Genomic DNA, 1,153,433 nt, shown 5'->3' with positions numbered 1-1,153,433 from the left:
ATCAGAATTATTTCTGCAGTATGTTTATTTTTTCCGTGGACTAAATAGATATTCGTTCTTTTTTCTTCAGTTTTCCTTGATATTGCATAAAGTATTCTCAGACCTTTAGCACACAAGTATGCGAGCTGTCGGCCAAGAGCTCCTAAGCTGCTAGAAGAGTTTATTGTCGTACCACTGTTGTCTAACAAATAATACAAGGAAATGTTAAGTTAATTTATCTAGTAATGGGATTTGCGTGATTTTCTGTAGCTATAAATAATAAGTTTGCGTATTATAATTTTCTGTCCCTCATAGCGTCTAATAAGCCATATTTACCCGTAGACGAATAATTATATTGTCCCAACGACCTTGATTGTATAATATCTTACTGAATGGCAAATTTTCATATGAGCAGATGTTCAGTCGACGGTATTATAACGTACGTGGCTAGTCAACATAATTGAGCAATGAGTATACGAATTTCTCTTGGCATAGAAATTGCATGACTGTTGAGGAAGTGGAGAGGGGGAAGGCGGAGGAGGAGAGCATCTCTTTCAGCTTTCGGTACATACCAGCTGTATGAAAGCAGCGCAAGTAAAATTTACATCCTACAAAGTGCTATCCAGTGAGCTATTTTTCATATTTCTTCCATTCTCGACGCTTCGGTTCCATATTACAGTATTATTTTTGAATAATATTTTCCCGTGTACTTATACTGTAGTACTTTCCCTGGACAATTTTTAAGCATTTTATCTCCATACGCATTAGTGTCCCATTCATTATTTGTTTTCCCGCTTTTCTTTTCTAGATCTGGCTCATTCAGCAGACGTGTTGCGCACATTTTGATAAGCATCTTTTTCGTGCACTCAATTTTGTTATGACGACTCGCCAATGTGGTTTCACTCTCAACGTGGATAACTTGTCCAATGCTGGGACGCCGTATTTGCCCATCTATATTACGAAAATACAACAATTCTGAGTACTTGTATTGCGTTTTGTCGAATGCCAACTCTAGCTATGGTTCTGTATTTCTACCATTTCAAAAAATTACACACAGTTATTTGTATTTTTAGCAGATAATCCTGAAGATGCGTCTATACTGATGTAAAATCTATGCGGCTTTTAGAAACATCTCATCATTCTTGGCTTTCTTAATCATTACAGTTTTTTTCATAATTTAAATGGTTATTGAGTGTTGAGTGTATTTACTGTCCTCGGCATATAACTCTCTCTGCCTCCCAACACCCTGGCCCAACCATTTCCAGCACTTAGCATTTTTTACAGCTAGCTCCGAACAGTGACAAGGGAGGTGATGTATCAAGTGAGTTAAACCAGAACTGGTCAAGAATCTTTGACAATCGCAACACGTACTTTCACAAAAAGTGGTCAACGACGCGGCTCAGATTTCTTGCAATTCAGGCTCAGCCATGGTAGCATAAATAAATAAAATACACAGTGTGTTATGTGTAAGTTGGTCGATTGCGGTAGTGGAGGAAACGGGCCCGGCCCCGATATAAACAGCGGCTGGGTGAGGAACTGTGAGGTGTGAACAGGACGCGCCTGACTCCTAAGTCACCTTAACCTGTGCTTCATGTTTCCCGGAAAGCAGAAGTGATGCACGGGAGGGGGCGGTTAAGCTCACTTAAATGTTGCTCGTAAGGAAAACCCCCCCATGAACCATGGACCTTGCCGTTGGTGGGGAGGCTTGCGTGCCTCAGCGATACAGATAGCCGTACCGTAGGTACAACCACAACGGAGGGGTATCTGCTGAGAGGCCAGACAAACATGTGGTTCCTGAAGAGGGGCAGCAGCCTTTTCAGTAGTTGCAAGGGCAACAGTCTGGTTGATTGACTGATCTGCCCTTGTAACAATAACCAAAACGGCCTTGCTGTGCTGGTACTGCGAACGGCTGAAAGCAAGGGGAAACTACGGCCGTAATTTTTCCCGAGGGCATGCTGCTTTACTGTATGATTAAATGATGATGGCGTCCTCTTGGGTAAAATATTCCGGAGGTAAAATAGTCCCCCATTCGGATCTCCGGGCGGGGACTACTCAAGAGGACGTCGTTATCAGGAGAAAGAAAACTGGCATTCTACGGATCGGAGCGTGGAATGTCAGATCTCTTAATCGGGCAGGTAGGTTGGAAAATTTAAAAAGGGAAATGGATAGGTTAAAGTTAGATATAGTGGGAATTAGTGAAGTTCGGTGGCAGGAGGAACAAGACTTCTGGTCAGGTGACTACAGAGTTATAAACACAAAGTCAAATACGGGTAATGCAGGAGTAGGTTTAATAATGAATAGGAAAATAGGAATGCGGGTAAGCTACTACAAATAGCATAGTGAACGCATTATTGTGGCCAAGATAGATACGAAGCCCACACCTACTACAGTAGTACAAGTTTATATGCCAACTAGCTCTGCAAATAACGAAGAAATTGAAGAAATGTATGATGAAATAAAAGAAATTATTCAGATAGTGAAGGGAGACGAAAATTTAATAGTCATGGGTGACTGGAATTCGAGTGTAGGAAAAGGGAGAGAAGGAAACATAGTAGGTGAATATGGATTGGGGCTAAGAAATGAAAGAGGAAGCCGCCTGGTAGAATTTTGCACAGAGCACAACTTAATCATAGCTAACACTTGGTTTAAGAATCATGATAGAAGGTTGTATACATGGAAGAACCCTGGAGATACTAAAAGGTATCAGATAGATTATATAATGGTAAGACAGAGATTTAGGAACCAGGTTCTAAATTGTAAGACATTGCCAGTGGCAGATGTGGACTCTGACCACAATCTATTGGTTATGACGTGTAGATTAAAACTGAAGAAACTGTAAAAAGGTGGGAATTTCAGGAGATGGGACCTGGATAAACTGAAAGATCCAGAGGTTGTAGAGAGTTTCAGGGAGAGCATAAGGGAACAATTGACAGGAATGGGGGAAAGAAATACAGTAGAAGAAGAATGGGTAGCTTTGAGGGATGAAGTAGTGAAGGCAGCAGAGGATCAAGTAGGTAAAAAGACGAGGGCTAGTAGAAATTCTTGGGTAGCAGAAGAAATATTAAATTTAATTGATGAAAGGAGAAAATATTAAAATGCAGTAAATGAAGCAGGCAAAAAGAATACAAACGTCTCAAAAATGGGATCGATAGGAAGTGCAAAATGGCTAAGCAGGGATGGCTAGAGGACAAATGTAAGGATGTAGAGGCTTATCTCACGAGGGGTAAGGTAGATACTGCCTACAGGAATATTAAAGAGACCTTTGGAGATAAGAGAACCACATGTATGAACATCAAGAGCTCAGATGGAAACCCAGTTCTAACCAAAGAAGGGAAAGCAGAAAGGTGGAAGGAGTATATAGAGGGTCTATACAAGGGCGATGTACTTGAGGACAATATTATGGAAATGGAAGAGAATGTAGATGAAGATGAAATGGGAGATACGATACTGCGTGAAGAGTTTGACAGAACACTGAAAGACCTGAGTCGAAACAAGGCCCCGGGAGTAGACAACATTCCATTAGAACTACTGATGGCCTTGGGAGAGCCAGTCCTGACAAAACTCTACCATCTGGTGAGCAAGATGTATGAAACAGGCGAAATACCCTCAGACTTCAAGAAGAATATAATAATTCCAATCCCAAAGAAAGCAGGTGTTGACAGATGTGAAAATTACCGAACAATCAGTTTAATAAGCCACAGTTGCAAAATACTAACACGTATTCTTTACAGACGAATGGAAAAACTAGTAGAAGTCGACCTCGGGGAAGATCAGTTTGGATTCCGTAGAAATACTGAAACACGTGAGGCAATACTGACCTTACGACTTATCTTAGAAGAAAGATTAAGGAAAGGCAAACCTACGTTTCTAGCATTTGTAGACTTAGAGAAAGCTTTTGACAATGTTGACTGGAATACTCTCTTTCAAATTCTAAAGGTGGCAGGGGTAGAATACAGAGAGCGAAAGGCTATTTACAATTTGTACAGAAACCAGATGGCAGTTATAAGAGTCGAGGGACATGAAAGGGAAGCAGTGGTTGGGAAGGGAGTAAGACAGGGTTGTAGCCTCTCCCCGATGTTATTCAATCTGTATATTGAGCAAGCAGTAAAGGAAACAAAAGAAAAATTCGGAGTAGGTATTAAAATCCATGGAGAAGAAATAAAAACTTTGAGGTTCGCCGATGACATTGTAATTCTGTCAGAGACAGCAAAGGACTTGAAAGAACAGTTGAATGGAATGGACAGTGTCTTGAAAGGAGGATATAAGATGAACATCAACAAAAGCAAAACAAGGATAATGGAATGTAGTCGAATTAAGTCGGGTGATGCTGAGGGAATTAGATTAGGAAATGAGACACTTAAAGTAGTAAAGGAGTTTTGCTATTTGGGGAGCAAAATAACTGATGATGGTCGAAGTAGAGAGGACATAAAATGTAGACTGGCAATGACAAGGAAAGCGTTTCTGAAGAAGAGAAATTTGTTAACATCGAGTATAGATTTAAGTGTCAGAAAGTCATTTCTGAAAGTATTTGTATGGAGTGTAGCCATGTATGGAAGTGAAACATGGACGGTAAATAGTTTGGACAAGAAGAGAATAGAAGCTTTCGAAATGTGGTGCTACAGAAGAATGCTGAAAATTAGATGGGTATATCACATAACTAATGAGGAGGTACTGAATAGGATTGGGGAGAAGAGGAGTTTGTGGCACAACTTGACTAGAAGAAGGGATCGGTTGGTAGGACATGTTCTGAGGCATCAAGGGATCACCAATTTAGTATTGGAGGGCAGCGTGGAGGGTAAAAATCGTAGGGGGAGACCAAGAGATGAATACACTAAGCAGATTCAGAAGGATGTAGGATGCAGTAGGTACTGGGAGATGAAGAAGCTTGCACAGGATAGAGTAGCATGGAGAGCTGCATCAAACCAGTCTCAGGACTGAAGACCACAACAACAACAAGGAAAACCGAAATCATTTTTTGTATTAACATGTTTAATAAAGACCCTAACTGCATTATTTACACATAATTTTCACAAGGAAACGTCAGAGCGCTGAAGAACAACACAGTAACACGGCACACAAGTATAGTACCCTCAGCTATATCACGTTAGCTGCAACAAAAAACAAATGACTACTGGCTAAAGCTTATAACTTATATCGATTCATCTAGGGATCCAATCGGCCAACTTGCACTTAACCTATTGAGTGTGAACGTAAGTGATGACAATAAATCACAATCATCACCTTTCAATACCTGATACAGCCTGGACAGGTGAGAATCAAGCATACAACACACTACTATATTATATCCTACTCTTTTTATATGAAAGATATCGGTTTGTTACGTTTGGAATCGTGGATGTAAACATAAGTCGCGACGTCACGTATATTTCACATACTCATAGTAGTGGCTAAAATATACGCTTAATAATTATCATTGTTGCCACATAGGCAAATAATTCTAAGGTACTATGTTGGGTTGTAACAATGTACTTACGTTTTCAACGCACACACCTAGCTCAAAAATACGCGTGATTTGTTTAAAACTGTAGTAGTTAAATAAATATTGTTGCAGAGACATGCACGATATAATCACCTACGTGGTTGCACTATTATTCTCAATGTTACGTAAATTCTTTGTTAAACACTGACCTTTGATATTGTTAATTACGATTTTCTCTCCCGCACATGTTTCAGCGAAGTTCCACCCTTTTCTGCCCAATAAGAGGTAATAAATTACATGCTAACACAATAATTTAGGGAGTGTGGTCATTATATTGAAAACATTTCTACAAAAAGTACAGGGGTTTCGCAGTTCCCATTACAGTCTTCTAAGGGTTGTAGAGGGGACTTACTGGATAAAGTCCTGATAACCCACGCCCGGAAACTTACTGTTTGGATGTAAAATAAGTTCCAAGATGGGATCATTTTCAAATCTCCCTCTTCACGGTACGCACACAGCGAAGACAATGAGCTTGACCCGTATGCTTTACAGGAGCCCACGGCGTGAGCAGTGTTTCGATTACTGGTCCTTTGGTCCTCATTTGCGTGCCGAAGGACGTCCTCTTCGCACTCGAGAGTGCTGTGCGTGCGTGGAACACCACAGTCAAACCTCCTAGGTGCGAGCCTACCAGTTTCTTCCAGCCGATGTTGTAGCTGGATGAAAATGGTGTGTGATGTCTTACTAACTACAGGGATTTATAATGGCATCCTTTCCTCAGATTCTGTGAATACCGTGAAACGAGAAATGTGAAAAGGATTTCAAACTTATTTTATATACAAACGGTACATTTCCGGACATGGGTTCGTTACCAAACCGTTTTCTACTGAGTCTCTTCTACAATCTCCAGAAATCCGGATTAAAAATTGTGCAACAATGTGTATACTTTAATAGCACATACGCTGTTGTCCTTGTAGTAGCCTGTCATCTGCAGAACAGTCGATTTTTCGGTTCAGTTGGTCACCTGCAAATAAGAAGGATTTCTCTATAATACTTGCTTCTGCAACTGTTTGTCAAAGTAAATTTTACTGAAATAATACTGGTGTTTGCGTTGTTTTGTTAATAACTACTTTACTTATACTAAGCGCGAAATGAGGAGGTGCTGGGGAGAGTGTGGGAAGAAAGAAAAATTGTAAAGGTAATCAGGAAGAGGAAACACGATTGGCTTCGACAATGGATGAGAAGAGATTGTTTGCTGATGGATACTGTGGAAGGAACGCAGAATGGCAGAAGAAGAAGAGAACGGAGCAGATACCAGATGGTCGATAGTATAAAGATAAGAAACAATTATGAGAAAACTAAGAAAGTAGCAGATGACAAAAGTGCATGGAAAGCTACATGTGACGACCTGCTCTAGAGCAGAACATAGATGATGATGACTTACACTATTACTGGCACGATAAATATACTTCAACGTTCGTATACTACATTATTGCAACTAATTACAAAAAAAAAAAAAAAAATGTGCTGGTTGTTTGTGAGGGGATGCTATTCATGATGGGCTTCGTAATTTCTTGTGTTTGTGAGAGGAGGGGATGGGAGCGGCTAGATGAGTAATTAATTTTTTTTTTGTAACTTTTTTGGTGTCTACGTTGTCATAACGAAACTGTTCTTGCAACGCACACTGTATCACTGTTTACGAAACGTTCAACTGTTCTGCCATCTTCTTTTGTGTGTCCTGGTTGGAAATTCCTAAATTTATTTTGGCAGCAGGCTGTGTATGTGTGTGTGTGTGTGTGTGTGTGTGTGTGTATGGGTGTGTGTGTGTGTGTGTTTGTACGCGTACGTGTGTATTTGTATGTATGTGTGTGTGTGTGTGTGCGTGCGTGTGCGTGTGTGTGTGTGTGTGTGTGTGTGTGTGTGTGTCTGCACTTCTAATTATCTAGCTGAGCTACTTAAACCTAACTAACCTAAGGACATCACACACATCCATGCCCGAGGCAGGATTCGAACCTGCGACCGTAGTGGTCACGCTGCTCCAGACTGTAGCGCCTAGAACCGCATGGCCACTCCGGCCGGCTATCTAGCTGATGCCTATCACGTACCACTATGGTATTGTCACAATAGCTGCCCATCATTTGAGGCTCCAAGAAAAGATAGCTTGAACGGAATAAGTAACTGTTTATTGAGGACTTGCAGAAATTGTTAATAACCGCTTACCTGTACAGCCAGCTATTTTAAAACACCTGTCAGTACTGTCAGATTATAAATATATGCAATCTAGGCATTTCTAGTACTAGTGTTTTGCGAGGAAACACTATATAATGTTACTCAATTTGACATAGTCAGGTAGAAGATACGGCTTCAGATCAGTTGCATTTCAAAACTTTTTAAATCACCCTTTAGGGTAAAATCGACGACCACGCAATGAAACGTGACTGCCACAGAAGAACAGGAAGTTCTTAGCGTTACACCCACCGAGTGAAATTTAGTTAAGTCAGCTGAAATACAGCTTCTTCAATGTATCCTCCTCTACGTTCTTATCAGATGACTAAAGAAAACTATAAGGCACATCTCTCGAAGCACAACTGTTGGATTAGCCGTTCAAGTGTAGACCTCACTTTCGCCTGGAGCACTTCCTAAACGCGCAGTTTACGTTCCGAGAGGACAAACGGCACGGAACACTCCGTGATGGCTCAATATCCGCTGCGTGCCTCGTCTGCACCCATCTGAATACAGAGCCATCGCGTGACAAGTGTTTGTCAAAGTAACTGTTGGTTGCATATGTGTCAACGACAGTGAATGTTTTTCCTGTTCATTCACAGCTTGGAAACAGAATGAAACAAGAGTATAGTTTAATGTCCTGTTGACTACGACGCCATTTAAGGCGTAGGGGGTGCCTTGGGGAAGGACATCAGCCACGTTATCACACGTGCATTCGTGTTCAGAGATTTAGAGAACCCAGGGAAAAACTAATCGGATGGCTGGACGGGGATTTGAACCCTGTTCCTCTAGAATCCTAAACTTGTGCTTTAACATATTCGCCATCTTGTTTCATTCATCTCTGCAGATGGGAAAAATTGGTGTACTTCTGTACATTACGAGGGTGGTTTAAAAAGTTCTCGGAATCACCACGAGAGGTCAGCACTAGCGCAACGAGTTGTTCACGTGATATTAATTGGACTGTTGCCTGTAAACATGTGCCACGTCAGTGCTCTTGGGAGAGAGCTGTGGCGGTGACGTGGCTCTGTTGTTGTTCCCGTGCAGTGATTTACGAAGATGGAAAAAATCGAGATTCGAACAGTGATTAATTACTTCGTAAAGAAAGGTATGAAAGTAAAGAACATTCATGCTGATTTCCAGAATACACTGGGGGGAGACTGCTCCTTCATATTCAAATGTTGCCAAGTGGACAAATGAATTTAAATTTGGTCAGGAGAGGTTAGATATGATCCGCGAAGTGATCAGTCAAGATGTGTCACTACTCCAGAAACCATTGCAAAAGTGCACAAAATGGTCACGGAGGATCACCGACTGAAAGTGCGTGAAATTGCTCACGCTTGCCAGATGTAATCTGAAAAGATATATCACATTTTAACTGATGAATTAGAAATGAAAAAATTATCTGCAAGAAGGGTGCCGCGACTCTTGACGCTGGATCAAAAACTCATGAGAATGGACGTATCGGAACAATGTTTGTCCGTTTGTCCCGTTTTAGGAGAAAGGAACAAGATTTTTTGCGCCGGTTTGTGACCACTGATGAAACTTGGGTACACTACTATACCCCAGAAACAAATCGACAGTCAAAACAGTGGAAACATGCTGATTCTCCGCTACCAAAGAAAGCAAAGACAATTCCTTCAGCGGGAAAGATGGCATCAGTGTTCTGGGATGCGAAGTGGATTCTGTTTGTAGATTATCTCCTCAGTGGGCATACAATTACTGGAGAATACTATGCTAACCTCCTTCCAAGATGGCCGAGTAAGTGACGCCAGAAACTATTTCCAGAAAGTTAAGTGATTTAGACAGGAATATAATTTAGTTTAACACCGACAACAAATCAAATACGTGCATTAGTGTATCGTTTAGTCTTGGCGTTAAAGGTTTCACTTTTCTTTGCGTATTTTTTCAGAAAACACGAAAAGATCGTACTTCACCAAGTCGCGTTTAGGCTTAAATTTTGTAAACGTGTTTGTTTCTTGTTTCACGGTAATTTGACTAGTTTCTCGGTAACAAATAAGTAAACTACCGTAAATAGCGTATAACTCCATTGTTTTAATACAGATTTCAGAAAAACAGCGTAACTTTATATCAGAAACTTGCTTATATACATTTGTTTATAGGCCTAATTCTCGTAACGTTTTCGGAGAATCAAACTTAAAGTATCTCGTTTAATTGTCCTTTTTTTCATTCCATCGAGTGAAATATATAATAAATAGCGTATACCTTCATTGTTTTAATACAGATCTTAGAAAAACAGCGGAATTTTAAATCAGAAACTTGCTTATATACATTTGTGAATAGGCTTAATTCTTGTAACGTCTTTTTTGATATTCGGTAATTTAATTGATTTATTCTAGCTAAAGTATTATTTTAGCCATGAGTGAGAAGTGCCTGACTTGCCGTAGAATTGTTAGTTCCGGGGTTTGGTGTGATAGAGCAGTACTTTTTTTCATTGGGGGGACTGCAGTGGCGTGAGTGTCGGGAAAGTGGATCAGGCTCATCTGTGATTATGTAGGATTTGCAGCAGAGATAGGAAGATAGTGGAACAGGAGGGGAAAATTGCTGCCCTTCAGGCTGAGCTAGATCAGGCTAGGGAAGATCTGGACAGGTTAAGGAGGGAGAAGGGCAAAGAGAGGTGGGAAGTGGCAACAGGAACAGGCCTAGAACTAAGTCTGACAGTTTTGTGGTGAATGTCAAAAATAAGTTTGACCTGTTGCTTCAGTTAGAAACTGAAGAGCCTCAAGCAGAGGTAGGTGTAGACAGGACACAACAAACTTTCAATAGGAAATTGAAAAAGAATATAGGAAAGTCATCGAAAAGGAAGAAAGTTTTGTTGTTAGACAGTTCTCATGCCAGAGGTGTAGGCCAACTTCTGCAGGAGGAATTAGGACCAGAATACCAGGTCACAAATTTTTTCAAACCAAGTGCTAGTCTGGATCAGGTGACAGAGGATTTAGGTTCACTCTGTAAAGGATTTACCAGGGAAGACACCGTGGTTATTGTGGGAGGGCCAGGGAACAGTATCGACAGAGATCCTGGGTACAGTATAGAGTGTGACCTGGTAAAGATTGCGTCGGCATCAAGACACACCAGTGTTGAACTTGTATCTGTCCTGAGACGCCATGACCGGCCTCATTTGAACTCTTCTGTTGGGAGAGTTAATTTGTAGTTGGAACGGCTGCTTGGGTCGGGTGTGGGGGCTCATATTGGTGTGGTTCCTGTTGATTCTCTCAGTAGGTGGGACTATACCAGGAACGGCCTACATCTCAACCGGAAAGGGAAGGGTAAACTGGCTGGGGTAATAGCAGGAAATTTAAGGAGGGGAGGCACTGCCATGAATAGTAAAATACCAGTGGTTACAGGTGTTGGAGCAGCACCTTTTTTAGGATAGGTAAGACAGAAAGATGTCAAGTTCTACGAGAGGTCAGGATTGAAACAAATCTTCAGTTTAGGAAAGAAATTAAACTGCACAATTCTAGCATATTGGATCACCAATCACAGCTGTCAATTATAAATTTTCACCGATCACCAGAAATTTTATCTCCACCAAGTTGTATCTCAGTCCTAGGTGATTGCATTGATGAATTAAAGGCACCCAACCCAGTTGACATAATCTGCCTCTCTGAACACCATGTGACCACTGGTATAGGAACTAGGCCTAAGCACAATGAGAAACTCAGACAGGAGAGTACTGCAAATGTTAGAATAGGGAAAGGTTCTCATAAAAGTATAATTAAAAATAATGTAAGTATATTTCATCAAAATATTGGGAGTTAAAAGAATAAAATAGATGAGCTTCTGGTTTGTTTAGAAGATTTAGAAGCTGAGGATGAAATAGATATACTATGCCTGTCTGAGCATCACATTGTTACTGATATGGATAAGGTAAATGTAAGCGGATATAAGCTCTCTGCACATGTAATTAGAGAAAATATGGAGAAAGGAGGAGTTGCCATATATGTCAAAAGTTATCATTGTGCAAAAAGTATAGAAACAAAAAAGTTTTGTGTAGAGAAACATACAGAAGCTTGTGCCTGTGAGCTTAAATTAAATAAAGGCACATTTATAATTGTAACTTTATATAGGTCCCCATCGGGAAATTTTCATCTATTTCTGAAAAATTTGGACTCCTTGTTGTGCTATCTGTCAGACAGGGGGAAGCAAATTATTATTTGTGGGGACTTCAATGTAGATTCTCTGAAAAAGGGTAATAGGAAAAATGACCTCGAAGTATTATTTGGTTCTTTCAATTTGACACCTGTTATTGATTTTCCTACTCAGGTGGTAAAGGATAGCAGCTCACTGATAGATAATTTCTTTATAGACCAAGATAAGTTTAACCAGATAAATGCTCAGCCTGTTGAGAATGGTCTTTCTGATAATGGTGCACAGCTAGTTACAATATAAGACATAGCTCCATTCAACAGTACTAAACAGTCCTCCAAAGTAGTACGTTCAGTCAACGATTTAACAATTGCAAATTTCAGGGAAAGCCTACAGCAGTTAGACTGGGATGAGGTGTACCGTGAACCTGATCCCAATTTAAAATATAATTTATTTCATGACACTTTTGTAAATGCATTTGAAAACTGCTTCCCCAACAAAATAGTTAAATATACTCGTAAGAAACCATGTAACAAACCATTGCTTACTAAGGGCATAAAAATATCTTGTAACTGGAAAAGGGAAATGTATCTGACAGCAAGAAAGAGTAGTGACCCAGAAACTATCAAACATTATAAAAACTACTGTGCTATATTAAGAAAAGTTATTAAAAACTCCAGAAGTATGTGTATCATGTCTGAAATCAGCAGCTCTGATAATAAAATTAAAACAATTTGGAATATTATTAAAAGAGAAACAGGTCAACAAAGAGCACAGGAAGACAGTATTGCCATTAAATTGAATGAAAACTTTACGAACAAAAAGTCAGAAGTTGAAAATATTTTTAATAATCATTTTCTAAATGTTGTGGGTATAGTAGGATCCAGGTGTTCATTAGAAGATTTTGGGCTGTTAATGGAAGAGGCTATACCTATGCAATTTGATACAACTGAAATCTCACCCACTTCTCCCTCTGAAATTAGGAAAATAATAAACTTGCTTAAAAGCAAAAACTCACATGGAATTGATGGCATTTCCAGCAAAATACTAAAAGCTTGTTCTCAACAGATAAGTAAGATTCTCAGCCACCTGTGTAATAGCTCTCTGGAACAGGGCATTTTCCATGATAGACTGAAATATGCTATTGTTATACCTTTGCATAAAAAAGGGGATAGATCTGATGTCAACAATTACAGTCCAATTTCCCTTCTAACAACTTTATCCAAAATTTTTGAGAAAGTAATGTATTCAAGAGTAGCTTCACATATCTGTAAAAATGAAGTACTAACAAAATGTCAGAAAGGTTTTTCAAAATAAAATGCCATATATGCTTTCACCAATCAAATTTTGAATGATCTGAATAACCGAACAACATCCATTGGGATTTTTTGTGATCCCTCAAAGGCTTTTGATTGTGTAAATCATGAAATTCTGTTAGACAAGCTCAAGTATTGTGGCATGAGTGGGACAGTGCACAAATGGTTTAATTCGTACCTAACTGGAAGAGTGCAGAAAGTTGAAATAAGCAGTTCTCATAATATGCAAAGATCGGCACATTCCTCAAACTGGGGAACTATCAAGAATGGGGTTCCACAAGGGTTGGTCTTGGGTCCTTTGTTGTTCTTAATATATATTAATGACTTGCCATTCTATATTCATGAAGAGGCAAAGTTAGTACTCTTTGCTGATGGTACAAGTATAGTAATCATACCTGACAAACAAGAATTAACTGATGAAATTGTCAGTAATGTCTTTCAGAAAATTACTAAGTGGTTCCTTGTAAATGGACTCTCACTGAATTTTGATAAGACACAGTACATACAGTTCCGTACAGTAAATGGTATGACACCATTAATAAATACAGACCTTAATCAGAAGCATATAGCTAAGGTAGAATATTCAAAATTTTTAGGTGTATCCATTGATGAGAGATTAAATTGGAAGAAACACATTGATGATCTGCCGAAACGTTTGAGTTCAGCTACTTATGCAATAAGAGTCATTGCAAATTTTGGTGATAAACATCTTGGTAAATTAGCTTACTACGCCTATTTTCACTCACTGCTTGCATATGGCATCATATTTTGGGGTAATTCATCACTGAGGAATAAAGTATTTATTGCACAAAAGCGTGTAATCAGAATAATAGCTGGAGTCCGCCCAAGATCATCCTGCAGACATTTATTTCAGGATCTAGGGATATTCACAGTAGCTTCTCAGTATGTATACTCTCTTATGAAATTTATTGTTATCAACCAAACCTAATTCAAAAGTAATAGCAGTGTGCATAACTACAATACTAGGAGAAAGGATGATCTTCACTATTCAAGATTAAATCTAACTTTGGCACAGAAAGGGGTGAATTATACTGCCACTAAAGTCTTTGGTCACTTACCAAATAGTATCAAAAGTCTGACAGATAACCAACAAATATTTAAGAAGCAATTAAAAGAATTTCGTAATGACAACTCCTTCTACTCCATAGAGGAATTTTTAGATATAAATTTTTAAAAAAGTTGTTACATTAACTTAATTATCATGTTAAATTAACTTAATTATGTCATGTATTGGAAAATTTGACTCATTCCACATCATTACGAAATATCGTATTCATGAGCCATGGAACTAGTATTAATCTAATCTAATCTAATCTCCTGGACAAATTTCAACAAAAGATAAGCGAAAAAAGGCCAGGTTTAGCAAGAAAGAAAGTCATCTTCCATCAAGACAATGGCGCCCGGACACATGTGCCGTCGCCATGGCAAAATTACACGAACTAATGATATGCCTCCGTCAGACTTACCTTTCTTCTCAAAATTGAAAATTTTTCTTGGTGGACAGAGATTCACTTCAAACGAAGAATTGATAGCTGGAGTTGACAACTATTTTGCAGGCCTGGAGCAACCTCATTATCGAGATGGGATCAAGGCACTGGAATATCAATGGATCAAATGCATTATTCTACAAGGAGACTACATTAAAAAATAAAAAAGTTTCAGTGATGTTAGTAGTTGTTTTTCTATTCTCTTCCGAGAACTTTTCAAAAAATTATTCAAATGGCTCTGAGCACTATGGGACTTAACTTCTGAGGTCATCAGACCCCTTGAACTTAGAACTACTTAAACTTAACTAACCTAAGGACATCACACACATCCATGCCCGAGGCAGGATTCGAACCTGCGACCGTAGCGATCGCGCGGTTCCAGACTGTAACGCCTAGAACCGCTCGGCCACCTCGGCCGGCCGAGAACTATTCAAACCACCTTCATGACATACACTGAAGAGCCAAAGAAACTGGTACACCTGCTTAAAATCGTGTAGGGCCTCAGAGAGCACGCAGAAGTGCTGTAACACGACGTGGTATGACTAATCTCTGAAGTAGTGCTGGAGGATATTAACACCATGAATCCTGCAGCGCTGTCCATAAATCCGTAAGAGTACGAGGGGGTGGAGATATCTTCTGAACAGCAAGTTGCAAGGCATTCCAGAATTGCTCAATAATGTTCATGTATGGGGAGTCTGGTACCACCAGAAGTGTTTAAACTGATAAGTGTGTTCCTGGGGCACTTTGTAGCATTTCTGGGCTTGAGGGGTGACGCATTGTCCTGCTGGAACTGCCCAATTCCGTCGGAATGCAGAAAGGACATGAAACTTCATAGTTGTACCGTTTCCTCGCTAGAGCTGTTCGAAGGATTTGGCACTGGATTCTGCTCAGGTCGCAGTTGTTTTGACTGCTTCGTATGACACACGTTGACAGTGGAATCCGATTTGCAACGCGATTACATCTTACTGCTAGGTAAAATAAATTGTTACTTATGCTAGCAGTTTCAACGCCCCTGAATTAACAATTAAATTATTATTGTTTATCTTACGTTGTGTTTATATACTGTACTGATAGTTTTTATCGGCGATTATGTTTTAACCGAGTCAGCCTACATGCATCTCATATATGGGAAAGCACGATGCGACAGTCGAGCAGTAAGGCACCTGAATGCAAACGATTCCCAGAGAGGAGGTTATCTAATCACGTCACATTACAAAGACTTGGGGAGGGAAACAGGATCCCCTAGACCAGTGGTCGGCAAAGTCATTCGTCAAGAGAGCCAAATACCAACAGTACAACGACTGGAATTTCCTTTGAAAGCCATTTTTTTAAAGCTTGAACTGTATAAGTAGGCACATTGTTGTTAACTTAATTAGGATTCCCCTAAGCCGGCCTTTAGTAGTAACGTCCTCTAATTGACTGAAATACGTTCGCTGTGGTCGATCCCTTCCAAATCTCCCATACACATTCGTCTTGTATACTTGTTTCGCATATCCGTTTTCATTCTTCCTATATATCTCCATGCCTCTCAACGAGTGGGCATTCAAATGAAACCCGGTCACTACTGTAAAGTAACGGTAACGATTTTATTAACTCAAAAATGTAGTTATACACAGTACACATACTCAAAAATAGTCGCCCAAAATGTTGGCACATGTATCCCATAGCGACACTAGCCGGTCGATTCCTTCCTTGAAGAATTAATAGGCTGGTGTCGGATCCAGTCCTGGACGGAAGTAGGTGCCCACGCTAATACTCAGTAACTGATGGCTCTCGTCCACGGTGATTCTGCAGTTGTCCGTGTCTAAAGCATTCACTTCCGCAACCATTTCCGGTATAATGACACGATGAACCTGTCCCGGACGAACATCATCTTCCAGTGACTCGCGCCCCTCAAGGAATCGTTTGCGTCATTCCACAACACTTGAACGACTCAGACTGTACTCATCGTACACGGCCTTCATCCGTCGATACATTTCACGGTTCCAACTCCCTCCACCGTCAAAAATCGAATCATTCCTCGATATTCCTTACTCGCCTGCATGTTCGGTAGTGGACCATAACTCGTGTAACCACCTTCTCTTCGGCGTGAAACAACACTGGCGCTATGCAACGTCAAACGGTGCGCAAGCGTCAGTCTCTCTACCAATAGACGGCGCCACTGTATCCGCAGTTACTTGGTGCCACCTTACGTGTAAGGCACTGACCAGGTTTCACTTGAATGAACTTCATACATTTCTTTATACTATACACTACATCTGCTTTCCCTCCATTATACTACCTAAAATTTACTTAATAAACTTTAAGTAAAGTTTTAAATCTTAGTTAAACTGTAAGTAAGGCAAATAAAACTTGATATCACACTTAATTTCAATACCATTTACTGATAAAATTAGATTGTAAGGTATCCATAAAATTAAATGATGACAATGTCTGACAAACACTCATGTTAACAACGGTCTTATCTCCTTTGATAGGCTGGGTAAGACAAGTCTGTATGTTGTTCCTAATTTTAGCACAATTCCAAGTTTTCATCAATAAGACGACTTTTCAAGTTACTCTTGATGAGGCTCGTCCTTGAAAATAATCGTTCACATGAATAATTGTAACCGAATAGGGAAGGAACAGAAAACTCTATTTCTCTCAGTTGATTATATGTGACAGGAATATTTTTCGAAATGTTAAAACTGAACGTATCTTCCTTCTCCAGGTCTTTCAGAGCATACCATTTGTGCTGCGACCTAAGCTCACATTTGTTTGTCTCCAACATTTATGTACCATGTCGAAGACGTTCAAATATCGAGTTCCACAATTCTTTGATTTTTAAGTCCAGCAACTACATTGCGAAGTTGCCAGTATCAGTAAAAGAGGGACAAAAATATAAATTTGTTACAGTAGCATTAAGAAGATTTTTTGTAACAAGAGCTAACGTGACTATGATGTTCCTGAATTTCTGAAACCTATTGCCAAAAGCCACCCTAACATTTTAAAGTGTTGATTTGAAATAGCAAATGTCACTATCAAAATTATGTTCTGGACCTTGTTTCAGCACGCCTGGAAAGTGAATCACAATTTCTCTTTCAGAACCTGGAGCTACCTAGGTTAATTTGTTTTCCAATGAAATTACTCCTTCTAACATCGAAAAAATTGCTTCATCTTCCCTGTAGTTTGCGATTAAGCTGATTTAGATGAGAGGTAACAGCTGCCGTGAAATAAAACTTTTGTATTCCCTGATCGTTCGTTAGTTCTGGATGGAGAACACCTTTCTCAAAGAGGAAAGCTTTAATTTCTGTTTGCAAGGAAGCGAAACGTTGCAAAACACTTCCTCTTGATTCTCAACGTACTACCTTGTTACACAGCAGAATGTATTCTTACTCATTCTACATTTCAACTGAAAATTCCTCTAATTGGTGGAGTTTAAGAGCTTTACCTATAATGGAGTCTACAATGACAGTCTTAATCACAAGATCCATAACTTTGCAAATTTCTTCTGAAAATGGCAGCGTACAAAGCACTTTTTGATGAATAATGTAATGATAATTAAGTATGTCGTGATTAAGTTTTTCTTTCAAACTAACACTATTTAATCGTGTGGAATATGATATTGTTCAATGTAATCAGCTGCAGTATTTGCTTTTTCCTCTCCATGTGTTAGACCTTTGTTAATAATCCTTCAAACTCTTTTCTAGAACCTTCAGGTGAAATGAATCGTACAAAAAGTTAAAGTTGTCCTGTAACATTCATATCAGAAGACTTATTAACTGTTGCTGATAAAGCTGAAACTACTTTAAGATCTCCGATTTGCTAGCTAGTTATATTCGAAGACCTTTTGACTGGTCTGTCTTTCACTCTTTAATTTTTTTAGAATATCTGCCATGTTGTTAAAATTCCGATATAAGCCTTCAAATGCGTTTATAAAACAACAGAGACATGTGCAATGCCAATCGCAATGGTGCGGATTTTAACTACAATTCTAGTGTTTCGCGCAGGGGCCACGAAGTTTCAATCGCACTGTACGTGCGCGCCCGCATGTCGTATTTTGCAGGAAAGCCACACACAAATGGCCAAAGAATCGCATGCGTCTCGCGACCCGCGGTTTGTCGACCCCTGGCCTAGACCAGACCGACAGGTGGTGGTAAGTCCCTATGGGATCAAACTGCTGAGGTCATCGGTCCCTATGCTTACACACTACTTAATCTAACTTTAACTTACACTAAGGACAACACAAACACCCATGCCCGAGGGAGGACTCTAGCCTCCGAGGGGAAGACGCGTGAACCGTGGTAAGGCGCCTTAAACTGCGCGGCTATTCCGCGCAGCAGACCGACGGGAAACTGGTAGCCCTCTCAGTGTGCGTACTGCTCAGTATGAGGAAGCTCTCTTATAGCGAAATGAGGGCAATCCCTCAGCACCAGCACATTATCCATAGCCAAGGAACTAACGACCTCCATCGCCAGTGAGTGGAACGTCCTACGCATAAGTATTGGAAAATGCAAGACTTATCACATGATGACTAAATGCCCAGGGCATGGAATTCTGCCAATGATATCTACACTAAACTGTAAATATTCTTGCAGAATTAATAAACAGCCGACCGGTTGCAAAATAGAAAGCTGATTTAAACCCCTTTAGCATGGTTACTATTTCCACTACCTCACGGTTTACGTAATTTGTTTTTTACCACAACGATCTTTTCTAGATGGGAACTTACTACTTGTTGCATTCTGCGGTTTTTACATATATACACAGATAAATAGATCTGGTTTTTAATGTCATAATTTTAATTTTAACCTTTGTACTAAGTGTAGCACGATGACGTTTCATTCGCTATCGCGCACCCTCTTTGCTCTTACTACTAGTGCGCACTCTTTTGCCAGAAGGTTTCCTTCACCCAAGCGTTGCGTACGTGAGGCTAGTGCGCTAGCTGTACATTGGTGAGGTAATGTTAAATGACGACCACCATGTTGTGCATGTTTTTAATTACTATGGAGGTGAAATTTTATATTTGACAGACGCCTTTCGGCTATATCTTATCGTACCTCCGCCATAACATTTAAACCAATCACTCGGAATAATTTTTTGTATTCGTAGTGAGCTATTACTGCAAATACCTTTCAGAAGGAATGTTACACACTTTTCTACATGCGGAAATAAACCGAAGAAGTCCTATGAACATGTGTCCGATTTTCGACCGTCCAGGAATGGAGCAGGTTGAAGACTACACATGTCCATGAATTGATGTGAAGACAAGTGTGAATATTATTTATTGAAACACTGTGTAGTCGCTGTGATCAAAAATGGTTCAAATGGCTCTGAGCACTATGGGACTTAACATCAGAGGTCATCAGTCCCCTAGAACTTAGAACTACTTAAACCTAACTAACCTAAGGACATCACACACATCCAAGCCCGAGGCAGCAATCGAACCTGCGACTGTAGCAGTCGCGCGGTTCCGGACTGGGGCGCCTAGAATCGCTCGGCTACCCCGGCCGGCTCGCTGTGATCCATCCTATAAGAGGTGTGGGGGTTCTCCAACAGATGGCAGCATTGTAATATCGCACAGAGGCAACAGCTGCAAGTGTACCTGGTGTGCAATCCTGGATTGGATCAGCGAGCAGTGCTGAGGCAGTATGCGCATCATGCTTGAGTGTTGTTTAATTGGGCAAGTTCATTGTATCTGTGAATGCGAACGTGATCCATACGTTCACCAGCGCAGAATACACACAGGCATGTTCTTTTTGTGTGCGGGTGCTGTAATGGCAGTGCCCGTGAGGCTGTGGTACAGTACTAGAGACGTTTCCCTGATCGACAAAAATCCCCTGTGCCAGGGTATTTCCCAGTGTTTTTCAAACATTACGTAAATCTGGAACACTACCCATCAGGCCATCCAGCCAGCTAAGGATAGAGACGACATTATTGCAATGGTACAATGGAGTCCCAACACCAATATACCGCGCACTAGCCGTCAGCTCAGTATTCCACAAATACGAGAGTGGCATATGTTACAATCCGAGGGCTTGTACCCCTTCCAATCGCAGCTCGTGCAATTTGAATTGTTCACTGCACACAGAGATAAGATTGTATTTACAGATAAGGCTACATTTAAACGCAGTATCATGAGCACCCGCAATTCTCATACATTGGCCATGGGGAACCCACATGTCACTAGGGAAACAAGAGTCCAAATTAGATTATCAGTGAACGTCTGGTGTGGTATGACTGATGACATGATTATAGGGCGTGTATTCTTGCCATATCGTATGACAGCCGCAGCATACACACATTTCTTGATAGAAGACCTGCCTGCACATTTGGAAGACATGACATTAGCGCACGATGGCAAATGTACCTGCAGCATGATGGATCACCGATCCACTGTAGCAGATAAGTACCCCATTATCTGAATAACACATTTCCTCAACGGTGGATTGTCCATGACGTACACATTAATTGGGCAGCTAGAGCACCCGACTTAACACCATTATCCTTTCTTTATGGGGTTGGTTAAAGGGAATTGTGTATGCTGCGAAGCTGGATACATGTGAAGAACTTCTCGCTCGCTTCACTGACGCTGTTACCCGCATTAAAGCCTGCCGAGATGATGTTCGCTGTGCAACACAATACACCCTCCAACACGTTAACAAGTGCACTGAGGATCGTGGGAGACCTTCAACACCTCTTGTAGGACGGATCAATGATCTGTCCCATCATTATTCTGTCCACCAAAGCGCTTACACAGCCTAGAGGTTATAAAACGTCCCCTTAGAAAAATTTATGAATGATTGTGCTGGTAAACCGCTTACGTTATTTGATTTTCAAACAGCTGAGCAAAACTGAACGTACTCAGACAATTCGCTCTTTACCTATTCTGATCAACACTAAACTGACACACAATATTTTTAGCGCAACACAATCTGACTTTAAACAATCCCTACATAAGAATGGCCCTGACAAACATTAACCTATACCTTTCACAAATCACTTACCTCACAAAAATCTTCGTTACTCGAACTACTGCAGTACAGCGAGCGCCACTACTCCCAGCTAAATAAAAGATTCAAACTACTGAAGGCACTAACTACTGATAGGCATAGTTAGCAAATGAAAGGTTTTGATAGAGAACAAACAATTTATTTACCTTAATAGTGTTCAAAAGTCATAATATATATAGCAGTTCATGACATCCAGTCTTACAAATTTACTGTTTCTGATGGACACACGTCCATATCATCCGCTCTCAAAACTCCGCCATTTCTCTCCCCACATCCACCACTGCTGGCGGCTCACCAACTGCGCAACGCTACGCGCTGTTAACAGCCAACTGCCTAACGCTACAATAGCGAATATTACAACAATGCCAACCAGCCACAGACTACACACAGCACATCCAGTGATTTTCATATAGAGCGCTACGTGCCGTTACCAATATAAAAACCTAAACAGCCTACTTACAAGGTTTAAATCAACCTTCCATTTTGCAACTGTTCTAGTGTTTGTGACTTCCTAAGGGACCAAACTGCTGAGATCATCGGTCCCTAGACTTACACACTACTTAAACCAACTTATACTAAGAACTACACAGACACCCCCATGGCCGAGGGAGGACTAGAACCTCCGGCGGGAGGGGCCGCTCAATCCGTGACATGTCGCCTCGAACCTCGCGGCCACACCGGCAACTGACTGGCTTTTGTTAATTCTACAAGAATATTTCACCCTATGGTTACTGCTCCAGCCATACGCAAAATATTTAAAATCATTAATATCATTGATTTCCAAAGTTCTAGTTTGTTTGCTGACGACACTACCTTCACAAGGGAAGGAATATTCAATAGCCGTGTCTAGGAGATGGAAAATCCCAAGGCAACTAACGTGTACCACCATCAACAGAGATTTACGGTGAATGTGTGGGTGATTTTGTCCACAAGCATCCGACTGGGCCGTAATTTCTGCCTAACATGTTCGATGGAGGAAACTACCGTATCTTTCTCCCTGAAATGCTGCCGGAAATGTTGTGGAATGTCCCGATAGCAGCATGCAACGATTATGGTACCAGAGTGAGTGGGCCATACCACACTTTGCCGTTGATACCACAGAACATTTAGACACTGTTTTCTCCAATGATGGAATGGGAGGGGTGGGCCAGCACTGTGGCCACACGCTCTTCCGACCTCACTCCTTTGGATTTCTTTTTGTGGTGGTCAGATGAACCGTTCGGTACATGTGTATGTCTATACAATTAAACCGTTTCTTTTCGACCTTTAAATTAATTTCATTACTTTAGCAAAGACACATTTTACTCTACATATTCAGTGTAGCCGGCCGTTGTGGCCAAGCGGTTCTAGGCGCTTCAGTCCGGAACCGCGCGACTGCTGCGGTCGCAGGTTCGAATCCTGCCTCGGGCATGGATGTGTGTGATATCCTTAGGTTAGTTAGGTTTAAGTAGTTCTAAGTTCTAGGGGACTGATGACCTCAGATGTTAAGTCCCATAGTGCTCAGAGCCATTTGGACCATTTATTCAGTGTAACATGTGGTGGTTGCTACTTCAGCATATTTGAAACTAATGTTTTTTATTACTTATGTGAAGGCGAGCCACGTTTTGTAAATGTTGAGCGTGAGTTCGAATATAAAATTTAGGATAATGTGTATTCAATAACTCTCCCGAGAATTTAAAAGCACGTGATGTAATGTGAAAATTTTGAAATATAACAGAACTACACGACGAATGTGCCGCACAGCAATATATCCTACATAAGTTGTCGTTAAGTTTCATGTTTTACCAACCTCAACACCATTACACGTACGTTTCCTCGAGCCAATGGAATTTTTTCCACTCAAGTGTTTTACAGATTTTAGCAACACCAGTAGCATACTCAGAATACAATTCTTTCATAGGCAATTTCTTTCGTAGGTAAAAATAAATTCCTCTCAAGTGTCACGAATTTTTAGGAAAACAAACACAGCCGGCCGGAGTGGCCGTGCGGTTCTAGGCGATACAGTCTGAAACCGAGCGACCGCTGCGGTCGCAGGTTAGAATCCTGCCTCGGGCATGGATGTGTGTGACGTCCTTATGTTAGTTAGGTTTAATTAGTTCTAAGTTATAGGCGACTGATGACCTCAGAAGTTAAGTCGTATAGTGCTCAGAGCCATTTTTTGAAAACAAACACATGTTTTAGTATGTCTGTGCAACTACATTTATTGCGTATAACCGCAGCAACTGTAAAAAAATGTCACACTATAATTGTATATTACTGTGAATACTCGCACTGATAGCCGACAGAACGGCGTATGTCAGTATGGTGTGTCACGTGACAATGTTCTCGGACCTTGTAGTGCAAGTGGCGTGACAGTCGCCGCGCAAGGCGAACAAAACACGCGGTATCAGTCCGTTCGATCGCCGCCAGACTGTAGGTCTCCGACGAACGTTACACTTCCGAGGTCTTGCCGCACGCTCTGAACATTCACGTGCCACCGTGTCAAGGCTGTAACGAGACTACCTCGGTTGGCTGAAAGTCATTGCCACCTGGCCAACTGCAGTGGAAACAACATGCTAGCGAGAGGGGTCGCCGTCGGTGGACAAATGAACCACATTCCTGCAAATTACTCGCCAATTCAGTGCTAAATAAAAATTGTGGAACAACCATAATATCCAGCCAAGTAATACCATATTTTACGGGCTATGAGGCGCATCTTGACATTCAAGCAATTTAAAAAAAATAACTTTAGAGTTTTTATTATTACACTCCTGGAAATGGAAAAAAGAACACATTGACACCTGTGTGTCAGACCCACCATACTTGCTCCGGACACTGCGAGAGGGCTGTACAAGCAATGATCACACGCACGGCACAGCGGACACACCAGGAACCGCGGTGTTGGCCATCGAATGGCGCTAGCTGCGCAGCATTTGTGCACCGCCGCCGTCAGTGTCAGCCAGTTTGCCGTGGCATACGGAGCTCCATCGCAGTCTTTAACACTGGTAGCATGCCGCGACAGCGTGGACGTGAACCGTATGTGCAGTTGACGGACTTTGAGCGAGGGCGTATAGTGGGCATGCGGGAGGCCGGGTGGACGTACCGCCGAATTCCTCAACACGTGGGGCGTGAGGTCTCCACAGTACATCGATGTTGTCGCCATTGGTCGGCGGAAGGTGCACGTGCCCGTCGACCTGGGACCGGACCGCAGCGACGCACGGATGCACGCCAAGACCGTAGGATCCTACGCAGTGCCGTAGGGGACCGCACCGCCACTTCCCAGCAAATTAGGGACACTGTTGCTCCTGGGGTATCGGCGAGGACCATTCGCAACCGTCTCCATGAAGCTGGGCTACGGTCCCGCACACCGTTAGGCCGTCTTCCGCTCACGCCCCAACATCGTGCAGCCCGCCTCCAGTGGTGTCGCGACAGGCGTGAATGGAGGGACGAATGGAGACGTGTCGTCTTCAGCGATGAGAGTCGCTTCTGCATTGGTGCCAATGATGGTCGTATGCGTGTTTGGCGCCGTGCAGGTGAGCGCCACAATCAGGACTGCATACGACCGAGGCACACAGGGCCAACACCCGGCATCATGGTGTGGGGAGCGATCTCCTACATTGGCCGTACACCACTGGTAATCGTCGAGGGGACACTGAATAGTGCACAGTACATCCAAACCGTCATCGAACCCATCGTTCTACCATTTCTAGACCGGCAAGGGAACTTGCTGTTCCAACAGGACAATGCACGTCCGCATGTATCCCGTGCCACCCAACGTGCTCTAGAAGGTGTAAGTCAACTACCCTGGCCAGCAAGATCTCCGGATCTGTCTCCCATTGAGCATGTTTGGGACTGGATGAAGCGTCGTCTCACGCGGTCTGCACATCCAGCACGAACGCTGGTCCAACTGAGGCGCCAGGTGGAAATGGCATGGCAAGCCGTTCCACAGGACTACATCCAGCATCTCTACGATCGTCTCCATGGGAGAATAGCAGCCTGCATTGCTGCGAAAGGTGGATATACACTGTACTAGTGCCGACATTGTGCATGCTCTGTTGCCTGTGTCTATGTGCCTGTGGTTCTGTCAGTGTGATCATGTGATGTATCTGACCCCAGGAATGTGTCAATAAAGTTTCCCCTTCCTGGGACAATGAATTCACGGTGTTCTTATTTCAATTTCCAGGAGTGTAGTTTGCAAAGCCAGGCTAAAAAAAGTTCATAGTTTGTAAAACCGAACTGACCTTTAAAGTCCCTGAAAATCGTCATCCGAACTTTCTTCTTCTTCTTCTTCTTCTTCTTCTTCTTCGCCGGCCGAGCGGTTCTAGGCGCTACAGTCTGGAACCACACGACCGCTATGGTCGCAGGTTCGAATCCTGCCTCGGGCATGGATGTGTGTGATGTCCTTAGGTTCGTTAGGTTTAAGTAGTTCTAAGTTCTAGGGGACTGATGACCTCAGCAGTTAAGTCCCATAGAGCTCAGAGCCATTTGAACCATTCTTCTTCTTCCTCTTCGCAGTCATCGCTGTCCTCTTCATATACACTATGTGATCAAAAGTATCCGCACACCTAGTTGAAAATGAAGGACTAACAAGCAAGTATTGCAATCAAATATAAATCAAACACGCGCTTAGCGCTGGGCAAAGAATGACAGCAATGATGCTAAAGATTACAGTTCCAGCATTTGACTGGCCAAAGGGGGGTGCTTGACATTCATCAATATAACTTACATGAAGTGTAGTAACATAAAATTACACAAGTCTGGTATCTGACGAGCTGAGAACCGTTACGTACTAATATTTTATGCAACGGGCACAGGAACAATTATCAGCACAAATGTGATCAAAAGTATCCGGACACCTGGCTAAAAATGACTTACAAGTTCGTGGCGCCCTCCATCGGTAATGCTGGAAATTCAATATGGTATTGGCCAACCCTTAGCCTTGATGACAGTTTCCACTCTCGCAGGCATACGTTCAACCAGGTCCTGGAAGGTTTCTTGTGGAATGACAGCCTGTTCTTCACAGAGTGCTGCGCTGAGGAGAGGTATCGGTGTCGGTCGGTGAGGCCTGGCACGAAGTCGGCGTTCCAAAACATCCCAAAGGTGTTCTGTGGGATTCAGGTCAGGACTCTGCGCAGGCCAGTCCATTACAGGGATGTTATTGTCGTGTAACCACTCCGCCAAAAACCATGTATTATGAACAGGTGCTCGATAGTGTTGAAAGATGCACTCGCCATCCCCGAAAAGCTCTTCGACAGTGGAAAGCAAGAAGGTGCTTAAAACGTCAATGTCCTGTGATAGTGCCACGCAAAACAACGAGGGGTGCAAGCCCCCTGCATGAAAAACACGACCACACCATAAAACCACCACCTCCGAATTTTACTGTTGGCACTACACACACTGGCAGATGACATTCACCAGGCGTTCGCCATACCCACACCCTGCCATCGGATCGCCACGTTGTGTACCGTGATTCGTCACTCAACGTTTTTCCACTGTTCAATCGTCCAAAGTTTACGCTCCTTACACCAAGCGAGGGGTCGTTTGGCACTTACCGGCGTGATGTGTGTCTTATGAGCAGCCGCTCGACCATGAAATCCAGGTTTTCTCACCTCCCGCCTGAATGTCATAGTACTTTCAGTGGATCCTGACGCAGTTTGGAATTCCTGTGTGATGGTCTGGATAGATGTCTGCCTGTTACACATTACGACCCGCTACAACTGTCGGCGGTCTCTGTCAGTCAACAGACGAGGTCGGCCTTTACGCTTTTGTGCTGTACGTGTCCCTTCACGTTTCCACTTCCCTATCACAACGGAAACAGTGGACCTAGGGATGTTTAGGAGTGTGGAAATCTCGCGTACAGACGTATGACACAAGTGACACCCAATCACTTGACCTCGTTCGAAGTCCGTGAGTTTCGCGGAGCGCCCCATTCTGCTCTCGCACGATGTCTAATGACTACTGAGGTGCCTGGCAGTAGGTGGCAGCACAATGCACCTAATATGAAAAATGTATGTTTTTGGAGGTGTCCTGATACTTTTGATTACATAGTGTATCTTACGGGCTATAGGCGAAGATGTAGTGTTTTTTTTTTAAAAAAAAAAAAAAAACAGTTTCCTCTGAGAGCACAGATACTCAATTATTCTTTCAAGAAACGACCTGATTGGATATTTTCTCCTACTGGAAATTTTCTTCGAGAAGTTAGGAAGGAAACAGTGAGAGCGTAAAATAAAGTCTTAAGTTCACGAACTCCAGAGGAAGAATATCCCACTGAGGTTCAACTAACACTGTTTACTGCGAATCACCTTTTGACATGTCAGAATATCTCCCCATTTCACAACTCTAAATCGTGACAAAAACACCACAAGACAGCGAAATTGTAAGCGAGCCTTCATAATATGTGAGCACCCCCCAACAGTCCACAACTCGTAGGTACTGGACAGAATGGCGTCAAAAATGTGGAATGATATCTTCTTTGATGACGTGTCAAAAGTTGGTTTATTAAAAATTCATCTTCAGAGGGCACTTATAGTTGTCCTTTCACATTCTGCTGGGGCCTCGTTTTGTGTTCATTACTGGTGTCGTGCACTAAGAGAAACAAAAGGTCTTTCGTTCACAATTTCGTAAAATTACGAGAGATTTTTTTCATTTCTAACTTCAATGAAACATTCATTAAATAATTTTTAAGTTAATAAAACATTAAATGTAGCGAATTCTTATGTGATGGATGTTTCTGTGTGACGAATTCATCAGGCATTTGTGTTTTGTTTTATAAAGTTAACACATTTTTGAACATGCACTACGCTAGTGCTGTTTAATTTCCTGTAAACTACTATAAAACACACCGTATTTTGTTTTATGCCAGCACACATGCTCAACAACTGCACAGTGTGACCCAGCTTCACACGAGTAACAAAAACAACAGCTTCATAGATGTTAGCGTACTACAGTTGTTAAGCTGCATATGCCGTATAGAGGGTATGGACATAGTAAAACACTTTTTGGTATATCAATGAAATTAGTTTAAAAGTCGAACACAAAAGTGGAATTATGTACAATAAATACAAGTATGGAACTTTTGGATTGACTGGGAATGCACAAACAAATATTAAGTATGACCTTTGGAAGGTTATGTGTGTGAACTATCTAATCAGACCTAACGTGTGTTACATTGTGAACAGTTAATGCATTTGCACATTGAATAGTAGCAGCATTAAATCATACATGTGGCTGGGTGCCACATAAATTATAAAACTTATAACTGTACTACAACCATGTCTCTCAACAAGTTAACTTCTGACAAGATGACATTAAGCTTACTTATTCAAGTAAAGACAATGTTACCTGCTTTCAAAAACTGTGAGGTCAATGTCATGAAAAGAATTCTAAACATAAAATTTGACAAAACATGCCTGTTGAAGCAAGTTAATGTCAGCTGCCAAAGAAAAGCAGCTAAATTAGCAAAAGCAAAATGTGAAATTGTCTCGCTAAAACTGAAATCAATATAAGATGAAATAAAGCAAAATAAACCTATGTACAAATTGCATTTGCAATTGGGAAGTATCCTCTCACTTGACAGTTCACAAAGGTCTACACCATACAGACTGTACTCCTAGTAAAGAGCAATAGAAAACCACCTCTAAACACAAGAAGAAGTTGGAATCCCTAATTAAACTCAAAGTAAAGGAACATAAAACAAATGCAAAGCAGCAGCAACAGCATGTATTCTACAGTAGAGTGATAAACACAACAGTTATCTCTTTTTATTCTATTGAACTTGACCGTTTAAACAAAGGCCTCAAGCATAATATTGCTCCAAAAGTTTGTAACGAGTGCACAAAATACCTAACAGCAGTTACAAAACCTGTATGTGACACTATCAAACTGGAGTCAAATGGGAAAAATGCCTTGGCATGTATACCCAACAAAGTCGTTACTAAACACATGCTGCTACAAATAATACAGTTAGCAATGAACAGAAAGCTCTCTTACATATCTTTTACATATCTGTTAACAAGCTCTCATGTGCAGGCTAATAAAGGAAATTCTGTAGTTATTTTGTTAGAAACAGGATATATTGAGAAAACTATGGAATTTTTCAGACTAATAACTTCACAGACTAGAAACAGATCTCACAGCAAAATTCTAATCTAAACTCCATAAACTATTTAACAGCTGCAAATTTCTTTTAAATAAATATGAAATTTGGGACTGCATAGCCGTGAATTCAACTGCACCGAAACTTTGTTCAGACCCAAAGATCCACAAAGAAAACTACTCCAAAACAGCCCTGCGTACAAAACAAGCAGGAAACTGAAGTACTGCAATTCTGAAAACAGTTATACAATTAAAAACACCATTAACCAAGTGAAACATATTAAAGACATCCACATACCACCACCAGCTCGATTTCTCTCTTTAGGTATTGTTAACGTTTATACCAGTAACTCATTAGAAGAAGCTATCAACATAAGAAAAAATTATCTGCTAAAACACAAAAAGCTCACCTTACCTGAAACATATGTATTAATACAGATTCTCACACTTCGCGAAATAGACGTAGGAAGAAACAATACACTGGCTGATTTTACTAGGAACGTATGCTCTGGGAACTTTAGCAGTAAATGACAACATGATACACAACCTCTCGTGTAGCGACTTACCCTGGAGTTACTTAGCATCTACGTGACGTTCTCAGACCGCTGCTGAAAACGTGAAGTATGTGAGCGAAATGGGCATGCAAGTGTCAAAAATAAGATAACCTGGACTATACAAGAAAAAAAAATACATTTTCGTCATGACACAGATCTGAAAACGACCACACAAAAAGACACCTGAAGGTGCATCACAGAGACGGAATTTATACACTGATAACTCTAATAATAATTTTTGTAGGAAATTAGCTCACTTCTGATCCGAGTTGACTGCGTGTTTCTCATGTGTAGAGCCTGGGTTCAGTTCCTGGTACTAACAGGGACTTTTCCATCGTGGAAGAGCTGGAACAGGGTGTACTCAACCTGATGATGCCAAAGAGAAGTGGCGGCTCCATCGTTCTTCCGAGGTGTGTGTGGTCTGTCCCATATAAGCCAATGTCAGAACGATGTTTTATAATGGTTCAAGCCTTATACAAACGGTGAATGGATGCAGAACAACCTTATTTTGCTTTTATTATTTTACTAGCGTTTTCCCTGTTGCTTCATATGCGTATGTGTCTGACACATATATTGAAAACACCTCCTCCTCCGTTTCTCTGTGCCCACCTCTTTCTCTCTCTGTCTGTCCACCTCATCCTTCCTACCTCTGTCTACTCCTCCTCCCAACTTTCTCTGTCTCTTCTTCTCTTCCTCCTCCTCTTTTTTCCATTCCCACCACCTCCTCTTTCTCACAATATCTTCCTCAACCCCCCCCCCCTCTGACCATATTGTGCTTCTTCTCTCTCTTTCCATCTCTGCCTCCCCCTCTTCCTTCCCCAGTACCCCTCTACAATTTCCACCTACCTCGTGCATCTCCTCACCTCCCTTCACTCTGTCCATTTCCTCCTTCCCTTTTCTGTCTTATCTATCCCATCCTCTATGCATCTCAAACTTTCCCCTGGCATGCTCATCAGCATGTGTAGCTTCTGAAATACAGTTCAATAAAACAGGCTGACACTAGTCCGACAACATACCTATCACATAGGGCATTCTACTAATCAGAAGCTTCAAAATCATTTATTTTCCCCTAATGTACAGACTCCATGCAAAGCAGGTTGATAAAGCAAGCTGACACTACTCAAGAGAAAATGTGACCTACATGTCGAGGCCCATAAAACTCTCTCTTGGCTCTGACATGTAGGCCGTCCTCCACAGCAGGATGATTTTGGCAGGCAGATACTGTTACCACACAACATGCCTGCTGTGTAAGGCAGCCTATACACCAGGGACCTGAAAAACACGTTTTTTCCTGTACCTGTGCCCCTATTGAAGCTAGGAGGTTATGAATCCAGAGTGCTGATACTCAGGACACCTGCTGTTACTGTATAAAATTTGGATGAAATCAATCCAGGGGTTTAGGAGGAGATCCTGTACACTCTGCTTCGTATACAGTGGGCAGAGTTTCATTCTTTGTTCTATTATTTATTTTCTTCCATTTCATATATATATATATATATATATATATATATATATATATATATATATTATTGTTTAGACAGCTCTTACAGAGTGACTCTTTCTTAAGAAGAACAGGGTGTACAAGTGTAAAAGGAAAAGAAATTCCCCGATTTTTCCCGGATTATACAGTTATAAATACACTTTCTCACAGATAAAAATACACTTTTCCCATGTTAAGTGACAGTATACTTTCCTCTGGGTCTGTAAAACTTATCAATCCTTTGAAGGGTTAAGGTTTTATGCACCAGCTTGAACTTCCCAGCACATCAGTAAACGACCGCGAGCGGAAAATAAGGAAAGATATTTGATGTGCAGCCACAAGTAAGCTGCATATTTTCATGTTACAAAAGTATATATTCAAATTCCACAAAACACAGCATATTAGTTTCAGGAACATTGAAATTGAGATTGCGATGCACTTTTGTAAGCGAATCATAGCTCATGTCATGTGATCTCGCCAGCCAGTGAAAGCAGATATTCAGAGCGTAGAACACGTGATCTAGTCAGTCAACATCACTGTTAAGTAGCACGAACACACAAGTAAGAAAAGTTAACGGTCTAAATTAATTTACAAGTTTGGCTACAAGAAAAGCTACGCTTTCACATATAATACTGATCTCGAAGATCAATAAGCCACCAGAAAGCTAAGCTTGCAGATATAAATTGGACGTTTTTTACGTGTTACACTTTAAGATACATCACACAAATGTACCAGTAAAAATTTAAATAATAACATAAATGTCTGGTGTTCTGGGCTCGAAATTCTTCTAAGTGGCTGGTCCTCAATGTGTTAAGTTTATAATGAGAGTCAAACACTCTGTGATTTAAAAAATTCATCCCACATTCTCATACGCAACATAATTCATCTTGTGTAGAAGGAAATTTATATTGAAAGTGACGCTTTTCAAACCACCATTCGCAACATTCTCCCGCGACCTATAAGAAACAGGTTCATTGCAGCAGTTGCCGTTGACCGCCAGAAAACAGTCGTTACTGCGCGTGTGAAGCTATGATGACGTAGGAAACCTGTATGTTCGTACGTTTAAAGCATTAAGAGATCTTACATTAAGTCATAAAAGAAACAGGACATCAGATGATACTCCAAGAGCATCAGAATTTCACAAACCATACTGTTGTTGTTGTTGGGGTCTTCAGTCCTGAGACTGGTTTGATGCAGCTCTCCATGCTACTCTATCCTGTGCAAGCTTCTTCATCTCCCAGTACCTACTGCAACCTACATCCTTCTGAATCTGCTTAGTGTATTCATCTCTTGGTCTCCCTCTACGATTTTTACCCTCCACGCTGCCCTCCAATATTAAACTGGTGATCCCTTGATGCCTCAGAACATGTCATAACAACCGATCCCTTCTTCTGGTCAGGTTATGCCACAAACTTCTCTTCTCCCCAATCCTATTCAATACTTTCTCATTAGTTATGTGATCTACCCATCTAATCTTCAGCATTCTTCTGTAGCACCACATTTCGAAAGCTTCTATTCTCTTCTTGTCCAAACTATTTATCGTCCATGTTTCACTTCCATACATGGCTACACTACATACAAATACTTTCAGAAATGACTTCCTGACACTTAAATCTATACTCGATGTTAACAAATTTCTCTTCTTCAGAAACGCTTTCCTTGCCATTGCCAGTCTACATTCTATATCCTCTCTACCTCGACCATCATCAGTTATTTTGCTCCCCAAATAGCAAAACTCCTTTACTACTTTAAGTGTCTCATTTCCTAATCCAATTCCCTCAGCATCACCCGACTTAATCCGACTACATTCCATTATCCTCGGTTTGCTTTTGTTGATGTTCATCTTATATCCTCCTTTCAATACACTGTCCATTCCGTTCAACTGCTCTTCCAAGTCCTTTTCTGTCTCTGACAGAATTACAATGTCATCGGCGAACCTCAAAGTTTTTATTTCTTCTCCATGGATTTTAATACCTACTCCGAATTTTTCTTTTGTTTCCTTTACTGCTTGCTCAATATACAGATTGAATAACATCGGGGAGAGGCTACAACCCTGTCTTACTCCCTTCCCAACCACTGCTTCCCTTTCATGTCCCTCGACTCTTATAACTGCCATCTGGTTTCTGTACAAATTGTAAATAGCCTTTCGCTCCCTGTATTTTACCCCTGACACCTTTAGAATTTGAAAGAGAGTATTCCAGTCAACATTGTCAAAAGCTTTCTCTAAGTCTACAAATGCTATAAACGTAGCATTGCCTTTCCTTATTCTTTCTTCTAAGATAAGTCGTAAGGTCAGTATTGCCTCACGCGTTCCAGTATTTCTATGGAATCCAAACTGATCTTCCCCGAGGTCGGCTTCTACTAGTTTTTCCATTCGTCTGTAAAGAATTCGTGTTAGTATTTTGCAGCTGTGGGTTATTAAACTGATTGTTCGGTAATTTTCACATCTGTCAACACCTGCTTTCTTTGGGATTGGAATTATTATATTCTTCTTGAAATCTGCGGGTATTTCGCCTGTTTCATACATCTTGCTCACCAGATGGTAGAGTTTTGTCAGAACTGGCTCTCCCATGGTTGTCAGTAGTTCCAATGGAATGTTGCCTACTCCGGGGGCCTTGTTTCGACTCAGGTCTTTCAGTGCTCTGTCAAACTCTTCACGCAGTATCGTATCTCTCATTTCATCTTCATCTACATCCTCTTCCATTTCCATAATACTGTCCTCAAGTACATCACCCTTGTATAGACCCTCTATATACTCCTTCCACTCTTCTGCTTTCCCTTCTTTGGTTAGAACTGGGTTTCCATCTGAGCTCTTGATGTTCATACATGTGGTTCTCTTATCTCCAAAGGTATCTTTAATTTTCCTGTAGGCAGTATCTATCTTACCCCTAGTGAGATAAGCCTCTACATCCTTACATTTGTCCTCTAGCCATCCCTGCTTAGCCATTTTACACTTCATATCGATCTCATTTTTGAGACGTTTGTATTCCTTTTTGCCTGCTTCATTTACTGCATTTTTATATTTTCTCCTTTCATCAATTAAATTCAATATTTCTTCTGTTACCCAAGGATTTCTACTAGCCCTCGTCTTTTACCTACTTGATCCCCCTCTGCTGCCTTCACTACTTCTTCCCTCAAAGCTACCCATTCTTCTTCTACTGTATTTCTTTTCCCCATTCCTGTCAATTGTTCCCTTATGCTCTCCCTGAAACTCTGTACAACCTCTGGTTCTTTCAGTTTATCCAGGTCCCATCTCTTTAAATTCCCACCTTTTTGCAGTTTCTTCAGTTTTAATCTACAGGTCATAACCAATAGATTGTGTTCAGAGTCCACATCTGCACCTGGAAATGTCTTACAATTTAAAACAATTTAAAACCTGGTTCCTAAATCTCTGTCTTACCATTATATAATCTATCTGATACCTTTTAGTATCTCCAGGGTTCTTCCATGTATACAATCTTCTTTCATGATTCTTAAACCAAGTGTTAGCTATGATTAAGTTGTGCTCTGCGCAAAATTCTACCAGGCGGCTTCCTCTTTCATTTCTTAGCCCTAATCCATATTCACCTACTATGTCTCCTTCTCTCCCTTTTCCTACACTCGAATTCCAGTCACCCATGACTATTAAATTTTCGTCTCCCTTCACTATCTGAATAATTTCTTTTATTTCATCATATATTTCTTCAATTTCTTCGTCATTTGCAGAGCTAGTTGGCATATAAACTTGTACTACTGTAGTAGGTGTGGACTTCGTATCTATCTTGGCCACATTAATGCGTTCACTATGCTGTTTGTAGTAGCTTACCCGCATTCCTATTTTCCTATTCATTATTAAACCTACTCCTGCATTACCCCTATTTGATTTTGTGTTTATAACCCTGTAGTCACCTGACCAGAAGTGTAGTTCCTCCTGCCACCGAACTTCACTAATTCCCACTATATCTAACTTTAACCTATCCATTTCCCTTTTAAAATTTTCTAACCTACCTGTCCGATTAAGTTATCTGACATTCCACGCTCCGATCCGTAGAACGCCAGTTTTCTTTCTCCTGATAACAACATCCTCTTGAGTAGTCCCCGCCCGGAGATCCGAATGGGGGACTATTTTACCTCCGGAATATTTTACCCAAGAGGACGCCATCATCATTGAATCATACAGTAAAGCTGCATGCCCTCGGGAAAAATTACGGCCGTAGTTTCCCCTTGCTTTCAGCCGTTCGCAGTGCCAGCACAGCAAGGCCGTTTTGGTTATTGTTACAAGGCCAGATCAGTCAATCATCCAGACTGTTGCCCTTGCAACTACTGAAAAGGCTGCTTCCCCTCTTCAGGAACCACACGTTTGTCTGACCTCTCAACAGATACCCCTCCGTTGTGGTTGCACCTACGGTACGGCTATCTGTATCGCTGAGGCACGCAAGCCTCCCCACCAACGGCAAGGTCCATGGTTCTTGGGGAAGCAAACCATACTAAAATACATAATTCCGCTTTAAGTGCGCATTCATATGTCCAGAGTCACAATGAAGTAGTTCCCAACTTGATATTAAGATTTTCAATGTGGTTTTCTGGGTGTAAATTTTGCTTGGAATACCAATACTGCATTATATCATGTTTGGTTCTTTATTGTGGCGTAATGCCATACGTTCCAGAAGATGAAAACGTGCGCTTGAAATCTAGCAAACAGTTGGAACTAGCCAATAGGTTGGAGTGAAACACCTCATTTCAAATAAATTGATTGCCTCAGCGGAAAAGATTAAAAACAGCCAAATTTCTTTAGCAAACCGACGAAAATAACTTTATCCTTCTGCAAGGCGATTAATGCTTGATTGTCAAAAACTTGGAAATAAAATAAAATGTAAAAACTGAAACTACTAAGGTATTTTAGCCTTCCATAATTATGTGAATGTATTTTAATTCAACTGATGGCCCCAATGTCACGGCAATCCATTTTGTTTTCATTTGACGTGAGAGTTGTAAACGAAGAGGAAACTGTAAAATCACTGAATGTAAACACTGCGTGCCAGAAAATTTTTTTCCGCGTAGCATCAGGCTGCTTGCTACAGTCTATACAGCCAACAGCCACCTTTTAAGTAGCCAGAAGCGGGAGAATGTACTCTTCATACGCGACTCAAGTGCGCAGGCGCATGAGCCCGCTGGCAACTGCTCTAACGAAGCTAATTTAAACAGTTGTGACGTTACGCTCATCGCAAGCAGTTTGTTGCTATGAAGTATTGCATAGTCTTCCGTCCTAATGTCTTTAACACATTTTGCTGTTGGCAGACGCTTGCGTGTGCAGTGTGTTTTGATGTAAATGGTTCATTTTGTTTGCAACTGAAGTTTTACTATATTTTTTCTCTCGTTTATGTCTTATTGCTGCAGCATAATTCAGCAGTAGCGGGAAACAGTAATATTCTTTGTCAGTTCTTAGCAGTCGAAATTACAGAAATTTAACTGAAAACTATAACACTGAAAAATTCCCGGAATTCTAAAAATTTCCTTTGATTTCCCGGTTTTCTCCCGGATGAAAAAATTCCCGGGTTTTTCCCGGAGTTCCCGGTTGTCCTGTGGCGTATACACCTTGAAAAAAGAAACTTTTAACATAGGGGGCACTTTTGTCACTGTTGGCTACAATTTGCAGCTATTTAAAGCACAGCACTGACCTTTACTTTTAGTGTATGACATACCTATTTGGGCAGCGAACGTGATGACTCCATGCCAAGGGTGGACTAGCTATCTTTATTTTAAAGTTGCACTCTACACCATGTGTTTGCTATCATAGAGAAAAAAATTGTAAATCTTCCCTTAATCATTTCTTAAATTATTATTTTAACTATGCTCCGTGATTTTCGGGAATGGGGTGATGACACTTGGAACTGAAGGAGGCAGCCTGTAAGAAAAAAGTACTACTATAGACTAAAGCATTTTTTTTTTTTTTGTTTCAAATCACAGAAAATAAATTCTTTACGGACTTACTGGGATTTAACCGCCGTCCTCTCCAGTAAGTCCCCAGAATCCTACCACTGCATCACTCGGTAACTTCTGTGGAATATCTCTCGATACATCTAACTAGAGTTCGTCTTTGGTTTCTTGACTTGCACATTTAAAGAAAAAATTATTCGAGCTGCTACAAGCACAAACCAACAGCTGAAAATGTCAACAGCGGAGTAACACTGTCCATTTGAGAATAAAGGCAATCTTTGTATGTTAGTAGTCACCAGACACAAGTCTTTATCAGCATTTGATACAAGATGGGTATGGAAGAATGTTTTGTAAGTAAATTCGTTTAGAATCATCACAGTATCAACGTTAACGTCAACGTTACCTGGTTCCCATTTGAATGATGCCGATTCAGTTCTTGTATGTACCAAGACTAATCACGACAATGACAAAATCTCTCGCCGGCCGATGTGGCCGAGCGGTTCTAGGCGCTTCAGTCTGGAGCCGCGCGACCGCTACGGTCGCAGGTTAGAATACTGCCTCGGGCATGGATGTGTGTGATGTCCTCAGGTTAGTTAGGCTTAAGTAGTTCTAAGTTCTAGGGGACTGATGGCTTCAGATGTTAAGTCCCATAGTGCTCAGAGCCATTTGAACCATTTTTGAACAAAATCTCGAGTAAATATAGTAACTGCATGTTGGTACATTTTCCGTGCGTCATGCAACTACTTTTTGTCCTATAAACAATTTACGTAACTAGCAAGTTGTTCAGTTGCGTAAGCAATGGCGGAAGGAGACAAATTATACGACCTCTTCCGCTTTACCCCGATAACAAGTGGTTTAACGTGTTTAGATAAGTGTTTTCTCGGAACGAGGCATATAATAGTAAAGTCAGGCACAAACAGAGATATCTGTGCAAACTTGAAAGCTAAGTGATCAGAATTACCCGGCAGCCTGTTTGTGCACGTTAATTTTGCGTCTGCCAACGCTACACCTTCATGACTACTTGAATTCTGCAAGGGACACTTTCAGTGAGGCGTCTGAATGTCTCCAGAGGAATGGCAGCCAAGAGCCGAAACCAGGGAAGATAATGATGTTGAACTGCTGGTAGTATTTGCGAACTCGCGAGTGATTCCTTCCACTGATTTCATGCGATTTTTACAACCATCCTCCCGAATGCTTGACAGTCAATGTACGTCAGTACATTAGGTATTCCTGGTTTAGCATGGTTGTTCCTTCGCGCTTACACTTCACAATCACATCACCAACAGTCGATCTGAGCAGGTTTAGAAGGGTTCAAAGGTGCCTGGTAAATTTGTTACTCAGGTGACATCCAATGACTAGTCCACGTTCCAAGTGACAGAGCTGTCCTGACCGACCCATTCTCCTCTTACTGCTTGTCTACTGACAGTGACATACACCCACGTGACATCTAGTGATCAGTTCCACGTTACATGTGCGGATAGTTTTGATTAGATAGTACACTGAAGTACCGAAGCCATGCGTATTCAAATACAGGGACATGTAAACAGGCAGAACACACGGCGCTACGTTCTGCAAAGCCTATATAAGACAACAAGCGTTTGGCGCAATTGTTAGATCGCGGTGTTATACTCGGCGCACGAGCGGTGGGAAAAATCATCGCCGAAGTAACGATGAGGTCGTGATTTTCCCGTGCGACCATTTCACGAGTGTACCGTGAATATCAGGAATCCAGCAAAACATCGCATCTCTGACATTTCTGCGGCCGGAAAAAGATCTGCAAGAACGGGCCCAACGACGACTGAAGATAATCGTTCATCGTGACAGAACTGCAACCCTTCCACACATTTCTGCAGATTTCAATGCTGGGCTATTAACATCAGCGTGCGAACCAGCAACGCAACATCATCGATAGGGGCTTTCGGAGCCGAATGCCCACTCGTGTATTCTTGATGACTGCTCGACACAAGGCTTTACCCCTCGCCTGGGCACGTCAACACTTACATTGGACTGTTGATGACTGGAAACATGTTACATGGTCTGACGAGTCTCGTTTCAAATTGTATCGAGGGGATGGACGTGTATGAATGTGGAAACAACCTCATGAACCCGTGGACTCAGCATGTCAGCAGGAGACCGATCAGGCAGGTGGAAGCTCTGTAATGGTATGGGGCGTGTGCAGTTGGAGTGATATGGGACCCCTGATATGTCTAGATACGACTCTGACTGGTGACACGTACGTAAGCATCCTGTCTGATCACTTGCATCCATTCATTCATGTCCATTGTGCATTCCGACGGACTTGGGCAATTCCAGAATTGCTACAGAGTGGCTCCAGGAACACTCTTCAGAATTTAAACATTTCCACTGGCCACCAAACTCCCCAGACATGAACATTATTGAGCATATCTGAGATGCCTTGCATGTGCTGTTCAGAAGAGATCTCCAGCCCTCGTAGTCTTACGGATTTATGGACAGCCCTGCAGGATTCATGATGTCAATTCCCTCCAGCACTACATCAGACATCAGTCGAGTCCATGCCACGTCATTCTGCGGCACTTCTCCATGCCCACGGGGGCCCTATACTATATTAGGCAGGCGTGCCAGTTTCTTCGGCTTTTCAGTGTATATGAAATAAGAGCTACATCTCTGTTGTTCAGTGCTGGTTTAATATTCTGTCAAGTGCAAAATTTTTCGGGTGCATTTTCAAGCAAATTAGCTGAAACAGCTGGAGTACGTAACATTACGGACGGAACTGATTACTGCAGTGCCAACTATCAATAACATATTAATCACGATATACGTAAGACACCACCCATGTCTTAGCGTAGCGTGCTTCAATGATGCTAAATTCTTGTGTCGTACATAAACGTTTTGAAGTGTACGTACGAACTCCACAGCATTAGGCTAGACAATAATTGGCGCACGCTGTATGGAGTTGCGGGTTTATTAACAACTGACAGTACGGGAACCGGCTCTGACTGTCACGTTACATACGTCGCCCTGTTACGCCAAATAATATTGAAACTAAAAGTGAGGACCGAAACATGCAGCGCTTGACGGAATATTAAAGGAGCGCTGAACAACAAACGTGGAGTCATCATAGCTTATAAGACTGAAAATGCCTCGCCAGGAAATGCAAAAACAGACTGTTAGAGTTGTGAATATACAAGTAATTCTGATATCCCTCTCTCGCGTGACCTCTGCAGTTAGAAAGCATGCCACTCATTGTGTTTGCATAAGACTATGAACCTGCTCTTAGTAAACCGCAGACACTGAACAAGAACCATTAGTAAGGTGGTCTAACTACTGTCTTACTAAGTTCGGAGTTGCAAGAAACTGTCGCAAAATGCAACAAAAAGGGGTGCAGGGTGGGGTGGAGGGGTACTTGAAAATAACACAGGCGAAATTTACGTTTGAACATTGGCTGCAGGCATCATGCTGTACTGCCTCAAAGTGTAATACATTGTGCTTTATAGACGTAATTTGTGCAGTTCAGGTGCGTTTCTCATTTGTAACGTGCACGACCTAATAATCTGAAAAACTGAAAGCTCATATGGTGGAAGAAATAAGTTTCGATGATGCCGCCTCTGCCGACACGTGTCTCGCAGTACTGCGTACCTGAAATGTAAAGTTTTTACGGAAGGTAATTGCAAGCGAAGCTTATTGGAGAACGTTTTATGCAGTAAATCTTTATTCACATATCGACATGTGGGACACGTAATGGAATTCGTGAACAGAGGACGAGTTGCAAGATAAGAAATTTGTGAAGACGGGATGTTTGAAAAATGGCAATATAATATTTAAAAAGTTAACATACATAAGATTACTAGTCATGAGTAAATACAAAATATTGGATCAAACCGTTTAACATGATCACCGAACATCAAGTTTGTAGACTTCTGAAACATGTTTTTGCAAGTGAGAGACACTGTTTGTAAGTCACTTACGAATGGTTAACTCTAAATCGGATACTGCTCATCAGGTGTGCAGACGAGATCAAAAGTGAGAACAAAGTCACAACGCATTCCACACCAAATTCGACCATTAAATGCAACGCAAAAACGACACGATTCTACGTAACCCTAAAGCACGCGTGAGTTTCACCTGTGTTTTTACACTGAAATATACGCACCACGAAGGAATTACCCGACTCCGACGGAAATTGGTAGGTGTGATGTACATGCACAGACAAACAATTGATTACAGTTTCAGTAAAATTGGATGATTTACGAGGGTCACTCCAAAAGAAATGTACACTATTTTTTAAAATCCATCTTTTATTCTACATGTTTGAAAGTTTTACAGTGTGCAGATTTTAAAGGCGCATTTTTAGCCATAGCATGTAAATCTATTTTTTTTAATCAGAGAACCCTGTTTAATAAAGCATGAAAGCCAATGCAAGTTATCTTGTGCGCGGTCGCATGTGATCGCTGGTGAGACACAGAAAGGATGTCTAGTCTTTTGTTAATTACTTCTTCTGTTATCTGTTATAGAATGGAGTCGAGGGAGAGCCTCGCGCGCTAGACTGGCCGCTCTAATATAAACTCTTTAACTTCATATAAAGTCACTGCGTACTGCAGGGCGCATACTCGAGCATACTAGTAATTATATAAGGAAATTTCCACTGCGCACAAATACGATAGATATGATAAGTGAGGATAATCAACATATCACTAGTGATTAATATTGTATTCCCAGTGTAAGTAGCATAGTGCACTTCAGTAATTATAGTTATGATTAACGCTATTGTGATTTCATTATTTGTTTAATCCATGATCCTAAAATTTCAACATTATATGTAAACTGTATTTTCAGTATTTATCTCATTTTAGCTCAGAAATAACGTGGCCCACGAACCTCCTTCTTACAGGGACGAAATTCTCAAAGTATATGTCCGATGCCACCTTATCATGGTTTAAATATATTCACTGATTTTTAAATATTTCCATCCATCTCAATTCAGTTCAACAAAAATTATAAAAAAACCAAAATAATATAAATAATCATATTTACTCTGAGAAATCACCAAGAAGGGATGGAAAGAATATTAAATCCAGAAAGCATAATGGAAAATCTGGTCAGACTGTGACAACAATCACCACAGCAGAGAAGGTAGGACAGACTTATCATATCTATCGTATTTGACTCTGGCGCAATCTTTCATTAACTCGCGATATATAGTGAAGTTCTGCAAAAGTTTAAAAAAGAAGGAAGTGATTTTTACTACTGAGTGCGATTTTTTTTCAAAATTTTATTCAGATTTTCAAAGTACGACAATAATAATTGCAATATGGCCCATACACAGCTTAGTAGAGACAATATGGCGTGTAGATACATCGTCCATAATAGAGCAACTCTATGCATTGTTTGAATAACAGTTACATACAAGCTAAACATTGTAGATACTCATTTGCTGTAGAGACGAGTTTAAAAATATTTCATGCATTTACTTTACTGAATTTTCAAAAAAATTTATTACATTTTTGCTATTGATATGGTCACGGCTCGTAGTACGGCAAATAGAATGGATAATATAAACAGTTCGCCTACTGCAAGTTCCGTATCCAATGAAGAAGCACAGAATCAAATTACGCTTGCTCAAAATACTAATGCTCAAACAAGTGAAACAGTAAATAAAATACAGAACCTAAACAATCTAGCCGTAGCAACAGACGGTAACAGAGTCGCAAGATATGGAAACTGAATCACAAGCAGTAAATTCTCACGATTTACCTGGGGCAGATAATGTTCAAACACTAAATTTCTCACAATTTATCAATGCAGTCATGCAACAATTTCAGCAGATGAATACAAGTTTACAGAACAATGACAAACAGCTTACGGAAAAATTTCAGGAAATAAACAAAAAACTTGACGGTAATGACGCTAAATTAACCAAAATTGGTACTGACTTGAACAAAAGGATCGATGAAATGGACACGAAGATTTCAAAACTAACAGTTTTAGCAAAACATGATGAAACTAAAATCAATGTTCTTGAAATCAATGTCAAACAGTTAAGTATCACGTGTGACACCGTGACGACAAAAGTAGAAAAGTGCGTCACTGCTCATGATGACATCACGAAGCGTGTCACACAAGTAGAGACAGATTTAGAAACCAAGACAAAGACAATTCACATAGACAATCAAATTAGAGACAGACAGACGTTTTTCTAAAATTAATGAAGAATTTCATGAGTGGATTGACAGAAAAGGCAAACATCTTGACGAATGCATTAGGACAAACCTACCGGCAGTAGTCAAACAGACTGTAGATGATTATGTTGTAACGAAAGCGAGGAAAGTACCTGATGCCGCACACACAAGAATATGTGTAAACAAACGTGTACACGATGTTGACAGTACAGACAATTCAGATCACAGTGATAGTTACATTCAAACACACAACCGACATAAATTGTCGAGACGTAACAGACATAAGAGAGAAACTTATTCAAACAACTCAGACAGATGTAAATACAGAAAAGTAGAACAAAATCGAAATTTCGGAAACGATTCTGACCTACAGTCTTCTTGTCCCGAGAAGAGGAAACATACATCAATCTGACAGACAGCAAGAAATTTTTATAAAATACCCAACTTTTCAACCTTTTACTTCAGACAAGAAAACCATTCACCCTGTAATTTTCATGAAAGCTTTCAAAGACGCATTTCCTCGCACGTGGAGTGAGTGGAGGAAAATTAATTTTGCAGTATCTTATATACAAGGAAACGCAGCTGTTTGGGCCTATAATGAGGTAGACAGATGTCAAACTTTTCAGAAATTCGAAAATGCTGTCCTGTCAAAATTATGGTCACATACCGTGCAGGAAAGAATAAGAAGACAGATCGTAGAAACCGAACCATTTAATCCAAAGTAAGGAAACCTTAGAAGTTACTGTGAGAAGTATATAAATAGGACGCATTTCTTGTCAGAACCTGTCGCGTCTAGAGATCTGCTCCGTGCGTTGAAAGCACGTTTACCGTTCTATATCAAAGAGAAATTGTTACATATCCCGGATTACGACACAGAATATTTCCTCCGGGCTCTAGATACTGTTGATCTGTATTTGAAGATCAGCGTAGCAGCCGACATGACAACAAACAATATGACAGTCGTAATTCCAACCAAAACAAGCAGTATAGCCAACCTCATCAATACGCACCACCTACCGTAGCACATGTTGCGCCGAAATTTGGCCCTGCAGCGAATGCAAATTATGCTGGCAACAGTGTACCTAATATGCAACCTCCCATCTTGAACATTTACCCCACATTTTCGCCTAGTGACAATGGTTACAAGCGCAGGCGGAACAATAAACAAAACCGCAATTATGAAAATGGCCAAAACTGGCAAAATAACCGACAAAATTTTAATTACAACGTTAACCAAAACCAACAGGGGCAGGTTTTGTACAGTAATAACCCAAACTACGGAATGCAGTATCCAGCATATCCGGAGCCTCATAGTGTAAACAACAGCGCATGGCAACATTAAACTCAATCACAGCCACCGCCGCAAAGGAATTACAAAAATGCAGTACAGAACACAACACAACAGACACCTAATGCAACTTTTACACTTTAAAAGGAATGCGGGTGACTGGAATAGACAGTACCCGAATGTAAACATAATAGAGGTAGACAATAACCCACCTACACCAAGATAGACTGACGCCCCAACACAAGACAGACATTTAAACTAATGACAGCCATTACTAGACCCCAAGTTGTGACTGAGGAATACTATGGGGGCGACTTTGATTTACAAGAATTATTTAAGACTGACACAGTAAGTACTGAACAAGAAAAAGAAAGAAGTACAGTATTTACAAACATAAACCTGTGTTATTCTTACGTTATAATTATGGTCAAATTTTATACGATGAACTCACTGAAAATGATGACAATATTTGCCGTTCATCACACAAAATAGTAGTACTTGCTTCCACTAAAGCAAAAGTAGGAGGTATAATTACAAGCCTCACATTAGATACTAGTGCTGCTGTAAGCGTATTATCTGAGAATTTATACAATTTAATGGAAGGACATGGACAAGTGGATGTGTTTCCAGTGCAAGGATGCAACATACTGACTGCTGTAGGTAGCAAGCCTATTAGTATTAATAAGCAAGTTTATATACCAGTTCAAGTAGAGAATGGATCGATCAATTGGGCATTCTTAGTTGTACCTAATTTAATATGTGATGCTATACTGGGACTGGATTTCTTGTGTGGAGAGGACGCTATAATTGACTTTTCTGCAGAAACATGTAGTTTTAAGGATTTTGGCAATCAGTACACCATGCACTTAGAAACTAGAGAAGTGACCCATGATAAACACTGTCCAGGATACAAGTTACAGATATTACATGAACATGATGATACAGAGACATGCACACCAATACCTAAGCAAGACATGTTTGAGACAAATGTAATTATATAGAGCAAGGTACAGCAATCATCGGCCTTATCTGAGGATGAACGAAGTGAACTAGCAGAACTATTGCATAGATATGCCAGTGATTTCTCAAATAGACCAGGAGTAATTAACACATATTCTTATAACATTGAAGTGAAGCCTCATACAGTATTCTACCACAAATCATATAGTGTACCACACTCACAGAAAGCAGCAGTTTGGAAAGAGTTAAAACAGATGCTGGAGTGGAATATTATCGAGCCCAGCACATCTTCAAATTGCAGCCCACTATTAGTTGTAAGGAAAGCTAATGGTAGCATTAGACTTGTGTTAGATGCTAGGGCAATAAACCAAATTATACTACCTGTTAGAACTAAGCCTGAGAACCTTGAAGAGCAACTGTAGAAGTTTCTAGATGCAAAATATTTTAGTTCCTTAGATTTGCTCAATTCCTTCTGGCAAACAAGACTGGAACCTCAGTGCAGAAAATACACAGCTTTTTCGTTTAATGGAAAGAGTTATCAATTTTATGTACTGCCTTTTGGCTTGAATATCAGCTCTGGTGTTTTCATCTCAGCCTTAGAGACGGTACTGAATGAAGACTTAAAACATTCTGTCACACACTACATGGATGATCTTTTGGTGGGAAGAACATTCATACATTCTTAACAATCTATTAAACAGATTTACGGAATGTGATGTTACAATGAATCTATCTAAGTTTGCTTGTGAACAAATAAAATTTCTAGGACATATAATAAATGTACAAGGCATAAGGCTAGATCCGATGAAGCTGGATGCACTGAAGAATCTCCCAGCACCTAGAACAAAGAAACAACTAAGGTCGCTAATTGGATTTTTCTCATTTTTTAGAAAATTTTTACCTCACCCACTTCTAAACAACCCACATCTCCTCAAACTACTTAAGAAAAACCAGACTTGGCATTGGAGTAAGGAGTGTCAGGAAGGCTTTGAGAAAATTAAACATGCACTAATGAATGCAGACATATTATTCCACCCAGATTTTAGCTCAGAATTCTGTTTAGCTTGTGATGCTTCCAACTATGGTTTAGGAGCATGTCTTTTCCAAGTTGTAAATAAAGATGGTAAGGAAGAAGTTAGAATTATAGGATTTGCTAGCAGAACTTTGACCGAATGTGAAATATCTTACACAACTACAGAACTAGGAACATCAGCCATAGTCTGGGGTTTCAAGAAATTTAACTATTATATTTTGGCAAGCACACAAGGGTATACACAGATCATCATGCATTGACATTTCTTCTATCATGTAAATTATTACACCCCAGATTAGCCAGGTGGGCGATTTCCCTTCAAGGATACTCATTTGAAATAATTCACATTAAAGGTACAGATAATGTCATAGCAGGCACACTATCACGACTTCCACAAGGATTAAGTAAGGATAAAACAGAACCAGAGAACCTCCATGATTACAGAATTTTGCTAATGCAGAATAGCAATTATACTCAGTTTTACAAAGACTTGCGTACACACATGAAAACACTGCAGATGGCAGACCCTCACTGGTCAAAAATTAGGAAAGTTATCACAGTTCAGCCTCAGAACACACTGGGTAGTAGATATAAACTAGATAGAGGAGTATTATTTTACAGAAGACACATTTTGAGTAAAAACTGGTGCGTTTGTATTCACCAGGAATACGAAGGATATCTTATTTGGCATACACATTTTCTCTTTGTTAATTATGGATCTAAGAAATGTTTTTCTAAATTAAGCTCATACTGTTACTTCACGAACATGAGGAGAAAAGTACATAACACACTCTAAACTTGTACCATATGTCAGAAAGCAAAAGCAAGTAACCAGTCACACAGAACAGAACTACATTCAATGTTGCCTACCAAACCATTGGAAATAATTATTACTGACATATCTGGACCTCATCCCACAAGCTATGGAGGAGGAAAATATATACTTTTATTTTATGATGTTTTTAGCAAACATGTAAAATTATTTGCACTGAAATCTGGAACAGCAAATGCCAGTATCAGGAGATTTAAGAACGATTACATACCACATGTAGGAAAACCTGTTAAAATCCTATCAGACAATGCCACATACTATACAGGATTTCGTTGGAGGAAATTTTTATCCGGCAACAACGTACAGCCCATATTCATTAGTAAACTAAGAAAAAACTAAACTACAAGCAAGGTGAACTGGTACTTTTGCGTACTCACCACAAATCCTCAGCTCTGATGCATAGGAATGCTAAGTGGAGACTTGTCTACGGCGGTCCATACATAATCCGCGGGATACCGCATCCAGGAGCGTACTTAATAAAGAACAGGAGAAATGACAAGATTATAGGCTTATATCCGCATAAAGACATTAAAATGTACAACACAGAATCACTACATGTAAATAGTAGTTTTAAGGGAATGCTCTGAACAATGACAGGCAGAGGATACTAATATTAATTAAGTAATATTTATGTACCTGACTGAAGAAAGAAGACATGATTGCAGAACGCTGATGCTTAATATTATAGTCATTAAGATAGAAGGTAAGTGATATTATTTGTTGTTAAGTATATATGATTGTGCAAGGCACATCTATTAAAGAAGTTTGTAGTACGATGTGTAGTTTGTGACACCGATTCACACGCACGCCTGCGGAACAAATAGAAATTCTTGAGCACAGCGGTTTGAGACAAAAACACACGACACTGAGTGACGCGAACACAGTGTCCAATTAATTGCATGGTTACCTTAGGTTATGATTTACTGAATAAATTTCCTTTTCGTTACGCGGTAACATTCGTGTTTAATAAGCGCTTCAGAGTCCAGTGTTCTAGTTATGATGTATTTTGTCTTATATTCTCTATTTTCAGGTGAATTTAAACTTGTATATATTTGTTGAATTTTTTATTTGCAAACAATTCTTTCCATACCTTGTTGACAAAGGATACTTATTTCACTATGTTATTTAGTTGTGAAAACTAGATCACAACAGAAGGAGAAATGTGAATAATATTGTACATGTCTAACATGAAACCCTCACATGAATGAGTGAGAAATATGGTTGTAATTGTATTCTTAATTTTATTTCCATGTCAGTGTATTGATCTATACCTGTAAATAAGGACAAGAGTGTAGAAAAGGACCAGAATATATAAATGTCCACAAATTGAAACTTTTGTCAAACACAATGTGATCAGTGTGTTTACGTGTGAAGTTATTCGCGTGTATGAACAAGTACGTTGTTAGGTCTTGTGTGTGAATGCGAACAATGACAACGACGTGATAAGGTGAAATTTCCAGTCCAAACGACTCTGAACAAAGACATTATGCCAATTATGTTTGACGACGAGAGCAAGCTGTCGCGAACAATTATCGTCGGAATGCGCCCGCACTCACTAACAACGTGAGAAACTAACTATGTAATGCCATGCAAGCGACCGGAGGAGCAACTTAAGGAACACTTCAAATTGCTAATAAGTCAACATATGGCGAACACTAACCCTAGAACATTGGATAACCAAATCAGTAAACTGTGACGTCGGAAGTGGCCTTCTCCGGGACTAAACACCTGTGGCACACCTGAAGTTACGTTCTCCAATTCTTACGTTCTACCGGATCTGTGAACAACGACAAAATAGTCAAACGACAAAATGAACCCTTTCCTTCGTTAAAAGCGAGGAAAAGGTGCACTGTAATAAACTTTAATGGACAATACAAACCTGTATCACATCTGCAATAACACCGACAAATGGACTTTGACCGCTGCCGTCAATTGACGGCACAAGAACCTAACGGATGCAAGAAACGAATAAATTATAAACTATACCAGTACAATGAACATTGAAAACCAATGGAAAATATTATCTTCTCAAAGTGGTAAAGTACTTACCTGCAAGGAACTTTGGTATGCAGTCATATGAACATTATCACGACGAGATACATCCGAGAATGCACGCGCGCAGCAACAGAGACTGAAACCACCAACTATGCGAGACGGAGTACCTAGCAACGATCACGGCGCGGCAGCAGCCTACAGTGAAGCGCATGCGCGCGGACTACTATAACAGACTATGGTCAACAAAGGGACATAATCCGGCAACTTAAAGACCGGCTAAGAACTTGATTTGTCAAAATGTAAATAAATGCAATCATAATGTATCTGTATATGTTGTTATGTTTAAGGAATTGGTTCAAATGGCTCTGAGCACTATGGGACTTAACAGCGAAGGTCATCAGTCCCCTAGAACTTAGAACTACTTAAACCAAACTAACCTAAGGACATCACACACATCCATGCCCGAGGCAGGATTCGAACCTGCGACCGTACCGGTCGCGCGGTTCCAGACTGACGCGCCTAGAATGTTTAAGGAATTGTGTGAGTATTTATTATGTATTATTTTTCTTATTTTTGTCATCCCACTTGGGAAACTAGTTTGTCTAAAGATGTGATCTTTTGCCTCGCAACTTTGGGGGCGGTTTAAAGATACAGTTTTAGCCATAGCAGGTAAATCTATATATATATTTTTTTTAATCAGAGAACCCTGTTTAATAAAGCATGAAAGCCAATGCAAGTTATCTTGTGCGTGGTCGCATGTGATCGCTGGTGAGACACAGAAAGGATGTCTAGTCTTTTGTCAATTACTTCTTCTGTTATCTGTTATGGATAGGAGTCGAGGGAGAGCCTCGCGCGTTAGACTGGCCGCTCTAATTTAAACTCTTTAACTTTATATAAAGTCACTGCGTACTGCAGGGCGCATACTCGAGCATACTAGTAATTATATAAGGAAATTTCCACTGCGCACGGACGAGATACCGACGTGCGGATAATCAACATATCACTAGTGATTAATATTCTATTCCCAATGTAAGTAGCATAGTGCACTTCAGTAATTATAGTTATGATTAACGCTATTGCGATTTCATTATTTGTTTAATCCATGACACTAAAATTTCAACATTATATGTAAACTGTATTTTCAGTATTTATCTCATTTTAGCTCAGAAATAACGTGGCCCACGAACCTTCTTACGGCGACGAAATTCTCAAAGTATATGTCCGATGCCACCTTATCATGGTTTGAATATATTCACTGATTTTTAAGTATTTCCATCCATCTCAGTTCAGTTCAACAAAAATTACAAAAAAAAAAAAAACGAAATAATATAAATAATCATATTTACATACATATATTTTTTTATTTAATTATTTACAAGATACATCCTTTAGGAACAATATTTTCATTTCTCCACATAATTTCCATCCCTCTCAACTGCCTTACACCATCTAGGAACCAGCGTCTGTATACCCGCACGGTAAAATTCTGGACCAACCTGTTGGAGCCACTGTTTGGCAGCGTGCACAAGGGAGTCATCATCTTCAAACCTTGTTCCACGAAGAGAGTCTTTCAGGTTCCCAAAGAGATGATAGTCACATGGAGCCAGGTCATGACTGTAAGGCAGGTGTTTCACTGTTGTCCGAGTTTTGTGATCGCTTCCATGGTTTTTTGACTGACACGTGGCCGTGCATTGTCGTGCAACAGCAAAACATCCTGCTTTTGCAGATGTGGTCGGACACGACACAGTCGAGCTTAAAGTTCCTTCAGTGTCGTCACATATGCATCAGAATTTATGGTGGTTCCACTTGGAATGATGTCCACAAGCAAGAGTCCTTCGGAATCGAGAAACACCGTAGCCATAACTTTTCCAGCTGAAGGTGTGGTTTTGAATTTTTTTTCTCGGGTGAATTTCCATGATGCTACTCCATTGATTTCCTCTTCGTTTCTGCTGAAAAATGATGGAGCCATGTTTCATCACCTGTCACAATTCTTCCACGAAATTCATCTCCACTATTCTCGTACTGTTCCAAAAGTTCGCTGCATACCGTTTTTCTTGTTTCTTTGTGAGCCACTGTCAACACCCTGGGAACCCACCTGGCACAAACCTTTTTTAACGCCAACACTTTCAGTATTCTGCAAACACTTCCTTTTCCTATCCCAAAGTAGCGTGACAATTCGTTCACTGTGATGCGTCTGTCAGCAGTCACCAATTTGTTCTCTCTGCACATTGTCTGGAGTGTGTGCAGCACGAGGCCTGCCGCTGCGAGGACAATCCTCAATATTGCCGTGCCCGCTTTCATCATGTAACCTGCTTGCCCACCGACTACCCGTACTGCGATCGACAGCAGCATACACCTTTTTCAACCTCTTGTGGATGTTTCCCACTGTCTCGTTTTCACAGCACAGGAGTTTATGACAGCACGTTGCTTCTGACGACCGTCAAGTGTAGCAGCCATCTTGAAGACATGCTGTGTCGGCGCCACTCACGGGAATAGGTTGAACTAAGTTTGAAAACAAGCGGGAAGAATGTATCTACACACTGTAAAACTTTCACACAAGCAGAATGAAAACTGTATTTTTACAAAAATAGTGTGCATTTCTTTTGGAGTGACCCTCGTATTTAAGGAAAAGATCTTCACAAATTGAGCAAGTCAGTAACGCGTTGATCCACCTCTGGCCCTTATGCAGGGAGTTATTTGGCTTGACATTGACTGATAGTTGTTGGATGTCCTCTGAGAATGTCATTCTAAATTCTGTCCGATGGCACGTTAAATCGTCAAAATCGAGACCTGGTTGGAAGGCCCTCCCGATAGTGCTCCAAACGCTCTCAATTGGGGAGAGAAAGGCGTACCATCACGTTTCCGACTTTGATAAAGGTCGGATTGTAGCCTATCGCGATTGCAGTTTATCGTATGGCGACATGGCTGCTCGCATTGGTCGAGATCCAATGACTGTTAGAATATGGAATCAGTGGGTTCAGGAGGCTAATACGAAACGCCGTGCTGGATCCCAACGGCCTCGTATCACTAGCAGTCGAGATGACAGGCATCTTATCCGCGTGGCTGTAACGGATCGTGCAGCCACGTCTCGATCACTGAGTCAACAGATGGGGACGTTTGCAAGACAACAACCATCTGCACGAACAATTCGACGACGGTGCGGTGAACGCACATTGTCAAAGGTAGGGTTTGGCAAGAACCGAGACATGCAATAGAAACTTTCGCCGTGTGCAGGCGGGCATTATCTTGTTAAACTGTAAGCCCAGAATAGCTTGCCATGAAGGCAACGAAACGGAGTGCATAATATCGTCGACGTACCTCTGTGCTGTAAAGGTGCCGCGGATGACCAGCAGAGGTGTCATTCTATGAAATGAAATGGCAACCCATACCATCACTCTGGTTGTCGGGTCATATGGCAGGCGGCAGTCAGGTTGGTATCCCACCGCTGTCTGGGGCGTCCCAGACCCGTCTGTGCTGGTCATCAGGGCTCAGATAATTCTACTCCAGTCAATGACATTCCAGGCCAAATGACCCCGACAACATAGTAAAGGGGCTTTTTGGTGTACTGATAGTCTTCGCAAGGGGCGCCGCGAGCACAGTCCCATTTCTGTGGTCCGCCTGTTAATTGTCCTTGTGGTTACTAAAGCACCAGTTGGACGTCGGATGAAAGTGATGAATCCGGGGCTCTGAGTGTCACTCTGACGATTGCTCGGTCCTCACGTTCTGTCGTCTCTCTAGGTCGACCGTTTCCTTCTTGACGCTGTGTTCAGCCTTGGTTGACCCGTTACTGCCGACACTGTCGAATAGTAGCATCGCTCCTATCCAAACATCCATCACTCCAACCCGATTCTTTGAGCCCAACTACACGCCCTGTCTCAGATGCAGACAACTGCGTATATTATATGGATATGGTGTCTGTTCTTTCGGACATGTCCGAAAGAACAGACACCATATCTATATAAATATATAGTTCTGGCAATACTGGCCATGACCTTTCACTTCTGTGCAGATGCACATATATACCCCAAACTCCTACGGGACTTGATAAGAATGTCTTCCACGAGTAATGAGTGTCTTGGGGTGGGACACTACGAATGTAGTGTGTGGACATACAAGGTGAGAATGTGGGTACCGCGGGAGGCGTGCGCGAGATAGTCCTTGTAATCTGTGCCCTCGATGCCTCAGATGGATAGAGAGTCTGCCATGTAAGCAGGAGGTCCCGGGTTCGTGTCCCAGTCGGGGCACACATTTTCACCTGTCCCCGTTGATATATACACTACTGGCCATTAAAATTGCTACACCACGAAGATGAAGTTCTACAGACGCGAAATTTAACCGACAGGAAGTAGATGCTGTGATATGCAAATGATTAGCTTTTCAGAGCATTCACACAAGGTTGGCTCCGGTGGCGACACCTACAACGTGCTGCCATGAGGAAAGTTTCCAATCGATTTCTCATACACAAACAGCAGTTGACCGGCGTTGCCTGGTAAAACGTTGTTGTGATGCCTCCTGTAAGGAGGAGAAATGCATACCATAACGTTTCCGACTTTGATAAAGGTCGGATTGTAGCCTATCGCGATTGCGGTTTATTGTATCGCGACATTGCTGCTCGCGTTGGTCGAGATCCAATGACTGTTAGCAGAATATGGAATCGATGGGTTCATGAGGGTAAACGGAACGCCGTGCTGGATCCCAACGGCCTCGTATCACTGGCAGTCGAGATGACAGGCATCTTATCCGCATGGCTGTAACGGATCGTGCAGCCACGTCTCGATCCCTGAGTCAACAGATGGGGACGTTTGCAAGGCAACACCCATCTGCACGAACAGTTCGACGACGCTTGCAGCAGCATGGACTATAAGGCGGAGGCCATGGCTGCGGTTATTCTTGGCGTTGCATCACAGACAAAAGCGCCTGCGATAGTGTACTCAACGACGAACGTGAGTGCCCGAATGGCAAAACGTCATTTTTTCGGATGAAACCAGATTCTGTTTACAGCATCCGTGTTTGGCGACATCGCGGTGAACATACATTGGAAGCGTGGTTTCGTCATCGCCATACTGGCGTATCACCCAGCGTGATGGTATGTGGTGCCATTGGTTACACGTCTCGGTCACTTTTTGTTCGCATTGACGGCACTTTGAACAGTGGACGTTACATTTCAGATGTGTTACTACCCATGGCTCCACCCTTCATTCGATCCCTGCGAAACCCTACATTTCAGCAGGATAATGCACGACTGCATGTTGCAGGTCCTGTACGGGCCTTTCTGGATACAGGAAATTTTCGACTGCTGCCCTGGCCAGCACATTCTCCAGATCAATTGAAAACGTCTGGTCAATGGTGGCCGAACACCTGGCTCGTCACAATACGCCAGTCACTACTCGGGATGAACTGTGGTATCGTGTTGAAGCTGCATGGGCAGCTGTACCTGTACATGCCACCCAAGCTCTGACTCAACGCCCAGGCGTATCAAGGCCGTTATTACGATCAGAGGTGATTGTTCTGGGTACTGATTTCTCAGGATCTATGCACCCAAATTGCGTAAAAATGTAATTCTAATTTCATTCTAACTGCGAATATTGTTCCCGCGCCTGTCTTAGAGGCATAATTATTGTCCAACTGAGGACACGGAGTGCAATTCACAAAGACTCCAAGCCCTAGAAACGACATGTCACCTGTTTACTATCCTTGTCTGCTACGCGGTGAAACTGCGCTGCAGCGTCACACATTCAGCCATCAGCAGCCAGAGTTTACAATTTCGCATTTTCCGTCGATACCGGTATCAATATCTCTTAGAGTGTACAAACGGAATGAATGTTCGGCCCTTGTTGCAATCTTACCATAGTGCTCAAAGTTGTCGATCGCACGCAGCCATCTCGAAAGCACAAGACGTCCATCCAAATCAAGTCTGCTAAATGTGCTGCCAGGGACTGAGTGCTTTTGTGTCAAAACGGCACGAGGCGTCCCACCGAAATTCGCGCGATCAAAGTTTCTGTGCGTTCCTATGAGAAATCGGCCTGTTCCTATTACAATGATGCACTGCTCCAGCACACAGAGTTGGCTAAGATCGGATCGTCTCTGAGTTGACACATGACTTACATTTGGCGTGCGAGAATGCGACTGTGAAAGACGCTCGCGCTAAAGAAGCCATCTTTCAAGTTCCTTGCTGCAATTATTCTGTGATCGTCTTCACCGAAACACGCGTGTGACAAATAACTTGACTGACATACAGAATGCTGCAGAGTTCTGGCCGCTAAAATCATTACAATGTTGAAATCTGGTCGTTTATAACATTTTCTTGATCTTCCTTTACGTCTACGTCTATACTCCAGTAAGTCAACTTACGGTGTGTAGTGACGGGTACTTCTGGAACCATTACCCTTTCTTCCCATTACCTGTTCCATTCGTGAGTGGCGCGTGGAAGAACGATTGCCGATAAACCTCCGTATCAGCTCTAATTTCTCGGATGTTCTCGTTGTGGTCATTCCGCACGATGTGTGCAGGAGGCAGTAACATGCTGCCAAACGCTTCCCAGGACGTACTTTCTCGGAATTTTAATATTAAACCTCTCCATGAAGAACAATACGTCTCTTGTAGCGTCTGCAGCTGGAATTTGTTGAGAATCTCCGTTATGCTCTCGCAGTCTAAACGATGCCGTGATGGAGTGCGCCGATCTCCGTTGGATCTTGCCTCTTTCTCCTATTCATCCAACCTGTGAGCGATTCCAGATTGATGAGCAATACCCAAGAACCTATCGCGCAACTGGTTTGTAAGCTAGTACTTTCGTGTTTGGATTTCATTTCAATAAGGTTCTTTTAGCGAGTCTCAGCATGGCATCTGCTTTTCCTACAGTTTGTTTTATGCGGTCAATACACTTTAGGTCGTTCCGGACAATTACTCTAGATATTTTGGGGCAGTTACTGTTTCCGCTGTTTTGTTGTCAATAGTGTAATCATACGATTGTTGATTTCTTCCCCTATACAGGGTGAACTCGTGATGAAGTTACAAGCTTTCAGGAATGATGGAAAAGGGTAAACGTTTCGATATGAGATCTTCGAACCCCGGCCCGGAAAGGATCGAGTCCATAGTCATTATGGAACATCGTTCTGATACCTATGACAGTGGACCACATGCAACGGTACTGTTCTACATCTACATCAACATTCTTACTTCGCAAGCCACCCAACGGTGTGTGGCGGAGGGCACTTTACGTGCCACTGTCTTTACCTCCCTTTCCTGTTCCAGTCGCGTATGGTTCGCGGGAAGAACGACTGCCGGAAAGCCTCCGTGCGCGCTCGAATCTCTCTAATTTTACATTCGTGATCTACGCGGGAGGTTTAAGTAGGGGGAAGCAATATATTCGATACCTCATCCAGAAACGCTCCCTCTCGAAACCTGCACAGCAAGCTACACCGCGATGCAGAGCGCCTCTCTTGCAGAGTCTGCCACTTGAGTTTGCTAAACATCTCCGTAACGCTATCACGCCTACCAAACAACCCTGTGACGAAACGCACCGCTCTTCTTTGGATCTTCTCTATCTCCTCTGCCAACCCGATCTGGTACGGATCCCACACTGATGAGCAATACTCAAGTATAGGTCGGACGAGTGTTTTGTAAGCCACCTCCTTTGTTGATGGAGTATATTTTCTAAGGACTCTCCCAATGAATCTCAACCTGGTACCCGCCTTACCAACAATTAATTTTATATGATCATTCCACTTCAAATCGTTCCGCACGCATCTTCCCAGATTTTTTACAGAAGTAACTGCTACCAGTGTTTGTTCCGCTATCATATAATCATACAATAAACGATCCTTCTTTCTATGTATTCGCAATACGTTACATTTGTCTATGTTAAGGGTCAGTTGCCACTCCCTGCACCAAGTGGCTATCCGCTGCAGATCTTCCTGCATTTCGCTACAATTTTCTAATGCTACAACTTCTCTGTATACTACAGCATCATCCGCGAAAAGCCGCATGGAACTCCCGACACTATATACTACGTCATTTATATATATTGTGAAAAGCAATGGTCCCATAACACTTCCCTGTGGCACGCCAGAGGTTACTTTAACGTCTGTAGACGTCTCTCCATTGATAACAAAATGCTGTGTTCTGTTTGCTAACAACTCTTCAATCCAGCCACACAGCTGGTCTGATATTCCGTAGGCTCTTACTTTGTTCATCAGGCGACAATGCGGAACTGTATCAAACGCCTTCCAGAAGTCAAGGAAAATAGCATCTACCTGGGAGCCTGTATCTAATATTTTCTGGGTCTCATGAACAAATAAAGCGAATTGGGTCTCACACGATCGCTGTTTCCGGAATCCGTGTTGATTCCTACAGAGTAGATTCTAGGTTTCCAGTAACGACGTGATACGCGAGCGTAAAACATGTTCTAAAATTCGACAACAGATCGACGTCAGAGATATAGGTCTATAGTTTTGTGCATCTGCTCGACGACCCTTTTTGAAGACTGGGACTACCTGTGCTCTTTTCCAATCATTTGGAACCTTCCGTTTCTCTAGAGACTTGCGGTACACGGCTGTTAGAAGGGGGTCAAGTTCTTTCGCCTACTCTGTGTAGAATCGAATTGGTATCCCGTCAGGTCCAGTGGACTTTCCTCTGTTGAGTGATTCCAATTGCTTTTCAATTCCTTGGACACTTATTTCAATGTCAGCAATTTTTTCGTTTGTGCGAGGATTTAGAGAAGGAACTGCAGTGCGGTCTTCCTTTGTGAAACAACTTTGGGAAAAGGTGTTTAGTATTTCAGCTTTACGCGTGTCATCCTCTGTTTTAATGCCATCATCATCCCGGAGTGTCTGGATATGCTGTTTCGATCCACTTACTGATTTAACGTAAGACCAGAACTCCCTAGGATTTTCTGTCAAGTCGGTACATAGAATTTTACTTTCGAATTCACTGAATTCACGCTAACTTTGACATCGTTTAGCTTCTGTTTGTCTGAGAGGTTTTGACTGCGTTTAAACTTGCAGTGAAGCTCTCTTTACTTTCGCAGTAGTTTCCTAACTTTGTTGTTGAACCACGGTGGGTTTTTCCCGTCCATCACAGTTTTACTCGGCACGTACCTGTCTAAAACGCATTTTACGATTGCCTTGAACTTTCTCCATAAACACTCAACATTGTCAATGTCGGAACAGAAATTTTCGTTTTGATCTGTTAGGTAGTCTGAAATCTGCCTGCTATTTCTCTTGATAAACAGATAAACCTTCCTCCCTTTTTTTATATTCCTATTTACTTCCATATTCAGAGATGCTGCAACGGCCTTATGATCACTGATTCCCTGTTCTGCGCTTACAGAGTCGAAAAGCTCGGGTCTGTTTGTTATCAGTAGGTCCAAGATGTTATCTCCACGAGTCGGTTCTCTGTTTAATTGCTCGAGGTAATTTTCGGATAGTGCACTCAGTATGTTGTTTCTATGATCGTAGGGTAGGCAGTCCCGACGAGCACGTAGGTCTAAAGCTTGGGCAAATAGCTCACCTAACCCACTGCAGATGGCATACTGTGTACTGGCACAAGGAATCCTGATGTACAATGTCTGTACTGTAATAGGCTGCAGTTTTTGTCTACAGGTTGAAATAGTAACGTCGCTCGGCCATAACGAAATGGAGTTCTACCCGGTGACGGAACTTGCAGACGGCTTTCGTGTATATGCAAGCAAATGGAAGCAGCAGAGAAGCGGAATGGTTGCACACGGCCAAACATTCACCTAGAAGACATCTGGCTCACATCATATTTCCAAGACTGTTCCAACGATTAAGTGAAATAGGGCAGTCGGTACCACAGTACAACGATCGCGGAGGATAATGAACAACACGGACCCCTGACTTAGAAGCTGCAGTGCTTGCTCGAGTGGATGAGATACCTGCAAGCAGTACTCGATTGGTTGCACGTGAAATGAATGTTTCGCAGGGTGCTGTGTGACGAGTATTCCGGAAAGTGCAGCTACACCCCTACCACCCACAGAAAGTGCGTGTTTGACTCCTATCGACTTCGGACCTCGTGTCGTGTTCAGCCAATGGTTCTTGCAATGCCTTACAGTCGATCCTCAAGCTCCTTATTGTGTACAAGAGGCCGTCAAATGAATAAGTGAAAGATGGAAAAAAATTAAGTAAACTGTTTAATATTTCAAAATTAATCTCCACAACAATATATTTCTCCCAGTCTAAGACAAGACGGTCAATGCCTTCATGGAAAAATGTCTGCTAATGCCTACGGAAAAACGTGCACCTCTCCGTCCGAGGCAAATCGATGGCCACGAATGTCTTTCTTCAGAATGTATAAACTTATGCAGTGAAATCGAAACAACTTTGGTAACATATGGACAGGCCCACATGTTGCCAAGGTTGTTTCGGGTACGCTACAGAGGTTTCGCTGGGGTGCCCTTACGCATCCTCCTTACAGTCCCGATCTTTCCCCATGCGATTTCCACGTTTTTTGGATCGCAGAAGACATTCATGGGGGTCGATATTCTTTGGGCGAAGAGTTGCACGCTTGGGTACAATCTTGTTCCCGTACTGTAATGGTACTTGAATTACGTAACCATTACGGCAGCTCACCTGAATCTCTCGATACCAACAATATTCTACTGTGTTTCTGCAAAGTAGTTGACATATTTCTGAGACAACATTCAGATTTGATTTCATTAATGTAGAGGTACTTTGATACATCGATATGTTTATGTTGCAATGATATTATTCTTATGTGTATTCTTTCTTTTGTCACTATGATCTTTGACGTACTTGTAACTCTGATTTTTGGGGGCGTAAGCGATTATTAATTAGTAGTTAGAGAGTCGGACCTTGAAAAAAGCCAAGTCTTGGAAAGACGCATAACGTAGTCAGCTTATAAAATGTGAACTTTAACAGTGAGGAAGAAGTTTTCAAGTATGTTTTGTATTGTGAAGTGATGTTTTGTGTGTTGTGTGATATTGCAACAAAAACAATAAAAAGGAAGTGTAACTTAAATTCGGAGTGCTGATTATTTTTTTACGTCACCATTGTGTTAACTTTGAAAGGTTTAATCTTCAAGAATGATTTGTGAAGCGCATCTACAAAACTTTTGAATATAGCAGAATAAAACCTAGGCCTCTTTGCATCCGAGCTTGGAATCATCACCACCTAGATTTTCGACGATTGAGCCATGATTTTACAACGAGACCAGCGTGGGAAACACGAAAAGATGAGTGCCTAGTTTATTCATTATTACATAAAATGACTTTATTAACTGTGCTCTAATGACACCTGCCACATAATAACTTTGTTGTTGCCCGAAAATGCGGTATTTAGCAGCGTGAGCAACACCACAAACATTATTAAATTTTGACCTTTGTTGTGGTAGGGTTGTTAGAGTACGTAGCCGCAAACATTTTTCCATGACGACGTTGCCGTCTTGTCTCACAGTGGGATAAATGTACTGACAGTTACGGTGATTATTTTTGAAATAATAAACAGTTTAATTGCTTTTCTCCATCTGTCTCGTTTCCATTTAACTAGCTCTTGCGTTTTCGGCCCTTAATTTTACAGGTCCGTCCTGATCACACAAACCTTTACACTTCGCTATTACCGGTTTCGGCTACTGCCATCCTCAGATCTGTTACAAAGAAAACCAGCGTGTAACCAACTAAGTTCAGTTTGCTGAAGCTAAATCTATAAAACGCCTGGTGCTACACAACAAAGATAAAAAGTGTTTACATGATTAACAGCCATGTTTACCAGCCGTACATACCCAAAATGTAGTATCAACGTCAAACTAAACATGTAGGTGCTTAGTTAAGTTCTGGTGATGATCAGATTGCGACTGGTATTTATACAAAGGAACTAAGGCCAGCAGAGAACACAATAGCTGGGGTACATGATTAACAGGTATCTAAAATGTAATTGTTAAAATGCGGTATGCGTAGTCATTAATTAAAATTACTTCACATAGCAAAACGAGCGTCTGACAATAAAACGTATACTGACATTCTAACTGTGGAATTAGATCCATACTTAAAAGCCACATCAAAAGTGCAAATACGAATAATGTGAGGCTCCTAGCCTGGCAAGGTAAAATATACAATTGGATAAAAAGTATAAGATTAAAAACACATCTATAAAATGAAATCTTTCAGCCTCACAGATCAATTACCGTAAACATAATTGTAAGGTAATTAACGAACCAGTGACTATTAATTAAAAATTAAAAAATCGATAGTCGATAATACATCCGGAGTGTGGTCTCAATGGAGGCACGTCGTAGCTTCTCTGTATGACTTTCTTGTTTTCCTGCGGCGGAACTTGCGGAGGAAGGGTCAGTCTCCTCGTCGCCGTCAGCCAGTGCACATCTACATCTACATCCATACTCCGCAAGCCACCTGACGGTGTGTGGCGGAGGGTACCTTGAGTACCTCTATCGGTTCTCCCTTCTATTCCAGTCTCGAATTGTTCGTGGAAAGAAGGGTTCTCCGTATGCCTCTGTGTGGGCTCTATACTCTCTGATTTTATCCTCATGGTCTCTTCGCGAGATATACGAAAGAGGGAGCAATATACTGCTTGATTCCTCGGTGAAGGTATGTTCTCGAAACATCAACAAAAGCCCGTACCGAGCTACTGAGCGTCTCTCCAGCAGGATCTTCCACTGGAGTTTATCTATCATCTCCGTAACGCTTTCGCGATTACTAAATGATCCTGTAACGAAGCGCGCTGCTCTCCGTTGGATCTTCTCTATCTCTCCTATCAACCCTATCTGGTACGGATCCCACACTGCTGAGCAGTATTCAAGCAGTGGGCGAACAAGCGAACTGTAACCTACTTCCTTTGTTTTCGGATTGCATTTCCTTAGGATTCTTCCAATGAATCACAGTCTGGCATCTGCTTTACCGACGATCAACTTTATATGATCATTCCATTTTAAATCACTCCTAATGCGTACTCCCAGATAATTTATGGAATTAACTGCTTCCAGTTGCTGACCTGCTATATTGTAGCTAAATGGTAAGGGATCTTTCTTTTTATATATTCGCAGCACATTCCACTTCTCTACATTGTGATTCAATTGGCATTCCCTGCACCATGCGTCAATTCGCTGCAGATCCTCCTGCATTTCAGTACAATTCTCCATTGTTACAACCTCTCGATATACCACAGCATCATCCGCAAAAAGCCTCAGTGAGCTTCCGATGTCATCCACAAGGTCATTTATGTATATTGTGAACAGCAACGGTCCTACGACACTCCCCTGCAGCACAACTGAAATCACTCTTACTTCGGAAGACATGCTGCGTTCTGTTATCTACGAACTCTTCAATCCAATCACACAAGTCCATATGCTCTTACTTTGTTCGTTAAACGACTGTGGGGAGACAGTTGAAGCCTGTTCTACCAGAGACGGAATGCTAAACAGCCGCAGTAGTCATATTTGGACCGACCAGAATCCCCCCACTACAGTTGTAAAGAGCCACCAACACAGTGTGTGGGCAGGCATAGGCAGTGATCACGTACTAGGTCCATTCTTTCTCCTCTCCACGTAAATGTGGACAACAGTACAGATAGTCTGCAAAACCCAGTAAAGTCCTCTAACTGGGGAGGTAACAAGAATGGTGTCCCACAGGGTTCAGTCTTGGGTCCCTTATTGTTCTTAATATACACTCCTGGAAATGGAAAAAAGAACACATTGACACCGGTGTGTCAGACCCACCATACTTGCTCCGGACACTGCGAGAGGGCTGTACAAGCAATGATCACACGCACGGCACAGCGGACACACCAGGAACCGCGGTGTTGGCCGTCGAATGGCGCTAGCTGCGCAGCATTTGTGCACCGCCGCCGTCAGTGTCAGCCAGTTTGCCGTGGCATACGGAGCTCCATCGCAGTCTTTAACACTGGTAGCATGCCGCGACAGCGTGGACGTGAACCGTATGTGCAGTTGACGGACTTTGAGCGAGGGTGTATAGTGGGCATGCGGGAGGCCGGGTGGACGTACCGCCGAATTGCTCAACACGTGGGGCGTGAGGTCTCCACAGTACATCGATGTTGTCGCCAGTGGTCGGCGGAAGGTGCACGTGCCCGTCGACCTGGGACCGGACCGCAGCGACGCACGGATGCACGCCAAGACCGTAGGATCCTACGCAGTGCCGTAGGGGACCGCACCGCCACTTCCCAGCAAATTAGGGACACTGTTGCTCCTGGGGTATCGGCGAGGACCATTCGCAACCGTCTCCATGAAGCTGGGCTACGGTCCCGCACACCGTTAGGCCGTCTTCCGCTCACGCCCCAACATCGTGCAGCCCGCCTCCAGTGGTGTCGCGATAGGCGTGAATGGAGGGACGAATGGAGACGTGTCGTCTTCAGCGATGAGAGTCGCTTCTGCCTTGGTGCCAATGATGGTCGTATGCGTGTTTGGCGCCGTGCAGGTGAGCGCCACAATCAGGACTGCATACGACCGAGGCACACAGGGCCAACACCCGGCATCATGGTGTGGGGAGCGATCTCCTACACTGGCCGTACACCACTGGTGATCGTCGAGGGGACACTGAATAGTGCACGGTACATCCAAACCGTCATCGAACCCATCGTTCTACCATTCCTAGACCGGCAAGGGAACTTGCTGTTCCAACAGGACAATGCACGTCCGCATGTATCCCGTGCCACCCAACGTGCTCTAGAAGGTGTAAGTCAACTACCCTGGCCAGCAAGATCTCCGGATCTGTCCCCCATTGAGCATGTTTGGGACTGGATGAAGCGTCGTCTCACGCGGTCTGCACGTCCAGCACGAACGCTGGTCCAACTGAGGCGCCAGGTGGAAATGGCATGGCAAGCCGTTCCACAGGACTACATGCAGCATCTCTACGATCGTCTCCATGGGAGAATAGCAGCCTGCATTGCTGCGAAAGGTGGATATACACTGTACTAGTGCCGACATTGTGCATGCTCTGTTGCCTGTGTCTATGTGCCTGTGGTTCTGTCAGTGTGACCATGTGATGTATCTGACCCCAGGAATGTGTCAATAAAGTTTCCCCTTCCTGGGACAATGAATTCACGGTGTTCTTACTTCAATTTCCAGGAGTGTATATTAACGACTTGCCACTCTGTATTCATGAAGATGCAAAGCTAGTTCTTTTTGCTGATGATACAAGTATAGTAATCACATCCAAGAAGCAAGAATAAGCTGAGGAAATTGCAAATAATGTCTTTCAGCTAATTATTAAGTGGTTCTCTGCAAATGGACTCTCACTAAATTTTGAGAAAACACAGTTTATATAATTCTGAACAGTAAATGGTATAACACCATTGATAAATATAGACTACGAAGGTAAGTCTGTTGCTAAAGCGGAATACTCAAAATTTCTGGGTGTGTGATTGATGAGAAATTGAATTGGAAGAAACATATCGATGATCTGCTGAAACGGTTAGGTCCAGCTACTTACACTATTAGGATTATTGCAAATTTTGGTGATAAACATATCAGTAAATTAGGCTACTATGCCTATTTTCATTTACTGCTTTCATATGGCATCATATTTTGGGGCAATTCGTCATTAAGAGAGAAAGTATTCATTGCACAAAAGCGTGTAAGCAGAGTAATAGCTGCAGCCCACCCAAGATCACCATGCAGACGTTTATTTAAGGAACTCGGGATATTCACAGTACCTTCGCAAAACACATATTCACTTATGAAATTTGCCATTAATAACTCATCCCAGTTTAAAAATATCCGCGAAGTACGTAGCTACAACATCAGAAGAAAGGATGATATTCACTATTCTGGATTAAATCTCACTTTGGCACAGAGAGTGGTGAGTTATGCTGCCACAAAAATCTTTGGTCATTTGCCAAATAGTATTAAAAGCCTGACAGATAGCCAACCAACATTTAAATGCAAATTAAAAGAATTTCTGAATGACAATTCCTTCTACTCAATAGATGAATTCTTAGACATGAAGTAGTAACTCCAAAAAAAAAATTAGTTAATCATTTTGTGTAAGGAAACCTTATGTTAAAGTGACACGTTCCACATCATTACGAAACGTCGTATTCATGATATATGGAATAAGGATTATTGTATGTATGTATGCATAAAACAAATCGTAGGAAAAGCAGTTCACGCAGTGTCTATCATAAACTACCCGAGTTCCTAGAACATACCCCAGTTATTGTTTGTCAACGGATGTGGTTCCATCATAATGGAGACCCACCTCACTCACTGAGGATTCGTGAACACCTGGACCAGAAAACATTTCCTGATATGTGGACTTCTTCTGACAGAGCCATGTGGAAAGCTTTGTGTACGAGACGCCTGTCGAGGCTGAAACTGATCTCCTGGCATGACACTGTTGCCTGTGACACTGTTAAAACAACTCGGGGGGTTGTTGTTGTGGTCTTCAGTCCTGAGACTGGTTTGATGCAGCTCTCCATGCTACTCTATCCTGTGCAAGCTTCTTCATCTCCCAGTACCTACTGCAGCCTACATCCTTCTGAATCCGCGTAGTGTATTCATCTCTTGGTCTTCCTCTACGATTTTTACCCTCCACGCTGCCCTCCAGTACTAAATTGGTGATCCCTTGATGCCTCAGAACATGTCCTACCAACCGATCCCTTCTTCTAGTCAAGTTGTGCCACAGACTCCTCTTCTCCCCAATTCTATTCAATACCTCCTCATGAGTTATGTGATCTACCCATCTAATCTTAAGCATTTTTCTGTAGCACCACATTTCGAAAGCTTCTATTCCCTTTTGTCTAAACTATTTATCGTCCATGTTTCACTTCCATACATGCCTACATTCCATACAAATACTTTCAGAAACGACTTCCTGACACTTAAATGCATACTCGATGTTAACAAATTTCTCTACTTGAGAAACGCTTTCCTTGCCATTGCCAGTTTACATTTTATATCCTCTCTACTTCGACCATCAACAGTTATTTTGCTCCCCAAATAGCAAAATTCCTTTACTACTTTAAGTGTCTCATTTGCTAATGTAATTCCCTCAGCATCGCCCGACTTAATTCGACTACGTTCCATTATCCTCGTTTTGCTTTTGTTGTTGTTCATCTTATACCCTCCTTTCAAGACACTATCCATTCCGTTCAACTGCTCTTCCAAGTCCTTTGCTGTATCTGACAGAATTACAATGTCATCGGCGAACCTCAAAGTTTTTATTTCTTCTCTATGGACTTTAATACCTACTCCGAATTTTTCTTTTGTTTCCTTTACTGCTTGCTCAATATACAGATTGAATAACATCGGGGAGAGGCTACAACCCTGTCTTACTCCCTTCCCAACCACTGCTTCCCTTTAATGCCCCTCGACTCTTATAACTTCCATCTGGTTTCTGTACAAATTGTAAATAGCCTTTCGCTCCCTGTATTTTACCCCTGCCACCTTCAGAATTTGAAAGAACGTATTCCAGTCAACATTGTCAAAAGCTTTCTCTGGGGGTATTAGAACGGGTACGACAAACCTTTGTGCGACTATGCCATGCGTGCATTGACGCTGTGGGACGCCATTTTGAACAACTGTTGTAAATTTAGCAGCTTGTGAAACATGTGTAGGTAAATGGAATTCATTATTACTGAACCGTAGACTCGATCTCTTCGGCATCAAGTTACGTGCGCCGCTACCAGTCCCACAGCAGCTGTGATTATTTGCGGATATTAGGGAATATTCAAGGGAATTCTCTACGTCATGTTAAGGTTTCGGAAGTTGGGGACCTTAGTTTGAGCGCTGCATGGGGCTAAGGCGGAGCTTGAGAAGATTTTCGCTTATACTTTTTGACTCTGTCATTTCCGGACTAACGTCCCTTACCTCTAATTGACACGTTTACCATTCTTCATTATCCCTGAAAGTTCGTGACATCATCACAGTATCACCCTGCATATGCACACTACGTTATGTTTATTTACGTTCATCGTCAATTACTATTCGCTGCATCAGTCATTGAATCTCTATAGGACATTCTGCATTCCGCTACAGTCTTCTGGCGTGGCTACTTTCTTATTCACCACCCTATCATCCTCGAACTGCCTCGTGGAGCTTCCGGTGTTATCTACTGAGCCACGTCATTTATACAGATTGGTCAGAAACAGTCTGAAGAACTTGTACACGTGTTGCAAGTTACGGAAAAAAAATTCAATATATTGTGCCGTCTCCGAGTTAACTGGCATTGTAGTTTGTCAATCAGGCCATTGCGAGCGCAAATTCAAGCGGCCCGCCTGAGATGCTGTCGCCGAACGTGGTTTCCTAAAACAGAACAAGAGAGAAAATTGGACATGGGACGATAGTAAGAACCGAACCCGAGCCAAAGGATGAGCGGTGTCCTGCGCTATCAAATGTGCTACGAGAAGACCTGACACTATTTGTATCTAGCGAGCCGTTCGAATTTGTGCGCGCAACTGCTTAATTGGTTAATTTCTATACTAATTAACTCAGAAACTGCACAAAGTATCGAATTTTTTCTTAACAATTATTTCTCAGCACAGCCTGCCCTGCAACACCCTCACAATCTTTTCAAACTGTTTCTGATCACCTTGTAGAGCGATTTCAGCTGCAATGGGGTACACAGCCGAGGCAAAGCGGGTCCCTTGTTAATATGAAACGATAATAAAGAATGTATTTATGATGCTCCGACATTGTGCCGCCCGTCACTGCCCCAAATTCGTCTCATAAGTTACCTGATACATTTTGATTACATGCCGTTAATTTCATGACATCTGTAGGTTCGCCTCATTTTGAGGAATAATGCACACATCAAAAAACTTTTTTCATCACCTCGGTTCCGAGAGTTCAGTACAGAAAACTGGAATAGATATAAACATAAACATCATTTCTGCCCTTTTTATTGCTCATGAAAACCACACATTACATGTTGCACCACCATACAGCGAGACCTTCAGAGGGGGTGATCCAGATTGCTGTACACGGCGGTACCTCTAATACCCAGCATTACGTCCTTTTGCATCGATGCATACCTGTATTCGCCGTGGCATACTATCCACAAGTTCATCAAGGCACTGATGGTCCAGATTGTCCCACTCAACGGCGGTTCGGCGTAGATCCCTCAGAGTGGTTGGTGGGTCAGGTCGTCCATAGACAGCCCTTTTCTATCTATCCCAGGCATGTTCGATGGGGTTCATATCTGGAGAACATGCTGGCCACTCTAGTCGAGCGATTTCGTTATCCTGAAGGAAGTCATTCATAAGATGTACACGACGGGGACGCGAAATGTCGTCCATGAAGACAAATGTCTCGCCAATATGCTGCCGATATGGTTGCACTATCGGTCGGAGGATGTTTAGTTTGACGTTGAAACTACTTCAGAATCTTTTATGACATGTACGGCTCTTATACATGACTGTTAATCATGCAAACACTTTTTATATTTTTTATGTAGCACCAGGCCTTTTACAGATTTTGTTTCAGCAAACTGAACTTAGTTGGTTACCACACTGTTTTTGTAACAGATCTGAAGGTGACAGTAGCCGAAACCTGTAATAATGAAGCGTAAAATTTTGTGTGTTCAAGAAGGACCTGTACAGCTGTTGCCGCGCCTTCGATGACCACCAGCGGCGTACGTCGGCCTGCATAATGCTACCCCAAAACAGCAGGGAACCTCTACCTTGCTGCTCTCGCTGGCGGTGTGTCTAAGGCGTTCCGGGTTGCCTCCAAACACGTCTCCGACAATTGTTTGGTTGAAGGCATATGTGACACTCATCGGTGAAGAGAACGTGATTCCAAACCTGAGCGGTCCATTCGGCATGTCGTTGGGCTCATCTGTACCGCGCTGCACGGTGTCGTAGTTGCAAATATGGACCTCGCCGTAGACATCGGGGGTGAAATGCGCATCATGCAGCCTATTGCTCACAGTATGAGTTGCAACACGACCTCCTGAGGCTGCACGAAAAGTATTATTCAACATGGTCGCGTTGCTGTCAGGGTTTCTCCGAGCCATAATCCGTAGATAGCCGTCATCCACTGCAGTAGTAGCCCTTAGCGGTCTGAGCGAGGCATGTCATCGACAGTTCCTGTCTCTCTGTATGTCCTCCATGTCCGAACAACATCGCTTTGGTTCACTCCGAGACGCCTGAACACTTTCCTTGTTGAGAGCCCTTCCTGGCACAAAGTAACAATGCGGACGCGATGGAACCGCGGTGTTGACCGTCTAGGCATGGTTGAACTACAGACAACACAAGCCGTGTACCTCCTTCCTGGTGGAATGATTGGAACTGATCGGCTGTCGGACCCCCTCCGTCTGATAGGCGCTGCTCATGCATGGCTGTTTACATCTTTGGGCGGGTTTAGTGACATCTCTGAATAGTCAGAGGGACTTTGTCTGTGATACAATATCCACAGTCAACGTCTATCTTCAGGAGTTCTGGGAACTGGGGCGATGCAAAACTTTTTTTGATGTTTGTATGATAAAGAGTGAGAAACTGTTTTTATTATCTCTTTCTGAAGTTATTGTAAAAGTTGGTTATTTATTTTCTCCTTTACTCAGGCAGGTGATGGTTTCTAAGCAGACACTCAAGAAAATCGATGAAACGTTCGTTTCAGTGCTAGCAGTTACACTTGAAGTTATCATTTTCAACACTAATATTCACATAAGATTATTTTCCTACAATCTCACTATGTACTTTTCATCAATATGCAGTTGTAGCTCTTCTTATACTTGAAATGTAAAAATATTATTTTGTAAATACGCGTCGTCGAAGGATTATAAAACGAAATATAGTGCTAATATCTGTTGATTTCATAGACAGTCGCCTCCCTCAAAACCGTGAAGGAATTTGTAACAGATAAGAAGCTCTAGAAATAATTAAACAAGATGTTACAAACCATTTAAAATTGAATTTCTTGGAACAATTTCTATTTGCTTATGAACTGTATCAGGAGCCAGACATGGAGGCGGCCTGTCACAGCTATTGTTTAAGTCTGTTCTGGAAAAAGGTATAAGAGAATGGGAAACAATACAGAATGGAAAGAAAATACTAGAACTTCTGAAGGAGATTGCTGGAAAGGCAGATCTACAAATATTTTTTGAAAATGCAGACTACATGACTAATGAAAGAAACTCATCAAAAATTTTAAAAAAAACGGCAACACCAAGAAAACAGACAACTTCAAATACCTAGGTCAAAATATAAACACAAAAAGTGAAAAAGAAGCGAAATCAGAACTGAAAAATGAAAAGAGTTTTTATGAAACTGAAGTATTTGAAGAGTAAAAAAATTTTTCTGAAGATGTTAGATTAACGCGTTATAGTACAATGTTAAAACCTGAAGTTCTCTGCCAGTTGGAAACGTTATTTTTGTATGGATGGAATATGACATTATCAGATTTGGAAAAGAAAAGAAGAAGAGACTTGCGAAATATAATAGGTCCAATCAAGAATAAAGATGATAACTAGGTTTTGAGATCAGATGAGCCAATATTCTCATTCTGCCCTAGAATGACAGATGAGACCAGGAGGAAAAGACGTATAAATCTCTACGAAAATTTAAGGAAAATGAAAGAAGACAAATTAAGAACGAAGAGCAACACATTCTTCCGAAACAGGGAAACAGACAAAGAAAGTGGTTGGGAAGCAAAACAAAGAAGAAGTTGCAAGAAATGCAGATTGAACAGGATATCTTACTCAACAGAGGCAAATTCAGACTAGAAGTCGAGAAAATCAAAGATTTTCAGGGGGATAAAACAAACAGAAAAATAACTAGAATCTTACGGTCACATGAAAGGAAGCTCATTCTGAGAAAATGAAAGAGTTTTGAAGGAGATTGAAAGAAAAGAAAGGTCCTTAGTTGGTCTGATACGAAATAAGAAAATAAAAATAATAACTTCTTCATAAGCCTGTAACCAGCTAATTAAAATTCCACAATACCTATAACTGAAATAATTTTCTTCTTGGATATATAAGGTAGCGCATCGTTCAATGAATATAAGCTATTTTTCACAAGACACTTTCACATGACTTGTTATGTTATGTTATTTTAACCGGGGACCTAGAAACGACGGAGAGGCTTCGTCCCCGCCGCAGCCGCATTGGTCCGCAACCCCACGACGGCTACCGCAGTCCACTTCACCCCTCCGCCACCCCGTACCGAACCCAGGGTTATTGTGCGGTTCGGCCCCCGGTGGACCCTCCAGGGTACGTCTCACACCAGACGAGTGTAACCCCTATGTTTGGTGGTAGAGTAATGGTGGTGTACGCGTACGTGGAGAACTTGTTTGCGCAGCAATCGCCGACATAATGTAGCTGAGGCGGAATAAGGGGAACCAGCCCGCATTCGCCGAGGCAGATGGAAAACCGCCTAAAAACCATCCACAGACTGGCCGACTCACAGAACCTCGACACAAATCCGCAGGGCCTATTCGTACCGGGGACCGGTGCTCCTTCCCTCCCGGAAATCCGTGCGTTAGACCGCACGGCCAACGGGGCGGGCTTCACATGACTTACTTTCACCTATGATACGCAAAGGTAGACCACATACTAAATTATGTAAACTCATTCCACAAGAACGAACTTGATTCTCGAGGGGCCAGGAAGAAAGTTAATACAATTTAAAAGACATTTATTACATACATTATAAATTCATTTATTTCATAATAACATCATAGTCGCCGCTGGAGATGTGGTATAGCTTCTACATCTACATCTACATCTACATCCATACTCCGCAAGCCACCTGACGGTGTGTGGTGGAGGGTACCTTGAGTACCTCTATCGGTTCTCCCTTCTATTCCAGTCTCGTATTGTTCGTGGAAAGAAGGATTGTCGGTATGCCTCTGAGTGGGCTCTAATCTCTCTGATTTTATGCTCATGGTCTCTTCGCGAGATATACGCAAGAGGGAGCAATATACTGCTTGACTCCTCGGTGAAGGTATGTTCTCGAAAATTCAACAAAAGCCCGTAACGAGCTACTGAGCGTCTCTCCAGCAGATTCTTCCACTGGAGTTTATCTGTGATCTCCGTAACGCTTTCGCGATTACTAAATGATCCTGTAACGAAGCGCGCTGCTCTCCGTTGGATCTTCTCTATCTCTTCTATCAACCCTGTCTGGTACGGATCCCACACTGCTGAGCAGTATTCAAGCAGTGGGCGAACAAGCGTACTGTTTTCGGATTGCATTTCCTTAGGATTCTTCCAATGAATCTCAGTCTGGCATCTGCTTTACCGACGATCAATTTATATGATCATTCCATTTTAAATCACTCCTAATGAGTACTCCCAGATAATTTATGGAATTAATTGCTTCCAGTTGCTGACCTGCGATATTTTAGCTAAATGATAAGGGATCTTTCTTTCTATGTATTCGCAGCACATTACACTTGTCTACATTGAGATTCAATTGACATTCCCTGCACCATGTGTAAATTCGCTGTAGAGCCTCCTGCATTTCAGTACAATTTTCCATTGTTACCTCTCAATATACCACAGAATCATCCGCAAAAAGCCTCAGTGAACTTCCGATGTCATCCACAAGGTCATTTATGTATATTGTGAATAGCAACGGTCCTACGACACTCCCCTGCGGCACACCTGAAATCACTCTTACTTCGGAAGACTTCTCTCCATTGAGAATGACATGCTTCGTTCTGTTACCTAGGAACTCTTCAATCCAATCCCACAATTGGTCGGATAGTCCATATGCTCTTACTTTGTTTATTAAACGACTGTGGGGAGCCGTATCGAACGCCTTGCGGAAGTCAAGAAACACGGCATCTACCTGGGAACCCGTGTCTATGGACCTCTGAGTCTCCTGGACGAATAGCGTGAGCTGGGTTTCACACGACCGTCTTTTTCAAAACCCATGCTGATTCCTACAGAGTAGATTTCTAGTCTCCAGAAAAGTCATTATACTCGAACATAACCTGTGTTCCAAAATTCTACAACTGATAGAAGTTAGAGATATAGATCTATAATTCTGCACATCTGTTCGACGTCCCTTCTTGAAAACGGGGATGACCTGTGCCCTTTTCCAATCCTTTGGAACGCTACGCTCTTCTAGAGACCTACGGTACACCGCTGTAAGAAGGGGGGCAAGTTCCTTCGCGTACTCTGTGTAAAATCGAACTGGTATTCCATCAGTTCCAGCGGCATTTCCTCCTTTGAGCGATTTTAATTGTTTCTCTATCCCTCTGTCGTCTATTTCGATATCTCCCATTTTGTCATCTGTGCGACAATCTAGAGAAGGAACTACAGTGCAGTCTTGTTCTGTGAAACAGCTTTGGAAAAAGACATTTAGTATTTCGGCCTTTAGTTTATCATCCTCTGTTTCAGTACCATTTTGGTCACAGAGTGTCTGGACATTTTGTTTTGATCCACCCACTGCTTTGACGTAAGACCGAAATTTCTTAGGATTTTCTGCCAAGTCAGTACATAGAACTTTACTTTCGAATTCATTGAACGCCTCTCGCATAGCCCTCCTCACACTACATTTCCCTTCGCGTAATTTTTGTTCGTCTGCAAGGCTTTGGCTATGTTAATGTTTGGTGTGAAGTTCCCTTTGCTTCCGCAGCAGTTTTCTAACTCGGTTGTTGTACCACGGTAGCTCTTTTCCATCTCTTACGATCTTGCTTGGCACATACTCATCTAACGCATATTCTACGATGGTTTTGAACTTTGTCCACTGATCTTCAACACTATCTGTACTTGAGACAAAACTTTGGTGTTGAGCCATCAAGTACTCTGAAATCTGCTTTTTGTCACTTTTATCTAAACAGAAAAACTTCCTACCTTTTTTAATATTTCTATTTACGGCTGAAAACATCGATGCAGTAACCGGTTTATGATCGCTGATTCCCTGTTCTGCGTTAACTGTTTCAGATAATTCGGGTCTGTTTGTCACCAGAAGGTCTAATATATTATCGCCACGAGTCGGTTCTCTGTTTAACTGCTCAAGGTAGTTATCAGATAAAGTACTTAAAAAAATTTCACTGGATTCTTTCTCCCTGCCACCCGTTATGAACGTTTGAGTCTCCCAGTCTATATCCGGCAAATTAAAATCTCCACCCAGAACTACAGCTAGAGGAATCTTGTTACAGTAAACGGCCGTCGATCACATAGGTGCGCAAAACTTAAGGACGAAAGTAACTTTTCCCATGATGTGTGACTGCCAAGTAACGTAGTTTAACATTTTTTAAATGTTAATGATAATAAGTTGCCGTTTCTTCATCTAAGAATAGATGATGAATGCAGCTAGCCGCTAACTTTGTGTAATGTCTTGTCTGTATACACGTGTATCTGTTGCCTTTAAGATCCCTTCACCTTCACACAAATCTATACAGCAAAGTAAGGGCCTCCCATTTCTCGGCTGATCCGTGATAAGACAGGTGAAAAGTTAGACTAATGGAGGATTGTTAGTATTATCTCTATTTTCATTCGCTCTCTCTCTTTCTCTCCTTTATCTATGTACAGTTTTTAATATAATATTTCATTACGTGAAATCAGCCATATAGGATCTTTGGTGGAGTCCTTCGTCTTGGTAATCAGCGGCTGGCTTGCTGTAAGAGATCTTTACATTTATTATTACTGTTAAACACTGCATTCAGTTGGGAGAATCAATCGTGTGGACAATTTGTTCCTTTTACGAAAGATTGCGAATTCCAGATGTGTACGAAGCCTTTTTGGACGATTTAACACAGACTCAGTGATTGCAGGCTCTCTTCGACACAGCTGAAACTTCCCCACTAATTACAGGGCCAACGTGATCATCAAATGATTCAGAAAAAACTCATTCGTTCATTCACTCCCGAACAAAAAAGTCGCAAACCTTATTTATGAAGGAAATCGTGTATTAAATCCATCTCCAATACATGTCCAGATCTCCGGTGATTTCACGTCTTAATTATTTTCCGTTTACAGTCTCTTTCTCTTCAAACAAAACGCTAGCGGCACAAATGTTAATTGGCTCGCTTTAGCGATAAGAAAAGCAGAATATGTATCTCTCAGAAACACGTCAATCCCTCAACAGATACTCCAGAAGCTGTCCTAGTTACCGCTCCAACAAACATGGAGAATGCATATATGCATCTCTGTTATTTCAAAGAATAAACGCACTAGAAAATACTTTGGCGTCGTCGATCTGTCGGCGCATATGTTACGAGAAAATCAGATCAGATACTTTTCCAAAGTGAATGAATGTGGATGGTTTGATTGACAATGATTAATTGGTGCGTGGTAGAGGGTATTTTCTGTGGGGACATTACAGTAGCTCGATGAAACTTGAACCATACACAGAAACAAGTGCTACAAATAGTACAGAAAGTAACTGAAAGAAAAAACACAACGAGACAAACAGAAATGACACTTCTATTCAAAGACTATAATTACACTGAAGTCACCGCGATTTATGATAGTACCCTGGTTATTACAAAAGACGTGACATATTTCTTAATAGGGTGTGTGGTCACCACAGACGGCAGTGCATGGTCTGCAACGTGCGCTCGTGCTGGCCACGGATTTCGTAAGGACTTCTTGTGGTGTAGGCCGTTCCCCTCCTCTATCAGTTCGGTTGACAAATGGTGGATGGTCGTTGGTGCATGTGGACGTGCTGAGGAACGTCACCCCACCACGTTTCATACGTACTCGATGGGATTTAAGTCGGAGTAATGGGTAGGCCAGTCCATTCGCCAAATATCCTCTCGTTCCAAGAGCGCGTCCTCCTGTGCTGTTCGATTCTGTCGCGTAATATCAACCATAAAAATGAAATCAGCGTCGAGTGCGCCCCTGGAAAAAAGGACATAGGGGAGTACAGTGTCACTATGATATCGACCAGTGAGTGTACCGTGTTCAAAGATTTGGAGGTCAGTACGTCGGTGTGATACTGTGTCTCCCGATACCATGACAACTGGACCACCAAAACGACCATCTTCGACAATGTTCCTGGGTGTATCACCTGTTAGCACTTCTCACCATGTGAGGGTACTTCAGCATTGTCGAGCATGATCGGTTTGGTGGTCCAGGTATTATGGTGTGGGGAGCCATAATGATGTATGGGCATACTGACCTCCCAATCTTTGGACATGTGACACTCTCTGGTCAGCGTTATTGTGACACTGTACTTCTATCCCATATGCGCTTTTACAGCGGTGCGTTCGCCCCGGATTTAATTTTTATGGATGACAGAGCGCGACAACATCAAACAGCGCAAGTGAAGGAGGTCTTCAAACGAGAGGATATTTGGCGAATGAACTGGCAAGCCATTTCCCCCGGCTTAAATCTCATCGAGTTCGTGTGGGATGCTTGGAGAGACGTATAGCAGCACATCCACATGCACCATCAACCATCCAGCGCACATATCATATCAGCGCACACTCCGCTGCAGAGTGAAAATCTCATTCCGGAAACAACCCCTAGGCTGTGGCTAAGCCATGTCTCCGCAATATCCTTTCTTCCGGGAGTGCTAGTTCTGCAAGGTTCGCCGGAGACGAGGTACTGGCAGAATTGAAACTGTGAGGACGGGTCGTGAGTCGTGCTTGGGTAGCTCAGTTGGTAGAGCACTTGCCCGCGAAAGGCAAAGGTCACGAGTACGAGTCTCGGTCCGGCACACAGTTTTAATCTGTCAGGAAATTTCATATCAGCGCACACTCCGCTGCAGAGTGAAAATCTCATTCTGGAAACATCCAGCAGTTGTCAAACGTACTGCTGGAGGAAGGGAAAGCCTTATCACAAGAATTCATTACCAGTCTTGTGACCAGCACAGGAGCACGTTGCAGGGCATGCACTACCATTTGTGGTGATCGCATTTAAGATGCATGCGCCGCCTTTTGTAAAGTCCAGGGGACCATCGGTGTAATTATTGTCTCTGAATAAAAGTGTCATCTTTGTTCGTGTCATAACGTATTTCTTTCAGTTATCTTCTGTCCTATAACGACTGGGTGTTCTTATTGTCATCATCATTTCATCATCATCATCATCATTTGCGATAGTGGCTAGATTTGACTGTGTAAAAAAATTGGACTGTGAAAAATTGGGACTTTGTACGGGTGCAGATGACCGCGCAGTTGAGCGCCTCACAAACCAAACATCATCTGTCCTATAGTGTAGCAGTTCTTTCTACATGTGGTCCAAATTTCATTGAAATACGTTACGTGGCAGTGGCCGATCATGCGAAAGTTAAGTATTGCACACCAGTGTATGCTGCAAAGTGAAAAGTTCGTGCCGTGCAACGTATAGCCGTTAGCGGTCGCCAGATATGCGTGACGTACATCTAATATATAAAAACAAACAAAACATTTTGTGACTTAGATTAAACAAACTCATTACCGTAATAAACTCCATGGACTAGTTATATACACAGCCGCACATCGTGTCACACTGCGCGGTTGCTGTATCAATGCACAGCACAGGAAAAACAATAAATCGAAGATTATGAATGAGATGTTTGTGATATTTCTCTATTTCTCGCAGACAATAAATTGGACATAAATACACAGCCAAAGGATATTGCAGTGCTTCTGTCGTGAAGAGAGAAAGACAGAAAGACAGTGAGTACTTCCCACGGAGGAGAAAACGTTGGCAACGTGTCATATTTGCGAAGCATATATTGACCTATATAAGTGCTCACATTCGTCACTGAGCAACCCTAGAGCCAGGATTCACAAGGACAATGGCCCATTCGGATGCGTATTTTCCGTAAACACACTCTGCGCGATAAGCTTATCACCCATTTATAACGCGGAGTTCTTATCTAACGAAAGAGGGGAACCAAGAGATTCGACTGCCATTGTGTCGTCTAGGAAACGGATGTTGAAACTCACAGCGTAAAAGGAGATAGTGTCAGTGATGCAGTATCTGCAACCGCGAACATTATCTCCAGGGTCCATACGGTAGCTGACGTCGCCGTAATAAAAAGACCAGCATTCATTTTGTTGGCACTTTCTATGCATACTCCACAAGCCACCATACGGTGAATGCCGGAGGGTAGTTTGTACCACTGCTACTCGTTCCCGGCCGGCCGGTGTGGCTGAGCGGTTCTAGGCGCTTCAGTCTGGAACCGCGAGACCGCTACGGTCGCAGGTTCGAATCCTGCCTCGTGCGTGGATGTCTGTGATGTCCTTAAGTTAGTTAAGTTTAAGTAGTTCTAAGTTCTAGGAGACTAATGACCTCAGATGTTAAGTCTCATAGTGCTCAGAGCCATTTGAACCATTTTATTAGGTCCCTTTCCTGCTGTAGTAGCAAATGGGTTAAGGGAAAAATGACTGTATGTTTCCGTACGATCCTTGATTTCTCTTACCTCGTCTTTGCGCTCCTTATGCGAGATATATGTTGATGGAAGAAGGAAGGAAGTTAGATTAGAAAGATGGAGCACAAGCTCCGATTATGAAAGGACGGGGAAAGAAATCGCCCCGCACACTTTTCAAAGAAACCATCCTGGCATTTGTCTGGAGCGAGTTAGGGAAATCACGGAAAATCTAAATCTCCGTGTCCGGCCGGGGATCTGAACTGTCGTCTCCCGAATGCGAGTCTGTGTGCTAACCACTACGCCACCTCGCTCGCTTGCTGGTGGCGGTAGGATCGTTCTGCAGCTTGTTGCAAATGCCGATTCTCTAAAATTGCTCAACAAAGTTTCGCGAAAAGAACGTCTTCTTCTCTTCAGAGATTCCCATTTAAGTTCGCGGAGCATATAAATAGATGAAGAAATCCACTACTGCACGATTATCACTATTGGCGACAAATCACTGGAAACTAGCTATCGTAAAATACTTAGGAGTCGCCGTCGAAGCTATCTAAAGTTGGATGACCACATAAAACAAACTGTAGGAAAAACAGACCTCTGGCTGGGGTTCATTAGAAGAACCTGAGGGAACTGTAACTCATCTATGAAAAGTAGTGGCTTACAAAACACGTGTTCTGCCGATCCCAGAGTATTACTCATTAGTGTGGGACTGTTAACAGGTTGGAATTATAGAAGAGACAGAGAAGATCCAACAAAGAGTGACGAACTTCACCACCGGATCGTTTAATCTGCACGACAGCTTTACGGATAGGCTCAACAAACTCCAGCGCTAAACGTTACATGAGAGGCGTTGTGCAGCACGGAGAGGTGTGAGAAAGTACGTTCCGCGAAGACCTAGGAAATATATTACTTCCTTCAACGTAAGTCTCGCGAAATGACCGCAACGAGAAAATCTGAGAAATTATAACTAACACGGAAGTTGGTCGACAGTAATTCTTGCCATGCCCTATACGCTAATGGAACAGGAAAAAATAAAGTGGTTGCAAAAGTACCCTCATCCATACACATCGAGGTGGCTTACAGAGTATAGACGCAGTTGTAGATGAAGATGCAGTGCAGCGAGGAGACAATACAGAATGCGACGGCGAAGCTACACACATAAGCAAGAGAATAATCAGTTCACAATAGGTTTGGCGAGCAAGGAACGTATTTTGAAGGGCATTAGAATTTATCCTCATCAGATAAAGCAAAGGTGTTCTTTACCCGAAGCTTGATTCGAACGCTGGGGTGCTTTACTAGGCACGTCTCTATTGGAGGAGACATGTCCTTCCGTTGCCGCGCGGGATGAGCCGAGCGGTCTTAGGCGCTGCAGTCATGTACTGTGCGGCTGGTCCTGGCGGAGGTTCGAGTCCTCCCTCAGGCATGGGTGTGTGTGTTTGTCCTCAGGATAATTTAGGTTAAGTAGTGTGTAAGCTTAGGGACTGATGACCTTAGCAGTTAAGTCCCATAAGATTTCAGACACATTTGAACATTTTTGCCTTTCCGTTCCTCCAGGGTTTGAACTTCACTTGATCTCTCTGGGCAACTCAGTTATAGGGTACTCATATGTTAACTTGGCCTCCTAATCATGACGCATCTTTTTCACTTTAACGACTCATGCCAAAGATAAAACAGGAGGCAAGTGACTCAAAAATCCTAGATCCGACTGAAAACTGAACTCTCTGAAGTGACTATATTGATCGTATATTTGGAGAAAATTAAAAGCTGGCACTCATTATTTTACATAGGTTTATTTCTATATTCAAACAACATACAAGCAGCATCAAGCATATCGTATAAGGTCATCTTCAGATGATTGTAGTTACGTACGCTGTTTACACCGTGTGATCTGTTGTTGCGCTAGAAGCGAAATTTATTTTGTCCTAAAGTCGTCTAATTTTTTAATTTTTAGTCGATTATGGTGATAAAATTTACGTTCACTTCACCACATCGCAAATGCAATATTCCAAAAGGCCGACTATGCTTATGTTCAGAAAAAAAAACAGAACGTCTTGAACGACTATAGACAGCACTTCCGTGTTCACAGGGCATGTACATTATAATGTTCTGCAGAAATGATTAGCATTTGAACCACGTTGATCCGTCGGTTCAAGATCGACATCGATATCGTGGTGCAACACCACTTACCAGTAAAATATGCTCTGATTGTTGCTATAAAACGAAGGTAATGGATCTGTATGGCTTGAGCAGACGTGTAGGATGCATCGCAGACGTATGCGCCAACCGTACTGTCGAATCAGTGAGTTCGAAAAAGGGTGCGTTATCGGCATGCATCCATCCAAGGTTTTGCTGCTCGTGTGGAACAGTGTTTCGGCAGTGCAACGGGTGTGTGTAGAATGGTTCAATGAAGGCCGTAGAACACCACGAGATGCGTCAGGCTGCCCACCAGACCACACTCGAGATCGACACCTCATCCGAATGGCGTTGCAGGACAGATCTGCGTCCTCCTCGGCTCTGGCGCAACAGTGGAAAAGTGTAACACATCGTACACTATTAGTGGTGACGTCCGTCGCCAATTATTAATGCATGGGTTACGTGCGCGTCGTCCACTTCCCCGCCTACCTTTGACGACTGTGCACAAACATGCTAGACGGAACGGTGTAGGGAACGACGTCACTGGGGACAGGAATGGCATCAGATACTGTTTCCGGACGAATCTAGGTTATGTTTGCTTGAAAATGATGGCCGCATTTTGGTTCGCCACAGACAGGACGACCGGCATCACAGTAACTGCATTCGCACAAGGCCTTATGGTGTGGTGTGGTTTTGAGTACAACCAAAAATCACAGTTGGTGCGTATCCAGGGCACTGTGACCAGTGTAGCCTACGTGAACGACATCCTGTGGCCCGTAGTCATACCCTTTCTGCACAATACCCCAGAAGCCATTTTTCAGCAACACAATGCACGACCACGTGTTGCTACACAAACACATGACTTCTATGTGTTACTGGATGCCTTGGCCCACCAGATCACCATACTTGTCGCCAATCGGAAATGTGTGGGGTGTGGTGAAACGATGGTTGCAGTGCTGTGACCCAGTGCCAACCACCACAGATGAACTTTGGTACGAGGTGAATGCAGCATGGATGGCTGTACCAAAGGACGCCATTCGCGCCTTATTACAGGTCGATGCCATCGGGCGTGAAACAAGTTATCAGGCCCTATGGCGGACCCTGTGCCTACTACGAACATGATATATTCTGAACCAAGGTGATTGAAATGCCAACATACCAATGTACGTTTCTTGTGAATACGTCTCTAGTTGTTCAAAGTGTTCTGTTTTTTTTCTGAAAGTGAGTGTACATCCCAATTGTAAGTAATATAGAACTAACTGAAAAATACCGCAGCGTGCCATAAAAAACGTATTAGCAATTACTCACTTTCTCAGATGACGTGCACATTCCAGTCTATCGAGTTAATCATTGGGTGCCGTCGCCGTATGGTTGTAATGGGCGTAATATCTAGTGATTTCCATCCATACGTGTGATTTATTGACTGCGGACTTCAGCAGATGGTTGTCTTCACCGAGTTCTTTCTCTTGACTCAGAGGTCGTACTTGTTGCTCTTCAACTATCACGTATTCTATCACGTATTCTCGTATTACAGAGCGTAATTAGTATGCTGGAACATTTCTTGACGTACCTGGGTTCCATCTCTTTCGATCAACCAGTGGGGATTTCTGGTGACAGATCAAGAGCAAAACATAAGTCGCCCTTTTGGAACCGATGTAAGAACGCGGCGAATGTTCCGACCGCGTTTTCGAGTGATGCTAATAGCTGCAGCAAAACGGTACGAAAAAAATACACTGAGGTGCCAAAACTCATGGGATACCCCCTGTTTCGCGTCGGACCTCTTTTTGCCCGGCGTGGTGCAGCAGTTCGAAATGGCGTGGACTTAACAAGTCGCTGGATGTCCCTGCAGAAATATTGAGCCATGGTGCCCTTATAACCGTCCATAATCGCGAAAGTGTTACCGTTGCAGGATTTTGTCCACGAACTGACCTCTCGATCATGTCTCATAAATGCTAGGTGGGATTCATGTCCGCTCGAACTGTCCAGAATGTTCTACATACCAGTCGGGAACAACTGTGCACCAGTGACATTGCACTTTGTCCTCCACAAAAATCTCATCGTTGTTTGGGAACATGAAATCCTTGAATGGCTGTAAATGGTCTCCGAGGAGCCGAACATAACTGGAACCCAGTCCATTTTACATAAACACCATTATGGAGCTCTATTATGGAGCTTGCACAGTGCCTTGTTGACAATTTGGGGTCTGCGCCACACTCTAATCCTACCATCAGCACTTACCAACTGAAATCGGGACTCATCTGACCAGGCCACGGTTTTCCAGTCGTCTAGGGTCCAACTGATATGGTCACGAGCTCAGGAGAGGCGCTGCAGGCGATGTCGTGCTGTTAGCGAAGGCACGATTCGGTCGCTGCTGCCATAACCCATTATTGACAAAATTTTGCCGCACTGTCCTAACATACCCGTTAGTCGTAGGTCCCACATTGATTTCTGTTGTTTTTCAAGCAGTTTTACTTGTCCGTTAACACTGATAACTCTACGCAAACACCACTGCTCTCGGTAGTTAAGTGAAGGCCGTCGATCACAGCGTTGTCCGTGGGGAGAGGTAATGCCTGAAATTTAGTATTTCGGCACATTCTTGCCACTGTGGCTCTCGGAATCCTGAATTATCTAATGATTTACGAAATGGAATGTGCCTATGCGTCTAGCTCCAACTACCATTCCGCGTTCAAAGTCTGTTAATTCTCCTCGCTCGGTCATAAGCACGTAGGAAACCTTTTCACATGAATCACTCGAGTAGAAATGACAGCTCCACCGATACACAGCCTACACAGCCTTTTACATCTTGCGTACGCGTTACTGCTACCATCTGTAAATGTATATATGGCTATCCCATGACTTTTGTCACCTCAGTGTGAGTTTCTACACTCCTTTGATGTCAGGTAGTGTTGCAGTTACGGGCAGTATGTAATACATGACCGTAACCTGTCTGTGTTTAAGGCATTAGAAAATCCTGCAACATGTTTCAAGTTTTGGCAGTTGCAATATAAACTTCCGGAACGCTTTGAAAACAGAACTAACTTTCAACGAGATCAGTGAGTACACACTTCAGATTCGCTGTGATACTGTCGTAGCTACGTTGTCCGTGCCGTGTGCGCTCGCATTTATTCTCTAACTTATGGGAGAGTCGTTCAGTTCCACTTCTTGAAGTGTTGGAGGTTCTCCGCGGCTGTCGATTGCATGTTTATTTAAATCAAATGCTATGGTTGCCAATCATGTTTGTCCGCAGCTCGTGGTCGTGCGGTAGCGTTCTCGCTTCCCACGCCCGGGTCCCTGGGTTCTATTCCCGGCTGGGTCAGCGATTTTGTCTGCCTCGTGATGACTGGGTGTTGTGTGATGTCCTTAGGTTAGTTAGGTTTAAGTAGTTCTAAGTTCTAGGGGACTGATGACCATAGCTGTTAAGTCCCATAGTGCTCAGAGCTATTTGAACCAATCATGTTTCACTCAATGGCCAATAGCTCTCAGATGTTTTAAGCGATTATGCCGAAGACGGCACAGTCAAATAATGAACTGGTACAAAATCGGAAGGTATGCACCGTTGTCAACTAGAATAAAAACTGGTAGCGAATAATGAAAACTGCAAGTTAAATGGAAAATGCAGGCTCTGATTTTAGTAAAGGATCTCTGTATTTAATGACGCAATGATATTTACTGACGCGAAATACTGTCACGCGATAGTTGTCTCAGAACCGAAACATAGGACTTGATCCTGCCAGAAAAATGTTATTTTATACGTTCTGGATGTTGTTGAAGCCCGTGGCACTTTAGGATTGTTAATGATAAACATAACAATCCACAAATGCTTTTAAAAGGCTTTATCTTAATGCTATTGATTTCGCCGCTATCATCCCCACCTTCAGACGGCTAACTACTCCAACTACAGTCAGGTATTCGTCAACAGTATGCTGTCCGCTCCTGCAACATGAACTAGTGAATGTCGTCTCGTCTTGTTTTGGTCCTTAAACCTTTTTGGGACGATGCAAGAGGTGTCGAATTATAAACAGCACACATATTATAAACAGACCAATGAGACACAAACACTTCACAACATTCCCCGTGTCCGTTGGAGTGACAGACACGTGCTTTACATGTTAAATATTAACATTTTGATCTCACTCAAGTTATCGGAATTGTACTCTGTGGTATAAAAGGTTTTCTGCACCTAGCGAAAACCAAGGACATCGAGTGTCAGATGAGTACGTAGAGGACAGGGTATTTGAACCCTTGTCTCCGAAGAAACACGCAAATACCGACTTGGAGACGTCCAAATCGCCATTGGAACGTTTCGGTAAGGTGAATGGTTTCGCCATGAACACTAATTACGCCTACAGGGCTACGTCGGTAAGTAATAGCGTTCCTCGAATGTAATTAGACATAGCGTTCTTCTTACACTATTCTGAAGTGGTCTGATAATGTGACGTTTTCCATGTGACTTTTAAGTAACTATGGAAAAAGGAACGTACACGTTTCAGTTACCTCCAAAAGTGCGGAACTGTGGGATATGTACTCTACGTGCTAACACCGAAATAAAAATCTTGGACCAGCCGATGTCTGTGACTATATGTGTGCGTGCATGTGTGTGTGTGTGTGTGTGTGTGTGTGTGTGTGTGTGTGTGTGTGTTTTGACAGAGAATTTATTAGGCCTGGAACATCGCGAGCCCTACATTTCTAGGAGCTGCTGACATCTCTCGAAATCAATAGCTGCACGGCTTCCTTCATAAAAATAGCTTCCGTGCCTGCTGTGATACTCGTAAATCATGACGAAGTTACACGATCTGCTGTTAACAGCTATGTATAAGATAGACATGACCTCGACTGGCAAGAACCCCTTTAGCCTCTAATCATTATGGGAACAAAATATTAAAATGTTATAATACCGAAACGCAGCTTTTATTTGCATAGCTTCTTGTATGCAGATGACAAAAATGGTTCAAATGGCTCTGAGCACTATGAGACTTAACATCTGAGGTCATCAGTACCCTAGAACTTAGAACTACTTAAACCTAACTAACCTAAGGTCGTCACACACAGCCATTCCCAAGGTAGGATTCGAACCTGCGACCGTAGCGGTCGCGCGGTTCCAGACTGAAGCGCCTAGAACCGCTCGGCCACACCGGCCGGCTGCAGATGACAAGTGAATGGTGAAATGCATAACGTTTACACCGGATGGTCCCAGTGATATTCACTGGAAATCAATACCTTTATCACGTAGACAGTCAGACCAAAATAGTTTGCAAGACCACAGTTGTTTAATAGAATTTTTGAATTGTATGCGTGTATGTGAAACACCACCCTACTCCTCTTTAAGTTAAATGCCTGACAAAATTATGCAACGGACATTGGATAACGCGAGAAATAAATTAGCCCTGTGACATTCAACGCAAAGTTGGGAATCTTAACATAAGAATAATCTCTTTCTACAAACTTACTGCAAAATTACGCATCAGACTACAATTAATTACGTGAAATTAAATCAGTGGCTCCATCAGCTTTATGAATCATACAATATAAATGATGACTGGTACTAGCTACTTGAAGGGAAAGTATTCTGTTCAATGAATCTCATTTTCAGCAACACTGCTGATTGAATGATGAACATAAGCAAGCATTATTCATAAAAGAACGACCTTAATTAATCGACTGACGAATGTTTTTAAAGCAAAGGAAATGAAATCGAGTGAGCTACTAGTTTTCCTACAGCTCATTCACGAAAGAATTTGCCCTTCCTAATCAACACTGAATGTGCACTATAAAATTAAAATTCGTATGCAAGTCTAAACATCAACTGACTCATGACCAGAACCAAGCAAGAAGTCGACATCGAGTTTCCCTGAACTGTAAAAGCTAATCTGTACTTTACCATAACAAGCTTGTATACTAAGTCGCCGTGGTTGCGTCTGCTGGTGTGATGGCACGGCTTATGTGCTACATGGCGGGTCTGTTTGTACAGACACATCCTCATGCCGACTCCAGGTTTTTTCGGGTGAGGATCCATAGCACGAATAGCCCAAACAAAGTGGTTCCACAGATTCTCGAGTGCTTTCAAACGCAGGGATTTTGGTGTTCATGGAAGTACGGTAAAGCCATCCTGGTGCTCTTCGAACCACACACGAACACTGCCAGCTTTTTGAACGATGCATTGTCCTACTGGTAGAAGTCATCGTGCAGACGGGAAACAAAGTGCATGTAGGGGTGGACTATGATGCCCAAGGAGAGACGCATACTTTTGTTGATCCATTTGTCTTCCATTATTGTCCGCCCCCATAGCTGAGTGGTCAGCGTGACGGATTGCCGTCCTATGGGCCCGGGTTCGATTCCCGGCTGGGTCGGGGATTTTTCCGCTCAGGGACTGCGTGTTGTGTTGTCTTCATCATCATTTCATCCTCATCCGGCGCACAGGTCGCCCAATGTGGCGTTCAATGTAATAAGACCTGCACCAAGGCGGCCGGACCTGCCCCGTCAGACGCCAAACGCTCATTTCCATTCTTCCAGACTAACGAGCTCGCCTGAGGAGTGCCACGAAAACATTCCCCAGACCATAACGCTCCCTCCTCCGTTCCGGACCCTCCCAACGCTTGTTGCAGGATGTTTGCTTTCAGACGTTTCATGCTGATGGAGCATAAAACGTGATTCATCTGACAAGACTACCTGTCGCCGTTCCGTGGACGTCCATTTGCGGTATTGGCGAGCAAATTCCATTTGTCGCCGCTTAACAGCAGCCAGCATGGGTACATGAACCAGACGCCTGCTGAATGTGAATGTCGTGTGACTAGGGCCTCTCGTCGGGTAGACCGTTCGCCGGGTGCAAGTCTTTCGATTTGACGCTTCGGTGACTTGCTCGTCGATGGGGATGAAATGATGATGATTGGGACAACACCCAGTCCCTGAGCGGAGAAACTCTTTGACCCAGCCGGGAATCAAACCCGGGCCCTTAGGATTGACATTCTGTCGCGCTACCGGGGACGGACAGACGCCTGCTGCGGAGGCCGATATGCAGCGTTTGCTCAACGATCGTTGAAGAGACACTGCTTGTAGCCCCTTGATTCACCTGGGCTGTCAGTTGCTCAGCAGTTAAACGTCTCTTCTCCCGTACACTTCTCCACAGCCGTCGTTCACCCCTGCCATGTGTGGTCCGTGGTGCACTGCAGTTGTCTCGACGATGCTTTTGGATGGCGCCATTTTCCCATGCACGGTAAATTTTAACCACGGCATCACTCGAACAGTTTACAAACTTAACCGTTTTGGAAATGCTTCCAGCCTTGGCCCGAAAGCCAATGATCATGCCCTTTTGGACCTCAGAGAAATCGCTCCGTTTCCGCATTACGACTGCGGCTGCACTGTTATCCGCCCTCCCTCCCTCTCCACCTTTCCTCGACACTGAGGTGACGGAAGTCATGGGACAGCGGTACACACACACACAAGTCAAGATAGTACGGCGTACATAAGGTCTGGAAGGGCAGTACATTGGCGGAGTTGTCAGTTGTACTCAGTTGGTTCATGTGAAAGGGTTCCCGACGTAGTTATTGCCGCACGACGGGAATTAACAGACTTTGAACGCAGAATGGTAGTTGGGGCTAGACGCATGGAGACATCCCATTTCGGAAATCGTTAGGAAATCCAGTATTTCGGGATTCACATGTCAAGACTGTGCAGAGAATATGAAATTTCAGGCATCTCACACCACGGAGAACACAGTGGCCGACGACCTTCACTTAACGACCAAGAAATGGTTCAAGTGGCTCTGAGCACTATGGGATATAACATCTGAGGTCATCGGTCCCCTAGACTTAGAACTTGTAAGTAGGCTGTTTAGGTTTTATTATTGGTAACGCCACGTAGCGAAATGTATGAAAATCACTGGCTATGCTGTGTGTAGTCTGTGGCTGGTTTGCATTGTTGTTTGCTATTCTAGTGTTGGGCAGCTGGGTGTTAACAGCGCGTAGCGTTGCGCAGTTGGAGGTGAGCCGCCAGCAGTGGTGGATGTGGGGAGAGAGATGGCGGAGTTTTGAGAGCGGATGATCTGGACTTGTGTCCATCAGAAACAGTAAATTTGTAAGACTGGATGTCATGAACTGATATATATATATTATGACTTTTGAACACTATTAAGGTAAATACATTATTTGTTCTCTATCAAAATCTTTCATTTGTTGACTATGCCTATCAGTATTTAGTGCCTTCCGTAGTTAGAATCTTTTATTTAGCTGGCAGTATTGGCGCTCGCTGTATTGCAGTAGTTCGAGTAACGAAGATTTTTGTGAGGTAAATGATTCATGAAAGGTATAGGTTATTGTTAGTCAGGGCCATTCTTTTGTAGGGATTTTTCAAAGTCAGATTGCGTTGCGCTAAAAATATTGTGTGTCAGTTTAGTGTTGATCAGAATAGGTAAAGAGCGAAATGTCTGAGTACGTTCAGTTCTGCTCAGCTGTTTGAAAATCAAATAATGTAAGAGGTTTATCAGCACACTAATTCATTAATTTTTGAAAGGGGACGTTTCAAACCACTTTAACTCAATTAACCTAAGGACGTCACACACATCCATGCCCAAGGCAGGATTCGAACCTGCCACCGTATCAGCCGCGTGGTTGCGGACTGAAGCGCCTAAAACCGCTCGGCCACAGCTGCCGGCAACGACCGAGAGCAGTGGCGTTTGATCAGAATTGTCAGTGCTATCAGACCAGAACATTGCGGGAAATAACAGCAGAAATCAATGTTGGAGGTAGGACTAAAGTATCCGTTGCGGCAGTGCGGCGAAATTTGGCATTAATGGGCTGTGGCAGCAGACGACCGACCCGCGTGTCTTTGCTAACAGCACGACATCGCCTGCAGCGCCTCTCCTGGGCTCGTGGCCATATCGGTTGGATATAGAGGACTGGAAAACCGTGGCCTGGTCAGATGAGTCCCTACTTCAGTTGGTAAGACCTGATGGTAGGGTTCGAGTGTGGTACAGACGCCACGAAGCCATGAACCCAGGTTGTCAACAAGGCGCTGTGCAATCTGGTGGTGGACCCATGGCACTGTGGGCTGTGTTTAACTAGAATGGACTGGGTACTCTGGATGTTCCTCAGCCGGTGTTTGTGGCCGAGCGGTTCTAGACGCTTCAGTCCGGAGCCGCGCTGCTGCTACGGTCGCAGGTTCGAATCCTGCCTCGGGCATGGATGTGTGTGATGTCCTTAGGTTAGTTAGGTTTAAGTAGTTCTAAGTCTAAGGGACTGATGACCTCAGATGTTAAGTCCAATAGTGCTCAGAGCCATTTGAACCATTTTGATGTTAGGCAAGTTGGAAACCATTTGCAACTGTTCATGGATTTCATGTTCTCAAAATACGATGGATATTTTTGGTTGACAATGTGCCATATCACCGGTCCACAATTATTCGCGACTGGTTTGAAGAACATTCTGGACAATTCGAGCGAATTATTTGGCCACTCATATCGCCCGACATGAAGCGCATCGTACATTTATGGGACATAATAGAGAGAGGTTAGTTAGTAGACAAAATCCGGCACCGGCAACACCTTGTGGACGGCTATAGATGTAGAATGGGTCAATATTTCTGCAGGGGACTTTCAACGACTTGTTGAGTCCATGTCAAGTCGAGCTGCTGCACTACGCCGGACAAAAGGAGGTCCGACGATATTAGGTGGAGTCGGATGACTTTTGTCATCCCAGTGTACTCTCCATTGCTAGTGCCCGCATCTCGTGGTCGTGCGGTAGCGTTCTCGCTTCCCACGCCCGGGTTCGATTCCCGGCGGGGTCAGGGATTTTCTCTGCCTCGTGATGGCTGGGTGTTGTGTGCTGTCCTTAGGTTAGTTAGGTTTAAGTAGTTCTAAGTTCTAGGGGACTTATGACCACAGCAGTTGAGTCCCATAGTGCTCAGAGCCATCCATTGCTAGTGCTGCCACCTGTCGCCTGTGAGTAGTTACTGCACGTGGAAGTCGAACATAGGCGGAGGTCACATTAATGTGACTGGACCGTGTAGAACGTTTCATTCGAATTGGTCTACACTAACCGAGCGAGGTGGCGCAGTGTTTAGTACACTGGACTCGCACTCGGGAGGACGACGGTTCAATCCCGCGTCCGGCCATCCTGAATTAGGTTTTCCGTGATTTCCCTAAATCGCTCCACGATAATGCCAGGATTGTTCCTTTGAAAGGGCACGGCCAACTTCCTTCCCTGTCCTTCCCTAACCCGATGACACCGATGGCCTCGCTGTTTGGTCTCTTCGCCCAAACAATCCAATCCAATCCAATCTACGCTAACATCTGAGGTAATTACTATTCTTGCTGAATCATCCTCTTTTCACAGTTTCGTTACAGTCGAGCCATACCAACACAGCTCACCGCCCCCTGGAATGGACGACTGAAGCGGTCGTTAAAATATTTTCGTGCGGAATCAACAACTCGGCTAAAGACCCGAAAGCACACCATAAATCAATCACGCCGAGAAAATCCGTGAGATCACTTGTCGGACAGCACAGAAAAAATTACAAGTTACTGGAGAATATTTCGCAAAAGAAAGGACTGTACTAAGGACTATAAGCGAGTGAAATCGCTCTTGTCCACTTCACAGCGAATAACTCTGACCTGAGCACTTGTGACGCACGTTACCCTCGCAGGTGATGCCGCGAAGCAACAGGGGACGTATTCCTAGAACCGATATCCCCCTCGGGCCCTTCCCCCTCCCTACCTTTACCCGTTACCGCAACGCAACTGCACCTTCTGGAGAATAGCGCCTGCAGCTGTGGACAGCCTGCGTCACTGCCGCCGACATGAGGGGACTCCCTTGCAGTGACCTGCCTGCTTGTTTCCTCAGCGGCGAGCGCCACCGCTCTGACGTCACCTGGGTGAAAGGAAGGCAACCCACTAGCAGCCGTGCAAACTGTGTCCGATTTCGTCGAACGGAAAAGGCTGGCTCGCAGCAACAAAACCGCCGAATGAATGTACCACATCACCTGGTATGTTTTCGAATTGCTCAGTACTCAGTTGCGTTACTTACATCGCAGCTCGAGCAACTAAACAATGCGATGTCTTCGCTTTTTATTTCCAGCAGAAGTACCAGTAACTGTACTTGTAAAAGTTGTTGATGCATATTATACAAAATCTTAATCTTCTTATATTCAATACGGTCAACCGTGGGCCCCGAATGAGATCCTTCTCCCAGTCTCACTAGTTCTTTTTCATTCTTTCGCTCAGTTGTTTTATTCCTGTGTCAAGATTCTTCCACATTTTCTCTTTCCCGAAAACCCCTGAAGTTTTCTATTTTGTTTCTTGTGAATGTTTGCTTCAGTCACGTTCATCTCGTCTAAGACTTTTTCAGTACCTTCTATCCGTCGAGTTTCAATCTTATTGTAATTGAAATATTGGAAGATTCTTTTACTTAAACTCTTGTCCATTCTTTTCAATGAAACTGACCCGCATTTTCGGGATTCTGTCTGAGACTTTGGATATTTTTTAAAAGAGTTCTTTCTTGCTTCTTAATTTGTAGTTGCCACTTTTGTCTATATTGGGTCCCAGATTTTTTCGAAGGATTCTCCTCTCTTGTTTTTTATAATTTTTCTGTTCCTTATAGTTTAAGTATGGCAATGCAATCTGCTGCTTAGAGCACTTGTAGTTTTGTAGCTGTTTCATAGAGTCTAATTTTCGCATTAGTGGACACAAATTTTTTTAAATTGTAGATGTCCTTGGAAGGTTCATATCCATATCCACATTCTGGGATTTGACACTGTGTGCTTCTTTGGGCAGTCCATTGGTTTGAACAATTTATCCAAGGTATTTAAACTTTGCTATTTTGTCCAAAATCGAGTTTTCTACAATCTAAGGGCACCTAGAGTACTTGTCATGTACGAGGTGAGTGAGAAAAGTAATGAGACTGATTTTTTATCTACCTAAGTTTTTATTTTTTTTAAACAACAATGTTGTTTCGTTCTAAGTAGTTCCCTTCGGCAGCTACACGGCGGCGGAGACGTTGTTACCAGTCTTGGTAACAGCGCTGAAAGTCTTCAACTTGTAGGGCCTTTAACATGTTAGTGACATTCTTTTGACATCTACATCTACCTGATTACTCTGCTATTCACAATAAAGTGCTTGGCAGAGGGTTAAATGAACCACCTTCAAGCACTCTCTCTACCGTTCCACTCTCGAACGGTGCGCGGGAAAAACGAGCACTTAAATTTTTCTGTGCGAGCCCTGATTTCTCTTATATTATCGTGATGATCATTTCTCTCTATGAACGTGTGTGCCAACAGAATGTTTTCGCAATCCGGGGAGAAAACTGGTAATTAAAATTTCATGACAAGATACCCTCGCAGGGAAAAACGTCTTTGTTTTAATTATTGCCACTCCACTTCACGTATCATGTCTGTGGCACTATCTCCCCTATTTCGAGATAATACAAAACGAGCCGCCCTTCTTTGTACTTTTTCGATGTCATGCGTCAGTCCCACCTCATGCTGATCCCACATCTCACAGCAATACTCCAGAATAGGGCGGACAAGCGTGGTGTAAGCAGTCTCTTTAGTAGATCTTTTGCACGTTCTAAATGTTCTGCCAATGAATTGCAGTCTTTGGTTTGCTCTACCCACAACATTATCTATGTGATCGTTCCAGTTTAGATTATTTGTAATTGTAATCCCTAAGTACACTCCTGGAAATTGAAATAAGAACACCGTGAATTCATTGTCCCAGGAAGGGGAAACTTTATTGACACATTCCTGGGGTCAGATACATCACATGATCACACTGACAGAACCACAGGCACATAGACACAGGCAACAGAGCATGCACAATGTCGGCACTAGTACAGTGTATATCCACCTTTCGCAGCAATGCAGGCTGCTATTCTCCCATGGAGACGATCGTAGAGATGCTGGATGTAGTCCTGTGGAACGGCTTGCCATGCCATTTCCACCTGGCGCCTCAGTTGGACCAGCGTTCGTGCTGGACGTGCAGACCGCGTTAGACGACGCTTCATCCAGTCCCAAACATGCTCAATGGGGGACACATCCGGAGATCTTGCTGGCCAGGGTAGTTGACTTACACCTTATAGAGCACGTTGGGTGGCACGGGATACATGCGGACGTGCATTGTCCTGTTGGAACAGCACGTTCCTTTGCCGGTCTAGGAATGGTAGGACGATGGGTTCGATGACGGTTTGGATGTACCGTGCAGTATTCAGTGTCCCCTCGACGATCACCAGTGGTGTACGGCCAGTGTAGGAGATCGCTCCCCACACCATGATGCCGGGTGTTGGCCCTGTGTGCCTCGGTCGTATGCAGTCCTGATTGTGGCGCTCACCTGCACGGCGCCAAACACGCATACGACCATCATTGGCAGCAAGGCAGAAGCGACTCTCATCGCTGAAGACGACACGTCTCCATTCGTCCCTCCATTCACGCCTGTCGCGACACCACTGGAGGCGGGCTGCACGATGTTGGGGCGTGAGCGGAAGACGGCCTAACGGTGTGCGGGACCGTAGCCCAGCTTCATGGAGACGGTTGCGAATGGTCCTCGCCGATACCCCAGGAGCAACAGTGTCCCTAATTTGCTGGGAAGTGGCGGTGCGGTCCCCTACGGCACTGCGTAGGATCCTACGGTCTTGGCGTGCATCCGTGCGTCGCTGCGGTCCGGTCCCAGGTCGACGGGCACGTGCACCTTCCGCCGACCACTGGCGACAACATCGATGTACTGTGGAGACCTCACGCCCCACGTGTTGAGCAATTCGGCGGTACGTCCACCCGGCCTCCCGCATGCCCACTATACGCCCTCGCTCAAAGTCCGTCAACTGCACATACGGTTCACGTCCACGCTGTCGCGGCATGCTACCAGTGTTAAAGACTGCGATGGAGCTCCGTATGCCACGGCAAACTGGCTGACACTGACGGCGGCGGTGCACAAATGTTGCGCAGCTAGCGCCATTCGACGGCCAACACCACGGTTCCTGGTGTGTCCGCTGTGCCGTGCGTGTGATCATTGCTTGTACAGCCCTCTCGCAGTGTCCGGAGCAAGTATGGTGGGTCTGACACACCGGTGTCAATGTGTTCTTTTTTCCATTTCCAGGAGTGTATTTAGTTGAATTTACAGCCCTCAGATTTGTGTGACTTATCGCGTAATCGAAATTTAGTGGATTTCTTTTAGTTGACTGTTCTCCAGAGTCCCAAATCAACGTCCTTTCAAGACATTTCTCAATTACTGGAAAAGAAAAAGATCACAGGGACTCAGATCAGGTAACAAAGGGGGGGGGTGGGGTGGAGGTGGGGAGGGGGGGGGGGGGCTGTGGAACAACAGGAAAGCCTTTTGACGTCAAAAATTGCTTGGTTGAAGAGGTCGTGTAACAAGGGGCGTTGTCATGATGCAGCAACCACTTGTCTGCAATGTCTACTCACTTGATTCCCCTTTTTCCTGAGCCTTTCAAGGAAATCTTTGTAAAACACTTGGTTGACAGTTTGTACTGGAGGAACAAATTCTACATGCAGGATAGCTCTATTGCCAAAAAAGCGAAGCAGCATTGTTTTGGTCTTTCATTTTCTCAATAGAGTTTTCTTTTTTTGTCGATGCAATGCTAAAACTACAGCTTTGTCTCACGATCGTACCCAAAAATCCAGGCTTCATCACCTGCGATCATATGACTGAACCATTCGTGGTCTTTGGCAATGCTCTCAAGAAGATCAACGCAGTCGTTTCTTCGATTCTCCTTCTGCTCATTTTGGCACAAACTTTTCGCATGTGCAAAACTTCGGTCAAAATTTGATGTACAGTGAAAGTACCTAAGTTTAACAGGTCACGCATCATATTTATTGTTAAACGTCTGTCTTGTCTCACAGGAGCAAACACACGTTCGACTTTTCCGTAAGTTTTTGAAGTTGAAGGTCTCCCTGAGCGACTTATTTTCAATGTGTTCTCGGCCTTCCGAAAATGATTTGTGCTAGCGAAAAATTTGTGCTCTTGGTAAGGAATGTTTGCCATAGGGCTGTTTTAATTTTGTGAAGGTCACACTCGCGAATTCCCCAAGCAAAATACAAATCTTAATGGCATAACATTGTTCTAAATTACATTGTTTCATTTTCGTGACATAGAACAAAAACACAACTTCACTGATGGCGCTGTCAAAAACCACGTGATGGCTGTACGTAGCAGAAACTCGGACTGAGCATCTGGATGGGATGAACACCCGATCTACACATGTACAACAACACAGCGTTGCCAGATGGCTCGCTCTGTTGTCAGTCTCATTACTTTTCTCACACACTCGTATTCTGTGTCGGACATCGAGGTTTGTAGGCTTGTTTTTTCTGATATTCTTCCAGTGAGATTTAATATTTATTCAGGCGTCAGCTATGCATTTGTCAAAGGCTAAAATGTCAACCACAAATGTCTGGAGGTTTCCCGTTGCATAGGTTCTTAGTGATTGTTTTATACGATCTGTACTGGCGAAAATGTGAAGTGCTACACCATGAAGCACCAGTCCGACACTTATCACACTTTGACTGGATGTTCATCACGTAACGGGTATAAAATGATTATACTTGCATTCCGTTCTGAACTGACGCCCATCATCAACATCAGTATGAGGTGTGATCCCCACTGGCACGAATACACACCTAAGTTCGTTGTGGCACTGACGTTAACAGCCTCCGAATCTCATTTTAAGAAATTTCTTGCCATGATTGAAACTATTGTAGAGTCAGTCCATAAAGGTTGCTGCCTGGAGGCCCTTCCCATCACAACCCATTGTAGTATCCCAATTTTTACTTTGCACTGCCAGCATAGCTAGATACTTACTATACATAGTATTAAATAGATCCTGTCATCTATGATGAACTACGACAAAGTTTTATGTTACTCTCTGTATGTTATTTTGTTTCACTCTTTTCGGAAACATATACTACACCAGAGAAGTTAGATCACGTTCATCAGCAGAAAGAAACAGACGCTTTTGTAACGAGCTCCACCATTAAAAAATATCCGCGATTACATGTGGCGTAATAACTCTCATTTTATACGACGTAATTACTTGAAATAATTTATGAAGAAGTGTATCAAAAATGTATACTTGAAGCATTATGAGACTGTTATGCTGGAACCAAAATAAATACAAATTCCACAAACTATTTTTTCGTTTTTTTAGATTTAACTATTTATGGTCTACTTTGAAAATCACAACTACACAGTTGTATTTCGCTCCGTGACCACTCTTTATTTGACGAACTAATTATTTTTCCAAACAATGGTTTGTATGGCAGATAAGTGGACATATTATTGTTTACCTTAAAAAAACTAGCACGTAACTCAGGTGTGGTTCCTGTGTTTACCTGTGCGCTTGAAGCCCATCAATCTCTGTCCTGCTGTTGTAGCAGTCTGTTAACTTGCTTGTAAAGCTATTGAGACGGCCACAATGCAAACGACAGTCCAAAAAGTGAATACCGTTTATGGTGAATCTCGCCAAACCATTAGAGCAGCGATGAGGCTGTATGTTGAAGAGTACCCAGATCGTGCCAAATTCTCACAATCTGTCTTTGCAAACATCATAAAAAATTGTTCTACAACTGGAAGTGTGGAAAATAAAATACGGCAAGGAAAAAGAAGAACAACTGATCAAAGGAATTAACATTTTAGCAGCAATAACACACAATACAAATGTCACTAACAGGCGCCTTGGAAGTACGAGAGGGATCAACCAAATTAGTGTTCCGCGAACACTGCATTTCATGCTCTTCAAATTTCGCTGCATCTACAGCTTCATGGCAATGAGTTCCAAGGCATATCTATGCAAAATTTTGTTAAGGAAGAAGCATCGTTTACAAACTACGGGCAAGTCAGTTTTCGCAATATGTACTAATCACCAGTTGAGTAGCCGCGCTGACCCAAATAGGTGGATAAAAACAACGTTCTTGGATCATCAACGTTTAGTGCATGTTTTTCAAGACCCGCATCATCGGTAACTGTCTTATTGACGGGAATCTAAAGACAGTCAAGTTCCTAAAATATGCTGCTGCCGCAATTATTGGAAGCCTGCAATGTAATTGTTAAATAATTAAGTTAGATGTGAATGTGTTGAGGTGAACTTTTTTAGTCAGAAATTTGCTATTTTCCATTTCCAGGGCTTTCCAATTGTGCGTAGAATTAATTGCTCGGGTGACTTCATGTTGCAAAATTATCACTTCAGGCATTTGTGGTATCATCTTGTATGAGTCTGTTTCTGCTTGTATCCACCGTACATGTCTGTTATGTTGTACTGGGTTTGACCATATGTTGCTCCAGAAGTGTTCCATGTCTGTTATGTTTGGTGGATTGTCTATTTTAATGTGTGTGTTATCTATTGTCTGGTAAAATTTCTTATGGTTTGTGTTGAATGTTTGGTTTTGTTTCCCTCTATTTTCACTTTTTTTTGTATCTTCTAAGTCGTTTGTCCAATGCTTGTAATTTCTGCTTCTTTTCATCTAATTGCTCTATCGCTTCTTGTTGTGAGATTTTACCTAACCTTTTTCTTTTTTTTTGTCTGATATTTCATTTCTTATAAATTTTGTTAGCTGTCCAACGTCTTTTCTCAGTTTTTCTATTCTGATCTGTAGCCTGTGTTCCCATGCTGGTTTTGTGGGTTTCTTCTGTGTGTTGGTTGGTTCTGATCTCTGCCTAGTGTGTATATTTAGTATAGTGGGTGCTCCTACATAAACCAGTAGTTGTAACTCTTCCATAGTTGTATTTTCATTGATTTTGTTGTGTATGATTGTGCTGATAGTTGTTATTGTTGTTTCGACTTGTCGATTATTTGGTGGTCTATGCAAGAATTGTCTAATGTCTGTATTTGTGTCTTTGTATTCTATATATGTCAACTGAAATTTTTCTTCTATATCTACATGTGTGTTACTTCATGTTCTATTTGTGCTTGTTCTGGTGGCTGTCTTATGATTTCGTTTTCCTCTGCTTATTTAATTGATGCGTGTTCTTCTTTGTTTGTTTGCTCTGGGGTGTTTGAGTCCATTACTGTATTTTCTTCTTCTTCTGATTGCACATTATTTTGTTCCAGTTTTTGTTGTACTTGTTGCTTGATGTTTTCTAATTCTGGCTGGGGTATCCTGTTATTTTTTACTATTACACGAATCTGATCAGCTAGTCGTTTTTCTGTTAAAAATTTTAATTCTGGGTATCTGGTAATAAACGTTGTGTATATTTCTGATCTGTATCCAGTTGTGTTGGTTCCTAAGTTTGTTGCTTGGTAATAACAGAACATGTGTCGGTTAACTTCATCTGACCATCTCATCCTCTGTCTTTGTTTTCCTTCTAGAGTGGTTGCAGGAAGCATATCCTGCAAAACACCTCTATTTGGATTTAAATCATTTGCTGTGTGGCTAGCAGTGTCGTTACCATTGTGGGCGGGCATAGGGTTCAAGTGTCGTCCCCGACCATGACAGCGCTTCTCCGAGGCTTCATTAGTTCTGTCCTGAACCAACTAATTACACTAAAAGGGGGGTTAGCCCTATTAGTGGTTTGTTCTTTTCGTCGCCTTTTACAACTGGCAGAACATACCGGAGGCCTATTCTTTTCCCGGGCCTCCACGGGGTTTATTATTATTATTATTAATGCTTTTAGTGACTGTGGTGAGACGCAAAGCATTGGCAGCTAGAAGTCTTTAAATTTCTGGCAGTTTCGAAATAGGGAATGCAGCTATCAATTGATTTACAGACAGACAGCACAGTGCCCACATTTTAATTTGATAGGTTTTAAACGTGGTTACATTGTGTGTGAAGAAAGTGTCTGTAGGGAGAAAGGAGGGTGAAAGACATTTTGTTGCAAGTGTCTATCTTCAATATCGATAGCTAGCTTTCTTTTCTGAGATGAATTTATAGGTACCACTGGCGATGCACTGACATATTTTAGAAATAAACAATATTAGTTATGTCATGGACTCATTCATTTGTAGGTAGGTTGATAAAACACCTGTTGTTGTTGTGGCCTTCAGTCGAACGACTGGTTTGATGCAGGTCTCCCCGATGTCGGCTTCTACCAGTTTTTCCATTCGTATGTAAAGAATTCGTGTTAGTATTTTGCAACCGTGACAATCAAACTGATAGTTCGGTAATGTTCACACCAGTCAGCACCTGCTTTCTTTGGAATGGGTATTATTGTATTCTTCTTGAAGTCTTGACGCAGTATCATATCTCCCATCTCCTATTCATCCACGTCCTCTTCGATTTTCATAATTTTGCCCTCAAGTACATCTCCCTTGTACAGGCTTTCTATATACTACTTCCACCTTCCTGTTTCCCTTCTTTGCTTAGAACTGGTTTTCCATCTGAGCCCTTGATATTCACACAGTTGGTTCTCATTTCGCCACAAGTCTCTCTAACTTAGGCGGCATCTACCTTTCCCCTAGCGATATACGTTTCTAAACCTCTACAGTTGTTCTCTAGCTATTTTTGCTTAGCAAGTTTGCACTTCCTGCCAGTCTCGTTTTTAGACGTTTGTATTCCCTTTCGCCTGATTCATTTACTGCAATTTTATATTTTCCCCTTTCATCAATTAAATTCAATACCTCTTGTGCTACCCAAGGATTTCTACTAGTCCTTGTCTTTTACCTACTTGATACTCTGCTGCCTTCACTATTTCATCTCTCAAAGCTACCCGTTCTTCTTCTACTGTATTTCTTTCCCCTGTCTTGTCAATCGTTCCGTAATACTACCTCTCAAACTCTCTACAAGCTCTAGTTCTTTCAGTTTATCCAGGTCCCATCTCATTAAATTCCTACCTTTTTGCAGTTTCTTCAGTTTTAACGTACACTTCATAGCCAATAAATTTTGGTCAGAGTTCACATCTGCCCCTGGAAATATCTTACAATTTAAAATATGGTTACGAAATCTCTGTCTTACCATTATATTATCAATCTGAAAACTTACGGCATCTCCAGGTCTGTTCCATATATACAGCCTTCTTTCACTATTCTTAAACCAAGGGCTAGCTGCGATTAAATTATGTTCTTTGTAAAATTCTACCAGGCGGTTTCCTCTTTAATTCCTTTCCGCCAGTCCAAAGTCACCTACTATTTCTCCTTCTCTTCTTTTCCCAGTCCCCTATGACTATTAAATTTTCGTCTCCTTTATCTGAATAATTCCTTTTATCTCATCATACATTTCTTCAATCTCCTGATCACCTGCGGAGCTAGTTGGCATATAAACTTCTACTACTGTGGTGAGTGTGGGCTTCGTGTCTATCGTGGCTACAATAATTATTTCACTATGCTGTTCATAGTAGCTTATCCGCGTTCCTATTTCTTTATTCATTAGTAAACGTTCACCTAGATTACCCTTCCTTGATTTTCTGTTTATATCCCTGTATTCACTTGACCAGAAGTCATAGTCCTCCTGCCACTGAACTTCACTAACTTCCACTATATCTGACTTTAACCGATCAATTTCCCTTTTTTAATTTTCTAACCTAACTGCCCGATTAGAACGCCAGTTTTGTTTCTCCTGATAACAACATCCGTTCCCGGCCAGAGATTCGAATGAGGGACTATTTTACCTTCAGAATATTTTACTCAAGAGTACGCCATTACCATTTAACCATACAGTATAGCTGCACGCCCTAGGGAAAAGTTACAGCTGTAGTTTCCCCTTGCTTTCAGCCGTTCGCAGTACCAGCACAGAAAGGCAGTTTTGGTTGATTTTACAAGGGCAGGTCAATCAATCATCCAGACTGTTGCCCCTGCATCTACTGAGAAAGCTGCTACCCCTCTTCAGGAACCACACGTTTGTCTGGCCTCTCAACAGATACCCCTCCGTTGTGGTTGCCCCTACGATACGACTAGCTGTATCGCTGAGGCACGCAAGCCTCCCCACCTGCTGTAAGATCCATGGTTCATGGGTGGGATACACACCTATGAAAATTAAATATCCATTACGGTTAGTCATTTTAAAAATAAAAGTGTTGAAAGAAAATTATTTATCTTTCTAAAGTTTAGTTGGATGCTAATATTGTTGATGGTGCGACGAGGGGGTGGCGGATACTCAGGGACAATTGTCTCAGAGAGATTTGGGAACTCACTGATGTAAATTGATTATATTTTCGGTAACATCTATAAAACAATATTCATGAAATGGCAGTCTGAGCCGGCCAGTGTGGCCGAGCGGTTCTAGGCGCTTCAGCCTGGAACTGCACGACCGCCACGATCACAGGTTCGAATCCTGCCTCGGGCATGGATGTTTGTAATGTCCTTAGGTTAGTTATGTTTAAGTAGTTCTAAGTTCTAGGGGTCTGATGACCTCCGATGTTAAGTCCCATAGTGCTCAGAGCCATTTTAACCATTTTGAACTACGGCAGTCTGAACATCGTGTGTGAACACCACTAGCATTCAAAACTTTTGTAGATCCCTAGCGGTAAAATGGTGCTCCTGTGACATTTTTGTCACATAAAAATGTTTCTTGTTATTCCTCTAAACACTCTAAAATTTTGTATATCTAGGTTATTACTCCCTGAATAAACCCGCACTAACACACGACGTGAAAACTTATTTCTGTAACCGATACTAACTGGACGCACTGAAAGTTATCTAAATAAATAAAAATATTGTGAAAGATATCTTTAAGTTAAATAATAAAATTATCTCTGAAGTACTCTGATTTTGATTGTAGGCCAGCACTGTGATACCAAATGAACTGTCGTAATGAAACGTGTGCTGTCGTAATGTCAAAGACAAATTGCACTGTAATAATAGTTATTTGTCAGAATGAAAAGGGAAGTAATTCATATTGTAGAAGTTAACAATCTGACTGCAAGAATTTTGAACAGTATAAACTGCCTGAATAATTAACTTGGACATGAAACCTAGAGTAATTGGCTTTGCAAAATTTGACCACAAAAACTGTCTCTGAATAACATAAGTTGGTCCTGATTGGATAAATAGAAAAGAATCATAATCTTTTCTTCTTACCTCCATTCTGCGCAAATCTGGATAACGCGTTACAATACTGCTCAGTCTTGCGCACCGCTACGCTAAAGCTGCAAATCACAGTATCTACACAGAGATACTCGAGAGGTGCAATGAGTTCTCTATTAACTGCAAATCGAACTGTTTATCGGACATACTTGGTTGTATGATCCGTTAAAAGGAACTGTAGGAGAAAGGTTGGTAAGAAAATGAAATATGGGCATAAATGACAACACTATGTTGTTTTCTTTTTGTATATTGAGAAAAAGTACAGATTTTAAATTTAATGAACTTCTCAACATCCAAACAATACACTGTCCTACCTCTCAAATCTAACAACTTTCAGTACAATAACCAAGTTAGTTTGATGGCGCAGTAACAGTAAAAAAAAAAAAAAAAGTAACATCATTATTGTATTTACCTGACATTCGATTAGATTTCTTCCTTCACAAACCAGTTTCATAATCATGTCGATAGAACAAAATGATAAACTGAGACATTAAATTTGAATCACAATATTGCGAAGTAGTCACTAACACCAATGATTTCCGCCTTATTTAATACGTTTTTGTTCCTATCAAGTCAAATTTGGGGAATGGAGCTGAATCTGGAGAATCAAGTAGATGAGGAACCAATCTGGAGCCCAAATGATGTAGGTTTCCCATTGTGCCTAACTCTAACACAGCTGAACTTCGACAGCTCTCTCTACCAAAGCCAAACATTGTCTACTCCACTGCGCCCTCGCGCAGCTCAAAGATACTCACTTAACTTCTGCGATACAGCTTACAACATCGCTGCTCGCTCACAATCGATTCAGATACCAAAAATTCTTATACCAAAATTATACATGACACTTATCAACGCGTTATGTGGAACATTTTATTCGAATTAGTCTATAGCACCACCTTGTAAATTATTTATAAGGGGCAGCGAAATGAAAACCGAGACACCTCCACAACGGGACCATGAAATGGTTCCCTTCTAAAGTAATTACCACACGCGTTAAGACATGTATTCCTCTAGGAGAATGACTATCAATTCCTGTGTCGTAGAACGGGGTCGGCCGCTAACGAATCCACAATCGCACCCGCTCTTGCACTTCCTCGTCCGATTGAAACCGACAACTACGCATCTCTTTCTACAGATCGCCAAAAGTGTGAAAATCACACTGTGAAAGATGTGCGCGATACTGTTGAGTATCTCCTAACCAAATCGCTGAAGCGTAGTCTTCGTCCGATTGACAGTGTGGGTGGCGAGCGCTGTCGCGCACCTCACCTGAACCTTTGTGAACAGCTTTGGATTTCCGTGGCGGGAATGATGTGGGATGTTTCCACTGCTGGCCTTGCCGTTTGCCCTCGGGATCGAAATGGCGGCACCACGTAAGTTATGATGACCTTACCTTCGATTGCAGGGATCCTGTGTTCGTCGAGTTTCTCGAGCGAGGAACCACAATCAATGTGGAGCGCTATGAAGACACTTTGCGGGAACTTCCATGCGCCATAGATTAGATTAGATTAGATTAGATTAATACTAGTTCCATGGATCATGAATACGATATTTCGTAATGATGTGGAACGAGTCAAATTTTCCAATACATGACATAATTAAGTTAATTTAACAACATACTTAAGTTAATATAACAACTTTTTCATTTTTTGTGTTTTTTTATTTTTATTTTTTATTTTTTTATTTTTTTTAAATTTATATCTAAAAATTCCTCTATGGAGTAGAAGGAGTTGTCATTCAGAAATTCTTTTAATTTCTTCTTAAATACTTGTTGGTTATCTGTCAGACTTTTGATACTATTTGGTAAGTGACCAAAGACTTTAGTGCCAGTATAATTCACCCCTTTCTGTGCCAAAGTTAGATTTAATCTTGAATAGTGAAGATCATCCTTTCTCCTAGTATTGTAGTTATGCACACTGCTATTACTTTTGAATTCGGTTTGGTTGTAAATAACAAATTTCATAAGAGAGTATATATACTGAGAAGCTACTGTGAATATCCCTAAATCCTTAAATAAATGTCTGCAGGATGATCTTGGGTGGACTCCAGCTATTATTCTGATTACACGCTTTTGTGCAATAAATACTTTATTCCTCAGTGATGAATTACCCCAAAATATGATGCCATATGAAAGCAACGAGTGAAAATAGGCGTAGTAAGCTAATTTACTAAGATGTTTATCACCAAAATTTGCAATGACCCTTATTGCATAAGTAGCTGAACCCAAACGTTTCAGCAGATCATCAATGTGTTTCTTCCAATTTAATCTCTCATCAATGGACACACCTAAAAATTTAGAATATTCTACCTTAGCTATATGCTTCTGATTAAGGTCTATATTTATTAATGGCGTCATACCATTCACTGTACGGAACTGTATGTACTGTGTCTTATCAAAATTCAGTGAGAGTCCGTTTACAAGGAACCACTTAGTAATTTTCTGAAAGACAGTATTGACAATTTCATCAGTTAATTCTTGTTTGTCAGGTGTGATTACTATACTTGTATCATCAGCAAAGAGAACTAACTTTGCCTCTTCATGAATATAGAATGGCAAGTCATTAATATATATTAAGAACAGCAAAGGACCCAAGACTGACCCTTGTGGAACCCCATTCTTGATAGTTCCCCAGTTTGAGGAATGTGCTGATCTTTGCATATTATGAGAACTACTTATTTCAACTTTCTGCACTCTTCCAGTTAGGTACGAATTAAACCATTTGTGCACTGTCCCACTCATGCCACAATACTTGAGCTTGTCTAGCAGAATTTCATGATTTACACAATCAAAAGCCTTTGAGAGATCACAAAAAATCCCAATGGGTGGTGTCAAAACGCCAAGAAATGCTATCGGATGGAATCATCCGGTTGTACGATAACGCTCGCCCCCACACTGCTAATCAGACGAAAGCTACGCTTCAGCGATTTGGCTAGGAAATATTGCAACATCCTCCGTACAGCCCGGATCTTTCACTGTATGATTTTCACATCTTTGGCGACCTGTAGAAAGACGGCATGGACGTCGGTTTCAGTCGGACGAGCGCAAGAGTGGATGCCGTTATGGAACTGTCAGCGACCGACAGCCTTCTACGAGAAAATGACTGATCGTCTCGTCTTATATTGACGCGTATGGTGATTACTTTCGAATGGTACCACCCCATGTTCCCGTTGTGGTGGGGATCTGATTTTCATTTGACTGCCCCTCTTCCCTTACAACTCTTCGTGAAACGCCCTGCACGGGGGATGCCAGTACTAAGCAAAGAAGGAAAGAGTAAAAAATAGAAGGAATATATAGAAGGGCCATGTAAAGGGGAAAATTTGAAGCCAACAGTTTGGAAATGAAAAGGGGAATCAGACAAAGATGAGATGGGTGACGCAATTCTGCACGAAGAATTTGATGGAGCACTGAGAGACCTAAGTCGAAGCATGGCACCTGGAGTAGACGACTTTCTCTCAGAATTTTTGAGGTCTTTGGGAGAACACGCCATGACAGAACTATTCCAGATGGTATGTAGGCTATAGGAGACAAGCGTAATATACCGAGAGACGTCAAGAAGATTGTAATAGTCCCAATACCAGGGAAGCAAGGCCCTAACAGATATGACCATTTCCGAACTATCAGTTTCAAAATTCATGGTTGTATCCTGAATTAGAAGCCCATCTGGGGAAGATTAATTTGAGTTTAGAAGGATTCTAGATACGCGAAACAATACTGACCCTACGACTTAGAATGTAGGTTCCGTAGCGACTACTCGCACATGCAGAATTTGTAGACAGAAAAAGGTTTTGACAACGTTGACTGGAATACGCTTTCTAAAAATCGGAAGTTATCATGGGGTCAAAATGGTTATCACGATTACTGACTGTTGAGGAAAAACACATCCGCAAAAATGTTTCGTGTGCTGTACAGCATATATTAATTGCAATCTATAATTTGTGAGCTGCAGATGGGACACTCCACAAAGACCGGCGAGTATACTAAAGAAATATCGTTTTTTTTTTCACGGTGCCGAAGTGATGTTCATTGTGTTTTGAGCTTCGCAGCGACAGTCCTCACTGATTTCTTGAAAAAAAAAAAAAAATGCAGAACCGTAACTGGGGCCTACAAGCAGAGTCGTTTGAATCATGAATGAACAAAGAGTGACCAAGATTAACGCGGCCATATGATGAGCTTATGCCATTACAACTGCTGCAGTGTGCTATGGTGCATTCTCCTGGTGCTCATCACCAGCAGAACGCATCGTACACATTCTTCTGATAATCACGCTTAGAATACATCGTACCACACTACAGCACTCACAATGGCAAAACTACATCATTTGGGCTCCAGATTGGTTCCTCATCTACTTGATTCTCCAGATTCGGCTCCATTCCCCAAATTTTACTTGATAGGAACAAAAATGTATTAAAGAAGGCGGAGATCATTGGTGTCAGTGACTACTTCGCAGAGTTTGAAAAAGCCAAATTTTCGCTCAAAATGAAAGAAAGGGAACTCGCTGTACCTGATCTCAAGCCATTGGTAAAGACTATGTTAAGAAATAAAGCAAGGTTTATTTCTAAACAAAAATTTACCTCCTTCTTTGCACCACACGTAATATTTGACTGTCGTATTAGGAAAGTTGATATTTTTCAGCGTTTATGACACACCGTCGCACAAATGAAACAAGCTAGTCATTAATCACGCTGTTCTTCTTCGCGTACATTCTGTTTTACTGACAGGTTTGCGAATTTTGCCCTGGATGTTTGTGTTCAGCAGAGAATGTCCCTTGTCAACAGTGTGTATGTGGTTTGTGTGTCTGTGTGTCCACCCGCGATCGCGTGTGTCATAATTATGATAAGCAAAAGTAAGTTAAATTTGGCGAGGGAGAACGGTCCGCTAATCTTTATTACTTACGGCCAACCCAGTTCATAGTTCATGGTGCACAATTCCAACTACGAGTTGCTATCTAACAGCTTTCAGGGTCAACAAAAATTTCATTTCCAATACTTCATATAATTATTGACCAAAATTAAAGATTTTAAATGCTGTCATAATCTGTCCATTAAGAGGTATAATCTTATGTTAAAGTTTTACGCAGTAAAGAAGTATTACAATTAGAAATTGTGTATGTTTCATGAGGTAGTGTAGCTCACGACGCACCGATTACCCACACTAAATTTCCTTTCTGCAGCGCACGCTTTATCATAAAACATCTGTTTTGTACACCTATAAATTATTTTACATCTGACACTATTATTGTTGTTATTATTGTCGTTACTGTTATTACTATTATCACTATTAGTGGAAGCAGCAGCAGTAGTACAAGTACTGCCATTATTAACTTTATTAGATCATAGTCAGTATTATTTACTCACTTTGTCACTATATACAGTACATTCAAATCATTTCATATTTGTCAAAATTGTTATTTGTTAGGTAACTATGATGTAAAATTGTACTGTATGTGTGTAACACAGGTTCGATGTAAGAGACAGCCTGATGGCCCTAATCGGATCAAGTTAAGCAAATAAATAAAAATAAATACGAGGGTGAGTCAAATGAAAACCGTAAATTTCTAATAACAAATAGAAAATTCGCGCCGTTATCCTGTAAGTTGGTAAGCGTGCTACAAACAGCGTGTAGAATGGCCTGTAGGTGGCAGCATAGTGCAGATACCACATACCGTCGCAGTATCAGTATAAAGATGGCCGCCCCACTTGCGACTTGCACCAGGGAAGAACAGCGTTCTGTTATTCGGTTTTTGCGTAATGAAGATGTGAAACCTATTGAAATTTATCGACGAATGAAGGTTCAGTACGGTGATGCATGTTTGTCGCAGCAGCAAGTCTACGAATGGAGTAGGAAGTTCGCAAATGGTGTGACTTCAGTGGAAGATGCTCCTCGTGCAGGTCCGGCACAACGAGTTGTGACTCCATAGAACATTGCAGCAGTTGAAGCCATAGTGAAGGAAAACCGCCGAGTGACACTGAATGACAGCATGTTTACAGATTAGTCATGGGTCAGCATGCCACATTGTGCATGATGTGCTCCAATTTCACAAAGTGTCTGCAAGATGGGTGCCACAGCACCTGACTCCTGAAATGAGAGAACCACGTGTTGATGCTTGTGAAGAATTTCTTCGGCGCTTTGAACGAGAAGATGATGGCTTCCTTGCAAGAGTCGTTACTGGGGATGAAACCAGGGTTCACTTCCACCAACTGGAAACGAAGAGAGCGAGCAAGGAATGGCGCCATTCCTCATCACCAAAACCAAAGAAGTTTCGAACAGAACCATCAGCAGGGAAGGTTAAGCTGACTAAAAAGGCGTCAGTTTGGAGCATTACATGCCTAGAGGGACGTCTGTGACCAGTGCATCATACATAGATCGCCTAAACAATCATCTGCGGCCTGCAATCAAATCAAAGCGACGTGGATTGCCGTCAGCAGGTGTCCTTTTGCAACATGACAATGCAAGGCCCCACACTGCCCGTACCACAGTTGCAACAATCACAAACCTGCATTTTGAGTGTCTTCCTCATCCACCATTTCACCAGACCTTGCCCCAAGTGATTTCCATATGTTTGGACCACTCAAAGACGCAAAGGGAGGAAAGAAGTTCCGTTCTGATGAAGAAGTACGCCACACGGTGCATGAGTGGTTGCGCTGACTACCAAAAGAATTTTTTTCTAAAGGAATTTATGCACTTTGTAAGCGCTGGAGGACTTGCATTGAGCGTGGGAGAGATTATGTTGAAAAGTGTTACAGCTTTGTACCACTTCTGCACAATAAATAATATTTTAAAAAATATCAAATGTTTTCATTTGACTCACCCTCGTATATTCATCCAGTATCCAGTACATTTTCGCTGTTCATGCAGTAAATCAGATCAGCTTAAAAAAATACAACTTCAGCATCAGGCAGGACGTTTTAATATTCTACTTCTACACTACTAACTCTATGCGCAACACATTTTGCAGACAGTATCTACATATTCCAATGAATGTACTTCCGAAGTGTTATCATTGTGTGGCACATATTTCAGAAGATAGGGCACAATAAACAGTGAGATGCGTGAAAAACTACCTTTTGGTTAATGAATCTAGCTCCAATTACCCAAGCTACATTCACCCAGTGTTTGATAATGAGAACACTTACCGATCTCCGACGAACTTTACATGTAATTCCAAATCTTTACGATACTTTTTCTCGCTGTCACCTTCCACAAAATAATGAAAGGAAAAATGCTTATTGCTTACTACACTTTCGCAGTTCATGCAGTAAAAGTCATCATCAGGTACGATTTTATAATTTATTACTCATTTACTATTGACTCTATTCGCAACATATTTTGCAGACAGTATCTACATATACCACTGAACGTAAAAATTAAATCGCTATACGACACACGCTGCAGGAGATTCGGCGTCACGAACATTAAGATGCGTGAAAAACTATCTTTTGCTTATAATAGAGCACATATTACACAGGTTATAATCACCCAGTGGTGATTTAGCCGGCCGGTGTGGCCTAGCGGTTCTAGGCGCTTCAGTCCGGAACCGCGCGACCGCTACGGTCGCAGGTTCGAATCCTGCCTCGGGCATGAATGTGTGTGATGTCCTTACGTTAGTTAGGTTTAAGTAGTTCTAAGTTCTAGGGGACTGATGACCTCAGATGTTAAGTCCCATAGTGCTCAGAGCCATTTGAACCATTTTGAGAACATTTAGCAAGTTCCAACAAACCTTAAACATAATTTCAAACGTTTTACAAATTTTTCTTGCTTACATGTTTGATAGAAGATATTTAACACGTAAGGTAACGGGGGATAATATGGAGCTCTTCGAAGAAGTTCATAATTTAAAGCACAGCAGCAGAAATAATATGTTGGGCTGGTATACTTCACTCAAAATGTTTCACAGTAGAATTAAGTTATAAAGATGTTTAGAACAACTGCAAAGTAAGTCGTTATTTTATTATGAAGACACCATTTAGTTTCGATCTTTGTAGTGGCAGACAAGTATTCGTATGTCGCATATTTCGTGCAAAGATGTCATTAAATGAAGCGAGAGTGGTGAAGCTGTGCCAAAACATGGAGTTATTCCTAATTATGTAATCTGACAGCATGTCATAAATTATTTTTGATTTTAATTTTCCATGCTTAAGAATAAAATTATGTATTAAATGCAGAGTGAAAATAGTGTAACGCAAAATGGACATGAAAATACTTGTTTTGTGTTTTAATGAGCGTCGTAGTTCTGTTGCATAATGTTCTATTTTTTTAATTGTAACGAATTATGAAATTATGTGGTGATAAATGTGTGTAAAATTATATAATGTATTTAGGTTTAAGTATTTGAATCTTATAAAAAAATTGTAAATGAATTGTGGCCATGTTAAGGAATTATTTTGATTAATGTAGTGACACGTGACCTGACTCAGGACTGGGGATATGAGCGGGAAAAAAGGGTCTTTGGTCGTTGTCCGTTGTGGTGGTAAGTTCGGAGCGGCAAAGTGTCGCGAGTGTAAGCATGGACGCCAGTGTATGTGAATAAACTGTGAAGGAACAACGTGAAAGTGTGTAGGTGTGAGACAATAAACCATGTGTACGAATTGCACCGATTATTATTTATCCAGATCGTATTTATGTGTGAACTTAAAAATGCATAGCCACGAAGTTAGAAGTGTTTCTTTTTGAATAAATAAGTTTCAGTCTGAACTTGTGTAGTGTACCTCATTTTCGCAAGGCTGTGGTATAGACAACTGCGTATTCAGTTCACTGCTGTTCAAAGGCTAGCCAATATATGAGTCTGTATTAGGGGCGCAAATGCAACCGTTCACTACCAACCCCTTCTGCATATGAGCCACGTGAAAAATAGGTAGTGAATGAGCCCGAGAACAGTTGCAAACACATTAACTTATTTTTAAAGCGATCAGACGTTTGAAGCTGTTTTGTACATGGGAGGTCGATTTGTTTAAGTAATCGGGGGTTTACCGATAATAACGAGATCTGTTAATATGAGTGTGTTTTATTCGTTGTCTACACTGCCTTGTGCATGAGAAAGAAGTCATATTGTCAAGGTGAGAGTCAGTGCGAACTCGTTCTGAGAAGGGCCTAGAGCCACGGGGCTTCCCCGGACAATTTGCAGCTGCGGGCTACGTGGAAGCTCTGCGAACGGGGCAGCGGCCAGTTCTGAGAACTGTCATTAAACTCTCGCGGCCCTCTGTCCGCGGCAACTTCGGTAACTTGCCACTACTTCCCATTTCGCAGTCTGCTTACGGCCGACTGAGGACAGGGCGCAACATTAATGAAATCTCAAAATTCTCCAGCCAACTTGCAGAGCTTAATAACGTAGCGTGAACACTGTGGGCCACGGAAATGACAAGAAATTCCAGAAATGTGCAAGCAGGATACTGAGTGCACAAGACAGCAAGGGAAGGACCCTGCATTAAGAGAAAAATAACCAAATCCAACTTTCCCAAACATAGGCGGAAGCTGCTGAAAGAAACAGCACTCTACAAGACAAGGCCCTATTCACGCGGGAATACTTAAATCTCTGAGCGACTGAGATACTCTGCAATCAAGAGACCCGACTTGTGTAATTAGGTAGGGTCGTTGAAACGAGGATACTTCAGTAGTGGCTTTCCAGAGTCGTCGCGACTTGGATACTATGCGACCCGACATGCTAGTCGCCTAGTCTCCCAGTCTCTCAGTTGCATTCGTGCCACTGGGCTGCGCAAAGTGCGAACAGATGTTTAATTTGAAATTCGTGGGAGAACTGGAGAAATATTCGGAACTATACAATTACAAATTGAAAGGGTATCCAAGGAAGGAAATGACAGAGAGAGCATGGCGCAAAGTAGCCAAGGAGGTTGATCTATCACATAAGTTCATTATAAGTAATTAAAATTTTTAAAATAAATACGTACTACTTATTATGCTTTAAGATCCATTTTATTGAAAAAGCAATCAACGATTTATAAGCATCCACCATGTTGTTGTTGTGGTCTTCAGTACTGAGACTGGTTTGATGCAGCTCTCCATGCTACTCTATCCTGTGCAAGCCTCTTCATCTCCCAGTACCCACTGCAGCCTACATACTTCTGAATCTGCTTAGTGTATTCATCTCTTGGTCTCCCTCTACGATTTTTACCCTCCACGCTGCCCTCCAATACTAAATTGCTGGTCCCTTGATGCCTCAGAACATGTCCTACCAACCGATCCCTTCTTCTTGTCAAGTTGTGCCACAAACTCCTCTTCTCCCCAATACTATTCAATACCTTCTCATTATTTATGTGATCTACCCAACTAATCTTCAGCATTCTTCTGTAGCACCACATTTCGAAAGCTTCTATTCTCTTCTTGTCTAAACTATTTATCGTCCTTGTTTCACTTCCATACATGGCTACACTCCATACAAATACTTTCAGAAACGACTTCATGACACTTAAATCAATACTCGATGTTAACAAATTTCTCTTCTTCAGAAACGCTTTCCTTGCCATTGCCAGTCTACATTTTATATCTTCTCTACTTCGACCATCATCAGTTATTTTGCTCCCCAAATAGCAAAACTCCTTTACTACTTTAAGTGTCTCATTTCAATAAAATGGATCTTAAAGCATAATCCTAATCGAATTAAGTCGGGTGATGCTGAGGGATCAGCATCACCCGACTTAATTCGACTACATTCCATTATCCTCGTTTAGCTTTTGTTGATGTTCATATTATATCCTTCTTTCAAGACACTGTCCATTTCGTTCAACTGCTCTTCCAAGTCCTTTGCTGTCTCTGACAGAATTACAATGTCATCGGCGAACCTCAAAGTTTTTATTTCTTCTCCATGGATTTTAATACCTACTCCGAACTTTTCTTTCGTTTCCTTTACTGCTTGCTCAAAATACAGATTGAATAGCAACGGGGAGAGGCTACAACCCTGTCTCACTCCCTTCCCAACCACTGCTTCCCTTTCATGTCCCTCGACTCTTATAACTGCAAGCATCCACCATACAATGAATATAATAAATACGTTGCTAAAACGTTTTCAATTATGTATTAATACGTAAATAAATACGTACAGAAATTCGTTTATAAGTTTTACAGAAATAGACATTACATATAAACAATTTTGTAAAGAAAGACAATTTTAGTAGATCCTGGATGAGGTTTTCACTCTGCAGCGGAGTGTGCGCTGATGTGAAACTGTCTGGCAGATTAAAACTGTGTGCCAGACTGATACTCGAACTCGGGACCTTTGCCTTTCGTGGGCAAGTGCTCTACCATCTGAGCTACCGAAGCACGACTCACGCCCCGTCCTCACAGCTTTACTTCTGCCAGTATCTCGTCTCCTACCTTCCAAACTTTATAGAAGCTATCCTGCGAACATTGCAGAACTAGCACTCCCGAAAGAAAGGATACTGCGGAGACATGGCTTAGCCACAGCCTGGGGGATGTTTCCAGAATGAGATTTTCACTCTGCAGCGGAGTGTGCGATGCTGTGAAACTTCCTGGCTAGTTCTGCTTAGGACTTGGAACTTCTGTGTCAGCATTTCAAATGCGAGCTCAAAATTGGCTTTGAGCACTATGCGACTTAACTTCTGAGGTCATCAGTCGCCTAGAACTTAGAACTAATGAAACCTAACTAACCTAAGGACATCACACACATCCATGCTCGAGGCAGGATTGGAACCTGCGACCGTAGTGGTCGCTCGGTTCCAGACTGTAGCGCCTAGAACCGCACGGCCACTCCGGCCGGCAAATGCGAGTTCGACAGATTTTCTTCCTCTGCTTGATTTATGATAATAAATTCTCTTCACGTCATCAAGTGTTCTTTGTGGGTATGGTGGCATTAAGTAGCGTGATAATGGAAACGCTTCATCTCCTACATAGTAATAAGGGAAATTATATTCATTTTCATTATCTGATAATCCCGAGGGGAATGGCAAGTTTAGTCTTTCATTTGTAACCCAGTGTTGGGTTGCTGAAGCACGAAATATCCCTCTATCGCTATTTCTACCAGCATAATCAGTTTCATTGATAATAAGTAAACCATCAGCATCACTGCATGTCAGCAGTACTGTGGAGTGATAATGTTTATAATTGAAGTTAGTTGAACCCGCCCAGGTAGTTTTTCAATGCAGATATGTTTCCTGTCCAATGCAACCAAGCAATTAGGCAACTTGTAACCTACAAATTATATTATTCTCAGTGTAAGGATGAACCCACAACTTCCTTAATTTGCTCCTTCTGTACCAGTGGTAATAATAATACTGTATTATCATATGAGCATCACTAATAGAATCACTGGACACTGTACTACTGGAGCCACGGCACACAAAAAAGCGCGCTACATACATTCTTTGCCCACAGTCAATGAAACTGCTTTAATTTTCTATTCACACCGCAAGCGACTTGGCAGTACAGCAGACGCATGTCGTGCCTGCATGAAAGTGAGCGGCTACTCGAGTCTAGTCTCCCAGTCTCTTTGTTGTTAGGTAGCTGGAGACCTGATTTGAGTATCCCCGTGTGAATAGGGCCTTACAAGCTCGCATAGCCGTAGTCAGCAGACATGTGTTTACAAGTGTAGTACTGCGTGAAATGCTGAGAGCACACTTCGATTTTACGTCGTGTAAATTATGACACTGTCAAAGTTGTCAGGACTTACTGCTATTATACCGTGTGATTAAAAAAAACAGATTTTAATTGTTTATTACAGACAACTATAAAAGATAGAAACACATTGTGCGTGTCACCAGATAGAGGAAGGTTTAAAATTTTGTTTCCTCAACTACACGAAGATTTCAATGATTGCATTTTAATGAATGATGACGTCCCGCCTCGCTTTCACCTTGAGGTGCGGCGTTATTTTAACATCATCATCCCACAACATTGGAATGGAAGAGATGGACAACAAGATCTTGTTCACTGCCTTTGGCACACACACACCCCCCCTCCCTCCTGTCAGGCCACCAGACCACATACCTTGCGATTTTTTCTGCGTTGTCGATGCAATAAACAGGGACCTGTTGATTCGTGTGTGCAATGAAACAGATTACCGTTTCGATGTTCCTCGAGCAACGCATGGTGTTCATGTTAAGCGCATGGTATAGTGTCCGTGCGAACACAAAACTTTGAACCTTCTCCTACATCTACATCTACATCTACATCCATACTCCGCAAGCCACCTGGCGGTGTGTGGCGGAGGGTACTTTGAGTACCTCTATCGGTTCTCCCTTCTATTCCAGTCTCGTATTGTTCGTGGAAAGAAAGATTGTCGGTATGCCTCTGTGTGGGCTCTAATCTCTCTGATTTTATTCTCATGGTCTCTTCGCGAGATGTACGTAGGAGGCAGCAATATACTGCCTGACTCCTCGGTGAAGGTATGTTCTCGAAACTTCCAACAAAAGCCCGTACCGAGCTACTGACCGTCTCTCCTGCAAAGTCTTCCACTGGAGTTCATCTATCATCTCCGTAACGCTTTCGCGATTACCAACTGATCCTGTAACGAAGCGCGCTGCTCTCCGTTGGATCTTCTCTATCTCCTCTATCAACCTTATCTGGTACGGATCCCACACTGCTGAGCAATAGTCAAGCAGTTGGCGGACAAGTGTACTGTAACCTATTTCCTTTGTTTTCGGATTGCATTTCCTCAGGACTCTTCCTACGAATCTCAGTCTGGTATCTGCTTTACCGACGATCAACTTTATATGATCATTCCATTTTAAATCACTCCTAATGCCTATTCCCAGATAATTTATGGAATTAACTGCTTCCAGTTGCTGACCTGCTATATTGTAGCTAAATGATAAATGATCTTTCTTTCTATATATTCGCAGCACATTACACTTGTCTACATTGAGATTCAATTGCCATTCCCGGCACCATGCGTCAATTCGTTGCAGATCCTCCTGCATTTCAGTACAATTTTCCATTGTTACAACCTCTCGATATGCCACAGCATCATCCGCAAAAAGCCTCAGTGAACTTCCGATGTTATCCACAAGGTCATTTATATATAATCCGAATAGTAACGGTCCTACGACACTCCCCTGCGGCACACCTGAAATCACTCTTACTTCGGAAGACTTCTCTCCATTGAGAATGACATGCTGCGTACTGTTATTTAGGAACTCTTCAATCCAATCACACAATTGGTCTGATACTCCATATGCTCTTACTTTGGTCATTAGACGACTGTGGGGAACTGTATCGAAGGGCTTGCGGAAGTCAAGAAACACGGCATCTACTTGGGAACCCGTGTCTGTGGCCCTCTAAGTCTCGTGGACGAATAGCGCGAGCTGGGTTTCACACGATCGTCTTTTTCGAAACCCATGCTGATTCCTACAGAGTAGATTTCTAGTCTCCAGAAAAGTCATTGTACTCGAACATAATACGTGTTCCAAAATTCTACAAATGATTGACGTTAGAGATACAGGTCTCCTATCCAGTGACACGAGCGATGTGTTTCTATATTTCATAGTTTGTAATAAACAACAGAAAACTGTTATTTCTTTTTGAATTACCCTTCAGTTCCAAAATCAGTAGCGTGACATGTAAATTTCAATTTTCTGCTCGACTGATTTTCAAATATTTGTTTCTTTGTGTTGCAATCACTAGAAACTTGTATTAAAGCGATTTACTAAGCGCTGATATTAACAAGTTATTATTATATTTAAACATTTTTACTGTTGTAATATGAAAACCATAGACATATGTGCCGTGTTAAAAGAGACGTTGACGTTAAGATATGTACTGCGAGGGGGGGGGGGGGGGCAGATGTAAGACAACCTTATCACATCTCCATGGCTTCTGTCTGGCTCAGTGTGAGTAATCAGCACTCTAGCCTTTCTCAGCTTGCTCAAGGTCGCTACTAACTGGGCATCGGCAGATAACGGATGAACTCTCCTTTCGTCTTAATAAAACTGGCACATGCAGGCTTTATGCTTCTGTCTTCAGATAGGAAAGTGCCTGTTAGTGTGAGAATATCGGGAAAAATATGGCAAGCTGTAGAACTATTTAATGAAAAAAATCTGTTACCTTCCACAGCTATGAATGGCTTCTCAGCACGGGTCAAAGGAAGGAAGAGTTCGTCTAATCTAATTTACTAAATCAGACAGATAGGTAATTAAGGTACTTAATAAAATACACACCCTTTGGCAGGGCCGTTCCTAGGTGTTTTGCCGCCCAAGGCGGAACTGAAAAATGACATCCCCTGTTTTTTTCTACTATCCATCTCCCCAATAGTTCCCCCTCCCCACTCCACCACCACCAACATCCATCGGCACAACAATGAAAATCTCCTGCTGTACTTTTAATCATTAAACTAAGGTGACCAGAAGTCCTCATTTTCTCTGGACAGTCCTTAATTTTCATGTTTCGTCAGCAGTTCCTTTAGAACTGACTGACTGCAACAAATATCCTCAGTTTCTTATTTTCTTTCCTCAGTTACTGAAATTTCCAAAAATAAGTGAAATAGGGAGAATGTGCTAACATTTTAAACTAGAACTCAGCTGAACGTACCAGAGCAACCAAATTTAGCATCAGTTACTTAGTTTATTTAATTGCTATAAACTGGACTGTTTTCTGGTGCGAGTGAATTTGTCCTTGAATTTAGAAATTATGTTATACTAATGGCAGCATGTCGAACCATTCTGGGCAATCGTGGTGTTATTTCGTTCTGAAATAGTTGTAGAATGAGGAATAAATCTCATCTTTTACAACCTCAATGTTTTTCGATTAAATAAATAAATGATGCATTGTTTCCATTTTCTATCGATAGTTCTACGATTTTTATTAGCTGCGTTGGGGGCACAGTAATCTAAGCGAATGGCTTCTGCTCATTCGCCTGAGGTAGGTTCGGGTTCGAATCCGGGCGAGGCTTGGATGCTGTGTTTGTCCAAAGGCACTGGCTCTTATCCTGGCAGCCCTAAATTACAGACGGGCGACAGCTTATGCCCCATTGCGTTGCTCACGTTGATCTTTAAACGCTAAGTCCAACGTATCAGTAGCGGAAGCTTTAGTTTTTAGATAGGTAGAGGGAATGTGTTTACTTTCGTCAAAGTAATTAAAGACTTATTAATTAACTGTTCCGTATGCTTTTGAAAACAATTCGATGTTTTAATTTCTCCACTTTTTCATTTTTCTCCTCACTTGCTCAGTTTTTTCGCTGTTTGTTTTGAAATTAATTTTTTTCTCCCTTTGCTGCTCCTAAAATTTTGCCGCCCTAGGCGGTCGCCAAGTCTTGCCTAATGGTAGAAACGGCCTTGCTCATTGATGGCGCCACATAGAAATACGAGCGAAACATTATGACCTCTTTCCATGTAGTGTGTTGAACTCCTTTTGAACCTTAATACAGCAGCGATTCTGCGTGGTATGTATTCGGCAAGTCCTTGGTAGGTTTCCGGAGGTAGGTGGCACTAGGTATCTACTTACAGTTCACGCAATTTCTGTAATTTACATCCCGGTAGCACCTGGGCGTGGGCCTAGCGCCGATAGCGTCCCAAATGAGTTCCATCGAGTTCAGGTCAGGGAAATTTGGTAGTCAAGATATCAACTTGCATTCACTATCATGCTGCTGTATCTCAATTCTGGCCTTGTGATACGGGGTGTTATCCCCTTTGGGGAAGGGATGCAAGTGGTCCGTAATAATGTTCACGTAGTCAACAGCCGTCATAGTACCTTCGACTACAACCACAGGTCCTATGGGAGCTCAGGAGAACGTATTCCACTGCATGGTTCTAAAAGTCCTTCCTCTGAATGACGGCATGTCCGAACATTACCATCGGCCTAGTGTAACCAGAAACGTGATTCACCCGACAAGGCCACATATTTCTTTTGACCCACGGTCCAATCTGGAAGTTTCCAAGCCCACTGCAAACGTAATTTGGTCAACGTGGGAACACGTAAGGGTCGTCTGCTGTGACGCCCCATGTTCAACAATGTGTGCTAGACGGCGTGCTCCGAGAAGCTTGTTCCTGCACCGGCGTTACAATCTATCGTTAGATCATACACCGCCGCTTATCCTGCTTTACAGAGCGGGCAACCCACTGACTTCCACGTTGTGTAATGCATGAGCGTCCAACACCTTGTAGCTACTTGTGGTTTCAACGACTCTCAACCACTTCCAATACATTCCCGTGGCAATAGCACGCGGACAGCCGACCAGTTTCACCGTTTCCGAGATGCTCGTTCCCAGGCTCCAGAGCACAACAATCTGTCCTTTGTCTCAGTCGCTTATGTCAGTTGATTTTCCCATCTGTGGCGCGTATCGTCGCCAGAATGATTCCTCCCACTCGGCTCTCCTCCGCTTACACACGAGGGACGCTTCGAAAGTGAGTTTCGTCATTGTTTTTCAGACGGAAAATATATTTACAAAAACAAATACACTATGGCATCACGAACTATACACTCTGCACTATTTTTCGACATGGTCACCACCGATACTGAGACATTTTTCGTGCAATCAGTTTGAAGAAACCACTCTAGTAAAACTCGGTGCGCTGCGACGCGAGGAATTGTCGCACAGCTATGTCCCATTGCAGTGAATAGCTGAAAGTCCGATGGGGCAAGATCCACAGGACACGTCATCCAAACTCTCCCATTCAAAACGACGAATGTGATCCTGTGTGAACCTTGCTGTGCGTGGTTTTGCGTCGTCGTCCAAGAGCACAAGTCCTTCACTCAAGAGCCCTGGCTTCTTTCGTCGAATCGATGATCTGAGTTGGGCGAGGGTGTCGCAGCAGTACGTCGTATTGGTCGAGGAAATCAAGGAGAATGACACCTGCTCGTCCTAGAACTCTGTGGCCACCTTTCTTGCAGAGAGTGATATGTTTTTGCTCCATTTCTGCATTGGCTTGGAAGTGACGTCCGAAGAGTGTGGCTTTCAATACAGGGAAGAGCTGAAAGTCCGTTGGGGCAAGATCGGGACTGTAAGACATGTGATCCAAACTCTCCCACCCAAAGCGACGAATCCGGTCCTGTGTGAACTTTACTGTGAGTGGTTTTGCTTTGTCGTCCAAGAGCACAACACCGTCACTCAAGAGCCCTGGTCTCTTTCGTCGAATGGCGGACCTGAGTTTGCTGAGGGTGTTGCAGTAGTGCGTCGCATTGCTGGAGGAGATCAAGGAGAATCACACTTGTCACGTCCCAGATCTCTGTGGCCATATTTTGAATTTTTTCTTCGCTAGTGAACTGGGATGCTCCCACGTCATTGAGGCGGCCTTGGATTCTGGGGCAAAGTGGTGCACCCGTGTCTCTTTGCCTGTGATTCTCAACAGGAACTCATTTCCCTCTCACGCCTACTGAACCAAGCGATTGAGGATAATTCCCATTTGTGCACTCTTGCGATCCGATGTAGGTTTCTCGGCACCCGTTTTGCAGACGCTTTCGGTAACCCAACACATGATGGAGCATGTGATGGGCCTGAGAACTGCCAATGCACAGTGTGGACGCCGCGTCTGACACTATGTCTTGTACTCTAGCAATGTTTTCATTATTGGATGTGACTGGACGCCCACTTCGATCTTCATCCTCCACACTCTGCCTTCCGTCTCTGAACACGCAACACCAGCGACCAAAACTTTGACAAGACATGACCACTTCATCACACAGTCGGTAGGCGTTCAGCTCACCTTCGTTAAAAGGAGGATCACTACAGTCTTTGCCAAAAAGTTTCTAAAAATGAATCAGTCTCTCTTCTCGAAGACTTACTCCCGCTGACGGACACACCAGTCCCATGTGCCCATTCATACCGCACCAGCACGCACTTCCACTGGCGACCGCATTGCCAATACACGTCCGTCTGCTATCGTGATGTATACTCGAATAACCTCGGTCACTCCAGTTGACCGAGCGAGGTGGCGCAGTGGCTAACACAGTGGACTCGCATTCGGGAGGACGACGGTTCAATCCCGCGTCCGGGCTTTCTGCTTTCAGTTTTCCGTGACTTCCTTAGGCAAATGCCGGGACGGTTTCTCTGAAAGGGCACGGCTGACTTTCTTCTCCATCATTCCCTAATCCGATGGGACCGATGACCTCGTTGTTACGTCCCCTTCCCCAAATCAAGCAACCGACCAATTACTCCAGTCTGCTGCGACTTTCTCTTTTTGGGCCCTCTGCGCATGCGTCATTTCTCGCCATTTCCAACCAGTTACGTGAAAGTGATAGTGTAACACCTAGACAATGTAACAGAAGGAACCGAGTGACGACAGAAAAGATGAAAATTAATGTTTCTGCTGCTGTTGTGGTTGACCCGCAAGTTAGTTCCCGCGCAATCGCACGAGGAAGTGGCATGAGTCAGGCAAGTGTGCTACGCATTCACCATCAACACACATTCCATCCCTGTCGCACCTGTCTCAGTCAAAGGCTGGATGGAGACGATCGTGATAACCATGTTAACTTCTGTACATGGGCGATAAAAAAGGATACTCCGGATGTATCATGTATCTTGTTTAGTGATGAAGCCACATTTGCCAATCACGGTGCGGTGAACCGCCGAAACTTGCACTATTGGTCTGATGATTCTTCTACGCAGAAGTTTTGCAGCCTCCTAATAGACAATCTCCCACGAACTTGTAAGAGGTTCCTCTGCAGACTGGTTATCCAGCCCATAGTGCCCGAAGTACTACATCATATCTTGACGAATTGTTTCCAAATCGTTGGAATGGACCTCTACCTTGGCCGACCCGTTCCCCAGATTTGACGCCTGGAGACTTTTTTCTTGGGGAAAGCTGAAAGACGCTGATTACAAGGACATATCACCTACTCCTTATGATACGCAATGACGAATTACTGCAGCCTGCAAGGCCATCTACGTGTGCAGGAGTCATTCTATACCAGACTGGAAGTGTGTATTGCCACTGCCCGTGGCCATTTTGAACACAACCTGTGATGGTCAGCCGGCCGGAATGGCCATGCGGTTCTAGGCGCTGCAGTTTGGAACCGCGCGACCGCTACGGTCGCAGGTTCGTATCCTGCCTGCCTCGGGCATGGATGTGTGTGATGTCCTTAGGTTATTTAGGTTTAATTAGTTCTAAGTTCTAGGGGACTGATGACCTCAGATGCTAAGTCCCATAGTGGTCAGAGCCATTTGAACCATTTTTTTGTGATGGTCAATTGTCTCGTTACTGGTCAGAATCAAAATAACTAATGTTTGTTCTTTATACTGTGCTACCACAGGTACTGTACGAGTGTCAGCGTGGCAACTTTTTAAAATAGTATACCTCGTAAATGACTCCCACTAAAATCCTGCAACAAGCACCACTGACATTCTGATTTACCCTCTTTTACTTTATTAATGCCAGTAGGCATTGTTGCACAAAAAATACACTTTCTATGTATTATTACAGTCTGTTTGTTGGAGAGCAATACGAGCCCCTTACTACCAATCCATTCTCTGAAAACCGCACTTCAATAGCACTTTTCATTTCCGCAATATTTGCGGTGAAAGTTCTAGATGATTCACCCTGTATATTAAAAATATGTCTTTGCCCGTCCGAATGCTTATTAGAGGAACGTATGTAAATTTGAAGTTAATTGGTCAGTAACTCTTTCAGATTTTTTGGTAACAACTTTAAACAATGACTTGTTTTTATAGCCTGCTGATTAAATTGTCTCAGTGATGTCGCTTAAGCAATGTGACGCACTCATTGAGACAACAGCTTCACTTTCGGCAGGAACAGGGTAGCAATCCCCGTCCATCATCCAGATTTAAGTCTTCTATGATTTCGTAAACCGTTTAAGAAGGTGTTTCCTTTGATCAGGTTACGGACATTTCATTCCGCTGTAACGATGAAGTGGTTCAATTCTGATGACTGCACTTTCGTTGAGGCGTCAAACGCTAATCTCCCTTCATTTAGTGATGTAGGATCGAAAAGCTTACGTCACTCTGTGAACCACACAGAATATAAATTCACTCGTGACATTATGCACATGTTAAGGCTGCAACACTGTGGAACGACTTGTGTGATTAATTAAAAAAGTCTTATTTATGTCATTGTAAATCTTAAAGATAATGACTATTCTGTGACAGAATTTCAACAGTTCTGTGAAAATAGCGGTAATAAATTGTTAGGCTACTTAATTTGTGGTAGCGGGATGAGAAAAAAGTTAAAATCTTTTCCAGGTTGTTGTCTTTATTTTGCTGTCATGGTGTTCTGTACGTTGGGAAATGCACACGACCAGCAAGGCTGAAAAATAATCAGTTACGGTGAGATTTCACGTGCACCAACTAACCGAATTCTATCAAGGCACAATGGTTAAAATCCCTGTCCGAACCATTTAGGTTTCCTGTGAACTCTCTAAATCTCAAAAATATATGCCAGGATGGTCAATTTGTAAGGGCATCCCTGATTTCCTTCCCCATCATCCCAAATATCAGATCCTGCCCTGTCTCAAACGACCTTAAAATATCGCTAACCAAAATTACAGACTCGCTTTATTAAATTTAAATCAAAAATTCGATTTTCAGCCAACTCATCGTTTATTTGCACGAATACAAATACTTCATTCGTTATTAGTCTGTGGAATACTCGGACAACTAGTGTTAATAGCTGAAAGTTTCATTTAGAGCTGATAGCACTACACTCAACGCGTATCTAATTGTACGCCACAAACACCTAAAAACATTATTTTGTGATTTGTTAGTACGCGTCACATACTGCCTTCATCGTCTTTTGAGCAAATTAATCTGCTAAAAGTAGCATTTCTAATGCCAGAGACTTTACAACAAGGCAAGTACACGTACCGACTATACACATATCTTTGATCACTAAGGTTCTAAATTCTCAGTATTCCGCGAGAGCAACAGTGATTGATTCAATGTAACATTGAAGAGCTAAGTGTCATTTCTTGCACTACAAAAAGATTGAAGCGTCACTTATACTCGGTAAGGTAACACACTGTTGTGGATTACGTATATTGGTATTTCATCAGCAAAATTGTTAACGAAGTGAAAAGTAAATGACACTATTTCGTGTGCGCTATGTGCTTACACATAGTGTGCAACTCTTGTAAGTACCTGGGAACGAGCTTATATATTTAAGATGTTTATTATATTATTTACAGTGTCATGCACAACTTCATTTCTGCATTTAAGTACAAGTAGGCAACGGTAACAAAATAATGAAATCCAAACAGATTGATAATAATATTACATCATATCTATTACTGTAAGGAGTCCTTGCAGAAACACACCGCGCTGTCTCTACATTCAAGAAGCCCTCCCCCCGCGCCAAACACTCACATACAAAAATCATGTTCATGGAAACCAGACTGAACGAGAAATTCCAGTGGTATGATTACAGTGCACTTCGTAGCGAAATCAAAAAGCAGCTAATGTAAACCGCTCCAGTATCCTTACACTAAGTAACGTTAATGGTGACTACCCCCGTGTGATAGCAAGCAAGGTCATTTACTTTTTGGTGTTTATTCATCGTAAGAATGCACATTGATCCATCACTCTATTTCCTAAACTTCGTTTGTTTAATCTATATGTTTAAATGATATATGTGTCTACAAATTATGAAGGAAGACAGCCGGCTGAATTTGAAATTGTAGATGGAAAATATGTCCAGTATAATGTAATAAGGAAAGTGACAAATGACAGGTTCAGATAGCATAATGATCCTGTTATCAATAAAATATGTTAAATGGTATTGTGTTAGCTCCATCCCTACTAAAGAAACGACACTGATCCCAAAAAGTGAAAAATTACTATAACCCTTGTATTATGAAATGATCTATAGAACTACGTCAGTCGGAATTATGGGTCGTGCCTCCAGAATATTCAAAGCGCCCGTCTAAATTTGTACAAGTTCTTATAATTGTTGAGTAGAGATCTGGACGACGAACTAAGGAGCAAACTCCAGTCACTAATCAAGCTTATGTATTTATTATCTACTCGAGAGATTTTCCAATTGAAAAAATCATTATTTCTGGGTATTAAAATTATTATTTTGTGATGGCTAAACTGTAAAATACAAAGACCATCAAACCCAGTTGAATGTTGAGCGAATATCTCTTGCTACATTACAGATGTCACCACAAACAATATTTAGGGGGACGTGAGCGAGTGGACACTATAGCATATAACTCCTTGCATTGCTCTAAGAATTTAGAACATACGAGAAGTAAATGCTCAAGATCAGCTATTTCTTGATGATGCACTTACAGGAGGGAATCACTACCTCTTAATTTGAACACGTGTGCTGAGACAAACCATGTCCTAATCGCGCTCTAATTCAGCACATAATAATTTCTGATTAAAATTGATTGAAGTAGTTATATCTACTATCGATAGATGGGTACACAATGTCTGTATTTCTTGCTATGATATAAAGCAGAGATATTTAATACATGTTTATTGCGACGACATGGCAGTCTTGCTTTGTAATTGGTTCATCCATCTTAAATTTAGGACAGAATCCATTGTTGTCAATTTTCGCTCCATATTTCTTACACATGACTATATAAATAACTGAAATCGCAGAACTGGAGGATTTTAATGATGTTCATTATTTCTTTGCAGTCTGTGAGGCTATACACTTGTATGTGCTGTACTCAGACGGATTGCCTTTAAACTCATTCGGTGGGTTTTTATGTTTGTCATTGATGGCTTTCCCTACCGAAGAAAAGTATTCATTGAATATGCCTGCAATTTCAGGTTGGTCTTTTATATACATCCCATTGTGGTTAATAATAAATTCCATATAGGATTTGTATCTTCATGTTCTAGAGCTGTTTATTAGTGTCCAGACACCAATAGTAACATTTTGTCAAGCTTGCTTGCAAAATAGTTGCTCCTCGTCTGCGTTAATAAATCTTCATTGTACTCGTGATAAATTTTGAAGGCTTCTTTCAGCTTGAGATTTTCTCTATGATTCAGCATTATACAGTGGAATTTTCCCTTTGCTTTGATGATGTTACTATTTATCCGGACACTTTCGTTTTTATTTCTTGCATGTTTAACTTGAACAGGTCTGGAACTCGGCTTTAGAGTTATCGCAGGGAAAACTATCATTGTCAAACCATGGATTAGATTAGATTACTACTTGTTCCATAGATCATGAATACGATACTTCCTACTGATGTGGAACGTGTCAGGTTAATAAAAGGTCTCTATACAAGATATTATATGACACTTAATATTTTAATGTATTTGTGGTTCAAATGGCTCTGAGCACTATGGGACTTAACATCTTAGGTCATCAGTCCCCTAGAACTTAGAACTACTTAAACCTAACTAACCTAAGGACATCACACAACACCCAGCCATCACGAGGCAGAGAAAATCCCTGACCCCGCCGGGAATCGAACCCGGGAACCCGGGCGTGGGAAGCGAGAACGCTACCGCACGACCACGAGATGCGGGCGTATTTGTGGGGGGGTGGGGAAATTACCCACTTACTATATCCAAAAATTCATCTAATGAGTAGAAGGAGCTGCCATTCAGAAATTCTATTAATTTCCTTTTAAGCGCTATATGGCTATCTGTCAGACTTATGATGCTATTAGGTAAGTGACCAAAGACTTTTGTGGCAGCATAATTTACCCCCTTCTGAGCCAAAGTTAGATTTAACCTTGAATAGTGAAGATCATTCTTTTCCTAGTGTTGTAGCCATGTACACTGCTATTGCTTTTGAATTCGTCCGAATTGTTAATAACAATGGTGTGTGTGATAACGTGCATTTCAGTCTACTGATGCTGTCATACTGAGTCTTTTGCTTATACATTGTTCCTTTCTAATGACAAAGAGACCCTCATAGAATTCCAAAGGTAGCTGTATTGCATGGCTGCAAAGATGGAGAGCTTTTGAACAGATGCACAGAAGGCAAGTTGGGCAATGTTTGTTATCATGTCATCTAGACATACGGGGATGGTTTCATTGGTCTGGTAAATTTGCTCGAAAGAATGGTACATTTTCGTTGCGCCTTCATGGTTGATAAGCTAGATTATTCCAAGGATTGTATAAAGAATTTCAATAGTGTACAGCGTACAGTTCACTGTTGACAGGCATGTGAACTAGTCAGCGTGCCGACTGCGATTGAAAATGGAGGAAACCGTGTTTAGTAATGTTATTAAACATTTTCATTTGAAGAACTATACCACCGCACAAATCAAAAACATGATTGGATCAAGTTCACACGGACTCTGAACCATCATTGAAGACTATTTGCATTCGAAGCGCGCTCCGGCTGCCTAACTGAGATCGCCAGAAAAAAAATCCATTGACAAAATCCCCGATATTATAATGCAAGATCGCAGGATAAAAATTCGTGAGGTTGCTGAGGCTGTAGGCATATCAACTGAGCGAGTGCATACTATCCTGCACGAAGAATTGGCTGTGAAGGGGCTGTGGGAGAAATGGGTGCCACGACTGCCCACAATCAACCAAAAGTGAATCTGGCACAACATTTTCAACACATTGTATGGCGATGTTTCATCGCTATGCCCAAGACCTTTCGTGCCGATTTGTAGACTGTTGATGAAACCTTCTTCTTGTTTTACTTTTTTACTGTTTTAGTCCGTACTATCTCCTTCCAAAACACGGAAAGCAAAGAGCTCGCAATAGATAGGTCCACTGTCAGAAGTATCAGAACGAATTTCGATAATAACTTTCAACTCTGTTGTTTCCCGACAAGAGTCCCTTACCTGGAACTGATACATTCATCCTTTTTAATCATCGCTGGAAGTTTTTAACATCATCACGGAATCGCCTTATATGTACGTACATGGAAATTTCTGTTTTATGTGGTACAACGTTTTTGCATTTACTGCAAAGAAATAATGAACATCATTTAAATCTTACAGTTCTGCACGGCACGATGGCCTCAGTATTAAAGTACTAAAAGTCTGTAGATAAATGCCTCTTTATCTGCGTCTCTAACACTAAATAATACAATAAAATCAAATATCTTTCAAAGACACATTAAAAGTAGCCCAGGTAATACCGATCTATAAACATGGTGACAAATATAAAATTAAAATTGAGACCAGTCTCAGTGCTGGTGTAGAGATCAAGCTTTTGTGGGATGTATGTATTACGCTTCATAAAACTGACATCGAAGACATGAAAGAAATATTGATAACAAACCATTAACTTACACCATAAACATCGAACGAAAATTGGCCCGCCAGAGTGCTTACAAAGGTTCGGACTATCAAGATCGAAGGCGAACTCCTTGGGAATTACAAACGGTTCAGGACGTTCAGGTACGTATCCACTCTTAAAGAATGTATATAGAATCATACTGCTGAAGGGGGTGATGATAACGGGTGGAATGTGGTGGCATGCTGCTGGATGTGTTTCGTGGAGCTTATCGTCAAACTGGCTATTCTTTAAGGCGTAGCTGCAGGTAGTGCGATAATGTGTTTTATGTTGTTGTTGTTGGATCTTCAGCCCTGAGACTGGTTTGATGCAGCTCTCCATGCTACTCTATCCTGTGCAAGCTTCTTCATCTCCCAGTACCTACTGCAACCTACATCCTTCTGAATCTGCTTTGTGTATATACGGAAAAAACAGACACCCAGAGGCTGAATTTGTCCAGTGGTTCCACGTGGTATGAATTGCAATGTCACACTCTCTTCAGGGGGGATAGTTTGCTGAAAAGGAATAAGACTTTTATACTCACCAGGAATCAAGCAAAAGCAAGTTATTTTGACCACCTATAGGCCAAAAGCAATCCTCATATCATAATTGTAGTTCTCTTACGCCCATTTTTCCACTCTTACTTGCTGTGACGTAAATATTCCTTAATATCCTTGCAAGATTACGCATACGAGAAAGTATACCACGGGGCAGAGCCTCTCCAGCCAATTTACCACCCAGATTAACAGTCGGCATAATTGTATCCGAATTAATTAAGGTACTTTCTTGGTAACTCTAATTTTCCAGGGTTCCTTTCAAATGCATTTCCTTTTCAAATCCCAGTTGATCGGAGTTGAAAAATAAAAATTCCTCACTGAACGATGGGATAAGTTTGTTTATCTCATTCACAAAGTTTCTGGCCGATTCCTCAGTTTCCTGTGCATCGCCAAGTTGACGCTGTGTTTGAAATTCGGTTATCCTACGTCTTCCAATTCTGTAGCACTCTTTGAAGTTATGCAAACTTCACTGCTTTCCTAATTTGATATGCATAACGTAGTAGTCAACAAGTGCACCTTGTTCTCCCATGAATATCCGTCGTTTGCCTTATGTACTACACGCACATATTGCTGCGATTTTATTCGAAATCTGCTCTCTCTCTCTCTCTCTCTCTCTCTCTCTTTTTTAACCATGCCACGGATGACCTATGTATGTAATTATGTTTGGTATTCGCTCCTTGGACAACGGTTGTCCTTTACTGCGTTTCATTGGAGATGGGATTTATGGCTCGCTGTCTGACAAGGATGATGAACTACATGACTCGACACCTGTTTAAGATCACTTCCAGTTGTTAAGCATGTATTGTCATCATTCTACTCCTCATGCATATTGTCCGCACAGTCGAGCGTATACGACACCACACATTTCACTGGCTCAACTGCAGAAACGTTAATATTTCATCTTTTTCTCACTATGCGGGATTCCTTGTGTTCCTTTCGTCAACTGTTGCTGTAGATACGATGCAACGTTTGCCTTGTTTGTCTTTGACATTGCTCTGCTTTGTGTCAGCTCCGCTAGCACCGTAGTAATGTTATGAGTGACTCGACTAACCAGTTCAACCAAGCTCTGTAGTCTCATGCTGTGCTCACCATTGGATATTTCCTTTCCCATCTCCGTCGTCATTAGCAGCCAATATCGTGGGTGGGTGGTAGATAATATGTGCGACGTCCATCGACGCGTCCGCAGCTCGTGGTCACGCAGTCGCGTTCTTGCTTCCCAAGCACGGGGTCCCGGGTTCGATTTCCGGAGGAGTCAGGGATTTTCAACTCCCTCGAGATGACTGGGTGTTTGTGTTGTCCTCATCATCTTTCATGAAAGTGGCGAGATTGGGCTGAGCAAAGGTTGAGAATTTGTACAAGCGCTAATAACTGCGCAGTTGAGCGCCTCACAAACCAAACATCATCACCGAATGTCGTGAACATTATTGGCATTCTGCGAATTCGCACTCAAGGGCCTCCTTGTGAGACAAAATGCGACACACGACGGATAAATTATCCGCATGGGGCGAAAACCGATAGGTTTGATGTGCAGACAAGCAGTTGATTTCAGAAAAATTGAATGATATAATAAACAGAAAGAGCTTCACAAAATGAGGAAGTCAATAACGCAATGGTCCACCTCTGCAGCTCGTAGTTTTGATGGTCTAACGCGCCAATTGGTCTGTATTTGGCACGATGTCCCTGAGGAAGACATCCAGTAACATTATCAATCAATGCCAAACCTTGCATAAGGGTCAGGGGTGGACCGACGCGTTACTGACTTGCTCAATTTGTGAAACTCTTTCTCTTGAATAAATTATCCTGTTCTTCTGAAATAGTAATCAACTGTTTGTCTGCACATGTTTATCACAACCACCGATTTCCGTCCCATTCAGATAATTCCCTTTTTTTAAAGATGTTCAAATGGTTCAAATGGCTCTGAGCACTATGCGACTTAACTTCTGAGGTCATCAGTCGCCTAGAACTTAGAACTAATTAAACCTAACTAACCTAAGGACATCACACACATCCATGCCCGAGGCAGGATTCGAAGCTGCGACCGTAGCGGTCGCTCGGTTCCAGACTGTAGCGCCCAGAACCGCACGGCCACTCCGGCCGGCTTTAAAGATGTAGTTGAAAAAGTTGTGTATAACAGAGTTATAAATTATCTCAAAGAACACACTCTAATGTTTGACAATCAAAATGGAGCAAAAACGATCTACATGTTGCAGATTTATATCTTAGCCTTGAGAAAGCTTTTGACTGTGTGAAAGTCACTATCCTGTTAGATAAACTATGGAACGTCGTCATAAGGGACACTGTTATGACATCAGTTCCTACTGGAGTAACCGACAACAGTTTGTACTGCTTAAGACTGAAAGTGAGGTTCCTAATCTGAAAATGGGCTTTCTTCTGTTTTTGCTTTATGTTAATGATATTCAGTACTCTCTAAGAATCTGTTGTCCAACTTTAACATTTAGCCCTTTAGCACGGCCATCTGCTGCGGTCATTACCTTAGATTTCCTTTTCTTTAAATGCGTCATTAGTGAGCACAGGGTCATTATAAACATAACTCAATTACTGTTCATGTTGGGCGACTACTGCTATGTCAACTGGAAATCATATGGGATGCTTTTCTGTCCATGACAAACAATTCCCATATCGAAAAAGCCTCTTACTTCTCTCATTGCCTCTTAAATGTAAGAATTAAATTTCAGTTGTGTCAGTGAGCAACTTTGCCTTACAACCTCTATAATTCCAACGGCCTTGGCTCATTGAACACACCAGACCACTGAAGTGTCTGGCTTGGTCGGAATGGATACCCGACTGGATACGCCACGTGCTGTTGGCAGTGTTCCCTTTTCCTTCAGAACAGGCAGGAAGGGGTGTAGTGGCGTAAAGTTTCTGATCACGAGACTTCGCACCAGTGTTCTGTTCCGAATCTCTCTGCAGTGTCTCACAAAGTGAGGACTCGTGACACTGTTGATGGTGATGCGTGCGTCCGATGGTGACGCTTGAGAGGAGTAGGCTACGTGGCAGCACTGGATTTCACCCTCTTCCTTCTCTCATCACCACCCAGCACAAAAATGACACCACACTACATACATACATAGCCACACACGTTACAGTCAGCGCAATAATGCCATACTACTGTACTTAATCCTCTTTAGTACACGGTGTACGTCAGGTTCTAATGCTGGGGGAAGGAAACGGAATACCCCCTCCAATAACACGATGATTAATGCAACACTGCACCGTTAAGACTACCCTCAGCTGGGCTCACATATGTAACTAAAGTGGCATCACAGCTAGTGGCACCACAGCTGCATGTGTGAACACCAGTTTTCAGTGGTGTCACTCAAGAGAGACAATTCTCGTTGTGCAACAAAAAGTTCATATTGTACTGTGTGACCTCCCCAGTGGCTGTATTTCGTAACAGTGGCATTCTGACTTAGTTATAGTGCAATAATTACGGCTGTGTTTTCATTTTATTACTTTAAAAAATGTCGAAAGAGTGGTCTGTAGCGACGCTTTCGCGACTTCTGGAAACACAACCTCATATTATTGTTCAATTTTGTGTAGCAACCGTTATATATATATATATATATATATATATATATATATATATATATATATATATATATATATGTGTGTGTGTGTGTGTGTGTGTGTGTACAAAATATTTGAAAATGAATGGCGTATCCCACAATCCGGAAAGATTTCTGGATGAATAAATAAATAAACTTAGAACGTATTGTAACCCAAACTGCGAGTAGTATAGCCTCGTAGTTTGAGAGATCGAGCACTGTATAAATGGTTTATTGTATGTAGGGAAACAGTCTCCGAGCGTGATGTGGTTGCTGTGTAACAAAAATTAGAGGTAGGTACCGCATTAGAAATACCTATATCAACGAACGCAATAAACTTCTGAAATGTTATTTACATCCCATACATGGTTTGCCATAGCAGACAGCGTCTTCGACTTATTGTGTTATTTCTTTCAGAAATGTTTTTGTAGTCCCTATTTTATTCCTGCGTGATATACTGGGTGATCAAAAAAGTTAGTATAAATTTGAAAACTGAATAAATCACGGAATAGTGTAGATGGAGAGGTACAAATTGACACACATGGGGTTTTATTAGAACAAAACAAAAAAAAAATACAAAAGTTCAAAAAATGTCCGACAGATGGCGCTTCATCTGATCAGAATAAAATAATTAGCATAACAAACTAAGACAAAGCAAAGATGATGTTCTTTACAGGAAATGCTCACTATGTCCACCATCATTCCTCAACAATAGCCGTACTCGAGGAATAATGTGAACAGTACTGTAAAGCATGTCCGGAGTCATGGTGAGGCATTGGCGTCGGATGTTGTCTTTTAGCATCCCTAGAGATGTCGGTCGATCATGATACACTTGCGACTTAGGTAACCCCAAAGCCAATAATCGCACGGACTGAGGTCTGGGGACTTTGGGAGGCCAAGCATGACGAAACTAGCGGCTAAGCACTCGATCATCACCAAACGACGTGTGCAAGAGATCTTTCACGCGTCTATCAATACTTTGTGTTTTTTTTTTTTTTTGTTCTAATAAAACCCTATGTCATTCCAAGCCGTTGTGTCAGTTTTTACCTCTCCATCTACATTATTCCGTGGTTTATTAAGTTTTCAAATTTATACTGACTTTTTGATCACCCGGTATATTTTGGAATCCAACATTTTCATTTTGTTTTCCTTATTATTTAATTTCTGTCACAGCTCTAATGCCATAACGTGCACTATGACATTAATATTCGGCCACGATTTCCGTTGACGCCATATTGAAAACGGTGCAAGTAACGGTACGTCGGATTTGTTGCGTCCCGTGTGAACGGTAGCTGATAGTGCCACTATAGAAAACATGATTTTTGGCGACACTTTAGTTGCATGTGTGAATCTGGCGTAAGGGTCTAGGGCATATTTACCTTCTAACTCTGTATTCCGGTCCAAAGGCGATGCTTCCATGAGGTCGATTATTTGTTGCTCGCATTCGGCTTTCCCTGACCGATTTTGCCTGATCCTTGAAAGCCTGAGAGCAGTTTTTGCAGTTATTACATTCATCTCCCATGGAGCTCATAAAGTTCACCTCTACCCCTCAAAATTATCAGCATAAACCATCGCTCTACTCCTATTCGGGATAACCAGATACCGCTCTGGCGTTACTTACGTTACGCTGTGGTGGACTTCCTCATTTAATTTGTACTTTTCAAATAGTTTCTAACTTGGAACCTCACTTTTTCTGCCTATAATTATATTTGTAACTTGTTTTGAGGCCTTGAGGTGTGGTCTTCAATTTAAGAAGTACCATGACGTGTGACATATTAATATTTCAAATTTCCGGTTCAAATGGCTCTGAGCACTATGGGACTTAACTGCTAAGGTCACCAGTCCCCTAGAACTTAGAACTACTTAAACCTAACTAACCTAAGGACATCACACACATCCATGCCCGAGGTAGGATTAGAACCTGCGACCATAGCGGTCGCGCGGTTCCGGACTGTAGCGCCTAGAACCGCTCGGCCACCTCGGCCGGCTCAAATTTCCGATTTTTTTTCATTGATTACGTGTGAAGAGGAGTTAACACATCGTTTTTTTCGCCCGAAAGTATCTCCAGGCATTTAATTGTCATTATGGTTGCTAGAACTGAAATATTTAATGCTCTTCTTTCTAAAAAATTAACACAATTATAGTAAATTTGAGAAACTGGAATATCATTGTAATGTATATCACGTTTCAATTGCTCACGTTCGTTACTGCTATGCAATTGTCTGACGTTGTTTTTTTTTTCTAGGTAGGAGAGAACGCGCACACAGTTTTGTAGAGGAAACAAGCGCCTGGACCACGATTTGCTGCAGCACAATAGGGAAAGTAAGGAAACAAAGTGGAAGGGGAACCCGCGCGGCAGGCAGCTCGCTATGTGAAACGCAGGCGGTACCTAGCGGCGACCGCGACAACCACGCGTAGGAGCGCTCGTGCTGCGATATAAGGCAGGTCAGCGCGCCGCATTCGTTCACAGTGGCCGTTGCAGTGTGGTGTGAGCGAGGTCTGCCTAAGTTGCCGAAATGAGTGATAGCGAGGCCGTGTACCATCCGGACCCCGCTTTGTCGCGGCGGTCCTACATAGGATCCATGAAGCAATATCAGGACATGTACAGACGTTCTATTGACGAACCTGAGGAGTTTTGGGGTGATATGGCTAAACAATTCCATTGGGAAACTCCTGTGACTTCAAAGTTTCACTCATACAATTTTGACATCACCAAAGGACCAATTTCTATAAAATGGATGGAAGGTGCAACGACAAACATAAGCTACAATTTGCTCGATCGAAATGTACGGAATGGACTTGGCGACAAAATAGCGTTTTACTGGTAAGTCAAGAAGTCTACTTTTCCTTGCTTTCCTTTCTAAGCTTTTGCGCTTTACACTCGTAGTAAATAAAGTGTTAGGATTTGTTTTCTAAACAGAACACATAATATATTAAATAATGCTTGTTCAATGAGAAATTGAAATGTTTGAATTAAAAACATCGTCGATAATTTTTGCTACCGCAAAAGTGATATTTGAATAGCGCGGTGCCGTGTTATTGGTTGTTGCTTTAATTTCTTTTACCAGCAACAGAGCACCAAGTGATTGCAAAGCAAGTTACGGCTGTTTTTATGTAGTGTGAAACATACACGTATTTCCTGTGGTTTCTTTAGGTTGTATTTATTGATCGTAATTACAGTTCCTGTGTATTGTTAGTAGAACTGAGTTCCCATCTCACATCAGGACGCATCAGTGCTACCACAACACCAAATCTGAACCAATAGCAACTAAAAGGAGTACGCTACGATTAGCGTTGAGCTAAAATCGACCAATTAAATATGGCGTAATCATAAACATTAGGCTCTGCTACAGGTCAATCTGATACCACATTCTTTAATTGGCGTCAACATTCGTTTCAGCACCTTTCAATCTAACATAAACCTCGGACTAAGATACAGGTCAGTCCGTTACCACAACCAAATCGACAGATCTCAGTCGAACGCCAGTTGTATCGTATTCATTTTAGCGACTCATTAACACGTCGAGCAGATCATTTTCGAAGAATCGTGGTCTGCTTTTCTACGTCTTGGATAATGTTTCCACGGAATTTAAGTTGGTTCTATTTTCCACAGATATTGTAAGAACTGATAGGAGCTTATGACGTATAGCATATACACCTGCCATTTAATTAAACTTTTGAATCGAGCTGCTTAAATGTTTTTTTTTAGACGAGGATTTTTAGAAGTATTAACTACCTACTTGCATTTCTGTACCAATAGATAAAGCGTATTGTTAGTCTATCGTTTTCTAACCTTTCTCTGTTGGTATCGGCTAAATCCAAGTGTTTTAACATTTAATGTATCTTAACGTGAAGTCCTCAGATGATAGGAAATGTATACTATGAAGGCCTGCCGAAAAACCTACATTGGAGAACTGGCCTTGTCAGTACAAGGAAAGTAGCGCTGGGAAAAGTGTTTCCTTTCACTCTCATTCCAGTTTTGTAATTTGTCAACTTTGAACAACATGCCTGAAACTATTGTACTGGTGCTTCGTAGTAATTTAGTTCTTAAATTTTAATTTCTGAAATATTTTCATTAATACGTTTTAAGGAGTCTCGCTAACTCCTGTGTAGAAGACTTACAATGATTAGAGCCTATGAAGAGTGAATAGTGTACAGGAAGTGCCCATTAGGTCTTAATGTAGCGGATGGGTTTATGAAAATAATTTCGAAATATAGAACCTGCTACTACTAGCTACAGACCGCACTGCCGTATACATTTTTGTTTACGATACTTGTTTTTCTATTTAGAGAGTTATTAAGTTACTTTGACGGAAAAGTTAGTGGCAGCATTGTCTTTTGAGCCAAAACAGGAATAATATAGGTTGTTCGAAAAACCTTAGTCGACAGCTCACCGAGGAAAAACTTCGTGTAGACTTACAAAAAGTCATTCACTGCTTGCTAGTCGAACTGAATTTTATTAAAAGCGCCATGTCATCTTCAAAAATAGTATTTTTTTTCCTGTATCTGAAATGCAACGTGGTTATTTTCACATGATACACGACCAATAAGACGGTAGACAATTTTTACTACAGCCATAAGTGTGGTAGTCCTAAATTGGCTCAGTAATTGAAGTGATTTCGTTGTGTTCAGCTGTAAGCGGTGTTCTTGCCTGCTGCAGAGTCGTAAGTTTTGAACCATGGGTAAAATTCTATACTGCGTTTTTAGAGCTCCAATGAAAGGACAGATTGCATTGGCAGGGAGTTGGGAAAGAGAAGAGACCGGTGGTGTTAACGTGTAACCAGCCACTCTTGTACATGTACCTATCATACAGACACCACAGTAGGCTCTGGTCCATACCACACGACTCGTGAAACGTCAGTCACCAAGTTATTTTGATCTAAGTATAATAAACAAACTGGTCTTAAAAATGGTCCCTGGCTCTGTTTCGTCCCATTAAATATTAGAATTAATATTTAATATCGTAATATTTAGCCTACATATTGCGGTCAAAACAAAAATTGGCAAATACTGTGAGCATATTATATACATTTGAATAGTTTGATGTATCTTAACAGTACATGTTTTGACAAAAGCTGCAATACACATAAGGCAATAAAACCTATCATTACATATATGCTATTACTCTATTCATCAAAAATCTTGCGTCTTCAGATTGTACTGTCCCATACTTTCAGTAGACATCACACTAAATCCAGAGCTTCTGAATTTGTTTGTTCTAGTACGAAAATGTTAATCGAGACACATCTGGAATAGGAAAAACCTAATAACGTGGCTTGTAACGCTGAAGTGGCGGTCTGAATAAGGTGATTCGTCATGATGTAACAATCTTGTTTGGTACTATAAACTAAAAACTGCCAGTAAAATATTACGCACACCCACACAATGTATTAGTACGCCGAGAAAGTCTATGCAAACGCAAAAATGTTTGGACGCGAAATGTGAAACCTGATTAAAACCGTATATTTAGAACGTGGTCGTGTACTTATTAAACCAAATTAATAGTTTTCGTAGATAGTTTTTGATATGTTATTTGAAGGCAGTTGTAGAGACTGATCCTCATGATGTTCCAGGATGAAAGTTAAGCAGCAGTTCGTCAGCTTCTATAAATATAAAGAAAGCATTTTCATATGAACAAAATGCCTTGAGATTTGTCCCAAAAGTTACTGAATGAAAGATCATGGCAGCCCGAGTGTCCACGAACGTAATACCTCCCGTGTCGCGACACGCGATAGCAAGGTAAACAGACCTCATGTTCTTGCAAGGTTGCTTTGTCTGCTCGCCCAAGCATTCAGCGTAAAGTTTACAAAGTGCGCTATCTCGCATTTGAGGGAAGAGACTGGCGCCAAGGTTCCTTCACTATGACACCGATTTAGTCCTTCCGATCTTTCCAGCCCGCATACTGTATCTTGTGATGCATCATGTAGCACTAAAACACGCGCGCCCGCGTGTAGTCTTCCATTTGACGAACTATACTTGTGGTGAAAAGCAGTAGGCAGCCTAAGAGTACGGTACATAAAGATGCAACTGAGCTTTTACTATAGGCACGGGCGTCCGCGGAAATTTATCAGAAAAGACAAATTTCTGAAATTGCTGTTTATGTAACTTGAATTTGAGGATATGTCGACATCTAAAATCGAAATTTGACAGTGACGAGACAGCTTATTGTATCTTAAAGCTGTTAAATAGCAACTCAGTATTTTAGGTAGATTACTTTGATACCGAAATGTTTCATTAACATATGCTAAGTACGTATTTGAATGCCAATATTTTGATTAAACGATCTGTAATTACGCCCTTCTTAAGATACTGAAAAGTCAGCGTTGGGAAAATTCTGCTGAATACCAACGAAAAAGCATTACTTCATATCGCTCTCGCCTATACTATAGGCCACTCCATACGAACCGATTTATCGTCCGACTGACGGACCATCCAATTTCGTGGCAACCTACTCGCGTCCCAACCGACTACTCGGCGATTGCAGCGCTGCCCTGTTATGTCTTGACGTCATTGAGACTGTATTACGAGATCCTCTTTGGTTTTACACAGAAAGAAAATTGAGGTTTCCTTTGGCCGTTTTAGAGGTAACAAGGCTAAAAAAGCAGGGGAAGCTGTTGGAAAGGAAGCGGTTAACGCAAAGAAGGAAAATTACCCACGCCCTTACTTAATGAGCTGGGCGCTTTTCGTACTTACCTAAGAATGGATGAAATGTGCGTTTAAGAGCTGACCATCAAGCCGTTCTTGAAGAAAATTCATGAGGTTGTAAGCTGCGAGGACAGGCTGTTAGCTGCATTACGGTCTCTTAGCCACCGGCAGAAGTACAGCGACTCGGATTCAGTGCTGTTTTATCCCCACAGTTACTAAAATGATGGCTGAAACCTGGAACGTGATTTATATCTGCATGGGACAAATCACGGTGACGCAAAATAAAACAATGTTCATGTAACCGTTATTAATTTGTTTCTTGCATAAGATACTCCTGTAAGTTTAAGAAACTCGTGTCAAATGAGAATACGGACTGCAAATGGTAGTGGCGCACACAATCTAATAAAGACGACAGATATATAAAAAATGAAGCGTATAGCAACTGTTAGAATTGTAAAAAATCCTGCACTTTGTTCTTCAGAGAAGTATTGGATACAGGCTGGATCCTAACACAACAATGAAGCAAGTATTACTTATGAATTAGCGTCCACTGGCTGTATTTCGGTCTTCAGATTTCCGATGTATCGGAAATAAAAGCTAAAAACCAGTATTAAACCCAGTTCATGCCTTTAACATTGCTATGCTAAGAGAGCTTCAATGTCTTTAACGTTGAGTTAAATTAAAAAAACTCCCATCGTACTTCTCACAGAGACAGCTTTTGTTGGCACATTGAATAGACTCGATAGTATGTGGGGTTTGGAAACACAGTCGGGCGTTGTCTCAACTGTTTGATAGTAAGCAGTCATTAATAAATGCAGATTTCGATGAATGTGTGCGGGGAAAAAAGAACGGTGGTAAGCGTCCGGGCGAACTCGAATTTTACCTTGACCATATTTTGCGTAGGAGGAAGTAACATTTCGGGTGACTAGCCTAGGAATTTTAAGGGTAAAACCACACCGTGAGGTACAGCGCCTCTTCTAACATCTGAAAATGGATTTGGACCATTATCTTCCTGACGCCCTCGCGCTTCTTACGTGGACCTGTAAAGAAACTCGTTGCTCTTCTTTGGTCCTTTCTTTGGGTGCTCAATAGATAGATCCTACCTGCATATTTACGTATTTAATGTGTTTAAAATCTGCACAAGGCACCATCCACAATTACGTGAATGTATTATCCCTATTGAAATAGTTTGTATTGCCCAATGTGCAGTTATATACTTAGACTTCAGTAAAATAATGGTAGATTCGATAAATTAAGTTACAGTCCGAGGTAACCGCGGGGGTGGTTGGGGGGCGGGGGTTAGGCGGCGGCAAGAGGGACACCTGCTCCCTCCTGGAATTTGAGTACAAGATTTATATTAGTGAAAGAGTTCTCGCTGTCTAGCAATGACTGTCAGCGACTCTACTCAAATGCATATTTAACATTGCCGACCATGACGTGAAATACTGTGACTTCAGCGGTCACTGTAAATTTTTTAACACTCTGATGCACGGATCCCCATCACAACATACACGTGGCAGCAGTCAACTAAATGCCTGTCATTAGTCCGCAATTCTTTTCAGAAAAAAATAGAAGGCATGAAAATAATGCAATAAATATAGTGTCATTAAATGAAATAAGGTGGCTAAATATTTTTTCCCCAATTCTCTAGTTCGAGGACCATCTTTTGTTAACAGCATTTTTTCAGTCGTTCAGAGATGTTTCTCTACTTAGGATTTTTAACGTTTGGTTTCAAACTGCTGTTACGAGAATATGAAAATTTTATGAATATTTGCTAGGTTTGTTTGATAACTCATTGTATATCGTAGATAACTTCAGATAATTCAATAAAATGTGACTTCCATAATCATATTAATAATATAAAAGATGTGCTTCATATTTACTGTTGAGTACAGAAACTGTTTAAAGAAAGTAATTTTAAAAATATTAAATGGGGGTAACTTGTTTGAGACACAATACCGTGTACTTGAAAGTTCTTGGAGCACAACTTGATTCCAAATTCACCGAATAAGTTAAAATGTAAAAAACAAAACAAAAAAAATATTCATGATGTCATCTCCTGGATTGTCATACAATGATTAAAAAAAATGGTTCAAATGGCTCTGAGCACTATGGGACTTAACATCTGAGGTCATCAGTCCCCTAGAACTTAGAACTACTTAAACCTAACTAACCTAAGGACATCACACACATCCATGCCCGAGGCAGGATTCGAACCTGCGACCGTAGCAGTCCCGCGGTTCCGGAGTGAGCGCCTAGAACCGCTAGACCACCGCGGCCGGCATACAATGATACAATTTTGCAGGTACATTCAGTTGTATGAGTAGACATTGTTTGCAAATATGTTGCGAATAGTAGTAAAAGTTAAAACGACATGCCTGATGCTTAGTTTCTGTACTGCCCGACTAGCGAAAATGTAATAAGCGATGAACTGTTCCTTTCATTATTTTGTGTGGGGTGTCAGCGAGACAAAGTTTCGAATAAGTTTGAAATTGTCAAGCTTATTGGAAGTTGCTAAATTCTCTCTAAAATACTGAATGAAAATAATCTGGATAATTTGTGTCTGAGAGTTGCTGTGCCTCAAGGCACATACTGTAAAGTTTCAAACTTAAATGGTCTTGTGTTCAATCTATAACGAAAGACTGATAGCTGTAATGATTAGATTACAACACTTCAAATTTTTAAATTCGGTCAGTAATTGTATGAAATAATGAAAACAATTTTTTTTTGTTGCCCTGAAAGCCATTAGATAGGCAACCTAAAAATTGGACCAGGTAGTGGTTATCTCACTTACGTCATTAACTAAAAATTCATAAACAGTACAGAAAGCGTTTCCTTTCAGACAATTCTATAGATTTATGAATTTACTACCTTTAAACCGCCTCATTTCATTGAGCATTTTAACAGCTTTTTCTGCGTGCAGATAGTCCAGTGAATAGTCCCTGCTCCTAGTTTTGTAAAACTGAATATTCGGTCTAGTGCCGTGATTGCTCATCCGATCTTGGTGTGCATATGGGGTGTTAAATATTGTAGAGACATGGAACTAAAGATGGCGATTATCTTTGAAATAACCGGTTTTCGTATATATACCGAGTTTTTCATCTCCAGTTTAGCCAGACTGCTAAAACATCTCAAAACAAACGGTTTCTCAAGTAAGCCTTAGGGTATTTTATTTGATATTATTTCCAGAAATAAAGGAATACGTCGAAGATTGAATAATTTTGACTCTGCCAGATTTTTGCATAATATGTTTAAAGATACGTACAAACATGTGTTTGCGTTGTTATTAAAATAGCACTGATCCCGTTTTCTGTAAAATGTCAAAATTTCAGAACATCGGGAATTTTACGAATGAACATTAAAGGCGCTTGAAGTTTTATGGGGAAAAATACTGGTAACACTGTTGATACGGAAAACTGATTTACTTTTTTACCCTGTTATTGATAAAAATGTTAAAGAGCAAATAAATGCCGAAAAATACTGGTTATTCAGCATTAAGATGTCGATATCGGCTTCAAAGTCTGTATTGTCCCCATCCTCACTGGGACAGTCGTTTTGTTTCCAGTGAAATGTATTTTGCAAAGAGTATTGGTTCTAAGAGCAAATGTGCGTCGAATAGCTTTCTTTCTATCAAAGGAAAGTGCTCCCGGCTCCAACATTTACCCATCATTCTACCATAATTCACGTGCGTGTGGACAGACCAGATGAGGTGGTTGAATAGAGCAGCAGCGTCACCATCAGAATTAATTTACTGGCAATAAAGGTTGGAGGGTTGGCGACATACTGTGTTCATGTCCCACGGTCATAGACGGCTCCCAGTACTGCCCTGTAGGCAGGAGTCTGACAGTCGTTGCAGGTGTTCAGAGGCACAACGTCGTCAGAGGTCGCCAAAGAAGCTGTTGTAGGCATGCGTATTCAAATACAGAGATATGTAGACAGGCAGAATACGGCGCTGCGGTCGGCAGCGCCTATGTAAGACAAGTGTCCGGAGCAGTTGTTAGATCGGTTACTGCTGCTACAATCGCAGGTTATCAACGTGGTGTTACAGACGGTGCACGAGCAATGAGACACAGCATCGCCGAGGTAGCGATGAAGTGGTGATTTTATCGTAAGACCATTTCACGAGTGTACTGTGAATATCAGGGGTTCGATAAAACATCAAATCTCTGACATCGCTGCAGCTGGAAAAAGATCCTGCAAAAGGGGACCAATGACGACTGAATAGAATCGTTAGACAGAAGTGCAGCCCTTCAGCAAATTGCTGCAGATTTAAGAGCTGAGCCATCATGTCAGAGTGCGAACCATTCGACGGAACATCATCGATATGGGCTTGCGGAGCACAGCACAAAACTTTACGCCTCGCCTGGGCCCGTCAACACCGACATTGGACTGTTGACTGGAAACATGTTGCCTGGTCGGACGAGTTTCGTTTCAAATTGTATCGAGCGGATGGACGTGTACGGGTATGAAGACAACCTCATGAGTCAATGGACCTTGCATGTCAGTAGGGGACTGTTAAAGCTGGTGGAAGCTCTGTAATGGCGTGGGAGGTATGCAGTCGGAGTGATATGGGACCCTTGATATGACGGATGACATGTACGTAAGCATCTTGTCTTATCACCTGCATCCATTCATGTCTATTGTGCATTCCAACGGACTTTGCCAATTCCAGCAGGGCAATGAGACACTCAACACGTCCAGAATTTCTACAGAGTGGCTCCAGGAGCACTCTTCGGAGTTTAAACACCTCCGCTGGCCATCAAACTCCCCAGATATGAACATTATTGAGCGTATCTTGGATGCCTTGCAACGTGCTGTTCAAGAGAGATCGTCACCCCCTCGTTCTCTTGCGAATTTGTCAGCCTTGCAGGATTCATGGTGTCTCTTTCCTCGAGCACTACTTCACATTAATAGTGTCTATGATGTGTCATGTTGTGGCACTTCTGCGTGTTCGCAGGTGCAGTTCACGATATTAGGCAGGTGTACCAATTTCTTTAGCTCTTCAGTGTGTTATGTGAATGAAGTAGGTTAGATTTTAACTTCCAAGGGTGTGATAGATAAAACATTGTTCAGAGAGATGTACCATGATACCACTGTGCTTAGAGAAAAGTGCTGCAATGCGGCATTTGCTATTAGAAAGATACCGAATCCATATAAATGAGCTATCTGTCTCTGAAAGAACGTGGCGAGTACTGTACCTGTACTCACTGGAATTACCAGATAAGTTTAACGATTATAAGAGATACAGGGAAGAACGCCATACCACAAAAGTTGAAAACGCTTTAGTTCTGTGACGCCATTTCCTTTTTCCTACCACCCATTAGAAGGGACTGCCACCTTTGAAGTTAACATGTCATATTTGATGTTTTTCATATATTTTATACGCGTATATTGCGAAAATATTTCAGTGGTATACCACATTGAGGATCTCTCCAAAGCATGTTGTAATTATTTTTTGAGGTTATAATTTATACCTAAAATTTCTGATAAATATTTTGCCTTCTTGCAGTTTCCAGTAAATTTGATTTCGAATTATAGCCCTGTTGTGCTATATTCATCCTCAGGATGCCGCAAAACTCCTCTGACTAAACGTATCAGTTAATAATGGCCTTTGTTTCATGTCGTATCGGTAGATATGTGGACCAATTTAAGCTGAAGCCAGGTGAAGTTTTCTAGGCAGCCCAACTGTTCGCGCTGAGGAATTTTTTTTCTAGAGGGCGTACTGCGTGCATCGTAAGTGAACTTGAATATCATAACAACAGCGGTTGCGTCACGGTGGGGCTAACAAGGCGTCGAATGCCGGTAGTCGACGCGTTGCTCGGTCATCTGGGAACCTCCTCCCGGCGGTTGGAAGCTAATTTGACGCCGCCGCAAACAAGCAGACAATGGCTACTGCCGCTGAACCCTCTACGTAGACTCCCACGCTGCAGCAGCTTTGACGCAATCGAGGCGACCGCTGTAAATGTACTGACGTTCCTTCCGTCATTTCAGTTGGCGCGTTTTTAAAAGTGGCGTAGACTTGACTACATGGGCAGGCAAACTACTGAGTGGGTTCTGTCTTATAACTTTCCTCTTCCAGTGCTAACCGCTGTGGAGATATTGTCAAGTATAGCATCCCTTTCGCTTGAGGCTAACATTGTCAGCTAGTTCATGTTGCTTCATAAATTATGACCTTCTGAGGACAAACTTCCACACTTTGCCTGCTCCCTTTCAATATGGCCATTGGAATTCTATTATGGTGAAAGTCCAGTGGCGCAAAAGGTTTAAAGGTCAGAGAATGGCAGTTTGATGTATGGTGGTGACTTGCACTACAAGAACCTTATACACATTTGTTGGAGGAACTTTACATTACGCCAATACCTAGTTTAAAGTTACTCGGTCACTAGTAAATACAAAACACGTTAAACTAAGAAAGTCAGTACATCTGCAAGAGAAATGAGAAGTTGATACGCTACTCGTCAATCATAGATTCACCATGTTTAACATTAGCTTCATATTTTTAAATAAATCCCCATATTCTGCCCGTACAGTGTGTATGAATAATTTAAAAATTAAAAATATAGAACACTATACCATCAAGAGTTTACAGTATGATGACCTACTTCTGTGGTGATAAGCTATTTGAAATAGTACTGTGTGGTTATAGTTACACACTCACAGAGGTCCAGTGTGGGTTATAATTATCGTATAGCAGCGAACTTGGTAGCTATGATAATGCGTTGATTCAGAACAGATTCAGACTGAAAAAATGTTTAATTTTGGCCATCAGGTGCAAACCTAACACTGTAAGACATCTCGTCAATTTCTTCGGTGCTCATGTTAACAGTGTAGAAGCAACAGTTAATAATAAAATCGACATTATGCCTTTCTCACATGTTTGACCTCTTCTGTCCAAATTCCGTTCCTAATCCATTACATATGGAAACACTTCTTGCATTCACAGCACCAGATTTGAACCTGGTGGTCAAAAGCGGAACCTTTTTCCTGGTGAAAGTCGGCTCCGTATTAACGCATTAAAATATCTACAAACTTTCGGTGCCATACTATATTTACAGCCTATGTTGTACCTGTCCGAGTAGTTGTACTTTAGCTACCCAGTACAATATGTGATGTGTAATGTATATATATTTTCTGAATAATCATGGAAAAACTAAACTGTTTTATTATTCAAAGCACACTGCATTACGCAGGCTATGTATGATGTGATTAGTCTGGGAGAAAAGTTTTAAAAACTAATAGAAATTATGAAAATGTGACGTTCTGCTTTGTTCCTCGCAGTCAGTTTTAAAAGAGAACCTGTGAAAGGAACGGCACGAATTTATTTTCCACATTAACCGACCAAAACCAGGAACGCACAAAACATAATGCATATTGTTTCCTTATAGTGATCAGGAAGCTCCGAATTACATACTCCACCTGCTGGCACTGACCTGAGCCAAGAGATTTAACATTACTGCACGTTTCTAGTGGCATTCGAAGGAGGTGTTTTAGCTCATGATTAGCTGCTGCTAATCAGATACACAAAATCGGGCGCACTACTGCTCATAACCAGAGCAGGATGTGGCTAAAGCACTCTTACAATAATATATATTGCTATCTTGCATCATAAAAGTAGAGTACATAACCTGCGGCATATGACCACAACACGACTGAGAACCATAGCAACTCTCGCAGTGCTAAAAAAAAAATCGGAAGTTGAAACTGTTAGACCAAAATTGTCGTAGACTCAGTTATTTCAAAAATGGTGATAGGATACCTGTCGTACAGCAGTGAGCATGTGCGATCGTGCATACATATCATAAACTACCGACTTTTGAGCTTCGTTGAAACACTTTTTAACTTAGAGGCCATCCTGCATCACAACAGTGAATGTAAACACAAGAAAATGTATTCCAAGCATTTGAGGAGAAATGCTTCCAGTTGAGTTTCCCAACGGATGATAAAATTGTAGACCAATATTTTCTATCACAAAAGCAGGAAAATCTGTTTAGAGTTACACGTCGGTAAGGAGTTTCTTGAAACACTTCAGTGTCAGACTGTAGAGCACATGGCAAAATCGTTGGGTGTAAACAATAACGCTGTAGAAACGTTTTTAAAAACCTAAAAAGTTAACTGTAAAATTATCAATTACTGTACCAGAAAGTGTGAAGAGTCTAAGAATGTAGCGATTGGATAGCCTAGTAATTGTCACATCTGGTGGCAGCTACTGCGCTTTAAACTAGACTAAGGAAACTAAAGAAGCTTGTGCCTGGATCGTGCTGGTGATCATATGCCGAAGGATACCTGTGATCCACCCTCTGGTCTGGTTCTGTGACAAGGAGTGGGTATGATTTCTTTATATTATTTCTCTCATGCTTATCATTCGCAATTAAGACGAAAAGGTTTCCATAGAGTATCACTAGCGTTGCATTAAGAGTAAATATCTCACCTCAGGTCCGTGTCAGCAGGCAGAAGGTGTGAAATTCGTAAATTCAAGATCAGTATACAGAAACAGTCTGTATAATCAGAATGAGATTTTCACTCTGCAGCGGAGTGTGCGCTGATATGAAACTTCCTAGCAGTTTCAGTCTGTATAATGTTCTAATGCCCTGCCTGTCTGGTTCTGGTCGGTATGTGTCGAAAAAAATATATCTATTTCGTGCCGTTGCCATTTCTAGGTTTTCTGGCTACAAGAAACAAAGCAAAACGTCTCATTTTTCTAAATTCTACCTATTATTTTTAAACGGATTTTCAAGCTAACATATATAGCGTGTGTAATACAGTGCGCCTTCGAATAAAAAGTCTAGTTTATCCATAATTATGAATTATATTTAATGAACCCGACTCCACAGACGAGAACGCGCAAAAAGTGGAAACAGCCATGTGACGCTATTGTCACTAGTGGCAATATCCACTACCCATGTCAATTTTGAAGACAGATCCCGAGAAAATGCCTAAAATTGAATAAAATTATTTGGAAAGGGTATATTATATTAAGCTTATAGTAAATATTACTTGTGGTAGTTGCCATCAGTGGTTTCGTGTAAACATGTTCTTAATAAGGATTTTTTGCATTGTTACTCGGCTACAATCTGTGCCGTCAGTGTCGGGTCGACGCGACTACAATCCAAGCCAGTCGTCAAATGTTTTAATACACTCACTTCAGTTAAAATTAAAACCCAAAAAAACATTTCTGCAGATGCAGTGTGATTCAGATTACAGCCACTGACAAAAATGCGTGCAGTAAACAATTAGAAGGGATTCATATTTTTTAATCACGCTTTTCCGTATATCATGTGAAGTCTGCGACGCAACCATATTTAAATGGATAGCAGCTGTTTCCTCAACGATCCTTGCTGAAACGAAACTAATTTTTAGATTGATCCTGTAATGGCTGGAATTTAAGATGGTCAGTTGTCACACAAACCAACACTAAAGTGCGCGTCATTTATGACGGCGGCAGAGTTTAGGTTCGTTCTGCGCATCTGACGTCACAAAACAGTCAGCCAATAAACAGAGAACGACGTTGCCAGAGCTCGACTGCAGTGCAGAGCACAGACGAGTGTCTTCAGTTTCAGAAACGTTCAGTCATAAATAAAGTAATTGAACAAAAGCAATGCCTTGATAGCAGACTTCCTTTTATAGAAAGTTTGGAAAAAGTATTCTTTATAACAATTGCTTCATATTGTATTAATTAATTAACCAAACAAGCAATAAAGCCTCCTAATTCAGGCGATAGCAAGGAAAGGTGTTTGTATCATTCTCACTAACCGCTTTTTCGCAATAAAGAACAGCAGTAATTGTTTATTTCCTATTGTACTTTGATGAAACGTGAGTAATTCATAGTCATACCAACAGTGTTTGTCGGTATTTTACGTGATATGTTATAGTGAACGACGAGCTCCGTTAGTGTAGTGGTTTAAGTGTATAGCTACCAAGTGAAAAGTTCTGAGTTCAAACCTTGTTTGGTGCTTAATATTTTCTTTATTTAAAAACAATATCGAAGTGTCTTACTTCATTAATTTTTTTCGTTTGAATGTAATTTTTTGAAATTTCTAGTGGCAACTAAAATCGACCATATGGAAAGTATACGCTATGGACTTTTAACTATGCAAACTCTTCAAAATTTCGAGCAATGGTTTACTACATCTAATGCTGCACAAGTAACTGCGTTGGACATCGAAACAAAATTGTCATTTATGGGTCAAGGTACCAGTCAAGATGATGTGTAAAAATCAAATTTTTGGGCCAAATAGTTTTTGTGAAATCGAATGATAAAGTATGTCAAAGCAGTCGAAACACCATATATCTGCATAGGCGAGCAGTGCAGTGATGACAAAATCGCGCACAGCGCGGAATGCGGGGAGTGCATCTCTGTAGCAGCTAAAGGGTTAATGCGGCCGTGGTGACTTTACTTCATAAACTGCGCGCTCCCCCCTAAACGTAAGTTTGCGAACTATACTATGGCGCTGCTTCTCTTGGCGCGTACAGCTGGCAACGCAGCAATCTCCCGCGTCTGGGCGGGCATGAGCGAATCGCCAAGATAAAAGAATTGAACTATAGACTGCGATTAATTAATATTGAAAACAGACATTTCGGCTTTTTACTGGACACTCCCTAGGTTTTGAAAAATAAAAACGAGGTCAGTCTATGATAGTCATATTTTCAGTGCCATCCCAGGGAAAGATAATCTAAAAACAACCTTTTCATTAACATAATATGGGGTCCAAAGTTAATAAGGTTAGATATTAGCGTTCTTGTGTTTTCATGCTATACCTTGGGCACCAGTCATGGGCGATGCGGCGGACGAGTGGTTAGGGCAGTACACTACCAAATTGTTGGCCTGTGTGCGATTCTCAGTCGTGGTAGTTAAAAAATTCGACAATTTAGGGGTGTCTGGTAATATTATGATCGGAATATTTTGCTTTGCTCTTTCCGAAGTGTAACTTCGGGAGGTGTGATTAATAAGCACATATAATATAATGTATTGACCATTATTTTTGGTACATAGTACAAAATTACACCTGAAGCATATTATTGTGTAATAATAGCTGATCGTCTGTTCGTGAGCATTTTCGCAATCAGGGGGTGAAACTTGTCACAGAAACAGGCGACACACGGATATTTCTCGTACCAAGCGCAACACACGAACAAAATCTCGCGTATTGACATGTTGTCTGGTACACTGGTCGTCCAAAACCTATCTGATTCATGTTGCTAAAACAGCTCTGTTACCAAGTTGGATGCGAACCAAGTGTAATTTCATATTTTGAAAGACAGGCGTGGACAACTAGTTATGGAACAACGCATCTATTTTAATTGGGCGGGCGCTATCTTGTAATTATGTTCTGTTGTGATCTCGCACGATTCTGAAATCGTGTAGTGAAATTCTTTACTTGTAGGAAAAAGTAAAATCAGACTGTTGATAAAGAGAAGTATATTTCGGTGGCATCACTTCCACGGTGCAGGTCGGTTGAGAATCATCTGCAAAAGCCCTACTAGAAAGCCATATAGCACGATGAAAAAACTGTCAATATATTGTATATACTTACTTGATTATTAATCACACCTCCCGACCTTTTACTTACAGGGAATACATTTCTTTCCTTTTTATCAGAATATTATCAGAATATTATCAGATACACCGAAAAAAATATCGAATGGAAAAGGCCACTGTCAGGAATCGAACGTGGACCATAGGTTTGGTAGTCAAATACAAAGACCGCTCGACTGCCGACCTTGCTCTCGCATAGATTGAATGACTGGTGCCAAAGCTACAGCATGAAAACACAAACGTTAATAACTCCAACATTATTGACGTTGGACCCAACATTACACCAATAAAAAAATGATTTTAGGCGATCTTTCAGTATATAGCACTAAAATAAAATTTTCCGTCATCAGGTTTGGCTTAGATTTTTCAGAAACTAGGAAGTGTCCAGCAAAAAGCCGAAACACGACCCTCTCTATTTTCAACATTGAACGTCATTGCAAAACATGATCAAAATCGGTGATCCTTACGTCACACCCTCCCCTTTACAGTTAAAAATATCTGAATATACACCGGTGAGTCAAATGTAAATTTATATACTTCGTAGGTGTAATGTGTACGCCAAAAGAGTAAAACGTTAGTTTTGTCTGAAACAGCTTTATTTCAGAGCTATACAATAGAACAGGAATCACAAATGCAACACACACATCCTCATTTCTTCTCAGAAAGCAACAACACGAAGCGACCCGAAATTAAACTTAACAGCGCACTGTGCAACTCGGGACGTGTTCAAAATGATGACCATGTAGATGAAGCCAGTGACATGCCAGACTTCTTACCAGTTTCGAAGTGTTACAGGGTCTATTCATCTCATACTGCGTAACTGCAAAGCTTTTTCGATTTGCTTTAGTTGTACTAAATACCAAACTGCAACGCCATACACGAGCTGTTTAAGTCCCCAAAGCAACTGGTCCTGCATGACCTGTCCACTGATTAGGGTACGCAAATTAGAGATACTCTTCCCTCCCGACTGAAACGTGCGGGGACACTATCGACAAAGCATCATCGATCATTATGCAGGTGAACACGACATGCCAAAAACCTGTACTGGTCCACGATGTAATGCATACCATGAATGGCTCGGAAGTAAAGCACTTTCATCCAAAATTTTAACGTTTATTTCGATTCATACATTACACCCACAAAGAGTGTAGAGTTACTTTTGAATCACCCTGTGTAATAGACGGCGCAAAAGATCCCTCAGCTGGCAGCACTGTTGCCAGTTTTCAATTGCGAAGCACTAACAGCTGCAGGCGGAAACAGTTGTCAGCCAGAGTTGAGACAACTCTGAGGCGTTAAGATAGATACATACAAAATCGCGGTACATGGTTGTGGTAGACGCTCGCGCTCTCTCTCTCTCTCTCTCTCTCTCTCTCTCTCTCTCTCTCTCTTGCCGACTGTACTACAGTTAAGTCAGGTTAACACGCGCAACAAGTGTCGCCAGAGCTTGTGGCATACTGCAGTTGCAATGCATGCACGTGTGAACTCCGTTTTTAGTGGCGCAGCTAAAGAGACTCAACTTTTGTCATACCACAAAGTTCAGCTTGATTGTACTTCACTTTCTTCCACCACTGTTTACTGGTGGCAGTATTTCGAAAGCGAGCATTCTGTCGTTTCCGTGGAGCGCCACATTAGTTGCTTGTGTGAACCCGCCTATGCTGTAAAAGTCATGTCATTGTCAGTTAAAGTTGATCCGGTGCCTTCATACTGAAACTAAACTTTCAGCTACCGGTATACAGCCGACAAGCTTTGATCTTCGATGCTGGTACATGGACGTGATCTTGCTTGGAGGATAACGCAGGAAAAATTCACGTTGCTTTGGGAAAGCAACAGGGAATGACAGTAAAGACGGCAATGGGAAGCACATGCCAATAGCCAACTGGCCGCCTTTCATTTGCTATATCGTACGGTAAAGTTGTCAGAAGAAATATCAGGGCAAAACATACTATCACGCCTGCACGACATGTAACCATCGGAACTGGACTAATTAATATAAGGAATTATCCCCCACTAAAAATGACAACTGTTTTACAGCCTCCTCCTCCTCCTCCCCCCCCCCCCCCCCGTAGCTTCAGTCATTGTTCTTTGAGTAAACAGTTCAAAAATTCGTACCCTGTAGTTTATCTAATGTGACACACAGCTCATCTGGATATGTAGTTTTCAGGCTTTGTGTAAGTACGTACATGAGTTTTTTTTTTTTTATACCACTGTAATCTGTTAACCTGCATCTTCAACTTTGCCCGCATTTGTACTGGATACTATCAGTTCCAGTTCTTATAAATTCTCATTAAAACTGACCCTCCTTAAGATATTTGCTGGCATACCGATAGAGAGCGCCTATACGATAGTTTGTTTAGGGGGGAGGGGGGGGAGGTGGTAAGCTGGTAGACCTGGGAATGGGTATTTTTATATTTTGCAAGACGAATGGTGACTCATAGTTAAGCATAAAAATACTTCCAGTTCCGACCTGCAAAATATGGACTTTTAAATCATTTCACGGAAAGAATTTTGTTTTTCCTTTCCCTGAGAGCTAGAGGAGGAGGAGATGAGTGAAGGGAGGGAAGCTTCTTTCCTCCTAGCTGCTGTGTATGGGTGCCCTTAATCGTATGGTGGGAGTTGGATGTGAATGGGTTTCTCACCATGTATTAGCCCTAGGAGACTCCCCATCTGCTTTGAACCATGTACCTGCCCAATCCACATACTTTGCCATATATTTTCTCAGACCTGGTATTAGTATTGCCTTAAATGTGTTGATTTTTTACTGCTTCTGTGTCCCTACATCATCAGGATGTGCCCCTGGCGTCCTGTACTGTCTCCACTGAACCACTGCTGACCTGAAGGACTGGTGACCTTGCTGTTAATTTCTGCACCCATTACATTATTTGGACATAATGCAACATTTTCTGTGTAATTTTGTTTATATTTAAAAGAATAACCTACTTTGTATAGTGATATTGTTTGAACAGTTTTGTTTGGAAAATCCAAAATGTAACTTGTAAGACTAGAAGTAAGTTAAGACTTTTCCTTAATCATTATTGTCTTCTCTTAAAATAATGTGGCAGTATCAATACAAATAAGATGTTAAACTATTGTTGGTAAATGTCCATCCACTTTTAATATTGTCCACTTTATTTTTGCTCTTTATAGACATGAAAAACTGACAAATTTCCTGACACCTTCCTTTTCAGGGAGGGGAATGATCCAGAAGATTATAGCAGATTAACTTACAAGAAATTGTTGGAAGAAGTTTGCCGTTTTGCTAATGTGCTTAAATCCCATGGTGTTACCAAAGGTGACAGAGTTGCTATCTATATGCCAATGGTGCTAGAAGTTGTAATCACAATGCTGGCTTGTGCACGTATTGGAGCTGTACATTCCATTGTGGTAGGTGAATTTAGTGGTGCAACACAGTTGTGAAAATGTTCTATGTTAGAAGCATCCGATGTTAGATGTGTAGCTGAAATTTTGGACATGACTGATAATCTTAGATAATATTTTTTGGCTGTTTTAAAGTATCATAATTAAAATAATCATTAACAAGCTGACAGTTATTTTTCAGCTGTTCAAAATTTGAGAAAAAGCAAAATCAATGACTCTGTACAATCTTACGTAAGAACATGCACGCAACTTAACCTAATTACCACTACAGTCAAGCTCTAAGTATTTATTTTTTAGTTCAGTATGCTCTTACACATATCAAAAACTCTTACATGAAGTACTCCTCTTTTATAACAAATATCTTGTGTTAAAATTTTTCCTCTGTCATTTAGTAATTCACAAGGTTTTCATTCTCTTTTGTCTATTTAATGTTAGCTGGTCACTCTTGTGCATTATAACTTTTGTTTTCTGCAATAATTCTCCACTTTTAACATTACACTTGCCTCAGATGAGTATATTAAATAATAAAGCATTCTTTCTGTAGATTATATTAGCTTATTTTATTAACATTTGTCATGCTTCCTAACTACCAAAACTTGCTGCTCAGAGACTGCAAGATGTCACCTGATAATATTTGGGAACATGAATCATTCTCACTAAACTTTTTCATTGTGGAAGCACTGATTAAATAACTTTAAATCCAGTTTATTTACATGGGGTGATGGCTTGACTTAGCCTACACCAGATAAATTTAACAGAAATTAGCTCTGTTTAGCAGTAACATTTCTAGAAAAATCAGTGTGAGTAGATTAACATTGTCAATATTATACTTCATAGAAGATCCCTGCAATGGTTACTTCTGTCCATTAATGTGAAATTTCACTTCTTCCATATCCTCTGAAACACTCCATAATGGAGTGTGTGAAACATATTTACTAACTGATCTCTCCCAGGTTAATTCATGTTTTGAGGAACACGAGTGTCAGTAGTTTCCTAAAAATTTGTTGTGGGGTTATAGAGCTAGAAAAATGCTGAATGGGTTGCTTGATATATTTACCAGTACAATGTCTGAATTATATTTACACTGCTGAGCAGAGTTGTTACACATACTCCTTATTAACTGGTGCGACACACTGCTAAAAACTCAAATAATGGTCATTAGAGATAATACCTGCTTCTGTCATAATTTTGCATTGGATTTGAAAAAGCCTGACAAGTAGAAATTCTTAATTGAGTTAAGACTGTGCTTAAGTTGTAAATTATGTATCTTTCATTGCAAGACTAGCTTCATAGGCTTATTAGTCAGTCATAGGTGCCTCCCATTGTAATGAGGGGAGGAAATAATACAAAATGGTAGAAAAATTCTAACATACAGGGTGACAATTATTGAACTATATGAAGAAAGAGTAGAGTAGTTAAAAACTGTGGTGCGCACACTCTTTATTCAAAATTTAAGTATCACTACAGATACTAAGATTTAGGTTATGGAAAGTTTTCACCTCGGCAAAGGTTTTGGGGTTATTGCTGTACACTTTTTTTTTAATATAGTCTCTCGCAAAGGAGTCCCACATGTTCAGATCCGGAGAATGTGGCAACGAATTGAGGTCCATGCCATTTGTCCCTGGGTACCCCAGAGCCAGAATGTAACCCCCAAAGGGCTCCTACAAAACATCTCTCCCACTCCATCTCTCACGAAATACATCTTGTCACTTGGGATAACTGGGATGAAATAGTCTTCTAAAACATTCATGTACTGTTTGATAGTCACCGTGCCATCAAGGAATATCACACTGATTATACTGTGACTGGACATTGCACACCGCACAGTCACTTGTCGAGTGTGAAGAGACTTCTCGATCATGAAATATGGAGTTTAACTCACTGAAATACACCAGTTTTGTTTATTGATGAACCCATCTAAATGAAGTGGGCTTCATTGCTAAACCAAACCATATTCATATCGGTCCTGTTCAGTTTTGTGGACAATAGTGTTGGCAAAACACCACCACTGTTCTATGGCCCTGGGGCTCAATATCTGATGATGGGATCGAATTTTGTATGGGAAGAGATGGTCTTCAGTTTGTTGCAGTATCTCCCAGTTGATTCCTATCTTCTGTGCAGCTCATCTGATCAATTTCCTGGGGCTGATCGGAAACACAGCGTGTGTCTTCTCAATGTTGTCAGGCATTTTCACCCTTTTCAGATGACTGATACTGGCAACAAGGTCATGACGAACACTACCTGTTCTCTCGAACTTGCAAATCCAATTTCTGATTGTTAGCACACTTGTACCAGTTGTCTTCAGCCGTAACATGATTGTAAACTTCCTTTGACCCACAGCAGGACAATTACTGCACACATAGTAGGCCTTCACAAGTGCTATATGCTCAGGCACCCTGTACCATGACATTTTCATGTGCAACTGGCTGACAACAACAAGGTGCATGCGCATACTAATTCATATCATGCCTCGTGGCCAACCCTGCAGTTCAAACATCCTAATGCAAACCATTTAGAAGGTAGTGGGGAAAAGCTAAAATTGACACTAAAAATAATTTTCATGGGTGTATGGCAGGTGGGCCTGTCAAAACGGATCAAACTGACTGCTATTCAGCACATGGGAGTGTATCAGAAATGGAAAGGAAAGAGACATGAACAAAATTGACAGGAAATAAATAAATGAGCAAGTGCACTTAGTGTCAATACAGCAAAAGGGGTGCGTTTCTTGCCAAAAAAAAAGGAACTAAATGGCAAAACCTTATGGCTTGCCAGCTGGGTGTTGTGTGGCAGGTGACCAGTGTAAGAATAAATACACAAGAAGAGAGGGAAAACTGCAGGCATTCGAAAGAAACATAGGCAGTTTGGACTGTCAGCTTACATGTACATAACAACGGGAGAAAAATGGGGATGGAACCAAGAAAGAATGAAATAAATAAAATGTTAATACATGCTAGATGCAATGTGATGTGTAAGTATTGTGTGTACAAAAAATTACATTAAGTAATAAGTGGACAAATATATGAAAGTTTAATGCAAAATAAGACGTAAGGCAGTAATATGGGTAAGACAGAAGAGGGATTATATACAGTGTACAACACACTTGTCTGTATGGCCTATGCGGCCACTAGTTCTCTCTCTTGCACACAGGCTACCTATGTTAATAAACATCAAAGCTGGATTTTTTTCCTTCCACACTGTCATATATCTTTCTTGAAAAATACAGGATGGAATGTAACAATATCAACAGAAAACTGTGTTAGACATTGTACATTTCCTCCCTTGTTGTCCTCTTACTGCCTTATTTAATTTGTACATGTTGCATTAAACTTATTTATATTTGTCCACTTCTGTCACTTAAATTACGTGTGAAGACAACTTAATTTGTCTGACATGTATTAACATTTTCTTTTAATGATATTTTCCTTGGCTCCAACTCCCATTTATCTGCTTATGTAAATTTAATTCGATGGTACAATTGACCCTGATTTCTACTACATTCCTGCAGTTTTGCCTGTCACCTGGACTGCTGAACCTAGCTGGTAAGCTGTTGGGGTGCACAATTTAACTACCTTTGTTGGCAAGGCAGACGCCATGTTCACTGTACTGACTCCTTCGTGCACTTGCTCATGTTTTCTTTTTGAATTTATTCATGTCCCTTCCACTTATCATTTGCTACATTCCCATGTGTTGCATAGACTTTAGTACCATCTCTTGTGATTGATTAGCCCACCTGCCATATGCCCATGAGTCTCTAAATTATGAAGTAATGTTATTAATTGTAGCATTTATCTGTGCTGGAGTGCGTGCGCAATTTTGTAACATTTCCTCCTCTCCTCTCCTCTCCTCCATATCAGATTTTGTGCATTGGGAAGTGGCTGGTGCTTATATCACTGGGCACAGCACTAGTAACACTATGTAAAAAATGAAGAAAGGGATCGGTATGGTTCACTGGTTCTCAAGTATGCACAACAATAAACTTAAATTGACTAAACAATAGTTACAGAATTTTTAAGTTTTTCTCTGTAAGTGTCGGGTAATACCCTTTACATTGGACACTTATAACAAACACATCACATTATCCCCAAAATACTTATGTATTGCAAATTTTTGTCACTACAGAGTAAAGCAAGTCTCTCAGTAGCAAAAAAACTTGAAAAGTTAATAGATTTCTCATGTGAAAATTAGATTTTAAGTATAGTAACCTCTGCTTAAAATTTTTTTTTTTTTTTTTTTTTTTTTTCCAGTTTGCTGGTTTCTCTGCTGATTCTCTGGCAGAGAGGATGCTTGATTCAAAGTGCAAATTACTTGTTACTGCAGATGGAGCATGGCGAGGAGAGAAATTGTTGCACCTTAAAGAAATCTGTGATAATGGTTAGTTCGTTGTATTCAGTTGAGTAAAACATATTACTGTTGCTGACAGTGTACTAACCCAATTCCTTTATTCGTAGCTATGGAAAGGAGCAAGAAATTAGGACATGAAGTGGAAACCTGCATAGTTGTCAGACACTTGCCAAGGTTAAGTGCCTCACAGTGTCAGAATGGTTGTGAAAAAGCTAATTTCTCACCAGAAAAAAGGAAAGCATATGATGAAAAGGTAAGTACCAAGTAATGAATACAAAAATAAGATAATCTACTTTCTAAAAACTTGAAGAAGAATTGTAGCTGGATAAATGTATTGTGGACCACTGGAAATTTGACAATATCTCTCATGGGTGAAATTAGGGTACCAGAATTTTTTAGGTACTTTTCTCACTGTACAGAAAATCAAAAATCTCTTAGCTACTAGGCACTTGAAAAGAAAAGTTTGGTTTCCACTAAGGGAAAAAACATAGATGCAGTGAAGTTTTGTTGTGAAAATAAGCAAATTGTTAGAGAGGAGTAATAAGGTTTCAGGAATCTTGTGTGGCCTCACAAAGGGTTCAGATTCTGTAAAATATGCATTGCTTATTTACATACTTAACAAGTATGACATCAGTAACAGTGCACTAAAACGGTTTAAATTCCATTTATGGAATGAAAAACAAGAGTTGTTAATTTAAATGAATAATAATTATTCTAACTGAAATATGTCTATCCTACAAACTCCACAGATGCTCCAGTGTCAATTCTGCTCTGTGTGAATGATATGCTGTTAAATATCAGCGCTCCATCACTTCTGTTTGCAGGCAACACATCTGCACTAGTTGAAAATCAAAGTACAGAAAGTTCTGAACTGTTTTTTAGACCCTCAGTAGCTTTATAACTTGAGTTTAGCTAAACAGGTTGATTCTAAATATATCACACAATTATGTGATGCTGTTCAAAACCAAACATTCAAAATGTGAACAAATTAAGATCATTCATAACAACTAAAAATAAATTGACATAAATTGTTAGCATTAAAAGTAGGATAAAAATCAGAGCTGGTGGCCATAGACAGAGTACATAGTGGAGATAAGCATTTGTAACAAAATATATGGACACTTGAAAAGTAGCATACAGAAATTTCAATCTATAACTTTTGTAGGGGGTTGGGTCATCACAGATAACATAATGTGTATAGCAACAGCACAGAAAAATCATTCAGAATATGTACACTCTAAATTAGAAAGAACCATGATGCTCATTATTTAGAGAACTAGAGAGATTAACTCCCCCATCCCCTATATATTTGTAATTTATTTTTTCCATACAGAGCAGCAGGAATTATTTAATGGAAATCATTTTCTTTATACATAGGTACATGAAATGAAATTTTGCTTCTCCCTTACTACCTCTAACTGTATGCCTAGGCTTCTTAATGCATGGTAATGAAAATTTAAAAAAGTTAATACAGATGAAGTCAACTTCAATGAAAGGAAAACTGTATCACTAATACTGAAATGCTCTAGTCCTCAGTAGATTAATTCATGATATATATGTTAACTTGAGGCAGGACAGAACATGTTGCATATCTAAGTACAGTATAGCTCTTAATAAAACTATTAGTTTCATGTTATATTATTTGTTAGTATTGTTGTAACTATAATGGAGGTTTCTGAAGTATCTCCTTTACACAAACCAAATGTACATCATGAGATGAGGAAATCACAATTCAGATATCTTCAGAACTTCTTGATATCTGCATCAAGAAACATTCAATTACTCTGTTCTGTTAATGTCTAGTAAATGTAAAACTCATTTCTTTTGTATAAGTGCTAAGCAATTAGGAAATGAGTGGTTACCTTGTAATTACATGGTTAAACCAGATTTGAGCAGTCTTTCAGCATGAATAAACATTTTATATCTAATCAAAATTTTATAGGATGTGTTCGGAGAATCATGGTCATCACTTGCACGTGGGTTTTCCTTAGCATTTTGTTGCCGTAGGAAGAAACAAAAGAATCTGCACAATGACAAAGAGACAAAGGTGAAAATACTGAATGTGTAAAAGCTTGGTTGTGGTGTCTGTGCATACTGTTAAAGGAAAGTGGAAGACTGTTTTGGTCTTTTTTTGTCGTGTGTGTGTGTGTGTGTGTGTGTGTGTGTGTGTGTGTGTGTGTGTGTGTGTGTGTGTGTGTGTGTAACTTGACAGATATCACCAAAATACCATGTAACAAATGGGTTTTAGCACTCCTTCCTCCCCCCTCCATACCCTAATTTAAATGTAGATAAAATACTAGCATAGGAACCTCAAAGAACTGAAAAAAATGGTGACTCTAATCTTACATGTAGTGGTGGATTTATTGCAGTTGAATTAACAGTAGTTAATTTTCAGTGTGTAAGTTGGTGGTGGTCTAAAATAAATTCTCACAAATTGTCCAAATCATCATGTGTAAAATTTAGGGAAAATGTACCATATTTGGACAAAATTTAATAACTCTGCAATAGACTTTTTTTCCATGCCCAAATTGGAGCATACACACATCATAAGCCTGTTGCTGATAGATATGATTTGTTATGTAAAAGTTATGCAGCTTAAGACTGATGTTCACTTCTGGATAGAATGTAAACTCAGCAGACTTATTACTGGGAAATTGTGCTGCCTAAATGCAATTTTTGTTGGATTGTTCTTGTCCAGTTGCTTTTCTATTACCTCACATTCTATTTTACTCAATAGGACAAAAGGAATTAGTCATTTTAACTTAGTTTTTCTAGTGAGGATTCATGATTTTCTTCTCTGCCTACCTTACAAAAATAACACCTCATGTACATCTGTAACTAGTGAAACTGTAGACTTTCTCCTACTTCCAAATTCCTGCAACTTGAATACTCTCATTCATCGTTTGTTGAAGTCCAGGTAGTTTCATTAATATTACAGAATTTGCTTTACTGTTCAGCATAGTAATGTGCATTTAGTCTTCTGTGATTATCTGAATGTTTACTGTTGCCTTTGTACCTTGTTAGTACTGCAGTTTCGTATTGTTTCATATTTTCTTTAATTTATGAGTTGTTGCACAAACTATGATATTATACAAATAACCTGATTTCCCTGGTGTCTTCACCATGGGACATGTCTGATTAAGACTAGTTAAGTACTTAATTATTGTGAAATTTGAATATCTGCAGGCAGTCTGTGAGTTTCTTCTGACCTTAGTGGCGAATTTAACTTTTATAAGTGTGTCACTAACTGGAACTCTTTCTTTTTTGCACAAGAAGTTGTGCAGAGAAATAAGTAAAATGTATTCAGTACTGTACAGTAAACAAATTGGAAGAACTACCAGGACAATAGAACACAGCTGTAATCCATCCTTCACACAAAATAGACACAAATCAAAGCCAGACACCTGTTCAAAAATTAACATGGTCTACATAGAATAAGTGTATCAAAAACTGAACTAAAACATTACAAGATGGTAATTGAACCAGAGATGACATAAGTGAAACTTTTTTCAAAGTCCCTCAGAAAACATAATTGATAAAATCCTAAAATTGGAGAGAACAATAGCTAGAACATGGATAAATAAGAAATGTCAGAAAGATGAGCAGTGGTGAATAGTGCCAAATGAACTGGTGTACAGTGAACTGGAAGCCATTACAAATACTACATGGAAGAAAAGGGTATTTCTTTCTCTGAGGATTCAAGAAACCAGATCACCAAGAAAAATTGTAGAAGCTTTGGAACATGAAGCAACAAGTAAGATAGATGAAGGAACTTGGAGAGTGTGTAAGAGAGCTAGAACTGAATAGTTTGAAAAACAAAACAGAAAATATAAAGGAAGTGAAAAGCATAAAAAATACAACCGAAAACAAATGACGTATAATGAAATTATTTGGACGGAAGGAAGGAAGGAAGGAAGGAAGGAAGGAAGGAAGGAAGGAAGGAAGGAAGGAAGGAAGGAAGGAAGGAAGGAAGGAAGGAAGGAAGGAAGGAAGGAAGGAAGGAAGGAAAAATTGAAGAAAATGACCAGCAAATGACAGAACTGGTCCAGGAGGATGATGCAGGTGGCAGTTTTAATAAAAATTAATAGTAGTGTTTTGTAAATTTGTACCAAAGTACAAAATGTCCTAATAACAGTTAAGATACTTATGAATGGGGAGGATTACACAGCCACCAGGAATATCCCTACCATGACTAAAGGCAACTGAGGAGTAATTAAGTTTCTTAAAACCCTGCAACTTGAAAATATGTCTTACAAAAACATTGGTGTAAGGGGAGTTAATCGTGGATAAGACAAACTATAATTTCTTTAACATTGAATTAAGGGAAACAAATGTAGTAGTCAAACTTGAAAAACAAAACTATGACATTGATTACAGAATGTGTTGTTTGAGAAAAAGGCTATAAAATTTATAATTTTCTTTAACAGACATACGTTAAACTCAAAATTTTGTCATACATACATTAGTTTAAAAAAGTTAGAAAGGGGTGCACATGTATAAAATGTTAATTAGAAATGCCATACATAGTCGAAGTAAAATTCCAAGCTTAATCATATTGTGTGCTGTGCATTGAAATATGCTCACTATTCTTATTTACTTAAATTTGGCATATTTCGTGACAGTACCTTTTCCGTGAAATGTTTACAAGATGATATTTGTCTTGGCTTCAGTTGTCTAGTGGAAGTATGATTCCACAATGCAGTTTTGTCGGCTGCCCATTGTTCCACCGTCAACACACACAAAGAGTTCACTACCGACTGACTACAGTCAAAGACGACTCCAGCATTGAAGACAGTTTACACAACACACAAGCAACATTCGAATGTTCAGTCTCATGTGATCTACTGCCAGCCACTAGACATTTCAATGAGCCAGTGTCTTAATCTTGATGGCCCCCCTCCACAACCATAACCATGGTACATGAGACAGAGGGTGTCCCACCTGAGAGACATTGGAATGACCAATTGTGACAGTGTGCATTCTGTGAACAACTAGTGATCCATAACCAAAAGAAACTTGATTCCATATAGAAACATATGAAACATATAGTCAATAAAAAATATTGAAAGCCTCTTTCTCCATTTGAGAAGAATTATTCTGTGCCACCCTGAGCATCTGAGGCGAAGGCAGTCTTGCCTGCTCTGAGTTATTGGTATTGTGATGGGCCTGTATGGTCACCAGGCCATACTGAGATCCATCTGTAGCCCCAAATTTTCAACTTGACTGATATGTGGCCAGACATGGGGCCAAACACTTCTCTATAGAGTGCTTGTTCACAAATTGGTGTCCAAATTAGCTACGCACTTTTCTTGAGCAACACAGTTATCTGATATGCCATGGTAGCTGCTCGTGGGATGAATTTGTGGTAATACACAACTTGGCATAAAATGCCTGGAACTCCTTCACATTAGCTGGATGAGGAAGGTCTTTAATAGTGCTCACAACTGTTTGTCGGCTGGATCCCCCAACAAGAAATGACATGTCTGAAGTATTCCATAGAGGTTTGGAAGAAATGACATTTATGTAGATTGCACGTGAGACCCAGGTCCCACAGCGTCTGAAACAAAAGCCAAAGTGTTTGTATAAGGGGCATTCAAAAAGAAATGAGCCGGAGGCATAATTACAGAAACCGGTACCTGAATGTTAGAATTGACTATGGCTGCTGAGACATGTGCCCCACTATGGCACAAGGCAGTGAATAGCTGTCTCGTAACATTCCCGGTGCTGCGATGTTATTCAGTTCTGCATGTACAACTGAATGTCGTCATCCAAGGTGAATTGTTTATGCCTCAGAGCCTTTTTAAGGGGGCCAAAAATGGCATAATCACAGAGAGGTCCAGACTGTATCGGGGGCGGCCAAGAACCTCCCATTTGATTTTCTGCAAGAGTGCCACGAATGTGTCAGCCGTAAGAGGCTTTGCATTGTCATGGAGCAGAGTGATCCCACAGGTGAGATTGAGTCATTTTGATTTTATCGCTTGGCGAAGGATAGTCAAGGTTTGTGAGTAACACTGGGAATTCAGTGTGTCCCGTGCTGCAGGAAGCGAATTGGAAGAGGACCATCTTGGTCAAAGAAGAATGTCAGCATAACTTTTCTTGCACTCATGGGGACGTAGATGTCCAGCTGTACTTGCGGAACTGGTTAACATCACAGCTCCACGAATTTTGAGACAGCCATTAACTGCCTTGTCACAGTGGAACAAGTGTCTAAACAGCCAGGGTCAATACTTCTATCATGCAGGTATTGGTTTCTGTAATTACACCTCCGGCTCATTTCTTTTTGAACACCTGTTATAGATGGTACTTGGTGGCAGGACCTGTGATGACAATGTTGTCTAGGTGGCTTCTACAACTAGGAAAATTTTGTGGGTTGTTTCAAAAAATGTTGAAAAAGATTGGGCTGTGAGCCCAAAACCCAACAGGTAGCACCTATGGAGCATGTTGACGACAAATAACTGTTGCGACTCCGTCTGATGGCAGCTGTAAATATGACTCAGACAAACAGTTTGGAAAAAAATATTGTTCCACTGCAAATTTTTTTGCGGCATGATGTATGTGTCAAGCAGACTGTGTACTAATTGTCACTTAGAAATCTGTGCAAAGATAGAGCTTGCCTGTTGAACAGCGTAGCCCACTGGTTGCATGATATAGGTATATTTCTTCCAATGAAAGTAATGAAAGATCCTGAAAAGGGACCCGCTTTACTGACAAGTGGTACCTTTCAGGATAAAGCCATGACAGAAAGAGCTTTAACGCATCAGGCATCCATTACCTTGAATGCCGTAATTTGTTGTCGTAGACATTTCTCATATGCCTCTGTCCTTGGCAGCCTCATCATTGCTGGGGGAAGGGCAGTGGGTAAGCTGACAAGCGTTAAGTCATGCTGACAGGTGGGTCAACACTGACCAACATGGCCGTGTACTCCTGCTGCTGCATTTCCATGTGCCTCTGACTTTCCAGCTATAGATGTGCCTTAACTTCAGCAAAACAAAGTGATAGTTCAGCTGCAGTTGTTGCCACTTGTGTAATACCTACATACAAATAAATATGCATGCTGAGTGGAAATCACTTTAATGAGAACCGTTTTAATTCCCGTACACAGAGTGCAATACCAAGCTGAATCAGAGTATACATAGATTCTCAATCTCTTGAGGTGGCACTTTGATTGGTTGTGCATGCTGACCTTGGTGTGATAGTGCCTTCAATGTGTCATCATGCTGCTGTCTGACAGCTGGTCTTGCACTGCTGGTTGCTGGAAAAAGCAAATTGAATTGTGCTGAATAGAGACAGTGCCTTGCATCCTGTTCAGGTAGCAGCTGCTGAGGTGCTGGTACAGTAAGAGTGGTAAGAGTGTTATCACAGGGTAAACATTTTAGTAAAACAGTCTGAATTGGCTTTCTGATGCCTTAGTCAGAATTATCATTATTATTCTTGAGGGTGTTGTAAACTTTATATACTCTATACTAAAGTGTATTTCACAAAGTTATTGCCTGAATTTCAGCTTTATTGTGAATTCCTTTGTTCTTCAGCCTTGTATGTACTATGAATTTATTTTGCACTTCAAAATTTTGGAAAGTGACAACTATTGTTTCATTAGGTACCCTGGAAAGATGGGAGGGATCACTGGTGGGACGATGAAATGGAAGATGCTTCTTCCTCATGTTATCCTGTGTGGATGGGAGCTGAAGACCCACTATTCATGCTGTACACCAGGTATGTTTCATTTAGTTAATGCATCACAATTTAATTTTACAAGCACAATAATACACATATTACAATAACACAATGTTCGTGACCTTAATTAAAAATTCATCACCTTCATAAAGACTGAGTTGGGATAAAAATTCTTCAGACTTTTATTTTGAACTTTGCTCTGGAAGTTACATGAAACACACAGTTTTGACACCAGTTAAATTTACTTTTTATAATTACTGTAGAATAACAGATCATGTTTGTCTGGTATTTGACTTTTGGCACTCATTATAGTGCTGGTAACTGCTACAGTCCTTGATTGCATCACACATTAGAAAATATGATTTCTGAGTCATAATCTTCAGTTTTTATTTTTTGTTTTAGTGGGTCCACTGGTAAACCAAAGGGAGTACTTCACACCACGGCAGGGTATCTTTTGTATGCTGCAACTACTTTCAAGTATGTTTTCGACTATCATCCAGGAGATGTCTATTGGTGTACTGCAGATGTTGGTTGGATCACAGGTCATACATATGTTGTTTATGGGCCCTTAGCTAATGGTGCAACATCTGTAATGGTAAGTGGTGTGGCTTTTTAAAGGCTACATCTTCTTATGGTGAAAAATGAGATGTATATGATCTGTTTGTGTGTTTCCTTATTGTGCCTCCATCATTACAGTTTGAGGGAACACCATTCTACCCAGAGAATGACAGGTTCTGGCAGATAGTAGACAAATACAGGGTGAACCAATTCTATACTGCTCCCACTGCAATCAGAGCTCTGATGAAATTTGGTGATGAACCAGTGAAAAAGTAAGTTGGCTGCACATGTAAAATACTTAAATTTACTTCAAAATCATTTTCTCAAGAAATAGTTGCACTTTATAAATTTTGTTCCCGTCATTTTCAGACATAGTTTAAAGACACTGCAGGTACTTGGTTCTGTTGGTGAACCAATCAATCCAGAAGCATGGATGTGGTATTACAAACTTATAGGCCATAGCAAATGTTCGATCGTAGATACTTTCTGGCAAACAGAAACAGGAGGGCATGTTCTTACGCCAATTCCTGGATGCACACCAATGAAACCAGGATCTGCTGTAAGTATTTAATGTAAGGTGTAAAAATTAATTTCCCCAATGAATCTTAAGTATGGTATTTTTAATTCATAGCAATTAAAATTGAACTCTAATCAAAGAAAAATTATCAAAGCCAAATGTAATAATGAAGCATTAAATGAATGACATTAAGAGAGAATTTTTTATGATCTCAAAGGCCTCTTTTTGAGATAAGAGTGATAGGCAGTAGGCCTTTTTGAACTATTAGGCACTGAATTTATGACAATAGATAATTTACAGACTGTTGTTTGGCAGTGAGTTAGTCATTAAAACAGGGGAAAATATTATGTTCAGGTGCCTAGATAAAGGGGCTGAAAGAGAATTCAAACCAGCAACATCTTTACATCCCACACTCAGTGGCAGCATGTTGTTAACTCATTCCTTAGGGCTGGGAAGAAAAGGGTCAAAAGATTCCATTATCATAAAAATGCTTCAGAAATGTAGTAGAAAAAATCATTACAAAGTAACAATGTACTTAGAAAATGTTTAAGATAGACATCCCATCACCACAGTGTTTTGTTTACAGAGAGATTATCTAATTTTAATGTTACTGTAACTTTCCTTAGTATTTTATCTTTTTGTACTAGAAGTTAACGTGATCACCAGCAATTTGGCTTGGAGCTGGAAGGAATGAACGAATCACAGTACATTTTCCCAATGAAATTTACTCAACTACCAACAAATATTTTTTTCAGACATTTCCTTTCTTTGGTGTTCTCCCAGCCCTACTGGATGAAAATGGAAGAGAGATAACTGGCCCAGGTGAAGGGTACTTAGTTTTCAGGAGGCCATGGCCAGGTATTATGAGGACATTGTACGGAAATCATGAGAGATTTGAAACGACATACTTCAAGAAGTTTCCTGGATATTATTGCACTGGAGATGGTAAATATCTATCAAAAAAGAGCACACATTTTTATTTTCACAACACTAAAAGTTTTTTTCTTGTAGCTTGAAACTTATGCTTCATTTCACTGCCGAAGGTACCGTTCAAGAAAAATGTCGGTGCAGAATTAAGTTTCATTTCACTCTTTTTTTTTTTTTTTTTTTTTTTTTTTTTTTTTTTTTTTTTTTTTTTTTTTCAGATAAGATATTGAAAATGACCTACATCAGAAATTAAGTAGGGAAAGTGTATGTTGACCTCCAGTGCTTTATCCTATTGAGAACCACAGCTGTAAAATGCTCAGGTGATATTGCAAGGTTTTTCATGCTGGAGTATCTGCACTTAATATGTAGCCAAGGGTTTTCAAGCTAATCAGCTAACTATAGTGTAACTAAATTTTGAAAGTTTAAACTTCCTAATATGATGATCAGTGCTTCAACCACATAATAATGGTTGCATGGTTAAATGGAATTCCATGTGTTCATTCAAGCAGAACTGTCCAGGAGTTGCATATGTTACACCATTGTTTTCATGAACAGTCATTCTTTAAAACTGATCTACCTGATTAGCATTCTGCTGCTTAGTGATCATGGGAAGTAGGTGGTCTGAAAGAGATTGATAGAGATCATAGGAACATTGGGAGCCATTCACAAAAAGCTCACAGGCTGCTCAGTCTATGTGGCTTGGAATTTAATTTCAGCTTGGCAGGGTTTGGTATGATCCTCATCTTGGCTTACTTCCATTGTAGGGGGACTGAGTGAAGCAATGAACAATAGTTCTGTATAATAGCTTTGAGTCTGCCAAAGCCACAGCCTTCAGGGATGGAAATTAAAACTGAAATTGTTAACCTAAGGAAGTAGATTAACAGCAAAACAATAGAACAGTCTGACAACATAAGCAAAGCATCTTGGAAGCTGATTGACAAATACCGAAAGGGTCCCAACAAGGTGAACATGGAACCACTCAGCATAAGACATGATAGTAACATTATAAAAAAAACAGATACTATATGGAATATTTTTAATAACTACTACATTTCTGGTGAACAGTCAACCCATATTATAGATTCACAGGTAGAGACCCGATGCCATCTCACCCAGTGTGCCGAATTTGAATTTGTGGAAGTAATGAGCAGGTGGTTTGCATGGCAATATACACACTAAAGAAAAAAATTTCATCTGGATGGGATGGTGTATCCAGTGCTATTACTAAAGTGTGCTTAAAAGAAAATCTCTAAACCTATTACTCACCTGATTAATTGCAGCATTAGAGAAAACATATCCAACAGTTCTAAAAATGAGTGTAGTGAAACCAGTGTATAAAAAGGGAAGTAAGAAAGAGGTCTCCATCTATAGACCAACATCATTAATTCCCACTTTTAGTAAGATATTCAAAAGCATTATCCTTTCTCAGTGCCTTTTTCACAAAACATAAACTTCTTGTAGATTCGCAGCATGGCTTCAGAAAAGAGCTAAGTACCACCACAGCAGTTACACAGTTCATCCATGAAGTTTACTGTCTGTTGGACCAGAAGATGCCAACTGCAGGTATATTTTTGGACCTGACAAGAGCATTTGATACAGCAAACCATAGGGTACTTCTTAAAAAGCTAAAATCTTATAGTATTGGGAATCAAGCCATGAATCTTAAGCAAAGCACTAAATTGTCATACAATCTAGATAATAAAATCGTGAACTCCTAGTCCACCAGTGAACCTGTATTACAAGGTGTACCACAAGGCTCAGTACTTGGATCCTTTCTCTTCCTTAACGACATTGCACAACCCATTAACTCCCAGATTGTAAGCTATGCAGATGACATGTCAATCTTATTCTATGGGAGTGAATCTAAATGAGCTAGAATCTCTTGCTACTAGTGGTGTAACAGAAGTAACAAAATACTTCAGTGATCAGGGACTCAAGGTGAATGTCACCAAATCTCTACTACTGACATTTAAAACAGGCAGTTATCACCACAACAATATGAATAGTGTGTGTAATATCTCTGCAACAGAAAATGGTAACTGTAAGTTCCTGGGTGTGTGTGTTGATGAAAATCTGTGGTGGACATAGCACATTAATTTCGTATGCAGAAAAGTCGGTCAGTGCCATATATTTCCTCAGCCAGCTTGCAAAGATAGTTCCTAGCCAAGCACTGAAATTAGTATATTATGGAACACTTTACACCTTTCTCAAGTATGGAACTGAACTATGGGGCTGTGCAGCTGATGTACATTTAAAAAGAATATTACTACTACAGGAAAGAGCAATGAGACATGTACATGGGATGGAACATAGAGATTCATGTCGTGAAGTGTATGTGCAGCACAAATATCTGATAATATATTCTATGTACATCTTCAAATTGTTGTATTTTTTATAAGTCAACCAACAGAAGCTATCACAGTCAGTGATGTACATGATCACAAGACTAGAACAAAGTGTAATTATTTCCGTAACAGAAAAACGTTAACAATGACTGATAGAAGTCCATATATCATTGGTTTGATTTGATATAACAAGCTACCAAACTATCTAAGAACATAAATGGGAAATGTTTTAAAAACAAAATTAAAATCTTTTCTAACAGAAAAACATTTATATTCTTTCAACAAATTTTAAGATAGTGATCGTAACATGAGGCATTAGCATATACGTTGTAATGTGATAAATGTAAAAAATAGACATAAGAGGAAACTGCTATAGAATATAGTGTATTTTATAAGTGTAAATATAACCATAGTATTAAGTCTGATGTTTGCAAAAGCCATCATTACAATGGCTCCACGCAAAGAAAATGTAAATAAAATAAATAAATTTTGCAATTGAGCATGCCTGTTAAGATTTATTCCCTAACTTTTTGGAATAGGATGTTCAGTTAGTTATTACAACCTTTTTAAAAACAGTAATGTGCATACCAAATTTCTTTGTGTGTGAGTGAAGTTGCACATATTCAGTATGTTTTCCAAAAACATCTATTTTGTTAATGTTGGAAATTGTCAGTAATCTGCTATCTGTGATAGGTAGAACCTTTGAGGTGGTAATTATCCACAGTTAATTTTCAGCCAGCAACATGTTTTCAATTACTCCCTGTTTTGAGTGCATAGTATTATAAATGGTCTTAAACACTGAAATTCATTATTCAGATTCTCACATGTTGACATTTTCCACTCCAATGGTGAGTGGTGTTAGATACTGTGAATTTTGTTTTCCACTCAAATGTTGAACCTGATTAGACAAAAGTTTCTTTGTAGCTGTCACAAGCTCTGTTCTCAAATCTGACTGTGTTAAGCATCAATGCTGCATAGTTCTGACGTCTAGGGAAACCTAACTGTGTGTCCAACTGTAGCATTTGTGTTAAGAGAGATGCTGTAATTATTAAATTCAAGTTAGTAAGAGTGAAATGGCTAGTTCTTCACCTTCAGTCCATTGTGAGGAAGACATTGTAGAGATTTTAGAAGAAAATGTAATTATAGTATTTGTAAACAGTTAGTGAACTGGTGGCAACAGTCCACCCTGAAGTTTCAAAAAGCATCACACAATGAAAAATATCGCAATTCTTATGTAAATATATTAGAATGAAAGCGCAATTTTTGCGTTAATGTTGGCTCTAATTATTGGTGAGTGACCTCATTGTTTCAATAGAGATCCTGAACAAGTTTGTGGTGCACTCACCACCCAGATGGTGGTGATTTAAGTAAGTGTGTACACACAAACACCCTGTCTTTGCATTACAGAGTGCAGAAGATTAATGATAAAGAAAAGTTCTTTACATACACAATAATTCCAATGTAAATACTCTGGTTCTTAATTTGTTTACCTATGTACAAGGGTTGCCCAGAAAGTAATGCACCACATTTTTTCCCTCAGCCAAAAACAATGCTATGAATGTGAAAAGTTATGTATTATTTGAACTCTCCTTAGTGAGCGCACAAAGTTTCCGTTACTTCAAACAGATAGCGTAGCTGCAGCACAGTTTCAAAATGGCGTCTGTAAGTGTTGTGCGTTAAAAGCTATGTGCCACCATTGCAGAGAAAGAAACTTTGGGAAATATTCACAAATGCTTGTGCAAAGTCTATGGAGGATCTGTCTACAGCAGTATAGTCAGTCGCTGGGTACGGAGGGTGAGATAATCAGAAGGCGGTTAGGCTGAACTCCACAATTTGCAGCAGTCGTGGAGACCACCCACAGCTGTCACACCTGACCTAGCCCCCTCGGACTTCCACTCGTTTGGTCCATTAGAGGATGCCATTAGTGGAAGACATTTTGAGCACACCCTTGTTTCGTGCTGGAGGAAAGCCATAGAACATAAAACAGCATTCTTTTGTGTGTGTAATTCTCATGATGTTCAACAAAGAATTGTTGAAGAAAAATGATGTGGTGCATTACTTTCAGGGCAACCCTCATAGTATGTGTCCCCTGGTGACTGAATTCATTTTGGCACAGTACTTTTCATGTAGAATAACATTAAAAAAACTATCGAACTCAGTTTGTTATGCATATCAGAATAATACTGGTTTCAGTAGTAAATAGAATTTATTTTTAATTGATACAAGAATTTCTTAATTTAATTTCTTAATATCCTGAATTTAGGAGCAAGAAGAGACAAAGATGGATACCTCTGGATAACAGGGCGTGTAGATGACATGCTAAATGTCTCTGGGCATTTGCTTAGTACAGCTGAAGTGGAATCTGCTCTTGTAGAGCATGCATCAGTTGCGGAAGCTGCAGTAGTATCACAAGCACATCCTGTTAAAGGAGAGTGCTTATACTGCTTTGTGACTCCCGTCGAGGGAGCAGAATTTTCGAAAAAGCTTGTTGATGATTTGAAACGGAAAGGTATGAATATTGCCATATTCTTTAATCATGGAAATAAACACAAAATCACGAATTTAATTAACATTTGAAAGCTGCTCCACATAGAAGAGCTGTTGAGCTGCAGATTGTGCCCATTTGCGACTCATCTGCGCTATATGGTGAACAGAAATCCATCCTTTCCATAATGTTCTTATTATTCCACCTTGGATTTTATATTGTTTAACATTGGAAACTTGGTATATCTATTGCAATGTGTGAATGCAAGGTGTATACGCACTGGGAAATCTGGGAAAAACCTGGGAATATTTTCATCTGGGAGAAAACTGGAAAAACCTAGGAAATTTTTTAGAATTCCAGGAATTTTTCATTGTTTTAGTTTTCAGTTAAATTTATGAAATTCTGATGTTTTTGGAGTATCATATGATGTCCTGTTTCGTTTATGATGTAATGTAAGATCTCTTAACGCTACACAAGATCTGTAAATGACGCTACGCAAGATCTGTAAATGCTATATACATACAAACATATGAGCTTCCTACGTCATCGTAGTTGCGCATAGCAGTAACACATGTTTTCTGATGTCTGATAATTGGTGAAACAAATTCTAACAGGTTGCAGGAAAATATTGCGAATGGTGGTTTGAAAAGCATTACTTTCAAAATAAATTTAATTTTATGCAAAGTGAATTATATTATGTACAGTATGAGAATGTACTTTGAATGTCTCAAATCACAGTGTGTTCGACTCTCGTTTAAAGCTTAACACTTTGAAGAACAGACATTTGCGTCATTATTTGAAATTTTACTGGCACATTTGAGTGATGTATCTTAAAGTGTAACACACACACACACACACACACACACACACACACACACACACACACACACACAGACAGAAGACAAATACTATACGTGAAGGCTTAGCTTTTCTTGTAGCTACACTATGTACATTTCGCCCCCCAGGGGGTCCACAACTCTTTTGTGGATACATGAGTAGTGAGCATGGGACCCCGAGCTAGTGTGGCCCTCTTTCCTTTCCGGGCTGCATACCTTACTTTTCCAACCAATCCATCTCCCCCTCCCTCCTCACCCCCCTCTCACCTCCGCCCCTTTCTTTTCTCCCTCTCTAGAGTATGTTTAGTGCCTACATCCAGAGACTGACACTTGAAACTGTCAAACAGTCTCTCTTCTTCACTTTTTCTGCTGGCAAGTATCTGTCCTCCTCTTTTCCTTACCTCCTCTTTACCCTCTTCTCCGCTGCAGCGTTTGAGACCCCTCTTCTTTCCTTTCCTCTTCCTTTTTCCTCTCTTTCTCCTTTTTCCTCCCTGAGCGTGTCTGAAGGCCGACCCATGCATTCCCACGCATAGCCGGTGACGGGGTAACATGTAATTCCCTGCCCCGGATAGACAGGTAGAACACATACATACCCCCTGGTAATGGCCAGGCCCAGGGAGGGGTAATTAACCAAGCTGGTACCTTCCGAAAGTGCCGATTGGTTCCTCTGACAATTTTTTGGGAGGTGTGAACAATCACCCGAGGCGGGAGTGCCCAGGCACCCCCCCCCCCCCCCCCCTCCTCCAAGGAAGAAGCGCGCCATCTGAGACGACGGTTATCATGGGGCATACTTCGGCAATGGTTTCCTCATCATCTACTATGTCTGCTCACAAGTCAAAGTTAAATGAGTCTCAGCCACGGACAGTTCTTCCATCAGTGCCCCAGTTCCTTGTTGTTTCTCAGTCGGATGAAGGTAGAGACTTCTCCACAGTCAACCCTTTCATTATTCAGAAAGGTGTCAATGCAATTGCAGGTCCTGTAAAGTCTTGTTCCCAATTAAGAAATGGCGCCATTTTATTAGAAACAGTCAGTGCCCTCCAGGCACAAAAATTGCTGTGTACTTCACTGCTACACACCTTCCCTGTCCGGGTGGAAGCGCACCGCACTTTAAATTCATCACGTGGGGTGGTTTACACGCGCGCCCTCGATGGATTGTCCGACAAGGAAATTCAAAACTACCTGTCTGACCAGGGTGTAATGGCTGTTCAGTTATGGAAAGGGTTGACAAGGACTTCGTTCCAACCCGTACTGTCTTCTTGACATTTGACAAAGTTCAACTTCATCGAACATAAAAGCAGGCTATGAGAGAATTTCCATTCACCTTTACATCCCAAACCCTACGCGTTGCTATTGGTGTCAACAGTTCAATCATACCAGCCAGTCATGTTCCAATTCGGCCAAATGCATTACGTGTGGCAAGGATGCCCATGAGGGTGCATGTCCACCTCCATCCCCTCGTTGCATCAACTGTATGGGTGACCACGCTGCTTCCTCTAGAGATTGCCCCATTTTCAAAGACGAACGGCTCATTCAGGAAATCAGAATGAAGGAAAAGGTGTTGACCTTTGCTGTTCGAAAGTTATTCGCCAGTCGAAAGCCCACTGTGCCTAACGCCGGTAAATACAGCACTGTCCTTGCCTCTCCTCGGCCTACAGAGGAGGCAGCCACGCAGACTTGTGATCTCACCTTTAGTGCCACGGTCATCACATCGGCCAGTGCAAAGATTGCCCATTCAACCTCCCCACTATCACCTGCTCACTCTATGGCTCACCCTTCATCGGGTTCTGCTAAATCATGAGCCCCAAAATCAGACACCCAGACTTCCAAAAAAGAGCCTACTCGTGAAGATTTTTTTATGTACACAGACTTCACAACCATTGATTCCTCCCTCATCTCAATGTCCTGTTGCTAAGAAGGCTAATAAGAAATCCAGTTCCTCTCCTCCGCCACGGCGTCTCATCTACAGCACCACCTAGCGGTAACCGCCCTTGACAGTCTTCATTGTTACCAAGGCCCACTGCTGGCAGCCGATCAACCGGCCAATCGCTGGTGGCAGGAGCTGCTCCTGAACAACCTATGGATCAGGATCTTCTGCCTTCGGCTGAATGCTATTCCATGCTGTCGGCCGCCGGCTCTGAGCAATCGTTGATTTGAGGGCAACCTTGGTCACATTCTTCCCTTTTCTGTCCACCCTGTGTCCATTATCAATTGGAATATCTGCGGCATTCGAGCCAATTGGGATAAATTGTCAATCCTCTTACGATCCTACTCGCCGGTCATCTTTTGTCTTCAGGAAACAAAGCTGCATCCTCTAACAACCCTACAACAACAATGCCCCTTTCTCTTCGTGAAGAGCGCACATTTAAATTGCGGGTGAACACTACTTTCTCCCAAGAAAACAGGGTACCCCAGGTCTCTGTGCTAAGTGTTGTACTGTTTGCCATTGCCATAAATCCAATTATGGATTGTCTCCTTCCCGATGTCTCGGGCTCCCTTTTTGTGGACGATTTTGTGATCTACTACAGCTCTCAATGGACCAGCCTTCTTGAACAACGTCTTCAAGGATGTCTCGATCACCTCCACTCTTGGAGCATCGAAACCGGCTTCCACTTTTCTCCCAGTAAGACCGTTTGTGTCAATTTTTGGCATTGTATGGAGTTTCTTCCACCTTCCTTACATCTAGGCCCTGTCAACCTTCCGTATGCAGATGTTGCCAAATTCTTGGGTCTTATGTTTGGCAGTAAACTGTGCTGGTCCTCCCATATTTCGTATCTTTCAGCTCGCTGTCTGCGATCACTCAACACCCTCTGTGTCCTGAATGTTACCTCCTGGGAGTGGACAAAGTGGTCCTTCTCTGCCTCTATCACACCTTAGTGCACTTGAAATTGTACTATGGAAGCATAGCTTACTCCTCTGCTCGGCCGTCTGTTCTTGGACATCTCGACTCTGTCCACCACCGTGGATTACGTTTAGCATCTGGAGCTTTTTTCACCAGCCCTGTGGAAAGCCTTTATGCCGAGACTGCTGAACCTCCACTGTCCAATCGGCGAGCTGTCCTTCTGAGTCGTTATGCTGCTGATTTTAAGTGGCAATCCTCCCCACTTTGTCCCCACTGCTGTCAACTGTGGACGGTGAGACACCTTTTACTTGAGTGCCCCTATTTTACTCCGTTAAGCACCCGTATACAGCTGTCACCTGATATATCATCCATTTTAGCAGATGACACGCACTCAGCCGGTCGCGTTCTCGAGTTTATTAGTGTCGGTGAGATGACGTGGGTCATTTGAAGCTCTTTTTGGGGACAAACCCCCCCCCCTTCTATAGTGGTTTTTTAAGCTTCCCTGCTGTTTTTAGTTTCCCCACTTTTTTGAGTTCTCCCATTGCTGCTGGTTTCCAGTTTTTTTTACCTTTTTCTATGTGACAGACTGGGCACTAATGACCATAGCAGTTTTGCGCCCTAAAACCAAAATAAAAAAACTATGTACATTAACTTGAACTATTAATTTTTTCCTATTTGTATGTTAACCTGTCATAACGGTGATGTTGCTCTTGGCTGACTATATCACGTGCCCTGTCCGCTGAAGATCTGCTGTCATCGGCTGGCAAGATAAGAGCTATGGCTGGCTTACAAAAGCATCGCAATCTCAATTTCACTAAAGTGCTGTGATTGGTGGAACTCGAATATATAATTTCGTGATACAAAAATAGGCAGTGTATCTGTTGCTGCACATAGAAGCTTGTCCCAAAACAAGTGGTGGTGGGGTTCCCCCACCCCCCTCCCCCCACTGTGTATTCATTTTCTAAAGTGCCCGAAGTTTTACGCCGGTCAGTAAAACCTGAACCATTCAAAGAGTGATAAGTTTAACATTTCCGAGGGAAAGTTTACTGTCACTTAAATGGGGAAAATGTGTATTTTCACCCAGGAGAAAGGTTACTTTTAACCGGGAAATCAGGGATATTTTTTCCTTGTCCCCGTATACACCCTGTGAATGTTACTTCTTCATAAAATAATGCTTGCAAATATTCTAAATTACAATGGTAATGGAAAGTCCTTGTTGGGAAAAGAAGGAAAGAGTAAAGGTCAAAACTTTCTGTACAGTTGTCTAAAGAGCTCAAAGGTACATAAAGAATGAAGCTTCTACATGTGTTGTCGTTCAGAGCTACGACTGACAGTAAACATACATCTGCCAAACAGTTTTTTCAGTTTTGTTTTTCTTCTGATTATGCAGTGCCTAAAATGTACAGTGAGTTGTTTCCTTTATTCTTTCCATTATTTTCTGGACCACATAATTTTAATCTACATATATTTTATTTTTTCTACAGACATTCAATTTCTGAGAACCTACAGCTTTTTTCTTCTCTATTCCAGTTCGTGAGAAAATTGGACCATTTGCAGCACCAGAAGTTATTCAGTATGCCCCAGCATTGCCTAAAACCCGTTCAGGAAAGATAATGAGGAGGGTACTAAGAAAAATTGCACAAAATGACAGAGACATTGGTGACATATCAACTTTAGCAGATGAAAGCATTGTTGAAATTTTATTCCAGAACAGGCCAGCTGGGCTTAAAGGTTAAAGAGCAACCAATCAATGTGCCACTGCGTACCAAACAAATCAGTATTTGTAACATTTGTAAGTGTTGTGTTATATGTGTAAATGTTTTAGCTGCTAATTGTGTAAATAAAACTGAGAAAGGACTGACAATTTAGATGGACATTGTTAAATGTGACTTCTTCCATTACATCTTCATTGTGACAGCTTAAATTATGGAATGTGGAAAATTTCACTGTGCATTGACAGAAAAATATAGTTTAAATAGATCCCTTGAAAATTTTAAATGTTGTAGAACCATGCATGCACAATGAAATTGATGACAACACATTTCCTGTTTCCTGCCACAGTTCCAGTAACAAAATGCACTCAGTATTCTCTAAATGGAATAAATGTAATATTATTTTTTGCTGGACTTTTAGATGAAATGACATCCACTTTAGTCATTTTAATGATCTCATTGCCCTTTGTTGAGGGTTTGTGTTTAAATGACACAAGAAATGCATAACAATGCAGAAACGATACATATCATTTCAGGAACAATTTTGTAATTAAATGTGCAAGGTCATATTCAGGATAAATATTTATTGTACAGAACATGAAAACATACGTCCAACTATTTTTAACTCATTTTGAGATTGTACAATTTATGCTTATTAAATTATGTTCAAAAGTTTTCTATTTTTGTGGTAAATATCTGTGTACAATAGGCAAATGAAAAATTAAATAAAATTTTAAAGTTTTAGATAGTGATTTTTATTCCTAAAAACCAAGCTCTTATGAAATTTCATTTTGTTTTTTTAATGAAATATGACAAATAACATTGCTGCTTTCAAATTTAAAATAAATCAAATTTTTCAGGAATCTGTCTGGGTTATAAACAGGAATGCCTCTGATTCAGAAGAATACTAACGAATGGAATCAATTTTTAACTTTTTTTCCTCTCATTAGAAGCCTGCAAGTATGTCTCCCATAGTAAAAAAAAGCCTAACTCCATGGCCTACTGCCCAAATAAATAAAACTACCAGGTTGCAGATACGACATTGTATGACTCCGTATTTCTGCCAATATCTGAGTCGGCCCCAGTGAGATAATGTTTAAATACATAGCCTGGAACTGAAATATTCATTCCATTCTAATTTCTCTTCACAAAAATGAAATTAATTTCATCATTCACTATTTAAGGTAACCAGTAGCCTTGAGGTATGATGATGGTTTTTAGAAAAAATCCTAACTAGCCTATGGCACACTTCCCCAGAATGAACATTTAGTCTTGAAATGTTAAAAATTTTAATGTGATTTAAATTGCCTGAATGCAAGTAGTGTTAAATGTTGATACGTGTACCAAAGAGGATTCATCGTCCTGTCTCCATATTGTAGTGGTTAATAAAAAAAGAAAAGAGAGAATAAAAGAAAGGAAAAAGGTTGAAAATGTGGGGAGAAATGGTGAATAAAAAGGGGGTTTTAAAATCGTAAACGACCGTGAAAAAAGGAAAGAATGAAATGCAAATCGGACTTCGTATTGCAGAAAGGCTATAGTTGGGGTGGTCCTTGTGACGTTTTTGAGCAAGAGTTAAACCAATTTCCACTACAAAACTTACTGAAAAGAAACAGAGAATGACAAAATGTAACTGACAGGGGGAAGTGGCGTAGATGAGAGATCATCCTTTACCAGGTTAACTTGTCTTCTTTCGGGTGGCGTCCAGGTCTTCAAAAATCTCCTTCATTTCTGCGTGAAAAGTCTGCTCCGAATTCTTGCAATAGTCCAGGAATCATTAATTTATACCAATTAAAATCATCTTGATACTGTATGAAATTTAATTTACTTTGCTACTTCCATCCTCCGAATTTCTTAACTTCCACAACATGTCTACACATTAACAGATCAAGACTAGCTAATAAGTTTTTTTAACGTCTTCATCAGATCACGTCTGCCTTAAGCTCCGGCTATCAAGAGACAATTAAGAAACGAATAGAAAACAAAAAAGTTACAATTTTAGTAGTTTCTCTGCCGTCAAGCGCTCATACCGCTGCGAAGGGATATTTTTTATCTGAGGGAACGAGTGTAGCGCGGCGAAATTCAAAGTCCCGCTACAATATATTGTAAAACTCTGAAGTTGAGTGATGATAACAAAACAATTAGCACATGATGTGAACTATAGCAACTTGTCAGTACCAAGCTCTATGTAGAATTTGCAATCTAGTTGAAACTTGTGATGAGACTTTTTAATGTTCTGCAGTAACGATTAGCAGTTGAACCATGTCGGCCCACAGGTTTCAGGAGAAACAGATATTGTGGTGTAACACTGCCTACCAGTAAAATGTGCCTGCAACTCTTGTCACTAAAAATTGAAGGCAATGGATCAGTGTGACTTCAGCAGATGTGCAGGATGCCTTGCAGACATATGCGTGAACCATACTGTCAGATTGGTGAGTTTGAAAGAGTGCACATTATTGGCATGAGAGAATGTGATGTGGTAAAGTGCTGCTCATGGGGGGAGGGGGGGGGGGGATGAAATGTTTGGGCAGTGGAACGGGTGGGTGCCGAATGGTTCATGGAATGCTGTAGAGCACAATGAGATGGGTCAGGTCACACCACCACCACCACCACCACCACCACCACCACCAGGCACCCCCTCCCCCGAGGAGATTGACACGTCACTCAAATGGCATTGCAGGACACATCTGTGTTCTCCTTCGCTCTGACGCAACAGTGGAACATTATAACACATTGTAAACTATTAGTGGTGGCAGTCTGTTGCTTTTTATTATGTCATGTCAGTGTCGACTTATCTGCCTACTTGTGATGAATGTGCAGAAACATGCTAGATGGCGATGGTGTATGGAATATCACAGGGGACAAAAATGGCATTGGATAGTGTTGTTGGATGAATCCAGTTTGTTTTGAAAATGATGGCCACATTTTGATTTTGCCACAGAAAAGGGGTGAGACATCAGTGACCACATTAGCACAAGACATACATTGCCTTAGGCTGTAGGGTGCTATTGGGTACAACCACAAAATGCAGCTGGTATGTGTCCAGGGCACTAAGACAAGTGTGAACTATGTGATTGACATCCTGCAACTCATAGCAATAACCTTTCTGCACAAGTTAGACTAAATTTTCACCAAGACAATGCATGACCACAAGCTGCTCCACAAACACATGCCTTCTTGGAGTCACAGGATGTTGGCCTTTTGCCCTAGCCCACTAAATCACCAGACTCGTTGCCAATTGAAAATGTGTGGGATATGGTGAAACATGTGCTGTGCTGTGACCCAATGCCAGCCACCATGGATGAACTTCATAACTGGTTGAATACAGCATGAATGACTATACCACAGGAAGCAATTTGCGCCTTATACACATTTATGCCATCATGCATAGAACAAGTTATCAGGGCCCATGGCAGACCCTGTGCATGCTAGGCAATAGGACACGTGCTGAACTGAGGTGACTAAAGTGCTAATCATTTCTGCAGAACATACTAATGTACACATGTCCTGTGAATATGGGCATCCTATCTCTAGTTGTTCAAAACAGCTACCAGATCTAACAGCACGCAATATTTAATTACGAAAAACTTAAGAGCACTGTGAGAACATAGAAATTACATTGGTAGTGTATCCATCTAATATTGTATGCAATTTAACTGAACTTCTCAGGATTGGTTTGATCAAAAGCATATTTGTGAAGCTGCTAGTGTAGTAATGGCCTAACCCCAAGCAAGCCATTAAGTGGAAATGGTACTAGAAAGTTCTTGACATCAGAAATGGTGTTCTGCAAGTTTTTCTGTACGTAAACATGATTCTGGTATACTTAATGACATAAAAAATAATATATAAATAACAATGTGAGAACTGCTTAAGCCACCAGTTTTCATAAAATTGGCAGTAATATGTGAAACAGTCGCATAAGACCACTGGTGTGGTAAAACTTGCTTTCAGCTATTTATTGAAAAGTTATAGCATCAGTGTCAATAAGCAGAATGGTATCACCAGACTGCTTTGAAGATGTATGAAAATTATATTAATGGAAATGGTAGGTAGGGAGTATGAAATTAAATTGAGTCTTTCTTTCAGATTGACTGATTTTCAGCATTCTGGTACAATTAAAGGCAAAGTAATTTGTTTGTTGGAATAATTGTAACACAAAATTCGTATCTTCATCAATTCAACTTGGGAGAAATTATTGTCATGGTTACGACTGGATATTCTATGCGCACACAATTTGCAGTAACAAGAAGGTAGCCAATTAGTTTTGATCATATGCCTGGATGATTTCTTTTAGTATTGAGTCAAGATGAGCAACTGTGCTACCACTTTAACTTCATACATATACAACACTGGCAGATATGTAAATGATGAGGTGTCATTCACTGTGACAGAATGCCCACCAGAGTGCATTAGTGTTTGGGGTTATTGTTGCTACCAGATCTGATAGGGTATTAAGAGGTGTGAAGTGTCAGATATTGAAATGATCACTGTGGATGACAGATGTGGTGTACTGGCGAGACATTGTTGTCTGCACCAGACAGTTGGAAGGGAGCCTAATTGTAGATCTCAATTTGGCCTCCTGGTCAAATAATGCAATATCCAGATTTGTGGGGCATTTGGATGGGACTGAGTCAATATTGTACTGCAGTGGAAGGTGATGGGGAGGCATACTCGTTGTCAGTATTCTGGTCAGTCACATCTGACCACAATGAGATCACTATTGTACACAAAGCACATCTTAATACCTTCACATCTGCACCTACCATCTGACAAGAAATAAGAGTCCCTGCAACATTTTAATCCCACACACTTTGTTGAAGACTAGCAGCTGCTAGACTAAGGAAATAGTTCCATGGATAGGCTGCTGTTAACTTAATAGAAACAGTAGCATTTGGTGTAGTACCATGTGACCGAGAGGTGTGGACTGCCAATAAATGGTCTTATTGTGTTCAGTAATGAACTGCAGTCCTATGCTACCTCAAATGACCAAAACTGGTGTGAGAGGAACCAGAGCCCATGGCTAGGAAGGAAGGAAGGAAGTGAGCTAACAAACGTGCATGCGTACGTCCCTTCAACTAAGAGGTTATGGGAGATGGAGCACAAGCTTGGCACCACCCCAGCATTTGCCTGGATCAATTTAGGGAAATCTTGGAAAACCTAAATCTGGATGGCTGGAGGTGGATTTGAACCACTGTCATTCTGATTGCGAGTCCAGTGTGCTGACTACTGTATCACCTCACTTGGTCATGGTGATTTAGGCAACACATACAGCACAACAATGTCCCAGACATCTTGTGTCCTCGTGTTATGTCTCGTGCAAGAGGACTGTGATATCTTTTCCAATAGGACAATTCCCATCCATACATGGCACATGTCTATGAGCTGTCTGTGTGATGAGGTACTCCTATCATCAGCAAGATCTGCAGATATGTTCCAGATAAAATACGGGTGGACCAGATCAAATATAAATTATGTCCCAGTGTCAGTATCTAGGATATCAAGGAGCAGTTAGAATAGTTGTGGACCAGCTTGCTTCAGGAAGAAGTGGCTATATTACACCCTTCCCAGCTGAATCAGAGCATGCATCCAGGTGAGAGGATGTGCAACACCCTACTAAAAAGTGTGTTCATACTGTAAAGTTTGTAAATTTGACTCAAAATTGTAATCAGTGAAATAACACCATATACCTTCTCAAATCGTGCTGTTTAACTTGTTTCCCCTGTCCTTTTCTAATGATTCACTTCTGTTGTCAGTGTATATATTGACACAAAAAGATTCTGTTTTGAGCTTCACATGCATCCATGTACATAATCAGTCTATTTTGTTTTCTTTAATATAATGTAACAGGCATGATACTATCTCCTGTGGTCCTCTGAATGCATCGCATTTATCCTGCTTATTTGGTAAGTTGTGAATTTCTTGGCAGTTTGTCAACAGTTGTCTCGCTGTAACAAATACTTGTAATCAGGTACAGTGTCAGTAACATTTTCATGAAATTAGATTCTTTATGAGGGTAAAGTGAAGTATAGCCAATCGGTTGCAGAAATTACATGTTGATTCAAACCTCTTGACCTAGGTTTCAACATCTTTAAAAAGTCTTGGAAAGAATCTGTGATTACATATACAATAGTTGGCATTATATACATGTTAAAATACAGGTAAAGAGAAAAAGCAAAATATAACTTACTACCATACAACAAATTATTTATACTAACTGATTACATAATATTGTAGGGGTACATTAAAATTGTAGCCATAAGGCACCAATGAAAGACAAAATTCAATGCCATAATAGTAAAATGACACAAATTATGCTAATCTTCATTAGACAGTACATCACAAACGTAACTATGAATTGATTTGGCGATGAATCTTAGGTTAAGGAAAGTTTTGCACAACTGTGGCCAACATTTGTTTGTGCATGCAAAAATGAAAATAATAGCACTAAAATGTCTTAGAATAATTAAAAAATTAAAACTGTACCCAAGAAATTCAGTAACTGTGTGATGATGCAACAACTCAACATAGTGCATTTGATTAGGTTATTGTCCAACTTTTTTTAAACAAAATACTAATTGAGTGTAAATTTTAAAATTAAGTTATTTTACATCATTTGTGAGTGTGTATAATGTTAACTATTTTAGGTGTAATCATTGGTATTTCTAAATAAGACATTTTGAAAGATTTGGAAACCTAAGTCAAGGGTTTTGAATAAACCTTTCATTTATGCAATTGATTCATTGTATTTATCTTCATATATAGTTGCTGGTGACTGGATCAGTATGTAAGAGACCTGGATTTATGTCTCATGTACAACTTACTGTACCTCATGCATCTTATTGGTGTTTTAGTTTTAGCACTATATTTGCCTCTGTTATGGCACATATGTGATTGAATTGTTTGCATGATGTTGAGGCATTCCCGTGGGCAGTTAAGATACACAGATATGTTCCCAATACAACATGTGTGGGAGCAGTTGAGGCGTCAATTCTGTCCCTGTGTCAGTATCCATGATATCAAGTGTGATTGGTGTGTAATTTTAAATGCAAGAACTTTTGAAATTCATACATTCAGCAGTTTTAAGATATTATTAAAAATACTTTAAACACTGTAACTTCCACCCCTCTTCAACCTCTCAATATGTCCCCCTCTCAAACAGTGTGCGGGAAAACAAACACTTAAATCTTTCCATGCAAACTCTAATTTATTTTATTAAGTTGATCATTTTTCCATATATAAGTTGGCATCAACAAAATATTTTCACATTCAGAGAAGAAAGATGGTGAATGAAATTTCAGATGAAAACCTCTCCGCAATGAAAAATGCCTCTGTTTTAATGTTTGACACTCCATATTACTTGTCTGATATGGATCCATACTACACAGCAATTCGCCGGAAGCAGATCGACAGACATAGCGCAAGCAGGTCTTTTAGTATGTCTGTTGCATCTTCCAATTGTTCTGCCAATAAAACACAATCCTTTGTTCGCCTTCCACACAACATTACCTCTGTGATCATTCCAGTTTAAGTTGTTCATAATTGTAATCCCTAGGTATTTAGATGAATTGACAGCCTTTGTTAGATTTGTGTGCTGTATTGTTTAACCAATATTTTAATGGATGCCTTTTAGCACTCCATGTGGATTACCTCATACTTTTCTTTACTTATATTCAGATTTTACTTTTTGCACCCTATAGATATCTTGTCTAGATCATTTTTCAACTGGTTTTGATCTTCTGATAACTTTACTACATAGCAAATGACAGCGTCATCTGCAAACAATCTAAGATGGCTGCTCCGGTTGTCTCCTAAACCGTTTATATACCTTAGGAACAGTAAATGGCCTATAACACTTCCTTGGGAAATGACAAATATCAGTTTTGCTTTACTCAATGACTCTGTTGGCTACTACAAACTATGCTCTTTCTGACAGGAAATTACAAATACAGTTGCATAACTGAGATAATACTCAATTGACAAATAGTTTGATTAGAAGCTACTTGGGAGGAACAGTGCCAAAAACCTTCTGGAAATCCAGAAATATGGAATACATTTGAGATACCCTGTCAATAGCACTCATTACTTTGTGAGAATAAAGAGATTATTATGTTTCACAAGACTGATATTTTCTGAATCCATGCAGACTGTGTGTCAATAGATCATTTTCTTCAAGGTAATTCATAATATAGATTCAAAAATTCTACTGCAGATTGATGTCAAAGATATGGTTCTATAATTCAGTGAAGTTCTCTTATTTCTTTTCTTGAATATTCATGTGACCTGTGCAGCTTTCCAGTCTTTAGGTACAGGTCTTTTGTTAATCAAGCAACTGTGTATTATTACTAATTATGTAACTATTATGTAAACACTCTCTAGAAGGAACTGATATATAATCTGAACTGGAAGACTTGCTTTTATTAAGTAATTTAAGCTGCTCTGCTTATAGCTGATAGAAGCAGCCACTTGACAATCTGAGACAAAAATATGCTGCCCGCAGCAGCTCTGTTACTGAACTACATGGAATAAAATCCTCATACCTTCTGAATGATTTGCGTTAGGATGTTCAAACTGCATGGTTGGCTATGGGGAATGAAGGGAATTAGTATGCGCATACATGGATTGATTTAGCGATGAAGCCCGCTTTCATTTGGGTGGGTTCATCGATAAGCAAAGTTGGTGTATTTGGGGGACTGAGAATCCGCATTTCACAACTGAGAAGTCTCTTCACACTCAACGTGTGACTGTGTGGTGTGCAATGTCCGGTTACGGAATAATCAGTGTGATAGTCCTTGATGGCATGGTGACTACCGAATGGTACATGGAAGATGATTTCATCCCCATTATCCAAACATCTGTTTGTGCTACCACCTTATGAATATTTTTGACAGAATGCAGCAACAATTGCAGCAGCGAGGAATGAACACTTATAACAGAGTGTTTTAAGTTCACATCTTAATTTCTCCTAACATATGCATTAGGCCACTGCTGCACTAATACCACATATATATTCTCTCATTGGACAGCAAACACGAAACAATACATGGCAAAATGTTTATATTCATATTATTCTTATGATGACGAGAATACTGCATGTGATTCACAATTTATAAAAGTTCCTATTAGCAACCATCTCTTCTCACAGATAGGAAAAAATTCAGAACGTAGAGTTGGCCATATTGACAAACATCCTAAACATTCTTGCCAGTCGGGTTTTCGTAGTACATTGAAATGCTGCTACATTCGAAGATGAACAATACGGAATTTGTATTTACTTCGTTGGATAATGTATGAAAATGCAGTGGTCGAAACTCAGCGCGGAGAAAAAAAGCTTGTCTTCCACCTTTTTTTAAAAAAAATTTATTTACTGACGCAGAGGTTTTGGCGCCAGTATTTATCTTTGTGCCTACAAAGCATGCCTGTGTAGCGCTACGTATATTCGACGGCAGAACTAAGTTGTGGCGGCACCCACCGAGATTTTTAAGAACTTCCGCTTGCTTTGCACTCGATTCTAAGCCGCAGTTGGTTTTTTGGATTACAAAAACCGGAAAAAAAGTGCGGCTTAGATTCGAGTAAATACGGTAACATCTGCACTACCAAGCAGATTTGTTGGAAACATATCTCAAATTTATTATCTTTTTGGATTATGGGCATGTCTCTCATTATATGCTTTTAAAGCTGATCATTGCTCATTATGGGGTGTGGTGTGAGTATATACATTTGTTCCAATTTAAAACAGAAGACACTAAGTCAAAAAGAAGCAGAGATCTTTTCCTGAAATAAATAAGTCAAATCAAATTTTAATTGGAGAAATGCACTGAATCATCTGCAAGAAATTCAGTTACATACAATAAAGCACTGTCTGAAAAGAAGTTGCACGGATATTCAGTCAAATCTTGAAAAGATTTCAAAGTGATGCAATGGTTGGTAATTCTTTAAATGCACAGACATGTCAAATTGTGCACTTCAAAAAACACAAAAAGTCCTATGACTGCCATATCAGTTTCACAACTGAGATCAGTCAACTCATAAACATACTTGCTTGTAATATAGAATGATTACATAGGGTCAGTTGTAGGTTTATTTACTCATTCAGGATTTACAAAGGCATTCATCACATAATGTATTAATGAAAATATTCCAATAGCTCTATACTGGGGTTACACTATTCTTTACACATGCTCTTATAATATTATACAATATTAAAAAAGTCCTTGAGTCAATCTGTGGCTGAGATGGAGGGTCTATGTATGTCCTTCAAATCACCCTCATAGCCATGCACTTCACACGCAAGTAAATGGTCCATTGATTCAATTTCCCCACACTCACATTCAGGACTGTCCGATAGGCCCCATTTACCAGTGTTCATCAGTTGCTTACACATACCAACATTCATCCTGACACAGTTAAAAATCATTCACAGTTTCCTCAGGAAGCTGAATCCATCGATCTTCTTGTCGGGGTCAACCACTAAATTTTGGTTCTTATGTTGACTTACAGCCTAAAGCTCTTTCCTAGCTGTCTTCAAGTCAAAGCCTTACAGTTCTTCACTAATTTTTCATAAAAGTGAACTGGATTTAAGTCTGTTTAGACGTGCTAGATCTTGGTGTATAGGGACTTCTGGATAGTTTAGAATTTTTCTGTACGATCTTGTGGCTAACTTTGATTGCCTAATTTGTTTGGACACTCTGGAGGACTGGGAGCCAGGCACATGGGGTGGCAGTTTTCCAGAAATTATCCATATTGTCTCCTTCAACTGGATGTCCACTTTAGATACATGTGCACTTGTCATCCAGACTGGTGAACAGTATTCAGCCACGCTATAGACAAGGGCTAGTGCTGAAGTTCTCAATGTGCTCACTCCACAATCACATATAGTTCCAGGTAGTTTCAACAGTATAACATTATGGGATTTTAGTTTCTGTTTTGTATCTTCTAGGTGTGAGCTATACATTAGGGTGCGATGTAATTTAATTCCTGAGTATTTTGGCTTATCCTCATGCCTGATGCTCTGGCCATTATAGAAAGCTGTAGTTTTCTGTTTGAGTCTCTATTCTTAAGGCACATTATGGTGTTGATTGCTTTATTAGGGTCTGGATGTAGGTGCCATATGGAGTATTAGGTGTTCAGGACCCCCAGGTCTGCATTCAGTGTTTTGTCAAGGTCATCAAAATTTTCAATTTGATGTGCAATGGACAGTTCATCTGCATATGCAAATTTATGTGATATTGTATCTGGCATCTGGGTGCTAGTGTTGAACCCTGTGGCATGCCATTATACCATGCTCTTGCTGTTAATGCTATGAAAGTGGCACCTTGATGTTCCTGTCTGTTAGCAAGTTTTTGAGTAATGTGTAAATCTGTTTGCATTTAATAATTCTATTTAGCTTAATCCATACTGTATCATAAGCTTTTCATCTTGTTTTGGAAGCCTTTCTCAATATTGGTTGTGAGGGACAGCATTAGATTTGCAACAACTTTTACCTGCTCAAAAACCGCTTGGTATATAGGAAGGTTGGCTTCAATGTATGGAGTTAATCTAATCAGTAATATTGTCTTGAATAGTTTATAGGAGGCATAAGTCAGGGATACTGGCCTGACATTCTTTGGGTTGACTCCAGACTTTCCAGTTTTCAGCGCCGCAATGGTTTTTGCTTCTTTCCAGACCTCAGGGCAGCACCCATTCTGATGCATTCTGTGCAGAGTTTGGCCAGCCATATTTTTCCTGAAATTTCTAGTTCCTTAAAAATTCTGGTAGGATCTCTTCAGGTCCAACCACTTTACCTGTCTTCACTAGTTTCAAGGTCTGGGTAATCTCCTCTTATTTGACAGTGTCCATGTTGATTGAATTGTTAAGTAATATATTTTTCAGGTTTCTGGAAATCTCTTTCTTTTCAGCTGCCTTTAGTTGAATTTTGGAAGTCTGCATCAGGACAATTGCAATCTCAGATGGGCTAGAACCACCTAATTTCTGCAGCACACGCCTGCTCTTTCTGCTGGAATGGGTAAAATCTAGACTTTCCACTTCTTCCTTCCATCTACTCCTGTGCTCCTCATTCATAGTATTGATCCAAGGTATGACACATAGACAACATCCTACACTACATGGTGTAGTCTACCCCGGGACAACACTGTTAACATGGCACAGCCATGAGAAGTCTACACAACTGTGGTGACCGAATGCACTAACACCTCCCAGTCCATTTGAAGACAAATGGAGGAAACAAGCAATTCTAACATGAAGAGAATGAATGTATATCATTTCAACATAGGAGATTGTAGGTAAAGGAGATAGAAGGTTTGGTTTATTGGCAATGTCCACAATAGTAACAGTTGACATCAGTGGAAAACAAAACTTCTCTTGTCACAGACTCACATTACCACATTTATCACCTCTAAAGCCACTGTTGTGCCTATGTCTCAAACTAAATCCTTCAGAAATTGTGTGTGTACTTTCCTTGACACATTGGGTTGAAAGCCCATAAAATGTGTATAACACACTCTGCTCTGCATTGTGCAGAAGGATCCTATGTGTGTTATTACTATGCATTAATCTGCATGTTCTATCACGAAGTTTTCTTATTCCTTCCATGAAACTTTCAACAGATATCACCCTGTTTCTGTGACACTCTATTCAACTGCTTGCGATAGTTCCTGCAACTATTCTGCCTTCTGTACTGTAGTACTTTTCTGACTACTTAAAATGTTCATTTAGTACTAAGCTCCTCATGATACACCACATATGTTTTCGCATCCATTGTTAAATGCACTTTAGCCATTTATAACAGCTGCTCATGAGACCAACAACTCAATCTTGTGGTTATTGACAGGTTATTCACAGAGACTAACATATCCTCTCCTGCCTTTCCCCAAGAAAGGATCAATTAGACTAGTGGCATTAGTGCCTAGGATGAGTACTGATAAACTGGATGAAGATCAGTCCCCCCTCAAAGCGTCCAACTTCCTATGCCTGTGTAAAAGAGAAAAAGGTGAATTTTCATTGGGTGTGGGCTAGATTCTCTGACAAATTGGATGTGGACAGCAGTATGGACAGATCCTGGTACAGATACAACAACTCTTTATTAGTTCTTTAATATTTGATACAGTTCAAACATTCTTCTGAGTCCACTCTATTCTCTGGCATGATCCTGAATTCCCTTGTAATACTCTGGAGTTGCAGCTGCAGGCATTGATGAATGCTGAGCAGCATGCATGCACCGCCCAGGAGACAGAGCACTGCACTGGCATCTCTGGTATTCAAGGTAATCTGAGACTTCAAGCTGTAGCCATGTTGAGGTCGCGAGCGGCTGCACCGTGTTCTCTACTGTGGAATGTTGCATTGGCCTATGAATTTTATAGAAATAGAAACACTAGATAATTTTCACTTTATATATATTTACTAAGATGGTATCTGTTCTTTCGGACATGTCCGAAAGAACAGAAACCATCGGTGACCAAACAGCTCATTAGAATGAAATTACAATGAAATGAATGCCCTTAGCTGCTTACAGTCGTTGACATACGTCAACGGGGACAGATGAAAATGTGTGCCCCAACTGGGACTCGAACCCGGGATCTCCTGCTTACATGGCAGACACTCTATCCATATGAGCCACCGAGGACACAGACGATAGCGCGACTGCAGGGATTTATCTCTGGCACACCTCCCACGAAACCCACATTCTCAATGTATTGTCCCACACTACATTCGTAGTGCCCCTGCCCATTATACTCATTACTCACGACGCGGTGCCAATTACTGTAAGGGTTCGGGCACTGTTTGTGCATTCGCACAGAAGAAGAAGAAGATAGTCAAGTGGCCGGTAAGCCTCAACTATATATATATTTACTAAGATGGTATCTGTTCTTTTGGACATGTCGTGCTATCGTCTGTGTCCTCAGTGGCTCAGATGGATAGAGCATCTGCCATGTAAGCAGGAGATCCCGGGCTCGAGTCCCGGTCGGGCACACATTTTCATCTGTCCCTGTTGACGTATGTCAATGCCCGTAAGCAGCTAAGGGTGTTCATTTCATTGTAATTTCTTTCTAATGAGCTGCTTGGTCACCGATGGTGTCTGTTCTTTCGGACATGTCCGAAAGAGCAGATACCATCTTAGTATATATATATATATATATATATATATATATATATATATACTCACTCATACCTCACCTGTCATTCAACAACATCTTTGCCTCTGCACTTCTGCCTCGACTGACATCTCTGCCCAAACTCTTTGTCTTTAAATATGTCTGCTTGTATCTGTATATGTGTGGATGGATATGTGTGTGTGTGTGTGCGCGCGAGTGTATACCCGTCCTTTTTTCCCCCTAAGGTAAGTCTTTCCGCTCCCGGGACTGGAATGACTCCTTACCCTCTCCCTTAAAACCCACATCCTTTCGTCTTTCCCTCTCCTTCCCTCTTTCCTGATGAGGCAACAGTTTGTTGCGAAAGCTTGAATTTTGTGTGTATGTTTGTGTTCGTTTGTGTGTCTGTCGACCTGCCAGCACTTTCATTTGGTAAGTCACATCATCTTTGTTTTATATATATATATATATATATATATATATATATATATATATATATATATATATATATATATATAGAAAGAAATTACAATGAAATGAATATATATATAGTTGAGGCTTACCAGCCACTTGACCATCTTCTTCTTCTGTGCGAATGCACAAACAGTGCCCGAACTCTTACGGGAATCGGCAATGCGCCGCGAGTAATGAGTATAATGGGCGGGGACACTACGAATGTAGTGTGGGACTATACGTTGAGAATGTGGGTTTTGTGGGAGGCATGCCAGCGATAAATCCCTGCAGTCGCGCTATCGTCTGTGTCCTTGGTGGCTCAGATGGATAGAGCGTCTGCCATGAAAGCAGGAGATCCCGGGTTCGAGTCCCGGTCGGGGCACACAATTTCATCTGTCCCCGTTCATGTATGTCAACGCCTGTAAGCAGCTAAGGGTGTTCATTTCATTGTAATTTTCACTTTATATTTGTTCCTATACTCCAGTCTCACCTTGTACCGTACATGATTTGTCTGCCTTTACTACCATTTACCAACACTTTCTCACAATCACTGAATCAATATGTTCTCATTTGCACGTTGGTTACATTAGTTCACTTTTAGTCCTGTTAGCTGCTACATCATTTCATCTAAAGGGAGGGTAATAGGAATCAAGAAAGCATTCTAACCCACTTATTTTCTGCATACTAAATTCACATCTCCCACATTCAACTATTACTTTCATCACATTCCTCTAATGAGTCGAATAGAAATCTCAACTGTAACACTAAGATGTATCTTGCATGTAGACAAACAATATGACCTGCTATTCAGTGCTAACATTAAAAAACCAGGCACTTCATGATCTGTACAGTTCTCTTTCCATTAAGCTATACTGTTACTTTATCACTATGATCCAACAAATAATGAAATCTATCTACAAAGTTATGCTAACAAATTACAACTTATCATTACTAACTAACAAGGAGAATGTATGTACTGTGAGCTAAATTCCACCTTAACCTAGATGGAGCAGAACTGATCTATGCAAACACAGTGATTCATGCACTACCCTATCACCTAATGGTTCTGGCTTGTGTGAACTCTGTGGTTTGTGTACTATTCTTTTGCTCCATATGCTTATACCTTAGCAATTCAAAAATGTTTATTTACAACAGCATGGGATCCATGGTAATCTTACGTTGGCAGCTGTTTCAAGCCATTATGAATTGTGAATCTATCCAAACTTTCTTCCTCACAATACATCATCAAACATAAGTAATACTTCATCATACTCATAATTCCAGTTTCTCATTTTCACAGCAGATCTCCAATATTTCACAATAAACCTCAGTATCTTCACAAACAGATACCTCTCACTCCAAGAGAAAAGAAGTTTTCCAGTGGCTCTGCTTCACTGAGTTCTCCAATACCACTGACCCAGCTACAGGCAGTGTGACAGGTTGACCTGTGCTATACAAAAACGGTGCTATATCAGCTCCACATGTGCTGTACAATATAAAATCCCTTTAATTCAATTGTATCTCCTCTTAGATTTTCCTGCTACTTAGTTTCTTTGGCTTGGTCAGCTATTGCTGGTGGTTTTACTACTTCTTGAGGGACCAGGAGCAGTTTACCAGGCAATTATGCACCTTGCACCTGAATGGTATCCAGTGCTTTGGCTGTTTCCAGACAACGCTGCATGATATGAAGGCAATGAATCCTAACCGAACAGTATCACTGCAACCCTATTCTAGTCCTAATGCATCAGCATTGTACCATGGCTTAACCACATTTTACCAAAGTAAGTAGTACCAGCAAACTATTTTTCCCTGGGTATTACATTTTCCATAATGCATAATATGGAAAATGTGCCTGACTGAGCTATGACCTTAAATCCTCCATTATGCCTATTGTAATTACTACTGCACATCTTCCTCCTCTCAGCCTTTCTCATACTACTTATTTTACTCAATGCAATTCCTACTTGCAGAAGAAGTCCTTATCCCTCTTCTGGCTTATCCTTATGAAATTACCAAATTTTCTGCGGTACCTACAGTTTTCTATACCTGAGTCAGGCACCCTCTCTGCATTGGCTGATGTAATGCTTCTTTTTATGGCAAACTCAACACACTGTGGGATGTGACTCAGTGTATGGGGCAAAGAGCCCTTGTAAACTGTATTGGGTGCATATTATTGAAGTTAAGGGTTTAGCTCTCAGTCCGTTACTGAACACTACATTGGTACAAAACGCTGACATTACAGAAAAAGTAGGCAAAAGGCAAATCAAAGAATGCAGGGAATCCCATAAGTAAAAGTATAAAAGTTTGTGATGTTACTTACATATCCTGCTCTTCCAGATTCTCCAAATCTCTGTCTTCTGTCTATCCACTTCCCTTTCCTCTTTGGAAGGATGCTGCTGCGGAACCTTAGTGCTGGCTGCTGTCTTCCAGTTGTCCATCTTCAATCGTCTGTGTGACACCAATGACCATTGTAACAGAGAAAAGGTTGAATTGGATGCGAGCTTGGGGGACGGAGGTGGGGGTGGGGAGGGGAGTGGGTGGACAGCAGTAGACAGATCCTGGTGAAGATATAATAACTCTTTATTAGTTCTTGACTAATTCATACAGTTCAGACATTCTTCAGAAAGCAATATTTCTCTGACATGGCTCGGAGTTCCCTTGCAACATTCTGATGTTGTAGCTGCAGACATTGACATCAGTGAGTGGCATGCATGTGTTTCCCAGTAGACAGAGGACTGCACTGGCATCTCTAGTGTGTGACAAAAGCTTTGACTGCAGGGTGCAGTCATGCTATGGTCATGAATGGCCACAATGTCTTCTCTACTGCAGAAGGTCACGTTGTCCCAGTAGCACGCCCATGGCATTGCCTGGAGTCGAAGTGTGGAACAATGCTAAAGAGCAGGGGTGAGCAGAAGGCACAGTATTGGCTGCCCAGGCTTGGCATACCAGCAGAGGTCCCTCATTTGTGACCTGGAAGTGGCAGTTATGGTGATGGTACTGGTTGACACAAAGTTGGCGTCACTTACTGCCATGCTGATCGAACAATGACGATCTGCTTCTGCTGTAGTTAAATACTGCTTCCCCCTGCTGATTCCATGGTAACAGCAATGTTTCTCAGTCATGCTGAAGCATCTATAGGATGTCTATGCCCAGAAGGTGTGTCATAACCAGCAATGGGTTGGCCAAGCTGTGTCGATTATGTGATATCGGGCTGATGGCCAGTTTCTGGCACTGATGGTCTGATGACACAGATGCTGATGATGTAGTTCATTGACCAGCACCTGCTGGCTGGCAGCAGCCTTGTTATGGTTCTGGGCTCTGACTTCTGCTTCAGGTTTCCCTATTGCTTTGTCCGTTACTCAGGCCTACATTTTGTGTCCTCATTTGAGCTACTTGCTGTAGTAATGTTTGAACCGCTTCCTGAGTGGTAATCCCTGGTACCTTTGATTCACTCATTGTAAAGCCTGTATCTAACACACCGGGACAAGACACAATAGAACAAACACAGGGACACTTAATGTCAGCACTAATGTAACAATTCTTGGCACTATTCAATTTGCAAAGTACTTGAAGGGAGAACAGCCAGAGGAAAAAGAGTTTGTTTCCACTCACCACACAACACTGAAGATGCTGTAAGTTGACTCCAAATGTCACTGCTCAGTTCTGACACCAGTTATTATTGGGCAGAATGGTCTGAACGTTATTGACACTGTAAAATGTCAGGAAACGATATCAGAATGGTTGACTGAGTGGTGGATGCAAAGAACCAGTGCGTCAGCTGTCATGGGAAAATAAGAGTAGTGGTGTCAACAACATATTTTATTTAGCAGAATTCATACAGCAGCTGTGGACAGCTTCATGGTGGTGGCCTGGCCCTCATTAGGACAAGGAGAGAAAAGTCCTGCTAAGGGTGCAGGAACAGATGGGGCACAAAACCTGACTGGAGAAAAAAAAAAGTTAAGAGTTAACAGGGAGAGGTACATGAGTTCTACAAGTCCTCCTACCACTCATATTCTATCTTCTACCTAAAAAATGTACCATTTTCTATCTTCTACCTACAAAATGTACCATTTTCCTTAGCCATTGACTGTAGACGCAAGCTGCCATCACAATGTCATCCTGTCATAAAAAAGCAACTACTGCAAAATAGACATCTATCATTACATGGATTGTGTAGCAACAGGTCTAACACTCTGACAATTTAAAGTGTGAGTGTGGATGCGGGTTATCCTGATGTATTTCCCCAAGCCACATTCCACTTCTTTACGAAGTGACTTACTTGGAATTTTGCAGCCCCTCTTCTTTATGGGATAGTCGGCTGCTGGAAAGTCTCTTAACTTCTTCTCCATTGAATAGAGATAGGTATAGGAAGTTTTAAGCCTCTTTCTACTTAAAAAATGAGTAGACATACAAACTTTCCTTTTCGCCAGTTAAAGATGTATTTGGCTTTCATGCACAACCTAATTCACACTTCCAACATACATATGCAACTTCCTGCAAGTACCTCGTACTGTCGAACATTAGAAACAAAATGAGTTACAGTAAAAAGAAAGATGGCTTGACTATCATGACTTTCTTAAAATGAATCAGAAAATCAAGAGTCTCTATGAGTTATTTTTCAACTGTTCTTGTTTCACATAACAATAGTCAATGACACAATAAGCACAGAGTGGTATAAAAGCTTCATGGTTCTTCATGGTTCTTCCTTACATATCCATTAAAACCTCTATGGATTGCCCGACAGGTACTTGTCGGTGCCGTTCGACCGCCGCGTCTACCTTCTTCCCGCAACTCATTTTAAATCTGCACACACAAACATGTGCGACATGCAGTAGGTAGGATTCTACCATCCCACAATCATATCTAGAATATCATGTGTTCGGGACGGTAGAAGGCTGAGTGGTTCTAGAATAAACACAGAAATTCTCAAATCACTACACAGGGAGCATCACTGATACAACTAACATGTACACAGCTCACTCATATGCAGCAGTCGAATTGTTGCTGCTGCTTTGGGATATATTGTAGGATCTCAATGATCAGTGAGCACATGCTAAAGCAAATGTTCTATTTGGCTGAAGGCTTCTGAGGTTAGCAGATTTATGTTGATTGATGACTGTAGCAAAGCACATCAGTGGCTTAAGCAAACATAAAAGGTGGTGAGGATACGTAATTTACTTTCCAGTCAGTACTTTGCCATCTCCTAATTGTTTGCCTGATATGATCTACTGTGCAAATAAGAAATAATTCAAGAATAAATCTTCTGTGGCCAGCCAATAATATTATAGGGGTTGTTAGTATGTGTGCCTACTCCATTAATCTAACTTAAACCCTCATATAAATCAACGTATCTTTTGCCACTGGTCATCAACTCCATCGCTCAAGCATCTGTTGCTGTAAGCGCGCTGGCTGTAGATCTTTATTACATGTTAGGTATGTTGGGTATTCTAACTTGAATAAATCTACACTTTCTAAAGCAGTGCAAGTCTTAAGTTTCTTTGCTAAACACTATGCTAAATTTTAACCAATGTAGTTCTTGTGCCAAATCTCACAGGACAGTAGGTTTTGCTGTGCCTGCCAGTCATACTGATATGGATTTGTGATTTGAATGCATGTATCAGAGCAAACTGCAACAAGATGGCAAGGTCGCTGCGGATTTATTGTGCCGCAGATTATTGGGATTGTTCCATCACAACTGGATCATGCCAGCGATGTTCCAGAAACAAGACTACTGCATAAACCTTCCTAATTTATGCATCTGTAGGCAAATAGAGAATCCAACCATTTAACATACACATAAAGGAATACATAGCACATTGTAAGCACTGATGTTCAGCTCATAATGGATGGAGCATTGTGCAGGCAGTTTGCCATACTGGAGAGCACTGGACAGGTTTGCAAGACTGCACTGCTGTTGAGCCGTGCTGTTCCCTTCCACCTCCTTTACTTCATTGTCATCTTTCCTCTGCTTTGTTTATTAGTGTACATACTGGATAGTGAACAGAGTTGTCACTCTCTCTGTTCCAATTAAAAGTCAGCTTTTCTGTCATCAATAATTATTAAAACTTTGTTATTATATTTAAGCATGTTGTTAACAAGGTCTAAACAAAATTTTTAATGTAAATTTTTATTTTTTCATTTTTTTATTTGCTAAATATATTTATAAAAAGCAGAAAGTGCAATTAAACTGATTTGTCCCTTGTACAAACAAGAAAAACAAATTAATAAAGAAATAAAAATAACAAAAAGGAATACCCTCAAAAACAGTTTGCATGGATTGCATAAAAAATGAAGCCAATACAAAAAATAATTTCAGACCTATAAAAGATCTGCCTAAAAACTGGAGTCAATAAACATGTATTTGAAAGATTGTAAAAAAGAGGTAGAAGATTGTTCATATTCATTAACGTAATTATAGGCCTCCAAAATGAAGAAAGGAAATGTTTAAATTGTTGTAACAATAAGTACTGTAAAGAGTGTAGCAAAGCTTTTTATTAAAACATGTGAATAAAAATATTGTGAAAAAGTTGAATGTTTTTGTGGAAAATTTGTATATGGAATTAATTTAAAAATCATCAGAAATTAGATTTTCAGGGAAAAATACTAAAATCTGATCAGAATCAATTTTTTTTAATCAGAATTAATTTTTATTTGTTTACGTGTAATTCTTTTATTTTATAATGTCTGTGTGGTAAAGTGTCTATTCTGTTTTCTAATATGCATCTTTTATCATCACTGGTGCTTTAATGGGTTTACTGCATTCAACAGTATGAAATTCATGTTTATAAGGTCTAATTAAATCCATTTTCCTATATTGTTTTATTTTATTGTCTAAACATTTTTTTAATCATTGAAAGTAATTTCACTTTTTACTACAGTTTTTTTAACTCCTTTAGATTGTTTGGATTCCTTAGCCCCTTCACAACCTTTATACTCTACTTCATTCCAGCATTCATGATGGATTTTAAACAAACATGTTCTAACATATTTTTTTCCACATTTTCATCTTTGATTTTTCCTAAACATTTTTTGTTTACTAGTGGTAATCCATAAATATTATGTTTTTAATAATCACTTCCATCAAATTCGCTTATCATTGGTTTTATATTGGTACAAAAATCTCCAGTTCTTCTACCATATATAAAATAATCTGTATCCATATAACATAAATCGATATTTTCTCCATTTTTTGTTTCCATAACATTATAATGAAAATGTTGTTGTTGTGGTCTTCAGTCCTGAGACTGGTTTGATGCAGCTCTCCATGCTACTCTATCCTGTGCAAGCTTCTTCATCCCCCAGTACTTACTGCAACCTACATCCTTCTGAATCTGCTTAGTGTATTCATCTCTTGGTCTCCCTCTATGATTTTTACCCTCCACACCGCCCTCCAATGCCAAATTTGTGATCCCCTGATGCCTCAGAACATGTCCTACCAACCAGTCCCTTCTTCTTTTCAAGTGGTGCCACAAACTCCTCTTCTCCCCAATTCTATTCAATACCTCCTCATTAGTTATGTGAACTACCCATCTAATCTTCAGCATTCTTCTGTAGCACCATATTTTGAAAGCTTCTATTCTCTTCTGGTCCAAACTATTTATCGTCCATGTTTCATTTCCATACATGGCTACACTCCATAAAAATACTTTCAGAAATGACTTCCTGACACTTAAATCTATGCTGGATGTTAACAAATTTCTTCTTCAGAAACGCTTTCCTTGCCATTGCCAGTCTACATTTTATGTCCTCTCTACTTCGACCATCATCAGTTGTTTTGCTCCTCAAATAGCAAAACTCGTTTATTACTTTAAGTGTCTCATTTACTAATCTAATTCCCTCAGCATCACCCGATTTAATTTGACTACATTCCATTATCCTCGTTTTGCTTTTGTTGGTGTTCATCTTATTTCAGCCTTTCAAGACATTGTCCATTCCATTCAACTGCTCTTCCAAGTCCTTTGCTGTCTCTGACAGAATTACAATGTCATCGGCGAACCTCAAAGTTTTTATTTCTTCTCCATGGATTTTAATACCTACTCCGAATTTTTCTATTGTTTCCTTTACTGCTTGCTCAATATACAGATTGAATAACATCGGGGAGAGGCTACAACCCTGTCTCATTCCCTTCCCAACCCCTGCTTCCCTTTTGTGCCCCTCAACCCCATATAACTGCCATCTGGTTTCTGTACAAATTGTAAATAGCCTTTCGCTCCCTGTATTTTACCCCTGCCACCTATTGAATTCGAAAGAGAGTATTCCAGTCAACATTGTCAAAAGCTTCCTCTAAGTCTACAAATGCTAGAAATGTAGGTTTGCCTTTCCTTAATCTTTCTTCAAAGATAAGTCGTAAGGTCAGTATTGCCTCACATGTTCCAACATTTCTATGGAATCCAAACTGATCTTCCCCGAGGTCAGCTTCTACCAGTTTTTCCATTCATCTGTCAAGAATTCGTATTAGTATTTTGCAGCTGTGACTTATTAAACTGATAGTTCGGTAATTTTCACATCTGTCAACACCTGCTTTCTTTGGGATTGGAATTATTATATTCTTCTTGAAGTCTGAGGGTATTTTGCCTGTCTCAAACATCTTGCTCACCAGATGGTAGAGTTTTGTCAGGACTGGCTCTCCCAAGGCCGTCAGTAGTTCCAATGGAATGTTGTCTACTCCGGGGGCCTTGTTTCGACTCAGGTCTTTCAGTGCTCTGTCAAACTCTTCATGCAGTATCGTATCTCCCATTTCATCTGCATCTACATCCTCTTCCATTTCCATAATATTGTCCACAAGTACATCACCCTTGTATAGACCCTTTATATACTTCTTCCACCTTTCTGCTTTCCCTTCTTTGCTTAGAACTGGGTTTCCATCTGAGCTCTTGATATTCATACAAGTGGCTCTCTTTTCTCCAAAGGTCTCTTTAATTTTCCTGTAGGCAGTATCTATCTCGCCCCTAGTGAGATAAGCCTCTACATCCTTACATTTGTCCTCTAGCCATCCCTGCTTACCCATTTTCCACTTCCTGTCAATCTCATTTTTGAGACGTTTGTATTCCTTTTTGCCTGCTTCATTTACTGCATTTTTATATTTTCTCCTTTCATCAATTACATTCAATATTTCTTCTGTTACCCAAGGTTTTCTACTAACCCTCATGTTCTTACCTACTTGATCCTCTGCTGCCTTCACTATTTCATCCCTCAAAGCTACCCATTCTTCTTCTACTGTATTTCTTTCCCCCATTCCTGTCAATCATTCCCTAATGTTCTCCCTGAAACTCTGTACAACCTCTGGTTTAGTCAGTTTACCCAGGTCCCATCGCCTTAAATTCCCACCTTTTTGCAGTATCTTCAGTTTTAATCTACAGTTTATAACCAATAGATTGTGGTCAGAGTCCACATCTGCCCCTGGAAATGTCCTACAATTTAAAACCTGGTTCCTAAATCTCTGTCTTACCATTATATAATCTATCTGATACATTTTAGTATCTCCAGGATTCTTCCATGTATACAACCTTCTTTCATGATTTTTGAACCATGTGTTAGCTATGATCAAGTTATGCTCTGTGCAAAATTCTACCAGACAGCTTCCTCTTTCATTTCTTACCCCCAATCCGTATTCACCTACTACGTTTCCTTCTCTCCCTTTTCCTACACTCGAATTCCAGTCACCCATCACTATTAAATTTTCGTCTCCCTTCACTACCTGAATAATTTCTTTTATCTCATCATACATTTCATCAATTTCTTCATCATCTGCAGAGCTAGTTGGCATATAAAGTTGTCCTACTGTAGTAAGCATGGGCTTCGTGTCTATCTTGGCCACAATAATGCGTTCACTATGCTGTTTGTAGTAGCTTACCCACACTCCTATTTTTTTATTCATTACTAAACCTACTCCTGCATTACCCCTATTTGATGTTGTATTTATAACCCTGTATTCACCTGACCAAATGTCTTGTTCCTCCTGCCACCGAACATGAAAATAATAGAATGAAATTTTAGAAATATCTAAAATACTCATTCCAATATAAATAGGTTTATCTAATTTGTTTGGAAGGTAGGAGACAAGGTACTGGTGGAAGTAAAGCTGTGATGACGGGGAGTGATTCGTGCTTGGGTAGCTCAGTTGGTAGAGCACTTGCCCATGAAACGCAAAGGTCCCGAGTTCGAGTCTTGGTCCAGCACGCAGTTTTAATCTGCCAGGAAGTTTTAATTTTTACTGTTTGGAATCTCTTAGTATTAATCACATTGTTATTGCTGTGTTAGGATGGGAATTTTTTGATGTGAAAAATTGTGGTTCTTATGTTAGGGAAAAAAAGGGGGTATGATAATCGAGCTGATGGTTTCATTAGCTTTTATTGCCTGCTCTAGAACTCTCAAATGATAACTACTCATAGCTGGCTTGTGTCCCTCTCCCCTTCTTAGTACAGGTGATAATGGCTATATTGAGGGAGGGGGAGTGTTATCAGGGACAACTATAGCAGGAATGCTGGTCGGCATTGAGATTATTAAGTTGCAGTGGCAGAGTGCTCAGCTGTGGAGGTCACCAGACAGGAGGTGTGGTATTATCCATCTCCACCTGCAGGATTGCTGGCAGCAGTTATTTCCTAGGAGCTGTGATCGTTAGTAAACTGGTTGCTGACTGCTACAATGTTTTCGCCATGCTGTTACATAGTTTGTAGCTGCAAGTAAGCTGTCTGGAAGTAAAACAATTATTAAGGTGACATTCCTCATTGTCTTCAAATGTGACAAAGTCATCTACCAGTTTCACATTTATGTCATTTAACTAGAATTGTTGCATATTAAGTCTCACAATGAATGCATTGTCAGTATTCTCAATGTTTGAAGCTCTTTCACGCTCTGGAGTGACGTGAGTGTTGACATCAGTCTGAGCAGTCCCTGTGTCAGCTGTGCTGGATGGATCAATAACAGTTTTAGCTGCACATAGTCTGCCTGTTGCCAGTCTCCACATTTTGTGGCAGATTGGCAGGCCTGGTACAGTACTAATTTTATGCACAGTGTTTCTCTAATTCCTTTCTGATTGTTACATGCGTTTTCTGGGGACCACATTGGAGATGCATGCACACTGGGCACACTGGCAACATTTCCTTCAAAATTGCAAGAATCTTCCATGGTTTCAAAGTGAAAGTGATTTTCCGCCCACCATTGAAGATTTCCGACCTGCTGGGATCAGTGAAAGACAATCTGGTACTGCGGAAGGCGGGAATTTATAAAATACCTTGTCAGCGTGGCATGTCATATATTTGGACAAGCATTGCGAACAGTGAAAGAATGTTGCACTGAACATCAACGCTGTACTCGCCTTTTGCAACCTAGCAAGTCTGCAATTGCTGAGCATTGAATTACCCCTGACACTCGATGAAGTATGACAAGACAACAATTTTGGCCACAGGGCAACATCCATTTGGGACTACATCATAAAATAATCAGTGGAAATTCACATGACACACAATCTTATGAATCGTGACAATGGCTACCAGCTAGATAATGCGTGGAACCCTGTCATCTCTAAGATCTGCTCCAGATGAAGACATCAGAGTACTCCAATAGCCGCGGCAATTGACAATGCCGAAGACAGTTGAGTTCTGCAGTTCCACCATGAGGGCACTGCTGGTGGGTGGTGTGGTTCATCTGTCAATATGATTTTGACGCATGCCCGGAATACTTGCTGCACACCATATATTGCAGAACAGAGGGTGTCTTCGTCAGTCTTCGATGGCTCATCTGAGGACGGCTGTCCAGTCCAAATATTGTGGATGGAAGCTAACAACGACCAGCTGCAAGCCCAAAATCTTTTTGAATATATAGTTCGCCAGGAAAATTTTACATTTCACAACAGACACCTTTACGGGGAGGGGATGGTCTCACATGTAAGAAGTTTTGACAAACTATGTGGTAAGAGAGCTAAGCTTTTGTGTTCTTTGACCTTTTTATTGAGATGTTGGGACCATGGCATAATGCCAAAATTTGCCAGGGTGACACATTTTATTAAGACTGCCACCGCACGGAAGATAACGGAAAAGGCCAGTCACGCTGTTGTTAAAGAGAGGATTTGCCACACAAGACAAAGATTGGCTGCCATTTCAGAAGAATTGTTCCACTTGCATCTGAAGATTGCAGCACATCTGTCTACTGTATTATGGGACTGGGTTGATGAGTGACTTCCCCCAAATTTGCGTGGGTACACAAGGATGCAAGTTCTCGGCAGATGTCAAAATTTGATCATCTTGTGCCAAAACAGTCATCGCCAAAGGGGATTACTGCACGATGTTCCATCGTTAACTTCACAGACAAGAATTTGGACAATGCAACGCTGTTGGTATTAAGTAAGGGTTTGAATTTTGCACCTACACCTAGAGCACCACCTCTGATAAGTTTTGTGAGTGGTGTTGAAGAAGCAGTATGACACCTTCCTATGGAAACTGCAGAAGAAGTAAGGAGGGAAACTTGCCGTGCTCTTCTTAAAGCTCCTCCTCTACACAGTAACATAACCTCTGCAGAAAGGGCTGCACTGTGAAATCTCCGAGAAGATCCGGATGTTGTGATACTGAAGGCCGATAAAGGCAATTTAAATGTACTGTTACCTCACAGTTTGTATGTGGATAAGTTGTATGGTCTGCTAAGTGATTCTGCCTACAGGAAGATTGATAACTATCCTACAGGACGTGTGCAATGGAAGACATCTACACTCCTGAATTCTTCCTCGTTGCCTCCAAAGACAATCAAGTGCTTAAGACCTCATGGCAGCATACCTCCAAGACTGTATGGCTTTCCAAAGGTATATAAAGATGGACTACCCTTATGGTCAATAGTCAGCAAAATTGGGGTCCCCACTTACGATTTAGCCAAACATCTTGCATCCTTGCTGAGGCCATTTATGCTCAAATGTTCACATCACATACGAAACTCGACCAATTTTATCAACAGACTGGGGGCTTTCCGCCTAAGTACTTCTGATCTTTTAGTTAGTTTTGACGTGGTGTCTCTTTTTAGAAAGGTACCCCTTGCACACTCCTTGGCACTGATTGGCAATAAGTTTCAGGTGGGAATCACTGCTTTGTTTCGCCACACTCTCTCTTCAACATATTTTATGTTCAACCAAGAATATTTTGAACAGATTGACGGCGTTGCCATGGGTAGCCCCTTGTCTCCCTTGGTGGGCAACCTTTTTATTCATTCAGGAGGACGGCGGTTCAATCCCACGTCGAGCCATCCTGATTTAGGTTTTCCGTGATTTCCCTAAATCGCTCCAGGCAAATGCCGGGATAGTTCCTTTGAAAGGGCATGGCCGACTTCCTTCCCTGATCCGATGAGACCGATGACCTCACTGTTTGGTCTCTTCCCCCAAACAACTCAGCCCAACCCAAACCAACCCTTTTTATGGAGGATTTTGAGGAGAGAGCACTTGAATCGGCAGCTCTCAAACCAACTGTTTTTTGGAGGTATGTGGATGACACTTTCATAGTGTGGCCTCATGGAGAAGACAAATTAATGGAGTTTTTAGATCACCTCAACTCCATCATGAGAACATTTGGTTTACCATGGCATTAGAGAAAAATGGTTGCCTCCCTTTCTTGGATGTGCTAGTTAGATGGAAGATTGATGGCTCTCTGGGGCATTCAGTTTATCGAAGGCCCACACATACTAACTTGTATTTAAATTCGTCCAGCTGCCATTACCAATTGCAAACAATGAGTGTACTTAAAACACTTGTACACAGAGCTCATGTAGTGTCAGATACAGATAGTTTGCCTGAAGAGCTTGCCCACCTGAAGAGGGTTTTCAAAGAGAATGGATATTCTACCCAGCAAATTAGCAAGGCACTTGCAGTTAAGCCGAAGAAACAGGGAGCGGAGAAAGAAGAGAGCACACCTACTAAATCTTTAGCTTTTCTTCCCTTTGTTGGCAACATTTCCTTCAAAATTGCAAGAATCCTCCCCAGTTTCGAAGTGAAAGTGATTTTCCATCCACCATCGAACATTTCCAACCTGCTGGGATCAGTGAAAGACGATCTGGTATTGCGGAAGGCGGGAATTTATAAAATACCTTGTCAGTGTGGCATGTCATATATAGGACAAACATTGCGAACAGTAGGAGAACGTTGCACTGAACATCAGCGCTGTACTCGCCTTTTGCAACCTAGCAAGTCTGCAATTGCTGAGCATTGAATTTCCACTGGACACTCAATGGAGTAGGACAAGACAACAATTTTGGCCACAGCAACATCCTTTTGGGATTCCGTCATAAAAAGAATCATTGGAGAGTCGCATAACACACAATCTTATGAACCGTGACAATGGCTACCAGCTAGATAAAGCGTGGAACCCCGTCATCTCTAAGATCTGCTTCAGACGAAGACGTCAGAGTACTCAGATGGCCGCAGCAATTGACAATGCCGAAGACAGCTGAGTTCTGCAGATCCACTAGCGAGGGCGCTGCTGGCGGATGGTGCGGTTCGTCTGTTAATAATATGATTTTGACGCACGCGTGGAATACTCGCTGCACGCTATATATTGCGGAATGGAGGGCGTCTTGAGCAGCCGACCTGAGCAGAACGCTGCTCTCTGCACCTGGCGTAGCTGCCCGTTGATAGCTCCTCAGAGCGGTCTCAAATAAGCTGCAACTAGCGTAGCTGCCGGTGACGCTCTACTGAGCGGCACAAACTAGCACAAGCCGCTTAACGCTTCTGGGCGCTAAGTAGCAAGAGTTTCAGCTCCACTTCCTGAAACTTCGGTTGCAAACCTCCCCAGCGGGACTCTCCCGTTCTTTGGTAGGGTAATCTCAGTGTCAGGGGCCCGTTCACGTCGGATAACCCTGCGCACTTTAGGCCGCTCTCTTCAACCCACGCTCTCTTGCGCCGCGCATTGCACTCCACGCAGATAGGTCGTAGGGACACCCCTCTTCTGTAGGGACACGATACACAGCACTTTCGCCGAAAAAGCAAATATTGTCGTTTCGTGAAAAGAGCAAAATTGTCGTGCATCCTTCCCTATCCAAATAAAAACTCCCGAAACAGCAAAGATGTCCGATCTTTCCTATGCTTCCCCACCACTTACCCGCAGCAAAGCTGCAGCACAAGAGGCGGAAATGCCAGCTACTCCCGCCATCATTTCCGTCCCACTGTCCACCTTCCAAGAGCAGGTTGCCTTGAAGGACAAACAGATCGCAGAACAGCAGGAGCTGATCGCAGAGCTGATGGGCAGTGAACACACACAGACAGAAACACCCACACCACACACACAGGCACCAGCTGATAAACCGAAGGACGTGCCCCCTATTTCACCTCTGGCGGCCCAGGCACCGACGGAACCGGAGCCAGAGCCGACGGAGGACACAACCAACACAGACGAAGACGGGCTGTGGCAGACGGTCGGCCCAAGACGCAAACAGCCGCCAAATACACAAACAAGTGAGCCCACAAACTCACGAGGCAACGGCCAAGTGCTGTTGTCAACACCACCTACATCGCGAACCAACAACAAAGGCAACACAGGGACCAACACAAACAACCCTGCAACTGCAGCAACCACAAATATACAAGCAGCTACGCAGAACACAAACATTACCGCGACTGGCTTCCCACCAGTCATCATACACAACTACGGAGACCTAAGTCTCCTAAACAAGGAATTTAACAATAAACACAACCCCACAACATACTACTCTAAGCTCACTGGGGAACACGCCGCACTGTACGTGGTGAACAAGTCAGATTACTCAAATCTACTGGACTTTCTTAAAGAAAGGAAGGTAGAGCACTTCACGTACAGGACTGTCCTGGAAAAAACACAGCAGTACGTGATAAAGGGGATAGACTCACGAACCCCGACCGACACAGTACACGAAGAACTCTCTGCTCTCGGGTGGGAGTGCATTCGGGTAAACCGAATGTCAGAGTTTGGCACAGCAAGACCGTCTCATAACTACATGGCGGAATTGGCCGACACAGCCAAGTCCCGCGACCTGTTGAAGTTAAAGCTATTTCTTCACATGGTCGTCAATGTAGAGATTTACAACATGCCGCACACCCCCCAACAATGCCACAACTGCCAGCACTTTTGCGCACACGGGTATCAGATGCGGTCTCGCACCCCGCTGCCACATTTGCGCTGGCGGTCACACGACCCAACGCTGCAAACTGCCCCATACAGCACCTCTCAAGTGCGCCAACTGTGGTGCTGCCCATCCGGCAAACTACAGAGGGTGCATTGCTTACAAAGCAGCTCTGAGGCGCAAAATAGCGAAACATGCCAAACCCACCGCCATCACAGTTCCAAAACCGCCCCCGCGCCCAGTAAGAAGTGGAATATCCTTCGCTGGAGTGGTCGCTGGCAGCCCCAGCAGCGCAGGACGGTCAGAGGAGCCCCAGAGCTCAGGACACGCTCAGCAAACACCCCCAGCAACAGACACACAACAGACAAATACAACACCTGACACCACACCCGCACCGAGCACACCACACGAAACCAGCAACAACACCACCCTACCCCCTGAGATCGCGGACTGCAGCCCACCACAGGGTACAGGAAACGCACCTACACAGGGACGACCACAGCGCCAGAGGAGGAGAAGGAGAAACAGCCGCAGCACGAGGAACACGACCACACTACAACAAGTACACAGACAACAGGACACCAACACTCACGAACACAACTCAGACACCAACTCAACAACCCACATGACACACCCACTCACCACAGAGAATACACAGGCGCCCACAACTGCTGCACGAACAGCCGACACTCAGGCCAGCCCTCACCAGACGCCAACACAGGAACAAGCGGCCGCTAACACGACCAATAACTCGCAGGCCGACATGACCAACATTACGACAACATTCCAGAGAATAATGGAAACATTATTCCCTGGACGCACGACCACCGAAATAGTCACGAAGATTATGGGGTGTGTCTCACAACTCTTCATGCAGTTCATGTCGAGCACGCTCAACTGGACTAGCTTCCAAGCCACGATCACACCGCTTTTTACACTACTACAAGGATAATACACCACACCAGCCCCGAAACGCAGACTTAAACACAGTCTCACAGATCCTGTTTTGGAATGCCAACGGGATCGCAAGCAAAAAAGCCGAAATGGCCGCGTTCATGGAGCGAAAGGGTATCCGAATCGCTCTTGTGAACGAAACACTGCTTACGCCCCGCAAACAACTAAACATCCCAGGGTATTGTGTCTATCGTACCGACCGAGCGGATGGCAGGAGGGGAGGCGGCACGGCAATCATCATACACAGAGACATAGAACACACGAACATCGAGCTCCCAGCACTTGAAAGACTAGAGGCTACGGCCGTCAGCGTCAAGTTCAACGGAGCCAACACCACACTCGTATCGATATACAATCCTCCTAAAAACATAGTAACACGCGATATCAGCACATTATTCAACATAGCACCGCGGGTAATAGCCGCTGGAGATCTCAACGCAAAACACCCTGATTGGAACTCACGAATACGAACCTCCAACGGCAAGAAACTGTACGAACACGCACTAGGCCGAAACTACATTATACTTGGGCCGGACGTTCCCACGTTCGTGCCTACACAGGCTCAACATAGGCCAGACGTGTTAGACATAGTCTTCATAAAGGGCATCACATGCACACTCAACCTTACGGTTGAAAACGATCTGGACTCAGACCACATGCCTGTAATACTGCACATGGAAGAGACACTGCAGGACATCGAACCACGCAGGATGCTTAACTACAAGCGTGCGAATTGGACACTGTTCAAGGAAACGCTTGATAGTCACATTCCTGACACCCACGAAATTAACAACACACAGCAAATCGATGAGGCTGTGGAGGCTCTCACAACTGCCGTCCAAGACGCAATGATTGACGCCATTCCATTTACAACACCAAGACAACACTCGACGGCCCTGCCCGAGGAAATCCTGGGCCTTATCTCAATGAGGAACCGCCTCAGGAGATACTGGCAGCGTACCAGGCGCCCGTTCTATAAACTGCACGTCAACAGACTCCAGGGCATAATACGGAATAAAATACAAACATTCAGAAACGAGCAATGGGGACAGAAACTCGCTGGGCTGGATACCACACGTCCTGGCGTATGGCAGCTGGCCAGACACTTCACCAGGGGGGACGGCCCAGCCTACTCCGCGACGGAAAAGGCAGAGCTTATGGCCACAACACTTGCAGCGTCCTTCATGCCGAATCTGGTTCCTTCAGACCCAGCATTCACACTTGAAACGGACCAGGAGGTTACACGACTTCTAGCCCAGCCCTTGCGCAATGAAATAAGACGTACTAGCACAAATGAAATCACATGGGCTATCAAACACACCAACGCTAGAAAAGCCCCTGGGCCTGTGGGCCTGATGGCATTCAAAACCGTGTCCTCCAGGAGTTCACGGATAAAGCTGTAGAATACCTCACACACTTCACGAATGCCATCCTGACACACCAAAAAACTTCCCTGACTTTTGGAAGGCGGCCAAGGTCCTAATGTTCAGGAAGCCAGGGAAAGACCACTCCCTCCCACAAAATTACCGACCCATCAGTCTACTGTGTTCGCTCAGCAAGATTGTTGAGAAGGTAATACTAAAACGTATCACTAGGCATTGCATCGCCAACGACACCCTAAGACCGGAGCAATTCGACTTTAGAAATCACCACTCGACAACACAACTACTCCTCCACGTAGTCGAACATATAACACAGGGCTACAACATGAACAAAGCCACAGGGGCCGAGTTCCTAGACATCGAAAAGGCTTTCGATCGTCTCTGGCACAACGGACTCATACGCAAACTTAGCGAAGCTGGTTTCCCAGACGGACTCGTACGTCTCATACACTCATATCTCACGAACAGATGTTTCAACACTAACGTGCAGGATAAACAATCAACACAACATGGTATCCAAGCTGGAGTACCCCAAGGGAGCATCCTAGGGCCCATCTTGTTTAACCTGTACATTAATGATTTCCCAGTGACACAAAACACGACGTTAGATGTCTACGCGAATGACACAGCCATCCTCGCGCAAGACTGGAAACCGTCGAACATCAATTCGCGAATACAGACAGCACTCAGAACAGCTGAGCCTTGGTTGGAGCGATGGCGTATTAAAGTAAACGTCGACAAGTGCGAAGCAGATCTGTTCACACGCAGACCGAAACTACTGCGCAAACACCAACACTGTAGACCAATAACACTACATACACGCCCAATACGTTTCCGAGAGAAAGTCAGGTACCTTGGTGTGTGGCTGGACCGGAAACTTACATGGGGGGACCACATCGAATACGTTGCCAACCGAGCGCACGCGAGGCTCAAACAGCTCTACCCAATGCTCAACAGGGAAAGCACACTGAATAGGAGGGTGTCGATGTCCATATACATGACACTGATTAGACCTCTGATGACGTACGCAGCTCCCGTCTGGGGATATGCAGCCCCTACACGACTGCGCCGCCTGCAGATCATACAGAACAAGGTGCTACGAATCACTAGCAACGCTCCATGCTACACACGCACCGTAGATCTTCACCATGAATACTGCCTTGATACCCTCAAGGAAGTATTCAAAAAACACGCCACACGACTATACAGGAACTCGAGACACTCGAACAATCCTCTCATCTTCACTCTGGGAAACTATGATCACAACCACAGGTGGAAACACAAGCGGCCAAAGACACTGCTAGCTAGGGCATAGCCACCTATGGTAAACTAACATACGCAAACAGCGACAAACGTCGGCAAGCCCCCGCATATCAGCAACACTGACTGGCAACTACCAGCTGCTATTATAGCCGACCAACAGGCCACAGCAGGGACACCGACGAGCTCGCCCACAGACGCACAAACAATCTGCCAACATTCCCTCACACTGTGCCTCCGGTATATGACCTATCGGACACAAGATCGATAACAAACCTAACTGTTGCAGGTTGCTGACGCTGAACGAGGACTCTGTACCAGCACCCAGCGCCAGCCGCCGAGCAGCTCAAACGCACAATGTCAAGGTATCGACATGCATGCTACCCACCACTAACAAAGCCTATCCTTGCACAACCTATCGCAGGCAGCAAGACAGCCGCTACTGCTCTTACCACCCGACCTAACTTTCGCAGAGGTTTTTTCCCTTGGCTCTTGCCTTGGCACTTTTTTTCCTCTGCCCTTCGAGCCGTTACCCTTCGTCAGATTTCGACCAATCTACCTCCAGATGAGCGCGTATTAATGGTTAATCCTAACCAGACGTACGCAGAGATGGCAGTAGACCTTTTGTGTTGGCCATCATGCCGGTGTGGGCGTGGAGGGGCTCCACCTCTATTTAAAAAAAGCGTCTTCGTCAGTCTTCAATGGTTCATCTGAGGATGGCTGGCAGTTGTCCAGTCGAAATATCGTGGATGGAAGCTAACGACAACCGGCTGCAAGCCCGAAATCTTTCTGGATAACTCTTTCAACATTCAATTCGCCGGGATTTTAAATTTCGAAGGTGTAATTGTCTTATGACGCTCATAACTTCTCGTGTAAGATGGAAAAATACTTGTGTGAAGAGAGCAATTTCTCCACATAAGCGGCTGACAGTTAGAATAAGATCCTTGGCGACAGGAAGGAGCTACAAAGGCCTACAATCTTCTACTCAGTTTCGAAAAAGGCATGAAGGAAAATTATACTCAATACATGCGAAGCTATTTATACTGTGTTGGAGGAGGATTTCACAAATGCAAGTAAAGTACTGTACCTCAGTTCTGACAAGTTAGGTCTTAAGCGCTTGATCGTCTTTGGAGGCAACAAGGAAGAATTCAGGAGTGTACATGTCTTCCATTGCACACGTCCTGTAGGATAGTTATCAATTTTTAGTTGTAGATGAGTTTGAAACACAGTGTATTCTTTGTAATTATATGTGTGACCAATGAGTGATAGTTTAGTTTGCTTCTAAGGCAGGATTTCTAAGTCCCTGCCTGAAGTACACCAGCGAGCTCTTCAAAACCTTTGCACCAAAATATAAAACTCCATTGTGAACTCTGGACAGGGATTCATAGTCTGTTTGGAAAGTTTTACTTATAGTATTGTGGTAATGAAGTCTATCTTTTATTGCCGTTTCTATTTGCTGTAGAGTCGACTGCACGTATTTTCTGTATTAAAGAATTGTAAGCAGATGCCTTCTTTTTTTCCAGCAGTGTTTTTCCTGCTCTTGAATTTCCACAAACATATGTAACTACCATATATATATCGATAAATTCAGCAATGAACTATTTAAAGCACTGAAGTACATTTGTTATTTTAAATTTCATCACTCAAACACGGATGAGAAACATTAGAGTGAACAAACAGATAACTCAAACACATTTCACACGCCAGATTTGCGGCGATCTTCTGTCCACGCGCTCCTGCTTGTCTGCGCAGGGGTGTTTTGAACCCATAGATTTGAGCAGTTTCGCTCAAAACTCCAACTTCCAGGTTTGCGCACACCTCACCGCCCAGATGTGATGTGAGCAGAAGCACGCTACTTGCACGGGTATGCCAAAGCCCGTTCACAGCAACGATCTGCTTGCGCAGATTTCTGCGTAAGCGTCTGTGAATACAATAAAATGTTGCAGATGTGTTGAGTCTAGAGAGCCTATCCAATATAGTGATCGCTCGCCATCTGTCTATGAAAGAAATTTCAGCGGCAAATGACTACTATCTCTTAACCTCGAAGTTTATTTCCGTTACTCAGAAATTCGTAAAGGGGAAAATCCTGTTATTGTCTGTGTTCACGGTTTGTGTTGCAAAGAAAAGCAAATAAAATGCAAGAAACAGGAAAACCGATCAAAATGATCTAGACAGCGGCTGCTTAAGCGAAGCCAGTTTTCGGATATAAATTTACTTCTCGAGTTGCAGGGCGAACACTACGACTGGCGTAAATGTTTGCGGATGGATCTGGAAACATATAATTATCTTTCAACTTTCACAGCTTCTCGTGTAATAAGAAAAAATAGTTGTTTGAGTAAAGCAATTTCCACATAAGCAGCTGATGGTGGTGTTAAGATTTCTGGCTATAGTAGTACAAAGATCTAGAATTTTCTACTGCCATTGCGAAACGAGCATTGAGTTCAAAATGATATCGTACCCAACCAATGCAAAGCTATTCATGTTGTCGTGAAAGAATATTTCATCAAGGCAAATGATGTACCTGTATTCAATATCGTAATATATCAATCCTGAGAGATTACGGATTATATTTTTACAGTTTTATATGTATTTGAAACTCAATATATTTTTAGAAACTGTAGGTGTTCCCAATGAGCTACAGTGTAGTTTGTTTCTGCGTCTGGATTTTCAGTTCTCTGCACGAAGTCTACCAGAAATCTGTTATATTCATTTGCACCAGAATATAAAGCTCCTTTCTGAACTATAAAATATGAACTCGTACTCTGTGTGGAAAGTTTTAGTTCTGGTATTGTAGTAGTGAAGTATTTTTATTTGATACTGTAGTACATTTCACCTCCAGTTCACTGTTGTTGTGAACCACATGCTATGTTAGGAAATAAAAAAAAGTGTAAGATCACTATTTATCTGAAGGCACTGTTACAAGATATTCCATTACCACAATATTCTGACTGCACTCTTCTTAAGAATAAACAGGGTATACTTGTTTTTGCTAGACTGTCACATAAGATTACATCTTTACGTCATTTTGGATAAAGTATTCGAGCTGTTGACGGCTATCTCTGCCTCCCCATCAGGAAGAAAAAGTCTTGAGTGTGCTTTTGGAAATGACGAGGCTTGAAAACTGAAAATTTTCTTTCATAATGAGAGCGATTTCTAAGTGCAAAGCAAGCAGATCTGAGAATTTTGATTCAGTTAACCTTATGCTAGTGCCACCTCAGTTTGATGAAATAATTCCTATCAGTAGCACCTACAAGAGGAACTGAGGATAGCTCTTAGTTACCTGCAGTCATCTCCCTATACATTTCAATAAATTCAGCAATGAAAACCACTAAAGCCCTGACATGCATCTACCATTTTATAATTCACTGTGGGCACACAGACAAGCCATATTTGCTGCTATCTCCTGTCCACATGCTACAATTTGTCGACCCATACCGTATGTGTTTGAGGCCCACAGATTTGAGTAAGTTTCATCAAACCCCAGCTGCAACCTCCAGGTTTGCGCACGTCAAATTTCTGTGCAAACCTCTCGTCTACATGCCATTGTCTTCTCATGGAGGTAAGAATAGAGGGAGACGCCGTGACGTCACAGCTGTGAAGCTATGTGAAGCCGAGGATAGCCATCTCAATCCGACCAAAACATTATGCTGCTGTAAGCTTGTGTGCATAGGCTTGTCGCTCGCTTTTGGAAGGATTTTGCGCTATTATGGTGACTTATGTGGTGTTTTGATGTACGAATCGTTCTGATTGTGATGCGAAATCGAAGGGAATAACATTTCATGTGTAAGTTGTCTCGTTAAGTGCGATTTTACAACTTCATTGTGAATGAACGTGTGCTACATCGGTACTTGTACTATAGCGTGTTTTTCTCCTGTATGACTTTAGATTTCCTAAAAATGAAAGTCAGAAAGCTCTATGGGAGAATGCCGTGAGGAGGAAGAATTGGCGTGCGTCTGAATGGAGCACTATATGTTCTCAGCATTTCCGAGAAGTGGACATAGACCGAACTTCCCTTTCAACAGTAAGGCTCCGAGAAAATGCTGTACCATCAGTTTTCCCTACACACTCAAAACATTTGCAAAAGGTATGTTAATTCAAAGAATTATATTCTTAGTTTTCAGGTTCACGTTTCAGTATAATACGTACGTATCGTCGATAATCGAAGTGTTGAGTAACTCACTTTGTCTCCATCATGTACCAAATTAGAAGCTAACATTACATTAACTGGCGTAAAGTATAGGCCTAAACAGGACACTGTGTAGATTTGCCATTTGATGTACCGTATTTCAGTAAATATTGGTGGTAATGAACAGTGTTTCCCAGTAGTGTAACGTAACTGAAATGTCCCAGTACGTATTACAAACAAGATGTATTTATGGGGCTTTGGAGGCAGTGTAAAGCTAACTTAGTTTTCAGTTTCTATTATTTAGTTTGTGATACACGTTTATTACTGAATTAACAAAATTGTATCGTTTACATTGAAGGCTAGTTATTCGTAATATTACATTAAAAACTATTTTTAATCAGAAGAAACGCGGAATTTCGCATTTACGAGATTTTATTTTAAACAAAAACTTTGAACCAACCAATCTGATGACGTTACATGCGTATATGGTGCAATTAGCGATTGTAATACACGCAGCGCTATAGCACACTGGCAATGTTTTGGTCAGAGTGTGATGGCAGCGAGCCACGCCCCCATGGCTTCAAAACGTAGTATGGCTGGGATACGTAGCTCCATCTCCCCTTATTCTTACCTCCATGGTCTTTCTGCGTAATTATATCGTTGCATGTGGACGGGCCCTCACGCATACGAAAGTTAAAACAAGGTTTTGTAACCTCCTTGAATCTGTCATGTTCAGAGTAGTTACCATTGGTTCGGAGTGTGGGGGTCTTGACATTCGAAGAACGTTGACAAATGTACACTTCGTTATGTAAAATCAGCTGATGTTCTGCCCCGGCTGCTAGTCTGCTTACTGCTACCGTGTTGCTACTGTTACCAGACACTCAGATAATATACGAGTTATGGCGGATGGAAGTATGGATGAGTGCTATCAGGTGGTTCTTCAGCTTGCAAAGGATGCTGGCAAAGTGAGTTAAGTCTTTTTTACCGTCCCCACGGGCTCTAGATTAATACACTGTCAGTACTTTTATGTGGAGGTAATAGTAAAACCGTGAAATGTGAAAATGTGTTCCATCAGTTGAATGCCGGGGAACAAAAGTCGTTTAACGAGAATGCATTTGTTTTACGTACGTCGTTTTTATTAAGTTTTAAAAAACAAAAAAAGGAACTTAATGGTGCATAATAAAGTAGCAGGCTCTAACAAGTCAGGTGGCATATCCCAACCTTCAGAACCAGATCAGGGAAACATATGATCCCGACCAATCTTGAGATGTATTGGTCCTGGTCAAAACAAAGAGCATGAATAACACACCCTAAAAGTAAATAAACTAGCTAGGTCCAGCATAAACACCGTACGTTGTTGCAGCAGAAATGAGCTCATTATGTTACACATAAAGGGCAAGCCTTAAAACACGTTATTGCATCTGTTTACCAAACACCAGCGTTTGATGAAGAAACAACTGCAGAAAACTCCCTGCTTTAATTTTCAAGACTGCTAAATGTAAGCATCATAAAATTTTTAACAAAGGAGATATTGACCTATATATGAATAAAGACAAAAAAGTGATTTGTATACTACATATGTTAAGATCAATGAATTTTTACTGCTTAAGTGACTAAACCAGCCAGGATGGAAGCATACCTTCACAATGTAATTAGCAATGTGTTTAGAAGTTGAGTAGACTGTAACACCATCAAATTAGGAATAACTGACAATGATGACATTCGGCTCAAAGTTGGAAACCTGACTATTGATAATTCCAAGATGTTAACTGCATATGACTTCTCAGTGAAAAGAATATTGAAATAATAAGGAATGACTGAGACCAAAATAGTGGTCCAATATATTAACCAGTGGGAAGACATTACTGAATGTTTCCCCACATTAATTTCCTTCATAATTCATGCACTAGACAGGATCTGTTCATTTGTTACTAAAAGATGCAATATTAGCAACAGGCACAAAATGCAACATACAAAAATGTGGTACATAACAAAAACTCAGTAGAATCAGGATAGTTTTACTCCAACAAAAGGACAGAATAGATGACACTTGTGTGAAGAAATTCAACTAGGCTTTATAAACTCAAGAAAAATTTACAAATCTGAAATTAGAGTAGCAAAAATCAAAGTAAATGAAGAGTACATCTAGAATCTTAAAAATAAGTGTAAAGCAGTTTGGATTATATTGAAATGGAGATAAACACAGGAAAGGAACTCACAACAAATATTTTGTAAACTCTGAAAGTTCTCTTGTATCACAAAGTGATAATACATCTGATGCTGAGACCTTCCTTTTGCAGTCACAGAGTAAACCAAATGAAAGATTCACTTGGAAAAGAATTATTGCTTCAAACATTACTAATGCCATAAATAAGTTGAACAGTCCCAGAACAGAGGACTACTATAGGTTCAGTAGGGTAACTATGTTCTAAAATCTATAATTAAAGAAATCAGAAAGCCTCTTCTCTATCTTATAAACAAAATTCTTGATGATAGTACTGTTCATGAGTGCCTTAAAATTACAGCTACACTTCCAATTTACAAAAAAGGGCGACAGAGCCTTGCCAGGTGACTATAGACTAATATCACTTGTTCCTATAATATTTAAGATCAGAGAGAGCTGCATACATACATATATCTATTAGTACTTTGAGAATAACAATTTACTGAATGAAAGACAGTTTGGATTCAGGTCAGACCAATAAATCATAAAAGCTATTGAAAGTCTGTAAATTGCAATTCATAATGTTTATGAAAGGAAACTGATCACCCGTGTCTCACATATAGACTTTGGTACAGCTTTCGATTCTGTATCACATGAGATTATTGCAAAAAAGACTGTTTACTATGGTTTTGTAGGTAAACCACTAAATTTAGTTAAATCCTACTGAAGCAACAGACAGCAATTAGTGCATGTAAACAAGGACGGGTCAAAACTAATGAAATTTAGTGGAGGAATCCCACAAGGCTCTTTCTTTGGGCCATTCCTTTTTATTGTTTATGTTAATGACTCCTCAAACTATATAACAAACACTGTCCAAACAGGCCTTGAAGGCCCAACGGTAATGACCGGTCGGCATATCTTCCTCAGTCTTTAGCCGGCACCGCATTCGGATACAATGGGGCATGTAGTCAGCGCACTATTGAGCCTCAAAATAGACTATCCTCTTGGGGCAAGTATATAAAATATCTGACCGGTAAACGTGCACATGTGATTTTGCTACCATACAAACTAAAATACTCTAGCCACAGAAAATTACTGGTTCTCTGTTACTATACATTCTTTCTGTCACAGATGCTGTATGATGTGATATTATGGGGAAATTAACTGTACAAACTGCATTTTCAGATGGCGGAAAAAAAAGCAGTCAGCTGGATTCAAGGATTGGGCCCTAGAGAATCCTATAAGAAACATTCTATGTGAACTCAGTATAATGACACTCCAAAGTCTTCATATTTATGATTGCTTAATATATGTCAAATTAAATATACAGAAATATATTTAAAAAGAAAGATGATGAGACTTACCCAACAACTTCCTTCTCCTTCCCTCTTTCCTGACGAGGCAACCGTTGGTTGCGAAAGCTAGAGTTTTGTGTGTATGTTTGTGTTTATTTGTGTGTCTATCGACCTGCCAGCGCTTTTGTTGGGTAAGTCTCATCATCTTTCTTTTTAAATATATTTTTCCCACGTGGAATGTTTCCCTCTATTATATTCATAAATATACAGAAATTTACTCCAAGAATGAATGTACATATGCACAGTACCAGAAACAACACCATTCTAGATATAATATATTCAAGGCTCTCATTGGTACAAATAGCCACAAACACCTAAGTCTGAAGATGTATAATAAGCTGCCGCAATTAGTAAAAATCCCCAATGTAACTAAATTTAAGGCAGTGTTAGAAGTATAGTTCAAAATATGGTGTATTATTAGTGGCAAAAATACCTTCAAAGTAACCTGAAGAATATCTATAATGAGGATGAAAACACTAATTACTAGGAAATAATAATAAAATATAAGTGATCATAATCTATTGAGTGGGAGTAGTTGTCATTCAGAAAGTCTTTTAATTCATTTTTTAACACTGATTGGCTTTCTGTCAGACTTTTAAAGCTATTTGGTAGGTGTCCAAAGATTTTTGTGGCAGCGTAATTCATCCCTTTCTGTATTAAAGTCAACTTAAACACAGAATAGTGAAGATCATCCTTTCTTCTAGTGTTGTAGCTATGTTCTTTGCTGTTTTTTTTTCTTCCTTTTTAACTGGGGTGGGTTCTTAATAACTTCGAATATTCTGATTACATGTTTTTGTGCAGTGAATACTTTATCTCATAGTGATGAATTACCCAAAAGTATGATGCCATATGAAAGCAGTGAATGAAAATAAGCATAGTAGGCTAATTTATTGATATGTTTATCACCCAAATTTGCAATACCCCTAACTGCAATTAATGTGCATATAATATATAATGGAAGAGAGGATGTATTTTTATGTGAAATTGTGTAGATATGTAATGAAATATAGTAGAATGTAAATTATGTAATGGAATCATCAATTTGTGTATATGTTAAAAACTATATGCATTTAGCTGAAAGTATGTGCATGTGTATAACTTGAATTGATGAAGGCAATTGCATGGTAAACATACTGAAAGAGTAATAAATAAACATCTAAACATTTTATCTGGAAACAGTCAGTCTCACAGTCATTTGTTAGCTTTATGCCAATTTCCAGCTATGGGTAGGGTCCTGATAGTAGTTTATCATTAGTACCTTGTTTCCCGAATGTGAATCCCAGGTATATAATTGTATCTGGCTGTGATACAGTATTGGATTCTGAATGATTGGGGTGAGAGGGAGATGAAGAACTGTCTCTACTACACATTCCATCCTCCTGTAAAGTACACTAAATGATCAAAAGTATATGGACACCCCCAAAAACAAACGTTCTTCATATTAGGTGCATTGTGTGGCCACCTTTTGCCAGGTACTCCATATCAGCAACCTCAGTAGTGATTAGACATTGTGAGAGACCAGAATGGGGCACTCCACGAAACTCACGGACTTAAAAAGGGGTCAGGTGATTGAGTGTCACTTGTGTCATGTGGCTGCATGCGAGATTTCCACACTCCTAAACATCCCTAGGTCCACTGTTTCCAATGTGATAGTGAAGTGGAAACATGAAGAGACATGTACAGCACAAAAACGTACAGGCCGATCTCATCTGTTGACTGACAGAGACCGCCGACAGTTGAAGAGGGTTGTGTAATGTGTAATATGCAGAAGTCTATCCAGACCATCACACAGGGTGTGGAGATGGCAAATACCTGGTGAACATCATCTGCCAGCGTATGTAGTGCCAACAGTAAAATTCAGGGCCGGTGGTTGTGTTTTTCATGGAGGGGGGCTTGCACCCCTTGTTTTTGTGGCAGTATCACAGCAGAAACCTACATTGATGTTTTGAGCACGTTCTTGCTTCCCACTGTTGAAGAGCAATTCGGGGATGGTGACTGCATCTTTCAACATGATCGAGCACCTTTTCATAATGCATGGCCTCTGGTGGAGTAGTTACACGACAATAACATCCCTGTAATTTGGACTGGCCTGCACAGAGTCCTGTCCTGAACCCTATAGAACACTTTCGGGATGTTTTGGAACACTGACTTCAGGCCAGGCCTCACCGATCGACAGCAGTACCTCTCCTCAGTGCAGCACTCTGTGAAGAATGGGCTGCAATTCCCCATGAAACCTCCCAGCACCTGTTTGAACATATGCCTGTGAGAGTGGAAGCTGTTATCAAGGCAGAGGATGGGCCAACACCATATTGAAATCCAGCATTACCGATGGAGTGCACCATGAACTTGTAATTCATCTTCAGGCAGGTGTCCAGATACTTTTGCTTAGCAGTAAGCCTGCCTAAACTACTATTTACACATTACAGAAATAAAATATACACACATGTAAAATATTTTCAAAGCAGGATAGGGTTAGGTGTGGGGGCATCGTTAAGTGGATATGTTAGTCATCACTAACTTGAGCCACATTCCTTGACATTATGTGGAGAGAATTGGCATTACACCTAATACAGTTGTGCATAATCTGGCCATTATGAATTTCTTTTATCCTTCCTGTTCCTCTTGGCAATATCCTGGAGATACCGTCTATGGAACTCCATGGTTGACTACTGTGGGATATAATTGCCCTGTCATACTTGCAGCTTTTTTCTGATCCTGCCACAACTCTCTTTTAATTTTTTCCTTGCGCAGATGTTGGTTGTCCCTAGTTGTTTGGTGTCCACAGTATAGTCATTTTCCCATTTCTCAAGTTTACATTTGTGGTGGTTGTGTACCTTGCGTAACAGGTAAAAGCATTTATGAATGTACAGTTTGATTTAGATTAAATAGTTTGAAAGGTAAGTGAGTGTGTAAGGAAGCTGGTCATTTTCAGTTGCTTGAGTATGAATTGGGGCTTAAACTCGCATACACAAGACTGGCTGTTTGTGGCCACATAGGTACATGATCAGTCGCAAAACACTGTAACCTCATGTTGAAAACATTGCCCAAGGGAATATCTGTACCCATTCATTGTGCATGTTAAAAGCTTTATTTGCCTCAGGAAATCTTTGAATGCTGTCTCTATTGATCTTGTTTTCATTTTTACTTCTTTCCCTACCGGAGGGAAGTCTTTTAATATGTTCACTAATGCTCATAGTTTCAGCTGTTCTTTTCTGAATATACCAGTATGTCCCTTTAACAAAAATCATACTTTAACAAAATAAACATTTTTAAGTTAATGTTCGTCTAACAGATACAGGGAAGAATGCCCATTTTTCATCAGTTATTCAAAGGACCTTGTCTTGTTATTACTGATATACAAAAGCGTAAATGTCATTTAAGTATCTGAAAATTGTTTTGTATATTTCATATGTATGGTTTGTCTGCCATTAGGCTTCTGTTTCTAGTTTCTTTGGAAACAATTTGAGATACTAATAAAGTGTTATTTGTTCATAAAATTTTGTGTACATGAATAGTGTATTGGGTCACAGCTGTCATTTTGTTTTTCCTTAGAGCTGTCAAAAACACCATCATGTCTCCTGTGACATCCTACCATATATTTGCTTTTTTGAGAGTTTTGATTCAACGTGACATCCTACCATATATTTGCTTTTTTGAGAGTTTTGATTCAAAAATCACAAGTTACTGGTTGTTTGCATTCTATTGCAGTTAGTGAGAGATCGTATATGGAAGAAAAAGGATATTGAATTTAAATCGTGTGAAGTTGACCTTGTAACAGAGACTGACAAAGAAGTTGAGAAGCTCTTGATCTCTGGACTATCATCACATTTTCCGTCACATAAGTGAGTATGTGCTATATCAAATACCTTCATAAAAATCAAAAGAAAGACATCAAATTTTCCATTAAATGTCTAGTGTCATACTCATTTATTTATTTTATTTTTTTCAGTAGTATGTGATTACCATAATGCAAACCAATGTTGCATATATCTTTGACTTTTATGTCAATAGATTTCCTTGCAACAGGTGGTTCATTTGCTGCATAAGGTCTGAGTAACTTACACATCCTTCCTAACTCTACTCAAAGTACACCCCTTTCCTACCTGATTAAGGAACTAACAATCCCAAAAGCTAGGACAGTACTTTCTACTTTTGTGTGTTTCTGTCAGGAGTGTTTAGGACATTGCTTCTTGATGACAGGTTTTCCGGTAATTAGTTTCCTCAAGTGAATTTTCCTTTTGATATGTTAATTGTTACAGCTAAACCCATGCCTAATTCATAACAGTAGAATATATGTGGCCAGTTCTTCAATGTAGATTTTAAGCATCCATAGTTTTAAATATTGATTTTCTAGGTGATTATGCAGTATGATGGTTAGTTTATGAGCTCTTGCAGCATTTAACACGTTTTGTGTTTTTTTTTTTTTTTTTTTTTTTTTTTTAATTGCCATTTAATTCTCTGTCATTGAGTCATTGTTCATTGTTATTACCTGGGCCCATGTTACGCTGTCAAAGATCTTTAACACACATTTTATAAAAAGATAGGACTAGGTGTTAACTTTAAAAAAAAGTATTATAAAAGCACTCCAGTGCACATTTCAAATATTTTATGAAATGTCTTATTTTATAAAAGATTTTTGACAATTACCTTACAGTGTGCGTTTATCAGCTTTGTTCCAAGATGCAACACAAAAACGATTTGCAAATGGTGGCATATAATCTTAAAATCGTTTGTGGTTTGAAAACGTAACTATAAAATACAAAATCATACAAATTCCTCATGATAAATATTAAAGCTAATGGGATGACCACAGGAAATTTGGGATGTTGTGTGGGAACAGACTGAAATCTAACACAACAGCCACAAAATTACATGAATAATGAAATATACAAAATTTAACAATGGCAGAAACATGATATAGCGAAAGATCAAAACAGAAATCTGAAAATAAATCACAGTATGTACTTAGCAAAAAATCACAATCTAATAAAACAGGGTACCGACAACCGTAATTGATCTATATAGTTCATGTGAAAGAGCAACAATGCGACAGAAATCCAAAAACAATTCCTGCGAAAAAGCAAGGCTGATATGATGCAGCAACTTTCATCAGTCTCACACTTTCTCCACAGATACAACACTTCACATACTTGGCAGTTAAACCAAATAACTGTAGGAATTTAACCACGCGTAGCATGTTATCCTCCATTGTGACATGCAGGGACCTACTCTTCAAACTTCATTCCCACATCCGTAACTAGCAAACGTTGAAACATAAAACTGCGAGAAATATTGCGAAAGATGTGGACCAGAGATGTTGAAAACTGATTAAAAACATAAAGGTTTACTATAGACTTTGTATGATGTAAGAGTCACATTACATTTAGGATATTGTTTTTGTAATACTATTAAATCAGATTGTCATTACATGCGACAAACTCTTTGGGTGCAGTGGGCAATACATCTGAAATGATCACTTGAGTATAGTGAGAGTAGTTAGACAGGAAATGGTAAATTCTATAATCTGTACATGTTATAACTGTAATGCATAGCACAATTGCTGGAGGAAAGGTGGTTGAGTATCTATATAATGAGCTTGGATTAATAATGAATTGTTCATTTGCCATTCATGTGAATTTAAGATAACCCCATAATATTTGCTAAACAATGTGTTACTGTCAGCTCTTTTTTTTGATTTAATATGTGCAAGTTTTTTCAACCATATGTGACACTTTAACATCCATCCATAAGATGAAGAAAGTGAAATTCAGGCTCTGACAGAAAATTTTGTCACCAGTCAACCTTTAAGAGTGTTTGCATTGGTACCCTGTGAGGCTGTAATTTTGATTCAGATTTGCAACAGGCTGCTCTACTTTAGCATGTTGACAAACACAGGTAGTTTTTTTCTTTCTGTAAACATTCACTTATTACATCAGTTGAACTTGGGACATGCAACTTTGGTGTAATTCACAATGATGACATTTGATCACTAACCGTACACAATAACTGTGCTGGGTAACAACAGGTCACAAATTGCTGTGACTCTGATATTATTGTCTTTGACTAAAAAGTTATAATAATATCTTATCAAATGCAGAATATTTTACACTTCCAGCTTCACCAGAGGTTGCTGAATGTGAGCTGTTATTGCTCACCGTATTTACCAGTCATTTGAGCAAACATGTTATGTCCTCTTGTTATGATCCACAAAGTCATTTTAGAAACATGATGTGAAAAACAGTATTCCTCCTGGCTAATGTGTTGTTCCTCCAAAGGCTGATGTCACCTAATGCTCTTAGAGAGTCATCTTTAAATTTGACTCTCCATTTCTTTGAGGACTATGAAATTTTCCAGTGAGGTTTCAACTCTCACATACTAATTTATTTTAGTTTCATCTGCTATATTTGCTCTCTGAAGATATTTCTGAGGTTATTTTGACTTTTGTATTTACTCCTTGACTTGTCAATCAGAGATCCTTGTGTTCAGTGTACAAACCCACACTTTGAGGCCATGGGTTTAATTATGATTACCTTTATTCACTGATTGTGGCTTACTTTGTTAGGACTACTGAGAAGTTAAAGGTCTCTCGTGTTTTCATTTTAGTTTACAGCAAAAATTTTCTTCCTTTTAACAGTGTTATTAACTTTTTGAAAACTTGTTTTTCCTCCTGTTGGAAATGAACACAAGGGCTCAGAGCATAAAAAATGGTACATGGGAAATGTCAGGTGGGAAGCTACCATTGCTATTTGAATGACATAGATTATATTTCAGAGTATCAACAGCTTATCTTACAAACTCTGAAAAGCATTGCATGTTGCATGGGTAGATGATGTAATATAAAAAAGATGTCAACTTTACAAAATTTTCTGCACAGCACATCGTGTTTCCTTGTTACTGATGCACTGAACTTTCTTCATAGTTTGGAACACAGCCATAAGTTTGTCGAATAAAGGTGATGTTTTTCCACTCAATGTGTAATATGTATTCTCAGTGTGTAATACGTATTAAGTCTACTTCATGGTCACGTCAAATTTTGTCTTATACAGTTGTTTCCAAATTTTTGCGTAAAACTTATGCAAGCATTTGTAAGTAACAAATACGGTAAACCTGACTGATATGTCAAACATTTGGACTTAGTCTGATTGATTATCATCTTACATGATCTAATGTAAGTTGAATCTGTTAAATGGTGATTCAACAAGATTAGTGGATTGTTTTCAAAACATTGACTCCTTTTATCCAGAATTCTGTCTAAGATATTAAAAGCTGTTATTACAATCCTTGAGTTCAAATGGAGTTCAAATGATACAAAAATAAGAACTATTATGCAAATTTATGTACTTAGCAAATGTCTAACTCATGATGGTCAGATCCAAAGTATTTTCCATTTGAGCCCTCACATCTGCGTTTGATCCTTTCACTGCTTGAAACATTTTTACCTGCAGTTTTCCTTGTTGCTACATTAGAGGTAAGCAGTTTATCCATTCTAAACAGTGCAAGAGCATGTCTGTATTAAACTCATCTACTACCACAGAGTTGATGAATTTTGATGAAACATCGCAGTGTAAATTAAGTCAAAGAATTCACATAGAAAAAAAGAAAGAAAGAAAGAAATTAAATGATCATATGGCTTTTATTGGCTGTGATATCCCCTTCGGGGTTCGGCGCTGTATTGCAAGTCTTTTTAGTTGACGCCACTTGCGTGTCAATAATGATGAAGGACGCACAACACCCAGTCCCCTGCTGGGAATCGAACCTGGTCCCCCTTGCATGGTAGGCAGTAACGCTATCACTGTGCTATGGATGCGGACTACACATTGAAACATGGTAACAGATGTTTCCTTAAATGTGAGAAGTATTACTGTTTTAAATTGTTTCTTCTTCTCACCTGTACTAAAACTGCCTTCTTTAGTTTTGAAGGGAAGATTTTGTTTACACATTTATAATTTCTGTTCGACTGCTTGTGCTCTGTAGCTGCATTATATGTATATCAGTTCTTATGGGTAAATTCTTTTTTTCTCCTATTTTCATTTTTCTAAATTTTCTAGTCTCTTTGTGCAAGAGACCATTTGCTCAAGAAAGAAAAATCCTTCTGGAGTAGAAATTCATCAGATTCTCAGTGTGGTATATTGTCTAACTTTAAGTTTCTGTGCTTTAAAGATAAAAATTCTGTGACAGAGAGATTCCAACAGCTTTCTGCTCCATAACTGTGCTTGCTTTTAGGAGAATGATGTAATCTGAGAATTTAGTACAGAGCATGTACTTTTTTAGTAATTGATGTATGTAGTGTTTCTCATGATGTGTTTAATGTTAAATAATTACTTTAATTCTAGTTATTCACATATCCATGCATTCTTTAATGATTAATGATGGTGGTATAAGTACTGTCTGTCTTTTAAGGAGTTCGTTATCACTGTTTGTAAAATATTTCAGATTTATTGGTGAAGAGGCAACAGCAGCTGGTGAGAAATGTGTACTAACAGATGATCCAACATGGATCATTGACCCTGTCGATGGAACAATGAACTTTGTTCATGGCTTCCCAAATGTTTGTATATCTATAGGCTTATGGAAGAACAAAACAGCAGAAATTGGTATCATATACAATCCTGTGCTAGAGCAGCTTTTCACTGCAAGAAAAGGACAAGGTTCATACATGAATGGTACTAGAATTCATGCTTCAAAGGAAACAGGTTTGTATGATTATCATTAGTTTCTATTATGAAATCATATTGTCCATTATTTTAAGGGGCAAAAAGATTGCCTGGCTTGAATAATTCAGAGTCCAAGAACAGAGCATTGAACAATTCAAAAGTGAAAATTGAAAATAAAAAATATCTTCCTGGCAGAATTTCCAATATAAATATAAGTACTAAGGACTAAATATAAGTACTAAGTTTCAGTTTAACTCCAAACCTGATGGTATTTCATCAAAACGTACAGTCGCTATCCAACAAAGTAAATGAATTCCATATTTTGTTAGAAAATGACATGAAAAACACTCCTGTATTATGTTTTACTCAACATTGGCTTGACAAAGAGAAACTTCATATGGTATGCATTCCAAGTTTTGTATTGGGTAATTGTTTTTGTTGGAAACTGTATAAACATGGTGGTAGCTACATTTATGTTAAAAATAGCATAAATTTTAAATGTATGCCTTACATAGAAAAATTATCCGTAGAGAAAGATATTGAGGTAATGGAACTGAAATCCTGGCTGAAAAAATTGCTATAATTTGTCTATACAGGGCGCCAATTGATGATATTAACATCTTGTTAAAGAACCTTAAAATATCGTACACAAGACCACACAAAAAATAGGAAACTAATTATATGTGGGGATTTCAACATTGACTTTGCAAGTGAGTCCAAACAAAAAACTGCTTTACTGAACCTTTTAGCAACTTTCAATTTAAAGGCTACTACAGAAACACCAATACACATCACAAAACCCTCAGCCACAATCCTTGATCAAATATTTTCAAATGTGCCCTTGCAATATTCAACACAAACCCACAATACAGGCTTTGGGGACCACAAAGCCCAAGAAATTAGTATAAGATTAGGAAAACAGTCTGGCTCAACTGAATGTCTAACAACTACATCTAGGAAGTATAATGACCAGAATATACAACATTTCCATAACTACCTGAGTAAAGAAACTTGGGATGACATCTATGAATGTAAAAGTAGAAATGATAAGTTCAGCAAACTCCTCAATAGTTTTTGCTATTATTTTGAGCTTTGCTTTCCACTACATAAAAAGACAGTCACAAAAAAGAATCTGAAAATAAAATGGGTGATAATAGGGATACAAATATCTGCGAAGAAAAAGAGATTACTTCATGAAATATCTAGACAGCACACCATATCCCCAGAATTGGTTCCTATTTTAAGAATTACTATAAGATTTTAACTAAAGTAATAAAAGAAGCAAAAAGAATGGCAAATAGTTCCTTCAAAGCAAATGCACCAAATAAAATGAAAGCCACATGGAACATTATAAGGCATGAAACAAGTAAAATGGAGAGAATACCATAATATCAAACTGAAAGAAAACTCTTCTGTATCTGATCCCCAGCAGATAGCAAATAATTTTAACTCATATTTCTCTCAGGCAGCCGAGATTCTGGTGAAGTAAAACTTTCCATATGCTGCCACTGCAAATCAGATTAAAACTATCCCTAGTAACAAGTCTCTCTTCCTATACCCAACAGATAACAGGAGATGCTAAAAACAATAGGAGAGCTAAAATCAAAATTTTCCTGTGGTATTGACAGCATACCAGACCATATCATTAAAAAATGTACACCCTTAGTAGTTAGGCCCATGGTAGACATATGCAATAGTTCACTTCCTCAGGGAATCTTCCCAGAAAGGTTAAAAATAGCTAAAGTGAAGCCATTGTACAAAAAGGGTGAAAAAAACAGATATAACAAATTACAGGCCAGTCTCCTACAATCTGTTTTTTCTAAAATAACTGAAAAAATCTTTTTTATAAAAGACTTGTAGATTTCATTTTAAAAAAATAAACTTTTCTCAGCCACAGAGCATGGTTTCCGAAAATGTAAATCCTCCGAGACAGCTATTATCGACTTCTTAAATGAAGCTTTAAATGCATTAGATAAAAAAGAGCACATAGCAGCAATATTCCTAGATCTTTCAAAAGCATTTGACATCATTAACCCTGGTCTATTGATTAGAAAGCTAGAAAATGTTGGTGTCAGAGGCCCAGCTTATGAGTGGGTAAAGTCATATCTACAAAACAGACTCCAAATAGTTGAAGTCTTGTACAAAGAAGGAAAAAATTTAATTTCCTATCAATCAGAAAAACAGTGTGTTAAATACGGTGTGACACAGGGTTCCGCACTGGGACCAATCTTGTTCTTGCTGTTTGTAAATGACTTGGAACCATCCAGCTCTAACTATAAGTACATAAAATATGCCAATGATACAAATATACTTATCAAAGGAAAGACTCCAGAAGAGCTCCAAAGTGAAATAAAAAAAGAGCACTTCACATGTATCAGAATGGTTCACAATGAACAACTTAATAATAAACACACACAAAACAAACACTATGCATCTACACACAGTGCAGAATAAAAAGCCTTTAACTGCAACCATAGAACTGTTAGGCAAAAGACTTGAAATTGTAAATAGCACCAAATTTCTGGGAGTTTGGATCCAAGATGACCTAAGATGGCAGAAACATACACAACACCTATGTAGTTAATTAAATACCATTTTTTTATAGTATAAAAATTCTTGCTGGATGCACAGCAAGTCATAAAGAATGTGTACTATGCCCAAGCAGAATCGCTACTAAGATGTGGTTTAATTTTCTGGGAAAATTCACCACCCAGCAAAAGCTGTTTTGTTGCACAAAAAAAGAATTATAAGAGCCATGGAAGGCACAGCAGCTCGATCTTCATGCAAACCTTCATTTAAAAAGCTTCATATTCTTCCATTACCATGCCTAATATCCTAGAAACAATAATGTTTATAAGGAAAATCGTAGATGAAAACAGAAAGATTGCTCCAAAAAACCTAAATATCCATTTGTACAACACAGGGAAGAATCAAGATTTACATATGCAGTTTTCACATACAACACTAAAACAAAAAGGAGCCTTGCAAGCAGGAGAAAAACTGTATACAAACTACCTATTTTTTAAAAAATTACGGCAGTAACTGGCATGCATAAATTCAAAACTGCAGTGAGTGACTACTTGCTACAGAATTGCTACTATAGTGTTGATGAATTTTTATCTACAATGTAAAATGTGAAAAATTTAAATAGTTTTACAATTAAGGCCAAAATAGAAATGTTTACATGTAGTTTTATCTGTGTATTATATATGGTTTATTACATATGTGTGTATCTGATAATCAAGGCCGAAAGTAAGAAATGTGTATGTGTAAAATTTATTTGTTTACTTGTGAAATTTTGTTCCCATATGTTACTTATATTGATATATACTGGAAACCATACAACAGTTTTCTGCTAGACTTTATTGCAATTATTTGACTTGTCCTACATCATTATGTAGCCCTGTACAATGTGTGATTCACAGGACCAATAAATATACTATTCAATACAATACATTCCCAAGTTCAGAAATGCTAGTGTCCACAACTCTGGCAGTCTGTGAAGCTTTAGCTTGGTGTTTACATTGTCAAATAGAAGCAATATAATAGTTAGGATACAGTATATGTTGAGATTCATTGCACTTTAACTCATCATATCATTTTGTTCAAAAATCGTTATTTGAGTATGTAGAAATGGTTGGATTATAAGAACTCCAACAATGAGTGTTTGCACCTTTTTCAATGTCTGAGTGGGTAGACTGATGGTTTACAAACGTAAAGGACAAGTGTTCTAATCTAACTGGTGTCAACTCTCTTTTTATTTATTTATTTATTTATTTATTTAGGCCTGTGCAGTTAATATTTTAAACCTTAATTCACTACAAATTTTGCAGCTGTAGGCTTTTCTAGGTTCCACATGCTATCAAAAGATTCCATTTTGTAATAGCCTAATCTTTAAACATACAGACTGATGGTCATAGTAAAAATATTAAAGCTGGATGTATTTATCAGTAATTACTTTGACCGCCACCTGATGTGTCTATAGTTTTCAGCTAAGAGAAACGTATCAGCTGTTTGACATATGTCAATGATATGCTTGAAAATGCCTGATGTGAGTGTTTGCGAGCAAAAAATATCTCAGTTTCAATATTTTTACTGTCACCATTTGTCTTTTAGTCTAGTGTGCTATAAATTTCATTTCTCCCAGATTTGATACAGATCATCATCATTCATTATAATTACCTGATCTACCAATCCAATCTGCAGCATTCAGCATCTACATCTACATGTAAGTGTGGCACCAAGTCAAATGCTTTTCAGAAATCAAGAAATACTGCATTTACCTGGTTGCCTTTATCCAAAGCTTTCCGTATGTCATGTGAGAAAAGTGTGTGTTGGTTTTTACACGATTGATGTTTTCGAAATCCATGCTACCTCATTATGTTTGAGCTCAGAATATGTTTTAAGATTCTAAAACAAATCGATGTAAATTATATTGGGTGGTAGTTTTGTGGATCATTTCTTATAGACGGGTGTGCCTCTGCCTTTTTTCCAAGAACTGGGCATAGTTTTTATTTGAAGGATATAAGGTAGATTATAGTTAGAAGAGGGGGGTAACTCAGCTGAAAAATCAGTATAGAATCTGACAGGGATTTTGTTGGGCCCTGGAGCTTTGTGAAGTTTTAGCAATTTCAGCTGTTTCTCAACACCTTTGACACTAAAACTTGCGTTCATCTTTTCAGTGGTACAAGGACTCCTCCGTAGCACCACATCCCAAATGCTTCTATTTTCTTCATTTGTGTGATGTTTATTGTTTTCATTTCACTTTTGTACAAGTGTACACTCAAGACAAATACTTCCGGAAACACTTTCTTTCCTATTGCCATTCTGAATTCTATAGCTTCTCAGTTCTTCAGCCATTGTCAGTAATTTTACTATCCAAATAGCAGTTTCATCTGAAACTATTAATATCTGATTTCCTAATCTAATTCCCTTGGCATTGCTGCAAGTAATTAGACTATATTCAATTACCCTTGTTTTGCTTTGGTTAATGTTCATCTTATAATCTGTTTTGAATCCACTGTTGGATTCTGTTCAACTGGTCCTCCAAGTTCTTTAATGACTCTTAACAGAATTGGAGTACCATCAAAAAAACATCAGTTTTTTTTCTTTCTTCTCTTGAACTTTAACTCTCCTTCCAAATTTCTCATTGTGCCATGTGTAACAGTTTTGTCTTGGTTGATTTTCCAAAAAATCTTCACAATCCTAAGGAAACATCCTCTACTCCAGGTGACTTGTTTCAACTTAGATTTTTTCCTTATTTTCCTTCACTAAATGCTCAATGCACAGATCAGATAAGAACAGAAATAGTTTACAGCCCTCTCTCACTCCTTTCTCAACTACTGCTTCCTCTTCATGTACACAGACTCTTGTTACTGTAGTCTGGTTTCTGTTCAAAAGTAGATAATTTGGCTGTCTGTTATATCATACATGCCACATAGGATAGTTTTGTATTGGTTGGATTTCCCAAAGACCTTAAAAAATCTTGGGGAATGTCCCCTATTCCAGGTGACTTGTTTCAACTTAGGTCTGTCAGTGCTATGTATGGGGTTCATTCAAATGAAACCTGGTCAGAGAGTCTACCTTTGCCTTAACACACAAGGTGGCACCACAAAACAGCGGTTATGGTAGCGCTATCCATTGGTAAAGAGACTGATGCATGCACAACGTTTGATGTTTCATAGCGCCAGTGTGGTTTTACGCTGGAGAGAAGATGGTCACACAAGGTATCGTCCACTATTGAACATGCAGACGAGTAAGCAGGAACAACAAGGAGTGATTTGATTTTTGGCAATGGAGGGAGTTGGAGGCCATGAAACGTATCGATGGTGAGTACAGTCTGTGTTGTTCAAGTGTTGTGGAATGGCACAAATGATTCCTTGAGGGGCGCAAGTCACTAGAAGACGATGCTTGTCCTGGACAGGCTCATCATGTCATCACACTGGAAATGGTTGTGGAAGTGAATGCCTTAGTCTTGGACAACCACAGAATCACCATGGATGGGATCCATTGGTTACTGGGTATTAGTGTGGCTGCTGCCCACACCATAATATATTAACACTTGAACTTTTGAAAAATCTGCCAATGCAGTGAAGACTATATTGCAGCAGTTTCGATGGGAAATGTTGGAACATCTACCATACAGTCTCAACCTTTCACTGTGAGACTCATATGTTTGGACATCTAAAACAAGCAATTCGCGGACATCGATTCACAACGGATGACAAAGTGTGTGACTGGGTCCAGGCCAAGATCCAACAGCAGCTTTTCAAGGATGGAATTGACCAGCTAGTGTCGCAATGGGATAAATGTGCCAACAGTTTTGGTGACCATTTTTGAGTATGTGTACTGTGTATAACAAAGTTTTAGTTAGTAAAATTGTTACCATTACTTATAAGCAGCAACTACCTTTCCCACATTCAAGAGTGATGCTACGACTTGGGTTTTCTCCTGTATTCTTTCTGCCTTAGCCATTTTGCGATTTTCTGGTCTCCCTTTTTAGATGTGTGTACTCCCTGATTCATTTGTTTCCTTTTTTTTATTTTCCTCCTCCAGTCGTCTAAATTAACCATCTCATGCTATCCAAGAATTTCTTTTGGGCTTTACCTTTTCGTTTTAGTTCTGCCTTCACTATTTCTTCTCCCAAAGGTATCCATTTGCTCTCTATTATATTCCTTCGCCATTTCCATGAATTTTTGCCTAATATTCCATTTGAAACTCTGTGATCACAAGTTCTTTCAATTTATCCGGGTCTTCTGAAATCTTTTCAGTTTTAACCTGCAGTTCATAACCAATAAATTATGGTCAGTCCACAGATAAAGTTTAAAATCTTAGTTTGAAAACCCTTGCCATTATATAACCTATATGAAACCTTCCAGTGTCTCCAGGTCTCTTCTAAAGACATGACCATTAACCTAAGTATTAGATATTATTAAATTGTCTTTTGTTCACAATTGTACCAAGCAGTTTCCCCTTTGATTCCTTTCCTCCTAGTCTGTGTTAGTAGAATATACTATGGATTGCAATATCTCCCCTCCCCCCCCCCCCCCCCAAAAAAAAAAAAGAAAGAAAGAAAGAAATCAAGTGACGGAGCAGTGTCATCTTGGCAATATTTCATGAATGTGGTTCTTTCTGTACCTATGTGTTATCATAAACCAATGGGGGTGTGCCTGCACCTATGCTAGCAAATTTCAGGTAACTGATGTTGTATGTAGTGATGCAAATTATTCAAAATTTAAATAAGAAGTTACCTGTGGCTTCAGTTGTTTTCATATATTAATTGTAATTATTTTTTCCTGTTAGAATTATCGAAAGCCCTACTGCTGGTTGAAATGGGAACAAGTCGTGACCCTGAAAAACTGAAAGTTGTTTTGGAGAATGTCACAGAATTGGTGCCAATAGTTCATGGGTAATTATGAATTTTAATATTCTCTTCTGGCTTTAATTTTTGTGTAAGTTCGTATACTATCTCCTCACATTTTCATTGACAGTGCAGGAAAAGACAGATCGCTACTTATCATAAAGAAGACAGGTTGCAGACAGGCACATTTACGACATTTACGCAAAGCTTTCGGCCACAACCTTCATCAGTAAAAGAGAGACACACATCATTCATACACGTAAACAAGCACACCTCATACACACGTGACTGCCAGACCAGAATGCTACTACTCATGAGATTCAAGCAGCAATCTGGAGAGAGCGAGGAAGGGGAAGGGATAGTAGAGTATGGCTGGGGAGAGAGACGAACAATGCCTTATGGAGTGTGCAGGGACTAGAATCCCAACAGGTGCAGCATCAGGAGGTTGTGGGGCAGGAAGGTGGGGAAAAAAGGAGCAAACCAGGAGAGGAGTGAGGAAAGACTTGTGTATGCATTGGCAGAGGATGACAGATAAACAGAATGGCGTGGAGATGATAGGACAAGAGGGGATGGAAACTGTTTGGTGGAGGTTGGGGGGACAGTATGTTACTGTAGTATGTTACTCTAGGTTGAGGCTGGGATAATTACAGGAGCAGAGAATGTGTTGTAAGGATAACTCCTATCTGTGCAGTTCAGAAAAGCTGATGGTGGAGGGAGGGATTCAGATGGCACAGGTAGTGAAGCAGTCATTAAATTAAATGTGTGTTGTTCAGCTGCATGTTGTGCCACAGGTGTATTTTGCTCTTGGCCACAGTTTGACAGTGGCTGTTCATCATGGTGGACAGCTGGTTGGTAATCATACCAATATAAAAAACTGTGCAATAATTCCAGCAAAGCTGGTAAATGACATGGCTGCTTTCATAGATGGTCTGGCACCTGAGGGGGTAGGATAAACCTGTGACAGGACTGGAATAGGAAGTGCTGGATGGGTTTTGCACCTGTGTCTTGCACAGGTATGTGATGCTTGTGGAAAGCAGTTATTAGGAGTGGTATAGGTATGGACTAGGATGTTGAGGAGGTTGTGGGTGGGCAATGGAACACCATCCTGACATACTTCAGGATTTTGTTTTCCACACCTGCCCATGCCACACGAACCATTGATCCTTGACCTAACCCATCCCTCCCCCTCTCATCCCCCACCCCCCACCCCCTTTGCTTATCGTAAAACACACACACACACACACACACACACACACACACACACACACACCTCATCATTTCTTCGCTTCCAAGTTTCTGTATGTTTTTGACATATGTATGTGTATTTTTATGTAGTTTCACTGAGTTTGACCTGTTTTTGCATGTTTTTACACATTTGTGGATATTTTTACATATCTGTGCGTATTTTTATTTATCAGATCATGTTTCTATGTGTCTTTACATATTTTTTATGCATTTTTACATGTCGTTTTCACTTATCCAGCTCCTCTCACAACCACTCACACCTATTTTGCCCATTACTGCATCATTCCCATTTCCTTTACACCACTCCTGCACAATGGACCTTGCTCCATCTTTCTGCACCAGTTTACGAAAAAAATCTCATTCCCTGGGTAAAATGCAACTCCACATTGTGTTTCTCAAGTGCTGCCTAAACCACGGATTCCCCCAAAGGGCCTAATCATAAAGATTCCTTTCTGTGGATCCCACCCCTCCTTTCACAATGACCTTTTCACCTTTTCAGATTCTGCCAAACCCTGACCCTCACTAACCTGATACTGCAAAAACACACATCCATAGCACAGACTTCCCAGAACTACCTCTGCTCCCTCCACAAGATACTACTTCTCTGCAATCCCTACTCCATCATCACCTTTCTGTAATTGAATCCCTTGCTCTTCAGCATTTGGAGGAGCATTCCAGATGTCACCTCCATAAGCTATCCAACCTGCTGACAACCTACTGCCGCCTTGGGGCACTGCTATCCAACCCCTATTGTACCCACAGTGTTCCTCTTCGTCCACCCCTCATAGCAGCTAAACTGTGCCTAGCTGACCTTTTCAACTTGCAACATCACCCAAAACTCCCTACCGACTCCTCACCAAATCCAGAGCCAAAACATTCCTATAACACTGTTGTTAATCTTTCCACCCAAACCCTCAGCCCCACTGAAGTTTTAGTTCTATCCAAAGGCCTCATCTTTAGCCCTACACCCAAATATAACCATGCTGGACTTGTCAAAGATCTACTGTCCTCCTCCCAATCCCTGCAGTGGAAGCACTCCTTATCCATCCAACCAAACCACCCTAATTCCAACATTGAACCTTGCCTCTTCCAGTTCATACCACCATCCATTCATATTCCAACCTCCCTTCCCATCTAACCACTTGCTGGTCACCTTCCAGGAATTCCTTACCTCCAACTTAGCCTCACCATCCTTCCCCAGGTCCCTTCCTCAGAACACCAACCTTTCAGTAGAAGAGACAACAGCCATACACAACCTCAAAACAAATCCTGACCTAATCATACTACCTGCAGACAAAGCTTCCACCACTGTTGTTATGAATTGCAGTGACTACCTGGCAGAAGGCCTCCGCCAATTATCTAACTCCTCCATCTGTAAACGGTGCCATAGTGATCTCATCCCAGAAGTCAAATACAATCTTCAATCTGTGCTTAAAGCCTTAGGACCTTCCCAGAACATCTCCCCTGGATCCGTTTCCCTCATCACCCCTATGACACCCACGCACCCATCTTCTACATGCTCCCCAAAATCCTCAAACCCAACAATCCTGGACGGCCCATTGTGGTTGGTTATTGTGCCCCCACTGAAAGAATTTTGGCCCTCATTGACCAACACCTCCAACTAAATGTCCACAATGTAGCTTCCAGCATCAAAGACATGAACCATTTCCTTCACTGACTCTTGTCCATCCCCACCCCTTTACCTCTTGCATCCCTGCTCGACACTGTTGATGCCACCTCCCTATATAACAACCTCCCTCATGCCCATGGTTGTACTGCTATTGAACGCTACCTTTCCCAATGTCCTTCAGACTCAAAACCCACTGCCTCATTCCTCATACGCCTCACTAATATTATCCTAACCTGAAACTACTTCTCCTTTGAAGGGAAGGTATATGAACAAATCTGTGACACAGTTATGAGCACCTGCATGGTACTCTCGTAGACTAGCCTTTTTTATGGACTGTCTAGAGGAGACTTCCTAGCCTCCCAGACCGTCAGACCCATAGTCTGGTTCAGATTGATTGACAATATCTCCATGATCTGGACTCAGGGCTAAGACACTCTATCTTCATTCCTTCACAACCTCAACATCTTCTCTCCCATCTGCTTCATGTGGTCCTTGTCAACCCAGCGTGCCACCCTTCTAGATGTTGACCTACTCCTCTCTGATGGCCCCATCTGCACCTCTGTCCACTTTAATCCCACCAACCACCAACTGTACCGGCAGTTTGACAGCTGTCATCCCTTTCACATCAAATAATCCCTCGCATACAGCCTGGCCACCAGGCTATGGCATATCTGCAGTCACAGAAACTTCCTTGCTCTGTATAGTGAGGGTCTCACCAAGGCCTCCACAGATAGGCATTATACCTAGTCCGCAAACAGATCTCCCATGCCATTTCTCCCTCACATCTTCAATCCTCCCACCACCCCCAAGAACCAGCCACAAAGGAATGCCCCCTTGATCACCCAGTGCCATCTGGGACTGGAACATCACCTGCCTCGAGATGACTGGGTGTTTGTGTTGTCCTCATCATTTCATCATCATCCAGGAAAGTGGCGAAATTGGACTGAGCAAAGATTGGGTAATTGTACGGGCGCTGATAACCACGCAGTTGAGCGCCCCACAAACCAAACATCATCATCATCATCATCATCATGGGACTGGAACAGCTGAAACACATCCTTCGTCAGGGCTTTGTTTACCTATTGTCGTACCCTGAAATGAGGGACATCCTACCTGAGATACTTCCCACCTCTCCTAAATTGGTGTTCCATCTTCCACGGAACCTCCACAACATCCCAGTCCATTCTAGCCACTTTCAGTCCCAACCCCTTGCCCCAAGCATCATATACCTGTGGAAGATCCAGGTGCAAAAAAAACTGTCCAATCCACCCACTTCCTATTGCAGTCCTGTCACATTTTTATCCTACCCCAGCAGGGGCTGGGCCACCTGTGAAAGTAACCATGTCATCTACCATCTCTGCTGCAATCATTGAACAGCTTTTTATATTGGTATGACTACCAACTAGTTGTCCACCAGGATGAACGGCCACGGCCAAACTGTGGCCAAGAGCAAAGTAAAGCACTCTGTGGCACAACATGCAGCCGAACATCACACACTTGATTTTAATGGCTGCTTCACCAACAAAGTCATGTGGATCCTTCACCCCACCAGTAGCTTTTCTGATCTGCGCAGATGGGTGTTATCCTTATAACACATTCTCTGCTCCATGTAATTATCCTGGCCTCAACATACAGTAATGTAATTGTCCCCACACCCTCCACTCAACAGTTTCCACCCGCTCTGCCCTATTATATCCTTTCCATTCTCATCTCCCAACCTTTTTGTTTGCTCTGCCAAAGGGTCCTCCCACATTTCTCCACTCCCCTCACGTTTCACTTATTTTTTCCCCACCTCCCTGCCCCACAACCTCCTGACACTGCACCTGTTGGCATTCTAGTCCCTGCATACTTCCCTAGACAGTGTTCATATCTCTCCCCACGCATACACTATTATCTCTTCCCCTTCCCCACCACCTCCACACTGGTGCTTGAATCCCATGTGCTAGTTGCATTCTGGCCCGAGATGCAGGAGTTGGCAGTCATGTGTGCATGTGAGGTATGCTTGCTTGTATGTATGAATGATTTATGTCTCTCTTTTTCTGATGAAGGCTGTGGCCGAAAGCTTTATCTAAGAGTATTTTAATTATGCCAGTGTGAAACTTAACGTGTCGTCTTATGGTAAGTAGCAATCTGTCTTTTCCTACATTCCTACCTGGATTTTCTATTGTTAAACATTCATTGGTTCATGTTACTGTTCATCTGTAATGTACATATCTGATCAAAAGTATCCAGGCACCCCTATGTAATGTGGAATTAACCACTAGATATTACAAGAGATGGACCTGCTAGTATAAAAGGAGGCAGGAAGTATTGTGTTGTCAGTAGAGGAGCAGTAACAGTGGAATGGTCAGGTCAGGAGAGCTCAGTGACTTCAAAAGTGAACTAGTCATTGGATGTCATGTGAGTAACAGACCCATCAGGGACATTTCAACCCTTCTGAAGCTGCCCACGTCGACTATTGGTGACATGATTGTGAAGTGGAAATACGAAGGAACAACCACAGCTTATAAGAAGGGAAGGTGGACCTCATGTACTGACAGACAGGGACTAGGGACTATCCAACATTTCAGAGGGTAGTCATAAAAATTCACATAAAATCAGAAGAAATAATCACTTATGATTCCCAGAGTGCTACCACTAGACCAACTAGCACACTGACTGTGTGTCAGAAATTAAAATGGATGAAGTACAAAGATAGAGCAGTTCCTCATAAGCCACACATTTTATTAGTCATTGCTAGGAAGTACTAGAGATGGTGTAGAGGGTGCCGCATCTGGACACTGGATGGCTGGTAATGAGAGATTTAGAGTGATGAATCATACTATACACAGTAGCAGTCCAGTGGAAGTGTTTTGATCTCGTGGAAACCTGGAGAACATTACGTACCATTTTATGTAGTGTCAGCAGTGAAGTATGGAGGAGGAGGTGTTAAATTATGGGGGTACTTTTGGTGGTTAGTGTGTGGCCCCTTATTATGCTTAAAGAAAACATGAAATCCAGAAGGATATGAACATATTTTATCGCACTGTGTACTGCATTAGTAAAGGAATGGTTCGGAGTCGAGCATTTTTGTATTGACGTAACAGTGCACCCTGTCATAAAGGAGCACCTTTGAGGCAATGTTTTGTGGACAATAGCATTCCTGCAATAGCCTGACCTGCCCAAAGTCTCACCTTTACGTAATGGGTCATCTGTGGCATGAGTTAAAATGTCGACTTCACTCCAGAGCCCAGCATCTGACATGACTACATTCTCTGGTTTTGGCTCTTGAGGAAGAATTGGCTGCAATTCCTCCAGACATTCAGGTACCTCATTGAAAGTGTCATCAGCAGAGATCATGCCATCATATATGTGAAGGGTGGGCACACACCGTATTAATGTCCACCAACAGTTGAGCAGAGACAGATAGTGTACATACACTTATGGAAAAATTGAAGTATGGTGATTGTTATTGATGTTACTAAAACAAACTGTTACAAAAACATACTGTGTTAGTCATAATTGTACCAGGTGATCAAAAAGTCAGTATAAATTTGAAAACTGAATAAATCATAGAATAATGTAGATAGAGAGGTACAAATGGACACACAAGCTTGGAACGACATGGGGTTTTATTAGAACCAAAAACATACAAACGTTCAAAAAATGTCCGACAGATGGCGCTTCATCTGATCAGAATAGCAATAATTAGCATAACAAAGTAAGACAAAGCAAAGATGATGTTCTTTACAGGAAATGCTCAATATGTCCACCATCATTCCTCAACAATAGCTGTAGTCGAGGAATAATGTGAACAGCACTGTAAAGCATGTCCGGAGTTATGGTGAGGCATTGGCGTCGGATATTGTCTTTCAGCGATACACTTGCGACTTCAGGTAACCCCAAAGCCAATAATCTCACAGACTAAGGTCTGGGGACCTGGGAGGCCAAGCATGACAAAAGTGGCGGCTCAGCACATGATCATCACCAAATGACGCGCGCAAGAGATCTTTCATGCATCTAGCAATACTTTGTGTGTTTTTTCCCTCTCTCTAATAAAACTCCATGTCATTCCAAGCATGTGTGTCAATGTTTACCCCTCTATCTACATGATTCCATGGTTTATTAAGTTTTCAAATTTATACTGACTTTTTGATCACTCGGTACATTAAAAAAAATTCTCATTTAATTGCTAGAGTGAGAAGTATATACAAAAATAATTATAAAATTGCCTTGTTTATTGTGATCACATTGCCAGTATATATGACTTCATTATGGGATAAGATAATTTTTCATTCTTTCCACTTGTGGTGTGGGTACAAATAAAATCACTAGTTTCTTGTACTTGTAAGTTCGATTTTAAAAATTGCATTTCCTACTTCTATATTGAGAATTAATAACCTCATTATTTTCATCACATTTTATTTAGCACTCGATCACTAGGGTCTGCAGCAATGAATATGGCCATGGTAGCCCTGGGTGCTGCTGATGCTTATTATGAGTTTGGAATCCATGCTTGGGACATTGCAGCTGGAGATCTTATTGTAAGAGAGGCAGGTGGTGTGTGTTTGGATCCTGCAGGTATGTACACAGCAACTTCTTCTTCTTCTTCTTCTTCTTCTTCTTCTTCTTCTTTTTTTTTTTTTTTTTTTTTTTTTTTTTTTTTTTTTTTTTTTTTTTTTTTTAGTGTTTCATATTGAGTAAGAAACTGAAAACACAAAAACTTTAAATGTCATACATAACTCATACTTTTTTTAAGTAAATTCTTTAAATGATGTAAACAGGAAAAATTGTAGGAGTCTAGTAACTGATGTGTTTAATCAGTTAAAGTAAGGGATGTGTCTGTCTCTGTTTACATAATGTAGCTTTGTTTGGTAGAAACAAATAAGATGATGAAAGCAAACCACTCAGCCATGCACAGAGTATCAGTCACAAGATTCATATACAGCATGAGTTGGTAAAATAGTGCTATACAGAACATATTTCACCAGGTGAGATGGTATCGAGGTTAAAGCACTATAATAACTTTACAAAGGAATGTGGTACAAATTCCTACTCGGGCATCCAGATTTATTTTCTCATGTGTCACTAAATCTGTGAAGGTGAATGCCAAGATAATTCCTTACAAAAGGACACTGTCAATTATTTTCCACATCCTCCTCCTATCTGATCTTTTGCTCCATTTTCAGTGACCTCACCACTGATGAGACATTAAACTGTTGTCTTCCTCCTTCATAAATGATATGGTTCCTCCTCACTCATTTTCTTCACCTGTGGGTGCAGGAAATAATTTACTGTTTTTTTTTATTTATCTGCAAAAAGGTCTTCCATTTTTTTCCTCATTGCCCCCCCCCCCTCCAAAGAGGAGTAAAGAAAACATTATTGCTTCAGTTGGTGCATAAGTGAACACTCTTGGATGTGGGTAATCAAAAATGATTTGCAACAATATTTTTTGCACCTAATTTAGTGATTAACATGAGTCAATGTACATGGGATCTCTCAGTATATTGTACAGCCCACCAACATCAATAAATACCTGCCAGCTTTCTGACAACTTCATTATTGCATCATGGTATCACTTTTTGAGGATAATATTTACCCACTAGTGGGCAGTTACCTGCAATTCTTCTTTGTGGCCGAATAAGCTATCTTGCAAATGTATTTTTGTGTTATCAAATAAATCCTATAGTTCACATAATGTAGGAAGGCAGTCCTATTTTCAACCATTCTGTGCATCCCCCACCCTGAACTGCTAGCAGCCAATAAGATTCATTCTCTCTCCGAGCAGCTAGCTGTGAGCTACAAACTAGACTACCAGAATCTCTCTTGCCGAATTTCGCGACAGTGCAGTTTCATTCACAGAGCGACCAGATTATTCGTTCAGATATCATTGTTACATTCATGTAGCAGTGTAGCAGTAAGTGTGTATCTGTAAACATTTAGTGTAATTTACAAATGAATATGTTAGGTGATGGCAATAAACTTAAAGTTCCTCACAAGGAACATTAATTAAATTGCATGTCTATGGAGTATTGTCTTAAGTGTGTGACTGAATTTGTGATTTCTTGTTAGAAGGGTCACAGTATGTAGTAATTGACAGAAAATCATCGAGTAAAACGGAAGTGATATGTGGCATTTGCAAGGAAGTGTTTTAGGCTTTCTGCTATTCCTGATCTCATAAATGATATAGGAGGCAATCTGAGCAGCCCTCTTACACTGTTTGCAGACGATGCTGTGATTTACCATCTTATAAAGTCATCAGATGATTGTAGCAAATTAAAAAACAATTTAGAAATGATATGTGTGGTGGAAAAAGTGGCAATTGACACTAAATAATGAAAAGTCTGAAGTCATCCGTATGAGCATTAAAAGGAATCCACTAAATTTCCGATTACAGGATAAAACACACATTTCTGGAGGTTGTATATTCAACTAAATACTTAGGGTTTACAATTATGAAAAACTTACATTGCAATGATCACATGGATAATACTGTGTGGAAAGTAAACCAAAGACTGTGAGTTCTTGGTAGAACACTTAGAAAATGCAACAGGTCTACTAAAAATACTACATACACCAAATGTAACAGGTATCCTAGAAGATATAGCCATCCGTGTTTCACTGTTGCTCAAGCACAGCGTCACAGAAGCTTAGCTTAAAACTATAATGTGCAGGGATGGAAATGCTGAATTGACAGCAAATTTTGTCTTGCTTCCGACACTGGAAAGCTGTACTGTGTACTCTGGCTTTTTCTGAACATCTACCTTGTTTAAGCGGCAGTTTGCCTGAATCCATTTGTACTCTGAATCAAACTGACTTTAAAATTGGATAAATATTCAAAATAGCATACATTTCTATAGGAGATGCTAAAACTCTAGATCGGAGCATTACTTATTGCAATGTTGTATATGCTCTCCATGGGGTATGATGAAAATGATTGGAGGGATGTGTTGGCTGCTCGTTCTACACAACCAGTGAGAGAGCAGCGGGCAGATGATGTGTCTTTGTAACAATTTAGAAGCAAAATTCGCTCACTGTGTGTTAAAAAAAACACAATGTGTTAAAAAGAAACAGCCAAGTATTTGTAACAATGATGATTTAAGTTTCACAGCTGCCCTGTTAGGATGATGATGATGATGATGATGATGATGATGATGATGATGATGATGATTAAGAAGTGGTAGCACAGATGACAGGCTAACTAAACAAAAAAGGCAGTGAAGGTAAAAATTAATGTAAACAATTACTTTTTGTTTATTTTATTTCACCTTGTATTATCATGGCGAAGACAAGCAATAGATGGCATAAGTTGAGACTAGGTCCTTTTTAAGCAGATACCTTATGTCAATAAAATGTTGTAATTTTGATTAGTCAGAACATGTTAAACAATAAATTTTTCTGAAGGAGCCTTTTAAAAATAGGGGTTGTCTTATATTCAGGGCCATCTTATAGTTGGGATAAATATGGTATTATGCCATCTTCAGGCTCTCTGACTAATGTGTAGAAATGGACCTGTGGTCCAGTCAAAACAGGGGCTAGCATTCAGTTACTGGTGTCCATAGATTTTTGACACAGTGATCCCTTCAATCATCTCTTATCAGCTAATGATGATTGAAGGGATCTCTGTGTCAGAAATTTACAGATATCAGTTTTTGAATGCTGGCCCCTATTTTGACTGGACAATAGGTCGTAATCTTCCTACACGTGGGTCAGGAGCCTGAAGAGGACGTAATATATTGCCAAAACTGGTTGCTCAATAAAAATAACAATTTGGAAATTTAGACGGGTGAAAGGTGTTTTGATTTGACATATTGTTCATAACTCTTAACATCTTTATGATGTTCAAAATATACTTGTAAATACTACAACAAACACAGACAGATGTTGTTACCTTTCTGGCAAAGATGTATGCCCTCTTCTGTGATACAGCTCAGCAGTTTAAGGTTTCTTACATACATAGTCAAAAATTAAAGCAAAGGATAGCAGTTCAACTTGGTATTTTTATGTATGAACTGCTGAAAAAGGTTTTCCACCACCTGCACCCATGTGAATGTGTGTAGGCTTAAATCTAAGGGGAGCAGGGAATAGCAAAAAAGCTTTATGAAAACTAAAAATATGAGTATTGTGATGGAAAAAAAAACACAATAATAATGAAAATAAAGGCACCACTCATTGACAGTGGTCCTCCTGATGTCACCTACTGTGTGGGGGGAGTTGTTGCAATGATGCACTACATGTTGCAACAGGTCCCAAACACATTCATTCAGATTCATGCCAGTAAATACCACATGCAGCTGTGTCCTGGAGGAAGGTGTTCGTGAGTATTGTGCAGTGTGCTTATATACTATAGTCTTGAATTGATTAATCTGTTACCAAAATATTAACTCGGGAGTTAGATAATAAGGTGAAGGTGTCTGTCCCATACTGCGCAGCTCTCAAATTACTCTTGATAACATTTGTATCTAATATTTGTATGTGTACTAGTCCAAAACATGACTTGACGGTCCTCTCCGTTGTGCCTATGCGACTGCATGCCTGAAATGTGCATTAGTACCTTTCAGTGATCATCTTGCAGCTGAGAAATCCTACACTTGTTGGTAAAGACAACCCAATGTCACTGATCCAGATTTCATTGCAGGTGTGCCCTTGCCCATCTTTCGTATGCACTATGCTTCAGGTTTGTACTGCTGTTCATAATTCATGCCTAGATACGAAATTGTTCATGTGGACACAGGTGTGTACTGTCTGGATTGACACCATCCTAATTGCATTAAAAGAAGAAAAGGCAGTGCACAGCTGTATTGCCTTCTCTTTGGAATACCTACAAGCCATAATTTGTATTTAGTAGTCACTGGCTTGTGTTGGCCTTTGGCAACCACTAAGAGGCAGATCTTCCAGGTTAGTTTCACGAGAGCGGTTGCATGTTTGAATGGCATTATGTGGTGTATGCAAATTTGGTAGGCAACTTCCTCTGCTGACAACCTGTTCCACTGTAAAGTACTAATGCCTGCACATTCTAAACTTGAAATTAACCTCTGAGGCATGTGGATGGATGGAACAGTGTACACAAACCACTTTGTCCCACTCATGATTGGAGATACAAAATGTTCTGCTGAACTGCATTGAGAATGCAGTTTCATTTTCAGTTTCATTTGCACTGGTGGCTATACATAGCAATTTCCTGCTATCAGAAGGGTGTTGAGGTTGAAGTGTTGATGAAAAGAGAAATATCTGAGGCTCAGTTTGCTAACATAGTCTCTTGATGACCTTGGACCCACCATAAAACAAAGAAGACAACTTGAAAGGCTGTGCTGGAGTGGTAAAGGAAAGGAGGGAGCAGAAGTATAGCACAATGGAGATGAAATGTGGTTGCAGCTCAGTTGGTAGACCACACGGAGCTTTCACAGATGGCCCTGGCTTTGATAGGGTATGATATGTGTGTGAGAGGTTAGATTGAGAGCAAGAAAGGGTATAAAACCATTTGGATGACAGGACTAGTGAAGACCGAGGCCTAAGTGATCATGGGAATGAAGAATATTCTGTGTGGACAATTCTCACCTGCACAGTTCATAAACCTGGTGTCAGTGGGAAGAATTCAGATGCTACAGACTGAAACACACCCGTTTAATTTCTTATTGGGTTTTGTGTAATTTATCAAAGCCGCCAAACAGTTCGTTATTATGATTATATGACCGTGTGCTTAATGGATGAAGGCTATCATTTTTCCTGCTGGTTTCGGGGGTATTTCAACCGAGTGCAGCTGTTCTGAGATTGAATAATGGAAATGATAGAAAGTTTGTCTATTATTAAGGACCACAAAGGTTGTGATGTACAAACTGATATATATATATATATTTCCTACTAACACACAAATGCTGGGGCAGTTGTTGCCTTCGCCTTCCATGACTAATCACAGTTATATCTTTTATTGGTTGCTGATTTCCAGTACTTCGTCACACGGAATGCTGATGGTTAACATTCACAGCAATCCTCACTGCAATCCATGGTTGTTGCTGGCCGACGCGGTTGACGCGAAACACATAATTCGGCACTTGTCACCTTTGGTTTCACATCACTTGCGAATCTGTATTAGTGTGGGTCAACCCCACGACGATCAGGGGGACGTGCTCACTCGTCATACTCCAGTGAATTTTACTCGACCACCATTCTTGCCCGTCTTTCCTGCACTACTTCTCACTCGACACTATCTAGTACTACTCTGCACTCGACACTCGTCTCACTACCTCCTGCAGCGCTTGACAGTAGACTCCTGTCTACTATCGACCTGGGCGTGTCGGATACTAGCATCTATGGTCATGGGATCACGGATCCCTTACAAGACAACACATTGTGCTTGATTTTATCATCAGTCAAAAAAAATTCCAGGATTTAATTACATGAAACAGGATAGATAACTACACAGCACATAGAGGTAGTGTTGAGTGGCAGACAGGCACATTGAAAGGAGAGAAGGGCAATGATTATACAAGTATTCTTGGTGGGTAGGGGTAAGGCAAGGAGTAGAGTAGTGATGGAGAAGGATATTGTGTAGGTTTTGTGGGTGGCCAGGACTAGGACTTTCGCTTATTGTGTCCTTAAATGAGAAATATCCTCCGCAAACTGCTAACAATGGTATTCTGATATCTACCCAACCTATGCAGTAACCTTATTTGATTTTATTTCACTCCTGCTCCTACATCGTACTCCATGGCCCATATTGCTGTAAAAGACCTAGAAGCCATGTTCCATACATCCATGATCCTATAACTTCCTGTCCTCCACCTGCTTCTACATCCTTCGCTGCTCCCTCTTGAGCCTCAGACATGCCTTCTGTTTCATCTCCCCCCCCCCCCCCCCTCCAATGTGCCTACACAGTCCTTTCCCCTTCTATGTTTCTTTCTCTCCCTCCCTCTCATACCCTTCCGCACTTATTGTCAAACATTAAATTATCTAATGTTGCAGTGCCTGTGTTATTCCGAAATATGATGTGAAGTTCATTTGGACATGCATGCATATCTAAAGGAACAGTCACTGCGGTGACTACAGCCATCATGAAAAGTATTCACAGTTGTGAATATGGACTACCATCAGCTGTATAATGGAATGATGGCAGTGAAAATTTGTGACGTACTGGCTCGTTTTGCAGGGACATTCCCGTTGCTATAAAGAATCGGTTAGCCTGAATCTGATGATAACTATTACTGAGCAAAATGGCACAGCATGAAAGACGTTAGGGTCTTACTGAGGAGGAGTAGTGTTCGAAACAGTCTGGCCATCCAGACTGTGGTTTCTTATGATTTTTCCTGGGACAGTTCCTTTAAAAATGGTGTGGTTGGATTGATAGGCATTAATAAAGTCTCCTACATCACCCCATGCAGAGTTGGAACCAGTAACAATTTTTTTCCCCCTGTTTACATATCTTGAGACATGTTTCAGTTTCCATTCATAGGTGTGCTTACACCAATCATTCACACACTAAAAACTAATAGCTGAGCAAGAACTTAAGACAGATTCTCTGTGCTCATATGGGAGCGTGCTGAAAAGTAATACCTCTGAAATTTTTATTCCGTTTTCAATATCAGTTGAGGTATTGCTTGTGTTGACATTCCCACTTCGCTAATGCACATTGCAACCCTCTACTGGTAGGGGTGGCCAAATTGTAGCATGTGAGAAAGCGGTGTGTAAATGTAATTATGTTCATGGGCAAGAAACAGTGTTTTTAACTGGAGAAGAGTTTGTCTACACGTGAAACACCCTCTCCTTCAGCATAAAAAAAGCCATAACATACATGAGCAATGCGACATCTGCAACAGTCTTGGTTTCACTGTCATCGATCATCCTCCAAACAGTTCCAACTTTGCCCAATCCAATTTTCATCTGTTTCTAAAACTTAAAGAACACCTTCAGTGACTACAATTTGATAGTGATGAAGTAGTGCATGCAGAGGTGAGGTAGTGGTTCTGTCAACAAAGTCAAACATTCTATGTATCGATAAACTTCTCTCTCATTAGCAGAAATATGATAGTCGTCAAGATGACTATGTTGAGAAATTAAAATGTTGACGTGAAGAATAAAGCTGTAGAATGTTAATAAAGTTTGTGTTATTTAGAAAGCTTCAAAGTGTACTAGCATTTATGAAGTTGCTTTATGATAACAGTCTCACACAAAGGTGTATGATCAGTCAGAAGTTGCCTCTGGTTTTTTTCTACAGCTGTACTCCTCAAATCAGAGTGTGGTGGAGGGTACTTTGTGTACCATTTTCACTTCCCTTTTCCTGTTCCAATGACGAATGATTCACAGGGAAAATAATTGCTGGTAAGCTTGTGTGTGGGCTCAAATCTCAATAATTTTGTCTGAGAGATGTGTATGAGGAAGCACAATATATTTATTGACTCTTCCAAGAACATATGTTCTCAGAACACTAACAGTAAACCACACTGTGGTACAGAATGCTTCTCTTGCAGTGTTTGCCGCTGGAATTAACTGAGCTTCTCCATGACACTGAGCTCACTGAGTGAACCTATAACAAAATGTGCTGTTCTTCCATGGATTTTCATTTCCTTTATAAATCCTATCTGGTATGGATCCTAGACTGATGAGTAATATTCAAGTAGTGATCAAACAAGTGTTTTGTAAGTTACTACTGTTGTTAATAGACTACACTTCCTGAGAACTCTTCCAATGGATGTCAGTCAAGGAACACAGCATCTACCAGGATTCCTAAATCTACTGCTTTCTGGGTCTCATCGATGAATGGAGTAAGCTGGGCTTCACACAATCATTGTTTATGGGATCCAATGTTAATTCATACAGAGGAGATTTTCAGTCTCTAGAAATGTTATTATATGTGAGCATAAAACATGTTCCAAAATTTTACAACAGACCAGTGTCAGAGATATAGCCCTATATTTTAGTGTGTCTGTTCGATGACCATTTTGAAAATGGGAGTGACCTGTGCTTTTTCCATTGTTGTGAATGCTTCGCTCCACCAGGGATCTATGGTACACTACTGCTAGCAAAGGAGCAAGTTCCTTCATATACTGTACGCAAAATCAAATTGATTTCCTGTCAGATACAGTAGACTTTCCTCTGTTGAGGGATTTCAGTTGCTTTTCCATCCCTTTGTTACTAATTTCAATATTTCATTTTGTGGCTCATACAACAATTTAAAAGAGAGACTACAGTGCTATATTTCTCTGTGAAACAGTTTTGGCAAAAGACACTAGTATTTTGGTGATTTCTCGATCGTCCTTTGTTTCGTACCATTATTGTCACGGACAGATGTCTTTGATCCATTTACTGATTTAACATGAGACCAAAACTTCTTAGGATTGTCTGTCAAGTTGGTAGAATTTTTCTTTCAAATTTGGTGAATACTTCTTGCATGAACCTCCTTATGCTAATTTTGGTTCTTTTCCATTCCTCACAACTTTGTTCGGCACATATCAATCTAAAGCATATCATATCATGCTTTTTGACTTTTTTAATTGATGCTCAGCAATATCAGTGGCGGAGATAAAATTTCATGTTGACCTGTCGTGTAATCTGAAATCTGTTTCAGATGTGCTTATTAACATTAAAGGCCTTTGGAAGGTCAGTTTCCTGGCTTCAGATTTGTTGATCTTATGTTTGATTAGTAAGCAAATACAAGACTTGGTATTCTGTTGCAGTGACATATGTTCTGACTATTTTCTGTAAGTTGCAATAATAGCTTTATATGCAGTGTAGAAAAATAACAATGTATGAACAAAAATAAGATGCTAATGAATAAGCCTATGGAAGTATATTTACTAGATCAGAGAGACTGAATAACTACTACAATTGGAAGTGACAGATAAAAATAAAGAAGCTGAGTGGAAAAACATAAAAAGCTACATCCATAAAACTGCACGCAAAGCTTTAGGAAAACACACAAAAAAAGAGGCCCACAGCTGTGAAATGATGAAATATGTAAAACTATAGAAGAGAAGAGAAAAACCTACAAAGCCTATTTGCAGACCTGTGAAGATTTAGATAAGGTTATATATAATTCCAAATTAATATTATTAAAAGCATAAATCGAGAAACTATGAACAAATCATGGGATCAGTTTGTGAGCAATATCAAAGACAACATTCATGGAAAGCAAACAATGATCTATGAAGTAATGAAAAATTGTAACAAAGGAGAAAAGGACACAGCTAATATAAACAGTGCATTGGTAAAGAAATATACTACACATTACGAAAATCTGTGGTATTATGATGTGTTGATGTTGTTGTTGTTGTTGTTGTTGTTGTTGTTGTTGTCGTCTCCAGTCCTGAGACTGGTTTGATGCAGCTCTCCATGCTCCTCTATCCTGTGCAAGCTTCTTCATCTCCCAGTACCTACTGCAACCTACATCCTTCTGAATCTGCTTAGTGTATTCATCTCTTGGTCTCCCTCTACGATTTTTACCCTCCACGCTGCCCTCCGATACTAAATGGGTGATCCCTTGATGCCTCAACACATGTCCTACCAACCGATCCCTTCTTCTAGTCAAGTTGTACCACAAACTTCTCTTCTCCCCAATCCTATTCAATACTTCCTCATTAGTTATGTGATCTACCCATCTAATCTCCAGCATTCTTCTGTAGCACCACATTCCAAAAGCTTCTATTCTCTTCTTGTCCAAACTATTTATCGTCCATGTTTCACTTCCATACATGGTTACACTCCATACAAATACTTTCAGAAATGACTTCCTGACACTTAAATCTATACTCGATGTTAACAAATTTCTCTTCTTCAGAAACACTTTCCTTGCCATTGCCAGTCTACATTTTATATCCTCTCTACTTCGACCATCATCAGTTATTTTGCTCCCCAAATAGCAAAATTCCTTTACTACTTTAAGTGTCTCATTTCCTAATCTAATTCCCTCAGCATCACCCGCCTTAATTCGACTACATTTCATTATCCTTGTTTTGCTTTTGTTGATGTTCATCTTATACCCTCCTTTCAAGACACTATCCATTTCATTCAACTGCTCTTCCAAGTCCTTTGCTGTCTCTGACAGAACTACAATGTCATTGGCGAACCTCAAAGTTTTTATTACTTCTCCCTGGATTTTAATACCAACTCCGAATTTTTCTTTTGTTTCCTTCACTGCTTGCTCAATATACAGATTGAATAACATCGGGGAGAGACTACAACCCTGTCTCACTCCCTTCCCAACCACTGCTTCCCTTTCATGCCCCTCCACTCTTATAACTGCCATCTGGTTTCTGTACAAATTGTAAATAGCTCTTCGCTCCCTGTATTTTACCCCTGCCACCTTCAGAATTTGAAAGATAGTATTCCAGTCAACATTGTCAAAAGCTTTCTCGAAGTCTACAAATGCTAGAAACGTAGGTTTGCCTTTCCTTAATCTAGCTTCTAAGATCAGTTGTAGGGTCAGTATTGCCTCACATATCCCAACATTTCTACGGAATCTGAACTGATCTTCCCCGAGGTCGGCTTCTACTAGTTTTTCCACTCGTCTACAACTTTAACCTATCCATTTCCCTTTTTAAATTTTCTAACCTACCTGCCCGATTAAGGGATCTGACATTCCACGATCCAATCCGTAGAACGCCAGTTTTCTTTCTCCTGTAACAGAAATAATGTGGCTGAAGATACTGAGGTAACATAAGCAGTTTATACACAGAGTAAAAGAGATCACTCCTCGAAAAGCAGAAGTATATGAATCCTTCCACTCCATGGTTATAGTGCATCAACCTTAGTGTCATATTTTCAGTAAGAAAAACAATCTAAGCTGCAAATGATGGGAGGAACTTTATTTACATGTTTCATTTTCGAGGCATCTTCAGAATTTGTTTAGGAACTACAGGTAACATGTGAGTTATAAATAACCAAAACTTTGGTGTGCATCTTCTGCAAAGGCTTGACCTAAAGGGCTGCACTTCTAATCTTGAAACATAAATATTGCAACACAAATTGTAGTAGTTGTAAATACATAACAACATACACATTGCTTTGTATTTATGACAGCTGCAATTTGTGTTGCAATATTTATGTTTCAAGATTACTGGTGGGACCCTATCTTTGGATTGCTGCATGCCTTCGCAGGAGGCGCATACCAAAATTTTGGCTATTTATGACATATATGTTACCTGCAGTTCCCAAACAAATTCTGAAGAGGACTTGAAAAGGTGTGTCAGGGTGGGGGGGCGGGGGTTATGCGCTCTCTCTTGCTCAGAAAGGAGTACTCCAAATGTTAGCAAGTTTTCTTTCTTTTTTGTGTGTGCATGTCAGTGACTCAAGACTTCAGCTTTTTGTGTGTAGACTCCTTTGCTCCTGAAGTACTTTCATTCTGCCAAAACTTTCATTAAAAAAATTATACTGCTTATACATAGGATTTACTTACAAGTAAAGAACTCTTTGAATCACTTTTCAAAACAAAAAACCAAAAAGCAACAGGAGAAGATGGATTTAATGTATATTTTATAAATTATGGTGGCATGTTTCTGAACATCAGGATACTGTGTTTACATAACATGTGCTTGTCACAGAGGAATGCCATTGCTATCTCTTTTAAAAAAATTGAAATGAATGTGAAAATTATTGATGTGTATCTCAAATAGGCATGGAATGTAAGATATACATCAGAATTATGTGTAAAAAGTACAAATAATGAATGAAGCACTTCTTTCACAAGGTTTTTTTTTTTTTTTTGAAAGGGCAGAACTTGTATCGATAACATGCCTATTATGAAATAACTGATAGCAAAAAGAAGAGAGTACATTAACAAAACCCTCATAGCATATACCTATATATATTATTTGAAGGCATTTGAACAAATAGACAGCCAACTTAATCACTGCATACAAGTCGAGGAAACTGCATCAAGAATACAATATGAAAATCTATTGCTAAGAAGTAATGGCATTTATAGGAGTCAAACATATAAGATCAGCTATCTTGGAAATCAAATAAGTTATCCAGATGATGATGATGATGATGATGATGAAGATAAAAAATGTAAAATTCAGTACATGTGCATGATACTGTGAACAGAACTTTAAAAAATAAGATGAGGAAATATACTAAAATTATGTAAAACTATTGTAGCTTCTATATTTCTTTATGGTGTTGAGACTTTGACACCTACCAAAGAATAGATATATAAGCTTTAAGCATCTGAAATATGATATTTCTAAGGGATGTGGAAGGATGTACAAATTGAGATGAAATCAAAAATGTAGGTATTAAAAAAAAGATTTAAAAATTGAACAGTGAACAGTGTAATAGATGAATACAGAAATAAATGGAAGAACAGTGTGGAAAGAATGTGAGAAATTACGTTCATTTATAGTTGTGTCCTCGTGATGTTGAAGTGTTAACTTGTGATAATGTACACAACATGAGTGCCAGTTTTTTTTCTGTCTTAATAAAATCTCTGTCCACCATTTCTCATAATACATAAGAACAAAAAAATTTCATGATAAGTGTATGTCTTTTTTAAAAATATATGTCTTGCTTATTTGCCCTGGAGCCCATAAGTAATACAAGTGTACCAGATTTTGATCGAGTATTCTTTAATAATTCATTTCATTAATGAACATGTCACATTACATTTCTTACAGTGAACAAATGTTAATTGAGGCAAAACTTTTCTACACTTTCTCAGTGTGTGTTCTGTGTCATTTATATATGATGTGTTAGCTGTACCCTCCAGAGTGTATTTCCAAAGTGTCAATGTATCATAGACTGACTCACTCCACACCTCAGAAGAAATGTTGGCAAACCACCAAATTGTTGCACCATTTACTGGCAAATAAATTGAATTTTTGACAATACAAAAACAAAACGACATCATATAGAATTCAAGATTCAGTTTTTGGCAACTCTGACTTTGTGTAAAATGTTACACTCCTATTTGTTGAAGAAAATAATTTATTCTTTTACAGGAGGTCCGCTTGATGTCTTGAGTCGACGAATGTTGTGTGCTGGAACTCAGTCATTAGCTAATGAGCTTATACCCAAATTGAAGCAGTATTATCCTGAACGTGATTAACTGAATGTATGCATGCAGAAAATTTTATCAGAGGATTTGGATTCCAGTGATTTCATAAGATTGTTCTTTTCACAACTACATAATTTTTCTTTTAAATTGGGGAGTGGAGGGGGATACTTGATGTTACAAATCAGAAGCTCAGAAGGATAAACAATTAACAATTGATAGTTTTGTTGCTGGACCCATGATTAAATATGAAGCACAGTAAATCATGAATATTTTTTTACTTTGCTTATTTCCATATCTGTGGCAAGCTAACAGTCGATGTATTGTATTATATTATATATCTGCTGTGCTATGCATTATTAGTTAAATTAACATTTGTCCACATTTTGCCTCCTGATTATTATCCATCAGTTGCTTAGGTGACCAAATTTATAAAAAAACAGCTTTCAATTTTATGATCATGTATTACAGTTTTTAAGTAGCCATATTATATGCTAAACAGAGGTCTAAATACTGCACTGCAGATTCAGATGCACTAATGTCAGAGCCATTAATTTGTGCTGTTCCTTAACATGGAATACAGTTTGTTATCATGTAAAAATTCATTACATCAGTGCAATTTCTTTGCTGCCATTAGTTGTATTTCAGCTTTTTGAATTACTGAATATTTTTATCAATTTTCTGTAGAAAGATATTAAAATACTTAAATCATTTACTCATTAAATTCTGTGTTCAAAATGTAAGTTAAAGGATGTCATCAGATAAGTAGTGTTATATATATGATTCAAATTTGAGAATTTTGTGAACTAAGTTACATGTGCAATTCTATTAAGTGATAAATATTTTAAAAGCCATCATTAGTCACCTAGTAAAACAGCAATATTTGGCCTTGTGGATGCTCAGTAAATTTGTCAACACTTTCCTACTTCAATATGTTGACAAAGCAAGGAACAAGTATTGAATCATTTGTTGTGAATCTCAGTTGTGGTGGTATCGTAAATATTATCTAGTCTCATGTTACCATATAATTGGAAAACTTTTCAGTGAACTATTTTGTAGAAGATGGTTGATTACTCATAGTATATGGGTTTATAAATGGTTTAGAAATGGGTGGATGTCTAGTAAAATTACTTTATGTTATGTGAACTTTATAACAGTGATAGCATTTATTTTTCTGTGATAACAAAGGGCCCATATAAGAGATACATGATTTCCCCTTGCTGTAAATAAACTAGTGAATTTTAATATTTGACCAGATACAATTAGTACGACATTTTCAGATAAGTTTGGTTGCATACAGTGAGCGAGTTAGAACTTTTGTGTTGAGAAGAAAACATTGAAACTCAGGAAATTTGTGACATAATAAATGTTGTACATACAGAAAATAGTGAGGTCTGCTGCATTTTATTTGAGAGTACAAATGATTGTGAATTTACATATGGATGTATGAGTATTTAATAAGTGGAACAACATGTAAACAATTTGAGTTACAGATTTTAATGGTTGTTAATCAGTTTCTGTACTTAATTGTATTCAGTGAAATATATCGTCAGTAGAATAGATAGGTTCATTTAAGACTTTTCTCTCTCATTTCTACATTCTTAGTTGATCAGAAACAACACACTTTCATAAATGCATTTTTTTCATGTGATGTTCACTTCATGTGACAAACTTTAATTCTCTTGCATTGGATTTTCACAGTATTAAATGTACAAGCTATTATCGTTTGTAAATGTAATCTAATTGTGGTATCACAGGGGAATGTCGCTTGATTTCATACACTTGCATTATTTCATTTCATGTACATTTATCCTGCCACTCATAATGCATTGTTAAATGTTTGCAGTGATGTTGGATGAGATACATGTGCTTTGTATGTTTACAATATTTTATGGATAACAACCAATAAAACTTGATAAAGTATCTGGAAACTTTCAGTTAACAAAAATATTTAAATTGGTGAAATATTCTGTAACTTGTAAGGTGCCATCTGTCATTGTATTTTGATATGTCTTGCATATCACATACTCATTTAACATTTTGAACTGCCAGTTGCACATACAAGATGAGACATTCATATATTCCTATTATTACTAAAAATCCCAACCCCCACCTGGTATTATCTACGTATCTACATCACTGTTCTGTTGCTTTTTTAGGAAAGAAAATTAAGACTACAGAAAGCACATTTTTGTTTTTGATGACCAAAGCTTCAGTTTTTCATTTAACAGTGGTGTTATTGTGACTAGTTCAACAAATTGATATAAATGATATGCTTAACTTCATTAGATAAATGTATTCATATTTGTAGTTGATGTGAAAATTTTTTCTACTATCAGTTAATGCCATTTCTTCTTAATCTGAGCAAACTGTTTTCAAAAACTCAAGTGGACACACTCTTAAATATTCAATTTCCTGTATTTTGTTGCTGTTAACACTAACAGTTAGTTCCTATTTGTTATGTATACCTGAGATGCAGATGCATTTCCTTTGCTTTTCGATTAGTGTTCTGCTTGAAACTGTAAAACGCCAGTGCAAAACGTTATGTAAAGACAATATGATGCTAGTTACTATTTCCTACTGATATCCTGCAGTACCTGATTTTGTTGTGATGTCCTCTGGTGTTTGTAAAATAAATATATTTATTTTGTGTTGACTTTTTTTGTTTGCTTCATTAATTTTGCTTTGCATTGTAATCACAGGAAAGTACCGAATTGTGGAGAACGTAATTGATCAGTTACATAGTGCTTAAAACATTCTTATTTTACTTTGGAGTTTTTGATATAACTTTTCTTTAATGTTGTGAAATGCATTTAGGTGATTGCATCTAAAACAATACCAGTGAATCAAGGACAATGTGAAATTTTAACTACACATAAACTGATAGCTTACCAACATTAGGAGACTCAGGATATAATAAAGAACTGAAAGTGTGATCTTAGACGTTTCTTTTGCTGATTTTTCACTTAACATACATTTTACCAGTCTCATAGTGGAATGTTTGAATAAAACTACTGAGTAGGCTTCATCATGGTTCCAGCTATCTGATAGCTGACTAAGTATCCTCATTTTTGTGCCTTGAACCATAAGTATTGTAATTTTAAGAGTTCATTGTGCCTTAGAATGAAGACTTCTTCTCTTTAAGGTCATCATGAATAGAAACTAAATGAGCCATAGAGCTGTTTGGGAGACTTGCTGGAGAAAATATCCTGAGGATTTTCATTATTGCCTCTGAATTGTAAAGATACATAACTTTCATCATATTTCCAAATTTTTTTAATAATTTCTCTGGATTGATTACTTGTAGAGTAATTAATTGACCCATCTTCTTTTGAGATAACTTCATTGGTATCACTCACATTCTTGTCATAATTATCTCCAGCAAAAAACCTAGTGGCTCAGTTCAAAGCAGAAGACAAGGGTTCTGCAGTAAAACCCTTTAGAATGCCCCTTTTTTTTTTAAGCCTTTGACTGCTCTGGACACTTTTATGTGCACCTTTGATCTTTCTGTCAAGTGCTCTAAACCATATATATGCACCCCCTTACTGCTGCCTTTGTGCTCCCTATGTATTAACATGGCTGGCCAGTTGGGATCTCTGTATGCTCGGGACACATTAACGCACGAGTTACCTAGCGGCCAAGTTCCCAGTTAGAGCGGCCAAGTAGCTGCATTTCCACCCACAGTACTAAGCGGCTTTCCATCGTTCGGTTTGTGTGTGTTTGCTGTGGTGACCTTATTTGTGTTGCTGTTTCCATCATCTTTTCTGACTGAGAAAATAGCATGTCGCTGTGGTCGTGTAGAGGAAGAAACCATGAGGATGGTGACAGGCAGTTACACTTGGTACTTGGCATCACAGAAAAAAAGAAACAGAAGTAGAATATCAGATGCCTTAGTATAAAGACCGTTCCAGTGGCGTGTACATCGTGTGATGTAACAACAAATAGGTTTCGTATCCCACGAAGAATACTGTAAATGTTAATGTGTCTAATGCCACAATATTCTTTTTTGATTAGATATTAAATGCCGTTAAAAGAAGTAGCCTACATCTCTCCATTGAAAAAATTATAGTTATGTCTATATCTTGGTAGCTAGAAAAGTTTAGAGCAATAATCATACACCAATATATGCAGCTCTCTGCAATCTGTCATTTACAAATAAAACCTCATTTCAATAAATTGAACTGTTTATGAAATAGAACAGCTGTTATGACCATATGATTTATGTTGTGCATGGCCAGAACACCAGACACAATATGTGAAACTCTCTCATGGGTATGAAAGCCAGTATCTTGAGAACAGTGATATATATCACTCTGGTGTCATTTTTACGTAGGATTCTGATATGTTAGCTACATTTAATACACTGCAATCAATGTTTTAAAATGAACCATATGCAAAGTCTACACAATGTGTTTTTACTTCTGCAAAAATCTTAAAATTTCATTCAGTGTTTTATTTAACTGGATGCAGCACAAACAAATAACAAAAAGAAATTCAGTTCATCAGGCAAAGAAGTGAAAGAATTAAAATTTTGCCAAATAGTGTTCTTAAATGTAATTCTTCAAGCTTTCCTGGCGAGATGTTGTCATGTTGATTAATCGGGTTTCTGCCAGTTAGTCACGTCTTTCCTGCACAATATTTCAACTGTGTGACTCGCAATCTTCTTCAGGTGCTGTCTGATACTGATTCCAGTGTGGAACAAGTCCGGTATTTATGGCTATGTTGTGCTAGGCATTCCCTCTGCAGTCTGCGCCACGTCTGGCACTTTGTCTGTGGTGTGTGCCGAACAATAGCAATGGTTGTAGCATTTTCTTCTAGCTGCGACTGTTCCGAAAGCTGTGTGCATACTTTGTTGTTGTTATCCCTTGTCAATATAGCTGAATTAGGTTGTGAATGATGTCCAAGCTGTGCTAGACGTTTTATCTTCTGATTGCCGCCATTTGAGTCATTCTATGAATTTGGACGTTCTGTTCCCATGGTGTGCTGTATTAGGCATTCCATCCAAAATTCCTGCCCCACCCCCAGGAGGGCTGCAGTGTTATTTTCAGGCTGATTGTGTTCAAATTGACACTCGAGACTTGGAAGAATGTACTTAGATCTTGTGTCTGTTGTCTGAGGTACATCCTTTGTTGCATGTACTGGACTGTTATCTCTAATTCTGTCTTTATACTTGTGTCGCTTGGGGTCTGGATGTTACCTCCATTGCGTCTTCAGAAAGTTGAGTGTTGGGTTCCAAGTGGAGCTCAGCTGGGAACCACTGTCCCAGTTAATGAGATTCTCCGCGACCTTAATCTCAATAGATTATTTGATTATGCTGTCCCAGTATCTTGATGTTTCTGTTAAAATTTTGGCATCATTATACTTTGTAGAATGATTGAGTTCCAAACAATGCTTGGCAATCGCTGACTTGAATGCCTGTCTGTCTGGTGTGCCTTTGTTGCTCTTTGCACCTGATGTCAACAGTTGTCATCGTCATCTGGCCAATGTATGCCATACCACATTTACATGGTACTTGGTAAACACATGGTTTCTGTAGACGCAGGTCATCCTTCACCCTCCCTAGCAGAGCCTTAATCTTGATGGGTGGATGGAATACTCTTTTAATGTTATGTTTGAGGAGAATTCTGCTGATTTTGGGAGATATCGGCCCAACATATGGCAAATATGCCACCTTCCACGTTTCTTCTTGTATCTCTTCAGGAACCTCTCGTGGGGAAACAGGGCACAGAGCCTTTTGAAGATTTCGAAGAGTATCAACTTTTGTAGAACACAGATAGATGTTTTATCTCCATTGCCAAATTATCCGGATCTGACACAGTTCGTGCCTAGTGAACCAGAGTTCTGAGTACACCATTTTTCTGTGCCGGGTGGTGTCAACTGCTGGCTTGCAGGTACCAGTCAGTGTCAGTGGGTTTGTGGTACACACTGTGACTGAAGGTACCATCTGCCTTACTCTTAACTAGTACATCTAGGAAACGGAGTAGTCCATTCTTCTCCAGTTCCATGGTGAATTTAATGTTTGGGTGGCGTGAGTTAAGGTGGTCCAAAAAAACATCGAGCTTTTTCCCTCCTGTGGGTCCATATGGCAAAGGTGTCATCACATATCTAAAAAAGCATTTCGGCTGATCTGGGGCTGATGTAAGTGCATTCTCTTGAAATCTTTCCATAAAGAGAGTGGCTACCACCGGTGAGAGAGGGCTGCCCATTGCCACCCCATGCTGCCCTTTGTCATTGGTATGTCGTACATCAGCCAGATGACCAGGACTGTTGACACAGGTGCAAAGGCACATCAGACTGAGACAGGCAACCAGGTCAGCGATTGCCGAGCATTGTTTAGAACTATGAAGTATAATGATGCCAAGGTTTTAACACAAATATTGAGATACTGGGACAGTGTCATCAAAGAATCTATTGAGATCAAGGTCGCGGAGAATCTCATTAACAAGGACACCGGTTTCTAGCTGAGCTCGGCTTGGAACCCAACACTCAATCTTCTGAAGATGCAACAGAGGCAATGTTCAGACCCCAAGGGACACAAGTATAAAAGACAGAATTAGAGATAACAGCCCAGTACATGAAAGAAAGGACGTACGTGAAATGGTACCTCAGACAACAGACACAATATCTGAGGACATTCTTCTGAGTCTCCAGCAGCAATTTGAACACGATCAGCCTGAAAATAACACTGCAGCCACTCCTGGGGGGCAGGAATTTTGGATGGAATGCCTAACACAGCACACCATGGGAACAGAATGTCCGAATTCACAGAAGGGCTCAAATGATGACAATCAGAAGATAAAACGTCTAGCATAGCTTGGACCTCATTCAGAACCTAATTCACCTAGATTGACAACTGATAATATACACAAAGTACGTACACAGCGTTCAGAACAGTCGGGGCTGGAAGAAAATGCTACAGCCGTTGCTACTGGTCAGCGCACACCATGGACAAAGTGCCAGACGCGGTGCCTGGCACAACGTAGCCACAAATACTGGACTCATTCCACACTGGAAGCAGTATCGGACAGCACCTGAAGAAGACTGTGAGTCATGCAGTTGAAATATCGTGCAGGAAAGACGCGAATAACCAGCAGAAACCCAATTAATCAACATGACAGTGTTCTTAAAATCAGATGATAAGTACTTCTTTTGTGGGCCGCATGTCTGCTCTACCATGTCACTAACAATTCATGAACAGAATCAACAGACATGGAGTGAAAACATTATTACTGTAGTTCCAATGACTGCTGATGTATTAGAGTGATATCAGTGATAGATTAATACTTTCACGGAGTGGTCACATATACGACTATATGTAGGACAGCAGGTTTATGGAAGAGTAACTATGACAGAACTATAAGTTACTGACAAGGGAACTTCCCCATCACACCCCCCTCAGAATTAGTTATATGTTGGCACAGTGGATAGGCCTTGAAAAACTGAACACAGATCAATCGAGAAAACAGGAAGTAGTTGTATGGAACTATGAAAAAATAAGCAAAATATACAAACTGAGTAGTCCATGCGCAAGATAGGTAACATCTAGGATAGTATGAGCTCAGTAGCGTCGTGGTCCCGTGGTTAGCGTGAGCAGCTGCATCATAAGAGGTCTTGGGTTCAAGTCTTCCATGGAATGAAAATTTTATTTTCGCAAAGTTATGATCTGTCCGTTCGTTCATTGACGTCTCTGTTCACTGTAATAAGTTTAGTGTCTGTGTTTTGTGGCCGCACAGCAAAACCGTGCAATTAGTAGACGAAAGGACGTGCCTCTCCTATATGAACCGAAAACATTTGATCGCAAGGTCATAGGTCAACCGATTCCTCCACAGGAAAACGCGTCTGATATATTCTATACAACACTGGTGACGGCATGTGCATTACATGACAGGAATATGTTGTCAACCCACCTAACTTGTACACTTGGCGAATGGGTAAAAAGATTCTTCTACCTTGCCTGATTTAGGTCTTTTGGATGATAATCACTCCCAAAAAAGTGATGAAAACATAAGAGTTTGTCACATAAACTGAAAATAAAAAGTTAAACTTTTACTCGAAGGTAGGCTTGAACCAAGGACCTCTCATTCCGCAGCTGCTCACTCTAACCACGGGACCACAGCGCTCCTGAGATTATGTTACTCTAGATGTTGCATATCTTGCAGATGGACTACTCTGTATATTTTGCTTATTTTTTTATAGTTTAACACAACTTCTTCCTGTTTTCTCAATTGATCTGTGTTCAGTTTTTCAAGGCGTATCCACTGTGCCAACTTATAACTAAATCTGAGGGGGGTGCGATGGGGAGGTTCCCTTGTGAGATGAATCAAAGGTGACACTTTGCTTTTGTCGTAGTCTTCTAACATTTTACTAAAAACTTAAGGAAAGATGCAATTCTTATGCGTGAAACAATATTGACATTCATGTGTATCTGTCTACACAGTGATTCTTTTCTAGAGTAGTTGTAAATTAGTGCACTTAAAGTAACTATTTTTTTTGTATTGGGGCACTGAAACGCAGATTGGCAGACGAAATCGGCACACCCAAGTTAGTGGTCTGATCATGGTCTTGCAGTGCTGGCAGCAGTATAGGACCACGACAAAGCCATGTTCTCCACAGAATGCAACAAGCATATTCATAGTAGCCAAAGGGTCAAGCCACTTCTCCATCCTGCAACAAAATATTAAAAATAATTTTAAGTTAAATACAGTGGCAGCTATCATTTGAGGCCAAACAAATTTTAAATATTTACATATGTTGATAATATTGTTAACAGCACAATATAAAACTCAAACTATTAATATATTCATATTAAACATCCACTTTTACATAATTTACTCAAAGCATAGTAAAGGCGGAGTTATATTTTTGCTGAAAAAATATGTTGACCGTGATCTTACCATCTTCTCCCTAAAAAAAGGTTGAGTTGTAAATTTTATCAAGGTGGGAATAAAATTGTAGATTTCTTTAATAAACTTACAATCTTCTGTATTCAAATAGATTAAGATAATGAAGCCTAAAGTGGCTCACTTCCAAATGATAGATAAAAGTGATATGGACTGTTGTGAATGTGGGTGCACTGTGATATGAACTCGGTGATGGGTTTGCTACAGTCACATCTTGGGCTGTTGCTCCCGCTTGTAAGGGGAGTTAGAACAGAAATTTGCAATTTTCCAAATAAAATGATATATGTATCACTTATAAACTCACATGGGAAGTATTTTATTTTATTTTTTTAAATAGAATCTACACCGATTGAAAATGTTAAAATTTCTACATGCATTATTTCACGCTCTAATAAAATAGATAACTTTTTATACAGAAGGCTGTGGATTGCTGTGTTATAAAGGTTAAATTACATGTTTGTCTTGATAACACTATCCAAAACAGTATCATATCATTTTATAGTATAAACACGCATTGTATGCCGAAGTGCTAATGTTTTTTCGAGGAAAAGTGATGAATAGATTGGTAAACCTCTCAAAAGTAAAGTATGACACCAAAACGAAGTGTTTTTAAGAAACGTGGGTTTCATGGTAATAGATTTTCAAATGAAGGGAAACACTGTTTAACATGTGGCGCGTGAAGTTACAGACAATGAAATACAAGCAAACTTGTCATAATCTTGAGAAACGTCCATTAGTGCTTCGAAGATTAAAATAAAACATTGTGATACATAGTTTTCTCAAAACGAAAGTGGTGTAAATGGTAGGTTAGGTTATATTCCAATAGATTTACACAGCCTAACAAGGGTATTAGGTGAATGTGTTTGTTGTAAAATGTGTGGAGGGCCAGTTAGTTTACATGAAGACAGTGAGGTATCAAATCAACTAGCAAGTTGTAAATGTAATCATTCATTTTGGAATTCTGATAAGTGTAAAGATAATTATTTTGAAGTAAATGTTAGGTAGTTTTATGGATTGAGAGCTATTGGCAAAGTACACACTGCAGCAGAAACAATGTGTGCCATGATGAATATGCCACGCCCACCTTGTAAAATCGGCAAGTATGCAGGATTTATTGGAGCTGCTGTGGAACCTGTTGCATGTGAGACAATGAAGGTTGCTGCAAACAAAGCTGTTGAAATAAATGATGGTATGTCTGACATACCAGTAGCTTTTGATAGCACTTGGCAGAAGTGCGGCTACAGCTCTAAGAATTCTGTTGCTAAGGTGACCAATGTGGATACTGGAAAGGTAATAGTTTTCTAGATTTTAACCAGACATTGTTATATATGTAAATCAGGGAATGAAGAAGGGCATATCTGTAACAGAAATTATGAAGACACAACTGGTGGCATGGAGGCCTCTGCAGCTATTGAAATTTTGAGTCGATCTGTGAACGAAAGGGGAGTGTGTTACACTAAGTTCTTAGGTGATGGAGGCTCAAAAGCATATAACAGTGTAGTAGCTGCTCAGCTATTATCACAAAACTGATATGTGTTGGTCATGTCCAGAAGAGAATGGGCACCAGGCTGAGGAAGTTGAAACAAAGTTTGAGAGACAAGAAACTTTCTGATGGTAAAACCATTAGAGGCAAGCTGACAGACAAAATATGAGCTACAGCAATATTATGGAATGGCCATTAGAAATAATACTGAAGATTTGTTAAAAATGAAGCAGGCAGTATGGGCTATCTTCTTCCACAGACTGTCAACTGATGAAAAACCAGTACACCACCCTCCTGCGAGTCCGGGGGTTATAATAGGCCCAATGTATTCGTGCCTGTCGTAATAGGTGACTAAAAGGAGTCTCACATGTTTTGGGCTTTATGTGGTGGTCCCCTGTAGGGTTTGACCTCCATTTTTCCGAATTTTCCCAAAGAGTGACCCAATTGGGGAAGGGCGCCTTACACGGTGCATCGTGTCCATCATGCACTGAAACCTTCAGCATCCTTAATCATTGTGGCTTTGCAGTTACGATCATTCTCCATCTCTTGGGCGAGGACACCTTCCTGGGTGCGTTTTCCTTCATCCATTATGCAGTGTCATTTTCTGTGCCGACGATGACCATGCACCTCATATCCAGTACGGTTGCCAGTCGATTGTGGTGGGGCCACCATGTACTGTGTTTATTATAGCCCCCTCACTACACAGGGATCACTCTGCTATTGCCTGCGACATTAACTCCCCACGCATGCCAAGGAGTAGATGCCTGTCATCCTGGGGCATCAGGACTCCGGGCAATGGCCATCCTGCCAGGTGGCCTTTGCTGTTGCTGGGTGATGCCCATGGGGAGGGTCACTGGTGAGAGTGGGTGGCATCAGGGCAGATGACACGCAATGAAGCGTACCAAGTCATCACTTGCTGGTGATCAAACACCAGCAGTCTCTAAGCGTTCCAGGTCTCAGTTGAATGCATGGAAGTATGACCCTAAACCATTCCTCTCCCTGGCCACACCATGGGAGGAACACCAGGCTAAGGATTGCAGCGAACCTTATTCACCCCAGTACCTTATATGTACGAGAGCTGATGGGGACTCCTTTGTGTCAATGAAGCCTCAGTTTTTTCTGGAGCATATATAGGGCAAGTTTGGGGAGGTGGAGGGATTGTCCAAAATGTGGTCTGGGTGAGTCTTGATAAAAACAGCATCCTCTGCCCAGTCATGGGCATTACTCACTTGTGACAAGCTGGGAGATGTTTCTGTCACTATCATGCCCCATAAGAGCTTAAATATGCTCCAGGGTATTATATTCCACAGGGGCCTTCTTTTGCAGTCTGATGACAAGCTGTCTGCCAATTTAGAGTGGCAAGGTGTTATAGAATATTGCTGTTGAGGCCACGTATTTCCAGGAGGCATGTTGCATTACAACAACTACTGATGCAACAGTGAATGCCAGTTCATTGTAGAAGGTGGGAACAGTAGTTGTCTACAGAACTGCGACATCACTGGTGTGTTGTGTTATGTGATTGGTTGAGATAGAAACACAAAGCAGCCACCCCAAGCCCACTGCAACTGTCAGGACTCTCCTTTCACTGACTTTGCTGTAGCCCTTATGATTACACACCCACAAAAGATGGGGAGAGCATCAGTGGAGTTTCACTTTTCTCATTGATATAAATATTCACCATTGTTATTTGCTACTTTTTCCACCAGTGGTAGTGAAATTCTATTCTTACACTTTCACATGGATAATACTACACAAAAGGACAAAAATTTGCAACGCCAAAAAGGAAATGTACGTCATAAAGGAAAGTTGGTAGGCGTGTTTCTACATCTGAAACATGATGCCTATTCAAATTTCGCATCAGTCGCATAATAGTAGCTCTAGTAGCACCACTATGAGGATACAAATCAGGTTTGCTTTAAATACACACTTTAACGGATGTGATCATTAGTTACCTTTGATATTTGACCTGGTGAATTAAAATTGATCAAGAATCCCTTTAATGCGACAAAGATGCCATTATCAACATCTCACTGAATTTGAAAGAGGTCGAGTAATAGGCCAATGAGAAGCTGGATGTTCCTTCTGCGATATTGCAGAAAGACCTAGCAGGAATGTGGCTATTGTACACGATTTCTGGCAGCAGTGGTCGTGGGAATATACGAATGCAAGAAGACTGGCTCCAGATGGTCTTGTGACACTACAAAGAGGGAAGAACATCATGTTCGGATATGGCTCTGGCGTGTTGTACTGCAATTTGTGAGGAAATGTGCGAGTTGTGGCGCCCTGAAAATATTCTAAGTTCGGAGTTGGCTTGGCTGCACTGGCGCCTTTTGGCGCGCCGCGTGGTGCCAAACATTAGCCGGGGTCCAGGCCGACCACGTGGCTGGGAATTCCTTGGTGATGCTGTGTTGATGAAAGAGGCTTGTATGCTGAGAGTGCCAAAGATGGCGGACTTTGTGAAACCATCATAGCAGACATTTCAAAGTTGGTATAGAAATTAATAGTAGCCAGATGAATCATGATACCTCAAAAAGAAACATGTACATTACCGTTATTTGCACAACAATTCTGATGGTGTAATCAGATTTTCAATATCTTTATTAGTTTAAAGTTTAGTATCTGGCGATAAATTATACAAGTAACACCCAGCAACGAATTTCCAAAATCTAAACGGTTCATCCGATTTTGTCGATCAACATGTCTTTACAAAAATATTAGTGTAAACCTAAATTGGTATGAATTACAGGCATGTAACTTGAATAGTACATGAGTTATTGGAGGTCAAAGTGGATGATTACTATTGATCATGTCAGGCCATATGTACTCCACAGCTACACGAAAAAACGGTAGCAGCATGCTTATAAATATATTTATTCGTCTATGTCTTTGTTTATATCCGATATATACTATTCATGAAAAAATTGGTTAAGTATTTACTGTGTTTTAGAAAGCACAGATACATTAGGCTACTGGCCTACCTTTTATTGCTATTCCTTTCATATATATGTTTATTTAATTTGTTTATGCATTTAATAATGTGTGTTAGAGCGTGTTTATAGTCCAGCTGTAGGAATATTTGTTTAATTTCAAGTTATTTAAATGTAAATCCAGTATTTGGAATGTGTTTCATTATGTTTGTGAGTGTGTGTTGGCTTGGAGACATGGCGGGAGCGCTCTAGCCAATCACACCGCTTGTTAATGGAGAGAGAGACTGTATGGGAGTACGGAGGAGGACATGGGAAAGTTCTTGACAGTACGGCACAGGACACGGGAGGTGCTGGACGGAGAGTCCTGGACAGTACGGTGCGACGGACGCACGGTCGTGGGAAAGACTTGGAGAGTGAAGCAGTTTGCACGTGGCCACGAGAGATAGAAATATTTCGTAGTGCCGACCTGTGCACTTGTGAGATTTCCATGGCTTCTGCAGTGAATACATAGTATGCGTTTAGAAGTGAATATCTCGTGAGCTATGTTGTTGCTCATAACTAATTATGTGATGTGGGAATATTTAATTGCTGGACCATCGACACCAATATGTGTTTTACAGTAATAAAGGCATTCTTAAAGGTACTTCCGCCATCGTACTCATCATTTAAAGTCGTTAAAATAGTATCTGCATATTTTATTTAATTGCAATCTTTCATTTATAAATTTCTATGTAACATTCAAAATTCACAATTGCTGAGTGGTAGGAACCTTCGACCATTCGATTTATGTGTATATTCATATTGTATACTGTAGACTCAGCAGTATTCGGCTTGTAATGTGGCAACTACGTATCCCAGCCCCTGGACAACGAAACCAGCCAGAAATTTTAATATTTCAACTCTGAGTCGGAGGGTACGTAGTTGAGTGCCACGACATCACATTTTATATTTGTAAGCCCACAACCTGCAGCAGGAATTGGAGCAACAGTTGGTACCACAGTGACACAACGAACTGTTGCAAATGAATTACTTCAAAGACAGCTTCAGGCCAGATGCCCTGTAGTGTGCATTCCACTGACTCCAGACTACCGCCATTTGCGGCTTCAGTGTTGTCATTGGTTGGTGTTTTCTGATGAAAGCTGGTTCTGCTTTGGTGCCAGTGATGGCTGTGTGTTAGAAGAATACCAGTTGAGTGCCTGCAACCAACCTATAGACACACTGGACATATATCTGGAGTTATGGTCTGCGTGCGATTACATATGACAGCAGGAGCACACTTCTGGTTATCCCACACGCCCTCACTGCAAATCTGTACGTCAATCTGGTGATTTGATCTGTTGTACTGTCATTCGCGAACAGCATTCCATGGGATGTTTCTCAACTGGATAATGCTCGTCGACACATCGCTGTCATAACTGAACATGCTGTACAGAATGTTGACAAGTTGCCTTGGCTTGGTTGATAACTAGATCTGTCCTCATTCAAGCAGATCTAGGACACCATCAGACAATAACTCCAGCCAGTCAGAGTGGCCGAGCGGTTCTAGGCGCCACAGTCCGGAACCACGTGACCGCTACGGTTTCAGGTTCGAATCCTGCTTCGGGCATGGATGTGTGGGATGTCCCTAGGTTAGTTAGGTTTAAGTAGTTCTAAGTTCTAGGGGACTGATGACCTCAGCAGTTAAGTCCCATGCACTGAAACCTTCAGCATCCTTTATCATTGTGGCTTTGCAGTTACGATCATTCTCCATCTCTTGGGCGAGGACACCTTCCCGGGTGCGTTTTCCTTCATCCATTATGCAGTGTCATTTTCTGTGCCAACGATGACCATGCACCTCATATCCAGTACGGTTGCCAGTCCATTGTGGTGGGGCCACCATGTACTGTGTTTATTGTAGCCCCCTGACTACACAGGGATCACTCTGCTGATGCCTGCGTCATTAACTCCCCACGCATGCCAAGGAGTAGATGCCTGTCATCCTCGGGCATCAGGACTCCGGGCAATGGCCATCCTGCCAGGTGGCCTTTGCTGTTGCTGGGTGATGCCCATGGGGAGGGTCACTGGTGAGAGTGGGTGGCATCAGGGCAGATGACACGCAATGAAGCGTACCAAGTCATCACTTGCTGGTGATCAAACACCAGCAGTCTCTAAGCGTTCCAGGTCTCAGTTGAATGCATGGAAGTATGACCCTAAACCATTCCTCTCCCTGGCCACACCATGGGAGGAACACCAGGCTAAGGATTGCAGCGAACCTTATTCACCCCAGTACCTTATATGTACGAGAGCTGATGGGGACTCCTTTGTGTCAATGAAGCCTCAGTTTTTTCTGGAGCATATATAGGGCAAGTTTGGGGAGGTGGAGGGATTGTCTAAAATGTGGTCAGGGTGAGTCTTGATAAAAACAGCATCCTCTGCCCAGTCATGGGCATTACTCACTTGTGACAAGCTGGGAGATGTTTCTGTCACTATCATGCCCCATAAGAGCTTAAATATGGTCCAGGGTATTATATTCCACAGGGGCCTTCTTTTGCAGTCTGACGACAAGCTGTCTGCCAATTTAGAGTGGCAAGGTGTTCATTTCGTCCGGCGCGTCCATAAGGGTCCGAGGGACGATCAGGTTGCCACCGGTGCCTTCATCTTGGCCTTTGAGCGTGACACATTACCTTAGAAAGTTTAGGGTGATGTCAAGCCATATATCCCTCACCAATGCAGTGCTAAAGGACTTCCTCTGTACTTCCAGTGTCACATGTTGAGATTGTGGGCGTCCTTCACATCCCAATACTCCATGAGCCCCACCTCCCGTGTCAACTGCAGAGAGCATCATTCCCCTTGCTTGCTAGAGTTAAGGATTTCACAGAAAGAAAGGAAAATAATAGAATAAAAGACCCTGGACCGACTGGCATACACTGAGGCTGATAGGAAATTTGAAAGGCTCCATCCCGCGTGCATGACATCCTGTGCCGCTGCTATAACTACTGTTCCAGCACCCATCCATTCCACCACTTACAGTTGGCTCCCACTGTTATCCCTGCGCACTGTTATCCCTGTTGCTCCTGCACCACCTACTTCAGGAGCAACACCCCCCCCCCCCCCCCAACCATCGGGGACATCAGTCCCAATTTCTTGGCTGGAGAAGCATAAGTCTTCTTTGGCTCCTCTCACTAGGAAGGGGTCCCTTGGGTCACTACCTTCCCAGGTTCCTACCAGTGGCAAAGCAGACACTTGGAAGTGGCTGAAGCAACCACAGGTAGCTGGTCGTAGGGCTTCCCGGTCCTCCTCAGTCCCTGAGACTGAATCAGTGAAGCCCTCCCAGCCTGAAAAACCTAAGGAGCAGCGAGAGAAACCCAAAATGGAGAACGCCCCCAAGAACCCAGACATTGTGGTGACACCCACACCACTACCCCAAGCTCTGTGTCTGAGCATGTGGTGGAGATTCTGGCGTCTGCTGAGGACCTAGATCTCGCTGGGCAACCAGAAACAATGGATGTTGATCGCACAGGTACTCAGTCAGTGGCAGAAGGTGACCCTGAGGCGTAAACTGCCTCATTGAGCATTTCATGCCTTCCCTGTACCACGAAAACGTCATCCTCCAGTGGTATTGCTGTGGTTTTTTCCACCATTTGGCCAAGCTACGGCAACTGTTAAGCTTTACACCTGCTTTCTACATTGCCCTCCAGGAAACCTGGTTCCTGGCAATGTGGACCCCTGCCCTCCACGGCTATGGGGGATATTACAAGAACCATAGTGAATATAATAGTGTGTCAGGTGAAGTTTGCGTCTATGTCCCGAACTCAGTACCTAGTGAACCTGTGCTCCTTCACACTCCTCTTGAGGCTGTGGCTGTCAGGATAAGGACGGCTCAGGAAATAACTGTCTGCAACATATACCTTCCTTCAGGTGGTGCGGTACTGCTGAACATCTTGGCTGCACTGATTCATCAACTCCCTAAACTTTTCCTACTTTTGGGAGATTTTAACGCCCATAACCCCTTGTGCGGTGGCACCATGCTTACTGGCCGAGGTAGAGATGTCAAAAATTTACTGTTTCAGCTCGACCTCTGCCTCTTAAATACTGGGGCTCCACACATTTCAGTATGGCTCATGCTACTTACTTGGCCATTGATTTACCACTTTGCAGCCCAGGACTTCTCCCGTCTGTCCACTGGAGAGCCCATGATGACTTGTGTGGTAGTGACCACTTCCACAGCTTTCTGTCATCTTCCTGTCACTCCCCCAGTGTCATGCCCACGGATGACTATCCAGATGGGCTTTAAACAAGGCAGACTGGGAAGCTTTCACCTCTGCTGTCATCGTTGAATCTCCCCCACATGGTACCATCGACGTGGTGGTTGAGCAGGTCACTAGAATGATCGTTTCTGCGGCGGGAAACGTGATCCCTCGTTCTTCAGGGTGCCCTTGGCGAAAGTCAGTACCTTGGTGGTCGCCGGAAATCGCTGAGGCCATCAAAGAGCCTCAGCGAGTTCTGCAGCAACATAAGTGGCACCCTTCTCTAGAGCATCTATAATAATAATAATAATAATAATAATAATAATAGAGCATCTAATAGCTTTTAAATGACTCCATGCCCGCATTTGCCAGCTTATAAAAAGACTGAAACAGGAATGTAGGGAGAGGTACGTCTCAACCATTGGGTGCCATATGTCACCTTCCCTAGCCTGGACGAAGATCAGACGTGCTTATGGGTACCAGACCCTGACAGGTGTCCCTGGGATTAACATCAATGGCGTGTTATCTACCGACGCAAACGTAATTGCCGAGCACTTTGCTGAGCACTATGCTCGAGTCACTGTGTCAGAGAATTAACCCCCAGCCTTTTGCACCCTCAAACAGCAGATGGAAAGGAAAGTCCTCTCGTTCACTGAACGTCACAGTGAACCCTATATTGCTCCATTTACAGAACATGAGCTTCTCAGCGCCCTGTCCCACTGTCCCGACACAGCTCTTGGGCCAGATCGGATCTACAGTCACATGATCAAACTTCTCTCATCTGCCTACAAGCGACATCTCCTCGTCATCTTCATCCAGATCTGCTGCAATGGCATCTTTCCATCACAATGGTGAGAGAGCACTAACATTCCAGTGCTCAAACCCAGCAAATACCCGCTTGATGTGGATAGCTATCGGCCCATCAGTTTCACCAACATTCTTTGTAAGTTGTTAGAACATATGGTAAATCAGCAGTTGTGTTGGCTCCTGGAGTCATGGGAACTACTGGCTCCATGCCAGGGCGGTTTCCGTCAGGGTCGCTCTACCACTGATAATCGTGTGCCTCGAGTCTGCCATCCAAACAGCCTTTTCCAGACGCCAACACCTGGTTGCCATCTTTTTTGACTTACGTAAAGCTTACAGCACGACCTGGCGCCGTCATACCCTTGCCACATTGTATGAGTGGGCTCTCTGGGGCCTGCTCCTGATTTTTATCCAAAACTTCGTCACTCCATACTTTCCATGTCGCAGGGCTTCGTATTGAGTGTCTCTCTCTATTTTTAGTGGCCATTAATGATCTAGCAGCAGCTGTGGGGCTGTTGCTCTCATCTTCTCCATATGCAGGTGACTTCTGCATTTCGTACTGCTCCTCCAGTACTGGTGTTGCTGAACGCCGCCTACAGGGACCCATTCACAAGACACAGTCATGGACTGTAGCCCACGGCTTCCAGTTTTGAGCAGCTAAGTTGTGTGTCATGCGCTTCTGTCAGCGTCGCACCGTTCATCCGGAACCAGAACTTTACTTGCATGACAATCCCCTCATGGTAGTGGGGACAGATCGATTCTTAGGACTGGATTTTGACACTCGATTGACTTGGCTTCCCCATCTTCGTCAGCTTAAGCGGAAGTGCTGGCAGGACCTCACTGCCCTCTGCTGCCTGAGCAACACCAACTGGGGTGCAGATCACTCTACACTGCTGCAACTCTACAGAGCCCTTGTTAAATCCTGCCTTGACTATGGGAGTCTTGTTTATGGTTCGGCGGCGCCCTCAACATTGCAGTTACTGGACCCAGAACACTACTGTGGAGTTTGTCTAGCGATGGGAACTTTTAGGACGAGTCCAGTGACCAGCGTACTGGTGGAGACTGGATCCCTCCCTTGCAGATCAGATGTGCACAACTGCTCGTCGGTTACGTTGCATACATTCATAGGTCTCCTGACCATCCAAATTACCGTCTCTTTTCGCAACCACGGCGGTTCATCTCCCACATCAGCGGCCAAGGTCAGTGCTTACAATGGCGGTTCATGTCTGAGTCCTTCTTTCTGAAGTGGAGTCCTTCCCTTTACCATCTCTACTTGAGGTCCATTTACGTACACTTCCATGGTGTAAATCTAGGCTGAAGCTTCGTCTGGACGTTTCACATGACCCTAAGGACTCAGTTACTCCCACAGCTCTCTGCTGTCACTACCTCTCGATTCTTGTCATGTCCTGGGGCTTTGGTTTACACCAAGGCTTGATGGCTGATGGTCATGCTGGCTTCGCCTATGGTCACAGAGAGCATATTGAACAGCACTCCTTGCCAGATGGCTGCAGTATTTTTACTGCAGAGCTAGTGGCCATATCTCGCGGCCATGAGCAAATTCACTCATGCCCTGGCGAGTCGTTTCTTTTCTGTACTGACTCCTTGCGCAGTCTGTAAGCTATCGACCAGTGCTATCCTAACCATCCTTTGGTAGCGACCATCCAGGAGTCCATCTATGCCCCAAAACGGTCCAGTCGTTCAGTGGTGTTTGTCTGGACCCCAGGACACATCGGCACCCCAGGCTACAAAGAAACCACTTATGGAAATCGGCATTCCTGTACCTGACCTGCGTTCATTATTATGCCACAAGATTTTTTGGCTTTGAGAGACGGAATGGCATAACAGTATGAACAACAAACTGCGGAGTCTCGCAGGGACTCTGTGGTTCTCTGCCGGCTCCGCATTTGCCATGCTTGGGCAACCCACAGCTACCTCCTACACTGCGAAGACCCACCTCAGTGTCGGTGCAGTGCGCGGTTGACATTGTCCTATTTTGGCTGCCCTGCGACATCGTCTTCAGTTGCTGGACTCGTTATCATTGATTTTTAGCAGACAACGCCTCATCAGCTGATTTGGTTTTAAGTTTTATATGTGGGGGTTGGTTTTATCATTTGATCTAAGTTTTAGCACATGTCCTTTGTCCCTCTGTGTCCTCTACCCTAGTGCTTTTAAGCTGGAGGTTTTAATGTGTTACAGAGTGACTGGCTTTCCTTTTTATTCTCGTCGCCAGCCAGCCACGATAATCTGCTTTCTTGTTTTAACCTCTTCTGCCTTTTTCTTGCGTCTCTCTGTGGTTTTCTTCTCTTCTTTTGTCTATTGTAGTGTTTGTTGCACTTCTGTCATTCTTGTGGTTTCTCCCTATTTTGTGTTGTAATTCTCATTTGTTTTAATCGGAACCAGCGACCAATGACAATTTGGTCCCTCCCCCCCCCCCCCCCTTTTAAACCAAACAACCAACCAGTACACGGCATTTGCCCTCCTGGACCTGATTCATGGTGCAATTACCGCCCAGTACTCAAACTGTTCATACAGCCATAAACATTCCATCACACCATCAGTCATGGATGTCATAAAACCTATTTACAGAGACCTGGCGAATCCTGAATTACTGAAGAAGAGTCTGCATGGTCAAACTCAGAATCCCAATGAGTCATTCAATAATCTTTTATGGACTCGCTTACCAAAAAATGTTTTTTTTTGGAATGAATACACTAAAGTTGGGTGTCACTGGTGCTGTTATTGCTTTTCATGTAGGCAACATTGATGCGGCAAAAGTTCTACAGTACATGGGAATTAATCCTGGAGCAAACTACATCAGAGAACTTGAACGGATGAACACGTTACGCATTGATAAAGCAGTAACAGCACAGTTGTCCACTAAGGAGTCCAGAAAGAAGAAAAAACTTGGAAAAAGATCAAAAGGATGGTATACAGTATGGTGCAGGGTGCTTCTGAGTGACCAAAAATAAAAAATTAAGCATATATGCCGACTGGTGTGACCGAGCGGTTCTAGGCACTTCAGTCTGGAACCGCGCGACCGCTACGGTCGCAGGTTCGAATCCTGTCTCGGGCATGGATGTGTGTGATGTCCTTAGGTTAGTTAGGTTTAAGTAGTTCTTAGTTCTAGAGGCCTGATGACCTCAGCTGTCCCATAGTGCTCAGAGCCATTTGAACCATTTACGCATATATTGGGGGAGTTAAAATCTTCTGAAACTTTAGAAGCGGTTCCTGAAAATTTACGTTTTCTGTTGCATTTTTCCCTAAATCTCAGAAACCACTTCGAGTAGAGTATTCAAATTTTCAGGGAGTAATAACATACACATCCCATCTACTGAACTAAAAGAACATAATATTATGTATAATTAAAATTGTTTAGGACAACGTACAAAAAAGTACACAAAATGTTAACCAAGTAAGTAATAAGTTATATTTCCGAAAGCAGTGGCTGAAACGCAATTATTGTAGTTCAGTAGACTCAGAACATACCGTTTAATGTCCTGTAAAAGTTTCATGTCAGTGGTTTCAGTGGTTCCTGAAATTCAGGGCAGCCAATTCACTAAATTTAATATTATCGGGATAGGACGTTCCAACTCTCCTTAAGTTAGCTGTTTGCAACGTTGCGTCTGGTCTCATAAGTACAATCTTATTTGCTTCAGGTGTCACGTTCATACTGACTAATGAAGTTAATAAGATGGTCTATTTTTAAGTTTTGTGGAGCTGTTAATTTTACTTAGGCCCTATATGAGGAAAAGAGAACCATTGAGTGATCTCCACAGAACTCAGGGTTCCACCGAACATCAAGTAGCAGTCAATGTGTTGAAGTGGAAAGCAAATGATGGTTGCCAGGGCATTATGAAGCACACACTACCATCATGTAATCCGATATCCCACCTAGTGTCCAGTTTCTATGACCATTTTCATTTGTTTCTTGACTATCACATCAAGTTTCAGTGACGTTGCCTATTCATTAGTACTCCAATCATAGCTGAGAATGAGTAACTGATAGATGTATAGCTCACGAATGGAAAAGTGATACGTAATGCATCTGAAGCTGTCTCATCATTATTGAATGGCTCTTACATCTACCACATGTGAACTAGTGTTTAGCATAAAACATTTTTTTTCACCTGCCAAGGACTACCAATAGATCAAATTGTAAACTAGGCTGTTGTTTAGTTAAATCTCCAGGACAGAAATTGCTGCAGATTGTGTGGATGTCAATTAACAGAAAAGTAGTGTTTGTTGTCTAACTTACAGTTAACCACCCATATGCCTTTCAAGTAAAAAGAGGTAGCCCTTAATATGCAAGTCAACTTTTGTAATTGCTTTTTGCATGCTGCTTTCTAAAATATTGTGTAAACATACAAGAAGGCAAAGTACACACTAAAATTATTTTTGTGAATCACATTGCACCTCAAATTCAGTTCATAGACTTACTATTAATGACATGGACATTTGCCAGAATAAAACTCAGCACCACAGGAAAATAGTCAGATCAATAAATTGAAGACAGTATTAAGGCCTTTAAAGTTTGTTTCCAAAATGTAAATTGGAGACACGTGCAGTCTCACAACTGTTTTGCCGTTCATCTCCCACCGTGCCCCCAAGCTCAGTTCTCTTGATTGTCTGCCGCCTGGCTGTACAGCTCTAAGTAAGCTTTGTTTTCCCAGACGGTTCAGCACAGCACAGCCGACAGTAAATATACAATGTACAAAACCAACAATAAACACGCCTTGTTTGTGCTACTCAGTTCTTGGAGTTATAAAGGTAATGAAATGTACATAATCATCACCACTTAGCTGACAAGGTGCCTGGAATTCGAAAACTATACTTGAACAAAATACGCGGTGTTAACGGTTTACGCTGCCAAGAAAGTCCTGTTGGTTGAACACAAGTAATTGATTTAAATCATCTAGTAACATGTTTGTCCATTTCCTACTATTGTCTCAGAAAAAAAGCTCATCTCGGGACAATGTTTTTGGAAAAGTAGACACTAGACAGCGCACACGGATCAGACGTGATCTGAGGAAACATTATGTACAATAAACTGGAAGAATTCCCTAAATGGATAAATACATTACGAGATGGCTGCTCCACCCTCCTCCAACAAATGTTCACTTACGTAAGAAATCGGTTCGTGTTATTTAGCGTCGCACGTATTGACACCGCGAGCACGAGTCTCAAACACGTACGGAACAAAGGCTTACGTGATTGAATCATTGTAATACACCTGTGTAGACATAGTTGCAGTTCTGTTAAACGTTAGGATGGAAGGGAGATTTACGATCACTGATCCGTTCATCGCACTTTGAAAGAGGAGCGTCTGTGGCCCTACCACATTCAACGCGTACAAGAGTTGGAACAGCAAGATTTCCTTCCGTGACGAGAATTCTTACAGCGGTTTTTGTTACAAAGCACGCAGCATGATTTTGTAAACGAAATACTCGTCACAGATGAAGCATATTTCACTGGCGATGGAATAACTAATTTCACACACACGTGGAGTGTACACAATTCGCGCCAAGTAGTAGCAACACGTTTTCCGCGTCACTTTTCCGTAAATGTATGGGTGGGTATAATCGATGATAAAGTTATTGTGCCTTACGCTTTACCTTCACGGTTGACTGACAATTGGCAAACCTTTCTAGAGGAGACATTGCTACCAACTTCATTATAAAATATTCCATTAGTCGTAAATCATAATACACGGTTCCTCCTCGATGGTGCTCCACCCCACATTGCTCACGGAGCATGAAGGTTTTTGAATAGACGATTTCCAGAACGATGGATAGGACATTTTGGTCCACGCCGATGGCCATTGGATTTTTACTTCGGGGCCATTTGAATGACCTTATTTATGCTCAGTCAGAAAATAATGTGGACGAACTCACGCAGAGGACTTTTGACGTTGCAAATAACATACAGGCAAACGTGCAAGTGTGTGAACGAGTGTGACGAAACTAGGTTCGCTGTAATGAAGCATGTATAGAATCGAATGATGGGCATTTTGAACACTTACTGTAGTATTGGTGTAACAGGAAACAAAGTAATATTAGTTTCATTTTTGATACGGCACTGTTGTAGAAAAGGGAAACAATCTGAATTTAATTTCCGTTATGATATTGTTGTAAAAAAGAGGAAACAGTTGATTTTAATCAATGCATAACAAACTTGTGGTAATTGCTTGATTTCCTGCTAAGGGAAACACATTTTATTTGATGTTAGCTTTTCTTTACTACCACGACCTTTGTCATGGTAATGTTCTAAAAGAGAAAACTTCTGGTTGTATTTAATTCATTGTTTATGTAAAATGAATTACATGTTCTTCACAACCCAATGGCTGTTTAAATGCATGTTTCAGTAACACCTAGCTGCCGCACCGTGTCACTGTACACGTCCAATGTTTACATTGCTCTGGTTCGTCGGTTACCTTTCTCTGACCGCCGCGCCGATGTCACTAATACACAAACAAGGTCGTGTGCCATCAGCTGACAATGTAAACAGAAATGTGTCTACTATCAAACCTAGAAATATCTGTTTTCTAGGAATACAAAAATGAAGAACATGATACAACGATATTTCATTAGATTGTTTTGCCAAGCACTCTGAGGTGCACCGTCTGTATAATTTTTCCAGCTTATACTGTTTACACCCCGTATATCAAAATTCACAAGGGGATTATATCGTGACACTGCCAATTGCAAACAAATTATTCAAACTGCCTTTTGCAAACAAATTATTCATATTGCCACAAGTCCTCTCCCATCAACACGCTCTCGTTTCCCATTCATAGCAGAACCTTCAAAGAACATATAAATGTGGTTGCAAAGGCAAAACTAGAAACCCCTGGACTTGAAGACACTACAAAGCAATGGGTCAACCACTCTACTAATGAGAAGGTACTACTTGAGAATATGGGAGACAGATGAGGGAAGGATCCAGATAGAAAAGTAGCGTGTCCTTGATAAATAACTTCACAACAGACTTCTTAAAGTAGGAGGATGTTCACATCAGTTTAGGATGATGCCCCTTTCACAAGGGGTTATGGTAGTGAGCAAACAGATACATCAGGCGATGATGATTGCGAGTCCATATAACTGCAAGAGCGAGAGATTTGAAGTGATAAGTTACAATTAAGTTGGTGTTATAGAATATTGCTGTTGAGGCCACATATTTCCAGGAGGCATGTTGCATTACAACAACTACTGATGCAACAGTGAATGCCAGTTCATTGTAGAAGGTGGAAACAGTAGTTGTCTACAGAACTGCGACATCACTGGTGTGTCGCGTTATGTGATTGGTTGAGATAGAAACACAAAGCAGCCACCCCAAGCCCACTGCAACTGTCAGGACTCTCCTTTCACTGACTTTGCTGTAGCCCTTATGATTACACACCCACAAAAGATGGGGAGAGCATCAATGGAGTTTCACTTTTCTCATTGATATAAATATTCACCATTGTTATTTGCTACTTTTTCCACCAGTGGTAGTGAAATTCTATTCTTACACTTTCACAACGCAATTTGCAACGCCAAAAAGGAAATGTACGTCATAAAGGAAAGTTGGTAGGCGTGTTTCTACATCTGAAACATGATGCCTATTCAAATTTCGCATCAGTCGCATAATAGTAGCTCTAGTAGCACCACTATGAGGATACAAATCAGGTTTGCTTTAAATACACACTTTAACGGATGTGATCATTAGTTACCTTTGATATTTGACCTGGTGAATTAAAATTGATCAAGAATCGCTTTAATGCGACAAAGATGTCATTATCAACATCTCACTGAATTTGAAAGAGGTCGAGTAATAGGCCAATGAGAAGCTGGACGTTCCTTCTGCGATATTGCAGAAAGACCTAGCAGGAATGTGGCTCCTGTACACGATTTCTGGCAGCAGTGGTCGTGGGAATATACGGATGCAAGAAGACTGGCTCCAGATGGACTTGTGACACTACAAAACGGGAAGAACATCATGTTCGGATATGGCTCCGGCGCGTTGTGCTGCACTTTGTGAGGAAATGTGCGAGTTGTGGCGCCCTGAAAATATTCTAAGTTCGGAGTTGGCTTGGCTGCACTGGCGCCTTTTGGCGCGCCGCGTGGTGCCAAACATTAGCCGGGGTCCAGGCCGACCACGTGGCTGGGAATTCCTTGGTGACGCTGTGTTGATGAAAGAGGCTTGTATGCTGAGAGTGCCAAAGATGGCGGACTTCGTGAAACCATCATAGCAGACATTTCAAAGTTGGTATAGAAATTAATAGTAGCCAGATGAATCATGATACCTCAAAAAGAAACATGTAAATTACCGTTATTTGCACAAAAATTCTGATGGTGTAATCAGATTTTCAATATCTTTATTAGTTTATAAAGTTTAGTATCTGGCGATAAATTATACAAGTAACACCCAGCAACGAATTTCCAAAATCTAAACGGTTCATCCGATTTTGTCGATCAACATGTCTTTACAAAAATATTAGTGTAAACCTAAATTGGTATGAATTACAGGCATGTAACTTGAATAGTACATGAGTTATTGGAGGTCAAAGTGGCTGATTACTATCGATCATGTCAGGCCATATGTACTCCACAGCTACACGAAAAAACGGTAGCAGCATGCTTATAAATATATTTATTCGTCTATGTCTTTGTTTATATCCGATATATACTATTCATGAAAAAATTGGTTAAATATTTACTGTGTTTTAGAAAGCACAGAGACATTAGGCTACTGGCCTACCTTTTCTTGCTATTCCTTTCATATATATGTTTATTTAATTTGTTTATGCATTTAATAATCTGTGTTAGAGCGTGTTCATGGTCCAGCTTTAGGAATATTTATTTAATTCCAAGTTATTTAAATGTAAATCCAGTATTTGGAATGTGTTTCATTATGTTTGTGAGTGTGTGTTGGCTTGGAGACAGGGTGGGAGCACTCTAGCCAATCACAGCGATCGTTTCCACAAAGGACACGTGGAGAGACATATGGAGGATGGGGAGGTGCATCGTTTCTGGAGAGGACAGGGGGCTGTTCTGAACAGTGCGGGGCAAGGGACAGTACGGGAGAGGACACGAGAGAGTCCTGGACAGTACGGTGCGACGGACGCACGGTCGCGGGAAAGACTTGGAGAGTGAAGCAGTTTGCACGTGGCCACGAGAGATAGAAATATTTCGTAGTGCCGACCTGTGCACTTGTGAGATTTCCATGGCTTCTGCAGTGAATACATAGTATGCGTTTAGAAGTGAATATCTTGTGAGCTATGTTGTTGCACATAACTAATTATGTGATGTGGGAATCTATTGTTTCCCTGTTATTTAACTTATATTTAATTGCTGGATCATCGACACCAATATGTGTTTTACAGTAATAAAGGCATTCTTAAAGGTACTTCCGCTGTCGTACTCATCATTTAAAGTCGTTAAAATAGTATCTGCATATTTTATTTAACTGCAATCTTTCATTTATAAATTTCTATGTAACATTCAAAATTCGCAATTGCTGAGTGGTAGGAACCTTCGACCATTCGATTTATGTGTATATTCATATTGTATACTGTAGACTCAGCAGTATTCGGCTTGTAATGTGGCAACTACGCATCCCAGCCCCTAGACAACGAAACCAGCCAGAACTTTTAATATTTCAACTCTGAGTCGGAGGGTACGTAGTTGAGTGCCACGACATCACATTTTATATTTGTAAGCCCGCAACCTGCAGCAGGAATTGGAGCAACAGTTGGTACCACAGTGACACAACGAACTGTTACAAATGAATTACTTCAAAGACAGCTTCAGGCCAGATGCCCTGTAGTGTGCATTCCACTGACTCCAGACTACCGCCATTTGCGGCTTCAGTGTTGTCATTGGTTGGTGTTTTCTGATGAAAGCTGGTTCTGCTTTGGTGCCAGTGATGGCTATGTGTTAGAAGAAGACCAGTTGATCGCCTGCAACCAACCTGTAGACACACAGGGCATATATCTGGAGTTATGGTCTGCGTGCGATTACATATGACAGCAGGAACACACTTCTGGTTACCCCACACGCCCTCACTGCAAATCTGTACGTCAATCTGGTGATTTGATCTGTTGTACTGTCATTCGCGAACAGCATTCCATGGGATGTTTCTCAACTGGATAATGCTCGTCGACACATCGCTGTCATAACTGAACATGCTGTACAGAATGTTGACAGGTTGCCTTGGCTTGATTGATAACTAGATCTGTCCTCATTCAAGCAGATCTAGGACACCATCAGACAATAACTCCAGCCAGTCAGAGTGGCCGAGCGGTTCTAGGCGCTACAGTCTGGAACCACGTGACCGCTACGGTTGCAGGTTCGAATCCTGCTTCAGGCATGGACGTGTGGGATGTCCCTAGGTTAGTTAGGTTTAAGTAGTTCTAAGTTCTAGGGGACTGATGACCTCAGCAGTTAAGTCCCATAGTGCTCAGAGCCGTTTGAACAATAACTCCAGTGTCATCGACAATCAGCCTTAACTGTACCCGTATTGACCGACCAACTGCAACAGCCAAGGAACTCCATCCCACAAACTGACGTGCAGCAACTGTACAGCTCAAGGCATACACATTTGTATGCTTGCGCATGACATTCTGCTGCTTACACCAATTATGAATGTACCAGTATTTCACATTTGCAATGGCTTATCTCATGCTTACATTAAACTGTGATCTTGCAATGTTAATCACTAAAATTCGTTAACTAGACAATTGTATTCCCAAGATTTCATTACTCTAAATTAATGATTTATTTGTGTTGCGATTTTTCTCCGTCAGTGTAGATGCAGAAGGATGAGGTACACAAATTTCTTCCAGGTGAGGGAGGGAGTGTTGGCGACAGGAAGGGCATCCAGCTATGCTGCATCACTGACATTGCCAAATGTAAGGTTTACTATAGTCTGACAGAACAATGTACAGCATGATAGTGGCTGTTTAAGCCACACATGGTAACTGGCTGGTGAGCTTGCTTTCGGGTAAGATGTATGCGTGCTTGTGCATGTTGTTGTTGTTGTGGTCTTCAGTCCTGAGACTGGTTTGATGCAGCTCTCCATGCTACTCTATCCTGTGCAAGCTTCTTCATCTCTCAGTATCTACTGCAACCTACATCCTTCTGAATCTGCTTAGTGTATTCATCTCTTGGTCTCCCTCTACGATTTTTTCCCTCCACGCTGCCCTCCAATGCTAAATTTGTGATCCCTTGATGCCTCAAAACATGTCCTACCAAACGATCCCTTCTTCTAGTCAAGTTGTGCCACAAACTTCTCTTCTCCCCAATCCTATTCAATACCTCCTCATTAGTTACGTGATCTACCCACCTTATCTTCAGCATTCTTCTGTAGCACCACATTTCGAAAGCTTCTATTCTCTTCTTGTCCAAACTAGTTATCGTCCATGTTTCACTTCCATACATGGCTACACTCCATACAAATACTTTCAGAAACGACTTCCTGACACTTAAATCTATACTCGATGTTAACAAATTCCTCTTCTTGAGAAACGCTTTCCTTGCCATTGCCAGTCTACATTTTATATCCTCTCTACTTCGACCATCATCGGTTATTTTACTCCCTAAATAGCAAAACTCCTTTACTACTTTAAGTGTCTCATTTCCTAATCTAATTTCCTCAGCATCACCCGACTTAATTTGACTACATTCCATTATCCTCGTTTTGCTTTTGTTGATGTTCATCTTATATCCTCCTTTCAAGACACTGTCCATTCCGTTCAACTGCTCTTCCAAGTCCTTTGCTGTCTCTGACAGAATTACAATGTCATCGACGAACCTCAAAGTTTTTACTTCTTCTCCATGAATTTTAATACCTACTCCGAATTTTTCTTTTGTTTCCTTTACTGCTTGCTCAATATACAGATTGAATAACATCGGGGAGAGGCTACAACCCTGTCTTACTCCTTTCCCAACCACTGCTTCTCTTTCATGCCCCTCGACTCTTATAACTGCCATCTGGTTTCTGTACAAACTGTAAATAGCCTTTCGCTCCCTGTATTTTACCCCTGCCACCTTCAGAATTTGAAAGAGAGTATTCCAGTTAACATTGTCAAAAGCTTTCTCTAAGTCTACAAATGCTAGAAACGTAGGTTTGCCTTTTCTTAATCTTTCTTCTAAGATAAGTCGTAAGGTCAGTATTGCCTCACGTGTTCCAACATTTCTACGGAATCCAAACTGATCTTCCCCGAGGTCGGCTTCTACCAGTTTTTCCATTCATCTGTAAAGAATTCGCGTTAGTATTTTGCAGCTGTGACTTATTAAACTGATAGTTCGGTAATTTTCACATCTGTCAACACCTGCTTTCTTTGGGATTGGAATTATTATATTCTTCTTGAAGTCTGAGGGTATTTCGCCTGTCTCATACATCGTGCTCACCAGATGGTAGAGTTTTTTCATGACTGGCTCTCCCGAGGCCATCAGTAGTTCAAATGGAATGTTGTCTACTCCCGGGGCCTTGTTTCGACTCAGGTCTTTCAGTGCTCTGTCAAACTCTTCACGCAGTATCTTATCTCCCATTTCATCTTCATCTACATCCTCTTCCATTTCCATAATATTGTCCTCAAGTACATCGCCCTTGTATAAACCCTCTATATACTCCTTCCACCTTTCTGCCTTCCCTTCTTTGCTTAGAACTGGGTTGCCATCTGAGCTCTTGATATTCATACAAGTGGTTCCCTTCTCTCCAAAGGTCTCTTTAATTTTCCTGTAGGCAGTATCTATCTTACCCCTAGTGAGACAAGCCTCTACATCCTTACATTTGTCCTCTAGCCATCCCTGCTTAGCCATTTTGCACTTCCTGTCGATATCATTTTTGAGACGTTTGTATTCCTTTTTGCCTGCTTCATTTACTGCATTTTTATATTTTCTCCTTTCATCAATTAAATTCAATATTTCTTCTGTTACCCAAGGATTTCTATTAGCCCTCGTCTTTTTACCTACTTGATCCTCTGCTGCCTTCACTACTTCATCCCTCAGAGCTACCCATTCTTCTTCTACTGTATTTCTTTTCCCCATTCCTGTCAATTGTTCCCTTATGCTCTCCCTGAAACTCTGTGCAACCTCTGGTTCTTTCAGTTTATCCAGGTCCCATCTCCTTAAATTCCCACCTTTTTGCAGTTTCTTCAGTTTCAATCTGCAGTTCATAACCAATAGATTGTGGTCAGAACCCACATCTGCCCCAGGAAATGTCTTACAATTTAAAACCTGGTTCCTAAATCTCTGTCTTACCATTATATAATCTATCTGATACCTTTTAGTATCTCCAGGATTCTTCCAGGTATACAACCTTCTTTTATGGTTCTTGAACCAAGTGTTGGCTATGATTAAGTTATGCTCTGTGCAAAATTCTACAAGGCGGCTTCCTCTTTCATTCCTTCCCCCCAATCCATATTCACCTACTATGTTTCCTTCTCTCCCTTTTCCTACTGACGAATTCCAGTCACCCATGACTATTAAATTTTCGTCTCCCTTCACTACCTGAATAATTTCTTTCATCTCATCATACATTTCATCTATTTCTTCATCATCTGCAGAGGTAGTTGGCATATAAACTTGTACTACTGTAGTAGGCTTGTGCATGCGCCACATGAATTAGCTGCATCAAAAATCAAATAGCAGAGACCACAATATTAATGGTGTATTTCTATCTAATATTATAATGTGGAAGTTTGTGGTTGGATGCTACATGTTAATAAATCCATTATTGTTATCAATGAGAACCCATCCCATCGTGGCAGCTACCTATCTTCACTCAGATGTCAAATTTCCTGTTAGACCTGGAATATATTAACTAAATTAAACGAGTTTATCTACTGCAACTGTGAGGGTAGAACAAAGAAAAAGGGCTTACAATAGGACACATGACAGGGGACTTAGAACATCATGCTGTCTTCGGATCAACACACCAATAAAAAAAATAGAAAATGGATTTTAGATGCATGATAAAGATCTTCGTTGGACAGGATTTTATGAATTATATAGACAGTGCCTTATTGGTTCTCATGAGATCACTGAAGTTAAGCACGTGCAGATATTCTGAAATTGAAATCGTAACTACAGAAAGGGAATTAGCTGAATACAAAGAACATTGCTAGCAGTCAGCTAACAGCTTATCTCGTTACTCAACAAAACACCAAGGCTGCTAAACTGAAACGCTACTGTGTAGCAAAACATAAAGAAATTTATAAATTATTTACGGGTGTTCAGAGGCAGTACACAGAGCTTGACACTGAATTTAACGGCATTGACGAGACACCAATATGAAAGGGTTTGACCGTGAAACATTGGGACAGAAAATTAAGTAGCTGTTTGGAACAAAGAAGGCATGATTTTCTTGCACTGGCATTACATCAGGGAGTTAACGATTACTACAATTCGCAAGAATTCCAAGCAGGAAGAGGAAAACATTTGGTTACTTTAATGGAACAATTTCATAATGATTTCCGAGCTGCATATCCCAAAGGACAAAAATCAAAATTAAGCGTAAATTATTTGAAAGATGGAGCACATAGGCTATATGGGGAAGCAAAGCTTCCAAAACATTTAACCTTTCCATAATTTGAGAAGGCGTTTTTACGTAAATGTTGGTCTCAGAGTTTCCAGCAGATAATTAGAACTGACTTAAAGTCGCTGCGCTATATTATCGAAATAAAAGCACAATGCGCAGTTGTTTTCAATGTCACTTGGATAAAAATACATATGTTCACCATCTATTACAGGATTAACATTTAACTCAGTTGTTAATTAAAAGACTGCTGTTTGCTGTGTGTGAAAGTTTGCTGTGATACCACGCCGGGATCCTGAAGAAGTATTGTAGACACTGGATCACATGGAGGTCATGTAGATAAGAAGAAAACCAAAATAATTGACGCGATCAAAATTCAGGCATCGATAATACTACAATGATAAAAATCAGCAGCGTAATTGGAACTGACGGAAAACTGAAAATCGTAAGCAGATAGAAAATCAGTATGTGAACGACCAACGGCGACATTATGAAGAACACTATCGCTCGCAGAATGACAAGCGAGAGCACTATGGATCACCTGAAACATCGAATTGTGATCAACAGACGCTTGCGTATATATGCAGCCAGAGACTGGGTCAGAAGATGTTATTATTGCTCTCATATGAAGATGACTGCGACATAAGAGAAGATTTACTTCAGGAGCTTGAAGTAATTATGGACACTGTCTTAATGCCTCTCACACCACTTAAAATCTGTGGATTGAATTTAGAATGTATTTTGGACAGTGGCAGTCAACTGACTGAAATTTTGCAGAAATTTATCAGCAGTTATTCAGTATTATGAGGTTTCCAGTAAATAGTTTGAGAATTTACTAGTGCGGTTAGAAGTAATATCTAGATCTATAAGTAGGAAGATATTTTTGAAATTTTCCATCGACGGCAGAAAATTTGAACACAGAATATTGATAATTGCATTGGCACTGAGTGGCTTATGGAATATAATTATAGATTTGATTTTGCAAGCAGTGGATTAGTTGTTCAAGATAGAAGAGAAGAAATGATAGTGTATTTTAAAGAGCACACTCTGGAAGAAGATGTTGATATCATGGGTGTAGATTTAAAATATAGAGTGAGTCAAAAAGAACTTTACAACTGTGGAATGTTATATAAATTTACTGTGGTAACTTGCAGAATCAGTAGATGTGTCGTTTTGTAGCAAGCACTCCGTCTTCAGGCCACAAGAGACCCATCGGGACCATCCGACTGCCGTCGTTGTGATGGTTTTCTTTGACGGGAGCCGCTACTATTCGGTCGTGTAGCTCCTCAACTGGCATTACGTGGCTGAGTGCACCCAAAAAAACGCCAACAGCGCATGGCGGCCTTGATGGTCACCCACACAAGTGACAGCCACCCCCAACAGCGCTTAACTTCGGTGATCTGTTGGGAACTACTGTGTCCACTGTGGCAAGGCCGTATTTTGTAGCAAACAACCTTAAATTTGATTCATGTAGTGCATCAGTTCTTCATTCCACCACCAGGAGCGCCAGTGTTGTGCACAGTTAAAGTAGCTACTTTCATTGGTGCAGAGCATGCTCACTGTGTGTTTTTTTTTCATGAATACTTTTTTTTAAATTCCACAGATTGATGAAGATAACTGAGTCGGGAGGTTTACTACAAGCAAGACGTTACTCACAAAAGTTCGATGTTTCCTCAATAATCGCTTCCTAGGTTTTTGGATTGGCCATGAAGAGCCAATCAAATGGCCACCTCGCTTCCTAGACTTGACATCACCGGATTTCTTTCCCTGGGGTTTCATTAAAGTTGGTGTGTATCTTCCTACCCTACCAAACAATTTAGCTGACCTGAAAGTGGAATCTTATGATGCGGTTGCAAAAGTTACTCCCAATTTGCTGCAATGAGTATTAGCAGAAACTGATTATCAGTGGGATGTTTGTTGCATCACAAATGGTAGGCATATCGAAGGAAAACGACACTTGACACTTTTATGTGAAACATGAGGTTGTTTGTTACAACATGACATATCTACTGATTCTGTAAGGTGTCTCAATAAATTTCTGTATCATTCCAAAGTCCTTCTTCACTCACCTTGTATATTGATGTACCATAGAGTTGGGTTACTTTGAGACTATAGGGGTAACTTTGGTATTCATTGCAACTTTTTATTTTTAAATCTCCCTCCACCACTTAACAGACCGATTGTCGCATTTTTAATGGGTGACTGGACTGTTGGTCTGAGCTGCCATTTGAAATCTTTTTACCTACCATCGATCATACACAGCGTTTTTATTTTCTCTTTCTTTTTCTATGATCTGATGTTTTGTGTTTACTTTCTTTCGTGGGACAAAAGCTGCTATTTTAAGAGAGCTGCCAGGTAGGTACATTACGTTATGTATGTCATGACACAGCTTTGGGGCATTCAAATCAAAATTATTATCTAACACTTCGCTACAATGCACAAATTTGTGAAAAATCAGATGTTGTCCCAAAGTAACCTCTCCTTATCTTCGTGTTGTGTTATTTTTAATACTGAGTTTCCAGTATCACTTAAATGCGTAGTTTGCTCAACAGCTCAACATTTCTGAATGTATTTTACTGTTGCACTTCCTCTAGATATACCATATGACTAAAATGCAAAATAAATTGTAGTCTAGAGTCTTGTTAAAGGTTATGCCAAAGTGCCAGATTATAAACATAATTGTCTTCCATGCAATGTTAGTTGCATTCAAATTGTAAGTAGCCTGTCTGTATGTTGGCAGCACTATAGATTGTGTTAATATTGCTGACAGTGCTCTGCGCCCTTGGCAAGAGATTGGCTGGAAGGACTAGCAGTTAATGAGTGGTTAGGGAAGGATATGGACATGATATTCTGAGGGGAGACTCTGTGTTGGTAGGACATGCATTGAAAAGTGAGATGAAATGATGTATTTATAAGAAATTGCACAAGGAAAGTATGATGATGGATGTTTGGTTGATAATTTTTGGGCATTGGAATTATTGACAACTGTATATTTTCTGAATCTGGATATCACATGAATAAGGTAAAATTTTCCAAATACATTGTTTGCGCTTCTACAAAATCTTTCTTTCCCTAACCATATGCCTCCTAGCAGTTAGAGTCAATAGCAGTTAGAATCTTTTTATTTAGCTGGCTGTAGTTGCTATTTGCTGTAGTTGCTATAGTTTGTGTTAAGAAGATTTTCTGTGAGGTAAGTGACTTATGAAAAAGAATGGGGATTGCACTGTTGGGATTCATGACTGAAATGAGTTTAGGCAATTAACAGAGTTGAAGGTAGTTTCATATCTCTTTAATTCCATATTTTTTGGATTTGTATTATTATTAGGATTTCTTGCAATTCAGAGCCATTCTTTTGTGTTAATTACTGAAAGTCATGTTGTCACTGTATAGCAGTCAGATTGCATTGGGCTTGTTAATTGTGGGTAATAAATGAATAGGTTAAGTTTGAGTTGTCTTTATAAGGGAAACTTCTGTAGGTCAGTGTTTAAAAAAATAATGAAAGAGGTAGTTTCAAAATGATATACTTTAATATTTTAATTAAAATTGTATAACCCTTCCTCATTGATATTTAAATTAAAAAAATAAAACATCAATTCTTCCTGTCCCAAAGTTACTTCCCAAGCATTAATAGTGCATTTAACTTATGAAACTGCAAATGTCCCAAAGTAACCCTGACGATAAATTCGCTTTCAGGTTTCCAGAATGGGGAGAACATATGAACATCCCCGTGGAGCAAACACATGAAGGAATTATTCAGAAGAAACTTCGAAGAAAGCCTTCCATGCTTTTAAGTCTAGAACATAGTCAATCTGGAAGATATTTTACAAAGACGGCATGTGAGTTCTGTATCAGGTGAAGTTATGTTAGCTTCTATCGTTCTTAATTTTTCTCTGTTGGGAGGGAGGGTGGGGTAGAGAATAACGTTGATTGCATGTTGGGCTGATAGATGTGGATCTGTAGCACTTGTATGTAGGTTTTGAACGCACCACAATTCGTGAATGTCCGCCGAATGGTCAAAACACGGTCCTTTGTTATCGTAATTATGAAAAATTTCTTCAAATCTGTATTGGCCACTGCCCAAACCAATTTGTAAAATTTTTTGTGGGGAGCATGGGGGCTATGTAAGTAGGCTGTTTAGGTTTTTATGTTGGTAACGCCATGTAGCGCTCTCGTGATGACTTGGTGTTGTTGTGTCGCCTTCATCGTCATCATTTATCGCCATTACGGTCGGAGGAAGGCAATGGCAAACCACCTCCACTAGGACCTTGCCTAGTAAGGTGGTGCGGGTTTCCCGCATCGTCCCCCTATGCTCTGTCAAGAAGCATCGGACTTCATTTCCACAAAGCCATGTGACGTAAAAATAACATTGAGCATGTTTTAGATGGCGGTGTGTCAGTCAAGCTGGGGCAGGTACGTGCGGTTGAGCGCTTGTGTCAACACGCTCTGTGCTATTCTCTCTTCAATGGTAAATACAAGTGGCGCCTGGAGATTCCTCGAATATGAGACTGGCGTGAACGCGCTTTGGAATGCTGTAACTGTATAACGATGACTGTATAGAGGCATGCAACTTTCACCGATGTTCGGTGGCGGCGGCTGGCGGGTTCGACGGAGCGCGCGTCTCTGGCCGGCAGCGCCAGCTGTGTCTAGGTGAACACGCATTTGGATAGGAATTTCTTGGAAATGATGTATAAAAGGAACGTGGTCGCCTCATGCCCACGGGACCTGAGCAGGTGCCTGTGCGTGGTTTGACAGCTAACGAATGCGTCACATCGCGATCCTGTGGACAGGGTGTGGCGGAGGGTGCTTGCGCACGTTGACTGCATTGTTTTGCAAGCGGCCCTGTAGTCCATGCTATGCGTTACTTGGACAGTTTACGAGTACTGAGCGCATTTGCAGACATGTGTACTGCATTATTTAGAAGCAGTTTGCTGTTGTGTAATGAAATTACGAATTGGTTGCGTCTCTGTGGGCTGTGCGACATGGCCCCAGACACACCAGGGTGGGTGTTTAGTGATAGTGTGACAGATATACTCTATCGTTAAATAAGTTGTTTCAAAGTAAATAGACTGCTGTCACTCCTTACTGTCCCCAGCAGCCCAGAGCAGCATGAGTCCTTTTCCCTCACCATCTTGGTTTACGTCAGGAAACGGACGACAGCGTCCTCTGCTGGTGGTACTGAGTACTAGACCTCATGGAGAACACACTGTCTGCCGCCGTCATGGATAACTGTACTTCCATCATCAGCAGGTGTCACGGTGGCGTCCTCTGGTGGCGACGAAATGTACTAAGCCAGTTGGGGTCCGGAGCTCGTGGTGAACCCACTAGGTGGCTCCATCTTAGATTACGGTACTTGCGTCATCACCTGACATCACTACAGCGTCCTCTAGTGGCACGGATATGAACTAAGTCAGTTGGGCTATGGACTCAGTGGCGAATACAGTTGGTCGTGGTGCAGCCTCTAATTGTTTAAATAAAGGCTGGTGTATGATTTCGACAGTTGACGATTAGCAAGCAGAGTCTTTTAGATGGATTATTATTTTGAAAATTTAGGAGTTGTTTGGCTATCTGAACGTAAATGTATTGCATTGTTTATGAGTGGTTCGCATGTCTGTAGGTTGTGGAATGTGTTATTTTTGACGGTTTACAATTAGGAAGAGTGTGTGTAGAGCTTTATAGATGAGTTATGTAGGAGTAGTTTACAGGTCTGTATGCTATGGGGCATGTCAGAGCGTGTGTTCTGTGATACATATACTCCATCCCTAAATAAACTGCTCCCAAATAAATAAAGTACATTCCTTCCTCTCTCCATGAGCCTAGTGCGGGCTGAGTCCTTTTACCACCCGCCCCTAGGAAGAGGTGGCGGTCTGGCGACTTAGGTTAGTGGTGGTGGTGAGCTTCGTTTGCAGCAATTTTCTTAGATTGGTAGCGAAAACACAAGTGAGCTTTGTTTACTGGCGGAATTCAAACTTGGCGCCGGTTCCTAGGAGGAAGTGGCGGTCAGGTGGCTGAGGTTAGTACAAGTGTACTTTCTGTCCCTCACTTTTCTTAGGTCGGTAGCGAAAGCGCAAGTAACCTTTCTTTACTGCCAGAATTCAAACTCGGCGCCGGTTCCTAAGAAGAGGTAGCGGTCTGGACCTCGAAAAGTAGTTGATAGTAGATAGTTGAAAGTATAGTGAACACCTTTTCATACCTACATGAAGTCGAATCACGTGGCCGACAGGAGTGCAACATTCTAGGGGTGGGAGTGCTAGGTCATGAATGAACACCGTGCTGATAGTGGGAAAATGTGGAACTTCTCATTTGATCATTGAATATTGAAATTGTAATTTGAATTCTTGAATATGATTAAAATTGAAATGGAATTAAGTACTTAGGTAACTGATAGGTTAGATGCACAATGTGAATGTTACTTTAGTTAGCACATTTACAGAAGACTATGACCATCGTGTGTATGGAGGTGGCGCCCGAGGGTGTGTGACGTAAGCAGTCGGACGCCCGTGGCCTGGTGGCGCGGCGCATGTCCGATTCTAACTCACACGAGAGAGAGAACAGATGATCTTGAGTCATCATGTGACTTCACGGTAGCGCCTTCTGGTGGGCACGTTATGAACTAAGTCAGTTGGGCTATGGAGCTCGCACTGAACACTGGGTGCCGTCATCTTGAATACCGGTACTTGCGTCATGATCTGACATCAGGAGAGCGCCCTCTGGTTGCACTGATAGGAACTAGACCTAGAACACGTGGTGGATACACTGGCTGAAGCCATCTTGAATAATGGTACTTGCTTCAAGATCTGACATCACGGTGATGATATGAACTAAGTCAGTTGGAGTCCAGACTCAGTGGCGAACACATCTGGCCTGAAATTGGTTAAATAATAATACAAGTCCGTTTTTCTCGCCATTATCATACTGGACTTTGAGCTTCCCGCCATTTAATGGGGGGGGGAGGGGAGTTAGGCTAGTGGAGGTAGCCCAAGTGTCGTATCTTCCAGCCAAAATCCACCATCTTGGATGACGTCACAGTGGCGCTCTCTGGTGGCGACGATATGAACTAAGCCAGTTGGGCTCTAGAGCTTGTGGTGAACACACATGCTTGAAATTTGTTACATATTAAAGACATGTCCATTTTTCCCGCTATTTTCTTAGGTGTGACGTATTATCATGTTGAACTTCCCGCCATTTTTCTGGGGGAGGGGGGCGTAGCACTTTCCTGCGAAAATTCAAACTTCCCGCCAAAATCCACCATCTTTGATGACGTCATCGCCGCCATCTTGGATAGTAGTACTTTGGAGTAGAAAGCCTGTTGTTCCAATACTTATATGGAAAAATCTTTATGGGCCAGTAAAATTTTGTTAGTTTATTTATGTGAAATTGAAATAACGCAAAAGTTCTCATCTCAGGCCAGATTCTATGTGCACAAAAATTTTACATGTGCTGCTGTACATGAGGTTCCCAGAACCCTTTTGACATTAACGGAGACACTTTACATTTTCTCTGTGCTGTGTCATTTTTATTAACCACGTTTTTGCCTCACGCCGGATTTTACGTGCGGATTTTTTTCTGAACTTGTAGGGTAACTTTGAGGCTCTATATCTAGGAAACGGATAAAGGTACCAAGAAAATTCTCAAAGTTGTTTGAGATTGGGATCTTAGGAATACAGTCAGTTGGGGTAATTTTGTACCACTTCTTTCCATTTCTTGAAAATACTGCACACAAAATAAGCTACACGTCATAACCAACATTGTAACATTTTACATCTATATTTACTGAGTGCTTGGTAAAGTGAAAACGTACTGTAACTAGGCTGTGTTAGAGTAAAATTTCTATTCAATACTTCTCCAAAATTGCACTATCATTTAAGGTGACTTAAGACCAGCCTTTGACAAAAACGTAGAATTTTTTCTATATCTAATACTCTGGGTAAATTTAGATTGTGCCAGAGGGAAATCAGGTGTTTATACGAGGACTGTTCAATAAAGAATGATCATAATTTTTTATGGTCATAATTTCTTGCGCTAAAATTAAATCTTATGATATTCTCTTAGCTTAATGTGCAACAAACACGCCGTAGTACTTTCGTTGTTGGGACTCCTGGTTCCCGCCTGTGAGAGGCAGACGAGGTCAGACATGTTCAGTATCCACTAAGATGGTGCCTGTTCTACATCTACATCTACATCCATACTCCGCAAGCCACCTAACGGTGTGTGGCGGGGGGTACCCTAAGTACCTCTATCGGTTCTCCCTTCTATTCCAGTCTCGTATTGTTCGTGGAAAGAAGGATTGTCTGTATGCTTCTGTGTGGGCTCTAATCTCTCTGATTTTATCCTCGTGGTCTCTTCGCGAGATATACGTAGGAGGGAGCAATATACTGCTGGACTCTTCGGTGAAGGTATGTTCTCGAAACTTTAACAAAAGCCCGTACCGAGCTACTGAGCGTCTCTCCTGTAGAGTGTTCCAATGGAGTTTATCTATCATCTCCGTAACGCTTTCGTGATTACTAAATGATCCTGTAACGAAGCGCGCTGCTCTCCGTTGGATCTTCTCTATCTCTTCTATCAACCCTATCTGGTACGGATCCCACACCGCTGAGCAGTATTCAAGCAGTGGGCGAACGAGTGTACTGTAACCTACTTCCTTTGTTTTCGGATTGCATTTCCTTAGGATTCTTCCAATGAATCTCAGTCTGGCATCTGCTTTACCGACAATCAACACCATATGATCATTCCATTTTAAATCACTCCTAATGCGTACTCCCAGATAATTTATGGAATTAACTGCTTCCAGTTGCTGACCTGCTATTTTGTAGCTAAATGATAAGGGATCTATCTTTCTATGGATTCGCAGCACATTACACTTGTCTACATTGAGATTCAATTGCCATTCCCTGCACCATGCGTCAATTCGCTGCAGATCCTCCTGCATTTCAGTACAATTTTCCATTGTTACAACCTCTCGATACACCACAGCATCATCTGCAAAAAGGCCTCAGTGAACTTACGATGTCATCCACCAGGTCATTTATGTATATTGTGAACAGCAACGGTCCCATGACACTCCCCTGTGGCACACCTGAAATCACACTTACTTCGGAAGACTTCTCTCCATTGAGAATGACATGCTGCGTTCTGTTATCTAGGAACTCCTCAATCCAATCACACAATTGGTCTCATAGTCCATATGCTCTTACTTTGTTCATTAAACGACTGTGGGGAACTGTATCGAACGCCTTGCGGAAGTCAAGAAACACGGCATCTACCTGGGAACCCGTGTCTATGGCCCTCTGAGTCTCGTGGACGAATAGCGTGAGCTGGGTTTCACACGATCGTCTTTTTCAAAACCCATGCTGATTCCTACAGAGTAGATTTCTAGTCTCCAGAAAAGTCATTATACTCGAACATAACATGTGTTCCAAAATTCTACAACTGATAGAAGTTAGAGATATAGATCTATAATTCTGCACATCTGTTCGACGTCCCTTCTTGAAAACGGGGATGACCTGTGCCCTTTTCCAATCCTTTGGAACGCTCTTCTAGAGACCTACGGTACACCGCTGCAAGAAGGGGAGGCAAGTTCCTTCGCGTACTCTGTGTAAAATCGAACTGGTATTCCATCAGGTCCAGCGGCATTTCCTCTTTTGAGCGATTTTAATTGTTTCTCTATCCCTCTGTCGTCTATTTCGATATCTACCATTTTGTCATCTGTGCGACAATCTAGAGAAGGAACTACAGTGCAGTCTTCCTCTGTAAAACAGCTTTGGAAAAAGACATTTAGTATTTCGGCCTTTAGTCTGTCATCCTCTGTTTCTGTACCATTTTGGTCACAGAGTGTCTGGACATTTTGTTTTGATCCACCTACCGCTTTGACATAAGACCAAAATTTCTTAGGATTTTCTGACAAGTCAGTACATAGAACTTTACTTTCGAATTCATTGAACGCCTCTCGCATAGCCCTCCTCACACTACATTTCGCTTCGCGTAATTTTTGTTTGTCTGCAAGGCTTTGGCTATGTTTGTGTTTGCTGTGAAGTTCCCTTTGCTTCCGCAGCAGTTTTCTAACTCGATTGTTGTACCACGGTGGCTCTTTTCCATCTCTTACGATCTTGCTTGGCACATACTCATCTAACGCATATTGTACGATGGTTTTGAACTTTGTCCACTGATCCTCAACACTATCTGTACTTGAGACAAAACTTTTGTGTTGAGCCGTCAGGTACTCTGTAATCTGCTTTTTGTCACTTTTGCTAAACAGAAAAATCTTCCTACCTTTTTTAATATTTCTATTTACGGCTGAAATCATCGATGCCGTAACCGCTTTATGATCGCTGATTCCCTGTTCTGCGTTAACTGTTTCACATAGCTCGGGTCTGTTTGTCACCAGGAGGTCTAATATGTTATTGCCACAAGTCGGTTCTCTGTTTAACTGCTCAAGGTAGTTTTCAGATAAAGCACTTAAAAAAAATTGACTGGATTCTTTGTCCCTGACACCCGTTATGAACGTTTGAGTCTTCCAGTCTATATCCGGCAAATTAAAATCTCCACCCAGAACTATAACATGGTGGGGAAATCTACTCAAAATATTTTCCAAATTATCCTTCAGTTGCTCAGCCACAACAACTGCAGAGCCAGGGGGCCTATAAAGACATCCAATTACCATGTCTGAGCCTGCTTTAACCGTGACCTTCACCCAAATCATTTCACATTTCGGATCTCCGTCAATTTCCTTCGATACTATTGCACTTCTTATCGCTATAAACACGCCTCCCCCTTCACTGTCCAGCCTGTCTCTGCGGTATACATTCCAATCAGAGTTCAGGATTTCATTACTGTTTACGTCTGGTTTCAGCCAACTTGGGCGTTATGACCGTTTATTAATGAGAGCAGTTCTGGAACCTTTCTATAGACGCTCCTGCAGTTTACTATTAGCACATTAATATTGTTATTCCCTGTTGCATTTTGCCTGCTCCTACCTTGCTGCGTCTCAGGAGGCGTCTTGTTGGGCCTAGGGAGGGAATTCTCTAACCTAAAAAACCCCCATGTGCACTCCACACGTACTCCGCTACCCTTGTAGCCGCTTCCCGGCGTGTAGTGCACGCCTGACCTATTCAGGTGGACCCTACATTTCTCCACCCGATAGCGGAGGTCAAGAAATTTGCACCCCAGATCTCCGCAGAATCGTCTGAACCTCTGGTTTAAGCCTTCCACTCGGCTCCAAACCAGAGGACCGCGATCGGTTCTGAGAACGATACTACAAATAGTTAGCTCTGATTCCACCCCGCGAGCGAGGCTTTCCGCCTTCACCAATTCCGCCAACCGCCTGTACGAACTGAGGATGACCTCTGAACCCAGACGGCAGGAGTCATTGGTGCCGACATGAGCAATAATTTGCAGTCGGGTGCACCCAGTGCTCTTTATCGCCGCCGGAATGGCCTCCACCACATCTCGGATGAGACCCCCCGGCAAGCAGACAGAGTGAACACTGTCCTTCTTCCCCGACCTTTTCGCTATTTCCCTAAGGGGCTCCATCACCCGCCTAACGTTGGAGCTCCCAATAACTAATAAACCCCTCTCCCCGTGTGCCTGCTCGGACCTTGCTGAAGGAGCAGCCACATGTCCACTCACAGGCAGAGCGGGCGATGCCACACGGCCAGCCTCCACATTTACCCTCCGCCTCGTGCGCCGCGAACGCCGCTGAACCCGCCACTCCCCTTGGGGAGAGGGTGGCCCAGCCGCGCCGGGTACCCGCGAAGATGTCTCGACAGCAGGGACAGTGGGTGAAGCATGTAACACCTGGAGTGTACCTTGCGACGCACCGGACTCCCAAACTGCCGCTACACTCCGAGGCAGCAGCCTGAAGACGGCTGACCGCGGCCATCAACACGCTCAGCTGTTCGCGAACAGTGGCCAGCTCCTGCTGCGTCCGTACACAGCAGTCACACATCCTATCCATCCTAAGGAATCAATTTACTGAAGAGAGTTAATAAACTTTTAACTAGACTGCTAATTCACTAAAGGCGGCTGACTATTTACTAAACTGTGATTGCTAGCCACTTCTTTTAGAAAACAAAGAAAATAGCACTACCTGTCTCTGGACTGTATTGAAAACAAACACTAGCACTACTGGCACTATGGCTGACTAAAGGGACTCAGACTGTATTCAAAACAAAATTCGAAATCTATGGAACACTATTAATAGCACTCGACAAATAAAGCTTCCTAAAAGCAAAAACACACGGAAGAAGAAGTGACAAGTAAGAAAAATACTTGTAATACTTAAATTAAGGTAGCCCGCTGCACAGCAGACGTAAAGCAGACGGCGGTTAGGACGACACTCGAAAGAACAGATACCATCTTAGTATATGTATAGTTAAGGCTCATCGGCCACCTGACCATGTTCTTCTTCTGTGCGAATGCACAAACAGTGCCCGAACTCTTACGGGAATCGGCAACGCGCCGCGAGTAATGAGTGTAATGGGCGGGGGCACTACAAATGTAGTGCGGGACAATACGATGAGAATGTGGGTTTCGCGGGAGGCGTGCCAGAGATAAATCCCTGCAGTCGCGCTATCCTCTGTGTCCTCGGTGGCTCAGCCGGCACGGTGGCTCGTCGTGTTCGGTCAGAGTGTTAGCTACCCTCTGTAATAAAAAAAACTGAGTGAACGGATCAACGAACAACCTGAACGGGTGTCTTGAGACGTCCGCCCCGAACATATACAACGAAGAAATTAGAACAAAATGAAATCAACCGAAAAAAAGGATGGATAGAGCGTCTGCCATGTAAGCAGGAGATCCCGGGTTCGAGTCCCGGTCGGGGCATACATTTTCATCTGTCCCCGTTGACGTATGTCAACGCCTATAAGCAGGTAAGGGTGTTCATTTCATTGTAATTTCATGTTCAGTATCGCCTACTGCTGCAATGGAGGGAATAGGCGAGGAACAATATGCGGATTTGAAATTCTGCTTTCGTCTCAACAAATCTTCAGGTGAGGCCTATAAAAAGTTAAAGGAGACCTGTGGAGAGTCTGTTCTTCTCTACAGCACAGCTCGAAGGTGGTTTAAAAAGTTTAAAGAGGGGAGACAATTGATATCAAAGGAAGGTGGACCCAGTGCTCCAGTTACTGCTCTTACGGAAGAAAACATCAACACTGCTGTTGTCATTGTGAGAGAGGATCATCGAATTACCTTAAGATCACTTTATGAAATGCTGAACATTTCATTGGATGCCACTCACACGTTGGTGACAGAAAAATTACACGTGACATGTGTTTGTGCACGATGGGTTCCAAGACTGTTGATATCCGAACAAAAGGATATCCGCGCGCAGATGTGCATGCAGTTAAAATTGATTTTAAAGGAAGATCCGGGGTTTCTTTCAAATGTAATCACTGCTGATGAAACTTGCCTACATCATTTTGATCCTGAGAGCAAACAAAAATCTCAGTGTGGAAATCTCCTTCATCACTAACCCCAAAAAAGCAAAAGTGGTTGCTTCTGCTGGGAAAGTTATGGTCATCTCACTTTTTGATATTCATGGAATGGTTTATCAGCATGTTGTACCTGCACACACATCATTAAGTGGATAATACTATAGGGATGTCCTGAAAACATTGCAAGTGCATATCAGGCGCAAAACACCACATTTCCGTGAAGCAGGCTGGATGATGCACCATGATAATGCGCTGCCGCATATTGCCAATGTTGTTGCTGAATATCTTACAAAAATCAAAGTGAAGTGCACCCCTCACGCTCCTTTTAGTATATGGTATAACCACTTAACCTCACATATTTATTTACGCTGTATTTCATCGTTTGGAGGTTAGTTATTTTCACACAGGACGATTTTAACACTGTTTTCCACCGTAGGGCAACAACACACCAAAAATACTTCGCCACAGTACAATAACAAAAAATCTAAAACAGACGATAATGTAAAGTGTATCTTGAAAATCATGTGAACATCCGTCTGATGATGAACTTGCCAGTTCGAAACCGGTAACGGCGCTATTTACCTAAATAAATACCAGTATTAATAGTGGCTGGTTGCTGTTTTCTTCTTTGTAAGAATTAACCTACATTAATTGTACACAGCCACGGTCTCACCATGTCAGTTTTAGACAAAATAGCATAAAGCCTGAGTGCTTGTAAGAAAGTGGAAAGACAAGTGAAATACTAAGTAGTAACCGCAGAGGTAATAAAACTATTACTTTTGGTACAAAATAATCCAAGTAGGTGGAGCAGTACACACTTAAAACAAAAGTAGTAAGTGATACATAAATCGCCTGACTGGTGAAAAGTTACCCTCATTGACTACATATTGTAAAAATTACAACTGTTTGCTGTCCCTTAAGACCCACTGTAGACCAGAACAAATGCAAAAAACAACCAACCAATTAGCCCCATTTGACTAAGCAGGAGGAGTAATATTCCTATTTTGATCATGTACTGTAAGATAGTGACACTAAGACAGTTCTTCTGTTGGGCATACAAACGGTCCCTAGCCCATGGGCTATCCAAAGCACTTAACCCAACCTTTCTATCTCCGGTAGAACCTAAGGTATGAGCCGTGGAAGAATCCCGTTTTTGTGCGTGGCGTTTTGGAACATGTGTGCGGCGGAGGGTACTTTTTGAACCACTAACTAATCGCTCCAGCCCTGTTCCTCTTGGCTCTAATTTCTCGAATTTTGTCATCGTGGTTATTACGTGAGACATTTATATGTGTGTGTATGTGGTAGGGGAGGGGGGGGGGGGAGTAATATGTTGTCAGGCTCTGCTCGGAAAGTGATCTCTCCAAATTTCAACCTTTCCGTGATGCACTACACTTCTTTAGTAACGTCCGCCAATCGAATTTGTTGAGCATCTCCGTAACGCTGTCGCGCCGGCTGAGCGATCCCGTGAGGAACCGCGCCGCTTTTCGTTGGATCTTCACTGTCTCTTCTATCAGTCCTATCTTGTAGGGATCCAAGGCAGATGAACAATATTCAAGAATCGTTCGAATAAGTACCTTATAAGCCACTTTCTTCGTGGATGAGTTAATGTTTTATGTGGTCATTCCACTTAAGGTCGCTCTGGATTGTTGCTCCTAGATGTTTCACGGTAGATACTGTTTCCACCGCTTTGTCATCAATAGCGTAGCTGTACAGTGCTGGAATTTTTTTCCTATGTCTGCGCAGTATGCTGCATTTATTTACGTTCAGGGGCAACTGCCAGGGCCTGCACTATTCGTCAACTCTATGGAGGTCATTCTGCAAATCATTACTACCTTCTGGTGTTGCTACCCTGTTATAGACAACCGCATCATCTGCAAACAGCCTTAAAGAGCACCCGACGCTTTCTACTACGTCGTTTATATACTTTACTGTAAACCTTAACGGTCCTATCACACTTTCTTGAGTACTTCGGAAATTACCTTTACATATGTCTATTTTGTTCCGTTGAGAGTGACGTGTTGAATTACGTCTGCAAGGAAGTCCTGAATCCAGTCGCAAATCTGATACGATACTCAATAAACTCGTATTTTTTTCACTAAAGGGAAGTGCAGTACGGTGTCAAATGCCTTCCTGAAGTCAAGGAACTCAGCATCAACCTGAGGGCTGTTGTCTACGGTGCTGTGAATCTCATGGAGGAACATAGCAAGCTGAGTTTTGCAGGATCTCTGTTTGCGGAATTCATGTTGAGTTTTACAGAGATTTTTATTCTCCAAAAACATAGTAATTCAACGATATAGGTCTGCAACTGCGAGCATCTGTTCTATGGCCCTTCTTAAAAATGGGAATGACCTGCGCTTTCTTCCATTCGCTAGGTACCCTTCGTTGCTCAAGCTAGAAGGGGAGCAAGTGCTTTCGCATAATCTTTGTAGAATCTTATAGATATCTCATCTGGTCGTGACGCCTTTCCACTACTAAGAGACTGTAGCTGTTTTTCTATCCCGCGATCGGTTATCTCAATATCTGCCATTTCGACGTTGGTACGGCGACTGAAAGGAGGGAAAGGGCTCTTACGCGGTAAAACAATTTCGGAAGACCTTGTTCAGTATTTCGGCCTCCTCTCTGTTATCTTCTGCTTCGATGTCAGTATGGTCACTGAGCGGATGAATAGATGATTTTGATCCACTTACTGATTTTACATTCGACCAAAACCTTTTAGGGTTTTTACTCAGCTCGGTTGACAAAATTTTACTTTCAAAGTTATTGACCGTTTCTCTCATTGCTCTCCTTACGCTCATTTTCGCTTCGTTCGGCTTTTGTTTGTCAGCTATTAAACCATGGTGGGTCTTTCCCATCTCTTAAGACCTTACTCGGAACATACTTGTCTGGAGCATATTGCTAGATGCCTTGGAATTTCTTCCGTTTGCTATCACAGACCTATGATCACTGATACTATCCTCTACATGAACTGATTCGATAAGTTCAGGTCTGTTGGCAGGAGGTCTAAGACGTTACCCTCATGATTTGGTTCTCTAACTATCTGCTCAAAGTAATTTTTGGACAAGAGATTCAGAACAATCTCACAAGAATCCCTGTCTCTGGCACCAGTTTTGGTAGCATGACACCTGGTTAAATTGATATCATCCCCTATTACAACGACAGGATCAGGAAAAGTACTAACAATATTCTGCAAGTTGTGTCTGAAGCGTTCTACTGCGAGAGCTCCTGACACAGGCTGTCTATAAAAGCATCCGATTACCATTTTTAACCGATTTCGACACTTAACATCTCCCAGATCAATGCACAATCGGAATCCGTGCTAACCTCGCTAGATTTTGTCAAATTCTTTACTACAATAGACACGTCGCCACAATCGGCGACTAAGCTATCTTACGATAAGTATTTCAGTCTGAATTTGGATTTCGTTGTCATTAACGCCTGTTCTCAACGAACTTTCTGTTCCTAATACTGTCTGTGCATTATACTCTTCACTAAGCGATATAGATTCTGGGACCTTTCCTTGATTGCTCCTGCAGTTTACTAAAATCATATTAATCTCTTCTATCTCTGATCTGCAACGACGAACATCTCTGAGAACACTGGGGCCAATTTATCAGACAAATCGTCTTTCATACTAAGGGAGTTTCTCTAAGCTAGAAAAGCCGCATGTTCACTCCATGCGTACTCCACTATCCCAGTAACCGCTTCCTGGGTGTAGTGACCTGTTAAGGGGAATCCCATAATTCTGCACCCAATAGCGGAGGTCGAGAAATTCACATCCGACACCGTCGCAGAGTTGTCTGAGCCTCTGGTTTAGACCTTCAACTTTGCTCCAAACCAGAGGACCGCGGTCAACCCGACTAGGTACCATGCTACAAATAGACAGCTTAGCGTGCACCTTGCTAACAGTGCTAGTTGCCTCACCAAATTGGTCATCTGCCGAAAGGAGCCAAGGATGCCCTTAGAACCCAAGCGGCAGGCGTCATTCGTGCCGACAAGAGCCACTTATGCAGCGAGTTTCACCCAGTGCGCTCGATACCCCTCGGTAGGGCCTCCTCCACATCATGGACACATGCTGTCACATGTGTACTGATAATTATTCAGCTGCTTTGTCTCTGCTTAAGCTACAAGAAACAACGAACAAAAAATCATCTCAGATAACACCACTAATTCTATAACTAAACTTAATAACACAAGATTCTATGGGTTTAGTGACAATATTACTAAATACATGACATTTGAAATTATGATACCACTCAGATATCTCGTAAATCGTATTCTTGATTAATGTATTCCTTGAATGCCTAAAAAGACTATTACACTTTCAGTCTACAAGAAACATAACTGAAAAACCCAAACTATTATAGACACAAGTCAACAGTACTCATTTCATCAAAAGTCGTGGGAGACAGCATACGTATGAAAGTTTAGAATCGTTTTGAAACTGATAAGTTATTGAGTGATAGCGAGTTTGGTTTTCAAACTGAGCTCTCAAACTATCAACAATGTAAGCAGTTGACAGTTATGGTAGGTCACCCTCCTCTAACATTACCTTTTTTTTTATAGGAATAACCAATACCATGTATACTATCGATTCTTGTATAGTTGACCATTACATCAGCTGTCTAACTGAATGAACCTCATATGTTTTTATACACGATGTGTTATGTTTCAGGCTAAAATGTATAAAAAGAAATTGATTTGTTACACACTGTATGTACAGTTGAAATTTCTGACATACTTCAAATTCATATTGTTAATTGTACAGTGTAATGCAAATTATCAAGTTTATTTCTGGACTAATTTATAAAATAATGATATATTTTAGATGTGATTCATCTTTTGTTTTGTAAACTCTTTTGCTTTGTAAAGTCTTTGGAATATTGGGAGTGCCGCAATATGTAAGTAGTAGTGGACATGCCTCAGCTGGAATCAGACGTGTATTTGATTGTGTCATTAATAATGTAATTTGCGGCGATGGAAGTGAAAATTGTAAAGTCTGTGTGATTTAGGAGAATGGAGTGTCCACACGGTAGCTGAGTGGTCAGTACGACGGAATATCGTGCCAAGGGGCCCGGGTCGGAGATTTTCTCCGCTCAGGGATGGGTGTTGTGTTGTCCTAATCATCATCATATCATTCTCATCGACACACAAGTCGCCAAAGTGTCGTCAACTCAAAAGACTTGCACCAGGTGAACGGTCTACCCGACGGGAGGCCCTTGCCACACAACATTTCATTTCATTTTCAGAAGAATGTGGTAAAATAAAAGATATTCATAGCAACAGCCAAATCTTCATCAGCTATTTCGTCTTAAGGAACATGCAACGTTATAAAAATTACAGCCTCCAGAATGAACCCCTAGACACAACAAGAATTATAGCTAACAACAATAATGAGATAATGAATATAAATAAAAGTTTATCTTTTGTACAGTGTATATCGTATGCCTCTAGAAGGTTTCGAAACTTTTATAGAAGAAAATGTGTGGGAGGATAAGGTTACAGTCTCCTCAGTAATATACAGTGTGGGGTGCTTAAAATTGATTGTGAAAAAAAAAATTATAACAAAAGTTGTTCGTCTCGAAAAGGGACTTCCACTGATACTACACTCGACCCCTCAACCCACACCGTAGGGGGTGGGAGGGACGGTCCACTATGAAACCGTCAATAGGAACCCCTAATTTTAATTGCGGATTCAGATCCTTCGAAAAAATACATAACTTTCTATGGAAGAATTTCATTGTTGCTTGATGGATGGCGCTGTAATCGACGCAAATGAAAATGGGTTACAAACCGTTGCAAAGTGATAAGGGAATGTTCGATATGTTAATCATTGTATATTTGTTCCATTCAAATAACCGTCTGTGATGCGCGGTTGGCGAACACGCGTCACCGTTCGTGGTCAGATTCTCGCTGTAGGTGTCCACCTCTAGGTGCGAGGATATAATTCTATTGAGTCGCCGGCAGGAGTGGCCGTGCGGTTCTAGGCGCTACAGTCTGGAGCCGAGCGACCGCTCCGGTCGCAGGTTCGAATCCTGCCTCAGGCATGGAGGTATGTGATGTCCTTAGGTTAGTTAGGTTTAATTAGTTCTAAGTTCTAGGCGACTGATGACCTCAGAAATTAAGCCGCATAGTGCTCAGAGCCATTTGTATTGAGTTGAGCGCGACTGTGGCCGTACCGCGAACAACGGACAAGGAAACGACGGCTCGAAGTACTTTACTGTAAACATTCGAACCGCAAACTCTCTCCCTGCATGTGCAACGATGTTGACGATTGCGCTTCATACTTTGTGCCAAATGGGCATGTAGGAGATGTTCGTCGACGGGATGCAAAACTTTTCTCTGAGAGGAATGTTCCTTCTGCAACGACATGTTGCAGTATTATCCAACTGTTTACTGCAAGTGGAAGTGTTCAATCCACACGAAGAATCTGACTACGGCCTGCGAGGAATGAAAATGCCACATTGGATGCTTTAGCTGCAATTGCTGCACATCCTCAGACTGGTTCGTGCCAAATCGCACGAGGTATACGAATTTCGTGGCGAAGTATTCTACTCACCTGTCCTTGTATGAGGCCCTACATTGGGGCGATTTTCAAAGCCGCTGGATCTTTTGCAATTGGGTGCAACAACAACTAGCAACCAATTGTGATTTTCATTCGCAGTTGCTTTTCTCTGATGACGCAACGTTTACGAATCGTGGTCATGTTAATCGGCATTATACGCATTATTAGATGCCGGAGAATCCCGAGTGGTTAAGGTAAGCCGAGCTTCAACGCCCCTGGAGTGTCAATGTTTGGAGTGGTGTTTAGGTCCCCCACACTTCATAGACGGTAATGTGAATGGTCAAATGTATGGCGAATTTTTAGATATTATGTTGCTGACACTACTGGAAGATGTCCCACTTCAAACAAGGATGGATATTTGGTTTTAACACGATGGCTGTCCAGTTCATTATTCAAGTTATACAAGTTCTGAATCGACACTGTCCTGGTCGATGTACTAGACGAGGCAGTCCTCATGAATAGCCGAGTTGACGTCTCCCGATTTTTTCATGTGGTAAATGCTACAAGAGAAATGTGAAATGGATGTACCAACAACTGCTGCAAATATGCACCAGGGGAATTATCACTGAATGTACAAAAATTAGTGAAGGGACACTTAAAGATATAGGATTGTCTTTCAGAAATGGGGTTGCAATGTGAACTGCACAGATGGGCATCGTTTTGAACTTTTGCTTCAGTAAAACATAAAGATTTGTGAGAAGAGAGAGGATGGTTCAAACCAAGAAACTCATATGTGCAGCACTTTCAGGTTTAAACAAAGCCTTCAACTCTGTCACATGTGATCTAATGATAAAAAAGTTAGAACTTTATGGAGTTGTAGATAAGCTGTTATAATTATTTCAGTCACACTTAACCAACAAGGTTCAATTAATATCAGCAAATAACCAAAAGTCTATACTCATGGAAATTAATAGTGGAATCCCACAAGGCTTGGGATTTGAGTTTTACCTGTTCATTGTGCATATCAATGACTTCTCAAATTGCATGACATTACACAATGTACAACATGCTGATGACATAAAACAGTAGGAGAAAATGTACGAGATGTCTTAGAATGCAATAAAGTAATAACTGAAATCAGCAGTGACTGGTGGAAGCCCAATATTTCATTGTAAGTAAAATAAAAATAGAATATATTTTCTTCATCATGGAGACATTCTCAACAAGATATGAAATATATCAAATTACTGGGATTGACAAAAACCAAAAATTCACATTGGGTAGGCAAACAGCTTAACTATCTTGGATACTTGCTCCTACTGCTTTCCTACTTAAGAAGTTGAAACATGTTACTTGTAAAAACTTATTAATTATTATGTTCTTTGCTTTCTTTCACTCTCAACTAAATTGGATACTACTTTGGAGTAATCCAGTGAGTTCATGTACGACCTTCAAGTGGCAAAAGAAAGCAGTTAGCTGTACGTTAGGTCCAGCAGCAAGACAAAGTCGCAAAAAATAACTTTAAAGAACTTAAGATAATGATACAGCCTAGCATGTATGTTGATAATTGTTTGATACAAGTATATTGTAAGAAACATAGAGATTTTTAACATAAGATCCAAAGTGCATTCCATAATACCAGAAATAATAGGAACATATATTTTTCATTCTAAAGGCAGATATTAACATATAAGAGCTATAAGTACCTAAGTTAGAAATTCTATAACAACCTCCCAAAGGCAGTGAGCAATCTACTCTTGAATTACTTTAAACATCTTATAAAATAGAGGTTCAAATGTACGCTGCATTAGACAAATTACTTAATAGTGACATACAACAGATATGCAATAAGTAGCCAATAACTACAGTGTGTGCTATTTTATGTATTATACTTATACTTTTGTGATTCTATGAGCAGAGTTTATTTACACTGTTTTTTACATGTGTATTTAAGTTAAAACACAATTTTATGTGATGTTATTGTACATGTGATAATTGTAATGTTTTATTATCATTGGTATTATTATTATATTGTTGTTGTTGTTGTGGTCTTCAGTCCTGAGACTGGTCTGATGCAGCTCTCCATGCTAATCTATCCTGTGCAAGCTCCTTCATCTCCCAGTACCTACTACAACCTACATCCTTCAGAATCTGCTTAGTGTATTCATCTCTTGGTCTCCCTCTATGATTTTTACGCTGCCCTCCAATGCTAAATTTGTGATCCCTTGATGCCTCAGGACATGCCCTACCAATCGATCCCTTCTTCTAGTCAAGTTGTGCCACAAACTTCTCCTCTCCCCAATCCTATTCAATACCTCCTCATGAGTTACATGATCTACCCACCTAATCTTCAACATTCTTCTGTAGCACCACATTTCGAAAGCTTCTGTTCTCTTCTTGTCCAAACTATTTATTGTCCATTTTTCACTTCCATAGATGGCTACACTCCATACAAATACTTTTAGAAACGACTTCCTGGCACTTAAATCTATACTCGATGTTAACAAATTTCTCTTCTTCAGAAACGCTTTCCTTCCCATTGCCAGTCTACATTTTATATCCTATCTACTTCGACCATCATCAGTGATTTTGCTCCCCAAATAGTAAAACTCCTTTACTACTTTAAGTGTCTCATTTCCTAATCTAATTCCCTCAGCATCACCCGACTTAATTCGACTACATTCCATTATCCTCGTTTTGCTTTTGTTGATGTTCATCTTATATCCTCCTTTCAAGACACTGTCCATTCCGTTCAACTGCTCTTCCAAGTCCTTTGCTGTCTCTGACAGAATTACAATGTCATCGGCGAACCTCAAAATTTTTATTTCTTCTCCATGGATTTTAATACCTACTCCGAATTTTTTTTTTGTTTCCTTTACTGCTTGCTCAATATACAGATTGAATAACATTGGGGAGAGGCTACAACCCTGTCTACTCCCTTCCCAACCACTGCTTCCCTTTCATGTCCCTCAACTCTTATAACTGCCATCTGAGCCTTTCACTCCCTGTATTTTCCCCTGCCACCTTTAGAATTATTATATATATATATATATATATATATATATATATATATATATATATATAATATTTAGAATTATTATATTAACACTGCAAAATACCATTGTATGTATTCTTGTATTATCATTAATATTTAAACAATAGCAAGTGTACATAGAACAACACATTAAAAACCTTTTTTCATTAAGTATAAGGTCTAATTTTTTTATTTATTGGAAATGCACATATGCTGTGCAAATGATTACATTCACAATAGTTGTCTTTGCTACAAGCTACGATGGATTTCTGTCTATTCCTGCATTTGATAATATGATATCAATCACAAAATTCCATGCACAACTCTCACACACACTCGTCATTTGGTTCGTGAAATAATTTGTTGCAAGACACCTTGTCATGAAAACTGTGAGTTGTCAGTCTCGTAGTCACGTGTCACATTTCATGGTTAGCTTCCATCAAGGTCCTGTATTGCATAGCAAACGTTGCATAGAAGTCCTACAGTATGTTTTTCTTCTCATGCAGATCTTGTAGAAGCTGTTTGAAGTCGGCACTAGCTGGCAATATGAGCTTGTATCTTAGATCCTCTATCAGGAAGGTCTCCCTGGTAAGCTCATACACTAGCCTCGATTTTGAGTTCTGTGGGACTCCTAAAATTCTCTTCAGGTATCTAGTCTTTACTTGCTCCAATTCTTCCAGCTATCTGTGTGTGACATATTCTCCCACTGATTCTAGGCCATATGTCAGAACAGGTAGTTCCTTTAGCCTAAACAGGTCTCTAGCTGTGTTGATCGATATTTGTGTGATGTTTCTGATTTCGTTCATAGCTCTAGTGGCCGCCACTGCTCTAGATCTTATATGCAGTCTGAAACTTTTTCCCGTTGTTCGGATTGTGATGCCTAGATATTTAAATTGTTAACCCTCTTGAGTAGTTTTCCATTGCACTTGACGTTCTCTGCTTCAGTGAGTCTTCCTCCTTTCCTGAACACTACCAACTCTATCTCCTCTTCGTTTATCTTGATGTCGTTTCTCCTGCCCATTCGCTTAGTGTGTTTAGCCCTACTTGTAGTTTGTCTATATCTGTCGCTGTGATGGCCATGTCATCCGCGTATATGTATGTGTTTGTTCCTGCCATTCTTTTCGTGACATCGTGCGTGAGGACGTTAAAGAGAATAGGGCTGAGTGGATCGCCTTGGAGGACGCAGTTCGTCTGTGGCAGCCAGTCGGATATACCTATTCCATCATCTACCTGTATGTGATTTTCCGCCAGTATATTCGATATCAGCGTCGATGTACTCGTTCTTCCAATTAGTCCCTCCAGTTTTTCTATTAAAATCTTTCTGTTCGCCAGGTCGAAGGCTCGACAAAAACTACATATAGTTTTTCTTTGGGTGTTCCTGTCGTCTGTTTTATTTGTTCCAGCCGGTTTTCTACTGCCAGGGTCGTGGACTGTCCCTTCCTAAAACCGAACTGCTCATCTGGTAGAAGGGGTTAAAGCTTCTCTACCAGCCTTTTGGCGAGGACTCTCACTAGGAGTTTCACTGGCATGGATTCCAACACTATTCCTCTCTACTTCTTTGGGTTCCCTGTGTCTCCTTTTCCCTTATATAGTACTTTGATTGTTGATTTTCTCCATTCGTCCGGTACGGTTCCTAGTTCTAACATTTATTGGCAGATATTCTTGTACTGTCTGTTCGTTCCTTATTCCATCTGCTCCTGGTGCTCTAATATTCCTCATTTTCTGTATCGCTCTGGAAATTTCATCTGTGATGAGGATCTCATCAGTCGGTGGGGTTTTCAAAGTAATTAGTTTATATATTCTTTATAGTCTTCTTCACATACTTGCTGAACTACCTTATTGTCACAAATCAAAGGCTTGATTATATTAGAAAAACGAAGGTACTCTTGTTGACCTGCCAACAGACTCTCCTGATTTTAAACATCACTCTATCAGTACCGGCTCATATTTCGCCACCAGCTGCATCAAATCTAACAAATTACGTCTATTTCCCCATGAAGCACCTTCACAATGACTGGGGAAAGGAAGGTTATGTTGTGTTAAAACTAATACAATATCTAAAAAACGATGTAAAATATCTCTCCATTTCTTGGTCTCATCATTAATTTATGTTCGTGTTTCTGAACTGCACTTACAGTACACATGGGTAGGTGGCGTAGGTAGCAAAAAATGTTTCATTTATAACAATTGTGTTTAGCGGGCAACTGCTCATCATCCTACAATTTTTTTGAGTTCATGCAACGATTTACAAAAAATTCTCAAAATTATGTACACACCCATTGACAGCTACCATGGCCTGATAACAGGTAAGTAGATACTTATGTTTGTGCTTCACATATGTATGGGGCCTCGAACTCCCCAATGCGTCTTACTTATTGGACGTATTTTGGCCTTATATGGAGTTAAAAATGACCTGGTGCTCTAGATTTGGATGTCCTTCTGGACCAGAGGCTGGGGGTGGGTCACCCCTTCCACACCCCCATCCCTTGTAGTGTGTGACTGTCCTGTGGCATCACACCTGCATATAGCATCTTATGAAATAATGAACAGTTTGTATATACCCACTGTTTCCTACATTTAACTAAAAAATAATTGACCCACAAAGACACAAATTTATTTGTTACATTGTTTTTATTGGAGCTTGTGAGCTACATATTTTATAAAAATGGACAATGTGTTCTCAAAAAGAGGAGAAAGAGCGCTATCACCGGAGTGTACCAGAAAGTGAGTAAATGTATATAAATTTGAGTATAAGAGTGAAGAAACAGCATCAATTACTTAATTAACTAATCATTATTGCATCATTTTATGTACTGCACACACTGACAACTCCAACTTAATGGCATACACACTGAAAGACAAATAAAGATACTATTCTAATGTGTACCAACAAAAATATATGCAGTTTTTTGCTGCGGCTGTCGAAGTTTTTGCCATTTGTTCCTTGGTTTTAAAACAAAATATAAAAAATATCTAAAACAAATGTTTGAACAATACCAGATTTTGTTAGGCAACCAAATAAAAAGTTATCTAAAAGTTTCATCAGCATAACAGAAAACATCATATAGGAACAACAACCACACTAATTTTATTTTATAGTGTGATATCTCAAATTTTGAGAGCTGATTTGGAAAAAAAGATTATGGGATTAACTATTTCTGTTCCTGAGATATTCAATGTAAGACTGAAACTTTTTTTGACAAAATTAAACATATAATTATAAGTATACTTTTTTCCTGCCTTGGTTGTTTTGCTCAAAGGTATTAGATAACGTTATTTACGGTTCCTGTACTTTGGGGTATTTAACTGCCAAATTTCACATAGATTGGATAGTAAACGAGTTTTGCGCTATGGAAGTGTTAAAACTCTCAAAACTTTCAAGTTGTGAAATGTCACAAAATGGAAGGATTTAAAAAACTAAAATTTAGTATTTATATTGATCTCTGTAGGGAGAATGAATAAGCCGAGTTTTACCTAAATATAAGATGGTGATTGGAAAAATGCTCTGTTTTGCTAAATTGTGCTAATACATGTTGGTTTTCCCAGACATAAATACCAATTCACACTGGCCATCTCATCACATCATGGTTCGTTAAAACATTCCGCAATGCTTTTCGCCTCTTTCCACATGCAATGATCTGTCTGTGCAGATATCTGTCAAAATGTCTCTGCATGCAGTAGATCGCTGCAAATGTTCAAGTGGCCAATCTTGTACAGTAACCTCAATTTTTATATCATTTTTTCAGAAACTGGGAAAATTCTATTACAGTCTGTGTTCGCAACTTCTGTTGCAAAAAACAGAAAGAAAACAAAACTCCAGAAACAGAAAGACAGGTCAAAATGGTCTACATAGTGGCTGCTTAACCAGAAGCAATTTTCGCACATAATTTACTTCACGAGTTGTGGCGCGAACTCAATGACTGGAGTAATTATTTGAGGATGGATTTAGAAACATGCAATTGTCTTTTGACGCTCGTAACTCCTAGTATAATACGGAAAAAGCTTGTGTCAGGAGAGCAATATCAGTTGTTGGTGGTGATGTTAAGATTCCTGGCAGTAAGAGCCACAAGGATCCAAAATTTGCTACTGCAGTTTCGAAGCAAGTTTTGAATGAAATCGTGCCCAACATACTTGAGCTACTGACGCTGTCCTTCAGGATAATTTCATGAAGGCGAATAAAGTACTGTACCTCGGTTCTGACAAGTTGCAGATAATATTTTTACAGTTTTAGACGTGCATGACACACAGTATATTCTTAGAAGTTGGGTACGTGGCCGATGAGCTACAGTTAAGTTTGTTTCTAAGTCAATATTTTCAATTCCCTGCATGAAATATACCAGAAACTTTTGCACCAGAAAATAAAATTCCGTTCTAAACTATAGGCGGGTATTCATAGTATGTCTGGAAAGTTTTACTTGTAGTATTGTGGTAGTGAATTCTACAGTTCACCTGTAATCAGTCTTGTTATGAACCACAAATTATATTAGGAAGTAAAAGAAATGCAACAATAACTGTGTACCTGAGGGAATTGTTCCAAGATCTTGCATTATCATTTTAACACAATGTTTTGACTGCAGCCACGTTTAGAAAAAATAGGACCTACTTTTTTACACTACGCTGTCACAATTCACATTAGATTATGGTATAGGACACTACTGAATGAAAGTGTGCTAGCCGTTCCTGTCACAAGTTGAACAGATTTCATTTTGCGGTAAACAGCCCGCAACCAACTTTTTTTTTTATCAATTATCATTTCCCTGTTTCTGTAGCATAGCTCGCTGAAGTCAGCATCATGTTGGAAGGCGGCCCAATTTTCAGCCGTACTGCGCATCCCCCTCCACGAGCCACTGGCAGTCAATAATATTCATTCTCTTTCAGGAGCGGCTAGCAGCGAGTTACAGCCAGACAGCGAGAATCTGGCTCGTGCACGCTGCACTGTTGCCGTACTTCGCGACAACCCAATTATTCATTCGACTGACAGTTTTTTTTTGTTCCTTTTTTTCTTGTAGAGGTATAGGTGTGAATTAGTATCTGCAAATGTTTAAGTGCGATTTAAAAGAAAAGCCAAGTGGCGACAATAAATGTGAGGTGCTTCACAAGCAGGCGAAGGGGATTATTTACCGCATTTATAACTTTTTCAAGCGTGAATGTGAAAGCAGGTCTCCTACTGTTGACATTTGAAAACACAAGAATGGACTCCAGAACCATGTGGTGTCAGCAAGAGAACTGTAAATGAAAGTGTCAGAGCTGTAGGAACTGTAGAAAAAATTGGTTTTGTGTCGCCTGGAAAGCATCGAAACCGCGATGAACCTGTAACATAAATGATTGGTTTTAACAACGATGTTTTAAAGTGCTCCATGTGAATGATGAATGCCCGACATCACAAAAACGAGTTACAGTTGTGCACGAGATAATTAGCTTCAATGGTAAGTGCTTCGTTAATGTAAAGCATTTTGAAAGACTTTGGTTCCTGATGTGTCAAGAAGAGAGTTTCTAGTTCGAAGATGTGACATAGGTGCAGCATGAAGTACATGCCATGTAAAGATTCACGATACAAGAGAAGGAGGTAATTCAACTGTGTATTACCTTGATGGAGCATGAGCCAGTTAGAATCACTCCAGGAAGATCTGCTGGAAAATTAGTTATGATATGGCGGTTTTAAGGTTTTTATAGGAATAGGTTCTCGGATAATTATTCTATTTGCTTACTCTTCTTCTGGTTTTGTCTCTGAGAGTAAACTTGTATTTACGTGGAAGAAAAACAGCAGTGCTTACCATTTGGAAATGAAAGCTGTCAGGTTCGTGATGTGATTCACAATTCTTGTCATACCTTGCTTCAAAGTTGGTCATTGCCAGTTATAATTCAACTGCCACAGAGAAAACACTAAGTATATTCAACAGAAAAGAGGATATTTTTCCCTGGCTTAAAAATAAAAATATTAAGCACAGTATAAACCAGACTCGTGCCGTTCTCCTGTAACTTGTTAATTTATGCAAGTCATGTGACAACGTACAAATTTGACAACCTTGCACGTGTAGCCCTATGGAATTAATTTGGGCAAAACATAAGGCTATATGGGAGGGGAAAAAAACATTCAAGATAACATTCACTGACTTGCTTGTGCATGGGGCAATAGACAACATCCAACCTGTAGTGTGGGCACAGTCTGTGTGGCATGCTGAAAAGTTTCAGAAAGAATAATTAGACAGGGAAGTGATGATGGATATAAGCCGTGAACCTATCATCGTAAATTTACGATCAGATTGTTCAGAAACAGACTCAAATAGAAGTGACAGTGGTATTACGATACAGACTTTGGAGCAAAGTAATAATATTTCTTAGTTTTAAAGACTCATGGTTTAAAAAATGTGTTTGTCAACATATCAGTTGCATACATAATAATGAGCACTTCCTATGCTTTTTGATTATGACACTGTATCCTTTGAAATATGCAGACTATAATTTTCAACATATTGCCACTGCTGGTGAATCCTGTGGATGCCTTGGGCAGATGGAGAGAATATTTTGAAGAGTTGCTCAATGTAGGTGAAAATGCGATCAGTAATGTTTCAGATTTCGAGGTAGAATGGGATAGGAATGATGATGGAAATAGGATCACATTTGAGGAAGTGGAAAAAATGGTCAATAGATTGCAGTGCAATAAAGCGGCTGGGGTGGATGAAATTAAGTCGGAACTCATCAAATACAGTGGAATGTCAGGTCTTAAATTGCTACACAGGATAATTGAAATGGCCTGGGAGTCGGGACAGGTTCCATCAGACTGGACAAAAGCAGTAATCACACCAATCTTTAAACATGGAAACAGAAAAGATTGTAACAACTACAGAGGTATCTCTTTAATCAGCATTGTGGGTAAAATCTTCTCAGGTATTGTTGAAAGGAAAGTGTGAGTATTAGTTGAGGACCAATTGGATGAAAATCAGTGTGGGTTTAGGCCTCTTAGAGGTTGTCAGGACCAGGTCTTTAGCTTACGGCAAATAATGGAGAAGTGTTGTGAGTGGAACAGGGAATTGTATCTATGCTTTATAGATCTAGAAAAGGCATATGACCGGGTTCCTAGGAGGAAGTTATTGTCTGTTCTACAAGATTATGGAATAGGAGGCAAACTTTTGCAAGCAATTAAATGTCTTTACATGGATAGTCAGGCAGCAGTTAGAGTTGACGGTAAATTGAGTTCATGGTTCAGAGTAGTTTCAGGGGTAAGACAAGGCTGCAACCTGTCTCCACTATTGTTCATATTATTTATGGATCATATGTTGAAAACAATAGACTCGCTGGGTGAGATTAAGATATGTGAACACAAAATAAGCAGTCTTGCGTATGCGGATGACTTAGTTGTGATGGCAGATTCGATTGAAAGTTGCAAAGTAATATTTCAGAGCTAGATCAAAAATGTAAGGACTATGGTATGAAGATTAGCATCTCCAAAACGAAAGTAATGTCAGTGGGAAAGAAATATAAACGGATTGAGTGCCAAATAGGAGGAACAAAGTTAGAACAGGTGGACGGTTTCAAGTACTTAGGATGCATATTCTCACAGGATGGCAACATAGTGAAAGAACTGGAAGCGAGGTGTAGCAAAGCTAATGCAGTGAGCGCTCAGCTACGATCTACTCTCTTCTGCAAGAAGGAAGTCAGTACCAAGACTAAGTTATCTGTGCACCGTTCAATCTTTCGACCAACTTTGTTGTATGGGAGCGAAAGCTGGGTGGATTCAGGTTACCTTATCAACAAGGTTGAGGTTACGGATATGAAAGTAGCTAGGATGATTGCAGGTACTAGTAGATGAGAACAATGGCAGGAGGGTGTCCACAATGAGGAAATCAAAGAAAAACTGGAAATGAACTCTACAGATGTAGCAATCAGGGCAAACAGGCTTAGATGGTGGGGTCATGTTACACGCATTGGAGAAGCAAGGTTACCCAAGAGACTCATGGATTCAGCAGTAGAGGGTAGGAGGAGTCGGGGCAGACCGAGGAGAAGGTACCTGGATTCGGTTAAGAATGATTTTGAAGTAATAGGTTTAACATCAGAAGAGGCACCAATGTTAGCACTGAATAGGGGATCATGGAGGAACTGTATAAGGGGGGCTATGCTCCAGACTGAACGCTGAAAGGCATAATCAGTCTTAAATGATGATGATGATGATGATGATGCCCAAGGAGATGTTAAACTTCTCCCACCATGTTTTATGCTCTAATAACACATGAGAATGCAGCTGGATAAATTCGTCAAAAGTTAGATATTAGCACATGTGAATCCCTGTCATTTTCCAGGTACAAACCGAATAAGGCCCTAAAACGACAGTAATTGCTACTGGACGAGATATCGGTGGTTTTCGATGTTATCGGTCATCATTCCCTGGAGCTATTCGCAGATGATGGTTAACTGATTGCTTGTTCAATGGACTATAAATGCAATCTCTTATTGTAATGTCAAACGAGTTAGCTTAACTCACAATGCCCGTTTACAGCGAAAAATATGAAAACTTACTGACTATTTTAACGATAGTCTTTTCATTAGTCTTTTCTACCAATAATTCTTTTTTATGCGCACAGATTACACTTAACTGCAGTCAAACACGTCACCAAACACACTTTACACACGTTTTCAAAAATTCTATTGAGTAGAAGCAGTTGTCAAGCAAATATAATGATTTCAGAATCCGATTTTCACTCTGCAGCGGACTGTGCGCCGACGTGAAACTTCCTGGCAGATTAAAACTGTATGTGGGACCGAGACTCGAACTCGGGACCTTTGCCATTCGCGGGCAAGTGCTCTACCATCTTTTTCTTTTTTTTCTTTTTTTTTTTTTTTTTTACTCGTTTTGTTCGATTTTGTTCGTTGCATCTACTCGGGGCGGACGTCGTAAGACGTCCGTTTAAGTTCGTTGTTGATCGATTAACTCAGTTTTTTTATTACAGAGGGAGCTAACCCTCTGACCGAACACGCTGAGCTGCCATGCCGGCTAAGTATTTCACGTCGGCATTCTCCGGAGACTGCCGCCATCTGAGCTACCCAAGGACGACTCACGCCCCGTCCTCACTGCTTTACTTCTGCCAGTACCTCGTCTCCTACCTTCCAAAACTTTACAGAAGCTCTCCTGCGAACCTTGCAGAACTATCACTGCTGAAAGAAAGGTTATTGCGGAGACATGGCTTAGCCACAGCCTGGGGGATTTTTCCAGAATGAGAGTTTCATTCTGCAGCGGAGTGCGCGCTGATGTGAAACTTCCTGGCAGATTACAACTGTACGCTGGACCAAGACTGGAACTTGGGACCTTTGCCTTTCGCGGGCAAGTGCTCTACCATCTCTGCAATATGCTTTCTTTCAGGAGTGCTAGTTCTGCAAGTTTCACAAGAGAGCTTCTGTAGAGTTTGGCAGGTAGGAAACGAGGTACTGGCAGAAATAAAGCTGTGGGGACAGGGCGTGAGTCGTGCTTGGGTAGCTCAGATGGTTTGCCGGCATGGTAACTCAGCGTGTTTGGTCAGAGGGTTAGCTGCCCTCTGTAATAAAAAAAAAATGAGTGAATGGATCAATAATTAACTTCAACCGGCGTCAGGAACGACCGACACGAACAATTGCAATGAAACTATAACGAAAAAAATGAGATTACAAAACCAAAAAAAAAAAAGATGGTAGAGCACTTGTCCGCGAAAGACAAAGGTCCCGTGTTCGAGTCTCGGCCCGGCATACAGTTTTAATCTGCCAGGAAGTTTCATAATGATTTCACTTTGCACTTGAAGTTAGAAATTTGTTGTGTATTAAATTTTTGCTTATAATACAGTTCAAATAGCAATAAATGATAATTATTGAGAGCAGTTTCAATGATCTTATCGTTGGACAATTATCATTTTCAGAAAAATTGTACTTAACGTCTTCACAAAACTGTGTGGGTTGTTCTCGTCTCCAGACGTCACGCAGAGTAAATCTGTTGAGCAGTGGACACAACGTCATCAAGATGTGAATTAATATTTCTCTCATGACGACTAATCGAAATTGGTTTTAACATATATTATTCCCCTCATGGATTTGAACGTATAATACAATGTACCATAGGCAAATGAGCTTGACTGTTGTCCATAGCCATGCAGTTCAGCAATGTGGACTTTGTTTGCCCACCCTCTGCTGCCGTGCATGCACAGTTCTCATCCCCCCACTACTCTGCCTCTGTGCGCAGAAGCGCCGTCTTACATGAAGCGAGCTATAGTAGAGTCCATGCAGGATAAGACGGCCAATTCACAGTTACCAGTTTTCGTTCAGTACGCTGGGCGAGTTCATTTCTTTGTTTGGAAGGAAGGGCCAACAATTTTCCCCATCTTTCGGCTGGTCAAAGATGACAGAATCGAGACGCACACGTTGCTGTCTTTCCCAAATGATTTTACAGAAACTATTCGAAAAAAAATCATTTTGCATTATTTATAGCTTTATATGTCAAGTATGTGATAATGTGACCATCATTTCGTTAATGGTAATAGTTATTGTTGTATTGACATGGACATAACATGCTGCGGGAAATTCGAAAAACCTTGCGATGAAAAACAACGGGCCCCTATGCGTTTGATGCAAATTACATGAAATGTTGCTCTGTATGAAATTTAGCTAACATGTTGAATTTTTCTTTAGACGTGGTTGTCTCTATCTGTCACCAATCTTGAGAAAATTGATCTGATGTTGCACGCTCATTTGCCATCACGCCATGCTAACCATAAAGCCAGACTGAAATATCCACAGCATTCCTCATATTTCATAAACGGTTTGAGATATTGAAAAGAGATTTTGGCAATGATAGCAGATCAAGAGGAGAGTATTTTACTATATTGTTATTATGCAAAACTTTATTATCTACCGTGTTTTTCCATTAACTACAGACTTTCTCAGTGAAACAATGTAATTTTTAGGCGTCATCGATTGCAGATGAAAAGCGAAATTCTGTGAGTTTTTGAACAACATAAGTGAAGGCATTACACGTTCATTTTGTACAGAGGACATGTTTTTTTAATAAGCTATTGATCTTACTTTTCTTTAGTTCCTCACTTAATAAACCACTGTTTCAGGATATTGTTGCAGTTGCTTCTGCACAGCTTGTTATAGAGGTAACACCATATGGACTCTGCTGTATTTTGGCAGAAGAAGCAAATTTTAACATGACAACAATAGAAAGGAGTAGGATTTAATCAAAATTATCCACTCATGACACTTCTCTGAAGGTTACAAATGGTTAACAAACCAAGCGAAAATGAAGCATTGTCAGTGGAATTTTTTTAGATAGAAATCAAAGTAGAAGTGACAGGTGTTTTTGAATGGTCACCATGCAAGTGAGGGCGTTGAGCGGATCCTCCTAATATTTACAAAAAATGTGAGTGGAGGCTTCGGTTTAGAGCAGCACTTGGCCTCCAGCACTCTGCATTTCCCTTACAATGCCTGCCCCTAACCCTCACCACTGCCACTCTTCCCACATATTCCCTTCCGACTGCAGATCTACTGGCAGTGGTATTCTGCATGGACTCTGTTCTCCAGGCCTTCCAACTCTCAGAAACAGCACAAACACAGGAAGGACTCGCATTCGCTACCAGAGTACTGTGAGTGTGCAGTAGACTGCCCGAGTAGCACTACATGCACTTAATCACATCTGTTGTAGTTGGAGTATTTTTCTGTTGATTAGCTTGTTATTTAAATATTTCACCCTTACAAAATGTTCAGTTACTTTGTCTCCAATGGTATTTTTTTAAGACGACTGTTATAACAATTTTGCAGATTACCTGGCCTAATTTTTCAGCATGTTCTAAAATCTCACTTGCATCACACTTTAAAACCTCTGAAGTTTTCAAAACATTGAGAACTAATGTAGCTAAAAATGTGCAAGCTTGGGTACTGACAAATGTGTGGCTTCACACACAAAATCATGTACAATATTTATTATCCACACCAATAATTCTGAAACGCAGAAGAAAACGTAACACTCATCTTAAAATAATGCCCATTAACGGAGAATTACATTTTTATTGTTGAATTAGGCTACAACACGATTCGCAAGGAACTCCTTATCTAATTCCCTTCACAGCGAAACCACAGAGAAAAGGAATTGATGCAAGTATAATAGATACTGTCCCCATACTTGTAACATTATCCTCAAACAACTCTCTGCAAAGAAAATTTTTGAAGAGCCTATGCATACATTGGGCCCATTAAGTTTCTGCAGAATTTTTACGTTGTTTGCTTGGGATCTTTGGTATCACTTCCAATGAAACTGGCTCAGATGACTTGTCACAGCTAGTAACATTCATCTCATAAACACGATGATTTCATTGTTACAAAGGAGTTCTCATCTTCAAGATTCTGTTGAGGGCATGAGCTACAGCTCTTGAATCCAGTATGTCAATGTTGCCTGAGCTTCTCCTCAAAGTGGTAAAGAACATTTCTACAGAATCGCTGTTAAACACTCTTGTTAGCATGTCATGAAAATCCGGCAACAATAAGTATCGAACACACAGTACTGTAGAACATGAGGTCAACTGAAATGCCTTGTAAGTCTCATTACTGAGAAAAACCAATTCTTGCTCATATCATGATGTTTTTCACATTGTCAAGATATGTAAGGAACTCATTTACCAGCCAATAAAGCCTGTCATCATCTGTGTCGAAAAAATGGATCTCGTGAGGACAAAACTTAGTGTTGTTGTAACAGTTAACATCATGGGTGTTGAACCAATTTCTAAATCATTTTCATGAAATATGCAGATGCTATGCAGTCCTGGAATAAATGGTCTTTCGAATGCCTAGAAAGTATTTGAAGATACCCTAGAGCATTTCATAGAAGTTGTTCACGCGAGCACCACTTCTTCATCAAACATTGTCTTCTCCAAAAACATGTTTCTTATATTTTATAAAATGTGGCATTGATCAAACTCAAGAAGTACTGGTTGGTTCAGATCATTTGGATGAGTGATTTGTAACTTCAAAAGATTACAATTGAACAGGTGTCTCATCATATTTACATTTGTCTTATGATTGTCAGTAACTAAACATACTGTAAGAAATCTGCACTCCTTAATCTCTCTGATAACAGACAGTAACAAATTGTGTAGTTACTTGCCTGAGATTCATTTGGTGTAGAAGTATGCAGCGCCCACCCTGTACTTAGTGCGTAAACATGTTATCATGAACTGTAGTAAATTGGTCGTGGGTATTTCACATTCGCTCACATTCTTGTCGTTAACTTCAGATGTATTATCACAAGTATTCTGATAGCTTTTGTTAACAGGTATCGTATTGTGACTAAAGAAAGTATCCAGCTTTCTATCATACTGCAATTGTTGTTTTATTGCAATTTCATCCACTATCAAGGAACAACATCTTTCAACCTCATTCAACGTTTAGCTTCTAAGATTAATCTCCCATTTACAAAATCTATTACTCCTATTTCACATGAAGTGTCATCCAAATATTGGGCTAGTGTTCTCATAGAAGGCAACTGCAAGAAATTTTTTCTAGCATATCTGTGTGCTTTGGGTGATACTGCTTCCCACACTGTACTATGTTTTATAATATCTTCTATCCTTCTGGGAGAGGATTTCTTAAAATTTACTATCTGCACAAGAAGAAAGAAAGATTTTGCATTCGATGGATGTTGGTCTGCTGTTTTAATTGCAATCAAAAGACATCTCAAGAGTGGTTTCATTGAGTTTCTTTTCAAGGTGTAAAAGTTTACCCTATACTCTCTAAAGTTTGAGTCGCACTTTATTTTGCTTTGTTTTGATCACCTTTTAGTCTAAAATGTCACACTGGATGTGGAAGAAAGAATAAAAATTATTATTGCCGTGATATTCGTGCAGGGAACCACTTAACCACCGATCTCTATACTATCTGCATGTTGAACTTCAGCTGTCTGATCGCGGCAGCCATAGATGCTCATATTTCCTTTCTTGCCTAAGTACAGCATGGCTGCTAGGAAATTTCACTAGGACCCAAAAAGAATATGCTTTCCGATTTCGCTCCCACATCACCCTACGAGGTGTATTCAAGTTCTAAGGTCTCCGATTTCTTTTCTAATTAACTACTCACCCGAAATCGATGAAACTGGCGTTACTTCTCGACGTAATCGCCCTGCAGACGTACACATTTTTCACAACGCTGACGCCATGATTCCATGGCAACCGCGAAGGCTTCTTTAGGAGCCTGTTTTGACCACTGGAAAATCGCTGAGGCAATAGCAGCACGGCTGGTGAATGTGCGGCCACGGAGAGTGTCTTTCGTTGTTGGAAAAAGCCAAAAGTCACTAGGAGCCAGGTCAGGTGAGTAGGGAGCATGAGGAATCACTTGAAAGTTGTTATCACGAAGAAACTGTTGCGTAACATTAGCTCGATGTGCGGGTGCGTTGTCTTGGTGAAACAGCACACGCGCAACCCTTCCCGGACGTTTTTGTTGCAGTGCAGGAAGGAATTTGTTGTTCAAAACATTTTCGTAGGATGCACCTGTTGCCGTAGCGCCCTTTGGAACGCAATGGGTAAGGGTTACGCCCTCGCTGTCCCAGAACATGGACACCATCATTTTTTCAGCACTGGCGGTTACCCGAAATTTTTTTGGTGGTGGTGAATCTTTGTGCTTCCATTGAGCTGACTGGCGCTCTGTTTCTGGATTGAAAAATGGCATCCACGTCTCATCAATTGTCACAACCGACGAAAAGAAAGTCCCATTCATGCTGTCGTTGTGCGTCAACATTGCTTGGCAACATGCCACACGGGCAGCCATGTGGTCATCCGTCAGCATTCGTGGCACCCACCTGGATGACACTTTTCGCATTTTCAGGTCGTCATGTAGGATTGTGAGCACAGAACCCACAGAAATGCCAACTCTGGAGGCGATCTGTTCAACAGTCATTCGGCGATACCCCAAAACAATTCTCTCCACTTTCTCGATCATGTCGTCAGACCGGCTTGTGCGAGCCCGAGGTTGTTTCGGTTTGCTGTCACACGATGTTCTGCCTTCATTAAACTGTCGCACCCACGAACACACTTTCGACACATCCATAACTCCATCACCACATGTCTCCTTCAACTGTCGATGAATTTCAATTGGTTTCATATCATGAAAATTCAGAAAACGAATGATTGCACGCTGTTCAAGTAAGGAAAAGGTCACCATTTTAAGTATTTAAAACAGTTCTCATTCTCGCCGCTGGCGGTAAAATTCCATCTGCCGTACAGTGCTGCCATCTCTGGGACGTATTGACAATGAACGCGGCCTCATTTTAAAACAATGCGCAAATTTCTATCTCTTTCCAGTCCAGAGAAAAAAAACCGGAGGCCTTAGAACTTGAATGCACCTCGTATAACATCACATGCAGACATAAAGTTCAAAACAAGAAATCAGTCTGCAATTCTTTGTCACATACAGACCGATGGAAATTTTTTTGCCAAACTACAACATAGCAGATGAAGGTTGTGTAGAGATCACTGCACCTGATGTAATGCTTAGATCATCGGTTTGCTTTCATAGTTTGGTGTTTTTGTATGTCACATTCAACGAATGTTTGGTAATAAGACTCTGTTCTTGTTTTACTTTTGCGACTTTATAAGCTGGATAAAATGGGAAAACCGAGGGAACAACAGATTCCTGCAGTTTCTTAATTTTTAATCCAGGCCATTAGTCACATGCTCGAAAATGAAGACTAAATACAGCATAAGATCTAGAGTAGAGATTAGGTGTGAAATATGCTCTTGGTATTGCTTTAAGTCATTGTTCTCTGAGGCCACTTTGGCTGGAAATTCGTGAAATGAAACCCCTTTCGATTTACCACGTTGGCTCATGCCAAAAGGCACACAGCAATAAACCATTGCTGTTGGTAAAGTGGAACCTGCAACGAGACGTTATTGAGTTAATGTAATGCATAGCAAGTTCATAAGAAATAACTAATTTGAAAGGAGGTGCTGATGTTGTTGTTGTTGTGGTCTTCAGTCCTGAGACTGGTTTGATGCAGCTCTCCATGGTACTCTATTCTGTGCAAGCTTCTTCATCTCCCCGTACCTACTGCAACCTACATCCTTCTGAATCTGTTAAGTGTATTCATCTCTTGGTCTCCCTCTACGAATTTTACCCTCCATGCTGCCGTCCAATACTAAATTGGTTATCCCTTAATGCCTCAGAATATGCCCTACCAACCGATCCCTTCTTCTAGTCATGTTGTGCCACAAATTTCTCTTCTCCCCAATTCTATTCAATACCTCCTCATTAGTTATGTGATCTACCTATCTAATCTTCAGCATTCTTATGTAGCACCACATTTCGAAAGCTTCTATTCTCTTCTTGTCTTCTTGTCAGTGTTTCACTTCCATACATGGCTACACTCCATACAAATACTTCCAGAAACGACTTCCTGACACTGAAATCTATACTTGATGTTAACAAATTTCTCTTCTTCAGAAACGCTTTTCTTGCCGTTGTGCCAGTCTACATTTTATATCCTGTCTACTTCGACCATTATCAGTTATTTTGCTCCCCAGAGAGCAAAACTCATTTATTTAAGCGTCTCATTTCCTAATCTAATTCCAGCAGTATCACCCGATTTAACCCGACTACATTCCATTATCCTTGTTTTGTTTTTGTTGATGTTCATCTTATATCCTCTTTTCAAGACACTGTTCAGCTGCTCTTGCAGTCCTTAGCTGTGTCTGACAGAATTACAATTTCGTCGGTGAACCTCAAAGTTTTTATTTCTTCTCCATAGATTTTAATTCCTACTCCGAATTTTTCTTTTGTTTCCTTTACTGCTTGCTCAATACACAGATTGAATAACATCGGGGAGAGGCTACAACCCTGTCTCACTCCCTTCCCAACCACTGCTTCCCTTTCATGCCCCTCGACTCTTATAACTACCATCTGGTTTCTGTACAAATTGTAAATAGCCTTTCGCTCCCTGTATTTTACTCCTGCCACCTTCAGAATTTGAAACAGAGTATGCCAGTCAAGATTGTCAAAAGCTTTGTCAAAGTCTACAAATGCTAGAAATGTAGGTTTGCCTTTCCTTAATCTGTTTAGTAAGATAAGTCGTAGGGTTGTAACGCCGGAAATGCATATCCTCCTATTTCCATCTATTGTACTATAAATTTGTTTTCCTTATTTTTGTTACCTGAATATATGACATTTCTGTGTCTTTACATATTGTATATATATATTTATGCATTTATTTCGATGTATAATTGGTTTGTTTTGTGAATATTATTTGTATTTATACGCTGGGTCTGGCCTAGGGAAAACTATACTATCAAATGAATACATCGATAGGTCGTGTGGAGAACGAAAGTGTTTAGGATCTTTGGTAGGGTTAGCTCTGACGCGTGGAGCGTGGGCAGGGAGAGAGTCTGGCTGGGGTAGGGCAGTGGAGCAGGTGTCTTGTGTGAAGCTCCCGCGAGTTGCCGCGCTTTCGGGGTTGGGCAGCATGTAAGTGTGCTCGACTTGCGATGATAGTTTCTGACATGGTGTCGCGGACGAGAAGCATTAGCTGGCGCACATCAAGAGCCCATTTCGTCTGGTGACCGTGTCGAGAAGAAGGCGCGCCAACATACAGCTTCTGCAACAGCGACGACCGACAGTGAGTGACTGTCGCCACCTCCTCAATCGACGGCTTCAAACCTTCAATCAACCAACAAGGAAGACTGGAAGCACGTAAAGTTTTAGAACTGTATGGCAGACCTCAGCTTTTCAAACTTTTAAAATTGTTGCATCACAAAATTACAGCAACTTAGCATGAACGTTTGTTGCTCATTGTCCCGATTGCATTACCAAGTAGGGTCCCTTCCTTTTCCGGAATGAACCCGAGTGTCGTTGAAATTCAAACACCAGCATTAAAGCAATATTATTCTATTTCACTGCTTTAATTTCAAAGTTCAGTTAAAGTATTCATAGGTGGCTACAATATTTAGATTACACAAGCACAAATTATGAGTGCGAGTTTTGTTACCGTAATTTAGCTTACCTGTGACTACAGCTCAGCTTGGTACGTACTAAATTTTACTATTGTTAATTGTTCAGAATCATTTAATTCAAGTTCAAAGTTAAATCTCTTATTTCTAAATTGCGTGGATTCAAGTAGCTTTTGAAATGATTGTTGAGGTAGTCCAAGACTAACCATATTTTACTGAATTTCGATGTGCTTCAGAAAGAAAGCTCACTATTGACTTTAGTCACTAAATTAACTTTCGATTTTGCGGTTTCATTAATTCTTTTGCTAAATTAAGTCAGAGTGTAGCGAAATTTATTACTTCTGACAAACTTTCAGTTTTCACACTACACGTGTCAACCTTCAGTTGCCACGCTTCTAGTGCTAATTATATGTGTAATAACCTTTCTTTTTCAGTTACTATAGTAATTGTCCATAGGACTGGCGACCGTAATATCCACCAAATCTCAAATATCTAATTAGTGCCAATTAATTGTTAATGTGACGACTGCACATTTACTTTCTTTATTAATTTTACCCTTTTCTCAAAATTAATTTCCACCAATTTCATTAGCATTTTTCCTTTCATTTAGATGTAACCCTTTCCTCCCTCTTTACCGACAAATTAACTTCGGTGACGATTGCTTTTTCCCAAATTTCCATTAGGTACACACGGTTTAATTTTTCACTGTCATTAAGGTCGATAAGTGAGGCGAAGGTTACAGGGTCAGTACTGCCTCACTTTTCCAACATTTCTACAGAATCCAAATTGGTCTTCCCCAAGGTCAGCTTTCGCCAGTTTTTCCATTCGTCTGTAAAGAATTCGTGTTAGTATTTTGCAGCAGTGGTTTATTAAACTGATATTTCAGTAATTTTCACACCTATCAACACCTGCTTTCTTTCGGATTGGAATTATTATATTCTTCTTGAAGTCTGAGGGTATTTCGCCTGTCTCATACATCTTGGTCACTAGATGGTAGAGTTTTGTTAGGCCTGGCTCTCCCAAGGCTGTTAGTAGTTCTAATGGAATATAGTCTACACCTGGGGCCCTGTTTCAGCTTAGGTCTTTCAGCGCTGTGTCACACTCTTCACACAATATCATATCTCCTATTTCATCTTCATCTACGTTCTCTTCCATTTCTATAATATTCTCCTCAGGAACATCGCCCTTGTATAGACACTCTATATACTCGTTCCACCTTTCTGCTTTCCGGTCTTTGCTTAGAACTGGGTTTCTATCGGAGCTGTTGATATTCATGCAAGTGTTTCTCTTTTCTCCAAAGATCTCTTTAATTTTCCTGTAGACAGTATCTATCTTAACCCTAGTGATATGTGCCTTTACAACCTTACATTTGTCCTCCAGCCATCCCTGCTTAGACATTTTGCACTTCCTGTTGATCTCATTTTTGAGAAGTTTTTATTCCTTTTTGCCTGCTTCATTTACTGCATTTTTATATTTTCTCCTTTCATTAATTAAATTCAACATCTCTTCTGTTATGCAAGGATTTCTATTAGCCCTCATCTTTTTACCTACTTGATCTTCTGCCACCTTCACTATTTCATCTCTCAAAGCTACCGATTCTTCTTCTACTGTATTTCTTTCCCCCATTCCTGTCAATCATTCCCTAATGTTCTCCCTGAAACTCTCTACAAACTCTGGTTCTTTCAGTTTATCCAGGTCCCATCTCCTCAAATTCCCACCTTTTTGCAGTTTCTGCAGTTTTAATCTACAGTTTATAACCATTAGATTGTGGTCACAATCCACATCTGCCCCTGGAAATGTCTTACAATATAAAACCTGGTTCCTGAATCTCTGTCTTGCCATTATATAGTCTATCGGACACCTTCCAGTATCTCCAGAATTCTTCCATGCATACAACCTTCTTTTATGATTCTTGAACCAAGAGTTAGCTATGATTAAGTTATGCTCTGTGCAAAATTCTACCAGGCGGCTTCCTCTTTCATTCCTTACTCCCATTCCATATTCACCTACTACATTTCCTTCTCTTCCTTTTCCTACTATCGAGTTTCAGTCACCCATGACTATTAAGTTTTCGTCTCCCTTCACTATCTGAATAATTTCTTTTATCTCATCATACATTTCATCAATCTCTTTGTCATCTGCGGAACTAGTCGGCATATAAACTTGTACTACTATGACAGGCATGGGCTTTGTATCTATCTTGGTCACAATAATGCGTTCACTATGCTGTTTGTAGTAGCTTACCCGCATTCCTATTATCCTATTCATTATTAAACCTACTCTTGCATTACCCCTATTTGATTTTGTATTTTTAACCCTGTATTCACCTGACCAGAAGTTTTGTTCCTCCCGCCACACTTCAGTCTGGAACTGCGTGATCACTACGGTCGCAGGTTCGAATCCTGCCTCGGGCATGGATGTGTGTGATGTCCTTAGGTTAGTTAGGTTTAAGTAATTCTATGTTCTAGGGGACTGATGATCTCAGATGTTAAGTCCCATAGTGCTCAGAGCCATTTGAACCTTCTGCCACCAAACTTCACCAATTACTAATCTAATTTTAACTAATTACTAATCTAATTTTAACCATTTCACTTTACATTTTGTAACCTACCTGCCCGATTAAGGGATCTGACATTCCACGCTCCGATCCATAGAACGTCAGTTTTCTTTCTCCTGATAACAACATCCTCCTGAGTAGTACCCACCTGGAGATCCAAATGGGGGACTATTTTACCTCCGGAAATATTTTACCCAAGAGGATGCCATCATCGTTTAACCATACAGTAAAGCTGCATGCCCTCGGGAAAAATTACGGCTGTAGTTTCCTCTTGCTTTCAGCCATTCACAGTACCAGCATAGCAAGGCCATTTTGGTTATTGTTACAAGGCCAGATCAGTCAATCATCCAGACTGTTGCTCCTGCAACTACTGAATAGGCAGCTGCCCCTCTTCAGGAACCACATGTTTGTCTGGTCTCGCAACGGATACCCCTTCGTTGTGCTTGCACCTACGGTACAGCTATCTGTATCGCTGAGGCACACAAGCCTCCCCACCAATGGCAAGACCTGTGGTTCATGGGGGGGGGGGGGGGGGGGAGGTGCTGATAGAGTGACAAAATAGATAGGGCATGTAAACACAAAACGTACATCGGATTTATGCGAGCTCTCTACTGTTTTCTTTAATAAATTACTACTGTTACATACTCCTTATAATGAAATAAACTCATTGTAATTCCTTTATAACACTTCGATAATACACGGTGTACATAAAGTCTGGAAATACTTTCAATTATTTATTGCACAAGACCTAAACATTGTACAGATGTCAAACAGATTGCATTTGAAGAGAAGCTCTGAAAGTTTTTTTTTTTTTTTTTTTTTTTTTTACAAACATTCAATATGTGAACCATGAGTGACCTGCCATATGTCAATACAGTAATCGATTTCTTACCCTACCCACCCCAGCATGGCATCGTCGACTGTGGCAGTCACTTCCCATATTGTCTCCCAGAGCTCTGCTACATCACGTCGTAGAGGCAGTACGTACACCAGATCTTTAATGTGTCCCCACAGAAGAAAGTCACGTGAGCTGAGAACTGAACTGTCCCGTTTTGTAGCATGGCTGATCTGATCCATCGATGCGGTGGCTCTGTGTTCAGGTACCCACGAACTTCACGATGAACATGGGGTGGAGTCCCATCCTGCTGAAAGATGAACAGAGAGTCCAATTGCATTTGACGCATCAGCCATTGCTGCAACATGTCCAAGTAGGAAAATCCAGTGCCAGTGCTCTCGGCGAAGAAGAATGGCGAGAACAGTTTTTGACATGACAAGGCGCAAAAAACATTTACCTTTGGGGATTCAGGCTCAAATTCAATGCATTTGTGTGAATGCTTTGTACCCCATATTCGACAATTATGCCTGTTCACTTTTCCATTAGTGTGAAAAGTGGCTTCGTCGCTAAAAATTAAGCGATCAATAACGCCATCCCCATCCTTATTCAGTTGTTGCAACTGCGAACAAAACTCAAAACGCTTGTCTTTGTTGTCGTCATTAAGTTTCTGCACTAGCTCCAATTTGAATGGTTTCATAGACAGCTTCTATTGCAGGATTTCCACATTGTTATCGGAGCCATTTCGAGTTCACGGGATGCACGACACACCGATTTCTCCTCATGAATGTCTCTCATACATGCTCCACATTCACTTCACTCACACTGGGACGTCCGCTTGTCTTTGCCAGGCCCCGACAACCCGTCGTAACGAATCTGTTGTCCCAGTGGTAAATGGCCTTCCTTGTTGGTGGCTTCTTACCATACTTGGTTCTAAACATCCGTTGGCCAGCTGTACTACCCTCGTTTTTGTCGCACTCCAACACACAGAAAGCTGCCTCCGTACTTGAACTCGCCACGTTTGCTACTAGCGCCAACTATCGGCAAATTACTTAACTACTATGTGGCGGTATACATGGAAAAAAGCTTCCAGGGTTTCACTTCAAAATGACATAATATGTATAATGTCTGTACAATGTTTGGTTCTTGTGCAATAAATAACTGAAAGTGTTCCCAGGCTTTATGTACACCCAGTATATTCTCACATACCTAAATAGGGAAACGACGAAGCACTATGATTTAGTCTGTTTGCGCTGTTGTTTCTGATATTTGTCCAGCACAAGTCAACTGCGTGCCACTAGCACCACAGTGGCCAAGGTGGTAAAGCCTGTTCTACCCGGGACATGTGAGCTTGCAAGATTACCCATGACGCGCCGTTTCCGACAGCCTCTGCCGTGCAGACGGGACCACTTGCACAAGATTCACGCATACGATCGCTGTTCGATGGAATAGGATGGATCCTATTCTTACGCGTATTATAGTGCTTAGCGCATGCTAAACGACCGAGTGATTAACGGAACTGACAAACCGCGAAGTTCTTTGTGAAATACCTCTCCTGCTCGACAGTACATTGTAGTTCGTTCATCTCATGAACAGTTAACAGACGGAGCATATGCTATAAGCGCTCACTGGAATTTAAATGACAACACGCCTGTACGAGGAAGTGAATGTAAATCAGTGATCCGGGTCTATCTGAAACTGTTCTTAAAAAGTTTGTTCTTGTTCATTCGCGCGTGAGCTGTAATGTGTCTTCCACGAAAGGAAAAACGCGAATTAGTGTAGTAAATTAAAATTGGCAACAGAAAAGCAACATTTTTGTTGGTTTTTCCGTGATTTCCAGATTTTATAGAGAGGTTGCTTACACATGCGACTTAGTTACACATAAACTACACAGAAACAACTAAATACAGCGTCACAATGTCCGTCAGAAATACAGTTAAATACAGTAATCATTACAAAACGACGCAAAATACTTGATAGTCACGAAAAGTGAATTTAACCGTTGGTTCACTTGCTAGACGTTGACAACAAAATCAGCAAACACGTAGAGCAGACGACTATTTCAAAATTCACAGCAAACGACTAGTTGTAGTTCGACTGTGTGTCGCATGGAGCGCTGCTGCAGATGATGACTTTCTTGTTCGTGTCTCGTGTCCCATGTAAAACGGACTTAACTCCGAAATATTCGCTGATTTGCGTTTTGCTCGCAGGCCGAGGGAAATGGGGAGGCTGGGAGAGTAATAGCAGGCAAAGATCATACAGTCAAAACTACTCCTAATATATCTCTGGTAAAGTGTTATAAGGAACTGCCTTCTTATCCCTAGATTAGATTAGATTAGATTAGATTAGATTAATACTAGTGCCATGGATCATGAATACAATATTTCGTAATAATGTGGAACGAGTCGAATTTTCCAATACATGACATAATTAGGTTAATTTAACAACATACTTAAGTTAATATAACAACTTTATTTTTTTGTGTTTTTTTAATATTTTTGTTTTGTTTTTTTTTTCTTTCTTTTTTCTTAATTTATATCTAAAAATTCCTCCATGGAGTAGAAGGAGTTGTCATTCAGAAATTCTTTTAATTTCTTCTTAAATAATTGTTGGTTATCTGTCAGACTTTTTATACTATTTGGTAAGTGACCAAAGACTTTAGTGCCAGTATAATTCACCCCTTTCTGTGCCAAAGTTAGATTTAATCTTGAATAGTGAAGATCTTCCTTTCTCCTAGTATTGTAGTTATGCACACTGCTATTACTTTTGAATTGGGTTTGGTTGTTAATAACAAATTTCATAAGAGAGTATATATACTGAGAAGCTACTGTGAATATCCCTAGATCCTTAAATAAATGTCTGCAGGATGAACTTGGGTGGACTCCAGCTATTATTCTGATTACACGCTTTTGTGCAATAAATACTTTATTCCTCAGTGATGAATTACCCCAAAATATGATGCCATATGAAAGCAATGAGTGAAAATAGGCGTAGTAAGCTAATTTACTAAGATGTTTATCACCAAAATTTGCAATGACCCTTATTGCATAAGTAGCTGAACTCAAACGTTTCAGCAGATCATCAATGTGTTTCTTCCAATTTAATCTCTCATCAACAGACATACCTAAAAATTTGGAATATTTTACCTTAGCTATATGCTTCTGATTAAGGTCTATATTTATTAATGGCGTCATACCATTCGCTGTACGGAACTGTATGTACTGTGTCTTATCAAAATTCAGTGAGAGTCCGTTTACAAGGAACCACTTAGTAATTTTCTGAAAGACAGTATTGACAATTTCATCAGTTAATTCTTGTTTCTCAGGTGTGATTACTATACTAGTTTCATCAGCAAAGAGAACTAACTTTGCCTCTTCATGAATATAGAATGGCAAGTCATTAATATATAATAAGAACAACAAAGGACCCAAGACTGACCCTTGTGGAACCCCATTCTTGATAGTTCCCCAGTTTGAGGAATGTGCTGATCTTTGCATGTTACGAGAACTACTTATTTCAACTTTCTGCACTCTTCCAGTTAGGTACGAATTAAACCATTTGTGCACTGTCCCACTCATGCCACAATACTTTAGCTTGTCTAGCAGAATTTCATGATTTACACAATCAAAAGCCTTTGAGAGATCACAAAAAATCCCAATGGGTGGTGTTCGGCTATTCAGATCATTCAAAATTTGACTGGTGAATGCATATATGGCATTTTCTGTTGAAAAACCTTTCTGGAAACCAAACTGACATTTTGTTAGTACTTCATTTTTACAGATATGTGAAGCTATTCTTGAATACATTACTTTCTCAAAAATTTTAGATAAAGCTGTTAGAAGGGAGATTGGACGGTAATTGTTGACATCAGATCTATCCCCCTTTTTATGCAAAGGTATAACAATAGCATATTTCAGTCTATCAGGCAAAATGCCCTGTTCCAGAGAGCTATTACACAGGTGGCTGAGAATCTTACTTATCTGTTGAGAACAAGCTTTTAGTATTTTGCTGGAAATGCCATCAATTCCATGTGAGTTTTTGCTTTTAAGCAAGTATATTATTTTCCTAATTTCAGAGGGAGAAGTGGGTGAGATTTCAATTGTATCAAATTGCATAGGTATGGCCTCTTCCATTAACAGCCTAGCATCTTCTAATGAACACCTGGATCCTACTATATCCACAACATTTAGAAAATGATTATTAAAAATTTTTTCAACTTCTGACTTTTTGTTCATAAAGCTTTCATTCAATTTGATGGTAATACTGTCTTCCTCTGCTCTTGGTTGACCTGTTTCTCTTTTAATAATATTCCAAATTGTTTTAATTTTATTATCAGAGTTGCTGATTTCAGACATGATACACATACTCCTGGATTTTTTAATAACTTTTCTTAATATAACACAGTAGTTTTTATAATTTTTGATAGTTTCTGGGTCACTACTCTTTCTTGCTGTCAGATACATTTCCCTTTTCCGGTTACAAGATATTTTTATACCCTTAGTAAGCCATGGTTTGTTACAAGGTTTCTTACGAGTATATTTAACTATTTTCTTGGGGAAGCAGTTTTCAAATGCATTTACAAAAATGTCATGAAATAAATTATATTTTAAATTGGCATCCGGTTCACGGTACACCTCATCCCAGTCTAACTGCTGTAGGCTTTCCCTGAAATTTGCAATTGTTAAATCGTTGACTGAACGTACTACTTTGGACGACTGTTTAGTATTGCTGAATGGAGCTATGTCATATAATGTAACTAGCTGTGCACCATGATCAGAAAGACAATTCTCAACAGGCTGAGCATTTATCTGGTTAAACTTATCTTGGTCTATAAAGAAGTTATCTATCAGTGAGCTGCTATCCTTTACCACCCGAGTAGGAAAATCAATAACGGGTGTCAAATTGAAAGAACCGAGTAATACTTCAAGGTCATTTTTCCTATTACCCTCTTTCAGAGAATCTACATTGAAGTCCCCACAAATAATAATTTGCTTCTCCCTGTCTGACAGATAGCACAACAAGGAGTCCAAATTTTTCAGAAACAGATGAAAATTTCCTGATGGGGACCTATATACAGTTACAATTATAAATGTGCCTTCATTTAATTTAAGCTCACAGGCACATTCTTCTATATGTTTCTCTACACAAAACTTTCTTGTTTCTATACTTTTTGCACAATGATAACTTTTGACATATATGGCAACTCCTCCTTTCTCCATATTTTCTCTTATTACATGTGCGGAGAGCTTATAACCACTTACATTTACCTTATCCATATCAGTAACAATGTGATGCTCAGACAGGCATAGTATATCTATTTCATTCTCAGCTTCTAAATCTTCTAAACAAACCAGAAGCTCATCTACTTTATTCTTTAAACTCCCAATATTTTGATGAAATATACTTACATTATTTTTAATTATACTTTTATGAGAACCTTTCCTTATTCTAACATTTGCAGTACTTTCCTGTCTGAGTTTCTCATTGTGCTTAGGCCTAGTTCCTATACCAGTGGTCACATGGTGTTCAGAGAGGCAGATTATGTCAACTGGGTTGGGTGACTTTAATTCATCAATGCAATTACCTAGGACTGAGATACAACTTGGTGGAGATAAAATTTCTGGTGATTGGTGAAAATTTATAATTGGTAGCTGTGATTGGTGATCCAATGTGCTAGAATTGTGCTGTTTAATTTCTTTCCTAAACTGAAGATTTGTTTCAATCCTGACCTCTCGTAGAACTTGACATCTTTCTGTCTTACCTATCCTGTATTCTCTACTTTTAATTTTCCATAAGCGTGTATGATTCCTATACATTACGATAAATTCGAAAACGATTTACCGGTATCTAAAATACTGGTACGTATCTGTCATTTTAAAATTCAATCATACATAAATTCATTCGTACATAAATGAAACGCCTGAATGAACAGCTGACTCAAACGCGTTGTAGCAGCAGATTCCGGCGATCTCCTGGCTACACTATCTAGCTTGTCTGTACAGAAGTGATTTGAACCAACAGATTTGAGCAATTTCGCTCAAAACCTCCAACTCCAACTTCCAGGTTGCACATTTCAATCTCATATCTGCTCCAGTCACCTGTTCGCAAGCAATAATCTGTCGCGCAGATGTGATGTCTGCAGATATTTGCGCAGACAGATCGTTACATGTGGACGGGTCTTTCAAATTGGGGCATTCATAGTGGTCCTCATTTTACGTCACGTCACCAATCTATATTTTTCGTGAACAAAGTTTTGATGACTGACGTTATCGTCCATTGTTGATCACATGACACCAAACTTACTTGCTCCCCATATGCAGCCATGCTCTCATCCTTCATTCTTAGTGCTTTTGTTAGGTTGTGTTTTTCGTGGTTGATATCAGCTGTTTCTTATGCGTTCTTTATTATTTGCATATATTGAAAACAGTTGAGAACAGCTGTACGAGTTGAGATCACGTGACTAGATGTAACATGACCTAACGTGACGTGACGGACAGTGTGATGAATAAGCCTAAATGTGACGGTGGCGCGGCGTTTTGTGCGTTGGCTTTAAAAGATAAAGTTTACAAAGTAATTAGCACAATTTGAAGCATCATTTGTTTTTACCCACCAAATTTTACTACGTGGTAACTTTATGTTACTGAAATGAAATTTGGTGAAAATCGACGAATAACAGATTGCGATACGCTGTATATCGACAGTGCCAAGGAAGAAGACAAGCGACTCGTAATTCGAGAAATTGCTGTTCAAGATGGCGGCATAAAAGCTAGTACTGTAGTTGTGGAATACGTGTAATATCTATATAATAATTTAAAGTACAGATTTTAACAACTTTAATTAAAGATGAGGTGAGTCTCACGAAGCATTTTACACAGCGAGAACATTACTAGTTGGACTCCGCGCATCTACGAAGCTGTTCTGTTATGCAAGTCCGTGTTAAAAGTCAAAAAATATGGTATAGAGCCATTGAAACTGTGTTTTGAGAGTAATGAGCCCAACATTGAGTTAAGGGACACGAAAGTAATTTAACGTAGTACAGTGTAGTATATACTTCCAAATGGAAAGTCACGAGATGACTGCCGAGATTTTTTTTGTAACAAATTTGGTGTTAGCTGTTTGGGTCGTTGTCGAACGGGTTTTGCCCATAAATATAAAGATGAGAGGCAAACAGCATTTACAACTTCGGTTTTGTGGATCGCATTGCCCGTTTACGTTCGCGACGCGCTATAGTCGTTATTGTTTGCTTCATCTCAATATGTAAACTATAGGTATGCAATGTCGTGGTGGTAGCTTTCATGTAATTGCTATGTAACCGATGTTTTGAATGTAAGATTTGCTTGATGTGCGTAGTTTCATTTGTTAGCATCTGTTGTCAGATGAAAACTGCGGGTTTCTTGGAACGCTAGTTTCAAAACTGTGCGCTGTTTACTTTTGTCTGAAGTTAAACTATGATCAAATCTTTTTGTTGCAGCCCAGTTGACTCGCATTCCGATGCCTCTGTTGAAGTGTTAAATGACAAGAAAGTAGCAGAGAATGAAGGGGCTGATATTGTAAAGAAATCTAAGAAAAAGAAACATAAGCATCATCATAAACACAAGAAACACTTAAGTGATAAAGACGGGAAACATGAAAAGTTTGTATCAAATTTTTAATTTTTAGTAAAACGACTCACTCTCTCTCTCTCTCTCTCTCTCTCTCTCTCTCTCTCTCTCTGTGTGTGTGTGTGTGTGTGTGTGTGTGTGTGTGTGTGTGTGTGTGTGTGTGTGTGTGTGAGAGAGAATGAATTGCTAATACATCTAATACATTCACTTTAATATCCCTATTCCCTTTGTGAACCCACCCACAATCATGTCTCTTTGAGATTCAGTATGTGCCTGCTGTTGTAATTTTTCGTAATTATATTTTATGTTACTGTGTCATTTAGTGTTCTTGAGAAACTATGTTATCTCTTGTGCCGTCATCCTTCATGAATGATTTAGCAATCTGTCATTATTGTTTAGGACTCAGAGACTGCTTTTCTATTTGTTGTTCCCTAGCCTGTGTATTTGAGTTCAGAAAAACAGAAAAGTGTAATTTCAAAAGAGACCCTGTGCCCACTACTATACATGCAGCCTAACTTGACACACTATGTAGGGGTGATGGGAACTTTGAAATTTGCAGAATAATTGATGGTGGCTTCCAGCATCCCCTGCAGGGTGATTCCATCTCAAATATTGTATAGGTCAAGAGAAAGTGTCACACAAAACTATTTCAGAGATAGTTGAATAAAATATATGTTGAAATTCCATGTCATACCTCTTCAAAAGACTTGCCTACATTATTTTGATTTTCTGATGATTTGTTAAAACACTAAAGACTTCTCTAAATGTGTATCTTTGTGAAAATGTGGTAACAAAAGGGAAAATTGTAATAAGGAAACCAAAAGTGATAGATATCTGAATTTATTTTCAATAAATACTTTGTTCCCAATTCTATGAGACATGATTAGTACATGTACGCTTTGGACCTTTTTCATTTTTTTATTCTTTGTTTATTTTTTGAAAAATACATTATGAAAATTTGTTACTTTTTGTGAATTTCAAAATTATGTTCTGAAAATATTCGAATAGTGACGTCACAGGCTGTTAACTGTCTTGAAAAATGATAAAGTGGAAGGACTGTAACTGTCAGCTGTGACGTTAATGCATGAAATTCTTAACATTAATGCATGAAATTCTGAAACTGTCAAAATATTTGTACATAAAGATGAAAGAATCTGAAATTTTTTGCTTATTTAGACATTATTTTCTCCAAAATGCCCATCCTAAATGTTCTAAAAATTTCATGATATGTTGGTCATTGTACTTAGGGAATGTACAATCAGAGTGGACAGTACTTGCCTGTACGAAATTTTTCTTTTTAAGTATACCTAGCTTTACTGTCACGGTCAAAAAATCATGGACACTTAAATATTTAAACTGATCCCTGATTTTAAGTAAATATCATGCAAAACTGGTATTTCTGAATCAAAATAATTACTTAACAACATTATATGTGAGTGGGAAAACTATTCATAAGTATGTTAGAAAGCATTTTATAACAAAAATGAAATACAGAATATTTATATCCATTTTTCTTTTTATGATGATATACACAAATTATTATAGTCTTCTGTCATGATTTACTTCATGACTTTTCATGAATTAAAATTGCCTAACTTTTTAATTTGTTCACTGTTTTCACATACCATCAACCTGATTAGCACATTGCCTACTACAATCTTCGTCATTATGTAGGTAGTGCTCCAGAGCAGCATGAAGTGTATCATCTTGCAGTGGACATCCACAGTAGGAATGTGGGCATGCTCAAATACCTTGTACCTCCTTTATTTTACGGGCTTTTGAAATAAGTAATTTGAGGAAGTGTGACTGTAATTCCCTGTCAGTAATTGCACCTTCTCAGGTTAAGTAGATACTGATACTGTGTGGTTAGGTTTTGAAACCATACAGTGCATAGGGAGCACATACATTGCAATGGGTGCATGTCACTGTCTTCAGGTTCTGCACCAGGTGCATCTACATTCTACACTTTAATGTGTTGCTTGTGTAAGTCTTATGTCAAGTTCTTCCACCTATCTGTTTATATACTGTTTCCTTCTTGTGCTTCTTACAATACCAGTGAATTTAAGGGGAATATATTAGTTGCTATAGCAGAAATGCTAACATTCAACACATCAACTTTATGCTGAATGTTGAAAAATTTCTAACATTTCACATAACGTACGAAAAAATTTGTCCACTCTGATTGCACTAAATACAGAACAATAAACAAATAATATACACTGCAGTTCTTGTAAATTTTGTGATGTGGGTTTTTGAGTGAATAATTTTTAAAATGTGACTTTTTAGATTTTTATTAATAAATACGTACTTAATACAGATACAGTGAAACCCCACTTTTACACTTTTCAAGGGACTTCAAAAAAATAATGTAAAATGTTGGAAATAATGTTTTAAGCTGTAAAAGTTGTATATAGGATACTCCTTTAATTTTTTCCCTTTATGTATGTGCACATAATAGGCATCAAACTACTCATGTCAGATACATGTTTAGTATCTAATAATGGTTCACTATATAATAAAAACCACTGATATAATGGGAACTGATAATTGGGAAGGCGAAATGTTTGGCTCAATTTCACACGCCATTATCGGTGTTTTTGTAACGCCTGCAGCTGTCATTAATTATTTAAATAATTAAATACTGCATCAGTTACATATTTTTTCATGCATAGCACCATGTGTTTTGAGAATTTTTTCTTGATATCAAGTGCATATATTTACATAATTTTGTTTAGTGTTTGCATATGTGGTGTTCTGTTCTCTTGAACTGTAGTCATGTTTTTGAGGTAATCCATTACTGTGCTTTCTCAGTGATGTAGAAAACCACACACACACGCGGACTATCTCTCGGTATTGTTTTTTTGTGTAACATCCAAAAAATACATATGTAAATATTTCACTTAACGAGAGTAAATCTTGAAACACGTTTTGCTCAGCACGAGAATACACGATTCGCATTGTGTTTAAACCAAAAATATTTGAGCAACGCAAACTGAATGAAGGTGTCAACTAGCACTACAAGCCGCCAAAAGACGAAACACACTATACCCGGGCCGGTGAAACGTCGCTTGACAGCTCGCGTGTGGTTGGCTACACTGCGATTGCGAGGTTGCAATAGCTGCCACCACACACGCCCACAACTCCGAAGTACATTTTCTAAATGTAAGCTACAATCAACGTTTATATGTAAGTGCAACAAAGTACATTTTTCTAACAACGGAGAGGACGCCGACAGAGACTAAGCGTTTGATAGTATATTAAACCGGGAAATAACAACACCTGAAGTTAATGACAATATCTATGAAAAGTCGTCCAAATTGTTACAGTAATAGCTGCATGTAAAATGTCGTATAATAATGCAAAACTAAGGATACCAAATAACACACTATCTACACTCATAGAAAGAAATAAGGCAAAACATACATAGCCTACCCAATTGCAGAGAGAAAAAGAATTAATTCTGTATACATTTACACTCGCCAATTTGCAATGTCCGTGGCACAATTCCATCCAGTTCTCCTTCACTGTCTTCGGAATTGGCGCCAAAACTGTTGTCTTCATCATCATCATTAAGAGAAATCATTAACTGTTCCTTTTCATTTATAATGCCGTCTATAGTCTGTGCTTCTCTTATCAGTTTAGCAACATGGTCTACTTTTTTCCTCCATGAGGTAGCATCTACTGTAGCAAGACCTTCACGTAACAGTCTTTCCATTTCTGTTATAGTAAAAGTCTTGTTGTTACTTCTAATGTATGCCTTGACTTCACACCAAACCAGCTGAATTGGATTAAAATGACAGTGATAAGGTGGTAGCCTAATTACCAAGTGACCCTGTTCACTTGCAATTTCATCTACAACGTATTCAGGCGTCACAGGCTTATTTTGTCTCACAAGCGAGTATAACAGCAGTTTCCGTCATGCTCTTGTTCGCAGCAATGTTTCTTTATCTAAAATCATGGAATGGTACGGTGCATTGTCCATCACAAAAACTGTTGGAACACTAAACTGGAGCAACAAATTTTTAAACCACTGTAGAAGCCATGGATGGTCCATATCCTCATGATAGTCACCTGTTTTTTTTTTCGATCAAAAAACCAGAAGTCCTTCAGGCACAAAGCCGTTTGAAGATCCTGCATGGGCCACAGTTAATCGTGATCCTCTTCCTGTTGGCTGATGACCACTGCTATTCAAGAGTATCATCTGTCCAGCATTTCTCAACTGATTCTCCAGAATTGACCCAGGTTTCGTCTAACCATATGACTGAGTGTATGTCCTTTCCTACGATTTTGTGTAAGAAAATGGAACGAGCTGCAATGACATGAGCTTTTTCTAGTAACAGTTTTCGTCCATCTAACTTTTTAAAACGAAAGCCCATACTTTTTAATATCGTCTTAGGTGACGTTTTCCCCCCTGAGAAAAGTTCACTTTCTTTGAAAGAAATTAGCAATTTCACTATTGTGGAGTAATCTTTCCTTTTATAGTATCTGTATATGTGCCGACAAATTGCGTCGGATTGGAAAGAATCAGTATCTGTGATAGGACGAGGCTGCTTCTTTTTCTTGCCCGGAGTAGTTAAAAACACACAGTTTCTTCCACAGGGGCTTACTTCCACACTGTTTACTCCACTGTCTTGTAAGTCTTGAAATAGCACCCCTTTCCTTATAACTGTTCTTTCACTGAGTCCTAGAGTTTTCAAGGTACGCTCTAAAACTTTATTGGCAGGAATCGACACATGCCCATGAACAGAAACAAATTCCTTTTCTTGCTTGTAAAACTCAGGCGTATCCGTAGTAATTCCAAAGCCTGACTATTTAATGGCACTCCACGGCCCAACGGATTGTCGCTTGGTGAACGACATCGTTTTGGAGACACTGTTTAACAAACAAAAACTATACTCGAGGCGGTAACACAACACAACAGCAGGCGTTCGCGCACTAACATACAATGTTTACACGGAAGCCCGCAACTTGGTAGCATCGACATTGGAACTGGCTTTTGTTCGGTGCTGTTATTGGTTCGGTAGATGTGGCGCCTCCCATTCCTCACTTGTTTGTTAGTTATACTACCAACTCCACGGCGCTTGGGGAGTGACCTTGAAGTGACATGTTTCAGCAGCCCGGGTATAAATATGGTTCAACAGTGTGTGGTGACAATTACAACAATCACAAAACTGTGCATGTGCAGTAGAGACAGTATGGAAGTGGTTGTGATTGGTCACGATACCTTTATTCATACGAACCTAGTTATTCGTATCAGCCACCTTGCAGAGTAGAGTTTGACAGCGGCAGGAGATATGGCATGAATTGTTCCAACTTTTACACATTTGCCAGTTTAGATCTGCCTTGTAGAGCACCCTGATCTCAAGAAACTTAACGAAGTAATGTTTGTAAACACTACTCGATGGCCAACAAATGCCAGTGTCATTTTATTTCAGTTTTTTTTCCCACAAACCTTTTTTCATAAAGCGTAAATCACGGGAAAATTATAAATACGTTGATGCAAAATCAGGTATGAATTAACATTGTGGACATAGGAAATTTGACACGAGTGATAAAAAAATGTCATTAACAGCAGGTAAACGTTAATTTCTGGAATGTAAAAATGGGTTTATACTGTAGTTGGTGCAGAGAAGGCATTGTTAATAGCTACATCAGATGTATGACGTTATATAAAAGTTAGCACTAATAAAATTTTTGCATTCTGTTTGCAAATTTGTCAGTCATAGGAAAGCCTGTAGCTGGAAAATATTTTATTTTTTAACATGTATGGTAAGAACAGCCTAATATATATTTTTCAATAAAATTCATGGTGATGAATTGATGTACATTGTATGAGTTGAGACGAAATCGTCTAGCAGTAGCAAAAATAATGAGTCAACACAAACTCTGGAATAGCAAGTGTAGACATCCCAAACCAGGAACTTCTCTGGGTAGAACACCACAAGGTGTCCAGCCAACATCACTACATATACTGGTCCCTGGTCGCAGGTGCAGCAACTTTGGTCAATCTCAGAACTTCTCTACAAACATAACACTTCACATATTCAACTATTAAACCAAATAATTGTAGGAATTTCATTGTCCTCTACATGTTGTCCCCCATTGTGGTGTGCAGTGTTGTACTCTTGAAAATCGTTACATCTATAACTAACAAAACTGAAACATAAAATTAAATCTCCAAACACAAACAACACACCACACTAAAAATTCCAAACCTGAAAATGAATTTATTACCCATTACTGTCAACATCAAAGTAACTCACTAATAATCCGCCACAAACTCTTACTGCTAACAGCATGCGAGCAGGTCCTGTTTGAGAACATTTTTACACACAACCTACTTATCATTTAGCCGTGTCCCCCCCTCCCCCTCCTCCCTGCCCCACTGCGTTAGTTTTTGCTGTTAGTTGGGATACAGATTGTATAAAATTCTTGCAGTCCTCTCAGCTTGGCACCCCAAGGGGCTGCTACTAATGGTCTTACATCCTGTACAGGAATCTTACTGTTATGGTGCCTCTGGCACCCCAAGCGGTTATTTGTGTCACATTAAGCCTTAAACTGACGCTGCACATGTGAGGAGTTTAATATCATTAACAGTACTCTCTAGCAATTTAGAAACATAAACATCCTACACTAGAGAGCAACACCACATACTCGCAACATACCCTCTGCAGAAACGATCCATTTCAAACATGCTGCAGTACCATGTCATCGCATAGTGCAACAGAATTGTCATAGGTCAAAGCAGATGAGTTGTATCAAGCACTGGAGTTGTGACCCCTCTATGTATAGCTGCAAACTTCATTTTACACTTTTTGTGCATGGTAGGTATTCAAGGTTCCAATGTGCAGAAGTTAAGATATGTTAATGTGATGTTTCTAGTTAGTTCACATAATTATACTGTACTCATAATTTTAATAGGCTTATCCGGCTTCCTGTTGCTTACAAGTGCTGCTTTAGAGTTTCCTATATGACCATAGAGGGTCACTCATCATGAACTGTTCTTCTAGGTACTTATAGCTCTAGTGTTTGGTCAACATTTTTCTAAGCTTAGCCACATTGTGTCTACATGGTTGTGCCCAGGGCTAAATGTTTATAAGTTCCTGCTCAAGATATTACAGTACTTCGTCTATATCTAGTTTATTGTCTTCAAAGACTTCTGGTCTGTTTGGTGTCATTAGATCTAAAATATTTTCCTTAATGAAAGGGCATCTGAATTATTTGTTCTAGATAGTTTCCAGAGAAACCATGTAGTATTATGTTCCAGTATGTTTTCTCACACCACTTTCAACACTATGATTATCCCAATTTGTTGTTGCATAATTAAAATCTTTGCCAGTGATGACAATATGATTGTCAAACATTTGCGATAGAGGGCTGAGAGTTTTCTCTAAAGCTGGCAGTTGCATCTGGGGCTGAATCAGGAAGTCAATAGAAAAATCCATTCTACTGCCCACCCCCGGTACTTAGTCTTGCCCAAACAATTTCAGGTGCAGCTTTAGTTTATATCTTGGTGGATGCAAGTTTCTTTTCTACTACAACAGATATGCCATCTCCAGCTTGTATTATCTTTTCCTTTCATTATGCACATAGTTACACAAAAGTTCTGACTACTGTTCATTTTCGGGTATTAGCCAAGTTTCTGAGGTGGTAGTATGTGAGCTCCACTGCTTTTTAGGAGCACTTCAAACTCTGGCACTTAGCTTTTGTTCTAGTTCATTGCATTTATGATGATGTAAGGTATATTTGAAATCTTCTAATTTTATCCAGAGTAGACTGAAAATCTTTTAGAACATATTATACAATTGCCTTGACAAGCTGACAAGTAATTTGGCATTTTTGTACCTGGCCTATAGAAATGAATCAGTTCTAATTGCTCATTATTGTGATATAAATTAAAGTGATAGGATTTAGTCTTTTAGCACGTATATGATGTCCATTCGTGTAGGACTGTTGCCCATGGATCCCCCCCCCCCCCTCCCCTCCCCCCACAGGATCACAATCAATTACTGTGCAGTGTGATGTGTTTGTGTTATGAATAAAATCTTCTGCACTGGCTGGTAAAATACTTATCTTAAAAAGTCACTAATGGTTTCGCATCAATAGAGATACATCTGCAAGTTATCTATTCAGTAATTAAAAAATTACAGAATTGCAGTGGCTTGAGAATAGCCTATTTTGTCCAAAAGAATAATGGCCTAAAACTTAGGCACAGGAAGGAGACAAGGTGCGAAAAATTAGTCGCCAGCTGTGTATTGCATCATTTATGATTCCAGGTGTATAGGCCAGGCAGGAAGCATCTTTGAAATCCGTATTAGAGAGCATAGTAACAACTCTGGCTCAAGGTCAGCTCTTAAGTGCCCATTTACATGAAACAGGCTATCAATAACTAACCTCCAGTCAAAGTTACAGATGATGATGCACTTTGAAAATAAGGGTACTACGTGCAACATTTTAGAGGAGGTTGAAATTTGTCTTTCACTAAAAATGTTCCCAAAATCACTCTTTAATGCACAGACCGTGCTGTTACACAAAGGTGTGCTATCCAATTTTGATTGCCTAGTTAGATAATATTTAGCCTACCCACACACCTAACTGATGCATCTGTACAGGACAGTATTATTCTTTGTTGTGGTTCTTTTCTTCATGAGAAGTGATTTTATTTAGTTTTATTCGCAACAGATTTTGTAGGACTTCTATTGGGCGTTTTTTTAAAGATACTTCTTTATATGCCACGCAATACAATGGATATGCTACATGATTGCAGGTTCTACAAATAGAGCAATAGAGCATTCAAAAAATCATGTTGTTAGCCAGGCTTTTCAGGGTTTTCAATTGTTTTTAACTATGAATGTTTTTACAGAAATAAAAATTCCTCATGACTGTATAACATGTAATAGTACAAAAGTTAGATGCACTGTCCACCGTGCAAACATGATTCATAATAAAGACTCATCAGTATAGTTTACGCTGGTGCCATACACACTTGTATGCTGTGTATGGCATGGTAGGTATTCAAGGTTCCAATGTGTGGAAGTTAAGATATGTTAATGTGATGTTTCTAGTTAGTTCACATAATTATACAGTACTCATAATTTTAATAGGCTTATCCGGCTTCCTGTTGCTTACAAGTGCCCCGCAGTCCCAACCAATTTAATCATAGACTACTGCATTTAGAGTGCCACACACACACACACACACACACACACACACACACACACACACACACACACAACCACACAACCACAATCTCTGGCAGCTGAAACCAGAGTCTGCTAACGAATCCTGTGCAAGCCTCTTCACCTCTGAATTAATTTGCTTTGGCTTACTGTATTCATTTTGGTCTCCGTCTACAATTTTTGTCACCCTTGTTTCTTCCCTCCAGTACTACATTGATGTCTCACAGTGTGTCATGTTAACTGATTCCTCTTCCTAGTCCGGTTGTGCCACAAATTTTGTTTTCCGGAGAGCATATAGCTGTACAATTTTCTTTATAAAGAAGTAAAACTGCTAAGTTGGCATGGGAAAACTGAATTAACATTATAGACAATTGTCATATTAGTAATTTTATGCATATCACACTAATGAACCAAAACATTATGACCACCTGTTTAATCTACATTTGGAACACAATACCACTGTGATTTTTATTGGCATAGATTTAACAAGTCCTTAGTAGATTTTCAGACGTATGTGACATCAGATGTCTATGCACAGGTCACACAGTTCCCGTAAATTACAGGCCCGTGTTCTGTGGGGGCAGACCTAGCCCACAGTGAGGTTCCAGATGATTTCACTCCAGCTCGTATTAGATGAATTTGGTGGCCAAGATACCACTCAGTATCATTCCCATCAAACCATTGTAGCATGATTTTGTCCTTGTGACATGGACAGTTATCCTGTTGGATGTCACCATTGTTGTCAAGGAAGACCTCGAGCAAATAGGGATGCATGTAGTCCACAGTAATGTTTATGTAGGCCAGAGCTTCCGTAGTGCTCTTGATTACTACAAAAGATCCCACAGAAACCCAGGTCGATGTCCCACATAGCATAATACTGCACTCACCAGCTTGTGTCTGAGACACAGTGCATGTTTTGAACTGCCATTCACATGGGTGATGATATATCTGGACACGAACATCAATGTGATGTACAAAATGTAATCCATCTGACCAGGCTGTTTGTTTCCTATTGATCCATAGTCCATTCTGTGATACCATACCTACTGCAGTCTTAATTGACAGTGCCACTAGGCCAGCGTGGGAACACATTGGGGTCATCTGCCATGACCCCTATGTTCAACAACGTTCGCTGAACAGCTTGCTCTGAAATAGTTGCGTCTACACTAGCATTGCATTGTCATTAAATCTCCCACAGATTGCTGCCTATTCTTCGTTACAGAACATGCATGCTTCCACCCTGCATATTCTGTGATGATGCATGGATGTCCAATGCTCATGGTTTCACCAACGTTCCAACTCTCGTCATAGATGCTTGTGACAGTAATACATGAACAGTCAACCAGTTTTGCTGTTTTTGAGATGCACATGCCAGGTGCTGAACCATAACAGTCTGGACTTTGTCAAAGACATTTATGTCTGGGGATTTTTCCATTGTGGGCAGTGTCTTCATTAGAATGATTCCTCATTCATCTCGGTTCCATTTACATATTTTCCTAGATGCGTCACTTGCCCGCTACACCACCAGGAAAGATTTAGTCTTGCGGTGAACAGTTGTCATAACGTTTCACCTTATCAGTGGATATATACAGAGAGGTTCAGAAAAAATGTAGACACTCTTTGATAGTTAATAGTTTTGGAAAAAAGTGACATATTGGAAAAAAGTGACATATTGTTGCATTTAGCACAGTAGCATAGTCCAGTGTTTTCTCAACAGGTTTTGCGGCACGTTTTCCAGCAGATGACAATGAAGCAGTGCATGAAGTAAGATTGTCATTTGAGCAGTGCAAGGCTATATTGAAGTGGTACTGGAAGTACAAAAATGTGATAGAGGTACAATGGCAAAGGCGTGATATGTATAGAACTCAGCCATGAACATACACAACAATTTATCATATTCAAGATAAATTTGAAGCTTTTGACTTTGTTCAGGGTGTGTTTAAGGAAAGGTCTGGCCCACCAAAAACAAGAAGTCCAGCTTCCAGCACTGCTGTGTTGCAACATTTTACAAGGTCATCTCAAAGTGATCCAGATTGAAGAATGGAATACTGGGTGTGGTTTGAAGGCATGCTTTGCGATGATGAATGGTTTGCAGGGACCATGGTTATCTGGTCTGACAAAGTGCAATTCAAACTGAATGGTACTGTATGCCACAATTGCATGTACTGTGCTCCTGAAAATCCTCATGTTCCCGTGGACAAACATGTTAATCTACCGGGTGTTAATGTATGGTGTGGTCTACCATTGTGCGGTTTGATTGGCCCATTCTTCTTTGAAAGTACCTTAACTGGTGTGGTGTATTGTCATATGCTGCAAACATCGATTTTACCTGCCATCGGAGAGGTGTTTGAGAATGAAAGATTTTTCCTACAACAAGATGCTATTCCACCTCACTACCACAAAAATGTTAGCATACTTGGATGAGAATCTACCTGTGTTATAAGGCCGACACCACAACACTGATGGCCATAGTTCAGTCAGTTCAGCAGCATCAATGTTTTTTGGCTGTTAATGGGGTCACTTTGAATACACAAAATAACATTCCACATTTATGATGGTATGTCATTTTTTTCCATTAATATTGGCTGTTAAAGAGTGTCTACATTCTTCTGGACCCCTCTGTATACCTTGCACAATAACTACGAAAAATGAAAGGGGGCGCTATGAACTTTTGCCCAAATCCTTTTAAAATATTGTACGGCTGATCACTTAATTCTGTCTGTTCTCTTCAATCTCCTTAACTGAAGTAGATAGTATACAGCCGAGATGTAGCTTAATATTTTGGAACAAGCAACATATATCCTGACATCTGACAAAGTTCACGAAAAACGGCTGTTATTTGTATGGCTACTGAAGATCATAAAAAATTTCACTTTTTTAATGTTATTTTACTCACAGCATGATGTGAAACTTTCTGATTGAGGTCACTTTGACAGCTCCTGTATTAGAGCTCTTGACATGTTAATTGTTGTTGTGAAGATGACTGATGAGTTTGTGTAATACCAGATTTATTGTTATTGATGGAAGGAAAAGTATGGAATCATTTGTCAACACATAACTTACTCACTAATCATCCCCAAATAGTGAACCAGTGTCACAAAATATTTTAGTGGAATACCAACAACAATGTGCACATCCTGGCTGTACAAGAAGTGTAACATAGAACAATAGACAGTGTTCAAGTGATCTAGAACATTAAATCACCAGTTCTTATTCCACTGCCAGCCAAATACTGCTTTTTGAAATTTCTGACTGACTCCCAATTCAGGTGCCATTACAAATGTGCATTGGTGTTCTGCACAACAGAGATATCTATTACATTTGTTAACGTATAAAGATATGCACATAGCTAACTGGTTAATGTCTGTGCTTTCACAGACTAAATCTATAGAATTCTCTCCTCATGTAAATGAAAACTTTCATTTTTGGTCCTCTTTTGTGTGATAGCAGAGAGAAGTGTTCTCTCCTGATCTCTTCGGTGCTGTTTGTATTTTAAGGCATGTAAACAGCTGGATCGATTGCTACAACAGAAATGAACAACATGAAAACTACCACATCCCAAATAGTAACAGAAAATAGAAATTCATGATAGAAATGGACACATCAATTACTGAAACTAGTTACAAATACTCACCAACATATTCACCCCCCATCTGCACCCTTTTCTTCTATGCATAATTTTCTTTTCTTGTCTGCCATTATGCATGTCAGACACCACTCTGAAATTTAAGAGTTTCAAAAGATGATAGCAACAACCTTTAAAAAATTAAATGTTGCCAACAAGAGAGTATTGGCAAATGTTATGCTGCTATATAAACAGAAAGTGCATCTGAGTGTAAGCATATTGATACTATTCCCTGTGTTTTGACTAACTCGTATAATAGAACAACGCAGGAAAACCTATGCACAAATCTGAATTTCCACAAAAAATTAACAAGTAATATGAACTGTTTCCTACACACAAAACTTACATCTGTATGCCATAGGTTACATAAAATAACATTAGAAAGATATTTATGTGGTCTGACAAAAAAGGAATGAAACACTTTGTTAGTGCATTTTTCAATAATGATTTTCAATCGTAATTCTTAATGCTGTTAAGAGTTTGTGTTCTTTGCCAACTTAGTGGCTTTATGTGAGCAGTTTTCTACAGTGTGTTCACAACCCAGGTATGCAGTGGTGAGACATTGGACTTGTATTTGGGAGGACTGTGGCTCAAACAACTGTCATTCAAATTTTAGATGTAGATTTTCTATATTTGCACTAAATCACGTGAGAGGGAAATGTGGGAATAGTTGCTTTGGCAGGGCATAGTCATTTTCCTTCCCAAATCTGTGTCTCTAATGACTAATCTTTCTTTTCTTCAATCATGTTATTCTTTTCATTGGTTTTGGTCCTTTGTTTATTGTTGTACCTGTTTGGTGTAACATGAAAGTTAATTTTCATTGTACTTGTCTCTTTGTTTCTGTGATGTCTTTTTATCTTGTTTATTGCTCTTGGCTGTTTTATTTTTTCCCTTTCCCTCCTGATTTTAATTTTTATGTTTGACATGCATTCTTCTTACACCAGGTTTTGTCCTCTGGATACCCTCTCTTCTGTAAACCCTCTGTTTTCCTTACATATGTTTTTATACTGCTATTTCTGTCATTTTATTTTATTACATTTAATTGAAGTCTGTGACAACATTTATGCTGTTGTAAAATGAAGGCATTGTGGGGGAGTAATGATTAGGGACCAGAAAAATTTGCATTTTATGGCAAATGCAAAATATATGCCAATTCTGCCTCAAAATCCAAAAACACTAAATTACGTAACAAACACTATTTCATAGCAAATTGTACTCAGATGAACTATTGTATCAGAGATAGTTTGAAAAAGCTTTATTTTCTGCATATAAATATCGAAAATGTAACCAGTTTTTACTTACTGGTATTGTACATCTTGTGACGAAGCCCAATATGTAAAGATAATGTGCATAAGAACCTGTTTGCAAAATTAAAAGTGCACAATGCATGATGTATCATTTTGTTTGATGCTCTGGTGCCATGGCAATTGTGAATGGTTTATTTAAGGGTCATTCCGCGCAATACAGTGTAGTTCTAGGTCTTGGGCCCTAGCAATTTATAACAAAGAAACACATGTTTGTTAGCTTAACTTCAAAAGTTGGTATGATGCGGACACATTAATATGGTGATTTAGGTGCCCGTTGTTTTGATCTGTGATTGCGTCAAATACTTCTAGAGGTCAGGCTTGAACTACGTTGTTTGCAGTATTCTGCTAACCTCAATGAGTAGTTGCAAGGTGGCTATTCCCAGATGCCTTGTGTTGTGCTTTTCTCATTGTTTTCTTTCCTTATTTTGAAATGAGTGAGATGAGATGACTAATCCTGGTACATGTTGGATTTCAAGTACAACCCTTACAGTGCCAGAAGAGGTGGGTGATCTGTGATCTCTCTTGTCAGTCCTGCATTTGCAGAACATGGATGTAGGCGGCTTCCCTCCGAGAGGGAGGCGGGGCTTGTTTCCCACACTGCTCCTCTCCCCTATGACAGTAAAAAATCTGGTTTGTTTTCACTTGCGGCCATCTGTCACTACATAGTGTTTACACTCTGCACTATAGTAATTGGATAACAAAATCTGTCATGTTTATTTGATAGTGCTGAAATTCTTTCCCTACCGTTACAATACAGTTACTTTCAGTTTTACTTTTACCCTAAGTACCTCGTCCGTTCCATCTGTAGCTTTATCAAGTGTGGTATGCACAGCAGTAAATGCACACTGAAGGTCAAACTTAATATTCTACAGATTTTATAATCTTTAAATAGAGTGGGAAAAGGCAAATAATGTCCAGAAACACTTTAAATCAGAGATACATTCAATTCGAGTGGTGAGAAAATGCTACTCTTTTCAATAGAACCATCATTTGTTGAATGCTTAAATACAGCCAAAGGAAGGAAACAAAGACCATTTCAGATTTTAAAAAATGGCTGGCAAAGTTCTTGCAAAACCAAACATTCTTATAAAAAAATCAGAAAATTCAGAGTCCGCATGTTTTTTTTTTTTTTTTTTTAAAAAAGAAGTCACTTACAGAGAATGAAGGCTTTGCTTGTATTCTCTCATGTAGTGCGGCAACCTTTTAAATTTGTGCTTTTAATTATTTACAAACAAAAGGTTTGACGTGAAATTTGGGAAAAATAGTTGCAAATTTTGCCAAAAATAGGTGCTAAATTTTCTGGTCCCTAGTAATGATGGTAATATGCTGAATTTGTAAGATTGTATACATATATAAAGTCCCCCATAAGTATATTAAAGTTCCACGTACATATATAAACTAAAATCCGCCACCACAGGTTTTGTCTGTATGTTTTGTCTAATCTCAGGAACTACTGTAGGGATTTTGATAGTTTTAACTCTTAGATAGACTGATTCACGAGGAAGGTGTGTGGTCACAGGAGCTGATAAGGACAGAGTTTCTGGTGTATATCTAATATTTAAAGGATGTGGAGGGAAATGTAGGAACAGGTCTCACAAGAACTGTAGCTTGCGCTGGACAGGTGATAGATTCGTGTGGCCAGCAGCTGTGTCATGTAGACTGCACGATATGGGCACTGCAATCGAGTGTCCACCAAGTTGCCAAGCCTGCCACTGATGGTGCAATTGAATGGACTGGTCAGATTGTCAGCTCTAAGGTCCCATCCTTGCTATGAGATGTCACTCCAAATGCCACACTAGTCTATCCGGTGCAAGCCCCTTCATATTTGCATAACAGGCACACCCTACATCCATTACCACATTGACATTTCCATGTTACTTCAAGATGTGTCCTGTCAACTGATTCCTTCCGTCCTTGTGTTCTCTTTTTTTCTGTCTGCTTATACCGATGTTTCACTTTTGTACAAGGCTACAAACAGATAATTACGTTCAGGAAAGACTTCTTAATATTTAAACTTATATTAAATATTAAGAAATTCCTCTTTTTTCAGAAGTGCCTGTCTTAACATCGTCAGTTTCTTCTTGTTGGCCCTCATCAGTTTTTTGCTGACCAAATAACAAAACTCATCTGTTACTGTTAATTTTAGTGATATATTAATATATGCTCTATGCAAAATTCTACCAAGCGGCTTCCCCTTGCATTCCTTTTCCCTAGCCCACATTCTCATGCTACTTTTTTTTTTCTTCTTTTTTGTACTTTCAAATGTCTGTCCCTGTCACAATTAAATTTTCGTTTCCCTTAACTATCTGAATAGTTTCCTTTACCTCAGTATGCCTTCTTCAATCTCTTCATTACTTGCAGAGCTAGTTGGTATGTAAACTGTACAAATGTGGTGGATGATGATATGTTCACTATACTGTTGATAGCAATTTCTCTGCAGTACTATTTTCTTATTCGTTATTAGACCTACTCTCACATTATCCCTATATATGATTTTGTATTTATTGCCTGGTTCTCATCTGACCAAAAGACCTGTTCTTCCTGCCACATTATTTCACTAATTGTCGTTGTATCTGACTTCAGCATATCCCTTTTTCTTTTTAAATACTCTTAACTTCCTTGTGCAATAAGGAATATAACATTCCACAAACTGCTAATTCTGTTTTTTTCTGATAGGATCCTCACGAGTAGTTTCCAATTGCAGATCCAGATGAGGGGTTATTTTGCCTCCAGAATGTTGTACCCAAGAGGATGCCATCATCATTAAGCCATACAGTAGAGCTGCATGACCTCGGGGAAACCAAACTCAGTAATTTCTCCTTGCTTTCAGCTGTTCACAGTACAAGCTCCTTGAGCTACTAAAAGTTCTGCAACACCTCTTGTGTGTGACATCACCACAGTTACTGCTCTGTTATGGCAGCATCTTTGGGATGGCTCTCTGTATCCTTCAGGCATGCAAGCCACACCACCTTGACAAGTTTCATGATTCACGGTGGCAGAAATAAATAGCTACATTGTATAAAATAAGTTGCAGAAGGAAAACTTGCAGTGATGGCTAGCAATGAAGTCTGCTTACTAAACTTTCAAATGTTTGATTTTATTTAGTGGATTTTTTTTTTTTTTTTTTTTTTTTTTTTAAAATCAGGATGTATGCATTACAGAAATCATAATTTGATGTGAAAAGGGAGACTTTTTCTCTTTGGTCTTGATTAATTGGTGAAAGTTACCAAGCAGGATGTGAGAAAAAGCATAAGATATTCTTGTTGGGATTAGTTGTGCACAGCTTACAGAAATCTGTGACATTCTAAGCCTTTGCTAATTTTTAGTAAGATGCTTTTCAGTAATAATACCAGTTAGGTCTGTACAGGACGTTCCAGGAAGAATGGTCATTATCTAGGTATGTGACGGGAACATTCACATGAAGCAGAAAACTTCATGTTGATGAATTCCCAATTGTGAATACTTTCTGGGACAGAACAGAGCCCATTCGTTGTACATTTGTTTTTGAGCTAGAGGCATACACGTGTGTGTCTTACCCACCCAACGTCTTTGACAATCCATTCTACCCAACTTGCCTTGCTACTTACAACGTAATTGTGTAGGATGTTTTTCTGCCATTAAACTAGCCCGTTGTACACACTGCTGTTTGTGGTATGTGTGAGTGAAACAGGATTGAGGGGTGAGATTGTATCGTAGAGAAGCATCAGTTAACTGTGTTCTTAAACGCTCTGGCGAAAATGCCACGCAGCAACACTAATGAAAATATGCAGGTATGGTGTATGTTTACGGCTTCTGCAAAGGTAGTATTCCTACTGGTGTTGAAGAATACTGCAGAGCTTTCTGATAGATGTAAATGTGTTAAAAATGCATTTTTTTCAGTTCATTCTTTGTAAAACACGTTTTAATGTTTATTAACTGTTGTACATACATAAACCTTTTTCTATCTCGGAAATCTTTCAGAATAAAGTATATTTCCATGTAAGTTTCTTGCTTGACTTTATCATTCCTGTCATATCCCTAAATATTGAACATTCCTCTATAAAACCCTTTTGTATTGACTTCCCTTCTTCCCATCTCTGCATCTTTGCATCCTCTTACAGCAGTTCATTTCATATCCCCACTCTTGGGGACCCTGTCCCTTGTCTAATCCTATCAGACAGATATTTCTGGAGAGCCTATAAAAATGTAATAACATAATTCTGTAATTTATTTTTGGATTCTGTGAGTATGCACTTGTTTCAGAAAACATCACAAGAAAAAGAAGCACAAGAAAGCTGCCGAAGTCCCTGATGCTGCTGAAGAAATTAAGCCAAAGGAAAACATATCTATTAAAATATCATCTGATGGCTCAAAGAGAGAAGTCAGAGAAGCAAGTAAACCAAAAAGTGAGGAAAAAATTGAATCAAAAGAGACCAAAATGTTGAACGGGAGTGACACAGCTCATAAAGTAGAGCAGAAAGTCAAGAGTGTAGAGCCTCAGAAGAAACATGACAGCAGTAAAAATGGTGATACAAAAAATGAGATAAAAGACAAAAGTGTAAAAGACGCTAGTGTAAAAGTTACTGTGGGGAAGGATGATAGTGTCAAAAGTTTAGGAACTAAAGAAAATGGTGAGAAGTGCTTAGTTGTGAAGAATCATAATACAAAAGAATCACATGTGGTTGATTTAGTTAGTAAGAATAAAGGAAACAAAGAAACAGGCTTGAAACCTTCACCAGCTAAAACACATTTAAGTACAAAGAGTGAAGACTCATCTGAAGATAACGACATTAGAGCTAAAGACTCAGAGTCTGACATAGACATTACTGTAATAGAAGATGACATTGATCTTGAGGATCTCATGCGACAAAAGGTAAGAGATTAGTGTAGCTTTCATATGTTGTAGTAAATAAATACTTAAATATGTAATGTATTTCAGTTGTTAGTCATTGACAAGATTTATTCATGTTACTGTGTTTGCAATAACATCAGCTGCCCTCACGTATCTGCCTGTTCAGTAAGCATAGCTCGTGATGTGCATCTCATTCTCCCCCGCTCCAAGCTGTCCCAAAGTATGGTACACTGGCATTCATAGCATCATTGCCGAGCAATGCGTACAGAAGGGTGTTGCCAGGAGTACACATCCATGCATTGTGCTAGTGAAGTAGCTATACATTATACAGTGTGTACATTATTCAGCAAATAGTGTGGAAGTATGGATAAACACATTGAAGATTGTCTAAACATTATATTAATTACTTTGAATTGTACCACATAGCACATATCAACTAATACAAGCATGTTCGCAAATATTGTAAGGATCAAAAATCAGAGAGTAAACAGCTTTTCAAAGAGTAAATATTTTTCCCTAATTCGCGTAATATTCTACAAAATGGCTATACACTTTTTAAAGTAGCGTACATTCTTCCTCATGGTTCAAGCCGTCTCCATACCAAATTTCATTGAAATTGGTTTTGCAGGTTACTTTCGAAAACTTGACAAAATTAATTTCTTTCACATTTATATTTTGGTATGAATAAAACTTTCAATTGTGATATCTTTTCCCTCAGTACGATTTTGATGAAATGAAGCCTATATGGTGCCCCAACCTATGCTAAAGTTACCTGTTAAAACCCCATGAAAGAGGTTAGTACATTACGACATACAGAAATGATAGCTTTAGATAAAACTTTTAATCGTGATTCCTTCCCGCCCCCCTTCCCCTCCTCCCCCCCCCCTCCTCCCCCTCCCCCGATCAGATTTTGATGAAGTAAACAGTTCAAGCCAAGAATGTGTCCTTTAATAACTTTCTTTTTATGCAGTGTGCATTCCATAGTTATATTTTCATCCCTGCTGAGAGTCCCTATTTTCTTACGGTTATTTTCATTTTTTTAACTGTTTGAAGGTCTTGATAAATATAGCAATACATGTAGTCTGTGGACACTGTGGCTATCCAAGAGGTAGTGAGTAACTGCTGGAAAGTTTACTACGTTCCAAAACTCTACTTGAAGTGTTTAGTAATTCTGGCTTAGCTGCTACTTTTATTATGTACTGAAGTGCCAAAGAAACTAGTATTGGCATGTGTATTCAAATATAGAGATATGTAATCAGGCAGAACACGAGGCTGCCGTAGGCAATGCCTATAGAAGATAACAAGTGCCTGGCACAGTTGTTAGACCGGTTACTGTTGCTACAATGTCAGGTTATCAAGATTTAAGTGAGTTTCAATGTGGTGTTATAGTTGACACATGAGCAATGGAACACACCGTCTCCAAGGTAATGATGAAGTGGGGATTTTACTGTATGACCATTTCACGAGTGTACCATGAATATCAGGAATCTGGAAAACATCAAATCTCTGACATCTCTGCGGCCGGGAAAAGATCCTGTAAGAATGTGACCAATGACGACTGAAGAGAATCAGTCAGCGTGACAGAAGTGCAACCATTCTACAAATTGCTGCAGATTTCAATGCTGGGCCATAAGCAAGTGTCAGCATGTGTACCATTCAACAAAACATCATTGATATGGGCGTACAGAACCGAAGGCCCACTCTTGTACTTGTGATGACTGCACGACACAAAACTTTACATCTCACCTGGACCTTTCGACACTGGCATTGGACTGTTGATGACTGGAAACATTTTGCCTGGTCGTATGAGTCTCATTTCAAATTGTACGAGTATGGAGACAGCATCATGAATCCATGGACCCTGCATGTCAACAGGGGACTGATCAAGCCACTGGAGGCTCTGTATTGTTGTGGGGCATGTGTAGTTGGAGTGATATGGGACCCCTGATACTTTTAGATAAGACTCTGAAAGGTGACATGTACATAAACATCCTCTCTGATCACCTGCAGCTGTTCATGTCCATTGTGTATTCCAACGGACTGGGCAGTTCCAGCAGAACAAGGAGACACCCCACATGTCCAGAATTGCTACAGAATGGCTCCAGGAACACTCTTCTGAGTTTAAACACTACCGCTGGCCACCAAACTCCCCAGCCATAAACATTATTGAGCATATCTGGGATGCCTTGCAAAGTACAATTCCTAAGAGATCTCCACCCCTTTGTACTCATTCGGATTTATGGATAGCCCTGCAGGATTCATTGTGTCAGTTCCCTCCAGCACTACTTCAGACATTATTTGAGTCCATGCCACATTGTGTTGCGGCACTTCGGATGCTAGTGGGGGCTCTACACGATATTAGGCGGGTGTACCAGCTTCTTTGGCTCCTCAATGTATTTATTCATTTTACGGACACATAACCAAATTCACCAGCCAGTTTAACATAGACCTTGAGGCACAGTACAGATCTGTTGACCATAACTATACATTCGAAATACAACCCATAAAGTGGAGAGAAACCGTAAAACAGTACAGCAGACAACTTCTCCAGAAGACACCAAACAAAATATTTGAGCATACTCAGTAAATTCCAAATAACACACTGAACAAAAGTCCATTGATTTCACAGTTGTCATTCAAAACGTATTCTATTTCCTTTCCTCCAATTAGCTGGAGCTAAGCTATAGGCTAGACAGCATTAATGAAAGCAAGAAAGCATATCGAACCAGTTTTGAAAGTAGGTCTCGTTAATAATCATTTCCGTGTTGTCTAAGAAACACCCTCATTGACCTTGGACCTTGTCGAGTTGCATTAGATTGTGTCCTCAATGATAGATGTAACTGTACCATAAGTGCAGCGACAATGGAGGGTTATCTGTGGAGAGGGCAGCCAAAATGTGGTTCTTGAGGAGGAGGAGGTGGAGGAGGAGCAGCAGCAGCAGCAGCAGCAGCAGCAGCAGCAGCAGCAGCCTTTTCAGTAGTTGCAGGAGAGTCTGGATGATTGACTGATCTGGCCTCATAACATTAGCCAATTTGGCCTTGCTGTGCTGGTACCGTGAATGACTGAAAACAAGGGGAAACTACAGCCATGATCTTTCTCTCATAGGACACGTCACTCTGCTGTGTAGATGAATGATGTTGGCATCCTCTTCCCCCATTTGTATCTTCGGATAGGGACTACTCAGGAGAATGTATATCTGATCTGATGCAATATGCCACTTGACAGCTTGTGTCTAGGTAGCTATACTGGAATTGTGAGGTTACGGTAGCTGCCACCGCACATGCCCAAGGCTCGACTGATAGTGCCAAATTATGTTTTGCAAATGCATAGTAATGTATATGCATTATAACAAAGAACATGTTTCTGACAATGGAAAAAGCAATTACAGAGAAAAATTGTTCGATAATGTATGAAACCAAGAGATAAATAACAACAAAGGTTAATGACAGTTTGTATGAGAGGTCATTCCAAATCATTACTTACTGTAATAGCTGCATATAAAACATTGTCTAATAGTGTAAACCTAACAAAGAACACACAATCAGCATTGGTTGAACGAAATAAAGAAATAGGTGCATACCCTGTTGCAGAGTGAAAGAACTAATTGTGGATACATTTACTCTCACCAATTTATCGTGTCAGTGGTGCAATTTCACACTGCCCCTCATCAGTATTATTGTTTGAATTGGTGCCAAAACTAGTCATCATCATCGTCAACAAGAGAAACCATTAATTGTAGATTGTCTTTTATAATTTCACCTACAGTCTGCATCTCATAATCTCGCCAAAATGTTCTACTTTCTTCCTCCATGATGTGGCATCTACAGTAGCAAGACCTTCATGTAATAGCCTGTCCATTTCGGTTTTAGTAAAAGACTTATTATTTCAAATGTAAATCTTAAACTCATTTCAAACCAATTCAATTAGTTTGAAATGGCAGCAATAGGAAATAGCCTAATTGCCAAATGACCCATTCCCTTGCAACTTCATCATAAGTACATAAATAGACATCACAAGCTTATGTTGTTTCACAAGTGAATATGAGATCAGCTTTGTCACTCTCATTTCCGCAGCAATCTATCTCGCCAGGAACCACAGCACCGTAGTTTCTTTATGGCCACTAGTCATTGTTTTGTTTCAGATCACTGAATTGTAAGGTGCATTATCCATTACTAACATTGTCAGAACACCAAACTGGAGTCACAAATCTTTAAACCATTGCAGAAATTGTGGGTTGTCCATGACCTCATGGTAGTCACAGGTTTTTCCCAATCGAAAAGCTGAAAGTCCTTCATGCACAGAACTGTTTGAAGAATCTACGTGAGCTACAGTTAATCTGGCTCCTCTTCCCGTTGGCAGATGAGCACTGCTACTTGGAGTATCATCTGGCTAGCATTTGTCAACTGCTGCTCCAGCAGCGACCCAGGTTTCATCTAACCATGTAATTGAATGGAAAAGGTTAGATTGCTACTCACCGTAAAGATGACACATTTGTCTGTCTGCAACTCAATGTGTCATCTCAACGGTGACTAGCGATCTACCCTTCCTCTTATATTGTTAATATTCTAACTTAGAGTTTCCATTGTTTCATGTAACTGAATGGATATTCTTTCATATAATTTTTGTAAGTTACCATGAGCCACAACAATATGAGATTGTGCAAGCAACCGTCTAACTTTTTAAAGTCCAAGCCCATATATCATACACCATTTTAATTGATGCCCCTCCCCTGAAAAAAATTCACAATCTCTTAAAGAAATTAGCAACTTGGGACATTCTTTCCATAAATATGCCAATGGAAATGAGCAATTTTGCTATTGTGGGGCAGTCTTTCCATAAATATGTCAGTGGACTGCAGCGGTTTGGAATGAATGTGGATCTGTAACTAGGCAAGGCTGCACCTATCTCCCTCCCCCCCTCCCTCCCTCTCTCGTCCCCAGAGGTGCTTAAAAACACAGCTTTCTCCGCAGGATCTTTGCTCAACACTGTTTACTTCAGGCCTTTCACTAGGTTGTAGAGTGCCCAGTTCTTTTTCTTGTGCTTCTAAAACTCTCATGTCCTTTGTAGCAATTCTAAAGCGTATTTAACAGCGCTCCATGTCAAAGTAGATTGTCACTTGGTAAGTGACGTCATTTTGGTGACATTCTTTAATAAATAAAAACTGTAGTTGAAGCAATGACACAACAGTTCTGAATAGAAGCAGACACTAGCAATCAGTGTTTATATAGAAGTCTGCAGCATGGTAGTGCCAGTGTCAGAAGTGGCTTATGTTGTTGTTCTATAGTTGGTTCAGAGGACACAGTGCCTCATGTTCCTTGTTTGTTTATGCTGCGCGAGTGTTGTCACGTTGAACTTGACCAAAACTTCGGCGGCGGCGCGCAATATGTGCACGGATGTGTTGTCATGGTGGAGAATCCAGTCGCCTCTGATCGCCGGGCGGACGTGGTGAACACGATCTCTAAGACGATGGTCACTGTTTAAAAGTTCCCGCACTCTCTCCACATTTTGATCCATTCGGCTTGATGAAGGCCTCCCAGAGCGCTCGTCGTCTTCAACATTCCCGTGGCCATCTTTGAAACATTTGTGCCACCTGAAAACCATTACATGGTACACGGCTTCTTCTTTAAAGGCCTCTTGAATCATACTGAGAGTCTCCGTGGCGCTTTTGTTCCATCGCACGCAAAACTTAATCGCATAACGCTGCTCTAAATGCTGCTCCATTTCCGCCTCTTCGACCGAGGTCAATGACACGCACTCATGCTGCAAACGATGGGCACTCTCTAGGGTTCCGGAGGCAACTGCAGCAATGTCAGTTCGATCCCTAAGACACCCCCCCCCCCCCCCCCCCCCCCCCCCCCCCGCCCTCACTACTTCCCCCACTCGGCGGAACTGGTCCATGCGTGCTTCCCTACTCAGAAATGAATCAGTCTTGAAACTTCTGAATCACACCTTGTGTGTGTGTGTGTGTGTGTGTGTGTGTGTGTGTGTGTGTGTGTACATACGCTATTTGTTATAGTGAATATTCATGCATGTAAGCTCCCAGTTTCACACCAATTAAAGTCAGTGGGCTATAGGTATAGTATATTGTAATAAAACAGGTAACGTTTTATGTAGCCATCACAAATAGCTTTTTATATCACATTTAAAATGATAAAAACTCTCTCATATTTTTAAATTAATGCTCAAAAGTGCCCAGCAGCGTAGTCAGCGTAACCTTCTTTGCCACCCTACTTCTCTAAAAGCTGCTTCTTTCTGGTTGACCTGTCTTACTTGGTAGTGAACTTGGCTGCTGCTGCGCCTTGGCATGTGTCAGCTTGTGTAATAATTTCAACCTCTTTGTAGTATGCTAGCAAAGCTGGCTCTTTAATTAATTCCAAAGTAATTAACAGTTTTGTCCAAACTATTGTTTGCATGCTTATATTTGTTAGTTTCATGATTAAAACAGATAATTCGGCATAACTTTTGTAGTAGAAGAAACTGTTAAAAAGACAGAATTTTTTGATGTATTGATTTAATTTAATGAGTTAAGTTTTAATTGTAATTTCTGTAAAATTAACTTTGAACAAGGTGTAGCTTTGGTACCTATTATTGTGAGGATATATATAACAGCCCGATTTTTGGTCACGAGTCAGTCAGTCTACAGTTGAGTTTCAAACAAGAAACCTATGTTGGTTAGAACAACAACAATGTATCAGTGTAACCTTGAAATATGTGTAACACAATTAGGCCGCGTGTTGAAACAATGACAGTGTCTGTTTCATACGTACCTGATTATCCCGGAAGAACTGTGAATTATGTGGTTATGTTTTTACTGCTCATAGATATTCAACAGTAATCTATTGTAGCAGTATGTGGAGGTTCGCCTGAAAACTATTAATGAGGCCTATCGAAAGTGAAACAATTGTGCACTGGCCATATTAAGTTTGTATATCGAGAGGGGAGAAAGTAAATAACTGTGAAACGCAAATGTGTACCTGTTGGCTACATCGTTTACAGTAGACAGTACTGCACTTCCACCCCCCATTTTTTTCAGCCAGTATGTCGACACCAGGGGCAACAAACAAAGAAGAAATGAAATTGGGCGAACGTCGTTACAGTATCATTCAGAGATTAAATAGGGAAGGCAGCACAGGATCACATAAGTAAAATGACAAGGCATAGTAGAAATCCTCAGGTAACTCTGGATTGCCAAATGTAATTGATGGAAGAAGAAAATGTAAAAATGCAGCAAATGAAGCAGGTGAAAGGAAATACAGATGCCTATAAAATATGATTGACAGAAAGTGAAAAATGGCTATGCAGGAGTGGATAGAAGACAAATGCATGGATGTAGAAGCATGCATAACTAGGGGAAAGATATATCCAACAAGATATATCTTGTGTATAGGAAAATTAAAAAAGCATTTGGAAAAAAAGAGCAGTAATAATATGAATATCAAGAGCTCAGATTGCAAGCCAGTACTAAGCAAAGAAGAGAAAGCTGAAAGTTGGAAGGAATATATAGATTTCCATATCAGGGGGCCAGATTTGAGGGCAATATTATAGAAAGGGAAGAGGAAGTAGGTGAAGACGATACAGTAAATATGATACTGTGAGAAAAATTTGATAGATCACTGAAAGACCTGAGTGAAAACAAGGCTCCAGGCATAGATAACATTCCCTCAGAATTACTGAGGTTCTTGGGAGAGCCAGCAACAAAAAACTAATTCTTACCTGGTGTGCAAGATATATGATGGAGGTAAAGTGCTACCATACTTCACAAAGAATGTAACAATTGCAAATTGAAAGAAGACGGGCGCTGACAGGTGCGTGTGCTACCAAACATTCAGTTTAATAAGTCGTGATTGCAACATGTTTACACAAATTATATATAGAAGAATGGAAAATCTGGTAGAGGCCGAACTTGGCGAATGTTAGTTTGGGTTCTGGAGAAAAGCAGGAACACGCAAGGCAATTTTGATCATATGACTCATCGTAAATAAGGTGAATAAAATAAAAAGTAAATGTTTTATGACTAGGGCTTCCCGTCGGGTAGACTGATCACCGGGTGCAAGTCTTTCGATTTGACGCCACTTCGGCGACTTGCGCGTTGATGGGGATGAAATGATGATTAGGACAACCCAACACCCATTCCCTGAGCGTAGAAAATCTCTGATCCAGCTGGGAATCGGACCTGGGCCCTTAGGATTGACATTCTGACATGCTGACCACTCAGCTACTGGTGGCGGACATAGATAAGGTGACGAAAGGCAAACCTGCATTTATAACATTTGTTAATTCAGAGAAACTTTTGACACTGTGAACTGGACTACAGTCTTTGATGTTATGAAGGTAGCAGGGATTAAATACTGAAAGATTCTTTATAATTTATTAAAATATGTATAATTTATTTATACACTCCTGGAAATGGAAAAAAGAACACATTGACACCGGTGTGTCAGACCCACCATACTTGCTCCGGACACTGCGAGAGGGCTGTACAAGCAATGATCACACGCACGGCACAGCGGACACACCAGGAACCGCGGTGTTGGCCGTCGAATGGCGCTAGCTGCGCAGCATTTGTGCACCGCCGCCGTCAGTGCCAGCCAGTTTGCCGTGGCATACGGAGCTCCATCGCAGTCTTTAACACTGGTAGCATGCCGCGACAGCGTGGACGTGAACCGTATGTGCAGTTGACGGACTTTGAGCGAGGGCGTATAGTGGGCATGCGGGAGGCCGGGTGGACGTACCGCCGAATTGCTCAACACGTGGGGCGTGATGTCTCCTCAGTACATCGATGTTGTCGCCAGTGGTCGGCGGAAGGTGCACGTGCCCGTTGACCAGGGACCGGACCGCAGCGACGCACGGATGCACGCCAAGACCGTAGGATCCTACGCAGTGCCGTAGGGGACCGCACCGCCACTTCCCAGCAAATTAGGGACACTGTTGCTCCTGAGGTATCGGCGAGGACCATTTGCAACTGTCTCCATGAAGCTGGGCTACGGTCCCGCACACCGTTAGGCCGTCTTCCGCTCACGCCCCAACATCGTGCAGCCCGCCTCCAGTGGTGTCGCGACAGGCGTGAATGGAGGGACGAATGGAGACGTTTCGTCTTCAGCGATGAGAGTCGCTTCTGCGTATGCGTGTTTGGCGCCGTGCAGGTGAGCGCCACAATCAGGACTGCATACGACCGAGGCACACAGGGCCAACACTCGGCATCATGGTGTGGGGAGCGATCTCCTACACTGGCCGTACACCACTGGTGATCGTCGAGGGGACACTGAATAGTGCACGGTACATCCAAACCGTCATCGAACCCATCGTTCCACCATTCCTAGACCGGCAAGGGAACCTGCTGTTCCAACAGGATAATGCACGTCCGCATGTATCCCGTGCCACCCAACGTGCTCTAGAAGGTGTAAGTCAACTACCCTGGCCAGCAAGATCTCCGGATCTGTCCCCCATTGAGCATGTTTGGGACTGGATGAAGCGTCGTCTCACACGGTCTGCACGTCCAGCATGAACGCTGGTCCAACTGAGGCGCCAGGTGGAAATGGCATGGCAAGCCGTTCCACAGGACTACATCCAGCATCTCTACGATCGTCTCCATGGGAGAATAGCAGCCTGCATTGCTGCGAAAGGTGGATATACACTGTACTAGTGCCGACATTGTGCATGCTCTGTTGCCTGTGTGTATGTGCCTGTGGTTCTGTCAGTGTGATCATGTGATGTATCTGACCCCAGGAATGTGTCAATAAAGTTTCCCCTTCCTGGGACAATGAATTCACGTTGTTCTTATTTCAATTTCCAGGAGTGTAGTACTAAAAGTTCATTTATAGCTTGCACAGAAACTAGACTGCAGTTATAGGAGTTGAAGAACATGAAGAGGAAACCAGAATTTAGAAAGGGTGAGACAGGCTTCTAGCCTATCCTTCATATTATTCATTCTGTATGTTCATCAAACTGTGAATGAAACTGAGAAGTAATTTCTATAGCAAATCAAAGTTCAGGGATAAGAAATAAAAGCTTTGAGGTTTGCCAATGGTGTAATTGTCAGAGATGGGTAAGGTCTTGGAAGAGCAGTTGAACGGAATGAATTGCTCTTGAAAGGATTACAATAGCAACCTTAACAAAAGTAAAACAAGGCAAAGGGAATGTAGCCAAATTAAATTAGGTAAGGCTGTTAAATTTAGGTTAGGAAATGAGACACCGAAGGTAGTAGATGAAGTTTTGCATTTTGGACTGTAAACTAACTGATGATGACTGAAGTAGAGGGGATATAAAATGCAGACTTGGCAGAAACAAGTGAAGCATATTTGCAAATCTGTCAAATCTAATATCAGTTTAAGTGTTTGGTAGCCTTTCTCAAAATATTTGTGTGGAGTACATCAATCTTGAAGTGGAATATGGATAATAATCAAATCAGGCAAGAAGAAGATAGAGGCTTTCAAAATGTGGTGCTATAGAACCACCCTGAAGAATAAATGGATAGGTTGGATAACAGATGAGAAGGTACTTAATTGAGTTACAGAAAAAAATGAATTTATGGCACAACTTGACTAAAAGAAAGGAATGGTTGATAGGACACATCCTGAGGCATCAAGGAACTGTCAATTTGGTAATGGAAGATAATGGATAAGGGGGGGGGGGGGGGAGACAGGTAAAATTTCTAAAGGGAATCCAAGGCTTGAATACAGTAAACAGGTTCAAATGTTTCAGGTGTTAACTGACAGATGACAAAAGACATGAATGTATGCTATTCAGTATATCTTCTATTACTGGACTGTGCTTCTTGGTAAAGTGTTTAATTTCGCTTGGTGTGTTCAAATGTAGGCATTTTCAATCATAGAAAACTAAGAAACTAAAATGAATAATTCATGCTGTTTGTACTTACCTGATGGATTAAAACTGTGTGTCATGGACATTTAATGGAAGTACATTGTTGGACCACGTACTTTATTGTGCAGAAATAACCCAACAATAATACAAAAATATATGCAAAGCCAAAACGTTGCACTCATGAAGAAACGAGGTTTATCGTAGCAAGTATATGTCAATTATTGTGGTAGATTGAAGTTAATTTCTCAACTAATTCATTTCCCATTTAAAATATAAACTCAGGGTGTTTATTGTGCTTGGAAAAAAATGGTGGTCAGATAACACAAAGTTGTTAAATATGCTCACTGTAGTGATGATCTTTTAAATGTAGTGTCTTCTGTAGCACAGTCTCTATTCTTAACTTAACCTATTTTTGGTATAAATGCCTAGCTGAGGAAATTTGTGGAATAAATTCTATCTTTTGCAATTTTGGTTCAGGCACTGCTTCAAGCGAGACTTGGAGCATATATGTCTGAAGAAGATGATGAAGATGATGATGATCGATCTGAACTCCGTGGAGATGCTAAACCAGTTCCTGAAATAATAACTTTAGGTGATGATGACTCTGATGTAAAAGGGCATTCAAGTAAGAGAAAACATGAAAGGAAGAGACGTCGGCATAGCAGGTAAGTTTACTATGTTTACCTATGGACCAACTGCATCAGTCTCATACTTAAAGACTACTGTAGTGATAGGTCCCCCTAAGTGCAATAGTGTTTGGCAGGTTAGTGTTGTTCAGCATTTAATTCCAGATGATGGATGTAAAGATCAGGGGCTGGAAATTTGATTTGTCATAGGATTTTTGTATGCACTCAACATTTCTTTCACATCAAGCAGTGTTTGTTGATGTGAAAAATGCCAAGTTGCACCTTGGACCAGAGTCTATCTCAAACAGTGGCCCACTTGTTAACTAGGTGGGCAAGTCAGTTCAAAGGACAGAGGAAGACAATATCGTACCACCATAATGCGTAGTGAAGCACTGCAGTGCTCATACCAATGTTCAGATTAAAGGCAGCTGTAGTTTAATGTCTTAATACCCATGTGTAATACTATATGTGCAAACAAGCCTTAATATGCATTTAAAACATAATGATAAAAAAACATAAACAGTGCAGAAACTTCGCAAAATATTTGCATGTATCCACAAACTTGAGGCTGCATGATCTGCCTCTGATCCTGTTTTCTAGGACTGGCCACCAATCACACAAGTGTGAACTGCCATCTTTCCCATTTCTTATTCCTTTATTTTGTTCAGATCTGACCCTGCCAGTCAATCTTTACCTACACCTCTAGGGGGCTAGCCCTTTTTGTATTCTGTAATTGAGAATATATCCCTAGTTTTCTTTAAATAACTCCTTTATTTCGTCTCGTCCCTTTTGATGCTCACAATCCCATCCTTGGTATCTTGTACAGATTATTGTTATTATTATTATTATTATTATTATTATTATTGTTACACATATTTATGTAAATAATCAATTGCAGTTTATTTCTCAGCAGATTTACAAATAGACACTACATATTAAAAGTAAAACCAAGTATGACTGTCACTACACATTTTAAAGGTGACACTCAGAACAGCTCTCAGACATAGTTATTACAGTACTGGGCAATCATTTCAGTAAAATGTATATAATAAAAATACATATTTACACTATACAGTGAAAATGCCTGATTTGCATAAAATACTTTATTAACATTTGACAGTCACAAATCTTGTCAGTGTACTTAGCCCCACTCTGAACCAGGGACAGTTTTTTTGATTGGTAGTGTATGTCATTCTTAGATGTAGTGCCTTGCATTGTTTTCAAAGAGTGGGATTCTTTGTAATGAAACACATAAGTGAAAATGTGAATTGGTAATCTGTGATAAGTATTCCCACCTGGTTAAACAATTATTAACAGAGGTTCTTGAACTACAAATGACTAGAATCACTCTTTTCTGAGGAATGGGAGATATTTAGAGCAAGAGAAGAATCCCCCCCCCCCCCAAAAAAAAAAATCCATGTGAAATGATGGACTGCACATGACATAAATCAGCCTTTGTGACCATTTAGTCCACAATATGAGAGAATACTTTTGTCTTAGCAACTTGGTGCTATTAACTATCAGTAACAGCTGGTTCATGAATCTCGCTGAATATGCTGAGACTGCATTTCGGTGTGTAGACTGAGGCATGGGGTTGTGTTGTGTTGAGTAAGGTTGGTGGAGGGAGAAAGAGGCCAAAAGTCCGATGATGGGTAGCTGGCGGAATGGAGGTAGGCAGCAGTTGTATGGGATAGGAATGCAGGAGGAAAAGGCAGCATGTGCATGGCATGGGGATATGACAACTCATGGGTATCAGAGCCTTGAGTTTGTCCAGCATGTGATGACAATGACATGGAGGCACGGTTTGGGACTGCATGACAGGACAGAGGAAGGGGGGACAGTTGCGTGATAAGGTGTGTGTACACTTGGTTAGTGGAGAATCTCAGTAAACCCACTGCATCCACACTATCCATCCAAGTTTCCCCTTCCTCTGTACTGTCGTCCCCTCCCAGTCCACACCTCCATGTCATCGCCATTGTGTGATGTACAAACTCACCTGCAGTGGTGTCCATGTACATGTACTCTAGCTCATTAAAGAATTTGTCTAAAACCTAGCAAACTTTTCATTCTTTTTTCAAAAATGGTTCAAATGGCTCTGAGCACTATGGGACTTTACATCTGTGTTCATCAGTCCCCTAGAACTTAGAACTACTTAAACCTAACTAACCTAAGGACATCACACACATTCATGCCTGAGGCAGGACCGTAGCGGTCACGTGGTTCCAGACTGAAGCGCCTAGAACCGCACGGCCACACCGGCCGGGCATTCTTTTTTGTTTGCCTGTTGATGATTGTACGCTTCTACTACTCAGAGTGTGGCCTCCTTTAATCCTAACTTATTTACATTCTTGCAGAACTTTCCTTAGCATTTTCACTGTGTACGCAGGTTAACAGAAAAGAAGTTACCAGCAAATCAATTAAAGACTTTCAGTGAAATGCTGTTACCAATATGTATGTGTTGCCTTCTGGGGTCAACCGATGGTTGTCTTCTTACGTGGCTGATGTAATGCCACATTACCAGAGATGCTGTGCAAGACACACTCTGTCCCTAGTTTATTCACCACCCTCTGTCTCACAGTTCAGTGGCAACATATTGCCCAACATTACTTAATCCTACGTATCACTCATTGAGTACCCCTATTAACACAATCATTATAAACTTCAAATTAAAACCAGGCATGAAAAATCATCAGGTACAGCCTGAAATTATGAGGTTCCTTAACCCCTCAGGCTGGGAGCCCGAGTACATACACGCGCACTGGGAATGTCCACACTGGCGGCATCCTGACCACGTACTCGCCAGTTGCAGTCTCGGAGGTAAAACTGTATTGCTCTGCCATCTGTTGACGACAGCCGATACTACTTCGTCAGCTAACTATAGACGTATTTGTGCTGCTCTGCTTCGAAGATCTTTGTCACGAAGTGAGGCAGTCGGGAGAAATAACGTTTTGTATCTTACAGTACGAGTGACACTCTTGAATGCAAAACGATGCAGCCAAACACTTTGCGCGGTCTTACTTCAGAGCAAATTCTCACAGTTCTCAATGAACCGACGAATTGTTTAGATAGTATAAATGACAGCGGGAGTGATCTAGATGTTGACGATGAAAGTGATTTTGACTGTTTGGAAGAAACACCTGAAAGAAGTGAAGAAGAAATGGCGAACAAGGTGCACCAGTGAAACACGTACAGAATGAAGAAGACTGGAAATGGCAAGAGGTTGGCAGTTCTTATGTGTCTTTGAAAACACCATTCGTTGGTAAATGTGAACCTGTGATACAGGTAAATTCTGCACCTGAAGCGTTCAAGCTGTATTTCAGTGAAACCATTGTAGAAACAATCGTGTGTTAAACTAACCGTTATGCTGCAGATTGTATACAAAAACAGACTGCTCTACAACCTCATTCTAGACTATGTAACTGGGTAGATACTGACAAAGATAAGCTTTGTGTGTTTTTCGCACTGCAGATGTTGATGGAAATTATTCAGAAGCCATCCATAAAGTTGTATTTCAGCAAGTATCCACTTTTGAGCATGCCGATTTTTTACCAGAGTATGCAACAAGACAGGTTTGAGCTACTTTGCAGATTCCTTCATTTTGTAAACAATGGAGAACTGAATACATTTGAAGGCTATAAGAGATTGTTCAAGTTGGGTTCCATCATTCAGCACTTGAATGATACATTTAGAAATACATACAACATGGGAGAAAACATTTCTGTTGATGAATCTCTTACGTTATGGAAAGGAAGGCTGGCAATAAAAAACTATATATCTCTCAAATCAGCAAAGTTTGTTATAAAGTCCTACGAGATCTGCGAATCTTCCACAGATTATTTATGGCAATTTATTATTTATGCAGGAAGTTCACAGAAATAGAAACGAAATATCTTTCAGCAGATACCCTGGAAACCAGTCAGATTGTAGTGAAGCTTGTTGAGCCTCCTTTCAACTTAATCCATACGCTCGGGATGGACAATTATTATAACAGCATCCTTTTGTGCCACGTTTTGAAGGAAAGAGGTATGAATGTAGCTGGCACATTTTGACTGAATAGTAAGAATGTACTTGATGCCTTGAGACGTGCAAAACTGAAGAAAGGTGAACTCGTAGCATATCATTCACACAGTGTAATGGTACTGAAATGGATGGATAAAAAGCAGGTCGCCTTTATTTCTTCATTTCATAATGATGCAGTTGTTACGGCAGCCAAAAGGGGCAAAGAGGTAAGAAAGCCTTGGTGCATAAAAGAGTACAATAGTTTTACGGATGGTGTAGATTTGAAGGATCAGAAACCTACAACCTTTTCTCATGGAAAGGAAGAAAGGTGTAAAGTGGTATATGCAAATGTTTAGAAGTCTGATGAATGTTGCGGTGCACAATGCTTTTATTGTTTACAGTGCTAGCGAAAAAAACAACAGAAGAAACTCATATAAATTTCAGGCTTCTGCTCGTAACACAATGCTGGAAATTCACGGGAAGAATGTAACTTCACCTCGATGTGAGCAACCTTCAAAAACTCCTGTGCCTGAATGGCTTACAGCAAGGCATTTCATTGAGAAGATCCCATCAACAGAGAAGAAGAGTAAGCCTACAAAGAGATGTGCAGGCTGCTGCAAGAAGACAGGGAAACGTAAGGAAACATCGTTGTGGTGCAAAGACTGTGGTGTAGGACTTTATTTTGAAGATTGTTTTCAAAGCATACCACACTCAAAATTCATTTTAAGTGAAAATGTATGTTTTAATCGTAATGAATATGTATTGATACCAATTCCTGAAATTTTCGTAACATTTGGACAAGTAATTCCCATCCTAGAGAAATTTCACTGAAACGCTGCATTCTGGGGCCAGCCAGCCATATAAACTACCGCCAGTAGGCTAGGCATGCGCCCGGAAACTACTGGCTTGAAGGGTTAATTTAAGTTATCTTCCAACTCTACACCCTCATCTGCAGATCATAACTGAATAAATAGTGATAGGAGTTGTGAAGTTCCTAAGATCCGTGTTGGTGTCTTTTTGCCATACTTCATGTAGAAAAGTGCAGGATCAGAAGTAGCTAGGCATGCCCCATGGCCTGATGCCATTGCCTGAGTTCACTCTGTCCACTACTCACAATATTCTTTCCTCTGAGGTGGAATGATGTTGTCTCAAGGATTTGAATGTGGCAGCAGAATCTCTGACAGCCCTACTTGCAGCACAGTTGCTGCCCAAAGAGTCTGGTGAGACACATGAACAATGCTAATCTTTGGCAGAGCTGTAATCATAATGGTCTCAAGGCAGATCTTAGTGCTTATAAACCTTAGAGCCTGAGATCAAGATGTACGGTTTTTAAGTGCTCACATACCAATGGTGACTTGAGTCTCCTGTCTGTCATGTCATGTAGAAGTTACTGTGTCACCCATAATATCTTTAGTTCAGACATTGAGTTACCACTCAGTCTAAAGCGTGAGTTAGTGAGCAGCCCAGCCATATTTGTTCCCCATGAAATGATCTATCCAAAACTGTTACTTTACAGGTACTAACAGTTGCATAGTGTGAATGTCTGGTTTGGGCACTGATGTCTACACAGGGTTGTCACAAGGGAAATCAGGAAACATCAGTGAATTTCAAATGTGCCAGGGAAATCTGAAAAAAAAGTTCTGGAAAAACCTTGTTTTTGTCTCAGTAGATGAAATGGTTTGTTTACTGAGATGTCACACATCATCACTGGCTGGGCAGAGCTGAGAATGTGCGCAGCTTCCCTGCTCCCTCGTTGTTACTGCTTCTCCCCTTCCTACCACTCCCCTCAGCTTGCAGTCAGAGCTGCCATGACTTCTTGCCACTAGCCTAGCAGCTGCCGACGAGAGGCAGGGAGGCATGAGTGGTTTGTTTGGATCTGATTCTGAGAGATTGTTTGCACAGTGCCAGAGAAGGCAGTCATGTGTGCATGAGTTGCATATGAGTGATTCTGTGGATGTGTGTGCGATCTCGTTTTCTGACAAAGGCTATTGCCGAAAATTTAGTTGTGATATTGTGATTGTATTTCCTACGCACCAGTCTGCGGCTCAGCAATCATCTTTATGGTAAGTTGCTACCTATCCTCATTAGTATTGATTCTCACAGTATTTGTGCAGTTATCTGTTGCATGGATTGATCGCAGCGGTCTCGTTTCATGAACATGATGTCTGTGACGTGAATAGCTGGCCATATGAGTGGATTTCCACGACAGGCCAAAACCATAGGCCATTTCTGCTTATCTCTAACAAATCAGGCCTGCTGATCGGAAGCTCATCATTCCCCACTAATGTGCAGGCCCTGCCTGTCAGAACTAGTCTCACCGATCTGCCCGCAGGATGGGTCTGTTTGTGTGTGGTGTAATGTGGAGGATTTTTGTGGTTTATTCATATACCCAGGACCGAGGTGCTCCTCTACTGGCCAGAGGCCATGGGCGATGGATTACAGGAATTGCAACTGTCTCACCACAAGTAAATTTGAGGATATTTCTGAAATCAGTGAAGGTATTTTAAATCCATCTTGTGCTCCAAGGAAATGTGCACTTTTGTCATGGGATGTTTTTTATTGAAATAAAATAACAACAGTGGTCTAATGATACACATATACCATTTGGTTTGCTTTCTCCATCTAAAAACAGTTTGTTACAATATATGTTGATGTTAGTACTTAAGATTTTTGCTCACATGGAGGAGAAATACAGAAGTCTTTACATCTTTTTGTCAACTTATGTCTTTACGTACCCTCGAGATCTCAAAATTTGTCAGGGAGAAATATTTAAACTTGTCTGGAAATCAGGGAATTTCACTTAGCACATAGTCCATATCAAATCAGGCAGGCTAGGAAAAAAATCTTACCTTCATAATCTCAGATGTTATTAAAGGTAGCAAATGTAAAAATGAAGGACTAAGTAAGGAAAACGTTTTTTTTTTCTCCAAAAAAATTTCTGCTCCAAGATACAGGCCTCCAAAGGTGACACTGTACATACCATTTTGAAGATTCGAATTTTGGGAAAAAATTTAAAATGCTGTATCTCTGCAACAGTTCTAGATATTTTGTTCCTCTCTCTCTCTTTTTTTATTGTATTTGAAAGATAATTGTTTATGATTACAAAGAAATCCTCCATTTGGAGTTCTTTTACTATAGCATTATGACTTTTTTATAATTTGTGGGAAAATTTTTTTCTCAAAAATGCCAGTCCATAAAATTTTGATTTTCTCTCTCTCTCTCTCTCTCTCTCTCTCTCTCTGTTGATTAGTACCATATAGTTCTACATTCCCTGAAAAGGAGATCTACTTTTAGATTGAACAGGTTTTATAAACAATTGAAATTTTTGCCAAACATGAAAGATGTTTTATTACCACACTATCATGTAACAGGCTCATAAAAATCAAAACCTAGCCTTATTTAACATAATCTTAATTTTGAAAGATGAGTAAGACACTCATTTTTCAAGCATTTTAAATGGTTCCAAAATGTATGTGAAAGGTCAAAACACTTAAAGGGTTCAATTTAAACAACTTCTGTGGACACTGTTTTGTACTGAAATTAACCAGTCAATGAACTACTGCTTCAGTACCTTCCTTTGCTATAGAGTGATGCCTTTCTGTTAAACCAATTACTATATTCAAAACATTGTGAACAGGAAGTGAGCACTGATGGCATTGTTGCTGTCCTTCAGCTGGAAACCTATACCCAGCAGCTGATCCATGTGGTAGCATACAGTTCACTACAATTTCGTTTAACTCATAACTAGTGTCTATAATCTCTGCAATCCACCAGTCACAGTCATACACACACGCCACAAACATCCCCCTTCTGTGGTTGTGAATTTGAATATTATCCTGCTGTTTCTGAAGTGAAGTGTTGGTTGAACAAATGAAATTTCTTCTTTCTTGCTCTGTTAAGTGCGAGCAATATGAGTTTACCCATCACTTTGAGTCCAAAAATGTGTCTTCTGAATTCCTTTCACAGGAATGGTTTGATTGGACCATTCTTCTTTTTTCTGCTCACAGAATTCTTCGATTTCCTCTTTGGACAAAAGAGTGAGGGCTGTGGATGTGTAAGATTTCACGACTCTCGTAACATCCTCAGCATTCTGAATTACAGCTGCATTTGATCTGGAAAGATTATGTTTTGTAGCATGGTGCTTCATCAGGCTGCCTACATCATCGCAAGGCCCCTTCCCACGACCAGTAGCACTGTATACCCAGTCAGTTGCCACCAGCAACTTACTCAATTCAAACAACTGGTAACAATTTTTAAAATGACTAGGAGCACCAGCGGAAATAATGATGATCTACTCTGCCCCTTTTTGTAGTTGAAGAATTTTGCGCGTTGGTAGCAAAGCATGTGCTGACTCTCGTCCTGTGTCATCACTTGTAACTGCAGCACTTATGGTCACCTGGTCATTACTCGAATGATACCCTTGTACTTCTTGTGGGATAATTACAGACCAGTTCTCAGCAAAATCACAGTGAAACACTATACATAGTTCTTTAGCCAGTACACACCCTTTCACTTCTGCAACGTGTTGTTGTTGCAATTTCTTCAGACGCCGGTGTTTTACTACTTTCACTGACCATTTACCAAGTTCATCAATGAAAATGTCAAAGGCAACAGTTTTCTTAATTACTTTATTTTCCTCCCATGTCGTATATGTAATTTCTGCAGAGTTATCTGTTTCGTATGTCATGTTCTCCAGTAAGTTATTAAAGGTTACCACCAAAAGTTCAAAATTTGCGTACACACACAAACAGAGATCTGTAGGTGAGTGTGGAACCACCCCCTTAGGTCGTAGTGCATAAAATTTTGATCTTCCAATATGTGAAGTTGTATAGTTGCTCTTATAAATTGCAAAAGTTTCATTAATACTGCGAGTCATGTACCTCTTCACTTTCAAAACTTTTTGACCTTACACTTATAGTGTCTTTTTTGTTGGCACTCTGGCGAGTACAGTCCCATTTATCTTCCAGATAAAATGACTGCACTATTTGAACTTGAGCTGCTCCTACAGGATGACCATAATAGGGATCTGGTCTTCCAAAGACTCCTGTTACAGACCTCACATTTCTTGATTTGTCTACCATGTACTTCGATACTGATACAGCGTGCCTCAAAATTGTTTTCTTTGAAATTGTCTCTGGAATAATAGTTACAACTTAAATGTTTTCACTGTAGGATGCACAATATTCAACAGCTGAATTGATATTTGTGAAAATTCCTGGCAAGATGTGCAAGATTGCTTTGGTTCATTTTCTTCTGAAGATGGAAATTCTGCTTTGAAGAGTGTGGATCTGTTTTCCTGTAGTGTAATCATGCATAACTTCAGTAATTTCTCTGCGCTTTCTTGATGCATAGAGCTTATGACTCGGCTTCTCTGACCACTGTTTCTTAACAGCACTAACACCTACCCCTGTAGTTCACTGATTCAGGGTATTTAATTCTTCGTCTATTGATGCAAAATCTGCATCATCTGCACCATGGGAGGTTTCGCCTTGTTCTGTTAAAAGATTTAGAACACAAAAAGTCGTCACTGGAAACATCTTCACTTTGAAACAGTCTTCATATGAAAACACTTATTCCCAACCTGAACAGTTTTATTTGTCTTACATATCACTCTTTTATGGATATGCAAATAGTCAGTACACTTCACTCTCCCGTGGTCCCAGTCAGAAGACATTTCAAACAGTCCTTTTCACAAAACACACTGCAACTGTGTCAACTGGCAAATTCCTCACGAAAATACAGAACTCGGTGGATGGTGTCATATTTCTTAGAAGCCTCTTCAGTAAACAAATTAGGACTGAACAACTACAATGCAAAAACCTGCAATGAACAACCATGACAAAGAAACTGACGAGAAACTATAACACAGTGTAAGAAATATCTGCAACAATGAAAGTGAAAAGAAATAACTGCAACAAAGAAAGTGATAACTGCAACAAAGACAATAGAAATAAACATTGTAACAACGAAATTAAGTAAGAAACAACTTCAATGAAGACATTCCTTACCCTTGAAAGTTAAAAAAAAAGATTTATTAAAAAATAAAACCTGTCCACCTTAAAAATGGAAGCTTTCCTTTGGAAAGAATATAGTACTACATGGTACTAATCAACAGAAAAAAATCTAACTTTTCTGGATTGGCACTTTTGGAAAAAAAATTCTGTAAATTAAAAAAAAATAAAAAATCTACAATAAAAGAATTTTGACAGATATGTCCAATGGAGGATACCCTTGTAATCATAAAGCAATTATCTTTCACCTAAAAAAACTCTGACAAAATATCTAGAACTGTTGCAGAGTTAAAAATTTTTCCAAAATTTGCGACTTCAAAATGATGTTTGCAGTGTCGTCTTTGGTGGCCTGTATCTCAGTACAGGGTTGTTTTTTTTTTTTTTTTTTTTAGCAGACAAAAAAAAACACTTGTTTCTTTCTTACTCCTGAATTTTAACATATGCTAAATTCAATAACATTGTATGCTGTAGGCAAACTTGTGGTTCCCATAAACCTCAGTAATCAGTAGTTTCGGGCTCTCCTTCCAGTTTTTGAGTCACCAAAATATAAAACCAAAATGATGCCAAGGACACATTCAGCTGGAGTAAATTTTGCATCCAAGAAGAAATTGTTTACAGTACAGAATCATTATATTTTTAGCCCAAAGAATTTATTGTATGAAGGCTTCCCAACCAAGCTGCTGTTTCACAAATGTATCACCATGCATCACAGCAAAGAATTACATAAATAATTATTGACATCTGTTGATAGTGGATTCCATGCCACCCCCAAATATTTTTTGTGGTGGATGTGTTCGTGATAAGGCTTATCCAGTTTTGTGCTATATAGCTTTTGTCCCCCTCCCCCATGAACCCTGGACCTTGCCGTCGGTGGGGAGGCTTGCGTGCCTCAACGATACAGATAGCTGTATCATAGGTGCAACCACAACAGAGGGGTATCTGTTGAGAGGCCAGACAAATGTGTGGTTCCTGAAGAGGGGCAGCAGCCTTTTCAGTAGTTGCAGGGTCAGCAGTCTGGATGATTGACTGATATGGCCTTGTAACACTAACCAAAACGGCCTTGCTGTGCTGGTACTGCAAACAGCTGAAAGCAAGGGAAAACTACAGCCGTAATTTTTCCCAAGGTCATGCAGCTTTACTGTATGGTTAAATAATGATGGCGTACTCTTGGGTAAAATATTCCGGAGGTAAAATAGTCCCCCATTCGGATCTCCAGGCGGGGGGACTACACAGGAGGATGTTGTATCAGGAGAAAGAAAACGGACGTTTTACGGGTCGGAGCGTGGAATGTCAGATCCCCTAATCGGACAGGTAGATTGGAAAATTTAAAAAGGGAAATGGATAGGTTAAAGTTAGATATAGTGGGAATTAGTGAAGTTCGGTGGCAGGAGGAACAAGACATCTGGTCAGGTGAATACAGGGTTATAAATACAAAATCAAATAGGGGTAATGCAAGGGTACGTTTAATAATGAATAAAAAAAAATAGGAATGTGGGTAAGCTACTACAAACAGCATAGTGATCGCATTATTATGGCCAAGATACGAAGCCCACACTTACCACAGTAGTGTAAGTTTATATGCCGACTAGCTCTGCAGATGACGAAGAGATCGATGAAATGTATGATGATGAGATAAAAGAAATTATTCAAATAGTGAAGGGAGACAAAATTTAATAGTGATGGGTGACTGGAATTCGATAGTAGCAAAAGAAAGAGAATGAAATGTAATAGGTGAATATGGAATGGGGGGAAGAAATGAAAGAGGAAGCCGCCTGGTAGAATTTTGCACAGAGCATAACTTTATCGTAGCTAACACTTGGTTCAAGAATCATAAAAGAAGGTTGTATACATTGAAGAAGTCTGGAGATACTGACAGGTTTCAGATAGATTATATAATGGTAAGACAGAGATTTAGGAACCAGGTTTTAAATTGTAAGACATTTCCAGGGGCAGATGTGGACTCTGACCACAATCTATTATTTATAAACTGTAGATTAAAACTGAAGAAACTGAAAAAAGGTGGGAATTTAAGGAGATGGGACCTGGATAAACTAACAGAACTAGAGGTTGTAGAGAGTTTCAGGGAGAGCATTAGGGAACAATTGACAAGAATAGGGGAAAGAAATACAGTAGAAGAAGAATGGGTAGCTTTGAGAGATGAAATAGTGAAGGCAGTAGAGGATTAAATAGGTAAAAAGACGAGGGCTTATAGAAATCCTTGGGTAACAGAAGAGATACTGAATGTAATTGATGATTGGCAAAAAGGAATTCAAACGTCACAAAAATGAGATCGACAGGAAGTGCAAAATGGCTAAGCAGGGATGGCTAGAGGACAAATGTAAGGATGTGGAGGCTTATCTCACTAGGGGTAAGATAGATACTGCCTACAGGAAAATTAAAGAGACCTTTGGAGAAAAGAGAACGGCTTGCATGAATATCAAGGGCTCAGATGGAAACCCAGTTCTAAGCAAAGAAGGGAAAGCAGAGAGGTGGAAGGAGTATATAGAGGGTCTGTACAAGGGTGATGTTCTTGAGGACAATATTATAGAAATGGAAGAGGATGTAGATAAAGATGAAATGGGAGATATGATACTGCATGAAGAGTTTGACAGAGCAGTGAAAGACTTAAGTTGAAGCAAGGCTCCGGGAGTAGACAACATTCCATTATAACTACTGATAGCCTTGGGAGAGCCAGCCCTGACAAAACTCTACCATCTGGTGTGCAAGATGTATGAGACAGGTAAAATACCCTAAGACATTAAGAACAATGTAATAATTCCAACCTCAAAGAAAGCAGGGGCTGACAGATGTGAAAATTACCAAACTATCATTTTAATAAGCCACGACTGCAAAATACTAACACGAATTCTTTACATACGAATGGAAAAACTGGTAGAAGCCGACCTTGAGGAAGATCAGTTTGGATTCTGTAGAAATATTGCAACACGTGAGGCAATGCTGACCCTATGACTTTATCTTAGAAGCTATATTAAGAAGAGGCAAACCTATGTTTCTAGCATTTGTAGACTTAGAGAAAGCTTTTGACAATGTTGACTGGAATACTCTCTTTCAAATTTTGAAGGTGGCAGGGGTAAACTACTGGGAGCGAAAGACTATTTACAATTTGTACAGAAACCAGATGGCAGTTATAAGAGTCGAGGGGCATGAAAGGGAAGCAGTGGTTGGGAAGGGAGTGAGACAGGGTTGTAGCCTCTCCCCGATGTTATTCAATCTCTATATTGAGCATGTGGTGAAGGAAACAAAAGAAAAATTTGGAGTAGGAATTAAAATCCATGGAGAAGAAATAAAAACTTTGAGGTTCGCCGATGACATTGTAATTCTATCAGAGACAGCAAAGGACCTGGAAGAGCAGCTGAACGGAATGGACAGTGTCTTGAAAGGAGGATATAAGATGAACATCAACAAAAGCAAAACAAGGATAATGGAATGTAGTGAATTAAATCGGGTGATGCGGAGTGTACTAGATTAGGAAATGAGATGCTTAAAGTAGTAAATGAGTTTTGCTATTTGTGGAGCAAAATAACTGATAATGGTCGAAGTAGAGAGGATATAAAATGAAGACTGGCAATGGCAAGGAAAGCGTTTCTGAATAAGAGAACATCAAGTATAGATTTAAGTGTCAGGAAGTCTTTTCTGAAAGTATTTGTTAGAGTGTAGCCACGTATGGAAGTGAAACGTGGACTGTAAATAGTTTAGACAAAAAGAGAACAGAAGCTTTCGAAATGTGGTGCTACAGAAGAGTACTGAAGATTAGATGGGTAGATCACATGAGGAGGTACTGAATAGAATTGAAGAGAAGAGAAATTTGTGGCACAACTTGACTAGAAGAAGGGACCGGTTAGTAGGGCATATTCTGAGGCATCAAGGGATCACCAATTTAGTATTGGAGAGCAGCGCGGAGGGTAAAAATCGTAGGAGGAGACCAAGAGATGAATACACTAAACAGATTCAGAAGGATGTAGGTTGCAGTAGGTACTGTTAGATGAAGAAGCTTGCACAGGATATAGTAGTATGGAGAGCTGCACCAAACCAGTCTCAGGACTGAAGACCACAACAACAACATCTTTCGTCGGGCAGGACAGGTGATGCTGCAGGTTATGAAATTATGTCATGTTGCAGGTAGCTCTGTTATTTTACAGCTTAGTAGATTTTTGCATTTCTGAAAATAGTGGCAGTAGGGCTAAGTGTAAGGTGTTCCATTTATCTGATGACTGCCAGCCCGGGGTATTGCAGACAGGCCATGAAAGCTGCTCCTGCCAGTAGTTGAATGGGTTCTTCAGGACCACACTGTGCCTCCCCTCTTCTTCTTTTGTGTGTGTGTGTGTGTGTGTGTGTGTGTGTGTGTGTGTTGTAGCCGGAAGACCATATAAACGTACGTGCCTTTTCGGGCAGTGTCATTCGAGCAGTGAAATAGGCATCACGAGTGCAATAGTGAAGTTCGTGAAAGCAACAATAACTAGAGCTAATTATTCAATTCCACAACGATTGTTTATTTACAATTCCTGAGTGCATACAGAGTCCGCTTGTACTGTTCGGAGATCGTTTGAACAGAAGTTTCCAGATGTTCGAGTTCCAAGTCGTGATGCAGTTCACAAATTAGTGAATAAATTTCATCAAATGGAAAGTGTTCAAGACAAGAAGTGTAAATGAAGACATACAATTCAAGACAAGAAGTGTAAACAATGACGTACAATGCTCACAGAAGCTCATCTTGATGACATTGCATACCATCTGGAAAATTCCCCTAAAAGTCTCTGTGACATCTTTCTCAGCAGACAAAAATATTGTGCACCTATGTACAAAGAGGTGCTAAGCTGCTTGGGCTGAGGCCTTATAAAGTATCAGTAGTACAAGAACTTTGACCTTGATGTGATGATCCTGTGCAGAGGGTTAAGTTTTGCAGATGGGCTTTAAAACAAGTGCATGACAGTGAAATAGATCCTTACCTCATTCTGTTTTCAGACGAGGCTTGATTCTATTTACACAGGTATGTCAATTCCCAAAACTGTCGACATTGGAGCGCAGATAGACCTGTTGTGCTTCATGAGGAACCCCTTCATGATCAGAAAACAGAGGTGTGGTGCGTAGTTAGTAGTGACAGAATAATAGGCTCATTTTTTTAAATGGCACAGTTAAAGGTGAAAGATATGTGCAAAACATTTTGTGACCGTTTTTTAATGAAACTGAGTGAAAGAGAATGGAGCTTCTCATTTTTTCAATAGGATCTGGCAAGGGCTCATATGGCCAATGTTCCTTTGCATGCAGTTTATGCGTTCAATGAAAGAGTGGTTAGTAAAAATATCTGACCTGCTAGAAGTCGTGATTTAACTCGCACAATTTTTATTTGTGGGATGCAGTGAAAGACAAAGTGTACTCAAAAAAATCATCACACATTAGAGGAACTCAAGGATAATATCCGTGACTCAATTAATTCAATATCTCAGAGAGAATTACATCATGTGATTCACTTCCACTTCTTTTTGGATGTATGAAAGTGGGTACTTCCTAAGTTTCCCTAAGGGGAAAGGTGCATCTATATTTACCTTGCTATTTCAATCCACAATATTCCATCCTATGGGGCAGACATGCATTTAAGTCTAACAGAGTAAGAATGAATAAATTACAACTGGATCAAGTGTGAGACAGTGATGCTTCTTAGAACAGTTAAAAAGAATGTTACAAATGACAAATATCCTCAATCCATTCTATTTTTACTGAATGAAGTGGGTGTTTGTACAACAGAGCATTGATGCACACATTGGAGAAATTTGTGTAAAATGTCTGCAGCCCCATTGTGCTGTGCATGATTATAGCCCATGTCAGCTGTGTGTCACATATAACCCAAACACTTGAATGATCTAAAAAATTGTTATCACTAACTGCCATGTCAGAGAGATAGGAAAAGTGCCATAGTTGTGGCCCTGTGGGTGAGGGTTACTAAACGTCCCTCCACACAGGAGTGATACCAACTATGTTTCATATGGTCCATTCAAAGCACCCTTTCATAACAGATGATTCAAAATTGCTGTCAAGATTTGCCTGTGAATACTATTCATGTGTTTCTTTTGTGCGGACTTCAGTCCTATGGTGTAGAAAGTCCTAAATGTTCAAACAGAGACTATATTGAAAAATAATGAGTACCATTTGCCATAATACATTGTATAAGTACAACTGTCTATGAAATTTCTCTTGTAGCAAGTTTTATGGTGTTTTCCTCTTTAGTTTCAGTAACACTTTTTGATCAGAACGTTTTAAAAATATTTCTCACACTATTGTCTACATTATATTTACAAATTTTTGTTCAGTTGCAATACAATTTTTTCCAGAGTGTGTTGATAAGAGCTAAAATTTAATTCTTTGCTGGGCAGACCTTAGAGGAGGCGATATGCTCTTGCCTTCCTCCAACTTAGCTTTTGAACCCTATAGTTTAATGTGAACTCGAACCAAGATGCTACTTAGCATGTTTCACACTAACAAGTCACTGCAAAAATTGAAAGTAACAATAAGTGATATACCTGGACCAGACGTGATTGAACCACAGATGTTTTGATTTTTTGTGTACACTTACCCTTGAGCCAAACATTTTGTTGAAATTAAAATGTTATTGCATGTCTAAACTGATGAATTGTCTATTGATGTCAGAATTCATTGCAGGAGCAAGAGCAGACATAGAGAAGATAAAAGAGATGATAAACGGAAAGAAATGAGAGAAGAGAGAGACCGTGACAGGAAAAGGAGCACGTCAGATGTAGTGCGAGATGTGAAGAGAATCAGAGAGAGTCATAGTTCATCCAGACGAAAATCTGCTGATAGATCTCCTCTTAGGTCATATGATGGAAGAAGATCATCAGATAGAAAAATTAGGGATGATGTTTCTAGAAGGACTGGCATTGCCAAGGAATCTTCGAGAAGAAGAAGCAGCAGAAGCCGTTCTCCAGTTCGTAAGTGACTTTATTTAATTGGTATTATAGCATAATTTCATTATGTGTCAACCAGTAAGTGCATAAATGTGTCATTGCTGTTGATTGCTTCTTTGGTAGGCTATTAAAAATGTCAAAAATTATATAATTCTGTATTACCATTCTCTATTAAGCCAAGAGCATTGTGAGCATAAGCTGTTGAACAATGGAATGCAACAGTATGTTTTAGTAACATGTATTAAGAAGTGTTGTGTATACACATATGTGCAGCACTGTGTACATTGTGACAAGAGACATTTAGATCTGCATAGATCAATAGCAAAACATTATATTTAAAGTATTTTTCTTTTCTGCTGTCTTGTTCACTGCAATGTTTAATAATATTTGAATTTTTTTTAAAATTTAAAACACTTATTTTTGTTTTATGCTCATTGTTCATGATATTTTTTCAGTTGCACATTTTCATATTGTTTTAGCATTTCGCTGTGGTGAAACTTATCATAAATTTTCTTGAGAGACAAGACTAAAACTTGTTTTAATCAACATTTAGCAAGCATGTTCTACCCCACAAAAATCTCAATAGTTTATGTGGTTCTTTCAAGCTATATTCCCAGCGAGAAATGAAACAAAAAGAGGGTTAGTGATTGGTAAAGGAAGGGTATGTGAGTCATTTGAACAACATATTGTTTATGTCAACAAACAAACAAATATGTAATACAGTGATAATTGGATTTTCGTATGGAAATAAGTGGGAGTGATGGGGTCCTGACTTCCAGTGTTAACAAGGTGTCCAGAGTACTCATGGAGAGTAAAAGAATTGGCTTGTTAAGTGTTTCAAATAATTTATTGTTGATGTGTTTGTATTCCCTAGAATGTTGTGAATGTTAGCCTATTTTGGCTTCTGGACAGTTACTTGTGGTCTAAAAATATTCATCAGTGCAATGTTGTGTGCCGTCATTGGTCCAAAAGTAAAATTATTGTTGCACTTTTTCATTTATTCTCAGCCACTTAGATTTCATTCAGAAGGCGTTAAATGAACAGCATTGTCTCTTAGGTCACTGCCAATATTTATATCGATTGCATATGGTGGTTTTTAGGCAGTTGCGTGCAACTTTGAGATCTGCACACAAAACCCATCATTTGGGAAATACATTAAATCCAATCAGATATCGATTATGGAGAGAATGAACATTGAAGTATTAATTGAATTGAATTCACTGACAGGAAATGTATGGTATCAGGGAAGACGAATAGAACAAAATGCGGTTGCATGAAATGAGGTACAAGTTACAGGAAGAAGCATCAGTGAGAATGATAATGAAAGTTTGAATCAGGCCGAGAGGCTTTATGAGATATCGTAATGGTTATGGTGGCTTCTCAGTGAAAAACAAGGAATTCAGGTTCAAGTCACAGTCTGCTGTAAAGCTCAGCCGTTTCACTGCTGTGCCTGTACATGTACAGGTGGCAGTTGCTACACGTCAGGCGCTATGCTTGTACATGTATGGGTTTACTCCTCAATTACCTTTCTACACTCATTTTAAATCAGTTTCTTATATTGCTTTGCTCTGATAAGTGCTGCTCTCTGTTAGATCTGTTTACTCCAATCCGAGCTTAAAAATTGCATTGCTGTACTAAGCCATTCTTTGTTGCTTTCCTGATAACATTTCCAGTGCGACCTTTCCAAACCACGGCCATTGAGCTGCCCACCCTCCACCACATGCTTGTCTCAATTAAAAAATGATTTATTCCACACTTCAGCCACTATAACTGTGGCGTGCTGCTGTGCCAGATGATAACTATGTTACGATTATGGTCGGGAAGGTGTAGCTCCCACCTTATATGACTCAGCCTTTCGAACCGACAGTAATTGTAAGTAATTGTGTTTCTAAAACTGTAAAAATAAATATGAGTGGGTTACATTTAGGTGCCGATATGTTTAATTTCTTATTTCTGACTTAACAAAGAAATATATCGACTGCAAGGTAGTCAACTGCTGATGCGTTCACTGCAAAATCAAGAACTTGTAACTTTTGCAAGAAAGCACTCACCCTTACATAATATTACAAATGGAGAGTTGTTTGAAACCCGAAGTAGTGGCTGAGGAAATTTGCAACAGAATATCTTTGGCTTCATTCTGACAACCATGCCTCCATCCTTGCTACCCTCCCTGTTTACCTTTCCCTGTTGCTTCATAACCTGGGTTGTGAATAACTGAATCCACTTTCCCTTCTTCCCTTTTTTCCCTCTCTCCTCCCTGACGAAGGAACAAAGTTCCGAAAGCTAGGTATGTAAATTTTCTGTTCTGTTTTGTGTATCTATCAGCCGTATTGAGCTGAGGTAAGTACTGGCCAGCACTTCTATCTCTTTGTTAATATTGAATTCACATCTGATAATTATACATTTGTGGTTAAGGCTGAAATACTTTTTGTAAATTGCACTCTAGTTAAATAAGTACTAGAAAATTAATACAAGGTGGCAAAAACCAAACCTGGTTTAATGTTGCCATTGGTGACTGTTGCAAAACTGAGGTTGTTATACACGCTACAAATGAAATCATGGTCACTGATAGAATGCAACAGTGACTCGAGCAACTGTAGCATACACGTGTGCAGCTTACAACAATTTCCGCTATCAGATCTTATGAAAGATCTATCACAAAATCCTTTGCTAAGCCGATAAAGTTATTCAGACCTTCCATCCTGTCTCTTGTGTATAAGCTCCTGACACAAACTGAGGTTAACAGACAAATCTTCAAATTTTGCAACTACAGTTGTGTTCACAAAGGAGGCCACTATTATAATATTGTGCAATATATTGTACCATGTAAAGGTGGCATTACACAATAAACGGCAGTTCCTTCTGAGACTAAGAGAAATTCAATTCACTCCAAATGAATTAATGTAAAGAGCTGAAAAAAATAAGTGACAAAAGTTCAGGGATTGTACTAGGGGATGCATATTAAAGTACCATGCGGTACTTATAGAAATGAAATTCCTGACTGTTGAGGAAACACCAGATCAGTCCATAATAGCAGAGGAAACTGAAGATCATGGTGTTATGACAGTAAGCAGAAATATGTATTTTATGTAACAGTAGTTTTCAGAATTGCCAAATAAGGTATGGTCAGCTCTCGTATGACCATACATGCTTTTTTTTTTTCCAGCAGTTGTTACACCATAGGCATAACATCACATAAACTTACAGGCAGTAACTAGTAAAATAAATTTTTGTTTGCAGCTGTTGTTGCCATACAGAAATACATAGGTAACAACACATGTACACGACAAATTACACAGTTTGTCAGTTTAATTTGTGATTAGTAGTTGCTGTTTATGAATCTGTGCTGCAGTGAATGAGTCCCTGGGTCACTGAAATATTTACTGGGAGTTTTTATGTCTTGCTTTGTCCATTCTGTATAACTTCTGCTTGTGTTTTGCAAGGAAAGGAACTGAATCGCACTATATAAGAGTTCCACATTGTTGATGGCTGATATGTTTTTTATGAAGATACAATTCTGTCACAACCTGTTCATAAATAATGTGCAATAATATTCTGCTGCTCTTGGCCTCACACTTTTGCACAGTATATTGACACAATATTATTGCGCCATAAATGTTGAATGTGAGAGGGCCCCTTAAGACAAGCCACATTCATATGGAATGTGGTACACATCTGGGTTTTGAAGACCTAGATTATTTATAACATCACAAAAGAAACTTTTTGTCTTTGTTTACGGGTGCAAACTACACCGGATGCCATGTTTGTGTGGGAGCCTACCGATCTTTCTAGTAATTGAGCCTGCGTAAGGCGGGTGACTTTTGGCTTTTTCTTTATCAGTCCTAATCTATTCCTCAGAAGTTATTGATTTTAACTGCAACACCCACTTAGTTTGACATTTTGAGTTCCCATTCATTCAGCATACTGTCTGTAGGTGTTGTATTTCTTTGACAAGGCTCACCTTATCTGACAGCATTCAAACTTAGTGGATTAGTCTTTAGCACAGATGTCGGTGGCTTGAGGTGTGGAGATAGAGACCATTGTGGATGGGATTTCTATGTACAATGTGCCCCAGTGATCCGCCCATTGTTCTCTTAACTTACCAAAGAAAGGTAACTGCCCTCTTTAAAACTCTGTCGTGAATTTTATATTAACATGGATAGAGTTAATACGTTTTAGAAACTATTTAAAAAGTTGTTGTTATCCCCCCCCCCTCCCCAAGTGGCTACACCACAAATGTATCATCCACATTTCAATAGAAGCAAGTTTGTTTGTATTTGGTGGCTTCTAGTGCATTTGGTTCATAATGTTTTGTGTATAGGTTTGCCAAGACAGGTAATAACAGACTGCAACACAACTCACTATTGGTATGTTCATAATATTCTCCACCAAACAGGAAATGAATTAATTTAAGCCCTAATCGCTCCAGGCAAATGCCGGGATGGTTCCTTTGAAAGGGCACGGCCGACTTCCTTCGCCGCCCTTCCCTAATCCGATGAGACCGATGACCTCGCTGTTTGGTCTCTTCTCTCAAAACAATCCAATCCAGTTAATTTAAGGATGTATGGTAAGCAAAAAGTAATGGAGACAGCTGTATCACACGTCAAAATATTGTGAATAAAATAGATTCGACACCCTGACTGTACACCTGAAAGAACACCATTAATCAATCATGCTCAGAAACCTGGGAGATAAAATGCAGAATGGCTTATACAGTGTTCCCAAAGGATAGACAGAATGATAGAGCTCATTACGTGTCAGTAAATATCAGGTAATGCCCATAATAATGAGGAAACAACCTTAGTGTCTGGTTACAAGGTTAGTGGCAAATTTCTAGAGCGAGTTGCATTATTTAACGCATTTTAGTTGGGCCACAGTAGTTGCTGCAATATCCCAAAAGTCTTAATGTTTTTGACTTCTTTGTGTGGCTCCCACTTACAAGATAAAGGAGAAAAGCAGATTGTCTGTTTCAAAAATAGTGTCATTGATTTCAAAACTGCTTTTGGCAATTCTGTAAGTAGATTCTTATTGCACCACCAGAAGTTTCATCAGTCAAACTGACCCTCATTTTGCAACAGGCTTTTTCGGTGAAACCAACCATGGAAGTACACTGCAACAATGAATATGTGGGAATGGATCACACCTGTAATGTGTTTCACAAGTCATGTAGCGCTTTGTAGAAGCACGAACATCCATCTAGTGGTTGTTCGAAGTACTAAAAGAGCAAACAACTGACTGAACCATAATATTTACAGGCACTGATCTGAGACATTATTAGATGAATAATGAATTTGTTAGAACTTCAAGTTTAACACACATGTTTCGGAACGACACAACACATATAAGTAACTGAGTAAGTTGACAAGTAAGACATGTGTACACGTTAGCATTCGAATGAGCACTGAGTCCCAGTCTAGCGGCCGCTGCTCGGCTGGCTGGTTAGGTGGCGCAGCTGCTGCATGGCTGGCAGACAGCGCCGCACATAGAGGACGCGCGTAATTGCGCGGCGGCACTTTGAATGATCGGCGAGTCACAACACTGTTCCCCCCTTTGAAATTGTTGCACTGGTCTTGATGGAGGTGTCCTGGAGATGGCTAACGTCCATAGGCGTTGTTTGACTCGCCGTAAAGTCTCGAGGAGGAGGCTTCCCGTACGGACCCGATGATAACGGGTCGAGATGACAGGAGACGTAGGGGTCGAATCTGCTGGTGCCCCATGCACCAATCTGCCCGTTGCGGCAAGTCCAGTTGATATGACAGGAGACATGGGCGATGTGTCGGCGTCCGTTGGAGGAGGAGGCGAGTAGATTTGCTCTGACAGAGGATGGTCCTCCGGTTCCTACATGGGCACGTCTCCTGGTGGCGTCCGTTCTGGTGCTGGCATCGCGGTGACGGTGAGAGGGCTGCGTTGTGAGTATTGAGAGATGCCAAGATCCCGAGCGTCAGGTAGAGCCGAAGGCAGTGTGGCGGCATTCGGAACAGGCGTAGCTGGCACCCGAGGCCAAAGCTGGTCCGAATGATGCACTGCAATACCCGTGTCTGTCTGAATTTCATACAGGCGTCTGCCACGGTGTCTTAAGATGTGGCCCGGGCTCCATTTTGGCCGCCTGCCATATCCCCGTACCCAGACGAGGTAGTCGGCGGTGAACCGGACAAGTGAAGGCACCCGCGGCCGTGAGGTGGGAGGCCGCAGAAGATGAAGTAGTGTGCGGGGCTGTCGGCCATGTAAGAGCTCAGCCGGGCTGTGGTCGCCCATGGGGGTGAAACAGTAAGACGCCAGAAACTGGATAAGCGCACCATCAGCAGCAGAAGAAGTCAGAAGTTTCCGCATCTGAGTCTTTAATGTGCGGACCAGTCGTTCAGCCTCACCGTTGGATTGTGGATGGAACGACGGGGCCGTGACATGCGTAACGCCGTGACGAGCACAAAAATCCGCAAATTCGGAAGAGACAAATTGCGGACCATTATCAATAACAAGAGTAGAGGGGAGGCCCTCCAAAGAAAAAATGCGGGCGAGAGCACTGGTGGTTGCTGCGGTGGTAGGTGACGTGCAACAGACAATGAAAGGAAAGTTAGAGTAGGCGTCAGTGACAAGGAGCCAATAAGTACCTAAAAAGGGTCCCGCAAAGTCAGCATGAATGCGCTCCCAGGGCTTCTCAGGCGAAGGCCACGGTGACAAAGATGACTTCTGGGCAGCTGCCTGTGACGCACAAGGGCCGCCGGCAGTGACCATGTGTGCTATTTCAGAGTCGATGCCAGGTCAGTACACATGACGGCGCGCCAGAGATTTTGTGCGAGACACACCCCAGTGCCCTTGGTGAAGGAGGTGCAAGACCGAAGCACGCAAAGACGCAGGTACCACAACACGCAGCGAAGCATTGTCAGTGGAGAGGAGGATAACACCATCCCTAGCCGTGAGGCGGTAGCGCAAAGTGTAGTAGTTCCGCAACGGATCAGAAGTCTTAGCGGATGGGTGATCTGGGCAACCCTTCTGAGTACAGCGTAAAACCCGGTAGAGGGTAGGGTCAGAACCCGTAGCAGCCGCCAGCCTGTCCCCAGTGATGGGGAACCCGTCCACAACCCGCTGCTCGGCAACATCCAGGTGGAAACACAAAAGTTCGTCCCTATCGAATGCCTGATCAGGACCCGTGGGAAGGCGAGACAGAGCATCAGCATTCGCATGTTGAGTCGTTGGCTGGAAATGAATCTCATAATTGAAACGGGACAAGTAAAGAGCCCAACCCTGGAGGCAGTGTGCAGCCTTGTCAGGATGTGACGTTGATGGATGAAACAAGGAAACAAGTGGTTTGTGATCCGTAACAAGATGAAATTTTGAGCCATAGAGAAAAACACCAAACTTATGAAGAGCATAAATGATGGCCAAAGCTTCTTTCTCAATTTGAGAATACTTTTGTTGGGCATCCGAGAGCGTTTTGGAGGCATAAGCAATGGGTTGTTCCGAACCGTCAGAAAAACGGTGCGCAAGGACTACACTGACCCCGTATTGAGAGGTGTCTGTGGCAAGAACAAGATGTTGGCCAGGTCGATAAGTAGCCAGGTACGGGGCCTGTTTCAGCATAGTCTTCAACTTCTGGAAAGCCGCTTCACATGACGCGGACCAGTGAAAAGGCACATTTTTATGCAACAGGCGATGCAACGGCTGAGCCACTGAAGCCGCAGACAGTAAAAACTTGTGATAGTATGCTATTTTCCCCAAGAAGGCCTGCAGTTCCTTAACAGATGTAGGGCGAGGAAGGGCATCGATCGCAGCGACAGTTTGTTGAAGCGGACGAATACCATCCCGAGAGAGTTGAAACCCCAAGTACGTGATAGATGCCTGAAAAATTGTGATTTCTGAAGATTACACTTAAGACCGGCAGTCTGTAAGACATGAAAAAGTGTGCAGAGATTTTGAAGATGTTCTTCAGTGGTGGAGCCAGTGACAACAATGTCGTCCTTGTAATTGATAACCCAGGGACAGGGAGCAATAATTGTTCCAAGAATCGCTGAAAGAGAGCAGGGGCGCTAGCAACCCCGAATGGCAAGCGTTGGTATTGATAGAGGCCGAAAGGCGTGTTAAGGACCAGAAACTGCCGGGAAGCAGTGTCGAGAGGAAGTTGATGATAAGCTTCTGACAGGTAAATACTGGCCTCCAGCAAGTTTAGTGAACAGTTCTTCAGGACGGGGCATAGGGTAAGTGTCGATGAGGCATTGAGCATTTACAGTGGCTTTGAAATCGCCACAGGGACGAATATCACCATTTGGCTTAGCAACTACGACAGAAAAGGACCACTCGCTGGAAGTGACAGGAAGCAAGACCCCTGAAGCAGTGAGGCGATCCAACTCCCGTTTTACCCGATCACGAAGAGCCACAGGAATGGGCCGAGCCCGAAAAAACTTAGGCCGAGCAGTGGGTTTGAGCGTGATATGAGCTTCAAAGTCGTTTGCACGGCCTAACCCAGGAGAAAAAAGGGACGAAAATGTCGTCGACAAGGAATCCAGTTGAGCATAAGGAATAGCATCAGAGACAATATGACAGTCATTTATGGAGAACCCAAAAACGCGAAAGGCATCGAAACCAAAAAGATTTTCTGCGTTGCTCTGGTCGACCACAAATATGGGAACAGTGCGAACGACGGATTTGTAAGATACCTCAGCATTAAACTGTCCCAAGAGAGAAATCTTCTGTTTATTGTATGTCCGTAATTGCCGAGTGACAGGGGACAGGAGTGGAGAACCCAGCTGAAGATACGTCTGAGAATTAATTATAGTGGCAGCAGAACCGGTATCCACTTGCGTGCGAACATCTCGACCAAGGATTTGGACAGTGAGGAATAACTTCCCTGAAAGGGAAGAAGTGCAATTGACAGACAACACAGAATCAGAATCAGCGTCATGTTCAGGAACATCATGTATGCGGTCGGATTTACAAACGGAAGACACATGACCTTTCTTTTTGCAATTGTGACACACAGCCCAACGTTGTGGACAATCCTCACGTGAATGTTTCGTAAAACACCGCGGACATGAAGGAAGTTGCCGGGGGCTTTGCTGCAGTTTCTTAGCGGGTTGTTTACGGCTAGGCCGAGGCTGCACGTGGGAGCACACTGCGGCCACGTCGGCCGGCAGTGACACGCCGCACGCGTCGTCAACAGTGCCCAGAGGTTGTATTTGCCCGACATCACCCCACGCCTCTATTTGCGCCCCAGCGGCGCGAGAAATTTCAGAAGACTGCGCAATGGAGAGAACTTCATCTAGAGTCGGATTCGCCAACTGAAGGGCACGTTGCCGAACTTCTTTGTCGGGCGCCGACCGTATAATAGCATCCTGTACCATGGAACCGGCATAGGATTCTTTGTGAATGTCAGTAACAAATTGACACTTTCGACTGAGGCCGTGAAGTTCAGCAGCCCAAGTGCGATAGGATTGATTTGGTTGTTTTTGACAACGATAAAAGGCAACACGAGAGGCTACCACATGCATTTGCTTTTGAAAATAGACAGACAGAAGTGAGCACATTTCAGCAAAGGACAAAGACGCAGGATCCTTCAAAGGAGCCAATTGCGACAACAACCGATACATTTGAGGTGAAATCCAGGAAAGGAACAGAGACTTACATGGTTGTTCGTCCGTGACATGAAACGCCAAGAAGTGCTGTCGAAGACGTTTTTCATAATCAGACCAGTCTTCCGCCGTCTCGTTGTAAGGAGGAAAAGGAGGTATAGCCAACGACGAGAAACGCCCCACATTTGACGCCGCGACGAAATCGCGAATCACCGCTGTTAGAAGCGTTTGCTGTTCAAGGAGATTTTGTAGTAGTTGCTCGACAGTAGCCATGGAACCCTGTGAGTCAATGGTGAAAAGGAAAAATCCACTACCTCGTCGCCAATTGTTAGAACTTCAAGTTTAACACATATATTTCGGAACGTCACAACACATATAAGTCACTGAGTAAGTTGACAAGTAAGACATGTGTACACGTTAGCATTCGAATGAGCACTGAGTCCCAGTCTAGCGGCCGCTGCTCGGCTGGCCGCTTAGGTGGCGCAGCTGCTGCATGGCTGGCGGACAGCGCCCCACGTAGAGGATGTGCGTAATTGCGCGGCGGCACTTTGAATGATCGGCGAGTCACAACAGAATTTAGTTCATATGCTGAACAGTAACTGAACTCTCGTTGAGAAAAGTGGATAATACTAAGGGCTCTGAAAGCACAAGTGGTAAAGAAAGATTTATGACTGGCGAGATAGTGTGTTCTATTAGGACCAGAAATGTTGGTCAAAGTAGATTGGTTTTCAGGGAGTTTTAAAGTGTGTGTATTTTTTTAAAAGTATTGCTCACTAGCAAAAAAGCAGGTTCACAATATTTCTCTCTGGCAAGGGAACACAGAGCCAAATGGAGACAATAAGTAGTAGTGGCACCTACCTTAGACATCAAAGATAAAAATCTGTATGGATCCATAAAAATTAATTTTGTGTTGGCTAGAGATTATGTTTCAGTAAAGTAATTCTAGAAACTTCTGAGGAGGGTGACTCACATGAAAACCTCAAATTACTGTAATATTTTTAAATGCAACTATGATGTTGAATGCATGTATTCCACCACTTCAGAAATGCCTAGATACTACAGTGAAGGAAATATTTTGGTCATATGTGCATAGTCAGTTGTGCGCTGCTGTTTTCATTTTTTCCTCACTTCTAAAATGCCTGCCTCCCATTGCTTCTTTGAATGCTTGCCATTGAGGTTTAATTTCCTGAATAATCTCAGCTACCTTACAGGCTGTATGTTGCCGGGCATCGTTGTACTGAAGCAATACTCTGAATTCAGAAGTCTGTGTTGTTTACTTGTGATTGCAGGACGAAATTGATTTTTCAGCACGTCTGAATAAGAAGTATTGGTTACTGTCATTCAGCTATCCATTTAATGCTTCAAAATTACTGCATTTGCGTCCCAGAAGAGAATGAGCATGATGTTTCTAGCAGATGGTTGAATGCAGAATTCTTTTGGTTTCAGCAATTAGTTATGATACCATTCCTTGCTTGACCTTTTCATTTCTGGTTGGTGATAGTGGACCCAAGCCTCATTGCCTGTAACAGTTTTTTGCAGAGATGCATCACTTTCAACGTGGAAATGACACAAAAGTTCTTCACAGGAATCGACATGATCATATTTCAGTTTGGCAGTCAACTAACGTGGCACCTATCTCGCAGATGATGTACTGAAATTCTGTACATTGTGAACAATATTCTGCACTGAACCAATACCAGTCTTCGAGCTTATGACTACTTTGTTCAGAGTTACTCATCTACTCTCATTTACAAGCTCCTCCGCTAATGTAATGGTCTCATCCGTCACTACAGAGTGAGCCTGCCCTGGTCTTGGGGTATCCTCCACAGAAGTTACACCATGCCACTAATACACTTGCTGCAATGACAAACACAAATCACCATACTGTACTGTCACTTTGTGATGAATTTTGATTGGTTTGACACCTAATTACACAAAAAAAGCATCTTGACAGCAGGGCAGCCATCTTGGTGTAGAACCTGCTGTCTTCCCCTGGGTTGTAACATCCTTCTGCCACCTGTCAGTCACTTCTGATCCTCAAGGAACACAATTGCCACCTACTAACTCAATATCACACAACTTTTTAAAATTTTATGGTATTTTTTAGGTTTTCATTTGAATGATCCTCGTATAATATGGAGTCTTTACTAAAATCATTACCTAGAAAAGCTTCAAATTTTTTTATGTTGTTTCTAAATTGAAGAAGATTTTGGTGTTTACGACTGGAGAAAAGTGAAATCACCTTGTATGTCTGAAAACCCAGTGTAGTGTGTGGATGCAGAAATGCTAGATTTCATGTACCGTGTGTCTGAAAGGTGTACCGTGTGTCTGAAAGGAAATAAACCATATTGTCCTGTGGCGTTCCATACACCTTGGTGAGTATGCAAAAGAAACTATGCATTGCAGATTTATTAGGTAAAATAGATTTCTGTGGGTTTTCAAGGATTACTAAAGAACGTTAATGCTGTCACTACTTGAGATCCATTAAATGTTAAGATATCATGATACACATTTTCCTTATAGTTTCCCAAGAACATAAAGCTGTATGGAGAATTTCTCTTGTTTTGTTGTTGTACCTGCCAATTATTATGAAAATAGATCTTCCATGTTATTGTACTAAAATGTCAAATAAATTTTATGCTTGCAGATCATGGTTCATCACGTTCATATAGCAGAACTCGAGAAGCGAACAGTCACCGCTCACTGGACAGAGATCGTGAACGTGATCGAGAAAGAGAACGTGAGAGGGAACGGGACCGAGAACGTGAGCGGGAAAGGGAACGTGAACGTGAAAGAGAGCGAGAAAGGGAACGTGATAGGGAACGTGAAAGGGAACGTGAGCGAGAAAGACTTAGACTTGAACGTGATAGAGAACGTGAGCGTCATCGTGATCATGACAGAGATCACGATCGTGAACACAGTCGACGACATGGCCGTTCCAGGAGTAGGGATCGACATCATTCATCCAGAGGTCACTCCAGTAGGTAAGTGATGTACGTTATTTTGGAAAAATGAGAGATGTGTTGTGAACTTTGAGTTAAGTAATTCGTAGGCTGCTGTGAAAAATTCAGTAGTATTTATGTCATTGTGTTTTGATAAGTAATACTAGATCTCAGTATGAAACCAGTCTGTATTCCAGAAGTTATTCAAGTTCTGTGAAACCACAATGACAAGTAAATATCTGATAGTTGTTTCTAAATAAATGGAGCCATGATTGGCTTGTCTTCTGTATATTGCTGTATGTCAGTCTCAGTGAAGATATATATCACACAACTTATTACACAAAATCATACATATACTAATCTCTTTGAATTTGCAATGATACATGTTTCATATTGTAGAGGCCAGCTCAAGACATCAACCCATTAACTGTGTGAAATATTTGAGGCCTCTTCATGATGTGGCAGCTTCAGTCTCCCATAAATTTAGCCTGTTGATTCCAGGCACTCTTTGAGTTGCTCTGAAATTTGGCTTCAGCTACTGCTTAATGTTGCACCCAGCATATATTTGACAGCTGTGTGCAAACTGGTTTATGCAGAGGTATACCAGGCTGTTTATAGCATACCTGGTAATGCTAATTCTGAGATAGCTGCAGTAGATCATGCTTGCATAGCTTAGAGATTAGTGAACTGAAATTTAAAGTCAAAAAATAGATTCAGCTTTCTGTCTCACATTCTTGATACATTACATAAGAATTAAGCCAGCATATTTCACTATTATTGAAAACTTACTACCAGGTGAAGTATAAAAACAATGTTGGCAATTTTCTTTGTTATATGCTCAGATATACCTTTTGTGAGAAAAAATATTACACATAAGCTCCATATTTTCAAATGTATAAATAGGAGCGGGCTCGACCTTGCTTAACAGAAATGTTCAGAAGTAGATGATGGTATTTGATTGTTTGAGGCAAAAATCACTTCTGTGGACATCATCAAAGGTGTGTTTGGTTGGGAAAGAGATGGGTGACTTAAATTGAATCCGTCATTTTCACACTTTGACAATTGTTGCAGAAGCAGACATATGAATACTACGTGAAGTGTTACTGCTAAAAGGAAATAAGCAATTCTTGCTTTCTCTGTGACTGTTGCATTATATACCACACAGTGAACAACATGAAAGAAGAGAATGCTCATTATGAGTGAAAAAATGCGTGAGTAAACAGTAAAAGATTGGGAACTTGACATTTCTTGGTGGGAGGGAGCCTTCTTTGAGAGGACAAGTATATGACGAAACTGTTTGAAGATGAGGAGGATAATTGCAGCTTCCAATTGCACTCTGTGTAACAGAAATAATGAAGCAGTACATTGTGATGAGAACAGCAATTGTCACTTCCGAGAAGTTACTGGCTACTCTTAAGATCCCATGTTACTTGTGAATTAAAGTCTGCCAAAAAACTATACTTTTGATACTTGGGTACTTCAACATTCTCACTTCAAGTTCCACTTCTCTTCAGGGTCTCAGTGACATGCAGTAGTGTGACTGTTGATTATGCCATGTATTCTTCTAATGAGCAGTACGTTTTGTTTGATGGTATATCATATTTGTTCATGTAGTGATTACTTCTACTGCCGATGTCTAAAAGACAGGCTTTCAGTTCACAGAGTCAATTACTCTTGTGTTCATTGCACTAAGTTGTCATATTCTACCTTCTGTCTTGTGGAAACCACTTTATATGCTGTGAAGTGCACAGGTGCAGACTTACCACTTGAAAGCAAGTGCCTGTGTATGTTTCGGCTTCTATTGGCACCATTTGTGTAACCTCGTATGTGCATTCACACACGTATAGACTTGTGTTTTGTTCTGTACAATATGCAACAGCAAGATGGCGGCAGCAAGTTTACTGTGCACTAAAAGGAACATGTAAAATTCAGGAGGGAATAATGGCAGTGATTTGCAAAGTATTATGGTTACCATGTAGTAGAGATGTTGAGGTGCATACAGGCACAACAAAAAAACTGCTAAACAACAAAGCTTTCGACCAAAAGACATTCTTCTAAAGTAGATAACACACATACGACCACTACCACAGTCTGCAGCCGCCGGGGCCGGTCTGTGAGCAACTGCGTGTGGTCAGAGAAGCAGTCTAGGTGGTGGGGTAACGAGAAGGCTATGGGCGGGGAGGGGTATCAGGGTAGAGGTGTGATACAGTATAAAGTGCTGCTTGTGGGAGTATACAGAGAAGTGTTGAGGACAGGGTAAGGCAGCAAGGCAAGGTAGGGGAGTGGGGAGGAAGAGGAGAGAACTAAAAGGACTTTGCTTGAGTGGGGGAATAGAAGGTGGTGTGGTGTTGGAGTGGGTGCGGGGTAGGGTATAAATGGGTGAAGGACAGTGACTAATGAAGGTTGAGGCCAGTGCGGGGGGGGGGGGGAATTAGTGAGAGTCCCGCCTGCACAGTTCAGAAAAGCTAGTGTCATAGGAAGGATTCAGATGATGCATGCAACTAGGTTGTCCAGCTGTCTCTACACCACAATTTGTTGGTGGACGTTCACGCAGACAGCTTCTTGGATGTCACGCCAACACAACACAGTATTTACCACTTATCTTGTAAATCATGTGACTGCATCCACAGGTACCCCTGCCATTGATTGGATAATTGAAGCTCGTAACTGGACTAGAGTAGGTGGTGGCAGGAGGATGTATGGGGCAGATGTTGCATCTAGGTGTGTTACTGGGATGTAATCCATGAGGCAAGAGCTTGAGAGCAAGGATGGAGTAGGGATGGTCGAGGATATTGTGTAGGTTTGATGGTGGCATAATACGGGAATGGAAATGATGGCTGGTAGGATATTCCTCATGTCAGACGATAGGTAGTTAAAACCATGTTGGACTATGTGATTCAGCTTCTCCAGTCCTGGGTGTATCAAGTCACAGAGGAGTGTTCCTTTTTGGCTGGATGGTGGAGCTGGTGGGTGATTGTAGAGATAAGGTGTGTGAAATCTTTTCTGTACAGGGTTGGAAGGGTAATTTTGGCCTGTGAAGGCCTCTGTGGGATCCTGGACGTATTTGTAGAGGGACTGCTTGTCACTGCAGGTGCGACAGCTATGGGTGACAAGGCTGTAAAGAAAGGACTTCTTGGTAGGGAATGGGTGGCAGCTGTTGGAAGTGGAAGTATTGCTGGTGGTTGGTAGGTCTGAGACGGTTACAGGTCCTAAACTAGAGCAGCATGCACAATCCAACCTCAAAAAACTCTCCAACCTGTTCACTTCTTACTCCCGCCTTGGGCTGTCACTATCCACCACCTCTACAACAATCTCCAAACATCCCCAACCCGTCTCCATAGCTGACAAAACCTGACTCGCAGACTGCTAAATTTACCCCACCCTCATAAAGTCACTCCCACCACCATACAGAATTCAGAACCTAAACAGACATGAAATATAGTCAGTTCTTTCCAAAGTCCTCACCTCTTTCCCCATTTCCAAATTCAATCATACTGGACTTGTTAAATAACTTCTTTCCTTCTCCAGGTCCCTACAGTGGAAACACTTGATCGCCACGAGCCCAACCATTGACTCAACCCAAAGCCAAGCTTGAACCAAACCTGACTCAGTTCACTCCTCCATCCAACTGTGATCCACCCTAGCTACCCCCAAATCACCCCCTGTTAACGTTCCAGAATTTCCTAAACTCAAACCTTGCCTCACCATCATTCCCCAAATCCATCAACATGCAAGCTAACTTTACATCCACAGAAAGTACTGCAATCCACCACCTGAAAACTGATCCTGATCTTCTGGGCTTACCTGCTGACACAGTGTTTTCGAACTGGAGGGATTACTTGGTGGAAGGACTTCACCAGCTGTCTTATTTGTCCATCTACAAACCCTACCTTAATGACCGCTTTCCAGACATCGAGAAAGATCTCCAGTCTCGCCTGAAATCCTTATCCCCTTCCCAGAACTTCTTCCCTGAGTCTCTCTCTCTCTCCCACCTCCCACCCCCCACCCCTCCCCCTGCACCCCTACCTTCTATGTGCTTCCTAAAGCCATAACCCCCCCCCCCCCCCCCCCCCGAACCATGGACCTTGCCGTTGGTGGGGAGGCTCGCGTGCCTCAAAGATACCGATAGCCGTACCGTAGGTACAACCACAACGGAGGGGTATCTGTTGAGAGGCCAGACAAACGTGTGGTTCCTGAAGAGGGGCAGCAGCCTTTTCAGTAGTTGCAAGGGCAACAGTCTGGATGATTGACTGATCTGGCCTTGTAACAATAACCAGCACGGCCTTGCTGTGCTGGTACTGCGAACGGCTGAAAGCAAGGGGAAATACGGCCGTAATTCTTCCCGAGGGCTTGCAGCTTTACTGTATGATTAAATGATTTTGGCGTCCTCTTGGGTAAAATATTCCGGAGGTAAAATAGTCCCCCATTCGGATCTCCGGGCGGGGACTACTCAAGAGGATGTCGTTATCAGGAGAAAGAAAACTGGCGTTCTACGTATCGGAGCGTGGAATGTCAGATCCCTTAATCGGGCAGGTAGGTTAGAAAATTTAAAAAGGGAAATGGATAGGTTAAAGTTAGATATAGTGGGAATTAGTGAAGTTCGGTGGCAGGAGGAACAAGACTTCTGGTCAGGTGACTACAGGGTTATAAACACAAAGTCAAATAGGGGTAATGCAGGAGTAGGTTTAATAATGAATAGGAAAATAGGAATGCGGGTAAGCTACTACAAACAGCATAGTGAACGTATTATTGTGGCCAAGATAGATACGAAGCCCACACCTACTACAGTAGTACAAGTTTATATGCCAACTATCTCTGCAGATGACAAAGAAATTGAAGAAATGTATGATGAAATAAAAGAAATTATTCAGATAGTGAAGGGAGACGAAAATTTAATAGTCATGGGTGACTGGAATTCGAGTGTAGGAAAAGGGAGAGAAGGAAACGTAGTAGGTGAATATGGATTGGGGCTAAGAAATGAAAGAGGAAGCCGCATGGTAGAATTTTGCACAGAGCACAACTTAATCATAGCTAACACTTGGTTTAAGAATCATGATAGAAGGTTGTATACACGGAAGAACCCTGGAGATGCTAAAAGGTATCAGATAGATTATATAATGGTAAGACAGAGATTTAGGAACCAGGTTTTAAATTGTAAGACATTTCCAGGGGCAGATGTGGACTCACCACAATCTATTGGTGATGAACTGTAGATTAAAACTGAAGAAACTGCAAAAAGGTGGGAATTTAAGGAGATGGGACCTGGATAAACTGAAAGAACCAGAGGTTGTACAGAGTTTCAGGGAGAGCATAAGAGAACAATTGACAGGAATGGGGGAAAGAAATACAGTAGAAGAAGAATGGGTAGCTTTGAGGGATGAAGTAGTGAAGGCAGCAGAGGATCAAGCAGGTAAAAAGACGAGGGCTAGTAGAAATCCTTGGGTAACAGAAGAAATATTGAATTTAATTGATGAAAGGAGAAAATATAAAAATGCAGTAAATGAAGCAGGCAAAAAGGAATACAAACGTCTCAAAAATAAGATCGACAGGAAGTGCGAAATGGCTAAGCAGGGATGGCTAGAGGACAACGTAAGGATGTAGAGGCTTATCTCACTAGGGGTAAGATAGATACTGCCTACAGGAAAATTAGAGAGACCTTTGGAGATAAGAGAGCCACTTGTATGAACATCAAGAGCTCAGATGGAAACCCAGTTCTAAGCAAAGAAGGGAAAGCAGAAAGGTGGAAGGAGTATATAGAGGGTCTATACAAGGGCGATGCACTTGAGGACAATATTATGGAAATGGAAGAGGATGTAGATGAAGATGAAATGGGAGATACGATACTGCGTGAAGAGTTTGACACAGCACTGAAAGACCTGAGTCGAAACAAGGCCCCCGGAGTAGACAACATTCCATTGGTACTACTGACGGCCTTGGGAGAGCCAGTCCTGACAAAACTCTACCATCTGGTGAGCAAGATGTATGAAACAGGCAAAATACCCACAGACTTCAAGAAGAATATAATAATTCCAATCCCAAAGAAAGCAGGTGTTGACAGATGTGAAAATTACCGAACAATCAGTTTAATAAGCCACAGCTGCAAAATACTAACACGAATTCTTTACAGACGAATGGAAAAACTAGTAGAAGCCGACCTCGGGGAAGATCAGTTTGGATTCCGTAGAAATACTGTAACACGTGAGGCAATACTGACCTTACGACTTACTTTAGAAGAAAGAATAAGGAAAGGCAATGCTACGTTTCTAGCATTTGTAGACTTAGAGAAAGCTTTTGACAATGTTGACTGGAATACTCTCTTTCAAATTCTAAAGGTCGCAGGGGTAAAATACAGGGAGCGAAAGGATATTTACAATTTGTACAGAAACCAGATGGCAGTTATAAGAGTCGAGGGGCATGAAAGGGAAGCAGTGGTTGGGAAGGGAGTAAGACAGGGTTGTAGCCTCTCTCCGATGTTATTCAATCTGTATATTGAGCAAGCAGTGAAGGAAACAAAGAAAAATTTGGAGTAGGTATTAAAATCCATGGAGAAGAAATAAAAACATTGAGGTTCGCCGATGACATTGTAATTCTGTCAGAGACAGCAAAGGACTTGGAAGAGCAGTTGAACGGAATGGATGCTGTCTTGAAGGGAGGATATAAGATGAACATCAACAAAAGCAAAACAAGGATAATGGAATTTAGTCGAATTAAGTCGGGTGATGTTGAGGGTATTAGATTAGGAAATGAGGCACTTAAAGTAGTAAAGGAGTTTTGCTATTTGGGGAGCAAAATAACTGATGATGGTCGAAGTAGAGAGGATATAAAATGTAGACTGTCAATGGCAAGGAAAGCGTTTCTGAAGAAGAGAAATTTGTTAACATCGAGTATAGATTTAAGTGTCAGGAAGTCATTTATGAAAGTATTTGTATGGAGTGTAGCCATGTATGGAAGTGAAACATGGACGGTAAATAGTTTAGACAAGAAGAGAATAGAAGCTTTCGAAGTGTGGTGCTACAGAAGAATGCTGAAGATTAGATGGATAGATCACGTAACTAATGAGGAAGTATTGAATAGGATTGGGGAGAAGAGAAGTTTGTGGCACAACTTGACGAGAAGAAGGGATCGGTTGGTAGGACATGTTCTGAGGCATCAAGGGATCACCAATTTAGTATTGGAGAGCAGCGTAGAGGGTAAAAATCGTAGAGGGAGACCAAGAGATGAATACACCAAGCAGATTCAGAAGGATGTAGGTTGCAGTAGGTACTGGGTGATGAAGAAGCTTGCACAGGATAGAGTGGCATGGAGAGCTGCATCAAACCGGTCTCAGGACTGAAGACCACAACAACAACAAAGCCATAAACACGACCACCCATGACATCACATTGTGGCCAGTTATTGTGCCCCCACGGAGACAAATCTCTGCTCTCATAGACCAACACCTCGAACCTGTTACCTGCATCCTACTCTTGTATATAAAAGACCAACCATTTCCTCCACTGATTCCCAACAGTTCTTCTTACTTTACCACACAGTGCTCTGCTCGTCCCTAGTGATGCCATCTTCCTTTACACTAACATCCCTAATGTCCATGGCCTTGCTGCTTTTGAACACTATCTTTCTCGGTGCCCAATGAATTCGAACCTACAACGTCCTACCAGTTCTGTAATTTTTAATAGTGAGAGTGCCACTTTTTGAGTTTGGAGGACTTGCTAGTCAAGGATATTATTAAACAGATTAACAATGATTTTTGAAACTGGAGATCTATTTGTGAAACGGTTTTCATCTTAGAGCATCATCTCTGTAAGCTTACTTCAAATATTCAGAAGTTTTGCCCCAGATTCAAACAAGATTTCACAGTGCGTAAGTGCTTTTATAAATCAGTCAGTGTATAAACTGCCACCACTTTTCACACAAGTAATGACTTGGAAACTCAATAACTTATCGTGATTATTCATGAGGTTGTGACTGAAACAGTACTGCTAACACAAGGACAGTGCATTGCTATTGTTGTACTAAAAATGTCTACTTTTTTAATAGACCTCTTATCATTAGGTTTTTGTTTGTTATGTTTCTTTTTAGGATGTTTTTACTCTTCGACTGTAATACTCCTTTGTGGGCTCTTGCCATGCCACTCAATGAAGATTACAATTTTTAATTTGGGGGGGGGGGGGGGGGAGGGGGGATGCACCCAGAGGTGGAATCTGAATATTCAAATTTTTCTAGAGCTGAAATAAAATTATAAGATGTGCTTAATTGTTTTACATGCAACAGTGTGAATATTCTCATGCTGTCATTGTGAGGTGTATTTGCAGTTTGATATTCTTACTGCTTGTGTTGCTAATTTTTTTTTTTTTAATAGATATTAGACGGTGTTTGCATTGGAATTGACTACAATATTGGATGTGGTTGTGGTGCAATTTGGAAAACTCACAGTAGAGGTGCTGTTTAGAAATCAATAGCTTGCCCTTTGACTTGTTGCAAACATTGTAAAACACTTAGTAAAAGTTGTTGCTTATTTGATAATGTTGCTTCTTGTGTCAGATATTCCATGCTATCAGTGTCAAGTTTTACTGAACGGTACAAAAAAAAGTAGTTTTCAGAAGTTGTGTGACAAATTAGTTGGAGAGCGCTAATGTTAGTCAGACTGTAGCGTTGTACATATATTTTTTTCACTTACAAAGTCCTTCCTCACTTCCTTTACTTGCATATGTATATAACAAGCAAGTAACACTTCAGAAAAATCACACTTTTCAGTAATAAATAGCAACACTGTGATTTCTGTCTTTAAACCAAACTTAATTATCTACAGTGATGTGCAAACTAAAGCTTTTTTAATAGCAGGGAAGATGATAGAATGGGTAAAAATTCCCAATGACACATTTTATAAACAGATGCGCTTCCGTAAATATTCTGTTTTAGCAATAAATTTAAACTATTGATACTTTCGTTTTGCAAACCTGAAATGAATTTTTAAATTTTTCTCTGGTGTTAGGTCCCGTCATGGTAAAGGGAGAGGAGAAAGAAATGATAAGTACAAAGACAGTCTGTCAGAAGGCTTGAAAGCTGAAAAATCTTCATCCGAAGAAGAGTGGTAAGTGCAAACTCTTGTAATTATGTCTTTTTAACGGGTCAGTTGGATAACATTTGAGGTTTTCACGTGTAGTTTATTTTCCCTTTAGTTGTTATTAACTTATAGGACAATTCATTGTATCATGTTAAAATTTAGATACTAACAACATATTAAAATACTTACTTTTCCATTTTGGGTGAGATACATAACTGAAAGAGGGACATTTGTTTACAGATGTGGCATGATTGTATCTTTAGATGGTAATTGGTTAATTACTGTGATTTATGCCATGTGTCATATATGGACTATCTACTTTCAGTTGTTATTTCTCAGTGCGATGATGAAGTCTAATGGAAGCTGTATTGTTGATGCACATATGAGAGGGAGTCAAATGAAAACCCTAAAAGTTTAATTAAAAATTAACTTTTTGTGTCATTTTCTGTAAGTTGGCAGTACTGTTACCAGCGATGTAAGGAATCCTCTACTGGTGTTGCATATTACGGATATGTGAAACACGGCCACAATACCAGTTTAAAATGGCTGCCCCACTTGTGACATGCACAAGAGAAGAACAGTGTTCTGACACGTTTCCAGAGCAGTGAAGGTATGAAGCCTATTGAGACCCAGTGGTGAATGAAGGAAGATCCATGGTGGTGGTGCACATCTATTCCTGCAGCAAGTGTACGAGTGGAGTAGGAATTTCGGAAATGTTGTGTCTTCTGTGACACACACTCAGTGCCCAGGTTAGGTCCACCGCATTGTGACTCCAGCGTCTACTGCAGCAGTTGAAACCATAGTGGTGGGAAATCACTGTGTGATGGTGGTTGAAATTCCTGCAAATATGAACATTAGTTATGGCTCAGCACATCACATCATGAAGTTCTTAGGTTTCACAAAGTGTCTGCAAGATAGTTTCCACTGCAGATCGCCTCAGAACTGAAAGAATGGCACGTTGACACCTGTGAAGAACTTTTGTGGTGCTTTGAAGCAGAAGGTGATGACTTCACCATGAGAATTATAACAGGAGACGAAACCAGGATACACTATCATCAATCTGAAACAAATAGAGCAGCAATGAATGCTGCCATTCCTCATCACCACTATCCAAGATGTTCCGTGCTCCGTATGCAGCCATCTGCAGGAAAAGAGTTTTGCTGACTCTCTTTTTGGATGAATGAGATTCCCACCCACCCCTCCTTCCCCAAACATCACATTGCTAAGCCTCACACTGCCTGTACAACACTTGCAACCATTGATGACCTGCATTTTGATACTCTGTTACATCCACTCTACCCACCAGACCTCCTTTGCACGTTTTGACCACTCAGAGGCAAAGGGAGGAAAGAAATTTTATTCCAATGTAGAGTTGCGGCAGGAGTTGCGCAAGTGGGTGCTTTTTTTAATATATCCAGAGGCATGAGTGTAAAAAAAAAAATTAAAGAAAAGTTCAAGGTTTTAATTTGACTCCTCTCATACAAGGTGCATCAGAAAACTCCTGTGAATGGTGTCTGGTCTCAGAAAATAAAGGGAACAAGAATTACAAACAAAATACTTTTATCGTTAGCTGCAACACATTTCTGACATCTGTTGTCAAGCCAAACGATTCCACAAGAAACGTTATACCATGTGACTTACTGGCTTCAGGCTCGCTCCTTGATTGGTCCCAGAATTTATATTCCCCTATCAATTCTCACTTCTTGTATGTGGTTTGTGTATGTGAAAAATTGTTGCAGTATTGGGGAATTGTCTTCCTCTGTAGATATTTTGTAAACAATTTTGCAATTTTTATTGCATTGCATTGTCTCCCAGTTTAAACACTTCCATAGGAACGCTGTCATCAGAGTCCAGTTCTTTCTTCGGCCCTCAAATGTTCCAATACATTTCAGCTAGGATTTGTTCCTGAACATCATCTCTTGAACTATATTTTTTTTTAAAAGAAAGTCATTAGAGCTTGTACAGTCTTTTCTACCAACATAAACTTTTGTTTTTCTTCATACATACAGTGTTTCCAGGGGGTATACACACACACGAGTCTACCGACAGCAAAATGTGTCAAAGGCTGTGGGACGAAGACTGCAATACCTTGTAACAACAAACTGCTTTCTATGAACATGACGTCACAACTGTTTACATTTCTGACAGGTCGTGGGAAAATATTGCAATTCGTGGTTTGAGAAGCGTTACTTTTATGCTAGATGTATTTTGTTATGTTTGAGAATGTGTGGTAAATTTCTTAAATCATGAAGTGTTTTGACTCTCATACAAACTTAACACTTTGAGGACAGCCATGTAGAAGAATTTTGGGCCCAGAAGACCAGACATTTTTGCCATAATTTAAAACTTTACTGGCACATTTGTGTTTGATGTATCTTAAATGGCAACATATGCTAAAAAATACCAATAATATGTGGGACTGCTTAGCTTCTCTTGTAGCTATACTGTATGTATATTAATTTAGACCATTAACTTCTGCTATTTGTGTGTTCGCACTACTTTACAATCACGTCAGCATTGGCTGACTACATCATGGGTACTATGCTCTGAATATCTTGTCATTGGCTGGTGAGATCATGTGATGTGAGCTGAGATTGACTGACAAAAGCACATCACAATCATGGTTTCAGTGCTTTGGAAGCTGCCATGCTTTATTTGGTGGAATTCGTTTTTATACTTATATATGAGATCTGTTCAAAAAATTCTGGAACCTTGTCCACAAGTTTTTTCTAGGCTTACATTTTACATATTATGCATGGTCTCTTTTGAAATACTCTCCTCCACAATTGACACACCACTTCCGGAAGCAGTCTTGGTTCTCCCCTTGCGTGAAGTTCCATCAGAAATTTGTCTTTTATCTCGTCCATCATTGCAAATCTTCGTCCTTTCAACGGGATTCTCAACTTTGGAAATTAAAAAAATTGCATGGGGAGTTGCATCAAGAGTACAGAGGATGAGCCAGAAATGACCTACCCCCCCGCCCCCCAGTAGTCATGCACCAGCAGGGATAAATGTGCGGGTGCATTGTTGTGATGCGAGAGCCATGAATTGTCTTGCCACATTTCAAGCCGTTTCTGTCTCACATTTTCTTGTAGGCATCACAACAGGTCCTGATCCATCGATTAACAGTTTGTCCTTGTGGCTCAAGTTCATCAAGAACTAATCCTTCAAAATCTGAGAAAACTATCAGCATGGCTTTGACATTTGACCTGACCTTACGAGCTTTTTTTGGTCTTAGAGAACCTTTACAAACCCATTGTGGAGATTGAGCCTTGGTCTCAACATCATAACCATAGACCCATGTCCCATCACCAGTTATGATTCTCTTAAGGAATATCTCATTCTCATTTGCATGATCCAAAAGCTCTTTACAGATTGCAGGGCAAAGGTCTTTTTGGTTTTGACTCATGAGCCATGGGACGAATTTGGTGGCAACACGATGTATTCCAAGATGCGGTGTGAAGATTTCATGAAATGATTCAACTGATATATTACGCTCTTCTGCAATCTCTCGAACAGTTAGTGTTTCATAAGCACACACAATTTCATTGATGTTCCTGACATGTGCATTGTCGGTAGACATCGAAGGGCGTCCTGAATGTGAGGGTCCTTATTAACTTACCTCTGGCCATTTTAAACTGTATGAACCATTTGTAACACTTGAGTACTGCTTAGGCAGTCATGACCATGGCTTTCCTGCATGATTTGGTGTGTCTCTGTGAAGTTTTTCTTGAGTTTCATGCAAAATTTAATGCAGACGCATTGCTCCTCTAACTCTGCCGTCTCGAAAGTTGCAGATTTTGTCAAACAATGTCCTGCTGAATACAGCACTGAACAGTAATTAACAGACATACAACAATGTAACTTCTGGCAGTTACATATTAAACACAAGCGTGTGCAGGGATGCCAGCTGCATTTCTCTCCAACACACTATTGGTGCAAAATTATGAATGTTCTGGATTTTTTTTTAAAGCAGACCTCATAATATAAAAATATGCAATGTACATGTTACCACACATCAAAGCTCTTTCAAAAACGTGTTTTTTGCTGGGTTTTGTTTCCTAAGATGCCAGGAAGTTCTATGCCAGTATGTAAAATATTTACCATTCAAAGGATTGTTAAGGTTTACAGCTTTGAGGAAAAGTATATTGTCACTTCATCTGCAGTATAGTGTGTTATCAGTGAGGAAAAGGTGTATTTTTAACAGGGAAATAGTTTCAACTGTGAAGGCTCTCCATAGTGTCCTGTTCTGAGCATCTTTCTTCATCTGTTTGTATATTTTTCCTCTTCTGTTGTCACCTATCATTCCAGTTCTCTTCCTGCCACTTCTTCTCATTCCTTCCACTTTTCCTTCTACAATTGTTTGTTGTAGACAATTCCTATATAGTACCTGTCCCAGCCAACATTTTTTCCCTTTCCTGATTCCTTTCAGAATCTTTTTTTTTTCTGATAATTTTCTTCAATACTACTTCATTCTCAAGTCCGCCAGTCCACTCCTTAAGCATTCTTCTCCATAGGTACATTTCAGAGCTTTCTAAATATCTATATTTTCTCTTTTCATCTGTCCCTGATTCACTGCTGTACAGCACTATACTCCAGGCATAACATTCGGGAAATCTTTTCCTTGGCTCCACTGGAATTCTTCTAGATGTTAATAACTACTTCACCTTTTCAAATTTTGCATTTTTCATCAAATTTAATTATTGGGTCAAAGCTAGTGATTTTTTGTCAGATAGTTTTATTTTTTGTTAAATTTGATTTTCTTTTCCTCTCTCTCTCTCTCTCTCTCTCTCTCCCCCTTTTTTTTTTTTTTTTTTTTTTTTTTAATTCTGTGTGTTTTTAATAATTTCAGTGGTGTTTTCCTCGTTGCATCAAAGTTTGTGATGCAGGAATGAGCTGTCAGTTTAAGGTTATACCTGAACCACAGCCTGAGGAGATTAGAATCCAAAATACAATTCTGACATTCAGTGACTTTCAGTTGTAATAGTAAATGCCGTCTTCAGATTATAACATTTTTATGCAGCAAATTCCACAATATCTCATAAAAAATTGGTTATTTCACTGAAAACTGCGATATTTGTCACGTTATCATTTCCATGAAATTTTCCTGTCCATACGAATAATTCATGAAAGCCTAACAATATTTTAAGTCAGAGTATGAAATTTTAGGCATGGGATAGGGAAAATAGAAAATATGAAAAGGGAAATACGAAGGCTCAGGCTAGATATCGTGGTTGAAATGAAGTGGAAAGAAGATTAGGACTTCTGGTCAGATAAATATAGGCTAATGTCAACAGTTACAGAAAATGGTATAATGGTAGTAGGATTCGATATGAATAGGAAGGTAAGGCAGATAATTACTGTGAACAGTTCAGTGCTAGGGTTATTCTTATCAGAATCAACAGCAAACCAATAGTTTGGGTGTACATGCTGACATCACAAACTCAAGATGAAGAGTTAGAGAAAGTACATGAAGACACTGAACAGATATTCAGTACGTAAATGGAGAAGATAATCTAACAATCATGAGGGAAGGAATACAAGAAACGGTTACGGGAGAATATTTGCTTGGTGGTAGAAATGAGAGAAGAGAGAGACTAATATGGTTCTGCAATACATTTCAGCCAGTAATACATTTTCCAAAAATCACAAGAGGAGGTGGTACACTTGCAGAAGACCTGGTGATATGGGAAGTTTGCAGCTGGATTACATCTTCATCAGACTGAGATTCTGAAATAAGATAAGGATTTTAATTCATACTTAGGTATTGAAATAGACTTCTGACCCCAATGATAAAGAGTAGCCTGAAATTTTAGGAGATGAGTTCAGAAGAATCAATTTACAAAGAACTGGGATACTAAAGAATGCTAAGATAAGGGTTATGTTCTCTGAGGTTATAAATAGTGCAATAATGAGTACCAAAGCAGGCATTTCAGTTGAAGAGGAGTGGATGTCTCTAAAAAGGACAGTGACACAAGCTGGACATACGAACATACGAAGTAGGAAGATAACTGAAGAAACTGTGGGCAACAGAAGAAATAGTTCAATTAGATTGTTACTTGCCATAAAGAAGACATATTAGGTTGCAGACAGGCACAATTAAGACACTTACACAAAGCAATGGCTGAAAGCTTTATGTGACTGTCTTTTACATTCAGAAAATTTTCACATTCAGAAAATTAAGGCCACAGGGAGGCAGCTCTGATGTTGCGAAGACTTTAGAAAAATTGACATACATTTTCGACCTGGAAAAAGCAAACATCTGAAATGGTGCAAGATGTTGGAAATTCTGAGGAAAACAGGAGTAAGCTAAAGGGAAAGACGGATAATATATAACATGTTCAAGAACTGAGATTGTACAAAAATGAGGACCAAGAATGAAGGGATCAGGGTAAAAAAAGGTGGAAGACAAGTTTGTAATCTTTTGTCCCTACTATTCAATCTACACATCAAAGAAGCAATGGCAGAAATTTAAAAAAGTTCAAGAGTTTCTTTAAAATTCATTTTGAAAGGATATTAATGATAAGATTTGCTGATGGCACTGCTGTCTTCAATAAAATGAAGTGGAATTACAGGGTGTGTTGAATGGAATTAACAGTTTGAGTACAGAACGTAGTTTAAAAGTAAATGGAAGAAAGATAGCAGTAATGAGGAGTAGCAGAAATGAAATAGCTATAAACTTAACGTAAAATTGTGGACCACGAAGTAAAGGAATTCTGTTTCTTTGGAAATCAAATAACACATGATGTAAAAGACAAGGGCGACATAAAAGCAGATTGGGACAGACAAAGGGTGCATTTTTGTCACAAGAGAAGTCTGCTAATATCAAACATCAGTCTCATTATGAGGAAGAAATTTCTGAAAATATTTGTTTGCAGCACAGCACTGTATAGTAACTCAAGGAGGAAGAAAATTAAAGTGTTTGAAATTTGATACTATAAAAGATGGACTGCTGCAGAATTGGCAAAGAAATGAACTATGGAAAACACTGAAAAGGGTCAGAATGTTAGAACTTGTGTTAAGACACCAGGGAGTAACTTACATGGTACTAAAATGAGCTGTGAAGGTTAAAAATTGTAGGGAAAGACATAGATTGAAATGTATCTATCAGATAATTGAGAATGTTCAGTGTAAGTGCTACTCTGTGTTGAAGAGGTTAGCACAAGATAGTAATTCATGGCGGACATCATTGAACCACTTGGAAGACTGGTGACTAAAAATAATCTTCTTGAGTATATGTCTGCCATCACATGTTTCAATCTTCTCTACCTCTCTCTCTCCTGTCTTGCCGTCTCTTTCCCTTTCCAACATTCCATTCCTGTCTCCCCTTCTCTTTCCCACCTCTCCCTTTGTCTCTCCCTCTACGCTCTGTCCTTTCTGTCTCCATTTTTCTTGTGCCTCTCCCATTTCCTGTTATCTCTTAACACTTCCATTTCCATCTCTTACACTATGTCTTCCACTTAAGGCTCTCCAGCCTCTGCCATTAATTGTACATTCCCTTTCTTTAGCTTATTGTTTCAAGCCCATCCCTCCCAATGTATTGGGTCAGGCATGTATGTATAAGGAAAAGTATAAGTAACAGCCATGATGGCATTCTGTATACTAACTGGCATGATGTATGTGTACTTCTACTTGCGACAGATGAATATGAATATGTACTTAGTATTTAGAAAGGAGATTCTGAATTTTTGTGGTCCTATCACGTTTTCTTGCTATTTACAGTTGTGATTTTGACATTGAAGAAGATGAAGATGAAGAACAAATTATTGAAAAGAGAAGGAAACAGCGGGAGGAACTACTAAGAGTGAGTAAAATCTTATTCGGAGATTACCTTATATTAAATGTCAGCAGACCCAGCCAGGTTGCCAAGCATATTAAAGCACCTGATTATAGGACGTGGCAAGGTATACTTGCTCCAGTTAGAATGCGCCTCACCGATTAATTATGAGGGCTGGTGTTCTGGTCAGCCTGAATGTAGTTTTTAGTCTGTTTCCAGTGCTTTAGTTAAGATGAGAATTTTTTTTTGAGAGAACTCTCTTGCTTACACGGTGTGGTACCTGTTATTATTATTATTATTATTATTATTATTATTATTATTAGTATTAGTGTGATACAAGTAATAAATATGATCAGTGCTGTCTAAGCCTAAGAAGTTGTGCATGGTGTTTCTAAAATAATTCTGGAGTTGTATCATAAATGTACCAGAGGACAGTTTTAGAGCTGTAAGTTTTTCACTGAAAGAAGAACATAGTGGTTAAGACACTGAAATTACATTCAGAAGGGCCAGGGCTAAATCCCCATCTGATCATTCAGATTTAGGCTTTCTGTAATCTCCCTGAATCTAGTAATGCAAACACCTTACAATTTCCAATGAAATCTGCTCTTTCGTCATCCATTTTCAGTCTGAATTTATGCTTCATTCCTAATGACTTCATTGTTAAATAGATATTAAACATAAATATTATGTAAAGGGTAGAGGGTAGATTACCACACACTATAAAGATGAAGTGTTGACTTGCAGACAGGCACAGTAAAAAGACTGTTACTCACTGAGCTTTTGGCCAAAAGTTAACTTCAGAAAAGAAACACACACACACACACACACACACACACGTATGCACGCCTCACACTTGCATTACCATTCTCTTCGACAGCTGTGGCCTGGACTTAGTATTGTTTATATATATATATATAACTACCCACTTGTAAAGGAGAATTTACTGTAGCTCTCATTGAATTAATTCTAGACTGGCCTTGGAATACCTCATGCTTTAAGAGTTCTATTTGTCAACATATTTGGTACTAATTAGTAGCTGTCTGTCTGTGAACATTTTGTGACTGATTAAGATGTGTCTGGCCAAGGATTGTAAGAATTAGCATCATAGTGGTATAGATTTTCTTGTCTTTAATTATATTCATTGTTTGTTGTAATTGTTGTCCTGTAAGTGAAATGTTTCTCTTGAGAAATGTGTGAATTGTTTTGTAAACCGCTTGAAGAACACGTACATTTGCCAGTAGGGACAATGGATTCTTAGTGTGTGTTATCTGATTGTCTTGTGTCTGCATCTACGTCTATACTCTGCAAACCACTGGGAATTGCGTGGCAGAGGGTTGTCCCATTGTACCAGATAATAAGGTTTCCTGGTGTCCCATCCATGTACAGGGTGTATGTGACCCGGGAGATTCGGGAAAAACCTGGGAATTTTTTCGTCCGGGAAAAAAACGGAAAAACCTGGGAATTCTTTAGAATTCCGCGAATTTTTCATTGTTTTAGTTACCAGTTAATTTTTTGTGATTTTCACTGGTAAGAACCAATACTCTAACGAAGGATATTACTGTATCCCACTTCTGCAGAATAGTACTGCAGCAACAAAACGTGAACGAGGGGGGGGGGGGGGGGGGACTTAAGTTGCAAAGCAAATGCGCCATAGACAACAACAAAACACAGTGCTCGTACAAGCGTCTGCCAACCAAAGTGTGTCAAAGGCTTTAGGAAGAATATGCAGTGTTTCCTAACAACAAATTGCCTCCGATGAGCGTGACGTGACAGCTGTTTACATTAGATTCATTTGAGAAGTTGCGGGCGGGCTCTTGCGCATGCGCAGTTGAGTCACGTATGAGTAGTACCTTCTCCCGTTTGTGTGACTGGGCGCCACTATCTAAATTTCTCCGGTTCGGAGATATTGTAGATCTGGGGCTGATGCGCAGAGCAGTCCGAGTTGTAGTGGGGAGGTGGGTAGTCTCTACTTAACCTGTGTTTACGTTTAGTGATTTTGCTGTTTCCTCTTCGTTTATTGCTCTCACATTAAATGAAAACAAAATGTATTTCTGTGTTCGGGAGCTACCAAATGAATTAAACTATGTTCACATAATTACAGAAGGCTAAAATATGTTGTTCGCTTCAGGTTTTATTTCCACCTTTCTGACAGTCAAGCATTAATCGCCTTGCAGAACAATGAAGTTATTTTTGTCGGTTTGCTTAACAGATTTGGCTTTTATTAATCTTTTGCGCAGAGGCAGTCAATTTATTTGAAACGAAATGTTTAATTTCACACTGTTGGCTAGTTTCAACTGTTCGCTGCATTTCAAGTGCACGTTTTCCATCTTCTAGCTTGTATGGCATTATGCCATAATAAAGAACCAAACATGAGATAATACAGTACTGGACATAACAGTTGTGCACTTTAAGCCGAATTATGTATTTTAATATGGTTCACGAAATTCTGATGCTCTTGAATTATCCTTTGATGTCTTGTTTCTTTTATGACATAATGCAAGATCTTTTAACGTTTTACACGTACGAAGATGCGGGCTTCCTGTGTCATCGTAGCTGCGTAGGTGCAGTGACGCCTGTTATCTGGCGCTCTCTGGCAACTGCTGAAACGAACCAATTTCTAACAGGTCACGGGAAAATATTTTGAATGGTGGCTTGAAAACTGTTACTTTCAAAGTAAATTTCCTTTTATGCAAGATGAACTATGTCCGAGAATGTACGATGAATTTCTTAAATCACAGAGCGTTTGACTCTCAATTAAAAACAACCATCTAGAAGAATTTCGAGCCCAGAAGATCAGACATTTACGTTGTTAATAAAAATTTTACTGGCACATTTGTGTGATGTATCTTAAAGTGTAACACACGCAAAAAGATCAGCATTATATATGGAAGCTTAGCTTCTCTTGCAGCTTATTAATCTTCGAGACCAATATTACTTATGAAAGCTTTGTTTTTCTTGTAGCAACACCATGTGTATTAATCTAAACCATTACCCTTTTCTTTTTTGTGTGTACGCGCTACTTAAGAGTGATCTTGCTATTGATTGAGTACATCACGTGATGTAACCCTTGACTGGCTTACAAAAGCCCATCGCAATCTCGATTTCATTGCTTCGGAAAGTAACATGCACTGTTTGGTGGAATTCGAATTTATACCTCCGTAACATGAAAAAATGCAGTGTACATGTTGCTGCACATCAAAGATCTTTCGAAAAAGTGTTTTTCCCCCCTTCCATTTTCTAAAGTGCCGGCAAATTCTATGTCTGTGTAGAAAACCATTAACATTCTAAGGATTGATAAGTTTTACTGTGCCGAGGAAAAGTATACTGTCACTTAAAACGGAAAAGTGTATTTTCACCTGGGTGAAAGTGTATTTTGAATCGGTAATTTTTTTTTCCTTATCTATGTATACACTCTGATGTATGAAACATGAGAATATTATTGTTTGAACACGTGTTTATGTGCGTAATTATTCAAAGTTTGTCCTCACAATCCCTCTGTATGTGATACATAGGGGATTGTCATATATTACTAGAGTTATCATTAAAGCCAGTTCTTGAAGCATTCTTAGTAGAATTTCTCGGGATAGTTTGTCTGCTAGAGTCTGTCAGTTGAGTTTCTTGAGCACCTCTGTGACTCTCTCCCATGGGTCAAACAAACCTTTGACAATTTGTGCTGCCCTTCTCTGTATATGTTCAATATCCCCCGTTAGTCATATTTGGTACAGCTCCCACACACTTGAGATGTATTCTAGAGTGTGTCAGACAGGTGATTTGTAAGCAATCTCCTTTGTAGATTGACTGCTCTTCCCAAATATTCTACCAATAAACAAAAGTCTACCTCCTGCTTCACCCACGACTGAGCTTATGTGAACATTCCATTTCATATCTCTACAGAGTGTACACCCAGGTATTTGTAGGTATTTGTTTGAGTTTGCCAGTTCCAACAGTGATGTATTGGTATTGTAGTCATAGGATACTCCATTTTTTTGTTTTGTGAGGAGCACAGTTTTAAATTTCTGAACATGTAAAGCAAGTTGCCAATCTTTGCACCACTTCGAAATCTTATCAAGATCTGACTGAATACTTATGTATCTTCTTTCAGATGGTACTTCTTTTTAGATAACTGCATCATCTGCAAAATGTATGAGGTTGCTATTAATATTGTCCACAAGATCATTAATATACAACATGAACAGTAAGGTGTTGAGAGGTGTGGCCTGTACTTTCTTCTGAGAATTTGGCACAATTTTTTTTCAAGGTTTCTGTGGTAGATTATAGTTACAAGAATTGTATTAGTTTTTAACAAGTTCAGCTGTTTCTCAATGCCACTCATCTTTTCATTGGTAAGAGGGTTAAATTGGTCAGTTCTCCTGGGTTTTCCTTTGTAAACTAACATCTGAAAATGGAGTTAAGCATTTCAGCTTTTGCTTTGCTACCCTCAATTTCAGATCCTGTCTCATTCACTAAATTTATTTGGGTTTTGTGAAAGATCATTTTGACAGTTTACCGCTATGATAATCATTGAAGGTTTCATGAATTACTCTCCTGACAACCAAATGTGTTTTGTTAGCATCTCTCTATCTATAGTCCTACACTTTGTTTTACACTTATTATGCAGTAGAGTCTACTACTTCAGAAGTTTCTTTACAGTGACTGTACCATGGAGGGTTCTTCCCAGTATGAAGTGTTCTACTGGTTATGTATCAATCCAGTGCATGGTCAACTATTCTTTTAAACTTGAGCCATAGTTCCTTTACATATTCCTGCCCTGTGCTGAAAGTTTTAAGTTCCTCATTGAAATGTTGCCACAAATGTGTCATGGTCTCCGATACTTGTTTCGATGTAGATGTCCTCAAGAGGTCAGGTCTGTTTGTTGCCATTAGAACCAAAATACTACTGTCATTAGGGTGTTATGAACTATCTGTTCTAGGTAGTTTTCAGAGAAGGCATTTAGTAATCTTTCACAGGATGTCTTATCACCTCCACCAACAACAAGTCTGTAATTTTCCCAGTTGATTGTTGGATGATTAAAGTCTCCACCAGTGATAACAGTATGATAGGGGAACTTATGTTCAAGCAAACTGAGGTTTTCTCTAAAGTTTTTGTTACTTCAGAAAATGAGTGTGGTGGGTAATAGAAGCTCAAATTATCATTTTAAGCTCATTCCCGATACTGAATCTTGCCCAAACAAGCTCACATGCAGCTTCAGTTTCTGCCTCGGTACATTTGATTTTCTTGGCTACTGCCACAAATACACCACTTCTATTTCCCATTAATCTGTTTTTCGATATACACTTAAATTTTCCGCAAAAATCCCATTGCTGTTAGTTTCAGGTTTTAAACCAGCTTTCTGTAGCTGGTATATTGTGAGCTTCATTGCTTTTCATGGGCTCTTCAAACTCTGGTATTCCAAATGCTTCACCACCACCTTATGTGCACCCCACAAACAGTAAGCTACATGAGTAGCAGCCTCTGATGTGTAATGCATATCTGTCCCATATAAAGGAACCCTACAGTTGACAAAGTCGCAGCCTAGCTTGTCACAGAACCTTCAAAATCTCTGGTTCAGTCCTTCCACTCAACTCACAACCAAGGGGCCATGTTCAGTTTTGGGGACAACGCTGTAAATTGTGAGCTTCATTGAAACTGTGCGTGAGGCTGGTCTTCTATACCAGTTGCTGGAATGATCCAAATACAACCTTGGAGCCCAGGTGACAGGCATAGTTTGTTCCAATGTACGCCACAACCAGCAGTTGGGTTGCACCCTGTTCCTTCAGTGGCTGCTGGAATAGCCTCTTCAACATGTTGAATGAGGCCCCCAGGCATACACATTGAGTGCACCTTGTTTCCTGTCTGTTGTTGCCATTTCCTTAAGGGGTACCTTCATTGCATGTTCGGACTGCTGCAATATTAGAGCCCTATCCTTCAGTGTTCACCTCCTCTTGACACCAGACAAAACATTTACCCCATTGGCTCAGTGTCAGTGAAAGACTGCACCTTGAACTTTTTGGTTCGGGAAATTGCTGTAACAGCTTGCATCCTCCCTGGTCCCCATCCGCCCTGTACAGGATGCCTAGCTCTGCCATTGAAAAGCCACTCACAGTCAATTGGACGAGTAATGACGTATCCCGTACTTTCTGCAGAGGGGACAGGATCCACAGGAGAGGATATTACTTAAGGTATCTTTGGTACTGATACCAGAGGTACATGATTCTTGGGAGCTCCTCCAGCATAATGAATCACAGAACATGCCAATCATTTGACAATAGCCAGGGAATTTCCAGCTGCTTACGAGTGTCAACCAATTCGTTCCATATTTAAGATCATCATTCAGTGGGGCTGCATTTTGCTTCCAAACTTTACAGAAGCTCTCCTGCGAAAGGTAGTTTGGAAGGTAGGAGACGAGGTACTGGCAGAAGTAAAGCTGTGAGTACCGGGCGTGAGTCGTGCTTCGGTAGCTCAGTTGGTAGAGCACTTGCCCGCGAAAGGCAAAGGTCCCGAGTTCGAGTCTCGGTCAGGCACACAGTTTTAATTTGCCAGGAAGTTTCATATCAGCGCACACTCTGCTGCAGAGTGAAAAATCTCATTCTGGAAACATCCCCCAGGCTGTGGCTAAGCCATGTCTCCGCAATATCCTTTCTTTCAGGAGTGCTAGTTCTGCAAGGTTCGCAGGAGAGCTTCTGTAAAGTCTGGAAGGTAGGAGACGAGGTACTGGCAGAAATAAAGCTGTGAGTACTGGGCGTGAGTCGTGCTTTGGTAGCTCAGTTGGTAGAGCACTTGCCCGCGAAAGGCAAAGGTCCCGAGTTCGAGTCTCGGTCGGGCACACAGTTTTAATCTGCCAGGAAGTTTCATTGAGGCTGTTGTTTAGGATATCGAATGTCTTCCAAGCCAGTAGCAGGTAGACTGAAATGCTTGAAAAACAAGAATTAGTTCAGTTTTTCTTCTTTGGGACCAGCAGCAGAATACACAGTATGTCTATCAATGACATGATTATTATAAATATGCACCAGAGTAGCTGCTTATAATAAATCTTTATTCACTGCAGATTGTTTTGGCATTTTATCACCATTGTCAAGTATGGCGAATACAATTGTAGTGAGAACTTATATAAATGTGAATGTCGTTTACGTTAAAATAACAGTATTGTACTCGCATATAGACTGATGTGATTTCCATATTATGGTGTTAGTGAACTGTCTCAAACCGCCACTGTTTTGATAAGATGGTAAATGACGTAAATATATCAAAAAAATATGATAATTGTAGTTTGGCAGTATTTTGACTGTTCAACTCTTATGAAACTACATGTTTACAAAGATTATGCAGATGAACATAGATATTATTTTATTAACAAAATTTTTTTACGATCTTATCAGAACAGTGGCAGTTAAAGACAGTTCACTAACAGCGTAATATGAACATCACATCAGTCTAGACATGAGTAATATATAATCATTTTATAATATGAATAACATTCACATTTATACATATTCTCACCCAAATTTTATTCACAGGTACATGACAATGGCTGTAAATGCTGAAACAGTCTGTCGTGAATTAAGATTTGGTACATCCTTTTAATAAGAATTAGTTCAGTGATAGTGCATGTATGATAGGTACGAAAAAACCTTATTGGCTGATCAACCATAGCGTAAATGATTTTTTACAAGTGGTTTGGTTTCAAAATTAAAGTTTCCTGTTTAGGAGATTTGTTGTTAATAATATTAATTAATATTTGCTTTTTTTTTTTTTTTTTTGCAGAGGTTGGGAGCATTAAGTGAAGATTCTAATGCTTCGAATATGAACATGTCTGGGCAAAGCAGTGTTTCTGAGAAACCAGTTAACTGTCCTGACAATTGCAAACCAAATGTACCTGAAATAAAAACTGAGACAATTAAAACAGAAGATGATAATGAGGACTCAAAACCAAAGGAGAAAAGAAAATCACGTTTTACATCATATGATCCAGCTGCTGTTAAGGAAGAAGAAGATGACAAAGAAAATAAGCAAGAAAGGAAAGATCGTAAAGATGGGAAGAAAAATGAATGGGATATGTTTGCCGAGGGTGACAATTTAGAGGCACTAAATGTAAGTTTTCTTTTTATTTTTTTATAGGGATAAATCAATAATCTTTGAATGCAGACAAAAATAGAACATTATGATAATCAGTACAGTATGTAACTGTTTTGCTTAATCCTTGACTCCCAAGGTCAGTGTCTCCAGAGGTTTTGAGTTCTCTGTGTTTTGTGTTTGGCCACTGCCAACAGTAGCAACTAAGCAGTACTGTATGCTGCGATAGCACTAAAATAGTAATTCTTACATGCCGTATTTCATGTTACTGTGTTGTATTTCAGTTATTTGTGCTAGAATGACTATTGAAGCACTTCCTACTCCTTTGTGGGCATTACTTACATGTCCTAGTAAAATAAAGCTCACAGTCAACAGTGAGGGTAGATGTTACATTATGAGGCAGAAACACAGGTTTAGTGGTTGCATACTGAATGGAAGGTGGGGCTTACATCCTCCACACTACTGTGTGAAAGTTCCACTGTTGATGAGAATGTTTATAGACTGTATCAGCTACATGTAAGTTACAAGTATTCCCAGATGTGAGTAGCTGGGATAATTAAAACACCTGATAAAATGAGCTGCAGTTATGTATCCAACTACATCACCAGTAAATGCACAAGCATGGTTTAGTTTAAATGAATGAAACTGTAAAATTATGAGACACAAATAGCTTCTGGAGACAGAATATCCCTTCTGCTGATACACACATAAAAATACACAATACTGTCTTAGCTTCTGGAAATATAGTTGTTTCTCAGGGAGGATAGGTTTGGAAGATTAGAAAGAATGGACAAGGCTCTTCAAACCCAGGTCAAGATGGATTGACCTTTTTCAAGAACTTGGGAAGGATGAGTGATACATAGCACTATTAAAAAAAGACTATTTTAAAAAAAATGTCCAGCCACATTGCAACTGTGTTATAAAAATTAAATTATGTAGACCTATACCTGTAGGGAGCTTACATATGAATTACAGTTTAGCGAGATATGAAAATTTATGTAAAACTACTCTCTCCCTCTGCATCCCCCCCCCCTTTTCAGTTTTTCCTTGTGTTCTTTAATTTTGTAAAAGCTGCTAATTAATTTTTTTAAAATTGTTTGAATTTACAGAGTCCAAGTACAGTTGACAAAGCCCATGGTGGTCCAGAAAATCCTAGTCTCACAGATAACTGGGATGATGCGGAAGGATATTATAGGGTCAGAATTGGGGAAATCATGGATGGTCGATATGTTGTTTATGGATACACTGGTCAAGGCGTATTTTCAAATGTAATACGAGCTAGAGATAGTGCAAGAGGTAATATGGATGTGGCTGTGAAAATAATACGCAACAATGAAATTATGTGAGTATGCTGTGCAGATAACTGAATACTTATAATACTTATAGCTTAATATGAAATTTTGTAAGTAGAATGTGATCAGCTGTCAAGGGGAGTTCTTTTGAGCATATGCCCACTCCGACCCCCCCCCCCCCCCCCCCCTCTAGTTGGTTCTCTACTCCGACCCCCTCCTCTATCTCTCTATCTCTCTCTCTCTCTCTCTCTCTCTCTCTCTCTCTCTCTCTCTCTAGTAGTCATTGTAAGGCACATATACACGACTAAAGACTTGGGTAGCTGTTGGATAAATCCTTTTATAAGCTATACATCACACACACGTGAGTGGCCACATTGTGCTGGAACAATGTAGCCATACAAGCGTGTGTGGGTGGGAGGGTGGTTACACATTCACGCCCATCTTTTGCATACTCTACAACTGGAAAAAGGATTCGTCCAAACTCTATCAAAGTTTACATTTCATAAGGACTTTCCATTACCTTTTTAATATTCGCTTGGTATCCATGTTATGAATGTGATAGATTTAATCAACATTTCAGTACTATGAAAAGGATTTATAAATACTTCTACCAGTAATAGAATTTATTGAAGATTTAAATTATTTAATTAGCAACATGTTTAGAGGTTAGACCTTATCATCAGATTACTGGGCGCTGATGACTGCGCAGTTGAGTGAGTGCCCAACAAAACCAAACATCATTATCATCAGATTACAGTGGCATTGCAAAAAAAAATTAACTCAAGTGCACATAAATATTGAAGTTTCTTACTATAGTCTTGGTATGTGCCCTTGTCATCCTATGCAGAAAGAGGATATACCCTAGTAAGAGGTGATGTCCCTTTGTATGATGGGCTGCTGTTTGCATGACAATTTTTTTAAACAAACACTCACTTTGTTCTTGTTATGTGGCAGGCTTCTTATTTTGTGTTGAGGTCCCTCTATTTCTATGCCTCTTTTGGTCTTGATAGTCATTGTTCAGAAACTTTTAAAGTTACCTTGAAACACCATATCACGATCACATCAATAGTGCCGAATACAAGATGGCAGTCAAAACAAAACTTATTTCAATTTGACACCAGGATTGACATATCAATACTCAAATCGAAATGAGTTTTCTTTTGACCACCACCTTGTTTTCTGCACTGTTGATGTGTTTGTGATATCATGTTTAAAGATAACTTTAAAAGTTTCTGAACAGCAGCTAACAAGGTAAAAAAAAAGCCATAGAAATAAAGGGACCTCAGCACGTCATAAGAAACCTGCCACACCAAAAGAACAAAGTGAATGTTATTTTAAAATAATTTTCATGTGAATAGTGACCCATTGTACCTAGTGACCTTTTTACGTATTTGTCTGTGTGCGTGTGCGTGCTCACACACTTATGTTAAAGGTTTCTTTCTACTCCCACTGCAGCCTGATGATGTCAACCTTGAAACGTGTTGCTAATTAAATACTTTAAGAAATCAACAGATTTTGTGACTGGTAGCAGTATTTGCAAAACCTTTCCATATTTTTAAAACAGTCATTGTTGATTAAAAACCATTATAGCTTTAAATTATTTCAGTACTAGTTGTACAAATATTCACAAGTGAGATGTTTCATAAGCTTTGGTTTTATGACGTTCTACTAATAAACATAACATTGCCACTCTTGATCCACAGCTGAATCAACGCTATTAGTTTGATAAATAGTGAACTAAAATACATTGAACTTTCAGAATGTGCATAATTCAAATTACGAAATAATTTTGCCAAGGTTTGCAGCTTTGCCAGAATTATTCATTGAAATACAGCACATCAAACTTGGCCCAGAGTTTTTGAAATCTTGCCATGACTTTGTTACCCTTCATATCCAGGACAGTATGCTGTCTGCATGTCAAGAAAACTTTGCCTAATACCAAACCCAGCTAGGTAGCCCTCCTAATGGACAAATTTTCTTGTCTGCATGCTAGTGAGGTACTCAGTTGAATGCTTTCAAAATTCAGTGGAGACAAGGATATGATTATATTGCTTCCAGGCAGGTAACATATGTGTTTTCCTTTGATTGTAATTGATGTTTTGGAATCCCTGTGTGCTGTTTCGAAGAAAATACATTGTTCAGGATGAAGTATTATGTTCGAATTTTGAGAAATTTCCATAGGTGTCATTGATTCCATAGGTGATAATTTTACTGCTCGTCATGCACAAAGGTAGGACATGTTTCCACCCAATACCTGAGTATTACATTGTGTCAGAGAACTGTAGTAAAATTTATTTTGAAATGCAGATGTTACACCTGTAAATTTTGCATAAATTCTACTGGATCCTGTGCGGTCTTGGTAATTTTGAACAAGAGCAGCTGTTTTTACACACTACTGATGATGATTTTATATAATTCATCTCAACAATGCTAGAGCAATTAATATGCTCCTTAACTTTTGTTTGTGTGTTTGCATTGGAAGCCGATTACAATTTTTTTCCCACTGTTAACAGCTTTGATGCCCATATCTTCAGCAAGTGCCTCAGTATCTATTCTTTTGCCACTGGCATGCTTAACATTTAATTAAATGATTACTGGAAAATCTCATATAAAGATGTGAAACAAATACTAACAAAGAGATAGAGGGGCTGGCCAGTACTTAAGTCAGCTCAGTACAGCCGATAGATACACAAAACAGAACAGGAGCTTTACGTATCCTAGCTTTCGGAACTCTGTTCCTTCATCAGGGAGGAGAGAGGGGGAAAAAAGGGGAAGAAGGGAATGTGGATTCAGTTACTCACAACCCAGGTTATGAAGCAACAGGGGAAAGGTAAACAGGGAGGGTCTCCCTGTTTACACTCTCCTCGTATTTGCCTGTTCTTTATGACCTTGGTCGTCATGATTTTGGTTTGGTCAGTGTTGAACTGGTCAAATGTTTCGATCCATTTCTGGATAAGGAGAACACTTGGAGCATCATTTACATTACACAATCCAGGATCACTGCAAAATTTCCTCCGTGCTACAATCACCAGATCATTGCTTTTGTAAAATTCTCACACAGAGAATGTGCAGTCTGTTCTCAGGAAACATTCCACAGTGACTAAATTCCTAAGGGTCAAGCAAGTGATGAATGTACCTCAACCTCACCTCTATCTCTCTGTTAGTATTTGTTTGACATTTAATTATAATTTTATAGACATAGTCTTGAGATTGTGCACTAGGACTATGGGTATCTCAAAAGAAAGTTTATGTTTGAAGACCTCTCTGCAGATGCGCAACAAATTGATGCTCCTAGTGTGCTCCTTATCCAGAAATGGATCGAAACATTTGACCAGTTCAATGCTGACCAAACCAAAATCATAATGAACAAGGCCATCAAGAACAGGCAAATACGAGGAGAGTGTATATCGGTCTGTTTGTGACAATCCTGATGTCTCCATTTATAAGCATGCAAGTTCTGTAAATGTGCATAGACCATCACTGCACCAAATATCCAATTGGTCCAAGAATTAAAGCCTCAGGATGCCAGACAAGGCTGCTGTTGGTTAATTATGTGATTGAGTGTCCTTCATTTAACATCATCTTGTTTTTTGACGAGGCTCATTTTCACCTAAATTGTCACATCAGTAAGTAAAATTAGTGCTGCTAGAATGCAGAGAATCATAAAAAGAAGCATGAGAAACACCTTACTGTATGGGCTGCAATGTCAGCTCAAGGCGAGGATGAGTGTGGCCATGCTATTACAGTGAATTAGGAACATTATGTGACAATATTAAATGAGTTTTTGGTGCCTGGATTGTGGAACTTACCTGATTATAACCAAAGAATATGGTTTCGGCAAGACCGAGGCACAGCATAAACATCCAGTGAGTCTGTACTGCGAGTTCATGAAATTTTCTGTGGCAAATTGATCTCCAGGAGGAGTGACAAATTGGCCCCCATGCGCTCCAGATTTGAGCCCCTATGGACTTTTTTTCTAAATTTTCTTTTGAGACACCCTGTAGAACAGTTGTTACACTGCCATTGTGATAACGGATGTTTCAGTTAACTTTGGGTTGTTTACAGAACTGTGCTTTTCTTGTTACTTCAAACCTACTTGGAATCAATTCTTTTTTTCCTGCAAAGCTTGTTAATGTTGTTATAAAATTACAAAGATAAAGAATGATTTGCCTGTACTTACCTTCAGGAAGCAAAATATGAGTAAATTTAAAAGTGAAAAAACTAATCCTAACTTTCAGAACTCCTAGTAGTTTCTGCCACAGGGAGGAAAGAGGGATGAGTTGGGTAAGGTTAGAAAGAAGAGGAAAGTCAGTAAGTTCACGGGACTAGACGGACTCGTCTTTTGTTGAGTATGAGAGGAAACAAATACAAAAGTGTATCATCGATGATTTCAGTTATCTTTCAAATGCCGGAAGTCTCCATACAGGCTTCTGAAACACCATGAATACTCAGGCTGTGTGTTTGAGGTTATAATCAGTATTGTAACCTTCTATTCTGATGGATTTGGTCTATTTAGGAAATATATTGCGTTCAACTATGGCCAACACGTTCAATCATTCCATCAGAGTAATTTCACAGATGTTTTCTGTGCATCATATCATTCAGTGATACTTGGGTTTTTTATGGAGGCTCTAGAAAACAGGACATTATCAACTGGATGAAGCTAACGGTTTTTGCAATGGAACAGTGTCTTGAAGTTAGCAGAAAATCCAACGAAATACTGGCTAAGTTCAAACTATAAACGGTCTATACAAAAAGCTCCGAGACATTTTATTCTCAGTCTATAAGTGACATTAGTGCAGTAACTACAGTGGCAGCTTGTATTAACAACTGTAGCATTCAACCAGTACTCATTAGCAGGCAGTGTTAACTATTGGACCTTTTACCTTAGTATGAAGACACCCTCCAGAATGTTTTGAAGAAAATAAGCGTTTGCAAAGTTTGTCCCGCACGCGTTGACTTATGAACACAAATAATGACATGTCTATGCTTGCCATGACTTGATTGAAAAGCAAATCTTGGACAATTCTTCTCTGGAGAAAGTCGTCTGTAGTGATGAGACTTGCCGATATTGATACAAACCAACTACAAGATGACAAGTGCAGAAATTCAAATGAAAGATCAGCACTATGACAGCTTAACTGACATTCAAGCCAATGTTATCATGAGTTGAACAACATCATAAAGAAAAACTTTTCACACAGTTTCACGTGGTGGTATGAACCTTCTGTGCATTGTACCCCAAACGGGGGGAGAGGGAGACATTGTAGGACACACAAAGCATTAAAACTACCATCATTCTTTTTTTTTTTTAAAGCAAACCTACATCTACATATGTACTCCGCAAGTCATCATACAGTGCATTGCATATGGTACCCCATACCACTACTAGTCATTTCCTTTTCTGTTCACTTGCAAAACAACTGCCTATATTCCCCAGTATGAGCCCTAATTGCTAGTATCTTGTCTTCGTGGTCCTTAGGCAAAATTTGTGACAGCAACAGAAGAATTATTCTGCACGCAGCTTCAAATTCAATTCTCTAAATTTTCTCAGTATTGTTCCTTGAAAAGAACATTGTGTTCCCTCCAGGCCTTCCTTTCTGAGTTCCCAAGTCATCTCCGTAATACCTCTGTGATGTTCGAAGCTATTGGTAATAAATCTAGCAGCATGCCTCTGAATCACTTTGATGTCTTCCTTTCATGGTGTATATGCCTCGGGAGATCCGGGAAAAACCTGGGAATTTTTTCGTCCAGGAGAAAACCGGGAAAAACCCGGGAATTTTTTAGAATTCCACGAAGTTTTCATTGTTTTAGTTACCAGTTAAATTATTGTGATTTTGACTGGTAAGAACCAATACTCTAATGAAGGATATTACTGTATCCCGCTTCTGCAGAATAGTACTGCAGCAACAAAACATGAACGAGAGAAAAAAAAAATGAAAATAAAACTCAAGTTGCCAAGGAAATGCACCATATACAACAAAACACAGTGCTCATACAAGCGTCTGCCAACCAAAGTGTGTCAAAGGCTTTAGGAAGAATATGCAGTGCTTCCTAACAACAAATTGCCTCCGATGAGCGTGATGTGACAGCTGTTTACATTAGATTTATTTGAGTAGTTGCGGGCGGGCTCTCGCGCATGTGCAGTTGAGTCGCGTATGAGTAGTACCTTCTCCCGCTTCTGGCTACAGACGTGTGGCTGCGTGCCACTATCTAAATTTCTCCGGTTCGGAAATATCGTAGATCCGGGGGTGATGCACAGAGCAATCTTTAGTTGTAGAGGGTAGGTGGGTAGTTTCCATGTGACCTGTGTTTACGTTTAGTGATTTTGCTGTTTCCTCTTTGTTTATTGCTCTCACATTAAATGAAAACAAAACGAATTTCTATGGCCGGGAGCTACAAAATGAATTAAAATACGTTCCCATAATTACGGAAGGCTAAAATATGTTGTTAGTTTCAGGTTTTATTTCAACCGTTCTGACAGTCAAGCATTAATCGCCTTGCAGAACAATGAAGTTATTTTTGTCAGTTTGCTGAAGAGATTTGGCTTTTATTAATCTTTTGCGCTAAGGGAGTCAATTTATTTGAAATGATGTGTTTAATTTCACACGGATAGATAGTTTCAACTGTTCGCTGCATTTCAAGTGCACGTTTTCCACCTTCTAGCTCGTATGGCATTATGCCATAATAAAGAACCAAACATGTGATAATACAGCACTGGTACTCAAAGAAAATTTAAATCTGAATCTGGATATATGATTGTGCACTTTAAGCCAAATTGTGCATTTTAGTATGGTTCACGAAATTCCGATGCTCTTGAAGTATCCTTTGATGTCTTGTTTCTTTTATGACGTAATGCAAGATCTTTTAATGTTTTACAAGTACGAACATGCGTCATCATAGCTGCGCATGCGCAGTGACACCTGTTATCTGGCAACTACTGAAACAAACCAATTTCTAACAGGTCACGGGAAAATATTGTGAATGGTGGTTTGAAAAGTGTTAGTTTCAAAGTAAATTTCCTTTTACACAAGATGAACTATGTGCGAGAATGTATGATGAATTTCTTAAATCACAGAGCGTTTGACTCTCATTTAGAAAACAACTCTTTGAGGATGACCCATCTAGAAGAGTTTCGAGCCCAGAAGATCAGACATTTGCGTAATTGTTAAAAATTTTACTAGCACATTTGTGTGATGTATATTAAAGTTTAACTTGCGCAAAAAGTTCAGCATTATATGTGGAATCTTAGCTTCTCTTGCAGCTTATTAATCTTAGAGTCCAATATTATTTGTGAAAGCTCCGTTTTTCTTGTAGCAACACTATGTGTATTAATTTAAACCATTAACTTTTCTTTTTTGTGTGTTCGTGCTTCTTAAGAGTGATCTTGCTATTGGTTGACTACATCACGTGTCTTACGCTGTCGTTGCTTCGGAAAGTAATGTGCAGTGTTTGATGGAATTCGAATTTATACCTCCCAAACACAAAAAAAAATACAGCGTACATGTTGCTGCACATCAAAGATCTTTCCCGAAGAAAATCTTAGCAACCCCTATTGAACGGCAAATGGTGAAGAATCATTCACACTTGTCTGCGAGGGTTGTCTGGAAGGTGTGGTGTGTGTTCTGTGTTAGCCATGATTTATTAGTTAGTGTGAATCATGCTTTAATCTACAATACCCACCCCTTCCAAAACCAATACAAACCCTCCCCTTTACATCACATCTCATAAAAGGTATAAAATGTTCTATAAAAATAGAAAATTATACACTGCAATCAAATAGTTGTTTAGTTAATTACTTTACACTATATTTTATACACACATAAAATACTCTGTTCGGTATATGTCTTCTAGACATCACTCAGTTTAAACATTATTTGATTTTATACCTTTCACTCAAATAATATTTTGTTCACTACATTTCATGTCTAGAGATCACTCTTCATCTGCGATTCTCTTAAATTGGTCCTAATATTGTTGTCATATCCGGTTACCTAATTACTAACATTATAGTTTAGTTTAAGAATTCAAGAACAGATTATAGAATAGTTTAAGAATTGAAGGGGATTCCGTGCAGGAAAACTAAGTTTGAAGAAACACCGAAAACAACGAGGGATCTGACGGTCGTCTCTCCGCCGGTTAACACAGAACATTAACGTCCCTGGGGGATAGATGACTCCGCCTGTGTCCCATGAATCTGATATTAACTTCAATTGAACAAGTGCAGACCAGTACCTCTCATTAAATTTTGTTTTAAAGTCTCCCCACTGCAGAACAATTACCACTTTCCTAGGTAACACAAGATTAGGTGACGATACATTTTTTTCTACTTTGTTTTGGATAAGCTTGAATTCTTTCCACATGTCATCTATAACCTTGCTAGTATCATTAAGTTTGGAAGAAGCAATAGTCTAAACATTGTCAGAGGTTATACCGTATTTACTCGAATCTAAGCCGCACTCGAATCTAAGCCGCACCTGAAAAATGAGACTCGAAATAAAGGAAAAAAAAATTTCCCGAATCTAAGCCGCACCTGAAATTTGAGACTCGAAATTCAAGGGGAGAGAAAAGTTGTAGGCCGCACCTTCAAATCGAAACAAAGTTGGTCCATTGTAATATGAGACACAATTTAGGTCGAATGAATGATGATACAGCTACAGTAGTTTGGTTCGAGTCGTAAGCTTAGCAGTTAAGCTTTACCACGTAGCTATTGCTATGCGTCAGGCGCTCCGTCCGTATTTATACGGGTGCCCTTTCTTTTTCACGTGCTTCGTCTGGTTTGAATCGATTGCTTATTTTTCTTTGATCTGATAAGTGCCGTTTTCTTTGTTATAGGTGTTTGCGTCACTCTTAAGCTGAAAATGCATTACTGCACTGTGTCATGCATTGTTTGTCGCATTCTGATAGTGCGTGTTTACGGCCTGTCGCGGCTCACGGCATGGCTTGCTTTTGTGCGCGCTACCGCCGCGTACAATTAAAAAAAAAAGAGAGGAATCGTCTCATTAGTGAAACAATGGCAAGAGACTGCTATTTGTTGTTACTTACACTGCTGCTTTCTTTGATAATGATCAACAAGAATCAAATAATAGACTGCGTATGATAGAACATGTTTTGAACGAGAGTTGGGCGAAAATTTTTCTCCGTTTGAAAAGCTTTGCGGCCGCTTCTTTATTCATCAAATTCTGCACAGAAATTAGAGTCATCTTAGATTTAAAAATCTAGTCACTTGCCGTGCTTCATTTCTGACTGTATCACTATTAGGCATAAGAATAATACGAATATAAACATGACACGAATACGTATATTCTTCTGCGTTTGCTGTTGTCTCACTCTAGTTTCGTAGTTTATTTGGTAGACAGGATTTAAATGAGATAGCAGCAAACATGAAAGAATACATGGCAAAATGTTTATATTCGTATTAGTCTTATGGTGAAGAGAATACTGTATGTGATTCAAATTTCATCAGGTTCCTATTAGCAACCATCTCTTCTCACACATAGGAAAAAATTCAGAACGTAGAGTTGGCCATATTGACAAACATCCCAAACAGTCTTGCCAGTCAGATTTTCGTAGTACACTGAAATTGTGCTACATTCGAAGATGAACAATACGGAATTTGTATTTACTTCGTTGGATAATGTATGAAAATGCAGTGGTCGAAACTCGCGGCGGAGGAAAAAAGCTCATCTTCAACTTTTTTTTTAAATTTATTTACTGACGCAGAGGTTTTGGCGCAAGTATTTATCTTTTTGCCTACAGAGCATGCTGCGTAGCGCTACATATATTCGACGGCAGAAGTTAGTTGTGGCGGCATGTACCAACATTTTTCATAACTTCCGCTTGCTTTGCACTCGATTCTAAGCCGCAGGCGGTTTTTTGGATTACGAAAACCGGAAAAAAAGTGCGGCTTAGATTCGAGTAAATACGGTACTCTCGGTAACTTTTCGATCTATAATTTGTTCAAATGTTTCCTCCAAACTACATACATTTATAATATCAAAGTTAGATGTATTCTCTTTGAAGTATTTACCAACATTATCCACTCGAGTACTGAGACCTGTAATTTGTGATTGAATAATCGGTATTAATTCCTTAGGCTGATCTATACTCTGTTTCAAGGTAATCATTCCCTGTCTTACATTATTTTATTCACTATTGTACACGTCTAACAAAGATTGTAAGTTTTCAATAGGTTCTGCTTCTACATTATTACATTTGGCATTGAATTCAGTTTTTAAAGCATCCATGCCTTCGCATAGATTACTAGATTCTTTGCTTTGAGTGTCTCTGACATTTAATGAACCTATATTCAATATTTGAATTTGTAGAGTTTCAGTCTGAGCCTTTAATTGAGAATTTATTAAGTCTAGTCCTTTATTTAGAATCTCACCTCGAGCCATTAATTTAGAATTTATTGAGTTTATTAAGTCTAGGTGTTTTTTAATTCACATCTAAAGCTGCACTCTGAGCATTGAAATGAGCACTCAAAGCTTCACTCTGGGCTTTGAAGTGAGTGTCTAATTTAGCATTTCAAGTTTTGATCAGATTTACTAAATCAGACCAGTCAGGCCCTTTTTTAGTGATTATCATAGCCATGGCTGGTTCTGACTTCTCTCCAACTTGTTGTATACTGTCCATAGGCTTTAGCTCTTGTGAGCATTTAATACTAATTATAATTATACCAATTACACAATCAAAATTCACCCCATGGTATTTTGTAATATTTCTTACTAGAGTAATAAAGTTTCTATCTCACGCTCACCCGGTGTAGAATTCTAGCTGTGTTGGTGAGCGGATGCATAATCAGCGCTGGTGAACAGCACTGGCGTCGGCGGCGTCAAATGTTGTTTTCGGCGTCGGTGAGCATATGTGGAATCAGAACTGGTGATCAGCGACTGGCGCCGGCGTCGTCGGTCTTAGGCTGGTTTCCACGTCTGCGTCCCCGCGATTTGGGTGAGAGCCAATTACTCCCCACACCGAATCTTCTTTGATGAATAATTCTTGTTGTATTTCTTCTTAGTCTAATATGTCGGAATCTTCTCTCTTTTCTTTTAGCATAATATCTTTCTTACGTCTTCTCTTTTATTGCCTTATTACTTGTCACCATTTGAATTTTTAGGTTGAATCCAATTCCATGAAACAGTTCTCTTGTCTGGTCGCCACGTTCTAACACTGCGCGACAGTAAGAAGTAGTGTGACTTTGGATTGCAACTAAAATCCACACCCCTTTCACATCAGTTGACTCACTTGATATGCACAGCCGATCTTCTTCTCTGGATAGCCGGCTATGTCGATCTCCAAAACCTCCTTCTCCGAAGAATAATGCTGGTTACAGGAATCTCTCTCTCTCTCTCTCTCTCTCTCTCTCTCTCTCTCTCTCTCTTTCTCTCTCTCCTCTTGAAATAAGTGGGTACTCGCAGAATACTTTTAGTTTAGCCTTGGTATATTTCAACTTCCACAAAGAACAAATTCACCACTTCTCACATAAATATTTGAATGTTTTAAGCCAACTGATTCGTCTAGCATTAGATTCGATAAAATACATTTTTTTAGCATAGTTTTGACAACCACATAATTATGAACCTGTCTTACTTCTAGCAAGTCCAACACATGAAGTACAATTAACTGTCTATAATCAGGTGTTCATTTTTCTTTAACAATAATCAAAGACTCTAAAACAGCAAGGAGTACTACATGATTACTTCTTGCTCTTCCAATACTGCTTCCGTGGTGCAAGTGGCAAACCCTTGTCAACGCCGTTTGACCGTCGCTGCTCGTGACTCCTTTCCATTCTGCACACACAAACGTGTCGTGCAGTATGTATGTTCTCTCACACTTATTTTTAAAATATTGTGTGTTTGAGATGGTAGAAGGATGAGTGGTTCTGCAATTTATGCGGAAATTCTCGAGGCACTACAAAGAGCATGGCATGAGTGTACTTGAAGGCAGTGACCACCTGGTATATATATTTTAAGATGGTTGTACTTTTATTTATTTACACAAATTATTGTTTTATATGTTTCATACAGGCTGTCCTAGGAGGAATGGTGAATATTCAGGCATAGGACAGGGATCGCCATTCAAAGCAAAAAAGTCCAATAAACATGGTTTCTAAAATACATACATTAAGAGCTACGAGCACTTCATCGTCTTCACCATTGTGAAACATATCACTTCTACTGAACAAGTGCTCACAGTTCTTTAAAGGCATGCATTTTAGAACTCACTTTTACTAGACAACTTGTTGTTTTGATCCGTACTATTTCCTCTTACAATATGAAATTCAAAGAGCTTGCAGTAGAAGAGATTTGTTTCGTAGTATCGAAGTGCTTATAGCTCTTAAGACATACATTTTATTGCCTGTGTTTACTAGACTGCTTTGCTGTGAACAATCATTCCTGTTGTATCCCGATTATTGACCATTCCCTCTGGGACAACCTGTATAGTCATTTTAATAAATATTATGGTTAAGGAACTAACTAAGAAGGAGTAATACAGCTCAGTGGCATCACATATGATCAGTAAGTACTTGCCAATGTTTACGGAAACTTTGTTGATTTCCATGAATTTTGTATCTCCTGCAGTTTTGCATAATTACATAGTTTTCAAGGCTGACAGAAATTGCAGCCAACAGAAATTATGTACCATGTTAGAGATAAAAGTGATAGGACTCTGTTTTCATGGTTGTATTTTTGCTCAGAAGCCACAGATCATAAGAACTAATGCGTGCTGTTGCAACATTGGCACAATGCTGCCATTGGTCTGCTAGTAAAAGTAACTTCTTTGGTATGCTTAGAGACCTGAAAAATTTGCATTTTGTGATAAATGCGAATATAGTTGCAAATTATGCTTCAGAATATGAAATGCAAGATTACGTAATAAATGCTATTACTGAGTGAAATGTATCCAGATGAAATATTTTATCAGAGATAATTCAGAATAGTTATATTTTTGTGTATAATTATCAAAATGTAATGAATTTTTGGTTGCTGTTATTGCATATCATTTGGCGAAATCCATTTGGAAAGATAATATGTGTAAGGATGTGTTTCCAAAGCAGAAAGGGTATGGACACAATGATGTATCAGTCTGCTCAATGCTCTGTTAACATGTCAATTATGGGTGGTTGAATGGTCTCTATACAAGCCGTGTAATGTAGTAGGACTCATCTGTGAGGTGTAGTATCTTTGAACGAAAAAGTATATATCTTTGTTTGCTGGCTTAAGATTAAAAATTGGTATAATCACACATTCACATGCAACACAGCTTCCAGAATATGAAAACTAAATTTTGGAAACCATTTTTCACTGATTCTCTTCTTATCGCTCTGCAGCGTTAATTAGTGCGACTGTGTCAAGCAGTGCACCACTAGTGGTGTATTTGAATATTATGGGATTGTTTTTCCGACTCATCTGCATTAACCTATATTTTTCTACAGTAGAATAAATTGCCACTCATCACATCAACTAGAAATTTTCCCTAAATCATCTCGTATTCTCCTACAGTCTGCACTATAGAGACCGGAAAAAAACCCTGTCATTGTATTTCAACCACGCAGGAAGTCTTCCCCTAATATGTGAATAGAGCTATTTTCAATTTTACTTCTATGCTAAGTACTTTGTCATTTCCGTTTGTAGCATTGTCTTGTATGGGTCGGACAGCTGTAGGTGGCCACAAATGGGTTGAAATCAACATTTTGCTGATTTTGTAATTGTAGAGTGGATGCGAAAAGAGAAATGTTGAGAAATACCTTAAATGAGACAGCAACAGTGTTTACTAGTGAGTAAATGCTGCTGATTTTCAACATGATCAATTGGTGGAAGCTAAACATAGCCAAAACAGGAAAGTAAGAAAAGCTTATTTCAGAAAAAACTTCTTTCTGTTAATAGTCAGTTTCCTCACACAAAGGCTTTGTCATAAGGCACATAACATGACAACCTTTTAAATTTATGTGTCTTAATTTTTTAAGTAAATAAATAATTTATAAATGAAATTTGCCAAAAATAGATGAGTATTTCATTAAAAATAATGCTAATTTTGCCAAAAAAAGCTACACTTTCAGGTCCCTAGGAATAATGTGTCAAAGTGCATGATGAAAGTGTGTGGACGAGACAGATGTCTCTTGGCAACCGGTAGTTATTGGGGGTGTGTTATGCAGGTGCAGTGTTGGTCTGGGTCTGTTTTTCCTGTCATAGGCTTGGACAATTAGTTTTGACTAAAATGGATAAAGGTGATCATGAAACTGATTTAGACATCAGTGTGTTCCCCAATCTGTGTTAAGAGTTTGAAACTTAGGTCAATGAATTGAAGAAAATTGGGTGGATTTACATGATCAACCAGCTCAAAGCTACTGCTTGAACTGATTGACCATATTTCATATTAATTAGAGTGGCTGTTATGCGGCTAATCAATTCACAAAAAAATCCAGCCAAATTATTCGCCATGTTTCATGAATAAGACCATGTTCTGCTTTAAGTATATTAGAAATTAGTGGGAAGTCTTTCATAGATATTGGACTCTCTTTCCTGGAGGTAGAATGCTGTAGTAATAGCAAAACTGTATACTTTTAGTTACGTGCTTATTGTCTTAGCAATCAACAGTAGCATAACTGCGGAGGTTTAACCACAAGTTTGGTCTTGGCTGCTTTTTGAAAATTTGCTGTTTCCCCGCTCTGTCGCAGTGTGAACGAACTGCTGATATAAGACCCTCTATTGACTTTCCAGTTATTCTGTTAGTTAGAAAGAGAAATTAATTTAAAATTTTAAGCTGCCATTGGTTACCAGTGTTGATTTTTCAGCCTTTTATTCTGGCTAATTTCTCACCTCAGGGGATTTAAGGATTTTTCCCTTCAGTAGATTTAAGTCCGGCGCCATATGCTGCACGCGCTCGTGCGTGCGCGCTCCCGCTCACACGCACACACACACACACACACACACACACACACACACACACACACACACACACACAACAGCAACACAGTTTTTTCTTATGTAGGTTAAATCATCGTTTGCCTTGCTTTACAGCTGTTCATCCAGGAAGCATAATTAGATACAGGGTTTTTAACAGGTCCTGTGGGTGCTTATTCTGTAGGTATTAAAAAAAGTGGGTATTTCTCGCTCCTGCATGTGGAACATTTTGTTCATTTTGCTTCAGTTAGTGTTTTATGACATTTACAAGTTGTTTAACTAGGGACAGGAAAATTTCATGGAAACAATAACTAGAAATTAGCAGTTATTAGCAAAATAATGTGAAATCTGTGATGTTTATGACATATTGTGAAATTTGTAACTTTGCAATGTGTAAAACAATTATAAAAACAAAGATTGCAAATTTATGAATATTCTTAACTGATAGTTACTGAATGTTAAAACTGCATTTTGGCTTCTAATCTCCTCAAGGCTGGGGGTTCGCGAGTGGTCTTAAAATAACAGTTCATTTACTGTGCAATGAACATTGATTTGATGAATAAATAGTGCCGAAATTAACAAAAAAAAACACAACTAAATTACACAAAAAACACCACTAAATTTGGCAAAAAACACCGTATTTGACAAAAAAAGCACTGAATTAAGTAAAAAAACACTGAATTCAGTAAAAAACACCTAATTTTATAGGAAAAAACACAGTAAACAACACCGAATTTGGCAAAAAAGCCAACACCAAACTTAGTGAAAAAGAAATACCAACACCAAATTCGCCAAAAAACAATACCGAATTTTTTCATGAAATAAAACAATTTTTTCTGTCCCTATGTATAAAATTTACACTTTATTTCCTATTTGGAGCTGTAACAGCAATCAGTTTTTTGTAACAGCAGTAAAAAAAAGGGATTTCTATAAATCATTTGTGTCAGCGAAGGGATTAGGTATAACTGGTTGAAATTTTGTGGCCATTTAAACCTTTGTGTGAAATTAAAGCAGATCATAAAGTTTCATTTCAATCAAAATTTTAGATATTGAATATTTCAAACGTGAATATTATTTCCTTAGGTTTTAATTTGAGAGAGAAGACTTGTTTGGCTGTTTCGAGCATACAGTATCATGCGGGAAGGTAAGTTTTGTATTGGCCTGCATATGTTGTTTACATTATGTTCAGATTAATAGTATCTAAGACTTGTTTGAATCATTCTCTTCCATAGCTAATTTATAACAAGAGAGTGAACATTTTCATTCAGTGAATGTTCACTTCATAAAATGTATGTAAAGCATTTTTAATCTAGCCTGCCGGCTGTGTCTGTCATTCTTTCCAGGCTGATCTCACTCAGTGGCAGTCTCTCACTGTGTAGCTGGATAGTAGAGTGAAGACCTCCACTTAACAACACTTGGAATCTCGTGAGACAAGATAAGTTAGAATGCAAATGTTTAGAAGTTGATGAATTTAACACCTTATGCGGAATCACTATCTCTTTGTTCGTAGTCTGAATATTTACATTTGCATGACTTTATGCAGGCCAATGCAGACATAGTCTTTAGTCTCCTAAATATTTTTTGTTGTGAATGCTATATAAAAACTTGAATAATTTAAGCATCATGTGTAAAGTCCATAATTTTCAAATGAAATGTTCGGGAACTTCTAACAGGCATAAAAATAATTGCTAAACATTGAGTTTTCAGACTGAGAAGTACCATCTTGCAGGGGGGGAGGGGTGGGCGTGGGGAGCTGGTTGGCTATCTGTCAATGCAGTAAAGGAGCTGTAGGTAACTAAAGGTTGTTTCAGAACAACAGAAGTGTTTAGTTTTTGAACAAGTTAATTTTACTTATGAAAGATGACCTCATATTACTTTCAAAGAATAATTCAGTTTGTGGTTGCATAGCTCATGAAATATTTGTTTTGGAAATAGTTCTACACTAACATTTTTATTTATTTGTATTTGATTTCTTTTGCTCCTATTTTCAGGGCCGTGACCCCATTCTCAAGTTCTCATTTATTTATACCATCCAAACCATGAGCTGGAATCGGGCTACAGCCCTAAAACTTAGGCTGCAGAATTTCTAATTACAAAACACTTCTGTAACAGCTCTCAAAAGCAGAAATAATTTTCAGCTGATAGGATAGGGGCCAGGGAGGGGGCTGTGAAAATATATACCCGTATAATGAAAAATGAGCAGTGAAGAATGAAAGTATATCAGGATTGACAAAAGTGAAGAATTAAATACGGAAGGGTGACCAAACAAATTATTGTGCACATTGAATGTGTGGAAGGTTACACTCTTCAACTGCTTTGATACCATTCTAATTGTTCCTCTCTTAACCAGGTTTGAAATAACACTCACTTTTGTCATCTGACCACACAGTTTCAGGTTTTAATTCTTTTTAAAGTCAAATAATTTGTGGGTAAGGCAAACCAAAGACTGCATTTTATTGGCAGGACACTTAGAAAACGTAAAAGATCTATTAAAGAGGCTGCCTACAGTACGCTTGTCCCCCTCTCTCAGAATATTGCTGCATGGTGTGGGATCCTTGCGAGAAAGGATTGACGGAGTACATTGATAAAGTTAAAAGAAGGATAGCATGTTTTGTATTATTGCGAAATAGGGGAGAGAGTCTCACTGAATGATACAGGATTTGGGGTGGACGCCATTAAAACAAAGGCATTTTTCATTGCGGCGGAATCTTCTCACAAAATTTTGATCACCAACTTTCTTCTCCGAATGCGAAAATATTTTGTTGATGCTGACCTACATAGGGAGAAACAATCATCATAATAAAATAAGGGAACTCAGAGCTCACACGGAAAGATATAGGTTTTTGTTTTTCTGTGCACTATACGAGATTGGAATAATAGAGAATTGTGAAGGTGGTTCAATTAACTCTCTGCCAGGCACTTAAATGTGATTTGCAGAGTATCCATGTAGGTGTAGATGTTTTATCTTCGAAGCTGTAACCAAGTTAAAAAAATCTTTTTCTATCTAGCTACTTGTATAAGTTTATCATTGGAACTTAGTAAAAGTTGGCAAGAGTTCAGTGAAGTTAGTGTGTAGGCCTTTTACTTCACAGAACAGGATGGCAGCATTCCAGCTGAAAATAATGCTTCATGGCTCTTCTTTAAAATTTGAATTTTTTTATACTCTACATATTTCAGTGACTTTTTCTCTGATGGTGTACAACAAGAGGAACACTTAACATTTGATTCTCAAGAGCCACTTTAGGAGCACCAAGTTCAGAAGTACAAAATAAGAAATCTGTAGCTCTTAATCTTAAGATATATAATTTGACAATAGAAAATCCTGCATGTAACGTAACAGTATTACGACAAGGAAAGTTGCTACTCTCCATACAAAGGAGATGCTGAGTTACAGATACGCACAACAAAAAGATTGTCACAATTATTTGTGACAAGTCTTTAATTTGAAATATTCATACCAGGAAAATTTTGATAAGCACTGTGTTTATCGACTTGTTTCAAGCATTTTTATTGGTTATAAGCCAGTGACAGATTTAGATATATGTGGGAGTATACATCAGAAAATGCAGTAGCCCTTGTGCTTTGTAAAAGATGGATTACAGCTAAAAGCTCGACACTTATATTTTCAATCCTGATGACACATGTGACAGACTTGGAACAGTATGTATTTTGTTGTAGTCCTAATGACTGCTCATTCCCTCCTTGTGAAGGTGAGTGCGGGGGACTAGAAATAAATATGACGATGAATATCTGTTTTAATTGTAAATTTTAAAATATATATGATGCAGTAGATAATGTCGGAAATTTCTTGAGGGTCTTTGCGGATAATGCTGTTATATACAGAGAATTTGCAATGATAGAAAATTGTAGCAAACTGCAGGAAGACCTGCAGAGGATAGACACTTGATGCAGGGAGTAGCAGTTGAACCTCAACATAAACAAATGAAAAAAATTGCAATACACGGACAGGAAGACCATTTATTATATGATTATGCAATTGCAGAACAATCGCTAGAAGCAGGTACTTCTGTAAAATATCTAGCAGTTTGTGTATGGATTAATTTAAAATGGAATGACAACATGAAATTAATCAGGAGTAAGGCAGATGCCAAACTGAGAGAGTCATTGAAACAATCCACAGAAAAATGTTGACTATCATCAAAGAAAGTAACTTACAAACCTCTTCTTTGACCAAAACTTAAATATTGCTCATCAGTATGGGATCTGTACCAGATAGGACTGAGCGAGGTGGCGCAGTGGTAAGACACTGGACTCGCATTCGGAAGGACGACGGTTCAATCCCGCGTCCGGCCATCCTGATTTAGGTTTTCCGTGATTTCCCTAAATCACTCCAGGCAAATGCCGGGATGGTTCCTATGAAAGGGCACGGCCGACTTCCTTCCCTAATCCGATGAGACCGATGACCACGCTGTCTGGTCTCCTTCCCCAAACCAACCAACCAACCAACCAGATAGGACTGGTCGAGGTAATAGAGAAGTCCCAAAGAAGTGAAGCACGTTTTGTTAAAAGATTCATTTAGTAAGCAAGAAAGTGTTATAGAGGTGCTCAGCCAACTCTAGTGGCAGACACTGCAAGAGAGACATTCTGCTTTATGGTATGGTCTCCTGCTAAAAGTACTGAGAGCATATATTGGTAGAGGAGTCAACCAATATATTGTTTGCTCCTATGTGTATTTCACATGTATTTCACAAAAAGCCCATCAAGATAGAATTAGAGAGATTCAAGCCTACATGCAAGCTTCCTAGCAGTTGCTCATCCTGTGAGCCATATGTGACTGGAACAGGAGAAAGGGGGAAGTGACACCAGTACACAAAGTACTATTCATCACAGACCGTAAGGGGCTTGTGGGGTGTAAATGTAGACGTATATTGTTTTTCATCATGTTAATTTATAGGAACTACATCTTTTCAGACTTTCAAATAAATCTAGCCAAAGAAATTGTTCAGTTAAGTGGTTATTGTTGTGTTTTGATATCTTGACATCCAAAAATAAATATTAAAGAGAGAAGGTTAGCCCAATTTGTAAATAAAGGCTGCATAGGACTTCATTCTTCTGCAAGATTGTGGATATTTCTGTAGCTATCACCATAATGTCCAAGACATTATGATTAAATTTATAGAGATATTCTGAAAAGTAATACTGGTGCAAAGCGTGTTTAAATTAAGATTGCAAAAAGTTGTAAAATTTGATTATGCATGAGTGTGATTAAATTGGTAGTAAATTCGGGGAAAATGAAGTATGTACTTAGAGGGATAGTAGAATGAATTTAGTGCAAGTAGAACAAAAAAATAAGGAAAACCACAAAAAAGAGAGCGTACGACGTCCCCATTTGACCAATTTTTAAGTTCTTATCATCAGCCTGGGACCCTTACTTAGGTAGAAATAATGGAGGAGATAGTGTTCATGGTGGTTCATTTAGTCAGCACAGGAGCGCACCTAAGAGACATTGTGCATCAGAGATGTATTGTTGAAATTCCTAGAAAAACATCTTCCAAGTAGAGTTAAGCAATGTATTACTTCATACCACATATATCTCATGAAATTTCAATGATTAAAAATGAGAGAAATTCAAGCTTTTTGAGAGGTTTACTAACAGTTGTTATTTCCAATGAATCAGGAAGGGTTTGTGTTAGTGGTGTACTTGTACGCTCCAGTGTACAATGGTTTGTGCAGCTCAAATGCATATGTTGAAATTGTTTGATATAATATGAGCAAAGGTTCTGTTATTTACACTTTAGAACGTTGGTTCAGCCAAAAACTGGAAGTGAAGGATATGATCTGCACAGTAAGACACACAGACACTAATCAGTTTGGTCCCCCATTTAATCTACTTGTAAATTGTGTTTCGGCAATTTATTAACAAAATATAAGTGCATATAAAATGTTTCTAAATAATAAAGAAGTAGCAAAATACCATGTGGCTCATTGTGAAATTTACCTACTTGTCACTTCTTGAAGTTTATTACTAAAATAAGTACTCTATTTTGACTTGTCTTCAGACAATCTGTGGTATTCTAGAATGAGTGACGTATCTTGTCTAAGGAATACTGGTCAATTTTTCATTAGTACTCTTGTTTCAGTTCAGTGCTGTTTGCAGAATGTGTACAGTACAACAAGACGAACTGCAGACATAACATCGAAAGTCATAAAACATTGTCATTATTTGCAATGAATACATTCTGTTTAAATAACTGTTGTCATGCCTTGGACCGTAAAAACTGATAAATGGTCAACTTCCTAAGATTACTCATATGATGTTTGAATTGATGAGTTGTATGTACACATTCAGTTGCTGTATGCCAAAGGAAATTCATTCTCTCTCTCTCTCTCTCTCTCTCTCTCTCTCTCTCTCACTGTGTGTGTGTGTGTGTGTGTGTGTGTGTGTGTGTGTGTGTGCGTGCGTGCAAAAAGCAAGGGGCATGAGTTGCCATGGGTCGGCTATGGTCATTGGTCTCTTGCATGATGTAAAGAATTGGAACAGCCAAGTCCGAAAGAGCTTGCATTTAATTCTCTGATTATGTTAGTCATGTATGGTGATGAAATAAGTTCTTGTTTATTTGGGCAATAACTGGTTATTTCATCATGATACAATCACATTTAATAAATATTTGGTACGCTGTTTCAGGCATAAAACAGGATTAAAGGAACTAGAAGTTCTGAGGCGTCTGAATGATGCAGATCCTGATGACAAATTCCACTGTTTGAGGCTATTCAGGCATTTTTTTCACAAAAACCATTTGTGTATGGTGTTTGAACCTTTGAGTATGAACTTGAGAGAGGTGAGCTTCATATTACAGTTTAAACAAACACTGTACTGTGCAGTTACATGTTGTCTGCTCATGTTTTGTGTGTGCTGCTGTAAATATGGAAACTACAAAAATTTGTTAACAAATTTTCACAGGTTTTGAAGAAGTATGGAAAAGATGTTGGGCTTCATGTAAAAGCAGTTCGTTCTTATAGCCAGCAGTTATTTTTAGCCCTGAAACTTTTAAAGAAGGCAAACATTCTCCATGCAGATATTAAACCTGACAATATCTTAGTAAGTAAAAGAACAATCAGTTGAAGCGTGTTATATTGTGTGTAAAATTATGTTACAGTAAAGGTAATCATCTCTTCTTTGTTTCCCAGGTTAGTGAGAGTAAACTAGTATTAAAATTGTGTGACTTTGGATCTGCTTCACATGTGGCTGAAAATGAAATTACACCTTACTTAGTGAGCAGATTTTACCGAGCACCTGAAATAAGTAAGTTCTTATTCTTAAGATTTTGGACCAATATGCTTTCAATTTAATATTGCTGAAAATATTTGCTTTTTCTAGTTCTAGGCATTCCATATGATTTTGGGATTGATATGTGGTCAGCTGGTTGCACCATATATGAACTGTATACAGGAAAAATCATGTTTGCTGGAAAAACAAATAACCAGGTATGAAATATTTTGACAATAAAATCAATGTTGAACATGTTACTACTTCTTATTGTAATGAAAATTAAAGCTGGCTTTAGTGCTTTTCGTGTTGTACACATTTCACACTGAAAAATTTACTTGACATGTAGCATTGTGCATGTCTTTAAAGAAAGGAATTGCCTAATGCAAATAATGGTAGTTGACCAGGAATAGCATTATTTGGTAAGATATCGTCTGTGTGTGTGTGTGTGTGTGTGTGTGTGTGTGTGTGTGTGTGTGTGTGTGTTGGGGGGGGGGTAAATTTTTTGTCACTCATAATTTTAGTCAAAACAAAACGCCTAGAGTTGAAGATTTTCAGTCAGAATAACTATGATCCTTGAGAGAACGAACTTTGGCAAAATTTTGCTATTAGAATATAAGATACAGGTGGAATATCCTCATACTTGAGAATAATGTATTAATCCCAGTACCACAGAAGGCAGGTGTGTTGCCAAACCATCATTTTGATAAAACATCATTGCAAAATACTAACACAAATTACAGAAGAAACGTGGAATGAAAGTTAAAAACCAACTTGGATGGAGATTTTTTTTGTTACAGATAACATATGAACACACGAAGCAGTACTGACACAGTACTACTGACCCTATGAGTTATTTTTGAAGAAAGACAAATCAGCATTTATAGCTTTTGTAGATTGACCATGAAGCATATTCCACCTAACTCCTGACTTGATCGACATGTTGTGCGATCATGATTTAGGCTCCATTGACTGAATGACTGAAGCAAAATAACCATAAAGCATATTCCAAATAACTCGTGCCTTCACCTTCATTTGGTACAGCCAGCAGTCACAATTCAGGCTCCTGTGACCAAAAGAGTGAAGGGGAAAAGAAAGTCCATTCCGATTCGTACACACCGCTTGACTTTGTGTTGGAGTTCCAGAACAGTGTCATGCAGTTGGAATGGAAAGCTCTGTGTGAGACAGGGAGAAAGATCAGTGATAAATGAGTGTGTATGGAAAGCACTGCAGACTACTGCATAATGGACAACAAAGTGTGTTCACATCAAATGGTAATTGTGGTGGATGTTCATAGATTGCTTAGAGAAAGTAATTCATCTGTTGAATTTCCTATTTCTGCTCTTTCACACCCATCAGCGAAAGAATTCTTTCAATCTATCTTTCTCCAATAAAAATTCTTTTCACTGCATCTATGAGAATTTAATTTTTTTTCCCTTAAATAAGGGTTTGGAGTTATCTCACGTACACAAAAGGATTGACAGGGAGTGTAATGTCCACCTTTATATAGTATTTATTAATCACAGGCTATTGTGTGCTTAAAATTAAAGTGTAGTTTATATTGAACTCAACAGGGATTCACTTTTAAGCTACATGTAAAATTACCAATGAGTGTTGTTTAAAGAAAGGGCAAAAAATAAACAACACACATTTTATGTAAATATTTGTTTATTGGAGTATTGATACAGAATGAGCGTGATAGGAAAATTTCAGAATATGCATTAAATAATGTCTCTCGTTCTATGAAAAAATAGTGAGACTAGTTTGCTGTTTTCTTCCAACTGACAAGTGTTGTCACTTTAGCTGATTGATGCTGCAATAACTGACTGAACTAATAAAAAGTAGCTCCTTATTCCATAAAATCTTTATAAAGCTAGTGAAATATGTATTTCATCATCGTCCTCAGTGTCACCATCTGCACCATAATTTACTTTAGCGTGTTTCTTCGCAATAGACTCTCACATCCAACTAGGGTTTCAAAAATGGTTCAAATGGCTCTGAGCACTATGGGACTCAACTGCTGAGGTCATTAGTCCCCTAGAACTTAGAACTAGTTAAACCTAACTAACCTAAGGACATCACAAACATCCATGCCCGAGGCAGGATTCGAACCTGCGACCGTAGCGGTCTTGCGGTTCCAGACTGCAGCGCCTTTAACCGCACGGCCACTTTGGCCAGCCAACTAGGGTTTAAAAGTCAAGATGTTGTCAAGGGAAACAGTCCAGAAATATCTCAATTACTAATACATCTGTCGGACTTTCTGTTCTTCTTTACAAAAATGGTGTCAAAGCCAGAATTGTCTGTCATTATTGTCTATCTCTCAATGAATGAAATTCAGCCCAGCATAACAGCCATTTTGTATTTTGCTTACACATATTAAATTATGTCCAGTTCGGAAGTGAAGGTGACTTCTACAGTTACGGTAGCAGCAAAATCAATACATTAGCATTCCTGATAAAGCAATAATACAAAAAAATCTTTCTGAGGGAACTGCTGTTGAATCTCAAGTACATGGTAGTACTTACATGTTCTTAGAGCACTTGATTTTATGCCACCCATTGTTAATGGCAGTGCCTTTTCATTTTCATCAGTATTATACGTAACAGTACTGTCAATTTTGCCTCAGTCGTAAATTCCCTTTATGACAATAGTAGTTTCCTGAAGGAACTAAATTGTAAAAAGCCCCCTCCCCTTCCAAGTGCTGTTGGAACTGAAAATGTTTCTGGACCCGTGTCCTTGTATTAATCGTAGCAAGGTATTGTTCTTCTCGTATTCCATGGCCTCACATTCTCCACTTAAATTTATGATGATAATTGAGCCGAACTACCCAGAAATTCATTGTTTCCAATCCCCAGTGTGATTTCTTGTGTATTTTCTCAGAATACTTTTCAGCCTGAAAGAATGTTTTCACTCCTTATTTTATGGTACCATTTTAGGACAGTGTAAACTCTGAATGATGATCCACCAATATTTTTTGTTACAGTGCAGAAGAACTTTTATTTTCAGCATTTAGAAATATCTTTCAGTACACTGCACAAAGAAGGTGGTGCCAGATTACGTTATTTTGCAGTGTTGTGGAGTTTACCATTATGATTATATACATCATCTTGTTTTGTTGAATAGTATGTTTTCTTCACTTACTCTCATCAAAATATCACAGGTAGACAGTTCCACATGTTGATGAATAACAGAATGTAATGATTTTGTTAATATCATAAGAAATGGTTGCCGCTACCAGTGTAAACTGCTACAGTATTACAGAAGTTTCGATGTCATGTAAATGTGCCACAACTTAGTTATGAATGATTTATGTTCTACAGATTGAGACGAATGTGAAAGGAATACCTTCAGAATGAGAAGTAACACTAAATTTTTGCTTGTTTGTATTAAAATGAAGTTATAGAATGATGATTAGCAAACACACTGAAGGAATTACTCTATAACTGGCTTTTATGTTCCTAGAATTAATGTTTTTCCCACAGTTTACAACATTTTTATTGCTTCCATAAAATTTCCAGTGTCCACACTATTAATTTATACCCGATTGTGCATTCACGTGTTTTTCCAGAAATTATGCACTATGAAACAATGGTCGTAGAGGAGAAAAATGACACTGGCATGGCATTATCCTTAAAGTAGCATTTACAAACATTACGCTGTTAAGTTTATTGACACAAGGGCACTTTACTGAGGTGATCTGAATTGGTAAAAGTCCGAACAATTCACATGCTTTGTCTCCTTCCATTACCAACCTCTACTGATGGCTGATGGAAGTGACTAGTTTTGTTCGAATAAAGGTGTCTTGACTGATAATAACCATTTTCAAAATGTGTCCACCGTGCATGCGCAGCTCGATAACGATCAGGACTCAAATACATATTTCATTGTTAGGCCGCTTGTAGCATTAGTTGACACCTTTGCTCTCTTTGCATTCCTCTTAAATAAAGTTTCTGGTTCAGTAATAAAATAGTGAACCAGTTACATATTTTTTCTGTAATGAGACTTTATTCTCATTGTCAATTGCAAATATATATGTAGGTATTTTTTGTGATGTTTGACATACGAACAGGGTGAATGATGGTTTGTATGTGTGTGATTTTCTGCATAATGGAGGCGGCACAGTATACCTTATGAACTCGGAAAGATGACTAGAGTGCAAGAGAAGTAGAAAAACACACTTGCAAACATCACACAAAAAACTTATAATAATATTTGCACTTTACAATGAGAATAAATTCTCAAAACGTGAAAAAATACATAACTGGTGCAGTGTTTCATTATTTAAAAAATGAATGACACAGTTGCAGGCTTTCCAAAAGCATCAATTATGATTAATAAAATTAAGTTAAACATTTCTACTTCCCAGGCAGTTGTCAGTTCCAGTTATGTTGGTGGCTAAATGTAGTACAAATTTCAGACAGCCTTTGTTAGATAATAAACAAGTGCCTGATGAGTATTTTGACGCCTGTTATGTACACAGATGAGCCAGAACATTATGACCACAGCCCACCACGACATTGGGTGCTACCTAGTGGCGTTGCACGAACATGACGTGGTAACAAAAGTATGAATGCGGAGCAGTGACAGACGGGGGATCAGCATAGCGAAGATACGGGCTGCAAATGGGGAAATCCATTGAGATAAGTGACTTTGACAAAGGACAGACTATTATTACGCTGAGCCTGTGAATGAGTATCTCAAAAACTGCAAACCTGGTTGAATGTACATATGCTGCTGTCATGGGCATCAACGGAAAGAGGTAGAAGGACAGTGAAACTACCACTCGGTGCTAAATAGTTTGATGTCTACGAGTCTTCACCAATCGTGGGGTTCATAAGCTTGTCCGCTCTACAAAGTAGGAGAGATGGTGATCTTTGTCATCACTTTCTGATGAATTTACTGCGAAGTTTGAACTAGGATTTCACCAAGTTCATATAGAAACAGTTACACAAGTTTCTTGGAAATGCTGCAGTTGGAAGGGACTTCTTTAGAAACAGAGAAGTTTTGGTTGAAAACTTGAAATAAGATACAGTTGTTGGAGAAAGAAGTGTTTACAATGCAGTCAGTCGTTAGGTGGTTTACTTAATAATGAGAAACAACTGAATAAACATTAAAAAATGAATTATGTTTGAAGAATGCTTCATCAAAAAGAATAGAAGCCTTTAAAAAGAAAAAAAAATCTAGTGAAAATTAAGTGCCCAGTCTTAAAAGGACAACAGTTTAGGAAATGTGAGCTGAAAGATAAAAGAAGAATGTATACAAAAAGCAAGGAAAGAAGCTGGAAGTGTAGATATTGAAACTTCTTGTTCAGCTGAAAACCTAAGCTATGAATCTTTAACTGTGAAATTTAACATTTGACATAAATTCTGTGCTTTCATAATTATTGAATTTTCGTAAGGAAGATTATATGGTTTCGCTACGTTACTGTGTTAAAACAATTTGTATTTTAACTGATGAAATGATAAATATATCTCAAAAAAACCATAATCCATCGTAGGTGTGTGTGTGTGTGTGTGTGTGTGTGTGTGTGTGTGAATATTATAGAGGGAAACATTCCACTTGGGAAAAATATATCTAAAAACTCTTTGCCTTTACATATGTCTGCTTCTGTCTGTTATGTGCGGATGGATATGTGTGTGTGTGTGTGTGTGTGTGTGTGTGAGAGAGAGAGAGAGAGAGAGAGAGAGAGAGAGCGTGCACGCGAGTGTATACCTGTCCCTTTTTCCCCCCAAGGTAAGTCTTTCCGCTCCCGGGATTGGAATGACTCCTTACCCTCGCCCTTAAAACCCACATCCTTTTGTCTTTCCCTCTCCTTCCCTCTTTCCTGATGAAGCAACCGTGGGTTGCTTTAAATTTGTGTGTGTGTGTGTGTGTGTGTGTGTGTGTGTGTGTGTGTGTTATTGTTTCTATCAATGTACCAACGCTTTCGTTTGAGCCTGCATATGGTCCATGGCTTAGGGTACCTTGTGCCAATACCAGCCTTTTCCTTTCCTATTACACGTGTAAATAGAGTGAGTGGAAAATGACCGTTTATGTGCCTCCATAAAAGCCATAATTTATCTTAACTCCACGGTCCTTAAGCAAAATGTACATTGACAGCAGTAGAACTGTTCAGTAGTCGCCTCAAATGGTGGTTATGGAAATTTTCTCAATAGTGCTTCATGAGAAGAATGTCATCTTCTCTCCAGGGATTCCCATTTGAGTTCACATCTGAGCAGTAATCAAAAATAGATAGCAGTAGTGTTCTATATGCTGTTTCCTTTAAGTATGAGCTACTCTTTCCTAAATTTCTGCCAATAATTGCTTTGCGTGCTATTGGCCTTACATGCGCATTTCAGTTCATAGCGCTCTGCGTGTTACTCTTAGATATTTAATGGGCACAGCTGTATTCAAACATTACGGGATTGTTTTCCCTAATCATATACATTTTACTGCATTTACAGCAAGCTGCCACTTATGATACCAACTAGAAATTTTTACTAAGCTATCTCATATCCTCCCTAAAGTCACTCAGCGACAGTAACTTCCCATACATCATAGCATCATCAACAAACAACCTCCAGTTGCTGCCCACCCTGTCCACCGGATCATTTATGTATGTTGAGAATAATAACGGTCCTGTCACACATCTCAGGGGCACTCCTGACAATACCCTTGTCTCTGATAAACATTCGCCCTTGAGGACAACATACTGGGTTCTGTTACTTCTGAAGCTTTCCAGCCACTCACATATCTGGGAACCTATTTCGTATGCTCTTACCTTCGTAAACAGTCTGCTATGTGGTGCCGTGTTAAATACTTTTCGAAAATCTAGAAATACAAATCCTACCGGTTGCCCTTCATCCACAGTTCGCAGGATGTTTTTAAAATCATGCAGATTCATGGGCAGACACTTTTCCGTCTCAAGGAAATTTGCTATATTCAAACTAAGAATATGTTCAAGAATTCTGCGGTAAACCAATGTTAAGGGTATTTGTCTATAATTGTGTGGGTCCATTTATTTACCTTTCTTATATGCACGAGGCACCTGCGCTTTTATTCCAGTCACTTTGGACTTTGGTACTTGCTGTGAAACAGAAACAGTATTCCATACGGACCTGGCGAGCTATTTGTTTACTATTCTTTCAGTTGCCTCTCTTCGCCAGAGATGCCTATTATTTTGTCCCCCATGTAGGAGTCTGTGTGATGGTCAAACAATGGTATGTTTGTATGATCCTCTAGCATGAATGAAGCAGGCTTTGAACCACTGTGCGATTTTATGTAAGACCAACATTTTCTCGAATTCTCGGCAAGGTCTTTCACTAAGGTATGACTGTTCAAGTTGTAAGCTTCACACATCAATCTTCATGTAGGGACCTGATTATTTTCTGTATCACAACACAAAGGAACATTCTTACCCATGGTGCAATTTGCAGTTTAAACTTTGCCCATAATTCCTCTGTGTCCATCATATCAGAACTGAATGATGTCCATTCATTTTCTAAGTGGGGTGCTAAAAATTGCATATCTGCTCTGTCTAGCATAAATACCCTCCTAGCCTTCTTAATGGCTTTTATTAACTTAAGTAACCATCTTCCCTATGATGTGTTAATTGCTAATCCCTGTCTCTACATTATGATGTTGATAAGCTCGGGCCTGTTTGCAGCCACAAGGTCTAGACTATTCCCTTTGCATGCGGGTTGTCTAGCTAGCTTTTCAAGACGGTTTTCAGAAAACTTATTCAAAAGTATTTCACAAAACTTTGTGTATGTACTGTCTGCAATGAATCCAATAGACATTGCCGTCTATATTCATTAGATTAAAGTCGCCTCTAACTGATAGTGCATGATCTGGTCATTTCCACACTGCTGAGCATAAGACTTTCTTGGAATGATTTTAACTGATGGACTTGTGTGGCTGGTAAAATAATCCGATAACAAACTTCAGTTTATCTAGGCCTGCTACCCATGCCTGGATAATTTCAGATGGAATTTCGACCTTGGTGGACACAATATTTTTGCCAACAGCTGTGAACACTCCACCTTCTATGGTGTATATCCTGTCATGTTAAACATTCCATGCTTCATTAAATATTTCAGAGCTTTCTACTTGGGGTTTCAGCCCACTCTCACCAACTTTCCTGGAGGGCAGTAAATTCAAGAACTTTGTTACTTCTACAGTTTACTGTTAAATTTTTATAGTCGAACTGTCTTTACCTTATATGTGGCCCGTTTTCTTTCTCTGTGTATTTATCGGTGAGTGTTCATGAGGGGATCTCAAACTACTGCCTAACCTATTAAAATCAAGTGTGCATTCCAAAAGTATTATGCTACCCAAGTAGCTAATTCCTTCATGTAATGCACTGACATGTCAAGGCGAGTCCTAAAATTCTCCACCCCATAATTCTGGCCCAGAAATCTACAGAGAAGATTGTCACAGTCAGCAGATACCCTGTACTCTGACTCCTAACCGAAGGACCCCGATCAGTTCTAGGAATAATACTGTAGATTGTGAGTTCTGCTTGCACCCAGTGAATGAGGGCAGCAGTCGTAACCACTTCTGCCAGCTGTACATATGAACCAAGGATGGTGTCGGAACTCAGGAGACAGTCTTCATTGGTGCCGACATGAGCTACAGCGTGCAGATGATAGCACATTGCACATTCAGTAGCTGCAGGCAGGGCCTCCTCCACATCTTGGATGAGGGCCTTCCCTACCACCCCTTCCAACAGACACATAGAGTGCACATTACATTTCTTTCCAGTACTGGACGCTATTTCCCTAGTGGAGCTGCCGGTAACCAGTTAACCCCTCCCCTTCATATTACACTCCACTTCAAACGACGCAAACTCGCTACAACGCACCACTCAGCCTGTAGAAAGTGGAAATCCCCTGTGATGGGTACTCTGCAAGGTGCCTTGGCCGTAGAGTATTTGTGCGAAACAAGTGATTCCTGAAATGTCCCATGTGACACGACAAATGCTCTATGGCCGCTACACCCGGAGGCGGCAGCCTGCAGGTGGCTGACTTTGACCATAAGCATCTTCAGGTGCTCGCGAATTGCAGGCAGCTCCTCATGCGTCTCCACACAGCATGTAGACATCCTGTTCATCCTGCTGCTACTATCTTAAGCATTGAACTGTCAGGGTGTATACGACCCGGGAGATCAAGAAAAAACACGAGAATTTTTTCATATGGGACAAAACCAGTAAAAACCTGGGATTTTTTTAGAATTTGGGAATTTTTCATTGTTTTAGTTTTCTGTTATTTTTGTAATTTTGACTGGTAAGAGCTGATACTCTAACAAAGGATATTATTGTATCCCGCTACTGCAGAATAGTACTTCAACAATTAAACGTAAAAGTGAAAAAAAAAAAAAAAAAAACTTAAATTGCAAAGATAATGCGCTGTATACAACAAAGACACAGTGCTCATGCAAGCATCTGTCAACAGCAAAATGTGTCAAAGGCTTTAGGAAGACTATGCAATGCTTCAAAACAACAAATTGCCTTCGATGAGCGTGAAGTCACAACTGTTTACATTAAATTCGTTTTAGCATTTACGAGTGGGCTCATGCGCATCCGCAGCTGAGTTGTGTTTGAGTAGTAGATTCTCCCACTTCTGGCTACAGGAATGTGGCTGTTGGTTGTGCAGGAAGCTAGATGCTACCGCGAAACATCCAGCGCACGTTGGTCAAATCGATTGTTCATATGATTTTTGAAACGCATTCCTGTTGGTTTTTGAACACACTTTAAGTTGATTTCTGAATGAATCATAAGTTGATTTTTGAATGCGTGCATAGTGTACATGATGTGTCTGTCAGGAAAACCATCGTCGCATCTAGAAATTAACTATCCACAGACAAAAGGAGACGGGGCTATACGAGCTGAGCGGAGCAAAGCTGAACGGATGAATGCCAATCACTGTCTGATTATGTGGTAGATTGGGTTTGCAAATAACCAGCGTTGTTATAATTACTAGCGAAATCCATAAATTCAGACTACCAGAATGGAAATACATGCCTAACAGGAATAACAGGTGAGAAAGATTACGTATTATCTTCTCGGTGTATCCAAGAAAATGAAATTTTGACAGAAAATTTTAGGCCAGATCGCTACACTAATAAGGACCAGTTTTACAGTCCCTGACTAGCAGCTGCTTAAGTTCTATTCTGGAAGTTACGCAGAAAATGCATTGTACGAACGTGAAACAATGCCTAAGCGGAGAATAATTGCGGGATATCTAAACCTATGATTCTGGCAGGGTTAGTGAAGTTAATCGGCGAACAAATTTTGACAATGGCAGGAATAGCTACAGAAATGGTGATGACAAGATTGATTGTTAGAAAGAGGAAGGAGAAGAAACAGGGACATCACACAAATTATGGAAAAGTAAGACGATTCCAAATTTATATAAAAATTTCGTAATACTACTTTTCGATCTCGTGCTTGAGAAACTGGTGCATATGAATGAAATGTGAAACTATTTCCTAACATAAAGCTTTTTGCTTGTAGGTGGCCTTATAGGCATTTGAGATTGGTACTTCATGAATTATATTCTGTCGTGTTATAAAAATGACCATTTGTACCAAAACAGTCTTGTTTATTTGGTGTGTGTTACAAAATTGCTGCAATATTAGAAAGGCTTATTTTGTTTCCTAGCAGATAGTGGCAAAATAGACGTAATCAGATCGAGAAACCACACCAGTCCTGGGTATTATTTGTATTAACAGCTTTTTCAGTATTAGATAACGACATTTCAGTTTTTCATGCAGCAAAACGTTTGACGAACTTTGATGAGGTAATAGGTTCTTTTGCAGAAAGAAAAGCATGCCGTGTAAAACTGTAGCAAGATTAGAGAGAAAAAAATGCTAGGAGCTAAAGTTCGAAGAAATGTATACTTTCTTGCTTGTCTCCTGTCTTTATTGGATTTATGTATCCTATATTTAATTTTATGTCACAAAACAGCAAGTTATTAGGTAATAAGCAATAAAGAGTGCAAATTTTCTGAAGAGTTCTTGTTCTCCCGTTTACAAATAATCCCATCCGCTATTAATTGCGAGATACATTTCAATTTCCACTGTCCTGAATATAGTTTGATGGCATACATTACAAAATATGCACGTTTCAATTCCACAAAGCGAAATACAGTGACGTGCGATAGAAGATTGCTGTATGAAGAGGCGTGGCACTGCACGTTGGCACACTTAAGATCAAATAACATGTCTTACATTTGCTTGAACACATATGTTTTATGTTTCAGACTTTTTAGAAAGATGTGCACTACAAGATGAACATACACCCCCCCCCCCCCCCCCAGTATTTACCCAGTTAGCAAATATCGTACATCTGGGGCGGATGCGCAGAGCTGTCGGAGCTATAGTGGGTAGTCTCCACGTGACCCGTGTTTACATTTAGTGATTTTATTGTTTCTCCTTTGTTTACTCTCATGGCAAGTGAAAACAAAATGGAAATCTGTGGCTGGGTGCTATCAAGCGAATTAAAACACATTCACATAATTACGGAAGGCTAAAATATGTTATTAGTTTCAGATTTTATTTTATTTAAACCTTTCTGACAGTCTAACATTAATTGCCTTGCAGAACAATGAAGTTATTTTTGTTTGTTTGCTAAAGAAATTTGACCTTTATTGACCTTTTCCGCAGAGGCAGTCAATGTATTTGAAACGAAATGTTTAATTCCACAGTACTGGCTAGTTTCAACTGCTCACTGCATTTCAGGGTCACGTTTTCATCTTCTAGCACTTATGACATTATGCCATAATAAAGAACTAAACATGATATAATACAGCACTGGTGCTCCAAGAAAATTTACATCCTGAAAACCACACTGAAAAGCTTAATATCAGGTTGAGGTCTACTTCATTGGGAATCTGGACATACGAATGTGCACTTTAAGTATGCACTTCAAATGTGCACATTTATGTGTGGCTCACGAAATTCCGATGCTCTTGGAGTGTCCTCTGATGTCTTGTTTCTTTTATGACATAATGTGTGATCTTTCAATATTTTACACCCACGTACATACGGGCTTCTACGTCATGATAGCTGCGCAAGCACGGTGTCGCCTGTTATCTGTGCTCTCTGGCAACCTGTGCTCTCTGGCAACTTCTGAAATGAACCTATTTCTAACAAGTCGCGGGAAAATATTGCAAATGGTAGTTTGAAAAGCGTTACTTTCAAAGTAAATATCCTTTTACTTAAGTTGAAGTATGTGCGAGAATGTACCATGAATTTCTTAATTCACAGAGTGTTTGACTCTCATTTAATGATCAACTCTTTGATGACAAGCCATTTAGAAGAATTTTGAACCCCGAAGATCAGACATTTATGTCATTATTAAAAATTTTACTGGCACATTTGTGTGATACATCTTAAAAGTGTAACACGTGCAGAAAAGATCAACATTTTATGCGAAAGCTTAGCTTCTCTGGCAGCTTATTAACCTTAGAGACCAATATTATATGTGAAAGCTTGGCTTTTCTTGTAGCAACACTATGTATATTAATTTAAACTATTAAATTTCCCTGTGATGTTACTGTTGTCAGACTACATCACATGTCCTATGCTCTGAATATCTGCTATCATCAGCTGGCAAGATCACGTGACATGAGCTATGACTGGCTTACAAAAGTGCATCGCAATCTCGATTTCAATGATTTGGAAAGTAAGATGCGGTGTTTGGTGGAATTCCAATGTATACTTTCATAATACAAAAATACCCAGTGTACATGTTGCTGCACATCAAAGATATTTACAAAACATCTCTTTTTCCCTGAGTTTCGTTTTCTAAAATGTCGGGAATCCTACGTCCTTATATAAAACCATAATCATTCAAAGGATTGATAAGTTTTGCAGTTTCAAGAGAGACGGAAAAAGTGTTTTTTCACGTGGTAGAAAGTTTATTTTTAACCGGGACAATTGGGAATTTTTTTTACTTGTCCACGTATACACCTTGACTGTGGAAACAAGTAGAAAAAACTAAATATGTGATTTGGTACTCTCCCAGTACATCACCAGTGTTCACTTTTTGTGTCAGCCATGCAATTTAGAAGTGAATTTGATCCTCTGATGCCGGCCGATGTGGCTGTGCGGTTCTAGGCGCTTCAGTCCGGAACCGCGTGACCGCTACGGTCGCAGGTTCGAATCCTGCCTCGGGCATGGATGTGTGTGTTGTCCTTAGGTTAGTTAGGTTTAAGTAGTTCTAAGTTCTAGGGGACTGATGACCACAGATGTTAAGTCCCATAGTGCACAGAGCCATTTTTTTTTTTTTTTTTTTTTTAATCCTCTGAAAATTGGTAGAAATCCTGCTCGCTCACTCTCTCTCTCTCTCTCTCTCTCTCTCTCTCTCTCTCTCTCTCTCTCTGTGTGTGTGTGTGTGTGTGTGTGTGTGTGTGTGTGTGTGTAATTGAAATTAAATGATGTAATTTTTAATATTTATGCCTTATGTGTTTCTGTTGTAATTGAAATTAAATTTGTAATTTTTTCTTTGCAGATGTTAAAATTTTTTATGGATCTCAAGGGCAAAATGCCAAATAAACTGATCAGAAAAGGATCATTCAAAGAACAGCATTTTGATAGTAATTGTAATTTCCTGTATCATGAAGTTGATAAAGTGACTGAAAGGGTGAGTATATCAGATATTCTTGATCTGAACAATTACATCTACCTAATGTTTATGGTATTCCTACTTCTCCTACCACATGAGCTTTTACTTGTCGTTTCAATCTGTAAAATAGTTTTGCCTGTACAGATTTGTAAGTCTTTGGATTGTGTTTGTTTTGTTCAAATGAATAAAGTGCAATACTGTAATATCATTTAATCTTTTGTAATTGATATTTTATTTCTTATGAAAATTCATACAAAGGTGGTGCATAATGCAACATTGCAGTGCCCGTGTTGTTCAGAACAACTATGTTATGTTCCTTTGGACATTTATGCATGTCAAGCGTTTGACTCAATGCCCCACTGCAGACTCCTAACGAAGGTACGAGCATATGGGATTGGTTCCCTAGTATGTCAGTGGCTCGAAGCCTTTTTAAGTAATAGAACTCAGTACGTTGTCCTCGATGGTGAGTGTTCATCGGAGGTGAGGGTATCATCTGGAGTGCCCCAGGGAAGTGTGGTAGGTCCGCTGTTGTTTTCTATCTACATAAATTATATTTTGGATAGGGTGGATAGCAATGTGCGGCTGTTTGCTGATGATGCTGTGCTGTACGGGAAGGTGTCGTCGTTGAGTGACTGTAGGAAGATACAAGATGACTTGGACAGGATTTGTGATTGGTGTAAAGAATGGCAGCTAACTCTAAATATAGATAAAAGTAAATTAATGCAGATGAATAGGAAAAAGAATCCCGCAATGTTTGAATACTCCATTAGTAGTGTAGCGCTTGACACAGTCACGTCAATTAAATATTTAGGCATAACATTGCAGAGCAATGTGAAGTGATACAAGCATGTAATGGCAGTTGTGGGGAAGGCGGATAGTTGTCTTCGGTTCATTGGGAGAATTTTGGGAAGATGTGGTTCATCTATAAAGGAGACCGCTGATAAAACACTAACACGATCTATTCTTGAGTACTACTCGAGCGTTTGGGATCCCTATCAGGTCGGATTGAGGGAGGACATAGAAGCAATTCAGAGGCAGGCTGCTAGATTTGTTACTGGTAGGTTTGATCATCACACTAGTGTTTCGGAAATGCTTCAGGAACTCGGGTGGGAGTCTCTAGAGGCAAGGAGGTGTTCTTTTCATGAATCGCTACTGAGGAAATTTAGAGAACCAGCATTTGAGGCTGACTGCAGTACAGTTTTACTGCCACCAACTTACACTTCGCGGAAAGACCACAAAGATAAGATAAGAGAGATAAGGGCTCGTACAGAGGCATATAGGCAGTCATTTTTCCCTCGTTCTGTTTGGGAGTGGAACAGGGAGAGAAGATGCTAGTTGTGGTACGAGGTACCCTCCGCCATGCACCATACAGTGGATTGCAGCGTATTATGTAGATGTAGATGTCTGAAGGAACAGATGGGGACTACAACAGTTGTGAAACACAGGATATGCATTACCAGTTCTGAATATGGACAACCATCAGCTGTATAATGGAATGACCACAACAAAAATTAGTGCCGCATCAGGACTCAAACCTGAATTTCCAGTTTACCATGAGCAGTTGCCTTACCATTAGGTTGTCCAAGCACATTTTGCGGACAGACCCAAAGTTGCAGATGTTGTCATTTATATACCTGTTCCTTTGGATGTGCATGCCTGTCCGAAGGAACACTGCATTGCACTTCTGAACAACACAGCCACTGCAATATCGTATTTATCTACTCACTCTGGCATGTGACTTTTCAATTAAAAGGTCTCCCTTGTACGGGAAATGTTTGTTGCTACTGTCAAAATTAAACAAAAAAATGTTGATTTTCTATAAATGTATTTGTACTTAGAAGGAGGGTGCCTTCACCCTGCTGTGGAATAATCTGATTGCTCTGTGATGCCTCTTGCTATTGCATTGTGTAGCAAGTGAAACCATTGTAGCAGTGTGTGTGTGCATTAATTAAGAATACGGCAGCACCCATATCAACTTGAAACTTTATATCCTCTTTACTAATGATGCGTATTAGCCCAGATTGAGTTTTGCCCATTTTTTCTCACCTTGGGCTGATAGACAGTTATCAGGCATTGGCACTGGTTGCTGAAACATAGTTGACAAGAGTCAAGACTTGTTCCTGATGAAACACACATTGTCACTGTGAACGGGCGTGGATTACAGCTATGAAGGTGATATCAGTTCAGACAAGATTTTCATAACCAATTATACATTTGAGTGAAGGGTGGGAGAAGGCACTTGCTGACTGTAGCACAGATGGCTACTGAATTTGCTGTACTGGCTGAGATTAAGTGATGGCAAACTAAGTGCTTTTTATGATGGGCACTAGGTCATATATCTAACTGCTTTTCAATATACTGTTGGTTTTCTTACGTTGCTGTAGCTGCATGTCTACTATGGAAGATGGTGACTAGCTGGTAGACAACACTGTTTCAAATTTGTAAAATACAAAATCGTTGGCAAACCCTATTTGCACTGCCAACACTACTTCTAAAAGTTAGGCACATTTGAGAGTGTCATTGATACTTTGTTCCGAATTGCTTCTTGCCTTGGATACACTTCATGATCAGGTGCTATACATGCTCACACATCTTGTTGAGTGATTCTACATAAGACACTTCACAAGCTTGGTTTTTAAAACTGCTCTGTTGCGTAGGCTGTGTAATTCAGCAGCTAAGGCTAATTTGTAATGACCAACTTTCTTATAACATTGACTGAATTGAAATTGGGTGGCCACCACATGAGTTTAGGGAAAATGGTGAGTGTTCAGCAGACTGGTGTATCTAAGAAGGCTAACTTTTGTACTGCCACGTATGAATCACTACTAGAAGACAGCAATAATGCCACCTTTGTGAATAGGGTCACTTGTCTGGCAGTACACTATAAAAGACTGACTGTAAACTTCCAAACTCTTCTTAAACTCACTTTTGAACAGAGGAAGAGATGGTTGTACTATGAGATTTCATACTTAAGTTTTTGCTGCTGCCATGGTTCCAAAACTTTGGTTATGTAATGAAATAATCGATAATTTATGCGGGATACATTTGGGTCATTCCATGTCAATTCAACAAATTTGAGATGATGTTCCAGCTGATTGTCTCAGATTTAGCTGAAATTTAGCACACCAATGCTACAAAGTGTGGAACACTCATGTACAAAATTTTAAGTTCCCCTGCCAATTAGTTCCTGAATTATGGCTTGTGAAAGAAGGTGGTGTGACCCAGAAATTGCAACCCGCATCTGGCAATCTATCTTCAGACCCAACTTCAGGTCTTAATAACTTTGGAGCTATTCCCCACAGTCCAGTGAAATTTTTACAACCCAGTAACATCCACTTAGACAACACACTCTATGAATCAAAACACCAACATATTTCTGAGGGAAAATAAAAAATTCCAAAATGTGATTAAAAAATGTAATACGTTAAAAGGTACACATTGTAGGTGCCCTCTATGCCAAATATAATTCACTCAAAAAGAGTTTTCTTTTGTTTTTTGTTTTCTTTTTTTGTTGTTTTTTTTTTGGGGGGGGGGGGGGGGTAAGTTTAATGTGGACTAAACACACAGAGCACTCATCTTGCCCGTATCAGTCACACAGACAGAGTTACATGCACACAAAAATACAAAAATTTGAAAAATTACCTGAAAATCACGGATTTTCTAAGTGTGGTAGCACAAAAGGGTCAAGTGATATCCAAGCCAAATTTCAAACACTGCATAAGTAAACCCTAATATAATATGTGGCAAAATTTCAACTTGTTATTGCAAGGCATTTGTGTACAATAAAAGTTGACAGAGATTTTATGTTTCTTTTAACACAATTTAGCAAATAATATTGATGATGCAGACAACTTGTTTCAGATAAAGCTGCAGCAATTGTTGGGAACCATTAGGCAACAGAAAGTTAAACAGTGGTAGTTTACAGGGACAGAATGAGTCATTGTTAGGCAGGAACAACAAAGGAAACAAGCAACAATTACAGGTTACTCACATTTTTAAGATTCTAGTTCAGACTGGTCAGTACTGTTGTGGAAAGTCAGTATGGAGGCAGAAGAGTGTCCTAGTGGTGCTTTTGTTCAAACGAGTTGCAGTATTGGTAGAACACAAGCATCTGAATGTCATAAAACAACATATGGAACAAAATGTGGCATTTGCTTCGTACTGTATGATCTGGATGAATCGGACCAAGATTTGTTGCTAGGGACATCCGGGATACACCCTGTGGGCACAAGAAGTACAGTTCCAGGAAACTTAAGTGTTTGTTATCATCATATGAAAGTGTTTCTGGATAAGTATTCTTTCCTACAAAGAAGTTCTTTTGATCCATTTTGGATTCATAAGAAGACAGTGAAGTGTAGCCTCGGAGAAATTGATATAAAATCAGTATTGAAAGCGAATCAGTGCATGGGACTTAACATGAAACCAGGACAAAAGTTATGTTCCAGGTGTGTTAACACTGCTAAAAAATGAAGAATATTCTGATAATTTACGTGACAGTGGTGAAGAGTATCAGTCAACTACAACCACAGCAGATGAACAATTAAATACGTCAGTGACTGCTCTTAGTTTGCCTCCCATGGAAGAGACACAAAGTTGGGAAAGGAGACAGGCCCAGCTATGGTAGAAGAAAACTACAAGAAGCTCAAATGGAATTAAAGCACAAAATAGCTGACACACTAATGGTGGAAGAGGAAGATCTATCTGTTCCAAAGGAACAGAAATCATGCCAGAAATGCTCTGATTTGGACAAAATTGTGCATGATTTGAAAGAAAAATGTGCCATATCCACACGCCAGAAAAAAGTAGCTATTTTTACCCTTGCACTTTCCAGCTGGTCTATTGACTACACTGCAAAGGAATTCGGTAAAGTAAGCTAGGAAAATAAAAGCAATCCAAGGAGTGCTTCCACAACTTCAGCAGGCTCAGGGTAAGCAATTGAGTTCAGAAATAAAGGTGCTAGTGTTGGAGTTTTATGAAAATAATGACTACAGCCAAATAATACCTGCAAAAAAAATACTATGTAACGGTGAAAATGGGAAATGTACATGTACAGATGCAAAAAAGACTGTTGCTACACAACATATCAGAACTATATGTAGAATTCAAGGAAAAGTATCCCAATACGAAAGTAGGTTTATCATCTTTTTTCAATGTTCGGCCAAAATGGGTTGTGCCTGTAAGTGCAAGGGGCACACACAATGTTTGTGTATGTGAGACGCATCAAAATGCTAAGCTGATGTTTGCTGCTATAAAGGATTCTGGTCTGGATTACAAAGGTGCAATGAAACTGCTAGTGTGTGACATGAGTTCCTACCAGTGCATGATACACAGGTGTGATAAGTGTCCTGGTAAGGCAAATCTTGCAGAACACATGAATAACAAACTGTGTGGTGAACTCCTTATGGATGACAATGAACTTGTTTCTTGTAAACAATGGACACACATGGATCGCACAAGTCTTGAAACAAAGCAAAGTACAGTGGAAGATTTTGTTAAAATGTGTTGTCAAAAAACGGACAAACTGACCACACACAGCTTCACAGCAACAACACAATCGGCTTATCTCCAGTTTTGTAAGGATAATTTGAAACAAGAAGAAATTATAGTAATACTAGACTTTTCTGAAAATTATGCATTTGTAGTTCAAGATGCCATCCAAGGATACCATTCGGACAATAGTCAAGCACCTCTCCAGCTATTTGCGATTTACTATAGAGGTGAATCAGGTGATGTGTCTGTCATGAACCTGTGCATTTTTAGTGACTGTTTAATTCGTGATGCCGTTGCAGTTCATGCCCACATTCACACTGTCATGGCATATGTGAAAAACAAGCTGCCTCACATACATTTTGCGAAATACTTCAGTGATGGAGCAGCTAGTCAGTACGAAAACTGTAAAAATCTAAAAAATTTATGCATGCGTTACCATGATTTTCAGATTCATGCAGAATGGAATTTTTTTGCAACAAGTCATGGTAAAAATGTATGTGATGGTATTGGTGCTACCATTAAGTGCATGGCATCACGAGCTAGTCTGCAGCACCCTACAGAAGGTCACATACTAACACCTCTTCAATTATTTACCTGGGTGCAGAAAAATATCTCTGGCATACAATCATTCTGTTTCGAAAGATGAGGTGAAATCAGTCCAAGAGTTGCTAAAAAGCAGACTAGAACACGTTAAAACTGTTGCAGGCACAAGGAGCCATCATCACTCCTCCTCAGCGAACTCTGACAATGTGCAGATGAGCAGACTGTCCTGTTATAACTATAGGTTCATGCACAACATGTGTCTTCACAGTGTGTCTGACTCAGGATTCAGAAGCAAAAGCAGCAACATACAACCAGGTTGCTATGTTATTGCTGTTTATGATGTCAAATAGTACTTAGGATGTGTTGCAGAGTGCTGTGAAGCAGAAGGTGATGTATTTGTGAACTTCATGGCACCAGCAGGACCATCAAGATCATTTCATTGGTTACGTTTGGCAGACAGGTGTTGGATTCCTTTTGAACATATTCTTATGACAATTCCAGTTCCTATCACAGTGTCAGGAAGACAGTACAATTTGCCACTCAATGTACTAAAGTGTAGGGGAACTTCTGTTCGAAGTAAAATCGACTGGTTTTTAGCAGTTAAGGTGCAGTAAACATTAATGATAGGTTGTGTTAATCTGTCTATATGTTGTTGCTTAGTGGTTAAACAGTTGTGGGAGAGGACAAGAAGAGGCAGAACAGTTTACGATATGTTTTTACAAAATTGTGATGTGGAACAATGGCCACATCACCAATAATGTCTGTCAACTTTCATTTTACACAAATGTCTTGCAATAATGTGCTGAAATTTTGAGTTATATATCATTATAGTCTACTTATGCAGTGTGTGAAATTTGGCTTGGATACCACTTGTCCCTTTTGTGATACCACACTTCGAAAATCCATGTTTTTCAGGTAATTTTTCAAATTTTTGTATTCTCGTGTGCATGTAACTCAGTTTTTGAGACTGATATAGGCATGATGAGTTCTGTGTGTGTTTAGGCCACATTAAGCTTACCACAAAAATTTGTACCCTTTTTGAGTGAGTTATATTTGGCATAGAGGGCACCTAAAACATGTACTTAATGTATTACATTTATATAATCACATTTTGGAATTTTTTATTTTCCCTCAGAAATATGTTGTTGGTGTTTTGATTCATGGAGTGTCTTCTCTAAATGGATGTTACTGGGTTGTAAAAATTTCACTGGACTGTGCGGAATAGTTCCAGAGTTATTAAGACCTGAAGTTGGGTCTGAAGATAGATTGCCAGATGCGGGTTGAAATTTCCGGGTCACGCCACCTTCTTTCACAAGTCATAATTCTGGAACTAATTGGCAGGGGCAACTAATACTTTGTACACGAGTGTTCCACACATGATAGATTTAGTGTACTGAATTTCAGTCAAATCTGAGACTATGAGCTGGAGCCTCTGGTTGAACTGACATGGAATGACCCATTTCTCATCTACACCTGTGTATCCCATGGAGTACTTAGTAGTGAGATTGCTACAAAAGTGATTGAATCACAATGCTACTTAAGGGCAGTGTTTCCAGAACAATATTTTCAATTCTTTGTGGGCCAATATCCAACCAGAAACGAGAGTAGTTCACCAGGACCCTAAAAATAACAGACCAATTGTCAACCAAGAGAAACTGGAGGCTTTGTATCTTCTTGTATTGCCCCAGTTTGGAAGTATCGTAGGTCCGGGGCTGGTGCACAGGGCAGTCAGAGTTGTTGTGGAGAGGTGGGTAATCTTCATGTGACCCATGTTTACGTTTAGTGATTTTGCTGTTTCGTCTTCAGCTATTGCTCTCACGTCAAATGAAAGCAAAACGAATTTCTGTGACAGGGAACTATCAAGTGAATTAAAATACATTCACATAATTACGGAAGGCTAAAATTTGTTATTAGTTTCAGACTATTTTATTTCCACCTTTCTGACAGTCGAGCGTTAATCGTCTTGCAAGATAATGAAGTTATTTTTGTCGGTTTGCTAAAGAAATGTTTTTATTAATCTTTTCTGCTGAGGCAGTCAATGTATTGGAAATGAAGTTTTTAATTCCACATTATTGGCTACTTTTAACGGTTTGCTGAATTTCAAGTGGACATTTTCATCTTCTAGCACGTTTGGCATTATGCCGTAATAAAGAATCAAACATGAGATAATACAGTATTGGTACTTCAAGAAAATTTACAACCGAATCTGGACATGAGAATGTGCACTTTAAGCTTAATTATGCATTGTAGTATGGTTCACAAAATTCCGATGCTCTTGCAGTATCCTCTAATGTCTTTTTTTTCTTTTATGCTATAATGTCAGATCTTTTAATGTTTAATACACATACGAACATTTGGGGTTCCTGTGTCATCGTAGCTGCGCAAGCATGGTGACACGTGGTATATGTTACTCTCTGACAACATCTACATCTACATGGTTAGTCTGCAGTTCACACTTAAGTGCCTGGCAGAGGGTTCATTAAACCATTTTCATGCTACTTCTGTACCATTCTAGTTTCGAATGACGCATGGGAAAAAGGAACACCTAAATCTTTCCATTCAAGCTCTGATTTCTCTCATTTTTTCCCCTACGTAGGTGGGTGTCAACAAAATATTTTCACATTCAAAAGAGAAAGTTGGCGATTGAAATTTCGTAAATAGATCTTGCCGCAAAGAAAACCGTCTTTGTTTCAGTGACTGTCACCCCAACTCGTGTATCATATCAGTGACACACACACCCCTACTGCACGATAGAACAAAACGGGCTGCCCTTCTTTGCACTTTTTCAATGTCCTCCGTCAATCCTACCTGGTAAGGATCCCATACCGCACAGCAATATTCCAGCAGAGGACGGACAAGTGTAATGTAGGCTGTCTCTTTAGTGGGTTTGTTGCATCTTCTAAACAAACCTGTTTCTAACAAGTTGTGGGAAAATATTGAGAATTATTATTTGAAAAGCGTTACTTTCAAAGTAAATTTTCTTTTATGCAAGATGATCTATGTGCTAGAATGTACAATGAATTTCTTAAATCACAGAGCATTTTACTCTCATTTAAAAATCAACTCTTTGAGGATGACCATTTAGCATAATTTCAAGCCCAGGTGATCATACATTATGTCATTGTTAAAAATTTTCTAGCACATTTGTCTAATGTATCATAAAGTGTGACATGCGCATAAAAGATCAACATTATATGTGAAAACTTAACTTCTTTTGCAACTTATTGATCTTAGAGAGTAATATGTGAAAGCTTTTCTTTTATTGTAGCTACACTATGCATATTAATTTAAACCATTAACGTTTCCTAATTGTGTGGTCGCACTACTTAACAGTGATATTCCTATTGGCTGTCTACATCACGTGTCCTGTGCTCTGAATATCCGCTGTCATAGGCTGGCGAGATCACGTGACATGAGCTATGACTGGCTACAAAAGTGCGTCGCAATCTCGATTTCAATGCTTCGGAAAGTAACATGCGGTGTTTGGTGGAATTCGTATTTATACTTTCGTAACACAAAAATATACAGTGCACATCAGACATCTTTCCAATATGCGTTTTTTGTCTGAATTTCGTTTCCTAAAGTGCCAGGAAATTCTACACCGGCATATAAAACCATAACCATTCAAAGGATTGATAAGTTTTACTGTTTTGAGGAATAGTATACTGTCACTTAACACGGAAAAGTGTATTTTCACTCAGGAGAAAGTTTATTTTTTACTAATCTGGGAAATTTTTTTTCCTTGTCCATGTATACATCCTGGCAAGACTTTCACTTCCAGATCAAGAACTCCTCATCTCACTTTCTTATAACATAATTCCAACAGACAAGTTGCACATTATTTTTACATCCAATAAGCTTAAAAGCTATTTGGAATGTAATATGTTTTATAATTTCAAAGTTCTGTAGCAGCAAAAGAAGGAAAGGCTTAGGTGGTAAGTGGGTTAAAAGTGTATAAGAGAAGTAAGAGTGCATTTTGTTAGGCCTGTGCGACTTTTCATGCACCTAAGAGTCTTGGACATATCATGTAGATTTGCAAAGCTAAACATACATGGTCCAAATGCAGAGACTCGAGCCTCCCCATTCCTGATAGGGCAACAAATGCAACAGTCATCTGCATTTCCTTGTTTTTATTCTGTTGTTACTCTGCTACCACGAATGATTACATATTCACTTATTTTGTGGTCAGGTACTTCACAAGAAACACATTGAATTTTTTAGTAGGTAGTTACATGGTAATTACACATTTCTTTGCCTGTGGTTTGCTAGTTCCACAGACAGTAGAAAGAGTGGAGGAAAATGTTGTCTTTAGTTCGTCCAAAATATGTGTAACCTGGAAACAAAGAAGGCAACTGGAAACAAAGTAATAAACCTTTGTTTTTGCTTGTGATTAGCACACAGTGTGTACATTTCAAAGGATTTTGATGGATCTGGAATGCTTGAAGCTATAAGGTTCCTAACTGTCATGACTGGTATAGCTTCTCTGTATTTCATTTTCTTTGGCCAGAGACGACACCTGAGTCAAGTTTTTGAAGGATAGTCAACTTTTTTTCGTAGACGAAGAGTGACATTTAGTATGCTGTGAAAAGTATTTATTAACTGGGAACTTCATGCTTCAGTTTTATCTTTGTTACAAAATAATAACTGTGGTAGCAGTTGCCAATAGCAAACTGAATATCTGGAAAACTGGGCATAGTGTGTATAAGCCCAGTTGTGTTGATAAGTTCTACAAAGTGTTGCTGCAGACAAGAATTAACAGAATAGTGTTGCCACTGAAGTGTGACCAAGACAGCATTTGGAGGACAGTAGTTATCATCATCCTCTCATACTTCCATAATGCATCAGAAAAGAGACTAAATGTCATTGGCCACTGGCAGTTACTGAAAGTGGATATGCAATAGACTGGAGTTTATGATAGAGAAAAGTCAAGTAAAGGAATAAGGGAAATAAATACTGCAGAAGAAAAGAACTAAAGGAAAGTTTTTTTGTTGGTAGGAAGGGAAATGTGTTAGAGTGGATTGATAAGGTTGGAAGGAGAGCCAGAATGTATGAGTGATATCATGCATGGAGAGATATAATCGAAGAAACGTAAGATGAAATGAAGTTTTGTCAGGTGGCTTAGCATTCATTGAGCAGTGAAAGAAATTTGTCCTGCAATTTTTGTGCTTAAAGGAAAATGGGAATATTACGACCTCGAGGAACACTTCATGGTACTGTTCAAATGATAGATTATCCATTCCATGATGAGAAATATGCTGCATTAAGAATTCATAGAACTGTAGTAGATGATACTTATCACATGTGCATTCTGTAGCCGTATTTTTTCTCTTAATATTTTTGATATACTTAAGTCTCCTTTTCTTGTACCAATATAAGAAAATTGCACCTGTATAATGCATTGAGTATGTGTGTAGTGCTTCCCATTGTCTCTGAAATTGCAGTATCATGTTTTAAGTTTATTGAATAGTCATTTTTAATTTTTTGAATAAATAATGGATGTATTAGTTTACTTCATAGAAATTACATTACTCATTAAATATGTTGTGTGTTATCCTTGAAATATTTTTCTTACTTCTGTTTGCAGGAGAAAGTAGTGGTCATGTCAACGATAAATCCTACTAGAGATCTGCTCTCAGAACTGATTGGTAATCAGAATCTACCGGAGGACCAATTGAGAAAAGTAAACCAGCTGAAGGATTTGCTTGAGAAAATTCTCATGTTAGACTCCTCAAAACGTGCTGCAATCAACCAAGCTTTGACTCACCCATTCATCCAGGAGAAGATATGAGCTGTACTCATTTGAGACCAAGTTGAAATGTTGTTGAGAGAGGTAACTAAAAGCCTCCGGTGTGGCCCCGTATTTCAAAGGGAAGGGGTGTTAGTTTCATTTTAAGTCCTATAGATCAGTTGTTTAACTGATTTGTAAATAGACTTACATATTGTGAAACGCGTAAGAAGCTACATATTTGGAACTTTCATAGATTTTTATGTAATTAAAAAAAAAATTCAGTGGCGTAGTTGAAAAGGTGTTATTTTTTTTACTTGCATAGGAAAAGCGACCTAAATTATTGTGATGCATTTATGACAGTGATGGACATGTTGAATATTTTTAATACTATATTTGGGTGATAATTAAAGGCATTAATAAGAAATTTCACTCATCTTTTTATTGGAGAATTCTATTTATTCTTTTCAACATTGTTTTCATGAGTGATGCTTTCATTTATAGAGTTTTTTTTAAAGTATTACACAGTATTAGATAATTATATTTTTATATATTTTAAAGCAATTGTTTCATAGAATATTTGTTGAATGTCGAAACAAAAATAAAAATTAATAAATGTACATAAAACTTAAAATGCATGTAGAACCTGGTATTCATTACCAACACCTGTTGCATTGTTTCTGGCAGAAGGACAAAACTTGCAGAAAGAAGCAGAGGTGTTGTATTTTAATTACTAGTGGAGATGAGGCAGTTAAAGTTTCAAGAATTCTCTACAATTGACATTTCTGTAATAGCCCTTTGTTTATATTTACATTCCTGCTATTTTCATCTGGTGCTTCTGTTTATTTCAGTAAGTTGTGGACTTCTTGCCTCACCTGTTTATCACCTGAGCTTTTTGTTTCACTGGAAATTGTTAGACTCCTACATGTGAAATGTCATATGTGGAAATTCTGAAACAGATATTGTGTGGTTTTTTAGTGGAATTATTCACTGCAGTAATAGTATCTAGGTAGTCTGTGAATTATTTAGAAAGCATACACAGTGTTTTTCCTCTGTCCTTAGTTTCCTTTCTCCAAGTTCCTTTCCCATTTATGCTTGGTATGGTTATATATGCTATCACTGTGTTTGCCCACATTTCCTTGGTTGTATTATTAGTCGTTGGATTGCAAATGTTCCTCAACACAAATTCTTAGTTCCTTCTTCTAGATAAAATTGGTCTATGAAAGATGGAAATGAAAAGTCCTTTTCCAGTATAATATACTGTAATGTAACACATTCATATCTAAGAATTTTTTGCTATAGTTTCTCTGATCATATTGCTTCTGGAAGATAAATACCTATAAAATTTTGTTTTCACTTTGAAAACTTTTCATTTAATGTCACATACTTGTATTTTATCTTCTGTCTTATTCCCGACCCCGAACATTACTTTCTTTTTAAAGGTCTGCCCTTTCAATCACTACCCATGTTTGCTACATTTAAAAAATTGTGGCAGACCTGTAACTTGGTGGAGAGTTAGTTGAGTTTCAGTTTTGCTTTCAGTGTGCAGTAATTAAAAATTTATATGCATTGTGATTTATTATTGTTCATGTTGATTTAAGTAGATTTTATGGAGGTAATTTATTTATGGAACTTCTTTTACCAGTTGTACTAGGGCAGATACCACACTCGTGATACTCTTATTGTTAAAACTACAGTCATCTCATTTTCTCAATTGCCAGACTATCTTTTACACATTCTATTAACTATTTAAAATACGTTGAACAAGGAATTTAGTCCAGATTTTGTGCTTTTTATCTTCAAATAATTAAGTTATACTGGTGTTAATTGAAGTTGTTTTTCACTGTGTGGATCTCTCACTTTATAGATTTTTTTTTCAGTTGTTGTATTACATAATTAGGCAAGAATATTTAGTAATGGACATCCATAAATATAATCAAAATGTACATATTCACATAATCCAAAATTTTTCATGTCACCTCTTCACATACTTCAAGGAGCAATGTTTCCTCTGTAATTCTCACATAAACCTAGAGATCAGGAAAGTGAATGCTAAGAAACAGTTAAGTGTTTAGCAAGCTACAGTGTTCTCTTCTGCCTGTCCTTTCAGCAATGTACTCATATGTACATTATGAACAGATATGTGTTTCCAACATCTTGTAAAATTTTCTTCAATACATCCTGGTAGATTCATTCAGCTATTTCAGCAGAAGTTTGTGCAACAATCTCCAGGCCCCCTTTTTAATTTCTTTTATTGGTGTCTGATAATGGTTGATGCAGCTGCTGATATGTAGTGTTTCAATTGTATCCTTTTGCCACAAGCATAAGAAACATTATAAATTGAAACAATGAAATAGTATGTCAATAAATTTGGAAATTATCTTGCAAACAGGGCAACAAATTCAGTACTGATTTAATACCATATTTTACTATTTTGCACATGCGATTGCATACAAAAATTTCAGTGTTTCATTTTGATAATGTGTATATGCCTTGAAAAGAGTCAGTAGTCTTGATCACTCATTTGCATAAAATATGTGTTGATGTAATTTGTAAAGGAGAAGATTTGGAAAATTTATATCGGTAGGCAAATTGTGATAGTAAAATACACTGTGAAACTGTTATTGTGGTGCTTCTTGTTCCAGAATAGAGCAGAATCGAGGGCTGCTCTGGCAAGGGCAGAATGTGGCCTCATGTCTGGGGTGTGCAGTATCTTCAGACGTGTAACAGTTTCAAGGTATAGCTGACAATGAACCGGAAGGCTAGACATTTCAATTTCAATGCATTGTGCTTAAACACTCCAAAATGTTTTTAATGTGATTTCAATGTGTTAATTATGTATTGTAATAACAGATAGGAGTGTCTGTGCAAAAGTAATTGATGAAAATAGTTTTGTTTGTTGTTTTCTCATAATTATGTTCAAGATGAGTGTGACTAGGAGGCAGAATGTTATAGTGTTCAGTTAGATTCTTGATACAAATTTGTCATTAACTACTGTACTGCATCTTTGAAGCAGTAATGTAAATGAAATGTAAGAGTCTCATTGATGAAACTATAGAATGGAACACCTCAGCAATAATCAGGAGTTTGCTTACTATGGATGGTGTGAAATGTGTGCATGTGCTAAAATTAGATAACTATTTGAATAATGCAGAACACAGCTGTGATAAACACTTCTCCCAGTGTATGCACTACCCTGCTCTCCTCTCCTCTACATGTGCTCCTCCCCCTCTCTCTCTCACACACACACACACACACACACACACATTTAGTGAGGAAGGCGTGGGTGTAATGAGAAAGAACAAAATATGTAAGATAGTTAATAACTGGAGGAATTAAACTAGACCAGAATCTTCCCTAAAGTAACATACCTAACCCAATATAATCCAGTGTCTGGATTCCTTCTGTTAATAATACTCACCTCAAGAAAAATGTTGAATTTTATATAATGACATTAAACAATTTTTGTCTCTTGTAACTTTTACTGGAACAAGTGTTGTATGAAATTTCTAGTAGAATGTAAATACTTTTGGATTAAAACAGATCATACAATGAAAGGGAGAAGCGTTGAGTTGTCTATAGGCACACGCAAAAAGAGAGAAAACTTGTATGCATTCGGATTACTCTGAAACCTAGCAAGTTTCCTTTACTTTGTGTATGCCTGTTGACAACTCAACGCTTCTGCCTTTTGGTGAGTGGTCTCCTTTAATCCAAAAATATTTCAATGAAACAAGCTAGACCGTCCTTTACTCCCACAAATTGTTCTGAGCATGTCAAGCTTAATATTTTAATAGTGCTGTAACTAATTAATATTTCTTTTGTTGACATCAGGCTCATTTCTTCTGTTATTGTCAAAATATTGTTGGTAACCTCATAATTTTGCTGAAATCCCTTTTAAAATATAATACCTATCAGTGTTTTCACATTAATGGTGCTCAGCTTTTTTATTTTGTCATATCTGTGGCATGTTACAAAAAATCAACTGACAGTGTCACTATGTCACTATGGACAGGGAAATATGGGTAGGCATGTGCATTTAAAGGACAATCAGCAAAATATGAGTATCTGTAATCCATATACAGCCTGTTCTGCAGCTGTTAAAGTAGGGACAAATGGAGTGAGTCTTACACAAATTAAATAATACAATTGATTCTCCCAATTCCACTCCAAAAAAGACCTCCATCTGAAAATATGCAGATCCTAGATGGTAAAAAATTAACTCAATGCTTTAAATTGGGAGAGGCAGAAGACTCTGGAAATAATGTGAAAATAACAGTGAACTAAGGCTCACCAAACTTCATATTCCAATATACTATTAGAAATGAGCAAGGATGCGCATACAAAACTATAGTTTGTGTGTGTGTGAGGAGGGTGGGTGGTGTACAGAGTATTTTAATATTTTAGAAGATGAATGGTGACTTTTAAGTAGCCATAAAAAAAATCCAGTTCTGGCCCTGTTAAAAACCTGCACGATACTGACTTTTAAATCGTTTTCTTGAAAAAAGGAAAAAGAATACAGCTGACTACACTTTTTTTTTTCCTTTCCCTAAGAGCTGGGAGAGGGGCCAGCCTCCCAGTATGCTTGGCCTTGGTCATGTGTCATTGAAGATTTGTAGGTTAAAATTAATATCCACATTTAAAATAAAATACCATTTACAAATAGAAATGAAAGAAAAGTGGAAAGGGGAAATTGTGGAATACATGAAAAGTGAAAATAAAATATAGTAAATGGTTGTACACACACACACACACACACACACACACACACACACACAGGATCAATAATGCAATAGGGAGGAAGGTAGAGGACAGTGAAGAAGTCAGAAATGAAAGTACTGTCCTAGATTGAAACTGGGTTGATGGTGAGAGCCTAATACCTTTCTCAGAACAAGCACCCATCTTTAAACTACTTGAGTGCAAGCACAAGTCATTCATGTTAGCAGTAAGTTGGAGCTTCAGATCATTGTTGAGTTATATAATGGGCTAAGCAATAATTATTATGGAATAGACAAATTGTTTGTGGACATCAGATGACATACTCCTACACTTGATATCATGTTGCCATACTATGTTATCCAGAAAGTCTTCAGTCTGTCGGTTCACAGGACTGTGATTTCCTGGATATGAAGCCCACAATCTTGACAACCCTACTTGGAAGGATTTTTTTCTTCTCCTTCTTCCTGCCACACTATCATTTGTTTTAAAGCTTTGTCATTGGGACAAACTGTTCAAATTGGATTCACATGTTACATGAACAACTCCATACACCAGTAGACATGTAACTTATATTAAATTAAAGTTATCATGACCTCCAGAGTTTCCAGTGGAGATCTGTACTTGCAGCCAGTGTTTTCTAAAGTGGTAACATGCTGTAACCTGTCACAGTGTGTGCTATACAACCCAGTGGTCATGGCCTCGGTGCCTTTTCACCATCTGTCGAGTTGGGGTTCTTCCTCCTAACACCGACAGCTTTGTAGGTCACAACAAATTATAAAGTGTATTTATTGTCTAATGATGCACATTTATTCAGTTTTTGCAAATGGCTGTTGTTTTTGTCTACTCTTTTTCACTTCTGTGCCCCACTCACACCGTTACCACAACTGAGTGTGTTTTCTCTGTTGTATTTCCATTTCTTGCCCCATTTTTTTTACCTCCTGGATTTATATGTATTTTTGTTGCAGAAAATACATTTGTTTTATTGCAGCTTCTCTACTATTTTCTGCATCTGTCATTTTACCATGTTAAATTCTTGTTTATCTAATATATGGTGGTAATCCTGGAACACTCATGGCGCAGTTATATTGTGTCATTTCCATATTTCGCTACATGCTGAGGCTCCCTTGACTTAGAATTCTGGACCACTTTTCCTCATTAGTTCCTGATTAATCTCATTTCTGACAACCCTTTCTTATTCCTTGCCAGGTGAAGAGAAACCTCTGGTTCAGAAAGCTAGCAAATTTGTGACATTTTGCACTTGCATGCAACTACATTGGTAGGTATTATTTAAATAGGTCAGGGTTTGCCATGTACCTTTATTCCTAACCAGTCATACAGTGCTTTTAAATTATATTGATGTTATCCAGTGCAATAAAACTTTGGTTTTTCCTCAAGACTGCCTTTTTTCATTAGATTGATACTCATTTATGTCCACAATATTAGGTTAATTCTAGTCGTATTTTTAAATTATAGTTTTGAAGTTATTGTAGTTAACTATTTAGTAACATTTTTAGATGCAAATTGAAGTATAGAAAGGATAAATTCCATGTACATACATGTATATTAAATACTATTAGCTCAGAGAACACTTGCTAGTGATAAGTTTTTCCTTTTGTTTTCTACAAATTATTTCTTCAGTTTTTATGCTGGCTTGCTTTGCAGTTGTGCAATTTATAATGTAATCTATAGAGATTCTGTAGATATAGGGTGAAGAGTGCCCTTATGGTATGTCACAGTCTTTGAAATCATGTTACTAATTCACACTTTCTTTTCTAGCATAACGACTCCTTGGTTATGAAGATTTACGGATGCAGACCATTTTACTTCTTTGGCAAAGACCAAGTTTAAGCATCCCAAGGTATTTCTTTTAACTCTTTTTGAAGGTTTTAATTTATTTTTTCTCATATACTGAAGTGGTTGGTGAGTATACGAGCATGTGAAATGGAGAAAATTGCAATATGCAGTTTTCTACAGTGTTAGCAGGAAAAACTGAGGATTTAGGGAACACACACCTTTTAAATTTGTTAATTAACTTCTGATGACACTTTGCGGACAGCATTTTAATATTGTTTGTGAACATATTATGTGAGAAGTTTCCTGCAGATTTGGTTTTTTTTAGTTTTTTAATTTTTTCTTGTAATGGAAGTTATTCTTTTTTATGGCTATGGTATACTGTATCTACCCAAGTATAAGATGACCCTGAATATAAGGTGACAATCATACTGGCTTGGCTGAGAACTAGAATGGGTGTGGGGAGGGGAGGTTTAGGCCATTTAATGATTCATTAATTTTCATGATATAAGAAGAAATAAAATCTTCACTGTCTTTTTGTGTACTAAGTCTGTCATCTGTGGTATCATTACTTTTAATCATCGTCGTCCTAATAGCACAGTTGTGAAATTTATATCTGAGGTTATTGGTTACAGTGAAAACTGAGATTGCAAATATTCATACCAGATTTTACTTCTATACTGATGTCAGAATGTTAGTGTGTTTCTTCCTTCCGAACATATTGCCTACCCGCTGCCCTCTCTTTGGCTGCGGCAACTGACCCTTCCCTACCATATTCGTTCCCATTATACTTCACAGTGAGCATCGACAACATTATTGCAGGGAACACATAAGTATGCCTCTCATCCTACCTGGACTTTTACTGTCTTGTGCAGAAATGTATACCATTGTTGTACATTTGTCCAATTGTAAATTTAATTCAAATGGATTCAGGCAAACTGTGGCAGTATAGTTTCCCACAGTTGGCAGCTTGACATAATTTGCTGTGTGTTCACTGCTCCCCTCACCACACCCATCCTAATTCTCAGCCAGGCCGATCACTGTTCCCTCTCTAACCCTTTCATAATTCTGTGCTGAGCAGCTCTGAAACATGGACTGCAATATCTGCTAGGGTCCAGGTCATATGTAACACCACCAACTAACATGTAAAAAAAAGATTGCAATCATGCTTCAGTAAAAATTTTAAAATTTTGCTTGTTCTGGCGATCTAATGATACCTTTTGGTACTATGTCCTCAGTGAGGTTGGTACTATCTCTGCGACGGGTCTTGCCGCTGCAATTAATTCTCATGATAACAATTGTTGTTAGTTTAAATCTGATTAAAAGTTTGTAATGTCTTTACCCGGTGTTCTAACAAATGAAAAGGGACCAAATTTCTTATTTGCAACCCACCTGAGAAATCATTACGGTATCTCATAATCAAATGAAATATTGACTTGCATTCAGAACCAATTGATGGTTTTTGAAAGGCAACATTTTTGCCTTTCAATGTTTTTAACTTCATGTAACAAATACCATAAATGTTTGTGCACAGTATCCATACATGTATGAGAACTTTTATTGCCAACCTGTTCAAATGCAACAAGAATTTGTAAGATAATAGCATTAAATTCCATATCCTCCTGTGTGCCACAAAATTTTCAAATCATAAGCAGAGCAATAGATTGTTGAGGTGGCTAGTTGATAGTTTTTCACTTATTCTTTGCACTAGCGCCACACGAGTCAAAGGTCACGTGATTGTCGACCGAGGTCGATACTATATCAAGTGCTTTGACGTATCAGGAAACCTTGAACTTGTTTGAGTATGAGTATCGTTTGCCCTACCTTCACTAGCCCAAGCTCTGTTAGTAAATGTAAGATGACACCTATATGAATGTAAAAATGTTGTCCTCAGCAGGAATAGTTTAATATGTGAGTATAAGACAACTCCATAATTTTTTGAATGACGAATCTGAAGAAAAAACCTTTTCTTGTAATTGAGTTTAGGTAATTCATTCACCTGGGTTTTAATCACAAATTTATTTCATTTGACTTGCAACCACCAAAAGAAATGACAACAGATATTTTAAAAGTTGTCTATTTAATAATGCTGACACACCGATCAAATACTTTCAGATCTTGGCAAGTGACTGTTTTTACTAGAACATATAATATTTCCTTATGAACATAAAATGGTGTACTTCTGTAGCTGTACTTGCTGCAACAGACATTTGTTGTTCTTGCTGTCATCCTCGGATTGAAGACTGGTTTGATGTGGCTCTCCCCACTAGCCTACCTTGTGCAGGTCTTCTTGTCTGTGCTTGATTGTCGCAACCTACATTTACTTGTACCTACTTTTTGTGGTTCACCCTTGTCTCCCATCACTGTTTTTTACCATTTGCACTGTCCTACATTACCAAATTAACTATTCCTTGATGCCTCAAGATGTGTCGTATCAACCGATTCCTTCCACATTGTACCATAAATATCTTTCCTCATAGATGCAGTACCTCTTGATTCATTATTCAGTCTACTCATCTAATCTTCAGCAGATTGATTGTATACATTTTTAATTTAGAGTGTTACACCTTGATGGCAGCACTGTGGTGTGACACAAGTAAGTGTTCTACATTTCAAAGAATACATATAATGTTTAGCCTCTGTAGCTTAGAAGAAGCCAAACACATTTTGCACTGTTATTCTGTGAGGCATGTGGTCTATTCTTGCGTTAATAATTATTTTTCTCTCTGACCTATTTGCAAGATGATGTTTCTTACAACAAGTATATTTTTAGCATTGATTAATGCATTTATAATAAAACATACAATTAAATTATGTTAAATTCTTGTGTTTGACAGACAGTGGCTATCTAACCCTTTTCCAATCCAACATTACTGATTGTTTTCCATGCAAGCCATGGCTTGCTGTTGTCATGTTGCCATCACATTCCCGATATTCAGATTCGCAGATTACATACAAATGAAGTAACACAAAAATTTTGGATACCACCATACAGCTGCAGGAAATATTTTTTAAAATTAAGTTCTGTGATAATTTTCTCCTTTTTTTGTTTTACTTAGATACCTGGAAATAAATTAAATTTAGAATATTATGAACCTGTGCAAGTATTTTGTATTTTTTAATGTACTTTAATTTATTGTTCTTTACTTTCCACTATTGTATTTGAGATAGCAGATGGCAAGGTAATGACTACCTCTTACTCCTCGTCCTCCGTTTTCCTATTTGTTAAACAGAAAATTAACAATCATAGGCCACTAGATTTATATTTTAAATTCCATTTCTGATAATGTGTGTTTATGCTGTATGTTCATTTGTTAGGCAGTATGCTAAGATATTCGTCTGAGTGATTTCGCCTTCAAGTTGTCAACTGAAAGATGGCTTCTTTTCTGGCTTTGTAATTTCGTAGACACATAGTAGCTCACAAGCCTGATTGCTTTGGGGTTTCTTTTGTTAAATGAACAAGTTATTTTAACACAGTTGTCATTACATTTACGGTTTTATTCTAGCCATTTACAGTGGTTAATGCAAATATTTTTAACCTTCTCTGTTATTAATTAACATCATAAGAAGGAAATAAAAGAAGTAAAATCCGTATGGCATAGGTTAAAAATATGATATTCAAATGTTTGTGAAAATGATACAACCACAATCAGCAAGTGAAAAAAATAGGGAATACACATATGCCATTGTGTTATATGTATGACACACAGAATATTAGCTGACAGACAAGTCAGATTATTGGTAGATTTTATTATTGTTACATTCATGATACTATTTTATCTTCCCTCCAGCTCCCCCACTCCAGCAAGACCTTGCAACAAAATTCCTACATAATTATTCTGCTGACAGTCACATTCCTATTTATTTGCTTACTCTCAGCATTTCAGTGAATGATTATTTTGAGGCACGTTTTCATTTTGTAAAATTGAACAATGGAAAGGCCACGTTGGAATATCAACAATATTTTGAAAAGGATTGATTACTACTCACTGTAAAGATGAGACACTGGGTCGCAGACAGACTCAAAGAAGAAACTGTTACATATGGAGTGTTCAGCCAAAGTCTTCAGAAAGGAAAAAACACACACCACATTCACACACTCAGGCACATCTTGCGTACACATTACTGCTACCTCCAACTGCTCCGTCCAGAATGCAATGAGGCATGATGAGTAGCAGCAGCAATCTAGTGTGTGTGTTTGGTGGGGGATACTCCTGTTTTGCATTTATAGGGCATGCCAGCAACCCATGGAATGGGTGTGACCACACTTGAACAGGTATTTTCTTTTGTAAAGCTGCAGTAATCGCTGTCCCTCACTGAAGCTGCACGTTGTCCCTCAATGCACGATGTAGCTCACCATGTGCAAATTAAAGAGAAAACCAATGAACAGTATCTCTACATTTATACTCGATATGTTATTTTATGTTTCTCTTTTCTTATATAACAACTTTCGGCTGCAATTATTATTCATCTTTAGGAAGGCATTGGGATACACATCCCTTCTCTGTAGTGGTATGGATCCCCACACACTGTTGTGATACACCGTCTTTTTACAGAGGAAGTGCGCATACACTAAACTGCAGTACTTTAAAAACCTGTTAAACTGAGCATAATTCAATATCCACAGAAGATACTGCACTAGTGAGTGCTTTAGTGCTTGCTGTTCAGTATAATAACTTTTTCTTATTGAGGCTCTCTCACTCCCAACTTTCACCTCCACTGCATAGGGCTTACGATTCATCTCCTACATTCATTAGAGCATAAGCTAATTCCCCAAATTTGATTTCCTACTCTCACTAACAGCAGTCCTCATCACAGTTCTACTTTCTGTCAGGAGTTTTCAAAAGTTTGTTTCCAACGGGTACTGAAACATACCAGCCATTGGAAGTTACTGTCCCTTGAGCCATCATAGTAGCTTCCATTCATGGTGGAGAGACTGACCTGTCATCTCCAGGCCAGAGATGATAGGTCTCTCGTTCTGTGAATGAACTCACAAACATGTTCCAGCATCTCTGTATCATCCTGAGTGGGTCCCATTTTATTTCTGTAAAATAATAAAATAATAAAAAGGAAGAATGTTGTGTTTTGCAGAAGGTGGAGTCTTAAAAACTCAAATTGAATTTTTAAATGTGCCAAAGCAGCAACATGAGCTTCCAGCCACAGCAAGATGATGAGTTAGAAAAATTGGAATGTGATGAGAAGACAGTAGATGAGCTTTTATGCAGCAAGTGCTAACTCATATGTTCGATAAGGCTGAAGATCCCTGGTAGGGATGTATAAGCATTTCAGATGAAACAGTGAAAACATAGGATTAATCTCAGTGGCATGAGAAATTATTTGAATTGTCTGGAGATATGGCATGGTGCTACTTACTTCAGGATGTGATCAAGAAGAAAGGTAATTATCCAGAAAACAGGTTAGGAGATAAGTGGAGGCTTTGCAATAATCTTAGAGTGCAGGGGAGGGGGAGGGAAGTGGGGAGTAAATAAAGCAGGAGTCAGTGAAGTATTATTAATATTTGAAGTTCATTTGTGATGATTAAAGATGTTTATTTTTTATGAGATAAAGTAAATATTCAGAGAAGTTGCCACATAACTGCACTGAGCGAGGTGGTGCAGTGGTTGGACTCGCATTTGGGGGATGGCAGTTCAAACTCGCATCCAGCCATCCTGATTTAGGTTTTCCGTGATCACCCAAATCACTTCAGCTAAATGCCAGGATGGTTCCTATGAAAGGGCATGGCCGACTTCCTTCCCATCCTTCCCAAATCAATGGGACTGATGAGCTCAGCCGGGATGGTTCCTGTGAATGGTCATAGCCGACTTCCTTCCCTGTCCTTCCAATGGGACTGTTGAACTCGCTGTTTGGTCCCCTCCCCTAACTCAACCAAACAGCCCACTTTGACATCCATTGAGTCATATCCCTCACTATTTCTCAGAATCTAAAATCATGTGCTAACTTTTAAATACATCTCTTTCATGAGAAATTCTTTCATGCCAAAACCCAAACTTTCATCAGTGTGTGTGAAAAATAGGGTAAAAAAAGTCAGTAGTGAAAGAGTTGGATGCAGAAGAATGGGAAGAGATACTACTGCTGAAAAAATATGCTGCCATTGGAAAAAGATGCAACAAAATCACAGTTGGCAGTGTTTATTTCACATTTTATTTGTATGATAAGCCATTTATAACTGTTGAAATAATAAAAAGTTCAAGTTGCAGCACCTAAAAATCTTAAGTCTAATCATAATACATACATGCATACATAATACATCATAATTGATTATGTACTTGCATTTACTGCTCAGGATAGCTTCCTTATTAGAAATGTGCTGATTCTTTTTGGAGCAAACGTTTTTGTTATATTCCCTCTTATTATGTGCCTTTAAACTGTAAAATGTAAGAATTTATTAACTGACATTAGAAATCTCTAAATTTAATGTAGAATCATTTGTCTGAGAAATTTTGTTTGCATAAATTTACATGTTTTTATGTCTTTTTTTGTTTACTTACAACATCCATATTCTGGCCCTGAGAACCAAGCAGTGCTGACTGGCTGCAGGGTCATCCTGTGCCAATGGTGTCATTTGGATGCAGTATGGGGGGACATGGAGTCAGCATAAAACCTTTGCTGCTATTATCAGCTTTCCAGACCTTGGAGCCGCTACTTTTCATTCAAGTAGCCCCTCAGTTGGTATTATTAGGCTAAGTGCATCTAGTTCCAGTCCTAGCAAGGTAAAATCCTAGCAGTAGCACAAATTCAAGCGGGGTCTTCCACATGGCAGTTGCTCACCAAACACTCAGCTAGGGAAGTAGACCTTGTATATACAAGCCACACTATTCTCGTTGGAATGAGAGTTCCTTTATACACACAAAAGTTGTACATTCCCAATTCTTCTGTTGAGTCTGTTGTCACTATGCAGGAAGCATAAAAAAAAAAAAAAGAAAAAAAACAAAAGAGAGAGAGAGAGAGAGAGAGAAGAAGAAGAAGAATTGATCCTTGTTGTGAACCATACCATGAGTTATGCCGTTCTTGATCAGCTGCAAATTAGAGCACATGTTTACACTAACGCTTTTTTCCCCATCCTACATACAATTTCAAGTCGTCGTGTGCTTGGTTGTGTGTTCGAGAGTATTACACTTCTGTTTAGATTGGTGTGGCAATGGCAAATAGAGGTAAAAGTTTTTTGAAAGATCCTGAAACAAACTATATGTTTTTCATTGGTCGTCTAATATCAGATTTATGAGAGCTGCAAATTTAATTAATGCTGCAATAGTAGATCCATTTCTTGTTACCTTTTTTATATACAGGCACATCCTTACACTTGAGACATTTGAAAACAATCCTCACTTTATTGTTGAATTTATTAAAACAGTTTTTGTGTTCATATCAATAAGAGAAACTTTTTATCAGCATTGTAGATACATCTTCTAAATGCACATTTTCTTACATTAGTTTCATTTTTATGGCACGAAAGATAAAACTGAAGAGAATTGCAGATAAGAATAACATTGAGAGATGAAACCAGTTACTGATCTGATACTTTTTGTGCAGCAGCTAATAGGAAGATTGTGTAAGTATTTGAAAGAAGTGGTGTTAAGAACATAAAGCATGCTTAGCAAACCATGATTGACAATACAAGAAAAAGTAAAACATAAGATTGGTACGTATAATGCACCATAATGATAAAAAGTGTTTTAGAGATAAGTAATCATATTTGAAATATTGTGCTGTGCATTATTTCCATAATTGAAGTGTATGAGAAGAATGGTAAAGACTGCTTAAGAGAACAGAAGATAACAGCGCTTGTTTATCATTAAGTCAATCATATTGAGGGACCCCTGTTGATATAAACAGCAGACTAGAGGAGGGGACAGATGCAGTACAGGCAGCAGTTCAGAACAGTAACATCAAAACCACTTTGACAGAGAAAGTTTGCAGTCTTGGAAAGAGGGGGGGTGGACTAAGAAAATAGGTTCTGTTGAGTTCTCTTTAAGATCTGGATTTCAGGAGACCTAGTTCCTTTTTGAAGTCTGAAAATTGCTGTTTCCGTACAAACTAAGCTCAGATGAAGATTTTTAATGCAAATGTGATGTACGTTACCATACGATTTGAGCAGTGTATACAGAACATCACAAGGAAAGAGCAGGGCAGAATTAAAATTTGAAAATTCATTAATAGAGATTGCTGCATAAGTACCTGTATGTAGAGAAAGACAGGAAATAATATATTGTGGCTATATGAAGCCACTGCTTTTGGGAAATTCTACAGAAGTGTTTGCGCAGATGCCTCGGTGAGAGCATTGCCTGTACAGATGTACAAGCTAATGTTTTGGGGTGATGATAACAAAATAAAAGAAGGGTGTGTATTACAAGAGGAGCAAGTAAGTAGGAGTTAAATTTCCTGGGCAGTGAACAAATAAAGAATGTTTCAAAATGAATATATGGGTGTTAAGGCTTTGTAGCATTTATTACGTTTACCTTACAAATATAAATAATACAGTAAATGAAAGAGCAACTCAAATGGTTTTGTTTGTGTGCCTGTACACAAAGGGAAGAGACTGGAACGACCAAGAGTAACTGAAGAACGTGCTGAACGAGTGAGAGCTGTTCACGCATAGCACCAAGAAATCAGCTTGGATGTCTAGTTGTGATTTAGCATTTCCAGTGATGTGTCTGTGGAGACCTTACACTTATAACTACGTCCTTATCGTTTGCAGTTCTTACAAGCTGTAAAAAGCCTACGGCATACAGTTTTTGTGTCAACGTTGCTGTGTGACGATGAAGATATTCTGGATTGTGCGGTCTTCAGTGATGACTTGACATTTCACCTAAGTGAACACTTGTAAGAAAAACTGTTTCAGCTGCTCTTTCATTTGATGTATTATTTATAACTGTAAGTTGAATGTAATAAATGCTATAAAGCCTTAGAGCCCGTATATTCATTTTGAAACACGCTGTGTATTCCATGAAACAATACTTTTGTGAAATTTATATCACAAATGGTTAAGAGTAAAGAAAATTCTTAATGTTTGTATTAGTGAGTCAACAGTGTTAGGACAAAGTGCAGCAGTAAGCATTCATTTCATGTAAAGAGATACCTCCTCTCAGTGAACACAGTTCTACTTAGGGAGGATCCCCTAACCCCCCCCCCCCCCTCCCTGCCGATGTGCATAATAAAACCTTATAAAACAGTGAATTAACAGGTAGTGTTTATTGTAAATATACTGTTCAATTTCAAAACCATGGTGACCCAGTTGCTCGGGTAAACAAGATCGTGATCAGCCTGATTAGTACCATTATGAAGGAAGATTTGAAACACTGTTTTTTTTTTTTTTTTTTTATTGGAAGCTGTCAGCTGGATATTCAGGGTAATATTAACTCCGAACCATAGTAGTACTTGGCATTTTTTCCATTAACTAATCATGGCCATAAGATAAAGAAGTTATAAGTGGCAGAAAAAATAGTTGGTATGACTAGAGATTGAATTATAGAACTTAAGATTTGTATTCTAACACTTATCCATTGAACGTAAGGATATACATATTTTTTTATAACAGTTTTTAATTTAGATGTTAATCTTTTACATTATATATACTATGAGCATACCTATGCTACAGGCATTTTTTATCAGTACTTACTGATAATATTACTAATTGTCTTTTTCCCACTTTAGCAAGTGAGCACCAGTCACGTACTACTTATTGGTTGTCAGAGATAGATATTTCTCAATACATTTTGAGGGCCTAATGTCTTGTGGAACTGTGAATTGTTACAGTGATTCAGAATGTATACACTAATATACATAAGGCAACTCTTTTTATTGCCCTACTCATATCTGTTCCTCACATCTTATTTGCAAGATGTCCAGTGTAGGCTAAGTAATAGAATATATGAGGGGTACCCAAAAGAAGTGAACTTTTTAAAAAATCTGTTAATTCAATTTTTAAGCATAAACCTTCCATCCCCTTCAAAGTGCTCTCCCTTTGTACAATACACTTGTCTAGTTTCCCATTATATTTTTAAAAGCATTGTTTGCATTCAATTTTTGTGCCACCACATCCATCATCATCAGCTGCTTCTTCTTCTTCTTCTTCTTCTGTTTATGTAACCACAAATCTTCTAATTGCCCATTTGTTCCATGACCAGAGCATCATATTGTGTGTGTGTGTGTGTGTGTGTGTGTGTGAGAGAGAGAGAGAGAGAGAGAGAGAGAGATGAAATACTTCCTGGGTGAATAATTAAAGTTGAAACATTTGTTATTTTTTGAAATTTTTATTTTAGTCACTAGAAGTATGTTTTGTTGTGCATTCATTAAATGGTGTTAGCAAGAACATTATGTTTTTGTGAAGGTAGTTAACTGGTTGACAGAAGCACTTTTTCTTTCACAGTAATTTTGTTTCATCAAAATATTTTGTTTGTTGGCGTAACTTGAGTACTATTCACACAAATGTGTGATGCACTTCCGCACCTTGGTCTACTTGAAGACATCAACTATATAATGACAAGGACAGTGGTACAAAACTGTAAGAAACCTCAAATTTTTTTCACTTAATTACAGTAAAAGGAATAGCGATTCTGTTAAAACTCTAGTTCCTTCCACAAAAACACCATACTCTTACAGGTGACAAGCTATCTGACCATTTAATAGAAGTCCTAAAAGGTCTAACCTTCTAGAGGCTAAAGTAAAGATTACAATAGATAAAACATGTTTGAGGCCTAATTTCTCACACAGGAATAATTTCATAAAACATGCTGTGTTTTCAGATCTCAATCAAATAAAACTAATTATGCCACAAATGTGCAGGCTCCAAACACCTATATCAGCACAAAGTATTTGTGTTATGGGAAGAAGAAAGCTCTTATAGTCAATTAGTCAATAGTAATTATCAGATGACTCGGTTACTTAGCATTAAAAACCAGAAATGTGTATTTAAATCAATAATTGGTTAAGATACAAAAATGTTTGTCAAAATTACTAGAACTCTGAGTTTTGAGTTTATTCATCACCTGGCATTATGGAGTGTGACTAAAGTATTCTTAGAGAAATTTATTTTATAGCTGAATCAAAGTCTCAGAATGTAGCGTACATAAGGAGAGAATTTTAAAATCTCAATAGATGTCAAATATAGTACCTGATAATCTCACCAGTTTGCCCTTGCACAATGTTAGGGAGTTTTCTGTATATAGAACATTTTAAAACAGTGTACTTTGAAATTCTAAGGTAATGGTTCTGCCAGCCCTGCTTATAATTCAGGTCAAGTGTAATTTTTGGATGGAGTTATTACCATTTACTATTCTATTATTCTGAGTATTGCTTGAAGTGTAACACTGGATTTCAAAATAAAAAAAAACTGATGATAGAGAATCTGCATTTTTCATTTTATTTTAAACATATCGATCCCAGCTGTGTTTTCATTAGATGTACCTGTCAACAGTTACATTTATACTGTGCAAACATTTTATAGTGTGTGTCGGATGAATCTTTCTACCGTTTAAATTTATTTACCTTCTTATTGCTTACCTTTTATGCTTCTTAAGTAATTGCAAAGAACCTAATGAAATATTAGATCTGACAAAAAAATACTTGTCTACTTTTTCTTTTTAAGCTAGAGAGAAGTTAACTGGTATATAACATTTACCGACTTTTTACGCATCACTAATGCAATCGACCAATGTCGTGGTTATTTTTGAAACGTTTTGCAAGTATGGTACCATTGTTATAAAGGTTCTTATATTAATGCGGGCTAATAACAGAAAAAGTTCAGAAATAGTGCCTTACATAACAACCTTCACACAAAATATCACAGAATATGCTGTTATGTAACAAAGATAGTAAAATGTAGCACTTGCTTTACAGAATGCACACATTTTGATATTCTGTAGATTTTTTTGTTATTATGACTGTCATTAACAGTTCCCTGTAAACAATATCTGGTTTGTGGAAGAAATTAGGGTATTAACAACATACAGATGATGAGTGACCAGTACTTAGAACAAATTAAAGGTAATTTTGCTTGTGGCACAAATGGCTATTTTGTTTGATTATTGGTTTCTGTTCATAAATGCAGCACATATTTCCAGCTTTCGCAAGTTGCAAACTTATAATAAAGAGATAAGATTTTCACCTCTGAGACCTGTAGAGTAAATTTCTCTGGAGTGTGCATATTTTCAATATTAAACTGGGACTGACACGTTATCTTGAGATACCACTTTTTGTATAATCTTTGTGCAGAGTTGAAAAATTTAAAATTAGCTGTATTAGTTGACTTTGTGCAATTTGTTTAATCATAAAAACAGTGATGAATTACTGCTGTTGCAACAGATGCAAAGGGAAATATGTGAAAGGAGAAAAAGCTTGTGTTTTATGATTCTGTTGTGATGTTCTGGTTGCATTTTGAACAAATGTTTCAAATGTGTTGTTATATGTGCAAAAGGTGTGGGATTGTTGAGCAAGGTCTTTGGCCATTTGCAAAAACCATGTATACATTTTGATGTTCACACACAAAGACAAAGGAAACACACAAGACAAAGGAATTCTACAGCTAAAAATGCCCATCTTCTTTGATAGTAAAACTTAAAAGACTGTGTATGAGTTTGACTTTTCCCCTCTAGGTTCATTCCTGGTAGCTTGCGCTTACATTATTTAAGCTTTTGTTGTTGTGAAATATACTAACATTATTGTACTCTGTAACATTGACGGCCGAAGACATAAGAAATTGCCCTCATTCGCCAACGGCCTTGTCAAAGAGCGTGGAGGGTGGACAGAGATTCAGGGCTCTCTCTTATCTTTGGGGTGGGAAACTGCCCTAAAGGTGGAAGAATCAGCAATGAACAACAGCATGAGGATGCAAAAGGAAATGGAAAACACTGCATTAAAGACACATAATGTGTATCCACAGGATGTAGCCTGTAATTGAAAAAGTGTCATGATGACCTCTCCATTGGAAAAAGATTCTGGAATAGTCCCCCATTCAGATCTCTGGGATAGGACTGCCAAGGGATAGGTAACTATGAGGAAAAGATTGAATAACCAACAAAAGGATAATGGTCTAAGAGTAGGGGCTTGGAATGTCAGAAGTTTGAACGTGGTAGGGAAGCTAGAAAATCTTAAAAGGGAAATGCGAAGGCTCAGTCTAGTTATAGTATAGGTCAGTGAAGTGAAGTGGAAAGAAGACAAGGATTTCTGGACATGTGAGTGTAGGGTAATACCGACAGCAGCAGAAATTGTATAACAGGAGTAGAATTTGTTCTGAATAAGAATGTAGGGCAGAGAGAGTGTTACCATGAACAGTTCAGTGATAGGATTGTTCTTATCAGAATGAACAGCAAACCAACATCAACTACGATAGTTCAGCTATACATGCCAACGTCGCAAGCAGAAGATGAAGAGAAGGAGGAAGTATATGAGGATATTGAAAGGGTAATACAGTACATAAAGGAAGATGAAAATCTAACAATCCTGGGGGCTGGACTGCGGTTGTAGGGGCTGGGATAGGATAAAATGTTACAGGAGAATATGGGCTTGGGACAAGGCATGAGAGACGACAAAAGCTAGTTGACTTGTGCTATAAATTTCAGCTAGTAGTAGAGAATACTCTGTGCAAGAACCACAGTAGTATGATGTATACTTGGAAAAGACCAGCTGACAGGGGCAGATTGCAGTTGGATTACATCTTGGTCAGACAGAGATTCTGAAATCAGATACTGGATTGTAACGCATATCAAGGAGCAGATATAGACTGAGATCACAATTTAGTAGTGACGAAGAGTAGGCTCAAGTTTAAGAGTTTAGTAAGGAAGAATCAATACGCAAAGAAGTGGGATACAGAAGTACTAAGGAATGACGAGATACGCTTGAAGTTCTCTAAGGCTATAGATACAGCAATAAGGAATAGTTCAGTAGGCAGTACAGTTGTAGTGGAATGGATGTCCCTAAAAAGGGCAGTCACAGAAATTCGAAAGAAAAACATAGGTACAAAGAAGGTAACTCCAAAGAAACTGTGGGTATCACGAGAAATACTTCAGTTGATTGATGAAAGCAGGAACTACAAAAATGTTCAGGGAAATTCAGGAGTACAGAAATACAAATCGCTGAGGAATGAATAAATCAGAAGTGCAGGGAAGCTAAGACAAAGTGGCTGCTTGTAAAATGTAAAGAAATGATTGTCGGAAGGACTGACTTAGCATACATGAAAGTCAAAACAACCTTGAATCAGAACTTAAGACAGCTTTGAAGGACTAAGATCAAACAAGGCAGAAGAGATAGATAACATTCCATTAGAATTTCTAAAACCATTGGGGAAGTCGCAACAAAATGAGTATTCACATTGGTGTGTAGAATATATGAGTCTGGAGACATACCGTCTTGACTTTCGGAAAAATATCATCCACACAATTCCAAAGACTGCAAGAACTGACAAGTGCGAGAATTATTGCACAATGATCCTAACATGTCGTGTCGAAGTTGCTGACAAGAATAATGTACAGAAGAATGGAAAAGAAAATTGAGGATGCGTTAGATGACAAACAGTTTGGTTTTAGGAAAGGTGAAGGCACCAAAGAGGCAACTCTGACATTGTGGTTGATATTGGAAGCAAGACTAAAGAAAAATCAAGACATGTTCATAGGATTCGTTGACCTGGAAAAAGTGTTCGGCAGTGTAAAATGGTGCAAGATGTTCTGAATGCTGAGAAAAATAGGAGTAAGCTATAGGGAGAGACAGATAATATACAGTATGTATGAGAGCAGAGAGGGAATAATAAGAGTGGATGACACAGAATGAAGAGCTCGGATTAAAAAGGATGTAAGACAGGAGGTGTCTTTCACCCCTAATGTTCAATCTGTACTTCGAAGAAGCAATGAAGGAAATAAAAGAAAGGCTCAAGAGTGGAATTAAGGTAAAAAGATATCAATGATATGATTTGCTGATGACATTGCTCTCCTGAGTGAAAGTGAAGAAGTAGTACATGCTCTGCTGGAATGAACAGTCTGATGAGATCTTAATATGGACTAAGAGCAAATCGAAGAAAGGCGCGAAAAACTTAACAGCAGGACTGATAATCACGAAGTAGATGAAGGTAAGAAATTCTGTTTCTTAGGCAGCAAAATAACCAGTGACGGACAGAGCGAGGAGGACATCAAAAGCAGATGGGCACTGGAAAAAAGGGCATTCCTGGGCAAGAGAAGTCTACCAGTATCACATGTAGGCCTTAATTTGAGGAAGAAATTTCTGAGAATGTACATCTAGACCACAGTATTGTATGGTAGTGAAACATGGACTGTGGGAAAATTGGAACAGAAGAGAATCAAAGCATTCAGGATGTGGTACTACAAATGAATGTTGAAAATTGGGTGGACTGATGTGGTGAGGAATGAGGTGGTTTTCCACAGAATTGAAAAGGAAAGGAATATGTGGAAAACACAGACAAGGAGAAGGGACAGAATGATAGGACATCTGTTAAGACATTAGGGAATGACTTCCATGGTGCTAGAGGGAGCCGTAGAGGAAGACAGAGATTGGAATACATCCAGCCAATAATTGAGGACATAGGCTGCAAGTGCTACTCTGAGATGATTAGGTTGGCTCAGGAGAGGAATTAATGGCGGTTTGCATCAAACCAGTCAGAAGACTCATAAAAATAAAAAAAGGTACTCTGTAACATGAGGAAATGTTTTTGTGTTTTATTCAAAAGCATAATGTTTGTGAAATATTTCAATCCTCTCTGGAAGGATGTTTTTCGTAGTAGGGAAGGAAAAATGTGGGGAGGGGAGGTGGTGTCAAATTAGCAACAGTTCATTACAGTACAGAAAACTGAAAGTAAATAGCAACTTCAATATGTGCCAAGAGCAGTGTGAAATTAAGATCACAGATGTAAATAAAAGGTGGAAAATATGAATTGTTGTATTGTGCAAAATTACTGCAGGAATCTTAAATCTGCACTATCCTAGTGTGGAAAACTTCTTTTGTTTATTTTTATAACAATACTAGCATTCTGAAACCTAAGCTGTATGCTCTGCTTTTCAAGTAAGTCAGTAAAAAAGCAAAAGATTAAACGTATGTCATAATAATGGGTAACGAGAATTGTACTAACAAAATGAGAGCAGCACAAAAATAGTTTTTCCTCATTTGATTTAGCAGCATAAAATGGCATTACCCAATTTGTGATAACTCCCTCGTCTCTCATTTTGTCACTTCCCCTGATGGAGCTGCATTGCACTGTGACTCAACAGATAAGCTGGAAGGGCTAAAATAAACCTTACAAAAGGCAACTTGGCTAGGGTGTGATTGTGGCCTTCCTGAAATCTTGATTGTGGTGACAAACCAATTTGTAGTGTCACCTGAAGTCTATGTTAGTTTAGAAGGTGATTATTTTGTTGAGAGTTGGCAAAGGCAACAAGTATGACTGTAAAATAAAGTTTGTGGTAAAATTGTGATCTTTAGTGCAGCCTAATATCTGCTCTTGTGCCATATTTTACACACTTTTCATTATAAAATTAAAAACTCCAGAAAACATATGTGAATTGGAAAAGTCTCCATTGAATATTTCAACAGATATTTTGTGGAAATGTTGAACATAAATTATGAGAAATGCAAGGTCACACTACTGCTTAACTTTTGCTGTCAACTGTATTGTAAGTTCATGTAAACTCTTCCCTCTCCGTGTGTGTGTGTGTGTGTGTGTGTGTGTGTCACGCGTGCACGTGGGCGCATGCAGGTGGGTGAAATGTCATACATGTTATTAATTAGAGGTACATCCTTCCAGTCATTTGGTTTTTTCCCCTCTTGTGATGATGTGGGAGATTGCACATAAAATTTGCTAAAAAAAAGTCTGTGTTACCCATAAGCAAAATTAAAGACGCGCGCAAAATGTATTGAAGAAGTTGATGGTTTCGTCATGAATGTTTGACAAATTTGATGTTTTTCTGGACACTTTCAAAGCCAGTGGGTTCCTGTCAAGTCGTTTTGCAGTGCCAACAAAGCAGACTTGTGGTTCAGGTATCACATGACAAGGGTGCTGCCTTACGTTGACAACACAAAATCTGGCGAAAAGCTCTCGGATTTGCAACTGCCCTAAGTAGTGTTAAAATACCATGATTTTTTAATAGGCCTGTTCAAAAAATTCCGGAACTTTGTCCACAAAATTTTTCTACACGTACCTTTTACTTATTGTGCATAGTCTCTTTCAATATACTCTCCTCCAGAATTGAGACTCCGCTCCCAGCGCCATTTTCACTTTAGGAAGCAGTTTTGATACACGTCCTGCTGGATTGCACGAAGCACCATCTGTGAATTTTCTTTTATCTCACCTGTCATTGCAAATCTTTATCCTTTCAATGGGGATTTCAACTTTAGAAATAAAAAGAAGTCCACAGGGGCCAAGTCTGGAGGGTACAGAGGATGAGGCAGCACAATGATTTCATTTGCAGTAGTCATACACCAATAGGGATGAATGTGCAGGTGTGTTATGTTGCAAGAGCCATGAATTGTCTTGCCACCTTTGAGGCTGTTTCCTTCTCACATTTCCTTGCAGGCGTCACAACACGTCCTGATCTTCAAAATCAAAGAAAACTATTAACATGGCTTTGAAATTTGACCTGATATGACGAGCTTTTTTTGGTCTTGGAAAACGTTTCCCTACCAATTATGGAGATTGAATGTTGGTCCCAATATCATGACCGTAGACCAACATCTCATCACCACTTATGATTCTCTTTAAGGAACATCTTGTTCTCATTTGCGTGATCCAAAAGCTCTTCATAGATTGTGGGGCAAAGATCTTCCTGGTCTTGACTTATGAGCCAAGGCGCGAACTTGGCAGCAACACAATGCATTCCAAGATGTTGCGTCAGGTTTACATGACATGATTCAACTGAAATGTTACATTCTTCTCCAATCTCCACAGTCTGTGACTACTTGTGATGCCTGTAGGAAGTCCCATCTGCAAATAATATAATGACTGTGTTGTGTTAAAGTGACAAATTCGAAGGGCTGTGTTCTGTCGTTGATAGTTATTCTTCTAATAAGTGTTCCTGTTGGTTGGACATATTTTCTATGTATGACTTACAGCACAGTCAACTCTATATGAAGGAACACTGTCTTCTTTAGCTGATGACAATAGGTATCCAACAGTACAGGAAAGGAAGCTCCCGAGTTGACTAATGCCCATATAGGCTGACCATTGATGATGACATGGACAAGATTTTCTGACATCCTGGTGACTGTCATCCATGGAGGATTTGCATCTATGGTGGCCTCACCTCTGTAGATTATCACCTTCCACAGCTTTATTCAATTTGTCACCTAGGCAAGCAACTGGTACCCTGTGAGGTGACAGATAATTGCTACGACAAGTTGTGGAGCGACCTCGTCCAGGGTGTGGCAATGGGCTTCATTCTACCGGTGACTGTTGTCACCAGAGAATCTGCAGTAGTGTGCAACATGCCCAGCTCGTCCACAGTGGAAACACAACAGTGTGTTGTCAACTGTCCTATTAATGTCTGTTCTTCTGTGGTGCATTATACTTGGCATAAGAGTTGGCTGTACATGCATTGATTGGATGCTTTGTCGTCGTTTGACAGCTGCAATATAAGGACACGATGACAGAGGTCATTCATCTGATGGCAGAGATTGGTGCTAAAGATCTAAACCACTTCTTCTCAGTTTTCTTTATTACCCTTACTTCCTGGTGTATTTGGTTGATAGTCATGGCTGCTATCTCTTGGTGACTTGATCTGACACTTCTGGTTGCCGGAAAATGCTGTATGTCGTCTCTCACTACCTGGCGGCATAAGCAAGAAGCAAGTTCTTGGTGGTCTTCCACAACTGCCTTTGGAATCACATTCAGGAGACAGTCGTACTTCTATTGTCTGATTTTATGCTATTGCATTTCCTCGATGTGCTGGCATCATTTGATCAGTTCCTTGGCTGCTGTGACAGCCTTACCAGAACAGTATGGTATGTGTGTTCTGCAACTGCTTTCATCAAGTGAGAGATTTTGTCAGCTTCTGGCATACTGCCAAAAGGTTCTGTATGTACCATTTCATTTCTGTGTGACGTTGGGCCATTCTTCAGTTGTGCTTTCGTGAAGCAGACTTGCTGTTGATTGATGCCTCTTCTGTTCCCAGTTATTCTCTTCATTATTTTCAAATCACTGCTGGGCTGTGCCATCCATGTAAAAGCACACATTTACCAAACAAGTCACATTATCCCACTGGTTGTATTTGGTGACTCAGTTGAATCCTTTTAACCACTTAACTCATTCTTGACCAGCATCTCAGGAAAACACTCGTTGAAGCCCAGCTTAGAATCCATTGTCTCCTGAATGTGTAGATCATAGGAACAATGTATTGTTTGAATTCTGGTCCCTTTATGTGTAGGGTTACCATATTATGGAATGCAAAAAAGAGCAGACTTTCTGTATTTTAGGATTAAAAAAAGGGGAGACTTTGCATATTTTAAATTTATTGCACAAAAAACAACAAACCATGGAAACTCCAGGTAGGAATAGCCTACATTGTTGCAAAAACAGAAAAAAATTATACATACACTTCACACATAACTACATTACTTAAAGACCCATGTCCTATGTGTATTTTTCATTTAACCAAACTTTTTTTTTAAAGTTCCTTTTTTTGACACACACAGTTATTTATTTATTTATTTTTTTAATTTTTTTTCCTGCCACATGTCTAAGATTAAATTTCACCTTCACAGTCCAATTTACTGACTCAGTTCTCTCTCCTTTTTCCACTCTGCCTGTATGAGAACCATATCTCAAGGCAAGCATTATGGGCTGGCACTGCAATGAAGAACTGCACAGTTTTAATTACTTCTCCTAACTGTTCCTCACTAATACACAGCTTATGTACTTGCACCATTCCTTGTGGCTTTGTTCAGATTTTCCATCATACCACAGGCAAGGAACATGGATATCACAGCTATCTCTAATGTAAAAGGATCAAAACATGTGTGAGGTCTGTTCAAAAAAATTCCAGAAAATTTTCCATAAAATTTTTCTACACTTACCTTTTACTTATTGTGCATAGTCTCCTTCGAAATACCCTCCTCTACAGTTGATACACTGCTCCCAATACAGTTTCCACTTCCGGAAGCAGTCTCCAAATTTTCTTTTATCTCATCTATCATTGCAAATCTTCACCTTTTCAATGATGTTCTCAACTTTTTTTTTTTTAAAAAAAAAGAAAGAAAGAAAAGAAACAACATGAATGAATGTGTGGGTGTGTTATCGTAGATACATTCCAAGATGCTGTGTCAGGATTTCATGACATGATTCAACTGAAATGTTAAATTCTGTAGTCTCTCAGTCAGTCACTCTCAGATTGGCAAGCACAATTTCATTGATGTTCCTGACATGAGCATCATCGGTAGATGTCAAAAGGCCTCCTGAATGAGGGTCACTTCCATCTGGCCATTTTTAAGCTGTGCGAACCATTCGTAACACTGAGTATGGCTTAAGCACTCATTACTGTAGGCTTCCTTCATCATGTGGTGTGTCTCTAAAGTTTTTCTAAGTTTCCCACAAAATTTGATGCAGACGTGTTGCTCCTCTAACTCTGCCATCTTGAAATTTGCAAACTGTGCGACACAATATTCCGCTCAATACAGCACTGAACAATAACCAACAGACATACAACAGTGAAACTTCCGGCAATCGCACATTAAACGCAAGCCTGCGCAGGTATGCCAACTGCATTTTGCTCCAACACACCACTGACGCAAAATTATGTATGTTCTGGATTTTTTGAACAGACCTCGTAAATCAATATTTTCAGTTTTACTAGCATTACAGATTGATTGTAAGCAAATAAGAGATAATGGAAGTTCAATAACTGAAGTAGGAAGTATGTAAATTGTTGATGATACAAGATGCAAACAAAAATCTAAAGATCTTAATTCCCAAAACTGAAAAATGTGAACATTAACAGAAATTGTAAAAATGTATGCGAATGTTACATTAAACTGTGAAAATGAAAACATGTCCACATAGATGTAGAAATAATGCAATAGCCCTACGTACATGTAGAAAATGGCTTTGGAGATACTTTGAAGTATCTGGTATCTCCTCAAAACACTGTCACATCATAACCAACGTCCAAATCCAAAAGCAGGGTCATCAACAAAACACAGTGCTTCTCACTGAAAGCTAATTTATTACAAACATTAAATATACCAGATTATACAGGCAGGAGATATTTCGAGAATCTTCCAGAAATGAAAAATACAATTACAAATAATTGCTGGTCGGGTTTGAACTGACGACCTGCAATATTTCAGCCAGCAACACTAATCCAAACGCCACAGTGCGAGCACCACAGCTCACAGCAGTATGTGAAAGAATGGAAATATCTATTTTCAGAACTACATAGACTTTTAAACGCATTATGTACCATTGTCCCTTTTTTGGGGCTCAAATGTTTTATTTATTTCTGCTTAAGCAATGAAACTTTTAGCTTCGATTGTTGCGTCTTAAGGTTGAACTGACCGCTGTAATGCCAGAAAATTGTAAAGAAATATTTTTCCTTTAATTAGCTTATTTTAAGAAAAGAATTAATTTGTCTATTTTATGTCTTCGCATTTAGTATGCTTGATAGTAGTTTCTGTATAGCAATGAATTGTGGTTTAGTTATGTGGGTGTGTTTGTTATGAACATATGGATATCCATGTAACATTCAATATATTTCAGATTTCCTTAAGTAAGTGCAATACAATTTATTTTATGTGTCCCAATTATGGGACAATGGCATGTTACATATCACTGCTTTGTGCCTGTTTGTACATATCTTGTATACAAAAATTACTGTTCACATTATTGAGATCTGCTTTCTTTATATTGTATGAGATTTTCTCCAGGGTTAGTTACTAGAATGAAATATTCCATTCGACATATGATTCCAACTGGATAAAACTGCCGTGAAGACTAAACAATTGAAGTAGTTCCAGAAAAACTTGAGAGCTACGAATTGAGTAAAGAATTCTGATTATTCCACCCAGTGTAGATGGAATAGCAGACAAAGAAGGTACTGAAGAAAATGCAATGAGCAATGACTAGATTGTGTAAGATATAGCTGGTATACAGATAAAGTGGGTGGGGAGGGGCGGGGGGGGGGGGGGGGGGATAGACAGGTCAGCAAATAAAAGATGTAGGAAACTAAAAGGGAGTGAGGAGAGGAATAATTACTGAAAAGAAATGCGGAGACCAAAGAAATTAAAGTAAATTAAGGCCAAGTGGTTGTCAAGAACCAAGAACAATTACTGCCAGTTCCCACCCGCGTAGTTCTGAGAAACTGGATTAAGGAAGAAGAATCCAGATGGCATGTGTAGTGAAAGAGCCACCGAGGTTATAACTGTCATGTTGTAGAGCATACTCTTGAACAGGATATTCTGTATTGCCAGTATACATCCTGTATCTATGCCCGGTCATCCTAACTAATAATTTGGGGGTAGTCACACCAAAGTAGAAGGCCCAACAATATTTACATAACAGCTGGTACATGGCATGACATTTCACAAGTGGCTCCCCCTTATATAGCACCTATATGATTTCCCAGTTACATGGCTGGTTTAGCTGGTGGTAGGAGGATGTACAGTGCAAGTCTTACTGCTGGGACAGCCACAGGGGCAGGGGGTGAAACGGAAAGCTATTCTAGGTGTGGTGAACAAAATGTGAAATTTCAGGGCTTGATTTTAGGAGGTCATAGTCTTGCCAAAGTAGCTGATTTTACACCCAAGAAAATAATAGTACTGAGGGCAACAGGTTTAATCCCAAATTTTTTTTTGGGAGAGATCCCTAAGTTATTTTTTGGAGAGATCATCATTACCAGGATTTTGTATGGAGGTGAGGGTGATGGTGTATAGCTGTAAGGAGTCTGTATCTGAACAAATATGTTTACCCCGAATGCCAAGGCTATATTGGGGGGAAGGGGGGGGGATGCTTGATATGGAAAGGATGGCAACTATCAAAATGTAAGTATTGTTTGTTAGTAGATTTAATGTCAACAGAAGTATGTAGCTGACACCAATGAGGATGAGGTCAACATCAAGGAAAATGGCATGGGATTGTGAATAAGCTGATATGAAATTTAGTTGGGGAAATTACTTAGGGATTCAAAAAAATTTAAGATGTCAGCCTCACTATGAGTCCATGTGACAAAGGTGTCATCAGTGTGTGTAAACCAAATCATGGGCTGAAGAAGAATGGATCCCAGGAAAGTCAACTCCAAGCAACCCATGAAAAGGTTGGCATAGGAAGGAGCCATCCTGGTTCCCATGGTCATGCCCTTGATCTGTTTGTATTTCTGCCCCTCAAAGGTAAGTATAAAGTTGATTAAGGTGAGCAGGAAGGACATCATAAGTTGGGAATCAGTCTTTAAAACTGCCAGAAGTGTTAAACCACTTACTTGCCAAAACTATATTATTATATTTTTCAACAATTTTTGACCATGTGATTGATAAATGAAAGAAAAAACAATTTTTTTTTTTGGGGGGGGGGGGGGGGGGGAGAACTGTGATAGTATGGTAACTTTAGACCATCCCATTTTTGAGACATTGACACAGTTAGCTATTAAACTGCACAAACGCAGAAAACTATAGGAAACATTGTGAACAAAATGAAAATTGTTGTTTTTAATATTATTGAGTGTCCATTCAGTATAAAATGACACAAAACAATTGCCATTTATGTCAATATTGCACCAATCACATATTTTTCTCCCCCTGTGTTTTACTTGACACAAAAAAGTGGGTTCCTGGATCTAGCCATATATCTTTGCTCGCCTGTCCTCCCATCACTTTGCTTGCTTATGGTCCTCTGTATTTCAGTGTTGATCCTATTTTCTTTGAAAGTTGCATTACAATTCTCCTTCGGACATCCAAATATGAGAGCTTCTCATTTGGCTTAGCAATTTGATATGCATACCAAGTGTTTACTACACACACATCAATCATCTGTGTGAATAATCGCCATTTCTTTGAACTTGTCCTTGTCTTGTAAAGCGATATCTTCTTGTCCAGTAGATCGTTGGTTGTTCCCAGTACAGTACAGTACAGTACAGAAAGAAATCAAAAAACATAATTCCAGCTTATTACATCAACATAAACAGCCATTGGTTAAGAATTTTCAACTGTCAGCAGATATTTTAACTCAGTCAATATGAAATGTCAGCTATCTTTATTGCATCAAAATATTCGAGGACTGAGAAATAAAATTAATGAATTAACTATCTGCATAGATGAATTAGAGTCTTCAAACCCAGCTGACATAATCTGCCTCTCTGAACATCATGTGACCACTGGTATAGAACTTTTAAGTGTTACAGGGTTTAGGTTAGCATCTCACTTTTGTAGATCAGAAATGGAGAAAGGAGGAGTTGCCACATTCATCAGGAACTGTCATAAATTTAAGAACATAGACATTCATAAATTTTGCCTAGAACAGCTTATGGAAGCATGTGCAACAGAATTAGATTTTCACAAAAAATCTCTCATAATATTAAGTGTATATCGAGCACCTGCAGGTAACTTTAATCTGTTTGTAAACCACCTTGAAGCCGTACTGGCCCATTTAACAACCAAAAACAAAGAAATAGTGGTTGCTGGTGATTTCAATGTAGATTTTCTTAAAGACTCTCCCAATAAGAACTTATTTGAGTTAGTAACACTATCATTCAACTTAATTCCCACAGTAAAGTTCCCCACTAGGATAGCCACTTGCTCACAAACAGCCATTGATAATATCTTTATAGAAAAGTCCAATGAACAAAATTATATTATAAAACCAATAGTCAATGGCCTCTCAGACCATGACATGCAGTTCCTTCTGTTAAATGTTAATACTGAACAGGATATAAAATCTGTTAAATCTGAGCTCAAGAGGGTAATCAGTAAGCCAAAAATTGATTATTTTAGGACACTCCTCAGAGACATTCACTGGACTGATGTTTACAGTGCTCATGGCATGAATGAAAAATATAACATTTTTGCTAATAAAGTGCTTACCTTATTCGAACACTGCTTTCCCCCGAAACTTACCAAGGTTAGAGCAAAGTCTACAAAGAAGCCATGGATTACTCAAGGAATAGGGATATCTTGTAAAACAAAAAGAAAACTGTGTCTGTCAATCCGAAACATTTCCAATGTTGATGCTATAGCACATTATAAGAAATACTGCAAAATATTAAAGACTGTAATACGGATGTCAAAGCAAATATATTACAAGGAAAAGATAGTCATATCAGATAACAAAATAAAGACAATATGGGATATAGTGAAAGAGGAGACCGGTAGAACCAGACATGAAGAGGAACAAATAGCATTAAGAGTAAATGATACATTGGTGACAAATGTGTATAGTGTTGCAGAACTTTTTAACAAACATTTTGTAACTGTTACTGAAAAGATGGGGTTGTCAGGTTCGGTAGATGCTGCTGTGGATTACCTTAGACCAGACATTTCAAGTAACTTCCATAATATGAATTTGACCCTCACTACCCCAACAGAAATAATGTCCATCATAAAATCTTTAAAATCATAAACATCTAGTGGGTATGATGAAATATCAACAAAGTTAATTAAAGAATGTGATTCTGAGCTGAGTAACATACACTCCTGGAAATTGAAATAAGAACACCGTGAATTCATTGTCCCAGGAAGGGGAAACTTTATTGACACATTCCTGGGATCAGATACATCACATGATCACACTGACAGAACCACAGGCACATAGACACAGGCAACAGAGCATGCACAATGTCGGCACTAGTACAGTGTATATCCACCTTTCGCAGCAATGCAGGCTGCTATTCTCCCATGGAGACGATCGTAGAGATGCTGGATGTAGTCCTGTGGAACGGCTTGCCATGCCATTTCCACCTGGCGCCTCAGTTGGACCAGCGTTCGTGCTGGACGTGCAGACCGCGTGAGACGACGCTTCATCCAGTCCCAAACATGCTCAATGGGGGACAGATCCGGAGATCTTGCTGGCCAGGATAGTTGACTTACACCTTCTAGAGCACGTTGGGTGGCACGGGATACATGCGGACGTGCATTGTCCTGTTGGAACAGCAAGTTCCCTTGCCGGTCTAGGAATGGTAGAACGATGGGTTCGATGACGGTTTGGATGTACCGTGCACTATTCAGTGTCCCCTCGACGATCACCAGTGGTGTACGGCCAGTGTAGGAGATCGCTCCCCACACCATGATGCCGGGTGTTGGCCCTGTGTGCCTCGGTCGTATGCAGTCCTGATTGTGGCGCTCACCTGCACGGCGCCAAACACGCATACGACCATCATTGGCACCAAGGCAGAAGCGACTCTCATCGCTGAAGACGACACGTCTCCATTCGTCCCTCCATTCACACCTGTCGCGACACCACTGGAGGCGGGCTGCACGATGTTGGGGCGTGAGCGGAAGACGGCCTAACGGTGTGCGGGACCGTAGCCCAGCTTCATGGAGACGATTGCGAATGGTCTTCGCCGATACCACAGGAGCAACCGTGTCCCTAATTTGCTGGGAAGTGGCGGTGCGGTCCCCTACGGCACTGCGTAGGATCCTACGGTCTTGGCGTGCATCCGTGCGTCGCTGCGGTCCGGTCCCAGGTCGACGGGCACGTGCACCTTCCGCCGACCACTGACGACAACATCGATGTACTGTGGAGACCTCACGCCCCACGTGTTGAGCAATTCGGTGGTACGTCCACCCGGCCTCCCGCATGCCCACTATACGCCCTCGCTCAAAGTCCGTCAACTGCACATACGGTTCACGTCCACGCTGTCGCGGCATGCTACCAGTGTTAAAGACTGCGATGGAGCTCCGTATGCCACGGCAAACTGGCTGACACTGACGGCGGCGGTGCACAAATGCTGCGCAGCTAGCGCCATTCGACGGCCAACACCGCGGTTCCTGGTGTGTCCGCTGTGCCGTGCGTGTGATCATTGCTTGTACAGCCCTCTCGCAGTGTCCGGAGCAAGTATGGTGGGTCTGACACACCGGTGTCAATGTGTTCTTTTTTCCATTTCCAGGAGTGTATTAAGCTATCTGTGTAACCAGTCGTTTATCAGTGGAATATTTCCTGAATGGCTGAAATATGCTGAAGTTAAGCCACTGTTTAAGAAGGGAGATAAAGAAATAGCATCAAATTTCCGTCCAATTTCACTGTTGCCAGCATTCTCAAAAATTTTTGAAAAAATAATGTACAGTCGTCTTTATAACCATCTTATCTCAAATAACATACTGTCAAAGTCACAATTTGGATTTCTAAAAGGTTCTGATATTGAGAAGGCTATCTTCACTTACAGTGAAAATGTGCTTAATTCATTAGACAAAAAATTGCAGGCAACTGGTATATTTTGTGATCTGTCAAAGGCATTTGACTGTGTAAATCACAATATCCTTTTAAGTAAACTAGAATATTATAGTGTAACAGGAAATGCTGCAAAATGGTTCAAATCTTATATCTTTGGCAGGAAACAAAGGGTGTTATTAGGAAAGAGACATGTATCAAGCTATCAGGCATCTTCCAACTGGGAACTAATTACATGTGGGGTCCCACAAGGTTCCATTTTGGGGCCCTTACTTTTCCTTGTGTATATCAATGACCTTTCATCAGTAACATTACCAGATGCCAAGTTTGTTTTGTTTGCCGATGATACAAACATTGCAATAAATAGCAAATCAAGTGTAGTCTTAGAAAGATCAGCCAATAAAATATTTGTGGACATTAATCACTGGTTCCTAGCCAATTCTTTGTCACTAAACTTTGAAAAAACACACTACATGCAGTTCAGAACTTGTAAGGGGTGTCCCAAGAGTATATGTCTAACATACGTTGACAAGAAGATAGAAGAAGTGGACAGTGTTAAATTCTTGGGATTACAGCTTGATAATAAATTCAACTGGGAGGAGCACACCACAGAACTGCTGAATCGTCTTAACAAATCTCTGTTTGCAATGCGAATTTTGTCAGACATAGGGGATATAAAAATGAAAAAGCTGGCATACTATGCTTACTTTCATTCCATAATGTCACATGGGATTATTTTTTGGGGTAATTCATCAAGCCAAGCTAAAGTTTTCCGGGCACAAAAACGTGCAGTAAGAATTATATGTGGTGTGAACTCAAGAACATCCTGCAGAAGCCTGTTTAGGGAACTAGGGATACTAACTACAGCTTCCCAATATATTTATTCCTTAATGAAATTTGTCATTAAAAATATATCACTTTTTCAAACCAACAGCTCGATTCATGGAATCAATACTAGAAATAAGAATAATCTTCACAAGGATTTAAAGTCACTTAGTCTTGTACAAAAAGGTGTGCGTTATTCAGGAACACACATTTTCAATAACTTGCCAGCAGCCATAAAAAGCTTAACAACCAATGAAATTCAGTTTAAGAGAAGCCTAAAGGATTTATTGGTGGCCAACTCCTTCTACTCCATTGATGAATTTCTTAGTAAAACCAACTGATTTGTATATAAGTACAACATAACTTCTGCACAATTTCAGTGCAGTAATGTGTTCACTGAAAATTTGTGTGTGTGTGTGTGTGTAAGTATAATCTAACTTCTGCACCATTTCAGTGCAGTAATGTGTTCATTGTAAATAAGTATTACAGTAGTTGTATTACATGTTTATTACCTTATAAATAAATAAAAAACTTTTTTATTTTAAATTCAGTGCATTAGTATTTGTAAAATGACTCTTAGTGTTCATTAAAAAATGACGATCATTCCACTTGGGACCTGTGGAATGGTACATTAGCTTATTTGTTTTAGTTGTAAATATTTGTCATGTATTGTTGTTTTTCTGACATGTTCCACATCCTGGAGGACCTCCTCACTACGGATCAATTGGAATGAAAGTAAATCTAATCTAATCTAATCTACTCTCATGGGGAAGCTTGTGATACCCACTCAGTAGTAGTATGCCTAAAAAGGATATTAGCTCTTCTTTGGCTGGAAGAAAGTTTACGTTGTTCTGTTGGCAAGCATAGATTTTGCTTTGTTCTGTAAAGTATTCGCTACTTCGTCAGGAAAAAATTCCTCAGACACCTTGGGTCACTGTCTTATAGATGCAATTTCAATACTGTGTCCTATGACAGGGGGGGTCATTTTATGCCCACTCTAAAAAAATTTTTTTAGTACGAATTTTGTTCATTGTTGTTGACTTATACTCACAACATTTAAAGTGATATTGATGTGTAAGGAAGGGCCTGAACTTGAAAATACTGAATATAACATTCATTGGGGAAAGTGACATAAACTACTAAGAGGTAATTGTTTGGGTTAAGTTTGCCTGATAAATTTAAAATAGTTGTGGGATCTGGTAGAATAATTCATTAAAGACAATAAATATATATATATTTTTAATTTTAAAATATGAAGTAACTGATTAGATTGTAATATTTCCGAAAGGTAAACACAAGTACCCTGCGCTAACTCACTCCCCACCCCCACCCCCTCCAGTATTGGGAGGGTTAATAAACATCCAAAATGCAATATTTGCAGATCTATTACATGATTTCCATCTCAGGTTCTTAACAATACGAACACCAAATAACTTAGAATATTCTATCCTGCTTACTGATTTTCTCCCATGTGGTACTCTTAGCAAAACATTTCTAGGTGCCCAAAATTTTGTCTAACTCATTTAATTTTATCTAATTTATGGTCATGCAATCTTTGATTTACTTTTCTTCTGTTTGGATGTTCAGTTCGTTGTGAAGGTCTGTTGTCCGTGCCCATCTCTGTGCATTGAAATTATCTCATATTAGAAAACTGTGACAGCTCTCTGATTTTGGGTGGATAAAATATGATGTATTTCTAAGATTTATTTCGCATAATGTGTTCACCTAACTTCAATAACAAAAATGTTTACCTCATGTTGAAAATTAGCAACATCGTTTGGAAATGTAGTTTCATAAACTGCCTGTAATAATCTTGTTCCTGCACATAATACTAAAATTGAAACGTAGTTTAACTCTTTGAGACCACATTGATGCCAGTTCTATATTTGTACACTGAATGGTTTGCCTGTTAGAGCAAGTTGAATGAAATGTAAGATTTGCATGGGTTCTGTGCCAGACATGGTACACAACATACACCGAAAATCTTCACAAGAAGGCGAGTAGGTAATGAGAAATAACTCCCTCGGCAGAGAATATGCTGTGACTTTCTTATTCATACAAAATTGAAAACATTCTCTAAGAATGTTCTTTCTGATCTGAGAATCATCTCCAGACAATGTTCTCTTTTGTATTCATACAAAGTGTTATAGTCAATCCTATTGGAAGATCTTGAGCACTTAGTAATGTAAATAAAGTTTTCTTGAATATTTGTAACTGATTTGCTGCAAATGGACGGTCACTGAACTTAGGAACAAAGTTCTAACAATTTTGTAGTGCAGAATGCTGGACCACATTGTTGGGGGTAGGGGGGGGGGGGGGAATAGTAAATAAAATTGAATATTGTAAATTCTTTGGTATTTGTGTTAATAAGAACCTGAGCTGGAAATCATGTTATAGGTCTTGAACAACTATGCTCTGCAAATATTGCAGTTTGGATGATTATTAAAATTACATGAAATGTCCAGTTTTCTTGTAAAGGATATCTACAGCTGAATGAAACTACTATGGAAAGTTCTGGTTGAGAATTACAAATTATTTCAAACAAAAAGTATGGAGCTTGGCTAGCGCGCGCGCGCACACACACACACACACACACACACACACACACCTGTTTCCCTACATATCACAATGTCAGAATCTAGGCTCTTCAAAATAGCAATGTCCACAATATCAGGTTGATGGTTAGTGATGTATGGGTTGTATGTTGTTTCTCCAGGGCCTATTGTAACTGTTCGAAGCCTTTCTTCCAGGTTGTGGAGTTGTTCAACATTCTGCCTGGTTTTCATACTGTTCCAAATTCAGTTCTTGCTTTTTTAGCCCATCTCAGGCAGAAGTAGGTGCAAAAAGAACACAACAAACTTCCAGTAGAAAATTGAGCAAGAATGTGGGGGAAGTCAGCATAGAGGAAGTTAGTTTTGTTTTTAGGTAATTCCATGCCAGAGGTGTAGGCAGACTTCTGCAGGATGAATTAGGATTAGAATACAAGGTCACCAATATTTTTAAACCTACTGCTGGTCTGAACAGATGGCAGAGGATTTAGGTTCACTTTGTAAATACTATACCAAGGAAAAAACTGTGGTGTGTGGGTGGGCCAACATTATTGATACACATATTGGATACTATATAAAGTGTGACCTGTTAAAGATTCTATCAGTATTGAGACATACCAGTGTGGAGTTTGTGTCTGTTCAGATGCCATGATTGACCTCATTTGAACTCTTCTGTAACGAAAGTTAATTAGGAGTTGGAACGGCTGCTACTCTTGTAAGACACCAGTGGTTACAGGTGTTGGAGCAGAACTTTTTTTCGTTATAGGTAGAACAGTTAGATGTAGTTCTAAAAGAGATAAGGATTGAAATGAACCTTCTGTTTGAGAAAGAAACTAAACGGCATAATTCTGGCACATTGGATCAGGAAACACAGCAGTTGGTTAACAATTTTCACCAATCAACGTAAATTTTATTTCCTCCTAGTTTTATCTCAGTCAATGTGGAATGCCAGCTATCTTGAGTGCATCAAAATAGTCAAGGTCTAAGAAATAAAATTAATGAACTACTTATCAGCATTGATGAATTAGTCATCTAACCACTGGTATGAATGGTTAAATGTTACAGGATTTAGGTTAATGTCTCACTTTTGTAGGGCAGGAATGGAGGATGAAGAAGTTGCCACATTCATCAGGATTTGCCATAAATTTGATAACATAGACATCTATAAGTTTTGTCAAGAGCAACATTTAGAAGAATGTGCAATAGAAGTAGAATCATGTAATGAATCATTCACAATAGTAAGTGTATACCGAGAGCAAACAGGTAATTTTAATCTGTTCGTAACTTACTTTGAATCTCTGTTGGCATATTAATAACAAAAGAGAAAGAACTAGTGGTTGCTGGTGATTTTAATGTAGATTTTCTTGAGAAGTCTTCCAGTGAGAACTTATTGCAGTCAGTAGCATTGTCATTGAACTTAATTCATACTGTTAACTTTGCAGCTAGAATGGCTAAGGGCTCAAAGATGACTATGACAATTTCTATATAAAAATGTCTAATGAATGAAACTATTTTACAAAACCAATAATAAGTAGCCTCTCAGACAATGACGTGCAGTTCCTTTTGCTAAGTGTTACTACTGATCAGGATATGAAATCCTATAACCTGAGTTCAAGAGGGTAGTCAGTAAGCCAATTGGAGTGATGTGTACAATGCTCTTAGCACGAATGAGAAATACAACACTTTGTTATAATCTTCTTAACTTATTTGGAAACTGTTTCCCCCAAAACTAACCCAGATTGGACCAAAGTCTATGAAAAAGCCATGGATTACTCAAGTAATGAAGGTATCCTGTAAGACAAAAAGGTAATTGTATCTATCAGTCAGAAACAGCTCTGATGTAAATAATATAGATCATTACAAAACATATTGAGAGGTATTGAAGATAGTAATATGGACATCAAAGCAAATGCATTGTCAGAAAAGGATAGTCTCATCAGATAACCCAATAAAGACGATACGGATATAGTGAAGGAAGGGACTGGTATAACCAGAACTGAAGAGGAACACACGGCCTTAAGAGTAAATGGTACATGCATAACGAATACGTGCAGTTTGCTGAACTTTTCAATAAGCACTTAACAACTGTTACTGAAAATATGGGTTGTCAAGTTCAGTAGATGCTGCCATGGAATATCTCGGGCCTACCACTACAAATAACTACAGTAATATGAGTGTGATCCTCACAGCACCAGTAGGAGTAATGTCCACGATAAAATCCTTAAAATAAAAAAATTCTAGTAACTATGATGATATATCAACAAAGTTGATTAAACAGTATGCCTCTGAGTTACGAGACATTTTAAGTTATTTGTGTAACCAGTCTTTTATCAGTGGAACATTTGTTGAGTTGTTGAAATATGCTGCAGTTAAGCCTTCGTATAACAGATCAGATAAAGAAATACCATCAAACTTCCGTCCAATTTCACTTTTGCAAACATTCTCAAAATTTTTAGAAAAGATAATATATAGTGGTTGGGAAGGGAGTGTGAGAGGGTTGTAGTCTATCCTCGATGTTATTCAATCTGTATATTGAGCAAGCAGTGAAGGAAACAAAGAAAAATTTGGAGTAGGTATTAAAATCCATATTGAAGAAATAAAAACTTTGAGGTTTGCCGATGACATTGTAGTTCTGTCAGAGACAGCAAAGGACTTGGAAGAGCAGTTGAACAGAATGGATAGTGTCTTGAAAGGAGGATATAAGATGAACATCAACAAAAGCAAAACGAGGATAATGGAATGTAGTCAAATTAAGTCGTGTGATGCTGAGGGAATTAGATTAGGAAATGAGACGCTTAAAGTAGTAAAGGAGTTTTGTTATTTGGGGAGCAAAATAACTGATGATGGTCGAAGTAGAGAGGATATAAAATGTAGACTGGCAATGGCAAGGAAAGCGTGCCTGAAGAAGAGAAATTTATTAACATCGAGTATAGATTTAAGTGTCAGGAAGTCATTTCTGAAAGTATTTGTATGGAGTGTAGTCATGTATGGAAGTGAAATGTGGACGATAAATAGTTTAGACAAAAAGAAAATAGAAGCTTTTGAAATGTGGTGCTACAGAAGAATGCTGAAGATTAGATGGGTAGATCACATAACGAATGAGGAGGTATTGAATAGGATTGGGGAGAAGAGAAGTTTGTGGCACAACTTGACTAGAAGAAGGGATCGGTTGGTAAGACATGCTCTAAGGCATCAAGGGATCACCAATTTAGTATTGGAGGGTAAAAATTGTAGAGGGAGACCAAGAGATGAATACACTAAGCAGATTCAAAAGGATGTAGGGTGCAGTAGGTACTGGGAGATGAAAAATCTTGCACAGTAGCATGAAGAGCTGCATCAAACCAGTCTCGGGACTGAAGACCACAACAACAACAACAATATAGTCATTTTCTTAACCATCTGACCACAAATAAAATTTTATCCAAGTCATAAAATGGGTTTCTGAAGGGTTCCAATATTGAGAAGGCTGTCTACACATACAGTGTGAACGTACTTCATTCATTATACAATAAATTACAGATTACTGGTATATTTTGTGATCTGTCAAAGGCATTTGACTGTAAATCACAACATCCTTTTAAGTGAATTAGGATGTTATGGTGTAACAGGAAATGCTGCAAAATGTTTCAAATCCTGTATCTCTGACAGAAAATAAAGAATGTCAATAGAAAAGAAACGTGGTGATCCCCCAAGGCTCCATCTTGGGGTCCTTACCTTTCCTTGTGCATATCAATGTCCTGTCATTAGTAACATCACCAGATTCCAAGTTTGTTTTGTTTACAGATGATACAAACATTTCAATAAATACAATATCAATTGTAGCCTTAAAGAGGTCAGCTAATGAAATTTTCATGGACATTAACAAATGGTTTGTAGTCAATTTCCTGTCACTAAACTGTGAAAAATTGTGCTATATGCAGTTCAGAACTTGTAAAAGGTTTCCAGCCAGTATATGCCCAATACATTACAAGAATCAGACAGAAGTAGTTGATTTGTTAAGTTCTTGGGATTACAACTTGATAATAAATTTAACTGGAAGGAGCAAGCCACAGAACTACTGAAGAGTCTAAATAGATTTCTACATGCTACATGAATGTTGTCAGACATAGGTGATATAAAAATAAAAAAAGCTAGCATACTATGCTTACTTTCATTCCTAGTGTGATACAGAATTATTTCCTGGTGTAACTTGTCAAGCCAAGCTAAAGTTTTCTTAGCTCAAAAACGTTCAATACAAATTATTGATGGTGTGAACTCAAGAACATCCTGCAGAGGACTGTTAAGGAACTTGAGTACTAACTGCTCCTTCCCAATATATTTTTTCCTTAATGAAATTTGTCATTAAAAATATATCTTTTTTTCAAACCAATACAGTTCATAGATTCAGTATGAAAAATAAGAATAACTTTTACAATACTTTAAAGTCAGTCACTTTGAACCAGAAACATGTCCTCTGTCCAGCAATACAAATTTTCAGTGACATGCCAGCAGCCAAAAAAGTTTAACTAAGTTCCGTTTGAGAAGAGTATAAAGGATTTATTGGTTTCCAGCTCTTTCTATCCATTGAATTTCTTAGCAGAACTGACTTGTATATTATATATTATATAATATATAATATCACATAATGTGAATATTGCATACAATCTGACTTCTGTACAAATTTTGTGCAGTAATGCGATCATTGTAAATAAGTGCTGTAAATTGTTTGGTATTTTATTGGATGGTGCATGACTATAATAGTCAAAGAATTATCATATGCACCTTAGTGCATTGAACATTTAATATTTGGTGGCAAGTTTTATATCCTTTACATACAGGGTGTTCCATTTCTCTTGACCACCCTAAATAACTGTTTGTTCAGATGCAAATTACAAAATGTTTCAAGCAGATGTTCTTTAGCTATCGGGGGACATCAATCAGCATGATTGCCTTAGTTGTATCTTTGTTTTTTACAAAGATATGTACAGCACTATGACTTTTTTAAATGGCACCCTTTATTTTTTATTCAGTACTTCATTTCCTCTCCTAAAGACCTATTCAGAAATGAATCACAGTGTACCATTCACTGAAACACAACGTTATTAATTATGTAACAAAACATTGACGTTGACACTCCCAGTACTTAATGCAGGTACTTCGGGGTAACGGAACACATCCACGTGCTTATATTGACAGAGGACAAATGTATACATAAGTAGAATGCACACCCGTCATTCCGTTAACCATCGTCAGTTGAAGAGTTGTGTGAGTAGAATATGCACCAATGAAGATAAGGTAGAAATGCTACTCATCTATGGGGAATGTAAGTTAGCAGAACAATAATTGCAGTACTGTTTTCTTATGTACGGGTACATTTAGTACAGCAGTTTAGTCCTTTTAAATACTGTTGTGTAAAGTGGGCATACAGTAAAGGCTGTCCTTCCTACAAACTGCATCGACATGACGTTTCTTTTATTGTTGTTGTTGAAGGTAAGCAAAATGCTATGCAGGCAGCAGAACTGTACAGAGAGCAATATCCTGACAAGAACCCACCTTCCCAACCAATGGTTTCTCGTCTTGTTGCGACGCTTCAGCAAACGGAAGTTTCAACCCACGACAATACAATTGTCATAGCACTCGCACAGATGAAGCTGCCGAAGTTACTGTTCTCGCTTCCGTTGCTATGAATCCGCATTTAAGCACGCGACAGCTGGAACATGAGATTGGCGTTCCTAAAACCATTGTACACATCGTATTCTTACACATCACTGGTTCCATCCTTACCATGTACACCTACATCAAGAATTGCATGGGAATGATTTCCAGAATCGTGTACAGTTCTGTCAGTGGGCACAGCAGCAAATCCTCGCCAACCCAAACTACTTCTTCAATGTTCTATTTACCGATGAGTGTTCCTTCTCAAACAAAGGACAGGTGGAGAATTAACATCTGCTGTGGGATGCTTGGTACTACAATTATTGGCCCTTATTTCATCAGTGGTAGTCTAAATGGCACAGCGTATGCCAACTTCCTCATATGAATTCTTCCTCCTCTTCTGGATGAAGTGCCGCCAAGAACCAGAATGCTTATGTTGTATCAACACGATGGATGTCCAGCACATAATGCCTTGCGTGCACATCGTGTTCTGAACCGGAGGTATCCTGCCAGATGGATTGGTCGAGGAGAAACAGTTACTTGGCCTGCTAGATCTCCTGATGTAAATCCTCTGTTGTGTTTTCTTTGGGGATGTATTAAAGACGTTGTCTATCATGATATTCCAACAACTCCAGAGGACATGAAGGAATGTATCATGTTTGCTTGTAATTCTCTTCAGCCGGCAACACTGGAAGCAGTAAATGATTCTTTCATTCAACGAGTGAACCAATGTATTGGTGTCCAGGGTCACCACTTTGAGCATCTTTGAATGTACCACTTCTGGGCAATGGTACAGGAGAGTCAAAGTCAATTTTGTCATGTTTTTACTGGGTTTTCATTTGTTTTCTGGCAACTCCAGCAGTGGATGAGTTTGTGATCCGGAGCTCAAAGTCAGTGTTGTGTTATGTAATTAGTAATGTTGTGTTTCAGTGAATGGTACACTGTGATACATATTTGAATAAGTCTTTAGGAGATGAAATGAATTACCAAATAAAAAATAGAGGGTGCCATTAAAAAAAAGTCATACCGCAGTTCATATCTTTGTAATAAACGAAGGTACAACGAAGGCAATCATGCTGATTGATGTCTCTCTGATGACTAAAGAACATTTGCTTGAAACATTTTGTAATTTGCATCTGGACAAACAGTTATTTAGGGCAGTCAAGATAAATGGGACACCCTGTGTGTGTGTGTGTGTGTGTGTGTGTGTGTGTGTGTGTGTGTCTACATCTGATTCCACATCTTCTTTTGAGATGTGTGGAAGCTACATTAGCAATCTCTCATTATTTTAATATTTAGTTGGTATTCTAGTTTTTTTTATGTATTCTGCTTCCTAAAGAATCTCCTCACAGTGAAGCAATTGTAACAAAAAGTACATTATCTTATCATAGGAGAATGTTGTCATGTGGGATGAACAAGCTTTATCTTAAGTTACTTCCTGGACTTAACTACTAAGCAGTGTGCCTATGGTGACAGCTGTGGCTTCCATGGTAGAAGGTGAGGGGGTTTCCTCACTGCTGTGTGATAGATTTAACTTTATGAAAACTGCTGCACTGCCTTCTCTTCTGTCCGGGTGGTCATTTTAGTATGCAACTATGCTGTATAGTTTGAAGTTCTGTGTAGTCTGAGACGATTGACTGTCAAAAATAAAACATTGATTTTATGTTTCTCAATGAACGTGTTTACTGCAGGTTTTTTGTTCATTATGTCCTCGGCACCAAATGTGCAAAATCTGATTTTGTTGTGTTTTGTTGTCCATTTGCCATAAATTGTTTCATAAAGTTCCACAGCCCCTCTGATCAAAGTTGTAATTTTTGACATGATGTCTAGTTCAGTATTCTTCCTATATTCTTGATGATCTGGGTTTTGGTTTTTTGTTTGAGGATGGCAGTGAGCTTTCTAAATTGGCCAGCACCCTTTGTGATTTCTGAAAAAATCATCCTGTTTTGTAGTTGGAACATGTTTGGTTTCTGTATTTTGTTGGCAAACTGCACTGCTGAAATTTGTGTTCCTCTCTGGTTTCTACGTAGTGTTCTCTGCTGAAGAAGTAGGTCCTGAGATGATGAACTGGAAGTTGGTACAGTGATCGTGGTGGGAGCTGTTTCTTCATTTTTCTTCTGTTCAGTGTGTCTCCAGGTATTGAGCTCAAGAAGCTTTGATTGGTTCTTGGAAGGTTTTGCAGCTCCTCTAAGAGACACGGTGTTCTCCTCCATTGCAAGTTGCACATTTCAGCTATTTTTGTATCCCGCCTGGGAATGTGGCGGGTGCGTAGGAATGGGAAGAGGTAATACAAGTCGGTACTGCAACAACGTGGTTTACTGGTGCAAAAACAAGGTGATTAACGATTACATAACTCTGTACGTAGGTGCGATGCTGAAGCGAAGTGTCCTGACTGGCTGCACCTGATGAAATCGGCTGAAGTAGTCGCAGAGCTCGTAGACCTCGACAGCACCGGCTAGAGGGTGCTGTCATCTGTGTCTCACGTAGTGCCAACTTGAGAAACTATTCTGTGGCATCGTTGCTATCGATACCACAGCTATGATGTTGGAAGTCAACATTTTCCAGATTGGTGCTGATGTCCACACCTACACAGCATGCAGCAGTATTTTCTGTTAGTGAATGTCTGGAGGTGTTTAAATTGTATGAGTCCATCTTTGTCTTCATTGTCTTAAGTACTTACTTCATTGGAGTTTCCTCTAGGTAGGCTGCCAAAACACAACTGCTCAGTGTAGAGGTCTTATTTTTTTGTATTGGTAGATATCTGCGCCTTTAAAATCTAGATCAACTAATTCTTCTTTCACTTCTGCAGCAGTGAATTGTGCAGGCAGGCATTTTACAACCACGTTCAGTTGTTTTTCTGCATCTCTCTCCTGAGTACATAGTGGTATGTTATGTTGGTTGAAGAATTCTCCAAGGCTCTTTTGTGGTCAGGCAGGGGTTGGAATCATATCTCTGTGGAAGAACCAGATGCAAGACCTGCCCGATCTACCAAACCCAGCACCAACTACTGCAGTCCTCAAAGGCTTATCCTACCCCATCAGAAGCCACCCATTTGTGCAAGCATCCATGTTATATACCATCTCTGTTGCAACCAGTGCACATTGTTTGACATTGGTATGACAACCAACCATCTTTCAGCTAGAATGAATGGCCACTGCCAAAATGTTGCCAAAAACAAGGTGTACTGCCAAATGGCACAACATGCAGCACAGCACAACAAGTGGGATTCCAATGGCTGCTTCACAACCCCTGCCATCTGAACCTTCCCCACCACCACCAGCTTTTCTGTGCTGTGAAGATTGGATCCATCTGTACAGCACATCCTTTGCTCCCATAAGCTTCCTGGCATAAACTGCCCCCCAATACAGGGGGAGGGGGGGGGGGCCTGGTGGTTTTTTGTGTGTGTGTGTGTGTGTGTGTGTGTGTGTGTGTGTGTGTATATACACCATCCTCCTGCCCAATTTTTGTTCCCACATCAGTTGAGTGTGTGTTATTGTCTATGAAATCGTGTGCCCAGCTGTATGCCACCTGCTCCTCTATCTGCACCACTAACTAGCTCATAGATGGCTCCCCACTCTCCCACAAGCTGCTAGACACTTCCCTTACCCTCTCCCTGCCTCCCACCTCTCACCATCCCTAACCCCACACCACACCACACACACCACACCCCCACCTCACCCCAGTACACCCCCAGTACACTCACCGTGAGTCAGTAAAGAGCTGGAAGTTGACTGAGCACAATGTAGAAGAATGTGTGTGTGTTTGCGTTTTCTTTTCTACAGGTAGAAAAGGGAAGTGCATTCTGAAAGCTAGCCAAGCTTTGTACATTTTGTTTGTGTGCCTGTCGATGACGCAGCATGTTTGCCTTTTGGTGAGTCAACTGCTTTATATCTAAATAATTTGTAATCTTCAAGCAGAACTTTCTGTACATTATTACATCCTCCCCATTGATGGATGACTCCACAGAGACCTTCGTTGTAGAAGTCTGCATTTCGGCGCTTCAAGAAACATTCCACCTTTAAAATCATATTGTCATTCTGGAAATGTGTAGCACACAATGGTTTCTTCATCTGGGGAAAGGGGAAAAAGCTGCTAGATGCCATGCAGGAATACTAGGACTGAAGCAAAATTTGATTGTCCAAAGAAGGGAGCATGTGTGAGTGTGTCCTCTGCAGAAAGAGCAGGGGATTGTTGTGGAGAAAAAACACTTCTTGGATGTTGTTGTTGTTGTTGTTGTTGTTGTTGTTGTCTTCAGTCCTGAGACTGGTTTGATGCAGCTCTCCATGCTAATCTATCCTGTGCAAGCTTCTTCATCTCCCAGTACTTACTGCAACCTACATCCTTCTGAATCTGCTTAGTGTATTCATCTCTTGGTCTCCCTCTACGATTTTTACCCTCCACGCTGCCCTCCAGTGCTAAATTTGTGATCCCTTGATGCCTCAAAACATGTCCTACCAACCGGTCCCTTCTTCTTGTCAAGTTGTGCCACAAACTCCTCTTCTCCCCAATTCTATTCAATACCTCCTCATTAGTTACGTGATCTACCCATCTAATCTTCAGCATTCTTCTGTAGCACCACATTTCAAAAGCTTCTATTCTCTTCTTGTCGAAACTATTTATCGTTAATGTTTCACTTCCATACATGGCTACACTCCATACAAATACTTTCAGAAACGACTTCCTGACACTTAAATCTATACTCGATGTTAACAAATTTCTCTTCTTCAGAAACGCTTTCCTTGCCATTGCCAGTCTACATTTTATATCCTCTCTACTTCGACCATCATCAGTTATTTTGCTCCCCAAATAGCAAAACTCCTTTACTACTTTAAGCGTCTCATTTCCTAATCTAATTCCCTCAGCATCACCCGACTTAATTTGACTACATTCCATTATCCTCATTTTGCTTTTGTTGATGTTCATCTTATATCCTCCCTTCAAGACGCTGTCCATTCTGTTCAGCTGCTCTTCCAAGTCATTTGCTGTCTGTGACAGAATTACAATGTCATCGGCGAACCTCAACGTTTTTATTTCTTCTCTGTGGACTTTAATACCTACTCCAAATTTTTCTTTTGTTTCCTTTACTGCTTGCTCAATATACAGATTGAATAACATCGGGGACAGACTACAACCCTGTCTCACTCCCTTCCCAACCACTGCTTCCCTTTCATGTCCCTCGACTCTTATAACTGCCATCTGCTTTCTGTACAAATTGTAAATAGCCTTTCGCTCCCTGTATTTTACCCCTGCCACCTTTAGAATTTGGAAGATAGTATTCCAGTCAACATTGTCAAAAGCTTTCTCTAAGTCTACAAATGCTAGAAATGTAGGTTTGCCTTTCCCTAATCTATTTTCTAAGATAAGTCGTAGGGTCAGTATTGCCTCACGTGTTCCAACATTTCTGCGGAATCCAAACTGATCTTCGCCGAGTTCGGCTTCTACCAGTTTTTCCATTCGTCTGTAAAGAATTCGCGTTAGTATTTTGCAGCTGTGACTTATTAAACTGATAGTTCGGTAATTTTCACATCTGTCAACACCTGCTTTCTTTGGGATTGGAATTATTATATTCTTCTTGAAGTCTGAGGGTATTTTGCCTCTCACATACATGTTGCTCACCAGATGGTAGAGTTTTGTCAGGACTGTCTCTCCAAAGGCCGTCAGTAGTTCCAATGGAATGTTGTCTACTCCCGGAGCCTTGTTTCGACTCAGGTCTTTCAGTGTTCTGTCAAACTCTTCACGCATTATTGTATCTCCCATTTCATCTTCATCTACATCATCTTCCATTTCCATAATATTGTCCTCAAGTACATCGCCCTTGTATAGACCCTCTATATACTCCTTCCACCGTTCTGCTTTCCCTTCTTTGCTTAGAACTGGGTTTCCATCTGAGCCCTTGATATTCATACATGTGGCTCTTTTTTCTCCAAAGGTCTCTCTAATTTTCCTGTAGGCAGTATCTATCTTACCCCTATTGAGATAAGCCTCTACATCCTTACATTTGTCCTCTAGCCATCCCTGCTTAGCCATTTTGCACTTCCTGTCGATCTCATTTTTGAGATGTTTGTATTCCCTTTTGCCTGCTTCATTTAATGCATTTTTATATTTTCTCCTTTCATCAATTAAATTCAATATTTCTTCTGTTACCCAAGGATTTCTACTAGCCCTCGTCTTTTTACCTACTTGATCCTCTGCTGCCTTCACTATTTCATTCCTCAAAGCTACCCATTCTTCTTCTACTGTACTTCTTTCCCCCATTCCTGTCAATTGTTCCCTAATGCTCTCCCTGAAACTCTGTACAACCTCTGGTTCTTTCAGTTTATCCAGGTCCCATCCCTTAAATTCCCACCTTTTTGCGGTATCTTCAGTTTTAATCTACAGTTCATAACCAATAGATTGTGGTCAGAGTCCACATCTGCCCCTGGAAATGTCTTACAATTTAAAACCTGGTTCCTAAATCTCTGTCTTACCACTATATAATCTATCTGATACCTTCTACTATCTCCAGGATTCTTCCATGTATACAACCTTCTTTCATGATTCTTGAACCAAGTGTTAGCTATGATTAAGTTATGCTCTGTGCAAAATTCTACCAGACAGCTTCCTCTTTCATTTCTCTCCCCCAAGGCCAGATCAGTCAATCATCCAGACTGTTGCCCCTGCAACTACTGAAAAGGCTGCTGCCCCTCTTCAGGAACCACACGTTTGTCTGGCCTCTCAACAGATACCCCTCCATTGTGGTTGCACCTACGGTACGGCCATCTGTATCGCTGTGGCACGCAAGCCTCCCCACCAACGGCAGGGTCCATGGTTCATGGGGTAGGACTTCTTGAATATCTTCTCATAAATTTTGTCAGATTTCAGTAGTATGCTCCTGTGGTGGTTTGCCTCCTGACAAATGTAATGTTTTAGCACCTCACTGTGGCAGTTCCAAAGATACTTTCAGGATTGCTTTGCCTCATGATAGTCTGTGCCTCTTTTGACAATGACGAATCCATGTTTCCAGCACTTGCTTTGTTCCTTTCTCATGAGGTCATAATAATACAGCCAGCACTCATCTGTGGTTATTAGGCTGCTAAAGAATTCAACAGGACTGGCCCAACACAGCTGCAACACAGCCACTGCTGCCTCCGTTCAGCGAACTTTTCAAGTGGATGTGGGCAGTAACAAACCCTACTAGGCAGCAGCTTTTATCATATTCAAAATGACGTGCAAGATAAAAGTGATGCATGACTGATTTTCACTATTGTCTTGATTGTGATATGCTTGTCTTTGAACACCTGGGCCCTCCACTTCTTATATGATCCCTGATTCTTCAAGAGATGGTCTGGTAGTCTGGAATTTCATTCTTTGTCATTCAACGTATTTAACTGCACTGCAAACATCTGCTCCACCTAACCACTGTGTCATTTGGTAGTACATTGTTGCTGCATACTTCCTCTAACTCAACATGGTTTATTGCAGCATTTTAATTTGTTTTATTTTTTCAGCATTGTTTCAGATGTGGAAAATGAATTACAGTACAATACTCCACTTGATTGGTGGGGTGTGCCATTTTGTTTTCACTCCTGTAGCAGGATGTTGCAATACTGTGGTGTTGGTGTTTCAGTGTCAACCAGAAGTGCATGCATGTATATCCAAACCAAAAATGAATTCCAGGATGAAATTGTCACTTAATTTTGCAGCAGAGTGTTTGCTGATATGAAACTTCCAGCAGATTAAAACTGTGTGCCGGACCAAGACTTGAACTCGGGACCTTTGCCTTTTGCGGGCAAGTGCTCAACCAACTGAACTACCCAAGCACAACTCACGACCCTTCCTCACAGCTTTACTTCCACCAACACCTCATCTCCTACATTCTTAGTTCGAATCTCGGTCCAGCACACAGGTTTAATCCACCAGGAAGCTACAAAAAATAATTTTGTAACTTACTTTTTTGAGGTGATAATTAAAAATTTGACTATCCCTCGTATAATGTGTGAAGGATAATGATTTACACTGTTCATCACTTGGCCATGGTAGGTCACAAAAAGGAGTAAGGTATTCAGCTGTAAATCTTTGACCATTTACGCTGTGATGTGAAGAATGTAATAGATAATTAAATTAAATAAACTTATAAAAACGAACTGAAATTATATCTGCTTTGCACTTCTCTCTCTATAGAAGAATTTCTGAATATGATGTACTGTTTGTGTGTGTGTGTGTGTGTGTGTGTGTGTGAGAGAGAGAGAGAGAGAGAGATGAATGTAAAAGATAATTGTCTAAGCGCCCGCCTGTTGACATATATTTCACTTAAAACTAGCCTATTATAAACTAATTAGGGCCACATCATAGCCAGGGATTGCAGTTATGACCCATGGAACATACAAGTAATTAACTAGCTCATGGACAGCAGTATACACTTTAATTGGCTTCAAGTTTCAAGAATGTTTGACTATTTTCTAAGCAGTGAAGGAGCCTCAATTATTATCTGCTCAGAATTCAGTTACAATCACACTTTAAGTTAAAAGGGGAACTACTGCATACAATGGCTTTCTTTGGTATCACACTGAATTTGGATGTGCAGTTGCATACAGCTTCAGTTCTTATTATGTAACTGTTGCTGGAAAATTAGTGAAAGAAAAATCCACCTAATAAGACATGGGACGAACTTTCATCTATTGAAACTAATAATATATCCATGCTATTCAGTCCAATAGGCCCAACAGAACTCCTAAATACCATTAACTCACTGAAGAGTAATTATTCAACTGGTATTGATGATATTCCAGATTATATTATATAAATAACAGCAAGACAAATACTCTCTCCGTTTTTAGACTATGCAATTCTTTCTTATCATGTGGTGTCTCCCCACAGCAACTGAAAATGGCAAAACTAATACCCCTATATAAAAAAGGTGATCAGCAATGTATGGCTAACTATAGGCCTGTGTCTCTGCTTTCAGGGTTTTCAAAAATTATTGAAAAAGTGTTCCTTTCACAACTAACTACATTCTTCGACAAGAATAATATTATTTCTGGGTGTCAACATGGCTTCAGACCTCAGCGATCAACTGAAACAGCTGCTTTCAACCTGATAAACCATGTCTTAAATGCAGTGGACAACCACAGAAATATCTCAGATTTATTCGTGGACCTAAAAAAAGCTTTTGATGTGATTTATCATTCTGTGCTCCTGAGTAAGCTTGAATGGTATGATGTACGAGGTGTGCCAAATCAGTTGATTAAATCATATTTGGAATATCGTTCTCAGGTAACTGAAATTAAGTACATGGAACGAAATGAACTCCAGGTACACCTTTCAGAACCATGTGGACTGAGTCATGGTGTTCCACAGGGCTCTATTTTAGGTCTCCTTCTTTTTTTGGTATACATTAATGATTTCCCATCACATGTTAGGGATTCTGAACCTGTACTGTTTTCAGAAGACACTAGTCTGTTGATTGAAGGAAATAAAGAAGAAAATCTCACTGCATCTGTAAAAGATATCACAAAAGAAGTGTCTTGAGTGGTTTACCAGAAACAGGCTAATAGTTAATCCCCAAAAAATGGTACTCATGAATTTCCACACACATCAAAAGAAAAATGCAGCACAACCCTTAATATGTATAGACAACCAGATCATTAGTGCTGTCAATGAAACTAAATTTCTTGGCATTCATATCCAGGAAAATCATAAATAGAGCACTCATATCACACCCCTAAATTCAAAACTAGCAAAAATGAGCTATATAGTAAGAATTATTTACAACAATAGTAGTGCAGAAACGATTAGGGCTGTATACTTTGCTCATGTACATCCAATACTGAAGTACGGTATCATCTTCTGGGGAAATGTACACCAGGCCATAACAGTTTTCAGGAAACAAAAGGCAATTATAAGAATAATGAAACAAGTGAGCAGCAGAAAACCATGCAAACCTTTTTTTAAAGATCTAAAGATCTTACCCCTTCACTGCATTTATATACTGGAAGTAGGCAGGCATGTCAAGAAAAGTATACTGAGAAAGAAAACCTTTTTCCTCAAAACAAAAGTGTCCATGATTACAGTACCAGGTCAGACAGTGACATACATGTTACTCGTTATAACACCACACTATGCCAAAAAGGCGTATATCATGCAGGAACAAAACTATACAACAGATTACCAAGACACACAAAATCTCTTCCTGAACTACAGAGCTTTAAAAAGTCTGTGACAACCTACCTTCTGAAAAACTGCTACTATTCAATCCCTCAGCAACTCATGCAAGAAAAATGTATTTTGTATCTTTAAGTGTAGAAATAAGTTAAAAATATACAGTATTTAAAAAATTGTAATTATTAAATGTATAGATCCAATTTGTTATAAAAATTTAAATAATGTATGTTTGATGTTTGAAAAACCAATATCCTTGTGACCATATATGTGCTGAAAAAGAGATAAATAAATAAATAACAGTGCTTTGACATTTAATTTATAATTCTTCTCACTCATTAATTCTACAAATTCATACTGGAAGAAACTTATCAGGACGACGAAATGCAGGCCGCGTGCTCAGCAACAGTAGCTGCTAAAAATGTTGTCAGGAGAATGGTAGAAAAAGGTACACACTGCACTTACTAGCACACTTATTATATACCGGTGAGACTACATCAATAGCCACCTCTGTCGTTTTATGCAAGAATCTTTGTGTCATAAATGTTTGCAGTCAGTTGACAGCATACTGAATCAGCATCTATATAGTAGTATATACTCTTTATATTGCTGCAGGTTTCAAGAATGTTTGACTATTAGAAGTGGTGAAGGAGCCTCAGTTGTTATCTACTCAGAATTCAATTATAGTCCACATTTGAAGTTAAAAGGGTATCTGCTGCTTACAGTTGCTTTCTTTGGTATCTGTGAATTTGGATGTGTCTCAGTGTTTTAAAAAACACTGATCGGAAGCTGCCTTATAGATCTACTTTCAGCTGGTTAAAAATATAATGCATTGTGACTAGCAATGCAACACAATGGTATCAAATTGACTTAAAGGCACAGAGGTGGTTATGCATGCGGATCTCTCCTAGTGCTATCTTTTCAGTAAAGGCAGAATTGCACACGACATATGTTGTACACCTTGTTTTCTCAAACTGTACTTTCTAAACTTTTTCAACCAGTTCAAGAATAAGCTACAAAAACACTGCTACCTCAGTGTGACATTAGAAGCAGTCAAGGTATGCATTGACAAAAAGAAGTAGCCATCAGATGCTGTATTAATAATTAATTATCAAACTACTACATTCTCTTTCTGTTTTTATAGGTTATAAATGAAAAAATATAAGTTGTAGCTGGGGAAAAACTGCTGTTCTCTTAGTTATACAGAACACCTGCAGTTTATCTGCTACTGCTTGCTTCATATTTATGTGTTTATACTTATAACCACAAATGAGTAATATTTATGTGCTATAAGAATGACCTGTTTACTACATACATTTTTGTTTGAGATTTTAGGTCTCTGTCTTGAAATCTATGTAATCAGATAATTTTTGGAAAGGATGACTAATAAGACATTTTAAATTCTATTTTGGATTTGCAGTAATAACCATATTCTTTCTTTACATATAATGTAACCTTGTTCAAGATCCCAGCATTAGAATGTAGATCCTCATCCTGAACCTTGAACAAAAAGGCAAAGAATACATTGAAATTATTTTTGTATGTGATATGATAGTTTAAGTCACAGTTGATCTGAAACTTATTTTTATTAGTGGCCACAGGTACCAGTTGAGGAGTAAATGTGATGCTGAATGAGACCATGAAATCAAAGATCTGTGAAGAGGTTTCTTCAAAGTATTAGCACAGTTTTCTTACTAGACACTTTTTCAGAATGACTACTTTTATTAATTGTTTTTAACTGCTCTACCGCAGTACCTAATTCTTCATGATAATAGGAAGTTAAACTATTCACATGAAGCTACCAGTTTCTTTCTTTCTTTCTTTTTCTTGCACTGATATGGTAAGAGATACTACAAAGTGCAAAACATGCCAAACTAAGCTTTGTGATTAGTTTATCAGTGTGCTGTTTCCATTTCAACATATTATCTGACTGCACACAAACTGCTTCAGTAGATCTGGAAACACATAGGGTGATAGTACTCCAGTTTGCAAGCAATGAGCAGGAAATATCTTAATTGTTTCATCAGAGTACTGATAAGATTATGCAGACTTAATGTGGAAGATTTGTAATGGTTTTAATATTTGTTTTCTGCCTTATTGTACTGTTCAAAGACACCTACAACTATTAGTTACTAGTTTTTGGCGGGCGCTGATAACCGCACAGTTGAGCGCCCCAAAACCCATTCGTCATCATCATCATCATCTAGTTTTTGGTTATTTTGATGTGTAATGAAGGTAATAGTCTGTAATCTTCTTTGCCTTCAATGATTTGGATGTGAAAGTGATTGTGAATGGTTTTTCTGACTTTGAGCATCAAATGTCAGCAATAAACACTGACCAGTTGGGTTTACGTTGTAAAAGACAAAACACTGTGTAAAAAATGGTAACTGATTGTGCAGTCATTATATTAAAAGAGAACATATGGTTATATCTGCAGCCTATTTTAAAGAATAAATAAAACATTGAGGTCCATGAAATTGATATCCCTGGTAATAGATGTTACAGAAGTGATGATTAAATGGATTCATTGGCCACCAAATTCAATTACAAGTTCCTTGTAGTGTCAGTAAACATTGTACCTACTAATAATCATCGAGATCAGATAGTGAACAAGGTGGTGCAGTGGTTAGCAAATGGGAGGAGTGCAATTCAAATCCACATCCGGTTATCCAGATTTAGGTTTCCTGTGATTTCCCTAAATTTGTCCTGGCAAATTCTGGTATAGTTCCTTTCAAAGGGCAAGGCTGATTTCCTTCCCCATCCTTGAAACATTCCGAGCTTGTACTCCATCTCTGACTTCAATGTTGATGGGACATTAAACCTTAATCTTCCTTATCCAAATACAGATGCATTAGATTGACTCAGATAGAAACTAATTACTTCACCAACAATCACTGGTTTGAAAAATACAACCACAAAGGAAATGACCAAACCTGTCACTAAAAATTTATGATTCTTATGGTTACATCAGTGATTTTGGCTAACTAGTAAAATTTTGTGCCAACTTGAACTTTATTTGTAACCAATAAATGACATGAGGCAAAGTAACTGATGAACAGAAGTATGCATTATTGTTCCCTTTTATAAAAATGCCAATTAATTATAAGTATGGATACTCCTTTTAGTGTTTCCTAAAATTCTGACATAGTGCCTATTCTAGTGTTTCGAATCTTGTCTGTTAACTGCCTTCAGTGCGGTTTTCATAAATGATTCTCTACAGAGAGGGCCATATATGTTCTAACAAATGAAGTCTTGACTTAGCCAACCACAAAAACAGTTCTTTCATTATGTTGTGACTCTTTGGAGGTAACACTCGCCATGTTCATGGCATTTGTTTATCCACACATGCCCCGATTCCTGATAAATGGTGAGTGCCTTTGGGTACTTAGCTGGATATTGGTTTGGTGAACCCAACATGCCAAGCTGATAGCTGTAACTATAAGCTGTGGGCATGGTTCATCAATCACTGCATAGAGTGTGTGTGGAATATTGTGTGCTACAGGGAAGTGTGTGTCATAGTTTAACAATCCAGATTGTGAGGATGATAGAGGTCTCTATTGACGATGATAGATACCTCTGTTCAAAAAGAAAACTTGTCTTCAAAGTGTGCTACATGATGATGGGGTGAAACAGTGAAAAGCAGACAACTTCTGGGGCAACTGCCACACCCTAGTTAATCAGACTGCATTGATTATTTCCCAAGCTCCTGGGGTTAAGAAAATAGACATGTCTCTCAACCAAAAACTTTCCAGTAGATAAAAGTGGACCACTCAGAACTACCACCCAACCAGCAAAGAGGAATTTACGGGTCAGTACTACATAACAGTCTATCTGTGACATTAGAAGTGTCCATAGTAATAGGGTTCACGTGTCCCACAGTGTATTTATTGTAATTAAATAGAAGATGGGACATTCAAAAATCCAAAATTGTACCTTTAGAAGTCCTTAAAATTTCTCACTATTATCATCAGTACAAAGAGTGATTTGATACAACTCTCCACACTAGTCTGTCTTCTGTAGGCTCATATATATGCGTAACTACTGTATCAAATGCCATTGCAATCTCCAGAGGCAAAAATATGGAAACACTGGGAAAAGTGCATCCTTGAATGTAAATGCAGGTAGTGATGTTGTATATGACCATGAACAGCACCTGTGCAATGTGCTCAATGCTTTTCAGGTGTCAGTCATATCCAGAACAGTGTTCTGTGTAGTTGTGTGTGCGTTGTGTTGGAATAAATGAATTCGGACGTGGGAAAACTGTAGGTGCTAGTACATGGGTGTTTCTGTAAACAAGGTGGGTTTGATGTTTCAAGAGGCACCATATCAAAGATTTATGCCGCTTAATGGGAAAGTGGCAAAACCTCATTCGCTAAGTCACAGTGTCGACGAAAGTGTTTGTTTAGTCCTGACAGCTGCTCATTGAAAAGGATTATGATGAAAAATAAAGAGGATGGCAGCTGCAAAAGTCATTGCAGAACTGACTGTCACACTTACAAATCCTGTCTTCACCAAAACAACATGAAGGGAGATCCAGGTTGCGAAGCTATAAAACCTGAACTAGGGAGCAATGGAAGAATGTCATTTGGTTGGATGTGTCCTGCTTCACACTTTTTTCAACTTCTGGCTGAGTTTATGTCCCAAGCGTTAAACAAGGCAGGGATTCCTGGTATAAGATTCCATTGAAAACCATACGGGACCTGTATTTATCCATTCCAAGATGACTGGAAGCTGCTTTGAATACGAGCAGTTTTCCTACGCTGTATTAGACATGGCAGCATATTTGTTTGTGGTGTTCCTATATACTGTGGATCCCCTGTACCTACTGTACTGAATCTACAGACTCTGTGAGGCAATGCAGTGATAAAATACTGGGCTCCCATTCAAGAGGAGGACAGTTTAAATCTGCATCAAGCCGTCCAGATTTATGTTATCCTCAACCAGTTGAAAGAAAATATTGGGATGGTTCTTTTCAAAAGGAGAAGGCTGATTTCCTTCCACAGTTCAAGTTTGTGCTTTCTCCCTAGTGACCTTATCATCAAAAATTTTTACTACACCTCACCCACACCACAACCCCCCTCCTCCACCACTCAAGAGACACAATCCTCTCCATTATCAAATTAACTATTCCTTGATGCCGCAGGATGTGTCCTATCAATCTATATGTTCTTTTTGTGAAGTTGTGTCATAAAGTTATTTTTGCCCTAAACTGATTCAGGACCTCTTCATTAGTTTCTCATTCTACCCATCTAATTTAAGCATTCTTCTGAAAGATCACATTTCAAAGCATCTGTCCTCTTTTTATCTTTACTGTTTATAGTCTACAACTTCATTCGCTTTCATATAAGATCACTCTCCAAACAAATAAGTTGACAAGACTTCCTAACACTTAAATTTATTTTTGGATTTGTAACTCTGGAAGGGTTTCAAAATTGTGCACTGATCAGTGAGATAACACATTAACAAACTAAAAATCTTCTAAAGTACCAAAAAGTTAGAGCAATACTCACCTGTGATGGAGAAACATAATTCTCGTAACTTCGACAACAAGATAAGGCATGGTGTACTAAATTGATCACATCATTTTATCACTTGCTTTTTTTTTTTTTAAGTTTCGTTATACACATTAGAACACAGCTTTGCAGGAAGAAAAAGGTGACATAAGGGCACAACAACAACAGAAATATTAATCATTTAATTATTCTGTCATCACCATTGAACTGTAGTAACAGTCAGAGCAGAAAACTTCAGTGTGCATCAACCCGACTGACATTTGCCACATTTTGCAACAGTGTTTTGAGCAGATATTAAACCTTTTCATCTGACCCATGTTAAATTTTCTGTATTTTTGCTTTTGTCTTGTGCTTCTTCTACAAAAGCTAGTCTGTAATGTTTTAGCCGTGAATTCCTGAGGTGTCCAAACTTCTTCAAATCAATTGAGGCAAAATGAGTTGTTCAAGTAATTCTTTTCTCCTGATACAATTTTCATTATAGCAAAAGTAAATTTCTTGTGTGTTTATTTTTTCATGTTGATCACTGCAAAAAAATGTGATCATGATACTACCAAGCACATTTCTTGTAATATTTTACAAAGTGACTAATTTATCCATAATGCCAGCTCCACCTGTGATGCCATTATAAAATGTTACAACAAATGGCAATTGTTTATCCCCTGTGTCTGTATGTATTGAATTATTTTTGTGCAAACAAGGATCACACACTTTCCATTTTAGGAACACAGGAAAATAAAATACAACCTTTCATGAAGCTGGAAAGTGAACTGTAAACAGCCCTTCATTTAATGGTTGTAAACAACAGAGAAATTCATGTTTGTTTTTCTTCATTGTCCCAAAAAAAGAAACTGTTTTTCTTGCTAACTTTTCAATCAAGCCAATGGTAAACCAGTTGTTTGCCACCATATTTGGACCTGACTGTAACATCCAAAGGTTTGTTGTCACTTATGTGGTATAATTTTTCTGGCCACATCCCAACATATATTTCCAAATTATAAAAGTGAAATACATTGGAAACCACACAGATGTATAGCTTAACGTCATATTTGTTTGCTTTGCTATGTATAAATTGATGGAAGCTGCACCGTCCACAGAATCTTGGCAGTTTCTCATCTGCTGTAATATTTTCTCTGAGTGTATAGGGTTTATGACAGTTCTGCACAAGAATAGAAAATATTCCCTGAATCATTGATACTTGTCAGATTGTTTCCTTTCATTGTGAGTTACATAGTTGTTAAATCTACTGCATGATGAATTTGAAATGTTTATGTTCATTGCGACGTGAAGTATTTCAATACTGTCCCCATCAATTTCCCACAGATCCTCCAAGCTTTGATACTTTTGTTAACACCAGCTAAAAATAAGAAATTAATGAAGGCTTTCAGTTCGATAATGTCTACTGATTGTACATCCATCTCATTCTGAAATGAATCTTTGACACACTCAATATAGTGATTTGTATGTGCAACTATAATGGAAAAAATATTATCATCTGTGAGGCAGTTCCAGCATTTCAAAGGTGTTCTCATTACTCTCACCATACATATAGGTTCCAACAACTTTCAAATAACATTGTGGTCCCAAAATGATTCTATGTGGTCATCGAACTTTGTTATATTTGAACCTTTCATTCCTTCCAATATAGAAATGGTCATTTTTCTCCAGTATTTCCTTGTTATCTTTAATGTTGTCTTTTCTGGTTTCTGAATCTTTCTGTCGTATTTCAACTTCAACAATGTCTTCAAAATCCTCTTGAACTTAATTAGTATCATCTTCAGAAGACATCTTTTGGATTTCTTCAATATGTTTTGGACCAAGAAGATTATTCATTGTGATGAAGGAAGCCATGATCAATTGTAACACACCTAAAATTATAAAATTCCTATAAAATATGGCAATCAGTTGCAATGTCTCAAGTAATACTTGATATTCAGTCAGTCATAACAAATGATTAAATTATCCAAAAACAAAGTAAATGCATTTTGCAGTCTAAAATGGCTTTGTACTAGTTACAATGTTTTATTGATAACCAAATCACTGCATTGTTGAAGTGAAACAGAACTGACTTTGTGTGTCAAAACGGAGCAACTGCTCCAATACTGCAGCATACACCAGTGAAAAAAAGAGTCCAGAGAAGGGAAACTGCTAGTAAGAAGACGTCATTGCTGTTGGTTGTTGACAAATAATTGACCAGAAAATTGGTTGCAGATGATGACTTCACTGTTCTGAGGGAGTATCATAGTTTCAGTGAAGAACACCATCACATATCACCTCAGTCCTGGCTCCATAGGTGCCAAGAGACTTGCCTGTGGCTATACTTCCATTCTTATGTTACACTTATGTTCAGCAGTAATACACTGTTAACTGTCCATCTGGTTGTTGACCTCGACTGTCTTTGCTGAATTGGTCATCCTCCCACAGTACAGCAGTCGGGGATTGATTGATGAGGCATTTCACTACCCAAGCTTTTCTTGAAATGGTGTCAGCAATATTATCCAGGATCTGACATGTTGTCTTGTGGTGCAGCATCTCCTTGACGTTATGTCTTCTAAGTCAGTTCAGGTGGTGCCAAGCAAACGTCAACTACATCTGCATGTCATGGACATCCCAAAAATGTGTTGTGGCGTTCCTTCTTCACTAGATGCACATTTGTAATTTATTTTCTCTCAATTTGACAACTGTAGGTGGCATAAGGGCCATAGTTCGAGGTACATGAGTCCCCTTGAGAGCTTCATGTGCCTCAATCCCTCCCACTGTTTTGTGTTGGTGAGCAAGCTGTACATGTACCCCATTGTCAGTAGTGTTCCCGCATTTCTGACACAGGAGAAGAATGTGACTGAATTTCCCATTTAGTTACAACCGACATTTCAACTTTTTTCTGCAACTGATGGTATCTTTCTGTCCTCAAGCAACACATTGTTACTTTCATTTGGGTGGACATATTCCAAGTATTACTGCAGTGCCTCAACTGACACAGTACCAAAAGCCCCTGTCACCCAAGTAATATTCCATTTTGCACATAGTGATGCCATAACTGGTAGTGATGATGTTATGAACAGGAATATGTGTGCCAAACTAATCATACAGGTTTCCATTATTTCAGTTAGGATAAGTTCTTGTTGCTCGCATGTGTACACTAGTGTGCAATAATTAAGCATGAAAGTAACTTTTGCATGATGTGTTACTGAAAAGTAACGTAACTCAAAGAAACTTTGACTGTACATAGAAAGAACAGCTACACTATAGTCCAAAAGGTAACTAAAGGAAATATACAATGGGATGAACAGAAATGACACTTGTATTCAAAGACAATAATTACACTGAAGCCACTGTGATTTATGATGGTCCTTTTGACATTGCAAAAGACAGAACAACTGCTGGATAGTCATTGGTACATGTGGACATGCTACAGTACATCCCAATACATCCCTCTTGCTCGTGATGAGATTTAAGTCAAGGGAACTGGCAGGCCAATCCGTTTACTGAATAACCTCTTGTTCCATATACTCCTCCATGTGCGCAGTTTGATTCAGTCACACATTGTCATCCATAAAATGTCAGGACCAAATGCACTCTGAAAAGATGCACATAAGGAAGGATTACAGTGCCGCAATAATGTTGATCAATGGCTGTACCATGTTCAGATATTTGGAAGTCAGTACGCCCATGCAACATTATACTTCCCCACATCATAACAGCTGGTTCACCAAAACAATTGTGCTTTACAATGTTCCTGGGTGCTAACCGATCAGTCACTGTGTTGTTATATAATAATCGTCATGCCCAACAGTTGTATATGTAGTGGCAATGCTGTAAGTCCTCGGTTGTACTTTCGAACAAGTGTATTCATTCTATTTTTATGCTGGTATGGACCACTTGTACTCAACAAAAGACTCCAGGTATCAAATTTTCAGTTAAATTGGTAGCAATGGAGACTAACGAGTTGAGTTGCTGTTGTATGGAGATGGTGAGTTCAGAGACGACATCATAGGGGTCATTGGCACATTTAAAACTCTTTTATAATTTGTGTTTCACAAAATGCAATTACATGGCATGGTGAAAGCAGAAGATATAAAGAGAAGAAATGCAACAGCACATCCATATCGAATTCAAAAACAAGAAATGATTTAAAACAAGCTACTCAGCTGTAAGTTGATAATTGAAACAGCTTCTGCTTGATTATCCGGTGCAGGGGAACTAATTTTAAATAATGATACTAATATACAGTTTCAAATTAACATCTGCATTCTACTTTAATCTACAAAGCCACACACAATGGTTCTAGCAGTTTGAGTACCCAGGGTAATTTAAAATACTGTGCTCTGCCATAAGCTGTTACAACTCCAAGTTTTAAATCTATTTATTTTCTAAATTTATATTTATGATTAAGAAATAAAATTACTTCTCTAAATTCATTAATGTTTACTTCTGAACTGTAATATTTTATGGGTGCCAATATAAGAATAACAAAATAGGAAAACAGAAAACATTAAATATTACACATTTCTGTATATAAACCGCATGTATTGGAGATCTTCTGGATTTTTATCTTACAAATTCTTCACTTACGTACTTTAAATTTGCATTTATTTTCTTTCACTCGATGAGATTTCAAGTTTACTCAACCTTTCCTGGCTCATAATTGATCTCTTCTATGTCTTTCTTAACTTTAATTTAGAAAAAACTTCTTTCATTGGTAACATTTGACACAAAAATTTTTAGTGTTAGGACAATATTTATTAAACTCTCATGCATCTTCGATTTAATTATCCAGATTAATAATTCTAAACTTGTCCATGCAAAAATGCTTTCTTCTGGGTGAACTTCTTTAAACAAAGAAATATGATGTACTTCAGCAATCATAGATCAAAATTCAATTCTGAATATTTTTCACATGCATACTGAATGTTTTGAACAATCAATTCATATTTTTCTGTATCCAAGGGTATCTGAATTTGAAGGAAGGCAAGTAGCTCGTAAAATATATTCATTTGTAACATACTTCTTTTAATTCTGATGTTAGCTTATGCACTGCCTCAATCTGTTCCTGACAAGTTTTCTGAATTAAATTTAAGCCAGAGTCAACACTTTTCTTGCCAGAAATTTTCTTTCATCTTCTGATTCTTTTTTCTATCAAAAATATTGCATTTCTCCATAGATCTCTGCTTTTGTGACTAAGAGTTTCACATTTTTCCTCACAAAGTAGTGCTTTCAGCTATAGAACACATTGATGAAGTCCAAGTCCCTTTTGTTGTAAGTATATCTCAGCATTGTTCACTTCGGTAAGTACTGGGCTCCAAAGATAAAGGAATACAAAGGAAGGACAGGTAATAGTGGAAATCAACAAACTGCATGTATCTCCTTTGGTTTCTGCAGTTTCTTCTGATCCATCTCTCAAGATTTCCAAAGCTTCTATTATGGTTTCAATGTGCTCAAATCACAGGATCGCTTCACATTAATCAGAACACGTTTAAAAACAACCCACCTATGTGTGAAGCTTGAGAAAAATGTGTACATATTTTACACAGCACCAATGAAGTCACTGATTTTGTTCCTGTAGTAGCTTCATGTACACCAGCAAGAGTGAGTGAGTGATTGTTACAAGGCACAAACACTGATTTGGTCTTTATATCAAAAATATGTCTCTGATCTCCACTAATGTGTCCAGCAATGGTCATAGCATTTTCATATTCGTATCCATGACAGTATTCCAATTTTAGACCACCATCTTGCACCTCATCACAAGTTTGTTCTTTAATTTCATTAGCTGATTTCCCATGTAACAGAATGAAATCAATAAAGGAATCCTCTACTGTGACTTCTGAACCATGTATATGTACTCAATGAATTTGAGGGAGTCCAAAAGTAAAGGGATCTTTGCAATTTCCCACCATAGGACTTGATAACACATTGTTGAGGGTATGGTGATGGAAAACAAACAAATCACAGTGGACAAAATCGGCAATACTCTACATATCAATCATGGTTCAGCGTATCTCATCTTACACGACAGGCTAAATTTTCAGAAAGTGTATGCAATGTATGTACCAAAAGAATTGTCAGCACACCATAAGGCACAAAGGATGGACATCTCATAAACATTTGGCTGTTATCATTGTGGGGGAGACTGATTTTTACAGCAGATCATGACTGTAGACAAAATGTGGGTGCATCATGATGAGCCAGAAAGTAAGGCTGTGAGCATTGTTTGAAACACCCATCATCACCAGAAGTTTAGAAATTTAAACATCAACTGTCAACGAGTAAGATTATGCTAACACTATTCTAGGACTTGGAAGGTGTGGTAGCCATTCATTACACCCCAAGAGGCAAAACTGTGAACAGTGACAACTATTGTGATGTTTTGCGAACTAAACTGAAACCTACAATCAGATCCAAACATCATGGAAAACTGCAAAACAATGTTGTCCTGCAGCAAGATAACGCTCGACATTGTACCAAATGCCAAATGGATGGCTGATACAATAAAGGAGCTGGGATTCATATTTCTGGAACACCAACCATACAGTTCGGACCTGGCTCCAAGTGATTTCCATACCCAATGGTGTCCAAAATTACAGCAACAAATGGAAATTTTGCAAGGTTGCATTTATTTTGCCACAAAACAGTATAAACAAGTGATAGCAAAGCAGAAACAATGTAAAGAATACAGAACATAAACAACTGCAACATAATAACACCCATTCTCCCTGCGGAGCTGCTCGCAAGTCTTGGAGAGTGATTGGTGAATACCGCATAATGCAACCTGTTGCCCTAGTGCATCCCAGATGTGCTTATGAAATTCAAATTGGGAGAGTGAGCAGGCCACACCACGCATGCAATATCTTCCATTGCCAAGAAAACACCAACCACTCGTGTTTTATGAGGTCAAGCATTATCAAACTGTAGTATGAAGTTTGGGTGAACAGCACTTTGCAACAACCATACATGAGACCCCAAGATCTCATCGTGATACCCGTCAGCAGTTAAACGTTTCTGATTCACCCGTATAATTTTGTGAAGAGATGTTTGAGTGATCGACATTTTCCTTGCCTGCACCATTAGCGATCCTCCTTAATATCAGTCTCTTTCCCCAATATTTGGGTCTTGAAATTGTGTTCCACATTCCCTTCAGATGAGAATCCATTGAGAACCACTCTCCAGACCAAATCGGGAGTCATCTGTGAAAAGAACAGTGGTCCATTGTTCAGCTGCACAGGTGGCGTGTTCGATGACGCCACTCTAGACATTCACTTTTGTGAAAATGTGTCAGAGGCACACATAGAGCAGGTCTCCAACAATAAAGGCTACACTGTCAAAGCCTTCTTTACACCAATTTCCTTCATACAGCACATCCAGTGGATGCTGGGAGGACAGATGTCAGTTACTGTGGTACTGTCGTGCCCTTACAGCCACATAACAGTCCTCTCTTTCTGATGTCACACGTGGTCAGCTCTGCCCTACTCTTTGTGATACAGTTTTGGTCTCTATAAACTGTTGCCACATCCTAGAAACAACAGAAGGATTCATGTTAAGCCATGGCCACATGAGTTTGTGACTGTTCTGCTTCCATTACTGCTTCTATTATTGCTATCATATCCCTCCACCACAAAGAGTCTGGTAAGTGTCTTCTCTGTGCCATGCAGCACTGTCTGTGACTGTGTACAGAGCAATTGTGGGTGTGGGACTACCGAGCAAATACTACCCCATTTGACAAGTGCCCTGATGTCATCATTGGCGTGGTTTTCCTTTGACCAAAATGCCATCTTCCATGCAGAACACAATCGTACGGACGTCTGTTGACAGTTTGTACGATTATAATTGTGAATTAGACACAGGAAAGGGAAATAGCAGTTTGTTGTTTTAATTTTGGACACCAGTGTATTTGGACCATTGAAGGAAGTGCTAAGGGGAAGAAGATTTGCAACCAGTGCAGAAGTCATTGATGCAGTGCAAAATTGTTTACAGGTGCAACCAAAAACCTTTTTTCTGATGTAATCAAAAAACTTGGGAAACATTGGACAATGTGCATTGAAGTACAGGGAGGTTATGCAGAAACTTTATGGAGAAATACTCAGCCATAGAAATTTTCTTAAATATCTCTATTCTTTTCTGATTACCAGGTAGTTGGATGAATTCGTTTTGGCTTCACAACGAAAGATAAGAAACAGCAAAGACGTCTGTCTGCTGAACGTTGTGAACATTATGATTTGCAATGGGATCGTATTTGTCAAGTAGCTTGAAAGTTTCAAGGCAGTTTCCACAAAGATGGTCTGAGTGGCAAAGCAAGGGTAAGGATTGTCTGTCTAAATACAACACACAATCAAGAATCCTTATTAATACATCTTTCTACTTCTCGAATAACTTACATTGTTCTAATGGAACAGCATTATCAGTTGTTTCCATTTCTACAGTATGATTTCATGCTGTTTCCAGTTTTAAATGGTTTGAAAGTGTGACAACTTTTTTATGATCTAATACTCCAAGTTTAAGCTTTTCCCTTATTTTAAAACCATGTGGTTGTACAAAATAACTCCTCCCTTTATGTTTTTTAAAGCAAGCAAGGGAAGCAATATATAGCATGTTTCTCAGAGGAATACAACCTCTGTGTCCACAAAACTCTCTCGCCATTTCTAACTTCATATAAAACCAATTCTTAGAAAATGATGTGCCAGTATTACCTCTTGAAAAAATGCATCTGTATGCGGTATTTCACATCCCTCTCCTAACAAGTTCATTTTCAAAGTCTTGCTTACATTTTTTGAGGGTTAGTTTATAAGTTACCTTGTTATGATCTTCAGCTTGGAGTAGTCTGTAGACCCCTGACTTGTTAAATATTCTTGTTGGTACTCATCATCATCTTGGACAGTTTCCAGCCACTGGCTGGGTCTGTCGGGAACACAAGCCTCTCCATCGTGTTCTGTCTTTCCACCATTCCCCCTCTTCCACCTTCGTCCAGTTCTCTCCTCTTCTCGTCACACATTCCTTCACTCCCTTCACCCATCTATCTCTTGGTCTTCCTCTGGGCCTCTTCCCCTCCAGTTGCAGATCAAACATCCTCTTTGGAATTCTTCCCTTATCCATTCTCTTCATGTGTCCATACCACTGCAGTCTTGATTTTTCTATCCTGTCCTGTACTGGTTCCTCCTTTAGTCTTTCCCTCACATACACATTTCGCAATCTGTCTCGTCTTGTTACACCCAACCTGCTCCTCTGGAACTTCATTTCGCTAGCCTGTATTCTACTTTTGTCGCCTTTGTGCATTACCCATGTCTCACTTCCGTATGTCAATATGGGGACAAAGTAGGTTCGGTATATAATTCCCTTGGATTTCTGTGGCACCTCTTTGCTCCAAATAAGCCCCCTAATGCATTTGTAGAACTGCCCTGCTTTTCTGCACCTTTCATTTATTTCCATTGCGTTTCCCCCCTTACTTTCAATCACGCTCCCCAGGTACTTGAAGTTCTCTACCACTTGTAGTTTTTCCCCTCCACAAGTTATATTGGACATCTTGGGACTTGCTGAGACTAGGTGGAGAGGAGTTGGTGAAAAACCACTAAGTAAAGGATGTAAACTGTACTGGATAGGGAATGAGAGGGGAAGAAATGGAGTGGCAATAGTGGTCAGAGAGGGTCTGCAGGAGGAGGTGGAAGGTATCAATGATCGAATGATAAAAGCCAGAGTACGAGTGAAAGGAAAAAGCATTGAAATCATCCAAGCATATGCCCCACAGGTGGGGTGTACAAAAAAGGAGAAGGAGGAATTTGAAGATGACATGCAAAAGCAGCTAAATGGAGGTAATCAGATTATAATAGGGGACCTCAATGCACATGTTGGCACAGACAGGAAAGGATTCGAGGAGATAATGGGACCAGAGGGCTGGGGGAACCGAAATAGAGAAGGAAAATTGTTGCTGGAATTCTGCAAGAGGAATGGGCTGACGATCGCAAATTCCTGGTACAAGAAGAGAAGTAGTCACAAAATAACTTGGTACAGTGGCGACTGGTCCCAAACTTCAGTAGTAGACTATGTACTAGTGGATAGGCAGATGATGAGCAGCCTCACAGATGTTAAGGTCGTTCCATCTGAGGCCTTAGACAGTGACCATCGGCTGTTGGTAGCCACCCTGAGAGAGAAAAAAGATAGGAGGGCAACAGATATACAGGAGAAAAGGTTGAAGACATGGATGCTGAAAGAGGATGAACAGAGGACCCAGTACCAGACACTGATCAGGAAGAAGCTGCCAAAGGAAGATCAGAGAACAGTGGAAGAAGAATGGGGAGATTTTAAGAGGGCCCTAGTTGAGGCAGCTGAGATTGTGTGTGGAAGAACTAGCACAAAGAGGAGAAGTAAGGAAACCCCATGGTGGAACAACATATGTAAAGAGGCAGTACTTCGAAAGAACAAAGCCTTCAGAGAATGGTTCTAGACCCGAACAGAGGAAGCTAGGGTAAAATATAAGGAAAGCAAGAAAGCGGCACAGACCATAGTAAGGGCGGAGAAGAAGAAGTGGATGGAAAAATGGACAAGAATGTTAGAAGAGGACAGTGAAGGGAACAAAAAAGTACTTTACACCATGGTAAGAAATAAGAGGAAGGACAGAAGCGAGTGCCTGAGGATCATGGATAATAATGGAAGAGTTGTGGAGGAAATGTATGAGCTCAAAAAGATTTGGAAGGAGTACTTTGAAGATCTGTTGAATGCCGCCAAGCGGGTAACTAACAGCGATGGAGAGCCTAAGGCAGCAGACGATGATAATAGTGGGGAAATTGATGATCTAACTTGGAATGAAGTGGAAGAAGCCATAAAGAGGATGAAAGGGGGCAAGGCACCAGGTTGGGACGAAGTAACAGTGGATATGATACGAGCAGCAGGAGAAGTAGGAACCCAGTGGCTATACAGAGTGCTGAGGGTGGTGTGGAAGGAGAACAGAATTCCTGAGGATTGGAAGAAAGGAATTATAGTCCCGATCTTCAAGAAAGGGGATAAAAGGAGATGTGAGAACTACAGAGGAATCACCCTGCTATGCCACTGTGGAAAAATCTATGAAAAGATCCTGGAGAAGAGAATAAGAAGCAGTATTGAAAGTAGACTGCAAGAGGAGCAGTATGGTTTCAGACCGGGAAGATCAACAACGGACCTCATATTTGCGGTAAGGCAACTGCAGGAAAGGCACTATGAGTACGGGAAGGACTTAATCATGGCCTTTTTAGATATTGAGAAGGCGTCTGACAGTGTCTGTAGGGACAAGCTCTGGGATGTGCTGAACGCAAAAGGGATAGATGAAGAGATAACACGAAAAGTCAGAAAAATGTATGAGGGAAGTGAGAGTTGTGTGAAAGTGGGGAGGGAATGTACTGCATGGTTCAAGCTGGAAAATGGGCTGCGACAGGGAAGTGCACTTTCGCCTTTATTGTTTATTATTGTTATGGATGAAATCCTACAGCAAGTGTCTTGTTGGTACTGAATGTGTGTATTTCATCAATTTCTGACCCTGTGTGAAGACTTACACTGAAAGTGGGCGGTGATTTTTCCACCTTTTTTTATACCATTCCTGTAAGTGTATAGTGTTAATCTTCATTTCTTGAGCTACTTTGGGAGCATTATGCATGATATCTTGACTCCTCAAACAATTTAATTGCACTAGTTTTAAACACTTTTAACCTACCTAAGGACAGTGTTTTTGAATGCAGCTGTGTGGCCATTGTTGCAGAAGATCAAATGCTAGTCTACCATGCCATGTAAAGAAGTGCTTGTTTGCTCTTCAGGACCATCTACTGTTTTTCTTCTGTGGAGAACTTTATGTATTAAGTCTGAGAGTAAATAGTTAGGTTTTTTTATTCCAATTAAATATGATCTCAGTGCTGTTAACAGGCTTATGATTCTTTTAGTCTGTTGTGGCAGGCTGCTTCTTCACATCCTTCGTATATTTTGTGGTGGGTTTATTCTTTGTTCTTAATATGTTTCCCTCCTGTTACCTGTTACTTATGCTTGCTTCCAGATGTGTTTACAAACTCCTGTCATTTTTATGACTTGAGTGTGAATGACTGTCCTCAATTTCAGTGCCTACATTTCAAGTATAACTTTTTTTCTGCCAAAATTTGGAAATTTCATGTCCACTTCACATTGCACCTTCTCCTGTATGTGCCACCTACACATTTTTAAAGTTATTTTCTCTATTCACAGTTTTTTATCATCATGTCATGTTAGTGTTTTAGCCATAATTGATGTGTAGGATAGTTCTGTCCAGAAGCAGTTGCCAGCCGTTGTGGCCGAGCGGTTCTAGATGCTTCACTCCAGAACCGTGCTGCTGCTATGGTCGCAGGTTCGCATCCTGCCTCAGGCACGGATGTGTGTGATGCCCTTAGGTTAGTTAGGTTTAAGTAGTTCTAAGTCTAGGGAACTGATGACTTCAGATGTTAAGTCCCATAGTGATCAGAGCCATTTGAACCATTTTGAACCAGAAACAGTTGATGTGTTGGGCAGTCATTTCAATTTGCATTATGTGTTCTTCCTCTTCTCAATCATGATATGCATGTTGGATACTGTTTCCATTTCCCACAATCTACCTTCTTACTGCCATCTTCCCCACAAGGTACACAAGTAGTTTTCATCTTGATGCTGTTCATACCCATATAACCAAAACCATGCATTTTTTTGCATTAGGATTAGATAATACACTGCCTGTCCAAAGAGGTGAAGTACCTAGAAGGGAATGAGGAAACGAAATGATACTTTATGGTGAAATGAACTGTCATGTGGCTAGGGCCTCCCGTCGGGTAGACTATTTGCCTGGTGCAAGTTTTTTGAGTTGACGCCACTTTGGCAACTCATGTGTCAATGAGGATGAGATGATGATGATTAGGACAACACAACACCTCGTCCCTGAGAGGAGAAAATCTCCAACTGAGCCAGAAATCGAACCTGGGCCCCTTGGCATGACAATCAGTCGCTCTGACCACTCAGCTACCGTGGTAGACATATTTCATGGTTTGAGAGGTTAAATGACGTTATTTCAGTGATTACAATAATAATCATCCTACGTGTCCATAACTCTCCTGGCCTCAACCTTCATTAGTCACTGTCCTCACCCATCCAGCCCCTTCCCTGTTCCCATTCCAGCACTACACAGCTGTCATTTCACCGCCACACCCAGTCTTTTAATTTCTTTTTGTTTCTCTCCTTTTCGCTACTTAACCTGTCCCCCCTCTGCACCTTCTCTCCTGCCCTCCATCTAAACTGCAACACTTCACTGTCCGCCACTCCCATCATACTACCCCTCCCCCTCCCCGCCTCAGCCTCCTCTTTAACCCCACCCTGTCGCCACTCCCATCATGCACTGGTGCTGCTGCTCGCAGTGTTGTTTCAGCTCTCTGAGACTGCAGACGTGTGTGCAAGTTGCGTTTGCATGAGTGTGTGTGAGCTTGTGTCTACTGCTGACAAAGGCCTTAATGGCCGAAAGCTATGATTGTGTGAATCTCTTTTATTGTGCCTATCGCGACTCAGCATCTCTGCTATATTGTGAGTAGCAACTTTCCTTCTCTGATATTGTTACATTCCATCCTGGATTTTGCATTATTTCAGTGATTACAAATTCGAGACGAATTTTCAAAGAACTTGACAGTGTGACTACTTATCTGTATGATATTGTACCCCTTATAGTCTGCATGCGTACACTGATTCATTTGAGGATCATGTCAAACTATTATTTGTAGATCCACCTAAAAAAGATTGTAGAAAGAGAATAACTGCTCAAAATGACATTAAATTTGAACAGCATATTATTGATGCAGAGGGAAACGTCTTGGAAAACAAAAAATGAACAAATATTTTATCAATAGATGGTGCTGCAAGCCTCTTAACGTAAATGGGATCAGCTACAAATGACAGATGAATTGCAATGTCATGGCCATGATTTGAGTTTCACATAACAGCATCCATACTGTTCAATGTGTCGATGATGATGAAGTCCCATACTCCGGTCCTAGTGGAGGTGGTTTGCCATTGCCTTCTTCCAACCGTGATGGGGATGAATGATGATGATGAAGACGACACAACAACACCCAGTCATCTCCAGGCAGGAAAAATCCCTGACCCCGCCGGGAATCGAACCCGGGACCCCATGCTCGGGAAGCGAGAACGCTACTGCAAGACCACGAGACATAACAGCACCCACACTGTTCAATGTGTATTACTGCACAATTTTGGCTGTCAACAGTTGTGGCACTGTTAATTAGGTAAGCCCATCCACCAAAGCAAAATCGTATCACTTTGTATGAGACAAATCCATTTTTAATTGTCCTGAGGCCAAAAACTGCATTAAAAGCAAAAAGACATCTGTTTTTAATTGTCCTGGGGCCAAAAAACCACATAAAAAGCAAAATTGCTGTGAGACTGCCACAAGGCATACCATATTCATTTGCTGTCCATGGTTTTCTGCCACAAGTTGAAGCCAAGGAACAGCATGTTCCATAACAGATCAGAGTGTCTCAGTGGTCACATTCAGAATGCATTGTGCAATGCATGCCTTCAATTCAGCTATGTTCATAATTGGAGCACTGAATACATCTTTCAAGTAACCTCGTGGTCAGAAGTAAAGTGGATTAAGATCCAGGTGATCTGGACAGCCGTTGGGATATGACTGCTAATAATTCTAGAATTTCTGAAATGCCACTACAGCAGATACTTCATTGGCTGTGCAGTGTATGGAGGTGTGCCATCTTGCATAAAAATTATCCTACTCACACATCCATGCTGTTGAAGAGTTGGAATGACATTGGTGCACGAAAGACTCTCATAGTGTTTATCAGTGATGGTACAGATAACAGAACCTGCAGGACTCATCTCCTCGAAAAAGTACTGCCCTATGATAAACAATGCTGTCAACTCACACACAGTCACCTTGCAGAATGAAATAGTACCTGTTGACGTTGTGCAGGTTTTCCGTTGCTCATATTCTGCAGTTCTGCATATTGGCATATCCATGGAAATGGAAATGGGCTTTATCTGTCCACAGAATGTCCCATGGACATTAATTGTCCAGTTCATGTGAGCAAGAAATTCCCGAGCAAATATTTGTCTTGCTGGTAGGCCAGTAGGAAGCAATTTGCAGGATGTTTCATAGAATTTTGTGCACCATGCTCACAGGCATGTCCAACACTTGGACAATTCCCCATGCACTGTATGTATGTACACCTCCTCTCGGTCCTTCTTACACTGCTGTGGCCACATCTTTGACAGATGTTGGATCAACTGCTTTCCTCCCTCTACCACATTACATTAAAACCTGTTTGTTTGCATTTTGTAATTGTTTTCTCCAGAACCTTATCAGACATAGGACCAATTGCTTTTTTCATATCAGCAAGTGTCCAAAACTTTTGCAGAGCTACTGGCGCTCAGCCATCATTCTTGTGTAAAAGAGCTTTACCAGCAGCAAGTGATTGTTCATGGAGACAATCATGTTGGGTGTGTCGGACACAAACTGAGGAACAACTGTGTGTGTGTTGGCATGCATATTCTGATGCTTACAGTGCCATTTACTGGTAAAATTTTTGTGATTTTTTTTCTAACATTATTCTGAGCAGTGGTTCTTTTTCTACAGCATTTTGAAACTGGAACTTTAATTATGGACACCTTGCTCATGTGCTAGTTGTGTCAGAGCCTTTCGTAAATAGTGCTGAGTGGTGGTTTCATTATGGCTTTGATTTTGTGTTGGTTATTCTGTATTATGAATTGTAACAGTCTGCGAAATTTTTTACATCCTTCACTTATTTTGGGAAGCATTTTTAGTGTGTTTGTCAGAGTAACTGTGTATTTAATGTTACATAAATTCACGCTGCTTTTTCATTATGTAATTTATACACCTAAAAGTCTTTCATCCACAAAAAAAGCAGCTTTCAAAAGCTCATTTGAGCAGCTCTTGAGTATTGTTCCATGGTTCAGGATCCTTACCATCTAGCTTCAGTAGAGAAGATTCAGTGAAGAGTTCTATATCTGGTCATGAATTGGTTTTATTAGCTCAAGAGAGCCACGAAGATGCTTGTGCAAACCCCGTGGCAGATGCTACAAGAGAAGTGTTGTGCACGAAGAAGAGGCTTTCTGTTGAAATTCTGAGAATGTTTACTCCTCCAACATATATCTCACAAAATAACCATGGTAATAAAGAAATATGATCTTACACACAGACTTACCAGCAGTCATTATACCAACACTCCAGTCATGAATGGAACAATAGAGGCAAGTTAATAGTAGCAGACAATATAACCTTTGCCAGATACAGTAAAGTGGCTTGTGAAGTAAAAAAGGCACATGCGGCCACAGAATAGTGACGGGTGATGGGTCTAACTGATGCAACAATAGGCTGATGTCTAGTTCTATGTAAGATATTCCCTGATGTCTTAACACAAGTCCTATAATCTTGCTGCTTCTTCTTGTTTGTGTTTTCTGCATATTTTTTCCCTCGTCAATTTTTTTATTATTTTTATATATGATTCATTTTTCTGAAGGCACTGTAATACTTGCTATCCAAGGTTTATTTGTTAGTTTTCTAGTATGCTTACATTTTTTTAAATTATGGAAGTAGTATCATAATTATTATAAATAGTACTATAACATATTAAGAAAAATTGCAAAAGAAGTCCAGGAGTACTCAGCCCTTGTTTGAAATTCACAACTCAGATGATAAAATAAAATCATTATGGACGAGAGTTACAGCAGATACATGTAAAGAAACTATAGAATATGGTCTTATTCCTGTTAAAGAAAATGGCAGCTTTGAAGATACGTAAAGGAACTACAGATAATGTTTACAAGCAGGCATTGACTGAAATCAATGAGGAAAGCTGTAAACTTGTGCTAGACACAAAATTTGAACCCAGTTCCCTGCTTACTAGGCAGATGCTCTCTTGAGAATTTGGGGTCTGATGTAAGGCATGCTAGGATGGTCCATGCAGCTGTGTCCAGATAGCTCAGTAGTCAGAGAATCTGCCTAGTAAGCAGGAGACCCAGCTTTGAATCCTGGTCCAGCACAAACTTTCAACTTTCTCCATGGATTTCAATCAATGCCTGCTCATAGCCAATGTCTGTAATTCCTTTGTGTCTTAATTCATGATGGCTGCTTGATCAAAAAATTGTGACCGTTTTTTCCAACATGTCCGATAGAGCAGACACCACAAATATATACAGGGTGTAACAAAAGTGTACAGCACAAATTACAGGACACATTCCTCACTCACAGATGATGAAATTAGGTTATATGAACATAGGTTTGAAAACGCTTTGTTTCCATGTTACAACTCATTTTCTCCAACTCATTAATCATGGGAAACTCACAAGAACAGAACATTAAAATCATGGGGAACATGTGTTCTTGGTGACATCTGGTTACATTGTGCACTGTCAGTGTTTTGTTTTACATGTCACTGTTGCCATGCCATGTTCATCATGGCTTGTTTACAGGTAGCATCAACTGTTGCATTGATCAATACGACCATTGCAAGCACATAGGTAATGACATAGGGTTTATCAAAGACTTGGCTTGTGCAATGGCAATGTACATGAATGCAGAGATGGCAGATGCCCATTTGATGTTTAGATTAATTCAATTCAATTCAATTTATTAGCGTCCTTGTAGTACATCATCGAAATGAGACATAGGACTTGTCAATAAACATTACAATTTAAAACACATATACATGAAAATTTGTAATTGAATTTACATGTCACTTAGACATTACAATTTTAATAGAACTTTTAGAACATTAACATAAAAATACACAAGTAGGATAACAACGTACAAAAAAAAAAAAAAAAAAAAAAAAATAGTGATTCTCACATCAAAGATTATTTACATTCTTACATTAACACCGTTTCACAATTTCGTAGAAACAGCAAGTATTTAAATGTGAGCAATTACACATATTTATGATGTCAGGGAAATATTAACTGCGCTTTTATTGTCAACGATTCATAAACTCTTCAATACTGTAAAAACTATTGCTCAATAACATGTTTTTAATTCTCTTTTAAATATGTACAGTTTTGGTATTATTTTTAGTTCTTTGGGGAGAGCACTGTAGAGGATTTTGGGTTGGTATAGTACACTTTTGTGATACATAGCTGTTTTATGAATTTCTCTGTGGAAAACATTCCTCTCTGTTTAATGTAGAAAATTCCTCGTGTTCTTTTAAGAAACATATGCTTTCATATATGTATAAAGATGGTAGTGTCATGATTTTTAATTCTTTGCCTACAAGAGTCTCTATATCCTATACCTTTTATTATACTGACTGCCTTCTTTTGTAGTCTAAATGAGGGTTTTGTTACACTGATGTTCCCCCAAAACTGTACGCCGTATCTTAATAAACTGTGCATGAATGAGAAATAAACACATAACACTGTTTTAATATTACATGAGCTTTTAAGCATTCTAAGTATATAACATGTTTGACTTAATTTTTTGTTCAATGATATTACATGCTGATGGCAATGACACTTGTGCTCAGCATTTGTACAGGAGAGATTTTCAGGGTGAATGTGCCCCAACAGGAAAATGTTTGAAACTATGGATCATCCTCTTAGGGAACATGGGGCATTTAATCCTGATACTCATGACCGGGCGAGGCCTAGAAGGCTGAGGACACCACAACAGGAGGTAGCAATGCTTTACGCAGTTGACGATGACCCTAGTGTCAGTACAAGAAATGTAGCTGCAACAATAAATGTTGACCATATGACTCTCTGGCATATGTTACACGAGAACCAGCTGTACCCATACCATTTACAATATGTGCAGGCACTATCAGCAGCTGATTGGTTGGTTGATTTGGGATAGGGGACCAAACAGCGAGGTCATCTGTCCCGTAGGATAAGGGAAGTAAGTCAGCCATGCCCTTTCAAAGGAACCATCCCAGCATTTGCCTGAAGTGATTTAGGGAATTCCACAGAAAACCTAAATCACGATGGCCGGAGGTGGGTTTGAACTATCATCCTCCCGAATGTGAGTGCAGTGTGCTAACCACAGTGCAACCTTGGTCAGCAACTGCTTTTCCCACACAGTACTCTTCTGCAAAAGATTTATTCAACAAAGCGTCAACCCTAATTGTAGTGCAGCAGTGCTCTACACTGATGAGGTGTATTTTAAAGAGGTCAGATTGTAAATTTTCACAATCAGCATGTTTGGGCAGACATCAGTCCTCACACAGCTGTTGAAGCAAGTCATCAACAACGATTTTATCCCAATGTTTGGGCCGGCATTGTTGGTGAATATTTGGTAGAGCCTCAGTTTCTTCCACCCAGGCAGACAGATGACTCCACAACTACACAACGAAATGAAAAGAATTCAGAGGGTACTACAAAAGGAGATGTGGGGAGAGGAGAGGGGCGAAAGGGAGGTGAGAAGATGGAGGGGGAGAGCCCCATACAGGGGAGGGGGGGCAGCTGGTATTGCATTATCTGGACAGAGAAGTAGTCGTGTGGACAGAATGAGGCAGCAAAAGACAAGGTGAGGCAGTGGGAACACGTTAGTGGAGATTTAGGCTGGGGGGACCACACAGTTCAAAGAAACTTGTATTGGAAATGGGTATCCAAATGGCCTGTGCAGTGAAACAGCTATTGAAGTCATTGTGTTGTAGTCTGCAGCATGTTTGACAACTGGATGATAAAGTTTGTGATTTGCCACAGTTTGGTAATGGCCAGTCATGTGAGTAGACATTTTGACTACTTGTCATGCTCACATAGAATGCTGTAAGGCAATGCAGCAATTACTATACAGTAGTTGATGCAGTTATTGTACAGCATTCTGTGTGTGCATGGCCAATAATCAATTGTCTCCTCACATGAATGGCCACCACCAAACCATTGCAAACTGCAAACTTGACCATCCATTTGCCGAACATGCTGCAGATCACAACACAAATTACTTCAACAGCTACTTTACTATGCAGGCCATTTGGATACTCCCTTCCAGCATAAGTTTCTATGAACTACACAGATGGGAATTGTCTTTCCATCAGAACTTGCACTCTCACAATCCCCCTGGCCTAAACCTCCGCTAACCTGTTCCCATTGTCTCACCGTGCCTTTTCCCATCTCTCTTCTGTCCACACTACTCCTCTTCTGCCCAGTTCATGCACTGCCTTCTTCCACCAATCTTTCTCTCCATCCCATCCCACCCACTCTTGTGGGGCTTCTCCTTCCTCCTCCTCCCCCCCTTCTATCTCTCTTTCTCCCCCTCCCCTCTTTTCAATCTCTCTTGCATCTCTTCCTCCCCTTCCAATTTTCCATCTCAGCCCCCCCCCCCCCCATATCACTCTTTTCCTACAACTCTTTTTGTTGTACCGTTTGCACTCTTGTCCTGCAGCCGCAAAGTCATCTGTTTCTTCTTGTTTTTCAACTGGGAAGTCATCTATTCAAAGACCTGCCTCTTCCCGCTACCACAGAGTAACATTTGTCTGTGCCACTGCCCACTCCTTGCGTCCTTCCCGACCTCCTTGTGTCCATCCCATCTCCAGCAGCTCAGGCAACTGCTTTCAATATTTGCGTATCGATAATTAGTCTTGTTGTGGCCATGTGAGTGTTCATTTGGGTGTTTGTGTGGTTATGTGTGTGAATGTGCGTGCTGTTGTTAGAGCTGGTGCTTTAAAGCTAGTGTAACGGCTAATGATACTGAAAAAAGTTTCTAAATTCCTCGAGAAGAACATATGGTAAAATTTCCGACGATCTGCCAAGTGTATAAATTACAGAACTAGCCATCCCCACAATTGGTACTTTTGCTACTTAAAAATCATGGTTTTTCAGGTGTATCTTCATAATGGACACAGATTTTTGAAAATGATATAAATAGGCTTTATAGATGCACGTCTAAAGAAAGTACAGTAAAAGTCTGAGCCATTTGCTATGCTTAGTTATTTAGATTCTTGCGACCCATGGTACAAAAACGGCTAAAAACCGGTTTTTGCGGTTTTCTGGATAAATTCGCTAACTTTGACCATCTGGTTGTCGGTAACGGATAATGACACCGAAAAAAGTTTCGAAGTTCTCCGAGAATGTCATCTTAAGAGCATACGGTAAAATTTTCGACGATCTGCCGTCAATAGAAATTGCCATCCCCACAATTGGGTCTTTTCGTACCCAAAGCTCCTAGCTTTTTGAGGTATTCTCAAGAATCGCCGATGAACAAGTGGTGCTTTTGTAAGATAAGGTTCACCCCAGGCCACACCTAATGCAAAAGAATCAATCGATTTACTCAATTTGCCTGGCCCTACTGTAGGGTAGCTTCAGTATGCCTGTCCCTCCGTTAGATATACAAATGGCCACTAGGTGACGGGTTATCTAAAACATTTGACCCCTTATCTTCGTTATGAATGCAACCCGAGATATGGCCCGCTGCAAGATGGCAATTTCGTGCGCGGCATTTTAGAACATTGGTACCGTACACGATAGTTCATGGTACTGATATGTTCCAATTGCATTCGTTAAGATTTGTTTAGCGCTTAAGAAGAAATTATAGTTTTTCTGTATTTTATCCCAATAGGAATTTTTGGTGTATCGCCAATATTCCCCGAATTGCATTACGTTTAAATCATGTCAAATCCTCTTTAAAATAACCATAAAATTGGGTTGCTGTGTTTGGAAAGTGGCCTACTCACACATCTAGCCATGGGCCCAGCGCCACTGTGGGAAGTGCTTGTGATTTTTATTGGTCCTGTAAATTACCTTTTGTATAGATACGTACTTGTAAACATAGGGCAGGCCATTAGGCTTACAGCCTAGGTAATATGAAATATAAAAGTATATAAAATAGCTTACACATTAAATATACTTAGGAGCTTTCACAGTATATATATAATATTACCGTACATCGCACACAATGACTTATGATGCAGTATATTCATAATATTACACGGTACAAAATGACTTATGATACATACAGAAATAATAATAATTTTGTGACATATAATTATATTATACATCAGTGGTTACTAATTATAGTTAATTTCTTTAACATTGATTTCTGTTGCTAGTTCTTTTTATGATGCGTGAGATTTATCACTCAAAGGATGAACTTTTGATCACTGTTTGCTAATGTAATCAGCTACACTATAAAATTCTCCTTGTATCAGAAACTTTTTTAGAGTTATAACACACGATATGACATTCGCTATATTGGTTTCGTGGCGTTTTGCTTTTTTGTATTATAACTTGCAGAGATGCTGTTTGAAGGTAATGGCCGATTGATGATGTGTCACAAACACGTCACCCTTGGTGCGAATTCTTATAATCAAATGTCAATTAATGACACTTTGGCAGTAAAACCTTTCATTTTTTTAAAAATATTGAGAGTTGTTGTATGTTTTCACCGTGACCATGTGGATAAAGGCATCCAGTTCCAGTGTCACAAGTACGCAGGTCCGCGCCCATATTCGCATTTTGTAACAGATTCTGGAACCAACAGTCATACTAGTGTATTCGTCCTTGTGCGAAACTAACAAGCCATATTTGATGGTCTCCATGTTTCAACTTGGGTATTACATAAATATCCGTACGCAGCTTTAGTGATACATCGCATTAAACATGTCTCCAAAAGGCGCCTTTTTATTTATTTTTTGTTCTGTTAAAGTGTGGAAATGTACGTAAAGATTAAATGTGTGGAGGCAGTGCACTGAGCACTGAACTGAAGTTACAGCTTAGCATTGAAGATATGTAGGTTGACACTTTTTGCTGGCTTCTCATTACAACTGAGGAGGAAATTTAAAAGCAGAACACTGGTTACTGACGACCAACGTAATCTGAAGAAAGACTGGCATTAAGATTCTGGTTATTAGCAACCGGAGGAATTTACGTTAGTGACCGGTCTGCATTACAGTTGGCTACACAAGATGTAAGTTTTTGATGCCTGCAGGGTATGCGAAGCAATTCAGGGATTTTATTAAAGTAAATTACGTATCAGAAGGATAACGTCAATACAATATTATTAATGAAATGTGGAATAGACATGTGGCTTCATAAAGTGTTATTAGGTAAACCATTTATATTTATCATAAAAATCTCTAACATTACAGTGATACATCAGGCTTGTAATTCCAGATAGCATGAACATACACAACGAGAGTGGTCTGGTCTTTTGTATATTGTTAATTTTAATCAGCATAATAGATACGTATTCTCACTTGTTTACTTTCTCGGAAATTGATTGTGCTTTTCCTTTTTTTTTTATAAAAGCTTGTGATTATTCACTCCGTGTTTGCCTTTTGCAGGCATCTATAATGAAATTTATCGTCTTCCTTACGTTCCCTATTGGACCAAATTCCTGCTAATGGAAATATTTAGTAGTTGTTTCTGCGATTTCCGAGGGACCACTCAGCCACGCGACAAGGTTGGTGTCAGTGTCACTCTCCCAACTCATTCGGAAAGGAATTCTGGTCACGTACACGTCATTATGATGTGACTTTCGGTTATCCACAGCTGCGGCCCGCGAGGGCCGTAAGCTCGTGTCTCATCTTGGCCTTTTTTTTTGGACTCAAACAGTTTGTAGCTTGCAGGGGTAGCTTGTATATTAGAGAAGGAAGACAGAAGTACGAAACAACGGAAGAAAGCGTGGGTATGAAAAAAATCATGTAATATAGAATGGAAATTTCACTCACTCTACAAGGAGCTCGAAGAGAGGAATCTGCGTTTGCTAAATATTTCAGACTGCCGAAGCACCATTTTTTAATTTGTTACGTCAAATTGCACCCAGAATTACTAAAAGGAGCACAGTGCTACGAGATGCCGCCACATCTCGTGAAAAATGGGTTTGCTTAAGGTTAAGTTTTGTTATGAGTCCAGCGCAAATTCTTCTGCAGTAGTCATATGCCCCTCAATAACTTTCCCTTCATATTTTATAGGTTTTCTGCACGTCTTGTATTTGGCTTTTAATAGTTCAAGTCCATTATTTGTAATGGGGTTTGCAAGTGAAATTGTATAAATATTGAAAAAAAATGGCTCTGAGCACTATGGGACTTAACTTCTGAGGTCATCAGCCCCCTAGAACTTAGAACTACTTAAACCTAACTAACCTAAGGACATCACACACATCCATGCCCGAGGCAGAATTCGAACCTGCGACCGTAGCGGTCACGCGGTTCCAGACTGTAGCGCCTAGAACCGCTCGGCCACTCCAGCCGGCATAAATATTGACCACTGACACTTGGAAAACTGATTCACGCACAATCCAAAAAGGCACTTAACAGTAAATAAGCTTTCCTCGAACAAATAACTCTAATAGATTTCTTGGTAAAATTTTCTCCTTGTTGCAGCATCGGATGGGCTTAGTCAACTTCTTTATCAAAACTTTACAAATGCCTGTCATATAAATAAATTTCATTTATTAATCAACCTGATTGTACCCACAACACTTTTTTCATTTCTCGTTCATCCGTATTGCATTCCACTTCGTTGTAAAATATTAAATGCAGTACCATTGTCTATGAAAGTCTACTTAATGTAGTAGTGGGCAAATAGTTTACTACACACTCGTACAGTGCAGACTGCTGCCTCAGTCTTTCGTCATTCATTATAAAATTATAAATTCTATACGAAAAAATAACGAAACGAAACAATTTACAACAAATAACGAAGACGTACAATAACAACTGAAGAATACAGGACAGCACGTACTTTGTTCACTTTTTTTCTCAAAAATGAGTTATGCATATCATGAGATGTAGGATTTCGTGTTGTTTACTATTTGTTAATCGACCAGTGTGATGATATGAATAGTCCACTTTTATGCCCCATTTTAGATTAGGCATGCATGGAAAGAATGTGAAAATGTCTCCCACTACAGGGAATAAATGTGCTTTGTCTAATGTTGTGTATTAAGTTTTAGATTCCTTGTGGGTTGGCTAAGTGTTGAAGCAAGAAACATAATTTTCTTTTATTGTGCATTGTTGATACCAGTAAAATCCTTTGCTTTAGTTTGAGGTATTATGTGTACTAACACAGGTGTAAGTGATTCATTTCATATTTAATAATTTATTATTTATATTGAATGAAGAGTACTTCATATGTGATTAAAGATCGAGACCTTCAGATTCTCGGTGTTAGGAAGAGGCGAGTACAAGGCTGAATGAGTGCAGTCATGGAAAAATTAAGGGTTCAGTTGCACGAACTTGGAGAAGATTGCAACTGGAAGTTAATGTGTTTCGCGGAAGAAAGTGCGGAAGAAAGATCAAATATTATAGGAACATTTAGTGATCTGGGAGACTGGAATGAGCAATTGTATCTGACAGGCCATCACAGAGAGCGATGAGGGAAGAATGAAGATGAAGCACAGCTTTGAGAGCGTTATTTCAACTACAGAGTAACAGTAAAAGGTGATGACATTGTACATGAAACTCCTACATACGGAAAAGCCTTCATGCCAGTAGATGGGGTAACAAGACGACGATTAACGACAGTTTGGAAATTTTGGAAGCTGTGCAACTCTCCTCGTGCTGGAAGAGAGAAGCATGGAAATAGGCCACTGAAAATTAGGGAAGAAGTAGGAATGGCAGTTTATAATCACATTCATTCATTTACGGGTGGATCAAGTCATTACAATAGTGACAAGACCAAGAACTGGTATCTCACAGATAAACTTTCGGTGAACGTATTGTACAAAATGTTCCAATAAAAATTCTCGAACTTTGACATTTAATATGAAATGCATACAATACACCAAATTCAATGTAGCAGACAGTCAGTGTGAATTAGCCGTAAAGACTGGAGGGAGTTGGAGGAACTGATTGATACGATATGCTGTATAGCCACTCCTGTGCATTTTCTTCGCGATGATGGTGATTTTGACTGGTACAAACATATACAGTGCAATTGAGGATTTTATGAAAATATGTATTTCGTGCGTGCTGGATGACTTACTGGTATTCAGCAGCTGTTGCACATTTTTCTGTTGATTTACGTAAAAAAAAATCATTAAGTGTTTTTAAGGACACATGTGAATATTAAGTAACTGGAACAGCTGAGCTCTCTAGTTATTTGTAAGTTTAAAATTACTTTACAGTTCGCCATCTGCTCTCGCCACCTTCACATTAACACACTGTGTATACTGATAGCTTGCACTTCTTTCTTGTGTCAACATTAATATTTTATGTGCAAAATGATGTAATGAAAGGAAGCATACATATTTCGGTTTCCATTTAGTAGCTGTTCTTCAAACCACCATTGGCTACAAGCTGACAAGTGAAAGAGACAGCCAGCAACATGAATTTTATACTCTGTATATGACTAAAGGCAATAGGCACTTTCATAAGCTGTTGTAACAGCAGCATTTTTCCCTTTTTAAGAAAATGGAGTTCTACAAGAGCTCACCACCAAGAGTGCGACAGCATGATTCAAGATACAGTGCCAGAGAAAAAAAAATTAGAACAGCTTGAAAGACTCTTGTTAATTTTGATATGATGACAATCCGATCTGGCAGATGGTTCACATACTGGTAATGGTATCAACATAATCTGCTGCATAACTCGGCTCCAGTTCACCACCGGCAATGGAGGGTGAAGCTTTGACAATGCCAGCCACTCGTGCTGGCGAAACGTCAGAAAAATCATTAGGTGAATGTCGGCCGGAGAACCCGAGACAGAAGCCAATAGGCAGTTTGTCACCAGGTAGCCACAGCAGACAGCATGTGCGCAACGTAGCGGACATACATCCTTTGTTGTTGGCTCATTGGTAAACATAACATGGCTCTGTTCGATAGTAATTTGTAAAGGGAATTTCAGTTACTGTTCATAGTTTCTCTCACAAAATTGTTCACAGTTACTAAACACTCAAATTTGCAACTCATTTAATATTCATAACAATTAGCAATTGCCTTTACAGCATCGCTAAGTGTTGACAGTGGAGACAAAACTGAATTAATTTTCTTTGTGATTTTTTGGTATTGCTACACAAGTTGGATGCGCCACATCCATTGTCAGGGTGTAGACCTATACGACCGGGGAGATCAGAAAAAAAACCCGGGAATTTTTTCATCCGGGAGAAAACCAGGAAAACCCGGAATTTTTCATTGTTTTAGTTTTCAGTTAAATTTTTGTAACTTTGACCGGTAAGAACCAATACTCAAACTGTATCTCGCTACTGCAGAATAATACTGCAGCAATAAAACACGAACGAGAGAAAGAAAAGACGAAAATAAAACTTAAGTTGCAGAGGAAATGTCCTATATACAACAACAAAACACAGTGCTCATTACAAGCGTCTGCCAACAGCAAAATTTGTCAAAGGCTTTACGAAGACTATGCAATGTTTCATAACAACAAATTGCCTCCGATGAGCGTGACGTCACAACTGTTTACATTAGATTCGTTTTAGCGGTTGAGAGTGAGCTTATGCGCATGTACCTTCTCCCGCTTCTGGCTACAAAATTGTGGCAGTTAGCTGTATAAGCAAAAGCAGCAAGCAGCCAGATGCTGTCCGGCAAAATTTTACTGGTGCGCCTAAGCTGCCAGATTCACGTATGCGCAACAGGCCCGGAACTATGGGGCGGGGGCGGCAGTTTCAGGGGGGGGGGGAATGGGGGGGGGGGCGGCGCCAAATTCATATTATTGAGGAAAAAGACCTTGTTTCGTAAAGTGCCTACCATCCAGCGCACGTTGGTCTATTGATTACTCATATGATTGTGAACGCATCCCTGTTGGTTTTTGAACATTTCTGAAAAAATTCTAAGCTGATTTCTGAATGAATTATGATTTTTGGTTGCGTGCATAGTGTACGTGATGTCTCTGCCAGGGAAATCCCTGTCGCATCTAGAAATTAACTTTCCTGCTGACAAATGGGGATGGGTCTATACGAGCTGAGTGGAATAAAGCCAAACGGATGAACGCCAATCGCTGTGTATGTGGTTGACTGGGTTCGCAAATAATCAGTGTTGTTATAATTACTAGCGAACTCCATAGGTTCACACTACCAGAGTGGAAATAAAGGACTGTCCGCAGCTCGTGGTCGTGCGGTAGCGTTCTCGCTTCCCACGCCCGGGTTCCCGGGTGCGATTCCCGGCGGGGTCAGGGATTTTCTCTGCCTCGTGATGACTGGGTGTTGTGTGATGTCCTTAGGTTAGTTAGGTTTAAGTAGTTCTAAGTTCTAGGGGACTGATGACCATAGATGTTAAGTCCCATAGTGCTCAGAGCCATTTGAACCATTTGAAATAAACGACTACAGGAATAAAGGCAACAAAGATTACGTATTGTTTTCTCCCTGTATCCAAGAAAATGAAATTTTGACAGAAAATTTTTGGCCAGACCACTACACTACTAAGGACGTGTTATGCAGTCCCCGGCTAGCAGCCGCTAAAGTTCTATTCTGGGAGTAGCGCGGAAAACGCCTTGCACGAACAAAACGCCTAACCGGCGTCAGTTCCGCTTGGGACGCGACAGCGATCGGACATGTCGGTACTTCTGCGTAGTCGTAGCGCCTCAAGCCGTGTTATAGAAATTCTTGGATTGTGACCTGTGATATTCTCAGTGCTTCTTCACTACCGTCGTACACAAGCTTCTTCATTCACTCACAGCGGTCTCGACCGCTCATATAGTGCAGTTATGGCTCCCAGTGTACCTCATAAGAATACCCTGTGTTTTGCATTTGAGAAATCTTCCAGGAATGTGCAACCGAGTTCTCTAGAAATCCATGACTGGATAGTAGATATTATTGGCATTACATCCGATCAGGTCCACACAGCATATTGTGACATGGCGGAATACTGATTCTTTGTGAAGTTTTTAGACCAGATACAACTGGAGAAAATTTTGGTGAATACTGGTGGGAAAGCAGAGTTCCGACATCGTAATCAGTTGGTGAGTACAGTTCCAATAACTAACGCTGACATTGAGTATAAACAAGTGCGAGTGTTCAATTTGCCACCTGAGGTTGAGAATTGTTTTCTTAGAGACGTCCTCGCCAAACACGGTGACATCCGACAGATTAGAAACGAAAAATTGTCGAGCCGTCACAAACTCCAATGTTATAGTGGGGTTCGCTCAGTTGACATGGCCGTTAAAGTCAATATCCCATCCTATATAATGGTTTGTGGTTATAAGGCTCATGTCATTTACGAGGGACAAGTAGGCACTTGTTTTACCTGTAACACGAGGGCCATTTACGAGAGGATTGCCCACGGCGCGTTGTCGTACTTCGAAACAATCTGCAACAACGACAGAGATTAACATTGGCTGATGTCGTAACTCAAAATCAGACGCCTTCTGTGACTGACTCCCAACCGAGTGCATCTGTGTCAGAGGACAACGATCTCGGTAACGGCACCTTCCCACGCTCGCCTCAAAAACCCGTGGCCAGTCACCCCTTAGCCACTGGTGTTGCATTATCTGTCGGTAACAAACGACGACGTACTAGTGACGGTAGTGGTTCCGGCGACCAGTTAGTAAAAAATGACGCGGAGCCACGGGCATCCACACAGGACACGCATGTGTCGAATGGCTCAGTTACGACCCGCCAAATTCCCATTCAACCGTCCGACGCAGAAACTGACAATACGAGGGCGGTCGAGTGTTTACAGCAATTCGTTCCGATGCCGCTTGTCGACTCGCCACAGGTGGCCAACACACAAGAGGCGGCAGTCAGTCAACTGCAACTCGTAAACACAGCGGATGAAGCACGCGGCGTAGAGCATAACATAAACAGCCGTCACCTCGAAACTGCTTCTAAACACGAGGACCCGGACAGCTGTATACAAACAGCCAGTGCGGCTCCAAACAAACACAGTGAACCTACTGAAGCCGCGACTTCGGACTTGCCGTCACCCGTTCCGAAGCAAGGACTTTCACATACTGCTTACAGCCATGACTCGTCGACTCCGCCGTCTTGTATGACACTTCGGACGACTGTGCGACGGCAAAATAAAGTTAAACCAATGGACTCCGTGGCTGGAAGTAACTCAAAAAGTAAAGTCAGCGCAAAAACTGGTACAAAACCTGCGGATGTAGGTTCGAAGTCCGACGGTGAGATGGACTGGGCTTCCTACGCTTCCCATCACCCACAAGTCTCGGACGATCATGAGTCAAGCTTATAAGTTTTTGTCCCTGAACATTAATAGAGTTAGGACAGATATAAAATTAGCAATGCTACGGCAGTTTATCTATGAGTCCGAGGCTAATATAGTTCTGTTACAGGGAGTGTCTGTCGTTAAGTTTTCATGTATCAGGATTTGCAACAATCGTTAACACCGTGGTGGACGGGGGTACAGGTACGGCCATTCTATCGCGAGACGGAATCCCAGTGAACAATATCGAAATGTTGGACTCCGGTAGAGGCATAGCTTGCCAAATTTTTGACGTCACCCTCGTCAATATCTATGCTCCATCTGGAACGACCTTAAAATCAGAAAGAGCTAACTTCTTTAAACAAGACATCATACACTTGTTACGCCGCAAACCAACCCAGTTGATAATTAGTGGTGATTTCAACTGTGTGATCCACAGGAAAGACCAATCGCCAAACTTTAATTACTGTAGGGAACTACATGATCTGGTGCGTCACCTGCAGCTGAAGGATGCGTGGGAACTAAAATTTCCTACCCTGGTAAAGTACAGTACCTGACCACCATCACCTGTAGCCGTCTAGACCGTTTGTACATCTCTGAGAACATTTGCCAACATATTCTGGACGCCGATGTCATTCCGGCTAGTTTTTCCGACCACTGCGCCCTCCGTGTCACGATAAATCTGGCCAAACAGCACACTATATGGCATAGGATTCCGTGGAGCCTAAATGTTTCTATTCTCGCCGATGCCTTGCTACAAGATGTCATCTCCACGACATGGGCGGATTGTCTCAAGCAATGCTGCAGAGCAAGATAGCCTGGTGGAATGCTGTGGTCAAACGGAAAATGCGATTATCCTTAAGAAACTACAGTTGGCAACGAGCGCAAGATGTCAAACGTACGATTGATTTTACCAGACAGTTCTGCGAGAGTTGTATGCGACTACGACACCAACCAACACACAGCTGACGACCATCAAACAAATAAAGGCGAAGCTTATAGGCATAAAGCGAACGCAGCTTGAGGGACTGAAGATCAGATCTAAAGCAAAATCGCTTCAAGAGGACGAACTTGCATCGCTGTATCACCCCATAAAACATCGTGCCCATCGCAAGCGAGCTTTTATCGGGGAGCTGAACACAGATGATGGACTCCGTTTGACCCGACAGAGTGATATTCTTACTGCAGTTTACCGGTACTTCACGGATCTGTACTCGCAGTGCGATACATATGGAGATGGCGGCGATATCGTGCGTGCTCTGCCCACCGTAGTCACGCCTGCGGACAACTCGGCGGTGGTACATGATTTTGCTCCAGACGAAGTCATTGAACTGATTTCTGGCTCGCCATCGAATAAATCCCCTGGCCCTGATGGTTTGCCGCGGGAATTTTATGTGCGTTTCTGGCTCATAATCGATCACGCATTTACAGATGTTCTCAATGAAGTGATGCGAGGGAGTGACGTGCCGGCCGAAATGAAGGAAAGCCGAATTGTATTGATACCAAAAAGTAAACACCGAAAAACCTTAGGTAACTTCCGACCTATTACTTTACTCAATTTTGATTACAAAACCTTTGCCAGAGCACTCAACAGCAGATTGTCTCCGTTAATGAAGCAAGTGATTCACAACCATCAATCATGCTTCCCAGGTCGCACTATTATGACGCCCCTTTTGGAATATAGAGATGTAATAGCCATAGCGTCAGTCACTAACGTGAATCTCTCATTGCTGCTTATCGACTTTTGCAAGGCTTTTGATCGCGTCCGCCACGAGTACCTCCTACAGCTACTGCAACGGTGCGGTTTTGATCAACGGGTTATTAATGTCGTGCAACATTTCGTCACGGGCTTTACAACCAGAATCAGCATAAATGGACAGCTTACTCAACCCATCGAGGTCCAAAGAGGAGTGCCGCAGGGGAGCCCTCTCTCCATGATGTTATTTGTTTTATCGCTCGAGCCGCTCTTACGCTCTATTCATGACAAACTTGCAGGCCTTTCGGTCGCCGGAACGTCCTTCGTGGTTCGTGCTTACGCCGACGACGTCGGAGTGTTATTGCGCAACGACGGAGACGTAACAACCCTCAAGACCGCGGTAGACGAGTACTGTCGTGCTTCCGGTGCTAAAATCAACGCCGGTAAATGCACCTTTGTCAACATTCGAGGATTCGACGCAGTTATTTACAGCAAATAAACAATGTTTTCAGCCTTCAGTTGCAAGGTAATTTTACTCATTCAGCAACTGTGAAATGTACAGCAAATAAACAATGTTTTCAGCCTTCAGTTGCAAGGTAATTTTACTCGTTTACCTAGGTTTCGATTCCAGTAATGGAATCTTCTTCAGAACAACAATGAAATTATTTTGTGAGCCAAACACTGGCCATGTCACAGATTAAAAATTAAAACATTAAAGACGCATAATCATAAGATTATGTCAGTCAAAATTAAAACCATTAGGGCGAACGTAGACGGAGCTGCGCCGGCCATAAATCAGTTCAGCAACTGAAGGCTGAAAACATTGTTTATTTGCTGTACATTTCACAGTTGCTGAACGAGTAAAATTACCTTGCAACTGAAGGCTGAAAACATTGTTTATTTGCTGTACATTTCACAGTTGCTGACACGCTGCAAATGTTAAACAGTTATTATACCTTGGGCGAAGAGTGTCGAAGCCCACACCACTCTGGGGATGATTATCGACAAATGCCCGCTAAAAATGAATGCAAAAAATTGGAAGCAGGTCACCAATAAAATGTAAGGTGCCATCTATGAAAACAATTGGCGGTCCGTTAACATTCTCCAACGCATACGACTCCTCAGCAGTTATATATTCAGTAAAGCGTACTATATGGCCCAACTATTTCCAGTCCCCAAGATGCAGGCCAAACACGTGATGAAACTCTCTAATAGATTTATCTGGCAAGGGCATCTGTTCAAAGTTAAATACACCACGCTGACGTCTTCCAGACAGGCCGGCGGACTCAACATGCCTGACATTAACCGAAAGTGTACTGCGTTATATATTAAACGAATCACCCATTTGTTGGACAAGGAACCTCTCAGCGTAACCAGTTGGCTCTTCCGAACCTTACAACCCACCGATATGCACCCACCCATTGATGTAGGTAAAATGCATTACAAACTACGACATGTCAAGCAGTTTTTTCTTGAAGTAAGCTATATTGATGGACATTATTTCACGCAGGATACACCGACGACGCACCTGTTATTAAAAAGATGGACATCTCCAATAGTCCGGAATCCTATTGAACTTAAATACCCGAGTATTCATTGGAAGGCAGTTTGGGACAACATAAGTTTAACCGTCCACACTGCTGAAGTGGCGTCCACATGGTATAAAGTAGTAAACAATGTTACACTCACTAATGAAAGGTTGCATAGAGTCGGCTTATGTGACAGTGATGAATGCGTCTGCTGTGGTCTGGTCGACACCTTACGCCATCGCTTCACTTGTGGCGGTCATCTCATTAACTGGAAATGGGTGCAGCAGAGGCTGGGCCTGATTACCCCACCAGCAGCAGCCCAGCCAGCCACTGCACTGACATCCTGCTCTGGCCGGACACGAAACATTTTCCCGCTACCAAGAACAACACCGTGATGTGGATGTTAGGACAGTTTGACATGTATCATAATCCACTATAGTGAAGATAATCTCATTAGTTTCGAGGCTTACATGAGAACGGCACTTTGGAAGATGAAACGTAACCCAAATTTCAGGAAGATGTTTGCTAACATGTTAGACATAATTTTTGAAAAACAAGGTGTAGGGTAATTCTCGATGCCGGTAAGGAAACAAACCACATGCAAGACTATGTAGCGAACAAAATGCACAACGAATAAGGGGTTACACCTGTTCCTAGGACTGCTCCCGACTTCTCAATGGTGTTATTAACTTCATTATGACGTTTTCATTAATTTATGTTTCCTGTGCATCTCTTGTTCTCCGTTTGTATGCTCCAAATGACTTTGAGCTTGGACGGTTAAGACAGTCAGTTATATATATGTTTGCATTTTGGGTCTATGTCTCTGTCTGGACTGAAGAGGCTATTGTCAGTTTACTATTTTTGTTCTACACTCCTGGAAATTGAAATAAGAACACCGTGAATTCATTGTCCCAGGAAGGGGAAACTTTATTGACACATTCCTGGGGTCAGATACATCACATGATCACACTGACAGAACCACAGGCACATAGACACAGGCAACAGAGCATGCACAATGTCGGCACTAGTACAGTGTATATCCACCTTTCGCAGCAATGCAGGCTGCTATTCTCCCATGGAGACGATCGTAGAGATGCTGGATGTAGTCCTGTGGAACGGCTTGCCATGCCATTTCCACCTGGCGCCTCAGTTGGACCAGCGTTCGTGCTGGACGTGCAGACCGCGTGAGACGACGCTTCATCCAGTCCCAAACATGCTCAATGGGGGACAGATCCGGAGATCTTGCTGGCCAGGGTAGTTGACTTACACCTTCTAGAGCCCGTTGGGTGGCACGGGATACATGCGGACGTGCATTGTCCTGTTGGAACAGCTAGTTCCCTTGCCGGTCTAGGAATGGTAGAACGATGGATTCGATGACGGTTTGGATGTACCGTGCACTATTCAGTGTCCCCTCGACGATCACCAGTGGTGTACGGCCAGTGTAGGAGATCGCTCCCCACACCATGATGCCGGGTGTTGACCCTGTGTGCCTCGGTCGTATGCAGTCCTGATTGTGGCGCTCACCTGCACGGCGCCAAACACGCATACGACCATCATTGGCACCAAGGCAGAAGCGACTCTCTTCGCTGAAGACGACACGTCTCCATTCGTCCCTCCTTTCACGCCTGTCGCGACATCACTGGAGGCGGGCTGCACGATGTTGGGGCGTGAGCGGAAGACGGCCTAACGGTGTGCGGGACCTTATCCCAGCTTCATGGAGACGGTTGCGAATGGTCCTCGCCGATACCCCAGGAGCAACAGTGTCCCTAATTTGCTGGGAAGTGGCGGTGCGGTCCCCTACGGCACTGCGTGGGATCCTACGGTCTTGGCGTGCATCCGTGCGTCGCTGCGGTCCGGTCCCAGGTCGACGGGCACGTGCACCTTCCGCCGACCACTGGCGACAACATCGATGTACTGTGGAGACCTCACGCCCCACGTGTTGAGCAATTCGGCGGTACGTCCACCCGGCCTCCCGCATGCCCACTATACGCCCTCGCTCAAAGTCCGTCAACTGCACATACGGTTCACGTCCACGCTGTCGCGGCATGCTACCGGTGTTAAAGACTGCGATGGAGCTCCGTATGCCACGGCAAACTGGCTGACACTGACGGCGGCGGTGCACAAATGCTGCGCAGCTAGCGCCATTCGACGGCCAACACCGCGGTTCCTGGTGTGTCCGCTGTGCCGTGCGTGTGATCATTGCTTGTACAGCCCTCTCGCAGTGTCCGGAGCAAGTATGGTTGGTCTGACACACCGGTGTCAATGTGTTCTTTTTTCCATTTCCAGGAGTGTATTTTGTAAGCTTACAAATGGCACTATATTGAAATGTGTTCTTCAGTCTATTGTAGAATACAATTCGTGTTGAAACAGTTCCAGCACTTCATTACTTTGTTTTTGTGCTTATGTACATATATGGTAGTTTTAATAAAGGGGAAAAAACCGTAGAATAAATGTGGGATAACTTAACGGTGATTGTGGCAGGGTTAGTGTAGTTAACCAGAGAATAAGTTTTGACACGGACAAGAATAGTTACAGGTTTAGTGATGACAAGGTTATTTGTTAGAACGAGGAAGGAGAAGAAACGGGGACTCACACAAATTACGAAAGAATATGACGATTTAAAATTTATATAAAATTTTCGTATTACTATTTTTCGATCTCATGATTCAGAAGAGAGATGCTCAGTAGCTCGGTACGGGCTTTTGTTGAAGTTCTGAGAACATACCTTCACCGAGGAGTCAAGCAGTATATTGCTCCCTTCTACATATATCTCGCGAAGAGACCATGAGGATAAAATCAGAGAGATTAGAGCCCACACAGAGGCGTAGCGACAATCTTTCTTTCCACGAACAATACAAGACTGGAATAGAAGGGAAAACCGATAGATGTACTCAGAGTGCCCTCCATCAAGCACCATCAGATGGCCTGCGCAGTATGGATGTAGATGTAGAAACTATGTAGTATGATTGAAACGTGAAACTATTTCCAAACATAAAACTTTTTGCTTGTAGTAGTCCTAATAGGCATTTGATATTGGTACTTGGTGAATTATATTGTCGTGTTATAAAAATGACCATTTGTGCCAAAACAATCTCGTTTATTTGGTGTGTGTAACAATTGCTGCAATATTAGGCAGGCCTATTTCATTTTATCTAGCAGACAGTGACAAAATACATGTAATCAGATTGAGAAACCACACCAGTCTTGTGTACTATTTGTATAAACAGCTTTTCTAGTGTGAGGCAACGACATTTCGTTTTTTAATGTAGCTAAATGTTGAGGAACTTTGATGAGGTAATAGATTCTTTCCCAGAAAGGAAATTACGCCATATAAAGCTGTGGCAACATTAGAGAAAGAGAGAAAAAAAGCAAGGACTAAAGGATTGAAGAAATGTGTACTGTCTTGCTTGTCTCTTGACTTTACTGGTTTTATGTATCCTATATTTAATTTTATGATACACAGAACAGCAAGTTATTAGCTAATAGGCAGTAAAGACTGCAAATTTTCTGAAGAGTTCTTATTCTGCCGGTTACAAATAATCCCATCCAGTATTAATTGTGAGATTTTTTTAAAGATGGGCAGGATGTTAAACTGGCCGACTGGGAGTAGGAGAGGCACCACAGGAGATTTTAATTTCCTTTGGCCTGAATATACACTCCTGGAAATGGAAAAAAGAACACATTGACACTGGTGTGTCAGACCCACCATACTTGCTCCGGACACTGCGAGAGGGCTGTACAAGCAATGATCACACGCACGGCACAGCGGACACACCAGGAACCGCGGTGTTGGCCGTCGAATGGCGCTAGCTGCGCAGCATTTGTGCACCGCCGCCGTCAGTGTCAGCCAGTTTTCCGTGGCATACGGAGCTCCATCGCAGTCTTTAACACTGGTAGCATGCCGCGACAGCGTGGACGTGAACCGTATGTGCAGTTGACGGACTTTGAGCGAGGGCGTATAGTGGGCATGCGGGAGGCCGGGTGGACGTACCGCCGAATTGCTCAACACGTGGGGCGTGAGGTCTCCACAGTACATCGATGTTGTCGCCAGTGGTCGGCAGAAGGTGCACGTGCCCGTCGACCTGGGACCGGACCGCAGCGACGCACGGATGCATGCCAAGACCGTAGGATCCTACGCAGTACCGTAGGGGACCGCACCGCCACTTCCCAGCAAATTAGGGACACTGTTGCTCCTGGGGTATCGGCGAGGACCATTCGCAACCGTCTCCATGAAGCTGGGCTACGGTCCCGCACACCGTTAGGCCGTCTTCCGCTCACGCCCCAACATCGTGCAGCCCGCCTCCAGTGGTGTCGCGACAGGTGTGAATGGAGGGACGAATGGAGACGTGTCGTCTTCAGCGATGAGAGTCGCTTCTGCCTTGGTGCCAATGATGGTCGTATGCGTGTTTGGCGCCGTGCAGGTGAGCGCCACAATCAGGACTGCATACGACCGAGGCACACAGGGCCAATACCCGGCATCATGGTGTGGGGAGTGATCTCCTACACTGGCCGTACACCACTGGTGATCGTCGAGGGGACACTGAATAGTGCACGGTACATCCAAACCGTCATCGAACCCATCGTTCTACCATTCCTAGACTGGCAAGGGAACTTGCTGTTCCAACAGGACAATGCACGTCCGCGTGTATCCCGTGCCACCCAACGTGCTCTAGAATGTGTAAGTCAACTACCCTGGCCAGCAAGATCTCCGGATCTGTCCCCCATTGAGCATGTTTGGGACTGGATGAAGCGTCGTCTCACGCGGTCTGCACGTCCAGCACGAACGCTGGTCCAACTGAGGCGCCAGGTGGAAATGGCATGGCAAGCCGTTCCACAGGACTACATCCAGCATCTCTATGATCGTCTCCATGGGAGAATAGCAGCCTGCATTGCTGCGAAAGGTGGATATACACTGTACTAGTGCCGACATTGTGCATGCTCTGTTGCCTGTGTCTATGTGCCTGTGGTTCTGTCAGTGTGATCATGTGATGTATCTGACCCCAGGAATGTGTCAATAAAGTTTCCCCTTCCTGGGACAATGAATTCACGGTGTTCTTATTTCAATTTCCAGGAGTGTAGTTTGATGGCACCCATTAGAATTCCTCAGAGCGAAATACAGAGACGTGCGATGGAAGCATGATGTGTGAAGAGGCGTGGCACTGCGCTTCGGCACACTTAAGACCAAATAACATGTTCCCTCGAACGTATGTGTTTTATGTATCAGACTCTTCAGAAAGATGTGTGCTACCAAATAAAGATATTTTTGAAAAGTCTATTTTTTAAATTTTTGGCGTCCTACCTCAAACGCTCTAGGGAGGGGGAGCGCCACTATCTCATATTGCCGCAGTTTGGAAATATCGTAGATCTGGACCTGAAGCAAAGAGCAGCCTGAGTTGTAGTGGGGAGGTGGTAGTCTCCACGTGTCCCATGTTTACATTAAGTGATTTTGCTGTTTTCTCTTCGTTTGTTGCTCTCATGTCAAATGAGAACAAAACGGATTTCTGTGGCCGGGAGCTATCAAGTGAATTAAAATACATTCATATAATTACGGAAGGGTCTCCGGCATCGTCCCCTATGCACCTCGGAGTATGGGACCTCATCATCATCAAAATATGTTATTAGTTTCAGATTTTATTTTGTTTCCACCTTTCTGATGGTCAAGTGTTAATCACCTTGCAGAACAATGAAGTTATTTTTGTCGATTTTTTACAAGAAATTTGACTTTTATTAATCTTTTCTGCTGAGGCAGTCAATTAATTTGAAATGAAGTGTTTAATTCCACACTATTGGCTATTTTCAACTGTTCACTGTATTTCAAGTCCACATTTTCATCTTCAAGCACATTGCAAGAAAAGTATGTGCTGAGTCATGTCCTGTGACATCACTGATAACTACAGCACTTGTGGTCTTGTTTTGAAAATATGCCACTCCTGTAAAAATTGAAACCTGGTCATTACTCCAATGATACCCGTGTACTTCATGTGGGAGAATTACAGACCAGTTCTCAGCGAAATCACAGTGAAGCACTAAACATAGTTCTTCAGCCTGTACTCACTCTTTCACATCTGCTATGTGTTGTTGTTGCAATTTCTTCAGATGCTGGTGTGTTACTGCTTTCAGTGACCATTTACCAAGTTCATAAATGAAACTGTTGAAGGCAACAGTTTTCTTAAGTAGTTTATTTTTCTCCCATGTCGCATATGTAATTTCTGCAGAGTTATCTGCTACGTCTTCCTGGCCAAGTGTCTGTAAAGACAGTCCTCCCTTTCCATGGCAGTCACCACATTCTTGAAACAAACAAGTCTTTCGCTTTATGTCACAGATTACTAATGACTTCACATGCCCGAACAATGTGTCATATGTCATGTGCTCCAGTAAGTTCTTCAAAGTTACCACACGAAGTTCAAAATTTGTGCAGTACACACATAAGCAGACATCTCTAAGTGGGTGTGGAACTACCCACTTAGGTCGTGATACATAAAATTTTGATCTTCCAATATGTGAAGTTATATAGCTGCTCTTATAAATTGCAAAAGTTTCTTTAATACTGCGAGCCATGTACCTCTTCATTTTCAAAACTTTTTGACCTTCAACTGTAACAGTTATAGTGTCTTTTTTGTTGGCACTCTGATGAGTACAGTCCCATTTATCTTCCAGATAAAATGACTGCACTATTTGAACTTCAGCTGCTTCTACAGGATGACCATAATAAGGACCTGGTCTTCCAAAGACTCCTTTCACAGACCTTACATTTCTTGATTTGCCTTTTGCCTACCATGTACTTCGATACTGATGGAACGTGGTTCAAATTTTATTTTTTAATTTTTATTTTAATTTTATTTATTTATTTTTTTGGGAATGTCTCTGAAATAATAGTTAAAACTTGCACCTTTTCCCTGTAGGATGCCCAATAGTCAACAGCAGAAATGATATCTGTGGAAAATTCCTGGCAGCATGTGCAAGAGTGCTTTAGTTCATTTTCTTCTGAAGATGGAATTTCTACTTTGAAGAGTGTGGTCAGTTTTGCTGTAGTTTATTCATCCATAACTTTAGTAATTTCTCTGCGCTTTGTTGATGCATAGAGCTTACGACTCGACTTCACTGACCATGGTTTCTTAACAGGACTAATTCCTACCTCTGTAGTTGACTGATTCAAGGTATTTAATTCTTCCTCTATTGATGCAAAATCTGCATCATCTGCACCATGGGAGGCTTCTGCTTTTTCAGGTACCATCATTGTTGTTATTCTGTCAAAACATTTAGAATACAAAAAGTCGTCACTGGAAGCATCTTCTCTTTGAAACAGAGTCTTCAAATGAGAACACTTATTCTCAACCTGAATAAAGTCTGTTTTTTTGTTTGTATTATATATCACTCTTTTATGGTTATGCAATAGTCAGCACACTTCACTTTCCTGTGGCCCCAGTCAGAAGACATTTAAAACAGTCCTTTTCACAAAACACACTGCAACTGTGTCGACTGGCAAATTCCTCACGAAAACACAAAACTCACTGAATGGTCTTAGATTTCTTAGAATCCTCTTCAGTAAACAAATTAGCGCTGAACAACTACAATACAGAAACCTGCAATGAAAAACCATGACAAAGAAACTGACAACAGCAACAAAGAAAGTGATCAGAAATAACTGCAACAGAGACAATAGATATAAACATTGTAACAAAGAAATTAGTCAGAAATGATTTCAGTGAAGACATATATTACCCTAAGTAAAAAATAATAATTTTTAAAAATAAAACCTGTCAAACATAAAAGTGGAAGCTCTCCTTTACAGAGAATATAGTACTACATGGTACTAAACAACAGAAAAAATCTATCTTTGCTGGATGGCATCTCTGGAAGCAAAATAATAATAATAATAATAATAATAATAATAATAATAATAATAATAATCTGTAAATTATAAAAAAAAATCAAAAGACAACAGTGAAAGAACTTTGACAGATATGTCCAAACTGAGGATGCCATTGTAATCATAAAGCAATTATCCTTCAAATATAAAAACTTTAGTAAAAATCTAGAACTGTCACAGAGATACAACATTTTTAAAAAATTTCTGAAATTCACATCTTCAAAATGGTGTTCGCAGTGTCACCTTTGGAGGCCTTTATCTAAGGACAGGAATATTTTTGGAGAAAACAAAAAGATAGGTGTTTCGTACTTAAACTCCTGAATTTTAACATATGCAAAATTCATTAACATCTGAGACTGTGAAGGTAACCCCCATGCCTGAAATGATACAGATTATGCCAATACACAATCTCTGAGACTACCTACCACTATCACAAATACTATCATACACTCTTGCAGTATAGGTTTATAGTTTAGCACATTCAGACCCTTCTGACAACTGATTATAATTTCTGATATGTTAGCACTGCACAGCATGAGACACCTAAGACAGATCATCTTGAATATATTCAGAATGGATAAATGCACTGAAGTACAGTCTTCACTGAGTTATAGCAGGCAACATGGTAAATTTTCTGACAAATGCAAATAATTTTTATTGCTTATAATGTCAAATTATGGCACAGACTTTTTAAAATGGAATCATATACTTTTTTCTACAGCATTGGAAAGAGTCTTTGAAGAAGATTTCACCTAACATGTTGGAACTTGATTAAACAGTAACGAGGTAGCTCCACAAACAGCAGTCCTGTCATCAGGAGAAAAGCTCCCATGAATGTCTGCCCTGCTGTACCATAAGGAAACAGACATACAACTCAGGTAATGTTTGTGTGTTTATTATTAATTATGATCATATAAATTTCTCAATATATTGACCATGAAAACCGATATATACTTTAAAGCGGTTCTGGACAGGTTATGCTGCATATTGAATTCCATCTGCACATATTGTAGAACAGGGTTGCATAAAATGGCATTTTGTGTCTTCAGAAGTCATCAGTGTTTCCTAGTAGAACTCCTGTTTTAGTTTTCCTTACAAAAAAAGTTCACAAGTGAGTATGTAGGCCATTGTGTGTTTCCTGAATGACTGATCCATTGATCGCACAAGGGACCATCAGACATGTTGTGGTGTCACTGCCAGGCACCACACTTGCTAGGTGGTAGCCTTTAAATCGGCCGCGGTCCGTTAGTATACGTCGGACCCGCGAGTCGCCACTATCAGTGATTGCAGACCGAGCGCCGCCACACGGCAGGTCTAGTCTAGAGAGACTCCCTAGCACTCGCCCCAGTTGTACAGCTGACTTTGCTAGCGATGGTTTACTGTCTACATACATTCTCATTTGCAGAGACGACAGTTTAGCATAGCCTTCAGCTACGTCATTTGCTACGACCTAGCAAGGCGCCATATTCAGTTCCTATAATTACTTCAAGAATGTATTCTGAACAGATAATATTGTGAATCATGTACCATCAAGAGCAACATTCATCATTAATGGATTAAAGTTAAGTATCAAACTAATTATGTCCGCTTTCCGAATTCTCATTCCTTGTCATGCTCCAGACCTCACGTCAGTATAGTTCTTCCTTCTTCATGTCAGCCTGCGTGAGCTAAAACGTGTGCATTTTGGCCTCCACTCATAACACGGTGTTGGCTCTTCTGCCAACACAAAACTGGTGACGAGCAGTAAAAACGGTGTTCTTAACTGTACTGATATATGTCGTTGAGACTGCCCTGATTTAATTGTGTAATGGCTTCGCCACAATCTCCAGATGTACTGTCCGAATTTTATCACTTACAGAATCAGCAGACGCAGGCATTACTGGATGCCCTTGGACAGCTCGTCCAGGGTCAACGTGCAATGCAAAACGATGCGGCAGCCGCCGCAAACGCAGCCGTAACACGCAGTTGCACCGACCTTCAGACCTTTCGATGCTGCACTGGAAAGCTGGACGGAGTGGTCACGCCACTTTTGGATTCCATCTTGCCGCCTACAGAATTCAAGGTAACAAGTGGCAGCCTTTTCTTTTGTCGTCTGCTGGTGTGCAAACCTACTGTGTAATAGTCAAATTATTTCCCCCGACGCGATGTAGCAACTCTGTCCTACGAAGAAATTTTGTCTGCATTAGATGCATATTTCAAACAATCCATCAATGTAGTTGCAAAACGGTATACCTTCTTTCGTACAAAATGTACGGCAGGTCAGACTAATAGGAAGTGAGCTGCAACCTTGCAAGGCCTTACTAGGGATTGTGCTTTTGAGTGTCAATATGGACTCCCATATTCAGATACTATGGTACATGGTGCAATTGCACAGAATGTTTCTGATGTTCGTATAATGGAACAGATTTTGAAACTAGTCAGTCCCTCCCTTCAACAAGTGATGGACATATTGGATCGGCAGGACACACTTGACTTTGCTCAGGAATCATTTGAAACTTCGCCAGCCGTGTGTCAGGTTAACTGGCCCGCCGGGCGAGCTGCACAGAGCAGTAAACAGCCCTCGTGCCCAGCCGCGCCGCTGCCGCCAGGCTCGCAGCCACGTGTGCCGCGTCGACAAGCAAATGCAGTGCTTTAAATCATGCCCGCGGTGCGCTACTAAACATTTGCGTGAGAATTGCCCATCACGCCAAGCTATTTGCTTTCACTGTAATAAAAAAGGAGATGTTCAGAGTGTTTGCCAGAAAAAGCTCAGATCAGAAACTCCAAACCATTCCAGGCCCTTTGCTTCGCGCCGGAATGAAGTCGAACCAAGGATACTCAGGCTCACGAAACTTCGCCCATGGAAATTCATGTCATTCATTCCACTCCGCACAGTGCCACTCTCTCTAACAGTGACTGTTTTCGTCCCACAAGTAGTGTGCGTCGACATCGCCGGAACTCCCGTCAAGTCGCAAGTGATTTTGTACCAGTGTCAGTTCACACTGCGTGAGAAAGTCGCTCTTGTTGTCAGCAGGACAATAAACTTTTTGTAGACTTGGGCATTAACGGCAAAGTGATACCATTCCAGCTTGATACCGGAGCTGCAGTTTCACTGATCAATCAAGACACCTACAAACTGCTGGGCACACCTCCATTGCGTGCCGCAAATGTTAAGTTAACTAGCTATTCAGGTCAAGAGATCCCTGTGTTAGGACAGTGCAGCCTTCTTGCAACATACCAAGGACGAACAAAACTTGTGTCATTTTACGGCCTTCGTTCTTCTTCTGCAGTGAACTTGTTTGGTTTCGATTTATTTCAGTTGTTTAACTTGTCTATAGTAAATCAGGTCCTATCAGTGAACCAGACTGTACCTTCAGACAGTGTTTCTCATCTATGTGAAGAATTTGCAGACATTTTTGCACCGGGCCTTGGTTGTGCTAAGAACTATAAAGCACATTTGGAACTGAAAGTAAACGCTCAACTGAAATTTTTCAGAGTGCGCAATGTTCCCCACGCATTGCGCGATGAGGTTGCAAAAACATTACACGATTTGGAATCACAAGGTGTAATTGAATGTGTGCAGGCCTCTCTCTGGGCATCACCCTTAGTAATTTTTCTTCAGGAAAATTTAGACTTTGTGTGGACTTCAAGGCAACAGTGAATTCACAACTAGTGATTGCAACTTTTCCTTTACTCTGCCCAGAAGATCTTTTTGACAAACTGTGCCCAGGCACATATTTTTTGAAGTTGGACCTAGCAGATGCGTACCTGCACATACCAGTGGACGAAGAATCCTGGCACGTTTTGGTGGTTAACACGCATCTTGGTTTGTATCAATTCAAACGACTGCCATTTGGATGTGCATCTGCCCCTGCATTGTTTTAGCAATATCCACAAACTGTTTGTGCGTCAGTCCCTCCTGCAGCAAACTATCTGGATGATATTGTGATCTCCAGAAAGACAGAAGAAGAACATTTAGCCAATCTCAGAACATTATTTCAGGTCTTGCAACAAAATGGTCTTCGCTTACGGAAGGACAAATGTGTCTTTTTTGCTCGTGACTTGCCATACCTGGGTCATGTACTCAATGCCCAAGGCATACATGCCAGTCCCACGCACCTCCGTGTCATACAAGACTTGCCTTCGCCGCAGAATTTGAAGCAGCTACAGAGTGTGCTGGGAAAAATCAACTATTATCCCAGATATGTTCCGCATGCCTCTTCCGTTTCAGCTCCGCTTCATCGCTTACACCATAAAGGTGTTCCGTTCATCTGGACGATGGAATGCGAATGCTCCTTTCGCCGGTTGACATTGGCGTTGCTTTCCAATACTTGCCTTACGCCATTTGATCCACAGAAGCCCCTTTTGTTGATGGTGGATGCATCAGATTTTGGGATCGGTGCTGTGCTTGCGCGCAAAGGTGGCTCGCACGATCGTCCTATTGCCTTTGTGTCCAAATTGTTCTCGTCTGCGCAAAGAAATTATTCACAGATCGAGAAGGAAGCATTGGCTCTCGTATTTGGTGTTACAAAGCTTCATGACTTCTTGTATGGTCATCCTTTTAACATAATCACAGACCACAAACCTTTGACATCGCTTTTTCATCCGAACAAGCCTGTACCTCCACGTACAGTGCAGAAATTTATTCACTGGTCTATTTTCCTCTCGCAGTACTGCTACGATATCTTGTATCAGTCCACTGATAAGCAAGGAAACGCCGATGCGTTGTCCCGTTTGCTGTTGCTGAGGATAGGGCATTCGATTCCTCCGAACTTGCTTGCATGTTCATTGATTCGGAAACCGATGATGTGATCGAATCGTTTCCGATTGATTTTCATCGTGTAGCTACAGCCACAACTGCCGACCCTGTCCTTGCTACCATTCTGCGTTTTGTTGCTACAAAATGGCCCTTGTCAAGTCATGGATCGAGGACCTGTTGGTTCGCCGATGTTTTGCTCACAAGGAGAGACTTTTTGTTCGACATGGTGTTTTGCTTTTTGCGTTCCGATAATGATCAGTCCAGGGTCGTGATCCCATGTTCATAACAGTCCTCTGTCTTAAAGCTTCTCCACCAAGGACATTGGGGTATAGTGAGAACGAAACAACTTGCTCATCAGCACTGTACTTGGTTCGGAATCGATGCCGTGATTACGAATACATGCTCTTCTTGCATGGTGTGTGCCGAACGACAATAAGCACCACCACAGAAATTCTTTGCATGGCCAAAAGCCACTTTCCCTTGGCAACACTTACACATTGATTTTGCTGGTCCATTCTGGAATGCTCAATGGTTGGTTGTGATAGATTCATTCAGTAATTTTCCTTTTGTTGTCTGGATGTCTTCCATGACATCATCTGCCACCATCAAAGCATTATCTGCTATCTTTTGCATTGAAGGTCTTCCACAGACAATTGTTTCCGACAATGGCCCACAATTCATGTCCGCAGAATTTCAGTCATTCTGCAAGGCCAATGGTATTCAACATCTGACTGCACTGTTTTCGCCACAGTCAAATGGTGCAGCTGAACGATTGGTCAGGACTTTCAAGTCACAGATGTTGAAGTTGAAAGAGTCGCATTCTCGGGAGGACGCATTATTGCTCTCTTTGTCCTCGTATCGCTCTGAGCCCTGAGATGGTCGTTCGCTGGCTGAGTTGCTCCACGGTCGCCATCATCGAACCTTGATGTCTTTGCTACATCCGCCGCATCAGGTTCCTGTGCAGCGGCAGACACCTGCTTTTGCCCTGGGCAACGTTGTCTACTACCACTACTATCGAGGTTCACGGCGTTGGCTTGGAGGGCACATTCTTCGCTGCCTCGGACGCGCTATGTATCTGGTTTTGGGGGCCTCTGGTGAGGTGCGCCGGCATCTCAATCAGCTGCGCCTCTGTCGTCGCACGGGATCTGCCGCTCCCCGTCTGCTTTCAGCGACGGTGCTGTCTGGTCAGCGCCCTGGGGACCCATCTACTGGCTCGCCTCCGCCCCAGGTGTTGCCAACGCTCCCTTCCATTTTGCCCCATGGCGACACGCCGCCGCCGCCGCCTGTTCTCCTGCCAATGACGCCTGCAGTGGAAGCGTCACTGCAGCCGCCAGGTGCCCCCCTGGGTAACACGCTGTCGATCGCTCCTCGGGGCCAGTTGTTCTCCGACATGGAACTCCTGCCCACTACGGACCATATGTCGTCTTCGCCCGTCAGGTGCCCCGGCCTGATGGAGGTCGACTCTTCGGCCCCCCCTGTCTCTCTACGGGCGCATACACTGCATGTTGGCGTGCACCCTGGAGTAGGTTTTCAGGCGTTCCCTAGCTCCCCGTGGTCCGAATGGCAGGGTGCGGGTGGCACAGCCTCACCCGTTGTTAGGCTTCCCACCTCGTCGCATACGTCAACATGGGGTCCTCCCCACGGCGGACAGAGGCCTTATACCACAACCGTACGCCGATTTGTGGGGGAGGAATGTGGTGTCACCGCCAGACACCACACTTGCTAGATGGTAGCCTTTAAATCGGCTGTGGTCCGTTAGTATACGTCGGACCCGTGTGTCGCCACTATCAGTGATTGCAGACTGAGCGCCGCCACACGGCAGGTCTAGTCTAGAGAGACTCCCTAGCACTTGCCCCAGTTGTGCAGCCGACTTTGCTAGCGATGGTTTACTGTCTACATACGTCCTCATTTGCAGAGACGACAGTTTAGCATAGCCTTCAGCTATGTCATTTGCTACGACCTAGCAAGGCGCCATATTCAGTTCCTATAATTACTTCAAGAATGTATTCTGAACAGATAATATTGTGAATCATGTACTGTCAAGAGCGACGTTCATCATTAATGGATTAAAGTTAAGTATCAAACTAATTATGTCCGCTTTCCGAATTCTCATTCCTTGTCATGCTCCAGACCTCACATCAGTATAGTTCTTCCCTCTTCATGCCAGCCTGCGTGAGCTGAAACGCGTGCATTTTGGCCTCCACTCATAACACGGTGTTGGCTCTTCTGCCAACACAAAATATGTAATCACAGATTTCAAGGAGTTTTAGGTATGTTGTAGAGGAACCTCTTCTGACTGCCTGGTTAGGCGCATTTCACATGATGACCTAAAGTTTCCAAGAAAAGTGAGCTTTAAGTGTAATGCATAACTCCTGTAATTGTAACATTTGTGCTACTATGTCCAAGTGAAAGTAGTGCAGTAGTTAACATTCATGGCTATCACGCTGGCAATGCAGATTCAGATGGTATCGGTTTTCTTTTCTTTCTTCGTTCCTTTTTTTCTCCTTCATCACAAAGAATATCGTTAAATAGTATATGTCAGGCAAGATTTTTCAAAAACAGTAATTTTTGCTGTAATAAATTCATTAACATATCAGTCATTACAGCAAACAGTCTGCAAATGTGTATTCTTTTCATGGTTCACAGTTAAAATGGCAAATATTTGGATAATGTTCACCTGTTCACCTGATCAGACACTTTATCAACAAATTTTTGTAGCTGAAAGAAAAGCACCCACCAGCACCATAAAAATTATCCCACTCAAATGTACTCCGCATTGCCAATCTTGTGATATTTAATTTTAGTCAGGTTAAAATTTTCATGGAAGAAATGCAAAATGTTCCCAAGTTGCTAAAGACTAATCAAGAAATCACTTCCAGGAAAGAATCTATAAAAATGTGTTCTTTAATTCTGCATCTATTTAGTGCACCTGCTTTCACCGGAATGATCAAATACTGGTGGTACACATCAAAGTTGATTGAAGAAAGGACAGTCGTTTTGAATATAAATGAGATGTATTTTCTGGTATCACTTCTAAAGATCCTGTGTGCTTCCTAGGCAGGAGCTCTCGTTAAATGTGCAAAGTCCTCTATGAATTTGTGTATCAGTTGCTTCTACAACAAATACCACCTGGAATTCTGTTCTAGCACTACAAGTGATAGCGAGAGAGATGATTCTGTAATCTATTCTTTAACACATGGAATACTAATTCGAAGAAAAGTTGTTGTAATGGTTGATTTAGTAATGAAATTACTAAAGAGAAAACAACTATTTTTGAATAATTTTGCCTGAAATACTAATTAATGACAGTCTATTCAAAGAAACAGAAAAAAAGGAGAAGTAGTATGCAGGCTGGAATTTAACCTGTACTTTCAGTGTGATAGCTGTGTACCTTAGCCACAAACCTTAGCTTTATCACAAAATTTCTAATGTTAGGGTTACAGGAGATGTGCACAGAACTTCAACATTGATTTTCTAGGAAGATAGGAGCGACTGCATGAAAAGCCACCAGCCAGACACTCAGGATAGGTCTCTCTACAACAGACCCAAGACTCATCAAAATTGTTTATTAACAGATTTGATGGTCCCCTTGTCAGAGTGTTAATTTGAAAAGGTCTATAATTGCCTGTCCGGGACAACCATAATCTTGGTACTGTACGAGGTATGTTCAAAAAATTCTGGAACATTCATAATTTCATGCCAATGGTGTGTTGGAGTGAAATGGGGTTGGCATCCCTGGACACATCTGTGTTTACTGTGTAACTTCCTGAAGTTTCATTGTTCTATGTGTGCTGTTTATTTTTCAGTGCTGTGTTGAGTAGAATGTTGTGCAGCACAGTTTCCAAATTTTGAGATGGCAGAGTTAGAGGAGCAACATGTATGCATTAAATTTTGTGTGCAACCCCTACAGAGACACACGAAATGATGCAAGAAGTCTACAGTGATGAGTGCGTAAGCTGTACTTGGTGTTATGAATAGTTCACATGGTTTAAAAATGGCAAGAGGAAAGTTAAAGATGACTCTTGTTCAGAATGCCCTTTGACATCTATCGAAGACACTCATGTCAGGAATGTGAATGAAATTGTGCATGGCAGTTGAAAACTGACTGTCCAAGAGGTTGCAGAGGAATGTAACGTTTCTGTTGGATCATGTCATGAAATCCTGACACAGCGTCTTGAAATGTATTAAGTTGCCTCAAAGTTCATCCCACGGCTCATGACTCATGACCAGAAAGACCTTCACCTTGCAATCTGTGAAGAGCTTTTGGATCACGCAAATGAGAATGAGATGTTCCCTATGAGAATCATAACTGATGATGAGATGTGAGTTTACAGTTATGATGTAGAGATCAAAGTTCAATCTTCACAATGGGCCAGTAAAAGTTCTCCAAGACCAAAAAGAGCTCATCAGGTCAGATCAAATGTCAAAGCATTGCTGTTAGTTTTCTTTGACTTTGAAGGAGCAGTTCATTATGAGTACATGCCACAAGGACAAACAGTTAGTCAATGGTACTATTGGGACGTGTTGTGACACCTGCAAGAAAATGTGAGAAGGAAACAGCCTCAAATGTGACCAGACAATTTATGGCCCTTGCACCTCATTCATCTCTGTTGGTGTGTGACTACTGCGCAAAAATCAAAATCACTGTGCTGCCTCATCTTCCGTACTCTCCAGATCTGGCCCTAGTGGATATTTTTTTATTCCCAAAGTTGAAAACCCCACTGAAAAGACAAAGATTTGCAACAATATATGAGATAAAAGAAAATTCACAGACGACACTTTGCACGATCCAGCATGAGGCATACCAAAACTGCTCCCGCCAGTGGAAACGACATTCGGAGCGGTGTATCAATTGTGGAGGAGAGTATTTCGAAGGAGACCATGCACAATAAGTAAAAGCAAGTGTAAGCTCAGTGGAATGGCTTTTAATAACTGTCACTACAGATCTGTTAAAAACTGCAGATATTAGTGATTATTTAGAGCACCATAAATAAGAAAGGAACCAATGATGTGATTATTGAAAATTCTGCAACACATATTGTCAGGTCAGTGCCATTATTTATCAACTTCTCTCAGCGAAAGTGGATTTTCAACTGATCAGTAATGTGTGTTGTGAATGCTAACTTGGCCGTTATTTGTAAACAGTGCTTTGTTCCTCTACAAAATCACTGCTGTTTTTGTAGACACCACTCAGGGAATTGTAATCAAATTTGTAAATCATTGCCATGAATAAGCTAATGAAAAGGATGAAATGCGCTAGAATGCAGTGGCTGCAGAACACTCCTTTGGCTGATTGCACACTCAAGGTACTGAAAATTAGTTACATTTCCCTTACCTGTTGCTCTTTTTGCTTCTCTTCACACTACCTGATTTTGCTAAGGCAGATTGTGATGACATGGCATGGTCAAGATACCTTTCAGTATGTAACTACACTACTGCTCCAACAGTTTCCTGACATACGCTATCAATGGAAACTGTATCTTATGCACCAACCAGTCACTTTTTTGCACAACTTTGTGTTACACAAGGACATTTTAATATCCCCACCAGTGGACATTGAGATGGATGCAGTTGAGCTGGCCTGGGTATCGGAGCAGAATAGTGCAAAACAGTGTTGTGGAGGGCACACACAAAGTGTGGTATGGGCAGAGCCATTGACCCTGGTGTTTACTTTCTGGCAGCAATAGATCTGGCCCAGCAGTTCTTACACTAATATCAACGTACTGGGACCTGGCTCTGACTCCACACTGTGCTTTGGGTTGAGTGTGTTGAGCTGTTCAGTCACTTGACTGGCTTTCTCTGTGTTCATCTCTGCATGGTGTTCAGACTTTCTGATTTCCTGTAGGTCAACTCACACATTAAGTTTCAGTCCCTCTTCTGAGGTTCATCACCCTAACTTTTCACTCGAGACGCTGTTGGCTATTTTAATTATATGTGTACTGACAGTGGTGGTTTGCAGCACTGTCATGTCCTGTGCAGAAATGAAAGTGTCAATGTAGGACATTCTTACATGTGTGACGCTTTTTTAATAGCGGTAAATTGTGGCCACCAGGGATCCAGCATTTTTGCACTGTGGGCAGGAGCAGTTGCACCTCCAGCAGAAACAACAAGAGCAGCAACAAGAGCAGGTCATACCCATGCCATGATGATGGCAGTTCTCCAAAGATGCATTTTTTGGAACACCTACTTATCAATGGTGGCTTCATCCCTATGGATGACACATCAAAGACATTGTCAACCTGCTGGCCCCCAATAACCTGAAGGAGTTCCAGTCCTTTTTGGGCAACTTTTCTTATTATGCCAAGTTCATTCCCCAGTCTGTGCACATCTGCCATCCACTCAAAATGGTGTCAGATTCATGTGGTCTGCAGACTGTCAATGGATTTTTCAGTCCCTCAAGCAACGTTTGTGCTCCTCGTCCTGTTCGGCTTCCTTTACGCCAGGTAAGCAGTTAACCCTGGCTGCATGTACGGCACTGGTGTGGTTATGTCACTTCAGAACCTAGATGGACCGAGCAACCCATTGCTTACTCACCAAAGACACTTTCTGCTGCACACTATAACTACTTGCAGATGAAAACTGAATTGCTGGTCATTTATGGCTTTAAAAAGTTTGGTATGGAACAAATTCCTACTCATCACTGCCAACAAGACTCTCTTTTCCATATTTGGACTCGCTCTAAGTGATCAGATTGGACTGAGCACCATCTGCAAAGGTGGGCTCTCTTTCTCAGTAATTGTTCATGTGACATTCATCACTGGTCCAGCAGCCAGCATGCTAATCCAGATGCGCTATCTGGGTTGCTGACAGGACCCATTCTGGGATTTGATTGATACAAGGTTCTCATTTTCACATTGGATGATACCTAGCAGCAGACATTCTCAGTAATTGTTCATGTGACATTCATCACTGGTCCACTAGCCAGCATGCTAATCCAGATGCGCTATCTGGGTTGCTGACAGGACCCATTCTGGGATTTGATTGATACAAGTTTCTCGTTTTCACATTGGATGATACTTAGCAGCAGACAGTCCTGGATTGTCCTTTGAAAGTGCAGGAACTTGTGGTCATCAAGGCTGCTGTCCTGCTTTTCTGGAAAATCTTTTCAGTGGTCCAGACAGGGTGGCCCAAGTATGCTCCTTTGGGAGCAGATTTGATATGGCATTCAATTTTTCTGCTGCAGGATCGGTTCAATGTTGTCCATGGTGCCTTTTTGCTTGCCATGGAGAAGCAAAGCTGTCAAGTGGTCAACCAACTGGTGTTGCATTTGCCTGTACCTCACTTGCTGCAAGTGTCACACTGGGGTATGTGTCATATGAAGGCTCTGGCACAGCAAAATATCTACTGGCTGGCAATTGATCACCAAAGTGAACATTTTATGTGGGCTTGTGCAGCATGTGCACAGAATCAGGCTGCACTGTTGCATTAGTTTTCTCGTTGGCCAGTCCAGAGCACCCTTGAGACAGGATACATCTTGACTGTGTGGTTCCTTTCTTTGGGAAGCATGTGGTTGTTGGTGGGCAATGCATTGTCATACTTCCTGTAGTTGCAGTTAACTATTCTCATGACATTGACAGCAAATATTCATGCTTTGTTGGTCAGTTTTGCTATCAAGGGCTCTCTCTCTGGGCCCTTGTTTCTGGTAATGATTGGAAATTTGTGTCATAGGAGTTTCCAGATATTTGCATTCACAATGGTATTCAGCATCTAATCACCACTCTGTTTCACCCAGCTTCTAATTCTGAGGTGGAGCAATTCATGCAAACTTTCAAAACTCAAATGAAGAAGTCCGTGTCTTCCCATAGCAATTCCTGTTTAGTTTTCTTGCCATGTTCTGGGTGACACCTATTACTGGGTGTAGCCAGGTGAAACATTTGCACACACACCAGCAGCAGGGCCTTTTAGATTTGTTGCAATCTGAGTTGCATGACCTGGACCATTGCGGCCCACCACATTTTCCTCATAGGATTGCCATTTCAGCCTGGTCTTTCAGCCAGCAATAGGGATGGGTGCTGTGTGTAGTGGTGGGCCAAAAAGGTCAACATTTGGTTTTGGTGGATGCTGCTTGGGAGCAGCTGACCTGTCATTCCATCAGTTGCATTCACAATCTGTTGGGTCCTCGATGTCGCTTTCTCCAAGCCAGCTGGTTTAAGGGGCCGCTCATGGCATTGTTACAGTTGTAGGCACACAATTGCAGCTGTGGGCTCAGCTACTGCTGTCCCCACCACACTCTCTGCTGTCCTACCTTTGACTGCAAAGTAGGGCACTGGTGTGGATAGCTCCTGCAACTGCTGATGCGAAGCCCATGGAACTTAAACTGGTGCCCTCCTCCCCCACTCCCCAGTGGATGAGTCCTTGACCCCACCGTAGCTGGGGGATCAACTGGTACAACAGCCTCCACAATCTTCTGCCCCTCTGGCAGGGCCAGCTGCGTCAGCATTGTCTCCTTCTGTGGTTGATCTGTTGCTGGGGAATTTTGTCCCCTCTTTGCTTTTGTGATGGAGGTTGCAGGAAAAATCAGGCCATTTTTGCCCTGTGTGGCCTTTTCAGGGGGAAGGGATTTAGTACTCCTGCCAGTAGACACTGAGGTGGCTGCAGATGAATTGTCATGGATATCATAGTACATCAGAACAGAATGCTGAAACGGAGGGCACGTGTGAAGCATGATGTTGGCAGAGTCGCAACCCAGATGTTTACTTCCCAGTGGCAATAGGCTTGGTTTGGTAGTTATTATGCTAACATAAGTATACTTGGACCAGACCCCTCACATCACACTGTGCTCCAGATTTTGCGTGCCAAATTGTTAAGTCATTTGTAGTTGTCACATTGTGTTTTCCTCCATACTCATGTCTAAGCATTGACTCGTTAGCTAGAGTACATTTGCACCAACAGTGACGGTTCTGCCATTGTCATGCCCTATGTAGATGCAAAACAGTCGATTTGAGGTTTCACTCATCTTTAGTTTGCATAATAAATTTACATGTACATGTGTATAATAAATTTCCTGACTGCATTTTGAATGGTGCTGCTGCCTTTTGTTCTGTAATTTGTGGCTCCTGTCCTCCCCTTTATGTTCATACCGAAGGCAGTAAAAGTGCCTCCAATTGAAGTACAGAAGGCAGCTGTGGCCCAAAATGTGTGCAAGAAAATCATTATACTGAAGAAGATCTAAATATATTATGCAAGCTGAGTGGGTGAAAGCCTGAAATGTGTCCTTGCATAAAATAAAAATATACAAAACATGCATGTCTGCTGTATTTCTTGATAGTGACACTTGAAATAAACAAAGCCACTTTCATAACTTGGCAATTGTTAACATTAAAAATTACTTGCATACATCCGGACATTCACCATAGTGTCTCCTATAGCTTAGTGGAAACCACACCTCAAAATATTTACTCATGATGGAGACATTTATGGTCCCTTATTTTAGCTGCGTCACCCTGCATACTGGTTATCACATAAATAGTTAGGTATTAAATGCCTTTGTACATTTTACAGTGAGAAATTGAAAGGATCTAGGAAATAATCAATGTACTGAAAATTCACTCTATGTAATATCTGAGAAATATGAAGCAGGTGATAAAAGTCAAGAAAATATCAAGGATCTTGTGGTTGATTTGTATTTTTCATTTTTTTCAGCAGAATGATACAGTTTTATAGGAGACAGCATTACATATTTGAGAATAACACAACAGTAAATGTGCATAGTTTGTAAGCTGGCACCTAATAGTTTTTGCACTATATATTCAATGTTACATGAAATGATCATTTACATTTAACTGTACACTTACATTGTGAAATGGTGATTATCAAAATAATTATGTTTATAAGTCAACAAATAAAAAAATTACATATTTACAATTTTTCTTCAGCACTGTACTTTATGAGCCTGAAGTTGCAGTGCTGAAGCAGTCTATTAAAATGTGGCATCTTATAACACATGCCTTATGGCTTGGAAACAGTTTATGAGATATGACCAAAAATTATCCAGATTCATAATACAAATTAAAAACCTTTTCCAATATGATTCACTAAGAAAGTTTGTAATATTCTCCTATTTTCCTGTTTTATCTTATAGTGCCGGATGAACTGTGAACTAAATTCCTTGCAGCTCTTATCTTACAGGTAACTGACTTGCAAGAAGAAAACTGCTTGAACCTCTGTCTAACATTTTCAGGATGGCAAAATCAGGAGAGGCTTATTGCTAGCATCTAAATCTCCCAGCTGTTACAATTAGCTTCTCCATTAAGTAGTTCATCAGTTGTTCTAATGTACTCAATTCTAGCACTCCAGTTGAGGAAAAATCCTTAGCAGTTCTGAGAATCTGCTGTAAATTCTGCACGTGACATTCAGAAATGGTGACTAAGCTCACCGTTTTAAAAAAGTTGGGCAAAATCTTATATGGCAGTTTGTCATGAGATTCTCAAGTCGTGTGGTGGACAAAGCTAGACAAAAGCTAGTAAGGTCATGACATGTGCCCACAACTTGTGATCACAGCTGTTACAGGAACATTCATATATGAAACTGAACCATCGTTTAATGTCACTGCTCCACACTATGATTCATGAATACACTGCCATAGAACGATTGACCAGTAGGCAGAACTTTATTGCTTTATGTCACAATTTCATGGACTGAGACTGAATAAGAGTGTTGAATGGCACTTCAGCAGTGACGGTATGCTTTTCTGAATATAGTTACTTTTTGCAGTTGTTCACTGCCAAATTCTACAACCAGATATCTCAGTGTAAAATTTCTTCAAAGCTTTATCTCTCCTTAATAAGAAACAGGTATTATATACAACTACAACTGATGTACTAAGATAACAATCTGCATTTTAGAAAATTCCAGTAATGTCTGGTCATATCTCGCACAAAATGAATGTGTAACATCAAATGCTATTCTTTATACAAGAAATAAGCTTTCTCAAAGCCATGTAACACATGAAATGTTGGCACCACAACGTCACAGTTTGCATCCTGCTGATGGTGATGTAGCTTCTCCTCTATCCAGTAGAGTGAGGCCCACAACTGTAAATAAGAAGAAATAAAATGACATAGAATGGAAACTTCTAAATCCACTGGCTTCTGTTTCTATCATATAGTTGGTAAGTGTGATAATGGCCATCATGAGATATACTGGAAGGGAAATCATTGATATAGACTTTCACAGTTCCCATAAAACTATTCACAGGATCTTATCAGCACTGCCTGATGATTACGGCCAACAATACAGCCACTTGCTGCTGTATAATATATTATGCAATGTAGCAGTAATCAATAGCGTTTTTGTCAGGCCCTTATAGGACTCACTTTCATTCTTATAACAGTTCACATAAATATGGAATCTTCCCAATTGACAAATATTGTGCTACCCTTTAATTTGCCTCAGTGTGTTTTCCTGTACTTAACCATCTTGTAGTTCCTTATTCCTTTTCTTGTCTCATGTTTCTCAATTTTAAACCCATTTTTTCGATCAGTTAATGTTTTCCAGAGGTATGTTTCAATTGTATTCTGTATATGTTTTCTATCTTAAAGTTTAGTACCTATTTGACAGTCACAGTATGGAAATATGTCGCAAGTTTAATCAGTCTAGCTTATTCCTCTCTTTGCCCCTGTGTGGCTCTTGATCTTACATTCAACTTGTGCGTTCTTCATTTTCCCAGCTGTCTTTACTTATTCCCCTTTCTCTGTTGCTTCTCTCTAACCTCATAAAAGAGCAAACATTTCAGCATTGATTTCAGTATTCATTAGTCCTTATTATTCATCAGATAATTCCTGCATTAGACTGTGATAATATTTGTGTATTGGAAAATGATATGTGGCTATGATTTTAAAAATAGCTTTCAACACAAAATTTTTCTTAGATCAGAGGCAGCCAAGAATTTGGCTCACAAACTGTGCCCTGGCTTGAGTGCCATAGTGCTCATCCTGGCTGCACATAGCTCCCACCACCACTTTATTCTGCCTGAGTGGGAGGAGAGGAAGAGGGGGGAAACTGCAAATGTACCATATTTAGATGGTAATGCAGCCACACTGCATACGAATTGATTTCATATTTCACATTTATCAACTACGTAGATCACAAGTGAAACAAAGTTTCAGTACGATTTAATTATTTTTGGCAATCTGAAGACATAATTTTTTCTGGTACAAACTGTCAGTATACAGACAGATGCAGACAGTATCACAGATTTTCGCACTCGGGTTGCCACATAATGATGACAAATTTATTTTCATTATTGAGAAAAGATCTTTTGCATACATATGTTGATTGAAATATTGTTGAACTTTTGCAACCACATTATGGGTAATGGGAAACTCTCCCTGAGGAAAACAATGTAGACATCCTGGACAGTTCTAATGTAAGATGAATGTAACAATATTATGAAAAGGATAGTTGCTACTCGCCATATAGCAGAGATGCAGAGTTGCAGAAAGACACAACAAAGGCCTTGTTGGCCAAAAGCTATCTTTCTGACAGTCTTTTTGTTGTGCCTTTCTGCAACTCAGCATCTATGCTATAAGGTGGGTAACAACTATCCTTTTCATAATATTGCTACAGTCTATCCTGGATTTTCCATTGTTTGTAATTTAAAAGACTTTGTCTTTAAAATGTGAATTACATTGCAGATCAACAGTTACATGTGCCCATGCACAGGGACACTTTCAACTGCAATGGCAAACAGTCTTGGAAACAGCTCAAAAACAAATGTGAGATTGGCATTACATTCAAAGTGTTTAGAAAACTATCCTTGTAATTCTTTAAAGGCTACAATTAATTCTTCAGACCTCACATTTTCTTTAAAGCCAGTGAGGGAATTGGACAGCATGTCATAATTTACCCCTTCTACAACGCAAGTTTTCTTTTTATGTGCATCCCCATCAAACCAGCAGTAAATTGTTTCACACCTTGCTGTGTCTTAGAGTGGGCAGTAGTGTAGTCAAGTCAACTTTAAATGTGAAGTCTGCAATCCATTCTGGAAGGTCTAATTTTCATTCCTGCACTTCTTTTTTCCTTAATAAATTCAACTATATCAGGTTATAAATCAAAAATTGTTTCAGGCATACCTTTTGACTTAACCAATGTACTTGCAGTAATATATGAAGTCTCCATACTCTTCATTCAGTTCCATCAAAACTGTTGCAAGCCATGTGGAATAATATGTGTGATTTCAGAAATTTTACTATTGGTACCAACAATTTCATCACCTGCTCCATGCGTGCAAATTGAGCACAAAATGCTTCTTGATGTACAGAACAATGAATGCCGTATTTTGAGCATTGTAATTTTTTGCTCTTTCATTGTCAACTAAATCATTAAATTCTTTCTGCATGGTACTGCAATGTCATTTCGTAACAGATTTGCAGTACCCATCGATTACGTGACTGTATAATAGATATTAAAAGTTCTCATCCCACTCTTCTATCATTCCCATTCACTCTTAAAGGGTTATGGTGATAGATCACTAGACTGCCACTTTTTGTGGAAACAGCCACTAGAACTGTGGATGTCCTTCATACCATCAACAAACAGCAAAGCGTAAACAGTGATGACACCCCGATTCTCCGGAACTGAAGATAGTTGTGCCAACAGAAAAAGCCATACCACTATACTAAATGAAATGTCACACTGTACCAGGTACTTCCAAGAAGCACTGAACAAAGCCGAGACAGGCTGAGCTTTGGCCCACACATCAGAGTCACACACTGTTTGACACACCATTGCTGGCCCCAGTTTCGATTTTGCATCACTGAAAGTTAAAAATTATGTTCATACATTGAGGCATTGCCCTGTTGGAGTAAATAATTACCATGTGCACTGCTCACTGTGACTGACACTCCTCTTCTGAGACTACTTTTGCTGCACTAGATGTTTTTCTTGTCGATTTCCCAGTGTCCCATTAGTGAAACTCCATGACTGCATGCTTCTAGTAGTCTGGAACATAAAAAATTAACAAACTATAACTATGAACCCATGTGTGTTATCATACACCAATGGTTAAAGATATAATCTTTTCTTTAAAAAGAGAGGAATTAAAAGTAAAACCTGTAGCTAAGTTCTACGCTGTCAGGAAATAGCTCTCTGCACCTTTCTGGATATTGAGTGGGATTTTAGCAGTATGACCTACAAATCCACTGTTAGAACTGCAGGAGAGTATGACAGTGGGACCACCATATACAAGTGGATTAAGACCAAGCTAGGTAAAATAAAGGAAGGAGCCATCATGATGGATGAGAAAATGGCAATCAACACCACCATGGGGTGTCTATAAGGGGGGCTTTGTCCCCCGTACTGTGGAACCTAGTGGTGAATGAACTCGATAAACAGTTAAATACTATAAGGTATTTTTGCCAAGGATACGCTGATGATTTAGTTACAGTTATTTTTGGCAAATTTGCTAGTAGAACAATGTATATGTGAACAATGGCACAATTGCACTACATATTGTGGAAAACTGGAGCAGAAAACAGGACCTAAGGTTCAGTCCCAAGAAAACTTGTTATAGTACAATTACAAGGAAGCATACTGAGGACACATACTGGGATGTCAAGGTTTTTGATTAAACTCTGCCATTAGAGGGGGTAATAAAGTATCTAGGGGTAACTGGCTGTGAAACTACCATGGACTCCTCATATAAAGAGTATATATTTCAAGGCAAACAGTACTCTTATGAGTACTAGAAGGGCCTGTGGTAAAAACTGAGGTCTGAGCCCCAGGAGTTGTACTGGATATACAGTGCTGTAATTTATGGGGCTACAGTATTATGGAATAAAGAAGAACAGAAAGTAGTGCTAAGAAGCTTGGCAAGGTTCAGAGCTTGGCCTGCTAGCCATAACAGGTGGAACTGGCATCACACCCCCTGCTGGGATGGAGATCACGCTGGACATATACCTTTGGGTTACAACAGAGGCTGCAGCAGGGGCATACAGGTTAAAAATTGGAAATAACTGGATTCCTTTAGGATCTCCAGAATCTCACACCAACATAACATGGTGAATATAGGAACCGTTGGGTAAATGCTGACTTACTGTACAGTAACTTCCAGCTGTTTCAATAAACCTTTCAGTCCAACAATTGGAAGAAGGGAGCAGTGGATCAGCCCCTGCAATGAGGTCAAAGATCATTGTGGATTTCCATGAAACCCTTGGGAAACTAGGGGAAAGTGGCACTGTAAACCTGCTGTGGCTCCCTAGCCATGCAGGAATTAGTGGCAACAAAAAGCTGATAAGAGTGGCGAGCACATGTGTGATGACTCTGTTTTTTGGACAGGAACCTGTCCTAATTATCAATAAGGCAATGGTAAAATCAAAACTTTGTGGCTGGATCAGAAGGCAACATGCAGAATATTGGACAACAATCCAAAAACAAAAACATGGCAAAAGACACAGAATACTGATGTCATTAGAGCCTGAAGAAATCAAGTCTAATAAGGAACTAGTAAAGTTTCAAGATAAGTTCCGTAATTCTGAACTTGAACAGAAAAAAGATTAAACTCATGTTAGGACTCATACTGACCACGGGGAGGGCAAAAGATGCAAAATATTGATGTCATTAGAGCCTGAAGAAATCATGTCTAATCAGGAACTAGCAATGAGTCTCCTAATACTTTTTAAGGGTACTGGTTGAGTTCACTAGAATTATAGGGAGCAAAAGTGCAACAGAAACTAAGTTTTGATATATGTAACAGCGGGCTACCTCCCCGTATTAATCAAATCAACTGAAATCAAAACCTACAGCTTTCTAACCAAGTATAACTATTTTTTCCCATTATCTGTGTTCTGGATGACAGATTTCATAGAGTATTCTACTTTCAGAGACACAGTCATTTTTACAATATTATGTTCTTCATGATGCATTCCAAAGACTTATATCTTTGTATTCTAAGGGAGATTCTTATTTTCATTTATGAGTGACAAATAATGCATAATAAAAATGTTAAATAAGACAAATCTATCAGTTAGATGTTTTGTTACTATGAGAATGTTTTCATACATGGTCTAAGACAAGGAAGTATTTATTATGTTTCAAGAAGTTCACTTTTGATGACTAATAATTGAAATTGCTGGCGTAGTATTTGTTTTTAAAATTTTATTACATTGGAGTGAATCAGTCCATATGGCTATCTTCACAGCATACTGTCAGTATTGATACGTGGAATGAATTATTCTGCTGACATTTGTGTAGTTAGCCCTGTTTGTTCTTAATAGCATGAGACATATACTGACATATATGTAATTATGTATGCTATGATTTAATTATGTAGTATTGTTTTAGAGAATATTTATGCAGAAATTACAGTGTGTTACTGAAGATGGGCATGTGGTCTTATACTGGACTGGATTAATAAAATAAAATAAAAAAAAAAAAGTTCTATGCAGCTGTTTTCAACTTTTAGACATCAGTGATAATGTTCATATGTTACCATGTTCAGAAAACAAATTTTTTTGAAAAAATACTGTGTGACAGCTCAATTTTTCGTTGTTTATGGGTCACTTATTTATGTGTTTAGCAAATTATTTATAATATGCGTTTTCAAAAATGCTTACCTTTGCACAAGATATGTCATTCCAGTACACAATGCCTCGTTTTGCTGTAGACATCAGATTGTTCCCCAATAGGAATTTCTGTGTAACAAAATAGAAAAAGGTGTATTAATAACAATAAAATATTTTCTATACTTCATAAGGCACTGTCCATCTCCATAGCTGACTGCCGTAAGGAAGACTTGGGTTCAATTTTTGATACTGTCAGAGATTTCTGATTTGTGAAAGAACCAGAATAGGGCGCAGTCAGGCCCCTGGTACCAGTCGAGGAGCTATTTCAATGGGAAGTAGGGCTCCAAGGTGTGTACAGTTGACAGTTGCTAGGGGAACGGTATTCTAACACCATGCACCTCTGTTCCACATCCAAGTGATGCCATATGGCATGACATGGTGGCTCGTCAACGTCATGTTGTCCTCTGGGTCTGATTGTGCACTCACTTTTACTGTACATAATGGACAGCCTTATATGGAAATTTGAAAGCTGTGAATTTAACACTGAACTAATCACGTTTTCTTTAGCCTTGTACTTGCTTCATAGCTGAGAATATGATGGAGAAAAATTAAATAAAAAAGTGCATTCCATTTATTACATTTCTATGAAAGTCAAACTATGGAAAATCCAGAATGGAATATAACAATATTACTACATTTCTATGAAAGTGTGTCATATGTTTCACATTTATTACTGATTATTTGCTGTGTAACTTGACTTTTAGTGATAAGCCACTTTATTTCAGTTATTTAATTTTTTTCAATATTGCCTTTGGTACAATATAGTGAAGTTTATTTGTCATATCTCAGTATGTCATACACTCTGTCTTTCATCTGATATTTTTCTCTGAAAGCTCAATATGTAGCTGACATTCTATCCTAAGGTAAAAGCACTAAATTTGCTAGTAAAATAGTGATTTCATCCTTAGTATAATGGATTTTGTACCGGCTGAAGCACTATAAATTGAGGGGAGAAGATACAAATACTCCAAGCAACTCCATTTGTCTGCTCTTCTGTTGTTTCATGGAATGCTTACCTGCTATGTAAAGATACATAAGTTCAAAGTGTTTGTTACTATGAGTTGTCAGACCAGTGAAGCTTTTTGCAGATTATTTGTCTAATGTTTAAAATTGATGCTCCTTGAGTTATTTGTTAGTAAAGGTTTCACAGTTTCCCTTAGTTCACTCTTCTTGTCATCAGTCTTCTGACTGGTTTGATGCATCCCACCACAGTTTCCTCTCCTGGATCAAACTCTTGTTCTTTCTTCTAGACAGTGTTTTGCACATATTCTGTTCTTCACTGATTCTGTGGAGAACCACCTCATTTTTTATCTTATCAGTCCTCTCTTCTGTAACATCGCAACTCAAATGTTTCAGTTGTCTTCTTTTCCAGTTTCCTCCCAGTCAATGATTCATTTCCATGCAATTCTCTGCCCCATAAGTATGTTTCCTCCTCCAATTGAGGACTATTTTTGATAAAAGTAGACTACCTTTTAGTAAGGACTGCCCTAATTGGCTAGACAAGTCTGCTTCTTATATCCTCCTCTCTTTGTCCGGCATGCATTATTTTACATCGAAAGTAGCAGAATCCCTCCATTTCATCTACGTTGTGGACCACAGTTTTAATGCTAAGTTTATTGCTAATCGCATTTCTGCTACTTCTAATCACTTTCACATTTCTTGGATTTACTCTCACTCTGTATTTTGTAGTCATTATACTCACTCCGTATTTTGTAGTAATTATACTGCTGTTCATTGAGTATAGCAATGTCATCAGCAGATCTTATCATTGATATTCTTTCACACTAAATTTTAATTCCACTACTGAACCAATCTTTTATTTCTGTCATTGTTCTTTTTGTTTGTGCAAATTGAACGGTCTTACAACCTTTCTAATCTGAGTGCTTCTGTTTTGATCCTTCATATCTCTGTGAAAGTGTGGGGTATTTTCTTGTATTTGAATTGTTACTTGGGTTAATGAAGATATTAGTGAAACCCAGCTTTTAGACTTTTCAAGAGAATGTAAAAAAATAGTGTAAAATGTGGGAAAATGTAAAAGTGGGAAATTACTTTTTAAGTTATAAAAGTTATACAGCAGCAACTCCTCTTGCATCTTCATAGTTTATGCATGATTTGTGAACATAATATGAATGAAGGATACAAATGGAAAGGTAGCACGTAACATTTATGACAATTCAATGATATTGGCTAAATATTTCAAACAGTTACTAAATAGTGCGGAACCTGAATGTCATTTGGAATTTGACCCCTATCCGAGAAACAAAACACATTTAGAAAGAGTTTTACCACCACATCCTGATGATGTAACGCAGCGATTATCTCACTTCGAAATTATTGGAAATATGCAAATTTACAGACTATTCTGAACTTACACAAACATCTTACTGACATTTGGAATACTCAGAAGTTACCAGAGGAATGGAATGTTGCAATAATGCATCCACTACACAAAAAAGGAGATAGATAAGATCCAAACAATTGTAGGGGTATATCCCTGCTGGACATTACGTATAAAATTTTTTCCAAGGTTCTGTATTTTAGAATTCGTGAACAGCTTGATGGTGAACTAGGCGAATATCAAGGAGGTTTTTGTCCAGGATGAAGCTGTCCTGATCAAATTATTAGTCTCAAATGGGTAATGAAATATCAAAGTGTCAGGAACAAGAAGCTAGTGATCACCTTTGTCGATTTTAAAAAAGCCTACGGTAGTATCCATCATGAATATCTACTGTCAATTCTTAAAGAATCTGGTTTACATCAGAAACTTGTCCACCTCATTGCAGTCACCCTTCGTAATACCAAAGCTAGAGTAATGTTCAGAAATGAATTCCCTGAATGTTTTGAGACTCATACTGGCCTTCGACAAGGCGATGGATTGTCTCTGTTATTGTTCAATTGTGTGCTGGAAAAAATCATGCGTGAATGGAACAAGATATGCCCACCACCTGTTAAGATTGGAAGAAAGATTTGACTTAACTGCCTTGCATTTGCAGATGATTTGGTGCTGTTAGCAAACAATATTGATGAAGCAAAGGTTCAGATAGAACAACTAGAACAATTAGTGGGAAAGGTTGGACTGAAAATTTCATTTGAGAAAACAGAAATTATGCTCAGCTTCCCAGTTGACACATCCCATATCATACTCCATAATGATCAAAAAATTAAAGCAATAAAAAAAGTTTAAATATCTTGGTGAGATTATTACCTGGATGCTAATGAAAGAGCATCAATAGAGAATAGAACATTAAAACTACAGTGAGCGCAGAGAACCACATGGCCAACCTACAAAAAACGAGCTCTCTCACTAAATGCTAAATTTCGACATTACTCCTCTGTCGTTAAAGTGGAAGCAACAACTGACAAATTGCAGAAAGTTGATAGAAGAATACTCTGAACAGTTATCAGTAAAAAACGTCAAGTTAATCGGCAGTGGAGACTTTTGCTCAATTCAGTAATGTATAAGAAAGTGAATCCATTGTTGATATAATGCAGAAAAGAAGGATTGCATTTTTCGGCCACATATCTCACCTACCAAATACTAGAATCCCTAGCAACTGTCAACTGTACACACCTTGGAGCCCTAATTCCCATTGAAGTAGCTCCTCGACTGGTACCAGGGGCCTGACTGCACCCTATTCTGGTCCTTTCACAAATCAGAAATCTCTGGCAGTATCAAAAATTTAACCCAAGTCTTCCTTCTGGAACAGTAAAACCAAAAACATCTGGTTTAAAGAAGTACCAAGTGATATGGATGAATTGAACATCACCATACACCAAATTCAACACAGAGAAGAGAAACTGCTTCTAAAGAACAAATATACACAGCTGACATTCAAACCATCAGAACAGAAGAAGTATGTCATATCTGCAGAAGAACAAGCTGCCAGATCACAGTGAATGAAGAAATTTTGGGAAAAAAAAGGAACTGCTAATTGCCAACACCTAAACTTAATCATTGTAGACTCTGTCATATTATGTTTGATTTTAGTTCTCCAATGTGGGAGTAAACTATGTAAATGAATAAATAGTGGAATGAAAATACTTATCAGGTTTTCTGCATTTGGTACTATGTTTAGTCACTGACATGACATTTCTTGATGCTTTAGTGCATCAAATTGCACTAAAGATGACATTTTAGTGAGAGGCAGGTAACAGCAAACCAAGTGACTGCCGTGATCATTTAAATGTTTACGAAGCTAAGGTGCTGTATTTTGCAGTTTTCATATTTATACTTGTGTACCAAACACAGTACCCTGAATGTATACAGCCTTTTATATTTTATAACAAAGGGTGTGTGAAATTTTACAAAATGCTTTAACCTCTTAAGAGTGTTACAAATTTGCATCATACCAATGCTGTGCTAATAATCAGAAGATTAACTGTTTTCAAGTACCAGTACTGCTAGTTGCTGGTTCTGCCTGAAGCTACCAATGTTTCTGACAAGTGGTGCATTCTCCTGAGTGTTGAAGGGACCTCTAAAGTGCCACATTTTTTTTTATCTTTCATCTAGAAATTTATTCAGGCATTAAGGGATTAAATATGACGCAAAAATGTAGAGGTCGGTGCATGTTACATTGCAGTCTGTCTTCTCAGCCTATATTTCACATTTACATTCATTGGGGCTTCACCAACTCACAACCAAATTGTCACTTTCTATCTAACCTAGTTTTTGGGCTGTGCTATGGAGCAGTCTGTTGCCACAACACACCATTTTTTTTGGTATGGATTTCCAGGTTGTAAACACAATGGAAAACATTGACACCAACACAAGAAATATATTTTTTATTACCTTCACTGTTGCAGGAAGCCAACTGTCATCACCACTATCACTATCACTTCCTGCACTGTCACCATTTCCCTGTATATGAAAGTCAACCATATGTTCAACATATATACTTTCAACAGTGACAACATTGCTATCAACTTGTAGGAAATCTTGCACTGAATGATCCAACTGCAGCTTTTACCACATAGAAGAGAAAAGAGTTGTGGTGTCATCATTATTACGCTGATCTAGTATGTCAGATCAATTTACTTTTTCTGCTTCAGTGAATCCGCTTTTCAAAAGCAGTCAGAGTCAGTGGACCCCTTGACATTTGTCCACGCATTGGCAATAAGGTGCAATGCATCTAAAATTGTTCCTTTAAAGGAGGATGGATCTTTTCCAGCATCCATCACTTAATACCTTCTGTATAATGGCTTTCCTATAACAAGTTTTGAAGGTATGGCTAATGCCCAAATCCAAGAGCTGCAATTTGTTGACAGGAACTCTTAACTGCTCATTTCATAAATTTGTACTGTCGCTCGGGCAACAATCAACAAACAAGAGAATTTTTCTGTTACTGGTTCTCATTCTTGCATCAAAGCTAGGCAGTCGGTTTTTATTTTGTAATATTTTTTACCTTAAAACTCTGATAGATAACATGAAACTTCTACTTCAAAGCAACAGCTAATAACACAACAATTTGATCAATTATGCAAGGCTGTGAATAATACTACACGGTAAATACAGCTAACTTTTGGCATGATAGTTGACAGGTATACCTGACACACACACACACACACACACACACACACACACACACACACACACACACAACTTTAAACTATACTGAGGACTTATCGTAACAGCTAAACTATACTGAGGATTTATCGTAACAGCTACGTTCAAATTACTTTCAATATACACTACCACTCATTAATTACAATACACCCAATAAATGACATCTAGTTCTCTGTAGATAAGGTCTGACTCCATGGGTATGGTTGAGGGAGCAAAGGAATAGTATAACAGTTGTACACGTGTCGTGATTCTTGTTTGTGGTCATTGAGATACAATAGTATCCAACAAACAATATTGTGTACATAAACGTTATGTACCTCTCTGATTGTTTACCTATTTGCTGACAGATGCCGCATTTGGTGCACCTGTGATGTCCACAGCGAAGGACCGAGCGAGGTGGCGCAGTGGTTAGCACACTGGACTCGCATTCTGCAGGACGACGGTTCAATCCCGCGCCCGGCCATCCTGATTCAGGTTTTCCGTGGTTTCCCTAAATCGCTCCAGGCAAATGCCGGGATGGTTCCTTTGAAAGGGCACGGCCGACTTCCTTCCCCGTCATTCTCAAATACGATGAGACCGATGACCTCGCTGTTTGGTCTCTTCTCGCAAACAATCCAATCCAATCCACAGCGAAGGGCAAGCTTTGCTACGATACTTAACATGTGGTTCCTGCATGTCAGTTCCTTCATGACATTGAAGTGTGCACATTGCTAGTATGGCTCCACGAGTGAATATATCCATAGAAACATGCGCTGCAAATGTAGCACTTAGCCAAGCAGGTTTATCTATTCGCCAAATTCTGAAACAGTGTAGTGTGTCTATAGGGGGTGTGCAATACACCCTTTACCACCAGAAGACAACAGGTAGCAATAAGGATATACCGCAACCAGGAAAACCTTATAAAACAACTAAAAGTGGTTATAAATATATCAGAATTACCAGTAAGAGAAATAGATTCAAAACAGTGTCCCAAATTCGTACAGAATTAGTAGAAATGAATACGACAATGATATCTGTTGCAACAGTAAAAAGGGGACTGACTGAAGCCAGCTTGAAAGGATGTGTCACAGCAAGAAAACCCCTTCTTTTGTTTTTATGGTCTTCAGTCCTGAGACTGGTTTGATGCAGCTCTCCATGCTACTCTATCCTGTGCAAGCTTCTTCATCTCCCAGTACCTACTGCAACCTACATCCTTCTGAATCTGCTTAGTGTATTCATCTCTTGGTCTCCCTCTATGATTTTTACCATCCACGCTGCCCTCCAATACTAAATTGGTGATTCCTTGATGCCTCAGAACATGTCCTACCAACCGATCCCTTCTTCTAGTCAATTTGTACCACAAACTCCTCTTCTCTCCAATTCTATTCAACACCTCCTCATTAGTTATGTAATCTACCCAACTAACATTCAGCATTCTCCTGTAGCACCACATTTCGAAAGCTTCTGTTCTCTTCTTGTCCAAACTATTTATCTTCCATGTTTCACATCCATACATGGCTACACTCCACACAGATACTTTCAAAAATGACTTCTTGACACTTAAATCTATACTCGATGTAACAAATTTCTCTTCTTCAGACATGCTTTCCTTGCCGTTGCCAGTTTACATTTTATATCCTCTCTACTTCGACCATCATCATTTATTTTGCTCCCCAAATAGCAAAACTCCTTTACTATTTTAAGTGTCTCATTTCCTAATCTAATTCCCTCAGCATCACTCGACTTAATTCAACTACATTCCATTATTCTTGTTTTGCTTTTGTTGATGTTCATCTTATATCCTCCTTTCAAGACGCTTTCCATTCCGTTCAACTGCTCTTCCAAGTCCTTCGCTGTCTCTGACAGAATAACAATATCATTGGCGAACCTCAAAGTTTTTATTTCTTCTCCATGGATTTTAACACCTACTCCAAATTTTTCTTTTGTTTCGTTTACTGTTTGCTCAATATACAGGTTGAATAACAGAGGGGAGAGGCTACAACCCTGTCTCACTCCCTTCCCAACCACTGCTTCCCTTTCATGCCCCTTGACTCTTATAACTGCCACCTGGATTCTGTACAAATTGTAAATATCCTTTCGCTCCCTGTGAGGTAATTTGAAAGAGAGTATTCCAGTCAACATTTTCAAAAGCTTTGACTAAGTCTACAAATGTTAGAAACATAGGTTTGCCTTTCCTTAATCTATTTTCTAAGATAAGTCGTAGGGTTAGTATTGCCTCACGTGTTCCAACATTTCTATGGAATCCAAACTGATCTTCCCTGAGGTCTGCTTCTACCAGTTTTTCCATTCGTCTGTAAAGAATTTGCGTTAGTATTTTGCAGCCATTACTTAATAAACTGATAATTCGGTAATTTTCACATCTGTCAACACCTGCTTTCTTTGGGATTGGAATTATTATATTCTTCTTGAAGTCTGAGGGTATTTCAGCTGTCTCATACATCTTACTCACCAGATGGTAGAGTTTTGTCAGAATTGGCTCTCTCAAGGCTGTCAGTAGTTGTAATAGAATGTTGTCTACTCCCAGGGCCTTGTTTCGACTTAGGTCTTTCAGTGCTCTGTCAAAATCTTCACACAGTATCATATCTCCGATTTCATCTTCATCTACATCCTCTTCCATTTCCATAACATAGTCCTCAAGTACATCGCACTTGTATAGACCCTTTATATACTCCTTCCACCTTTCTGCTTCCCCCTCTTTGCTTAGAACTGGGTTTCCATCTGAGCTCTTGATATTCATAGAAGTGGTTCTCTTTTCTCCAAAGGTCTCTTTAATTTTCCTGTAGACAGTATCTATCTTACCCCTAGTGAGATAAGCCTCTACATCCTTACATTTGTCCTCTAGCCATCCCTGCTTAGCCATTTTGCACTTCCTGTCGATCTCATTTTTGAGATGTTTGTATTCCTTTTTGCCTGCTTCATTTACTGCATTTTTATATCTTCTCCTTTCATCAATTAAACTCAATATTTCCTCTGTTACCCAAGGATTTCTACTAGCCCTCGTCTTTTTACCTACATGATCCTCTGCTGCCTTCACTACTTCATCCCTCAAAGCTACCCATCCTTCTTCTACTGTATTTCTTTCCTCCATTCCTGTCAATTTTTCCCTTATGCTCTCTTTGAAACTCTGTACAACCTCTGGTTTAGTCAGTTTATGCAGGTCCCATCTCCTTAAATTCCCACCTTTTTTCAGTTTCTTTAGTTTTAATCTACAGTTCGTAACTAATAGATTGTGGTCAGAGTCCACATCTGCCCCTGGAAATGTCTTACAATTTAAAACCTGGTTCCTAAATCTCTGTCTTACCATTATATAATCTATCTGATTCCTTCTAGTATGTCCAGGCTTCTTCCATGTATACAACCTTCTTTCATGATTCTTGAACCATGTGTTAGCTATGATTAAGTTATGCTCTGTGCAAAATTCTATCAGGCGGCTTCCTCTTTCATTTCTTACCCCCAATCCATATTCACCTATTATGTTTCCTTCTCTTCCTTTTCCTGCTATTGATTTCCAGTCACCCATGACTATTAAATTTTCGTTTCCCTTCATTATCTGAATAATTTCTTTTATCTCATCATACATTTCATCAATTTCTTCATCTGCAGAGCTAGTTGGCATATAAACTTGTACTACTGTAGTAGGTGTGGGCTTCATGTCTATCTTGGCCACAATAATGTGTTCACTATGCTTTTTGTAGTAGCTTACCCACACTCCTATTTTTTTTATTCATTATTAAACCTACTCCTGCATCACCCCTATTTGATTTTGTATTTATAATCCTGTATTCACCTACCAAAAGTCTTGTTCCTCCTGCCACCGAACTTCACTAATTCCCACTATATCCAACTTTAACCTATCCATTCCCCTTTTTAAATTTTCTAACCTACCTGTCCGATTAAGGGATCTGACATTCCATGCTTCGATATGTAGAATGCCAGTTTTCTTTCTCCTGATAACGACGTCCTCTTGAGTAGTCCCCGCCCGGAGATCCAAATGGGGGACTATTTTACCTTTGGAATATTTTACCCAAGAGGACACCATAATCATTTAACCATACAGTAAAGCTACGTGCCCTTGGGAAAAATTACAGCTGTAGTTTCCCCTTGCTTTCAGGCATTCGCAGTACCAGCACAGCAAGGCCGTTTTGGTTAGTGTTACAAGGCCAGATCAGCCAATCATCCAGACTGTTGCCCCTGCAACTACTGAAAAGGCTGCTGCCCCTCTTCTGGAACCAAACGTTTGTCTGGCCTCTCAACAAATACCCCTCCGTTGTGGTTGCACGTACGGTACGGCTACCTGTATCGCTGAGACACGCAAGCCGCCCCACCAACGGCAAGGTCCATGGTTCATGGGAGGAGGACCCTCTTCTAAGGCCCATAAATAAGCAGAAGAGACTTGAATGGGCTAGAAAACATTGTAATTGGACATTGGAAGAGTGGATGAAGGTGCTATTCACCAATGAATTGAAGTTCGAGCTGCTGGAACCAGAAGGAGAATATTCGTTTGCTAATTTGTAGGGGAAAGGGTAGCCCAGCAGTGTGTACTGCCTACAGTTAAACATGGTGGAGGTTCTATTATGGTTTGGGGATGTTTTGCCGGAGATGGATTTGGTGACATTGTGAAAATAATAGGAAGTATGGATCAGAAGAAGTACCACCGCATACTTCAGTATCATGCAATACAAAGTGGATTGTGCTTAATAGGGAAAGGGTTCTCCTTACAACAGGATAATGACCCAAAACATTGGTAGGCATACTGTACAAACTACATTGCATCAAAAGAAAAACACAAAGCACTTAATGATATGGTATGACCATCCCAAAGCCCCAATTGTAATCCCATTGAAATAGTCTGGGATGAAGTGGACAGACATATTAGGGAAGTTAATATATCCAGCAAGGAACATCTCTGGAATGTTGTTAAGGATTTGTAGAATCATATAGATTCACGATACCTACAAAACCTGACTGATCGCATGCCTCAAGTTTGTGAGGCAGTCATTAAATCCAAAGGAAGATACTTCGATGAAAGTAAAATATTGTGATTGTATTATATATGTGGAAATTAATATAATTATATTTTGTGAGAAATAACATTTGATTTGTGTTGTAACTCTGAAATACCAGGGTGTATTGAAATTAATGAGCAGTAGTGTAGGTATGAGTCGAAGGGAAGAAACACACCAGGCAAGGAGAGAGGGGGGGGGGGGGTGGTAGCAATTTAAGGGTGGGGGAAGAAGTAGTATCGCTTGTGGGAGCTTGCATGAACATGTTGGGGACAGGGACAGGGTAGGGTTGCTAGATACAGTTGAAAGGTTTGCGGGGAGGTGGATGTAATGTAATAGGAGAGAAGTAGAGAAGAATTAATGGGTGAGTAGACAGAATACAAGGCTGTGTTGTACTGGAGTGGGAGCAGCGAAGGGGATAGGAAAGTGGGGACAGGGACTGGCAAAGGGTGAGGCCAGGGGGTTATGATGACATGGAACATATTGCAGGGAGAGTTTCCATTGACAAACTATGGTCAAGAGACAGATGGACCACCTAGTTGCAGAACGTGCTGCCCAACACAATGTGCTTCACACCAGTGACTGCTTCACACCTTGTGCAATTTATCGACTTCAGCTTTTCCGAAATTGCACGGGAGGGAACCCTCCCTGTAATATATCCGACGTTCCCATAAATACCATTGGCCTCGACCTTCATTGGTCCCTGTCCTCTACTTACTTATGCCCTTCTGTGTTCCCATTCTGGCACAACACAGCTTTTAGTTCTGTCAAACACCCACTAGTTGTTTTCCTCTTCTGTACTTCTCTCCTTTCCCACTAACTGCCCCCGCCCCCCTTTCCCAAGCCTCATGACTGCACATAGCAGCCATACCCTGTCCCCTCCCACCACACCCCTGCATGCTCCTGTGATCAGCACTACACTGTCTCACACCCCACTCTGATATCCTCCTGCCTTCCCTGCCCAATACCTCCACCTTACTCCCACCACCCGCACTGGATTTCTGTTCCCATCAGGCACAGTTATGATATGAGTCAGTTGCACCACAGCAGCCAGACTCTGTGGTCATGTGTGTGTGAGTTGTGCCAGTGTGAAAGTGTACATTTTGTACTTCTGAAAAAGGCCTTTCACCAAAAAGCTAAAATGTATAGCAGTTTTTTCACTGTGTCTTTCTGAGACTCAGCATCTCCTATATATGGTGAGTAGAAATCTATCCTCTCCATAATATTGTTGTTACTCCATCCTGGACTTTCCATTGTTTAACATGATACTCTATATGCTTCCTTATGATTCTTTTTATTCATAAAAAAGAAACTACCGTCGGCAATATGTAAAGGATAGACAGCTACTCACCACGTAGAGGCAGCGTTGAGTCATAGAAAGGCACAATGCAAAAGAAAAAGCTTTTGGGCAAATTCTTTCCTCAGAAGAAGAACTGTTACTCATTCACACAACAATAACTCACAGGCACATGGCTACTATCTCATGATGCTAAGCCATAGCACCCAGAGACAGTAGCCATGAGCATGTGAGCTGTAGTATAAATGAGTGATAGTCGTACTTCTGAGGAAGGACTTTGTTCAAAAGCTTTAATATTTCTAGTATTTTTAACAATGTGTGAAGAAACAGACATTGGTGTCGGTCTTGCAGCTTTACTAAATTTTTGAATTTATTCACAATTGCCGAATCTTTTTGACATGATCTGTGTTAGGTATGAAGATATTACCTGCTGGTGATACACGAAAAATTGTGCTGGACCAGGGCTTGAACCTGGATTTCTCAGGTGTTGGCTATCTGAATCCTTGAATTCAACTAATGTCACAAGCAATGGGGTTGTTAAGGCAACCACTCTCACCAAGCAGATATCCGAGTTTGAGTCCTGGTTTGGCGCATATTTTCGGGTATCACCAATAGATAATATCATCATACCTAACACTGCAAATGTCAGAGTGATTCTGCAACTTCAAATAAATGTCTAGAACTGTTTTTCTTTTTTGTTGTTCCTTTGTGTGACTCAGTGCCTCCTCTGTGTGGGAAGTAGCAATGTATCCTTTCTTTATAGTTGTTATTTCATCCTAATCTACTGTATCAGCTGTGTTTACTGGCATGATGCTAATTCATGTAGCATTTATTTATCAGAATACATTATCCATAGGGTTAAACTCCACAATTATAATTAGTGGTGAACTGCATCAACAGAGCAAAAAAAAGAGAAAATGCAGTGGGTCTAAGAGGATTTAATTGACTATTGTATCCAGATCCCATACTGCAAATTACCTTCGGTGGAACTTCAGGCTTCTGTAAATTGCGATTATTCTTGTCTTGCTTCAATGGAATGTTGTCGTCGTCTGTTTCTTTAATTTCCTGCAAGTAAAATAATATGCAGTTTTACAGGCAGTTGAAAATGTGAAATGGATAAGATTATTTTGTTTGTATTATTCTGAAATATGTTTATGGAAAAATGAAAATGATATTATGTAGTAAGCCATTCAAAAATTCAGATGCAGCACTTCAGTAGATATTTCTTTGAAAACCTTATTGCTCGAGAAGAATGTGCTGCACTTAAACCTACTACAACATCCCCTGCCCCCATTTTCCTTCCATTAGTTCACACAACATACTTGATTAACACTGTATAAACTTACATTAAAGCAGTGTACATTAAGTCTCTCAACCAGTATCTCTTTTGGGGAATTTCGATACAGAAAAATCAGTTTCACAGCTCTTATATCTGCACCGACACAATACTTTCTCTAGTTTTATGGTTTCTCTAGAAAATATCACCCACGAGCAGTCAAAATATCTGAGCAGTCATCTGAATTTACATCTACATCCATACTCTGCAAAGCACTGTGAAGTTGGTACACCCAGGTGCTCGTATGAGTGATTCCAATGATTCCAGTTGGGACTTGCTGATATTTTAGTTATAGGGTACTATGTTTTCTCATTTTATGATTTTCACAATTTTGCATTTCTGAACATTTAAAGCAAGTTACCAGTCTTTGCACCAATTTGAAATCTTATTAAGATCCAATGGAATATTTTTGCAGTTTTATTTAGGTGGTATCATGTGAGAAACACGCAAATTGGGTTTCACCTGACTGAAGTTTTTGGAACCCATTTTGGTTGAAGGTAATAGTGTGTTGGAAAGCTCATTACAAAACTGAAAGAAATGTAGCATAAAAACAGACTCAGGTAGAATATGACCAAGACCTTCTAAATTTTAGTATTGGAAATTCCTCAGTGGAAGAAAAACACAGCAAGAAAATTGAAAAGATATTACTGGAATGTATTTAGTGCTATTGCCAAAGAATGCATAACCAACTGTTAGCTCCTTCTCAATAGTACTTGTGTCCCAGTTCTAGTCCTTTCTTGTAAGTAATTAATAACCAGGAGCTCTATTTCAGCCCTGCGTACAATATAAGTAAAGCTGTTTTCAACCCAAAGATTGGTTCGAACATCAAAATTCTATTACAAGACATGGTTCTATATCTGTATTTATTTATTTCCTTTATAGTTTGAGAATACTGAAATATTAATATATGCACAACAGAACATAGCTTGGGACAGTTGAATTGACATGATGTTGGCCCACTGTGAAAAATATAAAAGGGCACCCTACAGTCAAACTACACCAGTAAAGAAAAAAGTCTGCCCCTGGTAGCTGAGTGGTCAGTGTGACAGAATGTCAATCCTAAGGGCTTAGGTTCGATTCCCAGGTGGGTTGGAGATTTTCTCTGCTCAGAGACTGGGTGTTGCATTGTCCTAATCATCATCTCATCCCCATCGACGCGCAAGTCGCCGAAGTGGCGTCAAATTGAAAGACTTGCACCCGGCGAACAGTCTACCCAATGGGAGACCCTAGTCACATGACATTTTCAATAAAGAAAAGATACATAATTGCAAATATTGCTTGAATGAATGGTAAGATAGTTTGAGGATTCCCAACTACACAGTGTTTTCACATTTCAGGAATAGTGCAGTGCAGCACATTTCAGGAAGTGCAGTTGTCTTCTGGAATTTTTTTGTGAAGTTGACTCAAGCAATTATGGGAAAAAAATATTTCTGAAATGGGTTTGACTGCAGCTTATCTTCGCTTATAGTCTAGTAAAGACACTGCCCATAAATTCAAAATATAAAAATGTCAATCTGGCTGCACAAATCCCGTATGAGGCAGAAAGTAATATTAAATAATTTCCTATTACATATTCCAGTAATTAATGATGTTTTGTTTGAAAATCTGGAAGACACAAAGTTGTACATCTACAGGGAAAACACAAGAGGATGGAAAGGATCATTCAAGCTAGAGAAGAAACACCCAATTAAACTACGAAACATTGTGCTTCAACAAGATAGAAGAGAAGTTAATGCTGATGCTTCCATTTCCTTTTCCAGATTTGTTCCCTGAAGGAAATCAACTATTCCTTACCTTAATGTATTCCAATGTGCTGTCAAGGCTGCGAACAACTTTGGTCAATTCATCAATGGGTCCCTCAAGATTAGGAAATGTGCCATTAATTATTCTAGATGTCTGTTCCTCAAGAGTTTCTTCCTTTTGCTGGTATGCAGTTTGTACAAGTGTCTTCATATTCTGATCTTCATGCTTTTTACATACTGGAGATGAAATAATTTGATGAGTTACTGAGTGAAATGCACACAGCACACAAGAAACACAGATAAAAAATTTTGTTCCCTGAATTATTTTATATAATTGTTTCACACCTCTTGCAATTACAGTTGGTATAAAGAATGTGGGACAGTGTTCAGAGAGTCTTTATCAGAACGACTCAGCCTTAACAAAAAACAACTTTGTCCGGAACTAAGAGTGTGTCATTATACACCAAAATCTTCTATATTTTATCTGATAATTCTGTAATTTCAAACAATACTGTTTACATCATATGGCTAGGGACAGGAAAAATTGCATTAGCTATAAACAAATAAAAAAAGCAAAGTCAGCACTTTTTATTGACATCACACGAAATCATCAGTTTTTGCAAAAAGTCATAAAAATTTTGTGTTTCTCCTGATTCTCGTGTAGAAATCTTGTCACTCCGAGGGTGCCAGTTTACCTATATTGGTAACTGATAGATACTGAATACGGAAATCATTTATCAGCTTTTTTTTTTCCCTCAGCGCTGAGAAATGTGTATAATCTCGACATAACAATTTATTTCCCACCTGGAGAACTATGGCTTTGTAAGTCTATTTGAAATTTCTTTAGGATTGACACTTAGGCAGAAACATGTTGAGGTTCAGAACTGAGTTGTAACTTTCCACTTAGAACACACACATAATCTTACATTTCATACAACTTGCTCAAACGTGTAAACTATTCACTGTACAGAGATGGAACTGGCATCGGTGTCTTGCGGAAGAACTACATTATGTTTCCATTTTAGTTTTATCTGTGGAAAGAATTTTGATAATGATATACAGAAGGTGTATGAAAGTACATTTTTTGAAAATGTTATCAGATTTTTGACATGCAGGAAAATTCTTGTTACTGAATTGAGATATAATTTGAATTAAGTGTGATGCATAATGCTGCACTTGTATGACAGAGCCTCTTTGTTGGCCCATTTCATTTCACTGAGAGAAACTGTGTACTCAGTTTATAATTAAATTGTTATTACATTTTCTGGTCGAACTTTCTACTTATTTGTAATGAAACAGAAAAGTTATGTCTATTAATTGAAGCAAGAGAACTTATCTTCTCAGCTTGGAAGAAATAATAACTGTGACAGAAAAATACCTCTACCTCAGTAAAGCAACACTTATAATGTAAAAAGTGAGAGCGATTTCTTTTTATGTGATTAAGACTGAGTTCCTGAGATGAACTTCATTTGGACTCTGTTGCAGATAACTGCTTCTTATTAATAGTCAAAACTTATCAAATCAGAATTTTGCTGTACAGTGTTTAAACTGCATAACAAACATTGTGCTGAATCCACCTGCATATCTTATCATGCGGAGAGTGAAAAAACTCTATCAACATCACTCTCATTGCAGTCATACATGCTTGCAGTGTACATCATTTCCTATATCAATTTTTTAAAAAATAGCGTGATTGTCCCCATGATGCACTACAGTGGCTTTCTTCCAGCCTTCAGAGGTGACCTTCCTGAAGGTTTCTTCCTTATCAGCTCTACCGGTATATGAAGAGATATTAGATTCATAAGCTCAACTTTTTACATTATCACTTACTCTGACCTTTTGGTGCTGAAGCTAAGCATATCCTCATTTGCTTTTGCCATGGTAGTTATTTTCTCAATAACAACGGAGCAGTTGTGGTTTTTATCAATAACAATTGTTGACAGAGTAGGCAAGTAATGCATGAACCAATTATCTTAACTGATACATGGCAATGCTCTCAGTGCAGTCATACATGTTTGCAGTGCACATCATTTCCCATATCAAATTTTTTAAAAATAGCATTATTGTCCCATGAGGCATTACGGTGGCTTTCTTCCAGTCTTCAGAGGTGACCTTCCCGACAGCTTCTTCCTTATCAGTTCTACTGGTTTATGAAGAGATATTAGATTCATAAGCTCCACTTTTTAAAATTTATCACTTACTTTGACCTTTTGGTGCTGAAGCTAAACATCTCCTCATTTGCTTTTGCCATGGTAAGTATTTTGTCAATAACAACAGAGTAGTTGTGGCTTTTATCAATAACAATTGTTGACAAAGTAACTCAATGGATATATGGCAATGGTCCAGCTGAGAAACGAACTTTGTTTAATGTTTGATGAACTTGCTTCTAACACTGCTCACTATTACACAACACACAATAGTAACAACAGAAAACTATTAATCCCTCAACTATAAGAAATGAAAACAAATAAAATCTCAGGCTACTACGAGGGACAGCAAGCCATTTTAAACTGCAGTGGGAAGTGTTTTAGTGATGGAGGTGAAGATATGGAAACTGTGGGTAGTGCAACATCTACAGGTCTCACGGTATTGGCTTAATGCATACCATGCCTTCCTCATGAAACTCGCCCCACTACTTCCTTTGCAGCTATCAATCCTAAAGTAAGTGTGAGCAGACTATAGATGTGATACTATTCTTCAAAATATATCCATTACAGTAACAGTATGACATTTCCCAATGCTTTTGTATAACCTATTGTACGAAAGTGACACATTTTTTAGAAATCTTTATTGCAGTATATTGCTTAAACTACATATTTTCATAACATGAAAGCATAGCTGTGGAAAAAGAAAACATGGCATTTTATTTGTGCAAACATATAAATCACCATGACATCTATCACCTTCCAACCTAACCTAGGGCATGGTCTATGCAACATATCACACTGTCATCACAAACATAATTCACAATATAGTTTTAACCAGCAAAGCGAGCCAGTCACATGGCCATGCCAGCAGCATCATTGTGTTTATGCCAGAGAAGCAGAGAGAGAGAGGAGGCAGTAACAATGCACACACCAATATTCTTACAAGTAGAGTCCTTCCACGTGCTAGTTTTGGGTGTCCCAGCTTCCCATGAAGATTTTTCTGCTCTCTCTTTCTGTGTGCATGGACGCACGCACGCGCACACACACACACACACACACACACACACACACACACACACACACACACACACTGCGAGGTAAGAATCTGTGCCGGTTTGAATTGAACTTGATCGTACTTGTCATGTGCTGAAGTTAGTTTTCACAATGGCTCAGTATCCTCTTCAACTTTCTGAATATATATAAAAAAATACTGAATAGGTATTGAAATAAACCTCTCATTTTTACCATCAGAAATATGTTTCCATGAAGTCACATGCCCTGTACTAAGCAGGCACCATGTTGACTTATGTGCCTGTGCACTTTAAGTGCTGATTTTGTGATTTTCATGTTTATAATTGTGTACTACAAAACTATGAAGTTTAATTAATGCATTGTTGTTGTTGTTGTTGTGGTCTTCAGTCCAGAGACTGGTTTGATGCAGCTCTTCATGCTGGGCCTGATGTCTGGCAGAGATGAAGGAAACACTGAAGCACACTGGATTGCTAATAATTGGTAACCAATGCTGTACAATCGCAATAAACTCATGAGATGTTCAATTAACTCTTTTATTAGAACGTGTTACGCATTTCAGGATTACACCCATCTTCAGACATCTGTTACAAAAAAAGTACAAAACATAAATGAACAGCACATTCAACACATCTCAACATTACAGAAAATGAGATCGGGTCATATGAGTTACGTACCACAAACTTCAACGCCTTCCTAATGAACCAGGCATATAGCCTTGACAATTCGAAGAAAGTGTTCAATAACATATGACTATAACTGCTACACAAGAAGTCGTAAAGCAGAGCGTATACTGACGCTAAACCAGTCAACTAACAGCGAAGCACCCTCGGTAGGGGGTGCTGCATGGTCATATGCTCCATGTGTTCACATGTAATTTAATAATAATATACTCAGCATGTAACATGTAACAGGGTGTAATTATGACTAGGAACTGGAATGGTACTTCCGTACACATTAACACTGAAAGATTTTTTTTAAAAAAATTTTAAACCCAAAATTTTTACATTGCCATGCTATACCTATAGCCAGTAGTGGCACTAATCACAACTCAAACCACATATCAATATAAAATAATTAATGGGGGGGGGGGGGGGTTCCTTTATGAATAAACCTTTCAACCTCCCAACATGTGTGTTTCGGGATTTTATGAAAATGTTCTTCCTCTCACGAATAAACTTTTTTCCTTGTGGCAGAGGGGTGTAGGTTGTTGTTTGAAGGCTTCTATTTGGGCAATCATAGCCCATGAATATTACTTGGCTATATTTCGATAGGTGGATGGCTGCCGCCGACATGGTTGCCATTTGCTTTAACAGATGGTGCCTAAGACGTTTTTGTATGTGATCTGATTACAAGGTTTTAGTTTATGATGGATACTGCTGGTTATACTTAATTTGGTGGTGTTCTTTCAGACATTTGGGAGGTTGAAAGGTTTATTGATGAAGGAACACTCCTCCTCCCCCCCTCCCCCATTATTTATTTTATATTGACATATGGTTTGAGTTGTGCTTAGTACCGCTACTGGCTATAGGTATAGCATGGCAATGTAAAAATTTTGGGTTAAAATTTTTTTTTTAAATCCTGTAGTGTTAACATTTACAGAAGTACCATTCCAGTTGCTAGTTGTAATTACACCCTGTTACATGTCACATGCTGAGTATATTATTATTAAATTACATGTGAACACATGTAGCATATGACCATGCAGCACCCCCTACCGAGGGTGCTTCGCTGCTAGTTGACTTGTTTAGCATCAGTATACACTCTGCTTTTACGACTTCTTGTGTCGCAGTTATAGTCATATGTTATTGGACACTTTCTTTGAGTTGTCTAGGCTGTACGCCTGGCTGGTTAAGAAGGAGTTGAAGTTTGTGGTATGTAACTCTTATGATCCAATCTCATTTTCTGTAATGTTGAGATGTGTTGAATGTGCTGTTCATTTATGTTTTGTACTTTTTTGTAACAGATGTCTGAAGATGGGTGTAATCCCGAAACACATAACATCTTCTTATAAAAGAGTCAATTGAACATCTCATGAGTTTATTGTGATTATACAGCATTGGTTGCCAATTATTAACATAAAAATGATCACAGGACTCAGACAGGATATTATGTCCTGTATATCACACTAGATTGCACCTGCAAATTAGGCTAACAACTATTATGGTCACAGATTCATGTATTAAGTCTATGTTCACTGCTGTAGGTTCTTGTTTGAGTCATGGGATGACAACAAACTCGATAAATGCTTACATGGCAAAGAGTCTGTTATGTGTAGCTAGAATGGCAAGTCTCAGCTGTGAACGATATTCTGAAATGATAGAAATCCTTTCAAAAGTTACTAAAGAAGCAATTTTTATTGCCAGCAGTTTATGCAGACATCAACAGGATTTGGTTGCTAAGATATTTTTTTTCTTTATCTGTTCAAATTTAACGGGTTTAATATGAATGATTTATCTTTTTAATAATGTAAATAAATGTAATCTGTGATGTCAATAAATATAATATAATCGATGGGTATATTTTCATTTCTAATGTGACACTAAAAAACAATGAAATAGGACAAAAATATGAAACATTTGGCTCTTCACAAATAAGCCATCAGAAAGTAATATAAAAATTGGCAAAAGAGAAGAACACTAAAATTGGCAGAAAATAATAAAAAAAAGCTTGTAAAAAATAACACTGAAATTAGCCACGAAATAAAATGCTCACTATCCTTACATATGACATATTACTATTAGTACTATGTCTGAGCATAATTTTTTGCTAAATAAATGCAGTCTTTTTATTGTGTGCTTCATCTCTCCTTAAGTTATAGAAAGCATACAGATATCAGTGTTTAGTGACTAAATTTTAATTTACTTTCAATTCAAATAACACATACACTAATGACAAGGCGTTCTTGGAAGATGTTATCTCAAAATCTATCAGACTTCCTTTATGTAAATACATTTTCACCTCAACTAAGTCTGTTATTGCAGCAAGTGTATGCTAATAAAGAGGTAGAACACCTTAGTTGAATACTTACTGACTGCTGGCTCTTCTGTTCCACACGTGTGATTCTGAGCATTATTCAGCATTTGCTCAAGACTCACAATGTGTCTGTTAAGTGTTGCAGTTGTTGCCTTTTCATGGTCTTTCTGAATCTGAATCTCTGCTCGCAGATCCCGCACAGTAGCCTGAAAACACAAATTAAAAAAAAAAAAAGATTGTTTGGTTTCCTTTAAACATGTACCTAAAATATTTGAAAATACATTGAATACAGAAATATATATCCAATGTGTTATATTGCTTCCCAGTTAAACTAATCTAATGCAAAAAAATCAAGAGCTATTAAAATGCCAAGTTGAAGCAAATACTATATATCATGCTGAATGATAGTACTGGGAAGTCATTAAACTGTGAGTAAGGAATAGTGAATACACAAATTGAAACAAATGATGATGATGGGTTTTATAATGGAATACATACATCTACATTTAAATCTACATATACATGGGTACTCATAAAAAAAAGAAAAAAAATAATAAAATCACACTTCACTGCCTGACAAAGGGTTCATCGAATCAGCTTCACAATAATTCTCTATTATTCCACTCTCAAACAGCGCACGGAAAAAATGAACACCTATATCTGTCTGTGTGAGATCTAATTTCCTTTATTTTATTATGATGATCATCTCTCCCTGTTTAGGTTGGTGTCAACAAAATATTTTTGCATTTGGAGGAGAAAGTTGGTGCTTCAAATTTTGTGTCAAGATTCTGCCACAACAAAAATGCCTTTGTTATAATGGTGTCCATCCCAAATTGTGTATCATGTCCATGACACTCTCTCCCCTACTTTGGAACAATACAACATGTGCTGCTCTTCTTTGAACTTTCTCGATGTACTCTGTTAATTCTATCTGGTAAGGATCCCAGACCATGCAGCAGCACTCCAAAAGAGGACAGACAAGCATAGTGTAGGCAGCCTCTTTAGTAGATATACTACATTTTCTAAGTGTTCTGCCTGTAAAACACAGTCCTGCCGCACAACGTTATCTACATGTTCTTTCCAATTTAAATTCTTTGTAATTGTAATTTCCAGTTATTTAGTTGAATTTGACTGATTTATCGTGTAACCGAAGTTGAATGGATTCTTTTAGCACTCATGTGGATGAGGGTCAATTGCCAGTTTTTGCACCATTCAGATATCTTTTCTAAATTGTTTTGCAATTTGTTTTGATTGTCTGATGAGTTTACTAGATGATAAACAACAACATCATCTTCAAACAACCTAAGACAGCTGCTCACATTGTCTCCTAAATCATATATATAAGGAACAGCAGATGGCCTATAACACTACCTTGGGGAATGCCAGAAATCACTTCTGTTTTACTTGATGACTGTCCATCAAACGAATTGACAGGAAATCACGAATCCAGTCACATAACTGAGACAATATTCCATAAGCACGCAATTTGATTACAAGCTGCTTACAAAGTACAGTGTCAAAAGCCTTCTGGAAACCTAGAAATATGGAATCAACATAAAATCCCTTGTCAGTAGTACTCAATACTTCATGTCAGTAAAGAGCTAGCTGTGTTTCACAAGAACGATGTTTTCTAAATCCGTGTTGACTGTGTGCCAGTAGACTTCTCTTTGACATAATTCATAATATTTCAACACAATACCTGTTCCAAAATCCTGCTGCATATTGATGATAATGATATGGATCTGTAATGTAGTGGACTACTCCTACTACTTTTCTTGAGTATTGGTGTGATCTGTGCAACTTTCTAGGCTTTGAGTTTGAATCTTTTGGTGAGCGAGCAGTTGTGTATGATTGTTAAGTATGGAGTTATTGAATCAGCATATTCTGAAAGGAACCTAATTAGTATACAGGCTAGACCAGAAGACTTTTTTTTTATTAAGTGATTTAAGTTGCTTCACTACTCTGAGGATATTTACTTCTAAGTTACTTATGTTGGCAGCTCTTCTTGGTTCAAATTCTGGAATATTTACTTTGTCTTCTTGGATGAATTCCAATTTGTAACACTGGAGGGCAACACCAGACAACAAACTAAAGTGATCAACTCAGGATTACTGAAGGGTTGATGGGGGTGAGGGGATTGTTGAGACGAGAAGAAGTGGGTGTCTTGAGTGTTTGAAACTGGAACAAAAGGTTTATGAAGAATCGGGATGGGATTTGATGTATTTTTCATAAAATGATTTCAGCTATGGTTGTTTGCTTGTGTTTTTTTTGTTAAGGCAGTAAGCTGAAATTATAATTAACTTTTGAACATTAAATGTTGTTGGCATACTTACTAATCTAAAACAATGAAAAATTGTGAAAATGTAGTTTTATTGTTGATGATATCAGGAGACAGCCTTCTCCTTATTTTTAAAAACAAAAATACAATGTCAATGGACTTAACAGTAAAAGTGCTTTCTATCGGATTAATTTTTCATATGCGTCTTTTAACACTGAAAATTTCTAAATATGTCAGTGAGGAGTCAGTAACCACTTGTTATAAGATGATGACTGACAGTTTATTGTAAGTAACAAATAATACTATTTCATCAGTTTTCCAAAGAAAATCATAATACAAAGAAAAGCATTTACGAACGTAGCAACTTGCATGAAGTTGTTGATGTATATTGTGTGTTGGACATGCCTTCATGTAGTTTAGTGATGTCACTGAATATGTTTCTGGAAGTTAGTAGGCCTACATAGTTTTGATTATATCAAGTGTATTTTTTTGTACTTTGCCATAATTAATTTTCTTTTCACTGGTTAAATGTGAGAATTTTATTTTGTTATATATCTTATTTATACTGTTTGGTGGTGCTGATTGTGCTGGGTCCCTTTTGTGATTGAAAGAAATATTTGCACAAAGTTAATTTTCAAGTGAGACTGCTCCATTGTCAAGAATATTGGATTACTTTGGAGTGATGGAAGTTGGTTTTCAGAATTGTGTATCTTGTAGGCCTACTGAAGCCTGTTTGGGAACCAACAGATGCCAAGTATTCAATCATGAACTATTGAAAGGATAATATCAACAATCAGTCTTCTGGAAAATATTACAAGATCATAGATACAATCTCATCATGACAACACAGAGTTTACATGCAGGTTTAGAACTACTAAAACAAATTGAGACATTAATTTGTAATTAGTTATTTTCTTTTATTTGTGTATTATGATTGTAGAACAATTTTACCAGTTGTGAAACCATGAGTCAGTCTTATTCCCTACAATTTTTGTTTTCCATGTGTGATTCACATTTATTTAACATAAGTCAGAATAGGTTTTGTGCAGTATTTTTAAAATTTGGGAGTCATTATAACCTAAAATAGGACATTTTCAAAGTCAATGTATATTCAAGTACATTATTTTAATAATGAAAAGAAGAAGATGAAGTAGCAAACTCACAAATAAGTAAAATTAACAAATAATTTCATGGTTACTTACTTCAAGAGTTTCAACCTCTTCTCGCAGCTGCTCACATTCACAATTAATTTCATTCAGTTCATTGGTCACCTGCTGTAGTTTGGAATTTGATTCATTCACCTGCAGAATGGAAGCATGCACATCTGAACTAAATGCAAGAAGATTAAATTATTCGCTGTGCTCTTCTGCTGCTTACTATACTCTGTACAGAATTACTTTAGGATTGACAGCTACAAAGGAAGGGCGAGGCTTATGTGGAAGGCCTGGTACATGTTTTGCCAATTGCACAAGACATACAGTCACAGCAACTACACACAGTTGCCAAACCTTCACTCTCACTACTACACTTGCCACTTGCACTGTGTTCCGATTCCAGGCAGTTTTCTGTCCCACGTGTTTGTTCAATGTAATTTGTTTTACTTCCTATTATGGCAGTGGGAGCTGTAATTTATTTTGTTATTACTGCTATTTGTTGTGCAATAAAGACAAGTTAATTATAAAGATATAAATCTGTTTTTCATACTAAAACCATATGGCACTCACTTGGTTTTTGATGGGTGAAGGGAGCATTATGCATCACATTTAATGCCAGTTATTTTGTGTTATAATAGATCACTGACTGAGTTCTAGTTTGCAGCAGATGAAAATTTAATTTATTCTTAAAATTTCATTCACAAAGTGTGTTCATTTGTCTTTAATAACAAAAAAGTATCTTGCTTGTCAAAAATTCAATACCGTCATCAATAAATAAATTTTTGTTCATTTCTGTACACCATCTTAAAAAATTTACTGTTATAAACAAAACTGAAATGAGAACATTGTGCATCACTTCCATAACACACTGATGCCACTTCCATCTTTGTACACTGAATGGTTTGCAAATTTGAGCAAGTTGAATGAAGTATTAGATTACACACTAGTTATGCGTGGAATGTGGCAACTCTGTCCCACACCTCCATGTGCGCCTGCCAATGTGTCATTCCTAAGGTAATTTTGAATAGAGTATAGTCTGTGAGATTAACTGTTAATGAAACATACATGTGTCTTTTCCCTAGTGTAATTATAACCATTTTGTACATGCAATCCAAGTTATTAAAATATCATGCAAATCATGTTTTCTCTCTAAAGAAGTGAAGGAGAATTACATTTCAAGTACCATCTAAGAATACTAAGACTCAAATCACATTTATAAATCGTCTCAAGTTAAAAAAGCTATGAACTATTATTACTACAGTGCACTAGTGATCATGGTAAATAACAGTGAGGTGAAATGTATATTAATCTACAAAGTCTTTTAATTATCATGGCAGTTGACAGATAAGACTTGATGTGTGTGTTGTAATGGAACTGTCAAATAGACCTCATTTTGTTATATTATACACTAAAGTTGTGTTAGAAAGCATTTGCTTAATATAATACTAGGTTAGGCATTGCGATCAATAATCAATATTGAAATGTTATGTTCTTTGTAGCTTGTGACCATGATCTTTGGTCTACAATGGGTTTTTGGCCACTTTAGCTTTGGCTGCAGTTGAGTGTAGTTGTTTTTCGAGTTATGGCAATAAATATGTATTTTTGTTAGAAATAAAATGTGGAATACTGCATCATGATTTCGGTAGCCCAGTGATAATTAAAAAACCCGCACCCAGAGCAGCAAAGGAATCACTGTCTAGACAATGAGAAGCCACATGGGCAACACAGACTCTGCAGCATCAACAAAGGAGACAACATGGCCATCTCTACCAAAGTACTATACAGCCATCAGCCACACTGTAACGGTGTCCTTATGGAGCTAACCTTTCCAGCACAGTAGAGTGGGTTTATGACAGTGTGTATATAAAGCACTGATATGGTTTTGTAGAAATCTCAATTAATTTTCAATAGCTTTCATGGCATCGAACAAAATTGCTCCTACTCTTCATAATTGCAGCAAAAGTTGCAAACTGATTCCAGTTTAAATTAATAAAATACAGCTTGTCCCTGTTTTCCACTAGCTTCTGGGACAGAGCTTTTGCCTGATGAGAGAGAAAATTGACCGTTATTCTAATCATGTATGTAACTGGAGCTGAGAACCAGGTAATTTAGCTTTTGGTTACAGTGACATTGTGTAATAAAGGGATCAAACAATGGAAAATCCAGGATGGAATGTAACAGTATTAGAGAAGGAAATGTTGCCACTCACCATATAGTGGAGATGCTGAGTTGCAGATAAGCACAACAAAAAGATTCACACAATTATAGCTTTCAGCCATTAACACCTTTGTCAACAATAGACACACATACACACACAAGCACACTCATGAAAACACAACTCGCACACACGATTGCAGTCTCAGGTAACTGAAACCATACTGCATTGTGTGTGTGTGTGTGTGTGTGTGTGTGTGTGTGTGTGTGTGTGTGTGTCTATTGTTGACAAAGGTCTTAATGGCCAAAAGCTATAATTGTGTGTATCTTTTTGTTGTGCCTATCTGCGACTCAGCATCTCCACTATGTAGTGAGTGGCAACTTGTCCTTCTCTAATATTGTGTAATAAAGGACATTGATTTTTTGTTCTTGATAGGTAGATGAGTACCAGGCCCAACATTGAATCTTTTTGATGGTTTTAATTACGGGTCCACATTCTACCACCTTTAAAACTGTCAAATAACTCCCTGACTTGTTGACAGAAACCTACTGAAAAAACAAACCACCATCTTTTCCCCCTTCATGCTGTTTATGAAGTTTTTCTCACAATAAATTCTGTGTTTAATTCTTATCAGCCTTAGTAGGCCTGAACATGAGGCCACTTTTTGTGCTTTTTACTCCTCACTGATAATCTGATGATGGAGAATAGTTTCATAAGCTGTCACCACTTTAATTAACTTTTATGATACTGAAGAATGATTTTGTGTGACTATATTCACAGCTCTCAATAACAAATCATCATACTGTGTAATCAGTGTTTCCCAGCGTACTGGTCTGTACAATATCAGTTTCAGATGCTGCACTGTAACCTGTGCCACGTGCCACTCCACGCCTTCCAATAGTAGCCTCACTGGAATTTTATTTGCATGAAGCTTATCTCTAGCACATCATTTTGTTCCACAACACTCCCTACCTCAACCTCAATTTTTAAAATCTGTTTGTATATATTGTTATTTTTCTTGAATGTTTCGTCTCCCACTAAGTACTCAATACTACTAGTGCACTGTTTCCCCAGTGAAGTCCATCCATTAATCTAACCCAGAATATCTATGCCAATTACTTATTTGAGCACACACATTTAATATGTAAGTCAGAGATAGATGCACAGACAGAATCTTCGAAAAAATAAAACAAACATGACCATGACTGGGATGTTTGTTGGTGCTAAAACAGGTTCCTAGTGGCATGACATTTTCATAACTGCAGGTACATGGCTGTTTTCCATGAACAGAAGTAGATGACACAGTTCTCTGTCAGGATAACAATGAAATGACCATCTGTAATTTATTTATTGTGATATAAAAAAAGCTTTGACCAAGTATTAAGTTGGAATAGTTCCTCAGATGTTAAAATTCAGGCAACACAATATAGCTTTAAGAATTCTGGCATAATTTTCCATTTTCAGATATTATCACATCATTCCATCCATTATCACACATGATGTTCGAAATTGAGCACAACCATAAAAGAACATTGGTAACAGATGGATACTTGTGATTTAAAAATGAATTGGGTAAAGGAAAAACTGAATTCACTGAGACATTTTTATATGGAGGGCAGTCGAAAACAGCAACCTCAGAAATCATAAAAAGTGTATTGTCAGTTACCGGTTGGTACAGATTACTAACGTCTGTGAGATGTTTGGCAATAGTGACTCTAGGAGATAATGAAAAATAGTATAAACCTTTGTTCATATTTTTCTACCACAGTTAAGTAGCATAAAGTGTTAAAGAATCAGACGTGTGGTCTTGTGAATGTAGACTTTCACAGAACATACTACTGATAAAAAGCTATCGGGTTGAAAGCTGAGTGTCATTGTTGAGATACCATGATGTTTCAACAAATTTCATATTCATCATCTTCTGGTGAAGTGGTAAGAGGTTGCAGATGTCCATATATTTATATACAAGGGATAGCAGTCCCCTCCACGTAGATACAGGCATCAGCGACTTGTGTGGTCAGTGGGTGGGTAGTGGGTTTGGAGGCAAAGTGATCGGACAATGCTTGGATCTCTGCATGGGTATCCTTGATCTGTCTCACATGCTGGCCACTGCTGTACACAACTTCAGCATGTAGCCGCCCATATGTGTTTCCACACTAAACTTAGTTGATAACCTTCATCCCTTTAAGCTCTATATATTCCTTTATTATGTTGTCCCAATAGTATAGCAACCTGGTACTCTCAAGAATGCCCATGATCAGATTTAAGCACAGCCTCTGGCCTATCCCAACCCCTGTGCTGCTGGCTACTAAAGACCCTGGTGCCACGTCGAGGTGGAAGGGCAGCAGACTGACTTACAAATAGAAATTCTACAGTATTTCAACACTGCCACCAAACTGGAAACTCAGGAGCTTTTTCATTACATGTAATTTTAGTGAAATAGGTTACTTCTGCTCAGAACTAGCTGATGGCATATCTACTTGCAACAATGAATAAGTCACAGAATGCCTTATCATGCTTGAGTTTTAATCCTGCTAGATAGCTATACATAAGAATAATTTTTTACAGCATAGTTCTAACAACAATGCAGTAAAAGCACAACTTCAAATTAACAGCCTAAAGCAATCCAAGACTTACAGTGAGGAAGAGACAAGCATAATAATACATACACAGTAACCAGGCTGTGACCAATTATGGCAAACTTCACTTGGAGATCCATTGGCAATAAGTGAAATATTTGTTCTGAGTGTCAGCCGTAGTGTGGCATATGACAAAAAGTTGCCTACAGGACATTTGCACATAGCATACCTACCTCATTTTGGAAACGCAACTCTGCAGCAGCAAGTGCATCACGCATTTGATCGTGCAATTGCCTAGATGTTCGCAGCTCTGGCCGAAGCACGTCATCCACCTCTGCCTGCAGCTGCTGCAATGATGCATCTGCTGCTGAAACTGCCTCCAGCAACTGTGACACCTGCCTCCGCAATCGCGTCCGCTCCATCTGAAGTGATTCCCTGTACAGAAAAAATATATATATTTTACTCTGAAGTGGTTGATAAAGAGCTTCTCAGAAGTTTTCATCAGCATGAAGAAGTTTAAAATGTAATAAATGCTAGAAACACATAGGCCGCGCAAATACTTTCTCTTCACCTTCCAAGTGTAAGTGATACCTGCATATAGTTTGAAAATACACCTGCAGTGATGAGTATTCCCTCTCCAAATATGCTAAGAGTCTCACTGAGGTCGTCGCAGACTGGAATTTACCCACCACAAGTTGTCCAGGAACAGATCTTCCTTGACTTGCCTCCCCTGTCACCTACCTCTGTCAGTGGCCACACTGGAGTGTACAACTTGTGATTAAGTATCACCCAGGACTGGAGCAACTGATTCCCTTTCTCTGTCAGGGTTTTGAGTACCTCTTGTCATGCTTCTGAAATAAGAAGTATTCTACCCATTGCTCCCACAGTGATAGGCCTATTCCAACCCCATCCAACCGATGCACTATACTATCCTTTACCCCCACAGCTCATATTCCTGTGAAATACCTAGGTACAAGGCCTGTACCATACACCCTCCCACTGCCACCTACACGAGTCCTGTGACAGGCATTACTATACCATCAAAGGCAGGGCCACCTGTGAAAGCACCCATTTGGTCTACCAAATTAACTGCAGTCACTATGTGGTATTTTATGTAGGCATGACCACTGACAAGCTGCCTGTTCACATAAATGACCACTGCATCGCCAAACTGCGGTTCATAGATAGCTGGATCATCCAATTGCTGAGCATATTGCACAACATAATCTGCTTCACTTTAAGGACAGCTTCACAGTCCTTGCCATCTGTTTCTACAGTAGATTTTCTTAACTGCACAGGTGGGAACCCTACAGTACATCTTTCATTCCTGGTACCTCCCCCCCCCCCCCCCCCCCCCCCCTCCTCCCGATCACAATCTTCACCAGTTCCTGTCCTCCATCTGCTTCTATGCCACTGCCTGCTTCACCTTGAACCTTACACAAGCTTTCTATCCTCAAGCAAATGTACATGCATAGTTCTTTTCACTTCTGCTTCTGTTTTGTCCCTCACCCCTCCACCCAACTGGCACAGCCTCTCAGTACTGCACCATACAGCTCATCATCCTGTCCCTATCTCATCTTTGCACACTCCCACGGCACTACAGCAATTTCTCTCACTCCTATTGTTCTATCCCTCTCCCTTCTCACCCAACACATCTTCTGTATGCCCCATACCCCTCCCAATTGATATTGCCTCTCACTGCAGTCAGGGCTTGGTTCCCATATGCAACAGAGGCCATGAATATGTGACTGTGCATGTATGAATGTGTGCACATTTTTGTAAATCTGAAGGAGGACACTATCTGGTAGGTTAATCTAGTTTTAAATGTTCTGTCTACTACACAAAACTTTCCCTATGTGGTGAGTAGCACACTATCCTAATTCATATTGTTGTTATTCCATCCCTAATTTTCCACTGTTTGATTTAACAACCTGAGTATCACAGTACATGGTCCTGTATATTGTATAACACATACTTTGCTTGTTGTATAGAAAAACTGAACAATTGTGATTTATCAATAGTGTACACCATTAACCAGTTACACCGAAAAACCCAAGAGATTGTGACTTATTCTTTAACAATCCAAAATTTACAATCTGTAATTTCACATGACCATTTTTAGACAATTGAAAGTTCAGGTTGGAATATTAACAACACTGTGAAAAGGACAGATTGCTACTCACCATAAAGATGACATGTTAAGTCGGTGAAGGGAGTCGTTGGTATCTTTGATGTGGGTGGCTGAATCTCGGGCAATAAATTGGTATCTTTGATGTTTAGGAAATAGTTAGTAAGGTGTATGAGGAATGAGGTAGTAGGTGTTAGGATATAGTTAGTATCATGGGCTTAGCCTCCCCTCATCAGAAGCTGGGCCACCTGTGAAAGCAGCTATGTGATATACTAGCTATGTGATATATTAGCAGCAGTGGACCATCCTAAGGCACACATGCACCTGTACATAACACGCTTGATTTCAATGGCTGCTTCACAACACAGGCCATCCAGGTCCTTCCTTCCACCACAAGTTTTTCTGAACTGTGCAGGTGGGAGCTATCCTTACAACACATTCTCTGCTACCGAAATCATCCTAGCCTCAACCTACAGTTACATAGTTTCCCACACCCTCCACCCAACTGTTTCACCCATTCTCTCCTGTTATCTCCTAACAATTTTCCTCCACTCACTCCCATTATGTGCTGCTATTGGCTAGTGCTTCCATTGGTCTTTTCCCCTGCTCTACTCCTACTCTTACCACTGCCCCATCTTGTGCCCACCCTCTCTCCCTCTCCCGCAGCCTCCAGACACTGTTCGTGTCAGGCCTTTCGTGCCACTTCTAGTCTCTGCATGCCAGGCAGCACCAATTCCTATTCACCAACCTGTACCCTGCTATCCTTCCTACTTCCCCATCCCACTCCAGATTGTCACTCCTATTCAACATGTGTCTGTTGCAGTCTGGCTGGAGTGGCTGAAAGTAGCGGTGATGTGTGTATGAGTGTCCTCCTCTTTTCTGAAGACGGCTTTGGCTGAAAGCTAATATGTAACATTCTTTCTATGATGTCTATCTGCAACTCAACTTCTCACCTTTATGGTGAGTAGCAATCTGTTCTTTTTGTTATATTGTTTGTATGACTATTTTGCATCTTGAAAATAACTTACCTCTATTACTTAGACTTTAACACTTATAAAAGCTTATAAAGGTATAATCAAATTTCTCGGTACTACTAGTAGTGGTTTTACAAATTAAAATCACTTTCCATTATCTAGTGACACCAAACAAATTTTAACTCATACCAGAGCGGATAGGAAGTCTTCATGGTGGACAATTTTCAGATGCATATGCCAAGATAAAGAGTGTCAGTACTAATAGAAAAGTCGAAAATGATAAAGTGCCACAGGCATATGCATATGAAGTATGTCAATGTGAAACCACTATTCAAGAAGGAAATAAAACTGATGTTTCAAACTACTGCCCAATTTCCCTTTTGACGTGCTTCTCCAGCATTCTCGAGAAATCTATACATAAGAGAATTGTGGAACATTTGAACATCCACAAGGCTCTTACCCATTGTCAGTTCGGATTCCAAAGAGACCTACCAACTAATGATGCTATATTTTCTTCACCAATACTGTTTTCGAAGCACTGAACAATAGACTGGCTTCAGTTGGTATATTTTGTGATTTAATCAAAGCCTTCAAGTGTGCGAGCAATGAAACCCTCCTTTCGAAAGCAATATATTATAAGTGACATAGTGGGGAATGTGGTTTCGATTGTACCTGACTGATAGAAAGCAGAGGGTATTGCCTAATCATGGAGGTAGCACAAGAGCTTCATCTGATTGGGAAACAGTAAGTAGAGAAGTGCTGTGCTGGGCCTCTTGCTCTTTCTTATTTTTATTAACGACCTCCCACTTCATGCAAAAGCTACAAGTAAATTTACTATCTTTGCAGATGGTACATCTCTTTTAGTTTAAAAAATACCTCACAATGACGTTGCAACATATGCCAACTTTGTGCTCCATGATCTCAAAACAGTACATTCATTTGTGGATCTCAGGAAGTTCATGAGGACGTAAGTCTAAGCTGTAATGATCAAGATATACAGCAAGTTTTTTCCTTCAAAATACGTTGGTTTCCACATCGACCATAAACTAAACTTGCCGTATTCTGGACTTGAGAAAAAGACTTAGATCAGCAACTTATGCTCTATGTATTATAGCAGCAACCACTACAATACTAGAGCAACCAACCAATGGTAAATACAGTATTTGTCACTCAGAAAAGAGCAATTAAAATTCTAAGAGGAGTTAGCAGAAATAATTCATGCAGAAATCTTTTTAAAATACATAAAATATTAACAATGACCTCACAATACAGTGTACCCCTTTATTGTTTTTTAATTAAGAACCTCCCCATGCAGAAAACCAATGGCTCATTTATAACTGCAACACAAGATCAAAACACAACTTGCACGCTGATAGAAAAAACTTCAGTCTAGTACAAAAGTGGTGTACACTGCTCAAGCATGGAGCTGTATAATACACTTCAATTGGACATAAAAAATCTTACCAGTGTAATGCCACAGTTTAAAAGTAAATTAAAAGATTATCTTGTGGAAAACAGTTTTTACTCTGTTAACAAATTCTTTAATATAAACATTTCTATGCTGTAACTTAAGTATGACGCATTATACTTGAAATATTTGCTATTGCCACAATAGCCTATGTTCACACAAAAATTTTCACTCAGGCTTACGAAATACTTCAGTTGTATCAAATTTGCAGCTTGCATTGTGGCACAATTGTAATTCATTATTTTTGTTCACTGTAAGAAATGCCTAAGCTTGTAATTATTAGCATATTTTATTCCTATACACATATTACAATTTGTATCAGTTAGCATCTGTAAATACTGTTCTCATGTATCATTATGACTCGTTCTCTATCCATGTAGTTCTCTTCTATACTGGGTCAATGGAACATGAATAAATAATAAAATAGAATAACTTTTCTATTATCGTTGGTAAGGGATACAAATACTAATGAAAATTCGGAAACATATTGCCTTGTAAGTGGACTTCAAACACTGAGGTGCATGAGATCCTGCATCTTTTTTCTGAGTATTGATTTTTCAAACATTATGCCATTTTCTGTGAAGAACTTCATTATCTTCTGTAGATCACACAAAATATTTGATGCAATCGGGGTCAACATCATGGATATGTATCACCAGAAGCAAACCCAGAGAATCGCATATAAGAATGAAAAATGGAAACTCACAACAACATCCTCTTCAAAACTTGAATATGCAAACTTCTGGTTGGCAATAACTTGTGTTAACTACAAGGTAACATGATAAGTTGAGGTTAAGTATGTTCTTAAAAATTATCATTTGCAAGCAGTCTTAGTTTTATCCACTGAGAAGATACGGAACAGACAACACAATTTGTTGACTGTTCAATACAGTAAAGATTGCAAAGAAACCAGCACCCACCTATCTGCCTCTGCTGTGCGTAGCTGCTCTTCTGTGTCATGCAGCCTCTGCTCGGCTTGCTGTAGCTGCTCCTCGCGCTGCTGTAGCTGATCATGACAGTGCCGAAGCTCCCTCTCATGCTGCTGCTCCAACTCACTCCAAACTTCATCTGCACACCGCATCACATTCTCATGTTCCACTTGCAGCCGCTCGCAGCATTTACAGCTTGCTGATTCTGTAGAAGAGCATCACACTTTATCATAAAATACAAGCAGATCTCAATTTTTTATTTACTAATTCTTGTATTGCGGTTGTATACAGGGCTGGCCCAAGAAAATTTTTCTGCACAAGCGACTTAGCATTTGGCAGCCCTTTTCACCTCCCCTTTTCCCACATACATTTCACCCATGTCAATTTTTGCGTGATACAAATGTTCCATTTGGGAGCCACTGGTGCCCATCACAGCTTGGCACCCACAAGTGGCCATGGCTAATTATTTTATGTCCTCTATGGAAGTTTTACTGTTGTGGTTCCTCTAGTGCTCTTCTTAGCTTGGCACCCCAAGCAGAGGCTTGTGTTGCCTGTACCTTAAATTGGTCCTTATCATATACTGTATTAATTGTATCTTTATTATATTATGCATTCCACTGCCAATGTGAATTGTTATATCCTTGAAGAATTTCTTGCCTGTTTCCATCCGGCTACATAATTACAGTATTTTTTAACCACTCTTTTTCCAGAGCAAAGTAAAAAAAAAATGAAGCAAGCAATCATCAACTAGAAGTTTGACTACCACTGTATATTAAAAGGCATTGTACTATTGAGGTTTGTACGACCGATTTCTTAACTCTTTTGCATGAGCTCTCCTGACTAACATTGGGGGGACTGATATACAGTCCAGACTGCAGAACAAAATGACACTGTTCTACAATCACTAAGATTTGGCCTAAGTGATAATCTGTAAGTAGAGAACCACTTATGTGTTTGGGCATTATATAAAACCTAAACTTTGAATAAGTTGCAAGAGTATCTCCAGATACATAAGAGGTGATAACCTAAAATTTGTAGGACTGCTCATGGTATTCTCCATGGAATGACTACCAATTTTCACTTTCCAGGAAGCACATCTCATTGTGTAACAAAGGGAGGAAAAAAAAAAAAAAAAAAAGAAAAAGAAAAAAGGCCTTCATGACTACAGTGCTTCTGTGGTCCACAAATGGAAAGAACTGACTGTAATACGAATGTACACAAATCTTGCATTTGTGCGCCACTGGCACCCCTCATAGCTTGGCACCCCCAAGCAGCTGCTGCAGAATTTGCTACTAAGATGAAGGTTTCAAACATCTCTTCAGAAAAATATGCACTGTAGACTACAATTGCTTCATAGAGAAGGTGCACTACCACTTTTCAATACAGCTCAAGTCCCAAAATACAAATATTGGGGAAACTGAATACCAAAATACAATATGTTTCACTACACCATTAATGTGAGATGTCCAGTGGTAGTAATTGGTCTCATTTGTGTTTGGTCATATGACACAAAACACTTACATGGATAAATTGAAGCTATTTTATTTTTCTTTGTAGTTGTGTATGTCCAATAAATTTGTGTATGGTGATATTCTGCAGTTGAGTTTTTTTGTAAGCTCAACACGTTGTGACAGTATTTGTCTATGTTTTCATAACATTTGTCTGGTTAGTATTTTAAATGCAACTAGAATGATTTTATAGCTCTGTATTATTATTACAATATCTCTTTTACGGTAGGTACAAGTATGTACTAACCATCAGCAGTAGTGACAGGCTGTGGTGTGAACGTGAGGCTGCGCTGTGTGTTTGGACTGGTAGCTTGAAGTACACGCCACAGTGCCCAGGCTAATGCTGCAGGCATCCAGAGACGCAGTAGCCTTTGCTCCTCTTGCCGTCGGGATTCTAACCTGCAAGCAAAGCCCTTTTATTTTGCCATACATCTCTCTATATAAATGCATTTTACCTATTCTGAAGTGGGAATAGGGGTGGACATGTAAATGAAACTGCACATATCTGATTAGGGAAGGATCCCTTTTTCCCTCTGGTAATATTCATTATTTGAATTTCAACATTTGAAAGATTGTTATTAATTTTTCTTTACATAATCTACATTTTCTATGAGCTTTTACATGTCCTTTCACTATCATAGAAAGAGTTGCTGATTGGAATAAATCAAATTGAATGGTGTGAAAACCAAACTACATATGTGAAGTAAAACTTTACAGTGACCTGCTCAGTCCAGTAGTAAAAGAACAAGTAAGTTGACAATCTGATAATTAAATATTAAAGAGATTATCTTATATGCACTGAAACTTCCACTACTTAGAAGTATGTTTAGTGATATTAATCTTCCTAGGAGTAAAAACTGTGCAACAGCAGAACACAAATCCAGATGTTTGCATTTTAATTGCACTAATATATAAATTAACTCATCTAAGATCACTTACAGTTTCAGTTTGCCAGCATTTTCACATGCAGTTTCAAACTCTGTGATCAATTTCTCCAAACACTCCACAAATGCAAGAAATTTTCAGCTCAGAAATCAACCCAAGGTTTCAGACAACCTGGCCTCTGCTATATTCATTCTCTCAAGGTGACAATTTCATTGTTTGAGCAGAAAGCTTTTATGAGGTTACGAATGGTAGGAGAAGGCAGACTAAAGTTGTGAGGTGGACCAAAAAGTGTGCTCTTATAACTCAGATAATTGAAACTTGACCATAAAAAGCACAAGTGTTGGTTCAGTTTTCCACTGTGTACACCATTTTAGTCTGCCTGGAATAAGTTTTCTTTCTCATCACCATTTTCTTTCTCGCAAGTTCATATAGCTCATTTATTTTATGTACATCAGAATTACAGAATTCACTATATTTTCTCTTGAAGAAAATGAAACATTATGGAAACATCATCTTGAAAGAAAGAGTGTAGGCAGAATCCCACATCGAGCCATGCTATACCAACCAAGAGAAAGAAGGGGCATAGGAAGACCCAGAATGAGATAGCAATGAAAAATGAAGACTGAACAGTAACAAGAGCCTAAACCTTGAAGTGCAGAAGGAGAACGCTATATTTGATCACTGTAAAATGTAGTAATGGTTTTTTAGCTAGTTCACTCTTTGTGACAAATGTTTATGTATATCCACTTATTGCCATTATTCTAAGGCTTTTACAAGCTTTCCCAGTTTTTAGGTAATGTCATTGTAGAATGTAAACATTAATTGTTCTTATCTTCCTAAAAGATTCAAGAGACAATTACTCATAATTAAAAAGATAATTATCGAAGGCTATGTGACATTTCATAATATAATGAAAGTGATAGTCATATTTAAAACAAATTTCATTTTTAATAACAACATTATGAAAAGGACAGATTGCTGCTCACCATATAGTGGAATTCACAGACAGGCACAACAAAAAGAATACTAAACAAGTAAACTTTCTGCCACAAAACCTTCTTCTGAAGTAACAAACACACACACACACACACACACACACACACACACACACCATGGTGAGTAGCAATCTGTCCTTTTCTTTACATTGTCGTTATTCCACCCTAGATTTTCCATTGTTCAATTTCATTTTTAGATGTTTTGATATTCTTCTTGTAGAATTTATTTTTCTTTTGGTACTAATAAGATTTTATGTCATTGTAATTGTCATCCACAGGCACATGTCTTGAGATCACTTTTACCCTATAAATTACATTACAAACAAACTTGTGGTCACAGCTAAAACTTTCATTTTCAGCTGTTTTGTCTGGAAAATTTAGATCTTAAATCTTTGGCTGACAGTAGTCATTCGGTAATAATGAATTAATGCTGATCAGTTTGGCTTCTATGAAGAAATTCCCACAGAGAAAGCAATATATGATCCCAAAAACTCAATTCTGGCAAGCCAAACAAGAAAAATTACTCTCTTGATATTTTCTGGTACTTTAACAATTGTATACATTTGAATGCTAATATCATAAAATTTCGCTAGGGAAATGAAAACTTATGATATTAGAGGCATCTCCCATACATTAATCATGTTATATTTTAACAGCAGAAAACAAATTAACAATGGGAACACAGTGGTATAAAGTTAAATTTGGAATGGGTAAATATTACTTAGGATACACCACAATGTTCAGTTCTTAGGCCACTTCCGTTCTTGACCTACATAAATGATTTATAAAAGATATTGGAGGACTCTTCAAAAACTGTGGCTTACAAAATGTTCACTCCAAACAGTTAAGCTGTAAAAGACCTCTTACAACACAATTTCAGACAAATTAAAATGACTTACTGACACCAGAAATAGAGATCAAGGCATGCACGCTGTGAATTTCCAAGGTATCCTGATGGATAACAAACTGATGTTGCAACATGCATGGATAAATATACTATAAACCACATTTCTGCCTGATTTGCATTTTAAAAGCACACTCATTTTGTTGACCTGCAGGCAGGATTGCGTACTTTCACTCAGTACTGTCCTATGGAATTATTTTTTGGAGCAGCACAGCTACGCTAAGAAAAAGTATTTATTTTACATACGTGTTTAGTAAAAATATTGTGTTAAGTTGTCAATAATGTGCCATCTTACAAGAGCCTCATCAGTGACCTCTGGATTCTTACACTCATGTGTCTTTACATTTATTCCATAAGGCATTTGTGGTAACTAACAAAAGAGAACTTATGGTGAACAATACTATTCACAAAACTAGAAGTGAAAATATTTTCTTATGGACTTTAACAAGTTGCTGACAGACATGAGGCAGAAAACTAGAGTTCTCAGATAATAATGAAATATTAAAAAAAAAATATGGTACCTTATTATTTCTTCTATAATTCAATTAAATATTTGGACTAGAGGATGGAAATACCAGGTAACATTAATGTTCATATTAAACAGTTTTTAACTTTTCCAGTATACCGAGTTGATGGCATTCTTTGAAATCAATAAAGTCACATAAATGTTTTAGTTTGAAATTTTATATAATGTTGAGTGATGTAAGAAGAGGAGAAGTGCTTTGTTTTAAAAGTAGCTGCGGAGGCAATTTGTTGTTATCAAACATTAAATAATCTTCCTAAAGCCTTTGACACATTTTGCTGTTGGCAGATGCTTGCATGAGCACTGTGTGTCATTGTTGTATGTGGCGCATTTCCTTTTCAATTTAAGTTATTTTCATTTTTTCTCTCGTTTATGTTTTATTGTTGAAGTATTATTCTGCAGTATGGGGATGCAGTAATATCCTTTGGTAGAGTATGGGTTCTTTCCAGTCAAAATTACAAAAATTTAACTGAAAACTAAAATAATGAAAAATTCCTGGAATTATAAAAAAATTCCCGGGTTTTTCCTGATTTTCTCTCAGATGAAAAAATTCCCGGGTTTTTCCCGGATCTCCCGATTGTCCCGGGTTGTATACACACTGGTTAATTGTAACTTGACTACAATGTTAAATAGAAAAAACTTTCCTGATATTCCACAAAATATTGCATATTTGATCATGAATCATCTTTTGGCTTCTTAGGTCTCTGTCAGATGGCAGCTACTTCAGTTGTCATTTGACAACAGCCTAAGAAGCTGAAAGTCAGTTGAAATAATTAATAAAGGCTTATTCCTAAGTATGTTGAGGGTTTCAAAATATACAGCAAAAGTGAACCATATCAGTGGATAGAGCATCCCTCTAAGTTTGATTAATAACATGTGTCATGGCATAGTTGCAAAGTGCATCATTAGAGGGAAAGCATATCGGAACATGGTGTAAAATGGAACAGTGCATGTTTTTTGCCCTTGACATCCCTAAATGGGAGTCAGTTGTGATGGTTAAGTGATGAATTCATATAAAATATCAGGTAAAAACTAAATCAGACAAAACAATGCATGGGTGGTACAGTGTATTCAAGTCACTGGTTGCTTATGAGGTGAGGACAAAACAAGACAGCTGGGACCATCAGCAGAAAAGGCAGAGCATGCGTGGGAATCATTCACAAGGAGCTTGGAGAAATCGATGACATGTGGGAGCATAGAAATGCAGATTCAACAGTCAACTGTGTGATGCACTCTTGCATGTAAAACCATGCTGACTGCAGTTGTTATATGAACTGACCACTAGCTTCATTCTGACATCTGCAATGACTTTCTGTGGCATAGAAGTTGGCTTTCAAGAACATCATCATATTTTGTGTGTCTCTAAAGGTGAACTGCCACAACATGTGTGTTTTTACGCACAGAATATCCACATAAGATTGTGGAACACATTCATAATTCACCTAAAGTTAACATCTTGTATGCTTTGTCCCCTTCCACAGTTTATAGGCAGCTTTTATTTAGGGAGAAGACTGTGACTGGTTTCATGTGCCAGGACATGCTGCAGCAATACTTATGCCATGATTTTAGTAAGATATTGCAGACTTCATTTTGCGACAAGATTGTATTTCACCATACTTTCTTTCCAGTATTCATGATTGCCTCAATCCCAAACTGCTTCAGTGTAGGAATGGCAGTGCTTTCCATCATGACTTATTCAGTGGCCACCACAGTCACCTGAATTAACTCCATGAGATTACATTTTATGGCATTATGTCAAAGATGGTGCATCCCTGCCTCCACTGCCACTTAATTTGAAAGAGTTTCAAGGAAGGATAGTTAATGCAGTCATTGATATTCACCATGACATGATGGAATGTGCGAGGCAACAGTTGGACTGTCATATTGATGTGTGCCACATCACTAATGGTGCTCACGTTAAGCACCTGTAATGTGTGTTGAAAATGGTTGCTCTATCCACTGACATGCAGTTTTTTTCTACATGTCCTGTGGATTTTGTGTAGTCATCTTTTGAAAGTGTTTCCTATTTAAGATTATTTCGGAACATATCGACCATGGATTGTGTGTATTGTTTTGTTCTGAAATTAAACAGGAGATACTGAAATTCGTGATAAGAGTGATGAATCCTTCTTAGGAAATAAGCCATGTAATATGCTTTCAGAGTGACATTTAGATAAGTTTCTTACTTGTAATTTTCTACACAGGAGGTGACAAATAATAAATTTGTTCAAATGTCACTACAAAATGAATATATTACTCATCTGTTTCCTGAAAAGAATTAAATTAGAGCAATTCATTGAGAAATAATGAGTTTGCATATAGATAAGAGAGTGTTTTTGCCAGACACTTACAGTTGGCAGCGTTGTTCAAGGCGGGCGCGTTGCTCCATGTGCTCACGAATTAGTGCCAGCTTCTGTATTTCTCCTGTGAGTGCTCCACAGCCCACAGGTTCATCAGTCTGTGAAGCACAGCTGATAGTTTCGGCAGGCCACAGCAAATCTGTCTGTGTGGCTTGTGAGCATGCTGCTGCTGGCACCTCCCTCTGCATAACCTAAGCAGGGCATCGCATGATCAGTCATTTTAAATCTGGCTTCCTTATTTTTGTAGTGAAATACAAGTATTCTTAACAACTTTCAGTGCTGCTACAGCAACAAATTTTACAGCCCAAACACCCATAAATTAAGAAAGGGAATATCACACTAATAAAGAGGGTGAAATGCTGCACTGTGAATATGCACATGATACTCAATTTCCAACTACAGTAATGGGTAGTCCTTCTACAGCCTTTTTAACAGACTGCATATTCAGTAGGTACAAGCTACCATCAGCAAGAACAGTTAAGTGTAAACTTAACTTGGACATTCTTATACCAAGAAATTTCAAGCCTTTAAGATGTGGACACCATAATGAAACAAGTGTACGACATCTTACCCTAAAAGTTTAATAACTGTATATTGTTCTCCAGAATACATGTGGTGAATCATGCCTGTGACATTATGCACAGCCTTTCTTGAAATTTCAGTGCAAAATAGTCAGACTTATCCTTGAAGATCTTGCTGAGATGACAGTTATATTATGCAATGATGATAATTTCAAAATAGAAGTGCATTAAATTCTCATAGAGTTATGGGATTAGATACGAAAAGTATACTGAAAATGTATAAATAATGAAGCTTTTTTAACTGGTGACATTTACCAACTTCTGAGCAATATATGTTTATTTATTGCGCCATCAATTTCTTCATTCAACTAATGTAAGACTAACTAAACTACCTATGACACTGGTCAAATAGTAGAGTTTTAAAAATTGGAAATTGTGGCTGTAACGACATTATTTTGGGTAAGGGTTGTGGTCTTACATCACCATTAAGAACAAAAATGTAACTCTCAGGATCTACAGGTCAACATAAAGTTCATGTTACATAACTTAATATTACATATAAGCCAACAATGAAAAAAAAAAGCTAATTGAAAATGTGGAACTTTTCCTACAACTTTTATGGAATGTATTTCTATACCTGGCATCTGTGGTAGTTGTGTTTGTTGCGGGAGAGGCGGCGGTGTGGTGAAGCACGAGGAGAAGAGCCAGTATCAAAGCCGTCATCAGTATCTATGTCATCGTCATCTCCACGGTCATCATCTTGGTCGTTTATTTCAACTTCGTCGCTAAGTCGGTCTTCATCATCGTGGTCGTCAGAATCGAAGATGCCGCTCTCGTGGCTGCTGTCACTAAGCTTAGGGCGCACGGGTGGTGGCGACCTCTGCTCGGCCGTGAAGGGCAGCACGGTTGCCACAATGCGGCTGCCGGGCACAGCTTTGTCCTGTAACATTGATCTGAATGTATAAATACTTTTCCTCATGAGTAATTAACTATAAACTTAGTTTGAGCACATTCATAATATTGTACATTATGTTTATGATACACTTACAAAGGAAACTGAAAAATAATATCTGTTGCACATTTGTCGGTATACTTTTCCTCGCAGGTCTCTTAGTCCTAAATTTGCAGAGATATGGATTTCAGACAATGTGTTTGTCATACTCTGCAATTAGACTATACTGCAACACTGTTGTAGGCATCCAAGAGTATAGCTTAGAAAAGGACTTACACCTCCAGTGCAACATTTAAGTTTTGGTCATGGCTGCAGGAGGTTTCTGTATGGTTGTGTATGTGAATGTGTGTACTTTTGCTAGAGAAAGATCAAGAGCTCAAAAGCTAGTGTGAATGCTGTTTTCTGTTTTCTGTTGCATGTTTCTATGTGCAGCACATCAGTCCACTATAAATGAGTGGTTGCCTTTCCGTATCTTACATATTATACCAAGATATTAATTATACAGCTATGAATGTTTGTAGGAAGATCCGCAACTGATTTAGTGTTCATCACTGTGGACCAGTTTTCTTTAGACACTCCTTATAATGTTGGAATTCTAACTCAGCAGATGCTACTACAGACTTTAAAAGTTGCAGATGTACGGCTAAAGTGGTATACATACTAACATAAACCACCTTAATTAGCTATACAAAACCACACCATCAAACACACAAAAAACCAAATTCATAATTTCTGCATTGAGTCAACAGCATGTAACTTTGAACCATTTCAATTAATCCAAGTGCTGTGAATTAATTAACCATGGTTAAAAACCTTTCACTTATTCTCAGCAGTTAAAAAAATTGGTTTTTGATTAAGTCTTTGTCACAATGACACCTACAACTACACGAAAATAAACTCAAAGATATATTTAGCGTTGGGAGAAAGTATGACACTCAACTCTCTGTAACACAATTGTTGCTGTGTAATGTCTCTGACCTTATAGGTTGGACAGTAAATTTTATTAAAAACATAAACCCACACTAATATGACATTTTATTCATCTAAGTCATGTTTTGAGGGTACTGCTCGGTTTAGGAAATGCTACCTACTTCCTGTTTCAATCATAAGGAAAATCCCGTTAATCTTCAACTAGTTTCAGATATATGATGTTATATTTCTTCCAAATGCATGACAGTGCCATATGTACTACTTACAAATTCTAGATGCACTTACAAGCGTATTGTCTGTTTGTGACCGCATGCACACAGGACCACAGCAGCAGCGATGGGACCCACCCTGCAACATCATCAGCAGTCATTAACAGTCCATCCAACATATAGTTTAAAGATTGTAACTTTACAGAATAGAAACTCTGCATTTGAGTTGCTATCCAGTAACCTAGATTCTACGTTTTCATTATTTTTGTTTCATGAGAGTACATATTTAAGGAAAAGAAATTTTTAAGTTCCCGACAAGCACAATTAGAAGACCCTTATGGAAAGCTTTCAGTCACAGCCTTCATCAGTAGAAGAAAAACACACACCATTCATACACACAAGCAAGCACATCTCATACACGCATGACCGCCAACTCCAGCATCTCGGACTGGAATGCAGCCATGACATGGGACGCAAGCAGCAATCGGGTAAGGGCGAAGAAGTAGGAGGGATAGTAGTGTATAGGTAGGGAGAGAGACATGAATGCTGTCTGGTGGAGTGTCAAGGACTAGAATGTCAACAGGCACAGCATCTTGAGGTTGTGGTGCAGGAAGATGGGGAAAAAAGGTGTGAATAAGGAGAGGAGTGAACAAAGATGGGTGTATGTGTTGGCAGAGGGTGGTAAAAAAAACAAAAGGGTGGGAGGCGAAAATGGGGAGGAGATGATAGAACAGAGGGGTGGTAACTGTTGGGTGGAGGGTGTGGGGACAGAATATCACTGTAGTTGAGGCTGGGATAACTACAGGAGCAGCGAATGTGTTGTAAGGATAACTCCTATCTGCGTGATTCAAAGAAGCTGGTGTTGGAGGATACCATCCAGATGGCTCAGGAAGTGAAGCAGCCACTGAAATCAAGCATGTTACATTCAATTGCATGTTATGCCACAAGTTGGTCTACTTTGTTCTTGGCCACAGTTTGGTGGTGGCCATTCGTATTCGTGGACAGCTGGCTGATAGCCATACCAATATAAAAAGCTGCACAATAATTTCAGCAGAGCTGGTAAATAACATGTGGAATTTCCTGTACAGCCACAAAGGAGCGTCTGTTTTGTCACCATGTACCTCCCCGGACTGGAACAACTGAACCACATCCTTTGCCACGGCTTTGATTACCTATCATCATTGCCTGAAACAAGAGACACCCTGCCCACGATACTTCCCACCCTCCTAAAGTGGTGTTCCATTGCCCACCCAACCTCCTAAACATCCTAGTCCATCCCTGTGCCACTCCCAGTCCCAGACTCTTGCTACAAGGATCATATCCCTGTGAAAAACTCAGGTGCGAGATCTGCCCAGTTCACACAGCCAGCATTTCCTCTTCCAGTCCTGTCACAGGTTTATCCTACCCCATCAGGGGCCAGGCCACGTGTGAAAGCAGCTGACACTTGAACTTGAGACCTTTGCCTTTCCCTGGCAAGTGTTCCACTAACTGAGCTACTCGAGCATGAGTCACGACTCATCCTCACAGCTTCGTTTCTGCCAGTACATTGTCTCCACATTCCAAACTTCGCAGAAACTCACCTGCAAAATTTGCAAGACTAGCAACCCTGGAAGAAAGGATATTATGAACACATGGCTTAGCCACAGCCTGGGGGATGTTTCCATGATGAAATTTTCACTCTACAGTAGAGTATACAGCCAAACACACTGCCGACAGAGCTACCCAAGCATGACTGACGAGCCATCATCACAGCTTTACCTCCACCAGTACCTCATCTCGTACCTTCCACTTACCCATGAAAGGCAAACATCCTGAGTTTGAGTATCAGTCTGGCATGCAGTTTTAATCTGCCAGGAAGTTTCATATCAGCACACATTGCACTGCAGAGCGAAAATTTAATTCCAATTTTACGTTATTTGCTTGTTCCATGTGTCATAACTGTGATCCGTTGCTATGATGTGCAACAAGTCAGTTTTACAGGACAAAGAGAAAGGAAGCTCTCCTGCTTCATTGTCTCTTACATCTCTCTTCCCTGACAGATCACATCCAAATAATTAGAAATGTCACCTACAGTGTAAATGCCATAAAAATGTATAAATATTTATTATCCTGACATTATTAACTTACTAACATCAGAGCAGTTTTTGGTAAATTTCAGGATTTTAATTCCTAGGTGTACAACATACAGTCACATCTGCATGTTAAGTGGAAAGCACAAATCCTAAACATCCAACACTAGCCAAGTATGTGCTCCAAATCACGTATGAAAAGAATGAAGTTTCACTCTGCAATGAAGTGTGTTCTGATTTGAAATTTCCTGGCAGATTAAAATTGAGTGCCGGACTGGGACTCGAACCTTGGACTATTACCTATCACGGGCAACTGCTGTACTGATTGACGTTTCCAATAAGTCCCATAGTGCTCAGAGCCATTTTAACCATTTGATGTTTCCAAGTACAACGTATGACTGACCTTAACAGCTTTACATTGGTCAGTACTCGTGGAAGTGAAGTTATGAGAGTGGGTTGTGAGCTGTGCTTGGATAGCTCAGCCAGCAAAGTTTCCCAGGTTCGAGTCCTGATCCAGCACTCAGTTTTAATCTTCCAGGAACTTTCACACAGCAATGTACAATGTTGAAAGAGAGGCATAATGAGCATACTAGGCAGCAGTGGCACTTTGGGACTTATTCAGATTTAAGCTACATTCTGTGCCTAGTGAACTAATATTCCCCAAACTGATTGTATTTGATATGCAAGTTTTTCTGAGTCCAAGAAGACAGCATTAAAAATGTCCGTATATTTCTTGGAACTGCCCCGCATACGGGTTACGGGTAAACCCACCTATGTCTGCAGCTTTCACTGTCCTTCATTGCAGTGGAAGGTAGTTCACTTGGTTTCAGTCGGAAAACTCTACCCCAGAGAGTCATGTATATCTACTGTTTGTACATGATAAGTTGACGATTGGCGTGGTGGCTGTCGGGAACGGCCGTGCCCCCGCATTAGGCTGCCGAGGGGACAGCAGCGGTGAGGGGAGGTCGGCGTCAACTGCTTGTAGCAGCGCCTGCACTACCACACGTGTTTTGCGGTTAATACAAAACCGGAGGTGACACTCGCGAAAATATTGCCCGCGTAACACTTCCGTCGGATCGGAGACCTCCTAATTTGTTGACATATTTATGGTCGAGAGTTTTATCTATAACTTATGGCCGCGCGGATTAGCCGAGCGGTCTGCGGCGCTGCAGTCATGACAGTGCGGCTGGTCTCGGCGGAGGTTCGAGTCCTCCCTCGGGCATGGGTGTGTGTTTGTCCTTAGGATAATTTAGGTTAAGTAGTGTGTAAGCTTAGGGACTTATGACCTAAGCAGTTAAGTCCCATAAGATTTCACACACATTTGAACATTTTTATAACTTATGTATCGAAAACAATGAAAAATGAAAGTAGATGAATGTGCAACATCCGACACTATGAATCGGAAATTAAAAAAAAAAAAAAATTATTTTTGGAAACTGCTCGCACATTGCATTTACTTAACGCAGCATAGCAGTAATGTCCACAACGTGTAATTAACTGTGCTTGAAAGAACTGTCAAAATGATGTTCACTAAAGATAACTGTTTATTTGCCCGCCTTGTAAACACTATGAGATTGTTATCCTGAAATCATATTTATTTGATATTCTGTCGAACTTCTTGCTGTGGTATAGCGCGTTATCTATACAATCACAAAATTGTGTGGGATATTAGGAACCACCACATCTGCACCAGCCTCCCCTCCCCCCTCCCCCTCCCGTCGACGTCTGTTAGTTTCGTCAAATTCAAGAAGTTCGCAAGTTAGTGAAATCAGTTTCCTGCATGAAACTTCCTAACAGATTAAAACTGCGTGCTACATCGGGTTCCCAGGTTGAAGTCCCGGTCAGGTTTTAATTTGTCAGGAAGTTTGAAATCAAAGCACTGGCCGCTGCAGGGTGAAAATTCGTTCTAGTTTCTTGCGTCTTGCTGAATGTACTTGCCCAATTTGTCTTTTCGTGGAAGTACTTCTGAAACTTGCAGAAGAAGTGGGTGTTCATTACCGATGCGAAAGTATCATTGTCGAAAAGGAGAACGGTACAAAGACAGAGGGGCCGAAACACATGCACCGTTCGAACCTTTAAACACACATAGTTAGCATCACCAGTCAAGGAACTGCGAAATGATTTTACCAACCAATTTGTTTCATCAGAAGGGAAAGCAGAAGGGCAGTACAGACGTCTTTAAATTTTAGCTAATTTTTTAATGTTATCGTAAACATAAATGCATTACATTTGTGATAAAAGTAGTAAATACTGCTCGCAAAAATCGAAGAGTAATTAAAAAAGCAGTCTCTTGGTGAGATACCGCGCCGCATTTTTGTTTCCTGCTATCACATACTTGACTATACAATAGACAAGAGATGTTCTAAATTTGCATACGACACCCTCTAAGTTTTTAATCTAAGTAAAGTCCTCTGATTTTAGTTAATCGAATAGTGTTTCTTGATAACATCGATATGTACTCCTCTAATTTTTTTCAATTTTTTATTTTTGTGTTTCGTCACGATTTTTATTCACTAATAATAATGCAACAACTGTGGCGACTGCTCTGGTTTTTTAGAGTAACTGCACTGCTGTAGCAAGTGCTTGCGGCGAGTTCCTGAAGTAAACTTGCCCAATGACTTAAACTAAATTTGAGTACATTTCTGTTCTAATGTAAACATCCCAGCAACTGCTTACAGAACTTATTTACTAATGGACGCAAGCCTTTCGTAAGAATCCGCATCTAGGCCCAGCTTGACGCTCGGAGACAAATTAATATCTTCAGGTAGTGCCGATTTCCTCTGCATCTGGCAGCACTAGCGAAATCGTCAAGTTATCGTGGCCAAACTATATGGTGGCCTCTACACTTTCACAGCCTGTAACTTTATGTACAGCGACGTCTATGGGTCATGTGCGATCTGATAAATATTTCCATTTTTTAAAAAACCATTTATGCATGGTATTGGATAATTCACGACACTACTTTTCAGTCGAAATAAGTTCAACATTATATAAAGCAAACCATAGTGGCTGCAAATTCAAATTTTCTGAGAACTTGGAATACCTTAGTCAACACATTAAAATGTCGTTGCAGCGACAAACATATTTTAAATTTTTAATGCTTTCTTAAATTAAGGCATTTTTAAGGTCAATATATGATGCACATACCGTATCAGAGTGTTCCATCTCTAGTAAACGAAACTCTAGGAGCTCATTCAGCTCACGCAACTCAGCTACTTCGTCCTCTAATCGTTGTACACGCTCCTCGCTATTGTCGCCGGCACCATCTTCATTCACCTGCAATACAAACACAACAATATTCGGACAAATGTTACTTTCATTCCATTGATTTCTCAGGCCTTAAAGAATGGTACTCAAATGTGTAATTTACATACAGTGGAAGATTTTAATCACTGCATCTTAAATGCAGTATTCTTTTTCGTGTTCTTATGAACGATTAGAGAAATAAAAAGAGAGAAATTGTGCACTGGCGCACAGTCTATCTGTCACAAAATGTGGTAAATATAGGCACACTTCCGGTCACAATGAGTTTTGGTGCACACAACCCACATATTCTAAACCAAACCACAGTCATAAAGGCACTAAATATTACATTTGCACACAGAAAGTCGATAAAGTAACTATTTTTTAACGAAAATTTTGATTATAAATCATTAGGACGTGCGAGAACTAACCATGCTTCTTGGCAGACAAAGTAGACACCAAAAGTAGGAAATCTCCATCTCCACTTTTCTTATCAGGCAAATTTTAACAGTGAAAGTCTTTCCTACCAAATGTATCTGGAATGGCTAAATCAAGTTTATTTACGCCATCAGCATTATGTAATTATGGTAACTTTGACTCGACAGAGCTTACCCAGTATATGAGATGGAGTGTGTGGGAAGTGGGTGGGGCAACTCATGATAGTTTCGTTATGAATGGCGAAACAGATTTGAGATTTCACAAGTGATTTTCGGTACACTTGCTACTAGTCCTTGATACGCCGGGGCATTGAGTCAAACAGAGCTTGGATGGCGTGTACAGGTACAGCTGCCCATGCAGCTTCAACACGATACCACAGTTCATCAAGAGTGGTGACTGGCGTATTGTGACGAGCCAGTTGCTCGGCCACCATTGACCAGACGTTTTCAATTGGTGAGAGATCTGGAGAATGTGCTGGCCAGGGCAGCAGTCGAACATTTCCTGTATCCATAAAAGCCTGAAAAGGACTTGCAACATGTGGTCGTGCATTATCCTGCTGAAATGTAGCGTTTCGCAGGGATCGAATGAAGGGTAGAGCCACGGGTCGTAACACATCTGAAATGTAACGTCCACTGTTCAAAGTGCCGTCAATGAATACAAGAGGTGACCGAGACTTGTAACCAATGGCACCCCATAGCATCACGCCGGGTGATACGCCAGTATGGCGATGACAAATACACCCTTCCAATGTGCGTTCACCGCGATGTCGACAAACACGGATGCGACCATCATGATGCTGTAAACAGAACCCGGATTCATCTGAATAAATGACGTTTCGCCATTCGTGCACCCAGGTTATCGCAGGCGCTCCTGTCTGTTCAAATGGCTCTGAGCACTATGGGACTTAACATCTGTGGTCATCAGTCCCCTAGAACTTAGAACTACTTAAACCTAACTAACCTAAGGACATCACACACATCCATGCCCGAGGCAGGATTCGAACCTGCGACCGTAGCGGTCTCGCGGTTCCAGACTGTAGCGCCTAGAACCGCTCGGCCACCACGGCCGGCGCTCCTGTCTGTGATGCAGCGTCAAGGGTAACCGCAGCCATGGTCTCAGAGCTGATAGTCCATGCTGCCTCAAACGTCGTGGAACTGTTCGTGCAGATGATTGTTGTCTTGCAAACGTCCCCATCTGCTCACTCAGGTATCGGGACGTGGCTGCACGATGCGTTACAGCCATGCGAATAAGATGCCTGTCATCTCGACTGCTAGTGATACGAGGCCGTTGGGATCCAGTACATCGTATCACCCTCCTGAATCCACCGTTTCCATATTCTGCTAACAGTCATTGGATCCCGACCGACGCGAGCAGCAATGTCGCGATAGGCTACAATCCGACCTTTATCAATGCCGGAAACGTGATGGTACGCATTTCTCCTCCTTACACGAGGCATCACAACAACGTTTCACCAGGCAACGCCGGTCAATTGCTCTTTGTGTATGACAAATCGGTTCGAAACTTTTCTCTTGTCAGCATGTTGTGGGTGTCGCCACCGGCACCAACCTTGTGTGAATGCTCTGAAAAGCTAATCATTTGATCACAGCATCTTCTTCCTGTCGGTTATATTTCGCGTCTGTAGCACGTCATCTTCGTGGTGTAGCAATTTTAATGGCCAGTAGTGTATTTACATAGGGGGCTAGTAATGTTTTGTAGAACAACATAGCACCAACTAGCACTCCAGTATATGTGGAAGTTGAGAGCTGCCACTCTGGAGGTTCACGTTTGTGCCCATATAAAGGCTATTTGTAGGTATGAATTTCTAACAACAAATCTTTGGTTAGAGGCTTCTTATAGTATTTCATCCTAACCTAGTGGTGGACGTATTCATAACAAATGCTCCTCCTCCTCCTCCTCCTCCGTCCGAAAAGGCCACGGAAGGCGAAATGTCACCGACCGACCGTCACGTCATCCTCACGGATAAGCGTCACTGGATGCTGTTATTGAGCGGCATGTAATCAAAACACTGTTCTCCTGGCCACTGTCAGTTTTCGTGACCGAAGCCGTTACTTTTCAGTCAAGGAGCTCCTGAATTGGCCTCACAAATGCTGAGTGCACCCTGCCTGCTAACAACGCTCGGCACACCCGGACGGTCACCCATAGATTTCTAGCCAAGCCCGACAGCGTTTAACTTCGGTGATTGGGAATCGGAGTTACCATCATGGCAAGGCCGTCGGCCTTCATAACATATAGTGTCACAAATTTCTGTAAACAGAATGCTTTCTCAGGATCTGATGCTGTTATTTTTGTAGCCAACGCTAACTATTGCGTACGACCCAATGACAGAAACTACAAGAATTGAATGGAATCTACAAGCTTCGAGCTGACCCATTTCTGAAAGATGTTTAATATATGACTCTCGCACAGTGTAACGCATGCATAGGTGGCAGACTCGGCTGACCTGTGGTCCGAGGCGCGGCCAGCACAGCTTGTCGGGAGCGGCGGCTGCTTCTTCCTCCGGCTGCTGCTGCTGCTGCTGCTGCAGCGGCAGTGACTGGGGCTCGTCCTCCTCAGCCACTGGCTCCAGCTCCATAAACTGCGAACAAGGCACAGCACACCTCACCTCACCTGCAACCTTCTGTCAGTTGCTAACTGCGACACAAAATATTAATAATAATGTGGGGGAGCAACTACGCTCCTTGTACTTGAATATCATTTACAGACGAGAGCTTTTTTTTTTCCCTAGGTCCGATCGCTCACGAAATCAAACCGCAGGAAAATCCAATGAAGGTTTGAGCAGATGAGTTGCGCAGTGCCTCTACTAAGCCCGTCGATTGTGTCACGTCACAATGTTTATAGTTCTGATTGTACAGAGGCATAGAATCTCCTGTCAAGTTCTCCACGATGAGAGGTTCCGCCTGATTTCATGCATCCCACATAACATAGCTGTCATGGGTGATTGCAAAACGCGGCAATGGCGCAAGAGCTTCCAAAGGAAGACTGTGTTTAACGTCCCGTCGACATCGAGTTCATTTGAGATGGAGCACAAGCTCGGATTTTGTCAAGGATGTGGAAAAAAATCGGCCGTGTTCTTTCGGAGCAACCTCCCCGCCATTTGCCTTGAGCGATTTAGGGAAATCGTGGAAAACCTAAATCTGGATGGCCGCACGCGGGTTTGAGCCATCGTCCCCCCGAATGCAAGAACTTTCAATCATAACGTGTAGATGCGTGATGCAGGCGCTCAACAGGCGGGTCAAAAACATTTTTTCACTTAGGCGACATATCATTTGTCGCCCCACCCCCTTGACATATCATTTGTCGCTCCACCCCCTTCTCCTCTTTTCCCTCGAACACTTTCACCTGTTTGCTACTGATTGTGATAAGCACTGTATGTAAATCTTGCAGCTGGGAGTCTCTGTCCCCAGCTCGGCGCCCCAAACGGCCGCTACTGTGATACTTCTATAGAAATCTTGCATTTGTTGCACCTCTGGGGCTCCCTCTCAGCTTTCCGACCCCAAGTGGTGGCTTGTGTCGCTTGGGTCTTAAACCTTCCTGGCGGACACAGAAGAAAGCGAGTGTCAACCGATGAACCTGCTCAACGAATGGATCAGGCGATTCCAGAAAATTGTCTACCAAGGGCAATTCAGAACAAGAGAAAAGGAATGTCGTCATCGGGCACTACCCTTCTTTTTACGACACTGCAGCTACAACAAAGACTCTTCAGCAGGTTTTTCAATGGGGAATATTTCATCATACACCATATAATCAGCCGGACGGTGTGGCCGAACGATTCTAGGCGCTCCAGTCTAGAACCGCGCGATCGCTACGGTCGCAGGTTCGAATCCTGCCTCGGGCATGGATGTGTGTGATGTCCTTAGGTTAGTTAGGTTTAAGTAGTTTGAAGTTCTAGGGAACTGATGACCTCAAATGTTATGTCCCATAGTGCTCAGAGCCATTTGAACGATACAACGCGGACATGGATCCCTCTGATTTTCATCTCTTTGCACTCATGAAGCGCTGGCTATGAGAACAGTATTTTGGCACAGACAAAGATCTGCAGACCAGCGTAGAGAATTGGTGCAAAGCACAGGCGGCTGCCTTCCATGACGAGGGTGTTAGAAAGGTGGTTCCACGCTACGGCAAATGACTAAGTCGGACCAGTGGCTATGTAGAGAAGTAGCGGGAAGGTGTAGCTAAATGTTGCAAATAAAACATTTTTGATTTTGACAGTGGTTTCCATTTCAAGACCAGTCGGACTTAAAAAAAAAAAAACAAGCTGTCTTATAGTGAAAATATTCCCACCTCTCCTTACTCACATACTGAACACCTCCGTAGATTCTACACTACCCGCAAGCTCGACTCCAACAACCACATTGTCTCCCCTCTAACTTCCAATACCTAAACCGACACATTGCATTCAACCTTAAACCTACAGATTCCTCACATTCTGTCTCAACGAAACTTCAACCTTTTCCCTCCCCCAGACAACGAAATCCACCCTCATTTTTTTTTATCTTGAATATTTTGTTATTAATTGAAAACAAACCAAGTTAACGAGCAATTTGGCTCTGAGCATTTTGGGACTTAATTGCTGAGGTCATCAGTCCCCTAGAACTCAGAACTACTTAAACCTAATTAAAGGACATCACACACATCCATGCCCGAGACAGGATTCGAACCTGCGACCGTAGCAGCGGTTCCAGACTGTAGCGCCTAGAACCGCTCGGCCACCACGGCCGGCCAGTTAACGAGCAAGTCACGTTTATAAATTTCTAGTTAATACGGAAAACTGTACACAAACTGGGAAAAAGATTTTAATCGGTCGTTTCTTATTCTAACCTTTATTTAGGCCAATAACACATTGCAATACCTTATTACATGATTAAACAAATATTTATTATGGTATTTATAGAATTTTTCTAAAAAATGGACTTGTCTCTCTCTTGCACCCAACACTGTTTTCTATGAATATGCTGTGAAATGAATAAACAAATAAATAAAGGAACAACAAATATTAGCACTTTATAGGTTACTGAATATTAAGAGGATTCTGCTAATTACAAAAAAAGGATACCCTAATAAACGTCAGTGGAATGTTAATAAATCCATTATGCTTTCCTTTTCATCCAAACCAGTGCTGCGGTCACAGAGTAAAAAGCTGTGATCGGAGTCAGGAAATGCACGAGTTATTTATCTTGAAAGATGCTTTGAAGATTTTTATGTTAGTATACTGCTCCATGCTATGCTTTTTGTTTTGGGCACTGCAGTTGTCTGTAATTATATGCAAATGTTCCACGTTTTTGTCAAGTTAATGAAATCGTGCAAACAATTTATCATTTCCCTTGATCCTTTCTTCTCATGTCTCACCACATAGCTAGAAATAACTTTTACCGGACCTGGAAATTGCTTATAAGTTGCTGGGTTATATCAACTCAAAAAAAGAGGGTCGGCCGTTGTGGCCGAGCGGTTCTAGGCGCTTCAGTCCGGAACCGCGCTGCTGCTACGGGCGCAGGTTCGAATTCTGCCTCGGGCACGGATGTGTGTGCTGTCCTTAGGTTAGTTAGGTTTAAGTAGTTCTAAGTCTAGGCGACTGATGACCTCAGATTTTAAGTCCCATAGTGCTCAGAGCCATTTAAACAAAAGCGGTAAATATCTTTTGTTTAAACATCACGTTCTGCACACAGTGATGTCACTGCAGAAATACCTTGATTATGTACTACTCGATCACATGCCGTTATGTGACTACTGTTTTGTGCAATTACTACGCAAATCCCGAAAATGTCTCGTTCTTGCTCCAGATACCTGACGTCCTCAAGCTCATTCTTTGTGTTATTCCGAACGGGACCCATGAGCAAGTTCCTGTACCAAACGATAGAGCAGTTTTAAAACTGTGCAATGGTAGTAAAACCTCATTTTCGACCAAAAGTCGACATATCTGGTTACTGCGCCAGTACCTTCAAATGGTTCAAATGGCTCTGAGCACTATGGGACTCAACTTCTGAGGTCATTAGTCCCCTAGAACTTAGAACTAGTTAAACCTAACTAACCTAAGGACATCACACACATCCATGCCCGAGGCAGGATTCGAACCTGCGACCGTAGTTGTGGCGGCGCCAGTACCTTCAATTGCCAAAAAAAAAAAAAAAAAAAAAAAAAAAAAAAAATCTTTAAACATTCGTAAATGTTTCGCCTTTTAATTACAATGTTACGACTATATGTATTTTAGACCTATTAGCAGTAGGATGGGCTGTTTGAACCGCAGACATCATTCCCACCCCCTCCACCGCCCATATAGGGCAAAGGGGAAGGAACAAGGGAAAGACAAGTTTGGCCAATAAAGAGTGTCTTGTGTACTAACAATCAACGTATGCATTGAAAGGTACACTACCAGTAAGTGAATGAGTTTAAACGGGACACAGAATTCGGTCTTTGAGGGATGTGCTTGTCACAATGGGTTTCAATTTCTTCTTTCTATCATTACGGTTATGATAATGACAACAACAGCAATTTAAACAACTAGTTTCGACACTAGATACAGGTACTCATAGTTATCAACACTAGACAGTTACACATGAGACACCTGACACATAAACTGCTCCAACGGCACAATACAATTTGGCACTTATGATATCTTTTCTTCAGGATTACTGTAATTATTATTCTTTTTGAAGTATAATGAATTATTTACAACAAACTACATGAGGGAATCTATATAGTATGAAGCAGTAGTCAATATGCCTAACTCCTTAACAGATGTCTACAAGATGGTCGTGGGTGAGCACCACATATCATCCGACCAGCACATTTTTTAGCAATGCAAACCTTGTTTGTTAATGATGAGTTACCCCAGAGCATTATTCCATACGCAATTATTGAATGAAAATACCCAAAATAAGTTACTAACTGTGTTGCTCTCCTCAAGATAGGCAACGATTCAAAGTGCAAATGTGTCTGAAATGAGTTGTTTTAGGGATCAGAAAAGTTTCCAAGTTTAAATTCTCGATATATATAATTATCAGCCTTGATATTATTTCCTCGTAATGTGGTACATTTGTCATTGGTTTGGTGTTTCTGGATGACTTTTTAAAATTGTGAGTGCGACTATTTGCAGAAAATCTCTCAATAATGCTGTTCAGAACATTATTTATCATTTCTTCTATTGCTGTACATAAGTTTAGACTGATTATGATACTACACTGAAGCTCCAAAGAAACTCGCATAGGCATGCTTTCAAATACTAAGACATGTAAACAGGCAGAATAAGGCGCTGCGGTCGGCAAAGCCTATATAAAAGTGTCTGGCGCAATTATTAGATCGGTTACTGCTCCTACAATAATAGGTTATCAAGATTTAAGTGAGTTTGAATGTGGTGTTATAGCGGCACACGACCGATGGGACACAGCATCTCCGAGGTAGCGATGAAGTGGGGATTTTCCGTACGACCATTTCACGAGTGTACCGCGAATATCAGAAACCCGGAAAAGCATGGAATCTTCGACATAACTGCGGCCGAAAAAAGATCCTGCAAGAAAGGGACCAACGACGACTGAAGAGAATATTTCAATATGACAGAAGTGCAACCCTTACGCAAACTGCTGCAGATTTCAATGCTGGGCCATCAAGAAGTGCCAGCGTGCGAACCATTCCACGAAACATCATCGGTATGGGCTTTCGGAGGCGAAGCCTGCTCATGTACCCTTGTTGACTGCACGTCACAAGCTTTACGCCCCACCTGGGCCTGTTAACACAAACATTGCACTGTTGATGACTGGAAACATGTTGCGTGGTCGGACGAGTCTAGTTTCAAATTGTATCGAGCGGATGGACGTGTACGGCTAAGAAGACAACCTCACGAATCCATGGGCCCTGGATGTCAGCAGGGGTTGTTCAAGCTGGTGGAGGCTCTGTAATGTGCAATTGGAGTGATATGGGAGTGATATACGTGTAGATACGACTCTGACAAGTGACACGTACGTAAGCATCATGTACGCTGGGAGGTCTACTTTATTGTAGTGTTCATACCAGGTTCTCCAGAAAATCCGCCATCGAATCGCAAGGCGATTTGTAGAAAAGTGTCAGCGAAAGCCATTCACGGCGGGAAAAGATAGTCGACATATACTTTCAATAACGGCCTATTAGACATATCGGAAATTATAAACATGCTATAACTTGAGATCACACCAGCCTTTTACAACTTTTGCACAAAAGCGGACGAAAAGCGTATGGAGCAAGCAGAGCAGCGGATAACAGAAGCTGCCAAAGAGGCCGGCAGGACCACCGTGGCCATGAAGAAGATGTAGGTTTCCCTCTGTTTCAGTCTTCAAGAATATAGTCCAGGAATTGCTTACTAGAGATATGTTCAATTTAACCTCGTGTTCTAAACTGAATTCTCTATCAGAGTACGCAGCCGCTTTGCGATATCTTCAAAAGTCAATTTTCGGAACACGCTTTTGTCTCGATTTTATGGACGAAGAAAGTTACATTTGTTTGATGTTACCATTTTGTTAGTTCTTAATTCTTTCAGTGATCCTATGTACACTGATAAAAAAATGTATTGAAAATGACTTATACCAAATTATTTTGGTACAGGTTCAGTAGGAGGGCTTTGGGAATTCCCGCCGATGACCAATGTTCCTGCTGCAAGGGTTCCTTTACCTGGTGTGGGGATTACAGGGAGGGTAAAGACAAAGTTGTAAGAAATAGAACTATATCATCAGATTCAGTATTATTTTTTATTTTACTTAAAAAATAAGGTCACGAAAATCACGTAAGTTTCATGCGTTCAAAAAGGGCTACCCTCTTAACTACGTGTAGCTTCCGAGACCTCTCTACGCCTTCTCGTTAGGCAGGATAAACGTCTTTGTTGTACAGCGGGCTTGCCTAGATGCCGTGCGTCCTTGGGTTTCAGCCTGCAGTGCTATTTTAAACTCTTTTTACTGTTACCGTGTGAGGGGACACAGCAGCCAAAAGTCGCAACTCATATTCGTAAGAAAAACAACCAATCGGTTTTTATTTAGGCTTTCTGTGGCAGCAAATTTAATGTACAAGTGCTTGTAGGTTTTCAAGTAGGCAATGAACGCATTATACTTGTCGGAAATACACACGGTGTATAAAAAAACATCTCATATATTCCTACTGGAGGTAATATTGGCCAAAGCTAGAAGAAAAATTTCTGTAACTATATTTACGGAACAATTCCTTTTCTAAAAACAGTCTTTAATGTTATCGTTAATTTTATTTAGGTTTTTTGGGCATTCCAGGCTCACGACAGGCGAATTTTGGTTCTTTGAAAGAGGTCAGTAGCTTTCACTCCACTGTCTTGGTAGATGGCGCTCTCAAATGGGTCGTATAACGAAGATGGGAAATGACAATCAACTGTGCCCATCTCACAATCAGGCGTTTCTTGCTTCTGAAGTAGCTCTGTGTCGCATTATCTCCTCAGGTTGTAATGTAGTAACTGGTTTCGCTTCCCAAAGAACCAAAGTTGGAGCGAAGCAGTTTTGCTTCAAGGAACAGGTCTGCTTTATCTAAATATATCTCCCGTCCTTCTACAGCTGTTCTCAGACGTGTGACGTGTTGTCCGCCGAACTCTTATGAGACTAATCCAGGAAGAACTGCGAGAGGGCAGCTTCTGAGAATCTGTGAGAGACTGTGCATCTTTTCCAAATTTTACGTTCATAGGGAGTTAATTTTTCCGTGATCAGGGTGCTTAACAGTGCGGCTATTAGCGTTCTTACTCATACCCATAATATCAATATCGGAGTTATAATTGAATTTTTCGTTATCATAAACTTTTTATTAAAATGTGTGACAGTTTCTCATCTAATAAAGCAATGATACTTTCATTTAATGTTTTAACATGCATATCATATCAGTTGTACTAAAAGGGATTCCGATTTTTCGTAGCTCTCTACTTACGCGTGCTTGCACAGATTTGTAACTTTAACTGAACAAAACGAAACACCTGAAATTAAAGAATGTTTAAAAGACTATTTCTGTCGACTGTACTTAGAAACTGCCTTCCTCCAAGGTTCAGTTTCCTTCAATAATTACGCCACAAACATACGCAACGAAAGGCGAAGGATTCTAACACCTAGTGCTGTACTAAAATATAAAAATTATGAACAAGTAAGCGGAGGAAAAATAAATTACAACTTCTAAGTCTGGTGCTCTTGTGATTTAGGATGTGCATACGACATCTATACGGAAAGTATCCGACCATGACCTATAAATCTTAAACGATTGTAGTTGAGAAATGTGACAATTCATTGTTTTTATGAGTCGTTCCCTTAACAGCGCACACTTATAACATTTGATCAGTGAGAAATCAGTTTTTACGATGGTCATTACAACTTGTTTCTTTATCTTAAAGCTTTGCCTTTAATTTGGGGAACACTAGTTATTCAGTGCTACCCTGGAACATATTGAATGGCGGGATACTTGCTAACCGATGTTGAGCAACGCAGTTTACGAATATTTCTAGAATGAATTTTCACTTTGCAGCGGAGTAGTCGCTAAATTGAAACTTCCTGCCATATAAAAACTGTAAGCTGTAGAGGGACTCGAACCTAGGAACTTTTCCTTTCGCGGGCAAGTGATCTCCGACTGATGTATCCAAGGACGATTCACGACCCAAGCTCTAGCTGATCGTTTTCTCGGCTGTATTCTTTTTCATCCAAAACTGCTTCTCCGGGAAGATATCCAGGAGAATTTCCGTGAAGTTTGGAAGGTAGGTGATGAGGTACGGGCGTCGTCGTGCTAGTATAGCTCAATCGGTAGTGCACTTGCCGATTACAGGCAACAGTCGTCCATTCGGTTCCCGGTCAGGCACACAGTTTTATCGGACAGGAAGATTCAGTCCCTATTCAGCCACAAGCAAGACAGATGTCCTCACGGTGCATCCATTAATGGTCAAAAAAAGTCCTAATTGGAACTCCGTGTTTCAAGCATCGTCCCGCGTGACGTACTCGCAGAGGGTCGATTTGTTTCTTTCAGAACCGGTCGAATTTTCTGGCCACACCTTGCATAGACTAAATTTAAAGTAGTTTACTTTTAAATCAAAAGTGCTCACATGAATGGAGAACTGCGCTGCTGGCGTCTAAGATCGTTAAAACAAAAAAGAAACCACAAGCCGTACAAGAGCGTGTAACTTACTCGGTAGTGGAACTGCCTCATCTTCGTGTCGAATGTGCCGGCTTCAGAGTTGTACCGTTGCACAGTCAGACTCCTGCAACAGAAAGGATGGTTACTTTTTTTTTAAATTGACTTAGTAAGGCACATTACCTATCCTAGAGTAGTATGCTAGGGTAGGGTAGACTGTCTCAGATCTGACTCATTGCAGAGGTCGATTTTTTTTCAACCAGATTCCAACCAGCTGCGAATGGGACAGAGGGTAACCAAATCTGAAACATTTCCGAGTTGCGGCATTTGCATTATGACTACAGTAAACTACCCGAAGAGTTTTATAGGACCAGGCTACTGGGCCTATTTTTGATTAGAAGAGGTTCAAAAATCAGCCACCCAGTTGCAGAACCAAGGTTTCTTAGCCCTTGACCTAGTTTTCGATATTTCTAAAAATATCTTCTTCAGAAGGAGTAACAAGGCCCACTCCTTCTGAAGAAAATATTTTTAGAAATATCGAAGTCTCGGTCAAGGGCTAATAAACTTTTGTTTTGTAACTGGTTGGCTGATTTTTTCAACCTCTTCATATTTACACTGTTGCTGCTTCGCGGCCATGTTTAATATTTTTGATTAGTTTCTGGCGCAATACCCCCAAATTCTGATTCAATATTTCGAGATCCACAGTGTCAAGAGTGTGTCGAGAATACCACACTTTACACATTACCGCTCACCACGGACAATGTAGTGGCCGACGGCCTTCACTTAACTACTGAGAGCAGTGGCGTTTGCGTAGAGCTGTCAGTGCTAACAGACAAGCAACACTGTGTGAAATAACAGCAGAAATCAATATGGATTTACGACGAAAGTTTCCGTTAGGAAACTGTGGCGAAATTTGACGTTAATGGGCTATAGTAGCAGACGACCGACCTGAGTAAGACATTTGCTTCTCCTGGGCTCGTGACCGTATGGTTGGACCTTAGCTGATTGGAAAATCGTGACCTGTTCAGACGAGTCCCGATTTCAGTTGGTAAGAGCTGACAGCAGGTATCGAGAGTGGCGCAGACCGCACGAAGCTGTGGACCCAAGTATCAATGTCACTGCGCAACCTAGTGGTGGCTCCATAATGGTGTGGGCTGTGTTTGCATGGTATGGACTGGGTCCTCTGGTCCAACAGAACCGATAATTGACTGAAAATGGTTATGTTTGGTCATTTACAGCCATTCATGGACTTCAAGAGAGATGGACTTTTTTATGGCCGACAATGCGCCATTTCACCTGGCCAGGATTGTTCGCGATTGGTTTGTGGAACATTCTGGACAATTCGAGCGAATGTTTTGGTGTTTTGGCCACCCAGAACATTTACGGGGCATGATCGAGAGGTCAGTTCGTGCACAAAATCCTTCACCGGCAACACTTTCGCAATTAATGACGGCTATAGAGGCAGCATGGGACAGTATTTCTGCAGGGGACGTCCAACGAGTTGTTGAGGCTATACCAGGTCGAGCTGCTCCACTACGCAGGGCAAAACGGGGTGCGACACGATATTAGGAGGTATCCCATTACTTTTGTCACGTCAGCGTAGTTTTCATAATGCTGATTAGAAAAATTATAAAGAAATTAGTAAAAGAGTTTTTAGAGCACGAAAGAATTGTTAGCTAGTATACGAATAAATAACACCCTACAGAGCAAAGTTCTCAACTCCAGTGAAGAATGGAAGGAGTGTGTCCCAAGGACACCTCCCTGCTTGAGCTCATCACTAAGCATATTGAAAATGAAACATGTTAAATAGGACACAGCTTTCCGTAAAATGCTTAAGGAAGTATTATTCTAATACATATAAGTTTTCCGTCTAGTGTTCACTATATGAATGGTGCAGCCAGTATCGTCAACAATGAATCCCATGATGGAACATTCATGCAGGGATGACAGAGCTACAGTTCCGGGACACCTTAACAAGGGCTTACTCGTAGTTCGCGAACTGATACCGCGAATCAGTCTGATGATGATGATGATGATGTTGGGTTTGTGGGGCGCTCAACGGCGCGGTTATCAGCGCCCGTACAAATTCCCAACCTCTGCTCTGTCCAAACTCGCCACTTTCATGAATGATGATGAAATGATGAGGACAACACAAACACCCAGTCATCTCGAGGCAAGTGAATCACTGTGAGCGCTCCTTTCTGCGCTAAGATTCTTGGTGAGTGCCAAAATTCGCCCAACAACACGACACCATATGAGACAACAGAGTGAAAGCAAGCATAATATGCGAGATAGCGGAGACCATTCTTATAGTGAAGTTGGGAGCATTCAGTTTCTGCTCAAGATCCTGAAAGCCTTCCATCTATCTCCATATACTTTCCATTCTCTACCCCTGAAGGCAGACCAGACGTTCGAGTTCTGACTCATCTTAGAGTCAGGAGTTTTTCAGCCAAATATGCGGTGAGCTGATCGTGGAGCAGAGGGAATCAAAATTCTGAATATTTTTACATGTACAAAAAGTAAAGTCGGTGACATATTCGAAGCTGACAGCGCAACTGTGTCGCTGACGAACGCAGGTGATGCGGTCGAGAGGCGACCTGAGGAAAATAAAGGTTAAATGCCAACTACCACAAACACAAACGGCGATATTACAGAAATTGTTGCATACAGCTCTCGTTAAAAATAACGCCTAAGATTAGAAACAAGAAAATAGGAACACGTCAACTAAACCGCAGTTGTAGCGCCCCAAGGACAGAATTTGTGGAAACTTAAAGTAGGGAAGTGAGCCATCTTGACAGTGACGGCAACTATTGACGATAAAATCTACACTGGAAATATTTTGATTAACATCTATATCATTCAAATACTGAGAATAGCACACAAAAATGAGAGGTAAAAGGAAATGAATATCATAGATTCTTTATCAAACATCTATAGAATAAATTCAAAATCATATGAACGAAGGTTAAATCAAAGCAAGTAATTCAATCAAAGATAACATTAACCATGGAAGAGAGTTGTAACTGCATAGAAAAGGAAATTCGTTGCGACTACAATGCAACTCGGATATGGAAATGTTCAGTTAGTTAGTTGCTCTTGAGTCGCTGTAGAGTACTTTTGCGATAGTTGTATGGACGTAAACGCTATTAGATTGTTTCAGTTTTGAAAGTCTGATAATTCGTGAGGTAGAGACTGAAGTATTGCTCAGTCATTCGACTGATGAAAGTTGATCTTTGCCATTCTGAACGCGACGGTAAGGTAAGACGAGTGTTAGACTTCGATTGAGTGATATTGGTTTATCAGACTTAGCCTGCGCACTGATGAACAGTTACAAACCTTGAGAGCAATGGATCAACGACAGAAAAACAATTCGTAGTCTTGAGTAGGACACAATAAAACGAAGACACGAAGAAAGACAAGACACCGACTAGTTGTCAGCGTCACGATAACTGAACTGAAGAGAAGTTAATCTTGATTGACATGTCGGTGTGCGTGTGTTGTAGGGCCAAAAAATTAATTACGGAAAGAACAATGAAATCTGAATCAAAAGGTAAATCTGACATGTCGCCTAACTCTTTAAACATTTTAAGTGAGTAAGTGGCTACATGAATAACAGACAGTGAAGAGTGATTAGTTTAAACCAGTATTACGGCGTATTAAGAAGAAAACATTTACTCCAACGTAAGTTATCTCTGGAGTTACGTCGGACTGTTGTTAATAACTGGACGTAGCATCGGCATAGCAACGGAATAGTAGACAACAAATTCCATCCTCGCTATGTATGATGTGAGAACGACAGTAATGATGAAATCAAGAATCAAGATTTTATTTCATCACGGAACTAACCAGGCATAAAAATAAAAATAAACTATTACCAGTTCGCACAAACTGAGAAGACTGTTGCGGACAGATAACAGAATATTTCTAAACCACGCGAGGAGTTGTGTTCTTACGAGAGTTACAGGTGCTGTTCCACGTCATACCGACGGGGACGAACATCGTTACGAGTCGCGTCTCTTCCCGTTGTGTATAGGAGGGAAGGGACGTCACACAGTCCAGCCAGAAAAAAAAGTTGTTTTATTGAGAATATTGCCGTCACACGTCCCGCGTATAATGCAAGTGTAGCTTACCCACACCAATGGTTACGTAATATTTTCTACTGTAGTTTTAGTTTAAGGTGGGTATCCGGACACCTGTTGGTGGACACTAATATGGGGTGTGTCCACCCTTCCACTTTATGACGGTTTGAACTGTGCTGGAGACACTTTCAATGTCTGTGCTGGAAACACAGCCCATTCTTCCCAAACAGCTGAAATCAGAAAAGATAGTTATCTTGAACGCTGGCGTCCGGAGCGAAGTCGACGTTCTAATTCATCTCACATGTGTTTCATTGTGTCCCATTTCGGTCATGTTTTGTCCACAGACCACTGCCCCACAGGTGCTGCTTTACGATAGGGTGTATCTCATACCGATACAGTGATCGTCTCCGATCCGTGACTCTACTGTACGCAGTGCACAATACTTAAAATGTGTTCATGTCCTTCCGCATTCAGCGTTTTCTTAAGTGCGATAACGGGACTGCAACCTAACCACGAAAAAACACCCCCAATACTGTGATACCACCCCTTCCGTACTTTACTCTTGGCACCACACACAATGGCAGGTAACATTCCCTATGAATTCGCTAAATAAAAACCATCCCATCCGATTGCCACAGGGTATTTTGATCACAGTGTATTACAATCGATAATATTGCGAATTTTTTATTCTTGTATTTACGATTCAAGAGTAAAAAAGCTTTATTGTCCAGTTACATTATCCTTCAGTTCCATAAATTAGGGCACTGATATGTTTACATTGCGAATGCTTCTCCTGGTCTGTTCAGTTGAATTGTGACGACTTATTGTGTAACGCAGTGAAGGGTGTGTTGCCGTATATGCAAGTAGTTTGCGTTTGTAATGTAGTTTCACTGTATTTTATAATTTCCGTGTTTTCTTCATTTCCAAACAAATTATCAGATTATGAGTTCCTAAGAAGACGAAATCCATTATGATATAATTTGTGCGACATGAGGCTGAAAAAATGCAATAAAATATTTTTGTTCAGAAGTCTATACAGGGTGATTCAAAAAGAATACCACAACTTTAGGAATTTAAAACTCTGCAACGACAAAAGGCAGAGCTAAGCACTATCTGTCGGCGAATTAAGGGAGCTATAAAGTTTCATTTAGTTGTACATTTGTTCGCTTGAGTCGCTGTTGACTGGGCGTCAGCGTCAGTTGATGCTAAGATGGCGACCGCTCAACAGAAAGCTTTTTGTGTTATTGAGTACGGCAGAAGTGAATCGACGACAGTTGTTCAGCGTGCATTTCGAACGAAGTATGGTGTTAAACCTCCTGATAGGTGGTGTATTAAACGTTGGTATAAACAGTTTACAGAGAATGGGTGTTTGTGCAAAGGGAAAAGTTCTGGACAGCCGAGAACGAGTGATGAAAATGTAGCACGCATCCAGCAAGCATTTGTTCGCAGCCCAGGAAAATCGACTCGCAGAGCTAGCAGAGAGCTGCAAATTCCACAATCAACTGGAGAGTCCTACGAAAAAGGTTAGTTATGAAACCTGAACGTCAACTACCCGAGGCGATGGATCGGCCGCCAGGCAGCCCGTGACAGAGCACTTCATCACTGGCCTCCAAGAAGCCCTGATCTTACCCACTGCGATTTTTTCTTATCGGGTATGTTAAGGATATGGTGTTTCGGCCACCTCTCCCAGCCACCATTGATGATTTGAAACGAGAAATAACAGCAGCTATCCAAACTGTTACGCCTGATATGCTACAGAGAGTGTGGAACGAGTTGGGGTATCGGGTTGATATTGCTCGAGTGTCTGGAGGGGGCCATATTGAACATCTCTGAACTTGTTTTTGAGTGAAAAAAAAACTTTTTAAATACTCTTTGTAATGATGTATAACAGAAGGTTATATTATGTTTCTTTCATTAAATACACATTTTTAAAGTTGTGGTATTCTTTTTGAATCACCCTGTATATTCTCCTTGGACAGCATGTTTGCCGAGCTGTGTAAGAAATATCGCTGTTATTCACAAATTTTTGACCTGGGACTTGTCGCCTTCACATGAGGGCGACTTAACTGAACGATCTTTAGAGATAAAATTGTAAGGTATTGTTCAAATGTTCAGATGTGAGTGAAATCTTACGGGACTTAACTGCTAAGGTCATCAGTCCCTAAGCTTACACACTACTTAACCTAAATTATCCTAAGGACTAACACACACACCCATGCCCGAGGGAGGACTCGAACCTCCGCCGGGACCAGCCGCACAGTCCATGACTGCAGCGCCGCAGACCGCTCGGCTAATCCCTCGCGGCTATAAGGTATTCATCGATGAGACGGGCATTAGAATGAAGTTCTCCATAAATCTACAGATAAACAGAAAGATAAACGAAATATCCTCTAAAATTATCTATGAAAACGCACTGTCACATAACTCTGAAAAATGTTTCACGTACACCAGTTACACAAAATACAGGGTAAATCAGGGAGAGTTGAACTACTTTTTTTCAGCATAAAATTTGTGTGTTTTTCAACTATTTTTGCCTCTGGCAGCATGTTCGTATAGAGTATCATATAAACTTAAGTACAACATATGTAAGCCACTTAAAATACAAGAGATATGTTTCAATGAAAATATACATGATGAGATGGATGAGATGGACTAGTGTATTGGGAGAGATGGACCACATAAAAGTGGCTATACATGAATAAAAGAGTCAATTACAGTTTCATATTTTTATTTGGAATACATCGTAATGAATTCCCAATTATACTTTTGTATATTTTAGCACCATATACTTTTATCAATTTGTTATAAATCTTGATTGAATATTTTCTAATGAGTTGTTGGTTCTGTTCAAACAGTAGCCTGTCTTTTTCTCACCACAATATTCATGTGGCCATTGTGAACAGGAAACACACTGAATCCAATCGTCATTTTTATTAGTTTCGCAATAGATTTCACCACACCCAACACATTCATCTTCGTTCCATTTATCAAAGTTATCTTCATAGTCTTCTACAATGTCTGCATCTGATGAATTTAGTGAGCTGTTTGTAGTATTTTTTTTTTAGCTTGTTCAGTCTGTTTTTATCTTCACTTGTATTTCCCTGGTCTTTTTCTCCCTTTCTTCTATTTTCTTCATTTTGCTATCCCTCTTTTCCTTGACAGTATCAAGACTGTCAGCAGAGTCTAGGCTTTCGGACACAGTTGTTGCCTTCCTTTTAGCATTCATGGTTTTATCAATAGATGGACCAGGTGATACTTCTTCCAAAAGTTTTGTCTGTGTTGGCTTAGCAGTAGTTAGTTTTGAGGTAGCAATCTTGGAAGTTGTAGTTTTAGTAGGAGTGGAGTCCCAAGTTGTGTCCGTGAAGGAATTTGACTTGTGCGGGTACGTTTGAATTTGTTTTTGTTGGTCTATTTTCCTCAGGGAAAATCTGAGGGCGCCAGATTAGGTGAATAAGATGGGTGGGGAATGACTTCCCAACCCAACTCCTTTATTACAATTGTCAGACTAGCAGAATGCGTTATTGTGGAGTAGCAACATTTCACTCAGTCTTCGTAATTGTTGTTCTTTGATTGCGTCTTCAAGACGTCTCGGTTGTTGACAATAAAAGTCAGCAGTGACGGTTACATCGCGAGGAAACAATCTGTAGTATGCCACACTGTCTCTGTTCCATGAGAAGCATAACATCATCTTTCGGGGATGCGGTACACCACAGCGTCGTTGTTCCATCAGATGCATAACAACATCTTTTGTGGATGCGCGCAGGTTCTTGTATGAGGAGTTGCTGCTTTATTGCTGACCAGCCATTCCACGTGATTTCAACAGTCGCGGAATCGAAAAGTCGCCGCAACGTTGGCAGACTGTTGTAAATAGTGAAGGCGAATATATTGTTGATGACCAGAGTCTCTGTTATGTGTTTCTGTTGTGTTTATTAAACTTACGGAAATATGCTACGAATTTATGCGCCAACCTAATACCTTTCGACAACCAACAGTAGAACATGGTTAAGAGGAAGTAAATGAAACAAAACGCTGCAAAAATTCTGATAGCGCATAATCATAATTTGAGTTGGAAATCAAATTATAGACTTCCATACACGCTTCAGTTTAGCAACTTTCACTCTGCGAATGAAAGCTCATTTTAAATATCAGTACGTCAATTGATAGACCGTAGAAATGTAAGAAAGAGAGAGACCGAAACGCAGCTCCGGCACATAGCCTACTCCTCTCCAATGGCATCACAATGGCCCGCCGAGCTTAACGCAATTAACTGACATAAGGATCGCCATCAACAATGGCAGACGCCCTCAGTCCCAGAGAGACTGCAGAGCAATTTGCAACTTAATTCAAATAACTGGTTCACAGTCACGTGAAAAAAAAGTTCACGGCATTACTTCTCCTCTTAACGAATATTAAATAATTGTGAACATCCTTTCAGTACCAGCGTTTGAACCGGCTACCGCTCATTCGATCATGGCGCAAGCGCAGGTCGGTGACTTCGGCGACGAAATATGATTCCGTAATAAAAGACAAACTTGCCTGCGTAGACCTGAAAATGTATGGAGAAATCACGAAGAGGCCTTCTGCACCTACAACTATATCTACATCTACTCTCCCACTGTGCAAGCCACTGTACAGTGCATTGCGAGGAGTATTTCGTAACGATAATGCCATCAGACCGTCGCACACTCTCGATGAAATACCGGTTCCCTAAACCTTCAGGATTTTGCGGGAATAGCGTCTCCTTTCTTTCAAAGAATACATCGGACAATGAAGGTGATAAACTGAGGATTAATCACGCTTTCATTTCTTGATTTAACCTACATTGTCATCGGTAACAGGTAAGGTAACTGCAGAGTTGGGTTAGCAGCGGGCAGCGATTCCAATGGACTGCGCAGCGCGCCGCGTAGCGGCAGATGTGGGAACCTGCTCACCGGCTGGTCGCATCTCTCCTGTTTCCCGGGAACCGGTTCTCCGCGCCGTGTCGTTCAACCCGATAACCGACTGACTTACTGGCGCGTCGCCCTTCATTCCCACTGCACCGCCACCTCGCCCTGGTGTGCTCGTCACTGCAGGTGCACAATAAGTAATCTCTTACCTGCTGCCGACGGTAAGATGGCGAACGTCGGATAAACGTACAGCTGTCGTCAGACTGAATGACACAGTTCTTTTCCATTTATTTATCGGCATAGTCCACACATTATCCTCACGTAACGAATGGATCCTGAGTTCAAACTCTTAAAAAACGCAGGAAATAATTATAGAACGTGTCGTATCGCACTCTGGGTGCACATGACTTAGCTGTTTGCAACAGTCAACTGTCTTATCTAGTTAACTAACTAAAACAATAAAATTAACGACGTCTGACCGGCTACTAACATAGAAACCTCACATACAAACCGAAACTAACAAGGGGGCGAAGTGAGTATTACATCCCCCCATGATCCTCCACACCTACAAAACCTTCTTCTGACCTAAGAGCCCCTACGGCAATGTGGCCTAGATATCTGCTTCACCACAATTCTGCCACTCACTTGAAACTCATGAACCTCATGCACTTCACTCCAACTCACTTTCGCATCTGTTTAACTTCACCCATTTGGAGCTTTACCACCTCGTCAAATTCTCGCCTCTGCTCGCCGGCATTGGAACCTCTGTATATTGTAGTCCTGTATACTCCAAAATATGACCCTCAGGCCGCATGCAGCCCGCGAAGGATTTAATACGACCTGCACTTAATTTTGTCAAGCTTCTTTCCTTTGAGATCATTTGGAAGTCCTGTCGGACAAAGAATGATTATGGAAACTAGCTTTCTTGGATGAGGTTGCTCTCCATTTGATTGAACTGAATGAAAAACTTCAAGGGGAGACAGTATTATTTGTGATCTTTACGCACGTGTTACAGATTTCAGACAAAAATTGATTCTTTTTGAACACGACGTCTGACAAAAATTTTCTCAAGCTTCGCCAGCTGGCAGTCGTTGAAGGGTGAATATGGTTCAAGTTTTCCACTCTTGTTTGCAAGGGAGTTCCTTGGTGCTATGAAAAAAGATTTCTCTTTCAGGTTTTCGGATTTAGATGGTCTTCCGTATTTTCCAGAACCCCTGTTTTTGTAAAGGGAACGATGCTTAGAAAACACTCTAAATGGACATAACTGGTCCTGAAGCTGACAACGCTATGAACGACACGTTTAAAGGAGGGAGCATGGTTCAGTTTTTGTCAGAAGAAAATTATCCCAAGTTCAAAGACTTTGCACCAGATTTGTTATCTGTATCTGGCACTACCTACAGGTGTGAACAAACATTTACCTTGCCAAATCTACGGCGGAGGTTCGAGTCCTCCCTCGGGCATGGGTGTGCGTGTTTGTCCCTGGGTTAATTTAGTCTAAGTGGTGTGTAAGCTTAGGGACTGATGACCTTAGCGGTTAAGTCCCATAAGATTTCACACACATTTGAACATTTTTTTGCAAACTCTAAATTCATGTGTAACTGAGTGACGAAGATTTACGAGACATTTTACTCATACAATAGATTAAGCTTGAGCCACAGTTTGAAACAATTTTGAATTCGAAATTACATCCCTTTCCCTGAGTATACTAGAGAAATAACGATACCTGAGGTTTTCACTGAATATTTAATTTTAAAAATAGCAAAAAATTTTGTCGTAATACTCTTCTTTAACTACTGAGAAAATGTATTATTCGACCGCCATTGATATTCAAAACTTCGTTTGTGGACCTCACGGACCAGTAACATGAGAATCCCTGTTTTAGATTATCAGCAGACCCAACGACAATAACTCCACTGTTTCCCCTCTAATTTCCAACGCTGGTACGTCGCCTCTCGTGTACCAGCTCACCCCATCAACCCCGATACCTATACACACTCCATGCGCTGTTCCAATGAAGCTTCAACAGACACTCTCCACGGCAATGAAACCTATCCAGATATCTTTCCGCCTTATTAGCTCTGATGCTTCCCTCCCTGCCCTACTCCTCGTCGTGGCTCCCTTCCTCTCCACCTTCTCTTAGACATTTCCTTCTCATAAGACAGCCTCGTCCGCACCACAGTCCCACACTCCATTTCTTTCATCTTCCCTCACCTCCACAGTGCAACCCATCTGACCTGTATCTTTATACTCAAACGCTAAGACCCAACAGAGCCTCCAAACATTCGTTTCCCATTCTATCCTTCCTCAGTGGCAGCACTCCTTCGATTTAAAACCTTCCAGTTTTCTGAAATGAAATGACTGTATGGCGTTTTTGGCCGGGATACGACATTTGGGGTCTTTTTAGTTCACACCGCTTCGGCGACTTGCGCGTCGACGATGATGAAATGATGATGATGACAACACAAATCTCAGTCCCCGAGCAGATTAAGTCTCCGACCCGGCCGGGAATCGAACCTGGGCGCCCTGCATGGCAGTCTGCCGTACTGACCACTCTTCTATGGAGGCGAACTCCAGTTTGATAATCAACATACGGCGGATGGCATACTGAAGCTACTGAATGGCCGAAGTCAGGCTAGCATCCCTCCACGATCCTCCACACCTTAAAAACCTTGATCCGACCTAAACTTTCCTCGGACAGATCCTGTGTAACCTTTTTATTTAATTTAAAAGTGAATTGTTTTCCTCATCTGATGGCTATAGCCTAAGCAAGAGTAAGAATGAAGGCGGAATTATGTCTCTGACGTATTACAGAATTTGTACACTCTGAAGAAAGTAAATAAGAAGCTTCATATAAAAGCCGCCCGCTGTGGCCGAGCGGTTCTAGGCGCTTCAGTCCGGAACCGCTCTGCTGCTACGGTCGCAGGTTCGAATCCTGCCTCGGGAATAGATGTGTGTGATGTCCTGAGATTAGTTAGGTTTAATTAGTTCTAAGTCTAGGGGACTGATGATCTCAGATGCTAAGTCCCAAACTGCTTAGAACCATTAGAGCTTTATATAAAATCATTTAAAGCCCATATTAGTCTACTCGTGGAGAAGAAAACAGAAAAAAAGGAACAAAATCATAGCTTAATTTGTTTCAAGATTCAGTATTGCTTTACAGGTGCACAGTTGGCTTTGGCCTTCTCAAGTTTGCGTCCGCAGCCAGATTAAATTTCGTTAAAGAAGTAAGTGAAAAGCAGTCCTGGATCAGTGTTCAACTTCTTGCACAACATTTTTAACATAAGAAAGGTCGCGGCCGCTGGGCTCCGTGACTGCCCACCACCCATTGTAAAAGCCCGCCGAAGTGAGGCTGCTCCGGAAATCTTGCATATGTGCCAGGCGAGGCCACGCCGATTCTTTAACGGTATGACTCTGAAAGCAAGGAGCAAAGCTAGCAGTGGAGACATGTGGATTCACCAACGTCGAGAATGCTGAGTGTTTGCTTGGGAATGCCATGATGTGGAGCTATCTGGTTATGCTCGTAAGGCACAAATGAAAACCGTCACGTGAGCATACTGTCGATATGGGCTGACGACCCTACGGGTGACTATCAACGTCCTGCAACCCGTAGAAAGGCGTGTTTTTGCTCCACGACAAGGCCCCAGGCCATTCTGCACAGGACACAGTGACATGACGCCTGTTGCATCTTAAACAGCTCCAGTCAAGGGTAACGCAGCTCCAACACATACATCTCGATAACTCGAGAATCTCACCACATTCGAGTTACTCGACCCCCTTCGTCTTAATCTGGGGAACTACAACCTTCCGTAGATGTAAGCACATCCACCCAAAAAAACACTTTTTCTTAGGGAAAATTAGCACCCTATGATTGGCTTAAGCTAAGCACACAAACAACACAATATAGGCGAAACTCTGTGTTAAAGGAAAACTGACTGGCACCGCCAGCTGCGCTCATACAGCCTATTAATCGGCGAAAACAGGAATGCCGAGCACATGAAACAAAAACAAACCCGACACGGCTCTACATAACAAGCGGCCGACTTTATAATCAAACTAGCTGCAACCAGTCACACTTTGCTGTTGCTCAGTTTGCTTAAATAGAAAAGAAAGCATTAGCTATACGTCCAAATCTCTCTTTTTCCCCCGTCTCTGTCCATCTCCTTGTCATTCCCCCTCTCTATGTACATCACTTCCTTCTCCTCTCAGTCCATCATCTCCTCCCCCTTTCTCTGTCCAACTTTTCCTCCCCTCCCCCTCTCCTTCTGCTCCCTCTCTCTGTCCATATCCTCCTCGTCTTTTATGTCAATTTTCTCCCATCCCTCTGTCTATCTCCTCTTCCTCCCTCTCTCTGACCTTGGACCAAGTTTATTATTACTGTAAATGCAGTTTCTGTAGCAGTATTTTAATCACACAACAAGAAGCCATAAATACAACTTTCCTGTTTACTAACAACGTTTCACTATTGTAAATTTTATAACGTTTCCCTATTATTAAAATTATATAATTTATTTGTTATATATCTTTAAAAATAACGTAAATAAAACACACACGTACACCAGCAGAATGTTGTGTCGAAATTTCGAAGCAATCGGCCTAGAACATTCGAAGATTAATGGTTTTCAAAAAACCAACATCTATGTTTTTATTTATATAGACTGGTCTTGCTGATGACGTCTTCGGTATGTTGCAGGTACGTTAACGCTCTAGCTGGCCCAAGAGATATTGTCGGAATCCACGTACAACCGTAACACATCTCTACTAGCGTTTCCCAATACCCAAGCATCAGCTGTCGCTTCTGGCGTAAATAGTACGGTAGCCCTACTATCCGCTAAGACTGCTGCAGAGTTTTTTTTTTCCCATCCGCTTGTCGTGGCACTTTTTCCCCATCTGTCCTTATAAACGCTAACCTTCAACCGCTTTCAGTCTACTATCTCCTCGATGGGGCCGTACTAGCGGGTGATCGCAGCCAGATGTACGGACAACATGCCAGACCCACATTCTGTGACTCCTCGTTAGAGTATTAACGCTTTTCTTAGAGGCGACATTTTTGTGTTGGTCACCGTGCTAGTGCGGGCGTGAGGGGCTCCACTTCTTTGTAATGGACACAGTCACACTGTCCGCTCCCTTAGCCGTGTGGTCAGCGCGTCTGACTGCGCGTGGTTTATGGCCGGGTCGGATATTTTCTCCGCTCGAGGACTGGCTGCTGTGCTATCATCATCACTTCATCATCACAGACTCACAAGTCGCTCAGTGTGGCGTCAACTAAAAAGAGTTGGAAAAAAAGGGTTCAAATGGCTCTAAGCACCATGGGACTTAACATCTGAGGTCATCAGTCCCCTAGAACTTAGAACTACTTAAACCTAACTAACCTAAGGACATCCATGCCCGAGGCAGGATTCGAACCTGCGACAGTAGCGGTCGCGCAATTCCACACTGAAGCGCCTAGAACCGCTCGGCCACAGCGGCCGGCAAAAAAGAGTTGCAATTCGGCGGCCGAACTTACCCAGGTGAGGATTCCCGGCCACCAATTCCGTACGATCATTTCATTTAACAGTTACACATCTTGCTTCTTTGGGCTATTAAATTTTGTACAACCTTCATTCCCCTTCCCCTTCCATATTCTCCCGATGTAGCACCCGGAGTGATTTCTTCTTCTTGGACGAAGAAAGGCGTAGCAAATATCCCAGAATGACTGCGAGGTCGAATGTTTCCAGAGCGGCCAAAATGCATAGTTGTACAACCAAGGTCTCCGCCAAGTGCTCCATCCTTGACAGAAATATGTCGCATTGAAGGGTGAATATACGGAGAAGGTCTAAACATCACCGTCACGTTTATGATCTCTTTAATTCTTGAGGCGATGACCAAAACTTGACGACCATACCTCGTATTAGCTTCGACAGGCTCTACCATGAAGTCCCCACAACACATGTCGAGTACAGGTCTCGGTTCAGAAAGAAACGGCCACGGGATCGCAATGCGAACTGCCACTCACGCAAGAGAAATTTCTTTAGCTCCGCAGCGACGACGAGCGGCCACTTTCGCTACTGTGTACCTTCGCCGGCGTGTGACGCGGCATTCGTCCGTTAAAAACGTCGAGAGCGACAGGGCAGTGAAAGGAAAAAAGCCGTTTGGCGCGCGGCGTCGAGCCGCTGCGGCTGCGGAGCCACCGGCATACACAACAGAGGTCGGGGAAGGCGACGCGAATACCGATGGTAGTGGCGGCTGCAGCTGCGCGCCGGCCGAGGATGCTGGTGCGCTGGGCCATTGTCCGCCTCTCCCCACACACTGTAGGTGCTTGCGGACACCGCTGCACCGCTGTCGACAACTACTTCACCCACATCTCACTGAACGCCTCTTGGATTTCGTATCAGCATAAAACCGACGCTGAAGCGCTTTGATCTGCAGTGTGCCAGCATCCCATTGGTTGACATCTACCTACACTACTGGCCATTAAAATTGCTACATTGGACAAATATATTATACTAGAACTGACGTGTGGTAACATTTTCACGCAATTTGGGTGCAATAGATCCTGAAAAATTAGTACCCAAAACAACCACCTCTGGCCATAATAACGGCATTGATACGCCTGGGCATTGAGTCAAACAGAGCTTGGATAGCGTGTACAGGTACAGCTGCCCATGCAGCTTCAACACGATACCACAGTTCATAAAGAGTGGTGACTGGCGTATTGTGACGAGCCAGTTGCTCGGCCACCATTGACCAGACGTTTTCAATTGGCGAGAGATCTGTAGATGTGCTGGTCAGGGCAGCAGTCGAACATTTTCTGTATCCAGAAAGGCCCGTACAGGACCTGCAACATGCGGTCGTGCATTACCCTGTTGAAATGTAGGGTTTCGGAGGGATCGAATGAAGGTAGAGCTACGGGTCGTAACACATCTGAAATGTAACGTCCACTGTTCAAAGTGCCGTCAGTGCGAACAAGAGGTGACCGAGACGTGACACCCCTTACCATCACGCTTCCAATGTGCGTTCACCGCGATGTCGTCAAACATGCGACCATCATGTGCTGTAAACAGAACCTGGATTCATCCGAAAAAATGATGTTTTGCCAACCGTGCACCCAGGTTCGTCGTTGAGTACATCACCGCAGGCGCTCCTGTCTGTGATTCCGTGTCAAGGGCAATCGCAGCAATGGTCTCAGAGCTGATAGTCCATGCTGGTGCAAACGTCGTCGAACTGTTCGTGCAGATGATTGTTGTCTTGCAAATGTCCCCATCTGCTCACTCAGGTATCGGGACGTAGCTGCATGATCCGTTACAGCCATGCGAATAAGATGCCTGTCATCTCGACTGCTTGTGATACGAGGCCGTTTTGATCCAGCACGGCGTTCCGTATTACCCTCCTGAACCCACCGATTCCATATTCTGCTAACAGTTATTGGATCTCGACCAACGCGAGCAGCAATACCGCGATACGATAAACCGCAATCACGATAGGCTACAATCCGACCTTTATCAAAGTCGGAAGCGTGATGGTACGCATTTCTTCTCCTTACACGAGGCGTCACAACAACGTTTCACCAGGCAACGCCGGTCAACTGCTGTTTGTGTATGAGAAATCGGTCGGAAACTTCCCTCACGTCAGGACGTTGTATGTGTCGCCACCAGCGCCAACCTTGTGTGAATGCTCTGAAAAGCTAATCATTTGCATATCACAACATCTTCTTCGTGTCGGTTAAATTTAGCGTCTGTAGCACGTCATCTTCGTGGCGTAGCAATTTTAATTGCCAGTAGTGTACATTCGTAATACAGCAGTTATTCCATCTCTCGCGACTGAATGAAATAAAAAAAGAAAAAAGAAGCGTTTCGCTTTATTTAAAACATATAGTCATTGCAATAATTGTGGTTTACAGGTCGGTTTAAATGAGACAGCAAATACTTCTCATATTTAAGTTAGGTGTTTCGTTGGGAGAAGGGGAGCAATAGCAGGGTCACGGGTCCGATCGGATTAGGGAACGATGGGGATGGAAGTCGGACCTGCCCTTTTAAAGGAACGATCCCGACATTTCCCTGAAGCGATTTAGGGAAATCGCGGAAAACCTAAATCAGGAAGGCCGGACGCGGGTTTGGACTGTCGTCCTCCCGAAGGTGAATCCACTGTGCTAACCACTGCGCCACTCACTCAGTCTCATATTTAAAATTACTTCTTTTTCTCCTTTTTTCTCCTACATTATTTCCATGAGTTCTTCTATACATAGGCTTCGAGTTTTAGCAAAGTGCACCGGCCGGAGTGGCCGTTCGTTTCTAGGCGCTACAGTCTGCAACCGAGCGACCGCTACGGTCGCAGGTTCGAATCCTGCCTCGGGCATGGATGTGTGTGATGTCCTTAGGTTAGTTAGGTTTAATTAGTTCTAAGTTCTAGGCGACTGATGACCTCAGAAGTTAAGTCGCATAGTGCTCAGAGGCATTTTTTAGCAAAGTGCACTGCACTAACAAAAATATTTTCTCCTTCGCGTATTTTTATGTATTCACCTCATATACCTTGTTCTGATCATGTAGAATGTGATCGTGTTTTGTTTTGTACATGTGGCAGCTTCCACTATTCTGCTTGGTGTTTATGGTTCCCGTTTTTGTGTGTGTGTGTGTGTGTGTGTGTGTGTGTTTATTCGGTTGAGGGTGATGTTGGGAGGGAGGGGAGTGGGGTGACATGTCGGCCCCATCCTCTCCTTTGCAAAGCCCTCCCCCCTACATTTACACGCAACATACATAAAGCACAAACGTAGTCGGAGACATAGAAACACACAGATATAAAAAGACATAGACACAGAAAGAGACAGACACAGAAAGACACAGACATAGTAAAGATACAGACATAGGAAGACACAGACCTAGAAAGACACAGACATAGAAAGATGCAGACGTAAAAGGATACAGAGACAGAAACACACAGACACAGAACACACAGCGAAGTAGAAGACACTGTCGCAACCACAGAAACAAAACAATATATGATCGTATTCCGCGTGATGAAAACGAAATACATGAGTTGAACATGGATATATGTATAAAGCTATGCAAACGGGAAATATTGTGTCATTAAAGCGGATTGTGCTAATACTCGAACGCCTGTGTATAAAAGAATGCACGTAAACAATGCGGGACTAAAAAACCGTGAGTAGGTAGTGAAATAGTAGTTTTAAGCGTGAGAACTGTAAATAAGTCGAAATGCTTCTGATGCAAATAAGATTTCCTACAATCATAAAAACTGGGACTGCGCAAGAGAGGCCTAAAAAAAAAACAACGTAATAATATAATCATTTAAGCCGTTCCTATCAATTTAAAATGTTAAACGTTGTTCTGGTCCAGAGGTGAGAGAGGATTCTGCAGGCGCGCAGAGCTGGTACCAACGCCTAGCCTTTAGCGACTGCGCTAATGCTTCATGAGACGAGCTGGGTACAGTAAGAAAGATCTACTAAAATGAACACAGCTGCTAAACTAACCTCAGAAATGTCCTTGAAAGCAGTTCCATACAGTCCATGCAACACACGTTCGAGATCCAGAAAAAACGATACTACTTTGCACAAAACGGAAATTACTTTTCTCATATCCTATGCTGTTCTACCTCTCAATGCACATGTTAATTTTATACCCGTTGCTAACTGGAAGCATCATTCTTTCGATGAAATTAACATGCTGCAGTCTGCAATCTGCGCAGACCGCGGTTTATCTACGGCGAACTGACACGATCAACACGTTCGTGTTAGCAGAACTGGTTTAACTGTGGTCCGGATGCTGAGACCACCGAACGATTACAGGGCAGGATGTGAACTGTAACGTGATGCTGCTTTTATTTCGTGCCTAATGGGTATGGCGGGGACGGACCGCTGCACCACAAAAAACGCAACCACTCGCAGGAAGCTGAGCGAGCAGGTGTTAACGGGACGCCGCCGGCTCGTCACCGAAAACGGCTTCCTGCCGGAGAGCTGAGCCCGGAGACATCTACACTACGTCTACATCTATCCGCGCAAGCCACCTTACGATGTGTAGCGGAGGGTATTTTGTGTACCACTGTCACTTGCCCCTTTTACTGTTCCAGTCCTGTACCATTCGCGGGTAGAACGATTGCTGGTAAGCCTTCGTGTGGGTTCGAATCTGTCTAATTTGATCTTCACGGTCTTTTCACGACATATACATAGCAGGAATCAATACGTTGATATTTCTAGAAACGAACACACTCGGAATTTTAACAGTAGGCTATACCGTGATGCAGAATGCCTGTCTTTTCCGTCTGCCACTGGAGTTGGTTAAGCATAGCAGTGACATTTTCGAGCTCACTAAATGAACCAGTAAAGAAACGTGCAGCTCTTCTTTGGATATTCTCTCTACTGCTTCTGTCAGTCCTATCTGGTGCGGATCCCAGACTGACGAGCAACAACGTATTGGTCATACGAGTGTTTTGTAAGCTACTCCCTTTGTGTACGATCTACATTTCCTGAGGATTCCTCGAATGAATCTCAGCGTGGCCTCTGCCTTATCCTCGGTTAATTTATGTGGTCGTCCAAACCGAACTGTATTACTCCTAAATGTTTTATGGATGCAACTGCTCCCAGCGATTGTTCTGCAATCGTGTAATCAAATATTAAAGGGTCCTTATGTTTGTTTAGGTGCAATACGCTACGTGTATTTACGTTGACAGTCTACTGCCAACCCGCGCACCAAGCGTTGATACTCTGCATGTATTGCTGCGACTTCTCTGTACACAACAGCATCATCCGCGAAAAGCCTATCGGGAGAGGCCGGAGCCTCGTAAAATACGAACAGAGAGGCTACTGGAATGCAGAAAGCGACGTCAGGGCCAGTTGAACCTGGTGTATGCCGAATCAAGTATAGGATGTACTCGAGTTCCAGTAACGAAGGCGTGTTATGACACTGGCTACACTAGACCAAAACGAATAATATAGGGTGTTGGGGTTATAAGTGCTGATATTTTTATTGGTGACTGAGGAAAGTGTACTGAACAACATTACAGGACTATTTACTTCATTTGCAGACTATTAACTGCAGCTGGTAGGAGTAGTATGTTTTTAGGTTGGTTAGTTTCAAGGAAATGTGGCCAGAGCAGGCCACTAACGTTTATTTTTCTCTGGGCACCAGATCAGGCGCTGAAGTGTGGATGCGTGGATGCAAAACGTTTAGTTTTCACTGACTGGCTTAGTCCACTTAGTGGTGAATTAAGACTGTGCAGAAAATATCTGGTAGAAAGTCATGTGACATGTTTGCGGGAAGACTGATAGATGCGGAGAAAAAACGACTAACACATTGAAATGGGTACATATTAAGGAATTAAGGATCACAATATCTGAACTTGTACCCTGTGCAGCATAATAGTTAATTATGAATGTACAATGTGTTTTGGACGCCCATGAGGAATATTCCACCGTTTTCGGGCGTGTATGCTGGATATTTTTTAATTATTGTTCCGATATTTCGGTTGACAACCTTTCATGCGTCTGAGAGTGAAAAAAGTCAAGCGCAGAATCAGCGAATCCACTATGCTTACGAGGTATGTTCCCGATTATCATGAATGTGATATGTTGGAATATTTCTCAAAGGAAGTATTGTTCTACGTCTATACTGCCTGGCATTCCAACATATGCCATTCATAATAATCAATAACGTACTTCGTAAGCAGTGTGGATTCATTGATTCTGCGCTTGCTTTGTTTTACGCACTTGTTACCAACAATGATATCTCCACAGTGTGTAAAATGAACTAAGAACTTGCAAGCTGCACACCTTGAGAATGGCTGAAAAACCTTCAGACGAAATATTGGACGAAGAATTAAAAATATTCCGAATGGACAACCGAAAAATGATGGAACATTTGATACACCGGAAATACTTCAAGAAAAACTGCCTCAAAGAAATCTGCATTAATCCTGTGTGCTAAGATGCACACACACAGATCAAAAAAATTGTTCACTCCTCAGGAGACATCACGCTAATGCCGTGTAAGACCGTCTCTAACCTCGACAATGACTATAATTCAGCGAGGAAGATGGTCTCCAAGTTTCTTTCCACTCTCGATTATTAGATCCCACTGAACCACAAAATTACGGCGATATTGATTGCTACATTGCACCCACTATTCCAGACAGTTGCAGACAATTTTTAAGGTATTAAGAGGTGCGATAAGCTAATTCAAGTGCTGGTCAATTCAGGAGCGTTTACGTCCATCCCTGTGAACATAGTCTTAATAAATGTAGAGGGTGTTAGGGGAACAAGTGGAGACTTTTTACTGGCTGAGGACGATCCACTGAACAACATTACATCAGTACTTAATTAATTTGCAGACTAATAATAATAGATATTAGGAGTAGTATGTTTTTAGGTTGGTTAGTATCAAGAACATATGGCAAGAGCAATCCAATAGCTGGTTTTCCCCCGAGCAACAGGTTAGATGTTGAAGTATGCGTACGTGGACGCAACATGGTTACCCTATACTGACAGGCTTAGTCAACTTTGTGGTGCAGTTACGACCGTACAGAAAACATCGGGTAGTAAATAATGTGACGCGTTTGCGGGGAGACTGTTAGATGCAGATAAAAAATAACTAGCACAATGAAGTGGGTACATATTAAGGTACCAATGCCCAAAACATTCCCACTTACACACCCAACACTCTGTATAACTGTAATTTCATCAGTTTTGCATCCAGACACCGGCTATGAAGTTTCGCAAAAGTTAAGTGCACAAAAAGCAAATGCAACAAAAGGAAAAGCAGGTTCCTAAGAGCTGAAAAATCGCGAAAGGTAAAAAGTGCAATCAAGTTTATTTTCGACTTCAACATCCATTATCCATGAAGGAAAAGGCTGTCGACTTCAGAACATGTAAAAAAGGGGAATAAACACTGTAATTAATTGTACATCAGATATATAAAGAAAACTGTTTTCAGTCTATAAATAGCTTCTCCTTCTTTTCCCTAGTCCATATCCGGTATCTTCAAGGGGTCGATATGTTCATCTTCCTGACGGCACAGCTTGCGCTGTTGTATCTGACCACGAACGGTACCTGTGTGCCGGCCGCTGTGGCCTAGCGGTTCTAGGCGCTTCAGTGTGGAACCGCGCGACCGCTACTGCCTAGGTTGGTTAGGTTTAAGTAGTTCTATGTTGTAGGGGACTGATGACATCAGATGTTAAGTCCCATAGTGCTCAGAGCCATTTGAACCATTTTGGTACCTGTGCAATCTCTTCAGTACATTTCAGGTGTCACTGGTGTTCAGAACAGAGACTGTGGACATCTTGGTGCTCATATGGTGGGTGCCGATGCAGCCCAAGTGTCTGATGTTTGAAGAGGCACCTTATCGAAGATTTATACCGCATTCAAGGAAAGCGGAAGAACATCATCAGGTAAGTGACGGACACTCTTTGAAGATGACCGAACCGGAAAGTAAGTGAACGACAGTTGCAAAAGTTGCTGCTAAACAGTATGTCGCACTGAACACTGTCAGCGCCAAAACCATACGAAGGGAGCTCCATACGCTGGGAACTGCAGGGCGAACTGGAACTTCAAAACCACTCGTCAGTGCTGCAAATACCCGTAAGAGGAAATCGCAGTGCCGAAGCCATAAAAACTGGACTATGGAGCAACGGAAGAAAGTCATTTGGTTGGATGAGACTTGTTTGACGCTGTTTCCATCGTCTGGCTAAGTTTATGTCCAAAGAGTGAAACATGTCGGATTTTCGGTGATGATCTGGGCAGCAATACCGTGGTATTCCATGGGTCCTTGGTTGTTTTGCAAGATCTGTTGCTACCAAGGATTATGCGACCATTTTGGCTGATTAAGTCTATCCCATGGTACAATGTTTGTTCCCCAGTGGTGACGTTGTGTTCGAAGACGAGAGGGCCCCTGTCCACACTCCTGGCGTCGTCCACGTCTGATCTGGTGAGAAGATGGTTCAACTGCCGCATTACGTCTAGCCACCACAGTCACCAGATCTCAACATTGTTGAGTTTTTGTGGTCTACTTTAGCGAGAATGGTGCGTGATTGCTACCCACCCCATAACTGTTACCAGGACTTGTCACCATTTCGCAGAAAGAATGGCGTAAGATTCCTGCTAAAATCATGCAGGACCTCAAACCTCCTGGCGGATTAAAACTGTGTGCCGGACCGAGACTCGAACTCGGGACCTTTGCCTTGGGTAGCTCAGTCGATAGAGCTCTTGCCAGCGAAAGGCAAATGTCCGGAGTTCGAGTCTCCGTCCAGCACACAATTTTAATCTGCAAGGAAGTTTCATATCAGCGGACACTCCGCTTGTAATGGTTCTTTATTTACGTGACCATTATGGCACTCCAACCCCAGTTCTCGATGACAGTAATATCGTACTACTTTTCTGCGAAGTAACAGACATATTTTTGTGGCAATATTCACATTTGGTTTTATTAATATATAGGTACTCCGATGTATCGATATATTACAGTGATATGGTTCTTGTGTGTATTCATTTCTGTGAGACTGTCATAATCTTTGACTTACTTGTAACCGTTTTGACGCGAATGCGCACAGAGCAGTCTTTGTTTCACTTTGCAGAAGTTGTTATTTCGCTTTGTAAAAGAACAGTCAAGTCTTGTGTTTGGTTAAAGTGGAAATTAAATATATGAAAATTGATACAAAACTGTTTTCTTGATGATGTGACTATTAAGAAGAAGTATATGTGAATTTACAAGAAGTTTAATAAAAATGTGGATCGTGAACACCAAGTCAAAAATTATTTCTACCATACCATTGTTCTGATCTGGGATTGTTTGATCATTAAGAATTTCCTGAAAAACGCATTTGTTAGGTCTTCAAATATTCCTAAAATACAGATCTGGACCTTCTAGCAGTCAAAGTGGACTCACCCTAGAATCAACAAGATGAGCCATAGCAACTTCGACGAAATCTACGTGGGAATCCATTGAAGATAAGTGCCAAAATTAATCACTTTTAGAATGACTTCATTATTTCCATTCTGACGATACCATCCACAGTCAATAACTTTGTTGTTGCCCGATAAAGCGAACATATGCTGCGTGAGCAACATTGTTAATCTGATTTGTAACCTACTTTGCAAGTGGTGGTAATGTTAGACGCTGCAGAGTGAAAATTTCATTTTGCATGCAGTACCTGTGTTTATCCTCTCTGAGACTATTGGGAGCTGATTTGAATGTCAACGGGTTTCCTACGCCGTTTTAGGCATAGTAGTGTGTTGTGCGTTTGGTGTTTCCATAGGTATTCTTTACTCGGCCTCATTTTAGCATACTACTTCATTTCCTGTTAACCTGCGTAACTATTGGTATTGATTTTCTCATCATTAACACAGGTTCTGCTCTAATTAACTCATTCAAAATGCTAAACAGCTCTTGAGAGCATTCCATATTTCCAGCCAGAAGTGTTACATCATATGCGTGGCATCTGTGCCCCCTTGCATTTCTGCTGCTTCTCCGTATAATTGACGACGACATTTGCACTCTTTTTGTGACGCCCCGTGACCCCTGGCATTCTACAAGACGAGGAAGCGGCGAGGGCGTACGAGAGCTCAGGAGAAACGCGTACGGTGATGTATTGGCGTGTAAGAGCGTTCCAGGAAGCAACAGTTTTTAGTGGTTCACGGCCGCCGGAGAAGAGCCGCTTTCTTCTTACCTCGACTCGTAACCCGTCACACTTACAGGCTTAAGAAATGCTCAGTTCGTAAATCAACGAGTCGGCGCTTTCGCTGATCGAGGGCAGGACGCCCCTCGGCAAATGAACGCTGGGTGTAAACGTCAGGCGCCAGTCCGTAACAGAGCTGGGAACGGCCGCTCCGAGTCTTCGACGGCGAGGAAGAGAAACGGCGGGCCAGCCGAGAAAGATGCCGCCCGGGAAGGAAGGGCAGCCAGTGGCTGAGCTTGCGTAAGGAAGCGCTAGCCGGGGAAAGCCGCTGCAAGGTGCGCCAGACGCTGCTGGGGACCTCGGGAGCGGACGACCACAGGGGGCCGGCGACGTTGCGTCAGCGCCGAGAGAGCCACCAACTCGCAGGTGCCACCTCGGTTTGCTCACGCTATATTCCTCTCAAAACGTAATGTGATAAACTCTGATGTAAACAAATTACACTGAGTAAACAAAAGTCATGGGATGGCGACATGCACGTACCAGGTATAGAAGTACGAAACCGGAATTACCCTATAGATGGTGCTAGCCGTCAGTGTAGGGCTTCGACCATAGATACTAGTAGCCTGGCCTTGCTGTGCAGAAGCAATAGGGCTGGTCTTGCTCCAACATAAACCACGTGACTGTTGCCAAAACGTGGCGAGATTTCAAATCAGCGGTCTGCCATCCTATGTATCGTATTTTACCCACATTTCTCAATTGACTGCCAAACGCTTCCAACAAAAATTACTTTTTTATTTGTGAAAAATTATGTCAGAACTACATTTGACCTAGATTTGTTCACAGTACCATTTATAAAATCTAACAAATACATCGAACGCTCCTCTGGCAGCGGGACGAAATTACTATAAACTATCAATTAAAGTAAAATGTCGTTAAAATTCTTTTAAACGGTAAGAGTGGGCTCGTGTCAAAACTTTAAACATTGGATTCGCCGCGTTTTGAGCTCTCGTCACTTATAAAAGAAAATGGGATATGGGAATTATGTCAACCATAGGTGCCAAAATTGTCGACTTTAGGAGCAGGTCCATTTTAGAGTACCACTTTTAGGTGCACTTCAAAGGTTCAGTTCCTACTATTTTTACAAAAGTTTAAACTATCAGTTTAAAAAAAATGATATTTTAGATGAAAGGTGAGACTTTGAAGTTTCAGAAAATAATTTTGAAGCCTACATTTATTTAATAGTATTAGAAGGTAGAAAAAAAATCTCTTCATGTGTCGACTATAGGTGCTCTTACCTTATTATAATCTCGGTGGAGCCGGCCGTGGTGGCCGAGCGGTTCTAGGCGCTTCAGTCCGGAACCGCGCTGCTGCTACGGTCGCAGGTTCGAATCCTACCTCGGGCATGGATGTGTGTGATGTCCTTAGGTTAGTTAGGTTTAAGTAGTTCTACGTTCTAGGGGACTGATGACCTCAGATGTTAAGTCCCATAGTGCTCAGAGCCATTTGAACCAGCCAATCTCGGTGGAACAGCCAGAGCACCATGTGCTCGAATTTCTCCCCTGGATGATGTTCGGTCAGTCATCACGTTCTCACACACTACATCGATACTGGCATGCATTTTTATCACACGGATGTCCAGAACCTGGACTATGGATATCCAGGTGGGAAAGTTCAACAGCAGCGATACCCCACCGATACACTGAGGCTAACGTGTGCAGTAATTCGTTGATAAGTCCATCCACAATGCGGCCCCATTCGAATGGCTGAAGTTCTTCGAATAGTACTCGTTGGTGGAGCATGGTTCTACCCTAGAATGAATGTCTGTAACCAATGCTTTAACTCAGCACAGTTACTGCCTGTAGTCCTCAGTACGCACATACACCATTTTGCTACAAAACACAGTCCTTGAGGGTGTTGCGTTCTTTTATGGCAGTGTATTATGACAATTGATTTACTTTCTCTCTCTCTCTCTCTGCGTCCGAACAAGTTCGGAAGATCCAACGGTACCAACCGACCAACGTGTCATCCTCAACTGATAGGCATCGGATATGGATGGGCATGTGGTCAGCACACCGGTCTCTCGTCCACAGGCAGCTTTGGTGGCCAGAGCCGCTACTTCTTAGTCAAGTAGCTTCTCAGCTGGCCTTACAAAGACTGCTGCGCACTGCTTGCCAACAGCGCTCGGACGGCCAGGAGGGTCACCCATCCAAGCGATAGGCTCAACAGCACTTAACGTTGGTGTAATCTGAATGGGAATTGGCGTTACCACTGAGGCAATACCATTGTACGCACTGCCTGATAAAAAAAAAGAAGCACTCAGAAGGGAAAGAGGAAACATAACGAAACTTCACGGGTTTAGAGGGGGATGTTATTTCAACAACTACAATATCGAATCAAATTTACAAAGAACTTGGTAATACGAGCCTACTTATCAGCATGATGTACTGCCAACTTTTGGCTGACAGCTTGCACTGATTTTGTTGGATAGGCTGTCGTAAAGCCGCTATATCCTCTCCTGAGGCAAGATGAGCAACAACTGTTGTAAAATATCCTGGATACTGAGAAACAGATGGAGTTGACTTCCGAGCTGGCCCCACACAGGTTCCATCGGGGACAGACATGTCGATCTCGCTGGCCACAGGCATACGTCAACATGACGCAGATAGTTCATAGACACACGTGCCATGTCGGCTGTTGCCTTGTTGATAAATGGCGCCACGACACTGTCTCATTGGAGGTAACACATGGAGACGCAGGATGTCCGTGGCGTACGGTTGTGCCGTCACATCATACAATGAAGGCCTTCACTACCGGATGTTTCAGCTGCCGAGAATTCCTCCGGGTTGTATGGTCGTGGTCCATTGAACTCTTATATCCCTGCCGTTTCGCCCAATGGCTCTGATCACTATGCGACTTAACAGCGGAACTTAGAACTAATTAAACCTAACTAAGGACATCACACACATCCATGCCTGAGGCAGGATTCGAACCTGCGACCGTAGCGGTGGCGCGGTTCCAGACTGAATCGCCTACAACCACTCGGCCACACCGGCCTTCCGTTTCCTTCAAAGCTATGTTGGACATCTTCGGAGGTGCTCCTAGTTGTGCTGAGTCTTGCCGACGGACACAGTTCCCTCAATCACTACCAGTCGCGAACTCAAGTCGTATCCGATGCCTCCTCACACCATGAAGCCAAAAGTAACACAGTTGTGCCTTGAAAGAACGAAACCCATCAGCAGATCGCCGCCATTTTCGCCGGCGATGGTCATGCGGGGTAATCCAGAACGGTGTCTCATCGCTGGTGCGGTATGACAAAGAATAATGTGCTTCTCCTGGGAAGACAGGCACAGATGTGAACGGGTTACGATGTGCTTGGTGTACAACATGGTCATCCTCTTTTGTGGTGGTCAGACGTGGATGACCAGAACCTTGACAGTGAAGCTTCCTAGCAGATTCAAACTGTGTGCCGAACCGAGACTCGAACTCGGGACCTCTGCCTTTCGCGGGCAAGTGCTCTACCGCTGAGCTACCCAAGCACGACTCATGACCCGCCCCCACAGCTTCAATTCTGCCAGTACCTCATCTCTTACCTTCCAAACTTCACAGAAGCTCTTCTGCGAACCTTGCAGAACTAGAACTCCTGGAAGAAAGGATATTGCGAGGACATGGCTTAGCCACAGCCTGGGGGTGTTTGCCTTTCTTCCAGGAGTGCTAGTTCTGTTAGGTTCGCAGAAGAGTTTCTGTAAAGTTGGGAAGCTGTGGGGACAGGTCGTGAGTCGTGCTTGGGTAGCTCATTGGTACAGCACTTGCCCGCGAAAGGCAAAGGTCCCGAGTTCGAGTCTCAGTCCGGCACACAGTTTTAATCTTCCAGGAAGTTTCATATCAGCGCACGCTCCGCTGCAGAGTGAAAATCTCATTCCGGAAACCTTGACAATGAATATACTCGCGCATAAATATTGATATTGCACGATTCGACAAGGCTGCCAAACGGATACTCACGACAAAGCCTCTGTGACAGTGCTAGGTGCTGATAACGCCGTCTCAGACGAGTACGCGGCATCTCCGCGTTCTTCACAGTGATCACTGAACACCTGACTCTATACACCCCCCCCCCCCCTTTATAGTCGCTACCGGGCCTGAACACGAAAAACGCTAAGTAGCTCGGTTGCCGTCCAACCTGTCACAGAGAATTGCAACTACAGTCACTTACATTCCCAGCGACAGTGCGTACGTGTACAAAGCTACACTGACGTCGACCACGTCCTTTTGATGCTTCACACTTTTTGTCGGTAGTGTATTTTACTGCTATTATTATTAAAATCCTAGGCGTCTGGAGAACGTAAAAATTTGGGGCGGCAGCAATTTTTAACTGCCCCGCGGAGCAAGAGTAAGGGGGCGGGAACAAAACAAAATGTGACCCTCCCCCCACAACCTAACCTTGTATGTGCGCCTACTGCAACTGGAAACGGACACTGAGGCGCGAGTATGCGGCGACACCTATTGTGGTGCAGAGCGGAGCAGAGGTGGTCGGTGGGCGCCGGCGTTGGGATGCAACCGGGCGTCGCGGCCGGAAGACGGCGCGTGGGAACTCCCTCGCACGCCCGCAGCTATGTGCGAGCCATCGCGGCCGTCGACCGCTCGCTCGCTCACCTGCCCTAACCAGACTGCCTTCCTTCTGTCCGTGTCGTGCCTACACAACCATTCAATCAGGAGCGCCAGAGGCGACCCCAGTATGACCGGCGGGTATCATTCGCATGTGAAGTTCTGTTACGAGCCATACGAGCCACTCCGGCACTGCTGATACGAGACGCTGTTTGCATAATAACTATAATTTATCTGGAAGCGAGCAGCACATTTTGCTAGTTGGAGAATACAGTATGTATTCTGTATCTGCAGCGGATAGTCACTAGGTGCAGGGAGTGGCAACTGACCCTTAACATAGACAAATGTAATGTATTGTGAATACAGATAAAGAAGGATCCTTTATTGTATGATTATATGATAGCGGAACAAACACTGGTAGCAGTTACTTCTGTAAAATATCTGGGAGTGTGCGTGCGGAACGATTTGAAGTGGAATGGTCATATAAAATTAATTCTTGGTAAGGCGGGTACCAAGTTGAGATTCATTGGGAGAGTCCTTAGAAAATGTAGTCCATCAACAAAGGAGGTGGCTTACAAAGCACTCGTTCGACCTATACTTGAGTATTGCTCATCAGTGTGGGATCCGTACCAGGTCGGGTTGACGGAGGAGATAGAGAAGATCCAAAGAAGAGCGGCGCGTTTCGTCACAGGGTTATTTGGTAAGCGTGATAGTGTTACAGAGATGTTTACCAAACTCGAGTTGCAGATTCTGCAAGAGAGGCGCTCTGAATCGCGGTGTAGCTTGCTGTCCAGGTTTCGAGAGGGTGCGTTTCTGCATGAGGTATCGAAAATATTGCTTCCTCCTACTTAAACCTCCCGAGGAGATCACGAATGTAAAATTAGAGAGATTCGAGCGCGCACGGAGACTATCCGACAGTCGTTCTTCCCGCGAACCATACGCGACTGGAACAGGAAAAGGTAATGACAGTGGCACGTAAAGTGCCCTCCGCCAAACACCGTTGGGTAGCTTGCGGAGTATAAATGCAGATGTAGATGTAGAAAAGATTCATCCGCTTACACAAGACTATGTCTTCTATGTGAATGAATATACAGGGTGAGTCAATAACTATTGCCACCTAGAATAACTCCGAAAGTATGATAGTAACTGGAAAAATTGTGGGACAAAAGTTGCATGGGACAACGGGGGCCATAATATGACATTGGTTTTTGTTGCTAGGTGAATTCGCGTCAGAGATATGAAAGTCAACTTTTTTTTAATGGGATGCTATAGTTTGGTACTTATTTTCTGATAGCGGCTATCGAGACGAATCCAAAGATGTGTAACAGTAAGGTCTTTGAAGGTCAATGAAGGTCAAAAAGGTGGCATGAACGTCCATTTACAGAAAGTGTTCGAAGTGTTGACCATTGGTATCAATGCAGTGCTGCAATCTTCTTATCATGGATTGAGTGATATTCCTGATCACTTCGGCACTTATCGAAGCACATGCTCTGGCAATTGTCTCTCATATATAGCGCAAAAAGTAAATATTCGCCGTATACGGCGTATCCATGTAACGTGCCATTGACATGTAAACACCATTCGACGGTTACGCAATACAACACTAATAGGAACGGTAAGACTAGTATCATCGAATCAAGCGAATGTGAATGATATATTCCTTCGAAGAACAAGTCGATATGCTTCCCATTTAAGGAGGATGCCAACGAAATTCAATGAGAGCTACAGACTTATACGCTGAAAGATATCGTCAAGGTACTCACCCCACACATCGTACATTTAAATGTGTGTATGATAAATTGGGAACATCTGGATCTTTAACGCATCGGAAACATATCCGCCAAAGGAAAGTTACTAACGAGGTAACGGGAATTGGTACTCTTGCCACTGTGGTTAGAGATCCTTGTCTTAGTTCACGTCAAATTACAAGGGAATCTGTCATGAGCCAGAGTAGTGTGGTTCGTGTTCTGCATCGCCATAAATATCGTCCTTACCATATCAGTCTCCACCAAGAATTGATGCGGATTGTATGTGTCGCATTGAATTCTGCCGATGGGCTCCAGATTCAGAGGGATGACACATTTATTAATTTGATTTTATTTACTGACGAGGCTACATTCACGAATCATGGAAAAGTTAATTTGCATAACATGCATTACTGGGCAACTGAAAATCCATTTTGGCTGCGGCAAGTTGCACACCAGAATCCGTGGTTGGTGAATATATGGTGTGGGATTCTGGAGGACAGAATCATAGGCCCCTATTTCATCGAAGGAAATCTTAATGGTAGGATGTACACCACATTCCTGCAAGAAACATTAGGTCTGTTATTGGAAGAAATACCTTTAGGAACAAGGAACAGAATGTGGTATCAACACGATGGGTGTCCGGCATATTTTTCGCCTGAAAGCTAGAAATGAGTTGCAGAGACAATTCCCAAATCGTTGGATCCGACGCGGAGCAGATACGTCGTGGCCGGCCAGACTTGACGCCTTTCGATTTTTTTTGTGGGTATTCGTAAAAGACATTGTTTATAAAGACGTTCCAACCACACCTGAAGATATGCGAGAGAGAATTGTCAGAGCATGTGCTTCGATAAGTGGCGATGTGATAAGAAATACCACTCAAACCACGATAAAAAGATTGCAGCACTGCATTGATACCAATTGTCATCACTTTGAACACCTTCTGTAAATGGACATTCGTGCCACCTTTTTGATCTTCGCTGACCTTCAAAGACCTTACTGTTACACACCACTGGATTCGTCTCGATAGCCGCTGTCAGAAAATAGGTACCAAACAATAGCATCCCATTTAAAAGAACCAAGTTGACATTCACATCTCTGAGGCGACCCCACCTAGCAACCAAAAACCAACGTCACATTATGGCCCCCGTTACCCATGCAACTTTTGTCCCACAAACTTTCGTAGTTATTCCAGGTGGAAAAAGTTAGTGACTCACCCTGTAGAAACTTCCAGAAAGTTTAACCCACTGGTAGGGGTTTCACGGGTAAAGATTGCTCGTTCGCTCGTTCATTCATCTGGGTTTTCCCACAACTGTGGAAAGTTTAATTTGTCAACAGGACGGCGTCCCATTCCGTTGGCACCTGCATGTAAGTGAATTTCTTAACAGTGAGCTGGGTCTCAAGGAGTGTATAGATGTCGCATTGCACCACTGGCATCCAATGTTGCCTGATCTCCCCTTTCCACCAATTTTGGATAATCTGCGGCGCCGATATCAACAGACCTGAATGTAGTATCTTGAGACATACTCGTAAAAGCACGGAAGGAGTTTTACTGTTGCCTGGACGACTGTCAGGCGTACCGAAGAGCACACTGAACGTTTGTGAAATGTGTAAGGGACAGTCAAATCAAAACGAAACAGATGAAAGGAAAAAAGAAAGCAAACTGTTTATTATTTCGAAAGTAATCGCCATAGCTTTTAATATATATATATATCCTACTTGCGAGACAAGACGGTCTATGCCTTCTTGGAAAAATGTTTCTGGTTCTACAAAACCATGATTGTACCCAGGAGTGTACCTCCTCGTCCGAAGCAAATCTACGGTGATGAATGTCTTTCTTCAGGGCTCCAAACATATGGGCAGGCCCACACGTTGCCAAGGTTGTTTCAACTACGCTCCAAAAGATTCACGGGGAAGCTCTTACACATCATCCACACAGTTCCGATCTCTCGCAATGAGAATTTTTTTGTGTTCTTAGAGCCCGTAAGAAAGACATTCCTGGCCGTCGGTTGGCTTCGGACGAAGAAGTACACGCCTGGGTAGAATCATGGTTCCGTACGCAACCACAAAAAATTTTTCCATGAAGGAATTGACATTCTTGTCACACAGTCGTATATATGTATTAAAAGTTATGGCTGTTACCTTCGAAATAATGAACAGTTTACTTACAATACTTTTTTTAAAAAAAATGGTTCAAATGGCTCTGAGCACTATGGGAGGTCATCAGTCCCCTACAACGCAGAACTACTTACACCTAACTAAGCTAAGGACATCACACACATCCATGCCCGCAGCAGAGTTCGAACCTGCGACCGTAGCGGTTGCGCGGTTCCAGGCTGAAGCGCCTAGAACCGTTCGGCCACAACGGCCGGCAATACTTTTATCCATATCTCTCATTTTCATTTGACTTCCCCTTAGAAATGGAAAAGTGTGTATCTGATTACAACCAACAAAGAAAACACACGAAAGATGCGCAATACGTCACAAAATGTAAATACAAAACGTAGCCCAATCTACTACTCTCGGAAAAACTTTTAAAAAACAATAACTCTTTAAGCACATTCTTCCGACTACTTTACAGTTGACACATTGTCAAGCCTTAATAAGGTATGAAAGCAAGTCCAGCCTGTGCAAATCCAGTTTCACAATTAGTATAGTACTAGGCGCGCAAGTAAAACAAAACAAAAAGTGCCAATGTAGTATTTAGGGCTAAAACGGAAAAAGAACGACGAACTTTCTGTAATATTTTTGCAGAAATAAATCGAAAGCCACAGAACGTGACACACAGGTGTCGAAACATGTCTGGCTGAATAGAAAAAGAGAGATTGTGCTTGGAAGAAGGTATACTTTAAATAGGCAATTTTAAGAACGCAGAAGTACTTAGATTGTAAACGTATGGGTAAACAGTACCCAAAGGCTGTAGGCGTATGTGTGTAAAATAGATATCCTTATAAAATGGGATGTTTGTTTTTAAAATAGAATCTATGTAATACTATGCATAAGTTAAAGTTTATCCTAAGTTTCTATCTTAAGTCACGTCTTGTGAAACTGGAAATTTGTGGTAAGGTCTTATGGGACCAAACTGCTGAGGTCATCGGTCACTAAGCCTACATACTACTTAATCTAACTTAAACTAACTTACACTATGGACAACACAACCACCCATGCCGGAGGGAGGACTCGAACCTCCGACGGGGGAGCCACATGGACCGTGACAAGGCGCCTCACACCTTGAAACACCTTGTCGTTTCCAAGAAATCTTTTCTTTCCTTTTAATGATCCGAAACTTTGCAGTTTTTAGTGTCCATACTGTAGTCGGTGAAAACGGTACCTTTAAAGGATAAGAAACTTCCTGGCAGATTAAAACTGTGTGCCGGACCGAGACTCGAACTCGGGACCTTTGCCTTTCGCGGGGAAGTGCTCTACCACTGAGCTACCCAAGCACGACTCAAGCCCCGTCCTCACAGCTTTAATTCCGCCAGTACCTCGACTCCTACCTTCCAAACTTCACAGAAGCTCTCCTGCGAACCTTGCAGAACTAGCACTCCTGGAAGAAAGGATATTGCGGAGACATGGCTTAGCCACAGCCTGGGGTTTGTTTCTAGAATGAAATTTTCACTCTACAGCGGAGTGGATAACCTTGTTTTCCGTCTGTTAAGATCATCTCTTTTTCCGGGACGGATAGAGATATCAAGTTGAAATTTATGTCAAATACTGAGGTGGTGAAAATATTTAAGCTTGTAAGTCAATGCAGTCAGTAGACTCGACCATCAATGTCACACATTTTGATACTCGCAAACTCACTCATAAAAACCTATGCGTAACTATCTACATACATAATCCAGATTTTACGGAACCCTCGGAGTGCTAGTTCTACTAGCACTTGTCCAGTTTTTCTTTTTCTTCTTTTGATCCATTCATTTGGAAATAAGCCAATGCAACTCAGGATTAAATGCAGAGCTTTTTCTCGTATTAGAGCGCCTGTCACTCACTTCCCATAAGAGGAGTGCCCCGCTGTTGAGACTGGGGCGTGGCCTCGCTTCCTCGCTCGCTGTGGGAAATCCGACATCCAGCATTCAGCATCCGCGGTTGAACAACCGCCATTCCCGGGCAGTGACGCAATAGCTGGGCGTGTGTCGCTGGCTTGAATGCAGGGTCGCACGCGCTACGCTCTGTGTCAGATACACAACGCACGCTGGCTGCACGTCTCCACAGACGCACGTCCGCTACAGACCTGACCTGAATGCCACATGGGTGGCTACCCTGTCGGGTTTTTAGGAACAAGCCATCGCCCCTTGACGACATTTTAAACCCGGCTGGAGCATTCAGAAGTGCGCGTTCGAATTCCATTTTCACAGTCGTTTCCTGCTACGTTCCAAGCAACATTACGGAATGGTCCTTTAGACACAACCGCCACTCCAAATTCCTTAAAGAATCGAACTCGCATATATAAAACAACTTCAAACGTTTGGTCATTAATTAATCTGTTAAATATTTGAGGTTAGGCATGGAAGAGACATAGAGAGAAAAAGTTTAAAAAGGTTTGAAATTATGTTTAAAGTTTGTTGGACGTTTCTAAGTACTGTCATTATCAAATACTGGATGAGTATTGTCTCAAACACTGGATGAGTATAGTGAGGGAAATTTGCGCTCCCTTTTACGCAAAGGCTAGTTTTTCACGCATGTCAATGTATGTGACGCCATATCTGCTGAAGTATGTGTCGTACATTCATATAATTTTTCAGGTCTGTAAAATGTGTTACGAATAAAGTAGTTAAGAAGTTGTTGTTGTTGTTGTTGTGGTCTTCAGTCCAGAGACTGGTTTTATGCAGCTTTCCATGCTACTCTATCCTGTGCAAGCTTCTTCATCTCCCAGTACCTACTTAAACCTACATACTTCTGAATCTGTTTAATGTATGCATCTCTTGTTCTCCCTCTACGATTTTTATCCTCCAAGCTTCCCTCCAATACTAAATTGTAATTCTGTCAGAGACAGCAAAGGACCTGGAAGAGCAGCTGAACGGAATGGGCAGTGTCTTGAAAGGAGGATATAAGATGAGCATCAACAAAAGCAAAACGAGGATAATGGAATGTAGTTGAATGAAATCGAGTGATGCTGAGGGAATTAGATTAGGAAATGAGATACTTAAAGTAGTAAAGGAGTTTTGCTACTTGGGGAGCAAAACAACTGATGATGGTCGAAGTAGAGAGGATATAAAATGTAGACTGGCAATGGCAAGGAAAGCGTTTCTGAAGAAGAGAAATTTGTTAACATCGAGTATAGATTTAAGTGTCAGGAAGTCGTTTCTGAAAGTATTTGTATGGAGTGTAGCCATGTATGGAAGTGAAACGTGGACAATAAATAGTTTAGACAAGAAGAGAATAGAAGCTTTCGAAATATGGCGCTACAGAAGAATGCTGAAGATTAGATGGGTAGATCAGATAACTAATGAGGAGGTATTGAATAGAATTGGGGAGAAGAGGAGTTTGTGGCACAACTTGACTAGCAGAAGCGATCGGTTGGTAGGGCATATTCTGAGGCATCACGTTAAGAAATAAGAAATTAAAATGTCTTGCCTGATGCTGCAGTTTTACTGCTTGAACACGTAAAATGTAGTAAGCGATAACCTTTTTTCTTTTCATTGGGGGGTGTCAGCGACGAAAAGTTTCGTAAAGATTTGAAACTATGTGTATAGTTTGTTGGACGTCGCTAAGTGTTCCCATTTTCAGGTACTGGATGCATGTAGTCTGGGTAATTTACGCTGTCAAAAAGACGTATACGCAGTTTCTAACTTCACCGCTTGACACATTGCGTTAAGCCTTCAAAATGAGATAATACTTCTTAAAGAGGCCATTACGACAACATTTTAAATTTTTTAAAATGCTGGATAATTATATGAAAAACTGAAAATCAAATTTTCGTTGCCCTGGATTGGCTACTTGCAACTAGGGCCGTGCACCGAGTTAGCCGTAACTCGGATACGGCGCAGCGCATAGAATATTTTTCTTAAGCATGTGTCTCATGACGACTTCCCCTGCAACATCCTTACAATATTTTTAGACTGTTTCTGACCACCCTATATACAATGAAGAGCTAAAGAAACTGGTACACGTGCCTAATATAGTGTAGGGCCCCCGCGAGCACGCAGAAGTGCCGCAACACGACGTGACAGGGACTCGACTAACGTCTGGAGTAGTACTGGAGGGAAATGAAACCATGAATTCTGCAGGGCTGTCCACAAATCCGTAAGAGTAAGAGGTGGTGGAGACCTCTTCTGAATAGCATTGCGAGGCATCCCAGATATGCTCAATAACGTTCATATGTGGGGCGTTCAGTGGCCAGCGGAAGTGTTTAGCTGAGAAGAGTGTTTCTGGGGCCACTCTAACAATCCTGGACGTATGAGATGTCGCATTGTCCTGCTGGAATTGCCCAAGTCCGTCGAATGCACAGTGGGCATGAATGGATGCAGGTGATCAGAGAGGATGCTTATGTACGCGTACCCCGTCAGAGACGTATCTTGACGTATCAGGGGTCCCATATAACTGCACATACATCACATCATTACAAAGCCTCCACCAGCTTCAACAGTCCCCTGCTGACATGCAGGGTCCATGGATTCGTTAGGTTGTCTCCATACCTGTGCATGTCTATCCGCTCGATACAACTTGAGACGAGACTCGTCCGACTAGGCAACATGCTTCCAGTCATCAACAGTCCAATGTCGGTGTTGACTGGACCAGCGGAGGTATAAAGGTTTGTGACTTGCAGTCACCAAGGGTACACAAGTGGGGCTTTGCCTCCGAAAGTCCACATCGATGATGTTTCCTTGTACAGTTCAAAAATGCTTCAAATGGCTCTGAGCACTATGGGACTCAACTGCTGTGGTCATAAGTCTCCTAGAACTTAGAACTACTTAAACCTAACTAACCTAAGGACATCACACACATCCATGCCCGAGGCAGGATTCGAACCTGCGACCGTAGCGGTCGTGCGGTTCCAGACTGCAGCGCCTTTAACCACTCGGCCACTCCGGCCGGCGTTGTACAGTTCGCACGCTGACACTTTCTGATGGCCCAACACTGAAATTTGAAGCAATTTGTGGGAAGGGTTGCTCTTCTGTCACGTTGAACGATTCTCTTCAGTCGTCGTTGGTCCCGTTCTTGCAGGATCTTTTCCGGCCGCAGCGATGTCGGAGATTTGATGCTTTACCGGATCCCTGATATTCACGGTACACTCGTGAAATGATCGTACGGGAAAATACCCGGTTCTTCGCTACCCCGGAGATGATGCGTCCCATCGCTCGTGCGCCGACTGTAACACCACGTTCAGACTCATTTAAATCTTGATAAGCTGCTCTTCTAGCAGCAGTAACCGATTTAACAATTGCGCCAGACACTTGTTGTCTTTTATAGCCATTGCTGACCGCAGCGCCGTATTCTGTCTGTTAACGTATCTCTGTATCTAGATACGCATGCATATACCAGTTTCTTTGACGCTTCGCTGTATAAGCGGAGCAGAGGCGAATAGAGAATCATTCTAGCAACGATACGGACTGCAAATGGAGAAAACAACTGACACATTATTGTGAACTAACCCTTCCACTCCCGGTCCCCCTCCCCGACCTTGGAATGAGCAGCTCAAAAACGGTGAAGCAGGTCGGCTGTCTGACGTCCACGCATCGTCACAGAATATGGAGGGTAGGATGCATGCCTACTGTGTAAGGCACGCTGAGCAGCGATCTGAGCAGGTCTGGCAGCAGAGTAGAATGCTGGTGCAGCGATAAGTGTTTCAGAGCTCACTGTTGAACATGGAGGTCCGCAGCAGACGATCTCTACAAGTTCACATGTTGATCCAAGGACGTCGTCAATTATGACTGCAGTGGTCACGGGATCACCGAGACTGGACCGTGGATCGATGGAATCACGTTTGTTGTTACACCGTGTCGATTCACGAGCGCAGGCCTGTGAAGGAACATTGACCTGAGCTTCCGTGGAACCTGTAGTAGTAATCGAAGGCTCCGTGAGGCTGTGGACTACGTGAATATTACTGCGGACCACCTGCCTCCATTCATGCTTGATATCTTCCCTGACGGCTATTACATCTTCCAGCGGGATAACAGTCCGTGACACAAGACCAAAATAGTCTACAGTGGCTTGAGGAGAATGATACTGAACTCACGTTGATGTCTTGGCAACCAATTTCGCCTGATCTGATGCCAATGGAACATATCTGTGACTCTATCGGACGCCAGGTCCGAGCCCACAAACCACCGACCGGGGAATGCGAGAGCTGCGTGACCTATGCGTGCACATCTAGTGCCACATACCTCTCAAAACGTGCCAAAGACTTGTCAGACCAATGCCACCCAGAATCTCTGTTGTATTGTGTTCTAAATGTGGACCAACACGATATTACGCAGCTCTTCATAATGTTGTGGCTTATGGTGGTATAATACTCTAGACGCAAACCTTCTTCCCGATCATATAAACGATTAAATATTTTCCAAATAGCTTTGAATTGAAACTTCCTGGCAGATTAAAACTGTGTGCCGGGCCGAGACTCGAACTCGGGACCTTTGCCTTTTGCGGGCAAGTGCTCTACCAACTGAGCTACCCAAGCACGACTCACGCCCCGTCCCCACAGATTTACTTCCTTGAGGAAGTGCTAGTTCTGCGAGGTTCGCAGGAGAACTTCTGTAAAGTTTGGAAGGTAGGAGACGAGGTACTTGCAGAAGTGAAGTTGTGGGGACGGGGCGTGAGTCGTGCTCGGGCAGCTCAGATGGTAGAGCAGTTACCCGTCAGAGGCAAAGGTCCTGAGTCTCGGTCCGGCACACAGTTTTAATCTATCAGGAAGTTTCATATCAGCGCACACTCCGCTGTAGAGTGAAAATCTCATTGTGGAAACATCCCCCAGGCGGTGGATAAGCCATGTCTCCGCAATATCCTTTCTTTCAGGAGTGCTAGTTCTGCTAGGTTCGCAGGAGAGCTTCTGTAAAGTTTGGAAGGTAGGGGACGAGGTACTTGCAAAAGTAAAGCTGTGGGGACGTGCTTGGGTAGCTCAGTTGGTAGAGCACTTGCCCGCGAAAGGCAAAGGTCGCGAGTTCGGGTCTCGGTCCGGCACACAGTTTTAATCTGCCAGGAAGTTACATATCAGCGCACACTCCGCTGCAGAGTGAAAATCTCATTCTAGCTTTGAATTATCCTACTGATTGGCACTAGTTTTATGGTAGAATTACTCTGTTAACCGCCATTTTGTTTACTGGAAACTTTTCAGTCAAGTTCAGCAGACGAGTCACTGATTCCTTCGACGTGACTGCTAAATCTGAACCACAGGGGGGCTTAGCCGATGCGCTCATTTTGTATTTCGGGTATTCCTTTTTACGGTCGGATGCCCATCTTGACGCTGCAAAGTCACCTTAGCCCCAAGTTGAGGTGGAAGCCGTGCCATCTGTGTATTTAAGTACTTTAATTCGTATAATGTTTTCTGCAGTATGAATGAAGAATAAACTCAGTTTTTACTTACGCAAGGGTGGAAGATAGCCTAAAAAAGGCACCCATAATCGGAGAATTTCGTCCAGGTTTACTTCGGCTCCCTGAGTAATAAGCTAACACTCTACCCATTATGCTTGACTGGTAGAAAGCGGAGTTATTAAAGGAGGTGAAAGGCTTCGTCATCAGCTGTACAAAGAATACAAGTTGCAACTTTAAATGCAGTTCAAGTGTTGTATCGCTAGAGCACCAAACCCTTCGTTACAGCCCGTTACCGATGGCTGTGAGACTTACACAGAAATTCATTAAACCGACAGAGAAAATGGGTGGAAAATTTAAAAAAAGAAAAGGCTCAAATGGCTCTGAGCACTATGGGACTTAACATCTGAGGTCATCAGTCCCCTAGAACTTAGAACTACTTAAACCTAACCAACCTAAGGACATCACACACATCCATGCCCGACGCAGGATTCGAACGTGCGACCGTAGCGGTCACGCGGTTCCAGACTGTAGCGCCTAGAACCGCTCGGCCACCCCGGCCGGCTGGAAAATTTCAACAATATTTGTCTTACAAAATTTCAACAATATTTGTCTTACAAAGAGCAGGTATTGCAGCTGTGGATCTGAAATGCCTTGGTTCTGTTAACGTTCGAAAAAAAAAGAAGAAGAAAAAAAAACAGACTTACAACTTCACTCGTGCGATCGTACCAAATGTAATGATGGTGAAGGGTAAACTGACTGCTAGTTTGTGATACCCACGACATTTGACCTAAATGTTCAACTCTAATTGCGCCGCTGCTTGAAATTTGTTTTCGCTCGGTGCTGGGCTGCCTTACTGAGCAGGTGACACGAGAGCCCGCAGCGTTGCTAGTAGATCAGCACTGAGACGAATGTGCACCTGCGAGCTGAAGCAAGCAGCGCCTAGTCGGCTGAAAGAGCGGCCTTATCGGAGAGTCCAGTGCGTAGGAGCGAGCGGGAGGCTCAGATGTCTTTTCTTTGCCTGTGGGCGGCAGATCGGGTGAAAGGGACGGCTTCTCCGAAAGCGACGTGTGTGGCGGGCCTCCCCTTACTCAGCGCAGCGCCGAGTGCCGGGTTACCGCGCAGTTGGGCCGCACCTTCAACTTCGTCATCCAGTCCAGCGGCAGGCTTGTAAATGCGTGTAACGCGTCGTCGCATCTTAACGACAACTTTCAACTGATTTTATGTACAGCGTTAACACAAGCAGCCGAAGAGGCTTTACTAATACGCGGCATCTGTGTTTCATCTGACGCATTGCCGAACATTGTAGCCACACCTGAGAATGTTTTTATTGTGAACGGGTAGTTTCCGCATTCCTACACTTCTGTAAGGCATTCGACGCTGTACCACATGGTCAACATACGATCATACGGAGTACCTTCGCAAGTAGCCCCAAGTCGCCTACAACGTTCCTTTATTGACATCCTTCACTCGTCAGACTCGAGCATCTCCATAAATGCGAGAAATTACAACCTATTATACCAACAAAAATGAAATAAGAGCAAAAATTCAATTTAGAACGTAATACTTTACATTTAGTAGCTAACGGCCGTACGTTAAGTATACGAGTTTCTGGCTGTGTATAGCGGCGACGTCGCACATAAAATGGAATAAAATTGCTGTGTTACAGTTCTCGAAAGTCTATGGTCAGCTAGATTCATAGATAAACCAGCATGACACACGATTTTTCATTGAGAGGGCGAGAACTCTATAGATCTACATTTTGGTGGAAAACTACCTCATTAAGACTAATGCAATACAAAAAGCAATGATCGCCCGTAGCAAATATCCGGCACTTTTACAGCCATTAACACACATATGACTAAAATTCATAACTGGTTATTGAAATACATTTAAAATTACATAGTAAAGTTCCAAATTGCAAATTTTTAACCGTCTCTTTTATAGGAATTAATGTACCAGTTACGAATTTCGGAGCCGGCCTCTGTGACCGAGCAGTTCTAGACGCTTCAGTCCGGAACCGCGCTGCTGCTACGGTTGCAGGTTCGAATCCTGCCTCGGGCATGGATATGTATGATGACCTTCGCTTAGTTAGGTTTACGTAGTTCTGAGTTCTAGGGGACTGATGATCACAGCAGTTAAGTCCCATAGTGCTCAGAGCCAAATTGCTCGTTAACTTGGTTTGTTTTCAATTAATGCCAAAATGTTCAAGATAAAAAAAATGAGGGTAGATTTCGTTATCTGGGGTCGCTGTTGATGGCCTCTTTGTACATCTAGACGGTAAATTCTCAACAGTTGCACATCTATTCGCCCGTACACATCCCCGCAGCCATCGTTCACCCCTATAATCAATGACCCATGCTGTACCACAGTCCCCCCGGTGCCAGTTTTAGATAGCGCCATTTTACCTTGCACGGTATAGCTTAACCACTAACCCATGCGAAAAGCTTGCACCCTTGGCCCGAAAGCCAATGAGCGTGCCCTTTTGGACGCCAGATAAATCGCTCCGTTTCCGCGTTACGACAAAGAGTGCACCGTTTACCGTTTGCACCCGACACGCTTCATTCACCCTCTACCCGCCGTCTGTGAGTGGTTATTACACGTGGACATCGAACATAGGCGGTGGTCGCATTAACGTGACTGGACCTTGCAAAATGGTTCAAATGGCTCTGAGCACTATGCGACTTAACTTCTGAGGTCATCAGTCGCCTAGAACTTAGAACTAATTAAACTTAACTAACCTAAGGACATCACACACATCCATGCCCGAGGCAGGATTCGAACCTGCGACCATAGCAGTCGCTCGGTTCCAGTCTGTAGCGCCTAGAACCGCACGGCCACTCAGGCCGCACTGGACCTTGCATTTTCAGAGTATTTCTGAGGTTAGTTCATTATCTGCGGCCGGCTGCTGTGGCCGAGAGGGTCTAGGCGCTTCAGTCCGCAACCGCGCTGCTGCTACGGTCGCAGGTTCGAATACTGCCTCTGGCATGGGTGCCTGTGATGTCCTTAGGTTAGTTAGGTTTAAGTAGTTCGAAGTCTAGGGGACTGATGACCTCAGATGTTTAGTCCCATAGTGCTTAAAGCCATTTGAACCATTTGAACCATTATCTGTGTTGATTTTAGTGGATTTTTTCACTGTATCTATGTTCGACTCATGACACATTGGAACATTCGCCGGTAACATTTCTGAGCAGTTACAGATCCTCTCTTTCGCCTCTGGAGCAGATAAACTTTTTCCATATTAAAGTGACGGAAACGGGTTTATAAAATTATATTATGAAGTTATTTGAAGCGTCTTTGACGCAGTCGTAGTTTTACAAGTAATATGGAAATACCGCTGTCTTTTGCGACAACAGAAGGTCTTATTTGCACCAAACGCGTTTCGTCCTTTTAAAGCGTCTTTAGTGGTCACTGTAACAACTGTGTTTTGTTTACAAAACAGTGCAGCGAGATCAAAACAGTTCTCATGGTTTTTTTTTTCTTTTGTTTATTTGCTTTTTGTTTGGTGGGACGAAACTACTTAGGTCATCGGTCCCTAAGCCTACACACCACTTAAACTAACTTACGCTATGGACAACACACACATCCATGCCCGAGGGAGGACCCACAAAAAAGACGAACAAAGTACATAAAATAAACGAAGTCAATGTGGATGAATAAAAACTTGCAATTGAGAATGTACTCTGCAGCGCAGTGCGTTACACACCGAATGCCTGGATACAGAAGAAAGCATGATAATAAAGTAGGAGCCAAGAAACACGACTATTAAAAAAGTAATGTGAAACATGAGAACTGTTTATGATCTCGTTAAACCGATTTGTACACAAAACCACAATTATTACAGTTACCACCCTATGTTTTACGTGAAGCGAAGCACGTGTGCTCGAAATAAGATTTTGTTCAATCACAAAAGACAGCATTACTTCCATATTAATTCGTTATTTTATTAGTGGTGGAGGTATTATAATATGCCTCTTCTATCCCATGTATTATTTCTCAACACCACTCGCAGACTATACTAAACAAGCAAACTATTGTATGACTGTTCAACTTACTTCATACCTCATAGATTGCATATTAGCGGCGCCAATCTCGGTAGATACACACAGCACCGAACGATAAGGGCTATCAAACCGCTAAGCTTTTTCAGGCTCTCTGACTCCTTCACTGTCGAAGATCTGCAGTTCGCTGCTTCGGTGACATAAAAAATAAGATTATCACTCGGACACGTCCGCCCGCTACAGAACTTAAAAAAAACACTAAAGTGAACAAGATAGACTAACTACAGCGAAGGAACACATGAATCGAACTAGAACTATAGAGTAATCTTTATTCGTTTAAAAACTACTGGTTTCTTTGTTCACGTGGCAAAATATAATCAAGTTTTCGCCACTTTACGAACGCCACTAGAAACCCAACTAAGTTGCAGCCCAGCCCTCTAAACTGCGATCGAAATCCCAGCATCCACAGGGGTTGGACAAAAATAAGGAAAAGTCAGAAACACAACATATCATCATGCCTTATACGGTTTGGTAAATTCATTGGCACTCATAACAGCTTCCGGTCGTCTCGGAATGCATAAATACAGGTCCTGTATGCTTTTCAAGTGAATGTTATACAATTGTTCGAGCATAATAACGACACATCCTGGTAAATATGATGAAGCTCGATAGGAATCATGCTCCCTGTCGTCTTGGAGCACAGCATTACCACTGGGAAAACAAACATTGTACCATAAGATGCACCTGATCAGCCAGAATGGTCACATAATCCTCGGCAGTAATGCAACCATGGGGCCCATGAAATGCCACGACATGTCTGCCCAAATTATCATCAGACCCCGACGTGTTTCCTGTTGGGAGGTAAACACGGACAGAAAATGGAAACAATGTCAAGCAAAAATCATCCGACCAAACGATATTCTTCCACTGCTCCGTAGTCCTGGGTCTATGGCTTCGGCACCCCGTTTCCCCGTTACGGGAATTTGCATCATTATTGAGTGGTTTTGAAACGTATTGAGGACGTACACAAGGGCCGTTCGTGGTCATATACAACACGTGCAAAAATGTAAGTTAATGCGGATGAGGAGGAAGAACAAATCAGTAATGTCCGGTTTCAGCATTGTAGGCTTGACACAGTCAACTCGTTTAACTATCTGGACGTAACACTGCAAAGCGATATGAAATGGAACGAGTATGTGAGAGCTATGTTGGGGAAGGGGAATGGTCGACTTCGGTTTAGTGGGGGGATTTTAGGAAAGAGTGGTTCACCTATAAAGGGGACGACATATAGTACGCTGGTACTATCTATTCTTGAGTATTGCTGGAGTGTTTAGGATTCGCAGGAGGTCGGATTCAGGGAAGACATCGAAGCAGTTCAGAGGCGAGCTGCTAGACTTGTTACTGGTTTGTTCGAACAACACGTGTTATGGAGATGCTTCAGGAAGTCAAATAGGAATACCTGGAGGGAACAGACGTTCTTTAAGAGAAACACTATTGAAAAAATTAAGAGAACCGTCATTTGAAGCTGACTGCCGAACTATTCTACTGCCGCGAACGTACATTGTGCGTAAGGACGAAGAAGATAAGATTCGAGAAATTTGGGTTCATAAGAGTCGAGGGGCATGAAAGGGAAGCAGTGGTTGGGAAGGGAGTGAGACAGGGTTGTAGCCTCTCCCCGATGTTATTCAATCTGTATATTGAGCAAGCAGTAAAGGAAACAAAAGAAAAATTCGGAGTAGGTATTAAAATCCATGGAGAAGAAATAAAAACTTTGAGGTTCGCCGATGACATTGTAATTCTGTCAGAGACAGCAAAGGACTCGGAAGAGCAGTTGAACGGAATGGACAGTGTCTTGAAAGGAGGGTATAAGATGAACATCAACAAAAGGAAAACGAGGATAATGGAATGTAGTCGAATTAAGTCCGGTGATGCTGAGGGAATTAGATTAGGAAATGAGAGGCTTAAAGTAGTAAATGAGTTTTGCTATTTGGGGAGCAAAATAACTGATGATGGTCGAAGCAGAGAGGATATAAAATGCAGACTGGCAATGGCATGGAAACTGTTTCTGAAGAAGAGAAATTTGTTAACATCGAGTATAGATTTAAGCGTCAGGAAGTCGTTTCTGAAACTATTTGTATGGAGTGTAGCCATGTATGGAAGTGAAACATGGACGATAAATAGTTTAGACAAGAAGAGAATAGAAGGTTTCGAAATGTAGTGCTACAGAAGAATGCTGAAGATTAGATGGGTAGATCAGATAACTAATGAGGAGGTATTGAATAGAATTGGGGAGAAGAGGAGTTTGTGGCACAACTTGACAAGAAGAAGGGACCGGTTGGTAGGAGATGTTCTGAGGCATCAAGGGATCACAAATTTAGCATTGGAGAGCAGCGTGGAGGGTAAAAATCGTAGAGGAAGACCAAGAGATGAATACACTAAGCAGATTCAGAAGGATGTAGGTTGCAGTAAGTACTGGGAGATGAAGAAGCTTGCACAGGATAGAGGAGCATGGAGAGCTGCATCAAACCAGTCTCAGGATTGAAGACCACCACCACCACAACAACAACAACAATAACACGGAGGCTTATAGACAGTCGTTTTTCTTTCGCTATATTTGCGAGTGGAACAGGAGGGAAAGTAATGGTACAGGCTACCCTCCGTCACTCACCGTACGGTGGCTTGTGGAGTATGTATGTAGATGCAGATGTAGATGTAGATGGCAACATATATGCTTGTCCAGCACCTGCATTTATGTTCAAGCATGCATTTGTCGCGTTGTTTCCATATTTTCGTTCACCCCCGCACGAAACTGAGTGGTTAAACAGGGATACAGGCCCAGTTTGCAGGTTGCCGTCTAACGGGTTGCACAGAGCAACAAAAATCTGATTTTCTGTATTTAATGCAGTTATTGACTTTAAAAAAATGCGGTGATAATCTGCACATTAAGAGGTATAATACTATTTAAAATTTTAACACAATAAGATAAGTATTACACTACGAAACTGTGTGTTTGTCTTGAGACAACGTAACAGAAGGCGCGCAAATACACAGATCATATTCATCCAGTATTTGAGAATAAGACCTCTTAGCGACTACCGACAGACTTTACACTTACGTTCAGGCCTTCTAGAGACTTTTTCTCGCTGACACCTCACACAAAATGATGAAAGAAGTAAAGTTTATAGCATACTATAGTTCCGTTGTTCATGCAGTAAACCTGCAGCATCAGGCGTGACGTCTTAATTTATTACTTCTTTACTACTAAGCTTATTCGCGAGCCAGATAGTACCCACACACAGGTACACCACTGAACTATATCGTTGTACAACACATAGTTTGGGATGTATGACGTTTTATACACGGGAGTTCGGGATGGGAGTTTACGGGTTCATTCTCAATTACTGCGTGTCTCCCTAAATTGGAATGTCTTAGAATTTTCCTATAAACCATGTAAGGGTTCAGTGTCTTACCTTCGTGGCGGTCTAATGGCGCCTCGCTGCTGAAGTCTGCGCTCTTTGCTCTCTTCTCTCGCGCTTGCGTCCTCCAGCCACCAGCACAACACGCACACTTGACAACCGCCACATTGCGTCTCCTGTCCTCTCTCCCCTCTCTCCACACTTTTCCCCCCTCCTTCAACAGTCACCCGCTTCCCACTTCCTACCGTGAAACTACTTGATTGGCTGCCTCTGAATTATTAATAACAATCTCCTACGACTGTTGGATCTTTGCTATTCTTCTCTACAAGTCTTTGAATACAGGGTATCACGTTTATCTTGACCGCACCTCAAATAGGTTTTTGCCTCCCTTCCCCCCTCCCCCCCCCAAAAAAAAACAGATGTACGATGTGCTCCGAAACACTTGTGCGTGCTCTAGCATTATGCGCTCTCAGCATAGATGCCACAGATCACCATCTATCCTACTTAACATAGCAGACAGGTGTCAGAACCCCACGTTTCGTGAAGTGTCGTGTGCGTCCAATCATTTAGCTCCTGGTGTAGTTTCGCTATCCTTCTACCTCCTTCAGTAGATGCTCACGAGAGTAGCATCATTCGACCAGCTTCGCCGTTTTCGAGATAGTTGTTTACGTGCTTGTCCTCTTAATGTAACACCTGTGTAGGCACTTATGAAGATATAACATAAATGGTGATGGCCTGACGACTGAAACTGGTGAAATTGTTTGTTATCAGATCTTGGCGATTTTTAAATAATTGCAAGCTACTGGGCACCATTTTCCCAAAATATATTTGTATTATTTATTGTAACATACTACCGTGATTTTCGTAGTATTTTTTTCTAGTTTTTAGATTATGTTATTAGAATTTATGAATTACATAGTGACCCATTCCATGACTATCTCGATGAATTTAAAAAATTAAATAATAAAAAAGCAGAATTACATTTTATGGCCACTTAAAAGAATGGATAAAAAGAGACTGACAAAAAATATTCAACTTCTTCGGCAAAAATCCAAAAACCCAAATTTATTGGTTTATAGAGATTGGGAAAGGTCTATAGGAGTTGGCAATAACAAATAAAGACATAGAAAACAGACATTAATTCAGGGATAAGGTACAAAAAGTCAAGGGCTTCCAGATGTAAACAGAAAGGAAGGGAGGAGGGGCATGGAAAGAAGAGAACAACAGAGTTTTAGTTTGAAGAAGTATTGGGATGGCAAAACAAGGAATGGGAAACGACGTCCTGAGTTGGCCAACTTCAGGTAATAATACACTGACGGAAAAGAAATCACATCATCACGAAGGAGTTCTGCTACATAAACGAAAGTTGCTGGGCATGTTTCTACATCTGAAAGATGATGTCTATTCAGTTTTCTCATAAGAGTGGCGCTAGCAGCGCCACTATAAGGACGAAAATCACGTTTTCTTCAAGTACATGTTGTAAGGATCATTAGCGTTAGTTCCTTTGAGATTGGACGGGGTGAGTTGATGTTAGTCAAGAATGCCTTCAAGGCGACAAAGACGTCATTATAAACACCTCACTGAATTTGAACGAGGTCGTATAATAGCGCTACGAGAAGCTGGATGTTCCTTCTGTGATACTGCACAAAAACTTTCCAGGAATGTAGCCATTGTACATGACTGCTGGTAGCGGTGGTCGCTAAAAGATCGGGCTCCAGACGGCCACGTGGCACTACCGAAAGGGAAGACCGTCGTGTTTGTGTGTTTAGCTCCGGCGCATTATACTGCATCTGCAGCAGCCGGCATCACAGTGACACATGAACTGTTACAAATCGGTTACTTCAAGGACGGTTCCGAGCTAGACGCCCTGCGCACGCTTTCTACTGACCGCAGACCACCGCCACTTGCGACTTCAGTGGTGTCAAGTGAGAGGAGACTGGAGGGCAGTGTGGAGATCTATTGTGTTTTCTGGTGAAAGCAGGTTCTGCCTCGTTGCCAGTGATGTCCGTGTGTTGGTTGGGAAGAGGCCAGTTGAGGACCTGCAACCATCCTGTCTGCATGCTAGACACACTTGACCTAGACTTGGAATTATGGTCTGGCGTGCGATTTCATGTGACAGCAGGAGCACTTTCGTGGGTGTCCCGAGCACCATAACTACAAATCTGTACGCCAATCTGCTGATTCGACCTGTTGTGCTGCCACTCATCTACAAAATTCCAAGGGGTGAATTCCAATAGGATAACGCTCGTTCCATACCGCTGTTGTAACCGAACTTGACAAACAGAGTGTCAACATGCTGCCTTGGCTTGCTCGATCACCAGATCCGTTTCCAATAGAGTACATATGGGAAATCATCGGACGACAACCAGCGTCATCGAAAGGTAGCATTAACAGCCCCTGTATTGACCGAGCAAGGGCAACAAGCCTCGAGCTCCATCTCTGTACAATATAATGCATTCACGTTTTCCTTCTTGCATTCAACGTTCTGTCGGTTACACCGGTTATTTATGTACCAGCGTTTCACATGTGCAACGGCTTACTTAGCGCTTACATTAACCTATGATCTTGTAGTCTTAATCATATATGTTACCTAGGCGAATGTATTCTCGAAATTTCGTTACTCTACATTAATTAATTTTTAGCTTTGCGATTTATTTTCCGCCAGTGTATAATAAAAGAATAAACAGTGAGGAGCATATCAGAGCAATTCCCTGCGAGGCAGGGAAATTAGTTTTACGAAACTGTGAAACGGTAAGTTAAGAACATCTCATTATGTCAGGGAAGCAATGAGGACCTTTGTGGGTAGGTTAAAAACGTCCATTGCGTACAAGCAGCCAGTATTACTGGAGCAGTAAATAAATGACAACTCTCGCTCTTGAGCCGCTCCTTGACCTAGTTGCTACTGGATTAAGACCGAAGATATTTGCAGTTTCATATTATCGTAGGAGTTTTTCATTAACAAGGTACCTTACAGTTAGCACAAGTACTGTTTTGCAGACGTGAAAGATGCACAGCGAATGAAAATTAACGGGAGGTTGCAGCAGAGAGGTTGCTTCTTAATGGGATAGCAGGGCGAGTGAAACAGGCTGGCGACCTTTGCAGAAAGGCGAGCCGTTGCCCAAGTCATATGACCCGCGTGTACATTTACAGTCTTCCCGCAGCGTGTTCGAGCTGCCGGCGCCATTCACTTCACGCAGACATCCGAGAGTAGCCGCGGACACGGTAATTACACGACGCTGGCCTCCGTGTTGACAAAAAGCATCCGTCACGTACTCGGAGAAAGCAAGTATTATTTACTTCGCTGTCTCACGATCAATTCAACAAATGACACCCTGACACCCGAGACGCCGGAGAAGAGGCGAAAGTCTATGAATTGAAAGTGTCATTACTGCATCTTGTAGGATCACGCTTCTCATCTCTGCAACAACTCACACTGAAAATTGTGCCTGAGTAGGCCAATACAAGTGTTTGGTTCAGTCCTGGCTAAAATGGCTCTTAGCACTATGGGACTTAACATCTGAGGTCATCAGTCCCCTAGAACTTAGAACTACTTAAACTAACCTAAGGACATCACACACATCCATGCCCGAGGCAGGATTCGAACCTGCGACCGTAGCGGTCGCGCGGTTCCAGACTGAAGCGCCCAGAACCACTCGGCCACACTGGCCGGTGGTTCAGTCCTGGATGAACGGCACTTCAACTGCGTACGCTCTAGAAAAGACCACGAAGGAATTATCCGAATGGAACGGAAATCAGTAGTTGAGATGTATGCGTACAGAAAAACAAATGATTACAATTTCGGATAAACTGGATGATTTATTCAAGGGAATGAGCTTCTGAAGTTGAGAAAGTCAATAACGTCTTGGTTCAGACATGGCGTTTATCCAAACAGTTATTCGCCTTGGCATTGATTCAAATAATTGTTGGATATCCTCCTGAGGGATATTGTGCGAAATTTTGTCCAACTGCCGCGTTAGATCGTCAGAATCCCGAGCTGGTTGGAGGGCCCTGCCCATAATGCTGCTACGGTTCTCAACTGGGGAGAGATTCGGCGACCTTGCTGGCTCAGGCAAGGTTTGGTACGCACGAGGACGAGCAGTAGAAACACTCGCCGTGTGCGGGTGGGCATTGTCTTGCTGAAATGTAGGCCAAGGATGGCTTGGCATGACGGGTAACAAAAGGTAACGTAGAATATCGCCGACGTACCGCTATGCTGTAAGGGTGCTGTGGATGACAACCAAACGGGTCCTGCTATGAAATGAAATGACACCCCAGACCATCATTCTTGCTTGTTGAGATGTATGGCAGGCGATCATCGAGACTCGCAAGGGGACACTCCATACTGTAAATCATGGATTTTGATGGGCTTCAAATATGTTGTAGAGGCACCTGCCCTGAGTACCTATCCGGTTTTTTAGCGACGGTCCTTGGTTTTTGAGAAAATCGAGTTTGAAGTCCATTACGCGCTCTGTATACCCGTGACATTAGATATGTTTCGAGCAAGTCAGAGTAGCGCAGCGGTAAAGATTCACGGCTACCGCGCTGGAGGTACTGCGTTCGAATCCCGCTATTGTACTTTCTTTTTCCCTCAAAATCGACCGAATTTTTCAATTTTATTTCAAAGAATATCAACAAACTGTGAAAGGTGTGCGAAATTATAAAGATATATTCAGTTATTAATTTTTCCTGTCATTCAATATTACAAAATCTTATTTTTCATCGTCCACATTGCTTGATGTGCCAGAACAATATTGTGGGTGGTACTTATAGCCGCGCGGGATTAGCCGAGCGGTCTGGGACGCTGCAGTCCGTGCGGCTGGTCCCGGCGGAGGTTCGAGTCCTCCCTCGGGCATGGGTGTGTGTGGGTGTGTTTGTCCTTAGGATAATTTAGGTTAAGTAGTGTGTAAGCTTAGGGACTGATGACCTTAGCAGTTAAGTCCCATAAGATTTCACACACATTTGAACATTTTGAACTTATCATAGGAACAACAAAAGCACAAATTTTCGCAGCACCACGCACATTTTATGAAGGCAATCGTCTTGCAGGCGCACGGATCCTTCATGAGCGGTACCGGGAAACACAATTATTTTGCATTCAAAAAGATTTCTCTTTCATCTGCTAATTTCGATGCGAACCAAGCGTATCTTCCAAAATTAGGTGCGCTGAATTGATGTAGGGTTAGAGAATGTAATTTGATCGATTCTTCCCTAGAAGCGATCTCTTTATTGTCTTTCATATGCGTAATGTTACGGGTATACAAAGAGCGCCATGGACTTCAAAATCGATTTTCTCAAAAACCAAGGCCCATCGCTAAAAAACCGGATAGCCAGGTACTCAAGGTAAGTGCCTCTACAAGTGCATCAAAATCCGTGATTTACAGTATGGAGGGCCCCTTGTCAGTTCGAAGCGGGACTCGTCACTGAAGACAATTCTACTTAGTGATATTCCAGACCGAATGCGCCCGACACCACTGCACACGGGCTTGTTGGTGTACAGAGGTCTACGGTATTCGGCGCAAGGGGCGGCGTGAGTTCAGATCCCTTAAATATGTTGACGCATGTACAATCATTATTCTGACCCACTCTACCATTTTATAGACAGGATTGTAGAACTACAGCGCCATAACAAGAACATCGTCATGTTGTGAGTAAAGGGGCACTGAAGTATTAGGGGGAATGCAATAAATGGCGCCTTCTCTACGGGAGCTGTCCACAGACCTTACACAGATCTTCTCCAAGATGTGTGGCGACAGGTCAGAGCATTGTGGAACAAGAAGTAGCGTTTCTCGTACCAACATTATACAGCTGTACTACTAAGCATTCGTACACGACCGTGCATAAATTTATCTCGTATTGAACATCGATTGTGCCAGCTGGTACGTGAATGCAGCTACTGGTTCTTCTTCTTCCTCCTCAGTTGTTGGTATAATCAGCACATAAACGTGAGTATGTCAATGCTTATCAGTTTAGTGGTTGTTTACAGTAATCTCTGTTTGCTAGTTATTATTCCAAACGCATATTCTATCACTTATCGTGTTTTAGAAAGACGCCTGTTGAAAGCAGTTTGTTTTGGTACGAATTGTGACACTGGGAATGATGTTATCAGGTAAGTCTTCACAATCAGCTTAACAGCTCATGCATCGAAGCTGCTTACAAGAATAATATACAGAAGAATGGAAAAGAAAATTGAGAATGCGCTAGGTGACGATCAGTTTGGATTTAGGAAAAATAAAGGGACGAGAGAGGCAATTCTGATGTTACGGCTAATAATGGAAGCAAGGCTAAAGAAAAATCAAGACACTTTCATAGGATTTGTCAACCTGGAAAAAGCGTTCGACAATATAAAATGGTGCAAGCTGTTCGAGATTCTGAAAAAAGTAGGGGTAAGCTATAGGGAGAGACGGGTCATATACAATATGTACAACAACCAAGAGGGAATAATAAGAGTATTAAGAAGGTTGTAAGACAAGGCTGTAGCCTTTCGCGCCTACTCTTCAATCTGTACATCGAGGAAGCAATGATGGAAATAAAAGAAAGGTTCAGGAGTGGAATCAAAATACAAGGTGAAAGGATATCAATGATACGATTCGCTGATGACATTGCTATCCTGAGTGAAAGTGAAGAAGAATTAAATGATCTGCTGAACGGAATGAACAGTCTAATGAGTACACAGTATGGTTTCAGAGTAAATCGGAGAAAGACGAAGGTAATGAGAAGTAGTAGAAATGAGAACAGCGAGAAACTTAACATCAGGATTGATGGTCACGAAGTCAATGAAGTTAAGGAATTCTGCTACCTAGGCAGTAAAATAACCAATGACGGAGGGAGCAAGGAGGGCATCAAAAGCAGACTCGCTATGGCAAAAAAGGTATTTCTGGCCAAGAGAAGTCTACTAATGTTAAATACCGGCCTTAATTTGAGGAAGAAATTTCTGAGGATGTACGTCTGGAGTACAGAATTGTATGGTAGTGAAACATGGACTGTGGGAAAACCGGAACAGAGGAGAATCGAAGCATTTGAGATATGGTGCTATAGACGAATGTTGAAAATTAGGTGGACTGATGAGGTAAGGAATGAGCAGGTTCTACGCAGAATCGGAGAGGAAAGGAATATGTGGAAAACACTGATAAGGAGAAGGGACAGGATGATAGGACATCTGCTAAGACACGAGGGAATGACTTCCATGGTACTAGAGGGAGCTGTAGAGGGGAATAACTGTAGAGGAAGACAGAGATTGGAATACGTCAAGCAAATAATTGAGGACGTAGGTTGCAAGTGCTACTCTGAGATGAAGAGGTTAGCACAGGAAAGGAATTCGCGGCGGGCCGCACCAAACCAGTCAGTAGACTGATGAAAAAAAAAAAAAAAAAAACAAAAAAAAATTCCTCAGTTCAGTTGCCTCGCGACTGACTGGTTGCCGGCCGGGTGTCGGATGTTACTCGGCTGCGGTGGCCGAGCTTCATCGGTAGGCCGTAGTCGTACGGCCATACGGACAATCTGTTAGTCGGACGAATACGGCCCCAGTGGACGTCCAGACGCAAGGCGGGCAACAAGAACTTTTGAAGACGATGCTCAAACTGCAACTCCCACGTGAACTGTTAGGTTGTTACAACGAGCCACACCCTCACGTCTCGATGTGTTTCAGACTTCCGTGTGTCACCATTACGTCAAAAGACAAGGGTCAGACACCTGTAGCGGACGCACATGTGCGAGAGGAGAAATCGGCGCCGACGGTGGAGCAGGCAGGGAGGCGCGATGGGATGCGAGCCGCGGGTTCGGCGACCGCGTCAAGTGGGACGCCAGTTGCCGGCCGCCGACTGTGTTGTGCGCCCTTCGCCAGACCGCCTCGCTCGCGCGCGCCACCTGCCCACTGCACACACGGTGAAAGCCGAATTCCTCCTGCCCTTCCTCTTCCCATACTGCTCAACTGCCCGTGAGCGCACAGCTGTTGATTGCAGAGAAACCTTAGACACATAAACTTGTTCTGCCTGCAAGTCCTGCGTCGGGAGAAAAGTACCAATTGGTACGGTTTTAAGTTAATAATCCATACAGTATCCTTTCCTTTCTCTTTGGCTTCCGTTCTTACCAGTGGCAGCTCGGGAGTATACATGCTCGGTATTCACAAATTTTTAGCTTTAGATAAATTTGAAATTGGTATAGTATCCACTATATACAGTAGAGTCTCGATTATCCGATCTTCGGTTTCCGACCTTCCGTGTCATCCGACCCTTTCATCGCACCGGCAGTGCTCCAGCCGACGACGGGTCAGTGACTAACGTGTTGTTTGTTGATGCTAAAAATTGTTCAAATGGCTCTGAGCACTATGGGACTTAACATCTCAGGTCATCAGTCCCCTAGACTTGGAACTACTTAAACCTAACTAACCTAAGGACCTCAGACACATCCATGCCCGAGGCAGGATTCGAACCTGCGACCATAGCGGTCGCGCGGTTCCAGACTGAAGCGCCTAGAACCACTCGGCCACAAGCGGCCGGCTTTGTTGATACTCAGTTCATTGTCGCCGTCTGCTACTCCTCACTCCTCAGTGCTAACTTAGATCTGTATTGGAGTGGACGTGTTGCACTTTGTTTACTGTATTGTAAATACGTAGAGCAACTGAAGGAAACATCGTCTATCGAGGTTTTACTTCTTAAGAGACTACGTGATTGAGCGGGAAAAAAAGGCAAACAGCAGGCAAACAAAAGACAATTACTAACTTCTTCACACAGTAAATATTTATTCAGTTTTAATTATTTTCACCCATAACGGCTACGTTTGTGAATCGTGACTGTGTGGGAAAATTGTTTATTTCAAGTTTCTGTTACCAGTCACTTAATCTAACATAATGCAATGCGTTTCGAACATGTTTTGTTCATCTTCAAGCGTTTGTACATAAATACATACATAGAGAAATGTTAGTTTAAAGTATTATTGTTGTTGTTGTCCTCAGTTCTGAGACCGGTTTGATGCAGCTCTCCATTCTACTCTATCCTGTGCAAGCTTCTTCATCTTCTACTGCAACCTACATCCTTCTGAATCTGCTTAGTGTATTCATCTCTTGGTCTCCGATTTTTACCGTCCACGCTGCCCTCCAATGCTAAATTTGTGATCCCTTGTTGCCTCAGAACATGTCCTACCAACCGGTCCCTTCTTCTTGTCAAGTTGTGCCACAAACTCCTCTTCTCCCCAATTCTATTCAATACCTCCTCATTAGTTATGTGAACTACCCATCTAATCTTCAGCATTCTTCTGTAGCACCACATTTCGAAAGCTTCTATTCTCTTCTTGTCTAAACTATTTATCGTCCATATATCACTTCCATACATGGCTACACTCCATACAAATAGTTTCAGAAACGACTTCCTGACACTTAAATGTATACTCGATGTTAACAAATTTCTCTTCTTCAGAAACGCTTTCCTTGCCATTGCCAGTCTACATTTTATATCCTCTCTACTTCGACCATCATCAGTTATTTTGCTCCCCAAATAGCCAAACTCCTTTACTACTTTAAGTGTCTCATTTCCTCATCTAATTCCCTCAGCATCACCCGACTTAATTCGACTACATTCCATTATCCTCGTTTTGCTTTTGTTGATGTTCATCTTATATCCTCCTTTCAAGACACTGTCCATGCCGTTCAACTGCTCTTCCAAGTCCTTTGCTGTCTCTGACAGAATTACAATGTCATCGGCGAACCTCAACGTTTTTATTTCTTCTCCATGGATTTTAATACCTACTCCGAATTTTTCTTTTGTTTCCTTTGAAACGTCCCCTTAGAAGAATTAAACATGACTGTGCTTAAACTGACACACAATGTTTTTTAGCGCCACGCAATCTGAGTTTCAAAAATCCCTACAAAAGAATGGCCCTGGCTAACATTAACCTATACGTTTCACAAATCACTTACCTCACCAAAAATCTTCGTTACTCGAACTACTGCAATACAGCAAGCGCCACTACTGCCAGCTAAATAAAAGATTAAAACTACGGAAGGCACTAACTACTGATAGGCATAGTTAGCAAATGAAAGATATTAATAGAGAACAAACAATGTATTTACCTTAAAAGTCATAATATATATAGCAGTTCATGACATCCAGTCTTACAAATTTCAAAACTCCGCAATCTCTCTCCCCACATCCACCACTGCTGGCGGCTCACCTCCAACTGCGCAACGCTACGCGCTATTCACATCCAGCTGCCCAACACTACAATGGCTGACAACAATGCAAACTGGCCACAGACTGCACACAGCACAGCCAGTGATTTTCATACAGAGCGCTACGTGGCGTTACCAATAAGAAAACCTAAACAGCCTACTTACATCCTTTACTGCTTGCTCAATATACAGATTGAATAACATCGGGGACAGGCTACAACCCTGTCTCCCTCCCTTCCCAACCACTGCTTCCCTCTCATGTCCCTCGACTCTTACAACTGCCATCTGGTTTCTGTGCAAATTGTAAATAGCCTTTCGCTCCCTGTATTTTACCCTTGCCACCTTTAGGATTTGAAAGAGAGTATTCCAGTCAACATTGTCAAAAGCTTTCTCTAAGTCCACAAATGCTAAAAATGTGGGTTTGCCTTTCCTTAATCTATTTTCTAAGCTAAGTCGTAGGGTTAGTATTGCCTCACGTGTTGCAACATTTCTGCGGAATCCAAACTGATCTTCGCCGAGGTCGGCTTCTACCAGTTTTTCCATTCGTCTGTAAAGAATTCGCGTTGGTATTTTGCAGCTGTGACTTATTAAACTGATAGTTCGGTAATTTTCACGCCTGTCAACACCTGCTTTCTTTGGGATTGGAATTATTATATTCTTCTTGAAGTCTGAGGGTATTTCGCCTGTCTCATACATCTTGCTCACCAGATGGTAGGGTTTTGTCAGGACTGGCTCTCCCAAGGCCGTCAGTAGTTCCAATGGAATGTTGTCTACTCCCGGGGCCTTGTTTCGACTCAGGTCTTTCAGTGCTCTGTCAAACTCTTCACGCAGTATCGTATCTCCCATTTCATCTTCATCTTCATCTACATCCTCTTCCATTTCCATAATACTGTCCTCAAGTACATCGCCCTTGTATAGACCCTCTATATACTCTTTTCACCTTTCTGCTTTCCCTTCTTTACTTAGAACTGGGTTTCCATCTGAGCTCTTGATATTCATACAAGTGGTTCTCTTTTCTCCAAAGGTCTCTTTAATTTTCCTGTAGGCAGTATCTACCTTACCCCTAGTGAGATAAGCCTCTACATCCTTACATTTGTCCTCTAGCCATCCCTGCTTAGCCATTTTGCACTTCCTGTCGATCTCATTTTTGAGACGTTTGTATTCCCTTTTGCCTGCTTCATTTACTGCATTTTTATATTTTCTCCTTTCATCAATTAAATTCAATATTTCTTCTGTTACCCAAGGATTTCTACTAGCTCTCGTCTTTTTACCTACTTGATCCTCTGCTGCCTTCACTACTTCTTCCCTCAGAGCTACCCATTCTTCTTCTACTGTATTTCTGTCCCCCATTCTTGTCAATTGTTCCCTTATGCTCTCCTTGAAACTCTGTACAACCTCTGGTTTAGTCAGTTTATCCAGGTCCCATCTCCTTAAATTCACACCTTTTTGCAGTTTCTTCAGTTTTAATCTACAGTTCATAACCAATAGATTGTGGTCAGAGTCTACATCTGCCCCTGGCAATGTCTTACAATTTAAAACCTGGTTCCTAAACCTCTGTCTTACCATTATATAATCTATCTGATACCTTCTAAACCGGTCTTAAACTAGATTAATCTAGAACACTTTGTTTTTTACTGTAGATGCTGGTGTGGCATTTGGGGGGGGGGGAAGGAGGGGGGCACTGTATATTTAGAAATCGAAGTCAGCGATGTCTTCTGCTGGTTTTCTTCTTTGTTGTTGACTATGTATATCACAGCCTGTATCAGATGCAGATAGATTTGCATCAGTTATGTGTTACGAAAATAGTGTGAAAGGCTTTTATATGACAGTTGATCACTTACAATCTGGCTGGCTCTGAGCACTATGCGACGTAACTTCTGAGGTCATCAGTCGCCTAGAAGTAATTAAACCTAACTAACCTAAGGACATCACACACATCCATGCACGAGGCAGGATTCGAACTTCCGACCGTAGCGTTCGCGCGGTTCCAGACTGTAACACCTAGAACCGCTCGGCCTCTCCGGCCGGCGAGGAAGAAAGGTCCTATGAACATGTGTCCGGAAAACCGTCACGCTAGGTGGCGCTGACGAATGACAGTTCCTCTAACCACGTGCCGTGTGTACCTGGTGTGTTGCAGGCTGTCTGATTGAAGCAACAGGATGGTCCGGTGTTCATGTCCGGAACAAGCCGAGATGGTGTTTGTGTACGCCGAGGAGATGGAAACTGTCTAGAGGCAGCACGGCTGTACCAAAACAAGTTCCTCGCAGAGACCAGCCACATCACACAGCACTCCAAGCCCTTTTTGGGCGTTTGTGCGATCGGGATCCTTTTAGACGAACGTGCAGAGAGGCGGTGGACTGCGCGACCACCAGACTTGGAGGACCGGGTTCTACAGGATATTGAGACGAACCCTAGTACAAGCTCCAGACAAGTGGCCTGCCAACATGTTGTAAGCCAAAGTACGACTATGTGTATCCTGGACGACAACCGCTAGTATCCCTATCACTTGCATACCCATGGAGGCCACTTTTCACATCCGTTGTGACGTGGATGCGATGTACCTCGGTACTGTGTTACGGGACGATTTGTTGCCGTTGATACCACATCGTCCATTCTCGGACACATGTTCATAGAACCTTTCATTCTCCATTTACAGTCAGGAATCCGTCATGCAGTTTGTCACTTTTATTAGTATTCACCCTTGTATAGTGAGTGAATTGGCATATCTGAGGAGTGTGCTACAGTCAAGCAGGATTTATGCCAAGCGAACGATGTTTAGAGTCTGCTGCTCTGTGCTACCACATTGATGTAAACTTATAATTCAGTGGTTAATGCTAATTGTACACGCCACGAACCGTGCACGTTGTTTATCAAATCCGTATGTATTTGACCCATAAGGCAATTAAATCACGCCAGTTGCGCATGCGCAAAAGCTCCTTAAAACGTGCACAACAGAAGATGTACTCGAGACCCTCATGCCAAGTTTCAAGGGGTCTAGAGGAGCAACAATGTAGCATAGCGTGGTAGATGTAAGTGCCGTATATTTCATACTACCGCATCTGTGTTACGTTTAACAGCGTTCAAGAAAAATAACCAATTAATCTGCAAGGTTATATGAATGCGCGGTGATCCGCATAATGTCCCGCTGCAGATGACAGCAGTTTCCCCCTTCAATTTACATATGAACTTCTCGTGCTCTTGTGCTTTTACACAGCAGCCGCCACTGGGTCTTACATACAGGAATAAGAATAAACACACTGTGAACGACTGGTTTTACGCAGACAGGATTCGGCACGAATTTGGTCAGCATGATAGAGCAAAGTAGTGATGAATCAGGAATCACAAGGAACCGTCCAGACTGGATAGCGGATCAAATGAAACGCATCGCTTGGATGACGTTTTCTGTTAAACAAGGTTGATGGTTATGCTGTGATACGCAAACATCCAGCCGACTCGGGCATGGATGTGTGTGATGTCCTTAGGTTAGTTAGGTTTAAGTAGTTCTAAGTTCTAGGGGACTGATGACCTCAGATCTTAAGTCCCATAGTTCTCAGAGCCATTTGAACCATTTCTGAAACATCCAGCCGAACGGCTATTCGAAACGTCAACCTCGCCATAGATACAGACCGGTGGGACAATATTATGCTGTGTGGGAGAGGAGTGGGGGCCACCCAACTGCATTTCCATGGACCTGTAATTGTAATCGAAGGCACTATGACATGTAACAGAGAGCTGTGGAATTATTACCGACGACATGTATCCCTTCACGCTCGATGTCCTTTCCCACGGTGACGGTATCTTCCAGCACGATAACTATCTATGTTCCAAGTCCAGAATCGTGCTACAGTGGTTTGAGAACTATACAGTGAACTCACGTTTATATCTTGACCACCAAACTGGCTTAACCTGAACCAAATCGATAACATCTGGGACGCTATCGAGCGCTAGCTCACTGTTCACAATGCACCTGTCTGTAATTGACCGGAATTATGTGCGCTGTGCGTAGGCAACTGGTGCCACATACCTCCGGAAACCTACCGAGGAGGTATCGAATCCGTGCCGGGCAGAATCTCCGGTGTACGGCGTTTCAAAGGCGCACAAACACGCTATTTAAGCAGGGCGATTATAATGTTCTGGTTCATCGGCGTACATTCAAATCATTTTTTGTACCGCTGCATTGGAATCAACAACATATAAAAGAGGATACGTATTTGCTTATGTGGCGATTGTGAGCAGTTATTAGTCGATTTTTCACTCACTCAGAATCACACATCTCTTACTGTCGATTTTGAATTCCCGTCTGTCCACGAGCGGGAGTTCAGCAGGCTTTATAGTGAGTATAGGTTCGTTGCAGACACACTTCGAAGTCACAACGGACGCAAGTAACAGAAGTAGTGAAAACCCTTTCAAAAGTCTCTGTTTTTCGTGATTATCAATACCGTAAGAAAATTTTTTACGGTATTGATCATCACGAAAAACAGAAACGCTTCATACTATCGAGAAATGTTATAAAAAAAGGTGAAAAGGACGTTTCGAACACCATGGTCGAAGGTCAAGTTTTTTCTCAGCACACATTACTTTTTGTGTATTGCTCCAGTTTTCGTCTTACGGTAATCTTAGAATCTGAGCCTCTTTTTCAGGTCATTAAAGAATTTTTACAATATTTGTACTTACAGTTTTCCACTATATATTTTTACAACTAGTTTGTGATTAATACATTTTATATGGGACTATAACCTATCTGTTATATTTTTCTTCCTTCTGATCAGTTGTAAGGTTCACTTTCTGCACTTGGTTCATGGTTGTAATTGTTCCGGATTCAACTTATGTTCGTGCCTCCATATCCATACTTCCATTTTCTCTGACACACTGGACGTATAAAAAGTATTCCATATTTTGATAGCGGGTACTATAGACCAAACCAACAAGAAAAGTTGTAGTAAACATGGGCTCCAAAATGCGTATATTAAGAGCTATGAGCACTTGTTTATTTTTATATCAGTGAAACATTTCTCGTCTACTGCAAGCTCTTTGGTTTCCATATTTAGAGAGGTGATAGTATGGAACAAATAAGAAAAAAATGTCGAGTAAGCATTTTCCCTAAGCCTTAAAAGCTATGAGCATTTGTTCATCTTCAGTACTGCTAGACACATCTCTTCCACTGAACAAGTGCACATAGTTCTTAAGGTATGCATTTTAGAGCCCATTTTGACTGTACATTTTTTCTTGTTTTGGTCCATACTAACACCTCTCAGAATTTGGAATACTTTTCTTTAATACCTTGTAATATAAATATTTTGCAGAAGCAAGCTTTTTCTACGAAACACCTTGTTATCTCGATCTTCATAAACTTGCGTGTTTACTAAGTGACAGGGCTAATTTACTAAACAAAGTCAATGCAGCTTGTAATTTCCAAACAATGACAGACCTGTTGCTGAACTGGCCTTTGGAACATTTTTGACGAAATCCAGGTGGCTTTAGTTTTTCGTGTAACGATTAGACATCTACACAAGTTTTGGATGTTTATATGACATTTCTCAACACTAAGTGCCTTTAATTTCGCTATAACAGTTTAGAATAGATACATATTTGTAGTTGTCATATGGGCGTTCACTTTTATGATTAAAATGTCTAATATAACTTTCATTTTTGTTCTATATTTGTTGTGACATTCAGTTTATAAAAATGCCTAAATACAAAATACGTTTCATTTTTACATGCATCTATGTCAAGAATAATGTAAACTACATGACGTTGGAAACATTTGTTTTTGATTGGTTTTCTGTCCAGTGGACAAGAGGAACAAACTGATCTGTAGGAAATAAAATACGAGGATGGCGACGTTATTGTTGTGGCGGAAGATTTAGCGAGTATGATATTCACGGCATGAAATCATACAGAATGAATCTAACATAAATCCTTTTCTTTTTCCTTTGCGTATCGTTATGTTAGCGTGCTCTCACTCTGAGAGAACGTCAGGCAACAGAGATTGAATGCGTGCACCTAGCATGACCGCACAAACGACATAGCTGGCATTCAGATCTTGCAATCAGACGCGCATAATTTCACGCTTGGCACGAGATGCAGATGATAGGATGCAACGACAAACAGCTAAGTTGTGACTCAGCTCCTTCCGCTTGTTGCTGAGTAGTTGACTGGGAATCGACGTCAGTCATCCGACACGCCTACGCAAACGAGTGAGCAGCGCGGAAAATTGCGGCCAGAAGCGTTAGCCAAGCGGCACGTACACGAAGAGTGCTGACTCACGATGGAAGCGCCACGGATGCACTGTAACAACACACACACACACACGCACACAGACTCAGAGAGAGAGAGGGAGAGAGAGGGAGAGAAAAAGAGAGGGGGAGAGAGAGAGAGAGAGAGAGAGAGAGAGAGAGAGAGAGAGAGAGAGAGAGAGTTTTCTTGACAACTGCACGGGGTCCCGGGTTCGATTCCCGACGGGGTCAGGGATTTTCACCTGCCTCGAGATGACTGGGTGTTTGTGTTGTCCTCATCATTTCATCATCATCCAGGAAAGTGGCGAAATTGGACTGAGCAAAGATTGGGTAATTGTACGGGCGCTGATAACCACGCAGTTGAGCGCCCCCAAACCAAACATCATCATCTCTTGACAACTGACAACATGTAATACGGTAAGTGCTTAACGGTGATATCAGATTAGGGCAACGGAGATTCAGTTCGGAATGGAACCTGTAGGTGTTTTGTATTCGTTCCTTACTCTGGGATGCTATTACAAGAGTTACTGTCCTGACCATGCATTGAAGTTTCCACTGAGTTTTTTTGTGTAGTGCAGAGATACTTTGGAGAAGGTTGAATGGTTCAGCATTTATCCGACCTGTTTCTTTATAAGCTTGGTACGATTCTTTTATAGCCAATATCTCCAGAAAAATGTAAGATAATATGACATAAAATTGAAATATCGCACTATTAGCCCCAAAAATAAGCAGGTGTTTGCATACACCTTCATGCACCTGCTTATTTTTGACGCTCGTTATTAAGACGATAATTCTAACATTCTGAAGCAGGGTAAAGAAATAAAATCCCTTTTGTGTAGCTAGTTGCTAATTTTTTTAACAAATACGCTCACTCTTAATGAAAACAGATGAAACACTAAATAATGTAACATCTGGACTCCGACAAATGTTGGTACCGTACTGATCTTTCAGTGAGTGGATCGGAAAATTTATAAATTAAGAAACAAAACAAGAATCGACCTGCAAGTACTTCTGGACGTCGCACATATGATTATACTGCGGGCGCCAGTGACGTCACAGACGGCAGTAACGAAGCCCACGAGAAAGATAGGCCACGGCGCGTACGTCACGAAGGTAGGCCTGAACTCGCTCTCTCGCTCAGCTCAGCTGACAAAATGTGTTTCTAAACCTGTTACCTCAAAGCTGGGCGTGCACGTACTAACGAGAATTGCATCTTCTACTAGAATGTGTTATTGTGAAGCTTTCCTGATAAGAATAGTACAACACAATTTAATTTAATATCAATACTCGATACAAATGGTATAACGGCTTGTTTACAGCATTTTGCGTCTTCTGCTAAACAGTCCTCATTTGATACAAGAAATGGTGTCTTAAGCAGCTGATAATCATTCTGGCACAATTTTAATTTTATTGTACGCCAGTACAGCCATAACAAATTATAAGTAGTCCTACGGACTTCCGATCAATGTAGGACTAATAGCAATAAGACTCCATAATAGCGGAGGCGGGCTGGCAGCAGCGTAATACGCAGCTCTGCAGCCTACAGATAAAGTTAAAAAACATAATGAAGAGACATAACAATAAAACGAGGTGATAAAACGGTGACTGTTTAAAACTGGCACATGGCGAATAAGTTGTGAAGAAAACAAAGAGGTCTATGATGCTGATTAAAAACACTTAGAAAATAGACAGGCACAATTAAAAAACACGGCGACAGCCTGGTTTTTGTTCGCAGCAGTTAAAAAAGGGGAGGCACAACAATGAACATTCACAGAAAACACTGCACTAGAGATTACGACGGCATGTGGGTATGAGGGGGGGGGGGGGTGAGGACCCGGACAGATGAGAGGGGGAAAGGGGGGGGAGCCGATGGAGGGAGAGGGCATAGAAAAAGGGGGGAGAAGGGCAGACACGAGAAAGGAGTGGGGAAGACAGTGGAGGGGAAAGAAAAAGGACTCGGGAGGGGGGGGGAGAGAAGGGAGTCGGTAGGTGGAGAAAACAGGATGGAAGGGGGGAGAGAGGCAGCCTGGGAAAAGGTCAGAGCGAGGGAGGGGGAGGTGAGGATCATAGTTGATAGTAGGTATAAATGGAGGGAGAGAGGGCATCATCCAGGAGGTGGAGTTGATGGAAGCCACCTTGGGAAAGGAGATGAAGGGTGTAGAGGTGGATGGTAGGGGTGACACAATGGTGAAGATGCGGCAGCGGGCGGGGGTTGGAGAGGAGAGGAGCAAACCAGGGGATGTGGGGGATCAAGTCGGCGGGAGGTGTAGAGGACGCAGACATGTTCAAGGAAAAGGAGCAGATGGGGGAAAGGAATTAGGTCATAGAGAATCCGCGTTGGGGGACGGGAGGCGTATACGGAAGGTGAAGCAGAGTGCATGGCGCTCGAGGATCTGGAGGGACTTATAGAATTTGGAGGGGGGGCGGATATCCAGGCGAGACTGGCATAACAGAGGATGGAACGGATTAAGGTTTTGTAGGCGTGGAGGATGGTAGAGGGGTTCAACCTCTATGTCTGGCAATACACTCCCAAGCTCGAAACCATTTAAATATTAGTTTTTCCCGCACGCTGTTCGAGAGCAGAACGGGTGAAAAGTACCTTAAAGGTGATTCGACTTAATTGTGCACTTAATTGTGAATTACAGATGTAGATGCAGATATATTCAACGTTGCCGCCGTGAAACTATATATTCTTATACTGATACTAGCTAACGTGCGGCTGAGCAACAGCCGCGATGCGCGAGCAAATATTTTAGAGCCAACAGCAGTGAGTGAGGCGCAGCCCAGCTGGAGGCGATGTTAGCGGTGGCCCAGTGCCCCGCTGGCCGGCTAGGCGATGCCTGCAGGCGCTGATCCTAACGGAGCCGCAGCGCCAGTGTAGCGCGTAACTCATCAGCTCGTCACAGTCCCGTCTGGAAGCTACACTATGTGCCCGGAAGTCTTTGGACTGGTCCCTGTCGACTCGAGGTAAAACTTAAAATCGAAGGTCCCCAGAAGCACCCCAGAACGCGCTTAATGTGAAATCTGGTACGCATCCGGCAATATGTACACTATCTGATCAAACGTATTCCGACACCTATTATTGGACATTAATACGGATGTGCCTTTATGATGGCTTGAACTCTCCTGGGGACGCTTTCAGTGAGGTTTCTGTAAATCTGTGGAGAAATGGCAGTCCATTCTTCTTCAAGAGTAAATAGTGAATTGGACGCTGAGGTCTTGAAGGAAGTCGACGTTCTAACTCTTCTCAAAGGTGTTCCATTGGATTCATGTCGGGTCTCTGAACAGGCCAGTCTCTTTCAGGAATGTTATTGCCCACTAACCATTGCCTCATAGATGCTGCTTTATGAGAGTGTGCATTGTCATGCAGATACAATAGCCATCGATTCTGAACTGCATGTAGTACACAGTATTGTAGAACGTGATCATATCCTTCGAGATTCAGCATTCTCTTAAGCGCAATAAGGGGACCACACCATAACTATGAAAAACACCACCACACTCTAATATCACCTCTCCCTACTTCACTACTGGCACTACGCAAGGTGACATACGACGGCTAAAGTTCTCCATGCATTCGCCAAACGAATAGACTTCCATAGGACTGCCACGGCGTACAGCGTGAATCAGTCACTCCAAATCACTCTTCTCCAGTCATCCACTGTCCAGTGGCGCCGCTCTTTACAGCACCTCAAGCGTCGCTTAACACTACAGAATTATGAGGTGCTAATCAGAAGCTGCTCGCCCTTGTAGCCCAATCCTTTTAACTCCATACGCAAAGACGTTGTGTTAGCTCGACTTCTGGTAGCGCTTTGGAACTCACGAGTTATTCCTTCCTCTGGGTTCATCAGATTTTTAACAAGCAAACTCCGCAATGCTCGACGGTCGCTGTCCAGTAGTACACCTGGTTCTGTTGGTATTAGTTTAGCTGTGGTTGTCCCTTCGCGTTTCCACTTCAGTCACATTACCAACAGTTGACTTGGGGAGCTTTAGAAGGGTTGAAATGTCGCTCATAGATGTGTTACTCAGATGACATACAATGATTGACCCACGTTTGAAGTTATTGAGCTCCCCTGGCCTGCTGTTACTGCTTCTCTATCGAAAACATAGAACTCCCCGCTTCCTTTTATTCTGGTGGGTTCCCTTCAGATGACAGTGAGAGATGCGTTCCACATTAATTAGGCGTGTACGGATACTTTTGATCAGACAGGGTAGGTAAATGCTATAGGCAACATTGTCCCAGAACAAAACTAAATACTTTCAGCTGCCGAGAATTCTTCCAGGTTGTATGGTCGTGGTCCATGGAACTCTTCTATCCCTGACGTTTCGTCCAAAGCTACGTTGGACATCTTCAGAGATGCTCCTGGTTTTGCTGAGTCTTGCTGACTGACGAGTCGGACTTTTTTTTTTCTTTATTGTATTTCAATTCCCCATCGGGGCGGGCTGGCAGCAGCATATGCGCTGCTCTTCAGCCGAAAGACATAGAACAAACAATATAAGACATTTAAAAATAACAAAGGAGAGAATATGGTGAACATAGATATAAAAAAGGTGGATCATCATGGAAGGCAATAGACAAAAAACGGGGTGACCGTAAAATGGAGATAAAAAACTGTTATAACTGTTTAAAAGTAGCACACCCAAAAAGCCACACACTGCGACAATTAAAAGAACAGAAGGCACAGTATGACTGGAGCATGAAAGGTATCGACGGATGGTGTAGCACATAACAAACACTGATGGCGAACCTCAAGGCAGTACACAATTAAAATCACACCTCTTGACGCACAGGAGAAACAGCACTAAACACAACACTGATGTGGCACACTGACGATGATCAAGACAGAGGATCTGCCAGGCGCAAGGAGAGGAGGGAAACTGGAAGAAGGGAGGGAGGGGAAGAGATGGGGGAGATGAGTGGGGGGCGCGCTGAAGAGGGCCGGGAAGGGAGGGACGTGGGAAGGAAAGAGGCAAGTATGGGGTGCAGGGTCTCAGGGGAGGGGGGGGCGGGAAGGAGGAAAATTCGCTCTGGGAGAAGGAGGAAAGAGGAAAAAAGGGAGCCCTGGGGAGGGGGGGGGGAACAAGGCCAGGTTATAGTTGGAAGGAAGGGTAGATGTCACGGCGAAGTTCGTCATCCGGGAGGGGGAGGCGTTGGAAATTGCCCTGATGAAGGAGATGGAGGGTGTGGAGGTGGAGAGAGGGAGGGATACAGCGATAGAGGCGTGGCAACGGGCGTGGGGTGGAGAGGAAGGAGGAAACCAGAGGGTGGGGGGGATCAAGCCTGCGGACAATGTAAAGAATGTTGGAGGAACAGGAGGAGGTGGGGGAAGGGGATCAGTTCATACAGGAGCCGTGTGGGGGGGAAGGAAGGCGGATACGGAAGGCAAGGCGGAGCGCATGGCGTTCAAGGATTTGGAGGGCCTTGTAAAAGCGGATGGGGGCGGAGATCCAGGCAATGCTGGCATAACAGAGGATAGGACGGATGAGGGATTTGTAGGTGTGGAGGATGGTAGAAGGATGCAATCCCCATGTCCGGCCAGACAGGAGTTTCAGAAGGCGGAGGCGGGAATGGGCTTTCTGCTGGATGGTCTGGAGATGAGGGGTCCAGGTGAGGTGTCGGTCGAGGACGAGTCGGACGTCGAAGAACGGCCTAAATACCGTAGAAAGTGGGCGTTGTCTGGATTTCACGTGATGGCACAGATAAACCTTGTCAAGGATAAATTATAACTATCGATCATAGTACGTCAAAGAAGAAAATTTCTCATCGATTCTGTAGCACCACTGTCCATATATCGCTGAGTTCCATAGCTTCCTCTTTTCTATTAAAATTATCCCCGTGTTAAATTTTTAGATGGCTTCTCTATATAGCCGGTGACAATAGTTCGTCATAGTACACAAAACTTCAGTTACCAAAAATTTATGTACTATGACGAACTATTATCCACGGCTATATAGAGAGGCCATCGAAATATATAAACATGGGGATAATTTTAATAGAAAAGAAGAAGCTATGTAACTCAGCGGTATATGGACAGTGGCGCTACAGAATCGATGAGAAGTTTTCATCTTTGATGTACTACGATCGATAGTTATATTTTATCCTTGACAAAGTTTATCTGTGCTATCAAGTGAAATCCAGACCACGCCCACTTTCTACGGTATTTAGGCCATTCTTAGACGTTCGACTTGTCAGTCGGCAAGACTCAGCACAACCAGGAGCACCTCCGAAGATGTCCAACGTAGCTTTGGACGAAACTTCGGGGATAAAAGAGTTCCATGGGCCACGGCCATACAACCCGGAAGAATTCTCGGCAGCCGAAACATCCGGTCGTGAAAGCCTTCATCGTATAAATAATTCCAATCCTCTCGTTCCGATCAACGGGTTGGGAACTTTCCTTTAGTTGCAAGGCAAATTCTGGAACTAGTACTCGTCTGCCACTCATTTACAATTGAGAAAACCTCAGCTCCTTATTAAATCGCATCGTATTCGGCTGAAAAGAGCCAGGATTCTGTAATGAGTCGGATTGAAAGCACTACTTGCAGAATGAAAACAAAGTGTTCACAGTGGATGTCGTAAATACCTCCTCGCTACACCAGTTATCGGTTCCTTTCTAATCCTTGTTTTCTCTTCGACTGCTCTTCAGCTATTTACCTGTATATCTGGAATTTAAACTTGATCTACGAACTGGTTTTGCTTGGAACGTTCCCAGACCAGGTTTCACTTTAGCCTATGACTGCTGTGTAGAGCTACTCGTACCATAGTTTATGTCTGTATCTGCTCCTCCGAAGCTTTTACACTGCAGTTGCAATGAACTGCTGTCAGGAGCAAACACAAAACTTATACTTCCTCGCTAATGCTCTCAGCACAATAAAGCCTTTCACGACCAGTTGTCTTAGTTGCTGGTAAATGGTCGTGGTCCCTTGAACATTTTTGTTCGTAACGTTTTGTCCAGAGCTTCGTCGGACATCTTCAGAAATGTTCCTGGTTCCGTTGAGTGTTGTCGACTCAACAGAACCAGGAGTACCGCCGAAGATGTCCAAAGTTGCTCTGGACGAAACGTTACTAACAAAAAATTTTCACTGATACAGCACCTAGTGACCATGTCTTAGACGTCAGCGTGGTGTCCCACTCACATTCGGAGGATGGTCATTCCCTGTCTACGGCCATCCAGATTTATGTTTTCCGTGATCTCCCCAAATAACTCTCCTTTTAGCGGGCACGACCGTTTTTCTTCCTCATCCTCTCCTGACCCGAGCGTATGCGCCGTCTCTAATGACCTCGTCGTTCCTTCCTTTTGTCGTCGATGGATATTAAATTCTGTGCTAATCTTCAGAAACAGCGTAATTCCACATACGTGGACTTTAAAATGTATTCTGTAAAATCCCCTTTAAACGAGCAACTCTCTTCTAGCATCCAGTGTGACCAAGAAGTGTGGCCGTTTAGCTTTTGACACCTGTAACATGTAGATAAGACGACGTATCTGCTGGAGAGATCCACAGCAATCTTGACATCATAATGTAACTGATGCGCACATCATTTCATATGGACGTGCACAATATATGCCACGGACGATGGGCCAGTGTGACAAAAATTTTACAAGCAGCTCATGATGTACAGCAAGATGTATTTTAACGAATTTCTTATCTCAATGGACTGCTCGTAGCAATTCACTCTACTGCAGTGCCCCTGGCGTATTATTCCTGTACTGAGAGTCGCTCGTCACGATTGGTCAGTTTTGTTTAGATATTGTCGCCAAAATTCCATGTGTTCCGGGCGCTATCAGCTGTGAAACTGCGGTTATGAGAGAACGTTCTCCTTACAAAAAGTTTTAATACAGTAACAGCAAGAAGGAACTCGCTATGCTTATTAGTGACAATAACAAAATTCGCAATGGATATTTTTGTTAAACGTAATATACGGAAAGTGTCGTTCAGATATCACAAAAGATCATCATTTATTTGCTCGAAAAAATAAATAGAGACATACACACGAAATACTGTTTGGAAGTCAGTACATAGCACCTTTGTACTATATCCACGGTGTCTTGTTTTCTTTAAGCACCAATTAATATCTGAAAATATATTTCTCCGCAAATAGAGCGGACTTTTTCTCTGTTGAGTGAGTTTTTAGCAAAAAGTTTTATCTACTTATTTAACCAGGAATTTCGCCAAACAGCCGTGCACATTGAGAAGTTATCTTATTTTTATTTCTGCTATCAATTTCGGCAATTCAATATGCCTTCTTCAGGTCTACATGTAACTCTCAAAAGTTATCGATATTGGCATATTGGGGCCATCTGTTTCTGGATGTCGTGAATTCTCAAGTCAAGTCATCGAAGGAAGCACGTCATCGAGAAACAGATGGCCCCAGTATGCCAATATCGATAATGTTTGAGACGTACATATGGGGCCTGAAGATTGCATATGAATTGCAGAAACTGGTAGCGAATATATAATAAAATAACTTCTCAATATTCACAGCTATTTGGTGAGATTTTTGTTAAATATTTGACTAGACGCTATGCCACGACCACAATGGATCACCGGAGACTTTATCTACTTACGTTTTTTATCTATATACAGTATAGCCTATCTCATTGTCCAAATATTGTAAAGACTCGATAGTTTTTCTTTCAGATATTTGGTCTCCCATAAGTGACAACACTCGTAGTAAAAATATGAAATCCTTGTGCAAACTTCGCAAGTTTTACAAAATCAAAATAAACAATAAAATGATAGTTAAGAAGACAGAATACATTACATACACGCGCAGTCTCCAGCATATTTAGGGTTTTATAACTCGATATCCGGTACAAACAACTGATCAATGACATCACTAACCAAGTAGTGGCGTGGTTGGCGGCTGATTTAACCCAAAAACGTGACGCGCACCTAACAGAACATATTTTGACAAGAAACTCGTTCATGTGAGACGGGCTTAAGAAACTGATATCATCCCCTAGTAACACTTCCTCCTTTCTCCCTAACTCCTAATGCTGATCCTTGTAGAGGAAATGGTTGTGATCTCCATCAATGACGTGGAACGGCCCTCTATTTGGCATAGGATTCGTCGACCTAGAAAAACCGTTCGACAATGTAAAATAGTGCAATAAGTTCAAAAGTCTCAGATAAATGGGACAAGGCTGTAAAGAAGGATGTGTAATAAACAATATGTACAAGAACCCAGAATGAAGCGTTCGGATTAGAACTGCTGTAAAACAGGAATATTTTCCCTCGCCCCTACAGTTCTATCTATACACGGAAATAAAAGATAGGTTCAGGAATGGGATTAAAATTCGGGGCGAAAGCGTATCAATGGTAAGATTCTCTGGCGACATTGCTATTCCCATCAAAGCGAGGAAGGATTCCACTGAATGGAATGAAGTCTATTGAACACAAGTATGGGTTGAGAGTCAATGGAACAACGGCGAAAGTAATGAGGAGCAACAGAAATTAGATTAGCGAGAAACGGATGATCAAAATTGGGGACGACAAAGTGGAAGTGAAGGAATTCGTATATCTCTGGAGTAAAATAGTGGATCACAGATGAAGCAAGAAGGGCATAAAAATCAGAATAACGCAGGGAAAGAGAGTTTTCCTGGGCAAAAAAAGTCTACTATTATCTAAAATCAGCTTTAATTTGAGGAATTTTCGAATGTACGTCTGGAGCACAGCATTGTATGGAAATGAGTATGGACTGTTGGAAAAATGGGAAAGAAAAGAGTAAGAGTGTTTCAGATGTGGCACTATAGATGATGCTGAAAATGACAAGATAAAGAATCGGGAGCTTCTCGACAGAAGCGACGAAGAAAGGTACATGTGGAAAACACTTGCAAGAAATACTTCGCAAACCATCTTATAGTGTGTGGCGGAGGGTACTTTGTGTACCACTGTCACTTCTCCCTTTTGGTTCACGGAAAGAACGATTGCTGGTAAGCTTCCGTGTGATCTCGAATGTCACAAATTTTACATTTTCGGAGGAAGCAAACACATTGGTTGACTCCTCTAGGAACGTACGCTTTAGGAATTTTTGAACAGTAAACCACAGAGTGATGCAGAACGCCTCTCTTGCACCGTCTGCCACAGGACCTGGGCAACTTGAAGGAGCTGTAGAGGGCAAAAACTCCAGGGGAAGACAGGTTTTGGAATACATGTAATAAATGCCAAGTGATCAAAAAGTCAGTATAAATTTGAAAAGTTAATAAACCACGGAATAATGTAGATAGAGAGGTAAAAATTGACACACATGCTTGGAATGACATGGGGTTTTATTAGGGAAAAAAAGTTCACAAAATGTCCGACAGATGGCGCTGGACAGCAAAACTGCTACCGTGACGGGTGAGAGGTACGCTGATTATGTTACAGAATCGCATCATCGCCAGCTTGGCTGATAAACACCTGCTGGAGCGTACGACGTTTATGCAGGATGGCGCTCCACCCCATATTGCTAGACGCGTGAAAGATATCTTGCGAGCGTCGTTTGGTGATGATCGTGTGCTCAGTCGCCACTTTCAAACATGCTTGGCCTCCCAGACTTCAGTCCGTGCGATTCTTGGCTTTGGGGTTACCTGAAGTTGCAAGTGTATCGTGATCGACCGACATCTCTAGGGATGCTGAAAGACAACATCCGACGCCAATGCCTCACCATAACTCCAGACATGCTTTACAGTGCTGTTCACAACATTATTCCTCGACTACAGCTATTGTGGAGGAATGATGGTGGACATATTGAGCATTTCCTGTAAAGAACATCATCTTTGCTTTGTCTCACTTTGTTATGCTAATTATTGCTATTCTGATCAGATGAAGCGCCAACTGTCGGACATTTTTTGAACTTTTGTATTTTTTTGGTTCTAATAAAAGCCCATGCCATTCCAAGCATGTGTGTCAATTTGTACCTCTCTATCTACATTATTCCGTGATTTATTCAGTTTTCAAATTTATACTGACTTTTTGATCACCCGGTAAGTGAGGATGTTGAGTACAAGTGATACTCTGAGATGAAAAGTTTGACACAGGAGAGGAATGCTTGGCCGACTGTACAAAATGAGTCAGAACAGAATACCGATGGAGAGAGAGAGAGAGAGAGAGAGAGAGAGAGAGAGAGAGAGAGAGAGAGAGAGAGAGGGGGGGGGGGTGATTTCCATGTGGCTAGCCTCATAATTAAAAAAAAAAAAAAGAAAGAAAACCTGGCGCAGGCAGTTTATCTGTCCGCAGTGGACGTGTGACCCCACGCCGACAGGACTTGAGCCACGCTTGGCAGCGGTGCAGAGCGGCCCACGCGGCTTGGAGGGCCACCAGAGGTGCAGGCGAGCCACGCACCGGCCACGCGCCGGTCAAGGACGCAGTCTCACTGCGCTGCCGCTGTTGTCTCCGAGGCCCAGAGGGACCACCTCCCGCCGTGACTTACTCCGCGAGCTCAGCTGCCTCCGTATTTGGACACATCCTGTCCAGCCAGTCTGGCTAGCAATGTCTACCTCCTCCAGTCACTGTTCCCAGGGGAGCTTCGCCTTTCTTGCGCACAGTCTCGTGAAACGATGTTTATCTTCGACGTTTCACAAGCGTTTTAATGTAACGGTTTATCGTGTAGATTTTCACTGGTAATATAACCGAATTCAGTTCGAAAGCTGCGTGTTTTTTGTCCCCTAAAAATGCAGATAATTTTCGAGGCACTCAAATGAAGTTAAAATTTAATAAAATATCTTTTAAACTATGTAGAAAAAGAGGGAGTAGAAGTTAAGTTTTGTTTTTTCATTTCTCACTTCGCAAAAAAAGAATAATGTTCCGTTGTGAAGAAAGAACAAAATGATATTACATTGTGAATAAAAAAGGACCATATCGTTAACGGCAATATGTAGCAGGGTTTTGGAACATATATTGTGTTCGAACATTATAAATTACCTCGGAGAAAACTAACGACACACAGTCAACATGGGTTTAGAAAACATCGTTCCTGTGGAACACAACTAGCTCCTTAGTCACGTGAAGTGCTGAGTGCTATTGACAAGGGATTTCAGATCGATTCCGTATTTCTGGATTTCCGGAAGGCTTTTGACACAGTACCACACAAGCGGCTCGTACTGAAATTGCGTGCTTATGGAATATCGCTCACTTATGTGACTGGATTTGTGATTTCCTGTCAGAGAGGTCACAGTTCGTAGTAATTGACGGAAAGTCATCGTGTAAAACAGACGTGATTTCTGGCGTTCCCCAAGTAGTGTTATAGGGCCTTTGCTGTTCCTTATCTATATAAACGATTTGGGAGACAATCTCAGCAGCCGTCTTCGGTTGTTTGCAGATGACGCTGTCGTTTATCGACTAATAAAGTCATCAGAAGATCAAAACAAACTGCAAAACGATTTAGAAAAGATATCTGAATGTTGCGAAAAGTGGCAGTTGACCATGAATAACGAAAAGTGTGGTAGTCATCCACATGAGTGCTAAAAGTAACTCATTAAACTGCGGTTACACGATAAATCAGTCTAATCCAAAAGCCGTAAATTCAACTAAATACCTAGGTATTACAATTACGAATAACTTAAATTGGAAGGAACATACAGAGAATGTTGTGGGGAAGGCTAACCAAAGACTGCGTTTTATTGGCAGGACACAGAAAATGTAACAGACCTACTAAGGAGACTGCCTACACTACGCTTGTCCGTCCTCTTTTAGAATAATGCTGCGCGGTGTGGGACCCTTACCAGATAGGACTGACGGATTATATCGAGAAAGTTCAAAGAAAGGCAGCGCGTTTTGTATTATCGCGAATTATGGGAGAGAGTGTCACAGACATGATGCAGGATTTGGGCTGGAAATCGTTAAAAGAAAGGCGTTTTTCGTTGCGACGGAATCTTCTCACGAAATTCCAATCACCAACTTTCTCCTGCGAGTGCGAAAATATTTTGTTGACACCGACCTACATAGGGAGGAACGATCACCACCATAAAATAAGGGAAATACGAGCTCGTACGGAAAGATATAGGTGTACATTCTTTCCGCGCGCTATACGAGATTGGAATAATAGAGAATTGTGAAGGTGGTTCGATGAACCCTCTGCCAGGCACTTAAATGTGATATGCAGAGTATCCATGTAGATGTAGATGTAGATGTGGAAACGCTCTGCGACAGTAAGTATGGCCTTACTTCTCCGCGACGCTTGCCACCGTTTGTAATTTGTGACTGGCTGAAATCGACTCACAGCTCAGTTTGAAACATGTTCTCTACCTTAGCTACGCGTCAGATACCTGAGTTCGCTACTTTAATATAAAAAAAAAATTAGCTAAATACACTGAAGCGACGTATAATCAACAACGCGATGGCCCATAAGAGCCCACCATGGCCCACGTTGGCCTTAATTTCCTTACACAGAGCTTCAAGCGATAGGCAAGGCGAATGCCATCTGGTGTGAGTAAAGAGAACTTGAAAGAAAATCGACTGATATTCAGCAAATAACATAAACTTGGAAATAGACAAGCGAGGGTTAAAATATAAGGCGGGAGGCGTGTAATTATAATTAGTAAAAGATATTCTTTGCATTACCTACTCAACAATAGGTTGTCTTTTAGAACAGATGTCCTGGTTTTTTCCTGAATTAATGATAAAGATATGTTAACATTCCCACACAAATGATTTCGTGAAAAATGAAGTGTGAAAACCCTGTTGACCATAGTAAGTAAATAGAAGAATGTATAGTAATTTATTGGATACTAGAATAGATTGTACGTTTTTTGAAATACCTCTGCTTTATCTGTATCCAGACTGCAGCCTGCTACGTTTTTTAAATAACTTACGATTATTACGGAAGAAATAATTTAAGGAGTTTGCTGTTTATGTAAGTAATAAATACCTTAAAAGGACCGCACATTGCACTACATGTGGGCCAGTTACGATCTTTTTTTTTTTTTTCCAAAGAGAGGCGTACTTAGGTGTGTGTTCTCCAAGTACGTTACAATCAAAACACATTTCATAACAGTTGAATGCAAGTGTGACTTGTATTGTGGTATTGCCGATTTATCAGTGGTAATTATGGCCTCCCAGCGTATACTGAGAAACATGCAATTACATTTTTCAAAAATTGCTTATGCATTTGTTCTGCAATTGCCACCATTGCAGTTTTGAAATCAAAACAGTCTTTCTCGTGAAATCTTGGTCTTAACTTCACTGAACATTACATTACCTACAGTAAACTAGTTTATACTTTCGGATACAGGTGTTTTGCCCGCTATCCTGGTGACCGATTGTTCAAATATTTTACTGTATAACTCTGTTTCGCTTGGCGGACGAAGTACGATATACCCGGATTTCAGGGCGCTTTTGCATTGTTTATAAACCGAAGACGGGTGTAACCCTGACGCGTATTTTGGTCTTCCACTACTTTGAAAATTATACCACAATATCTCTCCACACAAACATTGTTTTCCTTGAGATGCTTCCTTGACTTTATGTTTAAACAAGGCTAATGAGACAAAACGTTACAACCAGGTGCTTTACAGCATACCGGTCCACCGTTGGAACGCAGTGCAGTAGCGGAAAGAACGCTTTCTTCCCTATAGGGATACCCATTTGAGTTCACAGAGCATTTACGTAACACACGCCTGTCGATCAAACCAAACACTAACAAATCTATTAACATGCCTCTGAATTGCTTCTTTTCATCCGATCTGAAGAGGATCCAAAACAATCGAGCAGTACTCGAGAATGGGTAGTGCAAGTGTTCTTGTACGCCGTCTCCTTTGTACCAGGGGCGTTCAGTAATTAATGCAACACATTTTTTTTCTCGGTCAGTTTCGGTTGAAAAAGTGCGGAATTTGCTGTGGGACATCGTGGAATACTGCCGCTTCTACCGTATAGTTTCATGAAGTTCCGATAGGTAGCCTTCAAAATGGCGTCTGTAGCGGAGATGCATTCCTAGCACAGAACTGTTACTGATATTCACAGGCGCTTGCAAAATGTCTACGGATGCGTGGCAGCGAACAAAAGCAGAGTGAGTCGTCGGGCGAGGCATCTGTCATCATCGCGACAGGGTCGCGAAGACCTGTTTGGTCTCCGGTGTCCCAGCCGGCTGCAAAAGCCTGTCACTCCTGCAATGTTGGCGCGTGAGGACCCTCTCATTCGAGGTGATCCACGGATCATAATCAAACATCTCGCTGCACAACTGACGTCTCTGTTTGTGGTGCTGACACACGCGTCCACAAGTTAGGTTACCCAAAGATGTGTGCCTCTGGGTTTCTCACCGCCTACCAGAAGGCCATAAAAAGCAACGAAGGACAATCTACGCGGAACTGCTTGCACATTACGAGGCTGAACGTGACAATTTTTTGTCAAACATCGTCACAGGCGACGAAACAAGGGTTCGTCACTTTGAACCGGAAAGAAAACGGCAATCCATGGAGTGGCGCACACCACTTCTCCTCCGAAGAAAAACGTCTGGGAGTCTGGAGGGGTTATTTTGTTCGATGTCCACCTTCATGGTGATGAACTCTGAAGCGTACTGTACTACCCGCAGGAAATTGAAGAAACGACTTCAGCGTGTTCGCCGCCACAAAAATGCAAACGAACTCCCCCTCTTCCATGACAAAGGAACCCTCACATAAGTCTGCGCACACGAGAGGGTCTCAGAAATCTTCATTGGACTGTTCTTCCTCATCTTCTGTGTAACCAACATATCCCACCTCCCGATTTCCATCTGTTTGGGCTATGAAGGATGCATTCCGTGGGAAGCATTACGTGGATGATGGGGAGGTTGATGACGCAGCAAGACACTGCCCCCGACGTCGACCAGTAGTGGTACCATGCGGACATACAGGTGGCGTAAGGCCGTCGCATTGGACGGAGATGAAATAGAGGGTTCTGCCGCAAAAGAGTGGGGGATAATATGGTGTACTGCAATACTGAATAAAACCAACCTGCCTTCATAAAAAAATGTGTTGCCTTACTGAACGACCCTCGTAGGTAGGCCTATATGCCAAAATCCAAAGCGGATTTTGATGAGTTTTACTTCGCTGCGTAAAATTCCATGTTACGACGCCACAAAACGCGTCCCACAGCACGTTAACGTTAGCTTTCACGTCCTGTATAAGGACTGCTTAATAGTCTCGCGTAGCAGACTCCAACTCCCGAGTTTGCTTCGTACGCGAGAGATCATTAGTCGCCGGTAGGGACGTCTGGAGAAATTAGCTTGCCGGCCGGAGAACTGCGAACTTGCTGCCGGCAGTGACGACGGCCTAATGAGAAACCGGGGGATCTCCCTCCTGCCCCTAACAGGTCGTGTGCAGATAGCAGTCTGCGTCGATTTAAATTGAGGACCGGTTTCGCTTGCAGGGAAAGCAGCGGGCATGTGGCACAGCGGCAGTGTCACCAGAGGAATTCCCTTGGCAGAAGACCTCCATCATACCTCAGCGGAGAGCGCATTACTGTAGAGTTTTTTGGTAAGTCTCACACGTACGGAATTTTTGAAAAGTGCTTTGAGATTTCTTAATTTCAAACGTAATTTCTTACAAAGGAGGGCATAGACCAGGAAGAAGTTCCTCTTTCTGACTGCATCCATATTATAAACACGTGCCTGGATTTATACCGCGCCAATCGACGAAGTTTGGAGATTGGATTAACAAAAAGTATAGAAACGTTAAGATGGTGGTTTTAATGTCTTGAGTTGTTGTACACAGTTTGCTCCCACTTGAGTACAACGCATAGAACATTCATACAACCACATGAAACTGTAGGAAAAGTACTTCTTTGGGGTGTTGTTCAACTCGTGCGTCTCATTGGACTGAATGCCCCTGAGAGGTGACATAGAGTAGGCGCTCTGCTGTGTGCATAGGCTTTGTGTGTTGCTTATAATCCAGTCATCTGCTCCGTATGAAATGGAGGGAGACGCAGAAAAATTAAAGCTCCAGATTCGTTTCTAGAGAAACTCATTCTCCAGGTTTTCTTGTTGAAAGTTAGTCTATCAATTTACTGGGGTAGCTAGCATGCAGCATACCTGGTTAGTCGACGCTGCTAATTCGATGAAATCTCGTCTTCCCAGGGCTGGCGAATAATAAAGGACGTCTAGCGTCTCTGGGAGGTATCAGCAAACATTTTACTTCTAACCTAAGTTGTCCGCCGTAACCTCCTCCATCAACCTTAGAAGTTTGAGGCAAAGTATTTGAAACACCCTGTATATGTGTGATCAAGACCGACAATTATGAATCAAGTGATAAATATGACCGTGGACTTTATGCCAATTGATAAAAATGGAAGCTTTCCTTTTCTCTCTGTCTCAAGAATGAACCGGATGTTCAGACGCATGCTGTTCATGTGGTCGATGTCATGCGACCAGACTGTAAATGTGCCGTAAATATATAATATAAAATGAAGATGACCGAAATGGAGTCAAATTCAATACATTCTACAAGATACTCCATAAAGAAGTTAGCAGCTGCTGCAGACAGTGGAGAATCCACTGTCATTTTGTCGGTGATTTCGTGAAATTTACCGTCATACAAGAAACAGCTCGTTGTCAAAGCACGAAGCAACAACTTTCATCTTTGCGAGATGGGGTGGCATCAAAGCTAAGTGTACCATCCTACTTCGATATGAATACACAAGGTGCCTGTAATTAAACTTTTCCTACTTGAAAATTTTTTACCGTGTGTGTACCCAGCTTATGGTATTGGTGCTCACACTGTGCGCTGAGCTGTTAGTAGTGTTAGTTTCATGATCAAATGAAGCTATATGATTCCAGAGACCTTTCGAAATCTCAAACGTCACAGATGTTTGCGTCTTTAAAAAGTCTGTGGAACCATATAGTTTCATTTGATTAAAACTCCTAAGCCTGGGTTTCAGGCAGGATTTCCCGTTTCGTTCGATGCTGAGGTGCTGTACCAATACAGTTGGAGAGCCTCTGCAATGCTCTTCGAGTTTATAGGGGAAAACCAAGTGGGCTGAGGTGTGAAAGGGAATTTTAATTGAGGAGGGAAGCGTGCTAGGCTAGTTTGTGTAATTGTGCAAGAACCACAATGCCAGGGTGGCGTATTGGTTAGGGCATCTGCCTAGTGGGCAGAAGACCTGGGCCGGCCGGAGTGGCCGTGCGGTTCTAGGCGCTACAGTCTGGAACCGAGCGACCGCTACGATCGCAGGTTCGAATCCTGCCTCGGGCATGGATGTGTGTGATGTCCTTAGGTTAGTTAGGTTTAAGTAGTTATAAGTTCTAGGCGACTGATGACCTCAGAAGTTAAGTCGCATGTGCTCAGAGCCATTTGCACCATTTGAGCCAGAAGACCTGGGTTCGAATCCTGGCCTTGGTAAACATTTTCATTCGTCTCTTCAGTCTACATACAGACCGTGTTGTGACCTGCTGTTGTGCGCCGGTACCGATACGGCGACGTGGGGCTGAAACACTAGAGTCAGTGTGCATTACAGGTGCAGACAATCAACATGGGTCTGGAAAAGGAGAGGATGTCTTTAGTCGTATGTTGTTTTATCGAAACAACAGCAATAGTGCTGCGGCTCTTTGCAAGTATTGACGCGTTAAAGGAACACGTAAAGATCCTCTTTCTGCACCGGGACTGAAGTACATGATTCGGCAGTTCGAATTAACTGGCGATTTGGGAATTGTTCCTGGGAAACTGTGATGGCCAGTTTCGCCACAAATTGTTGAAGAAGTTACCGTAGCCATGGCTTAGAATGCTGGACGCAATGTGCTATCTGCAAGCAGTGCACTAGCTGTGTCACGACAGCTGAACATTCCGTGGCCCACCGGTGTTTCGGCAAGAGTAGGGCAATCTCTAGTGCGCCTCCAGGCTGTCGTGGATGCATGCGGTCGTTGCCTTGAGCAACGTTTGTAACCTGGAACGTAAACGTGGTACGCAGCTAACAGAAGTTTCTCTCTCAAGTGGAAATGCGTTTCTTTCAACGGTTTCTTTTAATGGTTTATTTCCCTTCCGCACGTCCTTACAAACGTTTCCACAAAGTTTCATTGTCCTATGATCGCTCGTTCGTCATGAGGGCCCTCTGAAGTAGCGAAAGTTAAATTATAACATTCCTGTATGAAATCAACGGCCTTGACGCAATGGTAATACCAGTTCCCGCCAGATCGCCGAAGTTTGTCAGGTTTGGCTACCACTTGGATGGATGACTGTCCGGGAGTGCCGAGCGCTTTTGGTAAGCAAGGTGCACTCAACCCTTGTGATGCCAAATGACGACTTAGTTGATAGAGAAGTAGCGGCTCCGGTCACGAAAACTGACGACGGGAAAGCAGTATCCCGGCCACATGCCCCTCCACATATGCATCTGTGACGCCTGTCGGTTAGGGATGAGGCGGCGGTCGGCTAAAAAATGTAAATGTCGTGTGGAAGTCTTTCGATTTGACGCCACTTCGGCGACTTGCGCGTCGATGGGGATGAAATGATGATGATTAGGACAACACAACATCCAGTCCCTGAGAGGAGAAAATCTCCAACCCAGCCGGGGATCGAACCCGGGCCCTTAGGACTGATATTCTGTCGCGCTGACCACTTTTTTTTTATTCTTTGTTGATCGTTCTGTTTGGTCGTTGCGGACGTCACATGACATCCGCTCAAGTTCGTTGTTGATCCTTTCACTTAGTTTTTTTTTTTTTTATTACAGATGCCAACCAGCTCTCTGACCGAACACGCTGAGCTATCGTGCCGGCTACCACTCAGCTACCGGGGACGGTCGGTGGTCGGGTGATAACGCTGGGTTTTCCGAGATCTCTTCGGATGCAGAAATATGTGAACAACCAAAAGACAAGACACTCTCAAATGACAATTTTTAAGGGAGTTAGAGTCATGGTAAATCATACTGGTATGAAAGGACTTCTATTTCATACCAGTCTGATGTCTTTTGATGCATAAATAAGTTTTTGTACTTGGCCTAAGGCAGAAATCTGGATCGTATAACAATAAAGTAAAAATTATTGCAATCAAATGGCGGCAGTATCATTTGGAAAAAAAGATGCTTTCAAAGGTGGTATGGAAAGAGATGTCGTATGGCCAATACGATAGCCAGACCTGATTTCTATGGAGGTTTTCATATAAGGTGTGTATCACAGGCCGGCCGGGATCACCGAGCGGTTCTAGGCGCTTCAGTCTGGAATCGCGAGACTGCTACGGTCGCAGGTTCGAATCCTGCTTAGGGCATGGATGTGTGTGATGTCCTTAGGTTAGTTGGGTTTAATTAGTTCTAAGTTCTAGGGGACTGATGACCTCCACTGTTGAGTCCCATAGTGCTCAGAGCCATTTGAACCATTTTTTCGTGTATCACACACGCAGGACTTTTATATGTTACTCGCGATGGCAGCATCTCCACTTGCCACGGCGCACGCGCGGGGTTATAACTGTAGACATACGTTCTAGTCGCTCGGCGAGACTTGGGAAACGCGCCCCGTGTCTGTTCGCACGGCGAGAACGACCAGCACAGTGGCCGGCGGAGATTTAACCGCGGCTTGTCGCGGCGGCGCCCCGCCACTCTGGCAGTGGGAATGCTGCGGCGTTTCCAGTTATGGAAATGAGCGGGCCGGGACCTGCGCGCTGCGCGGCCCGCCCACGCAGGGCAACGCACGCCCGGCGCGTAGCTCTCTCCGTCGGGCCCCTCCCACCAGCCGTGGGACCGCCGCATCACACGCACCACACGCGGCGGCTCACACGTGCCTGACGGACGAGACGTGGCTCGCGAGCACAAATTCATAGCGCGTCATATTCCTCGAGCACGGCCGTTCATTTCGAGCTGGCCTCCGAGAGCTAGCGGCGGAGTCGCTGCCACGTATGCTCGCTCCTGCGAAACGCAACTTGCCCTTTTTTCACGTGATATGTTGCGAACCATGGATGAAGGGTATCAGACGGATGCCATATTCCTTGACTTCCGGAAAGCGTTTGACTCGGTGCCTCACTGCAGACTCCTAACTAAGGTACGAGCATATAGGGTTGGTTCCCAAATATGTGAGTGGCTCGAAGACTTCTTAAGTAATAGAACCCAGTACGTTGTCCTCGATGGTGAGTCTTCATTGGAGGTGAGGGTATCATCTGGAGTGCTCCAGGGAAGTGTGGTAGGTCCGCTGTTGTTTTCTATCTACATAAATGATCTTTTGGATAGGGTGGACAGCAATGTGCGGCTGTTTGCTGATGATGCTGTGGTGTACGGGAAGGTGTCGTCGTTGAGTGACTGTAGGAGGATACAAGATGACTTGGACAGGATCTGTGATTGGTGTAAAGAATGGCAGCTAACTCTAAATATAGATAAATGTAAATTAATGCAGATGAATAGGAAAAAGAATCCTATAATGTTTGAATACTCCATTAGTAGTGTAGCGCTTGACACAGTCACGTCGATTACATATTTGGGCGTAACATTGCAGAGCGATATGAAGTGGGACAAGCATGTAATGGCAGTTGTGGGGAAGGCGGATAGTCATCTTCGGTTCATTGGTAGAATTTTGGGAAGATGTGGTTCATCTGTAAAGGAGACCGCTTATAAATCACTAATACGACCTATTCTTGAGTACTGCTCGAGCGTTTGGGATCCCTATCAGGTCGGATTGAGGGAGGACATAGAAGCAATTCAGAGGCGGGGTGCTAGATTTGTTACTGGTAGGTTTGATCATCACGCGAGTGTTACGGAAATGCTTCAGCAACTCGGGTGGGAGTCTCTAGAGGAAATGAGGCGTTCTTTTCGTCAATCGCTACTGAGGAAATTTAGAGAACCAGCATTTGAGGCTGACTGCAGTACAATTTTACTGCCGCCAACTTACATTTCGCGGAAAGACCACAAAGATAAGATAAGAGAGATTAGGGCTCGTACAGAGGCATACAGGCAGTCATTTTTCCCTCGTTCTGTTTGGGAGTGGAACAGGGAGAGAAGATGCTAGTTGTGATACGAGGTACCCTCCGCCACGCACCTTATGGTGGATTGCGTAGTGTGTATGTAGATGCAGATGTAGATGTAGAGTCATGGGATACGATCTAATATCGTGTCGGACCTTTTGCAATGTGTAGTGCAACAACTCGACGTGGCATGTACTCAGCAAGCCTTCAGAGGTCCCCTGCAGAAATACAAAATCTTGTTGCCTCTAAAGCCGCCCATAATTGCGAAAGCGTTGCCGATGCAGGATTTTGAGCACGAGCTGACTTCTCGATATGTCCCACAGATGTTCGACAGGATTCGTGTCCGGCAATCTGAGTGGCCAAATCATTCGCTCGATTTGTTCACAATGTTCTCCTAAACCAATCGCAAACAGTTGTGGCCCGGTGATATGTTTGTGAACGTGAAGTCCATGAATGGCTGCAAATAGACCCCAAATAGCTGAACATAACCACTTCCCCTCTGTAATCGGTTCAGGTGGACCAGAGGACGCAGTCCGTGCCATTATGGAGCTGCCTCCAGCTTGTACAGTGACTTGTTGAGTACTTGGCTCCATGTCTCCTTGAGCTCTGCCCCACACTCAAATGGTTCAAATGGCTCTGAGCACTATGGGACTTAAGATCTGAGGTCATCAGTCCCCTAGACATAGAACTACTTAAACCTAAGTAACCTAAGGACATCACACACATCCATGCCCGAGGCAGGATTCGAACCTGCGACCGTAGCAGCAGAGCGGTTCCGGACTGAAGCGCCTAGAACCGCTCGGCCACAGCGGCCGGCTGCGCCACACTCGACCACAACTATCGGCACTGGACGAGTCTGGCCAGGCCACGGTTTTCCAGTCGCCCAGGGTCCAACCGATATGGCGACGAACCCAGGAGAGGCGCTGCAGCCGATGTCACGCTCTCAGCAAAGGCACTCGTCTGCTGCCATTGCCCACTAACGTCGCTGTGGTAACGGATACGTTCGTAGTACGTTCCGCATTGACTTCTGCGGTTCCGTAAATCTCCTAACTCAAATGCAGATATGATTTCTTTGGAAAGAATTGCTGATGTACTTCCCGAATCCTAGCTTGTGATTCATCTCTAATAGATATGCCGCAGGAAGGTCGTTAAACTCCACTCATCATTCCTTCTCATGTCTAGATCCGTGCGACAAAGGGTGTGAACTTTGCCTACTTCAATTTTCAGCAAATCGGGGCATTCTTCCCAATGGAACATTTACGTTTATCGTCCCTGGAATACTTGTCAGCACATCGCTTGTTCTTGTTCTTCTTCTTCTTTGGGTGCATTGCGATTACCGTGTTGCGGGAAAAGGAAGGGACTCTCCTGGCGAACGTTCTAGAACCAGAAATATGAATAAAGACGATAACTGCAGCGCAGAATCTCTAAAACATGCTAGGGTAATTAGTGCTGAATACTTATTAATATGAAATCTGCTTAAATATTCATTGAGACCATCTTTATTTAACTTAAAAACGTTCGGTCTTTGTCTTTCGCAAAGCATTTCCATCATACATCCAAGCAAATGTTCCAATGGTGTTCCCACTTCTTCACGCTGCCCTGGGTAGTTTTTTTTTTGTTTTGTTTTGAAAACACCTATTTTTATGATCAGATTCTCACGTATGGGTTGTTTATCGAATATTTTCTCGTGTTGTGCATTTGCACTTGAGGAAATTCCTCCGTGTTATATAAAAAGAGTTCCTGTTTCTGCATACTTATCTGCACATTATGCAATGAGTTTCACAAGTCGTTCTGAATCCCCTCTGCTAGAGAGCAAGTTTCAGTGCCAAGTCTTTAGCGTTTACTGACGGAGAAGCAAATAAATCCTGAAATCACGCCTGGAGATGACACAGAAGATGTAGTCAACGAAAGGAAGCACTTTTCTTAACCTTCGAGTGCTCTCCGAAAGCTCTTCACAATGACAACCGAATCAATGTCCTAGCTAAAAGCGTTTCCAAGCTACATTAATGTGTAACGATACACAAAGCTGTTTGTTGTTGTTGTGGTCTTCAGTCCTGAGACTGGTTTGATGCAGCTCTCCATGCTACTCTATCCTGTGCAAGCTTCTTCATCTCCCAGTACCTACTGCAACCTACATCCTTCTGAATCTGCTTAGTGTACTGATCTCTTGGTCTCCCTCTACGATTTTTACCTTCCACGCTGCCCTCCAATGCTAAACTTGTGATCCCTCGATGCCTCAGAACATGTCCTACCAACCGATCCCTTCTTCTAGTCAAGTTGTGCCACAAACTTATCTTCTCCCCAATCCTATTCAATACCTCCTCATTAGTTACGTGATCTACCCACCTTATCTTCAGCATTCTTCTGTAGCACCACATTTCGAAAGCTTCTATTCTCTTCTTGTCCAAACTAGTTATCGTCCATGTCTCACTTCCATACATGGCTACACTCCATACAAATACCTTCAGAAACGACTTCCTGACACCTAAATCTATATGCGATGTTAACAAATTTCTCTTCTTGAGAAACGCTTTCCTTGCCATTGCCAGTCTACATTTTATATCCTCTCTACTTCGATCATCATCGGTTATTTTACTCCCTAAATAGCAAATCTCCTTTACTACTTTAAGTGTCTCATTTCCTAATCTAATTCCCTCAGCATCACCCGACTTAATTCAACTACATTCCATTATTCTTGTTTTGCTTTTGTTGATGTTCATCTTATATCCTCCTTTCAAGACACTGTCCATTCCGTTCAACTGCTCTTCCAAGTCCTTTGCTGTCTCTGACAGAATTACAATGTCATCGGCGAACCTCAAAGTTTTTACTTCTTCTCCATGAATTTTAATACCTACTCCGAATTTTTCTTTTGTTTCCTTTACTGCTTGCTCAATATACAGATTGAATAACATCGGGGAGAGGCTACAACCCTGTCTCACTCCTTTCCCAACCACTGCTTCCCTTTCATGCCCCTCGACTCTTATAACTGCCATCTGGTTTCTGTACAAATTGTAAATAGCCTTTCGCTCCCTGTATTTTACCCCTGCCACCTTCAGAATTTGAAAGAGAGTATTCCAGTCAACATTGTCAAAAGCTTTCTCTAAGTCTACAAATGCTAGAAACGTAGGTTTGCCTTTTCTTAATCTTACTTCCAAGATAAGTCGTAAGGTCAGTATTGCCTCACGTGTTCCAACACCTGCTTTCTTTGGGATTGGAATTATTATATTCTTCCTAAAGTCTGAGGGTATTTCGCCTGTCTCATACATCGTGCTCACCAGATGGTAGAGTTTTGTCATGACTGGCTCTCCTGAGGCCATCAGTAGTTCTAATGGAATGTTGTCTACTCCCGGGGCCTTGTTTTGACTCAGGTCTTTCAGTGCTCTGTCAAACTCTTCACGCAGTATCTTATCTCCCATTTCATCTTCATCTACATCCTCTTCCATTTCCATAATATTGTCCTCAAGTACATCGCCCTTGTATAAACCCTCTACATACTCCTTCCACCTTTCTGCTTTCCCTTCTTTGCTTAGAACTGGGTTGCCATCTGAGCTCTTGATATTCATACAAGTGGTTCTCTTCTCTCCAAAGGTCTCTTTAATTTTCCTGTAGGCAGTATCTATCTTACCCCTAGTGAGACAAGCCTCTACATCCTTACATTTGTCCTCTAGCCATCCCTGCTTAGCCATTTTGCACTTCCTGTCCATTGCATTTTTGAGGCGTTTGTATTCCTTTTTGCCTGCTTCATTTACTGCATTTTTATATTTTCTCCTTTCATCAATTAAATTAAATATTTCTTCTGTTACCCAAGGATTTCTATTAGCCCGCGTCTTTTTACCTACTTGATCGTCTGCTGCCTTCACCAATTCATCCCTCAGAGCTACCCATTCTTCTTCTACTGTATTTCTTTCCCCCATTCCTGTCAATTGTTCCTTAATGCTCTCCCTGAAACTCTCTACAACCTCTGGTTCTTTCAGTTTATCCAGGTCCCATCTCCTTAAATTCCCACCTTCTTGCAGTTTCTTCAGTTTCAATCTGCAGTTCATAACCAATAGATTGTGGTCAGAATCTACATCTGCCCCAGGAAATGTCTTACAATTTAAAACCTGGTTCCTAAATCTCTGTCTTACCATTATATAATCTATCTGAAACCTGTCAGTATCTCCAGGCTTCTTCCATGTATACAGCCTCCTTTCATGATTCTTGAATCAAGTGTTAGCTATGATTAAGTTATGCTCTGTGCAAAATTCTACAAGGCGGCTTCCTCTTTCATTCCTTCCCCCCAATCCATATTCACCTACTATGTTTCCTTCTCTCCCTTTTCCTACTGACGAATTCCAGTCACCCATCACTATTAAATTTTCGTCTCCCTTCACTACCTGAATAATTTCTTTTATCTCGTCATACATTTCATCTATTTCTTCATCATCTGCAGAGCTAGTTGGCATATAAACTTGTACTACTGTAGTAGGCATGGGCTTTGTGTCTATCTTGGCCACAATAATGTGTTCACTATGCTGTTTGTAGTAGCTTACCCGCACGCCTATTTTTTATTCATTATTAAACCTACTCCTGCATTACCTCTATTTGATTTTGTATTTATAACCCTGTATTCACCTGACCAAAAGTCTTGTTCCTCCTGCCACCGAACTTCACTAATTCCCACTATATCTAACTTTAACCTATCCATTTCCCTTTTTAAATTTTCTAACCTACCTGCTCGATTAAGGGATCTGACATTCCACACTCAGATCCGTAGAACGCCAGTTTTCTTTCTCCTGATAACAACGTCCTCTTGAGTAGTCCCCGCCCGGAGATCCGAATGGGGGACTATTTTACCTCCGGAATATTTTACCCAAGAGGACGCCATCATCATTTAATCATACAGTAGAGCTGCATGTCCTCGGGAAAAATTACGGCTGTAGTTTCCCCTTGCTTTCAGCCGTTCGCAGTACCAGCACAGCAAGGCCGTTTTGGTTAATGTTACAAGGCCAGATCAGTCAATCATCCAGACTGTTGCCCCTGCAACTACTGAAAAGGCTGCTGCCCCTCTTCAGGAACCACATGTTTGTCTGGCCTCTCAACAGATACCCCTCCGTTGTGGTTGCACCTACGGTACGGCCATCTGTATCGCTGAGGCACGCAAGCCTCCCCACCAACGGCAAGGTCCATGGTTCATGGGGGGCAAAGCTAATTCGTAACAATCACCCGCATGTGCCTACACTGTTACGATGACGTCAAAGACAAAACAAATATTACGCGACGAACACGTACAGACATGTTCTAGCCACTGTGCGCTCAAGCACTGTTTGTGCGTTATTTGTCTCGTAGTTATTACCGGTTCAAATCTGTTGGTATTTTGTCGTGCACAAAATATCGGATAACGAGGAAACATATGTTTTCACGTAGAAACACACGTGAAGGCCGAATTAACGATGTCAGTCTACTATTGTCAAACATAGACCTTGATCTGAGGAAGATATTTCGCTATCAAACTTTCTGGCACATTAAAACTGTGTGCCGGACCGAGACTCGAACTCGGGACCTTTGCCTTTCGCGGGCAAGTGCTCTACCAACTGAGCTACCCAAGCACGACTCACGCCCCGTCCTCACAGCTTTACTTCTGCCAGTACCCCGTCTCCTACCTTCCAAACTTTACAGAAGCTCTCCTGCGAACGTTGCAGAACTAGCACTTGTGAAAGAAAGGATATTGGTGAGACATGGCTTAGCCACAGCCTGGGGGATGTTTCCAGAATGAGATTTTCACTCTGCAGCGGAGTGTGCGCGAAAGGCAAAGGTTCCGAGTTCGAGTCTCGGTCCGGCACACAGTTTTAATCTGCCAGGAAGTTTCATACCAGCGCACACTCCGCTGCAGAGTGAAAATCTCATTGTATTTCGCTATCGGTTCTGCAGTAAAAGGAACACTCTTGGGGATATTCCAATACTTCTGCTCGGGGGCAAATGGAGAATAGTCTAGAAATACGTGGAGGAAAGTAAATTCCAGAACGGCCGTAGTTATGACTCGGCTGACTGGTATCGGAAGCCCGGCGGCGGCGGCGGCGGCGGCGGCGGCAGCGGCAGGTCGGATAGAGATCTGAGGCGCGTGGGCGGCGGCGGCTCTTGTGCAACGCGGCTGGACCAGCAGCGCCGCTTTCACGCCGTGCCGACAGAGCGGCGGTCATCGGCCCCACCACGCACCCTCTGTAGTCTGCAGTCTTCCCAGCTTCAGGTGTCACCGTCTGGCCCGCGAAGAACCTGCTGCTGGCGACGAAACCGAGCGCACAGCTTGCGCAGAATAACGTCGCACCCGGCAGGAAAGCATTTTCGTCCTGAGCGCAGGGCGATGCAATCCGCTGTTCGCAAGGGGTTTCCGCCTTAGATGACTGCAGGCCTCGGGACCTGTACACTTCGAGCGTTCTGGTTGCTACTCCTGTAGGACATAACCCGGTACCGCCGTCTGTACGCACCGTAGGCATGTGTGATTACATGGAAAAAAATCAAATTCTTGTCTGCAGAGGCAAACCAGGAAGCATAAATCTCACTAAAACTATTCCCGATAGGTCTGCAGAAACTGTCAGCTATTCCATTAGCTTAGTAAAGAGAATAAAGAAGAATGAGGAAATACAGGCACTGTACAACTATTTCCCAAGTCTTCACCACTTCGACAAGATGCGGAAGATGGAGATAAAAAAAAAAAAACCAACTTGCACGACAAAGAATTCGGTAATGGAAGGCACCATTGATATGCGGATTTCACAGAATGACATGATAGCCAAGAACCAGCCTATGCAACCCATACACAGGATATTATGAGTTTTAATACTTATTTATTTTTTACGAAAAGGTTTAAATATTTGAATGGAACAATTTCTATTCACAGTGCTACATTCGAAGTTGAAAATTGTCATCTTATGGAACCAAACTGCTGAGGTCATCGGTCCATAAGCTTACACACTACTTAATCTAACTTAAACTAACTTACTCTAACGACAACACACACACCCATGCCCGAGGGAGCACTCAAACCTACGACAGGGGGAGCCGCGTGGACCGTGACAAGACGCCTTAGACGCGCGGCTACCACACTCAAAGTAGACAAAATTGTTTTAGTGGAACTCCGCTCTGAGCTTGTTTAAGTTTAAAAATTAACTAATAGCGTCTATATAATCTTTTACTATCTCTCCAGCATTAGGTGACGAAACATTAGACACATAAACACGCTTTCGACTACGGCCTAATGCCTATGCAACAACCACCACCGTTTGTATCTGCTCGATGACTTTATATATCCGGTATTGGCGTAGCTTGTGCAACTGTTCCTCTGCCTGAATTGTATATCTAACGCAGGGATCGGTAGATTAAAGTACACTATCTGATCAAAAGTATCCGAAGACCTCTAAGAGGACATCAACACGGGCTGTGTCTACCCTTCGTCTTTGTGACGGTTTGAGTTCTGATGAAAACACTTCCGATGATTGAATGTTTGTGGGTGAATGATAGATCATTCCTTCTCAAAAGCCGAAACTAGCGAAGGTAGTGATGCACGCTGGGGTCTGGAGCGAAGGTGCTCCGTTGGGTTCAGATCGGGATTCTGGGCAGGCCTGTTCATTTCAGAAATGTTATTTTCCGCAGACCGTTGCCTGTAAGATGCTACATTACGACAGGATGCATTGCCATGCTGATACAATCGTCCTCTCCGAACTGTTCCTCTACTGCACACAGTACACAATGCTGTAAAAATTGTTCATATCCTTCCGCATTTAGAGTTTTCTTAAATGCAATAAGGGCAGCACACACTAACCAAGAGAAAGAAACCCATACTGTTACACCACCTCCTCCGTATTGTACTGTCGGCACTACATACACTCCTGGAAATGGAAAAAAGAACACATTGACACCGGTGTGTCAGACCCACCATACTTGCTCCTGACACTGCGAGAGGGCTGTACAAGCAATGATCACACGCACGGCACAGCGGACACACCAGGAACCGCGGTGTTGGCCGTCGAATGGCGCTAGCTGCGCAGCATTTGTGCACCGCCGCCGTCAGTGTCAGCCAGTTTGCCGTGGCATACGGAGCTCCATCGCAGTCTTTAACACTGGTAGCATGCCGCGACAGCGTGGACGTGAACCGTATGTGCAGTTGACGGACTTTGAGCGAGGGCGTATAGTGGGCATGCGGGAGGCCGGGTGGACGTACCGCCGAATTGCTCAACACGTGGGGCGTGAGGTCTCCACAGTACATCGATGTTGTCGCCAGTGGTCGGCGGAAGGTGCACGTGCCCGTCGACCTGGGACCGGACCGCAGCGACGCACGGATGCACGCCAAGACCGTAGGATCCTACGCAGTGCCGTAGGGGACCGCACCGCCACTTCCCAGCAAATTAGGGACACTGTTGCTCCTGGGGTATCGGCGAGGACCATTCGCAACCGTCTCCATGAAGCTGGGCTACGGTCCCGCACACCGTTAGGCCGTCTTCCGCTCACGCCCCAACATCGTGCAGCCCGCCTCCAGTGGTGTCGCGACAGGCGTGAATGGAGGGAGACGTGTCGTCTTCAGCGATGAGAGTCGCTTCTGCCTTGGTGCCAATGATGGTCGTATGCGTGTTTGGCGCCGTGCAGGTGAGCGCCACAATCGGGACTGCATACGACCGAGGCACACAGGGCCAACACCCGGCATCATGGTGTGGGGAGCGATCTCCTACACTGGCCGTACACCACTGGTGATCGTCGAGGGGACACTGAATAGTGCACGGTACATCCAAACCGTCATCGAACCCATCGTTCTACCATTCCTAGACCGGCAAGGGAACTTGCTGTTCCAACAGGACAATGCACGTCCGCATGTATCCCGTGCCACCCAACGTGCTCTAGAAGGTGTAAGTCAACTACCCTGGCCGGCAAGATCTCCGGATCTGTCCCCCATTGAGCATGTTTGGGACTGGATGAAGCGTCGTCTCACGCGGTCTGCACGTCCAGCACGAACGCTGGTCCAACTGAGGCGCCAGGTGGAAATGGCATGGCAAGCCGTTCCACAGGACTACATCCAGCATCTCTACGATCGTCTCCATGGGAGAATAGCAGCCTGCATTGCTGTGAAAGGTGGATATACACTGTACTAGTGCCGACATTGTGCATGCTCTGTTGCCTGTGTCTATGTGCCTGTGGTTCTGTCAGTGTGATCATGTGATGTATCTGACCCCAGGAATGTGTCAATAAAGTTTCCCCTTCCTGGGACAATGAATTCACGGTGTTCTTATTTCAATTTCCAGGAGTGTATAATGGCAGGGACCGTTCTCCAAGCATTAGATAAACCCAAACCATCACAGTGGATTGCCACAGGATATACCGTGATTCATCATTCCAAATAAGTCGTTTTCAGTCATCCACCGTCCACTGGCTCCGCTCTGTACAGCACCTCATGCACCCCGTAGAATTCACTACAAAAATGTGTGACTTACTCAATTCTTTTTATCTCCCTACGCACAGTCACTGTGTTGTCTGGACTGCTGGTAGCACAGTGGACCCCACGAGCCATTTCTTCCGCTTTCATGTGATTTTTTACATCTTCTACAATGCTCTTCGATCCCTGTTCGTCAGTATATGAGGACTGCCTGATGTCGGTTTAGCTGTTGTTGTTCGTTCACGTTTCCACGTCACAGTCACATCGCCAACAGTTGAACTGGCCACTTCAGGAGGGTTGAAATGTCCTTTATGGATTTATTGCTCAGATAAATTCCAATGATCAGTTCACATTAGAAGTCGCTGATCTCTCCTATCCGACTCATGCTGCTGTTACTGTTCCTCCACTGACATCACAACACTCCCCGCATCCTGTTATGATTACACAGAGGTGTTCGGATACTTTTGATCAGATAGCGTATGATAGAGTTGGGTGTGCCTCCTATTGTGCAGCCTGTTTACTCTGACACCATAAATTATGAGAGTGGAACAAGACGGAGAATAGTGAACACCGATCCGAAGTGTTCCGCATCGTTAACTGTACAGAGGCTTACGGAATATACATGCTGATGTAGATTACGCCCCACCCCGAACTTTATGCAAACGTTCGTAAAACCAGCGGTGCAATAGAAAGACGTTCTACAGGGTGCTCCGAAATTATTCGTTCAAATGAATACAGGATGTCGGTAACATCAAAACAAATACTTTTCGATGAGGAACATACGGTCTCTGAAGTCAACTTTCAATGTAGTCGTGTTGAATAAGTTCTTGAGTATGTGTCGGTAACTCGGAATGAGGACTGACATTCAAAACATCTCCGTCTACATCATTCCCCTGAAAGCCACCTAATGGTTTGCGTGGCGGAGGGTACTTTCGGTACCACTATCTGATCTCTCCAACCCTGTTCCACTCGCGAATAGGGCGTGGGAAGAATGATTGTCGGTAAGCCTCTGTATTGGCTCTAATTTCTCGAATTTTCTCATCGTGGTCAAAACGCGAGATGTATGTGGGGGGAAGTAATACGTTGCCCGACTACTCCCGAAAAGTGCTGTTCGGAAATTTCAATAGTAAATCTCTCCATGATTCACAACTCCTCTCTTGTAACGTCTGCCAGTGGAGTTTGCTTAACATCTCCGTAACGCTCTGTCGCCAGCTACACGATCCCGTGACGAAACGCGCCGTTCTTTATTTGATCTTCTCTATTTTCTCTATCAGTCCTACCTGATAGGGATTCCAGACAGATGAACAATACTCAAGAATGGGACGAACAAGCGAATTATAAGCTACTTCTTCGTGGCTGAGTCACATTTCCTTAAGATTCTTCCGATGAATCTGAGTCTGGTATCTGCTTTTCCCACTATCTGTTGTATGTGGTCTTTCCAGTTAAGGTCGCTCTGGATAGTTACGCCTAGATATTTTACGGCAGACGCCGTCTCCAGCTGTTTGTCATCAATAGTGTAGCTGTACAGCAGTGGATTTCTTTTCCTATGTATGTGGAATACGTTACATTTATTTACCTTCAGGGTCAACTGCCAGAGCCTGCACCATTCATCAGTTCTGTGCAGGTCGTTCTTCAAATTCTTACTATCTTCTGGCATTGCTGATTTGGTATAAACAATTGCATCATCTGCGAATAGCCTTAAAGAGCATCCGACGCTTCCTACTAGATCATTTATATATAATGTAAACAGCAAGTGGACTATCACACTTCTCTGTGCTATTCCTGCATTATCTTTACATCTGACGATTTTGTTTCGTTAACAGCGACGTGTTGAGTCCTTTCGGCAAGGAAATCTTGAATCCAATCGCAAGTCTGCTCCGATAATACGTGAGCTCGTATTTTTTTCGCTAAACGGAGTTCGGAACGTTTTTAAATGCCTTACTGAAATCAAGGAACACGGCATCAACCTGAGCGCCGTTGTCCACTGCGCTGTGGATTATGGAGGAACAGAGCGAGCTGAGTTTCGCAGCATCTCTGTTTGCGAAATCCACGTTGGTTTTTATAGAGGAGATATTCATTTTCTGCTGTGAATAGGTGGTTAGCTCTGAGGTCCGCCTGGAAACACACCGATTAAAAGGGTGTACTTCCAGCACGATGGGGCGCCTGCTCACATCAGCGTTGCTGTGAGGAATCATCTGAGAACCACCTTTGGAAATCGATGAGTCGGTCGATGTGGCCCTGTGGCCTGACCATCCAGGTCACCTGACCTCACGTGTCAGGATTTCTTCCTCTGGGAGCATGTGAAGCAGCTGGTGTATGAAACCGTTGTGGAAGCAGAAGAAGACCTCGTCGCTGGAAATGTCGTCGCTGATGGCACCACTACGGATGTGCCAAGAGTCTTCAAACGGACACAAGAACAATGGCCCGGCGATGTACTGCGTGCATACAAGCCAAGGGCCGCGCATTCGAGCAGTTTTTGTAAACGCCTCTGCTGTAATTAGCATGCTAAACTACCTTCTGTGTAAATCGTCTCTAGCGTCAGAAATTGACATCAGGGACCATAAATGCCACAGCTAATATATTTGTCGTGATGTTCTTTACCTCCCGTATTGATTTCAACGAATGGTTTCGGAGCACCCTGCATACTAACACGGAACGAAACAGCGCAGTAAGAGACTGGCCCCTCTTTCATTGGATTTCCAACTCCCACAACTTTTAGATTTTCCATCGTTTCCCTAAGTCACTTACGGTGAATCTGAAAGGATGCCTTTGAAAAGATCAGGGCCGATTTCCTTTCCCATTACTGCGAGGTGCGAGTTTAAGCTCAGTCTTTATCGTCAGCGACGTGATGTCAAATACTAGTATCTTATAGCCTTCCTTACTATCGTCTTCCTAATCTGTCCTCCTCTCACAAGTGAACGAAGGTTGTAGTGTCTGTTTCTGCTCTAGCTAGCTACGAACTTCTTTGACCAGCAATCTGTGAACAGTAGACAAAACGAACGTTTCAGAACAGCTGGATACAGTGGTCGTGATCTCAACGTTTGATGGTTCGCACGATTTACGGAATTCCCGTGAGAATGTGAAAGCGGCAGCAACCGAGGTGCCCGCTTGTCAGTACGTTACCAGTCGAATGAGGGGCACAATGGCAGGTTGTTTCCAGCGTGCGGGACAGATTGCCAAAGCGGAGAAAACACGGCAACAGCCAGGCGCTTGCAGACGCCCCCTTTCGTAACCTCTGTTGGTCGTAGTCTGTTAAAACAGGAAACTGTTTTGACACGAGGTTGACTCTCTCTCTCTCTCTCTCTCTCTCTCTCTCTCTCTCTCTGTGTGTGTGTGTGTGTGTGTGTGTGTGTGTGTGTGTGTGTGTGTGGACCCAGCGGCAGGCCTGCAACAGTCTACAAATTAGAACATAGTGACAACTGTGAACCGCTGGGCGACGGAAAATACCGCTCAGGGCCTAGCCACGAGGCCTACAAGCATTACTGGGCATTTTTCGCCGGTACTTTTACATTAGCTTCATGTTGATGAGGCATTTTACATATGAGATATCCCTTTCAAAAGCAAATTCCGTCTGGTGTCTCCACAGACTTAACTGCAAAGGAGTTACGTTCGGCGAACGTGGAGATCCAAGGAACTTATCTTGCCGTTCCTATACATCAGATTATTAAAAAAATAGTTACTGGAAACGCTACCATGTACATACCAATCCACCTTTGTAGCCGAGATGGCTAACGCACGCCTGTACGGAGGCGCTGGACTCGGAGGTAAGCCGGATCGAATCCTGCTACTGGATGGAATTTTCACTGCCAGTATACGGCCAGCAGTGGCAGGAGAGCTGGTGGCGGAAAGTTCCTAATCACTAAATTCCAAATCTCTCCCAAATGTCACATAAAATGAGGGAATGCGACACTGTTGATGGTGATCTGTTCGGTGGATGGGGATTTTAATCTCAACGTCCCCCTGGTGCGATTCCAGATGAAAAGGCCATGAGTCGTAACGGGTTTCTCTCTTGATCATTATAAAAAATAAATATAACCCTGCACCATATACGCAAGCATTAAAATTATCATTTTTTTTGAGTCATCATTCTTGTAACCGGTTTGATTCGGCTCACCACCAATTCCATTCTTGTGCCAACCTTTTCATTTCAAAGTAACACGCGCAACACATGTCCTCAGTTATTTGCTGGATGTATTCCAATCTGATTCTTCTATAGCTTTTACCCTCCACAGCCCCCACTAGTATCATGGAAGTTATTCCACTTTGCTTTAACAGATGTGGTGTCCCTCCTTTTCGTCTGTGTTTCCCGTATATCGCTTTCCTCGCCGATTCTGCGTAGAGCCTCTTCATTCCTTACCTTGTCAGTTCATCTGATTTTCAACATTCATCTGTAGCACCACATCTCCGCTTCGATTCTCTTCTGTTCTGGTTTTCCCACAGTCCATGTTTCATTACCAAACAATGTTGTGCTCCAAACGCACATTCTTACCAATTTTTACCTCAAATTACGGCATATGTTTGATACTGGTGGAATGCCGTATTTGCCAGTGCTAGTCTGCTTTTTGTGTCCCCCTTGCTTCCTTAATTCCACCTACTTCGTGATTCTCAATTCTGATGTTAAGTCTCTCCCTCTCTCACTTCTGCTGCTTCTCATTACTTTCGTCTTTCTTCAGTTTACTCTCAAACCACATTCTGTACTCATTAGACTGTTCATTCCATTGAACAGATCCTGTAATTCTTCACTTTCATTGAGGATAGCGACGCCATCGGCAAATTTTATCACTGACATCTTTTCACACTGAATTTTAATTCCACCTTCGTTTTATTCCTCCCAATGCTTCTTCGATGTACAGACTGAACAGTATGGTCTGAAAGATTACATCCCTGTCGTTCACCCTTTTTAATCCGACCACTACGTTTATCGGTCCTCCAGTCGTATTCTTCCCTCTTGATTCTCGTACATATCTTATATTACCCGTGTTTCCCTATAGCTCACCCATTTCACACTGTCGAATGCTGTTTCTAGGTCGACAAATCCTATGAATGTGTCTTAATTTTTCTTCAGTCTTGCTTCCAATATCAACCGCAACGTCAGAACTGCTTCTCTGGTGCCATCACCGTTCATGAAGTCAAACTGATCTTCATTTGAGAGATCCTCAATTTTATTTTCATCTGTATATTATTCTTGTCAGCAACTTGGATGAATGCGCTTTTAAGCTGGTTGTCCAATAATTCTCGCAGTTGTCGGCTCTTGCAATCTTTGAAATTGTGTGGATGATGTTTTTTACGAAAGTTTGAGTGATGATATATAGCCAGACTCAGCCAACCAACATGAATATTCGTTTTGTTGTCAATTCCCACAATGATTTTAGAAATTCCGATGGAATGTTATCTATCCCTTCTGCCTTATACGATCTTAAATCTTCCAAAGCTCTTATCTTAAATCTTCCAAAGCTCTTTTAACTTCTGATTCTAATACTGGATCCCATATGTCATCCTTATCGACTACTGTTTCTTCTTCTATCACGTCATCAGACAAGTCCTCCCACTCGTAGAGGCATTCAATGCACTCCTTTCGGCCCTTGCTTTTAATTTCTCCGGAAGCTGTTTTGAATTTTCCGTATGCTGAATCGACCTTTCCGGTAATGGTTTCTTTGTAGATTTGTTCACGTTTTTCATGCAGCTATTTGGCCTTAGCTTCCCAGCACTTTCTATTTATTTCATTCCTAAGTGACTTGTACCTGTATTCCCGAATTTCTCTGAATACTTTTTGTATTTCTTACGTTCGTAAAATATTTCTTCTGTTACTCCTGGCTTCTTCGCAGTTATTTTCCTTGTACCTATATTTTTTCTTTCCAGCCGCGCGGGGTAGCCGTGTGGTGTGGGGCGCCTTGTCACGGTTCGCGCGGCTCCCCCCGTCGGAGGTTAGAGTCCTCCCTCGGGCATGGGGGTGTGTGTGTGTTGTCCTTACCGCAATTTAATTTAAGTTAGATTTAGTACTGTTTAAGCTTAGGGATCGATGACCTCAGCAGTTTGGTCCCATAAGACCTTACTATAAATTTCCAAATTTTATTTCCAACTTCTCTGACTGCCCTTTTTAAATCGAACTGCATATTGAGCTATTCATTATAGCAGTAACTGTAGACTCAGAGAACTTCAAGCGTTTCTCTTCATTCCTTGGCATTCCGTGTCCCACTTCTGTCCTCATTGACTCTTCCAGACCAGGCTCTTAAGTTCAACCTACTCTTGATTATTGCTACACTGTGATGTAGTTCACAGGTCAATTATTACGCTTACCTACATTTTATTAATAAACACGACTCTCGCGTTATAATCCGCAAGGAATGTGAACACAGTTTCCAGCAGACGGTTGAACCCACTCTATGGGGTGGCCCAACCACCTATACTCCATTTACATTTTTGCAATTTATTTTTCTTCTTTTTCCCGGCTTTTATCACGTATCTTCGAGGGACCGGCATGTTAATTTATGGATTTGGCAACCTCATTGACAGAGAAAGGACGGATGCCCCTCCTGTCGTCACCGCTTAGAGTGGCAACAAGTGAAACACGGAGCATTTCAGGACATTTTGTTGCGTGTCATTTTTTCCCTTTGGTGTCGGGAACGAGGAAGTGAATCGGTTTTGGAGCTTCCGCCAGTACGAAACACCACTGTGAAATCGACTGAAGATTACAGCAGCTTCGAAGTTGTTAATGAGCAAAGACTGCGGCAGAGGCGGATTACTTTATAACGAGCAACGGCTGCCGCCAGCACGATCGTACTCACGGAAGTAACAGTATAATGACTCCAATCTCTGGCATCAAAATATCTCAACACCGCAAAGTAGACTTTCTGTTGGGTAAGAGTTCGGCTATAAGACTATTGACATAAGACAGCATAAACGAAAGCGTAATAAACCACAGCAGCGAAATAATGCCAAGGGAAAGATACAAAAAGTGAAGAATAACGACAGAGTGCTGTTGCAGTGTTCGCATTTTCTCTACTTAAAATTATCTTAAGTCTTCTAGCCACGTCACATGGGTGGCAAAGCCTAACGCAGCGTTAGTTAGAACGAATCAGTGGCAGAAGAAGACGAAGCACTTGAAGAGAAATAAAAACTCGAAAACAAAGAAGAGCTCTGGTTGATCGAGATGGATCAACGACACAAATTTGAATTTTTGTCTTTCATCATGGTATACAAGTTGTAAGAACGTCAGGAGAGAATTTAATACGAGATTCTGTTCGCAGAATGACTAAGAAAAATATCCTTCGAAATGGAAATTTACTGACTATATACACGAAATTTGATGTGGTGAGACAAGTACAGTGTTGCTGCAGCAGATGCCGTGACACATAAGTTCGTTAATAAACTGCTCACATACCACTAACCGCGGACCGCCTGCCTTTTCACAAGCGACTCTTTGTTCTGGCAATGCCGTCTCACAGACATTAGCACATGTGTTTCTTATTTGTATTGCGGATCTTGCGTGACCGGTTCTACAAATGGAACAATATTTCGCCGTCGTACGGACACTACACGAGAGAAATCGGTCTCATAATTTATTGGCTAGTCCTCAGTCAACCATCTACATCTGCATCTATACTCTGAAAACCACTGTGAAGTGCATGGCAGGGGGTGTTTAGTATTGTAACAAACTGCATCGTGGTCGTCATCGGCATGCTGTACGCTGTCTCGCAACAGAACGTATCATTTAGAATACTGATAAACTGGGAAACCGCATACGTTGTAAAACATGCCAGCGCATGGCGGGGGGTACTTAGCATTGTCCCACACGTTCCTTCCCGTTCCAACCAAGTGTGGACAGCAGGAAGAATGACTGCTTAAATGCCTCCGTGGGCGCTGTAATTAGACTAATCTTGCGTTTGTGGTCGCTACGGATGCGAGACCCAGAGGTCTGTAGTATATTCTTAGATTTCTCACGTAATACTGATTCTTACAACTTTGCAAGTAGGCTTTCATAAGACAGTTGGCATCTATCGTATAGCTTAATTAAAAGCTAATGGTTCCAATTATTGCACTGAAAGACCTATTATCTTATTTCAGTATGCTTCAAACTACGGACGGATATTCGGTTTAGTGAAGGAAGACGAAAGGAGGACGAGTCTTTTAAGCATCGCTGTAACTTATCAACATATAACTAGGAGAAAATACAGACGAAGAAAAGCATCTGTTTCCGGGTCTGCATACTGGTCTTCTCTAACGTTTTGTTAGTGAATGAAAATCTTAACGAAGTAATAGAAAAGTGCCACATTACCTTTACGTGAATGGTATTGATCTTTGCTTGTAACAGTTATGCTGATAGGTACGTAATTCACGGATAAACAAGAAAACAAAAAAGAAATACTCACCAGTTTTTGTTTGATCTTTCGCTGCATCACCTCCTGAAACAACAGAACAGTAAATATTAAGTATTGGGCCCCTACAGTAGTATAGTGGAAAGACTTTCAAATGTGATTAAGTAAGTGCAGTGTAAGAACTTTGCATCAAGGTCAACATCGATATGGTGTACATTCTCTTATGACAGAACAGGTCATTTAGAGAACTGATGAACCGGAAAGTACCGGGTGGTTATAATTAAAGTATGGTCACGAAACTTAGTAAATACACTGATTCATTAATGTGGAATCGATTTACGCTGAAAAAAAAAGTTGAAATTCTGGCCACCAGGGGCATATTTGGCGCTGTACAGCATCTCGTCGACGTCTGCAATGTTCGTATTGAACAAACTGTCTAAGCGGCAGTTAATAATAAAATCAAAATTATGCCTTCCTCACTTGTTTGCCCTTTTCTGTCCACATCCCGTTCCTAATCCATCACATATGGGAACATTTCTATATGTCTTTCTTGCATTCACAGCGCCAGATTTCCACCTAGTGGCCAAAATTGGAACCAACCTTTTCCAGCGCAAATTGGCCATAATTGGAACGGTTTTTTCCCAGAGTAAATCTGTCCCGCGTTAACGCATTAAGTTATCTACCATCTTTCGCTGCCACAGGGCTGCAATACTGTAATTAAAGTCCTCACTGGACCTTTGTTTTAATTACAACCACCAGGTAGCAGCAATCGCGCGTGTTCTCTGTTACAGTTGCTCTCCTTTTTACGCGGCAAGAGGCTCAAGCGACGAATTTTCGGTTAAATGCAAGGGCACGGCATGTTAAGGGCACGGCATGTTAGTAACTGCTGTAATCAGTTACAGTAACGACAAGACGCTTTTTTTAACGTTTAGACAGTCATAGTACATATATATTTTTTCCACAGTTTCAGTTGCGTGCGTTCTTCATGCTTGTAAAACTTACTTTTAACCCGGGGGCATTTAATACATTAACAGCTGTTAGGGTGACAGGCGCCAGTTTTGAAGGCGAGAGGGGCTGGACAGCTCCTGTAACATCCCAGCAACAGCGATTACACGTTCCATCTCCTCTGTCGCTTCCGCTAGAGAAAGAGGAGGACTATGCAACTCTTAAAGGCAGCTAATAATCGTGTATCGCCTACGATTCTCCAGCTCTTCTAAAGAGACATGTGCTACTCTTTCGCGCAGTACAGTGATGAAGTGATGAAAATGTTCAGATATAAATCAGCGTACATATTTTAGTGTTTCATTGTGTTTTAGTACATATTATTATTTATTTATTATATTATTAGATAACAATTATATTTTTATGATTTAAATTAGTTCCCACGTAAGTGTAAAGTTGGATTTCTGAACCAATATGGACGAAGTTGCGGGCTCCTCCAGAGATACAGACATATCAAATCGTAAATAAGTTTGTGGAAACTCCATTTGGAGGACTAAGCTTCGAGCGGAGAAGCGACGTGATCAAACAGGGACGGCCTACATCAACTCTTCCACATTTAAATTCAGAAGCTAAAAATTATGCCTGACATTTTCAAGTTATAAATGGTATGTGGCTATTAAGAGACACAAAAATTGTACCCTTAGCCATGTGTTTTGTATTTAGACAAAGTGTCTCACCGCCTGTGATCTCAGTGAAACAGTACCTGAAGCATCAAAACTAATCAAATTATTTTTAACCATTCCTGCAACCACTGCTCCGACAGGGAGGTCATTTTCGGAGCTGAAGAGAATAAAAACTAATCCTAAAAACACACAATCGCAAACCAGACTCTCTCACCTTGCTTTGTTGTTCGTTGAGAAATGTTTGCTCACTTCTTTGATGCAACAAGTGCCATCTACGACTCCGTGATTAAAGTTTTCGACAAGGGTGAGTCGACCTCACATATAAACAAAACTTTGAGTACTGGAACTTTTAATATCTTTCTTACTCATGCAGATGCAATAACAATATTCTCCGAGTATCCGGTATCGCTCAGTAGGCCTAATCATTACGAGGCTGGGGGCCTTGTACTTTATAAGCTGGCATAATAAATGAAGATCAGATTCGCACTTAACATGAGAGCTTTATACATCGCAACGGGAAAGTGAATATGGCACCTAACTTAATTCTGTGGTAATGAGCGAATTTGTCTAGCAGTATGTAATGCAAAAAGGGATCACATTCAATCGACAGTAATTAACACACCATTCCTATAATGCATGTTTGAGCAGAAGGTGAAACAAGCAGAGAGAGGTGTTTTAGTTTGGAATTCAGAGCGACGACACAGAGGCAAGGACGCACTACAGGGGGTACCACAGAAACCACTACAAGGGGTGTCCCAGGTGGAAAGTCAACGACTGACCAGGTGACTGAGACGGGGAGAGCGAGTATAACGACCCATCTGAGGGAGGACAGGAAAGAAAGCTTTTAGAAAACTGCGTTTTGGATTTCCAAATGGATACGAAACAAGATCAGTGACGCATTTTCGATCACGTATCCAGTGAGTGGTACACACGTAAGAGAGTCAATGTATGCATTGCGTCTGGATGGGCACAAAACGTCCGATTGGCGGAAAGGTGCTAGGAAGAAGATGGTTAGGTTAGTGGTGTTTAACGTCTCGTCGACAACGAGGTCATTAGAGACGGAGCGCAAGCTCGGGTTAGGGAAGGATGGGGAAGGAAATCGGCCGTGCCCTTTCAAAGGAACCATCCCGGCATTTGCCTGAAACGATTTAGGGAAATCACGGAAAACCTAAATCAGGATGGCCGGAGACGGGATTGAACCGTCGTCCTCCCGAATGCGAGTCCAGTGTGGTAACCACTGCGCCACCTCGCTCGGTTAGGAAGAAGAAAAGAGCCAAAGTTTCGACGCAATTAAATGGTAGGAACCTTGCGATTGGTAGAGAGAGTTTCCACAAAATAAGTGGAACGCTCCTATTGGCCGAAAAAATCCGTGACGTGAAGAATGAAAGAATCCAGGTGCGGAGACAGTTCGGCCTTGAATAAGACAAGACAGAAATTTTCGAGGACTCTGCTCTGAACTGGAGTCAAGTGCAGAACGAAGTGCATAACGCTCTGTACGATGCAGAGGAGTAATTTGTATGAACACTGCGTTCACAGCGGCTGATATCCAGCTAGAAATTAGCTGTAGCATCGTTTAGCGCCAACTGTGGAGAAACAAACCAACCAATTAGTTAACTGTTCTTGTGAGATCTGAGAGGGCATTATAATATGCACGCTGCTCTAACCATGCGCGTGTATATCGCGACATTCTAAGACTAGGGATGAGTACATGTTCTTCGCATAACGAGAAACATAGGTAAAGTTTCTGCTGGAAAATTCAGCAAAGGTGTAATTAGTTTTATAGGAATTTCAGTAGAAGAGAGTGGCCTATCAGACGACAGCTCATCGCAGCTTGAGGTAAATACCGCGTGCAGAGGCGTAAACTTGTTGGTTCACCAGCTTTCGTCCACTGTACACTCGAGCGACCTTGGGTAATCTTTTGCTCAATTTGTCACATAGCTAACCGTCCAACGTCTAACGATGTTAACCGTCCACTGATTGTCATCCTCAAAAAAGAGTACCGAACTGTGAACCGGAATCGGACGATTTTCGTAGTACTGACTAACATAATAACGTAAGTGTAGGAACTATTTTGCAAAGAAACTTCTAGTTAAACTTTAATATTGTCGTGTTTAGGATAATTTAACCTTCTGAGAGTTAATATTTAATATTGTTGTGTTTAGAGTTATTTCACTTTTTGATGTTGACAAGATGCGTTATCCTGACAATTCTTTTCTGTTGTCACAATGAAAACTGTGTACAAGGGTGTATTTTTGTGCCAATACTGCGACATTAAACATATTTCAACTTACACAGTTGTCTTCAATCCTAGAATAAGTAAACCACAAAATATTGCACCTTACAACTTTACTGGACGGTACACGACGTTATTCAGTGCGTTACTAGGGTGTGGTGTGACGAAATAATGGACCATGGTAAACAATGACACCATAACAACAACGATCACAAATGTAACAATGATAACAATAACCACAACAATACAGTTGTGAGACCTGAGTTCTCCCGGAGTATGTAATGTTCAAATACTTACGGGAATTGAGCCGGTTGTCATCGTCGACAACGTCACCCGGATGCATTACCGTAAGTTATTTGAATAACAATGCTGTTACTTGGATAATCGTAAACAATAACATGTTGTTCTTGTTGTTGTTGTTGCTGTGGTCTTCTGTCCAGAGATTGGTTTGATGCAGCTCTACATGCTACTCTATCCTGTGCAAGTTTCATCTCCCAGTACTTACTGCAATCTACATCCTTCTGAATCTGTTTAGTGTATTCATCTCTTGGTCTCCCTCTACGATTTTTACCCTCCACGATGCCCTCCAATACTAAATTGGTGATCCCTTGATGCCTCAGAATATGTCCTACCAACCGACCCTTTCTTCTAGTCAAGTTGTGCCACAAATTTCTCTCCTCCCCAATTCTATTCAATACCTCCTCATTAGTTATGTGATCTACCCATCTAATCTTCAGCATTTTTCTGTAGCACCACATTTCGAAAGCTTCTATTCTCTTTTTGCCTAAACTATTTATCGTCCACGTTTCACTTCCATACATGGCTACACTCCATACAAATACTTCCAGAAATAACTTCCTGACACTTAAATCTATACTCGATGTTAACAAATTTCTCTTCTTCAGAAACGCTTTCATTGCCATTGCCAGTCTACATTTTATATCCTCTCTACTTCGACCATCATCAGTTATTTTGCACCCCAAATAGCTAAACTCCTTTACTACTTTAAGTGTCTCATTTCCTAATCTAATTCCCTCGGCATCACCCGACTTAATTCGACTACATTCCATTATCCTCGTTTTGCTTTTGTTGATGTTTATCTTATATCCTCCTTTCAAGACACTGCCCATTCCGTTCAGCTGCTCTTCCAGGTCCTCTGATAGAATTATAATGTCATCGGCGAACCTCAAAGTTTTAATATCTTCTCCATGAATTTTAATTCCTACTCCGAATTTTTCTTTTGTTTCCTTTACTGCTTGCTCAATATACAGATTGAATAACATCGGGGATAGGCTGTATTAATATCAATAACAAAAACAATAACAAAATACTTTTACTTCAAAAAATTTTTAAACGCTGTTACAACTGCGAATACCTCACCACTTGTTAAGTGGGCAGCGGCTGGGGTTGGCGAGTCGTGTCCCCCGACAACACGGAGACAGCGAGTTCGGAGGTGATACGATAGGACCCGCCGGCGAATTTAAGGAAGAGTATAAGAAGCCAACGATCGCAAAGTCCACTCTCTCGCTGCACGGCCGGCGTATCATGCATCCCCGCCACGGTCTATTTGGCTGCAGGACACCTGCCTCCCTCCCACCACACTCCCCCGGCAGACTGGAAGGTTTGCGTCGCCACGCGGCCGGCTCCGTGCCAGTTGACGGCTGTCCCCAAGTCGCGACACGCCACGCCTTTCTCCCCAAGGTCTGCGGGTTCAAGGCGACAGATTCGCGGCGCGCCAAGAGCGCCTCCTAATTGCGGCTGCGGTAATGGCTCCACTAATCCACCAGCAGCGTCGTGCGCGACTCCGAGCGTGCTAATGGTTAATGGGCCGCGTTACGTGCCACACACCGTCTGTTTCGGCACTTGCTGGGTGCACTCAAGGCGCAACTGTCGGCAGCGTTCCAGCTCTGATACTGCAAACATTTTGGATTTTCGCGATTCCTCCTCTGCTACCTCGAAATCTTCTTTCCCGTCTGTCGTATCGGAGCCTCCGTGGCGTCAGTCGCATTCGCGGACGCGGCGAGAGTCCACTGACTCTTCGACACTGTACGGTACGCGGGGCAAATGACGCAACGTACACCTCGTAGACTTCCTAGGGAACGTTTGTTGCCGGATTCTGATTATTTCTATGCACTGTTGCGCGTATACTACACTGAAACGCCAAAGAACCGGTAATACAGAGATATGTAACAGACAGAATACGCCGCTGCGGACGGCAATGCCTATATAAGACAACAAGTGTCTGACGCAGTTGTTAGATCGGTTACTGCTGCTACAATGGTAGGTTATCAAAATTTCGCTGAGTTTGAACGTGGTGTTATAGTCGGCGCACGAGCGATGGGACACAGCATCTTCGAGGTGGCAATGAAGTGCGGATTTTCCCATACGATCATTTCACGAGTGTACTTATCTTAGAAAATAGATTAAGGAAAGGCAAACCTACATTTCTAGCACTTGTAGACTTAGAGAAAGCTTTTGACAATGTTGACTGGAATACTCTCTTTCAAATTCTGAAGGTGGCAGGGGTAAAATACAGGGAGCGAAAGGCTATTTACAATTTGTACAGAAACCAGATGGCAGTTATAAGAGTCGAGGGACATGAGAGGGAAGCAGTGGTTGGGAAGGGAGTGAGACAGGGTTGTAGCCTCTCCTCGATGCTATTCAATCTGTATATTGAGCAAGCAGTGAAGAAAACAAAAGAAAAATTCCGAGTAGGTATTAAAGTCCATGGAGAAGAAATAAAATCGTTGAGGTTCGCCAATGACAGTAAAGAAGATATAAAATGTAGACTGGCAATGGCAAGGAAAGCGTTTCTGAAGAAGAGAAATTTGTTAACATCGAGTATAGATTTGTCAGGTAGTCGTTTCTGAAACTATTTGTATGGAGTGTAGCCATGTATGGAAGTGAAACATGGACGATAAATAGTTTGGACAAGAAGAGAATAGAAACTTTCGAGATGTGGTGCTACAGAAGAATGCTGAAGATTAGATGGGTAGATCACATAACCAATGAGGAGGTATTGAATACCAGTAAAACATCAAATCTCCGACACCGCTGCGGCCGGAAAAAGATCCTGCAAGAACGGTACAAACAACGACTGAAAAGAATCGTTCAACGTGACAGAAGTGCAACCTTTCCGTAAATTGCTGTAGATCTCAATGCTGGGCCATCGAAAAGCGTCAACGAAACATCAACGATATGTGCTTCCCGAGCCGAAGACCCACTCGTGTACCCTTGATGACTACACGACACAAAGCTTTACGCCTCGCCTGGAGCGGTCAACACCGACATTGGACTGTTGATGACTGGAAACATGTTGCCTGGTCGGACGAGTCTCGTTTCAAATTGTATCGCGCGGATGGACGTGTACAGTTATGTACACAATCTCATGAATCCGTGGACCCTGCATGTCAGCAAGAGACTGCTGAAGCTGTGGAGGCTCTGTAACGGTGTGAGGCGTGTGTAGATGGAGTAGTATGGGACTCCTGGTACGCCTATACAGGGTGTTACAAAAAGGTACGGCCAAACTGTCAGGAAACATTCCTCACACACAAAGAAAGAAAATATGTTACGTGGACATGTGTCCGGAAACGCTTACTTTCCATGTTAGAGCTCATTTTATTACTTCTCTTCAAACCACATTAATCATGGAATGGAAACACGCAGCAACAGAACGTACCAGCGTGACTTCAAACACTTTGTTACAGGAAATGTTCAAAATGTCCTCCGTTAGCGAGGATACATGCATCCACTCTCCGTCGCATGGAATCCCTGATGCGCTGATGCAGCCCTGGAGAATGGCGTATTGTATCACAGCCGTCCACAATACGAGCACGAAGAGTCTCTACATTTGGTACCGGGGTTGCGTAGACAAGAGCTTTCAAATGCCCCCATAAATGAAAGTCAAGAGGGTTGAGGTCAGGAGAGTGTGGAGGCCATGGAATTGGTCCGCCTCTACCAAGGAAACACGCTGTTTATCTTTCTAATATAAATAACAGAAGATTATCATTTTGCCGGGCAACATCCGATCGCAGCAGCCATTCGTGGAGAAGGACCACAATTTAAGCGGTCTTTGTCACGATACCCGTACCGAGAAAACCGTCTGTCATCGCTACCTCACACCATACGTCATCTTGACACTGCTGTCTTCTCAACCGCTCTAAGAAGAACTTATTTACCTGAATATGATGGCTGCAAAGCCAGAAATATTACAGCACTAGACCCCAGGCTGTCGATAAGCCACGTCTCCTAAGTATCTTCTCTTCCAAGAGCGCTAGTCTCACAAAGTATGCAGGAAGGTAAGAGATGAGATACTGACGAATTTAAGCATGTGAGGGCGGGTCCTGCGTCGTGCTTGGACAGTTCAGGCGGTTGAACAATTGCCTGCGAAAGGCAAAGGTTCGAACTTCGAGTCCCAGTCCGGCACACAGTTTTAATCTGCCAGGAAATTTCAAAACAGCGTACACTCTGTCGCAGAGTCCAAATTCATTCGGAAATGACCTGCTCTTTTTTGCAGTTGCTTCGTTGTTCCATCGACCAACGATCCGCTACTGCGAGAATGTGAGCAAGTTCTTCCGCATAGTCTCTGGAATTTCATCATTTGTGAGAGATTTTCATTAAATCATTTCATGTGCCTTTATTCAATGAATCCATGCATTAGGTGTTACGGTAATCCTGCGTCGCGGCTAAAAGGGAGATTGGGAAAACGACATTAGAAAAGACTATTTTGCAATTGTACGATTACAACGAGGTGATCAAGATCCTCTAGTAAACATTTCCTATTTAATCTGTGGAGCAATGCGTCGCGTAAGTTGTCTCGCAAGCAGAGAGCGCGTGGGCTCAGGGTACCGGTTCATGTCGCGGTTGTCTTTGAGATAAGAAGGAACGTTTCACGCAGACACTTTACTCATAGATAGTCGGGCCTGGGGGTCTAGTAGTAAGAGGCGAGCTAGGAAACCGGTAGGTTCAAAATGGTTCAAATGGCTCGGAGTACTACGGGACTTAACATCTGAGGTCATCAGTCCCCTGGACTTGTTGTTGTTGTTGTGGTCTTCAGTCCTGAGACTGGTTTGATGCAGCTCTCCATGCTACCCCATCCTGTGCAAGCTTCTTCATCTCCCAGTACCTACTGCAACCTACATCCTTCCGAATCTGCTTAGTGTATTCATCTCTTGATCTCCCTCTACGATTTGTACCCTCCACGCTGCCCTCCAATACTAAATTGGTGATCCCTTGATGCCTCAGAACATGTCCTACCAACCGATCCCTCCTTCTGGTCAAATTGTGCCACAAACTTCTCTTCTCCCCAATCCTGTTCAATACTTTCTCATAAGTTATGTGATCTACCCATCTAATCTTCAGCATTCTTCTGTAGCACCACATTTCGAAAGCTTCTATTCTCTTCTTGTCCAAACTATTTATCGTCCATGTTTCACTTCCATACATGGCTACACTCCATACAAATACTTTCAGAAACGACTTCCTGACACTTAAATCTATACTCGATGTTAACAAATTTCTCTTCTTCAGAAACGCTTTCCTTGCCATTGCCACTCTACATTTTATATCATCTCTACTTCGACCATCATCAGTTATTTTGCTCCCCAAATAGCAAAACTCCTTTACTACTTTAAGTGTCTCATTTCCTAATCTAATTCTCTCAGCATCATCCGACTTAATTCGACTACATTCCATTATACTCGTTTTGCTTTTGTTGATTTTCATCTTATATCCTCCTTTCAAGACACTGTACATTCCGTTCAGCTGCTCTCCCAGGTCCTTTGCTGTCCCTGCCTGCTTTGCTGTTTCTGACAGAATTACAATGTCATCGGCGAACCTCAAAGTTTTAATATCTTCTCCATGGATTTTAATTCCTTCTCCGAATTTTTCTTTTGTTTCCTTCACTGCTTGCTCAATATACAGATTGAATAGCATCGGGGAGAGGCTACAACCCTGTCTCACTCCCTTCCCAACCACTGCTTCCCTCTGATGTCCCTCGACTCTTACAACTGCCATCTGGTTTCTGTACAAATTGTAAATAGCCTTTCGCTCCCTGTATTTTACCCCTGCCACCTTCAGAATTTGAAAGAGAGTATTCCAGTCAACATTGTCAAAAGCTTTCTCTAAGTCTACATGTGCTAGAAACGTAGGTTTCCCTTTCCTTAATCTTTCTTCTAAGATAAGTCGTAAGATCAGTATTGCCTCACGTGTTCCAGTATTTCTACGGAATCCAAACTGTTCTTCCCCGAGGTCGGCTTCTACTAGTTTTTCCATTCGTCTGTAAAGAATTCGTGTTAGTCCCCTGGACTTAGAGCTACTTAAACCTAACTAACCTAAGGACAGCACACACATCCATGACCGAGGCAGGATTCGAACCTGTGACCGTAGCAACAGCGCAGTTCCGGACTGAAGCGCCTAGAACCGCTCGGCCACAACGGCCGGCAACCGGTAGGTCGCAGGATCGATTCTCCGATCGGACGGCGGCATTTACAGTCAGCCTTTAGCGTAGATTTCACTGCTCAGTAACATGGAGATGCCAGGAACGACACGTAGCTCAGATTCCTCGTAAGACTGCACGTTCCCTTTTCTCGGTAGGATTGCGGGGAAAGTTAAGGACACACAAGTCGCCGTAGTGACGTCAAATTGAAAGACGTGCACCAGGCCATTGAATCATATGGAATTAATTTCAAATAGCTCGTTTACTCATTGTTCTTTTTTGTGATCAGATTTTTCGATATTAATATGAAATTTATAACATTCATTAATATGTTAAGTAAGCCGGCCGGAGTGTCCGTGCGGTTCTAGGCGCTACAGTCTGGAACCGCGTGACCGCTACGGTCGCAGGTTCGAATCCTGCCTCGGGCATGGATGTGTGTGATGTCCTTACGTTAGTTTGGTTTAAGTAGTTCTAAGTTCTAGGGGACTGATGACCACAGCAGTTAAGTCCCATAGTGCTCAGAACCATTTGAACCATTTTATGTTAAGTAAACAGTTTTGAATCCCCTACTGAGGCTGCTGGCTTACCGGAGCTCAGACGCTAAAATGGAAAATATTCCAGAAATTGCAAGCGTGGCAAGATGTGTTTTGTCACAGTACTGAAGTGTATAATGTTGTGTTACGTGTTATGTTCACCAGAGTAGATATTGTCTGCGTGGCAGCGGCCCTTTGCGCTCGACGCGGGTTGTTCTCTCTGCAGCCCGTCACTTTTTCGGAACCTATTAGCTGTTTTAATGTATGAATTTTGATTTGTTCTTTTTTCTGGTTGTCCAAGAAGCAAGACGTATGCGGAATTACGGCACTGAGATAGCCATTTTAACTGTTCAGAATATTGTAGCGATATTTGTGGATCGAGAAAGGTACTGATAAACGTCCTCACATCAAAGATTTAAACCTCCACCTACATCTTCGAGCACTTGTTCTCTTACTGGACTGTTTGTGTGGTATGGTGGATGGTGGCAGTTTATGGTTCGGTATGACAGAGCCTGCAGTACGGTGATGAGATTATTTCAATCATTACTATTTACTATTTCACAATTTGTCGACGCCAACCATCAACTGTGTAACGCAGCACTCGTTGAACTACGTGCCGCTTCATAATAACCACTCAAGACAGAAAAAAGGTGCTAAATGCACAGTATTAAAACAGGTTCATTAAAATCTAAATATCAAATAATTAATTAATAGCATACTTTATATATATTAAAATAATGCTGTATATTTTCCTTTGTTTGTTTAAATATGTTGAAATGTATTAAATAATAATTTTAAAAAATAATCGTAAAGAAAAACTGGTAAAGCGAGTGCCTGGCAACCGAAAGGTCTCGATATCGAATCCCGGTCGGTTTACCGAATTTACTCGCCCTATAATTTAGTCTATCAATGATGTGTCGATTCACCAGGAACGACACGTGGTTCGGATTCCACTTTAAACTGTAGGCCGCTTTGTCTGGTAAGATTAATGGGGTAGGTTAGGGACACACAAGTCGCTCAGATGGTGTCCAATTTAAAGACTTGCACAAGGCTGTAGAACAACACTGAATTATTGTTATTATTACTCCAGAAATCAACCTGACCGTACGGTGCGTCATGGAGGATACTTAGTACACCATAACAACAAATATTATCCATCGATTGGCAGATGGTAAAAGTAAAGTAGAACTGTTGTGTAAAAAAGCGAAACCTCGTTCCCAGTAGTGTGGATTGGAAACGAGCACCCACTACCCTTCTTCCGCCCTGACCCTGCCTAAAGTATCGAATTCATCTCCTACTACAAGTGTGATTTGAACTTGTCTTCACATTCATAATGGAGTAGATCAGGAATGATGACACATTAAGAATGGAAGCGTGTGGCACAATTCTGCTTAAGCAACTAAAGTCTCAATTAAATACATATATTTTGTGAAAGACCGAGAAATATACTCATAATATCACTCAAACGACTGAACGGGGTAGAAAGGCACTGAAAATATGAAGCAAAAGTGTCTGGAGACGACGTTCGGTCAATGACGAAAAATCACACACGTAAGTAACTAAGGACATGTACAAAATGAAGAAAGAAAGCACGTAACTGATTGCAAGCGAGAGAGATACAGTCTAATGATGATACGTGGGAACGGAACGTGGCAAATGACCAGAGCTGCGGCAGGGAGGCGTCGGTGATAGTAATTACAAGTTGCCATCGTAATTCCAGATAATCTGATTGTCGCAACTAGCGAGCAACATGATCGTTACTAGTTCCTCTGACTAGCTTTATCGACCTTTTGGTAGCTGTAACTCTCAGTTAAACTGCCTCAACATGGCCGCGGAAACACATCTTGATGGTAGGAGAACTAGGGTCCCAGTGAGGCAGAGCTCTTTCGTGGGGGTTGTTTAAAACCTCGGGCTTCGAAGGAATCGGCCAACTGCACCGGGGGTTATTACGTCTCACAGCCCATACTTGTAAGGATCTAACATCTATGGCCAAGCATACGCAAACATAACGGTACAGGTGAGCCCCTGTTAATCAGACGCCATTACTGGATACCCAGCTGGAATACACTGCCGAATAACTGGCACCGCGCAGGGAAGCCGTACCGTACATTGCATGCAGACAAGCTCCACACATCCCCCACACAGTGAGATGATCTATGGCCGATCTCCCACTACTGTGTAACGATGTTGATTGTTCCAAGAATGTAGCGGCTGCAGCAACAGAGATACATCGCCATCGCTTGCCACGGTAATGATGCATGATACCCATACTAACAAATCCAACCTTGCATGAACTATCGCAGCTAGTAAGCCACTACTGCTCTTACTACCCATCCCTCTGTCGCAGAGGTTTTTTTTCCCACGGCACGAGCCATGGCACTTTTTTCCCTCTGCTCTTCAAATCGCTACCCTCACTCGCGTTTCGTCCACTATCTATCACCTGATGGACCGTGTTAATGCGTAGTCTTACCCAGACGCACGGATAACATTACAGCCCAGCATCCTGTGATCCACTTACTAGATAACTAACATGTTTACGGAGGTGACAGTAGAACTTTTGGTTTGGCCACCACGTTGGTGCGGGCGTGGAGGGGCCCCATCTCTACATCTCACAGCCTGTCTGACTACACTTATCTGCCAAGTTTTTGGCGGGCTGCTTACTTACTTTAGATTGCTGAACACTGACCTCCTCTGATAGCCAGAACCATATCTCCGGTCACTCTCTGGTGTGTTCATGCGCGGGCGACCGGTCAGACATAGCACAAAAAGATCCCTTATAACGGAAAACGCTGTGATATCGAAAATTACTAACGTCTGAATTATATGCAACTGTGACTAGCAAAAATTATGGACAATAGCTTCACACGGAGGCACTGTTACTGTCTATTTGTATCTCTCGTCAGCGCCCGCAAGACACATGAAAGCAAGATCAAATTATAGTTAGTAATAATATCACAGCTAGCCTCAGAGGCTTGTTTAATTAATCTTAGTCTAGAGTCTGCCACTGCTTCACAGTCAGTACACCTGTATAAGGCCCAGTTCTTTATGTTGCCGACACGATCATTACGCGAGGCGTGTGTTGCAGGAAGTAATGGGTTTCTTGACATGTACGAGGTGCATTCAAGTTCTAAGGCCTCCGATTTTTTTTCTAATTAACTACTCACCCGAAATCGATGAAACTGACGTTACTTCTCGACGTAATCGCCCTGCAGACGTACACATTTTTCACAACGCTGTGCGCCATGATTCCATGGCAGCGGCGAAGGCTTCTTTAGGAGTGTGTTTTGACCACTGGAAAATCGCTGAGGCAATAGCAGCATGGCTGGTGAATGTGCGGCCACGGAGAGTGTCTTTCATTGTTGGAAAAAGCCAAAAGTCACTATGAGCCAGGTCAGGTGAGTAGGGAACATGAGGAATCACTTCAAAGTTGTTATTATGAAGAAAATGTTGTGTAACGTTAGCTCGATGTGCGGGTGCGTTGTCTTGGTGAAACAGCACACGCGCAGCCCTTCCCGGACGTTTTTGTTGCAATGCAAAAAGGAATTTGTTCTTCAAAACATTTTCGTAGGATGCATCTGTTACCGTAGTGCCCTTTGGAACGCAATGGGTAAGGATTACGCCCTCGCTGTCCCAGAACATGGACAACATCATTTTTTCAGCACTGGCAGTTACCCGAAATTTTTTTGGTGGCGGTGAATCTGTGTGCTTCCATTGAGCTGACTGGCGCTTTGTTTCTGGATTGAAAAATGGCATCCACGTATCATCCATTGTCACAATCGACGAAAAGAATGTCCCATTCATGCTGTCATTGCGCGTCAACATGCTTGGCAACATGCCACACGGGCAGCCATGTGGTTGTCCGTCAGCATTCGTGGCACCCACCTGGATGACACTTTTCGCATTTTCAGGTCGTCATGCTGGATTGTGTGCACAGAACCCACAGAAGTGCCAACTCTGGAGGCGATCTGTTCAACAGTCATTCGGCGATCCCCCAAAACAATTGTCTCCACTTTCTCGATCATGTCGTCAGACCGGCTTGTGCGAGCCCGAGGTTGTTTCGGTTTGTTGTCACACGATGTTCTGCCTTCATTAAACTGTCGCACCCACGAACGCACTTTCGACACATCCATAACTCCATCACCACATGTCTCCTTCAACTGTTGATGAATTTCAATTGGTTTCACACTACGCAAATTCAGAAAACGAATGATTGCACGCTTTTCCAGTAAGGAAAACGTCGCCATTTTAAGTATTTAAAACAGTTCTCATTCTCGCCGCTGGCGGTAAAATTCCATCTGCCGTACGGTGCTGCCATCTCTGGGACATATTGACAATGAACGCGGCCTAATTTTAAAACAATGCGCATGTTTTTATCTCTTTCCAGTCCGGAGAAAAAAAAAAATCGGAGGCCTTAGAACTTGAATGCACCTCGTAGTAGGACGTGAGTTATGGGAATGTAACGAGTAGTGCTCTCCACAACGCACAAAGCCTTTGAGCGACGTTAGTTACGTCTTGCGGTCCAAGTTCCGTCATACTTGACGACTGAACAAAGCATTCGGTTTAAAACTCTTCGCGTGACATGAGTTCCCTTCCGGAATGCGGCTGCGCTGCAGATGGAGGTTGCAGTTCACGAAGAGGCTGTTCCACTGGAAAGCCGGTGTTACACAGTCGAACGGCTCTAAGATATGGGGGCGCGCTTAGCGGAGTCACTCTCCGCTTTATGGCCTCGAAAATAGGAGAGTACGCGCGAGAACACTTCCTGTCCGAGCCTGCGAGCGAGTATTAAAAGCTGCACTTCGGCTGTCGTATCTCCTGGCACCGAGCACCAGTCCTTTGTCAAGAGACCGCATTCTGGGTCACGTCGATGAACAATAAAGGGAGCAGTCCTCCTGGCGCGTCGGCTCTTTTTTTTCGTTATGAAGACGATTCTATTTCAGATCTAGCGCTGGAGCAGTTCATCGACCAAAAGAATGAGACGATCCGTGATCACCGAGTGAGGACACAGTGTCTGAGGCACTGGTCTCGCATTCAGAAAGACGGCAATTGACTCCCCATGCGCAAACGGTGCTCGCGTTCGATCGAGCTCGATAAATCTGATACGTCGCATAGCTCAATATGGTATAGAGCATGCTCCAATAGTCACGTGACGATTCACTGCACAATTGCAGGCTGCGCGAAAACTACGAACTAACCACAAAGAGCTATAGCTATGCTTAAAATTTCGCAAAACGCGGGAGAAAATAGCTTTACTTTGAACACATTTGCAGCAATAGTTCTCATGAAGTGTTTGTGGATACAAACATTTACGATGACTTTTAAGAAAACACTCAAAGGCGAAAATGTTGTCGTTCTAAAAGTATTACTTGACTCAGAACACAGCACATTATTTTTATTTAGCGCATTTTACGGACTATTGGCGCACTTTTTTCTTCGAAAAATTGCCCCCAATACTGAAGTGCGTCTTATACTCTAAATTAATATAAAAGGTCCAGTGTTTGATTTAGATTCAGCTGGCATCAGCAGTGCACCGATGTGGCGAACATGAGTTGCTTAGATTGACAAGCTTGCTAACACTGTCTTCATCCCGTCTCTCCATAACAAACCCAGAGCACTGTCTAGCCTATGATGCGTCATTGCAGTCTACAGTGCCAGTGAACTTGAATTGCAAGTGATTTGTGCTATCGGTAGCGGTACAATACTATTGTTAGTAGCTATGGGAGAGGAATGGAACAAATGGGTGATGGACGAAACCCAATATGAATTCACACCGAAGGGAGCTTTAAAAAGACCTGCAATCAAACGAGTGCGTCAGTGGATAACCGTGGCCATAGACGGTCTTATATATGAAGAGGACAAGGACGACGACGACGACGAAGAAGAAGAAGAAGAAGAAGAAGAAAGTTCAGATGATGATTTTTAGGAATTTTAAGGATCACTTCGGTTATTTTTTAAATAAATGTTGCTTTAAAGTTAAGGCACGTCTCATAGTCCGTAGCAGCTTATAGTCAACAAAATACAGTGATTATTAGACACTATAACGATTTATCAAGCATCCTGCAAATTTTCAGTCCGTGCTCACGCATTAGAATGACTGGTAAAAAGCTGTCAGCTTTTAATGAGCTTGAAAACATATGGTAACAATAGGACGAAACCAGGAAGAAAATTAATCTACAACTAGATACGTAATACACAAAATAAATCATATTAAACGGATTGTAACTGCGATCAAGAGAGCAAATTACTGCGGCAACACTCATCGTGGAAATGTAAATGACGGACTTATGGCATTGTCGGCTGGGGTATCTCACCGAGTGCGTTCAGCCGCCATTGAGAAAGGGTGCTTTTCTCCCGCGCACACTAGTCGCTTTACTTGCGAGAATTGTGTCGTATGCGTATTTATACTGTAGGTTTGTAACAATATTATAAAAAGGAAAGTTGCTACTCACCATATAGTGGAGATGCTGAATCGCAGATAGGCTCAACTGTCACAAATAAAGCTTTCAGCCATCAAGGCCCTCGTCAACAATAGACGACACACACACACACACACACACACACACACACACACACACACACACATAAGCGACTCACACACACGACTGCAGTCTCAGGCAACTGAAACCACAGTTGTCTGAGACTGCAGTCGTGTGTATAAGTTGCGTTTTTATGTGTGTGTGTGTGTGTGTGTGCGTGTGTGTGTGTGTGCGTGCGTGTGTGTGTGTCGTCTATTGTTGATGACAAATTTCGAAAATTTTCTGCTTTAATTTTTTTTATTACTGACCGATGAAAATTTCAGACAAAGATAAGGCACGATCCACCTTGTTGAAGGACCCTCACATACTGGTTTAATCAGTCCCTTTTTCATTCATAATGGTGGAAGCAATATTTTTTGTCTACAGTCGGCGAATGTTAGATGCTTTTAGCCCCAGGCTCAAAATGTCTGAGATTTGGTCAAACATTCACATTCCATAGCTTTTTCTTTGTCTAGCTACCTCACTCACATAAAGAGCGCGGCCTTTTCGTGCACCCAGCTTGATTTCCTAATAAGATTACTGTAACTAAAAATTAATTTCGTTCCAGTAAAAAGAAAACTGCATGTGAGAGGAGAAAACTAAGAACAGTTTTGGAATCAGCATAAAAACTTATTTAAGAATACGCATTTATTTTTTGTTATCTGATATCATGAGGAGTAATGTAATTGAGGTAGCACACCGAATAAATCATAACACAGCCCATGCGAGATCCCAGCCAACAATATCAAATGACATTTACAATTCCACGACGGGTCTTGCCACAGTAATTTATTTTCTCAATCGCAATTATAAAAAAAAAGTAATGCTCAAATGTGTGTGAAATCTAATGGGACTCAACTGCTAAGGTCATCAGTCCCTAAGCTTACACACTACTTAACCTAAATCATCCTAAGGACAAACACACACACCCATGCCCGAGGGAGGACTCGAACCTCGGCCGGGACCAGCCGCACAGTCCATGACTGCATCGGCTGAGACCGCTCGTCTAATCCCGCGCGGCAATCGCAATTACAGTCAATTTAACCGGAGACTAAATATTCAGAAAATATCCCTGACAACCTCCGAAATTTTAGTGGTGTGGTTGAGTTTGACTCAGCACACTAGTGCAGACATGACGCTGTGCGGTACAGTAGAGCACCCGGCAGCAGAGACGACGGCCATACATACCTCAACTGAAGACAGTACCTGGCAACAGGGCACGGACACGGGAGGGGCCCGCTGCAGATCTAATTCCGTCGCAGGGCGGGGGCGTCTGTTTATGAGGCACAATGAGCTGAACAATGGGTCGCCCAGGCGCGTCGCCAGTCTCTGCTCCGCGACACCGCCACCGTGGTCTGAACGTTACAGCAGCGCGCAAACCTGACACCGCGAAAGCACCGCCTCCCACTATACGGACTGGCCACCTGTGGGCACAGCGATAATATCGCACTGTTTCTCCGCCGCGGTTATACGGTGTTTCATCTAGTGTATATACACTGAAGAGCCAAAGAAACTGATACACCATGTAACATCGTGTAGGGCCCCTACGAGCACGCAAAAGTACCGTAACACAGCGTGGTAGGCACACGGACTAATGTCTGAAGTAGTGATGGAGGGAAGAGACACTATGAATCAGTAAGAGTATGAGGGGATGGAAATCTCACCTGAACAGCACGTTGCAAGGCATCCCAGATGTGCTCAGTAATGTTCATGTCTGGGGATTTTGGTGGCTAGCGGAAGTGTTTAAAGTCAGAAGAGTGTTCATGAAACCAATTTGTAGCAAATGGTTCAAATGGCTCTGAGCACTATGCGACTTAACTTCTGAGGTCATCAGTCGCCTAGAACTTAGAACTAATTAAACCTAACTAACCTAAGGACATCACACACATCCATGCCCGAGGCAGGATTCGAACCTGCGACCGTAGCGGTCGCTCGGCTCCAGAATGTAGCGCCCAGAACCGCACGGACACTCCGGCCGGCCAATTTGTAGCAATTCTGCACGTGTGGGGTTTCCGATTATTCTGCTGGAATTGCCCGAGTTCGTCGGAATGCACAATGGACATGAATGGATGCAGGTGATCAGACAGAATGCTTACGTACGTGTCGCCTGTCAGATTCGTCTCTAAACGTATCAGGGGTCCCATATCACTCCAACTGCACACACCCCACACCATTACAGAGCCTCCACCAGCTTCAACAGTCCCCTGCTGACATGCAGGGTCCATGGATTCATGCGGTTGTCTCCATACCCCTACACGTCCATCCGCTCGATACAATTTGAAACGAGACTCGTCCGAACAGCCAACATGTTTCCAGTCATCTACAGTCCATGTCGGTGCTGACGAGCCCAGAGGATTCTTAAAGTTTTGTGTCACGCAGTCATCAAGGGCACACGAGTACGGCTACGAAAGCCCATATCGATTATGTTTCGCTGTATGGTTCGCACGCTGACACTTGCTGATGGCCCAGCATTAAAATCTGCAGCAATTTGCGGTACCGTTTCAATTCCGTCACGCTGAACGATTCTCTTCAGTTGTCGATAGTCCCGTTCTTGCAGGATCTTTTTCCGGCCGCAGTGATGTCGGAGATTTGATGTTTTACCGGACTGTTGATATTCACGGTACACACGTGAAATGGTCGTATGGAAAAATCCCCACTTCATCGCTACCTCGGAGATCCTTTGTCCCGTCGCTCGTACGCCGACTATAACACCACATACAAATTCACTTAAATATTTATAGCCTGTCATTGTAGCAGCAGTAACCGATGTAATATCTCTATAACATTAAAACACCTCATAATGGCATTTTAAGCCGAAATCATGATCGTGTAAACGCAACACTGCAAATAAGGAACAGTCTAATGGCGGTACTAACTTTAAAGAAATATATTATGACTGTGGCTCCACATTATGAGAAAATGATTAAATACCTGTGTTAGGCTGATGGTAGTTAAGAGGGACTCTCGCACTAAGTTGAGTTGTGTCTCTGTTTACACAATTAAGACACCAGCAACTTCATTGAAACTACCTACGTCTATCTAAAGACGAAGACAGGCATACACGAAGCAGAATTCGAGCTAGGCATACCGGCCGACGATAAAGCTGAGAGTCCACTAACAGCTTCAGTAAAGTATGTGCATGCCTGCCTCTTCCGCGTTCACGTATAAACTATCCGAGCTAAAACTCGTCCGGCAATTAGCGGCGTCGTGCAGCCCTGTCCCTTGTACCTGCTAGTTCCTCGCTTTCGCACCAGTGACGTCACACACGCTCATAAATACCGCGGCGCGAGCGGAACTTGTCTATCTCACACCTTTCGTATGGAAATGAAGCCGGCGCGAGAAAGTGTAGCCTCAGCGGGAGCCGGTAGCAAAGCGATCGGAGCGCTGGCTAACAGGATACCCGTGGGTACCCCGAAAACCTAGCCGGAGCTTTCGCTGGCCAGGGCGCGCGGCGCGGCGCGTTGCGGTCGCTCCGACAAACCGCTCGTCACCCGATCCGCCCGCCTCCTCCGCTGCCGCCTTCACGGCTCCCATGCTGACCCGAGAGAACCCAACTAGCCCGCAGTCTTCAGTACAAAGTATATCTTTTATACGAACACTACTGGCCATTAAAATTGCTACACCACGAAGATGGAGTGCTACAGCCGCGAAATTTAACCGACAGACAGAAGATACTCTGATAAGCAAATGATTAGCTTTTCAGAGCATTCACACAAAGTTGGCGCCGGTGGCGACACCTACAACGTGCTTACATGAGGAAAGTTTCCAACCGATTTCTCATAAACAGCAGCTGACCTGCGTTGCCTGGTGAAACGTTGTTATGCTGCCTCGTGTAAGGAGGAGAAATGCGTACCACACCGTTTCCGACTTTGATAAAGGTCGCATTGTAGCCTATCGCGATTGCGGTTTATCGTATCGCGATATTGCTGCTCGCGTTTGTCGAGATCCAATGACTGTTAGCAGAAAATGGAATCGGTGGGTTCAGTAGGGTAATACGGAACGCCGTGCTGGATCCCAACGGCCTCGTATCACTAGCAGTCGAGATGACAGGTATCTTATCCGCATGGCTCTAACGGATCGTGCAGCCACGTCTCGATCTCTGAGTCAACAGATGGGGACGTTTGCAAGACAACAACCATCTGCACGAACAGTTCGACGACGTTTGCAGCAGCATGCACTGTCAGCTCGGAGACCATGGCTGCGGTTACCCTTGACGCTGCATCACAGACAGGAGCGCTTGCGATGGTGTACTCAACGACGAACCTGGGTACACGAATGGCAAAACGTCACTTTTTCGCATGAACCCAGGTTCTGTTTACAGTATCATGATGGTTGTATCCGTGTTTGGCGACATCGCGGTGAACGCACATTGGAAGCGTGAATTCGTCATCGCCATACTGGCGTATCACCCGGCATGATGGTATGGGGTGACATTGATTATACGTCTCGGTCACCTCTTGTTCGCATTGACGACACTCTCAACAGTGGACATTACATTTCAGATGTGTTACAACCCGTGGCTCTACCCTTCATTCGATCCCTGCGAAACCCTACATTTCAGCAGGATAATGCACGACCGCATGTTGCAGGTCCTGTACGGGCCTTTCTGGATACAGAAAATGTTCGACTGCTGCCCTGGGCAGCACATTCTCCAGATCTCTCACCAATTGAAAAGTCTGGTCAATGGTGGCCGAGCAACTGGCTCGTCACAATACGCCAGTCACTAGTCTTGATCAACTGTGGTATCGTGTTGAAGCTGCATGGGCAGCTGTACCTGTACACGCCATCCAAGCTCTTTTTGACTCAATGCCGAGGCGTATCAAGGCCGTTATTACGGCCAGAGGTGGTTGTTCTGAGTACTGAATTCTCAGGATCTATGCACCCAAATTGCGTGAAAATGTAATCACATGTCAGATCTAGTACAATATATTTCTCCAATGAATACCCGCATTCTTCTTGGTGTAAGAATTTTAATGGCCAATAGTGTATATCACTTATACAGTACAAAGTACATATATGTCTAACTTCGAGAACAATGTAATAATTCCTACCCTACAAAAGGCAGATGCTAACATGTGTGAAAATTACCAAACCGTCATCTTAAAAATTCACGGGTGCAAAATAGTGGCACGAATTATGTACCAAAGTTTGGAAAAACTCGTGGACGACTCTGGCTCTACGACTTATCATGAAAGATAGTTTGAAGCAATCTACGTTTATAGCACCTGTAGATTTAGATAAAGCTTTTGACATTATTGACTGACAGCGGGAATATAATACAGGGAGCGAAACTTTATTTAAAAGCTTGTGCAGAAACAACACAGCAGTTAAAACAGTCGAAGGACATGAAAGGGAGGCCGTGGTAGAGAAGGGAGTGAGACAAGGTTGTAGCCAATCCCCGATGTTATTCACTATTTACATTGAGCAAGCAGTGGACGAAACCAAGGAGAAATTTGGAGAAGAAATTAACATTCAGGGAGGCAAATGTAAACTTTGAGGTTTGCTGAGGACATTGTAATTCTGTCACAGATGGAAAAGGACTTGCGAGAGCAGTTGAATGCAACGGATATAAGGTGCTACAAGAAGAATCCAACAAAAGCAAAATGAAATGCAGGCCAATTAAATCAGGCGATTCTGATGGAATTAGATTAGGAAATGAGACACTAAAAGTGGGCCGGCCGAAGTGGCCGAGCGGTTCTAGGCGTCACAGTCTGGAACCGCGCGACCGCTACGGTCGCACTTTCGAATCCTGCCTCGGGCATGGATGTGTCTGATGTCCTTAGGTTAGTTACGTTTAAGTAGTTCTAAGTTCTATAGGACTGATGACCTCAGAAGTTAAGGCCCATAGTGCTCAGTGCCATTTGAACTAAAAGTGGTCGGTATGTTTTGCTATTCTGGCAACAAAATAACTGACGACGGCCGAAGTCAAGGATATAACATGCAAACTGTCATTTCCGAAAAAGAGAAATTTATTAACAGTGAATATAATGTAAGTGTTAGTAATTTATTTCGGAAGGTATTGTATAGAAGGGAGTCGTGGACGATAAGCAGTTCATGCAAGGAAAAATAGGAACTTTTCAATTGTGGTGTTACAGAAGAAAGTTAAAAGTTATACGCCTACATCGAATAATGAGAAGGTACTGAGATGAGCTGGGGAAAAAATAAATTTATGGCCCATTTGACTGAAAATGGGATCGGTTGGCAGGGTACATCGTGAGGCATAAAGGAACCCGCAATTTGGTTCAAATGGCTCTGAGCACTATGGGACTTAACTTCTGAGGTCACCAGTCGCCTGGAACTTAGAACTGCTTAAATCTAACTGACCTAAGGACATCACACCACAACCATACCCGAGTCAGGATTCGAACCTGCGACCGTAGCAGCAGCGCGGTTCCAGCTTGCGCAGTTTGGTGTTTATGGGAAGTGTGAATGGGAGGCAGGGGATAAAAATAGTAGAGGGCGACCGAGCGAGGAATGCAACAAGCAGGTTCAATTAGATGTAGGTTACAGAAGAGCCTTACACGGGCTCGACTGGCGTGGAAAGCTGCATCAAAGCAGTCTTCGACCTGAAGACCACAACAACAACAACAAATAACTTGTAGCAGCAGTAATAGTATAAAATAAAAAAAACAATTATCTGTGTCGGTAAATTGTCTCCATACTGTGTTTAGAGGGCTACACCTTCATCTTTAAGTGGATCAGAGGATTAAATTAGAAGTTCTTTTCCCGAATTCAATCGGCTGCTGCAAGACATTATAACGATATGTTTACGTAATGTGTATAAATAAACATACAGTTATAAATGTCAGATGGTTCAAATGGCTCTGAGCACTATGGAACTCAACATCTTAGGTCATAAGTCCCCTAGAACTTAGAACTACTTAAACCTAACTAACCTAAGGACATCACACACACCCATGCCCGAGGCAGGATTCGAACCTGCGACCGTAGCAGTCCCGCGGTTCCGGACTGCAGCGCCAGAACCGCTAGACCACCGCGGCTGGCAGTTATAAATGTCCCCGTTCGTAGTCGTTAATTATAACAATATGTTTACTTTTGTGCTGTAACATATAGCTATAATCAGCGGTGGGAATATATTTGCGAGCGCCGACCGTGTGCGGCTGTTTCTTGTTGGATTGTCTGATCAGTCGGAGGTTGCATTGCAGAGGAGAGTAAATGCCTGTACAAAATATAATTATTTGTGGATAGCTCAACATGAATTTCCTAAGGGACCGTAGTTTATCAAGCATTTACCAGTAGAATATGGCGCGGAGAAAATATTTCGCCGCATGCATCTTCCGTCCGATTTCGACGAAAGAATTCGTGACTGTGAACTCTCTATTTGGCAGAAACATAAAGAAAATTAAATAACTTCATGAAGAAGTGAGACATAGACTCTATACTAAATAAATAGTCCATACATCAGTTCCATTTAACTCTGAATTTATGGCAATTAATAGATGAACTCACACTGCAATGAAGGATTTAACATGGATGCCGTTTTGACTGGCACTTCTCGTAATGAAAATAATTCCTCTGACGTTTTCACATACACGTCGCACAATAAATCTACTGCTGTGCAGTATTGCACTTTTAGTATTGCACTTTTACTTTACACTAAAATAATATTATTTTTAACAATAATAATACGGCGGCAAGACATGAGCGTCCGACACAAGTTACAAGAGACAAGAGCAAAACAATGAGTAACTGTTCATCGAGAATATCTCGTAAATAAAAAAAAATGTGTAAAAGTGTTCTTCTTCTGTCCGTTTTTCGCGCCGCGGTTTTCAAAGTCAATAACTCACTGCATCTCTGACGGCGCTTCGATAATAAACAAGTTACGTCACAGGTCGTTCACCTTTTACATTCTCGCAACATTATTTGGTAACTGTAGCTGTTGCCGAGCGACTGCTCGATTAGTGAATGATTTAAAATGATAAGGCAATCACATAATGTTACAACAAGCAGAAATGGAGTCAATGAGGTGCTGGAAGTTACCGACAGGGATAAGGAACTATCACTCCAGCGCTGTGGCCAGCTGGATTTAGTTTTTCGGTTGAGGATCCATAGCGCGCACAGCCCGACCGATGCAGTCTCACAGATTATCGACTGGATTACAATGCAAGGAGTCTGGTGGCCAGAGGAGCACGGTAAACTCACACTGGTGCTCTTCGAGCCACGCAAGAATACTGTGAGCTGTGTGACACGTTGCATTGTCCTGGTGGTAGATGCCATCGTGCCGGGGAAAAACAAACTTCACGTAGGGGTGGACTTGCTCCGCAAGGATAGAGGCATACTTCTGTTGACCCATTATTCCACCCAGAATGACGAGATCAATCAGGAAATGCCACGAAAACTTTCCCCGGAACATAACGCTCCATCCACCGTCTTGGATACTTCCGACGATTGTTGCAGGGCGATTGCTTTCATACGTTTTGGGCCGTACATGCCAACGGCCATCTGTCCGATGAAAAGGCCACATGTCACCATTCAGCGGACGTCCAGTTGCGGTGCCGTCATGCAAACTCCAGCGCTCACCACCGATCAATTGCAGTCAGCATGGTTGCATGAACCAAGCGCTTGTTTCGGAGGACCACATGCAGCAACTTTCGCTGAACGATCATTGAGGAGACACTGTTGGTAGTCCTCGGTTCACCTGGGCGGTCAGCTGATCAACAGTTGCACGTATATTCACCAGTAACTGTCTCCGCAGCAGTCGTTCACCCCTTTCATCTATTGCCCTCGGTGGATCACAGCTGCTTTGCGCCAGTTCGGGCAAGCGTCATTTTAGCCTTGCACGGTATACTTTCACCAGGTGGCATGCTAACATTTAAAGACTCAACCGTTTCGGAAATGCTTCCGCCCTTGGTCCGCAAGCCAGTGATCATGCCTTTTTTTGACTTGACGTCAACCGCTCAGTTCCCTCTTTACGACAACGACTGCACTGTTACGGAGTCCTCCCGACACTCCTTATCTGCCCTGCACTGTTAGTGCTGCCACCTGCCGTGTGTGAGTGGAGTGAACGAACAGTCAAAGAGAATGACAAAGCTAATTACAAGATGTTCCAGCATAAAGTACAATGAGGATCGTTAAAATACGCGTTTGAATGACTGGATCGTACACAATCACACAAAAAATAAAAAATAACGTAATTCTGTAATCGTATGAGTGTAACAATATAGTCTCTTGTAAATTAAAGAGCATTGCCAGCTTAGATAGAAGACACAGATAACACGCAAATACACTACTGCCCATTGAAATTGCTACACCACGAAGATGACGTGCTACAGACGCGAAATTTAATCAATAGGAAGAAGATGCTGTGATATGCAAATGATTAGGTTTTTCAGAGCTTTCACACAAGGTTGGCGCCCGTGGCGACACCTACAACGTTCTGACATGAAGAAGGTTTCCAACCGATTTCTCGTACACAAACAGCAGTTAACCGGCGTTGCCTGGTGAAACGTTGTTGTAATGCCTCGTGTAAGGAGGAGAAATGCGTACCATCAAGTTTCCGACTTTGATAAAGGCGGCCTTGTATCACTAGCAGTCGAGATGACAGGCATCTTATCCGCATGGCTGTAACGGATCGTGCAGCCACGTCTCCATCCCTGAGTCAACAGATGGGGACGTTTGCAAGACAACAACCATCTGCACGAACAGTTCGACGACGTTTGCAGCAGCATGCACTGTCAGCTCAGAGACCATGGCTGCGGTTACCCTTGACACTGCATCACAGACAGGAGCGCCTACGATGGTGTACTCAACGACGAACCTGGTTGCACGAATGGCAAAACGTCATTTTTTCGCATGAACCCAGGTTCTGTTTACAGCATCATGATGGTCGTATCCGTGTTTGGCGACATCGCGGTGAACGCACATTGGAAGCGTGAATTCGTCATCGCCATACTGGCGTATCACCCGGCATGATGGTATGGGGTGACATTGATTATACGTCTCGGTCACCTCTTGTTCGCATTGACGACACTCTCAACAGTGGACATTACATTTCAGATGTGTTACAACCCGTGGCTCTACCCTTCATTCGATCCCTGCGAAACCCTACATTTCAGCAGGATAATGCACGACCGCATGTTGCAGGTCCTGTACGGGCCTTTCTGGATACAGAAAATGTTCGACTGCTGCCCTGGGCAGCACATTCTCCAGATCTCTCACCAATTGAAAAGTCTGGTCAATGGTGGCCGAGCAACTGGCTCGTCACAATACGCCAGTCACTACGCTTGATGAACTGTGGTATCGCGTTGAACCTGCATGAGCAGCTGTACCTGTACACGCCATCCAAGCTCTGTTTGACCCAATGCCCAGGCGTATCAAGGCCGTTATTACGGCCAGAGGTGGTTGTTCTGGGTACTGATTTCTCATGATCTATGCACCCAAATTGCGTGAAAATGCAATCACATGTCAGATCGAGTATAATAGATTTGTCCAATAAATACCCGTTTATCATCTGCATTTCTTCTTGGTGTAGCAGTTTTAATGGCCAGTAGTGTATTTGTTTTACGTCTTGAGAACTTTTTGCATAAACATAGCCTTATTAAGAAAGTTATAGATATAAATTTCACCGTTTATTTGATAGTGAATGGGTTTCATGGTTTGGACAACGACTTCAAGAAAAGAACTTGTAGTGTAATCACTAGTTCACCTGAAGGTGAGGATTGAAGCACTCGAGACTCGTTGTGGAAGAAAATGAAAGTGACTGATACATATAATTGTTTTAATTTTTTGTATCATAAATGTTCGCAGTTCCAAATGATAGTCGAACATGGACGACAAGAAGTTGTAGTAGTAGATGGTGGGCAAAATTGTAACGATTTAGAAAATGTTTCGCCGGCCGGAGTGGCCGAGCCGTTGTAGGCGCTACAGTCTGTAACCGCGCGACCGCTACGGTCGCAGGTTCGAATCCTGCCTCGGGCATGGATGAGTATGATGCCCTTAGGTTAGTTACGTTTAAGTAGTTCTTAGTTCTATGGGACTGATGACCTCAGAAGTTAAGTCCTATAGTGCTCAGAGCTATTTGAGCCAAGAAAATGTTTCATGCATCTTAAGGAAGGCAATCCAACTCACACGGTCTGTATCTGGGGCGGATAACGTAAGCTGGGTTGCCTATCTTGAAGTGCATGAAATATTTTCCGGGTCGTTACTTTGCCCAACCTGTAGTAACAGCAGCAATTACAGCAAGTTCGTAATAGGCGTAAGTAACGGTAGTGGTTGCAATAAATATTCAAAATAATCTAAGTAGAAGGTAGTAATAACAATATCAAAGGTAGCAATAGCATAGATGTAGCAGTGACGAGAATATTTTTTCAGGAAGTACATGCCAGCAATAATCGTAGAAATAGTCATAGTAGAAGTAGTAGTAGTAGTAGTAGTAGTAGGAAAAGATATCACCAATGGCACTAATGTACTAAACGGATTAATGTATACTCTTAATTTTATCGTGGCGCTGGAGTTATTGAGATTAACAAGAAGCAAAAGTAAATTTTCCTCGTCTGTCTGGTAAGTGAAGTCCAAACAAAAACAGCAGTTGTATCAAAACGTATAGTCAGCTACTGATTTGCTTGACAACATTAGAATGTGGCAGCGACGAGTGGCGACCTTACCATATGACTGACGAAGTGAAGGTTTCTCCAACTACGCTTATAGCAATGACGGCAATATGCTAGAAGCGGCAAGACGTGAAAGTGACCTTCAGCACTCACCGTTATTGCGAATTGAGTATTTAAATGAGGAAGACAAACATGCAAGTGATTACGCAGATATTTACAGCAGCCTTTTAATATTTAACTTCCTCGTTAACGAGAAAAGCTCATGGCAATTCTCAGTTAGCTTATTGCTTGCGATTGTAACTAACAATTATTCTCTGAAATCTCGATCGACTCACTCAGAGACTAGCAGAGCCTTGAGGTCTTTTCCCACTGATGCAACTAGACTCTGTTTCGACTTAATTAAAGATGGTGTTATTAACTGCAGATATTGCTGTTCATCAGGAAACCTGAGTCACTAAATCTGAAAAGCGTACTGCCGCAGCCCCACCCCCGTGCTCAGTAATGAAGTCGCTACAAGTTCTCTTATCAGAACATTTCTGTTCTTGACTGTGCGGCTGATCCCCGCGGAGGTTCGAGTCCTCCCTCGGGCACGGGTGTGTGTGTGTTTGTCCTTAGGATAATTTAGGTTAAGCAGTGTGTAAGCTTAGGGACTGATGACCTTAGCAGTTAAGTCCCATAAGATTTCACACACATTTGAACATTTTTTCAGTTCTTGATTTCAGTCGGTTATGCGGAAATTCTCTGTGACAAATTAGAAACTTCTCTTTGAAGACTATAAAATGTGAACGCGAGATGTTGCACATGACTCTGGTACGTTCGCGGCTTTGAGCTCGGTGGTCCTCACGCTACTATATTGGAGGAGTATGCTAGTTAACAGCACCAAGTTCGATTCCCCCCTCCCCACACTCCTTTCATTTCCGTATCATGTATAAAACATGACTGTGCTCAACATTGTCTGCAGTCACCCTTCTCACACATCATCAACAGCTCTGACTAACAAGGAAAGATTACCAACCTGACCTCATATTTTAAAGAGAAGAAAGTACAGTCCCAAGATATCAGCCCTAGCAGTCGATCCCGCTCGAAAATTTGTCCCATAATTCTGACAAAGCGCTGTTATGACCTTTTGAAAGTATAGCTGTTTGTCACTCGCTCCTTCCCACTGCAGCCGCCTTATGCCCGACCGCGAAGTACTCTTCAAATGGCTCTGAGCACTATGGAACTTAACATCTGAGGTCATCAGTCCCCGAGACTTAAAACTACTTAAACCTATCTAACCCAAGGACATCACACACATCCATGCCCGAGGCAGGATTCGAACCTGCGACCGCAGCAGCAGCTCCGTTCCGGACTGAAGCGCCTAGAACCGCTCGGGCACAGCCGAAGTACTGTACAGCAGATTGACAACCAGAGCCCTCTTATTCGCTTTATCTTATGGTGCGGGGAGAGGAGGGGGAGAGAAGGTCTCGTCTGCCCAAGGTTTGAAATCCAGTTAGAGAACATATGTTACTCTACTCGAGAAACATGAGTAGTAATAACCCCACCCACATTATTTTAGCAATATTCTGATGTTCCAAAGAAAATAACGCACAGCACCGATGTTAATAATTAAATAGCGCTATACTACTTCTTTGATGATATACTAATTCGTTTCACTCATTTACAGTACATTTGTCAACCGCAACATAAAAATGTTCAAAGCTACGATATCTCTGGCACCAGTACAGGTTGCAAACCGCTAACTGTGACACAATAAACAAAGCATATTACCAATATCAAAACAGTAATTCAAGAACTTCTTACACTCTCGGCTCTAAAACCTTTCGTGCTCGGGTATTATGAGGCTGCAGTTGGGCGGAGCAGGTGACAAATAGCCGTTGCTCGACAAGTTTAATAACTGTACATTCACAAGGTGGTAACTGCGTACTATCAGAATTATAGCTCAAATTTTCGCGCCGTATCGACTGCTAGGGCTGATTTCTTGCAAATGTCCTTTTTTCACCATAAATATGAGGTCAAGTTGGTGATGTTTCCTTGTAAGGCAGAATAAGTCACATCTATTGGAACTTAGCCACAAATGCAATGTGGTTTACAGCTATGGGTATCGGTATTCCTTGTGTCTCGTTTTAGATGGCGACAAAAAACATCAACAACCTACATTTTAGATCGAGAATATGTTGCACACTTGATTCAGAGTTGTAGTGCCATTGAGATACGTGACACAACGTTGACACACTACGGGCGCCTGCTCCCAGCTGACTGGTCGAATGCTCAACAATAGTTTACAGTTATTAGTTCAACCCGCCACCGTAGTTAATGCGCTGACACCGCTTGTACGCCAGTAAAAAGATAGCCTCGGAACTTCTTGGACGGACGATGAAGGTAAATCACGTACAACTTTTTATCTATGTCAGTGCCTGTAAAAAGAGAAACCACGGATTACACCGTGATTCGAAGTCCACGATAAACTCTAAACTCCTATCTGCCCATACCAGGTCGGGTAAGTCAGTCCAAAGATTGGAGGAAGGCAACAGCATACAACGACCAGTACGACCACGCTTAGTGAAGCGTATCGCTGAATGGTTTCCATATGGTTGATGATATCTTACCCTTTTATAAAATACGCTACTGAAAATTAGCAAACTCAAGCTCAAATACAAATTTCATTTTTAGTGGCTTACTAGAAGATATCCTAAAATGTTAACTCCAAGAAACAACATTTAAAAATAATTAGGACGTGGTTCATAAACGTCTTTACAAATCATGTATTAACAAAAATATTTGTTCGCGAATAAGTAGAATTTTAAAGAGGAACCATCTAGCGTAGACTATTCATTTTATAGCTTGTTTATCAAAAACCAGAAAATCTGACGTGTTGTGAACGTTTTAAAGTTTTTATTTGCAGTTAAAAATGTGGCTGCCTGCAAAGATAGACTCATATTCTTTGAATACTGTAGTTTCTGTTCTGACACAATCCGAAACCTGTTTGTATTTTGACCTTTTCGTCCATCAACCTGCTGTAGACAAGAAGAATTTTTTTCCCACTTGTTTCGTCTCTATAAAAAATTATTAATTATTTTGCTGATCCACCTGCAGTACAGTAGTACCCATCTGCAGATGGGTAGTAGATCTATAGATCTACCATTGAGATCAATTAATTGCGCATGGCACTACCTGAGCCTGAACATTGAGCTGAAATAACTGCATTATATACGGTCGTTAGATTAATGTAATTCTATGGTTCAAGTGAAAGAAAAATCGAGCGCCTTAATCGAAATGCAAATGCTTTGAATCAGAGGGTACCGGTCCGATCCTACTTGCAGGATTTGACAGCCGTATTGTGACCGTGGATCGATTTCAGAGCTGCAGAATAGGTGGGGGTAGCAACACACAAGCTATTCCAGAATGAGATTTTCACTCTGCAGCGGAGTGTGCGCTGATATGAAACTTCCTAGCAGATTAAAACTGTGTGCCCGACCGAGACTCGAACTCGGGACCTTTGCCTTTCGCGGGCAAGTGCTCTACCAACTGAGCTACCGAAGCACGACTCACGTCCGGTACTCACAGCTTTACTTCTGCCAGTACCTCGTCTCCTACCTTCCAAACTTTACAGAAGCTCTCCTGCGAAACTTGCAGAACTAGCACTCCTGAAAGAAAGGATATTGCGGAGACATGGCTTAGCCACAGCCTGGGGGATGTTTCCAGAATGAGATTTTCACTCTGCAGCGGAGTGTGCGCTGATATGAAACTTCCTGGCCGATTAAAACTGTGTGCCCGACCGAGACTCGAACTCGGGACCTTTGCCTTTCGCGGGCAAGTGCTCTACCAACTGAGCTACCGAAGCACGACTCACGTCCGGTACTCACAGCTTTACTTCTGCCAGTACCTCGTCTCCTACCTTCCAAACTTTACAGAAGCTCTCCTGCGAAACTTGCAGAACTAGCACTCCTGAAAGAAAGGATATTGCGGAGACATGGCTTAGCCACAGCCTGGGGGATGTTTCCAGAATGAGATTTTCACTCTGCAGCGGAGTGTGCGCTGATATGAAACTTCCTGGCAGATTAAACCTGTGTGCCCGACCGAGACTCGAACTCGGGACCTTTGCCTTTCGCGGGCAAGTGCTCTACCAACTGAGCTACCGAAGCACGACTCACGTCCGGTACTCACAGCTTTACTTCTGCCAGTACCTCGTCTCCTACCTTCCAAACTTTACAGAAGCTCTCCTGCGAAACTTGCAGAACTAGCACTCCTGAAAGAAAGGATATTGCGGAGACATGGCTTAGCCACAGCCTGGGGGATGTTTCCAGAATGAGATTTTCACTCTGCAGCGGAGTGTGCGCTGATATGAAACTTCCTGGCAGATTAAAACTGTGTGCCCGACCGAGACTCGAACTCGGGACCTTTGCCTTTCGCGGGCAAGTGCTCTACCAACTGAGCTACCGAAGCACGACTCACGTCCGGTACTCACAGCTTTACTTCTGCCAGTACCTCGTCTCCTACCTTCCAAACTTTACAGAAGCTCTCCTGCGAAACTTGCAGAACTAGCACTCCTGAAAGAAAGGATATTGCGGAGACATGGCTTAGCCACAGCCTGGGGGATGTTTCCAGAATGAGATTTTCACTCTGCAGCGGAGTGTGCGCTGATATGAAACTTCCTGGCAGATTAAAACTGTGTGCCCGACCGAGACTCGAACTCGGGACCTTTGCCTTTCGCGGGCAAGTGCTCTACCAACTGAGCTACCGAAGCACGACTCACGTCCGGTACTCACAGCTTTACTTCTGCCAGTACCTCGTCTCCTACCTTCCAAACTTTACAGAAGCTCTCCTGCGAAACTTGCAGAACTAGCACTCCTGAAAGAAAGGATATTGCGGAGACATGGCTTAGCCACAGCCTGGGGGATGTTTCCAGAATGAGATTTTCACTCTGCAGCGGAGTGTGCGCTGATATGAAACTTCCTGGCAGATTAAAACTGTGTGCCCGACCGAGACTCGAACTCGGGACCTTTGCCTTTCGCGGGCAAGTGCTCTACCAACTGAGCTACCGAAGCACGACTCACGTCCGGTACTCACAGCTTTACTTCTGCCAGTACCTCGTCTCCTACCTTCCAAACTTTACAGAAGCTCTCCTGCGAAACTTGCAGAACTAGCACTCCTGAAAGAAAGGATATTGCGGAGACATGGCTTAGCCACAGCCTGGGGGATGTTTCCAGAATGAGATTTTCACTCTTCAGCGGAGTGTGCGCTGATATGAAACTTCCTGGCAGATTAAAACTGTGTGCCCGACCGAGACTCGAACTTGGGACCTGGCTAAGCCATGTCTCCGCAATATCCTTTCTTTCAGGAGTGCTAGTTCTGCAAGTTTCGCAGGAGAGCTTCTGTAAAGTTTGGAAGGTAGGAGACGAGGTACTGGCAGAAGTAAAGCTGTGAGTACCGGACGTGAGTCGTGCTTCGGTAGCTCAGTTGGTAGAGCACTTGCCCGCGAAAGGCAAAGGTCCCGAGTTCGAGTCTCGGTCGGGCACACAGTTTTAATCTGCCAGGAAGTTTCATATCAGCGCACACTCCGCTGCAGAGTGAAAATCTCATTCTGGAAACATCCCCCAGGCTGTGGCTAAGCCATGTCTCCGCAATATCCTTTCTTTCAGGAGTGCTAGTTCTGCAAGTTTCGCAGGAGAGCTTCTGTAAAGTTTGGAAGGTAGGAGACGAGGTACTGGCAGAAGTAAAGCTGTGAGTACCGGACGTGAGTCGTGCTTCGGTAGCTCAGTTGGTAGAGCACTTGCCCGCGAAAGGCAAAGGTCCCGAGTTCGAGTCTCGGTCGGGCACACAGTTTTAATCTGCCAGGAAGTTTCATATCAGCGCACACTCCGCTGCAGAGTGAAAATCTCATTCTGGAAACATCCCCCAGGCTGTGGCTAAGCCATGTCTCCGCAATATCCTTTCTTTCAGGAGTGCTAGTTCTGCAAGTTTCGCAGGAGAGCTTCTGTAAAGTTTGGAAGGTAGGAGACGAGGTACTGGCAGAAGTAAAGCTGTGAGTACCGGACGTGAGTCGTGCTTCGGTAGCTCAGTTGGTAGAGCACTTGCCCGCGAAAGGCAAAGGTCCCGAGTTCGAGTCTCGGTCGGGCACACAGTTTTAATCTGCCAGGAAGTTTCATATCAGCGCACACTCCGCTGCAGAGTGAAAATCTCATTCTGGAAACATCCCCCAGGCTGTGGCTAAGCCATGTCTCCGCAATATCCTTTCTTTCAGGAGTGCTAGTTCTGCAAGTTTCGCAGGAGAGCTTCTGTAAAGTTTGGAAGGTAGGAGACGAGGTACTGGCAGAAGTAAAGCTGTGAGTACCGGACGTGAGTCGTGCTTCGGTAGCTCAGTTGGTAGAGCACTTGCCCGCGAAAGGCAAAGGTCCCGAGTTCGAGTCTCGGTCGGGCACACAGTTTTAATCTGCCAGGAAGTTTCATATCAGCGCACACTCCGCTGCAGAGTGAAAATCTCATTCTGGAAACATCCCCCAGGCTGTGGCTAAGCCATGTCTCCGCAATATCCTTTCTTTCAGGAGTGCTAGTTCTGCAAGTTTCGCAGGAGAGCTTCTGTAAAGTTTGGAAGGTAGGAGACGAGGTACTGGCAGAAGTAAAGCTGTGAGTACCGGACGTGAGTCGTGCTTCGGTAGCTCAGTTGGTAGAGCACTTGCCCGCGAAAGGCAAAGGTCCCGAGTTCGAGTCTCGATCGGGCACACAGTTTTAATCTGCCAGGAAGTTTCATATCAGCGCACACTCCGCTGCAGAGTGAAAATCTCATTCTGGATACATCCCCCAGGCTGTGGCTAAGCCATGTCTCCGCAATATCCTTTCTTTCAGGAGTGCTAGTTCTGCAAGTTTCGCAGGAGAGCTTCTGTAAAGTTTGGAAGGTAGGAGACGAGGTACTGGCAGAAGTAAAGCTGTGAGTACCGGACGTGAGTCGTGCTTCGGTAGCTCAGTTGGTAGAGCACTTGCCCTCGAAAGGCAAAGGTCCCGAGTTCGAGTCTCGGTCGGGCACACAGTTTTAATCTGCCAGGAAGTTTCATATCAGCGCACACTCCGCTGCAGAGTGAAAATCTCATTCTGGAAACATCCCCCAGGCTGTGGCTAAGCCATGTCTCCGCAATATCCTTTCTTTCAGGAGTGCTAGTTCTGCAAGTTTCGCAGGAGAGCTTCTGTAAAGTTTGGAAGGTAGGAGACGAGGTACTGGCAGAAGTAAAGCTGTGAGTACCGGACGTGAGTCGTGCTTCGGTAGCTCAGTTGGTAGAGCACTTGCCCGCGAAAGGCAAAGGTCCCGAGTTCGAGTCTCGGTCGGGCACACAGTTTTAATCTGCCAGGAAGTTTCATATCAGCGCACACTCCGCTGCAGAGTGAAAATCTCATTCTGGAAACATCCCCCAGGCTGTGGCTAAGCCATGTCTCCGCAATATCCTTTCTTTCAGGAGTGCTAGTTCTGCAAGTTTCGCAGGAGAGCTTCTGTAAAGTTTGGAAGGTAGGAGACGAGGTACTGGCAGAAGTAAAGCTGTGAGTACCGGACGTGAGTCGTGCTTCGGTAGCTCAGTTGGTAGAGCACTTGCCCGCGAAAGGCAAAGGTCCCGAGTTCGAGTCTCGGTCGGGCACACAGTTTTAATCTGCCAGGAAGTTTCACACAATCTATTGTTTGAGCCGACCATGTAAAAAAATATATGGACACACTACTCCTAGTAAAATTGAAAAAAATACTTGAAGTGTTTCAATACAAAAGTTTTAATGGTAAAAATGCCCGCTTAAACTACTTTAGGCTAAGAACAACACACACACACCCATGTCCGAGGGAGGACTCGAACCCCCGGTGGGAGAGGCCGCGCAATCCGCGACATGGCGCCTCAAACAGCGCGGACACTGACCTCAGCGGCGTACGGACCCAGCTCGGAAACAGAGGGCCATTCTTCATGAAGACTCTAACACTGCCCGTCTACGGGTGGGCTCTTATACCGCCCGGGAAACCATTGACCGCTCTTCGGTGGTTTGCTCCAGAGAATCGACTACACTGCCTCCTTCCAGGTTTTCAACCCAACTGATGCTGGAGGCACGCTCCTTATATATGTACAACACAAGAATTTGTCTATTTTGTTGGCTGGTAAGGACGGTTTTGCACGAGATCTGAAAATGGATAATTTGTCTTCTTCGCCGAGTTTGAACTTAAGGGCCTCGCTCTCACTTGCTGTCTCAAGAAGAGGCCTTTTTACAAATTTCTTCCCAATCAATACGTGATTAAGAACTACATGTTGCCAAATATGCGCTATGCCGTTAATCTGTCATCTCTCTCGCTGACAGTGTGCTGTTCAAAAGAGATCTCCACCTCTCGCACTCACGTATTTGTGGACAGCCCTGCAGGGTTCAGGGTGTCAGTTCCCCCCACCACTACCTCTCAGACATTATTCGCGTCCATGCTACGTCGTGTTGCGCCACTTCTATATATATATATATATATATATATATATAAATTCACGAAAACAAAACAGATTACAAAGCTGGTACACATACCTAATATCGTATAGGGCCACTGCGAGTTCGCAGAAGTGCTGCAACACGACGTGCCACGGACTCGAATACTGTCTGAAGCAGTGCTGGAGGGGAATGACACCTAGAAACCTGTAGGACTGTCCACAAATCAGTAAGAGTACGAGAGGATGGAGATCTCTTCTGAACAGAACGTAGCAAGGCATCCCAGATATGCTCAATATGTTCATGTCTGGGGAGTCTGGTGGCCAGCAGAAGTGTTTAAACTCAGAAGGACACTCTGTAGCAATTATGGACGTGTGGGGTGACGCATTGTCCTTCTGGAATTGCCCAAAGCACATGAATGGATGGAGATCATCAGACAAGTTGCTTACGTACGTGTCATTTGTCAGAATCGTATCTTGACGTATAAAGGGTTCCATATCACTCCAACTGCACATTCCCCACACCATTACAGAGCCTCCACCAGATTGAACAGCCCCCTGCTGACATGTAAGGTCCATGGATTCATGAGATTGTCTCCATACCCGTACACGTCCATCCACTCGATACAATTTGGAACGAGACTCGTCCGACCAACAACATGTTACAAGTTATCAACAGTCCAGACGGGCCCAGGCGGAGCGTAAATCTTTGTGTCGTGCAGTCATCAAGGGTAGATGAGAGGGCCTTCGGCTTCAAAAGCCAATATCGATGATGTTTCGTTGAATGGTTCGCACGCTGACGCTTGTTTATGGCCCAGCCTTGAAATCTGCAGCAGTTTACGGAAAGGTTGCACTTCTGTCACGTTGAACGATTCTCTTCAGTCGTCGTTGGTACCGCTCTTGCGGGATCTTTTTTCCGGCCGCAGCGACGTCTGAGATTTGATGCTTTACCAGTTTCCTGATATTCACGCACACTCGTGAAATAGTCGTACAGGAAAATCCCCATTTCATCGCTACCTCGGACATGCTGTGTCCCACCGCTCGTGCACCAACTATAACACCACGTCAAACTCTCTTAAATCTTGACAACCTGCCATTGTAGCAGCAGTAGCCGATCTAACAACTGCGCCATTTTTTTTCCACTTTTCATTCCCTTCTCTGAGGGGGAAGGACGGGCTGTTTGAGGGTCTGCTATACCCTTTTCAGCCTTTTTGGATGTATCAGGATACATTTTATTATTCTGTTACATTTTATTTGTCGCATCAGTGCAATTTGTCATTACTTACAACAATCAATTTTTTTTTGGTTTCTCAGGCCCACATCTGCGCCAGACACCTGTTGTCTTATATAGGCGTTGCCGACCACAACGCCTCATTCTGCCTGTTTACATATCTGTCTATTTGAATACGCATCCCTATACCAGTTTCTTTGGTGCTTCAGCACATTGCCTCAATATAAAACGTCCATCACGACACATCGTTCACTGTAAAATTACCGATAGGTAATGTAGTGGGTATTGTAGGGGACTAGTGCTCAGGAGGGTCGGGAACCAAAACATTATCCGGCAGTGGAAATTCAAGTTTGTATTTAGTTTGCAAGATTTCATGGGTGTTGTCAATGAAGGCCGCATCGTATTGCTCTTCAGGTTATTCTCGCACAATCGACGTTTCGAGCCATCTGCTGGCATATTCTTCAGGATATTTTGTGTACTCAGCTGGCTGAATAGCTATTGTCTGCGGTAGATTATGAATTCACTACAGCATTTTGCCGAACGACGTTGGTCGTGCAGAGGCTACTGGGTAAATTGAAAAGCAAAGTCAATTGTGTGTAAAAACCCTCGTCACACAGATTTCTCTGTTACAACAGCTTCTGCATTTGCGCGGTGAAAGTGAAATTGAGGCTGAATCGCTTTAACTTGTTACGGCATTGGAGCTGGCGCGTTTTCATAACTTCAGCTTTCGGCTTGTAGGAGCAGAGACGACACTTGGGTCGCCCCATATGAGGTGACGAACTGTCCCATTGTTTCGCAGTTACCGAATTCATCACAGGGCGTATGAAAAACGGCGGACATAAGCGCCTTGGGATAAAGGACACGGGTCGTCACGGAAACGCAGAGGGCGCGTGGGTTCGCTCTTTTAATAGGCAGCACGACCTCTGCCGCCAAAGTTCACGGACACTTGCGCTTTCTCGCCTCGCAGGATTCCTAATTCACGACATGAGTGACGGCCATGTTTACCGCTGCCCACGTGTTCTCCGGAGGCGGACAGGGAGACGATGACAGAAAAGGGTAACTACTTCCCTACAACTGTCTGCTGACACAAAAGAGTTTGATACACATCTGTCAAATAACTACAGCGTACAATAACACTAATCTTTCTGTAGCGTGCCTTGCTGAAGCTGCAGTTTGCTTTGCCATGGAACGGATGAGGTTCTGAATGTTGGAAACACGAATGACCACGCTATCATAACAAGTCGAAAAGTTTAGCCAAATAACATCGATGGCATCCTGATTGTCGCCGAGTTGAACCAGATATTTCCAGTGGCAATGGGTCAGTCGAAAACTGTGACTGTCTCTCAATGTCTTCGTGTTACCAGCGAACAGGAAGTATGCCGTTCTCAACACATTACGCCTCACCGTCTTCATCTGAGGACAGCTGCATTTCTTGTTGTCACAACAATGCATTTTTTAATCTTACATTCCTGAATGAGTCTGCGACAGTGGAAGGATATGCTAATATTACACAAACCGAAAGCACCACCTAATAGGCAACATAGACACCATGTTGGTATTGTTGACCGGATCATTCACGACTGACCACTGTGAATACAAAATCTGAGTTGGGCGCAATCTTGATTGGTCTTCACTTCCTGTAGGTGCCGGTCGCTTCCGTCATTGCGTCATGGAGTGGGGTTTCGATTCGTTCTCTGGCCGAACAAGAAACTAACGATACCAAAGTAACGGAAAGCGACGGTAGTGTGATTGTTATATGTACGTGTAGGACATGCTGACCTTGGGAACGTGACTTACACATTCATAGATTGTAATTCAAAAGTTAGAAGCAGCAAAAGAGTAATTCTCAAGAAAAGTACCCTATGTCGAGTAATGAAGCCCAAATTCGAGAACAGGTAGCACCACACATTCAGGAGAATGCAGGTTTCCAGTCCATCACACCCTGCAGTTGTGCCTGTCCACTTGTGCGCATAGTGTCCAAGACCCTGTACCTGGACATGCTTAGAGAATTACGCCGTTCCATAATTGTCACCGGCACCACTTTAAAACAGGACGGCGATCTTTCCATCATGCCCACATTGTGTGCTCCTTCCTTGATATATCTCCAGACCGTTGGACAGATGTTAAAAGATAGAGTTACACTTGAAGAAACGGAACGTCAAAACATTCCACGATGCATTTCGAAAGGCAGTATACACACACGTTATCAACAGAACGCCGACGTCAAGGTTCCGGACCGAATGAAGGGTAGAGCCAGGGGTCGTAACACATCTGAAATGTAACGTCCATTGTTCAAGGTGCCGTCAATGCGAACAAGAGGTGACCGAGACGTGTAACCAATGGCACCCCATACCATCACGCCTGGTGATACGCCAGTATGGCGATGACAAATACACGCTTCCAATGTGCGTTCACCGCGATGTCGCCAAACACGGATGCGATCATTACGACGCTGTGAACAGAACCTGGATTCATCCGAAAAAATGACGTTTTGCCATACGTGTACCCAGGTTCGTCGTTGAGTACACCATCGCAGGCTCTCCTGTCTGAGATGCAGCGTCAAGGGTAACTTCAACCATGGTCTCTGAGCTGATAGTCCATGCTGCTGCAAACGTCGTCGAATTGTTCGTGCAGATGGTTGTTGTCTTGCGAACGTCCCCATCTGTTGACTCAGGGATCGAGACGTGGCTGCACGATCCGTTACAGCCGTGCGGATAAGATGCCTGTCATCTCGACTGCTAGTGATACGAGGCCGTTGGGATCCAGCACGGCGTTCCGTATTACCCTCCTGAACCAACCGATTCCATATTCTGCTAACAGTCATTGGATCTCGACCAACGCGAGCAGCAAAGTCCCGATACGATAAACCGCAATAGCGATAGGCTACAATCCGACCTTTATGTAAGTCCGAAACGTGATGGCACGCATTTGTCCTCCTTACACGAGGCATCAAAACAACGCTTCACTAGGCAACGCCGGTCAACTGCTGTTTGTGTACGAGAAATGTTCAAATGTGTGTGAAATCTTATGGGACTTAACTGCTAAGGTCATCAGTCCCTAAGCTTACACACTACTTAACCTGAATTATCCTAAGGACAAACACACACACACACCCATGCCCGAGGGAGGACTTGAACCTCCGCCGGGGCCAGCCGCACAGTCCATGACTGCAGCGCCCTAGCCCGCTCCGCTAATCCGACTCGGCCCATGTGTGAGAAATCAGTTGGAAACTTTCCTCATGTCAGCACGTTGTAGGTGTTGCCACCGGCGCCAACCTTATGTGAATGCTCTGAAAAGCTAATCGTTTGCACATCACAGCATCTTCTTCCTGTCGGTTAAATTTCGCGTCTATAACACGTCATCTTCGTGGTGTAGCAATTTTAATGGCCAGTAGTGTACGTCTTGCAAAATGAACAGAACGGGAAAATCGAAGAAAATTTACCAACTGTCTTTCTTCTCGCGTCATTCGTGAAAGGTTCAAAGTGGCTCTGAGCACTATGGGACTTAACGTCTATGGTCATCTGTCCCCTAGAACTTAGAACTACTTAAACCTAACTAACCTAAGGACATCACACAACATCCAGTCAAACGAGGCAGAGAAAATCGCTGAACCCGCCGGGAATCTAACCCGGGAACCAGGGCGTGGGAAGCGAGAACGCTACCGCACGACCACGCGCTGCGGACATCCGTGAAAGGAAGAAGGGAAAAAGGAGAGGGACACACACACACACACACACACACACACACACACACACACACACAGAGAGAGAGAGAGAGAGAGAGAGAGAGATAGTGGTACCGGAAGCACCGTCCGCCATACGCCATACACGGCAAGATGTGTTCCGAAGTACAGATATCGATGTTTCCGCCGATCCGGCCGCAATCAGGCCGATCGGGACCGACCGACCGCCGTGTCATCCCCAGCCAGAGACGATTGGATGCGTTAAAGAGTGGTGTGGGCTTAGTACACACTGTCCTGCCGTTGTTGGTTTTGCAGAGCTAGGAGCCTCTACTTCGAATACAAGTAGCTCCTCAGTCGGCATCACGAGGCTGAGTGGACCCCAATACAGTCCTCCCACCAAGGAAAAGTCTCTTGCTTTACTGGGAATTGCAACCTGCTCAACTACTCGGGCGGACAGGTGTAGATGTAATAGCGAATTGTTTCCATACACTTGTGTTTTGGTTCCAAATTGGAAGGTAGGTTGATTGTTTGCTAAAAAGTGTGTTCGTATATTGTGCAGCAACGAGGAAGTGCCGGTGATTTTCGCACAGGAGCGTGTCTTGGTGTCCCGTGTGAAGACTCAGGCGGCCGCAGCCTGATGCGGAGAAAGCGAATAGGACCGTCTCTCGCCGACTGAAAGTGCGGCGCCGTGCTTGCATGTGTGCGGCGTCATACGTGCCGGGGTCATTCTCCTCGCGGCCGGTGCCCGGCGCGGGATTTGCGTCCCTAATGAGGCGAGCCGAGAGGTGCGCGGGGCGCCGGCGCACACCTGCGCTGCACTCCCACTGCCACACGCCGCTCCCACGGATGGCGGCTGCACCGCGCAACCCCTAGCTTACTACACTACGTAACCCTCATAGAGGCGCACCAGTAGCTCATTTATGTCCCGATTTATCACCCGAGAGTGTTACGCAGTGATTCCGCATGCTCCGGTGTATGTGGTTGGCTTGCTGTTCAGTCATCTGGTTGATTGGTTGAATGGGGCGAGGGGACCAAACATTTAGGTCATCGGTCCCATGATCCAAGATGGCAGAAACTGGGGAGGAAAAACTCCAACAGCCCAGTCCAGTCGATGGAAAAGGCAAAAATGCGCCCGCCGAGGGGTCACGGAGAACGAAGGGTAGGTGGATGCCCCCCCCCCCCCTCCGTCCCAGCCAGACGAACGGTAAGCTCACCACCCGAAATACCCACATGGCCGGGAAACCGATCAACCGAACAAGGAGCGCCATGAGTGAGGAGGTCGTGGATGGCAGACAAAGGGGTGACGGAAGAAACGCCTATAGCCCTCGGACCACTCGTCGAGTCCGTACATCACAAAACTTAGGTGAGGGAGGACCTTTTAGCAAAGCAGAGGACCCAGCAAAAGATCATCAGTACTGCAGTAAACAAGCCACACATGGCAGGCAAGAGATCGTGTTCCATGCCAACGGAAGTCGTAAAGGCATATCCCACGTGACCGGCGGTGTAAAAACAATAAAATTCCGGAACTCTTGTAAGAGTGGGTGGATCAAACAACGGAACACCATAGGAGCGATATGGGCTTTTGGACCCCGGAATCCAAGGTGGGAACAGACCAAAGAGGGAAGATGGAAATCGCGGAGGAAAGAAGCTGGACGGAGCCCGGCCAGTAGTCCCATCTGAGGTTGGGCAGATGTCCCGAAATAAGCGAAAAGACTAGAATAAGAGATGTGAGCAGGGAAATGCATATCCCACTTGATCGTCGGATTAAAAGCCATCGGTGTAAAAACAATAAAATTCCGAAACTCTTGTAAGAGTGGGCGGAACAAACAAGGGGACACCATAGCATAGGAAACAAGGAACTGCGACCGCCGAAAGGGGGAGGGGGGAGGAGGGCAGGGGACGGAAAGATCCCACCGTCAACCAAAAGACTATCGACAGGGCTAGTGCTGAAGGCAACAGTAGCGAAACAGATACCACTATGGTGGACTGGGTCTAAGAGGAGCAGTGTGGAAGTGGCAGCTAAGCCATCACCGTGACGAGCTTAGTCCAGACAGGGCGGAACCAACGCCTGATAAAGGCGGAAGCGAGTCAAGCGATTTGTGCCCCTAGATGTGTAGGCGAGGAAGTGGAGAACATTGGTTTACGGATTCAGTCCTCAAAATGGCTCTGAGCACTATGGGACTTAACATCTGAGGTCATCAGTCCCATAGAACTTAGAACTACTTAAATCTAATTAACCTAAGGACAGCACACACATCCATGGCCGAGGCAGGATTCGAACCTGCGACCGTAGCGGTCGCGCGGTTCCGGACTGAAGCCCCTAGAACCACTCGGCCACCGCGACCGGGATCATATAGTAAACACCAGCTATATGCCAGGGAAGCGTTAACTTGAAACTTGTTCCATCTAAGCATGTGTACTATCTGAGCAAAAGTACCTGAAGACCTTTTATAGTCGACATTAATATGAGCTGTGTCCACCCTTCGCCTTTATGACGGCTTGAACTGGGTTGTGTACCCTTTCAGTGAGGTGTGTGAATGTCTGTGGAGGAATAGCAGCCCATTCATCCAAAAGAGTCGAAACAAGAGAAGGGAGTAATGTTGGATGCTTGGGTCTGGAGCGAAGTGGACGTTCTGATTCATCCCAAAGGTGTTCCCTTGGGCTCAGGTCCGCACTCTGGGCAAGTCAGTCCATTTCAGGAAAATTATTGTTCATATGCCATTCCCCCACATATTCTGCTTTATGCGAGGGTGCATCATTGTACCAACACAATCACTCATCGTCTCCGAACCATTCCTCTACTGTACACACTATACAACGCTGTAAAATGTGTTAATATCCTTTCGCATTAAGCGCAGTAGGGTGGCTACAACCAAACAACGAAAAAGACCACTATAGCATACCTCACTCTTGGCACTACAGATGATGGCAGTAACATTATTCAGGCATTCACCACACTCAAACCCTCCCATGGGATCGCAACAGGGTATAGCATGGTTCGTCTCTCCAATCAGTTGTTTCCGGTCATTCACTGTCTTCACATTACTTCAAGCATCCCTTAGCACTGAGTCCCGAAATGTGTAGCTTAGATAAGCTGCTCGACCATTGCACCCATTATTTTAACTCAGTCACTGTGCTAGAAGTACTGCCGCTAACAGTCTGGAACTCACGAGTGATTCCTTCTGCTGATTTCACGCGATTTTTTTGCAACCACCCTCCAAGATGCTCGAAGGTCCCTGTCCATTTGTACGTGGGCTCTGTGTGCCTTAGTTTAGCTGCGGTTGTTCCTTCGCATTTCCACTTTCCAATCACATCACCAACAGCCGACTTAGGAAGGTTTAGAAGGGTTGAAATGTCTCTGATGGATTTGTTGCTCAGGTGACATTCAGCGACTAGCCCAAGTTCGAAGTCACAGAGCTCTCCTGAAAGATTCATTCTGCTGTTCCTGCTTCTGTATTGACAACACGGTGTTTCTGCCTCCGTTAACACTGCCGAATCCGCCTCTCGTGACATTTAGAGGTAAATTCTTCTTTACGTAGGAGTGTCCGGGTACTTTGAATCAGATACTGCACGTTCATCTGCACTACGTCCTTCGAATTAAAGTCTGAATTAGCTGCATTCAACTGGGTCAGCGACCTACTGTTTCTCATCGATAATCCATTATCATCTACTGAGAAGCACTAATTACTTTCTTGTAAGCCATTAATCTTCGTTTCTTAAGAGGTACGACGTCGACGCCGAATGGAAGAGACCCGTAAGATAAAAGCACTTACACAGAAATGATCTTTTTCATTGCCGTTTTTGACGTAATCCATTTGGGGAACAACATTTCTGAAGCATGCGAAAGGAAATTTCATACGTGAGAGATGCTGTACGAGTGTACGACCTATAGAAGACTTTTTTGTCTTTTATTATCTACATTGCGGTCCTGTAAAAGGTTTTTAATCCCACCATAATACTTTTCATCTTTTTTTTAACTGAGGAACACAGTATTGCCGATTAGTATTCTCTGGTTGAATATCGTAACGGCTAATTTGATAATGGCAGACATCTATTCAGAGACATACAAACTGTTAGAAATTTATAACTGATTATTCATTAAAGAGGCAGTTCCGATGTAATAAAGCTGATTACAAGGCCTCTAGTGATCAACTAAATTGAAGCAAATATATAGTACGCGCCTCGGTACCCTAACATACGAGAGGACTCTAAAAAAATAAGTAAAAGTAAGTTTCACATTATTATGGCAGGCCATGTGGCTTTTATTAAATGCTGCACTACACTTCATAGTGACACAGATACATGGCACTATTTTTCAATTTAGGCACTGAGTCTCTGCAAACAGTAGTTGGAACTTTCTTCATCGTTCAGTCCCTCGACTGTAGAGATATGCTCCTTGGTCTTGAAGCCTTTCAAGTACCGCTGTGTGTGAAGGTCTACGTCTTCATCGCCTGAAAATCTCTTTTCTTCCCAAAACATGGAAATCATATGGTGGAAAATTAGAACTATATGACGGATCAGCAGCACACACGTCTGTGCAGCCTTGGTCCAATTCTTGGTACCATTTCACTACGGCTGGATGCGACTTTGCATTTAGTTAATACACTGGGGTGATATGCACATATACGGATGACGGTAGTATCGCGTGCACAAGATATAAAAGAGCAGTGCATTGGCTGAACTGTCATTTTTACTCGGATGAGTCACGGGTCAGGTTTCCAACGTGATTATGGCCGCGCGACGGGAATGAACAGATTTTGAGCGCGGTATGTTTGTTGGAGCTAGAGCCACGGAACATTCCATTCCAGAAATTGTTAGGTAATTAAATATTCAAAGATCCAAAGTGCCAAGAATGTGTCGAGAATACCAAATTTCAGACATTTCCTCTCAGCATGGACAACGCAGTGGCCGACGGCCCTCACTTAACTACCTAGAGCAGCGGCGTTTGCGTAGAGTTGTCGGTGGTAACAGACAAGCAACACTGCGAGAATTAACAGAAGAAATCAACGTGAGACGTATGACGAACGTAACCGTCTCGACAGAGTGGCAGAATTTGGGGTTAATGTGCTATGGCAGTTGACGACCGACACGAGTGCCTTTGCTAACAGAAAGACACGGCCTGCAGCGCCTCTCCAGGGCTCCAGTCCACATCAGTTGGACCCGAGACGTCTGGAAAACCGTGACCTCGTCAGATGAGACCCGATTTCAGTTGGTAAGAGCTGATGGGAGGGTTCGAGTGTGGCACAGACCACACGAAGCCACGGACCCAAGTTGTGCAAGCTGGTGGTGACTGCTTAATGGTGGGGGCTGTATTTACATGGAATGGACTGGGTTCTCAGGTCCAAAGGATCCGATCATAGACAGGGAATAGTTGTATTTGGCTACTTGGAGAACTTCTGCAGCCATTTTTGGGCTTAACATTCCCACACAACGATGGAATTTTTGTAGATGACAATGCACCATGCTACCGGGCCACAGTTCAAATGGCTTTGAGCACTATGGGACTCAACTGCTGTGGTCATAAGTCCCCTAGAACTTAGAACTACTTAAACCTAACTAACCTAAGGACAGCACACAACACCCAGCCATCACGAGGCAGAGAAAATCCCTGACCCCGCCGGGAATCGAACCCGGGAACCGGGCGTGGGAAGCGAGAACGCTACCGCACGACCACGAGATGCGGGCCCGGGCCACAGTTATCCGTGAGTGGTTTGAAGAACGTTCTGGCCACCCAGATCGTCCGGCGTGAAAACCATCGAAAGTTTATGCGACGTAACGACAGATTAGTTCGGGCACAAAATCCTGCTTACTGTTATAGAGGTATAATGGCTTAGTATTTCTGCAGGGGGCTTCCAACGACTTGTTGAGACCACGCCACGCCGAGTTACTGCACCAAGCCCGGTAAAAGGAGGTCTGGCACGATATTAGGAGGTGTCCCACGACTTTTTTTACCTCAGTGTATTTCAGCAGTGTCTGTGATAAATAATCAGTTGTTCGCCGAACTCAATCTACCCACAGGGTGCTAAAAGGTGCAGTGTAAACAGCCTTCCGCTTGTAATGAGAACGAAATGAGCGTTTTCCGCTCACACGAATCGTAACATGAAACAATGGCTGTTCTTCGTTTGGACTGCCTCTGCCCACACTTACAAAAAAGAAGCTGCAAATAAATCTTCCGAAACACCTGAGAAAAGGAACCCGATTCACCTCAGGCGAGAATGAACTGTTTAGCTTACTTTTGGACTATGGACGTCGTGTTTTGGAAGCTGGTGAGGTGAGAAAGCGGCTGGCAGCTGGGCGCCAGCTACAATGCGGGCCGCGCCCTGCACGGGAGAGACAAAGCCGTAAGACCGGCCAGCGTGACACGCGAGGTGGTCGCGCCACGCACCGCCCTAGGAATGCGACCGCTTCTCTGCTCGTGTGAACAATACGTACCGGCCCAGCACAGCGCAACACCCACCCAGGTCCCTGCATGAGAGCGGCCTCCGGAGCACCAGCAATTACCTAGGCACTCCGAGTCCTCAGCAAGCCATTGTTTTCCTTTCCTGCTGTTGGTTCCGCCTGACGCCAGTAAAGGGTCGCCACAAGCACACCAACGTCCGCCAAGCTCTCCCCCTTCAGGGGTCAACCGATAATTTCTGTCGCCATCGTTTTGCTGACGAGGGGACCTTCCGGGAGGTGCATCGAGTTACGAGCTCCCAAAAAATGGCTCTGAGCACTATAGGACTTAACATCTGTGGTCATCAGTCCCCTAGAACTTAGAACTACTTAAACCTAACTAACCTAAGGACATCACACACATCCATGCCCGAGGCAGGATTCGAACCTGCAACCGTAGCGGTCACGCGGTTCCAGACTGAAGCGCATAGAACCGCGCGGCCACACAGGCCGGCATGAGCACCCACTTCGCTTGCTTATAGTATGGGTAGGCAGCTATCACACGCTAAAATTGTAGGTGCCAATGCGGCCTCGTTTTTGAAATATTGCCTGTTAAAGTTTGGGTAGCTCTTTATATACAGAAAAGTTTCACATTTGTGGCAAGTGAGCGAGTAGCCGAGTGGCAAGCGAGCGAGATTCCTGTCCAGGCGACTCTGGTTCGAGACTCATCTATGCTACTTTTCTTTCTTTTTTTTTCAAATGCCTGCTTCAATTTAAAATTAATCATGAAAATTCCGCAAGGAATTGATTAAAAAGAATTACAACCTTCTATAAACCAAAATTACACACTGGATGTCAAATTTTGTTTCAATCTTTTGCGTTTTTTTTTATTTTAATAGGAAATTAACCGTAATGTACTTTCTTGAAATACACTCCTGGAAATTGAAATAAGAACACCGTGAATTCATTGTCCCAGGAAGGGGAAAATTTATTGACACATTCCTGGGGTCAGATACATCACATGATCACACTGACAGAACCACAGGCACATAGACACAGGCAACAGAGCATGCACAATGTCGGCACTAGTACAGTGTATATCCACCTTTCGCAGCAATGCAGGCTGCTATTCTCCCATGGAGACGTTCGTAGAGATGCTGGATGTAGTCCTGTGGAACGGCTTGCCATGCCATTTCCACCTGGCGCCTCAGTTGGACCAGCGTTCGTGCTGGACGTGCAGACCGCGTGAGACGACGCTTCATCCAGTCCCAAACATGCTCACTGGGGGACAGATCCGGAGATCTTGCTGGCCAGGGTAGTTGACTTACACCTTCTAGAGCACGTTGGGTGGCACGGGATACATGCGGACGTGCATTGTCCTGTTGGAACAGCAAGTTCCCTTGCCGGTCTAGGAATGGTAGAACGATGGGTTCGATGACGGTTTGGATGTACCGTGCACTATTCAGTGTCCCCTCGACGATCACCAGTGGTGTACGGCCAGTGTAGGAGATCGCTCCCCACACCATGATGCCGGGTGTTGGCCCTGTGTGCCTCGGTCGTATGCAGTCCTGATTGTGGCGCTCACCTGCACGGCGCCAAACACGCATACGACCATCATTGGCACCAAGGCAGAAGCGACTCTCATCGCTGAAGACGACACGTCTCCCTCCATTCACGCCTGTCGCGACACCACTGGAGGCGGGCTGCACGATGTTGGGGCGTGAGCGGAAGACGGCCTAACGGTGTGCGGGACCGTAGCCCAGCTTCATGGAGACGGTTGCGAATGGTCCTCGCCGATACCCCAGGAGCAACAGTGTCCCTAATTTGTTGGGAATTGGCGGTGCGGTCCCCTACGGCACTGCGTAGGATCCTACGGTCTTGGCGTGCATCCGTGCGTCGCTGCGGTCCGGTCCCAGGTCGACGGGCACGTGCACCTTCCGCCGACCACTGGCGACAACATCGATGTACTGTGGAGACCTCACGCCCCACGTGTTGAGCAATTCGGCGGTACATCCACCCGGCCTCCCGCATGCCCACTATACGCCCTCGCTCAAAGTCCGTCAACTGCACATACGGTTCACGTCCACGCTGTCGCGGCATGCTACCAGTGTTAAAGACTGCGATGGAGCTCCGTATGCCACGGCAAACTGGCTGACACTGACGGCGGCGGTGCACAAATGCTGCGCAGCTAGCGCCATTCGACGGCCAACACCGCGGTTCCTGGTGTGTCCGCTGTGCCGTGCGTGTGATCATTGCTTGTACAGCCCTCTCGCAGTGTCCGGAGCAAGTATGGTGGGTCTGACACACCGGTGTCAATGTGTTCTTTTTTCCATTTCCAGGAGTGTATTTTATTATTGTTCAGTTTTTTTTCGTCGTATTTTTAATTTTGTTCCGTTGAGGTAGGAATATTAAAAAAAATACCAACGAATGAGGGATTAAAAATACGTTTCATTTAATGGAAAGTTAATAGATATTTTCTATATTTTGACAAGTACATTCCGCCGTATGATACTTGCTATAAAAACAATCAAAACATTTGTACTTTCGACACCACGAACATTGTACGAATGCACATTCATTTTCGTCACTATCGCATCCGTATTTTCTCAAGTCCGCAGGAAACGCTCCTGCATTGACGTTATGCATACTGTTAAAATAAAAAAAAAAAAAACAAAAAAAAACGCAAAAGATTGAAACAACATTTGACATTCAATGTGTAATTTTGATTTATAGCGGCTTGTAATTCTTTTTAATCAATTCCTTGCGGAATTTTCATGATTAATTAGAAATTAAAGCAGGCATTTGAAAAAAAAGGAAATAAAAGTAGCATAGACGGTTCTCGAACCAGTGTCTCCTGGACGGCAATCTCACTCGCTTGCCAATTTTTTTTTCTGTTTATAAAGAGCTGCCCAAACTTTAACAGGCAATATTTCAAAAACGAGGCCTCATCGGCACCTACAATTTTAGTATGTGCTAGATGCCTACTCACATTATAAGCAGGCGAAGTGGAAACTTGTAACTCGATGCACAACCCAGAAGGTCCCCTCGTGAGCAGAGAGGTGTGAATTGAACGAACAGCCGTTGCGACATAAAACACGCATAGGACGCCTGCCACCATAACGTAAATCGAGAGTACTTCTTGTACCAGGGCTGAATGGGTCGCTTGAAATGAACAGATCAGTTCAAAATATTTTATTTGACGCATTTGGGGTGTAATCCGTCTTCGGAATGTCTGCCAAACGAAATACAAAATCATGAGAGCACACGTATATCGTACAGTAATCACGAAAAATAAAGATATAAAAAGCATTACAAAAACTTTGAAAATATGGTAAACACACCACGCAAGATGTCTTCTTACAAATTATAGCCTCACGTACGTACGTCATCTCCATCAGTGCACAAGTAAAGGCGAGTTGCCGTTACAAAACATAACTATCGAAACATGCCAGCAGGTGGCGTGGTTGTAGCATTCATGGAGGTGAGTGACGAAACTGACACCTAACTAGTAACTGACCGATCTGGCCGAGCGGTTCTAGGCGCTTCAGTCTGGACCGTGCAACCGCTACGGTCGCAGGTTCCAATCCTGCCTCGGGCATGGATGTGTGTGATGTCCTTAGGTTAGTTAGGTTTAAGTATTTCTAAGTTCTAGGGGACTGATGACCTCAGTGTTAAGTCCCATAGTGCTCAGAGCCATTTGACCCATTTGTAACTCCACTAATGTCACAACCGCGCCACCTATCGGCACATTTCGATAGTTATATGTTTCGTAACGTAGACTCGTCGTCAGTTGAGCACTGATGGCGGATACTGTACTTTGTATGAAAACATTTTGTGTGGTGTGTGTATTTCAATTTGAAAGTTTTCAACGCATTTGAGTGTTGTGCTCTCATGACACTGTATTTCGTTTGGCAGACATTCTCAAGATGGGCTACACCTGAAACGCGTCAAATATATAAACACACTGTTTTGAGCGTATGATGTTATGTTGTTCCAATCGTGCGGTGTTCCTGTTACGGAGAAATCGCTCCAGCACTCTCCCCGTTGTAGGCTGTAAGCTTGTTGTTGTTGTCTTCAGTCCTGAGACTGGTTTGATGCAGCTCTCCATGCTACTCTATCCTGTGCAAGCTTCTTCATCTCCCAGTACCTACTGCAGCCTACATCCTTCTGAATCTGCTTAGTTTATTCATCTCTTGATCTCCCTCTACGATTTTTACCATCCACGCTGCCCTCCAGTACTAAATTGGTGATCCCTTGATGCCTCAGAACATGTCCTACCAACCGATCCCTTCTTCTATTCAAGTTGTGCCACAAACTTCTCCCCAATCCTATTCAATACCTCCTCATTAGTTATGTGATCTACCCATCTAATCTTGAACATTCTTCTGTAGCACCACATTTCGAAAGCTTCTATTCTCTTCTTGTCCAAACTATTTATCGTCCTTGTTTCACTTCCATACATGGCTACACTCCATACAAATACTTTCAGAAACGACTTCCTGACACTTTATACTCGATGTGAACAAATTTCTTTTCTTCAGAAACGCTTTCCTTGCCATTGCCAGTCTACATTTTATATCCTCTCTGCTTCGACCATCATCAGTTATTTTGCTCCCCAAATAGCAAAACTCATTTACTACTTTAAGCGTCTCATTTCCTAATATAATTCCCTCAGCATCACCCGACTTAATTTGCCTACATTCCATTATCCTCGTTTTGATTTTGTTGATGTTAATCTTATATCCTCCTTTCAAGACACTGTCCATTCCGTTCAACAGCTCTGTCTCTGACAGAATTACAATGTCATCGGCGAACCTCAAAGTTTTTATTTCTTCTCCATGGATTTTAATCCCTACTCCGAATTTTTCATTTGTTTCCTTTACTGCTTGCTCAATATACAGATTGAATAGCATCGGGGAGAGGCTACAACCCTGTCTCACTCCCTTCCCAACCACTGCTTCCCTCTCATGTCCCTCAACTCTTACAACTGCCATCTGGTTTCTGTACCAATTGTAAATAGCCTTGCGCTCCCTGCATTTTACCTCTGCCACCTTCAGAATTTGAAAGAGAGTATTCCAGTCAACATTGTCAAAAGCTTTCTCTAAGTCTACAAATGCTAGAAACGTAGGTTTGCCTTTCCTTAATCTTTCTTCTAAGATAAGTCGTAGGGTCAGTATTGCTTCACGTGTTCCAACATTTCTACGGAATCCAAACTGATCTTCCCCGAGGTCACCTTCTACCAGTTTTTCCATTCTTCTGTAAAGAATCCGTGTTAGTATTATACAGCTGTGACTTATTAAACTGATAGTTCGGTAATTTTCATATCTGTCAACACCTGATTTCTTTGGGATTGGAATTATTACATTCTTCTTGAAGTCTGAGGGTATTTCACCTCTCTCATACATCTTGCTCACCAGATGGTAGAGTTTTGTCAGGACTGGCTTTCCGAAGGTTGTCAGTAGTCCTAATCGAATGTTGTCTACTCCCGGGGCCTTGTTTCGACTCAGGTCTTTCAGTGCTCTGTCAAACTCTTCACGCAGAATCATATCTCCCATTTCATCTTCATCTACATCCTCTTCCATTTCCATAATATTGTGCTCAAGTACATCGCCCTTGTAGAGACCCGCTATATACTCCTTCCACCTTTCTGCTTTCCCTTCTTTGCTTAGAACTGGGTTTCCATCTGAGCTCTTGATATCAATTAAATTCAATATTTCTTCTGTTACCCAAGGATTTCTACTAGCCCTCGTCTTTTTACCTACTTGATGTTATGTTGTTCCAATCGAGCGGTGTTCCTGTTAAGGAGAATTCGCTCCAGCACTTACCCCATAGTAGGCTGTAAGCCTATGGGGAAATATTCCGGGCAGTACTCCAGTAAATGACAGCTGTTAATCTCCATAGAAGGCAGTACCAGCGGCTTTCGCGGGAGATATATGATTAAAAAAGAAAAAAGAGAAAAAAAATTCAAATGTGTGTGAAATATTAAGGTCATCAGTCCCTAAGCTTACACACTACTTAACCTAAATTATCCTAAGGACAAACACACACACCCATGCCCGAGGGAGGACTCGAACCTCCGCCGGGACCAGCCGCACAGTCCATAACTGCAACACTAGACCGCTCGGCTAGTCCCGCGCGGCTATCTGATTTCATCATTGTCGATGGAGTCCTGAGCAGGCAAATTGTTCATAGTTTTGCGGATAACGGCGCGGAATACAAGGTCCGCAGGTACACTCTTGGCCATTAAAATTGCTACACCACGAAGATGACGTGCTACAGACGCGAAATTTAACCGACAGGAAGAAGATTCTGTGATATGCAAATGATTAGTTTTCAGAGCATTCACACAAGATTGGCGCCGGTGGCGACACCTACAACGTGCTGACATGAGGAAAGTTTCCAACCGATTTCTCATACACAAACAGCAGTTGACCGGCGTTGCCTGGTGAAACGTTGTTGTGATGCCTCGTGTAAGGAGGAGAAATGGGTACCATCACGTCGGATTGTAGCCTATCGCGACTGCGGTTTATCGTATCGCGACATTGCTGCTCGCGTTGGTCGAGATCCAATGACTGTTAGCAGAATATGGAATCGGTGGGTTCAGGAGGGTAATACGGAACGACGTGCTGGATCCCAACGGCCTCGTATCACTACCAGTCGAGATGACAGGCATGTTATCCGCATGGCTGTAACGGATCGTGCACCCACGTCTCGATCCCTGAGTCAACAGATGGGGACGTCTGCAAGACATAACCATCTGCACGAACAGTTCGACGACGTTTGCAGCAGCGTGGACTATCAGCTCGGAGACCATGGCTGCGGTTACCCTTGACGCTGCATCACAGACAGGAGAGCCTGCGATGGTGTACTCAACGACGAACCTGGGGGCATGAATGGCAGAACGTCATTTTTTCAGATGAATCCAGGTTCTCTTTATAGCATCACGATGGTCAAATCGTGTTTGGCAACATCGCTTGAACGCACATTGGAGGCGTGTGTTCCTCATCGCCATACTGGTGGATCACCTGGGGTGATTGTACGGGGTGCCATTGGTTACACGTGTCGGTCACCTCTTGTTCGCATTGACGGCGCTTTGAAGAGTGGACGTTACATGTCAGATGTGTTACGACCCGTGACTCTACCCTTCATTCGATCCCTGCGAAACCCTACATTTCAGCAGGATAATGCACGACCGCATGTTGCAGGTCCTGTACGGGCCTTTCTGTATACAGAAAATGTTCGACTGCTGCTCTGGCCAGCACATTCTCCAGATCTCTCACCAATTGAAAATGTTGGTCAATGGTGGCCGAGCAACTGGCTCGTCACAATACGTCAGTCACTACTCTTGATGAACTGTGGTATCGTGTTGAAGCTGCATGGGCAGCTGTACCTGTACACGCCATCCGAGCTCTGTTTGACTCAGTGCCCAGGCGTATCAAGGCCGTTATTACGACGAGAGGTGGTTGTCTGGGTACTGATTTCTCAGGATGTTTGCACCCAAATTGCGTGAAAATGTAATCACATGTCAGTTCTAGTATAATATATTTGTCCAATGAATACCCGTTTATCATCTGCATTTCTTCTTGGTGTAGCAATTTTGATGGCCAGTAGTGGATAAACGACAGTGCCGGGCTCCCGACTGCAGAAGAGGCACGCGCCGCCGGAAGCAATCGGCCACCTGGCTGCAGACTGCAGAGGCGCCGTCTTCAGAATGGAGCGAGAGCGCCAGGGCGGGGAGCAGGGAACGACCGCAGCGTTGCGTAAGAAGCGGGCCATTGTGTGCGCTGCGCCGCCATGGGTTGTTGCGGTCGGCGCCGTTTTGTTTGCCATCCCAGCGCCACTAGCTGGCGCACCTGAATGTCAATGCGAGCCGCGCAGGTGACACTTACTTGCGGCTAAGTCGCTTTGCTCAGACAACTGCGTCGCTTGTGTGCAAACCTCAAGTCGTGCTTTCAGCAACCAGTGTCCACAAAGCTTTCTCTGCGCATGGTCTGAGGATAAACTCACCGGACGATGTATTAGTCACCAACTTGAAACAACACACTGGACCCCTCGGGATGGTGAAAGACTGGTTCCGGGCGGTCACGTGGCCCTTCACCGGTGATGTAAGTCGTTGCAGAGAAGCACAGGGCGTATAAAAAAACAGTGATCCGATTTGGCAGGTCTATATTTCTCAAACTAATAAACATATTGTTGTGTACATAGTTCCGCGTAGTCGGCGCGTACACAACTTTCCCACTAGAGCGCGCCCCGCCAAGCACAACTGCGCAGGCGCAGCGCTCGTCCGTCTCCGTACTACGAGATGGTGCTGCCATAGAGACGGACCAAATTCTGCTTCCGCCGATCCGCGTATTAATATGTAACGCAGCCAATGAGATTACTGATAACGTAGAACCTTTTCTCCTTGCGGATCACACTCACGCAGTGATACATGAACGCGCGAGGTATTATAACGAGTGTACAGACCTCCGATTAGTCAGTCTGCATTTGTCTGCACCAGTCTGCATTAGTCTGTACCAGTCTTTAGTCAAGTTTCAGTCTGTGCCTAATAAGATTACGATATTCCTGTACATAGCCATGAAGATAAATATATAGACACTTTTGTCAAGTATCAGAGATATATGTAAGAGTAAGATTAACGTACCAATACCAAAGGAACTTCAGATTGTCAATTGTAAATAGCATCCAGAAGCAAGTTACGTAATTTTTATGCTTGTTATTATTTTAATAAATGTGTGTGAAAATTAATCAAGTTCTGTTTAAAGTTGGTCACCGTCAATCTGCTACTCTAAGCGTGCAAGTGGCATTTCTATCGCCTGACCTAACGGCAGAAGATAAACACGCCACGATAAGACCACGAGACATATTGCTGACACTCGCCTACTTCGTTAGAGCGACAGGTCAAATAATCTGATGGTGTGTGTACTGAACGTCTTACAGTACGCACACCACACATATACAATGAATTTTGTTTTTTTGATGAACGGGCTAACTCAAAAAGCTTTTTTTCCGTACCTTTTCATAGGTGCTCAATATGTCCCCCTTGAGATGCACGGCGTATGCCATTGCGGTATTCAAATTGTTTCCCCACTGCATCGGGCGTGTCTTGAGTTACATCTTCTAAAGCTGATATTATGCGATGTCTCAGTTCATTCGTTGTTGTTGGTTGCTGTGTGGAGTGGCCGCGCGGTTTGAGGCGCCATATCACGGACTGCGCAACCCCTCCCGCCGGAGGTTCGAGTCCTCCCTCGGGCACGCATGTGTGTATTGTTCTTAGCATAACTTAGTTTAAATAGTGTCTAAGTCTAGGGACCGATGACCTCAGCAGTTTGGTCCCTTAGGAATTCACACACAATTGAACTTTTTTTTTGTTGGTAACGGAGGAACGTAAGCAGAGTCTTTTATAAACCCCCACAAGAAATAACCACAGACTGTCACGTCCGGTGACCTTGGAGGCCAGTTATGTAAGGCTGAGTCATTTGCTCCAGTGCGACCGATCCATCATTCAGTAATCCTTTGATTTAAAAATTCCCGCTCTTCCAGATGCCAGTGTGGCGGTGCCCCATCCTGTTGGTAAATGAAGTCGTTCGAATCAGTCCCCAACTGTGAGAAAAGAAACTTCTTAAGCTTATCGAGATATGTGTGTTCGACATCTCTGTCGGACACCTGGGGACAGCCCGGCGATTTGCCTTTACACAAGTACTCTGTTTCTCGGAATTTTTTATGTCATCGTATAATGCTCTGTGCTGTAGGGGGAATCACACCATACCTAGTACGAAAGTAACGCTGAATAGTTATTACTGATCCGCACTGCGCAAAACGTAGAACAGAAAACAGTTTCTGTTGTCCCGACACCATTTTTACTACAATTGATGTAGGCGCACACTGCTCCTACTTAACGGGAACCATGTAAAACCCGGGATTTTGCTCGAACAACAGTCCGATGTTCACGTACATATCTCAAATAACATAATAGTTAGGGTTTTTTTAAAAAATAGGTTGATTCTTTTTGGTACTCCTGCAGTGTGTATGTGCCAGTCGGTTGTATGGAATCAGCGCAGTAACGTGGTTCGACGGGAAGACGTTACTAAATGGCAGAAAGGTGTGTTTGGACGTGCCAAAGGCTATACCGTGAATGAAATGGTCCCATTTGTTGGTGTACTAACGCGGCCTGTCCAGTGTCCCCACAAGGCTGCGTATGGCACAGCACGATCATTTTGTAAATAATATGTTGGACTCTGCCACAAACACATGCTCTGTGGCCAGCATTCACACGTAATGGGAGTTATTGTATGACTTACTTGCATGATTTGAAAATGGGCTGAAAACGTCCGAAACTAGTCATCAGTTAAAGAAGACAAACTTCTGTGAAATTTGGACAGTTTCTTAGAATACTGTTGTCCCCGCAAGGAATAGTATACCACTCACAGTCTTGTAACAGGAGTAAGAACCGTGGTCGTCAAAACTTTCTAAAAGACAGGGACGGGAGAATCCTTGGCAAACGATTTCACAAACCATAACAGCAACTACTGTCAGTAATTGCAGATCCATCTCAAACTAGTTTCCTAGAGAACAATGCGAAGGGAAATACAGAGGACTTTTGGAGTAAGGTACATTGCAAAACGCCATTGCTGCGCGTCTTCAATGGATCAAACAACGCAGTACCGGACAGCAGCTGTTTGGAAACGTGTAGTGAGGCCCGACGTGTCACGATTTGTCTCTCTTCACACGATGCAAGGCGTCAAAAGCAACGTTAGTCAAATGGGGCATTTGACGCGTAGTGTGAGGAGAGAGTAGTTGAGGCCAGAGACTATTCTGTGATAGTTTTGGGTTGATTGTCGTACCATAACTTGTGCTCACTCATTCAAATTACTATGAACATGAGCCAGGGTGATTTTATTGACATTTTCGATTAAGAAGTATTCCCCTTTTCCTATATATACATAGTGAGTAAGATGTTGACATTTTTGTCTTCCAAGATGACAATAGCCCTGTTAACAGGACTGCACTCACACGTTCCTCATCTGAGGAACACTCGGGCACTCTACCTCACTTTGACTAGCCCGCTAAATCACTCGATCTTAAACCCGCAGAATACATCTGGGATTATTCGGAACACAGGGTCAAACATAATGTCATATTCCTCAGATTTTGGTAGTTCTATGTTATCACCAGTAAGTAGCTTCATCTGGAAGCATGTGGACTGTTTTGACCGCCGAACTCAGGCTATTTTCAAGGCTAATGGCGATGTTACATGGTATTAGCGTGGTACCTCGTGCGGACTACTAATTTTTTGTGTAGTGTGCTCATTTTTCTAGATTTACATTAGACTGCCCATCCCTTCATCCCTTAGTACGATGTGCAACAGACGCGTCTTGATGTACCACAAAGGCCCTCTTCACCATTTCCATATTGTTCACGATTGGTGGGCGAAATGAAGGTTTCTTCTAACCCTCGGTATCGCCCCCCCCCCCCCCCCCTCCCAGCCCTTTTTTCCAATTTTATCTCCGTGACCATTACCCATGAATGAGGTAAAATGTTTCTTGATCATATTTTAAATCCACAGTCACAGAATTTTGAGATTAAGACCCTCTGCAATGCTTAACATTGTTCTTGAATCTCTATCCATTTGAGTATACAGAATAATTCTATGACGATCTTTCGCTGTTTTAAACAAATTCACCCCGATGCGTGAAGCTATTGACTGAATTTCCTTCGTCTATTTGATAACTCCTACGCTAATAGGTAACAAAGTTCCCGAGAATTCTCCTTAAAGGATGAACTAAGACAAATGTCGTCATTAGCACCGACTTGACTTAAAGTATATTAAGAGGAGTTTCCCAAAACCGGAAGAGGGACTGTCGCGGAATGGGAATCCCCGTAGGACAAAAAATACTGCATACTTTACATTTCGCCGATGAGCAGGTCCTGATAGGGAGGGACAAAGACGACTGCACTTACATGTTCAGGAAACTGTACGAAGACTACTCATAAAATGTCACGACAATCACAAAAGAAGACGGAATTCATGGTAGTGGGTAAAGATGAAAGAGAAGATTTGGATTAAGATTCCGAAAAGTTAAAAATTTCTGAACAATTAAATACTTGAGCGTCATATTTACAACGAATGGAAGAAGTAAACAAAACTGAGCAAGTAAGAAAAGTAGTTGGGCAACATAACTCCTTTTTACGGAACAAAATTACAAAGATAAAGAAGAATTATGCGAGTATCACGAAACATGGCGCTGAAATATGGTAGCTAACCAAAAACGAGAGAAATAAGTTGATGTCCTTTGAGATGCTTTTTTGGGAAGAAGTTGTCGCATCTCCAGAATGTAACACATCAGAAGTAAAAGAAGGCAGGAATTTAAGGAGAAACAGACAGTATTCTCGATGTCATACAATGTAAAATATTAACTTGGTATGGACACCTCCAGCGGATGGGACCTTCGGGATGAAGGTTAGATAGATAGGAAACTAAGGAGGTTGAGAAGTGGAGGACTATATATATATATATATATATATATATATATATATATATATATATCCGAAAGTGGATATCCTTTACCGACGTAAAGCTTCCGCGAACTTGTAGAACGAGGACACTGTAATCGAGTCTTCGTAGATGGATTACGCTCCCCTGGGATTCCTGTAATAAATCTGGCTTTCCCATGGCTAAATCTAGCGGTCGGTCTAACTTAAAACGCTCCACACATATGCTCCTAGATACGTGAAAGTTGTCATTGTTTCTAATGACTGATCTCCATACCGTAATAATGGTTGTTTTAATCTATTTTCTCCCTTTACATTTATTTATATTAAGGGTCTGCTGTCAGTTTTTTGCACAAAGTGCAAATCACTTCTAATTCGTAAACAAATTGTAACGCCGTGACACCGAGATATGTATTATCAGATCAAAAGCATCTCGATACCCCTACGTAATGCGATGTTGACCACTAAACGTCGCGAGAGACTTACCCGCCAGTATAAAAGGAGGCGGTGTTGTGTTGTTATAAGAGAAACAATAATGAGAGAATGGGTTGGTCAAGAAAGGGAGTGTGACTTCGAACGTGGATTAGTCATTGGATGTAACCAATCTATCAGGATATGTAAACCCTTCTAATTCTCCAGGAGTGTGCACTGATATGAAACTTCCTGGCAGAGTAAAACTGTGCGCCGGACCGAGACTCCAATTCGGAATCTTTGTCTTTCGCGGGCAAGTGCTCTACCATCTGAGCTACCCAAGCTCGACTTCCAATACTTCCTGTTGGTGATGTGACTGTGAAATGGAAATGCGAAGGAACAATCACAGCTAAACGAAGATCAAGCATTACTCACTGACTGACGGACAAGTGCCTTCGTGCGTTGCGGTGAGTGACTGTAAAATATCACATGAAGTCAGCGGAAGGCATCAACTGTCAGTTCGAAAGTGGTACCAGCAGTCCAAGTAGTGTAATACCTGTGTTAAAAAATGGGTGTCAATGGTCCAGCAGCTCCTCACAAACCATACCTCATGATGAGGTGGTGCAAATAATGTCGCCACTGGACAGTAGATGCCTGGAAACAAGTGGGATTGAGGACGACTGGAAACGAGTGATTTGGGGTGATGATTCATGCTGTGTCCTGTGGAAATCCGATGGAAGGGTTTGGGTTTGGCGAATGCCTCGAGAACGTTACCTGCCAGTGAAGTACTTGGGAGGTGGTATTACGGTATGCGAGTGTTTTTCGTGGATAGGGTGTTGTCCCGTTATTGCGCTTAGCAAAATGCATAATGAGGAAGCATATAAATACATTTTACAGCATTGTGTACTGCGAACAGTTCTGAAACGGTAACTGTATCAGCATGACAATGTACACTTTCGTAAGTAGCGTCTTTGAAGCAACGGTTTGTAGATAATAACATTAAATGAAACAAGTTTACTGTTACCAGTCACCGTTTCAAAGGTTTAAACCTCCATCATCAGGTGGATTTACATTAGTTAGTATGACATTTGTGTGTGTGTTGTGTTACGATTTTTGGAGGAACTTGTCTAGTGGAGAACCTGTTCTGAAATAGTGTCTTGTTTCTCCACTACACAGTGTCACAAGTTCCTCCCAAAATCGCAACACAACACACACACAAATGTCATACTAACTAATGGAAATCCACCTGATGATGGAGGTTTAAATCTTTGACACGCGTCGTGGAGATAAATAAAACGGTGACTGGTAACAGTAAATTTAGTGATTAAAATTCTTCTGGGTATTATGCCGCGTCATTGCTAACAACGAACAACAATAATAAAGTAAAACCGACGTTTCGGCCGAATTGCAACGGCCTTCCTCGTGCCCTTAGGAAGGCCGCTGCAATTCGGCCGAAACGTCGGTTTTAGTTTATTATTGTTGTTAGTTTTTAGCAATGACGCGGCATAATACCCAGAAGAATTTTAATCTCTATGATACCGGTCGCGGAAGCCTACGTTCTTATAACAGTAAACTTGTTTCATTTAATATCAATAGCAGTCACGATAAAGCCTAACCTAAAATGTTCGCATTCAAAGATAATAATATTCCTGAAACATATTATCTAGTAAGCGTCCTGATCTGGATCCAATGGAACACCTTTGGAATGACTGAGACCACTGGCTTCCCTCCACCCCTGCGTCCACCCTCACTATCTTCTCTGCTTTCGGCTCTAGAGGAAGAATGGGCTATCATGCCTCCAATGACCTCATTGAATGTGTCGCCAGCAGAGTTCAAGCCGCCATAAAGCTGAAGGGTGGAGACCTCCCCTGTTAATGTATTTTGATCAGATAGTTACTAGTAGACGTCCTGAGTTCCTGGGAGGAGTGGGGTAGGAAAAAGGAGGGGTAGTAGGAAAAGGAGAATGGTAGCAGGGAGCCAACATCTGCTCAGCAAACACACAAGGCACCTGGGTGGCAGCAGGCAGGTGTGGGATGCGTTTATTGCCGCCGAGCTACGTTGTCGCGCCGCTGTGGAATAAAATCACTCACGTCAGACGAGGTGTGGCGGCTGCCGTCGGACGATTAAACACACACTTCATTGCCGGGCCTTCTATGGGATGCAGTAAATTAACACCAAGGTTACTCTCGCCTCGGAAGCTGAACGTGCAATCGTATCGGCCGTTCACTATATCCGACCTCCTGCAGAGAACCTGCACTCCAGGAGCTATCTAAGTAGAGCTCCATAAAACTCGCTGACAGCGCAATCTATCGCCACGAAAGAAGTCCACTGTCAATCATATACAAAGTTGCGGAGAAAGGGTAGCTTGCCCGCCCGGCTAGCCGTGTGGTCTAGCATGTTGCTTCCCGAGCGGGAAGGCGTGTCGGCCCCTGGCACGAATCCGCCCGGCGGGTTAGTGTCGAAGTAAAGTATGCCAGCCACCTTGTGGATGGTTTTTAACGCAGTTTTCCATTTACCTCGGCGAATGCGGGCTGGTTCCCCTTACTCCGCCTCAATTACACAGTGCCGGCGATTGCTGAGCAAACACCGTTTCCACGTACACACACACGCCACCATTACTCTACCACAGTAGTCCTTGTGGTGTTACACTTTTCTGGTATGAGACGTTCCCAGGGAGGTCCACTGGGGGCCGAACCGCACAATAACCCTGGATTCGGTCCGGGGCGGCGGTGGGGTGGGTGGCTGTTGTGGGGTTGTGAATCACTGAGGGCTACGGCGGGACGAAGCCTCTACGTCTCTATGTCCCCGGTTTAATACAATTCAGTACAAGGGTAGCTTCCAGACAGAACACTAATTTTACTCTGCAGTGTACGGTAGAGTGAACATAATGTAACACGGCCTGTACCTGCTCAGAGTTCGACAGTAGAAGTTTATGCACAAAAGTGTATCTCAGATAACTTGTAGGCTAGAGCTAGCGAGGCTGAATACAATCATATTAACAGATTACATCGCTACGAACAGTAATTCGACAAATACTGACGTTCAGAGTCCATAGTTTCTAAATTTCTCGCTAGAATACCGAAAAAGAAGTAGTCGCAAAACGAAGGCTCAACCAAACAAGAGCGACCACGCTCTGCCATCATCGGCCGAGCATTGCCAGAAGAAAATTTCATCAAATGGAGAATGGGTACTGTAGAAGACAATAATGCCTCCACGATACTGACACTGTACAATAAAGAAGACGAGCCACGTGGAAATTATATGTCAGTCCCCTGTTGGGCAATATTATCCAAAAGTAAAATTTTCTTCTCCTTCTTTCACGTCTTTCCGAAGCAGCGAATCCTTGGGAAGTACTTTTAGCTATGTTTTCCCCTTTCTTTATTATCTAAGATTGCAAAATTTGGAGATAAGCGATATGTTGTGTTTAAGCTGTGGATTCAGAAAAATCTTTAACAGTCAAGATCGTAAATGTAATTTTATTGATTATTAGTTTCGGCTTATCTAGAAGTCCCTTCACATCTGTAATATAGAAAACTGTATTCTTCGTTCAATCATCGAGCGAGGTGGTGCAGTGGTTAGCACACTGAACTCGTACGCTGGAGGATTCAAATATTGTTTCCTAACAATGATACCATATTTCACGACGATAATGCCAGGACAGAAAAATCGCGGCATGAGGAGCATGCAAGTGAACTGCAGCGTCTTCCCTGGCCAGCACAGTCCCCGGATTTGAACATTATCGTACCTTTGAGGGCAGTATTGGAGCGCAGATTCCGGAGCAGATTTCCGCCTCCCTCGTCACTACAAGATTTAGAAGTTCTGATCGAAGAGTGGCACAACATTCCACTGCGGACTATACAATCATTATATACCAGTATTCCAAGAAGAGCCGCGCGGGGTAGCCGCGCGGTCTCAAGCGCCTTGCCACGGTTCGCGCGGCCCGCCCCGTCGGAGATATGAGTCCTCCCTCGCGCGTGGGTGTGTGTGTTGTCCTCAGCGTTAAGTTACATGAAGTTGGATTACGTGGTGTGTAAGCCTAGGGACCGATGATCTCAGCAGTTTGGTCCCATAGTAACTTACCACAAATTTCCAAGAAGAATCGCAGCTGTATTTCAGGCAAATGGGTGTCCAGCCCCTTGTTCATAAACCATTCCCAAGTAAGTAAAGGTGTTCACATTATTTTGCGTCTCCCTGTACGTAGCTATGTTACTTGGCTGTGACACATCATGCGAAAGTTACTTTTGTTCTTTAGTTTTGCGCACCAGTATGTATATAATGTTGTCGATATTAACTCTTTTAAATATTACGCCGTTTGATCCTATGTGTTGCAAAGCGTGGAAGCCAGATCCCTTGTATAGCATCAAATGTTCTGTGGTAGGAGGTTATTTCCTGCTACAATACTATTATTTCAAATAAGCCGTGAAAAGATAAGAGGATGAATAAAATGAACAACATGAAAAAATATTTTATGTATTATTTATTGTGCACATACAGCCCCACGCCCAATTCAGTTTCACCACACAAAGTGTCTGACTTCATTGGAAGTGTGGGAAACTGTGCGCTACGTGGCGTACCTCTTAGTAGCAACGGATCTTGCTGCATCCCAGTATTTCTTTAAGTGATCCAGGCATATGAAAACTGCTCGTAGAAATGTTTGGCAAATGCGGTGGATGCTGAAGACATCCAGACTTTAGGTCTGTGAGTTTCGCTATTGTTGGAAGGGCCATTTGGATCATGAGTTTTCTGTGTATGTGATTTTTAGTAAACACATGCAAATAGCCTATTGTCTTTTCACTAAATTCATGTCTTGATCAAGTGGGAGAGATGGTAAGAATACAATGTCGAGTCGATATCTAGGGCATTAGAGACGGAGATTTTCGTACTCTGGAAAAATATCATCGCCTGCTTCCGTCCTCTTGCACTATTCTCTCTCTCTCTCTCTCTCTCTCTCTCTCTCTCTTTTCCTTCTATCAGGGCCATATCCGATTTCCAGTTACCAATGTTTTTCAAACTGAATCTGGCTTCCATCACTAGTAATAAACCAGGAAATGTAACAGATATACAAAAACGTTAGTAAATAATAGTTTTTCACTTTGGAATACATGATTTAACTGTCGCACCGTACCTCTCGGTGACAGTTATTGCTCTATGGCAAGAGTGGAGTTTCATAAGGTGAGACAGTTTCTACACAGAGTGCAAAACTTGTTTCTCCAGTGGCGTGATTAAACAACGCGGAAGTGTCCATTGTATCTGTAAAGCAGCAGTAACCGAAAAGGGCTTCCGGGAGCTTAATGACTGTAGCTGGGCAGACAAGTGCGCGTTACGCAATGGCGGGCACAGAGACAGCTTTCTACACCATGCGGGAGCTGCGGGCGATGTTGACATGTTATGTACGCCGGGTTTCACTCAGTACCTAAGTGACTTCCGTGCTTCCGAATCAATTTCCTCGTGTTATTGAAATGCAAATTAAAGTAAAATTTCAGCTCTAGCGACTAATTTTCGATGTATTTCTTGAGCAGTATTGAGAAAGTGTGAACATCACGTGGCCCTACGTGGGTACGTCATGGTTACATGATAAAAAAGCTCAGTCGGGAAGATGACCGTCCCGAACGTAAGCTGCCAGGTCTATGTCAGAAGTTTAAAACATCGCGCATTTTCCTGCTGTATGAAAGTTTCACTCTGGTTCTCACCAACGTCCGCGTTGGTCAAAATTTATTCTGCGTTATTACAGATCTTATTTGGGAAAAGAAGTTGCTACTGGAGTGTAAAAGAGACATTTATCGTTGTTGGTATACTATCATGCTGACTATATCCCTATTGTTATCCAGGGGTGTAACACATGCGCCAAGAGAGTGAAAGTCGAGAAAAAAATCGAAGTGGCTGAGATGAGGTTCGTGGCTTCTACCAGATGAGAGGACATAATCGTTCACTATGCGGACCAGTACCATAGTGCATCGCGACTCAGTAGCCCAGGTGACCGCTTTGAGTATTTTCCGTGCCGCACACGTACCAAAATACGTGTACCGAGAAGTGCGCCGAACAAAGGTCCACAGCTGGGCCAGTGACGTCTCTAATGTGTTGTATGGCTCCTCATCGAACTGTTGCTGCCCAGCATTGAATTCGGAGTAGTATGTGGCCCGTCTATCCGTTGTTACAACTTCTGATGGTCGTTCCTGAATCTTTTGTGCCCTTACCAACTTTGATTTGTAGTGACCCTTGCGATGAACACACACGAGAGCGTCCCGGTCAAATACGCTAACATCTCGCGTCTTGCCCATCCTACGGTCAACTGTCCGACTGATACCCAGTTCAGAGACTGGCAACATCCAAGTCACGTGATGCGTAGACACTGTTCCACTCGCTATTGTGACAGGTAAGATAGTTGGTTGCGTGTTCCATTGATCAATCGCACGGTACGGTAGCCGTTATGATGTGGAGCGTGTCAATTGCACAAGAAATGCACGTATGAAACAAGATTTTTAATATATATATATATATATATATATATATATATATATATATATATATATATATTAAAAAATCTTGTTTCATACGTCACTGTCCCAGCTGTGGACCTTTGTTCGGCGCACTTCTCGGTACACGTATTTTGGTACGTGTGCGGCACGGAAAATACTCAAAGCGGTCACCTGGGCTACTGAGTCGCGATGCACTATGGTACTGGTCCGCATAGTGAACGATTATGTCCTCTCATCTGGTAGAAGCCACGAACCTCATCTCAGCCACTTCGATTTTTTTCTCGACTTTCACTCTCTTGGCGCATGTGTTACACCCCTGGATAACAATAGGGATATATATATATAGCAATACAGAGTTAAGGACTAATATTTCTATTATTTACCCCATTCCCTTAAATGGCACAAAATGCATATACTATATTTATAGATTTATTTATTCCTATTCAAGAATTCATCTATGGTATAGAAGGAGTTGTCAAGGAGATATCATTTCAATTTATTTTTGAAGCTATTACTGCTGCCTGTCAGACATTTTATTTCATCTGGTAATTTGTCGAAAATTTTAATAGCAACATATTTTACCCCTTTCTGTACCAAAGATAGGTTGAGTAAAGGATAGTGTAAGTCTTCTTTTTTCTGGTATTATAATCATGAATGTCACCGTTGTTTTTATACTGGTCCATGTTGCTGAGAACAAATTTCATTAGTGAGTAAATGTACTGTGAGGCTGTTGTAAGAATTCCCAATATTTTAAAAAGAAGCCTACAAGATGGGCGACTATGAACCCCACACATTATTCTAACCACTTTCTTTTGAGCAGTGAATACTTTTTGCCTAAATGTTGAGTTGCCCCAAAATATTATTCCGTATGACATCAGAGAGTGAAAGTATGCAAAGTATGTTAGCTTACTAATTTCTATATCCTCAAAATTGGCAATTATTCTGATTGCAAAAGTTGCTGAACCTAGTCGCTTTAGAAGATACAAAATATATATTTTCCAATTAAGATTCTCATCTACGTGTACACCCAAAAACTTAGTATGCTCTAGCCTGTCTACTGACTTCTGTTGATGTGTTATATGCATTGAAGGAACTGCACTTTTTGGAGCAGAAAATTGGATGTACTGTGTTTTTTCAAAGTTTAGAGCAAGCCCTTTTGCAGAAAACCAATTAATGACTTTTCCAAAGACTTTATTTGTATCTTTTTCAATTGGAGTTTCTTTTACCGGATTAATAATGATGCTTGTATCGTCAGCAAACAGTGTCAGTTCAGCTTCCTGTTTCAGATAAGAAGGGAGGTCGCTCACATATATCAAGAAGAGAAGGGGACCCATGATTGAACCCTGTGAAACACCTAATGTAATTTCACCCCAGTTAGATGAAGTGGCAAACTTATTTAAATCACTTGAACCATATAAGGAAACTTTTTGCTTCCTGTTCTTTAGGTACGGCTTAAACTACTCATATGCTATTCCATTTACACCGCAAAACTGTAATTTCTGTAACATAATGTCATGGTTCAAACAATCAAATGCTTTGAACAAGTCACAGAAAATTCTAATTGGTGACATTTTACTATTTAAAGACTATTATGTGGACAGTGAAACTGTATATTGCTGTCTCAGTGGAACAGCATTTTTGAAATCCGAACTGTTATTTACTAAGTATCCTATTACCGTTGATACGGCTAACCACTCTTGAGCACATTACTTCCTCGAAGATTTTTGAAAATACTGTAAGCAAAGATACTGGTCGGTAATTATTGACATCTGTGGTGTCACCCTTTTTGTAGAACGGCCTGACAATGGCTTCAACTCAACAGTTATCTACAGTTCAATTGTTTAGTTGTGCTTGCATGGAAGTAGTAACAGACAGTCTTCTGAAAATACACATAAAACCTCTACGTAGAGGGCCTTATCGTAAATTCTTAGTACACACTATCTAATCAAATGTATCCGGACACCCCTATGCAAAGCGTAATTGACAACTATAATGCCACGAGAGGTGGTCCTCGCCAGTATAAACGAAGGTTGGAAGTATGGGTCGTGTTGCAGTAAAGAGGCAGGAACAGGAGAATGATTCGGCCAGCAGAGCTCAGAGACTTCGAAATTGGTCGTCACTGGATATCACCTAGGTAACAAATCTATCAGGGACATTTTAGCCCTTGTGCAGCTGCCCAGGTTGACTGCAGGTGGTGTCATTGCGAAGTGGAACCGCGAAGGAACAAACACAGATAAATCAAGACCAGGCAGACCTAATGAGCAGACGGACAGGTCCGTCGAACAACGGCGCAGGTCGTTGCAAAAAGTTGCGTGGAACCAACGGAAGAAATCACTCGTGAGTTCCAAAGTGCTACTAGAAGTCAAGTGACACAGTGATGTGCGTAAGGAGTTAAAAAGAATGGAGTACAATGGGAGAGCAGCTTGTGGTAAGCCCCAAATTTCAGTAGCGAGTTCTAATCGACGCTTGAGGTGGTGTAAGGAACGACGCAAGTGGGCAGTCGATGACTGGAAACGAGTGATTTGCAGTGTTGAATCACGCTATACGCTGTGGCAATCTGACGGATGAGGCTGACTCTGGCGAATACCCTAAACCTTGTGGCAGTCCGGTGGAAGCGTTTGGATTTCGCAAAAGACCAGAGAATGTCACTTGCCTACATGTGTAGCACCAACAGTGAAGTACAGAATACTTCGTGTTACGGTAAGGAGGTAGTTTTCGTGGTTAGGATGTGGCATCCTTATTACACTTTAGAAAACGCTAAATGCGGAAGGGTATGAACACATTTTACAGCGTTGTTACTGCGAGCAGCAGAGGAACAGACCGGGGCCGATGGCTTCTGTTTTAGTATGGCATACAACGTGACATAAAGCAACATCTGAGACGCAGTAGTTTGTGGACATTCCTGAAGTCCTGAACCGAATAGAAGACCTTTGGGATGATATTAGCCTGCCCAGAGTCATACTCTGAACCGAATGCAACAGCTTTGGGACGACGTTAGCCTGCCCAGAGTCCAGTCCTGAAACGAATGGAACACCTTAGGGACTATGTTACACAAGCTGTCACCTTAACCGCCATTATTTTGGGCGCCTTACTATATTTTGAGGTCCAACACAGGAACATTGCCTCCAGATCAGTCGTTTTTAACCAACCTTTTTTTTTCTCTAAACTGGGAACTACACATACAAAAATCTTTATTAACAAGACATGAGGACAATAAATGTATTAAACAACGCCTTCAGTCACAACGTTTTCGTGTTTTATTAACTACACGATGCATTTCGGACCCTGCGGGTCCATCGTCAGGTGTAATTTGTCTTAATACATGTTTTATTACTTCTCCTGAATGAAACATGTATTAAGACAAATTACACCTGACGATGGACCCGCAGGGTCCGAAATGCATCGTGTAGTTAATAAAACACGAAAACGTTGTGACTGAAGGCGTTGTTTAATACATATCTCCAGTGTTTTGAATACAGTCACGTTTTAAGCTGCAAAATGTGGATAAAATTACAATAAATGTAAGTCAATACGCAAACAAGGAAAACTGAAATTAAGTTGAGACGTGTGAAGACGGGAGAAGGGAAGAAGGGACGGGGACAGGATAAGTCTTGCTGGCATCCTCCTGCTCGATGGATGGGGCGGAGGGGGGGGGGGGGCAGAGTGATGAGGCCTGACCACAGTGTCCCCGGCACCACCACCGCGTAGGAGCGCACGACAGAACAGACACCACACACACATATGTAGTAATTTTTGGGACGAGTTAGATTGTCGATCGCTCCAACTCCAGAATCCAATATGCTGCCTCCTCTGGTACTGGCTCTTGAGGAAGAATGCGCTGCCATTTATCCGTAGACTTCCAGACACTTCACTGAAACGCCCCTAGCAGTGTCCAAGACGTGATAAAGGCGAAGGGTGGAGACATCTCACATTAATAGGTGTCGAATACCTTTAATCAGACAGTGTGTAACCTCTGGCCACGGGCTCGACTCCAATCCACCACCAGCAGTGGACGATGAGTGTTTGGCAATGGCAGCCACTCCTGCTGGTGAAGATCGGGAGACAGAAGCCAAAAGCCATTACAGCAGCCTGCTTATTTCTTATCGATCCATATAATTTTCACCATTATTCTATAGCACCACATCTGAAACGCTACGATTCTCTTCTTTTCTTTTTCTCCCACTGTCCATTATTCCATTCAATGCTGCGCTTCAAATGTACATTCTCAGAAATTTCTTTCTCAAATGAAGGCCGATGTCTGATGGCAAATTACTCTTGACCGCAAACGGCCTCTTCGCCTGTGCTAGTCTGGTTTTGTATGTCCCTCTTGCTTCTCGGGTCGTGTTAATTTGTTTCAAAAGTAGTAGAAGAACATTTTTTATCACATCGTCTTCTTCGTGGTCCGAAATTCTAATGTTAAGTTTATCGACTGTCCCTTTTTGGTGCTCCTCATTACTTTCGCCTTTCTTCGTGCTACCAGCCTCATATTAGGTGATCTTGTGGCGTTTGCTCACGGTGTGTGTTCCACTCGGAGCCAATGCGGAGCACGTAGCTGTTGTGAGGCGCCGATGCCTCCCGATCGTGAAAACGTCTGTTTTTGCTCGGCCGGCCTCGCACCACGGGAAATGAGTGGCAGGAGGCGTCGCACGCCCTTGGCAGTGGCCGCATTGTGTGCTAATCATCCGGCGGACGCCGAGAGCGCGGTGGAGTCGGCTCTCGACCAATCGGCACTTCCGGCGCCGGAAATTACGAGCCATTTCTCGAGGCCCAGGAACCGCGCCCGAAGCCCCACTCCTCGCTAAATCGATTTCGGCCATACATTTCAGACGGCTCCTTGAAGACATTAGGAAATTTTCCAGATTAAAACTCTGTTATCCTACCGGCATCTGTCCGTCATCAAGACCAGGAGACCCTGTGTCCACACCCAGCTTTATTGCTGTTGTGTCTGACAATTCGCAATTTTTCACAAACACAACTTTTACTGATGTAAGTTCACAAGGTTGATGACTGAACATACAAACGGAAGGTAACAATAACGATGCCAGTAAAAGTATCCTAATTGAGGCAAACAAAAGTGCACTTCTAATTTTCCACAAAAGTTCGTGGTAACACACTCCCAAACTAGTAACAGTCCAATTCCGAGATGAAGACGTAATCTTCAATGGTCGCAGTACACGAGGTCGGCATCCGGCGTGAACTGAAGTTCAAGGCTGGTTCTAGCCCCTATATAGCTGTCTCCAGCCAATAAGGTTTTGGCATAGTGATACTTTCTGCAGGCCGTGGCTCGAGCTCCCCCTGCAGGAAGTAGTGCTCGGAATGTCTGTTTCCATTATACTGTATGTAAATGGTGCTTTTGGTACGCCTTGCACATAGACAACCTCGTCCTCTGTGGTGTAATATAGGTTGCCGGCCCTCAGGGGCTACCTTGGCTCCGCTATAACAATCGTGTTAGGAAATTTCATACTAACACTCCTCTACAGAACAACATACACTATCTGATCCAAAGTAATTCGACATCTGTTAGCGGCGTGCGTCCACCTTTCCCCATAATGACGGCTTTTGCTGAGGGCACTTTCAGTGAGTTGTCTGAATGTCTACGGAGCAATGGCAGCCCCTTCTTTCCGAACAGCCGAAACCAGAGAAGTTAGCGATGTTGGGCGCTGGTGTCTGGAGCGAAGTCGACATTCTGACTCTTTCCAAACGTGTTCCATTGGGCTCAGGTTGGGATTTGGGAGGTTCAGTCCATTTCGCGTTTACACCTGAGTCACATTAGCGACAGTCGACCTGGCCAGCTTTAGAAGGGTTGAAGAGACCGTGATGAATTTGTACTCAAGTGACATCCAATAGCAATCCATATTCGAAGTCACTGTGTTTTCCTGGCCTTTTATGTTGCTACTGATTCTCTACCGACAACACAGTACTCTCTGGCTCCTTTTATACTAGCGTGGCCATCTCTTGTGAATTTGGAAATCAGTTCCCCATTACATTGGGATTTCCGGATACTTGTGATGCGATAATGTGTTTGGGCTAGAAACACTACCTTAGCAACAATCGCACAGGTGCTGGTCAGTTAAGAGTTTTAGGTGAACTTTGACCACAGTCGGCCGAACGTAAAATTGTCAGGAAGCTACATGGTTGGATAAACAAACGATTAGCATTTCAGCGCCTTCTACACTGTGCTTATAAAGAAATGTTACGCAGAAGGTTTCTCATTCAGAAATTGCATTTGAATGCTGTTTGTTTGTGAGAAGATCATTTTCCACCTTGTCTAAGAAGGAGAAATGTGTGCCAGCATTCGACAGCGGCAGTACCGTGGTCCATCCGACCAAGCGGCGGAAACGTAAACATTGTTCTCTTGACTGTGCAGAATCGGATATCCACGACACATATCTTGAGCCAGGAAATGGGCTTCAAGATTCGTTCAAATGGTTCAAATGGCTCTGAGCACTATGGGACTTAACATCTATGGTCATGAGTCCCCTAGAACTTAGAACTACTTAAACCTAACTAACCTAAGGACAGCACACAACACCCAGTCATCACGAGACAGAGAAAATCCCTGACCCCGCCGGGAATAGAACCCGGGAACCCGGGCGCGGGAAGCGAGAACGCTACCGCACGACCACGAGCTGCGGACTCAGGATTCGTATTTGCATCCACGTACACGTCTAAATCTACACCTACATGAGTACTCTGCAATTCACATTTAACTGCTTGGCAGAGGGTTCATCGAACCTTTTTCAGACTATGCCTCTACCGTTCCACTCTACCTGGGAACAACTAACAACTAAATCTTTCCATATGAGCTCTGATTTCTCTTGTATTGTGCCGAAGGTCATTTCTCCCCATGCTGATGTGCGTCATTAAAATATTTTCGCCTTCGGCGGAGAAAGTTCGAGATTGAAATTTTTGTGACAATATCTCGTTGCAACAATACTCACCTTTTTAATGAAGATTTAATTCCTGTTAGCTGCTTAGAATTTATCATTATTTCGTACTATAAGCTTATTTCGGCGTTAAACATGGTATAGATGTCTTCAGATCGTAGTTTACATAGAATATGTACAAAGGTATCCTTACGTTAAGTTTTTCATAACGTATGTGCATACTGCATCTATGTCTGGTCGCTATTTTCTTGCTGTCTTACACTGTGAATAATTATATTGTTAACTTGATCCAGGTTTACTTACACTGTCATGACGTATTTGTATACTGGATTTCTACGTGGTCTTAATTTTCCTGCTGTCTTAAATTGCGAATAATTACGTAGTTGTCGTAGGATCTGACGGTTGGTTCAATACTGACATCTATACTACGTATAATGATTTCAGATGGTACTAAAAAAGCCGACCGAAGTGGCCGAGCGGTTCTAGGCGCTTCAGTCTGCAACCGATAGGGTCGCAGGTTCGAATCCTGCCTCGGGCATGGATGTGTGTGATGTCCTTAGGTTAGATAGGTTGACCTCAGATGTTAAGTCCCATAGAGCTCAGAGCCATTTGAACGATTTTTTTGGCACTATAAAATGGCAATAACACAGAAATAAGCTTACAGTACGAAAGAATAATATACTCTAAGCAACTGATAGGGATTAACTATTTATTAAAATATCATATTGACACCCTTCTTTGAACTGTTTCGATGTCCTCTGTCAATCTTGTGTGGTGAGTGATAAATACTGTGCAGCAGTAGTCCAGAAGAGGATTGAGACGAGTGGTGTGCACAGTCTCTTCAGTAGACTTGTTGCATTTTCTATATTCTGCCAGTAAAACGCACTCTTTTGTTTGTCTTCCCAACTTTATTTTGTGTGTGATGGTTCCAGTTCAAATTGTTCGTAACCGTAACTCCTAGGTGTTCAGTTGAAATTTGACTAACTGCTTTTGGTACTCATGTGAAGGAACTCATTCATTTTATTATTTATTGGTTTTGATCTTCTCATGAGTTTACTAAACGAAGTTACAATTTGACGAGGAAGAGAGTTCACAAACTTCCTACAGATGTGCCACATCCATCTGAAGCCACTTCTTATCTTTGATCATTGGATTTCGTAGAGCTACCAGTCTGGGAGAGGGGGGGGGGGGGGGTTGTAGACTGAAACATTTCGCTTGTGTTCCTAATAGTGCCTGACATACTATGTGGCGTTAGGATCGTGGGATTCAGAAGATATTTGGTATGGGATAGGCTGCCTGAGTGTTTGTCAAAGAAGGAAATTATGCCTGCAGCCTTGCGCGCAGCTCATCTCATCTTGAACTCATCTTAAAGAAACAGTAACACCAAAATGGCTGGCTCTGAACACTGTGGGACTTAACATCTGAGGTCATCAGTCCCCTAGACTTCGAACTTCTTAAACCTAACTAACCTAAGGGCATCACACACATCCATGCCCGAGGCAGGATTCGAACCTGCGACTGTAGCAACAGCGCAGTTCCGGACTGAAGCGCCTAGAACCGCTCGACCACAATGGCCGGCCAGTAACACCTGGCCACCGAGAATGTTGGTATAAACATGCTGACTGGTGTTTACAATAGCTTGAATGAGTGAGCCCAAGTCGCGGTATGAGAAACGCTCCGAAAGCATTTCAAAGCCACCTGTGATCTGACCTACAAGGCTGTTCAGAAAGTAAGAAAGGATCGGTCGCGAAATGAAAAACTACAGTTATAATCCCGTGAAGCTTTGCACCAATACATTGGGCAGTGTATCTATTATGCCTCTAGATAGCGTCACGTCGCTCTTCTCAGTTCTGAGCGCACAGCGAGCGCGTAAAAATGCCTGTAAAATAGAGTCTCCGTCAAGTATAGGTACTGCCCGAGAGATTTCGCCTGATTTCCTGCAACCCCACATGACGCAACTTCCATACGTTTCCTTCTTCGTGACAGTTCCAGGCCGCACAGTGCAGGGGGAATGTTGACGGTCCTGCAGCGTTTTCCATGGTAAGTGTTTGATTTCCCACCTTAAAGCCCAGACTTCGCTCTCTTTGATTTTCACCTCTCCTCAAATGAACCGCTGGCTATGAAGAAAACATTCTGGTACAGACAACGAGCTGCACTCCAACGTAGAAAATTGTCTGAAAGCACAAGGAGCTGCCTTCTATGACACGTGTACTGGAAAGCTGGTACAACGCTACGACAGATGTCCAGGTCGGAGCGGCGATTACGAAGTAGCTGAAAGGTGTGGTCAGGTGTTGCAAATAAAACATATTTGATTTTCACTGTGGTTTCCATTTCGTGAGCGATCGTTCCTTACCTTCCGAATAGCCCTCGTACATCCTGCTCATACTGGGGTTGAAAGCCATCATTGATGTGGCACAGTCGATGCCTCACATAATTTGAAAAGAAGCAAAACCGCGACTCTTAAGATCGCAGTATATGCCTCCAACCGGATATAGTCCAGTGTCTGTTGTCTGACCCACTGAAGTGTGCAGTCTTTTTTTTTTTTTTTTTTTTTGTTACGTTCTTATGGAACCAAACTGCTGAGGTCATCAGTCCCCAGGCTTACACACTATTTAATCTAACTTAAACTAACTTATCCTAAGGACAACACACACTATACACACCCTTGCCCGAGAGAGGACTCGAACCTCCGGGGAATGGGGGGGGGGGGGGGAACGGGGGGGGGGGGGGAAACCGCGCCATGGAAAGGCGCCCACGACGTCGCGCTCGAGTGCTACTACGCGCAACAGTGCAGTTTTATCTGGCGCTGTTCGCACTGGCATTTTGTGAAATGATGATGATGTTTGGTTTGTGGGGCGCTCAACTGCGTGGTTATCAGCGCCCGTACAATTACCCAATCTTTGCTCAGTCCAATTTCGCCACTTTCCTGGATGATGATGAAATGATGAGGACAACACAAACACCCAGTCATCTCCAGGCAGGTGAAAATCCCTGACCCCGCCGGGAATCGAACCCGGGACCTCGTGCTCGGGAAGCGAGAACGCTACCGCGAGACCACGAGCGGCGGACATTTTGTGAGATACCCGACTACAAACGTACATTGCATTCAGTTCCCATTGCGACGTTTACTCGTGATCCGACTGAGATGGACCAGCATTCACTGAAGTAGCAATACCTAACTGTTTCGAAATCGAGCGCCATTGACAAGGTGTGACTCTGCTGTCGGTTAGCTTCCTTTTACGACCGCTATTCGTACTCTCTGTTACATGTCTGTGAGTGATACACCTTTTCCTGTAGGCACGTTCGAGGGGCCGTGTTGATACACCAACATATATGACATCTTTATTCATAGTCGCCTTGTCACGGTCCGTGCGGCTCCCCCCGTCGGAGGTTCGAGTCCTCCCTCGGGCATGGGTGTGTGTGTTGTCCTTAGCGTAAGTTACTGTAAGACCTTACCACAAATTTCCAATTTTTTACTCATAGTTTAGTCATGGACGCATCCAAACACGGTATTTCCTATCTGTCACTGCGGCGTCTCCACGCTGCGCTGATTCCATACAAATGAGTGGCACATACACATTACCTCACTGCCGTAATTTACGTCAGTCGCAGATTGTCACATGAGCGTGGTAGCAGTTTTACACCATCTACAAGGCTCCGAAGCGACCTGCGTAATTTTTAGATGGGGTAATCGCTTAATCTGGAATACCACTGAAAAACTCTCAAGGAAAACCACTTAGTTAATGCCTGCTCTCGTGATTTTTAGAACAAGATGAAGGAGAAAAGAAGGCTAGATAAAGGATATTTGAAGCATCTTGAGTCTTCTGCTGTATACGCGAATCTTTATTTATCAACCGAGTTCACTTATTACATACATTACCACTGGAGGACTACAAGGAAAATAAACCGAAAAATATGTGTGATATACTCAGCCAAATAAAAATATAAATATTGTGTGTAGCAAGAGAGAATGACATAATGAGTGAACACTTAAAACGTGTCGTTAGGATAATGTAATATAGGGTTTGTCTGATAAATGTTCACTGTTATAGAAGCACTTTTATGTTACTGTCAGTTCGTAATGCATATAAAACGGCTGTATTACTAAACTAAAAACATGAATGTAAAGTTTTCTTATAAGGGACCATAGTCTGATTTTATCATGTACAGATGCGGTTCATAAAACACGACATCGGATGGTATTACTTACTTATTATGTTTAGTTTCATTTTATTTACAAATTATTACTATGTATTTGATAATAAGGACTTGTTATTGGATACTATTATGATTAAGGTAAGTACTGTTTGGACACCGATACACATCGATGTTTTGACGCCATTTTTGTTGTTATCTTTAACTGCTACCAACTTTTGAGAAGATAATTGTGTTTTGGCCTGTGATAATAAATGTGCCTTTGTTTTTGATATTCTTTCATTATACCGTATTTCGTGTTATATTTTCAAAATATAGTTGTTTGCTATCTTCTGTTCATGATACAGAATTGCACTGAAGTCAAATTTATTGTTTCTATGCACTTCATCATGACGTTTATTTATAGAGGACATATGATAACGCCCTATTTGATGCTAACTTCGTTTTGATTTTTCACTGTATAGCTTTTCAAGTACTGTAGATGATTCTCTTTTGACACATACAATATTTATATTTTTATTTGACTGTGTACACCACACACATTTTTTCCTTTATTTTACTTCTAACCCTTCAATAATGATGCTTGTAATAAGTGAAACCGGTTGACAAAGTTGCAAACGTACAGCTGAAGGCTCCAGACGCTTTACTTCAAACATCTGACGGCTGTAAACAGTTAACTTTATAAGTCGCTTAAATAAAGGATAGTTGAATGGAGCTACTTCGAAACTAGCGTCTACTAGTCTGTTCACCCGGGTATACGAAGTCATTCAGCTTCACAGCGCCGAAGTTGAACATAGATACTTGCTGTTCCTTCATGTTTCGTATGCAGTGGTAAAACACCACACTCGTATACGGGAGTGCGGCGGTTCAGATCTGCACCCGGACATCCAGTTGTAGGTTTTCCTTGATTACTGTAAATTGCTAGTTTTTGCTTCGTCTCTAATGACCTCGTCATCGACAATATATTGCACAAGAAATTCTTTTCTTTTTATGATTGTTCCTCAGACACCGCTACTGCACAGAACACATACGTCAGAGCCCAGCTACAATGCCGAAGGTCAAGGTCACTATTTTTGTGACACAAATAGTGGACGACAGCGGGAAACCATCGGCTGGCAGAAGCAAAGTCCGCCAAGTAGTTTAATGGAAGTTTCCTAGGTTCGTGAGGTTAGATGAACGAGCATCGCGTGCAGCGGTGGCTGGTATCGACCCCGAGCCCGCAAATAATGCACAAGGCTGGCGCCGTGGGCGACTGGCACAGGGATTGCCGTCTGGGACTGTCTGTGGGAGGCCTAGCCGAGTGAAGCTTGCAGGACAGACATGTTGTGCTGCCACGTCTTTTATTGTTAAGTGAGCACAATGCCAAAACTATATATATATTAAAATTTTTTGTATGTATGCACGTATGCATGAATGTATGTTTCACATTTCCTAAACCATTGGATGGATTTCATCCAACTCTGATATACAGACAAATCACTTACTGTCTGCAAAGAAACACTCTGGGGGTAACAACCAGCTATGTCCCATTCGGGTGGGGGTGAAAATGGGGGCGGTATAGGAGACAGAATATGAGAGAGGAAGGAGGAGATAGACAGAGATAGGGGGAAAAGATGATGAAAAAAGAGAGGGGAAGAGGTGACGGACAGAGAGTGGGGGAGGACATAAGATGGAGAGAGAGGGGAAGAAAAGGCAAGATGTGGCAGCTGCCGAAAGATGGAGAGAATTTGTGGTCAGGGGGAAAAAAAGGGTGTGAGGAGGGAAGTGGGAGAGAGCGTGAGGTGGGTGAGGAAAACGGTGTGAGGAAGAAAATGGAAGTGGTAGGGAGTGTGGGGAGGCAGGTGGAAGAGGGACAGATCGTGAGGAGGCAGGTAGAAGAGGTACAGCATGTGACGAGGTAGGGGGGAGAGGGGGAAGGTGTGAGATGGATGAGGGACAGGGTGTAAGGAGAGTTGCAAGGTGTGAGCAGACAGGTGAAGTAGGGTCAGGGTGTGCTGGTAGAAGGGGTGAGAGAGAAACAGAAAATTGGAACAAGTATATACCCAGACAGCGCCAGATACTGAGCTAGTAGATCATACATATTGATCAGAGACTGGATTACAGCCCAAGTATGCTGTCGGCAAAGTTAAGAGGATGAGCCCTGGACAATTGGGCAATCCAAGAGATGAGAACTTGGAAGTTCTCGATTCCAAAATGTTCTCTGTGCTCACGAGGACTGACGTAAAATGTTCTACCATATCCGAGAACAAGCCCTCCCATTTCACGTTGCGCATGGAGTCATGCTGGTATCATTTGAGGCCAGAACGAGAACAATTGTACGCTGTTCTTGCAAAGGTTCAAGGATGCATATTCATTTATTTTCTCCAGAACAGTGTTCTCGATCCCTTTAAATTCTAGACTCTGACCCGTCACTATTGTTCAGCATTCCAGAAGCATTCTCAGAGACATATCAGGAGCCGAGACTCAAGCTACACATTGGGGAGACCCACATTACATACTAAACAATGCCACGAAACCATGATTGGTGGGTTAAAAGAGAGCTTTCTCCGACAGGAATGTAGACTGCTTTTCATACCTAAAAAGTCACCTTTCGAAAAGCCAATATCAACGTTGAAACCCTACATCGTCTCAAATGTGTGTACTACTGGGAAGATTAGCATTGCTATTCGTGTTGGGTGTTCTCTTTTCTAATCTGCCAGCATGGATTGGTATTCTTGTTGTTCCAGTACCGGCCTATGGCAGAGAGCCCTGTTGAATGATAGTACTAAAATTTGAACTTTCTTTAGATTTTCGTGCGATATTTTAATCTCTTGGAACCCCTGCTCACAGAAACAGTGGTGCAATAGACCGAACCCTTTAGTAATTGACAAGCAGTGTACATGTCACTTGTTTTGAAGCGGCCTGACCATTTGTTGCTGTCCTTTCTCAGACAGATGTCCGCAGCGAAACTGGCGACCATGACAGGAGGGAGTCTTTCGACAGCAGACTTCCGGTGCCTCGCCCGAGTTGTGACGGGCTCCTGATGGCATTTCCGGCGGCGTCATTACCACACAAAGCGGGGCTGGGCTCGCTGGGCGGCGCTGACAGTCCCTTCGTCCTAAATGATTCTCCACGCAGCCCGGTTCCACAGACTTCTCGAATTCATTATCATTAGTTTACCTGTACGCTCATCCTAAGCTCCTACTCTACTACTCAAGCAAAGGAGAAAAAATTCGGAGTAGCTGACATCATTAATGGATGTTTCTTCAGTAACTTCCTTACTTGCTTCAAATCGAGCTCTTTTCCTAGAGAGGTGACATATAATTATAATTGAGCTTGGTTTAATTCTTGATGATTCAGATGATACTAGCTATAAAATATTAACCATTCGTCTGTTCCTTCTCTGAGTTGTGATTATAAGAACAATAAAGTTTAGCCGTAAGAAGAAGACTGGCAAGCCTTCACTGCATCAAAAACAAATTCACAGTTCAATAGCTTACTTCAACGAGATATTACGAGATGGATCTAAATCTAACACTTAATCCCGACATTACTCTAAGGTGCTAATTCTTAATACTAATCATTAGTCAACAGTGAGCTATACAAAATTATCTCATTGTGATAAGTTTTATGTTGGTCAATCAGGCAGAGACACAGAAACTCGTTAGGTTGGACATGAACGCAGCTGGAGGTTGGAGAATTCTCATTCCATATTTGCTGAGCAAGTACTGAATGAGGGCAACAATTACTAGCCACAGCCCCATGTACTTAAATGACCCATCACAGCTCAATACTTCCACTCTTGTAAATTTCACTTAATCCTATCGGTTTTTCAACGCCTCCTACACCGTCTGTCCCATTCTATTCCTCCATTTTCCCTGTATTTATTTATTTTATTGTGATTATATATGTACTCCATATATTCTGTTGTTACAATTGCTAGTTCTTTTACTTTGTTTCTTATTCCCTTTCCATACGTAATAATGCTTCAAGCTATTCTACAGTACGTTTGTCATGTACTAATTCTGTTTTATTAATATTTTCAATTTGATTTAAATGGTTATATAGGCATCGTTTTTTTCGAGTTTAGTACTGATGTTTTTGGTTTGTTTTCTTTACATTTATTTGCTGTTTAACATTTTAACTGCCGTACCACTGTGCTGTGAATGATGACAGTTACCCTGCATCCATATCTCATTCTTGATGTGTGCGTCTTTTTCAGTATTGTACACGGATATTATAGATTCTTTGACGACTACATTTAATGTCCGATGATGGTCTCGTAAACCAAACACCGGTTACCATAATAAATTAATACTACAGAAGATAAACAATATTTTACTCTTCATTTATGATAAACAAGAAAATTTTTCTCAACGGACACAAATCAATTCTTGGTGCTGCTGCATTTATTGAATACGCTTTGTAAATAGAGTCAGCCTCACTACGATCTATCAGAGAGAGTTAAATTAGTCACTGCTTCTGCTCCAACAAAATAAGCCCTGTAACAATGCAATACTCTCTGGAAACTTCCAGTATTCAACCGCTGAATTAGAAAACATACATCGCTAGCAGTCGTTGAGCCACCTCCAGCACGTTCCATCCAAATTCCGCAATAATTTGGAAGAGATAACAGGAAAACAGTTAAAAATTCTAGGTCATGAGACCCACCCTAGCACTTCAAGTTTTGCTGATACAATAGCTTATACAAAATCTCCAGCTCACTAATAGCTGCAACATGAGCTATGGTCTCACTGGAGTAACTCGCGCGGGAGTGCCGCAACTCGACTAATGTCTGCAGCAATGCTGGAGGGAATTGACTCCATGAATCCTGCAGGGTTATCCATAAACCCGTAACAGTACGAGGGGGTGGAAATCTCTTCTGAATTGTCGTGCTGGAACTGGCCAAGTCCGTAGGAATCCAAAACCTGGACATGAATGGATGCAGGTGATCAGACAGGATACTTACGTACGTGTCATCTGTCAGAGTCGCATCTAGACGTATCGAGGGTCCAATATCACTACAACTACACACGCGCCACACCATTACAGAACCTCGACCACCTTGAAAAGTCCCCTGCTGGCATGCAGCGTCCATGGATTCATGAGGTTGTCTCCTTACCCGTACACGTCCACCAGTTCGGTACAATTTGAAACGGGACTTGTCTGACCTGGCAACATGTTTACAGTCATCAACAGTTCAATGTCGATGTTGACGGGCCCAGGCGAGGCGTAAGGCTTTGTGTCGTGCAGTCATCAAGGGTACACGATTGGGCCTTCGGCCCCGAAAGCCTATATCAAAGATGTTTCGTTGAAAGTTTCGTACGATGACACCTGTTGATGGCCCAGCATTGAAATCTGCAGCAATTTGTGGAAGCGTTGCAGTTCTGTCACACTGAACGATTCTCTTCAGTCGTCGTCGGTCCCCTTCTTGCAGGATCTTTTACCGGCCACAGCGATGTCGGAGATTTAATATTTTACCGGATTCCTGACATTCACGGCACACTCGTGAAATGGTCGTATACGGGAAAACCCCCAGTCCACCGCTACCTCACAGATGCTGTGTCCCATAGCTCGTTCGCCGACTATAACAGCACGGTAAAACCCAATTAAATCTTGATAACCTGCCATTGTAGCAGCAGTAACCGATCTAGCAACTGGACCAGACACATTGTTGTGTTATATAGGCGTTGCCGACCGCAGCGCCGTATTCTGCCTGTTTACATACTTCTGTATTCGAATAAAGATGCCTAGACCAGTTTCTTTGGCGCTTCAGTGTATGAATGCATGGTATCTGTTCTTTCAGACACGGATGAAAAAACGGACACCACTCATTCATGTAACTGATATGCCTCGATAGGCCATGAATCCACAACCATCAGTGGAGATACACATTTACATTCCTGCGGGTATCTAAAGGCAACGGCCTTGCCGCAGTGGCTACACCGGTTCCCGTGAGATCACCGAAGTTAAGCGCTGTCGGGCGTGGTAGGCACTTGGATGGGTGACCATCCGTGCCACAATGCGCTGTTGCCAGTTTTCGGGGTGCACTCAGCCTGGAGATGCCCATTGAGGTGCTAGTCGACCGAATAGTAGCGGCTTCGGTCAAGAGTACCATCCTAACGACCGGGAGAGCGGTGTGCTGACCACACGCCCCTCCTATCCGCATCCTCAACTGAGGATGACACGGCGGTCGGATGGTCCCGATGGGCTACTTGTGGCCTGAAGACGGAGTGCGGGAATCTAAAATTATCGATCACGGAGAACATGGAGAAGTGGGACGCTAGATGGGAATGTGACTCAGCTGTGGAGAGTGTCAAGATAATATACGCAGTTGTGATTAACGTTGTGTCCAGGTGGCGCAATGGTTAACGCAACTGGCCAGTAAGCAAGAGATCCTCGGTTCGAGTCCCCGTCTGGCACACATTTTCACTGATTGCTCATACAGTCCCACAGCAGCTGATGCCTGCAGTTCGTGATTAGTGGCTGCGTTGTAACCTCTGGATCACGGGTCCCGGGTTCGATTCCCGGCTGGGTTGTGGATTTTCTATGCCCGGGGACTGGGTGTTTGTGTTGTCCACACCATTCCATCATCACTCGTGAAAGTGGCTAGGCTGGACTGTGTACAAATGGTTCAAATGGCTCTGGGCACTATGGGACTTAACCTCTATGGTCATCAGTCCCATAGAACTTAGAACTACTGAAACCTAACTAACCTAAGGACATCACACAACACCCAGTCATCACGAGGCAGAGAAAATCCCTGACCCCGCCGGGAATCGAACCCGGGAACCCGGGCGCGGGAAGCGAGAACGCTACCGCACGACCACGAGCTGCTGACGGACTGTGTACAGATTGGGAATTTGTACGGGAGGTGATGACCGCGCAGTTGAGCGCTCCACAAACCATTATCATCACAGCAGCTGATATCATCAGTTACTTCCCTTTCCTCTCCTTTCTTCCCCCCTACCTTCAATTTACATAATTAAAGAGTAATTCTCTCAAGAGATGAAGGTCACTGCGTTGTTTCGAACATATGCAACAACCGCGACCGCACATCTGCTGCCATCAGACAGGCGTCTACCACGGTGGGACAGTAAGTCTGTATCGGCTGGCACGTGTGGGGCTGCCGGGCAGTAAACAGGAACGCCGGGGCCGGCTCCGACTTGAATGGAGCAGCAGTCGCTCCGTACCGGCCAACGGCCAGCGTCCGGCCGCTCGGCCATTCAGACGGCTGCGGCGGCCGGCAGAGGACACAAGAAGCGCGTCCGCCGTCCGTATAAGGAGCCGCCGGCTGGCGGGGCCCGGCCGCTGCAAGAACCGGAGCAGCGCCGATGGATGGACAAGACACTTCCCGGAACTGCCACCGCTCTTCCCAGTCACAATTCTGTAACGCGCTCTGACACAGCACACAGCCTCTCTGCACACGTCGACTGTAATCCTCGATTCTGCCTCGTCATTCTGCTACATTAACATACGAGTTTGGTAGCTCGGTTCATTACGACGGCGAGAAGGTGAGTTCTAGATTGACTAAAGGTGTCGACTGATCGTACGAAATGCATCCTCAATTGCGCGATGAGTTGCAGAATTTTTGATTCAACAATTTAAACTGAATTTGGAGAAGACTCTGGAAGCTTTTGAAATGTGGTGCTGACGAAGAATGCTAAAAATGAGGTTGAAAGATAAAGTATGAAATGAAGAAGTATTAAAAAGAATAAGTAGTAAAGTAAGTCAATGGAAGACCCTTAGCAGAGGAAGCGACTTATTAGTCGGACATCCGCGGCGGTATTCAAGTTAACCTGTCGCTGGAAGGAACAGTAAAGGGGAAACCAGTGGCGCAGACAGAGTTGGCCGCGCTAACCGTGACAAGACGCCTTACACCGTTACGTTTGAGCACATTGTCTAAAAACATGCCTCCTACGGTTAAAGATACGTGTTAGTTGAATTTACCACTCTAGCAGTAGACAAAATTAGGTATGACACTGCCAAAATCGCTACGCGCTTTCGTACCTGCAAGGACATGGAATTTCTTAGCGAGACGAGATCGTTTGTCTCATCCAACGCATGTTTTTCGCAGTTTCAGCGGCGATACGAAAATTAGTAGGAAGAATCTGGCTCAATTGGCTAAAAATTTGGCAGACAAGGAGGAGTAAACCTACACAACTACATTCAAACTCTCCCAAACTCATTCAGAGTCACCTGACAAGCACCCTACCTCACAGCCATTAATGTAACGTAAAATCCGTAAAATGTGCTAGAACTGTAATGAAAACACAAGTGAAACACGAAAAAGATCTAAAATAACTTCACAGGGAAATACGAATGGATGACATCTTACAAGAAACATGAATGAGCCAACCATTCCATCAATCCCAGGGGAAAGGGGAGGGAGGGAGAAGGGGACCTAATTTTTCCAAGGTCTACGTAGGCTAGGTACAACCGCTTATTTAATATATGTGTTTTCTGTTCTTTCGGACTTGTCCGAAAGAGCAGACACCACATATATAATTAAGGCGAGGATGGCCAACGATCTCTTCAGTGCAGATGCACGCCAAGCTCGAATTCTTACGGGAATCGGCGAATTGCCGTGAGCAATGAGGATGATTGGCAGGGGGCACTACATGACTAGTGCGTGGATAAGTTGAGAATTTGGGTCTGACGGAAGGCGTGTTAGGTTAGTCCGTGCGATTTCGATAACCACTGTCTAGTAAACATGAGATCCGAGTTCAGCACAAATTTTTAACTTTGCCCATTGATTTAAGTCAATGCCTACTGGCAGCTAACATCTTTATTTCCTTTGTATCTTGCTTATTTAAGGTTACCTTAAGCCTGTTCTTTTTTCCTTCCTAATACATAATTTCTCGTTCATCATCTTTATACGCTTCGCTGTAACCGTATTTAGCCTGAGATTTACAAGGACATTCTAAGTGTCAATGAGCTGTGGAGCTGAACATGATCAAGAATAAATAAATAACTGTGCTACAATTGCAACAGCCGCGCGGGATTAGCCGAGCGGTCTTGGGCGCTGCAGTCATGGACTGTGCGGCTGGTCCCGGCGGAAGTTCGAGTCCTCCCTCGGGCACGGGTGTGTGTGTTTGTCCTTAGGATAATTTAGGTTAAGTAGTGTGTAAGCTTAGGGACTGATGACCTTAGCAGTTATGTCCCATAAGATTTCTCTCTCTCTCTCTCTCTCTCTCTCTCTCTCTCTCTCTCTCTCTCACACACACACACACACACACACACACACACACACACACACACACAATTGCAATAGCAGTGATGTACCACTGTGTACACCAGAATCTGATTTCCTCGCAACACATGCAGCGCATGCTACGGACAGAACATGGGCAACAAGCAAACGTGTACTGCCGCTGGAGGGCGCTGCGGTCGCGACTCACGACGGGCAGCACGTTCCGCATGACGGACGAGCTCGTTTCTAGGCGCGCACCAAGCGCGATGGAAACCACCCTCGGCGTGCTTCACGTTGAGAAACAACATGTCCCATATGAGGACGGCGTAAGGAGGCGAGTCTCGTTCACTGCATACGTGTGTCACAGACGTAAGCGGAGAACAAGTCCGACATTCACCTAAACGGGAAGGGACAACCGCCAAAGTATCACACCCAAGTTGACCGGCGTACCAGGTCAACGGTCGTTAAAGCAACGTGCGCATTCGCTCCGACTCTCGCTTACTTCCACATCTCGCAGTCTAGCACACGTGCGCCGTCTATCCAAAGCGAGCAAAGAAAGCCACGTGTGTGATTATGGCTCATCGCTAAGGACTCGGTGCCGGCGCTTGTTTTTCCGCCATCTGCCTTGTCGGGAGCGAGTCGTCGTTCGCGCTACGGGCGGCGCGGCAGGATGTGAGCGGCAAGCTAATAAGGTTCGCCGGCGGGCTGCAGCCGGCGGCGGCGACAGTGCGGGCTCGTCGAGCCGCTGTGCCGGGGGGCACCTCTCGAGGACAACACGGCAAGTGCCATCATCCGAATTCACAGAAATTTTGCTCGCTCAAGAGGGTCAAAATAACCGAAAGTGTGTCTCCACTTATCCATAGGTACCCGATCGTTTCTGTACAAACGACGATCTAAGATTCCGCCGTAATTTATATGCCATTATGCACAAAGTAACTTCAACCGAAGCGGTGGCACAGTGGTTATCATCGCAGGATAGCACTTTTGCGACCCGTGTTCGAAACATTATTGTTTCTTTTTTTTTCCGCGTATCTCCCATGTCTGTAGAAGATTAGTACACGAATACTTGTTATCAGATTAGGGGATATGAGGGCATTATATTGATTCTAAAATTACAACTGAGTTTCACAATATGTGCCTTACATTACGTAATGACTGTGTGTATGGTATTTTCAGGGGTTAAAACCTTTTTAAATTATCGTATCATTATATTTCATTCTTATATCAGTTCTTATATTAATTCTTACATTTTATTCTTACGTTTATTCTTCAGGAGGATTTGGCTCATTCCCTTGGATGAACCGGCCATATAAATAGTGGAAACATTCAAGTTCAGAACACCACAAGCATAGCGCGAAGGCAAGTTTGCCAGAGAGACATTTCTTCGTATCAATCTCACTCGGGAAAGTAATGTCGTTGGCCGGCCGAGGTGGCCGAGCGGTTCTGGGCGCTACAGTCTGAAACCGCGCGGCCGCTACGGTCGCAGGTTCCAATCCTGCCTCGGGCAGGAATGTGTGTGATGTCCTTAGGTTAGTTAGGTTTAAGTAGTTCTAAGTTCTAGGGGGACTGATGACCTCAGAAGTTAAGTCCCATAGTGCTCAGAGCCATTTGAACCATTATTTTTGAAACATCGTTAACATTGCTGAAGATTTGAAAAGTTGGCAATAATTTCGCGGCAAACCACTCATGAAGGGTTATTTTTCCGAAAACTGGCGTTTGGAACTGGTTATGAATCAAGATACACAACAGGAATTTCAACGAAAACAATTTCAAATAATTTTCGAATTAATTTTTTTAAATTCGTTCACCAGACAGTTAGTAGACGATTAGGGCAACGTTGTTTCAGCATACACTGGAAAACTTTCGTATACTAATCTGCTATGGAAAAAAATGATCAAATGTGTGTGAATTCCTAAGGGACCAAACTGCAGATGTCATCGGTCCCTAGACTTACACACTGATTAAACAAACTTATGCTAAGAACAACACACACACCCATGCCCGAGGGAGGACTCGAACCTCCGGCGGCAGGGGCCGCGCAATCCGTGATAATGCGCCTTAAACCGCGCGGCCACTGCGCGCGGCTCTTCTATGCATATGGGTAGACAAGCGAAAAACAATAATCAGGTTTCGCAACCTTTCAGTGAAAGTTGTGTAGTATATCTCGATTGATAATCAGCTGCAAGCGTCAGTTTTCGGAAAAACTGATCCGTTATGCGCGTTTGCCACGAAATTACTGCCAACGGGTGAAATCTGCAGCAGTGTTAACGACGTTTATTTCCCGAGTGAGATTCATACGAAGAAATGTTCTGCGGTAAACATGCTTTCGCACCATGCTCGTGGTATTCGGAATTTATTTATTTACAATGCTTCTACGATCGGTAAAATCCATGCGAAAGCACCAAATCTTCCTGAAGAGTAATTGTAACAAAAAAAGGTAAGACGTAAGAACTGATATAAGAATCAAATATAAGAGTATGATAATTAAAAAAGATTGTAACTCCTGAAAATCCATAAACACATATATTACGTAATGTAAGGCACATATTGTGAAACCCAGTTGTAATTTTACAATTGATATGATGCCCCTGTATCCCCTAATTTGATGAGGAGTCGTACAGTAATCTTCTACGAAAAAGAGAGAGAGAGAGAGAGAGAGGGAGAGAGAGAGAGAGAGAGAGAGAGAGAGAGAGAGAGAGAGAGAGAGAGAGAATCAAAACAAAATAACAACAATAACCGGATTTAGACACGGATCGCAAAGTGTTACGCCGAGATGCTAACCACTGTTCCATCACTTCGGATGAAGTTACCACCCGCTAAAAGACATATACATTACGTCGAAAACTTTGATCATCGTTTTCTCAAGCAAGGTCGAGGTATCTACGGATAAGCCGAGACATACGTTCGCTTATTTTGACTTCTCTTCCACCGAGCAAAATATCTGGGAAATTGGGTGATGGCACACGTGTTACCCTTGTCAGATGAGCCGCCGAGTCGACTGCCTGCCTCCTATGCATTGCACCGGCTGTTTGTAATTAAAGTGCAGCTGCTCACTGAGGTCAATTATGGGCTGTAACTATCGTACGACAGCGAAACTTCGTAAATATGCTTAAGTGTTAATGTGGAACCGATTTACGCTCGAAAAAAATTAGTTCTAATATTAGCCACCAAGAGCAAATCTGGCGCCGTGAACGCAAGAAAGATGTATAGAAATGTCACCAAATGTTATGGATTAGGAACGAGATGGGCAGAAAAGGTCAGACAAGTGGGAAAGACATACTTTTTATTGTATTATTAACACACGTTTACATGCTGAATTTTGTAAAACGATATGATCAAAAGTTGCTCGCAGTAGTTCTGGCGGAATCTGAGCAACGTGTTGCTGTATACTAGCCTTCAGATCGGGTAGATACCGAACGAGTTTTTAGATATCATAAGAGTCAAAAGTCACACTGGTTCAGATCAGATGATCTTGCAGGCAGTGCATCTGTAAAACGTCTGGAGATAACACGTTCGAGGAAGGTTGCATTACGCAGATTTTTCACTGGGCAAGTTACATGAGGTGTTGACCCATCTCCCACGAAACCAGTCGTTTCCACACAGCTGCGCTCTTCCAAAGCAGTAATCACATGCTGTACAAGGTCTTGATAACATGCAGACGTCAGGGTACACATGACAGGACTACTGGGTGTGTTCTCTTCAAAGAAGAACGGGCGGGGAATACAGATGCTTTGAATCCACACCACACAGTGACATACGGCAAGTCCAATGGCTTTTTGTGCACAACACGCGCCGACCGCTGTGGCCGACCGGTTCTAGGCGCTTCAGTCTGGAACCGCGCGGCCGCTACGGTCGCAGGTTCGAATCCTGTCTCGGGCATGAATGTGTGTGATGTCCTTAGGTTAGTTAGGTTTAAGTAGTTCTAAGTCTACTAGGGGACTGATTACCTCAGATGTTAAGTCCTATAGTGCTCAGAGCCATTTGAGCACAACACGCGATTTAACAGCACCTCAAATTCGGCTTTTCTGTGTTTCCACTGCACCTTGTAGTGTAAAGCGTGCCTCGTCGCTCCATTTTCTTTTTTTTTGGTCATCAGTCTACTGACTGGTTTGATGCGGCCCGCCACGAATTCCTTTCCTGTGCTAACCTCTTCATCTCAGAGTAGCACTTGCAACCTACGTCCTCAATTATTTGCTTGACGTATTCCAATCTCTGTCTTCCTCTACAGTTTTTGTCCTCTACAGCTCCCTCTAGTACCATGGAAGTCATTCCCTCATGTCTTAGCAGATGTCCTATCATCCTGTCCCTTCTCCTTATCAGTGTTTTCCACATATTCCTTTCCTCTCCGATTCTGCGTAGAACCTCCTCATTCCTTACCTTATCAGTCCACCTAATTTTCAACATTCGTCTATAGCACCACATCTCAAATGCTTCGATTGTCTTCTGTTCCGGTTTTCCCACAGTACATGTTTCACTACCATATAATGCTGTACTCCAGACGTACATCCTCAGAAATTTCTTCCTCAAATTAATGCCGGTATTTGATATTAGTACACTTCTCTTGGCCAGAAATGCATTTTTGCCATAGCGAGTCTGCTTTTGATGTCCTACTTGCTCCGTTCGTCATTGGTTATTTTACGCTCCATAGCGTGGCCATATGTCATCAGCTTCTATCCGTGCCGCGCGGGGTAGCCGCGTGGTCTAAGGCGCCTTCTCACGGTCCGCGCGGCTCGCCCAGTCGGAGGTTCGAGTCCTCCCTCGAACATGCGTGTGTGTCTGTTATCCTTAGCGTAAGTTAGTTTAAGTTAGATTAACTAGTGGATAAGCTTAGGGACTGATGACCTCAGTAGTTTGGTCCCATAAGACCTTACCACGATTTTCCTTCCATCCGCGCCAGAAGCCATAACGTTGCTGCGGATCAAATGGTTCAAATGGCTCTGAGCACTATGGGACGTAACATCTATGGTCATCAGTCCCCTAGAACTTAGAACTACTTAAACCTAACCAACCTAAGGACAGCACACAACACCCAGTCATCACGAGGCAGAGAAAATCCCTGACCCCGCCGGGAATCGAACCCGGGAACCCGGGCGTGGGAAGCGAGAACGCTACCGCACGACCACAAGATGCGGACTGCTGCGGATCACGAGGTTTCAGTTTCTGCATCGTCTGGATCTTGTACAGGCACCAGTGTAAAATAGATTTGAAAAATTTCCTTACTGCTGGTCGTGGGATGAACAATTCGCTTGACACTGCGTGCGCACTACCACTATTCGTGATACGTGCTGTGGTCAGTTTACAGCAACAGGAACCTCGTCAGTAACTTTTACTGGGATAGGACGCCTTCCTCTTCCGGGTGCCACACCAAGGCAGCCCCTGTTTTGGAATTTCATTATCATATTCTTTAAACCATTTAATGACATCGCGTCTGTCCTCAGACCTTCCATTCATCGGTTCTCTCTCAATGGAGTACTGTAATTTCTGCCGTTCACATCAAACAGTTTCCCTACCATTCTCTGCTCGATAGCCATACTGTTCGCTCGGGTAATGGCTTGCATATGACAGCCTAGATGTCATACTCTCATACAAAGAGTGAACAGCGCCAGATTTGCACCTGGTGGCCACAATTGGAACTATTTTTTCCAGCATAAATCAGTTCCGTATTATCGCATTAGCATATACACCAAATTTCATTCCCGTACGGTAACTACAGACCACGCAATACCTCCGCGAGTGGCCACACTTTAGCTATAAACACCCGGTAGAATACATAGCAGGCGTCCCGCTGGGTCCTTGTGTCCGCGCAATGACTCGATCGCAGTCCCCTCTTTCCTTTCGAATGCGACCACTTCGTGTCGGTACTAAGTTAAAAACAATAGCAAAAAAGCTTAGTTGCACAAACAGCAGTAGAAATGCAGCTATTGACTTCTCGTCCATGTTGGGCTACTCCCTAATAGGTGTCGCCGTCCCGACTAGATCGTGAGCTCCGCTCGAATGCCAAACACAGTCAACACGTGAGTTAACAGGATCTTACCTTAAGTGCACGGACAGGACACTTACTTGCTAGGAAAGCCAAGTGAGCAAGTGATGCAAACTCTGTGCCTCATAATCACAAACGTCCGGAGGTGGTGGAGGGGGAGGTGGGGGGGGGGAGGACGTTTTTTTTATTTGACTTTTGTTTCATACACCCAATCACAGTTTATATATATAAGTAACAACCGTGATTTCTGTCAATTATCGATGTCCAATATTTAAATCCCTTTATAGCAAATGAGTCGGACGTGGTGGTTTGCGGCAAAGCGCGTACCTGGAAAACGAATAGTCGCAGGATTAAATCACCGGCGGACCACAGCTTTTTCAGTCTGCTTTTACCTACCATTCATCTCTCAATAATTTGAAGAGTGGCCGGAAACGACACATAGTTAGGATTCCATGTTAAACTAAAAAAGTGTCAAACTCAGAAATTACCCCCATGCTGCATCTAGGCCAAGCATGTCCATGCTACCAACATCCTGGCGCCGAGCGACAAACACGGCTTGTACACACAAAGGAATGGAGGCTTGCGCTGAATACGTAATTCCAGCCACTCCAAACGCAAATAGACGTCACAGAAGGTGTTCTAGAAGGCTTCTTCATGTGGTATGATCCAAGGAGAGCGACTTTTGTGAATAACATGAATATCTGTCCGTCTACGATCCAGAGGAGAACCGGAATGCAGTAGTAAGGAGACACTGGCCCCGTGTCGCTCGTAGCCCGGTTTCGAACTTAGAACAGTTGTTAGCCTCAGTATGCCACTGCTGCTAACGATGTCCGCCGCTCGTGGTCTCGCGGTAGCGTTCTCGCTTCCCGAGCACGGGGTCCCGGGTTCGATTCCCGGCGGGGTCAGGGATTTTCACCTGCCTCGAGATGACTGGGTGTTTGTGTTGTCCTCATCATTTCATCATCATCCAGGACAGTGGCGAAATTGGACTGAGCAAAGATTGGGTAATTCTACGGGCGCTGATAACCACGCAGTTGAGCGCCCCACAAACCAAACATCATCATCACTGCTGCTAACGAGTTGGATTCTGAGGAATAGTTATCAAACTTATATCGTCATGAGTCAGAAGATCCTGGAGTAGAGTTCCATTATCATGAATCCATTCTGACTAATTAATACCCTGCTTCTTCGAGATTTACGCTGAGTTGTGTACTTTGAAATACTTTCATTGCCTTGCCAAGCCGCTGTCGAGTACTGCAAGTAGCCGACGCTACTTTTTGTCGTTGGGTGTGTTGACTGAGGTGAGGTCCCCAGTCTCCTGTAAGGCATGTTTCTATTTTCTTCTCAGAACACGTGTGTCTCGTTTGTCTTCTGACGTATTGAGTAACTGGGGTTTGTCCTGCAGGCAATTAAACTCTTCATTTCAGCTTTACTTCACTCGGTATGGTCGCTCTCCCGTATTGCCGATTAATGTCTATTCTTCCCAAAAGATAGGTACCACAGTGGGGGCATTTGCGCTCCATGGCACTCAGCTGATTTAGTGACCCATTTATCTTTCGGGACACAATAATATTATATGGTCCATGTCTTCTTCTTCTTCTTCCCTTTCTTCTGCTCCACAAGTACAAAGATGGTTGTCGATCAATCCCATCGAGGCAAGCGCTTTTTTCCTTTTTTCCGGTCGACTGAATTTCATACGTGCAATGGTTATACAAAATCAGCTTTACGCCGTTTTCTTCATACATCAATGTGTTGTTGCAATCACAGGATGTATCGCTCTATGCTCTTTCCATTTGTTGTTGGTTCTTCTCCTTCATTCCTCGTTCCTCTTCATACGTATCGTCCTTTTAAGTCGACTTAGCCGAATTTTCTCTGCCTTGAAGACGAGGTACCGACTTCAGGACCTGCCTGCAGAGAGTGCGCTCTTGAGTTGTTTCCATTCAGTTTCATTCAACCCCCAGACGTCGTAGGTCTTTTGTAAACTGGCCTACCCATCGCTTCCCGTATCTGATTAAGCGGACGTTTTCCATCACGTCATCCCTCTAGCGCTGCTCTTCCCCTACAGTGTTAAGAAATTCGAGCCACATGTCGAACCCACAGTCTTCATTTTCTGCACAGTGGTTGTTTGCTGCATCATTTGCTTCCCGGTTCTTGCTTTTATCCAGTTACTAATTAGGTCTCTCTAATTTTGTCATCAGTGTATACTAGTGTACAGCCAACATGATACGCAAAAACGACGGGAAGGCATTTGCGTGACTTCTTCGCCGATATTTTGACAGGGGTATTTTCAAGTATCAAATCCAACCGTCATGCAGTACAAGAAAATTTAAAACCTCTGTGTGCGGGGTACATGCTGGAGGACAACACACACACACACACACACACACACACACACACACAGTGAACGCTAGCATCGCCCTATAGCAAGAGATGACCAATGTCAGAAGTTATTGATAGTAAATGTTTTAATTACAACTGGGTCTCGTTAACTCTGACACTCTGTTGCTTGATCAGGAAGAGAACAAGACTGAAAACAGGATTTAAACAAACTTCCTTCTCTACTTCTGACGTTGATCATCTTTGGTTGAGTGGTGACACTAGGGTTTACGGTGTGCGTGCTTTGTGTGTGTGTGTGTGTGTGTGTGTGTGTGTGTGTGTGTGTGTGTTGTGTATCTTGTCTTTCAGTATGTGCCTCGCACACAGACGTTTTAAATTTACTTGCACAACGCTCTCTCGCTGCATTTGCGCTTGGACAAAATTCCGTTATTTTGTGACTGACTCGTGAGGTAAAATACCAGAGGATACGAGACGTAGAATTTTATAGAAGGTTTCAGTAGAAAGGTGTCGCTGTCCGAGTGCTTACGGGAGTGCCAGCAGCTCGGCGCCGCCGTTGTCCACCCCTCAGCCAGGGCAGGGCGTGGTCGCTCCGTCCCCTCGTAACTCACGTGTCCCCGCGTCTCCTCTTTGGGAAACCGAGCAACACCCCTCTGCAGCCATCTACTATATCACGTCTTCTGTCCGCCGATCCACTCTACAGCACGGTGCGTCTTTTCGTTGGTGTACTGTATTTGTAGTTACTGGAGCAGTTAGCCACATAGAAGTGGAACGATATTTCTCTCTGGCTATTTTATCAAGGTATTGCTTTCAATTGCCTACTTTTACCATTTATCTCAGCTGCTGCAGTGTGTATGTAGTAACCAGGGCTAACGATGTACGCAGTCGCGTCCACGCGGCGCAGGCGGTGAGCGATGGTCGCGGTTCCTCTACACGACGCCATTACACACCTGTCGAAGGGGAGATGGTTACCCAGCTGACCACAATCAACTTCCAGCTCTCATCTGCTTCTGAAACAGGTATGATAACGATCAGCAGCTCCGATTTTTTACGCGATCCCAAATTAAGTAGTCACCACCGTTTCCCCATATTTGATACGAGCCCTATAGCAATATGAACTAACGCATCGTCCTCGTCTGTCCACTGAACAGGTACAAGGACACAGCCAAAAGTCTCTACATAACCTACATAACGGCGGTGCTTTCCTTGCAGCTTCCTCACACCTGAAGTTTCGCGGTAATAGTCTGAAGGTGTCAGAATAAAAATAGCCAAACTAAATCACCTTTGTTCCACAGAACTCCTCAGGCTACCTATTTTCCCTCAATATATCACAAGTGTGTCGGTATATAGCAGCAGCTGGCTGTGATATATCACAACATTCACGTTTCTACATCATAACTATCAACAAAATTCCTCAAAAGCACATCTACACTACTGCCCATTAAAATTGCTACACCACGAAGATGACGTGCTACAGACGCGAAATTTAATTGACGGGAAGAAGAAGCAGTGATATGCAAATGATTAGCTTTTCAGAGCATTCCCACAAGGTTGCTGCCGGTGGCGACACCTACAACGTGATGATATGAGGAAAGTTTCCAACCGGTTTCTCATACACAAACAGCAGTTGACCGGCGTTGCCTGGTGAAATGTTGTTCTGATGCCTCGTGTAAGGAGGACAAATGCGTACCATCACGTTTCCGACTTTGATAAAGATCGGATTGTAGCCTATCGCGATTGCGGTTTATCGTATCGCGACACTGCTGCTCGCGTTGGTCGAGATCCAATGACTGTTAGCGGAATATGGAATCGGTGGGTTCAGAAGGGTAATACGGAACGCCGTGCAGGATCCCAACGGCCTCATGTCGCTAGCAGTCGAGATGACAGGCATCTTATCCGCATGGCTGTAACGGATCGTGCAGCCACATCTCGATCCCTGAGTGAACAGATTGGGACGTTTGCAAGACAACAACCATCTGCACGAACAGTTCGACGACGTTTGCAGCAGCATGGACTATCAGCTCGGAGACCATGGCTGCGGTTACCGTTGACGCTGCATCGTAGACAGGAGCGCCTGCGATGGTGTACTCAACGACAAACCTGAGTGCACGAATGGCAAAACGTGATTTTTTCGGATGAATCCAGGTTCTGTTTACAGCATCGTGATGGTCGCATCCGTGTTTGGTGACATCGCGGTGAACGCACATTGGAAGCGTGTATTCGTCATCACCATACTGGCGTATCACCCGGCGTGATGGTATGGGGTGCCATTGATTACACGTCTCGGTCACCTCTTGTTCGCATTGACGGCACTTTGAACAGTGGACGTTACATTTTAGATGTGTTACGACCCGTGCCTCTACCCTTCATTCGATCCCTGCGAAACCCTACATTTCAGCAGGATAATGCACGACCGCATGTTGCAGGTCCTGTACGGGCCTTTCTGGATACAGAAAATGTTCGACTGGCCAGCACATTCTCCAGATCTCTCACCAATTGAAAACGTCTGGTCAATGGTGGCCGAGCAACTGGCTCGTCAGAATACGCCAGTCACTACTCTTGATGAACTGTGGTATCGTGTTGAAGCTGCATGGGCAGCTGTACCTGTACACGCCATCCAAGCTCTGTTTTACGCAATGCCCAGGCTTATCTAGGCCGTTATTACGGCCAGAGGTGGTTGTTGTGGGTGCTGATTTCTCAGGATGTATGCACCCAAATTGCGTGAAAATGTAATCACATGTCAGTTATAATATATTTGACCAATGAATACCCGTTTATCATCTGCATTTCTTCTTGGTGTAGCAATTTTAATGGCCAGTAGTGTACATTTACATACATACTACCCAAGCCACCAAACACTGCGTGGCGATGGGTCCGTTGTACCTCTTCTACTCCTTTACCTTCCTGTTCCACTGGCAAATGGAGCTAGGGAGAAACGATTGTCTATATTCTTCCGAACGAGCATTCATTTTTTTTTCTCATCTTCCCTTCGCGATCCATAGGCGAGACGTATGTTGGTGGCAGTAGGATCGTTCCGTAGTCCGTCACAAATGCCGGTTCTCTAAACTTTCTTAATAGTAATAACGTCTGCTTCCCTCCGGGGATACACTAAAGTAACCTAAAACCAGTTTGTGGCTGGTTGCTGAATGCCATCAACAGTTTATTTCATAGAACAGCCACGGTCTCCAAGCTTGTCTTTATTTGACAAAAATGCACGTAAAATCATTTATTTGTAAAACCAACTAGTTCAGTTTCAGCCGCTTTTCGAGTACGGGAAATTGTGCTTCACCATACGTCAGAACTTTAAAAACTATATATCTTGCTACGTCATTATCAGAGCCAGGTGATGGGTACTTAATGTTACTGTTATTATCATCTTTTAGATATATCAATCAGTGCTCGTGTACAATGTATAAATGACAACTGATTTCGCAATACTTCACATGAAAACTACCACACAGTCTAAACTGCAAAGTGGGTTTTATAATTAATTAATTTTGCAGTCAAAGGCGACCATGATGTCCTTTAAAAATATTTACATGATTGTGAACCCCTTATCACAAATGAAAGAATGAAAAATTGCAGAAAATCGCTGTTTTACGTAGCTTATACATGCGTCACATGTAACGCGATAATCAGCTTTGGGAAGACATCTTGCCGAGCAAGGTATTTACTAATCAACAAAAGAATTCAGTGAGTTCAATAATTTTGAAAATGTGACGTGGTTAATCTGAGATTGTTTACAGGATGGGAAAATTTCACCATTAGAAAAAATTAATATAATTCTAACTCTAATTAAAATTAAGAATAGATTTTTGACCCACAGAGATACTATAGGAATCCATACCATGGGACATGATTTTGTAGGACATAGGGACTAACAAGCGCTTTTCTATCGTTGCGGAGAATGTTGGTGGCTGCATGCAGAGAATATCTGTCGCGACAACGCTGAAGCCTTGCTATTTAAACGTCAGTTCAACAGCTGATTTAAAATTTTATATCAAACTAGAATCACAACAGCAAATTAACTGGATCTTCAGCTACGTATCCACTCCTAAAAAAAATCATATAGAATCATACTGGTGTGACGGGGTGATGAGAACTCATGGAATGTCATGGCATGCAACCGGATGTGAAACAGTCTGTTGTGGAGCTTATCGTGAAACTGGCCATCCTTTAAGGCGTGGCTGCAGATAGCGCGATAATATGCTTTATAGACACGGAAAAAAACAGACATCCAGAGGCTGAATTTGTTCAGTGGTTCCAAGTGGTATGAACTGCAATGTTACATTCTTTTCAGGAGGGATAGTTTGCTCTAAAGGAATATGATTTTTATACGGAGACCAGGAATCAAGCAAAAGCAAGGTATTTTGACCAGTTATTGGCCAAAAACAGCGCTCATATCTTAGTTATAGTTATCTTACCCACATTTTCCCACTCTTGCTTGCTGTGACGTACATATTTCCTACTACCCTTGCAAGATCTCTAGAAAGAATCGTAAGGGCAGAGCACCTCCAACTTCTCGCAGCACAATAAATAACTTTCCAGCCAATTTGCCATCCAGATTAACAGTCGGTATAATTGCATACGAATGTATTAAAGCATTGATGTTAGCTGATCTTGGTACAACTCTCTTGGTACATCTAATTTCCAGGGTTCCTTTCAAAACCATTTCTTTTTCAAATTCCGGTTCCTTATTGAACAATGGTATAACTCTATGTCATCTACAAATTTTGGGGCCGACTACAAGTTGACACTTTATTTGAAATTTCGTTACCTTACGTCTTCCAGTTCTATAGCACTGTTTGAAGTTATGCAACCATGCTTTCTTGAAACCGCTGTAATTTATGTCGCGCGCAATTTGATGTCAATATCGTTGTAGGTCACTATCAGGTACTTCCTGTAAATTGTATCAAGCATCCTGGAAACGCGCAAATACCAGTTTTTGCAACAAGTACCCTTGTCCTCCCTTGAATATCCGTAGTTTTTCTTACGCACTACGCGGTGATACTGCTGTGAACCTATTCGAAATCTGTTCATAATCTTTCTTTTTTTACTATGCTGCAGACGACTTTCCATGTACGTAATTACGTTTAGTAAGCGCTCCTTGTACAACGATTTTCCTTTACTACATTTCGCTGGAAACGAGATTTGCGGCTCCCTGTCCTACAAGCATGATGAACTACAAAGCGGACACCTTGTCAACCACGTACCGTCATCATTGTACTCCTCATATACGTTGCCCGCACAGTCGAGCGTATACGACACCACACATTCCACCGACTCATCTTGAAGTAACGCTTACATTTCATCTGCCACTTCTTTCTCACTATGCGAAACTGCTTGTTTCTTTCTCATGAAACGTGAGCTTCGGAAACCGTTCCGGTAGATATAACGAAGTGTTTGCTTTGTTTATCGTTGCCTTTGCTCTGCTTTACACCACTTGCACTACAGCACTGTTGTGAGTTACTCAACTACGCTCCGTAGCCTCATGCTGTGCTCACCATTAGATACCTTCAATCCCGTCCCCTGTTGCCATTAACAGCCAATATTGTGACTATATGGTAGACAATAAGTGGAGCGTTGAATGTCGTAAACATAATTGGCCTCTTGCAAACTCGCACTCAAGGGTTTCCCTGCTAGTACTAATGTCGGTGTGTGTTTGCCGAAGCTCCCCGTGTTTCGCCACTAAACTTCCGGATGATGCTGGTACGTACACTAATCAGCCACAACATTATGACCAGCGACTTGCTATCGGTATAAACCTGTCCAGGTGATAGCTGCATCACCTGCCGAGGAATGACTGCAAGTCAGACACACGCACGGTGCATGTAGCGTCAGTGAGAGTGTTGTCCGTATGTAGAACGGGGAAGGTGCGCTCTCTATCTGTGTTTGACAGAGAGCAGGTTGTGATGGCCCGGAGGCTCGTCAAGAGCATTTCGGAAACTGCACGACTTTTCGGGTGCTGTGGTGAGTGTCTTCAACAAAAAGTGAAACAATATCCAGACGTCGTGGGGTTGGGCGGGAACCCCTCATTACAGACTCCGGACGTCGTAGTCTACGCAGACAAGTAAAACAGAACAAGCGGCGAACTGTGACGGAATTAAGACTTTAACGACGGGCAGAGTAACCCACATTGCACCGAACACTCCTAACAATGGGCCTCCGCTACCGATTACCGATGCATGTGCCAATGTTAATACCACGACATCGGCAACTACGACTGAAATGGGCACGTGACCATCGGCACTGGACGTTGGCGCAGTGGCAGAGCGTTGTAAGTCTGATGAATTCCGATACCTTCTTTATCTTGCGGATGGGAGGACGCGAATCCGTCATCTTCCAGGGAAACATCTCCATGACGCCTGAACTACGGGACGGAGACTAGTTGGCACAGGCTCCACTGTGCTCTGGGGAACATTCACGGGGGCGTCCAGTGGAGCTCGTGTAATGCACTATGACTGCCAATGAGTATTGTGCACTGGTTGCAGACCACGTACACCCCTTCAAGACGATCATATTTTCCGACGGCAGTGGCATTTTTCAACGAGATAATGCGCCATGTCACAAGGCCAGGAGTAAGATGCAGCAGTTTTGTGTGTGAAATCTTATGGGACTTAACTGCTAAGGTCATCAGTCCCTAAGCTTACACACTACATAACCTAAATTATCCTAAGGACAAACACACACATACCTATGCCCGTGGGAGGACTCGAACCTCCGCCAGGACTAGCCGCACAGTCCATGACTGCAGCACCTTAGACCGATCGGCTAATCCCGCGCGGCTGCAGCAGTTTGAGGAACACAATGGCAAGTTCTAGTTAATGTGCTCGCCCCCAACTCACCAGATCTGAAACTGATCGCTCGTGGTCGTGCGGTAGCGTTCTCGCTTCCCACGCCCGGGTTCGATTCCCGGCGGGGCCAGGGATTTTCTCTGCCTCGTGATGACTGGGTGTTGTGTGATGTCCGTAGGTAAGTTAGGTTTAAGTAGTTCTAAGTTCTAGGGCACTGATGACCATAGTGCTCAGAGCCATTTTTTGAAACTGATCGAACACATATAGGATGCGATTGAACATGGCGTCTGAGTTCATCGCTCCCCTCCGCGAAATTTACAGGAATTATGTGACTTGTGAGAGCAGGTATCTTCAGCGACCAAGACTTCTTTGATATGAAGATATGAAGATGGCATCTGTTCTTTCGGACATATCCGAAAGAACAGAGGCCATCTTCATATCGTTTGAGGCTAACCGGCCGATGATCCTCTTCAGTGCGGATGCACACGTTTTGCCTGAACTCTTACGGGACTCGGTAGGGCACTACGAATGTAGTGTTTGGACTATAAGTTGAGAATGTGGGTCTCACGTGGAGCGTGCCGGCGATAAATTCCTGCAGCCGCACTATCCTTTGTGCCCTCGGTCGCTCAGATGGATAGAGCGTCTGCCATGTAACCAGGAGATCCCGGGTTCGAGTCCCGGTCGGGGCACACATTTTCAACTCTCCCCGTTCATGTATATCAACGCCCATCAGCAGCTAATGGTATTGATTTCGTTGTAATTTCAAGACTTCCTTGCTTCGATGCCACGATGCGTCGCCGCTATTATCCGTGACAAGGGTGGGCAAACTGGCTATTTCGTAGATGGTCATAATAGTTCTGGTTGATCAGTGTATTTTCACAAACACGTACCCGTATATTCGTGTTGTTCATCTATAGACACAGAACAAGCAGAAGAAGAGCCAGAGGATACATCTTTGAGAGTTCGGAAAAGCTTGCACGTTGTCGCGAGCCACGAGCCTCGCCACAGAGGGAGCAGGCTGGCCGCCCCTGGGCGCGGCGTGTTTGCCCGTGCAATCCGGTAATGGCCTGGAAATGGCAGCGGGAAGCGCCAGGTGTCGGCGGCGACCACGCCCCTAGCGGACGCCGCCCGCAATGCACCAGCCGCCGCTGGCGTTCCGCTGACCCTGTTGGCGCTACTGCCATTGATCTCGCGCGCGCGGCGAAGCGATCCCGCACGCGCCTTCACGCACGCACGCACAGCGCATCTGCGTATGCGTATGCTCCGCTCGCAGCCAGTGAAAGCGGCTGCCGCGCCGCGCTTGGCACCGACCGCCGCCCGCTCCGCTCTCTGGGCCACCGTGTCAGCTGGCTCTCCGTCGACACTCGCCGTTTCCATTTCCCAGTTTTGGCTATCCTCAGCCACCCAAATTGGACCTGAGGTTGACTTCACTGCAGTTAACACGCAGAGTCTTCTGACACTGTTGTGGTCTTCTGTCTGAAGGCTGGTTTTCCCACCTGTGAAAACCTTTTCATCTCTGCACAGATGTTGCAACCTACATTCATTTGAACCTGCTTGCCGTATTCAAACACTGGTATCGTTCTACAATTTTTTCCGACCACACTTTCCTATTGACAAACAGACGATCCCTTCATGCGTCAGAATTGTGCTATGAGTCCATCTCATAAGTTATCTCATAATTTAGAATGAGATTTTCACTCTGCAGCGGAGTGTGCGCTGATATGAAACTTTCTGGCACTTTAAAACTGTGTGCCGGACCGAGACTCGAACTCGGGACCTTTGCCTTTCGCGGGCAAATGCTCTACCAACTGAGCTACCGGCCGGCCGCGGTGGTCTAGCGGTTCTGGCGCTGCAGTCCGGAACCGCGGGACTGCTACGGTCGCAGGTTCGAATCCTGCGTCGGGCATGGGTGTGTGTGATGTCCTTAGGTTAGTTAGGTTTAAGTAGTTCTAAGTTCTAGGGCACTTATGACCAAAGATGTTGAGTCCCATAGTGCTCATAGCCATTTGAACCATTTTTTGAACTGAGCTACCCAAGCACGACTCACGATCCGTCCTCACTACTTCAATTCTGCCAGTACCTCGTCTCCTACTTTCCAAACTTCAAAGAAGCTCTTCTGCGAACCTTGCAGAACTAGCACTCCTGGAAGAAAGGATATACGAGTACGTTCACTTGACGGTTATTGTTCAGAATCGCCATTACTATCGCTCCTCAAAGCATGAACTTCTCACGTCTCTTTTTAGAAATGCTTCCCTTATATCCTCTCTACTTCCGCCATCATCAGTTATTTTGCTCCGCAATAATGTGTACTACAGAGGACTTATTTCGACTTAGGTCGTCCACAGATCTGTCAAATTCCATTCACAGTATCATGTCTCCCATCTCTTCTTTATCTAATTCCTCTTCACTTTATATCATACTGTTCTGAAGTTTGTGTCTCTTATATAGACCCTCTATTATTCCTTCCCAGTTTCAGCTTTCCGTGGTTTGCTTTGAACATGCTTGCCATATTCATATAGGTACTTCTCTTTTCTCCAAAAGTTTCTTCAATTTTTCTATATGCTGCATCTGTTGTTCCATAGTCATACATGCGTCTGCAACCTCGCATTTCTCTTCCAGGCATTCTGGCACTATTCAGTTTTAATAGAACCACCAGCAGATTAAAAGTGTCGCTAGAAGGCTCACTGTATACTAGCGCCGGCCGTTGTGGCCGAGCGGTTCTAGGCGCTTCAGTCCGGAACTGCGCTGCTGCTACGGTCGCAGGTTCGAATCCTGCCTCGTGCATGGATGTGTGTGATGTCCTTAGGTTAGTTAGGTTTAAGTAGTTCTAAGTCTTGGGGACTGATGACTTCATGTTAAGTCCCATAGTGCTTAGAGCCATTTGAACCATTTTTTGTATACTAGCAGTAAGATACAGGACGCGATAAATCGCCATCTAACACACTGTGAGAAAGCTGAAATTTGGCAGTGGTAGAGGCAAAATCTTGCAGTCATATCGAGATTTTCGCCATCCACATATACTCCAGTAAAAAGTATATTCCCATACAAGTCCTTTTACCCAAAATCGGAAAACAGCGCGTTTCTTTGCCTCGGTTATTAAGGAAACACGAATCGGTCTAGAAGATTACTAGTACTGATTGACAGTGGAGCTCAAAATACTTTCATAATACAAAGATAACTTTATTCATTTTAACCCCTGTGTGGTCACAATAACAAATGATACGGGACAGAATGATGTTAACACTATTCGAAAGAAGTGAAAGACGGCAGCGCATTAGAGTGAAGTCACCCAGTAAATTTTCCCACGATCTGTACGAGAAGGATATTTTAGTTTTAAAGTTACAAGAGAGATCCTGTTCGTTTAAAGCGTTTCATTCCCTCTGAGTACAGCTGTGTACTTCTTTTACTGCCTGTTAGCTACAACATAAGTTTTTTTTTTTCAATGGTAACCTGAAGTACACATTTGTGAATGTTCAATATTTTCAGCGTGCGCAAGTGTTGCCAAACGTTGGGCATCACTACGGAAATATCAGCAAGTCAACATAGCAGTGCGCAGCAGCTCGTGCACCATCAGAATACACGGATTGGTTGGTTCGCCATATTCCACCGTATAATTGAACACTGTTACTGTTATTTTGTATGGTAATTATTGAATGACGATTTACTATTTATTACAATAGAGAATATTTCGTTATTAGTTATTTTAGTCCATAAAATGAAGCCAAGTATGATTTGAGAACGGGTACATATATCTGTATAAATATTGCATCTAAAATCATTAAAAAAAATTACCTAAAAGCATTACCGCATAAAAAATTCATGCTTCCACAAAAAAAAATCAGGTCCGAAAGGGTTAAACGAGCTGCGTCGTAGTTTTAAAAGAGAAGTAATAAAGTAAAGATAAGTCTTATGGCGTGAACTGCTCAGAAATCCTGAAGGGCAGGTTCAGTAGCCTAATTGAAAATATTTTCCCTATCCTTCCTTCGCGAAGTGTGAGAGCTGTCTGTCTATCTGTAAGTGCAGCTGACTGAAGTGTGTGTGTGTGTGTGTGTGTGTGTGTGTGTGTGTGTGTGTATGTGTGGTATCACGTTCTTATTGGAGATGTTGAGAGAAAGGAGAGGGCGAAATATGGTGCCGGCACATAGGCTGCTCCTGTCGAATAGCATTTAAAGTGGCCGCCGAGCTTAACGTCCGCATCCGACGGATCGATCACCGTCAGCCGTGTCACATGCCTTACTTCATGAGACACGGCGAAACTGAATCCAGGATATTGGCGCAAGGACTACGCCTCCTGTCTTCTGCCGTAAAGGCAAAGGGAAGATAGTCAACAGCACGCTACATACCCGGAAGTCACCCACGCAACTACTGGCCACACTCGACACTGCTCAACTTCGGTTATCTGGCGGGAACCGGTGCATCCACTTCGGCACGGTCGTTGACAAAGTCTTGATTGCTCTAGAGGATGGGCCTTATTTGTCTCAGAAGAAAAGCCTTCTCTGATTTAGAACTAGTCTTCTCGATTTTATAGGAGGTGGCTTGTTTGTTTTATAATAAGGAGAAATGCCTTCTTTAGAAGAGAAGATCGTTAGTTCGTTTGTCATCTTAAGAGAATATTTTGTAAGTAGGCTGTTTAGGTTTTTATGTTGGTAACGCCACGTAGCGCTCTGTATGAAAATCACTGGCTGTGCTGTGTGCAGTCTGTGGCTGGTTGGAATTGCTGGAATATTCGCTATTGTAGTATTGGGCAGTTGGATGTGAACAGTGCGTAGCGTTGTGCAGTTGGAGGTGAGCCGCCAGCAGTGGTGGACGTGGGGAGAGAGAGATGACAAGAGTTTTGAGAGCGGATGATGTGGACGTGAGTCCGTCAGAAAAAGGAAATTTGTAAGACTGGATGTCCTCAGCTGATATATATATTATGACTTCTGAACACTATTAAGGTAAATACATTGTTTGTTCTCTATTAAAATCTTTCATTTGCTAACTGTGCCTATCAGTAGTTAGTGCCTTCAGTAGTTAGAATCTTTTATTTAGCTGGCAGTATTGGCGCACGCTGTATTACAGTAGTTTGAGTAACGAAGATTTTTTGTGAGGTAAGTGATTCATGAAAGGTATAAGTTATTAGTAGTCAGGGCCATTCTTTTGTAGGGATTATTGAAAGTCAGATGGCGTTGCGCTAAAAAGAAATATTGTGTGTCAGTTTACTATTGATCAGAATAAGTAAAGAGAGAAACGTCTGAGTACGTTCAGTTTTGCTCAGCTGTTTGAAAACCAAATAACGTAAGAGGTTTACCAGCACTGTCAGTCTTAGTTTTTCTAAGAGGATGTTTCAATTTGCTTGTTTTACAAGAGAAACCTCGTAGTCGCAAGAGAGAAGTTCCAGCTCTTCTAGAAGTGAGCCTTTGTTTATGTAACAAGTCTCTCAAGCTCTGATCTAAACGAGGAGGCTCACTTGTTTTACACAAAGAAGGTTCAAATGGCTCTGAGCACTATGGGACTTAACAAAAAAAAAAAAAATGGTTCAAATGGCTCTGAGCACTATGGGACTTAACTACTGTGGTCATCAGTCCCCGAGAACTTAGAACTACTTAAACCTAACTAACCTAAGGACAGCACACACATCCATGCCCGAGGCAAGATTCGAACCTGCGACCGTAGCAGTCGCGCGGTTCCGGACTGCACGCCTAGAACCGCGAGACCACCGCGGCCGGCCACAAAGAAGGGAAGCCCTGTTTACTTTAGGAGTCTTGTCGGTTTTGGAAGAGGTATCACGCTTGTGTTCTGAAAAGAAATTTGTTATTTCGAACAGGAATTGTGGATGTTATGTTACTTTGAAGAGGAGTATTACATGTTACACTTTAACAAAACGTTGAAGAAGATAGTGTCCGAAGCTAGGTATAGAAGGCATTTTTGGAGAGACAGGAAGGACAAAATGGGGAGATGGAAGAAAGTGACAGGAGTGACTGAGAAACGAGAAATAAACGTAACTGGGACAAGATGGGAGCATTTGCTTCACTTTTTGACAGAGGGAAACTTGTCAAATATGTTAAATATGAAGTTGACGGAAGTCCTACAGCATTTTAAATAAATGCTGCACAATGTTGAAATGCGCACAGAGTACAGGGTACATTGTTGCAGAGGTGGGCAGCAGCAACAGACAGTCAGCGGATGTTTTTGTTTTATGGGATGGTTATAGCTAGGATACTAGATAAATTAGACCTTGTGTTGCGATTGTGATGGGATGACTGGTACTTAATGTCTACTTTGGTATAGGAGCTCTGAGAAGCCGATGAAGTAGGCTAAGTCTACAGCAGTTGCATGGTTTGTTAACTGCAGCTGTCCTAACTGGGCATATGGATCAATGACAGTGTCAAAGAGACAGATGTAACGAAAACAAAGCAGCATGATACGTTCTCACGGTCATTACTTGTGGCATCTTGGATTACAGCGCAATAGTGGAGATTTGGAAGAATGAGTGAGTTCACATTCCTGTGGAAATATGTTCCGGAACTTCTGGAGTGCAGAGTGCCAAGCAGTATTTTCTGTCCAGTTGAGGTACTCGTGCAAAGTTATTCCCAAGTCCTTCACTGTATTGTTATACGATATTGGGATACCTTCGAGGAGAGTTGGAGGCAACTGTTCACAGAGTTCAGAGCTAATTAATTTATAACGAGATAGTGAAAGTATTTGGGACTTGGCATTTAGTGTAACTCTCAGGTTTACGCCCATCTGAACACTGGAGCAGATCGTCATTCATATGGTCGATGTTAGTACTGATATCTTCAGGTGTGGTAGTTGGGTAAAGCTGTAGGTCGTCGATACAGAAATGGTGTTTATAAACAAGCACAGCTAATAAACTTCTTAAGTGAGACATTGCGAGTGTGATGCGATGACAGGTTCGAGATCTTTGATGTGGGGTATTGGCGTATGTGCACACTAAGGAGCCGACGAAGCAGACATAGCGTGTTCTTGTTACGTAACTTTTCTGGCCGAAATCATCCTAACTGGGCGTATGAAACACTGACAAAGTCAAATAGACGGATGTTGCAGATGTACAGAAAGCGAAGTAACTGATGTCTTTTGCATGTCGGTATTGGCTTCCTCGCCGCCTGACACTCATTGTCGCTCTGATCTCACTGCGTAAGAGAAGCAGAGCGAGCGTCCTGTGTCCTCTTTTAAAAAGCGTGACAAAGGAAATCGAAGCCAGCGACCTGATTCTGCGGGCGCGTGTGTCACGCATGGTATTATTCCTCGCAGCCTCCGCTTTCGCCATGGCGAGCTTCTGCCCGCTGGCGCACTTTCCTCCGCCGAGGAGCGAGCCCGTCTTGGCCCAGAGGTCAGCCTGCTGCCCCCCCCCCCCCCTCCTCTCCACCACTCCCTTACCGTCGTATCCGTGTCTCGAGCACCGGTTTGCATTGCTGACACGTTCCGTGGCGTATCCTCTGCCAACATCTTCGCGTGAAGTGACAGCGTACACTAGGGGTGTACGAGGGCCAGTTTAAAAGTAAAGAATGTTTGCTTCTCCCGGCATTTTCGTTCAAGATAACGAAAGGAAATTTAGAAAAGTGTCTTGATATCCTAGATATTGTTCTATGTTGTAGAAGTTTAAACAACTGTCGTAACGCTCTACAAGTTTTCCTATGCTTTCAGCATGCTCAGTTGCCGCCCGAGTTGTGGAACCTGTCACTAAAGCCCTCTTTCAACACGTTGTCATTGCCACAGTGCTTTCCACTCGAAAAGTACTCCAATTTGGGCACAAAGATGGTAATCACTCGGGGCCAAACCCAGTCTATCAAGGAGATGTCCAAAAATCCCTTTTAAACTGCCTTCGTCAACGCAGCATAATAAAGGTGAACATTATCGTGAAGCACGGCAATGCCGCTAGACAACGCTAAATACGTAGTCTACGAAAGGTCTGAGGGTAGGCCGCTGCATTCAAAGTCTCTGCTTTAGGCATGAAGTCGGTGACCTGAACGCCCTTTCGACCCCCAATCACTCCTCGTGCTCAAACTCTTTCTTTTTTTTTTAGGGGGGGGGGGTGTTATGGATACCGTAAATATCACCATCTTAATTGAATCGTGTTTTGTTTCTGGCTTTTTATGCGAAACTCAGGTCTCGTCACCACTAACAATTTAATTCAGAAACACCTTACCATCCTTTTCGTACCGAGTGGGAATCCGCCTGAAACACACTTTTATATAGCTCAATCCTCACCAGTGACAATAGTGAAATTTTCAAACCCATGGCTCTGAGCACTATGGGACTCAACTGCTGTGGTCATAAGTCCCCTAGAACTTAGAACTACTTAAACCTAACTAACCTAAGTACATCACACACATCCATGCCCGAGGCAGGATTCGAACCTGCGACCGTAGCGGTCGTGCGGTTCCAGACTGTAGCGCCTTTAACCGCTCGGCCACTCTGGCCGGCACGTGACATTTTCAGCAAGCATAATGTCGGTACATCAATAATGAAACGTCTATCCTGCTGAATTTTTCCTCAATCCTTAATTTGGGGTCATCTGTCACAAATGAAGGTCGGGCTGATTGTTCTGAATTACTATCCGGCCGCTGTGGCCGAGCGATTCGAGGCGCTTCAGTTTGGAACCGCGCTGCTGCTACGGTCGCAGGTTCAGATCCTGCCTCGGGTGTGGATGTGTGTGATGTCTTTAGGTTAGTTAGGTTTAAGTAGTTCTAAGTTTAGATCGCAGGTTCGAATCCTGCCTCGGGCATGGATGTGTTTGATGTTGTTAGGTTAGTTAGGTTTAAGTAGTTCTAAGTTCTAGGGGACTGATGACCTCAGATGTTAAGTCCCCTTGCTCAGAGCCATTTGAACCATTTTAAGTTTTGAGAGAAAGCTACCAAGGATGAATTGCCAGTGTTGGTAATCGCATATCGCAATACGCCGCAGCGCACCAATGAATTATCGTGCCTCAACGCACAGATCCGCTGTTGACTCAGACCTACAGAGAGAAGAGACATTCATCGCTGAACATAACTGCCTGCCAGCTTGAGTCTCCCCACTAAATCGTTCCAAGTTTTGTTTACACATCTGGTTAGGTAGGGAGAACCGTCTTCATGCCAGACTTCATCGTGATTTCACACCACAGATCGGTTCGAGAATGATAGAAACGGAAACTGCAAACTCCGTTATTGGCACGACTGTGCTCTGGATCTCTGAAAGAACGATCGACAGCTCATTCGAAGCCAGCCGGATAACTTCTTGTCATCTCCAGAGATGACTGAATGTGCCAGATCCTCCCTGCCGATGTCAGGCACCTTTTATCTCCCACTGCTTCCAACAGAATGTCTTAGTGTCATCCGCAAGATCCATGTGTTGAGAGATGCGACGCAAGACTATTCCAGCCCCGTGCCTGCCGATGCTACTGGAACATGGGGAAAAAATCGACGTCGTAGCTGAGTTTTATGGAGGGCGGGGAGCGGAGGAAACAAGCTCCGCCTCTCGAAGCCCAATTCATTGGCAACAAAGGATGGAGTGACGGTGCGTCGGGGCACGTATAGTCTGGCATGGCGCGACACGAGAGACACTTAGTAACAGTTACGGTAAACACAGGTACTACCTGTATGTTGTTCGATTACCAACGTGGGTAACAGCCGGACGCAAAATACTCGTGGCCTGAACTCGCTTCAGCCGATTCAGAACTAGGGACCCCTAGTTCAGGACGTTGTAAACAAAATATACCTACAGTGCAGGATGCATTCTATAGCTGGAGAGTACTAGCGAAGGTTACGTGCGAAACCCGATTAGGTGTTGCGCAAGAAACACTGGACTGTCTTCTGTTGGAAACCTGCCAGTCATCTTCGCAACAGCTCCGTCACTCTTGTGCAGTGCAATTGTTGTCGTTTCTATGGGAATATTTTCTGTAAATATCACCTTCTAGCTGAACGTTTGAAGCTGGGCTATGTGGCACTTTTATTTGCCTTCAACTATCAGCTCATTTACCGAGAAACAAGGTTCGTTACTTCAGCCCGTATTTCACATCTGCATCTACGTGATTACTCTGCTAGTCGCAATAAAGTGCCTGGCAGAGGGTTCAGTAACCACCTTCAAGCTGTCTCTCTACCGTTCCACTCTCGAACGGCGCGCGGGAAAAACGAGCACTTAAATTTTTCTGTGCGAGCCCTGATTTCTCTTATTCTACTGTGATGATCATTTCTCCCTATGTATGTGGGTGCCAACAGAATTTTTTCGCAATCGGAGGAGAAAACTGTTAATTGAAATTTCATGAGAAGATCGCGTCACAACGAAAAACGCCTTTGTTTTAATGATTGCCACTCCAATTCACGTATCATGTCTGTGGCACTATCTCCCCTACTTCGCGATAATACAAAAAGAGCTGCCCTTCTTTGTACTTTTTCGATGTCATCCATCAATCCCATCTGATACGGATCCCACACCGCACAGCAATACTCCAGAATAAGGTGGTACACAGCAGTCTCTTTAGTAGACTTGTTGCACCTTCTAAGTGTTCTGCCAATGAATCGCAGTCTTTGGTCGGCTCTACCCACAACATTATCTATGTGATCGTTCCAATTTAGGGTATTTCTAATTGTAATCCCTAAGTATTTAGTTGAATTTACAGCCTTCAGATTTGTGTGACTTATCGCGTAATCGAAATTTAGCGGATTTCTTTTAGTAATCATGTGAATAACTTCACACTATTCTTTATTCAGGTATTACATTTATATAAGCAATAAAATGATGCAATATATTACCTTTACAGCTGCTAAGTTACAAACGTACCTGGAATAGAGAGAAAAGAGGAATTAATACATCACTTTAGAATATACTAGTTTGCATATTACATCTAAAATACCTGTACATTTCTACGAAACATTTTAACATTACAAAGGATTGTAGTGATCCATGCCACTTATGGAAGGGCATGTATCACGTACGTGAAATATAGAGCTAAGAGTAAAGATGTGCGCGATCGCAATTATTTTGCAAACATCGGGCCACATATTGCGAGAACGTGTTACTCAACAGGTGCGGAGTCTATCTGCTGAAGAGCATTAGTGACCTCCGTGGAGAAAGGAGGAATGAAGGAGTTCTGCTGCCATGGACGATATCCGGCACCAAGGAAGACGAATATGATGTATATAAGCGATTGTTGTTAAGTACTATTCACAGAATGTTTAACGAGACGTCTTTGAGACAGTAATATTAGTTGCTCCCCATGTAACGTGAACCTTTTGAAAAAAATTGTGACTATATACAGAGTTAATTGGAACCAATCTTCACTTTATTTAAGTTCAGAAGAAGTGTTTTGGTTCAAATGGCTCTAAGAACTATGGGACTTAACATCTAAGGTCATCAGTCCCCTAGACTTGGAACTACTTAAACCTAACTAACTTAAGGACATCACACACATCCATGCCCGAGGCAGGATTCGAACTTGCGACCGTAGCAGCAGCGCGGTTCCGGACTGAAGCGCCTAGAACCGCTCGGCCAGAAGTGTTTTGTTTCATACCCAGTTCACGTATAGAAATTTGCACGGAGGAAAGAAGTTCGATGCCGAAGAAGGACAGGGCACAACATAACTGGACCCTGAGGTAAACCACAAGAGTTGCAAGGCTGAAGATCTACACCGTTCTAATAAAGAAGCGTTTAGGCGGTTATGTTAGGTGCAGGTGTATGGAGTAATAGATCTAGAACAGACCTTGGGCAAGGAGTCAAAACATCGCCACACTAGCTAAATACAGCATTCATCAGCCACTAATAATAAACACTGCAGGGTTAAATGCTTGCGTTTGTACTCAGACCTTAAAAATCCTTTATTATATTTCTCGTATGCAACAGTAGCGAAATTTATTAATACAACGTCTTGTAAATGTGTAATATATTTACCCGGTGTTCGTCAAAACACGGAAGGCTCGGGGAAATCCTAAGTTACGTATTCTTAATCACACATGTATGGTAATTGGAAATTTGTGGTAAGGACTGTGGGACCAAACTGCTGAGGTCATCGGTCCCTAGGCTTACGCACTACTTGATCTAACTTAAACTAACTAACGATAAGGACAACACACACCCCCATGCCCGAGGGAGGACTCGAACCTCCGACGGGGGAAGCCGCGCGAACCGTAACAAGACACCCAAGACCGCACGGCTAGCCCGCGTGGCACACAAAAATGTATTGGTGTCACAACTTACATGTACTACCTCATCAAAAGTATTAGGACACCTACTAGTGAACATTAAAGGGGATTTGTCCACTGTTCACTTTCTGACGGCGAATGACAGTTTTATGACAATTTTAATGAGGTGTCTGAATGTCCGTAGAGCAATGATAGTCTATTCTTCCTCGAAGGCCGAAACCAGAGAAGGTAGTGATATTGGACACTGGGATGTGGAACGAACTCGACCTTCTAATTCATCTCAAATGATGCTGTTTTATGGCAGGGTGCACTGTTATGCTGATACAGACAATATCGTCTCTCAACTATTCCCCTAGTGTTTGCAGTATACAATGGTCCTTCATTATTTAGTGTTTTCTTAAGAGCAATAGGGGAACGGCATCCTATCCGCGGAAAACAAAAATGGTTCAAATGGCTCTGAGCACTATGGGACTTAGAACTAATTAAACCTTACTAACCTAAGGACGTCACACACATCCCTGCCCGAGGCAGGATTAGAACCTGCGACCGTGGCGGCTGCGCGGTTCCAGACTGAAGCGCCTAGAACCGCTCGGCCACTCCGGACGGCCCACGGAAAACACCCCCATACCATAACACCGCGACAAGTTCTGTTCTTCAATGTGGCACTATACAAGATGGGCAGTTAACATTCTCCAGGCTTTCGCCAAACCCAAACCCTCCCATAGGATTGCCACAGGGTATAGCGTGATTTATCACTCGTTGCAGTCATTTACTGTCCAGTGTCGCCGTTCCTCACATCATCTCCAGCGGCACTTAGCAATCACTACAGAATTGTGTGACTTATGAGGAGCTCTTCGACAGTTGAACTACGTTCTTTTTAAATCCCTACGCACAATTATTGTGCTAGTCGGGCTATTGGTGGCACGTTGAGCGATTCCATGCGACTTTTTACAATCCTGTTCGACGGTCCCTTCCGTCGGTATAGGAGGTCTACCTGATTTGCCGCGCGCAGTGGACGCGCAGTTTGAGGCGCCATGTCACGGATTGCGCGGCCTCTCCCGCCGGAGGTTCGAGTCCTCCATCGCACATGCGTGTGTGTGTGTGTGTGTTGTCCTTAACGTAAGTTAGTTTACGTTACCAGAATGAGATTTTCACTCTGCAGCGGAGTGTGCGCTGATATGAAACTTCCTGGCAGATTAAAACTGTGTGCCCGACCGAGACTCGAACTCGGGACCTTTGCCTTTCGCGGGCGAGTGCTCTACCAACTGAGCTACCGAAGCACGACTCACGCCCGGTACTCACAGCTTTAATCTGCCAGGAAGTTTCATATCAGCGCACACTCCGCTGCAGAGTGAAAATCTCATTCTGGAAACATCCCCCAGGCTGTGGCTAAGCCATGTCTCCGCAATATCCTTTCTTTCAGGAGTGCTAGTTCTGCAAGTTTCGCAGGAGAGCTTCTGTAAAGTTTGGATGGTAGGAGACGAGGTACTGGCAGAAGTAAAGCTGTGAGTACCGGGCGTGAGTCGTGCTTCAGTAGCTCAGTTGGTAGAGCACTTGCCCGCGAAAGGCAAAAGTCCCGAGTTCGAGTCTCGGTCGGGCACACAGTTTTAATCTGCCAGGAAGTTTCTTAGTTTACGTTAGTTTAAATAGTGTGTAAGTCTACGGACCGATGACTTCAGCAGTTCAGTCCCTTAAGAATTCACACACATTTGAACATTTTGAGCCGGCCGCTGTGGCCGAGCGGTTCTTGGTGCGTCAGTCCGGAACCTCGCTGCTGCTACGGTCGCAGGTTCGAATCATGCGTCGGGCATGGATGTGTGTGATGTCGTTAGGTTTAAGTAGTTCTAAGTCTAGGAGACTGATGACCTCAGATGTTAGGTCCCATATTGCTTAGAGCCATTTGAACCATTTTGTTGTTGTTGAACATTTCGATGTTGGTTTAACTGTGGTCGTTCCTTAGTTTTTCCACTTCGTAGTCAAATCACCAATAGTGGACTAGGGCAGCAATAGAAGAGTTGAAACGTCGCTGTTGGATTTGTTGCTCAGGTGACACGTTCGAAATCACCGAACTCTCCTGTCCGGCCCATTCTGCTGTTGTTGCTGCTTCTCTGCTCACAACACAATACTCCCTGCCGGTCCACATTTCGTGACATTTAGTGGTCAATTCCGTAGTACATAGGAGTGTCCAGATACTTTGATCAGATACTCCCTATTATTAGAACACGTCGTCATGGAAATACCTCTACTCCCATTCAGCTTACGTGTACTTCGTTCTTATAACATCTGGTGTTCCTCATCTTATCCTGAAAGCGTTTCTTCTGTCAGTATATTACAATGATAAAATCAAAATGCAAATATTTAATCAGGTTGAATGGAGACTTTACGTGTTTCAATGTTCTTTGATCACAGCGAGTGTCCTGCAAATGCCCGTTCGGCTATCAAGCGCCAAAGAAACTAGCATAATCATGCGTATTCCAAACCGCTACGGTCGCAGGTTCGAATCCTGCCTCGGGCATTGATGTGTGTGACGTCCTTAGGTTAGTTACGTTTAATTAGTTCTAAGTTCTAGGCGACTGATGACCTCAGAAGTTAAGTCGCATAGTGCTCAGAGCCATTTGCGCCGTATTCCAAAACAGACTCTTTGCGAATAAAATATGCAAAAAAAAATCAGATTTACACATAGGCTTGAAAAAGTTTTGACGGTGATGAGTTCGTCGGCTGGCGATGGTAAGCTCAAAACCTCTTTGGATTTATTCGAGAATAATTGGGCTCGTAGGTGGCCCTTACGGAACTGTAACAAAGTAATCCACGTATCACATAAAGGACCCTCGTACAGTAACTGAGTTATCTGTCAGTGCTGTTCAGAGAAATGAAGTTCGAATGAAACACATTTGCTACAAGTCCGAGTGACATTTCGTGGGCCGGCCGGCGTGGCCGTGCGGTTCTAGGCGCTTCAGTTTGGAACCGCGTGACCGCTACGGTCGCAGGTTCGAATCCCGCCTCGTGCATGGATGTGTGTGATGTCCTTAGGTTAGTTAGGTTTAAGTAGTTCTAAGTTCTAGGGACTGATGACCACAGATGTTAAGTCCCATAGTGCTCAGAGCCATTTGAACCATTTGACATTTCGTGAGTTCGTATCTGTAGCCCCCAAGAGACAGTCGCGAAGACACATGCGCCCCCTGTGTGAACTCGCCCGTGACAGGATCGATTCTGAAACGCTCAGCAGGAAATGAACGGGAAGTTTGCCGCCTACAGAAGCCCACGTAAACTGATATCGCAGTCCTTGGCTCCCACACCGCAAACGGCAGAGAGATATTTACGAAACCAAGCGGTGAGCATCGCCGGCAAATGTCAGAACGAACAATCGCATTGCGGTCTCCCGCAAAACCGTTCCGGCGTTTAGAGCTGTTAATTTTGTGGGGAAGTCTTCAATAACAATCATAGATTAGTATGACTGTTCTGTAAAGTGGCAGCGAGTTCTCCTGCTAGGGAACGACGGACAGACGGCCGCAGCGTGGCAGCAAGCAGTGCACCAGCTGGGGACGGGTGTCCGATGTCGTGTCAGCTGCCTTCACGCTCCGAGAGCCCAGAGTATCGGAGTGCTACGGTAGCCTCCGTCATGTGATTCCGATTCATGGACTCTGGCGAGTTTGGAGGCCGCTGGAATCGCAGGTGCACTACTTTGCACTAACGCTGGGAGCGGTCTATACAGTAGTAATACAGGCTTCTACGATAACTGCATTAAAAGTTTCAGTAATTTTTTGTTTTTTATTTACTTATCAGGTTCCGTCGCACCATGCGAACCAAAGCTACTTGCTCACGGAACGAACCAGCAGATAATTTATAGAATGCAGATTTAGAAAGTAGTGTAAAAACAACGAACATTATGATTGTTTGAGAGTTTAAGAATAAAAAATACAAATAGAGAAACGTTCTTACTATTGGGCAGAACTCTTGTACAGAATAGAAGGAATCTGCTACGCGGAAAGCTTTCAACTTTGGTTTGAATACCTGAGGTTTATCACTCAATTTTTTCGGTTCTATTGAAAATGAAACATGCTGATTAGCGCATACCTTTCTGCACGCTGCTTAAGGAAGTGTTATCTAAGCACACATTCTATTTTCCCTCTAGTGTTTTCACTGAATGTATGTCGCAATTTCTTGTGAATGAATCAGAATTGTCAACAACAAATCCCGTTATGTATGGGGATGGCACTGTTAGAATACCAAGACATCTGAACAGCGTCCGCGTGCGTAGGCTTTCGATAAACATTGTGTCCCAGTGTCCCAACATCCTTTCTGTACACCAGAACATCCAGGAACAGAAGCTCTCCATCACATTCCACCTCCAGGGTACACTTGATGCTAGGATGCAGGGAATTAAAATGATATAGGAGGCGGTCAAGAGCTTCTCCCCCATGAGGCCACACCAGAAACGTATCGTCGACGTTTCTGGATGTTCTGATGTACGGAAAGGGTGGTGGGACACTGGGACACAGTGTTTATCGAAAGCCTACGCTCACGGGCCGTTACCTACATGCTTCTAGCTGTCATCCATCGTTCTAGCGTACGGGGGTCCTGCGGACGTTGGCGAGAAGAGCTTATGCCATTTCAGATGGAGAAAGCTTGACACAAGAATTGGACCATCTTAAGCAGAATGGCTATACAGATAAACAGATCCGTCGTGCTTTCCAGTTTGGATCTTCACCTGAACCACCAGAAGATACCTGCAAATCGGTGGCTTTTCTACCTTTTGCTGGGAGCATTTCCTCGAAGATAGGAAGAATTCTAAAAAGATATCATATCAAAAGCATCTTTCGTCCGCCAGCCAAGATTAGAGCGCTTCTTGGCTCTGTTAAGGATGACTTGGGTTTGAGGAAGCCCGGTGTGTACAAGATCCCTTGCCACTGTGGGAAGGCTTATATTGATCAGACAATCCGGACAAATCAGGACCGATGCGTTGAGCACCAGCGGCACACACGGCTGCTTCAACCTGAGAAATCTGCAGTGGCGGAGCACAGTCTCACCGAGGGACACAGAATGCTGTATGACGAAACACAAATGGTTGCCACTGCATCTCGCTATTGGGACTGTGTTTTAAAAGAATCCATAGAGATTCGATTATCTGATAATCTTATTAATAGAGATAAGGGTTACCTTTTAAGTAAGACTTGGAACCCGGTGTTATCAGACATTAAAAAGCAACGGTCTGTGTTTCGATCGTCGGAATAATTTTTAATTTTTGATGGCGATATCTCGATTTCGCCTGTTTCCACCACTGGCGGCGTCGTATGTTTACTTGCGCTAGAGGGCAGTTACGGCACCTTCTCGCGCACGCGTTGTGGGCCTTCTGCGGCCTTTATAGGGACCGCCGCTTGCGCTGAGAAGTCAGTTCCGGCGAGATCGTGTACCAGCACTCTCACCTGAAGATGGCGGCCAGTTGGAACGCGGAAATATTGTGTTAAGATGACGTTATGATCCAGCTGCTCACCCGAGAAGAATATTATCAATTATTACGCCACAAAAGCCTTCGTAATCACAGCTAAACGAAATTATTTAACATTTAAGCCTTCCAGTGAATCCGAATCAGGAGCAGAATGTTGGCATTCTCACTGGGCCTTTTTTACTCCCACTTCTAGCGCTGCCGTAAGGTGCTTCTTCGCGGCAGCACTTTTACAAGTTTCTCTGTCGTGGATGTTGTAAATCACCGACCGTCCTGTGAAAATTACGCACTCCTAAAATCAGCGTGGCTCACACCACCGCGCATTTAGGAGGAATATGGAGAGACCGATTCATCTAAATCACCCAGAAAACAAACCGACTTCCTGTTAACTGTTAACGAAGCGACGAGCGTGCAGAATGGGTTCACAGATAAGTGAGCTGCCCGAAGAGTGCCCCAGGGAAGTGTGGCAGAACCGCGCTTCTTCTCAGTATACGTAAATGATCTGACAGACAGGGTAAGCAGCAATCTACGGCTGTTTGCTGATAATGCAGTCGCGTACGGGAAGGTATGGTCGTTGTGTTATTGTAGGAGGATACAGAATGAGTTAGACGAAATGTATAGTTGTTTTGATGCATGGCAGCTTGCTCCAAATGTAGAAAAACATGAGTTGGAAAAACAATTCTGTACTAGTAGAGTGCTGCTTGACCTAGTCAAATCGGTTAAATATCTACGCGTAACGTTGCGAAGCGATATGAGATGGAAGAACATTAGTACAGGAGGCGAATGATCGACTTTTGTTTACTGGGCGAATTTTAGGAAAGTGTGCCTCATACGGCCGGCCGGAATGGCCGAGCGGTTCTAGACGCTTCGGTCCGGAACCGCGCGACCGCTACGGTCGCAGGTTCGAATCCTTCCTTGGGCATGGATGTGTGTGATGTCCTTAAGTTAGTTAGGTTTAAGTAGTTCTAAGTTCTAGGGGACTGATGACCTCAGAAGTTAAGTCACATAGTGCTGAGAGTCATTTGAACCATTTTGTGGCTCATACGTAAAGGAGACCGCACATAGAACATTAGTGCGAGCCATTCGTACTGCTCGAACTGTTTTGGATGCCGACCGTATAGGATTAAAGGAAGACATCGACGCAATTCAAAGGCCAGCTGCTAGATTTGTTATCGGATGGTTCGATCAACACGCTAGTGTTACGGAGATGGTTCGTAACTTCAAATGGCAGTCCCTGGAGGGAAGACAACGTTCTTTTCACGATGCTACCAACGTACGAAGATAAGATGAGGATTATTGGTCGTAGAGAGGCACATAGATAGTTGTTTATCCATCTCTCCATTTGCGATGGAGCGGGAAAGAAAATGACTACTAGTGGTACAAGATACCCTCCGCCATACACCATATGGTGGCTTGTGGTGTATGTATGCAGATGTAGAAATACGGGACTTCATCAGCTATCAGGGCTAGCATATATGGGCGGCCAAGAAATATTGTTTTCTATAACTTTCGCTCTTGTATTTCATCCCTGTTACCTTATTTTTTCCGGTCAACGATGTCAAAATCTTTTTGTAAATCTATAAATGCTATAACTTTGCTTTTGCCTTTCTGCAATCCAGTTTCTACGATAAATCGTAGGTTCACTGTATATTAGAGAAAAAACTGTGATTGCGGTTTACTCTTTGCTGGATACGGTCTGTGGACGCTCATGAGCAGATAATGACTTATTAGAGCCGGTAGGCGGCGCCCCCAGACTTTTGTGTCCAGGCAGGGGCAATGGTCGCGGGGTCGGGTCACGCCTAGGGGCGCCAGAAATAGCGCCGGCGCAGGCTCCAGCGGTGGGCGGCCGGGGTTTCGCAACACACGATGTGTGGGCCGCTGGCTGGGGCGAGCAGCGTGCGCTCACGAGCACAGGCGGCGTGTAGGGCGGCGGGCGGGTTGTGGGCTGTGTGGAAGAAATGGTTGCCACGAGAGATTGAAACTCATAAAAATGATAAAAAGAACGACTGCGTTTGTTGCAAGTTGGCGTTTACAACCCTCTGGGATGAATACACCGAGAGGTTATAATTGTAGTGCTACTACTCACAAAGATCTAATGTCGGCGGTAATTATGGCATGGCAGCAAAACTTGATAGATATGTTAATGCATTAATGCGGAACCGACTTGTATTGGAAAAAATTAGTTCCAACTTTGACCACCAGGTGCAACTCTGGATCTGTACGCTAATTGTATGACGGTACGAAATTCGCGCTGTCATTTGACAAGCCATAACGTGGGTCAGCATTACAGCTATCGAGAAGTGAGACCGTGCACTGTTAGTGACACTGTTTTATGTGAACTGCCGCACTGAGAGAGCATCGCCGATTGAAAGGTCTGAGGAGATGCCCGATGCCATGAAATGGTTTAAAGAAGATGATAATGAAATTCGTAAACACGGGTGAGCTTGATGTGGTACCTGGAAGAGAAAGGCGTCCTATCTCGGTGGAAGTTACTGACGAAGTTAATGTTGCTATAACTCACCATCTAGCACGACCCCGAGTAAGTTAGTGCAAGTGCTCGTGCAGTGTCACAAGAATGTCATCCCAGGTCAACAGTGCGGAAAGTTTTGCGGTGTATATTACGCTGGTACCCGTACAAGATCAAGATGGGGCAGCAACAGAAACCTTATCATCCGCAGCAACGTTCTGAATTTGCTCTTCGATTTCTGGCACGGTTCGAAGTCGATGACAGGTGGCCGGACAACACTCTAAGGAATGACGAGGCACATTTTACACTCCCGGGTGCAGTGAATACAAAGAACTGTCGAACTTGCGTACTGTTAAACCGTGTGTTGTGCACAGAGAGCCACTGAACTCGCTGTATGTGACTGTCTGATAGTGATTCACAAGCACCTATATTCTCGATCCGTTCTTCTTTGAAAAGAACACACTCAGAGGGCCTTACGGGTGTCCTGTGACGTCTGCACTTTATCGATATCTCGTTGTACAGGATGCCATTCATGCTCTTCGGGAGAGCGCAGCTGTGTGGAAACCACAGTTTTCTTGCAAAGTGAGGTAACACCACACTTCGTTCGCCTATGGAGATATGTGCTTAACGCAGCCGTAAACGAACGTATTATCTACAGACGTTTTCCAAGCGCATGGCCTTCAAGATCATCTGATCTGAATTCATGTGACTTTTGGTCTCTAAATGATCTGAAGGCATTTATACAAGAACACGTTGCTCAGATTCCAGCAGAACTGTTGCAACTGCTGATCACACCGTTTTACGAATGCAACAACTTGCCGACATCTCCGGTGCTCATACTGAACAAACTGTGTAAGGGGCGGTTAATAATAAACTCAAGATTATGCCTTTCTCACTTGTCTGACCTTTTCTGCCCACGTTCCGGTCCCAATCAATTCCATACGGAAACATTTCTATACGTCTTCCTTGCATTCACAGCGCCACACCTGCTGGCCAAAATTGGAACTAAATTTTTTAGCGTTAATCAGTTCGGCTTTAACGATTAGAATATCTACAAAGTTTCGCTGCCATACGATAATTGCAGCCCACACTGGACATCTGTGAATAGCTGTAGATTATGACCACCCAGTACGAGGGTTAATCAAATATAAACAGATTTTATTTAAAAAAAATATTTATTGGAAAGTAAACGATAAACATAATTTTTTCTTCACAGTTTCCTCCATTGGAAAGATATTTTTTCAGTGAGAAGGAAGGTTTTTTATTCCAGCATCGTAGAATGAAGCTGGTTGTGCCAGAAGCCAATTATGCACGAATTCCTTCACGCCCTCGCCATATTCAAACCATTACCCTATTAGAGCTTCTTTAAGTAGCCCAAACAAATGAAAATTGCAGGGTGATAGGTTTGCGCTGTAGGAAGGCTGATCAAGTTAAGTCTAAAGCATTTCTCCAAACTTTGAGGTCAGTAGAGCTATTAGGGGACCCTACGTTTTCGTGGAGGAGGATGGACTCTCGAATCGGTTGGCCTCGTTTTTGCGGCGATATGCAGTCCTCACCTGCTTCAACAGCTCACAGTGGTAAACAGCACTGATTATGGGTTCGTTACTCAAAAGGTTAGTGAGCAAAATGCCCCGCCGCTGGGAGAAAACATTTGCACGAAATTTGCCGGGCGACAGTCGAGTCTTGGAATTCACTGCGGCATTTTCTCTCCTTTCCTCCGCTTCTCTATACTGGCTTGTTTCGACTCGTGAGCGTAGTGATGGACCCAAAATTCGTTCCACGGGATGATCCGACTCAAAACTGCGTCACTTTCTTCCTCGAAACGTGGTGCATGCTTCTGACAGAACTCCAAATGTCTCAGCTTCTGGTCTGCTATCATAAAAGCAAGAGACCGTCTGGCACAAACATTACGGAACTTTAGATCATGTGTGATAAAAAGCTTCCATAACTTACTCCATTCTGTTCTGCAATTTCGGATGCATTCACCCGTCAATATTATTCAAGAATGTCTGGAACTGCACGAATGGTTCAAATGGCTCTGAGCACTATGGGACTTAACTTCTAAGGTCATCAGTCCCCTACAACTTAGAACTACTTAAACCTAGTTAACCTAAGGACATCACACACATCCATGCCCGAGGTAGGATTCGAACCTGCGACCGTAGCGGTCGCGCGGTTCCAGACTATAGCGCCTAGAACCGCTCGGCCACTCCGGCCGGCAACTGCACGAATGTTTTTGTCCTTAATGCTGGTCCGAGGACGGCGATCGCGTTCCTGATCTTCCAGTTGTTGTCGTCCTTCCTTGCACTCTTTATGGCAGGAGAACATATGAGTCCTTGACAACGTTTGATCCTCGAAACATTTACTTCACTTGGACTCGTTCACGAGCAAGAATTCTTATAATCATGCGTTGCGCAATGGAGAGGGGCACCTTTTGCTCTGATATCGTGAATGCTACTGACGAACTGGTTGGAAGTGTGGAATGGCTGTCTGTCGCCAGCCTTAATGGCCCATGCTAAGCACACTAGAAGGGCAAACCCAGTCTTACCAACTGTAACACGCTCAGGAACAAAAATTCTATTTATATTCGATTTACCCTCGTACTTATACCATGTCAGCTTCACTGGAAACAGAGTGGGTGGCCAAAAGTTAAGATTTTCGAAAGGAACAGCAACATTTGAAGACGAATGCGGAAGAATAGAGAGAAGCGCAGATTGGCGCTAGTTACTGCTCCAACTTCCTTTGCACGCTTTTTGGTCCTTTACTGGATACTGGAGCGAGGAACAGAATTCAGGTATTGATTTAGCCTACACTTGCTATCAAATAGTCAAAGTAATACATAACTTCATTTGCTGTAGTTGCAGCGTCAGTTGCTAACAGTAGATTTGAATCTTGAAATGTACTGGTATCCACATACAAAAGTTTATAATTCAGTCAGTCTTCAATACAATGACTATTCCGTAGATGGTGAGCCCTGACCTCCACGAAAGTCCGTAAATGTTATGAAGTAGCAAATACTCAAAATGGGCTCTGTGCGTGGATGTTTGAACTTCAATAGACATGCCGCTGGAGCTTCGGAGAGTGGGTGGTTGCATATCATTGGCAGGCTCGTAAGCGTTAGAGAGCCTGTATAGGAAGAGAGTGGCCAACCGGACGATACGGCAGCCATTTTTCTGCCAAACTGCGGGCGGGAGTTTTGAATGGCGAGTAGTAGAGTAGTCGAGTACACACTCACCGAATCAAAAGCACAAGACAATATGGCGAAATCATTCGTTAAATGCCTTTCTTTACAGCTATAATATACGCATAGTAGCCTACTACATGCAGCGCAGGAAAATTTGATACAGTCGCTGTAAAAATTATTCGTTACTTGCATTTATCTCCTTTAAAGTTCGTTTACTAGACAAATTGCAAAGAAAGTTACGTAAATAAAAAAATATAGTGTATAGCATTTGTTTTCTATCGGAATTGCATAACGCTAAAGATTTAACGTACCTGTATTACGTAAGATGAGCGAAAGTCGTAAGCAGTGGTTTACTTGTGACATGCAGAAACTGTGAGACGTATTAGTACTTCTTGTCACGTCTTCAAACTTTTTGCACGTCACAAGTAAACAACTGCTTACGAGTTTCTTTCATATATACCGAATACCTCTCGTAGATAACAAACGAAAAAGATTACAAAAATCAGGTAATGTTAAATGTAGGCTACTGTAATAACGACCAAATATAAGAAGAAAACTACCGTATCCCTTCTACCCCAAGTAGGCCTATTAAAAACTGTCTTCAAGAGTACCTACAATTATTTACTACGAATAATGTTTCAGCAACCACGACAACTGTGGAAAACGTGCTTACAACTTGCCTGCGTCAACAGTCAGGCAATAATACTGCAACCAAAATAATGCCTAGTGTTCTGATTCGGAACGAAATAAAGTTTGACGCCATAAGTCTGCAGAACGAATTATAGATGTCAAAAACAATACTGTACAATTACTAACGTGTTTACTTCAAACATGTAGGCGTACCGACTTCATCACAAAACGCTTCATTATTTTAACTCGTATTTAAGATCGCAAGCGCTAATTACGTACTAAAAACGATTTACAACTAAATTGAACATGCATGCACAACGCATAACAAGTCTCTCAATAATTCAAATACCTTTTAATCGTTTCCAAAAGTCCTCTGAACTTCAATTCAACTCAAAAGCACGGCGAACATAGTATGCGACAGAGACGTTTGGCAGAAAAATGGCACCAAAGCTAATCAACCAATGGCCACTCTCTCTGTATACAGGCTCTCTAGTAAGCGTTCGTGGCAGCGCCCTCGTGCCGCTGTGGCGGCTGTAGGAAACGCGGCTGCGTGACGGGCGGCGCGGATGTTTTAAACTGCGGCCGTTACAGCAGTTACAAGAGAGGCAGACGCAGATGTCCTAAAGTTGTCTACTGTGGAGCAAAATCCTGTGCGAGGTGCTAAATGCTAAACCATCGGCCATGGACTAGAGCTAAAACAGAAGAGATTGTAAATTGGAAAGCGTCTCTGTCCAGTCAGTCACGTGACCTGTCTTCCACGCCCCCTGACTGATTATAACAGGAAAGCGGGACTATGCCGCGTCTTCGTACAGGCTTTGTATAGCCTGTCAAGCCCTGAGACTTTGATTCATCTGTTCAGCATTCGTGTAGTGACACGTGTACTTATCTTCATCCTCTGCAGCCCAATGGCCAGCGTGTCTGCCATGCAGAGGACCCGGCAGTGCTGCTGATTTGTTCTCGGTAGGAGGACTGCGAAGTGGTGCCCCCAGCCCCGTGATGTCTCTCAGGAACTACGTGAGTGATATGTAGAGGTTTGAAGGTCTGGGGAGCTTGCAACGGCCGGGAGAGCGGTGTGCTGACACACGGCATGCGCACGAGGCCACATGGCAGAGGATGACACGGCGGTCGGTGCACATTTCAACGTGTACTTGGCTAAAACGACTGGGTGTGGGAAATAATATTTTAAGGAGGAGCGATACGTTAACAAAACTTTTCAATTTGTATGGCTCCGCGTTGAGACTGACAACTGTAGCTACACTGTAGCATCAAACGACCGTGGTTACAACATTGCACCATTAAGCTCAAAAAGAGTCTTTTAATCTCTGTCTAGCAATCCCAGTTTCCAGCAGTTTCTTAAACCTCTTCAGAGGAAAATCAGAGTTTGTATTTAGATACACAGCGTCCGATTCTTCCCCAACCCTTCCACCTTCTACCTACTCAATAAATGACGCCCAGAACAATACCATTAATCGTTATTTTATTCGTGAATGGGATAGGAAAGGTAATGACAATACTAGGAATCGCCCTCCAATATGCACTATACTGTTCTTTGCAAAGAATATTACCACCATTATAAAATACGGTGTGCTGATATCTTGTTTTTTTACTGTTAACAAATTATAGGTGAAGATTATTATTATTTCTTACGTCCTTCATCGCTTTTCGAATGGTTCAAATGGCTCTGAGCACTATGAAACTTAACTTCTGAGGTCATCAGTCCCCTAGAATTTAGAACTATTTAAACCTAACTAACCTAAAGACATCACACAAATCCATGCCCGAGGCAGGATTCGAACCTGCGACCGTAGCGGTCGCGCGGTTCCAGACTGTAGCGCCTAGAACCGCTCGGCCACTCTGGCTGGCATCATCACTTTTCAGTAGTCGATCCTTCCGTTTATTTCATTTTACTTAAGGCTAAGACTAAAATTTATTTATAGTGCACTTTTGTCTTTTCTCATGTAAGTTGTTACGAAAACCAGTAGAAACAGCGTATTTAATGATCTTATAATTTCATCACTATCAGGTATCATTTATTATGCAATGTCGCTTTACACTTAGTAAAGCTGTCCGCAATTTGTCGGTTAGTTTGAACACCGCAGTGCTTTACAAGGTGTGGGCTAAATGGAGTTATATGACCTTTTCCTTCCTCCAACCACTAAATTAGTTTACCGGGCAGCTTGTACGCATTTATCGTGGACACGGTACCAGGTAGGAACTTGGTATTCAGCACGTTAATACGTCACTTTCAGAGTTGAAAGAGATGGTAAATGTAAGGAAAAAGGCCATGTGTCTTCGTATTTGCAGTCCACCATTCACCCGCTGACCTGTACACAAGCTCATTTACAATATGACGACACATGCACGTCAGGGTTTACGTTGCTCTTTAAGTTGCTATATTCGGTATGACATTTGTAATAATTTCCTTTCATAATAATTTTTTCGTTTGTTGCTTTCCTAAGACTCGTTAAACTAAGGGAACATTAGATTAGCTTAGATAACACTTAACGTTTGCAGAATTTGTAGCTTCTAAAAAGCTTTGGGTAATGTTGACTGAAACACACTCATTAAAATTATGAACGTAGGAGATGCACTATAAATGGAGCGAAAGGTTATTCACAACTGGCACAGAAACCAGATGAAGTTCTACGAGTCGAAGGACATGGAAGGAAATCAGTAGTTCAAAAGCTAGTGAGACAGGGTTGTAGCCTATTTCCAATATTATTCTACCTGTACTGTGAGCAGGCAGTAAGAGAAACAAACGAGTAATTTTAAAAAGGTATTAAAGTTCAGGAGAAGAAATAAAAAGTTTGAGGTTTGCTGATGATACCGTAATTCTGTCAGATACAGCAAAGGGCTTCGAAAAAAGTTGACCGAAATGGACAGTGTCTTGAAAGGACGATATAAGATGAACATCAACAAAAACAAAACAGCGATAATGGAAACAGAAAGGGAAGTCAGTAATCATTCACGATTCAGCCTCTACTTTGTTCCAGGTCTGTAATCGTAAGAAATCTAGGTGTGCAATGAAGTACAGACTGAATCACGACTGGTTGCTGACTTCCTTCCTGTCTGAATTACATCACAGTCGCTATGCACAACAGTTCTAATGGAATCCAACCTGAAGATTAATGGAATTTAGTTGAATTATATCAGCCGATGCTAAGGGAATTAGATTAGTAAATGGGACGCTAAAAATAGTGGATGGGCTTTGCTAACTGGGCAACACAACATTGTTGGCTGGAGTTGAGAGGACATACAATGCATACTGGTTGTAGCAGGGCAAGTGTTCGTGAAAAAGAGGAATTTCTTAACATATGATGTAATTTTAAGTGTTAGGAGGTCTTTTCTGGAGACATTTGTTTGGAGTGTAGCTTTGGTACGGAAGTGAAAAGTGATGATAAATAATCCAGACAAGAAGGGAGTAGAAAATTTTGAAATGTGGAGGTACAGAAGAATGCTGAAGATGAAGAGAGTAGATCACGTAACTTATGAGGAGGTACTGAACTGAACTGGATAGAAAAGAAATCTGTGGCACAATTTGACTAAAAGAAGCTATCGGGTGACAGGAAACATTCTGAGGCATTAAGGAAGTGTCAATTTAATACTGGAGGGAAGTGTGGTGGGCAAAACTTGTAGTAGCAGAGCGATATATGAATACATTAAGCAGGTTCAAATGGGTGTAAGTTGCAATAGTTATTCGGAGATGAAGAGTACTGCACGGGAAAGAGCAGCGTGGAGAGCAGCTTCAAACTCGGACTGAAGACCACAACAACAGCAGTGTTGCCTATTTTGGCTTTCCTTGTTTGTCGATTTGAAGATGATTGTAGTCTAAAAAGCGGACACTGCGTATCTAAAAACTGTGTCTGTCATCTGGATAAACAGAGGAAAAAGAGAATGTTTCTGAAAGTGTTCCTAACGAAAACAAAGTGAAGTTTTTATTAAGTCCAACTGAGCTGAGTCGCCCTGATACTATGAACGCCCATAATTTTGATCCGGACTGTTCATGAAAAGGACCGAAGTAATGAGTCGTGAGGAAACTTGTCTCCAGCAGCCGAGAGTGGCGCCGTGCGTGAAGCCCCTGAAGTGCCGTGCTTAGCGCTTAATCCGTTCCGTTGCACGGCCGCGTCTTAGCTGCGTGGAACGGACGGTATCTGCTGGGAGGGTTTCGGCCCGTCACCCAGAGAAAATCCAGATGCTGCTTCCCCCGCGGGAAGCGCAATGACCTCCAGCCGTTCTTGTGCGGCACCGTGTTTGTACACAGTAAAAGCAGCAATTTACTTGAAGACGAAGGGAAGAAGAAGGAGATGAAAACGCTCACAATAAAAAACTTAGAAAAAAACGAACTTGTATCCCGTTATCTCTTGTGTTTGCATGCAACGATTCAGTACTGTGAGTTATCTGAAATACGAGACAGCAAACTTTGTAACTAATCGACAGACTTCCTTCTTTCTAATGGTGTGGTAGACAAAGTTGGAAACAGTAGTTAGCTTTTATTATGATCTGCCAAGTTTACAGATAAAAGTACTTCAACGTTATTTCTAGCGCCTTTCTATGTGTATGAAAAATCTCAAACTGCATAGCCGATTGGGTTCTGTACGAAACTGTCAATATTCGTATTACTGCAACCGAATTTGATATTGGGACAAAGCGATAACATATCAGTTGCATTAGAACCCTATCTAGTGCAATGCTGCGTTGTTCAGCTCTACTAACTACAGACAGACAACTGCCTGCCTTACGACTGACCCACCAGTCAAACGCCGGGCCGATTTCCTTATCCAATTCGAGTTCGTGCTTCGTCTCTAATGATCTCGTCGTCGACGGGACTTTAAACCCTCAACTGTCGCATTCGTTGGACCATTCGGAAACTCTTGATTTTCGACAGATAACCTGAAGGGGGGGGGGGGGGGTAGAGAAGTTCACAGCTGCATTTCTTACGTCAGCTGTAACCTGAGGACGACGGTTCGCGTCGATAAAATAACTGCAGTCGTGAGCTACTGCTTCAGTCACATGGGTGCGCGGCCGTTTATTTCGGGACTGCTCTGTGAAGTTCCCAGGAGAGTACGCTGCAGCTTTTCCTGCGTGGCGTCATTGTGACTGCCTGTGACACATGATACGCCCACAAAACAAGAGCTGCCCAAAACAACGAGTAGTGTGTAATGATGCCCGGACACACTTGCAATGTGACAACATGCCATAATGGCTGAGAACTGCAGTTGCCAGCACGCTCAATGTACGTGGCAGCTATGAAGCAGTACCAGGGCTTATGGAGCGGTACGTACTAAAGTAAGAGTGAGTTGAATTTTGTTGGCGAATATCCGAGAGTCGTCAGATAAATAAGTCGCAGCGTCACTGTTTTTCTTGTTTCATATTACCCATCTGTAGCCAATACCTGCAACATACCCAGACGAATCGAAACATAAGGCCGGCCGGGGTGGCCATGCGGTTCTAGGCGCTACAGTCCGGAACCGCGCGACCGCTACGGTCGCAGGTTCGAATCTTGCCCCGGGTATGGATGTGTGTGATGTCCTTAGGTCAGTTAGGTTTAAGTAGTTCTAAGTTCTAGGGGACTGATGACCACAGTAGTTTAGTCCCATAGTGCTCAGAGCCATTTGAACCAAAACATTAGGACCACTTCCAGCGTGAGACTAAATGTCATTTGACGACTTCGCGGGCTCGAAACGGGGTAAAGAAAGCTTATAAGCGGGGCACAGGCAAATGGAGAGTCATTCTATCGACGATGTGAACTGCAGATGCAGAAATTCTACTGACATAGAAGACTTTGGCAAAAGGTATATTGTTGTAATTCGGCTCCTGGTAACATCTAGAAAGCGGCGAAGTTGGTTGGCTGTTCGCTGGTTGCTGACGTGAGCACCTATGAGAAATGAAACCTCCCGGCAGATTAAAACTGTGTGCTGGATCCAGACTCGAGAGTTTTAATCTGCCAGGAAGTTTCATATCAGCGCACACTCAACTGCAGAGTGAAAATCTCATTCTGAAAACATCCCCCAGGCTGTGGCTAAGCCATGTCTCCGCAATATCCTTTCTTTCAGGAGTGCTAGCTAGTTCTGCAAGGTTCGCAGGAGAGCTTCTGTAAGGTTTGGAAGGTAGGAGACGAGGTACTGGCAGAAGTAAAGCTGTGAGGAGGGGGCGTGAGTCGTGCTTGGGTAGCTCAGTTGGTAGAGCACTTGCCCGCGAAACGCAAAGGTCCCGAGTTCGAGTCTCGGTCCGGCACACAGTTTTAATATGCCAGGAAGTTTCATATCAGCGCACACTCCGCTGCAGAGTGAAAATCTCATTCTGCATCTATGAGAAATGGTTGAACGACTCTGAAACTACTAGTAGGCCACAAGGGTTCGACGTCGACTTCTCATCAAATAACTCCGTTGTTGCAGGCTTGTCGGAGGATAGACCGTGGTCTGTGGCAGATCTCACGACACGGTACAACGCTGGTGCAGACGCAAGTGTTCCGAACACACTCTTCAGCCCACACTGTCGAACATGAGGCTCCGCAGCAGACGACGCCTGCGTGTTTCCATTTAGACCCAACAACATCAACCATCACGATTTCAGAGGGCGTGGAATTATCGCTATGGTCGTGTCCGGATAAGCACTCATCCAACGAATGGCTGCTGGAAACATACAAAGCGCCACGGACGCAGGCCACCAGGGGCAGTATTTTGCTATAGTGAACCCTCACCTAGGCTTCCAAGGGACCTGTGGTAGTAATCGAAGGTACTACGACCGCTGCGAACTACGTGAACATTGTTATGGACCACCTACATCTCTTCACGTTTGATGTCTTCCCCGACGGCGTTGGAATCTTTCAGCAGGGGGATTGTCAATGCCACAAGGCCATAATCGTGCTACAGTGGTTTCATTAGCATAATAGTGATGTCTTGGCCTCCAAACTCGCCTGATATGACGCTGATGGGATACACCTGTGACGCTATCGGGCGCCAGTTCCACGCCCACAAACAACGGGCCAGTAAAGCACTTTCAAATCACTTCTATGACTGAAGTGTAAAAATCACGTTTGAAAGGAAACACAAAAAATGTGAAGTAAGAAATGGAGTCTTAAAGGCAGAGATCTACATCTACATCGACATGGATTCTCTGCAAATCACATTTAAGTGCCTGGCAGAGGGCTCATCGAACCACCATAACGTATGACTAATTAAAATTGGTGGTCTAGTAGTACATAGTCAACGGCCTTGTCGCAGTGGTAACACCGGTGCCCGTCAGATCACAGCAGTTAAGCGCTGTCGGGCTGGGCTAGCACTTGGATGGGTGACCATCAGGTCTGCCGAGCGCTGTTGGCAAGCAGGGTGCACTCAGCCCTTGTGAGGCAAACCGAGGAGCTCCTTGATTGAGAAGTAGCGGCTCCGGTCTCGGACATTGACATACGGCCGGGAGAGCGGTGTGCTGACCACATGCCCTTCCATATCCGCACCCAGTGACGCCTGTAGGCTGAGGATGACACGGCGGCCGGTCGGTACCTCTGGGTCTTCGTGGTCTGTTCGGGAGGAGTTTAGTTTGGTTTTTAGAAGTACTTAGAAAGCAGTGCATATTCATTCACTCGCTGATTACATTAAAAATATAAAAAATTAAAGTACTTTACTACGATGCCCTGCTGAATGTGAATCATGGTTCGCATTAGATATAGTCGAGCAGATTTATTTCCGGCGTAGAATCGTAAGCTAGTGTGGAGTTAAAAAGCACGGAACATCATGTGCAGAATATACGAGTAAGTTGTGTGCGCGTGTGACATTTAGGGCCGGCCGCGGTGGCCAAGCGGTTCTAGGCGCTTCAGTCCGGAACTGCGCGACTGCTACGGTCGCAGGTTCGAATCTTGCCTCGGGATGTGTGTGATGTCCTTAGGTTAGTTAGGTTTAAGTAGTTCTAAGTCTACTAGGGGACTGATTACCTCAGATGTTAAGTCACATAGTGCTCAGAGCCATTTCAACAATTTTTTTTTTGTTATTTAGCAACTGGTGTAATCAAATGATACTTGATCTGGGGGTAATGTATTTAGATTTACATCTCGAGGCGAGGTTCAAAAATGGAAAACAGTGATCGGAGAAGCAAAAGCATGCAGAAAAATTTAGATTGAAAGTCGTTAGAGGCGGAACTCAAACACATGGATAGGAAAGTGTGACCGTATCGCTTCGAAAGAACCATCTCGATATTCGCCTTAGAGACGGGAAAACCAAACCTGAATGGCGTGACAGATGTCTCAGCCTCGCTTCGCTGAATGAGAATCCATTGTCTAGAAGTATCGCGGAGCAAAGCTTAATGAGAAAGAATATAAGCCCGAGTGAAAACAAGTAAGAAAAGTGTCTTGCATTTGGGAGGGTCCGTGTTTGTGGCCTGGATGCGGGGGTTAGCTGATGTTTTGTTGGGAAATTATCGGAAAAGCACGGAAAATCTGAAATGGGATGAGCATCGTGGGAAAACCGGAGAAGGTAACGTTTGAGATGTGGTGCTACAAAAGGATGCTGAAAATTAGGTTGACCGATATGGTAAGAAATGAGGAGGTTCTCCGCGGAATCGGCTGGGAAAGGAATATATGGAAAACACTGAGAATAAGAAGTGACATTTGTTAAGACATCAAGCAACAACTTCCACACTACTAGAGTGAGCTGAAGAGGGTAGAAACTGCAAAGGAAGACAAAAATTAAAATATATCCAACAAAGTAATTGAGGACATGGCGCGTAATTGCTACACTGAGGTGAATAGACTAGTACAGGATAGTAAATGATCGTGGGTGCCATCAACCCCCCTCCCTCCCCCCCCCTCCAGACTTCAAGAAAAAGAAAGAAAAAGGAAAGCCTTTACCAGTGGGCGAATAAATTTGTGCATTTATTCTGACGTACCATCAATGTACTCTGGTTGCTGTCTTAAGTGATGGCATGTGACGTTTCTAGTTTTTTGACACTGTAGCACACAAGCGGCTCGTAGTGAAATTGCGTCTCAGTTATGTGAATGGATCTGTGATTTCCTGTCAGAGTAATTGTCGGAAAGTCATCGAGTAAAACAGAAGTGATTTCTGGCGTTCGCCAAGGTAGTGTTGTAGGCCCTTTGCTGTTCCTTATCTATATAAACGATTTGGGAGACAATCTGAGCAGCCGTCTGAGGTTGTTTGCAGATGACGCTGTCGTTTATCGACTAATAAAGTCATCAGAAGATCAAAACAAACTGCAAAACGATTTAGAAGAAATATCGGAATGGTACGAAAAGTGGCAGTTCAATGAAAAGTGTAAGGTCATCCACATGAGTGCTAACAGGAGTTCGTTAAACTTCGGTTAAACGATAAGTCAGTCTAATCTAAAGCCGTAAAGTCAACTAAATACCTAGGTGTTACAATTACGAACAACTTAAATAGGAAGGAACACACAGAAAATGTTGTGGGGAAGGCTAACCAAAGACTGCGTTTTATTGGCAGGACACTTAGAAAATGTAACAGACCGACTAAGGAACTACGCTTGTCCGTCTTCTTTTAGAATACTGCTGCGCGGTGTGGGATCCTTACCAGATAGGACTGACGGAGTACATCGAAAAAGTTCAAAGAAAGGCAGCACGTTTTGTGTTATCGCGTAATATGGGAGAGAGTGTCACAGAAATGATACAGGATTTGGGCTGGAAATCATTAAAAGAAAGGCATTTTTCGTTGCGACGGAATCTTCTCACGATTCCAATAACCACCTTTCTCCTCCGAATGCGAGAATATTTTGTTGACACCGACCTACATAGGGAGGAACGATCACCCACGATAAAATAAGGAAAATCAGAGCTCGGACGGAAAGCTGTAGGTGTTCATTCTTTCCGCTCGCTATACGAGGTGGCAATAATAGAGAATTGTGAGGGTGGTTGGATGAACCCTCTGCCAGGCACTTAAATGTGATTTGCAGAGTATCCATGTAGTCGGCCGGTGTGGACGAGCGGTTCTAGGCGCTTCAGTCTGGAACCGCGCGACCGCTACGGTCGCAGGTTCGAATCCTGCCTCGGGCATGGATGTGTGTGATATCCTTAGGTTAGTTAGGTTTAAGTAGTTCTAAGATCTAGGGGACGATGACCTCAGAAGTTAAGTCCCATATTGCTCAGAGCCATTTTTTGAAGTATCCACGTAGATGTAGATGTATATCAATTTTATGTACGGCAAGAGCCGCTCGGCTTCAGCTAACCACCATTTGCTCTAACGAGTGAGCACGCTTACCCACCATATGTTTTTCTATTGGTAGAATTTTGTTACGTATGTAAAAATAGTTTGTAAACGTTTGTATACGTTTTTAGGGCCCGGTCCTTCTGAAGAAGATATTTTTAGAAACCCTAGGTCAAGGGCTAAATAAATCTTTGGTTTGCAGCTGGTCGGCTGATTTTTTCCACCTCTTCGAAAAAGGAAGTGTACAGGAGTACTGCTTCACAGCGTCAGAGGCATCTGAAGCACTCGGCGTTTACAGTCCTCGAGACGCGAAGCGCACTGAACCTCCGGGGAGCCCGGGGTGCTGCCTGAGGCGCGAGCAGTTAATTTCAGCGGCGGCGGTGAGAAATAGCAGCAGCAGCAGCCGAGGCGCCTTGCCAAGCCTGTGTGTCACTGCGGCGTTCAAGGAGGAACCGGCTGTAAACACGGGGGAACACTGCGGCGGGCGCGGCCGAGTTACATAGACACTGCACCGCTCGCCGGGGCCTGCCAGCTGCTCCCTAAATGTCTGCCGCCTTTGAGGACATGGGTGTCTATCGCACGGTTTACTGCTGTCAGTGCGCACAGCACTCAACGTTACACGGCTACTGCCCAGTCGCTCGCAAAATATAAGGCACAGAGGATGATATTTTGGTGTAATGTGGTGTGGGACACCAATATTACACTTACCGTAACTAATGGACGGCGCACCAGCATGAGACTTTTTTTTGTGTAGTCTCATTTTGTTCGTTTTCGTTCGTTGTATCTGCTCGGAGCGGACGACGCAAGACACCCGTTTCAGTTCGTCGTTGATCCATTAACTCAGTTTTTTTATTACAGAGGGCAGCTAACCCTTTGACCGAACACGCTGAGTTACCGTGCCGGCGATTAGACGGAAACTTGACGTCCACATCAAACTGCACATTGATGGGATGGAAAGGCGTCCTGCCACTCCTTGAACTAAACGTGCCAATTCCGTTATTAACCGTACCGACTCTGCGCCGATGCGGGATAAAGGCACAAGCAAAAGACGAAGATTTTATTGTCGACACCAGCAATCGTGTCTTTATCTCAGCCACGCTTTCTTCTGTTATTTGCGGGCGCCCCCATCCGAGCAGGTTTAACAACGTCCACATTCTTCATGAACAAAAAAATGGCTCTTAGCACTATGGGACTTAACTTCTGAGGTCATCAGTCCCCTAGAACTTAGAACTACTTAAACCTAACTAACCTAAGGACATCACACACATCCATGCCCGAGGCCGGATTCGAATCTGCGCCCGTAGCGGTCGCGCGGTTCCAGACCGAAGCGCCTAGAATCGCTCGGCCACACCGGCGGCCTGCATGAACAGTTTAATTCAGTGTTTTAATAGTTTACGTCAACCACCGAAACATTCTAACAAGACAAACTCCTCATCATACCCCTTTCACATTTAGTGGTAAACTGGCCCCGTGGATAGCCCTTGAAAAACTGAACACAGATCAAGCATGAAAACAAGAAGAAGATTTATTGAACTGTGAAAAAAAAGCAAAATAGAGACAGTGAAAGGATCAAGCTTAAGATACGCGACATCAAGCGACTTCCAAGAACCTCGGCGTCGTGGCTGTGTGGGCACGGTGTTGGATTGCAAAGCGGGCGATCCATATTCAAACACTCCCTCGTGTCATTTTTTTTTCACAAATGTATGAACTGTCCGTCCGGTCACTGACGTGTCTGTTCTCCTTCTGTAGGCTTAACAACTGTCATGTTATACACTAGGTACAAAACATTTCGCAAGCAAACCCGATAATAGTGAGAGCAAGCGAGATGCAGCATAGACCTCTCACAGAAATGAAAACAACAAATAAACGGGTGCAGCATACTACAACGAAAGAATTCAAGAGGAAAAACTATCAAAACGAAATACAAGAGGTGTAACATGTGGTACGTGTGTAGAACAAATAGGAAATACGTACGTCTGGAGGTCCCGTTATTACACGTGGCTGTTGCAAACGGACATTACACGACGATATAGATACAAATTTGAATACAACGAACAGAGAAGTCAATGACCGGACGGACAGTTCATAGTTTTGTGAAAAAAAAGTAGGACATGAACTCGGATACTCATCCTTCGCAGTCCAACACCGTGACCACATGACCATGGCGGCACAGTCATTCAGTGCTGCTCAATTGTTGCACATGCTTATCTTGAACCTTTTACTGTTTCTATTTTGCTTCTTTTTTCACCGTTCAATACGCCTTCTTCCTGTTTTCAGCTTGATCTGTGTTCAGTTTCAAAAAATGGTTCAAATGGCTCTGAGCACTATGGGACTTAATTTCTGAGGTCATCAGTCCCCTAGAACTTAGAACTACTTAAACCTAACTAACCTAAGGACATCACACACATCCATGCCCGAGGCAGGATTCGAACCTGCGACCGTAGCGGTCACGCGGTTCCGGACTGAAGCGCCTAGAACCGCGCGGCCACACCGGCCGGCTGTGTTCAGTTTGTGACGGGCTATCCAATGGGGCACCTTACCCTTAAATCTGAGGGAGGTACGAAGGGGAGTTTCCCTTGCAAGAACAGTACGTGACATATCTTAAAGGAATCACTTTCTAGTGCTGATTCACAAGAAGCGCGCGTTCTGCCACAGAATATCGATACATCGTCACAATCGAACATCACCGAAAGAAGCCACTCGCATGGAACACCACGAATAGTAAGCCACGCTACACTGAAACCCCCGAGACCCACACACAACTCCCGGAACGTCGTTGTTACCATTTTTCACAGATGCTGCCATGTTGGCTAGTTGCGTGAGAACATGTGCCGTGAGATCCAGTACTCTAGCAGCAACATTCACGAACACGCAGCGCCGTGCTGAACTTTGTATACACGTACAGGTGAGGTGACTTCCAGCCCCTCTTGCAATATACCTTCATTGCTCAACCATATAGGTAGGCTGTGTACTAATGTGGCTTACATCCTCTTTTATTAAGATTTCTGTAACATTTTTCCTGAGTCCCCTTACGAGTGGGACACCCTGTACAAAGTGATGAGGTAGCAACTTTTGCAAATGTATAATGCATAAATAAATAATTGGTTCACGTCCTCTTTTATTAAGATTTCTGTAACATTTTTCCCGAGTCCCCTTACGAGTGGGACACCCTCTAAAAAGTGATGAGGTAGCAACTTTTGCAAATATATAATGGAGAAATAAATCACAACGTTGAAAATGTAATTACATAAAACAACATCACATAAAAGTAAGAAGTACAGCTACCTACTATCAGGAGCTTTTTACGACGTCACACACACTTGTTATGCCATTAAACATGCACGTTGCCTAGATGCAGGACCAGGGCAATACCCTCCCAATCCAAGATGATGATGGCGGGAAATTCAAAAATGCAGGCTGTCGGAACGGCCCACTTGTGCTTTGCAACTCCTCTAATGTCACATTCAAAGGTGTCGCCAAGTTCAAAAGTATCCGGATGACCTGAACTGAGCAAAATGGTAACATGTTGAAAAATATCTGAATAACCTGAATTTGGTAAATGAAACAGAGTGAAGTGCCAGAGTTGCTATCTTGGTCATGTTCATCACTGAATTATTTATGAATAATACGAAGTGGTATGGACAATACTGCTATAACTGTACAGTATTTCCACTTCTAAAATATCTGTATTATTTATCAAAATACATGTGACACTACTGATCTAATTTACAGGTTAAACTGCACTTGGCAACAAGCAAACTTCGTACTTTGCAACACACCTGATGCGAGGCACAATGAAGCCCCAAATTAAATGGTTTGTATTATTCTATCACTTGCTCTTTAACTCTGTACACACATTCACTGTGCTAGCTGAACTAATGGAGGCACTTTGGAACTGACAAGAGGGTCCTTCTGCTAAGTTCCTGCGAGTTTTACAATCACCATCGGCAATGCTCAAAGGTCTCTGTCTTTCCGTATAAGATCTTTGTTTAGTTATCGTTGTCCTTTTGCGTTTCAACTTCACTGTAAAACCACAAAAAATCGACTTGTGCAGCTTTGAAAGCGTTGAAATATCCCTGACGGATTTGTTACTCAGGTGACATCCGTGAGTAGCCCACGTTCGAAGCCACTTTGCTGGGAGACGAATTCCGCTGTTACAGATTGTCTGCTGACAACACAATACTCCGCACCTCCTTTTATATTGGTGGATCTACCTCGTGACATTTAGTTGTCAATTGCACACGCTATAGGCGTGTCCGGTAGAGGCAGAAATGAGCTCCATATACTCGCTTTACACTCGCTAGCGACTCCTGTGAGGTCATCACATAACTCGCCATCTCCGTATATCCGTAGACTCGTCTCGTGGGTCTTCGCCGCAGCCCATTCGCCACCTGAGTCTTTTGTCGGGGGTCGCACGGGGTAGCCGTGCGGTCTTAGGCATCTTGTCACGGTTCGCGAGGCTCCGCCCGTCGGACGTTCGAGTCGTCCCTCGGGCATGGGTGTGTGAGGTGTCCTTAGCCTACGTTAGTTTCAGTTAGATTAAGTAGTGCGTAAGCCTAGGGACTGATGACCTCAGCAGTTTGGGACTATAGTCATTTCCACAATTTTTTTCTGTTGTCGGTTACGAGCGGACTCGAGCCGCTCAAAAAGTAGACCGATTACACGAATTCGCAAGTGTAACCGTGGACTTGCGGTATGCCCGCTAGATTGCAACCAGTTTGGAGGAAATTTCCGCCGATTAAACTGTGAATTACTATTCATTTATTTCTTACAGTTTCATGATTTCAGCTTTGTAGCAATTCTCGAGTGCAAGTTGAAGTGTCACAAAATGTTCGATCAGCCTAAAAGTTATATACCAATACAACTACTGATCGGTTAGCAGTTCAAATGGTTCAAATGGCTCTAAGCACTACGGGACTTAATATCTGAGGTCATCAGTCCCCTAGACTTAGAACTACTTAAACCTAACTAACCTAAGGATATCACACACATCCATGCCCGAAGCAGGATTCTAAACTGCGACCGTAGAAGCAGCACGGTTCCGGACTCAAACGCCTAGAACTGCTCAGCTACAGCGGCCGGCTGGTTAGCAGTGAATACTGCTCTGTTTATACATACGTGTGTATAGAGAAAACTCAGAGACCGCTGTAAATCTATTTTAATATTTAATATTTATTCACAGACTGTATAACAATTAAGGTTGACATAAACACTTTCGAGACGTTATCGAGTGTGTAACGCAAGTACTAGAAAATATGATACGAGGATGAAGCGCAATTGCTAAATAGTTATTAATTCTTAAAATAAATTACAAAAATGAATGATAAGCTACACAACTCGCTGTTACCTCATAAACCCAACTTGCGGTGGCTAAATGAATACAGAAATAGGGCGCTTTTTTTGACGCAGTGGTACAACAGTCACGTTGCACTATGCCCAGTTTTAATTTAAAACAGCAGATATGTTTTCTCATAGTGGAGGTGGAGTAAACAAGAATACAACTATTTTGTTGGCATTGGACAAAATTTGTACGTTTTTCGTCTGAAGTGTGGACTGTAGCGTGAAACGTATTGCAGAAATTAGTCCTCCGCTAGTGGAACACATTTGCAGTTGTGTGTTTTGTTTTAATTTTCGTCTTACAAGCTCCACAGTCTCACAAAACGCAGCCTCCTTAAGAGCCATCTAATCGTGACAATCGATCATTTCACCTTGTCACTGCTTCAAATGGTCCAAATGGCTCTGAGCACTATGGGACTTAACATCTGAGGTCATCAGTCTCCTAGAACTTAGAACTACTTAAACCAAACTAACCTAAGGACATCACACACATCCATGGCCGAGGCAGGATTCGAACCTGCGACCGTAGCGGTCGCGAGATTCCAGACTGAAGCGCCTAGAACTATTCGGCCACTCCGGCCGGCCGTAACTGCTTCGTGACACCAGCAAGATGGTACACTAAACTTCCGAACTAGAAATAAGTCAATATTAGCCTTACACTCTTCCATGCTTCACTATGAGACAACGAGTCGATGACTATGAAGCGACCGCACGGCCACAGTACTCAGACTCATCATACTCGGAGAATTACAACGGGAACGAAGGAAGCCCGTCAGCAGTGATGTAACAGCGGCGTCTTGATTTGTGAAGTATGCAACCCGCAACATGAGACTCGTAATCGCTCCGTTTATGAACATCGGTAACCAGATACATATGATCATGCACAGTGAGAGGCGGAGCTTACTTCATTCAAATACTAGCGAATTTATATCATATCCCGATTGTATAATGAACGAGGGAAAACGTTTTCCGTATTTATTTACATATTGTTATATTTAGCTGACTGTTATATATATCTCCATATGCGTCATAATATTTCCTATATTATTCTCACGATCCCTAAGGAAGATATGCAGTGAAACAGCAGAACTGTCTCACAATCTTCTTTGGATAACGGTTCTCAAAATTTATCCGAATTAACAAAGTAACCTTTTTTTCTAAAAAAAATACATTCGTGGGAGAAATGTGAGAGGGTGGCGCATTGTTAACACACTGGACTCACACTGTAAAGCATGGTGGTTCAAATTCCCGTCCAGCCAACCCAATTCAAGTTCTGTTAGAGTTCCTTAAGTAGCTATATGCTAATGCCTGGATGGTTCCTTTTAAACGGACACGCCTGATTTCGTTCCCCAATCCGAGTTTGTGCTTCATATTTTATAACTTCGTCGTCGACGGGAAAATAAACTCTTATCTTCTCTAACTTAGAGAAAGCTTTTGACAATGTTGACTGGAATACTCTCTTTCAAATTCTGAAGGTGGCAGGGGTAAAATACAGGGAGCGAATGGCTATTTACAATTTGTACAGAAACCAGAGGGCAGTTATAAGAGTCGAGGGACATGAAAGGGAAGCAGCGGTTGGGAAGGGAGTGACACAGGGTTGTAGCCTCTCCCCGATGCTATTCAATATGTATATTGAGCAAGCAGTAAAGGAAACAAAAGAAAAGTTCGGAGTAGGTATTAAAATCCATGGAGAAGAAATAAAAACTTTGAGGTTCGCCGATGACATTGTAATTCTGTCAGAAACAGCAAAGGACTTGGAAGAGCAGTTGAACGGAATGGACAGTGTCTTGAAAGGAGGGTATAAGATGAACATTAACAAAAGCAAAACAATGATAATGGAATGTAGTCGAATTAAGTCGGGTGATGCTGAGGGAATTAGATTAGGAAATGAGACACTTAAAGTAGTAAATGAGTATTGCTGTTTGGCGATCAAAATAACTGATGATGGTCGAAGTAGAGAGGATATAAAATGTAGACTGGCAATGTAAGGAAAGCGTTTCTGAAGAAGAGAAATTTATTAACATCGAGTATAGATTTAAGTGTCAGGAAGTCGTTTCTGAAAGTATTTGTATGTAGTGTAGCCATGTATGGAAGTGAAACGTGGACGATAAATAGTTTAGACAAGAAGAGAATAGAAGCTTTCGAAATGTGGTGCTACAGAAGAATGCTGAAGACTAGATGGGTAGATCACATAACTCATGAGGACGTATTGAACAGAATTGGGGAGAAGAGGAGTTTGTGGCACAACTTGACTTGAAGAAGGGATCGGTTGGTAGGACATGTTTTGAGGCATCAAGGGATCACCAATTTAGTACTGGAGGGCAGCGTGGAGGGTAAAAATCGTAGAGGGAGACCAACAGATGAATACACTAAGCAGATTCAGAAGGATGTAGGTTGCAGTAGGTACTGGGAGACGAAGAAACTTGCACAAGATAGAGTAGCATGGAGAGCTGCATCAAACCAGTCTCAGGACTGAAGACCACAACAACAACAACAACATCTTCTTTCCACTTGTTTCCGCGGAAAATGCTAAAGAATAATCTGGTGTAGGTGAAATGTTAAGGTGGCTGCGCTAGAACGCACCCACTTTGACATTCCACAGAACAGCCGTCCCCTGTCGGCGGGTTTCTTGAACTCAGACGCTGCGGCACTAAACGAGTCTCCCACAACAGGTTGTCGGCCGTCCGGTCCGAGCTGGGCTGTGTGTCACGAGAGCGCGCCGGCCTTGATGGCACCCTCACGTGTCGCCAGGGAAACCCGACACCCAATCGCGCCCGCTGCTGGGCATGGGGCCGCGATCAGGTTTCATTCGTCCACTGGAGCGCTGCACCGCAGGGCCAGCAGCCTCCTTCTCAGGGGGATACGGGCTTAGTGACTTGTTTCAGGAGCGAGTTTCTGGACTCTTCAGTAAAGAAGCATTTCACGGACAAGCTCGTGTCCAAGGCAGTCACTACAACACAATTGTCACTACCATTTCCCCTTTTATTTCGTATGGTTTCTGTGATTATGTAAGGTGTCAGGCAAATCCAACACCTTCCATGAAAACCCTGACATGATAGCAAATCCGGCAGTATGTCACATAGCTCCAAATAAATCCTGACATTAAATTAACCAAAGTAATACGATCAACGAGTGAGCAAATGGAATACCACAGACTAACACAAGAACGCCTAAATGCATGTCATACCTTCCCACCGTGAAACAGACGGCAGTTCTGAGGGGAGAAACGAGAACAGAAGCCGAGAGCATAATCGTGTAGGCTAGGAGGCCCAACGATAAGGGACGGACACCCACGTTGCCAGCCGACCGCCAAAACCACCCCCCAGCCCATGTTAAAAAATAGAGCCCTCCAGAAGAACAGTATAGATCTTACGATAACACTAAAAAGGCCACACCAGCTGAAAGTTTTAGCGTGAGACTTTCTCGCGTCTCTGTCACGTTGCAAAAGATAAAAACATTGCCCCACCACGAAAAGTATAACGTTTCTCATTGGATAGATAGAATTTTGTAGGCGGAGCTTAAGGTTAACATTCAGATCCTGATTGGTCAGTTGAAAAAACAGCCAGATAGCTTTTTTTAAACCAACTTCGGTAAACTGTACTAAGGAGAAGTTGGAAGAGAGTTCCTTGGCGAGGTGCGTGGAGCTGTGTCGCCCGCTGTCCCCTGACGCTGCCTAAACACCGACAAGGTAATGAACGCACGCGATGCCGCATTTTTGAGCGCATAAGGCTGCACAAGTCTCATCTGTTACAGCCCCTTTTATCGTCAATTAAAGCTCATGGTGTTCACATTTGCTACTTGAAGTAAAAATCTGAAACGCGATGATTTTTCTGCCATATAATTATTGAGAAGCCACATCAGCCACTATAATTTACGACAAGTTAGATAAGTAATTAAAGATAATTGAGGGTCACTGTAGACCATTTTGATAGTTTTCTCTTTTATGAAACTTAACTTAAATCTAGATTACAGATGTGATATGGCATAGGTCATCCTTCGATCCATTGTAGAACTTGGAAACCCATTCAGGGAATATTCGTCCACATTTTTGTTGAACGCAGTTGGTTTTTATCATCCCATATTAAAATATTTCCTTTCATCAATAGCGCAATTTATAGACAATGTTTTGTGAGTAGAATAAAAATTCCAATGGTAAACTTAACTGATTTTTCGACGTTATTTTACCATCATCATCATCATCATCATTTAAGACTGATTATGCCTTTCAGCGTTCAGTCTGGAGCATAGCCCCCCTTATACAGTTCCTCCATGATCCCCTATTCAGTGCTAACATTGGTGCCTCTTCTGATGTTAAACCTATTACTTCAAAATCATTCTGAACCGAATCCAGGTACCTTCTCCTCGGTCTGCCCCGACTCCTCCTACCCTCTACTGCTGAATCCATGAGTCTCTTGGGTAACCTTGCTTCTCCCATGCGTGTAACATGACCCCACCATCTAAGCCTGTTCGCCCTGACTGCTACATCTATAGAGTTCATTCCCAGTATTTCTTTGATTTCCTCATTGTGGACACCCTCCTGCCATTGTTCCCATCTACTAGTACCTGCAATCATCCTAGCTACTTTCATATCCGTAACCTCAACCTTGTTGATAAGGTAACCTGAATCCACCCAGCTTTCGCTCCCATACAACAAAGTTGGTCGAAAGATTGAACGGTGCACAGATAACTTTGTCTTGGTACTGACTTCCTTCTTGCAGAAGAGAGTAGATCGTAGCTGAGCGCTCACTGCATTAGCTTTGCTACACCTCGCTTCCAGTTCTTTCACTATGTTGCCATCCTGTGAGAATATGCATCCTAAGTACTTGAAACCGTCCACCTGTTCTAACTTTGTTCCTCCTATTTGGCACTCAACCCGTTTACATTTCTTTCCCACTGACATTACTTTCGTTTTGGAGATGCTAATCTTCATACCATAGTCCTTACATTTCTCATCTAGCTCTGAAATATTACTTTGCAAACTTTCAATCGAATCTGCCATCACAACTAAGTCATCCGCATATGAAAGACTGCCTATTTTGTGTTCACATATCTTAATCTCACCCAGCCAGTCTGTTGTTTTCAACATATGATCCATAAATAATACGAACAACAGTGGAGACAGGTTGCAGCCTTGTCTTACCCCTGAAACTACTCTGAACCATGAACTCAATTTACCGTCAACTCTAACTGCTGCCTGACTATCCATGTAAAGACCTTTAATTGCTTGCAAAAGTTTGCCTCCTATTCCATAATCTCGTAGAACAGACAATAACTTCCTCCTAGGAACCCGGTCATATGCCTTTTCTAGATCTATAAAGCATAGATACAATTACCTGTACCACTCATAATGCTTCTCCATTATTTGCCGTAAGCTAAAGATCTGGTCCTGACAACCTCTAAGAGGCCTAAACCCACACTGATTTTCATCCAATTGGTCCTCAACTAATACTCGCACTTTTCTTTCAACAATACCTGAGAAGATTTTACCCACAACGCTGATTAAAGAGATACCTCTGTAGTTGTTACAATCTTTTCTGTTTCCATGTTTAAAGATTGGTGTGATTACTGCTTTTGTCCAGTCTGATGGAACCTGTCCCGACTCCCAGGCCATTTCAGTTATCCTGTGTAGCCATTTAAGACCTGACATTCCACTGTATTTGATGAGTTCCGACTTAATTTCATCCACCCCAGCCGCTTTATTGCACTGCAATCTATTGACCATTTTTTCCACTTCCTCAAATGTGATCCTATTTCCATCATCATTCCTATCCCATTCTACCCCGAAATCTGAAACATTACTGATCGCATTTTCACCTACATTGAGCAACTCTTCAAAATATTCCCTCCATCTGCCCAAGGCATCCACAGGATTCACCAGCAGTTTTCCTGACCTGTCCAAAATACTTGTCATTTCCTTCTTACCTCCCTTTCGAAGACTGCTAATTACACTCCATAATGGTTTTCCAGCAGCTTGACCCATAGTCTCCAACCTGTTTCCAAAGTCTTCCCACGATTTCTTCTTCGATGCTGCAATTATCTGTTTGGCTTTGTTTCTTTCTTCAACATAACTTTCTCTGTCTACCTGGGTTCTGGTATGTAGCCATTTTTGATACGCTTTCTTTTTCCTTTTACAGGCTGCCTTGACTGTATCATTCCACCAAGCTGTTTGCTTCATCCTACTTTTACACACTACTGTTCCAAGACATTCTATAGCCACTTCTAGTAGTGTGTCCCTGCACCTTGTCCATTCCTTTTCCAATGACTGTAATTGACTACATTCAAGTAACTGGTACCTTTCTGAGATCGCTGTTATGTACTTGTGCCTGATTTCCTTATCCTGAAGTTTCTCCACTCTTATCCTCCTACATATGGACCTGACCTGCACTTTCGGCCTCACAATCCCTATTTCACTGCAGATTAAATAATGATCAGTGTCATCAAAGAATCCCCTGAATACACGTGTGTCCCTCACAGCCATCCTGAATTCCTGATCTGTTATTATATAGTCAATGACAGATCTGGTTCCCCTGCCCTCCCAAGTATACCGGTGAATGTTCTTATGTTTAAAAAAGGAGTTAGTGATTACTAAGCCCATACTGGCACAGAAATCCAAGAGTTGTTTCCCGTTCCTGTTGGCCTCCATATCCTCTCCAAATTTACCCATAACCTTTTCATACCCTTCTGTTCGATTTCCAATCCTGGCGTTAAAATCACCCATGAGCAGAACACTGTGCTTGTCCTTTACTCTAACAACTACATCACTGAGTGCCTCATAAAAACTATCCATCTTATCTTGATCTGTCCCTTCACAATGCGAATATACTGACACAATCCTAATTTTCTTGCTAGACACTGTCAAATCTATCCAGCTAACTAAAAATAGGAAAGCCTTGAACCCCTTCCACTAAATTTAGTTAGTATTAAGATTCTTTTACAGGGAGTGCAGTGGAGCTGACGCTGAAATCGTTAAGTATTTGACTGTATCATCGCTAGTCTCCCTGAACTCTTCTGAACTCTACATGTCATGTGTGGTCTGGCGTCTCCTTACCAGCAACAGGTCCCAGGTTCAAACTAGTCAATTCCTTAAAAAACACGCTCAGAGCGTCGTTGCGCGAAAGTGGTAGGAAGACACGACTTAGAACAAAAAGACACCACGCAGAATGTTAGAATTATTATTAATAATCTTGATAATATCGAATACTTTGAAATATTCTGAACTATCCAGGGTGTCCCAGGAGGAATATTCAGTATTCAGGGATACGACAAGGACGAACATTCGAAGCAAAAAAGTCAACACGGGCATATCTTAAGAGCTACGGGCCCTTATTGAGTAAATGAGATGTACTGCACAGTAGCGAAGATTAACAAGTGCTCATATCTCTTAAGATATGCATTTTAGAATCTACGTTTAGCAGACATATTTTCCTTGTTTTGACCATACTGCCATCTCGCAGAACGTGGAAAGCAAAGATTGTTCAGTAGAACAGATATGCTTCGCAGTATCGAAGATGAACAAATGCTCATAGCTCTTTAGAAATACATTTTAGGGGTTTATTGTACCTCTTTGCTTCGAATCATCGTTCATGGCATATCCCTAAACGCTGATCATTTCTCCTGGACTCCCTCCATATACAGGGTGTTACAAAAAGGTACGGCCCAACTTTCAGGAAACATTCCTCACACACAAAGAAAGAAAATATGTTATGTGGACATGTGTCCGGAAACGCTTACTTTCCATGTTAGAGCTCATTTTATTACTTCTCTTCAAATCACATTAATCATGGAATGGAAACACACAGCAACGGAACGTACCATCGTGACTTCAAACATTTTGTTACAGGAAGTGTTCAAAATGTCCTCCGTTAGCGAGGATACATGCATCCACCCTCCGTCACATGGAATCCCTGATGCGCTGATGCACCCCTGGAGAATGGCGTATTGTATCACAGCCGTCCACAATACGAGCACGAAGAGTCTCTACATTTGGTACCGGGGTTGCGTAGACAAGAGCTTTCAAATGCCCCCATAAATGAAAGTCAAGAGGGTTGAGATCAGGAGAGCGTGGAGGCCATGGAATTGGTCCGCCTCTACCAATCCATCGGTCACCGAATCTGTTGTTGAGAAGCGTACGAACACTTCGACTGAAATGTGCAGGAGCTCCATCGTGCATGAACCACATGTTGTGTCGTACTTGTAAAGGCACATGTTCTAGCAGCACAGGTAGAGTATCAACATTACCTTCCTTCAACTGGGCCAACTGCCGGTGAATCGAGGAAGTACAGTACATACTGACGAAACTAAAATGAACTTTAACATGGAAATTAAGCGTTTTCGGACACATGTCCACATAACATCTTTTCTTTTTTTGTGTGTGAGGAATGTTTCCTAAAAGTGTGGCCGTACCTTTTTGTAACACCCTGTATACAAGGTGTTTGACTGTTATAGGCACAAATGAAAGAGGCGAACAGAGGACAATGGAGCAAGAAAATAATCGTAATAAACATAGGTCCATAAACCAATGGTTTCCCCGATATTACGTATTACAACTGAGTACGTGAACACCTTATAACAGAGACCCTGGTGAGCCAAGTTGCAGGTATGCACTAGAGAACAAGCACATTACCACAGGTATTCTGCATGGCCTCCGTTAACGTGAAGGCAGGCTTCAATACATATCCTAATCAGTGCCCAAAAACGTTCAAAAGCCCAGGCGTGTTCCGAATGCATTAACAACCATCCACAGTGCATTTAAGGATTTCATAAATACTATCAACCGGGCTGGAGCACATCAGAGCTTCTCAGTATCTCCACACAAAAAAATCCAACGGACTCAAGTCGGGGAAATTGGAAGACCATGGTAGTGGCGAGCCACGACCGATACACTTGCTATCGGAGATTCGTCTACATCTACATCTACATCTACATCCATACTCCGCAAGCCACCTGACGGTGTGTGGCGGAGGGTACCCTGAGTACCTCTATCGGTTCTCCCTTCTATTCCAGTCTCGTATTGTGCGTGGAAAGAAGGATTGTCTGTATGCTTCTGTGTGGGCTCTAATCTCTCTGATTTTATCCTCATGGTCTCTTCGCGAGATATACGTAGGAGGGTGCAATATACTGCTGGACTCTTCGGTGAAGGTATGTTCTCGAAACTTTAACAAAAGCCCGTACCGAGCTACTGAGCGTCTCTCCTGTAGAGTCTTCCACTGGAGTTTATCTATCATCTCCGTAACGCTTTCGCGATTACTAAATGATCCTGTAACGAAGCGCGCTGCTCTCCGTTGGATCTTCTCTATCTCTTCTATCAACCCTATCTGGTACGGATCCCACACCGCTGAGCAGTATTCAAGCAGTGGGCGAACGAGTGTACTGTAACCTACTTCCTTTGTTTTCGGATTGCATTTGCTTAGGATTCTTCCAATGACTCTCAGTCTGGCATCTGCTTTACCGACGATCAACTTTATAAGATCATTCCATTTTAAATCACTCCTAATGCGTACTCCCAGATAATTTATGGAATTAACTGCTTCCAGTTGCTGACCTGCTATTTTGTAGCTAAATGATAAGGGATCTATCTTTCTATGTATCCGCAGCACATTACACTTGTCTACATTGAGATTCAAGTGCCATTCCCTGCACCATGCGTCAATTCGCTGAGATCCTCCTGCGTTTCAGTACAATTTTCCATTGTTACAACCTCTCGATACACCACAGCATCATCCGCAAAAAGCCTCAGTGAACTTCCGATGTCATCCACCAGGTCATTTATGTATATTGTGAAGAGCAACGGTCCCATGACACTCCCCTGTGGCACACCTGAAATCACACTTACTTCGGAAGACTTCTCTCCATTGAGAATGACATGCTGCGTCCTGTTATCTAGGAACTCCTCAATCCAATCACACAATTGGTCTGATAGTCCATATGCTCTTACTTTGTTCATTAAACGACTGTGGGGAACTGTATCGAATGCCTTGCGGAAGTCAAGAAACACGGCATCTACCTGGGAACCCGTGTCTATGGCCCTCTGAGTCTCGTGGACGAATAGCGCGAGCTGGGTTTCACACGACCGTCTTTTTCGAAACCCATGCTGATTCCTACAGAGTAGATTTCGTGCTATGTATTACCAAAAACCGCAGGAAGGTGTGCGGGTGCACCATCAAGCTTGTGGCCCACCACACACGCATCCTTTCACCGTAAGGAATATCAATCAAAAGATAGATATTGACAGTGTTGTAATATCGGCGTGACTGCATTTGTGCAGGCATCATATCCGGCTACATTTATTAGGTATATTTGGTTGTTTCGTTGTTCTCTACTCACTCCTTTTGTTTCTACCTATAAGAGTCAAACTCGCGGGTACGTGAAGATCAAACAAATTAAATTTCGGTATTTTTTAAAGTAAACATCTTTAGCTGAAAATATATGGTATCCATGAAAAGACTACGGCGCAACAATAATGTGACTGCCGGACAAGTCTCCACTGTTGTCAGTAGCGCTGCGAAGTGCCTGGAAAATGGCTGCTGGTATTCTCCTGCAGACTGCGAACTTCGGTCTGTGGTAAGTTTCTTAATGCACAAAACACAGTGTTGATCGAAATTCATCGTAATCTGTGTCATGTGTACGGGCAGACGGTCACGGAAAACAGACGATGCATTGCTGGTGTAGGCAATTTCCCGAAATGTCCAAAGTGAAGAAAGCCGTGGGGCGATCGTTCCGCATCAGTGACCACCCCGTGGTGCTGATGCGGCAGCGCAGAGTGGAGAAACTTCGCTTGGCAACTATGGATCTCAGCAGTTAGTTTCCTCAGATGTTGCGATTCTTGTTGCACGAAATTGCGACCAGCCACCTGCTGTTGACATGTGAGCCGAAAGACCTGATACTCGAACACAAAATAAATCGTTTAGGAGCAACGGTGACATTTTTGCTGCGGTGCCATGATGACGGTGACGAGTTTCTCTACAGGGTTGTCACGGGCTATGAGACGTGGGTTGCTCACTTTACCCAGAAACAAGCAGCAGTCTGTACATTGGCGTCACAATGGATCGCCGGTCAAGACGAAATCAGACTGTGCCGATGCGAAAAGTGTTCTGCAAGGTGTTCAGGGACACATCCTACTCATTGGCTTCCTGCACAGAGGTGAAACAGCGAACAATGACCGTCAATGACAAACACTTCGACAACTACGACGAGCCGTTAAAAACAAGAGGCACGGATGCTCAGACAAATTTGCTGATCCATCCCAGTTCTCGCCCATATGCATTGGAGAGAGGAATAGGCATTTGCGCAACAGAGCTCTCACGCCAGTACCACGCGTGCTGTGGTCCCGCTGGGCCAAGTTCCCAGTGTGCCGGTAGACGGCAGAAGACACAGCCGACGGCCGCAATTTCTCCTGAGAAGAGACGTGAAAATCCGGAAACGCTGTCGGGCTGGGCTGTGCTGTGCCGTGCCATATGCGTGCGGGCGCGGTTTGACCTGGCGCGTACGCGAGAGAGTCGCGGGCCACTTGGCATATCCGACAGCACGCTCTCACGAGAAGGGCCAGAGCTCGTGTGTGCCAGACGTGGGCAAACATCGCATGTCCCGATAGCTACCGTGCTATCAAGGTCTTTTCATGTACACTGCTTTCTTTGATATTCAGGTAGTTTCCGCAATAGTGTTACCAGCGTACGAGCATTATGAAGAACGACTAGTGCATCGGTTTGATATATAGATCCTTTGTCCTGAAAGCTAAGAGTGACCAGAAATATTTGTGCCAGTGGAATACTGGTACCTATCTACATCTACATATACGTCTACATGGATACTCTACCAATCACATTCAAGTGCCTGGCAGAGGGTTCATCGAACCACCTTCACAATTCTCTGATATTCCAACCTCGTATAGCGCGCGGAAACAATGAACACCTAGGCGCTTCAGTCCGGTACCGCGGACTGCTACGGTCGCAGGTTCGAATCCTGCCTCGGGCATGGATGTGTGTGATGTCTTTAGGTTAGTTAGGTTTAAGTAGTTCTAAGTTCTAGGGGACTGATAACCTCAGATGTTAAGTCCCATAGTGCTCAGAGCCATTTGAACCATTTTTTTGGAACCAATGAACACCTATGTCTTTCGTGCTCTGATTTCTCTTATTTTATCGTGGTGATCGTTCCTCCCTATGTAGGTCGGTGTTAACAAAATATTTTCACATTCGGAGGAGAAAGTTGGTGATCGGAATTTCTTGAGAAGATTCCGCCGCATCGAAAAACGGCTTTCTTTTAATGATTTCCAGCCCAAATGCTGTATCATTTCTGTGACACTCCCATATTTCGCGATAATACAAAACGTTCTGCCCTTCTTTAAACTTTTTCGATGTACTCCGTCAGTCATATCTGGTAAGGATCCCACACCGCGCAGCAGTATTCTAAAAGAGGACGGACAAGCGCAGTCTGCTTAGCAGGTCTTACATTTTCTAACTGTCCTGCCAAAAAAACGCAGTCTTTGGTTAGCCTTCCCCACAACATTTTCTATGTGTTCCTTCCAATTTAAGTTGTTCGTAATTGTAATACCTAGGTATTTAGTTGAATTTACGGCTTTTAGATTACAAAAAAATGGCTCTGAGCACTATGGGACTTAACTTCTGAGGTCATCAGTCCCCTAGAACTTAGAACTACTTAAACGTATCTAACCTAAGGACATCACACACATCCATGCCCGAAGCGGTCACGCGGTTCCAGACTGTAGCGCCTAGAACCGCTCGGCCACTTCGCCCGGTTTTAGATTACACTGGTTTATCGTGTAACCGAAGTTTAACGAGTTCCTTTTAGCACTCATATGGATGATCTCACACTTTTCGTTATTTACGGTCAACTGCCACTTTTCGCACCATTCAGATATATTTTCTAAATCGTGTTGCAGTTTGTTTCGATCGTCTGATGACTTTATTAGTCGATAAACGACAGCGTCATCTGCAAACAACCGAAGATGGCTGCTCAGATTCTCTTTACCTTTTACACGTAGTCAATAAGAAGGCTCTCTCTTGCAGTACGGAACAGAAAACTCAGACCATAAAATTTCTGCCAGATAAAATCGACCCTTACACTTTCTTTCCTTACCTTTATCGACCTGTTCGTCAGTAACTGCAGTTTTGGGATCTTTTTCACATATTTCGCAGTGAAGGAAAGGCCACGTTCGAACTATCGAATACGAAAGAGAAGACTCCTTATAAAAATATCAAAAACAAAATTTACTTGATAGCAACGCGTTTTCGGTGACAGGATGATAACGTTAACCTTACTTTCGTAATAACCGGGAGAACATGGATTCACTTATGTGGTCAGCATCTTGATTTTAGAAATATGATAAAGTTGAAGTGATTTCTCCAAGAGGTTCACCGACGAAAATTTCTTCCTCCCTTTCCAGAAATGAACCAATATTTCGTTTCAGTAGACATTCTTTCAATGTCCATATACAGGCTCCGTTAAAAATACAGCGTCTGCATAAAGTTAGGAGGAAATAACTTCCTTGTACTGTTGTTTTTGTGGTCTTCAGCCCTAAGACCGATTTTACGCAGCTCTCCGCGCCAGTTTATTCTGTATACGCCCCTTCATGAGCGAGTCACTACTATTACCTACCCTCTTATGAACCGGTTTACCATATTCATCCCTTGGTCTCTCATAGTTCCCTCCATTACTAAATTGAGGATTCCTCGATGCCTTCGGATGTGCCCCGTCAACCGATACCTTCTTTTGGTAAAGTGGTGCAGTACATTTCTTTGTCACCTATTCAATTCAGTACCTCCAAATTAGTTACAAGGTCTACCCACTTAATCTTTGGTATTCTTTTATAGCACCACATTTCAAAAACTTCTATTCTCTTCTTGTTTGAACTGCTTATTGCACACTTCTCGGTTCCGTACGAGACTGCAATCCAGACAAATACATCCAGAAAAGACTTTCTAACGCTTAAAATTTATGTTAAAAGCACTCCGTCTTCAGGCCACAAGTGGCCCATCTGGACCATCCGACCGCCGTATCATCCTCAGCTGAGGTTGTGGATAGGAGGGGCGTGTGGTCAGCACACCGCCCTCCCGGTCGTTATGATGGTTTTCTGTGACCGGAGCCGCTACCAGTCGGTCGAGTAGCTCCTCAATTGGCATCACGAGGCTGAGTGCACCCCGAAAAATGGCAACAGCGCATGGCGGCTGGACGGTCACCCATCCAAGTGCCGGCCACGCCCAACAGCGCTTAACTTCGGTGATCTCACGGGAACCGGTGTATCCATTGTGGCAAGGCCGTCGCCTCAAAAATTGTATTAGACGTTAAATAATTCTTCTTTTTCAGATATGATTTTCTTGCTATACCTAGTCTGCACTTTATGTCCTCTCTACTTTGGCCATCGTTAGTTACTGTGCTACCCAAGTAGCAAAATACACCTACTATCTTTAGTGTCTCATTTCTAATCTAATTCTTTCGCATAATCTGAATCAGTTCGGCTAAATTCAATTACCTTTGTTTTACTTTTGTTGATGTTCGTCTTAGAACCTCTTTTCTCAAGACACTATCCATTCTCTTTAACCAACCTTGAAAGTCTCTTGCCCTCTCTGATAGAACAAGAATGTAATCGGCAAACCGTAAAGTCTTTATTCCTTCTTCCTGAACATTGATGCCCTTGACGAATTTCTCCTTGGTGTCCTTCACTCTTTGCTCGATGTTCAGCTGGTATAGCATCTGCAATAGGCTGCAGCCCTGGCTCACTCCCTTCTCAGGCAATGCTAGCCTTTCAGGCCCCTTGACTCTTAGAACTTCACCTGGTTTCTAGGCAAGTTGTAACATTTTGTTCTCTGTATTTTACCGTGCTTCCATCAAAATTTGTAAGACAGTATTCCAGCCAGCATTGTAAAAGTCTTCTCTAATTCTACAAATGCCATACACTGAGATGACAACAGTCATGGAGTAGATATATGCACATGTACAGATGGCATTAGTATCGCGTACCACAAGGTGTAAAAAGGCAGTGCATAAGCAGAGCTGTCATTTGTACTCAGGTGATTCATGTGAAAATGTTTCCGACGTGATTATGGCCGCTACACTGGAATTAGACTTCGAACGCGGAATGGTCGCTGGAGCTAGGTGCATGGGACGTTCCATTTCGAAAACCGTTCGGGAATTAAATATTTCGATATCCATAGTGTCGAGAGCGTGTCGAGAACACGAAATTTCAGGCGTACCTCTCACCACGGGCAATGCAGTGGCCGACAGCCTTCAGTTAACAACTGAGAACAGCGGCGTTTGCTAACAGACAAACAATACTACGTAAAATATACGCAGAAATCGATGTGGGACGTACGACGAGCGTATTAGTTAGGACAGTGTGGCGAAATTTGGCGTTAATGGGCTATAGCAGCAGACGACTGACGTCAGTGCCTTTGCTAACAGCACGACATCTTGACTATGTTGGTTGGAGCCTAGACGACTGGGAAACCGCGGCTGGTAGTCCCGATTTCGGTTGTTAAGATCTAATGGTAATGTTCGTGGCGTAGACTCCACGAAGCCATGGACCCATGTTGTCAACAAAGCACTGTGCTAGCTGGTGGTGGCTCCATAATGATGTGGGTTGTGTTTACATGGAATGGACTGGGTCCTCTCTTCCAACTGGACCGATCACTGACTGGAAATGGTTTCTTTCGCCTACTGGGAGACCATCTGTAGCCATTCACGGACTTCATGTTCCCAAACAAAGATGACATTTTTATGGATGACAGTTCGCCATGTCATCGGGCCACAACTGTTATGGACAATTCGAGCGAATGATTTGGCCACCAAGATTTCCCGATATGAATACTATCGAACATTTATGCGACATAATCGAGAGATCAGTTAGTGCACAAAATTGTGCATCGACAACACATTCGCAATTATGGACAGCTATAGAGGCAGCATGGCTCAATACTTCTGCAGGGAACTTCACACGACTTGTCGAGTCCATGCCTCGTCCTGTTGCTGCACTACGTCGGGCAAAAGGAGGTCCGACACAATGTCAGGAGGTTTCCCATGACTTTTGTCACCTCAGTGTAAACGTAGATTTTGCTTTCTTCACTCTATCTTCTAAAATAAGCCGTAGGCTCAGCCTGTTCCTATATCTATCCGGAAAATTGCGTCGCCTGTTCCCACACTTCTCTAGAATCCAAACTAATCTTTTTGGAATCTGTAAATTATTGGTGTCAGTAATTTGCAATCACAACTTATTTAACTCGTTATCTGAGGGTTATTTGTAATCTCATGTTCTGCCAACCAGCTTCTGGTACATTCTAAGCGACAATGGTCCAGCTTGAAAGACGAGTATCGACTGCAAATTTATACGCGGCGATCATGTCAGCGTCTGTCCGTCATCTCGAAGCACACGATCGCAGCACGACTCGCCCCGATACCATCTGCCGAGAGCAGAATGTCTCTTGACAGGAAAGAAGAAATGGCGAATTCTGTGAACGGGAAGCGCCGGTTGGAAAGCAGACGATGTTAATCTGGTCACGATCTGAGACCCCCGGCTGCTCGATGAGGGGAGAGTTCCTGAGGGCACGGCGCGGGTCACAGACGGGTCACTGGCTGCGGGGGAGGTGGGGCAGGCAGCCTGCAGAGAGCTTTTCCCTCTTCCTCACTCAGATTTGGAACTCACCCGAAGGTTCGGAAAAACGGCCGACGCAATCTCATATGCTCTCCGAGGGGTGTAGCTTCCGCAACTGAGATTCAGCCATCAGAATAAACTGTCGAACAGCTAGACACCCCTACCTACAGCGGCAACCCTTATTGGCATGAAGTCCATAGTACACCGAAACTGTGTGTCTGTGTGTGTGGGGGGGGGGGGGGGAGGGGGAGGGGAATTGGGGGTCAATACATTCTCTAGCAATTGATTCGTCATACACAACTTCCATCGCGATCGATGGCATCCCAAAAGTGATAATTAAGACTGAGATCAGGAGACTTGTGGGAGTCTGTAGTGGACTGACAAGACAGCCAGTCCACAGTGACGGGTAACCGAAAGGCACGCGTTTACACACGCCGGCTGGCGTTAGGTCTGAAACAGGATACGTAATGAATGCTATAAAGAAAAGTACGTAGCTGCGGGAATACTTTAATCCATCATTTGTATACAGCATTCTTGATGAGACAAGTGAGACTCTCTCTAGAAATGGTTAATGGTGCCTTGCTAGGTCGTAGCCATGGACTTAGCTGAAGGCTATTCTAACTATCTCTCGGCAAATGAGAGAAAGGCTTCGTCAGTGTAGTCGCTAGCAAAGTCGTCGTACAACTGGGGCGAGTGCTAGTGCGTCTCTCAAGACCTGCCGTGTGGTGGCGCTCGGTCTGCGATCACTGACAGTGGCGACACGCGGGTCCGACATGTACTAATGGACCGCGGCCGATTTAAAGCTACCACCTAGCAAGTGTGGTGTCTGGCGGTGACACCACACTGTCCGTAGCGGGAGGATGGTGCAGTGTCCAACTAAAGGTACAAGTTGCCTGCTGGTTGCATGTACATGATAGTTTGATGGTGAACAACAGGCATTCAAGAGACTCTGGTAAACGTTACGAGTTTTCTGATGTGCCTTTCGAAATACACGCACTTTGTAATTAGCATACATCAAGACGTATCTCACGAATTTTAATGTTCTCATCAGTGACATACGCTACCGTGGCGTCTCTGCGAAGGATGTTGTTCCACGAATACTGGTCGACAGAGGGACACCATCCTCGTCTACGAGAGTTAAAGCTCCCCAGTGCCGTATTCTGCATTTTATCAATTTTAAAACTATCATTGCTCTTAATTAAGCTTTCGTCAAACGTATTTCAATAGCTTCTCTCAAAACTGGACCTCAAAAGCATTAAATATGTGTTAAAATCTGGGAGTTTTCATTTCTTTAGAAGTGTATCACTTGCATATGAAAATAACATCGGATTTGCCTGTTAACTAGTGGTACTGGACTGATGCTAGTGGCAGTATTGTACATACCGTTGGTCGTACTGTGTTTATTATTTTGGCTTTTTCTTTTACTTTAAGTACGTCTGTCTGTATGCTACGTTTCTCATATTGTTATATGATGTTGTTTTCAATATTGCTCTTCAGTTAGTATTGTACTTATCGATTTCTGTCTTTTCATGGCTCTGTGGCTCAGAGCACTATGGGAATTAACTTCTGAGGCCATCAGTCCCCTAGAACTTAGAACTACTTAAACCTAAGTAACCTATGGACATCACACACAACCATGCCTGAGGCAGGATTCGAATCTGCGACCGTAGCGGTCGCGCGGTTCCAGGCTGTAGCGCCTAGAACCGCTCGGCCACCCCGGCCGGCTGCCTTTTCAAGTTTTGTCTTCTACTTTAAGCTCACACGCATGTTTGTCATAATGTTGTTGTATAGTGTTGTTACCACTGTCGCTGGCTGTCCGGTGTTTGTCTAATTTCGTTTTTATTTTACTTTACGAGTGTATTTGTATGCCATCTTCGTAATTTTGTTCTATTCTGCTTTTTTCAATTATGTTTCTTGGGTACTTTACAACCGTTTTTGTCTGTATGGTCCTTGTAACCCAAAACCCAAAATAAAGAAACGAAAAAATAAAAAAACTGGAACTGATGGTTCTACTCGGACGTAATTTGATTAGGTGAGTTGGGCGGCTACAACTAGGAAGACTGCAGAGATTCCAACATAATATCGCGAAATAATGTGTTTATCGAAAAAGATTCCAAAGTAAAATTCCTGTACCTCTCCGCCCCACCACGCTACTGCCAGTGGCGAAATGTACCTTAAACAAGATTTACCGCCCTAAAAGATAAAAAATCGAATTGATTCATATCGAAATTAACAAGGTTAAATGAAATAGCTCCCCGGAAGGACCTCTAAGCAAATAACACGAGATTGGTCAATGTTAAGAAGTTTACAGCGTCGCCGCCTCCACGGTTCCTACACCAAAATAGTTATCCCCGAAGCGACTACAATGCTCCTAAAAGTATCAAATTCTGACATGTCTCTCTTCCCCTACAAAAGCGAGGCTGCACGATACTTCCGCCGCTGCTACGTCATTTTTACCGAAAGTAAAAGTTACACATACGCCATCCTTTCCTGTAAACGCCCATCGTATGATTAGTCCGCAGTCCATCGAAATCTGGCTGATGGACAAATAAAGAGTTTTACCAATATTGTAATGCAACATGGCGCAAATTTGTTGAGCGCCTCGCGTTTTAAAAGGGCTGTCCTAATTCTCATGATGATTGACAGCAAGGGGGAATGAATCTGCGAATTTGATGAATGTACTCAACCTCTGTAGTAGGGGTGTAATCATATTCTTTGTATAACTGAGACCAGAGATGTTGGTCAGCGTAAGTCAGAAAGTAGTAGTGTGTGTTGGACAGTCTGGCATTGAAAGGATGGAGGCTGGCCTACCGTGTAGTGGAGGCAGCATTTTTTAAAAAGGATTTTGCAGTAATATGTTTTGAGGAAGGAGACTGCTGAGATTGTATTAATGGAAGAATGACAAAAGCCACCATTTAAGGTAATCCAGTTTTCTTTATATTTGCAACGATGCAGTTATTAGAACATTGTGTATGGTTGAAGCTTCCTGCAGAAATTTTATAATGCAACATTTGGTTTTGTCTTATAGTTGAAACAAGTGTTGAGGGGGGCAACTGTACACAGGAGAATTATTAAAAAATATTTTGCTAACTTGTCTAGGTATGAGAACGTTATGAAAAGCTGTATTGTTGTCATGGCTTAGTGAAACGTAGCTAAACTTGGAGTCCTTGTTCTCATATACCAGTCTTTAAGATTAGTTCCTCATTTTCAGTTTTATTTCATGGTTGTTCGCACACTCGCATTGCACATCGTGAGATGTGTACTGGAAGCATTTTGTGAAAATTGGCAAAATACCGTTTTGCATTGCACATCGCAAGTATGGCAAATGAAACTTGGTTTCGGACAGTCACATCATTATTCCTTATAGCAACAGATTGCAGAGCAGACGAGCACAGGTAGGCCAATAAATTTAATTACCATCAAAGTTAATGTCCACTGTAAGACACAGTGATTGTCAGAATGTATTTATGTATAACATCATATCATTTCAGAGGCTTAATACCGGTAGAAGATTTCAGTGAAGTACTATCTAGTGAATATTCAAGTAGTTTTATCAGAAAGTCAGATGCGTTATGTTCGTTTGCTGTGTAAATAGTTCTGATACAGTGAATGTTTGCAAGACTAAAGACTGGCAGTATTTAGGCCAACATTTTGTAAATTTCATTGAAAAAAGGATTGCTTTCTCGCAGACAATTTATTTAATGTGCCGGCTAGTCTGCTTTTCCCATCGTGTAGCAATAAGTTCCACATATTTCCATTCTAAAATAACTTGTCACCTAGTTCTGTTGCCCCGCACTGAGATATACATATTTCGGTATCAGAAATAAGTTTTACACTTTCACGTTTAACTGTCTGGGTGTTATGTTTCACAGGCGATGTGCAGCCAGCGAAAGGGTGTGGGCATCCGTGTAATAACCACACCCAGCGGTCGTTGATCCGACACGCGGCTTCGATCCGAGTATGGCTCCCCTTCACTGCCAGTCACCGCTCTGAAGTCTAAGCGTTTAGATACACGCCTAATGTTCACCCATAGCACTTTGTTTGGTTGCCGCCTACACATGAAACTAACAGACAACTTCGCACGCTCTTCACATATGAATACTTACCGCCAAGGACAGAGCAAATCGGATTTGTTTCATGTTTCTAGGGTTTCGAAAAGCTTTTTATTCAGTACCACACTGAAGCTTTCTAAGGCAAAATCAGCAGGCCTCCCACCCATGGTTCTTTAAACAATAGAACTCTGTTTTAAGAGAAGCTAGTTTTTCACATATTCCAATGTCTATAAGGTCGTACCTCCTAAACAAAGTGTCATACAATGATATAATTTTGCAGGAACATTCGGTAGCATATGTGGATCTGTCTGCAAAACTAACTGCGAATAGGACTGGTATTAAAGAAGTAATGCATCAAAACGTGATACCTGAGATTGAAGCTCTACAGGATGTTTAGCAAAAATGTAAGCGAAAACTTTTCTCCTTTCGTTATTTTGTGAGGGATTTCAGCGAGAAAAAGTTTTGAAAAGGTATGAAATCATGTAAAAAATATATTGGAAGTCGGTAAGCTCCTTCATTCTCAAATACTGGATGAATATACAGTCCCTGTTCATATTTTTAGACACATCCGATTTTTTTGATACGTTTGTTTCTGGGATACGGTTGTTTTGGGTTTATGCAGTGAATTAATATCGAATGTGTCACAGAAAGCAGAAGGACTGTTTATATAATGCATAATTGATGTAGCAGATAGTATAAATCACAATCTTCTGCTTTTCGAAGACGATGCAGTTATCTAGCAGGATGTTCTGTCCGGTGAAAATACCATTCGATCTCGACCGTATGTCATACTGGTGCAAAAACTGGAAACTAGGTTGTAATGTAGATAAATGCAAAGTTATGCACTTCACTAAAAGTAAAAGCGAGGTACACTTTAAAACCTGGATTAATAAGTCATAACCAGAGTCCGTCATTTCATACAACTATTCGAGAGTAATGATTTGTTATGTAGAGGAACGACCACATACGCTCAGCTGAAGATAAAGCAAATGACAGACTGCAGTTTATTGGTAGGATACAGGAAACTGCAGCTTGTATACATATGATATTTTTTTACATAATACTTATATGGCCAACAATTGAACAACGCTCAAGTGTATGGGACTCATATCAGGTCAGATTACCAGAGAACATCGAGTTTATGCGAATGCAGTGCGAATAGTCGCAAGTTTCTTTGACCAACCACAGAGTGGAAAATCAATGTTTAAACATCTTAACAGGCAGAGACTCGAAGGAAGACGCTGTATATCTCGCGAACACATGCTCAGAACACTTCATCAACCTGTATCTACAAGATATACAGAAAATAGACACGCATCACCAGCTCAGAACACTTCATCAACCTGTATCTACAAGTTATACAGAAAACAGAACGCATCACTACATATAACATCCTTCCAAGCTCCAATTCGTAATACGGTTTGTTCCGATTCCTAACGAATGCTTCCGCCACACGCTCCAACTTCTCTGTTAATTATACAGGCAGGCCTGTTAGCTTCGCACGACATAAGCAACACTCGCACGATATGTATTGAATTGTTTCGTCTATATAAACTTTTGCCTAATATTTGGTACGAAATCGCTTAACCATCACAACTGACGCACATTTAATGGATTCAAGAACACAAAACGCACGTATCACTCCATTATTCCCCATGTTCTCACACTCCTGCCTCCTAATGGTGCACACAGCAACTACGCCATGGCGTGCATTACAAGCCCAACCTGGAGAGACGCTCTATCCACTGATATGTGTCAGTTTTCTCTACGTCTTGTAACTTTCGTACTGTCGTCTTCTGAAACCCTGGACTTACTCATGAGAAACCCTGGACTACTTTGCCAAATAATCATACTATTGGAGAAATGTGGTCTATTACCAATACACGGCGATTCAACCGCCCCAAACGATGTGTGCTTATGCAACCCGAAAAGTCATATCTGGCCTTCAAAAATTAAGCGCAAGGTTTTTATATTCTCCCAATTACCACGCATAAACTACTAGTCCTACAGCAAAAATGAACAGGATGTGTTTTTAGAACATTTAATGTGGTTAAATTTTATACTGGGATGTTTCCGCTAGTCTGTAGTTTTCCAGTTATACAAGAAAAATGCACAAATGTGACCTTCAAAAGCACCCTCACTCGCTGACTCAGTGCCCACCGATAGGGATTTCTGCTACGCTGCTCATGGCACTTCCTCCCAACGCCGTACAAAAATTTGCGACAGCACGAATTATTTCCCACATTCGACCTTTTCTAGTCTTCACTGACTCACAGAGGGATAGTGTGGACGACAAGTGCGTGTCACAAGCGTCTCAGATAGGGATGGTGTGGACAAAAATTGGGTGTCAGAAGCGTAAGTCAGGAACGTTTGGAGCAATTTCAACCAGTTTTGTATACATATGACTCTTTGTTTGTCTAAAAATTTGTATGAAAATAGTGTGGGTGTAACATAACTTTACCACCACTGGGGATAGAGATGAGGATGGAAAGCCATGACACATAAAATATTTAATCTTCGTACATCCATATTTAAATTGGATGATGGTGAGACATCAGCTGGTACACTACTGGCCATTAAAATTGCTACACCAAGAAGATGACGTGCTACAGACGCGAAATTTAACCCACAGGAAGAAGATGCTGTGAGCAGCTGACCGGCGTTGCCTGGTGAAACGTTGTTGTGATGCCTCCTGTAAGGAGGAGAAATGCGTACCATCACGTTTCCGACTTTGATAAAGGTCGGATTGTAGCCTATCGCGATTGCGGTTTATCGTATCACGACATTGCTGCTCGCGTTGGTCGAGATCTAATGACTGTTAGCAGAATATGGAATCGGTGGGTTCAGGAGGGTAATACGGAACGCCGTGCTGGATCACAACGGCCTCGTATCACTAGCAGTCGAGATGACAGGCATCTTATCCGCATGGCTGTAACGGATCGTGCAGCCACGTCTCGATCCCTGAGTCAACAGATGGGGATATTTGCAAGACAACAACCATCTGCACGAACAGTTCGACGACGTTTGCAGCAGCATGGACTATCAGCTCGGAGACCATGGCTGCGGTTACCCTTGACGCTGCATGACAGACAGGAGCGCCTGCGATGGTGTACTCGACGACGAACCTGCGTGCACGAATGGCATAACGTCATTTTTTCGGATGAATCCAGGTTCTGTTTACAGCATCATGATGGTCGCATCCGTGTTTGGCGACATCGCGGTGAACGCACGTTAGAAGCGTGTATTCGTCATCGCCATACTGGCGTATCACCCGGCGTGATGGTATGGGGTGCCATTGGTTACACGTGTCGGTCACCTCTTGTTCGCATTGACGGCACTTTGAACAGTAAACGTTACATTTCAGATGTGTTACGACCCGTGGCTCTACCCTTCATTCGATCCCTGCGAAACCCTACATTTCAGCATGATAATGCACGACCGCATGTTGCAAGTCCTGTACGGGCCTTTCTGGATACAGAAAATGTTCGACTGCTGCCCTGACCAGCACATTCTCCAGATCTCTCACCGACTGAAAACGTCTGGTCAATTGGGGCCGAGCAACTGGCTCGTCACAATACGCCAGTCACTACTCTTGATGAACTGTGGTATCGTGTTGAAGCTGCATGGGCAGCTGTACCTGTTCACGCCATCCAAGCTCTGTTTGATTCAATGCCCAGGCGTATCAAGGCCGTTATTACGGCCAGAGGTGGTTGTTCTGGGTACCGATTTCTCAGGATCTATGCACCCAAATTGCGTGAAAATGTAATCACATGTCAGTTATAGTATAATATATTTGTCCAATGAATACCCGTTTATCATCTGCATTTCTTCTTGGTGTAGCAATTTTAATGGTCAGTAGTACATAATTTTTATTAAAAATGAAACTGCTCCAGCTGTCCTTAAGATTTCATATTTATATGGCTACTAGTTTCGACATTGCGTCAACGCCATCTTCAGGCCCGTACACTTTGATGATATCAATTGTGTGTGGCTGAGAACTAGAAGTCCGCGGTGAGACCAATACATGCTCCACGTGGAATCTTAAGTACAAATGGAGGAGTTTCATTTTTAATTAAAACATAAAATATTTGGTAACGACGGACATTAGCCACGTATCCACAGATCATTGCTGACAGTCCCAATGACGATGAACCTTTACGGGTGCGGGAAGGGACGGGATTGCGAAGCTCATCCCTGTAGCACCGGGAGTAACTACCGAACCTCGCAAGCGCAACATCTGTCACATGAAAAAAATTTCTAGAGTGACTGATGGAAAAAGGGGGTGACATAAAAGCGTAGCTTACGAACGTCTGGAAAATTTTCTACCAAATTTGGTATACTCGTTATTTGTGTAAGAATTGTATGGGAGTAAAACACCCTAACCACCCCTAGAGGTCAGCGTGTGGGTGACGTATAAAAATGTTGGAAAATGTTCCGTTGGTATTTCTTTCCAGTATTTAGTTGCACTGGAATAGTGTTACGAATATAGGTTAGGTGTGTGAGTGCAGATACACTTATTGATGACTGCTGACAGTATACGGAACAACGTTACATCAGTATTAACTTAATCTGATTGATCATTACCGCCTACCTCGTGGTGCAGCTACTACCATGCACGAAACATCAGGTATTAAATTATGTGACGTGTTTTCGGCAAGACTTTTAGACACTGCAGTGGATGCGTGTTAAGGTACCTATGGTCACGATGTCTACACCCATACAGCCTAATACCCTGTATGTCACATACTGTGTGTCTCTCCTACAGATCGTCAGGCACATTTTCCCGGTGTTTCAGCAGATATTTGCAATTTCGTATTTGCAACGTGTAGTTGGAGTCAGCCCAAACAAAAACTGCTCATCACGCCTTTCATGAGACACTCAGCGTCGTGGAAAACGTCCATTTGTTTCCCATTGCAGGCAAAATGATTTTTAACGCGAATTTTCACGTGCACACTCAACAGACCAATCGCAAATTAGTCTAATGGAGTACTCGTTTTATCAGTATTTATTAACAGGGGCAGTAGGACATGAATAATCAGTACTCCAGGAGCGACTGAGTAGCGCTGCTATATGGCGGTAACAGTCACCACGGGCCACTGGTTATTCTTCTTTTTTCCAATTGCTGTCAATGTGTATCGATAAAACGAATATCGCAAAAAGCGACATTGAAAATGACTGCAGGAACAACAGAGAAAATGCGCCCGACGACTCATGGGAGAGAATATATATATGTGTGTGTGTGTGTGTGTGTGTGTGTGTGAATTGATGTGATAAATGCATTCGCAGGCGAAGACACCGTCAAATAGTATGACATAAATATTATGCACTTCATTAGTTTTCCAGTTATACAAGAAAAATGCACAAATGTGACCTTCAAAACCCTGGAGTTAGTTATGAGAAGCCCTGGACTACGTTGTCAAATAATCATATTATTGGAGAAATGTGGTCTATTATCAATACACAGCGATTCAACTGCCCCAAACTATGTACGTTTATGCAGCTCGAAAAGTTATATCTGTCCCTTGAAAACTAAGCGCAAGATTTTCATAATCTCCCAATTACTAAGCATAAACTATTAGTCCTACAGCAAAAGTGAAGAGGATCTGCCTTTCAAGGCAGTAACAAAGAATATTGTTCGGCACATTACTGTTCTATGCCGCAAAAATGGCTCGGAGAAAATGAGGTAAATAACAATTCACACAGACGCGTATAAGGAGTCGTTCTTCTCTCGCCGCATCCATGAGTGAAACGGGAAGAAAGTCTGTTATACCGTACGACAAAAAGTACCCATTAGCAAGCAATTCAGTGTTATTTCCAGAAAATAGACCCAGATTTAAGTAATCCATCGGAAAATAAAGCCAGTCATTGAAAGGAACGTTCACCTTGGCTGTGAAGTGCTTTGCAAAAGACGGTACAGATTCCGGTGCGCTGGCCAGAAACCTTCATGGACGCTCTGGTGTCTAGAGTACGGCGAAGAAAGCTATCCCCGCTGCATAACCAGGCCGCGTCTGTCACGGCCAACGACTTGTTGCCCAACGATATGTTTACATCACTGCCATACGAACCGGTTGCACGGCGCCAGTACGTGAATTGAAAGACGATGGCTCTATTTCGCCGGCATCTCAGGAGGGACATCGAAGCAGATGTTCCGTCCGCAAGGAAACAGGTGTCCTCCTTCCGATTCCGGTGTCAGCTCTGCTCCCAAGTCGCGTTAGAAATGCTGAATACAAAACGCGAGGAAAACGTCTTCCGAATGTCAAGCATCGATGTATGTCAGCTTTCTAGTAGAGAGTGGCTCCTGCTAGCTCTGGGCATCATATTAGACGCTGTAAAAATTAGAAAGTTCCTATCATTACGTGCGGCAGCAGCGCTATTCGGAAGGAAAACAGGGCTAACAAACGTAGACAAAACAGTACTGCCGGAAGAGGTCCACAAGAGGCACAGGGAACTTTCACACAGGCACGTTTTCTTGAGTTTTTTTTCTAGTCCAGGCAGAACGGAGAAATACGGATTTATAGCCCTGCTCCTGTGTCTGCAACCACAAGAACAATTGCAGAGTGGAAATGTCAAACGTTCTAAGTGCCACTTCTTCACAAAACGAGTTTTAAGTGTGGTGTTTTCCCGGTACTCTGTTGCACGTCGCTATACTTTTCCAAAGTGCAAAATCACGGAGAAAATGTCGCCGTCATTCTTTACTAAATGGCCTGGACTGTGCCAAACTGTGCTCATTGTCATTGGAAAGAGATGTGGATCGTGTCCCAGTAAATGTCCCAGTAAACAGAAGACGGTTATTATGCGATGTTGCATCCACAAATTCCCACGAGATCGTAGTTTACGAGATCACATTTGAACCAATCAACGATTTCCGCCATCATTCGACTCTGATTTAACCACGCCTATTTTCCTCTGAATCTACATAGAATCAGCGTTTGCGGTTCTACTTTGTTTGAAATGTGGTTCGGCGTTGGACGCTGATGTAACCAACAGCTTGTTTTCGTGACCCAAATTTGACTGGGAACGATCGGAATTTTTGAAGGCTGTGATAAGTTTGGGTTACCTCCTCACTCAATCAGCTTCCTTTATTTTATTTACTAACGACGTTCGTCGTTATAAAGGGATCATTAATTGCCTTAAGGACACAGGGAAAAACCTGCAGGCTTTAATTGTCCGCATTTTTTCATTTTTCTGTTTTGTTTATGATTAAATTTCAGAAATGGTGTGAACTGATAAACGAAAAATGTAAACTTATAATTCTGTTTGTTAAAATTTTGTTTTGTCCGAAATTGTGAGAGCTTGAGCTTTTATACCTTTAACTATGCATTTATGTATTCTTCCCTTACAAGTAAGTATGTAACGTAACCATGTGTTTTAGATGGTTAAACAGAGTACAAACTCTGGAGTCCAAAGAAGAAAAAAGTGCTCCCCTCTGGAGTTCCAATGGCCAGGCGTCGAGGTCTCCTCCATTTAGCCTGCGTTGGTCTCAAGATACTACACATGTGTTTGGTGAGTGGGAACATTGACAACTTTTTGAGGTGTGAAACAGATTTTGCAGTTGTAGAGAAACGAAGAAAGGAAGCAAGGCCTTCGTCCCGCAAGACTAACACAAGATTATGCTCCCGATGATTTACGAATATGGGATTGTCTCCAGAGTAAAACTAGGTTTGGCAAGTGGGTTGGCTCAATTTTTTGGTCACTGGTCTTGCATTAGATAGGAATGACGTTCAAATCTTCGGCCAACCACAAAAAAAAAACCGTTTTCCATAGGTTCTCCCTAAGACACAGATAAGATACTGGATTCGTATTCGGAAGAACAACGGTTCAAATCTCGATTTTGGAGATCCAGTTTCTGGTTTCTAGTTCTTTCCTTAAATCACTTAAGACGAGTGCCTGGATCATAAACCCGTAAGTTATTTGAACGTGATTTTTGTTGTCTACAGTCCTATTAGTTAAAACATCGCTGCTGCATTTCTGTACTTGTATTACGACAAATAATATTTAGTGTCTCAGTATTAATGGCACTTGAAACAAAACATTTTATTGGTACACGGTCATGTCCCTTGTATGGTATTTAGAATGTTCTTAACAAATTAATTACTTTGAAATTTGTCTCAATATTTTTTGCTATGATGAGGCAAGCAGCATAATTCTGTGATATCACAGATATAACATTTTTGGACACAAATAACGTATCTACGTCGTTGTTTTGATTGTCGTGACAAATGTGACATTTGGCACTTGGAACGTCTGAGGTTTCCACTCTTCAAATGACAAATGCCTAAGGAAGAGAGAACAGTCCGACTCCTATTGAATGTCCCCGATGACTTACGTATATGGGATTGTCTCCAGAGTAAAACGAGGTTTAGCAAGCGGGATGGCTCAATGCTGTGGTCACTGGTCTCGCATTAGACAGGAATGACGTTCAGATCTTCGACGACAAAAAAATTAGTTTTCCATAGGTTCTCCCGTAAGATAGAGCTAAGATAATGGATTCGTATTCAGAAGAACAACGGCTCAAATCCCGTCTTTGGAGATCCAGTTTCTGTTTTCTAGTTCTTTCCTTAAATCAATTAAGACGAGTGCCCGGATGATTCCTCTGAGAGGTCATGGCTGTTTTCCTTACCTTTCCTTCACCAGTCCTGCCTTTTGCTCTTTCTCAAGCGAACTTGTTTTCGACGAGACTTAACTCTAATGGAACTTCCCTTACGTAAACGTCAATACTGTTCGGATTGGCCGACTCCTGGCTACAAGACAGTACGAGGAGCGATCTATGATCGTGAGGCATGTGATCAACATGTGGGCATTTCCTCCAGCAGTTGCCGGTAGATGAATCCTGATGATGCCGTTGCCTCTTTCTTCTTATTTGGCCTGGCGAGGCAAGGTGGAGCCAGTTCCACACCTCTCTATCTCAGAAAAAATCCGAGCAGGCACTGGGACACCTTCTGCACCAAAGACAGCAAAACTAACTCTTCCGTACTGGCTCGCTGAGGGTACCTACAAAAAAAAAAAAAAAAAAAAAAAAAAAAAAAAAAAAAAAAAAAAAAAAAAAAAAAAAAGTAGGCTGATCCCTATTCACGCGTTGCTATCCTAACTACACTTAAACCTTCTGCACCCCCCCCCCTCACCCCATCCCAACTAAGGAAACCGAGATCCTTAAGAGCGATGGAAATGAGGGACAAGAGATCCCAGTAACAATGAAACAACGACCTTTTTTTTTTTTTTTTTTAAACTATCAATTCGTTGGCTTGTACGTGTCGGTGCACCGTACTGTGGAAGATGATCACAGATGCGTCATGAAATGGAGAGTCAGGGCACATCCCAACTACGGGGGAGGGGGTTGTCAAGAAAGACGCTGTGGAGATATCTTACGAATGTTCGTCGGTTATGAGGCGACCGGGTGGGCGTACTGTGCGCGATCACAACCCGATACCAGAAGTCGGGAACATAAGTGGACCGTTGTGAGAGACGTACTCTACAGCGTGTCCTCGGACCATTCGGCTATGGAGGAGGCCTAATGACTGGCCTAACGAATCTTTTCTTTACATGAAAAAAAAAAAAAAAAAAAAAACGTGGTGTGTGGGCACGGTAGGTCGTTGTTAGTTCAGCCTGCCGTCGCGCACATAGGCAGGTAGTGAGCCGCGCCTATTACAGCTCCTATCCAGCAGAGGGAGCGAGCCACCTGTTGTGGGCGCGCCGGCCACGCGTGTGGGATGTGGGTCCACGAGGGCCGGCCATCTAACGGTGAGCACAGATGCCGCCTCGCCTCGCACGCCTTCCCCGGCGTCGTCTCCTCAGCAGCCCGGCGCAGGAGCTGCAACGGGACCCGCTCGCAGTTACGCCTCACCCGGGCCCACAATGCCTTGTCGTATCCGGGCTGTTGTCTTACCAGGAGGTCGTTACTTCCTAGCTGAAGCTCGTATGAGGAGACCCTCATCGGGCTAGAAGTGGGCGGATTTCACCGTCCGGATATTCAGCGACAAATTCGATAAACGTCTAGAATAGAGGCAACAGCAGTACTTGCGTATTTCATGCACGAATGTTGTCACCGCCTGCCGTGAAGTATGATGGGAACTAAATAAGTATGTCAGCTGTTCGTTGTACGCAGCCAATGGAGCAGCTGGTATACGGGAAGAAATAGCCAAAGAGATTTTGACATGAATGTACCAGCTCGCTGAAAGTAATAACAAGGCAGATTATGAATATGATTGCTGCTCGCTTCACTCACGGTAACTGAAGCCGTGCTATTAGGAACCTATCTAACCACATCATCAACGGTAATGACATAGTGATAGAAAACAGCAAAGTATTTCTGACGCTGGTGCTCGTTTCAGTGGCAGCACTGAAAGCTGTAGGTAGAAGCGTAAACCAGAGGCAGCGGTAGTACTTACGTATTTGAAACATTTATAAGTTCCCTTTGCATGGAGCCAAACACGAGTTTTCTCGGTTTCTTGTCGCCTCTTACGAATTTATTCTTCTTAAACTGGGATCCGTTTATCTCGACAACCTCCCCTTGTCGTTCTGTCAGAGGCACATTTCCGTGTAAACCTCACGACACAATTTTCACCAATCGACGACAGTTTGTTTCGTCGAATAAAGTTCATGGGCAATAAATTACGACCTACATTCATTCGTCCGTAAGTAAGTCAACTTTAGAATCGTAGACATTTTCATTTTACTCCCTGCAAACCAGTAATTCTTCCTATATACTTATATGGATATGGTGTCTGTTCTTTCGACTTGGGCAGTTTTACAAGGTTTGAAAGTTCCCCTGATGGATTTGGTACTCGGGTGACATCCAAAGGCGGGAGGAATTACTCGGACTGCTGCCAGCAGCACAAACAGATTAAAAAAGAATGGGGTACAATGGTGGAACATCTCCTCGTAAGTTACACATTTCTGTAGCCAGTGCGGGACAATAACACTTGAGGTGGTTTAAAAAGCGACACCAGTGGACAGTGGACAGCTGGAAAGAGCGGTAGTACTTACGTATTTGTAACTTTTATAAGTGCCCCTTTGCATGGCGCTAAACACCAGTTTTCTCGATTTCTTGTCGCCTTTTCCGAATTTCTTCTTCTTAAACTGGGATTCGTTTACGTCGACAACCTCCCCTTGTTCTGTCGGAGGCCCATTTCCATGCAAACCTCACGACACAATTTTCACCAATCGACGACAGTTCGTTTCGCCAAATCAAGTTCACGGGCAATAAATTATGATTTACATTCATTCGCCGGTAAGTAAGTCAACTGTAGAATCTTAGACATTTTCATTTTACTCCCTTCAAACCACTAATTCTCCCTGGTCGAGTACTTCAAGAAGTGCCGGCTTTTGCTACATTTACAAATTAAACCATCGATACAGACTTGCGACTCTTTAAGAGCCAATTCTGCTCCGCATTTCGCAGACTTCCTTGTCTGGGTAAAAGTTTAGAATGGAGTTCAGTGGTTACGTGACAGTAACATGGCATGGGCTAGACGAAGTTTCGCGTGTTGCCAACCTATGAGCAATAGAGAAACGTCGCCGAGGATACCACTGGCCCTGATCTAGACTTAAGTCGTCAACTTCCGCTGAAACTGCCACGTTTCTACATCTATATCTGTGCTCCGAAGGCCACGTTACGGTGTGGCAGAGAGTACCTCTGGTAACACCATCATGCCCCCCCCTCCCCCCATTTATGTTCCATTCCAGAATGGTCCATGGGATGTGGGATGAACGACTGTCTATTGGCTTTCGTATCAGCTCTAATTTCATACATTTTCTGGTCACTGTCATTTCGCAAGACTTATGTGAGAGGAAGTAATATGTTACTTGACTCGCTTTTGATTGTATGCTCAGCCACCCTGCGAGATAGATAACGTCTCTCATGTACCGTCTGCCTCTGGAATTAATTGAAGATCTTTCTAACCTCTCTTGCGTCAACTAAAACCCATCACGAAACGTGCCGCTCTTCGTTGGAGCTTCTCTGTATCTTCTGTTAACCCTATGTGGTAAGGCTCCCAGACCGATGCACAGTAGTCAAGAATTGGGAGAGCAATTGTGATTTAATGGATCTTTTTCCTACTGTTACATATGAGTTTTCTACAATAAATAATCGAAATGTAATGGATCTTTGCTCATTACGAGCAATACGTTGCTCTTCTTCACGTTCAGGGTCAATGCCAGTCCCTGACCAATCCTCAGTCCTCTACATGTCTCCCCCCATTTCGCTACAGTCTCGGAAGATGTCCTGTACCAATAACAACAGTCATTTCCTTTACCGCTTCACTCGCATGCAAAGCGAGTGAAAACTGACTGTCTATATGCCTCGGTATGAGTCCTCATTTCTCGTGTCTTATATTCGTGGTCGTTACGAGAACTGTATCTTGGTGGCAGTAGAATCTCTCTGCTGTCAGCTTCACATGCCGGTTTTCTCAATAGCGTCCCTCGATTCCCATTTGAGTTCCCAAAGCATCTCCGTAATACTTACATGCTGTTCGAACAAACCGATAACAAATCTATCAGCCCGCCTCTGAATTGCTTCGATGTCTTTCCTTAATCTGACCTGATACGAATCCCAAACATTCGAGGAGTACTCAAGAATAGGTCGCACTAGCGTCTTATATGCGGTCTTCTTTACAGTGGAACCACACTTCCCTAAAATTCTCCCAGTAGACCGAAGTTGACTATTTGCCTTCCCAACTACAATCCTTACAGGGTCGTTGCATTTCATATCGCTTTGCAACGCTACGCCCAGATATTTAAACGACGAGACAGTGTCAAGCAGGACACTGCTAATACTCTATCCGAATATTACGGATTTGTTTTTCTTTTTTTCCTACTCATCCACTTTAATTTACATTTTTCTACATTTAGAGCTAGGTGTCATCCATGACACGAAGTAGAAAGTCTGTTTAAGCCACCCTGTTTCTCGCTACAGTCACTCAACTTCGACACCTTCCAGTGCATCAGAGCACCATCAGAAAACAACCGCAGATTCCTGCCCACTCTGTGCGCCAGGTCATTTCTGGCGTTATCACTTTTTTTGTAGGCAACGGCATCGTCTGCAGAAAGCCCCACGGAGCTTCCAACTCTATTGACTAGATCACTTATATACGCTATCTAACGAAAAGTATCCGGACAGCTATTAGTGGACATCAATTTGGAGTGTGTCCGCCCTTCGTCTTTATGGCGCCTTGAAGCCTGCCGGGGGCACTTTCTATGATGTGTCTGAATGTCTATGAGGGAATGGCTGCCCATTCTTCAAGACCCTAGACCAGAAAAGGTAACGATATTGGACGATGGCGTCTGTAACGAAGTCGACGTTCTGACTCATCCCAAATGGGTTCCTCTGGGTTCAGCCAGGGCTGTCGTCGGGTCAGTCCATTGTAGGAGTGTTACAGTCTACAGACCATAGCAGAACAAATGTTACTTTATGACAGGGTGTCTCGTCATGCTGATACTAACAATCTTCTCTGAGCCCTTATTGTATTGTACTCACTACACCATGCTGTAATACATGTTCATATCCTTCCGCATTTAGCGTTTTTTGCATACCCTAATCACGGAAGATGCTGCCCATACCATACCACCACCTCGTCTATACTTCATTGTTGGCACTATACATGACGGCAGGTAATGTTCTCTAGGCTTTCGCCAAACTCGAACCCTTCCATCGGGTTACCTAGGCGTATAGCGTGAGTCAGGTCTTCAAATCACTCTTTTCCAGTCCTCTACTGTCCACCACGTTACGGCCGCTTAACATTGACTGCATAAATGTGTGGTTTACGTGTAGATGCTTGACCACTGTATCAGACAGCCATGGTAATAGCTGGCTGCTGATAGGATTTTGAAACTCGCGAGTGGTTCATCCCGCTGATTTTATGCAACTTTTTACAACCACAACGGTCCCTCTTCGTATACATTCTCTGCGTGATATTGGTTCGATTGTGATTGGTCCTTCGCGTTTCCACTTCACACTTACCTCACCAGAAGTCGACTTGGGTAGTTTTACAAGGTTTGAAAATTCCCTGATGGATATGGTACTCAGGTGACATCCAGAGGCGGAAGGAATTACTCGGACTGCTGCCAGCGGCCCAGATAGACTTAAAAAGAATGGGGTACGATGGTGGAACATCTTCTCGTAAGTTACACATTGCCGTAGCCAGTGCTAAGCGACACTTGAGGTGGTTTAAAAAGCGACACCACTGGACAGTGGACAGCTGGAAACCAGTGATTTGAAGGGATGAATCACGATATGCCCTGAGAAAAATCCGGTGGGAGCGTTTGAAATTGGGAAATGCGTGCAGAACTTTACTTCCTATCGTACGTAAGGGCACAATGGACTACGAAGGAGGTATTGGTGGTGGTACGGTGTGGAGTGTTTTCAGTTGTTAGAGTTGTGGTCCCGTTATTGCGCTTAAGAAAACGCTATATGTGGAAGGATACGAACATACAGGGTGTTTCAAAAATGACCGGTATATTTGAAACGGTAATAAAAACTAAACGAGCAGCGATAGAAATACACCGTTTGTTGCAATATGCTTGGGACAACAGTACATATTCAGGCAGAAAAACTTTCGAAATTACAGTAGTTACAATTGTCAACAACAGATGGCGCTGCGGTCTGGGAAACTCTATAGTACGATATTTTCCACATATCCACCATGCGTAGCAATAATATGGCGTAGTCTCTGAATGAAATTACCCGAAACCTTTGACAACGTGTCTGGCGGAATGGCTTCACATGCAGATGAGATGTACTGCTTCAGCTGTTCAATTGTTTCTGGATTCTGGCGGTACACCTGGTCTTTCAAGTGTCCCCACAGAAAGAAGTCACAGGGGTTCATGTCTGGCGAATAGGGAGGCCAATCCACGCCGCCTCCTGTATGTTTTGGATAGCCCAAAGCAATCACACGATCATCGAAATATTCATTCAGGAAATTAAAGACGTCGGCCGTGCGATGTGGCCGGGCACCATCTTGCATAAACCACGAGGTGTTCGCAGTGTCGTCTAAGGCAGTTTGTACCGCCACAAATTCACGAAGAATGTCCAGATAGCGTGATGCAGTAATCGTTTCGGATCTGAAAAATGGGCCAATGAAGTTCCAGAAAGAGCAAAACTCCTGATGTATAAGAATTATTACTTCCCTATTGTCACCTATGGTGGAGAAACATGGACAATGAAAGAAAGGGACTGGAGCAGACTGCAAGCAGGGGAAATGAAATTTCTCAGAGCAGTAAAGGGAAAAACAAGAATGGACAGAGTAAGGAATGTAGAGATTAGAAAGGACCTCAAACAAGAAAGTATGAGAGAAGAAATTGAAAGAAAGAGATTAAGATGGTATGGGCATGTTAAGAGGATGCATGGGCAGAGACTCCCCAAAATTATGGAAGAACTAAAGATGGATGGGAAACGACCTAGAGGGCGCCCAAGAACACGGTGGAAAATGGGAGTGAGAATATCTGTTGAAAGGAGAGGTGTGACCTGGCAGCAAGTGGAGGAAGAAAAGTGGTGGGAGGACCGAGCCAAATGGAGAGGACTCGTCAGCACCCAGACCCGGCAGTAGCTGGAGCGGGATTCGGATATAGATAGATAGATAGATTCCTTTGGAAGAAATGGCGGCCCAGACCAGTACTTTTTGAGGATGCAAGGACGATGGGACTGCAACATGGGGCTTTTCGGTTCCCCACATGCGCCAGTTCTGTTTATTGACGAAGCCGTCCAGGTAAAAATAAGCTTCGTCAGTAAACCAAATTCTGCCCACATGCATATCGCCGTCATCAATCCTGTGCACTATATCGTTAGCGAATGTCTCTCGTGGAGCAATGGTAGCGGCGCTGAGGGGTTGCCGCGTTTGAATTTTGTATGGATAGAGGTGTAAACTCTGGCGCATGAGACGATACGTGGACGTTGGCGTTATTTGGACCGCAGCTGCAACATGGCGAACGGAAACCCGAGGCCGCTGTTGGATCACCTGCTGCACTAGCTGCGCGTTGCCCTCTGTGGTTGCCGTACGCGGTCGCCCTACCTTTCCAGCACGTTCATCCGTCACGTTCCCAGTCCGTTGAAATTTTTCAAACAGATCCTTTATTGTAACGCTTTTCGGTCCTTTGGTTACATTAAACCACCGTTGAAAACTTCGTCTTGTTGCAACAACACTGTGTTCTAGGCGGTGGAATTCCAACACCAGAAAAATCCTCTGTTCTAACGAATAAACCATGTTGTCCACAGCACACTTGCACGTTGTGAACAGCACACGCTTACAGCAGAAAGACGACGTACAGAACGGCGCACCCACAGACTGCGTTGTCTTATATATCTTTCACATCACTTGCAGCGCCATCTGTTGTTGAAAATTGTAACTACTGTAATTTCGAAAGTTTGTCCGCCTGAAAATGTACTGTTGTCCCAAGCATATTGCAACAAACTGTGTATTTCTATCGCTGCTCGTTTAGTTTTTATTGCCGTTTCAAATATACCGGTCATTTTTGAAACACCCTGTATTTTACAACGTTGTTTACTGAGTACAGTAGAAGAACAGTTCGGAGAAGGTGAATGTAGCAGCATAGCAATGCACCCTGTCAACAGGGACCATGTGTGAGCAACTGCTTGTGGACAATAACATTCCTGATCTGTACCGGCCTGCCCGGAATCCCGATCTGAACCAAATGGAACATCTTTAGGGCGATTTATAACACCGACTTCGCTTCAGGCCTCAACGACCATCATCATCACAGACATTCAGACACCTGATTGAAAGTGTCTGGAGAAGATTTCAAGCCTTGAAGCCGTCATAAAGGCGAAGGGCGGACAAATCCTGCATTAATTTCCACTGATAGGTGTCTGCCTACTTCTGATCTGATTCTGTATGATGTAGGAGCGTACATTTCAAATCTCGTACTGGAGAATTGACTCTTGTAGAAGATGTTCGGTCCTACCGGTGCAGATATCGTCTAGAAGGTTAAGGGCTATTGGGAATGAGCGTCGAAACCAGTCTAACCAATAACATACGCAACCACTGACTAATAACCTCTGCGTTCAAATTTACTAAGAATTCTTAACTTGCAAAAGCTTCCTATAACCTGTGGTATTACTGAGTTATAAACTAAGAAACTTATTCAGCCTATGAAGCTGGTCAACATACCACCAATTTCGTTTTCGGATGGTGTTGTGGTTTTTCAGCCGACGACAGACTGCATGCATTAAAAATGAACACAAACAGTTGTTTTGTGGTAACCGGTCTTGGTCAGTTTTTGACGATCTTCAGACCCTCGTACCATAATGGTTGCTGTGGCGGTGAGTGGAGCGGGTGTCGTAACTGCTGAGCAGTTAACGTTCGTGGAGCTATAACACCCACTGCTCTTCACTTCACTTCGTGGAGTTACAGCTGTGTCACATTTTTAAAGTACTTTTTGCCAGACGCTGTTCTCCAGAAGATGGTTCAAATGGCACGATGGGACTTAACATTTGAGGTCATCAGTCCCCTAGAACTTAGAACTCCTTAAACCTAACTAACCTAAGGACATCACACACATCTATGCCCCTGGAAGGATTCGAACCTGCGACCATAGCAGTCGCGCGGTTCCGGACTGAAGCGCCTAGAACCGCTCCGCCACTGCGGCCGGCTCCCCAGAAGAAATGTTCTCGAAGATTACTGAATTAATGCAGCTCTACACGCTACTCTCTACTGTGCAAGCCTCTTCATCTCTACGTAACTACTAAAACCTACATCCATTTTAAATTGCTCACCGTATTCGGCCCTCGCTCTTCCTCTACAATTTTTACTCCCTGTACTTCCATCTGTTACCAAATGAACGTTTCCTTGATGCTTCAGGATGTGTCCGATCCCTTCTTTTCTCCCCACTTTGATCGAGTGCCTTGTCGTTTGCAATCCGGACAACTCATCTAATCTTCAGCATTCTTCTGCTGGACCACATTCCGGAAAAAACATGTGTTATCTCCCTGTCTGCGTGACTGCGCATTTCAATTTTTATTTCTGTTTGTTTGTGTCGAGGTAGATGAAGTGGAGCATGAAGATCGCCAGTGTGTGGAGATCCTCTTAATAACCACTCTCGACCGGTCGGCCTCTGGGCAAGCAGAGGTCGGCACGAACCGCGTAATCTTAACGAGCAAATCTGCACCTGCCGAGCGTCTACAGTTAGCCTCCAGGCGCCAATCTTCCCACGGCGAGCGTGAATTAGGGGACAATTTGGCGGCGATAGCAGAGCGCCGCACGTAACGGCACCGGCGGCCGGCCGCTCCATTAATCTCGATGCGGTGAACGGCGCCGAGCGGCTCGCCGCACAACGGAAGGCGACCCGGCCGCGCTCTGCTCTGTTCTGTTGTCACGACTGCTACGGTTCCTCCAGCTCCGGGCGGTCAGCGGAGCGCGACCGCGGCTGCCTGCCACTCCGTGGCGCCTAGCGGCCACTGATCTCCAGCTAAGATCCACCGACTCCCGCTCATGCGATATTGCAGCGCTGCGTTACGATGCACAGTTCATTTGGACATGCATGCGGTCCGAAGGAACAGGCACTGTGGCGACTGTAGCCGTTATGAAATACAAGAAATGTATTCAGAATGAGTTTCCTTTAATTTACGTCTATGGTCACAATCGTTTCTGTTTAACAGATTACCGGTTTCGGTCTTTAATGACCATCATCAGATCTGCAGCAAAAATGGGAGAAATATAAATACACTCGCAAACTGCATACAGCTTAAGGACAATACACAGAGCATATTGAAAAGTATTACTGACAAAATTTACATTTGTGCGCTTTAAATGTGAAGAGGCATACCTGTCTCATAAAAACAAAGTCCTAATGCAAAGCAGCCATAGTGGCATAGTCAACTGTTAAATGCGGAATCAGCACCAGCATCGTCAAATACATATAAATTACATCACATGCACGAGTCATGTTGTCAGTAAAACTACTGTTTAAAACAAGTAGCCACAAGATGTTTGTGTAGTAAGTTGACCAGATGTCGCTTATATCAGCATACACTAGTTTTCAATAATTAATTGAAACAGCGAAAATAAAAGGGAGATACAATAGTTAAAGTCTGTAATAAGCTTATAAAGTACAAAAAGTGTGACAGTAGTAAAAAGCAATAAAAAGAAGAACACGACAAAAGTAATATTGTTAAAAAGACGAAGAGTTAAAAAAAACAGTGGTTGACATGTGCTCTAGTGCCAATATTCTAGGCAATAACATAAATATTAAACACCGCTAATATTGCACCGGGTAATATAAACAACATACAACAAATCACTAAAGGAGCCACAAATGAAAGGAAATATGGTTGTGCACATAATCGGCGCCCTCTGTTAGCGCTAACTCTAGAATTCCGCACAGGCGGGAAGTGGTTGGAAGAACGTGACCGGCAGAAGACCCCTCGTACCCTGCGGTACTTCGTTGCAAGCAAAGAATGATAAAATTCCATAACAGTGGATGATCTACATTATCTGATTAATGTAGTCTATGAAATGAATAAAGAAGGAACAAGAACCTACTAGAGTCATGAAAACGAAGTAAATATGTAATATACTCAATACTAGGAGAACTTGCGAACACACTATATATAACAGAGGCGCGGAGTGATTAGGGTAAAACATTGTCAAATAAAGCAAAGTAGGCATTGGGCACAAAATCGTTCTGCCAGTTAAGCAGTTTATCAGTTTATCTGGCTCTCTATTTTTTGCTTTATAAATTTCAAGCTCCTCCAGCAAATTAAGAGCACGGCCCTTTTCCACCCTGTGAAGAATATGCATACAGTTTTCAATGCTCCCTATGGAATGACCAGTATAAGACAAATGCTGTCCCAAAGCCGTTTTGTTTCGTGGCAGAATGAGATTTTCACTCTGCAGTGGAGTGTGCGCTGATATGGAACTTCGTGGCAGATTAAAACTGTGTGCCAGACCGAGACTCGATCTCGGGACCTTTGCCTTTCGCAGGCAAGTGCTCTACCAACTGAGCTACCCAAGCACGACACACGCCCCGTACTCACAACTTCACTTCTGCCAGTACCTCGTCTCCTACCTTCCAAACTTTACAGTAGCTCTCCTGCGCACGCTCCGCTGCAGAGTGAAAATCTCATTCTGGAAACATCCCCCAGGCTGTGGCTAAGCCATGTCTCCGCAATATCCTTTCTTTCAGGAGTGCTAGCTAGTTCTGCAAGGTTCGCAGGAGAGCTTCTATAAAGTTTGGAAGGTAGGAGACGAGGTACTGGCAGAAGTAAAGCTGTGAGGACGGGGCATGAGTCGTGCTTGGGTAGCTCAGATGGTAGAGCACTTGCCCGCGAAAGGCAAAGGTCCCGATTTCGAGTCTCGGTCCGTCACACAGTTTTAATCTGCCAGGAAGTTTCATTTCAAGAAATGTATTCTCAGTTGCGAATATGACAACCATCAGCTGGAATGACGACAACGAAAATTTGTTCCGGACCGGCACTCGACCTTGCATTTCCCGCTTTACGCGAACGGTCACCTACTATTTGACTATCAGAAGACGACTCACGGCCAGATCCAAACTTCCGTATGTCGTCAACCGTGTGTCTACATCCTATGTTTGCACATCCATTATACACACTGAAGAGCCAAAGAAACTGGTATACCTGGTCAATATCGTGTAGGACCCCGCGAGCATGCAGAAGTGCATCAACTCGACTAATATCTGAAGTAATACTGGACGGAATTGGCACCAAGACTCCTGCAGGCTGTCCATAAATCCGTAAGAGTGCGAGGGGATGGAGATCTCTTCTGAACAGCAAGTTGCAAGGCATTCCAGATATGCTCAATAATGTTCATGTCTGGGGAGTTTAATGGCCAGCGGAAGTGTTTAAGCTCAGAAGAGTGTTACTGGAGCCACTCTGCAGCAATCCTAGACGTGTGGGATGTCACATCGTCCTGTTGAAATTGCCCAAGTCTGCTGGAATGCACAATGGACATGAATGGATCCAGGTGATCAGACAGGATGGTTACGTACGTGTCATCTATCAGAGTCGTATCTAGGCGTATCAGGCGTCCCATATCACTCCAACTGCACACCCCCCGCACCATTACAGAGCCTCCACCAGTTTCAACAGTCCCCTGCTCACATGCAGGGCCATGGATTCATGAGGTTGTCTCCATACCCTTACTCGTCCATTCGCTCGATACAATTTTAAATGAGACTTGTCCGACCAGGCAATATGTTTCCAGTCATCAGCAGTCCGTCAGCGTTGACGGGCCCAGGCGAGGTGTAAAGCTTTGTGTCGTGCAGTCATCAAGGGTACACGAGTGGGCCTTCGGCTCCGAAAGCCGATATCTATGATGTTTCGTTGAATGCTTCGCACGCTGACACTTGTTGATGGCCCTGCAGCGAAATCTGCAGCAAATTTGCGGAAGGATTGCACTTCTGTCACGTAGAACGATCCTCTTTAGTCGTCGTTGGTCCCATTCTTGCAGGATCTTTTTCCGGTCGCAGCGATGTTGGAGATTTGGTTTTCCCGTATTCCTGATATTCACGCCCCACTCGTGAAATTGTCGTACGGGAAAATCCCCTCTTCATCGCTATCTCGTAGATGCTGTGTCCCATCGCTCGTGCGCCGACTGTAACACCACGTTCAAACTCACTTAAATCTTGATGACCCGCCATTATAGCAACAGTAACCGATCTACAAACTGCGACAGACACTTGTCGTCTTACGTAGGCGTTACCGACTGCAGCGCCGTATTCTGCCTATTAACATATTTCTTTATTTGAATACGTATGACTATAAGAGTTTCTTTTGCGCTTTAGTGTATATGATAGTTGATGATGAGCAACAGTATGACTTACGTGCTGACAATTTTTGTATAACATGCTGTCGATCCTTTTACTTAGAGTGAACTTTACCCGCAAACGGAAAGATCGCACAAGATATTGAAAACAAGATTGAACAAGGGATACGTGTTACTTTACAATTCAGTCCATTGAAGTTATAAAATCACAAGATTGTAAACAAATCGAAAATGCTAGATACAAAGGAAAGGATAATGCGTATTTATATATGGATCACAATTTTGGAAAATAGGAATGACAGAAAAAGATCAACTAGTCTTGAACATGTATTACTGAATACGAAGTGCTGTAGTCTCATGATTTGACCACAACAGAAATGAAGAAGTGACGGAAGTTGAAGGGAACATAATGGATTCTATTGAGAAGTGGATATTATGACACAGCAATTTAAGACGTATGGATCATAAGAGATAGTGAAAGATGTTATGGATGTACGTTCCGGAGGGAAAGAAGGAACGAGATTGACTGATGGGGATTGACAAGAACGTAAATACGCTTTTGAAAAGCAATAAACGTTGTTAGCTGGAAGCAACTCGGAAATATATACAGGGTCATTCCATGACGATGTTACAATCTTTCAGGTCTTTTGGAGAAGGATAAATGGACGAATTCGAGGTAACGGTCCCCAAAATGTAGACAACCGAGTCGAAAGTTATAAGCAAAAATTGTTCTGTAATCTCTGACATTGGAATGTATCGCTACAGTTGTTGCTAGGATTGTAGCATAGACAATTTTCAGAGGTGGAACATGGACCAAAACAACAAAAAGTGTGTAGTAAATATGGCCTCTAAAATGCATATCTTAAGAGCTATGGGCAGTTGTTCAATAGAAGAGATATGTTTCATAGTATCGAAGATGAACAAGTGCTTATAGCTCTTAAGGTCTGCATCTTTGACCTCTGTTTACCAGACATTTTTTCTTGTTTTGGTTCATACTACCACTTCTGAAAGTTGCCTACCCTACAATCTCAGCAACAACAGTACCAGTACAAGGGTACCACTGTCAGAAATATCAGAAAGATTTTCGCTATAACTTTCCACTCGGTCGTTTTCGGACCTACAGTAAGTCCAAGAAGTATTCGTCTAGTCGTAATTTTTTTTTTAAAAACTAAGTATATGTCACGTGAAAGAAAGGAAACATAAAATGCGAACATCTTGTCTTATGCAGCGAACCTTGGTAAGTCATTTTTATTGATGGACAAGGAAATAAATACAGCCATAGCGATAACAAATTTGACAAAATGGAGAATTTATTCAAGGGCTACTTCAAAAAGTATTCGTCGACTCATTTTTTAACTTACAATATGAAAATATGATTTCAATTACAAAAATTAATATTTAGTGTGGTGTCCCTTTGCAGCTTTTACTGATTGTAGTCGTTTGGGCCTCGACTTATACAAGTCTGCCGTCAGACAGGCTGGAATTATGTTCCATTCGTCTTGAAGTACTTCTTTTGGGTCTCCCTTGTTAGAAATGTGTCTTCTCCTGATGCTAGGATTAATGTCTGGGCTGTGAGGAGGGGTGTTAAGTTGTACAGTAGCCACTGTCTTGTATACAGAGCCGTATGCTTTGGGTCGTTATCTTGTTGAAAAATATAATTTCCTTGCAGACCTAATTTTTCGGCGCTAGGATTCAGATTGTCCTTTAAATTGTTGATATACATTTGGTGATCCATTGTGCCTCCTATGACATGTAATTTGTCAACACCTGCAGCACTCATACAGCCTCACACCATCAGGGAGCCACCACTGTGTTTAACCGTTGGCACAAGATTGCGTGGCAACATCTCCGCATTCTTCTTACGCCACACCATTTACCTCCCATCCGACCCGAATATCTTATATTTACCCTCATCAGAAAATATTACTCTATTCCGAAGTCTTCCTTTTTGAATCTATGTTCCATCGCAAAATAAAGACGTTTCTTTCGATTCTGTTCACTGACCCAAAATCTCTTGCGCACTACCCATGATACCCATACATTTTGAAGATATTTCTGATTGTGTTGGCACATACCTTCTTTCCCCCAGACTCTTTAACTTCCCAGCCAACTTAGGAGCGCTGATTTTAGGTTTCTTCTTCATTTCCCTCATGATAAATCTCACATCTGCATCAGTCAAAGTGCGAGGGCGTCCGGTACGTGGTTGGTTTCTTAATGATTTTGTTGCGCAAAATCGACCTATTATCGACTGAACCGTCGATCTAGCTCTACCGACTACTTTAGCAGTCTCGTAAGAAGATTTGCACTCATTATGTAAGCGCAGAATAAGTTTCCTTTTGATCAGCGTCGTCTCACTACCCTTACGGCCCATGGCGCTAATTGCACTGTATTGGCGCCGTTCAGAACCTCTAGTGTGTGGCATGGGTCAGCGTTATAGTTTAATCACTGCGCGCAGAATTTCGGCATGTTAAGATGGTGGACGAATACTTTATGAACTAGCTCTTGTATTGCATTTTCTATTTTGTTAACCCTGCTGTCAATTTGGTTGTACACTCCTGGAAATGGAAAAAAGAACACATTGACACCGGTGTGTCAGACCCACCATACTTGCTCCGGACACTGCGAGAGGGCTGTACAAGCAATGATCACACGCACGGCACAGCGGACACACCAGGAACCGCGGTGTTGGCCGTCGAATGGCGCTAGCTGCGCAGCATTTGTGCACCGCCGCCGTCAGTGTCAGCCAGTTTGCCGTGGCATACGGAGCTCCATCGCAGTCTTTAACACTGGTAGCATGCCGCGACAGCGTGGACGTGAACCGTATGTGCAGTTGACGGACTTTGAGCGAGGGCGTATAGTGGGCATGCGGGAGGCCGGGTGGACGTACCGCCGAATTGCTCAACACGTGGGGCGTGAGGTCTCCACAGTACATCGATGTTGTCGCCAGTGGTCGGCGGAAGGTGCACGTGCCCGTCGACCTGGGACCGGACCGCAGCGACGCACGGATGCACGCCAAGACCGTAGGATCCTACGCAGTGCCGTAGGGGACCGCACCGCCACTTCCCAGCAAATTAGGGACACTGTTGCTCCTGGGGTATCGGCGAGGACCATTCGCAACCGTCTCCATGAAGCTGGGCTACGGTTCCGCACACCGTTAGGCCGTCTTCCGCTCACGCCCCAACATCGTGCAGCCCGCCTCCAGTGGTGTCGCGACAGGCGTGAATGGAGGGACGAATGGAGACGTGTCGTCTTCAGCGATGAGAGTCGCTTCTGCCTTGGTGCCAATGATGGTCGTATGCGTGTTTGGCGCCGTGCAGGTGAGCGCCACAATTAGGACTGCATACGACCGAGGCACACAGGGCCAACACCCGGCATCATGGTGTGGGGAGCGATCTCCTACACTGGCCGTACACCACTGGTGATCGTCGAGGGGACACTGAATAGTGCACGGTACAGCCAAACCGTCATCGAACCCATCGTTCTACCATTTCTAGACCGGCAAGGGAACTTGCTGTTCCAACAGGACAATGCACGTCCGCATGTATCCCGTGCCACCCAACGTGCTCTAGAAGGTGTAAGTCAACTACCCTGGCCAGCAAGATCTCCGGATCTGTCCCCCATTGAGCATGTTTGGGACTGGATGAAGCGTCGTCTCACGCGGTCTGCACGTCCAGCACGAACGCTGGTCCAACTGAGGCGCCAGGTGGAAATGGCATGGCAAGCCGTTCCACAGGACTACATCCAGCATCTCTACGATCGTCTCCATGGGAGAATAGCAGCCTGCATTGCTGCGAAAGGTGGATATACACTGTACTAGTGCCGACATTGTGCATGCTCTGTTGCCTGTGTCTATGTGCCTGTGGTTCTGTCAGTGTGATCATGTGATGTATCTGACCCCAGGAATGTGTCAATAAAGTTTCCCCTTCCTGGGACAATGAATTCACGGTGTTCTTATTTCAATTTCCAGGAGTGTATTTCTTTCCTTGCTCTTCAATAAAAATGACTTACCGAGGTACTTCTTACATGACTGGCTCTTTAGATTTTGTATAGGTTTCTTTTCATGTTAGACAGACTTTGTTTTCTAAAAGATATTCAGCTAGACGAATACTTTTTGGACTCACTGTTTGTTCCTTGCCCCAAAAATACAGTTACCCTTTTCCACTATCGCTGGAAGTTTGCAACATTATTACTGAATCACCCTGTATATACCTGCAGATTTCATATTTCTAGATTTCCAGAAAGCATTTGGCACGGTGCCAACGAGGGTAAGAGCAAATGGAGCAATTTCGCAGATATGTAAGTGACTCGAAGACTTCTTAAGTAATAGAATCCAGTATGTTATCCTCAATGGCAAATGTACATCAGAGACCAGAGTATCGTCTGGAGTGCCCCAGGGGAGTGTAATGGGACCACTGATCTGGCCTACAGGTTGGGTAGGAATCTGCGATTGTTTGCTGACGATGCTGGGGTATTCGGGAAGGTGTCGAAGTTGAGCAACTGTAGAAGGAAACAAGATGACTTAGACAAAATTTCTAGTTAGTGTAATGAATGGCAGCCAGCTCTACATGTAGAAAAATGTAAGTTAATGCGGGTGGGTAGGAAAAACAATCCTGTAATGTTTAAATACAGCATTAGTGATGTGCTGCTTGACACAGTCGCAATGATCAGATATTTAGGCGTCATGTTGCAAAGCGCTATGAAATTAAATGAGCACGTCAGGTTGGTGTAGGGAAGGCGAATGGTAGATTTCGCTTTATTGGGAGAATTTTGGGGTAGTGTATCTCATCTATCAGCCCTTGTAAGACAAACTGAGGAGCTACTTGATTGAGAAGTAGCGGCTCGGGTCTGGGAAACTGACATACGGCCGGGAGTGCGGTGTGCTGATCACATGCCCCTCCATATCCGCATCCAGTGACGCCTGTGGACTGAGGGTGACACGGCGGCCGGTCGGTGCCTTTGGGCTTTCATGGCCAGTTCGGGAGGAGGAGTAGCTCATCTATAAGGGTACTGAGCACTAGTGCGTCCCATTCTCGAGTACTGCACGTGTGTTTGGGATCTCCAAATTTCTAATTAAAGACACCGAAGAAACTAAGAGACGCGCTTCTAGATTTGTTACCGGTAGGTTCGAACAACACGAAAGTATTACTGGGTTGCTTCGGGAACGCAAATGGGAATCCCTGGAGGGAAGGCGACGTTCTTTTCGAGGAACACTACCGAGAAAATTCAGAGAACCGGCATTTGAAGCTGACGGCAGAACGATTATATTGCTGCCAATATACGTTTCACGTAAGGCCCTCGAAGATAAGATACGGGAAATTAAGGTTCACACGGAGGTATATAAATAGTCATTTTTCCTTGCTATGCGTGTCGAAGAGTACTGGAAATGACCGTATGCTGGCTTGCAGACTATGCATGTAGATGTAGACATTGGTCTCATAAGTATCTTTGCTGACACGTTATTTTGAGTAGTTTCGGTACAGTTTTCTGGCTAAAGTTTCGCCTCCTGCTGTAAGAGAATCCATCAAAAACAGTTATTTATTGCAGTTTGCACAAGACCTGCCCTCTTCAACCTCCAGTGCAGGACATTTAACACAAAAATGGCACTATATTAAAATATTACCACAAAAATTATAGTCATAAAGTATTGCTGTGTTCACAATCCGAAAATAGTTTTGATGCAACTCTACACTGTAGTCAATCTTGTGCAGATCTTTTCATATTTGCATAATTGCAGCAACCTGCATTTTGAAGTTGCGTGCAATAGTCAAGCTGTCGATTCTCTCAAAACTTTTCGCAACTCGCCCTTAGTTCCATTACTAAATTAATTGTTACTTTATGCCTCTGGATGCGTCTTATCAACCAACCCCTGTTTTAGTCAACTTTATTTCCTTTCCGATTCGCTTCAATATCTCTTCATTAGTTTCCGATCTACCCATCTAATATTTGATGTTGTTCTGTAACGCCACATTTACAGTACTTCGCGTCTTGTCTGACATTTTTACCATCCAGGTCTCCTTAGGCCAATAATTTGTCAGCAGCGCTTGCAATGGCGCTTGGTTTAGATGCAGCAGTCTTAAAATCAAGTATGATTGAAGGCACAGTTGCTATAATCCCTCAAAGTTTCCAATGGAACTCGCAGAAGTTGAAACATTTATTTACTAACGTCAACAGCAGATTTATTTTATTCTCTCCGTGTTGGCGGCATGCCTGTGAAGAGTACGGGCGAAAGTGCATATCCTGACCTTCACTTTGTATCTGCAGGGCTTGAGAGTGGCTTTGATTTATTACCAAGTTTGATATACATTGCACAGCCATGGCAGAAGTAAGTGTTCTGCGTCAGTCCCCGCCTTTAGTGGTAAGAAGTATATAAATTTATGTAATCGACGACCGCCTGAAACCTATTCTGCTGTCAGGAGGCTGTTGCTGGTAATTCATCTGACAAAGAAACTCTCCGCTTGTGACAAGGAGTTTGGCAAGCGCAGATAGGTAGCGAACTCTTGTCCGTTACTATCATCTGTACTAGCAGAAAAAAGCGGTATGAATGTATAACGAAACGTGTCATCGTGAGTCAGTTTATACAACAGCGTCAGCAGTGGGAAACAATAAGCCATTAGCACAAAATGTTCATTGGGCGGATGTGATTTTCTGTTCCGCTGCGCCGTAACCGCCTTGAGAGACCACTCGCTCTTGGCACGTGATCTGGGGCGAACGACAAAGGCTGGAAAGTAGCAATCTGCAGCGGTCTCTGAACGATGCAACAGGGCTATCGTCAGCCGTCGATGCGGGGAGCAAGTAGGGCGCGAGCAGATTTTCCGCCTGTCGTTGTGAAAGTGCGAATTTTCACATGACGCAGCCAAAAACTACCAGTTACCCACGGCGACTAGTGTCCGACATAGTGAGAACGATACGACCAGAAGTAGGTTTATCCGCCATTAATTGTGATTTAATACAAATTGGTTCGTGGTCGTTTTATTTTGAGCTGTTACCAACGATCAATAACTTCTTGATTAATCGAAATTGTATGCAGGACGAAAGTGGATCTTGCCGAATTGCCGATTTCAGAACCAGGTATACAGAACACCTCAGAGCACTGAAAAACAATAGCTCACACTCAACATTTGCAGACCACCCGATAGCACACAATCACCACCCAACAAACATTGAAACTGACTTACATAACCTAAAAACTGGTAGCAGCTTATACCAAAAAATAACTATAGAAGAAAACTGTCACATCCAAAAATCAATAGCGCAAGGTTAGAAAGTACTCAATGAATACACATCACTGTGCAATAAAACACTCTTCGCCACAATAGAAGAACTACACAAATAACACCCACACCAAAACTACTCAAGGGGGGAAAAATAAATGAAAAATAAAAATCCTTCTATCTCTCCCTCCCTATCTCTCTCTGTCTCTGTCTCTCCCTCTCTCTCTCTCTCTCTGCCCCAGTACTCAACACACACACACGCAAACCCACACAAACCATAAACCACTGACGCCAAATACAATTCAAACGCGCGTGCCTCATCCAGCCAAACACGCTACGAAACAAACACACAGCCCCACTAACACGTAATGGCAGCGAAAACTCCGCCTGTTTTGCGAAATCGAAAAAGTGCAGTGTCAAGCGACCATAGATGACGAAGTAAGCCTATTTACTTCGCCAACAGCACAGGAGAACGCACCACAATTTCAAAACTGTAAGTTACACACAAAAAACGTGATACAGACTAATTTCCATTCGTAAATGCATAAGAAACAGAGAAATAAATTACGTTCTGCTGTTTGCAGATGAGAAGTTGTACATTGTGTAGCAGAATAGCTACCAAAATAAATGGACAACAGCATCATGTAAGGTATGTTAACTAATGCATACATACACTTTTCGCCAATTACGCTATAAACATTAACATTATGTCAAACAACACAAATGTTAATATCTAACGACAATTTTAACTTAAAAATAAAAATTAAACCCACTGATGATAGCACAAAAGTACTGATACATGTATGGGTGAAGCAAAACAGGAAAAAAGGTGTCTTGCATAAGGCGGAACATCTCATCCCATTTTCGTAGCAAGCACGGACATAGCAAGAAGAACTGCACCACAAGATTGGATCTTTGCCTGTTTTGAGTAATTCACTGCCAGTTTAACCGTACGACAAGCCGTGACTCGTTGCTCTAATTTGCAGATCCTGCATAGAGATCCGCCTCATTTCAGTTTGAATCGAACACGAAATTCGAATAAAAACTATGTTCTTCTACAGACGGAAAACATTGCTGTGGGCCAGCCGCTGTGGCCGAGCGGTTCTAGGCTCTTCAGTCCTGAACCGCGCTGCTGCTACGGTCGCAGGTTCGAATCCTGCCTCGGGCATGGATGTGTGTGATGTCCTTAGGTTAGTTAGATTTAAGTAGTTCTAAGTGAGTGGACTGATGACCTCAGATGTTAAGTCCCATAGTGCTTAGAGCCATCTGAACCATTCATGTGGGCAACAATATTATTACTACTTGGAGTTCAGAGCATCTTGTCTGTATTGAGCACCTTCCTGTTGATATCGTGTTAGTCAAAGTGAATCTGAGATCTGGAGAGGTAAATCAAAAACTAAGCATTACGGTCGTATTAAAATTACTTGATAGTTGACACTTCACACGTTGGAGCTTGTTTCCTCCAGTCACAGCGCTCAACGTCGGGTCCTAACCGCTCACCGTTGCAAAAATGTCACAACAATCTGCCGGTTCACTTCCAGTTACTAGTCTGGCATTCTTTCTTGATGTATTTGCATCCCGATTCATGGGTCTGGCACTTTTATTTCGTATTTCATCACACATGGTGATTCTAATACACACACGCACACACTTACACACAACGGTGCTAATGAAATACACACCTTTCATGCACAGCACTAACCAAACACTCCTGGGTACTTCCGCCCATGACGGGACATATACATTTGTTAAAATCACAGAGATTGGCTTATATTCGATAAGCTTCAAACGACATTGCGTAACGCCGAATTTTTGAAGGCTGCAATTTCGACGCTGGGACTGGAGCACCACAGTCATACAAATAAGTCGTATTATTAGAGCGGTGTCGTAGTGTAATGGTTAGCTTATTAACCCTGACGTATGAAAGGTCACGGGTTAGAATCTCATCAAAGATAGTTCTTTTTTTATTTGTAAATTAGTCAAAAGAGTGATTTTTATTCTTAATTTTAATTTTAATAATGATCAGCCTCAGTTGCACCGTTTACCTATAATTTATCTAGGTTTCAGTTGGGATAACCCAACCTGCTTAAGAATAACACTAATACCGTTTGTCCATAGTGGACATCATCAAGCTTGACGCCAAATACAACTCAAACGCGTGCTTGACGATGTCCACTATAGAGATGGGGGATCTGCTCCTGAGCTGATTCGTAGAGTTGCATCTTTCAGAGGAGTGAACAATCAGTGATTCAGAAAAAAAGAACGGTAGCTCCAAACGTTTCCCACAGCATAGAGAGAGAGAGAGAGAGACACGGAGCTTATCAGCGGGGCCTCTGCTGTTCAGAGCACAGTGCACGCCACACAACACAGCCAGCGCCGGCCTCTGCCCTACTTCTACCTTGGCTGCCTGCATTGTGCACTGCCCCATTGGATTTTGTGTTTCACATATGCTGTGCAGTCTCTGTGGTTCCTCTGCCGCGTGCAGTGTCTGGCACAGCTTAACTTAGCATCGCACTCTGTCAGCGATCGTTTCAGTCGCACGTCCTGCCCTCTGGGCACTTGATGCGAGCAACAGGACAGACAGCCTCCTAGCAGAGAACATAAGAACTACTTGCAACAACCTGCTCGCAAGAGAACAGACGATTTGTCTCTGAGCGGGTGACTGTTGGCCGTTCACCGCTCCCCCCACCCTTGGAACTCGCCAGCTCAACGCTCACCCCACTGTTCTCGACTCTAGCCAGAGCGTTGAGCAAAGCAACTCAGGTGTCACTCTGGTCTCTGAGGTCTTAGCTCACGCAGTAATACAGCTCGCGGCTCGATCTGCTTGACTCAGCGCCTCTGCATCGGAGTTCGTCTCTACTGGATATTGTTCTTCGTAGTAATACCGCTATGTATATTACATTATTATGTTATGTATACATCATTTGTTTTTATTTTATTTTTATTTGTTTAAACTGATCAGATTAGGTCCCTGACGACTCCTCTTACAATAGGATATTTATTATGGACACTCGAATTTACGCTTTAATTACGAGCGAACCGATATACATATTGCAAAATGTGATACACCAATATTTTCCTTGTTTTATTCTGCGTAAGGCTATATGCAGCACTTTAGTCTTACAGTCAAATTTATATGTATTTTTTTATTATTCTGGTTCGGATTTTGCTATCTTAGGCGTCTTCGGAAAGAAACGTTCACTTTAAAAATATATGGCTTGCGATGTATTTGTACGAGGTTAATGAAATTTTAATACATTATAGCCAAATATATTGTTAATGTAAATTTTTCTAAGTCTTTGCTGCGTCATTTTCATCATTGAATTAACTTTATTTGCTCTTACTTTTCTTCCTATCATTCTTTTTTAGTTTGGAATCTGCCTGTGTCGCCTATAATCTGCAAGCAAGTGCCAGCGAGGACTGGTCGTCAGTTGGTAACGCGGCCGCTCGTGTAGCCAGTGTAAGGATAGTTCCAGGTAACCAACGATAGCGAGAAATTACTGTTTGTTTTTAGCGCTGAAACTGATTTTTTTCTGTTTTGAGATCAGTAACTGGCACATTAACGAAAGAAGAACTAACTACGTGTTCTGAACCGAAAGGCGACATGATGTCAGCCACCCGCCGTGTCGTCCTGTGGCTTAAGGCGTCATTTGGACGCGGTATGGAGGGGCGTGCGGGCAGCACATCACTCTCCTGGTCGTTGTGTGCTTTACAGACTTGGGAGCCTCAATTAGCCTCACGAGTCTGGTGCACCTCGATACAGTCTCCCACCAAACAAAACCCTGTGGCCGTACCGGGAATAGAACCCGTGTCCTCTGCAGGACAGTCAGAAAGTGGTTATGTCTCGGGTAATTACCACTTACCACGAGGAAGCGGTGCGTTAGAACCCAAAACATGGCAACCTTCTCGTCTCATATACTTTTCGTTATCGGTAGCTAAATTTTCCTTATTTCCGCCAACTCGAAGTGTTATAGTGCGAAATGGGAAGAGGTTTTTGTTTAATATTTAATTCACGTAACATTTTGATCTACGGAAATACTGAAGCGACAACCGTTTATAGCACATTGTGTTTTTATCCATAGCTGTTATTTTCTCAGCAAGTGTCGTACATGTTTCTGAATAAAATTTAGTCCTCAGTTTTACAATTAATTTTATTTCGCTATTTACACAGTGCTATCACGACTATGAACATAAATGTGATTTATTTTCTGTGAATTATCAGTCTGTGTTTACAATTACCACACACAATATGTACATTTTTGGAGATGTCATGGCGTCATGCTCCTGTGAAGAAGATTTTGACATCTGCTAAAGCAATGCTAAGTAAGTTTTTATACATACTTGTTATACTTCACATAAAATTATGGCTGAGATATAATGATTTATAGTATCCCAAATTTTATAAGCTTACGACAGGTATCCGTCCTTGCTCCTCTCCCCCTTATATATATATATATATATATATATATATATATACTATTCCTCCAACACAATCTAGAAAGTTTGGCTAGGCAGACGATTGCGCAATAGCCAACCAACACCAAACCTTTGAAACAACTCAAGAAATCCTAATTTCTGGTCTAAACATCTCAAGCCAATGTTTACATAAATAGACTAGCACACTGAGCCCTTGACGTCTATTTTGAGCGACACAAATTTCATCACAACGTGCATCTAAAATACATTGGTATCACGTTAGACATGGCACGGCTACGCTCAAAATAAGAAATAAACCTTCTCCATCAGCTCTGTGCGGATCGTCTGCAGACACTCTTCGGGTATCAGCTGAGTGCCGTATACCTGTCTGGCTTAATAGTCATCGGGTAAAAAAGATAGACGTACAACTTAAAAGAAGTGCGCGTTGTTGGTGGGTCAATACTACTACTACTACTACCACGTACTGGTTACTTGTCTTGAGCCACATTCAACCTCCTGATACCAAGAGAAGAGCGCGTTACTGTTTGAATATCACAAGACTGCTGATAACACCGATCTTCCAATACCGAACGCTGTATCCCCTGCGGAGCGAAAAAGACTAATATCAAGACATCCCACTCTTATCACAGCCAGGACTACTATGGAAATGGAATTCAGTACGATCGACGAATGGAAACGCTGCTGGCAACAAGACTATCCTCCGCAGTGCCTGAAGCTGCCCTGCATTCAGAAGAAACCACTTAGACTTGACCAGCCACGGGCAGTTTGGACTACTCTTAATAGCATCCGAACGGACCACGGAAGGTCGGCAGACACTCTCCACAACTGGGACAAATCTGTGTTGCTGAACGCCAGAAGTTGCTCATGTCAGATTTTCTGACGTGACGAGTGGTGCGATACAATACATGAAAGACTTTGATGTCTGTACACACTGATCAGCCAGAACATTATGACCAGCTACCAAATAGTCGGTATGTCCAACCTTGGCACCGATAACAGCGGCGACGTGTCGTAGCATGGAAACAATGTAGGTCACATGAGGGATCTGGCACCACGTATCTACAAACAAATCACCCAATTCCGAGGAGGGGCTGTGAGCCCTGACGCCACATTCAATCATATCCCAGATGTGTTCAATCGGGTTCAGAGCTGGCGAGTTGCGGGCTAGTCCATCAACTGGAACTCGCCACTGTGTTCCTCGAACCACACCATCGCACTCCTGGCCTTGTGACACGGTGCATTATCTTGCTGAAAAATGCCACTGCCGTCGGGAAACATGGGTGTACGTGGTAAGCAACCTGTGTAGGACATTCCTTGGCCGCCATGGTGTCTTACACGATCTCCGCTGGAGCCACGGATGCCACAGCAAAATGGAGCCACGGCAAGTTTGTCTCCGTCCCGCAACACAGGTGTTAACTCTGGAAGACGACGGATTCATCATACCACGCAACGCTCTGCCACTGCGCCAAGGTCCAGGGCCGATGGTCACGTGTCCTTTTTAGTCGTAGTTGCCGATGTCATGGTGTTAACACTAGAACATGCATGAGTCATCGGCTGCGGAGGCCCATCGTCAGGAGTGTTCGGTGCACTGTGTGTTCGGACACACTTGTACTCTGCCCAGCACTAAAGTCTGCTGTTAGTTCCGCCACAGGTCGCCGCCTGTCCCGTTTTACCAGTCTGCCCAGCCTACGACGTCCGGCATCTGTAATGAGGTGCGGCCGCTCAAGCGCATTGCGTCTGGACGTGGTTTCACCTCGGTTTCGCCACGTGTTGAAGATACTCGCCACTGTACTCCTCGAACACCCGCCGACAACTCGTGCAGCCTCCGGACATCACAATCTACCCTCGGTCAAACGCAGATAGATCGCGTTCCTTCCCCATTACACGCACGGACAGCACACTACATGCATAGTACGTGTCTTTGACTAGCAATCATTCCGCGCCAGGTGACGCTGGTCACTACTATCGCATGGACGGGTTTCTATCGATAGTAGGTCGGTTGTCATAGTGTTCTGACTGATCAGTGTACAACTGTTGTCATTTATGTTACTTTATGCTGGAGAGCTGTGTTTAATGGTGACGTGTAGTAGTTTCGTAATCTTTGTATATGTAATATTACTTAAAATCCGTCTTGATTGCAAAAAAAAAAATTTTTTTTTTATTATTCATATGACCGGTTTCGGTTCATTCAGAACCATCTTCAGATCTGATATTTCAGTTACAGGAGTAACCCGTCCAAATCCAGCAACTTTCACATGCTACGTCACGGTGTGAAAGTTGCTGGATTTGGACGGGATACTCCTGTAACTGAAATATCAGATCTGAAGATGGTTCTGAATGAACCGAAACCGGTCATATGAATAATAAAAAAAAAAAAAAATTTTTTTGCAATCAAGACGGATTTTAAGTAATATTACAAAATCACTGATTGCTGTTATCCCATAAGACATTATGTCTGTTTTTGCAAACTTTGTATATGTGTTGGCAGACGATAAATAAATAAATTGTATTGGCTTCTCAAGGCGACATCTTAATCTGTTGAAATCGGTACAGCCGCGCGGTCTAATGGCGCCTTGTCACGGTTCGCGCGGCTCCCCCCGTCGGAGATTCGAGTCCTCCCTCGGGCATGGGAGTGTGTGTGTTGTCTTTAGCGTCAGTTAGTTGAAGTTAGATCAAGTAGTGTGTAAGCCTAGGGACCGATGACCTCAGCAGTTTGGTCCCACAGGAATTTACCACATATTTCCAAATCGGTAACGCAAAATAAAATGGTTCAAATGGCTCTGAGCACTATGGGACTCAACTTCTGAGGTCATTAGTCCCCTAGAACGTAGAACTAGTTAAACCTAACTAACCTAAGGACATCACACACATCCATGCCCGAGGCAGGATTCGAATCTGCGACCGTAGCGTGCTCGCGGTTCCAGACTGCAGCGCCTAGAACCGCGCAAAATAAAACTCATTGTGCAGCTGAAGACTGAATGTTATTCTGAAATGACACATTGCTTTAGTAGCACTTGAGATGCTTGGAAAACAGTCCATATAACAACGCCAATTGGCCGAAACAGTTTGCAAACAAAATAATCAAATATCGCGAGTGGTAACGTTGGCCGTGCAGTGCAGTTTTAGCACTACTGACAGAAGTCAATAGTGGGCACATAGCGTAGCACTCTCATTCCGAAGGTTTCGTCGCCACTACACGCGCCAAGAGTCACTGCAACCCACCCGACGCGTCAGAAGAAGGGTGGAGCGCACAGACTCCGCCGCTACGAACTCGGCGTCCTCCAGGTGAGGGGTCCAGCTCTGGAGAAGGTTCCGCGTGCGGCGTGGTGGGCGCTCCTCCTCTGGAGTGACTCACTGGCGCCAAGGTCGGATGCGTGCCGTGACTCACCTGCAACAAAGACAACACGGCCGTGGGAAACGCGCTCCGCCGACGATGGCGATGCCGATGGACCACGCTCCGTCAGCCCGCGGGCGCTCGCCCTAATGAGATTTCCCCAGCGCATCACCTCCGTAGAAATAGAATAAAATAAGAAAGAGATGTTGTTGCCATCCACACTGGCTGCCAATAGGCAAAAAGGGGAAAAAAGGGAGGCAGGGGCCGCCGCTTTGTGCTTAGCGGCAGTGACTCGCTCGGTCGCTGTTGCTTGAGGAGGACGGAATGTGAGCGGGTGGCGGGGAAGGGGGGGGGGGGTTGGGGGAGAATTCAATGACTGGGAGAAGTGGCAGTACAATGTCCTCTTCACGCTGCACTCACGCCAGACCGCAGTTGACTGCTTCGTGACGGTGGGGAACGGTCACGTGCAGCCTGACCAATTGCAGTATTTGTGTGTGTGTGTGTGTGTGTGTGTGTGTGTGTGCAACACGAGCGCTCTTTGCGCTGTCGCGTCTGGTGCTAAGACGCTGTGGACATCCCTGCACCAGTTCGGCACTGTCTTAGTAAAGCTTACGGCGCCATATAGTATAGCTAGTATGAATGTCGCTTGTTACAATTCTTCCCCCAATCGTACCTGTGACCTGCATATATTCCAATACTAGTTGTTTCCTCATAATACGTACAATTTTGCCCAAGCTTCCTTTCCTATGATCTATGGAACAAGTACTAATCTAATCTAATATAATCTAATCTTCGCACTTTGGATTCGCTGACACTTTCACTACTATCATGCTACTGACCTCACTACAGCTCCTTGAAGACCAGTTCCCAAATTTCCCGTCCATAGCGCCACTTGTCGTTTGTATTAACTAATTTTATTTATCATTATGTTTTTATGTATTATTATTATTCTGATAATGCGCCATAACATTTTCGTTTAGGTCTTACGACAACTACAAGGTGCAAGGTTTGTTTGGTTACTCATCGGACAGCGATATGCACGTAGAAGGATGGCGGTAGAATCGCGTACACAATGTATAAAAGGGCTGCACGTAGGTGGAGCTGTCGTTTGTACTCAGATGATTCATGTGAAAAGGCTTCCGGCGTGAGTGTGGCCGCACGACGGGAATTAACAGACTCTGAACGGGGAATGGTCGCTGGAGCTAGACGCATGGGACATTCCATTTAGAAAATCGTTAGGGAATTCAACATCCACAGTCTTGCATACGACTGACTGTAGTACATGCAGTCTACTAATAATAAGAACCACCACAGTTGCATTGATGCACACGTATTATGTCACGGCAGTTTCGCTCAAAAGAACACCAGATTACGCTGTCAACACTCTTCATAAGAAATCATTATATAATTGTGCCAGTATTATGGCCTAAGATGTCTAGTTTCCTTACGTAACGTTAGTCGATGGAGTGCTGATTTGCATTTAATGTTATGCAAGACAATTAGACTTCTTAAGCCATGATGCTGGCACAGTTCTACCATGACTTCTTATGAAGAGTGTTGGCAGCAGAACCTGACAACGCTGTTTTGAACGAAACCTCGTGACATAATAAATGTGTATCAATACAGCTGTGGTTGTTGTTAGTAACAGTGACCAGAATCAGCCTTGGATCCCAAGATGGTCAAGATTATTACATGCAATATAGACTGCGTATGTACCTAAACGATAAGAGACTTTCAATATGATAATTATGGTGTCAAAAAATGTTCCAGTACCCACTGTATGTATTAAAACGTAAAATGTGCAGCTGAAAACGGACATGATGCCACTCACAGGTCCAGCGAAACAAATTTTAAATCTATACTTCTATATAAAGACAGGTCATAGTTTGACTTTGTTACCAAAAATCTCGAAAAGTTATTGACCGATTTATATAAAATGCTCTAATTAACATCGGGCTAGACACAGGCTACATATTTTTTATATACGGTATAAAATTTATATATGTATATAAAGTCTATACTTCTATATGAAGAGAAGTCGTGGTTTAAGGTTGTTACCATACATCTCGGAAAGTTGATACCCGGTTTACTTCAGAATTTTACAATACTCTTATAAACGCACAGAGGGAGATACACTACGTTTTTTAAAATACACACTGTCTTTAAATATGCATTTACACCATATAAAAGACAAATATTATTAGCAAAAGTCTTTAAACGTTCTTCACCCATGTACTTCAAAATTTTACGCGATCCTGTAATATATGTTTGGACAGACATAGGATATAAATAATTAGCATACACATTTCTAATATATCTCTTAAGTATGTATATACACTATACACATATCAAAGGTTATTACCAAAAATCTCCAAAACTTTTTGACTGATTTCCTTCAAAATTTTACACGAAGCTGTTACAAACGTTCGGGCACACACAGACTACAAATTTTTAATATATATGATATACAAATATATATATACAATACAGATGGAGGGAATGTTGTTACCAACACTCGGGAAAAGTTCTTGACCAATTCAGTTCAAGGTCTTACATGATACTCTACCTACCTTCTACAGGCCATAGGTTAAATATTTTTTTTTTAATACAAGTGGTGTGTGAATGTATATATAATACGTAGAGAGTTAACGTTGTTAGCAAACACTCAAAAAAGTTTTGATCCATTTTCTTCATATTTTTACACGATCCTCTAACAAAGACGCCCGGGGTGGCCGAGCGGTTCTAGGCACTACAGTCTGGAACCGCGCGACCGCTACGGTCGCAGGTTCGAATCCTGCCTCGGGCATGGATGTGTGTGATGTTCTTAGGTTAGTTAGGTGTAAGTAGTTCTAAGTTTTAGGGGACTGATGACCTCAGACGTTACGTCCCACAGTGCTCAGAGCCATTTGAGCCAGCCTCTAACAAACTTTCGAGCGGACTTGGGCTCAAAATTTTTACATTGTAGACAAATATATAGGGAACATATAGAGGTGAATCGTTGTTAGTAAAAATCTCGAAAAGTTCTTTACCTATTTAATTCCTGTTCCTACATGATACCCTAATAAACTTTCGGGTCCGCAGCTCATGGCCGTACGGTAGCGTTCTCGCTTCCCACGCCCGGGTTCCCGGGTTCGATTGCCGGCGGGGTCAGGGATTTTATCTACCTCGTGATGACTGGGTGTTGTGTGCTGTCCTTAGGTTAGTTAGGTTTAAGTAGTTCTAAGTTCTAGGGGACTGATGACCATAGATGTTAAGTCCCATAGAGCTCAGAGCCATTTTTAAACTTTCGGACGGAAATAGGCTAAATATTTCTTAAATATTTATGGTGTACAAATATTCAAATTTTTACACGCTGCTCTAGTGTCAAATGAATCTTACTATGTAGGCGACGTAGACGCTTAATTTTCTGCGTCTCATTTAATTTTATACTGTGAATTCGAGGAGTTCTTGGAAATCAGCCGCCACTTGAAACCGGCCGTATTATTACGCAAATGATTACGGGTAAACATTGTTGTGTTGTAAGAGTCGGCCAGCAGTGTGCCACTTGCAGTTCTCGGTTCAGCCGTAGCTGACGTTCGTCCCAGTTTCCAGCCTGCTCACGGCTCATCCTCTTGGCCAGTGTTCGTATCGCTAGCCACAGCTTTCGCTCCTGGCAATTGCGACTGGATTCTCCAGTTCCGCGCAACCGCAGGCGACGACGTCGTGACACGTGCTACTTCTTATTCGAGACTTCTGCTCTTAGAACGGAATAGGTTTCACCTTGGTTTCTCTATCACTCGGTGAGACTGATTGTAGTATCGACTGCAAATCGCAAACAACTCACTTCATACAATCTGTCGCCATGTAATGATACTGTTGAACCCTGTAGCGATGCATGGGTTCTAAAGTCAGAAAGCACAGAATGGAGAGACACATATGTTAGATAAGAATCGTTTACTCTGTGAGTTGCTGAACACAAACGCAGTCAGATCCAAATTGAAGTTCCCAGGAATAGTCCATAGCTGTAGTACTGTTTTCGCGGGCGTCGATCACAATACTCACGAGGGCCTGATGGATGTCTGCGGCGGCCCTTTATCCACATCGATAGCGGCGCTGCCTGCGCCGGACGAGAGGTACGCGACCATAGGGCGGTAGTCCGTTGGCGGCCGTGTTAGTCGTGTAGCTGCCTCTCGTGGTGGTATTACGAATTTCTGGTGACAGCCGACGAACTAAAAACAGACACGAAACTTCCTGGCAGATTAAAACTGTGTGCCGGGCCGAGACTCGAACTCGGGACCTTTGGCATAGCGGGCAAGTGCTCTGCCAACTGAGCTACCCAAGCATGACTCACGCCCTGTTTTCACAGCTCTAATTCCGCCAGTACCTCGTCTCCTACCTTCCAAACTTCACAGAAGCTCTCCTACGAACCTTGCAGAACTAGCACCCCTGGAAATAAGGATATTGCGGAGACAGTTTTAATCTGCCAGGAAGTTTCATATCAGTGCACACTCCGCGGTAGAGCGAAAATTTCATTCTACGAACAGACACGCTTGGCGTGGTCTCTGTGGCGAACGACACTGCAGATGCGAATATTTCATGTGATACTGAAGCAATGTTACGTAGTTACATGTACGTGGGACGGAAATCGGTAGACGTGAAATACATGTACAGACAAACAAATGTTTACAGTTTCAGAAAACTTGGATAATTCTTCGAGAGAAACAACGTCACAAATTGAGAAAGTCAATAACGTGTTTGTCCACCTCTGGCCCATATGCAAGCAGTTATTCGGTTTGGCATTGATTGATAGAGTTGTTGGATATACTCCTGAGGGATGTTGTGCCAAATTTCGCCTAAATGGCACGTCAGATCGTGAAAATCCAGAGCTGGTTGGAGGGCCCTGCCTATAATATACCAAACGTTCTCACCTGGGGAGAGGCTCGGCTGGGCGAGGTACAGTTCAGCAAGCACCAAGACAGTGGATACTCTCTCCGTGTGCGGGCAAGGGTTATCTCACTGAAATGTATGGTAAGCCCAAGATTGATTGAAATGAAGGACAACGTAACGGGGCGTAGAATATCGTCGACGTACCGCTGTACTGTAGGGTGCCACGGATGACAACCGAAGGGGTCATGCTATGAAAAGAAATGACACTCTAGACCATCGCTCCCGGTTGTCGGGCAGTATGTCGGGCGACAATCAGATTGGCAACCCACCGCTGCCCGGGGTATCTCCCTACACGTCTTCGGCCTCGAATCTCACTGACACAAATAGAACTGTCTTCAGTGACGAGTCCCACTTCGAAATGAGTAACTATGACCAACGGAGATGTGTCTGGTGGCGTTCCAAAAACTCTACCAATCAATACCAAGCAGAATATCTGTTTGCATAAGGGCCAAAGGTGGGCCAACGCTCTATGGACTTGCTCACTTTGTGAAGCTGTTTCTCTTGAATAAATCATCCATTTCTTTCTGAAATTGTAATCATTTGTTTGTCTGGTACACGCGCATCACATCTACTGATTTTCGTCCCATTCCGATATTTCCTTCATGGTGCTCTTTTACCTTTTTTTTCTTAGAGTGTGTTTTAAACTACCTATGAAGTGACCAACGGAGGCAACAGAAGAACAGCATGGCGCACAAGTCACATTAGCGAGACATGGCTCACGGTCGCGTGTTATGTGGAATGTTTTACAACGGCCCCTTCTTGGGTCAGGGAATGAGAGCGTGGCCGTTGTGCTGAAACTCAGAGGAGAAGATATATTGTTAGTATTGCGCCTCCTTTAAAACCGATCTTACAGAGGGAAGTTCCTTGCTCATGCCTGTGGGAGAAACGTGCTTAAGTAACAAATAGGGTTGGCAACCCGGGGTGTGGGGGCTGGCGGAGGGGGAATGTGGGAGGGGGGGGTCTACTGCAGCAGATTCTCTTAAACCAAGAAACCGAAGAAAGGTCAACGGCTATCGGGGAAGTACAAGAGACAATACGTAGATGGACGGTGTTAGAGATGAGATGCGCATTGGTCTCCATGAAGGGTAAGCCTGTGTCTCCGATGCTATGTCTGTGCGCCAGTGAGATCACTGCCGCCGCAGCAAAGTTTTGGTATTGCATGTAAACTTTCCAAGCCTTCCTCATTGGATTTCTGTGCATTTTTATCATTGAAACTTACTTGTACTTTCAAAAGTATTACCGGCCGCTGTGGTCGAATGGTTCTAGGCGCTTCAGACCGGAACCGCGCGGCTGCAATGGTCGCAGGTTCGAATCCTGCCTCGGGCATGGATGTGTGTGATGTTCTTAGGTTAGTTAGGTTTAAGTAGTTCTAAGTCTAGGGGACTGTTGACCTCAGATGTTAAGTCCCATAGTGCTTAGAGCCGTCTGAACCATTTTTGAAATGTATTGAAAATATCTGCAATTTTTACCATGATACCTGCGTTTATAAATTATTTTACATGACCAGCCCAAATAATAGACCATTCATTTGCTGCCTTCCAGTCGATCCATAAATACTGATGTCTACCCTTGCGAGTAGGATGGAACCAACGGCTTTTGATTTAGATCACTTCTGTTTGAGTTAATGTACAAGGCTCCTATTATAGTGAACTCAGTCGACCTATGTTATGCGATTATTTCGACTCGTTATACAGGCGCAGTTGGTTTCACAAGAAATTACATGATCTCATGTGGAGTCTGACATACGGATACGACCACAGAAAGCGAAAAACTTTTATTAAAAAGGCCGGTTCTAGCATGTATAATAAAAAAAAATTTTGATAAGCACTTAATACTTAATTTTCATCTGCGCCCATCACTGCAGGTTTTCCACTCTGTTTTAGAGCTTAATCACCCAGACGGGATACTCAAGAGATCACTGGGGTAAAAGTTCAGGTACCGGTTCCAGTTACCTTTTGAAAGATGTTGTTCAGCATTGATCATCCAATAAATAAATCAATAAATTTCCTTTGCGCGGTTCGGATCTGCGCTGTAGTTTTTCCGTGAAAACATCGGAATAAACGCGCAACAATAATTTCGTATTAACACGTAATTTAACTATCAAACTCTTTAATACAATGGTTATACATAACAGGATAAGGGCTATACAAAAGATAAATCACAAATTTGGACTGTCGCTGACTGCTGGACTTTTTAGCCTGTTTGGATTCCTTTCGACGCGAGCTTTCCTCTGAGCAGCGTTTTACACGATTCTGAGCATATTTACGAGTTATATGAGACGTCGTCTTTATTTTTTTAATTTTTATTTTAATGCCGATTTTCACGTATATTGAGGTGAAAATTTATATTGTTTCTCTTTCGGTTATAGTAGTGCTCTCCGCATGGTCTTACAGTGACACCCCAATCAATGTCCTAGCTAAACGCGTTTCCTTGCTACACCAATTTATAACTTAAATGTTGTGGGTGGAAGCAAACAAAAGACTGTGATTTATCTCAGAAGATGCAACAGGTCTGCTAAAGAGACTGCTTACATTCGCTTTTCCGCCCTTTCCTGGAGTATTACTGTGCAGTGTGCGATCAGCATGATTGAGGATTGACGGAGGGAATCGAAAAAGTCCAAAAAATGGCAGGTAGTTTTGTATTACCGTGAAATTGGCTAGAGAGTGCCACGGATGTGATACGCGAATTGGAGTGGCAATCACTATAGCAACGCTGTTTTTCGTTGCGGGAGCATCTTCTCATGAAATTTCAATCACCAATTTTCTCAACAGTGTGGGAAAATATTTTGTTGACGTCCGCGTACAGAGGGGAAAATGATCATCATAATAAAAGAAGAGAAATCAGAGCTCGCACGGAAAGGTTTAAACGTTGTTTTTCCCGTGCGCTGCTCTAGAATGGAACGGCAGAGAAGTAGATTAAAGGTGGTTCGATGAACCCTCTGCCGCGCACTTAATTGTGAATTGCAGCGGAATCGTGTACCTGCAAATACACAAAGCTAATTCGTAACAATCATGCGCATGCGCCTGCGCCAGTACGATGACGTAACAGGCAAAGCAAATGCTGCGCGACAAAGACATACGGATATCATCTATCCCTCGTGTGTCCAACCATTGTTTGCGCATTATCAGTTTCGTAGTTATTAGCGACTCAAATCTGACGGTATTTTGCCATACAAGGATTTTGACCTACGGGAGGATAGACGTTTTCACAGCAATACGGAACATTATGTATTATTGATCTACTTTAATGGTTCACAAGAAAGAAGACTAACGGCTGTAATATCTGAATGCTTGTAAATCTTCGACAATGATGGGAGTTTCCGTTAGAGTAATCGCTTGCGGAAGAGTGAGTCTTGGCGTGAGTAATAATGTTTGTGAGACAGAAAGCCCCCCTGCTTAGCTGACTGGTTACGTGCTTGCCTACCACGCAGGGGGCCCTGCTTCGATTCACGGCCGGGTTGGAGATTTTCTCCGCCTGTGGACTGGGTGTTGTGCTGTCCTCATCACCATCATCATCGACGAGAAACTTGCCCAATGTGGCGTCACCTGAAATAAGACTTGCAACACAGCGGCCGAACTCCACCCGGATGGGGCCTCCCGGACAACAATACCACACGATCATTTCATTTTTGTTCCAAGAAAGAGAGTGGGAGAACGTAAGCATCACCAATGCCGTCATTGCCATCACTGCTATCATACGGCAAAGTGGGCTGCAGGAAATCTCCAAAAAATGGTTCAAATGGCTCTGACCACTATGCGACTTAACTTCTGAGGTCATCAGTCGCCTAGAACTTAGAACTAATTAAACCTAACTAACCTAAGGACATCACACACATCCATGCCCGAGACAGGATTCGAACCTGCGACCGTAGCTGTCGCTCGGCTCCAGACTGAAGCGCCTCGAACCGCACGGCCACTCCGGCCGGCAGGAAATCTCCAGAATTACATTATAAAACTGTTTGCATTGTTATGTCATCATCTAATTTTGGTACACGATACGTTCTGCGTAACACATATAATCAGTTCCCAGTAACAGCATCAACATTTCGTTCCGGAACCTTCGCGTATTCCAGTTTGTAACACCGGAAGGGGAAATCGTGCGGCTCTACATTTTCAATAAGTGACATAGATTATGCTTCTTTCTATTCTTACTTTCGTTTTTAGGATGACAGATATTTAATCTCAAGCTCGAAATGCCATGGAACGAAAATATGCGAAACTGTTCCTTAGGGTACTGACCAACTGACCACAGTTTTCTTTCCAATAACACTTCTTAAAGTGCTTGCCTGTAATAAATAGAAATGAAGAACAATTTATGAACATGAACAGCATTTTCCGTCCATTACCAGTGTCAGAATGTTTAAAACCATTACAGAAGCCTAAATACATAATTATTTATTTATAGTTACAGGCTCGCATTTCGTACAAAAATGAAGAGGGAAACCAGCTACAACTGCAGACAGTTTTTTGGCCTGGTACGTATGAGAATATTTTTGTACGTGCTGTGTTTCATGTCTCTTTGTTTGCGATATGAACACATAAACAATCAACAAGAAGGCGATACCTGTGTTCCACAGACGGGGAGGGTGGGGGATATAATTAAATGCATGACTGCTGCAGCTTAAATTATCGTGGATAGGTGTGTGTTTGTACCACAAAGTTTATGAGAGAGCATCCCTCATAGATACTGCGAGCTTTGTGCGCCTGTACCGTGAAGGCAGGTCGCGGAAGTTGTCCATCATACTTATTGTGGCTCCTCAGCTTGACGTATAGGTCTTGCAGTTGGTACCTGGGACAATGCCGCGACAGTGCTGCCACACCAAAATAACTCTTTGTGCAGCACGACACCTGCATGGCTTCTGCCAGTCGCATACATGTCGCCAGTCGTAAATCGCGAGCCGCATTGAATGATAATTGGTTCGTGAGTACAAACAGTCTTCCGCTGGCTGTTTTATTTCAGGTGATGACACTTTTGTCGGCTAGCAATGTCGCGTGAGGCATGGTTGTAGCAGCTGCATGTACAAAGCGGGCGACATCCGCTTCAGGAGACAGAGAACGTTTATCGCAACTGACAACCTTGAAAAACGAAAAGCGTGCACGATGAATCTCTGTGCGGGAGCTTGTCTCAGCATGTGTAGAGCAATTTTGCACAAAAAACTGAAATGTGGATGCTTTATGAGGTTTCATAGATTTTTCAATCAAACAACCTTTCACAAGCAATGGAAAAAATACATGTTTTAGCGTGCGAATCAATTTTGTGCAGGGCTAGACAAAATAACATCATATGTGTGTCGTATTTCTGGAAGCACCATGGCGGGAGCAGTAGTTGAGACAGGACGTCCCGAAGGTGAGAGAGCATAGACTTACCTGTCCTGGCGCGTTATCAGTCTTTACGCATCGCCCAACAGTGCTCCTGTGAACTGCATCATTACCAAACACTATACACAAACATTAATGGACATTCGCCATGATTTCTGTTTTTCGCAGCCAAGAATTCAATTATAGCACGTTGCTTGTAACGAAGGTCTTGCTTAGACACCATTCTGATGATTCACTATAAGTCTGCCATAGTCGGAAGTGTCGGAAAGTTCGCTCATGTGAGGAAGAAACATTCAAAACCATTCAACAGCTAAGGTCGGAGCAAAATGAACATATTTTACGACAAAAGATTTTAAGACCGGAAGATGACAGCATAGTCTGCTGAAACCAGTTGTCGTAAACAAAAAAATATTTTATGCGATTTTGTCTGTTGAATGGTTTCTAACAATTAAAAAATAACCCTACAGTTCTCGCAAAATGACAAAATTCAGTCGAAGAAACATTAAAAGCACGTAAAAAGTCGTTTTATGTACACTGAGTTTGTTTTAACTTCAGACTGCTAAAGATTTCGTACGTAAAGCTGTTGTGGGTGGAAAGTTAATATTAGTAGAGTGGACATCTATCTCTGCTACAACCAGCCAGCCTAAGTGGGCAGAGTCAACTTTGTATTTTCAAATGTGAACCTCCGATTTTTATTGGATATTCGGATTCTTCGCCAAAAAATACGTACGTTTTACCACACCATTGTTTGCCATTCGTGGTAGATGGAACTCTAATCGACAAATATCAAGTGTGCATGTTTTTGCAATTAAGAGTCGACGCATTTCATTCTGCGTTCCATTTACAGTGTAAATGCAAACCTTTGTGTTTTGAGGCCGATACTGATGTTCAAACGGTACTTGAGTGATACAAATGTGTCTTTATAGTACAAATAATATGGTTACACATTAATATTTCTGGCAAACAAGCTACTTGTATGGTAACGTAGTTTTCTGTTCCCTATGTCGAACCATCGGAATCTTTGATTCAGGGAAGGAAGGAAGGAAAGAAGGAAGGAAGGGAGGGACGGAGGGAGGAAGGAAGGAAGGAAGGAAGATGGGGTTTAACGTCCGATAGACATCAAGATCATTAGAAACTGAGCACAAGCACATCAGGGTGACTGATTTCGCTGTGAGTTTCCATCCAACAGCGGTAACTCTCGCGCTGGCCTTACGCGGCTACCGGCGGAATACAAACCACAACCACTGTAAGAAAGTAAAGTGCCCTTGAAGTGATAGTGACAGGCGGATCTGCCGTGGATACTCGCCAAAATCAAGCACCGCAAAGGTGAGAGACAAGGGGCTCACCGACAATCAAGCGTACCGATGGAACAGAAAAGTATTATATTCACACCGTTGTTCCTGGATCATGCTAACGCAGTTTGTAGCCAGACATGAAATGGATAGCCATATTGTACTGTAAAGCAAATATGCAACAGTAAAGTAAATTTCGAACATAAATGTCAATCGTCAGAACACAAATGTTTCAATTTGCAAGATATGGAGAATTGCAAAAATAGGCACACTTGATATTTGTCGATTACAGCGCCATCTACTAAGAATGGAAAACAATGGTTTGGTAACCAGTAGGCATATTTTGGGCGTAGAATACGAATATGCATTAAAAACGGGGGATATCATTTGAAAACACCAAGCTGACCCGCCCACGAGGGGGCGTGTTTAGGAGGTGGCCAGTTGTAGCACACACGGATGCCCATTTACTAATATTAACTTTTGACCTAGAATTTTTTCTTCGTACGATGCGTGGTTTTCGTGATATTAGCTGTCTCAAAGTATATGCGCTGAAGAACCAGAGAAACTGGTATAGGCATGCGTATTCAAATACAGAGATATGTAAACAGGCAGTACACGACGCTGCGGTCAGCAACGCCTATATTAGACAACGCAGTTGTTAGATTGGTTACTGCTGCTACAATGGCAGGTATCAGGATGTAAGTGAGTTGGAACGTGGTATTATAGTCAGCGCACGAGCGATAGGGCACAGGTACTCCGAGGTAGCGATGAAGTTGGGATTTTCCCGCATGACCATTTCACGAGCTTACCGTGAATATCAGCAGTCCGGTAAAACATCAAATCTCCGACATCGCTGCGGCCGGAAGAAGATCCTTCATGAACAGTACCAACGACGACTGAAGAGAATGGTTCACCGCGACAGAAGTGCAACCCTTCCGCAAATTTCTTCAGATTTCAATGCTGGGCGTGCGAACCATTCAACGTAACATCATCGATATAGGCTTTCGAAGCCGAAGGCCCACTCGTGCACCATTGATGGCTGCACGACACAAACCTTTACACCTCGCATGGGCCCGTCAACACCGACATTGGATTGTTGATGACTGGAAACATCTTGCCTGGTCGGACGAATCTCGTTTCAAATTGTATCGAGCGGATGAAGGTGTACGGGTATGGAGACAACCTCATGAATCCATGGACCCTGCATGTCAGCAGGGGACTGTTCAAGCTGCTGCGCGGTCTGTAATGGTGTGGTGTACGGTTGGAGTGAGTCTAGATACGACTGTGACAGATGACACATACGTAAGCATCCAGTCTCATCGCCTGCATCCATTCATGTCGACTGTGCGCCCAGTAGGACAATTCGACATACCAGACGTCCAGACTTGTTACAGAGTGGCTCCAAGAACGTTCTTCTGAGGTTAAACACCTCGGCTGGCCACCAAACGCCCCAGACATGAACATTATTGAGCATATCTGTGCTGTTCAGAGGAGATCTCCACCTCCTCGTGCTCTTATGGATTTATGGACAGCCCTGCAGTATTCATGGTGTCAGTTCCCTCCAGCACTACTTCAGATATTAGTTGAACAGATACCACGTCGTGTTACGGCACTTCTGCGTGCTTGCGGGGTCCCTACACGATAGTAGGCAGGTGTACCAGTTTCCTTGGCTCTTCAGTGTATTAAGGGCTGCAGAAAATACCGGGGGATCAAAAAGTTGGTCTAAATTTGAAATCTTAATAAACAACGGAATAATGTAGATAGAGAGGTAAAAATTGACACACATGCTTGCAATGACATGGGGTTTTATTAGAACAAATAAAGTTCTTAAAATGTCCGACAGATGGCGCTGGACAGCAAAACGTCAGTGACTGCGCATGACAATCGTGCATAAAAGGAGCTGTAATGTGAGATAGAATCAGATGCGCCAGCAGTCGCCGCATGTTGACGTTACCTGAAAAGGCGCTTTTAGTGAAGCTGTATTATCAGACGCGTAAAAGATCTCTTGCGCCCGTAGTTTGGTAATGATCGTGTGCTCAGCCGTCACTTTCGTCATGCTTGGCCTCCCAGGTCACAGACCTCAGTCCGTGCGATTGGCTTTGGAGTTACCTGAAGTCGCAAATGTATCGTGAACGACCGACATCTCTAGGGATGATGAAAGACAACATCCGACGCCAATGCTTTACAGTGCTGTTCACAACGTTATTGATCGACTACAACTATTGTTGAGGAATGATGGTGGACATATTGAGCATTTCCTGTAAAGAACATCATCTTTGCTTTGCCTTACTTTGTTATGCTAATTATTGCTATTCTGATCAGATGAAGCGCCATCTGTCGGACATTTTTTGAACTTTTGTATTTTTTTGGTTCTAATAAAACCCCATGTCAATTTGTACCACTCTATCTGCATTATTCCGTGATTTATTCAGTTTTCAAATTTATACTGACTTTTTGATCACCCGATATTTGGGGGGTTACATATTGAATGACCCTAGTAGAACTAGATGGGGGCTGAATAATTTCAATCGGTTGCAGCTCGTCACCGGCAGGTGTAAACGCTCGCAAAGTGGTGGGTCGACACCACCAGCACCTATGGAGTTCCCATGGGTTGCGTGCCGATCGCAGCGGCGGTGCGTGGCGACGGGCTGCGCCGCGTGTTTTTTTTGGCGCCAGTCTGCGGTTTTTTATTCTTTTCGTCGCACGGCTCTCACTTTCGCCGCTGGCGTGAGAAAGCGCGTGAGGGCGTGGCGGGAGGCGGGCCGGGCTTTCGTTTCGCGGTCTGGGTCTGGGTCGCCGCTGCGGTCACTCTGTCGCGGCACACTTGGCGTTGGTTGCTCGCTGGCTGGAGGGTGGGGCTCACGACCATCCAGAACTCACGTTCAGCAAGATAAGACAAGAGTGGACACGTCTTATTTGTTATTCGGCGTCCGAGCACGTTTTGTATTATCGCGTAATATGGGAGAAAGGGTCACACAGGATTTGGGCAGGACATCATTAAAAGAAAGGCGTTTTTCGTTGCGACGGAATCTTCTCTCGAAATTCTAATCACCAACTTTCTCCTCCGAATGCGAAAATATTTTGTTGACCCCACCCTACATAGGGAGGAACGATCACCAAGATGCAATAAGGGAAATAAGAGCTCGTACGGAAAGATACAGGTGTTCGTTCTTTCCACGTGCTATACGAGATCGGAATAATAGAGAATTGTGAAGGTAGTTCGATGAACCTTCTGCCAGGCATTTGAATGTGATTTGCAGAGTATCCATACAGATGTACCGGGTGATCAAAAAGTCAGTATAAATTTGAAAACTGAATAAATCACGGAATAACGTAGATAGAGAGGTACAAATTGACACACATGCTTGGAATGACATGGCGTTTTATTAGAACAAAAAAAAAAATACAAACGATCAAAAAATGTTCGACGGATGGCCCTTCATCTGATCAGAATAGCAATAATTAGCATAACAAAGTAAGACAAAGCAAAGACAATGTTCTTTACATGAAATGGTCAGTATGTCCACTATCATTCCTCAACAATAGCTGTAGTCGAGGAATAATGTTACGAACAGCACTGTAAAGCATGTCCGGAGTTATGGTGAGGCATTGGCGTCGGATGTTGTCTTTCAGCATCCCTAGAGATGTCGGTCGATCACGATACACTTGCGACTTCAGGTAACCCCAAAGCCAATAATCGCACGGACTGAGGTCTGGGTACCTGGGAGGCCAAGCATGACGAAAGTGACGGCTGAGCACACGATCATCACCAAACGACGCGCGCAAGAGATCGTTCACGCGTCTAGCAATATGGGGTGTTTTTTTGTTCTAATAAAACCCCATGTCATTTCAAGCATGTGTGTCAATTTTTACCTCTCTATCTACATTATTCCGTGGTTTATTAAGTTTTCAAATTTATACTGTCTTTTTGATCACCCGGTAGATGTACACTCCTGGAAATTGAAATAAGAACACCGTGAATTCATTGTCCCAGGAAGGGGAAACTTTATTGACACATTCCTGGGGTCAGATACATCACATGATGACACTGACAGAACCACAGGCACATAGACACAGGCAACAGAGCATGCACAATGTCGGCACTAGTACAGTGTATATCCACCTTTCGCAGCAATGCAGGCTGCTATTCTCCCATGGAGACGATCGTAGAGATGCTGGATGTAGTCCTGTGGAACGGCTTGCCATGCCATTTCCACCTGGCGCCTCAGTTGGACCAGCGTTCGTGCTGGACGTGCAGACCGCGTGAGACGACGCTTCATCCAGTCCCAAACATGCTCAATGGGGGACAGATCCGGAGATCTTGCTGGCCAGGGTAGTTGACTTACACCTTCTAGAGCACGTTGGGTGGCACGGGATACATGCGGACGTGCATTGTCCTGTTGGAACAGCAAGTTCCCTTGCCGGTCTAGGAATGGTAGAACGATGGGTTCGATGACGGTTTGGATGTACCGTGCACTATTCAGTGTCCCCTCGACGATCACCAGTGGTGTACGGCCAGTGTAGGAGATCGCTCCCCACACCATGATGCCGGGTGTTGGCCCTGTGTGCCTCGGTCGTATGCAGTCCTGATTGTGGCGCTCACCTGCACGGCGCCAAACACGCATACGACCATCATTGGCACCAAGGCAGAAGCGACTCTCATCGCTGAAGACGACACGCCTCCATTCGTCCCTCCATTCACGCCTGTCGCGACACCACTGGAGGCGGGCTGCACGATGTTGGGGCGTGAGCGGAAGACGGCCTAACGGTGTGCGGGACCGTAGCCCAGCTTCATGGAGACGGTTGCGAATGGTCCTCGCCGATACCCTTGGAGCAACAGTGTCCCTAATTTGCTGGGAAGTGGCGGTGCGGTCCCCTACGGCACTGAGTAGGATCCTACGGTCTTGGCGTGCATCCGTGCGTCGCTGCGGTCTGGTCCCAGGTCGACGGGCACGTGCACCTTCCGCCGACCACTGGCGACAACATCGATGTACTGTGGAGACCTCACGCCCCACGTGTTGAGCAATTCGGCGGTACGTCCACCCGGCCTCCCGCATGCCCACTATACACCCTCGCTCAAAGTCCGTCAACTGCACATACGGTTCACGTCCACGCTGTCGCGGCATGCTACCAGTGTTAAAGACTGCGATGGAGCTCCGTATGCCACGGCAAACTGGCTGACACTGACGGCGGCGGTGCACAAATGCTGCGCAGCTAGCGCCATTCGACGGCCAACACCGCGGTTCCTGGTGTGTCCGCTGTGCCGTGCGTGTGATCATTGCTTGTACAGCCCTCTCGCAGTGTCCGGAGCAAGTATGGTGGGTCTGACACACCGGTGTTAATGTGTTCTTTTTTCCATTTCCAGGAGTGTATGTGTACTCACGGACGTCCACTGTGTGGCAGCGAGACTTGGTAGATATTATAATGCGTTATTGCGGAACCGATTTACGATAGGAAAATTAGTTCCAATTTTGACCACCAGGTGTAATTCTGCCGCTGCGAATGCAAGAATCATGTACAGTAGTATTTCCGTATGTAATGGATTAGGAACGTGACGTGAGCAGAAAACGTCAAACAAGTGGGAAAGACATAATGTTTAACTTACTGTTAACCGCCAAGTACACAGTTTGTTCAATATGATCATCAGAGACATCGACGAGATGCTGTACAGCGTCAGATTAGCACTAGATGGCCAAAAGTGGAACTATTCTACAGAGTAACCCTGTTCCGCATTAACACATTACAATATCTACCAAGTTTTGCTGCTATGCGATAATTACAACTGACGCTGGACTGTGAATAGCTGCATTTTAATTATAGCCACCCAGTAAGTATACTTGAATCATCGCGGTCAATTTGCGAGACGTATGGGTGAGATGGTAATATGTTGCCCGACGCTCTTCGAACGGACGCGATCGGAATTTCTGCAGCAAACCTCTCCGAAATGCACAACGCCTCTCTTGTAGTGTCTGCCACTGGAACTTGTTGAGCATCTCTGTACTGCTCTCCCACTTACTAAACTATTCCATGACAAAATGTGCGCCTCTGAATTGGATTTTTTCTCTCTTTTGCATTCATCCAACATGATAAGCGTCCCAGACAGATAAGCAGCACTCAAGAAGCGGCCGAACAACTGTTTTGAAAGCCATTTCTTTTGTCAACGAATTACATTTAGTTAAGATTCTTCCAAGGGTCCAGTCTGGCATCTGCTTTCCCTATAATTTGTTTTATGTGAAACGACTATGTAAAACACTTTAGTTTGCTTCCGGCTGTTATTCATAGTTTATTTTTTTTTACAGTAGTTACTGTTTTTAGCGATTTTTCACCCATAGCATAGAGCAGCAATGATGAACCTCTTCGCCTGTTTATTGGGCATACATTGAGAGCCAACTGCCAGTCACTGCACCAGTCATCGATCCTCCACAGGTCATCATCAGCATTTTGCAACAGTCTTCTGGCGTTGCATCTTTCGTACAGGCAACAGCATAGTCTGTGAAAGGCTTCGCACACTCACAAGCACACCCACACCCACACTCACACCTCCCCCCCCCCCGCCCCCCTCTCCCCCACACACACATATACACACACACCCATATGAATACCCACACACACGCACATGAACATGCACATGCACACGCACATGGACTTTACAAGAAATTAGGGCAAATACGGCGGTGTATAGGCAGTCGTTTTTCCCTCTTTCGATTTGCGAGTGGGACAGGAAAGGAATTCACTAGTAGTGGTACAGTGTACCCTCCGCCACGTACTGCAAGTCGGATTGCGGAGTAACGATGCAGATGTAGACTTTGACGAATATATGTGGTTCATAGGTGAGACTCTGGATGTTTATTCGGTCGAAATCCCCATCCGGCCATCCAAAATTAAACCTTCCGTGATTCCCGTATATCGTTTAACGCGAATGCTGGGACGGTTCCTTTGAAAAGGACGTCTCCTATTTCCTGCGCCTTCCTTCCCCAATCCCAGTTTGTTCAAATGGTCCAAATGGCTCTAAGCACTATGGGACTTAACATCTGAGGTCATCAGTCCCCTAGAACTTAGAACTACTTAAAGCTAACTAACTTAAGGACATCACACACATCCATGCCCGAGGCAGGATTCGAACCTGCGACTGTAGCAGCAGCGCGTTTCCGGACTGAAACGCCTAGCACATCTAGGCCACACGGGCCGGCAATCCCAGTTTGTGCTCTGTAGTTAATAACGTAAGTAAATGGAAGCTAAAACCAATGTCTGACTCATGGGAGAGCATCAAGGAGTTGTCCACAAACTTGTGCCAAAACTGATTTGTTCTTATACCTTGCTTCTTCAAGCGGCCGGTCTTGCTTTTACGTTACAGCCTAGTACATTCATATAACTTGAGTGCTTTAGTTTTCTGTGTTTTTGTTGTATAGTGTAATCTGCTAAACTACAGGAAAGCATCCCTGGGAGGATAAGGAGCAAAAAAGGTCACACGGACATATGGCCGGAAATGAGTTCCAAGGGAGGTACTCCCATTTGAAGGCAGACAGTGCAGAAAGAATGCACACACGAGAACATAACGTCCGAAAGACACATACAGATTTTAATAAACAATTTTTAGGATCTTTGACAGGGTAACGCTGAAAAGTAGTTGAATGTACGTAGTTGAGTGACCTTGAAAAGTAGTTTGGGTAGTTGATTTCGTAGTAACAGTCTTTTCCTACTTATATGAGCTCAGAATTAAAACAGTTGGCTGTAACCTAATGACGTAATGACTTAATCACAAAATTTCACTTTTACCGTGGATGTGTGTAATATACACGGATAAACTGTCAGAGGCTAATCAGGGTTGGTTGGTTGGCTTGGTTCAAATGGCTCTGAGCACTATGCGACTTAACTTCTGAGATCATTAGTCGCCTAGAACTTAGAACTGATTAAACCTAACTAACCTAAGGACATCACACACATCGATGCCCGAGGCAGGATTCGAACCTGCGACCGGTCGCTCGGTTCCAGACTGTAGCGCCTAGAACCGCACGGCCACTCCGGCCGGCGGTTGGTTGGTTGGTTAGTTGATTTGTGGGGATACGACCAAACAGCGAGGTCATCGGCCCCATCGGATTAAGGAAGGATGGGGAAGGAAGTCGGCCGTGCCCTTCCAAAGGAACCATCCTGGCATTTGCCTGAAGCGATTTAGGAAGAGCACGGAAAACTTAAATCAGGATGGTCTGATGCGGGATTGAACAGTCGTCCTCCTAAATGCGAGTACAGTTTTATAACAATTGTGCCATCTTACTCGGTATGATCAGGATTGTTTGCTGGATATTTTGGTAGAGGACCCCTTTGTCGCAGTGACTCGTTCTCAACTGTCTGGAGTGTTTAATGAGTGCTTTCAATAACTGAAACCTCAAAGACTTTTTATCTCCATCTTCAAGTGTGTCCCTCCCTTGGAGAGCATTTTGGGCAATATGTCCAAACGACAATTTTTGCTCATTATTCTCTCAGTGACGCTTTCCTGAAGTTTGTCACCACTTAGCAAAATCGCTCTGTATACTGTGTCTTTTAAATTGTAGTTTAACACTGCCATTTAATATATACTACTGGCCATTAAAATTGTTACACCACGAAGACACGAAATTTAACCGACAGGAAAAGATGCTGCAAATGATTATCTTTTCAGAACATTCACACAAGCCGGCCGTGGTGGCCGGGCACTTCTAGGCGCTTCAGTCTGGAACTGCACGACCGTTACGGTCGCAAGTTCGAATCCTGCCTCGGGCATGGATGTGTGTGATGTCCTTAGGTTAGTTAGGTTTAAGTAGTTCTACGTTCTAGGGGACTGATGACCTCAGAAGTTAAGTCCCATAGTGCTCAGAGCCATTTGAACCATTTTGAACCAACGACCTCGTATCACTAGCAGTCGAGATGACAGGCATCTTATCCACTTGGCTGTAACGGATCTCTATCCCTGAGTCAACAGATGGGGACATTTGCAAGACAACAACCATCTGCACGAACAGTTCGACGACGTTTGCAGCAGCATGGACTATCAGCTCGGAGACCATGGCTGCGGTTACCCTTGATGCTGCATCACAAACAGGAGCGCCTGCGATGGTGTACTCAACGACGAACCTGGGTGCACGAATGGCAAAACGACATTTTTTCGGATGAATCCAGGTTCTGTTTACAGCATCATGATGGTCGCATCCGTGTTTGGCGACATCGTGGTGAACGCACATTGGAAGCGTGTACTCGTCATCACCATACTGGCGTATCACCCGGGGTGTGGTATGGGGTGCCATTGGTTACACGTCTCGGTCACCTCTTGTTCTCATTGATGGCACTTTGAACAGTTGACGTTACATTTCAGATGTGTTACGACCCGTGGCTCTACCCTTCATTCGATCCCTGCGAAATCCTACATTTCAGTAGGATAATGCACGACCGCATGTTGTAGGTTCTGTACGGGCCTGTACCAATTGAAAACGTCTGGTCAATTGTGGCCGAGCAACTGGCTCGTCACAATACGCCAGTCACTACTCTTGATGAACTGTGGTATCGTGTTGAAGCTGCATGGTCAGCTGTACATGTACACGCCATCCAAGCTCTGACTTAATGCCAAGGAGTATCAAGGCCGTTATTACGGCCAGAGGTGGTTGTTCTGGGTACTGATTTCTCAGGACTATGCACCCAAATTGCATGAAAATTTAATCATATGACAGTTCTAGTATAATATATTTGTCCAATGAATACCCGTTTATCATCTGCATTTCTTCTTGGTGTAGCAATTTTAATGGCCAGTAGTCTACTTCTTGCACGACACGGGTGACGAGCTCTCAGTTTGACATTTTTCACTTAATGTCACTGGCAAAGATTCTGTGTGTGTCGATAGTATCTGTTTCTAATGTTTTGTTTCCCACACACCAGCGTCTCTTTTGGAATCCATAAATGTCAATTTTAATCGTACGGACACAGACACTATCGCGAGCCAATGCAACAGGTTTTTCTATGGTTGAACTCAGTCAGCCCTCCCCAAAACACGTAGAGCTCAGTGATTGCTTGGTAAGCTGCTTGAGAAGCCGCCAGTGGTATGTGGGTGTGGCGAGCGCGGTGTGGTAACAGTCTCACTAGCAGCAGTGGCTCGTCCATGTCAGTGTTACGGCGAAAGTGGCAGCACGCGGCGGCTGGCCTTCAGGGGTACGTACCTACTGTACGTCGCGCACTCCGCACGTGTTGCGCTGACGGTGAATGGACTCATTACGACCTCGGCAGTGAAGGTTCCTCAGCGAGCCAATACGAACGCGTACGACATTTACAGTCATTCATAGACCTCTTGACTCCCTTCTTTGATTGAACGTGGGTCAGTATCTATGCGTATTATGAATTACAGTTCCCCGCTGCGTTTTTAGGCCTGTATGTCATGGCTAATGTCAGGAACAGCTGTAGGGATTTTGATATGGTTTTCACAGATTGATTCACGGGGAAGTTTTGTGTATACTCGTATAATTTGCTAGTTTAGTGCCCGCTGGTTAACTGTATGGTCTGCACAGATTTTTTGTTTATCTTTAATCGAATTTTATGTTGTTCACAAACTGCAACATTTTCTAAACTTTTCACGCTGATTAAGGCCATAGGTGCATGGTCTTTTCTGAATTTACTTCTGAACAGAAAGCAATCCTGGTAGCTGGAGTCCGAGGTGTTTGTTAGTACTGCCTTTTGAGATCTTGTGGTGGTATTTCCACAGAAACTTTTATCATCTAACAGACAGTTCCTTAAAAGTGCAATACCAATAGTCATACATTCAGCTTTGAAAATGTTTTAATACACCGGTAACTAAATATATTCATTAACATTTTCATCCCGTGTTTCATTCCCTTAGGGGCTGAATTTCCGAAAAACTGAAACACGTAATTTTTTACTCATAACTGAGAAGTCAAATACCAATGTTCATAGTTGTAGCTTTAAAAATGCTTAATTTGTAATTTAGTAATGATTTATTATCAAGAAACTTTCACCCACTATTATGTAGTGACAGAATTTCCAAAAATGCTGAAGCACATTTTTTTTTATTTTTGACCTAGAAACTAAATACTAATATTCGTAGCTTATATTCGTCATAGCGACATATTTTCAAGAAGCCTTTTATCCCCTACTTCATCGCCTTAGCAGTCTCATTACGAGCAATCGCTCACTAAACGATGCCTACAGTATACGATCAACGTCCTCTCCATATTTCTCGTTTCTGTCCTTAGCAGTTTGAACAGGGAAATGCTGAGTCAGTGAATCAGTGTGGCCCTGTTTCGCCCCGTTAGGGATTGAATTTCCAGGAACACTGAAACATGTAATTTTTTGTTTCCAGCCGAGAAGGAAAATGCAAATTTTCATAAATTTAACTTAAGAAATGCTTTCATAATGAAATATTTCCAAAAAAATTTTCGTCTCGTATTTCACCCCCTTAGGTATGGAATTTTCTAAAAACACTGAAAAACGCATTTTTTCAACTTCCTGACCCAGAAATCAAATACCACTTTTCATAAGTGTAGCTTTAAAAATGTTTTATTTTCAAAAAATACATTGACCCACTAATTCAGCTACTTAGGCGTTGAATTACCAAAAATGCTGAAACATGTATTTCTCTATTGCTGACCGAGAAACCAAATAACACTTTTCATAGTTCCACCTTCAAGATTGCCTTAAGAACGACATATTTTCAAAAAACTTTTCATTCCCTATTTCGCCACCTTGGAGGTGGAATTTCAAACAATCCCCTGCTAAACATTGCTTACAGTATGAGATTAACACCCTCTACAAATTTCAAGTTTCTAACCTAAACAGTTTGGACTGGCAGACGATCAGTCAGTCAGTCAAACAGGACATTTCATTTTACATACAGGGATTGTTTGGAATAATAATGAGTGTATGATGAATGTGTTGTTATCTGTTCCATTTTTAATGGGTGTTTAGCTATGATCGGAGCTACGAATTGGTTAGCTAGAGAGGAGGCGGTATCTGCCAGAAACAGCTGACGCACTACAGAGAGTAGCGAAGCTTGACCAGAATCTGTAGATATTATAGAGTCCTCTGCCACGTTTACCTCTCTGTATGTGAAGGCTAGTCTCAAGCACTACCGCAGAGGTTTTGATACGGTTCTCACTAATATGTAGACTTATTCACGAGGAAGGATTGGGTACATCATTACATATTGTAGAGAGGTCGCCTGGCTGTAGATACTGGGTGCTACCCTTGCAAAGCTGGGGTAGTTGCTAGTTTTCTGTAATGAAATTGCAATATTGGGAGATATATCTACATGTACTGCATTTACTTATTTAAAAATCGCTCGCTACAACCCAATAGACATTATGGCTTAAATTACAATATTTCAGTTTTACGATGGCTGAGTCTCAGGTATCCAGATAAACTTTCTGAGACTGATCAGGGTTGTTTGCTGCATGTTTTCATAAAGGAGTCCTTCGCCCCAGCGACTCGTTATAAAATAGCCCCTTCTCTTGGTTACCCAAATTACCGTTCTGACACTCTCAGACGGAAAATACGTTAACACTAGTGCAAATACATATATCGTGAATGTATAGAAAATATTTCCACTGACTCATATTAGTCGCTTTTGGAAAGGCAATTAAACATCTTCAAGGAACTTTACGGTAAGATTTTTACTTCGAAGACGGTACAACGTAACTCCTAGCGCCGAAACCAGCGGTTCACGGAATGTAAATGGTAACCTTGCAGGTAGGGCAACCACAGCTACGAGTATTGGGTATTAATAAACTGCTTCAGCTGTATTTAGTCTTGGGGCACTACCGGCTTCGTGGCAATAAACGCCACATCTTCAGGTGAAGATACAACTACAACTTAGAGCGGAAAAGCTCGTAACTTTGTATCCAACATTCGTTGTCCGTCAGATACGGCCCCTGTTCGCGTTTCCGTATAGGTCGGAGAAGCGGACCCATCCAGTATGTTGAAATCCGGCTGTTTTATCCTATGGTCGCAGGTTGCAGGTTCGAATCCTGCCTCGGGCATGGATGTGTGTGATGTCCTTAGGTTAATTAGGTTTAAGTAGTTCTAAGTTCTAGGGGACTTATGACCACAGCAGTTGAGTCCCATAGTGCTCAGAGCCATTTTTTTTTTTATCCTATGGCATAGCGGTATTTTGTTCTGATGAATGTTGGGTACAAAGTTCCGAGCTTTTCCGCTCAAATGATTTAGTTATATGTTCACTTGAAGATGTGACTATTGGTGCCATGAAATCGGTAGTGATCCAATTATAAATAACTAAATACAACTGATGCGGTTTATTAATACCAAAGATGAATGTAAATGAATGTTTGAGAGAGAAACTGAGATTCGACCACTTCCCTTTGTTTGTTTTACACACAATTAGAAGAGCACATCGTTCGGCGTTAGTCCATTGTGTATTTCATGTCCATACAAAATATAAAATATAAATTGCATTTTATAAGTAATTAGATCAGTTGCCCACGTAACTTTTGTCTTTTTATGTAACCAAAGGAATTGCTTTACATGCACAAACATAAAAACCTGTATAATTATTGTTGTTACTTTGTGTCTAGCACATCATGATCAAAGGCAAGAGTTAGCTCTTACTATTAAGTGCGAAAGTAGTTTATGAATAACAGAAATCTGTTTTATATAAGCTCCACCAAGTTTCGAAGCGATGTTTGATACATATTTATTTTTTGCGTTTTCTTAATTTCATCTTTTCTTTGTGGAAATTGCGTTTTCTTCCGCTATTTGATAAACCTGTGTGGTTTTTTACTTTTAGTACAACATCGCTCTGTTTCACGTTGCAAGTCAATATTTTTCGAATAAAACCTGAACTAAACATCGACAATTCCAATTTTGCTATAAATACTATTTATTTTTAGGTAACAGACTAGTGCATAATTATGAAGTTCAAAATCGTTCGAACATTAAGTCACTCAGTTTCTAGACAGTTCATCGCTTCTGGTGGTGTTTAGTAAGAGACCGACTGCATACACAAACAAAGCGATCGAAATGAAGTAATGCCTGATAGGTATGCAACACACCTAACATACAAGTAATGCTTTTTATTGACTTAACTGACCAATGCTACGTTAGTCGATGCTTACTTATGATAGTCTACAACAGCCTACAGTAGTTTTACCGCTTTACTCTCAAATGAAGTGGCAAACATTCATACCATCAACGATATACAGTCAAAAAGCATTAAGTATCAGAATAAGTTGTGGGGAGACAGGGCAGCACACGGAAGGTTCATAAACTAAGAGAATCGATTTTAAGCTGTTCTCCTTGTCATTTGTTTCAGAGCGAACAGTTGCATAACGTTTGACCCCCTCCTTAAGTGAATTTCAACCTGAGAGAGTGAAGCAATGGAGCTACATTCCTGCTTACGTGTCGCCTTATCGATCGGAGCTGCTCTCACTCGCTCCAGTTCCTTTTGCTGCTCTGCGTAGCGAGTCTAATTAACAGGAATCCAGCAGGGTACGATTTTTTTTTTTCTGTCAGCGAATGGCGGACGCGCTACCGCGGAGCTGATACATCCGCCCACGACGGCTGCTTGGCCAATGCGTGCGTCGCTGTGGGAAACAGGACGGCCGCAATTACCGGCACGGTGGAAGCGTTCACACGACAGCGAATACACACGCCCCCCGCCACTCGCCGGCGGCGGTTTGGGTGTCTTGCGGCCGGCACCTGCTGGGAACGCCGCTGCCCAGCTTCCGCCCTCACCCTGCCAACGCTTCTCCATTTACGTAACCAGACAGCGACTACTCTAGTGGCCTAACAATTCGCGAGTGGAATAGGGTTGGAGGGATCAGATAGTGGTACCGAAAGTACCCTATGCCACACACCATTTGGTGGCTTGCGGAGTATGATGTGGATGTAGAACGAAAACATACATACAAAGACCCATCACTCGCTTTTTTGCGCACGGTTATAATACATAGAAAGCTGCACCAGCACGATTCTGCTCTCAAGAGTTTTCCAGAAAGCGGAGTTCAAACTTCGGATGCTCTTGAGTACTACACTTAAGAGCCAAAGAAATAATATAATATCGTGCAGGGCTCCCACGGCACGCAGAAGTGTCGCAACAGGACGTGGCATGGACTCGACCAATTTCTGAAGTAGTGTTGGGGGGAATTGACACCATGTATCCTGCAGAGCTGTCCATAAATACGTAAGAGTACGATGGGATAGAGATATCTTCTGAACAACACGTTGCAAGGCATGTCAGATATGCACAGTAATGTTCATGGCTGGGGAGTCTGGTGGCCAGCAGAAGTGTTTAAACTGAGAAAAGTGTTCCTGGAGACACTCTGTAGCAATTCTGGACGTGTGGGGTGTCTCATTGTTCTGTTGAAATTTCCCAAGTCCGTCGAAACGTTCAATAGACATGAATGGATGCAGGTGATCACACAGGATGCATATGTACGTGTCACCTGTCACAGTCGTATCTAGGCATATCAGGGATCCCATATCACTCCAATCAGACACGCACCACACCATTACAGAGCGTCGAGCAGCTTGAACAGTCCCCTGCTGACATGCAGGGTCCATGGATTGATAAGGTTTTCTTCATGCCCGTACACGTCCATCCGCTCGAAGCAATTTGAAACGAGACTCGTCCGACCAGGCAACATGTTTCCAGTCATCAACAGTCGAATGTCGGTGTTAACGGGCCCGGGCGAGGCGCAAAGCTTTGTGTCGTGTACATGAGTGGGTCTTCGGGTTCGAAAACCCATGTCGATGATGTTTAGTGGAAGCGTTCGCACACTGATACTTGCTCATGGCCCAGAAATGAAATCTACAGCAATTTGCGGAAGGGTTGCACTTCTATCACGTTGAACGAGTTGAACGATTCTGTTCAGTTGTCGTTGGTCCCGTTCTTGCGTGATCTTTTTCCAGCCGCAGCAATGTCTGAGATTTGATGCTTTACCGGATTCCTGATATTCACGGTACACTCATGAAATGGTCCTACGGTAAAATCCCCAGTTTATCGCTATCTGGGAGATGCTGCGTCCTATCGCTCGTACGCCGACTATAACACCACGTGCAGACTCAAATCTTGTTAATCTGTCATTGTTCGAGGGCTATCCACAAAGTACATTACGTTTTGGAATTAAAAATAAATAAAGTATTGGAAATTTTTTTTATTATATACAGATGAAAGCCACACTTAAATACTACTTTTCTACATAGTTGCCATTTAAATTAAGGCACTTATCGAAACGACGGACGAGCTTGGAAATTCCTTCGTCGTAAAATTCGGCCGCCTGCGCCTTCAACCACGTGGTTACCTCTTCTTGAAGCTGTGCGTTGTCATCAAAACGCTGCAAAGTCAACCACTTCTTCATTGCTGGGAATAAGTGGAAGTCGCTCGGTGCCAGGTCGGGACTGTACGGCGGATGAGAAAACAACTCCCACTTAAAAGATTCGAGAACTTCACGAGTGGCATTTGCCGCGTGGGCCCGGCCGTTGTCGTGAATCAGCAAGATCTTTGAGCCCAACTTTCCCCTGCGCTTGTTTTGTATTGCTCTTCTGAGGTTGTGCAGAGTTTGGAAATACCTTTGAGAGTTTATTGTAGTGCTTCTTTCCAGGAAATGCACAAAAATCACACCTTTTCTGTCCCAAAAGACAGACGCCATCACCTTCCTTGCCGACATTGTCTGCATGTATTTCTTGGGTTTTTGGGGGGAATTTGTGTGCCCCCACTGCATTGACTGCAATTTTGTCTCGCAGTTCACATGCTTAACCCATGTTTCGTCACCAGTAACGATGCGATCGAGTAATGAGTCGTCATCTTTCTCGTAAGCTGATTCACGACAACGCCCGGGCTCACACGGCAAATGCCACTCGTGAAGTTCTCGAATATTTTAAGTGGGAGTTGTTTCCTCATCCGCCGTACAGTCCCGACCTGGCACCGAGTGACTTCCACTTATTCCCAGCAATGAAGAAGTGGTTGGCTTTGCAGCGTTTTGATGACGACGCACAGCTTCAAGAAGAGGTAACCACGTGGATGAAGGCGCAGGCGGCCGAATTTTACGACGAAGGAATTTCCAAGCTCGTCCATCGCTACGATTAGTGCCTTAATTTAAATGGCAACTATGTAGGAAAGTAGTATTTAAGTGTGGCTTTCATCTGTATATAATAAAAAAAATTCCAATACTTTATTTATTTTTAATTCCAAAACGTAATGTACTTTGTGGATAGCCCTCGTAGCAGCAGTAAGTGATCTAACAATGCCCCAGACGCTAGTTGTCTTATACAGGCGTCGGCGACCGCAGCGCCGTATTGTGCCTGTTTACATATCTCTATACCCAAATACGCAGTTTCTTTGGCGCTTCAGTGTATATCAGAGCGTCAGTCGACTGACAGCGGTATTACCACAACCGGAAGAAGCGACTAGAAGTCTGCTCGTACTTTGTTCGAGTCACGTCATTTTTTCAACCTTCCACCATGTTTGGAGAAAGTGAAACACCAAGAGCGAGAGATGTGATAACAATGAAGTTTATTCCACCGATTACGGACATGACATTATACTAATGGTTAAATTTACTGGTTTGTACATGCACTGTGACTGTGGAGATTCAGTATGGAGTAGCTCCACCACGTGCTACAATCAGAGCCACTACACGTCGTGGCTTGAAATCAAAATGCCCTGAATGTGCTGCTGGGAAATGCTCTGCCACCCGGTTTGTAGCCGCGTTACAAACCATCAACTCCGACAACAGGAGGACCTGTACGGACAAGTTGCCGACCGACCACATCCCAGACATGTTCGATGGGCGACGTGTCAGGCGATCGGGCAAGCCTAGGATCAGTGGTACCCGTCATATGCCTCGACACATACGACCAGGTGTTGTCCTGCTGAAATATGACCTGCGAAAGAGCATTTCCTGGGGCTGTAAAACCTCCCAGATGTACCAGCAGCTGTTCAGATTGCCCTGAAGACGTAGGAGGCGAGATAGCGAGTTATACGCGATGGCACCCCAAACCATCACACTTCGCGTTTGTCCGCTACGCCACTGAACAATACAGCCTGTCCGAATGCGTTCACCACGGCGCCGAACGCATATGCAACCACGGCTGTAGGAAAAAGTAGAAGCGGGACTCGTCCTAAAACACTACATTTTCCGTTCAGCATGCCAGTGTCGGTGATCGCGTTCCCATTGCAGTCTGATGCTTTCGAGGGTTCTGGTCAATGGAAGTCGACGCAATGACATGAGTGCCACCACTCCAACGACGTCCAACCGTCGACGCAGACATGTCCACACTCTTCGTAGTGTTCCAACGTCGCGCCGTATCCCGTTACGGCCAAGCGGACAAGATGGCGATCATCTTGCGCTGTGGTCATACTGTGTCGTCCCGTATCTTGTCGGTGCTGTGTTCAGCCCTCTTCTCTCCACTGGTTCCACATACACCTCACTGTTGAAACAGCGTGCCCTACACGAGCCATAATGTCACGGAATAACAGGTCCGCCTTCCGGAGACCAATCATTCTCTCTATTTCGAAAGCACTCACATGCCTATGTTCCATCCTGTAATGTCGGCGAGGCATGGTGGTACTTGGTTACATGGTTCAAATGGCTCTGAGCATTATGGGACTAAACAGTGGAGGTCATCAGTCCCCTAGAACATAGAACTACACTACTGGCCATTAAAATTGCTACACCACAAAGATGACGTGCTACAGACGCGAAATTTAACCGACAGGAAGAAGATGCTCTGATATGCAAATGATTAGCTTTTCAGAGCATTCACACAGGGTTGGCGCCGGTGGCGACACCTACAACGTGCTGACATGAGGAAAGTTTCCAACCGATTTCTCTTACTCAAACAGCATTTGATCGGCGTTGGCTGGTGAAACGTTGTTGTGCTGCTTCGTGTAAGGAGGAGAAATGCGTACCATCACGTTTCCGACTTTGATAAAGGTCGGATTGCAGCCTGTCGCGATTGCGGTTTATCGTATCGCGACATTGATGCTCGCGTTGGTCGATGTCCAATGACTGTAAGCAGAATATGGAATCGGTGGGTTCAGGAGGGTAATACGGAACGCCGTGCTGGATCCCAACGGCCTCGTATCACTAGCAGTCGAGATGACAGGCATCTTATCCGCATGGCTGTAACGGATCGTGCAGCCACGTCTCGATCCCAGAGTCAACAGATGGGGACGTTTGCAAGACAACAACCATCTGCACAAACAGTTCGACGACGTTTGCAGCAGCATGGACTATCAGTTTAGAGACCATGGCTGCGTTTACCCTTGACGCTGCATCACAGACAGGAGCGCCTGAGATGGTGTACTCAACGACGAACCTGGGTACACGAATGGCACAGCGTTATTTTTTCGGATGAATCCAGGTTCTGTTTCAGCATCATGATGGTCGCATCCGTGTTTGGCGACGTCGCGGTGAACGCACATTGGAAGCGTGTATTCGTCATCGCCATACTGGCATATCAGCCGGCGTGATGGTATGGGGTGCCATTGGTTACACGTCTCGCTCACCTCATGTTCGCACTGACGGCACTTTGAACAGTGGACGTTACGTATCAGATGTGTTACGACCCGTGGCTCTACCCCTCATTCGATCCCTGCGAAGCCCTATATTTCAGCAGGATAATGCACGATCGCATGTTGCAGGTCCTGTACGGGCCTTTCTGGATACAGGAAATGTTCCACTACTGCCCTGGCCAGCACATTCTCCGGATCTCTCACCTGTTGAAAACGTCTGGTCAATGGTGGCCGAGCAACTGGCTCGTCACAATACGCCAGTAATTACTCTTGATGAACTGTGGTATCGTGTTGAAGCTGCATGCGCAGCTGTACCTGTTCACGCCATCCGCGCTCTGTTTGACTCAATGCCCAGGCGTATCAAGGCCGTTATCACGGCCAGAGGCGGTTGTTCTGGGTACCGATTTCTCAGGATCTATGCACCCAAATTGCGTGAAAATGTAATCACATGTCAGTTCTAGTATGATATATTTGTCCAATGATTACCCGTTTATCAACTGTATTTCTTTTTGGTGTAGCAATTTTAATGGCCAGCAGTGTACTTAAACCTAACTAACCTAAGGACATCACACACATCCATGCCTGAGGCAGGAGTCGAACCCGCGACCGTAGCAGTCCGGTGGTTCCAAACTGAAACGCCTAGAACCTCTCGGCCACTCCGGCCGGCTACTTGGTTACATATTTCCACTTCGTATGACGGCTCTGCGGCGACTGAGCGTTGAGTAACAATGACCTATCCTGTCACACAAGAGGGCGCTGTTGGGACTACTTGCGCGCCACACCTCTTCCATTTGTATCACTTATTATAGCTCCGCTGTTCTACACGTCCTCTTATCGTGGCGTGTTGCAGACCAGTGTTTTCCTTTTTACAAACAGCAGTGTACCTGTATTGCTAGAACGAATTATATTTCTTCGGAAACGAAGAATTATGGATATGACGGTCCACGTTTTTAAAATTTTTGTTAGAGAATTTCTCAAAAATGATGTTTTTACGTCAATTTATAAAGCTGACACTTTCGTTTTTTTCTATGACGTCAGGATATTTTACAAATCTCAGATATGTCTTATAAATACTTTATTAGTAATTGAAGCACAAAAATTGAAACAAAATTTCATTCATGTCCATATACTTTAACAATTATTGTTTTTTATTTTTTACGTGACCATTCTATTACATTTAATATTCAAACTTCCTCATTTTTATTTCCTTGTGGAATGTTATCAATACAGTTCTTTCTTCCAGGTGTGCTAGAACCGCAAGTTATGCATGCGAACTTCTGCGAAGTTTTGAAGGTAGCTGATGAGATTCTGCTGGAAGTCCACCTACGAGAGCAACTTGTAACTCGTGCTTGGATAGCTCTGTCGGTACAGCACTTGGCCCGAACGGCAAAGGTCGCTGGTTGGAGTCCTGGTCCGGCACACAGTTTTAATCTGTCACGAAGCTTCAAATCATTGCACGCTCCACTGCAGAGTAAAATTCATTTTGCAGACAATTAATAAATTTAGAAGGGACCAGTTGACCACAGAAGTCATTAAAAATGTAGATGGATGCCGCCCATAATCTTGTTATACAATCACACCGGTATTTAGTGATTTAATAAAACCATAGAAGAATTAACACAGGATGAATATAAGCCGATCTGAAACTCTTTCCTCCCGACTGAGTGTCCAGTGACCGATCAGCGTGGCTCCACGGTTGAGGTGCTGGAGTCGTTTTAGGGTGGGTCGAAGTTTCAACTCTCCATTACGTAATGCCGATTGTGGTCCGCTGTGGTTACCTTAAGTTGCTAAAGAGAAAAATTGGTTTGGTGTATTCAGAAAGACCACAGCTAGAACCCTGCCCCATACTTATTCAACGCTGGCCGGGGTGGCCGAGCGGTTCTAGGCGCTACAATCTGGAACCGCGCGATCGCTACGGTCGCCTCGGGCATGGATGTGTGTGCTGTCCTTAGGTTAGTTAGGTTTAAGTAGTTCTAAGTTCTAGGGGACTGATGACCTCTGAAGTTAAGTCCCATAGTGCTCAGAGCCATTTGAACCTTTTTTGAACGTATTCAACAAATATTTTAATATCTCTGACACTCACGCCGACAGAACCAGATACTCAAATGTTTATTTTTCCGTCCTACAAATTTAGTGTCCTGAGAACTGTGCTTTCTCGCTCAGCAAATACAGTCAGAGAACCGGGGCTTAGGAGATGTAGTACAAGGTTTTTCAAATACTGCTTACGTTCATTTGACATCGTTATACGTGCACTTTGCATGCCAGGAACGGCGAGTGTTTGCCTAGCTGCGTGAGCAGCTGCTATCGCATGCCACAGCGGGCTACAAGAGAAAGGGACTTCCGTTCGACGGGTAGCAGCTAATGGGCGCAGCTAAAAGGGGCAGGCGACGCTGTTTACCGACCGTTGGCAGCCCTGCACTGGGAGTAGTGGGTGCTCTAATGTATAACATACTCACTGGTCTCCTTGTGCAATATAAAAGTACAGAGCAGTAATTAGTAGCAGAATACGATATCGGCTCAGCTCATAGAAGAGCTAGCTAATCCAACTAATTGTTTCGTTGAATATTTTCCATTATCAAACATAAAACATCGCATTTCACGTGTACGAATCTAACTATAGCATTCATCATTCTTTCGGCTACTTAGATTTAAAATGAAGAAAAAAGAAAATAAAAGTAACAAGTATGTGATTTGAGATCAGCTGATGAACTATTAAAAATACGTGAAAATCACAGTATTCTTTAAGAAAAGAATGTGCTGAAACTTCCTGGCAGATTAAAACTGTGTGCCCGACCGAGACTCGAACTCGGGACCAGGAAGTTTCATATCAGCGCACACTCCGCTGCAGAGTGAAAATCTCATTCTGGAAAGAATGTGCGTCTCTGTATAGTATGTAAGAATTTGACCAGGCAATGAGTGCAAGAATTATGAAGCAGGTGGAGAGCAAGATAAAGACTCATTAATAACTTTAAGAAATTCAAGGACAAGGAGCGAAAAAACATTGAGCAGAACCAGTGACCAACACACGAAATTGTAGGGATAGTAGCGACGAAACCTTGGAATTCTGGAAAGATACGATGTGGAAAACAAACGTCCAAAAAAACCAGTTCCGGAAGAGTGAACAAGTAATGTACTGACCCAGGAAGACGAAATCTAAAACAAATTTTCTTTCCACGTCCATCGTGACGTAACCGAACTATAGTAAAATAAAGTGCTATGGAAAAAGCCCACTGTAAAATGGTTTCAGCACATCGCGTGAGTTACACAGAAGACGACCGAATAACTGTTTTAAACGAGTGAATTCACCCCAACTGAGAACATCTGTGAGAAAGTTGGGCCGACCATTATGAAATCCCCAATTTTTCTGGCTTGACTATAAAACCCACTCCCAACGAAGAGTTGATGAAACTGTTCAGTTAGATCCCTGTCAAATCTGCAAAACAACAACGTGTGTGGCGATACTTGTACGCCGTCACTGTCTTGGAGACTGTTCATGATGCAATGACATAGGTGCGCTCCAATGAACTCATTCGCATCTCTGATGTCTTGCACTCGGAAACACGTCCCTAGGCTGTCAAAATAGTCTTCATATCCTCTATTTATAGCAGTCTGCGTTGTCCAGTTGGGTATGGGACGAAATGCAAAACAGAAAATAATTAGCCACGCACTATTCGTCTTTTGCCTTCCTTTCCACAAAGAAGTAAGTAGCTCAGTGGTACAAACCTCCCGGAGAATGAACAGTTCCGTTAAAACTCAGCCTGTCACGTCTGACTCGTCTCCTGCGGACAACTGCGTAAATCGACATCTACACTCTGCGAGCCACTTGCGTGGCGGAGGGTATTCTGTTTACCACACCCTTTTTCTGTTGCAATTGCGAATGGTCCGCGGCGAGAACGATTGATGGTAATCCTCCATGTGAGCTCAGATCTCTCTGATTTTACTTTAATGATATTTTCGTGAGAAATACGTGAGAGTAAGCGAGATCTTGATTGGCTCTTTTAGGGAAACACGCTCTCAGAATATTGACAGTAAAGCATACCGTGATGCGAAATACCTCTGTCATAGCGTCTTCCATAGGAGTTGGCTGAGCGTCTTCGTGACTCTTTTGCGCTTATTAAATGAGTCTGTAACTTAACGTGCTGCTCTTCTTCGGATCTTCTCCAATACCGCTATCGATTCTATTTGGTACGGTCCCAGAGTGACGACCAGTATTCAAGTTTTGGTCGAACGAGGCTTTGATAAGCTACCTCCTTTGTGGGGACGCTTTCTGAGGATTCTTCCGATGAGTGTCAAACTGGTATATGCCTTATTTGCAATTGTTTTATGTGGGCGTTCCACTTTAAAACACCCCGTACGCGAAGTCATAGATGATTAATGTCTGTTACTGCTTCCACTGGTCGTTGCGTAATTGTGTAATCTTACAATACAGAGTCTTTCTACCTACGTATGTACGTGCAATACGTTTACATTTGTTTATGCTGAGGGTCAACTGCCAATCCTTGCAACAAGCTATGAATTTCTGCAGGTCTTCCTACATTTCGCTACTATTTTGTAGCGTTGCAAACGTCTCTGTATGTAACGCCAGATGGAACGTCCGACGTTATGAAATTGGTCATTTATATATACAGGGTGTTTAAAAAGAAGTGTCACATATTCCTACAGAGATAGTAAAAACTAAAAGAAAAGTTAGTGTAATGATATGTCTGGGAAGCAATACCTGTTGAGATGAGGGCTGTCGAAAATCCGCAGTCCAGAGTCTGCATTTTATTTGCAGATGAGGCAGGTTTCACAAGAGACCCGTCTCTATATACGTTGATGGTGACGGGATGTTAGACCTTAATCTCCCTTTACAGGTGATGGCATACCGGAAGTAAATCACCACAATACATGCGTGGTGCAGATGCAAATTATCGAGCAAACATGTAGGTGATGCACCAGAATTGCTTCAGTATCCATGTATGAACAGGAATTGTCGGTTTCAGGCTCCTAGGTCCACACACTTTGCCAAACTGAGTATCACCGAGTCCTATTCGAGAACATTAACCCTCCAGAAAGACAACTACTGTATTTTACACAAAACAGGGCACCACCCCACTTTCTAAGGGTCGTGCAACAGTACGTTACCGTAATGTTTCATGAGCGGCTGATTGGTCAACGATATCTGGTAGCATGGCCTCCCATTCACTGGACCTGAATCCGTTGTATTTCTGGTTATGGTGACATTTAAAGGAATCGGTACGTGTCCCCACCCATCGACAACATGCAAACATTACAAGAGCGAATGACCAATGCACGTGACGCATCAGAATGGAACCAGCTGTATTTGAAAAAGTGCGTGATTCACTGCCAAGAAGGGCTGAGGACGAGTCAGAAAGCGTGGTAACCACGTGCAGCAGTGATCGTAGTGTCTGCTTCTACGTAACAGACAGTTGGGAGTCAGACGACAGATTGGCCCACGTCTCAAGAGGTGTTCCGGACATGTTATTATGGGAACTTTAATTCTAATTTTGACCGATGCTACCTGCTGTAAAAATATGTGACACTTGTCACTTTAAAAACATTATTTATATATTTTCAGAAGGTCGTTTAAACAAAAAAAGGAAATAAGTGGGCTCTAGACTACTTAAGGGCTATGAGAACTTGTTCATTTTTGATACGGTGAAACACAGCTACCTACTACTGCAAGCTCTTTGCTTTCCATATTTTGGGAGGAGGTAGTATGGACCAAACCAACAAAAAAATCAGGTAAACATGGGTTGTAAAGTGCATTCCTTAAGAATTACGAGAACTTTTTCGATAGAAGTGTTACACAGTGACGAAGATGAAGAAGTGCTCATAAATCTCAAGGAGTGCACTTTAGGGCCCACCTTAACAGCAAATTTTTTTCTTGTTTTGGTGCATACTACGTTCTCCCAAAACATGGAAAAAAAGAGCTTGCAGTAGAAAGGAGTTTCACAGTATCGATTTTGAACAAGTCTTCATAGCTCTTAAGGTATGCATTTTAGAGTCCATGTTTGCTGGACTTCTTTGTTGATTTGGTGTAAGAAATTTGTCTCCAAATTTTTAAAACGTCATACTGAAACATCATGTATATACATAGTGTGTGCTACCACAGATACTGTACAAGTGTTGGTGTGGGAACTTTCCAAAATACGATATCTCGTAAACGACTCCTGCAACAAACTCCACTGACATTCTGCATTGTTCCATTTAAAAAGGTGCATGTTTGCACAAAAAAAGGTTTTCTAAGCATTATTACTATGTATTGATTGGCTAACAATGCGAGCCTCTGATTACCAATCCATTCTGTGAAAACCGCACATCAATAGCACTTTCTATTTCCGCAATATTTACGGTGCAAGTTCTATATGATTCACCCTATATACACTACTGGCCACTAAAATTGCTACACCACGAAGATGACGTGCTACAGACGCGAAATTTAACCGACAGGAAGAAGATACCGTGATATGCAAATGATTAGCTTTTCAGAGCATTCACGCAAGGTTGGCGCCGGTGGCAACACCTACTGAAACGTCCCCTTAGAAAGATTTATCAATTACTGTACTGGTTAACCCCTTACGTTATTTGATTTTCAAACAGCTGAGCAAAACTGAACGTACTCAGACATTTCTCTCTTTACTTATTCTGATCATAACTAAACTGACACGTAATTTTTTTTTAGCGCAACGCAATCTGACTTTCAATAATCCCTACAACAGAATGGCCCTGATTAACATTAACCTATACCTTTCATGAATCACTTACCAAACAAAAATCTTCGTTACTCAAACTACTGCAATACAGCGAACGCCAATACTGCCAGCTAAATAAAAGATTCAAACTACTTAAGGCACTAACTACTGATTGGCACAGTTAGCAAATGAAAGATTTTGATAGAGAACAAACAATGTATTTACCTTAATAATGTTCAAAAGTAATCATATATAAATCAGTTCATGATATCCAGCATTACAAATTTACTCTTTCTGATGGACACACGTCCAGATCGCCCGCTCTCAAAATTCTGCCATCTCTCTCCCCACATTCACCACTGCTGGCGGCTCACCTCCAACTGCGCAACGCTACGCGCTGTTCACATCCAACTGCCCAACACTACAATAGCGAATATTCCAACAATGCCAACCAGCCACAGACTGCACACAGCACAGCCAGTGATTATCATACAGAGCGCTACGTGACGCTACCAACATAAAAACCTAAACAGCCTACTTACACTACATCGTGCTGACATGAGGAAAGTTTCCAACAGATTTCTCATACACAAACAGCAGTTGACCGGCGTTGCCTAGTGAAGCGTTGTTTTGATGCCTCGTGTAAGGAGGACAAATGCGTGCCATCACGTTTCCGACTTTGATAAAGGTCGGATTGTAGCCTATCGCTATTGCGGTTTATCGTATCGGGACATTGCTGCTCGCGTTGGTCGAGCTCCAATGACTGTTAGCAGAATATGGAATCGGTGGGTTCAGGAGGGTAATACGGAACGCCGTGCTGGATCCCAACGGCCTCGCATCACTAGCACTCGAGATGACAGGCATCTTATCCGCATGGCTGTAACGGATCGTGCAGCCACGTCTCGATCCCTAAGTCAACAGATGGGGACGTTTGCAAGACAACAACCATCTGCACGAACAGCTCGACGACGTTTGCAGCAGCATGGAATATCAGCTCGGAGACCATGGCTGCGGTTACCCTTCACGTTGCATCACAGACAGGAGCGCCTGCGATGGTGTACTCAACGACGAACATGGGTGCGCGAATGGCAAAACGCCATTTTTTCGGATGAATCCAGGTTCTGTTTACAGCATCATGATGGTCGCATCCGTCTTTGGCGACATCGCGGTGAACGCACATTGGAAGCGTGTATTCGTCATCGCCGTACTGGCGTATCACCCGGCGTGATGGATGGTATGGGGTGCCATTGGTTACACGACTCGCTCACCTCTTGTTCGCATTGACGGCACTTTGAACAGTCGACGTTACATTTCAGATGTGTTACGACCCGTGGCTCTACCCCTCATTCGATCCCTGCGAAACCCTACATTTCAGCAGGATAATGCACGACCGCATGTTGCAGGTCCTGTACGGGCCTTTCTGGATATAGAAAATGTTCGACCGCTGCCCTGGCCAGCACATTCTCCAGATCTCTCACCAACTGAAAACGTCTGGTCAATGGTGGCCGAGCAACTGGCTCGTCACAATACGCCAGTTACTACTCTTGATGAACTGTGGTATCGTGTTGAAGCTGCATGGGCAACTGTACCTGTACACGCCATCCAGGCTCTGTTTGACTCAATGCCCAGGCGTATAAAGGCCGTTATTACGACCAGAGGTGGTTGTTCTGGGTACTGATTTCTCAGGATCTATGCACCCAAATTGCGTGAAAATGTAACCACATGTCAGTTCTAGTATAATATATTTGTCCAATGAGTACCCGTTTATCATCTGCATTTCTTCTTGGTGTAGGAATTTTAATGGCCGGTAGTGTATAGACATAAAAAGTAACTGTCCTATAACACGGCCTTGTGGTATGCTGGAAGTTACTGTTGCGTGTGGAGACATGCTGATCTGATATTCCGTACGCCTGTATTTTGTTAATTAAGGGCCTTCCGGAAGTCAAGGCAGACAGCATAAACCTGGGTACCGGTATCTGCTGCTTTATGATTGTCGCGGACTAACAGAACCAACTGGATTACACACGACCGTTTTACCGGGTACTGTGGACACTGGCCTTTCTTCCCGATCTGTCCACCAGTTCCCTTTCTACGAGAAGAGTAAGACAAAAAGGAATGAAGGGAGCTTTGAGTTTAATACTCCATCGACAACTACGTTAATAGAGACGTAGCACATGGGAAGTAAATTGCCTGCGACCCTTTCAGAGTAATCAGTCTATTATCCACGTGAAGTGCTGTTGCAACTAAATGAGAAACCTAAATCTGGAGGCAGAACAGAATCACGCTCCTCTCGAATCCGAACCCAGTGCATTAGCAGATGAATGGTTCAAATGGCTCTGAGCACTATGGGGCTTAACATCTGTGGTCATCAGTCCCCTTACAACTACTTAAACCTAACTAACCTAAGGACATCACACACATCCATGCCCGAGGTAGGATTCGAACCTGCGACCGTAGCGGTCACGCGGTTCCGGTGCATTAGCAGCTGAATGGTTCAAATGGCTCTGAGCACTATGGGACTTAACATCTGTGGTCATCAGTCCCCTTAGAACGTAGAACTATTTAAACCTAACTAACCCAAGGACATCACACACATCCATGCCCGAGACAGGATTCGAACCTGCGACCGAAGCGTTAACAGCTGAGCCACGTGGTTGCGTAAAAGAATTGGATCCCTAGCGGTATGTACGTTACCCTGCTGCGAGTGCCGTTGGTCTGAGTGCATGGAAAATGGGGCAAGAGAAAGAGGCCTCGTAGGCATCTGTTGCGGACCATAAAAGTTGGCGGCCACTTGACGGGGCTGCCCTTCGCGGTCGACTGCTCCTTGTTTGCAGGGGCGCTCCGGAAACGAGAGGCGACCCCCTGACCCGGGATAAGGGTCCCGAGTCCCGCGCCTGGCCGGCCAACGGGCAGGTGGGTAACGGCGCGCTCCACAGCACGGCCCGGGCCCACCACGGCGAGCACGCGCTGCTTAGTGGGTCAGCGGCGCCGAATGCCGGCAGCGGCCACGACGCCGCAGGTGCCCGCGGGACCGCGCCAGCCACTGCCGGCTACAGCCCGGGAGCGGAGCGAGTGCAGGGGTCGGATATAAATACGGAAACACCGCGAGAAACGCATGTTTGAGCATAAATGCAGATGCTAGCCAAGCCTGCAGGTGGCGTTGCCGTATTTGACCAAGAACTGCACCTGCGCAATGTTCTCAATACGTCAAAAGTGACCGTCGTGGTCAAAACAGTGTTGCGAGTGTATGTCGGAGCTAAGTGAATTTGAATGCGGGCAAATTTTTGGTGCTCGTATGGTGAGTGCTTCTCCAACCAAGGTGGCCGAACTGTTTGTTGTTTCAAGGCACACTGTATCGGAGGTTGATGCCGCATACAGGGAAAGCGGGAAAACATCATCCATAAAAAAAAAATGTTGTGTGACGAGGGCCTCCCGTCGGGTAGACCGCTCGCCTGGCGCAAGTCTTTCGATTTGACGCCACTTCGGCGACTTGTGCGTCGATGGGGATGAACTGATGATGAGTAGGACAAGACAACACCCAGTCCCTGAGCGGAGAAAATCTCGGACCCAGCCAGGAATAGAACCCGGGCCCTTAGGACTAACAGTCCGTCGCGCTGACGACTTTTTTTTCATTTTGTTCGATATAGTTCGTTGCGTTTGGTCTGGGCGGACGTCACAAGACATCCGTTCAAGTTGATCGTTGAATCCTTGACTCAGTTTTTTTTTTTATTACAGAGAGCACGCAGCCCTCTGACCGAACACGCTGAGCTACCGTGCCGGCTATTTCCTTTGTTCGTTGAATCTGCTCGGGGTGGACGTCGTAAGACATCCGTTGAAGTTCGTTGTTGACCGATGAAATCAGTTTTTTTTTTTTATTACAGAGGGCAGCTAACCCTCTGACCGAACACGCTGATCCATTAAGTCACAACGTGCACAAAAGTGTGTACTGACTGATCGTAGCGGTGAGCCATTGAAGAGAATTGCGAAGAAAAATAAGAGAACGACAGCTGCAAAGATCATTACAGAACTGAAATGTCGCACTCGCGATCCATGTCAGCGACAAAACAACACGAAGCGAGCTCCATATGGTGGGAATTGCACGGTGAGGTGGAGTTCCAAAATCGCACGACAGCGATTAAAATGCCCCTAACTGCACAACGTGGTGCCGTAGCCATGAAAACTGAACTGTGGAGCAATGGAAGAAAGGCATTTGGGCGGATGAGTCTTGTCTCACGCTGTTTCCAACTTCCGGCCGAGTTTCCGTGCCAAGCATTCGTCGATGATTTGGCCGCCATGTAGTGGTATTCCATCATGGTCGCATTACCACCAAGGATATCTGACCAAGTTTGCTGAGCATGTCTAGTGCGTGGTACAATATTTGTTTTCCAGCGGTGATGCTGGGCTATCCGCCAGGATAGCCGAGCGCGCTAACGCGCTGCTTCCTGGCCTCGGGTAGGTGCGCCGGCCCCGGATCGAATCCACCAGGCGGATTAACGACGAAGGCCAGTGTGCCGGCCAGCCTGGATGTGTTTTTTAGGCGGTTTTCCACATCCCGCTAGGTGAATAACGCCTCAGTTACACGCGTCGCAGACATTTGGAACACGTCTTCACTATTTACACTAGACGCAGACTGATTCCGTCCTGGGGGGGGGGGGGGGGGTACGGGGTGACGGCAGGAAGGGCATCCGGCTATCCCTAACCCTAACACTGCCAAATCCGTTTGTAACGCCGGAAATGCATATTTCCATCTATTGTACTATAAATTTGTTTTCCTTATTTTTGTTACCTGAATATATGACATTTCTGTGTCTTTACATATTGTAATTGTTTTACTATTTGTATATATATATATATTTATGCATTTATGTCGATGTATAATTGGTTTGTTTCGTAAATATTATTTGTATTTTTACGCTGGGTCTTGCCTAGGGAAAACTGCTATCGAACGATTACATCGATAGGTCGTGTGAAGAATCAAAGTGTGTAGGATCTTTGGTAGTGTTAACTCTGCCGCGTGGAGCGCGGGCAGAGGGAGTCTGGCTGGAGTAGCGAGTGGAGCAGGTGTGTTGTGTGAAGCTTCCGCGAGTTGCCGCGCTTTCGGGGTTTGGCAGCATGTAATTGCGTTCGACTTGCGATGATAGTTTCTGACATGGTGTCGCGGACGGGAAGCATTAGCTGGCGCACATCAAGAGCCCGTTTCGCCTGGTGACCGTGTCGAGGAGAAGGCGCGCCAACATCCAGCTTCTGCAACAGCGACGGCCGACAATGAGTGACTGTCGCCACCTCCTCGATCGACGGCTTCAAACCTTCAATCAACCAACAAGGAAGACTGGAAGCACGTAAAGTTTTAGAACTGTATGGCAGACCTCAGCTTTTCAAACTGTACCATTTTCGTAACTATAATTACAGCAACTTAGTATGAACATTTGTTGCTCATTGTCCCAATTGCATTACCAAGCAGGGTCCCTTCCTTTTCCGAAATGAACCCGAGTGTCGTTGAAATTCAAACGCCAGCATTAAAATAATATAATTCAATTTCGCTGCTTTAATTTCAAAGTTCAGTTAAAGTATTCATAGCTGGCTACAATATTCAGATTACACAAGCACAAATTAAGAGTGCGAGTTTTGTTACCGTATTTTAGCTTACCTGTGACTGCAGCTCAGCTTGGTACGTACTAAATTTTACTATTGTTAATTGCTCAGAATCATTTAATTCAAGTTCAAAGTTAAATCTCTTATTTCTAAATTGCGTAGATTCAAGTAGCTTTTGAAATGATTGTTGAGGTAGTCCAAGACTAACCGTATTTTACTGAATTTCGATGTGCTTCAGTCACTAAATTAACTTTCGATTTTCCGGTTTTATTAATTCTTTTGCTAAATTAAGTCAGAGTGTAGCGAAATTTATTACTTCTGACAAACTTTCAATTTTCACACTACACTTGTCAACCTTCAGTTGCCACGCTTCTAGTGCTAATTATATGTGTAATAATCTTTCTTTTTCAGTTACTATAGTAATTGTCCTTAGGACTGGCGACTGTAATTTCCCCCAAATCTCAAATATCTAATTACCGCTAGTTGATTGTTAACGTAACGGCCGCACATTTACTTTCTTTATTAACTTTACCCCTATTTCAAAATTAATGTCCACCAGTTTCATTAGCATTTTTCCTTTCATTTAGATGTAACCCTTTCCTCCCTCTTTACCGACAAATTAACCTCGGTGACGATTGCTTTTCCCAAATTTCCATTAGGTACACGCGGTTTAATTTTTCACTGTCATTAAGGTCGATAAGTGAAGGGGAGGTTACACGTTGTAAGCACGCAGACCCTGCGATCGCTGCGGGACCATGGCGTAAGCGAAAGAAAGTGGTGATGCTGTGCTCCAGGACGGCAGGGGCCCTGCTCAGACAGTCGCATCGTCCAGGACTTGTTCTAGGAGCACGAGGATGAATTGCCGCATCTCCCCTGCCCACCACATTCAGTACATCTCAATACTGTTTAGCTGTTGAGCCTATGTGGCTCAGTTTGGACAGAAGTATGCGTGATCGCTAATCACCTCCCTCATAATTACCTGAACTTACCACTAATTTGCAAGAAGAATGATGCAAGATTCCCTATAGAGGACCTGAATGTATCCATTTTGAGACGGGTGAAAGCTGTTTGGCAAGCCAACCGTTTTCCTCGATTGTATTAGGCACTTTAATATTTTGTGTTCTTCGTGTTTCCATATTTTTGTCCACGCATATAAGAGTCTAATGGTGAGGGTTGCATACATTAGAATTCAAGGCGGCGCTGTTACATCATTGCTCTAGTGGCTTCCTTCCTTTCCACTGCAGTTCCGCGACTATGACGAGTCTGGGAACGGTGGTGCTGCGGTCGCTGCTTAGTCATCGACGCGTTTTCTGTTACAAAAGCGTGCAGAAACGTAAAGCCGTGACGTGACGCGGAAGTTGAGTACACGATCTTGCTACTGTAGTGTAGCAGTCACACGGCTAACGTGGCCGATCTTCGGGACCACCCTCTAACGAAGCTGTGCTTTGTAAGACTTTGGAGGGGCTGGTGGTGGTGTTCGACGAAAATTAAGTAATAGTGTGTATTCAATCGTTAATTTGCCATACAAAAGGAAGAGCGTGGTCTGGGGAAAGGTCGGTACTATAGGGCACCCTTTAGACGAATGCAAACAAAATGGTTGTATATTTACAGAAATCTTGGAAATGCAGACACACACGCACACACATATATATAAGAGCCAAGGAAATTGGAACACCTGCCTAATATCATGAAGACCTCCACGAGTACGCAGAAGTGCCGCAACACGACGTGGCATGGACTCGATCAATGTCTGAAGTAGTGCTGGAGGGAACACCATGAATCCTGCAGGGCTGTCTATCAATCCGGAAGAGTACCGCGGGTGGGGATCTCTCCTGAACAGCATGTTGCAAGGCATCCCAGATAAGCTCAATAATGTTCATGCCGGGACACTTTGGTCTCCAGCGAAAGTGTTTAAATTCAGAAGTATGTTTCTCGAGTCACTCTGTATCAATTCTGGACGTGTGGGGTGTGGAACTGCTCTGCTAGAATTACTCAAGTCCGTCAGAATGCACAATGGACATGAGGAGATGCAGGTGATCGGACAAAATGCTTACATACCTGTCACCTGTGAGAGTCGTATCTAGACGTCTCAGGGGACCCATATCACTCCAAGTGCAGGAGCCCCACACAATTACAGAGCCTCTTCCAGCTTGAACAGTCCCCTGCTGACATGCAGGGTCCATGGATTTATGAGATCGTCTGCATACCCGTACACGTTCATCCGCTCGATATAAAGAAAATGAAATGAGCGGATGCCATCGTTGGCCGGGAGGCCCCTATTCGGGGAAGTTCGGCCGCCAAGTGCAAGTCTTATTGCATTCGACGACACATTGGGCGACTTAAACGCCGGTGATGAGGATGAATGATGATGGGGACAACACAACACCCAGTCCCTGAGCGGACAAAATCTCCAACCCAGCCGGGAATCGAACCCGGGCCTGCTTGCATTGGATGCGAGCACTTTAGCATCCAGATAAGCAGGCGGACCGCTCGATACAATTTTAAACAAGACTCGTCTGACCAGGCAACATGTTTCCTGTCATCAACAGTCCAGTTGCGGTGTCGACGGGCCCAGTCGAGGCGTAGTGCTCTGTGTCGTGCAGTCACCAAGGGTACATGAACGGACCTTCGGCTCCGAAAGCCCATATCGATGATGTTTCGTTGACTGATTCGCACGCTGACACTCGATGATGGCACTGCATTGAAATCTGCAGCAATTTGCGGAAGGGTTGCACTTCTGTCAAGTTGACACGTTGTTGTATTATATAGGCGTTGGCTGTCTGTTTAGATATCTCTGTATGCCTATATCAGTTTTTTGGAAGTTTCGGTGTATGTATTCATTAGCTACGTTGTGCAAGACGCGACAGTTGGCTGCGACTACGACGTCCGCCGCTCGTGGTCTCGCGGTAGCGTTCACGCTTCCCGAGCACGGGGTCCCGGGTTCGATTCCCGGCGGGGTCAGGGATTTTCACCTGCCTCGAGATGACTGGGTGTTTGAGTTGTCCTCATCATTTCATCATCATCCAGGAAATTGGCGAAATTGGACTGAGCAAAGGTTGGGAAATTGTACGGGCGCTGATAACCACGCAGTTGAGCGCCCCACAAACCAAACATCATCATCATCATCATCATCAGCGACTACGACGCTGCCCCCTCCTCTTTTCCCACCCTGGCAGACGGCGACAAGGCCGCAACACGACAGGAGTCGTCGCTGTTTCCCAAGCTCTGGTCGGCGGCGGCGGATTCAAATACATAAGAAAAATAAGAATTCCGATTTTCTTTCTGTAAAAAATACTGTATGTTAATGGAACAAAGTTAAATCGGCTCCCAGAGTTAGTTTTTCGATACAGATTCTCCTTTTACATTAAAAAATTGAAAAGTGTCTCTTCCGGTTTTGCGTGTTTTTTTCGCTGTATATTACTTCTCTATCGATTATGAGGAAAGTAAAAGGCACAAAAAATTGATATTTGCGTATCTTACAGTTTCACATCACAGGTTGATAATGAGGTGTCTATTTTTCCGATATTCGTCACAGTTATTCCGATACTTAATTTACAAGTAACATACTGCATAAAATTTGAATTGTGTACAGTGAAAAATGTGGTCACTGGCTACTTTGCGTATGGTTCACATTAGGTCATACATCGTTGCCGATAAAAAGAAGCTAACATATAGAAATTATTTTTAAAGTTGAGATCAGAATGATATCGATCTCCGTTTCCGAGATTTGGGTTCATATATCTCCGGAAGCGTCGCGACTAGCCGCCATGTCTGTCGACGCGCAACGTGAATTATGTGGTCATCACACGATAGAGAATGCATTTGTTTTGTTTCGCTGTCACATTTGGACCTAATGAAACTATTTTGTGTCATTATTTCTCCGGTATGAGTTACTAAGATTTCTCTATATGCACTTGACAATTTCATTTAAAATGCCACAAATTGTAGGTTTCTTAAAAGTAAAGACATGCTGCCTTCAATATATTTTCTTCTCATTCTTGGGAAGAGGATAAAATACTCACCTCTAGTATTTCCTTCTGAACCTGGACGAGGATACCCAAGTAGACGTCCTAACAAAACCAACAAATGTCAAAAATTTACGTTTTTCAACAGAGCGAAAAAACGTTCAAATTAGTTTAATATCCTCTTGCCATCAATTATATTTTTTATATGATGTGGTAGGTAAATCTTAGCGACACGACTGAAAAATTTACATTATTGGGAAAATAATATATATTTCATTCACCTGCCAGTTTCAACTGTGCACCAATTTCTTCCCAAATTCTGTCTCTGAACAAAGTGTCCTTATATTTAGGGTCCTTCAAATCGTAAAGGCAAGGATGCTGCGAGACCAGCTCACAGAGCATCACATCCTGTGAGTGGCTCATTTCAGTTTTCCTTGACTGGCTCGACATCTTTCTGGCAGCCGCACGTCTTTGTGTCGTCCGACCTCCGTCGCAACACTGCTCACTGGTGCAGTGCTGCGGCAGCTGCCGCAAGAGTCGCGCGTCGCATCCCAAACTCGAACTTCTGACTTCTGACGTCACGTAGCGACCCGTCGCAGTCGCTAGTGTGCGTCGCGTCTTGGACAACGTACCTTAAGCAGGCGGCTAGTTCAGAGACGACGTTATGGGACCTGCTGGTAAGTTTAAAGCGAGAACATGCACCTTAATTCTGATCTCTAGTGACGAAGTGCAGCACACCAACACCCGACTACTGTATCAGCTGTGGTGCTATTATACACTAAAGCGCCCAGGAAATTAATACAGGCATGCGTATTCAAATACAGAGATATGTAAACAGGCAGAACACTGCGCTGCGGTCGGCAACGCCTATATAAGACAACAAGTGTCTGTGGCAGTTGTTAGATCGGTTACTGCTGCTACAACGGCAGGTAATCAAGATTTAAGTGAGTTTAAACGTGGTGCTACAGTCTGTGCACGAACTATGGGACATAACATCTCCGAGGTAGCGATGAAGTGGGGATTTTCCCGTGCGAGCATTTCACGAGTGTACCGTGAATATCAGGAATCCGGTAAAACATTAAATCTCCGACATCGCTGTGACCGGAAAAAGATCCTGCAAGAACAGGATCAACGCTGACTGAAGAAAATCGATCAAAGTGACAGAAGTGCATCCCTTCCGCAAATCGCTGCAGATTTCGGTTCTGGGCCATGAACAAGTGTCAGCGTGCGAACCATTCAACGAAACATCATCGATATGGGCTTTCTGAGCCGGTGGCCCACTCGAGTAGGCCTACCCTTGGTGACTGCACGACACAAAGCTTTACGCCTCGCCTGGGCCCGTCAACACAGACATTGGGCTGTTGATGACTGGTAATATGTTGTCTGGTGGGACGAATTGTTGTTCGGTGCTTAACCCTACGGTCATCGCAACTCTTCTGGAAGCTCTTCTTTTACCCAATATCTCCACACTCACTAATCCGCAACACTTGCAGAGAACAGCAGAAAGGTGCCTAAACAGGACAGAAACACTTTCGAATACTTCGTAAACTTCTGAACCGGAAAAATTTCTTTGCTGATCCCGAAGGTTCAGTAACTCCAGATTTCCGAAATGACCACTACTTTAAAACACGAACTGCGCCCCAGAGGATTCACGACTTGCTACATTAACCAGACGAGGTTGCCGACCGACTCGTTTTCAAGAGATCCAAGAAATTATTCAGCATATTATAGGCTTTAAAGCAAATCAGTATCACGAGCGAATTGTGAGCATTCTCATTATCATTGGCCAGTCCCTGCTACTGCGCACAGCACTTCAAGCTGCTGCCTCCTGGCGTGACATAAAGAATTTTTTCTGGAATAGCCGTCATGAGATAATTGCCCATTCTCTAAGCCAGACTTGTCGACTTCAACCGGATACATTTGAGTACGGAAAATCCAACCCATGGTCTTCAAGCCGAATAAAAATCTCTTCCCCCTGCCGCAAAAAACGAACTGAAGCGACAGCAATACCGATAAGTGCTGTCACATGTGGACGGCTAGGAAATACTATGATACAAGCGAGTGCGGAAAGTAAGCCACACATGTTGTCCCACGCTAAGACCACTGCGCAACAACAGTGGCTCATTGTCAAAAAGGGTTTCTTGGAGTCACAGTTCGAGTAGAACTGTGACACCAAGAGACGGATGACATGCGCATCTCAGTGTGAGAGTGAATTGGTGCGGTAACTGGAAATGTACTCCAGACTTGAAGTATGCGGGTGAGTATGATTTTTGTGGGCAAGACGTCTAAATTACACACAAATTCACTACGAAATTCTGTCGCTGTATGACCAAATGTAATGTCACGCCCATCCGCAGTGGAACGGTGACAACCATTTGACCGAGGCCACTCACATGTTGCACCATGCGATTTCCTTCTTTTCGCCCGGGTTCCCGGGTTCGATTCCCGGCGGGGTCAGGGATTTTCTCTGCCTCGTGATGGCTGGGTGTTGTGTGCTGTCCTTAGGTTAGTTAGGTTTAAGTAGTTCTAAGTTCTAGGGGACTGATGACCATCGATGTTAAGTCCCATAGTGTTCAGAGCCATTTGAACCATTTAGCCTTCTTTTCGACAAGCTGAAGACAACCTCTGGGGCGGAAAGAGATTTTCCCACGGTAGTGTCGTTCACACAGGGGTTCTTGAGTGGCTCCGTGGCCAAGGAACGGATTTCTGTCATTGAGGACTAGAACAACTGGTTGAATGTTCCGACCCTTTTTTACAGTCTGTCACTTTGAAGTGTGGTGTGGCATTCAACAACAGCTACTTGGCCTGCCACAGTAATGCGTAACTTACTTTGTAGCGCCCCTTCGTATCTAGGCTTAACATTACAACGTTACATGGAACTGATCAGGCGAACAGTCGACATCGGTTTATTGCGAGAATTCTAGGAAAGTGTTAATCTACTGCGAGAGGAGACAGCCTACGAATCACTTGTGCGACCCATCCTTGAGTGCAGCTCGAGTGTTTGGGATCATCACAAGGTGTGGTTAAAGGAAGCCAATCGTCATCATCATCATCATCATCATCATTGTCGATGTTTTTAGAAAGCCTGCAACTGTGTTATTAATGATTTAAACAATAAAACACTTTACAAGCTACGTTTCGTTTGGGGCTTAGCATGATGCATTCCAGGAATTTACTCCAATATTGAGGTGAAAGTATTTACCTTCGTATTTTATGTGACGTCTGCGGGGCAACAGAGACAGAACAACACACACGCAGTCTACCGATGTAAACAGCTGCTCCTGAATGTAGCAATAAATTCCTGAAACGCACTGCGCTATGCATGAAGTAAAGAAGAAAGAAAAGTGACTGGTGCAGTGTTTTATTTTTTACACCATTAAAGAAAAGACATCGAAGTAATTCAGAAGCTTGGTGCTCGATTTGTTACCAGCAGGTTCGCCCATCACCCGTGAGCTCAAATAGGGATTCATGGAGGAAGAAGACGTTCTTTTCGCGAAACACTATTCAGAAAGTTCAGAGAACCTGCATTTGATTATAGTTACTAGTTTTCATCGCTTGATAATCCTTTTCAGAGTTCTGTTTAGTTAAGTTACAAAATGACGCAATATATTACCTTTATAGCAGCTACATTCGAGACGTACCTGTAAAAGAGAGAAAAAATAAAATTATTTCATGAACTAATAGTATACTGGTTTGGTTGTCACATCTAAAATACCTGTGCATTGTTTGAAACATTTTAACCTTAGAAAGGGATGCATGCTTGTGTTTGTTCTCCGACATTATAACTCCTTAATTATATAAGTTTCTCGTATGTAACAACAGCGAAATGCACCACATTCAGTCCAAAATATTACGAGACTTGATTAAAAAAGATAGAGGAAAGTCAAGATGGTGGTATTAAATCTTCAGGTGTTCTACACAGCCTCTCCTCACTTGCGTACAACGCACAGAACGTTCATACAATAATGTGAAACTGTCGAAAAAATCCTTCCTTATGTTGCTGTTCAATTTGCGCACACAGTGGCTTGAATGTCCGTTATGTCGTCAAGGCGTTGACGCTTCATCTGAATTTCTTCACTTTGTCGTTTTGTGGAAAGATCGTATTGATAATACAACGACTCTTCACCTGTGATGATATTTCCAGAGAAGAAATGTCTGTGTTTTGCTTTTCAATCAAATCGTAGCAGGCGCGTACCCGTCGTTTGTTTTCGGGACTCAAGTTATGCGGGGCAAACTTACCACAAATTTTTCTCTTCTTCAGAACATTCTGGTGAATGTCTTGACCACTTGATTTAGAGTAGGTGCTCCACTGCCGTTTCTCAGACAACAATAATGACACACTGGTCAGCACGTCCGCTACTTAACGCTGCACGATCAGAATAGATTCGTTGAATGCACATGTGTTGTTTACGGTTGTTACTTCAAGCTGCCGCCGTAGTTACTGCGCTGACATCGCTTACACGCGAGGAATAAAATCAGTCTTGGAACATTCTGGACGAACGGTGTAAGGCGGCAGGTGGTGGACGTAGTTCAGTGGCAAGGGGCAGTGTATCACGTGACTCTCCAGCCAATAGCGTCATTCTGACGTGTCTGTATGTTGCACGCGTTGCGAAGTGGGCCTAGAACATTTAGCATCGATCTTAGCATCATCTTTAGGTATGATGAATTTACTTATCCACTGTAGGGTACATTACGGTTGGTGTAATGGAGTGGAATGCGTAACTACGGAGACAACGAGTCAGAGCCAGGCTTCCACCTACAACAAAAGTGACGCCACACCGAGACACATGACAACTAAACGGCAGTAGTGCCTTGTGCTGCTTTTTTCACACGCTCCTGTCAAAATGATCGTGGCACTGCTTTCAATACGGTTTTATAATTAATCCAAGACTTCAATAAGAAGAAGAGAAAGCACAGATGTTGCATTTGGAAGCAGAATGCACGCACAGGTAGCACAATGACGTTATAAAAAAGGAACGGAGCTACGACTTTTAAACTAAGATCCATACGTGAAACACTTTCGGATAACGATAATAATTATGAGTACTTGTAGAGATATGATTCGAGCTCAATTAAAAATTTGTTATTCACATTATAGGTGCAGTCTTGACTCAACTAAAACTAGACGCCGGCCTCTGTGGCCGAGCGATTCTAGGCGCTTCAGTCCTGAACCGCGCTGCTGCTACGGTCGCAGGTTCGAATCCTGCCTCGGGCGTGGTTGTGTGTGATGCCCTTAGGTTACTAAAATGTAAACTTTCACGGCCGGAAATATCATGTCCATTATAATTATCCGGGCTGTTATGCCGTGGTCGGTTGATGAATGCTGTGGTGATTCCCAACGTTTCGTCTCCGTCTGCGGGAGACATCTTCAAGGGGGTCCGTAGCTTGATGGAAGGTCCAACACACACACTGGCTCGCTCAGTAGCGAGCCAGTGTGTGTGTTGGACCTTCCATCAAGCTACGGACCCCCTTGAAGATGTCTCCCGCAGACGGAGACGAAACGTTGGGAATCACCACAGCATTCATCAACCGACCACGGCATAACAGCCCGGATAATTATAATGGACATGCCCTTAGGTTAGTTAGGTTTAAGTAGTTGTAAGTCTAGGGGACTGATGACCTCAGATGTTAAGTCCCATAGGGCTCAGAGCCATTTGAACCATTTAAAACTAGAAGTGACATTTTGATATCTGACATTTGGTGATTACATCTTTCCAATATTTAGGCCTGTACGACGTTCTCAAAAATACTGTTTCGAAGTTTTTGTGTGTTATGTTGGACGCTATTAATGATGTGATAAAGGCTCATTTAAAAGCTAATATTCTCACACTTGTATCTCCCACCAGTTAAATACGACGAAATATTAAGTTTATTCAATACCTAATCTTGAAGCTACGCTTCATGCAAGTTCACTAAAAGACATCTTAACATAGTTGATTTCCTTTACTAAAAGCAACACTCAATCTGAAACAATACTGCTATCAGAAACCTCGCTACTTCATTTCTCAAACCCATTGGGTAAATGTTTAAAGAGCACTGAAGTTTCCCGTGCAAGAATCTGATTATGTTAATGAACTGCTATCATTGCTTTAATTTTCGCTATTTTTGGAGTAATGGATGCTGTAAAACCACAAATTACTTTTCAAGTGTTCAACTGTGTGTGAAATCTTATGGGACTTAACTGCTACGGTCATCAGTCCCTAAGCTTACACACTACTTAACCTAAATTAGCCTAAGGACAAACACACACACCCATGCCCAAGGGAGGACTCGAACCTCCGCCGGGATTACTTTTCACTAATTGAATAATAATTCCTTGCTCAGACACAAATTTTATCTATGCATATCTATGCAACATATCCTTCCACCACGTAAATTAGCCATTACGTGCTCGTATTCGCAATGGTATAGCCCGTACACACCAAAATCGCAATCCTACTATTGTAGCATAACAAACCATACTCAAAACAACGCGATTTGGGGAGACCCTTAACGTGGTGTATCATTAAAACCATATATTTTCGTAATACAAAAGTATAAATATGAAAAGCATCAGATAAGGCGTGTTAGCTTCAATGATGCCGGTCCTTCTGACGCTAATCGGTGATGGGAGAAGAATAATCGAGTCACAAAGTTGAAGCGACTTTATCTTTTGTGGCATGGCTAACAGCGACTTTACAGGAACTTGGTTGTTTCCACACGCAACTTCGGTGACGAAACTGGAGTGGCGAACAAGCGGCGTCATTTTCGTTGTACGTGGAAATCCGGCTCGATGTTAGGTGCTGTGGTTACGCTCAAAGATGGCTCAATGTCCAGGGAGCTTAACTAAGCATCAGACTTCACATCGAACCAGTCCCTTTGAAATCTTATTATTGGGCATTGAATAATAACTTGTTCTACTGCATAGACCCATTGCCCCACAATCACCTTCTCCTTGTTGGTACACTCCAGGAAATGTTCTGGTAGAACAGGGCTGCTCAGTCTTCATGAACGGCGGCCGAACGAGACGTCTCTCGCTGCTGGATTAAAACTACAGAAACAAAAAATACCCCAGAAGGAACCTATGTTGTCGTTCATCTTCATGTTCTCACGTTGGTACGTGGGATGAGAACACACGATAGTTAATTCAAATAATAAGCACACTGCACCAGACATTTGTCAGCCGTTCGCAGACTGCATATGCAGAGCACAGAGCCACGAGTAACGGCATATGTGAGTGTGCAGTGTACGGAGGCAATACAAAGATACGACGCCGCGCGAGGAAATAGATGAGCACTTCGCGCGCCAAATTTCCAGTCTGGAGAGGAGCCAACGTCCCCGCTGCAGTAGTTCGCCAACAAAATACCGCCCCGCCGAGAATCCAAGGCTAGCCGAATCACATCACAGGCGGCCACAAAGGCGCCGCCTTCGGCTCCAAGAAACACGTCTTGTTTCCTTCCTCTTACTGGGAAGGGCTGAATCAAAATTTCGCGGAAATCTTATGGAGCCGACGCAGTTGTAAATTTATTATGTCTCTTAATATACGCGAGCACGTGGCTATTCTGGGTATAGTGAGCAGCCCTCCACCCCCGATTCTTTAAAGACAACAGCACGTTTAAACTTCGTAGGAAATCGCTGAGTGTTCTCGTTATTAAACACTGGATGAGTATACCTGGGTAATTTGTGTTCCGTTTCAAGAAAAGCTAATTTTTCACGCATCTCAATGTTTATTACGTCATACCTTCTGAACTATGCTTTGTGCAAAGGTGTAACTTCACAAGTACATTCAGTAGTAGAAGTAAGTATTCTGTTCGAAATGTGCTGCGAGAAGACTTAAAAGTTAACAAGTAACAAGTTAAAACGTCAAGCGTGATGCTGAAGTTTTGTTGCTTTAACCGCGAAAATTTAGTAAGCGATGAAGTTTTTTCCTTCCATCGTTCTTTGGAGGATGTCAGCGAGAAAAATTTTGAAATTTTGAAAATATTCAAATGTCTGTGGATCCCTAAGGCACCAAACTGCAGAGGTCATCGGTCCCTAGACTTAGACTCTACTTAAAGTAACTTATGCTAAGAACAACACACACTCCCGTGCCGGAGGGAGGAATAGAACCTCCGGCAGAGGGGGCGCGCAATCCGTCCATGGTTCCTCAAATCGCGCGGCCATTCCGCACGGCTGAAATTTTGAGTAATTCTTATTAGAAATTGCTAAGTGCTTTCATTGTCAAATAATGGATGAAAACAGTCTGGGTAAATCGCGCGGTGTGATTTACGCAGCCTCAAGACATATTCAAAGATAGCAACTTCAATGCTTGACTTACTCTATTGATTTAACTTCAGATTGTAAGTAGACTGTTTAGGTTTTTATGTTGGTAACGCCACGTTGCGCTCTGTATGAAAATCACTGAATGTGCTGTGTGCAGTCTGCGGCTGGTTTGCATTGTTGAAATTCTTGCTATTGTAGTGTTGGGCAGTTGGATGTGAACAGTGCGTAGCGTTGTGCAGTTGGAGGTGAGCCGCGAGCAGTGGTGGATGTGGGGCAAAGACCTTGTAAAAAATAACTAGACTCACTGATGGCGCTGCAGTCGCGGGATAATTTGAACCTTAGGCTGGACGCCATTATAGTGGTTGTAGTCTGATGTGTTGTGTAGTACTGTTTATGAAGACCGTGATTCAACGTTGTATATTTGTTGGGGCGTGCATACAGTATATGTTACTCGTAAGTCTACTGTCTGTACGTTCCAATCAAAAGAAGTACAATGGTGAAGAGTTGTGCAGCGATGAATTGTACAAATAAATTCGAGAAAGCAACGAATATTACATTTCACAGGTATGTGGATATTTTAAGTTGTTTTGTATGTCAGTGCACTTGCTTAGTAAATGTTTTTGTAACACGGTATTAGCATAATGTCTGTGCATATATCTGTAGGTTTCCTTTCTCAAAACCACAGCTGTTATAAAAATGGTTTCACGCTGTCAGGAGGCAAGATTTCCGACCGACAGAATACCATTTTATATGTTCCGATCACTTTGAAGAAAGTTGTTTCCTTGAAAATTACGTAAATCGCAGAAAGTTGAAAGATGATGCTGTTCCATCCATCTTTCGTTTTCCAGACCATATACAGCAGAAGATAAATTTTTCTTTGTGAACCACATTTTATTTTAACTATAAAAGTTGAGTTGCAAGTAACACGAAATTTGAGTTAGCAGGCTTTTTATCGTTATAAAATGCAACTGAATGCGTGTAATTGTAATCTGATTTCACAACTTCTCTCGATGGAACAGTTGTTGAGTTTTATTTATTATATGAAAAAACCACATATATAAACTGAAGTGTACATCTTCGAAAGTAAATATTGTGACTAATGCGGTACTGGATGCCTGCCTGAAGTCTTGTTTCTTGTAACTGGCTGATCGGTAGTGTTTTCATAGTCTAGGTTAGGTTGAAACTTGATAATTTGGTCGTGAGTTGCCAAAGCAGTACGCCATATATAACGTACTTTTCGTCATAAAATCTAAAGCAAGGTAGAGTCAGAAAATATCTATTAACATAGCGGGCAAATCTTCGAGTATTTTGATGCATTTTGCGTACATCTATCGTAAATGAACTACGAAAAATGCTGGGGGTCCAGTGCATAACTTTTAGCTACGGCAGATTCCATGTACTACGTAACATAAATTCATAAACAGTGACTAGTTGCTATTTGTTCATAAATTAAAAACTATATTGTAGTAACGTATTTAAATGAGGCATTATGTTTGTGACCTAACTCTAGGGAAGGCATTTTATAACCAAAAGCGATGTATAAACATTCGAAATCCGCGCATCAGTTTACCACTCTAATGGCCGCCGGCCAGCTATTCAATTTGTCCGCTCTTCACAGTCGACCACTCGTGCGGTTGTGAGGGCCTGATGTGGGGAGAGAGATGGCAGAGTTTTGAGCAGAAGATCTGGACGTGTGTCTGTCAGAAAAAGGAAATCTGTAATACTGTATATCATGAACTGATATATATATATATATACATATATATATCATGACTTTTGAATATTTTTAATTAAATACATTGTTTGTTCTCTATCAAAATCTTTTATTTGCTAAGTATGCCTATCAGCAGTTAGTACATTCAGTAGTTAGAAACTTTTATTTAGCTGGCAGTTTTGGCGCTCGCTGTATTGCAGTAGTTCGAGTAACGAAGATTTTTGTGAGGTAAGTGATTCATGAAAGATATAGGTTATTGTTAGTCAGCGCCATTCTTTTATTGGGATTATTGAAAGTCAGATTGCGTTGCGCTAAAAATATTCTGTGTCAGTTTAGTGTTGATCAGAATAAGTAAAGAGAGAAATGTCTGAATACGTTCAGTTTTGCTCAGCTGTTTGAAAATCAAATAACGTAGAGGTTTTCCAGCACTGTCATTTATAAAACTTTCTAAATGGATGTTACAAGATTAGACCTCTTAATGAGCAGATTATGACAGTATTTTAAATTTTTAAAATCAGTTAATAGTATATGAAATAGTGAAAATCAATTTTTTTCCGTTGGAAGCTGTTAGATAGGTATTCTGCAATTGCAAGATAGGATGATTTTAGCCTTTTAGTAATATGCAGTCAATTTACTTTTGCATTTTATTAAACACTGTATAGAGGAACGAAGAATGTAGGAGTCACTCATATCATTTGCCTTTATTGTTATATTCGCGTATAATGTACGGAGACGTAATCGTCTGTGCAGCCATAGTTCACAAACATGGACTGACGCCCTTGGTTGTTATGCATGCAGAGAGGTAAGTGGCTATACTCGCAACTTCTTCGCAGCGTTTAGTGAGTACTGACAAAAGAGACTTTATGATTTATCTCGCGTGGTAACGAATATGATGAAAGTACGTCTGAAAGAAAGCCGTGAGCTCTTATTTGAAATTCATGTTACCCAATCTTTCTATACTCGGCAAGAGTAAATCTGTACTTATCCAGAAGTTTTGTTTGAACACCTCAGTGATTCTATTGGAGGTGGTATCTGTAGTGTTGGCAGAAGAGCCAACACTGTGTTGCAAGAGGAGGCCGAAATGCACGCGTCAACTCACGCGGCTGGCGTGAGGTCTGAAACAGGATACGGAATGAATGCTATAAAGAAAAGTACGTAGCTGCTGGAATACTTAACTTTAATCCATCATTTGTATACAGCGTTCTGGATGACACAAGTGAGACTCTCTCTAGATATGGTTAATGGCGCCTTGCTAGGTCGTAGCCATGGACTTAGCTGAAGGCTATTCTAACTGTCTCTCGGCAAATGAGAGAAAGGCTTCGTCAGTGTAGTCGCTAGCAAAGTCGTCGTACAACTGGGGCGAGTGCTAGTACGTCTCTCTAGACCTGCCGTGTGGTGGCGCTCGGTCTGCAATTACTGACAGTGGCGACACGCGGGTCCGACATGTACTAATGGACCGCGGCCGATTTAAAGCTACCACCTAGCAAGTGTGGTGTCTGGCGGTGACACCACAGTATCCCCTTGCGTTCCTCATACTTTTGAACTGACTTGCTCAGCCAGTTATAGGGGTAGGTTCTGCCGCTCAATCGGAAAGAGTTTTCTTTCCCGATGTACTACGACGCCTTTCGTGACGCTGAATGAGAGTTGTGTTTTAAGTGCATCTGTTGAGTGCAGATGTGTGTGTGTGTGTGTGTGTGTGTGTGTGTGTGTGTGTGTATGTGTGTGTGTGGTGTGGCGTTATGTTTAAATCGCAGGATGATGAGGAAAGGACGACAAAGTCTACCCCCCTCTAATAGCGCAGAATGGGCCCTCAAATTAAATGTCCCCATCTGGCAGACAGATCACCATCAACAGTGTCATATGTCCTCACACCACGAGACGCTGCGGAGAGGTTTTGAGTTTAACCCAGAACACTGATGCAAACTCTGGTGATCACAAACTTCACGCCACCACGTCTCCTTAACTTGAATACTAAATACGTGCGGCGAAAATTTCTTTTAGCACCAGGATTCTACTGGAGTAGCTCCGAGCCGAGTGTTCATCACACATGCTTCGTAGGTGGGTTTCTTTTAAGAGGACATATTTACTATCTTTTAGCTGCAACTGATCCGTTATTCTCGACAACGGACGCTTTTGAAACAATACCATTATCAACAATCATCGTAAACAATAAAACATTATTTACGTTTTCCAGAGAACCTTGAGAACGGCAATTATTAGGACGTCTATAATATAGTGCCATGTACTCTTTAATAAGTTGGATATTGTTACGCATATGTAACACACTCACAGCAATGAACCATGGATCACCCACGTTTTTGTTAAACACCGTAAACCCAGTTCATGAATTACGGCATTTGCTACCAGGCGGGCAGCGCCCTCACGGGTGGAATTACGAAACTCTGCTGCTCTCAGGATTGCCGCTCGCCGTGGCCATCGGCGCATTCTGTTGTCTTGGTCTGGAGCAAATCGTGAGCATAATGATGGGGTTCCACACATCATGCAACTTGCGCCCTACCAAGCGTATTTCTACGCATTCTTTAATAATGGAGTCCCAATGTTTTATCATACTCCACAGAGTGTCCGGTTAAGATGCAATGTTCAGCAATCAAAAGTGGTTCAAATGGCTCTGAGCACTATGGGACTTAACATCTGAGGTCATCAGTCCCCTAGAACTTAGAACTACTTAAACCTAACTAACCTAAGGACATCACACACATCCATGCCCGAGGCAGGATTCGAACCTGCGACCGTAGCGGTCGCGCGGTTCCAGACTGTAGAGCCTAGAACCGCTCGGCCACCCCGGCCGGCTGTTCAGCAATACCTGACTTGTTTGGTTGCAGTGGTCGAGTGTAGCGTTGCCATTCTGAGCAGAGGTATTCCATGGTGCGCGTGGTTTGGCCTATATCATTTTAGAACCCACGTCATCTTGCACATATCCTTGATGTGTAGATGTAGTTACGGAACGTCGGGGATCGTCTTCTACTGAAATATGATCAATGTTAAATTCTGAGCTTGGACTTTCTTCTAACGGCATTATCATCAATGGACCCTCTTTCAATTTCGAACCAATTCTCAGTGGCGAAAAAACAGAAAAGAAAACAGATGACTTCTTCGACTTCTTCAATAAACATATAAATGGGCTATTTCATTTATAACTGACACTTTGAAATGACATACAACCCAACGTGTACCAAAGCAGCAAAAACAGAATGTGATTCATATAAGCGCCATTTATTTGTCAAGCTGAAAATTTTATGCTTGCGCTAATATTCTGAGGCCTAGAAACGAATAATACACACACCAAAAGAAGTTTTGCATCACTCCGGTTCCCAGAACTCCTGAAGATAGACGTTAACTGTGGATATTGCATCACAGACACAGTCTCTTTGACTGTTCAGAGATGTCACTAAACCCGCACAAAGATCAACCATGCATGAGCAGCGCCTATTAGACAGAGGGGGTCCGACAGCCGATCATTTCCAGTCATTCCACCAGGAAGGAGGTACACGGATTGTGTTGTCTGTAGTTCAGCTATGCCTAGACGGTCAATACCGCGGTTCGATCGCGTTCGCATTGTTACTTTGGCCAGGAAGGGCTATCAACAAGGGAAGTGTCCAGACGTCTCAGAGTTAACCAAAGCGATGTTGTTCGGACATGGGGCAGATACAGAGTGACAGAAACTGTCGATGACATGACTCGCTCAGGCCACCCAAGGGCTACTGCTGCAGTGGATGACCGCTACCTGCGGATTACGGCTTGGAGGAACCCTGACAGCAACGCCACCATGTTGAATAATGCTTTTCGTGCAGCCACAGGACGTCATGTTACGACTCAAACTGTGCGCAATAGACTGCATGACGCGCAACTTCACTCTCGATGTCCATGGCGAGGTCCGTCTTTGCAACCACGACACCATGCAGCGCGGTACAGATGGGCCCAACAACATGCCGAATGGACCGCTCAGGGTTGGCATCACGTTCTCTGCACCGATGAGTCTCGCAGATGCCTTCAACCAGACAATCGTCGGAGACGCATTTGAAGGCAATCCGGTCAAGCTGAACGCCTTAGACACACTGCACAGTGAGTGCAGCAAGGTGGAGGTTCCCTGATGTTTTGGGGTGACATTATGTGGGGCCCACGTACGCCGCTGGTGGTCATGGAAGGCGCCGTAACGGCTGTACGATACGTGAATGCTATCCTCCGACCGATAGTGCCATCACATCGGCAGCATATTTCGACACATTTGTCTTCACGGACGACAATTTCTGACCCCATCTTGCACGTCTTGTGAATGACTTCCTCCAGGATAACGACATCGCTCGACTGGAGTGGCCAGCATGTTCTCCAGACATGAACCCTATCGAACATGCCTGGGATAGATTGCAAAGGACGACGTTACCTACCAACCACTCTGAGGGATCTACGCCCAGTCGCCGTTGAGGAGTGGGACAATCTGGGCCAATAAGGCCTTGATGAACTTGTGGATAATATGCCACGACGAATATAGGCATGCATCAATGCAAGAGGACGTGCTAATAGGTGTTAGTGGTACCGGTGTGTACAGCAGTCTGGACCACCAAATCTGTAGGTCTCACTGTATGGTGGTACAACATGCAATGTGTGGTTTTCATGAGCAATGAAAAGGACGGAAATGATGTTTATGTTGACCTCTATTCCAATTTTCTGTACAGGTTCCGGAACTCTCGGAACCGAGGTGATGCAAAACTTTTTTTGATGTGTGTAGATTAAACACCAAGATAGATGCGTAGGAGTGACAACAAGTGTTCGTAATTTTTTTTATTGCTGGATTGGAGCCAGTATTAAACAAGAATGATGTGAGTCTACAACGAGCTACGTAACGTATTTGAGAATAGAATATGTGGACACGAGAATTTTCACACAAACATGTAAGGCCGGCCGAAGTGGCCGTGCGGTTAAAGGCGCTGCAGTCTGGAACCGCAAGACCGCTACGGTCGCAGGTTCGAATCCTGCCTCGGGCATGGATGTTTGTGATGTCCTTAGGTTAGTTAGGTTTAACTAGTTCTAAGTTCTAGGGGACTAATGACCTCAGCAGTTGAGTCCCATAGTGCTCAGAGCCATTTTGAGCCATGTAAGCTGGCTGTCTACAAACTGCAAGTTCGCAAAGTCTGCGAATAATAACTAATGTAGTAGAGTACTTGCGTAAGAGCTGATTTCTACGGAAACTCGACTCCGGTAACCGGTCAGTATCCCTTCGACAAAGACTTTCCGAAAAGCAATGGGCTAGCAGAGTCAGAAACAGGAAAATAAAGACAATTAGTACTGTAGCTCATCGGAGAAAGTTTAATACTGAAAAGCAAATTTGTAGAACCATGCATACCTATTTCAGGTGTTTAGAAAATGTGGTGAAAATGTACGCCTCATTTATTTCCCAACACCTGCAAGAGATAAGCCAATAATGAATCGTTTTTACACATGAGTGAGCTCTTCCCACACTTAATTTCTCAATCCTAAGCAACATGCAAGAGGAGCTGTGTTTTGAGTGACCTCGTTCCTTATAGAGCTCTCGTTTCTTCCACGGAAAAATAGATTACCACAAAACACAACACATGAGACAAAGTAGTAGGCATTTATTTAAATCTGGACATGGCGAAGTACTGAACCATCACAGCAACGAGCGCTGTCAACCATAGTTTCAGTGGATAAGCAAAACGAAGTACAGTGACTGCCCAATACATAGGATGCGACAAGATCGAGGTCAAAGATGTCGTCGCTCCCAACTTACACGGCTACATTCTGCGTCAATGTTTGCCTCGAGACAGGTGTGGTTGCCTCACTCAATATTTTTGGCCCCCTGCGGTGACCACAGCTACGGGAATAAACTTGTAATAGCAAGCTGTCTGTGCCGGAGCAGTTCTAAATCTGTCACGATGGACGTGTGGGAATTCAGTTCTAGCAGAATAGCTCATAGTTATACGTGGTGATTTAACGTGGTTGGCAGAAAACCTTCAAGTTACAGGAACAGAGTTTTTTCTTAGTGAATACACAATATTTTTCTGCTTTATTAACAATTACTGTCCGGCTATTTTTGCTCAATACAGTGTTCATTACTGACATGTGGAATTTGCACGAATCCAGTTTCAAGAGTTTTAATCCTTACGTACCGGTAAAATTAGTCAGGAGTGCTGCATTTACTTGCTTGTTTCATGATATGTTCTCGTAAGGAGATGGTGCTTTTTATAAAGATGGTTTATGTGACGAATGATAACATAAGCCATAGAGCCTCACATCCATTTTATTCAATTTATTTATTTTGACAGCTGCTACGTTTTCAGAACGTGATTAAGTTTTGATTGTTTCTTCAGACACATTTTTCATTGGTGTACTGTGAAACACGTAAGTGTTTTTGCGAGTGGTATGTCCAACTTTGGTGTACACACTGGCTACAGCTAACCACTTGAAAATCACCTCAGGGTGAAATTGCAGTCGTGGAAATTGTAATAAATACTGCAGCCAATGGTGAATATGATGTCATTTAAAAAAGTTGTGCAGTTTATTGTAAATCTTAATAATAAATCCAAAGAATATTCTTACTAAGAATAATGTAGAGTATCCTTGGTGGTATAATTCGTATTTAAAACAAGTTTATCTGATGTACTAGGTGCACAAAGCAATGCTCTCTAATTTGACACTGAGGTGTGATTTTAGTGACGATAACTGAGTTACAAGAACTATGTGACTCGACACAGTGACTAACCCAGCAGTTGACGTTGCTCAGTGTTTAATGCATTTAGACCACAAAACAGAATGGTATGGAATGGTGTTCAGTATGTAAGCGTCAGTCTACGGATCCATAAATCTCGGGTGGGATCCCTGGTTAGTTCTACGCTTTTTAACTGTCAGTTATCAGTTCATTCACCAATGCTAGTGTATTTTGACGTGAAAAATACCTAATGGCACCGTAGCTCGGAGTTCAGGTTCAACTACAAGTCCCTTTAAATCTTCAAAGGTCGGAAGAGACAATGTTTCACTACCTCCAATACGACCATGCCAAGCAAGCTCTGTGGTTTTCAAACCAAACTTCGGGTTTAGGACAGCTTACCTCAAGAGAAAAGAAGGATGGTAAACATTACCGAGAGATCGTTGTCTAACAGAGCAGACAGCTGAAATCGGACAAACTGACTTATAGGTTAAGACAGTGGATACGTATTTAGGCAGAGCGGCAGTGAAGCCGTCGACGAAACGTTCTGATCCAAGTTTTCTGCCATCAGTATTCTGCCATAGTCTTGACCATATGAACATGTTTCCCTGTTCGTCTTCATATATCTAAGACGTCACATTCTAACATTCCTCTTTTCATTCAGATACACGAAGAATGGCTACGTGGTAACTGATACAGCCGGCCGCTGTGGCCGAGCGGTTCTAGGCACTTCCGTCCGGAACCACGCAGCTATTGCGGTCTCAGGTTCGAATCCTGCCTCGGGCATGGATGTGTGTGATGTCCTTAGGTTAGTTAGGTTTAGGTAGTTCTAGGTCTAGGGGACTGATGACCTCAGATGTTAAACCCCATAGTGCTTAGAGCCATTTGAACCATTTGTAACTGATATAGTTGTTATCTTACAGACCAGTATTATAAAGAAATTTCAGTAAACAGTTATTCCGGGAGGAATGCCAGTAAAAAACCATTAACATGTCTGAAGAAAGATAATATTGCAGACCGTCTTTAATTTTCCCTGGTCTGTTTGCGTAGTCATTTTGCTGTCTGCAGGAACTGCCCTCTATCAAAACAATAGTTCACTTCTCTTTTTCAACTCTAAAATCATCAAAAGTTGTTTTCCTTTCCTGTTTTTTTTCTGCACAGATGTCGCTAATGTGAATGGGAGAAGACTATTTAAAGAGACATGGTACACAAGATCCCATGATGAATAGAGCAAAAGGAGAAAGTGATCACATTGGATAAAAGTATCCTTCGAAACACAAAGAAGTGATTTACAGAGTACAAAAAAAATGGTTCAAATGGCTCTGAGCACTATGGGACTTAGCAGCTATGGTCATCAGTCCCCTAGAACTTTGAACTACTTGAACCTAACTAACCTAAGGACAGCACACAACACCCAGTCATCACCAGGCAGAGAAAATCCCTGACCCCGCCGGGAATCGAACCGGGGAACCCGGGCGTGGGAAGCGAGAACGCTACCGCACGACCACGAGCTGCGGACTACAGCGTACAAACATAAACGTGCAAGTGACTTCGGAATAATCTATCGATAATTGCAAGGGAGTGAAACCTTTTAGAAAGTGTGTGATATAGAGAAAGTAGATAGTGGATTACGTACCGAATAGCCGTCTGATGAAATAGGCGTATCCTCGACGTGAGGTTACGTCGCTTTCACCGGATGAGCTGCTGGTTACTGGCCTAGCGATGCGCACGCTACTTTAGTTCCACAGCGAGAGTTCCTTCCGTTATGGTAACCTTGTAGTGTAGTTTGTTGTGCGCTCAGTAACGAGACGTGGGGTACTTGTTACGCTTCTGCAAGCCTCAACACTTTGGCGACACGAATGTATTAACCTTCTTTTTCTGAGGCAATTGTGTCTGCTTCACTTTGAAACCGTCATTGTTTTACTGTTGTCCTTGGCGTGACCAAAGATGATGAATGCTGCGTTAGTACTGTTGCCTGCAGAGACCTACTTCTGTACATGCTTACGAAGATTTCGATTTGTTCATTCGAAGTTAGCTTGCTGTTTTTCAGAAGTATACGACAGTTAATGTTGTCGTGGTAATGTCCACGTGTAGTACTCTGTGTTACTACGGGTAAACATAAAAGTGAAGAGAGAGCAAGAGGGGGAGAAGCAGAGGAAGGACGTAATGGGTTTATCTGCGGACGATTATGCATCAATTTAGAAAACGCTTTGAAAGTACTTACTTAGATTGAAGAGGATGCGAAAGCTAACACTCTCTTGCTGTCTATCGTCGCTGTTATTACCTCTGTCATCGACAGTACCTTTCGATGCACTGCCTCTTCGATTCCATTCTTCTAAATTTATTTTTACCATCTTACGACCTGTCCTTACAGCTTTTGTTAACCATAGCACTCGACCTTGGGACATTCACTGAATATATCCAAACCATTTTAACTGTCACTCCTGGATAGTCTTCTCTAAGAGGCTTTTCATTTTAAATTTGGTCTTGCTTCAGATCCTATCCCTACAAGTTTTTGAGAAAAAAACAAAATTTCTTCATTTTGGTAGTGAGTGACTTTTTAATTGGACACACAATAATTTCTTTGACGCAATCACAGAAAATTTTTTACACAGAATGATTCAGCTGCCCCTATCACTGCGTTTTATGCAACCCACAACACCTTCAAATACCGCTCGCAAGTTTTTCATATTCTCTCGCTCGCTACACACATAAAAATGAGCACGACCTTTTTGTGAGAAATTTAATATAGTTAAATGTTGTACTGGGATGCGTTTTCGCTAGAGACAATAGTTCTCGAATTATTAAAAAAAATCCATACAAATATGATTAATTTAAGAAAAGGTCATGTTCATTTTTTCTGTAGGACTAATAGTCTGCCCGTAGTAAGCGAGAGAATATGTTAATCCTGTACATACTATTTGAAGGCGTTGCAGGCTGTACAAAAGCAGCGGTAGCGGCAGCGGCAGCTCAAAAAAAAAAAATGGTTCAAACGGCTCTGAGCACTATGGGACTTAACTTCTGTGGTCATCAGTCCCCTAGAACTTAAAACTACTCAAACCTAACTACCCTAAGGACATCACACACATCCATGCCCGCGGCAGGATTCAAACCTGCGACCGTAGCAGTCGCGCGGTTCCGGACTGAGCGCCTGAACCGCTAGACCACCGCGGCCGGCGGTGGCAGCTGACTCACCCGGTATAGTTAACCGGTATCGGCCACTACTGGTCATCATCAGAACTAAAAAAAGAAAAAGAAACGAATATCTGCTGTAGCCGACGACGAGGGCTATATATAAATGAAAAACAGTTTTTTTTAAAGAAAAGAAATAGGAAAAAGAAAAATCTAACCAAGACACTCACAACAGTTAAGTAACAAATTATATAACTTGACTTTGTATTTTTCAGACAAAGACCAACACCGTTTGAAAGTTATGACCCAAGTATGCCTTTAACGCAAGATTAAATTAAGTTTCGCATGAGTGAATGAGAAATCAGTGATTCAAACATTACAGTTCGTTTCGTTCTACAATGATATATAGTGTTATAGACAGTGTGGCAGCCTGACCTTATCACAGACTTACATTACCCATCTTGATAACGCGTTTTTTTCGGGTCAACAATGACATCCTAGGTAACATAACCAGTTATAAACAATATGTTGGCGACTCTATTGTTCTTTATAAGAGATCAACACTGAAATAGAGCATCAGCTGCAAAATTTATTGACATCCCCACAAAAGCTGCGTTTACTACAGAATAGACAGCGAAATTAACTTTTCAGATTTAACATTTGGAACTCACAGTACTGTCAGAGACACGATTCGAATCCGCCACCTCTGCATCTAGAGCAAGAGAGCCCAACGCACGTCCGCCGGACCCTTGCGGCCCCAAAGCAAGCATCATTGTGGCCCAAGAAGTGAGCATGTATCACAAGTAGAAAAAGTTATGATAAACATTATTTTCAATCTGAAACTCTCACCACATGATGATATTCTCCCATTGATCCATCCTTCTTCCCTCTTTATCTTTTTTCAGCAGTTATTGTTAGTAGCGTTAAGTACATAATGTGCTGCCCCAAAAATACTCTTTCTCTTTACGATGTGGCCCAGGTAAGCTAAAAGGTTGGGCACTCCTGATTTAGAGGCAGCGATCCTCCTTCGTGCCCAAGGAAACCGATCTGCATCTTAGATTCAGAGTGAGTTGCTTCCTCGTGGCATCCAGAAGTTGTAACGTTCTTCGAAAGCTCACCGGAAGAATAACTGATAAATACAACGAATCCAGAAATCCCGCCATTTCGAACTTAAATATCGTCTTTGTTTTCCGCAGGGAATGGGCGCTAGCCAACGCTTGTGTAACTGTATTGTCCTTTAGGCAGTACTGTCACGTGAGTGACTCATAATTGTTCAGCCACCCACGATCATTCTTCACGCACGCGATAGCGCTAGCCTTGAATTCGGAACTTCCCACGTCCTTGAGGAACTTCTGTGTATGTCTCTTTCGTATGCTGCTCCCATCCTTTGTCATTTCCACACGCCTTTTCCTTAAACCATTTTATTTGACCGTGAGATATATTCTGTACAGAACAATTAAGACTTGCTTATCTTAAGCAGATCTCCTTGACATCAAATGGAAGTGCTAGACTTTTCCATTTTTAACATCAAACAGTATTTAAGACTTTGAAGTTTGTTGTCCGTTCTTTTGAATGCAGACAGCATGCAAGCATGTCTTCCTCAATTCGCACGTACTATCGATAGCGGCAGTTGCACAATTTCTCTGTAAATCCATGGTTCTTGAGTACATCGCAAGTGCTGTATTTAATCTTTATGCATCACATCTTCATTCAACGAAACAAACGTCGCAGTAATAAGGCGCTGAACTCGTATTCGGCAATCCTCATTTAGGTTTTCCGCGATTTCCCTTTGTTTAGGCCCTTTCAAAGGACACGGTGCTCCCCTACTCCGTCTTTAATGAAGTGGTCGTCTATGGGACGTTAAACTCTCCACATTTTCATGGTACACGATATACGTTTTCTTGTAATTAGCAGCCGGCCGCGGTAGCCGAGCGGTTCTAGGCGCTTCGGTCCGGAACCACGCGGCCGCTACGGCCGCATATTCGAATCCTGCCTCGGGCATGGGTGGGTGTGATGTCCTTAGGTTTAAGTAGTTCTAAGTCTAGGGGACTGATGACCTCAAATGTTAAGTCCCATAGTGCTCAGAGCCATTTGTAACTAGCACTTGAAATGTACGCAGATTCTTTAATTAATCCGACGTGTGTAAGCAACTGGCAATGCTGTGTTGTTCTACATGAGTAGATTGGTGTGTTCATCCCTTCCAGATGCTCAGTCTGAGATTATGCAGCCATCACGTGATTTTTGAGAGTACCATCAATGAAGTTATGTTTTTGATGTGTGTTACGAAAATCGAACAGCGGAGTTTAGATCAACTTTACGCAATCAAGATTTTTGTTAAACTTGGGAAATCCGCGCGTGTGACTTTTGAAAAGTTGGAACAGGCCTATGGGGAATATTCCTAACGAGGAGCACAAATTTTTCGCGGCACAAGTTATTTTTGGGAGGCCGAGAACACTTTGAGGGCGAACGTCGCTCAACCAGACCTTCATCTTCAGAAACCGAAGAGAACGTCAAACCTGTGGGTGCTCTTGTGCGATCAGACCGACGTTTAATAAGGATGATGGATGACCTGTTAAACTTAAACAGTTTCACCGTACATCAAATTTCGACCGAAGATTTGCACATGCGAAAGGGTGAGCCAAAATAGTGCCGAAAAACCGCACAACTGAGCAGAAGGCCATTAGACGAAACTTGTGTGTTGATCTTCTTGAGAGGATAGCCAATAACCACGAATACTTCACTCGTGCAATCACAGGTTATGAATCATGGATTTTTGAGTACGATTCTGAGACAAAACGGCAAAGCGAGGAGTGGCACACTGAGACATCTCATCGACCGAAAAGAGCTCGAATGTGCAAATCGAAGATCGAAACAATGCTGGTTTGTTTTTATGACAGCAGGGCATAGTGCATAAAGAGTTTGTTTCTTCAGGACACATTGGTAACCAAGAGTTTTACAATGATGTCCTTGAGAGGCTTAGGTAAAGGGTGAATCGAGTGAGACCAGACTTTGAAGACAAGTGGATGTTGCATCATGACAACGCCCCATGCCACACGGCCAGTTCCATCACTGAATTTTTGATCTAAAAGAGCATTCCTGTTATTCCACAGACCTTCTCCCCCTCCCCCCCCCCTCCCATTCACCTGATGTGAATCCTTGTGACTTTTTTTTCCGAAACTGTAAAATACTGAAAAGGACGTCATTTTTGGACTCTGGAGAACATTCAAAAGAATGTGACCGAAATGTTAAAGGCTCTACCAGCTGAAGCCTTTCAGCGCTGCTACCTAGACTGGGAACAGCGATTCCGTCGGTGTATAACTGCCGAAAGGAACCACTCTGAAGGGAATAATATTGACGTTTGAAATAATAAATTTGGTACATAAAAATCAGTCTCATTAATTTTCTCACACACTTCGCATGCTGTTACTGGATAATCCACTCAGCTGTTTTACTGACAGCAGTTAATTCACATTTTCGATTTCGAAACTGTATACTTGCATCTTTAGATGTGCTTGTGACTGTCCAACTCCATCAGAAACACTGAAGTACTAAACACGATACAAAATAAGTACGGTTACTGTAAATATATAATACGCTTGTTCTTGTGTGCGCCCAATAACGGCCAGCTGCACCTGGGTTCGGAGTCGACGTTAGACTATAGATCCGCATATAAATGGCTGAGTAGCTAACGACAGTTACAAAAAGATGCCACATTCACAATATTTGCAATCTGTAACTTTCACCTATTGCCACACCTAAAGAAATTGATGGATAGAAAACAGTTTATGTCGAATGAAAAGTTTCGACAGCCATGGGCCGATATTTTTTACACCTTAGAGATTTGTATTTTACGTAGGGAAATGAGGTAACTTCACACAGTTCTTTCACAAAGCACTATGTTTTTGTTCTAACATATTCATGCCACGTCATCTGCTTATTAGATTTTCTTGGAGATGGATGCTGTAATGTGGATATAAAAATTAAACGGAATGCGAGTCATGACTGATCCTTGAGGTAGACTATTGTTCAGAGTTGTTCATTTGCTAGTTTCTCCATTCAGAAAATGAAAAACTTGGAAACGCTAGCAGGTGGAGAACCCCGAACAACAGCGTGCCTAAAGAATCACTCCCGGCTCACCTACTGTCTAATTTGTATTTCCACGACATCATACGTGAAGAATGTCGAGTACAAAATTTTCTTAGACCTAAATTAGGAATATCTCACTCGCAAGCCGAGAAATGCTTCCCTTGCGCTCAAATTTCGCAGCAGATGGACACCCAGCAGGCCGATGTGTGTAGCAGGTTGTTGCACGTGGCTGGACATCCGGTCAGGGGCTGGAGAAATCCAGACGGCGGCGCGCGGTAACCCACATGCCCGAATTTGGCCTCGACTGGAGCGCCGTTCACCTGCGCGTGGCCCTTACTGTGCGTGCACTGCGTTTGTGCGTGAGAATGCGTGCACGCGCGACCCGCTCCCGAACTTGGAGCGCACCGAAGTTCCTTTGGGCCTGCCTAATCGACAGCGCGTGAGCCACCACAAGTAGCGAGCGGCCAGATTCACTGGTAACTAGTACTTCATTACCAGTGGCGCGTGCTGCCGCTAGAGACAAGTCGCACGGCCGGAGAATTGTAGCGAATAGCAGGAAGATCTGCAGGGGACCGACGATGGGTGCAGGGAGCGGCAGTTGATCCTCAACATAAACAAACGTAACGTATTGCGTACATATGGGAGGAAAACCTCGTTATTGTTTGATTATACGATTGTCGAACAATCGTACGAGTGGCATTCGTGAAAACTTAATATGCAAAGTCGAGAAAAATCCGTGACAAATGATTATAATTTTACTACGTTTTATTGAAGTTTGGCAACGGCCTTGCCGCAGTGGATACATAGGTTCCCGTGAGATCACCGAAGTTAAGAGCTGTCGGGCGTGGTCGGCACTTGGATGGGTGACCATCCAGGCCGCCATGCGCTGTTGCCATTTTTCGGGGTGCACTCAGCCTCGTGATGCCAATTAAGGAGCTACTCGACCGAATAGTAGCGGCTTCTGTCAAGAATACCACCATAACGGCCGGGAGAGCGGTGTGCTGACCTCACGCCCCTCCTATCCGCATCCTTCCCCGGGGATGACACGGCGGTCGGATGGTCCCGGTAGGCCACTCGTGGCCTGAAGACGGAGTGCCTTTTTTTATTGAAGTTTACGTTACTGTGAAGAGCGTATTTTCCTCGAAAAGTCAACCGAAACTATTGCTTCTTCCTGTGTAGGTTCATACGCAGGAGTATCAACAGTCTTTCTTCTCCTGCACCATTAGCGATTGGAACAGGGAAGAGGAGAAAGTACCAATTTTGCACGAAGCATCCTCCGCCATAAGCCGTACCATTCCCAGCCGACTGTGGACCTAGATAGTGTTGAAACCAGCACGTTGGTAAACATTGCTCATCTACAATGAAGTGCCAAAGAAACTGGTATACGCATGCGTATTCGAATACAGAGATACGTAAACAGGCACAATAAGGCGCTACAGTCAGCAACGCCTATATAAGACAACAAGTTCAAAATGGTTCAAATGCCTCTAAGAACTATGGAACTTAACATCTGGGGTCATCAGTCCCCTAGACTTCGAACTACTTAAACCTAACTAACCTCAGGACATCACACATATCCATGCCCGAGGCAGGATTCGAACCTGCGACCGTAGCAGAAGCGCGGTACCGGACTGAAGCGCCTAGAACCGCTCGGCCACAGAGGCCGGCAAGACAACAAGTGTCTGGCGCAGTTGTTAGATCGGTGACTGCTGCTACAATGGCAGGTTCTCAAGATTTCAGTGAGTTTGAACGTGGTGTTATAGTCGGCGCACGAGTGATGGGACACAGCATCTCCGAGGTAGCGGAAGTGGCGATTTTGCCGTACGACCATTTCACGAGTGTACCGTGAATATCAGGACATCGCTGCGGCCTAAAAATGATCGTGCAAGAACGGGACCAACGGCGACTCAAGAGAATCGTTCGAAGTGACAGAAGTGCAACTCTTCCGCAAATTGCTGCAGATTTCAATGCTGGGCCATCAACAAGCGTCAGCGAGCGAAGCATTCAACGAAACACCATCGATATGGGCTTTCGGAGCCGAAGGCCCACTCGTGAACCCTTGGTGACTGCACGACACAAAGCTTTACACCTCGCCTCGGCCCGTCAACACCGACATTGGACTGTTACGGATACGTACCGAGCGAGAGAATTTAAAAACTTAGCGCATGGTTAATGAAGGCCTTTTAAACATTATGGGCTGGATAAAACGACAGCGGCAGGTACAGCTCAGTCACCCCGCGTAATTTGCTAGGTCAGCTGGCAGTTACAGTTAATTACTAAAACTGATGGCTATTGGCAGTCGGAACCATTACGAGCGTACAGGCGCGGGTGTTTTGTTCCAGAATATGACCATGGTTGGAATAAATGTACAGCAGATAATAAGGGAGCACTAGGACAGCTGGTTCACCAGACTAACATAATAAGAGGCCAGATACACGGAAAACAATACGATTGTATTGTTCAATAAACAACGAGGGAAACTATGATAAAATACAGTACTGTTTACTGCACAAAACACGTACTGCATCTCAATGATTCATAGTAATAGTTAATAAAAGTATGTTATTATCGCGCTTAAGGTAGTGAGCAGAACAAATATTGCTTCTGACCACAGCGTACTACTGATATGAAGAATACACTTTAACACACTGCAAGTCTAATTCTCAAGACCGAAGTACTGCTAAGTGGTTGGGAAGAGCAATGGTGGGCGTCGCAAAGTTGAGAACTCATACGGAGAACTGAGCTCCAGACGTAGATTCTTGGCTGCAAAGTCTGAGATTAGGCGGCAGCATCAGGTGTTACGGCAGCTACGGCGACAGGGTTGATAAAATTAATACTCCATAAAACATGGCTTAATGTGCAGTTGAATGCCTGCATACCCATCAGTCTGCATCGGAAAAAGAGCAAGGTGAACGCCCTCGGCTAAATGTTCTTCTACAAACAGCTCCTCTTGTTTATCCTACACAGGACTACTCGTCTGCACAAAGGTCTAATCCGAACAAAGCGTAGGTACAGATTGATAGTGAGGCAAGGTGCAAGCGCAGTTTCATTTTCTCGGATTCCACAAAAGAGAAGACTGCCCATGTCTGCAAGCTGCCAACCCTCTGGCGCCGATGGAACCTCCACTTACAGCCATTCACCGGACCCGGGAGAGACTGCTGGAGCTGTATTCTGTTGGTAATCACTGTGCGTGGGCGAGGGAAGTTTCAACGAAGTAGTCTTGTTCAAACGAGCAACGGCTGCTTCACGTTAGTAGTCATATTGTGATTTTTATGATCTAACGACTAATTTCATCAAACTGAAACTTTGGATACAGTGACTCCGGTACCTAGGGACGTTATTGACAGCTCTTCTTGCTCATTTCAACGTAATTAAACATGTAAAATCTGACCGTTAATTTCCTTGAAACTAAACTAATCAGCACACGAAAATTTAAATTTTATTACTACCGCCTTTAATTTTTTTTTTTTTTTTGAGGGGGGGTAGGACGTCAAACGGGTCGACTTGAAGCAGGAGAGGCACCACAGGACATTTTATTTTCTACTGTCTATACTTTTACAAATAAATTCATGAATCTTTGCCAGCATGACCGGGAAGGATTCAGGATCCACACTCATAGCAGTGGAAGTGCAAAAGCATAACAAAATAAATTTTTTTTAGGTATGAAATTTCATCTTTTTTTCACTTACTGTTTTTGTTGCTATAGGTACATTTTTCTTCACAAGTAAGAGAGATTCTTTGATGAATTTTGCACAGCGTACAAACCATACTTACAGGTGTTTGAAACTCTAGAATTTTCCAAATCTATTAAAAACTGTGGTAAAAATTGAAATAATTAACTATAAAATATGATTTTTTTCTAAGCATAAAGTTTAAAACGTAACAGCTCATTCAGTTTTTCATAAATTAAATAGATTCTAGAGTTTCAGACATCTGTAAGTATGGTTTGTATGCTGTGCAAAATTCATCGAACAGTCTCTCTTACTTATGAAGAAAAGTGTACCTATAGCAACAAACGCAGCCAATAGTAAGTGAAAAAAATGATGAAATTTCACATGTAAAAAAAATTATTTTGTTATGTTTTTGAACTTCCGCTGCTACGAGTGTGAATCCTGAATCCTTTCTGGTCATGCTGACAAAGCTTTATGAATTTACTTGTAAAAGTATAGACAGTGGAAATTGAAATGTCCTGTGGTGCCTCTCCTGCTCCAAGTCGGCCCGTTTGACGTCCTACCCCCCTTAATTGAATGATACTGTTGTTTAAGGGAAGCTCTCGATATTGGAGGTGCTACAGGAAGTTTAATGATTACCCTTGGATCGACAAGTATGTCACTAATGGCGGACAGAAGCTCAGACTGGGGAAGAATGGGAATGAAATAGTTCGTGCCCTTTTGAAGGAGACATCCCAGCATTCACCTTGCGATATACAGGAAAATCACGAAAAACTTTAATCTTAATGGTCGGACTGGGTTTTGAGTCATCGAATACGAGTTCCATGTCTTACCGATACGGCACACTGCTCGGTGTGATGGTGGTGGTGATGGATGCGAAATGAAAGCTAAAGACAAACTGAAGAAGAGATGAGGGGCTACAGAAGAGCACGAAAAATGAATGATAACGATATAATTCGAAATGAACACGTTATAGAAAGGAAAACCTTTACCATGAGAAGGTAATTGAAGCATTTAAGGAGTCTGTGAAGAAACAGTAGAGGAGACTCAGTGTACAGCGAGACAAAATTTGGAATCAGCACAGTAGATATTTATCGAGGAAAAAATAAGCACATAATAGAAAGAGATTCAGAACTGTGTTAAAATAGAAAGAGTGATAACTTAGTGACAGGTTTGTCATAATATCCCACACCTATAGCCTCCTCGCTTGGTGTGAGCGGACAGCAAGCGGACGCCGTACAGTACTGTCAGCGATCGCGTATGGGCGCCACAAGTACGCCTGTTCATTAAGTCCCACTCGAGCGCCCTTCCAATTGTAGCGAGACTGCGTAGGCCTGGGTGACGTGAGCGCCGCAGTGGGGCTGTCTGTCTCCCAGGTGTGGTCTCGGCCTAGCCTTCCACGAGGAGCACTAACCGCCACTCACGGCTGCCTACACCTTCTCGGACACTGGCCGACACGTGTCACCTTCGCACGGGTTGTTAACCGCCTCTCTCATGGGCACACTGGGGCTAACAACGGTGAAATATGTTTCCAGGCTTCCCTGGCCGTTAACAATCAAAGCAAAATCTTATGGTTGAGCAGATCTCGTCATTTTCTACTTCTACTTCTTCAACATGTCCAAGTTTCTATCCCTTTGCTGGGATCTACTTCAGGAAACTTCTGGTGTTGACAGGTGGTTGAAAGCTGGCGTAAGCAAGGTTTTATTTCGGACTACCACCGGTCCTATTCAAAAATGGTTCAAATGGCTCTGGGCACTATGGGACTCAACATCTTAGGTCATAAGTCCCCTAGAACTTAGAACTACTTAAACCTAACTAACCTAAGGACATCACACACTCCCATGCCCGAGGCAGGTTTCGAACCTGCGACCAGTCCTATTGCCACTCTTCAATCAGATAATTAAAATATAATAAAGTGATTTTTTTAGATGATGTACTACAAAAATCGCAGATGGCGATATCGAGACTGCTGGTGTGATGTGGATGACGACACTGCTTCAGGCAGTTACTTCATCAGTTCTCAATAAATGCGTGAGAGGCAGGGAACGATGATGGCGATATGAGGGGTAATACTTTTGGATGCATCGGTCTGGGAGCAGTAAGGGGGTACGAGAGAGGAGTGAAAGGGGAGAGGAAGTAGAGCTGGGTTGGGGGTTGGGTTGTTTTGGGGGAGGAGACCAGACAGCGAAGTCATAAGTCTCATCGGATTAGGAAAGGACGGTGAAGAAAGTCGGTCGTGGCCTTTCGAAGGAACCATCCCGACATTTGCCTGGAGCGATTTAGGGAAATCACGGAAAACTTAAATTAGGATGGCCGGACACGGGATGAACCGTCGTCCTCCCGAATGCGAGCCCAGTGTGGTAGCCACTGCGCCACCTGGGAGGTGCGATCGATAGAGTGGGTTAGAACACGATGAAGCGAAAGTGGATTTATGGTGGTCAGGAGAACTGAGTGGGATGTTGGAGCCTTGATCTGAGGAAGAGATAAGGGGCTAGAGACGGTTGGAAAGGGTAGATTTCAGGACGGATCTCCAAGAAGGAGTCTGACGAAATTTCTGTGGTACAAAAAATGGAGCTTGGAGGGGAACGGTCCAAGAGAGACATACTGATACAGCCGCGACTGCATCCAAGGATCGGAAGACTATAGAGGAGACAATGAGGTTTTGATATTCGTGTTTGCCGGATGTGAACTTGTAATTAATCATCCTCCTCTAACATTCCTTTTTTTTATATAGAGATAACCGATACCATGTAAACTATCAATTCTTGCACAGGTTAAAATTATCTCAGCTGTTTCATTAAAATAATTCATATGATTTTGTGTACGATGTATTATATTTCAGGATAAAACGTATAAAAAAGAACTTAATGTGTTACAATCGATATGTACGAACAGTTAAAATTACTACTCCATTAAGAATAACTGAAATTACAAAATTTGTTGCATACTTAAAATTCATATTATTAATTGAACAATCAAACGCTAACTATTAAATTTATTTCCAGACTAAGTTTTAAAATAATGTTATATCTTGGTGGTGATTCTCCTGTTGTAAAGAACATTTGTAAACTCTTTTGCTTTGTAAACTCTTTGGAATGTGCTTGGTTCAAATGGCTCTGAGCGCTATGCGACTTAACTTCTGAGGTCAGCAGTCGCCTAGATGGTTCAAAATGGCTCTGAGCACTATGGCACTCAACTTCTGAGGTCATTAGTCCCCTAGAACTTAGAACTAGTTAAACCTAACTAACCTAAGGACATCACACACATCCATGCCCGAGGCAGGATTCGAACCTGCGACCGTAGCGGTCGCTCGGCTCCAGACTGTAGTGCCTAGAACCGCACGGCCACTCTGGCCGGCTATAATGTGCTTAGTGGCGCGGAATGTAAGTAATGGTTGGCAAGCCACAGATGGAAACGCACGTATTTTGCTAAACTTGTCAACAACAATATTATTTATAGGTTTTTTTTAATGTGGAAATTATCAAGTCGGTGTAATTCAGAAGAATGGAATAAAATAAAAAGATATTACAGCAAAAGGCAAATCTTCAATAGTTATTTACTGCAACAAGAACCCGTAAGTTAAATCAAAATTTTTAGCAGCAAGAATATACCCCGAGACAAGACTTTGAGATATTGACGACAATAACGAGTTAATCAAGATAAGTAAAAAAGTTATTATTTTGTAATCTTACTCCTCTCGAAGCTTTTGAAAATAGTGAAGATACTAAGGCAGTGAATTTAATAGTGATGTGTGGGAGGGTAAGATTACAAACTATTTGGATTGGTGATCGAAGAATATGACGAGAAGGAATGAATTCTATAGGCTGGTCGAGAACGCATGTAGGAAAAGGAAGGCGGATACGGGAAGCGAGGCAGAGTACATGGGATTCTACGAGTCGTCAGGAGTAGTAAAATTTTGGGGGTGGCATGCTACACAGCAAAGAAAGAAAGAAAGAAAGAAAGAGAAAGTGGAGCCCCCAGAAGACATGGTCGGATGTCAGTGTGGCTACGTACATACATGACCTCAGCATTGGAGATACGTAAATCATTAGAGTTGCAGTTCTCACTGACGCGAAGAACGGCCATACTTGCCATCAGAGTACGTTACTTTTGGTGGTTTTTAGTGTTGTAACCATGCCTGGTATGGTACATAAGAACATTGTACAACGTCATAGGTTCACTCTCAGGGACTACAAGATGCGGCGTACTAGAGTGAGGCAGCGTAATCAGTTCTTAACAGAGTTTGAAAGGGGCGTCATTGTTGGTCTCCATTTGGCAGGCTGGTCGAATTGTGCTGATCCAGATTTGTGGGGCCTTCTGGCGCCCCTATGTTGGACTGCACGGCAACGTGAGGCCAGGCACACTCTTCGTCATAGTTGCAGTTGACCACGTATCACCACCACAAAGGAGGATTGCTGTTTTAAGCACCAAGCGTATTGTAAACCCTTTAAATCTGTTTCCACCGTGTGAGAACAAGTAATGGACTCTCGGCAACACTTTATTGTCAACCCGCATCATTAATCGGAGATTAGCAGCAGCCATAATAAGCAATTAGCGTCCCGTGCGTTAGCTACCGTTAACACCACGACACGAACGGCTGCGTATGGAATGATGGAATGACCGGGAAGCACGGACTGCTGATGAATGGCGTCACACTGTGTTCAGCGATGATTCGTGGTTCTGCGTTACCACGGATGACGCTCGTCAGCTAGCGTGGCGGCGACCTGGAGAGAAGTCCCATTTTCCAATGTTTTGAGAGATACGGCGATGCTGGTGTTGGTGTCATAGTGTGAGGAGCCATCAGATAAGACTTGAGGTCACGGATGGTAGTGGTTGAGGGAGCTCTGACGGCACAACTTTACGCCACGGACTTCATGCATCCTCATGTGTTACCTCTCATGTGACAGTACAGTGGTGCCATTTTTCAACAACACAATACTCGTCCACACATCGCACGTCTCTCTATAACCTGACTGTATGATTTGGAGCTACTCCCATGGCCACCAAGGTGCCCGATCTGTCCCCAATAACTGAGCGAGGTTGCACAGTGGTTAACACACTGGACTTGCTTTCGGGAGGACGACGATTTAAACCAGCGTTCGGCCATCCTGATTCAGGTTCTCCGAGATTTCCCTAAATCCATCCAAATGTTTTGAAAGGGCACGCCCGACTTCCTTGGTAATCCTTCCCTAATCCAATGGGGCCGATGATAACCTCACTGTTTGATCCCCTTCCACAAATCAACCAACCAACCAATCTGTTCCCAATAGGACTTAGCTGGATCCAGTTCGGGCGTCAACTGCCAGTATCCAGGATATCAAGGACCGGTTACGATAGTTTAGCGTCAGCTAGCCTTAGAAAAGGATACAACAGCTTTTTGACACTCTTCCCAAACGAACTATGCATGCGTCCATGCCAATGGGGCTCATATTTCCAGGTTTTTTGTAAATTTAATTCGATTTTGTAATCACTGAAATAACATCACATGCCCTCTCAACCCGTGAAGTTCCGTGTCCTCCTCCGCTTCTGCACAGGACGTGACAAGAAGGGAATTTAAAAGTCTTTCGGGAAGCCACTTCTACAACTCATTAATAATATTTTTGTTACTGACGTGTTTTGGACACATTCTTCGTTCTTACCGCTGCTATCGTTCCATAACCAATGAGCCTATTAGTGAGAGCCTGAGAAACTTTTGTTCAGTAATCCTCCTCCTTCGGAGAAAGCGCTAGAGATCACCCTTGCGAACGCGACTGGGGCTTTCGACCATGCTCGGTCACCCGTGGACACCAAAGGAATTTCAGACGGGGGGGGGGGGGACATGTTGCATTGTTGAAGAAGTAGGAGAAGGAAACGCCACAACTTAATCACCCACAATATTTTGCTTCCAAATGAAAAATTGCTTCTACTTAGGGTATTTTCTTCGTTTCTGATTATTCGAGGTTCATAAAACACCAGATTCCATTCTTGAACTTTCTTTCGAAAAGGGATTGCAATTATATCGAAAATTCAGACTTAGCTGTGTGCCTTAGAGAAGGGCCCTCTGCTCATCTTTAACGTAATGTGTGTCAAGTGCATATTTGTGCCGTGGGAATCAGGAAATTGCTCTAGAGCGGTACTAAAAGCCCAGCAATTATGTTTCAGAGATGTGAGCGTCTTGGCCTCAAGGAACTAATTGTTTCCGGTGTTAGCAGTGAAAAGCACTTCCTGAGGATTTATGTGTAAGACAGAAATTAAATTAGACGTCAGTGATCGTCTATATGAGATAAAGACGCTTTAGAAGGCTCAGTCTGAGCCTGTTGTGAATAGTCCATTTCATTTGCCACTAATGATTGACTTCCCAAGGTTATTCGACTTAGTAGTTTTCCACAGCAACGCAAAGAAAGCATTACAGTCACGCGGCTAGTTTAGGAATAGCAAGCGCTAACATATTAATATGAACACCCTCGCCAGTTAAGTTTACAGCTTATCGAGCTAATGTCAACCAGTATTTCCTCCGCCATAATCCTAATTGTGTAACGAATCTAAATAGCACCTGTAAAACAGATTTAACGACTTTCATTATTTTACGGGGCTCTAAGCAAGGAAACGTTCAGAAAAGGTTTGAAATTGTTTTTGAAATTCGTTGGAAATAGTTAAGTACTCTCATTATCAAACACTGGATGAGTGTAATTTGGATAATTTGCGCTCCCTTTTTAAGAAAAACTAGGTTTTCAGGCATTTCAGTGTTTATTACACGACGTCACCTGAAGTACCTGTCATAAAATGATGTAATTTTGCAGGTACAGACAGTGGAATATGTCGATGATGTCTGCAAAAGCTGTTGCGAATAGATTTAATAGCAAAGAAGCAGTACTTTGATACGTGATGCCTGACGCTGACGTTCTACTGCATGTACCTACCTCTTAACATACCTAATACTGCACAATCGGTTCACGATATCACCATGTGCTTTTCGGCAAATGTGGTGTACAAATAAACGAGAGCTTTGCTGTAATGTTCATTCAAGGAACTTCGTTGTTTCACGAGACAGAGAAGCAAATGTAGTTTCACTTCCACTGGAACGGTGTGCTTTTATTAACAGTATTCAATGGTTAAGTAAAAGAGGGCGCATCGATAAGACAACAATATTTACAGCCAAACTTTTCGCAACATAGCCCCAAAAGTGCCAATATGAGATCGAAGTCTGCCGGCACCGCATAGTTTCGTTCCATTGCCATGTAGGCTATACTCAGTTTAAGAGCACGCCAACAGCGCCTACCATTTACCACATTTATAAGTTTATTACCTGCGAGATTTCTCACTGCCATATAAGTGTACTCTTTTCACTACCTGTTGAGCATCTTTAAAAAACAAGACGTTCGGTTGAAAATTGTACTGCACATGCTTTTATGTCTCAGTAGCTATAAAATTTATATGCCCAGCTTGAGTGTGTTTCGAGTCCTGATGATTCTACCAAGATACGCGCGATTCTATCATCATGAAACTATTGACGAAAGATGCTGAAAAAATTTCATTGAGAATGGAGAAATATGTAGGAAGTACATGTCGTGTGTAAAAAACTATGTACATAAAGTTTTATATTATTTAGAGAAGATAAAAAGAAACACTTTTATGGGATAAAAATCTCGTAGGTGTTAACATGTCCTCACTAGCGATCCACGAAGGTTTTGAGGAGAAACTGTATTCAGACCATTGTGTGAAGAATACTGGTTTCGAGATGCTCACCTGCTATGGATTCCTTTTTGCGGGGGGAGATGAAGCGTTTGGTGTACGAGGCGCGAAAGAGCTGGTTGTTCGTTTGACTGAACCTGAAGCCATTATCAGTATTAGACAATCATTGGCAAGCAGATGGCACTTGTGCAGTGATGTACACGGACTACATTTCCAGCAAACACGTCTAAAACAGTTTCATCACACGGAAGTTAGACCACCGTCACTGAATATCACCGGTGCCAAAACCTTCATGGACCTCCTAGCAAGCAAATGCTACATCAGTGACATAAAAAAAGCGTTTCTTTTCCTCTTCTCATAACACTACAATTTTGTGGACGAAGATTTTTTACGACCTGTATATCGCCAAAGAACCGTTTTTAAGAGGTGGATGCTTGTATGAGGAACGTCGTATTTTCTAGGTCAATTTCGGCGCTTTTTATTCCGTTTACTCACTATTTATTTTCGTTCTTTGCTCAGTAATAACATAAAGGTGTCATCAGTAGCTACATCAAAATAAAACATTCTCAAAAAGACCTACGATTATATACAAGTAAATTTTATGACTACAGCACACTACACAAAACGACGTATAATATAGCTCCTATCCTACTGTGTTTTCTTGTTGTTGAGGTCCTCAGTTGGAGGACTGGTTTGACCTTCCCGCTAGTATACCCTGTACAATCCAATGCATCTTTGTGTACCTAACACAGCCTACACCCCCTTGATCCGGCTTACTGGATTCTTGCCTTAGTCTCCCTCTACAAACGTTGCCCCCCTCCCCCCAACCCCTTCTACAGCGGCTCCTTGAAGCCTCAAGATGAATTCCTTCTTTTAGTCAAGGTGAGCCATAAATTTCTTTTCTCTCTAATTCGATTCGGTCACTCTTTATTATTTATTCGATCTGTGCGTCTGATCTGCAGTATTCTGCGGTATCACCATGCATCAAAAGCGTCTACCCTCTTCTTGTGTGAACTGCATAGTGTCCATTTAATCCTTCTGTACAGGGCTACCCTCCAGACGAAAAGAATACATAACACTTAAATTTAGCTACAACTATAGCAAATTCCTCTTTTTCTGTGATGTTTTTCTTGCTACTGCCAGTCTGCATTTGTTATCGTTTCTACTTTTACCACCAGCAGATATTTTGATACCCAAACAGTAAAACTCATTACTACTTTTAGTGCTTCATTTCCTCATCTAATTCCCCCAACACAGCTTGACTGAATTCTCCTAACTACATTACCCTTGTTTTGATTTTGTTGATATCTATCTTATAAATCCTTTTCAAGATATAATTCATTGTGTTCACTTGTTATTTGAAGTTCTTTGCCTTGTCTGAGAGAACTGATCGGCAAACGGCAAAGTTTTAATTTCTTCTCACTGAACTTTAATTTCCAATCAAAATTTATGTTTTGTTTCCTTCACAATTTGTTCAATGTAGACACTAAATAACATCTAGGATAGATTAAAATCCTATCGCACTCCCTTCTCAGCTACTGCTTCCCATTCATGACCTTTAACTCTTAGTAATGAAATATGTTTTATGTACAAATTCTGGATTGTTATATTTTATCTCTGCTGACTTCAAAACTTCAAAGAGTTTATTCTCTTTAACGTTGGAAATAGTTTTGTCTAAATATACAAATGCTATAAATACCAGATTTACAGTTATTTACTAAATAATTCGAGTCAGTATTTTGCAACAATAATTAACTAAAGTGATGGTTCAGTAACATTGACCCTAGTCAACGTCTTTGTAAATAGGATTATTAAGTTCTTCTTAAAGCCAGTTTATCTTGCCCACCAGGACGATTAGTTTTTTCATTTGTGGCTCTCAGAGATCTCAATAATTCTGAAGCGATGTCGTCTACTCCAGGAGCTCTGTTTCATCTTTATTTCTTTCAGCACAGTATTAAATTCTTCTCGCGATATTATATCTCCCAATCTCATCATCATCTGCTTCCTGTACGTTTTCCAAAACATTGAAGAATGATGGGGAAGAAGTTCGGCCGTATTCTTTGAAAGGAACCATCCTGTCATTTGGCTTAAGCGAATTACGGAAACAGCTGGTTCAAAATGGCTCTGAGCACTATGGGACTTAACTTCTGAGGTCATCAGTCCCCTACAACTTAGAACTACTTAAATCTAACTAACCTAAGGACATCACACACATCCATGCCCGAGGCAGGATTCGAACCTGCGACCGTAGCGGTCGGGCGGTTCCAGACTGGAGCGTCTAGAACCGCTCGGTCACAATGGCCGGCGAAACAACTGGGAACAGTGTTTCTAACCACTGCGTCGGCTCGTTCGGTTTGTGCGTGTGAAGCACTTGTAAGTTGGACCGCCAAGTGGGATTTTAGTTTGGCAAGTTGCAGAAACAACTACCGTCAGTTGTAATACTACCAGTGGAGTCAGAATGGTTGTTTTATCATGCACTGCAGCAACATATATCATAATTTGCAGCTGGTATGGCGTGTAGCGTAAGAAGCAGTACTTGGACATTCTAACGACAACTTGCTGACTCATGGAAGGTACGTGACACGGTAGCATAGTGCGCTGTTTCGAGACACCTCATTAAGCTCCACGTCAGAGACAGTAAAACGACTGTAGCAAGAATTCGTACCATTGTGAGGTGAAGCTCGCTACGTGGACTTCCTACACTGTGTTTCTCTATGTGGCAAAACGCTGTAGATTTGAGACATGGAGGCAGACTCCCATAGACAGAAGCTGCGGTGTTACACCTCGACTGCCCATCGTTTCCGCTAATTAATGGAATCCAATGAAGGTGATGCCATACACGTTGCCTAGGAAGCATCTGATTCGATCTTTCTTGTAGGTGTGAATCAAGCAGTCATTTTGAACACGGATTAATCGAATCCAATCATGGGGTGTAGATGACCAGGAAGTGCAATACCCGAATCATAACAATGGGAAGAAACCAAATTGGATTCCTTTATTGTGTTATATTCTGCATTCAAATTTTCAAAGAAACAGAAAAGGAAAATTAAGTAGTGAAACCGGGAGGAAAAGAGTGCGCTAGTGTTCAATATCAAGTTCACGTGTTATCAAACGTCAGTTGAAATAAACGTTGTAAAAATGTAATCAATAAGGGTGAGACGAACGAGAGAAATGTTGGCAACAATGGAGCATATGGCGCGTTACCTAGCCTGTAGGCGGTAGCATCTCTCGGTGTTGTTCTAATGGCGAATGGCGGTTGTCCACCAGGACCTCTGTGTTGCACACGGACGTTACGTGTCGTGTGCTCCAGGACGCCGACAAAAGTGAAGCTGAGTGAACCTGCTGAGCCCTGTTTAAAAACTTTGTTCCAGGAAGAGAAAGGCAGGCTATCAGGATAGGCATCATGTCATGGTGTCACCCTAAGCTGCCGTTTCTATTGTAAAGTAATGTCTCTCTTATCTGCGAGTTTTGTGGAAACTCTTCAGATCGGTTACATTACCTGGCTCGTACTAACCGCCAGCTACGTATCACGTATGTATCCCTGCGTATCTGCCTTCCTTCTTCAAATTAAGGAGCTTCTCTAACGTTTACAAGCATCTTTGTGTCCGCCAATAATATTACCCCTATGAAAAGGAAATAATTTCGAGTAATTTTCGTGTCACTCTCATCTAGGAGACACAAAGAAAATCGGGAGATGGGGTTTATTTTATTTTATAGCTTAACTTCCCAGGAAAACAAGTGTAATCTGACAATCCGATTTATGTAAAACGTGAGTGGAGGAATGACGTAAGTTTTTTGTACTCTGTGTAGAATAACACATGAAATATGAGCTATCTGCAGAATTAGGTTTACAGGCGTATCCACTTTTCAGATATTCTCGCGGACGTCAGGTTTCAGCTGGAAGATTAGAAATTAAATAACGCTTCTAGATTGCATGAGGACAGACGTAGTGCATACCATACACCTATCGCATGGCCTAGCGATCACCCAGTATTGCACAAACACAGGGCAAAATCCCAACATGGAATGAAGGTTACAAGATTCACATACAGACGCATTAATCCTACGATGCATGATTACCAATTTTTGCAGGAGGAGGCTTCGGTGGGAGAGCCGACAAAGGAAAGACAGAGACCAGCAGAGGAGAGAAAAAACATTTCAGGTACAACTTATCTGGGACGCCCACCAACCGTACTTTCAGCAGTAGCGGTAACTACAGACTGGCGCCGCGAGCTACTGGATACAATCTAATCAACTACAGCAGACAGCATGTCATTGTCTAATAAAATTACGTCACTGAATGCAGCGCGTATCTGATAAGATTATAGCTAGGTATCAGTGAAAATAGATTACATGAGTCACCTGACAGGCAGTAATCCCGACGTTATTCAGTACGAGACTGCACCTCAAGAAAACGTCTACGTCTATACTCCGCAAGCATCTTTCGGTGTGGGGCGGAGGGTACTTCGTGTATCGCTGGGAAGTGTCACTCCCTTTCCTCTTCCAGTTGCGAATGGTGCGCGGGAAGAACGAATATGTAGACTGGACACAGGAAACGCCGAATGGCAATGTCAAAGTGTAAGAAAACAGGAGAAAACTATGACATAATCACATTACAGAGAATTTTATTCGAAGGAATGCAAATTATCGTAGTTTGACGTCATTTGTAACATCTGAAAGAAATGGTGTTGCAATAGTGTAATAGGTTTAGAATTTAAAACAAGACGAAATTTTAAACTTTAAGATGAAGGTGCGATGGTTTCATTCTAAAGAATCACAATGCAAGGTGATGCAAATGCCCCTATCTAAAGCTTTTATGCAATGCTAACACATTCAAATACCATGCGCATGATTTTCATATTCTCTTGCTCGATACCTGCAAACTATTAGTCTTACCGAAAAAATGAACAGAATCTTTAAGTAGGAAATTTAATGTAGTTAAATTTTGTACTAGGATAAATTTTCACTAGAGGCCGTAGTTTTTGAATTGTTCAAGAAAAACATACAAAGTGACCTTCAGACGTTTTTCTGGAATAGCTCGAAAACCCCTGCGTCCAGCGAAAACATATCCCAATAAAAAATTTAGCCTTTATTAAATATGCTACCTTAAGATTCCATTCATTTTTTCTGGGACTAACAGTTTACGTGTAGCGAGCGAGGGAATATGAAAATCTCGCGCGTAATTTTTGATGGTCCTGCAGGTTGTATAAAACCTATAAGTAGGTGCAACTGAAACACCGTGTATGTGCCCAACATCACCTCACTCATTTGTGAACAATAGCAGAGAATGCAATGTTGATTTCATTGGCACAAGGAGAGCTAAAATTTCCTGTATATCTTCTTCAAGAGAAATCGATCATGGCTAATAGGTCCTTCTGTTCTCCAGCACTTAATTTAGTTCGGTATTCTTCTTTACATTTCAGTTGTGTTATTCCTTTCCATTGTAAAGCACTGGACACAAAAGATTCAAGTAGAAAACAACTCAGATGAAGGAAAAAGTACACTTGCTTCTAGGAAAGCGAGTGAGGAACAAGTTACAACATGTTTACTACCGCGGCCTGACATGCTTGGCTTTTTCATGTCACGAACGAGGGAACTTACGCATTGCTAAATCTAGCCAAGGTATGCTGGAGTACAAGAATGCTTCTGTGGTACTTCCAACCTATCTCAAGTTATTATCCATGACTCATTCCGCGGTTTACTCGAGAAAAATCGAAAATATCTGATTTTGGCACGTTCACCATTTCCCATTTCCAGTCTTCGATTGTTGAAAGCCCCGTGTAAGCTCAACTTTCTCTAATTTTACGTTCTGGGTCTTTTCGCTCGACATACTTAGAAAGACGCAGTATATTGTTTGATTCGTCTACGAAAGTACACTCTCGGAATTTTAACATTAAACCACACCGCGACGGAGGAGCGTTCCTTGTAGCGTCTTCCAACGCAGGTGGTTGAGTATCTCCGTGACGCTTTCGCGCTTAGTGCACTGAAGAGCCATAGAAAATGATACAACTGCCTAATATCGTGTAGGGCTCCCGCGAGAACGCAGATGTGCCGCAACACGACGTGGCATGGACTCGACTAATGTCTGAAATAGTGATGGAGGGAATTGACACCGTGGATTCTGCACGGCTGTCCATAAATCCATGAGAGTACGACGGGGTGGAGATCTCTTCTGAATAGCACGCGGCAAGGCATCCCAGATATGCTCAAAATGTTCATGTCTGGGGAGTTTGGTGGCCAGTGGAAGTGTTTAAACTCTGAAAAGTGTTCCTGGAGCCATTCGGTAGCAATTCTAGACGTATTGGGTGTCGCATTGTCCTGCTGGAATTGCCCAACTCCGTCGGAATGAACAATGGACATGAATCGATGCAGGTGGTCAGACACGATGCTTATGTCAGAGTCACGTCTAGACGTATCAGAGATCCAATATCATTCCAACTGCATACGCCCCACGCCATTAGAACGTCCTCCAGCTCGTAAAGTTACCTGCTGGTACGCAGGATCCTTGGATTCATGAGGTTGTCTCCATACCCGGTCACGTCCATCCGCCCGATACAATTTGAAAGAGACTCATCCGACCACGCAACATGTTTCCAGTCATCAACAGTCCAAAATCGGTGTTGACGGCCCCAGGCGAGGCGAGCTTTGGGTCGTGCAGTCATCAAGGTTACACAAGTGGGTCTTCGTCTCCGAAAGCTCATGTCGATAATGTTTCGTTGAATGATCAGCACGCTGGCGCTTGCTGATGGCCCAGCATTGAAATCTGCAGGAATCTGCAGAAGTTTCGCATTCCTGTCACACAGAACGGTTCTCTCGAGTCACCATTCGTCCCGTTCTTGCAGTATCTTGTACCGGCCGTAGCGATGTCGGAGATTTGATGTTTTACCGGACTCCTGATATTCACGGTACATTTGTGAAATGGTCGTACGTGAAAATCCCCACTTCATCGATACTTTGGAGAAGCTGTGTCCCGTCGCTCGTGCGCCGACTATAACATTACGTTCAAACTCCACTTAAATATTGATAACCTGCCATTATAGCAGCAGTAACCGGTGCAACAACTGCGCTAGATACTTGCTGTCTTATATAGGTGTTGCCGATCGCAGCGTCGTGTTCTACCTGTTACATATATCTATATTTGAATAGGCATGCCTATACCACTTTCTTTGGCGCTTCAGTGTAAATGAACCCGTAACGAAATGCGCTGCTGTGTGAATCCTATCTCGCACGGATCGCAAATTGACGAGCAGTATTCAAGTATTGGTTGAACGAGTGTTTTGTAAGCCACCTCCATCGTGAATGGACTACACTTCCTGCGGATTCATCCCGCGAAGCTTTGCATGGCATCCGTCTTACCTGCGATTGGTTTTGTGCTTTTATGCGGTCGTTCCGCTTTAAATCGCACTGTACACGTACTCCTATGTATTTTATGGACGGTGTCTACTTCCACTCGTTGTTCTGCAATCGTTTACTCGTACAATTCATAATACTGAAACCTACTGCCGAAGTAAGTCATCATCATCCATCTGACATCCGTTGCTCTATAAAGGATTACACACTGCTCTACACTTTACGGTATTCATTCACACGGATCATTGTTACTCCAGTATGTTTTAAATGTCATGTAATCACCTTCCATTTGGTCGTTTTATTCATTTTTTAATCTATTGTAATCCAGTTAGGTACTTCTTCAGTCCATTGACGAACCTGTCACTTTGCTTTTTGCTCCGCCCATTCCTTTTCATTACATAAACAATTACTTTATATACAAACATGTTTGGCAGGCTGTATTCAGGACTCTTGTTTCAAATATAAATTAAAACCCCGCGTAAGTAGTCATTAAATTTTAATTTTTTTTTATGTACGATGCGCTTCGGAAGCTTTGCTCCATTATAAGATGATTAACTCAGCTGCACTGCAACTAGTAAACCACCGATGTCGAAATATCTAGAATGTTTTATCACGTTGACTGTATAATACTTTTGACGGATTTAGTAAAAAGAAATATTTTGCTCGTGATGTGCTATATTTGGTGTTTTGTGCACATTCGTTGTGAACTCGAGAAACGAACATTATCTTACACAGGATCGAATTTAAGATTACCAGATAAAATAGAAAGGTAGTGTCGGATACAGATCTACTATATGTAAACAATTGAGTACTCTTATGAAAAAAAATTCATAGTGATTAAAATTTACTGATGATTTTAAACCGTCCGGCTCATCGAAAAGCTGATTAGAATCCGTTAGCAAAACCTTGCATCGAACTGCGTCTTCGCATTACATGTCAGCGACCGCAGTGGCAAGTGATGTGATAGGTGACTCACATCACGACGTGGAAGGCGGCAGCAAGTAAATGTCGTGCAGAGTCTACTATAGCCTATGGATGACCTCACTGGCAGACGGTGACGTATTCAGTTCAGTCTGTGCTTACAAATTAAATGGACAGCTTGACTTCAAGAAACGCTTAGTTTTAAGCGAATCCGTGTCGATTAGCTCCAGAAAGAATTCACAGAGTCATTAATACCCTTAAAAATCGTAATTGGTGGTGGTTAAGAGCTGTTAAATAATATTTTTAATGTCTTGGTAGGGTCAGTAAGTTGTTCAGATGAAATAAACTATGTTACACTACCGTTTTCAGTCTAAAGCCGACCATAATCAATTTATATAAAGATCACACTAATGGTACTCTTAGTAAAAGTTGCAATGCCCAAAGAAATGGTGACGTATTTGAGTAGCACTAAGAAGCTACCAGGGCTATTCGGAAAGTAAGGTCCGATCGGGTGCAAAATGTAAACCACAGTGAAAATCCGACGAAGTTTTGCACAGATGTGTTGGGCAGTGTCTATAGTATGTCCATCAATCGCGTCACGTCGTTCTTTCAGTTCTGAGCGCACAATGAGCACGTAAAGGTGCCTAGAAAAATACTGTCTCCCGCTAGGTATGTGACCTGGTGAGAGATTTCGCCTGATGTCATGCACCCCACAAAACGTAACTGTCCTGCATTTCATTCTTCATCAAAATTCTCAGCCGCACTCTGCAGGGGCAATGAAGATGCTCCTGCAGCGTTTTCGATGGGAAGTGTTTGGTCACCCACCGTACAGCCCGTAATTGGCTTCCTTCTGAGTTTCATCTTGGCCCACATGGAGAGCTGGCTATGGAGACAGCATTTTGGCATAGATAACGAGTGGTAGACCAGCGTAGAGAATTGGCGGAAAGCACGGGCGGCTGCCTTCTATGACGAGGATTTTGGGAAGTTGGTACAACGCTACGATCGATGTCCAAGTCCGAGCGGCGACTGTGTAAAAAAGTAGCTGGAAGGTGTAGCTAGCTGTTTCAAATGAAACATTTTTGACTTTAACAGTGGTTTCTATTTCCGAATAGCCCTCGTAATTGCCATCGACTGATGTACGACATTTTGTAAACTGCACCTCGTGCACCCAGAGAGTTAGGAGTTGAAAACAGAGGCTGTAAATGTTGTAATGTTGAATATGAGCACTGTTCTGTACGATGTTCTGTACGATGGAGGAGGAACCGATGAGCTGCTAGAAATAGGGCTATACAGCGTGAGTCACGTAAGACGAAACTCCTTTTATTTCGTGAACGGTTCAAGATATCGGAACGAGGTTTTCGGTAGATTATAGCACGCAGAGGGGCACATAATCTTGTAAGTTTTATCCACTTAACTCTTGCATCAACCGAGATACTGAAGCAAGTATGCTTTTAATGAAACAGTGCAATTTTTGTACATCATTCGGGAGCTCTTGAAAAGTCGAGCACAGTGATATAAAATTTGTTAATATTGACGTTGAAACTTTTCGCAAAAATATCAGAGAAATAAGCTGAATCTGAAAAGCAAGGCGTCAGAAATCGGCTACTGCCATGAAAACACTACGTAGTGGAGCTCTCAACGACAAACGTAGCTTAGAGGATATCTTCTGCTAAGGTCGAACTCTGTAACCATACAAAAACGTAGTTATAGCCTTATTGATTTTATCTTTCGGCTGGTTTAATATGGCCCAGCACGATTTCCTCTTTGGCGACAGTATCTTTCTCTAGCACCGAAACCCAATGTCATCAATTAAATCTCTGTCTTCCCCTACAGTTCCCTCTAGCACCAGGGATGTTATTCCTTGCTGTCTTAACATGTTCTCTCATACTGTCCCTTCTGATAATTAAAGTTTCGTTTACCACGTAATCCTTTTGTCACTGATTCTGAGAGGAAAATTCTCATTTCTTATCTTCTCAGTTCAATTAATTTTCAGCATTTTTCTGTAACATCACCCCTGAGACGCTTCGATTCTCTTTGTTTTGATTTTCGGACAGACCATGATGGCATGATGACATTTTTAACAGCAATATCTGTTGCATGTTGTAGAATCACAAGTAGTATACCGTCTCGTTCAGGAGCTATTGGTTTACATGGTTACCGCATGTGGGACGAACAGGGAATAGTGTCCAACATTTGTACGTCACAGTGTAAATGAGGCCATAGATTGCGTTTTTAATGTTCCAGGATTGATGACCTGATAAAAATGATAAAACAACGATTAAAACAACGATTAAATCGTTGTTTTTTGTGTAGGCTAAAATCATTTCTTCTTGGCACCCTTGCTAAAAGTGAGCGACAACAGTGCTCTCGTACCTCGTTTCCGATATTAAGCTGATAATCAGTGTGCTATGGACGTGAATACAGGGTTCGATTCTGCGGAGTGGTTTGGGGCCAGAGGGTGCAGACACTCTGTGTCCACCTCCGCCCTCATTATAACATGCTACCAGAACCACTTTAAACGCGACACAGATGTGAGCGATTTTAATAATAATATCAATTAAAATATTTGAATATAATAGTAATAAAATTTTAACATCATATAACATTTTAAAAATTTCTTTATAACTGAATAGACCATTGCTTTAGCATATCCTCCGAGAAAGGGCAGTTCACAAAAATACAAAAGTTAGTCTATGGCCGAAGTCTGTGAGAGGGCTACTGGCCTAACTGCAAGCAGAGAGCAGCCTTTCTTCGACGCGCCACTAGGAAGGGGAGGGTGGCGAACCCCTCGCTGCGGCAGCCTTTTATACCCGGAAAAGATCGCCGGTACTCATGTGACAGCGGGATGAGTGAAGCTGGCGTTGTCTTAGAGGGACTGGAACGAGGAAAAATCCCCGCCCCCACCCAGGATCGAATCCAGGACCTCCAGAACTGCCATCTATAAGTGCTCTATTCGCTAGACCACCACGGCCAACAGAAATAATATAGCCTTTGAGAAACGTAAGTAGGAAAATTTGAGAACTAGATGTCTCATGCAATTAATTTGAGAACTGTGATAGCAACTGACTCAAACAATTTTGATATCTCGATAATTTACACAACACAAAATCGAAGTGTGGATCTAGGATTATCAGCATTTCACCATACCAGTACACTACTATTGGGAACGCTGGTCTACAAACTATGGCTGTATGAGCGAGTAAGGAGAATGCTGTTTCTCTTAGGCATTTCGGCCTACGCTCGGGAAGCCAGTTATTCTGTTATTACACTGGAAGTATTTTTTGAAAATGTATTGAAAAACGCCTTCAATTACAAATTTGTTTAGTGATATATTAAACACACAATACCTTACGAACCCTGTGGGTCCGTAATCAGGTGTAAATCGTCTTAATAGACGATTCATTTTTGCTCTTCAATGAGGTAAAATGTATGTTCCTGTCAAGAAAAGGTTTGATGTTAGGTTATGAACTTCCTAAGTCAAGCGCGGAAAATATGTGCTATGTCCGAAACAGTGGAAAAATCAACGGTGTAAAATTACAATCCAAGAAAAACGTTTTTAACTTTTTAACACCATAATATGTTCATGCATGTCACTTCACTCTCTAGAGCGTATGCACTCTCTAGAGTGTATGCACATTTTTGTAAATACTTCACAGACGTTGTTGAACGTGGTGTGATCAAAGATGAATTTATTCGTAGTGTCAGAGATATATTTATTAAACAATTGACATATGAAGGGAATAACAAAGTTATTCATCTTTGATCATTCCACGATGAGCAACATTTGTGAAGTAATTACAAAAATGTACATTCCAAAGTGCCTCTTAGTGAAGTTACATTCATGTACAGGTAGAGAAACCAATGTACGATGCTGTTAAAAAGTTAAAAACACTTTCCTTGGACTGTTTGGTACGTTTACACCGTTTATTTTTCCACTTTTTTGCACGTATTTTCCACATTTGACTTACGAAATTCATAACCTAACATCAAACATTTTCATGACTGGAATATGCACTTCAGCTCATTCAAGAGAAAAAATAAATCATGTATTAAGAAGATTTACACACGATGATGAACCGACGTGGTCCGAATGCATCGTCTATTTCATAAAGCAGGAAAAAAATTGTGTCTGAAGGAATTATTTAATTCATACTTCCAGTGTACTGAATACAGTCACGTTTGCAGCTGCAAAATATGGATAAAATTAAATATTCAGTTGTTTTCTTAGTAGTAGATCTTTCCCTTCTGTCTTCCTGCACTCAACTTCACGCGGTTTCCCGTTTCTGCCTGCGGATTCACGACCGTGTCGGATTTGTTGTTGACAGCAGGTAGGTCAGCCCGTGCATATACCAGAGATGTACACATTCCACTTTTAACCTGCCCATGCTTGCCCGCTAGCCAGGCGGACAAGCTGCCGCACGATGTTAGCCGAAGGGGCAGGCTGCTTTACTCACATCCAAGACAAGCTATGCTCAACCCAAGCAGTATGTAAGTATCTTGCTTGCCAACCCGTCTTACCGCGTTGCTATGCTACGTAGCGGTTTATTCTGTACGCTTTCACTGTGGTGTTATGAATAAGATTCGGAAGTTGATGAAACGCCTTCTTCTACCCGACTATTACACGACAAGGCCCAATCTAACATATATTCATTTTGACTCATTACAGACCAGAAAATCGTGGACTTTGTTGCACTTTTTTTCCTTTTCTTCATATTCCGGGCTTATTTATTTGTTTTGATATGGACGGTTTTCTCTGCAGCTCCACTCTCTTACCACTAACACTAGCTATTCTCAATTCAAGCCATCATCAGGCCACCTCTAATACAGGGTGTTACAAAAAGGTACGGCCAAACTTTCAGGAAACATTCCTCACACACAAAGAAAGAAAATATGTTATGTGGACATGTGTCCGGAAACGCTTACTTTCCATGTTAGAGCTCATTTTATTACTTCTCTTCCAATCACATTAATCATGGCATGGAAACACACAGCAACAGAACGTACCAGCGTCACTTCAAACACTTTGTTACAGGAAATGTTCAAAATGTCCTCCGTTAGCGAGGATACATGCATCCACCCTCCGTCGCATGGAATCCCTGATGCGCTGATGCAGCCCTGGAGAATGGGGTATTGTATCACAGCCGTCCACAATACGAGCACGAAGAGTCTCTACGTTTGGTACCAGGGTTATGTAGACAAGAGCTTTCAAATGCCCCCTTAAATGAAAGTCAAGAGGGTTGAGATCAGGAGAGCGTGGAGGCCATGGAATTGGTCCGCCACTACCAATCCATCGGAAACCGAATCTGTTGTTGAGAAGCGTACGAACACTTCGACTGAAATGTGCAGGAGCTCCATCGTGCATGAACCACATGTTGTGTCGTACTTGTAAAGGCACATGTTCTAGCAGCAGAGGTAGAGTATCCCGTATGAAATCATGATAACGTTCTCCATTGAGCGTAGGTGGACGAAACTAAAATGAGCTCTAACATGGAAATTAAGCGTTTCCGGACACATGTCCACATAACATCTTTTCTTTATTTGTGTGTGAGGAATGTTTCCTGAAAGTTTGGCCGTACCTTTTTGTAACACCCTGTATATGTCTTCTGTAAGCAGAACCATCTCTGAAAGTCGAGATCCTTTGCGCTTGAGAATCTATAGATGCCTGTTATACTGCAACGCCAACTAAGTTAAGGTTTTGGTTCAAAATGGCTCTGAGCACTATGGGACTGAGCACTAGAGGTCATCAGTCCTCTAGACCGTAGAACTACTTAAATCTAACTAACCTGCCTGAGGCAGGATTCGAACCTGCGACCGTCCACACCGGCCGGCTAAGGTTTTGGAAGTCTTGTTTTTGTGACCTTAGAGTGTTTAAGCCAAATATGACCTCAGATATACCAATTTTAATCACCTTTTCCAGGATGTGTATTGTGAGTTCGTTGAATTCATTTTAAGTGGCCAAAACAGTTCATTCTAAATTCCCCAAAGGCAATTTAACAAGCGTGAAGTTTGTTTTCATATTATTTTTATCTGAAAAGTACATGTCTGAAAGAAGAAGCCCTTTTTAATACTAAACTTTCTTCGCACTATGTTGCATACCACCAGAATGTAGTTTTTATTAGCCACTGTGCCAGATTTTTTGTGTATTGCAATAAATGTTTACCGTAAATTTAGAAAGCCTATGTACTGCTAAATGGCCCCAAGTCCTTAGCACACACTTCCCCACATTTGGTAGAATGGGATGTCTCCTCAATTTTTTTTTTTTTCGTTTTAGTCTGGTTTTAAGGTTAGTTCAAATGGCTCTGAGCACTATGGGACTTAACATCTGAGGTCATCAGTCCCCTAGAACTTAGAACTACTTAAACCTAACTAACCTAAGGACAACACAAACATCCATGTCCGAGGCAGGATTCGAACCTGCGACCGTAGCGGTCGCGCGGTTCCAGACTGAAACTGGTTTTAAGGCACAAAAACAACTAGGGTCATACGCGCCCATGTCAAAGCTGTAGAATACGAAGACAAAGAGAGGGGTTGAAAACGTCAGTCCCAATCGACGAATAGAAGACAGCTATGAACAGGAAGGTGTAGAAAGGTCTATAAAATACGTCATTTCGAAACGGAAGTGCATAACTAAAAATTAAATGGCCTTCACCATATTGCTACGACGGATAAGAAGTAGAACGCAGTCGACAGCCCGCGTGTCGTTCGCCTAGACGGCTGATAACTCACACGGCGAACAGAAATGGGAACGTAAGCGGTTGAAAAAAGGGTAGTCCGTCAGGAAATGGCGAACATTCAAAAGTTTGGCGCAAAGGGCACAGAGTAGTGGGGGAGCACCACTTAACTAATGGCGATGGGTAAAAAGACAGTGCCCTACACGCAACCTAGTTAAAATGATCTCCTCGCGGCGAGAGGGCCGAGAGGAGGTCGTCGAAGCCGCTGGGAGAGGTTGTTCCCATCAAGGGAAGACCAGTGATGATGCCAAAGTGACACCACCTGCTGAAAGGCGGCAACACAGAGATCTTCGGAAGGAATATAAGAACTATGCGGGCTGAGAGAGGAGGACTGCAGCCTTGGCGGCAGCGTCAGCGGCCACGTTTCACGTCAGACCGACATGACCGGGAACCCACATAAACATCACAGTGGCTCCATCAAGAGTGAGCAACTGACAGGTCGCCAACGTACTCCCACTAGAGCAGAGCCGCGATTCATCGCTGAACACAAAGCCACGCCATTCAGCAACAGTTCGTGCTTCTCAGTCAAAGTACCACTCCGAACTCAGCCATTTTTGTTGTGGTTTTATGTTTGGGACGGTAATTCCCTAGCCCGAGTGCTGTTAGTGTCCGATGAATGGGGTGGCATGACACAGAATGGTTCAAATGGTTCAAATGGCTCTGAGCACTATGGGACTCAACATCTTAGGTCATAAGTCCCCTAGAACTTAGAACTACTTAAACCTAACTAACCTAAGGACACCACACACACCCATGCCGGAGGCAGGATTCGAACCTGCGACCGTAGCAGTCGCGCGGTTCCGGACTGCAGCGCCAGAACCGCTAGACCACCGCGGCCGGCCACAGAATGTTGCAGGGAGTCCATCACTTGTACTCGGATGGCAGGCGCAGGTGTGAAGGTGTTTTTGCTTGGTGCAAAATGGTTCAAATGGCTCTGAGCACTATGGGACTTAACTTCTGAGGTCATCAGTCCCCTAGAACTTGGAACTACTTAAAGCTAACTAATCTAAGGACATCACACACATCCATGCCCGAGGTAGGATTCGAAGCTGCGACCGTAGCGGTCGCGCGGTTCCAGACTTTAGCGCCTAGAACCGCTCGGACACTTGCTTGGTGCACAATCCGGCGATCCTGCCCTGTGATGGTCAGACATGGTTGGCCGAAACCTTGACGCCTGTCATCGCGTTCCCATGCAGTACAACGCTGGGTCACTGTAACATCCGTAAGCCCCTAAATGTGGATATTGCGCGATTGGACCTGCCCGCCAAATGGAGGACTACAATGGGGCCCTTTTCAACTGTGTCGCATGCTGATAACGCTGTCTCAGACAAGCACGCGGCATTTCCGTATACGGCACATCACTCAAGATCTGACGCTGTTTCCTCCCCTTGTATGTCCCAACAGCTCTGGTCACAACAGTGATGCACTATGACGGCCGTTCTACCAGTCACCGAGAATTACAACTCTTGTAATTTACATATCTGCCCATGATGTGTACATGTACAGAGGTACACTGACATCTGACCATGTCTTCTGGATGCTAAACTTTTTTGTCAGGGAGGCGTCTACTATTTTTTGGGTGGGTGGGGGGAGGAGGGGGAGGAGAGGGAGACTGGTGTCAGAGTGTACGACCTCTTACCGCCACCTCCTGACCCGCACCTGGGGTGTTAGTTGCCAAAAGTATGGCTCGTGTTTGCCCGAGCGCAGATGGCGGCGCGTTTGGTGCCGGAGCCGGGTCCGCCTCCCACGTTTGCAGGCAGCAGCAGCTGGCCTTGGCGGGCTCACGGCACGCTCCCAGGCTGCTTCCGCGCTAGCTTAGCCTACGCACTCAGTAGCAGCTTATCCGTGGCGTTACGATGCGCCAGCTGCAAGATGCAATATCTTATACCACAAGTCAGCTCGAGAAAACATGTTAAGTGAACTTTTAACATTTTTTTTTTTTTTTTTTTTTTTTTGCATCTCTTTCTGCGCGGCGTGGGGATTCAATGATGTGTACCAGGAGTGTGGACATGCGACTGCCAACAAACAAAAAAGTAATCACGTAACTTAATTTTTTCCAGTCATAAGTATAACATGAAGACTAGCCTTCATAAATGTGATGGTGTTCTTCTGACGATTCTGCACCCAGTGGAATAAATTTTATTTGTAGAGTAGTTCTCCTTTTGTGTGGCCGTTTCTGCAGAGCTCTCATACAGTACGTGATGCGGCAGTCGACGAGACTGGGACCTAGTCGTCGAGAGGTGGCAACGCGCTTGTGTCAGTGGAGTGTTCAGGTTAAAGGCGCTGTAGTAGTCACCCGGTCGTCTAGATCTATACCTACACTGAGGTGACAAAAGGCGTGAGATACCTCCTAATATTGTGTCGGACATTCTATTGACGGGCGTAGTGGCAGCAACACAACGTGGCATGGAATCAACATGTCGTTGGAAATCCTCTGCATAAATATTGAGCAATGCTGCCTCTATAGCTGTCTGTAGTTGCGAAAGTATCGCCGGTGCAGGATTTTGTGCACGAATTGACTTCTCGATTATGTCCCTAAATGTTCGATAGGATTCATGTCGGGCGATCTGGATCTCCAAACCATTCGCTGGAGCTCTCCAGAACGTTATTCAAAGCCAATCGCGAACGACTGTGAGCCAGTGACATGGCGCAACGTTGTTTAGGAACAATTGGTCTCCAGGTAGCCGAACGTAACCACTTCTAGTCAATGATCGGTTCAGTTGGACCAGAGAACCCAGTCCATTCCATGTAAACACAGATCACACCATTGTGAATCCACCCCCAACTTCCTAAGTGCCTTGTTGATAACCTGGGCCCATGACTTCGTCAGGTCTGAGCCATCCCCAACCCTACCATCAGCTCTTCCCAACTCAAATCGGGACTCACCTGACTAGGACATGGTTTTAGAATCGTCTAGGGTCCAACCGATATGGTCACGAGTCCAGAAGTTCTGCAAGCGATGTCGTGCTGTTAGCAAAGGCAATTGCGTCGGTCGTCTGCTGCCATAGCCCCGAAAAATTTCGCAGCATTAGCCTAACAGATATGTTCGTCGTACGTCCCATGTTGATTTCTGTTGTTGTTTCAGGCAGTGTTGCCTGTCAACTTCACGCAAACGCCACTGCTCTCGGTTGTTAAGCGAAGGCCGTCGGCCATTGCGTTGTTGCGTGTTGAGACGCGATACCTGAAATCTGGTATTTTCGGCACATTCTTGATCTTGTGGGCCTCGGAATGTTGATTCCCTAACGAGTTCCAAAATGGAATGTCCCATGTGTCTAGCTTCAACTGCTATTCCGCGTTCGAACTCTATTAATTCCCGTCGTGCGGCCATAATCACGTCGTAAATCTTTTCACATGTACCACCTGAGTGCAAATAAGAGCTCCGCCTTGTGTACGATATACTACTGCCATCTGTATATGTGCATATCGCTGCCCCATGACATTTGTCGTCTCAGTCCACTTTACGGCGTGTGGCGGGAAGTACTTCTGGTAGCACTATCTTTTCTCTCCATTCCTGCTTCATTCCGTAATGGCGCATGGGAAGGATGAATGTCTAATCATCCTCATGTCGTCCAGTTCCTCTGACTATTTTGGTTATGGTCTTTTCATGTGACGTATATGGGAGGAAATAATATTTTGCCCGAATCTTCCTACAACGTAGTCTCTCGAAATTTCATTAAACTTCTCCGTGACGGCAGCGTTGTCGTGTAGCGACTCTATAATGCTCTCGCACTGACTAAACCATCCCGTGACGAAATGTTCCGCTTTTCATTGGATCTACTTTATCCCTTCTATTAATCCAACCTGATAAGAGGTGCGGCTCGAACAGTACTCAAGAATTGCTCGAATATGTGTTCTGTAAACCGCTTCTTTCGTGGAATAGTTATATTTTCTTAGGACTCCTCCAGTGAATCTGCCTGGTGCCTGCTTTTCTACAGTTTATTTGTTGTGGTCATTCCATTTTAAGTAGGTCAGGATGGTTACTATTTCCCATAGCTTATAGTTAATAGCGCAGTCAAGCAGTAATGGCTGTCTTGGTATGCGTGATATGTTAAATTTACGTCCACGATAAACTGCTAGTCCTAGCTCCAATCACAGAATCTTTGCAGTTCTTGCTACATTTCGCTATGGTTTCTTGGTGATGCTAGCTTCCTCTAGATAACTGCACTAAGCTTCCCGATTAAGTTCTTCATATGCAAAGTGCCTCAAGACATCACCGACAAACTTTAAGAAATGAAAGAGTGAGCAAAGAATACACATATTTTGCTATTTTGTCTAAAGCTGACATGGTGAGACCGTGGCTGTGTACAATTAATGTAGGTTAATTCTTACAAAGAAGAAAACAGCAACCAGCCACTATTAATACTGCTATTTATTTAGGTAAATAGCGCCGTTACCGGTTTCGAACTGGCAAGTTCATCATCAGACTGCTGTTCACATGATTTTCAAGATACACTTCACATTATCGTCCGTTCTCGATTTTTATTATTCCACTGTGGCGAAGTATTTTTGGTGTGTTGTTGCCGTCGAAAATTCCGCGCGATTTTGTTGCGAAGTTGCAGGATTGTATTTTTCGCATATTCCTAAATATATCCAGCACTTACGTAACTTGTACATCACCATACTGTGCAAAGCACCACACACACACACACACACACACACACACACACACACACACACACACACCAAAAAGAATTTGCCACATGTGAAGTTATCACAGAGATTGCAGATTTACAATACTTTTTTCAACCCCCTGCTTATGCCCACTTTTGACGTTCTGAGAATGAATTGACTACATGTTAATTGATTTTTGCGTCGTTTGTTCGTAGAAAAACATAATTATAAATGAAAAGCACAGTACCGTGCGCGTTCTACAAAATTAATTTATTTTGTTAACAGGTTTTCGGGTTACAGGGCTACCATCAGACTTTAACTGAATCTCGTGGTCATAGAAGGGACAATATTTGTGAACAACATTGAAAAAGATTTCACTCATCGAGAGTGACCGACGAACAATGAGTAAATGTCCACTTTGACAGTGTAGTGGTAATGCAATTAAAAATATTAGAAGTTAAAATAGTAAATAAATGTAAAGGGAGCAAATCAGAAAAAAATATCACTAAATTCGAAAAAAATAGTGCACTATAACAATTTAATTTAAATTAACAATCCCAATAAAATAAAATTAGTACTTGACAGGAGTACTGAAGAACAGCTTGAAGAGATGTTACGTTTGGAACTTGATACAAAAACAGAATGAAAGATGGAACTACCAATTGCAACAATACAGTACATGCAGTACTCAGACAATAACAATAAAATTAATACATACCGTATAAAATGGAGGAATGGTATGGAACAATGCAGTAAGTATATGGAGTACACAGTAGATAACAACAAAATTAAGCCCCGCGGTCTTAGGCGTCTTGTCACGGTCCGCGCGGCTCCCCCCTTCGGAGGTTCGAGTCCTCCCTCGGGCATGTCTGTGTGTGTGTGTGTGTGTGTGTGTGTGTCGTCCTTAGCGTAAGTTAGATTAAATAGTGTGTAAGCTTACGCACCGATGACCTTAGCAGTTTCGTCCCATAAGACCTTACCACAAATTAAAAAAAAAAATTAACACATGCACTGAAAACGGAGGAATAGAATGTAGCAGACAGCGTGGGAAACATTAAAAAGCAGGAGTAAGTGAAGGTTAACTGAGGGGACTAAATATTCGTTGATTTCCAGTCTTTCCAACAGGTTAAGTTGTTGGCCTGTGTTTGCTAAATGGACGACATGGTTGGTAGCCGTCACCCTCACTACGGACATGCCGAGCTAATGTGGAATCATAATCATGCGACTTCCAGCTGCGTTCAGGTTGAGCTAACCTGGCTGCTATGTCTCTGCCTGATTGACCATTAGAACACTTACCGCAATCAGAACAAGTAATTTTGTGTACGTCCTGTTGGCTAATAATTGGGCCCTCTCCATTTCCACATATAATAGGAAATCCTACAGTTGCACGATTTTAGGGTTTTTTGCTGCCCTGCAACAACTGTTAACAAACTACATTTTTATACAGCCAGTCCTGAGGTTTTTAACACCAAATCGGTGAATGCTACTTGAGGTTATGACTACAGTACTACCTCAACCTCGTGATTGATCGATCGTCTGTTCTGTCGAGCAGAGCGTAGAGACGACGAGCGTGAGACGAAATGTGGATAATCTATGACGATAATCCATGTAGCTGTCACCTAGTATCCACTGTCATACACGCATTGGTGGTCACAAAGCAATTCCAGCTGCTTTCCTCTGATAGCTCAGCAACTCAACCCGGTGTCCTTCGCCCTGCAAGAGGTTGCGACACTGTCTATAAGTCATATTAGACGTGAAGCTGCGTTGGCGTATATGCGCGGAAATTCAAAATACAACTGAATTTCACAAGCAAAGGCCTCAAGCTTCCCCCACCAGTTTCTGCCCTGCGTTTACTATGCGTCTGGTGTTTTCGGATATTACAGGAAACTGTTCTCGGTTCAGTGCCTGTCAATACCGCTCTGGAACACGGTATCAATAGAAATTTTTATTTCAGAAAGTAAAAGGCCAAGGCATGTAAGTTACTATTATCCTGCTGACGTGCGCGATGGAAATCACTCGTGAAATGAAGAAAAGTTAGGGAGAGAGTGCCCCGTCGTACGAGGTTGTCAAGCACTTCCTTTTTCGGTGTATGTAGTATGGATTTCCACGGAAATAATCCATTCTCGGATATACCCTATACGCACTAGAATCAGGAATAATGTAGAGGGTGTTTCAAAGCGTTTGATACGATTTCACAAGACTGTGTCTTCTACTTGAGTGAAGATAGAAGCATGGACTAAATTTTAACTAAATGTTTACCTTGGAGCCCGTTGTAAGTTTCCGCTTCATGTGCTTGTCGATAAGGGTCTCCATGGCGCAGCTAGCGCTGTCCCTAGGTCGTTCGTTCATTATCCGACGTGTGTGTAGAGTCGAGACGGCGGTAACACAGCAACAAAAGCCGTTTTGCGCTCTCCATTTTAAGGGGCTCCGGAACGCCCTATACTTGCAATGTTAAAATAACGCTTATAAATTACATCTTTCCTCACAAAGTATTTGAGGTAGGAAGTTGAACTTTTTACAGATTATTTATTGGAATATGGGCTACAACTTAACACAGGGATTTTACAAAATTTTAGTTCAGTTATTAAAGATGATTTTTTTCAATTGTAATGAAAATTCACAACATTTTTTTGCAATTTTTTATTTATATATTCAAAAATATGCAGTTTTTTGGAAAAAGGCTGTGTTAAATTATGCAGAAGGTACTGTGTAACATTTACTGAAAGTTTGAAACAAATATGTTTGGAAGATCCTTAGAAAACATGTAATTAGTATGAGATAATAAAAGTTTTGGGAATCGAGCGACAAAGATTGGATTAACTTTTTAGTGCATTCCAGGTCCATAGGATGGATAATCTTCATCCTCTGCAAACTCCTCCTCCAGCTTCCTCTTGTTCCTCCTCCTGTTTACTCTTGCTTGTATTTCTAGACTCTTTGCAGCCCTGTCTGCAGCCCGAAGGCGTTCCTTGTCTAAAGCAAGCATCGCTCGTACCATGTTAGAATGTTATTATTTACAGTAATAACACATACCTTTGGCTTTCCAACATTTCTCCTTTTCTTAAAAGCCTTCAGAGGATTTCTAATAACTTTAATTTTACTCATTATTATACTTCAACAAAACAGAGACTCAAGAAACAGAATTAATTACGAATATTTTCGAGATAACGACAGAGTAAATAAACATGAAACAATCGACAGTCACACCAGCGATATATATTGAACCATCACAGGTTAGCCACAACACATACTTTATCTCACATCACTAAAATGTACCTGATGAACACGGACGTTAATAATAACACCATTTGACAGCAGTTTAACAGCGCCACAGTGGGTCACACCCATGTAGAATACATTTCAAAAAAAAAAATTTAAAAATAGTTGTAGTCTTCGGAATTGAATAAATTATATATCTATTAAAAGGTAGTAGTCTGCAAATTCAGAAAACGCAAAAAAGTAAAAATTGAACTTTTCATGATTTTGAGCCTTTCCGGAGCCCCTTAACACGTGCAACTCAGCTGCGGCGCGATTTTTATGTAGAGTGCAGCACTGCACATGCTACGTCTCGAAACATTCGACGGTGCATCAGCAGTTTTAAGACTGGCAGTTTATGTCAGGGGAAATACACTGATCGTCCACGTGTGCTCGTTCAATAAAAAACAAGCAAAAACCATCCGAACAGGCCGTCAAGGCCCAACGGTACCGACCAGCTGCCGTGTCATCCTCAGCCCTTGGGCGTCACGCTCTCGCGGCCATTGTCAGTTTTCGTGACCGGTGCCGCTACTTCTCAGTCAAATAGCTTCTCAACTGACCTCATAAGGGCTGAGTGTACCCCGCTTGCCAACAGCGCCAGGAAGACCCGGATGGTGTCCCACGGAAGTGCTAGCCCAGCCCTACAGCGCGTAGCTTCGGTGATCTGACGGGAACCGGTATTAGCACTGCGGCGAGGTCTTTGGTCGCTCACTGAATACATAGAACACATTCAACAGTTTTCCACATAGTTCAAAACGTCTAACCATCGTGCCAGGCGTGAGTTAGGAGTTGATCGTGCGTCGGCGGAGAACGCGCTCAACATTTGTGAAACGTAAATGAAAAATTTGATCCAAAATTTAATTGTAAAAAGTACTCTAAAAATTTACGTGTGAGCATGTAAAAGACTCATCCTTACAAAATCTAATAGTTTTTTTTGAAAATAAGAAACTATATAATCGTATGTGTAAGTTAAATTTCACACCAAGTGTCTCTCTTCATTCAGGCAGAAGATATAATTTTGTGAAATCGGATGAATTATTATTGATTTAAGCACACTAAGGAGCGTTTATGACTAGTTCTTCTTCGATGCTCTCTTCCGTTCCCAATATCTCTTGAACCCTGCTGATAATTTCTCCTTCCTCTCCTGTGAAACGGGCATTCGACGTTTAGGGACGCTAGGTGGTGGGGTCCAAGACTACCATCGCACAAGATTTGGAACGATCTTCTACCTCAAGATCAGAGATCCCAGCCGAATCCAAGTCTTTTAGTACTTCATTAAGCCACAGTTTTCAGTCTTATAGCTTTTAACCAATGAGAAGATCTTCTTGGTAAGCCTGTTGTTGTTCATTCGTTGCAGGTGCCCAAAGAAATTGAGCCTCCTAGGTCGCATACTGGTGTTGGCTGATTCTAACTGTTGATACAGTTCAGAATTAGACTTCAATCGGTAGGTTCCATGTAGGTTCCATCTGGGAACAATCTCGGGCCATGAATTTTGCTGAGAATACGTCTTTCGGTTTTCTCCAGGTCATCCATCGTGCCTTTTCTATTCATCAAGACGGTCTCTGCGGCATACAGAAACTGTGGTCTGACAGCAGTTCTGTAATGATAGACCTTAGCATTATTCGAAACGCACTTCTTGTTGTACAAATTGTGGAACAGATGGTATGCTGCGTTGCGTTCCTTTCGAAGATGGAGGTACCGTCCTTACTATTGGGGTGGACCAATTCACCAAGATAACGAAAGCGATTGACCCTCCCAATCGTTCCATGTATAGTCGTCAAAGGGGTGTTACTGGAGTGCCGATTCTCAAAGAATTTGGTCTTGTCTTACGATATTTGTAACCCTGACTTCACCGCTCTCTCATGCAGGGCTTGGACAGCAATGACAGCAACCTTAGAGTTGTTGGTTAAGATTGCAATGTCATCTGCGAAAGCAAGGCATATTTCGAGTCTCGACTCCATTGGTAAGGGGTTTGATTCCTACATTCCTCAGGGTACATTCCGAGGTTATGATGACTTTATTAAGCACCGGATTAAACAGAATGGTTGATAGAACATCACCCTATCGTACTCCCGTTTTGATGTTGAAACTCCGAGATAGTTCTCATCGCAACTTCACATTAGAGGTGAATCTTTCTGAAGCATCCTATTTACAGCTGCACAACTGCAGCGCCTAAAAAAGAAAAAAAAAGAAAAGAAAGAGAAGGAAACGAAATCAAATTCCATGGACTGAGAGTGGGTGTGACGTTATTTCAGTGATTACAATATCGAGCCAAATTTGTGAAGAACTTGAAGTATGAGCCTACTTCTCCGTATGATGTTGCGCCCCCTGTGGTATGTATGCAAACACTCATTCTCTTGGAAAGAACGTCAGTAAGACAACTGTCTCCTCCCATTGTTTCACGTGAGCCCACAACTGTTGTGACTGGTCTTTGATATCACGGGTACTGGCACTGATGTCCGAGCTGGTTCCACACGTGTTCCATCGGGTTCAGGACTGCGAAACTTGCTGGCCACAGAGCGCCACCTCAACATTATCTGCACAGTCCATAGAGACAAGTGCCATATGTCGACGAGCATTGTCTTGTTGAAAATGGCGCCACGATACTGCCGCCTGAGACCTAGTAGATGGCGACGCAGGATGTCCGTACCGTTGTGCCGACAGAGTTCCCTCAGTCCCCCAACAGCTGTGGGCTGAAGTCATACCCGGTAGCTTCCCAAACGGCAGAACACCCTAGCGTGCGGGATTGCATAGAATGATGCAGGAAGAACATTTGTTTTTGGATAGGTTTTGTCTTTAGCAAAAACAACTCTACCCGCCCGGCTAGCCGCGCGGCCTATCGCGCTGCTTCCCGAGTAGGAAGGCGTGCCACTCCCCGGCACGAATACGCCCGACGGTTTAGTGTCAGGTGCGCTGTGCCGGCCAGCCTGTGGATGGTTTATAAGGCTGGTTTCCCTTATTCCGCCTCAGTTCACACTATGTCGGCGATTGCTGTGCAGACACTGTCTCCACATACGCGTACACCGTAATTACTCTACCGCACAAACATTTGGGGTTATACTCGTCTGGTATGAGACGATCCGGGTGGGCTCCACTGGAGGCCGAACCGCACAATAACCCTTGGTTCGGTGTGGGGCTGCGGTGGGGTGAGTGGACTGCTATGACCTGTTGTGGGGTTGTGTACCACTGACGGCTACAGCGGGACGAAGCCTCTGCGTCGTTTCTAGGTCCCCGGTTCAATACAATACAATACAAATACAACTCTTTTTTGTTTGCTCAAGGCAGAACATATCCAAAACCAGATTTTATCTGTAAACGATAATAGACACAAGAGTGAGTTTCAACCTCACAGGAGTGCATTATTTGTTCTCCGACGGCAGGCGCAGATGTGAAGGGGTTGCGATGTGCTTGGTATACCATAGGGCAATCCTCCATTGTGAAGATCAGAGCCGGCCGCGGTGGCCGTGCGGTTCTAGGCGCTCCAGTCCGGAGCCGCGCTGCTGCTACGGTCGCAGGTTCGAATCCTGCCTCGGGCATGGGTGTGTGTGATGTCCTTAGGTTAGTTAGGTTTAAGTAGTTCTAAGTTCTAGGGGTTCTAATGGGGTTCTAATGACCACAGCAGTTGAGTCCCATAGTGCTCAGAGCCATTTGAACCATTTTTTTGAAGATCAGACACTGTCGATAAAAAAAACAAATGGCTCTGGGCACTATGGGACTTAACATCTGAGGTCATCAGTCCCCTAGACTTGGAACTACTTAAACCTAACTAACCTAAGAACATCACACACATCCACGCTTGAGGCAGGATTCGAACCTGCGACAGTAGCAGCAGCGCCGTTCTGGACTGAAGGGCCTAGAACCGCTCGGCCACAGCGGCCGACTCAGATATTGTCGACTGGAACCTTGTGGACAAGTACGGCTGCCCATGCAATCCATCACTCGGCAACTGTCAGATGGGAATGCCCCAGAAATCTGAGAATTGCACGATTCTACCACCTGGCCAAATGGAGACCCACAATCGCCTTTGAGACTCTGTTGGTGCTGATAACACTATTTCACACGAGAACGCGGGATCTCACTGTCCTTCAAGTGATCACTCAACATATTGTTCACGCTCCTTATGTTCCCTAATAAAGCTGATATCATCACTATGCATGAACCATACTAATGCACTCTGGTGGCGGTTGTACAGACAGTTGCAGTTCCATAGCTGAATTATTAGCATTGTTGTCTTCTGTGCAGAAGCACGCGCTTTCTATTCCCAGTATCTCCTCGGATTTTTCTGAAAAAGGGAGGTCTGGCATGGGGTCCACTCAGCATCATGAGGCCAAATGAGGGGCTGTTTGAATAAAGAAGGAACGACACCATCCGAATTCATCTACTGGAAGTAACGATTGGACGGACTGGCGACATACTGATCACATGTCCCCATGATCAAAGATCACTCCTCGCACTGCCCTGTAGGCAACAGTCGGTTAGTCGAAAGAGGCCTAAGGCCTAATACTGAATGGTGATATCATTTACAAACCCACCGGTGACGTGCACGTTTTTTTTTATTTTACTTTATTATTGAGTCATCAGTCTTCTGACTGGTCTGATGCGGCTGATCAAGAATTCCTCTCCTGCCCCAACCTCTTCATTTCGGAACAGCTCGTTTTACTCTCTATATTTACGTGTAGTACCAAGGAGTTATTCCCTGATGACATAACACATGTCCTATCATACTGCCAGTTTTCTACATGCTCCTTTCTTCCCCGATTTTACGGAGAACCTCCTCATTCCTTATCACTCCACCTGACTTTAACGTTCTTCTGAAGTGCCACGTCTCAAACGTTTCGATTCTCTAGTGTTCCGGTTTACCCACAGTCCAAGTTTCACTACTATACAATGCTGTGCTCCTAACGTACAGTGTGACCCAAAAGTCCGTTCACATTTGAAAATTCAGTACTTCACGGAGTAAAGTAGGGAGTGAGGTAAAAATTGACTCACATGCTTGAAATGACACGACGTTTTATTGACACCGAAAAAGTGCGGAAAATAACAAATAGATGGCGTTTCGTACGTTACAAAAGCAATAATTAGCATAACAACCACTTTTTGGCAAATGCGATATTCTTTATAACAATTGCTCAACGTGTGTGACGCCATTCATCAACAATACCTGTAGTGACGACCTAATGTGCGACTTGATGTGCGCTGACTTCAGCATGCGGAGATGAACTCGCTATAGTCTCCACTTCTTCTTGAACTTTACGTGCAGTAGTAGCACTTTTGTCTTGTCGTCCACTTCGGGGTTGATGGTCTAAACAACTCGTGGCCTCGCATTTCGTAATCGTTTTCTCCACAGCGACACTTGTCACAGGATCTGTACCCGTTCGAATACCCTTCATATGGCGATAGAATAGTAAAGCTGCAGTAGTGGATATACCCTTCATATGGCGATAGAATAGTAAAACTGCAGTAGTGGATTCTCCATTCTGATAGTAAAGCTTCACTAACAACGCCTTTTCTGGTAAACTCAACATGACGCCATCGCTGGGGCATTTGACTCCCTTTCTCACTACAGCTCATTTTATACACGATTCTCATGCGGCGTCATTTGAGGGGTTGCTGTCCAGAGCCACCTGTTGGTCGATTTTTGCACTCGTTTTTGGTTTCAATAAAAATCCATGCCATTTCAGCCATGGGGTCCAGTTCTACCTCTCTACCTACATTATTTCCTCGATTGCTAACGGACTTTTGGGTCACCTTGTACATTTTCAGAAATTTCCTTCCTCAAATTAAGGCTTGTGTTTGAAACTAGTAGACTCCTCCTGGGTAGGAATGCTCTCTTTGCTTCTTCTAGTGTGGTTTTTATGTCCTCGTTGCTTCGTATGTGTAAGAAGTTAACGAGGGTAAGTCAATTATTATCCGCAATTTAGTTAGATTTTTGTTTATTTTGGGAGTACTGTCGTTTTACGTTGATGACGCATGCTTTGTTTATTTGTTGTCATATCTTTGCAATTTTCAAGCTGCTAGGTTAATTTCGTATCGCTGCTGTGCTGTTGCCGGCCGCAGTGGTCTAGCGGTTCTAGGCGCTCAGTCCGGAACCGCGCGACTGCTACGGTCGCAGGTTCGAATCCTGCCTCGGGCATGGATGTGTGTGATGTCCTTAGGTTAGTTAGGTTTAAGTAGTTCTAAGTTCTAGGGGACTGATGACCACAGATGTTAAGTCCCATAGTGCTCAGAGCCATTTGAACCATTTTTTGCTGTGCTGTTAATCTTGCAACGTTCAGTGATCCGTTTTTTTTTTTTTTGTGATCGGAAGGCGTATCAGGGACCGAAATTCATCGAAGACATTCGGTACAGTAGGGGAACAGTGTTTTACCACAACGGAGTGTCCACGAATGGATTGAAAAATTTCGAAAATGGTAGTACAAGTGTCACGCACGATGAAGGAGCTGGACGACGGTTTACCGCCACAAATGAAGAAACCATTGAGCGTTCACGTGAAATGATTCCCTTAGACAAACGATTAACTGTTGACGAAGTGGCACATCGTCTGCAAATTAATCACGGTTCTGCCTACGAAATCTTCCACAACAGACTTGGGTTTCATTAAGTTTGTGCAAGATGGGTCCCATAACAACTCACACAGTTGCGTAAACAAACGCGCTTGCACATCTGCAGGAAACATTTGGATCGCTATGGTAACGAAGGAGACAACTTCTTAGACAGGATCATTACTGGTGACAGAACATGGATCCATCATTACGCGTCGGAGAGTAAACGGCAGAGTATGGAATGGAAACATCCAAATTCGCCGTGCAAGAAAAGCCCACACTGCTGAAACGCTCCAGAAACTCAAATTTGAAGCACCGGATCATCTTCCACATAGTCTCGATCTTGCCCCTTCTGAATATCACTTGTTTGGCCCACTCAAACAGGCATTAAGTGCCCATCGATTTGCCTCGGACGAAGCAATGAAGGAAGTGGTGTATTCCTGGCTCGCAGCTCAACCGAGAACCTTCTTTTATGAGAGCATCAGGAAGCTTTTACAACGATGGACCAAGTGCGCTGAAACGCAAGGAGACTATGTCGAAAAATGATGTTCTTGTAAGTTTCCTATTTGATTACAATAAAATTTTATAACTACTTTGCGGATAATAATTGACTTACCCTCGTATATTAACATCCGACCATGTCTCCTGGCTACTACAGTTTTTTTGTCAGGCAGTGCGTTTGTCCAACATAGGAGTCGAACACCATTGCACAAGCGCGTGTTAGCTATCTGAGCTACGGAGTAGCGTTAGTTTAAGCCATAATAGCTGAGCAGTTGATCCAGCTGTGATGGATAACGTAAGGACAGGGTGATACGAGATTCTATTGTCGTGCAATCTGCAGTCACGTTTCCTTTCACACTACCAAAGGCAAACTCACTTAAAAAGCAGTATTCTGGCAGTACAAATTTCCGCATTGCGTTCCGGTAGCGCAATTGTTAAGAACGGCGACCCGACGCCGTCTGAGACGGCCTCCTTCCCACGTTCCTTGCCTTCGCTCCAGTGTGGCGAACAATAGCGCTCCTCCCGCACAGAGCGCCAGCGGCGATCCAGGAAACAAAGAAGGCGGCGTGAATGGGTCGCCGCCTGAACGGAGACGGTGAGCCTTTATGTATGACAAAGGAGCTATGCTGAGGGCGGGTTGGGACTCAGTGGACGCGGCCGCGCCGCTGCAATTAATGGTAGCGAGGTACCGGTTCACCTGCCGAATGGACACAGCCAGCGTCCGTGTAGCGAATACCTGTTCTTTTCCATCAAACGCGTATTGGGGCCTCCGACATTACCGTACTAACGGGAAGAAAGTAACATTGGTGCCTAACGTCCCGCCAAAGACGAGCGCGTTAGAAACTGAGAGCAGATTCCGGATGGGGGATGATACGAAAGGGCGTATTTTCTGGCAGTTGAATGCAAGCATGACATAGTGTCAATTGGAGACAATCCGTGACAACTGAATTATGAGACGTCCTTTAACGCACCTTGTTGTCGCTCTTGTTATTATTATGTTCATCACCAATTCCATTCTTAACGGAGCATCTTCAGATCCACAGTAGCTACAGAGCCATTAGTCGATTTCACGTACTGTCTACACAGTCCATAAGTGCGAAAGTTGGAGGGAAGTCCATGTTCGGGAGGTAACATTGTAGCAATGAAAAAGGTGGAGTGTGAGAAGAATGCGCACATTGAGAACAAAGTACCAGTATGTAGTTATCATTCAAATTGTGCACATTGCTGCTTGGAAGCGAGTCTAGAATAACCAGTGTTCCACGGAATTACAGCTCGGTTGGATGTTGGTACCACATGTAAAGGTGAGGGAAGGATGGGGAAGGAAGTCGGTCTGCCTTTTCAAAGGAACCAACCCGGCATTCGCCTGAAGCTGTTTAGGAAAATCACGGAAAACCTTCAGGATGGCCGGACTCGGGTTTGAACCGTCGTCCTCCCGAATGTGAGTCCAATGTGCTGACCACTGCGGCACCTCGCTCGGTGTAGAATAATAAGTGTATTCGATTATTATTGGTACAAACGAAAGGGGCGATTAGAATCCCCGAGCACCCAAACTGCAGAGAATAAACACATTACAATTGTCTTACATGGCCACCACTCATGTCAGGCCAGGCTCAGCGATGCCTGCACACTTAACATTAATTCCCTGCTGTGTTCCCAAGGCACTGACAACTGTCCACAGCTCGTTCCAGAGTTCATCGCCCCTGTCAACAGGGTTGGAAAGCACCAAAGCTTTTAAAAATCCCCGCACAAAAAATCCATCGAAAACGAGATGAGGAAGTTAAGATTAGTTTTATGGTTGTGCTATGAGTGTCCCAGAGGTTATTCAATCTGTATATTGAGCAAGCAGTGAAGGAAACAAGAAAAATTCGGAGTAGGTATTAAAATCCATGGACAAGAAATAAAAACTTTGAGGTTCGCCAATGACATTGTAATTCTGTCAGAGACAGCAAAGGACTTGCAAGAGTAGTTGAACGGAATGGATAGTGTCTTGAAAGGAGGATATAAGATGAACATCAACAAAAGCAAAACGAGGATAATGGAACTTAGTTGAATTAAGTCGGGTGATGCTGAGGGAATTAGATTAGGAAATGAGATACTTAAAGTAGTAAAGGAGTTTTGCTACTTGGGGAGCAAAACAACTGATGATGGTCGAAGTAGAGAGGATATAAAATGTAGACTGTCAATGACAAGGAAAGCGTTTCTGAAGAAGAGAAATTTGTTAACATCGAGTATAGATTTAAGTGTCAGGAAGTCGTTCCTGAAAGTATTTGTATGGAGTGTAGCCATGTATGGAAGGGAAACATGGACGATAACTAGTTTGGACAAGAAAAGAATAGAAGCTTTCGAAATGTGGTGCTATAGGAGAATGCTGAAAGATTAGATGGGTAGATCATATAACTAATGAGGAGGTACTGAATAGGATTGGGGAGAAGAGAAGTTTGTGGCACAACTTGACTAGAAGAAGGGATCGGTTGGTAGGACGTGTTCTGAGGCATCAAGGGATCACCAATTTAGTATTGGAGGGCAGTGTGGAGGGTAAAAATCGTAGAGGGAGACCAAGAGATGAATACACTAAACAGATACAGAAGGATGTAGGTTGCAGTAGGTACTGCGAGATGAAGAAGCTTGCACAGAATAGAGTAGCATGGAGAGCTGCATCAAACCAGTCTCAGGACTGAAGACCACAACAACAACAATGAGTATCAAAACTACATGAAAGGTCTTACGAGGGTAACGGCAAAACGAAAAGGTTAGTGACGATTCAAATATTGCGGGAAGTCGTAAGATAAAGTAGCTTTTTTTTCAGCCAAACAAGATGGTGCAAGGATTAAGGGTGGACATATTTGAGAACGGTAGAATACAAAAGATCGACATCATTTGACATTCATGTTTAGCAAAAGACACCTCAACGAATGCATGATTCCTTGAACAGATTACGACGTATCTTGTGTCCCTTTCTTCCACAAGTGTACTGCTGCTCCATCTCTAGTGAGTAGGACGACGATTAAACTCCTCCCTCCTCTCTCTCTTTCTGTCTGTCTGTCTCTCTCTCTCTCTCTGTGTGTGTGTATTTTTTTTATTGTTAAGAAAAATTGCTACATGCCAGCACGAATCATAATCTTCCATCTGTACCATCTGTAACACAAATAACAAAACTTCATTCAAAGTGAATTTTTACCCTCAGCGGAGTGTGTGCTGGTTTGAGAATTCCCGCTACAGAATTAAAATTCATTTGGCAAACAATCCCGCAGATTGTGGCTAAGTCATGTCTCCACAATATCCTTTCCTCCAGGAGTGCAAGTTCCGCAAGGTATGCGAGAGAACTTGAGTGAAGTTTGGAACCTAGGAGATGTACTGGCGGAAGAAAAGCTGTGGGGGTGGGTCGTGAGTCACGTTGGGATACCTCAGTCAGTAGAGCAATTGCCCGCGAAAGTCAAATGTCCCAGGTTCGAATCCCAGTCCGGCATACAGTTTTAACCCCTCGACCGCGCTTGGCGAACTGAGTTCGGACTGCCTGGCGGCGCTGCGCTGCGTGCTCGACGAACGGCACTCCGGCCCGCAGTTGGCAACATTTGAGAGGCTCTACAAAGTGTATTTAGAGTCTTACATCAGACGCAGGGACCCATTTGATATTTTCACATTCGTTTTTGACAACATGTTGTTAGCATTAATAATTAAAGAGACGAACAAATATACTGAACAGTTTGTAAGTGAACATATGGGTACACTGAAACAGCGAACGCATATGCACAGGTGGGTACCAACCAGCAGCTGAGATTTCTGTTCTTTGTTCGCAACGTTATTCATACAACGCATTGTTCATGATCTCGATTTTCAAATGTATTACTCGAGAAAAGAAATTTTTGAAACATGTATTTTCCGAGAAGTATTGTGTAAGCGTTCGACCCTCCAGTAAAAACATTTATGAGACTGTCAGAATAAATAAATTGTATCCTGCTCATTTTCATAGTACACTTTTTGTTACTAAAAGCTTCAAATTGTTGGCAACTTACAATCGCAACAATCACTTGATTTGAGAAAAGTGAACTGAAACGTGTCAGAGTGCACTGAAACGTGTCAGATTACGCCGCGCTGCAAGAAAGCGCCGCGAGCCACGGGAAATAATTACACGGTGGGCGGAGAGAGATAGCGGCGCAAGGAACAAACCGGAGCAGGCAGAGGCTATTAGTGTTTGACGTCCCGTCGACAACGAGGGCATCAGCGTCGGAGCATAAGCTCGGATTAGGGAAGGATGGGGAAGGAAATCGGCCGTGCCCTTTGTCGCAGGAACCATCCCGGCATTTGCCTGAAGCGGTTTAGGGAAATCATGGAAAACTTAAAACAGGATGGGTTGAACCGGGTTTGAACCGTCGTCCTCCCGAATGCGAGTCCAGAGTGGGAACAGCCCGGTCAAGGGGCTAATCTACTAGGCAGTTTCAACAAAACCTCATATTCACGCATAACAATTAATTAATGTGAACACGTCCATTAGAAACACAATATAAGTAATTACCATTTAAAGGAAACATATCAAGTATGCGCGTCTGCAAAATGCCTTGAAGGCGACTCAAAAATAGTTGCGGATATCCCAGCTAATAAGATTTTCCTGTTGGTGTATTCTTGTTAGACGAACTGAACTTTGGCAATAACGAGAGGAGCCACATCTGTATTTTTATACATTTGTTGCTAATAGTCGCAAATGATCACTAGTGTCTGTCATTTAATGATCATTTTCAGATTTCATTGATCAGAAGTTTTGAAAAGTCAGAAATTCTTGTAAAAGAACTCAGTCATAAGCCGTAAAATAAGTGGAATAAGTCTATACCAGACTTTTAAAAATTTGCGAGAAGTGTTTAAAAGACGTTTTTTTAAAAAAAATGTATGTTCGTGCAAATGGCCAAGTGAGGAGGAAAAGTGACTAAGACACTAAACTCGCGTTGAGCAGAAATCCCCGAGCGACCATCCAGATTTACACTTTCCGCGGTTTCCCTAAAACATTTAAAGGCAAATGCCCGAATGTCTCAAGACATGGCCGACTTCCTTTCTCAGTCTTCCATAATTCGAAATTGCGACCAATCTCTAATTTCCTAGATGTCGTCGGGATGTTAAACTCTAATTTTCCTTCCTTCGAGAGAATAAATAATTGGAAATGCCGTGGGGATACGGCCTCCCGTCGGGTAGACCGTTCGCCTGGTGCAAGTCTTTCGAGTTGACGCCACTTCGGCGACTTGCGTGTCCATGGGGGTGAAATGATGATGATAGGACAACACCACACCCAGTGCCTGAGCGGAGAAGATGTCCGACCCAGCCGGGAATCGAACCCGGGTCGTTAGGCATGACATTCCATCCTGCTTACCCCTCTTTTTTTTTTTTTAATAGTCTCATTTTGTTCGCTTTTGTCCGTAGCATCTACTCGGGGCGGACGTCGTAAGACATCCGTTTAAGTTCGTTGTTGATCGATTAACTCAGTTTTTTTTATTACAGAGGGCAGCTAACCATCTGGCCGAACACGCTGAGCTACCGTGCCGGCACCTCAGCTACCACGGGCGGACTAATAAATAATTTTTTTTATTTGATTAGTAGTGAAGAAACATCGAAAAACACCTACCGCTGCTAGACGCAGTTTATAGATTCGAATTTCATAGTCCACAGCTCGTGGTCGTGTGGTAGCGTTCTCGCTTCCCGCGCCCGGGTTCCCGGGTTCGATTCCCGGCGGGGTCAGGGATTTTCTCTGCCTCGTGATGACTGGGTGTTGTGTGATGTCCTTAGGTTAGTTAGGTTTAAGTAGTTCTAAGATCTAGGGGACTGATGACCATAGATGTTAAGTGCTCAGAGCCATTTGAACCATTTTTTCGAATTTCATATGCGCTTCCGCCTTCGAAATGATGCCAGCGATTACGTATTTCGACGTCCTTTTTGACTGTTTTCAGTCCAAGGAGAACAGGTTTTTAACAATAATACGCAATGAGTCCGGGATTAAAACCAACCTTATATAGTGCTTATATGAATGTAACAAAATTATCCAGACCTAAAACGTGACAATGATCCATTTAGCAGGCCTGGCGTCTTCCAGGTGCCGGCCAGAAAAATCTCGGTCGCTGATAACGAGGAAAGAATACTTCTCACTTCCGCGTGCGCCAGTTTCCCCATTCGTCATCCACGACTACGAAGCGTTACGCTACAGGCTTCCCGCCACCTTGGGTAACTCGGCAGCTCCCACAGTAGTTTCCCAGCCTCGCGTCCGTGATCCCGTTGCCTGACGAACCAACAGAACACTGCTAAGTGAAGGCCACCTTAAGGGGCATCCAATAATTCTAGGCTACTAAAATAGGCGTTATCTGCCTGCATAATAGATGGAGTTGGTTTGAACACAAAGGTGCTTCACTAGGTATGGTTCCAATGGAGATGACTTACCAACACAGTTATAGGGGACCATCAGTTAATGCAGACTCCGAACCACGAAACAACTTGGCATTCTTCACATAAACAATAGCTAACAGATGTAGGACGTGAAAAACAACAGATAAAAAATCACTGACGACAAAACTGCAGTCACACACACTTCTGAACAGATTATTTATTTTACAGCAATTAGTTTGAGGCGTAGTCCCATTGTACACGGCGGCCACGATTTGTCGTACAAATTTAACATTTTGATCTTGAGGAAAAGTACTGTTTCACACATTACAGCTTAGAGGTTTGTATCAGTTATATGAAACATGCTGAAGCTTGAGCTAGACTGGAGGCCGTAACTCATGGTTCAGCATGTCACATGTCAATCACGCTGACCTCTTCGCCGGGATTCCAGAATGACGGCGAGGCAGTTTTCGAGGTGAAGCATTCCCTGAACAGCCAAAAGGAACGCTCCTGCTACCGTCTCCAAAAGCCATCCACTGCTGGGCCAAAAAATCTCTTACTGAAGGGTGAATATCTGAGAAAGGATTAACACCATCAACATACCTCGTCAGCCCAAAAAGTTTCGTGACTGAGTTAATAGAAGAGAAAAATTATGATGGTTGTTTCGGTGTTTCAGCGAGTTCCACATAGTTTCTCCCCTAGCCCCCCTCCCACTTGAATATATCGCACAGAATATTCATACAACCAGGTGAAACTGCCAGGAAAAGTCCTTCTTTGGGATGGTGTTCATCTCGCGGTCATGTTGTCCGGAACGTCAGTTATGACATCAGAGCGTTGATCATTCAAGTGAATTTCTGCAATTTGTCGTTTTTCGGCGGCTTCGTTACTCGTGATGATTTTTTTTCCAGAGAATTCATTGTTTTGCATCTCATTCAAGTCGTGACATGCGTCTATGCGTCCTTTCTTGTTGCGGCGTCAAAGTGTCCGGGACAAACGTTGCACGCACTTTTCTGGAGAATGTCTTGAACACTTGTCTTAGAGATGTTGCTCCACTGTGATTTGTGACACAATAACTTTGACACACTACGGCCACATATCCACTACTCAACACTACCTGCTCACAAATGACTGGAAGAATGCACATCCGTTGTTTATAAGCTGCAACCGTAGTCACTGCGTTGACGTTGATTATACGCCAGGAACAATTTCAAAAGAGTGTACAACATATAGTACGAGACTTTGTTAGTTATTTTCATACTCAAAGCATGATGGGATGAATGTAAGCACCAGCAGACTCATGACCAGAGCTGAAACTGTTATGACGAGTAAATTATCTATCTGCCAAAAATTAACTGCCTCCTAAATCACTTTCAATCAAAGGAATGATTTCTGTTATTATTACGTTTTAATTTGAGGACAGGTCTGCTTACGCTTGGTGGCTGGTGTAATTTCGCGCGAGGTGCAATGTGTGTATGGTTGCGCAACTAATACTTAGCGCTAAGTTTCAAATCGTTACTAACAGAAATCGGAAAGAAACAATCTCCGAAAATGCAGACCCTAAGGCATTTACCGTAAACCCGCAACTTATATCGTACCACACAAGCAATCCTATACAACGGGAAAAGGACTGATGTTCAGGTTAAAAAATCTCCGCCGCGAGGAGTGGCCGCGCGGTTTGAGGCGCCATGTCCCGGATTGCGCGGCCCTTCCGGCCGGAGGTTCGAGTCCTCCCTCGGGCATGAGTGTGTGTGTCGTTCTCAGCATAAGTTGGTTTAAGTAGTGTGTAAGTCTAGGCACCGATGACTTCAGCAGTCTGGTCCCTTAGAAATTCACGCACATTTCAACAAAAAGTCTCCAGAAAAGTAGTTAATTGCCTAAATCAGTCCCACCACAGTTTTATTCCACCAGTCATCAATGTAGGTGAACAACTAGCACGTCAGATATTAATCGTGCAGATATATCGAATACTTTTTCACAAAATGGTGATATACACCTCTAATTGTGAACGCGTCTATCTCTATTGAAAGTCAACCTAGTAACTATTTAACATCTTCCTTTTTGGTAAGGAATTGTCGAACGTTTGAAGTGTAGCAGCGATAACAACACAAGCACAGCGGCTCTTTACTGCAACAACTTCCGTAATAGCTAGTCCACTTAGTCAAATGTCATATTATTATAAGCCAAAAGACGATGTCTAGAACGATTAAACGTCTCGTATAATCGGATCTCCGACGTCGTACACGGTGCATGTAATGGATCAAGGACTCATACACTGTTCATGCTGAGTATTGAAAACAGAACACAAGTAGCGTAAAACAGTTTGAAGCGTACGTCTATAACCAGTGATGTGCAACGGCTTTTTAACTCGCAAAAATCTGAAATATTCTTGCGCTGTTTTATTTGTTCTGCCGTTTCTGTTCTTATTGAGAAAAAAAAATCGCAGATATTACGTGTAGCTGATGATGAAGATCTGAATTCTGAAACGTATACTATAATATATTGATAATAAACTGCAAGTAGTCGATAATTTTACACTGAGTGGCGCTCAATGTTTTTTACGTTGTCGCATGCTGAAGCAATCGCGGTAAATTTGTCTCCGCGTAGCACTGTCAACAAGGCGTTCCCGACGTCTCGCATTCAAATCGGCTGCTGTCTGACTGTTAGTACACCGCTGACCGCTCCGCATGTGTTTGCGGAGGCGATGTGACGTGCGTTCCGCAATCACTTGTAGTTGTACTGAACTGCGGCCCCCATGGAAACATTTCCTCTCTGATGCTCATAATCCTCCCTAGACACCGGCCGTAATCTCCGATACGCTATTATCTATGCGCCTTGGAACGACTATCACCCACGTCCGAAGTCTGTTAACTCACGACATCGGGCTGTCGTGTTCACTTAAACATCTTCTGTCCAGATATTGCGTCTACAATAGCGCGATATGCCGCATATAGCGGCGACATTCGGGCGCCATACTCGGCACATCTTCAGATGGGTCAACCCTTTCCTTGGCTTTTGGCCGCTTTATTTACTTTGTTTTGGTAAAGGTGGCGCTTACACGGGCCAGATTTTACGGCAAAGTGTAGCGACAGTAGTGTAGCCGCCAACATTTCTGCAACGTGGCGACCATATACAACAATACTGTGATACGGCAGGGCAATATTGCTGACGGAAAAGGCAGTTGCAGGTAGTTGCCGATATATTGCTTCCGTCTCACCGTCACAATTAGCCTTGCTTCCTCTTTCGGAAGTCAACGCTGAAGTGCCAAATCACGAGAGACAATATTATATCGCTTCATTTCGAAAGTTGGAGCACGAGCGTAGAAACACTCGATTTGTTTGTTTTACGTAAAAATACACAAGTGGGCAAACGAGAGAACCAAGAATTTCATAAATGTGACACGTACATTCTCGATCAGAGCTATGGGGCATAGAAAATTATACAATGTGAGTCACCTCTTTCCTTTCGTGAACAGCTCCAGGTATCAAATATGAGGTTTCCGCGCTTAGAGGTATGTATGTGATAAAGTGTCTTCATTCTTTTATCAAATGGCTCTGAGCACTATGGGACTTAACATCTATGGTCATCAGCCCCCTAGAACTTAGAAATACTTAAACCTAATTAACCTAAGGACAGCACACAACACTCAGTCATAACGAGGCAGAGAAAATCCCTGACCCCGCCGGGAATCGAACCCGGGAACCCGGGCGCGGGAAGCGAGAACGCTACCGCAGGACCCATTCTTTTATCGATCGAGATATCGAAGCAAGTAAGATTTTTAAAAAAATAGTGACATACATTTTTAACAGCATCCGAAGCGCTTGAAAAAACGAATATAGCGATATAATGTTTGTTAATGTTGAGATTGAAACTCTTCGCTAAAGAATCCGAGAAATATTCTAAAATTGAGAGGAAAGTCTGCCAGAATCGGCTATTGAATTGTAAACACGTTCATGCCATACTACGTCGTTGTATCAAACCTTTCGACTGGTTACTTGTCTGCAGTGCAGAACTAGCAGGACCTGTGGTGACTATCGGAAGGTTATCTCTACTTCAAAATTCCTTACATATAGACATGTACACCAATGAGGAGAAGTTAGACATGCTACTTTTATACGGCGATGGAATGTGGGAATCAGCCAGAGGAGTGTCATTCGCATCATGCGTCAACATAAATTCCACTCTTATCACCTGTCGCTACATCAGGCACTCGCAGGACGTGATTTCAGAAGCCGTATGGAATTTTGTTGGTTTGCTCTATGAATCGCTTGGGAGACGACACTTCATTTTTCCAACGTGTCCTCTTTACCCACGAAGCAACGTTTACGAACCACGGTAACGTAAATTTATCTACCATGCACTACTGGGCAGCTGGAAATCCACGCTGCCTTCGTCAGGTGCAACAACGATCGTGAAACATAAACCTACGGTGCGGCATCATAGGAAATTCCATTGTGGGACCTTACTTCCTTCCAGGGATGTTAAATGGAAATAATTATGCACACTTTCTTACGAACATTCTATCTGTCCTAGAAGAGGTACCATTGGATAAGCGACAGTGTACGTAGTTCTAACACGACGGCTGCCCACCACACTCTTTACGTGTTGCAACGCAAATAGTAAATGAATAGTTTCCTGAACGTTGGAAAGGATTGAATGCAGCAGTAAAACGGCTGGCCAGGTCTCTTGATTTTACTCTTCTTGATTTCTTTCTATTGGGAGCGCTGAAAGATGCAGTCTATAATGAAGCCCCAGCTACTCACGATAAGCGCCTCAGATTCCATAGCATGGAACGCCATATCATCCAATGTACTTTTACCTATTACTATTATTTCTCGAATGGCAACTGTAGATGTGCCTTGCAGTCGGTGGTAAACAATTTGAGTAAGTACGTAACTTAAGTAAAATATAAAACTAGGTTTCTTTAAGAAAACTATTTATTTTGTGAGTGACATCTCGTCAGTCATTCTGAATAAATTGTTCGGTTTAATGAAAGTGTATTACCTCTAGTTACAATTTCGAGTATTATTTGTAGACACATTTGTCCTACAACAAGTGGTTTACTTTAAGAAGCATTCAGGCGTTTTTCAAATCTAAGAAATTTAATAATTAATGGCTATGAGCACTATGGGACTTAACGTCTGAGGTCATCAGTCCCCTAGAACTTAGAACTACTTAAACCTAACTAACCTAAGGACATCACACACATCCATGCCCGAAGCAGGATTCGAACCTGCGACCGTAGCGGTCGCGCGGTTCCAGACTGAAGCGCCTAGATCCGCTCGGCCACACTGGTCGGCTGAAATTTAATACAGTAGTTTCATTTTTCCCTTAAACATGGCTGTTGGTCATTATGATGAATGATCGACGTTTGTGCTTCAGCTCTGACAAGTAGGCAGCAGGGGGGAGGGTTTAAATGGTAGGTTGGTTGGTTGATTTGGGGGAGGGGACCACACAGCGAGGTCATTGGTCCCATCGAATTAGGGAAGGATGGGAAAGGAAGTCGGTCGTGCCCTTACAGAGGAACCATCCCGGCATTTCTATGAAGCGATTTAGGGAAATCACGGAAAACCTAAATCAGTATGGCCGGACGCGGCTTTGAACCGTCGTCCTCACGAATGCCTGTCCAGTGTGCTAACTACTGCGCCACCTCGCTCGGTGGTTTAAATGGAAAACTGTCTGGAGGAACTGTAGTTACTTCCACAAAAACCTGGAAATGTACAAACATGTGAAATAGTCTTCCTAAACCCCATCTATGCGCCAGAAGCTAACATATGCCATAGTTCCATATACAAAAATCATAGATGTCCCTGTATCAATCTAGTATAGGAAATTAGGTTTCATGTTAGTAGCGTAGGACTGCCTTGGTGCATTTAACGGCGGAGCCTCGCATAAAGACTCTGCTTGGCGGTGTTTACGCCGCAATAGCTGACTGCCCACAGTGCTTTCCAGTTTTAGTACATTTCTCGGATTATTTTACGAAGAGTTTCAGTCTCCCCATTAACAAGCATTATATCACTGTACTCGTCCTTTCAAGCGCTTTTGGATGCCGTTAATAAAAGTATATGATTGTATTTAAAAAGTCACATTTACTTCAGTATCTCGATCGATAGATGAGATAAGACACTTTATCACATACCAAAACATACTAAAGTACATGACCCTTAGCGTATTATCATTTGCCAGAATCATCGTTTCGATACCTGGAACTGTTCACGAAATAAAAGGGGTGTTACGTCTTACGTCACTTATTCTGTAAATGCAAAAACCAAAAAAATGAAAACTACATTCTCTCTGATACTATACCGTAATTGAAGATCTGTAGTAGTGCGCCATTATTCTATGCGACATAGTAGTAGATGAGTTTTGCTATTTGGGGAGCAAAATAACTGATGATGGCCGAAGTAGGGAGGATATAAAATGTAGACTGGTAACGGCAAGGAAAGCGTTTCTGAAGAAGAGAAATTTGTTAACATCGAGTATAGATTTAAATGTCAGGAAGTCTTTTCTCAAAGTATTTTGTATGGAGTGTAGCCATACATGGATGTGAAACGTGGACTACAAATAGTTTAGACAATAAGAAAAAAATGGCTCTGAGAACTATGGGACTCAACATCTGAGGTCATAAGTCCCCTAGAACTTAGAACTACTTAAACCTAACTAACCTAAGGACATCACACACATCCATGCCCCAGGCAGGATTCGAACCTGCGACCGTAGCGGTCGCGCGGTTCCAGACTGAAGCGCCTAGAACCGCTCGGCCACATCGGCCGGCTTAGACAATTAAGAGAATAGAAGCTCTCGAAATGTGGTGCTACAGAAGAATGCTGAAGATTAGATGGGTAGATCAAGTGACTAATGGGGAGGTACTGGAGGAGGAGATTACTGTTTAACGTCCCGTCGACAACGAGGTCATTAGAGACGGAACACAAGCTCGGATTAGGGAAGGATGGGGAAGGAAATCGGCCGTGCTCTTTCTAAGGAACCATCCCGGCATTTGCCTGAAGCGACTAAGGGAAATAACGGAAAACCTAAATCCGGATGGCCGGACGCGGGATTGAACCGTCGTCCTCCCGAATGCGAGTCCAGTGTGCTAACCACTGCGCCACCTCGCTCGGTGTGGGGAGGTACTGAATAGAACTGGGGAGAAAAGGAATTTGTGGCACAACTTGTCTAGAAGAAGGAATAGGTTGTAGGACATGTTCTGAGGCATCAAGGAATCACCAATTTAGTATTGGAGGGCAGCGTGGAGGGTAAAAATCGTAGAGGGAGACCAAGAGATGAATACACCAAGTAGATTCAAAAGTTGTTGAGTGCAGTAGTTACTTGGAAATGAAGAAGCCTGAACAGGATAGAGTTGCATCAAACCCGTCTCTTGACTGAAAACCACAACAACAACAACAACAACAGCAGCATCTTTTGACGTCTCAATTTTTTTAAGTTTCATGGGCCCCGACTTTCCAAATGTCTTTTTTTTTATTGTGATGTTTGTACACATTATTTTCAACATCCCATAACTGTGGTAGTAGTTGTACTGCGTTTTGGAAATTCATAGTTATTTCACTGTAATGGTGAACCTCAACAAAATACACTACTGGCTATTAAAATTGCTACACCACGAAGATGACGTGCTACAGATGCGAAATTTAACCGACAGGAAGAAGGTGCTGTGATATGCAAATGATTAGCTTTTCAGAGCATTCACACAAGGTTGGAGTCGGTGGCGACACCTACAAATTTTCCAACCGATTTCTCATACACAAACAGCAGTTGACCGGCGTTGCCTGGTGGATCGTTGTTGTGATGCCTCGTGTAAGGAGGAGAAATGCGTAATCTCACATTTTCGACTTTGATAAAGGTCGGATTGTAGCCTATCGCGAATGCGGTTTATCGTATCGCGACATTGCTGCTCGTTTTGGTCGAGATCCAATGACTGTTAACAGAATATGGATTTGGTGGGTTCAGGAGGGTAATACGGAACGCCGTGCTGGATCCCAACGGCTTCGTATCACTAGCAGTCGAGATGACAGGCATCTTATCCGCATGGCTGTAACGGATCGTGCAGCCACGTCTCGATCCCTGAGTCAACAGATGGGGACGTTTGCAAGAGAACAACCATCTGCACGAACAGTTCGACGACGTTTGGAGCAGCGTGGACTATCAGCTCGGAGACCATGGCTGCGATTACCCCTGACGCTGCATCACAGACAGGAGCGCCTGCGATGGTGTACTCAACGACGAACCTGGGTGCACGAATGGCAAAACGTCATTTTTTCGGATGAATCCAGGTTCTGTTTACAGCTTCATGATGGTCGCATCCGTGTTTAGCGACGTCGCGGTGAACGCACATTGGAAGCGTATATTCGTCAACGCCATACTGGCGTATCACCCGGCGTGATGGTATGGGGTGCCACTGGTTACACGTCTCGGTCACCTCTTGTTCGCATTGACGGCACTGTGAACAGTGGAAGTAACATTTCAGATGTGTTACGACCCGTGGCTCTACCTTTCATTCGATCCCTGCGGAACCCTACATTTCAGGAGGATAATGCACGACTGCATGTTGCAGGTCCTGTTCTGGATACAGAAAATGTTCGACTGCTGCCCTGGCCAGCGCATTCTCCAGATCTCTCACCAATTGAAAATGTCTGGTCAATGGTGGCCGAGCAATTGGTTCGACACAATACGCCAGTCACTACTCCTGATGAACTGTGGTATCGTGTTGAAGCTGCATGGGCAGCTGTACCTGTGCACGCCATCTAAGCTCTGACTGAATGCCCAGGCGTATCAAAGCCGTTATCACGGCCAGAAGTGGTAGTCCTGGGTACTGATATCTCAGGATTTATGCACCCAAATTGCGTGAAAATGTAATCACATGTCACTTCCAGTATAATATATTTGTCCAATGAATACCCGTTTATCATCTGCATTTCTTCTTGGTGTAGTAATTTTAATGGCCAGTAGTGTATTAACAAAGACTGGAATATTATTTCAATTTGCCTGAATGAATTCGTTGACTCCTTACACGAAAGCCTTGTAAACTTGTTGTTCCAAGAGACGTATCGATGAGAAATGCACTGTAAAGACGTACATTAAACTCCTGTATGAATCACCACTAAATAAAACTGAAAGCTGATCGACGACCTGGTTGAAACTGATATACAGGTCGCACTCACCACTTCACTGACGAGTTGCTTTTAGAATAAATTTTTTTTTTGTTTTTTTTTTGGGACCGTAGACTACCGGCTTCGGCCAGCGATGACCATCTTTCGATGCTGATCCGTTGCTTCAAGTTACAGTCTTTTGATTCTGTCGTATAGTTTCACAAGCTGCGACATAGTTGCAGCAGTCTAGGAATTGTAGAGTAAATTTCCTTTCATTTCCGTCAATGGGCAAAACGGTTTGCTAGCACTTCCAGCTCGGAAATGCATGCCCGCAAACATTGCCAGACAACAGTGGTCGGCTATGTTGCCGTGTATGTAGGTGCCGTTCTTGTGGCCGCGAAGTTACCGGACAGTATTGCTGCGTTATATAGTCGACAATATGCAATTTTTATGGCCGTCTAAATGAAACTCAACAGTTGGGTCTAACCCAAACCGTTGCTTTTTTTTATCGTCTGCATAAGTGTGTACAGCATTTCATTGCTCCGAATGACGAATGCGTACAGCAGTGAACGATTTGAGTTGTAGATTTTAAGTGCTGTCAGTTTGTGACTCATAGTTAGATGATAACGCCCTTAAGCAAGTTACGAGTTGGGCATCTACATTCACGGCAATTTTGGCACATCAACTTGCCATTTCAGGAGGGGGAAGAGGGAGCATGCTAACCTGTTGCCCAACGCTGCGGCTGCGTCGTTCATTTAATACGATTAACGGGCAGAGATTACATTCGGGTCCCCCGTTTCTTAACAGACAATTTCCGTCCGACAGCAATTTTGTTATTAGATTGGCGCTTCTCCGCTAGTGACGTCGCAGTGCCGACTCCAGTCCATCTCGCGTTCTAGTGAGGTCTGACACTGTCCTGCATTTCCCAGCGACTCGTTTAAGCAACTGCACACACGTACCCGTAGTACGCCTGCCCCATTACCGCGAACTGCTTGCGCGGGATTTCCTTCTTGCTTCGTTAGCGACGGCACGACAGCTTGTAACCTGGAAGGCGTCTCGGAATGCTACTGTGGCATACAAATCTGTTCACTTCATGTAGTGGTACATTGCATCAGAATACCATGGCAGCAGAAACAGTCAGCGAACCATCCTCGCATCCGGGAGGACTTTTTTTTCACAATTTCTCTGCATATATATTCAGCAATCTACCTTTTTGTTTAGTGCAGAAGATACTTTCGATACATCATTTCCTCCCTTTCGGTTTCCACTCGCGAATGGTGCAAGGGAAGAACGACCTTCGTTACGCAACCGTATGAACTCTACTGACACTTTCTCGTCGTGCAGTTTGTGAGACGTGTGGAGGAGGGCGGGGGGCAATTCTTCTTGAAACTTACGCTCTCGGAATTTCAGCAATAAAGCTCTCGGTGATGCGCTACGCCTGTATTGCGGCGTTTGCCACTGGAGTTTGCTGAGCGTGTCCAAGCTTACTAAATGATCCACAGATGGAAAGTGCCGCTCTTCTCTATCTATTCTATTAGTTCAACTAGGTGAGGGTCCTAGGCTGACGAGCAATACTAATGAATCGGTCGAACGAATGTTTAGTACTGACCTCTTTCCTGGATAGAATAGATTTCGTTAAGATTCTTCCAGTGAATCAGCCTGTCATCTGGTTTTCCTACAACTACACTCATGCTCATAAATTAAGAATAATGCTGATACAATTCTGATACATGGTGGGTGCATTTGACCTACGGTCTTCGCGCAGTGGCGCTGGCAGCAGTCCACATACGCAGAGGTGTATTGGTGCATGTCAGAGTACGGTGCAGCGAGTAAGTGTGCAGACGTTTTCAGACATGCTAATGGTTGACTGTGTGTTCAAAATGGCCCAAAGGACACATACTGATGACGTTATGAGGGGTAGAATACTAGGGCGACTGGAGGCTGGTCACACACAGCAGGTCGTAGCACGGGCCCTCCGTGTGCCACAAAGTGTGATCTCAAGACTATGGCAACAACTCCAGCAGACAGTAAACGTCTCCAGACGCTATAGTACGGGACGTCCACAGTGTACAACACCACAAGAAGACCGTTATCTCACCATCAGTGTCCGCAAACGGCCACGGAGTACTGTACGTAGCCTTGCTCGGGACTTTACCGCAGCTACTGGAACAGTTGTCTCCAGACACACAGTCTACAGACGACTGAACAGACATGGTTCATTCGCCCGGAGACCTGCAAGGTGCGTTCCACTGACCCCTGGTCAAAGGAGAGCCCATAAAGCCTGGTGTTAAGAACACAGTACAATGTCAATGGAACAGTGGCCCCAGGTTATGTTCACGGACGAGTCCAGGTATAGTCTGAACAGTGATTCTCGCCGGATTTTCATCTGGCGTGAACCAGGAACGAGATACCAACCCCTTAATGTCCTTGAAAGGGACGTGAATGGAAGTTTGATGGTGTGGGGTGGGAGGTGGGATTATGATTGGTGCACGTACACCCCTGCATGTCTTTGACAGAGGAACTGTAACAGGTCAGGTGTATCGAGACGTCATTTTGTGCAGTGGGTCCCACCTTCCTCCTGATGGATGATGACGTACGGCCCCACCGAGCTGCTATCGTGGAGGAGTACCTTGAAACAAAATATATCAGGGGAATGGAGTCGCCTGCCTGTTCTCCAGACCTAAACCCCATCGAGCACGTCTGGGATGCTCTCGGTCGACGTATCGCTGCACGTCTTTAAACCTCCACGACACTTCAGCAGCTCCGGCAGGCACTGGTGCAAGAATGGGAGGCTATACCCCAGCAGCTGCTCGACCACCTGATCCAGAGTATGCTAACCCGTTGTGCGGTCTTTGTACGTGTGCATGGTGATCATATCCCATATTGATGTCGGGGTACATGCGCAGGAAACAGTGGCGTTTTGTAGCACATGTATTTCGGGACGGTTTTCTCAACTTACCACCAATACCGTGGACTTACAGATCTGTGTCCTGTGTGTTCCCTATGTGCCTATGCTATTAGCGCCAATTTTGTGTAGTGCCACGTTGTGTGGCACCACATTCTGCAATTATCCTTAATTTATGAGCATGAGAGTAGTTAGTGGTCATTTCACTTTCAGTCGCTCCTCGGAATTTTGCGTGTGCCACTGTTCCCATGGTTTATCAATAATAACATAATCGAACAGCAACGGATTAATCATTCCATGTAGGCTTTCACGGCCGGCGTCTTTATCAGTAAACTCTTCCGGGCTAAGTTGCCGTGGTCGATCTGTAGAACTTCTTCTCCCTGACGTTTCGTTCTCAACTACGGAGAACATCTTCCGAGGTGAGTCTACTCACCTCGGAAGATGTTCTCCGTAGTTGAGAACGAAACGTCAGGGAGAAGAAGTTCTACAGATCGACCACGGCAACTTAGCCCGGAAGAGTTTACTGATAAGCAACGGATTAAGGTCACTGCTGGGATAGTTACTTTGAAAGGACACAGTCGAATACCTTGGCGTGTCCGAGTTGGTGGCCTCTCCATACTGACTTCATCATCTCCCACGGCTTCAAAATGGCAGCTGAAAACATGCCGCAGCCCCTGTAATGTGAAGAGGATGAGACAGTCGCCTAGCAGACATACTTGATGAGTTCCACAGCAGGACTCAAACCTTCTGCTACGTAGGCCTCTCCTTAGCGAGCACGGCTAACCAGTTGGCCGTGGTCACGAGTAACGGGAGAAACAAAAAAATAGAATTATTTTTATTACTTCTGTGTCAGCTTCCGTTTATGGATAACAAGTGGTAATTGGCTTAGTGCAACTTCGACCCATTGTGGATCTGGTCTGTACGTCCCACGCTTCATCTAATGAACACAGCGTTAATACGTCTTATGGCTCACGCGAAAGCGTGTCTGTTGCAGCAACAGCCTTCCAACAAAAGTAGAATTACTCTACCATGCTTAACGAGCAACTGATGAACTGACTGAATGAACTAGACTTCAGTTTTTCAGTTTTTTGTATTTAGCGGTCAGGTTACAAAATATAATAACCGAGAGCCTGCCAGACACGTTCACCGATAACAATCCCCATTTCATTCGCTACATTTTCTTCAGCGGCTAGATTATTAGCCGTGTAAACTTCGCATAAAGTTTAGTACACTCATTGAAAAGACAGATAAATTAAACATTGGATACCTAAGATCAGTCAGTAGCGCTTGAACTTTATAGAGGAAGTACTGCGCATACTGCAAAGATACAGGTAACTAATTGCTGATTATGGGAAATTTCATTCTATAGCGTGACATTTTACTCTGTAAGTTACAATAATGTTTTCATTCGATACAGAGTCTGCTACAGACGGGCATAGAGCAACTTAAGTTCTGCACGACAGCTTGCAAAATTTCCATTTGAATTATTTTTCTACAGATGGATCTCTACATTGTGTACCAAACTGGGTAGCCACATGTTGCGCATTACCTGATCGTACACAGGCTGGGAGGAGCTGGGAGGAGCACACCACTGGAGGATGTAAATGCTACAGACGCATTCAACGATAACCTACGTGTTTGCGGCAGTGTATTGCCTGCTGGGAAATGTCTCCTGGAAGCCTTTATACGGCAGCTGGATACCTCTACATAGCGTTTTGCTATCACTGTTAGCTGCATGGGATGACCGTTCAGATCAGTAGTGGAACGTCATTGCAGCAAGTTTATTAGCTACCTGTTCCAGACATCACTCGAATGATTCTTTTTCATCGAAATGACAGGAACGATTTTGTTTGCAAGATATTATACGTGATTAGTTTCAGTAGATGGCTACGCGCTGGCCATTTACAAGTTTCTAAACGACTCTCTGAGCCAAATTTAACATTACTGATTGGTTGGTTTATTTGGGGCAGGGGACCAAACAGCAAGATCATCGTTCCCATCGGATTAGGGAAGGACTGGGAAGGAATTCGGCCGTGCCCTTTCAAAGGAAACATTCCAACCATTCCGGCATTGCCTGAAGCGATTTAGGGAAATCACGGAAAACCTAAATCAGGATGGCCGGACGCAGGTTTGAACCTTCGTCCTCCCGAATGCGAGTCCAGTGTCTGTCCGCTGCGCCACCTCGCTCGGTAACATTAATGAATATATTATTTTCCATTCCTACTCACTGCGGCGTAATTAAGCCTAAGGCACATTATCACCTCTCTTGATACCGTTGAGTATCGTAATTTCATTTGTACTAGAGTAACCTGATATAAAACTATTTGTATGTCAGTGTCATATAATATTATGTATTACTTCTTACATTTGATATGAACCATAACATAACTGTTAATTTATAAAGTTATTTACAAAATTTACAATAAATTTATTAATCTTTACATAGAGAACGTGTATAAGTTAATTTAAATACTGCCTTTGTCAGTGATCTAAATAGATTATTTGCCTACGTATGTAATCTCATTTTTTTTCCTCGCTTGGCAGAAAGAGTAGTTGTAAGAGAGAGTCGTGTGAAGTCGTTCGTAGAAGGTAGACATGTTTTGTATTTAGCTGTAGTTTGTAGCTCATGGAGTAATAAAAGTTAGTTTTGTCAACCAGTTGTCGGAAGTGTTTAAGAATACAGAAGTTATAAGTGTGAACATTAATAAAAAAAAAACTATGTAATGTGAGAGTTCCCACTTTTAACATTCCGCAAGTTGACATATATCTATTGTTAGATTCGTAAATTGTATCTCGACGTTCGAGTGAAAGTGGCATTTTACATCACTATACTTAACACTAATATGATTTCTTTTAAGGGCTACCATTTTTAAGTAAAAATTTATATATGGAATGAAAGAAGTTACTTTATTACCTGTCAGACAGTTTACGTTATTTAGCAAATGACCAAAACTATTTGTTGATGCATAACAAAATTGTTTCTGAATCACTGACAGCATTAATAATGAGTAATAAAGATATTTTTTCCTTATTTTGTAGGTACGGCTATCATCATTCTCTTCTAATTATGATGGACTATTTATGAGGCATTTTGTTAGTGAATATAATGTACGGTGGAGGTGCTGTTGTAATTCCCAACTCCTTGAAGAGGTATCTACAAGAAGACTTCGTATGAGCACCACATATTATTCTTGCTGCTCGCTTTTGTGCAATCAGTACGGCCTTCCTAAGTGATGAGTTACCCCATAAAATTTTTCCATAGGAGATTATTGAGTGAAAATATGCAAAATATGTTAGACGGCTGATTCGCTTGTTTCCAACACCAGTAATTATACGAAAAACAGAAATAGCTCAACTTAATTGTTTGGGTGCCTCAGTAAAACGTATTTTCAGCAAACGTAGGTTTGACAAAGCCCTCTTCCTCCTTCCCTTCCCCGCTTCTATTTGAAGTGCTGCTGTAAACAGGATGTATTGTTCTGCTACAAATGCGATCCACTTTTGACTTCAGAGGCAGACATAAGTTCCGTCTGGGCGCTGGTGGTGACTGTATGTATATCTGCAGGCTTTGTCGTGAGCACATCAGTCCTTTGTTTCTTCTCAGGGGAAGTACCAACGACTGAGAAGACGCAGTGGTTAAGACATTTCACTCATTCTCGATTGAGGCGAGCTTAAAATCTCTGACGCCGGATGATTCCTTAACGAAGGCCACCTTCAAATATTTTCCCCGCCCTTCTGTATCCCCAGGTTGTGCTTCGTCTACACCGAGTGAAGTGGCGCATTCGTCCGGACGACGGCTCGAATCCAGGTTTAGGTTTCCAGTGGTTTCTATAAATCTATCGGGGCATATGCTAGGGTGGACTGTCGATTTCCTTCCCCAGCTTTCCCCATTCAGAGTTGGTGTTCCACGCTAACATCGCCGTCGACGGTACGTTACACCGTAATATCCTTTCCTTCTGTTCTTCCTTCGTCTATGTCAACAGGGCGTAAACCCAACAACTTCCTCTTTCTGCCCACGCCACTGCTGAGGTGATACGAGCGATGGTATATGACTCCTAACAATCCCCAGTAACACTCCATGTGACGGTGAGAGCTCAACGCCTTGAGGAGGACATCCTCTGGGTTGTCTTTCATGAGACGGCCTCCAGAAGCATTGTCTAGCAGGACAATGCCTATTACACAAGTCAAGTGTCACCGGAAATACTCGGAGACATTGGCACACTTCTGTGGCCTTTCGCTAGTCAGATCCTTTAGTCAAAGTGAGGCTCTCCGTCGGTTAATCATCCCTTTTCTGTTTCTTCTTTCCCAACAATAACCTTGTTTACAAAACAGATTATAAGACTGAGCTACGCCTGTTTATGCAAAACACTAATTTTTTTTATGTTTCTTTCCTCGCCCTATCATCTTTCAGCTCATTTGTACCACCTGTAGTGGGTTCTTATTTTATTGAAATCTGAATATACAACATGCTTAAGATAAAAATTGTGAAAAAAACGAAACATGAAATTATTTTTGTATCTGTCCATCTGTTATGTCACATACCTTCACAAAAATCACCATGTTGTTGCAGATAAAACTTATCTTACTAGCAATAAAGGCCAGACAAACTCTAACTAGTAATTAAGGTAAGAGATCGCAGTAGATAAAGTGTTTTAGGTGTGGTTTTCATTTGCAAATACTATCACACAAATCATGTAAATCCAGATACAATAAAATAAGGACACACGGTTGACGGCAAAAGACGCGTTGACACATATTTTGCAGAAAAGAAACATGAATTTGTATTTTGCACCAACAGGTGGAGTCCAGTCCGATAACAGATTAGTTAAGAGTATCCTACTACGCATAAATTTTCCGCACTGTACCTTTCCTCACCTACGACTTGACCAGCCACTGTGGATAACTGCTTTATACGCCGACAGCTTCTATCGTGCATGTTGACGGTTGTGTTAACTCGTCACACATTTCAGCACTGAAAATCTTTTCGTATGACGGAAATTTGTAGCAATACCTTTTTATTTCTCTTTCGACACAAAACTTAGATGTTTCTGAAATATGGAAAGCTGGTTGGAAGCACTGCAGCAGATGACGAGACTGTCGGTGGATGTTCCTCTTATTGGACGCATATTTCTACAACCAGTGGTTACGACTGTTTAAAACGAAACTGAGGTAGCGCTGAATGATATTTCGACTACCTCCGAGACGCTGTAAACTGTTAAACGAGAAATAATACCGCTATATTCAGGCTGTTGGTTCGTCTGCGGGATGGCAAACAAGGACGTTGGGTAAGATATTTGAAACACAGCTGTTTCTTTTAATCTTATTTAATATGTACAGGTAGCAGTTAATACCTTTGCAATACCATTGTCAAAACCAGAAAAAAATCTAAACTCCAACAACATTTATCCCTATGATTAGTACGCATTTCAGTACTGTCTCTCATTTTATTTCAGTACTGTCTCTCATTTTTTAAAAAATTTTTTGGCAGTGTTTACATTAACTTAAAAAAATCATTTTAAAATCGAGGTAAATGTGGACGAAGGAGAAAGTACTATTATCATGCGAAGCTGCAGTGAGAGTGATTAAAATAACCAGAATCCTACCTTGCATGTATCTCAGAGTAATAAGTCGTTAGATCGTAGTTCTCCACAGAAGAGCGTATAGGATATGCCATTTGTGTTCCAGATGCAGAACTACAATCAGATAATAGCTGACAGTGCACAACACATTTGGTCTTAGAGTTCAGGTGGTGTAGTGACTAATGATCTTCGCATTTAGAGAAATTTTTCCTAGAGACAGGATGCGTAAATGTTTCATTACAGTAATTTCTCAGTTCAAAAAATTTTGTAGTATGTACCGTTGTCTAAAAGGTGTCACATACCACAAGTTCAGTATCTTATTTGCTATGTTATAACACGGGGTTTTGCCAATGTCTGCGTTCTGCTTACTTCTATGAAAAGATGATTCCACACTGAAGAACTAGTTCTCCATACGCAGAAACTTTGCATTCTTCGAAGACTCGTCGGCCCAGCTTGCGAAAGAGGAACGTAGAGATGGAAGAGGAATAGGAGGGGGAGGTACATTCACGAGCTGTGCATTGTTTATGAGGATCCTCCTCTTACAAGAATAGTGCAATCATCCAGTGTTTATAAGGATCCGCCTATTACAAGAACAGTGAAATCATCCAGACTGAGTCCGCTCCCGGGAGCTGAGTGGTCAGCGCGACAGAATGTCAATCCTAAGGGCCCAGGTTCGATTCCAGAGATTTTCTCCGCTCAGGGACTGGGTGTTATGTTGTCCTAATCCTCATCATTTATCTCCATCGACGTGCAATTCGCCGAAATGGCGTCAAATCGAAAGAATTGCACCCGGTGAGCGGTCTACTCGACGGGAGACCCAAGTCACACGAGATTTATTTTATCCAGACTGAAATGGGCGGGGTATAGTACGGATGGCCGTTACGGAAGTAGCTAAAAGGATGGAAATCCAGAGGGCCAAAGAAGGCGAGGTCGACCGAGAACCAGATGGGTCGATGGAGTGATGGAAGATCTTGTGATGTTTCCATCGGAATCGACGGGTTCCTTTCCGAGTATAGTTCTTAAAAATTGTCGCACTGGGTCAAGTCTCCTTCAGCGCAAGAAAGCGAGTGATTTAAAAGTCTCGCACTGAAAGAACTATCGATGCCAGTGGAGCGGTAGGTAGCAGTGGCTGGGATAACAGATGGTCTCTTTGGTAATGTTCGTTGAGAGAACAAGCGCTGATCGTAACACACACAGTTGTTGCAACTTAAAAACAGCTAGCGACATAAATGTAATTATATTAAAAAACCTTAATGCTTTAGAAACCCAAAACTCAGGAAAAGTCTCAGTAATAATAAAAATATGCGTCATTGATATAGTAATTCATAATAAATAGAATGTATAACAATGAATGAAGATCGTATTGTGAAATCGATCATCCACGCGAGTTTACATAGACGCACGACGTTCAGTTCAAACCTGCAAGATATCAGTCAGTGGAGATGTGGCCTCCAAAGGGATCGGATGTAGGATGCAATGCAGTCGTACTGCGTCCTCCAAAAACAGTGTATGTCGGTCAGTTTAACACAACTTGGTCTGAATAGGCCCTATATGTGTGAATAAAGCTAGGTGAAGAAATACACTCCTGGAAATGGAAAAAAGAACACATTGACACCGGTGTGTCAGACCCACCATACTTGCTCCGGACACTGCGAGAGGGCTGTACAAGCAATGATCACACGCACGGCACAGCGGACACACCAGGAACCGCGGTGTTGGCCGTCGAATGGCGCTAGCTGCGCAGCATTTGTGCACCGCCGCCGTCAGTCTCAGCCAGTTTGCCGTGGCATACGGAGCTCCATCGCAGTCTTTAACACTGGTAGCATGCCGCGACAGCGTGGACGTGAACCGTATGTGCAGTTGACGGACTTTGAGCGAGGGCGTATAGTGGGCATGCGGGAGGCCGGGTGGACGTACCGCCGAATTGCTCAACACGTGGGGCGTGAGGTCTCCACAGTACATCGATGTTGTGGCCAGTGGTCGGCGGAAGGTGCACGTGCCCGTCGACCTGGGACCGGACCGCAGCGACGCACGGATGCACGCCAAGACCGTAGGATCCTACGCAGTGCCGTAGGGGACCGCACCGCCACTTCCCAGCAAATTAGGGACACTGTTGCTCCTGGGGTATCGGCGAGGACCATTCGCAACCGTCTCCATGAAGCTGGGCTACGGTCCCGCACACCGTTAGGCCGTCTTCCGCTCACGCCCCAACATCGTGCAGCCCGCCTCCAGTGGTGTCGCGACAGGCGTGAATGGAGGGACGAAAGGAGACGTGTCGTCTTCAGCGATGAGAGTCGCTTCTGCCTTGGTGCCAATGATGGTCGTATGCGTGTTTGGCGCCGTGCAGGTGAGCGCCACAATCAGGACTGCATACGACCGAGGCACACAGGGCCAACACCCGGCATCATGGTGTGGGGAGCGATCTCCTACACTGGCCGTACACCACTGGTGATCGTCGAGGGGACACAGAATAGTGCACGGTACATCCAAACCGTCATCGAACCCATCGTTCTACCATTCCTAGACTGGCAAGGGAACTTGCTGTTCCAACAGGACAATGCACGTCCGCATGTATCCCGTGCCACCCAACGTGCTCTAGAAGGTGTAAGTCAACTACCCTGGCCAGCAAGATCTCCGGATCTGTCCCCCATTGAGCATGTTTGGGACTGGATGAAGCGTCGTCTCACGCGGCCTGCACGTCCAGCACGAACGCTGGTCCAACTGAGGCGCCAGGTGGAAATGGCATGGCAAGCCGTTCCACAGGACAACATCCAGCATCTCTACGATCGTCTCCATGGGAGAATAGCAGCCTGCATTGCTGCGAAAGGTGGATATACACTGTACTAGTGCCGACATTGTGCATGCTCTGTTGCCTGTGTCTATGTGCCTGTGGTTCTGTCAGTGTGATCATGTGATGTATCTGACCCCAGGAATGTGTCAATAAAGTTTCCCCTTCCTGGGACAATGAATTCACGGTGTTCTTATTTCAATTTCCAGGAGTGTATGTACGTTACCCTGGTAATTTGATGATGCCGATTCCGTGTATTTTGTGACTGTTGATCAATACTGAACTGCCTTCGGCACTAGAAACAAGACTGAATGAAATAATGATGTGCAAAAAAAGCGTGCTGTATTAAGTATGCTAGAATTCTCAACTATTCAGTCAAAGACAGTCTCGTACATAGTTTGAAATGGACCCAGCAGGTAAGGGAGCCACAAGACAGCCACCACACGGTAGGTGGAAAGGAACAATACAAGGCTGCAACTTCAGAGGAAAATGTCAGCAGGTACGTCAAATGATATATAGGGTGTCCTATTGTTCCATAGGTCAGTCAAAGGATTTTATAGAAAACACTGTCATCCAGTAGCAGCGTATTAAAGAATGACAGCAGCAGTTAGGTTCTAGGTACGCTAACAATGAAAAAGGGTCGGACTTGTACCCCTAGTGTTACAACATACACTACTGGCCATTAAAATTGCTACACCACGAAGATGACGTGCTACAGACACGAAATTTAACCGACAGGAAGTAGATGCTGTGATATGCAAATGATTAACTTATCAGAGCATTCACACAAGGTTGGCGCCTGTGGCGACACCTACAACGTGCTGACATGAAGAAAGTTTCCAACCGATTTCTCATACACAAACAGCGGTTGACCGGCGTTGCCTGGTGAAACGTTGTTGTGATGCCTCGTATAAGGAGGAGAAATGCGTACCATCACGTTTCCGACTTTGATAAAGGTCGGATTGTAGCCTATCGCGATTGCGGTTTATCGTATCGCGACACTGCAGCTCGCGTTGGTTGAGATCCAATGACTGTTCGCAGAATGTGGAATCGGTTAGTTCAGGAGGGTAATACAGAACGTCGTGTTGGATCCCTACGGCCTCGTATCACTAGCAGTCGAGATGACAGGCATCTTATCCGCGTGGCTGTAACGGATCGTGCAGCCAAGTCTCGATCCCTGAGTCAACAGATGGGGACGTTTGCAAGACAACAACCATCTGCACGAACAGTTCGACGACGTTTGTAGCAGCACGGACTATCAGCTTGGAGACCATGGCTGCGGTTACCCTTGACGCTGCATCACAGACAGGAGCGCCTGCGATGGTGTACTCAACGACGAACCTGGATGCACGAATGGCAAAACATCATTTTTTTCGGATGAATCCAGGTTCTGTTTACAGCATCCGCGTTTGGCGACATCTCGGTGAACGAACGTTGGAAGCGTGTATTCGTCATCGCCATACTGGCGTATCACCCGGAGTGATGGTATGGGGTGCCATTGGTTATACCTCTCGCTCACCACTTGTTCGGCACTTTGAACACTGGACGCTACATTTCAGATGTGTTACGACCCGTGGCTCTATCCTTCATTCGATCCCTGCGAAACCCTATATTTCAACAGGGTAATGCACGACCGCATATTGCAGGTCTTGTACGGGCCTTTCTGGATACAGAAAATGTTCGACTGCTGCCCTGGCCAGCACATTCTCGAGATCTCTCACCAATTGAAAACGTCTGGTCAATGGTGGCCAAGCAACTGGCTCGTCACAATACGCCAGTCACCACGCTTGATGAACTGTGGTATCGTGTTGAATCTGCATCGGCAGCTGTACCTGTGCACGCCGTCCAAGCTCTGTTTCACTCAATGCCCAGCCGTATCAAGATAACGGCCAGAGGTGGTTGTTCTGGGTACCGATTTCTCAGGAGCTATGCACCCAAATTGCGTGAAAATGTAATCACATGTCAGTTCTAGTATAATATATTTGTCCAATGAATACCCGTTTATCATCTGCATTTCTTTTTGGTGTACCAATTTTAATGTCCAGTAGTGTACATAAAATGGGATGAGGGGAAGAAAGCCGGCCGAAGTGGCCGTGCGGTTACAGGCGCTGCAGTCTGGAACCGCAAGACCGCTACGGTCGCAGGTTCGAATCCTGCCTCGGGCATGGATGTTTGTGATGTCCTTAGGTTAGTTAGGTTTAACTAGTTCTAAGTTCTAGGGGACTAATGACCTCAGCAGTTGAGTCCCATAGTGCTCAGAGCCATTTGAGGGGAAGAAAGCTCGAGGGCTGGATCGTGATGACTGGCGGAAAATTGCTAAAATGGCCAAGGAACGCTATCAGATGTAAGGCCATAGAAGAACAAGAGAAGTAGAAGGAATTTTGCACTGAAGTGAGCTTTCAACCTGCAGTCCCAAGTTCGTATGCTCTACCAAATGTGTATCACAACGCAACATAACGCTGTTATCCCTCAGTTAACTAAATAACTTTTATTATTGCCGTAGAAAGTATTAGTTGTCGAATATGACTTCCGGCTGCTGTCGCACATCTGAACTCAACGGCTGCCTCGGGGCCGAAGTCTGGCCGCAGTGCATTCGCCCCGCCCTCGCCGTTTATTTCGGTCGCCGTCCCGAAGGTAACGATCCACTGGTCGGCAGCGGGCCATGCGTCACGATTTGCCCGCTAGTGCAACCACAACTAGTCCGCTAGACCTACCGCCGGCAAAACTGCGGACCCATTGTTTTATCGTCCGTGAAGCGACGATCGCGCACCGTGACGTAAACAAACTGCTCAGGGCGTCGTCTTCGTAGCGCAGAATTACGACGCACTGCCGTATAATCACGGTGAGTGCCCAGGCGGGCTCTGTAGATCTGCGTAGTCTACTACAGACGCATGTTCTCAGGGTCCACGACGACACTGCTGGATGAGATGAGGTACGCCTTCGGCTACATGACCACTAAACGTCTACCATTCTTGCATTGATCTCGATCTGAACAGTTAAATTTGTGGTACAGGTTAATACTACTGGATATAGCCGGACGTAATAGCTTCAAAACCCAGTAGCGGAAGTTAGAGCAGTAAACTACGGATTCACAAAATGCTACTACATCTACATGGCTACTCTATCACCTCCACAGTAATTATCTATTATTCGACCTGTATCTTTCCACGCGAGCTCTTATTTTCCTTGTTTTATTATGACGATCGTTTCTCCTTATGTAGGTCGGCATCAACAAAATATTTTCGCATTCGGAGGAGAAAGTTGGTGATTGAAATATCGCGAGAAGCTCAAAAATGGTTCCAATGGCTCTGAGCACTATGGGACTTAACATATGACGACATCAGTCCCCTAGACTTAGAACTACCTAAACCTAACTAACCTAAGGACATCACACACATCCAAGCCCGAGGCAGGATTCGAACCTGCGACCGTAGCAGGCGCGTGGTTCCGGACTGAAACGCCTAGAACCGCTCGGCGACACCGGCCGTGAACCGCGCGGCCGCTACGGTCGCAGGTTCGAATCCTGCCTCGGGCATGGATGTATGTGATGTCCTTAGGTTCGTTAGGTTTAAGTAGTTCTAAGTTCTAGGGGACTTATGACCTTAGAAGTTAAGTCCCATAGAGCTCAGAGCCATTTGAACCATTTTTTTTGACACCGGCCGGCACTAGAAGCTCCTCCGGAACGAAAAACTCCTTTGTTTTAATGATGCCCATCCCATATCCTGTGTCATGTCCGTGACAGTCTTTCGCCTATTTCTCGATGTTACAAAACGTCCTGCCTTTTTTTGAAATTTCTCGATAAACTCCGTTAATCCTGTCTGGTAAGGACCCCATACCACGTAACAGTACTCCAAAAGAGGACAGGCGAGCGTTGTAAAGGCAGTCTCTTTAGTAGACCTGTTGCATCTTCTAAGTGTTCTGCCAATGAATCGCAATCTTTGGTTCGCCTTCCCACAACACTTTCCATGTGTTCTTTTCATTTTAAGCTGTTCGTAATTGTAATTCCTAGGTATATAGTTGAATTTACAGCCTTTAGATTTGCTTGATTTATTGCATAACCGATGTTTAAGGGATTTCTTTTAGCATTCATGTAAATGACTCACATTTTTAATTATTTAGGGCCAATTACCAATTGTCGCACCATACAGATAACGCATCTAAATAATTTTGCGATTGGTTTTGATCTTCTGATGACATTAAAACGTAGGCTCTGTCCACAGGCCCTGGCGACCCAACGGTACCAACTGGCCGCTGTGTCATCCTCAGCCCTGTGGCGTCACCGGATGCGCAGATGGAGGGGCATGTGGTCAGCACATCGCTCCCCCGCCCGTATGTCAGTTTCCGAGACCGGAGCCGCTACTTGTCAATCCAGTAGCGCCTCAGTTTGCCTCACGAGGGCTGAGTGCACCCCACTTGCCAACAGCGCTCGGCAGACCTGATGGTTACCCATCCAAGTGCTAGCCAGGAACTGCTAATAAATACGACTTTATTGCAGTGATTTCAGTCCTCACACCATGATATCTTAAGACATTTGAACCATCTTCGATGGCGATATGAAGTCTATGGCGTCTATTAACATAAAATCCATCAAAAGTCATTGTTGTCAAGTAGTAAACTATATTACGAGCAGACTTCAAAGTAAGTAACATACTGCAACGGCAGGACAATTAAATTTTATAGACTTCTGCATTATACTTGAAAGTGACACAGATACCCGATGTTATTTTTCAACAAAGTGACAAAGTGTCCGTAAATAACGATTGGAACGTTCTAGCAATTACTCAGTTCCTCCTCGGTTACGGAGCCATTCGAGGACTACTGTATCATCATCTTTCTCAAATAAGCTATTCGATAGTGTTCGATTTCTGTCATCTTATATTCTTTCCTTGTCTTTCGAAATAGCTTTTTATGTGCCCCGACCAGTTTCTCGCGCACTTCTCTGCCTCGTGATGACTGGGTGTTGTGTGCTGTCCTTAGGTTAGTTAGGTTAAGTAGTTCTAGGGGACTGATGACCATAGATGTTAAGTCCCATAGTGCTCAGAGCCATTTGAACCATTTTTTCTCGCGCACTACACAATTTCAGCGAGCGACACACCAAACATGAAACTGTAACAGGTTAGTCCAGCAGCATTCAGACTGCCTCATTGTGTAAGCTCAAGAGCACAGTAACGTCTGTTTGAGGATTTCTTATGTTATCACCACGGAGTACGGATAACTGGGTTATCGCCCTTTTTTTGGGGGGGGGGGGGGCTTTCGATAGCCATGTTGTCAATTTTCGACCGATAAGGTGCTCGCCAGATACTATCCTACCACAGAGTCATAAATGAGGAAATATCTGTTGCAAACATTTCAGTTGTGTTCCTACAGATTCTCAATTATTGCTTGTTGAAACATCAACTAAAGTTATCTCTTCTATATTCTACAGGGATCTCACATTATTTGGGCACAACTCAATAAAAGAATTTTATACTCGCTGAATCCAAGCCTATGGTGCAGAGCATGGCAGAGGATGTCTATGCACTCAGTGGACTGATCCCTCTGCGTTACCCCGTTATAATTATTGTAGGAAGGGGGTGGGGGGGTGGGGAAGGGGGGTTATGGAGTAGCTACTGAATATGATGTAAGTAAATTTTATGACTATGGTTTTGTATGATACAGATTTTGAGACGGTAACAGACCCGTAACATGATTTGTGAAGCTAGGTGACAACTGCTTGTAGAACAGCACTTGATATGATCACGCCTTTCCAGTATGCTTCTCCGTCGGTTTGTTATAAGCTTCTGTTTCGTCATCGGTTCGACCAAGTAAACTCGCCTAACACAGTTCTACAATTCTTTGAACATTTTCACTTTCTTCGTCGTTCCCAAGTTATGCAGGACGGAGATAGCTATTTTGTAAGCCACTTCTTTCACAGGGGGATATACTCTTGCCAAGAAGCGACCAATGTACGATAGCTGAGCATTATATCTCTCGCTATTACATCAAAAGACTCTAAGTCATTCGAATGTCTTCATCCAATAATTTATCGTTGATTCTACATTCTAATAACATAGGAATTTTGTCTACTTATTGGCATTACGCTGTTGAAGGTTAAAACTACGATTCCTCAGGAACTGTAAACTTCTGCCAAAATTTTAAAAAAGGATAACGTTCACCCCGTTCTGCTTTTAAGCCGTTGTCAAAACTTAGTAACAGAAATGCCACTGAAGTATGTGTGAAAAAGTTTATCTTGATGGATACGTATGGCAAAACGAACACGTTGTCAAGCAGAAATGTTGCTATCGCGGCAGACAATGACTTAAAAGCCAAAACAGGTTTTAGAGGATGTTGATGAATTGATAAATTTTTAGAAAACTCTACAGTCTCTGTGGAGTCACGGTTTTAACCTTCAACAAATTCTTGTCAACTGTGGAATCTAACATAAAGAAAATGGTGGCAATACACTCCCTTTACTTATGTTTAGAGAGAACTCCCACTATAAGCAGAAAGAGTTAAATTTTTTAAGTATTGGCTTGAAATATACAACTGTACACATTGTATAGCAACAGCTAAAAAACATTGCATTTTCATATCCGACTATAAATGAAGCTCTGAGAGATAAGAAATCATAGACCCAGTAGAATTTTCTCGTAGAGTATTCTGTCTAGTTTTCTGAATATCGTAAATAAAACAATCATTTCGTTTTGTCACGATCATCGTCTCAAAGTTCTTGCTGAATTCAGCAGAGGAGCTGCTCCGTCTCAGGGAAAATCATCACATTCGACAATAAAAATGCCCAGCAACTCTACAGCATACTAACATCAACGATGTGGGTCTACTTGTATAGTTCCAAGTATCCGCTTATGACATTTCTCGAAAATGGGTGTTACTTCAGTTCTTTTTTTCCATTGAGGTTGGACACAAGGCTACTCAAACTATAAAAGTGATGCTGGCCCGGTTTCACCCTTTGGCTTATCATCAATCAGAATGCATTGAGGTAAAGCCGTGATAATTCTGAAGGTTTAACTATGAACAGCAGAATGCTTTACTAAGCGTGGCAGCCGGCCGATGTGGCCGAGCGATTGTAGGCGCTTCAGTCCGGAACCGCGCTGCTGCTACGGTCGCAGGTTCGAATCCTGCCTCGGGCATGGATGTGTGTGATGTCCTTAGGTTAGTTAGGTTTAAGTAGTTCTAAGTCTAGGGGACTGATGACCTCCGCTGTTAAGTCCCATAGTGCTCAGAGCCATTTGAACCTTTTGATTGTTGATGGGTGTGATTTCTTTGACATAGTTGATGATAGATCTGCGTTCGAGAAACGCAATGCCGAAGATTGGTACGTCTTTCGCTACCTTCTGTTGTATTTTGCTCTTGAAGATGCAATGGTTTCCGTAATGCAAGGTTTCATAGTCAATTAGTGTTTACATGGAATGGAAAGGGTCCTCTGGTGCAACTGAACCGATGTTCGACTGGAAGTGGTTATATTCGGTTACCTGGAGACCATTTGTTCCCAAATAACGACGACCACAGCTGTTCGTCACATTATGGACAATCTGAGGGAATGATTTGGCCACCCAGGTCGCTCGACATGAATCCTATCGAACATTTCTCAGTGTAATACTTAGCCACTGAGCCGCCGAGCCGCATAATGTTCAGCTATTGCAGCGTAACACGAACATTCCTATTTGCAAATAACTATGAACAACAAAAGGAAACGAAATTGAGGACAGTTGGAGCAATCAAATAAATTAATGCCTGCAAAAGTAATGAAGGACAGGCAATGTAAGAGCAGCGTGGTGGCCGACCGCGGTGGTCGTGCGGTTCTAGGCACTTCAGTCCAGAACCGCGTCACTGCTACGGTCGCAGGTTCGAATCCTGCCTCGGGCATGGATGTGTGTGATGTCCTTAGGTTAGTTAGGTTTAATTAGTTCTAAGTTCTAGGGGACTGATGACCTCAGATGTTAAGTCCCATAGTGCTCAGAGCCATTTGAACCAGCAGCGTGGTAACGGAATAATGGCAGCAAAACTGGCGTAGTAATAGTGATTTCTTTGTATATAATCACAGGTCAAATGGGCAACGTTGGCTTTGGCGGTGTGTCGAAAAAATACGTCTTGGACCTTTTTGCTGATGCAGTAAAAAGAAGTACATTTCCTAGAAACATGGTTTTATTTCCGTGACATACATACCGCAAAACGTTTTCTGTTAAAAATTTGGATGACAAGGAAAAACATTTACTGATCTCTCACGGCAATATCTGTAATTGGCATTAAAGAAGTTTCCGTTCGAAGACCGTACAGTCCAGAATCGGTATGCCAATCAGGCAAAGCGCCATAAGCATTGAGGCAGTCATCTCACTGACTTACTGTGTTGAAGATACCGGTTCGATAAAACACCGTGTCCTACTGTATGAAGAACTCCGTAACTGCTGCCTGCACGTCTCCGTCCGATAGGTATCGTCGTCCCGTCAAGATCTTCTTTAAGGGACCGAAGGCGTGATAATCGTATGGAGATCAGGACTATAGGCTGGGCGGTCGAGTGTCCCACGCTTGAGTTGGCGATAAGGGCGGCCTCCTGAATCGACCGGGGTCCTGTGTCGAACCGCGACCAGTACGGGACTTGGCGCGCCATTCCACAGCTATGGTTCCCCACACACATGCTGCGCCATACACACTCCTCATTTTCCGATGGGTATCTCCCGGTGTTGGCCCTTCAGCAGCCAAGAAAAGAATAACAGCACGTTGGTCCTGTTTGAACGCATTTGGTAAAACCGTCGTCATAGTTCACGTTTCCGCATTTGCCGCACACACGTTGGAAAGACGCGAATGCCAGACTACATGTCGGTGCTTATATACCCGCATCGTAGTCGCCTTGTGTTGCATATAAGCTGTAGCAACATCCTCAAACCGCCACCTTTCCATCGGCCCTTACAGATCCGGGTCAATGGATCACTTGTAGAAGTTATTGTACATACGATTTGCAAAATACATCTTTCAACAGGAAAAACAGGAAATAATAGATTTCTCAAAGTTAGCGAGCGATCCCTTGGGGAAAGCTTACACATGGTTGGTATCATAGTCTGAACAATTACAGCGGTACCATACGAGTGAATAATTACAATCGTGTCTGACGTTACTTAGAGGCAATGAAGAAAAATACTCGTAGTAAAACATCTCTGAAAATGCAGTTAATGGGATTATTTTTGCGTGTCACTATAAGTAAAAGTCAAATAATTCAATCTGGGTGATAGAGTGAAGCTCGTCGTTTAGTCTACGTATCAGCGAGTATTCTGCACCATATTTTGTGAATGGTAATACGGGAGTATAACTACCAGTTAACAGCCGCATAATCTGTTACGAAAACGTTTTCAAGCACAGGAAACTGAACGTGCTGGTGCAGCGCACTAATCACACGACTAGAATTATTTTTGCTTTTCGTGGTTTCCCTCATAGACACTAAATGAGTAGCTGGTTGTATACTTCCTTCGAAAGGGCTATTGCTGATTTTCTTCTTCTACTTTATGCTGTCTCCAACGGTAGCGACCTCGGACAAACGTTCAACTTTTTCCTCCCTGCATTCCGAGAGCCACAATGAATTTGAAGTCAGTACAGTCTTAACAACTTTGCTATATTCAAGAATCCAACTATTTTTGAAGCCAGGAGGTCTAGACTATCAAAACGTTGTTACGGAGATCCCAAAGGACAAATGCGAATTGTCTGCAGTAGGACAATGTTTGTCTCACAAAAATACGTAGAATAGATTTAGAAACCAGCATCTCAAATAGAGCGTAAAATTATTCTATTCTCTCCGTCCTGATTTTTTTTCGTAAATGCGATGTCTTTTCAAAAGGTAACCGAATCATCCTAACTACATGGTATATCAGCCTTGTAACCGTCACATTCTCCCGAATAACCACACTATTTTACATCGTTGACACCTCGTTTGGTTTTAAAAATGTAAACGTCTCATACCAGACGAGTGTAACCCCATATCTTTGCGTGGTAGAGTAATTATGGTGTACGCGTACGTGGAGACAGTGTTTGCGCAGCAATCGCCGAAATACTGTAACGGAGGCGAAATAAGGGCAACCAGCCACATTCGCCGAGGCAGATGGAAATCTGCCTTAACAACCATCCACAGGCTGCCCGGCACACCGGACCTCGACGCAAATCCTCCGGGCGGATTCGTGCCGGGGACCGGCACACCTTCCGGCTCGGGAAGCAGCGCGTTATACCGCGCGCTTAGCCTGGCGGGCTAGCACTCCATTAAGTCGACAATCTACGTCCAGTTATGTTGCCCGTCATGGCATGCTATCCTGTCGTGACATTTCAGCAAGACAATGTCCGCCCGCACACAGGGAGAGTTTCTACTGCTTGTCTTCGAGCCGGCCGAAGTGGCCGAGTGGTTCTAGGCGCTACAATCTGGAGCCGCGGGACCGCTACGGTCGCAGGTTCGAATCCTGCCGCGGGAATGGATGTGTGTGATGTCCTTAGGTTAGTTAGGTTTAAGTAGTTCCAAGTTCTAGGGGACTGATGACCTCAGAAGTTAAGTCCCATAGTGCTCAGAGCCATTCGTGCTTGCCAAACCCTACCTGGACCAGCAAGGTCGCTGGATCTCTCGCCAATAGAGAACATTTGGAGCATTTTGGGCAGGGCCCTCCAACCAGCTCGGGATTCTGATGATCCATCGCGCCAGTTGGACAGAATTTGGCACGATATCTCTTAGGAGGACACATAGCAACTGTATTAATCAATGCCAAGCCGAATAACTGGTTGCATATGGGCCAGGGGTGGACCTACGTGCTATTGATTTGCTCCATTCGTGGAGCTCATTGGCTCAAATGGCTCTGAGCACTATGGGACTTAACATCTATGGTCATCAGTCCCCTAGAACTTAGAACTACTTAAACCTAACTAACCTAAGGACAGCACACAACACCCAGCCATCACGAGGCAGAGAAGTGGAGCTCATTCTCCTGAATAAATGTTCCAATTTTTCTGAAGTTGTAATATGTGTGTCTGTGCATGTACATCAGATGTGGCGATTTCTGTCCCATTCGAATAATTCATTAGAAGTGCGTCGTTTTTTTGTCTTACAGTGCACAAAACTGCGACAAAAACCTCTCTACCTGCGGCTAGTACGACAACTTCCGCGAATCAGCACGCACAGTCGTAACACGAGAGCGGTATACACACCTGACGTCTCAGCCGGTAATACGGCGCCGTCATTCCTCTCTCGAGCAGTGCCACTTACGTGTCAGCGGTTGTGACAGACACGAAAGTAAACGTGGAACCTCCGTAATGGCGGCCTCGACTTCAGGACGCTGCGAGCACTCTCCTCCAGCAGCTGCCTGCCGGCTTTTTGTACACGGGACAACGGGACAAAGTGTTTTGTCAACATTCGGGAGGCGGTGCGGTGCGGTGCTGTGGGTGCGCCCACGGCGGGCTATTTCTAGACGCTGCACCGAGAAGTGCCTGTCGAGATTCTCTGGCAGCACAGCCTCAACGCAGCAACAAGATCTACATCTACATCTACATGCACGTGACTACTCTGCTATTCACTATAAAGTGTCTGGCAGAGCGTTCAATGAACCACCTTCATGCTGTTTCTCTACCGTTCCACTCTAAAACGACACGCGGGAAAAACGAGCACTTAAATTTTTCCGTGCGAGCCCTGATTTCTCTTATTTTATCGTGATGATCATTTCTCCCTATGTAGGTGGGTGGCAACAGAATGTTTTCGCAATCGGAGGAGAAAATTGGCGATTGAAATTTCATGAGAAGATCCAGTCGCAACGAAAAACGCCTTTGTTTTAATGATTACCACTCCAATTCACGTATCATGTCTGTGACACTATCTCCCCTATTTCGCGATAATACAAAACGAGCTGCCCTTCTTTGTATTTTTTCGATGTCACCCGTCAGTCCCACCTGATGCGGATCCCACACCGCACAGCAATACTCCAGAATAGGCCTGACAAGCGTGGTGTAACCAGTCTCTTTAGTAGACCTGTTGCACCTTCTAAGTGTTCTGCCAATGAATCGCAGGTTTGGGTTTGCTCTACCCACAATATTATCTATGTGATCGTTCCAATTTAGGTTATTTGTAATTGTAATCCCTAAGTATTTAGTTGAATTTACAGTCCTGAGATTTGTTGACTTATCACGTAATCGAAATTTAGCGGATTTCTTTTAGTACTCATGTGAAGAACTTCGCACTTTTCTTTATTCAGGGTCAATTGCCACTTTTCGCACCATACAGATATCTTATCTAAATAATTTTGCAAGTCGTTTTGATCATCTGATGACTTTACAAGATGGCAAATGACATCATAATCTGCAGACAATCTATGACGGCTACTCAGATTGTCTCCTATGTCGTTAATATGGATCAGGAACAATAGAGGGCCTATAACAGTTCCTTGGGGAACGCCGGATATTACTTCTGTTTTACTCGATGACTTTCCGTCTATTACTACGAACTGCGACATTTACATCTACATCTACATGATTACTCTGCAATTCACATTTAAGTGCTTGGTAGAGGGTTCATCGAACCACAATCACACTATCTCCCTACCATTGTACACCCGAACAGCGCGCGGGAAAAACGAACACCTAAACCTTTCTGTTCGAGCTCTGATTTCTGTTATTTTATTTTGATGATCATTCCTACCTATGTCGGTTGGGCTCAACAAAATATTTTCGCATTCGGAAGAGAAAGTTGGTGACTGAAATTTCGTAAATAGATCTCGCCGCGACGAAAAACGTCTTTGCTTTCTGACAGGAAATCACGAATCCAGTCGCACAACTGAGGCGATACTCCGTAGGCACGCAGTTTGATTAGAAGACGCTTGTGAGTAACGGTGTCGAAAGCCTTCTGGAAATCTAAAAATATGGAATGAATTAGACATCCCCTGTCGATAGCACTTATTACTTCATGAGTATAAAGAGCTAGTTGTGTTTCACAAGAACGATATTTTCTGAATCCGTGCTGACTATATGTCAATAAATCGTTTTCTTCGAGGTACTTCATAATGTTCGAATACAGTATATGTTCTAAACCCTACTGCAAATCGACGTCAGTGATATAGGCCTGTAATTCAGAGGATTACTCCTACTTCCCTTTTTGGGTATTGCTGTGATTTGAGCAATTTTCCAATCTTTAGGTACGTATCTGTCTGTGAGCGAGAGGTTGCATATAATAGCTAAATATGGAGCTATCAGCATACTCTGAGAGGAACCTGACTGGTATACAATCTGGACCGGAGGCCTTGCCTTTATTAAGTGATTTACAGTGCTTTGTTACACCGAGGGTATCTACTTCTATGTTTCTCATCTTGGCAGTTGTTCTTGATTGGAATTCAGGAATATTTACTTCGTCTTCTTTGGTGAAGGAGTTTCGGAAAACGGTGTTTAATAACTCTGCTTTAGTGGCACTGTCATCAGTGACTACACCGTTGTTATCGCGCAGTGAAGGTATTGATTGTCTTGCCACTGGCGTGCTTTATGTATGACCAGAATCTCTTTGGGTTTTCTACCAGATTTCGAGACAGAATTTCGTTGTAGAAATTATTAAAAGCATCTCGCACTGAAGTACGCGCCATATTTCGAACTTCTGCAAAACTTTGTCAATCTTGGGTATTTTGCGTTCTTTTAAATTTGGCCTGCTTTTTTCGTTGCTTCTGCAACAACGATCTGACTCGTTTTGTGTACCATGGGGGATCAGCAACCATCACTTATTAATTTATGTGGTAAATATCTCTGAATTGCTGTTATACTATCTCTTTGAAAACATTCCACAACTATTCTACACTTACATGATCAGATCGGAAAGAGTGAAGAGTGTCTCTTAAAAACGCGTTAAGAGCATTTTTATCAGCTTTTTTAAATAGATATACTTTGCGTTTCTTTTTGAAGGTTGTAGGTGTTACGGTATTCAGCCTAGCAGCAACTGCCTTGTGGTCGCTAATCCCTGTATTCGTCACGACACTCACTATTGTGCATCTAGCGAGGCAGTTGACTGTATGCGCTATGCAATTCTTCGGTCTTGTTTCTGAAAGGCACTGAGGAACCATGCCAGCAATAAATTCGACCCTTAAAGAAAATTCCACCCGACTTTCTTCGCCAATGAAATGAGCGGTATTAAAACTATTCTGTATTTTGCCCGTGCCAGTGGCAGAAGTTTTATGGTCGTTACTCGTTTCGAACTAACAAGAACACCTTCAGACCTCTGCAGCAGCTTATGCAATCAGTCATATTCATATTGCTGACTGAGTTCATCCCTTTACAACGGACATTAAAATTTTAAACTTTGTAACGGAGTTTACTCTGTCACCAACATGCTATAAATTGCTACATAGGCAGATGTATAGGTCTGAAGACGGCCTTGTTGGACCGAAACCAGTAATCACCACAAAAGTTGTGAACCTGAAAAGCAGCTCCTGTACGATGATTTGGTGGAAAAAAAGAATGGAAACATCTTATAAAATTTTCAACTGTTTCAGTTTAATGCAATATATATCTGTCGATTTGAGAAATCCTCTATAATCTTTTATGTTTAATGTTCTGGAATGGTTTATACTCAAATTATTTCAAGATAGTATTTTTAAAACCGTCAGCACGCGAAGAGGGCACTTACAACCACTACAGGGTTTTTATACGAATTAAACTTTTTAAAATTTTTATATAAAGTGACAGGATAGAAGTTCGGTCTTAGGTTATGACAGTGAAACTGATAGTATTTCTATTAAGAATGGTTACTCTGTAACTATAAGAACGGTATGTAATACAAAGTTTGTTTTCTAAACAGACAGAAAATTCTTTTTCGCTTTGTAACACTATAATCACAGGATAGAACTCAACCATAATTTAGTTTTTTTTTTTTAAAAAAAAAAAAAAAAAGATCGGAAGATGAGCGACACTGAGTGAATTTTGAGACAGTGAAACAGTAATCGACGGATTGAAAATAAGTAAATTTTCTATAAATAAGGATCGCTTACGTCTCTCTACTGACAAGTATATCCAGTTTTGATAGTTGCTTGGTTGATTTGACGGAGGTGGCCAAACAGCGATCATCGTCCTCATCGGATTAGGGAAGGATGGGGAAAGAAGTCGGCTGTGCCCTTTTCACAGGAACCATCCTGACATTTTTCTGAAGCGATTAAGGGAGATCACGGAAACCTAGATCAGGGTGGCCAGGGGCGTGTTTGAACCGTCGTCCTCCCGAATGCGAGTCCAGTATAGTTTTGATGAATTCGAGTGTTACTCATTCACATATCTAACTTAAAATCCTGTTCGAAACACAAGAAAGCCACGACCACATTACTGTGTTCAAGTTGTTAACAAGCTGTGTTCATTGTGTCAAAGAATGCGGTTTCCAACCTATAGCTGGTGCCAGAGAGCTCTTTGCTTCGAACATTTTCATGTCGCGATTCACAAATACAGTGTAAATGAACGAAACGAATTAGTGTGTGGCTAAAGAGGCTGTCTAATGATTAACGTTCCTGTTGTGCTCAATTTTCTTCTGATTTTAAAGTTAATACTGTTAAAGTGAAGTACATTTGCAGGAGTTGCGCTATTCTTCAACGTGATCGGCTCGAACGAGTTCATACGTACGAGTACTATAAAAATTGATATGTGTGTGTGTTTTTTGTATGTTCCACATTTCCTTCTCAACCACTGGAACGACGTCAACCAAAATTGGTATACCTTACTGTCAGGCAACAATCGTTTGGGTGTAAGAACCACCTATCAAAGCGGTCAGGATAGCGGTGAAAAAGAAGTGTCGCCGGCGGCACGCGAGTTCACAGACTTTATTTACCCAGTATTTAAGAATGAGAGCACCTAACGTCTTGAAAAATACTTTACACAAAATCTAACTTTTTCTTGCTGACAATCCGTACAATATGACGACAGGAAAAAGTTTATCGCTTACTACTATTCCGCTATTCATGCAGTACAAGCACCGCATGAGGCACGACGTTATAATTTATTATTTCTTTACTATTAACTTTTATCTGCGACGCATTTTGCAGACAGTATGCACATATACACCGAAGAGCCAAAGAAACTGTTACAATCGTGTAGGGACCCCGCGAGCACGCAGAAGAGCCGCAACACAACGTGACATGGACTCGACTAATGTCTGAAGTAGTGCTGGAGGGAAATGACACCATGAACCCTGCAGGGCTACCTATAAATCCTTAAGAGTACGAGGGGACGGAGATCCCCTCTGAAGAGCACTTGCAAGGCATCCCTGATATGCTTGATAATGTTCATATCCGGGGAGTCTGGCGGCCAGCGGAAGTGTTTAAACTCAGAAGAGTGTCTGTGGAGCCACTCTGTAGCAAGCTGGGCTTCTGGGCTGTCGCATTGTCCTGTTGTAATTGCCCAAGTGCGTCGAAATGCACAATGGCCATGAGTGGAGGCAGGTGATCAGACAGGTGGCTTACGTACATCTCACGGATCAGAGCCTATCTAGACGTATCAAGGGTCCATGTCGCTCCAACTGTACACGCCCCACACCATTACAGAGCCTCCAACAGCTTGAATAGTCCCCTGCTCAAATTCAGGGTCCATGAATTCATGAGGCTGTCTCCATACCCGTACACGTCCATCCGCTCGATAGAATTTGAAACGAGACTCGTCCGACCAGGCAACATGTTTCCAGTCATCAACAGTCCAATGTTGCTGTTGGCGGGCCCAGCCGAAGCGTAAAGCTTTGTGTCGTCCAGTCATCAAGGGTACACGAATAGGTCTTCGCCTCCGAAAGCCCATATCTATAATATTTCATTAAATAGTTCGCACGCTAACTCTTGATGATGGCTCTGCATTGAAATTTGCAGCAATTTGGGGAAGGATTGCACTTCTGTCACACTGAACGATTCTCTTCGGTGGTCCCGTTCTTACAGGATCTTTTTCCGGCAGCAGCGATGTCGGAGATTTGATATTTTACCGGGTTCCTGATATTCAAGGTACACTAGTGAAATGGTCATACGGCAAAATCCGCACCTCATGGCTAGCTCGGAGATGCTGTGTCTCATCGCTCGTGCGCCGACTATAACACAACGTCCAAACTCTCTTAACCCTTGATAACCTGACATTGTAGCAGCAGTAACGGATCTAATAAATGCGCCAGACACTTGTTGTCTTGTATAGGCACTGCCGACCGCGGCGCCGTATTCTGCCTGCTTACTTATCTCTGTATTTGAATACGCATTTCTATTTCAGTTTCTTCAGCGCTTCAGTGTATTACTGTCGCATCAATGTGACGAGTAGTCAGGCCTGGTGAGATCCCGCATAGACCTCTAACAGAAATGAAAACAACAAATAAATGGGGTGAAATATGTTACAATAAAGAAATTCAAGAGTCAAAACTTAAAAAAAAAACGGAACTGAAGAGTCGTAACATGTGGTACTTGTGTGGAACAAATAGGACGACCCTTCGGCACACCTGGCTGTTCCAAACGGACGTTAGCCCAGGAACAGACACAATTTTAACATAGAGAACAGACATGTCGATGATCGGACGGAGAGTTCATAATTTTGCGAAAAAAAGGGGGCACGGCTGAGATTTGAACACGTGTCTCCCTCTTCAGACTCCAACACCGTGATCACACAAGCACGATGGCTCGACTATCCGATTGCGCTCGATGTTACACATCTTGAGCTTGAACCGTTCACATTTCCTTCTGTATTTTGCTTCTTTTTCCAGAGTTCAATTCGCCTTTTTCCTGTTTTCATGCTTGATCAGTGTTCAGTTTTTGACAGGCCATTCACTGGACTATTTTATCACGAAAACTGAGAGGAGTTCCTCTTGTTTAAACACTTTGAGAACCGTTGCGATACTGCAGTGCCTATGCGTGTCCGAAGGAAGATTGCATCGTTCTTCTTCATAACACAGGCACTGTAATATGGCATTTATCATCCGTTACCGGGCAGCGACTTTCATTTAAAATGTCCTCTCTCGTACGGGAACTACATAATGTGTGTACGAGTACAGGTTGTGACTGGTCGTGAGTCGTGCAAGGACAGTCAAAGATGTTAAGGCGAGCGCTCGCGTAAAAAGATAAATTAAATTTCGAGACCTGGCACGGCACAAATTTTCAGTGTCGGCATTCCCTTATAGGGGTGACTGCTGTTCGTATTCGCAACTGCGAACACATTTCATGAACTTCAATAAACATTCTTCGGGGCAGAGACTACGAATATTCTTGAGTCCCCTACGTCAGTGTCCCGTAGAGATCGTGCATTTCACATTCCATCCGTGAATGCCTAACTCGGTGCAGCAAGGGACTGTGACACACCTACGCCAGGTTTCTGCCTGTCAAGCAAAACGGATCGACACTACAAGCTAACACGGCAGCTGTTGCTTCATAATTAGCACGACGTCGAAACAGCGTATCACATTAGTTACATCGTCTCGATTCATCTCCTTCAGCTCATGGATTAATTGATTATCTGTACAGATATGATAACGTTTGTAAGCTGCTGCATCGCGAGCACTGAGCTGTATCAGTAACGGCCAACTTCTCTGTCTGTTCACCTGTGCAGCCGACGTCGCTGAGATAATGGCATTCTGACATTCAACACGGGGTAGCCTGTTCGACTCCTGTGAGAAAGGAAAATTTCGTCAGTTACTGATTAGTACCAAGAGGAAAGTTGTGGAGGTTAAGCTCTGCTCCCTACTGGTACTATTCGAGAAAGCAAGGGCTAATTTTATCCCTTTCATCATCATCATAATCATCAATAAGAGAACATTACGTCTACACGGTCACAGAACCACCATCGACACTAAGATTTCCACATTTGATATGCAAGGCCCCGAAAGCCTGTTGCCAGGCGATGGATCATAACGGAGGAAAAGTGTTACACCATGAAAGCCACGGTCCAACGTAATCAAACGGATTCTCCAGCATTTTCGTGCCTGTAGGATATGTAGATTAAAATTTCATCGGTATGTGACTTATTTTTCAGCACAAAAAAGTCACTCCTACAGATAAAGTTTGGTATGGGGGTGTGTATGAGAGGCTACTTCACCACAATCAGCGTCCAAGATATCTGGGGGTTACATTGGACCACACACTGTGCTAGAAGAAGAATCTGCGAAGATGCGAACAAGGAACATCTTACATAAACTGTGTGGAAGAACCTGAGGCTCCGCTGGTGAAACTCTGCACACTTCAGCACTTGGGATAGTTAACTCTGCTGTGGAATATGATGATATGTATTGCTCAATAGTGCACACACACCAACTCTCGACTCTCAATGAACTTACAACGAGAATTTCCAATGGCTCTCTAAGACCAGCCCCCGTCGAATGACTGTCAATAATATGCCACATCCCGCCCCTGGACTTCGACGAAAAGCAGCTTGACTCCACGAGTTCAAACGCATACAAGGCAACCCGTAACTCCCTATCGACCACGATGCGGTTATCCTATAAAGGCACCGACTTCGATCAAGAAAATCATGCATGGAACAGCCGTGGAGCTGCACACGTCTACAGACTCACAAGAACGAGATTGGACAACAGAGGATTGCCCTCGACGTTGCCAGAACTTGCCTGTATAAGAAAGAAAGAAACATCATGCCTCTGACCAACCGCGCAGAACATGGACAGTATTTAAAAGAATACGCAACAATCGTGCCCAAAGCATGGACTCTCTTCATAGGTGGTGTAAGGCTCCATCTCCAAATTGCGAGTGTGGGCCTTTTGGTCACATATTTGAAAGACGTCCATACAGGGCATATAGTGGTACTTTAGACGATTTCCTCAGTGTCAACGACTGACGCAGTTGATTATATTAAAAATTTAGATGTCTGTTTGTAAATTACATGTTGTTGTGGACTGGCAAGACAGCCAATCCACTAGGACGGGAGGCCGAAGGGCACGCGTTTAAGCTCACGCAGGATGGCGTGAGGTCTGGAACAGGACAATGTAATTAATATAGCCAATAAGTTACGTTGCTGCTGGAATACTTAACTTTAATTCATAATTGGTGAACATCGGTCTGACGGTACAGGCATCACAAGATAAATAGCAATTGATAATGGCGCCTTGCTAGGTCGTAGCAAATGACGTAGCTGAAGGCTATGCTAACTATCGTCTCGGCAAATGAGAGCGTAATTTGTCAGTGAACCATCTCTATCAAAGACGGCTGTACAACTGGGGCGAGTGCTAGGAAGTGTCTCTAGACCTGCCGTGTGGCGGCGCTCGGTCTGCAATCACTGACAGTGGCGACACGCGGGTCCGTCGTATACTAGCGGACCGCGGCCGATTTAAAGGCTACCACCTAGCAAGTGTGGTGTCTGGCGGTGACACCACACATGTGTTATTATTTGCGTTATACACTGACGGAAGAAGCAGTTGTGCAACATAAACAAAAGTTGGTAGGTGTGTTTCTACATCTGAAAAATTATGTGTATTCAGATTTCATACCAGTCGTATAAGAGTGGCGCTTGTAGCGACACTATGAGGATGCACAAAAAAATGGTTCAAATGGCATCACACACATCCATGCCCGAGGCAGGATTCGAACCTGCGACCGTAGCGGTCGCTCGGTTCCAGACTGTTGCGCCTAGAACCGCATGGCCACTACGTCCGGCGAGGATGCAGATCAAGTTGCTTTAAATGGACGCTTTACCAGTCATGAACGCTAGTTACCTTAGAGACTGGGCGTTGTGAGATAATGTTAGTCAAGAATGCCTTTAAGGCGACGACGACTCCATTATGAGCACCTCGTTGAGCTTGAACGAGGTCATGTACAAGGGCAACGAGTAGCTGGATGTTCCTTCTGCGATACTGGAGAGAGGCTTGGCAGGAATGTAGACAATGTGCATGACTGCCGACAGCGGTAGTCACGGGAATGTGTGGTTGCAAGAAGACCGGCTCCGGACAACACGTGGTACCATCGAGAGGGAAGACCGTCGTATTCGGCGTATGACTGGCTCGTCGTACTGCAACTGCAGCAGCAATATGAGCAGCAGTTGGTACCATACTGACACAACGGACTATTACAAGTCGGTTTCTTCGAGGACAGCTCCTAGTCAGACGCACTGTAGCGTGCATTCCGCTGATCCCAAACCACCGCCATTTGAGATTTGAGTGGTGTCGAGCGTGATTTCATTGGAGGGCAGGGTGGAGGTCTGTTGTGTTTTCTGATGGAAGATCGTTTTGCCTCGGTGCCAGTGATGGCCATGTGTTGGTTAAAAGGAAGCCACATGAGGGCCTGTAACCAACCTGTCTGCGGACTAGCCACACTGGTCCTACAAAAAAAATGGTTCAAATGGCTCTGAGCACTTTGGGACTTAACTTCTGAGGTCATCACTCCCCTAGAACTTAGAACTACTTTAACCTAACTAAGCTAAGGACATCACATACATCCATGCGCGAGGCAGGATTCGAACCTGCGACCGTAGCGGTCGCGTGACTCCAGCAGACTGAAGCGCCTAGAACCGCTCGGCCACTCCGGCCGGCACTGGACCTACACCTGGAGTGGTGAGATTTCGTACGACAGCAGAAGCACTCTCGTGGTTATCCCACGCTCCCTGACTGTAAATTTGTACATCAGTCTGTTGATTCGACCTGTTGTGCTGCCATTCAGGAACAGTATTACACAGAGTGTTTTCCAACAGGATAACGCTCGTCCACATACCGCTGCTATAACCCAACATGCTCTACAGAGTGTCGTCATGTTGCCTTCTCCTGCTCGATCACCAGATCTGTTTCCAATCGAGCACATGTGGGGCATCATCGGACGACAACTTCATCCATAACCACCATTAACTGTCCCTGTACTGACCGACTAACTGCAACAGGCGTGGAACACCACTCCACAAACTCACATCCGGCACCTGTACGACACAATCCATGCTTGCATTCAACATGTTGGCAGTTGCACTAGTTACTAACGCACCAGCGTTTCACATTTTCAATGTCTTTCTGTGTCTGTGATCTTGGAACTTTAATCTCATAAATACGTTACCTAGACAAATGAATCCCCGAAATTTCATTATTCTACATTACTTCTTTCTTCGTGTTGCGATTTTTTTCCGCCAGTGTATTTCAGGGTGATAGTCGTGCAGTTACACTATACATACAGAAAAACGTCATTTCAGTGATTAGGCCAGATAGTTTACATTCAGTTTGGAAGTTATTTTCTTGCTATACAAAGTACATTTTAGTGAATAGTGTGATAAATCCGAGGCTGAAACATTATTCGTATTCTTAGTTTTGCTTCGCAAAGTTAGCTGCGTAAATCAGCAATGAACTTTTATTGAAGTAATTTGGATAATTTATTCAGACACAAAATTTAGTAGTTCTTTTGATGTGCAATTTTTATTGCTTTTATTTCGGAGTATTTTTGAGATGCTGAATCACTGTGGCATCAGGCAACACACCACTATTCACTCGACTGAGCAATACAAGGCTTCAGTAATCACAGTTTTCAGTAATTAGTTTCGTGCACTTACACTACACTACACACAGAGAGAGATTCGTAAAGCAGAAAACTTACAACGTGCAACTTGTTACTATCTTTCGGACTCTGAGAATAGTCGAGGAGCATGGCAGTACAGACAGTCGGCCGTAGTGCGATAAATGCAGAACAAGTGTGACCAGATGGAGTCAAGACAACAACGTGGCAAGAAGACTAGGTTCAGGACTTTCCAGAAGGTGTACACCACGAGACGAACGAACTGAGTCTGACGGAAAGATGGATCACTGCTACTCAGAATACGACAAAGGACTGATGTAGTAATTTCTGAAAAAAGGCTGAATATTCGCCAGCATGTGGAAAGTGATGGATACCAAACGACATACTCCAGCATTATAGCACAAGAACCTGTACCACAGTTCACATCACAAATGATTTGAGCAAAGTACAGATCCTTCGCTGGCCCGCTCGATCCCCTGATCTGTCACCCGTAAAGCATGTCTTGCATGTAATGGAAAGACAAACTTCCATAGCAGCCTTCAGTCATCAATCTTCACGGACTGACTCAGCGTATGTTACAGGCACGCTAAGAAATTCCTCGTGCAGAGGCTGTTCGCTTTCATGTCACCACAAATCAGAGAGCATATTCATGACCCAGCGGGAGGGGGAGCGTCACGCTTCATACCCATGTTGATGATGGACATCATTTCCAAATGGAACGAAAGTTTAATCAATTAGTACCCGTTATGTGATAAACATATTCAGAAAGTTTGATAAATGCACGACTTGTACTTCACAGTCCCACACTTTCCATTTTCCTCAGTGTATTTCTTCGGTTCAAATGGCTCAAATGGCTCTTAGCACTATGGGACTCAACTGCTGAGGTCATTAGTCCCCTAGAACTTAGAACTAGTTAAACCGAACTAACCTAAGGACATCACAAACATCCATGCCCGAGGCAGGATTCGAACCTGCGACAGTAGCGGTCTTGCGGTTCCAGACTGCAGCGCCTTTAACCGCACGGCCACTGCGGCCGGCGTATTTCTTCGGATGAAACGGAGTATCCACGGATAAAAGTCGTAATACGCACGACAGCCAGTGGACGCTTGAAACTATACAAAAATTTACATGAAAAGTGACAAGGAGCAAATTATGGCGCTATTTATACGTACAGTAGCAATTACTCATATGATCAAGCTGGAGACCTGATGGGTAACTTCTGATCCTGGAGAACGCCAGTGGGTACACCGGCTGATGATGCATTCCGCTCCTCGCTTTGGCTTGATTGTCGGCAAGGGGTGAAAGTGTCAGCCGGCAGATGGCCTAGTCCGTCGAAGGACACGAAGATATCCGGCCTCTTCATGTCCACCTGAACCAACGGCGAGTGTGTAATCCACTAGTATGCAGACCCCATAACCACACGCACTGCAGGTCTGGTATTTGCTCATCTGACCAGAGATAGCACTCCAAAATTTTGTCTTTGCCGGAACATCCACACATGCGATATTGCCTCATCAGGCAACTGGAAGTCGTGCAGAGTACACAGTAACGCGCGTCTGATCGATGAATTCAGAGGTTCAAATATGCGGAAGTTGCTCAGTGCGAAACCAGTATGCGTTTCACGTCCCTCTCCTGAATTCCTAAAGACAATGGTACGGGTGAAGCTGCGGTTTAAGCATTAGTCAGATCCGGTTGTGAAGGTTCCCCCTCTAATGTAATCAATGGAGGTACCGCGAAGCAAACTGTGCTAAGCTCTAGGAACGAATAGCGTTATCGTAATTATGACAGTGGGTGTACTTCAACGACAGGCGACTGCATGAGGTACGATATAGTGCCCTGCAACGACATCGATAAAGTTTCTAGAGCAATCATTGATTCAGTTGGACTGTAGCAATGCAGCAGACACGGCATTAAAATCTGATTCTTTTGAAGAGGGGAAATTTAAACTTGCAGTTAAACGATTACATTTTTTGTTATACACGCGACCTGTGCGACCAGTTTACAATAAGTTGCTACCTTCGATATACTTACTCTCATCAGAAATTAATAAAGCCGCAATACGCCAATTACGACAAAATGTTCAAATGTGTGTGAAATATTATGGGACTTAACTGCTAAGGTCATCAGTCCCTAAGCTTACACACTACTTAACCTAAACTATCCTAAGGACAAACACACACATCCATGCCCGAGGGAGGACTCGAACCTCCGGCGGGACCAGCCTCACAGTCCATGACTGCAGGCAATTACGACAAACCATGAAAGGAAATGCCATTGCTTTCAATACAAATGACGGAATTCTTATGGGGCTAAATGGACGTATGTTTCGTCTCGCCATGTTTAAAATATCATACTACTGGTCTAAGGATACTGGTTTCAAACGGAATTAGACCTTTTGGTGTTGTTCTGCTGCTTAGTATGACAAAACCTTAACAGTACCTGTGGGCGCAAAAGCATTGAGTAGTGCAGTTGTTCAGGTTACACTTCAAAGTTTAAACTATCTCATTCACAACTAATTGGTTGTTCTGATGTATGGGTCGGAAGTCAGTCCCCTTAGGATTATGTCTTGTAAAACAGCATAATGTTCAAAAGCCGGCTTCGTGTTGATAGAAGTCTTTTGTTTTTAACGGAAACTAAGCTTTATAAGATAAAACAAAACAAAAGCTATAAAAACGTACAAAACGATTCAGATGTGTGTGAGTTATAGCGATTTATATGAATGAAGCTGCCTCTAATACAACAGTGTCCGAATGACAACGATGGTGATCTTGGCAATATACTGGTAAAAATCGTCGAACTTCGCAGTGTTAATTCTTCAACAAACATTTCGTAAGATATTAGTAATTGTTTCTGTTCTATTTGGATGAATTCGAATCCTTACGTGAAATCAAATGTCATCTGGAGGTCACGTGTAACGATACAGTGACCACGCCTGGGCAACAGAGCAGTAACACAACTAGTAGTGCAGGTATTCACGAGGTACGGCTATCGCCAGTCAAGTCGGCGCACATGTGCTGAAACAGATTTACACACAAATGTTCGATCCGAACCACTAGCTGCCTAGATATGCACACTTCTCTCCCAGGTAGCACACATTCGTACGAAGTAGAGGGGAAAAAATAACCAACTGTCCTGGCGTAGCAATGCGCAGGCGTAACGTGCGTCGGTTACGGAGCAGCAGCGGGCGCCGGCACGCTGCACTGACCTGCAGGGTGACGCTCGGTCGGCCGAGGGGTCGCCGCGTGTCGTGATGTCGGCTGGCTGGTGATGTGACGCCGGTCTGACCCGCGCTCCTCTGACGCGTGCTGACCCTTCGGAGTGCACCGCACAACTGACGCGCGCTGCCACCTGTAGCTGCCGCGGCGGCCCACGCGCCGTGCCGGTGCGCATGCGCACTGCGCTTCACCTACCTGCTCACCGGAGGGAGGACGGCTGAAGCCTACTTCCCGGCGCAGCTGTCGCCGCGCCCGCATGTGGCACCGTGCGACCTGCGTTCTCCCATACTGGTGAGGGGACGCTGCCAGATTCGTATCAGTTTCGTGCACGCACAGTATTTCTCCAACGTGCTAGTTACAGCTGGCGCCATGGACGTCGGCAGAAATGTATGCAAGAGGGGGCAAGAAAAATTTAAAATTGCCATTGTTGGTACCAGAAAACTTGAGAAATTCCTGTTGATTATTAACAAAAATGACGAGCAAAAATACCACCGAGTAACCCTTCTCACCCCGCGGGATTAGCCCAGGGGTCTAAGGCGCTGCAGTCATTGACTGTGTGGCTGGTCCCGGCGGAGGTTCGAGTCCTCCCTCGGGCATGGGTGTGTGTGTTTGTCCTTAGGATAATTTAGGTTAAGTAGCGTGTAAGCTTAGGGACTGATGACATTAGCATTTAAGTCCCGTAAGATTTCACACACATTTTAACCCTTCTCAAATTGAAGAAACAGAAAACGAACTTTTAAAAACGTTTGTTGAACTTATACCGCGTATAAAACTGTTTGTTTACACAACTTCAAATATGAAAATGTTGATAGATTTCTTGTATATGTGTTCTAGTCTTTAAAGTTGATTGACATAGTTAAAATTCACTAATATGTGTTTTTAAAACTCCTTCATTGGTTTGCTTCCATAAAATTTTACTCAGCCCAGCATTCGACGAATAAATGTCGGAAACCTTCTAAAACAAACTGCCCGGTACAGTCGACTCTTACCGATCAAGGCTGAACCAGTATTACAGCATACTCTGTGGTGTCGCATACCATGGCACTTGAGAAGATCCAATTTCTTCAGTAGGAGATTCTCTCCACCTTGATTTTTCTGAGCTTTTGTCCTTACTTCTTGGCCACAAATGGCGTTTCCTCTGTACAACTGAAGCACTTGGGTCCATCGATTAAATACACATTAATGTACATGCAGTACCGTATAGCGAGACAGTGTTTTCAGAGGCCGGCTCCGGTGGCCGAGCGGTTCTAGGCGCTCAGTCTGAAACCGCGCGACCGCTACGGTCGCAGGTTCGAATCCTGCCTCGGGCATGGATGTGTGTGATGTCCTTAGGTTAGTTAGGTGTAACTACTTCTAAGTTCTAGGGGGCTGATGACCTCAGAGGTTAAGTCCCATAGTGCTCAGAGCCATTTGAACTATTTGTTTTCAGAGTCTATTTCAGTCACTCTACGTTCGTACACCAAATTACAAAAATCATGGGATACCTCCTAATATCGAGTCAGACCTCTTTTTCCCCGGCATAGTGTAGTAGTTCGACGTTGTATGGGCACAAGTTGCTGGAAGCCCCTACAGATATACAGAGCCATCCTGCCTCTATAGCCGTCCATAATTGCGAAATTGGTGCTCGATGTTGTGCACGAACTGAACCCCCAATTATGTCTCACAAATGTTCGATGGGACTCATGTCGGGCTATTTCGGTGACCAAATCATTCGTTCGAACTGAGCGGAAAGTTCTTCGAACCAATCTCCAGCAATTGTGGCCTGTTGACATGGCGCTTCGTTGTTTTGGAACATGAAGTCCATGAATGGCTGGAAATGGTCTCCAAGTAGCCGAACGCAGCCATTTCCTGTTGGTGACCTGTTCAGTTGGACCAGATGACCCAGTCCACTCCATGTAAACACAACCCACACCATTATGGAGCCACCAGCAGCTTGCACAGTGCCTTGTGGACAACTTGGGTCCATTGCTCCATGGGGTCTGCACCACATTTTAATCCTACCATCAGCTCTTACCGATTGAAATCCGGTCTCATCTAAACGGGTCACGGTTATCCAGTAGTGTAGGGTCCAACCGACATGATCACGAGCGCAGGACAGGCGCTGCAGTCGATGTCGTGCTGTTAGCAAATGCACTCGCGTCGGTCGTCTGCTGCCGCACACCAGCAGCGGCAAATATCGCCTCACTGTCCTAACGAATATGTTCGTCGTACGTCCCTCGTGGATTTCTTCGGTTATTTCACGCAGTGTTGCTTGTCTGCTAGCACTGACAAGTCTGTGGAAACTCCGCTGCTCTCGGTCGTTATGTGAAGGCCGTCGACCACTGAGAGGTAATGCCTGAAATTTGGCAGTCTTGACATACTCTTGATACTGTGGATCTAGGAGTATCGAATTCCCTAACGATTTCCGAAGTGGACTGTCCTACGTGTCTAGCAGTCTGTTAATTCCTTTCATGCAGCCGTAATCACGTAGGAAACCTTTTCACCCCTGAATCACCTGAGTGCCAATCACAGCTTCGCCAACGTACTGCCCTTTTATACGTTGTGTATGCGATACAACTGCCATTTGCGTATCTGCATATAGCTGTCCCACAACTTTCACCACATCAGTGTGTAACTGAATGTTGTTTCAGCAAGCCGTGGCAGGTCTTCTTTGACCACGGACGAATAGTAAGCTCCTGTTGTGTGTACGATGTTCAGTGGTAGGAGGAGGGGGTGCCCATGTGTGAATTAGGGATGGACTTCGGGCAGGTATACTGCGGCTGCGTTAATGTTGGAAACGGGTCGCAGAACTCGCGCGCCAGCGTTTTGGTCTCTTTCTGGAACTCGACAAGGAGTCTGTGGGGAGGGCACACAATGGTGTGGCGACTCCATTTTGGCACACATCCGTCTTGGATTCAGGACAACAACAAAAATGCTTCAAATGGCTTTGAGCACTATGGGACTTAACTGCTGAGGTCATCAGTCCCCTAGAACTTAGAAATACTTAAACATAACTAACCTAAGGACATCACACACAGGATTCGAACCTGCGACCCTAGCGGTCGCGGGGTTCCAGACTGTAGCGCCTAGAACCGCTCGGCCACTCCGGCCGGCTGCAGGACAACACTGAAATCACTGCGTGTAAAAGAAAATGCATCATTTCTCGTAACAGCCCGTGTGAAAAGTCTGTACCCCTGATTCCAGTTGGGGCAAGTATCCCCTGTTGCGACCCAACCCCTTCCTTGGTGACAGCTATGGCTGGCGCTAAGCTGATAGTATATAACTTGATATTAGACGTGAAACACACGTCAGTACTTTCGTAAGTAATGTTAATTGCACAACTGCTCGTAGCTACGAGGTGCATTCAAGTTCCAAGGCCTCCGATTTTTTTTTCTAATTAACTACTCACCCGAAATCGATGAAACTGGCGTTACTTCTCGACGTAATCGCCCTGAAGACGTACACATTTTTCACAACTCTGACGCCATGATTCCATGGCAGCGGCGAAGGCTTCTATAGGAGTCTGTTTTGACCACTGGAAAATCGCTGAGGCAATAGCAGCACGGCTGGTGAATGTGCGGCCACGGAGAGTGTCTTTCATTGTTGGAAAAAGCCAAAAGTCACTAGGAGCCAGGTCAGGTGAGTAGGGAGCATGAGGAATCACTTCAAAGTTGTTATCACGAAGAAACTGTTGCGTAACGTTAGCTCGATGTGCGGGTGCGTTGTCTTGGTGAAACAGCACACGCGCAGCCCTTCCCGGACGTTTTTGTTGCAGTGCAGGAAGGAATTTGTTCTTCAAAACATTTTCGTAGGATGCACCTGTTACTTTAGAGCTCTTTGGAATGCAATGGGTAAGGATTACGCCCTCGCTGTCCCAGAACATGGACACCATCATTTTTTCAGCACTGGCGGTTACCCGAAATTTTTTTGGTGGCGGTGAATCTGTGTGCTTCCATTGAGCTGACTGGCGCTTTGTTTCTGGATTGAAAAATGGCATCCACGTCTCATCCATAGTCACAGCCGATGAAAAGAAAGTCCCATTCATGCTGTCGTTGCGCGTCAACATTGCTTGGCACCATGCCACACGGGCAGTCATGTGGTCGTCAGTCAGCATTCGTGGCACCCACCTGGATGACACTTTTCGCATTTTCAGGTCGTCATGCAGGATTGTGTGCACAGAACCCACAGAAATGTCAACTCTGGAGGCGATCTGTTCAACAGTCATTTGGCGATCCCCCAAAACAATTCTCTCCACTTTCTCGATCATGTCGTCAGACCGGCTTGTGCGAGCCCGAGGTTGTTTCGGTTTGTTGTCACACGATGTTCTGCCTTCATTAAACTAACTGTCGATGAATTTCAATTGGTTTCACACCACGCAAATTCAGAAAACGAATGATTGCACGCTGTTCATGTAAGGAAAACGTCGCCATTTAAAGTATTTAAAACAGTTCTCATTCTCGCCGCTGGCGGTAAAATTCCATCTGCCGTATGGTGCTACCATCTCTGGGACGTATTGACAATGAACGCGGCCTCATTTTAAAACAATGCGCATGTTTCTATCTCTTTCCAGTCTGGAGAAAAAAAATCGGAGGCCTTAGAACTTGAGTGCACCTTGTAGAACAGTGTGGATCCAAGGTTCGGGTTCTGGGAGTGGGGTTACAGTTCGTTAATATCTCTGCCCCACATCCAAATATAACTTTCTGTTATTCTCATATTTAACATGCCAAATACATATAATAATAATAATAATAATTACAGAGAAAGTAAAGTGGAAAAAGAAAACACTACATGGCAAGGGCCCGCATCATCTAACACAGCCACACATCGACCAAGATACATCCAACACATGGCTAAGAAAAGGCAATATATACAGTGAGACGGAAGGATTCATGATCGCAATACAGGATCAAACAATAAACACCAGATATTACAGCAAGCATATTATTAATGATCCCAATACCACAACAGATAAATGCAGACTTTGCAAACTACAAACAGAAACAGTAGATCACATCACAAGCGGATGTACAATACTAGCAAATACAGAATACCCCAGAAGACATGACAATGTAGCAAAAATAATACATCAACAACTTGCCATACAACATAAACTAATAAAACAATACGTTCCCACATACAAGTATGCAATACAAAATGTACTGGAGAATGATGAATACAAATTATACTGGAACAGAACCATTATAACAGATAAAACAACACCACATAACAAACATGACATCATACTCACCAATATAAAGAAGAAATTAACACAACTAATCGAAATATCCATACCTAATACAATAAATATACAGAAGAAAACAGGAGAAAAAATTGAAAAATACATCCAACTGGCTGAGGAAGTCAAGAACATGTGGCATCAGGGTAAAGTTGACATTATACCAATTATACTATCAACTACAGGAGTCATACCACACAATATCCACCAGTCCATCAGCGCAATACAGTTACATCCAAACGTATATATACAACTACAGAAATCTGTAATTATTGATACATGTTAAATTACCTAAAAGTTGCTAAATGCAATATAACATATACCGTACAGTTAGAAGGAAGTCACGCTTGATCAAGGTCCGCGTCACTTTCCATTTTTAACCAGGCATAATGTCTGAGAAAGGAAAGAATAATAATAAAGTATATAAATTGTTTTAATGTAGTAAAAATAAATGTCTTAATTTCTATGAAAAGTATAAAATATTTCAAATAATGATGATTATTAATCTTATGGCAGTTAGTCATAACTTTGGACAAACGAATACAAAATGTACATAACTTACAATTTCACAGACATATTATTTATACAGTTTATCACATCCGCTTTGTTACCCAGGAGATCCGAAGGCTTCCAGGGTAAGAACTTTAAGGGCTTTCTTCCACAATGTGTCTGACACTGTCTTGTGAACCTACAAGCACACTCCGCAGATGTAGCCCTTCCCCATCCGCGTAGTTCATCATCGCATTTCCCATATTTGGGCCGGATCCTTTTAAGTGTACTCCAAGTCTTCCGGGTCAAATCAAGTTCCCATGATTTGTTGTCGCCTACTCTGGAAGCTCTGGTGGTGTCTTATTATGCCTTTCTTTCGTCCAAGCTACGTAGAGGTTGAAGTTATGGTAGATCTGGTCTGAGTGCAGGGTGTTTGGAGCGGAGTCTGCTGATTTGAATGGCAGGCATGTCCTAGTGAATTGGCAGCTGCTGGTTGTTGCAGATTTCATTATATTCCCTCAGGAGGATGTTCTTTCTTCTCAAGTCAGGTGTTGGAATGCGGCTCAGGGCAAATAGCCAGAGTACTGGAGTAGACTTGATTGTGCCAGTAACAGTCCGCATGGTTTGATTTAGTCGCACATCTACCAGCTTCGTGTGGCTGCGGTTTATCCAGATAGGGCCGCAATATTCTGCCGCTGAGTAGATAAAGTCAACGGCAGATGATTGTAAGGTGAAGCTGCGGAACCCCACGTTGAACCACATAAATTTTGCAGAATATTATTTCCTGACCTCAATTTAACTGTAGTCTTTCGTTAGATGCAGTTTAAATGACAGTGTTCGTTAAGTATATCTGCAGGGTACCACTGATATTTGTTATGTCCAATTCTCGGTTGACAAGTATATTACTCAGATGAAAGCAAGTGGATTTACTTTTGTTAGGTTTTGGTTGGAGTTCCCATTTACGAAAGTTTTGTCGCATTGTACTTAGGTCTTTCGTTAAGATATCTTCAGTGACCTCTGTGTCGTTTGCGCTATGCTGCTATCACCCAATCATGAGCATAACAACCTTCCTGGACTGAGCGGCTGGCGTATCTGTAGCGAAGCTAGGACCGACACTTGAAGCATTCCATTGTTGAGTGTCTTCCGATCTCTAGTGGTATTGCATTTAATTGTCAGAAACGGTCTGTCAGTCAGCATGTTGTTAAAAGTAGTGCTACTCTTCTGCTGGGTATTACACGGAACAGTTGATAGACAACATATCATAAACCGCAGACAGGTAAATAAATACGCCAGATATCATTAGTTGTTTCTGGAAGCCAGCATATTTACTTGATCCACACAGCTACTGTCTCATCGGGACCCGGTCGGTTGAACAGAAATCTTTCCAAGTATCTTGATACGTATTCTGTTATAAAATAGTATCTCAAGCAATTTCTACATCTTACTCAGAATGACAATAGACCAATAATTTTGAGGTTGTTGGGTTTACCTGGCTTTAATATACCAATTATGTTCTTCTGTTTCTTAAGTCGTGGATTGGATCCTGTTTGCAGAATGTTGGAGAAACATTGGGGTTTTTGTCTTGTAGCATATTTACCGAAGTGCTGAAGGAATTCTTGGTGTATGCTATCAAAACCTGGATCTTTACCTGATTTAATGTCTTGTGAAACCGCTGAAATGTCTTCAGGAGTGAATAGTAGAGACTATGGGCTATGATGTAAACGCTCTGTCATCGTGGTTCTCGGTTCTCGCTTCACTTTCATGGCGAGAGGTCGGGAAATATATCGTTTTGATGTTGAGACGATGTGTGCACTAACTGTATTCGATTTAACGAGTTTGTTGTTCCACGTTATTCTATTTGCACCTCCCAAGTTGAGTAGCAGGGACCAGGCTTTTCTGTTTGTTTCTTTGAAGTCACGTTTTTCAACAGTTTCCAGCCATTCCTGTCATTATGTGGCGTCAAAACTATATAGTAGAACGTCTGCCATTTGTTGTTCAACAGTTGGGAGACGGTTCTAACTGACCTCAGACCATCCAGGAGTATATTCCTTCTGGTGACCTCTGAAAATAAACTCCCTTGCTTTTCTAGATTCCAACCCACAGATCTTCCACAGTGATTACTAAGGGAGGTATCGATCCCATCTTATCAAGGCTTTTAGAGAAGTCGGACCAGTTTGCTTCCCGAAAGCTCCAGCGTGGTCCGGGAACGGAATTTGCCAATGGTTTTTGCAAGCCTGCTTCCCATATTACTGAGCGGTGCTGATTGTGTGCGAAGTCAGACAGAACTCTCCGTGTGATTGCTAACGGCTGGAGGTTATCGTTTGAAGATAGAAAACACAGATCAGGATTGTAGTCTTACCTCATCGCAGCTGAGCTGAATGTGTGTCGGTCCTTGGCATCAAAAATTAGGCGGTGATTGCTTAGTTCTGCCTATGAAATTAAAGCTACTCCATTGGAGTCATTGCAGTTATATTTAATTGTCCATGGTGGTTGTTGAAATCACCCATCTAAATACACTCCTGGAAATGGAAAAAAGAACACATTGACACCGGTGTGTCAGACCCACCATACTTGCTCCGGACACTGCGAGAGGGCTGTACAAGCAATGATCACACGCACGGCACAGCGGACACACCAAGAACCGCGGTGTTGGCCGTCGAATGGCGCTAGCTGCGCAGCATTTGTGCACCGCCGCCGTCAGTGTCAGCCAGTTTGCCGTGGCATACGGAGCTCCATCGCAGTCTTTAACACTGGTAGCATGCCGCGACAGCGTGGACGTGAACCGTATGTGCAGTTGACGGACTTTGAGCGAGGGCGTATAGTGGGCATGCGGGAGGCCGGGTGGACGTACCGCCGAATTGCTCAACACGTGGGGCGTGAGGTCTCCACAGTACATCGATGTTGTCGCCAGTGGTCGGCGGGAGGTGCACGTGCTCGTCGACCTGGGACCGGACTGCAGCGACGCACGGATGCACGCCAAGACCGTAGGATCCTACGCAGTGCCGTAGGGGACCGCACCGCCACTTCCCATCAAATTAGGGACACTGTTGCTCCTGGGGTATCGGCGAGGACCATTCGCAACCGTCTCCATGAAGCTGGGCTACGGTCCCGCACACCGTTAGGCCGTCTTCCGCTCACGCCCCAACATCGTGCAGCCCGCCTCCAGTGGTGTCGCGACAGGCGTGAATGGAGGGACGAATGGAGACGTGTCGTCTTCAGCGATGAGAGTCGCTTCTGCCTTGGTGCCAATGATGGTCGTATGCGTGTTTGGCGCCGTGCAGGTGAGCGCCACAATCAGGACTGCATACGACCGAGGCACACAGGGCCAACACCCGGCATCATGGTGTGGGGAGCGATCTCCTACACTGGCCGTACACCACTGGTGATCGTCGAGGGGACACTGAATAGTGCACGGTACATCCAAACCGTCATCGAACCCATCGTTCTACCATTCCTAGACCGGCAAGGGAACTTGCTGTTCCAACAGGACAATGCACGTCCGCATGTATCCCGTGCCACCCAACGTGCTCTAGAAGGTGTAAGTCAAATACCCTGGCCAGCAAGATCTCCGGATCTGTCCCCCATTGAGCATGTTTGGGACTGGATGAAGCGTCGTCTCACGCGGTCTGCACGTCCAGCACGAACGCTGGTCCAACTGAGGCGCCAGGTGGAAATGGCATGGCAAGCCGTTCCACAGGACTACATCCAGCATCTCTACGATCGTCTCCATGGGAGAATAGCAGCCTGCATTGCTGCGAAAGGTGGATATACACTGCACTAGTGCCGACATTGTGCATGCTCTGTTGCCTGTGTCTATGTGCCTGTGGTTCTGTCAGTGTGATCATGTGATGTATCTGACCCCAGGAATGTGTCAATAAAGTTTCCCCTTCCTGGGACAATGAATTCACGGTGTTCTTATTTCAATTTCCAGGAGTGTAGATTGTGGGGGCGTGTGTGAACGACTGAGATGGCCCCTGACTTGTTGGAAGCTCGTAGATATGTACAATACGTACATTGAGGTGTCAGAAGTCATGGGACACCTCCTAATATCGTGTCGAACCCTCTTTTGCCCGGCGTAGTGCAGCAGCTCGACGTGCCATAGACTCAACAAGTCGTTGGAAGTCAGCTGCAGAAATATTGAGCCATGCTACCTCTACAGCCGTCCATACTTGCAGAAGTGTTGCTGGTGCAGGACTTGGTGCACGAACTATCCTCTTGATTATGTCCTGTAATTGTTCAGCGAGATTTAAGTCGGGCGACGTAGGTGGCCAAGACATTCTCTCGAATTGTCTGGAATGTTCTTCAAACCAGTCGAGAACAACTGTGTCCCGGTGGCTTGGCACTTTGTCATCCTTTAAAATTGCATCCTCGTTTGGGAACATGAAGTCCATGAATGGCTGCAAATGGTCTCCAAGTAGCTGAACATAGACATTTCCAGCCAATGATCGGTTCAGTTGAACCAGCGCACCCACTCCAGTCCATGTAAACGCAGCCCACACCATTATGAAGCCACCACCAGACTGCAGAGTTAGTTGTTGTCAAGTTGGGCCCATGGTTTGGTGGGGTCTGCGCCACATTCGGACCCTACGGCCAGCTCTTACCAACTGAAATTGGGACTCGTCTGATCCTGCCATGGTTTTCCAGCCTTCTAGGGTGCAACCGTTATGGTTATGGTCACGAGCCCAGCAGAGGTAGGAGCTGCAGACGTTGTCGTGCTATTAGCAAAGGTACTCGCATTGGTCTCTTCTGCCATAGCCCACTAACACCAAATTTGGCCACACTGTCCTAAAGGATACGCCCGTCGTACGTCCGCCATTGATTTCTACAGTTATTTTACGCGGTATTGTTTGTGTGTTGCCTCTCACAACTCTACCCAAACGCGGTTGCTCTCGGTTGTTAGGTGAAGGCCTTCAGCCTCTGCGTTGTCTGTGCTGAGAGGTAATGCCTGAAATGCGATACACTCGGCACATTCTTAAGACTGTGGGTCTCGGAATATTGAATTCCCTAACGATTTCCGAAACGGAATGTCTCATGCGTGTAGCTTCAGCTACCATTCTCCGTTCAAAGTCTGTTAATTCCTGAATGAGATTTTCACTCTGTAGCGGAGTGTGCGCTGATATGAAACTTCCTGGCAGATTAAAACTGTGTGCCCGACCGAGACTCGAACTCGGGACCTTTGCCTTTCGCGGGCAAGTGCTCTACCATCCGAGCTACCGAAGCACGACTCACGCCCGGTCCTCACAGCTTTACTTCTGCCAGTATCTCGTCTCCTACCTTCCAAACTTTACAGAAGCTCTCCTGCGAAACTTTCCCGCGAAAGGCAAAGGTCCCGAGTTCGAGTCTCGGTCGGGCACACAGTTTTAATCTGCCAGGAAGTTTCTATTAAATCCTGTCGTGCGGCCATAATCAAGTCGGAAAGCTTTTCACATGAATCACCCGAGTACAAATGACAGCTCCGCCAATGCACTGCTCTTTTACAGCTTGTGTACGTGATATTACCGCCATCTGTATTTATTGTTATCCCATGACTCTTGTCACCTCATTTCAAATCTCCGGTTTTTACAACACCTTAGTAGATGTCATTAAAAGTTCCCGTTCAGATCAAGAAAGCATTATCTATTGTACTACACAGATATGCGGTGATCGCGCAATGTGGTTGGTAGGTTGCATCGATGAGGTCGTATCTTGGAATTTAACCCTTGTCTTGAGTTGTTCTACATCGTTTGCATGTTTTTCTTCAAAATCGATCACGTGAAAATTTTTTTCCAGGTAGCGTGTCGACGAATATTGCCAGTTAGATCTGCTAATATTCTCAATGTTAATGTTTAAAATCCTAGCACTCGATCGAAAGTCCTTAAAAGACCCGTTGTTGATGTTAGGAGCCATAGTGACGCGTTGTGCTAGGAGATCACGAGGATTGTCGAACAGCCAGTGTTGTTGCTTGCTTAGAAGGCCTACCACCCACGGGTCACGTGTAGGGCTTTTTAAGGTTACGGCTACAGACGGGGAGCAACAGGACCTCCGTAATAATAATAATAATAATTATTATTATTATTATTTGTGACCTTTGGAGAAAAGAGAACCACTTGTATGAATATCAAGAGCTCAGATGGAAACCCAGTTCTAAGTAAAGAAGGGAAAGCAGAAAGGTGGAAGGAGTATATAGAGGGACTATACAAGGGCGATATACTTGAGGGCGATGTTATAGAAAGGGAAGAGGATGCAGATGAAGATGAAATGGGAGATACGATACTGCGTGAAGAGTCTGATAGAGCACTGAAAGACCTAAGTCGAAACAAGGCCCCAGGAGTAGACAACATTTCATTAGAACTACTGACAGGCTTGGGAGAGCTAGTCCTGACAAAAATCTTATCATCTGGTGAGCAAAATGTATGAGACAGGCGACATGCCCTCAGAAATCAAGAAGAATATAATAATTCCAATTCCAAAGAAAGCAGGCGTTGACAAATGTGAAAATTACCGTACTATCATTTTAATAAGTCACGGCTGCAAAATACTAACGCTAATTCTTTACAGACGAATGGAAAAACTAGTAGAAGCCGACCTTGGGGAAGATCAGTTTGGATTCCGAGAAATATGGGAACACGTGAGGCAATACTGACCCTACGACTTATCTTAGAAGCTAGATTAAGGAAAGGCAGACCTACATTTCTAGCATTTGTAGACTTAGAGAAAGCTTTTGACAATGTTGACTCGAATACTCTCTTTCAAATTCTCAAGGTGGCAGGGGCAAAATACAGGAAGCGAAAGGCTATTTACAATTTATACAGAAACCAGATGGCAGTTATAAGAGTCGAGGGACGTGAAAGGGAAGCAGTGGTTGGGAAAGGAGTGAGACAGGGTTGTAGCCTCTCCTCGATGTTATTCAATCTGTATATTAAGCAAGCAGTAAAGGAAACAAAAGAAAAATTCGGAGAAGAAATAAAAACTTTAAGGTTCGCCGATGACATTGTAATTCTGTCAGAGACAGCAAGGGACTTGGAAGAGCATTTGAATGGAATGGATAGTGTCTTGAAGGAAGGATATAAGATGAACATCAACATAAGCAAAACGAGGATAATGGAATGTAGTCGTATTAACTCGAGTGATGCTGAGGGAATTAGATTAGGAAATGAGACACTTAAAGTAGTAAAGGAGTTTTGCTATTTGATTTGAGGAGGAAAATAACTGATGATGGTCGAAGTAGAGAGGATATAAAATGTAGACTGGCAATGGCAAGGAAAGCGTTTCTGAAGAAGAGAAATTTGTTGACATCGAGTATAGATTTAAGTGTCAGGAAGTCGTTTGTGAAAGTATTTGTATGGAGTGTAGCCATGTATGGAAGTGAAAGATGGACGATTAACAGTTTGGACAAGAAGAGAATAGAAGCTTTCGAAATGTGGTGCTACAGAAGAATGCTGAAGATTAGATGGGTAGATCACATAACTAATGAGGAGGTATTGAATAGGATTGGGGAGAAGAGGAGTTTGTGGCACAACTTGACTAGAAGAAGGGATCGGTTAGTAGGACACGTTCTGAGGCATCAAGGGATCACAAATTGAGTGTTGGAGGGCAGCGTGGAGGGTAAAAATCGTAGGGGGAGACCAAGAGATGAATACACTAAGCAGATTCAGAAGGATGTAGGCTGCAGTACGTACTGGGAGATGAAGAAGCTTGCACAGGATAGAGTAGCATGGAGAGCTGCATCAAACCAGTCTCAGTACTGAAGACCACAACAACAACAACAACAACAATAATTTGTGTACATTAGTGAGTAGCACAAAGATGTTTTGGTTACTTTTTTATGTAATTTATTGTATCGTACCTTGTTTCTCAACACTTTTCAGATCACTATTGGAAAACGGTCTTGGTGGCCGTAAGCAGTCGTGGTAATCAAAAATAAAAGTAAAAGAACAGTTCATGCTGTCAGCTGATTTCAAGTAAGACTCCAGCTGTGGAATTTGCTCCAACGTGATCCATATGCCGGGTGAGAAAAAGTTATCACAGTGGAGAAATGTGAGCCTAAAAACAATGCGTACGACTAAGTGTGGACTCCAGTGTCAGTCATGTAGCAAGAACGTGCTTTACGTTATTCTCAATGGCTGTTACATCAGTTTCCACCTTCAGTCTTGCTGGCTCACCACGAAGTTCTCAAGTACTGTGAAGTGAATTCTTGGGAGTCACAAGTGATTTCTTGGAGTCACATGTTTGTCGCAAATTGTGTAGAATTTCTTGGGCTCATAAAAAGAACTGGAATCTGCCTGACACGATACGCTACTGCCAGTGAATTTACAAACTCGGTACGCTGTTCCCTACGTGAAATGACGTAGCAAAGGTTACGTTGACTAAACTGCGAGAGTAAGTTCTTATGGGCTGAAATCCATAGATCACTGGTTATTGAAAGAGAGAGCTGTTGATCTGAAGTCTTCTGAAGATGTCTCTTTGTCTCCACTGGAATTATTCTCCGTAGGTAGCGGCTTCTATCATAGCTATTTTCAATACTGAAAGTTAGTGTGATTATAGCGATCGCTTTTGTTGTCAACACAACAATATTAAAAGTCTTTAAGAAAAACGAATGCTGCTTTATTTATTTGTCCAACTGCTTGAAATAAGGAAACTTTCATATCTGGAGGTGTGATAAAATCAACGCCGGTAAAAATCCACAAGTCGATATTACGATCGCGATATCTAATCACAACATTGAGCATCTTAACTATTATACATATCACTGTCTTTTCTTGAAAGCCATTTAAGACGGATCATTTAAGAGGCCTCTTTAATATTTATTACATTGTTAACTACAAAACTATAACTCTTTCGTTCGACGAGGACTTGTGTGTTAACATAAACGAGCACCGAGTAAGGCTGCTTAATGACCACACAGTTTCCCACTTGCCCGCGTCTGAGATTGACTATCTCCGCCAACAATCGTCATGTTAATTTGATTCATTTGTTTACCTTCCGAAAGTTCTTTTTAATAAATAATATTGCAAATATGTAACGTCAATATAAGTTTGGTTATTTCTTACCATTACTTGAAACAATGAACATTACAGCCATTTCTATACGGGAGTTTCTATGGTGTACCGTAACTCAAGGACAGAGTCTCCTACCGACTGGAACATTCTCACTCTGCAGATCCAGATTTCTTGATCATTTGTCACAGTCGACTGTTTGACATGCCATTTCTTCGGAAATGCAAAGCCACAGCAGTGAATATAAACTATCGGATTAATCTCTTTGACTTCAACACTTGGCAAGCTGCTTGAAAGAATAATTCTAGATTAAATGGAATCCTTCTTCTGTAAATACATACTATTAAACAAAACACAACATGGATTTCGAAACGGACGATCTACCATAACAGCATTAGCAACTTTTTTCCATGAACTACTGAACAGGCTGGATGAAGGAAACAAAGTTATAGGGACTTTCCTAGATCTGTCTAAAGCATTCGATTCTGTGAATCATGCAGTAGTGTTATCCAAGTTAGAAAATTACGGGATAAGAGGAGTAGCTCTAAAATTACTAAGTTCTTATCTCCGTGATAGAAGACAGTGCGCAAAACTAAATTATAAGAATGAAAGTAATATCCAAACAGTAAAGTCAGCATACAGAACTCTCAATTGTGGAGTTCCCCAAGGAAGTATACTTGGACCATTCTTGTTTATAGTATATATTAATGATATAACACAGCCACAAACTCCAAACTAGTGAACTATGCTGATGATACATCTTTTATTAGCTGGGGCTGTACAGAGAGGGCAGCATTCCAAAGCAACAAAGAGAACTTTGAAATGATCACAGAATATCTAACAGTGAATAAGCTTACGCTGAATAAGGACAAGACTGTAGTAATAAAGTTCTTCCTACATTTTAATAATACTCATACTCAATCACTTTCTACAGTTGAAACATCTGACAAACATAAGTTTTTAGGTATATTGATTGATGAACATCTAACTTCGAAAGAGCATATCGGATCCACCTGTAAAAAGGTCTCTAGTAATATTTACTTACTAAAACGTCTTGCAAATATAATAGCCCCCCTTGTCCTTAAACAAGTGTATTATGGGTTAATATACTCACGTCTGCAATATGGGATCGAGGTCTGGGGAGGGGCACCCACTGTCTACATGGATCGCATTTTCAGGCTTCAAAAGAGAGCAGTTAGGATAACTGCTAATATGAGCAAACACCATTCCTGTAGGGACTATTTCAAAAATTATAAATTACTGACTGTGTACTCATTGTATGTATTTAAGACCATAATGTTTGTAAAAGAGAACGAGGAAAATAGTGTAAAGAGCAGTGACACCCATAATTACAATACTCGAGCCAAAAGTGACTATCATAGGATACAGACTAACAAGGAGGTTACAGACCAGAGTCCATATGTAAGTGGGAGACAATTCTATAATAAGTTGCCAAAAAATATAAAGCTACAGACCACGGTCCATATGTAACTGGGAGACAATTCTATAATAAGTTGCCAAAAAATATAAAGCAACTCCAAGGCAATCTTTACAAGGGAAAGTTGAAAAATTTGTTAATAGAAAGATGTTTAGACTCATTAAAAGAATTCTGAGCTGCAGTACTGTTAGTTTATTCTTTTATATACTGCAGTATATTAGTGGTGGTATTGTTATAATTGGCTAATTGGTGTATATAATCATTATATGTATGGAGTGATATATAATGTGCTAATGTGTTTATAACATTATTGCATGGAATGATATATAATGTGTCACTTGATGTATATATTCATTCTTGGAATGACATGATATTGATATAATTGTACAAATAATGACGATGTCCAAGACTGTAAAGTTAACACGGACAAATAAACATTATTATTATTATTATCGACTTTTTTTTCTCAGACTTAAGTCTGGTTAAAAATGGAATGTGACGCGGACCTCGGTCAAGCGTGACTTCCTTGTAACTGTATGGTATATGTTATATTGCATTTAGGAACTTTTGGGTAATTGAACATGTATCAATAATTACGGATTTCTGTAATTGTATATATAAGTTTGGATGTAGCTGTATTGCATTGATGTACTGGTGAATATTGTGAGGTATGACTCCTGTAGTTGATAGTATAATTGGGATAATGTCGACTTTATCCTGATGCCACATGTCCTTGACTTCCTCAGCCAGTTGGATGTATTTTTCAATTTTTTCTCCTGTTTTCTTCTGTACATTTGTTGTGTTGGGTATGGATATTTCAATTAGTTGTGTTAATTTCTTCTTTTTATTGGTGAGTATGATGTCAGGTTTGTTATGTGGTGTTGTTTTATCTGTTATAATCGTTCTGTTCCAGTATAATTTGTATTCATCATTCTCCAGTACATTTTGTGGTGTGTACTTGTATGTGGGAACGTGTTGTTTTATTAGTTTATGTTTTATGGCAAGTTGTTGATGTATTATTTTTGCTACATTGTCATGTCTTCTGGAGTATTCTGTATTTGCTAGTATTGTACATCCGCTTGTGATGTGATCTACTGTTTCTATTTGTTGTTTGCAAAGTCTGCATTTATCTGTTGTGGTATTGGGATCTTTAATAATATGCTTGCTGTAATATCTGGTGTTTATTGTTTGATCCTGTATTGCAATCATGAATCCTTCCGTCTCACTGTATATATTGCCGTTTCTTAGCCATGTGTTGGATGCGTCTTGATCTATGTGTGGCTGTGTTAGATGATACGGGTGCTTGCCGTGTAGTGTTTTCTTTTTCCAATTTACTTTCTTTGTATCTGTTGATGTTATGTGATCTAAAGGGTTGTAGCAGTGGTTATGAAATTGCAATGGTGTAGCTGATGTATTTATATGAGTGATTGCTTTGTGTATTTTGCTAGTTTCTGCTCGTTCTAGAAAGAATTTTCTTAAATTGTCTACCTGTCCATAATGTAGGTTTTTTATATCTATAAATCCCCTTCCACCTTCCTTTCTGCTTAATGTGAATCTTTCTGTTGCTGAATGTATGTGATGTATTCTATATTTGTGGCATTGTGATCGTGTAAGTGTATTGAGTGCTTCTAGGTCTGTGTCACTCCATTTCACTACTCCAAATGAGTAGGTCAATACTGGTATAGCATAAGTATTTATAGCTTTTGTCTTGTTTCTTGCTGTCAATTCTGTTTTCAGTATTTTTGTTAGTCTTTGTCTATATTTTTCTTTTAGTTCTTCTTTAATATTTGTATTATCTATTCCTATTTTTTGTCTGTATCCTAGGTATTTATAGGCATCTGTTTTTTCCATCGCTTCTATGCAGTCGCTGTGGTTCTCCAATATGTAATCTTCTTGTTTAGTGTGTTTGCCCTTGACTATGCTATTTTTCTTACATTTGTCTGTTCCAAAAGCCATATTTATATCATTGCTGAATACTTCTGTTATCTTTAGTAATTGGTTGAGTTGTTGATTTGTTGCTGCCAGTAGTTTTAGATCATCCATGTATAGCAAATGTGTGATTTTGTGTGGGTATGTTCCAGTAATATTGTATCCATAATTTGTATTATTTAGCATGTTGGATAGTGGGTTCAGAGCAAGACAGAACCAGAAAGGACTTAATGAGTCTCCTTGGTATATTCCACGCTTAATCTGTATTGGCTGTGATGTGATGTTATCTGAATTTGTTTGGATATTAAGTGTGGTTTTCCAGTTTTTCATTACTGTGTTTAGAAATTGTATCAATTTAGGATCTACTTTGCATATTTCCAATATCTGTAGTAACCATGAGTGGGGTACACTATCAAAGGCTTTTTGGTAATCAATGTATGCGTAGTGTAGGGACCTTTGTTTAGTTTTCGCTTGATATGTCACCTCTGTATCTATTATCAGTTGCTCTTTACATCCTCGTGCTCCTTTGCAGCAGCCTTTTTGTTCTTCATTTATAATTTTGTTCTGTGTTGTATGTGTCATTAATTTCTGTGTGATGACTGAAGTTAATATTTTGTATATTGTTGGTAGGCATGTTATGGGGCGATATTTAGCTGGGTTTGCTGTGTCTGCTTGATCTTTAGGTTTCAGATAGGTTATTCCATGTGCAAGTGTATCAGGGAATGTGTATGGGTCTGCAATGTAACTGTTAAATAATTTAGTTAGATGTGAATGTGTTGAGGTGAACTTCTTTAGCCAGTAATTTGCTATTTTATCATTTCCAGGGGCTTTCCAATTGTGTGTAGAATTAATTGCTCGGGTGACTTCATGTTGCAAAATTATCACTTCAGGCATTTGTGGTATCATCTTGTATGTGTCTGTTTCTGCTTGTATCCACCGTGCATGCCTGTTATGTTGTACCGGGTTTCACCATAAGCTGCTCCAGAAGTGTTCCATGTCTGTTATGTTTGGTGGATTGTCTATTTTAATGTGTGTGTTATCCATTGTTTGGTAGAATCTCTTTTGGTTTGTGTTGAATGTTTGGTTTTGTTTCCTTCTATTTTCACTTTTTTTGTATCTTCTAAGTCGTTTGGCCAATGCTTGCAATTTCTGCTTTTTTTCATCTAATTGCTCTGTTGCTTCTTGTTGTGAGATTTTACCTAACCTTTTTCGTTTTTTGTCTGATATTTCATTTCTTATAAGTTGTGTTAGCTGTCCGATGTCTTTTCTCAGTTTTTCTATTCTGATCTGTAGCCTGTGTTGCCATGCTGGTTTTGTGGGTTTCTTCTGTGTGTTGGTTTGTTCTGATTTCTGCCTAGTGTGTATATTTAGTGTAGTGAGTGCTCCTATGTAAACCAGTAGTTGTAACTCTTCCATAGTTGTGTTTTCATTTATTTTGTTGTGTATGATTGTGTTGATAGTTTTTATTGTTGTTTCGACTTGTGGGTTATTTGGCGGTCTATGCAGGAATGGTCTAATGTCTGTATTTGTGTCTTTGTATTCTATATATGTCAGCTGAAATTTCTCTTCTATGTCTAACACATGTGTCTTTTCGTGTTCTATTTGTGCTTGTTCTGGTGGCTGTCTTAAGATTTCGTTTTCCTCTGATTGTTTAACTGATGCGTGTTGGTCTTTGTTTGTTTGCTCTGGGATGTTTGAGTCCATAACTGTATTTTCTTCTTCTTCTGATTGCACATTATTTTGTTCCAGTATTTGTTGTACTTGTTGTTTGATGTTTTCTAATTCTGACTGGGGTATCCTGTTATTTTTGATTATTACACGGATCTGATCAGCTAGTCGTTGTTCTGTTAAAAATTTTAATTCCGGGTATCTGGTAATAAATGTTGTGTATACTTGTGATCTGTATCCAGTTGTGTTGGTTCCTAGGTTTGTTGCTTGGTAATAACAGAACATGAGGTGTCTATTGACTTCATCTGACCATCTCATCCTCTGTCTTTGTTTTCCTTCTAGGGTGGTTGCAGGAAGCATATCCTGCAAAACACCTCTATTTGGATTTAAATCATTTTCCAGTTGGCTAGCAGTGTTGTTACCATTGTGGGCGGGCATAGGGTTCAAGCGTCGTCCCCGACCATGACGGCGCTTGTCCGAGGCTTCTTTAGTTCTGTCCTGAACCAAGTAATCACACTAAAAGGGGGGTTAGCCCTATCAGTGGTTTGTTCTTTTCGTCGCCTTTTACGACTGGCAGAACATACCGGAGGCCTATTCTTATCCCGGGCCTCCACGGGGTTTATTATTATTATTATTATTATTATTATTATTAAAAGTGTCCGGACACCTCTGTATAATGTTGAATTGACCACTAGATGTCAAAGAGACGGACCCGCCGGAACAAAGAGAGGCGAGGAGTATTGTGTTGTCAACAGAGAGGCAGTTAACAACAAAATATATCGGTCCGGAGATCTCAATGACTTTGAAGCTTTCAATATGTCACATCACTTCAATATGTCACATCACTTGAGTAAAACAAATCCATCATGGACATGTCAACCCTTCCAAAGCAGATGTCGGTGACGTGAATGAGGCAGAAACGTGAATGAATAGTCACAGCTACAGCAAGACCAGCCAGGCCTCGTGTACTGAGAGGGACCGTAGAGCATAATGCAAGGTGCTTGTAGTCACACGAAATCAGCAGGAGTCACTCGTGAGTTCCAAACTACAACCAGCAGTCCAGCCAGCACAATGACTGTCCTTAGGAAGTTAAAAAGAATGGGGTACAGTGATCGAGAACCTACTCATAAGCCACATATTTCTGTAATCAATACTAAGCTACGATTGAGGTGATTTAGAAAGTCATGCCACTGGATAGTGGATGACTGTAAACGAGTAATTGTGAGTGATGAATCTCGCTATAGACTGGATTTGGCGAATGCCTGGAGAAAGTTACCTGCCATCAAGCGTAAATGCTCACAGTGCAGTACACTGCAAGTGGTGTTACGGAAAGGTGGGAGGGGGGGGGGGGTTTCGTGGTTCAGCCCTGTGTACTGTGCAGTAAAGGAACAGTTCGAAGACGGTGGTTGTTCTTATAAACATCACAATGCACGCTGTAATAAAGCAGCGATAATCTGTAGACGGTAACATTCATGAAAAGGACTGGCCTCCCCGGAGTTTCGACCTGAACCCAAGTGAAAAGCTCTGGGTTTAGTTATATTGTCGACTTCGCTCAGTCACACCGCACCAGCATTACTACATCTTCCGGTTTCGGATCTTGAGGAAGAATGATCTGGCATTTCTCCACAGGCATCGAGACACCCCACTGAAAGTGTCCCCTGCGGAGTTCAAGCCGTCATAAAGACGAAAGGTGACCAGACCCATATTAATATGCAGCAATAGGTGTCCGGATATTTTTGATCAGATAGTGTAATTCTGCACTGAAAATACACTACTGGCCATTAAAATTGATACACCAAGAAGAAATGCAGATGACAAACGGGTACTCATTGGACAAATATATTATACTAGAACTGACATGTGATTACATTTTCACGCAATTTGGGTGCATAGATCCTGAGAAATCAGTACCCAGAACAACCACCTCTGGCCGTAATAACGGCCTTGATAAGCCTGGGCATTGAGTCAAACAGAGCTTGGTTGGCGTGTACAGGTATAGCTGCTCATGCAGCTTCAACACGATACCATAGTTCACCAAGAGTAGTGACTGGCGTATTGTGACGAGCCAGTTGCTCGGCCACCATTGACCAGACGTTTTCAATTGGTGAAAGATCTGGAGAATGTGATGGCCTAGGCAGGAGTCGAACATTTTCTGTATCCAGAAAGGCCCGTGCACGACTTGCAACATGCGGCCGTGCATTATCCTGCTGAAATGCAGGGTTTCTCAGAGATCGAATGAAGGGTAGAGCCACGAGTTGTAACACATCTGAAATGTAACGTCGACTGTTCAAAGTGCCGTCAATGCGAACAAGAGGTGACCGAGACGTGTAACCAGTGGCACCCCATACCTTCACGCCGGGTGATACGCCAGTATGACGATGACGAATACACGCTTCCAATGTGCGTTCACCGCGATGTCGCCAAACACGGGTGCAACCATCATGATGCTGTAAACAGAACCTGGTTTCATCCGAAAAAATGACTATTGCCATTCATATACCCAGGTTCGTCGTTGAGTACACCATCGCAGACGCTCCTGTCTGTGATGCAGCGTCAAGGGTAACTGCAGCCATGCTCTCCGAGCTGATAGTCCATGCTGCTGCAAACGTCGTCGAACTGTTCGTCCAGATGGTTGTTAACAGTTATTGGATCTCGACCAATGCGAGCAGCAATGTCCCGATACGATGAACCGCAATCGCAATATGCTACAACCCGAACTTTATCAGAGTCGGAAACTTGATGGTATGAATTTCTCCTCCTTACACGAGGCATCACAACAACGTTTCACCAGGCAACTGTAACATCCACGAGATAAATTTTAGCTACTGTGCGACGAGAGGAAATTATACCTCTAACAGTTATAAACATTATCTATTCGATGTATGAAAAAACAGTGAAAACGATGATAAATATTAATTATTTATATAATATTCTATGATGTAATTGGACATACCGATGTGTATCATACAAAGACAATGATAATTGTAAATTCCTTTTATGATCTGCGTTTGTCTTCCTTTGTTTTTACCTTTTGTTGGTTGGCTTTTGTAGGTTGCGGATGCATATCAAACAGAGGTCTGTTAAGAAATTGTAATTACTTGTTAATTATTACTTGAAAATAGAGTTCATTATTATTATAAATATGAGTGAATAATTATTTGTAACTTTAATTCCTCTCTCAGTAAGCATTATCTGTGTTAATTATTTCTTTCCGCTGCAACGAGCGCAGCCATTGATGATAGCGATTTGTATCGCGTTTTTGTCTGTGTTTTCCTTAGAAACAAATTAAATGTTTGCTTGATGAAGTCTAAATAGTGCACAATACGAAAGTAGAGTTTATAGAGTTTAATAAGCATTTCAAATACTTAAATATTTGGTCTAAGAATAGAAAGTCTCTATCAATTGTCTGCCGCCATCTTAACAATTATCTAAGCGGCAAATTCAAATTACGCAACTCTGCAGACATAAATGCCGAACGTAATGCAAATGTGTAAAACTAAATGTGCACCGGTGGTCCCGAACTCATTTTAATGAAAATGATTCGAATCAGATTGGTTCTTTAAAAACAGTGCTCATAGCACGATCCTTATAAGAAACTTTTCTAGCTGATGTATGGAGCCGAAATTAATTACGCACGAGTTGCGAAGAATATTATTTCAGGTAACATACGTCAGTGTTGTGCGCGGCTGATATTCGGTGGTTTTAATGATCATTTTGCTGAAGATAACTATTTCCATCAAAATCAATAGTTGTATAGAATCTGTTGTATGAACCGTGATTTAGTGACACTTACACAACTTACAGACAACACTTTACCACGACGTTAACTTGAAGTTCTTTATCAACTTGACCAAATCTTTAGCCGGGAGAAAAATTATTTAGTAATTACTCAATGTAATAAAATAAGATTATCATTTTCATTTACAAATTAGTTAAATACCAAACCACTGAATAACACAGCGAACGCCACACAACACCGGTCAACTGCTGTTTGTGTATGAGAAATCGGTTGGAAACTTTCCTCATGTCAGCACGTTGTAGGTGTCGCCACCGGCGCCAGCCTTGTGTGAATGCTCTGAAAAGCTAATCATTTACATATCACAGCATCTTCTTCCTGTCGGTTAAATTTTGAGTCTGTAGCACGTCATCTTCATGGTCTAGCAATTTTAATGGCCAGTAGTGTAAATTACGACGCGCTATGTGGCGTAAACACCAAAACTGGTTATACTGTTTTTTGATTGTTATAATAGTAGATACGGTACGCTATTGGTCAGGTGTCAGTATGCCATAGGGTTTTCCGGAAATCGGAGCAAAGATATGATGCAGGACGGGACGGATGTTCATATCTGCGTCGCAACGGCCTCTGGTCCGAACTGCTGGATTCTGGACCTCTCGGACCTCGGCCCCATTCTGCTCCAACTGTCCGGACCACAAGCCTCCAAGCAACGCCCACAGCTGACCTCCGTCATCGCCTCTCCACGAGCGCCGCTAAACTGAGTCAAGATCAAAAATAATGACTCTGCGACTACGCTAACAAGTCGCTCGCCTCGCATGTTACAGCTCTCTGTCAAGTTGCAAAGGGTGACCGACAGAGTCTACGTCGCGGTTAGCGTACTTCTCAGGTTAACAGAAAAAAAACCAGGAAGAATCGATCATGCGTGCAGAAGGGTAATTTGATTACATCTAGCGACTCACGACATATACCAGGGTTGCCAGGAAAGTAACGTACCTCACTTTTCTTCAACAATTCTTTCTTGAACATAGTAAGAATGACACACACACAAAAGAATGGTGTTTTATCTACACACCCTGTTTTTCCACGTAATATCCATCCCGTTCTATGGCCTTCCTCCAGCGCGAAACAAGGGCGTTCTTTTCCTGGTGGAGGAGTAGGCTGTTTATGTTTTCTTATTGGCAACGTTACGTAGCGCTCTGTATGAAAATCACTGGCTGTGCTGTGTGCAGTCTGTGCCTAGTTTGCATTGTTGTCTGCCATTGTAGTGTTGGGCAGCGGCAGCTGGATGTGAACAGCGCGTAGCGTTGCGCAGTTGGAGGTGAGCCGCCAGCAGTGGTGGATGTGGGGAGAGAAATGGCGGAGTTTTGAAATTTGTAAGACTGGATGTCATGAACTGTTGTCTATATTATGACTTTTCGACACTATTAAGGTAAATACATTGTTTGTTCTCTATCAAAATCTTTCATTTGCTAACTATGCCTATCAGTAGTTAGTGCCTTCAGTAGTTTGAATCTTTTATTTAGCTGGCAGTAGTGGCGCTCGCTGTATTGCAGTAGTTCGAGTAACGAAGATTTTTGTGAGGTAAGTGATTTGTGAAAGGTATAGATTAATGTTAGTCAGAGCCATTCTTTTGCAGGGATTTTTGAAAATCAAATTGCGTTGCGCTAAAAATATTGTGTGTCAGTTTAAGCACAGTCGTGTATAAATTGCTTAAAGGGGACGTTTCATATGTCGACCCTTAGCCAACGATATCTCACTGGAATCTTCTGATTTTTTCTGGTAGTTTGTGTATTTAGTGTAGATTTTGTTTATTGCTAGCGCGTAATTATAGAGAGAATTTCCTTGGTAGTTGTGGTTTTTCATTGTTGCACAGTAAAACAGTTGTGGCATGCATGTAGATTTGCACCAAGTATTTCGCAGCTGCAATTAACTAGATATTATTTTCAGTGCTATGTTAATGTGTTCTCTTATTTTTTGCTCTTCAAATTGTGTTTTTCTGTGCTATCGTGTGAAATATTGTCACAATAATGGCGTGTGAAAAACGTAACACTAGGCTCCAAAGTAAACAGAGAAATAATAGTGACGACGAGCGTAGCTTATCAGCACCACTGTGTAGTGAATTAACAGACATTCCAAGTAGTAATTTGGTAATTGTGCATAGGGAAATGGAGCGGGCGGCAAATAATGGTGTAGACAGTGAAACAGGTTGTGAACAGGGAAGCATTATCGATCGATCGGTCGGCAACAGCTCGCCTCAGGAATCCGAAATGACAGGACACAATTTTACAAATACTGTAGATTCAGGTTTTGCGTCCTCACCGTTTTCTCAAATAAGTCAAGACACATTTTCAGCTTGTCAAAATGTGAATGTTGCCGGTGCAAATGCACTGCCGAAAAGCGTAGAGGAACAGATTCCAGACACTAATGCATTGTTATTACAACTAATGCAACAAATGGAACAAAATCAGAGACAAACACAGCAAAAGCTTCAAAAGTTAGACACAATGGAACAAAATCAAAGACAAGCACAGCAAAAGCTTCAAAAGTTAGACACAATGGAACAAAATCTTCGGAAGTTAGACACCACACTTCAACAAACACGTGAAGATTTAACTACTGAGTTACATAACATTGAATCGAAATGTCAAAAAGTCTGTAATGACGTAAAAACACAAATTTGTGAGCATTTTCAACCTATTTTTTCGCGGCATGAAAATGCATTACAGAATCACGAAGCAGCCATAAAAGAACTGCAAACCATTGTTCATGAAAATCATGAGACCTTGTGGGCTAAAATTGACTCAGTTGCATCTACCGATTCGGTTACGCAACTTGCAAAAACTCAGGAAAATTTAAAGGACACATTAGATTCGATTTCAACACAAATGGACACTCTGAAACTTGGTTCAGAAAAACACACTGAGGAAATGTGTTCACTATCGGAGAAAGTAGCCGAACTTTCGGATCAGGTCACTAACTTATCTACAAAGGTAGATGATGATCTGAATGACACAAAGACATAATTGATTTGGCTCTTAAAAATATAAAATCTGCAGCAGACAAAAGGAGAAAACTACACGGTAAAGCAAATGCAAAGAAATTATGT

At 42.0% G+C, this 1,153,433-nt stretch overlaps 4 protein-coding genes, 3 non-coding genes and 1 pseudogene across 8 annotated transcripts; 6 read left to right on the top strand and 2 right to left on the bottom strand.

The window, feature by feature from the left end:
* Positions 1–135,739: 135,739 nt before the first annotated feature.
* LOC126187387 (acetyl-coenzyme A synthetase) lies at positions 135,740–179,816 on the top strand. Of its 2 annotated transcripts, XM_049928438.1 has the most exons (12): positions 135,740–136,109; positions 154,649–154,844; positions 159,083–159,209; positions 159,287–159,432; positions 161,122–161,226; positions 166,777–166,892; positions 167,256–167,448; positions 167,550–167,683; positions 167,781–167,970; positions 168,684–168,873; positions 173,464–173,709; positions 178,891–179,816. In XM_049928438.1, exons 1-12 carry the CDS (start codon positions 135,802–135,804, stop codon positions 179,094–179,096), a joined length of 2,157 nt encoding a protein of 718 aa, XP_049784395.1. In that variant the 5' UTR covers positions 135,740–135,801; the 3' UTR covers positions 179,097–179,816. The 2 variants fall into 2 exon arrangements, with proteins under 2 accessions (XP_049784395.1, XP_049784396.1); XM_049928439.1 differs by lacking the exon at positions 161,122–161,226.
* Positions 179,817–193,914: 14,098 nt separating this feature from the next.
* On the top strand, positions 193,915–193,988 carry Trnas-uga (transfer RNA serine (anticodon UGA)). Its single transcript has one exon. It is a non-coding gene; the product is annotated as a tRNA-Ser (tRNA).
* A 24,178-nt stretch (positions 193,989–218,166) lies between these two features.
* Positions 218,167–260,422, top strand: LOC126187815 (inositol monophosphatase 2-like). The gene is made up of 6 exons (XM_049929102.1): positions 218,167–218,361; positions 224,624–224,757; positions 229,349–229,608; positions 236,872–236,977; positions 244,213–244,364; positions 257,714–260,422. Exons 1-6 carry the CDS (start codon positions 218,296–218,298, stop codon positions 257,818–257,820), a joined length of 825 nt encoding a protein of 274 aa, XP_049785059.1. The 5' UTR covers positions 218,167–218,295; the 3' UTR covers positions 257,821–260,422.
* Positions 260,423–341,618: 81,196 nt separating this feature from the next.
* LOC126188230 (serine/threonine-protein kinase PRP4 homolog) lies at positions 341,619–476,627 on the top strand. Its single transcript, XM_049929782.1, has 16 exons — positions 341,619–341,765; positions 342,389–342,550; positions 360,872–361,481; positions 372,759–372,946; positions 389,593–389,879; positions 402,066–402,402; positions 411,353–411,451; positions 419,147–419,228; positions 426,963–427,289; positions 428,381–428,613; positions 450,116–450,269; positions 450,392–450,529; positions 450,619–450,733; positions 450,809–450,915; positions 464,190–464,321; positions 475,921–476,627. The coding sequence occupies exons 1-16, from the start codon at positions 341,761–341,763 to the stop codon at positions 476,122–476,124; spliced, it is 3,180 nt and encodes a 1,059-aa protein (XP_049785739.1). The 5' UTR covers positions 341,619–341,760; the 3' UTR covers positions 476,125–476,627.
* A 113,386-nt stretch (positions 476,628–590,013) lies between these two features.
* On the bottom strand, positions 590,014–1,127,015 carry LOC126187454 (centrosome-associated protein CEP250-like). The gene is made up of 18 exons (XM_049928545.1): positions 1,126,868–1,127,015; positions 762,143–762,175; positions 658,418–658,490; positions 649,725–649,859; positions 646,730–646,858; positions 641,590–641,652; positions 640,060–640,362; positions 638,893–639,092; positions 633,482–633,633; positions 631,718–631,931; positions 626,461–626,662; positions 621,542–621,640; positions 618,117–618,267; positions 611,962–612,146; positions 609,810–609,896; positions 596,960–597,037; positions 594,223–594,347; positions 590,014–591,439 (listed from the first exon to the last, which is right to left on the bottom strand). Exons 3-17 carry the CDS (start codon positions 658,436–658,438, stop codon positions 594,264–594,266), a joined length of 2,103 nt encoding a protein of 700 aa, XP_049784502.1. The 5' UTR covers positions 658,439–658,490; positions 762,143–762,175; positions 1,126,868–1,127,015; the 3' UTR covers positions 590,014–591,439; positions 594,223–594,263.
* Trnal-caa (transfer RNA leucine (anticodon CAA)) lies at positions 697,816–697,890 on the bottom strand. Its single transcript has one exon. It is a non-coding gene; the product is annotated as a tRNA-Leu (tRNA).
* On the top strand, positions 797,947–798,021 carry Trnas-cga (transfer RNA serine (anticodon CGA)). Its single transcript has one exon. It is a non-coding gene; the product is annotated as a tRNA-Ser (tRNA).
* LOC126189196 (5S ribosomal RNA) lies at positions 847,036–847,153 on the top strand (annotated as a pseudogene).
* Positions 1,127,016–1,153,433: the final 26,418 nt, after the last annotated feature.

Source organism: Schistocerca cancellata, chromosome 5 (assembly GCF_023864275.1).
Source record: "Schistocerca cancellata isolate TAMUIC-IGC-003103 chromosome 5, iqSchCanc2.1, whole genome shotgun sequence".
In the NCBI taxonomy this organism is placed as follows: domain Eukaryota; kingdom Metazoa; phylum Arthropoda; class Insecta; order Orthoptera; family Acrididae; genus Schistocerca; species Schistocerca cancellata.
This window is presented reverse-complemented; position numbering and strand designations above follow the sequence as displayed.

Bases quoted from the DNA above. Each gene is read 5' to 3' on its own strand.
- LOC126187387 (XM_049928438.1), top strand. From the start codon at position 135,802: ATGAGTGATAGCGAGGCCGTGTACCATCCGGACCCCGCTTTGTCGCGG. The intron at 154,845-159,082 runs GTAGGTGAATTT...TTTTTTTTCCAG, and splicing joins GAGCTGTACATTCCATTGTG to TTTGCTGGTTTCTCTGCTGA. The intron at 167,684-167,780 runs GTAAGTTGGCTG...CGTCATTTTCAG, and splicing joins GGTGATGAACCAGTGAAAAA to ACATAGTTTAAAGACACTGC.
- LOC126187815 (XM_049929102.1), top strand. From the start codon at position 218,296: ATGGCGGATGGAAGTATGGATGAGTGCTATCAGGTGGTTCTTCAGCTT. The intron at 218,362-224,623 runs GTGAGTTAAGTC...ATTCTATTGCAG, and splicing joins TTGCAAAGGATGCTGGCAAA to TTAGTGAGAGATCGTATATG. The intron at 244,365-257,713 runs GTATGTACACAG...ATTCTTTTACAG, and splicing joins TGTGTGTTTGGATCCTGCAG to GAGGTCCGCTTGATGTCTTG.
- LOC126187454 (XM_049928545.1), bottom strand. From the start codon at position 658,438: ATGAGGCAGTTCCACTACCGA. The intron at 641,653-646,729 runs GTATGTGCATCA...ATGATGTTGCAG, and splicing joins AGATGGAACACTCTGATACG to GGTGGGTCCCATCGCTGCTG. The intron at 633,634-638,892 runs GTAAGTGTCTGG...CTTTGCTTGCAG, and splicing joins CTTGAACAACGCTGCCAACT to GTTAGAATCCCGACGGCAAG.
- LOC126188230 (XM_049929782.1), top strand. The intron at 342,551-360,871 runs GTTTGTATCAAA...CACTTGTTTCAG, and splicing joins AAAGACGGGAAACATGAAAA to AAAACATCACAAGAAAAAGA. The intron at 389,880-402,065 runs GTAAGTGACTTT...TTATGCTTGCAG, and splicing joins CAGAAGCCGTTCTCCAGTTC to ATCATGGTTCATCACGTTCA.